The sequence below is a fragment of the Arvicola amphibius genome, chromosome 6 (genome assembly GCF_903992535.2).
Source record: "Arvicola amphibius chromosome 6, mArvAmp1.2, whole genome shotgun sequence".
NCBI lineage: Eukaryota > Metazoa > Chordata > Mammalia > Rodentia > Cricetidae > Arvicola > Arvicola amphibius.
Window position 1 is genome coordinate 120,034,512 of NC_052052.2, and position 1,153,433 is coordinate 121,187,944.

The following is a 1,153,433-nucleotide window of genomic DNA, read 5'->3' on the forward strand; positions in this document are numbered from 1 at the left end:
TAGAAAACATAATAATAGAAAAGTAATTATGGTCCGGGTCTAGGATAAGAAAAACCTTGAACTGTAAATGAGGCATGAAGCCATTGAGCAACTGCATGGACCATTGCTAGTTTATACCCCGTGGCAAAGAAGACAGCCATGAATTATTATTTTTTCTTTTGATTAAAACTCACCACAAACTCTTCTTTGTTAATTCTTTTTACATTCCAGTATTTTCCCCATCTGTCTTGCCCGTGAGGAATTTGTTAGGTCTCAAACCTAACAAACAGCTGTGGTGTCCATTAACATAACAAAGCAGATCCTAGCTGCCTAATTCTCTCAGCATACCACGTGTTGCAGGGTATGGCTGGCACACCCTGCCTCTCGAGACCAGGGGCTGGGCTACCCTTCCCCCAGCTGCCCTTTTCTATATAATCCAGCCATTTTGGTGACCTGGTCTCTTTTTGGTCTTCCCTTTACTCTCTTGGCCAGTCTCTTGGCCCTGGACAGCCCTCTTGACTAGTGGCTTCTCTCTCCTCCCTTCTCTCTTCACTTGGCCCAGCTCAGTCTGGTCATGCCCACTCTGGACTCTCCCAGATGGCTATGTCTCTGGCTATATTTCTCTTTTTATCTACAATAAACTTTTTCTTCCACCATACCTAGGAGTAGTCATGTCTTTTCTTTTAATTTCTTTTTTCATTTTATAATTCTCTGTAAATTTTTCCATACTTATCATGCTAGAATATGAAAGATGGAATAAACATTTGTAAGTCCCTGAGCTATGCTAACTGCTAAATTCCTGAGGTTATGGGAGCATCTCAGGGTAGAACAGTGAGGTTCTGGACTTCTGATTCTCTGCAAATATCCTTTCAACTCAGCCTGTGGTCAGATTCCTTCTCTGTCATTTCCTCCTTCTATCCTTGTTTCTGTTAAGTAGTTTCTGAAGTTACAAAATTCATTTCCACCGAGGTTTTACAGTAGAACAAAATAGCCAGAGCTTTGTTAAATCCTGAGGCATTTCTACCTCTTACCATCGCTGCCACTTCAGATAATACAGACACACTTCTGCAGCTCTCTTTGCCTAAACATCTAGATCAGTGGTGCTTGTGTGAATTATATCTATTAGTGATCAGCTCTGACTCACCAATAATGCGTAGGTGTCACATTAAGAAAAGGAGCTCTCCTCTGAAGTTATTTAACTGAGCATGGGTCCAGCTTTGAATTCTCTATGTTCTTTGTGTCTTCTGTCCTCTGTCAATTGCATGAGTCTCGACCTGTGCCTGCCTGAAGGCTGTCTTGTGAATGCTTATCTCTGTCTGCGTGTGTCTATCTCCATGTTTGTCTGTCTGTTGCATTAGCTGTGTGTGTGTGTGTGTGTGTGTATCTTTCCCTAACAACAGGCTTTGCTCTCTATTTATTGAACAGCACAGAAAGCATCTCATGGGGGAAGAAGGAATGGGATACTTCACAGACATCTTTAACAGAGTTTTTACAAGGGATTAAGTCGATGGCTCCTCTGATTCCAACTCACCCAGATAAAAAACATCATTTTTATCAGTAGATAATTATAAATGTTTGCTTTCCACCTTTATGAGAGATTTTAGGAAGTTGTTTTAAATGTCTGTATTTGCTGCTTTCTGCAAATGATACACACACATTTGCCTTGTGTTGGGTGCATGGAAGAGTACACAATTTAAGATTGCAGCTATGCATTAGGTTAGGTTGTAGAAGTTGTTGTTGGTTTTTTTTTTTTTTTTTTTTTTTTTTGGTTTTTCGAGACAGGGTTTCTCTGCAGCTTTTAGAGCCTGTCCTGGAGCTAGCTCTTGTAGACCAGGCTGGTCTCGAACTCACAGAGATCCGCCTGCCTCTGCCTCCGAGTGCTGGGATTAAAGGCGTGCGCCACCACCGCCTGGCTTAGGTTGTAGAAGTTGTTAATGGAAAATCCAAAGCAAGTAACAGTGATTGTTACATTGTTCTTTTCAAAGCAGGTTAAACTAACAGTCTGAGTACACAATAGGCTGGCAGTGTTAAGTGACCTCAAAGTGTATTGTTAACTCTGACTGTGAGTTCCAGCAAAAGTTCTACTCTCTTAGAATGTAAGAGATAGTTCAAGAATATTGCATTGGCACAGTTGCTATTTTTTAATACTGTGTCTGTTTTCCAAATGGGACGGCTGTGCTCTCTGCAGACACTTCTACACCTAACTAAGGTTTTCTACACAGTCATGCCAATTCCTTCGAAAAAAAAATCGATATTGGTTTTAAAGTTGTTTGGAATGTTGCATGGTCTGCCCAAGTCTGCTAGAATAGGAAAAGAGTGTGTATGTAAATGGCAGAATGTGGGGGGCAGTGACAAAGTGGGGGGTTAATCGTAATCATCTGTAGTGGGAGAGAGGGCTGAGCAGTGCAGTGGGGTTATTTATACTTCTGGGGAATATATGCCATCCTTTTATTCAGAGCCAAAGGCAGGCAACCTAGTTGGGATATTAGCCCAGTCTTCTTCTAATGATAGCTTTATTTTTAGAACTGTCTTTGAGACACAGAGATTATTTTCTGTAGCTTAGACATCAGCCAGAATGTGTAGTCTCTGGGTATTTCATCCCACTGTGGCATCCTGTGCTAGGTGCTTCATTTAGAAATGAAATTTTATTTCAGAGCCTCAGGTTTTGTGCTGGAATAGTAATTATTAAATACTTTATTTTTGTGAGTGACATTGGGAGTAGAAAAAGAAAGCATTTATTGTGTAACTCCCTTCTATTCTAGGTTTTGCTGTTTTCACCATTAGTAAAGTTTTAGAAACTTTTTTTAAAAAAGCATATCTTTTAAAAATAAGATACAATAAGGAACAATAACTTCTGTGCATATAATACACACATATTATGTACATTTATATAAAGGGCTGCATAATGTTTGTGTATCTTCTGCACATATACAGTATAATTATATTTTTAGGGAATGATGCCAGCAAACAAGTTTGTACATGTTCAGCACAGATACAATTGAAGGAGCTTTCTAAGCTGGGGTTAATTGAGTCTGCAGCTTCAAACATGTCTGCAGCTGGCTGATGTTTAACCTGGTTGGGTCTGAGCACGACTTTTCTGTATAGAACCTGTAGGGTGGTGGAATTGCCTGCGATACTATAGATTAGGAAATGGACATATAGAGAGGAATTGTTAGTTTTCAGGCTAGCGATGGGGCCACTGGTCTACATTTTCAGTCTTTAAACACATGTGCAGCTACATAGGCATGGATATTATCTAACTACTAGATTTCTGCACTTAATTGTGAGTTTCAGTATAAGTGTTCAAGATGAAAGGCTACTATTTATGGCTAAGGAATCTGAATTCGTAGGGTTGTGGTGAAGCCCTGCGGTATAATGCTTGTCTAGTGTGGAGGAGTCCCTGGGTTCAATCTCTAAGACTGTAACAACAAACAAACTATTTGAATTATATTTCCACTCTAGAGAAATTATTCACCCTTAAGAGTCATACATTTTGAAAGGCAAGTTTTTTTTTTGAAAATCTATATTCAAATAAAAACTCTGTCTTAACAAGTTTATAAGTTTAGTGATTTTGAAAACCAGCAGAGTAGGTGTATAACTGGTAGTTAGTAGATACTTAATTGTAACCAAAATTTTCTGTTAGATGAGCCCTACTCATCTAATGGATGGAGACGTGCTCTCTGCTAGACAGAGTCACTGGTGCCTCTGGTCAGCATGGCTCCAGGGGTGGCAGGATGTTGCACTGTACATACACAATCTTCTGCCTAAGAAGGCTGGCGGTTGTCTGAGGCGCGAGTCGACTTTGTAGCATATGCTATGACGTTTGGGGTCTAATTAACAATTTGTCTTGTAAATGTTACATTCATCCTGGGACATACCCTGTTTCTAACCTCTAGTTGGTATTTGGACTTTTGTCCCAAAGTGGCTTGAAGAGTCCTTTTACCTTCTGTCGAAGACCAACTTCGACAAAACCTGTATGTTCCAGGGCAGCAGTGTGAGGATTAGAACTATTAAGCAAAAGGAACAGAGCTACAAGAGAAATAAGAGACAGAAACACAGAACAGCATTGGGAGGGAGATTCAGTGAATACTGAATCTGCCTCATTTATTCTCCACACGCTTATACACTTCACTCCAAAAGGGGAGGGGAGAAGCAACAGACTTCACTAACACAATGGAAGGGATAGACTTGAATTCTCTGACCTTTGGTCCAGGTGGAGCGGATCCACCTCTATATTCAAAACACTAATTAACCACACCCTAGGTCAGAATCTCTCGTTTGCAACACAGTGGAGCTGGCCCTGATGGTGTAGGCTTGAGAACCACTGCCTTAAACAATAAGCCAGAATAAAAATCGTCCATCTTTCCCAGGAGGTGGTAGCACACACTTTTAATTCTAACACTCAGGAGGCAGAGGCAGGCAGGTCTCTGTGAGTTCGAGGCCAGCCTGGTCTACAGAGTGAGTTCCAGAACATCCAGGGCGACACAGAGAAACCCTGCCTTGAAAAAGCAACAACAAAAATTCCATCTTTTAATTGCTTCTTGTTATCTATTTTATTGAAGAAACAAACAACTAACACACCTATAGTCAGTCACTGAAAACACTAAATGAGATGATCCACATCTAGAGGAGAGTACCGTTTTATAAAGGGTAGTGAGTACTCCCTAACTCACAGGGCTTGTGAGGATTAACTATAGAGAGTGTAAAACATAGCGGTGTTGTCTCTAAAAAAAATACTGGGAGTTAATGACTTAGAAATATCTGCTTCTTGTTTTCTAGATAAACTTTTTATCGGGTATGTAAATTGAAATTATCAGGCACGTATACTTTATATTATTCTACTCTATGGGCCTGGGGGGCAAACTTAAGTTTTCAGGTTTGGCAGTAAGTGCCTTTGCTCACTTGGCAATCTTATTGCATATAACCATCTGATTTTTGATAAAGATGCACAAAACATAAACATCAATATATAGGCCTAGATAAAGACTTTTAAAATAGGACTCTGGTCATGTGGAAAATAAGGCCAAAGTCAAGAAATGGGACTTCCTGAAACTAAAAAGCTTCAGAACAGCCAAGGAGACCATCCCTTGAGTGAAGCATAGGCCATAGAAGGGAAAAAAATCTTTGCTGGCTGTATATCTGACAAAGAATTAGTGTATCAAACATAATAAAGAAATAAAAACTTAAACATCAAAAAATAACCCAATTAAAAATGGGCAGTGCAACTGAGCAGAACATTCTCAATGGAAATACAATTGACTAGTAAGATTTAAAAAAAAATGTTTGATATTGTTAGCCACCAGGAAAATGTAGATTAAAATCCCCTTAGATCCCAACTCATGCTAGTATTAACAGTCATCATAGAAAACAAATGACAGCAAATGCTGTCACAGATGTAAGGAAATAAGAAGTTTATACATTGTTGAAAAGAACATAAATTGGTACAGTCACTATGACAATCAGTCTGGCAGTTTGTCAAAAAATTGAAAACTAGAAATATCATATTATCCTGATATTTCTCTTCTGGATATATATCCAAAATACATCCTCTATATATCCTACTATGGAGATATTTACACATTTCTGTTCATTGCTGCTCTATTTATAGTAGCTAGGAAATGGAATCAGGTTGGATGTCCATCAACTGATTATGTTGAGTAATGAAATGTTATATGTATATACATAGTGGAGTTTCACTTGGCTATAAAGATAAAACTGATGATAATTTCAGAAAAATTTATGGAACTGAAAATTATTATGTAAAACAAAGTAACATAGACCCAGAATGTCAAACATGGCATGTTATCTTGCATGTGTAGATCATAGCTTCGAATTTTTAAATTTGTACACTTAACTTACAATGGCTGTGGACACCTGGACCAAATCAGCTACTATCCAGACCCATATTCAGGGCTTTGAATTGGCCTACCCCAACATCTACCCCGTCTATGACCTCCCAGGGAACAGAAAGCATGAAGGGACTGTCCTTGGGACCCATAGCTGCAGGATTGCCATGACTCAGGACAACAGCAGGAGATCTGAGAGAAGTTTTGGTGAGGGTCCAGTACTGAGGGTGTACCATAAACCAGGGACCATGAACCAGCCCAACAACTCATTGCAATGAACATTTGCAAATAAAGCTGAATGGACAAAGAGGTATGCTATGTGACACACTGCAGCCTAATGCCACTAAGACGAATGAAGAGCTGCTGGAGATGTGGGAAAGATGGAAGAGCAAAGTAATTTTTGTTTGTTTGTTTTGCTTTTAATTAATATTTTTAAAGTTTTGTTTTGGGGGAGGATGCTACAGGGGTGGGGGCATATATGGAGGGACTGAGAAATGAGCAGGATTAGTGTACATGATGAGAAATTATGTTAAAAAATATAATGGAATTCTTTGTTTGGTTTTGACTTTGGGAAGGAAGCACTTGGTCTTTCTCTATACATTTGGTGTTAGCTGTGTTATCTTTCAATTTTTAAAGTTAAATTTTTGTTTACTATTATTGTTTATTAAATATTTGCATGTGTATATATGTGTATGGGTGTGCAGGTGCCATTGCACCTATACAGAGGTCAGAAGACAACTTATAGGAATTGGTTTTCTCCTTTTACCATGTGGATCATGGGGATCAAACTTAGGTAGTCAGGTTTAATGACTGGTGCCTTAACCTGCTGAGGCATTGGTACCAGGCCCCAGCTGTAAGTTTTTCCTGTTCTTTATCAGAGTAAACAAATTTCTTTCTATTTTGATTAAATGTTTTAAATGAGTATTTGCATTTTTCAAATCCAATTTGGTATTTATTGGTCCTCATTAACTCAATAGCCAGAAAGATAAATAGTTTCCCTTTATGGCTTACATAAATGATGTTTAATTCTATATCTAAATACCTGTTATCAGCTGCAAAGGACATGTTTGGCATGAATTAGTAGCACATGATGATTTTTTTTACAATGATGATGTGAAAAACAAAGCTATAACATCTCAAATTCATGATCATTTTCTACACTATTTCAACTTATTTGCCTAATATTCTTATTTTTGTTCACAGCACTACTATAAATTCCATTGGGAAAGTCATGAAGTGTTGCAGGTTATCTGATCACACTGTGAATCCCAAGCTTTATTATTTTCTTGAAAACCTGTTTATAGCTGTGGTGTGGCTCAGTCCTAGCACACACCTTTAATCCAAGAGCTTTCTGCTTGAATATTGTAAACAAAACTAAGTAAAATCACCTATAGGTCAAGAGGCAGATCAAGCAACCAGTTGATAGGAAAAAGCCACAGAGTTCGAGGAAGACGGGAAGATGGAGAGAAAGACACACAGGATGTAGAAGGGAGGAACACCGGTTGGAGGAGTTTTTGTTTTAGACAGGATAGGAGAAAGGGATGATAACGTCAGAGTAGAAAACAACTGAGTGCTTTCTCTGCCTCTCTGAGCTAGTAGGTTTTCACCCCAGCATCTGGCTACCAGGTCTTTATTGATAATAGAATGATGGAGACTTAGTTAAAAGCAACAACGAAGCATTCCCAACTACAACAGGAATTCTATCAAGTAAGCTTCTAATTTAGTCTTGTTAGCAATTAGTTTTGTGACTTTAGACAAGTTGTGTTACATTTTGTTTTGTTCGTCTGAGACAGCTCCGGCTGACCTGGATTGTACTGTGTAGACCAGGCTGGCCAAGAACTCACAGAGTTCTACCTGTCTCTCTCTCCCAAGTGCTGGGGTAATAAGTATACTACCCCACTCCTGGAAAATTATGTACTCTTTTTGCATGATGGGTTAGTTGTGTCCTCCGAGAAGTAGGTGTTATGTTGGAGTTTGACATGAGATGCCTGGTTATAGGCAATAACTATGTAGGACAGAAGTGAAGGGCGGAATATGGAAGAGAAGGTCTTCATATGTGATACATGTTTGATGTCTGAAAAAAAGATGTGTGAGGAGAAAATGTATGGGAGGATTCTCAGATTGCCGTATAGTTGTACTCAGTCTGGCAGGCCCTTGAACCAATGTGAATAGCACCTGCTAATGAGTCCCATTTACAAGAATTATATCTTTATTAGTGTGTTCCCTGTGCTTGGCAGTTGGCTTGTAGCAGCCTATGGGATGTGCGGCCCCATTGTGCTCTCAAGATGGATCTAGAAAGAACTCAGTTAAAACCATTAGTTAATTATGCTTCTTGTAACAGAGGCCTAAGAATCTCACTGACATGGCTACCACTCATTATTTGATCATTTGTGAAAGTTACAACATTGAATTTCAAGGTTCAAACTGATGGCTTACAGGTGTGTTTTGCTTCAAAGTTGTATTAGTTATTGTCTTACTTACTTTTCCTATTTCTGCTATGAAATACTCAGGAAAATACAACCTAGTGGAGAAAGGGTTTAGTCAGGGTATAGTCCAGCATAGTGAGGAAATCAAGGTAGTAGCAGTTGGTCACATTAAATTCAAAGTCAAGAAACAGAGCAATGAATGCTTACTGATGCTCTGCTCCCTCTGTCTACTTATATATTCCCCAATGGCAGTCAGAGAATGGTGCCACCCACAATGGGTGGGTCTTCCCATGTCAATTAAGCCAAACTAGATCATCACCCACAGGCATGCTCAGAAGTTCATCTCCCAGGTAATCCTATAGCCTATTAAGCTGATAGTTAATGCTGAGTTTTAAGATGGGACCTCTCATTGGCCTGCAGCTTGACGGCTAGGCAAGACCAGCCGCTCACTGATTCCCAGGGATTCACCTTTTCCCAGGAATTCCAAGTGTCACGTCATTATGCCCAGCTTTTTACTGGGTGTGGAAGACTGAATTCCAGTCCCCAGGAGATCATGGAAAGCATTGTGCTGACGAAATCATCTTCCCTGCCTAAGTTACAGGCTTTTATAGCAGCGAAGGAAAGGACTGAGCCAGAGTGGCGGAGCGGAAGGGAGAAGGTACTGAAACCAAAGCCCTTGCAGATCAAAGATTCCACAGACTTCAGAGAAGTTTACAAAGCGCACTGTCCTGAGGGCGGCAAGTGTATGAAAGAGGAGAGAAAGCAGCGTTTTTAAAAAAGTGTAGAGCAAAGAGAAGGGGCTGATTGTTGACTGCTCCCGCAGACGACTGGAGTTCTTCCCTCAGCACCCATGTAGGGTGGCTCACCACCGCCTGTAACTCCATCTGCTGGCAATCCAGTATCCCTGGCTTCTGCTGGCATCTGCATTCATGTGAACATACTCCCCCCGACACATACGATTTAAAGTAATAAAAATAATAAATCAGGATTTGTTTTTCAGGATTCAGTTCTTCACTCTGCTGATAATGTGGTCAGAACAACACTCAGCATATGACAGACACTGAAGAAAGTTAACTCCCATGGAGGCCACAGCAGGTAGAAGATGTGGTCAGAAAGCCAGGATAACTCTGTCCTGTCCTCTCTCAATGCTTGGTAAGTGAGAAGCTCTAGAGAACAGGGAGCAGCTCTCATTTTAGTAAAGGGTTGTACTTAGATTCATCTTCTGGGATAGGACACTTAGAGGTGACCTCAGGAAAAAAAAAAAAAGGGCCCGGTGTTACTATCTTCCCGTTTTTGTAAGCTGTGAAGAGACAGGTTAATATGCTGGCATATGAACTGTAAGTCTTCCAGGGCATTTCAATGGTTAAGTGTCAAGCAAAATGCCCCAAAGGCCCATTAAATGGTCATTTAAAGAAGATGGGAGTAGAAAGACTGATCGCAGCCACAGAGCCAGATGGTGAATGGACATCTGGTTTGACAGGGGGCCAAAGCAAAGGGGTCAAGGTCTGAGGGCCCCCCTGGGGGATCATCTCATTACCTGAGATAAAAATTCCAAGGAGCTAAGATTATTGGCGTCCTATTTGGGATCCTGGTTGGGACAAATCTGAAGAAAAGAATTTTGCTTATGCCCTTTAAGCTTTATCCTGCTTTCCTATGTGATTTCGGTTTGGGTTGTTGATATACAGGCCTGCTGTAAACCACAGGCTGGTCTTGAACTCCCAATCCTCTTGTCTGGGGCCTCCTGCATGCTAGACTTATAGGCATAAGTTACTATGCTGGTTCCTCTAAGAGATCTTGCCCAAGGTCCTTGACAGGACGGACACACATCTTGAAGAAAGAATTCCAAGTATTTTGAGGGGGATTTGATATGGGATTCCAGACAGGACCAGACAAAATGGAAGTATGGACAAGTTGGTACATTGAATAGTGATAAAAGATTTTACTTTAAAATATTTTTGAATGACAGCTCCTTCTCAAGTCATCCCTAGAATTAAACATTTTTGTCAATTACTTAGTAAGTGCCTAATTTGCCCTTGCTAGGGAAGAAAATTACATAGTTGTTCTTAAATTATTAAACAATATTTCGATGGGATTGACAGAGCAAGCAGTGAAGTATTGACCAGTTACCCTGCTGTAGGAAAAGTCTGCTTCAGCTGGGTTTTGTCTTACAAGGTGGAATTGGAGAGAAAAAAAGTCATTAACTCCTGTGAACTACATCTTCAGACTCTGATGGGAAGTCACACATAAAGTCATTTTCTTTATAAGATAAAGTAGAAAAGTGCATAAACTAATTCTTTCAAGAAATGCTGAAATGAACTTTAAAAAAATCAGGTTACCATGCAAAGTTTCATTGCATTGACTTCTGCATGAACATTTAGTTCGAGGTAAAAACTCACTGAAGCTTTTCTTCACGGGACTGGACTAATCTCTTTGTTACCATAAGTTTATCTGTATGTTCCTTGGAATAGTTAGACTAGTTGCCTTCCACTCTGCATTCTGTAAGAAGAAACAACACGGATAAAACAGAAATACAGAAATTAATATTAAAGAGAAATCCCAATAATAACAGTTTTTGGCACAGTGAATCTCTTCAATTATTGGTTTGGATTGAAGCATGCCTTGCCAGCTTGTCCCTGTCTCGGTCAGGGACCTTCCATATTCAATGGGTTGAGAAGATATGATATTTTGGGAGAAAATTTTAATCAAATGGAAATGGCCAATTATTCTTGATAATGAGGGCAACTCAGGGAGTTCCTTGGATATAAAAGATTCCATTATGAGATGAGGAAGAAGGGTTTATGGAACACCCGCTAAATATCTACAACGTGCTTAGACACGCCCAGTGTTTGTTCTCACATTGACTCTGGGATGAGGATCTTAGTTACTCTCCTATTGCTGTGAAAAGGCACCATGACCAAGGCGGTTTCTAAAAGAAAGCACCTAACTTGTGGCGGCTCATTAACAGTTTCAGAGGGTTAGTCCATAGTCAAAATAGGAGGAGGCGTGGTGGCAGGCAGACAGTCGTCTCGTTGGCTCAGTAACTGAGAGCGTACATCCTGATCCACAGGCAGGGGAGAGAGATTTGCTTGTTTTGTTTTATAATAGTGTTTTAAAAGAATGTTTATAATAGTTTTTAAAGAATAAAGATTCATATCATGATATTCTAATAGTGATCTTAAATGATAAGAAAATATTCTAACTTAACTGCGTGGTCATTAATTCAGATACCAGAAGAACTCCAGCCATGGCACTGGCGTCTTGTTGGACCTGAGCTGGTGGCACATCCTTCTGGTCTTATCTGCTTTCTTCACTAAGGTCCCCGTTTCCCCCGAATGTGGATTATTGGTCACACATGAGCTGTAGTTTGGAGGACGGCATTAAATGGGGCTAACAAAGCAATCTCTGCATCTGCAGTACAGTGTCCACCCAACAGTTTTGAAGCTTTTCTCCTAAATGCTGATTTTAAGATAATTTCCTGCCATCTCAATTGACTTCTGAGTAAGGATTCTACTGAAGTCATGGCAGGCGATGAGGTTCAGCCCCAGGTCCTCTCCTTCCAGGCTAGTTTCTGCCATCTGCTTGTGAGCTGTGTGACTGTTGCATTTGTCTTTGGTAGCTGCAGGGGGAAGATGCACCAAGAAAGAGGTGAACTTTATCTTGGTCATTTCTGGCTCAGCAAAATGAATGCCAACATCAAATGTTGTGATCTCTCCAGTTATTTATGGGCAGAGGAGGCTTGTGTCTTGGTGGGGGTTGAGGGTAAGCAGGAGCTAGCAGTTTGGGTGGGGTTGTAGAACCAGCTAGTGAAAGATGTTTGTCCATATATGAGTTGACAATATGGTGAATGACATTTATCTGCTTTTAATTTCCCTTCCATTTCCAGAATGCCAAGGGCTCCCTTGGGAAAAAAAATGAAAAACTTGGTGTTTGAAGGCAAATCCTCTGGCCTAGATGGAATAGCTCAGAAGCTGAGAATGTGCCTAGCATCCTGGGGCTCTAGATTCCGACATCAGGACTGCTGTGTGTGTGTGTGTGTGTGTGTGTGTGTGTGTGTGTATGTGTGTGTGTGTGTGTGTAAGCAGTTCCTTTTCTTTACATTAGTTCTTTAATGATGAGCTCATTAAGAGAATCATGTAGATGCAAGAGAAGTATGTGTCTTTTATGAAGGAGATGGATGGGTGAAGAACAGAGAAAAGAAGGGAGACAAAGCTGTGGTCGCAGAGCTTCACTCATAAACAAGGTTTTCTGTGCTTGAGCAGAAACAGCGAGGCCACTTGCCTTCAAGGAACCCTGTGTATTTGGGCTCTAAGGTCATTGGTAGTGACCACTACGGAAAGAAGACCAAAGAGCGTCTCTGAATACTTGCTTTCTCAGAGTTCGTGCCATCTTTGTTATCACCATGGAGATGGAGAGAGATTCCTAATGACCTAGAGTCCCAGTTTTAATTGAATTGAAAGGCATAGATAGTAACTTTTACATATAGTAAAATCTGTAGCATGAAGAACATCCTTGAACTTAATCCTCCTGGATCAATCACATGAGTCAGGAGGGCGCTGGGACCAGCACAATGAAGAGGTGACACTTGCCCTTTGCCTAAGTTCTTAGTTGAAGAAAACTGAGAAAAGGAGTGTGAGGAGTGTTACTTTGTATATGACAACAAGATTACATTGTCATTAATATTGCAAGTCGGTGCTTTGAGGGGAACAGTCTTTGTTTTATTTTAAGATTTTTAGCAGGGTTTATTCTAAGGCTTAGAACACTCAGGAGAGTCGGACCTTCCAGACAAATGCATTTGCTTTGATGAAACACATTTGCGATCACTCTCCAACAATGGCCTAGAGACTACTCCCAATTCACATTGGAGTTCAAAAAAATTTTTTTTTATCCTGTTTTGAAAATGGACCACGTTTGGGGCACTAATTCACATAGCTACCACACCCACTCTTTCTGCCCAGAAAGTGAGGAGAATGAATGGGTCAACCAGCTGACATATTTCCATCCAATTTCAGGGGTAGAATGTGTTCATTTTCTGACTAATGGCATGTCATTTTGCAGAAGCCTTTGGTCGCGAATTAATCCTGGAATCAAAACAGATTTTCTGAGGAGCAATCTTCCATCAAGTATTGATTTTTTTACACTCACGGAGTCTGTACTCCCTAATTTAACCTGACAATGATTCTGCACAATGGCCTGGGAGCACCTTGGCAGCTCACTGAAGGAACTTTTACTGTCTTTTCTTTCTGCAAAGTGGAAGGGAAAAAAACCACCCTAGCTAGCCCACTGGGTCACTGGGGGGCACTTAGGACTTGATACTTTACTTCTGGTGATTTGGAATGGGCAGAGAGCTGCCTTCTAAGTTTTAAAGCCGTGCTCCGAGGAGAGGCTTTGCCTTGCTGAGAGTCTATTCCAAGGAACATATTTTTTTAAGCTGCCAATATTTCACACGATATTCTGTAATATATTGTTCAGTTATGACTGATGCTCTCAAATGGTGCCACCTGATTGTGTCCACCAAATTCAAGAAAACAGTAAATGTTTCTGAAGAGTTGGTCTCTGAATTTCAATAAACTGTTGTTTTTTTCTCCCTTTTTCCTTATCTCAAAGTCTCTTTGGAGTCCTACATTCCTCATTTCTTATCTGATTTATGTGAATTCAAGAAGTATTCTTGGGCAAGTCAAGGTTTTAGAGGAGTCTTGAGGTGCCAATTAAGATCTAATTCCCCACTTGAAGGAATTTAGGTTAAGAAAGTATATATGGAAAAAAGCTTATTCTAAGGAAAGACAACATGACTTATATACACAGCAAAGTGCTACTTAGTCATAAAAATAAACAAAATCTGTCATTTTTGACACAGAACTGGATGATGTTATGTTAAATGAAATAAGGTAGGCATAGAAGAACAAATCAATAACCAACCTTTCTCACATGTGGAAGCTACAATGCTGGGTTCACAGTGGGAGAGGAGAGGAGAGGAAAGGAGAGGAGACAAGAGGAGAGGAGAGGAGAGGAGAGGAGAGGAGAGGAGAGGAGAGGAGAGGAGAGGAGAGGAAAAGTATCAGCAGTGAGTTACTTTGTCAGAAGTTGACAGATAACCCTGGCTCTGGAAGAACCTGGGTGCTGGGAAAAGACAGAATGACAGAAGGAAATTGATGCTGGAGCAACAGGTTCGAGAAGGTTCTGGGATCTGAAAGCTTTGTTGCAAAGAAGTAAGGGTTCCAGTTTGGTGAAGAGGAGATGGAGAGATTGTTGAACAGAGCAAGTGAAGGACAGAATAGCCCAAGTTGCTGATGGGTAGAAGCCATAGAGAGTGAATGTGAAAGCAATCTGGGTGTCCCAGTAAAGGGAGAAGCAGTGGTTCTGGGTGCTGGAAGAGTGGTAAACCCTCCAAACATTTCCCCGGTATTGCAGACCTGATGGTTGGTTCCTCGAGTGCGACATCTGATTGGCCAAGGCTCTGATCCCCTTATCCTTTCTCTCCCTGCTACTGTCTGTCACAGTCATGAAATGATTGCATTTGGCCAAATACTCCTCTTAACCAAACCCCAAAGATGGTCTTAGCAACTCATGTTGTAATCTTCATAAGTATTAGTTACTTCAGGGCAAAGTCAGAATTAAATTAGATGGAAAAAATAGTGTAATGAAATTAGTGTTGTGTGGGCCTTGGATAGTCTTGATAACTGCTAATGTCATTACAAACCTATTGCTTCTGACACTATTCAGAATATATTTGTATCCATAGAGAAAGTTCTATTGGTTGGTGTTAGAAAATGAAAATTGACTTTGTTAAATTCTTTCAGGTCATGGGCGTTTGTCCTGTTAGAAAGTGAAAGTTCCAGAGCATTTAAGCAAGTCCACAGGGGATACTGGTGACAGTTAATGATTCATTTACTTCCCCTCTTCTGCCATCAAAACAGAGAACTTGTTTTGGTCTCAAGTTTGCATATGAATGCCTCATAGGTCCATGTTCTAAGAAATGCTATTTTGAGAGTTTTGGAAACTTTATGAAGCAGAGGCTACCTGGAGGAAGTAAGTCACAGGTGATAGGGGTTACTTTGCCCCTGGGTCCTTCCTGCCTCCCTCTCTCTGATTCCTGTCTACCATAAAGGAACTCCTTAGTCACATGCCCCTGCCACCAGCATGTCTTCTCCAAGCACATGGGGTCAAGCCATCATTTTATCATGGAGCATATTCTTTGAAACACTTCAAGATATTAATTCTAGGTGTTTTGTTCCCAATGATTAAAAGTAACTAGACTATGCCATTCAAGAAAGAAGCATTTTTTGAATTAACAAATAACGTACATCAATTAACAATTTGTATATTCTGAGAGATATCTGTTTTCACATCTTTGTGCTTTCAGGATGAGAGCCTGCCATCTTCCTCTCCTCTGAGGAAAGCTGCAATTACAATGCCTGCTTCCCTTGTCCTTTCAGTATAATAGCAAAATGTTCAGATAAAAAAAAGTAGATCAAACACCATCTGAGCGTGCGAACAGTGCAGGAAGGATCTCAAGGAGGGCACACATGAAATTGCTCATTGAAATAGCAGATTTCAACAACTGTACACTGAAGGCATTATAAGGGAAATTCTTTGTTTTTTCTTTCTCAAAACAAAACTCCTAGTCAATTAAAACAGCCTCAGTTTTGTCCTCTTGTCTACCAACGTGTTTTGCACATCCGCGAAGCTTGCTTACAGATAGTGCTTAGACCGTGTTTTGTCATGTGCAAGAGCAATGGAGACAAACCTCCCATTTCATAAATATACCAGTTATTCTGCCCAAAGAAACACACTTCGAATGGAGTGAAACCCAGTCTTGAGTTTTAAAGGTAAGGACAGTCTGTTGTGTTCCAGGTTGGCACTGCATTTTGGAACCAGCCTTCCAAACAGTAAGGGCAGCCAGATATTCCCTGAAATCCAGAGAGCAGGAGAGTTTGTGTGTGCTGTCCTGAAGGAAAGTATTACACAGCTGGACCTCATCTGCACAGACTCTGCATTTGCTGGTTCATGGAGCTGTGGATGAAAACTAAATAAGCAAACGAACAAAACAACGCTGCGCTAATACTCAGCATGGGGACACATTCTCCTCTTGTCATGATCTCTAAACAATAAAGTATAACAACTGCTTATAGAGCATTCACATTCTACCAGATGTTAAAAGAGACCTGGAAATGTTTTTTTTTGTTTTTTTTATTTTTTATGGTTTATTTTTTATATTTAAAAATTTCCATCTCCTCCCCTCCTCCTCCTTCTTCCCTTCCCTCCCCTCCACCCATATCCCCCTCCCTCCCTCTCCAGGCCAAGGAGCCATCGGGGTTCCCTATTCTATGTTAAGACCAAGGTCCTCCCAACTCCCCCCCAGGTCCAGGAAGGTGATCAACCAAGCTGAGAAGGCTCCCACAGAGCCCGTCCATGCAGAAGAATCAAAGCCCAGCGCCATTGTCCTTGGCTTCGCAGTCAGCCTCCACCGTCGGCCACATTCAGAGAGTCCGGTTTGTTCCATCAAGTCCCATTCCAACTGGAGTTGGTGATCTCCCGTTAGTTCTGTCCCACCGTCTCCATGGGTGAACGCACCCCTCATGGTCCTGACTTTCTTTCTCATGTTCTCCCTCCTTCTGCTCCTCATCAGGATCTTGGGAGCTCAGTCCGGTGCTCCAATGTGGGGCTCAGTCATTTTCTGGAAATGTTTTAAAGTACGCAGAAGGCCGTGAGAAAGGTACATGGGAAAATGTCACCCCAGTTTATATGAGGGACTAAACATCTGCTGATTTGGATATCGAAGAGGGTCCCAGAACCACATCCCTGCAGATGCTGAAGGAATGGCTGCTCTGAGACAGCAACAACAACAAACCCCAAAGCGTTGAGTCCTCAGTTAATGTGAAATGAAAAAAAAAGATGCTCCAGTTTCTCCTGGTCAGATCCCTTCTGTGACCGAGGAGAGAGAGTCTGGGCTGCTTTCTCTCTCCTCTCTGGGCATTTAGAACAGGTGCTTGAGTCTAGAACCCAGAACTAATTTTTCTCTCTCTAACCATTTCTATCAAGTATCACCCTTGGTAGACTTTACCTGTACTTGCTTCGCTAAACTAGCAGAAAGGGAGAAAACGGACACTGTGACTGATAATACAGTTTCAGGTGGGTGGCACATTTCTTTCTAGTCATGGTTTATATTTTTATCATGTTTTGAGTATAATTTTAATTTGACACATTAGAAGAATAAATTAATAATTTGTTAGAGAATTCATAAGAAAAAATTACTATTTTTTTACTTTAGTATTTATATTAGAAGCTTTGTAAGCAAAGGAATTTGGCTGATAAGTAGAAATTCTCCTTTACTGGGCTAATTCAGATTTCACATGTGTGTGTGTGTATTTTAATATATTTATTTTTACACATTTCTTTTTTGATTATTTAATGTGTTCTTTGACAACCAACTTTACACATGTATATAATACATTCTGTTCCCTCTCACTCTCCTTTTTCTTATCTTGCTCACACCTCCTCGTCACCCTCACCCCCACCTTCATACAAGACCTTTTCCTACACTCATGCCAAGACCGTCTGTGTGACCACAGGTTTGGAAATATATCTATTGGATGAGCCTGGTGGGCTCATTGTTGGGTGTACAGTTGAAGACAATGACCTCTCCCTCAGAATCTTTCAGTGTCCAAAACTTTAGCCAAGAAAGAAGAGTGGGGCTCCATAAACCTATCCTCCATCCATGATTGGATGTTGACAAACCCATTCTCATATAGGCAAATGCAGACAGCCTTAGCTGCCCTGAGGTCATGTTTGCACTGGCATGCCATGCAGTGAGTATAATATTTCACATCCCTTCTCTCTGGCTTATATATTCATTCTGCGTCCCTCATCTGCAATATTCCCTGAGCCTTAAAGGGGATGGTATAAATTTCCTGTTTTAGGGCCTTCACACTCAACAGTCATGTTTCTAGAACCTCAAAACATCACGAGTTTCTGCATTTCCTGAAGTTCACTCTCCAGCTAGGTGCTGATGGGGCAGGATGGTGTATTTAAAGTTTTGTTTTGTCAGAGGAATGAAGACTCAGTTTGAGTTAAGACATTGGGAAACACTAAAGCTTATTAACACAGATTTGATTTCCTTGGTGCAGAGAATGGGTGGAAGCATCAGAACTTGGTATTTTATTCTGGTCTGGGGACTTACTTATTCTTTCTAAGTGGTAGGAAATGATCATTTAAAATGAGAAGATTTAAAATAACTTATAAAATATGTAGCTACAGAATAGTAAATAATATTAAAATTATTTTTTTGCTAATGTTTATCAGAACCAGGGGAAATGGCACTCAGAAATAAGCTTGAAAGTAAGACAAAATTTAGGTAATGTTTAGTCTTCAGCCAATATGTACAGAGCCCCACAGTAATAAAAAATGCAGTATTGGCAATTGGCATGTGGCTAACATGTTTATATTATAGTTAGAGGATTTTTGATTCTGTCTTGTGAAATACATTTTCCTAACAAAATTTGGTTGACTGTAGCAAAATGTTTGGTGTGCAATGGAAAAATAAGAATCTCAGATGTTAGAAAGAAATCATCTTTGTGGATTTAATTGCCATTGACAGAAAAGATCATTGGGCTGGAAAGGTAATCACTGTTCAGTCAAAAGCATTATGTAGTTTGAAATTAAGGAAAAAATTCTATTAAGTTTATACAGCTGGAAAATGAAATCTAATAAAGAAAACATTTAATTTAAATGATTATTTTATTACCTTTTTGGCCAGCGAACTTTTACATTGTACATGTATGACTAAGTATTACATGTCTAGGCCAGGTAGAAATATAAATATAAATAGATACTTATTGATAAATGTCAATCTTGACAGAAAAAAATAATGGACACACTACTTTTAAATTTATTGTCTTTCCATACCTATTTCTATCGATCGATCTATCTATCTATCTATCTATCTATCTATCTACTTATTTACTGTGATCTGAGAGGAGTCCTGGTTCATCTGACTTTACAGGCATGGAAAGGCCATTTCCTGGGCTAATATTTGTTCGACCATTTCCTTGTAAGGAGATTCAGGCAAGCCCACCCAGGGCACAGCCCTCTCCTACCTTGACTTGCCTTAGGTAATCTGGTATTTTTTCCTGTGCTAAGATGCCAGTGAGGTTAGGTTAGGTTGGTTGAGGTTCCGTTTGGCCTCTTTTCCTTACTTGTTGGTACTTTACTGGCTTAGTTATATTCTCTGAAAGCCTAGCCTACAGATAATTGACAGAACAATCCACCTAGCTCTCAAACTTCGCAGTGGAGTACCATGACACGTAAAGGCTTTCCTAGGTGGAAAACATGATGAAAAAGTACTCTGTGTGAAACTACTACATTATGACTTAGTGTAAAAGCCTAATGACCTCAGTGCAATCCCTGGAATGCAAACAAAGATAGAAGGAGAAGACTTATGGCACAGAGTTATTCTTTGGCTACATGTGTTGTGAAGCAGCTTCCTCAGAGATAAAACATCACATGTTCCATATAATGAAGGAAGCTCATTAAGACTCAGGATGTTCTTAAGGGAGGGGAAACATTCCATCCTACAGCAAAGCACCTTAAAACTCAGGAAGAAAACAACTCAGTAGCTCCAGGAAATCCCTGAAACTGGCCAGACTCACTAGGCCCTTACCTTTCCAAGGTTATATAATTGGTAAGAACCTGCTATGCGATACTCACAGACAAGGTAAGTTACCTGGAAGAGGCTCAGACCAACTAGAAACTGCACTTTAAAATCTGTTAATCTTCCTGCAAGCTGTGCAGTGAGCTGTAGGCTTTCAAATCTCATGAGCCAATACCCATGGTATCTTTTAATGATACAGCTATCTTTGAGTCATTTATACTCCTGGAAGAATCTCTTTTTCATATTTCTATAAGTAACCTCAATAAACTCATTGGTTCATCAGGTTGGTACCTTTATTTTGGTCTGTTGTTTGTTCTCAATCTTGGGTGAGTAGATACTTGTTCATGTTTCTCTAGGAATACTCTCATACAATAGCTTGTACCATGGCACATGTATACACACTGATATTCTCACATTTCTATCTTTCTCTCTCACATGCAAATAATAGATAAAATGAATTGATAATTTTAAAATATGAACTGTTGATGCAGACTGTATTAGTCTAGAGTAACAGAACTTATAGAATGAATCTTTATATATAGAAAGGATATTTATTAGAATAACTTACAGGCTGTGGTCAGCTAATTCAATAATGGTTGGCCATGAATGGAAAGTTCAAGAATCCTTTAGTTTCTCAGTCCATGAGGCTGTATGTCTCAGCTAGTCTTTAGTATACACTTGGAATTGCAAAGAAATAGGTTCTATAGCCAGCAAAGGAATGGATTTGCTAACAAGGTGAGGACAAGCAGGCAAAGAACAAAAGCTTCCTTCTTCCATGTCCTTAAATAGGCTTCCAGCAGAAGGTGTGACCCAGATTAAAGGTGTGTTTTCCAATATCAAAAAATCTGGATTAAAAGTGTGTCTTCCTACCTTAAATATATGGATTCAAAGTAGATCATCCATTCCACTTCAAATTAAGCAAAAATATGTCATAGGTGTGCCCTCCATTTTTTAATTTTAGTTAATTCCAAATGTAGACAAGTTGATAACCAAGAATATCCATCCCACAGATGTAGTCTGATTTGATTGGGCTTCTGCTGAGACAACCTTTTTTTTTTAATTCATGCTCATGCATCTCAATGAAGTCTTTGATTCACTATTACTTTACCTATTACTAACTCATTTGGGCTTCTATAACCAAACATCCATGGCCAGAACACTTATAAAGGACAGAAATTTATTTTGCACTATTCTGAGATGAGTAAAATTCAAATTCAAGGTAACAGCAGACTCAGCGTCTAGTGAGGGCAGCTCTTCAATTGTGAGACGGGCCCTATTGTTCCGCATTCCTGTAGTGAAAGGCACAAAAGAATAAGGCAAATAGATCCTGGTACCCATTTACTCATGAGGGCTGTGCTGTCATTCCTGGGACAGTGACACAACTCAAGAAATTAACACAAAGTCCAGTTCTAGCTGTGGTGGTGTATATGTGTAACCCAATCACTCAGTAGGGAGACGCAGACTCTGTCTCAAAAAGGAACAAAAATCAACAGGGGCATTTACCCTGAGGTGCCTGAAGATGAGGAATGGCATCTGAAGGGCATACTTCATGGCCTTTATTTTCTCAGTGAAGTAGAAGACAAACTTAGTTGCCAGATGCAAGGTGAAGATGAAGAGAAGCATTACTTGGATCATGCCAGATCAGCATCTCCTTTTTTGCTTGGCCTATCAACCCTTTAAAAAAAATCCCTCTAGCATTTCAGGAGTCTCTGGTATCCTTTGTCTATCCAGAGGCACATCATATCCTGTGTAACCTCTTCTGTCAATTCCTCCATCACGGTACAGGGTGCCTGCAATAACCCTACTGTGTGATTGGATACAGACACCTCTCCTTTGACGCTTTGTAACTCACTATCCTTTCCTCTTTCCACTTCCTGCTGAGGGCCCCTCTGTCAGCAGTGTAACATGACTGCATTACATAGGTTTGGGTGAGCTTCAGTATGAAGAGATACAGCTCTACAGTGTTTACAACAGCCTCCTCTCTCTCTTGTATGCAGATATACACACAGGACTGCTTTATGTACACACATGGTCATCTCAAGATCCTCACTAGTGTTCCAGCCAGCTGTCAAGTCTCTTTGTTCAATATCAGCATGCTTTACAAGAGCTATGTTTTGGAAGAGATTTGTAGATTCCATTTTTTCTTTAGTGTGTAGTCCAAACCCCATGGAGCTCTTAAGAGTTCCCTTGACACATGCATACAAATTGGAACATGACAGCAGCTAGCTAAACAGTAAAACAAGTGGAACCCCATGGAGGAAATTTTTAAACAATTTTATAACTGCCTAGGGAGTGGAAGATATACATACTAGAAAAAGTACAAAATTTCTAAACTCTACTCATTTGTTCATAGAGCATGAAGACCTCTAATTCAAATGATAACCATACATCAACATCCATAGGAATTTATCCAGAAATTGCTGGGAAGCCCAGGAGGAAGTGAACTGAGTCAGGGTTGACCATGAGCAGGGCTGGGGAAGTATAGCTTATATAGAGCATAGGTTCACTTTTTCCTGTAAAGTTCATCTGAAGGGAAAATTCCTCTCAGCTTCTTTCTACAATCCTACTTTCTGTTACAGGTTGAACTCTAACGTCACACAGGTGCAGATAAGGGAAGTAATGGCTCTTCCTGACAAACAGAAACTCACTTCACACGTTTCTCAGGAATACTGATTTTAGGCTTTTGTTTATTTGCTAGCTGATGTGGGATTCCCCCCTGTATGTTGTGAATATGTTTTATTACCATTGGTTAACAAAGAAGCTGCTATGGCCTATGGCAGGGCCAAATATAGGTAGGTGGGAAAACTAAACTGAATGCAGATGGAGAAAGAAGGTGGAGTCAGACAGATGTGATGTAGCCACCCAAGAAGCAAGAGGTAACAACCTATGAGCCTCATGGTAAAATATGAAATAATAAAAATGGGTTAATTTAGGATGTAAGAGCTAGCTAGGAATACGCCTGAGCTGTTGGTCAAACCATTGTTGTAATTAATATAGTTCCTGTGAGATTATTCAGATCTGGGCAGCCAGGATGTAAGTGCAGTGTCTATTTACAGCTAGCAATCCATCTGTTTAGCTGGCCCAGATTCCAACCTGCCCTGAACCCAGGCTGTCATTTTGGGGGTTGAGGCTCTGCTTTGAACTTAACAGTGAGATGGTGCTTGTTGACAAAACTGATGACCCATGTTCAGTTCCTAGGACCCACATGGAAGCAGAGAACTGACTCCTGCCAGTCATGCTCTGACCTCCATGTATTTACCATGATATGAATACATAAATAGATGTAAAAAACAAAACAAAATTATAAGAGAAGAAAACCACGCCCAGTCAAAGCTACATATTCCATGTGAGTTAACTCTTGGCATACTACCTTGGTTTACCTGAACTGTAGTCTAGAACTTCCTTTCTAGTATGTTTCTCACTAAGGTGTGCTTCAAGGATTGCTCCTGGGTGGGAAGCAGAGGGAGTTGGGGAGTAGTATCTTGTGTCGCCTGCACACACCTCAGGAGTCACTTCATGAAAGACAAATCTAGACAGTATCATGAAGGGGCTTTGCAAAATAAGTCCACCTATCATTTTTCTAAAGAATGGTCCAAAATGAGGTGATCTGGTCTAAAGTGACTCCATCAGTCTCTACATTAAAGGAAAGTTTGGATTTCTCTGATTCAAAACAGCAAAGAAGTCTGAAGCTGCCCTTTCTGCATTCTCCTTGAAATTTTGTCTGTGGCAGTGTTCAGTTCAGAAAATGAGAAATTCCATTAAAGAAATCAAGGAAAAGACAAACAAAAAATTGGGAGAAATAAACGAATCCCTTAAAGAACCCAAGAAAGCCAAGAAAAATATCAAACAGATTAAGGAAACAGTTCAAGACTTGAAAATTGAAATAAAGGCAATAAAGAAAACAGAAATGGAGGAAATTCTGGAAATGGAAAATCTGGGTAAGTGAATAGGAACTGCAGATGTAAGCATAACTAGTAGAATACAAGAGATGGAAGAGAGAATCTCAGGCATTGAAGACATGATAGAGGAAATAGATTCATCAGTCAAAGGAAATGTTATATCCAACAAATTCATAACACAAAACATCTAGGAAATCTGGGACACCATAAAATACCAAACATAAGAATAATAGGGATAGAAGAAGAATCCAGCTCAAAGGCACAGAAAATATATTCAACAAAAATATAGAACAAAACTTTCCTAATCTAAAGAAGGACATACCTCATGGAACCTTGTCTGAAACCAACCATGTACTTGGTCACAAAGCAAATCTGAACAAATACAAAAAATTGGAATAAACCCCTGTATTTTATCAGGTCACCATGGGTTAAAGGTAAAATTTACACAACAATACAAACTACAGTAAGCCACAAACTCATGAAAATTGAACTGTTCTCATCTGAATTATCACTGAATCAAGGTAGAAATAAAAAAGAAATTAGAGACTGACTAGATTTCAATGAAAATGAATGCACAACACACCCAAACTTATGAGATACTGTAAAAGCAGCCCTAAGAGGAAAGTTTATAGCACTAAGCATCCATATAAAGAATTTAGAGAATTCTTACTCTAGCGGCTTTTAACGGCACACCTGAAAGCTCTAGAACAAAAAGAGCAAATTTACCCAGGAGGAGTAGACTGCAGGAAATAATCAAACTCAGGACTGGATTCAATAAAATAGAAACAAGGAGAGTAGTATAGAAAAACAATGAGACAAAGAGATGGTTCTTTGAGAAAATCAAGATTGACAAACCCTTATCCAAACTAACCAAAAGGCAGAGAGAGAATATCCAAATTAGTAAAATCAGAAATGAAAAGGGAGTCAAAAACAGACAGTGAGGGAAAAAAAAAACAGCGAGGAAATCCAAAGAATCATCAGGTTATTCTTTAAAAACCTATACTCCTCAAAATTGGAAAATCTAAAAGAAATGGACAATTTTATGGATAGCTGCTACATAACAAAATTAAATCAAGACCAGATAATCAATTTAATAGACCTATTACCCCTAAGGAAATAGAAGCAGTCATCAAAAGTCTGCCAACCAAAAAAAAAAGCCCAAGGCCAGATAGTTTCAGTGCAGAATTCTACCAGAATTTAAAAAAGAAGAGCTAATACCTGTACTCCTCAAATTGTTCCACACAATAGAAACAGAAGGAACATTATGAAACTCTTTTTAGGAGGCTTTGTTTACCCTCATACCCAAACCACACAGACTCAACTAAGGAAGAGAATTGGAGATCAATCTTCCTCATGAAAACAGATGCAAAAACACTCAATAAAATGCTGGCAAATCAAACCCAAGAACACATAAAAAATTATTCACTATGACCAAGTCGGTTTTATCTCAGAGATGCCTGGATTTATTCAATGTATGAAATTTCTCAATGTAATCCACCATAGACACAAACTGAAAGAAAAACCACATGATCATCACATTAGATGCTAAAAAAGCCTTTGATAAAATCCAACACCCTTTCATAATAAAGGTCTTGAAGAAAATCAGGGATACGAGGAACATAATAAAAGCAATATACAGCAAGCCGACAGCCAACATCAAATTAAATGGAGAGAAACTCAAAGCAATTCCACTAAAATCAGGAACAGGACAAGGCTGTCCACTCTCTCCATATCTATTCAACAGAATACTGGAAGTTCTAGCTAGAGCAATAAGAAAACGAAAGGAGATCAAGGGGATACAAATTGGAAGGGAAGAAGCCAAACTTTCACTATTTGCATATAATATAATAATATACATATACAAAATTCTACCAGGGAACTGATACAGATGATAAAAACCTTCAGTAATGTGGTGGGATGCAAGATTAATTAAAAAAATCAGTAGCCCTCCTATAAACAAATGATAAACAGACTGAGAAAGATATCAGAGAAACAACACCCTTTAAAATAGCTACAAACAATGTAAAATTCTTGGGATAACTCTAACCAAACAAATGAAAGAATTGTATGACAAGAATTCTAGGACTTTGAAGAACAAACCTGAAGAAGGTATCAGAAATGGAAAGAACTCCCATGTTCATGGATAGGTGGGATTAACATAGTAAAAATGGCAACCTTACCTAAAGCAATCTACAGATTCAATGCAATCCCCATCAAACTCCCAACACAATGCTTCACAGATCTCAAAAGAACAGCATTCAATTTTATATAAAAAACAAAAACAAAAACAATAGCCCAGAATAGCCAAAACAATCCTGTACAATAGGGAACTTCTAGAGTGCAAAGGCTAAGATATCAGCTTCTAGCCCCAGAGTTCCAAAAGAGAAATGCTTTTCAGGAGTGGGGAATTGAACAATTTCTATAAAAACCTACTCAGTATCTGAGGGTCACTTTTAAATTTCTTCTTCAGTTCTAATTCTCTTGTTCTAATTGTCAATAATTTTTTAGCTCTAATTTTCTGTCCCAATTCTATCATTCCTTATTCTATATTCTTATCCTTCCAATCTTATTTTTTCTGCCATTACAAATTCTGAAGTATGTATGTGTGTGTATAATAAATATATATCCAAGTTACTAATGAATAATATTAAATATAATGCTAATATTCATTAGTAACTTAAATATATAATATATATATATTTATATATATTTATTAGCAACTTGTTAGCAAAAAAACTGCAAGGAAAATTCTCAGGGACACAGGCATTCTTTGAAGATCTGTAGTAAAACTTATCAGCTAGTTTTTAGTCAACCACAACTGCATCTGTGAAGTTCCAGTTATCTCTTAAAGGGACCACTACAGGTTACAAAGGGAGAAAACTAAACCATTGAGAGATCTAAGGAAAAGGCAAAGAATATGTGCATTATTTTACAGTTTTAAACTGTGATTAATAATATCTGGGCATGTTTAGTCAATTAACAGCCTTTTTAATCACTTGAATCTCAGGACCTAACAAAAACAGTCCACTGAATCTAAAATCTTGCATCAAAAACCAGTACAGAGTGTTAATTGTTATTTTGAATCAGAGCAGGGATGTGCTTATGAAGGAAGCTTAGCGCAACATAAGTGCTATTGATCTCTTGAAGGTCTATGATATAAAAAGGATATACAGCCCTGGTTGTGTTGGCCAGATATCCTCTGAAGGGTTTAGATCCTATGAGGCCAGACCTTTAATTTCATAAGTAATATCTGTGAAGGTTCTGTTTGTGATCTGTCCAAGACACATGTCTGTCCAACTTGCTCTGTAAGCAAGGCTAATAATAGAGAACAGGCTTCTAAGTTTTTCACTGTAATGTGGAGAACACAGTGTAGAGAAAAATCATCTTCCTAACCATCCACAAATATGTGTGCCCACAAGCTTGAGATGTAATCAGAAGATTACATGTACATGTTACATGAAAATTTGTGGTAATGGGGGGATATCATAGTTGTTATTGCACAAGAGAAATTAAAGATGAAAGCAACAATTTTTAGAGCCAATGGCCCTGCTAGCCTTTCTGGGCAGAGTTCCTCTGTCTGAGAATAATTTCTCTCATGGATTGACATCTGAATTATCAATTGCTATAAGGTGTAATTGCATCTTGGTCCACAGTAACTAATGCTAAACACTCCTGACACTAGAGGTATTCCCATTCTTTTTTAAATATTTATTTATTTTATTATGTAAACAATATTCTATCTGTGTGTATGCATGCAGGCCAGAAGAGGGCACCAGACCCTTTTAGAGATGGTTGTGAGCCACCATGTGGTTGCTGGGAATTGAACTCAGGACCTTTGTAAGAGCAGGCAATGCTCTTAACCTCTGAGCCATCTCTCCAGCCCCGGTATCCCCATTCTTAACTTCAAGCTCCACTATAGAGCTATAGTACTAAGATTGGTATTGGCATCAGAACAGATATGTGGATCAATAGAATTGAATTGAAGACCCTGACATAAATCCACATACCTATGATCACCTAATTTTTGACAAATAAGGCATAATTATACAGTAGAAAAAAAGAAAGCATCTTCAACAAGTGGTACTGGCATAACTGGATGTTAACATGTAGAATAATGTTTACTTCCAGCTCTTCTGTGTCAGGGAGGATGGTTCACTAGACCGAGTCCTCTAAACACATGTAAATGCTCTAGAAACACAAACAATATGAATTTATCAGGCACCAGCGCTGGGCAACCTGGGAAGACGAGGGGCATCTGATGTGAGTCAGGGTTGAGCACGAGCAGGACTGGAAAACATAGCTAGAGTGTGAGTGGGTTGGAAAAGTTTCTTAAATTGTTTCTTATAAGTTTCTCTGTGTGAAATAAAGGAGAGAGATTCTGAGAAATTAAGAGAGATAATTGTTTTGTAAATATTTATTGTTGAGTGGCAATGTCAGACATGTACAGGGATAGGCTTTGGAGAAAACGCTCTTGAGGAACTTGATCGTAGAAGTAGGTAAATACATACTATAGAGTGGTAACTTCTGTGTCAATCCAGAGGCAGGGGTGGGGCACCTAACCTCTCTTAACGGACTGGCTGGAGTGAACTGTAGTTACATGAGGACCTGGGAAACAAGAAGGAGAAAGGGGAGGAAAGGATGCCTGAGCAAAAGGCCTACTTGATTACACAAAGGGAAGACCAAAAGAAGACAGGTTCTGTAGAGGGTGACTACAGCGGAGCAGACTGTGAAAAGTCAAGAAAGGATGTATATAGACCACATAGGTAAGAGCCTTGTCCACACAGGGGTTAGAGGCGACCTTCAAAACCACATACACTGAGCCTAGTCCCAGATCACTACTAAACTGATTCATCATTTAAGGTGACCCCATAGTACAAAACTGTGTCTTCACTGCACTGGTGATCACAATAAATCAGACATAAAGGTTAGGGTTCATCATATTCAGAGAGGGGCACAGGAAACAGACTTCTTTTAAGATTTAGTTTTATGTTTGTATTTGTGTAAATGTGTGTCTGTATGAGTGAATGTTCTCTTCTCTCTCTCTCTCTCTCTCTCTCTCTCTCTCTCTCTCTCTCTCTCTCTCTCTCTCTCTCTGTGTGTGTGTGTGTGTGAGCCCATAGAAGCCAGAAGTGATTAAAAAGATGAATACATTTAAGTCTTTGAAGAAAGAAATTGAAGAGGATACCAGAAAATGGAAGGATCTCCCCTGCTCGTGGATTGGGAGGATCAACATAGTAAAAATGGCAATTCTACCAAAAGCAATCTATAGATTCAATGCAATCCCAATCAAGGTCCCATTAAAATTCTTCACAGAGATTGAGAGGACAATAATCAACTTTATATGGAAAAACAAGAAACCCAGGATAGCCAAAAAAATCTTATACAATAAAGGTACTTCTGGAGGCATTACCATCCCTGACTTCAAACTCTATTACAAAGCTACAGTATTGAAAACGGCTTGGTATTGGCATAATAACAGAGAAGTTGACCAATGGAATCGTATAGAAGACCCGGATCTTAAACCACAAACCTATGAACACCTGATTTTTGATAAAGGAGCCAAAAGTACACAATGGAAGAAAGAGGGCATCTTCAACAAATGGTGCTGGCATAACTGGATGTCAACCTGTAGAAGAATGAAAGTAGATCCATATCTATCACCATGCACAAAACTCAAGTCCAAATGGATTAAAGACCTCAATATTAATTTGAACACATTGAGCTTGATAGAGGAGAAAGTGGGAAGTACTCTACAACAAATGGGCACAGGGAACCGTTTCCTATGCATAACCCCAGCTGCACAGACTTTAAGGGCAACATTGAATAAATGGGACCTCCTGAAGTTGAGCAGCTTCTGTAAAGCAAAGGACATTGTCACTAAGACACAAAGGCAGCCTACTGACTGGGAAAAGATCTTCACCAACCCTGCAACTGACAAAGGTCTGATCTCTAAAATATATAAGGAACTCAAGAGACTAGACGGTAAAATGCCAATTAACCCAATTAAAAAATGGGGCGCTGAACTGAACAGAGAATTCTCAACAGAAGAAGTTCGAATGGCCAAAAGACACTTAAGGTCATGCTCAACCTCCCTAGCTATCAGGGAAATGCAAATCAAAACAACTTTGAGATATCATCTTACACCTGTCAGATTGGCTAAAATCCAAAACACCAATAATAACCTTTGCTGGAGAGGTTGTGGGGTAAGGGGCACACTCATCCATTGCTGGTGGGAATGCAAACTTGTGCAACCACTTTGGAAAGCAGTGTGGCGGTTTCTCAGGAAATTCGGGATCAACCTACCCCAGGACCCAGCAATTCCACTATTGGGAATCTACCCAAGAGATGCCCAATCATACAACAAAAGCATATGCTCATCTATGTTCATAGCAGCATTATTTGTAATAGCCAGATCCTGGAGACAGCCTAGATGCCCTTCAGTGGAAGAATGGATGAAGAAACTGTGGAATATATACATGCTAGAATACTACTCAGCGGTAAAAAACAATGACATCTTGAATTTTGCAGGCAAATGGATGGAAATAGAAAACACTATTCTGAGTGAGGTAACCCAGACCCATAAAGATGAACATGGGATGTACTCACTCATATTCGGTTTCTAGCCATGATTAAAGGACATCGAGCCTATAAGTTTGGGATCCTTGAGAAGATAATAAGAAGGTGAACTCCCAAAAAAGATATAGTAATCCTCCTGGATATTGGAAGTAGACACGATCGCCAGGCAAAATTGGGAACTTGAGGGTTGGGCAAGACTGGGCCAAGGGAAGATGGGGAGAGAAAAGTGTGAAGGGGAGAGCGGGGGGAGCTCGGAGGAATGGGGTGCTTGGGATATAGGAAGGGTGGATATGAGAGCAGGGAAGCATATATCTTAATTTAAGGAGCTACCTGAGGGTTGTCAAGAGACTTGACCCTAGAGGGGTTCCCAGGTTTCCAGGGAGACGCCCCCAGTTAGTTCCTTGGGCAGCTGAGGAGAGGGAGCCTGAAAAGGCCAGTTCCTATAGCCATACTGATGAATTTCTTGCATATCACCATAGAATCTCCACCTGACGATAGATGAAGAAAATGACAGAGCCCTACCTTGGAGCACCGGACTGAGCTCCCAAGGTCCTGATGAGGAGCAGAAGGAGAGAGAACATGAGAAAGAAAGTCAGGACCGTGAGGGAACCTCCAGCTGGCGACAGATGGGGAAGATGACTGAGCCCCACATTGGAGCACTGGACTGAGCTCCCAAGGTCCCGATGAGGAGCAGAAGGAGCGAGAACATGAGGGAGAAAGTCAGGAACGAGAGGGGTGCGTTCACTCATGGAAACGGTGGGACAGAACTAATGGGAGATCACCAACCCCAGTTGGAATGGGACTGATGGATCATGCGACCAAACCCGTCTCTCTGAGTGTGGCCAACAGCGGGGGCTGACTGAGAAGCAAAGGACAATGGCTCTGGGCTCTGATTGTTCTTCATGGACGGGCCCTGTGGGAGCCTTCTCAGCTTGGTCGATCACCTTCCTGGACCTGGGGGGAGTTGGGAGGACCTTGGTCTTAGCATAGAGTGGGGAACCCTGATGGCTCCTTGGCCTTGAGAGGGAGGGAGGGGAGGTATGGGTGGAGGGGAGGGGAGGGAAGGGGGAGAAGGAGGGGAGAGAAGGGGGAGAAGGAGGGGAGGGAGGGGGGAGGAGGAGGGAAGGAGATGGAAATTTTTAAATATAAAAAAAAATATCATTAAATCAAGTTCAAAGGCAGTTTTGACTTGAAAATAAATAATTTTAATAACAATAAAAAAAAGATGAATACAATAAAACACAAATGAACAATAAAATAACATTCGAAAGAACCGTGTTTTCAGTCAGTACTTTTTCCTAGTTGGGGAGGGCCTTCCCTCTTTGTTTATCTTTTTTCTTTGGTGCATGTGTGTGCTGTTTATATGTGTGTGCTCTCTTTCTCTCTGTGTGTGTATTAAGTGGGGACTCACATATGCTATAGTGAGCCTGTGGAGGTCAGAGGACAACCTTAGATGTCCACTTCAACTTTCTACCTGGTTTGTCTCTCCTGCTCGCTGTTTGTTCCCCTGGGCAGTGATGTGGAATGGGGGATGGTGGCTATTGTGCATACAGATTGATGGAGTGCACACTTCTCTTCAGGACTGGTGAGATCAACATCAGATTTGTGTTTCCAGTAGCATGAACTGTCTCTTGCTCCACTGGGTGTTTGGAGTTCTTCATCACACTTCACTGGCTTTGTGGAGAAAAAATCTTAGTCTTTTTTCTGTAGTTTTTCTCGTTTTTTTCTCTTGTGATTTTTTTTATGTTGACTTTTTTCCATTCAAACTCCTAGTCTCTCGGATGCTGTTGTCTTGCTATAATCTTGCTGAGAGAATGTCTTTTGCCTTGATGACAGCAGCCTACATATACCACCAGTGTTAGAGTAGTAAGTTTATTAAGTACACCATTTGTCTTCTAAGTATTCAGAAGTTGGGAGCAGCGAACCCCAGATCCTGAATTTCTTGTAAACAACTTGTTTTCCCCTGATCTGAGTGCCTACAGCTGCTCTGAGCACAAGACCCTCAGGAGTTCCTGATAGCAGAGGAGTGGTTTCTGGTGTGTTTGGCTGGGGTGTGGCTATCCCTATATAACCTGCCCCTGAACACAATAAAGGGGGCATTCCTGTTTCAAGGATGATCCGTGTCTCTATCTGTGTGTCTTTGTGTATATCAATCTCTAGCCCCTTGCCCGGTTCACGAATTGTATGGTGGTGCATAGAGCACAGATAGGACGTGGTGCGCTGCAAGTGGAGGTCCCACCAAGATTGGGAACTAGGGAATGCTGAGAGGTCACCCTTGGCAATGGTGAGGGTGAATTCGGAAGTGGTAGGTGTGTTTTCATCCCCAGAGATGCTCTCTGGGATGCCCTCTGGAAAACAGGAGGCAGGAGGGTGAATTGAAGGCCTCCAAAAGGAAAAGAGTAAAAAGTGCAAAAAAAGTGTTTCAGAAGTGATGCTTACAGTATTTCACGATATGTGTTATCTCTGTGGTCTTTAATACCCTCAGTACTGTCTACTGAGCCCATGACACATATCTATGGCATTTGGTACAGTTGTGTATCACTGCTAGGTAACCACTGAAAATCATTAACAAAAGTCACCAGAAACACCCAACCATCAAATCAGTTAGATTTATTAACTTGTGCTCAGTCATTAACAATGCAGACCCTAGAGATCCATGGGGTATCTTGTTAGAGGAGGAATCGGGAGATGCAGGATTTAGGATGTAGGTCTGTGATGCTGATGTTTGAAAAGTCTTGTTCCAGATGGATTGCTCTCTGATATTGAGAGGGGGAAACTGAATGACTGAAAAAAACTCATCAATATTTAAGTAGGAGGTGGGAGGAAAACTTTGAGGGTGAGATTGTCCTTGATTAGGGGCAGTGGTCACTAGTGTGGGGTGTCTTGAGACTGTTTGTCAGCATGTTCAGACAGAAAACAAGACTCAATAGGTAGAACCAGCTTTTGTTGTCCTAGGTTGAGAAAAATATCCAGCGTACTTCCTACAGCAGAGATGTGTTATGCTGGTCAGTGGCAGAGAGGGGAGCACTTCCCACGCGAGGGTGGGCTGTGTTCACATTGGTCCCAGGCACTCTCAGTCCCTACATCATATGGTTTTGTGAGAACAATCTTGCCTCTCATTTGTCTTCTCCCAGATAGGCGGCAATATTGCTATAGACAACTAGGAGACCGTCTTTTTGAACTGCAGGTTCCTAGTTGGAGGAAGGTCTGAGCTAGGGAAGGAAAGAGATGATGTAAGGCTAAATTATTCTTTAATTGAGAATGCAAGGAAAAATGACCACTGAGTCGTTGATGAAGGGAAACAGTAATTCTTGGGACATGTGGTGCAGGAAGGAGACTGGAAAAGGTGATGAGGTTTTGTTAGGATTCAGTCATTATGCAAACCTGTCACCTGGCAGGATGCACTAAGGCAGTACCCTGGCCAGCCCAGGGTCCTATGGCTGATACATCACTATGCAGTCTGTAGCAGGCACAAAAGACCCCTTTAAGAGATAAACTCCGCCCACTCCTGCTCTCTTGTCCACTGCTTCTCTGAAAAGAGGAAGGTCTTTGCTTCGCCTCTCTCCTTGCCCCCCTTTCTTCTCTTCCACTGCTCCTGTCCCCAGGGGCTGGTCCCCTTACCTTCCCCCCATTTCTATTCCCACATTAAGTTCTGTTTGCATGGCGTGTCTGTCTTTTACCCGCCACGTGGTCCTGGACTTACCGAGGTCCAGGCACCAAGGTCCCTCTCCCGCCACGTCATGACAGGTTTGTCACAACTAGCCAGCTCTTTGCATCTGCATGGTGGCTCTTGTTTAGTGTCTTTAGGCTAGATGTGAGCCCAGTGAGGATGGAAGTTTGGACTTTCTTGTGCAACACTGTCTTTTCAGCAGTTGAAATGTGTGGAACGTAGTAAGCGATCAGTCAGTATTTCTATGAACAAAATGAAATGAGCATAGGAATCAAGTGTTTCCTCATTCTCTCCAATTCCCCCTTGTTATACCTTTGGCAGTGGCGGCCGACCTACACTCAGTTTTCACCAAGAACAGGATGTTGATTTAGTTATTGGACGAGCCCAGGTTTTCCATGCACTTAGGTATGGCTTTGGAGAAGAACACACAAGAGTGGCTTTCCTTCCCAACAAGACTGCCACTCTGAGGAAGATCTGAACTGGGGAGGGAAGAGTTAACACTAAGTTGGCTTCTGAACTTAGACTGTGCAATTTGAAGTCACCATTGGACTAGTAATAACTTTTAGCAGAAATGTTTTCTAGTTAGTGACCTGCAATAGTTACAATGAAGCCCCTTGACTGAGCTTTGTTCTAGAGCCTACCTGGGGGAGACTTGACCATGCTTGCTTCATGCTGCAAGTTGATTAGGCCCATTGTGCAGAGTTTAACTAAAGATGCTACGTTCAGTGTTGTGCATTGAAGTAGGCTCAACAAAGCCTGTTAGCCTAACAGTTCTCAGTCCTGGCTACGTGTCAACACCACTAAGAGAGCAGTTGTGGTCCCAGTGAACAACGAAGTCAGAATCTCTGGAGATAAAATCCAGGAGTAGGAGAAAGCGCATTATTCCTTAACCCTACACAAAGAGCTACAGGCAACTAAAAAATGCTGAGCGTGGAGGAAATAGTCTTTATTAGAGAAGAACACACCAATTGGTCACCCAATATCAAATGGTCAGCCCTGAAAATACTCATATAAGGGATATTATTCAGAATGAACAGGTCATATTTGTGTACTTAGGATTACACACACACACACACACACACACACACACACACACGTACTTACAGTTAATAAAGAGGTCATGAATTTAAAAAGAGGGCAAGAAGGAGGGTTATGGGAGGGTTTGGAGGGAGGAAGGGAAGTGGTAAATGATCTAATTATAAACTCAAAAAGATAACTTAAAAAAGCAGGACTATTTCTGTACATCTCTTTTAAAGAAAGTAGAGCATACCGGGAGCTGTCATACTTGTGTGGTGAGCCTCACGTGTTGTGAGAGGTACTCTAATCAGATATGGTGGGGCTACTGGCCGGGGAAGAGTTGCCAGACTAGACTCAGAGCCCAGTTAAATTTTTATTTTGGTTGGAAACAATGTTTCTTATTATACTGCTAATATTTACAACATATACATTATTTGTTGGTAATCTGAGATTCAAACATAACTGGGGTTTCTATTTTATAAAAAGGCAATTATATCGGAGGGACAGGGGAAGCAAAGCAGTTTGTTTTTCACGGTACTCAGGTGAAAACATCCAATATTGATCAGTGCTAGTTGGAGGCGGTTGAAATTAGGGCTGTTCGCTGTAAACAGCAGAAACTTATTTGGGTAAACTAAGCGGGAAAGAATGGAGAACCATGTGGGACGCATGCAGAACTAGGCTTGGGAAGGTACTCATCAAGAGTGCTGGGAAGACAGCAGCAGAGCCAGGGCCATGTTAGGGAAGGGCCTGGTTTGGGAGGTGTCTCAGTAGTCACGGTCTCTTTTTATTTCTGCTGTGGCTGTCAGTTCTGCTGCCAATAAACTATCGCCTTGCCTTTGCACCTCTGAGCTAATCCTTCAAGGTTAAGAGTTCAGGAGGGAGCATCTTAACTCACGAGCCCAAGCAGGGGACAGAGGAAGTGATGCCTAACTTTGTCTTTCTAGGAGCTAATTTCTTTATTCTATCAAGTCTTAAAAATGGAAAAAGATTGCCCAAATGGAAAAGAATATTACAGTAACATATACTATTGAGCACTGTGATGGTCTTGGCACCATGGGAGTTTAAAAACGGCAGCATGGGCTTGTGGGAGATATGAGTCTGCCTCTCCAGCCACACTGTGCCATTAACTGGCTTTGTGGGTCACTTGGTCTTCCCTAACTTCAGTTTTCTGAAAAGTCAGTGATTTTCAGATTTTTTAATTTCACTAGCCAGTAAAATTCAAAGGTAATTTTGGAGATATATAATTATCTTATCTTGTCATTTTCTACTTTGTTAATTGAAAATGTAATTTCAAATAACTACCAGCTACCATCATCATTTTATAAAATAAACCACATTTTAACCATAATCCCCAAATACGAAGGGTATAATCTCAGAATATCGACACCTTCCTTAGTTGAGCTTGACTTTTAGGGAAGTCTGCTCTGTTGGCTTTCTCCTATTTTCTGATTTCAGTCGGATCAATGAGAGGCTGCACAGCAACAGTGAGTACTTGGGAGCATCAGCAGTGGCTTTTAATGTCCTTTCCAGCATTAAAATTCCATCGATTTCTGACCACTAGAGAGGGGGAGGAGGTTTGTAGCAGGCTTGTAGCGTCACAAGCTATTCTGTTTTGGTCCCTGGGCAAACCTTTGTTAGATAATCTGCAGTGTACGGCACACAGGCTACTTTTCATGTGCATTTAAAACTCTTGAACGGCAAGAGGAAGCCTTTGGGACGGGGAAAACTCACCTCTCTACATTGCTTAATGTTACTGTCTTAGAAGTGCCCAGAGACTTTGGCAGTGAGTATGTTTCTATAAATCTTAAAAATCGATTAGCTAATCAATATGTTGGGAGGGCCAGTAGATGTGCCCACTTAGGGGACTAAAGGCCTCATCCGGTTTGGCCTTGCTTGTTACTGAGACATTGATAAACTAAGACTATACAGAGGATTATGGAGATAACTATAGCCTCATTTTTTTTTTCTTTCCACCCTTTAAAAAAACAATTTGTACATTGAGAGGGCAGCTGGGAATGAGGAGTTGAATGGACGGATTTGGAAGGAAGGAAACCATAGATAAACTTACAAACATGGAGAGACGCTAATGAAAGAACAGCTCACTGAGTGGGCAGAGTAGTGAACATACCAGAACGAGGGAAGCGTTGGCTCTAAGAATGTAAGTTTCTCACAGCAAGGACTGTGTGTGATGAGACCCTTTCTGTGTATTCAGAGCCAAACAGAAGAAAGACGGAAGGGTTTAGTTCATCGTGGTAAACTGCCTTCCTCAGGGACCCAGAGTCCTGTGCAGCTGTTTATGTGCCTACGATCTGTCATTGTGTTCTCCTTTGTAGGTTTGTGCTGAGCCATTTTGGTTGGCCCTTTTCTTCCCCCCATTCCCCTCCTCTGTGGTTATCTTTTTCAAATCTCACCTTGTAAGTCCAGTTTGCTTTCCTCTTGGTGCGGATGGGTTAGTTTCACTATGTGTCTATGTTGTTCATTCTAATGGTTCAGGGGCCATTCTCCCTTGCCTGCTTAGAGGATAGTTAATTTTATCACAACTATCCATTAAAAGAAATTTATATTTTACTCATATTTTCCCCTCTAAGTGACCTATGGCTGAAGAACATTTGGTAGTCAGACCACCATGACTTTCTCCTGCTTCATCCCATTCTGGACATGCATGTGTGTGTGTATGTACAGGGATTAGGGGTAGTTCCCAAGCGTGTGCTTTGAACAGTTAATATCTATGAACAAAGAGAAAGCAAACAGAATGATACCAAAAGGAGGGCAAACTATGTTCATGATCCTCTTGAAGACATTATAAGAGATTAATTTTCACAAAACGTTTTGCTTTTACTCAGTATAATAAATAACCCATAGATTTCCCCTTTTCCCTTTGACCATGGGTTTCCTGTGAGCACAGCAAATAAGCCACATGGACACTATTGTGTTGAACTTGTTTCGAAGCGGGGGGCAATGGAGTCAGAACCATCAAAACTTCTGTGTGAGTCCAGCTGTGGATTTTCACCAAATTCACTTTTGCTGCCCTTGCTCCTGGATGTCTTGTGTCTTTGTGACCGATTCTATGGGGGAATCATCACCAACACAGCTTTTGAAATCATTTAATGACACAGGTGTGTTGTAAAATATTATTTTAAGATACCTTACATTTGTTTATGCTTTGGAACATTTGTTTAATGATGCAAAGATGTATTACATTTTTTTATGCTGCATTTGATTAACTCTGTGAAGCTGTGATTCTTTGCCTGTCTAAAACACCTGACTGGTTTAATAAAGAGCTGAATGGCCATAGCCAGGCAGGAGAAAGATAGGCAGGTCTGGCAGGCAGAGGGAATAAATAGGAGGAGAAATCTTGGGAGAGGAAAGTTGAGGGGGAAAAAAAAAGGAGAGGAGGACACCAGGGGCCAGCTACCCAGCCAGCCAAGGAGTAAGAAGTAAAGAAAGGAAAGATAAAAGCCTAAAAGCAAAAGGTAGATGGGATGGTTTGTTAAGAGAAGCTGGCAAGAAATAAACCAAACTAAGGGTGGACATTCACAAGAAAGAATAAGCCTCCATATAATTTATTTGGGAGTGGGTTAGAGAGCCCCCCAAAGAAGAAAGAGCCAGAAGAATCAAAAAGTAAGCCTATGAACTATTGATTCTTTATCACATTTTCTTGACTTTCAGGTGAGCCTAGCACTATTTTTATTCTGGGATTTAATTTTATTTGTAGACTATAGTATTGAAAAACAGGCAAATTTCAATTTCAGGTTTTAGCGTATTGAGGTTTTTTTTTGAGACAATTCTATTTCTGAGTCTTTAATACATAGAATATTCTGGGACATAAAGTGCTTATAAGGTATTTGTGCAATATGGGATGCTGCAGTTTAAATAATGACTGGATTTTTAAAGAGCCCATATTGCATCCTAGCCCCATAAACTAGCTTTAGAATCTTCTGTATGGAAAGAAAACTTAAAGCAACCTGGCTGGGTTTTTTTTTGTTATTTTTCTCTTTTCTTCCCTTTCTCCCACCAGTGATGGTAGAGGCATCAATATTTCCTCCCTTTAAAGTTTACCTGGAGCTTGTTTCTTTGTCTGTTCATTATGCTACATGGGCACTCAGATTTTGGCGAGGCTGATACACAGATCTCCATACCACCTTATGAAATATTTGCTGAAGGTCACCAAATGCATGGAGATTTGAATTTTAAATATTATGGGTTTAACTTCATTAAAAAAAAAAGATGGCTGAGTGGTGGTGGCTCACGACTTTAATCCCAGTGCTCAGGAGGCAGAGGCAGGCAGATCTCTGTGAATTTGAGGCCAGCCTGGTCTAAAACGGGAATTCCAGATAACCAGGGTTACTACAGGATGAGTCTACCTTCCTTTTAAATAAGTAAATTGCATAACAAAAATTAATTTACTCCTCCTATCCGTATGTTTTAGACATATAAATTTGTAATTTATGTATGACGCTACACAGAGCAACCGAAAGAGGCCTCCTGGCAACAGAAAGAGCTCTCTGTAACAGCTGGCTCCTAGCTGGGCTAACTAGCAGATTGCAGTGGTTCTCAGCTGTGTCTGTATTGTCATGTCTCATCTTCCAGCTTCTGGTTCTTGGGGAGGCTCTTCTTTCATTTTGGCGGTCCTGTGGTGTCGTTGTTGTGGGGTTCCATGTCCCACCTAGACAAGAATAAGCCTGTGATTCCAAATGCTTGATTTAAGCACACCTTGACCCAGTACCATTGTTTGGGCTAGAGTAAGGAGACTTCCTCGATACTTTTGGGTGGATAGGTAGGAGATTAGGCTGAGAATAAAGCCAAGTGAGGTAGGCAGGGACAAGACTGAACCAACTGTGTTTGTTATGCACAGAATAACCTCCCATTAAGTCATGAAGTATGGCGTCTTGTCACATAGTCAAACTTGAGTTGAATTTCTGTAATATGCAATGAGAAGCATGCCAGTGAATCTGGTATTTCCTTCCCTCAACCTTTGGGGTTCTAATGACGCTGAAATAAATGCTTACACTTTGAGGGACAGGTGTACCTGAGTGCAAGACGTACTTCGCCCCGAAATTCATGTCAAACAAGTCTTTATTTTTCATGATACAAATTAAAAGTGACAGATCTGAAGCTGTTAAGAAATACACAAAGTGCAGCTTTACCGACCATACAGATATTGCTCTAGATTAAGTACAGTTTTTATTTTTTAAACATTAAGCAACCTGTGCAGATAAGTCAGCTTTGGTTTCAAGGTTAGAACAAGTCAGGAGCTTTTCAATATCCCGTTTGGCTTCTTGGTCACAAGTCTGTCATGTCAGTATCTCGTCATGATGATTTTTTTTCTTCCCAGAACAACCCAGTCTTTTCCTGTCCTCTCTCCTACTGCCTGCTCCAGGCATGGAGAAGTAGATTTCTTCGCAGTGTCTCATTAAGTGACCCTGGTGACCAGTCTAGATCACAGCACAGAGGACAAAATCATGAAAAAGAAAGCTTAAAAAAATCACTTTTCAACAACGAATAAGCCAATGTGCCTCACACAATGTCAAGTTGAAGACGAGCAAATCACATGACAAAAAGCTCATTACAAAATATCTTCCAAACAGATTTTACAGTCAGACATGGAAATAAAAATCAATTTCCTTTCTCGCCATTGTTTGTATGCTTGATCATTAACTGGGTACAAGCAGAGTGCTGAGGTAAACATGGATGAGCAGTTTGTGATTTTCTTTTTCTTAAAATAGGAACAGTTTAGTATTGCAAGATTGTCAGCAACATTTAGCCATATCTACACAATGTGCATATACCTACACATACTGAGCTTTGGTCCAGCGTAGAGAAGAGAGCAAAGGCAATTGGATTTCTTTTTGGTTACAGCTTGAGTTCTTTGATACGCCTCCACTTGTTTTGTTCTGCTTCCCACAGCTCCTTCTGCTTTTTGTTCTCCTTTGTGTTGTGTTGTGTGTGTAACTGTGTGATCACGACATAAAGAGTCCAACACTTGCAAAGGCAAGTGAAACTTTTAACTATTCAAAATATCTTTTTGGTTGAAAGAGAAAACAACCCCGCGAGCAAGTGTAAAATACAATATTGGCTGTCATTTCTCATCAATGATGAAGAAAATGAAGATGACAACGATTTAAAGAATGTGTGAGAAAGATTACAGAAGCTTGAAATAACAATGCGTATGCCCAAAGTGGCTTTTACTTTTTGTTGGTGGCAACCTTAACCTTCAGTTCATGGAAACATAAAAGACACTTAGATGTTATTGGCGTATGAAGTTGTTTACCAAAGGAAATAAGAAATGTCTAATAAAACTAAGCAGTAGGTGTGGTCCTGAAGGCTTGTGTGTTCCCAAGTACAGTTTATATTCCTAAGAATCTGTTCAGGCATCTTTTTTGCCTTGTAGCAAAAAATTCATCAGTAAAAAAATCAATATAAGAAGCATTACAACACTATATAAATAATTTATAAAACAATACAAAATTATAAAACTATAAAAAAATCACTGCACATGAATAGTTTTACAACCATGGGATGAATTCACTTCTTTTTTTGTTCTACTCCAGGTGATTAATTTTATATTTTTACTATCCTAGTTATGCTCTCCCAAGTATAGATCTCAGAACTGAGCAGACCTCATATGCCTGCTGCCCGTTCACATTTAAACATTTAACACCCATCATAGGTTATCTTGTTAACTTCTCTTCTTGGGGAGCTTTTCTTGATGGAATTTGGAGCAGGTCCTAGGAGAATACAAAATCTGTTTTACTCAGTAAAGTTTTCGGTTTCTGGGTTGCTGGTATCTGTGCGGTTTTTGCAGTGGTGACATGCTACCATGATGTTGGCACTGATCGGGCTGGTTGTGGTCCAATTAGCATCAGACTGGCGGCACAGAAACACTTTGATTAATGACACTCTCACTTCCAGGATTATTGTTACTTAGTTTCCTTGTTGGAACTTTATGGTTGCTGATTGAACCAGCTGAGGGAACTGTTACATTGCTCTATTTTCGTAACCAGCAAAGGAGCCAACACAACGAAAAACTAGAACCCTGGGTGGGAGGCGTGTGCTAGGGGAAGGGAATCATGGTCTTTGTGATCAACTGGGCAACAGGAGGTGGGGTTTCTCTTTACCTTTCATGATTTGCCTCTAGACAGTAAAGGAGCATGCTTTTTAATTACTCATGAATATTTACATTTTGACAATGAGCAAATCGATGATTCTCTTTTGCCTTCTTTGATAGAACCCTCTACCTTCATCTGGATGAAAACATTTGCGGAGCCTAGGACTTTCTTGCCCTTCCATCCTCCCCCTTAGTCCATTCTGTGGGCTTCTTGGGTCTCAATGGCCCATGCCTTGGGGAAGTTCTTTTAAAAAAATGAATTAATATACTGGTTCTAATAGTGAAGGCTTTTCTGCTATGTTTTATGAGCTGCTTCTGTATATTTTTCCTTTCTTGGAGGATCTTTTTGCTAATACTTCTTTTCTAGTCAAGAAGTCCGAGCCCAATTCCAATAGCTTAATTTTGCCTGTCACATTTCTGCCCCATTTATAAATTCAAGAACAGTTGTACCCCAGCTCCAAATGTCTGCCAACACTGTTTGATGAAGGAGGTCGCAGACAAGGTGAGGCTAACAGGATATTTGGCAGCCCCTAACAATCTAGGGCACCGTCATTTTCTTTGTGGCTTGTCTATTTGTGCAAGGTGGATGGGTATGAACATGCTTATGTGTGTGTGTGTGTGTGTGCTTGTGTGTGTGTTGGTTGAAACCTTGAGACATTTCTTTGGCTATCAGACTTCTGAGAGAAATTGCTTTGAGCAGAAGCAAAACACAGATGTAAGTATTGAACCATATGTGCAGCTTATGTTTATATTACAGAATTAGTTTTTATCAGCTCTCCACAAGTGTAGCTAGCAGACTGAGAAAAATCTCAATCTCCGGTGTGGACTGTGAGCACAATTACAGCCTCTGCTGGTGTTGACAGTCACTCAGCAAAGCCCTAGTTATTCTGGAGTCTTCCCTGCATCTCTGCAGGATTGGAGTGGAAAAATACACCTTTTCTTCTCACTTCTGCTACCTTCCTGAAGATCCCAGGAGCCCCGTGAGAGGGAGGTGGAGAAATAAGGAAGAAAGGGAGGTGTGAACTCCATTATCTTTCTCAAACCAACAGCTCACAATGAGAAGAACTGCCATGGATGCTTTGGCACACAATTCAGGTTGCCCCCAACCCCAATCAAAGCAAAGCAAAAGGAAATAACACAATTTAGGAAAACAAAAACCAACAAAACAAAAACTCACTTCTGCTAAGAAACACATTGCTAGCGAGTGAGCCATACAGAATGATTTCAAAAACATCCCTGGTGGCAGAGACAACCGGTAAGAAAGATGGGAGAAAGCAGGCTTCCTGCTTTTTTGTTGGTACAAATGTAAAAATTCAAACCCCAGCTTTACAGGCCGAGGCAAGTAGACCAACAGCGTTCGCAGTGTTTCTGACTTTGGTAACTAGGTTTTGCAATGATCAGCACTTCGTCCCTGAAGGGATGCGGCCCTCCTCCAGGTGGCAGGCTTGCATTCGCTTTGAACAGATAGAAGTTTGTGGTGGTGACTTGTGGTGGTTGTTTTGTTTTGTTTTGTTTTTTGGTTTCGTTTTTTTTCTTTTTCCTTAAAAGGTGTTTACATTTTCATCATATACAGAAAAAAGTAAGTGGATATTTGGTTTGCTTTAAAAAACTGGCATCACGGAGACAGGTGGGGGAGGGAATGATCCTACCATATACTCCTTCCGTGTGATGTATTTCCTGTTTAAAAATTTAAAATTTCCTTTTCTTCTTCTTTTTGGAAAGCCAACAGACATGTATAAACCATCCTGCCCATTTGTTAGTTTTTTTTTTTCTTTTTCCTTTTCCTTTTGAGTCTTTTACATACAAGGGAAATGATGACTGGGGGTGTCTTTAATCCTTCTTTCTTTTTTTGTGGAGATTCAGGGTAGTTTCTGCGGTGATTCCTTCTGACCATGGATGGGTGTGTCTAGCAGTTTTCTTCAGGCGAGTCGGCTAAGGGCTCCAGCGGGACCGCTGAAGTGGGCTCATGTTGCTTTAAGCGCTTAATTGTGTTCTTCAGGGCTTGTCTCTTATTGCAGAACCAAACTCTAACTACTTCCCGGTCATAGTTTAGCTTCTCAGCAATCTCGGTCATTTCCTGCCCTGAGGGGTGTGTGTTCTTCTCAAAGTGGGCATTGAGGATCTCAAGGGCCTGGGGTGTGAAGGAGGTGCGCCGCTTGCGCTTTTTGGATGGCTCACTCCCAATAAACTCCGTGAGGTTCTGCATACCTGCTCGATGGCGGGCCTCAGCCTCAGCCATCCACCGCTCAAGCACCGGCTTGATCTTCTGGGCACTTTTAGGGGTGATGTCCAGCTTTTCAAACCTGGCAGGATACAAAAGGCCAGGGTTCAGTTTGGCTGTCAGACTGCTAGCTATAGTGTTCTCTTGGGCTTCCTGTGGTAGGAAAAAGTGGCTTCTCAGGATGGTGTGTCTGGGGGGAGAATTGAGAAAGAACAGTCTTACACTGAGTCCTCTGCCAGGGTGGGCCTCCTGCCTGCCTGCCTGATTGCCTGGCAGGGTGAATTTACTCCAGATTAGCAGCCAGCTGCAAGGTAGCCAGCCCTGTCCCAGCCAGCACCCACCCTCCCAGCGAACTCCATGCCAGCCATGCAGATCCCCGAGCACACGGACAGGGGAGGGGGGAAAAAAGGCACCGGCACACACTATGGAAACACAAGCAACTCGCAGGCCTTTTATCTCTAAACTCTGAGATCTAAGCTGCCTTCTCGGCTGTTCCCGGCTTTATTTTCCCAGCCCTCAGAATTCTTAAGGCAGACATTAACCACAAAAGTGACATTCACGATAACAGTTGTCATATTCTTTTACTTAAAATGATGGTGCTTTGCATTTGGGTTTCCTCTCTATTGTGTTGGTTTTGAAAAATGTTACAGCTGTTGTCATAGTTTGGTATGGCTTACTGGGCCAAGCTCCTCTTCATGCCTTTCTTTTTATCTCCTCTTGTGTCTTATTTTAACTTCTTTCTCTCTGGTAACAATTTTCCCCATATGTAACTTAACAACATGCCTCCCTGTCCAGGTAAAATACAGACCAGCTGTTACTTTACAGTTCTGGCCTAAACAGCTGGATACATTGTAATTACTATGGAATGCCCCACCCCTGGGTGGGCTTAGGCCACCTCGTGGCTTCCAATCACCCTCCAGTGTAATGGTGCACTTTTGTACCAGGGCATCCTGCTGTGTTTAATGTGGGATATCTGCAAACTGTACTTGAATGATATCATTTTCTGTAAATGAGGTCTTCCATGTATCAATCGTCATCAGCAATTCTTTGCTACATTTACTTTAAAAAATATGAAGCATCCTGGACAAAATTATATAGAGTGTTTTAAAAAGTCCTTCTGGTACTAAAGCCATACTGTCCGTGAAAGGCAAAAGGGGACCAGTTCCTTTTGTTTATTTGTTTCTTTATTCTAAGTCCAAATCCATGTCCCTCTTATTGTCCGCAGTGGAAACAGATTTTTCTCCTTTTTATAAAAGTGTCCCATGTTGTTGAAAAGCAGTCATCTGGTATGGTTTAAGATGCTTGCACAAGGATGAACCAGGACGGCCTTCCTCTGTGCCAGGATCGAATGTTGCAGTGCATCCTTAGATCTCTTTGTTAAGGTGGGCAGCACAGGTTCCATCAAGGGTTTAACTCCGTGGTGCTCCCATCCACACAGAGTTCGAGAAGGCATTTGTTTATTCTGGCAGTTAATATTATTAATGCCTTTGTCACCTGTGGCAGGCTCCCCAAAGCCACCATTGCGACAACTTGCCACCTTCTGCATTTTGCCATCTCTCATCATAAAAGCCTGGGGCTTGAACTTTTGATAGTAACACAATTGGTCTCATAGGGCTGTGGCACCAAGGGGCAGAGCTTGTGAAAGGGACGTCTGGCATATTGGTGTCTCAGTGTGCAGACACTGGTGCAGTCTTTCCCAGTCTTTGAATTCATTGAGACTATCCTAATGCAAAGTCTTGAGACTTATTCATTAATTCATTTGGATAGACACATTCGAAAAAGCATCACTAAAACACTGGAAGCTGGAGAAAGGCCCTGAAGTCCATTGATCTGCTCTGTTGAAGGATACTAACATTTCCAGAAGTCTGCATTCTACAGTAGTTTTGGCTTCCCTCTGGGGAAGACTTAATAAATCAGCATATCTAATTGGAGATGCCCAGGAATCTGTGTGCATGTATGTATGAGTTGAAACATTAGAGAACATTTCAGTCAATAAAAGAAAATCACATTTTAGGGCTAAAATAAGCCAAAGAGGAATTTGACAATGGCAAATTGGCATCAAAATAAAAACCCGTGGCTGCCTTGATCACAAGGCGCCAAGACCAAACAAAATTAATGTCTCCCAACACAGAGAGACTCTATTCCCATCATTGATGCTACTAGTTAGCGTTGATGCTTCTGTACGTGGTGTTTGGAATAACATATACAAGCCTTGATATAAATTTCCCAGCAGTAGTATCCTTGTATAGACTGAATAAAGGTTATTTTCTACAGGGAGGTATCTTATAAGAAAAAACAGTAGGGGAGACCGTAGAACTGAAAGGATCCTATGGTGCTTTTTGTATTTAACAACAATCAATGGGTTTTATGGAAAATCATTGAGCAAAATGTGAGCTGCAAGCTACCACCCCATACTGATGTTATTTATAACCTTAGTCTTAAACTGCAGGAAAAGTACACTTCTGTCCTTTGGGGAATACATTAAAAGTATAAAGAGCAGATAAAAAGACAGCATTTCATGGATCACCAAGAACAAAATCCACTTAAATGAGTTTAGAGTTGGTTTCTTGGCTGTTCCTGATGGAGGAGGACTCCTAAGGCACTGCACAAGAGGAAAAAAGCTCCTACCGAGTGCCTCCGTTCCCTCATGCATAAACATGGGATTAGTGCAACACACATGCATGCGTGGGGGCTGCTCCTGAAGACTTAACCCGGATCAACTCAAACACAACCAAGGCTGGATTCAGTCACGCATTTAATGTGGAGGGAGGGTGTGGGTATAGTTAGATCAGATTCACTACCTGTTTGTAAATATTTAAAACAGGTCTTTTTTCCCTTTCTTCTCTTGTTTTTCTTTCTTTTACCTTCCTTCCCTTCTGCTTATAAAGATGAGTTCGGGCAGGCAAGTTATAAAATTTCCTCCCATGAGACAGTGAAATTTGTTAAAATATGCATTTCATGGGAAACCTTGGAGCCATCTCTGGGGAGTTAACAGTCGCTCAGGATGCCCATGTGTGGACAGGAGTTAGCATTCTCGTCTGGCAGGGGCACAGAGGAGAAAGGAGAGCCCTGCCAGGACAGCTCTTTTCAACCTGTCAGCCTTGGAAGTTCATGGAGTTGATAGGATTTAGGAGACAGAACCCCTCAACTCTTCACTGACACCCCATTTTGCACCGATGTCACCAGTCCCAACACACCACCACCCCATTCATTACCATGCTCTGTCCCTCCAGTTTGCCCACCCCAAGAAGAAGAGCTGAGCTGCAAGAATAAACAAGACCCGGGCTGGCCCGTGTCAGCGGCATGCAGAGCCCGTTACCTGCAGATGGCTGACTGGCTGTATGCGGGGCCCTCTGTGGCACTGAGGGCTTGTCCCACCTGAGTCTGTGTCAGGCCAAGGGACAGGCGTCGGATTTTAAAAGCTTTGGCAAACTCTCGAATCTCCTCCAGATTAACCCCGTCCACCTCACCCGCTGCCGTTTGAGGATCTGTGGAGATGTTTTTAAAATAGGATCAAGACGTCAACACAAAGCCTGTCAGGATGTTTATCACCGAGCCGCCATAGAGCAATGGAGAAATCACCACAGTACCGTCTCTGTCTCTCATCCTTTAGTACACGTTCCTCCTTCAAGGACCCCCTAGCCCAGATAAAGCCACTCCTGTTTACCCTGCCCCTTCCCAAAGCCAGAGCACACTTCTTTAGGGTTTAACAACAGAAGCCAGCAAGGGGAGGAAACTCTTGCTAGAGGGATTCAGCCCTACTTTGTTGGTAAGCCCATTCATACACTGGGCAAAAATATAAACACAAGGGGCTTTCTGTTTGAAATGTATTAATTGGAATTCTCCATGCTAACCATCGCCCGGGAAGGAAAAGCCACTTGGTGTTTTCTTTCACCTGATTGCCATGTAGCCAGGCTAATAGATGGTAATCTTGCCTCATTTCTTATGTTCGCATTCACCCTCAGAAGAGCATGGTTATGAAGCTGTGAGAATAATATTGTCTTTTTTCCCCATAGCGCTTTACCCTCGCAGCTGCCTTTGTCTCCTGAAAGGGCACATAATAAAAAACTGCCTACCACAGGAAGGCTCCTTTGGTGCCGGATAACGCGGTCAATTTAGGACTTATCAAGGGAAATGACACAACAGCTGGAGAATGAAACTTTCTCCCCCCTGGCTACTGATCCCTGGATAAATGAAAGCGTTCACCAAGCTGGAGCCAGCATGGGCTGGGCCTGGTGGGAGATTTCAGTGCAGCTCAATGCTGCCTGTAGCGAAGCTGGTCCTGCTGCAAGCCATCCCTATTGTTCTTCGCCTCGCTCTTCTGACTTAGCTGAAAGTTGTCCTTCCTCTTTCTGCACAGCAACCCATCAATTTCAGAGAATTTCTGTTCTTGTCCCAGGACTGTGGTCGACTGTGTTAGTCTTCTGGGTTCAGCGCTATATACTCCCTGGCTGTTACTGAAAGAAATATTTGCGTCCTCAGTGACAGTTTAAAAAATGCTTTTAAATAAGAAAGACGTGTCCGTGGGGGAAGGGCCTGGAGTACTGTGGGCAGCTCCTCTGGGTATGGGGGCCGTGTGGGGAGTGATCCTTCCAGGCTGTGGAAAATGTACTGCTAATTGAAGGAGGGACACAGATACACATTACACAATTGTCTTCACATTAAAAACAAACCTCTGGCCAGGCATCGTAGCCCATGCGTGTGGTGCTGAAGCAAGAGTTTTGACCTCCAGTCCAAGGCAAGGGCGGCTCAGGAAGACTGTTTAAGGAGTCCTTAAAATTTTTGTAGCACTAGGTCCTCACTTCCTTGCGGAGAGATTAGAGAGTGGTTTGGCCCGATGCCTTCAGCTTGTAAGTAGTTTTAGGCGACTCCTAGTTTCTGAGTGGAGTGGGAGGCATGTACTCACAGTTTTTTTTTTTTTTGGACTGAGGTCCAGTACTAATGCATGAAAATCTTACAGAAAAATGACAGAAAGTCATCAGGAACTGGTGGTAGGAGAGTCACTGGGGATCTAAACCACACTTGAGGGCAGGGACCATGCCCAGCAGTTGATGACCAATGTGAAACAAACTCAGTGGAATGTTTGGGGGCTTTTTGCTGTTTTTTTTTTCTATACAGGTCTTTTGCATATGTATTATGATTTCCGATTTTTGTGTTTCTATGGAATTTCTCTGTGAGTGAATGTGTGTCTCTGTGTCTATATTTCTTGCGATTTTTGTTTGGCTCTTTTGCTTCTGTTTGTTTGTTTTGTCCTATTCTGGTTTGTTTGTTCTAATTTTATCATTATTTTGCAGATGCCTGTTTGTTTTCTAATAAGAGAGCGAAACGGCATAGATGTGTGTGGGAGGGAAGGTGGGGAGAATCTTGGAGGGATTGGGGGAGGGAAAACCATAATCAGAATATGCTATATGGAAAGATTTATTTAAATAAAAATGGAAAAGAAAATACAAAAGAAAACAAAAATGGGCAGTGTGATTCAACTCCAGGTATGCAGAGAAGGGAAGAGGGACAGGAAAGGTCATCTTCTCAGAGAATGTAAGGCACACAGGCTGGAGAAGGAACTCATCTAAGTGATGAGCATCACCGAGACTGTGTGTATGGCAGGACTCCGTGGGTTGTTTATAAAGTTGCTTTGGATGAGATGACTTAAAATCCATCTTTTTCTACACTGCCCTCAATTTCTTTCTAGAAATCTGACATTTAGTTAATGAAAGGCGTTTGAGTGTTTTGTGGTGAAGACTGGCCTCTGAATTTTAAAGCCCACCAGCATAGTGGTATGGGATGGTTCTCAGGGTTTACAAAGAATTCTGGGAGACCACATGTGCACACATCTGCCTCTACCTCTTGTCTTAGTTACTCATTAAACTATCCCAGAATTAGGAGCTGCAAATGAATACTGCAGGAGACTCACACATATTTGGAATTAGCTGCCAACAATATAAAAAGGAAGTTTAAAGACGAAGCAAGATTTTGGTGTTCTTCCCAGGCGGAGGACCTACATCGTCAGCGGTTGTGTCTAGTCACCTGGAATGGATACCCACTGTGCCTCACCCCCCTTCTCAGCTCCCCTCACATTGGCTGTGAGCTGCCAGCCTGAGTTTAGACTAGGCATTCTTGCTGCTTGGTTCTGGGGCTTAAGCAGGACGTAATAGTTATTAAAGTGGCTGTCGTCACCATAGGCCACAGCACGCAAACAGGACAGATTCATAGCAAATCTATGTGGAAAAGCAAGCAAGAAAAAGTCAGGGTGGAAGGAAGAATCATTTTATAATCTTCTTTGGTTTGCTTGTTTTCATTTTTGTTTTTTGAGACAGAGTTTCTTTGTGTAGTGTTGAAGCCTGTCCTGGCACCCGATCTATTCAGGCTGGCCTTGAACTCACAGAGATCCACCTGCCTCTGCCTTCCAAGTGCTGATTAAAGGCTTGTGTCACCACTGCCTGACTGAAGGAAGAATTATTAGGCTTAAGAAAAGGTTCAAAAAGTCTACTTGCAAAAGGAGAGAGGTAAAAAATTAGCAGCGGAGGAATACTGATTTAGAATAGAGATGGACACTGGCTGGTACAGGGGGAAGAAAAGATTGACCTAGTCTCTTCCAGAGGTGGTGAAGTGTCTGGCAGCCTTGCATGTAACCATGGACATTTAAAACTCAAAACTTAAAAAACAAAAAACAAAAAAATAAATATAAAAGGAAGTCAGAGACTTTCCTTGTACAGACATGGCTTTTAAAATGACACTTTTCTTAATTTGACAGGCTTGAGTCATCTGTGGGGGAGGGACACATTTTACAGGTGGTCCAGGTATTCTGATAGGGGGATCTTCCTGCTCTTTCATGCATGTTGTCTGATCTTCTTCTTTTACCTTTGCTGAGTCTGGCTGTGGCATCCTCTTTACGCCACCGCTTTTCTGGGTCCGTTCATGCTCTCATCCTGCATGCTTCGTGGTACAGAAAATTTGCTTGCTCATCAGACTGACAAGGCAGACAGGCCTGGCGAGGAGGAGCTCCTGAGAAGGTCTCCCACCTCTTTCTTTCCTTCTGCACTGCATCTGAGAATAGCAAAGCAATTGAGTCTGTGGGATGGGAAGGCCAGTGGTCTGTGATGGGGGAGAAAGTTTTCTGTCAAAGTAGATACCTCAGTGGGAAATAACCCTTTGGCTTTTACTTGTGACATCTCTAGATTACCCAAAATCAGTTGAGTTAAGCAATGAGCAGTCTACATCACTACCGATGCTGCCAGCGCACACAGCACTGCAGTGTGGGTAAGCTTAGGATGTGGTCAGCACGTTTAGGTAAATGCGTCCTCTCACCTTTTTCCTTTCTTATCTCCTCTCTAGATCATATCTCCTTGCTAATTCCTGAGCCTTGGAACTAAACCTGTTCACTTGATTGTGAAGGGTTTGTTGGTTTTGTTCATTATTGTATCACTGAAAATAATAAGAGTTAAAAAGAACACTCTGGATGCTGAGATTTCATATACTGAGGAGTCTTGGTGTGGATGCTTAGATACCTATGGAGAGTTCAGAGAAGGAAGTCCCTGTTATACACCCAATGTCTTCCATGAGGCTCTAATGAGCAGGCTTATAGTTTTTATAGAAAGCTTTAGGGGGCTTTACATAAACAGATGGTAAAGAGAAGTGTGTGTGTGTGTGTGTGTGTGTGCGTGCGTGTGCGTGCGCGTGCGGGCGTGCGTGCGCGTGTGCATACATTTGCCTGCACTTGCAACTCACAACAATGTTCTCTGCCTTTCAAGTATTGTGTTTATCCATGTGACCCACTATACCCAGGAATAAGAAGAATTTTTTTGTTTTTTTGAAATTTACACAGGGTGAGGTCTGGACCAAGGTCTGGAAGGAGAACTCAGCATCTCTGTGCAATTTGCTGATTGACAAAAGATGTGAGTTACTTGGCTTTCTTTATATTAGTGTTCTTACAAAGTTTGGCTAGTAAAAGGCACTGCATGGTTTGCCCCACAGAAGTCTCCTCATCCAGAGAGGGAGCCATCTTTGGACACCGTTAGCTTTTTCTTGATTATCTGTCCCGCAGGAGAGGCCTCGGACATTGGAAGGACACTGTCGGTGTTTCTTCGGTGTTCATAACTGCTCAGATGGCCATGTTGCTGTGCTTGTGCCTCAAAGTTGTTCTCACACTGTCTGACTGTTGTACTTTGGCAACAGTTCTCCTTGGCTAAGGGATATCTTTTTCTGCTTGAGGAGGAGAAAAAGATATGCGTGTGGTGAACGGAAGCTTCCCCAGAGCATAGCTTTAACCCTCAGCCTAGCTCAGAGTGTCACATCCCACAGTGTTGAAGCAAGATTAACCCGGCTTCAATTCTCTTGTTCCTAGGGGAAGTTAGTCTTGAAGATGATCTGAGGTCAGTTTGACTGGGATCACAAGAAGCATCTTCAGGGTTTTCCCAGAGTGGGTCCAGCAGCTCTAGCCAGAAACCTAGAGGAGAGTTTCTCTGGATGGACGAGGAAGTGGTGGTCCTTTTATAGAAGCTGTCCAAGATTAAATAAGCCCTGCATACAGAATACAGGCCAAAAGGATTAGCAGTATTGGCCAGAGTCCACCCAAAAAATGGCCATGTAGCTACACAGGGGATCATGTAGCCCTGGTTCTGTGAAGGAATCACAAGGGATTTAAGGAACAATGGACATGGAGTTTTGCAGTGACTCAAAAGTGTAGTGATAGTTGCCACATCAAATCCAGAATGCAAAGACAGAGAAATCAAAGAGATTTTCATGGAGATGAAGTGCAGGCTGATTGAGAAGAAACGTGTTTTGTAGACTCTGGTGCATAGTGCCTGAGCCCATGTGGAACTGGGGGATTGGGATACACCAAGACTGTTGTTTAATTTTTTTTTTTTAGCTCTGCCTTGCCGTTAGCCTTGATATTTATGTACAGTCATGTTGCTAAGTAGTTGAACATTCCACACATCAACATCATTCTGCTATGATTCCCTGCTTATAGAATTGTTATAGGCATGAAATACATCTTTAACGAAGTCGCCAAAAGCATGAATGAAAATCTTAGCGAAACAGAACAAGTGTCAGCTTTCAGCATCTTCTCATAGCACACAGTGGGGGTGCTTACCCTGTAGCTCCAAGAAATGAGACTCCATCAGAGAATGAGGATGTGGCTTGGGAGAGGCCCTTGCATCATGACCACGTCACTGGCTGTATCAGAGATTTCTCTGTGCTGTAAACTGACTCCATCTTTATGATTCTGCTTTAGTTTTGAGACAGTAACCAGCACTCTTTTGCTAGCAGTGACGTTTACAAGCCAAGTTTCTAAACAGTATATGGAGACTAGTAAGTAATAAAAACCACACCCACCAGCAGTCAAAACCTCAAAATCTCCTTATTTAAAATTAATTCACTGAAAATATCAAGCCGGGCTGGAAGTTTTAAAAGTCATTTATTTGATTTTTCTTCTAGAGTTTCTATAAGTCCAGTTTAGAGTTGGGGAGATTGCTTAGTAGTTTAAGCTCTTGCTTAAGCATAGTGATCCCCAGAACCCATGTACCATGAACCAAGGTGGGCATGGGATATTGTCTGCAATTCTAGTCCCAGAGTGAATGCAAAGATAGGCAGAGCAAGCCAACCAGTGAAGCTAGCCATACCTTTGAGTTCTGGCTTTGATTGAGATATCTCGCCTTACTGAGTAAGGTGGAAGATCTACCAAGGAAGATTCTGGATATTAACCTCTCTCTCTCTCTCTCTCTCTCTCTCTCTGTCTCTCTGTCTCTCTCTCACACACATTCACATGTACTTGTACATACATATGCACCCATATACAAGTGAACAAGTACGCACACATCACATACATATGAAAAAATGAAAAAAAAAAGCCCAGCTAATAGAAACACTGTCTATCTGTGAGAGCCCTGGAAACTTAGCAAGGTTAAGGGAAGGGTGTCAGGGCTACAAGGTTTTAACTAGGATGCTTATTTGGTTACTCAGAGCTCAGATGTGGAATTCTTCACGTATGAAGGTCATTTGATCATTACAAGGGATTAGCTTGATATTATTTTACCTGTAGTGAGTAAGATATTTTAATACTAATTTTTAATCTAGGGAAGGTTGGACAATATCCTCTTTGACTAACTATAATTCTGATAAAAGTTTGTGTGATATTGTCATACAAATATGTTCTTGGTCTTAGTGCATTGTGCTAGAATATAGTTCTTAAAACTCTTATAGTATCCTAAATAATTATAGGGATGCCATGATCCTTACTTGAAGATTTGCCTTTTTGGTTCCCAACACAGACTTTCTAAACTCTTGGAATTTCTTGGATGATAGTAATATATTTTTGTCCTAACTAGGTGACTATTAGTTGGCTCCTGGATAGCTTTAGGAAGAAGTTGGTCATTAGAGAAACAAGCTACGATAAAAATCTAGGGTGATAAGGGCTGGAGATTGAGTTAATAATCAACCATGTTTATATGATCAAGACTTCCACAAAAATCCCTGGACTACAGGGTTGAAAGAGCCTCTGGGCTTGCGAGCATACCCATTGTGTGTGTGTGTGTGTGTGTGTGTGTGTGTGTGTGTATGTGTGTGTGTGTGTGTGTGAGAGAGAGAGAGAGAGAGAGAGAGAGAGAGAGAGAGAGAGAGAGAGAGAGAGAGAGAGAGAAAGAGGGCCTGATTTCACAGGATGAGAAGGTCCTGCACTCAGATCTTTCCAGACTTTATCCTGTGCACTTCTTGCTGAGTGCAAAAAGTGCTGATAAGGCTATATTCTTTATCATGTGTCTCATAACACATCAGTAAACATGTTTCTCTGAAATAAGCCATTGTAGCAAATTACTGAGCTGGAAGCGATATCGGCTATAAATATGTGAATCATGCATTTCTTTTGTCATTGGGTTTTGATACAGAAGAGAGCACACCTATAATGGTTGTAAGTTCACACCGGGTTTATGCATTCTGATGTCCACTGGTGTTATTCGACTCTCTCATGCAAAGAGGATCTACAGTTGAAAAACAACTATTAATCTTAAATATTTTACATTGATATGAATTTTAGTTTATTGATAAAAACTTAAAGTTAATTTTGTTCTACTCTATGTATATTTCTATTCTTGTTTAAGGTATTATGTTTATGCAGCTAGTTTAAAAATGTAATGTGTAATTAAGAAATACAGATTAATAGTCATCTGTAACAGTCATACTTATAGTCATGTCAGATATGTTTTCAAGGATATACAGAGGTATATTTTAAATAGATAGATGGTCCTCAAACACTTGATTGTCCTTGAACCCTTCAAAGACCTACAGAATATGTCATTTAATATGTTTAGTAACCTAAAGTTTTTCATGACATGTGAAACATGTCTGCTCTGACAGCACCAACCTACTTTAAAGAAGATGATAGACAGCAAAGAAATTCTATATGGAGTTTACTTTCTTTGTGGCAAAACTTAACCAGTGGGCAAAGAAACTGTCCTTGTCTCAATTTCTGACAGTTACTGTCCAAACTGGACCAGCAGGGCACAAGAAAGGTGACTGCTGAACTTTGCCAAGACAAGGTATGACAGTCCTTCAGAATTCCCTGCTTCTCAAAAAAAAGTCTGTCAGATATGCTAAGCCTGTAGGCCAGGGTTGAATGCCCCAATGTTACATGGAAATTTTGGATATCTATCTAGGCATCCTGATATCCCTGTCATTAGGTAACATTTAGCCCTTCTGGAGTCTTCAATGGAATTGAAGACTAAATAGAGTGTTTTCCTTAGTTATAATAGAAAGCAAATTAGCTTTAAAAAACTTTGGACTAGCCGGGCAGCGGTGGCGCACGCCTTTAATCCCAGCACTTGGGAGGCAGAGGCAGGCGGATCTCTGTGAGTTCGAGACCAGCCTGGTCTACAAGAGCTAGTTCCAGGACAGGCTCCAAAGCTACAGAGAAACCCTGTCTCGAAAAACCAAAAAAAATAAAAACTTTGAATTTACAAAAGATAGATAATAGAGTATTTTCTCTAATTTTGCCAAATACAAATGGACTAGATATTGTTACTGTACTTCTTAATAATTGTTTTTGTTGCATATAGTTACTAGGTTAAAGTTAAAACCTTCATTTTTTTTTTTATTTAAACAAGGGGTGAATGCTCTGGAATAATCTTCTTGTACACTGTAAAGATTTGTCACTCAAATAGGTTTAATAAAACACTTATTGGCCAGTAGCCAGGCAGGAAGTATAGGTGGGGTGACCAAACTAAGGATGATGGGAAAAAGAAGGGCAGGGCCAGAAGTCACTAGCCAGATGTAGAGGGAACAGGAGATGTGTGTGCCATGCTAATAAATGTGCTGCCTCGTAACAAAGCATAAATAAGGAATGTGGGTTAACTTAAAATGTAAGAGCTTATTAGTAATAAGCCTGAGCTATTTGCCTGAGAATTTATAAATAATATTAAGTGTCTATGGCAATTTGGAAGCTGCTACTAGGATGGGGAACAGGGAGTCAGGACAAGAAACTTCCACTTACAGGTATGGACTCCTTCCTGCTTAGGCTCTGTATTTGGATGTCATGTCTTCTGCTCCAATGCATGTGATAGAGCAGTTTCCCTCTCCCAAGTCTTTATTTTGATGATTGCTCACCATATACCTAGAGGTTAAATAAACTGTTGGCTGCCAGGTAATTGAAATTCCATCTGGCCTGCTAAGTATACTCCCTTGACTAATTTCTGAAAAAAAAGGTTAATCCTTCCTTGTTCATCTGTGCCAAATGGCACACCCATCTGTCCATCATGCAGGCTTCTCTTTGTCCACTTACCATGTTGAGTATAATACATGTGTAAGACTCTGCATTAGTGGAGAGGTTCACACTTTTACATCTCATGTATTTTTTTACCTCTGTATTTTATTTTGATTCCTTTTCTTTCAGGACAAAGCTTACCCTACACTCTAATATGTATATGGATTCTTTGCTGCCCAGGCCCTGCATATGGATGTCATGTCTTCTGCTTCAAATGCATGTGATAGAGGAATATATATATATATATATATATATATATATATATATATATATGTATATATATATATATGTACTATTTAAAATATATACTTTGTAAACACACAGGGAATTGAATTTGGGTAGATTTTGAGTCTTTTCTTACAATAACTATGTGAGATGTTGCTTTATGGAAAATAAGAAGATACAATAAAATTAATTTTGTCTGTAATTTTATTCAGCTAGGACAAAGGTTTCTAGCCAAATACTGTTGTGTGTTTAGACAGACAAAAAAGAAAACTTTGTGTGTGTCCCCCATTGCTTCATGCCACATTGAAGACTAAGAGTGTCCAGTGTCCAAGAGTGCCCTGAAGGACCTGGGCGTTGTAGCATCCTCCCCAAGTGCCTTGTTTTCTTTTTCACCCATAACATCTTTCTAGTCTAAGTTATCTATGTTGTTGAACAAGCATGTTTTATTTTCCTTGGGGAGTGTCACTTTGTATTATCAGATTTGTCCCATTCTGTGTGAGGATCCGCACGCTCTGTCTTTAACAGGCCCTTTTCCTTATCTCTGGTGACATAAACATTCTTATTGTGTGGCATAGATGCCTATGCAGTGACCTAGCCTTTTAAACCCAGGACTGTTGGAATCTTGATTCCTGCTGAATTGCAATCTCTATCTATATCTATCTGTCTGTCTGTCTGTCTGTCTGTCTATCATCTATCTATCTTTCTATCATCTATCTATCTATCTATCTATCTATCTATCTATCTATCTATCTATCTACCTACCTACCTATCTATCATCTGATTTTATGTGAAGTGTTAGTAAAAAGTATACAGAGGTAAAAAAATGATATTTAACAAGCTTATTGCTTCATGCATCTTCATATGCTTCTGTTTCTACGTGACAAATATGCTGGCTTCCCTAGGGACATATGCCAACTCCACAACACCATATATAGACTTTCATAACCATTTTCCTATGGAGGCAGCCATATGGAGGCTTGTTTTATTTCGTGAATGGTTGTTTGGAGACTTCCATCTGATTCCAGCCCGTGCAGTGGCCTCCATGTGGCACTGAAGGTGGCTCTTTGTTCTCTCACACACCCGCCCACAGGCATGTTCTCCTTTATTTCCTCTGACACCTACAGACGGAGTGGCAGGGGACTTCAAACACACAGGGAAGCAGCTTGACCCTCCAGCTGAGTGTCTGCTGTTGGTTGTTTCAGCTCTGAGCTGTTTGTTCATGTCCTGCAAGCTGATCAGTTTCTAGCTTTGGAAGTCACAGGTTTGACTCAGCACACCAAAACCCGCTGAAAATCGAACCTGTTCCCAGCTTGCTCTAATGCAGGGGTGTGGTATGGGACCAGCCACCCTAAGGAGTCATCTGGCCTTGGATACAGACTTTATGCCAATAATGGCCTAGCAGCCCTAGAAATGAGGAAGGGAAGAAAGAGAGAGGGTGAGAGGGAGAGGGGGGGAAAGGGAGAGGGAGAAGGAAAGGGAAAAGGAGAAGGAGAGAGAGAGAGAGAGAGAGAGAGAGAGAGAGGAGAGGGAGAGAGGAAATTGCATTAGGCAGCCAGAAGGTTACCATGATTAGATGGAGCCAGGAAGGATACTTACTGCTGACTAACTGGCCCACGCTCAAAGCTGAAGAAGAGGAGGATGAGGAGGAGGAGGAAGAAGCTTGTCGCACGGGACTTTGAGATGTGGATGCTTGGCCATGAGCCAGGTGCAGAAGGTTCCCTTGAGTGCCTGCTTGACCCACTGATGACTGGGAAGATTGGTGAAGCTACATAAAGGACGTAAAAAAATACACAAGTGAATGGAACGTTATGGGAAATGCTAGGGAACAGACGTTTCACCTGGGGTGGAATTGTTCTATTTTCTCGAATACAGTGTATATACTGCTTGGGAAGGGCACCATACCCAGGCAGGATTTATTTTTTGTGTATATAATATGTTGTTGTTTGTTTGACAGGCACTTTATTAGAAATTCTAAATATATTATTAATTCCCTATTTGGCTTGCCAGAACATCCAATTTTTGACATTTTTCAGTTGTAGTGTGTGGCTGGACTCTTTTCTGCCTGTTTTAGACAATTACCGCACACCCGGGAGGCTTCTCAGGTGTGTGTAGGATAAAACAACACAATCAATTCAAATGCAAAGCTCAAACTTAAAGTTGTGCCTTCATCCTTCACAGAACTGGTAGTTTCAGGGATGTTCCAGTTTAGGCTGGCAGCTCTGCTTTCCCAGATTCAGGTTTTTAATGTGGCTTATACAGAGCTGGTAACATGCTTTCTGATGTCCTCTAGAAATCCGAGAATTGGAGCAGTCAGGACAGAATATCCCATATATCTGCAGTTCTCTGTTGCTACTTTTTTGGGGGTGGGAGATCTAGAAAGGGGTCCTCTATGTTGCCACGGGTACCCTGGGACTTACTCGGCAGACCAGGCTGGCCTTGACTCAGGGCTCAGGGATCTGCCAGCCTCAGCATCCCAAGTGTTGGGATTAAAGATATGTACCACCATACCAGGCTTGACACTTTTCTTTTTTTAAAAAAATTATGTGTGTGTGTGTGTGTGTGTGTGTGAATGCACTCCAGAGTTTGAAGTAAACTACAACAATACAGACCTTGCCATGGTGAGGATATTGATCTTACATTCAGACTGGCTTCCACCTCTTGTGTGGTCTACCCCTTGGGACCATATGATGGAAAGACAGAAATGACTCCTGCGAGTTGCCCTCTGACCAGCAAAAGTGAATATTGGTTTACATGTCACTCCCCATGCCCAAGAAATCAATCTCTCATTGGAATAAGTAAATCTCTCATCGTGTGTGTGTGTGTGTTTCTGTGTGAGAGTCTTGCACGTGTGCCTGCAGATGCCCATGGAGGTGTCAGATCCTTTGGAGCAGAAGCTACAGGCGTTTGTTAGTGAACAGACTTAGGTGCTGAGTTACAAACTCCAGCCACCCTCATAGAGCAAGTGATCTTAACCTGAGCCATTTCTCTAGCCCCTCAGCGGCCTTCTCACTCTGTGCCAGCCACTGAGTTAAGGATGTCCATGCACTGTCTAACTGAATTCTCACACTATTGTTGCCTCTGTATAAACAAGGAAGTCAGTGCTGAAATGTTTTAGGTCCATCCTCCTGACGTGGACCAACAGGTCTCTGGGCATGTGAAGTCTGGTCCTGGGGCTTGAGCAGGTGAGCACACTGAGACAAGGAAGGACTCATTGACTTTTGGAAAGTTTTTTAACTTTGTGTTTGTTAAGGAAGGTTGTCTCTATGTCTGTTTACTTATTTTTCCTTTAAGGGCTCTCAAGGGGATGTGACTCTGAGATTGCAAGGAGCCTGGATGAAAAGACTCAGGACAGCAAGGGGAAAGGGGAGAGGGTCCAGTAGGGAGCAAGAGGAATCTTGCCCTCATCCTGTGTTGCCCTCTGTAAAGATGTCTCAGGGATTCAGGACCCTAAGGAAGTGGAAGGTTAGCCTCAGGAGCAGCTACCATGTTAATTGGAGGTGATATTTGGTTCATACTAAAAACGCATGACAAGGTTTTTCTTTTTCTCTTTTTCTCTTCCTTCCTTCCTTCCTTCCTTCGTTCCTTCCTTCCTTCGTTCCTTCCTTCGTTCCTTCCTTCGTTCCTTCCTTCCTTCCTTCCTTCCTTCCTTCCTTCCTTCCTTCCTTCCTTCCTTTCTTTCTTTCTATAGTGTGGCAGCCTGGGAGCCAGATAAGAGCAGGCTGTGCACTTAGTGGCAGCTCCCACAGAACAGACCAGTCTCTGACTGGTCTTCAACTCCAGTCTTTCCCTATTCCCCTCTGTTCATTTTCCAGTCAACATTTTTTTCATATATAATTTTCACATAATAAAACACATCAATTTCAAATGTAGTCTGAGGAGTCTGTCTAGTGGATACAGATGTGGAACCATCATTACAATCAAGAAAGGAAACGTTATCATTCCCCAAAGTTTTCTCTTGTGAGCAATCTCCACTCTCAACTCTCTGCCTTGACAACCACTCCTCTGTGTTCTCTATGATGGATTCATTTGGTGTCGTTCTAGGAATGGAATCATACATGGCATACCCTGTTTGAATCCACCTTACTTTGCTTGGCAGCCTGTTTATAGGTTCATCCATTTTATTTTGTGCTCACTCTTCTTGGTTGCTAAGGAGTAGTTCACTCCCATTACAAGTCTTCCCTCCCCCCAACACATACATTATATTGTTCATCCATTTTCTATTGGTAGATATTTCGGTGATTCCAGTTTGGGAACATGATCAATAAAACTTTTATAAACCCTGTGTTCAAGTCTGAGTTTACTTGTATCTGCATGTGTTTAATGAAAGTATGATGAGACCTATACTTTAAATACTGATCATACCATAAATTTGTGTTGAACTTTTTAAGAAATTCCAAAGCTGATCTTCTAAGTGGCTGTGCATTTGACATTGACACCAGCAATGCATAAGAGTTCCCATTAGTCTTTAATCATCACTAGCACCTTGGCTTATCAGTTTCTTAAACATCCCAATGTCGTTCCAGCAATTCCAGCTGTTCTAGTAGGGGCGACCTTAGAAATATACTTAAAGTTCTTTCCCATTGTTCCCTTTCCCTCTGTAGTGCTCAATAGCAATATTCACACTCACGGGCTATTCCTGCACAGCAATACCTGTTGTGGTTATGATAAACACACGGCTGGCATGCATGACTTCTGAACATTAGAATATAGATGCCCCAATGGACCTCCCTGCAGTTACAGCTTAAGCGAACACCCTTGTTACTTAGATATTCTGAAGGAAGGCTCAATTATGAGCCAAAGATGGTCATAACTGACACAAGAACCCAAAATGATAGGCATCTAGTAACTGCCTAAGATAATTAACCAATTTGCTGAGTATATAATCAGCAATTAAATCCAGCAAATTTAATGCTCTAGAGATGCCTCGTAAAGATTAAATCTATTTTAATTTGCTTCATAAATTGTGAATGATATTTCATGTCAATATTCTCCTCTAATCTATTGAGTTGTCCTTCCAAAGATTGGTACAGGGCAACAGTGTTTACAGGTTTGAGATACTGAGTCAGAGGGAGGCCCCCTGGCCTCCCATTCCATCAGTGGCTGATCAGCTCTGGCTGTGGTAAAGTGCCATCCAAGAACTGTACAGGACTGTATTCAGTTGAAACATTTCTTCTGGAGACATGATGTAGGAAAGAAAAGCATGACCAGGCTGCAAGGTCAACTTAGGAACCATGAAAGCAAACTGGGGTCTGAGGATAATTCCACGTAGAAGAAATCTAAAAGGAAAACAAGGTAATATTCTAAAAGAATTTGCTCTATGTTTATGCAGTTAAAGAGTAATCTAAGATTTGTTAGAATTTAAGATATTTTTCTTTCAAAGGGAACGTTTTTTTTAAAAGGACATTGGGGTCTCAGTTTCTTTCCTGAGTTCTGCTTGAGAGTTCAGCAAAAGCATAAGAATTCTTAAAGGTTTTGGGTCGTAAACAATTGAGTAGCTTGTAATACTGTCTTTCTTCCTGATTCCTGTTTCCAGGGTGGACACCTGGATGGTGGTTCTGGAAGACCTATGAGCTCAGAGAGAGCTGTGTGGTACATACACTAATGAGCTCCCTCCAAAGGTCTTCCTCAGAAGAAAAGGACATTGACGGTACCATGACATTTACTGCTGTGCAGCTGGTTTATGTCAATGTGATAAAAGTTGGGATCAGCTGGTAAGGAGGAACCTCAAACTGAGAAAATGACCCCACCAGATTGCTCTGTGGATAAGGCTTGGCACTTTTTCTTAACTTGTGATTGATGTGGGCCCAGTTCATGGTGGTGGTTCCACTCCTGGGCTGCTGTTGGTGTTGGGTACCATAAGAAAGCAGGGTGAATAAGCCATGGGGAGCAGGCCAGTAAGCAGCATTCCTCCATGGCCTCTGCTTTGGTTCCTGCCCTGAGTTCCCTGGATGAGAGATTATAACTGGAAGGTGAAATAAGCCTTTTCTTTCCCAAGTTGCTTTTTGTCATGGTGTTCCATCAGAGCAACATAAGCCTAAATAAGACACTTTCTACCCAGCAAACAGCAGTTCTAGATGAACACAGCACTGTGTCTTTGATACTCCAAGTTTACTAATTTTGGTATATTAATTTTAAAAATTATTTTAGTGTTTTATAAATTAATATTATACTTAGCACTATATTTACCAAAGAAGAAAAGAGACCTAAGCTATTTCATGCAAGAACTCTGTAGCTCCATATAAAAATTTAATACGCTTTAAAAAACAGTATTAGGAAAATATTACATATTTGATTTAATTATGTTGCTTTTTAAGATACTGACAATTTCAAAATCATATATATGCATTGTCGAAGTATTTGTAAAAGATACTAAAACAGAACTGGCCACTAAAATACAACTGGCCTGAGCAACTGGGATAATTTATGAAAGGAAAAGGAGGCTATAAATAACTGGAAGCACGCACCTAACAATAGCTTCTGCATTAGGTATTGGTGGTTTTTTGTAGAGGAGACAGCAGACTCCTGAAGTTAAAGTGACTCTCCTGGGATGATTCAGCTAGAGCAATACCAAACGTGAGCCCTGGTGAGCCCACTGCAAGCCGGTGTTTCTCCACTTGTGCAGAGCCAGCAAGCTGGGATCCGGAGCCTTGCTTGGGAGAACCAATGAGGTGTTCCGACAGTGAGAACCAATGAGATATTTCAACAGAGCTGCCAATCCCCAGAGCAGATCTATCTACTAGGATACACCCCACTTTCATTTCTGCCCTAATAAGTTTAAAATATTTTTCTAGTTTATATATTATTCTCTATGGGTTCCACAATCTTTAAAACTTTGTATTTTAAGAATAACATGATACTGTTGGGTAAGTGGTACCATCTGAGGATACATTTCAGACGGAACTGTGCAGACTGTCTCTGATGGACTCCATTCTGATACATCAGAACTCCAAAATAACTTTCTTGGTGTTGACCTTCCATATAACAAAATGCTCTGTTTGCTCGCTGCTTGCATGAAGCTTCTCAAAGGAGCGGTGTGAAGTTTTCCTGTATCTGAGCTCACACAATCCCTTTCTTGCCTTTTTGGTGCTGGGAGCCAGGTGCAGACAGGCTGGAAGCATGGGGAGTGAGCACATGGGGAAAGGCAGGGACTGTCCTCATTAGCCAGAGGAGGCTCCACATCTGTCTTACACACGAGATGGCAAACAGGGAGGATGGGACTCAGGCTGACTCCTCGCGCTGGCTCCCACAGGCTGGCTTCATGGGATTGTTTTTGTTGGCTGGCACGTCTGGGGTGGTGCATATATTCAACAAAGAGATAGTGAAATGGCAGCACCTGGGAGATGGTTTGTGATTTTCCCACTTGGCTGGTTCATTGTATCTTGCATGTGCTATCTGTGTAGTGTTACAGATTCTGAAATAAGGTACCTTACAAAATTCCATGATGATATAAAAAACAAGTATGGGCAGTAAGTGTCTTGAAAAATGAAAGGAAATGCAAAGTGTGTTCATTAAGTTGGGGAAAAGAATGTATAGCAACAGTAAAATTTATACAGAGAAATTCATGTGGGGAAAAAAAAAAAAACAATGTCTCCAGACCTGCGTAGGCCAATGGAGGATGTCTGGCTCATACACATGTACTATCCACATGGTTGGCCAAGTCGAAAAGGACTGTGAGGGGCGAGAGGGAGGGGAGGGCAGTGGGCGGGTACTGTACCAGGCACGTGTAGGAGGAGTTAGAATAAGATGGCATAGTGGCAAGTCCAAACGCAGGCAGGAGACTACTAACGCATCACAAACAACTGTGGGACCCAGCCCAGACTCAGCAGGGACACACAGGGGAATGGGAGTTGTGTTTTAAGTACAAAGCAGAGAAGGAGGGGTTGTGTGAGGCTGGGATAGTGAGGTGGGGGCATAGGGAAGGGGAAGGAGCTGATATTCAGAAGGCACCAGGAGAGAAAGTAACACTGGGCCGAAGTCTTCTCAGACTCTCTGACGGATACTAATCTGGGCCATCCCAGCAAACGACAGAAGACACAGGAAAGCCACAGAGTGCCTTAGTCAGTAAACTAGAATTCAACAGCAATGAAGTGAAACACACTGACTGAGCCTTCATCGGCAGGGTCTGTACCTGTGCGGATGAGGTGAGTTCCGCTGGCCCCTGTTTTTTAGGTGTAGGCTTGTGGTGGACAGTACAGCTTGATGAAAGTGAACAGAGCTTGGGGAAGGAAAGCTAAGGTGAGGGAGCTACAGAGGGAGGAGCTACAGAGGGAGGAGCTACAGAGGGAGGAGCTACAGAGGGAGGAGTCACAGAGGGAGGAGCTACAGAGGGAGGAGCTACAGACAAGGGCTGGGATGCTGCCAGTCAGGGGACTAGGGAAAAGTTGTTCCATAGTGCATGCAGTTCTGAGAACACTGTAAAACTGATAAGCGCTGTCCAATCTGCCATCTGCCTTGGCACAGTCACCGAGATGCTGATTTTCATAAGGAGCCTTACAGGAAGACCATCAGACCTGAGGCTTAGCCCTTAGACACTATAGAAAATGAATAGGCCAAGTGGGAACTCTTCCTCCGCAGCAACGGCTGTTCTTGGCTGACAAGTAGCTGGAAGATGAGCTGACTTTGACTGTGGTGTTCCAGAAGAGCCTGCCCTTCTTCACCTGGAGTTGAGACTGTGGTGGCACTGAGAAAGGAAATCTGGCACCACTTCCAAGAATAAGCAAGGTTAAGGTGACTGTCCTGAACTACTTCAAGGTGGATAAACATAGCAAAATACGTCTCTTTAGTCAAAAGTGTCTTTCTAATGTATGTGGTGCTGGAGATTTCATGGCCAGCCACACTGACAGACGGCACTGCCATGCATGTTGACACAGAAGGCAAGTAATAGGTGGGTTAATAAGACAACCAAATAGGAAAAAAGAAACTGATAAGCAAGAGTATTTTTGCTTTTAGATAGACTGGGGTGATCACTTGGTGTCTTAAGAGAGCCGAGCTAAGTTGCTTCTCATTGGCTTTCTGGTTGCACTGAATGTTCAGGAGAAAACTTCAGAACCTTGACTTTGAAGGTTACCTGTATGGGAATCTCTTGGTATTATAATAATATTAAAAATGTTGGTGTTTGACTTTCTAGGTTGAGACATTTGCTTTTCAAACTTCCCTTGTGGGACAAAAGTTCTTAACATTTGCTAGGATTTAGCGAAAGGAAGAAAACATACATCACAGACACGCACAGGGAGAGGGAATGGTAGTGTATGAAGGAATTATGAAATTAGTCAGTCACCTGTGACGGGGGGGGGGGGCATTCTCTGACCCAAACGAGTCCTCAAGAGCCAGGGCAGCCACAAAATCCAGGGCAGGGAAACAAAGGCTGCTTTTGGGCCCCCGCTAACTACTTTCGTTTTCATACACAAAGAGCTTTATCTGGCTCTCTTTTCTATCTTGTTCTTTTATGTCCTTGCCCTGCTCATCAAACTTTTCTGATCTGATAGATTCTATGGAGTTTCATCTAGGCCTGTTGGACTCTGCTAAACTCTAAAGTACTGTTTTGTATTTCAGACAATACAGTAGGCTCTTCTCAATCTTTCATCACCAGGATAAGACACGAAGAGTGTTGGAGACTCCATTCTGAGATTTCATTCAGGTCCTGCTAGTTAGTGTTAGGAAACTGACAGAAAGCCTCAGGTATGGTTAGTACTATTTTTAAAAAAAATCAAAGTGACCCACTCCTCGTCATGCAACCCGACTGAGAGCTTTGTACTTAATGCGGATTTCCTTTAATTTATGACATATTTTACTGTCAGAGCCATGCTCTTGTGAGACCCAGCATTTGTCATAAATCATTCAAGAGAATAAATTGAGAAGCCTCTTGCTGGGTGAGAGAGATCCTTTAGTTTTAGTGCTTGTCCTTATTACATTGCTTCAGCACCAAGGGTACAATTTAAAGACGAAGTGAAGACCGCTGTTCCATACCTCTGGTTTTCACTGTTGAGTGGGAGTGTTTGGATGTTTGGGATCATAGCTATTGTGTCGAGGACTTAAACTTGCATACCTATTGGTGGTTTACCCAGTTCCATACCTTAACTTCATGCTCCAAACTGTTTCAATTACAGCTAATGCCAAGACAAACTCCTCTGTCTGTGTCTACCCTGACGTCTGTGAATAGGGTCAGCCTGTTTCCCTTAGCTTTTCCAGGTTAGAATAGACTCTGGCTGTGCTGGGAATAAGAGGCTTGGTGGCTGCTGTGATGTGGGGGCAGGTGGCTATGCACACATCCTTTTCAGCTGTTCTCTTGAATTCTCAAGTATGCATACATGTACATAAGAGATGCACGCACATCTGCCTGCAAAGGAGACCTCTCTATTTGGGATGCTAGCTGTAACTGACATGAGTTTTCTGGGTCAGCATAGTGGCGTGCCAGATGTTCCCTCAGCAGTAGTGAGGGTTCAGGGGCGACAAATATGGCGGAAAAGCTCCAGAAGTGTTTCTGGGTGCGTGGGAGAGACTGGAAATATTGTTGGTAGCTATTGTGGGCAGAGTTGAAAAGTGGTTCTTTATTGATCAGATCTTTGCCTACTTCTATATCCACCTTTGAAATTCAAGATGAGTGTGACAGCAACTTTTATATCGACTACTCATGATTTCTAACTAATTAATCACCCTTTCTGACAATTTAGAACTTTGCTGATATAAATACTTTTTATTTTTTTTAAAAAAAGGTAAAATAAGATTGTGAGAAGAGAGGCAGGCCTCTCCCTAGAGAAAATAGAGATAATTATGAGCAGACTGAAACAGACAGAGCTAGGGTTTAAGAAGCCAAAGGACCTGGGTATGTGGTGTACCCCTTGATCCCAGCAGAGGAAGCTGCATCTCCATCAGTTCAAGGCAGTCTGGTTTACACAACAAGTCCCATGCTAGTCTGGACTACCTAGTGAGACCAGTGAAAGATAGAGAAGCTTGGCTCTTTTGAAGGTGGAGAATCAAACAATTAAATGAACCCTTATAAATAGCGAAAGGGGGCTATGGGTGGGAAGGTCTTTAACTTAAAGGTGGGTCTGCCAGGGACATCTTCCAGGCCTGGAGTCCAGCTAGAAACAGTGGTTGCCCTGGCCAAGAGTACACTTTCAGTGCAGGGAGAGACATAGACCCTGGTTTCCATGATGTGTGTTTACAGGTGACAGCTACTTCTTGCTCAATAGTGTCATATTCCTTTCGCATTTTTCTCATGACATCCACCATGGAGTGGTTATATAACTGAACAAGTCTTTTAGGACTCTGCATCTTCCTTGCTAGGTTGTAAACTCTGTGAAAAAAAAAAAGGCCAGGAAGCCTGTCTTGCTTATTCACACAGCTAACTTCTAGGTACACTGTCTGACCTATGGTTGATGGCCAAAAAATTATTTCCAGTATACAATATTTTTAATACTATTTGAGCAAACAAGTAGGTTTCTATGCATAGCCTCTGAGCACTGCTGAGGTGGGAAAGCACAGATGATGCTGAGGTCTCTGGAGGGATTTTCTGTATTGCTGTAGCAAATGGTGATACTGGTGTTCCATTGTTCTCATCCCTTTCCTTTTTAATCCCCCCAACTGATTCATATCCTACAGTTTCCCAACAATATATGAAGTCTTATACCAAGTCTTATTTTGGTTTGGGTTTCTATGAAGAGACACCATGACCATGCAACTCTTATAAGGAAAACATTTAATTGGGGTGGCTTGCTTACAGTTCAGAGGTGTAGTCCATTGTCAACATGGTGAGGAGCATGGCTGCGTGTAGGCAGATGTGGTGCTGGAGATGAGAGTGCTACAGTTTGTAGTCAACAGGAAGTTGACTGACTGTCACACTGAGGGAAGCTTGAGCAAAAGAGACCTCAAAGCCTGCCCCTACAGTGACACACTTTCTCCAATAAGGCCATACCTGTTAAGAGTACTACTTTCTTTGGGGACCCTTTTCTTTTAAACTACCATACCCAAACTACCACCATCTTTGTTTTATCAATGTACATCTCAACCTTAAAACTGGCTTTTGGCCCTGCTTAACTTTGACTCAAAGTGTTTAAAACAGAACTGACCCCCCACTTTAAAATGTGCTCAACCCAAGTCTTCTCTGCAGCATTTGATGCCTGCCTGGGTCCTAATGTTTCATCATTCGTGTGCTAGGGAGCCTGACTCCAAGTTCCTCCCCTTCTTGTCCATCGTCTCTTTGTCCCCTCCTCTACTATTCTTCTTAAGAGCCGGCATTTTCCAGACAGTTTCTTTTCCTGTTCTTCAGGATATCTCTAGGTGTCTCCTTTGTTTTTCAGCTACAGTAAATGACCTGGACTCCCGTGTCAGTTGGTGTCCAGGAGGGACTCTCAATAATCCACTATTGTCCTCTACGCCGTTTGTTTATGGTGGAAATCTCATCATTTCAGTTCAGCTTTCATGCCTCTATCAGACTTATTTTCTTAGGGGGAATAACTAAGTACATAATTCCTTCTTGTGCAACACCTGCCTCTTAGAGTTCCCAGTTTGGCATCTTTACTGCCAACAGCAGTGGAGGAGACACCCCCTCAGCAGTATTGTGACTAGATTGTAGTTTGCTGTACACCAGACACAATTCTGACCCTCTCACCCTTACACATATTCTTTGAAGTCAATACTGGTATCACCATCCCATTTTATTTTTGCAAATGAGAAAATCTGAGCAGGAAGTTGGCGTGTGACATCTTCAAGATCACACAGAGATAAAACGTATGCTTTCTGTTTGTTTATACACCCTACCCACAACTGTCCCCAGCCTTTTCTGTGTTCCCTGGCCCCTCAGCATACCTTCCTTTCCTTTGTGCTTATTGTTCTTACTTCCTGGAGTGTTGTTAATTCCTTTCCTTGTCAGTTCTTACTCTTCCTGTTCTGTTACAGGGCCTTCTCTGTTTTGTTTGGGGAAGGGCGCTGTTTATGTAAGCCCATGCCTCATATAAAACCATAAACTCTTTGCTTAGAAAGCATAGCTCTGCTTCTTAGCTAGCATTTAGTTGAGTCTTGCTTTAGATGATCAAAAATGCTTATTAAAAGAACTAGTCAACCAAAATATCCATGAAGATCAAGGATACATGCTCTGCAGTGCTACATGCTCAACTTCCAGCATAAACACATAGGGAAAAACTCAGTTGGTGTTTGAATGAAAAAGCAAACGACCATCAGAGAGTTCTGGTGAAATTACTGAGGAGAACTCCCTTCTTTCATTTCTTAATTTGTAGACAGCTGTTTCAGCAGAGTTTTAGCTTGGGAATTCTTTGCATTTAATAATTTTTCATTTACATTTAAGGCATAAGTAGTCTGTGCTCCTTTGTAGTGTTATTTTAAAATAAAAGTATATTGGATCTAGGTTAAGAAGGACTCATTGTAACTGACTTTTGGTCACAGTGTCTGTTATAATTTAATATGTTCCTGATAGTATATTAGGGAGCTATTCATGCTATTGTTTATATTTGCTAAGAGTGCGAAGTAAATCTGTGTGATTTTACAAGTATTGATACATTAGGTTTAATGAAACTATAACGTCGTTTATAATGCAAAATTTGCTTTATATTGAGAGCAAAGAAGAGAAAGGAGGAGAGGGGAAGTGAACTGAAACCTTGGTGTGGGACCCTTACCTGCTGGCCTGGCTTGATGGGGGACAGGGTGATACCCTGAGTGTTGATCACAGGCAAGATCTGGTTTCCGATGACCGTGGCAATGATCTGGCCCTGGGCATTGGTTAGGAGCTGGGGCGTGATAGGTTGTACTTGAAGGCCCTGAGTGCCACTTGTTGCTTGACTCGATGGCCCTGGGTTAGGCATCAGTGGAATGGTCCCAATAATCTGCAAGAGATAGGCCTGAAGGTGAGGAGCCAGGTGGATTCTGGGTCTGCTTGAACAGATGAAGACCATACTGTGACCTTGTCATGAGGAATATTGTCAGGGGCTCATGCAGGATCTACAAGCAGGCCAGGGCTTGACGGCATGGAGTAAATATTAGGGCAGGAGCATTTAAAGAAGGAAAAGCTACACATGCACTGGCTTCATCAAGGGATTTTATTTAAAAATAAAATCTAGTATTGATGAAAGTTTAAACATGCAGTTTCTGCCCAAAGAACAGGAGGAAGAGATTTCTTAGTACTTAAGGCCATTGTGGACCCAGGCACTGCATCCTTCCTCCACCAGAGCTCTACACACTGCATCCTTTTCTCACTGGAGCACCACACACTGCATCCTCCCCTCACTGGAGCTCTGCACACTGCATCCTCCCCTCACTGGAGCTCTGCACACTGCATCTTTCTCTCCACCAGAGCTCTACACACTGGATCCTCCCCTCACTGGAGCACCACACACTGCATTCTCCCCTCACTGGAGCTCTATGCACTGCATCCTCCCCTCACTGGAGCACCACACACTGCATCCTCCCCTCACTGGAGCTCTACACACTGCATCCTTTCCTCTCTGGAGCTCTGCACACTGCATCCTCCCCTCACTGGAGCTCTACATACTGCATCCTTCCCTCACTGGAGCTCTGCACACTGTATTCTCCCCTCACTGGAGCTCTACATACTGCATCCTCCCCTCACTGGATCTCTGCACACTGCATCCTCCTCTCACTGGATCTCTGCACACTGCATCCTCCCCTCACTGGAGCACCACACACTGCATTCTCCCCTCACTGGAGCTCTATTCACTGCATCCTCCCTTCACTGGAGCACCACACACTGCATCCTCCCCTCACTGGAGCTCTACATACTACATCCTTGCGTCACTGGAGCTCTACACACTGTATCCTTTCTTCTCTGGAGCTCTGTACACTGCATCTTCCCCCCACTGGAGCTCCACACATTGCATTCTCCCCTCACTGCAGTTCTACATGCCCTACTGAATGCTGGGGTTAGCCTTCCACACAGTCTGCCCCTTATGTCCTTTATCCTTTCCTCTGTCCCTGCCCTTTAATCTACTCACTGTTAAGGTCAAGATCAGCTTCTTTACTCTGTAGACTAACAACCTCAAGCTAGCATCCTGACATGCATGTGGTTGAGAGATCAGACTCTGGAGACAGGAAAACAGGATGTCATCCTAATCAGGCCACCAACCAGCCACATCTGTCATGGTACTTCAGCCTCTCAAAGGCTTCAGAGAGTTAAATCAGTCACTAAAGGGTTAAAACTCTTCAAACAGTGGTGGTGTGACTATGAGGACTGAAATCAGAATGATGAGATACCCAGCTTAAGTAGAAGGTGGTGTTAGGGGTTTCGGCCTCTGTGCTAGGGGCAGACCAGTGCCTTCGCCTCCAGTGGCTTCTGTCATGAGCAAAGGGATCATGTGGGATGAAAGTAGGAGGCAAGTGGTTTGATATGGTTATGGTGACAGAAGACACCATGTTCAGGAGCAACAAATACCCAGGGGATCAACAGAATCTGAAAATGGAGACTTTAATATACATTGCTAGGGACAGGTTTAATTTACAAAACCTCCATCTATGAGCTGTAGAACCTCAAGGGGTGCCATAGGATATGGGTGTGGGGCCATTTCTCCTACACATACTACATTGCACTACAAGTTGTCACCAATGTCTGTTCCCCAGTTGTAAGCCCTGGTGACCTGGTCCACAATTTCATGCTCATGTGACTTTCTAGTTCATCCTGTCTTCTTACAAGACCTCTGAACTGAACTGGGGATTGGCCAGGTCTCTACTTAATACATCAGACACAAGTGCAGAGAGGAACTCTGGGGAGTAATCTGGGGGAGTCGGTAGGTGACAGAGCTGGAACGGTGACCCTGAATGCTTGCTTTTCCATATGCCTCCTGAGTCCCACCACCTGGATGACACTGATCACTGAATGTTGAAGAACTCTAGCTCTTAGACAATGCTTCAGATCCTGTCTGTAGTTATCCACTGGCTGATAAACTCTCTGTGGACCCAGGTCACAAGTGATAGTGTTTTCTACTGTGCAGCACTCACACAGGGCTTTGAACGTGGTGTCTCAGCAAATGGTTTTTCATTGAATGACTTTAGGGCTCTGGAGTTCAGGATTCCAGATGCAAATGGGACAATGGGAGAAGCACTAGACTATTGCATTTGGGTGGATAGTTTAGGAGAGCCCCTTTCCCCAGCTGTCATTGCTTCTAGCACAGCAGTCTTGTGGGATGGCAAAAATGGAGAAGCTGTGCACTTATGAGGTATCAGCAGCATTTGTTGGTGGATGGTGATGAAGGTCAAGCCATTATTGTGGAAGTGGCCTGTCCAGCCATCCCTTATGGGCTTTCAGGCTTGCAGGTATCCTGAACAAGCATGCAATGTCTGTCTTGCAGTGACAGCAATGAACATGTCCCATCAGTGCAAGCAAGGTCAGGAGGAGTCCACATCAATAGATCATAATGCATAAGTACTTTATTGATGAGCGGTCTTACATTAGGCTAAAAGCCAGTTCCTGTGACCCCCACAGGTATTGTAAGAGAGACACGGGATTAGCCTCCTGTCCTAATCTATATTGGATATAGATGGCCAACACATGCACGGTGAAAACTCAGCAACAGACCTGCCCACTCCAGCTGCCTGGAGTGTCTTAGACCTTGGCTTCCTGAGCCCTCTGATTGGCTGCAGAAGCTAGATGCATTTAAATGCAGGACTATGGGTTCTATTTTAGTCAGGATGTCAGTGCGTTTAGGAGCTTGTGGGAGTAGGTAGCCAGAGAGAATGCCTCAGAGTACGGCACGGCACATGGCAGCTATAGAACATACTGTGATAAGAAGAGAGGCATCTGGCCCCGAGATGATTGACATGAGTGTGTGCTGATTCCGTGGTAAGGAGATGCGCTTTCTGGGTGAAAGAGGAAACACAGGGAGATGCAGCCAGCTCACCGGCCCCTCCTCTAGGAGCAGCCCCACTCTGAGCTGAGCTGCACTGACAGGCTTGTCACTCCGTCTCCGCCACCTCTCCTCTCTTCTTACCTGGCTACGAGCATCACTTATGGATTAGACGGCAGTAGTGCCAGAGGCAGAGGAATCTGAAGTTGCCCAGTGGAAGATGCTGTTTAATAGAGTCTGGCTGTGAGATCAGAGATGGTGCAGGGAGGGGTGTAAAGTCAGGAAGCTTCTGATGAAGTTACACATCCCTTTGTGGTTGTTGGCTTCCTTTCAGAGGCATGGGTATCACGTCAGCATGCCAAGCACTTGTTGGTGCATGGTGGGAACTTTGTAATAGCCTCCAAGGTATCAAAATACCCAGTTTTAATTTGCTTAAGTTTGTTCAATGATAGAGATGATCATACTCAAGATTATCTAAAAATTCTCTGTTGAATTATCGCCCTCAGTCTGACTTTGGTTCCTCTTAGCATTTCCACACCTGTAATCAGAACACCTCCAAATTATCTGGGGTTCACAGAGGCTTCCACAAGGGGATAATAGGAGCCGAGGCACAAACATCTGAGACTTTCCATGCTCCTACCACTGTCCAGTTACCGGTGGACATTGTGTCTCATTTTTAAATTTTAAAGGCCTTGTAAAATTCAAGGGAAATGTCTTTATCTATATTTATTTCACCTAAGTCAGGAAATTAAAACTGAATCTGGCAAGGCTATAGAGAGTTTCTGGTTTGGGGATGAAGGAAGAAAGCACACTTTTAAAATTAGCTTCTAAGAGAATTTGAATACCCAGCTCACAAAAGCTAAGAACTTACTGCTGAGAAGAGCTGATGAAAAGGTTACATTGCTACAGAAACAAGGCAAACAGGATCTGGCTTCAGCTCACCCCTTCCAACATTTGAAACTAGTTCACACTCCCTCAAATTATAAAGGACTCAGGTAGAGCAGCTGCATACCCGTGGACTCTTTTCTGTATGAGTACGAAGTTTTGGGTCATAGAGGATGCTAAATAGATGTGGCTGGGACGGGGCAGGGTTAAAGTGGTATCAAATGCAAAGATTGTATCAATCAAAGGAAGGTGGAGCACTAAAGAACAAGTAAGGGCTTTGTGAGAAAAATGTCTATGTCTAAGTGGTATGTGTTCAAGATCAATGGGGATGAAGAAATTATTTTGGAGGAAGGTGGGGATGGTTCAGGAGTACTCTACAGAAGATGCAGGGACTAAGTGAAGTTTAGCATTAAGTCAAACCTAGTAGAAGCAAGTATAAAGGTAAGAGGCATGAGGATGGTGGGCCGATCAGCTTAGAAGCAAGAGGAAATTAAAATATGTCAACCTGGAAAGGTTAAATTCCATCCAGTCAAAGACTTATGGTAACTTGGAGGGGGGATGGGATCATTCCGAGATGGGGTCTCAGTTTGTACAGGCTGGCCTTGTGCTTGATATTTAGCCCAGGCTTACCTTGAGCCTGATCCTCCTGCCTTAATGTCCTGAGTACTGGTACTAAAAGTGTGCCATCGTGCCTGATGATGCATGGGTTTTGTTAGGGGCTGAGGATGAGGGCTGATATGGACCCGTTTCAGGTATGAATACAGTAGTGTGGGCAGAACACTCTCAAGCGGTGAAAGACTACAGACCAGATCAACTGTTAAGATGCTAGTGGAGTCATCCAAGTATAAAGCAAAATGCCTCAATGAATCCTTAGCACAGAGGATGCTTGATTCATTGGCTTTCACTTCAAATCACAAAGCACAGCCTACTTCATGTCTAGCTTGCAACATTAGAAATTTTTGAGTGAAGTTATTGCCCCATCAATCCCACAGCAAATAGCTCAGGCATCGTTTGCAATGATCGTCTGTGTCGTTGCCCTGACTCTCCACCTGTAATGATTCATCTCTGATGAATGCTTTAACCAGGCTGAGGCCCATACTGGTATTATAATGATAATTTGTGACTTGAAAGAGTTCCTGTTTCTCTAACAGGGACCTTACATGGCTGTTGCTGTTCACGTCTGCCTGACTCTTTCCTCGGATGGGTTAAGAGCTTTAGTCACAACTGAGGAATAGAGTTTATAAATAAGAACAACTAAACAAAAACCATTCAAATGAATCGTGTTCATTGGCTTACATATCTAAAAGACTTCTGTTTCCATCATAATTTGAGTGGTTTACATGCAGTCGGGACTATCATTATCTCAGAGGCAAACAATGTCATCATGAAGGTTGTTTTGGGACTGTGGCAGAACTAGGAGTTAAAGGCCATGTAGCTTCTTGGGCTGTTATTTCAACACCGCCCTGCACCTCAGCCTAACAGGAATTCACAGGGATGCATGAAGTCTGAATTAGGAGGGGGATGAGTGAGTGCATTCACTGTCAACACGCAGATGACATCAGCTGCAGTCTTAGGCTGATGTCACAGAGGCCCAGGCACCCAGACAAGTCATTTGATGGGCCACGTGTTGTCACAGTCTCTGATATGCAGTTACGCTCTGCCAAAGGAGTGTGATGGCAGATGTCACCCTGACAAGTAATTTTGTTGCCATACTTTAAAAACGAAAGCCTGTCAATGCTGTTTTCGGTGACTTCCTCGGGTCTCTCTGTGCATTAGCAGAGACACCCTTTTCCATGTATTTGTGACACCCTAGCGGTGTTTGGTCAAGTGGCTTTTGTAAATAGTAGCATCGTTTGTCTACCCTTGAACAAGGAACTGTTGTGAGGAGCTGACGCTAATGGAAGCAGCCAATCACTTGGCCCATTCTTTTCCGTCTGACCACAGTGATCCTTTCCTAGCTCAAGCATTGTGTTCTCTTTTTCTAGATGATGGATTCATTCTAAGCTCGTTGTCATTTCAGGTTTAAAGCTAACTTTCTTGGAGTTGTTTTGGCATCTCTGATTAGGACATTTATTCTAAGGGAAAGGAAAATTGTACTGTTTTATACTAATATTTATTTTCCAAACTGTAATCTATTATTTCCTTGCATTTGGCTATGTCTAAGTGAACAAGAGCGCTGAAAGGGAAAAATCACAGCGAATCTGAGTCAGAGAATGGTAAGGCATGGAGGACGCAGATGGAGGGAAAGGCGTGAAAGGAACGGTCAGAGAAAGACACATGAACAGAGAATAGGGCCCTTTGTCAGGCTGTGGCTCTGGCCTCCTGGAACGCCAGAAGTTTCTGTATTCATAGGGTCCTGTGGACTGATTCGTATTGTCTGTTTTGACAGTGTGGTCAAAGGTGGCACTGCCAGGGCTCCGGATCTCAGGCCAATATTTTAGACCAACTTCAAAGATACATATTTTAATAAGAAGAAATTACGAGAAAGAATATTTGAATGTGTTTGTTCTACTGCTTCGCTTGTGGATGTTCTAGATACATTCCACTTGTAAACACCCTCCCTCACACTCGATGTCTTTTCCTGCCAGAGTTAAAACCCCATTGCATGTTAAAAGGTTTGGCGTCAATGTTAGGAACATAGACACACAGACAAAATCACGGGAGCCCGGGGATCTGTAAGCTGGCACTATCTGCAGCAGTGTGCTAAGAACAGTGGATGCTAGAGGTACAGCAGAACAGTAAAGACAATCTCCTCTCCTCAGAACAGCTTAGCTCCATTAAAGGGTAGTTCTCTTAGTAGGTGAAAGACCGATGTGGTGGAAGCAACTCCCTCCTGACTGGCAGAGCTCGTGAATGGCTTTGCCTCTGTGTCTTAGTCTGCTCCTCTGTAAAATGGGAAAAACTACTTCCTAATATCTTTACAAGTCCAAAATGAAACGAGGCATGCAAAGCATTCAGCATGGCTTTGTCTAGCAGCCGGGGGCTCACCAACTGCTCGCTCTGAACTTTTGTTTCTGTTCTCGTGTGGCAGCTCCTGTACATTTTTACTAGGTTGCAAACATCACTTTCAGCATCTTTATTTTGAGACTGGCCGTGAACTTGCAATCCTTCTGCCCCAGTTTCCCAAATGTGGTGATTACAGATGTGTGCCACCACATGCCTTTGAGTTATTTTAATATCATAATCTCACCATGAAAAAAGTTCACCATTAAAAACAGTAGCCTACCACAAAGCATAATGAAAGGTTTCCTGTCTTAGGGAGGGAGGCATTATAACGATGTGTTTCAAAAGGCTTGACTGCATGCTGAATCCATGGAAGAGGCCTATGCAAAGCTGTCAGGCAGTTCCAGAGCACAGAACTCCACGATGCAATTAGACACTGAGAACTCTGAAGTTCTGTTTGTTTTCCTCACTCCCAGGGTGACCTGGGAGTTTTCTCCTTACCTCAAGGTTAAAGTACTTGAGTGAGCTTTCTCTCTTCAAATTTATGTACTATAGCTTCTACAGATTTTGAAATAAGAGGAGACAGAGACAAAGAAAGAGAATGGCTGGAAGGGGAGAGAGAGTGTGCGTACTCCGTGTCATTGTCGGGAGGTGCCCATCCACAGCTGGAGGGGGCCAAGATGACCACTTCTCTAGATTCAATTGCATGGGTCTGAGTCCCTTCCCACTTTGTGCTAGAGCACCCCTTGTGGCATGAGCAGTGTGGTTTTTAGTTAAAAATTTTAAATGCATCATAAAATTTGCATTTACATATATATATATATATATATATATATATATATATCTGTAATTGTGAGATTTACTGTTTTTCCTTTATTTGAGGTCTACAATCAAAGGCTAGGAAATATTGATAGAAAAAAAATCAATCCATTATCTAATCAAATGATCAAATGAAACTTACACCAAGGATGTTACATTCAAGTCAGAAACAAGGAATCACAAGCTTCTACGCTCTATTCTTAGGACAGATGGTGGACAGCAGTCTCAGATGACTGCCATCAGTACAAGCCTTAGAACCGTATCAGATGTCTATCCGCCCTGCACTGAAGCAGACTGATGAAGTCTGGGTTTTTAGAGGGTTCATGGTTGTCCCCATGGTCCTGGGTTTACTAGCACAGTTTTTACTCGGCTCGAAAGTGGGACAATGAAGGCAAGAGACAAGGGAGATGATTTTGCAAGGTTGTCAGAGTTTGGCGGGGGGGGGGCATCTCTGTAGTGCTTCTGCACAGCTCCCAGACAGGTCACAATGTAACTTATTCAACGTGGTGGTATTTGGAGGTTATTTCTTCAGGAAGGATATAGGTCAAGATGGCAGGCTCCATACGAATAGATCCACTGCCCTTATAAAAGGGACTCCCATTTCTTATCTTATTTCTTACTGGGATTTTTAAAAAGTCCATTTTAGTCCACAGTTACTTATTACAAGGGAAAAAGTAAAACCTTCTGAAAGCAAATGAATTCCCTTAAGCTGAATAGCCTGGGATTTAACTTCTAACTCCATACATTATTTTTCTTTGATTATTTATTTGAATAAATAAATTTAGTTATATTGGGGAATAAGGAAATACGTATAAAACTGAGCTAACACTTCCGTGTCTGCTTCTCTTCAGTGATGCTAACATTTCCTTTACACTAGTCTACTAGATAGTAGAACTGTCTGTGAACCAGATATTGGTAAATTCTAAATGATAACCAGAGTGTTTTTCTTCATTGATTCTGCTTTTAGGTGGTTTACAAACTAAACTAAGAGTTGTTTTCTTTTTCTCCTATCCTGTAGAGTTGCAACATAGTTCCTGTTTGCCTTTCAAAAAACATCACAACTGGGGTGAAGCCCTCACTTTGCAGAAGGACCAACTTCCTCTGCCTTTACCTGGCTTTCCCCAAGACTTAAGTCCTAATACCAGCCAAAAAATAACCACCACGAACAAAAAATTAGAATTAGGGAAAGCATTTCTGTTTCTATTAGTTGCTGCCAGATTAAGTGACTAAATCTGATTGAAGCTATTTATTGCTTGGAGGAACACCTTGACTCATAGCCAGGAACCATCCTCTAACAAAGCCTTCCATCTAAGAACTTCCTATTTTATATTTCATCTAAAAAAGGAGAAAGAAATAACTATAGCAACAATTAAAACAAAAAATACCCTTCCCCCCAAAAAACCCCCCACAAAACACAATCAATCAACCAACCAAATAGAAACAAGTTGAGAACCAATGATAATAAGCTCCAATATTCCTAATTTACCCTTTATTGAAATAGGCCCTGTTTGGTGGGAACAGGTGAAGAGACTGCTTGGCAATTGCTCAAGAAAGTGCTATGCATATTTAGTACCTCCTGGTTCTGTGTTTAGACCCAGGAAGTGCACCGGGCTGTAAAGTTGAATTTAAATGAGGATAAACAACAAAACAAACCTCCAAGGAAAAGGAAGGGTGGGGAGCGAAGCCCCTGGAAGGGCTGTTAGTGATGCACCTGTCTGTCACTGCCCAGGCCCACAAGCCCAGGATGATGCATGGGATTTTTTTTCTGAAGAAAATGTCCATTGTTGTGGCAAAATTAAATGCATTTTGATACTTGCACGCTATGCTTATCTATCTGTTCAATCGGAAAAAAAGTTGTTCTCATCATTCTAACACTTATTACTTTTTCAATTTCCTGTTGGTAATGTTTTCTTAATGTTCTTTAGGGTGAGACCACAGAATCTCTCATTTCTCACAACAAAGACTGAGACTCATTAGAATTATGCTGATGAGTTTTTCTCATAAAATTGCGAACTCATTGTCATAGGTGGCCAATCTCCAGCCAGATCCCTCATTATCAGGCAGTTTTTGAGAAATATCAACTCCAATGGTGGCTTCTCAGAGCTTTCTTATTTCTATTTCAAATGTTTCTCAAACACACACACACACACACACACACACACACACACACACACAGAATTTGCTCTAGTCCTTCGTGACTCTTCTAGATTCTTTATCATGGGAACAGGTGTTAAATTTACAAACCATTTCCTTCTATGCAGTGGCCATGTGACATTGTGGTCTCAAAATCAAAATGAGTTTTCTGAGTCCTGGGTGACACAGTGCATCTCACTTTTGTGTTCATTTAGTAATTTTTGCATCATGTTGTAAATATGTGCATCCCTTCTCTCAAAGATGCCACCTATTATACTAAAAAGCCGAAATGGTTATTTTCTAGCCAAATGATACTGAAAAGATTCTTCTGGTTCAACATCTTCCATTTCTAAGTTGCAGTTTCTCAAGTTCCTTATAAATTGAAAGCAGACTTTATTTAGTACATATATCACTTCTCTTGGCTTCTGGTTGTTTAGTAAGGCTGCCTAAAAAATGACTTTAAGATACAACAAAGAAAGGGAAGAGAGTTGTTTTTTCTTTTTTTTCTTTTTCCTTATTCTAGGGCATTAGAGGAAAACAAGAGTACTTAAAGGAACTGATGGTTGATAACCCTCTATGGCCTTGCCTTTTGGTTAAACTGAGTACTCTTGTTAGGAAGAAAGGCCAGTGCTGCTGTGTCCAGAAGCTGTTTGGTGTTGGTTGGAAGTGGGGATGGGGGCAGACTAGACATAACCTAGCCGGGGCTGCTGCTAATCTTGAGAAAATAGGATTTCCCACTTGCTGATCATGTGGGTAGCAGACTCCATATTGCCATGCTGGTCTTCCCTGTGTGTTGGAGGGGGCATGACAGATGTGGTCAGAGGAAAAGTATGCGGCAGAGCGTGCTTGAGACTCACATGACTCACGAGACTCAGCGTGGGTGGCCCTAGTGTTTAACAACCTTTATTGTGTTCACACTTTATGCTAGTTGTAATTTTTTTAGAAGATGCTAAAGAAAGGTAAGTAACTGGAAGCAGTCATTTTCACATGACAGAGGGAGATGGGGTGGCCTTTAGAAACATTCTCACATAACACTTTGATATATTCAATGGGTATTACCTTGGATCAGCTGACCAAAGGGAATTAAGCAGATTAAGTATACAGACACTGGGTTTTGGGATGTCTCCTATACAGCAGGCACAGTGTTAGACATGTCAGAAAGCTTATGCTGAGAGCAGCTCTGCTCAAAGACAATCTGGGCTCTGAAGCAGCCAGATTTGGGTTTCTGTCGAGGCGCTTTCATTCACTGTGTGGCTCTGGGAGGCTGGAAAACATTCCTCAGCCTCCAGTCCACTCATCAGCTGGGAACTGGGATAACAGTGAAGAACACAGTGAGCATGGAATGAAATCCTGAATTTGTGTCAAATGCTTACTGAAGAGCATCTCAGCATACCCAGAATACCATCGGGGCCATGGACTTCATTACTATATCATATATGCTGTGTGCCAGGTACTGTTCTTGGCTCTTGGGGTGCATTAAGAAGAAAGCAAGAAGCTCGAATTGTTCTCAGAACATGCGCTGGAGAGCATTTTCTTAGACCAGACAAAACTGGGCTTGGTTCCTGTCATTTCTCACAGGGTGACCTGGGAAGCTCCCCTTCTCTACAGACTGCATCATACAGTGTTGGGAAAAGATGAAGTGGTTGTGACATGTTGAGGGCTAAGGACCAGCTGGCACTACTGCTCTATCAATGGCAGCCACTCACTAATTTCATTATTGCTGCAAACTGTGGTCTTCCTAACATCATTGCAGAGAAGAGAAACCTGGCCAAGGGAATGAGATACCTCGCCTGGCCTTCAGGGTATGTTGGGATGGAGTGAGAGCTTAGGTCCCTACCTGTCTTATTGGAGAAACTTGGTTTTTAACACTGGATGCCCTTCCATGTGAGGATACAGGCTTTCACAGCCCAGACATTTATTTCAGTGGAACTCAGTTACTGTCACTACCCACTGAAAGGTGTCTGACCTAGGAAGTACGCCATGTTTTCTTCTTGTGTATCTGTGCATTGTTTGATTAATGTTAGTTACTTATAAACTGTACCCACAAGCCCTAACTGTACAGCAGCACTCTGGCCACCCCAGCCTACGACATCTTATCAGGGGTTACATTTACTATTATTCATCCAAGGTGGCAAGAGCTAGATGATAGAAGTGGAAATTTGGAGCTAATGCATTGAATTTAATGGGGTTACATAGAGTCTTAGTTTTCCGTGGGTTTGAACTTGAAACTGGCCTCGTTTCTTGCTCTGAGTTATGACTTTTCCTTTCTCCTGTGCCTCTGTTCTATTCGTTTCTTTCTTACTGGCCTTGTAAGTTGATGACATCTGACATCTTTATGAGTACTAACCAACTCATGGGCCAACAAGAACACAGGATGCATTTCTGGCATATAGAATATTTATTTCAAAGGTGGCTATATCTCACATGTGAGTTTAATGTTCTACCCTGAATTGTGATGTCTTAATGATAATGATGGCTTGCAGATAGGGCTAGTGATATTCTAGGAAAACTGCCTCAAAGTTCTGTGTTCATTTTCTTTTTCTGCTCCCACTCCAATTCAAATCAAGCTTATTTTTTATTTATTTATTTATTATATGGAAAAACTAGGAATAAATAGCTTCTGTTCTTATTTCTTATTTCTTATTTTTCTAAAACCCAAATATTAAAGGCAGTTAATAGTCTAGTATATAGTTGTCCCAATACCAGGCTAGGTCAAGGCTGCTTACCATATAATAACAGTTCTTCAATTCCAATACTAAACTTCAGTTCTAACTTAAAAAAAATTACAAATGAGCCCATGATTATTCCTTAGAGACAGACAGCACTGACCTACTAGGGTGCATTAACTAAAATGGAAGTCTGCTGAACAGGGAACAACTCCTTTTTATTTATTTATGTTTAATGTTAAACAGGGTAGCCCTGATCGTCTCCTTGGAGCTGTAAATAGCATCCTCCAACTTATTAGCTTTTGAGAGTTACCTATTTGGGAAGCTCCAGGAACTAACTGGCCTCAGAAGACTGTACAAGTCTTCATTCAGAAGTCTACTGGAGAGACCATTTCCCTTATTCTGTGAAGACAGAGACTAAGGGCTGAAGAATTAAAACAACAACAACAACAACAACAACAACAACAACAACAGCTGCAATGGGCAGAACTAAAAGAGAAATAGAGGGTGCGACCTCGTGCTTTATGTAGCAGAGACAGGTCCTCTTGGACTAGTTCTTCAGGGTGAATTCTGTAAAGGTTTTTACTGCTCACCGCCCTTGTTACATGAGGTGAGTTCTGCTAGGGATGGAGGCTAAAAAGAAAGTCTCCAGAGGGGCCTTTTAAAGTTCTTTTTTCGTTGATGGGCCTCTGGGGCTGATGAGTCTTCCATATTAGATGTGGAGGGGGTGAGAGGGCCGAATGAAGTTGGCTGGTGCCCGAGTAGTGCCTTAGATGGGCAGAACTGGGACCAAACTTGTCCCAACTCTGAGTCTCAGAGTCTTGCAACAGAGCCACCTGTAGCCACACTTCCCTTAAAAACCCAGCACCCATGGGGTCACTGCCCACCAGGGTTAAAGCCAAGACTTTCAGCAGAGTTCTGGAAAGCGAGGATTCAGACACCACCAGGACTCCATTGGATGGCCCTATGGTATACCGCCGACCTGTCTTTGCAGGTTATAAAGTCCAAAGAAAGTTAGCCTGGGGACAGGCAAGCATTAATTTGCCAATCATTTGCGTGTTATGGGTGCCTGGAAATTCTTGAAACAGTTTGAGACCCCCTGTTTTTACAAATGGGCTAACAGGCCTCATGGGGTAGAACAGAAGTCAGAGCAAAGCTCTGGAGGCAGAGCAGCGTCTCCTCGCCTGAGGGATTTCTACTTTCAGAAAGCATTTTCAAAACATGCCTAGGATTAAGCGAGACTTGCTGGAAGCAGCGTTTTTCTAAATCATGTACATTTTATTAAGTGTTGGTTGGGGAATTAAGGGTTAAGAAAGTTCAGTTCTGCAGCCTGGCTGCCTGACTCCACTGGCATCTATGAACCTTACAGGTCATTGCAGCTCGGACCAGGAGAGAGGTGGTCAGCACCAGGCTGGGGCACCGCTACTCTGATGCTGGAATTCTCATTTGCCGAGCATTTTGAGGGGCTATAAGGCGAGCACTTAGGGAAACAGTGCTGAAATGAGCCAATAAAGCTCTTAACTGGGCTCCAAGGGCAGATTTGCTACGTTGGTAGAAGGATTGGGGTGGCTGATTGTTATTTTATCTTTATCACCGAAAAAAAAGCCAGGGTGGAACTCTTAGAATGCTACCCATCCTGGGAAAATACATTTTCTGGCCTCCAGAGGAATGAAAAAAGTTTCACTAAAAATGATAGCTGAAATACAGTTCATTTAATGGGATTTAATTATTATACCTTAAGACTTCCCCCATGACATGTGCAAATGGGAAAATACAGTTTTTATCAGAACTATACTACTTTTGAGGAAACACAGAAGCACCAACTCTGAATTTTTAACAAAACATCTTTGATCCTTCTTTATATGAAATGTCTAAATATATTCTACTATTTTTCTATTTTTTAAAAAATAGTATTTTAAGCATTTTGTTTTCTAAAATTAATATTTTGTAGTAAAAACATAAAATTTTAGAGAAAAGTCACAATTTTCTGCCAGTGGCCACCCTTGGGAACAAGGAGAGGGTATGCTTTTTGTCTGGACTGTCTTTTTTTTTTTATAAATAGGAAACTGAGGCTGGTATGGAAATGCAAATGTGTGGTGTTGTCTTGGGAAAGTTATTTTTATATACATTTTATGTGCTTCACTATAAGATATAGAATAAAGGACGCTATGTGGAGCTCCCCAGATTCTCTACGCAGGCTTGCCTGGGTCTCGTGGGCTCCTAGCTGTATTCACAACCAGAGCCACACACTGTTTCCTCCTTTTCTGCAGGGTTGGAAAACTGCTTAATAGATAGTGAGATTATGGCTTTGTAAGTGCATTAAACAGACCTAATGAGACCCCTGGAGAGACTCAATAGATAACTATCAAATTAATTATCTCTCAATCTTGTGGTTGATATTAGCATTTATTATAACTTCATCTCAGGTCATCCTACAGTGAGCTTATCTTAAGGAGTCTCATCTTTCTATTTAAATTGTGGACTGATAGTCATTTCAGTGACCTATATAGCGTCAGTTGCTGGGTTTTGATCTTAAAAGGAATAGCTGTAATTTATTAAATGCCTATTTTCTCATTTGCTGTGGGAGAAGAGACCCCCCAAAATTATATAACTTATATGAAGCTACTCTGTTAATATATAGGAATGTTTGTGTTTCAACGAGGACTTGGGTTTTTTATTCACGACTGCCCTGGAGATGTTCCTTGGTTCGTGATCATAATTCGGAGGACCTTTCACGGAGAGTGGTCCTTCAGTTCCCTCTTTGGAGAGCTCAACTGTGGGGAGACTTCCTGCTGGTGTCTAAAGTGCGCTTTCAGAGGTATCCTCGCCTCCCCCACCTGCCATGGGGCTTGAAATGAGGCTGAGGGTTACCCTTCATGCCTCAAACTATAGCCTTCCACTCATGGTCATTGTAGCCCACATCAGCACAGTGATTCCTGTTTTATCATGCCAGCTTTGTCTCTGTCCTTTAGTCGTATAAAAGCTTGTGTGTTTCTGAATAACCTGTGTGGGTCTGTGTCTTTACCTTTCCTGTTCTTTTTAAAAATCGATGGGGAAAAGGTCATAAAGTGTGGTGACAGACACCTGTCATCTAAGCACTTGGGAGACTGGGGCAGAGGTAACCCTGTTTTTTTTTTTTTTTTTTTTTTTTTTTTTTTTTTAATGTAACTTTGTTTAGGCACTTTTGTGTTTTATATGCTTGGCTCTTTAAAGTACAAAGGTGGGTAAAAGCTGCCTACGCGGTGGCAGAGGATTTGATTTCATCAGCAAACAGTCACGAGCTTCAACTAAAATGTAAAATGCTTTCCTTAACCCCAGGATGAAATAAAATCTCATTTGTTTTTACTTTTCTGTAATAATGCCAATAAGGAGATATTGCCAAGGACGCAAGGGGAGCAGTTGTGTAGCTGAACAAATGGATGGTAAATCTACTTGCCAATTCCTCAAACACTATTAGGGGCAAGCACGGGTACATGCACTCTCCACCCTCTGGCGCACTGTTTGGAGAAAGGTTGAGATGCCCTAAGATGACTTAGCATCCAACTGCTGAGACTCACACGTTCTCAAAACCTTCATCTACGTGCCAAAGGAAAATCTTCATTTTGATTCACGTTCATCTTGATTAGCATTTATAGACTGGTAGCTCTAAGATATAACATGTGACTGACCCCATTCTAAGCATTTAATCCAGTGAAATGATGTCAGTATTCCCCCGCTTTTCAGAAGAGAAATCATGGCACAAAGAGAATAAAGAGGCCAACCAAAGGTCTCTTGGCTGGTGAATGGCAGCCTGGCTGCAGATCCCTTTCTGTTTGTCTCTACACCATACTACTGTCTCTTGCTGCATATCCAAACAACACCATGAACCAGGATGTTGATGTTGATGATGATGATGATGATGATGTGGCATTGTTTATTGAATCTTAGTTGTGTTCGTAAACTCTTAGGTGATATTTTTAAGACACAATCTCATTCAATCTTCATAACCTATGGATTTAGATTGTGTGTATGTGGTGTGTGTGTGTGTGTGTGTGTGTGTGTGTGTGTGTGTGTGTGTGTGAGTAAAAAACCAATGGTCAACCTTGGGTGTCATTCTTCAGGAGCTGTCTACTTGCTTTTCAAGACAAGCTATCTCACTGGGACCTAGGGAGTCACCGATTAGGCTAGGCTGACTAGCAAGCAAGCCAGGGATCCTCAGGTCTCCACCTCTCCTATGCTGGGATTACAAAGCTGTGCTGTCGTGCCCGGATTGAGTGTGAATCCTGCAGAGCAGACTCAGGTCCTCATGCCTGCATGGTCAGCACTTTACTGATGAGCCATCTTTCTAGTCCAGGATTCACTCAGATTTTATTGTGGAGTTAGGAAAACTGACGCTTGAAGGGCTCAAGGAATTTGTTCAGAATGTATCTGGAATTAAATCCCTCATCCTATTATTTATTCTTTCTCCTTTTGCACAAGTCTCTGATCCAGGAAGAAAAGAGAGCGCTAATGTTCTCAACAGTAATGCAGCCAGTGTCAAGAACTGTTACCAGGGGACACTGACTACCTTTTTGCCTTTCCGTGTCTGTTAAATTGTTAAATCTAGTTACTACTGTCTGTCCTTTCAATTACCAGTTATGAGAGGGTAAAGTAAGAAAAGTAAATAAATGAAGGAAAAATTTCTCTATTTGTTATGACTAGAGTCTGGGGAGAGCAGAATGGCAGAAAAACTCATTCATTCTTCAACACATCCAGATATGCCTTCTATACCCTTACTGGGATTTAGTTTCTGGAAAACACAGATGCCATGGCAGGCAAATAAAATAACAAGACCCAGGTATTGAGATTTCTTCTTCTTGTGACCCAAAGGCCAAGAGTCTGAAGGAGATTCAGGCATAGAACAGAGACTGGTTCAGCAGCCATGACTGTGGCCTGCAGCAGATGTCTCCAAGGTTAAGAGGAGGCTTGAGTAAGCTAAGCCTTTGTCTGAAGCTCAGAAAACCAGATAGAACTGGTACTTAAACCATCCTGAGTTGGCCTGAAGGCTCATTTAGGTGTCTTAAAATCCTGTTTTTTTGTTTAAAGGATGCAGAAAGAATCTTAGGGAGTAAGGACAGGGATAGACATTTGGATAACAGTGCCTCTGCATCATGGTTTCTGTGTGGAACGAACCTTCCTTCAAACTATCAATCAGCCCTGCTTCTCAAACATAGGTTTACATATAAATGCCATTATTCTCATATAAATTTCCAAATATAATAGTCAATGTCAAGAACTCCAATAACAATGTTTCTAAATATTCAAGGAGGTTTTCCTTCACATCTGTCTGGGAAAGCTCTACGGAGACTGTAAGAAATTAAAACTAAACTTTATGTAGCAATCCTAGGTGGCAGGGTATGCTAAGCAAGGCAACTTGTACCAACATGGTTCCACATCTTCGTCTCTTTTGTGTCACGTTAACATAGGACAAAGAAACACAAGTCTCAAATGACGTTTGTCCCCTTTTATGGTAGTAGATGTTTCCCTTAGGAGATACGTTCACCGTAAATACAAACAAACCATCCTTATACAACTTGTAAAATAATAATAAAGAAGACTAAAATCAACTCTGGTTCAGTGTCTACACCACCCTGTGAGTATTCATGTTGGGATTCTGGGGGGCTGAGAGAGAGATTCTAGAGGCTAGAGTGACAGAGGTGGCTAACAAGCCACCAAAGCATTTGAAAAGTAAGACACAGTGGTCCCTTTCAACAAAGCATTTCTCCATGTGGGGCACAGTCTACTTCACCTGCATGTGAAACAAAAAAATTATAAGGAAATACCTATCTGCAGATAGAGTTGGTTTTGATTGTCAGCTCCTAAAATTTACATCTTGATGTTGCTTTATTTCTGGGCATAGCTCTAGGAAGCTGCTTCCAGCATGGGCCTGGAGTACATATTAAAACCAACTTTTCCTCCACCCCAATACCCACACCCCTCCAGAAATCTTAATATGCTTTTGAGAGTTTCAATTTAAAGCTGGCTGCATAAAATGATTCTTTGATGAAAAGGAATTGGAGCAAAGGTTAAAGCAGACACTGAAAGGTTACTGTAGAGGGCATAGTGTTCATACAACCCTCCTTTAATATGTGTGGTGTGCACGTGTGATAAGATGATTCATTACATGGGACCTCTCTTTGACAAGCTCCATCGTTCAGCCCTCTGGACTCTGATGGGACAATCCTACACCCGCCCAGGAAATATAACAAGGTCAGCTTTTTCTTCCCTTGGCCTGTAGATAGAGATGGTTTAGCTTATAATGCATCTTTGCTTATGCTTTAAATAAAATTAAAAAAAAGAGTTTAAGGTAGTGGGATTCCTGGTTTTTCAGAGCAACTGTAGCAGGGAGCTATGTAAACACACTGCCTAGTAAAGAAACATTGTTCTCTCTGTAATCATCTTGGCCACCCCGAAAACTGATGTCATTAAGGACAGAGGTTGGACTCTGGCTTTCCATTGGAGGGCACCGTGACATCATCAGCTTCGATTCTGCTCTGCTGTTTTCTGTAACCTTCAGGGTTACTGATCACTGAAGCTCTATCATTTGTCACCTCAGTGAACATGACATGGACTTACTGGAGAGTGGGTGCTCTCCTGTGATATGGGGGAGGGTTTGGACGTCCTGACAGGTTAGAGATAATCAACAGGCATGCAAGGGACATCCTGAGCCCCTGAAAATCAGTGAGAGTGCTAGGGACTGACTGGCAGCTGGCATCTAATGCCCCTTTCCTTTGGTGACTTGAATAGGACTTTGCACTGATTCTCCACACATGCATATCTTAGATTTACCGAGGTTAGTTTAGACAAATCAGAGTAACCAGCAACCCATTACATCAGAGTTGTTAAAAATGGAAAATAAAAGAAAGCAAAGCAAGGTTTTCTTTCCAAAATTCAATTTTTGATTGTTTATTTCCAAGAAAGTTCCAAAAACGAGAAAGGAATTCTTTAACTCAGGTCATAACACCAGTCATCTCACAAAACCAAACCAAAATAAAACCTTGACATTTTAGGGGGGAGAAAGAAAAGTCTTGCTTCTGAAATATAGAAACACTTCCCAACCCCTCTCCTGTTCTTGACATTGCTAGTAAACATTATTTATTTGCCTCAAATAGATGCAGCTACATATCACTGTCATGCAAAAGAAATCCATTTCCTTTCTGAGTTCAGTCTGCCATAAAAATTCACTCTTTGCTCCCATCTCCCACTCACCTGTCCTTGTGCATTAGTAACTAGTTGACCTGTGACCCCCTGAAGGCTGGAGAGGGCATTGCCAAAGGCCTGTGAGCTTGCTATGGAGCCCATGGCTGCTGCAGCAGCGGCGGCCTGACTTGCTAGAGGATTATTAACCAGCTGCAAAGAAAGAAAAGATCAGGGTGAAAACCACCACGAGGCAGGGTAACCACATAGCGACACAACACTCCCTCCAGCTTGCGCATGCAAAGAGCCCCGAACCCACTGCAGGGTCCCAGTAAGCGATTCCTTGACTGACTTCGGGGCCAGGGACAAAGTGGGGGCTGGACTTTGTCCACCAGTGCTGGCTACTTGGTGGAGCCTCAACTGAGGTGCACCCTAGGAGGGATTTAACCTGAATCTGGGGAGATCACTAATGAAAGTTCAAAGGAAATGTCAGCCTTCCTTGACATTATCACGACAGTGAAGCAGGATGGGCAGAGGAAACTCATGTCCACGGGATTTGGGTATGGATTTATCAGCTCCATGATGGAATCAGTTTCTTCAGGGTCTTTTGGGTAAGGCAGGTTTCTCACCTCAGCTCCCTTTTTGAGGTTAGAAGCAACGAAAATCAGTGAAAGCCCAGCTTCTGTGACCTCACAGAGCTGGGACGCTTGGTCTTGTGTTGAGGAGATATTCAAAGTCACTGGTGAATGGTCAGGCTGACATTTGCTTCTAGCTTTACCTAGTGTGTGGCCTCTTCCCTGGGACAAAGGTTTAGCAGGAAGGAATAAACAGAAGTGGGAGACAGACTAGCACAGGGAGGAGGTTATGGCTGCCAAATTCTGTTTTTCCATGGAGACCAATTCAATATTCTTTATCCTGCCAATTTTCCACACCACAGGTTTTCAGGCCTTCTGACCATGAGGCAGAAGGGTGGCATGAGCTAAAATCTGCATTTAGGTTAATGACTAGATATAAATTCAAGAAACATTTAAACTATTTTCACAGTATTGGTTTTGATACATGAATTTCATTTGTATTTATTCTAGGGTGTTATTTTTTTTTCCTCCGTATAGTTTCTCTCAAGTACAACAATTGTGTATAATAATGCATTTTCCATCACCGGCTTCCACATCCATGCAACTCCTGCATTTTAGCAGAGACCTGCCAAGGCTAGGGCCTGGTGGAAAAGGATTAAAGCCATACTTAGTTCAGATCTTGGCTCTTCTAGAGTTCCTATTTTATTATTGTTATTTTTAAACTTTCTACTTTTTAAATGATCTTTATTCTTCTTCCCCCTCTCTTTTCCCCTTTTCTTCTTTTCATCTCAAAAAAAAAATATTCTGTGCTTTAATTATTTTGGAAATTTGTCCAGAGTTTTACATTATTTTTTGAGGAAGAAAATAAAAATCAGAGAAAATGAAAAAAAATAATAACTTCTTGTTAATGTATATCCTTTTCAGGTTTTTTTATTTACTTAGAACTAAATCTCATTGACCTAGCACATTGTTTTAGAAAGAAAAATCCATTTTAAACTCATTGCTTTATGTCTTTTGCTTTTATCTTTCTCCTAAGGGGAAAAAAAAAACTATGATTTTTTTTTTAAGGAAAAAAAATTCCTTCTTTGGCCTATAGAGAAACCCTGTCCTATCCCAGATTAACACCATGGGATTTTACATTCAGGGTAGCCTTGATCTTGGAATGTTGAGTATGTCTATAGAGTGACGGTGACTATGGCTATGGAATGGGCAGTGTTAAGAGAAATGCTCTTTGTTGTAGTCAGAATGCCCACAACAGATGCTCCATATTGTCTTCCTGGAGACCTGTGCCTCTAGCACCCAGCACAGACAGCACACACTGGCGTTTCGTTCTGAGTTCCTTTGAGAAGGCTCTGCTTGCATTGTTTCTATGCATGAAGCTGAAATGGTAATGAAATTCCTGGAATCATAGAAAGAACTTCTTAACCCCCAAAGAATGATTAATTTATGTAAAGTTTGTTCTTAATTTTGAAAAGACAATTTTGTCTATGATTATGGGTTAAATTTTTCAGTTTGTACATAGAAAATGCCTTCTTTAGAAGATAAGCAGTTATTCCTATTTAACCAAGAGTACACAGTTTTTGCAGTTGTCAAGCACTTATTTGATATTTTCTAGGAAAGATATCATCTGGGAAACAATGGACTGACCATCCAGGTGGAGCGCAGTAATGGAGATTGAGAACTCCCTGCATCTCAGACACCGGTGAACTGTTCACCATCGTCCTTTGTGTTTGCTGCCAAATCTGAAACTTCACAGAGAACTCACTTTGAATAATAAAGCCAATAAATTACTTTAAAAGAACTGCCGAGTCTTTGTGCTTAAGGGTTAGAAATGGGGAACGGGTGTTTGAGAAGTTTGCTTAAGCACCATGAAGGTGTGTTTGGTTTACTGACATTTATTTCCTCTGTGCCCTGGTCTTATGATTTCCCTGTCTTAATGACATTTCTATGTGTCTCTGCATGTGAACACACACAGGTGTGGGTGCCTGCAAGCATTGTCTTTCCATCTGAAAGGGGAAAATGCCAACGTAGATGAATACACACACACACACACACACACACACACACAGACACACACATATATATATAGCTCCGTTTTGCAGAACCAACCCAGGGTTTTATATATTCTATACAAGAACTTTCCTATTGAGCTGTATGCCACTATCCCCAAATGACTTTCTTCATTTCTGTCCAGCTAGCTCCCTGCTTTGTGTCTGTGAATGGCATCTGGTTCTGGGGAGATGTCTGCCTGGCCATGCTCTAGAGCTAAACTACCGACACCCAACGTGGCCCTTGTGGTACAAGTCAGTGTGAGAGTGGCTTAGACGGTGTTGGTGGTCTATACAGTTTCACAAGTACTTCTTGGCTCTTCTGTCTGTGACTTCCTGGGCAGTGATGCACTGCCATTAAGATAAGTGGCAGGGGATGGAGAATGGCCATCACCTCCGGCCATGTCATCCTGTGTTGTTGACAGTCATGTCACATTAGCAGTGTTCCTATCACTATTTCTTCCTGGCTGGAGACTCAGGGTAGATTCGGACAGCTGTGAGCTCATGCACGATAAATGCACATAATGAGCGAAGTGATGTTCCAGGGCCACTTGGGCACTTTGAGGTGGCGGCCAAGTTTATGCCTTCATAGCTTTCACTGCCAATGAACCTACTAGGAAAAGGCAGCCTGGGAGAAGTCCGACTGTATTACATGGTGTATTTTCGACAGATCAGTTCAGGACATGCTGGTTTGGGTGTGCTGTTGTTATAAATACAGGAAGGCTCAGAGGAAGGATTTGCCGTGAATTCGCGTTTTCCCGTGACATCCTGAGCACATCAAGTCGTGGCTTTTGAGATCCACAGCTTGTCTAATAATCCACTCACTGAAACACCCATTCTCTAAGACCTTTCCCCTTTTAGGGTTTTACAAAATAAATTAACAAAATAATTCAGATGTGGTTGTGCACCACTGAAATCGGGAACCGAACCTCACCGTTCCCCTGTCCAGGCAGGAGAGAGTCAGGCTGCAAAACCAGGTGGTCTCAGTAGATGTAAGAAATCCAAACCTTGTTTTTTATTCTGGATAAAATAGGTGGGGAAATGAGAGCACTGATACGAGTGTGCTGAGAATCAGACGAGAGCGCGCAGGCGAGAGCTCTGGCTACGCACCCGTAGCTCACGCTGACAACTCTCCCACTTCAGTGCACGTTTTACTTTAGGGTTTTCTGGCTTCGTTTGTTTGTTTGTTTTTGTTTTCAGCAGGGTCTTCCTCAGTAACCCAGAATGGCCTCCAATGTTCTGTGTGTCTAAGGATCACCTTGGACTCCTGATTTCCCTTGTCTCCACCTACAGTTATTTATTTCTGTGTTCACAAATCATTATGGTGCTGATCTCAGGAGAACAAATGCGTATTTTCAGGTTTATAGGCATTGTGTACCTCTTTGTTGTTTATGGACATTAGATTATGTTGGAAAAATTAACGAAGTCTTCCAGAGAGCAGCCTTCAGAGTCACCGTGGATGCCATCTACAGGTGTCATCATCACGGATGTCATCACAGCACAGAGCAATGCTTTCTCTGTTTTCCTGCATCTTGGTAAAAGACTCGTGTTTCTTTTTTTTTTTTTTTTTTTGGTTTTTCGAGACAGGGTTTCTCTGCAGTTTTTTTAGAGCCTGTCCTGGAACTAGCTCTTGTAGACCAGGCTGGCCTCGAACTCACAGAGATCCGCCTGCCTCTGCCTCCCGAGTGCTGGGATTAAAGGCGTGCGCCACCACCGCCCGGCAAGACTCGTGTTTCTTAAAGTTGAATATAAGCAGTGACAACATTTTTAAAGAAATCGCTGGTTAAATTACAACAGTAAAACTCATTTGCATAACTAGGACAGCACAAAGATGCAGCTTGGCTGTGACATGGTGTCTGAATTTTTGCCTATGTCCCAAGAGGGCTCTCTGGAGTCGTAGGCTCAGAGCCATCCTGGTGCATACGTGCCCATGGTCCAGGGTTCTATCATTCCCCTTAGGAGCCATGTGGATTTCACAGAGTGTGGGTTTAGGAACAGTTCCTTTTGCTCCTAACTTTTAGTTTAGAGTCTGGGTGTGTGATCCCATTTCATTTTAAATGAGGATGCTGAGAAGTGCATTTATCACAGCTGACTCCTCATTTAACGTCCAAATGACTCTTGCTGAGTGTTTAGAAACAGCCAGGAAAATATTGCAGTTTTTAGTTCATCTACATAATTAAGACTTTGGTTTTCCTTTTACTTAGATGTGGGAAAGAAGCATATCTCTTGTGGTTTTGGGACTCTTTAATCAAATCAGTACTTCTGTTCCTCAACCCTTAAGGGGGTGAGGGGATTCCAGTAGACACGCATTGGATGTCTATTCCAATGAGCTACTTCCCCTGTGTTTTATGCAGCAAGGCTTTCACCTGATCTATGATTATTGCTGTGTGAGACCCCTAGAGCAGTTGGAAACCATTTTCGAGTGTTTTCATACTGAGCTGATCCTTCGCTCTCTCACTTCCTGCTGTATTGTGGAGAGGGTTCTGTGTTAAATGCTGTCTATTCAGTTCAACATCTGTCAAACAAACAAAGGTCTTCAGTGATCTTTTGGATGAGGTGTTCTGAAGCGCTTTACTAACCTAAAATACTTGGTTTGTTGTCATAAAATCACACCGGTTTCTTCATAATTCTGAAGCTAATCTTAACAGTCAATTGTCAAGCATTGCAGCTTACTATTTTCTAATACCTAGTCATATTGCCTAACTGGAATTTTAAGCAGATAATGTAATGTGTGTGTTGATTCCCTAGCCACAGGTCAGGGAGAAGAGAAGTCTGATCCTGCGGAGTTCTGGAGTGTGAATGGGGCCTCAGGCATGGGGCCTGGTACCCAATATGAGAAAGCTGGGGCTTCATCTTTCACACCTGCCAGGCATCACGTTAGAGCATCCTGTGAGCAGCTGAGGGCTGGAAACCCCCAGGTGTGGTTGACCCTTGGCTCAAGAGGTAAAATGAATTCTGTAGCCTAAGCGAGCCCTTGGAACGTGATAGTTGTCGAAGCAGAGGGCTGGGAACGGCTCCTGAAAACTTGGAATTCCAATCAATCTCAGAGATTTTGTGACTTGATAACAAACACACAGTTGGTCCTCACCCTCTTTAGTTATCACGGAGGTTTTGAATCCTTGGCACTTCTGAGTGTTATAAGGACAAAGAGCAGCCGTATATGCTTATAAGCCCCCTCTGTACCTCACCTGAGCTTATGCTTATGAGTTGGTTCTGGAGGTCGGAGGCTGGTTGTCAGGAGAGCCATCGGGATATGCTATCAGAGGCTTAGAAGTCTCCGCTCACTCCTGCCCTCCAGGGACTGAAGAGGGCCTGAGAGGGTACTTGCTGATTTCAAAGCTTTAGTTGTACATACACTAGATTTTGGAGGGTTCATAGGCTGAAAGGGAGGTGACTGTGCCTCAGACCACCTAGAAACAGAAGCTCTTGCACTCAGGACTCTCTGGCTCTCGCCTGTGCATCCTTTTATCTAGTTCAGCCGTTCTCAACCTTCCTAATGCTGTGAGCCTTTAAATATAATTCCTTGTACTGTGGTGATCCTGACTGTAAAATTGTTTTGCTGCTATTCCATAACTGCAATTTTGCTGCTGTTATGAATCATAAAGTAAATATCTAATATGCAGGATAGCTGATATGAGACCCCGAAGGTGACACAACCCACAAGTTGAGAACCACTGATGTAGTTAAACTGTTCATTTGCATCCTTTCTAATATTCATAAGCAGTAAACCTGTTTCCCTTGCTCTGTGAGTTATAATACCAAATTATTGTACAGGAAGTGGGACTGGTAGGAATCTGAGTTGTAGTCAAAGGAAACAGAAGCCGGGATACTCTGAGGATGCAATACTTAAAGCTGACATATGTAATATGCATGCATGTTAGGTGTGTGTGTGTGTGTGTGTATGTGTGTGTGTGTGTGTATGTGTGTGTGTGTGTGTGTGAGAGAGGTTATGCATTTTACTTGTGAGGCCTGCACTAACTTCAGATAATTAGCCTAAGAACTGAATTAAACAGTAGAAATTATTGTTGGTGTTCACAGGGGATTGGAGAATTGCTTGGTATAGGGAAAATAGCTAAATGCATTGCATGGCAGAAATATAAGCAAATCAACAGGTGTCCTTTTATATAGTAATGTGTATGCTACAGGTACAGATATCAATACAGCCTTTCACTTATTGATTTCTTCAGCCCATAAGCACTTAGTCAGTATTGAGCATGCTTAAGGCACTATATGGTAATGAATGACAGACTGACATGTTTCCTCTATCATGGGACTTATATTCAAACAGGTGAAGAAATTTGGTAGCAAAAGAAATGAAGAAAATAAAGCCATCCAGTAATTGATCTCCAATCTGGGAGGGTGGCAGTCTATACTTGAGAGCAGATGGAGTGGGTTCTAAGACATCTAAACAGTTGTGATCTGTGCACGTGGACCTGGGCAGAAATGTGACTGGCGATTAAAGGACTTTCCTAGCTTAAAAGGGAAGTGGTATAGTACCATGCCTGGGAGCCTGAATACTGGAACTAGATTCTCCTGCTCTAAGTTAGCTGTTCCTTCTGTTACTTAGTTTCTCCAACTTTAGTAAAAATGGGAATACATTATGGCTTTCTAAAATTGTAAGATACATGCCTCAAGGCTGAGGATGCAGTCCAGTGGTAGAGCATGTACTTGGCATGTATGAGGTCCTGGATTCAAATCTTAGCACCACGTACACGTAAAACCATGAAATAAAACAATAAAACTAGCCATTTATATGAACCAATTCTTGAAACATTCTGGAAGAGTTCCTGACATAGAGTAGTAAGCTCCCTGTAAGTCTTACTGTAATATTTGTGTCCATTTTGCCTCTTACAGGTTTACCAATGTTTTAGGATTGAGTACCTTCACACCATCGCAACATCCAAGGTAGCTGATTGGTCATTTTTCATATTCTAAACTATCCAACGGTTTTACACTTTGATACCTCTCCTTGCCATTCACACGTCGTTTCCCCTGAACACCCTCTTAGTACTTGATTATGGGTACTTGATTATAGTACCCATAGTGCACTTCTTTCTACTGGTAAAGAGTCTCACCAAACCATCATAAGGAAATGAAACAATCTCAGGATTTATTTCAAAATAATCCAGGATAGGAGGGTGATGGGGTATGGAAAGCAGGCCTTGGGCAGGAGCTGGTAGACACTGAGTAGCAAACTGACATGGATCACAGTTTACTCTCTTTTTTTCTAGCTTCTTATTGGCTAATTCTCTTATATGTAACTGTGTTTTCCCCACAATAACAATTCTTAAAGATCATCTTTGTGACATTTAATCTACAATGTTGAATTGACTGGATTTAGAATCACCATGGAAGTAGACTTCTGGGGGTTTCTGTGAGGATGTTTCCAGAAAGGTTTAATTGAGGAGGGAATTTTGAATGTCATTGGCATCATCCACCCATGGGCTAGAGTTCTCAACTGAATAAGAAGATCAAAGGAGACAGCTAGTTGAGTACCAGCTAGCATCTCCCTGTTACTTATTATTTATTTTTATGTTATGTGCATTAGTGTTTTGCCATGGCTGTAAGGTCCCCTGGAACTGGAATTACATATTGTTGTGGGCTGCCATGCGGGTGCTGGGACTTGAACCCAGGTCCTTTGGAAGACTTCTCAGTGTTCTTAACCACTGAGCTATATTTCTAGCCCCAACATCTCCCTGTTTCTTGACTGCAGACTCAACGTCTTATGCTCCTGCTGGCATTCCATCTCCACCGCAATGGACTGTACCCTCAAACCGTGAGCTAGACCCTAAATCCTGTCTTTCTTAAGTTTCTTGTGTTGAGCACATTTCCACGGCAATTAGAAAAATAATTATACACCTTTCTATTGTTTATCCCATCTACTCACTTCACAGCACTCATCAAAGGCCGTTTGTCTATTCTCTTTCACAGCTGTATCTTCAGTTTCTTTCACAATGAAAGGCACTCAGGAGGCCATTGGTAGATGTTTACTGAATTAGTATGCAAATGCATGAGAAAGCTATCTGCCTTAGATACAAGACCTTTGTGAGAAGTCAACCCTTCAATCTTTCAAAACAAAAATAGTAAATAGTTTTTGAAATAAATGTATCAGCATCTTTCCTTTTAAAAACACCTTCAACTCTCTCATTTCACATTTCATCGGTCAACCTAGGCTTTAGGTGTGGGGTGGAAGTTCAGAAACTTCTGAGTCTCTAGGTGTTAATTCATCAGGTGAATTAGGCTCAATAAATGCAGCTGTGTAGGCAGATAATCTGCAAGGCTACCATGGCCCTGAATGATCTTTTTGATCATAGTTGAGAATTAAATTTCCAGGATGGAAATCTAAGTAATGATGGCAGGTACAGATGAAGATGTAGCTTTTCTTTGGACTGCTAGGATGAAAATCCCCGTGGCATCTCTTAGACACTGGAAGCCTGGACATGGTGTGGAGGACTGGACAGGGCCTTAGTCACTTGGTTTGAGATTATAGTCATGTGCTTTATAATGATGTTTCAGATAATGATGAACTGTATATAGAATCACGGTCATATAAGACTACAATGGAACTGATGCATTTATATTGCTTAGTAATGTTGTAGTTGCCATATTGCCACAGTATAAGACATTACTAAATTTTGTGTTGATGTTAACAAACATACCAATCATAAGAAAGTATAGCATTTACATATAGCGTATAATACTGTATAATAAAAATAATTGACTGCGTTACTGATGAATGCATTTACCGTACTATGCTTTGTTTTGTGATCTAGAATGTACTCCTTTAATTATGCAGGAACTTAACTGTAAAACAGTATGCTGTATTATGTGTGCAGCAGTCTCTCCATTTCTGTTTATTGTTTCTCTTGATTACATCATACAGTACAGCAAGTAATTGAGCTACGCCGTCCAGTTGTACTCTGTAATATTTGCACCGTGGGTGGTGAAATGGCCCAGTAACACATTTCTGAACATGTATGTCTCCCAGTAAGCTACTCATGACTTTGACTGGGCACTGAAAGTTAAGGTGGTAGTAAATGTGGCCCTTTTTTTTTTTGTTTTGTTTTCTAAATCACTGGATTTGATAGACAGCATTGAGCTGTGATGGGGCTTTATGGAGTATCATGTCTCTTGGGTATACAAATAGTTTGTGGCTTTATAGTGGTCACTGAGTCAAAAGCGAGGCTCTGTACAGCTGACTTTACAAAAGCCTTGCATCGGTGAAGGTGGACAGAGGAGGCTCCACCAGAGTGACATGAGTATATTAGTGAGTGTTCTAGAATCACACTGGGGAGATAGTTAGGTGCTGCATGGGGTCTGAGTTCATGTTAGGAAGGACAATTGAGGAACTGCTCTGAAGACATTAGATGAAAAGAAGGAAATGAGTCTGACTGCCACGCTATAATCAGGTGGGAAGTTACTAGAAATGTCTCCAAAGGCATGTGCTTCTCCTTGACTTTTAAATTTACTGATAAAATAGTTAATCCCAGACTAGAGGCAAAAAACTAGCTTTTTCTTTAACATAACACACTGATTTGATTTTATAGTAGGAAGGCCATCATTATGAGAGCACACAAGTGCTATGTAGACAAATCGAGAGTCACTACAAACCTGCACATCTCATTTCCTTTCCTGTCCAGTCCTCTATCTAATAACCCCAAAATCCACCTCTTTATGGAGTTTCATGATATTTTCTTACATACAAAGGGCTGCTTTTAGCAATTGTCTGGTGTCATGGCACATTAGTTGTGTGAATTTGTTGATATTACAGAATCATTCTTCCTGTATTTCTTATTCTCTCATTCACTTTAAACAAATAATTGTGAATACTCCTATGATGAAAAAAGAATAAATTGATGCCATGGAACAGCAGTTAGTACTGTTCCAATCTCTAGCAATTGAAAAGCTTATTGCACTCTTTATTTGCCCACGCCTAATATATATCTTGATTCCCAACACTTGTTGATTCCCTACAAGGGAACACAGGTGCTACAGAGTGTGTAGGAAAGCAAGTAAGAAAGAAGGACCAAAAGTATAAGTCAAGGGACAGTTTCTATCTTTATGAAGCTTCCACTAATCTTTTCCAAAGACTTACTGATTCAAATAAGAAAACAAAGCAAGGAGATGCCAGCAGCCACCAAAGAAGCAAGATGTGAGCTAACAAGGCACAAGCCTTGTGGTAAAATATAAACTAATAGAAATGGGTTAATTTAAGTTGTAAGAGCTAGTTAATAATAAGCCTGAATAATAGGCCAAACAGTATTAATATTAAGCCTCTGAGTACTCATTTTAAAAGTGGCTGCAGTACCAGATGGGACAAGAAATATCCAGTTACAAGTGGCGTCTAGTATCTGGCATGGATCCACATAAGACTTAAAAAACTTTAAAAGGGTTCTAAATGCACAAAAACAAAGCCATACTGGGATCTTCAACCTTCCCTGCCACCCACAGTACAGCTGCCTACAAGATGGAGCTGGCTGCTAGCTGCCATGAGCTAAGATGCATGGTGGGTTTCCACAGTCTCACACAGACCTCGGTACAAAGAGACTAATCCGCTGTACGCTGTGTGGCAGATTTAGCTTTTGCTCACAGTGACAAAAAAGGTTTGTGTGCTGAATGTGTGCTACCTGATGTCAGCATTGGAGGGTGGGGAGTAAGCATGATTCTCGTTGCTACCTCCACCATCTTTAAAAGCCAACCAGGGCACAATGAACAGCCAAAGAAGCTGCTCTGGTCCAAGCCACACCCACTTACCAGTTAACAGTGACCAAAAAAAAAAAAAATGATTACAGTTATGCAATAAAGAATATTCAGAAAAAAATACAAAAACATACAAACAAAAAAACCTCTAACAGGGTCACAATGTTTTAAATAAATATACATAGGCTTAAAAAAGAAAAAAAATGGGTATAGGCAGCTATAGAAAGAAACAAATAGTTTGAAAAATAAAGTCTTTAAAGAGCAATAAAAGTAATTTTAAAAGCCATGTAAAAATGGAAAATACATAGGGAGTCTGGATTATGTATACTATTGTGCATTCTTTGAACTTTTTGACTGTTAATGAGCTAACTGCAGAGAGACATTTATTTGTGGGGGTTACTAAGATAAACCAATATAAAGGTATCTTGTTATCATAATTTGGGTCTAAGGATTTTTGCTTTGGAAAAGAGGATCTGCTTTTGTTTCCACAGAAGATGAGAAGCTATGGATTCCTTATAGGCTAATATATTTTGATCAAATAAAACTCTGAGAGATCTCTGATGGACGCAATGGCCCAGGTGATCCTGCATCCAGAACAGCTTCAAGAAAACTGGCTGAGACGATGCAACCTCACAGACTACTATAGCCAAAATTTAACTACAATCCTAAATTTTCTCAGGATCCCCATAAAATTACCAGTGGCCCCAATCAGCAGGAAGTAACATAAGAACTATGTCCCAATTCCCAAAATATTGTTTATAAACATTTGTTTTTATTTAAAGGGGATTGATTATAAATGGTTAATGGTAATAGTCAATCCCTTTCTAAAGAAAAAAAGGGAATGTGATGTAGAAATAATTAAAAGGTAGATTATTTAATCTACTTTAATTAAAAAAACAACTGTTAATATCTAAATACTTCTTCAATTGGTATGGATTTTGGTTTACTGATAGAAATTTAATGTCAATTTTGTTATACTATATGTGTATTTCTATACTATATGTGTATTATGTTTATGTGGCTCAATTAAAAATGTAGCTTCCAGGAAGTTGTGACACACACTTTTAATTCCAATACCAAGGAGGCAGAGGCAGGCAGATCTCTGTGAGTTCGAGGTCAGTCAGGTCTACAGAGCGAGTTCCAGGAGAGGCTCCAAAGATACAGAGAAACCCTGTCTTAAAAAAACAAAACAAAAAACAAAAACAAAAATGTGATGTATAGTTAAGAAATATAAATTAATAGTCATCTATAATAATCAAACTTACAGTCATGTTAGGTTTTCTAGATATGCAGAGATATATTTCAAATAGGTAATCCTCAAACACTTCAAAACCTACAGAATATGGCACTTAAAATGTTTTAAGAACTTAGACTTTTCTCTACAGTGAGACATGTCTGCTCCTAGAAGCACTAATTACTTCAAGAGGATGATGGGCACTGAAGAAGCTCCTTATAGAGAGTTTTCTTTCAATATGGTGAGACTAGCCATTTGGGCAAGAAACTGCTCTTGCCTGTACTGCTTGACAGTATGCTACATGAACTGGACATGCAGGACCCACAGGAAAATGACCACTGAACTTTGTCAAAACAAGGTGGGATGGCCCTTCAGGGTACCTCTTCACAGAAGAAACTGCCAGACATTCTGTAGGACAAAGAGGAAAATGACTGACCAATTACCAATATAGATAAGACAGTTTCAAATTTCCTGTTTCACTGAGAAGTCTGCCAGATACTCTAGGCCTATAGGCTGAAGATGGATGTCCCAATGTTACAGAAGAACTTTGGGTGACTGTCAGACAGTCAGATATCTCTGTCTTTTCTGGAATTTTCAAAGTTACTTACATATAATATTACCTAACTAAATAGGAACCATATTGTAAGCAACTTCCAAAATTTTCTGTTTACTTTCTGCAGTTCCTGTTTACTTAGGTAATATTATATTCTTCTGAAGTCTTTGATGGAGTTGAAAACTAGATAGTTATAATGATAGTTTTCCTTAGTTACAATAAATGATAAATTAGATATGAAACTTTAGACTCACAAAGATAGAATAGATGATAGAGTATTTTGAGTAATTTTGTCAAATACAAATAGACTAAATATTTTAACTGTAATTCTTGCTTAATAACTGTTTTGTTATATGCAATTTTACTGTTAAAGTTAAAACCTTCCTTTTTAATTAGACAGAAAAGGTGAGATGATGTGGGATTCTCTTTTGTATGCTGTGAATATGTTTTATTACCATTGGTTAATAAAAAAACTGTTTTGGCCTATGGCAAGAAAGAATACAGCTAGGTGGAAAAGCCAAACTGAATACAGGGAGAAAGAAGGTGGAATCGAGGGAGATGTTAACAGCTGCTATTTACCACAAGCTTGTGGTAAAATATAAACTACTAGAAATGGGTTAATTTAAGTTGTAAGAGCTAGTTAATAATAAACCTGAGCTAATAGGCCAAACAGCATGTAATTAAAAAAAGAAAAACAAACAAATCCTCTTTCCTTTCATCTCAATAATCTTATTATTAAAAAGTGCTTATAATAAGTATTCTGCAGAATTATCTTGGTTTTGAGAACCTGTGGACAGATGGAGGCCCTTGTTTAAGAAGTGTCTGAATTGTGGCACAGATTCCAGCAACACTGTTTAAAAACTGCATGTGCACATGTATGCTTGTATGTACATGTGCTTCTTCTTTTGAAAGGGTCGTCTTACCTGTAAACATTGACTGTTAAATGATTGAAAAAAGAAGCAGTCCTGACAAGAAGTACACCCCAAAGTCAGGACACCCCCTACCGGGTAGTTCTGGAGAGAACAAGGACAGTGGAAGACATGGAGTCCAATCAATTCTGTGAGCAGAGAGGGGAGGGAGGCAGGAGTCCTGAGTGCCTTGCTGACTGAGCCTTAGCACATGGTCAGCCCCCACCCAGCCCCCTCAGTCTTGGTTTCCAATGGGTAAGGAGAACGTTGGAGTCACATCATGCCATTTCAAATACCTTCAAACCACAGTGCAAATGTTAACTAACCATATTGGTATATAGCTGAAATTTTTTATTAAAAAGGGTGTCCTTGTCCAATGTACGCTGTGTAAAAAAAATGTACTTAAAGGGAAATCTCTTTGAATTGTGTTTCTATTTTTTGAATTGTATTTCTTGTATATTACAAATATATATATATATATATATATATATATATATATATATAGAGAGAGAGAGAGAGAGAGAGAGAGAGAGAGAGAGAGAAACTATTTTAGCCAGGCAAAGTATTTTTGCAGTGATTGGAATAAATCATTTATTACCATTAAGTTCCATTCAGGACACCAATTAAATAAAATCACGGCAATGCAGAAAAAAAAAGAAAAGAAAGAAAAGGAAAGAAAAGCAAGTGGCCAAGTTATTAGAGAAAACATGGCTGCATGGACTCAAATAAACAAACAAACTTGAGCAGAATGCTCAAAGGTAAATAAAATCCTCTGTACTCACAAAATGCATTGGTTATAGGTTGTTCTAAAAACATTAAGCTAACAATGAGAAACACTCTCCATAGGAGCCGTAAGCCAAGAAAATATAAAAACTTGTTGTATAGATTCTTTGGGAGGTTCTCATTAATAAAGCTAAACATAGGTTAAAAAGTATAAAACTGAATCTCCCCATGAGCAATTGCAAGGCTGTGGTGGACTCCCCCTCATTTAGAGCAGGCAGTCAGAGACCGAAGAGAGGGCAATCCTTCCAACCAGTAACAAAACGCTGCCAAAATCTTTCCAAGTACTGTCCAGCACCGAGAAAATGCTTGGCGTGAAGGACACAGAGCTGTCCTGGGATGACAGAGGGACCATGAGAAAGTCGTTGGAAGGCAGGGCTCTCAGGTTCGTTTTGCGAGTCAGCCGCTCACTCGCCTGACTTGGTCTTTGCAGTGAGAAGATGGAGCAACACAGTTGTTCTCCCGCTGACTCCAGAGTACTGCAGCCACAGCTGACGTAAGCACTCTGTTGAAAACTCGGGACCTGTGCTGAGACCCACCAGTAATCATCACTTATTCCACTCCAAGGACTGGAGAAAGCCAGATTTCTGCTTCCCCGGAACTCTGCAGGGCTTTGGGAGTAAGACAGCTCCAAGAAGCTTGACTTCCACGCGGAGGTCTGCAGGAAAAACCTGTCCAGCCGTGGCCCTGAGCTGGATCCAGCCTGCCACATCAGCAACACACAGAAACTCCGCAAGGCACATTTAAAGGCATCTCCTTCACTCCTGTCTCAAGAAAGTTACTTTAAACTACAGTAGGCAAAGCTTAAGTACCTGGTGGCTTGGCCTGGCCGATCTGGGACAGGTGACACAGTGCCGGTGCTGAGGAAAGCTGCTCAATTTACTCCAGCTGGGAATGGAGGCAAAGGGGAGGAGCCAGACTCCTAATGTCACCTTTGAAATCCACGACTCTGTGACCTTACTTAGTCTCACTAGGCCTCATCTACCACATCCCAATGGCACTGGAGTTGGGTGACCAAGCTTTTACCACAGGACTTTGGGGACACTTAAGATGATGTTAAAATGTAATAAAATTGGGAACAGCGCTGTAACTTTTTGAAGGTTTATTAAATAAACTTTTGAAGAAATATTAAATAAATCTATTAATTGAATGTCATTCTTTCTACATCCCCATTGTCTTTGTTTCTCCCTGTCCTCAGCTTCTCATGTGTGTGTGTGTGTGTGTGTGTGTGTGTGTGTGTGTTTGAGAAAGGATCTTGCTCTGTAGCCCAGGCTGGCCTCAAACTTGAAGAAATACTTTTGTTCCTTTTGCTTCAGATTTCCCAATGCTGGGATTATAGACGAGTCACTTAATATAATTTTCTTAATGGCTGTAAACAATGGAAACATGGCTGAAGCAAGCTTTTAGTGAGTCTGCTTATGGCAAGGTTCTAGCATGACGTGCAGTTTACGGTCTTCTGCGGCAGTTCCGGCAGCCTGGGGTGGGCAGGGTTCGTAGATAAACCCCTGTCAAGATGAGATGGGCTGAAACCACTTCCATATGATAAAACCCTCATGATGTTTTATCACAGGGAGCAATAGAATGTTAAATATACGATAGATTTTTAATAAAAAAACAAACCACCTAATGTGAAAAGGTAAACAACTGCAAGTCATCCGAGCAAAGGCCTTCACAGGCTCCAGAAGACTGAGTACTGGGTACCTGGGTGCTGTAGAGCTGCTGCAGGGGCCCTGGGGTGATCTGGGTGGAGGGACAGCTGCTGCGAACTTGGATAGCATTAATGTTAATTTCAGAATATTTTGGACTTCAGGAGGTCATATTCTCGTGTCTGAGTGGTAGAAAGCTTTCTTTGTATTTTATCTGAATTTTCAGATCAGGTTTTGCTTTGTGTGCCACTTTTTAAAAGCGTGAGCCCCCATGCTTCTCATTTACAACCACCGAGAAAAACAGTCCAACACTCACACTCTCAAACACACTTTCATATACATACATGTTCACAATCTCACTACACACACACACACACACACACACACACACACACAGTTCTCACACACGGCCGCATACATGTGCACTTGCACAGTCTCACATACACACAGTCATATATACACAGGTAAACATATGCCCACTCACATAAATTCACAGATGCTCACACGCTACTTATACTAACTCAGATATAAACACATATACTTACACACATACACATTTACATATCACACCCCTAACATACTCACATACACACACACACACTTACACATATATTCTCACCAATTATATACCAACTTACATACACACATGTGCACACAAACACACACACACACACCTCATCACTTACACATATACTCACTCTTGTGCACACACCCGGATACTCACACACAATCACATACATATAAATACCAGGCCACACACATTTATATACACACTCCCCACACTCAGTACACATACACACACATACATACACTCATAGACTTGCTTACACTGAACTAAAGGAAAATATGAAACTTCAAGAAATGAGTAAATGATTCCCTTATGGAAAACATTAAAATAAAATACAGAAATGGAGATGTGAAAGTGTTAAGCATGTTTTTTTTTTTTAAGATTTTAATTTTAAGAACCTAAGTAAATTGACCAAGCTAGTCAATTTAGTTCTTATCAGGGAACAGAGAGAAATAGGTTTTTAAAGAATATTGGAATAAAATGGGAGTTCCTAATGTCTTTAGGACAATGCATTTCTAACTTCTGGCTATGCAAACAATGGCACTGTGGCAGAGTGCTTAGGCAGTTCTCAAAGTCCGTGTTTCAGGTCTGTGGGCCCAGGGTTTGCTCTGGAGGATGAGGTTTGGAAATCAAATAGGTTTGACAGACACTGTGCTGTGCATGCCTTCTGTTGACTTGCAAGGATCTTAGTGTGTTAATGGCTCTGCACACAGTCTATGGATAAGAAAACTTTCTCAGTGTGTAGATCCATTGCGCCCAACATTATTGATCACAGCAGCTCCTTTACATATAGTGCCACATGAAAAACCCTTCAGAACTCTGTCCCATGTTGTGTTTCCTGAGAAATGCTAGGTGATACATCAATCTGTTATCTATAAATTTAGCAAATGTGCAAAAAGTATATGCTTGCATGGATATTCCCTAGTCCCGTCACCTACATCTCTATGAAGAACTGTATCTCCAAACCTGGGTACTCTACAAGCTACATACATCTGGAGAATGTTCCCCTGACACTTTAGTTATGATTCATACAAATTGGTTAAGCTAAGATTTATCAATTTCAATATCATGTATCATGGAGACTACAGTGTTGTGGGACAATGGTCTGTACCCTGTCACTCGTATTTTAAATAAACGCTGATTGGCCAGTAGCCAGGCAGGAAGTATAGGCAAGGTGACCAGGCAGGAAATAGAGGCAGGGTAACAAGAATTCTGAGAAGAGGGAAGTTTCAGTCTGCAGTCGTCACCCAGACAGAGAGGAAGCAAGATGTGCCTCGGCGAAAAAGGTACCAAGCCGCGTGGCTAACACAGATGAGAATTATGGGCTAATATAAGTTAAAAGAGTTAATAAAAAGCTTGAGATACTAGGCCAATCAGTTCATAATTAATGTAGATCACTGTGTGACTTCTTTGGGACTTAACGACTGCGGGAACTAAACAAGACAGAAACCTCAGTCAACACCACAGGCTTTGGGAATTCATAAACATACCTGCTTATCATTGCACAACAGTGGAGATCATATTTTGAGTTCCTAGGAATTGGAATAGAACCAGTCAGCAAGCCCAATAGCATATGGTAGTGTGTAACTCTTAATACCTGGAGCAGTAATTTTTACATCCTACAGAAAGAAGAGGTGTGGACAGAATGGAAAACAGGCTCATGTGTTAGAGGAAACTTCCATGACAAAGCTTGGAAGATGGTTCTCTGAGGACAGAGCTCAAGACAGCCATGTGTGCCCACAGGCTTCTACTTCTAAGCTGGGGTGGTGGTTGTGGTGTTAATTCTGTCTGTGACTGGTGATTAACCAAGGGTGAGACTATTTACTGTTTTCTGTGCACACGTGGCTTGGGAAATAAATAATAAACGACCACTAAAACTTTTATTTTGTTTACAAACCTACATGTATGTCATGTCTATTGCATCCTGTAGCTAAATTTATTCATATTAAGAGGCAAATTTGCACTCGATATGCTATTTTTCTCTAGTTTCTAAAGGTACAGTCATTTTACATCTTAAGAATATTGGTGAATAAAATTATTTTTGCTTCTACAAATTAATTTCTTTACCTCACAGTTGAAAGAAAGAAAAGTTACTTAAGAAGTTGACTTGATTATATGCAAAGTCTTGAAAAATATTTCTACCCCAGAAAAGTGAGTCATTACAAATTACAATTAAATCTTACAATGTAAAACCTGGTTTTTAAAAAAGCCAGTTTTACAGTTTGGAACTTGACACCGAAGTTCATTTTGAAGCATGTGACACCGGGACTAAAGAAGCATTGATGTTTCTGGGATAAATTTGTTCAGTACCAGGAGTGCAGGTGATAGCATGTTTTGATATAATCTTGCGGTGCCACCTTGCCCTTAATTTTCACTTAGGAGGGTAGAAGGTCATGTGATACAGGGGCTTCTGAGTTCCTGAAACTCAGGAACTGTGTTTCTGGCCATTGCTAAGCACATTAGGGCCACTGTAGATCTGCTTCTCAGTGACGAGTGTCTCTCAAAAATGGGGAGGAGGAGCCAATGCACTGATATATAGAGATGTATAAAGATAGCAAAACAGTAAAATTATGGTAAATAAACACAGGAAATGCATTGAAAATTACATTCCATTTTAGAAATATTTCAAAACAATCCTGTAATTTTCTAAACATTTTTAATGCATTTATCTTTCATGAACTTTGTCACCTAGTATTCAAGTAGTAATCACGCAATGCATTATAAAATATGTTGTTTCAAGTGGAAATGGTTTCAGATATAAAATGCGCGTCATGTACTAGCCATTAATTTAACAGAATAAGTGGAATATGAACTTGGCAGCAAAATTAGTACTTTTTGTCCCTTCTCATTTTTGTTTTCCTTAGAAGACAGAGTCTGGGGAATTCACCCAGCCATTAGATGTGTCACCCATAGCAACTTTTTCTTTCTTTCGAATCATTTTGATTGGCTTTGTTCACCTAGTAATGCTCATTTAATTTCTTCTTCTCCTTTCACAGCTTGCTAGTTCACTCTTTCTTAGTGGTGAGTACTCAATTTCAGTAGACATTAAATATTCCCAAGGTATTTATTTACCCACTTGCTGAAGGATATATTAATTGCTACCAACTTGGGGCAATTATGAATAGAATACAAACATTCAAGAGCAGGTCTTCGTGTGGATGCTGGTTTTCAGCTTTGTTGGGTAAATATGACAGAGCACACTGGGGGGACTGCACAGTAAGAGTATGTTTATGCTTTCAAGAAACTGCCTTCCAAAGTGGCTGTCTTTTTGTACTATCACAAGTGCCCATTGCATCAAGGTTTCTCTAGCTTCAGCATGTGTGTTCTGAATGTGGGTCATTCTAACAGGTAGTGGCTCACCGAAAGTGAATGATGCCGCTATGAAAACTCTATGTATGAGCTGTGTGACTCCACTGGGAAAGGCAGTGGTGCAGTGATGGGAGGAAGAGGAGATCCCCAGGACTTCTGGGGAAGGAATGAGGATAGATGCCATTATACACTTTTCTAAAGATAGGATGAGCAAGACCAAGAGTGAACCCTCATGTAGACCTGAGTTTTAGGTGAAAATGCTGTTTTCCTGGGGTCTTTAATGATAACAAATGCACCATCTGGATGCACATGGGTGCTGCAGTAGAAGAGGCTTTGCAGGAGTGGGAGCAGGGGTGTGGAAAAACTCTCCACCTTCCATCAAGTTTGCCAAGTTTGCCATGAACCCAAAGCTGCTTTGAGCAGTTGATTAAACTCCTGCGGCTAATTGTTCTGATGATCACACAAGTCTCCTGACAGGACATTCAAACAGCAGAAGCAAGGAGAGGACAACTATTGACCAAGGCCTTCACAAAGGCTGTGGAAGTGCCTTTGTTCCTGAGATGATTACGTTTTCTGAATGAAAATTACCAAAAGCAGTAAAATACTTGACTTCAAAAGACATTTTCCCTACACCTAGTACTAAGTCTAACTGTCCAAGATTGAGTCCCAGGACCCACATGTAGAGTGTGAGAACTCTTTCAAGTTATCCTCTTACTGCCACACACATGCTAAGCCATGCCCCTCCCAAACTCGATTCATTTAAATAAGGTCAATGTTAAGAGATAAGCTCTGAGCTCATATCAATTAGATGAACTCGGTAGGTCAACAACAAAGAAGAGAATGGATTTAAGAGGGAGTGGAGAGGCTGGAGGAGGAGTTGAAGAGGACAGAGAGGGGTGAATGGTGTCATTACAGCATTTATTGTGAAATTCTCAGAAGAATCAAAGTTTTAAATAAAAAAATACACTACACACACCCTCATTTGCTGTTATGTAAAGGCTGAAAGGCAGTTTTCTTCTTTCTTGAGTGCTCACACCCCGAGGATGCACGCAGAGGTAGTCACAGCTGCCCCAGACATGCAGCTCCAACTTCATGCCTGCGTCGGCATCACGTTGGGCAGTAGGACCAATTGCCGAGTTTGTGTGCAATTGTGCAGGTGGGTTTTAAATGGAGCTTGCCATTCTCCTACTCTCACAAGGTTCCAGACAGGTTTACTGGAAACAGGCTCTGTAGGACAATGGTTCTCAACCTTCCTAATCCTGCTACCCCTTAATACAGTTCCGCATGTTATGGTGACCCCGACTCTAAAATTATTTCGTTGTTATTTCATAACTGTAATTTTGCTACTGTTATGTAAATATCTGATATCTGACCCCAAAGGGTCGTGACCCACAGGTTGAGAACCACTGCTATAAGGCATAGGAGGATATTGTTGAAGAAATATCAGGACTGAGCCCTGTAAAAGGAGCAGGTGAAAGGAGTGAGCAGAGAACTTGGGTTTGATGCAGGTGTGTCTGGATGTCTTCCAAGCCCACAGGGAAGCTGTGGAGCTACAGCAGTTCTTAAATATGGACTGAGCTGGGCTTTATTGATTTAGTTACTTAATTTTAAAGGAGCAAGACGCAGGGTGGTAGTGGCGCATGCCTTTAATCCCAGCACTGAGGCAGAGGCAAGTGGATCTTTGTGAGTTCGAGGCCAGTCTAGTCTACAGAGTGAGTTTCAGGACAGCCAAGGCTATACAGAGAAACCCTGTCTTGAAAAACAAAGCAAAACAAAAAGGAGCACAAATACTTTCTTTAAAGCAACATTACAGAACAGATCAGATTACACAGTAAGAGAGAAGAGGAACACTTGAGGAGTGAAGATTAGCAAGAGTCAGAGCTTTAAAAGGTCACATGAGTAGGTCATGGGATGTGAGTCATCCTGGTCAGTGCATGACCTTAAAGAAGGAGGCCCTTTGCAACTGAGGCCACCTAGGAGGAGTTGCTGACAGAGCTGGACCAGCATGTCACCCACCAAAGAGGAGCTGAAGGCACACCTACACTTGTCCCCTCTAAGTCTCCATTTCTTACTGTGGGAATGCAGAATAGGGAAGGCACTGGCTTTAGGCATTTATACAAAGTCTCATGTTCAATGCTCACACAGGGCTTGCTATTGTAAGATGATCATAGCATTCTTAAGGCCTAAGCACTTGAAGAACATTGCTCTTTCTAGAATCTAGCATGTTCTTTCCAATGCAGTCATGGCCTAGACTTCTTTTTTTTTTTTTTTTTTTTTTTTTATCGGTGAGTTCCTTTCTGAGCCAACCCAAAATTCTCCCATCAAAACCAGTCTTTCCTGTTATCCCTAAGTAATCTGCATGTGATTCTAATTAGTATCTGCCATATTGAAATTGGTCATAACTGTGCCTAATTTCCCCACTCATCTTCTAGAACTAAAAGCAACCCCAGAGCAGAGACCATGTCTTATGCTCTTACTCCTTGCGCTGCTGTTGGCACCGATCGCTGTGCTTTCTTAGGGAAGCGATGGACGTTCGCTGACTGAATAAACACGCGAAAGGGAATGGTTGGTCATTTGTCACATACTGCTCCTTTCGCTATTGCAAGGTTGTGAGATTTACAGAACCTATTATTTCCTGACTTCACCCTTGGGAAGTCCAGAGTTAAGTTTAATGAGCAATTATAGACATGGTATTAGCCTACCCATTTGGTGTCTTATTTTCCTTTCACTCTGCATTGATTTTGGTGTTTGTTTTATTGACTTTGCTTATGACTGTTATATATTTTTTATCATAATACCTCTTGGATACCCTTTGAATGGGGGCAGGTTATAAATTCCATGTATGCAAATAACATCTTCCATGTTCTGGCTTTTAAAAAGCATTTAAGGATTACCATAGGAACATAATTCATTATAAGGTTTTATTTCTATAACAAAAATCTTCCACATATGTAGAATCAACCTGATCCATTATATTTTTGCTTCCATTGCAATTTTATAAGGAGTTATTGTGCAACATCATTATATCCCAAAATATGGTAGGGGTGATGCTTAAAATATGGTTCACAGGAGAAAAGTAAGGTACCAAGCAAAAAGAAACAAGTGATAAGTGGAATTATCAATCTGTCCATTCATATGTCTGTCTGTCTGTCTGTCTGTCTGTCTGTCTGTCTGTCCATCTACCCACCCACCTTTTATCTAGTGGGTGTCTGTCTCTGTTCTAGATACTGGAGAAACAGGGACAAGACCCACATGGGGCAGGGTGCTTGCTGTTACCTTCTTATAGAAGATAAGCAGTCAGGGGCAAACAACAGGCAATTTTAGGTAGTGGGAAATGCTGGGAAGAAAACAAAGAGGAGAATGTGGAAGGGGAACTGGTAGAGGAGAGAGAACAGAGGTATTAGGTCATGTGGAAAGTAGAGATATCTCAGAGAAGGTGAGAAAGAGAGACTGTTTAATAATGAGAGGAAGCCACTCGTGTAAAAATATGACATATGACCAGGTAGAGAGATGTCAAGAAGTGCAAGATCCTGAGGCAGGAGCAAGCTGGGCTGTTTAAGCCTGGACAATGATTTACAGCCAGATATTTATTAACTTAATTTGTACTCAATACATCCAGCAGACTGACCTTACTAAAGAATCACCAAACATCTGCAGCTCCCAGCTTATAGGTTCCCCTTTGTTGTTGTACATTCTACAGACTTCAGATGGGATCCCAAGTGGACAAGCTTTGCGTTGCAATGTATTTTGTTAAAACTTTAAGAAACTTTGCACAGATTTCAACACGGCTATCTATCATTGCTACTATAGAAAGGGAACTGCCTTGCCATGGTGTGTGGCCCAAGCCCTGGAGCATTTGATCTGAACCAAATGCAAGTGCTTCTAAGGATGGAGTGTCTATTATTTTATGAGACACAGCCAATAAAGTTCTTCCTCCTGACTTTGGTGGAAAAAATGAGAACCACTGGGGCTAGTTGGATTTATCTTTCTCTCTGAGACCTCTAAGTGGGCAGTGCTTTGGGTTATTGAATCAGCTTTTAGAGCAAAGGTCTTTGAGTGTCTTATGCTGAATGATTTGTAATTCACTATTTATTTTAAGACCCTTCTGAAGAGTCTCACTTCTCATATTTAAATTGAGCATTTGGAAAAAAAAAATTTAAAAAAAGAAAAAAAAATAAATTGAGCATTTGGGGAGAAAGGTGCGAGAACTGACTCACTGTGCCTTGGCAGGAGGGAGTGAGAGAGGATAGTTAAACCTGAAGCTTTCTGTGGAATACACTGTGGTGGGCATGCTGAGAGATGTGATATAAGCCAGGAGATGGACGTGCAGGGAAGTTGCCTGCATAGTCTGGAACATGTGCAGCTTTTGCTCGGGATATTTGGCAAAAAGAGCTGAAGAGCTTCATCAACAGTGATGCAACACCCTAAGCACTGGTTTGCTGTGTGACTGCGAATACCTTCACACATTCCTTCTGGCATTTGGCCCATGAACACAATATCTCTTGTGACTTCTGTCCTCACTGCTGACTTCCACATGCTATTGTCAATGGCAGAAGAGGTCAGAACACAGTTCTTTGTGCTGAAGAACTTGTACCATTGGGTACTATGAGATTTAATAAGGATATCAAAGAAAGTGATCATTTCTAAGAGTAAGCCAAACTATTTTAGGAAACAATGGTAGATAGTTGTTGCAGGGGGTGCTTAGCCTTGGGTTCCCATTTGGAAAAATCTCAGTCAAAACATGACTCATGCTCGTTCACCAGGATCTCTGGATACTGAGGGGTGTTTAAATTTTTACTCTAAAACAACAAAATATTAGAAAACCTATTGCTAACTTTGCTACCTTATCACTTTTATTTTTTTAAATATTTATTTATTTATTATGTATCCAATATTCTGTCTGTGTGTATGTCTGCAGGCCAGAAGAGGGCACCAGACCTCATTACAGATGGTTGTGAGCCACCATGTGGTTGCTGGGAATTGAACTCAGGACCTTTGGAAGAGCAGGTAATGCTCTTAACCACTGAGCCATCTCTCGAGCCCCCTTATCACTTTTATTATATACAAAATAGGTACTTGTAAAAATACTATGAAATGGAAACAAACAAAAAACTATACTAATTAAAATATATGATTCAAACCTATCTAAAGTGGGACTGGGCTAATGTCTCAGTGGTTAAGAGCACTTGCTACTCTTGCAGTAGACTTGAGTTTTGTTCCCACATAGTAATTCACAGACATGTGTAATTCCAGTCACAGGGATTTGACTCCCTCTAGTGACCTTTGAAGGCTCCCAGCATGCATGTGGTACATATACACACATGCAGGTAAAATATCTATACACAAAATAAAACCTTCAGTTAACATTTTCCTTTCTATTCTATTGGATTCTGTCTTGTTGCATACGTAATAAAAAAATAAATAACAAATTAATAGTAGTGGGAACGCAATTGGAGTACTTTGATGGGAAGAGAATCTTTTCCACTACTTTTAATATAATTCAAATCTCTTTATATCAATAAATACCTAATGATTTTCTAAGCTTAAAGGAATGCCTACTTCTCTTGATGACTTCGGAGTACAATGAGAACCAATGAGCACGTGTGAACTGCTTGACTTTCCACTCTCAGCCTTTTTGTCAGGCAGTGTCTCTGAATCTAGCTTGGAGAATCTTTATGCTCTCTAAACAACTGTGTACTTACACTCTCTCTGACTCTCTAACTTAGTGCCCTAAGTCAAGATTCTGGGCAGCATCCAAGCTCTTGTGACAAAGTCATAGATTTCCTCTTGCTCATGTTCTTACTCTCCAAATCTGCAGGGTGCAGTTCCTCCCAGTCTGCACCTCCTTTAGTATTCTCAGGATCCCCAGGGGGGCTCTTTCTTAAAGTTCCCCCTTTCTAGGACTACAAGTCTGTGCAAGAATCCCCACATCCAGAAGCATCCCAAGTTGCTGGGATCTGTGGATTCCTGTTGTCTGCCTCATCCCACCCATTCTTTTATTTTGGTCTGTCTACCCACATGCTCAGGGTGCCCTCCCAGACACTGGACAGTTTGCTTTCTTCCTCTTTGTGAAGCTGACCTGTCCCTGCTTCTTCCTATCCAGACAAGGAACATCACTCTTCTCAGTTCCGTAGGCTCTGATCACGAGGTCACTTTTCCCTTTTCTTACTTCTTGCTATTAATCTTCAGTGGCTTTTGCAACCAGAAAACCAGTCTGATTGGATCAGGGCATGAACATTTGACAAAGACATATATATCACAAATAATACATATATATACTACATAAAATACATACTTGTACACACACACACACACACACACACACACACATATTTCTCTCTTTGTTCTCAACTGGTCAAAGAGATGATTTGCTGAACCATGGTGTTTCCATTCTGAGAGCTGTGACCCTAGTCAGGAGTGAAAATGGCCGTTCTCTTATACTTCATTACATACTTAATAGCTCCAAATAATTCTGAAGATATATATATATTCTAGGAAGCTTGTATAATTTTATTAAAGGTATAAACTGGGTTACTAAATGAAAATCAGGAGTCTAATCAACTGATTATAGGAATCTATTTGATAATCAGGCCATTTTTTTCTCTGCTTCAGTTGGAGCAGGGGCATCATCTATTGCAATCATGCAAATATCTTGAGAATAATACATATCCATACCAATCAGCCTTCCCCAACCCACAGCAAAAGATTCCTTTAGGACACTTTTGAAATCAGGTTAGATGAGCCTGTGAGAGTTGAGTCAAGGTGACCTGACTAAAAGTGGGGACAGGTGGGGAGGCTGGACCCTTGTAGTTTTTCTATGTGATGCCAGCCCCTGACTACATGGGTGAGTCCTTCTCTGGCAAATGAGATCATGATGAAAAGATGATGCCCCCCCTTCCCACCATGTAGTCCCTCTTCTGGGGATGTCTATAGAGAATGGTGACCACACATCAAGAGCAAAGCCACCACTGGTTAGTATATTCCAAGCAGGATTTGGACTTCTTTTTTGTAACCTGCTCAACGAAGACACTACTAAATGCCACTGTGACACTTGCACCAAAGAGGACAACTTCTAGGACAAAAAAAAAAAAAAAAAAAAAAAACAAGACAGGAGGCAGTGTTTGATTGACTCTTAGTGGCTTTGCTTCTGTATGGATGATCATAACATAAGTGGGCACATGCTAATGTAACAGCAAAATAGGTAAAAGTTTCAATTATGGCAAGGCAGTTTTTGTTAGCACTCCCATTCTCACTTGCAATATTCTTATCTTATGAGATCTTAAAAAGGAATTCCTATCCTCGACAATATAAACAATGCTAGGTTGTGAAGAAAAGAGGCAAAGCAGTGTATGTTTGTGTTAGGCTAGCAGAATGGTGTGCAGCCATGATGTTAGAGACGGGAGTCCTCCAAAACAGCCCTGTACACATGAAACACTAATAATATATATATAATGAAAAAGTAGTTGCTTAATATATATCATATCATTTAATCCTATATTGAAAAATAGATCCTACTATCCCCATTTTTAGGTGAAGAAATTGAGGTTAAGTACCTTGTCTGAGTGAGGGACACAGGAGCAGCTGCAATTAGAATCTAGGTCTCCCCCCAGGGATTATTCTGCCTGCTTAGTGTATAACAAATAAAAGAAAAAATTGTAGGCCAGGTTTATACAGCTCAAATTAAATGGAGCTATGATAATATTTAGTCAGAGCATCTATACTTCTCATGTGAATAATACAGCAATTTTTTTCCTGAGTTATATGTATTTCTTCAATTGCATTGGGATGAATAGATCATTTCTAAATAAAACAGGAGAGCATAAAAAAATGAAACGAATGAGCTCAATCCCAGTTGAAGCAAGAAGAGTAAAATACATTTCCCTGCTTGAAAGAAAACGATTCATCTATGTGAGGTTCTATAAATGCCCTCTTTCAGAAAGTCGCACCGCTGTCAGAAGGGCTTTTTACCTCGAATGACAAGGGCTGTCATTTGGAGAAGGAGTGTCCGCTCACTCATGACCTAAGTGAAAAGCTCTCTCTCTGGAGATCAGGGGAGATGGTGTTGGTGAGACCTAGGGACCAGGTTGGGCAAACCAAGTGGAGAAATTGGCCCTGGATTTCTTTGTGTTTAAAACATGTAAAAAAGAAAACACAAAGCTAATAGAGATTGCATGGAAACAGCCGAGTGTCTGGCCCTTCTGTAGGATCACAGAAACTGGGTACTGTATCACTGGGAGATCATTTAGTACCTGGTCATGCAAGAAGATAAAAGAATTGTCCTGCTAACAACCACACTGAAAGAATGGAAACTTAAGGAATGAAGATGACTGGGCATGGTGGTGAACACATGTTACCTTAGCACTTAGGAGACAGAGACAGGAAGACTGACAATTTCAAACCCAGCCTGGTCTACATTGTAAGTTCTAGTCCAACCAGGGCTACATAGCAAGGTACTGTCTCAAACAAAATAAAAGAACAACAAAAAAAGATAAAAGTATACCAGAAGGAAGTGGTTGTAGGGTGAAGAGGAGGGGTAGGCATTTGGATGACAGAGGAGGGGCCGGCTAAGGACAAAATGTAATACTGACTGGAAAATCGAGAGTCTGGAAGCGGGGGGGTGGTTAATGGACAAAGAGTAACAAAACCGTTTTTCTGCCAGGAGAGATATATGGGTTCCACATTAAATTCATGGTACTATTGTAGTCCTTCTGTCTTTGCCTACCTGAAGAAAATTCCCGAGAGTCCTTGCAGCAGTGCCACAGAGATTATACACAGTAGTGAAAGCTGCTTCCCACCCCCCCACCCCCCAGTGCCCCTCTTTCTCAGGGCGTGTGTCTGCCTGCATGCTTCTCTCTCCCCTCATTTCAAAGAGCCAATCAGTGGCTCCTTCTAGTCATTTTGACTTTGAAGAACTCCCTACTACTTTTCCTTCTGTGTACTACTGTTGGCCCAAATAGGGTCTTGATTTCTTCACATCTGGGCCATTGCAAGATATTTCAAATTTCTCACTGGGAAATCTAAGATTTGAGGAGTTTAGTGACTCTTTGACAGACTCAGGTTGCAAAGTGCACAGAGGTTTGTCTGCTATCCCACTGTAGGAGGGAAATCTGAAGATCTAGTGAAGGGCTCATGTTTTGGAAGTAGCAAAGGGTTCTAATGAGTAGTGACAATTTTAGGACTGGGCAGAATTAAGACTTGCTGTAATTCTGATTTCTGGTTTTATGGGTTCATTCTTGACTGTGTCCCATCATGATACATCATACTGTCCCATGCCATTAACAAGTGTAAGCACAGTTCCAGGAAGTGACATGGTATATACTGGTAAGTGGTTCTAGTACACTCTAGGATGGTATGCGCCCTGAGACTAGTTAATCCGCAGATGTGCAAACCATGGATAGTAAAGGTCAATGTATAAATAAAATAATTTAATTTATTATATTCCATTTACTCTGCACTATATATTTAATATATAATTAAATGCTCATTTATGTATATTATGCATGTATATGTATATTTATATTATTAAACATTATATACTATACATGGTTTGTAAATTATATATACATATATATATATATATTTACCAAGCAAACATTAAACCATATTAACGAGATAGACCATTACAGAATCAAAATAGAATAATAACAAATAATAATAAAAGCTTTGTTCATCATAGCTAATGAATGATATATTATTATCATTTTGAACATTTTGAGTACTTTCTGGTATTTGTGTCTCTCCTTTTAACAGTCATAATTCCAAATAGGAAATGATATTCTAGTAGCTCACCAGGTGAGAGTTGGAAGAGACCTAAATCTACCCCCGGGGTGGGCATGTTGGCAAGTGCGTTGGTCTACCAGTCTGGACCAAGAGAGGCCTGAGGATGTCACTGGGGTAGGAGTCAAGCATTGATATTCCTTTGAGTCTTTTGAGTCTTCCCAGCCACTCTCCTTAGCCTCTGCTGACCCTGCCCATGTTCCTCTGAACTTCTGTTCATTTGTTTTCACACTTAGCTGTAACAGACTCTGAGGGAAAGGAAGGAGAAGAGAGAGGGGGAGGGGAGACAGACAGACAGACACACAGAGAGGGAAAGGAAGGGAAAGAGGAAGGGAGAAGAAAGACTGAGAGAAACAGACAGACACAGAGTCACAGAGGGAGAGGAAAAGAGAGAGAGGGAGAGGGAGAGATTTAGGTCCAAGTCATGCCATCCAAGGTTAAGCATGGAACAGCACCTTTCTATATCACATGCCAGTGAATGGATTAAATGTGGAATCTTGCTTGAGACCAAATGACTGATTAATTGCTAATTTACAATATTTTTTAAATGGTCAGAATTTAGTTAAACAGCAACTTACAGTTTATTGAGACCCTTTATTTAGGACAGATGGAAGAGAATACTCTATGTGTTTTTCCCCTCAAGTTAAAAGTCTGGGGGGATTAGGCAAGTGTCATAAGTCCCATTTTCCAGGTGAGAAAACGGAGGTCCAGAGAATTTCAGTAGCTTTCTCAAAGCCACGCACAGTTAATGAGTAAAAGAGCTGGATTTGGATTGTAGTCATACCTGATTGAACTGGAAAGATGATCATGAAGTCAGGGAGGAAACAGAAGAAAAGAAACAACCAAAACAAACAACAACAAATCCCACCAAGGGAGACTGCCTTGGAGCAGCAGCCCTGGGATGTTGCCAGGACAACAGAAGGCTGGCGTCATGACTTAAATCAAAGAGGAGTGTCCCAGGCCCAGCGCTCATCACCTGAGCCTGGGCTGGAGAGTAAATGAAAATAGCTTCCCTAGAGAAAAATATTTATTCATTTAATGGCTGAAACACAACGCCACCTCTGCCGTGAAAGCGGAAGACTTAAAGTGCGTTACTGTCGTCCTCAATACCCGTGCGGACTGGCTCGCAGGTCATATGGCGCAACAGCCCATGTAATCCCCTGAACGGAAAAAAAAAATTAGGCTCCAAGTGCCAAATGGACACCCACAACATAATATCAGGTAAAACAAGCATATTTCCCCCCCCTCCCCCACCCCTTCCCAACCTCCCCAAATGTTAGAGAAATAGAGAGAAATTCCAGTCATTTCTCATTACTGTGAAGGTCAGCCTGGCTGGGAAATTGTTTCTGCTTTACAATTCCCCAAACTGTAGAAAGCAGTTAGACTTCTGGACAAAAAACTAATGTTGCATTCAAAGGGAAAAGAGGCTGAGACGGCACTGCTGCAGTAATAAGAGAATTTTTTACTCTTTCCACTTCCCTGTGAACCTAATCAACTGTGACATGAGAAAATATACTGGGCTCACCCAGCCAGAATCCGCCAGCCACCTGCAAATGTCCTCAGCACTCCACTGTCTGGGGCTTTACAATGATCCTTCCGACATCAATTTTGTGCATGTACATCAAAATGCCATTAGAAATGCCTCCCCCTTCTCTGTCATGGGCCTTCCCTGGCTCCCCCCGCCCCCCCCAGCGCAGAGAGATTGCCCCGTGGTTGATGGATGGCCCCTTTCAGTTACTGGATGGAAAGCATTTGCCTATATGGAAAGGTGTCTTGGGGATCTAAAGCGATCTGCTGACAGACCCCAGACAAGGTTTGAATATTGGTAGAAGGGAATTCTGAGAATCCCCTTTAATGCTTGATTAGTGTTTACTCAAATAATGAGCTCCCGGCTTTTTTCTGGACCCAGAGAGGTGATCTGCATCTTGGAGCAGGCTCGAGTTTTAAGAAAAATAAAACCCCAATGTGCTCGCATGGGTTGTAGCGTGGTCCCAGGTTCTGTGAGGTGCTGTGCCACAGGGACCCAGCAGAGGTGCTCAGGCGCACAGGAGCTTTGACCCTGTCCTCTGATGTGTGTGCATGTTTTCTGGGCTCATGCACAAACACATATATGTGGGTAAATGATGCATAACGGGTTTTGACAAGCGCTGGGCATATACAATGAAATTCTTGCTGACAGTTTTATTATTTTTCAGTTACATAAAGTTGGGCAGATCTAATGTGATTCACAGTGGCATTATCACCTTCTCTCTCTGCCCCAATATTTACAGAAATATTACAAGTATTTGACATATAAATTCAGCATTTACTGACTTTAATAACCACGTGATCAATAAGAAGTGATATTTTTATAGTCCAAGTTCAATATTTAAAGGGTCATGGACGGCAAATCTTCATCAAAGCAATAAGGCCAGATCTTTTTATTTTTCAGAATTCATCATTTCTCTTTGAAAAAAAATCTCTTTGGAGAGACTACAATTAAGAGTTAAATCTATAAAAATGTTACCAAATTCACAAAGGATGTGGACACACTGTAGGAAGTGTAGATATGAACACATTTCCTTTGAATAGCTCAAGAGTTTGGATATCAAGAAGAAATCCAGAATGTTAAACAGAGATGGAAAAGAAAGAATTAGCGTTTGTAAATCTGGGAACTTGTTACTCAAGAAAGACTACAGTTCCCAGCCCCTTGGTAAAATCTTTGCTTTTCCAACAAACTGACCCAGTTAGCTATGCCTAAGTACACAGTTCTTGTTTCCCTGTGTGCTAGAGTCTGCATTATTTCTAAAGGTAGGTGTCAAATTCCCCAAGCCCACTCTCCTCCTAGGCTACCCCATTTTTAGAATATAATCAGTATTAGTAACTTTGACTGTTGGACACAACACAAGTTTATTGGTTCTTTGAATATAAGAGCAGGTCTTACATTTGATTTGCTAATAGTTCTCTCCAGAGGCTGATAAATCACCTTCCCAGCTGTGCTTGAAACATGTGGAGACTATGTAAGACCCTGGCGTCAAAAGCACTTATTTCCCATGCTCCTCCCATCTTTCCTAAGGTCACCACCACCTCAACCATATATCACCCTCTGATGGAGGAGTGTCTATGTGTTACTTTCATTATTAATAAAGAAAACTGCCTTGGCCCTTTAAGAGAACAGAAAATTAGGTAGGCGGAGTAGACAGAACAGAATGCTGGGAAGCAGGAGTTGGGGAGACACTTCAGGCAGTCTCCATAGGGAGTCTCCATGCTGCTCCTCTCCGAGATGGACGCAGGTTAAGATCTCTCCTGGTAAGCCACACCTCGTGGTGCTACCCAGATTACTAAATATGGGTTAAAGGAAGATGTGAGAATTAACCAATAAGAGGCTGAAACTATGGGCCAGGCAGTGTTTTAAAAGAATACAGTTTCCGTGTAATTATTTCGGGTGTAAAGCTAGCCGGTGGCCGGGTGGCGGGTCGCAGCCCCGCCGCTTCACACTACAACCCTCACAGTGCTCATGTTCACTGAGGGACAGCACTGTTCTAAGAGTGTCAAAAACACTCCCAGTTCATCCTCCCAGGAAATCTGTAAGGTCAATTCTATACCTGCTTTCAAAGGAAGGAAACTGAGTCATTGAAGGGATGAACAACTTTCTGAAGATTATTCAGTCACTAAAAAAGGAGGTCAGAATTCAAGCCTAAGTAGTCTTCTTAAGTACACCAGACTGACTGTCATTATCTTTATTTTCAGGCTAATGTTTTATCATTACTGTTTTTCTGTGATAAGAGTTGGCCAACTGCTGATCAAAGTCAGCTCTGGCCTGTAGAGTATGTTTGAACTGCACAGCTAACTAAGCATGGAGTTCACAGATGAGCACTGGCATTGATTTGATGATGGGAAGCACTAAGTGTGAACTGCCTTTAGTGCATTCCCAATGAATGCCGCACCTCCTCTGTATTGGTTAATTTCTTGTATCACTTGGTTGAACTATGAAGTGCTCAGATGTTTTTGTTTTTCTGGATATTTCCATGATGGCATCATTTGAGTCAATAGACCGAGTTAGCAGATTACTCTCTGCTGTATGGGCGGGGTAGGATTTACCTAGTCTATGGAAGCCATGAGAGGAGCAGTAGGCTTCCTGCTATAGTATGAAAGCGTCCTGTAAACTTGTGACTTGAACTGGTATATGCCTTACTCAGATTTCAGACTTGAGAGCCTCCAATATTAATCCCAAGAACCAAAGCTCTCCTTCTTCATCTCTCTCTCTCTCTTCTTTCTCTCTTTCCCTTCCTATCTTTCTCCCTCCTTCCTTCAGATAGATTCTATAGTCTATTAATTCATCTGGAGAACCCTGACTAATTCATCCTCCCCCAAAATTCTAGTCTTTTCATTAGTAGACCTGTATTACAATTTTGTTTTTGTTTTTAGAGCAGGGTTTCTCTGTGTAACAGCTCTGGCTGTCCTGGAAGTTGCTTTGTAGGTCAGGCTGGCCTCAGACTCACAGAGATCTGCCTGCCTCTGCCTCCCAAGTGCTGGGATTAAAGATGTGCACCACCACTGCATGGCTTTAAACTATTTATTTAATTATTGTTATGGCATTTAGAATTTATATAAATGAAATTGGTGGCAATTTGTTTTATCATATATATATGAGAAAACATAAATATGCGAAAATACATATATATATATTTAAGATTTAATACCTACTTTCATATATTATATATAAGTACATTATGAGAACCTTGATTTTGTCTTTTAACCAGTATAATGATTACTATGTGGCTTTTACAGAAAGTATTTGTGGACTCCTGAACTATAGCAATGAACTATATTTAGGAATCGAAGCCGGCTAGGTGGTTTGATCAATTGTTTGTGTTGAGTGGGTATATGGCAGAGTCATCAGTGGGCAAAATAGCAGGTTAGCCAAATGGGTCCAGAATAAGGATCTTTCTTGCCATTACCTAGTAAAGCCACAGAGCTGGCTCAATGGGAAAGCATGAACCATGAGATGGGACCTGTTAAACCAGACCTGAGCTGAGCTCTTCAGAGGAGAGAAGGGAGAGGGACAACCAGCACAGTGTTCTGGGCTTGGGGTCCTCATGAACTCAACTTTGAGAGAATCACTCCCCAGAGTTGACTTCCTCTGCCTTAATAACCACTCAGACACCCCTGAGTCTATCAACTGTTCAGACAAGCATTCTTCTTTTCACCCACTACATGGGGCCATATTTTGCAAATGAGAATTGTACCCTTTTATTTTTCTAGAAATTTGTATTGTTTTTGAGAAACATATTGTATTTCTCCGAGGTCTTCAGAGACAGACCCAAGGGGGTGTATGTATGTGCGTGTGTGTGTGTGTGTGTGTGTGGAGGTGTATACTTCTTTTCCCCCATTCCCACCGTACTTACCTATATCTATACTTAGAAAACATTTAATTCAAAAGATCTGCTCACTTTACTGTTTGAATACAATATCGAGTTGAAAGTGTCACTCGCAGCCTGCAAAGCACTTTGCGCTTGGACTCCAACTCCCAGCCTGCCAAGCACTGACCCCATAATGTCTTTAAGCTCGCAAGAGAAAATCGTGGTTTTGGGTTTGTGTGTGTGCTCCCTCTGTCTTTCCCTCATGCTCTCCTGCTCCCCGCCCCCCGGAGTTTGCTATTAAACTTGGGCATTTAATTTGGCTTAATCTGGTTTGATTGGAGTTCTTTGCATCGGTGGAGAGGTTTTTCTTAACATTTACTATAGAAGTTGGCAAGCCCCAAATTTCAGGGGAGGCTGAAAGGCTAAAATCCCAGAGAAAAGGCAATATTGAAATTCAAATTCAAAGATTATCTGAACTTCCTCTTGATTAGAAGAGGGCAAGTTTTGGTTCAGTTCAAGACTTCAACTAACAGGATGAGATTTTATTAATTATTCACCAATTTAAGTATCCAACTCATTAAAAAATGTCCTTATAGAAACACTTATAGTAATGCTTGACCAAAAATATGGCATTGTGACTCAGTCAAGCTTACATACAAAAATCATTACCACAAAGACTAATTAGGTAAAGTTGGGGAGGGGAAAAGGTGACCACAGGTTTGGAATCCACCTGTAGCAGGAAAGAATGGGACTAATGAGTATTTTTTTTTTTTTTTTACTGATTCAGACATCTGGGTGCCCAGGGTGTTCAGTTTCCAGCATTCCTGAAATCCTACACTTGACTAGAACTCAAGTCCTGGCTTCCCCTCCTCCCAGTTCCTTTTAGACACTCCCAGTCCTAAGCAATCCTCCTATCACAGTCTCCGAGGCCACCTGATGTCTGCCCATACTGTTTAATAGTTGACTATATTACCATGTAACACTCCTGGCCATCCTTCCCAAGAAACATCTTTATTTTCTCTACCAATAACAACGACCCAAAGTCACCAAGAAGCTGAAATTCTATTTCCTTTCATCTGTGTTGGGCCTTGCACACTGTGTACTGGCCCCTCTCACGACTTGTCAAATCTGCAAAGGACCTACTTTGCAGGATGTTGAAGGATAATATGAGATAATGTTTGTGAAAGTACTTTGTAAACCACATGGCATGATACAAATAGAAGATTTTTATTACTATGACACTCTATTTTAGAAGGCAAGGGGTGGGAGTAAAATGCTTTTAAAAGATTCACATTTTAGAAGTTTTACAGTGCTAGCACTAAAAGGTTTAACCCTTAAGTCTTCTGGGAATTATTGGCTATGGAGAGGAACTTGCTTAAGAGTGATAGACAGCTAAGATTTTTCTTGGTTATTCTGACATGCCTCCTTGCTATGTTTTTATCAAATACACCATGCCTCTCCTAATTTTAAAATTCTATTTATTTTCATGGCATGGAGGCTGATAGACAACTGGCTTTTTAGGCTCATTTTATATTTGAATTTAATTATAAATACACTTGAAATTTATAATAGGAGAAAAGCAAATAGTTTCCAAATTATTATTACTGATAACAATTACAATAACCGATATCAATTCATCAATATATTTTAATTAACATTTTTTACTTTTTGAAGAATTTCAAACATGAGTATTGTATTTACATCATTCCCATACTTCTGCCACTCAAACTCTTTCCATGTTCCTCCCTATCAAATAATTGACCTCTTCATACACACACACACACACACACACACACACGTGTGTGTGTGTGTGTATGTATGTATACCCTGCTGCACCCTTTTACTATTGTGCCTATGTATTTGTGTTTAGGATTGACTATCCAGGATTAGATAACCTACTGGGAGAAAGGGTTCTCCCTAAAGAGTACTGATTTAGCAGTCTCTAATTAATTGCCCCATCTCTTCATCTAAGCATAGAAAGTCAAATCATGCTGTCATTGTGCCGATCTTGTGACCACATTGTCGAGATTTCAGGGGTGCACCTTCCCTATCCTATATAGAAGATACTGTCTTCCATCAGACACCCTGGTCCTCTGACTTTTAGAGTCTTTCCCTCCTGCATGGTGTTCCCTGAGCCTTAGATGTGCTGGCTACATTGTAGATGTATTAATTGGGCTTGAGCACACACAGTCTGTTATCTAAATTATGACCAGTTTTGGATTTCTGTAATGGTCTTTATAAGTAATTTAGTATTCTCAGTAATCACTGTTGTATTGGTTATGAGTGAACCAGGTTCAAATGTCTCCTTATGTTTCTCAAAGTACTACCCCTTTCCTAGTTTCTACCTCCATTGTTGAGAGGGGAAATTATTCCCAAACTTTGTGTATCCCTCCAAAAAGCTCTTACTTGTAGAATATCCCTTTACACTCTGTTGCTGGAGGTTGCTTGTTTGTTTCCGAATGCTCAGCTCTGAAATAATCACTCAGAAACTATATTATTTGCAATAGTGTTTGGTGAATAGCTTAAGTGTATTTCTGGCTTACTCTTAAATATCTTAAATTAACCCATTTCTATTATCTTATATTTTACCATGAAGCTCGTGCCCTACTAGCAAAGTTCTAACTGGCAGCTTGTGTGTGTCTTCAGTGGCAGCTCCATGGTTTCTCCTGACTCTGCCTGCTTTCTCCCAGCATTCAGTTTTCCCTGCCTAGCTCTACTCTACCCTATCACAGGCCAAGGCAGATTTTTTATTCATTAACCAATAGAAACAACACATATACAGACGGACTTCCCACACCAACACTCTGTAAATATATGTCATTGTGATTGGTTTACTAAAGAAGCTGATTGGTCAATAGCTGGGCAGGATAAGGTTAGGCAGAAGAACCAGACTGAGAATGCTGGAAAGAAGAAGGGTGGAGTCAGGAGTTGAGTTGTGAGTAGACACAGAGAAAAGAAAGATGGGCATGCCATACTGTGAAAAGTAACCAAGCCACATGACAAAGTATAGATAAGAAATATGGGTTAATCTAAATGTAAGAGTTAACTAATAGCAAATCTGAGATATTTGACTGAGCATTTATTAAGCCTCTGTGTGGTTACTTGGGAGTGACTTACAGGATAGAAACTTCCACCTACACTTACTTGTTATGCTTTCTGTTTTTGAAGCTCCCACAATAGCTGACATTGGAGGTCATCCACATTAAACCGTAGTATCTTACACTGGTAACCTCAGGAAGTCTGCAAATCTCAAATTAATTGTCACACTTGGGTGTTATATCCTGCCTGGTCTCTTCATGCTGAACCTCTCCAGATTCCTCCATTCAGAGACTCTTCACTTTGGTCCCTGGATTTTATGGTTTCTCATTAGTCAAATGGCCTAGTCTCTTACCACCTTGTCGAATTATTGTCTAAACTCTTTTTCCACTGCATGGCTCTTGCCCTTCCTTGAGAACAGTGCTTCACTAAAGAGTTCATGCGAGTGGCCCTCTGTCTCTATCTCTCCTGAGATTGGGCCTGGAGATCCAAGGAGGTCATGCATGCCCATCACTGCTGCCCCTACGCCCATCTGCCACCCAGCTCCCTGGAAAGTCTCTTGAATCTCAACTGAACTATACAAGTTGCTACTCTTTGATACAGAAATCTGTAGGTCCTTAAGTTACCCTACCTTGCTGCTTAAAGATCTTTAACCAGGTACTCTGTCATTCTCTATGGATTTAAGATTATTATAGCAGTGTTTGTGCGTGTGTGTGTGTGTGTGTGTGTGTGTGTGTGTGTGTGTGTGATTTTTAATAGCCTTTGGATACCCTACTTCTGCACAGCTGACCCTGGCAGTTGTAATACACAATGACGCCTATAGCCTCACATTAAATAGTAACCTGAAGGAGGCAGACTTCTGATACTTCTCAGCAACTTATATGCCCCCACAGTCCTTAAAAGATGGTTTTACATGTTTTCATTTCACCTATACCTTCAGTATATCCTTTCTTGTTCTCCCTCTTACTCACTGACTGCTTTTCCTGTCATGGAGAAAACAGAGTCAAACAGGAGAACGTCCACTCTTGCTCATTGTCACCAGTGCACACCTACAGTATCTGCATTCACATTGTGTCCAGTGGGAGAGCACACTCAAATCTTCTCTGGCTAAACACTCCACTGCCTCAGGGGCTCTTGTGCCCCTTGCCTACCAAAGAGCACCCTGTGTGAGAGGACTGTGTCGGCAAATAAACACAATTGTTCCATTTCTCATTTTGAAAAAAGCAAAGTTTGGTTCCACTACTATCTGTCAGATTAATTTTAGAGCAAAGAGTTGTCCTTGTTCTAGACAACACACCAGGGCCCCAAACAAGAGCAATACCATAGCTCCAACTTTTCTATGCTTTGTGTCTTAATTTTTATTGAATTCTTTGTGAATCTCCTATGATCAGACCAGTTGTTTATTGGGACTCTACCATAGCTGCCTGGCATAGCTACTTTTCCCTCCATGGAGCATGTGCCCACATTGACTTGCAAGTACCCCCTCTTTTCTTTTTCTGTACCCCTGTTCAGTTTCTGTGGCCAATGTCCCTCCATCCTCAGGTATCCTTCAAGTTGGAGGCTTCCAGGGACAGCACTTGACCCTCACTGTCTAGATGTGTTTTCTTTACAACACAGTGCTACTCTGATGAACTCTCAAGTCCAGAACTTTGTAACGTGACTGACTCCTTCACATTTCTCAACCACTTAGTGCTCTCAAAAATATTACCTGTCCTAAACAGACATCCCCCAAACAAAGCCTGTTTGCAATTCTGTTCTCCCCACAGCCTTTCAACAGTGAAGACTCTCATCTCTCAATTGTATAGGTCAGTTACTAGATACTACGTACATTTTTTTTTTCAGTTTTTAAACTAGAATCCATTAGTCTGACCATGTTTGATTTTTTTGGGCCATGATGCACACCGTATGTACTCTAGAGTGCTGAAAGCTTGCAGACCTACCAAAACGCACTTGGGAATCCCAGGAGACTGATTATTGAGTGACTGTATGATAGTCACTTCGGACTTCCTGCTGGGAATTTCTATTTATCGTGCATCCGTTTTCTCACACCCAAAGCTGGTCCATCAGCAGGTCCTGATGGCTCTTCTTCAGAGCATGCAGAATCAGGTTACCTTTCACTGTGTCTGCCACAACAACCTGGTACAAACTTAGACCCCCTCACCCCAGGCTTCAGTTGCCCCTACATGGACTTCCTCCTTGTGACTCTGGCAGCCATCTTTTCACAACATCCCTGGGGATGTTCCTCTTAAATTACTAGTCACAGTCCTACTACTCTGGCCTCCCCCACTCTGTTCCAGTCTTGACAGCTGTTCCTAACTCTCTACTTCTGCCCCTTAGTGTGCTCCCTCCATTTGTTGGCGAGGTCTGTCTTGATGAAGATACAGTCCTCTGATTGGCCTGTATCAAATAGCAAACTTCTCATTCTAGTACTTTCTTTTGTTTTGACTTCATTTATTGTAGAAGTTAAAATGCTCAGTATACTGTGTGTTTAAGTGTTTATTTACCTCTTAAATTTTGTGTTCACCTTTAATTTTTACCTTAGCCCTAGACCAGTACTTCATAGGCATTCAATGCAATGGGCAGATGAGGAATTCAAAGGATTAAAAGATGATTGAAATACATTCAGATATGTAAATTACAAACCTGTCAAGAATCAGAAAAAAAAAGAGTTCCCCAGCTGAGGGGGCCTGGCCATTTTTGTTACAGATTTCTCCATGAGTCTATGTTACGCACCAGTCCTGCTGGCCTTGCCTGTCTTCTAAGCAAATCCCTAGACAGATGATTGCTCTGTCCTCTTTTGCCCTCTGAATGGTAATTAGAACTTGCAAACAAAAAGGCCACCAAATGGCCTGCTGTTTAGATTTTTGTCAGAACTAGAAAGGTCAGGTAGATTACAGTGGAAGATGTCTTTCAAGTGATTTGACTAATTTTGGTCAGATTCACTGTAACTGCCTTTCTGGGTCCCCACCTAAGGGGACAGCAGTGGTGACAATGTAGGCAGACGAAACAGAGTAATATAAGCTCAGAAAGCATCTCCAAGGGAGACAGCTTGGAATAATTGACACTGTCCATATGCATGGTGGCAGCTTGGGGAGAGCAATCTGTGCATTCTGGGCACTTTCTGTGGTCCCCCCTTGCTTGTCTCACCCACTCATTTCAGCAGTGACCTCAGAGTCTGTGTGGAATCAGACACCGGTGGGTACTCTCTCTCTCTCTGGACTCAGGAACTCGCAGTTTCCCTTCAGTCCCTTTGAGCAACAAGTGTGGGCAGAAGCAGTGAGATGCCCAATGGTTAGTGCTGTTTTCTAGCTCACAAAGTAAGTTACTTACACAGAGAAAAACTAAGCTTTAAAGCCGGGTTTGAATGGTCATTTGATGATGTGTTCTGCGATCTTCAGAAAATAGGTACATGGTACGGCCACATTAGGGAGAGAATTTGCTAAATAGAAATTCCCAGCAGCAAGTCTAAAGGCTATCATTCTGCCTCTCAATAATCAGTCTCTGAAAACCTCCAGGTGCATTTTAGTAGGTCTGCAAGCTTCCAGCCTTCTGGAGGACACATCATATCTCAAAGAACAAAGGTAAGTCAGATTGGTGGATTCTAACTTGGAGCATGAAAATAATGAATCATTTATTGTTTCTAAAGGGAAAAAAGTGGTAGTCTGGTCTCTTCTGAAAAAGCATCTATAGTTATGATTTCAAAAAGAGGAAAGTGGCATACTTGTTAAGAATTGAGTTTTAAATGATACTTTTGATTATTTCAAATCATGTCACCCATGGGACAAGAAGACGCAGGTTTAGAGCTCTCACCATTAATTATGTAGCTAGTCTTGATTTATGAAATAAATCTGGTTGAACAATGTTGAGTACAGAGAAATCACCACACAAAACCCAGAGCGCATTTCTGAGCAGATGGAGGGATAAAGTTTGTGGAGTTATGGTGAAGGCGTCATTTATCAAAAGCTGTTCTCTATTTCTGAGACGCTTTGGCTGGTTGAGCTTCTAAGTGTTCCTCTCCAAAAGGAGAACATGGTCGCTCTGTCTGCATCTCAGAGTCTTAGAGCTGCTGAGGTTTGATATGGTCAGGAATGTCGTGTAGGTCTCTAGTAAGGAATGAAGGTGTAAGGCTGTGTGTGGTCACATTGGACCCAGCTGGTAGAGAAGAGGGAGGAATGGAAGAAACATAAGCTTCGCTATCCTTGCGACAGAATAGCCCTGGTCCTGGGCTATTTATTTAACTGTTTAGTCTCCAGATGATAAGTGGGCCATGCAGCATTGACAGTGCTAGGAATTCTTAGAATACTCACACCAGACCTCAAACTTCCTACTCTTTGATATATTGAGCCATGTGTCTGAAGCTTACCGAAAGCCTTTACCTTAATTATTTCTGTTTTCCTTATGTTTCAATTTTTATTTTTATCTTTAGCTTTATCATTTCTAATTCTATATATTTATGGTGAAATGGTTGAATTAAATTAGTTAACATAACCATAATAGCAAATGTTTGATTTTTTTGTGAGAAGGACATTTGAAATTTACTTGTAGACATTTTCTACAGTAAAATACTATTATTAGCTGCTTTTACCATTCTGTAAGATAAGAATCAAAAGATTCTGTGTATCACTGAGATTTTGCCCTTCAGCGGTCATGTCCCCATGCTTCCTTCTACTCTTGTTTCAAAGTATTTGAATTGTTTTCTATTGCATGTAAAGTAAGAACATGCAGAGTTTGTCCCTTTGTGCCTGGCTTACGTCACTAAGCTGGGTGGTCTCCAATTTCATTGCATCAACGACAGCATTCCTTTTCTTAGGGCCAGCTAATGTTGCGTTGCACCTTTCTCCCACACTTTATTTACTCACTCTGCTGTTGATGGAGTCTTAGGTTGGGTCTGTTATTTGACCGATATAGAGATGTGCAGCAGCACTGGGAATCTGTCTAGCAAGCTGAATTTCAGGTCTTTTGGTAGACAGTTGCATGTAAGATGGCTGCATAATATGGTAATCTGTTTTTTTGCTTTTTATGCATTTCCACACACTCTTCCACAAGAGGCATACTAACTTACATTCTTGTCAGCAGGGATTCTTTTCCCCCCCACATCCTCCTCACACTTATCTTTAGTCTTCTTCAAAATACCATTCTGACACGTGTGAGATGATATCGCTTTTATGGTTATTAATATGAGCACTTTTTACAAATGTCTGCTAGCTGTTTTTATATATCACTGAGAAATTCCTATAGAGTCTCTGTTCATTTACTACTTTTGTTTTGTTTTGACAATTGGTTTCTTGCTACTGAGTTGCTTGAGTTTCTTATATATGTTAGTTATTCATCCTTGATTGGTTATAGTTCACAAATTTTCTCTTCTAATCTATATGTTGTCCCTACACATTTTTCCTGCTTTGCAGAAGGTTTTTGGTTTGATGTAATCTACTTTCACCTGTGCATTTGCTATTTTCTTCAATAATCAATTACCTAATAAAATAATATAACTTGTAGCTTACCTCTACGAATTTTAAAGTCCACTTTAATACTAAATAGCTAATACTAATGGCTAAAATCCTAGTTAATAGGTAACTGCATAATAGTGAACAGGAACTCTCTAAAGGGACGCTTTCTCTTGGTTAGTATTTTGCAAGCACGTAGGCGGAAGGAAGGTAACACCTGAAAGCGCAATTCTAAATGAGGTTGTTAACTATCATCATGAGAAGTGCCTGAATACCTCGCTGCAAACAAATCTTGCATGTAAAATATAAAAATTTCTGTGTTGCATTTGAAATCTGATAAATATTTATTATCAATGCTGTTTGCTTTTAATCTGTTCAGGATATCATTTTTCCAGCTTCTTAGTAGTTAAACAAAAATGGCATTTACATTACAATATTGCTTGCCAACAATCTCATTTTCTGGTTTAGTCAGCAGCCCTTCATGCTTGATTAGTCTTTAATTATACAAATACCTACATATTTTAGAAAGTTTTCTTTTTTCCATACTTGAGCATGTAATTATTTTCTCTTGCATGCAATAACCTTTAATTTGGGATTAAGCAACTGACTCTCTTTAGTATGGATGGGCCTTTTCAAGTGTTGAAGGAATTCAGTTATTGTATTTTGAGAAAAATTAACTCTGGAAGCCCTCTCATCAGTACATTTGACAGCTTCCCATTCCACTGTTCCAGGAAGCCCTAAATACTGAGTAGATAAAACCAGGCTTCGTTTCTCTGGCTTTCCCCCTACTTCTGCCCACATGTTTAGTCTGTGAATGTGATCATTTACTCAGTTAAAACCTATGTGTACCTATCTCCCTGTTTCTTGAAGTAGCCATAAGAACATATGTTTTACACAGTATTTTTAATATAAAGTTTATTTAGTAGAGAAACGCAAACAACACACTGTTATAATATTAAAAATGTTTCTGTAATAAACTCACAGAACATAACAAGTATGGGAGTAGCCCTTCTCTCTTCAAAACCAAACAGCCTGGATGCTGAAGTCTTTCCCATGCTCTCTGGTGCACTGGCTCCTAACACTCTGTTGGTATCCTTGTCTCCTCACACCAAATCCAGAAACCAGCACTTCCTTACGAGATATGGTGATTACGTATGTGCACAGTCTCAGTCTGTGCCACACTAAACGTGTGTGTGTGTGTGTGTGTGTGTGTGTGTGTTCTATGATCTGTGATACGCACAGAGGACACAGAGCTGAGCTAGACTGGCAGGCACCTTTACTACTCCTCTGCACACAGGGCTTTGCCTTTGTCAAGAAGGCATTTTTGCTTTCTTCCATTCCTTGCTCTAAAATTCAGCTCTTCTGCTGATAGAAGTATCTCCCTGTCTTCTTGTCAGAGCTTTGTGTTATTGTTGTTGTACAGAAATTTAATTCTACTTCCTTCTGTTTGACGGGGTTACCTACTCAACATCAGAGCCCACAGGACCAGAAAGCTCATCTGGCCCAACTCCATTCTTGCTTTTCTCTGTGAGGGCCATTGCTAGATCCTCTGATAGAACAGCCACCTACGTATAGACCTAGGAAACTCTGTGTTCTAAAGAGCTCACTGCTGGCCCAGGTCCCTGTTGTCCACATTTTTTTTAATCATGGTTGGCATATATCTTTGGAATATATGATGATGAAACAAAATTTAAACCTAGCTTGATATCTGAAAGTATTTAGGCAGAAGGAACGAACAGTAACAGCCAAGGCCCCAAGAATACAAATTCAAACAGTTGACTCATGTAATCTTTACATGCATACATGCAAATATCATCTTCTTACCTGAGCCACCCCTATTTCTCTCTAGGTTCTTTTAAATGTTTCTTTTAGTACTACCTCCACTATTCTAAATAATACTCAAAGTTTTCCCAATATGCTAATTTTGGATGCTACTAACTTCCCCTTTGCAAGGTGACTGCGCAATCTCCCAGAGTCTCCCACTGCCCTGCATCCTCCCTCCCAACAATTGTTGATTTAATCAGCATTTCTTTTGTGATCTAGAAAGTGCTGTTTACTGCTGAGTCTCTTAGTAAAACACAACCATATTTCCTTTCTTACAGGTTCTCATTCTTAAAACCTTAGTTTGTATTTTGGTTGATTTGCTTATTTAGTCTCCCCCCCCTTAGTTTTCCCAAATTCATCAAAGAGATAGTAAGATCTTTATGAGTGCTGCTTTTAATAAAGTTAATCATGCTAGGCATTCTGAGAACTTCTGCCTTCTATGTTTTTTTTCTCCTCTCCCAGTGTTCTAGGACCAGGGACTCTTTTGGCCAACTCTGGTGGTAAAATCTCAAACCTTCCACTTAAGCAGCTTACTCTGCTGCTTGTGTAGAACACTTCTGCTACATTTGATGAAGGATACCAAACAGGCATAGAGGAAATGGATTTCCAGAGAAAATCCATTGTATCCACATCTCTTCTAGTCTTCCCACACAGCACATTTTTCCATTTTGCTGCATAGCTGTGCAGGATATAAAACACCACAGGAAAACCACACCCTCAGAGTTAGTGTGACCTTGCAGCCTCAGGTGTTGCTTTTGAAAACAAACACTATTCGAATTTCTGAGTTTTAGTGTTTCTTATTTTTCTTCTTCCTTGAAAATGTTTGTATCTGAGATGGGCTTTTTAAATAATCTTTTCAGGTTATATATGTAGTAAACTTTCAGTGCAGCAGCATCCTTTTAATTTGGAGAGATTCTTTCTTTGGTAAAAGTATCATGTTTTTGCTTTTATATTTTGGTCTATTATTTAAAATTTGGACTTTCTGAAATTTTTGGGGGGTTTTTCCCCTCATTTTACTTTGCTTTTCCCTTTCTCTGTTTTTTGATGTTTTTCCTAGGTGATTTTTTTTCATCTTCTAAATATTCTATTGAACCACATCTGCTTGATTGTTTGAATGCTCACCATGTTCTCTGCCTCATTCTGCAAATGTTCCTTGCAAGAACTCCTGTGGTGAGTTTTATGGATGCCTAGCTTTCTTGCATGTCCGGAAGAAACATTTACTTTTTGCTTTCATGGCCCCTTTCCTTCCTTGTCTCTAATTCTTCTACCCCACATCTTATTTTCTAGTTTGAATTTCTGATTTTAGACAAAGGTGTTTCTCAAATTCTGAGTCATTCTTCATCGTCTTCACATGTTTGACCAGGAGACAAAAGCATGGTCTTCTTCTTTGGTGATCCTAGACATGAATAACTGAGTCCGTCCTCTTCAGTTAGAGGAAGTTTCCCTATCAGAACCATTTTCCTGAAGAATGTCAGGCAGTGGGAGCTCAGGAGGGTGGTGAGTGCCTGTATGTGAACTCCTACAGGAGAACTGATAGTTCTGTGAGGTCAGTCTCATCATCTAAGATGCTGACTTTCTCTGGATCCTCCTGGAGAGAGTGAAGGGTCTCCCGAAAGACAGCCTGACTTATGTCTTCAGATCTGGAGGCTCTTTCATTCCAATTCCCATGCATAAGCTGCTGGAGAGATTGTTGTTGCTCTGTTGGGGCTGGGAGGGAGCTGACATTCTAACTATTCACTCCGCCATCTTAAACATCCTTCTGCTTTCGGTACCCTGGCACCCATCTTCTTCCTACCATGTGTTGTCCCCAAACCCACTGCTCTATATTCTCCAGAGTTGTTCCACATCCCTCTGTCCTTCTCTCAAATCCTTGGTATTTTGCTTTACAGTTTATCCACTATTGCTTTTTCTCTACCTATATTTATTGTTGAGGATTCAAAAATCACTTAAATATTTTTTCTTTAAGATTATTTTAGTGGGACTTGGGAGGAGGCAGGAATAAATGTATACATTCAATTTATCCCCTTAGTAGGAAGTTCTTTATTTTTTGAAGAACTGGAAGTATTTTTATTATTTTTAGTTTTCTAGTGCCTTTTTATTCCACACAATTTCTCAGCTATTAATGGCCATCTTTGGTTATTTAATTTTTGATTAAAAAATCTTAGTTTCTTATCATATTCTTTCTCAATTCATTAATCAATTTGTATATTGTCCCAGGGCCTTAATCTAATCCATTTACAACTACATGAAAGAGTTGTTCCTTTAATTCTTAAGTTAATTTATTATTTTGTGTCTATAGGTGTTCTTCCTGTATGTATGTGCACCCCATTCATGCAGTCCCTTCAGAGGCCAGAAGGGGGTATCAGATCCATGGGATTGGAGTTAACAGATGGCTGTGAGTCACCATGAGTGTGCTGGAAATTGAATCCTGTTCTGGAAGAGCAGGTAGTGCTCTTAGCTATTGATCCATCTCTATAGCTCATAGAAAACTTGTTCATAATTCCTACTGAGCATCAGGGTCTTTGACTCTACACTAAAGATTCCAATTTTATGTTTTTAGAGTTGGAGGAAGGGAATTTGTATTACTAAAGAATCCCCAGGTGATTAAACTTTATTTTTTAGTTTTTTGCCATATAAATACTTAAATGCCAAGCAAAGAAGGCCCTTGGGCTTATTAATATTAGTATTAGTATTATGGGTGTCCAATGATTCAAACCCAGGGACAATATTCTTCTGTCCATTACTACAAATTAAACTCATTTGTTTATTCCTGTTTTTTTTCTCATATTCTATCAAAAAAAGTTCCAGGTAAACTACCATTTAGTTTGTGTTTCAGTGTGTATCTTCAAAAACTATTCAAACAAAGCCATAAAACGCAGCATGACTATTACATGAAGATCGCTGGTGTAGCTCTTTGGTATCTTCAGTCATTCAGCTGGTAGCCATGTTTCCAAGCATCTCTAAAGTGTCTACTCCTTCCTTTTTTACAGTGTGCTTTAATTGTAACCTCAGTGAGGCCCAACAAGAAAACCAGTAGTGGTGTCTTTTCATCTGCAGGTCTAATTCCCTCACTGTCCACTCATGCGCTCTCAAAATTTATTCAGTGGTGTGAGCCTCACTTGTGATTCAGATGTGTGGTCAACCCTTTGAAGCACCCTTGGGGCCTCCTGCCAGTCCAAAGTCTAGGGTCCCACCCTTATAAACATTTTGGGTCTCCCTTTGTTTCAACAGCAAACCTAACAGCACTGCAATTTTGCCTCTAGGAATAACATGCTTGTAGGAATTACCCTTTCCATGTTACTGCTAAGTTAAGAAGTCATCTACTCCTAGCTTTGCGGTGTTGAGTGGCTTGACGTCAGGAAGAGGCGATCTGGTAAAATGGTGGATATGGCATGGTGAGCATTCTCTATGCAGGATTCATCTGAGGATCAACTGGAGTGTCACTCAGTATGTGAATGACAGGCAGTACAGAGGCTGTCCTGGTGAGAAGAGTGTGTGAAGGCCTTCAAGCTGGAGCCAGAGAGCTGGGTCCAAGTCAAACTCTACCTCTTAAAGAGTCTAGAGGTTTGGTGAGTTACTAGCTTCTTTGGGTCTTGGTTTCCTTACTCCTTAGTAATTGCAAAGAATGCATGCATAAGACATCTACTAAGCTATCAGGCATGTAATAAATGCCAGCGTTTCCTTGTGCCTTTAGGTTTTTAAAGGGAATCATTGCTTTTGTATGCGAAAATCCTGAATACTTAGGTTCTGACAGTAGGACTGGGTAGCTAGAGTCTGTCACGTGAGAGTCCCGGGTATCCAGTGGCGGATACACAGAGAAAGAGATCCATTCTCATCTTCCTTCAGGGTCTCCCTTTGCTGCTTTTGGTGCTTGTAGATCATTTGGACATATAAAATAATAAGAAGTGCCATTTATCTACCTATAATAGTCTTGATACAGAACCACCGTGTTTTGGTGAGATGGTGGGGAGAAACGCAATAGAAAAATGAGAAAACGATGGTCCTTACTTTGCTAAATGTTTGATCCCAGATGAAGGTAGCTAATTTAAAACTATGTCTAAACCAAGCCTTCATCTCCAAAATCCCATTGAAGAGATAGAATAAAGATGATGGGGTGACTAAGAACAATAATCAATCCTAATGAGACCCAAGGCATTCCAGTGTTTGCCCTGCGCTAAGCTTTGTTTTAAGTATCACAATAAATAAACATCATCTCATCAAATTTTGTAAATTATTTCAAGATGTCTGACACAGGCACTTGCATATGTATGAAATGAATAGCTGTTAACTGAGATGTCATCATGCATACCAATTATTGATAACCCCAGATATCAGAGGTGTGAGGCACTGTGGCTATTTTCAAGACTAATTGAAGTAAAATAATAAGTATGTCTATAAAAATTAAGAAAAAAAGCAAAAAATAACCTAATATATTAGTTCAGAGTATAGGGCAACTTCTGAGAGCTGGGCCACTGAAGGTACTTTTATGGAAGAAGCAGGGATTCCAGGTAATGGGCAGGGCACCACCAAAGACAGTGGGTGGATCAAGTGGGAGATAGTGGGTGCAGAGGGTCAGGGAGACACACAGCAGGGCAGGGTCAGAGAGTCCTAGCTAAGATGACCAAAGGGAGATTTTGATCATAAGGTTGCTGTGGTTTGACTAGGCCCTGTTCGTGTTTGGGCAGTGGAGAGGTAGGACCCATAAGGGAGGAGAACTGTGTCCTCGTAACGTGATTCACATGATCACCGTGAAGGTGGCTTTGTGACAGCGTGAGCTTGACCATCTTTCAGGCTTTCCCTCCAGCTCACATGAGCCTTCTGCTGCCTTCTGACCCAGCAGGATACGGCACCTTGATCCCATTCTTTCAGCCTTCAAAGCTGTGTGGAAAAAAAAATACGTTTCTCTTTGTTACAAGTGACCTCTTCTGGTCTGCCATTTAAGCAGTACAGAGTGGTCCAAGACAGAAGATGTGAGCAGAGAATGCTTTCAGGAAGATTATTGGGCTGTGGTTGGCAGAGTGTGTGGCTCAAGGACGAAACCGGAAGCAGGAAGAGCAGTTCTGGGGTGTGGGATAGCACTTCCCAGGGCCAGGGCAGATGAGATCCAGCTCTTTCCAGGAGACTGTATTGGGCAGTACTGCAGACATCTGTGCTCCCTGCAGCCATTTTCACTTTCTCTAGACCTGTCCATCACTGTCAGGACCAATTTCCTTAGCGTTCTCTGGAGTGCTTAGCATGGGCATTTGGTAGGTGTATACACTACTAATGTGGTGTGTGAGCTTTAGACCATAGCGGCAGCAAAACATGGTTGAAGGTTCGATTCTCCTGAAAGGGGTTTGTGTGTGTGTGTGTGTAGGATGATGGAGGGAGAGGGTGGGTATTACATTTTTTAGTGTTAATTTTTTTTGACTGTTGGGTAGTGTTTGGTGTTTAGGATTTCATTGTTACATGAGATAGATCAGGAAATATTTCAGACTTATTAAGTGGCTAAGAAAGCCCACCCTTGTCTAGGTGAAAATCTGGATTTTTCAGCATAAATTTTATTAATGTTATTATTTCATTTTCTAAACAATTCTTTTGACATTGTTTCAATGAGAAACATTTTATATCTCAAATTAACCCATGTACATATAGAGCTGCATGCGATGGCATCTAACCTTCAGTGTGTAAGTGTACATCGATATATATATATATATATATATATATATATATATATATCATGTGTCTATCTGTATTTATACAAATTTCAAGAAAGAAGCAACGGCCCTGCTATGTGTCCTGTGTGTGAGCTATTCTCTTTCCCTATTCTCTGTAACTGTTGGTTTCAACCATGAAACTGATGTAATAGTCATTGAGTGTGTGGGCACAGCTTATTTTCCCATATCTAAGTACATGGTCTGATCTATTTCAACATAAGATCAGTAGAAAAGACCAGAAGATGTACGTTTTCTTGCTTCCTGTGATAGCCTGTATTCTTATTCATGGTTTAAAAATGTACCAGGTTCAAAAGAGCAGCCCTGATGCATAAATCCTGCCTCCTGTTTTTAACCTCAGGACAAGGACTGAATAGCCCTTCCTTGAACCTTTCCAGCAACCTGCTTCCTTTCCCTCCTTCCCCATCCACAGAGAAGCTAAAGAAAAGTCCTGCAAAATCTCAACTTCTGGGAGCTTCCCACAGAACCCCTTCTATCTTTATACATGGGGTATTTTTTAAACATAGGATGAACTCCAGTCAAGTTCAGGCTTTATACCGGAAAGATTTTCATTCTTAAACACACACACACACACACACACACACACACACACACACACACACACACACACACTCCACCCACCCCACCTCCAGCATGGGGTTAAGGAGTGTTTATTGTAAATTCAGAATCCCAGCACTATACCCCATTGGAGCAATAAGACTCAACGGCCTAGGGTTCTCATTTTTGTCGTGACATCTTTGTTACACAAGAAAAAGAAGATTTTTCTTAAAATACCAGCCCCCCCACCCCACCCCCCGCCTGCCTCGCTTCAACTCAGATCCAGGGGCTTTGGCCTCTGACCCTTTGATTCCCATTCTGCATCTAATCGGTGTCAGGGCAGTCCCAGTTAAACTAAAAGGAGGTTAAGTGGAAAACCGAAAAGCTCCTCCAGCTCAGCGGACGCGGGAGTGCTTACCATTTTGAGGTAGCGCCCTAGTACACTCAGTGGGTAGGGACTGTTTCTTGCTTACCCTGCCTGGCTTTCCCCACCCCGATTGTTTGGTGCCTGATTTGTTTCTAGTTGCAGCAGGGAGGTCAGCGCGAGCCAGGAAAATGAATGAAGCAGCCTCCTGCTGGCCGCCTGGAGCGCGCGGGTGTTACGGATCAGCGTAAAGCCAGCTTCCTTTCCAGGGCCCGGGCCGATGTAACTCACTGGAGTGGCAAATTACATCAGACCTACAGCTGTAACCCGACATTATGATTAATTTGATCAGTAATTTCTCCTGTTTTTCATTTTAATCGGTGTGACTATTCTGCTGTGGCGGGTCTTTCAGATCTAATTAAGATAAATTTCCCAGTAAAAGACTTGGCAGACTTTCCAAGTCAAATCCAGGCATCAAGTGTGAAGACCTGCAGGCCCAGTCAATCACCTTCAGGGAGGGTCCGCCTCACACTCTGCAATGAACCATTCACACTTAAGCAAATTCGTAATCTCCAGCCCTGCTTAGTCATTCTCTCAAGACATCCAGGCAGAAAGAGTGAGAAACATAAAGTAAAGTAGACAATGTCATTCTTGCCCCTTGCTTACCCTCCACTGATCTGCAGGTACTACGAGGATGGCACCTTAAGTGAGGCTGCAGAGTCCCTGAGCTGATGTTTCCAAGAGGGAGTCTAAATAAATATCTGCATGTGAATATATACACACAAATACTGGAATCTCAGACACGTAACTATGAAGATGGACACCACACACACACACACACACACACACACACACACACACACAATTTATACATATATAGTCTAACCTTTGAATGGAAGTACATAGCCATAGCCATATTCATGTTGGATTTGTGCTGGCTAGGTTTAAGAGCTTATTTCTCTTCTCTATCTCTCTCTCTATCTCTCTCTCGCTATCTATATCTCTCTCTATCTATCTCTCTCTCCCTTTCTATACCCTACCATCCCTCCCTCTTTCTTTATTTCTTTCTTTCTTTCCTTTCTTTCTTTCTTTCTCTCTCTCTCTCTCTCTCTCTCTCTCTCTCTCTCTCTCTCTCTCTCTCTTTCTTTCTTTCTTTCTTTCTTTCTTCCTCTTGTAGGTCATCAGAGGCATTCATCTATGCTCTCAAGGCTGGCATTCGTACAAGGTTTGTTAGGTTTTTGTTGCTGGAAAATGAAAGTGTTAATGAGACTTATTTCCCTGGCCATTTAATCTGGAGAACCTGCCTGTCCGATCTGGTGGAGGCTGATATTGAGTAGGTATCAAGAATTCGACTAGATTTTTGGGCTCATATGCTTTCTTGCAGGAAACAAAAAAGACAGACCCAGAACTTCAAAGGGGCAGGTATTTTTGAAAATGTTACTCCATTTTATCCAAAAAATATTGTTCTATCATGATGGCACTACTTCAAGTTTGTATGAGATGAATTCTTTTTCTGACAGAATAGCCATCTTGAAAATACATGTTGACTAGAAACCAGGCACTCAATTTGTACTTCATGCTGTCTCCAGTGCATCCCCCACCCAGTCTATTAAGAGTGCTAAGCATTTTTTCTAAGAACAGATATATGACCTGAAACTCAGTACAGAGAATGGCATTCTGACTGCACACAGCCTCTGGGGCTCTGAAGATGTTTTGCTACCATTGTAGAAGTATCTTGATTTTTGCTTCTTCCCAAGTCTTGACACAATGGTATAAGAGAAGACTTTAATTTCCAGTAAGACAGATAGTGCTCTCTCACTGGTACATGAAAGACATTATGAATGTAGATGGGTGTGGTCATCATATCCATAGAGGCGAATTGGGTCTAAAACTTAGTGTGTGACCTGATGCCCTCTCATAGGGATGCTGCTGTCTATCTTAGGTCTAATTTAATTAGTAGCCACAGACCTCTCTGTATTGACCAATACAGAACTCTCTGTATTGGTATTTCAATTTGGTAGAAATGACTTCATCAAGCCAGTATACTCACTAAAGAAAGGAAAGGATGTATGGCCTTGTCTTCATCTCCACCTTTAAAGGAACTGATATTTGAGCAGGAATAAGGTCAACATTTAAATCAGGAGAAAGATTCAAACTGACAAGAAGGCCAGGCAGGTAGGAAAGTGAGAATATTTTCTTCAGCTGGGCTATTTACCACAATCCTCATCTGTAAGGAAAGAAATGATGTGTTTCTAGTGAGACCCCTTTCTAACAATGATAATTCCAAAATTTAAAAAAACACAGAAGAAGCTTGTGTTGCAGTGAATGGCTGAGGTTTTGATATTATTTCCTGCTGTGCAACTTGTTTCTTCAAGGGCTTCACACAGAACTTCCCATCCGTGGAAAGGAGCATCAGGACCGGAGGGTTCTCTGAGCAGGGCTTTGCCAGTCCAAGTAAGGGCTGAGTATCCTCAACATTTACCACCAGCAGCTGGTGAGCAACAACGATCAACCTCACCCACTGACCTGGGACCTAGTGGAATCAGAACTGGGCATCTAAATCAGAACTCTATCAACTGTCAGCTTCCCTACTCCTGCCTAGAGTCCAGGATCACATGGATCCTGACACAGAACCCTAATTAGAGACTCTCATAGCCAGTCCCCAACCCGATGCCTGCCTATAAGCACGTCACCCACCTCACCAATATGGAACCATGAAGAGTCACACTCAGAACCCCAGAGATAAATCAAGACTGAAAATCAAGCATCACTACAACTTAGCAAGTTGGAGTAATAGCAAAACAAACAAAAATCAATACAACTGCTTCCCAAGATGGTTGTATAAGACTACCATACCAAGAAACACCAGAAACCACCTAAATCCATATGCCTAGGTCCCATCCCTAAACCACAAAACCATGAACATGCAGAACAATATGTGTACTCCAGAAACCAGCACCCTTAACTTAATGTGCCCTTAGAAAAGAAACTTAGCTAATATATAACTTCAAAATAGCAATTATAAACCTGTTCAAGTAACTCAAAGAGGATATGAATAAATGCATGAGTGAAGACCATGAAAACAGAGTTGAGTGAAATAATAACAATTCAAGGTAATAAAATAGAATTTAATAAGGGAATAAAATCTCTGTGTGGGGAGGGGGTTAGAATAAGCCAAACCAAAATAAAAATTGAAATGGAAAAAGTCAGGTATTCAAACAAAAAGTTCAGAATAAAGTCTCATCAAAGATTTAGATCAAGTGGAAGAGAGAATATCAGGTCTTGAAGACAAGGTATAAGAAATGGTTCATTCAGTAAGGGAAATGTTAACTCTCAAAAAAAAAGAAAACAAAAAATCGAAACATATAACAACAACAATGAAAAACCAGGAAGAAAACATTCAGGAAATCTGGATAATATCAAAAGACAAAACCTGTGTATAATAGGTGCAGAAGGAGGCGAATCCCAAGTCAAACGTGCAGAAATATTTTTGACAAAATTATAGAAGAGACTTTTCCAAATCTATCAAGGTATAAGAAGCATGAAAAAAATACGAAATAAAGAAGAAACTCCATATGGCATATAATAATCAAAACATTAAATTATAGAACAAATAAACGATATTGAAAGTGGTTTTCAAAAGAGACTAGATCATGTGAAAAGTGGGTAGGCCCGTCATAATAGCATCTGACTTTTGATTGGGGACCGTGAAAGCCAGAATGGCCTTGACTGAAGTTCTACAAGTTCTGAAAGACCACAGATACCAGCACAGACTACAGTATTGAGCAAAACCATCAGTTGTAATAAAAGGAGAAAGAAAACTGTCTCCTCTTAAAAAGAAATTCTCAGAATTTATGTCTACTAAGTCAGCTCTACAGAGTATACGAGAAGGAATATTTTCATCAGAAGAGAGGATTAAAGATACCCACAATAGTTTACCAGAACAGATACAAGTAAACAACACCACAACAATAAAAAACAAATTGGCAAATATTATTCAGCAATGACTATCAATGTTAATAATCCCCCAATAAAGAGATACAGACTAACAGATTGGATTAGAAAACCGGATTCATCTCTTTGCTGCCTCCAAGAAACACACCTCGGCCTGGAGGGCAGACAGAACCTTAAGGCAAAAAGATGAGAAAAAGCAGATGGAATGAAGAGACAAGTGGGTGTAGTTATTCTAATATCTGACAAAAGAAATTTCAAATCAAAACTACTGAGAAGTGGCAGGGAAAGTCATTTCAACTCCATTAAAGGAAAAAATTCTCCTAAAGAATATTATAATTTTACATTTTTATGCACCAAAGACCTAATTTCATAGAAGAAACACCGTTAGATATAAAATCACAAATTGACCCTAACAGATTGATAAACAGCAACTTCAATTCTCTGCTCTCACCAGCAGATGTGTGGCCCAGACAAAAATGAGATAGAGAAACTCTAGAGCTAAATGACATCATAAATCAAATGGACCCAAGGGACATTTACAGCACATAGCACCTTAACACTTAGGAATACACTTTCCTCTTAGGAGCCCATGGAACTGTTCTAAAGTTGACTGCATATCAGGACAAAAAAGGAGCCTAAACAAATATGGAAAATCTGACATAAACTCATATATCCTATCTGACTACAAAGGAAGGAAGCTGGATATCAACTACATTAGAAACAGAAGAATGTGCACAAACACAGCATGAAACAAAACACCATAGAATGAAAATTGGGTGAAGGGAGAAATCAAGAAAAAAATTTAAAATTTTCTAGAATTAAATGAAAATGAAAACACAACATACCAAAATCTATGGGACACAGTGGAGACAGTCCTAAGAGGGACATTTATGGCACTAAGTGGCTACATCAGAATTCTGGAGAGATCTCATATTGTAGTAACTTAATAGAAACTTAATCATTTGGGGCTGGAGAGATAGTTCAGTGGTTAAGAGTACTGTCTGCTCTTGTAGGGGACCTGGTTCAATTCCCAGCACCCACATAGTAGCTCACAACTGCCTTTAACCCTGGTTACAGGGGACTGGATGCCTTCTTCTGGCCTCTGAATGCACTGTACACATGTGGTACTGTGCACATATATACATGTAGGAAAAACACACATATGAGATGAAGCAAGTAAATCTAACAGAGTTTAAGGACTAATAACTTCATGACACACTAAAAAGTCCTAGCAAAAGGAGAACAAACAACACCCTAAAGAGTGGATGGGAAGAACTAAGCAAACTCAGGGATTCAATTAGGGAAGCAGAAACAAACAAACAAATGAAGAAAAGATAATTTTAAAAAACATAAGTGAAACAAAACATTGGTCCTTTGAAAAAATTAATATTGATATTCTTGATAAAGAATCACTTATTTTTTATGTGTATGAGTGCCCTATCTGCATATAAACCTTTATTCCAGAAGAAAGCATCATATCCCACCCAAGATGGTTACACACCTCTGGAACTCAGTAATTGAACTCAGGACCTCTTGAAGAGCAGTCAGTGCTCTTAACCACTGAACTATCTCACAAGTCTAAGACTGAAAAATCTTTATCCAAATTAATCAAAAAACAGAGATGAAGATACAACTTAATCAATTAGAGGTGAAAGGGGAGCATCATAACATACAATGAAGAAGGTCAGAGAATCATAATTCATGATTTAAAACCAAATCTACATTCAGACTGGGAGACCTAAATGAAATGGGCACATTTCTAGATATATGCTATCTACTACTAATAAGAAGAGATGAAGTGAATAATTTAAATACATTCACACTATACAATAAAATAGAAGCACTAATTAAAAACCTTGCAACTAGATCCACTAGGGATTTATGTCTTGAGGTAAATCTAGGATCCCCCTTATTCTGTCCCACCATCACTTTCAGTTTTTCCTTCTAGACTTGCTCTGTCTCTTTGAGACAAGCACTTACCCAGAAGAAACATTCTTTACCAGGGACCCTATAACCACAACACTTGACTGAACCCAGAGTAGGCAAAGGCAACCAAAGAATGGAAAAGCCAACCAACAATGGGGAAACCAGAAATTTACACCAAGAAACACCTTGAACATCATAACTTCATATGCCTAGATCCTGGCACAAAAATTACAAACATAAATTACCAAGACAATATGGTTCTGCCAGAAGCCACCAACCCTATTTTATATATATGTATATATATATATATATATATATAATATGTCCTGGGAAAAGCAGTTTAGCTGAAGCACAAGACAATATCTTCAAAATAGTAATTATGAATATGTTCAAGGACCTTGAAAAGATACCTTAATGAAGACATTGAAATCACAGTTGAATGAAATAATAAAACAGTTAAAAACATGAAAGAAGAATTTAAGAAAAACTAGACTTACCAAGGAAAACACAACTGAAATAAAATTGAAAATGAAAAACTTAGAGAGTCAAAAGTAAGCCTCACCAGTAGATTACAAGGCATGGCAGAAAGAATCCCTGGTATTGAAGAAATGGATAGCTAAGTCAAAGAAACTGTTAAATTGGAAAATTCTAGGCACAAAACATTCAGGAAATCTTGAGACACTAGAACAAGATATTTACAAATGGTAGTCATTGAGGAAGGAGAAGAAACCCCGGGCCTAAGACACAGAAAATATTTTAACAAAATCAAAGAAGAAAGTTTTCCTAATCTAAAGAAAGATGTTTATCAAGGTATAAGAATCATACCAAATAGACATGACAGAGAAGAAACTCCTAACAACACATAATAATCAAAACACTAAGTGTACAGACAAAGAAAAAATATCAAAAACTACAGAAGAAAAAGTCCAAATCACATATAAAGGTAGGGCAATTATAATAACACCTGACTTTGACTTGGAAAATAAGTAAAGGTTATCTTGTTTGTTTGTGTGTTTGTTTTCAAAACAACATTTCTCTGTGTAACAGTCCCAGCTGTCCCGGAACTAGCTCTTGTAGACCAGGCTAGCCACAAACTCAGAGATCCGCCTGCCTCTTTCTCCCAAGTGCTGCAATTAAAGGCCATGTGCCACCACCTCCTGACTACCGTTATCATTGAAAATAAATTATTTGTACTAAAATCAAAAAAAAAAAAAAAGAATTGAACAAAAGTGGAAATACAATATACCCAAACATATGGGACACAACCAAGTCCAAGTCAGTTCTATGAGAAAAGTTCATGGTACTAAGTGCTCCCATAAAAAACTGGAGATATCTTATGTCAATAACAAAACAATTTTAAAAGCTCTAGAAAAACAAGAAGAAACAACACCCATAAGGAGTAGACATGGAGAAATAAAGTTAGGACTAAAAGAAATAGAATAATTAGACAAAACAAAACAGTGAATCAGTGAAATGATTTTGTTCTTTAAGAAAATCAACAAGATTGACAAATATTCAACCAAACTGGCCAAAAATACCCACAGGGAAGATTAGAATGAATAAACTTAGAGATAAAAGGGAGATATTACAATAGACACTGAGAAAATTCAGAGAATCATAAGAACATACCATAAAAATTTGTATCCCAACACACTGAAAAATCTAAAGAAAATGAACAAATTTCATGACATATGCGACCCAACAAGATTAAATCAAGATGAAATAAAGAATTTAAACAGACCATAACCCCTAGTGAAATAGAAGCAGTAATTACAAATCTCTCCACAATAACAACAACAACAACAACAACAACAACAAGCAACATCAAACAACAACAGCAGCAGCAGCAAAGGAGTCCAGGATCAGGTGGATTCAGTGCGGTGTTCTCCTAGACCTTCAAAACTGAATGAATGCCAATACTCCTGAAATTTTCACAAACTAGAAATGGAAGGAACATTCCTAATTCTTTTTATGAAGTCATGATTGCTCTGGTACTAAAACAATATAAGCACCCAACAACCACAGCTAACATAGACAACTATAAACCAGCAATCCTTTATGGATATTGACGCAAAAGTTCTCACTAAAATATTTGCAAATTCAATCCAAAATCACACCAAAAATATTATCCATCATTATCAAGTAGGTTTTGTCCCAGAGATGCAGAGATGGTTCAACATACAGAAATGAATAAATGTATTCTACTACATAAATAGACTGAAAGATAAAAACCACATGATGATCTCATTATATGCTGAGAAGGCATCTGAGAAAAATCCAACATTCCTTCATGATAAAATTCCTGGAGAGACTAGTGATACAAGGGATATAACTCAATAAAATGAATCCAGTTTATGGCAAATCCAAAGCCAACATCATCCTTAATAGAAATACTAAGCATTTCCACTCAAATCAGGAGCAAGACAAGAATGTCTACTTTCTTCATACCCATTGATTATAGAACTTGAAGTCTAAGCTAGACTTCAAGACCAATAAGACAAATAAAGGACATCAAATGATTACAAATAGGAAAGGGAGAGACTAAGGCAGCCCTATTTGCAGATGTATGATTTTATAAATCAAAGACCATAAAGACTCCAATAGGAAACACAAGTAATAAACACTTTCACCAAAGTAGTAGAATACAAAAGCAACACACAAAAGCTTTCTATCTACAAATGACAAACATATTGAGAAAGAAACCAGGGAAACAATATCTTTCACAATAGCCTCAAAAGTTATGTTGGGATAACTCTAAACAAGCAAGACTTGTATAATAAGAACTTTAAGATGTTGAAGAAATTGAAAAAGCCATTAAAAGATATAAAAATCTCACATGGATATGGATCCATAGGAGTAATATTGTGAAAAAGGCCTACAAAAAACCCAAAATGCTTATCATTTAAACAAATCACTTTCTGAGTGAATAACCCCGACCCCAATGAGGAAATTTTCAACAAACCCACAGTTGTAGGAAGATGATACTTGTTCATTCCTGGCTTCTCAGACCTAAAATAATTACACAAAACTATATTAATTAAAACACTGCTTGGCCAATCACTTAAGCGTATTGATAGCTAGCTCTTATATCTTTAATTAATCCATTTCTATTCTTTTTTATTTTATCATGAGGCTTGCCATTCCTGTGGCAGCAACATGGTGTCCCATTAACTCTGCCTACTTTCTCCCAGCATTCAGTTTAGTTTTCCCACCTAGCTCTATTCTGCCCTATCACAGGCCAAAGCAGCTTCTTTATTCATTAACTTTATTTATAAAAGCAACATATATACAGAAGGACTTTTCATGCCACACAGTTGACACCATTCTATAATCCAAATTATTTCTACTAACATTCTACTTAATTGTCAGAATTAAGACAAAGGACATCCACTTCTACACTATTGTTCAGTATAGTCTATCATGTCCTAGCTAGAACAATAAGATACCATATGATTCCAAATATAAACCTTAGTATCACAAATGGTTTATCTCTTTTTGAGTTGTTGGCTAATGGATTTTCATATCCCTTAAACATTACAGGCTATTATCAATGCTATTATTTACCTTCTAGAACTTGACAGTAGGACAGTAAGTATGTGTGCTAAAGGCACAACATACTTGCATCATATAAAGTGGAGAAACCTAGCTGGTACTATGGAAAAAGAGAAAATATCAATCTCACCAGCTGTGAACCCTATGACTTACAACCAGGGCTTGCCTTACAAGATATGGTGCACTAATGGCCTGAATGTTACAGGAATAAATAATCACCTTTTGATTGGATTGAAGTCTCACTCCAGAAAATAGAACCCATTTTTGAGACTGTCAAAATAGTCAAGAACCTATGCCAGGATAGCTAATAGGCTCAATGGAAGACTACTATTATGATTATTGTTAGCAGTACAATATAGCAAAAACAGATAGCTTCTTGTTCACTGAAAAACTCTGTCTCAAGGGAATAGGGTAGAGATCAATAGAGGATAGAGAAGGATTGAGGAAGATCCTTCACATCTTCCTCTGGTCTCCAGATGTGTAAGTGTGGATCTATACATCCATGTCTTTACACCACTCATTCAGCACCTACAACACCCACAACACCCCATAACATACACACACACACACACACACACAGACAGACAGACAGAGACAGAGACAGAGATAGAGGTAGATTTAAAATTGTTTGAGTTTCATAAAAGTTATTATTGTCTTAGTTCTCTTTCTCTGTTGCTGGAATAAACTACACTGAGAAAGGAGAAAAGAATTTATTTCATCTTACACTTCCAGGCTATGATCCATCTTTGAGGGAAGTAAGGCAGGATACAAAGGAGTTTGAAGAAGAAATTATGGAAGAATGTAGTTTATTGGTTTGCTATCTCCTACTTTTGTTCAGACAGCTTTCTTATACAATACAGGACCATGCACCCAGGGGTGGCACTACTACTAGTGGGTTGGACACTCCTACATCAATTAGCCATCAGGAAAATGCCCCCACAGATATAACCATAGAACAATGTGTTGGGAGAAATTCTTCAGTTAAGTTTCCTTTATCAGAGGTGTATCATGGTGACACCTAAGATTAACTATCACAAGTCCACCCCTGTCAATTTGACGTAGTTGACATAGAGTAGAACGTTAAAGTTTTTCAGTCTTTGAAATTTCCATCATTTAAAGCTTCAATGACTCTTTAAAATATCTCAAGTCTCTTATTTGTGGGCTCTTGTAAAATCAAAAATGAGTTACATATTTCCTATTTCAAAAAGCAAGGACAAGGACATAAAAACAATAGAATCAAACTAAAACTAAATCCAGCAGTGTTAATGGTGTCTGATATCTGGATCTTATTCATGATGTAGGCTTCTAGGTCCCAAAGGACTTGGGCAGCCCCACTTCCCTAGTTCTACAGCTTGTTTTGGAGGTTTAGACCTGTTCCACTCCACACCTGCTACTATCCTTGATGGTTATTCCACAGTCTGGCGTCTCGAATAATCTCGAGTTTCCATTGCAATGGGAGTTTCACCTTCTTCTCTGAAGGAACCCCAACACTGCCATAGAGCCTTAGCTGTTCTCCATGAGACATTTATGCTTTCAAAATCAGTATCTTTCCAGAGATTTACAAATTGTTAAATTTACCTTCCACCTTGAGATATAGGCTTGACCTTTTCTGGACTTCAGCTTTTGTGTACTGACTGAGAAAACACTCCCTCACTCTCCCAATGAAGCATAGGTGTTTTCACCTCAATATATTGATCTTTTATCCAATAGTTCCAGCCTCAGTTGACCATTATCTATTGTCCCAGTAAAGTTCTGGGGGCTTTTGGTTCTAGTAGGTTAGAGTCTATGACCATCATAGTGAGGACCATGGCAGCAGGTAGGCTGGCAAGACACACTGGTGCAGCAGCTAAGACTTTACATCTGATCCACAAATCCAAGGCAGAGAGAAGCAAATAGAGTTAACTGGAAATAGCATGGGCTTTTGCAACCTTAAAGCCCACACCAGTCACATGCCGCCTCCAACAAGTCTATACTTCCTAATCCTTCCCAACCAGTTCCACCAATTGGAGATTAGGCCTTCAAATATATGCATCTATGGAGGCCCTTCTCATCCAGGGCACCACAAGCTTACATTCTTAATTCAAATATACCACAGGAACAGTTCTGATAGAGTGTTTCCCTCTGACACATCACAAGCCAGACTTCCACATTTGTTTCAACAATCTGTTTTCCCCCAAGCTCCCACAACAATATCTTATCAAGCTCTGAACAGCCAAAGGTTTTTCCGGACAAAATTCTTCAGTCCCCCTTAATTCCTATAATTCTCCCTCAAATCAACATGGTCAGGTCAATCACTCAAACAAGCAAACAAACAAACAAACCAAAAAACCCCTAACTCCAGCACAGTTTCTGTTCTAGTTTGCTTTTTGTTGTCCTGATAAATATCACAACCAAGAGCAGCTTGAGGACAGTAGGGTTATTCCACCTTCCAGGTTATGTCTGCCATTGAGCAAAGCCAAGGCAGGGACTCAAGGCAAAGCCTTTGATGTAGAAGACACAGAACTATTGCTTACTGGTATTGTCTACTGCCTACTGCTCCTGTCCAGCCCGCTTTCTATCAGTCCCAGATAAGCTGTTCAGGGGCGTTGCTGGCTACCACAGACTGGGCCCTTCTACATCAATTAGCATAAAGAAAATAATCCTATAGACAGGACAATCTGATGGAAGCAGTTCATAAGCTGATGTTCCCTCTTGCCAGGTATATCAAATTGACAACTGCAACTGTTCATCACAGTCATTAAATGAATTTTGGCTTGAAATTAGAACAGATTTTCCAACAATTTCTGAAATATCTCTAAATGCAGTTCTGCAATTCTGTATTTCACATTTGTGTAAATATTCTCAGCACTGATTATGATCATAAAATCGAAATATTGATTCACTCTGAAAACTGTTGAAGATGCCCTACATCCCGCAGTATCAAGTATTTTACTAACATCTCATTTTTCAGAGCTGGTGAGATGGTTCAGTAGGTAAGAATACATGCCTTCAAGGTTGACAAACTGAGTTTGATCCTCAGAACCCATATGGTAGAAGGAAACTTCTGCAAGGCGTCCTCTGACCTTCTCATGTGTGTGGTGGTATATGCACAACACATACACACACACTAAATATAAAAGAAACTTTCATTCTTTATTAAAAAGTGATCACGCAATTTGTCCTTAGTGTCTAAATTTTATTTTGTTCATCATAAGGGGTAAAATTATATGTATATCAAATTTGTTTCAAAAGAATTTTTTGTAATTTATTATCAGTAAATGCTTAATTTGTAAAGAATGTTCATATACCAATACACCTTCTCAGACAAAAAGAGGTTTGTGAGCTGAAAAGTTTAAGAAGTCCTTAGCTAGAGGGTCAGCAGTTAGCCACAGAAGGACAGCTAATGTACTCAGATCTTTAAAAGGGTACTAAATAATAAAAAGCGTTGTTTATTTCTCTTATGATATTCTAGGTGTCAGATATAAACATCACTAAGATTCTTTCCCCCTGCAGATAGAGGTCTATTAGCCTGCATGTAGAGTTTGGGTCACATAGATAATAAGCCGCAGATTCCCGGATGCAGTACGCTTCTGGAGAGGCAGAGAGAGTGAGTGACACTGGCTCATTCTTTATCGAAATGAAGATCTCTGTATCTTAAGAGTAGTAAGGGCTCATTCATGCAGTCAACACTTTCAGACAAAGCTTTTGCTCACCATTTTAGAAATGGGTCATTTGGACTCTAGTATTAAGAAAATAAGTGGTTTCTTACCTTATCTCCATTTTGGAGGCGTCTTGGGAGTTTGAGAGCTTCGCATGCTCAACTTCACTTAGGTCAGTGGTTCTCAACCTTCCCAATGCTGGGGCCCTTTAACGCAGTCCCTCATGCTGTACTGATCCCCAGTGAAGTAATTTTGTTGCTATTTTATAGATGCAATTTTGCTATTATAATGAATTTTTATGTGAATATCTGATAAGAGAACCAAAGGGCTTGCAGTTCACAGGTTAAAAACCACCGTTCTAGCTGGATCCTACGTATCTGTGTTCAAAAAGCTCATTGCTGCTAATGTTCTGCCAGTGCTGAGACCAACTAAAGCAACTGGCAATTTCCTTTTGAAAAAATAAAGAGGAAGAACTGGGGACAAAGGGCAGCTGTAAGATTATGGGTCTGTGTAGCTTGAGTTAAACAAGTTGAGAGAGAAGAGTAGTGGCCAAGTTGACAAGGTCCAAGAAGCCTAGACCGTATTTGATCAGAGGCCAGTCTTCCTTTCTGCTAAGAAGAGACTTATGGAAGAGACTAGATGCCACAATGGTGGGTGGACTGTGCACTGAAGACATTTCAAATGGGCTCCATGTAATTCTTATACTATAGGCAATTCAAAAGACAAACACATCATCTTTGGTTTGTGCCATCATTGACTTTCTGCCTGTTCAGTTGGTTCCACGGTGTACTTGGCTTTAACCCTAGGTCAGCAAGTCCATCTGGATGCAGAGTACTGCGTGTGCGGAGTTTGCAAGGAACATCATTTTTTAAGATCATAGGCAGCAATACAAAGGTATTTTCCCCAATCAACAAGATTTAACCTTTTAAGTCTTACAGAGAGCTTTCCTAGGATAGCAAGAGGGATTCTTTTCAACCTTCTCTTATCCGAGCTCTTAAAGTATCTTGTTTCTCTTTAGAAACTGTAAGTGCCCTGTATCGCCACAATAAAACACAAGGAGAGAGGCCCCACTCTGAATAGTCCAGCAGAGAAAACGAAGGGATTCCTAACTTTACTTCTTCCTCTTCTTTTATTTAATGACAGTGAAATATCTCCTATTAGAGAAAACAAAGGAGTACTGGACTCATCACTGCCAAACTGTAATTCAGACAACGTGAACTGGGCTAGGAATGTGCATTAATCGGAACCCAACTGGGTTTTCAGACATAGCCACTAGTTCTGAGACTCAAAAGAGACAGTAGCAGTCAAATGTTAAGCACTCCCTCCATTGCACATTCTTCCGACCTCACAGACAGACGCACTGAGTGGCCAAGGATAGAATTGTGCTTTCCACTAGACAGCCACTCCGAGAGGCAACTCTGTCTTTGTTGTGCTAGGTCTGTGGACACTCTGAGGATGGTGTTCCCAACAGGGTGCTCTTCTAACCTCTGCTTTTATACTTATAAGGTTCAATATTTAAGTCTTAGCAGTGGGAGATGGCGAGAAAGAAGGAAAACAGCAAACGTATAGGTCACTGACATCCAAAATACACATTGCAGATGTAGAAAAATATAAGTGAAGACAATTTGAAATCACACCTACACTGGAGTACAAATTCTGTCAGTTTTAATGATGCTTAGGAAGTTGACTCAATATTTGTAAATAATTTTAGCTTCTTTTGGGTTGTGTTTCTACAAATGTGAAATTGAAGTTAATTCTGTAAGATATACAGAAATTTTTATTTAATAAATGTTTAGAGCTTCAGATCTTGAGGCCATGAATAAAATAATGAATATGAAAACACATGCAAATTTCAAAACACTATAAATATTAGTCCAATATTAGGAGTATTTCTTGAACTTTGCATATATTTTACGGAATATAGTGTACATGTTTGATTTTTTCCCCTTTGCCATCAAACCATGCTATTTATTTCATGAATAGAATGTGGGTGTAGAAAGGTTTAAAATATCATCTAATATAAACTTTTCATATAATAAAAGCATAGCTAAGTCTCAAAAGCTAGCGGAAGAGCTAACATTACCAAGATTCTTTGGTCTGGTAAGGTGGCTCAGTTGGTGAAGGCACTTGCCATTGGACTACACAACCTGAGGTCAATCCTGAGGAGAGAACTAACTCCCTAAAATTGTCCTCTAGTTTGCTTATGTGAATAGCATGTGAGCGCATGTGTGAGCGCACACACAGGCACACACACTCACAATAAGTAAACAAGGCCCCCTTTATTTACATGTTAGAAACTACATTGGTAAGTTAGAAGTAAGTTTATTTTTGGTTCTTAATAATATTGATGGTAAAAATGAGATTTTGCAGGTTTAAGTCTTTAAAATGAGATGGTTAATGAACATCAGAATTAAATGCAAGCATCTACTTTCTTTCTGGCTTACACCCCTTGGAGATTCTCAACAGCCTTTGTTAAATGTCCCTTTCAGAAAGTCTCTTCACCTTTCTGACTCAGGGTCACAAGATAAGGCTCAGGGGTAAACACTGTGAATGCATGCATTTTTGTAGCCCAAGATTAATTGCTTGCATTTGTCCAAGTGCATCTGTTGGTCTCATTACCTCCCCAGGTTAGAAAAGCTACAGTCAATGAATGATAGTCACCACCAGGCTCCATCCTCTAGAACCATATCAGGAGCTCTCCCATACGCCATTACATTTTATCCCCAGCTCCACTCTCCAGTCACAGAGGAAACTGAGGCTCAGCTGGATGTGCTGACTTGACCTGGGTGTTGCTCAGAGGTAGCATTTGATCCTAGCAGTGTCTGCTTTGAAAAGACACTTTCTAAGGTGCCACCAAGTCTGATCTGCAGATCCTCTCAAGGCTGCAATGCATACCATTTGTGCTTACCAAATGTTTGCAGAGATTGGTAAAAGTGCTTTAGTTTTTACAACCTAGAGAATATTCACTTGCGAGTCTATGACTTGGGAGTCAATTTAAAAGCCCATGGAAAATTTACTTCAAACTTGTGGGAAATGAGGCTAAGACATAAAGAATAACACAGTGTTAAAGTTCTAGAATATTATACTGAGCTCACATAAATGCAAGTTTTGATTGTTCAGAGAAAAGCGTCAGCCAAATGATACATTTATGAACACGGAGGTAAAAGGGTTTCAGACCGTTCTGCACTTATTTGGGGATTGGTTCACCAGCTCCTGTCAATAGACAATGCTGGGACTAGAAGGTGCGTGGTGCCAGGCTCTGTGCTGAGCTCCTGATCTGCCCCATTGTCGTGATCACAGTGGGGCTGTTGTATTTGACAACTTAGGACTTACCACATTTAAATGCTGCAACAATTTCCACCACTGCTACCTTGTACACGCTTTCTGTCTCTCACTATTGGATGTGAGCTTTCACAGTGAGTGCTGAGGCCACACTGCCTGCTTTGTTAAATCCCTTCTCCACGATCTGACTAATCGACAGAGAGTACAGTGCAGTGGTAAATCCAAACAATGACAAAGAATCACTGCAGTGTATAAGTATATTCTTGGTAAACTAATTTTTTCCCCTGCCACTCTCAAAGCAATATAAACTTTGTTGTTCCTCCTGGATCTCAAATGCTTGTAATAAATTCTTTGAAATGTCAGTAATGTTGAACTGAGGGTTTTGTTAAAGGAGATTTTCTTTCTTTCATAAAAGGAAAAATGGTCCTTTGCAGAGTATATGGGTAAATATATTTTGCTTATTTTATTCAATGTTTAATACAGATGGGCAAAGGGAGTCCTGTTTCCTACCAGGCCTCTTGCTGAATGGCCGAATCATCATCTTCTGGATGGTGGTGTGAACCGAAATAGTATTACTCTTTCACAACTATAGGCTAATGAAGGCTTGCTCGGCAAATTGATAGCACAAAAAACATCTCTATTAGTGTGCTACATCTAATTTTCGCAGTAAATCTCTGAGTTTGGCTGGATTTTCTCATCCATGATAATCAAGTTTTCTTTGGATCTTTAGGCCAAGAGGAAATATTTCCCAGCCCATGCCAAAGTCCTCGTGGCTGGACTGCTGTGGGAGAATGTTGGCGACACGGTGACAGTGCTATCATGTTTAGCAACTTTACTTGACTTCAGAAAATCCTAAAACAGTTAAGGAAAATCAGTCAACCAGAAGAGCCATCTGATTGTCTTAATACTTCAGTCAAAATAAAAAAGATTGCTTTATTAGTCATGAGCAAAGAGGAAGATGGATTCACAAGCCCTTATCCTTTCCTAATCTATTAGCCAATATGTCTTTGTTTCCCTGCTCTGCAAAATTTGGTGCATTTCCCAGTACATCTAGAAAGTAAGGCGTACTGAAACCTCCTAAAGATGGGATGCCTCTGGCTGTGGAGAATGCTTGCTAACCACATCCTTAACACATCTGGTAGCAACAGCTGGAGGAGGCATGAGTGAGGAAGCCCTGGGTGCTGCATTAAGGGTCAAGATGCAAAGCAACCTAATGCAGCCTTTTAACCCTGAAAATGCAGGTCTCAGGTTCAGGCCAGTGCATCACTGTTCCCTGTATCTCCCCTTGTGCTTTAGAATGGACTACAACTCACCCTGGCTTTAGAGATTAAAACCTGAGATCTTATTGATGATGGATGTTTGCTATTTGAATTTTTAAAATACTACATGAGACTATTATCTTTTTTCAATCAGCATGTTTTTTGGGGTGCTCCTAAATTCTGCATCTGAGATGAGAACCATGTTGTCTTACCTTAGTCTCACTTCTGCAAGTGTCTCTGATTGTGTGAATGCAGAGATGTCTGTCATATCAGAACTGATCACGGTCGAAGGAGGTTTCATACTAGTGTATGAACACCACACAGTGTCACTGATTTCTAATGCAAAGCTCAAAAGAAACTGAAAGGGCCTCAGAAGGCTTTAATTTTACAAATGAGAAATCCTATAGCCAGAAGCCTTGTGCTCAACTGATCAATACTAATTGCTGAAGGGAGAGGGAGTTTGGCCTTTTTAATGGTGAGGAGGTGGGCTCATTGTTGAAGAAAACTTGCTTTAAAAATAATGAAAAGAACTACTTCTCAAGATTTGGACTTTCTGTTTCAAAAAGGGGTACGACACTCCCCTTCCCTATTACATACGGACAGTGAGTGTATGCAGAGTGGGCCAGGGGGAAACTATTGTCAAGAAGGTCAGAAGGTCATGCCCCTGTGTAACCAAGGTGGGATTCTGATCAAGGTTCTTTACTGGGCTGTTACTAGACCTGCATATCAGCAAATGCTCACATGTAAAAATGCTTCTTATACCATCTTCTGAGCCTGAGGAGGTGATCAGGCCCCTCATTTTTCATACAAGCATAGATTTTATTTTATTTTATTTTGCTCCTGTTTCATCCCCCTCTCTGTCCCTCTGTTGTTTATTAAAATGTGCAGTACAACAAGAAAAGGAAAAGATTATCCTGCCTCCTGCCATGCAAGATGGTTCGCAGAAGGCCGGGGTTAAATGCAGTGTTTCGTTCCTTAAGCTTCTCTAATGCACAGGTGTGGCAAAACAATCTGGGCTGAGAGTGCAGAGCCGCGGCTCTCTGAGGATACAAACTTGAGTTTAATTTGTGCTCTCTGGCTAAGCTAAAACCTTCTTCTGCTATCATTATCCCACTTACGCTTGTCTTCCACTCTCTTTCCACTTTGCCATCCAGCTGAGTGGGAAGAAATTCACCTGACCTTGAAGAATACTCAGAAAAATCTGAAAATAAGGTTTTTCAGCAGCCACTAAAGTCTCAGACTTCTACCAACGTTTGGATCATGCATGCAGAGGCCTGAAAAGATCCTTAGAAATGGCAGATGAGGAAAACGACATTCAGAGGTTACGATAACCAGACAAAAGCCACGAGTGACTTGGGATGAGAAAGAAGCCACCAACCTTCCAGAATGCCACAATGGGCTCCAGCCAGTGCCTGTCAGAACCTTGCTGCTCATTAGGACATCAGCAGAATGCCCGTGATGTCTCCCGTGCATGGAGAACTCTGAAGGGCATCCCAGAAAAGCAGTCTCCTAGGGCTGGAAAGGAAGGGCCTCACCATTCTCAGGCTCACAGGCTCTCTGCCACATTCGACTAATGTGAAGTCCTCCCTATCTAAAAGCTTTCTTCTATGTCATTGTTTCAGATCCTTGCCCATTCTGATGCAGATACGCTACAGCAAGATGAAGGGCTGAAAACATCCTGAATCCAAGGACTAACTTCAGTCCTCACTGCACTTTTCTGTCCCATGAACTCTACATAAGCTCATTTTGCATTTTGCCCATACCTGCCTATGCGCCCTGACTGCCTGGCTCCTGAGGACTTCTGTGATTCCCCTTCGCTCTTTAGAATGTCTCTCCTCAGCCTCCTGGGACTGAAGGAAGTCCCGACTGAGCAGGCTTTGAGTCTCAGTGGAGAACACAGTCCTGCAGGGTTCAGCTTCTGCTTGTCCACTCTAGACCCACCCTTCCCCGGGCCCCAAATGATCAAAATGAATGAACAAAGTTCTCTTACCCAGGCTTTTCTGGAGGGGTAATGCTTTAGAGTCTTGTCTGCCTCGAAACAACAATCTGGTTTTGTAAATGCAATCCATTTCATGGAATTGGGTGAAAAAGTGAAATTAAATTATACTGCAATTTTACAGAAAACTCTGACAGGAGCTATTTGGAGACTTTTTGTCTAGGTGTTGCTACCTGCCAGCATTGCTCACTTTGTTCCCTCCATCTTGAAAAATGATCTCATCCCAATCTGTCTTCACAACTTGTGTTCATGTAGGACTTTTTTCCCCCCTAAAAACATCACAGTATCTATACAGCTTAAGAAATAATTGTTATTCTTCAAAATGGCTTTGAAGCAAATAGAAAACAAAAAGGGCCTTCTGATGTTCTGGCTTTCCCTCATATTCTATGATACACAGTTTTAAAATGCTCTTTCTCAGGTGGAGTTTGCATAAAGTAGGAAGGTAAAGTTCACACCAAAACAGAGAATCATAAAAATGAAACTTAAGATGTCACATACAAATTTAGTTGATCTTTATTCCCTGAATAATTTTCAGATCATACACTTTATTCTATTTCATAAAGATCATTACCTCTGAGAATTAAATGTCTGCACGGTGCCTTTAGAGTAGTTTTCTTTTTTTAAGAGTTCAAACCTTCCATGTTCCACAAACTCAAAAGCCCTATAGTGAGTGTTGGGGAGAAAAGTTTAGACCAGGAAACTCTCCCTTTCTTTACGCATGCCTGACATCAGGCTTTTATTCTTTTTGACAGATACTTCTTCAAGTTTTGGTGTGGGACAATTCTATATTCTGTCAATTATATTTTAAATAAACGCTGATTGGCCAGTAACCAGGCAGGAAGTATAGGCGGGACAACCAGGCAGTAGAGGCAGGGCAATGAGAACAGGAGTATTCTGGGAAGAAGGAAGCTCTTCCTGCAGTCCTGCCCAGACACAGGAGAAGGAAGATGTGACCTGCCCTGCCAAAAAAGTACCGAGCCATGTGGCTAACATAGATAAGAATAATGGGTTAATGTAAGTTATAAGAGCTAATAAGAAGCCTGAGCTAATGGGGCAATCAGTCTTATAACTTATGTAGACCTCTGTGTGATTCTTTGGGACCTAATGACTATGGGAACTGGGCAGGACAGAAACCTCAACAAGCAGACCTCATGTTACAAAGTTTAATTCTGTATCTGCTTAGAAATGGTTTTAGACTTTCAACAAGGCATTTATTTGGTGGTCACTCATTCAGGTTCACTTAAATATCATAAATATATTGATTAATTGTAGAAGCAAAAATCCTGACCAGAAAATGAGAACATTTTATCAGGACTCTAAGGGGACAAAATGTGACTTTGAGTATTCCTTGGCTGAAAACTGAAACAAAACTGAACAGCCCAGAATTTCCAAGGCAGCTGGGAGCCGACTTAGAACTCCTCAGGTATTGTCAGAGTTCTGTGAAAAACTACACATCTACACAGCTCCAAGCTGGCTTTTACTAAATGGGAAATAACTGGATTATAATCAACAACTTGGGCAGGTGTAAGTCATGCCATCTCTCAAGGCAGGATGACTTTTTCTTTGGTGATGTAACCTAGTTTGGTATCTCTGTGGGAGCAGTGTAGAAATGTTTAATCGCATCTTGTCGTGGTTTGGATCTGAACATCTCCAGCAGGTTCCTGTTTGAAACTTACTCCCCAGCTGGTGGGACTGTTTGGGAGAGGCTGTAGAACCTGTAGGTAGGCATGGCTGGCAGAAATCCATCCCTGGGGATGAGCCACTTAAAGGCAGTCTCTGGTTTCTGCTTTGGTCTGTACTTCTTGGTTTACAGTTGTGAAGAGGCTCTGCCATCCACTGTGGCTACAGACTGAGTTGCTCCCCACGCCTTCTCTGCTATTATGGACTGCAACTCTCCAACATTGGGAGTCAAATTAAAACACATTGTTTCTATCAGGTAGTGTGCTATAGAGTGTGAAAGTCACTGATTCTAGGTCTGTCTACTTTAACTGTGTTTAACTGTTCTTTCTTTTTCTTTTTCTTTCTTTCTTTCTTTCTTTCTTTCTTTCTTTCTTTCTTTCTTTCTTTCCTTCTTTTTGGTTTTTCAAGACAGGGTTTCTCTGTAACTTTGGAGCCTATCCTGGAACTAGCTCTTGTAGACCAGGCTGGTTTTGAATTCACAGGGATATGCCTGCCTCTGCCTCCCGAGTGCTGGGATTAAGGGTGTGTGCCACCACTGCTGGGCTAACTGTTCTTAAAAAGCATTAAACTGTCTCTGGGATGACAGAGCTACATTTCAGCTGCTGACACCAGGGCTGCTTGAACAGGGCATGTGTGCATTTGGTTATGTCTCCCCTCCTATTAGATGTCACTTTTAGCTTGTGTTTATTCCAGTTTCATGTCAAAATTGTTAGGTTCTCTTGCCCTTGTAATATTTGTGAAAAAAATACACCTTAGCCCTGACTTAGGAATGTGCTCATGGCGAAAGTCACTTTTAATCACCTTCAACCAGGAAATCACAATCCTTCCTCAGTCAGTGTTTGGATTTCCAGGTAAACTTGGAACCACTCCAAGTGAGCAAGTTCAAAGAGACAAAGCAATGGGTCATCAAATAAAATCAGTTCTAAATTGCTAAATTCCTAATCTACCTGCCTTTAGGTAGATTATCTTATCTGTGTGATTTTGTTTGTTTTCCTGTTGAACAGCCATGAAAGCCATTGCTGGTGTCATCCTTGGATTGGGGAGACTGGATCAAGGCTCTAGAGAAGGTGGGAGGGCTAATTGGCCTTGAAGTGAATGCCTAAACTGTTCACTTGCTTGTCATCACACCTAGGAATACCCCGAGTCGTTTGGACTCTCATGGAGGAAAGTGTCTTGTGTAAGCTGAAAAACAGGTAGCCGATACCTCCTGCCTTGGCATCCCACTCATTCTGTTTGGAAGCTAATCTGTTTTAAAGAATGCCTTTCTGAAGTTAGAGCTATATATTCCACAATGTTCCTCTTCGTTCCTCTTCAATGATAGTGGGTTAAAGATAAGCATTCATGATTAACCTAAAGTATCGATTTTTTATTTCTTCAGTTTCACAGTAATAAAGTAAATACACAGCTGCCTTATCTTGTATCAAGATGCAGATTTGTTGAGGCCCTGGGCATACATTTAGAGTACTTGTTAGTCTGTGGAGTAATGGCTGGAATCTGGGACATAAGACTGGGGCTAAATTTCTTTGCCCTCCTAACCCCAGAGAGTATTTAGAAAAATAAAAACAAAAGAGCCGAAAGTACTGAAGGGAAGACAGTGTTGTATTCATAATATAGAGAAATAACCAGCAAGCCTTGTGGACAGGAGATGCAGTTCTCCACGGGGCTACAAAACTGTGCTAGTAATAATTTTAATTGGATGCTATCTTTGCAGCCTTCAAAAAGTATCATAAAATGGAGTTATTACAGGCTACAAGTGCACTTACACCGCTGTCCTCTCACCGAAAGAAAGACATAACATTTATCCTTCGGAGGGCAGCGTCAATGGACTTCTATTTGTTTCGTTTACATTTGTTTCGTTCCCCAGCTGCCTGCCATTTGCTTCCTCTTCCCTAAGTCTAGGAGATCAATTTGAATTGGACACTGTGGAACGGGATGCTATGTCTTGCTGGCCTCCTGGCTTTGGGGACTGTACCACACCATGGGGGAATCCCTCCTCCTGAGAAGGATGGAAAGCATACCTGTAGAGGGTTGGGCGGCGTGAGCGGTGACGGAAGGCTATGTCCTGGAGATGCGCTGGGTTTCTGAGGGGGACTTGAGCTCTGTTGGCTTGGAGATGACTGATTCTGGCTCTGGGGGTGGGAGTGGGATTGGTGCTGTTGAGACTGAGGAGCCGGTGGCTGCTGGGAGGCAGGTGGTGGCTGCTGGGGCGGGGCGGGCTGGGATTGTGGCTGTTGAGAGTGTGAGGGGGCCTGTGAGGCTGGCTGTGGGTGCTGGCTGGTTGGTGGTGGAGGAGGCAGTTGTTGTTGCTGTTGCTGCTGCTGCTGCTGCTGCTGCTGCTGCTGCTGCTGCTGCTGCTGCTGCTGCTGCTGGAGCTGGAGTTGCTGGAGCTGTTGCAGTTGGGAGTTCAGGGATGAGGTAGCTGCAGGGAAGACAGGAAGGATGGCGTGAAATGAACAGGACAGATACATGTGTCTTGATGGCTTGTCTTGTGCATAATGACCAAGGTCCCTTTTACAGAACGTTGGCCTCTCTCCTTGAAGCTCCTTGGCCTGGCAGAGGACTGTGGGACTCTGGATGAAACAAAGTCATTTCTTATGAAAATCTTACAATTTCAGAGCAGAATGGAGCACAGCAGATATTCTTAAAGCTCCGAGCATCGCTTTAAAAGCACTGCATTAAGGAGGCGCACCAGGGATGGAGACAGTTTTGAAGCACTTTCTCCCTCTTTCCCTTCTTTTCCACCTGCAAAATATACTCATGCTTTCAAGATTTGATTTAGATTTTCAAAGTTCAACCCGTTTAATTCTTTTGGTAAATGCTTGACTGGAGTTAAGAACAGAACACTAAATTGTTAGTAATCTCCTTTCCACCCATCATCAACGCCATTAGCGGCATCATTTTCACTTGCTACTTCAGACCTCCGCCAATTTTCTCAGACATCCTGGTTTCAGTGTGTGTTCTGCTTTAAAGAGAGCACAGACGTATCAGGTTTTCAGAGTAAAAGAACCCTGGATGATTTAATTATTTTTTGCTTGCTGATCAGACAAAGCTCTTAAACGGAAGGGATTGTGGCTGGTAGCTGTGAATTGGTTAGATACATTAGCATCTCAAAGAGCTAAGAGAATAAATTAATGCTTTAGGGTTTTCTTGAGTTGTGTGTGTGTGGAAAGCTGTCTCTGCACCAAGCCAGCAACATTGTCTCTCAGGCACCCATTAGGCACAGGGCAATCTCAGTCTTTAAATCTAGAAATATATATAATATGAAATACCATACAATGTACATACCTTCATACAACAGATATACCTGAAAATGCATGGCTATTGAGCCATATTTTGAGGGTACCCAACAAGGAAGTTAACTAATGGCTAATTTTGTAAAGAATCATTTTATAAGAGACATTAAATGCCATCTAGATACTGGCAGGGTGCCAGACAAGATGTAGGATTTAAGGAGATAGAGTCCAACCTTCTAGAAGCTTATAGTGTCTTCAAGGAAACAATATCAATTCATAAGAAGGTACTATTTGGTACAATTATTACAGAATCCTGGACAAAGTATAAGCTGGATTCATAACTGTTAATTGGTTGAATGATGGATGATGTAAACCTGACAGAGGCAGATCAGAAGAGTTTTGTGGCCTGAGAGGTGAAGACCACACCTTAGTGGATGTGGGCCTATACACACACACAAAAAAAAAAAGGTTTGGGAGAAGGACATAAAGAAAGAGAGGGAATCTCTAGCCGGAGAAACACCCGGAGTCCACATGACTCCAGCGACCTTTTGGCAGGAAAATTTGAGACAGACGGAATGAAACTAAGAGTCAAGGAAGTTCCAAGTCACCTAAACTTCAGAGACATGGTTGGGGGAAAGTCCTCACAATCAACTTTGGCATGACTTAGACTTCAGATAATAATCCAGGCTTACTCAAGGAGGGCAAATACAGACCCTCTGGTGAGTTAACAGTGTTCCCCGGGTCACCAAATGCCAGTTCCCTGATCTCAGGCACCACGAGGAGGGCCATAATGGCCAGTTTGACAAAAGTCCTGCCTGGGTCATTGAATCACTCCAGGTCTCTTCAAACAGTCTGAATCCTGCTTTTCAAGGGCACCCAGGCTACCCTGGGGCTTGTGTGTGGCTCTAAAGGTCTAGGTGACTCATAGATGACCCTGTCATTGTCCTCATTACCAAAACTTTAAGAGGAAGGCCTATTTTGTTATTTTCTCTAGCACTTCTTAACACACAAAATCATGTTTGATAGAAAACCAAGGATTCACAATCAGTTTTGACCCTTACATTCTGGATTCCTGGAAGATTGAGGTTTGACATTTTTATGGTGCAGTTATAAACACTGGAACCTAATTGCACCTCTCCTCCCACCTGATTCAAGCCAGGTCTCTCTAGGCTTCTTCCAGCTCGGGCACATACAGCAGCGCTTATTTTCATGACCGCATTCAATACCACACAGTTTCATTTGTATTAGAAAAGCATTTATCTAAATCAGCATTTAGGAACTGGAAAGACTTCAGAATATTGGCAGATAGGTATTGGCAGACAAGTGTAACAGAGCCTAACCTACTAATGAGACAGAGTCCCAGATGTGTCTTCAGCGCTCTGTGTCCATGAGCGCACGTTACTCAGATATTCCTCTAATAGCAGTTTGACTGGAAAGGCACAAACCTGAGCAAAACCCTATTGCACCCAGTAAACTGAGTTGCATCTGAAGCAAAACGGAGACAGAAAAGCAGATGTGGTCACAATGTGGAGGTGCAAAGGAAGTAGAAAGTGAGAGTATACAACCTTGGTCCAAAAAAATGTCTAAACCATCTACCCAGTGATTTCAAGTTCAAAACCACAGTAATTTATATTATAAAGCCTAATGAAATATGGGCATGGAAAATAAGTAAACTGAGAAAGTTCAAGGACATAGTTGAACTATAATATGGTGTTTGCAGGCAAAAAGTTGTGTTGGAGAATAAACCTCACTCCAAATGGCCAAGATTTTACTGTCTTCTTGTATTTATTTCCTATATCTGTTTACAGTACACTGGACAGGGCCAATGTTAAATACGGAATTTAGGCTACGAAAGATGTAAGCACCCGTGAAAGAGATGTGTACGAAATACACCTTGGAATATTTAATACTTAAGATTGTGAAATTTGAAAACAAAATTCTCTCACACTCATGACTTCCTAGAGCAAAGAGAAGGCTGTGGTAAAATGTCTTGAAACTTTCCAAATAAATAATTTAATATGACCAAGGAGTAGCCAAGAACCCTGCATGTTGCCATTTGTCCAGTTTCCATATTTCAACTATATATTAAAAGCAATTTCTCATTTTGAATGTTTAACGTTGCCATAAGTGAATCCTACAGTTAACTAGGATCACACAGCCTGGATGGTCAGGAGCATTGCATAGGATGAGATTCACGGTAAGCTCAGCTCCAAGGCCCAGAGTAAAAGGGAAAGAGAAGACAGCTGTTCTTCGTTTCCTTGGAGATTGGTTTTGGTTCCAGGACTTCTGTGGAGACCCAAATTCAACAGGTGCTTATATCTCCTACTTACAATGGTGATATATAACCGGTGTAAGTGGCTAATTGTCATGATGTTTTGCCTAGAGAACAAGAACCATGGAGAAGTCTATGCACATTTATTACTGATCCAGCTTATTGAATCTTCAGTCTCAGAACTCGAGCTGATTATACTTGCATATTAAAGAGTCCATGAGATCCTGGAGAAATGAAACATGCCCATCTGCTTAATCGCACTCTCCTTCAATGTGGTACTGTCTTGCCTTAAACGAAGCCCTCCTCAACTCTCCCCCTTTTAGTTTCTGGGGACTCCAAGGGCCTCTGAGCGATGTACAGACATTAAAGAGTCGGAGCTAGGATCTGCATATCAGAGAAAACACACTGCATTGCTCTGTCTGAGTGGGTTTACTTAGATCAATATATTTATAGTTGCAGTTCTATTCATTTCCTGCAAATTTCATTTTTCTTTATAGATGAATAAAACACACAACATTGTGTATTTGTACATTTTAAATATCTGCTTATCAGTTGATGGGAATCTGAGCTGATTCCATTTTCTAGCTATTGTGAATAGAGCTGCATTGAACATGGTAGCATAAGTGTCTTACAGAAGTGTCAGGTACAGATTCCTTAGGGTGTGTGCCCAGGAGCATATACCCCAAGACCTCTAGTACTTCTAGCTCACAGAGGAACCTCCAGACTGGTTCTCAAAGTTCACATTTCTACTACCCGTGTATAAGGGTTTCTCCTGCCACACATCCATGCCAGGTTTGTTGTCATTTGATGTTTTTGATGACAGCCATTCTGACTGGGGCAAGAGAATCTCAGAGTAGTTTTAATCTGCACTTCCAGAATACTGACTACTAGAATTCGGGGAAGTAATTTCTGCAAAGGTATGCTAGTTTTGTCACAAGGGAACCCTATGGGCCACCTGTGGGGGCGTCTTCCTGATTAATAATTACCATGGAAGGGTCCAGATCACTGCAGGAGGCACCTGCTCTCAGCAGGTGGTTTTGGGTGCTAAAAGAAAGCAAACTGAGTAAGCCATGGAGAGCGAACAAGTAAGTAGCTTCTTTCACGGTTCCTACCTTGACTTTCCTCGATGATGGACTGTGATCCATAAGTGTAAACTAAAATAAACCCTGTCCTTCCCGTGTTGCTTTTTGGTCTTGGTGTTTGTCACAGCTACAGAAATGAAAGGAATACAAAGAATAAACTTAAGCTCAAGAAATTATCGAATAAATGAAGGAAAGAGCTAGACCATAGTGAATGTCTTCTCTACCACTACAATAAATCCAGTTGAGGTGATTTAAAAAGTGGAAGGCAGGTTTATCTAGGGATTAGTTGCTCTTAGGTGAGGACCATGAAGTCATGGCTGGACTGGGCTAGGGTTTTTGTTTTGTTTTGAAGAGGGACGGGAGAGAGTGACATGTTTGATAAGGTATTAGAGTATTGCCTGGCATAGGGGTCCAGTAGCTGTGTCCTGAGCTCCTGAGTCCAGTGGTTACTTTGGAATCTGGAACTAAGTGTCCGCTTTGTCCAGGGTTTTGTGTTTTGCATGGGCTTTTGTAAGCTTGGACTTATATAAGCGTGGGCTTTTGGCAGGAATCTCTTTGTCCAGTTTGCAGACTTCTGCAAGCACTGACTCCTGGCTGGAAATGAGGGTGGGAGGATCTTTTGTCCAGAAACCTCTAACCTAACACATAAAGGTGTCATTTGGAGAGGCACAATAGTGTGAGCTGGATTGTCACAGAACCAGTGATTGCCTTTGATAAAGCATCAATCCCTTGATTGTTGAGATGCATTTGGAGAGCACAACCACAAGCCACCCTGGTAGTTTCACACATAGATTTGGTGTTCAGAGTGAGTGTTCTATGTCAGCTACACCTCTTCCAAGACTACTTTCTAAAGCCAGGTTCCTGGCTGAGGGTGGATACTTTCCATGTGCTGCCACATTGGTGGCAGCGTGACTTCTTCCTCATGGATATGTTGATATTAACAGACATGGAATTAACTAGTTAGTTTTGGTTCCTGGAATGCCCAAAAAGAGTTGTATTATAGAGGGGGAAAGCCATGACCTTGGGATTGTTGAAGAGAGATTCTCTGTGGTTGTGATTTGTAGGCTGGTTTTCTTTGTTTAATATTTGAAAACCACTTATAAGTGAGTATATATGATAATTGTCTTTCTTGATTTAGGTTACCTCACTCAATATGATGTTTTCTAGCTCCATCCACTTGCCTGCAATTTCAAGATGTTATTTTTTTTTCTGCTGTGTAGTACTCCATTGTGTAAATGTACCACATTTTCCTTATTCATTCATCGGTCAAGAGGCATTTAGGTTGTTTCCAGGTTCTGGCTATGACAAAAAATGCTGCTATGAATATAGTTGGGCACAGGTCCTTGTGGTATGATTGAGCATCCTTTGGATCTATACCCAAAAGTGGTATTGCTGGGTCTTGAGGAAGGCTGTTTCCTAATTTTCTGAGAAATTGTTGGTGTGTATTCTTAACTATCCTGAGCTGCAGGTTAGGCATGCCCTCTAGTGATGGGCCTGAGTTTCTTGTGAGATGAAGCCATCGGATAGCAACTTCCCTGTTCCTATACATCTTTTCAGCTGTTTTCAGGACAGGGACACAGAATTGTAGGACAGGACCCGACAGAAAGAGTCTTGTAGAACCAAGATACTTGAACAGAATCTGAATATGGAGAACAAAACATCCTGAATTAGAAGCAGAGGGTTCTGTCAACAGACGTAGGAAGCACCAGAGACATGAAAGGATGAACCAGAGACATGAAACCAACAACAAGATTTGGAAGGTTGATATTGTCACCTTGGCAGTATCTAGGAAAAGCCTCTCAGAACACCTGTGGAGAATCATCTCCATAGATTGGCTTCTGGGCACAGCTCCAAGGGATTGTCTTAGTTACACCACTGAACCTTCTCATATCAGCCCTGTCTGCAGCCCCTATAGGGAGCTCTCAGGGAGAAAGGTTTTGCCTGCTTGTCTTTGAGTCTTACTGGTGACCTTGTCTACCTGGTTGCCAAGTTTGTTAACACGTCTGTTGCTGCTGCTGCTGCTGCTGCCACCACCATCCTTTGCTGATAGCAGAACCAAGCTTCTAGCCTTCCATCGTAGACTGAAGACCAGAGACTCTCCAGTAATTCTCCAGGCTATCAGTACCTGATTGGGGCTCTGGAACATCCAGTCTCGTAGCTGAACAGCTACGGGCTCTCAGGGCAAAAAACGGTATTGTTGGATTACTCAAGACTACAATGTGTAAGCAATCTAAAGAAGTCATTTAAAGATATAAATTCATCCTATGAGTTCTGTGCTTCTAAAGAACCCTGACAAAGACACAAAGTTATGCACAGTTCTATCCGGTTCCAGGAACCTGTGTCTGACTATTCCACTGAGCTCTGGCTATAATCTACCAGCTCTCTCTTTTTCTTTATCTCTCAGCTTAAATTCCTGGGCTACTTGTGGATGGGAAGAACAGATCTGAGTTTTAATACCAAATCTCTGTCTCTCTGTCTTTCCTCTTCCCCATCTTAATCGAGCAGGCAAAAATCAAACAAAAGCCATCGTGCCATAGTTGCACATGCATGCTGGATAGCAACCTCATGCTTGTTATCAGTTACTCTCCTCTGTTAAGGACAGTGCTCAAATCGGAGGCTGTTCAGGGTCATTACTCAGCCCTCTGTGTATTGTTAGAGGACTGCAGGGCAGGAATCTTGCTATGGCTCACCTGGTAACTTATTATTTCTCTATTTTGCATCATTATATGCATTCACTTACTCAACACATAGTTACTGAGTCCTTACTATGTGCTGGTTATTCTGTAATGGAAGAGGCAGTGCCAAGCAAGGCCAACCACGTTCTGTTCTCAGGGGACAAGCAGTCTTACAGGTTTGTCCAGAAGTGACGGTGACAGTATTTATTGGCTGGATCAGCACATGTGCACTGATGGAACAAACGGCAGCCATTGTTCTGTGCTAATGTATGTGATAAATTATCAGCTTATGATCTGAGAAATTTATTTATTTGTTCTATTATAAATATTTTCTACTATAAAGAAAGAAATGTACATAGAGAGGGAGAGAGCACCCAGACAGAGGGAGAGAACCCAAGCTGGGGAGGAAAGACGCAGGCAAGCCTTCTTAAAAGTGGCCAAGTATCCCACCAAGAACAAGGTGAGTAATGATTCTCCAAGCCCACCCTTACCCCATCTTCATGAAGGGAGGGAAATAGAGTTAAAAAATAAAAATGAGCAACCTTGAAAATATGGTGACTGAAGGGAGCCATCACAGGAAGCAGAGTGTGGGTCCACTAGTAGAAGTGGGCAGGAGGGGTAAATGCGTACAGACAGAAGCAGAGGAGTGGACGCTGGGTCTGGGGTGGGAGGAAGGGAGAGCCACTGCTCATGGCTATGGAGTTTCTGTTGGGGATGATGGGACAGTTCTAGATCTAGATAATGATAAAGGTGTCTTCTTCTGCTAAGCTATATGCTTAAGGTGAATAAAATGGCTAGTTTTACACTTCACCATAATTAGAAAAGATCTAGTATGATTTAATAGGAAGAATCTGACTTAGTAAATTAAATGTCTATTCACATACACCTTAGGAAATAACATCCAATGAGGCTGAACCAATGACGCAAGGAAACCACCATTTCTGGTGCCCACATTGTGGACAAGTCCAACCTGCATTCGTAGAAAAAAATTTTCAAATTAGATGGAAAAGTATAGATAATTAGGTACAGGATTTTGAAAATTCACAGAAGGTAAAGACTTGCTTGTAAATCTGCTTTGTTCTTGGTGATAGTCAAAAACAAGAAACATCACTACTACCTTAGAGATGATGGATGCCCGCCTAACTCCATCTGGAGTTAATTCCAAAATATGGCTGCAGAGGCCCTTACACTTTTATTTTTCCTTTGCATTTATGGCAGAGATCTACATACTACTTGAGCTGTGTAGGGTAAGCAGAAAAATTCTTCCCTGAAAGATCTATGTAAACTTCCATCACTAGTTTGAACTAGCCAAGCCTGTCTCAGCTTGATGGCTTCCACCATCCCCAGCAACCCATTACAGGCTTTGGGCCAGAATTACCAGGGGAGCTTGTTAGGAGGGACATTCAGAGTGGTACAAAATCTGCATTCTAAAGCACATTCCCAGGGGAGCAGAAGATGTCGCTTCTGGAAATCCTAGTAGCTTTACTGATGTACAAGAAGTGTGTGCAGCCTGCTCCTCCCTTGACCTTCAACCGAAGCCTCTTCCTCATATAAGCCATCTCCTTAGGATCTTTAAGAATATTTCATGCACTCAACTTGCTCTAAAAGAAAGGAAACGTGATGGGCTAGGAAGAGAGGAAAACAGACTCCTGGAAATGGGGTGCTCTCTCGTGCTTTTCTAAAATTATTATTTTATTGCAAGTCAACTCACTAGTCTCTCCTGCCTTTATTGAGGTTTTTGGGGTGCATTCTTATTGAAGTGCAGTTAGCAAGTATGGATTTTGAGACATGTCATATTCACCACTAAGAGGGACAGGTAACAGGGAAAGCAGAACGAAGGGGCAGCATCTGTCTAATGGTGTCAGAGAAGCTGACCTGTGTAGGTGCCATAAGAACCCACTGAATTTAGGAGTTTGCTGAGGTCTCCTTATAGAACAGTTAAGCTTCTCACTACCTTGTTCCGCAGACTAGATCAAAGCTAGGCCTAAAATATCAGAAAAAGTAATGGAAAGACTCTCCTCTAAAGAAATTGTAAAAGCCATCTGGAAAAGAATCAAGATTTTTAATGTGTATGTGAGCACCCCAAAGTGAAATTCTTTCCCCTCACTTAACTAAACAAGCCTGTCAATCTACAACATCATTGCACTATGGAGTTCTCTCCCATGTTCCCACTCTTCCAAGTCCTTGGGATTTCCGCTTACATTCTTATAGAGTGCTAGCCAATATTAAAGAAACAAAGCCTACCCAGAATAATTTCCTCATGGGATTAATAACATGATTAAGGCAAAGAGATGAGGTTCTATTAATAAATGTAAGATCTCCTGATGAAAGGGAAGCTGTAAAAACTTCTCTTCTGCTGGTCCCCATCAAGTTTTGAAAGTCCTCTTCTGGTCTTAATGCAATGGCACATCGGAACTCTAAGGATTTTAACAGGCATTGGAAACTGAGTTCCCGTGGACAGATCTTATGTGTTCCTTCATTTGCTTGACCGATGTTTGCATAACCCTGCAGGGACTATATGTGAAAAGTTGATTCTTGACTTGAAATCCATTTGCTCTACAGATGAGGTTAAATTTACCTACCCGAGAATTTTAATCCACAGTTTCTGAGATCCTTCTCTTGCAGTTTGCAGAGACTTGGTGAAGAATCTTACAGGGAGTGTCCGTGAGGATTGCTCCCTCCCAATGTGTGCATAACCAAGTTGTTTGAAGGAGATTCACCGGGCATTGCTGTGACTATGTCCTGTCTGTCTTGATACTGTGTTAGTTTAGTACAGAGAGTGCATTGTGTGTGAAATGGGGAGTTCACGGAACACAAGGCCACCATTGTGAAGAATAGCTGTCTTGATCTCTGTCAGTTTCTTCTTAGGGAGCCAAGCTACCTTTGGTCAGCTGTTAATTTTTTTTTAAATTGAAGCTAATGCTTATTAAACATGAATTTTCTAGGGAAAATTTTACTTTTATTAAGGTGCAATAGAATCCATATTTGCTAAACGAGATTAAGGATCAATGAAAAGGAAGAAATGTTCTGCGTTTCTATGCTGATCAAACAGTAACATGTAAGATTCTTTAAGTGGACAAGGATGGGCAAGCTGAACCCTGACTTTCGAAGCACCAGCATTCACTTTTCATTCCAAATGGAGATTTGCAGGAGGAAATATTAGGAGCAATTCAATGGCTGCTGTGCCTGGATTTAACACAGAGCTCTCCGTTCACTCCCATTTCTTCTAGGCCATAGACGCACGGGCCAGTGCTTATTTTCATGGTTGATTTAATCCATCCCCTCTGCCAGTGTGGGGCTTATTCCCTACAGTTAATCTCCAGCGATCTGTCAGTTCAGATTTTTAATAAGTGACAAAGATGCGGTGACCGATTCCTGTAGAAGGCTCTGGAAGCCTGAGTGTACCGCCTGAGATTTCGTCCCAGGAATCTGACCGTGTTCTCTTTTATTTCCCTCGCTGTTTTCAGGAGCATTCCCGATCTAGTCCGGCCTGAACCTCCCTCAACGGGCAGTTCAGTTTTGCTCCTTTACAACAGTTTTAGGTTTGCCCAAAGCTTTACAGATCTGACTTCACGGGATTCCCTGCTCTGGTTATCGTTGCTGTTCAAAGACAAGGCAGGGCATACTTCCTCTCACAGGGGAAAAGTCGGACACCGGAGTCTAGAGCCATGGGCACCCTAACTCTGCATGACTTTCACAATAAACAATGATACTTCCCTGAAGTTATATCTATTTTTTTAATTTTGAGATCTAAGAATGCTCCTTTGTCAAACTTGTCTAGATTTTTAAAAAGAAACATTGCACAATGACTATGGATGGCGAATGCTGGTTAAATAAAATAGTAAAATTTACTCATATTATGTCATAAATGTTATTATTGTCTTATTCTTGTTATTATTTTCTCTTCCCATATCTTTTGCATTTGAATTCTTTAGTGGGCTAATGAATAGGATGCATTTATAATTTTCTTATTTTGTATTACTGTATTAACCATAAAGTTCAAATAATTCATTTTAAAAAGGTTATATATATATATATATATATATATATATATATATATATATATAAAGCAAGTTCAAGAGATGACAACTCACAGTTTTAATAAAATACACTAACAGTAAAATTACCTGGGAACACAGGTCATCAGGAAAAGAATCTTAGGAAAATCCCTAAAAGAACAATAGATGCTGTAAAGTGAGGACATGTCTCACAGACTTTGACAAGCTGTCTTATCTTGAGTGCAGGAAGTAAAGCAGTAGTATATTTACTTTGTCTTTGGGGCACTATTGGAAAAAAAAGAGGTTAAGACAATTGTACTGGACAGGACATGCTAGGTTACACTGTAGTAGTGATCCCTCCTGGGATGGATTAGAATACACTGTAGTAACAATCTTCCTTGGTTGTGTTAGAATTTACTGTAGAAACATTGCCTGTAAACTTGCAGGACTGGAGCCTAACAAGCTCATTTCTTTACATCAGAGGAGACAAGAGTGTAAGCTCATCACAGACACTTCGGAAAAGCAATCACTGTCCTGATATTGCCAGGATAATGCCAACAAGAAAGAGAATCTTTGGGGGTGGGAATTAAATATCCTGGCTTTGCAGTAAACCCTATCACTTTCTCTCATCATTCATTGTCATTGGCAAACACCAGGAAGTACAATCAAGTCCCAGAGAGGGAGGAGCCTGAGAAAATGTGGCCAAGATTAATGACCTCTATAACGGCTCCTTGGAGAGTTTACATATTTATTGCACTCCTTTTATTTCCTTTAGTTTGATCTCATTATACCTTGTGTGTGAATCACTGTAAGAGCCTATAACTAGACTGATACCTTACTTAACCAATTAACCATTCTTTTTCTCTGTTGAGAATTTCTAAAACACAAGTGCTCTCTCTCTCTCTCTCGCTCTCTCTCCTGCTCTCTCTCTCTCTCTCTCTCTCTCTCTCTCTCTCACACACACACACACACACACATACACGCAGAATTTGCATGTGTATAAATGTTATTATCCTGGCTTTGAGACAGAATCATGCTAATGATATTGATCTCATGATCCTTTTGTTTCACCCTGCTGAGTGCTAGAATTCCAAACTATACCACCATGCCTGGCTCATATCATTGTGTGTTTTTGAGAAGATACATGCTAGTTCCCATGGTGAAGAATTACTAGGGACCAGGTGCATTCTGGTTCCAAATCCCTCTTCGACACTAGCCATTATGAAACCCTTCACTTTTAGTTCAACTGTAGCACCTGATGGTGCTTGGCTGCGCTCATGCAGTAGGCAGGGGCACCCCACTCTCACACTTATAAAAACAGGACTTTGAAACAGTTTGAATTTGTTGATAGTTCTGAAAAATCAAACCGGGAAATCCCCCATAATATACATATTATCTATTTTTCTTTAAAACTACCCAGAAGGTATGGCAATCTAGCTTTGTGAAAGATACTGGAGCTGAGTGACAACTGTCATCTTGGGGAGATGCTCCTTTCTGACTTCCATGAGGGGACACCAAGTGAATTTTGCATATTATAATAATACGTGATTCTCTTATTGCTTGGTGCCTTCTCTGCTCCAACATCTTCTTACAGTACATATTCACTAAATAACGAGATATGATCATTGTTGAAAGCTACAATGTGACTGGTTACTTGTTAGCTTTAGTTTGTTCTTCATACCTAGTCACAAGATTTCCCTGGTTTTGTTCACAAAAGAGGGATTAAGGAGAGCACTGCCAAATCTTATAGAAGACCAAATGCCTACTATACAAGGAGTGACTACTGACTCTAGAGAATGTTGTAGGCTTGTTTTTACATATAAATTCAAGTTCTCCGTTCATTCTTTAATAACTGTGTGGACCCAGGCAGTGTCCAAAACACATCTGAAGCCATGTTCTACAAGTGCCGAAGGATAATTTGTTTCTAATTAGCAAGTCGTTCAAGGATGTTAATGAGGGTCTAAGGATTTAGGATTTGAAAAACTGGTAAGTTGATCACACTTCAGATCACACTCCAAATATTCTTGAATATTTGGACAGCACAAATTGGCCCTGATGGGGGTGTGGAAGACATGAAATGGGATGGGAAGGGAAGGAGGTAGGTCTAGGAGAAGTTGTTGGGAGAAGCTTGAGTCTGATTAAAGCATATTGTATAAACTTCTCAAAGAACTAATAAAAATAGTTTTAACATATGTTCAAAGAGGGAATGACAAACTTAGAAAGTCCTTAAAGGTTATCTGGTTATACAGAAAAGTGTTTCAGATGACTAGAACAAATCGTAACAGTAGAAAAATGAAAATATCATTCTAACCATGAGCACATGAATTCTACCCAATCAGAGGAGGCATATAACAGAGTGGATAGACTAACGATGTTTGTTTTGAAGGTGAAGTTTTTAGATTGTCCTGGCTTCCAGTATGTGGATGTTAGCCAGGCATAACAAATACGTTGCCCTGGTATAGGGACAGAGTTACTTGTGGGTGTGGGGCCCACATGTCAATTCCTTCTCCCAATCATAGCCATGTTCTACGTCCCAACATTACCCACGTGTGTTCTGTTCATAAGTGAAACTGGGTGGCAGCTTTAGGCTGATAGGCACGTATTCGCAGTCAGTGCTGGTAACACTGCAGAGCGTCTCTTTCTATATGATTTAAATCTTTAAATACCAATCCCAAGCTGGTGACTGTACATTGTTTAAAGGAAGTAAGGATCTGAGTTACTCCGTGAATGTCTCACCCTCGGTTGCCTGGCATGAAGTAATAGCTCCTTGTTCTCTTCCTCTCCCACTTTTTATCTCTTGCCTCTCTCTCCATGTCTTTTCTTCTTCCTCTGCCTCTCTTCCAATCGCATCGCTTCTTCCCATAAGCCCGTATTCACTTTTTACTATAAAAATAGTGCATCTCTCACCTCTCACCACAGAAGTTTCCTTTAGTAGTTGGTGGTAGTTAATACAGAGAATTACAACAAACAGGTCAAAGTGTGGTGAGGAACTGCACATGGAGTCCTCAGTCCCAAGAAGGAAACATATGTATCCTTCCTTGCAAGGCTCGGGGAAGACAGTGGAAGAGGAGTGGACACTCTGTAGGAGCCAGAGTTTGGGGAGGAATGCCGTGAAATGGTGTCTTCTGGACGTCACACCCAGGCATTCACTGCCACTGCAGCTACCACACATGGCAGAGGGACTAATGAGGGCCCAGCCCTCCCTGAGGGTACATGATCCAAAAGATTTCAAGGTAGGAGGAGGATGGTTGGGAAGGAAAAGGGTTTCCGTGGCATCAGTCGAAGGGGGCATGAAAAAAAATGCAGTAAGGTGTGAAAATGCTCCAAACTCAGTACATTGATGTATGAAAACATCAAGTAATAAAAGGCGTGTCCTTTTGCAGCAGAACATAAGAACTGCTGGTCAATGGGCACCATCCTTTTCTCTCTTCTTTTCCCCATTTTGCCCACTGAGCCCAAATTCTTTGCCAGAGAGAGGACTGAGTTTTCTCTTCTTTGCAAAAATTCATTCAGCATGAAACATATATTTAGTGACCATATATCTCAGTCTATCAAGCCTCAGGGCAGAACCATCACGTGGGGTGTTTATAAAGAGCCTAGTTAAAGGGCTCTACTCACACAGGCTTTATTACATAGACAGAAAGTGGAGTGATAAACAGATTCCTTTAAGCAATATTTTGGTGCAGGGACTGTCAATTCATGCTTGAAGTACTGTCTGAGCTTTCTAGGCACTGAGCTTGGCACCCAGGATACCACAAGAAACTGTGAATATTTCTTGCCATTAAAAATACAATAATTTATGCATGTAGTCAGTAAATCACTGGCATATGTGGGCATGCATTTCTGTATTTGGTGCTATTACAAACATAGGACAATAATAGAGTTAGAGTCAGAAAGTGAGGTTGGGAGAGAAGGAAGGAAAGGAAAGGAGAGAGGAGAGAGAGAGAGAGAGAGAGAGAGAGAGAGAGAGAGAGAGAGAGAGAGAGAGAGAGAGAATATTGTGTCTAGAAAGAAAAGTTTCCTGGAAAAGATGATCTTCAAAAGGACCACCCAAGCTGGGCAGTGGTGGCTCACACCTTTAATCCCAGCACTTGGGAGGTAGAGACAGGTAAATCTCTATGAGCTTGAGGTCACCCTGGCCTACAGAGATAGTTCTACAACAGCCAAAACTGTTATACAGAGAAGACAGGTCTCAACAAAATAAAAACCCACTCACCCAAAAGAAGGAGGGAGCCTTTGGCCTTTGCTCACATTCTGTGTATGTGTAAGACTCAGACTTGGCATAATCCTTGGAATGCATCAAACCCCAACCTCACCCTTGGTAAGTAAAGGAAATGAGAACCAGAGCCCTTAAATGCTTTGTTCGGAGGGAAAAGTAGGGGTGTTTACTGCTACAGTTTGGAAATCTTTAGCCAATAAACACTTATCCCAAGAGGAGGCTCTTATTGGCTTAGAATCCTAGAGACAGTTCTACATCTAATGTTAAAATCCTTGTAAATACAATACATGTTTAAATGAGTAAAATAATTTAAAAGGCTTGTGGAAATTTCTTTCTGAAGAACTATTTTATTGAACATAATGCACACAAGCAACCCCTACCATAATTTATTATGTCATAGCTTTTCACTATAAATTATTAAAGCTGAAAAATGTCATTGGTACAGGAATTAAGTTGTGTATATATCTTCATTTGTTCAGACAGCATGGATTAGCATGTTAGGTTTCAGGTGCTGTGACTGCATCCAGAGAATTGGGAGGATCAAAGAAAAGGTATTCCCATCTGGAAGGACTGTCTCTCTGGTGTGTCTAGCTCTTTACAGATCCCCAATGGGCACCAGTCACATGGACAGCTATTTCTAGTCCTGCCCACTGGGAGCCAGATTCCATGCTGCTGACTCAGTGGGGGCCACTGGAAAGCTTTTGTCCTTTCTCCAACGGATTTAAGGGCCTGGCAAAACAACTTTTAACATCTGTTTCCTTCTCGGATGAAGGATGGCTTGCTTCAGAGGAAGCGGAATATAAGAGAGATTTCTGCTCTGGATTGAAGCATGTAGCATATCTCAAGGGAAGGAAGGAGCATTCCTGAGCCTTTTCTGGGAAGGGGGTCCTCCCTCATAGGGGAAATATTGTGGAGCTTTGCAATCCTTAGCCACACCTGTGCATTGCCTTCTGCGTTCATTGCTCATTTTTCAAGTGCAAAGATTTAAAAAGAATGAACAATTTAGAAGTCACATGTCCACATCACTCTGTTTTTTTTCTCACGTGCTATTAGGCAGTTAATAAAATCAAGTTTCATGTAAAGGCATAATTTCAGCAATAGTTCACCTTCCTCCGGCTACAGCAGTGGCTTATATATAGTAATGTGTTGTGTAATGACTCTTGGGACAACAATGGACTGAGTGCATGATGGTAGTAGCCTCATAGAACTGTGCTGTAATGGTAGCTGTGTTAGTCCGGAGAAGAACACTTCATGTATTTGCACAATGAAGCCCCCAAAAGGATGCATCTTTTGGGAGGTCTTCGTAAGTGATGCACTCTGTACTTTGAAAGTCTACAGGTCTAAATTTAGGTAACTAGCAAATCTAGTTTTTCAGATGAAACAGTATACAGAGAACCATGTTCTAGACCAACTAGGGTGCTTCCAAATCTCAAGTCTTACATGAAAAAGACCACAAGGGATTTTCAAAATTCTGTGTCTCCAAGTGTGATTCATCCTGCACCTGTGGCTTCTCACTCACATCCAACAAGTGCTACATAGGAACCAAGGCTTGTTTCTCTTTCTCAGCCATATTGCCTGGATCCTAGCTTTATTTTCTGTCTCAGATCTAGAAAGGATATCGAGTGAGACCACAATTATGTTTTGTTAACATTTGCAATTTAAGAAAAGAAAAGATATCAGATGCTAAGTGTGTATCAGTGCTCGTAGGACCCCCAGCAGCTTGATACACTCAAACTCACAGGCCCAGTGATGTGAGTGGTACTGGGTAGGTATTTGGAACAGGAAGACTGAACATGGATTCTATAGAGGAACAAAGCAAGCTATCTCTAAAATTATTGCCTTGGCCATTGTGAATGCTGTTACTTCTGTTGTTATTAATATCAGGGCAGAATGCTCCATAGAACTTCGATTCTTGCCTCAGTCAGCTACTCTCACTTTGACTGGAAGGAATTTTCACAAGATATCAAAAGGTTGAACTAAGGCTGTCCAAGTTATTTTGTCAAATTGCCCATGCTTTTTTAATCTTTCTAAAACATTAGAGAAAGATTAATGACTGCATGTGAAGGTTACAGAGATCGTGCGAGCAAGAGCGTGTGCACCCCCAGGCCACTCAAACTTGAGTGAGGCGTAAGAGAAGACTTGATTTCTCTCCCTTCTCTGTTTCTGCTGCTGGAGACTGTGGACTAGGCTTGTGGGATGTGTGTTGCTTAGGTGGAGGGGTTTAAGAGGAAAGAAGGATCTCCCAGATGCAGAATCATGATGCATGGCCCTGAGCACAGGAAAGCTTCCTGCCAAGATAATGGAGGACAGGGAGTGTTTATGTACAAGTGACAGGTTTTTTCTAAAGTTTTAGAGTCATCCCATGAACATTACTACAGCAATAAAAAAAAGAATTGATCATTCATGAAGTACCTACTAGGTGTCACACTTAACCTCATCACAGCCCACACTGTGGGATCAATGAGAAGTCACAAACTGGACAAAGAAAGTGATGCTAAAGTCCCTAAGCCTCCTTGGAAGACTGACACTGTGAATGTTAAGGAAATGTTTGCAGATGGGAAGACTGTTGCAGAATGAAAGTGACAGAAGCTCCCTCGGAAGCGGAAAGCGATGCATACACAGCTCACCCACTCGCAAAGGACAGGTATCAGGTCCTCCTTTCTAAACCTGGGAAGCAGAAATCTATCATGGACAGGTTGAGGAACAGTGAAAGGTTGGATCCAATAGCACAGAGATTTGGGGTCTTGCTGGGTTTCATTGTGATCTCTTGAATCTTTGTCTAGACTCGTCTTTCAAACTTATGGGACTGTGGGATTGGATGTGGAGTTTGCAGAAAAATTGATATGGCAAAAGTTTCTGAATACACAGCAAGCAAACTTTATTCAAAAATCAAATGCAATGAGACCAAGTTTGTAGCTGTGTTCACCTGTACTGCGTCACATGCCTTTGCTGTCGCTTTGATTCTTAGCCCACTAGTACACAGTAAAGTGTGAGTGCCATCGTGCTACAAACCACCAATGAACACCCAACAAACACCAAACACCCGAGCTCAGATTCCAGACTCCTGTCCGTCATGAATTGCAGTGTTTCTACACTACACAAAATGGCTCCTGTTCTTACAGAAATATGAAGTTTTATTTATGGAAAACAGGGGGCTTTTAATATTTTCCACAGCACATAAATTTCAAATTAGTATGTCTCCAGATCATATTGTGTTAAAATGTTTGAATATAAAGATTGTTTGAACTGCTGAAATAGAAGTTTGAGAAAAATTGTTAAGTGATTTTTTTTCCCTTGGGACCAGTTTAGAATTTTATTTGTTTTTTAGTTTTTTTTTTTTGTTTGTTTTTTCGAGACAGGGTTTCCCTGTAGTTTCTAGAGTCTGTCCTGGAACTAGCTCTTGTAGACCAGGCTGGCCTCGAACTCAGAGATTTGCCTGTCTCTGCCTCCCGAGTGCTGGGATTAAAGGTGTGCGCCACCACCGCCCGGCTGTTTTTTAGTGTTTTTGAGACAGGGTTTCTCTGTGTGTAGTCCGGATTGTTCTGGAACTCACTTTGTAGACTAGGCTGGCCTCAGACTCACAGAGATCTGCCTGCCTCTGCCTCTGTGCTGGGATTAAAGGTGTAGGAGATGTTTTTTTAAAGCTGGATCCTTAAAGTTCAGGAGACTGCCTGCTGTCCCTTCAGATGACGATGAGAAAGAAAATTCTTTTCTTTTTGTAGACTCAGTTCTCTCTAATAGCTTTGCTAAAAGTTAGTTCATGAGTCTTAAAAACAAAAAAAACCCTTGATTAATTTAGGTTCCACGTTTTAAAGCCAAATAAGTACTTTTGAAATATAATGACCATGTATCTTAAATTTCGGCTCTTATATTGCATGTTAATGTAAATGTCATACCTTCTCAGCTAGAGCCAAGATCATAAATATCCAGACCTGTAGTGTAGGCCTGTAACCTCAACCACCTGGTAGAACAAGACTGGGGCATCATAAGTTCAAAGACTGCCTGAACTACAGAGTGGGTTAAAGGCCAGTGTGTAAAAAGATAGAAGATTCTAGGTATTCTATATTCTAAAGAATCTATGCTCAATCCCTGGGATCTTAAAACCAAACCAAGGCAAAACACACACACACACACACACACACACACACACACCACACACCACACACACACAAAAACCAAATAACCCCCCCCCATTTGCTAGTAGTCTTTCTTCTATAAACTCCCCAGGAAAACTGTTAACCTCCCACCAAAATGTACAGTGCAAAACAAATTTATAAACTTTATTCCTTCTCATAGGCTTTTAAACTTCCGTCTGGGGAAAGAAAACATTTTGCTTCAACCAAGGACTATGTATAAATGGGAGAAATTCCCTGGTGAACATATTAATAATGAATATAATTTTCAAAAGATAGAAGAGATGATATGCTTGGTCATTTATAGTCAGTGAATGATTCCTGTTGGGGCTGCATTAAAACCCTTCAAACCTTGTCAACCAGCTATGCAGGCCCCTGTCTACTAGGAGCTCTGTCATTCATCAGCAGCTAGGGACCTGCTGGCCAGAGCATAGTTCAGTCCTCCAATGGAAATGCCTACAGCACTCATGTCGTAGATATGCATAGCATTTAGAATACCTTATTTGACGAACATCTGGTATAGACTCTCATACATGGTGAGAATTTCTGCGAGAAAACATCCCCTATCTTTTCAGTTCCTATAGGCAGTGACCCTGGCCCTCTGTTCTTGAGGATGCTGATTTCATCATTGATTTTGATTGTGAGATGAAATTCTGGGAAAACTGGAAAACTGTTCTCTATAAATGCCCAGTTCTGTTCCGGCCACTCGACTAGAAAAGCCCTTTACTTTCTTTCTAATAAAAGTTAGGATCAATTCACATAAAGGCTTGGGATACATCAGCTTGTCATAATGAGATCTGGTGTTCAGACTCATGATGCACTGGCCCTTCATCTGGGCTTCGCTCCCAAACAACACTGTCAAAGAGCTGACTGGAAGAGACAGCGCTGAACTCTAACTTATTTATCTAGTCAGTAAATGTTCCGATGCTAGCTATGTTCCTGCCGCTGCTAGGAGAATAAGAAAGGAGACAACATAGATAGCAATTCGTATCCTTAAGAAACTTAGAGTCTAAATGATGGGGACAGAAGAGGAGAAACAAGACACATAAAGAAAATTGAATAGGTTAGATGGTGAAAATTGTCAAGAAGAGAAAATGGGCATGGCTAGGGGGTGCTCTTGGGAGACTATGGAATTGTGGGTAGGGCAGCAAATGACTGAATTGCCAATCAGGTGAGAGGCAGGGAATTCAGATGTAGCGTAAGAATCCCAGAAGCTGAACCATCATGCTAGGCCAATAATATGGTGGCGATGTAGGTGTCAAGCAGTAGGCAGACAGACTGGAGAACCCAGGACAGAAGGAAGGCAGTAGCGTGGAATAGGAGGAAAGACTGGGGGAAAGGAAGGGTGTAGGATCTCTGGCATCATGGAAAAAGGGCTGGGTTTCCTCTGAGTAAGGTGTATCCTTTGCCTATCACAGAGTCGATTTTTCTCTAGTGACAGGTCCTCTGGATTTTTCTGTAGTGGTGACTTTCGTGCCTGAGTGACAGCTTACCTAGTGGAAAACACAGTGTTCTGTCTTTCAGAACTTTGTTGAGTTTGCACCAAGTGTTTTAGAATTGCTTCTGTGGAGACGCTGGAGACAAACTCATTATCTATCCTTTCTGAATGACTTGTTTCTGATGCCCAACTGCCTGGATAGATAACATTCAAGTTCAGGGACCTGCCTTGTAGCAAACGTTCAGTAATTTCCCCCAAGAACATAAGTTTTAAAGCTGATTCAACCCTCTCTTCACTGCTAGGTATTTTTCTGTCTTCTGTTCTCTTTTGAAAAATCAATTATTTTTGTGTAGGATCTACAGTCTCTACATTCCAAGTTGTGTTCTAGTTGCTGGGATCTATGGGATTTTGATGTGGAAGTCCCCTCTGTGCACTGTGATTACCATTAATGAATAAAGAAACTGTTTTGGATCTATAGCAAGGCAGAACTTAGGTAGCCAGGGAAAGCTAGACAGAATGCTGGGAGAAAGGAAGTAGAGTCAGGGAGATGCTATGGAGTGCTGCTGGAGATAGACATGCTGAACCTTTAGTGGTAGGCCACGACCTAGTGGTGTTATACAGATTAATAGAAATGGATTAAATTAATATGTAAGAGTGAGCAAATAAGATGCTAGAGCTAATGGGCCAATCAGTGACTTAAATAATACGATTTCTGTGTGATTATTTCGCGGCTGAGCAGCTGGGAAAAAATGAGCGGCCTCCCCCAACAGGGTTTGCTCTATTTTCCTTATAGTGAGCTATGAGGTGGCATTAATTCTATTTCTGGCAGTGTGTATTCTGTTATTGATGCTTCTAACTTATTAATTACTTCTTCCTATTAATATCTTCTTTAATATTATCATTTTTACTTATGTATTTTTGTGGGTCCTGGAGTCTTCTAAAAATTCCATCTAGGCCTTTTATTCTAGATCTTTTTCAGTGATTTCATATCCTCTTTCAATTCTCTTTATAGAGAACATTTATTCCTTAGATTTTCTTTGTTTCAGAATATATTCCATCTTTAAAATCAGCGCATTGCTTTTATTACTCAGCTACAGTAATAAAGTATGAAGTATGCTTGAGGTCTTGAATTCTTGTTACTTGTCCATGATTCAAAAATATGGAATTTGTGTGTTATCCTTGTGCAGGGGCCTTGTTCATCTTCACGGTGTTGTTCTAAGTTTTAGTGGAGGTGCTGCTGAAGTGAGCACCAGACTAGATTCTTGATTATACTTTTTATCCTTTGTTCCTTCATTTGATGACCAGCCCTATGCAGCCTCACTTATCCATACATGTGACTATATCTGTAAGTATAACAATCTGTGTTTCTGCTCTCAGCCTTAGCCACACATGTGTAGCCAGCCCATTGTTATTTCCTCTAATGCTGTAGAAGTACTCATCCATGCATTAATCATCAAAACAGTCAACAGCTAGTTATCGGACACCTAGTAAGCACCAGATACTATTTTGTATACTCAGGGCAGAACAGGCTATGTCTCTGGAATTTCCACTATAATGGAAGGAGACAAAAAGTCAATGATAAGCATATATAGACTCACTATGTAATATGACAAAATGTGTTATAATGACTACTGATTAGGTTAGCATTGGGCATTTTGAGACGGTGTTGGGAAGGTTGGATGTATTTTTTTTTTTAACAGGAGAACCATGGTTATTTTTTCACATCTAATGTTAGGTTGCCACTCTTCTCTGCGAGTTCCCCAGGAACTTTTCTTTCCTTATCAGGATCATGTAACCCTCAGAGGTTCACATGAAGGCTGGGGTACCTTGTAGATCGAGTAGGGAGACAGAGAAAAGGATCAGTTTGGACTGTGGGCAGGCAAGTCTTCATCGCTCTGCATTTCTTCACTCTTCCCATTATCTTTAGGTATGGTTTGAGTAGCTCCTCCCAAACTTCATGTGTTATCAGCTTGGTTCTTAGTGTCACTGCATAGACATTTGCAGGGAGTAGATGGAGCTTAGTACAAGGTGCTTATGCCTTTGGGTGCTACCTTGGAAGGGATTGAGTTCTTGTGGGATCTTAGCAAGTTCCCTTGGGATAGGGTAAAGACAGACCCCTTCCTGTCTTACCTGTCCTACCATGTGCGTAGCTATCATTGTAGCATCATCTTCATTAAGCCTTCATCAGAGGCCAAACCGATCAGGCCACTGTATGTTGGTTTTTTAGCCTCCAATAATGGAGTTAAATGGTCTTTCCTCCACAGCTATTTTGCTGTGGCGGCAACAACAACTAAGAAAATGGATCAGGTGAGGGTGTGAAGAGCTCTCCACACTCTTCAGCAGGATGCTGCTGGGAGCCTGTTCTGAGGGGAAGGACTGTCTTATACTGCTGTCTCCTTCAGTGACTCCAGACTCATGTTTGAATTTGTTTGGTTTTTGTGAAATGGCAACAGCCCTGCCTTCCTTCTGAGTGGGAGGCCAGGACTCAGATTCTGTGCACAATGACATTTAGCATTGGCTTCATAAAGAACAAACAGATAGATAACAATTTTCTCATTTTAAAAACAGTCCAGAGTAGAGAGCAGATCTTCATATTGGTGTGTAAGGAAATAAAATATGAGTCTTATTATTAAGTTTGTGCTTATGAATGACCACCTCCTTTGTGTTAGAGCCACATGTCACAAAAATGTAGACATCTGTGCACAAACCTGTGTGCCTTTTATACAGGAGATACTTTCCCAAGTGTGTGCAATGGTTTAAAACTTAACTTTGACTATTCTTCAACCTTAGAACTTGGAGTATTCTTTCTTCTTATTTTGATCCAATGCCCAGATCTGAAAGGCTTCCCATCCCTTACAAATGTTTTCCCTTTTCTTTTTCTGCTCACCATAGAACACTGTGAAGTTTTGCATGGTGCAGCTGCAGACTCTGGATTGCCCTAGATTTTGGCAATTCAGAATGAAGGTCCAACTGTAACCTCAGCTTTGCCTTCTTGAAGGGTTACAGCAGCCTTTTGTCATGTGATCACCTTGCCCAAAAGAGCTAAATTCTGTACCGCTTAGCTGTCACTCCACTTGCAAAACCCTCTTTGAAATCGGTGTGTCTCAGGGTACCAAGAGGCCAGGCAGCAAGTAGGAGAAATAGATTCCATGCATTCCCAACTACAAAATGACACACATATGCATTTCTTACCTTCTAAGAAAGGCTTAAAAGGCCACAGCTTAGCTACCTGATGGTGTCTTCTGAAGGAGCTATACAGAAGAAAAGACTGTGGGTTCTCCCATTTATGTAAGTCACATCCTATGCCATGTCACTAAGTCATATATAGTTGTTGGATAAAAGCCTACATTGTACAGGAAAGGTAACCTTGTGAAAATGACAAGCGTAGGCTTTCTCCGTGTTTTATGCAATTAAAATGTTAACCTTGACATTATACTAGCCCTTCAGTTTTCTTTATGTGTCCTTTAGTTTGCAAACCTGAGGAACATTTTTTTTCCTGGTGTGCATGAAGTATCTACAGAGAGGCACTATTTTTTCCTGTCTGGGACAATTTTATGAGTAGTTATGGGGATTGGCTGTCCCGGGTGAGAGCACTGACTTTTGTCTGAGATTTCCTTCAGCATCTCTATTCCTCCACCTTTCCATAAAGTTTTCCCCAATCCTAGCCCACCTCCCATGCTACTGAGTAATTTGTTGGATGGAGAGGGGGAAGATAGTGAAGGCAAATAGGATCTTTCGTGGTATCTCTTCATTCCTCGAGGGGTCCCTCTTCCTCCTCAGAGAACCTGAGACTCTGGGTTTTCCTCAAATGAGGCAGAATCATCTTATTCCTCTCCATACTCTATGTTCTGCCATTTCTCCTTTGTTATCACCCTTAAGCAGGACTTCCTTGGTTTTGTCTAGCTAAGAGAAACACCCAAAAGGAGGGTAGGTAATGCAGAAAGTACCTTTTAATGAGTAGCTGTGACAATGACATCCTCTCAGAAAGCTTTCAACAGGTAGTGAGATGGTAGGCACAGAGTCCTACAGTGCCCCTGTAAGATGTGCACCCCTCAGTATCCATCTGATAGCAAGTTTACTGAGATTCTCCAAGTACAGTTGACTGTGTGTGTGTCTGCTCTGGTTCTTGTTTCTTTCCCTACCTCCAGCTCTTCTCTTTGTTAAGGCATTAGTGGCATTGGCTGTGGGCATTTGTAAGACACTGGTTGGGGTTGTATTCGGTACTGGTTTAGTGGTGTATCTTTAAGCTAGTGCTAGATAGCTTGGTAAAGGAAAGCACTGAGCAATATTTTTACCACACATCCTTGTAATGCGGACAGGCATCCCAAGGTGGCTCCTGTCTCTGTAGGATGGTGGGTAGTGGAGGCAGCATTTGAATGTGCAAACCCAGAAACTTGAGTGTACAAAAATTATTCCATCTATGACAGCTCTAAACTTCAGCCCATCATGATACTAGGGATTAAAAAGAAGATTAATCGCCATAGAAGGAGCCTTCAGAAATTTCTATAAACACTGATAGTACATAAACTTTGTTACCTGAAGAGGCATTTGAAAGGTAGTAACCAAAACTAGAGGCAATGTTGAAGAGTATGAGAGGTTGTGTTGGTGGATTTTATGATGTTTCTGGCTCTCGCAACCTTTTATTCTTTTACTTATTTGTTTTGTTTTGTTTTGTTTTGTTTTCCAAGACAGGGTTTCTCTGTGTAGCTTTGGCTGTCCTGGAACTCACTCTGTAGACTAGAATGGCCTCGAACTCACAGTGATTTGTCTGCCTCTGCCTTCCTGAGTGCTGGGATTAAAGGCATGTGCCACCACTGCCTGGATTCTTTCAACTTTTAAATTTCTGTTTTGCTATAATTTTCGATAACCCTGCAAATACCTAATACCTAATAATCTTGAAGGATCCCCAAATTATGTAAATTTTCACTTCTAAAACCTTAACCTGCCCGTACAGAAAGAATATGATTTATTTAAGTAAATAAATAATTTTATTTACTTAACAAAAAGATTTTTAAAGGTGATCAACTACTACTTATATTTTTTAATATAAATTAGCATCAGGCAAGGCTTAAACACTTATTTCTCCTTGAGTACACCCACCATACAGCCAGTATGGCCAGTGGTCTTGCTGTGTTAGCCTTAACAATCTTAGCAAGTCCAATCTGAACTCTAGTCTTCTTCAGTCACTTCAGGTCTTTGTGGGGCTTGTTCTTCAGATAATGTCCCAGAACCTGGCTCTATTTACCATCCTTTTTATCCTTCTGTTTTGTTTAGTTTTTCAGGATACTATCTGGGATTCTACATAATGCTGATTACATGTTCCACTTTGTTTTCATTGAGCTTTCCAGCCTTCTTGGTGAGGTCAGTGTACCCTTTTCCTGACACCACATGAGCACACCTCTTCCCACACCCCTAGGGGAACCAATGACAATGACTATCGTATGCTGCCTGTGAATGTCGCTGCTATTCTCAGGGATCACTATTGGCATGGTGACAGCATCATGGTGACACAGTCCTCTGTGGAAGAGCTCTCAGCTATCTTAAGTGCATCTTAGGAACTGCGGAAGTTAATTCTTCCGAGCCCCTTTCGGAACCCAGATCCATATCTGTGGAGCCATCATTTGATGGGTCTGTTGGACATCTGAATATCCTCACATCACTCATTAAAGAGTAATTCTTGCTAAATTACTTCTTATGGATCCCTTCAAAATGCCTTGAAACAATAACCCAAACTGTATAAGACAATTAAGTTGAACAAGAAAGTGAAGGAGCAAGCTTAATACGACTAGAATGGAAATAGCAAATCAAAAGGGCCTTGTGGCATGGTGATTGGAAGCCATCAACTCCAGTTGACAGAAGTTTCCAAACTCAAGGATCAACATGAAAAATTAAACTTCATGCATGATAATAGCTTGAACGAATAGCATCCCTTTCTGTTGTGATTTGATATGTGAGCTCTCAGCTTTTCCTATTGCCTGCTGCCACAATTTCTTGCTATGATAGACTCATATCCCTCTGTAAAAATAATGCCAAATGAACTCTTTATTTGATAAGTTGCCGTGATCACAATGTTTTATCACAGTAGTAAAAAAGTAACTAGTACAGAAGTGTGTACCAGGGAGTGACCTATTGCTATGACAGACCTGACCATGCTGTTGTTTGGAGAGATGTGGAAGACTGAAACCTTGGACTAGAAAAGCAACTGAATGCTGTACCTTAACAGGCACTTTTAGTAGGATCCAGAAAGGCAATACTGAGAGCAATTTGTACTGTGAAACCTCAGCTCAAGAGGTTTCAGAGGGTAGCAATATTAGCAGCTGTGCTAGGGACCTTTCTTGTGACATTTTGGCAAAGAATGTGGCTGCTTTTTACCTATATCTTAAGAATTTGCCTGAGGTAAAATTTAAAGCAAAGAAATGTAGGGATATTTTATTTGTATTTTAATAAATAAAGCTTGCCTGAAGATGAGAGAGTACAACAGCCACACTGGTCAGCCTTACTGACCAGGCAGTGGTGATACACACCTTTAATTCCAGTAGCCACACTAGTTTGCCATAGAAACCAGGCAGTAGTGGTGCATGCCTTTAATCCCAGCACCAGAGAGGAATATAATACTGGAGGAGACAGCTCTCAGACACAGTCTCATTCTGAAATTCCTGGAGGCAGGATCGCCATTTTGGACTGAGGTAGAGGTAAGAGCCAGTGGCTGGTTGTTTTGCTTTTCTGACCTTTAGGCTGGACCCTAATTTCTATCTCTGGGTTTTTATTAATCGTGCTACAATGGACTAATTTCTTTGGTGGAGGAGATTGCAAGACAACCTAACATTGACTCTGTTGTATGATTATTAGTAGTCACTCTTACAAGGTTCTACAATGAAAAAAAGAGAGCAAATGAAACAGAAAGAACACCAAATATACAATTTGAAGAGAAAAAGTGTGCCAGGACATTTAACGTTAGAGCCAAGACTTGTGCTTACAGAGGTGATATTAAGGAGAGAGTTAATATGCATTGAAACAAAGGAAAGGGTACTCTCAGAGAGAGGCCTTACTATCTACGCTTTCAAATTATGAAGAGAGCCTAAGGGTTTTTCTATTTCTGCAAAGCAGCAACAAACAGAAGCTACTGCTAGTGTTGCTCAAGGGAGCCAATGTCCACCCTAAGATGACATCTGAGCTTGACAATATTGTCCATGTGGTAAAGATTCCTAAGGAAGCAGTCATGGAATCTTCTTCCACTGTTTCGAAAGCCACTGGGGTTAGGCATCATACACAGGGGAATGACTGCGTAGAGGCTATGGGAGGCTATTGTGTGAAGCTATGGGTGGGAAGCCTGAGTTAAGATATTGGAGATGCGAGATCTGTGGGATATCTGCCAAGGAGAGCTGAATACAGGGAGTGGAGCCACTAGGAATTATTTTATGGACAGAAAAGTATGATATGGCCAGCAAAGATGGAAGGAATAAGCCATCTGAACCTATTGACATCAGACATGGCGCTACAGGACCTGGTGTTTGTCCTGCTGTGTTAAAGCCTTGTTTAGTCCAGTATTTCTTTACGATGCCACCCCATTCCTTCCCTTTGGAATGATACTGCATATTCTGTGTTATTGTATGTTGGAACTATGAAATTTTCTTCCTTCCTTCCTTCCTTCCTTCCTTCTCTCTCTCTCTCTCTCTCTCTCTCTCTCTCTCTCTCTCTCTCTCTCTCTCTCTCTCTCTCTCTCTCTCTCTCTGTCTCTTGCTGTTTTGGTTGTGAGCCTAGCCTTTAGTGGCTGGACTATCTCTCCAGCTTGTAATTTGATTTTTGATTTCACAATGGGCTGCCATTAGGAAACTGCCATGAGTCCCAGCAGAGCTTTTGGATTTTAAATAGTGCTGAGACTGAAAAACTATGGAGACTTGGAGTTAGGCTAAATTTTGCCTTATTATGTGGCCAAAATCCCACAGGGTTTGGGTTAGGAAATGGAATGTGGTAGTTTGAATACAGTGTCCCCTACAGGCTCAGATGTTTAAATACTTGGTCTCCAGTTGATGGCACTGTTTGTGTGATTTTAAAAAGTGTGGCCTTGTGGTGGGAATTATGCCGCTTGGAGAAGGCTTTGAGGTTTCAAAGCTTGGACTATTCCCATTTCACTCTCTCTGGACTTGGGGTTCAACATGTGGCCTCTTAACAGTTCTTGTCACCATGCCTGACAGCCAAAAACAAATGAATAGAGTTCAAAAGCCAAGGACATTGGTTGCAGCACTCACCAGAGTATAATGATAAATCCCAGAAGGCAGAATTAGAGACTGAATTGATACCTCAGTAGTGTGTTAATAGTGGTAGGATGACACGTGGGGAGGGAATGTGGATTTGCAGAACTGTGCTTAAGTCTTTTAATAGTTACTAAGTGTTTGCGTTTCCCCATTCATAACAAGCTTGATGGCATCTAGCAGTAAGGATAGCTAGAATAGGCAGGAAGAATAGGCAGGAAGAATAGGCAGAAGCACTCGGTAAGTTCTTAAACAGTGGTAGACTCCCAAGGAATGAAAGCTATTATCTTCTTCATGGGTTTATGCTATTCCACTGTTCTAAGGTTATTGCCTTATATTCAGCAGTAATAGATGCTTTTATAAGCAAGCATGACTTTATCTTCAGCAATGCTAACTGGTCACTTACAAGCTGGCAGTTCTGGTTGACTTAATGTGTTGGGTCCTCTTGATTTGTGAACCTGGCTTTTATTTTTTAGAAGTGTGAGAATTTCAAGTACCCTTCACATATATAAGATTTCATGGGCTGATTTTACAAGTATAACATTTGACTCTAATATTAAATGACTATCAAGAAAAAGAAAAAAAGAAATGAAAAATAGCAATGAGGGTTATTCTCTAAAAAACGAAATTGAGTCCTTCTAGGGTGGTTAAAGAATTTACTATTCTATCCTAACAAAGAAAAGTATCTTTTGAAGACATCTAAGTGAAAATTTAGCTCATTTCTCTTTTCTTTTATAAATATTCAGCAGAAATCATGCACATGAAAACTCAAGGCATCAGGCTTCAAGTGTTCTTAGCACACTGAAGAACATTAGCAAAGACCTGTTTACAACCCTGCATTTTCAGAGAAAATGCCAATTCAACACTGCCAATTTAAGCCACACATTTCCCTCCAGATTACGATTGTGTGCTCTCAGTGCCATTGCACAGCAAGGAGGCGGTGATTATGGGCATCTCCACATGTGAATACGACACCTGAAAATCTCAAAAATTCAATCCTGAGCACTATAGCTATCAATAGAAACACAAAGTATCAAGAAATATTCAGACTCTTGCTGCACAGCAGTCAAAGCAACGCAACTGTGGCATAAAAGACTTTTGATTTGTCCTAGCCTCATGTTAATAAAGCCCAATACAGAGAGCTGCTCTGAATTTCTTCTTGTACATTATGAGCTACACAAAACACCTTTTAATTATAAACATGTTTTGATTTAGACACAGTCTTTAAAAACAGTGAGATAAGAATTCTCATTGATTAAAGCATAGGAAGCAAAAAATTTAGAATGGTACCATTGCTAACTCTAAGCCCTTTAACAAGCTTGGCTTCTCCAAGAATAAAATGAGATTTTTTTTCTTAATAAAGTTACTATGAAGATTAAGTGAAATAACCTACCTAGTGGGAGTATCTCAGCACTGAGTGTGCAACAATAGTAATTGTTACATTCTGGTATTTAGACACAGTTGGTCTAAAAGCATATTAACTTGTGAATTTACATATCTACACAGTTAAGAAAAAGGTTCCTTTGTAAAATCGGAAATATAGATCATGAATTTGGCGGGGTAAGGACTAATGGAAATGATATTGTGTGATTCCACCTTGTAGAATTTGTTATTATATTCTGGAGTCCTATAATCATTTATAGGAATTTTTAGCCTCAGGCTCATTCTCACTTTTGGGGGTCACTATCAAACCATTAGTGTGACTAAATTCCCCGTGACTATCTAGTAAGTTGGAAATGCTTGCAGAATGTTAAAAGTAGGGCAGTCTTTTCTAAACAGTGGCATGTTAGCTGTGTGTTTCCAGTTTACATGGAGTCAGTTTCATGCTCCTCTCTGCATAAGGAATCTCTGTTCACACCAGGGATGATGATTCACACTTCCTATGCCCCAGGCTCTGTTTCCAATCCAAGTTGGTTGAAGATTATTTCTTGTTTTCTTTTGATCTGTTTATAATTAACTTTGTTTTGAAAACTAGTTCTGAACCTTGGAGAGATCCCGCCATGTGCACACTTAAGATGTAGGTTTTGCTTGTGTGCAGAGGCTCTGTGGGAACTGGTCCTGTCCAAGACACCCAACAAGTGTTGACTCAAAAGATGTTGATTTAAATAAACTCTCAGAAGCCTGTTCCTGTGGTTTTGTTTTTGTTGCTGTTATGTTTATTTATTGTGGCAGGGGATTATGTGGCCCAGGTTGGCCTTGAACTTGCTATGTAACTGAGGTTTGCCTTGAGCTGCTTTTTTTTCTGCCTTACCACCTAAGAGCTAGGATTACAGGCACATGACAGCATACCCAGCTCTCTTTCTGCAGCTGTAAATTCCTCTTTTTCCTGTTATGCACTGATTTTCTTATTACTGATTTGTAAGATTTCTCTGTATGTTAAAGCTACATCCTAGTCTGTCAGGTAATGTTACAACTATCTTCCTCGATTATTTGTCTTTTCATTTTTTTAATATGAAGATATTTTTATGTGCTGTATCTTTGAAGATTTTCAGCATGGGCTCATTCTCTTTGCTTATACTTTCTTTTTTATGTGCACGTTTGTCTGTGTGAGGGTGTCAGATATTGGAGTTACAGACAGTTGTAAGCTGCCATGTGGGTGCTGGGACTTGAATCCCGGTCCTCTGGAAGAGCAGCCAGTACTCTTAACCACTGAGCCATCTCTCCAGCTCCTGCTTTTACTTTTTTTTTTTTTTACTTTTTTATTCTTGAAATGCTTAGTCACATTTGAGATGAGATAAATATCACTGGAGGAATTTGTATCAGAATGTGGCATCCAGCAAGAGTTACATAAATTAGACTAATTCCTTATTTTGGATAGCGTGAATTGAAACAAAAGAATAGGGCCCAGATACAATAATTTTAGTGATTTTAAAAGGTTCAATAGCTTCATGCTGGTCAAATAAGGACAAATGTCCTCTTCAGCTTTAAAGGTTTGTTTTACAGAGGACAGATTTCCATACAGACACTTTGTGGTGTGTTGGGTCTGCCAGAGGTTTTCCGGACTTTAACAATACCTTGCAAGGTCAGGGAAATACTCAAGTAACCAGCTTGCCTTTCTACCTAGATACTCCAGTTGACTTAACACCATACATGCCCACCTTAATTCCCATTCATTTTCACCCTTAGTCCTGTGTCAGTCCTATTCACCCTCGACACTGCTGCTGCCTGCACCCCGCTGTGATAGATGCCCCCTTGTGGGCAGAAGGCTCCTCCCCGCCTGCAGATGAACCTACAGTTCCCTGATTAGCAGATCTGTTTTGTGCTGGAGAAAAACTGCTTTTCCTTTCATCTCAGCCCTGTTTATGATTTTTTTCGGTTCACAGAAGTAATAAAGACCTGAACCAGATGCTATGCGAGTTTTATTTCTTAACTTCTTTGTTCTGGGAAGTACTGGAGAGGCACTTCCTTAGGATTTACTTAGCTCCTCTCTTCCTTTTTTTCTGCAATGTGGAGATCACATGTCAATTCTAGATGTACACTTTGAAGAAACCAAGTCATGCTATGTGTGTTTCATGACATCATGCATGTCACAGTCAGTCTTGAGGATTTGCTCCCATTGGGACTGAGGAAGGAGAGCCAACCTAACTTCCGAGTTATCATTCCACCTTGCTCAGCCCCTAAGATCAACTCCCTTTGCACCTTCTGACAGCTGCAGGAATGGGGTATTGTGAAAAGATAGAGGACAAGAACCATAGTAATGGGTGTTCCTACCCACCCATTTACAATAGCCAGGTAGAGGAACAGCAATACAAAGCTGACTATTGGACCCTTTTCTCTGAAGTACCAACCACTACCCTTTAAAGCAGGGATGCAAGAGCAGTGGTTCTTTAATGTGACCAATCCAGCAACCACAGCTTCATTTGGGAACTTGTCAGACAGACTACACCTTAGACCAGCTGCTAGAAAACTCTAAATAGGCCTTAGATATCCACATACATATTAATGCATCGTCCTAGTGATTCCAGTTGAAGTTTGGCTAGACAGAGCACATTGCCAGGTAGAACTCACATCTAGTCCTCTAAATTTCAGTTATTCATTACGTGGTAGTTATTGCATGCCTCCTAGATATGCAGTCTTGCAGTTGCATAAGGCACTCTGGCTGTAAAAGGCTCTGACAAATGCTCAAGCTGCAAAAGGAGAAAGAAGACAGGGACTCATGTCCTCCATGAAAAATATGATTCTAATTTGAGTCTAGGTACTTGATTCTTTCATATTAAGATGGTTGATACTTATGGGAAGGATGTGTATCTTGTGCCATACCAATCACTGTTGCACTTCCAAAGAGTGATATTACATAGTCTTTATCATCAAGGAGATTAGAATTTCACTGAGAATCAGCAAACAATCCGGGAAGAAGCAGTGTCAACATATGCATACAGATGTAGATAGATAATAGAGACAGATAGGATAGATAAATAGATAGATGATAGATAGATAGATAGATAGATAGATAGATAGATAGATAGATAGATAGATAGATAGATGACAGACAGGTATGTAGGTAGGTAGATAGATTATGTAGGTAGGTAGGTAGGTAGGTAGGTAGGTAGGTAGATAGATAGATAGATAGATAGATGATAGATGGATAAACAGATAGATGACAGGTAGGTTGGTAGGTAGATAGATAGATGATAGATAGGCAGACTGACAGATAAATAGTGAGCTAAGTAAAGACACTAGTTATTAGAAGTTACACCTGGATAAACCCTCTGGTAATAGAAAAGGCTACAAACCTTACCTGCTGAACAGTACAACTCAGCCTAGCCTAGCCTACATATGCTCTGAAGATGTAAGTTAACTTGCCATTGACAAGATCATTGAACAAAGAGCCTATTTAGTCATCAAACATTTAATAGCTCAGATATTCTATTCAATACCTTCCATCCTCTATGATCTCTGGCTGGTTGGGCACTGTATCTTCCTGCTGCTACCCAGCCCTGAGAGAGGATATGATATGGTATATTGACATCTTGGGAAAAATATTAAGATTCAAAATCTGAAGCCTAACTTTGGGACATGTATGTACCATTATGATATCAAATATCCTAAGTCAAACCATTGTAAACCAGGATGGTATGTATTAAGTTTAATTAATAAATATGGATTACTCAGAGGGCCTTCTCTCCAGTCTTCTAATATTGCAATGACAATTTTGCCCAGGTACTTTGTCTTTGGGACAAAATTCACAAAGACACAAAGGTGAGGAAAATAAATGTCATTCTAAGAACTCACATTCTAATATTGAGTCCACCTGTATTGGTCTTTGATGTTGACCCTGGACATATGTTGTGGGCTTCTACCCACTTTTGTCTTTAAGTTACTATAATTTAGAATGTCATAACTTTTCCTTAGGGAAATGGGGTCTACAATTAAGAAAATGTGAATTTTTTTAGGACAGAGAATAAGATATTTTCTCAAAATTCTGGAGAAATTAACTTATTCTCATATAAAATTTATACTTTATGCATAAAACAAGTGGTTCTAACTGTTCAAAAATGAACAAAGTTTTGACCTTTTAAGTAGGAACAAATCGAGAGAGATAATTCCTTACCTTATTCCATGAGGACTTTAATTAGCTTTGTAAATTTGGGGACAGATAAAAACAAATTACGATTCTTCTTTGGATTTGAGGAGAATCATTAACAACAACTCTGGTGTTTCTCTTTAGGTGGGGTGGAAAATGTGGGCTCTGGAGACCTCACAAAATCCTGGAATACGGGGAGCAAATCCAGAGGATATCATAACAGAGCAGCTGCCTGGAGAGCAGAGTAAACTTTCCCAGGCACAGCCTCAAAGAGCTGCTCTTATCCCTTTCTTAGTTAACATTCTCATTAGTGACTGGAGGAAGGGCAGAGAGGGGGTGACTACCGAGACGATGACTGACAGAATGAGCGTGCACCACGCTCATGAGGAGCTCAGGGTGGTGAAGTAAACCTGACAAGATAGAATATAATGAAGAATAGTTAGCAATCGATTTTAAAGCGAGTGCACATGCGCGCGGCACACACACACACACACACACACTCAGAGACACAGGGACACACACATTTACATGTGCCTCTATAGATCTCTTAGAATAAGAATCCATGGTTAACAGAGGGACACACAGTACAGTGCCTCACAGATTCTGTGGACAGTGAGCAACAGTGGAGCCAACACCATTATGGGGTTAGCCTAACTTGATGCCATCAATAAAAGAACAGAAACTTAAGCAAAGGTAGTAGTAGGAGCCCCTATATGCAGGGCTGGCAGATCCTAGGAGGATATTGTGTTCAGTTCTGGATGGCATGATTTACTAGGGACGCTGCACAGAATTCCATCATTTCTTCATGATGCCAGATGACCCTGGAATGATTGAAACTAGAATCTCTACAACCGTGCCAATCCTAATTTCACAGGAGAGCTAGGGAATGAGTCCTCGAATTATCAAATGAACACTGAAAATCGCATCGAACTTTGGGCCGGGATGACTGACATCACAGAAGAGAAAATTGTGAAGCGCTGGGAATAAGAAAAGCAAAACTGCTCTCTACGGCATTTTATCAAAAATCAAACGGGGCACAATTTTCACTGTGAAATGAAAACAAGGACCCCAGATGGGTGTTATACTGCACACCTTCAATCCCAGCACTTGGGCGGCAGAGACAGGCAGATCTCTGGGAGCTCAAGGCTAGCATGGTCCAGATATTTAGTTCTAGGACCTCCAGAGCTACGTGGTGAGAGGTAGTCTCCCAAAACAAAACAACAAACCAATAAAACGGCAAACCCTCAGACAAAACCCCAACAAAACAAACAAACAAAAACCCCAAACCAAACAAAACCTACATATAAAACAACCAAGCAATCCAACCACACAAAAACAGAACACGGAAAAGGATCATTCGAATGTGGCAGATGCCTTCTAAGAAAGATTTTGTCGTCGCGACTTTCCCTCCATTCTTTTGCTGATGTCTTTGGAGGTGAGGTCCTTAAATGAGACAGTGAATAAATATGGAGCCATTAGGTAGCCCTAATCCAACAAGTCTGATGGTCTCATAAGAAGGTAAAGTTTGGGTAGAAATAGGCAGAAAATGGCCTCCCAGAACCTGGAGCGAGGCCACCCAGAACACATTCTTCTCTCTTGGTCCCCCAGAACCAACTCTGAGGGTGGACTGCCTCCCACCTGTAGCACGAATTCTGATTGGTCATAATAAATAAGACCTGTAGCCAGGTATTATGGGGTGAAAGCTGAGAGATCAGAGAAGCAGTATAGCTAGTAACTAGAGTAATAACTAGAGAGACCTTTTACCTCTACCAAATCCTCAGAACAAAAGGGCAATCCTGTTGTCAGATTGCATCCTCTGACTGCATCCTCAGACTGACTGCTTCTGACTGCACTGCCTCCACTAAACCTCAGACTGCAATGGGCTCCTGTCTCCTCCCGTCTTATATTCCTCTCTAGCCAGACCATATCACGTCCTGACTCCACCTTCCTGGTTCTGGGATTAAAGGTGTGGGACACCACCACCTGTCTGTTTCTCTTTGAGACTAGATCAATCTAGTGTAGCCCAGGGTGGCCTTGAACTCACAGAGATCTCTCTGCCTCTGCCTCCTGAGTCCTGGGATGAAAGTGTGTGCCCCCACTGTCTGGCCTCTAGAGGCTTAACTCTGCACTCTGATCTTCAGGCAAGCTTTATTTGTTAAAACACAAACAAAATATCACAACACCCGCTGGTGGTAGGATGATTTCTCTGGTGAAAGACACCCTGTCTGCAGTCCTTCAGTACAGCTGTTTTAGCAAACTAAAGCAGAAATGAAGTTAGGGCTGGGGATGACAGCTGTCCCCAGCCCTAGCATTCTGCCATGGATACAAAGCTTTGATTATTAGTCCTTCTCCCAACACGGTAATTTCTCTATGAGAGACTTAACATTTGGAAACACCTTCCAAAGGGGCTGGTTCTCCTCTTGGGCATTCCGTTACCTCCCTGATCCTTAGCCATCTGGGCGCATCCCTTATTAGTGTTTCCTTTGCACATTTAAAGGAATTCTGGTCTCTGTTTTATTTGTAGATTCACTATTCAGTTGAGTCAAGGAGACACTTTAAAGTTTTATAGTTTATGTTTCTGTGACATTTTGATGAAGGATAGCATTCTACACTGGCATTTAAGAATATTATTAGTGACTGAACCCCTCACTCTTGAGCAGTCACAGGTCTGGTTCTTGCCAGTGTGGCTGGCCTTTGGGAGAGGATGCTAGACTTGGCTACCTAGTCAGATTCAGGGCAGATTTGAAGCCCTGCTGCCAAGGCAGGCCATGGATGCTGGGGAGTCTTTGTCTCCTGGCTAGCAGGATAAAAGTTCCCACATGTTTGGCAGGGAAACGCATGCCCAAAGGATGCTGCCTCCAGCAAGTGCGATCCCACTAAGTTAACCGAGCTTTGCTGCTCTCTATCCCTTGCTGAGAGCTGTCTAAGCCACTCCTGCCACAGAGGCCTGGAGAAGCCAAGAGGAGCTGAGTGAGGAGCTGCGTATAGGTCCTGTGCACACCCAAGGTCAACGAACACTCTAGCACAGCTTGGCTTTCTGCAACTGCCAACTCATGTAGTCAATTCCCAGAACTTTCAGAGCAAACCATTCAATGATACATGAAGCCCATACCAAACTTAAAAAATTCCAGCCCCTCATCTTCTGTTTAGTGCTAGTTCTCTGCTGGGCCCCAGCTAGGAGACTGGTATATCCCTCCTACTTTTTGTTGTGTGTGTTTTAGAGTCTTCATGTGGTATCAAATGCTGTGGGTACAAATTAGGGATTGGTGTTTGTTAATATTTTTGGTCTCTCTCTCTCTCTTGATGGATCCACATGCATATTCATTAGGCGGATAAAGCATGAAGCAGTCAAAGGATTAGCTGATAAGGTGGCCTGGTTATATAAGAAGGTGGGGAAATGTGTGCAATAAATAATGAAAATAAAAGCACCACCCCCTGGTCAGCCCAGGAGAGCGGGTGAGGGGGCTGTGCTGGTCTCACCCACACAGCCAAGATTCACAGGTAGGCCTGTTTCAGATCTGAAATGCTTACTGGAAATCTCTGTGAGCATGTATACTTTTACTTAAAGTGGACTTAGCAAGGGAAACACGGGTGCCACCCTGACCTAGATTAGTTGTGATTGGGTGTGCTCAAACAATGGCTTCCTGCTTTCTGATTTGAGTACGGGTGAGATTAGACACACCATTTAAAGCAAAGTCATAAAGGTATTTCTTGACTAGGCAGGGCCAGTCACCCAAATCCATTGTGCATTGAAAACGTAATTAAATACTCCATTTTATACACCTGACTTGCTCACCATCACTATTTGGCTACGCAGTAGCTGCAGAGTGGGATGGTCATTGTTGTGAGCGTGTAGCAGCCAGAGAGCTGCAGCTACCTCCACCTGCCTACTATCATCTGGAGAGGATAAAATGCCCATTGTTAACTAGGGTCGTATTCAAACTTGGAAGCCAGAGTTTTAGTTCTAGTTAATGTGTTTCACCTAAAAAGCTTTGAAAACCACTGTGAGTCAAGAATGTAGTTAAAATAGAATTGTGTACTATAGACAAGTGGCTTGTAGCATCATTTACTTAGGTAATTTTCAAGTCATTTTTGTCTAATGACAGTGAAATGCAAAAGGAAGCTATTAATGGTGGTGTTTCACCAATGGTGACTGTGGTCTCTGGTGATGGCTGTGGTCTCTGGTGATGGCTGTGGTCTCTCTGGTGATGGCTGTGGTCTCTCTGGTGATGGCTCTGGTCTCTCTGGTGATGGCTGTGGTCTCTCTGGTGATGGCTGTGGTCTCTCTGGTGATGGCTGTGGTCTCTCTGGTGATGGCTGTGGTCTCTGGTGATGGCTGTGGTCTTACTTGACAAAGTACCTGCCTTCCTTCAAGTATGCTAGAATCTGACAGAAAAGTGTTTTCTGTGTCTTTGAGAAAGCATGTGTGTGTGTGTGTGTGTGTGAGAGAGAGAGAGAGAGAGAGAGAGAGAGAGAGAGAGAGAGAGAGAGAGAGAGAGGGAGGTGGGGGAGAAAGGATCCACTATGAAAGTAATGCACTAATACTGAAGAGTGTAGTTTTAATAGGATTTCTATTATAGATTTTATGCTAATTACCAAGCTTTCTTAATTTATACCCAATTTAACTCTTTCACAGGCAAAAACAGACCTAGATTTTCTTTCAAATATATTTTAGAATCAAAGTTTCTCAGAGTGTAATTCTTGTTCTGATACTCTTAGATTTCAGAGCTTGTTAAGGTTAAATTCCCTGTGGCCTTCGATAATATCAATCAAGTGAGTTTTTGTTAAGTTAATTAATTCTCTAGTTTGTTCATTCAGTCAGTTATTAATTAACCCTTTCTTTCTTCGGCAGAGATGAAGCAGACAATGAAGAAATAATAGCGAACAAAACAGGGCACAGAGCAGCGTATCCTATAGCTCTGAGGGGAGGGGGATGGAAAACATGAGCCTCATATTCCTTCATGTAGACTTGAGGCATCTGCAGCACTCTTCTGGAGTGGCCCAGGCACTGGAATGAGAGACTCAGGGAAGAGGAGGATGTAGGCTCCAGACGGGAGGAACAAGGTTTGCAAACATCCTGCAGAGGGGACTTCTGTGGAGCTGGGAAGGAGGTCCAGAGGCTGTTTATGGATTGGAGGTTTGATCCTAAGAGCTAGAGGGACAGAGCATTCATTTTGAGACCATAACCATCTTTGCATTTTAGAGACTAGTTTTGATTGGGGGAGGGAAAAAAGGGAGAGGAGGGTAGTTTATTAAAATGCCTTATGTGAAAATGTGTATTATGGAAACAGTTATGATCATGACAAGGTAACCTGCTCTTGAGAGAGAGAGACAAATGTTACACTCCAAAAACTGTTTTCTTAGGAGAAACAGAGGAGGCAGAGATTAGCTGTTGTAAGAGGCTGCTAATTTATTCCTGGCTGCTCAGCCCCAAAATAATCACACAGAAACCTCATTATTCACAATACTGTTTGGCCAATAGCTTAAGCAAATTTCTGGCTAACTTGTACCTCTTCATCTAACCCATCTCTATTAATCTGTGTATCACCACATGGCTGTGGTTTACCAGCAAAGTTTTGGTGTCTGTCTCCAGCAGGGCTACATAGCTTCTCTCTGACTCTGCCTTCTTCCTCCCAGCATTCAGTTTAGTTTTACCTGCCTAGCTCTACTCTACCCTATCAGGCCAAGCCAGTTTCTTTATTAACCAATGATAGTCACAGCATACAGAGGGGAATCCCACATTACCTCCTGTTTTCTGTTTAAATGAAAAGGAAGGTTTTAACTTTAACATAGTAAAATTACATAAAACAGTTATCAAGCAAGAATTACTGTTACAATATTTATATCTACTTTAACTTTTAACGTAACTAAGTAAAACTATAACTATAACTATCTGTTCTTCCACAAGGATATAATATTACCTAAGTAAACAGGAAGTGCATTGTAAGCAACCTCCAGAACTCTAGAATTGACAGAGACATTCTTCTGCCTGGATAGTCACCCGAAGTTTTTTGGTACTGTTGGGGCATCCATCTTCAGCCTACTGGCCCATAGTATCCGGCAGACTTTTCCACAAAACAGGAAATTTCAAAGACAGTTTCACCTATATTGACAGTTTGTTGGTCACTTTTTTTCTGTGTCCTGCAGAATGTCTAGCAGACTCTTTCATGAAGCAGGAACCCCGAAGGATCGTCTTACCTTTAGGCAAGTTCAGCAGTCATTTCTCTGTGGGGCTAAGCCTAATACAAAATTATATAGAATAAAAACAAATATCAAGTATAAAAATTAGAATTACGACCAGAATAAACAATATCATACGGCATGTCCAGTTCACACAGCATTGGATGTCCGGACAGGACAAGCAGGATACAAGAAAAAAAGATTGTCAAATCCTGCCAAGACAGGGTAAGACAGTTTTGAAAATTTTCCTGCCTCTGAAAATGGTCTGTCAGTTACTATAGGCCTTAGCCAAAGGTGCTTGCTCTAACATTGCAAATGAGACTTTGGGTGATTGCCCAGGTAGCCAGTTGTCTCTGTCATTTGTTGAACATTTTGGAAGTTGCTTGACTGCACTTCCTGCTTACTCAAGTAATATTATTTCCCTTCTTAGTTCTTTTATGGGATTAAAGACTTGATAGTCATAATTACTTTCCTCTCATAATTTGACCAAGTTATTTATAAAATAAAACTTAGACTCCTTAGGATAGGATAATTATTGAAACATTTATCACATGTTTCTTGCTTGATATTGTTTATGCTGGTTGTAATTCTAATTTTTATACTTGATATTTGTTTTGATTGTATATAATTTTGTATTAGGCTTAGAACTCTCTTATTTAAACAAAAGGGAGAGGTGCTGTAGGAACTCCTTCAGCCAGTAGCCTTTAAGCTACCTGCCCACTTGGGCATGGCCTTTTATACTATAAATGCCAATGTAAGTGCGCCCTCCCTCTCTTTTCTAGCTGTTGGATTTGGTTGCTGATTTTTCCGTTCAGGCAGAGGACTGTGATCTGTGAGTGTACCCCTAAATAAATAACCCTTCATTGTACTCAATCCTGAGCTAGTGTGGGATTTCTTTTAAGTGTCCATCTTTAATTAGCTTTAGAGTTCTCATAGTTAAGTAAGATCAAAGAACTCAAATGTTTTCTTGTGCTACCTGAATATTAAAGATGAAATGAACAGCCTCAACTTATGTGATAAAACTGGTCTCCAATCTGAAATTGCTAAACTGAACATTGTAAGCTGGATTTTCAACTTCATCAAACCTGGGTTGTCTTGTTTTATTTAAGTTGTATTAGTAAACATGTGTGTAAGAAATGAACTTACAATGAGATATAAAGGGCTATCAGTGTTAAAACTACTTAATTCCCAGTAAAATGTGAATGGCTAATGACTGTAAGATGCAATTCTATAGAGACAGGGACCAGGATTCCTTTTTATATCCATCAATCTATTCTAGTGCCTGAAAAATATTGTTGATATGGAATGACGTTTCATTTAGTAATAAATGAAAAGGAAATTATGTTACTTGCAGTAAAATGGATGGAACTAGAGATCATTCTGCTAAGTGAAACAAGCCAGACTCACAAAACTCCACTTTTCCACCCTTGTCAGACTCACAAAGACAAGAATGGCTGATTTTGTCCCATCTTCCGTACGTGGAATGGGTCTAGAAAAGGGGAGGGGAAAGCTCTCTAGTTTCACTCTCCTTTGCTTATCTGAATTAGCACTTTTCAATTTTATTTTTAATGTGATTTCTTTTTGATACATGTTTGTAAAATGCATTTACCCTTTATATCCATGGCCTTGACATTTGAAAATTCAACCAAGCAAACTCAAACAAATGCTTCTTTGTGTGTGTGTGTGTGTGTGTGTGTGTGTGTGTGTGCATGCGTGCGTGTGTGTGTAAGAATGTGCAAATACTACATCATTTTACAAGGGACATCAAGGACCCATGGGTTTCACTCATCGCTAAGGCACGACTGTACTATTAGTAGGAGAAATTATATTTGATGAGTCTTATTAACATTTTGGGTTAGAAAGTCTACTTTTAATCCATCAATTTGACCAGCACTATTGATTCAGTATAAAAACTGAGATAGTTAGGCCATAGTGACTGTGACTTTCTGGAGGGACAGTTGGTTCTTCCAATGACATGATCCCTGGTTCCTGTCTAAATACATGCACCATTTTAGTTCCTGTTATCTGTCTACTTATCCTGTGCTAGTTTTTTTTTATATCTAACAAATGATATTAGCAAAGTTTTAATGCCCATATTTAACTGATCATTTTCCTTTTACTTCTCCCATTTTTCTCAGATCCTCTATCCCATTCTTGAGCAGGCCAAGCTGTCCATTCCTATCACATCTTTCCTTATTACCCACCCGGGCCATGATGTCTTCCTGCTTCTCAGTTTTCCCAAGGGCAGTACGATTCCTCCTCCTTGCTAGAATTGTGGTGAAAGGGTCATGACCATCTTCACAGTGAAAAGGATAAGGGTTTAAAAGAAATTGTAACAAATTTCTGGTTTTCATTGGAAATTTTAGTTTGTTCTTGAAATGCTGTAGACATAACACCACATTCTGATTTTACAAATAATTAGCCTGAGAACTTGGTCCATTCAATTCTCTCTTATTACCATGGTCACATGCATAGCCTGAAAAGGAAGAGGGCCCATTTACTCCAGTTAAGGGTGCAGGTAGGGTCCTGAAATCTGGAAACAGAAGCAGAGGAAAGAAGGGAAGCTAAAGGGAGTGCTGGGCAACAAAAAGGAATGAAGAAAGGAAAACAAATTCAAGGGACGAAACCAATGGGCCCCAAGTGGCCTTATTATATGAATAGACGGCAGATAACCACATCTTTGTGCCACGGAGCTTCATAAATTTCATCACTTGTTTGGCTTGTCAGAAGCACGCTGACCTCACTTCCCCCATTAACAAGCTTGCCCTATTTGGAGGGGAGATTCTTTATGAACGCAGGGCCCAGGAACATAAATAGCTTGCCAGCCTGCTAACTCTAGAAGGAATGAACTTCGTTCCAGGCAGAGGGAGGGCAGCACCTTAGAAGCCAGCTGACCAACGAAGGCTAAGGTAGAAAGGCCCGGGTCCAGTAACAAGTGAGCAGAGGCAGTCACCACTCCTAGGCTTGTGAAATGGTTCAAAGCAGAGTTGAACCTGCTTACTGAGAAAGGGGTCAGAGGGAGATAGCTTTGGACATGATGGCAGGGTTCTGTTCATTTGCCTGGATGCTTCCTTCTGTAGGAAGACAGAGGCTACCAGCTCGTATGACAAAGTCTGTAAATATCCTATGAGACAGTTCATTTGTGTACAGCCCACTTGGAGGTTTTGCTTTTATTTTATATTTTATTTTTTTGAGAACGACTGCAAAACTCCATAATCCCCAGTCTCCGAAACTGCCTCTCTTAATTCAGACTAGATGAAGAAAATGGCTTTACATTCCCAGTGTTCTGGGATGGATTGAATGGTCAGAAATTGCATTCTATTTCTATGACACCGAGTTTTTGCTGTGGGCTCCTGTATAGCCATGAAAGTGAATCTCGACTTTATAAAGCCAAGAAAAACTCCCCACGGTCAACTTATGCACAAGACGAGGTCCATAAAGTTGCTCTTGCTGACTAGCTTGGGTTTTAGTGTCTCAAGACAAACTGCATCAAATTACACACAGAAACAAAGCATCCAGAATGCCAACAAGGCCTTATCTCTTATTCCTAAGGTGTTTCCTCTTGCTCCCCAGCTGGCTACTTTTCCCTCCTGCTGATTTACACTTTCTTGGTGGACACAAAGGTGGGCCGAGCGCAAGCTGTTTAGTGCATTCCTTGGCGCCTTGAACAGATAATGAAAACGGCTCATGCCCCGCACTCTCCTCCTCGTAATGACGGCTTGGAAACCTTTTCAGGCCGCACGCTGTAATCAGAGCTCGTGGACGGGCAATGGATTCATCAAAATTCATTGGATGCATGTTGGGGTATGTGAAGGTGGAGAGGCAGACAGGAAGGTGGGCTTAGCACTCACCTTCGCTCTTCCGGGTCTCCCTGAGCCCAGCGCCAGGGGAAAGTATGTGGAGGGTCATCCGTTATTTCCAGTCGCTACTTTGGTCGGCCACATAAAAAATCTCCCTGACAACCCTGAATTGCATGTATAAACCATTTTATGACTGTTGGTCCTCTTGTTGCTCTTTGCACTTGCAGCTTTCTTCCCTTCTGAGTACCCCATATTTCCTCCTCTCTGCTAGATCCAACATAAACATTTATCTTCTTGGACCATGTATTCAAAAAAAAAGGTATAGGGAATAGTAAAAATACAGAGTCAAATGTGAGTGGCAGCCCCATAATTCTTTATGAAGTAGCAGGTAAGATTGATTGCCAAGGGTCAAAAGGCTAGGTCAAACTCCGCTCATTCGTCAGCTGAATGTCATTTTTGTTTTCCCTGTCACCAGATAGCTTTAAAAAAAATTGCAACTCCTTCCTCATTATCTGGGACTTGGCTCTTTTTCTGCCATCCAGTATTAATGAAACCGTGCTTCAAGCTTGGCCCTCATCTTCTGAGGTTCTCCTTCATGTACCGCCTTTTTTTTTTTTCCTGAGCACCACAGAGAAAGCACCATTTCAAAGGCCATTTTCTCCCACAGCCACGCTGGAAAATTGCCACTAGAGTGAGAATGATTTGAAAACGCACGAGAGGTATAAACGTTTGGATGAACAAAAATGCAATTAAGTCACAGCAGGTGTAAAGCCCGCTTTCCAGAGTAATTGGACGGTGGCGATGTCTTTGCATCTCATAAAGGGAAAACAGGATGAGGTATATAATACTATCTGGGGGCCATCGAACATAGTGTGCCATAAAGAAAAGATTCTGTAATTACAGTGGACCGCAACAACATAAAGCAAAATTTAAAATAATACGTTGGTCTCGTTGGGTATTTAACATGACACTCATGGAAGGTCAAATGTAGGTCAACACTAGCAAATAATTTCACCTCCAAAAGCTTCATTTAATTAGCTCATGTTTCATTACTTTAACCTTGTTTTTTTTTAATTGTTTGCTTGTTTGTTTATTTGAGATGAAGGCCTGTCTGTCTATATAGCCCTGGATATCTTGACTTTCACTATGTAGACCAGTTTGGCCTCAAACTCAGAGAGATCTGTTAGCCTCTGCCTTCTGAATACTGGAATTAAAGGAATGCATCACTAAGCCTGACGTATGTTTAATTATTTCACAGTAAAAGATAATGATGATTAACTATGTGCTAATTAATTTGTGACTTTTTAGAGCACAGAGCTGCCAAGTGCTCTAAGTTATAAGTTAACAGGGCAAACACATAAAATATAGCTTTATACCTACAGGTAGAGAACACCAATGTTTTCAATAAGAATGGTAAGTAGCCCTGTGTTGTTTTCTTCTCTAGCCTACTTCTTTTGTAAAAACATTTATTTTAGTTTATTTTATTATAAAGTTTATTTTTAAAACATTTATTTTATGTGCATTGGTGTTTTGCCATGGGTGTCTGGTGCCTTGGAGCTGGAGTTCTAGACAGTTGTGCGCTGCAATGTGGGTGCTGGGAATGGAATCTGGGTCCTCTGGAAGAGCTGTCAGTGCTCTTCTGAGCCATATCTCCAGCCCCTCTATAATATTTCTCTAAATATTGTTAGTGCAGAGACATGGCCCATAAGTCTAGATTAGTGGTGATGTTATATGGACTAATCATGTAAACCTCCTTTGTATTTGGGATTTTCATTAGATCATCTGTTCTTATTAGTTGGCAACTATATGCTATGATGAAGTCTGTAGAGACCAGCGAGCTTCTCTGGAAGAACTGCAAACTACAGTCTTTAAGGGAGGGTTTATCTGAGGATTACAGAGAACCCTGGCTGCACTGATTTGTAAAATCAACTTATAATTTCTTTCCAAGGCAGGAATAACCTTGAGATAATAATCAAAATCCTTTCATGAAATTTTAGGCTAATTTCAATCTACCAAGCAGTCAGTAATTAACTTTGAAAGTAGCATAGTTTGGAAGCACAGTTTGTCTTTTTAAAAAAATACCATATATTCAAACATTCTCCAGGTTTACCTTAAGGCCCTTGAGTAAAGGAGACATGATGCAACCATACTGAGAATGCAGAATACAAGAGTCAAAAGCTTAGAGGGCAATTCCCCACAGAACATGGCTTGGTGTGCAGACTTATCCCAGAAGCAGGAAGCTTTTAACTCTTTCAGGGAGCTACTCCAGGTAAGAGCAGAAAGTGGGCTACATGAATTCTAGGGGAGAGTTGTATTCTGTGGGTGGAAGGGTCACTCGAGAAGAGCAATATTGTGAGGAGACAGACAACTGTGAAAGAAGTTGACCCAGCTAACAAGAAGGGGATTTAAGATGCTCAAAACCTGTATAAGGCAAGGGAAAGCGGTGTTAAATTTTTGGAAGTTTTCCATTAAAATACTTTCCTAACTGTGGCTCAGCTGTGAACGAATTATTTTCATCAACCTTTCTCTGTCTAAGACTCAGGGAACATCTTGGAAGAGGGGGTGGAAAGAGTGTAAGAGCTGACAGATGTCAGAACTGTGATGCTGATTCTAGACTTGGCATCAGCTCACAACAGCTGTGGTTCTGTGCACAAGGTTAAGCCAGTCAGCAACCCAGCATGGATGAGGAGGAGGCTCCATCCCTAGTGGAGGAGACATTGGTACTTGATAGCCATTGAGTGGGGAGAGTCACTCTCCTTTTGGGATGTGGATGCTGGTCATGGCCCATGACCACATACTCATGCACATAAGGGTGGTACTAACTGGACTCAAGATTATAAGCAAAAAATAAATTAAAGATATTTTAAAAGTTGTACTTTTCAAGTTGTATTTTTTTTCTGACTTGCAATTTTGTTTTAATCCATAATTTCTGGGGAGTGGTGGCTTTATATGCTGTTACTCTGAGTTTCACACTTAGTCTTTGTAAGCGTCACCTGGGTCACCTTAGGGCCGGGTTCTGAGCCCAAGTCCAAACTGTACAGCGACGACACCACCGCTCACACTGCTCTCAGCGAATGGAAAAGGAAGTATCCAGACAGAGGACTTATCCAGCCTCCTGGGGATTGCCTCAACCACAGATAACAGTGTAAAGGACCATTGATCACTCTAGAAGCTAGAGCTGGACTTCATTCTGTGAGGGTAAGGTCTTTGCTCCAATGGACCATGAAAACCAGGTTTGAAATGTAAATTCCTATTTCTAAGAAGAGCTGTTAGATACTGACTATATCCATTCTCTTGTAAAGGCTAGCTTCAGTTGCCGCCCCGGAGAGTGGACTAGAAGAGCTCTGTGCCCTCGGTGCAGATCTGTTCTAGCCGGAAGCCATCTGCTCTGTTACTCTCTTGTCACCAAGTCAACTTGTCAGGTTGTAATCAGCTGAGATTTTGTTTCTTGTGACATATGTAGTGGCATTAACCCAAGTTTTCCTTATTGGATACATGTATAATCCTGTCCTGTCATGTTTTGTTTTACCTGTAAGTATAGCCTATTTTCTGAAAATTATTAACTGTCACCTTTCACTGATCCAGCAATCCATGACTCATCTCCTGGCTGTTGTCAGTTTTGAACCCAAAGCCCACCTTCCTCCAGCCTCCAAAACTTCAGTTCTAGTGTGACTGTCAAGCATTTAGCAACATTTTGAGATGCTCTCTATGGCTCACAGACTCCTTCCTTCCACTGTGGCTGCTCCACGCAGCTAGCAAGCTGATGACAGATGATAGCACTGGACGTTCTGTTTTGCCACTATTCTTGCTACCCCTGTAATCCAAATACTGACCATGGAGGTACATGTGACTAATGGGGAAAAGCAATGTTGCTGGCTTTGACTATCTGAAGATTATCCCAGGACAGCTTTAACTTATGATAATACCTTGTCCAGGGCCGTGCAGGTAGAGACTGAGTTAGAACAGAAAGAGCCAAATCAGATAAGGGCCTTGTACAACATGGCCTCTTACACTGTGGTAACTTGGGCTTGTTGACTGACAAGGGGACAGAAGTGATTTGCACTGACCATGGGCACCACAAGACCACTACCATCATGGAACAGAGGTTCTGTGGTGACCTAGAGAATGACTGGCGACAGAATGAGAACAACTGTACAGTGGTGGCTTCAGCTATGGAAGAAAGCTGTTAATACTCCCAAGTATGAGGATGGCCATGGGTTTTGGACTCTCACCTGACATTCTAGCCACTGCTTCCTGCTGCTGCCCAGCTGTATGTGGTCTTGTTGGGAATGACTAGAGCATATACAAAGGGGATGGTTAATAGTTAACTGAAGGTGGGGCTTCAGTAACGCAGCTTTTGTGGATTTTCATGAATGCTGGGGTGGTACTTCTCCTTAATGAGTTGGTTTTTGGTCATGCATACCACTGTAAACAAGCCCAATAAACCCATTTATTCTTGTAATTGGACTTGGATAGAATAGTTTCTCTCATTAGAAGTTGGTACTTTTATGGCATGAGTAGGCATTTCTCCTCGTGCATCCTTAAGGGAAGAAACACATTAGCACTGATGGAGCATCTTCTTGTACCAAGTACTATAATCTGAAGCATCCGCTGCTGACAGCCGGATACACTGATTCCAGTGCCTTTTCATTGTCTTGGTAATTAGAGAATGGGCTGAAAACTTGTCCGTTTGCTAACTACAGTCATTGCAGGAGGCGTAGGGGGTATATGTTATGACCCCTGCTTCAATGATAGGCTTGCCCAGCACTGGACCATGTAGATCTATAGTTGCTACAGTTTGTACACAGTTTGAGCATGTCCTTTAAGAGTTCACATGCTGAAACCTTGGTCACTGCACTAGCCTCCCAAATGCTGGGAATATAGGTATGTATACCTGTGTGGATTTGCGTCAAAGTTTTCAAGCCAGCCAATAGTAAAGAAGGTAGAAACCAATATTTGCCTGCTACGTGTGAGTCACTAAGTTCTGCATCAATCAGTATTACTGTTGTTGTTGTTGTTGTTGTTATAGGTGAGGAATTCAAAGCTCAGAAGGGTGAAATGATTTGCCTGATATCATACAGTTCGTCAGAGGCAGAGCTGAACTTGTCTATCTAAATACAAAGGTGAAGGTCATGACATTACATCTTAATACCTCTGGAAATAAACAGTCTAGTGAACTGATAACATTCTCTCTCACAACTTAAAGCTTTGGTTGCAGCTGAAAGATTAAATAATTAAAGCAATTAAAGAGAAGGAATAATTTGAAACTAACCTGGATCTTTAATCACTGTTTAGCATGTGTCTGGTTTTCTCTTATTTAGGCAAATTGCAGTAGCTGCTCTGATTAAGGCCTGTTCTGAGTCTTTGCAGGACATTGACATTTCTAATTGGCAGTCTCCCTGCTAACAGGTTTATGCAGGTTCAATTAATACTCGATGGTGAGCTCTAATGGTCCCCTGCTCCATACAGAGCCCAGGACTCTCCACGTCTCAGCCCTTGTGCTCACAATTCACCTGGGGATCTTGAGAAAAGGAAGATTCCAAATGAATAGATCTAAGCTGCTGCAAAACATACTGCAGCAGCAGGGCTCCTGGGAGCCAAAGTATGAAAATGGGCAGGTAAGTTTCAGACACTCAAGTGATGGATCCGAGATCCTCCTCTCCCTCCATCGCCCCTCTTCTCCCCTGTCTGTCTGTGTCTCTCTGTCTCTGTTTCTCTCTTTTGTGTGTCTGTGCACGTGTGCGTGTATTTGCATGGGAGTTGAGTGTTCTGGAATCTGAGTGTGAATGGCAAGACCTGGGAAGAGAGCCCAAGAGGAAAAAATGAGAGAAAAACAGCACACAGCCAATAACACTTGCATAGTGCTTTAAATATATTACATTTGATTTTCGAAGTGACAGTGAGATTGGTAAACTGTGACTTTCCCTATCTTTAGCATGCAGATTACAAGCCACAGGAAGGGACATAGCCAGTGGAATCTACAAATCTGAGTCTCAACTGTGGAGGGAAAGCATAGAGACAGCCGCAGGGAAAGGAGCGAGGATTCTGCTGAAGCCTCAAGATGCCCCCTCACCACAAGCCCTCAGCAAACTTGACTATGTAGCCTGTATTTGGAACTTATCTTCCTTATCTATTTTTTTCTTTTTGAAGAGCTATTCTATAAAGAAAAGTAGATTTATTTTGTGTTTATTTTTATGACTTCTATAAGCATTGCCTGTTGGATGGACTATTAATCTTGAGAATTTTTTTTTTCAGAAAACAGCCCTGAGGAGGGCGGCAGAATGTATTGGCTCATCCCACTTGAAGACTCAAAGCATCCAATAGACTCCTCAAGGCTTGGAGAAGCATCTGGGCTAGCAGATGACTTGATGACTTGACAGTGTTTAGGAATTCCATTCTATTTGAACACAAATCCCCTGTCTCCCTTTAAAAGTTACCTCTTAACATCCACGGAACTAACTACCACTCTCTGGGCACGGTTGGAAAAATGCTGATGGCGGCAGATGAATTACAACCAATGAGTGGATGTTTCAGGGAAGCAGGCTTCGAAGTATTCTAGCTTTGTGACCTGTTCAAAATAATAACCTCACCACTATCAGGATTGTTCAAGGAGGGACTAAGATGAGCATTTCTAGGAAGACATGTCATTTTACAGGATAGGAAGCTGGTATATGATACTACTTGAATTTGGCACGGTTTTATTAATTTCTCCTTGGTTTGACAGTAGATTAAACTATGCCATTGAATTAAAACAGGGGCATAATAAATGGTGTTACTCAATAGATGCAGATATCTGTACAAGGCCTGCCCAGGATTAAGCCAGTAAACATTGTAGCAATGGAGGGGATAGCACTTCACAAGCTCCCCCTGTCCCCACCCCTGAGGTTCTTCTTCAATTGGTGGCTTCTTATTGACAGAGAGACATCTTTCTTTGTGAGTGTAGTCTCTGGTAGGTAGGTCATCCATGCTCCTGTGAATGACTCTACATCCAGGTGTATATGTGTAGCACAAATTATACTCACTGATTCATTTAAAGCAAAAGCAGAGTTGGGGAGGTTTGGCCAGATCTGAGAGGTACAGTATGGCAGGAATCCTGAAGACTGCTTTACTTTCTTGGCTAATTGGACCGAATTCCCACAATGGTACAGGAAAGGGTGGAAATGAATGTGATCAAAATACATTGCATGAACTTCTCAAAGAATTAATAAAAATGTTTTTAACGAAATGATACCTTTTAAGATGCTGTCATTGGTTACTGTAGTGTCACTGTTGAGCCAGGATGGGGTGTTTTCTGTTACAGCAATACTTTTGTGGTCTTTGGCCTGAGCACAATGTTTCTAGAGTATACATACAGCTACATATTCTACAAACTGTGATTTCAGTTCCCCCGGCCCTTATTTCCCCACATGCAGCTTTCTCAATAATTATCTGAGGCTAACAGTCCCTTACCGAGGAAAAAGATGGACACCCAGCAGGAGAAAAGACTTCAAGCACACATGCTGGAAGGGAGGGAAAACATTGGTGCCTGGTCTCTCTCTCATTCCCTAATTCACTGGTCAGCCAACACTAATGCCGAATCAGCAAGTGGCCTGGGCAGCAAACAGAGGCTCAAACTTCCTTCTTGCTGGGCTCAGCCCTAAAATCATCTGCATTCCTGAGTGTGGTTTCATGGCTTAAACAGGGAAAAAGGCACTGGGGGAGTGGGGGAGGTTGCTGAGAAAACAACATGGGGGGGGACCATGGAGACATGGTATTTCATATAATTTCATATTTCTTTCCCTTATAACTGTTCTTTTATCCTTCAATGTTTACCTTGCATGCATGCCGTTCGTGTGTGAGTATGTGTGTTTGTGTGTGTGTCTTGATTTGGATCCAAAAATCTAGGTGTGAACGATAGGCTTGGTCTCTTCTGGATGAACCAGATAGCTACCATAACAGCCTCTGTTTCCTTCTTTGTGAGACAGCTGTTAGCCTCCAATGAAGACTGAATACAACCTGCTTGGGAGTTATGTGCACATTTCTATGACAAAAGTTGGCAGAGATGTGGACCTTCTATACTTCTAGTGGACCCCAAAAGCCTAGCCTCTGAGACACAATGGCTGCCTCACTAGTCCCTGTCACTGCTGGCGTTGGGGTCACATTCATCTGGAGTAGGAGAAGACAGTTTCTGAAACTGCTAATATCATATCTTTACCATCTTGTTTTAATTTGACTTAGGAAAAATGAAAGCTATTTATTATTCCTTAAATGGCATGGAGAAACTCAAAACTATTTTGATATTAATGTCAAACATATTAAAATCCAAACCAGGAAGTATTTGAAAGCCAGAGTTCAGAAAAAAAAAATGTGATGCACATTTTCTGAAGGATATGGTATCACACTCCCATTCTTAAGGCAATATCCCTATTTTTAAAGAACAAAGATCAAATTAAATGTTCAGCGCTGCTACATGCTGTCACCAAGTATGAGAGTATTTTTATGAACAATTCATAATTTGAACCGTTTTCCAGACAGCTGGTCATACGTACGTTAAGGCAGTCGTAATAACCTGTCAGGAGAAATTTCCTACAGCACATTCATTGGAGAAAATACAGGCGAGCCTGGCAGCCCTTGCAAACCCCACCAGATTCCTTTATCTTCTGAGCAGCTGCCGCCATGCCTGTAAAGCCCATAGAAAAACCTAAAGATCACAGGAGTTTATTGTGTCCCTTCCTTGTAAATTTACTTCCCACTGTGAAGACTTTGGGCTACAAGTCTGTATTTACACCTACAGTTACACCAGCCCAGCCTAGAATGCGTTCAATGAAATCAACCCAATCTGGAGCACACGAACCAAGGCATCTCTTGTGCACGGTGGGAATATTTATCTCACTGTGAAGTTTCACGGGCAAAGGAGCCTTTTGCTTTTTGAAATTGTAGACTCTTGTTAATCTAGTGAAGGCATGAGTGGTGGTAAGGGGTACAGACTCAGACTGGAAGGCAGACAGATGGTGTTTTCAGCCCCCGTTTCTCATTTACTAGATGTGTGCTTAGGCAAGGTACTTCTAGTGTCCCAGCTGTAGTATCTTCTTTTGGAATAATGGTGCCCGTGTCACATTTTCAGACTGCTTAGGTCCTGAGTTTTTAAGAATTAGAAAGGGACATGAATTTTGTGTCCTTGGGCTGAGTTACACAGAGACAATATTATTGCTTTACCATGTTTGGTTGACAAAATCTGTGGTTCTTGGGAATGAGTGATAACCATGGTTTATTCAATAACTCAGATGGAAATAACTCAGTGTTTAATGCATGGATGGATAACAGAAGGAAGTGTGTAATTCAGTGTAATTATATTATATTATATATGTCATATATTGTTAATACATATTTATGTTATATATGTGTCATTTATTTATTAAATAGTGGTCATATATAAGGAGATTGTGTCTAATAATATAGCATGGATAAAACTTGAGGACATTAGGCTAATAAAGTAAACCAGTTATAGGACACACGCAGTATAATTCCACTTACTTCAGGTGCCTAGAGTAGTCGGAATCATAGATTGAGAATGCAGAATGGTGGTTGCCAGGAGTTGCACCTGGGAAGACTAGGGAGCCCTTGTTTAATTAATAGAGTTCAGTTTGGGATGATGGGAAAGTTCTGCTGTAAGTAGAGTGGTGGTCCCATACCAGTGAATGCACTTACTCCTGAAATGTATAATTGAGTATGCTTAAAATAGCAGCACTTGTGCATATGTTACCATGATAAAAAGCTCTATAAATAAAAACTCATGATTTTTAAGTAGATTTGCCTTCATGTGTTTGTCTTTTCTTCTTTTCTCCATATTTTCTGTTAGTAAATAAACAGATTCTTAAGAGATGCATTTAGCTTGCAAAGTGTCCTTTAGTGCCCCCTGAGGAAATTTTGTGCCAAGAGATCAGGATTCTAGCAAGGTCATGAATGTTTGGAAATTCACTACTGTCTGCCAAGTCGTGAGAATCTCTGCACTGTAGGATCTTGAAGAAACGGTGTTGGGCAATCACTCTGTAATTACACAGGGTCACTTAAATTTTCCATGTGAGTCTGGGGAAGTTTTAAAGCATTTATATGCTAACTTATTTTCTCTTGCTTGCATTGTTGTATGCGTTGTCTTAGTTGTTGCTTTCTTTCTCTATTATTCTATCTAATCATCTATTGTGAGTGTTCGGTAGAAGAACCAATTCACTACTTCCTTAAATTACCTATAATGAATATATCACATATACAGCTTCAGAAATAGTCACAACTGTTGCCACCACCACCACACAGCTGCAGATGCTTCATCAGCAATTTTCATACATAGTTGAAAGGAAAGTAAGTTCCGGAGACATGCTCTGTATGAATCCCTGTGCTTGGGTGTATATCCATCTAGCGACTCTGTCTGCCCATCACTTTCACTTGATTAGGCCACTAGCATACTGGTGCAGGAGAACTGTAGTATATAAATGTAGTTACTTTCCTCTCATGACTTGGCCAAGTTATTTATTATACAAGACTTAAGCTAGCTAAAATAGGATATTTGTTCTTATTGTATATAATTTCATAGTAGGTTTAGAACTTTCTTACTTAAACAAAAGGGGGAGGTGCTGCGGGAGCTCCTTCCACTCCTCCAGCCAATAGCCGCTGAGATAACCAGCCCACTGGGGCGTGGTCTCCCTCTCTTTAAAAAAGCAGCAGCAGCCCTCCTCATGCTCTCTTGCTTCCGGCTCTGCTTCTGGCTTACTAGACTCCTTTCCTGATCACACAGAGGGCTGTTGTCTGGGACGGTGATCTGTAAGTTTTTTCCCTTTAAATAAATAACCATTCTATTAATCATAATTCCAAACTGGTGTGGTGTGGGAGTGTTTGTAACTTACACCTTCAGCATACACTGAATAAGAGTTCTGTATTTTAACTTGATTTCCCAAGTAAAGAAACCTTCTAAAAGTAAGGTCTTGTTTTGATCCTTTCTGACTCTGTGGTTCCTCTGAGTTGAGCTGTGAACACTTAGGGAAGAGATTGGAAAATAGAATAGCCCCACTGGGTTACCACATTCTTTGATTGTCAGATCCTCAGTTGTATCTGAGGATTGGGTGGATAAACCCTCAGTGCATACTGTGGAGCAAGGGCTCAGCATATACCAAAACTTCACATTTCTTATTTGTTGTAGGTTTGCTGTGGGACAGTTGTCTTTTAGCCTGTCACTTGTATTATTTTTAATAGAATGCTGATTGGCCAGTAGCCAAGCAGGAAGTATAGGTGGGATGACCAGGCAGGAAGTAGAGGTGGGGCAATGAGAACAGGAGAATTCTGGGAAAAGGAAAGGTCAGTCCTGAGTCATCACCCAACCACAGAGGAAGCAAGATGAGAGTCCCTTGCTGACAAACGTACCAAGCCATGTGACTAACACAGACACGAATAATGAGCTAATGTAATATGTAAGAATTAATTAATAAGTAGCCTGAACAACCAGGACAACAAGTTTATGATTAATGTAGACCTCTGTGTGTTTATTTGAAACTAAACAGCTATGGGACCTGGTGGGACAGAAACCTCTGTCAACATATCAACATAGGTTGGATTACTTTCTCCCAGGAAGGTATATTGAAGTATTGACTGAAAAATATGGGGTCTCGGATCCAATGCACGCTGGTGCCTAGATAAAGGGAATATTTGGACCCACAGAATGAAGATGGCTACATGAAGATGGGAGTTTAGCCTCATGCATCTACACGCCAAGGAACGCAGAAGATCGCTGGCAAGTGATTAAAAAAGCAAGCAAGAGAGAAGGCCTTTCCGAGGGATTATGATCCTGCCTACACCTTCCTTATTTACTCTAAGCCTCCATAAGACAATGAATTCAGCTGTTTTTAGGTCACCCAGCTTGTGGTTCTTATTTTCTGGCCGCCCCTGGGGAACCAAAATGTTACGCAGTTCCATTTTTTTTTTTTAAATCAGTCATTTGAAGGGGGCATGGTTATCGTTCTCTTGTTTTATGGTATGGAAAGTAAGGCTTACAAAAGCAGTGAATGAAGCCAAAGTCACATAAATGTCATGTAGCCTCCAGGCTGGGGCCCCTTCACTTGTCTGGGAATGCTGATGGCTGGCATCTGCTTTCGTCTCAGCACACGACTAGATGCTTGGTGGCCAGGGTGACATGAGGGCAGAGACTCTGCAGGTGACACACTGGGTGCTGGAGAAGAGCACAGACAGCAAGAGGAACATGAGGCCATCAGGACAGTGGTTAGAGTTAACCCTGGATGCACAGACCATGACAGGCAGTTGAGAGAGACTCTTAACAACGGGAGTAACTGGGAGGCTGAGGACTCTTAATTCTAGCAGTGGCGTGCCTGTGAATCCCATTACTTAGGATGCAGAAGCAAAAAGAGCTTGAGTTTGGGGCCAGTCTGGACTACATAACAAGGCCTTGTCTCAACAAATAAACAAAACCCCAAAAGACCATGAGTTGGATTAAGGAGCAAAAGGTAACTCTGGTACTCCTTCAGTGGTGGAATGTCTAGAATGTGGTCATTCACAGGGTTGGAAGTGGCTGGCGACGAGGGGAAGGTGGATGAAGTCTCTGCTCTCTGGTCTAAGGGGCCTGTGGGTAGTGACAACTGGAATGTGGAAGATGAACACGCATAATGAAATGCACAGAGATTCTTCTGGATGGAGATGCATGTGTGCATGGCAACGGGTTCATTTCAGTGCTGGGTAGCTTCTGCATACGGACATGAAGAAAGAGCATAGACATAGAACCACTCTATAAATGAGTTTCTTAAATGGATTTCTTATAGTGATAAAAGAACAACCACTAATCATGAAAAATAAAGGCCCTGCTATGTATGGTTTGAGTGTTTTCCCCAAGTTCTTGTGTTGGAAACTTAAGCTCTGACTCACCAGACTTGGGAGCTATGGCCTCATGGTGGGTATTTGAGCCTTGCAGAGCTGTTCTTATGAATGGACTAAGCTAATTATAGAGACCCCGAGATTGGGAGCTCAATTTGTTGCCTTCTATCCCTCCCCCACACCTCTCACCTTCTATCATGGATGATGCAGCAAGCAGGCTCATCAGAGACTGGCTTTTTGACATTAGGCTTCCTGCTCTCAAAACCTACTAGGAAGATATTTGTCTGTAACAGCAAGCATACTAAGACAGGTATTAGGGCAATAATGCATACTTGCCTACATGCGTGTCCAGGTTGGCCTGGCTGTAATCTACAAGGAGGCCCTGGAAGTCAAATCAGAACCCACTGAATACCCTTCATTTCCTGCACCCTCACATGTGCAGCATTAGAGTATGAGTTCTTCATGACGTAAGAAGTAGACAGATTGCATGCTGTAACCTGGGCCATGCTGCTTCTCTGATCACTCTGGAGAGAAGCACAACCAGTTAGGTAAATTTGCCTCACCCCCAACCATGCACTAAGCTACCACAGTCAGGCCCGGGGCCATTGCTCTGTGCCTGGAGGACCCAGGTCTCTCAGGACAGCTTATTTATAGTTTCTGGTCACACTCTGATGGTGACATGTTCTTTGATTCTGTGCCAGGGACCTTCCTGAAATGCACTTCTCTGCTTTTCAGAGTTTCTCTTACAGGGTGAACCTTCAGGGGCTTTTGTTCATCCACAGTTCCCACTTTGTCTTGTAAGATAGCCTGGCTTCCACAGAATCCCAGCAGAATGCCTCACTGGCCATGGGGATAATGGAACTTGTGAAAGAGAAAGTTAACCAGGGCATCAATCTTTTCCCTTCCCCTGGTTCTGTCCCCACTCAATTGCTGATGGCAAACTTTTGAGCTCCTATAGGCTTCATCCTCCCCCAGGCTCTGCTGCTTGAAGTTTCCATGATATGTGATTTTCTGGTTATGCAGATGTATTAGTTGGGAGATTGAGAAGGTCTTCCTACCTACCCAGGTTTACTTAAAATTCAGCCGTTTCATAAATTTTATTGTTTATACAGTTCAAAGACAGTTTATCCAGAAGCACAATACTGCTCGGTATATCTTAAAAGAGAACTTTATATATGGATAGCTCAAATTAAATACTAGTGGACAGAAAGGCATGCCATGGAAAGAAGGTTGAAACTGAAATGAGGAGGTCATCAAATCCTTGAATATGCTTTCTAAGGAAGTCAGCTTTGTTAGTGGTAAACATACAAAGTTGTCATTCCTTTTATTCCTTGTAGTGTATGTTCCAATAATATTTTATGTGTGTAAACTTATACTTTCTTTCATTGCTTTAGCACTATAATGCTATTGTTACCGCAGACTTCTATAAAGTGGATTCTGAATCTGAATCATTTCATTGAGAAAGCTAACAAGTTTCTGGGAGCTGTAATTTGTCTTTCACCGACCCTCCAGCCAGCTTCCGAATAACATGGAGAATTCTTATTAATTAAGAAAGCTTGGCCTTAGCTTAGGCTTGTTTCTAACTAGCACTTACAACTTAAATTAACCTATTTCTATTAATCTATATTTCGCCTTATGTCTTTCTACTTCTGTTCCATCTTGCATCTTCTGTTTCCTCTCTGTGTCCTCTGGCATCTCTCGTGCACCTCAAATTATCTCCCCTTCCTCCCTGTCTGCCTAGAAGTCCCATTTAACCTCTTTCTGACTAGCTATTGTACATTCAGCTCTTTACTAAACCAATCAGAAGGTGCCTTGGCAAAGACACATCTTTACAGTGTGCATGAAGATTATTCCACAACAGGGAATTATTTTTTATTTGCTTCTTTGATGATGCTTTTTCTTTACTTTTTGAATTTTCATGAGTTCCCTCTTGTCTGAGGATCAGATGCAGATTTCCATTCTATAGTCAGATGTCTACTCTCCCACCTCTGGACCAGGTTCTTAACCCTCCTGTGTTATGTATAAACTTATCTTATCAGACTGGATACTGTAGAATGTCTCCCAACTTAAGTTTACCTCATCTTTTTGTCTTGATTCAATAAGGTTAAGGGAGGGGAAACTATAAAGAAATAGAACACTTTTATCGCATCACAGTAGGAACAATGAGCTCAAACATTGACCACAGTACTAACCTTCTTGACTCGATCATTGTTCACGAACTTTCTTTTCGTCACAAGCCACAAATCTCAGAGGTTGGAGTGATGGAGAAGAATTGGAGTCTACTTCCTAGGGTGGGGCTATTATTTTGAGTTCTATAAGGAAAACCTGGGACTTCTTTTTATCCTCTTGTCTCTGACTTGCTCAAGTTGATACTGTGACTTGTTGCTTAAGAGCCTATAAAATATCATATTCCCATACATTCTGCCATTTTTAACCTGTGTTTTCATTTACCAAGATGCTTACAGTCCGTTTAAGATCATAGCACATCATTAGGGTCAAGTAATCTCAGAAGATCATGCTCTGACTTCCTCATTTCTTGCTGGTTGACTATAGCCATGTTACGGCTTGCTCTACAATAGAAGCCTGGTGCCAAGAAGTGGGAGAAGCATGCAAAAGCAGAAGCACACTGCTGGTGAATAAATAACCTTCACTTTAGCATTGTCTTTTCTTCACAAAAGGGTTTTCTTCTAAAAAGTATGTCATCACAGATGCCAAAGTTCAGCACAGCAAATCTACTTACTTCGTTGATACAAATTTAATAAAAGTTTGAGAAACTTAATCTTGAGACTACAGTTACAAAGGCATTTATCTACAGCTATATGTTTCTTAGCATATTTATTTCCAGAGAGTTCTCTACTCAGTGGGAAGCACCTCCTTACTTCCAAAGTAGAGCTAACTAGGTATTTGCTTTTCTTTGGTAAACATTTAGTTACTGGATAGCTATCAGAGCTTTGGCTTTAGCGCCTGAATTTACTATGAATAAAATATGACCTTACTTTCCAAGGGCTTCCATTCTGATAAGGAAAGAAGATGAGAGGATCTCCTGGCACAAGAGGAAAACAGGATGAAGTTGACAGGCATGGTTCTTCCAGCTGCACTGAATGGTTGGGAAGGTGGGGTCAGCCTAGACTTTGCTTCTCTCTAACTGCACAGGTCATGAATAGACTATGTTTCAGCAAATTTCTATTGGTATTTATTGCCCTTCTCTCTGTATCACTCTAGGTATTACACTTTCCTTATAAACATCACGCAAACAGCAACAGAATTACAGAATAGCCTCTTCTTTGTCTCGTTAGGGTGTCTAGATTTACCCCTCACTTTTCTAGGTAGCCACCACATATTAAAATATACCTTCAAATCTATGTATTTTTCAGAAGCACATTTTCATAATACAATCTAACAACACATACACACGCGCATGCGCACGCACACACACACACACACACACATACATACACACACACACACACACACACACAGACACACGCCTGGTCCTCATCCTCTTCATGACCTTATGGATCTGGTGAATCCAACCCCTGACTTGGTCAGAACTAATCAAATCTTCTGTTTCTTCTCTTGCTCTGCAAATTGGTTTTGTTGAAAACACACATTTCCATTTCCAGGATTTTTTTTAGTTAAAAGGAGAAATAAAAATAAGTCAAGGGCCAGTTGAACTGCTCCTCGATGCCCCATCCTCACCTTACAAGAAATTATTTTCATGGCAGAGCTAATGTTTGAAAAGGAGCCTCTGGGCATGCCACTGATGGGAGCTGGTGGCACACACCCTGGATTCCTGAGTCATGAGAGGGGAGTTTTGAGAAGGCTGTGCTGCTGTGCTAATCAGCTGCTCCCCATGGCTCACACATAATCCCAGGCCTTGGGCCTCCTGTAATTTCTTGACTGTGGTGGCCACTGTCTGGTCATGAACGTAATTTGTTTCACTGATTGAACACAGGACAGTATCTGAATTTCGTTGTAAAACATACCAAAAACCTGGATTTCTTTATCTCTTGCTACGTAATAAATCCAGGGTCAGCAATCATCTATAAAACACCACAAAGTGTCTCTGTTGAGTTGGCTCACCTCAGCCAGGGCTGCAGAAGCAGCCATAGAAGATGTGCAAATAAGCGGCCAAGGCCCAGTTCCAGTGAAGCTACAGGCATGTACTGCAATCTAATTATTGCCATTTCATGTGTCATGAAAGACTCCTTTCCTTTTGATTTCTTTCATGATTCAAAAATGTAATAAAAGAGAAAAATCTCAGCTTGCGGGTATACATATCAGGTGGAAGACTGGCTCCAGTCTACTAGTCCTGGTTGGCCAACACTTGATTTAGGCAAATACAAAGGATGCTTTGCCAGATGCCCCTGGGCTTTCCTGGCTCACAGCTGTAGATGAGGTTGTTTTATGTTCTCGGGGGTGTGCCATAGGAAATTAACTAACCCATGATTTTGAAACAGAATCTCAGAATCATCAAAGAAGAAGGGATCTCAGAGAATATTAAAATATTCAAACCTTGTTGAGCCTATAGAAGAAATACCATTTAACCTGCTGGCTTGAATCTGTTAGCAGTTGGGACAAAAAAGAAAGCCAATGTTTTGAATATGAGATTAAATAGCTTCTATGGTTGCATACTTAAGAAATAAGTAAGATAGCCGGGCGGTGGTGGTGCAGGCCTTTAATCCCAGCACTCGGGAGGCAGAGGCAGGCGGATCTCTGAGTTCGAGGCCAGCCTGGTCTACAAGAGCTAGTTCCAGGACAGGCTCTAGAAACTACAGGGAAACCCTGTCTTGAAAAAACCAAAAAAAAAAAAAGAAAGAAAGAAGTAAGATAATCACTAACAAAAAAAAAAAAAATTGTGTAGCAGGGAATTCTGTCAGCCCCAAGCCTCATAGCGGCCATGAAGGATGAATGCTATTTCATAGCCTAATTCAGTGACAGCACAAGAATCAGGGAGAGCCTGTGTGTGGCACGAAAGCCCCACTTTAACTTTTCCATTACAGAGGCTGTGTCCTTTCCTCTTCCCTTCACTCAGTAGGAGAAAGAAAAAGAATAAACCACAGTGACAATAATAGCTACCATTTCCTAAATGGATTTCCACAAAATGATAATAGATTAAAAGGCTTCACTCTCCTATAGTCTGCCCACAGGGTTTTGACAGATTCTCTAAACTGTACATGCCTCTGTTTGCTCACCTATAACGCAGGACTGTTTTAAGGACAGTACATTTATATATGCAGGGAGCTTACAACGGTGCTTTGCGGGCCTTGGGTGGTGGCCCAGGTGTGCAATCCCAGCTCCTTTGAAGGACGAGGCCAGCCTAGGCTGTACAACAAGGTCCTGTCACAAGTCAGCAAACGAGGAAACAAGCAAACAAGCAAAGCCTGGTCGGTCTGGTGACTCAGGCCTGAAATTCAAAACACTTGGGAGGCTGAGCTCAGAAGATCTCAAGTCCATACCAAACTGAGTAATTTAGTGAGATCCTGTGTTAAAAGGAAAACACATCAAAAAGGGGAGTTGAGGCTAGATCAATGGTAGGGCGCTTTCCTAGCCCGTGGAAAGCCCCCCCCCCCCGCTCAATACCTTGTGCCCCCTCCACCAAAAGGTCCTTGGTGCATCGTGCTTCTCTCACTCTCTCATCAGCCTCACAGGAGTTTTACAGGTAGAGGTGGCTAACCATGTGTCACATGCGAGGACGTCAAGCCTTGGAGAGGGGACTTGTCATTGTGCCACCCCTGGTATGTGAGGCGAGCTATTAACATAGGAAGAAAGATGAGAGAAACAAAAAAGGTTGCGGGTGGGCTGTCGGGCATTCTCTCCCACACTTTGTGAACTCTTCTCTTAGAGTTTGGTGTTTTAGTTCCTATGCTGGTAAAACGTCCTCCCTGCTTCCCCTTGAAAGATACTAAGTGTTTATATCTATTTCATCTTAGCATTGAAATTCCAGTTTTGGTGAATTGAGAATAGGGTTACCTGGCTCTCCCCCCCACCCACACACACACACACACACACACACACACACACACACACACACACACCCACCCTGCCAGACAAGGTTAGGGTCACCTGACTTTACCTTGCCCAGCTTTATCTTGTCTATTTTGTCTCTGATAGACTTGGTAGTAGCAACAAAAATGAAGACATTGTGGCCAGGATGAGGATTCCCCCTACTCTGCTGCTGAGTTTATCTCCTACAAAGGATATGCAGTAACACATTGCAAGCTCCTACTTTGTGCCAGCCAATTAAAGCTGAAGGAGTACTGCTTCAGGCACTAGGGTGGCCTGGGCTATAGAAAGAGGGTGTGTTAAGCATCCAAGTCTTAATTCTAAGATGAGGCCCCTTAGAGGGTCTGAGCTAGAACAGTCTGTGAAGAAAGGAGGACCACTTCCAGGACAAGCAGAGTCCCTTACACATACCCATGTTACTTATGGATGCCAAGATGAGCCATTGAAATGGGATAGCTCTTGTGCTATAGGTGACTGGTACTGGGCCTGGCTCAATATGAATCTTACCTACTGACAGCTTGGGCTTTTGTTCTGTTTCCTTGAGAAATTCTCAACCACATCCCACCAAGGACAATTTCTTTGTAACATCTAATAAAACTCCCCTGTCAACCTGAATTCCAAGAGTCTATCCTACCTCCCTCTGTATTTCCTAAAAATTCAAAGTAATCAATATATTAATAGAGAAATGAGAAAAAGGTTTTTTTTTTTTAAAAAAAAAAAACAACAACAACCCTTTTCTGTCTGTGAAAAGCTAGTGGAAGTCTCAGTGGCAGTTCTAGCAGAAACAAGTGCAAAGGAGAAGGACCTAGGCGCGTGGAGATGACAGTTCAAACACCACAGCAACACAGAGCTGACAATCGGAAGCCATGGAAACCATGAACTAAACAAAGATCAGCCCTCCCCTGACGCCAGTCACAGTTGCATTGCTGGACAAGGCAGTGTGTGACTCTGTATAAAATGTTATTTGTATTTCTATGTAAAGTAGATTTAAGGTTTACAGCCGAGATCATCATCAAAAGAGTTTTCCGGAACGCAAGGTCTGGCAGAACATCTGAGAGTCACACTGGGTCAGGGCAGTGCTTCACTGTGCCCGGTTGGCCCCGCGTTAGCTTTTCTGCCCCCCACGTATTATTCTAAGGGAGCACAAAGTGACAAAGGAACCTTTTAAACACTGCCATTTGGAGTGCCCTGTGCACCCTTCTGCTTGAGCAACTTAACAACTGTTCTCTTTCTCTGCTTGGGAAAAAAAAAAAAAAAAAAAAAAAACTAGCTGAAAGTCATCAAGCTCCTTTCGCCTGGGTACTTCCCAGACTCCCGTCCTTTCCCTCGCGTCAGCCATCGCCCTGCCATGCTTTGTACGGTCGCTTCCGAAGGCTGAGTACACCGGGCAGATCTGAACCGGCTCCAATTAGTGTCCCTGCATCGCCATTCCAGCTCAGGTGAGTGTGGAATGGGCAATGTGATTTTATTTTATCTACTTTCCATTATCTTTGATGGACTTTACAGCAGCAACAAAATCAGCCACTCTAGCATGTGATGCCATGACTTTCACACTCTGCTGCTACATCTCCCTATGCAGAAGACGCATAAAAAGAAAAAAAACCATAGCATGTTATTGCAGAGCCTGAAACTGAGGAAGTCTCCAAGAGCTAGTTCATTCTGGAATTCATGCAAAGAAGTTCAGCTTTGCGACAGGATACACCTTGTGGATCACACATTCTGTGCATACAGATTCTACCTACAAGCAAGCTGTGCATGACTCATTCTATTTATTTAAAACTCACAGAGAGACAAGGGGCTAAGAATAGGAAAAACTTGCATAGAGAGTAATATGTTGGAAAAAAAAACCAGACATGGGAATTATAGTGCTACCATACTAACTAATTATGATTAACTATGCTCTCGGTTAAAGCAGAAGTTTAAATAAAAACAAGCTATTGCTTATCAGTTAGACATACTTTTTTTGAAAAGGAGTGCTTATTAAGACTATGCAAATTCAGAATGTGATGGGGACTGGGCACAAAACGAAGCTTTGCAGGATGTGCAATGACAAGCAACAGGTCTGGGGCACCTGCTGCCTTACTGGGTCCTATATGTGGGTTGTTTAGTGCATATGTATCAAACATACGTGCCCTGAACACAAAGGGTCTGTAGTGTACATTATATTTATAAATTTTCATGTGCTGTATGAGCTAACTGGGAAGCTGACTCTGAAGTAAAATGATACACCCCACACTTCAGACTCAAACATGTTGGTCTAGCCGGGCGGTGGTGGCGCACGCCTTTAATCCCAGCACTAGGGAGGCAGAGGCAGGCGGATCTCTGTGAGTTCGAGACCAGCCTTGTCTACAAGAGCTAGCTCCAGGACAGGCTCCAAAGCTGCAGAGAAACCCTGTCTCGGAAAAAAAAAAACAAAACAAAACATGTTGGTCTCAAAGCATCATCTAATCCTGCTTCCGTGGCGATGGACCGTCCCCTAACTCTGTGACAGGAAGGGAAGAGAACACCAAAACAGACCAACAGTGAAAACATCCTTGGAAACAGCAACAGTTAAATAATCCATTTCCCACAAAGGTTGCCATTGTTTACTCCCTGACATAAAAGAAGCTGGAAGTTCAGTCATGGGAAGCTTTTGTCTGGAGGTGAAACTCAACCAGGGTCTCTTAGCTGGCTGTGTCAACTTCCCCAGTCCGTTTCCGCTGGATGTTATGAGTACCCAATGCAGTGACATCATCTATCACTGCTGTTTGTTCTTTCACTTGAAATCCTCTTTCAAGTCTTTCAGACTTTCTCAACTAGAAGCTCCCACTAGCTCCCTCGAGGGGCTTCCCAGTCTGTCTGTCTGTCTGTCTGTCTGTCTGTCTACTTATCTAACTCTTGCTATTTATTCATTTACTTTGGCTTGCTATATTCTATTCATCAAGCTTACCGCCATTAGTAACCATTAATTTTTTTCAGCATAATGATAATAAAGTTAAAGGCAGATTATCATAAATTATAAACTCATACATTCAAAATCAAAAGCATGGCTATCAGAGATCGTTCTACAAATGGTGAAGAACAGATGCTCAGAGGTGGGAAGACTTTAGAAAATGACGCTGTTGTATTTTGAAGAGTGGAGGGTCCAGGAGGAAAATTCCCTTTATTTTTGTTACAATATGATCTTGTGTATGTCTGTGTGTGCAACTCTGTCTTATCCACACATTGTCATTTACCTCTTATTTCCAATTTGATTTTTTTTAGATTTTTGCATTTTGACCTTCTTACTTTTATTACGCTATTCATCAAGCTTACCGCCATTAGTAACCATTAATTTTTTTCAGCATAATGATAATAAAGTTAAAGGCAGATTATCATAAATTATAAAGTCTTCACTTCAAAAAAATTACTACTGGGAAGTGCAGAGAGCCAAAGCCAGGGCTGGGATAAGGGTAATTCTTGCAGAAGCTGGTGGGTGGAGCAGAAAGTGTGGCCTGAGTGTGGTCCTGCTGTGGCTGGCTGGACCAGTTGGCTTCTTCAGCAGCTTTGTGAAAATTCTCATCTTGTATTCTCCTACCCTATATATACAATGCAAAATAGTTTCACTTTTCATGTCCTTGTGTTATAATGAGATATTTGGGAGGGAATGGGACCCTAGTGTAAAAATAAAATTCATTACTTTCACATCCATCCTATACATTTAACCAGTAGGTAAATTTTTATGCTTTGTTTTCAGTGAGCTTATATTGTGATTGTGATCCATCACATGAAGTCAGCTATGGAATTTTCCAAGTTAAGAGTTATGTTAGTAATCAGATTTTGAAACATTTTGGATCTCAGATCCTTAGATTAGAGATGTTCAACCTTTATTGCACCCTCATAGGATGCAGTCATGTTGATCATCCCTTTGAACCCTGTATCCTGATCAGTACAGACTCATATCTGACCCTGTTCATATGGCTATCCTCCAAACCCAATTAAAGTTCTTTCTTGGATACATTTTAACTATAAAACCGTCATTAAAATCTCCTGTGGATCCTTGCCAAGGGAATTCAGATGGTGGGTCAAACACAAACTCAGCTGGGTTCCAGCCTCTGAAAAGGGCCTGGTGAATCCGTCTTCACAAGAATTCTCCCTCCCGGTGGGGAGGGATGCTTTGATACATCTAAAACCTACACTTCCAAGGAGAAGACAGACACCTTTTTCTTCCTGTTATTATTTGATATCTTAGCAATTAGAAAATGTATGGGCTTTTGAACATGAAGGGTTAAACGGACTTCCACTGATAAGGGAGAATTCCTCCAGAAAACTCCTTGGAGACACTTGTAATTAATTTGATCTTCTCCAGTCATTAACTCAGAGTCATAGCGACTCATCTGCACACCGCGCTATTAATTCACCGGAGATCACTTCCTGGGATTCATTTAGTTAAGCAGCACTGTTGGATTACATTTTAAACCCCTTCAAAAGAGTTGTAATTGATGTCTGTTTACAGAAGCTTAGTTTGATGGAGTCCAAGATGGATGGAAGGTGTGCTCACCAGCCTTGAAGGTTGGCTTACACACAGCCCAGCCGCAAAAGTACCAAGCTGAATTAAAACCACTGTTGATGAAATAACATTGGAAACACTCCCTGTTTGAATGTTAATCACTCTTGTGGCGGTGGGGTGACTGACTGGAAAGCACCTGCCACATATAGAAACATGCATGTAAACCTTGTGAATATGCATGTTTTACTTTCAACATGCCAAACACAGTAATAATCATGTGTGGGACAGATGATGAGAAGCTGAGGGTATAAGACGTAAAATTCCTGTTTATCCTCTAAAAGAATTAGGGATAGAAGGGCAATTATGCTACCTTAAGTTTCTCACATATGTCCTTGCTCTAAACCCACGACAGAGCCAGCTCAGGGAGTTACTAATGTGGTCATTAGATTAAACACACTGGCCTTAGGCCTGGGAGTGCCACGGGCTTGAACTTCTGGGAAATCCAGAAGTTCAATGATAATTAGAATGAGAGTTCCCTTAATTTACAGTAAGCTTGTCCTTGGAGTGGGAAAAGGTGTCTCCCCCCCCCCCCCCCCTTTCTCTCTCTCTCTGCAAACAGCAATCAAGAACTGCCTGAGGTATGCATTTGACCTTTTCTGTTTATTTCACCAGGTCTGCTTTCTCTGCCTGGCCAAACTTTACCTTTTCCTCCAAAGTTCAGCCTTTGGCCTAACAGCCTCCTCTAATAATCCTTCTCTGACAATAGAGCAAATACTTTTTTGTTGCAGAGACATTTAGAGTTTTTCCAATCAATTTAAGATGCTTTCTTTGGTTCATTCCTTGGAACAATTCTTTGTGATATTTAAGGGTATATACATGCTAGTTAGCAGTATATTCATAAACACACACACTGCTGACCCTTTGTGTCCAAATGTTCCACATGTGCAGATTCAAATTTACTTTAAAGATGTTTCAAAACATTTATACCTGTGCTGAAAATGGACAAATATTTTTCCTTACCACAGCTCCCTAAACAATGCAGCATAATAACTAATCATACATTTGTATTGTATTGGGGATTATAATGAATCTAGATATGATATTAGGAATACAGAAATATATGGAATGTCATGGGAAATGCTGTGATAGTTTATTTAAGGAATTGAGCATCTGCGGATTTTAATATTTTCAAAGGTATTCAGGACCCATTCCCTTATGGCGATCAAGAGATGACTGTCTTCACATAGGTACGCATGTATGTGGGCCCCTCTATTCTCTGTTACTGTATAAGACATAAAACACTGACTAAAACCAATTTAAGGTTTCTTTGCTTTACACTTTTAGGTCATAGTCCATCATTGAGGAGTGTTGGGGCAAGAACTCTGAGACAAATCTTGAAGTAGAAACCACGGAGAAACACTGCTTGCTGCCTTGTTTAAGCTGTTGAAGGCTGATGTTCAGCTGGCTTTCTTATATTTTCCAGAGCCACCTGCCTAGGGATGGTGTTAAAATCCCTTAAAACCATACTTACAATGTGATAGACAATTACTCAGTTTAGATTTTTCTTTTTTGATATGGTTTTAGGCTATGTTAATTTAACTGATAATGCTAACGTAAAGGATGGCCAAGATTCTCCTCACACAGCACCCTGCTGAAGAGTTGATATGTATCAGGCACAATTCTAGATTCTAGAGTGGATAAAAAGAGGGGACTCAAGTCCTTGCTCTCATGGGGTACCTCTCCTTTGGGATGAGGGGTGGTGATAAGACTGGGGGGATAGACAAATGATTTCCAGTATTCTGTCACATGCAATAAGGATAATAAGAAAATGCAAAGTAGATGGAAATGATAACGCACATTTGTACATATGATGTACATAAACGTTTGCGCATATACAAGTCCTTTCCCATTTACAACGGACATCAACCCCAATGAGCTGATCTAAAGAGGAAAATACCATCAATTCAATGTGCATTTTAATACCTCCACCTAGCATTCATCTAGCTTAGTGACACAGCTCACTGTAGGGGATCCACTTTTTGTTGTCGTTGTTGGAGATCGTGTGGCTAGGTATGAGTTCTTGGTTGGTGCTCAGCCCAGTACCCAGAGAGGGTTATGTTGTTAACTTTTAGTTCTGGTAAACATCCTAATTCAATATTTAGTGTAGTTTCTGTTCGATATTTATTGCTTTTACCCCACAGCAAATGTGAAAAGTCTGAAGTCTAACTACAGTAAGTTGGGTACCATCTGCCAGAGGTTACACAAGTCAGGGAAAATGTTAATTTTATCAGAATCTTCTTCTTATCTGTTCTATGTTTTTATTGAATAATTTGTATTCAAGCAATAGCCAAGTTATACAATGATGTGTACCTTTAATAAGCAAATACAGCCGGGCGGTGGTGGCGCACGCCTTTAATCCTAGCACTCGGGAGGCAGAGGCAGGAGGATCTCTGTGAGTTCGAGACCAGCCTGGTCTACAAGAGCTAGCTCCAGGACAGGCTCTAAAGCTGCAGAGAAACCCTGTCTCGAAAAACCAAAAATAAATAAATAAATAAATAAGCAAATACATAATCTTCAGATCTTTAAAAGTCTGCTTAAGCTTAAAGTTAAAGCGACAGTTTCAGCAATAAGTGAACAATAAGATGCTTATAAGACAATACTCTACTGTACAGTGTGTGGATGGAGCATTAAAAGAAGGCACGGTGTGTGATTAGGTACAACATTGAACATTATCAAGAGTTAGCCTTGAGTTTTAAGCTCATGAGTGATTTTAAACCATATATTCTTATTTCAGTAATACTGAGAAGAGGGAAAAAGAACCATTTTCCTTCATTTCTTGACAAATCAGATATGATTCTAGTTTTCTTTTTCTTGTTTTCTGTAGTTTTAAATTTTAAAATGGGCCACCTCTTTACAATAATAAAAGGCACACAAAAGACATCTCTACAAATGTGGCCTGAATTTCCGGAGAAAGCATGTGGTTCCACAGCACTAGGAAACAAATTGCCACAATCATCTTTAAGGTGATAGCACGCTGGATGAGCTGAACACCATACCTTAAGAAACCCAGCATCCTTGTCTGTCTTCAGTCAAATACAAGGGAAGGGAAATGATGATGTTTGTGGGCAGCAGGACACTCTCGTTGTCAGACAGAAGAGAAAGGGAGTTGGGTACCATTCACAGGAAACGCACTGGGTAATTTTGTTAAGTATATGTTATAGTTTCCAGTGCATTTTACATTAAAAAAAAATCTAATGCCATGATTCACGTCGTCTTGAAAAAAAAAAAAAAGAACTGCAACTGTACTATAAATAAAGTGCATTTATCAGGAGAGCACAGTCTGAAGTAGCTTACTGTTTAATGAGAATTCTGCATATGTCTAGGTGGATCACTTCAAAGTTTTCCTAGTGTCGTATTAGCTAGAGTATTAACATGCTTTCTTAAGTATTAAAACTGAAAAAAAAAACCCTGCAAAACTTGGTTTATAAAAATGAAGCTCAAGTCTGTCCCTCATAAGCACATAGCAGCTTGGGTAATTGGTCTGCTCGGAATGAGAGCTGAACAGCAGTCAGTGTGGATTCTACCAGTGAACTATTACTGTGTCGAGGCCAGAAGCACATAGAGGAAAGAAATGAATACAACCTCCAGCAGGACATGAGCTCATTGGGAGCATCATGGGTTGTCCACAGACACTGGACATGAACACCAGCAGTTCTGCTTTGCTTGTTCCTGTCCAGGAAAGCCACCCTCTCCTGAAACGTGGTTGTTGGCTGTTGGGACTCTTCCTGTACTATCCCTGAAGCCTCAGATAAAGCCTGTTCCCTGCCACCAAGAGGGTCATGAGCCACTCTACCAGCTTAGTTCTCCAAAACATGAAGCTCATGTTGGACTATAGCCTAGTTGTGGGGAAAAGGTTTTAAACTCTGAGGATCTGCTTCCCTCTACCCCCAGCTTCCCTCTACCCCCGGCATTGCTTCCTATAGCAGGCAACTCAAAGAATGCAGCTCAACATTATAGCCAGAGTTCCACAAGACTTAGAATCTTGACAAGAACAAATACTGAGTGTACTTTAGACTTGTAGGTTCATTTCATTCATAACCTTTCTTAAAAACATAAGTCCTGGTAAATTTTCTGTTTAATTCAATCTGCATAAACATGGTAAAAAAAAAACCTAATTTATATAAATAGCAAAAAAGAGACAAATCACAAAGATACAGAAATGAAAGGGGTCTTAGGGATTGGGAACTCCATCTTGCCACTTCTTATTGCAAAATGACAGTGTGGTGTAGTGTGGAAGGCTCAAGGTTAAATCCTGAGTCTGCTATGGTGTGGGGTGTGTGTGTGTGTGTGTGTGTGTGTGTGTGTGTGTGAGAGAGAGAGAGAGAGAGAGAGAGAGAGAGAGAGAGAGAGAGAGAAAGAGAGGTGTATAAGATATATCATGTCTGTGATGTGTGGTGTGTATGTGTATTATGTACTGTGTGTACCTTAATATTTGTGGTATATGTTAATGAGATATATGTTTGTTGTGTCCTGACATGTGTATGTAGTATGTGGTATGTGTGTAAGATATTTGCATGCAGTACATGCTGAGTGTGCTATTTGTGTAATATGTGGTGATGTGTGTGTGTATGTGTAGAATGCAATTTGTGTGATAGTGTACGGTGAATATGGTGCATGGGGCATGTGTCCACTCTTTCTGCTAGAGGATCTGCTCCCATGCTTGGCAGCCCTGGGCATCTGGGCACTGTGCATATAACAAGAGAGCCTGGAGCTGAGTGGGAGATTGGGCTCAAATGAGCTGTACTCGTGTTTCCTAAAGGAGCAGAGGAAGTTGTAAAGGGGAATAAAGACAACTAATAGCGAGAGGGGTATACAAATGGGACACAAGGGAAGGAACTCTATGAGCAGTGTTGAGGGGAAGTGGGATGGGGAGAGAGGGTGAGAGAAAGTCTCTATTTGTAGAATCCAGGGCAAGGGTAGCATGTTGCATGGACTTCTCCGTCTCCACAGGCTGCTCTCAAGGCCTAGGAAATTTAGCACCACACAGGTCAGGCACCCGCTTTTCCACACACATTCCTATCCGTGTACTTTCAGAAGACGAAGCTATTTTGGGGAAGGCTTTAAGGAGGAAGTAATTCCAAGTGCTCAGACTGGATGAGCCACTATCTACTGAACTTAGCAGCCTACTTCCTGTTTGGCCTCTGCTCTCCTGTTTTGCCCTCTAACCTCTTATTCCTACTTGTCCACTGCCCTGTCTCCTCGCTCCCCCAACAATGGTGTCCAAGAGGCCATTTTGTTTCTTTCTCTCAGGCAGCAGTTATGATTTATGCCTGTTTGAGAAGGATGGGTTCTTAAGGACAGACAGATTTCTCTACACAGGCTGAGAACCTTATCCAGAATTATTTCAAACATCTGCTAGCTTAACAGCTGCTGGGTTTTGCTGTTGTTGTTTTCCTCTGTTAATACTGAGTATAGAAAACAAAAATCCACCACTGCTGAAATTCAAGACCAAGTTATTACAGAACAGTGTTAGGTTTTTGTCAATCTAGCCTTCAAAGGCCTTTGCTTAGTGTGGCTCCTGGATAATCATCCAACTTTTGATAGTGTGATTACCAGGTTATTCTATCAAATAACAATCACGATTAAACAAGTTACATGAGCCCTCAGGCCCTGAAGCAATTTCCTTGAAGAATGAGTTTGTCCTTCAAATAACATAATAAGAAAAAAATTAAGTATAAGTCCCCCAGTATGTTATAGTGGGAGAAGCATAATATGTTTGTCCATTCCTTAGAATTACAAATGGCCCACAGCCAGAATACTCCTTCAGTGCCACTAGCCCCTGCTTTCTTTCCTTGTCCTACTTAACACACCAGGTAAATCATCGCTGTCCCTGTGTGATTTTTCCATTTACCTGACCCATTTTTCAGCATCTGAAATTCCACTGTTCCTTGAGTTACTTATTTATTCATCCACTTGTTTGGTATTTAGCAATGAGAGTAAAGACCTACAACACAACCACAAACAGTTTGCAATTGTTGATCAAAAACATGCTGAAAACGTAATTTATGAGAAAAAATGACAACAGTTCTATTACCATTTTGGAGATTGTTCTTTTTTTTTGGTCAGATTATACTGTAATTTATTCTTAAATAATAAAAGTATTAAAAATAAAATATTATGCATATACAAATTTGATTTTCCAAACAAACGCAAATATAGATAAAAATACAAAGGAAAACAAGAGAACACACAACCTTTATGTGGAAAGTAACATATAGATTTTGATATTCAGAGATTTTCAGATAATTTTAAAATGGACCAATAGCATGTATGACTCTAAATAATTCTAAATTTATAATGAATATTTTGCAAAAATAAAAAAGTTGCCTTTTAATTTCTGTAGAGTCTAATGCAATGAATGAACTCTACAATCTTCCAAAATGAGTACAACTATAAAATTCATATTTTCTGATTATATGTGACACTATACAACAGAGAAAACTATGTAATACTCTCATAAGAGCAGACAGACATGAACATGTACAGAGAAACCTCCTGGATATTGGAAGTAGACTAGATTGTCAGGCAAAAATTGGAATCTTGGGGGTGGGGGTGGGGTGGAGGTAAGGAGTGATGGGGAGTTGTGAATAGAAAAGTAAGGAGCGGAGGATGGGGAGACCCTGGGGGAATGGGATAGTTGGGATGGAGGAAGGGTGGATAGGGGTGCAGGGAAGAAGATATCTTAATTATGGAGATTGTTTTTAAAAGACTTCTGTAAAATTAAATAAACAGAACCAAGATGGACTGATTTACTAGTAGTATACAAAGTCTATGCATAAGATTCATAAAATGAAAAACTTGGGGCTGTTGCTAGCCAGGTACTAGCAGGGTTGAGTGACAGGAAGTATAATACCAAAGAATGCAAAATATTGGATAAACTCCAAGGCTCTGAGACAAAGGGAATGTTAAGATTCTGGTTTATGATTCACATTTATGTTCAAAAAGCAAAATACACTAAACTGCAGAGTAGTGTGATGTGGGATTCCCCTCTATAAGCCATGAATACCATTTTTTTAAATAAATAAACTGCCTTGGCCTGTTGATAGGACAGAACTTAGGTGGGGGGGGGGACTAAACTGAATGCTGAGAGAAAAGAGGCAGAGTAGGAGAGAGGCCATGTAGCCCCCACCAGAGAAAGACTCACTGAAACTTTCCTTGTAGGCCATGACCTCGTGGTGATACACAGATTACTAGAAATGGGTTAAATGAAAATGTAAGAGTTAGCTGATAAGAAACTAGAGCTAATGGGCCAAGCCGTGATTTAATGTGATTTAATTAATACAGTATCTGTATGATTATTTTGGGGCTAAGTAGCTGGAAACAAATAAGTGGCCCCTCCTCTAACAAATTGGCGCTAATGTGGTTGACTAAAATCCATTTAAAACCTGAGAGGGCTTGGAAAGGAATTTTAGATGCAAAAATAAAGAGTTTAACACAGCTTCTTGCTGTTTGCTGGCAAACAAGTATTATATCCTTCTGGAGTCTTTGATGGAGCTGAAGAATAGATTAGTTATAATTATAGTTTTCCTTAGTTATGATAAGAGATAAAGTAGATACAAATATTGTAACTTCAATTCTTGCTTGATAACTGTTTTATAATATCTAATTTTACTATGTTAAAGTTAAAACCTTTTTTTTTTATTTAAACAGTAAGATGAGGTGATATGGAATTCCCCTCTGTATGCCACGAATACCTTTGGTTAATAAAGAAACTGCCTTGGCCTGTTGATAGAGCAGAACTTAGGTAGGCGGGGAAAACTAAATGATGAATGCTGGGAGGAAGGAGGCAGAGTTGGAGAGAAGCCATGGAGCCTCCACCGGAGACAGACACCCTGAAACTTTGCTGGTAGGCCATGACCTTGTGGTGGTACACAGATTACTAGAAATGGGTTAAATTAAGATGTAAGAGTTAGCTGATAAAAAGCTAGAGCTAATGGGCCAAGCAGTGATTTAACTAATATAGTATTTGTGTGATTTGGGGGGACCTGAGTGGCCCCTCCTCCTACAGTAGTGTTGTTACTTCTGAGCATGTAGGGTGAGACAGGACGCACAAATGGAAAACTGAAGCAGTTAGCGTCTGTTTCTCCTGTGTTACAGTGTGTGGTGGTAACATCTCTGAGCTTATTCTACTACCCAAGGGCCTGGGAGGAAAGAAGTCTGCGATGTCCTCACCATCCTCCATTTACATTAAAGTCCTCCCTTTCGTCAACTCTGGCCTCGTGTGGAGTGGAAGGGACATAGCGGTGACATAATTACCTCATTTCACAATGGTAAGTGTTAGTAGTGATAAACACTGGTATTTTACTTTAAAGGGTTTTGTTGCCTCTGCACAAACGTTCCAATTTTCTGAAAGCTTTGATACACACGACAACATATCTCTGAGGGAGAATTAAAAAGAGTTAGTGTGGACTGTACGCACTTCCCTGTGTGCACACAGTCTGTAAGAGAGCAGGCCTTTCTCAGCCTGCTGTGATGCTTTACCTCGTGCAGAAACACTACCTTTTTAAAGGCTTCTGGTGGCAGGGAAGAGAGTTATCCCGAGGCCATGCCCTCCCTGACCTTCTGAATTTTGTCCTTATTTGTAAGTCGGTATCCCTCACTGGAATGGGATGTGGAACAGCTTCACGGGGGTGGTTAGGGAGGGCCAGGTAGTCAATGGAGACACTATGTAAGGAGTTTCAGGGAGGCTAAAGATGGTTTTTATTACTAGATAATACATAATGATTTTCAAGGAAAGTGAAATCAATAGGAATAGGAATTCAAAATTTCTCTGTGTTGGGAAGACATTTTTCTCCTTAAAGAACTGAAAATTCTAATCTAAGGCTTATTACATTGCTCGAATTGTAACCAGCTCTTAACAATGGCTAACTATCATTTTTCTCTTCAGAACTTATATTAATTCTGACTCCAGATGCATGTATTTCCTCCAAAGTATTAGGAAGCATATCAATGACAACTCTCCACTGCAGGGGGTCACACAGTCTTCTCTCCCCATGTTTCTACATTATCAGGGCTTTTGCCCAAAATACCAAAGTGTGAAAGTGTAAGCAGACAGTAAGTTTAGCTTGTGCTAAGGGAAATGAATAGATGTGAATAGTCTTTACCTGAGAGGGCTGTTGTGGTTCATTCTGTGTGAGCCAGCAAGCTCTGAGCTGCAGACATGCTAAGTGACCCTAGCCACACAAACAACACAAATGTATTATTCTACAGTGTTGGAGATTAATGCTCCAATGTAGGTTCTGTTAAACTAAAATCAAGGTTTCACCTGGGTTGTGTTCCCTCTAGGAAACTCTAAGGAAATACCCCCTCTTCAGCATCTAGAGAGGACCTTTGCTTCTGGACTGGCTCATGGCTCTGTTCCCACCCGCAAAGCCAGCCAATCCAAGACGTGCTTTGGATTCTATCATCATTCCTCTTTCTTTTGATTTCTTTCCTGCTGCCTCTTTGACCCTTAAGGACTCTGGACACACTGGATTCATCCAATACTCCTAAATACTCCCTTTTCAGGCCAGCAGATGCTGGTATAGCCCTTAATTCTGAATACAATCTTTATGCTGTATAACACATTCACAAAGTCTGTACACTAGGATATGGATTTTTTTAAGGGTAGGAGGAACTGTTGTACTGTTCTTCTTACCACAGAGGGGAAGGGTAGGATAGATAATTGGTAGACAGATAATACATAAATCTGTGGATATATAGATACATAGATAGATGATAGATAGATAGATGATACATAGATATATAGATAGAAGATCAATAGATAGCTGATAAATAGATAAGTAGATATAAATACATGATAGTACCAATGTGAAATACATTCTATTTTATCTTTCAGACTTCTCTGCTTTCCTCTAGTGATTAGTAACTTCCATTTTATTTCCTACCCTTAGCCCCATGCCACCTTCTCTTGAGAGTTTTGATGCTAAGGCCGTTTTGTTTTCTCATTGCCCTTTGAGCATGGTGGTTCTTTTGTTCCATGAGATTCCATTCTTTTTGTGATGAGTATATTTATATGCTATCTAATAATAGTTTCCTTCTGGGAAATATATCCTTAGGTAATTTAGTCACTGTGCAAACATCATAGAGTGTATTTGCACAAATTAATATGGTTACAACAAGATATCTATGATATCCCTAGGCAACACAATCTTGTGGGGTCACCATGGTACATACATCTAATTTTTACTGAAATGTCATTATACACAGTATGACCTCACTTATTGAGGCTTGACTGTGTGCAGTGCCATACCCTTTATCAACTGTATGTAGATTTATGCAAACAATAGAGTAAGACTGATAACAGGTAAGGAAGAGCAATATGGTAGTGTTCTGAAAAGAACAAAATGTCAATCGTCTCACAGTGGATGAAGAAACATCAAAGGGGAAGTCAAGGGACCTAGTAGCAATAATGAACAGAAGTCACGCTTGCACTTGCCTGCTTGAAGCCATCAACCATATTACATGTACACTAAGACTGTCTTCTATATTCCTATGCAGTTTTAAATGTAAACATTTTTATTGAAGAATGACATATCCATGTCCTTGTGCACAAAGCTTAAGTACATGTCCAGTATATTGTCACAAAGAGACACATAGATGCAACTACCTGGGTCAAATAATAGATCATCATCAGTAACTCAGAAAGCCCTCTGATTTGTTGTTTTGTTGCGTACTTTGTTTTGTTTTCCCATGCATGTGTGTACACTTAGAGGCCAAAGGTAACATACCAGATGTCTTCCTTGAGTTGACTTTATGACTTTATGTTTTGAGGTACGATCTCTCGCTGAACCCAGAACTTACTGGTTCTAATTTAGCTAAACTGGCTGTAATGCCCTAGGGCCTCACCTTCCACCACCTGCAAAACTGAGATCATAATAAGTATGTAACACGACAAAAGTCTTTTGACATGGGTGCTGGGGATCTAAAGCCAGGTCCTCATGATTGCACAATAGGCTTTGATCTGAGCCATCTCCCCACTCCCCAGCCCACAGAAGCCTCTTCGGTGTCCCTTCCAGATGATGCCTTTCTTTTTTCCTAGGTGATTTTAATTTTATATGTCTTTGAAACAACATATTTAAGGCATGTGGAGTCTGGAAAGACAGAAAGATAAAGTTGCCTCCTACTGCAGCTCTCAGATGAAGCCTGTGTGGGTGGTGATGGATGCTATAGTCAGTGGAAGGAAAGACAGAGCCTTCGCTGCTGAAGCTCTCTTGAGTCTCCTAGAATGTCCTTAGCTTTACACACAGGTGCAGATTCCTTTTCCTTACCTGGGATTATCACTTCTGAAGGAATTTACTGGCTAACAGTGAGCTTCTTTGGTGCTAGTTGATCTGAACCAGGTACTTAGTTGATTTAATTTTTAAGTAAGTAGAGTTAAAACTTTTATAGTCCACAGCATAGTTTACATTCTGCTCTATTTCTCTAAATATTAAGACCACAGTCATTTATTATTAATCCTTAAAGTATTTATTGACCACTAAATGTGTTAGATTCTTCACTCAATCTTCTTTCCCTGGAATATTCCCATCCACTCTCTGAAGTGGTCTTTTTATAATTTGGCTTTTTTGTGCTTGGGTCTTTTATTACCTTAATCATTATGTTTTTTTTTTATTTCCAATGTTTGAGACCCAGTTAATTTTATAAATGGAGAATACCATTTGTATTTCAATTTAAAGCAACCTAAATTTACTTTTAAAAGTTTTAATTATTTCTTTAAAATGGAAGGTTCATTTTTATAACTAATGTTTCTGTTTGTATACTCAGTTATATACAATGTAATTGATATGATCATATATAGTCACACTCTCAAAATTCTTCAGACATTTTATAAATGCATCATATTTAGCTTTTTTATAGATTAATCTATATAATGTGTGAAATGATAGATGCCTTAGATAGAATTATAAGAAGATATACACATATATTTATATATACATATATTTATACACACATACATATATATATTTATGAGAAGATAAAATTATTTTTGTTATGACATTATGCCTTAGCCTAGGCTCTGAAATGATTTTACTTTCTTCAGGAAGCCTTGCTGGTTATGGTTGTTAGGTGGCTCAAACAAATGAACAGGGCTAATGTTATTCTCCATAAAAGTAGGTACTGGGAGACTATAATCAGTAGGCATGGAGGTTAAAGAGACAATACGGGTCCAGAAAGCAGGCAGGATGTGGATAACTGGCCATTGAAGTTGACATTGTAGAAGATGTTGTGAGTACTTGGAACCTGATGGCTGGATAAGGGAGAGGAAGAGGGGGTGTTTAGAGAGAACAGGGATACCGGCTAAAGCGTACCAGGATTACCTGGTAAAGAGTACCAGGCCACTGGAGACACATCGGGTCCTGGTGTTTCTCAGGGCTGATTCCCTGAGGATTCCGCTGTTTTTCTCTGGCTTGTAAGAGGTGCTCATTAAGAGCTTTAATGGGCATTCTTTTGCCAGAGTGGGTCTCTTCTCACCCGGAAAGAGTAAGACTAGCATGTAAAAGGACTGGGACCATTTGAGGTGATTTGTATATTCACGTTCTCTTACATGGCAACCTTTGTGACTGTGAGAGCTGCCCACTTTGATGATGGAGTGGTGGCTTGATGGATGCTAGGCTCTTAGAAATGCTCAGCCAAACTAAGAAAGAGGCAAATCTCAGTGCCATTGACCTCCACATTATTCAGTCTCCCATATTCTCAGCAAATGTTTGTGCAGCCTTATTGCGTGCATACGTCCATGCTGGAATCCCCAGATAGAGTAAGCCAGTGGTTACCCAGGACATGCCTAGGACCCGAAGATAGGATAGAGAGACTGGATAAAGTGAGAAAATTATACCATGAAGGGGCAAGCCCAATGATGGAGGCCCAGAGCAGTGAGTACTGCTCTTGTTCTGAGTTCTGACCCATTCATGCCCCAGAATATTCTGACTTTCAAATGGGCTCAGGACCACTCCTCATGGTCTAATGTCAGGTATTTGCAAACCACATTCTAGAACAGGAAAAGGTTAATAACTAAACGGAGATGAACCCAGATATGAAGAGTTGGAATGGAGATAGTAAGTGATGCAAAAAAAAAAAAAATGGTGATGGTTTAGCTGTGGTAACAGAACAGCTGGGGAAGACACAGTTTAAAAACCTCATTGCGTGTTTAAGAAAGAAAAGTTTTTTGCAGTGCCTTTTTTTCAGTGGTTGTTGTCAGCATCCCCTTCCCCCATGCCTTGTTTATCCACCCTTCGCTTTGCATGACACCGGGGTCCCTGCCTCTCAATACAGTGACCTATATTACGTGTTTTCCATTTATGTGCAATAGCCATCTCGGCTGTTGTTCTGGGGTTGGTAGTGATTCTGTAATTTCATTCCCTCATTAGAAGCCGTGTGTTTATTTATTAAAGCTGCACACTGCCCAACGGCAACGTACAAAAAAGTATAGAAATACCAAAATTAAATAAAGGTTATTATTGCTGCTATTTTATAAAGCTTGTCCATCACAAGCCTCTGCCTACAAAGCAGAAGGTGGAGGCTCTGTTAGCCAGGTGCTATGCACAGCCTTAATTAGCAAACCTATGCTTGCCTTCTGCTACTGTCAGGGGGTCATAGGCCAAGGCTGCAACATGATGCAAGAAGGTAAAGATCCACCAGAATCTTCCAGAAAAATCTTCAGTCTCCAAACTACCCATTCAAGTATCTCCCTAGAGTCATTCTGCTGAATTTAAACACTCTAAGAACACCAGTCCAGGGACTTAATGGGCCTTTCTGTATCTGTTTGGGTTCATTTCTTTAAGGTCAATGAGGAAACAGACATGTGACATGACTTCATGCATGAAATAGTCACAGAATGCCTATTTTGGGAAGCCAGCAAGCACCACCCACAGTCATTTATGTCCCTAATGGAGCTTACTTACCACAAGCAAGGCAGCAAGTGGCTACGTTGTAAATGATGTTCTACTGCATGGAGCTCTGAGTGGAAATACGGCAGGGAGAAAGCATAGTGTGCCCACTGGAAAGGGAGTCTGGGTTCTGGTTCTGTATATTGCTTCAAGTTCTCACTGATAAGATGCTATGAGCAGACCCTGGCTGATAACCATGTGGAACTGAGGGATAAGCCTTCCAGTGGAAGGAATGAACAGAGCTCTGAGCACATGTGAACAGAAGTGGAGAAGGTGTGTTTCCTCAAACAACTGTCCAATGTCTGTAATAGGAAGTTTGTTAATGAACTGATGTAAGGACCATACCCATGGAAGATAAAGACGTGAGTTATGGCATCTTTGGGTGAATGCTTATTACATCATATTCTCAGCAACAAATCTATTTTAAGCTTTCAGTTAATTTTTTTTCAAAGTCTCCAGTATTTATGGAGGGTCATTATGCCAGGATCAGCTCTACCCTCCATGCCTCAGCCCAGACTGCATGAGTAGGCTTCTCTCCTCTTTTTTTGGCCTCAGCTAGTATCAACATTCCTATCAGGAGACAACTGGGACTGTTCCTTCTGTAGTGAATGGAGCATAAGTTTGAAACTGGAAAGATGAAAATGTAGAGATCTAGATACTAATATCACTTAATGGCTGCCATCTTGGCCAAGTCACTTCCTCCTTCTGAACCTCGGATTGTAAGAAAAGAAGTTGTCAGTAAAGAAGATCAATATACTTATACTGTATTTGTAAATACCAGCTCTATACCAGCTCCATACCAGCTCTATAGCTGCTCCCCCACCCTGGCAATTAAGAACCAATAGTGTCTTCTTCCCACTCCTGTCTCTTCTCTCCTCTTTCTCCCTCCCTCCCTCCCTCCCTCCCTCCCTCCCTCCCTCCCTCCCTCCCTCCCTCCCTTCCTCTCTCCCTCTCCCCCCCCCCCTCTCTCTCCTGGCTGGAATCTAACTTCAGGAGGGTGATTGGGACAAGGAAAGGAGGAAAAAGAAAAGCAAAACCTGAAAGACCTCTTCCCACATGTCCTTCACCCTGTGCTGGTGGTCGGTCCAGCAGATTCTGGTTTTCTGGAGTGTCCCATCTTAATGTGTGCCAGCGAGGAATGTGGTTTATTTGCACATGGTGTCTCAGAACCCTTCGGCTGAATCTGCCTACAAGGAAAGGCATCTGGAATGGAAGATCAGGAGGGCCGGGGAGTCATCATCCTCTTTAGTTTTAATTCACAGTATATGCTTTTGTAAGCTTCTTCCGATGGGGTGGCATTTGAGCCAGTTTCAGTGAGAGGAGGGCAAAATCACTACCAAGGAAGCTCATTCCATTTGTGCCACAAATCGTTAGCTACCCATGACGTGAAAGTGAGCCAGGTGTTCTTCCTGTACGCTTCAGTGAGGGGACCAAGCCTTCCAGAACTTAGACTCACAAGTGTGGTTTTGTCCGTTCTCTTTGCCTGAAACTCATTTCAGAGAACACTGCTCACCACGATAACTTGGGTTTTAAGGGGAAATGTCTCCGGTGATGCCAACAAATGGAAATAAAAATAATCTTCAAAACTCCTTGTAAACATAAAGCAGCATTGACGAAGCTTGTGACAAAGAAGCAGGCGCCTCCCCTGAAAAGAGGAGACAGGGAAGGAAAGGAAACTGCCAAGCCCAGAGCCCATCTCTGATGCTGAGCAATGGAGCTCCCGTTCCATCCCAGACAAAGCCAACCCGGTTCTCTTTAAAAATAAAACAGACCGTGGTTGGATAGACATAAACTAGTGACGCCTCAAGTGTGAAGTTCGTGCCCTTAATTAGAAGCTGCAGTCGTCTGAAGCGCTACATTCTGGATCTAACACCTTTTTCCCCAGGTTAGCAAGCTTCAAGGTGAATGTTATTATTGTTATTCCAAATGGTTACACAGAGCCAGAAACTGAGTGCATTTGCAGTTATTCAGTAGAACAAGGTCCTGCTGGGCTCCATGATTTTTATTTGAACGAAAATGGTGTTCTTCTGGTCGCTCTTATCTGTGCAACAGGGACACCACACACACACACACACACACACACACACACACACACACACACCATATAAGATAGAAAGGGGATGGGGGGGCGAGACAGAGAAAATAGTTCATGGAGCTAATCCTTCCCAGGTCATTTCAACTTCCTCTTGGGAATGCCTTGTGCCATTTATGATGTCATTACAGGAAGTGGCTGGAATTAATGTACTGGGGGCAGAGCGACAAAACCACCACCTGGACTGAAGGTGGATCGGACCTGTGGGTTGGGTATCTTCTTCATCCTCACTGCCAGAGTCTCCTAGCAGAATGACTGCCTATCAAACAGAGCATGCCCATCACCAAGCAATGAGCTAAAGAGTTGTTCATGCATAAGGAACTCTCAAGGGGCCACAGTGGGCCAGGCGGAATGTGGCTATAAAAGGCAGCTGGGTTTTCTCATACCTGTGTACCAGTGAGCCCCATTTTTCGATAAGGCTTTCTCAGCAGGACATCAGATCTTATCAAATGTTGTTACATACTATTTAGTCTCTCGGGTGACACAAAAGAAATGACACCAACCAGCAAGGGGAACAAAACAACATGAAGAAAATCAGAGGCTGTGCAGGAAAAGGGCTCAGTGGGCTGTGCAGCCATTATTGCTGGATGCTGTTCCAAAAAGCTGAGTTAAAACATGGAGAGAGAGAGGGACAGACAGAGAAAGGGGGGGGGGGGGTGTTCTGAAGAGGAGATGTGAACATACGGGAGAGAAGTAGAAAATAAAATTGCACCCTGGCTGCCGAGATGGGAATGATATTTGTTTTCTTGGGCGCTGGCGAGGCGCCACGCTCTGTATCCTGCTTTTGTCCTTCAGAGTCGCAAGAGCCCATGCTTTAATGCCTGCAGGTTGACCATGCATTGTTATTATACAGTCTTCATGTTCACATCATGTGTCATCTGACCAAAGGAGAGTCTACAAAGTGAAAGGGCTCATGCAAAATTTATGCTTATACGGCTGTTTCAGTCAGTGGAAAAATCAATACTGCAGGCTGGATGCGCAGAAATGACTGAGTACTCTCTGACTGACACTAAAAGCACCCGGAGATTGAGAGTTGCATTTGCTGTTCAAGGGATCGAGTGTATTAGGGCTCTTGTAATAGTCTGCTCACCTTATATTAGCCTTTCCTTGGGATTATTTTTTGATAACAATTATGATTGTGGGGTTTAAGGCAATTACACTATTACAAAGAAAAAGCTGCTCTTTATGTCCCGTAAAGCTGTCATATATTTCACACTGCAACCGCCTTCCAATTATTTTGCTACAATGCACTTTGGAAGCAAAATGTCCTAACTGATATATATTAGTCCTTTATGTTTTATAAATAAAAATCAAAGCCATAATGTAATCCTTCAAAAGGAGCTTCTCAGTTTCCCCAGATGTGATTTTAGAAAGAGCCGAGCTGAGCCGTAATGGGCTTCACATGCTTTGAAAGAGACACATTGAAACGTCTGTGCTTCTGGGGGAAGAACACCATTCAGGGTGCTGCTTAGGACCAGAGAGAGAGCAGGTGTCTGGGAGCTAATAGTTCTGTTAAGTGGAGGGGCAGGAGGGCTTTGATGAAGCAAAAAAACAATCCTTGAAATGAATTCATTCAGAAGAGAACTCGACACGTTGTGACAGTTCATTAAACAGCCAGCAACAACACAAGAAAGGATTTCTTCTTAGCCTGCAAGCACTGTTGTGAAGAAGATTTTACAGCTGCGCTGGGTGGGCCTCAGATGTCAACGGAAGGGGTGCGGGTGGATATAAAGACCGGTGCAGGGAAAATATGTATATATCAGTAGAAAAGGAAATTTATAGACTAAGATGAACCCTTGCAGTAGGGATCTGGAGGTTAGAGAGAGCTGGAAGGAACCTCATTGAGACTAGGTGGGAGGAGGGTGGGAGATGCTATTGTCTCCAACTCTCAAAACCATGAAGCAAGTCACTCAGTCAGTTCAGTGGGGCTGGAAGTGTGGCCAGCCTAGCTGAACTGCCCTAGTAAAATGGAGTTACTGTAAGCACCCAAGTGAGCGAGCCCAGTTTCCTCAGTTCATAGGAGGCTTCCTCTGGCTGTTCCAAAGTGAACAGCAGCATTGCCTCAAACGGCTAGAAGCACAGTAACAATCGTGACATGGACTAAGTGTATATGCCACATACTGTGTGTGCATTTCACAGAAATTACCTACTGAGGAGATCCATCTCTGTATGCATCAAGAAAATAGAGATATGAGCCTGTAATCCTGATTGCTTACAAGGTCCAGGAAGGAGAGCTGCCTGAAGCCAGGAGTTTAAGACCAAGCCTAGCAAGACCTGATCTCCTAAAGTAAGTAAATAATATAAATAAATATTTAAAGAAAACTAATTACAAGAAAGAAAGGTCTTGGGGTTTAAAAAGTGCCATGAAGAGATTTCCATGCTCACTGGGCTGTCCTGTTGTCACACAGAGGCACAGATAGGTGAACACTAGGAGTGTCCTCCTGCCGGGATGGGCCAACATGGAAAGCCCAGGATGCAGCAGGGACGGTCCTCTATCTATGAGATCCTTTGATTCTCTGGCTGTGACTCATCATTTGGAAATACCCTTCTCTTTTTATCTTCCTGGTGAGAATTCTTTCCTCAGCTTTTCTTGTTTGTCCTTTGGTTTTTAATTGGGAATGTCTTTCTTTAGAAACTTTTCCTGTATAGATGTTTAGTCTGGGACTTCTTTCCCTGGTCAGAAATATTACTTTATTCTCATTCTTCATAAGTCTCTTTCTGGCATTTGAGATGCCAACAATATTTAGTAAGTCAATGTGTCTACTCCTCCCAAAGTGCTTTTCTATAAATACAGTTCCAGTGAGTTTTACAGAAAGCAACCGACTAAGTCCCACCTGTGGTTCTGGAATTCCACCTGAGTTACATACTCAAGAATGAAATGTACCCGTGATTTCTTAGGTAAAGGATCCATTCAGGTCAGCAGGAATGAAAGACCCAGAAATAGCAGAGTAAGATTAAAAATATATTCTAGAGATCTTCAAAAAATGGGAGATACCTAAGCTCTGACTGTCTGTGGCCTAGCAGCTGTCCTAGAATATTTTTCCACAGGTGACCATTAACCTAAAAGCCTGGACCCACTGGGTCCTGGCTGAAGTGAAGTGCTAGCCTGGGGAAGAGGGTATACTATGGAATTCCTTCATGGTCTCGGGAGAGTGAGGTCCCTCACTAAACAATTGCTGCAGAATACCTGACATATTGCTAGCTAGACACATGCCTCAAAGTGAGTGGATCGTACCAGGAAAGGCATTGCATTCAAAGTCCAAAGTCCTCCATGCGGATCTCTCCATGGAAGCTTATTAGCAGTGTGACACTAAGGCCTCTCTCTAAGAATCTTTGAGTCTCGGCTTCTTTGTCTGTACAGTGGAAATGGTCAATCCTCACTAGCAGTGGTCATGAAGCAAATGGTGGCTTTCCACAGGAATGCACCTAACACAGGCCTTGGACTATAACATAGGCACGAGAGATACGCTTGCCCTTTCTTGTTCCTTAGTCAGAGCGTCGAGAGGCTAAAAATCCCACAGTGATTTGATCTGGAATAGGTCTCAGAACCGAACAGAGAAGAAAGTTTCCATCTCTTTCTTTGCGTGCTAGAAACGTCCATACAACAATGGACTGAGGAAACATAGTAGGGGGAAAAAAAAACCTCAAACCTGAGCCTGATTCACAAGATTCAGTGTCTGCCTTTGCACTTCTATTCCCACCCCCTCCTCGCCTGTAAGGAATAGTGATGGCAGCTGCTGTGGATTAAACATTCTCAGAAGGGAGTCCATTCTCAGAAGTCACTTCATCAATACCTTGTGATAAACAGGCTGTTTTGTCCATAAGAGAGCTAAGACTCAAGCAGTTGAAGTAACTTACCAAAAGTCAAATATGTAGGGTAGAACTGACATATGACCTCAATAACCCTGGTTTAAATGATCTTCCAATAATATTCCTTAACTGTCACTCTCAAGAGAGGGTTAACCTAAATTATCTCAGTCTAAATTGTATGCCTTCTCTTTTCTTTGCCTGACATTGGGTTTTCCTCCTTCATACTGCTTATCATGATTTGAAATGACATGCCATTCAAGTACATCTTTGGGTAAGTAAGTTGTCTTGCCCCTAGAAAAGTCTTTGGCTTCCTTGCTGAAGTTCCTAGTGACTATGATTGGACCTGGTCTAGAAGAGGGAGTTCGAACGTATTTGCTGAGGGAGGAATTCACGGATAGTATACCTAAATGTTGGCCAGTATAAATCCAGCAAGGATTTTGAAGGATGGGGGTAGGTGTAAAAAAGCCTTTGGTTTGACTTTTATTAAACTGAAATGTTGATTGTTTCTTAGAAGTTGCCCTAAGCTTCAGGGGTCTGCAGCTCTCTGCAGTTTATAGAGAAGATAGGAAATAAGAAGAGTCATGAATGATATTTCAGATTCGCCGTGTGTTTGGTCCCCAAATCTCTTCTTCTATACTCTGTCCCATTTACCATGTTTGCATAAGGATTGGAGACAGTGGCAAAGGCAGCAAGAATGTCACAGTGTGATCTGCATGGTTAATTGCTTGGTAGTTCTACTTTTAAAGGATTATTTCTTTCTCCACTGGAGCACTGAAAATCTAAATGCAATTCTGTTCAGTCTGGTGTAATAGTGAAAATCATTACTGTGATGATAATGAAATTTTTCGTAAATCTTAAGCTATTCCTCGACAGAGTAAGTGTTCAGTTCTAATCCAGTCTGCCAGACAAACAAGCACACAGAGAGACAATAGTGTCTTTGTTAATAAGTGTGAGGGAAAGGTGAGCACTCGATAAAAAAAAAATACAAGTCATAAGGGAAGACTTTGTATGAGAATAAGATATATTGCTATTGGGATAGCCTCTTGGGACAATGGCTTGGCGGATATTCTTCCACAGAACCTACCAAATAAACTCAAGAGAGGGAAAAAAAGCAATTTCTATGCCTTACAGAAACAAAGCGGACTTAGTTTTGTTTGATGGCAGCTCATTTAACTCTGCCACCTCAGTTTCTAAGCCTCACATTAGCTCTATGAATTACCAACAGTGCTAGAAGACACTACATCTCCAGAACCCCCCTTTTTTTTTTAAAAAAAAATGGCCATTCTTATATTCAGAAAATGAAATCTATGTGGCTGCTTTACTGACTGCCTCTGCCTCATTAGGATGGAGATCTATAATGAAAATCATTTGAAATGGAAGAATCATTTTGGGCAAAGTGTGGCTGTATATGGATGTTGAGGAAGACATGGGGGCAATTTAGATCCCCTCAGAAAAAGACGATGTCTCTTTCTATAGGAAATAGGAATGATAAAGCCAGGCTCATACCTGTGACCTCAGCACTTAGGGGCCCTAAGAAGGACTACTGGGAGGTCAAGCTACCCTAGACTACCTAGTGAGTACTAGTCTAATATATATATATATATATATATATATATATATATATATATATATATATATATATATATATATATATGGGGTTTAGGACATTTTAATTGGGTTTCTGTTTCTCTACTCTATGATTGTTTTTCATCTAGGGATAATTTATAACTTTCCACTCAATAAAGTCTACCTCTAATCTTACCATTGACATTTTTAGAGAAAATGTTAAAGGTAGAAACTTGCTGGTCATTAGTACCTTTTGATAGAAATGTCCTCAAGTCTCTCTTGTTTTGTATCTTGTTTTAAGAAGTTGAAGACTGGCATGGGTCAGTGGCTGCTGATTTCCTGACTCCAAACATCAACATGACACTTGAGTTTCACTTCTCCCCAACCTCTTTCCACATCCAAGTCTGCTAGAGCAGAGTACATAAAATTCCTGCTAGTTACAAAAGAAAAGCAAATTCTTGGTTCCCGGAATGACTTTAAGGCAAGTCAAATGGATTTGGGGGACTTCATTTCAGGGGATTAGCGTACTATCCTGACAAAACTGGGATTTTTCACACTGTTACTATATAAAATCTCTAGAAATATGTCCATCTTGATCTAGTGGCACAGATTTCCCTTGTTCCTAGACTAAATTATTGATGGTACAGTTATCACTTCTTATCTCTTCTTGGGGGACTCAGCAAAATGACTTTCCTGCAGCCGAGCCGATAATTGAGAAAGGAGAGAGGGCTTTTTGTTATTTTTGTTTGCTCCCTCTTATCCTTCTCACTCTGCAGAAGTGGCTTTAAAGGTGGGTGCTGCCTTGCTCTTGAGAAATATCAACTAGTTGTTCTAACAAAATACCTGACCATACCAACTCAAGGAAGGAAGGGCTTATTTCAGCATAGGCTTCAAGGAGGAGCCTACCATGGCAGAGAAAGCATGGTCACAGGAACATGCAGCTGCAAGTCACTTGTGACCACAGTCAAGAAGCAGGGGTGGGGGAGGAGAGGGAGAGAGGGAGAGGGAGAGGAGACACATGCTTAGCTAGCTTTTACCGTTGTATGCAGGTCAAGACAATAGCCTATGAAATGGTACTACTCACATTCCAGGAGGGTCTTCCTACCTCAATGAACCTAGCAGATGATCCCTTCCGTGCCCAGGGATTCATCTCTGTAGTAATTTTTTATGCTGTCATGTTCACAATTATGGTCAAGCATGACACTGGATCTGTCCATTGAGTGGATATTTCCAAGATGGCATACAACTCAGTGCAGAAATGACTCAGATTTGCAATGGCTTCAGGAGATGGAATGCAGGAGAGGAGTCTCTGCAAGGTGTCCATGGTGAGTCTCGTCCATCAACTGGAGGACAGACTTGTGAAGGAGCCACAGAACATTGATAAGGAACCTTACAGTCTGCCAAGTCTAGGAACCATTACTCTTTATTTAACTGAATAAATAAGGAAGCGCATTGCATTTGTTATTATCCTGATAATACGGCAGCTGTCCTACACATCACTGAGAAGGTGAGCTACGCCTGCTGCGTCTCTTAAGCCAGGTTTCGTCTAAGAACCAGAACTGTGAAATAGGTATAGTCAGGGATTACGTTTTTAAGAAATCCTTTTACTTTTTATTGGTGCATAATAATTGCACATATTTATGTAACATGAGTTCTTGTCATTTATTATTTCAGTTAATCTGATAAACACGAATGGACATGCTTCTAAGAGAACAGTATCACTTGGTGGTTTACGGGAATGTTACCAGAGTTCAGATTTTTCAGCCACCACAGTCTATTTCTATGATCTAAAGCAAGTGACTCAGTTCACTCACAGAACAAACAAAACTTGTTCTTAATGTTGGCCTTGTGAGGATTGCCTGGGTCCACGTGCAGCAGCCATGTCAAGAAAACTAATGCCCCTGCAGGCATCCCTGGCAGTATAAATAAGGTAATTATGCTTTTCAAATCCTGGCGGGGACCCTACAAGGTGCTTTGCACACTCAGTTTCTGTCACTGCTAATACGCTGCTCAGTAACTATTGGCCTTGTACCCACTCTGTTGACTCATGCTTGCTGTATGTAGTAATCTCTCATCTGGTCTTTTAATCTCACAGATTCCTATTCCAAGATGTGACTTTGATATGACAATCCAAGGAGAAAAAAGCTTATAACATTTCTTTATCCATATTCTTATAACAGATCTTTATCTTTAGACAAAAGATGATGGATATAGAGAGAGCAAATGAGAGGCCCATTCGTAGTCACCAGAGAAGTGAGGACTAAGTCTCAATGAGCTGTTACTCCACACTCACTAGAATGACTCAACTATAAATCATAAATAAGAAGAAAGGGAAAGCAATCCAAAACGGATACACAAAGTGCTGATAAGGATGTGAAGAAACACCGTTAATCAGATTACAAAGCCATACATCCACTCTGGAAAACTGTCTGCAGTTAATGGACATTTCACAGCAATCATAGTCTCAGTATTACCTAAGGGAAATGAGAACGTATGATGATGGAAAAGCAAGTGTTTATAATTCTGTTATTCATAGTTGCTAAAAACAGAAAATTATTCAGATATTCCTCAGCTGGTGAATGGATTAATGGACTGTAATAAAGTCATGCAGTGAAGTCCAAGACAAAGGAAGTTACCCAGCCCTACAAGTCGGGAACGCAGCAAGTGTACAGGCTAAATGAAGGGAGGCAGAGTCAATGGATGCACATGGTTATGACATTCAGGAAAAGGTAGAAGTGAGGCAGAAAGTCGACTCTTAGCTAGGAGCTGAGGGCCATGGATGGCTAATTAAAAAGGAACTTGATAGGATGTTTAGAGACAATTTTCAGTTCTATTGTGGTGGCAGTTACAATGGATTATTGTGCCTGCCAGATCTCATAGAACTATGTACTAAAAAGATAGATATAACACTATGTACTGTGTAGGTCAATAAATCAAAGAAAATCCTTCCCATTATCAGACATACAAGGTTTAGTCAATTAACTAGGCAATAAAACATATCCTCTCAAATGGGTCCTTAAATACTGCCCCCTAATGACCTTCTCTGTCTTCAGTCAATGTCCCTCTGTCAATAGGTGATGCCGTATGTCATTTTACTTCTTTCTATTTGTCCAAGATATCTTACACATGGAATGGCTTCACCAGTTGCTGGTGCGTGTCCAAGTCGCTCAAGTTTAAGTCAGTTGTCTACTCCTTCTACCAGCTGGATCACTCATTTGGAATTTAACATTTGCATTTTTATCTAGATGCTATTTGTTTTCAGACTGATTCACTCACTTATTCTTATTTTATTGGACTAACACATACCTAAATTAGTACCAGAACAAATAGGCTAGTACTGAAAAAAATCACAGTTACAGGGAAGCCCCTCGGTGGTGGATTTTCCAAACTCAGGCAGAATTCACACGGAATAAAATGACCATCCTAGAACATCAGGGAACTCTCAAGAAACCCTGTCCCAGAACACTTAGCAGTTTTCTGGTCTAAGGTCACTAGGAGATTCGATCTAAAAGCTGGAGAGACCCTACAGTGAGTTCTTCCAGGTGTTGATTTAGGCTTGCCCCCGCACCGCCAGAGGGCCCACAGTCTTCACAACCTTTCTACTCCTTTCTTTAAAAGTTTCCTTTAAGGAAAACAAATAGGCCATGATTCTTAGGTACTTGGCAAGGGGCAGGTTTTGTATTGATGGCAGCTGGCCCTAAGAAAAACTACAACCACAGGTTTTCTTGGAGTGAGAACAGAGAACACAATGATAATAAAGCGAATCTTGGTTAAGAGCTTGTGTGGGACAGGCACTGCTCTAGTTCCAGCAGGGACAGCATCAATTTCTGTAAACTCTGCAAGGAGGGTATAAATACACAGCCCTTATTTGAAGCCCTCAGCCTAGATTCTTCAATGTAAATGCAAGCACGTGCGCACGCGCGCGCGCGCGCGCGCGCACACACACACACACACACACACACACGGCAGTTAGGCATATCATTTATCAGATCACACCTTAGTGTGGTCTAGGTAGTATTCCACAGTCAAGCATACTAACATTCTGGCCATTACACCTCTTTCTTGTGGCTGGAGCAATGGCTCAGTGGTTAAGAGCACTTGCTGCTCTTCCAGATGACCAGAGTTTAATTCTCAATGCCCATTTCAGGTGGTTCATGACCATCTATAGGACCAGGTGCAGGGGAATTGAATCCAAACACTCTCTGGCTTCTGTGTGGACTTTACAAGCATATGCACAAACTTGCTTGCATGTATGCATGCCTTCTCTCTCTCACACACACAATTTCAAATCATCCACGCTCATTATATGTAAAAAGTATATTTAATTGATATCAACTAATTAATAGATTTTCCCACCATCTTGACCTAAGCGATGAAGATATAGGATGTCTGAGCATCCCAGGAGTGTCCCCTGCAGCCTTCCTCAGGCACCACCCTTCCCACATTAACTTACATCATCATGAATTAGTTTTCTATGTCCTAGTACTTGATTCAGGTGATCTCACAGGATGTACCCTTCTATATCAACCTTTCCTGCCTTCGCCCATGCTTCTGGAAGTAGATATAATTTGTTCTTTTTATTGTCGCAATGCAAGCATGTCATTCACACTCAACCATTTTCCTCTTGGTGGACATGTGAGGTGCTTCCCCTTCAGAGCTGGTTCTTACTGCCATCAGCTGTCAGTGTCTAGCCAGGCTGATCCTCCACAGGCTAACACAATAGGGCAAACCAGTTCCTCCAGTCAGAACGAAGGCAGCTGACCCACAAATGACCTTGGATGTGTTTATAGCTCTAATGCAGAGGTCCTACAAGACAAGCTTTTTCTGTAAAGGGCAATATAGTAAATAGTTTTGATTTTCTAAGCCATGTGATCTTCATGACAAATATGGACTCTGACACATACAAGCAATATGTAAAGAGGTACATGTATACTCCAACACATCTTCAGTTGGAGAAAACAGTAGGTGGTGAGATCTGATGAGTAAAGCTATGGTCTGGCCAAACTTCCTTTCTTGTAAATGTCTTTGAAGTCATTGAATCATTGGGGACCTGTTTCTTACTGTGGGACCCTGGCCCTCTCTTCCCTAACTTTTTTCTCAAGTTCACGATACAGAAGGTTTGATTTGCCACACACTTAGCCATGATGTGCTCCTCCCCACCATCCCAAAGTAATGGAACTAAGAGATTGTGGATTGGAACCTCTGAAACTGTGAACAACAATAGCAAAACCGTATAATTTTACAAGGACCTTATCTTGGGTGTTTGGTTGTGCTAATGAAAGGATGGCTCTATACCCCTTGAGCAAGCATAATTTTTGTTCTCACTTTATAGATGTCCAAAGTGAGTTTGGCGCTATTTAACACCCTGCACACTGGTGGCAAGTATGCGGTGTTCTTCTGGCACATCCGTGAGTGACCCTCAGAGTATTCGTACCTCCTGAAATGATACGTGGAAATTTTATGTCTGGGGCATATGTATTTTTATGTAGAGCAGATCTATAGCTTTAATGAGCATTTCAAATATGTCCCCAGATCATGAAAAACTAACATTTAAACAGAGAGATGAAAAACGAAAGCATGAGAAATGGAAAAAGCCAAATGGTTTATTGCCATATATGTAGCTGAGGCATTTTTTTCTAAACAGTAAAAGCAACACATCTAACTTCTGCATCCAAATATAAAATTTCAGAAAGGGATATTTTTCCTTCCTTAGAAAAATAGTGACTTTTCATCTGAAAAGCATCTCCCCTTTTGTATGAGCATTGCCTACAAGGTGTGGTCCAGCAGTGTCAAATTTACAAGCAAGTAAGTGAGTTTGATGCAGAAACACTTGTTACCACTGCTGTTTCTGAAGGTCAATAATCCCACATGAGTAAAAATATCTGTAGCTCTAAATTTGTATATTTATAAAAGTGCTGGTGGGCCCCACCACGTATGGGCTCTATATCTCCAAAGTACTTCCTGCATTAAAAGAACAGCAAGTCAGTGAACATATAATTGTTAGCTGTATTTTACGTTCTCAATTCCTTTGAGAAAGGTCCTAATTAGTCTAAGCAGTGTTTAATGTAAATCAAGTTTCACTTTCAAAATTTCAATGGCCCCGTTCTGACAGAATGTAGATTTTTTAATGCTATACATAAAACATGGGGGCTAAGTAAAACACTGTAATGACAGGCAGGGGAGAGCAGAGATCAATACACGGAAAGTTACTGAAATTAGGTAGGCATGACCTCCCGTAGCTGCCTTGGAAAATAACCCTGAACATCAGACTTTCTAGGTAGTCGCTGAGGGCAGGGACTTCTGTCTTTGAACTCACCATTGTGCACTCCGTCCAAGCTTCTGCAAGCGATTTCTCTGACCTGCCAGGAGGAAAATGCTGAAGGGCCCTCCCTGCATGAGAAGCGCGGTGCTAGACAAGCCTTGAGACACTGCTGAGATTCTCAGTGCCCTGATTTATTTTACAATTTAATTCAATTATGGAAAATAGAGTGTGCTTTTATATTTTTCCAATCCTCTTATACACCAAATCACAAAGGCAGATACCTTTTATTAGTGTTTGATAACATGTGGTTAGCAGGGTTATAAAGGAAAAAAAGGAGTACTTACAGACTTAGTGTAAGCTATGATTAATTTTTATTAAGAGGATACATTCATAAGTCATGAGCTGACAATTTTTTCAAAGATCTTTTTTTCTATGAGTTGGGTCGTTCTTTGCTATTCAGGATGCAGAATTGTATATGAGATACTTGAGTGTCTAAAACGATGTATGATAAATGAAGTAGCATGCTACTTATACGCTTATCATGCTCCCTGACTAGCAACAGGTTCAGCAAAGGGCACAGCAGTAAATGAAATTTTCCACCAGGACAATATATCATCACACGAAATGTATGCGCTGGAAACTTACAAGCTTGCTCAAGATGCGGACAAGGTGTGAAATGGTAAAAAATGAAAAGCAGCACATCGTACCACAAATTTCAAATTCAAGCGAATATTGGTTGGAACTGATGCCTTGGCTGTTTCAGACCACAAGAGTGAGGGAGAAGATGCAAACACTATCTGAAGGCAGGAATGCGTTTCTGTTATTACCAATGCCACAGAAGCAGAGTAAAGGGCATAGAAGTGTGTGTGGCTGCTGTGATATTAATTGAGAAAGAGGTTGCAGTGATATTTTCTGCAGAATCTTCATTATATTTAACCTTGAACAAGTGTCTTAATACTTCTACACTTTAATTTTTCTGCTTATTAAATGCAAGCCAGGACAAATAATCTCTGAAGTGTCCTTTTTATAGAAAAGAGAATTTTTGTGGCCCTGGTTTTTATTTTGAGACTACCAAAAGAAATGGTCAGAGTATAGGGTTTCCACTGCACATTATAAGCAATTTTTCAGGAGGATATTATGATTGCATTTTGATACTTAACCCAACAATAAAAGCATCTACTCAAGGGCTGTGCCCAAAAAATGCAAATGTGCTCAGTTAGTATTTTCTTTCAATAATTATCACACCTCGCAGTTTATTCTTGTCATCTTTGATTTCCTTCAAAGCCACTGAACAATGATCCTGCCAAAGAAGTGTCTGTACAATCCAGGAGGGGCAAGCTAAGTCCCCTCCACCCCCCCTCCACATATTCACATCTAGAGACACCAAGGTCCTCTGTTGATAGGCACTACGCATCCCATTTCCCTTTGCCTGCGACTTCTGGTGACAGTGTGAAGTGACAGCTGCAAGGGTGAATCTCCTGCAAGTAGTGTCAATAGGTATAAATTACAATAGGCCTCAGTGACAGCTACTCTAAAGAAGGGCTTCCTGTATGTTAAAAAGCTCAGTAGAGACAATGCCCAGGAAGGAGAGGAATAGATGCAATCTGATGTAGGCCATGTCTTGTCAACACCAAGGACCTTTGAGGAGAAACAGCCCGAGACTCAGTGACATGGAAGGAAAGGAGCAGTGTGGGCAGGCTCAGCACCATAGCTGAGCAGTTTGTGTCCCGAATGACTGAAATGGGGATGGTAACAACTGCCTCAACCAAGTCACCATGTGGATGAACGGAAACCAGCTGGAGTGTCTGAGTTTGCTGCTTGACATCTTGGAGTCATTCTCATTATGATGGGCACTGATGCTGCTGTGATACTGCTTTTGTTTCTTATTCCTTTTCTAGGAATAAGAGCCTGTGGATCTGCACCAGTAAAGATGGGCTTTTCAAAAGAATTGGCCAAGTGAAAGCATATTTATAGTAAGAAAGGAAAAGATGAGATGATACTAATTAGGATAGGAAAAGTCGCTGGTCCTAAACTGAAAGGGATGGCTTGCATTACCATCATTGTGGTACAGACTTTAGCTAAAAAGCCCAGCAGGTTGGGATGTGGGAAGGCAAAACAAACGGGCTTCTGAATACAGTGAGAAAGCTAAGCCTGAAAAGAATTGTAGAAGACAGCTTATATTCGGTTAGGTCTGGCAACAAAGTTATTTTGTTAGATGGTGCCCTGATCTGGATCGTTTTACTTCTAGAAAGATGCTACATGTCATAGAAACAGACAGAAACAATGGTATTAATGATGCATGGAAAATTCAATGTGCTGGCAAGAAGATTGACATTAGCAGAAAGCAAATTTTTTTTGAGAAGTCTCCATTAAATAGTAATTTTGCTCATGTGAAGAACAGATAAGCATGATTAGAACAAAAGATGCTTTGATACCTAGACGGGGGTGTGTTGCTAAGAAGCAGGATAGCCAGAGATACCAAGGAAGGCAGTTTCTAGGACCACACCTGGCAGACCCTCCTCTCCTCCCACCCCACCTCCTTCCTAGAGATGAACACATGGCTACATTTTTTTCTTTACCTGAAAAAGCAATCACCGAACCCAATAACTGATGGAAACTAATCTTCACAGCAAAATTCATAGCAGCTAAGGCTCAGGAGCACCTAAGGTCCCAGTCCTGTGTGGTTTCAGAGGGTGCCATCCACAATGCATTCTCTCTTAGCATCCCATGAAGACTTCCCAATAGGCAGGGGTGAAAGTACCCATGTGCTTATCAGAGACTAGGGACTATTCCCACTCAGGCTTACAATCTAATTATAATTACAATAATTTCCAAGCGTGCCATCTTATTTAATTTTTGAGTGAACCAATTCATCATTAAAATAGAAACATACATTTTTTCCTAATAGAAAATTTACAGTCACCTTGGCTTATTGTCCACAGCGTGGGGCTCATATCGTACTGTGTGCTAAGCTTACACTTACGGTGGAGTTTCCATACAATGTATGTTAAAACAAACGGGACAGAAGGTCCACATTGCTATGGGCAGCAGAACATTAAAGATTCAGCAATGCTTTTCTCTGTGCTGACTAGCAGTTAATGAAACATCTCAGAGGAAATAACCGCGTCCTCTGATTTCACAACTGGGAGCCTGGAAGACACGAGTGGGGGACAATTGAGCAGATGGACTGATATAATTAAAGTCATAAGGTTTTATGTTTTTTAAAGACTCTGCTGTGCAGGAAAATGAGTCACAAGGAGGTACAGCAGTGTAACCATGTGGTGGGGGTGACACTCATAAGCTTATATTCCTCATAGAACACTGACTGCCAATGGGAGTGGTCTAAACGTACAGAGACGTCCCAAGACCAAGGTCTCTCTTGGAGCATTCTAACCATAGGCCCTCTGGACAGAATGGCTCCTTTATGCAATAAGATGAAAATGCATGTTCCCCTGCAAACCTTTCCTTTCCATTGCAGACAACAAGAATATAGCAGTGCAAGAAGCTTCACACTGATTCATGTCTATAAGGTACAAATTACTGACAACTTAAGTGACTTGAAAGGCACCTAATTTGGTCAAATAACAAATTGCTGAATTCAGGCTAAATACCACATTATTGAAACATTAAAAAATAATAAAAGCTTATTTTCTAAATAACCTATTTTATGTTCTATCTTTCTCACTATACTATGAACTCTCTATTGCTTGTGTTGGAATATTGCAATATTGAGAATATGAATCAAAAAGCCTTATAGCTGGTATTCTGGTGCCAAGAATGAAGTCACTAGCTAAAAAGAATGATGAATTAGCTTATGATTTGTATACATTTTGTAAGAAAATACCTTAAACATTCAAGTTACAATGTTATCTACAAGAAACTAAAATATTATTAATGATAAGCTTAAAAACCAAGAAAAGTAGTTCCAGGAAGAATAGAAATATTACAGGCAGAATCAAGCAATTTTGTAGATGTCCTTAAGAGAGCACAAAACTTCATTTCATGGGCAAATCCCAAGTTTAATGCCATGGAAATTGATCCCATAGCAGCAGATTCTTTGCCTTTAGCATGTGCATTATTTCAGACCAATGACACGGGCCATAACTACTCCTGATCTTAGCATGTCATGGAAACATGAAACAATTGCTACAGTAATAATATCTGCTCCAAATGTTGAGGTCAGTGAAATCCCTGATACCAAGAAGCTAAAGGAGAATTCTAACTTCTGCTCCAGTTCATCCAATCCTGTTCTTGTCGCTCTGTCGTGGCATAATACCACTAACATCCATTCTCCAAATATTGGTCCCTCTAGCTGGAGGGACAGACATGGATTCTTATAAAGTTGAACACTTTTTTTAATTAAAGAATTCTCAATTAGGCCTCCACAAGCCACATTCTTCCTAGAGGGATTCTGCTTTGTTCTCCAGCTTACAAATGCGGTGGTTATCGTTCTAGTTCACCTTGACTCTTCATCAAGAGTGAGCAGTTTATTTTGAACTAGAAGAGGAACAGGCGAACAGCATTGATTTTGTCCTTTTCTTTTTATTACTGAAATCTTTGTAGCCTGTTTGTCTGGTGTTTGTGTTTGGAAAGAAGAACAGTGAACAAATATCTATGTAATATCTGTAGAGCAAGTCAACAATGGTATATATTCAGATGGCAATCATAACATAATAATTTATCTGCTTCTAACATTTTAAACTACTGAAGTGCTTCAGGAATATATTTATGGCAACATTTATCACCATAATGAGAAAAATCCAATGATTATTATATACTTGACTTTTCTACCATAAACACAGTGAAGAATCATAGACATTATTTTACATTCACTTCTTAAAAATGGTTTGCACTTGTTTCAACACGTTGATAATCATTTATAACATCATGCAGCAGAAGTGCCATTCCATACCGAGGGTTGTGACCCATAGGTTGAGAACCACTTTCCTAGGCCTTTCTCTAATTCCATTGAATCCTCTGCATCTGAGAGATGGGAGGGGGGAAGAGCTTCACATCATGGTTTTAATGGGTAATTCTGGAATAAGATACCTGAGTTCACCCACATTCTTATGATCTGAGATGTGACACAGAGTCCTACTTAGCTGCAAGACAGACGAGAAGATACTCTGTGTGTCCAGGTGAAAAAAAAAGAATAAGGAAATTGGTTGTTCACAGAAACACTTCTATATCACCCAATCATTTTAAGTCAAAAGTCCATCTTGTTTAAAATGGTCCAACTATATAAATTTTATAGAGTTTTGATGATTAAAATATGACGCTTATAAAACATTAAGTGCCTGGTATTTAATGCTGTAATCTTGGAAGTTGAATTTCTGAAGTCAAGTCCACAAAACTACAGAGGATGCAAAAATGTCTCAGACAAGCTAACCATATTATGATCCTCTGATTCTCTGCTTACCACAGTTTCTAGCTGGAAAATCTTTCATTCTGTGATTTATAAATCCAATCAGGCCTTCCTCCACCTTCTCCCCTTTCACCCCCTAACATCTCTGAGCTTAGCGCACTTGACGTTTTAGGCTGGATAGCTTTGGATGCAGAGCTGTCTTGTGCCTCACATTCAGAATTGTCCCTAGGTCCCTACAGTGTAGATGCCAGTAGCATTGTCTCCTCCATAAGGAAAAACAAAAATGTTTCCAGACATTGCCAGATATTCCCTGGGAGTTGAGAGATGAATCATCCCCAGCTAAGAATTGCTGTGCTATATGTAATTTTTCTGTCCTAGAGATTGAACTGAGGGCCTTGTGCATGCAAGGCAATCTCTTTACCACTTGACTACATCCTCCAATCCTCTTTCTCCCCCTAGCATTTCTGGACCCTATTAACACAGGCCAATCTTAGGTGGTGGCTGTGTCGTAACATTTTTGTCATCTTAGAATTCATCTGACACATACAAACCATATTAAATATTCCGACAAATAAGGCCCCACACTCTCCTTTTGCTTATTATTTATTTCAGGGATGGGAGAAGCTGTTTGAGTCAGTTCTGAAGCTTCCGTGGGAGCCTTTGTGCTAGTCATGGTCGGAGACTGGAGGCTGCTCTCGCCAGTCACTCAGCTCTGCAGGCCTTGCTGGGATCTGCTACTACCTCTGCATACCACACTTGCGCCGTCCAGCCATGCTGTCTTGAGTTCCCACAAAGCATGCGGGAATCATTTTGTTTTCCCTCAGTGTGAGAACTAAGTAGGATAGATTATGTAAGCGGTCTGCTTTAGTATATGTTCAGCAGGTATAAACTAGGTTTGAGGCAGTATGTATCTGCATTAAAAGTTTCAATATTTTCTTTTGGAAAAAAACCCACAATTTTACAGCGTCCAAGATCGCACACATTGTTCGGTAAGATAAGCAGAGAGGCACCTGTTACAAAATCCCTACTGGACATGAACATTTTCCTTGTAAAGAGCATTTATGTAAAGAAAACTTTAATCAGTAGTAGTTCTTAATACATGAACCTAAACACTGAGCAAGTCGACCAGGCCACATCCGAGCCCCTGACATGAATACTTAGGAGTGAAGATCTTAGGTAATCAGGCTGCACGGTGAGGAGAAGAGGTGAGGGAGGCATTTCTTCTTTCTAAAATAATCCCTGCATTAGTTAACAGAGACTTGGTTTGAGTCTTTGCTTTTTGACTTCTGCAAAGACTGTGAGAAATAACACTCCTTAGAGAGCAAGGTCATTGGAACCATTGCAGAGAAGTGGTTTGGGCTGAGAAGAGTCAACACGTTTTGCTTAGCAATTGATACCAAGGAAAGAAGAGAGAATCTTCGGAAAGCTAAGGAAATATTATGACTGAAACTTGTTCAGTTTTCCCTGTGGCTGACCTTTTGGATAAGGTTTTGCCAGCTCTTCAAGACTGCTTCCTGAAATATAGGTGGAAGGCGCACAAAGAAAAACTATCATATTTCTTTCTCTCTCTCTCTCTCTCCAGTCCTTTCCATATTCCCAAGGAAATGTCAAGAGGGCTGCTATCTTCTAACCGAAGCTATCAATCTACCAGAACAAGCGTATCTCAAGAGAGGCTCTCTTTACTTACCAGGAACCCGATGCTGAAAAGGATCCCTGCATCCCGTTCCACAACCACTGCTCACCACTCTGTGGTTCATGGCAGTCACTGATGGATTAGCAGGGATGTACTTGTGGTTGCAAAGAGATGGAGATCAGAAAGCTTTCAGTGTCTGAGTCTGGTCCCCAGGGTCTGTTTACTCCACTGATCTGTTCTGAGGCACTCCCAGTACAGCTATTGTGGACCCATCCATGAGCCGGGGAGCAAGGGTCCCAGGCTCAGCAGCTATTAATTAAGGCAATTGTTCCCAGGACTGCAATTACAACCCAAAAGATCCCACTTAGCATCTCTTCAGGAATCTCTTGTTTCTGTAATGCAGATGTCTCTAAAAGATTCATTTGCGGCCACTTACTGATTACATTTACTTCAGTATATTGTTTCAGATGGACAGGACGGGAAGCCAATACTGGACATTGACTTGGGCAGCATCCTGTGATTACACGGGCTGCCCCAGCTATCATTAACCACCCTGTTTTATTTTCTGAATGCCACAAACACTCCTGGTGACAGACCCATGACCTTTTCCCTAGAAATGTTATAAACTGCACACACGGCAGAAATGACTTGAGGGATGGATGTCAGTTGGCTCCTTCAATGCTCTGACAGCACCTGCAGCAACAGTCTCTGGCTCTGAAGTTGGGGGACATTTTGGTGGGAGAACTAATTGATTTCCATTTGTATAGAATAACTAATAACCTGAAAGACAGACACAAAGTTTCTCCTTTCTTTATAGCATATCCAACCAGTTATCAGAAGTAAAATGAATGTTTTATTTTAAATTTAGAGAAACACTCATAATTTAAATTCACCACCACTAGAAAAAAATGGGCGAGCTAGGCAAAATGTTTTCTGAACAAGCATAAAGTTCGAATCCATAGCAGCCATGTAAAAGCTGATAGAGCAACATTCATCTGTAATCACAGTGCTGGGGTAGGAGGAGGACAGGCAGATCAGGAACTTGTGTCCTGTTTAATTGAAGTGACAAGTTCCTGGTGAAATGAGAAATCTTGTCTCAAAACCTAAAGAGGAAGAAGGGAGGTTGGTACAGAATGGGAGAGAGGGAGGAGGCAAAAATAATAAGAAGAATGTTTTAAAAAGCCTTAAGTAATTGTTTTTCTTTACTCCAAATTACATACAATACATGAAAGTATATGTGCATATATATATATACATTTATATATTTTTAAAAAAATAACTTAAGCCCTTTGGGCTAACAGTGCTCCTTCCAAGAGTCATGGGTTAGCTAACAAAATACCTAATACCAGACTTAAGAAATATTCTTTCAATTTATTGGTCAAGGGAGTCCAAGAGACTCCCAAAATGACATAGATTATTGTCATTGGCCTTGGTTGTCCACCAAAGGTGGAAAGTGTGTGCCTACTGTTGAAGATGCTGTATACTTCAGACTCAGGACTCAGAGGACCTGAGCTGGGTCTGATCTGAAAAGCTCCTTTCTAAGGATTAACTTTCACGGTACTGGTAGTTGTCATGCAAGCTTCCAAGGGAGAGAAGCAACCAACAGTCCTACCCAGCTGTGGAGCCAGTGAGCCACAAAGAAGACCAGCATGACAAAATAATACTAAGGGTGCAATAGTGCCACTTATATCTTTGCAGTAACCAACAGATGTCTAGCTTGACATGCTCTCCAGAAGAGAGATTGTAGCTGGTCCTGGAAATCTAGCCAATTACACAGGGCTAATGAGGTCGTGGATCTCAGGAGAACCCACTACCACTACTTTTCTAAATCAATTCCATTCTTAACTGCCTTCTAAATATTTACTCTTAATACCAACAGATAAGAGAAGCTACAACTCTTCACCAAAACCAAAGATGCTTCTCTTTGCAACAGAGACCACTACAGAAAACCACAACTGGCCAGAGTTCAGAGAACAACTTATCTTGCATGGGGTGCCCTGCCCCAGTGGATATATCTCCAGCACAATTCATGTACCTAAGGTTCTGCAAATATTGAAGAACATAGGACAGAAAGATTATAAAAGCCAGAGGGCCAGGAAATTTTCTATGAGATTGTGTCTCCTAGAAATGGCAGGGAAGCTTCTCCCGTAATACCTCCAGAATATGGTTACCTAAAGACCTGAACCCAGACAATATCAATGGACTTGCTAATGTGGAAGGGGGAGATCACATGGAGTTCCACCCTTAGACAAAGACCTACAGGCAAATAAGGGATGAGAGCCCAGAAGTAGTCTTCCCAGAAGAAGGAACTCCCTAATTGGCTATCCAATGCTGAGTGGTCAGCTCGGACATCATGTACTTATAAGCAACACTGAATGGGCTCAGCATATTTGAATTTTACACACACACACACACACACACACACACACACACACACACACACAAATACACCAAAGAAGAGGAGGGCAAAGATTTGAGAGGGAGTAGGGAGAGGAGCCATTGAAAAGAAATTAAATTGATTAAAATATATTTTAAGAAAATAATTTTTCCTCAAATTATAAATAAAATATAAATATAATTGCTAGAAAGAGAGATGGAGGGAGATAGAGGAAGAAACTCAATGATGATCTCTGGCCTCCAGATACACACACACTGGTGCACACACACACACACACACACACACACACACACACAAATACATATGCTTAAAATAGCTAATATGTAGTATATTTTGAGTTTATGATTTGAAACTCTTATTAAGTATAGCATATAATTTTCTTATAACCTGTTTGTATGTATGTATATTTACATTTTTTAAGCCTAAAAATATAAATATAAATAACCTCAGATCATAGAAACAGAGGGAAGAAAAAGAAGCGTGGCCTGTATAAGGCAGGCGAAGTCACCTCCACCTTTCCAACCCTCTCTCCTCACCTCCCCCACTTACTATAGCCTAAGTTTGCCCCAGTACTCATGGAGCTGCAGTCTCAACACGAGCTGCATACTAGCAGAACGTTTTCATGATGCCAGAGCCAGGAGGTGTTCTGGAGCATCAAGTCAGAGCTGTGTAACAGGGTGGGGCAGTCAATGTCAAAGCTTCTGTGTGGCGACTTTGACTGAGCCCCCCACGCAGGAAACAAAGAGCACCAACTTCGACTTACTGAAAAGAACTTGTAGCTCTCTTATGAGGGGAAAAATAGAAAAGTCAGAAGTAGAAAACTGCACAGATGAAGTGTAGTTGATGAGAATAACGGCATTAAAAGAGGCAGTCAAACCAGTCAGTCTGAAAGGAGCTGATTCCAGTATTGAGCAGATTTATTGAAATACAACACAAGTGTCATTTTAGCTAAAGACCTTAGTTTTTTTTGTTTTTTTTTGTTTCTTTTTGTTTTTTTTTTTTTAAAGAAATTCTACCTATAGTTAGCTCTGCTTCATGGAGAAAGAGACAAAAAAAGGAGTCAGATAATAGATTTTGAAATTCTGAAATTCTAAGGCAAATAATTTCAAGGCTTAAGCTTTGCCATGAGGGTCAAAGTATTTAAATTATATCTGATATTTAAGGTATAGTAACTTAGAAATTCAAGACTTGAGAAAGTCATGAGGAGCTGTCAGTGTAATAAGTGGGAAGAGGGAAGGAATAGCTCACCCCTGGCTCCCTGTTACGAACTCCCCCCCCCAAAAAAAAACAGAAAGGGACAGGTTTATCATTTCCTTCCTGAAATGTACTTCTCTGGTCACAGAAACAATTGCAATTATTTCTTAAGATTGGAACACAAAGAGAGAAAAATGGACTTTTGAACGATCCATTTGTAGGAAGATACACATTTACCATTTTGCTAACGCGTTCTAGGTTTTGATGAGGTAACAATCATACGTTCAAGACAAAAAAATAAAGTGGTTTAAAAGAAAACATTTACGTTCAGTGTGCTTGCTTCTCCTGTGTGCATCTGAGGGTTTTCCTGGACATTACCTAAACAATGCAGAACTAAGGAGCAGCCGTGGTGTGCCTCTAAAATGTGCAGTTGGATGGTGTATGTGAGCCTTTGATGTTCTATTCTCTAATAACCTCAAGTAAAAGGCTGAATGCATTCAACAACAGTAGCTGAAAAAAGTGCAATGAGTCATATTATAGGAAAATGGAGAAAAGGATACAGGCCTCTCCACTGAGCACAATCCTATATTGTAGGCAATCTGTGATAACACCCTTTCCATTTCAGTTCAGTCCCATAAAATTACCACTAACATTACAGCTCATGCAGAACACAGATAAATGTAAAAATGTCACAGAATTCTTCCAGATGGGACTTTTAGTTCCACTAGATCACCATCTACTTTTTACTTGTCTAATATTTCATTACAACCTTCCATAAGTTAATTTTCTTCCCACTGACCATGTAAATCACAAATCAATTTTCATTTAAAATGCCTGACTACAGATTGCTCCTGAAAGCTTGGAGCCTATGCTTCAGTGAGCTCTCCAATGTCCTTAATGTACATTAGAAAAATGTTGTTTTTCTAAAAAAAAAATCCTTAAAAAAAGAATTAATTCTACCTTAAAATCTGGCATGAGACCTGAGGCTTCCTATGTTCCCCCGAAAAGTCAGGTGTACCTTTGGGCATGAAATCACTTATGGCTAAACATTTACCATGAAAATAGCAATGTTTTACACCAGCATAAAGTATAACCTACTTACCAAAGAAAATGTGTGGCATAAATACAGAAATGTTTCCTTGATCATTAGCCACTCGAAATCCGTGTTTCTCTTCAGTGACAGAGTTAGGAACTCAACTACAATTCTCAGAAATATTCAGGCACTAAAGGCACCTTCAGCGTTTGTCAGGAGAAAGTGAAGCATGCAAATCAGGAGTAAACTGGACAGCTATGAAGGAGTGAAGTTTCTACAATAGGCCTCGAATTTTTGTTCTTTAGTAAAAATACATAATTTGATAATATCCTGCACTGAGCAGGTATTTATGTCTGGTAATGTTTTGGGTTCTTTTCAAGCACTGGTGAAATTCAAAGAGTTTTAAGATTTTGTTCTTTAAATGTGTAAGCAGTACTGACCTGTGAACACAATATTGAAATATTCCAGATGAGAAGTGATTGCTTTATTTCTCACATACAGTTGCCAAATGATTGTAACCAGAAAATTGCCCCACCATGGAACCCTGTCCCAGGTTCCACAGAGAAATTTGGACTGGTACAGTCAGATTTCCTGAGCATGACAGAGGCATGGTAAGGCGAGATAAATCAGCCGGGTGGCTCTGAGGAGCTCCCATGGCTGCTGTATAGAAATCAAGCATGCTCACCAACACTCTATCTAGGTGGCTCACCTTCATTCCCAAAGAACTGTGAATCATTTACTAAAGTGTCAGGGCAGAAATGCTGGGTGTGCTGGTGATGTTGGTAGCTACATTTCCTCTTTTATTTATTTCTTTTTTTTTTCTGTTTTCTTCAAGTAAAGAAGTGTAATGATCTTCCTGTTTTGAACAGCAAATAGTTTCAGAGCAAGGCTTTGTGGGTTCGAAAAGCATTACCTAGGAAACACACAACTTTCTTCCTGGAAGTTGGCCAAAAATTAATGCAATTTTATGAGCCACCTATTAATCTCCTGAAAAAGATGCAATATTATTTTATGAGCACCAATGACTTTATGATCTTGAGGGCTTCTGCACACCAGCTCTCTACTTTTGAGGTGACCTGGCTACTTTACCTTCTACTCTTTTATGTGCCAGAGCATGGGCAGGTATCTGAAATTAAGGAAAAACAAGGTAAGTCTGTTTTTGTTGTTTTTATGTGAATGGTTTCAGGGCTGATTACTTTGTACTGGCTAATTAATGAGAGGGCTCATCCTTGGGAGGGGCCAGTTCTACATCTCTGAGCAGTCATTAGCTGCCTGCCTGCAGTTCTTTGTCTAGGAGTAGGACCCCTGAGAGTTCTCCCTTCTATATTAGTGTATTGATATTGCCATTGTTCTGATCTTTATTATGCAGCCACTTATAGGAGATACTCTTTCAATACCAGCAAACTTCCTGGTATTTAGATATCTGTGCATACTTAAACATACACATATGTGTAATAGTTGTATAACATATGTGTATATAATTAAAGAAAAAGAGGTATCAGTTTGAGAATGGGGGTGACATAAAAGGAGTTGGAGGGAGGGGATTTGGAAGGAGCTGAAGAGAGGGAAGGGGAAGAAGAAAGTGATGTAATTATGTTTTAATGAAAAGGTATAAGACTAATAAAACATTTAGCTTTATACACAAAAGAAAGGACAAAGTAACTTGCTGGTGAAGTGTAGTTCACTAATTGCACATTATATTTTTCTTGAATAATGCCAATTCATTGCATGTGAAAATTATTAAAAATACTATGGAAATGCCTAGATTATATAACAAAATACTGGATGAAATTCTAATATAGAGAATCAATGCAATTTTTGTTATTACTTGAAGCCCCTGTGATAGAAATTTAGGTCAAAGTAAAATAACAAGAATAAGTAGAAAGTCAATACTATATTCTGAGTTGACCATAAAGTACTCTTCTATAGACTGAAACATGGGCTATGGTAGAAACATTCTAGGTACTCAAATACAGAAATGAGGCCATAGATAAAGGGATATAAATATTTTTACTTACTGTGATAATTAGTTTAACCGTTAGCTTTACACAGTCTAGAATCACATGGGGAGGGACACCCAAAGAGGACTTGTAAGGATTGTATTGGCTGTGAGCTTATCTATGAAGTATTTCTTAATTGAGTTGATAAGATTCAACCTGAATGTGGGCAACACTATTTCATGGACTGGGGTCCTGGACTGAGTGGAAAGGAGAGGGGCAGCAAGCTCTTGTGAGCATACATCCATTCTCTCTTTGTTCTTGACTGTGATATGACTAGCTGCTTCAAGTTCCTACTGCCTTGACACCCTGCAATGATGGACTTGTGAATTGGAAGCTAAGATAAATACTGTTTACACAAGTTGTTTTCGTCAAGATTTTTTGTTATAGCAACTGGAAAGGAAAGTAAAACACAATTCTTAAAATTCAGAAAAGAAATGGAATGCTTCTCAAAGGCTACCGTGGTTTTGAAGTTGGAAACAAATGGCTCTGTGAAGAACAGAACAATTGTAACCCACTGAGTAAGACATGATGGAAAAATCTTGAAGCATGCTTCTCCTTTATTGGTGTGTACTTTTTGTCCAGTGAAATTTATATGGACATTGGAAGTCAATAAAGAAATAGCATTAGCATAGCAATAATTTCTTTCAAGGAAAAATTTGCTAATGTTGGCCTTCATGACTCATGTGCTTGTATAGACCTAAATAAGCCCAACAGCTATTAATAAATACTGTAATGACAATAGTTGACATTGGAAGGGCATGGAGTATAAAGTAACTTTCCAAGTGTGCATTTTCTTGTGATTATTTTAAAATTTGTAGTATAGGAGGGCAACTGATTTTTTTGGAGTTGATATTGTATCCTGCCACGTTACTGAAGGAGTTTATCAGCTGTAGGAGTTCTTTGGTGGAGTTTTTGGGGTCGCTTATGTACACTATCATATTATCTGCAAATAACAAAAGTTTAACTTCTTCCTTTCCAAATCGAATCCCCTTGATTCCCTTATGTTGTCTTATTGCTATTGCTAGAACTTCAAGCACTATATTGAAGAGATAAGGAGAGTGGACAGCCTTGTCATGTTCCTGAATTTAGTGGGATGGCCTTGAGTTTCTCTCCATTTAATTTGATGTTAGCTGTCGGCTTGCTGTAAATAGCCTTTATTATACTTAGGAATGACCCTTGTATCCCTAATCTCTCCAAGACCTTTATCATAAAGGGGTGCTGAATTTTGTCAAATGCTTTTTCAGCATCTAATGAGATGACCATATGGTTTTTTCCTTCAGTTTATTTATATGATGAATTACATTGATAGATTTTCATATGTTGAACCAGCCCTGCATCTCTGGGATGAAGCCTACTTGATCGTAGTGGATAATTTTTCTAATGTGTTCTTGGATTCGGTTTGCCAGTATTTTATTGAGAATTTTTGCGTCAATGTTCATGAGTGAGATTGGCCTGTAATTCTCTTTCTTGGTCGAGTCTTTGTGTGGTTTAGGTATCAGGGTAACTGTAGCTTCATAGAAGGAATTTGGCAGTGACTCTTGTGTTTCTATATTATGAAATACCTTAAGGAATATAGGTAATAGGTCTTCTTGAAATAAAATTTGTAGTCATATAGTATAATCAAGTTCTATCAGCATGGCTCTCTAAGAAATTGTTCTTTCCAAATGAACCTCAACCACACTAAGTGACAACTTTACATCCACTAGGATGAATATTACCAACAAATCAATCAGACAACCAACCAAACCCACAACCCACTAAACATACAATAGAGTCCAAGTCAAAAATCCAGAAAAAAATAATAATATGTTAAACCAACTATTAATTTTGCTATTAGTTAAATTGGATGACAGCATGAATAGAATAAAGGATACCTAGAGAGTTCATAAAGAATTATTTGGGGGTATGCATGTGTTTAGAGAAGAAGTTGTAAGTATTTTATAGAAGAAGTTGGTTTTTGGATTCAGATGCTAAGAAGGATCTGCTATCATCTAATGTAGCTCAGATAGAAGAAAGAGGCAAAGGAAAGGTGAATTGTTCTTCCTTATCTCCTAAGCTGGACACTTTTGATCACCTGCCCTTGGACAGCAGACCTCTAGGTGATGTGAGATTCCCCTCTGTATGCTGTGAATACCATTGATTAATAAAGAAACCGGCTTGGTCTGATAGGGTAGAGTGGCACTAGATGGGGAAAACTAAACTGGATGTTTGGAGAAAGAATGGCCAAGTAAGGGATAAGCCATGGAGTCGCTGCCAGAGACAGACATGCCGAAACTTTGTCCGTAAGCCATTGCCACATGATGCTACACAGATTAATGGAGATGGAGTAAATTATGATGTAAGAGTTAGCCAATAAAAAGCTAGAACTAATGGGTCAAGCAGTGATTTAAATAATATAGTTTCTGTGTGGTTATTTCAGGGCCGAGCAGCTGGGAACAAACAAGCAGGCTCTTACAACATCTAGTTGCCACAGACGGTGGAAAACCCTGCTCACTCCTCCAATTCTCAGTCCTTCAAGTGAGCTGTGACTTGTACCATGGCAGCTTCCTATGGTTTCCAGACTCAGGCTGAGCAACAATATTAGTCCTAAGTTACAGAGAAACCATTATGAACTTTTCTGGTCTCTGTCAACTCTTTTGTTTCTCTAGACAGTACTTATTAATACATTGATCTAACATGGACAACTAACCTGTTTCCAAAGCATCAAATTATGAATTAAAACATATCAAATTAATATATAGGCAAAAAGGGTAAAAGTCATACATTAGAATAAAGACTATCAAATCTGGTGCCTGAAACCCTGAATCCATGACAGTAGACATGGATACAGGCTTCGTTCTTTTAACCACCAATATTTGTGCAGCAACTCAGAGGTCTGGGTTCTTGTGCTCAAGCTAGTAAAGATATTTGAACTGAGGCTCAATTAAAAATCCAGAGAGCTCAAAATGCTATTCCAATAGTGAGAACCACACCACTATTCCTTATCCCAGGGAACTGACAAAGATGTCTGTCTTTTGACAAAGATGTCAAAAGTTCTGGTTAGAGAAAAGATACCCAAGAAAATTGGAGCCCAGATTGAAATACTGCATGGCAGAGATATGTCTAAGCAGACAGATTATTCATTGTAATCTGTTGGGCATTCCATAGAAGAAAACCTTACTATTAGCAATACTCGCACAGCCCCAAAGGTGGGACGTTTACATAGAAAAAACTAATCTCTGCTTAAGGTAACTCAAAATAGGAAATGATTTATCCCAAAGAAACTAACCCACTATAAAAACTAGAAGACTAGTACTCCAGTCAACTCTTAGATACTTAAGCTAATCAAAAATAATTGACAGCAGGTCAAAAATAATCAGCATATTTAAAACAATTGAAGAGAACTAAGAAAAAGTGAAAGAAAGGCCAAGTAAAACTTCTAAATGTGAAAAGTATTTTCTTTAAAATAAGAAATTTAAGGTTAAATAAACAGTAAACATGGCTGCAGAGAGAATAAGTAAACTGGATGTAGACCACATTTGTGTAAATCCCAAAATGGGCAGCATGCTATTAAGAATAGGGAATGTGTGACAGTAGTTTAAACATGCAAATACAGGACCCCCTGTGTGTATAAGAAGAGAATCACAAATGTCAAGCAAGAGATATAGAAATAAGTTCACCTAGAGGTCTTTCACAGTAAAAATGGATAATGTCTAAGATTAAGAGAACATTTTAAAATTAAAAACAATCAAAATCACATTTAATGTATGAAGCAATGACAAACTACCAGGATGCTTATTAGTGAGCTAAATATTGAGACTGGATGATAGTTTTCTAATTTCTAAGAGTAATAACTTGGAATTCAAAGCCAAGTTAAACCATTAAAAAGAAAAGGAAGCTGGCCAGTGGTGACTTATACACAGAGAAACCCTGTCTTGAAAAACCAAAAAAAAAAAAAAAAAAAAGGAAAAACAAAAGAGGTAGGTGGAGGAAAAAATTGTCCTTGAAGACTGAGAAGGAAGGAATTACTACACACAGAATAAAGACTTGCATGCGTGACTAAGGCTGAGGGAGCTTCTGTATATAATAATGAGCAAAATCACTCACAGAGAGGACACTGACATAGAACAGAAGGGAAGACAAAGTGTGTTTATCATGCGAGAGGAAACGACTGCTTTAGCTGCCTAGAAGCAGTCATAACTGAAAGACTACCAATAGATGAGAACAAAGGAAACATCATAATGGAATGAGAATGTACAAAAAGAGAAAAGAAATAAAAAATATAAAATAAGATGATTGAAATAAATAAAAAAGACACCTTTCCCTGTCTGTATCGACACGGATAAATCTCAAACACAAAACAGTGAGTGAAGCAGGCAAAATACAAAAGTACATTTATAGTACAGGGTCTTTATGCAAACCCTCAGCACATCAAGAAAATGAAAGTTCTGTTTTTCATGTATGTATGCCATAATATTATCAACACTGTAAGGGTAGGACTTACTTCTAAGAAGCAAAGATGTTGTGGGGTGATTCTAGGTTGGGGTGAAGGAGACTTTAGCAATATTCTCAAAAATCTCTTTAATTTCTTAAGATAAAATATTGCATGCAGAATGAGTACAAACAGCTGTAATGACATATGTCACATAGGACAACATAAAATCCATTGCCTTATACAATAACCTGAAGATTCCTAAGCAAATGAAGCCAACATTGGCATCTGTTAATTTGATATCACTTTTATGTATGTAATATATATGTAAAGGTATGCATACCTATATGGCCATTTTTCTCTATTTAGAAATGACAATTCTATAAATTTTGGAGGATTTCTTTTGAAGTCTAAAAAAGATAGATCACTTTAGATTACGATGGATGGAAGTCTCTTAGGGTACTGTACTTCTTTGCTCTACAAACCCAAAGCCCAGCATTCCCAAAACACAGTGGGAACCTGTGAGATCTGCTGTCTAAAGACTGTTATGCACATGGGTCCTTCATAAGTTTCTGCTTGAGTTTCCAAGATTTAAATGTATGTGTATTATTATTTTTAGTCAACACAGCTTGTAACCAGTGTTGTATGTACGTGAGATGCACATGGCAGATCCTTCAGGCCTCCACTCACCAAGACCAACAATTTGAGACACAAATATGATATAGAACTCTGGCATACTTGCATTAAAAAGTGAAAAACTAGCAGGGGAAATTAATTTGATAACGTATCATTGTCCAGGTCTCTGTCCTTTTTGCCTGAACTTGGGACTCTTTTCCTCCTATTGACTTGTCTTGTCCAGTCTCGGTATGAGGGCATCTGCCTTCTTTGACTGTATCTTGTTTTGTTTGTTTTACTGTTGTGTCTTGGAGGTCTGCTCTTTTCTGAAGAGGAAACAGAGCAGAAGTAGGTCTGGGAGGCTAGGGCAGCCTTGGGGTGAGTTGAGAGGAGTGGAGGGAGGGTAAATTGTTGTCAGGATGCATTGTTAGAGAGAAGAATCTATTTTCAATTTTAAAAGATATTGTATCTATACGGTTGTATTTCCTGTAGGGAGAATAATTAAGTTTAAATGAGACTGGGGTGATCAGATGATACAAGCACCCTTACAAAAGACACCAGGCAGTCACCTTTCTGCATCTCCTTCCTTTCTCCTCATACTTGGAAGCTTCTTTAGTCTAAATGAGGCCAAAGTGGACATTTACAAGCTAGGATGAGTCCACCAGAAAACCATACCCTCTGGGTCCTTAATCTTTGACTTTCCAGCCCCTGCTACTGTGAGAAAGCAAATTAGCACTGCTAACGCTTGGCAGAGTGTGGTATTTTGTTATGGCCACCTGTGCAGGGCAATACAGCTGGCCAACTCCAGCCAAGAAGAAGCTTCACCTCAAAAGAAAGTGTATGTTTCTAGGAAGGTATGAGAACTAGTCTCGTCTGTCAACTCGACATACCTGGAAAGAGGGAATCTCTATTGAAAAACTGCACCCGTCAGATTGGCCTCCGAGCGTATCTGTGGAGCATTTTCTTCTGAGTGGCTGAGAAGGTCCAGCCACTCAGGACAGCACCATGCCTAGGCAGGTGAGCTTGGGGCTATAGAAGAAAGCTAGCCAAGCAAGCCAATGAACACCATTTTTTTTCATGGGTTCTGTATCACTTCTTCCTTCCAGGTCCCAGCTTTGAGTTCCTGCCCTGGCTGCCCACAATGATAGCCTATAACTTGTAAGCTGAAATAAACGCTTTCCTCCTCCTCCTTCTCCTTCTCCTCCTATTCCTCCTCCTCCTCCTCCTCTTCCTCCTCCTCCTCCTCTTCCTCCTCCTCCTCGAAAAGAAAAGATATTGTATCTAAATAAATCAACAAATTTAGGATAGATTTCAACATCTTGGATTGACAAGCTTGCACTTTGTGCGTTTTCGTTCGTAACATATTTCGCCTTCCGATAGCCACCTTACAACTGCCGAAAGGTCGTATGTGGCTTATGGCTACCACATCTGACTTTACTTCTTTCTGTCATGAAAGCAGCTAACATCATTGCGCACTTATGCCTTGTGTGAATCACGTTCCACATAGCATCACATTTAATGTCTAAAACAACCTCTTAAAATAGCCACAGGAAACCAGACAGTGAGTGATTGGCTAGACCTAAAGCTGGTCAGTATGATTCACATATCACTCCAATAACTTTCCCCCAATGTTTGCCGAAGGGCAGAGGATCTGTCCTAATTAATTCTCTCCTGACCTTTTATATTAACCGAGCTCCTCAATTCTTATCCTCACCAGGTGCTTGGGGTTTCAGTGAAGCATCATGGCGCTGAGCCCTCGCCAGGCGCACCCCCTTCTCTGCTGTCTGTCTCCCGTCAAGGAACTGGGAAATGGGATCTAATATTTGCTCTGACTCCAAATGACTTTCAAATGAGACAAAATGCACCGTGGCAGCAACTTGCAAAAGAAAGGAAGAGACTGATGCCGTGCAGCTTGGTGCACCATGGCTGTCTCAGAACCTCTGTCAGTCCTCATTCTTCAACTGCCTGACAAACTTCCAAATACGCCTGTGCTCCCGGAAATCTCCGTAGCTGGGGAAGTTGTGTACCTTTCATGGCTTCCTAATAAACTGGAAGTCGAGAAGAACACAAAATCAAAAGAAATAAAACTGCCGTGGCTGTTGCGGCTGGAGCTGCCTTCTGGATGAGGCTTACAGAGTATTTCATCTGTGCTGACACCTTTCACTCTCAATTATTTGGTCGCTGTCAAAACAAATCAATCAAATTACAGCACTGGATCTTCACAGTTACCATTCCATTGTAAGTTAGCGACATTAGCTTTGAAATATATAGAGTATAAATTTTATCTTTATTATTTATTTAATATGACTTTCTCCCATGTGAGTTATTTTCTAAACACAGCCAACTCAAATTATCTTTTGTCAAATGCTGAGTGCATATATAAGTTGTGCTACGAATTTCAAACGAAGTGGTACTCAGGGGAAGGAGATGCATGAAGATGTGCTAATGGACCCCAGCACATATGCTAATCTTACCCCAGTGATAAACAGCAAATGGACCATGTGGGATTTTTCTCCTCCCAAATTTTGGCTGAAATCTCAGTGAGCACAGTTGATAAATATATTTTGGGAAAAGATGACACTAAAAATGAAATAAAAGGCTAACATTAGATCAATATTTTTCGAAAACTACTATTGCTTACATTACTTAGTTTTACTATGGAAATCACCTAAGAAAATATATTTCCTAAATTGTGATTTTACAGAACACAGAAATTGTCTGTATTTCTCTACAGACAGCATCATTTACACCAACTGACAAAACCGTTTTTGGTATGACCCAAAGGAGAAGAAAGAGAAAAAAAGATTCAAACATTTTCATTTTGAGATTTTAGAGCTACAACTACACTTTTAAATAATAGATCTAAATCAATAATAGATCTAATCTAAATTAATAATAGATCTAAATCAATAGAGTTATTTTTCAGCAAAAGAGAAAACACTGTCGAAGCTTTCATGTACAAGCTCTTAAAATAACTTTTGTATATTTAGAAACTTGGCATGTCCTTAGAAGATTAAAAAGCCAACTGACAGACGGAGAATTTTTTCTCGCTTCATTCTGGCTATATAAGGGATAACCAGCAAAAACTCCAATAGCAATATGTCCATTATGCCCTGGAAAGAGAATTCAATGCTGACAGAATTGCAGGCGCCCACAAGAGTTCAGAGGAGAGGGAATCTTCCTGGGCCTCTCCCAAGCCCTGGAATTGTGGCTTTCCTTTTCAAATCTCCTTGCCTTCAAAACCTCTTCTCTCCCTCCCTCCCTCCCTCCCTCCCTCCCTCCCTCCCTCCCTCCCTCCCTCCCTCCTTCCCTCCCTCTCTGTCTCTGTCTCTCTCTGTCTGTCTGTGTCTGTCTGTCTGTCTGTCTGTCTCCTCTCTCTCCTTTCTCTCTCTCTCTCCTCTCTCTCTCTCTCTCTCTCTCTCTCTCTCTCTCTCTCTCTCTCTCTCTCTCTCTCTCTCTCTCTCTCTCTCTCTCCCCCCCTATCAGGTTCCTGAATCAGGATCTTCAGCACAGATTCCATTCCTTATTCCAGATTCAAGGTTTCCAACTAACACAAGTGTCTCCATTTAAGTAGTTAGCTTCTTATTGCTGAACTAATCAAGGATTCTGTTCTTCCTTTCCTTTCTTTTTACCACTCTATAGCAAATGCTGGTCTTTGCAACCCTTATCCTCAAGACGTCTAAAGCAGCTTTGGCTATGTTTTGCTGCTACCAATGCTCTCTAATCTAGCCTCTTGATTAGACTGGTGCCTACCACAGTACCTGGCAAAGAACAGATGCCAAGCAATTGGTTGAGATATAGATCCATCAATGTTTGGGCACAGTTCATGAAAGGAAATGGGTTGTAGCTTTTCCCTAGAGGGAGCTGAGATATCACAGTGACCTCTCACTAGGAATACGACCTGTGGGAATCACATGCATAAGAGCTGAGTTTCTTGGGGAAACAGTAACTCCTCATCCTCTAAAACTCAGGGGAAAGGAACTGGAAAACATCTTCCATTTCTGTATGTTTCAATACCTCTCCATTCTCCATATCTCACTCTTCTCCCAGGTCCAGAAATCTTCATTTGGGAAAAGATGAACTGGTAATCCCAGCTGTCTTTCATCTTTCATGATGGTGCAAAACTAAGAAGAATTTTAAACACAGCCTGGTCTTTTTCCAGGCAGAGATTTGTGCCATTCTGGAAGCAGCCATCTTGGGAAGGAGTTTCTTGCCAGCTCTGATGGCTGGCTTGGAATCTAATCCAGTTTGCAGATCCTAGTGTAGACAGATTGTGAGATGCTGTGGAAATTCCTGATGGATTTACAGCCTTATTATGTGCAAACTGGGGATCACATTACTTTCCTGCCTTTTGCTTTGAAAGTAAATGCTTTGGCTCTGCTTTGACATTTATGTGGCAGCTGGAAACCATTATCCTTTGACAATGCTTTATTCCATTGACAGTATCTCTTAAATACACACTACACTAGTCAAACACCTCATTCACGTGCTTCCAGTTTAATCCATGCCCCAGTGCCTCGGCGATGCCTGTTCCAAGGATAATGTGCTGCAGAACAGGCTCTCCAGGTGTTTTAAATAAAATGCTTGAAGCCTTGGAGATACAGAGGTATGAAAACTGCCAAAGTAAGACACGCCGTAAATACCTTTCACAACTTCTTCATGGCGGATTTGGTGTTATTGTATGATGTGTCATGTGGGACACTTTTGAATCACTGCAAATATGAATTTATGCACTAGGCCTTTTTAATATTGTGCTTGGTAACAACAAGCCACATATCACAGAAAACTAAAAGCCAGAATCTGTCTCATCTCTGCTCTCATGTTCCTGGTGTCATGGGTGGAGGGCGGCTTTCAGAGTGTGCTTATCAGCAGGATAGCACAAAGGGAACTCCCAGGAACAAGCAGTTGCTATTAACTTCTTATCTTTACTATGATATGGACATGTTCAGTGCATGTTCCTACCATTCTCTGTCCACATTCCAACAATGCCAACTTCAACCAATATGACCATCCTCCTTTACAGACATTATGCCTGATCTGAAATCTTGCTCACCCACAATGAATGCACATGTTTCTATGTTTCTGTTGCTTTTACTTTGAGAATTAATGCACTTTGAGTTAAGAGATGGTTTTTGAAAAACAAGGTAGAAAGTTAACATACCTAACCTTGGTGGTGCTGACAATAACATTTTGGGCATGATCTCTCACCTTAATCGATACAAAGTATTCTTACTTTAAGATAATAATTATTAATACAGACACTTTTGAGTATTCAGATAACTAGCAGAAGAAATTCAATCATTTATAATCTCTGACTCTGTAGACTCTATTAGTAAGACTGTTGTATATAAGTGCCCCTTCATATATACAGATTGTATATCCTCAGGTTCAACCAACCATAGGGGAAATGTGTGTACATATATAGTATTTTTGATAATTGCTACCTAAACAGTACAACAACCCTTTATATACAGGTTATTATAAGTCACCTGGAGATGACTTTAAAATTCAGGAGGATGTGCCTAGAATTTTTTTGTTTTTTTTTTTTTAAATAGCATTTCTCTATGTAATAGCTTTGACTGTCTTGGAACTCGTTTTGTAGACCAGACTGGCCTCAAACTCACAGAGCTCCACCAGCCTCTACCTCCCGAGTACTAGGATTAAAGATGTGTGCCACCACTTCCCAGCATGCCTAGGAATTTGTAAATACTACATAAGTTTATGAGTGGTACTTGACTATAGGTAGCTGCTCCTTAGGAGAATGTATGTGTTGAGATTCTTTTACATTAATATTTTGCCTGCATGTGCATCTGCATGAGGGTGTCAGATCCTATGAAACTGGAATTACAGACAGTTGTGAGCTGTCCTGTGGGTGCTGGGAATTGAACCCAGGTCTTCTGAAAGAGCAGCCAGTGCTCTCAACCACTGAACCATCTCTCTAGCTTCCAACAACATTTTTAATGGAAACTTCCCTGAAGTCTTTTCAGGCTTTAACCCCATCAGCAATTTTGTACATAGGCATCTTTCTTTAGAGCTTCCAAATTATTTCACCACTAAAGCACACACTTACTTTTATTGCCTTTATTTAAACAATTAAAATATGTTTTTCATTCACTAAAAATCCCCTTTGTGTACAAAGCCAACATATTTGTGTGACCACCATTATGGGGAAAAGAGAGCAATGTGTGTCAGACTCTGCATTCCCTTTTCTCTTGTATTGTCATCTGCCACAACCACCAACCTGCTTCTGGTCCCTACAATGTCAAATAAATAAGGCAAAAATGAAAAAAATGCAAGGGAGCTTTAATTGGGGAGATGGGAGTGAGGACAATAAAGGAGAGGGAGGAAAGATGTAAAAATAATGTTAAGGATGTTTGAGAAAAGCCCAGAAAATTATATTTATCTAAAATTACATATGAAACATACAGTTATCTATCTGCATCTATATGCAGAGAGAATTTAAATGAAGTTATGCCATTTGGGGTGATAATACCCCACAAGAGTCATACAATATTTAACAAAAATTTCAGTATAGGAGAAAAAGAAATCCCCTTTTGAGTTGTGGCTTAGTAGGGTCCAGGAGGCTCCCAAACAATATAGGCCATCGCTATTGCCTTTGATTGCTTCCCAGAAGTTGAAGGTAAGTCTCAAAGGACTCACAGGGTCTATGTTGGATCTGACCATAAAGTCTCCTCCTTGAGGTCTTGGCTTCCATAGTACCAGAAGGTGCTATGTTGACAAGGGAGTAAAGGAAAACATAGTCCTATCTAGATGTGACTTAAAACCCACTCAACACAGGGGAAACCATGGTACTAGAAATCTTGCCAACTCCCAAGGGCCATTGAGGTCATGGATTTTAGAAGAGAGCATACTACTACCACTTTTCCTAAATGAGCATAATCCTTAACTACCTATGTATTGCTCTTTACACCCACAATAAATGTCACTCTCACCACTCACCAAGGAAGTTTCTGTGGCAGATAGAAACCATTACAGAAACTCAACACTGGTCAAGATACCAGGACAAAAGACCACGGGATGCCCATGTTACATCTATGACATAATCCCTACATTAGTCTAAGGGGACATCAAAGAAGAGGGGATAGAAAGATTGTAAGAACCAAAGGACCAGGTTTTCTGCTGTGAGAATGTGTGTTTTACACATGACAGTAGAGCTATACCCACAAAATCTCAACAACATGACTGCCTAAGCAAGCCCTGAACAATGATGACATCAGTTGGCATGTTAATGTGGATGAAGAGATCTCATAGGGAACTACCTTTCAATGAGGAGTGACTGGCAGTTAAGGAGAGTTGAGAGAGGGAGATTAGTTCTCCAGAAATGAATTTCTTAATTTTTAAACCAATACAAAGAGATCAGCCCTAAAAATATACATATAAGCAATACTAAACAGATGCAGCAGGTTGCGTTTATGCATTTATTCATATATATGTAGCAATAGTAATTGAAGAAAAAGGGCACAACTTTGAGATGGAGTTGGAATGGTGGGGACATGGGAGGGTTGGAGGCAGGAGGGGGACGGAAGAAACAATGTAGTCATATTTTAATTAAAAATAAATTAAATGCTTTAAAGGAAGAATAATAAGTTAACAAGTGTTAACTTGCTATTTTAAGCAGTTTCTAATTATCTAGAATGTTATCTAATTTTATATTTATTGTTTGAATTCCATAACTTTAAGTAGTTATTAATGCATATGTTCCATGGAGTCATGTGATACATGTAACCTCGCATGTTCACCTAATGGAATTTTGGGGTTCCGATGCTGCAAGAATTTTAAAGATCATGTGAGTCCAATGCTTTGCAGCTTGTCTTCAGCACTGTGCCTGTCAGAATGATGAAGCAATCTGTACTGCAACTTCTCAGCACAGGCTCCTCCTTCCTATTTTCTCGGCTTTTCTTTTCCATCCCCCATGCCACTGGTAGCATGTTTGACTAGAAGATTTCCATGATCAAGAGAAGATGAGTGGAAGTGATGCTCAGGATGTCACTGGCAAAGCTTGGAGAGCAGTGAGGTCCTGTCATTCTCTCTTCCTTCTCAATGAGAATGGCACTTCCGGGAGAAGACCTGCTTTTTCAGCCCGAGCCCCAGAATTGGAAAGCTGTAAAGGAGAGTTCCTGCTCATCTGCAGACAACACATTGGATGGTTCCTTACAAGGTGGTTCAAGTTAAAAAGCAGTATTAATTGATGTCATTGTGGCCTCTGTCTGAAGGGTATAGCTTCTTGGACTGAGAAGCTATTAGGGTCTCTTTCTTTCCAGAGGGTTGAATTGCCAAGGCCTATCATATAAACTAGTCAATGAATCCGCTCTTTGTATCTTTGTAGTGTGTGTGTGTGTGTGTGTGTGTGTGTGTACATACTCCATTGGTTCTATTCTTCTAAAGAATCCTACCTCATACAACTCCCAAAGACATTTTCTTTGAGGATGTCTGCATACTAGGATGCTGGAATGACTGTGTAAAAACAAATGTGGTGTATTATAATGATAGTAAACTGCTTTGAGATTAAACAAATGAATATATATATATATATATATAATTCTGAGTTTAAAAACACTATACAATATGAATTTATTTACATGTCATTCTAGAACAGACAACACTAATAACTACCAGAGCTGGAATTGCCAAATTAGAAAGAAAGGAGTAACTGAAAAGGGGTACAAGAGGTTTTTGGTGGAATAATGGATTTATTTATTGATTTATTCATTTATTCACTTTGGTTTTTCAAGACAGGGTTTCTCTGTGTACCCCTGTTTGTCTTGGAACTCACTCTGTAGACCTTGAATTAAGAGGTACACCTGCCTCTGCCTCCCTAGTGCTGGGACAAAAGGCCACCACCACCTGATGAAATGTTTTGTTTATTGACTGTGGTGAATGTATGCTGTGAGGTTATATGCTATCATCAGAGCTCACTGAACTGAGCACTTAGGGTCATGTATTTTATTGCATGCAGTATCTTAGTGAAGACAACGCCACCACAAACAAAAAGGAAATAGAATACAGCTCACACAAAGCATTCCTGAATACTTTACCATGTAAGACATTAATTTGGGGAATGTTATAGGTGGGCATGGCTTGTTCAGCCAAGGTTCTTAGACGGGAGTTTGATCTCTACGTGGTGGCACTGTCTTGGTGATCTGGTGATCTCTATGTTTTGGAATGATGTAAATGTTGATAGAGGAGAAGCAGTCAGATAATGGGGGCATCATCCCCAGAAGGAGTTCATACTTATCTTGCAGTGTAAATCTCACGAGAATGGGTTGTTAATGGGCTTACCCCATGTGCTTAGCTTTCTCTATATATAGCCGATTCTCTTTCTAGTTCTGCATATCATGGAGGACCAAAAGGCCTTCGCCTGAGATCAAACCTTTGGAAATACCCAATTTCATCCAATCTTTGAATCTCCCAAACTGCCCACTGAGGAAATCTGTTCATCTAGGATCTGACATCAGTGATTCTGTTACAGCAACATGAAGCAGACTAATCCAGGGAGTCAGAGAAAAGCAGGGCAGGATTCCTGCCAGAGCCAAGGACAGGAAAACCATCTTTGACCTGATTTCTTTTTAAACTTGCCTTGAACCTAATTGCTTTTCCATGTTCAGGATAAGCTGCAATCTCTAATGTATTTTTGGTCATTAATTTAAATGTTTTGCCCGACTTAACTGGAATGTTCACACTTCGACATAAATCTCTGTGGCACATTTATATTCTCCATTTGTGCTACCCATGGTGATTAGTGGGTCACTCTGCTCTGTGCCGTGAGAACAGGTTGCTAACCCAGCTCATCTGTCCCGAGGCAGTCTCCCCATGCTGCCGTTGTCCCTGACACCCACACTCTCTAAGCTTATGTTCTCATTTTCTGACTGAGTTCAAGAAAAATAAAAGACTCAACAGATTTGTCTGAGTTCTGGGAAGAAGATTTTATTTTGCCATTACAACTAATTGATACTTTCCTGAGGAACTCTGCACTATTTTTAGCACAGGATCTGCTTTTCAGAGGAGCTGATAAGATGATGACTTTTAAATGAATCTCAAAATAATGTGGCACAGAACACACTTAGCAATTTTCTTTCTTAGAGATTTACTGTCCTATAACCATGGCACAAAAGGTCTAGCATGTTCCTCAGCATGCTTGCTCAGGTTGCATACATTCTAACACATATTGACTAATAATAACCACCTCTACATGGGGCCTGATAATCTCCCATGTTTTGGAATATGTGTTTAACTATGCAAAGATGTGTTTCATTTGTTTATGTTGCATAATATTTAGTTAACTATGTAAAGATGTGTCCCATTTCTTTAACTGTGAAAAGATGTGCTGCTGTTTTATCTTGCCTGTCTAAGGAACCTGACTGGTTTAATAAAAAGTTGAACAGTCAGTAGTGATGGAAGGTGTATAGGTGGAACTGGGCAGGAAGTATAAGTAGGAAGAGGAATTTAGGCTCAAGAAAAGAAGAAAAAAAGAGTATAGGGAAATGCCAGGGGCCAGACGGACAGACAGATATGGAGGAAGAAGGAAATTAGAATATTCAGAATGAAAGAAAGTTTAAAAAGTACCAAGGCAAAACATAGAAACAGAAACAGGTTAAATTAATTTAGAAGAGCTAGTGGGAAAAGCCTAAGCAAAGTATGAGCAGTTATAATTAATAATAAATCTTCATGCCTTTATTTGGGAGCTGGTTGGTGGCACAAAGAAAACTCCAACTACACTCCCCCTTAGCTAGTGAACTTATAAGGTAATCCAGAATATAAATATCCCATCCTAGCAGGTAATTTCTTTCTTAGATATTCTAAAATTAGAAATCAAAGGCTATAAACACAATGGAACTTGATAGGGGTATAAAGTTCTTCATAGCTACAAGAGTTGGAAAGTGGACAACAAATGAACCTAAGTTGCAATAGAGAAGTGTCCTGAAGGGAACAGGAAAAGATGTAAAATGGGGTTTTTGTCATTTGCCTGCTGCATACATTAAAATTAGTTCAAAACTAGCTTCCTCATAGCTACTTGAATACTCTGGGACTCAGACCTCAGTTTGGGCTAGAAGGAGATTTGCCTACAGGCCATTCCTAGGACCCTATGTAATGTTCTGTTCCTTACTCTTGTAGCATGAAACCATCAACAAAATTCTTTACAATCAATACAATGTCAGAAATAAGATGGGAGGGAAGCTCTTTCTTGAGAGGAAATCTCTGCTGAAGGAAGAACTAATACCAGTAGGCCTTGCAGATGGATTGCCTGCGGATCGAAGTTTTTTTATGGGTAATGTAAAGGTTTTTCCTGGATAAATGGTTTAGTCCTACTCTCATTCAGGAAGAGCATTGGTTCCCTTGGTCTTTGGAACACAAATGCACTAGCAAAACAAATATGTCTCCAGTAAGTTCCATCTTAGGTTGGCATCCTCCACCGTGGGCTTGAGGACGAAACAGGAGTGTTCCCAAGGGCACTATTTAGCCGCATGGGATGCTCAGAGTTTGGCAGGGGAGCTTTCTGCCAGTGTTAGGGGATACAATGACCTGAGTGTTTGTATTCCTCCCACATTTGTAGCAAAACTGAATCCCCCAAGAACTGGTATGAATAAGGCCTCTGGAAAGTGGTCAGAGTAGAAAACTAGTGTCCTTAAAAAAGAAAACATAAAGTCTCTCCGGCCAGTGAGGACTCAGTGAAGGAGGGAGAGGGCATCTGTCAGAACTGACCCTTGACTTCCAGACCCTGGAACTGCAGGAAAAGAAGTCTGCTGTTTGTACACCACCAAGGCCATGGGATTTTTGTTATAGCAGTCAAAATGGACCAAGACTGCATGAGGAGAGGAGTTGCCAACTGGAGATAAAAAAAAAAAGCATCTTAGTCTCTTTCATTTCTTAAATATGAATGTGTATAGGAATTGCCTAGGGAAAATTGTAAAAATGCAGATTCTGATCCAGATTTCTGCTGCAGCCTGAGGTTTTGTGTTTCCAAGCTCCCTGATGCTGTCTAGGACCACATTTGGAAGGGGAAATGGTCCAGTGAACCACTGGGTCTAGTCGGACCATTCTCATCTCCTCACGAATACTCATCATGATGCATGTGTGCATGAAGGGAGATGGTCCAGTGAACTACTGGGTCTAGGAGGACCACTCTCATCACCTCACCAGCATTCATCAAGATGCATCTGTGCATTTTGGGCTCCTCTGAGAACTATCTTGTTATTTGACAGGGGACATAGATGGTGAGTTCTCAATCACATTAGTATAAAGGAAAATATTTGAAAATGTTTCACTGAGCTCCAAGCCATTCAGCACTGATGCTAGAAACATATTTCTAATCTTCCTAGTAAATCTTTAGCTTTTGAAGTTATAAGAATGGGCAGAGGAAGGATTGGACAAGAAATCTGGAAAATCATCAGACAAAATTCTTGCAGGCTAAGTTAAATCATGAATTAAAAACATAATACTCTACAAGAGGAAAAAGGGAACTAACCAGCTCTAAGTATAACATATACGATTAGGACTGGTGTGTTACAATTAAAAGCCTCCCTCCAACTTTCACTGCTCAAATCATTGGGAAAGTGGGATGTCTATTACAGACGAACAGACTTATCAATCATTTTAAAAGACTGAAAACCATGCAGGTGGTGGTGATGCACGCCTGTAATCTCAGTACTCAAGAGGCAGAGACAGGCAGATCTCTGCGAGTTCAAGGCCAATCTGGTCTAAAGGGCTAGTTCTGGGACAGCCAAGGCTACACAAAGAAACCCTATCTCAAAATAAACTAGCAAAATAAACACCCTACCCCCCCCCAAAAAAGGTGGAAACCTTGGGCTGAAGTTATCATGTTTATGGTATGAGGAGTGGGTTCTGCAAGGAGACCAGCCTTCTGCCCTTTTTGCTATAACTTTTGACTATATAAATGTGTGTACAGATTATTCTGTTGTGTTCATTGGCAGGACCACAACTTTTGAGAAAAGTTATGTATGAGTTGAGGACATCTAGAGCTGTCATTCCATCTCAAAGTAGACTGAACCCTCAGAGATGATTTTGTTCTACCAGCCATCTGTTCACTCTCCCACATGACGTGCCCTTCTCCAATTCAATATAGCTCAGGAAGCTTCACCACCCAAAGCATTGCCTGAGGATCATCACAGACTGTAGAACCAGGGTTCTCAACTTTCCTAATGCTGAAACCCTTTAATACAGTTCCTCATGTTGTGGTGACCTCCCCAATCATAAAATATTTTCACTGCTACTTTATAGCTGTAATGTTGCTACTGTTATAAATCATAATACAAAGATTTTTGGAGACAGAGGTTTGCCAAAGGAGTTACTACCCACAGGTTGAGAGCCCCTGCTATAGAAGGTCACCTAAAGGTGTCGAGATCAGCCTTGGGCTGAATGCTGATGGACTGGCTGCAAGGGGACGTCTGACTTTGCTATTCAAGTAATGCACATTGATCTTGGTCACCTTGAAGAAAAACTTTCTGCTTATCATCCTTATCATTCTCAGACTTATCATTGGGCAACTAAATCTTTCTGTTTTCCTGGAAATTTTCTGATTTTAACACTGAAGATACTATTTTTTTTGGAAATATCCCAGTTGCTAGTAAACCAGGAGGGTTATATATTTGGTTAGTGAGGTCTAGGTGTTGAGAGAATATGGAAAGATCAGAAATGCCTAAAGAAATCAAAAGTAGAACTTCCTTCTCTGGTGTTGATTTGGACCTCAAGGGAGAGGATGTTGAAGGAGGGGCTTGATGTTAAGACCAATCAGGGAAGCTTCCCCCAGTCAGCTGACTTCCTGATGGGGAGTTTCACATTAATGATCTCATCACCTCCTTTGATCACTGAAACTTTAAAGATGACTTCAAAACGAAAAATACTTGTTTACAATTCTGTGGCCGACACGAGCTTGGTTGAGAACACAAATATGCTTCTGAAGGCAATATTGTTTGGAACATTTGCCAAGGGAACCAAGGGACGAAAGGAGTTAACGCTTCTGCTGCCCTTACCCTGGGCACAGACACAGGTTTGACGTGAAAGCACCAGTGCCAAGAAGTCAAGGCCCAAAGCACAAGCCCATACTTCACATTGAACACAAAGCAGAGACGGCCTTGCTGCACACTAGGCCAGCGCTGATTTTGAAACCCTAGAATAAGAGGTACGAAAAATCCCAACAACACTGACCAACAGCAAAAGTACAAAAGACTTCTTTCTGCACTCTGACTTTGGTGTCCATCTTAACCAAGCAGAATTAATTCACAGCCTAGGAGCTCCGCAAGCTGATGTTTATTTATAATATTCAATATTCCCATAAGCACACATGTTCCAAATGGAAGGTTGCATTTTGATAATGCCCGTTTCTTCATTAAGATTTCATCATCCACCTACATTAAGAAGCCTGGCCCTACACTTTGTTGCTTCGGCTTTCACCTTGTGTATTCCTGCTTTATTTGCTTAATCTCAAGTTTCTGGCTTCCCAGGCACTCAAATTTGAAACAAGCAAAGTTCATGCATTAGTGTATCCTGAGCATGCATGATTTATGAATGGCCAAGTTCTTGGCACAATTTAACTGTATAAGGGAGACTTTGTTTTAAACATTAAACTAAAAGTTAAGAAGTAGCCACAATGGGTGGAATATCAGAACACAGACTGCAAAGAGGTCCAAAGGAACAAGATTCTTTAGTTCTTAGTTGTTCTTCAGTGTGTGAATGGATGTTCTAACCAATTTTTAAAAAACCATATAAGCATCTAACATCTGACCAATTTAAAAAGTACTTTAAATTGTTATTCTGAGGACTTACCCAGACAAACCTTCATTCTGTAAAACAAAAATATTCTTACATTTACATAAATGAAGATTGTTAACTGCTTTAAGTATCTCAAACTAAATAGTTGGTTTTCTTTTTTTCATTTCTTTTCTTTCTTTTTTTGTACTAGACATTATATTATTATTCAGAACATTTCTCACCATAATTATTCTTTCTCTAACAACAACCAGTGTTGTTCTTATCAAAATTTTTAAGACTAGATAAAAATTTCAAATTCTAAAGAAAAACTTCTCCTTTCTACCAGGTTTTCTTTCTACCAAAAGGCAGAAATAATACAGTCTGTGTTTAAGTAGTAATAAAATAATCATTAAATTAATAATTCCATATGACATTTTTGTATTTGTGGTGTCCCAACCACTTAGCTCAGATATAAGGAACACCCAACCTTTCCTTGCATGTGGCCAAATTGAATACCTTGCCAGATTATAACTGTGTCTTCAAATAACAACACATTTAAATGATGGTGTGCCCCATCATGATTGCTCATAAGTGCCGTAGGACCCGAAAAGTTGCTGTTCATGAGAGGAAATGAGGGTTAATAAAAACCACAGCTTGAATCAACTCAGCATTCATAAACGTCTGTAAATGTTGCCTTCCACAGAGGCTTTTATGCCCTTTCTGATAGAAACATCCCTATGCTGCAGTCTCCATTCAGGGGACTTTCTGTCCATTTCAGAGAAGAACGAGTGTAACACTGCACAGCACCTGGGCATGATGTTACCTTGTAGATTTTGCAATGGCAGAGTCATGATGCCTCCAGCTGCAGCTGCTGCTACCAGCCCTTGGATGTTTGTGAGATTCGCTGTGGGCAGCGTGAGGACCAGGCCTTGCTGACCACCTAGTTGTCCTGCCATGTTGAAGGGGATGAGGATGGGCTGGTTGAGGGCTGGGGGGCCTCCCGGCATCACCCCGGCCACAGCAGAGGCGAGCTGCTGTGCTGTCAGAAGAGGCTGCAAAACAGGAGAAACCTGGCTCACTTTCCAGCAGAGCAACACATGGTTTTTAAAGCACGGTGCCTCCATTATATCCAGTCAGGCGGTTTCTGAAGCAGCAAAGAAGCATACTCCATCCCAGAAAAGAAGACTGGGAGGAGGAACGAATGTTTGAGATTATGTTTCGTTTATACCTTTGAAAATTTTCAAACTTTTTTAGAATCTCCATGAAGCTTAAACATCTTTAAAATAAATACCATGTCTTTACATACTGCAAATTCAATTGAATTTTCATTTGATCCCAATTCTCATATATTTATAGCGCTCAGCTATTTTTTTTCTATGTTGTTACAGAAAGAATTCACTGATTCTTTGGTTCAAAAATAGGAATAACACACTGTTTTCAAGTATTACATTAACAAAAATAGTGTCAAATATTTTCTGGATGCTAGAAGGTCTTTAGTAATGCTGTCACACACATCTGTGGCTGGAGGGCCTGATTGCGTGCATAATCCGTTGGGAAAGCAATTTGGAAACACATACATCTCAAGAGTGGCAAATACATTCATCCTTGTTTGACTCAGAATATATTCTTAGGATACAGTTTCAAGATAGAATTCAAGGGGAAAAGAGATAAATGTATGAAATTATGCAATATACTTCAAGTTACATAAATGGTGAAGCTGTTCATATTATAATGCTAAGCCCCGTGAGGTGCTGTGTATTCATTAATATGGATCATTTTGGTATCTACTTAGGAAAGTTAAAAATATGTTCCTGATATGAAAAAAAACTGGATAGTTTCTAAATAGACAAGTGGTTACTATTGAGATGGTAATATGTGTGTATGCGTGTATTTATATACATATATGTGTGTGAGAGAGATGTCAAGACATAAAATGTAATAGAAAACCAAATACTTATACTCTAAGATACAATACTAAAATTTTTTCTGTTAATTTGTTCATATTCTTCACCCAATTAAGATGTTATTATTAAAACACATGTTTATGTCCACTCTTGACTGAATAATCATGGTTTGGTGTAAAAGGCAGCATTAGAGCACAAAACTTGTTTGAGTTCTGGGGTAGGGTCCTCACTGGAGTTATATCCTAAGATTGTAGTTCTAGCCAGGCTAAATGGCAGCACAAGTCACTTAACCTTCGGGTCTTTAATCCAGGATTATCTTTACACCCTTTTGGGAGTTGTCGAGTTAAACATAATCCCACATTTTTTTCTCTACATGATTAAATATTAAACTCTATCTAGGATTGACTTTCTTTTTGATGAAACATAAAAAAGGTATTTAAATATGTGCATGATATAAAGGCAGATTATAATCACCAGACCCTATGTTCCAATTATCCTACCAATGAGACTCAGAGAGTTTCATAACTTCCTGGAAGTTCCATGTCTCATGCATGGAGAGGTCAAGTTTAAGACCAGATAGACTGTCCAGAGTCTATACAAGGAACAGAGAAAGGGGGTAAGAGTGGGCACATTCTCTGGCTATCCCTCTAGAGTACCATCTAGATCTTTCAAAAGAAGCTCTTGAGAGGTACTGGGCGCCCAATGTATTTGCTTACTTTATTGAATTTATAGCAATAACTTTGCTCCCTCCTTTAAAAAACACGAAGTTACTTGGCAGAAAAAAAATCATGAGACTTAGGGAATAATAATGAAGTTGTAGCTTGTCCTAAGGTCCCTAGGGTAAGATACTGTGGTCGATCAGTGCAATGCTGCAAGGGAAGCATGTAGTGGCTCTCAGACCGTCCACAGGTTTGGAGACTTGACATGCAAAATTTGAAGACTGAATTTGGGGCTTAGGATAGGGTGTACCTGCTCCGGGTTGTCACAGAGCTATGCTTCTTCACTGTCTTGAGTTTGTCATTCTAATTACCCAACTTAGAGCATTAGACCAGTTTGGGGCTCATGGGCATTTAGGAACATCTGTGCACACACATGTACAGAAGCACTTACACGTATGAACTTATGAGGTAAGAAGAATGTCATTAGGAGGGTATGACACATAGAAGCCAATGACTCATGTCTATGAGCTCTAGCAAGGTTTTGGTCTCCCAAATAGACACTGCCCAGTCTTCATGTCTGGAGCTGGGTGGGCTCTGAGATGGGTGATAGGATCTGAGGCCACTAGAAGGTTTCATGGCAGCTAGAATAAGAGTGACGTAATTGAGTCAAGCTTTACACTCGGGCGAGCCCTCCTTATACTGAAAGTGATTAATTTCCTGGGACAACAATGGCAGCAATGGGGAGAGAAAGCAAGATGAACTCTGAAAGTTTCACAGTAGATGGCAGAGGTTAAAGAAAGCCCAGCCTTTTATAATTGTGTTCTACATCTCCATATAACCCACGCCAGGCTGCAAAAAACAAATATTGGACTTTAAAAAATAATGAATGTATTTCTTTATTAATGCAAGAGCTATGTGTGATGTACAGTATTGTCAAACCCAATAAGCTGAACTTGCATTAAAATTGCATTAACTTTTTTATATTAAATCACATCTTGTATTTCAAAAATGGCTATAGTAAGGTTGAAATAACTTAATTTTCTTCACACTCCAGCCATTAAAGTTTTACTTTAAAAAAAACTGCATGGTAACCAACAGCCAAGATGTAGTAGGTTTTAAAGAAAAAAAAAAAAAAACATTTCCACATGATTAAAACCAACCTTTCCTTTAAGAAGAGACTTTTGCAAACACATATTTTCTTGAGAGTATTTAATAAATAATGTAGTCATATAGCTTTTCATACAAAAATTTATCACCATCTTTGCTCTGTTGGAGTTAATTGGATTTAACTCATTATTATTTATTTGGTTATTTATATGGTAAAACTACCCTAAATGTGGCCTAATGGAAAGCAGTTGAGAGATACTGACCTGTGGCCCAACTGGAAATGGGGGATGGGTCTGACTGGCCTGGTGCTGGTCAGGAGTTCCTGGCTCTGATAGGACTGTGTTTCCTCTGGCCCCTAGAAGTCGAGAGAAAAGCTTCCTTAGTATCAACAGCAGCCTAGCAACAGTATATTTCTGTGATATCACAGGATACTGAGGAATAGATGCTTATAAAAGAGTGGTTTTTCAGTAGTTCCAGTTAGGGCAAAAATGATGCTATAGTAGATTCAGGATGGCCAAAGTCATCAGGAGATAGAAAGGACAGGCAATAGGAAAAGGTATTCTTTTATATATATGCCAAAAGACTTACATTGGATATCAGTTTGAAAAGCACACTCTAGTTCTCTGTGTGTATGTGCACATGTTTTAGGGCATGTGTGTGAATGTATCTGTTATGCTTAAATGAATAATAGATAAGCCAGTTGTCCAAAGCCAAAGTACAGTCTCAGACATGACCATCTCTCTCATATTGTTCTCTGGTAGAGATTATTCCCTCTGTTCTGTTCCCTTAGGCCATCTCTTCAAGCTGGCCTTGGATGGACTCCTATGAACCACAGCCCTTTCTAGTGCTCCCTTCCACAATGTCCTAAAAGGAATATGGGTCCCCTTAGGTGAGTTTTCTGGGTGCAGAGCAAAAAAGAATGTCTCCCATCAATTCACAGAGACCCACTACGGTAGGCACTGAACTAGCTGTATTCCCATGCTGAGATCCTGTTGCATTTCAGCACCCTGACAGCAAATCTCGAAAGCCTTTGGGCATTGTCTGCATGCGTTTGCGCTTCATTTTAGGACAAACCAAAGTGGTTCAGATAATGGTAGAAACAATAAATACTTGAGTAAAAACCAATATAAATACTTGAATAAAAATAAACGAAACTGCCATTTCTGAAAGTGTCCCTGTTGAGGGCTTTTGGTTTTTTGGAGTTTTCTATTGGGGTGGTTGAAATCCAGTTCTAAGCAAACCTTAACAAGATCCACTTTCCTGGTGTTTGTCCTATGAATAGCAAGTGAAAGACATTTCAGGCTCTGTTTACTTGCATGCTGAGGCCAACCAATGAAAAAAGATATGATTCTGTCATGCTTATAAATTTTAAAGAAGGTATTATTGGCTCATTTAAAACAAATTCTTCTATATCGTCTCCAAAGGGACAGACTTATAAATAATGGAAATGTGGAAAAAATACTTCAGCACATTAAGCTACAAATAAAATTGACTGCTACATATTATTCAATTGACTTCTATTTCCACAGCGATGTGTCAATCATAACAGAATTTTATAATAGGATTAAGCAATAAATGTGCAAAGCCATTATGCAGAAATCTGAAAATCTGATTAATTTGTAATATTTTTTTGTGCAGAAAGTCAGGAATGGACATTGCTTAGGGAATACTTACAAGCAGTCTATTGAAATTTCTAAATTGATTTGGAACAAACTAATAAAAACACAGACTTGCTGACATTTTATAAACCAAATTCTGTCGAGATATGTTTGGCATTTTAATGATCACTGTCATTTAATAACAAGAGTAAGATGACCCATCAGAAGATACCAGCAATCCCCATATATACAAAAGAGCTTTCCCCTGAATTTTTTATGTGTAGTTTCTTTATTATGCTTGAAAACCAGGGCATGTTAAGCTAGGCAGCAGCTTACATAGTATAATCTCATGGTCTCCATTCAGCCCCCAAATAATGCTTTTGATCAAATATTAAGATTACACTAATTTGCAAATGACTAAAAATTCACTGCTTAGAAAAATGTGGCTGCTTCCTCCAGCTTCTCATGCCTGGATTTTTATGCCAGAAAAGAAAGTTTTACAATGTACAGAAAAATCTAAAAGTCCCTTTTTAAACAATTAAATGTACACTTGATATCAGAATTTTCTACAGCAAGATAGGCCCCTTTGTATCATATTTCCTCCATGTGTTCAGAGTCTATTTTTGACTCTGTTCTTAACACATCCCACTGTAATGCTGAGGACTGGTCCCACCCAGGCCCTGTGCCAACAGTAGTGTGTGTTTATTCTCTACAATTCCATACAGATTACATTTGCTTATATTTATTCTTTGGTGCTCTGAGGCCCTAACTGGTGCTCAGCAACTTGTTCTGTGAGTGGCTATGCTCAAAAACCATGTTCAATGCAGTCTGGGGCAATTCCACACAATTTCATGTGTAAAATGAAGTCTTTCGCAGGCTCTAGAGGAGATTATGTATGCTTTCCCGCCTGGATCAAAAAGTAATGTTCCCTCTTAATGTGCATCTCCATTTTCCCCAAACACATGTATCACGCTTAACCTTGTAGGGCCATAAAGTAATCTGCTTGCTTGGAAGGCAGCTCCTGTACAGGGGCCTTGCTGGAGCCAGAGGGGAATCCAACAGTCAGAATGAATAAAAGGCTTTGGCTAAAGGTTTTAGAGATTTGAAGCAGCACTTACTGTATGATAGCAAAGAATTTGAGGTTAGGCATTTCCATGGCAAAGATAAGGAAACATAAATATTATAGTTGACCAGGACTCTGGAAAACATAGTAACCATGGAGCCCTCTGATGTCAGCTGTGTGGTGAATGACATGTGCTTTAAAACCTTTATGTTTTTATCAGCAACTAGTACATGTAGAAAAAATGTTGTGTGATGTTTTCCTAAAAGTGTACATGGTTTGATCATATTCACCGTGCGTCACTTCCTTTTCTTCTATCCCATCATCTTATGCCTTCATCCTCTTTGCTCATGGTCCCCTTTGACAGTGAGCTCTCAGGCCAGGACAATTCTTTCACACTTAGAGGTTCAGCTTAAGATACACATTGACACTCATGTGATTACTTCCTTCTGTTTAGCATAAATCTTGGAAATATCTTTAAATTATTAGTTTATTGACAAACTCTATCTCAATCCCAAAAGACAGATTTCTACAACATGGATGTAGAAGGCCCTACAGCCCATGTATTAAAAGCCTTACTGCCAGCCTGTGGCATGATGAGGAAGTGATAGAACCTTAGGTGGGATGGACTAGCAGAAGGAAGCTGAACCACTGTGGGCATGCTTTTGACAAGGACAGAGGGATGCTGGTCCCTTCCTCATGCTCTCTTTGCTTTCTGGCCACCATCACTCTGGTATCCAAGGGGTCCTGTCCATCATGTGCTGCCTTTCTGTGGCCTCCAAACACAGGAGCAAACAGACCATTGACCGAAGGGCTCTTCCCTGTCAGGCACTATGCAGCAGTCATAAAGCCGACTGGAGCAGATATAGGAAGCAGTTTGGTAAAAATATTAAAGGCAAGGTTTCTTACATCTTAAACTTGGCCAGGTTTACATTTATTTCTGTCACCTCACTAGGAACATAGACTTGGAATTGTCTTCCAATTGTTTATTCGTCAGCTTTCTCTTATGAAAGTCAGGAATGACGAGAGTACTTCCTTCACAAGCTGGCTGCTGTGAGTGCCGTATGAGATAATATACGTGTATGTTCATTGTGAACTCTGCATGCTTGCTACATAACTGCTTCATCTGTTGGTTATTGTACTTTAATAAAGTTTGTACTTAAACTTTGTACTTAAAGTAATATTTCATACCGTTCAATTTGCTTTTAATATTTATCCATCAAAGCCAACTAACACATATGCTAATCTCTATGTGTACATATTTCAGAAATATCTTATATATAAGCTAAGGGTACATGGCTATGTACTGTGTTCCATAAGATCGATGTCTGAAATGGAGCTCCATATTCGAGTCTCTCAGAGCTTACAAAATGTGATGTTCACAAATAGTCTTCCAACAGTAAGCAGAGAGCTATTTCTCAGACCCTGTGAATACAAAAATCTGAGGGCATTCAAGTCTTTTATCTAAATCTGCTTAACATTTGCATGTAACCTATATATCCTTTCTCATTCATTTAATTCACCTCTAAATTGCTCAGGATACTAAATGCAATAGGCGTGGCTACGTAATTGTTGTACTGTATTGTTTAAGCAGTTGTGACAAGAAAAAGTCTATACATACTGAAATGAAATTATTTCCCAAATAGTTTCAACTTACAATTGGCATTTTTTAAATCTATTGATGAGATGTTGATGGTATGGGAGTCTCATTATAGGCTTCTAGTCCGTGGTAACACACTCAGAAAACGTGGTGCCAAGAGTCTAGCTTCTAAATTCTCTCACAGACCATGGCTTACACTAGTGCTGCCCCACTTAAATATGTGAATAATTATTGGAGCCTCCTGAAGCATTTCACAGCCCACAGGAACCTAGTGACAGAGAGTGGAAGATGGTATTTGTAGGAACATTTCTTAAACTCCACAAGGATCGCAGACAGCGGGGATAAAGAATGGTGGCTTCACTGCTGTGTGGCAGAGTTTAAGTTTCCTTTGCTCTAGGACAACATACATGACTTGAACCACCAAATGCCACTTGTGTGATTGTACACCATTGGCATCATCACCACACACCTCTCAAGTCATTATATAACACTGACTTTATGTAGAGCTCTTGAGTCGTGAGCAGCATGATTCCTCTTGCCTTCCCAGCTTCCTCGCCCTGGATGTCCTCTGATCTTAATCAGATTGAGATTGCCAGCTCAGAAAGGGGAAGAACCAAAGACACACATTCTATGATTGCAGTCTGTTCACAGGTAATTCATGGAATGGAAGCCAAGTGGGAAAGGGTCTCAGTGTGGAATGTGAAATCAAGGATCTGTGTCAGAGATCCTCTTCCTTTCAAGCCCACCTTTCCCACCAGACCTCAAATCTGTGACTCCCAACGCTGCCTGCCTGTCCCTGTTTGGAAGAAAAAGGAGGAGAAAGACACACACACACACACACACACACACACACAGAGAAAGAGAGAGAGAGAGAGAGAGAGAGAGAGAGAGAGAGAGAGAGAGAGAGAGAATACGTGAATTTGTGGTATATGTGTGTGATAGTGGGGAAACAGGTCCAGCCTCCCACACACATGTGTGTACAGAACTCTACACACTACTGGTGGCCGTTGAGACTCTAAAGTAATAAGGCTAACTCTATAAAAGACATCTTAAATTCCACATTCATCAATTCACATGGATTTGTGTGCTTTTGCAAGAAGCCCGGAGAATAAGACTATCTGATGGTGTTAATGTAAAAAGTGTATTTCTTTTTACTGGTCGTGACTCACATGACCTGTGGAAAGGGATCTCAGCTTTTCTTGAGTTTAGGGTCTAGGTTCACAGTAGCGCTAAGTGATGGCCTTTATTTTAAGGCTGCATATATATATATATATATATATATATATATATATATATATGAAAGTCAAAGGGAGATGTGGGATATTTAGGTAAGAACAAATATTCCCCACAGATCCCTACGCGGACTTGATTACCTACTGATGACATTGTTCAGTGGTCACCCACTTTTACATGTGGATGTAGTTTGTACTCTACAGAGATTTTCAAAGATTTTTTTCCTCAGAATTTATCAAATTTTCCTTAAGTTGGAGACACTTTTTATCATTTGTTTTCATATCCATCTATTAAAAGCATAGACCAACTCCTTTGATATCCAGACCAATGACTGTAAATACTTGGTGAAGAGAAATGAAAAGAGAACCATCAAATGCTAACAAACTTCTATGGCACGCTATTAGCGGATAAAGAGCTTCAGGGTAGGCAAGGCCCTTCGGTACTGCTGTCTCCTGGAGAGCGTCAGACCTCCCCGGTGAAGATGGCCATCTCCTGAGATCCTGCAGGCCCGCTCTGGGCTGAGTTGTGGGTGCATGATGTACATATGTGAATGTCCACATACAGTTGGTATTAGAAACTCTGGAGCAAGCTGATATTCTTAAAAGGAGCAATTTAATCACAGATTTTGAGCCACTTGGAAGTGGTGTGATTTTAAAAAGGTCTTTGAAATCCAGAAAGCCTTGCTCATATAACGCGTATCTCCAAAGAAATGGCAAGGTCACTCATTGTTCAGGGTCACCCTCAACACACTGGCACTGCATGTGGTGCTTCTTCTTGATGGCAGCACTCCGGCGATGTGCAGATGAGGCAGGTCCTGTGCATCCAGTAGCTTTCTGCTCATCTGTAGCACGATTCATCTACGCCCAGCTCTATGAAAGGGTCAGCTACACAAGCTGTGGTGTTCAATGCAAAGAAAAATCTGCAGAAATGCAGGTCCCTAACCTGGGGCTAGTAGTCAATTCCCTTGTCCTTCGAGCCACAGCCTCAACCTTCTAGAGGGGGACATACTCAAAGCTTGCACTCTCCTCAGGGTATGCGCCACTCCTCTGATCAGTGGTGGTGGGAATACCCTGAGAAATGTTCAACTTTGCCACCTGAGCCCATGTCCCTTAAGAAGATCAGAAGGAAGGATGAAAAAGCCGCTATGGCAAGGATGGGGCAGAGGTCTCACGGCCACAGGGTTCTAAGTCTCTCTACATGGGCTCCACTGAGTTTAACAATAAAACACATATCAAAAGGCAAATTATTAGGGCTTGTAAGATACAACCGAACATGACTTCACCGAAACTGAAATATTTTATAAGTCAGCTGCCCTCAATGCCTCCACTCATTCAGTTTCTAAAACATTTGGAGTTACTTATTTTTAATCAAAAATCAGGGAAACCTTTTTTATCTATGTTTAAATCCAAAGAATGCTCATGTCTACAGAGCAATTTAAGCAAATTTTTATCTCCAAAAACAATCAAATCTATAGAAAATATCAACTTATCACTTACAGGCTGTTATCACCAGTTACATTTGGTGGAAAATTAAGCTCTAGATAAAATATTATTTTGCTTTCTATTGGCTAACATTAACAATGCTAATAATGAATTGACTGGGTATAACCTTTCCAAAGAAAATATTTATGTCCACTTTGTTGAGTCTTAACTTAGTCTCACATGGATACCTGGAAACCAAAGCCTTAAAGGGACATGAGGCCAAATGGGGCTAGTTGTGTTGTTTGTAATTTTTTATTTATTATTTGTTCCTATTGAATATAGTTGTACTTGGTTTGGTTCTGTCTTATTTAGACAAAAGGGGGAGATGATGGGGAAGCTCAGCCAATCACCGTGTTTGTGGGTTGTGTGTCCACCCCCCCTACCCCGGGCCACAAATAGTCTATAAAACATCCGTGTGCGTTTGTTTTTCCTCTTTGTTTTCCTGTGCTCCGCTGGAACCCTGGCTTTCTAAGCTCCCTTTCTTCCCCTTATTAAAGCTGAATATTTTACATTAAAGCTAGTCTGGTTAATTCTATCGACCGCTCGCCAACATAGTTGTATGATGATCATATGATGATGGCAAGACTAATCTTCCGGCCCAGTCTGATGTTATTATGGCGCTCCCATCATTTCTTGCTTCTCTAAGACCTCCAGACATTCCCTAAGGTCTGATATTTGCGTTCAGTGGCAAGAAAGCACTGATAGGACATACCGAATATGACTTGAGCACGAGCTATAACAGAATGCATCATTATTCCAATTGAAAATGTTGGCCTCTGGGTGCAGTCACTTCTGATAATGGACATGGTATAAGATCCCAGAGACCTCCAACCAAGAACTCGTGGTTCTCTGCTCAGTGTTTTCTTTTATGACTTCCATGGGCAGGTGGTCCAGCAGTCACAGACCAGTCCCTTGCCTAGATTTTGGAGTTTCACAGGATGGTCAAACTAAAGGAGAATATTAATAATTGAATAACACTCTTGAGTTCTACTTTTCCCTCTTATTTGGCTGCATACCTAAGTAATAAGCATCCAGCCATCTTTAGCTTAAAGGATAGCTACATTCTTGGGCTTCATGGCCAAGGACTGAGCCCATGACCAGCAGCATAGGAGTTAGCTGGGACTTGTGAGAAGGGTTCACTCTGTTTCCCAAATCCAAGGCTCAGACACTGCATTAGTCAAATCTACATTTGGAAAAATTCCTCAGACAATTTTTTCACATGGCACAAAAAAGAGAAATGCATCTGAGTTTATAATGCTGGGCTTTTCACACTTCACCCCTTTTGAGTCTCTCCCTCCTTCTTCTAACTTTTCTTTTTTAAAAAAATTGAGTGGTATTTAAAGCATGGATGTACTTGATATCCTAACACTGATCATACATTTTGATAGATTTTTAAGCCCCCCCCCCCCCAGGGCTCAGAAGGGTGAGAGGCAGAGAAGAGTGGTTAGGAGGAGGGTTCCAGAGGATGGGTCTAATTAGAGCCCCTCTGGTCCTGACCCCAGTGAGAACCACAGCAAGACACCAGTCAAGAGATTGCCAACAGGAAAAGCTGTCCAAGTTCTTAAAAAAGACGCATATTTACCCTTCACAAATCACAACAGAACCAAAGCTCTGTGATTTCTGACATTTTCTGACCATTTTCTCCTCTGTGTCCGTATCTTTGTCCTGCTATGTGTGAGGATTCATGAAGAGTCTGGCTCATACATTTCAGTTATTTTTCTCTTAGAATGCCACATTCCCTACAAAAGTAGCCATGGTGCCACTTTAAAAAAAGGGGGGGGGGGAGTATAAAAATGTAAAAACCCTTAAAGAGGAAATAAAACTGCATTCCTTCTCAGATGCTCCTAAAGGGTGGCATTTGCAGCCACTCTTGCGTGTGGCTCAGGACTGGTGAAAGTCGGGTCATTTAGGACTCACGGACAGGAAGAAACACCCCAGAGGAATCACATGGCATGAAATTGTAGCATCACACCTAGTTAGCAGCCCCTTACTGTAATAGAGCCTCTCTAACAGCACAACAGAACACAGCTGGAAGAGAAGGATGCTGCACACCACACCAGGAATGAATCTCTAATACCTCTAGAGATGGGGTAATGAAACACTGCCTTCCCAATAGCTCTCGGCATTTCTCGAGTCTGAAAATGTCAACCCATGCCCCATCAGTAAACTGTTTTTAGTTTCTTTTTTTTTTTTTTTTTCCCGAGTTGGTTGCTTAAAAAAAAAAACTAAAACCAGCCAAAGGACTAGTCTAATTCAGGTATCTTCTGATCGTTTTTCTCTCCCTTAGTCTATTTATTTCTTAGCATCACTGTAATTGAAAAAGTAGTGATTGCAAAAAGATGCTATTAACTGGAATGCACTCGTGGTGTGTTTCACTAATAGAGTGGGGTCGTATTCTTTATCCTTTTAGCAAAGCATCATTTTATTGTCCTCCTCTTCGGTAGCTTTTGTTCCACTTAAATGAAACAAAAGCTCTGTGGAGAGAATTTGTTCAGATTATTTTTATCACTATATTTTCTCCATCACAGAAAAACACCTGATGTGTAGCAATTTCCATTTGCTATGTTGCCATATTGGGGTGTATGTCACTGCTTATCTATATAAAGACACAAAAAAAACATCATTGATTCAACTCATAACTTACACACTCTAGGTTAAAATGTTTTAAAAATCCATTTACTGAGTTCACATTTCTGTTTAGAACTCTAGTGTTGGAATTAGAATAAAAAGTAGATCTAATTCCTAATACAAAGGGGGTGATAATAGAAGCACACCTAAATTGTATATGATACTTAATATGTTAGTAATGTCAAACTAATGAATATTGTGTGATGCAATAAGAAACCCTGGCATACACCTGACTCTAAGACACATACCAGCTCATCCTCAACTGTTCCCTGTAAGGTGTCACCTGAGAATGAGTGCGAGGAAGAAAATCTGCCAATATAAGTGTAAATAAAATATTTTCGTACTCATTACTCACTGACTTCCACATATCAATAAATTATGACACATAGAATAGGTGATAGAATAAGCTGGAAATTTACATGTAATCTGGGTGGAAGATGGCAGTTGGGTAGCACAGTTCATGGAGAAGAAATGAGTTGACATAAGGGGTCAGGGAAAGAAAAAATGGCTCAGAGCCAGTCTGGTATATGGCTGAAAATTCCGATTCTTCGGTCCAACACAGAGCATGAGAATTAAAGCCCAGAGAATGTAAATAACTCAGATCCCCAGCTTACAGTCAGTGTTACTGTTTCAGGTTTTTTGTGCGAAAAGAGGGAGAAAAGAGGAGGAGCTGGGATCCAAGTGAGAATCTCGTCAACTTTCTAGGCACTTTCAAGCCAACATGTCCAAAAACTATCATAAAGGTGGTGCAGGGTAGGGGGTGCCAAAGCTTCTCAAGAAGTGCGAGAAGTGGGGGAACTTCGGATTGAATACTTTAATAATTCCATAGAAGGTAAGAAAGACTGAGCAAATTTGGAGCCCTTATTGCTAAGATAATAGCACTCCTTCAAGCCATTTTGATTCAGATGCTGCCCATTTTCTTATGGTTACTGAGTGTTTGAGCTTTGACCTAATCCACCACAGTCAGCATGGCCCTGCCTACAGGAAATTCCATGAAGTCATTCTGGGTCATTAGGACGGTATCACTGCTTGCTGTGAGCTCTGTTCTCCAGCCTGATTGTCAAGGGCCAGCTTCCCTTTCTCGGTGGAAGAAAACACGTTGCATTTTGAGGGCCCAAAAATGAGATTAAAGAGATGGACAATCCTCTCTCTATAAATTTTGTCCGGCAAGAGACATTGGTGGCAAAGAGCATCTTCTGGAAGGCCACCTCTCATTCGGGTTCAGAGTGGACCTGTGTGACTCTAGATAACATTCTGGCCAAGAGGCCATGCTATTGTAACAGAATCTTCAGATGACAAAATCAGACTTTCCAAATTGTTTATCAATAAAGGCAGCATGGGACAGCCTGGTTAACTGAGACTTCAGAAAATCAGACTCTGCAAGATTCTAAAATCATCCACATGACCCAGAACTAAAACCACCTCAAGACAATAGATGTTTTTAAAACCCAATATAAACCTAGACATGATGGCACAAACTTTTTATGTTAGTACTTGGGATGCTAGGAAGGAAGACCATGAGATTTCGGGCAGCCTAGACTACCTACTAAGACACTGTTTAAAAGAAACGCACACATGTGTTAGGTCTCAGGAAGTTCAAAGATCCAGAAACTGACTATAGAAGAATTTCTATAGATAAAAGCCAGCATTCCTTAGGAACTTGTGAAACAGGTTCCTATCAGCATAAAGGAGCTATTTCTCTTTCCTGTGACCAAAGGGCCATCTGAATACCTGTGATGCCTATCAGCATATCCAAGCTAGCCTTCTGGCTCTTCCCTCCCCTCAGCTCCTCATCCTCCTTCTAGTCCACATGACTTGTCCAACCCCTGCTCTCTCTATTGCTCTCTTCTCTGTCTCTTATTGTCCCTGTTTCTCCTGCTATGCTTTCTTAATTGTCTCACAGAGAACCCTGATTATGTCCACTCTGCGTTTCTTTGTCTCTGCTCTGGATTCTTCCAGATGCCTCTGAATATTTTATCTTCCTTACTCACAACAAAAACCTTGCACCCTAATATCATGTCAGCAGTTTCTTTACTGCCCCCTCTTGCATGCGTGTGTGCACACGCACACACAGACACACACACACACACACACACACACAAATAATAATAATAATTTAAAAAATAGTCCTGTGTGGTGTCTCAACACGTAAAGCCAGTTAGCACACATCTTGACGTACAAAGTAGAAGGAGAGACCCAACTCCTTCAAGGTGTCTGTTGACCCCCACATGAACACCATAGCATGTGCCTGCCCCCCAAAATAAGTAAACTAATAATATAGGGAAGAGTTGAACTGGTTTATGTTTTTAATCTTTGTTTCACACCGTAACTGCCCTGACAAAAATGAAAGTATTCTAAAGAAACCCTTTAGTCTGTCGATCTAGCAGATGAATAAAACAATGGACCAAAGAAATGGGTATTTCCCCCAAGAATTTCATATTGGGGAAGGAATGGGCACCAGCCAGAGGGGAAACTTGTCTCCCAGAAAGAGATTTCACACCATTCAAACAATTGGACAGAGCATTTTAAGGATGGGGCTGAAGCCAGATAACTCTGGGACAATGATGAGCGGACTGCACTTCAACCAGCACTGCTCAGATGCACACTCCTGTCCGTCTACACTTCAGTCTGACCCAAACCCCAAAGATGAAGTTGGGGGATTCACTGGTCTCTGTCCCTCTTCCCAATGTGGCCACACTGAATAAATCTCTTTTTCTGTTCTCTACATGTTATGGACCTATTGAGAACAGATGGCCACATTAGGCTTGAGGCACCCACCGGACATGAGCCCCACATTCAATAACAAAGTGAGTTGCCTGTAGAACTTTAGGAAAGTTAATTAACCTTATATTTAATTAACCTTATATTGTTTCTTCAGTCGTAAAGTGGGGCACAATAGCATCCCCACTGTGACTGTGAGATTTAAATAGGATCTCAGCATCATGCCCTGCATCAACGTGGCCAAAAGCTCCCTAAGTGTTACTGGAATGTTGTTATAAAAACTTGACACACATGGTCCCATCACACAAGATTTTGGTAAAGGGACAGGCGTTGGAGAACACTATGACCACAGGAGAGTCTCTCTAGCGAGGGGCCCTTTAGAGGAACCGGTTAAAGTCAAACAAGTTCCCCACCAATACCCAAGAATGAAGGTGGATGTTTGGGAAGAAATTCGGGGAGCCTGAACAAGGGAGAAGTCTTTGATGTTCAACTCAGCATCTGCAGTCCTTGGAGCTACTGATCAGCGTTTTCACCAGTGGATTTCCCGCAGGGCTTCCCAAGAAGAGTCGACATTCTTCCTCGACTTGCTGAATCTGCACAAAAGGCTCATGCTCTGTTAGCCCTCATTTAAATCACCTCTGCCCTGCCTCCACTCCCTCGTAGTTGTTAGCCATTCTCCTGCTCCACCCCGTTACTCACGGCTTACCTCAGAGGCACTCATGGGTACCCACATATATCACAAGCATGTCTTTGCTCTGTCCTGTCTCCCGCCCATCCAGCATGCTGGTGACCAAGATGGCCTGTCAACAATGCCACAGAGTGAGGTGCGCCTGATGCCTCACCTTCAGGCCCTATTTCCAGAGATAAAATCCATAAGGGCTTGGGAGGAGCAGGCAGGCAGAGATGCAGCTTGTTTGCATCTGTTGTAGTGACAAAGGCCAGCCCAGGGAAGGGACCACAAGAGCATTAGCGCCTCAGGAGGGGGGGACCACTCTGAAGTGGAATTGCTCCTCTCCATGATTTGTCAGGTGTGTGATTGCAAGCACATTGCTTAATCTTTCTAGCTCAGTTTTGTCATTGGCGAAACTGAACTAAAAACAGTACCTGCCTTCTGGGGCAAGGATTAAACCCACTAATCCACATGAATAAATAGCATGATCACAGATTCTGGCACAGATGAAACCTTCAGCAAATGTGAGCTTTCTCTAAGTTGATCTGGGGAGGAAGATAATGACTTTGCCCAGCATATGGAAGGAGTTCCAGGATCCGAGGCTCCAGAACAAAGGAGGCCCAGTACACCAGGTAGCAGCTACCTGATCTGGTTGAGGCGCTTGAACCTCAAGCATTGTCAAGACCTAGGAGTGAAAAGGGCCAGAGCTTGCGGCAGAGTCCTGTAAAGACAGCAGTGGATGGAATCAAGCCAGAAGCCTGCCCAGCAACTCCGGAGGTCTCTGTAAATGCAAGGCAACTCTTCAAGACAGGGTTAGTGGAGCCCAGGATAGACAGACTTGCCCCTACATGAGCTAGGGTGAAAACAGAATGGGAGAACCTGGGTTTTGTAACGTGGAAGGGAGAATTTGCCTGGAAATGACTAGCAGTTATGTCTGTTGTGAAAATTGTTCAATTGGTACAGAGGAATCTGTACATGGCCTGGGGTGGAGCTGCTGTGCATCCACAGAACTCAGGTCTGTGTGCAACATGAGCCCAGGTGGAGGTGCAGCTGGATGCTAACACAAGAACCACATTCATAAACAAGGGTTGGGTAGGGGAGGACTAGGGTAGCTAAGCTGCAGGCGATTTTCAGAACCTGAGCAGAGCCTGGGTTCTGTTTCTAGTTTCTTGCCACCGTCAATTACTTGAACATACTTCTCTGATCCTGAAGAGGACTATTCTCAGAGCTTCTGAGTCCCAAACCTGCGACCAACTGTAAATCTCCTCATCTGAAAACTGATTACTCATTTGCTCACCCATTCTACATTTTTTTGCGGTGTTCATTAGGTGAAGGGTGTTGTACAAGATAAGAAGGACACACAGACACTTCACATATCACACTCCTCAACTGCTTGATGAATTCATCCATTCTCAGCAAATACTTTCTGAATGAATACCAAGTATGGTTGCTATTCATATTTGGTGTCCAAAATGGGTGTCCAGCCTAGCAAGGAAGCTACTTATTGAACTAGCACACGTCAAACAAAAAACAGAAACTATGGAAATGACCCCAAGTGATCTCTAGGGAACACACAAAACAAGGCAGGATCAAAACGTCCCTCTTCATTTCCACCAACCTTGTGTGTGTTCCTCTAAATAGGGATGAGCTTTAATAGAGGTTGATGCTATCTGTTTAAAAATCCTGCCCCTGCCCCCATCTCATAAGTTATCTTTTAAAGCAATTTACTTAATTGTTTCATCCTATGAAAAGACAATTTGGGAAGTACTTGATCCTCCTCTTAAGACTGTTTAAGCAAAGATGCTGGGAGCTGGATGGATTAGTCACTAGCATGCTTGCAGTGAAGCATGAGGACCTGAGTTTCATCCCTAGCACACATGGAAAAAACTGGGTGTCGTGGTCCATACTTATAACCTCAGCGCTGGAGAGGTGGATTCAGGTGGCTACCTGGGGCTACTGACCAGCCAGCCTAGGTGAATTACCTCGTTCCAAGGCCATGTGAGAAGCCCTATCTCCAAAAACAAGGTGGATGGCTACGAAGGAACACCAGAAGACTGTGATCAAGCTCACACACACACACACACACACACACACACACACAAAAGACTGGGGCCTTTGCCCCTTTGTGCTTCTGGCTGCTTGCTGGCTGTCCTGCTATGGCAGGGAGAGAACAGTTCAACAGCTTCCGCCTGGGTGTGATTAGGCTGGGATTCTTTGCAGGGCAACCCCCATCCCGGCTATTGTGGTGCTTCCTAATGACTCTGCACTGAGCTGCCCCAGAGCCATCACTTTCTTAGGTAACAATGGATAAACATCAGCTTGAGAAATTCCAGCTCTGTATTATTTATGAAGCCACAATTCTCCTGTAAATAACCCAGTTGTTAAAATGATATGTATCTATGTAATTGAGTCTTCTGTATACAAATAAATAAGACTTTATTGCAATGTCAGAAGTTAACAGACCAGTCAATAAAATCAATAACTCACTTTTTCTTGCTTATATATCTAACTTTTCTCCACCTTTCCTGTGTCCTCTGTTTGTTCTGGTTACATATTACAGCTCAGAAGAAAATACAGCCCTTGTACTAGTGTTTATTAAGTGCTAGGTGAGAGGAGGTGGAAACAAAGGGGAAAACGAAGCCACTAAGGTTTCCATTTGTCTGCTGTTTTCAATTTAAGAACAGAAAGAGGAGGGAGACATGCCTTCTTTAAAGTCCAGCACACAGTTTTCGCAATGTCTCATCAAAGACATGAGAACCGGATGACAGCCATGCCTTTGGTGAGTGGCTGGGGTCATATTGTACTGTCACCTCTGTGCTGTCACAGCAGGCCTCCCGGAGCAGAGTGGCACCATTTCTAGACCAGGACTGGGGTTTTGCCAGCACCTCCCTTGTCAGTCCTTAGTGCTGCGACATTGCTAGCTCATCTGAGAAGATGTGCTTTGCACAAGCACATACTATTCCTGAGGTGGGGAGGGCGTAGCTAGATTTGCTAGGCATTTTTAAAGCAATCTGCTTCATTGATGTGGGTCCTTGTTGAGCTTACTATAAAATCTTAAAGAGGGCTTTTAAAAAATGTTTTTCCACTTACTCAAAAATCCAGTTAAACAAATTGGCATCATTCCAAATGGTTTTGCACCTGAAGGGGGAGAAGATAACCAAAATATAGAAAATGAAAAATTAAGAAATTAGATCACTCTAATGTTCATGATGTTTCTGTTTCTGTGCAAATAATGTATTGGTCTAGACTACTTACACTTATTTGGTCCTCTTGAGGTCTACCAAAACAGAAAGAATATTCCCAAGAAAAGAGCTCTAGCGTTTGCAAACATGACTTGGAACACCTGTATTTTCCGGACAGATGTGGCTTTAGTCAGGTAGTTGTAATGTTGTATTCTATGTAGCTTTATGTTTTGTCAGAGTATGATAATATTTGTTCTGTGACTTGAAGCATGACACCATAATTCAGATTTGAATGGCACATTCTGTATTATAATACTAAATAGTTACAGGAGCGTTACAACGAGGCATGAATAGTAATGTCAACTAAAAATTCACTCTTTGGTAAGTGGAGGCTACAGCAGGAGGTGTTCAGTAAGAAGTCATGGTACCATAAAACCTGAGAAAAACGTGGTAAGTTTTGGCCTGGGGGATATATTGACTCATATCAACCTAACGATTTTCATTTACATGGCTGGAATAAAGATCCAGGCTTAGACACAGTCAGCACAAACTATCCGAGAGATTCTGAAGGAGATGTTGATCCCAACAGATCCTCAAGGAAGAAGGGATAAATGGGTATGCAGACTCAAGGACACTCAATAAACCAGTTGTATTAATCATAGACTGGATGAGGGTGGAGAGCAATGGCCTCTCTCCCAGAGAGCCTCAGTTCAGTTTTCAGTATCCACATGTTGCCTCACAACCATCAATGGTTCTAGTCCAGGGAATCTAAAGCCCTCTTCTAGATGTCAAAAGCACCAAGCACGTATGTGGTATGCATGCATACATGAAAGCAAACACTCATGTAGATAAAATAAAATCAACCAAATCTTTGAAAACATCATAGAGTGGGTAAATCCTGGGAACAGTTATCAGGACAATGACTGAAGAATGCAATTCTGGAAAGTGGCCGCCATTTACATTCAACTTAGGAGGGAGCAACTGGTGAGTTTAAGCTACAAATCAGAGTTTACATCTGGTCGCCTTGGAAGGGGAGGTTTTGTAGGACCATAGAGTTGGTTGTTTCAGTAACTTTACAAGGGTCAAGTAAGGGAAGGAGAGACATCTACCCATTAGTTGTGTTGATTTGCTAACATACATTGGGTAATTACTTTATTATTTGGTTGAATAAATCTTCGTAGGCACACATGTGGTCACTAAAGACTATCTCAAATATGTCCTCATCTTCCTAGGGATTAGTTTACATCTCTATCAGACTTGATCCCAGAATTGTACAGAAACTCAGGCATCATACTTTTGTTATTCTTTTGAGTTTATCTTCTTGGGTTAAGCCTAGTCAACAGAGGGTGATCAATGCAAGTGCATAGGGTTTCAAGCTTAGCGGAAGCTAGCAAGAACAGTTTCAGTGGAAAAGGGGGCACTGTACAATTGAGTAGTGGAATATATAGTGTATTTAAACAGGAAGAATAGTTTAGAGGAGTGACTTTCAAATGGCAGATGGGAGGCTATTATTTGGATATAAAATATATTTTGTTAATGCAACATATATACATACCTACATATGTATATACACATATGTATCTATATGTGATAAAACAGAATATAAGATTACAGTAGAAGGAAGTTGTAATATTTAGTTGGGAGTGTCACCCCAGCCCTCTAACACCCCTATATCCAAAGGGATGATTGGAAGCCCTTGGACTGGGAGTTGCCCCAGTCCAGACTCCAGCTCCCAGCCTGTCAAGTGCTGATCCCTCCCCCAGGGAGGGTCAGGACCACTTCTACAGGCTATTTAGGCTCATGCCAGAAAAAGGAACATGTGGTTTCGGGTTTGCATGGACTTTTCTCTCTGCCATGCTGTCTGTTCACTCAAGAGTGCTGCATTTATGAAACATGGGCATTTTAATTTGGCCTAATCTGGTTTGATTGGAGTTTCTTGTGTAGGTGGAGAGGTTTTTATTAAGATTTAGCCAAACAGATGGAGGCACCACTGAGATGGGTCTGTTTTTCCCCATAGACTCAGATCCTAGGGTCCAGGGCTGCCTGCTGGAAAATGCCCTTCCCGCGCACACTCTACCAGGCACCATCGGCTTCACTTGGTGAGTTCCCCTTTTAAACTGCATTGCCATTAGGGTCTTGGGGTGACCCATTCACTTTTTGGACTTTCATTGAAGCTACGGGCCAATGCTAGAAACCTAGCCCTTGGCTTTTGCTGAGATGGAAATTGGGTGTGAGGAGATGTCCCCCATTCATTTCTCATGCACCCCCGTTTTTGACTCAAGGGCACTGTTTGGTGAACGCATCTCAACAGGCTTGAGTCACACAGACATGGGCTTAAAATGGGTTTCTTGCGATTCTAAGCCGATTCCAAATGGCCCTTAAATGGCCTTTTACAAAAATCCTTTTAAATTGGGGCTGTCTAACCTAAATTAACAACGCTTCAAAGCCGGTGGTTTCTGCTACGTACTCTTCTCCTCCCCCTCTCCAGCTGTTTGCTGTGCTTCCCTGGCAGGCCTAACTGTGCTGGGATTTTTAAGTTGGTCAGCTAACACAGGTTTCTAAAAATGTTTTGTCTGTCTGTCAAAATGATGTGGCCACACTGTGTCTGTGTAAATTTATAAATGTGTTTCCATGATGTGCTCAACATATTACTTTTAATCTTCTTGCACCTACTAGCATTGGTAAACTGTAACTAACTGGATAAAATACAAGGCTAAATTTAGCTTATATGCCCAGTTTAAATAACGGGTAACAGTACTTAGTTCCCAAGTGCCTTTATAGGTCTGAAGGCATGGAATTTTAACAACAAGAGCTTCTAACACAGACATGCAACTCCTGCAGCACCCTTTAGCTCCTCCAAAAAGACAGAAGACCTTCTGCCTCCAGGCCTTACCTCTGGGTTTGGCAAAGCCACTCACACAGCCAAAAGCAGCCTTCCACCTCTTCAGCTTCCTGGATACCTTTCAGGGAATTGATCTCCTCATCCTGCCAAGCCAGGTAGATTAAATATTCCCCCACAGGAAAATCTTTGGGCCTCTTGTACTCAGCAGCTAATGGCAAGCACTGCTTCTAAGACTGGTGTTCTCCAAGAACTAAGGAGAGGATTTGGGATTGCCTGCATAGCTAAAAAGCTGTCTCATTTTTGCTCATTTATCCCTCCCAGATCTATCTAATGGTATTTGACAACTTAAGGTACTGTTAGCCTATTACTTCATCCATGACATTTACTGAAGTTTCCTGCTAAAATACAGACAAGTATGCCTCTTTAACAGGCTTCATAGTCCAAGATTAACAGGATTCAGGTGTATCTTCAGAGGTTTAGCATTTCCAATTTCCTTTGTCTTCTGAAATGTTTATACCTTTTAACCTAAAGCAGTAGTCTTTTGCTGAATCAGTTCCAGCTCTCTTAAAGTTCTGCTGCACTAACCTCAGCCAGTTTCATGAATATTTTCAGGTCACTCCTGCTGCCTGGGCCAAGACCGACTTCACAAAGCGCTCTCCAGATAACGCCAAACACCTACAACAGCTCCTGGGACTTCACCATTGGTACCAACTCTTCTGGATCAAGGACACCTGGCATCTAAAATCTGGTTTATCTGCTATTGTGTTCCCTCACATGGCTAGCCCCATTTCATAGGGCCAATAATAACAATATTTTTCTCCTAGCCACCTGCCTTCTCATACTCCAGGATGACAGCAAACTGGATGCCGCTCCAGGCACTCCTCTCGCTGAATGTGAGCGCACTAACTCACAGCTCTCAGCTCTCCCATGTCACCCCATACCCGCAGGAAGTAGCCAGACTTGAGCCAATGTCCCTTTCTCCAAAGAGAACCTAAATGTTGGTCATAAATATCACCTCAGCTCCTTGTCACACCCCTATATCTAAAAAGTCTGGAATGCAATATTAAGTAGGGTGCATCGCCCTATCCCTCTAATACCTCTATATCTAAGAAGTCTGTGATGATTGGAAGCCCCTGGCTTGGGAGTTAGCCTGGTCCGGACTCCAACTCCCAGCCTGCCAAGCACTGACTCCTTCCCTGGGGAGGGTCAGGACTGCTCCCACAGGCTATTTAGGCTCATACCAGATAAAGGAACATGTGGTTTCAGGTTTGCATGGGCATTTCTCCCCGCCATGCTGTCTTGGTCCACCCGAGACTTCTGCATTTATTAAACATGGGTATTTTAATTTAGTCTAATCTTGTTTGATTGGAGTTTTTTGCATAGGTGGAGAGGCCTTTATTAAGATTAAACCAAAGAGAAGTAAAATCACATAGGGAATAAGAAGGCACTTTGCATCATATTAAGGGTAAATATTATTTCAAGCCATTTTAGCTTTGTTTTGCTAGTGGGTGTGATGAGCTCTAATGTGGATCATGTTATAATGTAAATTGAGGGCAGAAAGTTTGAACTCTTCTGGATTAAAAAGCAGAAAATGGTCAGGGTGAAGTAAAGTTTGTTGTTTTTTAGGAGTTATAATCTGGGTAAATGGAGATCATCAACAAAGAAAAGTTATAAACCTCAGTAAGAAAGCTGCTACTCCTGCCAAAGTGAGATTCTCAAAGAAGGGATTTGGCTCAGAGAGCTAATGCTGAAAACGAAGGGGGTGATATACATGGTGACCAGAAGAAAAGAGGATGAAGGTACATGGAAGAAGTTGACAGCAAAGAAACCTAATGGCTTCAATTTTCTAAAGGAAGAAGATACCAACTGATCTGCTGTGACAGACATAAAAGTGACCTGAATTTGAGAGGAGGGTTGGGTGTTGTCTGAAACAGTTACTGGAACCAGAACTCTTTGTGAGCAAATAGTTTGCTGAGGAGCTAAGACCACAGAATTTCTGAGGCTCCATGCTGCAAAATTTAAAGATCATGTGTAGTGAGGTGAGTGTTGTCTCCTTAAACAGCATTTTTATGTCTCAGTCTACAAAACAAATGTATTCTGTGTAGGAGAATAAGTATGATGGGAATATCTGTGGGATGACTCAGGATAAGGCTTTCAAAGCAGAAGAGTTTGGGATGGTAACAGAGCTAGTTAGACATGTCCATAGAGAGAAGGCGAGGGTCATTGAATCGAGGTGGCTGGAAAACATCGCATTCTGCATACAAATTGGCAAGTAATGTGATCATGCACAGAGAGAGGATCAAGATTCTTGTGGGAACATATGGGAGAAGTGATGGTGTGGTGCCAACATGCAAGCAGTACATTGCTGAGTGCCTCCTGGTGTTCTAGTACCTAGGCTGGGCAAGAATAAACAATCTCTACTTAAAAGAACTGCAACAAATGCCAGGTCCCATCAGGTCTGTTGTCTCAGACATGTGATCTCAGCTAATTAGAGAATTGAAATAGGACCAAGAGTTCAAGCCCGCCTCAGCACCATAACAACTCAGCAAGATACATCCTTGTTTCCAAAAATAAAACAAACAAACAAACAAAAGGTTTGGGGCTGTGGTTCAATTGTACATAATTTTCCTGGTAGGCATGAGACCCTAGGTTACAATTCCTACTACTAAAGAAAAAATATCCAGGTCCACAGAGAAAATTCAAGTTTGTGTGAAAGCAAGGAGATCAAGGAGACCAAGCAAGATGCTTACAATGAACAAGGAAATTATTTTGAACCTTAAGATGAATGTGAACCAGATTCACACATGCGTCATTGCATATATATTTATACCTGGGACCTGCTTCTAATAATTTTGATTTCACTACTTGTACTGGGCTTTAGATAGTAATATTGTTTCAAGTGCCTCAGGTTGTAAATGTGCAGTCAGCTGAAAACAATGCATGGCACCCTTTCTCACAAAATGGTGTTCTAGAAGACAGTAAAGAAAGGTTTGGTAGGAGGGGCAGCAGTGGGTCATTGCTAAAGACTGAAGAAAATCACAACCTAGAATACTCAGCTGAGAGTAAAATAAAAATGAAGCATTATTTGTTTGATAATCATTAATCATTTCAAGACAGAGTGGACAGAACACTGGACTAAACATGGGACCTTTTAAGGCTTGAAGTCTTATGTATCCATGACAATCATATGCCAGAGTACCTGGACCTAAGAATGCAAACCCTCAATAGCAGCGAAGATGCAAGTCTGGAATTTTCCATGCCATTTTGGGATCAAATCCATGGCACAGTCATAAGCTAATTCCATGGCCTGGTGGAGACATTGATGAGTGACCAGTAGTGTGTGATGTCATCAGTACTATGTCCCTGACAATACTTGCTAGTGATGTTAAAAGTGTTTTGCATTGGTGTAAAAACAGACACTTAACCAATGGAATTAAATCAAAGACCCAGACATAAGTCCATACACTTACAGACACTGGATTTTTTATAAAGAAGCCGGAAGTACACACTGGAAAACAGACAGCATCCTCAACAAATGGTGCTGGTCTAACTGGATGTCTGCATGTAGAAAATGAAAATAGGTCCATATTTATCACCCTGCACAAAACTCAAGTCCAAGTGGATCAAGAACACCAAAATAAAACCAGATATACTGAACCTGATGGAAAAGAAAGTGGGGAGTAGTCTTGAATGAATTGGCAGAAGAGACAACTTTTGGAACAAACGCTGATAGTGCAGGCTCTAAGATCAGTAATAAATGGAACCTTATGAAACCAAAAAGCTTCAGGAAGATAGGGCCAAGGATACTATCAACTGGACAAAGCAGCAGCCTACCGAAAGGGAATAGTTCTTTTCCTTGTTTGCTTTTTTAAAACACCTCCACATATGATAGAGGAGTAACATCCAAAACATATAAAAATAAACTTAAGAAACTAGATATCAAAACCCCAAATAATCCAATTAAGAAATTGGGAACAGATCTAAACAGAATTCTCAACAGAGGGATCTCAAATGATTGAGAAACACTTTTTAAAAATACTCAACAACCCAGACATCAAGGAAATGTGAATCAAAACTACTTTGAGATTCCATCTTACACTTGTCAGAATGGTTAAGATTAAAAAAAACACAAATGACAGCTCATGCTGGTGAGGCTATGGAACAAGAGGAACACTTTTCCATTGCTGGCGGAAGTGTAATCTTGTATAGCTACTATAGAATTTAATATGGCAGTTTCTCAGACAATTGGGAATTGATCTATATCAAGACCCAACTATAGACAAAAAACACCCCACCCTACCACAAGGACACTAGCTTGACCAGGATCATGGCAACTTTATTCATAATAGCCAGAAACTGGAAACAACCTACATAACCCTCAACAGAAGAATGTAATCACTGTTTAAAAAAATGACATCATGAAATTTGAATGCAAATGGAGGGTACTAGAACAAATCATCCTGAGTGAGGTAAGCAAGATCCAGAAAGACAAAAATGGTATGTATTCACTTATATGTGGATATTAGCCATTGAATAAATGTTAACCAACTTAAAATTCATAGACTCAGAGAGGTTAGGTATAGAGAAAGGGACTATGGAGGAAGTATAGATCTCCCTGGGAGGGAGGATTATAATAGATTTTATGAATGCACTGGGAACTGGTGGGGATGGGAATGGGAGAATCAAGGGGGAGGCAGAGGGAAGATGGAGTTGAGGGAGGGGATGTGGGGAGACAGAGCGGGAATTGGGAACACTGGGGGAGTGATGATGTGGAAATCTAAAGTGTCTTCTTTCGGCAGCAGATAGAATTTGATGTAGAAACCCACAGAGACCCTGTGGAAGATGGAGAGCAAGGACTGTAGGAGTCAGTGGACACGGAGGACACAGGGAGTACGTGGCCCGATGAATCAACTAGGCAGGGCTCCTATGGACTCACAGGGAACAACCTGACAAACACAAGGCCTGCATGGGTCTATACCAGGCCCTCTGTGTATATGCTGTGGCTCTTAGCTTGCTTCTTGGAGAGTACTCCTAGCAGCGGAAGTGGGTGAGTCTCTGACTCTTTTGCCTGATCTTGGGACTCTTTTCCTCCTATTGGGTCTCTTTGTCTGCTTCACCACTTCAGTGTAAGGTCTTCTGCCTTGTCTTAGTGTATCTTGTTTGGTTATGTTTGACTGTTGTCACTTGGAGGCCTGTTTTTTTCTGATGGAAGACTTGGGGGAAATTCTAGGTAAAGGGAAGATGGGAGTAGAATTGGGAGAAGTAAAAGAAAATATGTTAAAAATTAATTTTAATATAAAAAGTAAAAAGAAAGTGTTTTAAAAAGCAATCTCTCAGAAGTCTCAGTAGAGATTTCAGAGAGGAAAGTTCCCCCTTTCTAAGACTTTCTTTCACACCCCTTTCTTTGACTATGCATTTCAGAGACTGAATATTGCATAAATTCTCTTGGGTAGATTCTCCATGGAGAAAGTTAGTGTTGGCTTTTGATATTTACACTTATGTACCTGGGCTGATTCCTTCCGGCTTTGTGCTGTGTCCCCTGGTGGTAGTGACTTCCGTATTGGAATAAAAGGCAATGTGCCTTTGCAGTCTCCTTCAGACCTCTGCTCAGAAGTTACCCTTCTGGCTAGCTCTCCATTACCAGCAAACAGCCCCGATCCACCCCTCCTTCTACTACTATTGATCCCTTTACAATTGGGCAGCACTTTTAATTTTTCAAAGAGCTTTCACATACATTTTCTCATTTGACCCTTCCAACAATCCTGTGAAGTAGGTAGAGCAAGTACTATTATCCCCATTTGGAAGATGGGAGAAATGAAATACAATGCACTTAAGTGGTGGGCCCTAAGTGATGTTTTACACAGCCAATTGGGGCCAGGGCTGAATCTGGGCAGCACTATGGCACTCCATGGAGAAAGCTTGTGTTGGATTCTTGTGTATAGATATACGTACATGTGCTGATTCTTTTTGTCTTTGTGCTGAGAACTTTCCAGTAGATAAAGAGTGACTATCACCAAGGGCACCTCCTTTTCCATTCTTAATAATAATTCCTACAAACAACATTCTCTGTTTGCTCTGGACCCCTTCAGCTCACCAAGTATTAGCTATACTTAGCAGTAAACACAGGATCTCAGATCATCCTGGACCAGTCAAAGAAGAATCTGCAAGTTAAGAGCAGACTCTAGAATTTAGGAAAACACTGCATTTCTTTAATATACTAGAAGCCAGCTTAAAAATATCCTATACTTGATCAGACTTGAGTACACAAAGAAATGTTCAAGCTAAAATACCCAGTCAAGGGAAGAATGGCAGAAGCAGTGGATAGTGTTCACTGTCCAGAAAGGCTTTTTTCTATAGAAGCCAGGTTACTGAAAACAAGGCAGGCTGTCCCTCTGCCAAGCAACCCTATCAGAGACCCTATTTTTGAGGAAGCCCAGACCTGCTTTCCAGATTTGCTGTCTCCAAACATAAATTACTATGATTCTGTTCATCCGTATGATGGAGCTTTTTACATGGGCAGGCTCAAGGCACATTTACCATAATCACAAAGTCTACACCCAACAAAATGACAAGTTATGAAATTGCTGGGTTACCTATGTTTCGCATTTAAGAGTAGTTATATGGGTAGTTTTAGAAGTATATTCAACTCATTATAATCTTATGATACTTGTAAAATCAAGTATTTATAAAATAAAGATGGGTTTTATAATCAAACTACACAGTGTGAACCTTGATACTTACGTATAGGGATATAGGAAAGTTGGACCGTGGGATGTTTCAAAGTGTGGTGGTGGTGAAGTTATTATATATAGTGGAGACAGGTAGAGCTACTTGGGATGCACTTGACAACCATAAGTCATGTATGTAAATGCGTAACAAAAGTTGTTACATATTTGGTCTTTTATATTCAGAGAAATGCTTAATTTTAAAATGGAGCTTCATAGATTAAAAAAAAACATGCTATATAAAAAGTATCAATTCTGAGGTACTTCCTAATTTGGAAATGTTAAAATTCTTCAAAAGATGAAAAACTGAAAAACTTATGTTATTAGAGCATGATCTTATGAATGAACTAATGGTCCCTTCAGATCAGACTTGGGCCGCACCTACCAGCCTATGTAGAGTTCCTGGAAGTACATTACCAACTTTTGATGAAGGGAAAAGACAGTCTGTTGAAGGTGATGCTGCCTCTGTCTGGTTCATCAAACAGATGGACTACAGCACAGTGTTCGGCAAAATTTAGACTGTCCAACAACAGAAAAAAAAAACACCAAGCAGTATACTAGTTTCTTAGGGAGATCTAGGGTGTTAATCATAAGTTAGTAGTTTTTGTTCTTGGGTTTTATTTTGACTTTTAAAAAGTCTCTTCTGCGTGGCTTAAGGTGATTTTCTTTGCAAGATATAGATCAGTGGCCAGTTTGTTCCTGGAGACTTCCTGTCATTGTCTGGTGGATTCTTTTTTGGTAATAACACGAAGGGATAAAGGACAGACACTGTCCATATGTTATTAACAGAAAGGAGAAACTGGATGCGTAACAGCTTATAGGTCTTGAAGGTGTGAGAACCTATGTGTCTAGTTTTTAGAAATGTGTCTACTATATTTTTTCTCCCCTCAGGGTTTTTTTTCTCCATCAGTACAAGGTGCTCTGTGTGGTGAAGGTCTACCTTCTAGGATGGCTTTATGGCTGATTTGGAGCTATTAGTCTCATCTACTAGAGAAACAGGAATCCTTAGAGACTTTATCTAACTGGACTCTCCTTTTGAAATGGATTGGTAACTGCAGTGAACACCAGCTTGAAATGGAATTAATGGAATCTAAGAGACACAAAACTGTGCAAGCATTTTGGAAAAGCATGGCCAGAAAACAGGAGTAGAAACAGTGATGACTCATAGCCCACAAAGTAGTAGAGGCCACTGAGATTGCTGGAGAGCCGTGGCTGAGCTTCCACTATTCTGTAACGTCCCGTGGCAGATACCACAAGTTAGATCCAGCCCTCTTCCTCTGAACTCAGCTTGGTCTTTTTTTGCATGTCAGATGAAACAAATATTTTATCCCTGTTCTGAGTTCTGAGTCAAAGCAAGACTTGAAAAGTTCTGGGGACATTTTGGTGACAGTGTATAAATCATTTGAATTTGGAGTGTAGAGAAGGAGAGAGGAGAATCCAGTGTTGGGGGATGAGCTCAATCTATCCTGACCATCCAGATAAGTATGTTTCACTTTCTATGCACATGTTTGCTCTATTGACATGCTATCTGAAGGACGGCAAAAGTAATGAGATTGGGTACATGCATGAGGCCTTGTATCATTACTTTTTCTGAACTGCTCTATTCCTTTTAATATGTATGGAATCAGTATGTTCTAACTATGCCTTTAGCTTTCGTTCTGCTAGGCCCCAGTGTCTTCAAGACTAAGAACTTTGATTTATTTCCTATGCTTTCATTATTATGGTGGTGTGGTATTTGAAAAGCTGTGACAGTCTAGAGTTTGAAAATGTGTGATTGCTTGCTAATGTGGGATATTGAGTGTATGTTTGTATTGGTGTCTTTCCTTTTAAACTTTTATATTTGATTCTGTGCTCATGTATGAATGAAAGAGAATATTGAAAGCAGGATATCAGAATTATTTTCAGTCAGATATCTACACAACAGAGATGATCAAAGGAGCATGCTTTAGGAAGGGATATGCTCTCCTGTATTCCTCCCAAGTGTGAACTTATTGGTCCAATCTATGGAGCATGTAACAATTTACCAGTTTTATGCGGCTGTAGAGTAGCTGCTTACATAGGCAGTGCCTATATGCTGTACAGCATTCCTGATGTCATTATTTATAACATTACTACAACTACCTACCTTTACATCTAAGGTTTTTCTTAAAATCAAATATTTGGCATGTAAAGACAAATATCCAGCTCTTTCGGCAGATAAGCCACTCTCAGTCTCTTTAACACCATTCTCCAATTCTGCACTTGGAAGGAAGGTCCTCCTTTGCCTGCCATAAACAAGCTCACTGGAAGTTAGGACCAAGCCTTGCCTGGGGAAGGGTCTATAGGCCAGGGTGGTTTTGTTTGTGACTGGCTAGTAAAAGGATACTGGAAATTCTGATGGAGGGGGAGGCAAACGGACTCAAGGAAGAGAACACTGAAAGATAAACAAGAAAGCACTTGGCTACAGACCAGACCTTGGATTTGATAGCTGACCAGAAAATAATTTCATGGGCCTCTAAAAATGTCACAGTCTATCAGCACTTCGCAGTCTGTGCCTAAAGAAGAAGCCATTCAACATCCTTGGAAAAAGCTTTTGCTTATGTCTGTAACAGTAGCTTAGCTATAAGCAATGAAAAACATTTGTTTCATATTAAAAATGACACAGTTTAGCTAGTAAAATGTATGATCAGCCTATACTGTTGCACTAAATTTGGAGTATGCTTAATTGGAGCATGTCTATGTTTGTGCATCAGAATGAAAAGTGTCTAGTGAGTAGGAAACAGCAAGTTTGGGTTGAAGTCAGAATACAGATCTGAAGTCACATCTGGAGTGTCATTTAAAAACTATTGGAAAGAAAACAGAGAAAAGCAGGCCTCAGACACACCACATGAGGACCTTCTGAACTGAAGAGGTAGGAGAGGGATTTAAATACACAAAAGTCAGTGTAGCATCTTAGGAGCGTTGATTTGATAAGGGAAAGAAAAATATAGATATGCATCAAACACTGAAGAGGAATCATGTAAACAGAGGTGGACAGTGTTCATGGCTATAGTTCCAGGAAACACATTTGGACCATGGTGACAGCACTGGATGGAACAGGGTGCATGGTCCAGATCTCTGATGCTAGAGAAGTAGGTAAAGCAAAAAAGGGATGTCACAGTTAACAGCAGTTCTTCCAAATACTGGAGCTAAGATAACAAACAGAGAGACTAGAAAGTAGGTGGAGGGTCTCACAGTCAAGGAAGAAGTGAATATCTTGAGAAGAGCTAGAAAAGCCAGTGAAGAGTGTTGGCTTTGAGGAGAGAATAGAGGGGCTAATCAGTAGAGAGCTGGAGCAAGACAGAGGACGTAGGGATTAGAGGAGATTTCACCAGAAGAGGATACATGCTTGAGTACCAGAAAAGGACAGATGTGACTACAGGTTAGCTTGTTGATGGTTTCTGAACTAAGCACAAGAAAGTAAAGAGATCACTGCAGTCCTGGGATGTAATAAAGGTCAGATGTTGCTGTCATAGCTTCTTAAATATAGCTGTTCCCCAACTTGCAACTCCTTGACTTAAGGAATTTTCAAATGTGTGGTCATAAAGGGATATACATACATACATACATACATACATACACACACACACACACACACACACACACACATATATATATATATATATATATATATATATTTGGTGGGGGGTTTCGAGACAGGGTTTCCCTGTAGTTTCTAGAGCCTGTCCTGGAACTAGCTCTTATAGACCAGGCTGGCCTCGAACTCAGAGATCCGCCTGCCTCTGCCTCCCGAGTGCTGGGATTAAAGATGTGCGCCACCACCACCTGGCAAGGGATATATATTTAATAGAAACCACACTGTATTTTTGTCTTTTCCTTTATTTGTGATCCTGGAAAGTGGCAATGAGCCATATCTTCCAGTCCATCATGTGGTCCTTAAGGTATCCAGCTTATACTGCACAGTAGACTGTGTTGCTAGGCTAGGCTATTTGGAAAGCTTCCATTTTTAATATTGACACAGAGGAATCAATATTAATATTAATATTAATCCATACAAGGCATCCTGCTAAGATTTTTACCTGTAGTGTGCCATAGCAGTATTGGATTTTGACATAACATTTCCTATCAATCTTGATCACTTCTCTAAGTGCAAAAGATTTGTGGCTGTAGTCAAAGTCTGATGTGGGATTCCCCTCTGTATGGTGTGAACATGTTTTCTTATCATTGGTTAATAAAGAATATGCTTTGGGCCTATGACAGGGCAGAATAAAGCCAACAGAGATATAGAAAGGGAGTAGGTGGAGTCAGGGAGACGTCATGTAGCTGCTGAAGGAGAAAGACGCCCACCCAGAACCTTACCAGTAAACCACGAGCCTTGTGGTAAAATATAAAATAATAGGAATGGGTTAATTTAAGATGTAAGAGTTAGTTAATAAGAAGACTGAGCTAATACACCAAGTAGTGTTTTAATTAATGCAGTTTCTATGTAATTATTTCAGATCTGGGCATAGGGAAATGAACAAGCAATATCCATCTACAAGGGTCCTTCTGCTGGAAGGAATCCAATTTTTGCCTAGGTTCAGCTGAAAGAGATTTCTCCATTTGCGTCTCCTACTTGAGTTGTGTCAGGGCACGTCTACCCTTGCACAGGGCAGAAGCGCTGAGACACACACACCTCGGAGAGTGAAAAGCTGGACAATCTGCAAGTGCTTTCTAGCTATCTCTACTTCCACTTCAGATGTAGAGTAAGATATTAGAAATTGGGAAGACGTAGAATAGACCAGATTCTCCACTAAGTCTACAGCCATCCAAAAGAGACTAAGGCAAGCCAAGAACCCATGGCTCCTTCCACATCCTTTCCTCTTGATTTCAGAATATACTATCCAGACTGTCATGGGGAAATAATGCTAATTACTGCGGGAAAGGTGTGTGTGTGTGTGTGTGTGTGTGTGTGTGTGTGTGTGTGTGTGCGCGCGCGCGCATGTGGAAGACAGATATCATAGTTGGGTTTCTTACTCATCTACTTTTTGCTTTAAGTTTTGAGGCAGGATCTTCCACTCTGCTGGACCTCACCAATTCAGGTAACTGTCTGGTAAGTGAGCTCCAGGGATCCACCTGTTTTGGCCTTCAGAGTGCTAGGATTACAAGTGTGCATTATCAATTCTGGCAATTTATGTGGGTCCCAGGCATTAGAACTCTGGTTCTGTTGGTTGCACAGTATGCTTAGTTCTGACTGATCAGTCACTCCAGGCCCAGAGATCAATATCACACACACACACACACACACACACACACACACACACGCACACACACACGAATCTAACAGTACAAAGCATATATAAAACATCTCAACTGGGTTTCTTTTTAACGATTTTAAACTTGAAAAAGTAATACTTTAAGTTCTTTAGATCAAGTATATTTATTAATATTGGTTTCCTTTATTTCGTATTTTTTTAATGTGGCTACTAGACAACTTGACCATTACACATGTGACTGCTTTTGTGGCTTGTGTTTCTACTGGGCAACACAGGCCTTGGGTAATTCCTAGCTCCCATTTTCTGAAACACAGACATGGGTAAATGAATAGTAACTGATCCTCAAATATAATTTTCCTATTCCTCCTGAGTTACAAATGCCTTGCCAATAATGATATCCTAGTTAAGAATCATCTTCAGTGTATTACATTTTATAGAGTAGTCAAGGAGACGTTACAAACTAAGCAACTAATGTAACCAAGGAACTAAATTACAGAGAAGTTCAGCTCTAAAACAGTGTTTAATGACAAGCTGGTCCAAGCTAAATGACCAATGATGGGGAATGGATATGTAAATTGGGGGATACACAGAAAATGCCATGAGGTCTATAATACTAATGGTACTCAGATACCATTACACTGGTGCTGGAGAATGTTTGTGGCCCGTGTCTACTTCACAGTAATAACTGTAAACACACATGCCGAGAACAATGGGGAGATGGTGCGCTAACCTCTTGACAGCAGTCTCTTGGGTAAACATGAAGTTGGGTGATTAAAACAAACAAACAAAACCCCAAACTTATCTCTTTACACTTTCCTTATGTTTCCAAAAAGGAGCAGAAGGGTTTTTTTTGTTTGTTTGTTTTATAAAAATGATGTTTTAGCAAAGACAGTCCCTCTTTCTTTCTAGAAGCTCTTTGTTCTCCTAAAAATCAAACAAAATCAAGCAAACAATAAGGCAATTGAAAAAATTGCCTGACGGCCTTGCTGTTCAGTATGTAAGCTAGGCATAAGGTAGTTGCTTTTGACTTTAAAGTTTTTACCAGTTAAATGTGTTAGGAAGTAAGTGACTTGCAGAGAGAAGATTGCTTCCAACACAGCAAAGGACAGGGTGACATCTCTTTCCATCTGAGATGGCATGGGAACAGTGACCAGGCGTCCTACAGCTAAGCATTCTGAAATGGGGATTCCTTGCTGGGGGTTAGTAAGATGGCCATTAGCCAATTGAAGGATTATCTTTGTTTTAAAGTTGAACATCTTTTCTTTTTATCCAAAAGCCTCTTTTTCTCCTTTTAAGACTCCTGATTTTTTTTTGCTAATCCAAAACACATTGAGGAACATGTGTTAAAGTGCCCAACAAAAAGTTATATCTAAATAATAGTCCCATTTTAATGTACAGTGTACTTACTAAGTTAAAATATGCCTTATGCTTTAATGGTCTGACACTTTGTCTGTTAATGAGAAGACTGTGCTAAGATCCTCAGACATTTTGTCTTTAAACACAAATTCTAAAAGATTTTAACAGGAAATTTCCTTAAATTTTACTTAAATTTACAATACCACTTAATAGTAATAGTTAATAGGAGAGCTTGGAATAAAAATATTATAAAATATACTTCAGATATATAGAAAATCCATTTAAATTCTGGTTTTTGGTTTAAATTTGCTGATGCTATTTAAAATATTAATGATTTATATAAAGATAAAGTTTCTTTAATCAATCTAATGAGGAATAGATAATTACTATTATCCTAGATTTATGATTAAATATACATAATAAATGACATTACAATATTGAAAGTGCATGCTTAAGCTTTTCAAATTTAGGAATCTAGAGACGTTTTTAAGGTTTGACACTCTGCTCTCATTCACAGCCCCTAGGCCTAGGAGGTTACCGTAACTCATATGCGGCATGGAATTGTAACGGAATCTGCTGTCTTCTTTGTTCCTACTTTACTTTCATTATGAAGAGTGGGGGATGAGAGTGGATGAACACATAGCTCTATCACTATAACTCAAAGATAGAGAGCAGGGCTGGTGAGGAGAGACTGTGGAAAAGGCTCTTGCCACTGAGCACAACAGCCTGGCGTCAACCCCTGGGACCCACACGGTGGAAGGAGAGAACTGATTCTCACAGCTGTCCTCTGATCCCCACATGTACACAGCAATACGCCTAACTTAATTTTTAAAGTAATAAGCAATAAAAAAAAATGCAGAGACTGAGCAGAAACAGAACAAAGAAACTTAACCTTGAGCTTTCCTTTAAGTCGACAAAAATGTGATAGGACATTTTATGACAGACAATTTTATTGGACAACATGGTTATTTTATTTCAGCAATGCGCCTTCACTTCAATCATTTAATCATCCAATACCTGTTTGACCATGAGCTGCTTTGTGTGACTAGGGGTCCAAATCCAAGTGACTGTGGCAGAAGGTCCAGGCATATTTGCTCATAAGTTGACCACGTGTTTGTGTGAGGCTTGAGAAAAAGAAGTTACGTTTTTATCACTGGAAAAATTTAAAATTATTTGATTTGGGGCAGTGTTACTCACTGTAATGGATGCGTGTGTGAGTGTCCCATCTGTGCTGGCCAGGACCTGCTTTCACCCCAGTGTTTGTTATTTTATTGCTGGTGGATTTGGGGCTGTGGAATTAACACTTGGTAAGCGTGTCTGATCTGATACGTAGACTTAAAAAGTGTTAACAATTCTCCCCAAGACTCATTTTCAAAGCATAATGGCTTTAAAATGTAGGAATGATAAATGAGAGAAACAAGAAAAGTTTTAAGTCAACTCTTCTAAGACTGGGCGTCTTCTCTTTGAATATCATCAAACATTTTTAAAAATGGTATAACAATAAGATGTTGTATCTAATCAGATCTAAAACACAGTCATTTGACCAAGATAAACCATGGCTTCAGATTCAAACCTCCTCTTCCTAATTTGCATTCTGTTCACGGTCCCCAGGAACCTTTCGGATACCACCAAAATGTGCAACTCAGTTAATTCCACGACACAGGGTTGTTAAACATGAAATAATTTACTGAGGTAGGGCAGCCTGCCATCCATCACGACAGACACCTCAGGAAACAGAAAAGCGCTGCATTTTTCCGAGTAAAACGCAATGTAATGACCATTGGTTGGAAATGGATCAATCTGGCCGCACTGGCGCTCCTGCCCCGCATTCAAAGCAGCAATCATGCAGCTCTGGTGTGATAGTTTTCTTCCCGATGTCATCTCATTTTATCCCCTCAGAAAATGGCAGTGGGGACAAAAAAGATGTGGGAGAGACACATCAGGTTTTCCTCCAGCGTCCTTTCTATTGTGCTAACAACTCTCAATTGGGCTAGCAATTTTCCACTGTCTTGTATTAGGAATTACACGGGCACAATTTGCACCTCTCCAGTTAAGCTTGCTCCCGACACCCACCCCAGACCCATTTCCAGCAGGTTTGCAACTCAGTCACGACCATGTGTGTTAGGCCAGCATGAGGAGAAAGTGTTTTTGACCAGTCTTTAACAAATCTAAATTCTTCACTATTTTTTACTTCTTCACTTATTTTATAGGCAAAGTATTCTGTCTTGGGATTTTTTTCCATATGCAAAATAATGCTTCCTAGGAAGCCTATGAGTAGAAAGAATACTTGGAAGCTGAAAAGCAAAGAGATCTTGTGTATTGAATCAATACAGCCATTAATTGTCTTAGAGACCTTAGACTGGTCATTTAAAACAGGTATCATTGCCTACTGTCAACATAAAGGGTTGCAATCATGTAGGAAAGGAAAATGTAGGTGCTAATAGATTTGGCAGTTTAAGGAGCTACATAAATATGATGTGTTTTGCTATGAGATGCCTCCTGAGAAAATAAAGAGGTCGAAATTAATGCATGGTAAACAATTCTACTTTTATAATTTTTGCAGACTTAAAAGGATAAAATATAATGAATTGTGTTTCCATTGCAGTCATGATTTTTGTGTTATCCTTCTCAACTTGAAAATTCCTACACCTTGCCATCCATAAAGGAATATGTTCTATATAGACTAAATATTTATTTATAAAAATTGGTAACATTTACAGAGTATCAAAATAAAATATATTAATCGTTTTATAGATCTGTTGGAAAAGATCTTTTTTGGTGTGAAACATGTGAAACACCATGAATACATAAACATATACAAATTTTCAGAGGCACAAATGAATTTTGAAGACAATGAAAGACTTGTTACAATCTACTATAATCTACATAAAATTCAGAACATTAAAATTCACAAACTACACTCCTGGATGCATATCCATAACAAAATGAACTTAACAGCAAAGCGGGCAAAGTATACGAATGAACAGAAGAGAAATATAAAGACTAACAAAAAAAGAGAAGGGTTCTTCAGACCATTAGCCATTGAAGACCAGTGTGAATGACCAGTTGTTGTACAGGGAAAGCTTGCAGAACCAGGTTAAGTAAACCATCCATGTCAGCTAAGAAGCGTTATTTCTAAGTGTTTTTCCTTTAACAGATGTCACACTCACCAAAAGAAGAGGGAAGAGGGTTTTCATGGAGAGCGGTCGATTCCTTATAAATGATCCAAAGGTGAATCTGTCAGTAGGCTACTATCAAATCCTAATTATCTAAAAACTGACACGTCAGGACACTATGGAGTTGATAAAAATGAGCAACACAATAAATAGATGGGCATGACACTCTGTGTGGAAAACTGGGGAAGATTCTAAATTATATGCATAGGATGAGCAGCACAGTTTGTTAACAAAACAAGATTGCATTTCTGTGCATTGCAAATATTATATCTATATATCTACATACATTATTGTTTTATACATGCTATATAATATCCCTCTTCATATACATCAAATGTAGAAAATTGTGAAATATAAACCAAACTATTTTTAAAAAAAAAATATTTACTGGAAATAGATACTAAGACAGCCCTGGAGGAATTTACCTGACATTATTGTTGCTTTTTTATTTTGTTGTATATTCTCTCATATATGTATAGTATACATACTTATTAGTGTAGGTTTGTGTATTTTGTATACAATCATGTGTGTACCCATGTGTGCTCATCCAGAGGTAAGATAGACTTTGGTTATCTTTCCTTGATCACACTTCACTTTTACTTTTTGAGACCCGATCTATCACTGAACCTGAAGATTATTTATTTGGCTAGGCTGACCAGCCAATGAGCTTCTGGGAACTGCCTACCTCCGCTCTCCCATTTACCCCTGAAAAGAGGCTCTAGGCACACACACGCATGTCCAAGGTTTGACATGGGTTCTGGAGATTCCAACTGAGGTCCTCACAGTTGCACACTTCCCTAGCCCCATCTATACTGTCTTATTATGGTGCAAATATATTTTGTAATATATTAATAGCAAAGTACATGAAAATTTCCAAAGACTTTATGCTGCTTTACCATTGTACATAAGACTTACTGGTTTAGGGTTGTGTATAGAAATCCTGTTCATGCCTGAGTCATTACTAAAAAAAGTATCTCCTTTAGTATCTAGAAAGAGACCTTCTTTGAACAAGGATTTTTGCCTTTCTAGGGGATGATGAACACTCAGAGCTACTTGCTATCAGTAAGAGTTCTACAGCCATAGGCAAAGATTTAACAGGGATCAAAAGGAGTCAGAAGAGAAGGCACCAGCTCCTGAGCATTCTGGGGACAGATGTAACAAGCTACCATTTCCCATCATGTCAGATTCCCTTAATAACCGTGATATGAACTAGCTTTCATAGGTAATGGGTCAGCCTGACACTTGGGCTCTGTCAAAAACGATGTGTATACTCACTTCTTGTTAAACACATTCCCCCTGACCAAAGAACCCATTCCCAGTCAGTGCCTTGCAGAATATTAGTTCCATGGAAACAATTCTTTACTGGAAGATCATTTTCCACAATCAAGTAAGTGTGGAAGATACTAGATGAAACTAAGCTAAACTTGGTGAGACAGTCTAACTGCTCTCACGTGAACATCTATAAAAGATGACAATAAGGGCATTTCCCAACTTTGTGTCTAGCAGCTAACCAAACTTTCCACAGTAGAACAGTAGTTTGAAAATAAGACTGGACATGATAAAATATCACCATAATTGGCAGCAAGACTCATTCATTGCTAATGGCCATACTCGATTTGTGTTGGACATTGTACTGGGCACTAAAACTGTCAGGAAGTATGGCACAACTCAGTGCATGAGATGAATGAGAACTGTAAGGTGTCCAGATGTGGTGACAGCAGCATGGCAGGAACATAGAAAAGTGACATAACTAAGTGGCCCTAGAGTGAGAGGAGAGAGTTCTTCTTCAGGTCAAGAGTGAGAGGAGAGAGTTCTTCTTCAGGTCAAGGCTGCTCCTCCCTGAGTGGGAGCTGTCACTAGAAGCCGCACTGGTGGCATGGATTTGGTGGAACTTGGATTGAGAAAGAGTTTTTCTCACTTATGATTGGCTAAATCTTGTTATATTTATTAACTAGCTACCACTGCCTCTGGATTCTCTAATCAGAGTACTATCTTTTCTCTTCACCTCTTCATCCTCAGAGATTTCCATGACTTTCTCCATCATGAACATACTGCTGTTCTCTCATGGATTGCCACATCATGGGAAACTTTTATCTCAAACTGCACTTATTTAAAATAAACATATTTTCATCTGATTTTCCTTTATTGAAACATGCATAATACTCATCGATTCTATTCACTCATGGATGCTTGTCAGGGATCCTCCAGCCTTCCTTTGGAGCTTGTCAGATCACAGACTTTTCCATACCACGATGCTTCATCCTGCCCATGTGGCATGGAAACACAAATAAACTACCTGTGTGGCTTTACAGGACCTCCTCACTCTGGTTTCTGGTTGGCTACTTTCCAAGTACAAAAACTTTCTTCTGATCCATCACCTTCCCTTTGGAACGCACTAGTTTTCAGCCTGCTCCTCGTAAGGGACTCTCCAAAAGATAGGGAGACCCAGGCTCCTATTCAAGACTAACCAGAGTCTGCTAGTTGCTTGGGTGGGAGCCTCCAGTTGCTCTATCCAGCTCTGAGACCCACAGTGGCAGAAGAAATTGTTCCAAGTTCCTTAATCAAGCCACTGAAAGCAACAAACTAACAAGCATAAGACTTGAGATAGAGGCTTTAGCCCCAAACACTAGACAAACAGAGGAAATCAACATCTCAACGCTTCTATGAATTATTCCCTTATTGAACATTTTAAAAACCCATGCTGAAAGAAAAAAGTTGATCCAAACAACCACAAAAGCCCTCAATCAACAAACTAGTTCCAGGTGCACAAATCCCCACGTAGAAATAAAAACCACAGAAAACCAAAATAACATGTCTCCCTTATTGAAAATAATCTGCAAAAATTCTCAAAAAATTCAAAAGAATGGATTATAATTACGATCAAACAACTAGAAGGAAACAAATACAAATAGATGAAAGAAATAAAGGAAGCTAATTCAAGACATGAAAAGAGAATTTGAAGTTTTTAAGAAAACAGAAACTGAAATGCTCTAGAAATGAAAAGTTAATAATCCAGTTAAAAATCCCAAATGGAAAACTTCACTAAATGAAAGCCAAAAACAGAGTCAGGAATGGAAGGATTTAGGTCATTCAAAACTCATAGAGAAGTTTAGAAATATATGAATAGAACATGGGAGGATTTGGGGGGCACCATTGAAACACCAAATCGCCAAATTATGGCCATAGAAGAAGAATACATAGCAAATACTTAAAGAATATCTTTAGTAAAATCAGGGAAGACTATTTTCCAAATCAGGAAAAATATTACCTGTCTAGCTACAAGAGGCATATAGAAAATCTCAGAGACATGACCATAAAATAAGCTCTCTACAATACATTATAGTTGAAACATTAAAAACATAAAATTAACAAAATGAATAGTTTCCAGAGAGAAAGCTCAAGTCAATTACAAAGCCAGGACTATTGGAAGAGTATTCTAGAGAAACGTTTACATCCATAAGGGCCTGGAATATATATTCCAAGTCCTGAAAGATCCCAAGAGGCAACCTGATTATTTTACCCAGCAAAATTATTTGTTAAATTGGGATGAGAAATAAAAACCTTTCCAAAATAAAAATAAGAGCAGATATAAGAAATTACTGACTACTAAGACATCTCTTCAGATAATACTGGGAGAACCATTTGAATTCAAAGAGAAGAATAAACATACCCAAGCAGTTACAGAAAATAAAGAAAAAATATTAGGGAAGGTACACAAAAGTGATCTAAGAAAACATGACAAGTTAATAGGAAAAATACACATTTTCCAAAAGCGGCGAATAGTAATGGTTTTAATTATCCAATAAAAGGAAACAGACAGATTGGGTTAGAAAACAATGTCCAGCTGGGTGGTGAAAGCACATCCCTTTAATCCCAGCACTTGGAAGGCAACGGCAGATGGATCTCTCTGAGATAAAGGACAGCCTGATATACAGAGCAAGTTTCAGACAGCCAAGGCTACATAGAGAAACCTTGTCTCAAAAAAAATAGAGGAAAAGAAAAAACAAAGCAGAAGCAGGATTCATTTTTGCACTAACTCCAAGAAATATACCTCACTATCAAGGATAGATACTATCTTCATGGAAAAGGATGAAAAAAGATATTGCAAAAAAAAAAGGAAGTAAGCAATAAGCAAACTTAACTATTCTAATATGTAACAGAATAGACCTTAGACCAAAACCAACAGTTAATATCAATTCCCCAATCTCTCAAACAGTCATGTCATTTGCAAGACAATCCAACAGAAGCTGGATGTGGCAGCCTACACCTTTAATCCCAGTACTCCAGAGACAGAGGCAGGTGAATCTTGGTGAGTTTGAGGCCAGCCTGGTTTACACAGTGAGTTCCAGGATAATCAGGACTACACAGAGAGACTGTGTCTTAAAATCAACAAAACAAAACAAAACAAAAGATAAAAGAAAATCAAACAGGAAAAACTGAAGTTAAATGATAATATAAATCAAATGAACCTAACAGGAAACTGTAGAAAATTTCATTCAAACACTAAAGAATACACATTCTTCTCAGTATTCCATGAAACTGTCTCCAAAATGGACCACTTGTTAGAACACAAAACAAGTCTCAATAAACATAAGGAAATTGCAATAATATCCTAGACTCTGTCTTGTCAACATGAGTTGAAGCTGGATAGCAATAGCAACAGAAAGCGCAAAAACTGGAGTAAAATAAGCAGCACACTGCTGGGCAATAATTGTGCCAAGCAAAAAATAAAGAAGTAAATTTTAAATTTTGCTAGAATTAAATAAAAATGAAAACAGAACATACCAAAATCTATGGGACACAATGTAGGAATCTCTAAGTGAAACATTTATAGCACTAAGTGTCTACATCAAAAAACTTGTAAGAACTCAAATTAATAACTTAATGATGTACCTGAAAGTAAATAAGAGCTAATCAAAATCAAGGTTGAAATTAATGAAATGGAAATGGAAAAAGAAACAATACAATGAATCAATAAAACGTCAACTTGATTCACTGAAAAGGCTAATAGTATTGTCAAACCTTTAGCCAACTGAACTAAAAGAATGAGAGAGGTTTCTAACTAATAAAATCTGAAATGAAAAGTGAGACATTACTGCACTGTAGAAATTCAGAATCATAAGGACATACTTTTAAAAATCTATATCCCACCAAACTGGAAGAGCTAAAGTAAATGAGTTTGTTTTTAAATCTATATGGCCCACCAAAGCTAAATCAAAATGCAGTAAGTAATTTACATAGACTTATAACATGCAAAGAGATAGAAGCAATAATTTAATATCTCCTAACTAAAAAGTTCAGAGCCAGTTGGATTCAACCCAGAATTCTATGGGGCCTTCAAAAAAAACTAACACCAATATTTCTTAAATTATTCCATAAAATACAAACTAAAGAAACATTTTCAAATTCTTATTTGAAGGTCAATATTATTCTGGTAACTAAAAGTCCATATGATTTTGACAAAGACCTAACAAAAAAAATTGTAGGTCAATGTCTTTATTGAATATGGATGCAATCATTATCAATAAAATGCTTGCAAACTGAATTCAAGAACACATAAAAATGATAACCTATCACAGTCCAGTTGCTCAATACCAAAGATGTAGGAATAATTTAAAATACATAAATCAATAAATGTAATCCACCAAGTAAATAGACTCAAAGACAGAAACCACATGATATTCCCATTAGATGCAGAAAAAGTCTTTGCCAAAATTTGGTATCCCTTAATGATAAAATCATAGAGATTATGAAAAATAGGGTAATGAAGTGCCATCATTGCCCTTTGCCTCCTACAGCCCGGGGCTGGAGTGCTGCACCACTGTCTAATATGGTTAACCTGTAACTGTCTTAACTCAGTCGAGAATACAGTGGAAACATTCTCTCATAAGACCTTCAGTCGAGACCAATGACAAAAAGTAAGCAACTTTGGAGAGCTAAACATGTTTATATTACAAGGTTTCCCTTTGGTAACTAGATGTCTAACTTTCTTCTGTATCCCACAGTGTTTGAGTGGGTACTGAAGTTTCCATACTGTGAAGAACAAATTTATGTGCCACAACCACTAACATCACTGAGAACTTGATTTTGTAATGAGGAAAGCTATTAGTATTTATTTGCCATGTACTTAGTTGTTAAATTACTACATTATTTGGTAGTAAACATTTTTCTCTGATTAAGGAAGAGATAAACTCATAGTTCAGTAAACACAAATGAATTAAACTCAGGCGTGGACAAGTTTGAAAAAGGAACACTTAAACCAAACATGGATGTTCAAGGATCATTTACATTTAATAATCTCCAAAATCCTGCCATCCTAGGTGAGGTAACCCCATGCTATGGGGGTTTTATGTTCGGCATACGTCTGGTTCTTTCTTCTTTTTAATGTGTGAAAAGTAAATCTTTTTAAGACTTTTTAATTCAATTTTGTCTGTGGTTGAATTGGGGCTAGAGTATGGACTTTATGTTATATTCTAGAGGTTACATTTAAAAACTTAGGAAGATATGTGATAGAGATCCCTCATTTAGTAAATGATTATTTTTCTTAAAACCTGAAATCCTTCTAGAGATCTAGTGTACTAAAATTTGCCAAAGTCATTGTTAAAAGTTTTAAGTTCCATGGCTTTCCATGATAAAATGGAAAGTAAGATATGATGACTTTTAATCACTATTATGTATACAAAGATGCTTGGTATGGTGCAGAGATTTATAGGCTGGGACATTTAATTTTCTCACATCTACCCAGGAAAATCGCCAATTTCTATTCTTTGATACAAAATGAGATTGGATGGGTAGGTTATGTGATGATGACTCAGATTTTCTCGGATACTAATATTCAGTAAGTTTTTGTCCTGCTAAACATATCAAGTACAGCCCCAGATTAACTGAAGAGGGGAACTAGGTAATGAGAGGTTAGCACCATCTGGTGCAACATTTTATAGGGGGCTCTGAGAATGCGGGCTACCATTTGATGACGTAGATTACAGCTAGGATGGAAAAGTCTTATGAGAACATGGAATATGACTGTCAGTCATGGCTGGTTACTATCCCTAGGGAGCCAGGACATAATCAGTGGTCCTGGTGAAGTTGTAATTTCAAATAATACATACTTGGCAGAGTTTAAGTAAACAGTCAAAGGCTGGATTTAAAATCATGAATGGCACAGTGGTTAATATTAATGAGAAGTAAAAGACCATTTTATTGTCCATAACTTGGAATCTGTAGTTGAGTTGATTATGGTAAAAAAAAAAAATCAGATATCAGCTTGTAAATTCTCCATTAAAAAAATAAAGAAAAAAATTTTTAAAAAATGTTTTTAACAAATGCCATGCGGATACCCAGTGTAGATTTCTGGCTTTTCTTCTCATTTTTACCAGTGGGGAGGAATATATACATCCTTAATATATATGTACATGACTAACATCCCCTTTCCCTTGGTTCTCAATATTAGATTACACTTATGTAATAACCCTGTCTGTGTAGCTTAGGCTCCCTTCACTGATGTACACCAGTGTTTGGGGCAGTGAATGTCTTCATAAGCTTCCTTCCTCCTGACACTGCCCAGAAGAAACTGGGACTTGGCAAGCATAGTTGATTGCTATAGGAACCTTGGGTAGCAGTGGTTTCAACCCTGTGGCTGAGTAGGTAGAACTCTGGGTCCCACATCTATTCTTGCAAGTATGCATTTATTTACTTATATAAAAGTGGTTAAGTTGCTGCTTTTTGGTATTATTATTAATTATTTTTAATTGGTCAAAAGTAATGTTTGAAAGTATAAATATACTGTAGTATGACTAAAGCTGGTTAACATTGATTAGCTCATATACTTTTTGTGAGGGGTTCTTAAATTTACTCTCGGCAGTTCTCAACTACGCAGTGCATTGCTTTCTTCATGCTCACCTGCGTAATAGGTCACCTAACTAAAGTTTTATACACTTTGACCAGAGTGCTCCTAATTTTATTCTCCAACCCACTCCACACCTGCTTTAGCATCTGGAAACGAGTGCCTGATTTATTCACTTAATGCACTTCTCTTTCATCCATGTTATCACCAATGATAAGAGTTCCTTTTAAAGGTCAAATTGTATTCCTTCATTGTTTATTCATCCATGGTTTAATGTATATCTTTGTGATTATGAGGAGTTAACTGTGATGAACATGTGAGTGGATCTGTCTCTTCAACATGTTGATCATATGTCCTTGCCTATATATAATCAGTAGTCAAATTGCTTTATTCTGTGCATTCTAAAGATGAAGCTGAAGCCAAGAATGAGTTTAAGGTATTTAGTTGCACATAGTTATCTAAACAGGAGTCAGATTCCAAGTCTGAGTCATCCTTAACACCTGAAGCTCTGCTCTGACTTCCACCCTCTCCTAGCAGGGTCTCCACAGCTCCAGGCTGTTGGTGTACAAACAAGTTCCACAATAGCCTGGAATGAAATATAACAAAGATTTGTTTATCTGGGATAAACTCACAGAAAGAGTAGCAATCCTCATTTCTCTATGTGTGCTGGGAACTGGAACTGAATTCAACAGCCCAGAGATCCACACATGTTTTCGTCTGCATTTATAGTACATGAGACCATGCCCAAAGTGGGCCGATATCTTAAAGGCTGAAGGAGTTCTCACAGCACTTCCCCGCTTTTGTCTAAGAGAGTTCTAAGCCTAATACAAAACTATATACAATAATAACAAATCAAGTATTTTCCAGGAAAAAGAAGAGGCAAAACATATATAAAAATTAGAATTACAACCAGCAAGAACAACATCAAACAAGACACATATGCTAAATGTTTCAATAGTTATCCTATACTGAGGAATCTAAGTCTTGTATTAAATATGGCTTGGCTAAGTCATGTGAAGAAAATAACTATGACAGAAAAGGCGAGATGATGTGGGATTCCCCTCTTTATGCTACGAATATGTCTTATTACTATTGGTTAATAATAAAACTGTTTCAACCAGTGACTTAGCAGAATATAGCCAGACTGGGAGAGATAGCTAGCTAGCTAGCTAGCTAGATAGATAGATAGATAGATAGATAGATAGATAGATAGATACATACATACATACATACATACATACATACATACATAAAATAGACAGAGTCAGGGACACACCATGTAGCTGCTGAAGGAGAAAGATGCCTGAATACCAGAAACTTCTGGTAGGCCACAGCCTTATGGCAATACACAGATTAATAGAAAGGGTTAATTTAACATGTAAGAGGTAGCTAAAAATATGCCTGAGATATTGGCTAAACAGTGTCCTAACTAATATAGTTTCTGTGTGATTATTTCGGTCTGGGTAGCCAGGAAATGAATGAGTGGTCTCCACTTACACCAGGCAGCTATAATGGGAACCTCTTGTCTCCTATTCTATACTACAATAGGAGAGGAGAATCACAGACACTCTGTAAAGTCTTGCTAATGGTTTAGACCCAGTACTTGGGGAAGGAGAGGGTAAAGTATTCAGAAACAATAAAGCTCATGTTCAGTTAATTTCCTGAAGTAGATCAGACCTTGATCACTACTTCATCTCACATTCTGCTCCATTGTCCACTCTGACACATTGCATTCATAACTGTCTTTGATTAATTAAGAAAAGGGGGTTAAACTCATAATGTTATAAGGTTAAAACTAAACATCTAAAATCTAAGCAGGGTCCGGATATTCCCTTCAGAGTGATGGGAGTTAACAGAGAAGTCTGATTATGAGGATCCCTGTTATCCCAGCCAAAATGATGCTGCAGATTCCTGGAAAGTCTAGTCATCTCTATTTACCTAATTTTACCAAGTTTTATAAAGCAATATTAAGGTATATTTTGAGAAAAATAATGTTTACAAGAAATATTAGAAATGCATTGCTATGATAATATATTAATTTTGCCATCAGAGCACTATTATTTTGCTAAGAAAGTCAGATTGCTTAACTTTGTTTATAGCAAGCTTCTTTGAAATCAGAATTTCAGGTCTGTATGTTATTTATAAGCATTTTGTTCAAGTGTTCATGCTTGGGCAACATGACTCCTAAGGAGTGATATCAAGTATGTGCTGACTTATAAGTACAGACTATTTGATTTTGTAAAGAAACATAATTCAAATCTGACAAAAATCTCATTTGTGAATAATGCTTAAGACTTATGTATCTTGAAACTATAGATTATTTGTTGTAAAAAACACTCTTTATTGTGTTTTAACAGGAAAAGTAGGGCTACCATCAATGAACCCTTCTCAAGCCGGGGTACAATGCTCTTCTATACAGCGCCTATTGCTACATAGCTATCCATTAAAATGCAAAAATCATAACAGGATCTACCTTAATGTAACTAATTGTCTTATGTTTATGCTTTCTGTCTCCCCTCCCCATAGAATTTTATCTTTCCATAATCTTTCCATAATATTACTTCATTTATTAAGGTACCTCCTTATTCTATGTACTGAGTTCGTCCATGTTCTGTAGCTACTATTTTACCAACACCCTTCACTTGTTCTACAGTTTTCAGCTTGTGTTTTATAAAAGATGACTGCTAGTCACCATGGAAACTCCATGAAAAGATGGATTTGGATTAGGAAAAATACATGTAAAAACCTATCCAATACATGTATCATGATGAACAATAGGTCAAATTCTAGCCTTATTACCATGCAGATTACATTAGTATTGAAAATGATCAGTACACTAACTTCACTAGATGATGAGCCATCAGAAGATGCCTGACTTGTAGTGTCAAATAAACCACATCAGAACAGACTTATGCATGTACAAAGTATTTCTTGCACCATTTATTTATTCTTTTGTTGTTTATTAGTTTTCTATTATTCCTTAATTTTCATGATACTATTGAAATATAATGAGATTGTGGCTCAAAGGACACCTCTCAGTGACCAATATCATACCATGAGCCAATAAATACCTATATAGCTTTGTTCTAAAAACTTGGAAAATACCTCATCAGTCTACTCAGGTAATTCTGAAGCTACGTTGAGCAGCTTGATCTATCTAAGCTACTCTTTTCTTACCTAGAAAACAAAGATGAGAATGTGGATCTGCCTAAAAAATGGTGATACCTTTATCAATATGTTTCATACACAGCTGTCTTTAGCGGACTAATGACTACGAAAACACTCAGTCTTAGCACAACCTTCACTGATCTTCATATAAATAAGAAAAAAATTAGAACAAATAAACATACTCAAAGCAAATGTAAATGATTTAAGGTACACACCAGATTTAATAAGATATATGTGCAAATTCTATTGAAATAATGAAATGTTATATAAAACCTAAGGAATTAAAGTAACTTTGTCAAAATAGACAATTACAGATATGTACAGATATAAGGCAAGAAAAGAAGAGAAACGGAAAAGGTCTAAGAGATTACAGAGAAGAGCAGATGGTAATGAGGTGAAGCAGTAGACTTTAACACATAGCTGTAGATCAGAGTGGATGGTAAGGAGGCTAGGGAGTACACAAGAATACATAGTTGTAGATCAGAATGGATGATAGCAAGGCTACGCAGTAGACTAGAATACAAAGCTGAAAATCAGAGTATATGGTAATGAGGCTAGCCAGAAGACTAGATTACACAGCTGTAGATAGGAGTGGATAGTAACGAGGCTAGGCAGTAGACCAGAATGCATAGCTGTAGGTCAGAGTGTATGGTAACGAGGCTAGGCAGAAGACCAGAATGCATAGCTGGCACGCTGCATCTGTTCCCTCTTCTCTTCCATTTTCTTCATCTCAAAGTCTGCTGCTGATACCCAGAATATTCACCCTATATATGAATATCATATAAGCAATTGTGAAGACAAGAAAAGAATGTCAGTAAACCAGAATGTGCTTAAGAAGTAACCATCACATGTACAACACTGTGTTAAGCACTCAAGGAGACAGGATTAAGAAGATTCTTAGCAACTGTATAATAAACTTAACCTGTGGTTTCTTTCAACATTCTAAACATCTTCTCCAGAGTCTTAAAATTTGATGGGAAGAATTTTTGAGAGTCACAAATGTCACACAAGCTGGAATAGTGTATGTGCTTTTAGAACAATCAGACAGGTTAGAAGAAATGAGTTGTGAGGAATTTGTCAGGAAATTTCTCTGGAAACATGCTAATTTTGAGTAGAATCCATGGGCTTTGACTAATGCAATGGGAAGGAAGGACAGAAACAGTGAACATAGCATACAAATAAAGATGTGGTGTGCCAAGAGGCAACACACGGACCATCCCTCTCCTGTGGAGAACTGAGAAATCTATCATGAATCTGTGGTAACAGGGAACTGCTGAAGGATTCTAGCTGTTGACCGAGGAGACAGCTTCCCACAGAGAGTCAGCTGGAGGTGGAGATATGGAAAAAACACAAGAGTGACAATGTTGCTGATAAACAAAGAGGAAATTGAAGGTCTTTCCCTCTCTGGACCACATAGGCCTCTGAAGCAAACCTTTAATCAATAGCCTCCTAATGGTAGAAAATCCACTTGCCTCTCTTAAGTCTCCTTCCTGACTATGCAGTAATATCCAGAATTTATGCATAACTCTAATGGGTAGCATTTGTTTAACATAAGCTACTCCATACCACTTACTCCACGCCAGCCATACTTTTTCTAAATGACTGTATCTCTCCATTCCACGCTGTCTTCTCCTGCATTTACTGATACTGTTTTGACATTTGTCTCCCGGTCTTCCTTACTGACTCCACATCAGTGGTAGTCAGCCTATTTAAGTTGTCTAAGCCAGCTGGTGTCTGGGAAGTGTGTCTAACAGCTGACAACTAGTGATTGTTCTCTCCTTTTGACAAATCGCTTCCTTCCTTTCTCTTACCCCTTCCCTACCTGCTACCTCCCTCCCTTTTCCTCTCCCTTCCTTCTCCTTCCCCTTCCTTCTTTCCCTTCCTCCTCTCCCCTTCTCCCTGTCATACTCCCAGGTTCAACTCTCTGTACATGGTTCACGTTCCTTGCTTGTTTCTTCCTTTCGTCTCTCCTGCTGTATCTTTCTTCTCTACATCACACCCTTCTTCCTTCTTTTATTTTGGTGGTCATCTATCATTTACTGATCATCAGCACTTATATTTTTTAAACTATCTTCCCACCACAGTGCCTAGCATAACACTGTAGATACCCTGTACTTTTTCATAGCAGGTGAGAAATACTTACCCATACTGAGCTAAATAGTCATTTTCTTTATTAAGTAGAAAGTAGTGTTTCTACACTTAACGAAACCCATGTAGACTTTAAACACTGTAGTCATGAATATAAAGTTTAAATCTAGGGAACTCTGGGACAGTTAATTATTTTCAGGTATCCATGGTTCTAATATATTTATGTGAGCTTTTAGACTAATACCTCAATTTGCTAAATCTTGAAAATGGGTTGGGCAACAGAAACAGTAGTTAGCGCTTGGGGCGGTGACTGTGAAGGATAGAAGATTATTAGAATGACTACAAGGATAACATGACACCCAGAAAGAACATCGTGAGGGTCAATTCCAAGTGTCAATCTGAATGGATTAAAGGATTCCTAGACAGCTAGGAAAGCATTGTTTCTGGTATGTCAATAGGGGTGCTTCTAGAACAGATTGATACTTCAATCTATAGACTAGAGGAGATTCACTCTCATTCATAGTGAGGTAGAATAGAACAAAACAAAAGAACCAAGGCCAATTTCTCCACCTCACTCTCAGGTCTGGAAGTAGCACACCCATCTTCTTTCATGACTATGTGGACCCCTGCTTCTCTAGTCTTTGGCCAGTAGTCTTGAAAAGGGAAACACTTAAAATTTTCAGATCATTTGATATTAAACTGAGTTATACCAACAAGATCTCAAGTTCTGAGGCCTTTAGGTTTGGACTGACCTATGCTATTGTCTTTGTTGGTTCTCAAGCTTGTGGGAAGCCTAAAACGGGATATCTTGGCTACTACAATTCATGAGAGAATTTCCCTAGTAAGTCTCCCTTCATCCATCTATTGTTTCTTTATGATGTTGGTTCTGACTGTGGGGAATAGTAGCTAAGTAGATACTATCTTACCTGAGTAGTACAGTATCTAAACCTTCATAGTTTCCATTCATTGCTAGGCTTGACCACATACCTGTAGTTCCAATATTGTGAAGAATGACTGAAGACAGTTCAGAGTTTGAAGCTAGCCTATACTATTGTAGCTTGATCTGGTCTTAAACAATTAACCTTCATAGTCCCTAATTATGCCTAGAAATAGACAAAATGTTTGAAACTTGAGAACTGCTGTTTGCCATTGTGTCCTCTGCCCTACCAAACATGACGTTTAATAATTCATTCTTGAACTATGAGTGGATAAAGAGTGCTGTTTGTAAATCGCTAAGTAGACTTTGAGCACTATGAACCTTGTTTGTGTTTAGTGTGTACTATGTATGTCTTTTATCTCTGTAACATCCTGGGAAGAATATATCACTCCTGTTTCACAGAGAGCAACACTCAGAGAAATGATGCAAGCTACTGATTTTTGAAAGAATGAAATCCAGATAATTTGCTCCTTAACCTGCACAGATCCTAAATTAGTGGCTGCCATCATGAAGTTTTGCAAATGTTTTACTGCATTATAGGCACCTGAACGAGTCATAGTTAACTATTTAGAGGTTCCTCGGAACATTGTCAGCTTGTTGCAATGACTCTAACAATCAGTTGCTGTTTGGAGGAGTGTATGTGTAACCCAGCAGAAGCTCCTGCAATTGTGGTTGATTTTTAGCAGTTAGAGATACACGTGCTGTTATCTAAATCATTTGCCAAAGGGACAGATGTAAAACATGCAATGTGTACCACAGAAGGTCAAAACCTTGAAAACATTTTATTTGCCAAGTAAATGTAGCTGCAGATTAATTTCTTGCAATCATTGTTTATAAATATTTAATATATTTATATGAAGGATTCCACTTCACAATTCCCTATACATCCTGCATTTAATAATCTAGAAACAGCCTATCTTCTTTAACTCACTGAGACAAGATTTGCAATAACTAGTAATGTTAAATGTATTTTTTTAAAAAAATCAATAATAAATAAATGCATAAGCACTTCCCTCTAGAATGCTTCTGATGTTATTTACAAAATTAAAAAAGATGGCAGACCCACCGGAGACTTTATAACCATTTCATTACCACCTCCCTAATTGCATATGGTGGAACTGGGTAATCTGTTTATTGAAATTGAAATCTTTGAAACAGATCTTCCCCACAGACATTAACAATAAGCATCTCATGCAATAACATAGTACTTAATGTAATATTAACATTATATGCACCAGGCCTTCACCGTCCTCTGGTTCCCCCACTGGAATTGGACATTTTTACACTCTTTGCTCTGCCTCAGCATTCAATTCTATATCTAATTTACAAGCTGTAAAACACAATATTCACAGATTACAGTAAATACAAAAAAGTTCTAAGGATGTACCTGCTGGTACTGCAATGAGAAAGTCAATTTTATCTGAGATAGACGCAAAAGAAAGCTTTGAAAATGTTAAAGTCTTGATGAAGAAAGCTGTTCCACTGATCCTGCCTAGCCAGGTGACATAAAAGCACCACTTGGAAATTGTGTAGAGCTGCCTCTACCTACATGTTTGGTGTCTACATAGCTTTGCAAAATTTCCCTTTCTCTAGGACATAATCAAACATGAGTGAACACTAGATGAGGATCATGAGAATGAGATTTGGTCCTGGATTTTCCAGTTTGATCTTTTACAGTCTTAAGGGTAGTTGTATAGCGTTTCTGCACAGACTGCTCATCTTTTAATAAACAGGATGCATTAGATATCTTCCAGCTCTACAAGTATGAAATTTCAAGGTTAATCTTCCAAGTATAAACAACTAGTTTGGAAAACCTGCTTGGAAGTTGCCCATTTTTTTAAGAAGCACCTCTTAAACTCCTTGCTCCATTCTGAGAAACTGAGCACCTATTAAAGCATTGGATTTTATAATATTCAGTGTGACAATATCCTATTTTATACTTTTTCAGTTCATCTAAAGCATAGTGCCAGACATTGACTATATAGATGTATAGAGATTACAGGTGGAGCTAAAGGCATAAAATCACATGACATTGCAACATACCTACTGGGAAATAGGACCTATCAGAAGTCAATGAACATTCAATATTCTATGAGCATTCAGCTTAATAAATGATCCAATAGAGATATATCATTAGGAGGGTGTTTTTAAAACTATATACTACTGGGTGGTGGTCATGCGTGCCTTTAATTCTAGTACTCGGGAGGCAGAGGCAGACAGATCTGTATGAGTTCAAGGCCAGCCTGGTCTACAAGAGCTAATTCCAGGATAGGCTCCAAAGCTATAGAAACCCTGTCTTGAAAAAACAAACAAAAAACCAAAACCACAACAACAACAAACCACCTATATACCAAATATACTAATTCACTAATTACATAATTTTACTATTTATTTCTTCATTAATTGCCTTACATGTCAGTGTTGGTCAAGAAACACACCATCTTGGTTTTACTTGATAATTTGAGGGAGCTATGGATATCTTCTTAGATCATTGTCTTCATTGATCACAATATCTATTGGATTTTTATTTTTTGAAAGATATCTAATAGCAGTTTGATATGACAAAGTGACCTATCAAATCAAGAAGGACATGGTATTTTGAACATAAGTATGAGGGTATATTCAAATAAGTCGAGGTCTTAGGGGACTTTATGTATATGTAGGATCATGGTGCTCACTATAGGAGGCTCATGTCAGTCACATTACTGTTTACATGTCTTCACATGAAAAATTAAATCATAGTTGCACTCTTAGAAAGACTTTTTCAATTAAATCTATCCTCTTTAATGAACAAACTACTAAAATCACTGAATTATAATATAAATGATAGTTGGGGACTTACCCTTAATTTATCTTCTGATAGAACACAAAGCTGTATCAAATACTCAGTCAGTAATCAGGAAAGCACTGATAACAAATACGAGAAATGTATTTGATGTATATTTACCAGTAAATACTGTCCTAAGTATTCACAACTTCCAAACTTATAGTTCGCAGATTAAACTTTTGTAAGTGGGAATTATACTCTTCCAGAATGACCTTGAGAAAATCATCTTCTCATTCTCCTCTGCCTTGTCCTCAAAATGAAATTTTTTTCATATTTTCATAGAACTTTAGAAGGCAGAGAATTATGGCTATGAGAAAAAAGATTATTAAAGTCCTTTCAATTTTACTTCTCAGCCCCTAACTAATGCAAAAGTTGTCCTGAAAAAACACTGGGAAAAAATTTTAGTATCAAACTAAAAATTAATCAATAATATCAACAAGAGTTTGGAATTATCATTCCTTTCCAAAAGTTTCTCAGTTTCCTACAGTGAAGCCTAAAGATTCTTTATGTCAGTCTGGCCTTGCTCTTCTTCTAGGGTAGGAGCTGTGGGATCCCACAGCACAGCACTGCTCCCTCGGGAGGGTCAGCATCTAGCTCTTATCTTCAGGTGTGGTTCTTCTTTGGGGAGAAAGGGAGAACCTTTGTACTCAGGTCATTTACCCCACAGGTAGCTCTGTCCTGCTCACATTCCAGTTGTCCTAAAGCATGGATGAGCACAGAGTCATCTTTGTGAGTCATCCTTTGTGCAGAGAACATGCAGTGATTTTCCCCACTTCTGAATTCTGTGCTCTTTTTAGAACATACCCAGCTCTCTACACTCGTTTTCTCCCTAGTTTTACAGCAAGTCAATCATACCATTGCAGCAGAAGCATTCTCTTTGCCAGCCGTCATCCTTTCCACTTGGCCAGGAGGTCCCACCCTCATTCACAGAGCCTTCACACAAAGAAAAACATCAGCTCATCAATCCCCATTTCACTCAGGGTCATCGACTCTTGAAGACAATGCTAACCATGGTTGTAACTTCAATAAAATGCATCAGCTCTTAATAATGTGAAAGTACTTTAGAGAAGACATGACACAGTCATAGCCTCTCCTTAGGGCCTCACAGAGCACAAGACAGTGACAAAGCTGTGAACTGAGGACTTCTTGTACCAACAGTGAATGAAGCAAAAAGCTTTGTGCATTTTGGCTTACTTGATTCTCTGAGAACTTTATGTAGACGTCATTCTAGATTTGGGAGAGCTTATGTTTCAATGTATTAAAACAAAGTAGAATCAGTAAGAAAAGCCAGGCTCACCTTCCTTCAAAGACCACATTGTAATTGCTGTCTCAGGCCAGCATAATTAAAAAAAAGCTGGGTATGCTGAGGCGACTTGGGACAGTAGGAAACACAGACTTCATTTTAACAGCCTCCCTAGATGATTGGTTCTATTTTGAAAATCACTGATTAGAAAGTTCACAAATAGTGCATTAAATTCATTGTGCGCTAAAATACTATCAAAACCCAAATAATCTAATTTATTTCTTAAAGTGATAATCAACATTAGAATACTCATGTAGGCAGAGATTACTCATTTCTTTCATGATAACTCATACCCAAATGATCACACAGAAACTGTATAAATTACAACAGTGCTTGACCTATTAGCTCATCTTCTTATTAACTAACTCTTACATCTTAAATTAACCCATTTCTATCTATCTGTGTATTGCCATGAGGCTGAGGCTTACTAGAAGGGTATCCAGGTCCTTCTCCTTTGGCAGCCACGTGGTGTCTCTTTGACTCTGTGTTCTCTCTCTCTCTCATATGTATGTATGTATGTATGTATGTATCTTCCAGCCTGGCTATATTCTGCCCTTACATAGGCCAAAGCAGCTTTATTCATTAACCAATTAAGAACAACATATATACAGAAAGACATCCCACATCATCTCTCCTTTTCTGACTAATTTGCCAAAAATAAATGGACTAAATATTGCAATTATAATTCTTGCTTGATAACTGTTTTATATATGTAAATTTTCCTGTTAAAGTCGAAACCTTCCTTTTTCATTTAGAAAGAAAGGGGAGATGATGTGGGATGTCTTTCTGTGTATGTGATGCTTTTATTGGTTAATGAATAAAGCTGTTTTGGCCAATGGCTAAGCAGAGTGAAACCAGGCAGGGAATCAGAACATAATACAGAGAGAGAGAGAGAGAGAGAGAGAGAGAGAGAGAGAGAGAGGGTAGAGTCAGAGAGTGCCATGTAGATTACAAAGGAGACAGATGTCACGTGGCCACCAAAGGAGAAAAACACCAGCCAGAACCTCACCTGGCAAGTCACAACCTCATGGTGATACACACATTAATAGAAATGGGTTAATTTAAGATGTAAGATCTAGCTAGAAATATGCCTGAGCCATTGACCAAAGAGTGTTGTAATTAATATAGTTTCTGTGTGATTATTCAGATCTGGACAACCGGGAAGAAAATAAGCAGTCTCCACTTCCATGCTCAGATTTATAACAGACAGTAGTCATGCTTCTATATGCTTTCCACATTCTTCTTAATATTATAGATCATGGAGTATATAGCATTTGTTTTTATTTATCAGTGCAAGGATGCCTGTCTTGTCTATTGGCTTCCCAAAAAACTGACTGAAGTAATAGGGTGAGAACCTCCATGGCTCTTCACGGTAATATAAGCACTTGTTTTTGTTTTTTTTTTTTTTTTTTTCCGAGACAGGGTTTCTCTGTGGCTTTGGCGCCTGTCCTGGAACTAGCTCTTGTAGACCAGGCTGGTCTCGAACTCACAGAGATCCGCCTGCCTCTGCCTCCCGAGTGCTGGGATTAAAGGCATGCGCCACCACCGCCCGGCTAATATAAGCACTTGTGACATTAAGGGACTCAACTGTAGATGCTTTCAGTACTACTCTTTAGGAAAACAAGTTTCATAAAGGCATGGAGGATAAATAACTAAATAAAAGGTATTGAAAATAACACGATTTGACCTGCTCATATGTAAACACTTACTGGCTTAATCACTGTACTCATCTTTTAAATTAGCCCTCTAATTCTATTGTCAAGTCCAGGCATAATTTGAGGCCACATTGATTTATTTTTACTGATTTACCCTAAAAGCAGAATTCATCAAACTCTGATGGCATCTAGAAACTTGGATATAAAATACTTTTGAAGGGGCGTGGTCGATCAGTAAGTATGATTAACCAGACTAGCTTTAATATATAATATTCAGCTTTAATAAAGGAGAGAAAAGGGGAACTGACAAAAGCCAAGGTTCCAGCGAAGAGGCCAAAACAACAAACAGGGGTCTTTTAAAGGTATTTTATGCCCCGGAGGGGTCACGCCCCTCAAACAAGGGATTGGTCGGCTTCCCTAACATATTTTAAAATGAATCCATATTTTCTTTACACTCTTGATCACTGTATTTTCTCCATACAATATGATTTGATCACATTGTAGAAAAATCAGTGAGGTTGCAGTGTCTGGGAGCTTTGATTGACACAAGGAAGATACTAGTTCTGTCACATCAACCTCAGCTTGGTGTCGTGGGGGAAAAAAAGCTACATCACTTCAAATACAGATCAATCTGTTTCTTAAGGCAATATAAACTGCCATCCTTGATGCTGAATGCTCAGAATTGCTCTTCAACCCTCTAACTTTCATCATAATATATAATATATATGAATTCTTTTCTCCATCAACCTTATATTGGTCTCTGGTTTTGACACTAAGTCTTCCCAAACCACCCTTGTCCAATGCACATCACTGAAGAAACTATTTCTTATTGGCTAAAGGCAGATAAACCTGCCAAAAGCCAACAGTTATTTCTTTCCCAAGAGACCACACTTCAGTAAGCACACAGCAGCATAACTGTGTGTTTTCATACCCAGAGTGACAGACAGCCACAGAAAGAAGTTCTCTGTTTCTTAGTTCGGCACCCTGGATTTGGATGATTTAGCTATATATAAAGGCAGCACAGGGTTGATTTGAAAGATACATTTTATCAAGTTGTCAGATTTCCAGGGACCAAATGTTTCAGAATCACTTATAAGTAAACTAGAAAATGATTTGGATTGTAGGAAATTTAAACCATACTTCCCCAGAATGTTGCAGCAAAAAGCTGAAAAATAGACCTAGAATCACACACTGAAATTAAAGTGCACTGAGCACGTCTTGTTGGCAGTGAGGAGCTAGAGGATCCTAGGGACAGACAGTGGGAGAGGGGCTTCAGAAGTAATTTGACCTTGGGATCTGAGTGAACCCAAGTCATGGAAAATTCTTTCCAGTCATGGAAAGAATTCCAGAATTCTTGGACTCAAACCCCTGTACTTTGCCTACATCTAATACATGTCCTGACAATGTCCCTGGGAAATGGTGACTAGGAGCATGTGTAAAGATGAGAGGATGTAAGAGGACCTCAAACCACACTCCTCACATCTCTCCACAGGAATGGGGGGAGAGACAACGTCTTCAGATCTATGTGTATCTGACAGCTTGGTGTTACAAGCTCCTTCTGTATTCAGTTGGGGGGGGCACTTATTCACCCAGATGCATAGATGGTTGTCCTTGATTGAATCAGGAAGTTGTCCAGAAGAATTAATCAGATATGGATGACTAGATTTTTAAATGATTCTAAGCACCCAATGAAAGGCACATTTTTGATGCTTTGGACTTCAATTTCTTCTCTAATCTTAGCCAAACTAAAATTCATGGTAGCAACAAATATAACAAATTAAGCAGCACTGGCCACAGGCCACCTCCTGATATGCATTCTGCCTACTTAAAGAAGTGTTTGATTTATTTTCCTTTCTCATGATCTTACCAGCAAAAAAGGCATAGGGAGAATAATGGTTTACATACATGTTTCTACTCTATTTTGAGACTGTTATCCATAGTCCTATACCATAGTCCTTCATTTATTTCTGTCATAATATGGAAGCAGACTCTCAGGAGTTTTTTTTTTTTTTTGAAAGCCCTTACAAGCAAGCTTGTATTTAAGTGTGTGGGACTTTTAGCAAAAGGCCATCACTGTCATGGTATGATGTTTCAAGTAATTAAATCCAGCTGTTTTAGAAGGTGTCTCTCCATCTTATTTGAGAGTAAGAAAAAGCAGAAGCTACAGGATAGTATCAGGCATTTTCTCCTTGTCCTTATTAAAGGAAATTGGTGTCATAGATGCCACTCTGCCACTGGATGACTGATGATATGTCATAGAAATCTCTGTACAAGAAACTCTGAAACTCCATCTATCTACCTCAGGAGGGAGAAGGGGTACAGTGGTTCAATAGTGGTTTGAAATAGAAGGCTCCGGGCTTCTGGTCTAAGGAAGCTGATGAGAGAAGACTAAGTCATCGTCACCAGCTAATGGGTCCCCAGAGAAGATGCATGTGATCAGAATGATTTATTGATCAGTGCTGACCTCCACAACTACTTAAGGACAGTCATTGGAAACATAAACCCACTTCTCTATGCAGAGGCTATGGCTAGTTAAAATGCCATTTTAACTGGGATCAATCACAAATGGATCTTACAGATAGAAAAATTCTCTACAGGACAGAACCTTCTAGAAGATGCAAGAGGCCCATATGTACAGCAGAGAATGCACTGCTACTTTAGCAGTGTATTTGGAATCATGATGAGAATTTGAAGGACAGTTTTCTGTGTCCCAGATGGTAGAATATTTCTATGGAATTATGAAGTAGAATTAATCAATTCCACATAGTCCCCTCAGACCAAGACACAGTATCTAAAAAATGAATTCTTTTTTTTTCTAAAGGATAAATTTTAGTTCAGGTCTACATATTACTTCCTGTAATTTTTTCAAAGGGTATTATGGTGATTATTCTCATGAAATTCTCTGTAACTATATGGCTGTATAAAGATTCAGACTTTAAGGGGTTCATAGAAGTTTCATGGCCAGTAATATATGACAAAGCCCATATGGTGTCCAGAGATGGGAGGGTTTTTCTTAAGCTCTGAGAGGAAGAGGAAGGGATGGAGCCAGGCAAATATGACATGTTGTGAGGAACACCAGTCAAGAATGCCTCAGCAAGGGGCTCAGTCCTCCAAAGTCCGTCTCTGCCTTCTTGGAGGTCTCTGTTATCAGCATCCCATCTGGCTCCTGGATTCTCCCCCACTTTCCTGCTTCTGCTTTCTCTTCAGCAAACAAATATATTCAAAAGTCCACAATCCAAAAACCGACCCTTCATTTGTCACAAAACTCCACCAACTTCTTCCTTTCTAACTGAAACAGTTTTTCAGATGGAAGCAGCTACAACGTGTTAGTTGTCTCATCATGTCTGAATTCCACAACCACTCAAAGTCATCTAAAACCATTTTGATGGAGCACGGTCTTTCGAGCCTGACCCAGCTGGGATGACAGATCTGCATCTCCCTGACTGTGTTAATTTAGTGAGTTTCCTCACCTTCTCTTTTACAAGTGTGTTAATAATAGTGTTTTCTAGTTTACCATGAAGATCCTATCAATAGCTATGTGTCCATAGAAGTTCTTAAAAAATGATTTTTATCACCAGCCACATCATTTTAGTCAGATCCATTCCTGGAGAGGATATCTAAGACCAGTACTGATCCAGTGAAGAAACACTTGGACCAGAAATGGCCATGTCAGAGAAAACTGAGAATCATCACATCAAAATGGACAAGGAAAAGATGGGACTCTCGAGCTAGAAGAAGAAAGGAAACAAGGGACATTCAGCTATCAAAAATATAGTCAAGAGGTGAGCTAGTTTCCTTGATGCCCAACTAGTCCCTGAACTTCTCCTGAAGTTCTCAAGAAGGTACACATTGAACTCACCAAAGTGTCTATCTATAAGTGTCCAGTGACAGAGAGGTCAGCTGAACATTAATGAAGATAAAAAAAATTCCTCCCTGTCCTATATCAACCTATCTGTTGATAGATCAGGACTCACCCCAGTTATGAAGTGACACTTTGTGTTTTCACAACAGTGCCTGCTGTTCACATTATGTTAAAAGTTATTTTAAAAATGTATTGTCACGAGTGGTCTAGAGGTGGGAAGGAAGGAGGGAGGGTTCCTTTTGAAAACATTTGAACACTTAAAAGTTCATTCTGAAATTATAAGGTGCAAGTGTGTGGATGTGTACATGTGTGTGAATATGTGTACTGTGAATTTGTGGGTATGTGTGCATGTGTGTGTGCATGTGCATGTGTGCATATATGTAAATGTATATATTGTGAATTTGTGTGTATGTGTGCGTGTGTGAGTGTAAATGTGTATATATGTGTTATGTTTCATATGTAGAGAGCAGAACACAACCCACAGGAGTCAGTTCTTTCCTTCCACCATGTGGGCTCCAGTGACTGAATTCAAGTCTTTCGGTGTGAGTGTACATGCCTGTATCCTCTCACTGGCACTTTTAAAAAATTATTCTTTAGTAAGTTGTAAGGAATATCAACTTCCAAAAATTGATGCTTATAGCTTTCCTGAATATTTATGTGTATTCTTACACACTAGTTCACACATTGTTTCCTACAATTAAATGTAAATGTACATGAGACTTGCAGAAAGATTTACTTTATTATACCATCATCACTTTCCCCCATAATTCACTTTCCAGGATTTCGTTAGTAATGGTTACCTGATCTTGATGTACAAAACTATTAAATGGAAAATTCTGGACTTAAATCATCTGCTAGATTGAAATCACTAGCTTTTCTAAGTGGCACGACGAAATTTCACATTGTCTTTCCCCATGATTCCCTTCTCTCTGCCAGTGTGAACCACAGTTCGTTTAGAATATTCACAGTATATAAGGTAGTCACACGTTAGCTGCTGAGAAACCAGTCTGAAAAACCCACTGTGAGTGACCAAATGTGTCAGTATGGAAGAGAATCATATTCTTTGTGGCATAAAGCCATTGATGACTTGCTAGTATATTGCCAATTACATTAGAGAAAGAAGGCAGTGACAGACCAAATACTCCAGAGGAGAAGTAAGGGGGTGACTCAAAATTTGCAGAGGTCTGTCCTTGCAATGCATGTAAGCCCCAAGACAATGTGAACAGGGAATTGTGAAGAATTTGTTATGATAATAATACCAAATGACAGTTTTGTCTAAGATCATTTCTGCGTAAACATAAGAGAACAATAGATTCCATCTCAACCATGAGACATTCATGATGGTGGACCTGGCCACAGACACATTACAGAGTAATTATTCGATGGACACTTAAAAATATACACATACATACAAATACACATACCTACATACACACACACAGAGAGAGAGAGAGAGAGAGAGAGAGAGAGAGAGAGAGAGATGTTTCTTTGAGTAGTAATGCTCCAAATACTCCATGTTTTTGCTTATATGGGATTGACAGAGCATACAAAATTGCAATACAATAAACTCAAAAGAAACAGAAATGTCAGGGTTGGTGCAAAAGCACAGAAAATTAGAGAGAATTCTGATGAATTTACAACGGCAATCAAAGGAAACATGTTTTTTTCGGAATCAGACACACCCAGTTTTCAGGATGAATCGTTCCAGAATCAGTTTTCATGAGAATCAGGATGAATATGAGAAATATTTTAATAGAGCAGACTCATCTAATCCAGCACGTGCAGCACAATTTTATTTCTAATTCATTGATAGTAAGAACTAGATAAAAGATCTAGATAAAAATGAGCTTTTCTATATATTTTTCATATAACGCAACTCAAAAGTTAAGGGAAATAGTGATGTTGTTTTAACAAGGGTCCTTTCAAGACACAGTCCAGCTTACATTCATTTGGGCTCCTGGTGTCTGCTGGTAAGGACTGGGTCAATACTTGAAGAAGGAATTGTAGTGAGGAGCTGCGGGCTGCATTCCCGCCCGGCTCCTGGCCGCCTGGCTAGCTTATGCCCCGAAATAACAACACACAAACCTCCAGTTCCAACTTATATTGCGTATCTTTGTAATTTTGAAGGTATGTCTGCATTCAGGGCTTTGTTCTAATTACTAATTCTGAAATGATTTTAAATACTAAGGGATACAACTAAAGAGACCAATACAGTAGATAGCTTTCTATGATGTTTTAGTTCAGGATGAAATTTAAATTGCTATATCTCAGAAGTTTTGCAAATTCTAGTCCCTGATGCCCGCAAGACTTCTGCTTCCTATCCAGATATATCACACACAAATCTTTATTCCAAAGTAACTATATAATGGCCTTATATCAGTTCATGTCTTTATTTTATAGTGTCACATGCTAAAAGTCTTTGAATTCTTTTGTAAATTGTAATTAACTAAAACAGTGTAAATATTACAATATACTGAAATGTTAATTTGAAACTATTTGCTTTAAAATATTAAATAAAACATTTATTTTCAAAAAAAGAATGAGGGAATTGTGACGAACATGTAGAGGTATTCATGCCGTTCTTAGTCCACCTTGTGTCCTGTGCAACTTTTTCAGATTCTTGCCTTCATCATCCTGAGGATACACCTGGAGACCACTGCAGTCAGTGGTTTCTGTGTGGAACATTTTCTTCTCATATATTTGCCAAACCAAAGTTATTTCCGATCTTGAGACTTTCATTTAAAAATACCCCTTGGTGTGGGAGAGGTGCAGTTTATGTTTGTTTTGCTTCTCAGCATCCAGACAATTATATTCTGATAAACTTGTTTGATTAAAAAATGATTATTTTCAATTAAATGCTTGTGTGTTCTTATAAGTTACATGTGTGTGTATATGCATGTGTATGTGTATGTGAGAGTAAAGACATAGGCATGTTTTAATATTACCAAAATACTATATGTGGGGCATTGTTTCAAACTGTTCCCATCTCTTAGCTGAGTGGGAGGATCAGCGGGAAAGAGGCACATGGCTACAATTCCTTTACCTAGTGTGAGGAAACACTGATCAAATAAAGAAGACTGTAACTAGACATGCAAAGGTTTTCTAGGCTCATGAGGAGTTGGCTTATTGTATTGCTTATAGCCAACTTTTATAGTTCAAAAACATCAATAAGGAAACCAAATCAGGGGTGCATGAGGTTTCATGGGCAGCCTAATTCCATTGTGTGCTGAACTTTATTAAGTAATATTTTTGTTTGTTTTAAAAGTAGTTATCTTTCTTCTCGGCAGAGTAAATTCATTCTCTTCTTCTAAAACAGATGTGCAGCTAAATGCACAAGGAGGACACCAACAAGCTTAAGCGAATACAACCAGTATGCACTCAGCCTCTCTCCTGCCCTACAGGAGCTATTAATACAAGAGAGCACCCAAGCAGTCCTCCCTGCTGCCCATCAGAAAATGTTCTGCAAGCAACAAACAGATGCAAAGCTCTCTGCAAAAGCAAGACCAAGATGCCAGGCAAAAGCCAGGCCCAGACACTTCAGCACACAATGTCTGCTTTATATGGAAGGGCTGAGGGCCACTCCATACCATCAGAGATGCACTGATGGGTGGAGACACAGGGATTTATTTGGTTTGATGTGAAGGGTTGTGACACTTTGCTTAGTCTTCTTCAATGATATTCCTAAGGTACCACATAGACTTTTTAAAAACATATATTTATTATGATGATCAATAATTTATTGTGGGACTGAGATAGGAAATTTAAGTCAAAGTATTCATATTACTTGAAGTGATATATCTATTCATTTATATATATGTCCATATTATATATATATATATGTATATATATCTCGATTGTGTCAAATGACTCAAACATGTAAGTTTAAAAAAACACAGAAAAATCTCTACCATTGTGTTCCAGATATAAAGAAATATAAGAACTCAGTGAAAAGAGGTTACTGGGATCTGGAAGAACATACAAATTACCAAGCTTCTGTTTCATCTTCTCTGTCAGTTCTAATCTGGCATACTAGACCTGGAGGAGATCCAGATGTCTGCACGTAAGCTGGATTTGAAAAGACTAAGGACTTGGGTTTCTCCATAATGGGAGGGAAAATTCCTCCAGAGTTCTACTGATTGCTCCCTAAAATCTAGGTTGCCAAATAAGTTGCTTTACTGAGATCGTGTTGCTGGTTAGATGAGCTATTCATGACCTTGGTGAGCTATTGCATCTGTGCCCTTCAGGCCTTTTGCTGTGAATGGAAGGACACAGGGAAACAGACACTGGGGCTCAAAAGCTCTGATGAGAGCCCAGCAGACCAGGAGCCCTCATAAAGACTTCTGACTTTCTGGTTATCCATAACCCATAGACCCCACTGTCCAACAAGGAGGAAGGTGTTGCATCCAATCTCAGTCAAGTGCCCTGGCCTGCAGTGGTGTATCCAGCTCTCTGTCCCTGCTCCTGACTGCAAGTCAATCAACACAGACTCTTAGGAGACCCTAAGAACTCCCTACTGCCCTAAGCAATCTTCCAAGACCATTGTAACTTCCTCTCTGAGAAAGGCAGGATAATAGTCCCTTCTGAAATTGTATACTTTCAAAATTGTGAAGCCAGTAGATGATGTGGGGGCAAAGGTCCTCGAAGATGTCATAAAGTTAAAGGTCTTGAGAAGGGATAAATCATCTTTTGTTGTCTCTATGGGTTGTATAAACAAGGAGCCTCAGCTGGACTTGACTACACACAGAGGAGGGGGAAACAGGTCACAGAGAAGAGAATAGAAGAACAGAGTCACAGCCCAGTAGAAGCTGAAACCAGTGCAAACTCACACCTAGGCCTCCAGAAGGCATGTAACACCTTTATTTCAGACTTTGGATTTTAAAGCAGGGATAAGTACATTTATATCATCAGCTACACAGTTTGTGACAGTATCTTAGAAGAAACTAGTACAGTACCTTCTTATTGTCTATACCTCAGTCATTCTGGAAGTATTTGTAGTTAGTAACTCAAACAAATGGAACCACTCAGCCACTACCACTTAGCATATAGTATTTCTTCTGGCCAATAGAGTCCTATTGACCTGATATTGAAAAACAGAGCGACACCTGGGTAAAAAAATAGAAATCTACATGAACCCTTTGCCTACTCTAATAATGTGGGAGTTATAGGGTAATGTTAGTCCATTTCTTATTGCTATAATCAAATGCCACAAACCAGGGAAGTTACAAATTTAAGAGGTTTGTTTAGTTCATGGTTTTGAAAATCTAAGATCGTGACATGGCATCTGCTTGTCTTCTGAGGAGGACCATCATGCTGGGTCATAACAACTCATGAACATCACATGGCAAGAAGAGCATGCTGCCAGCTCTTAGGTTTCCTCCTCACTTTATAAGACTACAAATTGCATCATGAGGGACTCATCTTCATGACTGTTTCTAATCTTAATTCTCTCTGCATTAGTTACTTTTTGTTGCTGTGGAAAAACACCATGATCAAAAGCAACTTATAAAAGAAGGGTTTTGCTTTGGATTATGGTTCCCAACAGAGAGAGTCCTGAAGAGCAGGGCAACATCAGGAGAAGAAAGCTGAGAAGGTACAACTCAAACACACACAGGATGTAGGAGAGAGAGAGAGAGAGAGAGAGAGAGAGAGAGAGAGAGAGAGAGAGAGAGAGAGAGAGAGAGAAGAATTGGGGGAAGGCTATGAACCCTCAAAGCTTACCCCTAATAACATACGTACTTTCAACCTTTGTACTTCCCAAGTGTTGCGTGATCTCTCCTAAGAGTGCCACTGCCCAGGACAAAGCATTCAAATATGTAAGCCCTGAGGGGTGGGTCACTTCTCATTCAAACCACAACCTATCATGATTTGAGGAACTAATCTCCAAATATAAAATTTTATAGGCACGTTTCACAGCAAACTTTAAAGTTTCTGGAGGGAAAACTGTAACCCTAATACACTGCATGAAAAACATCAATTTTCAACAAAAGAAAAACAGAATATAATAGAGTGATGAAGAAACCCAAAGATAAAGCACAAGATGTTCATGTCAAAGACTGAGATTGATGGTTGGTGCTTACAAACACTTTAGCTAGTAGATTACACAAAGGAAGCAGAGGAGACCTAGACCAGGTCTCATCAGAGCTGCGCAGTGCCGACCTGTAGGTGCTGGAATGATCTGCTTGCTAAGATGTTACACTCTTCGGGCAAAGGCAGCTTCTCCTGCAGGAGCAAATCTTCACAATGCAAGCTCTTAATACCTTAGTAATAGTGGAGCCCTATGTAGCCGTGGGATGACCATGAATTTGGAAAGACAAGTTGCCATCTACAGAGCTGACAATGTATCTCCAGTGCCAGTGCAAAATAATACCACATGGCCCTTGCTCAAGCACTGTTAAAGGTTCCAGATGGTGAGTGACAGAATATTAAAACACACACCAGGTCCTTCTGTGCATAGGTCTGTGTGACTGCCCAGGTCTTATGCTCATGAAGCTGGCCCTCCAGTGACAGCTTCCCTCTCTGGATAGGGAGGGAGACACTTGGACTATAGTCCCATTGATGGCAAGGTAAAGATGGGGTGTTCCAGTCAGACTATAGTAAGTAATAAAACTCTCCTGACACAATACTATAGGTCCATCACAGGTCAGGTATTTTGCCTGTAAACTTTAATTGTCCCATTTAATTCTCAGAGTGTAAACATAGCCTAATGTTTAGACATCTTGTATTACAATACAAACAATATTGTATTGTTTCTTCCTAAAGTCAATATTGTGCTATTCCTCTACAGTTTATAAGCATGCAGAAAAGTGGAATCATCTATGCTAACAGCAAAATATTATCATAAGGAGCATCAACTCCTTATAATAAGTTTGGTGACATCTGGTGTTTATACCATCATAACAAATTTTTATACATAGTCGAGAAGTCTATTCTGGGCCCATGCCTTCCAACTAACTTCTCAAACTTTTCACACTTGTTTAATGTTTTTCTTATTCAGACTTGGTTTTTGTGACTCTACCCAAGTAATCCAATATGAATTTTGATTGAAATTATATGAAAACTTAGTTTGAGTAAATGGAGCATCACTTTGTTGTATAGTTGTCCTATTTTCAAATGGTTCTGTGGGATTTAGATACCCACATTCAGAAGAATGATATTAGCCCTGTGTCGGTTCCCTGTAGAAATTAACTCCATATGGACCAAATTCTTCCATGTTAAACCTGAAATGCTGAAACTACTAGAAGAAACCATGGGCAGTGCCCTTTGAGACATAAGTGTAGGAAAGGACTTTCAGAATAGGAATCCATTTGCCCAAAATATAGGCCAGCACTTGACAAGTAGAACCTCTTCTTAGTAAAACTAAGAAGCTTCTGTACAGCTAAGGATGTAATCAATCAAGTGAAGAGAAAGCCACAGAGTGGGAGAGACTCTTTTCTAGCTGTGTATCTGGCAAAGGATTAATATCCAGAACACAGAAAGAACTAAGGAAAAGGCAGAGTGAAGAAAATAAACAACCCAATTATTCAAGTACTCTTTTGTGGTTCTCAATAAAACCTCATGGTTTTCTTTGTGAAGATGTTACATGTTGATAATTCATGGTTTGTGCCTTCTATTATCTTATTACTGTGTATTTATCCTGAAGCCATCCACTTGTGGTGAACTTGCTTATTAATTCAAAACATTATTTAGTTGTTCCTTTGGATTTCCAAGGTGCATCTAATCATAGTGTCATCACAGAACCATGATTTTTCTCTCCTCTCTCACTGGTCTTACTTTTATTGTTCATTGTATTTACGTGAACTTTCAAACAATGCTAGAGAATAATAGCAATGGGGAGAATTCACTTATTTATGGTTTAGAGGAATTGCCTCCCATGAGTCACAGTGAAGTATTTTTTCACTTCTCCTTTCACAATGATATCATCAGATTAAGTATACAATCTGTCCTTCTTAGTATTTCATGGCATTTTCCTTCTTCATCAAATACTGTCTCTTATACCAAGAGCAGCATTCTTAAAAGTAATAGACTTATTGATTTGAGACACTATATTAATGAAGTTACTAATATTCATAATTTTAACTTGTAATTAGTATAGTTGAGTAGTTCTTGTGATGTGGTGTTAAATATAGGCTCATAGTCTGTACTTGATTTTTCTATTTTTGTTGATTTATTGATTCTATTTTTATTGATTTAGCTTATTGTCGTCTTCATGTGGGATATCATTTTGATATTCTCATTTGCAGCAAATAAACTTATATGTGTTGCAAATGTTGACACATTGATTACTGCTAGACCCTGAACTAGGATGGCACTTGATATACAGTGGACACTTGAATTGGTGAGTAAAAGAATATACTCAGCATTTTCAAAGTTTCCATCAATGAGTATAACTTTTTCCTTATAAATGTAGTCAAATGTCTTGTCTTGTGCCTCATATACTTGTCATGGGATATCTTTTTCATTTCTTTTCTATTTAAAAATTTTTGTACAATATATTTTGATCGTGTTTTTCTTCTCCTCAAAACCTCCCAGCCCTTCTCTACACACCCAATTTTATATTCTTCCTCTTCCATAAGATATGTCTGATTATTTCTTCACGATTTGTGTATTGAATTTAGTTTTCCTTTCTGTATCTAACATTATGACTTGTGGATTCTGTTAGCAATGGTTTTGAGGGGGGATCTCAACCATGAGTGAGTGTTTGAAGGTTAAAGACTGACATTGGATGCATTCCTTAGTTTAGTCTCTATCTTGATTTTGAAAGTTTCTCACAGAACCTATAGTTCAGCACTTTGGCTAGATCCCTGGACCACAAATCCCTGGGATCCTCCTGTCTGTACAGTATTGTGGTTACAGACACATGCCACTGTGTCAACTTCTTATGGGTGATGCAGCTGCAAACCCAGGATTCATCCTTGTGCAGCAAGCACATTACCATTGAGAAAGCAGCTCCTTAGACTCACAATGGTTCCTGAAGTAGAAGGATAATATCTGGTAATTGATTGAAATGAAAATTATTGGGTCTTAAACAATCATATTGAATAGGAGTCTCTGGGTGTAGGTTCAACAATTTGTTGTAAAATCTAGCCAGATAATTATCTCATATGCTAGAGAACAATTGTTTTATGGTTTGCTTCAGTAATACAATGAGTGTTATTTCTGCCCATGGTCACATAAAAAAAACACATTCCTTTCAAAATAATTTCTGGAGCATCTAGCTCCTTTTCTATGTTCTATCCCCCTTGACCTGCAGGTACAGCTAACATGGGTTTCACACTCTGCACTCTGTGAATATGACCCGTTATACTTGTGCTGTACAATATCTACCACACCATATTTGTGGTTAATACAAGAAAAGCAACAGATAATGCTAAAATAATCATTTTATATAGGGGCAGTCATTAAACTAGCCAACAATGACATATGCAAGTCAAAATCAGAGTACTTTGAAGAAACTACTTTGAAGAAAGGTTGCAATATAGAGAAAATATTTTCTATTCAAATCCCATAAGTACATTCACCATAGTACCCATGGCCATTTTGAAACCCAATAAGTAAGGAGAGACAGTCTCTGGTCTCTCAACTTACCATTGCAGACATAAGACACTGAGATACCCTGCTGTTCCTTACTCAACACTCACTTCAGATAATAAAACCCTTCATGTGGGTGCCCCTGACTCAAACCACAGTTCACAGACTATGCACAGCGGCTGCCTTGCTCTGATGAGGACACTCTCCTCTTAGTCACATGTGGGTTGAGCAACTGCGACTACCTTGCTCAAAGGCATCCTGAGAAATGCTATGGGCAGGCTCTCTTGGTCTCAGTAGTTTGCAATACCATGTGACTGCATGCAAACGGTATAAGACATGTTCACAGTGTATATTTGACAAGTATCAGGTTCCTGCTTGTCAGTAGCTAAGAATAAAACAGAACATGATATTTCATGAGCTGGATTGGTTTGTTTCACTGTCACCAGGAATTCATAACACTCATGTCAAAGAGATAACCTCACACATCACTGAACAGGGACGATGTTCCTAGCGTAGAAGGATGTCAACATAGCATCATATCAAAACTCTAAAAGAAAAAGGTCAAGTCCTGAAACTATGTTCCAAATAAAATGATTTTATTTCCTTTCTACTTCCAGATTCTCATCCCACAGAACACTCCATACACAGAATTTCGGAACTTCAGGCTACTTTTACCCTGAACTGTTTCTGGTCAGATCAGTGACAAGTCACATTAACAACGACATTTAATTCCATCAGTAGGTGACCAGTTGTGTTAGGTGGTTTGGGTCTGTTGATTTCACTTAGTGGTCCAGTTGAATCTGATAGGCACCAACTTTTCTTGTGGCCCTGTGTAGCCATGCTGCCCAGAGCTGACTTCTGCTGAGCTATTGTAAAGATGCTGGGCTCATATTCTAAAGTCCAGTGAAGGGCCCAAACATGTCTAAAGTCACAGGCTTGTCACTTACCCCTGTCATTCTTCTTGGAAGAGAACACAGCCCTAAATTAAAAGTGAGAAGACTAGAAATCAGGAAGTATTCAAATTAAGAAACGGAAAGTGAGAAAGAAATACTCCTTAGACCAGCTGGTCACACAAAAAGTTACAGTTACCAACCATGCCAACCAATTTGAATTTAGATTGTTAGATGTGATTGCTCCTTGCTTCTTCGGGTCTACAGCATGGCTAGTTCAACTCTTTTTTGATTGGGAAGTTTAAGGACCTTATCCCCGCCCCTCTTTTTCCTCTGCTTCTAAAATGGCTGCTGTGGGGCAGGAAGAACATTGCTTCCCGCTGCTCGGGCTGACAGCTCAAAGACAAAGAGAAAATAGTCTGTATTTTGCTGAATACCAGCGTACAGCCTCTTGAATTAGCACATCTCCGAAAACGGACTTAGGGCATTTAAATGCCCATTCCACACTTAGGTTACCAACAAGTAAGGTAGCTCTTTAAGAAAGAGATACCAGCCGCTCAGTGTGACCTTCGGTTTAGGGTCTTTGCTCCTCTTTCCCAACTCTTCTTAAGAGTGGCAGCCTTGGTCAGTGTGGTGATCAGAAAGAGTACGGCCCAGAGCCAGCCCTTGTAGCAGCCATCCACTCCCAAAGTCCTCAGCCTCCGAGAGCCCTTACAGCACTCAGCTTATCAATTTACTTGCAAATGGCTCCCTGAAGTATTAACCCAGGTTAATTATTCGTCAAATATGATTATGCAATGGTAATGTAAAAAATCGGAAATGCAGGATGGAATTTTTCACTCCAGCGGTTTGGCAATTGTGGCAGCTGGTGGAGGAGCTGGAGTAATTACCAGGCCATTCCAGCTGGTGGATCAGCGCTCCGGTTCAGGAGGGGAAGGGGGAGAAAGGCAATAAAGGGCTGGAGGAGCGGGAGTAGGAGCCTTGCCAATCGACGTGGGGAAATTTTCACAGCTGCTGGTGGTGATAAATGAGAAACGGTGGCCCTACTTCTAATCAATACATGTAAATGCTACTCATTACAGCCTTTATACACACTTCTCAATTAGCCTTTCCTCCCACTGGTAACAAGGAATGTCATGCTTTCTGGACTGTGAAAGTGGTTCAGCGCCGGGTTCACCTGCAGCAGAGCGGCGCTGCTGGATCCGGGCAGCAGGTGGGAACTGGAGCGCGGATTCCTGCTCAACATCAGGCGAATCGCAAGTGGCCCCTCTGGTTGAACACGGCTGTTTCAGATGCCACTTGTTCACTAGGGGAGACGCGTTACACCCACATTCTGTATAGCATCTAAAAATTCAGAAGTGATTTAGAACAGTGGCCAGAAGAATTGGAGCCAAATAGTCTCTTCCTGCTTAAAAACAACGAACTTATGTCTAAGTCGATTTTCTAAAAAATCAACTCACGAACACACATGGATCTGATTATTTGTTAGTCTGTGAAGGATTTCCTGACATGGCATGTGTGGCTTCTTTTAGCTTTTGTGTAGGGAGGTAAGGAAAACTTTAAACCGAAAAACTCCGAGCGGTCCTGAGCTTAATTCAGCCTGTTGCTTGTTCCATAAGAGAGTCTTTGCTGCAATGGCTTGATGTGGGATGCCCCTCTGTAGGCTGTGAACACTACTGGTGAATAAAGAAACTGCCTTGGCCTGTTGCTAGGGCAGAACCTAAGTAGGTGGGGAAAACTAAATTGAATGCTGGGAGAAGAAAGGTGGAGTTGGAGAGAAGCCATGTAACCCCCTGCAGAGACAGACACAGGACAGAACTTTAGCCGGTAAGCCAATTGGTGACGCAAACATTAATAAAAATTGGTTAAATTAATATGTAAGAGAGATAGCCAATAAAAAGCTAGAGCTAATGGGCCAAACAGTGATTTAATTAATACAGTTTCTGTGTGATTATTTTGGGGCTAAGTGGCCAGGAACTAACTAGCGGCCCTCCTTCAACAATGGCTCAGCTTCTTCCTTCTCCACAAAGGGTATCTCCATCAGGCATAAAGTCACCTGATAGCTATATCAAAAAACTAACATTTTTTTCTTTTAAAAAAAGTGTTCAGCTCCGCTGGCACAGAGTTCTCTGCCTGCCAGATAGATGGAGGGAAGTGATTTGAATTGATAGTCTCCATTTGTTTTGATTCCTTTCATATAAAATATAACTTTACCCCAGTTAAAGATAATCCTATAGAAAAAAATCTATTAGGACACTCTAACACATACATACACACATACAATCTATTTATTAAATTTATATTTTACTTGACTCAGTGCTATAGAAATACTTCTGAATAGCTATAACAATACTTTTGAAAGTTTGATTGTTGCATAAGGAAAAATCCCCCCAATTTGAGTTAAAAGTAATATGCAAAGGTCCAGAAGTTTGAATATTTATTGTTCTGACTGTCTGTCTGTCTTTAGCTATCATCAATCTTAGGCACATGGATTTGTGTTGTTAGTTTGCAAATAAATAATATTTTGATTGCCAAACAACCGTTAGAGTTAAATACCACAGAATGACCATTACTTCAGAATCAAATTATATAAGTTCACTGTGTATTAAAGAGATGGTGCAAGTTTGTTATGGGGGCTAAGTGGGTAATCAGGTATACTTATAAAAGCCTCTTTAAAGGACAATTTATATTAAAATCAAATTTCAATTTTAGCCAAGGATAGTGTTGTTCACAGAGCATCACTGTGTTTTAAGGACACTTGAACACAAGACAGAATACAGAAAGATGGGTGAAATTTCTACTCTCATGGCTTCCTTGGGATTGTCCTAATAACTTTCTCAATGAGAAAAATGAGAGCAGCTCTCCCTGAGAAGAAACTGAGAAATTATCACTAAATACAAGTTATCCAGTTTTTCTAACCACACTAAGAAATGCTCCAGGAGCAAGATAAGATTCACCCTTGAATCTTTTGCTGCCTTTTGGTCGCTTTGAACACCAGAGAGGCAAGCATGTCTTTTCAGATATGTTTATTTTCACTTTGGTATTCCAAAAGCAATATCCACTCTTATCCTGATCCTGGATTTCTAACTGAATTTAGACAGTCTTTTACTAAATAGGGATGTGCGAGAAGGATTTGTTCTTGGAGTCCAATCTACTCATTCAGAATTTCAGCTGAATTTCCTTTCTAAGGTAAATGTACTTTGCTCACTCCAAAGAAACCTTAAATCAGAGAGCGGGAATAACTTGCGATTTTAATAGGAGATAAGAAATGGCTTATATCTAGCTGTTGGGCTGCCTGAGAGTGCATGGCGATCACAGATTTAGGCATCGGGATATCTTTGGTTTTCTTTGTTGTTGCCTGTGAGACACAGTTAGAATGAGAATAAAATACTGCCAATTTCATCTTGTGTACACTTGGCACTGATATTAATCAGGGTCTTTCATAAAGACGAAAAGTAGAATTGTGTATACACAGGAACCCTAAACATTCAGTCTGTATGTAAGAATATTTCCTAATGCTTACCATTAAACTAAAGATAGACATCTAATGTAGTCCATTTATACATAATAATCTAGGTGTCCCAATACACGAATGTTCAGATTCATTGCATAGGCTCCACGACAATACAAATGCAATTCATGTCTGGGATTCAGCTCCCCATAGTTAAGAGATAGAGCTGTTCATAAGTTTTCTGGTTCACACAGAATTGTTAGAACGGGATTCATAAATGTCACTTAGCCTCATGTTTTACTTCTAGGGAGATGATATGGTTAAAAAGGAAATGAATCCACAAAGGCATAAGAATACAAATTCATATAAATGACCTGAACTGTTTCTTCTGTGTAGGACACCCAGATACCCTCGCTACTTTAAATCTTTTGGTGTCATTCTAGCCTGAATGTGGTCAGTTCAAACAAGAGGAATTAAAGTCATGTTAGCGGTCTGTAGGATATAGAAATTTACTTTCCCGTCTTGGAGATTTGGAGGGGGGGGGGTGCTACCTGAAATAAATTCTCTCCCCAGGTGTTCATATGACCTAATCTCTCCCTTCATTCACATCTCAGCTCCATTGTCCTCATATAAAATAATTGTGCATAACATGAGTACACCCGTCGCTCCTCCAGTCTTTATTGTTCTCTAGCCCTGTGTCTGTCCTTCCCTTCCTGTCCTCCCATCATCTGTCTTTCAAATCTGCATATTGTTCCTATTCCTCACTGTAGCTTCTAGAGCATAACACACCCTGAACAGTGCTAGAATGAATGAATGAATGAATGAATGAATGAATGAATGCTGCTTATCTAAGACAAGGTACTAAAATTCCAGTAATTGGGAAGCAAAGGCCAGAGGATCAGGAGTTCGTGGTCATCTTTGCCTATGTAGCTAGCTTGAGGTCAACCTGGGATATATAAGGCTGTCACAATGAATAAAATAAAATACTAAAAATATATAAGGTAACCATTTTTTTAGTAAAGAATCCAAACTGTCTCCAACAGAAGTCACGGGCACTTGTGATCAATGGGCACTGCAAGTAAGTGGTCAGGTGCAATGGAGATGTGCTATCAGTATGAGCGACACACAGACTACAAACATCTTATAGAAGCAGAAAGGAAAATATATAAAATCCCTCATAGAATGTTTAAACGTTTGGGAGGCTGGAGAGATGGCTCAGTGGTAAGAGCATGTGTTGCTCCTTGCAGAGGACCTAGATTTGACTCCCAGCACCTTCATGGTTTCTCACAACTCTCTGTAATTCCAGTTCCAGAGGATTTGATGCCAGCTTCTGATTCCATAGGAACCAGCAATGCATGTTTTACATAGACTTAGATGCAGACCAAACACTTGTGTGCAAAGAATAAAATAAATAAAACTAAAATATCCTTAAAGAAGTTTAAATTTTTTAATCTCAGTAATTTAATTTGTGTGTTGAAATAGTATTTTATGCATGATTCTGAATAAAATTTGAATTTAATTTATCTGATTTCTTTTTGTTTATAATGTTGTTACTAGAAAACTTAAAGTTACTCGTGTAGCTTGGTTGGACCATGGAATGCTAATGACCTGCAGCACATCACACCAACTCTTCAGTCCACTAGGCTAATATGCCACCCTACTCACACTCAGTATCAATGTATGCCTTACAGAAAAGCATATGTTGGTATAGATTATAATATCTTTATATATTTTACCTTTGTATGTATTTAATAGAGATCATACATACATTTGGTTCTGGCTTTCTTGTGTGTAGTGTTAGAGAGTATTAGCCAAGAGCTCTGAATCACCAATAGGACGACAACCCAAGCTGTTGACTAGAATATGATTAGAAAAAAATCCTGAGCCGGATATGATCATCTTTACCTCAAAATCTACACTATGTGAAAAAATCCTAAGGCAGCTCACACAGTCTTTTCTAGAAATAGAAAAGATCACAGTACACAGTTAACTAGCATAGACTGACTAAATATCTTACTCAACGAGGGAGTGCTCATAGACAAATACAACCAAGAGCAGATTATTAGCAAAGCAATGCAATGTCCATCCATTTTCATATCCATAGCTCAGATTTGATGTCACCCTCTCACAGCTGGACTTTCCCAGAAGTCTGTCTGTCCTCTACCTGGTGACTGTTATACTAATCCAAGTTCTCCAGTTTGTGAATCCTAGGGAATAAAGGATGTGCCTCAGCTTTACGTTGCTTTGCTTTCCCTGGATTCCTTTGGATGTGGTATGTGCACAGATGCCCGTATTACTGAGAGAGCTTGTACCTTAGCCTGTGAATTGTTATCACAATTAAGGCTAGTCTCCACATTCAGATAAAGATGTGTGTCTTTGCTGTCTCGTGTAAGAGCTGATGATGAGCCAGCCAGGAATGGAAGCTGTCACTTTGCATTGAATCAGAGCAATCTGAACAATGTAAAGAAATTAAAAGCTCCTGGTGGTGGAGGATCCCATTTCAGTCATCAGCTGTGGCAGGGACCGGCACCATTCAGGAGGCTAGAACCAGGGGAAGCTTTGGTCCTCGGGGGATTTCTTGCTAATGCTGCTTTGTGCCCCACTTCTTTTTAATGTACACCAAGAACAAATGAATTGTTATTTTTTGTTTTTGTTATTATTTAAGCCTAGCTACTGTGGATGGAAAGAGATTGAAGTGGAAGTTGAAGGAGGAGAAATATCACAAAGAAAAAAGACCTAATGCACTAATCTATCCAATAAGAGGAAGCAATAACAAATGTATATGCAAAAGCATATTTGTGTTTTAATGTGAGAAAATGATAATGAATACAAAATGTAATTCTTTATCATCTCTCTATCTTCCTCCCTCTCTCCATCCATTTCCTCCCTTTCTCCCTTTCTCTTTCTCTCTCAGGCCTGCTGAAAATGAATGAGACTAGCAAACCCAAGACTGATTCTTATTTCAGGCTCAGAAATATGAAAAAATGTAATATATTTTTTAACAGAAAGTCTCAGAATATATGCTTCAATCTTGGAGGTTCAAAAAAAAGGCAGCGAATCAGGCAGAAGGACAGAAGGTTACAGATTAGTACTGGTCATTGCTCAAAGAGTATGGGTTATAAATAATAAAGGAGGAAAGGGTGAAGGACACTAAAATATAACTGGGAGCCACAACGGAATAATCAAAGCAGAGAATCTAATTTCAGCTTTAAAATACCAGCCAGCATTGACTTCCTTCTCGGGGATCTTCCTGCTAACACTGCCAAAGACGCAGCATGCCTTCTTCACATATACATGGTTTCAAGTTTCAAGATGGGTACAGGCTAGTGTGTGACTTCATGCCTAACATAGTGGTAGCTTTTTTTCATTTATAGATAGAATATAATTTTTCTACCACCAGTTAATAAGAAGGGTGGATAAGAATACAACAGATATTTTTGTATCAAAGCTCAGGATCTACAGTCTGGTATAGGACATGATACATGGACATGCTAGGAAATATCTAACATTAAGAGTCCCATATGTACTTGCATTGCTTTCACCCACCTTTTCAGATTATCTATATAGGACGTGAACTTTACATTCTTCCATACATAAACAGCACACATAAAGACAACATAAGGAAAGGAAATGTATAAGCTACTGGAAAGCCTAAAGATCATGCCTTGGCCAAGTATCCCAGGCAAACATGAGCAGATTCAGCCTCAGAAGGACACTCTAGGTTATAGAGACAGGAACATGTGCAAGATGCACCTCTTCAGAAATGTCTGAGTCACACAACGTGTGTCTGCTAAACACTTTTAGTTCTTCTGCCTATGCCAATAGGTTCTGAGTTTGTGACTGTGACTGTCAATTCTATCTAACCTGCTCCTATGATATAGCACTCAGTTTGAGACCTTGGTAATGTAAGAGCTCCAGAAAAAAAGGGAGTATCTGAGGAATTATACTCTGTAATATGTCTAGATGTCATGATTGTCATCATCTCGGTGACAATAGCCATAATGACAACAACAAATTCTTGCTCATCATCTTGAAAGCCATGCTTATTTATTTCAAAATACAACTGGCTGTTTCATAAGAGAGCAGCTGTTGACCTTTTTTGCATGGTTCAATTTAACTTTAGAAAATGCACAAAGACAAGTAGAAATTTCATAGAGGTTTGAATTTTGTAATAAAATTATTAGGAATCGAAGTAGTCATTTCTACTGCCCTTGTCCTCCAAAGTGGTCCTTCTGGACCTCTTTCCAGACACGTTTAGCCATTCATTTGGACCTGGCCTACTGTGAGTGAGCCAAGAGGAGTACCTAAGCTCTGGAGGATATTCAGGCAGAGCGCAGGCTGCAGTGCTGTGGGTGTGCACAGATGCATTTATATTCCCTATATAGAAATGTGTTTCAAAACTGGTAACTTGATTTTTCTCCTTGACATACGTGAGGCTGCTGAAATGTCAGTGTGTAGAACTGTAAATAAAAGAATAAAAAATACAACAAAGGTCATGACGATCAAGGAAAGCTAAAAACTCCTTCTCCAGGAACCTGAGGCACCATTGCTCAAAGGCTGTACATTGAGAGCAGACAGGTGCCGAGAATGAGCAAGAGCTAATAGAAAAGGCCTTATGGTTTTTGAAATCTTTACTGAGCCACAAAGGACAGTGGCTGGAGCACCACCCTCAATCTAAACACACCCAGAATTAACAGACAATGGAGTCTCTAAAATCTGGAAAAAGAACCGTGCATACTGGAAAAGATAATCCCAAGGACTAGTGAAAGCATTGCTCACACAAGAATCCAATCAAACAAATGCTCCATTTCTTAGTGCCCTTCTGCACCCATGATGCTGTGGCTAACTCAGGTTTACACTTTATACTCTCATGGCTCTCTGATGAAACAACTAACTCCCCTAAGAGATAAGGAATTCATTCCAAACACAGAAAAGTGATAAATAAAATAACTAAGACAGAGACAAACCTGTCAGATATTACAGCCTATTGAAGAACCAAGTTTGTTGGCCAACATAATTCTTTTGTATCATTTAAGCATTGATTGAGGAGCTACTATTTTTGTTAGCCATCATGACAGCTAATTTGTGATAAAGCTTTAATCTGTTAAATATATATGGGCCAATATTCATATGCAGGGAACTGAGGCTCAGAGAGGTTAAAGTGACTTGCTTAAATCACACAGTTCCACCTGATGAAATGAATACACACACACACACACACACACACACACACACACGGCATATTAGTTTGGCTTTCAGTTGACCCATAATCAGCAGGCAGGTTGGGATGAAAGCAGTCAGTCGACCACTATTGGAAGGAAATATTCCTGCTTAGTTCCTTCCCTTGAAACTGCACATATCCTCAAGCTCTCTTTAAAGGTAGTTCTGTATAACTTCTCAGAGATGAGAGTGGCTCTTGTGAGGTGGTCTGACTGTGCCAGAATTTGTGCTATGTTCTTTCAAACACGGTGCTCTCTGCACTGTGGACCAATCCTTTTGTGTGTATCATGCAAACTTCACAGATCGATCACACTGCAGTCCATGAACATCCATGCCTTGCAGGTTGGTTGCAGCACGGCTTTAAGAAGTGCTGAATATTTATAGGAAATGTGAAGACATACTTCATTAAACAACTATTTGTGAAAAATCTTCAACGAGAGGGTTAAGGTTACATTACAATTAGTTATGAAAATGAAAAGGGAATCAGATCCCTCTCCTGGGCACCTCACCAGCGATAACCACCTTAGCTGTTTATTACACATTCATGTCTGCTTTAACTGATCTTTCTTCCTGGATGGGTATGCACACTTCTGAGTGAAGATAGGCCAGTCAAACGCATACATTACAGGAGAAGACCGCACATGTATCGTGTGCTTACTTAGGGTAAAGAAGGGGGAAGAATAAGAAGTATGTGTTTTGTGAGGAAACTATTGATGGATCTTTTCTAGCCAGCTGGGAAAATCATTTGCAAACTGCTAGTCTTAAACATACCACTTAGCAATGCATTCTGGTGACAGGAAATCCCGGATGCCGGAAAGCTGAAAGTAAAAGCTAACACGGGGGTGGGTGTGGGGCTTTGTCTCTGCTCTGCACTGGGGGAAGAGTGTTACACAGGTGACGAGAAGACGTAACAGATGAGAAGCATGTGGTTCCTGAAGTATTGGCAGCTCGCTGGGATTGGACCTTGTCAGTGGTGAGACAGCACAAAGCTGGGGCTAGGACATGCCGAGGTCATTGTCTTAATAGGTAGGCTTTGACTGTTCAACCTTTCCACTAACAGCAGCCCCCCTCCCTCCTTCTCTCTAGCCACCCTTCCTCCCTTCCTCTCTTTCAACAATATAGAGCTAAAACAACAGTTTTACACAACAGTGGCTGCCCTTACATATTATACATGTTGACATTTCTTCACTGTGGGTCATAATAAGAAGCAATGTTGAAAGATCAGAGTTCTAGCGAGGTGGCAGAACAGACTCTTGTAAACTATCAAGAAAGTCTGTTGCAGCACCAAACCTGCTGGTTCAATCATTTCTCAGACCCTTGCCATTTCACCAGTCCTGGACCCCTGCGAGGCCTTTTGGAGACAAAAGTTTGAAAAGGTAGAGTTTCAAGTAAAAACACGTCAAAGCACAGTGCCATATTATTTTTCAAATCAAAGGATGCAGTACTCCGTTCCACAGGATTCTGAAATGTTCTACTTTTATTCCAATAAAAATAAATGTGACTAACCTACAATATTGATTTTTAACTCTAGGTGGAAATTAACACTTAAAAATGAAATAGAGAAGAAATGAATATAAATATTTTCAATATTTTCAATATGAAGATAGTCTTGCTGAGTTGTCAATGAGTTATGGACTTTAGGTTTTCTTTGAAGCTGTTTCTGTCATGCAATAGCTGTGAAGAAGCAATGAATTTCATCACTCAACAATTAATATTCCCAGAAATATAATCTGTATAATATTTTATTGATTCTGATTCAAAATATGAATTTTCACCAAAGGTTGTCTATTGCACTGGTATATGCTGTCTCACAGTGTGACCATTTTAACTATATGAGGTAGTGTACTAAGATGCATTAGATTTGGTACAGTACTGAATTTGTTTGATAAAATAATATCAGGCTTGTGGGATCGATGAGATCTGGTCAGTAGATGTCTCAGGCAAGAACTAGCAAACTGAATGACTTAAAATTAAATTTTTTTAACTTGTAAAAACTGTGGCATTAACAAGATCATCACTGGTTTATTTTGATTATCATATAAATAGTTTTTAGATTAAGTTTTTAAATCTATTTATATTGCTTACTAATAACCCAGTAGCACATTGTTTAAAGTTGGCTGGCACTAAGACTCATGGGAAATGGTGTATTTTTTTCCTTTTTCGTTTTTTTTAGTTTACTTTCAAGTCTATATTTTTATGATGCTTACATAGTTCTCATGCACATCTGCCTAAAATCTGAAACTGTTACATGTAATAATTATTTTGAATTATTTTTAAACTGTTGTCTTAATAATTTTCTTATCTACTGAGAAAATTTCCACAGTTTGGTGGGGGGGATTCCATCTTGGTGAGTTCTCCACTCTGCAGCAAGGACTCACTTTCCATACCTGGCAAAGGCAATTATTCTCCCCTCTTCCCAAAATCTGGTGACTGTGTTTGAGGTCATCCCTTCTGTTTGTTTGTCTTGTCGGTTTGTGTCTTTTACATTCCTGTATGGGTATGCTCTCTGGGTCCCAGGAGAACGTAGAAAGAAATGCTTCGTCACCTAGTTTATCTGTGCAGTGGTTTTAGTTTTCAATTATTAGTTCTTCCTCTGTCCCTCCCTCCCCCTCCCTTCCTCCGTCTCCCCCTCCCTCCACCCCTCCCTCCGTCCTTTTCTCTAACTGCAGATGGGATCAGCATGATTCTGGGTTTCAGGAGGTAGAAAATGCTGTAACTCAAGCTTCACACACTTCTAGATCTTTCTCTTCACCCTCCTCTGCTCCACACCCCAGGTCCAAGCTTTTCTGCAGCCCCAGGGAAGATTTATTATCATAAAGATTTATTGTATAACAAGCAAAACAATAATTCATTTGCTATTAAGAAATTTTCTGGGTATAACACTGCTGAATTCTCTTGAAATATACCCTATCTTTCAAAAGCACAAAATTGATATGCACCTGAAAGCACAGGCCTCCTGGCTATAATTCACTTACAAATAAGAGCTCTCTTGGGCTCACCATACAAAGAAGGTGCGCATTATACAAGGTCACTTCAGATAATTTGGGATGGGTTCTTAATTTCCTCCTGTACTTTCTCCATAGCTGTATGAGATACTGTTTGAGGTTCTGTTTCTAGTTTTATATTTTATTTCCTTACGAGTTTTTTCCTTGATGTGCAATCATGCTTGTGAGATGTTTACAGAGAAACATCTCAATGTGATTAAGAGGATTTAAAAGTTTCTGTCCATGGGAGGGAAACCATCAGGACAGGTGACACTGGGCAGAGAAGAGAACAATATCACAGAGAAGGGGATGGGGCTGGCCAAAGAGTGGAAGTCAACAAACACCCAAGAAGAAAGGCTATATGAGCAACAGATTAGCCCCCCAAGAGGAGGACTTTGGGGAGAGAGACATCTGGTTTCAAATATCCCACTCTCTTCCGGTGTTGCGGTACTGCCCTAACAGGCTCTTCACTCCCTCACCTAAACAGCAGAAGCTGGAAAATTTAAATGACATTAGACAGGGAACGTTCTTAGCTAGGGGCTTGACTGGTGGTGGGAAGACGTACTCAGCAAATGGCAGTTAATAATGAAAGGGCACAAGAGGAAGTAACTGACTTCGCAATTCTCCTCATAGCTGACTGGAGTGCGCAAGTCTAAAACGGCAATAGATGGGACAATGAAAGACTTGTCTCTGATCTGTCTCATCAACAGAGAACAGGCATGCAAAGTTGAAGCACTAGCTTCAACTAAAGGACTAGCTCCACAATCCAGGTATAAATAGCTATTCTTAGAGCTACATACATTTATGGGTAAGGAGAAAGTATTTTATTTTTAAATCTCATTTCTTTTCTTACCAGTGTTATAATTCCGCAAAAAAAAGTAGCATCCAACCAGGCATGGTGGAAGACACCTATGACCTATAACACACAATATGCCTATAACCGATAGCACATAAATATGCCTATAATCTATAATACACAAGTATGCCTATAACCTGTAAGACAAATATGTCTATAACCTATAACTCACAAATTGCCTAGAATCTATAACACACAAATATACTCATAACTGATAGCACGCAAATATGCCTATAACGCACAAATATGCCTACAACCTATAACACACAAATAGGCCTATAACCCACATATATAGGATACTCAATCAGGAAAATCACAAATATGAGATCAGCCTGGACTACACATTCAGATTGTGTATAAAAAAACAAATAATAAATAAATAAATCTAAATTAAATACAGAATACCCGGCCCTTATCATCAGTCTTGAGTTGATCACTTTCTTCCTCCCCACTAAATAGCACACCAGCCCAAGTCTGAGGTTCCTGTGTTTTCTTCTCAGAAGATGAAGAGAAGTTTCTTCTGTCATTTCAACATTTCCATGGAACCCAAGAATATTTGACAAGTGTTGTCTTTTAAAGCTGTGAGGAGGTTCTCTGTGGAAGGCAAAGAACAAGGAGCAGGAACAAGAGGGGACACTGGACTAAAGCCATCGTATTTGGAGTAACCAGAGCACAAGAGGCAGAGCAGTTAGGAGGAAGGTCAGTTGAAGGGGCTCATAAAGCAAACACTAAAGGTCTGGGGTGGTCTGAATTTACAATGAGGGAAAATATGTCAGTCTGTTGAGAAGATGCGGTGTCCACACACCCCTGTCACTCACAGGCAGAACCTGAGAGAGCAGAGGGGCCTTGAGGGGAAGCCCAGGAGGCTCCAGCCAGGCCTGGCTCTCTCTGCCGGGCCTTAGTTGTCTTCATAAGGACCAGTTGTACCTATGTCAAATAGAGAGCTGTAGTCATCTCCAAGACTTGTTCTCCATCCTACCTGGTGTTGGGGGTATCTTTTCTGTCTTTCACAACTGGGACTTCACTTGTGTATTGTATATGACTGCTAATCTCTATTTTGGCTACCTAAACCACTTCAGTTTTTATTTGTCTAAATCAAAGGACTACAGACAAATAAGGCAAACCCACATATATCGACCAGCCTGGCTCTCCATCTGCGTGTGTGCTCTCATTGTGTATGTGGACAGACTGACTTTATATTCAGCTTCTATGAAATGTACGATTCTTATTGGCAAAGGTATATTTAATAATTTATTTAATTAATTTAGCACAAAAATATAATTTAAAATATGCAGGTGAGTGTGTATATGTGTATGTATGTATGTATGTATGTATATAATATGAAAGTACAAAGGAAACCATGAGAGGGCCAAAAGGGAGCTTAAGCCATTGACAGAGAGGGTGATAAAGTCAATGTGACATCATAGTGGCATAAGGGACACTGGAAGGTGACAAACACGGCCAGGGAAGGGAATGAAGAGAGACCAACAAAACAAAGTATGTGTGAAAACATAAAAAAAAAAACACATTACTTTACACATTAATTCTTCAAATGCAAGTTATCAGATAAAATACCATTAAACATTAAAAGACAATCTTCCTTTGAAATACGATTTAACCACCTCACTTTATGGTATAAGTATTGTAATTCATCACCTTACCAGTAACAACAACTGAAATAAAATCCCTTCTCTTTAATCCCATCAAAAGTCGGTTCCATCTCTTTTGCCAAGAGAAAAAAAAAATCTCCATTGTTTTTTATTAACTTGAAGTGATGATTTCCATGTGAATGATATTGTTTATTTGTTCTTTCCCCACATTTGACCTTATTTCTTAAAGAAATGTGGAATATTGCTTGGGGCCTTTCAAATGCAGGAGACTAGAAGAAGAATAATCTCCACCTAAAGAGGTTTTAAGACTCACCTATCCATTGACCCATGAAGGGTAAATGCTAAATTCCTAGAGCAAAATATGCATTCTGACCCCGCAGAACAGACGAATGGGCTTACCTCCTGTTTACATTATCGTAAATGGGTACGATTTTTACCATTTTGAAAGGTGATAATCATGACCACTGTCACCATCACCAGACTATTAGCATTGACAGAAATAACAAAACAGCTTTATTTACCCATAACCTCCTCGGTAGAATTTATTTTATGTGTGTATTATAGCTACATTTTCCCTGTCTATAGTCAACATATGTGTACCAGTGCATTCATGGATTTCTCTTTTCTCTCCCTCTATTCTCTTTCCTTCTTTCTTTTTTCCTTCCTTCTTTTATTCTTTTCTTTTCTTCCTTCCTTCCTTTATTCTTTTCTTTCTTTCCTTTCTTCTTTCCTTCCTTCTTTCTTTCTTTCTTTCCTCCTTTCTTTTTCCTGCTTTGTAAACTTTATACCCTGACACCTGATAGATTCCTTTTTATTTTTTTCATTCTTTACTGAGAGTCATCTCACTAGATTGTACAGGCTGTGCAGTAACTGGTTACACAACTCAGACTGTCCTCAAACTCATAATCTTCCTGTCTGTGCCTCCCTAGTGCTGGGATTCCAATCATGCTCCATTATGCCTAGATAAGCTACTTTTTAAGAGACACTTCATGAATCTATATCTTAAAAGTATTCTTGGTGTGTTTGCTGTGGTGTGGCACTGACAGGTATAGCCATGGTGTTCATAAGTTTGAGGCTAGTGTGTCTACCAGGAATTCAAGATCTTGAACTAGGCAAAACAGTGAACTGTAGTTTCATTAAACAAAGCCATAGAAGCAGCAATATATATATATATATATATATATATATATATATATATATATATATTATATATATGTAAAGGAAGCTTGGATCTAGCCAAATGGATTTCCTGGATTTTTCTCCCAGTAATAGCAATGTATGTATGCTCTTTTCTCCATCAATGCTTTCCTTCAGCCAGCACTTGGGACCAACCAAGATACAGCATACAGGAAGCAAGTGTGTTCTAGTAAGTGTATGGTAAACAACTCCACGATTCACACGTTATTTGGGTCTGGATTAGACTTTGTGGAAATGAGGCGCCTTCCTAGTTTACAGACACCTGAGATGAGCTCTTTCTGAGGTACAGTCCCTGAAGAGCCAATTTGTAGTAAAAGAAATGAGTCTAGGAAGATGTAGTACCAATGCATCCAGTCCTTCAACTTTCTAGGTCTTCTGTTGAGTGCTCTGGGTCAGCAGCTGGATCTGTAGGAGCCTCCGTTTTCACCTCCACTTACTTCAGTTCATTCGCCCTGCATAACTTTACAAAAAATATTATCATTCTATCTCCTTAAGTATTTCCTCTCTCACTTTACACACTGAACTTTTTATTTTAATTTGATGAGAAAACACAAGCTTTATTTCCCCCATGGTGAGTGTCCTGAGTAATGTCCCAATCTCCTTCAGCTGTGGACCCGAGCCTGGCCTCGCCCTGGGTAAGACAGTTCCGTGCTGGTATTTTAAATTTCTTCCAAATTTAAGAAAAATGCGTTTTTCCATTCTTGCTTCTTCACATGCACACGTGCGCATACATACACACACACACACAGACACACGCATGTATAAGTATCAAAACAAAACTCAACAAGACTAGATTACTTTCTCCCTTGTCTTTTACAAACCCTAATGATATATTTCTCCAAAGTTGGTACTAATAGAACTCACTCTGAATTTAAATTCAAGCGAGAAAAGAGCTAAGAATTTTTCTCTAAGTTTCTTTTTATATCACGTTTCTTTGTCTTATATCTGAGGTGATTCAAGTTTGAAGCCAAGATACCTATGTGAGGTGTCTGATTCTTGGAATAACTTTTTTTCCCTGTAAGACTAAAATTATAATTCAAAAAATCTCAACTGTCTTATAAAATCATGAGTAGTTAATTAGAGGGTTAAAAATATAAACATCTAATCTATAATGGCTTCAGATAGCAGTGTCTTTTCTCAAGGGGTGGAACAGTAGCAATCTGATTAGCATTGCTAATGAGCACAAATCCTTTTAACACACAGCAATTCCATAGCCACACAGCCACATCTAATTCATATTCCAGCTTGCCAGTCAAGTTTCATTTTTGTTCATTTGATCTATGAACTTTTTCAAGTAAAATACTGATTTGGGGGATATAATTGGTCTCTGGAGGGGATGATGTATTTTTAAAAAGTAATACAAAAAAATCTACTCAATACTTAAGCTCCGATAATTTCATGAGGATATTGAGAAAGCTTGCCAGGGTAACTCAGTTTAAATATCGTTGAGATTTTTTTAATGCGTCCTGTCTATCCTGTGTTTTATTTTTGCCTATATATTAGTTATATTGTAAAGCAAATGGACAAAAAAGTCTTTACGATTAAGTATAGAACCAATTATTACTATAATGCAATCTGTTGTTAACAGAACCTTTGTGCTATGTGCTACCTCAAGAATACAGACTACCATTGTTATCAGAAATACTTTGGGGTAGTGAATGTATGCGTGTTATATGTTTGCGTGTGCATATACATATAAGGTCTGTGTGCAGGTGGGTACTTAGGCAGAGGCCAAAAGTTGACATCTGGTGTCGTCTTCTATTACTCTCCACATATTTTCTAAGACAGAATTCCTCACTAAATGTAGAACACATTTTTTTGCCAGACTAACTGATAAGGGATTCCTGGGTTCTTCAGTCTCCTCCTTTATAATCACTGTGAGTATAGGCCATCTGCCACACACAGGTTTTCTCTGGGCACTAAGGATTCTAACTTGGGTCTTCCTGTTACACGGGAGGTGCTTTAGCCCCTGAATCATCTCCCTGTCCCCCAAGAGTTACTTTTACTTTAAGGATATTTTTTTCTAGCAGAATTTTACCTGCATTTATCCAGCTATAAATAGCACACAACCTGTTGATTTTGAAATTATAGCTAACTACAGTTCTTAGAATTATGAACTAACACATTTACACAGTTTTTCAAGGGCAGGGAGTTCATAGAGTTGTAGACCTGGAGGGTTTCTGTGTGATCATCTATATCCCATCCAGCAGATCATTCAGCTCTTCCTGAGGACTTCTGATGATGGGTGCTTCCACCTCCTCAGCTACCTGTACACCTTCACAGTTCTACAAGATAACCTTCCTTCATTGCACCGAAGCCAGCTACCCATGACTTCCTGAGCTTTGTTTCCATCCCAGAAGTTATCCAGGCTAAACCTGGCATTTCCCTACACTTAGAAACCCTTCCTAGTGTTTGAAGACCTCTTCTGTGGTTTCTAAGTTCCAAGCTCTGGAGTTTGGCTGTGGTGTCTCATGACTGAACCCTTGTGTTGATGTGACTGTGCAACCCTTTATCTTTCAGGGAAGTTTCCACAATCTGCTTGGTTTCTTTGATTTCAAAACTAAATGCAGCTCATTCTCAGGAGCAGCCACGTCATTTGGTTCATTTGCATACGTATATCTATATACGCATCTAATCTATAGCTAAAATATTTATCTATGATTATAATGCAGCTATCGGATGCAATGGGCAACATCTGTGATTTTAATATTTGTCGCATTGTTTATGAAACTGAAATATAGAACAACTGAGCAGAGGACATAACATTATCTTAATATGAACAAAAACAAAACTTTTCACTTTAACTTCACTAGCCACATAAATTTAAATACTAAGAGTAATTCATAAATATCTTATTTCTTGAAAAAATATTGGTAGTAGAGTAGAAAATGCTAGCACAATAGTACAAATGTCTTCATCATCTTCCTTGAGTTAATAACTCTTAGCAAGATCTGTTAATCTTTTTGGGTTCTCATGAACTTAAAGTTAATATGTCAAGACAAACAGAACAAAGAGTCAGAGGATTAATACCCTCTAATCAACTGTATGGCAATAATTATTTAAGAATAAACTTCTTTGGAGAAAAGTATGAATATATATCTGCACACAAACATTAGTATCAATCAACACAGTAAATGTAATGCTTGCTAAATAAAATGAATATATACAATATATCTATCCACCTTCTAAATACTTGTAATTTTATAGCTTTTTATTTCATATGAAATCCAGTGCAAGTTTCTGTAATAACACTACTTATAGCAGTCTTACAAAAATGAGACTGCAAATGTACTTATTATTTGACTCATATAAAAGCCATTAATGCCATTGCCAAACGTTCTAACTGGAAGTCAGAGCCTATTTCCCTGCATTTGATCAAGTAAAGAGAAAAGGAAATAAGAAGGGTACATATTGAATCTTCATTTACCAGCAATGCACACAAACTTGCAGAATCATAGTGCTTTTGAGTAATAAAAAAGATTATTTTCTCATTTATTCATGCTACTAACTGCATGAAACTTTTAGAAAGTGTACTTTCAGTAGATTTATGTTATTAGCATGTTTGCTACCACTTACTCATTTTTACACAATCAACAAAATAGTAGACCAAGCACTGGCTAATTTCCAATATGTAAACAGTTTCTCAATGCCCAATTACAAGCTATCAGCATGATATCATTGAACACAGAGCTGAGAATGGACTCACAATAGCATCTCATATCTGTGAGGTTTGAATCTGAACTTTCTGCCAAAAGCCATTCGCTAAAGGTTTGGTAACCTGCTTATGGTGCAAGGGAACCCTGAGGAGATGGGTTTTTGAGGGAGGAAGAAGGTCACTGTGAGAGCGTGCCCTGAGGAACGCATTGGGTCATGCTTCACCACAACCCTCTTTCTCAACAATGAGACAATGAGGCCACAGTGAGGGGCGAGTCCTACTTTGCCACATTTGATTTTAGTGTAGTTTATATAATTGTAGGATTACATAGTTGAATTCATAATAGGTAACTGTTAAATGGCTGCAACACGAAATTCTTGAAAACATAGAGACTTCCTTTCCCACAGGCATGAGTCAGCTCCAGGCAGCCATATGGTGGAGCTAGATGAGTCGTCATATAGATGTGGTTCTTAAATTATACCTTGACTCTTAGACTTCTTCCTGAGTGTTCTGCTGCCATTAATTTAAACTAGAAATAGCACTCAGAATAACTTCATCAAAAATTATATTTGTATATTGTATGTTTTATACTCTATAATACACGTAACAACTTTATCTCTAATAAGTATTTCCAGTCATTAACATACAATATAAAGATATAAAACGATATCTTTGCCAATCTCATAAATACATCATAATTTCATACAGAAGCTATGTCACTGAATAAGCTAAACCCTCGTCCTGCTGGTGGAAGGAACACCTCGTAGAATAAGCTATATTGTCACCATCATGGGGGTGGAAGCAATGTCTTTGGAATACGAGGTCATGCTATGCTAATGTGCATCAGGAAGAAGTTATTCCTTTCCAAATGCAATCTCAAGCTAAATAGCAACAGCTTGGAGCAATACCAAGAAACACAACTGTGGCAATTTCATTTCTGCCAGTTACTGTTAAGATGGTGAGCATTTTATAATTAACAGCCAAGTCAGGCCTGAGGGAGAGACAAGGATGTCCAGTAAATGACACTGCTTACAATTATTTGAGGTTTTCTTCTTGTTTTGAATGAGAAAACTTTACATTCATATTCCAAGTGAAGATATATTTTTGTTGTAAATTACTATCTAAATATCTGAAGGCTGTAGATAAATCTGTTATTGTGGTCTAAGTACACAAATCTCTCTGATTTATTTTGTGGGATTTATCCCAGAAAGGACAAACTGAAACAAAAGACCATAAGTCGATGCTGAAAATCCATTCCATACAGTTATTACAGTAAAAACAAAAAGTGCCATTGACTATGTATCCATTTTATTACATAAGTTTTCTGACAAGCTTCCCTGGATGTAGGGACCACAGCTGGAAGTGACTCTGTAGGAGGAAGATGCTGAAGCTCCTGGGACAAAACACAAGGACCCCAGTTCTCCCCTGCACCATGGTCAGAGGTAGCCAACACACATGGAAAGTGCTTATGTCTGACTGGCGCTGAGTGGGAACCACTGCAGTGAACGTCCCAGATGAGGTCTGAGTAAAGGAACAGGCTTGGCCCCTGGCAACTTATACTGCAGATGCTGAGCTGAAACTCAACCAGCAACCATGGCAGATGCTGCAATTAAAGGAATGAAGAAAGGGGAAGAAAAACAAGCCATCTCAGTTTCCTTAGATCCTCTCCCACCTCCCGCAACAGCACACACCCTACGTACTGTGTGCCAAAATGATCACAGGTGCCTTAGTTCTCTTCAGTTTTAATCAGAGAAGTAGTATGAAGAGGGAACTACAGTTATCCTCATGATATAGATTAATACTCATAGACATTAAATAAAAGTTAAGTGGCAAAATGGGTACTGGAATTATATTTTGGTTCCATTGGCTAACACTATCTAACCTTGCAGAGTACATTCTGCCTGCACCTGCCAGCCTTGCTCTGTGTTCCTTCCAGCAGGTTTGTCTGTAGAAACTGCTTCAGAGCCAGTTCTTGCCCTCCACTTCCAAATTGGTTTTGTTTTTGGAGGTACATAAGAGAATTCAGTTTGGAAACTTATTTCTTTGTTCTTCCTTGTGGAATCTTAGGATATTTGCATCCCTCCACAGAAATGGTCCTTTTCCTATGACTCAGGTGAAGTAAAAGATCATCAGATAGGTTTCATCCAGCAACTGATGGGAGCCAATGCAGAGACCCACAGCCAAACATCAGGCTGAACTTGGGGAGTCCTGTGAAAGAGGGTGGACGAAGGATTGTAGGAGCAGGAGGGGTCAGGGACACCACAATAAAGAGGCCCACAGAATCAACTAACCACAGCTCATAGGGGCCCACAAAGACTGAAGCAGCAATCAGGGAGCCTGTATGGTTCTGACCTAGTCTTCTGCATATATGTTATGATTGTGTAGCTTGGTGTTCTGGTAAGACACCTAACAGTGGAAGCAGAGACTATCTCTGACTCTTTTACTTGCTCTTGAGACCCTTTTCCTCCTACTGTGTTGCCTCATCCAGCCTTAATATGATGGGATGTGTGTTGTCTCATTGAAACTTGATAAGCCATATTTGATTGATATCCCTAGGAGACCTGCCCTAGAGGTATAGTGGTTCTGAGGAAGAAGGGAGGTGGAAAGGAGGGACTGGGGGAAGAGGAGGGAGGGAAACCATGGTTAGGATGTAATGTAGTAGGAGCCAAAGGATAATAAGAATGTTATGCTTTTAAGTGCATGGTTCTTCTATACTGTGTTTTCCAACATCCCAGCCAAGCTTTGTAGGTAGTGTTATTGTTAAACTTTCCCCAGTTTGCCCGGTCTGATTATAGCATATCCTCTCTGTCTGGGTTGACGCAATTATCAGGCTAGGTGTGTCTCAGGGCCAGAACACATGCTCTGCATGTGCAGATTTCTGGAACCGGAGCCCAGCATCAATACAGTAAAACCCTGCCATTCATAAGCCAGTAGTTGGTTCTAGTTACTGATTTATCAAGATATTTATTTATCAAAAGAAACATTTCAGCATCATACTTTTGACAGTGTTTTTGTCGGTTCCTATTTAGTAGTACACTGGTGTTTATAAAGTATTGGAAAAATAGTAGTAAGTATCCATTTAGATTGAAAATGCATATAAAACAAAGACAAAGATTTCCCAATAAAAGAATTTTTAAATTGCCAAATGCCACATAAAAATTATTCAGTCTAATTAGTAACCAAAAACAAAATTAAAGAGTTGCTACTTCTAACCTGCCATATTTTCTAAACCCAAACATATAAGATAGAAATTGGGTTTGGCGTAATTCACCATATAAGCAAACTGAAAAATAAAAACCACATGATTATCTCATTAGATGCTAAGAAAGGATGCTCAATAGTGCCACAAGGACATGTGCTCAACTATGTTCACAGCAGCATTTTTTGTCATAGCCAGAACCTGGAAACAACCTAAATGTCCCTCGACCGAAGAATGGACAAGGAAAATCTGATACATTTACACAATGGAGTACTACACAGCAGAAAAAAAAATGACATCTTGAATTTTGCAGGAAAATGGATGGAGCTAGAAAACATCATTTTGTGTGAGGTAACCCAGACACAGAAGGACAAGTATCACATGTACTCACTCATAAGTGGTTTTTAAACATAAAGCAAAGAAAACCATCCCACAAATCACAATCCCAGAGAACTTAGACAACAATAGGACACTAAGAGAGACATATATAGATCTAAATATGGGAAGTAGAAAAAGACAAGATTACCTGAGTAAGTTAGGAGCATGTGGACCTTGGGGGAGGGTTGAAGGAGAGGGGAGAGGCAGGGAGGGGAGCAGAGAAAAATGTAAGTTCAATAAAAATCAATTAAAAATAGAGAAAAAAAGAGATAAAACACCCACCTGAACACGGAGAGGCATGTTACAAAATGATAGCATAACATATCATTGTAGTTTGGTTGTTTTTGCTGTAGACAGGGCAGGAACTTAAAACAGAAACCAAAAAAAGGATACAGCTTGCTCCTTGCCCAGGCTCATGCTCATTTTGCTTTCTTGTGAGCCCAAGACCATTTTCCCATTAAATGGTATCCATAATGATTTTGGTCCGCCTACTGCAATTATCATCTAAGACAGTCTCTCACAGACACACCCAACCTGATAATGAAAATTGCTCAATTGAGTCTCCTGTTTCAGACAATTCTAGGCTATGTCGTGTTGACAGTGAATGCTTACAAGGATACATAGGTCTAGGTTAATGGAATCTACATGTGTGGAGAGAACAGCTTGAAGTTCTATGGATCGTGAAAACAGCATTATGGAAGTTTGAAATTTACTCTGAGATCGCTCAGAAGCTACTGTGAAGTTTGAATTGGTGGAACAAAGAATGATCATAATTTTCAAACTGTATTTGCTGAAGTTTAACAGCCAAATCCTGGCAAATATCTGCGTCATGAAGTCGCTCAGAGTAACAATATGTTGAAATAGTTAGTTACCCAGTCAGAACTGCTACTTTTCCCACCGAAGGCTGCACACAGTGAAGCTTAGCTTGTGGACTCACTCGCAGAGCCTCTTTATCAGGAAGCTCTTCTCAGTGGACTTAAAGGAAATAGTTCTGCATGGTAGAATTTCATATTGCATATTTTTTTGCACTTGCCATTTCAGGGATCAGAAGTCCTTATGGGCCAGCTTATGTTTAGTATAACATAACCGTGCTGATATGGAGATCTGGCATGAGGCAAGATGGCCAATGTCAGGCATCTGAGGATGTTAAAAGTCAGAAAATGATGGTTGATGTCAAGTGTCTGCAGAACCCCAAAGAAAGCCTTGATTAGACTTTTGGGGGAAGGTAGAGTACTTGAATATACATACTTGAAGTCAGAGGACCTGTCTTCTTCACCTTTGCTAGCCTGCCTATATATGTGTCTGCCTGTAGGCCTGTATGGCTCAGTTTGTGTGTGTGTATGTGTGTGTGTATGTGTGTATGTGTATGTGTGTGTGTGTGTGGTGTTTATTCCCGCCTGTGTTTAAATGGTCTGTGCTGCTGTGTGCCTGTCTAAAGACCTGTGTTCCAGTGAATAAAATATGTCTTATCTGCCTAAGATTCCTCACACCTCCCCAGGCTCGCAGCCTGCTCTGTCTCCTCCTCTCTTGGCACTGAGATGTACTTCACAGCTGGGAACATGCAGAATAATTACAATACCAACCTCAGCGTCTTTTCCTGGTAAGCTACTGCCTTTCTGTCTTGGGGACCTTCCCTGTTAGTTCTGAGTATGAAGGGAACCTAGAGGGGCACTGCAGACCTTGGGGAACATGGAACAAGAAAGCATGCCTGTGAGTTAGACGTTTCACAGTAGCAAAGAATTCTGAGTTCAGGACCAGTTGTTTCCAGTTAGTAGAATGTGTTAGCAATTGATGCAATCATCATACATAGCAATTGAGCAAAGTTAACAATGTGCTGACTCTGTAACTAACCACTGCTCATTTTAAATTTCTCATGCAAGCCTTTGCTCCCCCACTTTCCCCCAACAAGCTGGGAAGCACTTTACATTGCTCAGGCTAACATCTAAGAACCTCCTTTTCTGTAATGGTTATTCTTTCTAGAAATTATGATACATTTAGAAACAGCCCAGCCACATAACCTTTGACCTACAATTTTCCCTGCCTACAAAGTGAGCTGGGGTAAAGGTGGTGCAGAAATTTTGGGAGTAGCCAACAGATGATTGGTCCAGCTTCTGACCCATAGCATGAGAGGGAGCCCACCTCTGACACTGCCTGAAGGGCCAGCTCCCAGAGACCTAGACTAGAACTAAACATGACTAGCAAAAAAAAAAAAGAAAAAAATGAAATGATTCCTAATGGTATTCTCATAGATTGTTGCCTAGTCGAATTGACATGAGGGAAGGCTTCACCCAGCCACTGATGCGGAGACCCATGACCAAACATTAGGCAGAGCTCAGGGAATCTTGAGCAGAAAAAAGGATTGTAGGAACCAAAGGGTCCAAGGACACCACAAGAAAACACACAGAATCAACTAATCTGGGCTCATAGTTTGTCACAGAAACTGAACCACCAACCAGAGATCAGAATCTTCCATGGGGCTTCCTTAGGCACTCTGCGCATACCTTACAGTTGTGTGGCTTGGTATTTTTGTGGGACTCCTAACAGTGGAAGCAGGGGTTGCCTCTGATTATGTTATCTCGGACCCTTGCCTCCTACTTGGCTGGCTTATCCAGCCTTTATAGGAGAGGAGGTGCCTATATTTACTGCAACTTGTTATGCCATGGTTGATTGATACATGGGAGACCTGCCCTGTTCTCAAGAGAAAGGAAGAGGAATGGATGGAGGGTTGGGGGAGAGGAGAGGTTGCGAGAAGGATCTGGGAAGAGAGGGGGGAGAGAAGGGAAGATCAGGCTGGAAACATAAATTAATTTTTTAATTAATAAAAAAAGAAGAGAAAGAAACAAAATAGACTTTTATAAAGATTCCAGATACTTGAAGCACGAGTCTCCTAGATACAACCAGTAGAAAAATCTGAAGCAAAACAATCTTGAAATGTAGAATCTAATTTTAAACACTTTAAGAAAATTATGGCACAGATAATTTTCTTATAAACAATGATGACACAAAATAGTATCAAGCACATCAACCTTCTTTTGCTGGCCCATTCTTCTTTAGACTGCCCAGTGGTGGATATAAAAGCTCAGAGATGGTATATTATAACTTAAATTTCTGTCAGTTATTACTGAAGAGAAATGTATTGAACTTAATATGTTAGGTTTGGGAAATCTATTTTCATTTGCTATAACCAATGGTCTGTCATAAGTATGGCCATAGTGGGCTCCTAGAATCTATCTTCCATCTGCCCCTGACTCTTAACACCACACTGCTTTTATTTTTTTCATGTTTATAGGGTAGAGGCCCAGTTTCCAAAATCTAAAGTACGCTCTTTAATCATTCCAAAGAAAATAAAAGTGGCAAAAAGAAAGTTAACTTTCAGAAGAACTAAACACAACTATTTAAAAAAAAATATTAAGCTGTCCTCAGTGAATGCTGTAGACATCATCCCATTAACCTTGTCTCACACAACATCCTCAGACCCATTACAGTATTTGTTAACTGATAGTGGGGCATTGCCTCCCAAGTGCGTTTACGTAGTTTAGTTTCTCAAAGAGAAAAGGAATAGATATACAGAAGTGAGAGGAACTTTGTAATGGTTTCAAAACTCATATATAAATGTGACACCATTCCTGATGAAATGTATAATTCTCTCTCTCTCTCTCTCTCTCTCTCTCTCTCTCTCTCTCTCTCTCTCTCTCTCTCTCTCTCTCTCTCTCTCTCTCTCCACTCTGGTCTGCCCTAATGACTTGATTCTAATGAAGAGAAAGTAATAATGCAAGCGATGCTGTTGACTTCCACGGCCAGGTTGAAAACTGGAGTTCAGGAAAGTCAGATTCCGCCTGCCATTTCCTCTTCTGTTCCAGCCTCACGCCTGCCCCCTCTGTGTTTTCCCTGGAAACCCAGCCACAACTCTGTAAAGAAACCCAGGTCACAGGAAGAAGCCCAATAGATGTCCTGGCTAATGATTCCAGCTAAAATTCCAGCCAGGCTCCAGCCCCAGGAATTGAAACAATCAGTCTTCCGATTGTTCAACCCCCACCTGGCCGTTGGATTCCATCAGATGACACCAAGTGAGACAGAAGCTCTTTGTCTATTCTATACCCACCCACGATGAAGGTGTATGTGCACAATCAATGTCCCTATATGAGCTGATAATTTGGAGAGTCAGCACAACAATAATGTTAATTTCTGATCTCTTGAGTGGCTACCATCTAGATCACTAACACTAACTGCTTTGTAGGTTTGGGACCACTCAACTAAAGAATTCCCTTCCAAGAAGAGAGCTAGCATCTTTGATTACTTTAAGGGACTTACTTCTCTTTGTTTATGGGAAAAAGGACATTGTGTGAGCATCCTATAAAGGATCTATCTAATGGGAGAGAAGTGATTTTTTTAAAATGGTATCCACATATTTTCTCATCAACGCTCTTGAAATGGTAGATTATTAAATTTCTAGGCAAGTATTACTTAGCACCTGCATTGTTTATTATCTGTAAAAATCCTTGAGAACAGGGAGAAATTCTGTCTTAGTTACCACTCTATTATGCACACCTAGTACAATGCTTATAACAAACATACTAAATAAATAATTGTTGGCATGTGGACACTCGTTGGCTTTGTTATTCTCTCTGACCTCCTTTCTTACATATGTCCCTAGGTAGTATAGTAGACTCCTGTGGGTAGAGTCTATTTTCCCTTAATATTCAGTAAGTATTTACCAAATGTGGATCATGTCCAGAAACATCCAATTCAGAAGTGGTTCAATTCAAAAAACATTTATCTGGTACTTAATATATGCAAGATCTATTATCTATCCTCTAGGGGCTTGCTACCCAGCAAGGGAGGCAGACAAATGCACAAGTCATTATAATACCAGGCAAACCCTGAGAGTGACTGCAAAAGAAGTGGGGAAAAATGAGAGAACAGCCACAACACAGGGGAAGGCAGGATGAGCTTTCGTGTGGGAAACCAAGAAGCTTGATCACAATATTTTTACCATCAGAAAGGAAAGAAAGCAGGCTGGGGAACATTCAATAAATATTACTTTGGGGGTAAAAATCCTTGCCATAAGTTTAAAATAGACAACAACAGAAGATAGTAAATGCGTATGCACACCTGGCCCCTTTTATTTCACTGAAGTGATGTGACATTGGCTAAGAATGTCCTGCTGTAGATTCTATTGATTTTTCTCTAAAATGATGACACCTGATAGGAAAAGATGCATCTCGGAAAGATCAGAAGAGTGGGGCCATGGTGTCCTCTGAAAAAGAGGTATAAAATTATTGTTTCATCCACAAGAAATATTAAAGCAAACTCTGCAGTGAACGAACAGGTTGTAATGCTTTAAGTGAAGATAAGCTACAGCTGGAGGCTTAATTTTCTAATATGTTTTTAGTTTTATGTGTTTGAGTGTTCTGCCTGCATGTATGTATGTTTACCATGTGCATGCCTGGTGCCCAAGGAGGGCAAGGAAGGATATCAGATTCCCTGACACTAGAGTTACAAATGGGAGCAAACCACCATGTCAGTGCTCAGACCCAAGCTCAGGTCCTCTGTTAGAGTAGCCAGTGTTCTAACCACTGAGGTAATTCTCCTGTCTCTTAATATGTGCTTTTTAATTGGTAAATAGTAGTCGTGTATATTTACAAGGTGCATGTGATGTTTGACATGAATGCAATTCTTCAAGGATTAATTGGGCTCATTAATATGCCTGCCACTTTATTTATGTTTCTATGTAAAGAACATTAAACGTCTATGGTTTTGACAACTTTCAAACATACAATACATTATTAACCAGAGCTACCACAGTGCACAAAAGATCACAAAAGCAGGTCCCTCCCAACTGAAACTCTCTACTCTTTAATCAACGTCTCTGGCACAACTCTCCCGGTCTGCTCTTCCTGAGGAATGATAAAGATCATCAGTTCAAAGGACCTTAAAGAAAAAAATGGTTTATATCCTTCTTAGACTATAAAGGCAGAGAAATTTGTTTATTATTTGTTTGGTTAAAGCCTTGCTTAAAAGAAACAATTCATCTTAGGGCTGACAATTAGATTGAAGTAGTTAAGAATGAAATTTGGACTGGCAAGACAGCTCAATGAACGAAAACACTTACTTCTTCTGACGCCTGATGCCCTGAGTTCTATCTAGCCCACGGTAGGAGGTACCCAACTCCCAGAAGTTGTTCTCTGCCCTCAATGCATATGTTGTGTGCAAAATTCCTACCCTTTCATACTAACACACACACACAATAATAATAATAATAGTAAAGAATTTTAAAGTGAAGTTTAATTTGATATTACCCTTGGCTATTTAGTAAGTTCAAGGCTGGTCTGGACTATGTGAAAATCTCTGTCTCAAAAGAGAGAATAAGAGACAGAAAGAGAAAAAGCTTGTCTGTCTACTTGGTATTAACATGATTTGTACATTTATTCAATTTGAAAGCATGTATTATCTATATGTTTCATATACAGACACATATACATATATGTGTGTGTATGTGTGTATATATAGAGTGTGGTTGACATATACATAAATATGTTATCTATCTGTTTCATACACACACATATGTATATGTATATGTATGTGTATGTGTATGTGTATATGATGTATATGTATATGTATGAGAGAGAGTGATTGACATATAAGGAAATAAATTGACCTAAAAGTGTCAATAATTTCTAAGAAATGTGTATGTGGCATGATTATTTAATTAAAACCAAGTTACTGTGGGGACAATAACAACAGAACCTTCTTACCCTGGCCGTTTGGTGTGCCTAAAGGGCACTGAGTTTTCATACTCTCAAACTAAATCTGCATTCTCAGGAAGGTAGTGATGCTTCTTTCCCCAAACTTGGTTTCCAACAAGAATGTTCAAGTCTTGCAACAAACGGTCTTACTAAGGCTCCATATTACTTTTGGTTTTTTGTTCTCAAAATAAAATTAAAGAGTTTGCTCTTAAAGATTAAATGATATTGTCAGATCATTAAAATCTGTTTCAAATACTTTAACGGGCTGTCAGCAGGATAACTGTCCGTTCTCAGACTCAGAAAGACACATTGTTTACCAGTGGAGAAAGGGACTCACATTAACTAAATATCCCTCTTGTAGGAACAGCCCTTCCTTGCATAGTCTCTATAGACAGTGTTTAATATTGTCCTAATCTTCCTAACTTACCTGCCTGTTAGTTTAACTATCATGTTAGAAAAAGAGAAGTGAGCACACTAAGAACTCAAACTCCTTAGTCTATGAAAGAGCTCAGAACATTTCACTATGTACAAATGTTATATACCAAATTTGGACAAACTATGTTCAAGACAGAAAAAAAACAGTGTTTGGCCTAAGGAAGGAATCCCCCAAAAGAATACAGCTACTGAGGAATGAGACCATACCACCAGCTAGAGAAGTGTTACCTCCTTCCATAGGTTTCCTGTTTCATACCGCTTCTCAACACCAACATTATTTTACAGATTTCATTATATGAAAGAATTACAGCCTTCCACATTTTTGATTTAGAACAGGATAGATATTTATGTATATATCAACTGTCCCTTTCCCTCCCTTTCCCCCACACCCATATGCACTACAGGATGCAGACAGTGAATTATAGTCTTCTGTAGACTCTTTTAGCATCCATTTTTAGATTTCTTCCTGGATGAGTCTTTGGAAAAAGCAGTTGCTAATATATCCAAAGAAAGGAAGCTATTGTCATCATGAGAAAAAGATCCCCAGAAGAGCCAACGGAGCTCTGAGAACTGATGCCTCTTCATGAGGAGGTAGATCATTCCAGCTCTCTCAGAACTGTGGCTGCTGCTTTTTTTTTAAATCAAATTTAGTGCTAAAAAATTGATCAATTGGTTTCTGGAAATGGTGGATTTGTTTTTAGTTTAACTAATTGTGGTAATCACATGCTAGAAACTCTACAGAGCTCTGTCCATGGCAATCATTTGAACTCCAGCACTGCCTTGTGCAGTGTGTTTCATCAAACCCTCCAATCAGGGGTGAGAAAGTAAAAGCTTAAGTGTGTCATGGATTTTGCTGAAATAGCTACTACATGACAGAGCCAGGGTCAAACCCAAATTCAAGTCTGGACTCAACAAACTTGAGCATTGTGTTAAGTGATAAGTGACAAGAGTTTAGGAAAGAGAACAGAGGTAGGAAAAACAACAAAATATAATTCTAATTTATTTTCCCTTTGGAGACAACTAAGAAACTCTTTGCAAAACAGAGTTTTTATACCTGTGCCCCAGACACAGTAGCAAAGGATTACTAATGTACTTTTCTGTGGGTCACATAAAAATCCTTTTTTTCTTTCATGATATTTTGGGGATAAAAACATTTCCTGAATGTTGAGGCTTCTGAACAACTAATAACTTCAGAAATGTTCAACTTTAAAGATCAATACTTCCCAAAGAAATACCAGAAATGTAGATTACTCAACCATGATCTATTCATTTTTGCATACTAGTCCACGTCCTAATGTGGAACTAGGTCACTCTTACTATCTGCTGTATTCTCCATTCCCTCTCCAGCACCCAACAGGACGCCTGCCACAGAGAAGGCACCTGGTATGTGTTTACTGAGGTAACTGATTCATTGCCGAATGTTGATCCATAAACTGTACAGTGCAGAGTAGACATAGAACCATATAATAAATAGAAGGAATATGGCAGAATCAGATACTCACTTCCATAACACACTGTAATGACACTGTGACATTATGTATACACAAATAAGCACACACACACACACAAGCACACACACACAGAGAGACACACAGGCGGAAACTCGGTTTGCATTGATGTGAGAACATAGTTCAGAAGAAGAAAGCCAGTCTCAAAACACTCCACAGCAAGGAAATATCAGAAGCAGAGACACAGGGAGTTGATGAAAATTCCTAAGAAAAGTAATTTCAACGATTCAATATAGAAACAATCCCAGGATATCACGGTTTCATTTTCATCAATTGTTTTGAGAAGAAAATGTGGCTCTTCTAACTTCTGTAGGTGTGTCCCCGCCAACACCCAAAACAAAACCAGACAAACAGAAGGCCTAGAATGTTTCTCTGTGTGGCTATGTGACTCTCAGAGAGCGAGTGTGATTTATTTTGGTAGCGGATAATCATAACAACTCTGCTATTATTTCTTTAGTAACATCTCTGGAAAGGATGGCACGAGATGATAAAGGCAGCAGCATTATCATCCCAGAGTGGAAAACGTTTACAAAACATTGCTAATCACTCAAGATAGCCTTATAATTACATTTATGCTGAAAACATTGCTAATCACTCAAGATAGCCTTATAATTACATATTTATGCTGAAAATGTCATCACCTGTTATCCACAAATTAAGGATAGGGAATCAATTTTTGAAAGTATTTAAAAATAATTTGACAAAAGTATTTCTTTCAGCTGGTAAACAGGAGCGTATTTTCTGTGTACATTGCATGAAGTATGCCATGAAGAACAAGCTAATTGAAAGTGTTGTGAAGTTAAAGCATTAAATTATTTTTATGTTCACTTGTTAAATGTTCAAGCACAGTACATTAAGACAACTTCAGCTTTCAGTTGTCTCCTTTTAAATTTTTAGTCATCTTTTTTTTCTCCAGACTGCACAAGTGTGTGACCAAATAACTGACATAACCTCCGAGAACCTGGTATGAGCGTGTGATTCTAATGCCTTCTAATCATACAAATCAATATGAGATTTTTGTACTTGTTATGACCTTCCTGGAATTATCCCTCCATTTTGGCTGAATCCAAGTGAGTGTGGGCTATTTGATAAAAAAAAATAAAAAGAAAGAAAACCCCTAAGTGTGTGAAATAAGAGCCCTTGCTTCTTCTGCCAGACTCCTCTTGACAGAAAGATGATAGAAATGCTCCATCCCTCGGAGGGTAAATGCAAACTGACAAGAGACGAGCCTTTAGATGTTGAATATAATCTTGAATTGCGCTTGAAGTGTCTTATTATCTTGTCTTTTGATGTCTGAAGGGGTGGCTCGTTGTTAGAAAAAGGAAAGCCCTCGCGCAGCTTTGCCATCTTTAAAAATTGTTTGGCCTTTAACAACTGCTTTTCCAACTAATGTCCATTTCTCCTGACAATAAATATGGCAGGCCGACGGCAAGTGACAAACAATTTACTTTACATGCCACACGTTTATGGGTTTTGAGAGCTCATGTGGAAGTGTATTTTTAAAAGCCCGTAGAAATTAGCAGGATTACAAATGTTAAGAGGCCCGAGGTCTATGCGCGTCCACGGATGTAAAGTTATTCATCTCGGCTCTTCCCTGCTGTTTCTGGTGCGATATCTCACTGGTGCCAGATTCACAATTCTGGTTCTTTATTTATCATTGACTAAAAATAGCCAGGGAAAATGAAAGAGCTGCAATCAATTCTGACAGATTCCATGAAGGAAATACACACACACGCAGATACCCGACATGCTTCCAATGTCCAGAACACGGTTCTCACTGCATGCTGTTTTAAACAGGACGCTGAGGTCGACGATGGCCTCACTGTGTTATGCCTCTCCTCTCAGAAGCTTCCCTTTCCAATTTCCGTGGTCACTTTGGGTACTCAGTACCCTTCTCGTCTACCAATTGCTCTGTGGTTTGTTTTACCTTAAAAATTTAATGACGCTCCCGGTCGATGGGATTCCTCAGCAGCTAAATCACCGTCATCGGAGTTCCCTGACACACGGCCAGATTTCATGAAAGCTTTCAAGATCTTTCCTCAGAGCTCCCTCACTCTAAGAATCCATAAGAATTCTCAAAAGAACCATAAACTGCTACAGGGTTCGGGTTATTATGTCATTATAAACCATATTGATACACCGCTGATCACAAGACGTGTGGCCCCATTTCTAAGCTGGTCCACCCATCTCAAGGCTCTCAGAGAGCTCTCAGCAAGCTCTCAGCTCACTACTTCCTTTCCTCATCATTTTTATTTCCAGCAATCAGTTGCAAATATTAAGCCCTTCAAGCCACGATACATAACTTTTTACGGAATTTTTTGGTTCCTTGTAGATTCCAGGTGGCTCAATGGGAAATTACAATGACTACAAATTATAAGGGGAGAGCTAAACATTTCAAACTTTTGAAATGAATTTTGAAATGAAAGGAATTTTGGGATAATCCCTTAAGTTAGTTTAAGATTCAAATTTGCTTTAGTTTCAATACAAAATCAGCCATCCAAAACCCAGGCACAGATGTGCACTTCCTCTCAAGTCTCTGGAAGTCCTGTCACAGGATCGCGAGGACTCTTGCCTTACCTATCTACCTGCTCGCTGATTACACTGTCGCCCATTGACAGCACTAGATGGACTCATTGAAATGTCAGTAACATACAATGTGTCCTTCAGTCAGCTTTCTTTGCGTATCGTTTCCTTTTTATACATTTCTATCTTTTGAAATTTTGGTAAATGAAACGGGTGTATTGGGGGGAAAGATGCCAGCTCTCACAAAGGGAAGTTCACCCCTCCACCACTGGTCCTTACATTCATAATTAAATACAGGGGTGCAGGTTCTCTTATTTGATTTTTTTTTTTATTCTCTTCTACCCTTGGTTGATTTTGGCAATAAGTGACTCTGCAGTAATACTTTCATGCTTTTTAAACAGCTTCGAATGTTTGCATTTTTAAATCAAATTAATCCTTTCGCCTTTCTTCTCCTCTGACAGGGGTGATTCTTGTCTTCAGTGCGTTACTGAAAACCATTAATTTGCAAAAGTAAATCTTGCTATACCAGTAGTAAGAGAAAAATCACCACATGTGGCCATCAAAAGCTGCAAACAGAGATGAGTTTTACCACACTAACTCAATAGAAAATGATTAAAATGACAATATTTCTTGTGCATCACAAACCCAACACATGCCTACTGTTTATTCAGGTACATGGAATTCTTGTAGGACAATTTACTTACTATTGAACAAATTTCTCTTTGCTGATTAAAATAGTGATAAACACTTACATTGTGATAGATGTATATCCGCAAGTGATACGTGTCTGTTTCCATCATTTAAACATGAGCATAACCTGAGCTTGGGTGGGTTGTGTTTTAAAAGCACAGATGTTCTTTATACAGCAAACTATTAGATTGCTTTACTGAAACTGCACAATTTCTGAGGCCCGTTGTCTCTCCCACTACCTGTAAGTCAGGATCAGAAGGACACTGGGCCTTGAATACAGCCCATGAGAGCCCAAAGCAGTATATTTAGTTGTCCTTTACCGGCAAACTTGTTTGATTCAATTTATGTAACATCTACTATTTTAACATGCAGAAGTACATTCAAGTGATGCATGAAAGATATGAACTGAAAGAATGTTTACGTTATAAATTGGCTTTTATCAACATGATGACAGAAAATACATAGTACTACATATTTGGTGGACAATGTGAAGTAGTATATGAATAAATATGAAAACCAAGAGCAAAACACACCTCATACTTTAGATGGACACAAACATTTTTCTGATTTCTTGCCTTTAACAAACTTTTGTCATAATTAGTTTGTTCTCCCTCCTCTTTAGTTGGACAAAATTAAAAGCAGTAAAATATCTTGGAAGTATTTCAATAGGGAAAACTCTTTATTGGCAAATATTTGATAGAAGAGTATAAGGAAATGTTACTATCTAAAGACTCATGAGGACAAACTGATTAAATTGATGAATTTTTCTGTGTATCATTAGTACACAGGTCTCCTGAAAAACACCTTTATGGTTTACCTCATTTTCAGGACAAACTAACAAATTTTATCAGAGTTATTTTCTCAAAAGGCTTTTGAGCATCTTAATATAGCAACTTAAATTACAGATTCTTATTTCTCACAGCACAAAAAAACTTTGAAAGTTTTCAAGTTATGTGTGATGCCATTTCCTCATCTCTGTTATTGCACTCAGATTGCTTCTCCCCCTTCAAACAGTTTTGATGGTAGCACAGCTCTCCAAAAAGTACTTACATGGTGTTAGTTCCCGATGGCTAGCATTTTAGTGCAAAATACATAGAATATCTTATCATATGTTCAAGTGTAAGCACGCTTAAACAAAGGGCAGAATTTGAGGGTATTGAAGGGGGGGTCTTTCTTTAAGATTCTGAAATAAAACATAGACAGACATAAAATATACTAGGAAGAAAATAAAATAAGTAAACTAGTAGCAGCTTTAGAGACCCTTCGAGCCATGCATCTTGAGTGGTCATATTAGACATTTGTCTTTGAATACTTATAAAACAAAGTTGATTTCCATTTCTCTGAGGCCATGCTTTCTTAAATAAAAAGGAATTTAGTGTTATATTTTTCTGACCTCTGAAATCACTAAAAAGGCTTCATATGTCTCATAAATCAGGACATTACATTGAGTAAATCTCTAGACAAAGCTACTCAGTTTCATAGCTTTATGAAACCTAGCTCTGGTAATCAGAAGGTTGGAGTTTACACTTCAAGATTAAGAACTGGTCCATGTGTTTTTAACCAGACATTGCCTCATGCCTGCTTCCTGCTGAGACCTAAATATTCTTTCATGAATAGATTTTTAATGCAATCACTACAGGAAGGTATTTCCCCAAAATAAGTTCTGTACTGGATGGCCTAGAGCTTCATCTGAGTTGGGTGGAGCACGAGGCCATGTGTGTCCGGTTGCAGAATGCCACATAAAAATTAAAATAAATTATATTCAGATTTCTAAGAGAAATGCAAAAGAAATCTCAAAGGCTACGCATTTTAAAAGTAAAAGGTAGCATAAACAGTTGAACAAAATTACCAGCAAAGTACAAAACCTAGGAAAACAACAAACAAGGAAACTCCAGAGCCATGGTGGATATTAAATGATTCCAGCGAGAAAGGCGATGGTTACTATGAGCTTGCCATAGCTACCTCTGCCTTTGGATATTTTTTAAAAAATTTATTAACCTGACAGCAGGAAATGTTATACAGATTGCCCCCTGACAGGGTGCCAGTTGGGTCTCAACACTTTGCTATCTTTCTCTTTAGCATAGGAAACTCAAGAAGTGAGTTAAGTGGGCCAGGTGCAGATTTGGGTAAACAAGCCTTCTCCTGAAGCTGCCTTGCCTCCCTAAGAAAGGTCTGAGTAATCAGGGGTAGCCCAAGAGCAGAGCTGAGCTCTCCCACTTCCTTTCCACCGCTACTTTCCTTTAAATGTGTGATGTCTGATGTATTATTAATCCCAAAACATAGACCAGCAAGGTCGCCAAAGAGATGCCAGCTCTCTCACAAATGATGTGTTTACTGTGTGATAACGCACAAGTTTTTTTGCTTGAGACAGCCTACTTAAAGCTCAGCTTTCAAGTGGAGAATATTTTATTTGGTCAATTTTTGAAAATAATAGCATCAATTCTGTAACTGAACTAGGTGATTAAGACAGCAGGCAATCTACTGAAGGCTGAGCCTTGAGAAGTACCTCTCCATTAATTATGATACAGACAAGGCTGGGCAAACTATGAGAACACCACAATGCCAGGTAACCTTTAAGACAGAAGCACGAAGGCATTCCAAAGGCTAAGATGGAATCATTTAAAAGAACGACAGAGTGCAGATAAATCACATCATACATGCCTTAACATATGTTCGGCTGTTTATGGAACCATTTAACAACAATAACAGAGAATGGAAGCTGAAAGGAGAGGCGCGTCCACACTTTGGCTGACTGATGTATCGCCTCGCAGAGTCCTTGAACCCTGCACTGCTGCACTCCTGTAGCACCACAGGCGTGGTGAGTGGCTGGAAAGGAAGGTACCTAAGAAGTCCCCACTGAATTGTCGGTCACACATTGTTCACCGTGCTCCAGTGCTGAGCCACTTAGCTGTGAGCAGAGTTCAGTGAGGCAATCTGGGGAGAAGTCTGAACACTGGCACCTTTCTTACTGGATTTATTCTTACTTCAAAGTCTATATATTAATACTACTTAAAGTGGATTTGTTTACAATGCAGTATCGTAATGATAGTCTGGTAGGAAAACTGCCACCAAGTAAAGTTGTCTACATACACACAGCCTCTCAATGACTTTTAAAAAATAGTTACTTCAGTGAATTAGATTTTCTGAAACGTAAGAAAAAATATTTAAGTTTGCATTTCCATCTCTGTTAGTCAGAGAGCAGCAGGGTAAGGGGCTGCTTGACTTTTAAGTCGGAAACTGTAGCGCACACTTTATCCTGCATCCCATTTCCTTACATAAATACAGACTTCTACTGATTTCTGTTTAGTTGTTTTTGCATAGAATATATTGTTCAAATTATTTAGTTGGTTTATAAGTGTGTGATGTTTTATTTTTTATCAAAGCACTCTTTAGTGAAAAAAACATGAATTTTCAATTGATATAGCATAACAACTTTTAAAAATGTAGAAGCATGTTCCATATTTCAAATGAATATATTTCTCTAGAGACTTTTCCTCTTCATTTTCCAGCTAACTCCCTCTGGGGCTTAAGCCCTATGTGCTGATTACTGGCTCCAGCATATTTTATCCGAGTATTATAAGCACCTAATGCATTGAAACCTTGACAGAGACGTTTAAATAAAGTAATGAAGCCACCGACCCCATAACGAAGGCCTCCACTTGCACACACAGGCAGGAGGCAGCCTTGCCGAAGAGCAGCCCCCCACTATGTCCTGCAGTGACCTCGCTGCTGACCTGCAGAGACCACTGTCTCAAGGGGTGACAGACAATTTAGTCCTTTATCCTTTTGTCATTGAAAATGACTCCATGGCCATAAATTCTAATCAAGTCAAACTGGATGGCAATTTAAAAACAGAAAATTTTCTAATGCGCGCTTTTGGACAAAGCTCAGTAGAAAGAAAGGAAAACAAACAGACAAGTACTGTTTCCTAACATGGAGAAATAACTGACCCAGCCTTCAACCCTCTCCTAAGACTTCACAGATAAATGATATTGAGACGGCTCACTCTTGAGAGTATCATTGTGATTTTTGTTTAGCCAGGAAAAAAAAAAAAGCCACTATGTTATAGGAGAAAAACAGACTTTTTTTTATTTCACACACAGCATTCATAAAGGGTGGGTTTCCCCTTCAGTTCAAGGTTCTGGGCTGTGCCTCCCACTCAAGTGTTATAATAGGAGAACAAGCTACTGGTCCTAGCACGGTCACCTAGGCTAGCTGGAACTTAAACACAAGCAATCATGGGGTTTAACTTGAAGCACTAAGAAATGTCCCAGGGGAAGCACTGTTCATAATCACCATCCATAGTTCAGATATGTACAGAGGAAATATTTCGGACCTGTTTAGGGAGGTATCACTTCTTTGGTGGAGAATACAGATATCTTTCCAGGAATACACCATAGTTTTGTCCTTTCTGCAGCCATTTTCCTGCCCAAGCGGTGGATACCACCTCTGGAATGTTAGCATCCTGCCTGCTGAATGTGGGACAATGAAGGCTTGATAGGCAGAACTCCAAGTGAGACACCCCGTTGACATGAGCAATATAACTGTCACCGGAGAAACACAACAACCTGTTTCCTTGGAGACTGCCTGCCAAAGGCTAGTTTGGGGTACCGTTTTCAGTGTGTACATCACTAGTCCCATATAGGGGGGCATCAGTCACCATCATGCCACTAGAGCAGTATGTGACACAGCTCCAGGTTCTCTGATAATTCCCCCACATGCCAGCCTGTGCCCCGTCCACCCATGCTGTTTCTGTGGCTCAGAATTTAAGAGAATATGCTCAGAAGCTAAAAACAGAGGGACTTTTCTGCAGGCTTTATAAGAATAAATAATGCACACTTAATGATGTTGCAGAGAACTACTTCACCACATGTTTCTCAATGAAATGTGGATTTATCTCTCTTAAGTGTACTTTAGTTTCCATGTCTGCTCAAGTTAAGCAAAACGTTACCTCTGATGTAATTACTTCATAAAACACAAGGGCCCTTTTCTAAACTTTCTACTTAAACTGGCATATGGCTTCTTGTTCCTCCTCCTAGCATTCTGAGCGGCTCAGAGCTCCGAAACGTTCTGCACAGTATGTTTCCCTTTGGATGCTGTTAAGTACAGAGGTGCAATTTAAGGAGAGGCATAAAAAGCCCAATGGTTCCTGGAATTTCCTTTGTTTATCCATAGAGGGCATCAGCATTAGCCTTTCCCCTGCAGTTTGGGGCTGAAGATGCCGTACTGTGAGGGAAACGGGCCTGTCCTCTGGACTACTAATTTGAGTGAGACCCAGACAGGTGAATTAGGTTGAAGAAATCCATTTATACTGAAATTTAAGGTGCAATAGGAAAGGCACGCTTTTCCGGTCCCCTGTTATTGGATAATGTCTCTCCATGACACTAAACATACTAAAATACACAGGATTATTCTAATTTGTCCCTTTCATAAAAAGAAGCACAGGCTTCAACCACATGGTAGAAAGTAGAGGCATGATGAGAGAAACGGCAGAATGACCCTGGTTTAAAGAAAAGCTCAACTACCCATGAACAACACAGTTCTCTGATGTAAAATAAAGAACACAGTTAGAACTATGTCTACAAACAAAACATGGAGACCCAAACATTCATGTGCTAAAGAAAACAGCATATGTCTGCATCACGAACTTTGTCATCAAAGTCCCCTAAAAGACTGGGAGATGATTAGTTCAGAAAGTTTTAGACAGTCGTACAAACTAAAATTTCCAATTCTGAGCTTAGTACTATTCAAAAGGGAGAGTGCAATCATCCCAATAACTAGGACACCGTTACAAGACCAGTGAGTGCTCTCCTCTCTGGCTACATCCCACAACTTCTGTCTCATTGTCTCCATTTTTTGTTTTAAGTTTTCAAGACTGTTAAATCAAGTGATTTCTTTTCTGCCTAATTGAAAAGTGGGAAAGATTTATATTATGTTTACAAAGAAATCTAGAGGAGAAAGACAATCTAGTGAACAAGAAACACCCCCAAGGCAGAGTGTGGGGACTTGCTGGGCTCACTGTCACACACTAAGAATCTCAAAATCCAGGGAAAGGGCCCTCCCAAGTCCACTGTAAGTTTCTGGTTAAACTCTGACTCCTTAGTCTCTGGCATCCCAGAAAGACTCCACTTAAAATGTTTTCAGGGAACTTTAAGTAAAATTTCTTTGGCCCCGTTGGTTCTTTCAAAGTTTTCTTCACTGTACATGAAGAACATTAAAAGTGGTTTGCAGAATGTGAAGCATTTCTCAACTGAAAAGTCTAAATAAATGCAATGGTAAAATCAATCAACCCTTCATCACGTCAGCTGACAGAAAAGAACTTGTGGCCACAAACCAAAGTCGACAAAATGTTCTTACTTTTTTTTAAAAAGAAACATACATAAAATGTTTGGGACAAATAACTTAATATCTGCTGCTTTGCTGAGGTAGAGCTCAGCAGCTTTTAGAAAGCTAAAGCCCTCCTCGGTACACTCAGTTTCAGAGAGCGCTGCACATGGGTTTTGCCTTCCTGCAATTGATAATTTTATCTGATTTTTCTCACTAGCCTCTTAAGAGAAAATGAGCATTTCAGGGCATAACTTTTCATACAGCTAAGAACTTAGACTACAGCTAAAAGCTTCCTCGGAGTGAAATGCTAAGACCTCCCAAGCCAGGCGTGAAGGCTTGATTTCAGAAGCCGGAGCCTTTTGAACTAAAAGTAACCACAGGATTTCTGAAAACTGAAATCAGTTGTGTTCTTAGGTGAAAATCAGCATTTTACCAAAAGAAAAATCCAAAACAAAGTTTCTCTGTGGTTCCTTTCCGAACACAAAACACAAAAGTGTTTGCTTGAACATTTATAAGTAGAAAGCTGTTTTCTATGGGAGAAGCTGAGAGCTGCTGACCTACTGGCCAAGGAAGCTCTGTCTGTTCTCTACCAAAAAAAAAAAAAAAAAAAAATTAAAACCTATTTTAAAATTAATCAGCATTCCTCACCAAGTATTTTATGTATTGATATCGTTTGACTCTAAACTTCAGGCTTAGGACTGTTTTTATTTTAATCTGAGAGCCAACGATTCTCTGCCTGTTATGCTAGGTTAGTTGTATACAGATGTGTAGACAGACACACTTGGAAATAATTAAGAGCAAGCGTGTCGGAGACTGCTGTTCTGAAAACCTAATGTCACTCAGAAGCATAAAGTACTTGTGCTGCAGAGAAGTCTCAGAGCATCCATCACGCCGGCACGTGCCTCAGCAGCCTGCTACCCTTGATTAGAGATCACAGTTGTTGGAGTTGGCTTGCAGACTGTCATCTATTTGAATGACAGATGTCTCTGCTGAAGTGGCTCTCTGTTTGTTCTCATTTTGTTTATGAAACAGATTCCTAAAAGGTCCTGGGCTGTCGCCACGGTTAGTAGGAGGCAAAAATATGTTAAAGAGAGAGGGGTAGGGAGAAGGGTAGGGGACGGTTCTTCTGCCCCAACCCTTTAAGAAGTACTCACTCAGCTGATGACGACAAAATGTGTTTCAAAGAGCCATGCCTGTAGCCACCTTTGTTTACCTGGCACAGAGCGATTTGTATTGACATTTTCAGTTCTCCTCACTCATCTTTTGACTACAGATAATAACTCTTTACTCTCCTTCCCTGTAACAAAAGGCTGCAAAGCAACCCGAAACCGAGTCGATATTTATTCAATAAATGTTAACCAATTCTCGCAATGGAACTGATTTCCTGATTATTATTACCGTTTCGTTCTTTCATTTCATCCTTTCCTTCTATGTTGTTCGAATAATTTGCAACCTGGGCACGGCAACACTACTTGACAAGTCAAAATGGACAGTAAGGAAGTTCCTTGTTGGTGAAAAAGTTTGGAGGGCATCCCTCCCCGCCAGCTGAAGAGGCTCGGGTACCTCAGCCCCTCTAGGATGCGAAGCCCCTCTTTAGCACTTACAAAAACATTGAATGGAAAGCAGGAGGAAAGGGGGGCTGGGGTGGTGGTGGCTGGATAGCTCTTCCGGACAACATGGTAGGACTGAAATGAAATACCTAGACAGACTTACCGAAGAGCTTGCTGGGAGTGTCCTCGCTGTCATTTGATTCCACGGGCGCAAGCAGGGGCTCATTCAGCTCGCTGTCTGAAGTAGCAGCCTTGTCCTCACCTCTCAACTCCGCATTCATTTCACTCCGCACTGACAGCAAGGGCTTACTGACTTGTCCAGCTATCATTGGATCCTAGGATGGGGGGCAAGAGCGAAGGGGAGGAAAAAAGTGGCAGCTTTAGAGAGCGTGTCCTCTCTCCCTCTCCCTCTCTCTCTTCCACACACACACTCTCCCTCTCTCCTCTCTCTTATCTCTGCCTGCTCCTGCTGTTATTGCTGGCTGCAGTCAAGTGAAGAGCTATTACAGATTCGATGAGTTCTCCATTACTCCCCACCCTATTAAAGCTCAACTAGCATGTGAGAGATTCAGGAGCTTCGGAGGGAAAAGCAAGGAGGGGGATAAAGAAAAAAAAAAAAAAACTTCTTTGCAAGCAGCCTAACCAACACGGCTTTAATTGTGGGATGTGCTTTTGTAAGGATGTTTTTACACCTTGTTCTGTCTTTAATGCAGTAAGGGGGGAAAAAAGAAAGTGCTGGTTTGTACTCCAGCAACGTACCTCTTTAGAAGGGGCACCCTATGGAGGGAACGGGACTATTTTAAGAAGCCCTCTCCCTGGGGGAGAAGCAATTAAACCCTATCCCAAGAGCAGAGAAAAGAGACAGGGGGAAAAAAAGACCGCTACAAGCTTTCAGTGGAATAAGAGATATTTCTTATGTAAAATCTGAGCACACTTAGAAGTTTTCTACCCTACATGGGTCCCAGACTGGGGATAGAGGCTGACCCCAATCAAATGCACATTTTAAAGCAAACAGTACACAACAAAATATACAGAAATTGCCTTACATTTTTAAGGAAGTGGGAAAATACTTACAAACTGTTTTCAATAATTCAGTTACCTAGAGCATCATGCACCCAGAGCATTAAAGAAAAAGAAAACAAGAATCACCTCCAGGAAAAAAAAAAAAAGGCAAAACTTTTCTCCCCAATAATTTAGCCCGGCTTTATCTTCAGCTCGTTCAGAAGGGCATGTTAGGATGAGGAGGAATACCCCCCAAATCTAGCCTTTAGTCCACTTGCAAACTAAGATGGCTTTGGCACAGATATCAGATGCAGAAGCAAAGCAAAGCAAAAACTGCCTTTTTCCTTCGTGATCTGGGAGCTATTTATTGTCAAGTTCATGCCTAAATGGTTCCTGAGCAGGAAACAGGTGACGTGCAGGAGCAGGTGGGGCGGCATGCTCCCCTGCCCATCATCACATTGGTTGTGGTATGCCTGTGGTTTTTTTTTAATGTATTCATGCCTGAAAAGTGAATTTGATATGACACATGATAATCTATGAAAATGTTAATCAATACAAATAGTTTAAGCTGTCATCAAATGCACTTCTTTAGTCAATGCTCATACCACTGAAAACAATGTCACTGTCACCAGGGCTTAATTTGCACAGCACTTAAATATTGGACTCTGTGCATCAATGCACTTCTTCTTCAAATACTGTAGGTAAACACATTTTCTCCCTATTTAAGGCTGAAGCACTCAGCACGCATTTAGCTGAGCCGAATCCTCCCTTTTGAATACCTTGATAGGTCCACTGGAGGGCAAAATTAATACTTAATTGAATCTCACAGTCATCAAAATAATCAATACTTTTTTATTATTTATTCTTTACAGTCTGTTGACTGTTTCAAACCTCTGAGGGAATGGTGGAAAGGATTCATGGCTTTGAAACACTGTCATTTAACAAGGTAATTTTCAGTGGGGCATTAGGGGTTGTGAAACATATAATAAAACAAAAATGGTGGCTTATAATAGGAAGAAAGAAAAGAATTATATTTCTGCCATCTAACAAAACAGGATAAATAAAAAAAAAAGCAAGTGCAGAGAGAGCGAGGAAGGAGGGGGATGAGGGAGAGAGAAAGGCTGGCTTTTGAAGGGTTTTATCATATCAAGAGCAGAGCTGAGCTTTCATAATGCTGACATTTCTCATCCTGACAACCCTAAACAAGTGGAAAGGATGCGATCGCAGATATCATCTTTCATCACATTCCCTAGCCTAAGAACCAACATGACAGCTCCTCGGCCCTTTACACTGTTAATTACTAAATAAAATACTACTCTCTGTCAACATCAGATTATTGTAGATAGCAACCACAAACATTTCTCCATTGTTACCTCCTCTGAAACTCTGATACCTACCTTGAACTCTTTAGAAAATAGATTAGGCTTGTCTCGGTATATTGTAAATATTTTAAATAGAATCAATGTAATCAATGTGGTCGTATTGTCAATCTAAATATAGATTCGCATCCCAGACACTGGGTTTGGAGGCTAGATTTTAGAGCACTTGGTATTGGGGGACAGAGAGAGATTGACAAAACAGAAAGGAGACAGACAATTCTCTAAATTTCCTCAGAATTTTCCTCTATACCTTTACAGAAGACTGTGTATGTGTATGTGTCTGTGTGAGAGTGTGTGTGTGTGTGTGCGTGTGCGTGTGTGTGTGTGTGTGTGTGTGTGTGTGTGCGATTGTTCCGATTTAGTGAATAGTCTGGGCAGAACAGGGAAGGGAACAAGACTCATGGTATTTATAGTGTGTTTATCACAGAATACAAGAACCCAGGTTTAAATTCTAGAACATTTTTTATACTTCCTAAAAGGCTGAATATTCTGTAACCTAAAGGAAGAGATGATTTGTCCTTTTGAAACATCCCATCTTTATCATTGCACTGCCTATTTGAATATCTTTTAAGGGGTATTGATGGTGAACTTCTGTTGGCAATACATTCCTGTAAGCTACACGGGACTCTTCATGTGTCAATGGATATCTGGGTAGACTTCAAAAGGAATATTGTCCTGCTTTAGTTATGAAGGGTCAGAATTGAATCCCGATTCCCACCGAAGAGCTGAGATGAAGCTGATAAGTTCACCGGCACTTAAATATCTGTGCAGAGCATGTCCCGTGCGGTGGTGGATATTCACTGGCCATTAGTTTCCTAAATGACTTTTCTGCACCTCATACATGGTTAGGTTGCCAAGTAGTGCTTCTCGTGACAGAAGTTTAGAAAATTCAACTTGTCATTAAAGTACTCATTTGAGTTTTCATTTAACAAAACACTTTACAATTTCCATGACATAGTTGGTTTTGTGTATGTGCATGTTTGTGCATGCGTACACACACACACACACACACACACACACATGCAGGCATATGCACACGCATGACATACTTAAATAACAAGCCCCTAGTGAGTCAGAGAGCAGACAGCTTTTAATCACAAATGCAGCCACTGGGAGGTCCATTTGAAAATGTGCCACAAGCAGTAACCACTGAGCACAGACTGATGGGCAACTGAGTGTCTCGTTCAAGTAACAGTGGAGCTTAGAAGACAGTCTCTGTACCAAGTGCTATGGTAGTCTGTAAAGCCATTTCTGCAGAGAGAAGACGGGACTTTCCAGTATATACCCACACAGTAGCTGGTAGAAATGTAAGAGAGCTACCACTTCAACATAGCCAAGGATCTCCACAGTCACAAACACGAAAAAAAAAAATGGCTAACGTGAAAAATGAATAAACTTTCATACTAACCACTTTAAGTTGTTACCACTGCAGTAGAAGAAATAAAGGCCTTTCTGTCATTTGGTTATAAACACTGGTAGGAGAAAGTGGTCTTTTGTTTAAGTGTCAATGGTTCAAGGACAGGGCATAGCCTATGTCACTATAGGGTTTTCACAAGGGTCACTAGAGACTCAAGAGGCCAGGACAGGGAAAAGACAAGAAAGAAATTAGAAAGTAAGACATAAGAAAATTGGGAAAAAAAAAAAAAAGAAAATTACTCCATTAGCAAAATTTCAAGGAAACTTTCACCATATCCTAATGTGAACAGTAAGACTGTACCCCAACATCAAAACAGCACAGTGCCTATTTAGGTCTCTTTCAGGTGTCCCTAAAGAATAAGAACCACTCACTCAGCACCTTTGTCAGACAAGTCCTTCAGAGGTATCTGTTGTAATACACACAAGACAAAGTATTACCCACATTTTATGGATCAAAAAGGCTGGATGAGCAGAACCTAAGACACATGGCTAAGTTTTGAAGCTATATCTCAAGCTCTTGTAGATGGACCCTTTTCTGTTTCCCAGTAACCACTGAGTGTGACTTGTGGTTACCCCAGGGCCTAAAGTAGGAATCAAAGAGTCAACATGGCCATGGCTTGCATTAAGCCTAGACAAGCAATTCCAAAGTGGGCTGTGTGTATTATCTTCTTCCCCACAGGATGGCTCTGCTTGGGCAAAACACATGGGACAGTGCCATATAGGAGACCGGACACTGTAAGGTGTTCAATACCCAGATGCATTCAGTGGCCTCTCTAGATAATCATAACACGCCATGTAAACACTATCAACCTTAATATTCTTATCTTAGAAATAAAAAGGTTGGAATGAGAGAGTGTTTCTCTAAATGTCTGTCACAAAACACTGATTCCAAGATATTCCATGATAAAAGGGTAGTCTTCAAAGTTCAGTTAGGTCCACCTGACGTACACCTTGTTCCATTTAGCTTTTATTGATTGGATACATTCTCATCGTACTCTAGTTTCGGTTATTCTTTAATATAATTCTCACTAGAGATGTTCCAATGCACTTCTGTCCAAGTTTTATTTGATGAGTGGCTACAGGACACCATATTATGATGGAGAATTCAGCATGGACTTTTGCCAGGTTGCTAAAAACAATGCCAGGTAAGCAGAGATAGAATAATTCGGCTCAAGACCTTCAGAAGTTGACAAAATTTTTGGAAGTATAATCACTCTCAATTTCTCCTCAGAGAAGTAAGGAGAGCAAAATTATGAATTCAGCAAAGCACCCGTGCCCAGCGGCAGCCAAGCAATGGGAACAGCCACACCCCTCTTCGCAGACCTTGAGCTAGGTCCAGCATATTTTTGTAAACAAATCAAGTGTGAAACTGACAGTCGAAGTCACTTTTGGAGACAATATAAATAACTTAGGCAGCCCTCAAAAATCCTTGAAAAATTCCTTTGGTTGCATGATAAAATTACCCACACCAGAATTCAATAGAAATACTATTTATGTTTAAAAGACAACAAAATACATGTTTCCACCGGGCAGTGGTGGCGCATGCCTTTAATCCCAGCACTCGGGAGGCAGAGGCAGGTGGATCTCTGTGAGTTCGAGGCCAGCCTGGTCTACAGAGCAAGGGCCAGGACAGCCAGGGCTACACAAAGAAACTCTGCCTCAAAGAATTAAAAAAAAAAAAAGTGTTTCCATTTAGGGTAGGGAAACAAATATAGGATCAAATTACCTACATCCAGTTTAATATGTAAACACAGCACCATATTTTGTGTACAATTTTCCCACAGAAAAGTGGTAAAAGTAGAAAATAATTAAGAGGAAGAGACCAGACTATAGCAAATTTGGGGAAGTAATTACATCGAGTAAATGGTGTTACTTAAGCCATGGAGAAAACAAATTTTCTTGTTTTTTCATCAATTACCATGTGAAGTAGTTTAATTCTCGGTATATTTAATATATTGAAGAATATTTTCTACCTAAGGTTTACCAGTCTCTAATTTTTAAGCAGTCAATATTACCTCCTCTTATGATTAACGTTTAAAAGACGTAGCTAACCTTGGAAGATAGATACTCCTTTATATTATTTTTATGTTTCCTAAGTACGTATTTTTGAAAATTGGAAAATCTTGAGTATTAGGAGAATAGATATGTACACTAAAACGCCACACATTTATCTGTCACTATTTTATTTCAAATATAATTTCTTATATTTATAAAAAAGATCGATTTTGAAAAAAGCAGGAAATGCCACAGTTTCAACCAATACGCAGAAGAAATGTGCATCATAACAAACTTCACGAACACTCCACACATGCTCTTGAAGGTCCCTCAGTAACTCACACAGAAATGTTGACCTGAATCTGGAATTCTTTTCTCTAATCAACAATCACAATTCTCATCTTTTACCTCGATTCCATTATAGTTAGAATGCTGAAATTTTCCCAATTCTATCCCCAAATATGTAAGTATTCTGTGGAAACCCAACAAGGCACTCAAAATTCAGAGGAATGTTGACACATATCGTGGTTTTCTAAAAATACGAAGGGGATTATTGTGGATGTCCCTAACATTTATACTCATGACCCACAGGACCATGAGAGAACCTTTGTCTCTTTAGTCTTAGTTTGCTTTTCAAAATGATGTTCTACATCTCCTTGGAAATATTGTGAGACTCAAACATACAATACATACAATACATTTGAAGAGTAGAGTACATTGTAGACTGTTATCTACAATATTGCTGTCCATATAAAGCCACTGACCTGGGTTAATATCTCTCTCTCTCTGCCTTTGGCTTGGCGTAGCAGTCACTGCCGCTGAAGGGGAAGGAGACTCTACTATTTTCTATAGTGGATCCTCTTCTTCCTTCCAAGGCTCTCATTGCCTAAGCACCAGCAATGTCAGCGATTACTCCTCTCACCAAGGGCCTTCAAAAAATTGATAAAATCTAGTGCCTCTGTTGGGAACATACCCTGGGTAGGACACTGCTTGCCACTTCCTCTTTATCTTCAACGCTTTATGTAGGCACTATTTGCTTAAGATCAATGTCCAGAATCATAGGCAATGAAAAGACAAGACAGCATATTATCTGGTTGCTTCTGTGTCTGACTAGGACATTTCCCTTACCAGGGGTGAGTTGAACACACAACCAGCTTAAGCATTGGTTTTCACTAGTTGTACCTCAGTTACATAAGTGACTGCCCCTTCCTCCTAGAGTCTCTGTCCTTCTCCAGGTACCATAGTGTCACATACTCCTAACTGTGCTTATACTCTGGGGGTAACTCAAACTCAGTTCAAGAGGGCATCACTAAGCACAGCTGTAACTAATCACAAGTGAGACAATAAGCAAAACCCCATCCACCTGAGTGTGTAGGCTGAGATAACACCATAATGCTCAGACAAATAAGACTCCATCCGTTCTGGAATTCTACAAAGCACTAAACAGTTTGTAGCTGGACACGCCTCATCTAGAACGTCACCTTGGACTTCTATAGTGTCTTGGCCCATTGGAAGCTAATACGACTGTATGGACAATGCTTCATGCCTACTTATCTGGGAAGAGAGGGAGACACTGATATTGACAACCTAATAGCACCATCAGTTCGATTTCTGCTGCCTCGTGTAAAAGCATCAATAAGAGTTCAATCTGGCTTGTCTGGATTGGAGCTTTAGGTAATGGGGTTATGTAGCAGTATCGACACTGCGCACTCCTACCCTGTATTCACATAATCTTCATAATCTCACGGCTTCAAATAGGCACGAGGCCTCAACCAAAATACAGCTCTGAGGGACATGAATTTACATTTAGTAATTAGAGTGGGCGGCTGTTAAAGAGTTACAAAAAGAAATCATTCAAGCTCTGCTCTAACTAAAATTTATTTATAACGTCTTAAAATCTCTAGCAGATGTGTGTATGTGTTTGTGGGTGTGCACCTATGTGTGTTCAACATGTGTAACTTTTGCAAAGGTGAATGACAGTCCTCTCTCAGAATTGGAAAATCTGATCTTGAGTCTGGGATTTCCAAGCCAAGGACTGAGAAGTTTTACGATTTTCAGAGATTTATCTTTAGGACCTCAAAGAGAGTCAGGACAACTGAACTGCAAATCTTGTTTTTAAAACTAAATTGATTCCTCTCATCTGTTTTATACGAAGTCTTCAGGATACTAAAGGAAATCTTTTACTAGACCTGCCCACATTACATCTCTAAGATATTTTATTCTTAGTTGATTGTGTGCATGTGTGTGTGTTTGTATGTATGCCTATGAGTGTGTGTTTGTGTGTATGTCTATGTGTGTGTTTGTGTGTGCATGTCCGTGAGCATGCATGCATAGGGTAATACACTAGACCAACTCTCAAGGATAGATTTGCCTTCTTTGGGGTGCTGGTACATTAGTGTGCACAGACAGTGTGTGGCACAGGAGTGCACACACACAGAGACATGCACATGTGCACACGGATACCCATGGAAGCTAAAAGAAGGTGTTGAATTCCCTAAAAGCTGGAATTAGAAGCTGCCAAACAAAAGTGCTCAGAACCCAAATCAGAACCTTTTTTAGGACAGTACACTCTCCTCGCTACTGAGCCATCTCTCCAGCTCCCATGTTGCAGCTCAGGTGTAGCAAAATCATAATAAATTTTCTATTGGTTAATCCTGAGCAGGCAGAATCCTCAGTACTGAGCAATGTGTCTGATACAAACTACGTTCCCAGTTACAACGGGTTTTGATTGATTCACTAATAGTGAAGGAAGCAAGAGGGAGGACTGGAAGGAGGGACGTGAGAGAAGAGCTGCCTTCAGACTGGGCTGCAGTGAAGTGAAGGCTGCAGGGCTCAGAATGGCCCAGAGAAACAAAGGGCTCCTTCCTGTGTCAGACTCTGGGCTCTGTCTACCTGATTTCTCTCTAGAAAAATCTACCTGGCACAGGAAGTTCATTGCACCAACTGTCCTCCCACCCTCCTCAGCCACTTAGGAGTTGTCCATAGAAACATACACAGGTATTCGAAGGCTGATTTTATTATAAAATTTCTAATTCTATCATTTTAATAGGTATTTTAAATACATGAGTGCTTCTAAGTTCATCCTTCCTTCTGAATGACAAAGATACTGAGTTAAAACTTTTTTTTTTTACAAAATATGTTTTCCTTTGTTTCTGATTTCTGTAAATAAATAGAAAAATCCATCCTGCCCCCTGCTGACCAATTAATATTCCTAAAAATCCAGTTCAAAACTTCCGTGTGTCCATTGTGAGTTGGGTCCAAATTTCTGTGTAATATGCTAGGTGCTGATCTACCTTCCCTGTTGGACGCCTTGCTGGGCGCTATAAACCATAGGATATGCTGCTCACATTCTGGTGTTGTGAAATTGTGGAGATGACTTTTCTGTCATGTGGCAATAAAGTATCTAGGGTGACCTGATCAAACTTGAGCACAAACACCCACTGGTCTACAGTAAGCTCTCTCTGTAGTCAGCTTTCCTTGGGGATCTTGTGGTGCCCCACTTCCCAGTCCCATGGTGCCAGGGATGAGTGTCTGGACACTGGGACCGGCAGCAGCCTGTCTTCAGGCATGAGGTCACCTGCTCTCTGCAGGGCTTGGAGCTAGGACTTACATCCCTGAGCCTCCAATTCCCTGGGAAGAAAATGGGGGTAATAATAGCATATGCCGCATGGGATGCGTTTACAGATTAAATAAATAATTCAAATAGCGCTTAGACCACGCTGACTGCCTAGTAATAAAAGAGATTTCTCTATTGCTTGCTCTGTGCTCTTTGTTTCCTGCCCTCTGACAAGGTGTGAGAGTTTGGGTACCTTAGTAAAGGGAGCTCCTTAGCCTTCGTTATATTTTCAGAGAGACTCTGATTTACTCCCTGCACATACACAAAAATAAATCAGTCAGTAACCACTGCTAAGGGGCCAGCCTGCCGTTGGGTCTTCCTACTCCAAACATCAGGAGGGTGTGGGGCACATCCCAAGCCCCTCCTAAATAGGAATTGATTTTATTTGAAAAACAAAAACAAGAATCGATATCTATAAAAAATGAAAGAAAGGTCAAAAACCTGTTAGTTTTTTTAAAAAAAAAACTTAATTACTCTAAAGTCCTTTGAGAAGGAATTTACTCCATAAATCCTAAAGGTTTATTATTTTAAGGAATAAGTAACTGTCAGAGGGCTGTAAATTCCATAGAATTTTATCTCCAAATTAAGACTGTATCTGGCTTTTAATTTTATTTTATAAGTTTGACGTCTCTATGTTCTTTAAAGAGTCATCCTATTTTGTTCAAAAGGCCATTCATTGCCTAATTGATTTCAATAATGTTCCCCCACCCCAGCCTGACACAGCCTGCTGAGACTATTCATGGGGCTGCTCCTAGCTGCATCCCCCCTTCTTTCAGCCCAGTTAGTGGGCTTCCTCTCTTTCCCTTCAGCCTGCACGTGGCAGAGTCCTGCCCCAGCATTTCTTTGCCCTCCCTCTCCGGGTAATCCACTCTCCTTTAATATTCCAAGGGTGACCCTTGACTGTTCTTTGAATGCTGCCCCAATTCAAAAGGCTTCTGAGCTTTTAAGAGAAGCAGCGATAACATAATTCCAAGGAGATGGGGGGTGGGGAAGGAGGGAGAATGATTGGAAAGATTATCTAAATCTCTTCTCTGGGCTCTCACAAGTCCATGAGCTGGGTGGTTTGTGTTTTACAGGTTATCCCTACCTCACTGGCTAGCTTTCTTAACCCCTGTCAAAAATTATTTTGCAGATTTCCCCCCAACTCAAATGATAAATAGGCTTATTTAAGTATGTCTTTTAACCTCTAACCTTTGAAATGGAGGACGGCTTAAAAACCAGGGTCTACTTAAGACAAAAACTGATGAAATCCAACAGATATCTATTGAGTTCATTACATCTAAGTGTTGTTCTGAAGACTGCAGGGGTGGGGAAAGGAAAGATCAAGAAAGATTTGCTACCACCACATATTTTGCTGACTGGTAAATACCAGGAAAGGAAAGAGGAGAGACACTCAGAGCTTCCAGTGTGCCTCAGCATACTTGCTGTTGGTGTCAATGCTTGGTGGCTATTCTGTTAAATGCCAGTGTGACACACTGTCTACAAGTGGCTGAGCATGTATGCACTGACACACCATCTTTCTTTGAGGCAATGTTTAGACATCATTGAGGTTGTTAATGAACATGTGGCTCCACCCAGAGAACCTTAGGGTTCTCTCGACCTAACTCTTGGTTTTAAGGAGACCGTCAGCAACTGGTGATATAGGATCTCCCACTTTGAGGAGTAGTCTGAAGACAAGTTAACATCCAGCAATCAAAGGCTGTTCTGAAGATGGAGAGGAAGGCGTATCGTAGGGACTATTCTGTGTCCAGTATTTAAGGCCAAATTTCAAGTACGGATTTGTTTTCTTTGGAGGCACTGGTACATTCATGTACACAGACACTAATGTGGGGCACAGGGATGTTATTGTCATAGATTCCTCTTGCACGCTCAGATTTGGGATAATTCAGCCCTCAATGTAATAAACTTGTCTTTATTCAACCTCTGTAGCTTTCATCCAGGCAATTTAGTAGCCAAGAGGCTTCTAAACCCAATGAATACACTAAGATTTTTATGAAGACCTTATAGAGACATCTGACTTTATGTGCTTTTATGGGGTATCTTCCCCATTAATTATAATGTGCCTGCATTCCATTTGTCAATACATTAGGTAGTCTGTGATATAGTAGATATAGTAGATATAGTAGATACAGTCTACTCAGGGTGCTCAGTCAACAGGTCTTGAATACTTGTACTGGACTCCCGCATACACATGCGCTTTGCCTAAAAAGTTTCCTGTTTCCTGTGCAGAACAAATGAGAAGTGGAATGTCATTTCTCTTACTGTTCCGCACACTTCAGCTCCAAGCGTTCATGCACCAGCTTCCTCTGTGCCCACTAAAGGACTCCCATGATGAGGGTTCTTCAGAGGCTAGCTTTTGGCCTTTGGACCTGTGGCCACTGTTTCCTCGTGTGCCAAGCAAAACTAATCATACTTGTGCATCCAACAAATCATCAAAAAAAATGTTGATTAAAATAAGCTATAAAGTAAATTCAAATTAGCATTCAGACAAACTAAGGGATAAATTTACAAGTTTTTTTTAATTTAAAAGCATCCAGCCAATTACAATGGGTTTTAAAACATCGGATATGTTTCTAAAAATCCAGAGAAAAACAGTTCGATTTGTTCTTGTAAAGAGATTATGGAATTTATTTTATTTATTTAACTTTGATGCTGGTAGTGTTTTAATGTTAGTTATTAAAAATAAATATCTGTAAATATTACATATCACTTCCTTCTGCATATGACAGGTGTGTATCACTAAGCAAGACATAGAGTTCAGAGCCCTTTGCTGCTAAATTTATAGTAAGGAGTACTAATAAAAGTCAAGTAAATAATTAAAGAAACATCACAGTGAAGGGTAGTAATGAAAGCTAAGAGCAAAGCTAAAGCTGTGCTGGGCAAGGTCCAAGAAAACCTTCTAGAATGCAAAGTCTTTGAGCTCGGCAGTGGTGGCGCGGGCTTTAGTGCCAGAAGTCAGGAGGCAGAAGCAGACGGATCCCTGAGTTTAAGACTAGCCTGGTCTACGGAGCGAGTTCCAGGATAGTCAGGGCTCTATGGAAAAATCCTATCTATAGAAAAAATATTGTCAGTCTTTAGCGTAAACATATTCTGCTGTTCTTAAGTCGGTTCCAGCTTTCTTAGAAGATTATCTGGTACAGTGTAAATGCTATGCAAATGGTTAAGCTGCATTTTTTAAGAAATGAGGACAAGGACAAAAATGTATAATTTGTTACAAACACATCTAAATTTTTTAACATTTGCTTACTAATTGTGTGGGGTGTGTGTGTGTGTGTGTGTGTGTGTGTGTGTGTGTGTGTGTGTGTGTAAGCATGGTCACACAAAGATATCAGAAAACAAGGTGTGAAAGCTGGTTCTCTCCTTCCACCAAGTGAGAACCAGAGATGATGGGATCTCTGAGTGACCTCACGTCATCAGGTTTAGCAGCAAGCACCTTTACACACTGAACCATTTTGCTGACTCTATAAACACATTCAAAAATTGTTTTGACCTATATTTTTTGCACCTACTAGTACAAACCACAGATATGGAGGTCCAAATGTACTTAGCGATTATCATGTCTCACAGGAAGGGACCCTTGGGCAGAAACCACAGAGACTGGAAGAATTGCCATGTGAATATCACAGAAAAAAAGACTGTGTCCTGGGAAATTCTGGGGACCTTCTGGGGACCAAAAGTTGGCAGTGGCCAACAGCAAGCTCACATGGGGCCTCTGGGCTAAGGTGAGGACTTGGGATGTAACCAAACCTGACAAGGAGTCCCTTGTCCTTGACAGTTACTGACATATGAGGTATGCCAGGACCAAACTCTTCCTTCACAAGGCTGTTTTGGAGGAAGATAAAAGTAGAATGGAAAAATACCTGGAAGTTTGGGCACTAGATAAAACTTTAATTGAAAACACAAAACGGCAATAAAGACTATTGGACATCAAGAAGTTGTTAATCTTATGGAACCAGAAAAACATTCAGTGACTCGAATCTTATGAAAACTCAAGCCACATATATAAATGTTTTACCCCAATAGCCATGAAAACAATTTAATTTTTCTAAGAAATCAATCAAATGAATCACTCTGTTTATATGTCTTTCCAGAACCCATATTGGCCATGTTTTTTTTTTTTTTTTTTTTGCCCATTTGAGCTATACTGGATTATTGGTGACCAGGAGAGGAAGGGATCCGGGCTGCAATATTTCTGAAAGCCAGTCTTGTAAACATGGAACGAACTCCCCAGGAAGTCATTGAAAAGTCACTTTAACATCTATGTATACTTCCTACAACTAAAATAATGTCTATTTTAAAAACTTGGATGGAGAGTTCTCAAAAGGAGAAGTAAAAATAGCCAAGAAATATTTTTAAAAGCGCTCAACACCCATAGCAATTCCAGAAATGCAATCAGAACAGCCAACATCATGGAAACAACTGACAAATGCTGACAAGATTGTGGGGAAAGGAGGACCCTCAACTACATTGGTATAGTCACTCTGGAAATCAATGATGAGAATTCTTAAAATCTACAAGTACATCTACCATATGACCCAGCTGTATCACTCCTTGGCATATACCTAATCGCTTGAGAGCCTGCTGGAGAAACACGATTAAGATTCTGTCAAAAGCATGTTTTGTTCTTGTAGAGGATCCAGCTTCAATTACCAGCACCTATATGGTGACCCCTAGCTGTATGTAACTCCAGTTCCTCTTCTGGCCTCCATGGGTACTGAATGCATTGGGTGTGCGAATATACATGCAGACAAAACATCCATGGATATAAAGTACAAATGTACAAACAAATATTTAGTTAATTGTATGTGTGGAGGTAACAAAACTGGACAGAGGATCAAAAGGGGGGAGGAAAGAGATCTTAAGGATGGGCATAAGGAGGGGAGAACAGAATACATGTGACCTGAACGCAGAGTGGAAGACCATGGTATTGGCAGGGAGAAGAATCAGTTAGCAGTTAAACAGGGGCACAAGAGAGGGCAGCTGTGAAAGGAGCCCAACTAGAATAAAGTATAATGATGCACATGTATGAAAATACCATGATGAAACCAACAACATTATATACTAACTTTAAAAAAAAAACAAGAAGTGTGTGTGTGTGTGTGTGTGTGTGTGTGTGTGTGTGTGTATGACCATTCAGAAAGCTCAGTGGATAAAGGTACTTGAGTTCAATCCCAATGACCCACATAATACAATGACAGAATTGATTCCTTCAATTTATCCTCTGACCTCTACATATGTACATCTGTGCGCCCAACCTGACATCCATAATAGATAGGTAGGTGGGCAGGCAGGCAGGCAGGCAGGCAGGCAGACAGGCAGACAGACAGACAGACAGACAGACAGACAGACAGACAGTCAGATAGATAAATGTGTCTGTCACTTCCTTGGAGCTTAACAGCTACATAGCCAAGCTTGACAGAGAAAGAACACTACTACATGCAAGACTGTGCAGGACCCTCCAGGTCTGACACCCCTTCCCCAGTTAAGCCACCAAGCCAGCCTCCTTTGAACTCTCAGTGTTTTGTACATGAAACCTAGTCATGCATGGTAAAAAGCCCGTTACAACTGTTTTCAGGGACCTTAGGAATTTTTGTTATATTTTGCTTATTTGTTTGTTTAGTTTTGAGACCGTGCCTCAGTATGTAACCTTGGCTAACCTGGAAATGTCTTTGTAGACAAGCCTGGACTTGAACTCACAGAGATCTGTCTGTCTTTGAAAGCGTGCACCACACTGCCTGGTGGAAGTTCTGCTCTTAAGAATTGCTTCAATGCGGCTTTTGGCTTGCAGTCACAGCAGATGATGCAAGTGCTATTTAAGTCATAACTTCAATGCCTACCGAGCTGTTGTTACTCATTTTGAGATCCCCAGGCTTCCAGATGGCAATGCCAAGAAGGTTCTACACTCTTCATGATTCTTTCATCTGTGTTCTTCAAATCACATGGGCTATAACCCTGTGTAGGGTGTAGGTTATAGATTCTCAGGCCCTCTCTGTAACTTGTGAAGTGAGCTCAGAGCGAGAGGCTCAGAGATCTATGCTGATAACAAGATGGCTGGAAAAATTTTATGAACACTGAACGTGTGCCTCCAGAACAGAATAAGAAGGAGGGGCAGCCAAGTGTCCCAGCATCCAGAAGTATCCATGGCAATTCACAGGTCTGACTTTAATTTTAAACAAGAGAAAAGCTTTCTAAGTTCCTCTTTGTCTGGCCTCTTGAGTTGCAAAATTTGGGTCCTTGAACTACTAATTTCTTATAATCTAAATTTCAGATTTTTATCCTTTCAAAACTGCCATATTTCATCTTCAAATTTAGCTCTATCAGCCTTAAGTTTTAATTAAAGATTATAGAACGTGTAGAAATTTCTGAAAATAATATACATATATACAAAAGTTCACATATGTCTAGATAGAGACATATTAACACATATTATGAATATATATATAATATTTTCATGTTTTTTGAATAAAATAGTATATATAAGTCAGTATCTGGTATGGGAAGTCCTTCTGTCTATGTGTTGCTTTTATTGGTTGATGAAAAAAGCTGTTTTGGCTAGTGGCTTAGCAGAATAGAGCTAGGCAGAGAAACTAAACTGAATGCTGGGAGAAAGAAAGCTGAGTCATGGAGAAGCCATAGAGCTGCCATTGGAGACAGATGCAAGTTGCCAGTCAGAACCTTGCTGGTAGGCCAAGATCCTCGTGATAAAATATAAAATAATAGAAATGGGTTGATATAAGATATAAGAGTAAACCAGAAGTACACTTTAGCTATTGGCCAAAGAGTACTGCAAATAATATAATTTCTGTGCCATCATTTTGTGGTCTGGGCAGCCAGGAACGAACAAGTGGCCTCCTACAACAAGTATCCTATTTTTATGCTTTAATTAATTAATTACTGTATATACATGTATCTATATGTGCTAGAGGCAGAGTCTCCTTATGCCACCCAGGCTGGCAAAACTTGGCAATATTCCTGCCTCAAACCCTTGAGTGCTTGATTTATAATTGTGTACCATCATTCTTAGCTAGGACCCGCTTTTACAATTCAGTTACTTATTCAGTGACTATTTAGATATTTAGTAACTATTGTGCTTTTTGCTAGGTCCTGGAGTTATAAAGGTGAGCTAGCCAGAAGGGATGTAGCCACCCTTCCTTAACACCATCTATGTTCTCGGAATTAAATATCATCTAAAATCGCGATTCCAAGCAACTGCATAACATTTACTCTGAATGATGCGGCGTGATTCCTTCCCCTCCTTTTAGCTACAGAGTGAGGATGAAGTCAGGACAAAGGTTAGGAATGAAGTTAGGAACAAGCTCTTCACACATTAGCTGATCTTCAGTTATGGTGCAGGGAGAAAATGTTAGAACTTATACTCACTTCAGCATTTCAATTTTGTGTTATATGTTTTAGTGACAAAATGCATAGCAAAAAATAACCACAAATGCATAAGTCTACACATATTAGTAATATGCTGTAAGAGTTATTTTCACTGAAAAAATTATGTTATCAGAGGCCATAAAGTCTCTTGATTTAAAATATGTCTAATTATTCACACAAAAATAAAATTTTGACAGCTTAAAATATATTCCTGGGAGTAGCAGTGCGGGTTGGAAGAGGGTGGACCATTACCAAAGTGCCTTCAAGATCAAGCTGTGGAAAATTTATGCACCAGTTCATGAGAAAGCTTCCCTTTTGTATTATAAGTTCAATAGTTTTCTAATTTATTAGTTGGAATGTGAAGTTTTATTAATGTTTTAATTTGCATATCATTAGCAAGGTTAAAAATTTCAAGTTTATTGGCTAGTTGAACTTCCTCTTTTATAAATTACTCGTGTCCTTTGCATATCTTTCTGTCGGGGGAATCTCGGTGATTTCTCATGAATTATGGTACAGCTATATGCAACCAATAATTGTGTAAGGCACTAGTTGACAGTGTTTAGAACACAGAAGTTTGACATCTCTCTTACACACACATATACATATGTATATGTGGGTATGAGAAAGGGAATATATAATTTCAGAAATCAAGAGTGTCGTTCTCTTTTCATTTATGCTGAAATTGAGAATATTGGGGGGGATATAGAATACTCTTGGCAAAACTTTTGATTTTATGTTTAAAATCCCCAGTGAATTTCTTTTCTATACTTTTCATCCTATGATTTGGTTTTTACTAACATTGATTCTTTAAAATGTTTAAAACTGTTTATCCAGTCATATTTGTCCTTTATGTCTTACTGTATCTTTTATAATTAGAAATTTCCCTATCCACAAAAGATATATGTACTATTTTTATTTTATGTGATTTTTGTTGATTTTTTTCTGGAATTTTTTTGCAACAAATTAGTCTATTTATACTTTTATTATCTATTTCTTTCTTCAAATCCTTAAACATCTTGATTTCCACACTTAATTAACTTAGACTCCTTTAAAAGGGTAATAGGAGACTGGAAGGTTGTAAATTTGTTATACGAAGGAAATTCGCATAGTTGTCATTGAATTCACTGCTAAGGCATGCCATATCCTGTGGTGTTTTTCTTTCTGTTATTTGACCTAACAATAATTTTAGAGATATTTTAAATTTAGCAAAGTTTAAAATTTTATTATTTAAAATTGTATTGTTTCAGAGAATACAACAGATTTAGTTCATTTTTAAGTTCTGTTTGCTTTTTTATTTTGAAGAATAATTTTAGGTTAGTTTTTGGACTATCCTATAAATACATGATATTATAGTATAGTCTAAATTTATACAAAATAAGCATTTAAAATTATGGCTAATGTTTTTTAATGTCATTATTTACTTTAAGATTCCTTAATCTATCTTCAGTTGACTGATTTATGCAAATTATTTTTCAAATGCTGATTTAAATTTATCTAATTGAGTTTCTTATATTTTCTGTTTTAGAATTTTTCGATTTTATTTGTGTTATAGTTTTAAATCAATATAATAAATGTTGTCCTTGTTAGCAGTTCTTAACTATACTTCTACTTTGCCATGAGTTTTACTGACAATAATTTGTTATGTTTTGATGATATTATTTTTATATTTTAAGTATATCCCTTTCTTTTAAAGTACCTAATTCCTTTTAATTCAGTACAAGAGTGCAGTTAACATTATTTCATGAAAATTTAAACATAATATATAATATATAAATAGATTATATAATAAAATTAAATATATAAAACATAATATGTAAATAAACCTAAACTTAAGTATGTTTAATGTCATCCGTATATTTGATCTTAGTTTGCTGTCTAGGGTTTATACTGTTTTTTTTGTTTGTTGTTTGTTTGTTTTTTACTTTATTATTAGTTTTACACTTTTTTAATTTTTAATTTCAAGTATTCTTTCTTTTCATTGATCTTTTTGCCTCTTGTGTGGTTTTCTATTGATCTTTATAGAAGTTGAGAAGTTTTACATCTTTCTTTAGGTTCTTCAATTGGTAAACATTAAAATATGCATGTATATGCATATGGCTTTTAGTTTTTAGTCACTGTAGTCAAGAATATAATGAAATAATTTAAATATTTATCTCTATAATATTTGGTGGATCTGACACGGTGGCGCACACCCATAATCCTAGTACTCAAGAGGCAGGATGACCAAGCTCTTGAGGTTAACCTGAGCGTATGATGAGATTATGTCCCCCAAAAATGAAGTTAGCTAATCGTGCTTTATATAACATGCAACCACCAACACATACTTCATTCTAAACTTGTAATTTAGAGCTGCATACAAATTTTACTGCTATTGAAAATATTTCACATTCTGAAACCTTTTTGTTTAGTGTTTTTATTGGCATACAATTCTTTAACTACATTTAGAATCACTGCTCAGTCCTCTCTCTTTCATTGCTTCAAACCCAAAACTAGTACACCAAGTCAATGACGCCTTCTTTCTTTCTTTTTAAATTTTCATTCATCTTAACCTTTTAGTAATTTTTAAACTCACATGACAAATGTATGCTGTTTAAGCCCTTGTTAATCTAATATATTTCTGTTGCCTTCATGCGTTAAAGATGTCTTAGCTGACTACATTATTTTTCTATTATAACTTGTGACTCGATTTCTTCAGAGGCCACTTAAATGTCTGACTAAATTAGTTCCTCAATGAGGATAATTTGAAACTAACTAGATTGCTGTTCTTTCTAGATAACATATTTTTGTTTCCAGGAGCATGCTTATATAATTATTCTCTTTATTAAAACAGAAGTCTAAGGTGTCTCTAGGGTGAGCCCCATCATTGATTTCCTTAGAATGAAGACCCCCAGTCTTCCTTTCTCAGTGATGCTCCTGAACTTAAACCTTGCTCATTTACATTCTTTTCGTATCCTCTTCAAAAAGTCTAAGTTGCTGACCAGTGTTTCTTCTTCGAATTAATGTGTCTTTGTTTAGCTCATCTGTCCCCCTCACTACTTTCTTAAACATTGATAACAACCTATATTTTGATCCTCTAATGTTACTTTTGCTCATTTTGATTTGCCACTAAAATGTTTTCTTATTTCAGGGTCCTCTGCTTTACATGTCATCCCGCTGTCTCGCCCCTCGGCCTTTTTTCCTACTATACTGATTTCGGATCTCACAGTAGGAAGTCTGTGAGTTAAGTCTGCAAATGAATTTCTAATGCCTCCCTGTGTGTTTAGCACACATTCCATTTATAGGTTTTCTGTTGTATAGAATTCACAACAATGCTTATTTTCATTTTTTGTGGCATCTTTATACAGGTCTAATACTGTTTTATTATTAATTTATCTACAAAAAAGTCACCCAGATTATTTACTAAACCCAAAGTATTTTTCAGAAGCCCATTTGAATGGATCACCAAATCTTTCTCAGATCCACTGTTTAAATGCAGTGTGCTATGTTGTGGCCCCATTTGCAGAAGCTTCCAGTGTTTTTTCTCTGACTTTCCTGTCATTGTTTTAAGAACCGTGTCACACTAAGATTTTTTTCCTATGTAACTTTTCCTTTCTCTCTCTCTCTCTCTCTCTCTCTCTCTCTCTCTCTCTCTCTCTCTCTCTCTCTCTCTCTCTCTCTCTTCTTTCTTTCTTTGTTTTCCATTTACATGGATGGGAATGTTAGACAAGATCTCACTACACAGTCCAGACTGACCTGGAACTCATTAAGTAGCCTTGGTTGTCTTGATCTCAATAACATCCTTTTACCTCAGTTTCTCCCACCCTGGGATCACTAAGGGCGTGTCCCACCAGCCTCACTTACGCAGTGTTGCCTCACTGATGTAGCATTATTCTTCATTTCCCCATCCTCTTGCTGGCACTCTGAAACTATGCCTGCCAAAGGTTGGTAACCAATTAGGGGATGCTAATACAGTTGCCCCACTCATGGTTTTCCATGGTAATGTCCATGTGTCAGCATAGAGTGCATAGTGGCTACCTTCTACCTACATTGTTATTCTTCATGATACCATAATAACGTGACTGGATATAAAGGTAACAAGTGGTGGGTTTGTGTTCATGCTGACTTAAAAATCTGTTACTCCATGAGGAAAAGCACGTAGTTTATCATTCAGGCTCACTCACTTATTAAAACATGCTTTTACCAATCCCTAAGGTCCCCGAGATCCATAAAGGAATCTGCAGGGTTGTAGTAGGAGGTGCAGGCGTCCCGCCACCCGGCTAGCTTAACCCCCGAAATAACCACGCAGAAATTGTATTAATCAAAACACTGCCTGGCCCTTTAGCTCTAGCCTCTTATTGGCTAACTCTCACATGTTGATTCAACCCATTTCTAATAATCAGTATGTTACCACGAGGTCATGGCTTACCGGGAGAAATTCTAACCTATGTCCATCTCGGGTAGAGATTCATGGCATCTGCCACACAGGGTCAAAGTTATTTTTAGTGTAATACTACGGTGTTGTCATCCTAAATTCTTAATAATTTCACTCTCTGTATTAACATTTACACTCACGATACAGGCGCAACTGTGGATGAAATTGCTGATGTCTTGGTACAAGTCATTACAATGGCACCGGATGGCACCCATATATAGTACCCTCGGAGTCACTTTGAAATTTAACAAAAATAAGCAGCCAGTGCTCATTTAAAAGTTCTTATTGGAGTGATACAAATATTAATTGTACCAAACTGAATCCTTGAGTACATATTTTGAAATGTTCTGTGCTGCGAACCGGGACGTAAAAAAAAAAAATAATAATAATAATAAAGTACCTTGGCTGCATGCCAAAATAGATTGTCTTAGAAAAAGCACTGCTGTGATTGTTGAAGCTGCGAACATGAAAAAGAAAAAGCAATGACAAGCCATAGTTCTTCAGTTTCTCGTCCTTGTCAAGCACATACTTTGTAGGAAATGAATGAAGTGAGCCTGTCACTGCCGAAGAAACAGCTGGAAGAATTTGTGGTTCCTAACAAAATTCTTGAATGTTCAGAAAATAAAACAGGACATTAGACAACCTTACCATCACCAAAAATTCGAAAATGTCCATCCTTAGAGCCCTTTTCTCATTAAGTCAGTGCTGAAATACCTGACATGATTTTCATATTATGTAATGGGCCACATTGGAAAGATGTGTCCAGATGACCAGTGCCTCCTGTTGCGTACTTATGTGTCAACAGGAGAACCATCCAAAGTGTGAAGCCTGTGAATGGGTTACAAGGGAGTGAGCTCGTGTGTTTACTAGCGTGCATTTTGATTCTACAATTCACATTTTGTCAGTTTTTGATGTGGACCAAAAAGTAATCACCATTGTCCTAAGATACTGTGAAAACAGTACACAACTTCACATCAACATGGCTCTTAATTTCTGCATAAAGCTCAAATAAATATATCACAGCAGAATAAAGTGGTAGATTTAGGACTCCAACTATCTTCAGTGAATATTAAAGAAATTTGTCAAAATACAAATTAATATAACTCTTCAAAATTATTCTATTTGAAAAATATAGTTTAGATTTGGAAAATGATTAGCATACAATGAATTTATCACTACTTTAAAATTCATTAAAAGATGTCAAAATTAATTCCCTCAGTTTGTAAGTCTTGCATAATGAATATAAATAGATATTATCAAAGTAAATGAAAATTCTTTCCAGTTTTCAGTAATTTTTAAGAGCCAGAGAGACAGTTCAATCACTTACAGCACAAACACAAGGCCTGAGTCCCAGACCTAGGACCCCTGTTACAAACCAAGGCTGAGCACGGAAGTGTGCACTTGCCATTCTACTGCAGAAACAGGTAGATCTCTTAGACTTGCTGGCAAGTCAATACAGCCTCTCTGGTGAGTTCCAGCCTAGCGAGATACCCTGTCTCAAAGCAATGGTGGGCTGTACCTCAAGAGCAATTCCTGATATTGTCATTTGGCCTCCGTGTGCATGCACACACATGCATCTATATACACAATCATACACTGAAGAAAGAAAGGAAAGGAGGGAAGGAGGATGGGAGGAAGGAAGAGAGAGAGAAGCAGACAGTGTGGTCCTGTGAATAAAATCTTTGAGAACTACTGCTTAATTGTGGGCCGTTTTTATTTATTTATTCATTTCTAGAAAAAACAGCAGGGAAAATGACACATTCTACTTCCCAAATCCAATTGCAGCACATTGGTGAATAACGAATCAGATGTTTTACTCAGCCTTCATCTATCTTGAAGCTAGTAAAAATTCATCTCAGGTTTGGACTATAAATAGTAATTATATGAACTATTCATTCTACCTAGAGATTTCACAAATTTTTATGTTTTAGGCTCTTTCATTATCATAATGAAAATGTGGAAAATATTTTAGACATAATTTAAATGTAATAAAATTCAGCATCTTAGTATGCACTCTAAAATGTAAACAGTTTTTAGTTTGTTTACAAAGCATGCACTTGTACACTTTGACAGTTCAAAGAGAAACTTTTCTGCTAAGAGTTTCTTATCATCCCTGTGAGCTAAAAAGCACTAATATTTCCATATGTGTAGACTCGTCTAACCGGACATACTATACAAATGGACTCACACAATGTGTGGCTTCTACTTATGACTTCCTTAGCTATACATCAAGGTGCGTCCACATTATGGATATATAGCATTTTCTCTAGCCATTAAAAAATCAATAGTGAGTTGGATTATTTCCCTTTTGGGCTATTATAAATATTGTTGATGATCATTCATACACAAATTTTATGTTTTCAATTTTCTAAGATTGATTTCAACTGGACAATTTCTGCGCCACTGGAAATTATTCATTAAGTACTTTTCTGAGTTAGAGATTTGGTGGAGGAGCTTGCAGGCTAATATTCAATCATGAACCTATATCCCCAGTCCTCTGTTTGTTCATTTGGAAACAGAGTGTTATGAAGTTGATCACACTAACATTGAGCTTGTGAACTTTCTGAGCACTTGCCCAGAAGAGCTGGTATTCCGAGCCTGTACCACCAGCCCTCTTTAACTAAGCATATAAGAATATGCTTAACTTTCTAAGCACCATCAGACTGATTTACGCAATAGCTACTGTGCTTCCCATGGGGCTTGCTCCGTTTTATATTGTGCATTCCCACTAGCAAGGTGTGAGGGTTCCAATTTTCTCACATCCTTGGTGACACTTACTAGCCTCCCTCCTTTTTTGTTGTGCTTGAGTGTGAATGTGACCTGGCACCTTGTCCTTACTGGAGTTTTTTATATCTGTGAGCTCTGCTCATTCACTTTAAATATTAGATTGACTTCTCTAAAGGTGCTCTCGATTCCCTTAAAAGTACATACATACTTCCTAGGATGATCTAACAGTTCTCAACATGAATACCATGTCCAAATTAGAAGTCCTATCTATTTCTAAATGTAGCACTTAAAATTTTTAATTAATTGCAGCTTCCAGGAATACCCACGACAAGGTGGCCATTCTATGGCAGAAATTATGAAAATAGTCATGCTCTTTCATTGGATCCTTACTAGGAAAATGGTACACAAATCAGCCTAAGATATTATGTACTAGAACATCTTCTTTCCAAATGGTGGGCATTTTTTACGTTTTTATTTTTCCAAATCTTTTTTTTTTTTTTTTTTTTTTTACTATTTCTTACTTTCCAGGAAATCGAACAGCTGTATTTCATAAAATTCAGATCATATTTATAAAATCAATTTGAAACAGTAAAATGAAGACTGCAAGTCCTGAAGTCACTAGTTGAGCATATTTAAATTAATAGAACTTGTCAGGTGGAAGTTACCAATAATTCATAAATTGTAGCTGTCCGTTATTTGAATTCCATAGAATTGCAATAAACTATTACATCATGAAACTGTTCTATAGCACCATATTAACACACCTAACCACACAAAGAATAATTTCTTCTCCTAATACTTTGTAAATAATGGAGTCCCATCATCGGGTACCTGCATTTCCACATTTCTGTAACAATAGTTTCACTGATCTTGAGTCACTGGTCTAAGCATCTTATGAACGCAAAATAACTAAAATCTATAAAAATTCAGACTGGTAAAGACAATGGTTTTATGAGAAGGTTTAGAGGAAACATACAGTAATTGAAATAACAGAGATTAATAATGATTTGAGATTGTCGCAGAAATACATTACTGAAGCACAGACCTCTGTGCTACAAGAACACGGCAGACCCCATGTCTGTTAAAGCTCTTTCCTCTCCTGTTCCCTAGTCCCACATTCTTCCCCATCAAGAACAACCTTTATGTTACGGGAGAGAGTGTTTTGGGTTTGTTTGTTTAAGTTTTATTTGTTGTTGCTGTTAGATATGACATCATGATGTAGCCCAAGCTGTCTTTGAAATCATCATACTCCTGCATCCATCTAGAGGACTGAAAACATAGATATGCTCCCACTGTGCCCATCAGGAACTCTTCCTGCTCTCCAAATTCTCCATTAACTTTGTGAGGCTCTTAGTACAGAATTTACCAGAATATGGGTGTATTGCCTTGTGAGACAAAATAACATGAAATAATAGTACAAAGCTGGGGGGGGGGGGGAGTACATTCTCAAACTGGAATGCAGTGTTCCTCAACATAAATGAGAGGTGGGTGGGAAATACACATTGTTGGGGGCTGGATGGAATGGGGGAAGTCTAACAGTTTGAGCAGAAGGGACATCAGCTTGAATCTATCTCAGTTTCTAAGCTGAGCGCCTACACTCGAGTTGAGGTCTTCAAGCTCTGCAGTTCTAGTTTCCCAGACCCCAGCAGGTAGGTATAATAGTTAATTTTGGCTGTCAACTTGATATAAATTAGAGTCATTTGAAAGAAGGGAACCCAAAATAAGGAACTGCCTAGAGCAAATCAGCTTATGCCCTGATCTGTGAGACATGTTTATAGTTGTTAATTGAAATAACAATCATGACAACAATAATAATTTATAAAATAATATAGTAGGGTTCAGCCCACTGTGAGCTTTTCTAGATAGGTGTCATTGCTAGGTAGGTGGGTCTGGACTATAGAACAAAGGTAATTGAGCAAACCAGAGTAAGAAAGTAAAGAGCATCCCTTGGTATTTTTGCTTGGGATTTTGCTAAGGTTTTTCTCTTCTGGCTGCTCCCACTCACGTTGCACAGCTTTGTGTTCATGGTGTTTCTAACCAGTCAGGCAGGTACTGACAGAGAAGAACTTAATTCAGAGCAGCGGTTATAGACGACAACCTCAAAGGCAACTGATTTGGGAAAACCAGTTCTCATTGGCTGAGGCTGCAGTGCCGGCAGATGTCTTAGGAGCTAATCTAGAATTAACAGAGAGAAATGGTAAAAGAAGAGCCCTAGAGATACTTCATAGTCTTAGCTGTACCTAAAAGACCCGGGGATACCTAAGCTATTTAGGCATCCCTGTCTCAGCAAGAGCCTTTATGGTTTACCAAAGAATATTGTTAAAGACCGGTGTGAAGTAAAATAAGAATTAAAATGGTCTGACTGGGAATGAGTCTTTGAGACATACCCACACACACTGACCAATGCTGGTAAAGCCACTGGCTTCAGAAGCTTGGGTCTTATCTCTGGCCGACTTTTGGCTAACCACTGCGTTAAGAAGTGGACTTTTAAGAATTTACCTTGAAGTATTGAATAGGGGTGAGAAAGAAAATAGAAGAGAGTATGGCCATATTTTTGAAAAGAATGACTTGCAGACCATTAAGAAGCAAGTTAATTAACAAATATATATATAAACAATTTTTAAAATCAGCTACAAAACAACCCTCTAGAAGAGAATATAATAAGAAGTCCAAATTGCTGTAATTTAACACTCAATCTGAGAAGAGTGTGAGAAAAGTAGACATTTTGCTGAGTGTCCTCAGATTTCACAGTTAGCTGACAGCTTCACCTCAATTATACAAGTGTTTCAAGGACTTAAAGGAATTACAATTAACACCTAGGCTGGGTACACTCATCCATTACTGGTGGGAATGCACACTTGAGCAACCACTTTGGAAAGCAGTGTGGTGGTTTCTCAAAAAATTCGGGATCAACCTACCCCAGGACCCAGCAATTCCACTCTTGGGAATTTACCCAAGAGATGCCCAATCATATTACAAAAGCATCTGTTCAACTATGTTTATAGCAGCATTATTTGTAATAGCCAGATCCTGGAAACAACCTAGATGCCCTTCAGTGGAAGAATGGATGAGGAAACTGTGGAATATATACATGCTAGAATACTACTCAGCGGTAAAAAACAATGACATCTTGAATTTTGCATGCAAATGGAGGGAAATAGAAAACACCATCCTGAGTGAGGTAACCCAGGCCCAAAAAGATGAACATGGGATGTACTCACTCATAATTGGGTTCTAGCCATAAATAAAGGACATCGAGCCTATAATTCGTAAAAATCCTAGAGAAGCTATATAAGAAGGTGAACCCAAAGAAAAACATATAGTTATCCTCCTGGATACTGGAAGTAGACAAGATTGCCGGACAAAAAATGGGAACATAGGGGTGGAGTGGGATGGGGGTAGGGGGGATGGGGCGAGAAAAGTGTGAAGTGGAGGATGGGAAGAGCTTGGGGGAATAGGATAGTTGGGATATAGGAAGGGTGGATATGGGAACAAGGAATTATATATCTTACTTAAGGGAGCCATTCTAGGGTTGGCAGAGGCTTGACTCTAGAGGGGTTCCCAGGTGTCCAGGAAGACGCCCCCAGCTAGGTCCTTGGGCAGCTGAGGAGAGGGTGCCAGAAATGTCCAGATCCTATTGCCATACTCATGAATATCTTGCATATCACCATAGAACCTTCACCTGGCATTGGATGGAGAAAATGACAGAGCCCCACATAGGAGCACCGGACTGAGCTCCCAAGGTCCCGATGAGGAGCAAAAGGAGGGAGATCATGAGCAAGGAAGTCAGGACCGTGAGGAGTGCGTTTACCCATTGAGACGGTGGGACAGATCTAACGGGAGACCACCAAGTCCAGTTGGAATGGAACTGATGGAACAGGGGACCAAACCGGGCTCTCTGAATGTGGCTGACGGTGGAGGAGGACTGAGAAACCAAGGACAACGGCAATGAATGTGAACTCTACAGCATGGACGGGCTCACTGTGAGCCTTAACCTTCACCTGGCGATGGATGGAGATAGAGACAGAGCCCCACATTGGAGCACCGGTCTGAGCTCCCAAAGTTCTGATGAGGAGCAGAAGGAGAGAGATCATGAGAAAGAAAGTCAGAACCATGTGGGATGCGTTCACCCACTGAGACGGCAGGACAGAACTAATGGGAGACCACCAAGTCCACTTGGAATGGGACTGATGGAACATGCGACCAAATCGGACTCTCTGAAAGTGGCTGATGGTGGAGGCTGACCGAGGAGCCAAGGACAATGGCGATGGGCTTGGTCTCTACGACATGGACGGGCTCTGTGTGAGCCTTGTCAGTTTGGTTGCTCACCTTCCTGGACCTGGAGGGAGTTGGGAGGACCTTGGACTCAACATAGTGTAGAGAACCCTGATGGATCTTTGGCCTGGAGAGGGAGGGAGTGGGGGTATGGGTGGAGGGGAGGGGAGGGAAGGGGGAGGAGGAGGGGAGGAGATGGCAATTTTTAATAAAAAATAAATAAACTGGAAACAAAAAAATAAAAAAGAAATGTAATAAAAAAATTAAAATTTGCATTATTTAGAAAATTTAAAAAAAAACAAATGCAAAAATAAGCTAATAAACAGACAATAAATAACTACAAGATGACAAAATGTGCCTCAGCCTAGGAACGCAAAGTTGATTTGACATCTAAATATCAATCTATATGGCAGTTTTACAGATGGAGAAAAATCAAAATATGTTTGGCAAAAATGTACATGAATTCATGACTTTAAAAATTCCTAATATTGGAATAAAACTTAATGCTTCAATTTTTATTTTAAAATGCACTCAAATTAGAATTCTTTTGCTTACTGTTTTATTATAACAATGTAAATATTTTTATTGATTTTATTAAGCTATACATTTTTCTCTGCTCCCCACCCTGCTTCTCCCCTCCCCTTCAACCCTCTTCCAAGGTCCCCATGCTCCCAATTTACTCAAGAAATCTTGTCTTTTTCTATTTCCCATGTATTTTAGATCCATGTACATGTCTCACTTAGTGTCCTCATTGTTGTCCAGGTTCTCTGGAATTGTGATTTGTAGGCTGGTTTTCTTTGCTTTATGTTTAAAGACCACTTATGAGTGAGTACATGTGATAACTGTCTTTCTGAATCTGGGTTACCTCACTCAAAATGTTTTCTAGCTCCATCCATTTACCTGCAAATTACAAGATGTCATTTATTTTTTTCTGCTGTATAGTACTCGATTGTGTAAATGTGCCACATTTTCCTTATCCATTCTTTGGTCGAGGAGCATTTAGGTTGTTTCTAATTTCTGGCTATGACAAACAATGCTGCTATGAACATAGTTGAGCACATGTCTTTGTGGTACAATTGAGCATCCTTTGGGTATATACCCAAAAGGGGTATTGCTGTTTTTTGAGGAAGATTGTTTACTAATTTTCTGATAAATCAACACACTGATATCCAAAGGGACTGTACCAGTAATGCAGGAGTGTTCCCTTTACCCCACATCCTCTCCAGCATAAGCTGTCATCAGTGTTTTTGATCTTGGCCATTCTTACTGGTGTAAGATGGGATCTTGTTTTGATTTTCATTTCTCTGATAGCTAAAGATGTTGAACATTTCCTTAAGTGTCTTTTAGCCATTTTAGATTCCTCTGTAGAGATTTCTCTGTTTAGGTCTGTACTCCATTTTTTAATTGGATTTTTTGTTCTTTTGATGCCGAATTACTTGAGTTCTTTATATATTTTGGAGATCAGACTTCTGTCTGATGTGGGGTTGGTGAAGATCTTTTCCCATTCACTAGGCTGTTGTTTTGTCTTGTTGACCTTGTCCTTTGCTTTGCAGAAGCTTTTCACTTTCAAGGGGTCCCATTTATTAATTGTTTCTCTCAGTGTCTGTGCTACTGGGGTTATATTTAGGAAGTGTCTCCTGTGCCAATGTGTTCAAGTGTGCTTCTCACTTTCTCTTCTATGAGGTTCAATGTGGCTGTCTTTATGTTGAGGTCTTTGATCCATCTGGACTTGAGTTTTGTGCATGGTGATAGATATGGATCTATTTTCATTCTTCTATATTTCTACATGTATTATGTCAGTACCATTTGTTGAATATGCTTTCCTTTTTCCATTTTATATTTTTTGTTTCTTTGAATCAGGTGTTCGTAGGTGTGTGGATTAATATCCGGGTGTTCAATTTGGTTCCATTCGTCCTCCTGTCTGTTTTTATGCCAATACCAGGCTGTTTTCAGGACTGTAGCTCTGCAGTAGAGTTTAAAGTCAGGGACTGTGATGCCTCCCAGAAGTTCTTTTATGTTACAGGATTGTTTTGGCTATCTCAGGATTTCTGCTTTTCCATATGAAGTTGAGTACCATTCTTTCAAGGTCTGTGAAGAATTTTGCTGGGATTTTGATGCATTGCATTGAATCTGGAGATTGTTTTTGGTAAGATTGCCATTTTTACTAGGTTAATTCTACCTACCCAAGATCATGGGAGATCTTTCCACTTTCTGGTGTCTTCTTCAATTTCTTTCTTCAAAGATTTAAAGTTCTTATCTTATAAGTCTTCCACTTTTTTGGTTAGAGTTACTAGGAGATATTTTATGCTATTTGTGGCTATTGTGAAGAGTGACGATTCTCTGATTTCTTTCCCAGCCCTTTTATCATCTGTGTACAGGAGGGCTACTGATTTTTTTGAGTTAATCTTGAATCCTGCTACATTACTGAAAGTGTTTATGAATTGTAGAAGTTCGTTGGTAGAATTTTTTGGGTCGCTTATGTAAACTATCACATCATCAGCAAATAGTGAGAGTTTGACTTCTTTTCTAATTTGTATCTCATTGATCTCCTTTTGGTGTCTTATTGCTCTAGCTAGGACCTCAAGAACTATATTGAATAGATATGGAGAGAGTGGACAACCTTGTCTTTTTCCTGATTTCAGTGGGATTGCTGTGAGTTTCTCTCCATTTAGTTTGATGCTGGATGTTGGCTTGCTGTATATTACCTTAATTATGTTTAGGTATGTTCCTTGTATCCCTGCTCTCTCTAAGACCTTTATCATGAAGGGATGTTGTATTTTCAAAAGCTTTTTCAGAATCTAATGAGATGATCATGTGGTTTTTGTTTTTTAGTTTGTTTATAGGGGGATTACATTGACAGATTTTTGTATGTTGAACCATCCCTGCATCTCTGAGATGAAGCCAACTTGATCATGGTGGATGAAGGTTCTGATGTGTTCTTGGATTCGATTTGCAGTATTTTACTGAGTATTTTTGAATAATGCAAATTTTACCTATGACACATCTCCATTACCAGTGTTCAAGGGTTGTGTTTTCACCAGTAGTTATTATCTTTGATAATAGCAGTTTTCAAATAGCCAGTGACTGGGTTTAGATTTCTCTGATAACCAGAAATGTTACCTATTTTTCCACATACATACTCCTCAATCATATGTCCTCTTTTGAGGAATGTCTAACTAGTCCGTGCCTGTTATTTAAATTTGTCTATACAGTTTGTGTAATTGAAGCATGTGTGTGTGTGCGCACATGTTCACACACACCTCTGTATGCACTTATGTGCGCTGGTGCACATGTGTGCATGTATGTGGAAACTAGAGGACAACCTTCGGTGTAATTTCTCAGGAATCCTATATGATGTTTTGAGACTGGGTCTTTCATTGGCCTAAAATCTGTCAATTAGTCGAAGCTGGCTGGTCAAGCAGCTCCAAGGATCCATCTGGCTCTGCTTCCCCAGTACTGGAACAAACGTGCACTCCCATCCCCATATCAATTCTTTTGGGTTTTTGTTTTGTTTTGTTTGGTGTTATTGTTGTTACAGTTTCTGGGGACTGAACTTGAGCCCTCATGTTTACAAGGCAACTAATTTACCAGCTGAGCTCTCACCCCGTCCTGTTATTTCCTTGCATTGTGTAGTCATAAATCCCCGTCAAATGTACCTCCGAAATACCAAATGTATTCCTAGATTCTGTGGTTTGTTTCTTGATTTCTAATACTCATTTCCTTTTCTGTGCATATATGTGTTGTAAGTCCATTTGTCTGTCTCTGGTTTTCTTTACTGTACTGCTGAGTCTTATGCCAGCATTGCGAAGTCACTCTCTTTTCTTCTAGCAGTTCCATGGGTTCAAGTCTTACGTTTTTGTCTTTAATCTAGCTCAAGCTGCTTTTTCTGAAATAGGGATTTAGTTTCATTGTTCAGAATGTGTATGGATCCAATAACTCAGAACCATTTATTAAATGTGGAAACTAGAGGACAACCTTGGGTGTAATTTCTCAGGAATCCTATATGATGTTTTGAGACTAATACAGCTGGGTAGGCAGAAGAAATTCTACTGTGTTATCCTGCAGGGTGACCTTAGAGAATTATTGCATAGTGCATACTTCAAAGTGTTATCAAAATAAGTTTTAACATTTCCACCAGAAACAAATGGGTAATGGCTAAGTATGCTGGCCCACACATTAATTCTAGCACTCTAGTGTGGTCTAGGGAAGGTAAATGTTTCTCTGTGACTTCAAAGCCAACCTGATGTACATAGCTTGTTTCACAACAGTTAGAGAAACCTTGTCTCAAAAAACAAAAACAAAAAATAATAATGTTTGCATAGCTATTTCTAACTGGGTGTAAGCATGATACAATACATATATGTGTCAAAGTATCATCCATAACTCTACTCATATATATATTTGTAGTGGTATTTTGTTTGTAATTTAATAAATAAAGCTTGCCTGAAGATCAGAGAGTAAAACAGCCACCCTGGTCAGCCTTACAGACCAGGCAGTGGTGACACACACCTTTAATCCCAGTAGCAATTCTAGTTTGCCATAGAAACTGGGCAGTAGTGGTGTGCGCCTTTAATCCCAGCCCTAGAGAGGAATATAAGACGGGTGGAGACAGCTCTTTTACACAGTCTCATTCTGAGATTCCTGGAGGCTGGATTGCCATTTTGGACTAAGGTAAATGTAAGCCAGTGACTGGCTGTTTTGCTTTTCTGAACTTAAGGCTGAAACTCAATTTCTGTCTCTGGGTTTTAATTAATCATGCTACATACAATTTTCATGTTTTTAATTCAACAATTAAAATTAGCCTAATTAAGTTTTAAAAAACTAAAATCCATTTTAGAAAGATAAAACAATAAACTGATAATAATGGATACTACACTTGATCTTGTCCAAAAAGCCAAGAAACAAAACACAGGTATTTTAAGTGGAAAATGGGGAAACTGAGGAGGAGTAATTTAATTGGAAAGGAGGAAGAGAGGTCAATCAATACAAAAGGAGATGGAGAGAGAAGTGACAAATAACACTAGAGATATTTGATAAAACCTTAAGAAATTATTGTTTTATATTTACCTAAATTGGAAATAATATACATACTTTGTTTATCATAACTTTGTGTGTGTGTGTATGTGTGTGTGTGTATTTGTGTGTGTGTATGTATGTGTGTTAAACAAAGTTATGCAGCTTGGGCTGACACTGTTTCCCACAAGAGTCCTAGGCTCTCTAATAAAACCCCCAGTACCTAGCTTGAGAAACTTCCTTCTGAGTTGTTGGTCAGGCAATATCAAGGGACTCCCAAAGCAATATAGGCTGTTGCTGTTACCCTTGGCTGCCTCTCAGAGGTTGAAGGTCAGTTCCCATTGCTAAATATATACTGTATGATTCAGATGCAGGGCTTAGAAAATTCCAGCTGAATCTAAACTGAAAGTCTGTGTACTATTGTCCAACTTTCATAGTCCCAGAAAGTGCTTGGCAGGCTGCCAAGATGAGGGAGAAATCAATAGTCCTACCCAGCTGTGACACCTATGAAACACAACAATAGCCATCATGGCAGGGTATCCCTAAAGGAGCCGTAGTGACACTCATATTTTCATGGTAACCAACAGCTGTTTAATTGGACCAACATCCTGCTCACCAGGAAGAAAATCATGTCTGATACTAGAAACAGAGCCAACTATCATGACTAGCGAGATCATAGATCTTCGAAGACAGCTCACTGCTGACACTTTACTCGACCAATAAAACCCCTAACTGCATTCTAAAACTTATCCTTGTACCCACAGATAAGTGTAGCTCTTACCTCTCATTAAAGAAGCTTCTCTTTGCAGTGAATGGAGACCATTACAGAAGACCACAACTGGTCATAATGCAGAAATGGTGGGGAGCCCAGCCTCAGGGGATACATCTGCTACACAACTCCTTCACCTAGGGCTCAGAGGGCCAGGAAGTCGGCTATGAGATCGCATCTCTTAGAAACAACAGGGAAATTATACCGGCAATATCTCAACAATATGGCTGCCTAAATAAACATGAACCTTGACAGTGCAAATAGATAGGGTCACATGGAAGCAGGAAATTTCATGGGCTCCCTCCCATAGACAAAGAACTATAGACAGCCAATGGCTGCAGAGAGGGGGAGAATTAGTCTCTTCCGGGAATGAGCACTCTAACTGATTATACAGCACAAAGTAATCAGCCCTGAAATCACATGCATAAAAGGAACTCTAAATGGGCTCATCAGCATGTTGTATCTATATGGATGTATGTACACACATACACACATGCACACACACACGTGCACATGCATTCATGTGTGTAAAAATAGTCAAGAAAGAGAAGCCAACAATTTGAGAGTGAAGGGAGTACATGGGAGAGTTTGGATGGACTGGCATGAAAGTGGATGGAGGGAGGGAAGATAAGGGGGATTGTTATGGATAGATTTAAATGAAATAAAATATTTAAATAAAATAAACTTTTTTAAAAAATTATTTTTGAGATTATAACATCTTTTCCTCTTTCTTTTTTTTCCTCTTTCCAAACCCTCCTACATATCCCTCCTTGCTCTTTTTCAAATTTGTGGCCTCTTTCATTGTTTTTATGTACATATATGTATCATATATATGCATTACATATTCAAATATATGTAATACACATATGTATGTGTGTGCATACATTCTTAAATACAGCCTTCTCCATCTGTACAATGTTACTTTTTTTGTACAATGTTACTTTTATGTATGTCTTCAGGAGTGGTCATTTGGCATTGGATAAACAATCAGTATGTTCTTCCCTTGGGAAGACTAGTTCTTCTGCTCTCAACATTCCTTGGTTTCTAGCAGTTCTTTGGGTAGTGTTGAAGCTTCCTGGGCTCCATCATATCACCCTCCATGTTAACATGTCTGTTATTTCCTTGCTCTTCTGGTTAGGCACTCATGGTGGTGAGACTTTATGGGTGTAGCTTTTTATTTTCCTAGGAGACACATATCACAGCAAACTTCCTGTTCCTCTGGCTCTAACAGTATTTCCACTCCCTCTTCTGCAATGATTCCTGAGCCTTAGGTGTGGGAATTGTATTACAGATGTATTCAGCAGGAATGGGCTCCACAACTCTACATTATTGTTGATTGTGTGCAATTTCTGAAGTGGTTTCAATTTACTGCAAAAAGAAGTTTTCTTGATTCAGGGTATCTCTGGGTATAAAGGCAAATGTTTAGAATGTACTTAGGGATTATGCTGGTTTCATAAAGCAGTGGTTTTAGGTTCTTCTCCTTCAAGATCCATGACTTCTCTAGCTCTAGCAGTTGACTAGGTTTCCAGTACTAGGCATGATTTCCCTCTTGTTGAGAGGGTCATAAGTCCAATTAGAGCTGTTGGTTACCACTAAGGTATGCATGGCATTATTGCACCCTTGGGGTTATTATGTTATGTTGGTAATTGTTGTGGCTCATAATTATTATTGATGAGGTTCACCATGACTCATAATTATTATAATTACAACTTTTGTATTTCTAATTATGCCATAAAGAAAACAAAAAGATTTACCACAACTGGAAAAGACAATCAAAAATTGTATTTCTGCCATAGCATTTTATATCTAAAATATATACTGAACTCTTCAAGCTAATAGGATAATTCAATTGCAAAATGTGCGAATGTCTTACATGTATTTTCACTGAAGATAATATGCTGATATATAAAACATACAAAAAAGCTTTACCATCACCATTAATTGAATGCAAATTAAACCATACTTGACATAAAAAAGGTAGCACTATGCATCAACCCTAATGATTACAAATTTTAAAGGGCAACACTGGGGCCCAGAGTGATGGCTCATCAGTTAATAGCTCTTCAAGAGGACCCCGTTTGATTTCTAGCACCCACCCTGTGGCTCAAAACTATTTGTAACTTCAGTTCCAGAGGATGCAGCAGCCTCTTCTACCTTTCTTTGGGCATGACGCACAAATGCACACATATACACATAACCAAAAATAATAAAAATAAATATTTTAAAAGAACAATACCAGTGTTTGGTGTAAATTTGAGAAACCTGGACTCTTTGTCCAACATTGGTATTTAAAATGGTACAGCTACTTTAGAAAACTGTTTATCAGCTTCTAAAACTGAAATGTAAACATATAAACATAGCCTAAATTCCAACCTTACATATCTTTATTAAGAGTGAAAAGATGTGTCCACATCATCGTGTATGCAAATATCACGTCATGCAAATATCGTGCTACTATAATAGTAAAAGATTGGAAACAATTGAGGAGTCTATCATCCATGAGTAGATAGATAAATTGTGTTTAAAGTAAAATGGACAAATAAAATGTCTGAAAAAGGTAGGTTTACAAAAATATTGACAAAATATTGCAGACTGACTGGGCTATAGCCAGAAGAGGCAACTGGCTGCAGAAAAGCATTGGAATGTAGGGGGGTGTTCAAAAACAGTGTAGTGGGGATGTTTGTGGGTCTATGAATTCACTAAAATTACTAAGTTCTACTTTTTAAAATGACTGAATGTGAAAATCAAGTTATGTCATGATAATCAATTTCATTAAATATTTTAACGAGAGCAAAATATCTTAGTACTAAGCTGAAAATGCGGGCAATAATGGAAAGACAGTCATAAAGAGTGAGAACCACAGCAAGTAACAGGAAACAGCAAATTCCAAAACGCCTACTAATGGTGGTATCCCTAGAAATCATGACAGGAAAAGAACACAGAAACTATCCAACTGTGCCTACAAACTTCTCCTTCCACATATGTCGCATGGGCAAGCGCTGCATTTGAATGTAGGATGGGCATCTCTCTTCTGAAGACTGCACAGAGGGCCCAGGAGCTGACCGAGGTGCTGATAATTGCCCAACTAAAGATGCAGACACAGGGCATGAACTTAGGTTATTGCTGTGAAGAACAAATTTACAGAGAAGTATACTAGATCTGACCAGAGAGTTGACAGCCTTCAAGAGTCAAGTAATTGCAGTTGCAATTAGTCATTACCCACAAAGGCATGTGCTTCTGTGCCAATTTGTTTTACATGAAGAAAGGGCATACCTGATGAGGACTCAGAAAGGGGCCAAACAAACCATTCCTGTAGTGACCGCAGGTCACTACTTCAATACTGATGGCAGTTTGCTAGTATGCTAATGTTTTCCAATTAAACCAATTGTAATGCCTTCATAAAACATTGTATGAAACACAATGTTCTCTTCTTTTTAAATGCTAACCTGGGTAAATTTCTCTGCAGAAACCTATTCATATTTATCAACTTATTCATGAACTCACTTAGCAATTTGTAGCTTGTAAGAAATCATACCCTGTGTTGACCACAACAATTTGTCAGAATAGAAACATATTTCTATTCTAATAGATTACAGGAAAATTGGAGATTTATTTTATTATTTAATGACTCTGGAGACAATATTTTGAAGGAAGCTTTGCAAATTTGTATTAGATTCAGTAAAACTAATAACCTCATTAAGAGTAAATCAAAATGCTAGAATTTGCTTCTTCATTAAAGAAAAACTCAAAGTATTTCAAGACATTTTATTGTCATCAATGGATGTAGTCAGCTCCAGAGAAAGTTTTAACACAAAATATATTTAATTTTTATGTAAATACATTTGGGTGTAGTCTTATGCACAACAAACCTCAAATGTGATGTGTTTCAAAACAACATAAAACATGTTTAGAAAGCTAGTATGAATATGGATTTTTGCATTTTGTAAATTAGGGTAATTCATAAATGCATGTTAAAATACCAATGAAAATAAGCCTTAAATGTTCTCTGAATTTTTTTAATGGATCATATATTCTTTTATTTCTATAGTCCCAGATTCCACTGAGTACAAGATTCCACTGGAGTTCTTTTTCAGAATGTACTTTTGGACATTCCACTCCCTGAAGACTGTGTTGAAGCTCTGAACTGGAGCCTCCAGCGCTTGTGGTTTCCAGGGAATGGTTGTCACTGATGAAGAGTCTGGTGAGTTGCTTTAGGAGAGATGTTCCCTTTTGCTTTTGTACTTGAGTCAAGGCATGTAAAAATGTGTGCATCCTGGTCATTATGATGGGAAAGGAAGAATGCAGAGAATAGAATGGCTATGGACTAATCCAAGCAAGCAACTCTAAGACAATTTCCTTTGGGTGATTAAAAATATTATATTTCTTGCTCTCCAATAAACCTATTGTTAAGTTCAAAATACAGTAAGTCAGAAATGTATGTAATACAGATAACTTGCATCATGGCTTAGCTTAACTGTCTTAGATGTGCACATGATGCTTAAATGTGCCTACAGCTAGGCAATGTCATCTAACTCATAGCTGGTTTATGATAATGAGTTGAACATCTCATGTAATTTGTTGGATAACTATATCTAAATGATGGTTCATACAGTATACTGTAGAGTATCAAATGGTTTTCTTCATGATCATTTTACTTAATATGAATTGTATCTCACTGCTACTGCCCAGAATTCAGACTAGCTTACTTCTATATTGCTACCCCAGAAAAAGATGAAAATTAAAAATAAAAGTATGAATCCCAACTGAACAGCACTTACTTCCACATCATTATGAAAATAATACATTGAGCCAGGATTTAATATGAAAGTATATGTGACACCTGTGCCTTCTATGAGTATTCAAGCAGGACACCGGCTAATAATAACTCCCTGAGTGTAGAACAACCCTAAGTGCTGTGCAGCCAGAAGGATCCGCGTGGGCATTACCAGGTGCTTTTCTGGTCATAAAATCTAGTTGGTGTGCAATTACTCCAGTGTGACACCTTCTATAAGCTAGAAATCATGTCTTCAGTTTCAACATTGTAAATCAATGAAATTACATTGTAGTCATTGACAACACATACAATTTTGCCTGTTTGATGCCCCATTACTGCAGCAGCACTTGCCCTCATTTGGAAATCAGTCCTTCACTTCTCTACATGGATATTACAGGGCAGTTTCCCCTCCTCAGTCTCTCTGCACTGAGGACATATTTATAGACAGCCGAATAATGTCACACCAATTGCTCCCACAAACAGTCCTTGCTACTTTGTAGTACAGAGGTTCATTTTTACATCAGATGGTGAAATTTCTAAAAGTTCAATTTTCCATCCACTTCGCCCCCCACTTTTACACTAAAGGTGGTAAAGTTTGAAACCATATTCCTGAATTGAATTTGTCATATTAAACACAATAGTGTGAAGAATGTTCTTTGCTCCAACTTTGACCCCATGAAGCAATTGTAGAATTTCAACAAGAATGGGTATGGAGGAAGATGTCTTTTGTGAACTACCAAGCGTTGCCCATCATTGCCTCTGCATTACATTTTACAGAGCATAAACACATACCAGAAAACATTTTCCACAAGAAGCTACAAAAGAGAATGAAATTATGTCACTTGCAGGAAAAATTAACAGAGATAGAGAACATGTTAAGTGAAATAAAACAGACCCATGAACACAATAGTGTATGATTTTAGACTGATGGGGGGCTGGGTTTGAAGCAATGATAGAGCATCAAGCAGACTATAGGCTGATGAAAAGGAAGGAAGATGCAGAAGAGTAACAACGTGACTAATACGACAGTCAAGGTACATCATATGCAGGTATGGAACTGTCACACAATGTGCACTCTTCAAATTTTTTTAAAACTGAAATGAACCATTTTTTAAGTGAAAATCAGGTTTCAGTTTTACTTGTCCTAGATAGTCTCTCCATATCCTCCAAAGGTATGATCTCTGATTGGAGGATAAAACATAACACACAACTTGAGAAAAAGAAAGAAAGAAAGGAAGGAAGGAAGGAAGGAAGGAAGGAAGGAAGGAAGGAAGGAAGGAAGGAAGGAAGGAAGAGAAAAAAGCTTTGCTCTATTTGCTTTCATTAAAAAATGGATCAATAGCACAGCAAGCATACCTTAGCCATCTGTATAAAACTGAAGAAGCTAAAATATAGAAAAATATGGGCATCTCACTTGGTCTCCAGTAGCTTCTAATAAGATTCATTTATCATAGCATTGATGAATTTGATGGTCATCATCAGCAAGGTTAAGCTGCAGTAACAAACAACTTCAAAGTTTTAGCAGCATAACACAGTATCGTTTTCTGTTCATCTGACATTAGCAGTATGGATTGGTTGCCGTCTCTGTTCATCATAGTCACTTAGGGATGCTGATGACAGAGACTCCTCCCAATGCAAGCTTCCATGGTTACTATGTCTTAAGGAAAATGTCTCAAAGTCCAGGAAACAGTAAACATGAGGAAGGCAGGTCTCAACAGCAAGTAACATTATAGATACCACCATTTATTTAGCTTTCTATGTATTTTACAGCTTGACAACTTGTATTTTAACTCCCCATTTAGTGTGTTTCCCCTAATGTCTGATTTTATTAATCTTAAAATTTTGTTGATAAGGCACTTTTATATAAATATATAACAATGCAATATATCTCTGCTTGCAGTGTAATAATTTGCAGTGTACTTCATTTTTGGCCCACTCTTCATCCTTTAGAGTATGTATCCCAGAAGCCAAGTGGAAACCGAGTGCCAGAGAAAACCAAATTAAGAACAGTCAGAACACATATTTGTAAATCAGGCCTATTAATTTCTCAGCATCCTTGTCAAATTATTAATTCCTCTGGCCCTAGGGCAGTGATTCTCAAAATGAGGGTCACAACTCCTTGTGTCAAGTGGTCACCTAAGACCATTAGAAAGCACAGATATTTACATTATGACTCATATCAGTAGCAAAATTACAGTTATGAAAGAACAATGAAAATAATTTTATGGTTGGGCATCACCACAATAAAAGGAACTATATTAAAGGGTCACAGCATTAAGAAGGCTGAGAACCATTGGTCTCGTGGAAGTAAGAATAGATCATTGCACTCATTCTGCAACGATGGGGGAGAGAGATCTGCTTTTGTGGAGAGATCTCCTTTTGCACAGCATTTGTAGAAGCCTGATGCCATCACCTTAAAGAATCCGTGTAACATAGATCAAAAGCAGCTTCAGTGAGTCTAAAAGGAAACCTAGGCATCAAAAGGAAAGTTTTGAGTTTTATAAGGCAAACGAGGCCTTCAGTAAGATGAAAAAAATCATACATTGAGGAAATTTACAATATATCAAGCTGAAGGGTCAATAATAACAAAAATTCCTATAAACATGATTCCCTTCACTGGTAATTAAATAATACCCCAACCAGTTTGTTTCATCTAGTGCTGAACATAAAATGGAGAACTGGTTGATGTGCAAACTAAAATGATTGTTCTTGAATCCATTAACTATTACTCTACAAAGACTGTTGAGAGTAATTTGCCTGTGTTCCACAAATTAATTTGCATGCTTTATATAAAAAGAAAAAGTCTCCACTGGAAATGCTTCAGAGTTACAACATGAATGAAGGGATATAAATGAGCATGATAGTTCTCACAGTTTTTCTTGTGACATCAAGAATTGGGGGAAATACATATAAATTCATCTACACAAAGAGATGGTTATGTCTCTGTAACAGAAGTTCATGTGACTATGATAAGAACCAGAGAAAAGTTATAAAGGTGTGGAACAGGACTTAAAGTGTGCTGCTGAGTTAAAGGCAAGTTGAAGAATGAAAAACACAGCAAGGACCATACCACAAAGATGACTTGATTAGTGTTTGTGGGATGCTACAATGCAAAAGCTCTTATCATAGCTACTTTCAAGCTACCAATCTTTAGTAAATGGACTGAGAAAATCCTAAGAATTGCACAGGACAATTGGGGGGGGGGAGGAACAGTGATTTTTGTTGTTGTTGTTGCTGTTGTCTGTTTGGTTGGTTTTTGCTTTTTTAATTTTTTTTGAGACAAATTTTCTCTGTGTAGTCCTGGCTGTCCTGGAACTCACTTTATACACTGCTGGCCTTGAACTCGGAGATCCACCTGACTCTCCATTCTGGGCGCTTAGATTATAAGTGTGAGCCACCACTGCCTGGCTCCAGAATACGTGTGTGTGTGTGTGTGTGTGTGTGTGTGTGTGTGTGTGTGTGTGTGTGTGTGCCTCTTTGCAAGAAGGTGCGGAAAAGCAGAACAAATGTCAGGGAGGGTACAGGGAAACTGGACTACATAGACTGCCCAACAATATAGTATCAATATAGTATCATAATCCTCATACCTGATGATTGGGGGTGAAAATTTTTTGACTGAGCATCACTGCTTGTGTAATATCCTTGTATTGAGATTTAAGCATTTATTGCTAAAAAAAGCAAGGCATGATTACTATAAGAAGAGAAAATCTAAGAGTATTAAAGAAAAATAAAAGAAGTTGCTCAAAATTCCTCCACTTTAGAGTAACTACAGCACTGTAATTTTGGTGAATTTCCTCTGTGAAAGTTTTCTGGGAGAAAACATAACTCTGTAATCTTTAAAATTAAAGTTTATATCTTATGAGTAATTTTCTAACTCTGCTGAAATTTTAATCTATTTCTGATATTGCCTTAGGAAACAATATTTTATTTTCTTAGAAATGGCATTCATTACTAATTAAGAATGAGATTTTAAAGTAGGTCTTAAAGAGGGGGTAAGTAATTTTAATAAATGCCATTGATGATAACACTATGATGCTAAAATTTATGTCCTAGATTTACTACATTCTAAGGTATTCATTGCATACTTTACTAAGTACATATTACTTCAACCACAAGAATACTATTGGCCTTTTGAAGTTCATAACAAAAGACAAAGTTGATTGAATTAATTCCAGATGAAGGTTTGAGGTGAGTAAAAGGGGTTCACAGGTACAGGAAGTCCAGAAGGAAAGCAATTTTAGAGAGAGAGCAAGGTTATTAACAAAACAATAAAATTGGTGGTGAATATGATAGAATTATCAATACATTATGTATACATGCATGATTTATGAGTGTTTATATATCTGATATATATCAAACTATATATGTGTACATGTATATATACATATATATGTGTGCATGTGTGTTCATATATATATACATATATGTGTGAATTTTATCAAGAAAAATAGAGCAACCCAGTGCGGTCATTTCATTTAGGTAGTCATAAAAATCTTGTCACTACAGCTTTTGATAAAAGGCAGCAGATGGGAGAATTCACTACCAGGCACTTAAACCTGGGATTCCAGAAACCTATGTTCAACTGGAATTTGAAATCATTGTCTTGGATTTTCTTTATGATCCAACATCTCAGCATATCAAGACCCAGTCAAAATTCTAACCTAATATCCAATTGTATTGCTTACGTAATGCTCATCTATTGATCAAAAGGCGGGAATACAGGTTTTTAGGCATGCTTTGCCTGGGGTTCTATTTTCAGAGATATTTCAAAACCCATGCCCAAGGTAGTCTCTGTGTCTAAAGACATTTGCTTTACAGAGACTATTAACTCACAAACTGATGGTTGTTTGACTAACACATGCCCACTGCTAAGTTATGTAAGTGATTGATAGATGCCTGGTATCCATTGACCTAATTAGGATTACGTGGGATCACTGTTATATCTTTCTTTTCCTTTTGCAATTATGAAGATTGTTTATATAGACAAAGTAAAGAAAAAATATAGTCTCTTCTCTTTTCTTCCTTAAGTAAATGTAATCAGTTGATGTAGTCACAAAAGGGTTCATCTGTACTTTATAAAATTAAAGTTGTAGACATCAGAGGAATGACTCTCCCCTAAATAACATCAGATTTCAATGGAAATTAATAAGGCTTCTAGACTATTGATTCTTTTTCTTTTAATAAAATGTAGAACATGATGTGAACATCTGAGAATCAAGGAAAAGGAGTATGATGCCAGTATCCTGGAGCCTCCTGTATCTGCCACCCCAAGCAGAACTTTTGACTATGGCCAAATAGAAAGAGAAATGTTGAGAAAATCAGATTGAAAGTAATAGAATTGTGGAACCAGTAAACTGCAAATCAGCAGTACAAGAGACACCCCAGAGGCCCTAATGTCAATACTGTGATATAATTGTATGGCAAAACTTAGGTGAATTCAAACTGGTCTGAATTCATGCCGTGTGTGTGTGTGTGTGTGTGTGTGTGTGTGTGTGTGTGTGTGTGTGTGTGTTCTTTTCAATGAATCAAAAATGAATTTTAATAGTAGTTCCATCTTCAGTACTTACAACATATGCACAGTGCCTACTCTTTGTATTACATGTAATATAATCTCCCTTGGTAGAGGGAAGCATAAAAGGAAGCTATCTATCTCATTGACCCCATACAAACCACAAAAATGTGACTAAGATCAACAAAGCAGTGAGTGTCCACTAAGGTGAACTCTACACCTGTCAAGCTTTTAATAGAGACATGAAAGGGAAAGAGTCAATTGACATAGCCCAGAAAAGTAAGGACTGAATGCTAGTCATAGCTTTAAAAAGCCAACTGCATCAGTAAGCACAATTTTAAAGACCTAGGAAAAAACAAAACAAAACAAAAAAACTTCACTTATTTCAAGGTTATAATGAAGGTAAACCATATTGAAAGAATGGAAAGACATTCCCTAATATTCGAATTACCCTGGGGCCATATTTCTTTAGAGAAGCAAGTGTGGTGATATGATCATGAGTTGCTGTGAAGAACCTTTTCTCTTGGTTGTCTCTTTAAATTTATGCATACCTGTAGGGATTCACATACACTTATTCCAGAAAACAAAATGCTACAGTCTTCTAAAACATATAGAGACCTTGAATATTCCAAAGCATCCAAATTTTATAGAAGTAAGTGACTTTTCTTCCGAAACAAACATAGGTTTTGTATCCAGAGGGAGTTAGGTGATCTTAACTGTGAACAAGCACAGTACACTCAGCCCTCTGTGTCAATATGTGCAGATGCGGCCAACCTGGAGTCAAAAAGAACTTGTGAAAATCTCATCCATATGAACATGTACAGCGACTATATTCCTATCACTATTTTCTCTATAATACCACATGACAGCTATTTACATAATGTTCATATTGGTTTAGGTATTATAAATAACCTAGAGATTGAAGTACAGGAGAGAATACAAACAGGTGATAAGCTAAGACAATGACAATCCATAGAAAGTTGTGTAATCTTAGGTTTAGAAATCTGAGGGATAACCTGGAACCAACCCTTTACAGACACTGATGGATGCCTTTGGATAGAAGAGAACACATCAATTAATGTGAACTCCACCAACATCTATGTGGCCCAGAGGAAATCTGTCAACCAGTTTTTGCACTGGAAGAATCAATCTTCTGCTGCAATGGAGGGACTCCAGAGTTTATAAGCCATGTGCTTCCTCAACTTACCCCTTTAGTAAATGACTTAGGGAAAGTAAAATTTTCCAGAAAGGGCTCCAATCTTTAAGACTACCAATGTAAACCTACTGTCAATTGCATTTACCAATGTGTGGAAAATAGTTTGTTGTGCTGATTTTGTTTGTCAAAATTAAAGGTTGAAGTGGGGACTTGTTGAGTTCTGGCTTTCACAAGACCTGAATGACAGACAGAAGAACCTCAAAAGTGACTTGCAAACCCATAAACCCATGAGAGGAAGGCCTATCCAGACAACACAGTCAACTGATCTTCTCAAAAAAAAAAAAAAAAAAAAAAAAAAAAAAAAAAACTAAACTTGTCTTTGAAAAGATTGAGAAATATGTTCTGTTGTCTTTAGAAACATGAAAGGTGCCTCCAAATAACACTCCAAATCAAGCATATGCCCGATGAAAATGACACCTCTTTGTTTGCCTGGCACGCTGCTGGCCACGCTAAGGAGAAAGTGAACATAGCTTGGAAGTGGGAGGATTTTCTGCAGAAATAACCACTGTAAATAATTTTTCAAAAAAAATAAAGGAAATTAGAAAGAAAAGAAGGCAAGCTTCATTAATGAGAAAGCACTTTGGATCGCGGATGTTGAAAAGAAAAGAAAAAGGTTGACGAGCAGTTCATCTGGGTGAAAATAAGAACCCAGTGGTACTGCTGAGGACTGGAGCCCACGGGTGCTGGCGAGTACAGGCGGGTGCATAACTTAGGGCAGGGGACACTTTAATTTATGTGCTCAATTTTTCTGAGATCTCAAAAAAGAAAAAAATGAAGGTGGGGGAAAGCGATGAATGAGGTTAATTTTCTGGGTGGCACATTCAGGGTGCTTCTGAGATTAAGAGTTTTTCTATTACCTCAGTATCCTCATCTGAGAGAAAAGTGATTTCAGAGCCAGAAGCATTTCGCCGGCAGCCTCAATTCAACCTCCCCAAAAGGCCTTTAACAGTGACTGGGGCTCAAAGTTCATTTTTCAAATGAGGGTTATATAAGGGGGACTTCAAAATGGTAATCAACAAAGCATGTCTCTTTCATTTTAGCAAAACCTCCAAGTTAGAATATTACAGCATTGTGAGTTAAATGGGTAAGGTATAATAAATCACAATACAAAAATAGTGAAAAAAAGGCTCAATTTTCAAGCAAAATAATAAAATATGTACTGAAATTAATATTTGATTTTTTCCTTCTTGGAGCACAAAATATGATCTTTACAAAATTTTCTCTAAGACTGGGAAGACAGCTCAGCTGATAAAATACTTGACGTGCCAGCATGAGGGCCTGAGCTCATACTCTCAGTAAGGATAGAAAAAGCTGGGCACACAGCACACTTCCGCCCTCACAGTGCTGGGAGGGTGGAAACATCGCGTGCAGAAGCTCAGTGAGGGCCCCTGTCTCAGAAAACAAGACCAAAAGCAAGAGAGATGCCTCCACATGCATGGGCACATGTGAGCACACACATGAACATGTACACACATACCGTACAATCTAGGTCAGAAAAACTTCAGTGTTCTATTATTTTCATGAATAAATTCATCCTGAAAGGTAAAAATCACAACTATAATTTTGAAAGTTCTACCTTCCTCATATTGTTTGAAGTTGTATCTGTGAGAGCCATTGACAAAGCAGAGAAAAATATCCCATTTCCCCGATCAAATTTCCTACTTAGAAAAATGTAAACTAGGTGCATTCTTTTTGTATCTTTCAAGAAGAGCCCTGAGACTTGAGATTCTGTTCAACTTAAATATTCTTTAAAATGCCATTTTTAGTAGCTCTTTTCTGCATTGTTTAGAAATTATTATAATTAAACAAACTCAAAAAAGTCTTAACTAAAAAGACCTCTGGTCATTCTCACCACACAAAAATCTAACTGGAGCCAAAATTACGGTTGGACCCTAAATACACACCCATACTTTAAGAACTGTGACGCCCTGCCACATAGTAAGTGGGTTCCAGAAACATCCTGTAAGTCAATGGCTGAACTGCTCTCAGGACATCTCATCTTCTCCCACACACTTCTAATTTCCTGGGGTGGGGGCTATTTTCCTGTTCAGCAAAAAAAGTTTCACTTCCTAAACTCCACTACTTATACTATGGCAAAAACATTTAACTAGCTTTGGGGGTCGGGGAGACATATTTTAGTGTAGTCTGTTAGAGCCTCTGTGAGGGAATGTGGCGTTGGCTTTAGGGAATAGATCAATGCTGGTCAATGATGCTGCCAACTCATTTCCCTCAGCTTTCCATTAATGAATTTGAATCCTGGATATTCGAGTCAAATTAGACTTGAATGAAAAAGTAACTAACACTGTGATTTTTAGAAGGGGGACGAATGAAAATCTGCGCACCACCCTCATCAAGCGGTATGTCAGGGTTCAGTGTGCTTCAGTATATGGAGTATTAAATAGTTCCTGTCTCCTTCAGTTTCCTGGTTTTTAGGATTTGGGCATTTCCTTCACCTAGTTTCCTTGGTAGATTAGAAATAAATTTCACCCTAAGTATAGAATCTGTCCATTGTCTCTCTGTAGTGCCAGCCTGCTGCCGTAAAGTAGCCCAGGGATAGTTTTCAATAGACTTGGACTATTCTATTATAGACTTCAGCTTTCTCTCGTTCTCCATCTCCCTGAACAAAGTCGCAAAGGCTTCCATGGTAACCCCACTCCTAAATAATAACAGAGAAGCATCTTAGTGATGATGGCAAAATGAAGAGGCCCCTGGGAGGTCCTCCAGCTGCCTCAGAACTTCCAATTTATTAGGAAAATTGCATTTATGACTGAGTCCTATTAACAAGAATCTCCTCGCTCCTGCAGATTAAGGACCTGTAGCATCAACAAAATCTCAACACTTCTGTCTCCACAGATAATAAGGCATCTTCTGCTCAGTGAAAACTTTTAAAACTTTTAAATTGTATGAAAAAAATACATATGCAGGAGAATCCTTCTTTCCACCTGCCAGTCAACAAAGCCCAACAATAGATTTGTGGGGGTGGGGTTAAGCAGTAACACCACAGCAACATATTAGGAATATTTTATTTTCAATCATTTGTTTCCATTTTAAAGGCTTCTCTTGGTTTTAATTCATTAAAAATAACAAAAGCCAGGTCCCCTTCACAGACGCATGATTCTAAATCTAGTTGCCCTTATAGCAGGGGCTCAAACTTACAGACAATGCTTCTCCTTTCTTGCCCAGTTTACTCTCATCTTCTCAGTTATGATAATAAACAACCCATGTATGCCAAAATGTATGCTTGATCTGACAAACTCAGACAAAGCACACTTGAAGCTTGAGACTTATACCCAGTATTGTCCACTTTTAATAGAAAAATAGCATTGATTGCATGAAACTCAAGGCTCATTTTAGTCCATCGATTCTCCTAGTGACCTTCTGCAGCATCAAAGCCCAGTGCGAACCCAATCTGACCCTGACTTTATGTGTGTTATTATATCAAGAGACAGGAGCTACTTACAGTCCATGCCATTGTCTCCATAGATACGTAATAAAGTATTCTAGAACTGCTCCTGCCCGGAACACTTCAGACTCACGTCATTTTCTTAGCTGTCTTTCTTTTCTTGCCCTCTCCCCGTTCTTTCATACAAGCACATATACTCTTAGCCTCCTGCCAATGTGAAAATCCTTCTTTTGCTGAGTGTTTCTTCCCTCTTGAGTCAGAACTCAAAAAGCGGCTTGAGATTCTTACTAATCATGTAACTCATGGTAAACAACATTCTCCACCCAAATCCATAACTAATAATAATGTTCTTTATTAAGCTCTTCTGTGAGACAGTATGTCTGATGCAAAGCTCCTCTCCGTGCTGCTTTAATTACAATAAATCACCTTCATTATGATGCATACTTCAATATAGCACGTCAGCTGCTTAGCTACCTTGGTTACTCCCATAATGAAGCAAGAGCGGCATACATGTCTCAAAGAAAGTTATTTACACCCACACTGAAAAATTCTACAGCATCCCATGGCTTTGCAGCATGAATTTCAACAACTTTTATCTTACCTTACTGTTCAGACATCAGAGCTGAGAAGACAGGATAAAGAAAAGGAAGAGAAAAGGCATTACATCTACGAACGCTGTTTACACAAATGACAGTGCCCGAATACATCCACTAGCATGGAAAAATAAGTCCTTGCAGAACAATCATTTCTCTATAAATGTATGAAAGTATTTACTGCCTGGTGCAACAAATCAGCAGTGAGACACTAGGCTGTGGTGTGCACGTTCCAAGGGACTGAGTGTCAAAGTCAACTTCCCAGGCAGTCCCCTGAGTACAGTGCCGGGCACATTCTCCTGAAAGGTGTGAAAATCTGATTTTCTAAAATGGATCAGTAATTCTCTATGAAGGGGGGAAGGATCGATAAATCTTTGCTAAGTAGATTGTAAAGGAAAAATTATTCTTTCGGTGACAGTACATTAGGATCCTCCAAACAATCTCAATAAACTAAAGATAGAGCATTTCTCCACACAAGCTACTTTTGACTTCTGATATATTTTTGTAATCTCAGATCATTCTGCAATGCACGTACATTTATTTCTGCTAAGCAATGTTCTGTGTTGATGCTGATTTATGATGTGTGTCATTATAATGTTTGACTGTAACTAGAAAAGAAAATTATTAGCCGTTTGTAACCTGATAGATGTGATACAAGGAAATGTCATTATAGCTGTACAAGCGTATATGTTTGTAACTATATCAGTTTATAGGGTAGCTGCATGATAGGATTTTGGTATTCCTCAGCCAAATATATCTGTGTGGTTTCAAGTGACCATTCATCAGTACATAGCATATATTCTCTCGGTACCTAAAAACACATGGGATGTGATATGTGTGGAGTCACCGGGTGCTGGGAGCCATTTCTGGAATATTTCTGTTTCCCCTCTGTGTAATGATCAAGGAAACCTTGAGTACTAGTTTTACGAATCATTTGATCACACTGAACTGGTATAACTCCCAGCCCATAATGAAAACCATATCTGTCACTTGTATCACAACTGGGGAACTGATGCTCTTCACCACGCTGAGCCTCAAGAATCCTTGCTAAAGGATTTAGACAGAGGATGTGTGTCACAAGAAAACAAGCCTAAGGATGCACTCCCTTCTCCTGGGAAGATGTCCTGCATTAGCATCCTGATCTGTGCGTGACTGAAGTTTCCCCTGCTCTGTGTTAAAGGAGCTATTAAAAATATGCCCTGTGTGGCAGAGGTAGTTCAGAGGCCTCAGAGTATCCTGAACACTTGGTATCCTGCAGTATCCAATAAGACAAAGCAGGTACTTGGTATGGCAACTTTAGGTCGGGATTTCTCTGTGCATATGCAAATAAGAACTCATGTTACAGCTCCTTTCCAAGGAAAGGTGTGTGGACTGATTGGATGTACTGTTGTAGAATGCTTGTATAATGAAGAGAGAAAAGGCACAGTTTTAAACTGCAGGAAACGCACGTAAATTTTGCTCACCTGAATATTCACATGTGTTACAGGAATTGTATTCACTGGTATCTTTCCCGGGATGTCGTATCAAAAATATTCTAAAATGCTTTCCTTTCTATCTTTTAATCAATTAGTGCTCTTTTGGCACTCATTCAATACGAAGCTAACTATAATTTCTTCCAGCATGAAGGACTTCACTAGTATTATAGTCTCTCTCACCATCTGCTTCTGTGACATTTCTGACTGAAGTATGTGACTTTTTATAAGGCAAGGTCAAGTTTCTACATAATGTCCAACATCCAGTGCCCAATGGAAAAGAATATGCAACAGGAAAATCCTTGGGATTGAAACAAGAGTTCCCATTATCTGAGAACATACAGATACCTGCCTTCTTTTAAAAACAAAGCACTGGGGTAGACACAATGAATAACATCCTTTCTAGTTCACATGTCAGATGCAGTAAGACATAACTATTGCAATAAAAAAAAAACCCTCAGGCACATTCAGACCAGGCCTTGTAAGTGCAGAGTTCTGAGTCCTGCCTATCAAAATGCAGATCCAGTTCTAAGAAAGTCAAACAAGGGAAGGAAAGCAACTTCTTTTCAATGGTGTAAAATTAAAAGTTACTTTTATGAATAAAATGTTGATGGATAGTCCGGTGTAGGAATTTTGTTATGTTTTCATATTCACATGGAAGCTTGAGATAAAATGTATTCTTTAATGTTTCAATTTGCTCTATAAATTTGCATTGTATCCAAAAATCTATTTTACTTATGCCAATAATAATAATAATATTTTCCTAATTTTTAATAAAGTAGTGTACATACAATTTTTCTAAAATCAAAGTTATAAAGAGGTTTGGAAAAAGGCATCTCTTCTTTATGCTAAATATGACTGAGTAGCAGATATTTCACTCGACAAAGAAAGAACCACCCATCTAAAAAGAAAATATTTCAATTAAATTCTTATTATAATTTTTGCATTGAGGATTTGTTAAACAGTATTTCTTGTGCATTTTCCTTTATACTGTAAAACTTGTTATTTTTACAAGATTTATTCATTCATTCTCATATGTTTGTGTCTGTGTGTCTGTATGCATGTGAGTGTGTGTATATGTATACACCTATGTCTCTGTGTATGAGTGTGTGTCTGTATCTCTGTGAATGTATGAATATGAGTTTGTAAATATATGTGTTATTAAGTGTGTGTGCTTCTGTTTTGTATATGTGTATGTGTGAGAGTGTGTGCCTGTGGAGGCCAGCAGAGGGGGTCAGATCCTTTGGAGCTGGAGTTACAGGTGACTGTGAGCTACTTAATAGAGGTTCTAGGAAGAACTAAACTCTGGTCCTCTAAGAAAACAGTATTTTCTCTTAACCACTGAGCCATCTCTCCAGTACAAAAACTTGTTCTTGATACAATGAAATAGTCTGGATGCCAAACAAATCCCTAATACAAAATGAAAATCATTCTCTGGGCAAAGCTTGGTAAGAACCAGCACTTTCTGCTCTCTGGGAACAGTTGGAAAGAGGAATAAAATCACACCAGCTTTGGAACCCTTCCCTTTGCCTTTAAAGGACATTGCATGACCAAAAAGAGAATATTATTTCATGGCTGTCTTTCTCCTTTTACTCTCCTGACTTTGGCATTCAAATAATGCCATAAGGAATCACATGCTCATTAAAACCTGTATAAAATTAACCCATAAAATAGCAGGTACATAGCATCTACTGTCACTGTGTAACACATTATCTACATATTGCACGCATGCACAAATTTTGTTTCTGATTGTACATTCACTCATTAAGACTGTATCATTCCCGTTTTCTAAAGCCGCTCAAAAGTCCTCAATAAGAAATAAGTCACTACTGCATAATATTTAAGGCATCCACTGCTGGATGATTAACCTATTCATAATATGTTAAGTAACTCTCAGCGTCATGAATTTTTTCATATACGTTGTCTCTATCTCCCTTATCAAGTAATAGTTCTTCATGTCAAGAATTATTTCACCTGCCCTCTTTCCTTTCTGCCACCGCCATGCCATCCAGATTGAGGAAGACCCGGAAACTCCGGGGCCACATGAGCCACGGCCATGGCCGCATCGGTAAACACCGCAAGGACGCGGGAACGCTGGAGGCATGCATCATCACAGGATCAACTTCAATAAATATCATCCAGGTTACTTCGGGAAAGTTGGTATGAGGCATTACCACTTAAAGAGGAACCAGAGCTTCTGCCCGACTGTCAACCTGGATAAACTGTGGACACTGGTCAGTGAGCAGACCCGGGACAAAGCTGCTAAGAACAAGACTGGAGTTGCTCCCATCATTGACGTCGTGCGATCGGGCTACTACAAAGTTCTGGGGAAGGGAAAGCTTCCTAAGCAGCCTGTCATCGTGAAAGCCAAATTTTTCAGCAGAAGAGCTGAAGAGAAGATAAAGGGTGTTGGAGGTGCCTGTGTTCTGGTGGCTTGAAGCCATTCAGGGAGGCCAATTAAATGCTAACATTTTCAAAAAAAAAAAGAATTATTTCACCTGAAATGACAGATAAACTTAAGAATTTACTCAAATTGTTTTTCCTCAAAGGTCTGAGGACCTCATATTTCAATATTTATTCCTTCTACATGTCTGATACTGTCCATTCTTAATTTTTTAAAATTTCTCAAACAAAATCTTATCACTATTTTCTACTTCTCATGAGGAAATATGAAAGACATTTCCTCAAAATTTATTGTTTGGTGTTGTTATTATTCCTTTGAATATTTAATGCTCTAGTATGTGCTTCTCTTACCAAATTTTTGAATGTTTAATCAAAATATAATTATATCACTTCCCTCTTCCTTTTTTCCTCCCTCTAAACTCTGCCATTATGCCTCTCAATTGATGGCCTCCTTTTCTTTGATTGTTACATAGAGAAGTACATAAATATGTAAACATCACCTGCTGAGTCTACTTGGTGATGGTTATGTGTATATTTTCAAGTTTTCAATTTCACCGTATATTTTTGGTCATGTAATATTTTAATACACCTATACATTACATAATGTTTAAATCAGATGAGATACACCTGTCTTCTCAAACATTTGTTTCTTCTTTATGGTGAAAACACCTTGGTCTCATACTCTTAACCTGCAGAATTAAAAGAAAGAAACCCCTATCACTGAAATCTCCACCCTGTGGGTACTCAATGTATCTCCACCATAGCTGTAACTTACTTATTCTAGCTACTTAGTTTCTTTGCTGTTGTATTTTCTTCAGGCTTTGTAACCCCTCGCAAGCTTTGCATCAACAGCTACCAGCAGATAAATGTTCCCTTAGTTTTCAGCCTATAATTTAAATTACAACTTTCTCCTATATACAATGTGAGAATCAGCGTTAACATTTTTCTCCGAGGTGATAGATAATGGTTCTTTCGAGCCCTTTCGTCAGCAGACTTGTGCATTTCTTTAGTCAGAAGAAAGCTTTCCTTTGGGACACAGACCAAGCACGGCTCTCCCTGATTCTGAGCATGCTACCTTTGTGAGACTCTCCTGGTGCACAGTCCACTCCCCTGAATCTCTTGTTATTTCTAAACATCCCAGGATTTTATTTAGTAATATTGGTAACACCTAGATCTTTTCCTCGTCCTTAAAGAACTCAGTGCATCCTTGCCTTCCATTTATGGAAATGAAAGATGCCAGTTTTAACTTTAGTGGACTGAACATTTTAAATCTACAGTGATAGAAAAGTGTCCCAGTGCACACACACTTGTACACGCACACGCACATACTCCAGAGATTTTCTATCTCCTTATATCTTGAAGACACATTGTCTTGACACCCCTAACTGAGTGTTCAGGATCTGTCTGTCAGCCTCCTGCATAGCACTGCTCTCCTGAAGCAGAGAACAGAAAACAGTGGTCTTGGTTCTAGTCAACAACAGCTGCAGGGCACTGCATGCCCTGGGAAGCAAAGGGGGCAGAGCATCTATCCTTTTTTAGGGCTCCATGTCTCCCCAATAGCAGCATATAGGACATAGGAAATGAAGATACTGGCTATCATTCAAGGGAGCTCTTTTCTACAAGGTGAAACATGAGCTAATTGTGTGGTTGGGTTGATGAGAACAGGTATTGCTATTTGGACATTTTCATGACACCTGGATTTTGATTTTCTTCTCTCAATCACCCAATGGAGAAGCACTGGTTATTACGTACTAAAGCTCACCAGGTTTACTATACTGTCAGATCCAAACACTGTTTCTAAGTTGTCAAATGTCTATCCGTTTGAGCAGCCTTTGCACTTTCAATGACTTTCTTCTTGAGATCCCTTTTACTTGACTTCCAGGAAACAATATTTGCCAGATGCTATTTCAATATCCCTGTCTTTGAAATTTTCTGTAGATTCTCCTTCATTTACACCTTTCTGACCACATGATCTTATGCCCAGTCCTACAGCCTTCTCTTCTTTATTTCCTTTTCAACATATTGTCCATCGAAATGTCACTATGAAGAACCAAGCCTTCTTACCAACTGACAACGCTAATTTTATCTTGAAAGTGCACACTGAATCCTCAGGCAGCCCTTCAAAAAATGATAGCCTTGGTTAAGCCCTGAGGAGATTGGATTCTCACAGTCATCTGCTAGAACTTCCAATAAAGCTTCTCCAGAAATTCTGATCTACCAAAACTCTGAGAGATGACAGATGATTAGTGTTGACATAACCATTTATTTTGGAGCCATATCTTCCAGCCCCTTCCTGATAGTTCTTAAAGAAATTAAAGTGTTTAGCTTTAGACAATCTAAAGATTAGCTATGTAGCATAGAAAGGTAAAAATGTAATCACTTGAGGATAGAAGCAGGATATTAAAATACTAATTCAGTAAAGGAGCAATAAGAAAGAGATTAAAATATGGATAAAAATAAAAATAGCTATCAAAAACTATAAACATCTTCTGTCAAAGATTTATTTAAATCATGAGAGTTAAAGAAACACAGAAAAGCTAGAATGTATAGTAAATACAAAGAAAGTTAAAACAAATAAGCCCAACTGTATATATAATTTAATAAATGAAAATAACTTTAACTAAGCATTGCTAAAGAGATTACTGAAAATATTTTAAATCTACTAAATGTTTATAAAAAATACATACAAATCATAAGGACTTAAGACCTAGGAGGTCTGACATAAAATCTTGGAAAAATACACACACACACACACACACACACACACACACATACACACACTATAAATATATATATATACATATATATATACATACACTAATAAAGTTTTAAGAAAGCCATATTACTTTAGACAATCTAAATTATTATCAGATATAGAGTTGGTCACTAACTAATAATAACTATTTAGTCACCTAAAGAAAAAGCAATACAAATTTATATGAACGTAGTTAAAATAGCATTATATACATGAAGAAATGATGGACTATACAGAGATCTTTTTCAGACTTCTACCAGATTTGGGGATTTTAATATAACTTTATATTTTTTTGCTGGAGCAATCATGCAAAAATGAATAAAAATATAAAATATGGAATCAAAATAATCACTTGAACTAAAAGTCTGTATAGAACTATGAATGCAGTAAAAAAAATTGATATTTGTCTCAAAAGTAAGGAACTATTACATAAACTAGAGTATAAAGTAAATCTCAGATCATTCCAAAGATCAGCTTCAAACATAGAAAAATCAGTATGAAAGTGTGACATAGTAAACATGTCTGTAAGTCTACACTTGGGAGGTTGAGAAAAAGGATTGTGTATCCCAGCCGCATGGAAACATAGTAAGACAAAAAAGTCAATCTCTGCATATTTCCCAAACTTTTGGAGAATTTTATGCAATGTAGTTTGATCATATCTGCCTCCCCTTACTACTCTTCCCGGATCCACCCTTTCCTTATACCTAACTTTGTGTTATTTTAAAAACAAAATCCCTTCAAAACCAATTTGTGCTGTATAAATATTCATGGATATGTGGTCTCCCACTAGAGTGTGGTCAACTTATCAGGGACAGTGCTCTTAGAAAAGACTCTCGTCCTGTCCCAGACACTAACACTTGCCATTCATTCTGTGAGTGAATCCTTTTCCATGATGGGATTTGAGCTAACAAAAGTTTTGTTCATGACGTTAGAATCACTGTGAGTTCATATATGTAGCTATCCTGCTGTTCAGATTATATTTCCTTGTAGTTATCCACCCTGTGGCTCTTTCATTCTTCCTACATTCTCTTCCACAATTATCCCTGAGCTTTAGGTAGGCAGATACCGTACATATGTTCCCTTTAGGGCTTAGCATTCTGTAATCTCTTATTCTCTATATTTTGGCCAGCTGCAGGTCTCTGTGTTAATCAGCATCTATTATAAACAGAATATTCTCAGATAAGGGTTGAGATTTGTGGTATAGGAGGTTCTTCTTTCTATGTGTTGCTTTCATTGGTTGAATAAAGAGACTGCCTTGGTCTTTTGATAGGGCAGCCCTTAGGTGGGTAGAGTAGACAGAACAGAATTCTGGGAGGAAGAAGGCAGGCAGAGAGAGCCGCCATGGAGTCGCCAGAGTCAGACATGCTGAATCTTTCCTGGTAAGCCACAACCTCGTGGTAATACACAGATTAACAGAAATGGATTAAAGCAAGATGTAAGAATTAGCTAATAAGAGGCTATAACTAATGGGCCAGGCAGTATTTAATTAATACAATTTCCATGTGGTTATTTCAAATGTAAGCTAGCCAGGCGGGACAGAACAAGGGACCTATGTTCTTAATACCACAGATTTGCATTGGTCTAAGGGTATAACAATAAATCATTGAGAGTCAGATTAATACTATGTCCATTTAGTAGGAGAAGACTAGTACCCCTACCACAGGGCCTTTGTCCTGTCTAGCCAAAGCTTCCTGGCCTAATATTGGTGTCAGATACAGGTTTCATCTTGTGGAGTGGGACTTAAATCCAATCAAAATGTAATTGGTTACTCCCATGATGTTTATACCCCCACTGCACTGGTAGGTATGTCCTGCCAGTCTAGTCATCTTTATAGTTTCCTTGTTTCACAGCTGGGGAAGATTAATGATTAGATTACTCCTCCTGTACTTGCATAGCACCCTTCAGCAATATGAAAGCTAACCAGGAGAGATGGAGTGTTCAGGTCTGTGCCAGCTTGATTTATTCATTTTCTGTGATTCCAGAATGTGGCAACTTCAGTAGCATAGTCTTACCATTAAGTTCAGGAGGCTAGCTAAGAGCAATGGTAGCCTGCAACGTTTAAAAGGCCCATAGGAACTCACTGGCCAACAACTTCAAAACAACTAACGCATTCTTGATACTTGACTTCTTATTTGTTCACTGATGGTGTCTAGTAGGACATTGTCACCCTTTACAGGGTAGCTTCACTTTCTCTCTCCCTCTCCCTCTCCCTCTCCCTCTCCCTCTCCCTCTCCCTCTCCCTCTCCCTCCCTCCCTCCCTCCCTCCCTCCCTCTCTCTCTCTCTCTCTCTCTCTCTCTCTCTCTCTCTCTCTCTGTGTATGTGTTTGTGTTAGAAAGCTAGCTTTTACAGTAATAGATTTCCATGTGTCCTTTTCTAAAACTCTATAGCATTATTTGTCCTAGCTATTTAACACCTCTCCATAGGGGGCTGGAGAGATGGCTCAGTGGTTAAGATCATTGCCTGTTCTTCCAGAGGTCCTGAGTTCAATTCTCAGCAACCACATGGTGGCTCACCACCATCTGTAAAGAGGTCTGGCACCCTCTTCTGTCCTTCAGGCATACACACAGACAGAATATTGTATACATAATAAATAAATAAAATATTTTTAAAAAATAAAATAAAATAAAAATAAAACCTCTCTATATACTTGGCAATGTTGACAAAAATCTCATGGATCAAAGAAGTCAAAACAGAAATTATGATTAATAGACTATATATTAAAATCTGAGACATATAGAGAAACCTGTTTTTCTAGAGAAAATTATGGGCATAAACCTATGTAATAAAAAAGAAAATATGGGACATGAAATTAGAAAAGGGACTAAAGGCTATGAAAGCAGAAGAAGCCATTAAAGGGGGGAGAATAAAAAGGGGAAAGCACTTTTGGGGGGGGAAGAGCCCAGAGTGAGAAGGGAAAGTGTGATGGGGGCCGAATAGAAGCAAAGTGTCAGAGCTGGTTTGTAGGCAGGTAGAGAGGTTGTCACATAAGCCTGGCAACTGTTCCATCACTGAAATCAATGTAAAAGTGGAAGGGGAGACTCCACAAAGTTGTTTCTGACCTTCCCAGGAGCCCCACGGTGTATGTGCCCTTGCATACACACCATGCACACGCAAGCACACATACAATGGTAATAAAATATAGATACAAAGCAGAGTCTAATGATATGCTGATTCACAAATGTGACAAAAAGACTTAGTACTTATAAGTACCCTTATCTTGAAGAGGAGTTGTCAAAACAAAAAGACAATGCACAAATAAGCACATCAGGGGAAATGAAATTGTAACTATAAATAAAACATACTGAAAGTATTATAAAATATTCAATGAAAGCTATAGAGCAAAGAAAATAAAAATAAATCTTAATCAAAATGGACAATTTCTAGAAAATAAATGCTTTTCAAGAAACTTTTTAAAAAGAAATTCAGAGATCAAAGCTTCTCCATTTATTCTTCTCCATTTATTGTTAAGTAAGTTGAGTAGACAATTTTAAGAGCACATACACATGTGTACACAAATATATATACACTTATTATATGGGTGAACATTTAAATATTTACACCAGCTTAAAAAACTCTTTGAAATAATAAAGTAAGATTTTTGTCTAAATTTGTGAAGTCAATAAAAACTTAAAAGCAATTAAGTTTATTTGCTAGTCTTAGAATTTCATTCATGAGCAAAGATAAAAACTCTATAAAACATTAGCAAAAAGAGTCTAGCACAATAAAAAATAGTAACATACTATGATAGAGTCATTATTATCCCAGAAACACAAAGATGATTTAGGATTTTAAAATCTATCAGCATCATTGGCTTTATTGATTCAGTGACTAACTGAATGATCATTTTCATATATTCAGAAAAATAATTTGATAAAAATTCTAATACTGATATCAGCAACAAGATGCATGCTTTTGCAAACCAAGAAAAGAAAAAAACTGTGTTTATTGTTTCAAAAGAAATTTGTAATAAACTTACAGAAGGCATCCTTGATGGTTAGAAAGAGACGACATGCTATGCAAGGTCAAGCCAACCAAAGCTCCATTATGTGTGGGGAAGGACTCAGTGCAGCAGCTACTGTCAGCTGGTGACTGTTGGGAGAGGTATATTTTTCTTTGAATGCTTGGCAACAAGTAGGTTAAAGGAAACATCAGAAGGTGACCTCTTACCCTAGCCAGTAAAGCAGCAGACAAATTAAAAGAAACAAAGGAATGAAAACAACATACAAAGAGAATTCTTTTATGCTATGTGTTTGTGTAAAAAGTTCAAAAGGCATAAAATACTCTAAAGAACGTCACAAAATGACTGGCATGTAATCATTATACAGATGCAAATATCAATTACTATATGCCAGTAATGATTACCAAAAATATGTTCAAGAGGGCACAAACAGTTGGAAATTTCCTATAGGAAAAACAGTAAGAGTTACAAGATGATTGATTCAGTGTACAAAGTGCTTGCTGCACAGCCATGAGGACCTGAATTTGGATCCCCTGCACACTCTTACAAAGCCTAGTCAGATAACATGTGTCTGTAGCCCCAGCACCAGGAGGCAGAGGCAAAAAGAGGACAGGGGCTTGCCTGGATCTCCAGTCTCACTAACCCAGTGAGTTCCAGAATCAGTGACAGACCTTGTCTCAAAAACTAAGACAAAGTTTTATAAACCCTCTCCTTCATCCATGATGAAGTGCTGAAACTCACTCATGTACAGATTTATGTAACTATTCACAGTTAGAATGATGTATTAGGGCCATGGCCTTGTCATGTCCGGGAGACATTTTTTTTGCAACTCTCCTCTCCATCCTACAGTTCCTATAGTCTTCCCACCATTTTTCATACTCACACAAGCATGTCTAATTAAACTCAATGAGTCATGCACCCAGAAAGACACAAAAGTAGGAGGGGTTTCTGGGAAGAGTAGGGTAGGAAATGTGACAGTACAATGGAGATAAAAATGACTAAAATTCATTATATACTTTTCTAAACTGTCAAAAATAAAAAGAGAGAATATAAAAATAAAGCCGAGAACAAAAGAAGACAGTCAGCATTGGCCTCTGACCTCAGTATAAGCACACTGTAAACATACATTCATAATAAAATAAATATAAACATTGTCTTTGGGTTTCTAATCCTGTGAAGAGACACCATGACCAGGTCAATGCTTATAAAGGAAAAACGTTCGATTGAGGCTGACTTACATCTTCAGAAGTTAGGTCTATTATCATCATGGTAGGACATGGCAGCGAGCCAACAGACAGATATGGTGCTGGAAAGGAAGCTGGGAGTTTTATATCTTGATGACAGGAAGTAACTAAGGTACTGGGTGTGGCTTGAGCATATATGAGACCTCAAAGCCCACCTCCACAGTAACATACTTCCTCCATAAGTCACACCCACTCCAACAAAGCCACAAATTCTAATTGTGCTAGGCCCTTTGGGAACCATTTCTTTCAAATCACTGTAGACATTTAAAGGAAAATTAATAAGACTAAAGCATACAAGAATAAATATGAAAAATACTCAATACCTGTTCAAAAAACCACACAGAAATTGTATTAATTAAATCACTGCTTGGCCCATTAGCTCTAGTTTCTTATTGGCTAATTCTTACATCTTAATTCAACCCATTTATATTAATCTGGATATCACCATGAGGTCGTAGCTTACCAGCAAAGTTCCAGCATGTCTGACTCTGGAGGTGGCTCCATAGCATCTCTCTGACTCTGCCTTCTTCCTCCCAGAATTCAGTTCCATCTTCCTCACCTACCTAAGCTCTGCCTTATCAACAGGCTATGGCCTTTATTCATTAATGGTAATTACATAGAGGGAACTCCCACATCACCTCTGTATGCTATAAATATGTTTTAATTACCATTGGTTAATAAAAAAGCTACTTTGACCTATAGCAGGACAGAATAGAGTTAGGTGGGAAAAACTAAATTGAATGCAGGGAAAAAGAAAGAAGGCAGAGTCATGGAGATTCCATGTAGCTGCTGATGGAGAAAGATGCCAAAACCTTACCAGTAGGCCATAGTCTCGTACTGATACACAGATTAATAGAAATGTGTTAGGAATACGCCTAAGCTATTGGCCAAACAGTGTTGTAATTAATATAGTTTCTGTGTGGTTATTTGAATCTGGGCACCCTGGAACCAATGTGAAGTCTCTGGTTACAAATGGAGCCTACCATCTGGGGTACAGATCCACATAAGACCTAAAAAAAAGCTTAAGGGGAAAAAGGGGGGGCTTCTAAATCCACAAAAATGAGAGCCAAGTGTAGTTTCTTGGTAGCTGCAATTTTTTTAGATAGGCTCTGCTTGCTGGCTGCAAGTGAGGCTTGGCTTCTTTAAGAGATGGCTTCCTGGTTTGTGCTGGAAACACAAATGTCTCTGGCTCTTTCGGGAGATCCAGCTACTGAGCACTTCAATGGGGTTTGTAAAGAGAATGTGGCAAGTTGCTTAATAACAACGACATAGACCCACTGCATTCCTGGGGCTGGGGTGATGAGTACGGCTCACACAGCCGGCAGGAAAAGTGCCTCTGCCATACTGAAAGGCTAAGAGAGGTGGAGCCAGCAGTCAGCACTATAGAAACCATACCACTTATCATCCTAAAAAATACTCCTGGTCAGAAGAGGATTACAGATACACAATAAAGACAGATTCAGACAAAAATGAACCTCTGAATGGGTCACAATGTGTTTAAAAATGTATATAGGCTTGGGAGAGAAAGGAAAAAGAGTATAGACAGCTATAAAAAGAAGTAAACAGTTTTAATAAATAAAATAAAGTCTTTAAAAAGACAGTAAACAGATATAGATTAAAGGAATAAAGAAAATGAATATTAAAAAGTAATATAAAAACCACATAAAGATGAAAAATATACAAAGAATCTGGATTACGTTATTGCATTTTTTAAAAATTTTTGACTGTGAATGAGCTAACTACAGAGAGGCATTTCATTGTACAAGATGCTAAGCTAAACCAACAAATATATTTTGAAGATACCTTGACTTCAAAATTTGAATCTAAGGATATGTTGCTTTGGAAAAGAGGGCCTGCTTTTGTGTCCACAGAAGATGAGAACTTGTGGATTCCATCCAAGCTAATGTTGTTTGATGGAACAAGATCCCCTGAAAGATCTCTGTGGACCCTAAAAATACTCTGCCCAACAAACAGCAGGAAGCAGTTTGGAGAAAACAATGTCAAAATTTCCAAAATGATTGCTTATGCATGTTTGTTTTCATTTAAAGGATATGATATAGAGATGAATAGCTTGCATTGGTATGGATCTTGGTCTATTGATCTAGATCTTAGGTCAACTTTGTTATACTGTATATATGTATTTATGATCTTGTTTAAGGTATTGTTTCTGCAGCTCATTAAATGTAATATATAAGTAAAATTATAATTTAATAGATAGTCATTTTAATAGTCAAACTGTAGTCATGTTAGTTAGGTTTTCTAGATGTACAGAGATATATTTCATTGGATGGGTATCCTTTAAACCTTTCAAAGACCTACAGAATATGACATTTAAAAGTCTTAAAAACTTAGACTTTGGGGCTGGAGAGATGGCTCAGAGGTTAAGAGCATTGCCTGCTCTTCCAAAGGTCCTGAGTTCAATTCCCAGCAACCACATGGTGGCTGACAACCATCTGTAATGGGGTATGGTGCCCTCTTCTGGCCTGCAGGCATACACACAGACAGAATATTGTATACATAATAAATAAATAGATATTTTTTAAAAAACTTAGACTTTTCTCAACAGTGAGACATGTCTGCTTCTGGCAGCACCAATTACTTTAGAGAGGTTAATGGGCATCAAAGAAACTTGTTATGGAATTTGCCTTCATTGTGACAAGGCTAGCCATTTGGGCAAGAAACTGTTCTTGCCTGGACTGCTTGATGTTATACTGTATGAAATGGACATGCAGGACCCACAGAAAAGTGACTGCTGAATTTTCCAAAAGATTGGATGGTTCTTTAGCATTCCTGCTTCACAGAAGAAACTGCCAGACATTCTTCAGGACACAGAAAAAAGTGACAGACAAACTTCCAATATAGGTGAAACAGCCTTTCAACTTTCTTGCTTCATGGAAAAGTCTGTCAGATACTATGGGCCTGTAGATGATGCCCTAACAATACTTTGGGTGACTGTCCAGGCAGCGAGATGTCTCTGGCAATTTTAGTTTTGGAAGTTGTTTACAATGCACTCTCTCTTTATTTAGGTAATATTATATCCTTTTGGGGTCTTTGATGGAGTTGAAGACAGGTAGTTAGAGCTTTCTTTAGTTAAGATAAAAGATCAATTAGATATAAAAATTTAGACTCACAAAGGTAAAATAGAATATTTTCTTTAATTTTACCTAATACAAATAGACTAAATATTGTAACTATAATTCTTGCTTGATACCTGTCTTGTTATATGTAATTTTACTATGTTAAAGTTAAAACTTTCCTTTTATTTAGACAGAAAAGAGAAGATGATGTGGGATTCCCTTATGTATGCTATGAATATGTTTTATTGCCATTGGTTAATAAAGAAACTGCTTTAGTCTATGACAGGGCAGAATAGAGCTAGGTGGGGAAAACTAAACTTAATGCGGGGAGAAAGAAGGCAGAGTATGGAGATATCATATAGCTGCTGAAGGAAAAGACTCCAGAAACTTACTGGTAGACCACAGCCTCATGGTAACACACAGATGACTAGAAATGGGTTAATTTAAGATGTAAGAACTGGCTAGAAATATGCCTGAGCCATTGGCCAAACAGTGTTATAAATGTAATTATTTGGGTCTGGATGGGCAGGAAACCAGCATGCAGTCTCCAGTTACAGGCATAACTTAATCATTGGCTAGAAATCTTGATAGCAAAAATATGTTAATTATCTCCAAACGTATTTACAAATGTCTTTACAGACATTGCAAGAAAAAAATTGTCAATGTCTGAGGATCATCATTCCACCATTATCAGAACTTTATGAAGCAGTGATAATTAAGATAACTAAGCAATTATACATGTTTAAAATACTATAGAGTATTCTTAAAATACTAATATGCTTTAAATTTTCTTAAACAAGGCATAAAAGAAAAAATATGAAGTAGTTTTAAAATTCATTTCATCTGTATCAAAACTAAAACTATGAGGGGTTGGAGAGATGACTGAGCAGCTAAAGCTCTCCCATGCAGAGGACATAAACTTGGTTTTTAATGTCCACATCTGGAGGTTCATAATAGCTGTAACTTGAACTCCATCAGACTTGACACTACCATCTACCTGTACTGACATGCATATACCAACATGTAGACACATCATTAAAAATAAAAATTTAAAAACTAAAATGTCCATCAAAAGCCAACATAATGAAAGTGAAATTACAAGCGACAGAGACTGTTTCTACTAAAAAGAAAAATTTAGAATGTATATAATTAACAAAGCATTGGCAATGCAGAAAGTACAACAAAGTTTATAAAACGCAAAATATGGGCAAAAGACATGCATAGCTTTTCACAGTAGATAAAAGGCATGTCAGACAAACATGAAAAAGTGCTTGTCCTTATTAGTAATCAGGGGAAATCCCTTAGAGGACCATAAGATGTAATTTTATACTGCTTAGCCTTCAAAAGTAATAATTTGATTCGACCTAGTATTAGAGATGATGTGGATCAATGGAGATTCTTAAATACTTGGTTGTAAGAATACAAATTGGCATATCCATGTGGAATATAAATTGGCTTTCTCTTTTAAATTTAAACTTGCTAGTACCAAAGGTAGAAAAGATTTTTTTTTTTTGTTTTTAAGTATATAAACAAGGATTGGAGAGATTGCTCAGCAGTTAAGAGCCCTAGTTGTTCAATTCCCAGCACCCTCAAGTTCCAGTCATTTAGAACTCCTGGTTTTTGGGATTCTATGCCCTCTTCTGGCCTCCGCTGATACTAGGCACACACGTTGTACACAGACATAAATGTAGGCAAAACACTTATTTCACATAGTATGAAAATAAATAAATCCAAAATGAATTAAAAACAAAACTATCTAAACAAAACAAGGCTGCTGTACATTCAAAAAACAAAACAAAACAAAACAAAACAGTTCCCAATATTCCAGAGAACCACGCGAGTGCCACAGCTGAACCCCACAGTGAGCGTCTATGGCAGAGGAAAGCAGCAGTGATTGGCAGGACCTGCAGTTCACTAAACCACTGAGGGCTGTTTCTGTGATGCTAAAGATTCTCGGCTTTGCACAGCACAGCAAAATGCTTTAAGCATTGTTAGTCATGAACTAGAAGTCAACAGTGAAAAACATGTGGACACAAAAGCAGAGTTGCTCAGGTTGGAACTGGAAGACTTCCGGATGGTATAGCCTCGCTGTCTTTGCATAGCACCCTGAAGATATCCCACAGTGCCCATGAAGCTCGAGCCTAGACTTCGAACAAAAGCCCTGTGAGGAAAGTTGCAGATCGGCAGTGCCACAATAGACTCGGTGTGGTAGAAGCATCCTAGAACACCTGCACAACTGGATAATGGGGAAATGCCTCATTAATATTGTTAGAATTCCAGAAGATGCCCAGCTGTAATACGAAGGGAATGGAGAAGATTTGAAAGAAGCCTTAGAAAATGTAACTATTCGGCCACCGTCCTGCTCCTCACCGAGTCTGCTCTGGCACTCTAGAGGCAAACTACACCTTTTCTTGTTTTCTCTAGTTCTGAAAGATTGCCTAAGCCTTTCACTAATCCTGTGCAAAGCCCACTTAACACCACTCTTGGTCCTCAACCACAGTCAAACGGAAAGCACAAACAAAAATAAAAGTAGGAGCAGCTAATGCCTTAAACTAGCCCTGGGAGTAAAAGGGGACACTGTCTTCTGTTTCACAGTCTGGCAATCTGTAGAATAGAGGAGAAACTTTCCATCTGTCCCCTTACCTCCCTAAATTTCAATCTAACCATTGTATGAAATTAACACTGTACAATTATCATTGTACAAAATTAATTATTATTAAGTCCTGGTGGAAGACTAGATTATCTTAATATTAATAGCAAAGTAAAATGGTAAAGACCAGAGTCGGACATTTTCCCTTCCTGGCTTCAGTGTCTCCGTCTGTAAAGAAGGAAGAAAATCATATTTCTAGGATTAAATGAAGCATATGTAAAACAGATAGAATGAAGCTTCTATCACAATAAATACTTGATATATATAATAGCTGCAATATGATGTAGAACATAAAACCTAATAAATTTGTAAATCGGATAGAAACAGCTTCCTAATAAGAACTCCCTGAGGAGAAAATGAAAAAGTTGTTTGGATGTAAAGTAAATCACTTTAAATAAAGACTCCTCGGCCGTAGCCTTGTTGACACTTTGGATTGGGTTGTTTTAGATAATGGACGGAATTGTTGCCAGAGTCCCCAGCCTTGCCTTGCGCTCATTAGCTATCAGGAAGCCATTCTCTCTGAGTCCTGACAAACCATTACGGTTCCAAACACCCTGCACGCTACTAGTAGTGAGAAAGAGTAGCAACTGCAAGAGAGAAAACAGGAAGAAAAAATGGACGTTGTCAAAATATGGTTTCTCTTCTAATGAAAATGAGAAGATGGGCGGAGAGGCAGCTCTACCTTTAAAGTGCTTCTTGGGAGAGCATGAAAACCTGAACTCAAATCCCCCCCCCCCAAAAAAAGCCAAACATGGTGGCATGGGTGACGTGGTTTGCTCCTCATGGCTTTCTTGGTCTGCTTTCTTATAGAATCCAGGACAGTCAGCTCCCCTATCAAATATTAATTAAGCAATACTCTACAGGCCTGCTTAAAACCCAGTTTTTTGGAGGCAAATTGAGATTTCCTCCTTTCAGATGACTTTAGTTTGTGTCAAGTTGACATAGAACTATCAAGTGCAGTGTGTGTGTGTGTAAGCAGCACTCTTCCATGGCCTCTGCATCAGCTCCTGCCTCCAGGTTCCTGCCCAGGTTGAGTTCCTGTCCTGACTTCCTTTGATTATGAACAATGCTGTGGAAATAGACTCTTTTCTCTGCAACTTGCTTTTGGTCATGGTATTTCATTGCAGCAATAGAAACCCTAACTAGGACACATGCACACACATACACACACGCACTCACACACAAACACACACAAACACACACACACACCTTTTAAAATGGTATAAATCAAGTATATTGATTAACACATTTATGGAGTTTGAGTTATTGAGTAATAACTAAGACAAAACACATTGTATCCTTTGTATGCAGTGATCCTAGAGCATAAAGAAGAATGCATCATAGAGGAGAGTAACCATCACAATTAAACTTCCCAAAGAAGAAATCCCCTTTGACTACATTTCTTTTTGGTATCAAGTGAAGTTTAAGAAGGTAATGGAATAGTATATATTTAGGATTTCATATGAAAGTACTGTATCTAGGAGCTGTAGAGATAGCTCAGAGGTTAAGAGCACTAGCTACTCCTCCAAAGGTCCTAAATTTAATTCCCAGCAACCATATGTTGACTCACAACCATCTATAATGAGATCTGGTGCCCTCTTCTGACCTGCAGGCATATATTACATGTAGGTAGAACACTACATAATAAATAAATACATCTCTCTTTTTTTAAAATACTGTAGCTACATCATTCTCCTCTTTTCTCTCCTCCTCTCTGATTCCCAGATCCCGTGACCTTTCCACTCCTTAAACTCATTGCCTCTTATTCTTTTTTAAAAAAATTTATTTATTTATTTATTTATTTATTTATTATGTATACAATATTCTGTCTGTGTGTATGCCTGCAGGCCAGAAGAGGGCACAAGACCACATTACAGATGGTTGTGAGCCACCATGTGGTTGCTGGGAATTGAACTCAGGACCTTTGGAAGAGCAGGCAATGCTCTTAACCTCTGAGCCATCTCTCCAGCTCTGTAGCCCAGGCTGGCCTCGAACTCGTGATCCTCCTGCCTCTGCCTCCTTCAGCAAATCCTACTGGCGTGCGCCACCTCAAACGGCAAAAAAACTGCATTTTCTTTCTTTTTTAAAAAATATTTATTTATTTACTTATTATGTATATGTATACAATATTTTGCCTGAAGACCAGAAGAGGGCACCAGATCTCATTACAGATGGTTATAAGCCACCATGTGGTTGCCGGGAATTGAATCAGGACCTTTGGAAGAGCAGGCAATGCTCTTAACCGCTGAGCCATCTCTCCAGCCTCTTATTCTTTAATTATAATTGTTAAACGTATATATGTACTTATGTTTATAAACATAACATGTTGAGATTATTTAGTGTTGATCATGTGTTTAGGGCTGGCTTCTTGGAATTGGCTACACTATTGGGTGTCTCATGCCTGAGGAAGGCTGATTCTCTCTCTCTCTCTCTCTCTCTCTATCTCTCTCTCTCTCTCTCTCTCTCTCTCTCTCTCTCTCTCTCTCTCTCTCTCTCTCTCTCTCTGTAATCATTAGCTACCTGTAGCTCTTATTCTAGTGATGGGACCTTGTGTAAATTCCCCCATTCATGTTGACTTGTGAATTGGTATTGTCATTGTTTAGATCTTGTATAAGCAACCATATTGCTGGGATTTTCTGGGTATGGTTTTCATATCATATGTAGAAGATACTATCTTACATCAGATGGCCCATCCTAATCCCGACTTTTACAATCTTTCTGTCCCCTGTTCCATGATAGTCTCTGAACCTTAGCTGAAGAAGTTATATTGAAGATGGACCAATTGGGACTTGGCAACCCGTATTCAGGTGTTCTCTACATCTTGACCAGATGCAGTTTTATGGATTTGTCTGTCAGCTACAAAATGAAGCTTCTTTGGTGAGATGTTAGAGCTACATTTATCTGTTAGTAAATGGATAAATATTTAGAATGAACTGGTTTAGTGATGTGGCAATAGCAGATTCTTTGCAGAGGTCCACAGCTTCACTAGCCACAGTTAGTGTGCCGGCATTCCTACCTATTAAGCAGGCCACTGGTCTAATTAGATGGCTGCTGATGACTCATGGGATATAAGCGCCACTATTGCAACTCCTAGGATATCTTGTCATTCTGGTCACTGTTGTTGTTCATCTTCACTATTGCTAGGTAGGACTGCTGATTGCTTTCCTCTCATGACTGCTCACATAGCTCCTTCTGGAGCTAGCTCTCGGGGACGAGGAGTTCAGGTCAGTACCAGTTCAGTTCCACCAGTTCCAATGCCTGAATGTTGTGGTGTCTTCAGCAGTAGAGTCTTACCTTTAATTTCTGGAAGTCATCCAAACGTAACAAATATAGTCTGTTATTTTAGGGGCACTTGGGCTCCCCTGACCAATTACTCAGAAAAAAAGGAAAGGAAGAAAGAAAGAGGGGGTAGGGAGGGAGGGAGGGAGGGAGGAAGAGAAAGAAAGAAAGAAAGAAAGAAAGAAAGAAAGAAAGAAAGAAAGAAAGAAAGGAAGGAAGGAAGGAAGGAAGGAAGGAAGAAGAAAAAGGTTTCCTATACATAGCACTGAAGAAAAAGGTTTTAGCACTGGGTTCTGAGTTTTCTTTTAGATAGTTGATGGTTCATAAGGGAACACTGTCACCCCAAGTGGAATAACTTCATTATATACTTATGGATACATATAGACTTATATGTGTGTGTGTATGTATTGAAAACATATATGTAAGGAAATATATAATAATATGATTCCCTATGGTTTTTTTCAGACATATACATCCCACCTCCCTTGCTTCCCCTCCTCGTTTCCTCTCTTCCCCCTCCCCAGGTAAGACTTCACCTGCTGGCTTCTCATTCTCCCTTCCTTAGCACATATGTCTAACTATTCCTTTCTCTAGAGAGAGCTCTTTCTGTAACCCCACCCTCACCCCGGGCCCCTTTTTCCTTTCATAGTATTTCTTGTTACTCCAGATGATATGCTCATATCTACAGAGTTGAAGCTAGAGTCCAAAAATAAGAGAGAACACGTGTTTTGTCTTTCTTAGTCTGGGTCACCTCACCAGACCAATATTTTCTATTTCCATACATTTACCTGCCATTTTCCAATATCTTAAAGTAGATTTTTGATTATCTAATAAATAGAAGTCATGTATCCATTTTTTTCCTCAGAAGTGTAAATATTTTTACCTATTTTTCTTGTTAAAAGGCTTCATTATTTAAACAGACACAGGTTGAAGGAGTCTACTCTGATCCGTGCTAATGCTTTCAATCCAGAGGTTCTGGCCCACAGTATGAAGAACGAGTCCATAGTGGCAACCAGGAGGGCACAGATGAATTTCTCACCTATTTCTATATATCACAAATGGTGTCCAACACAGGGAGCTTGTGAGGAAACTCAGGACAGAAGCATTTAATAATTATCCTACTCTTTCACTCATAAATATGAATGTATAGCCACAATTACCAGATATGTGAAAAATGTAGAAGAAATAAAAATAATAAAAAAAGAATAGGTGCTCACAGAAGGAAACAATATTTCAAAGAGAATGGGATCTTAAAATAATGTGATTGTTTTTAGGAGGAAGATTTGACGGTCTTATCTATAGGATAAGAGCAAGCTGCAATGATAAAAGAAATAAGAGTTTTTAAACTTTAAGGTATTTCTAGACTTTGTAAACTTGATAGAATACTAGATTAAGGAGTGAAGAACCTTTCAGAATCTGACGAAAATGACAAGCAGGAATTGTGAAAACTTTCAAAGCAATCAATACAGGAGACCAATATCCATCTCCTAGTAATTCTAGGAGGAAGTCAGTAAGGAACTGATGTGAACAATTATCGGGGGATGACGGAGCGAGGTTACCCAAAGCTTAAACAAACCAGCATTCCTTCATACTGATGATTCCATTTGTTGCTAAGCTTAAAAAAAATCAAAACACGTCCCCATAAATTTCAGAACACTAAGTTTCTGAAGAAGATCCTAAGAGCTTCCGAAGAGATTACATTTATCTCCAAAGGAAGAAAGGCTAAATTGGTTTCAGACATTTCATGAGCAGGGCTAGAGGCCAGAAAACATCAGAGCAATGCCGTCAAAATTCTGAGTGGAAATTATTTTGAACCTCAAATTCTAGCTATCATTCGGGAAGAAAGATAAATTAAAGCCATGTTTAGACGTTAAGGGCTTTAAAAAAACATCTGCTCTGTTCATAAAAGATTATTTTAAAGGCATACCCAAGTGGCAATGGCAAAAGCTGCACTCAAGACTCAGGGGTTACTTCTCTAATACCTGACAAAAGCCAATAAAGAGGGTTTTCCTTGGCTCGCCATGTAGGGGATGGTGTATCACGGTGGGGAAGTTGCGGCCGTGGGTGCTCGAGGCGGCTGATCGCGTTGCTTCTGCACTCAGGAGGGTTAGAGTGATGAAAGCGGCCACTCAGCTTGCGTTTTCCTTTTTATTCATCCCAGGACTGCAGCCCGGGAAAAGGAGCAGCACTGCCCACATTTGGGGGATCAGAAATCTTCCCGTGTCAATTACCCCCATTCTAGATAAACCCAGACGTGCATACGTGCATGGCCCGAGAACTGTTTCCATGTTGATTCTAAATCCTATAAAGCTGACAATCAAAATTCGTTACCACAATTAAATTTAAGAAAGTGTGAATCAATTTACCCATGAGTTATTGGTCAGGGAGAGCCCCAGAGGCTCTCAAAACATCGCAGGCTATTGCTGTTTTCTCTTGGTTGTTCACTCCAACTATATAGAAGGACCTTGATGCAGGAGATAACATACTTTAGATGTAAGGCACAGAGAAAGGTCCTGGGAACCCAGTTTGAAGCCCCCCCCCCCCCCCCCCCATGTCAAACGTTCCTAGTACCAGCAAGTGCTATGCATGCTGCTGCAGGAGAAAAGTCATCCAGGTCTTACCCAGTTACATACCTTGTGTTATGAAACCAACCTACCAGCAAGATATGGCCACCAATAATAATGCACTATTTTTAGATTTAAGAGCCCTCCATGGGAGGAATACAGGATTGGTACTATAAACCTAATTAACTGAAAGCTTATGACTGATGGGGGGCCACAGGCCCGAGGGGGATCAACTCCCTCATTAAAGTTTAAACCTGCTTTGAGGAATGGTCAGAAAAGGTTCTTTTTGTAGTTAGTGAGAGTTAATGCAGAGAATCAAATCTGGTCAAGGTGCTGAGAACACGTGACAGTTGAGGACTGAGCCCTAACTGGGATACAAATATTGTATCCTCTTGCAGGAGCCAGGGAGCATTGTGAAGAAGGGGAGGAAAGAAAGGTTCTAAGAGCTGGAGGAGGAAAGGGGAGTTATGAAATATTGTCTCTCTGGATGAGATGCCATTGTTCTAGTCATGAAGAAACACTAACCAATTTCACAAGACATACACACACACACACACACACACACACACACACACACGCAGAAGGAGATTAGTTGAGAAGGAAGGAAGGGAGCAGTAACTGCCAGAGAGGATAGAAAGGGTAATGGGGCTGATTACAATCATAAAACCTTGTATAAATGAATGATTTGTTGGCTTTTTTTATTGGGGGGGTCATGTTTTGTTTGTTTTGTTTCGTTGTTTGTTTTTAATCAAGTAAGACAGCCAAATAGAAAGGGATTCCAGAAAGACGAGTATGCCATGATCCTGGAGAGCAGGGCTGTCATAAAACATGGATTCACAGAGCCAAACAGGGGAGTTTCCAAGACTCTAGCAAATTTTAAGACCTGGTACAGAGGTTGAATAATAAGTGGCCTATCATTTAAGCAGGATTAATCAGAGTGATGCAATATGTACTATTTCATAAAGAGAGTGGTTTGGAGAATAGTCAGATATAAAATGCAATAACGGTGACAGATGGAGCCGGACAATACTTAGTGGACTCTCTGAACGCTGCCTGCAGGCATTCTTACCTGAGGACTTGACAATCTCCTTCTCTTGATTAACAAAAAGTCATTTAAGTACAGCCATTTGCGACTAAAACAGTTCAGACAATGTATACATTTAAGGGACTCGAGAGAGGTTCCTCTGTCAAGAAACTGCTGCTCTTCCAGAGGATGTGAGTTTGGTTCTCAGCACCCCCATCTGGTCACAAGCAGCCCTTGTAACTCCAGCTCAAGGGTATCCCTGCCCTCTTCTGGCCTCTGAATGCACCCACACATGTGGTACATACTTATACAAACACAGGACACATAAATAAAAAGAAACAATTCTTTTTTTAAAATCATACATTTAAACAAACCACAAGGACTTCTAAACTAGGTGGGAAGAAAACGCAGATGCCTGATACTCTTTGAATTTTCCTTATTGAGTTGAGAATATTAGCCAATTCAGCCAGTCCAAAAAAATAAGTGAAAAACATTTGTAAGAAAGAAAGAAAAAAGACAATTACACATTACCACTATCAGATAATGGAGTAAAAAGTCAAAAGAATCACTCAATAAATTTAAAAGAACGAATCTGGGGAAAATCCATTAGAAACACACACCTTATATCAAAGAATAGGCTTAATTTTAAAAATTAAGTGCTATAAGGGAGAAACTGAACAAATATTTGGAGGGGGGATACCTGGGCAGAGAGAGCTGAAACTTGAGAGTCTGAGAGGTAAGAACTTGGCTGGTCTGCAGAGCTGCAAGGGTCCCAGAGTACAGAGTGCACAAGGAAATATGATGCTGACATTCTCAGAAAAGGAACCCGCAGCGGAAACGATCCTGGGAGGTCTCCGTGTTGCTGTAAAGACTTAGATTCCCACTCTGGATGATTGGGAGCCACGCAGAGGGTTTCAAACCAGGACTAAAGTAATTTACTTTAGGTTAGCCTGCTACAGGAGCCTGAGGCTATTGAAGCTTTGGACCCCACCTCCTGTTTCCCTGGTAACACTAGAAATGTAAACATCAGCTTTGTCATTGCTTGGAATTAAGATTACCACATGAAAAGGGTGAAGGTATCTGGACTTTACTCTAAATGCCATCTCTAGCCTTAGAGTGGAGACCTGGCATTCCAAGCTACCCTAAAAGAGATGGAAAGGATTATTGACCACTTAAGAAGATAATGTACTTTTCTTCCCAGAAGCCTCTTCTCAATGTAGACCCTTGGAGCTGCTTCTAGTAAGCAGCACTGTGGAGCCTCTGCCGTGAAGCCTGCCAGCTTTTCTGAGACCTTACTTAGTTACTGCTTAGAAAAGCGTAAGTTTACTTTTTAGGGTACTGGCTTTGGAATAGATGTTTTCCTTAGCATTCTGGGCTTGCTTTTTCACTCTCTGAAGCCTTCAGCCTCCTTTTGCCATATGGCAGCTTGTTAACCTTCACTGCAAACAGCATGGTGTGGTGCTCTCTCTTTCTCTCCCTTCTCCCAGCAGCCACTGTTATTTACAGCTTGCCTTCCCTTCCGTTTTTCCCCTAAATTCCACCGCATTTGTCCTTGAGCTCATTCCTAAATCCCGTCCCCAACAGGACTAAGAACACAAAGGGAACCTCCCATCCTAGAACCGCCCTGGCGGCTGTGCTGCCAATAGACAATGGAAAGAACAGTAACAAAGTGTGTGATTATCCACATAAACACAACACCAGCAACCAAAGCTGATTTTGACCAAGGCAGGTTGTAATACCGCTATAAAGACATCGACTCCAAACCCCAGGGAGATCATGAATGGCTATTGAATACACACTATTTCACTTGCATATGCAAACCAAGTGAACAACTTTTGCTGTTTTATAAAAATTCTAAAGAAAATTCAAGGGGAACATGGCATAAGTCCATTGATTTAATGAGCATTTGTTGAGTGAACATGGTGTGGGGGCCAGCAATGATAAGCTAAGTATGGGCTGGTCACACAAAGGAAGTTCTTTACTCCCAACCATTATCACCTGCTAGAGTAGGTGATATTTTATATAAATATTTAATAGAGGCCTGAGTGTCAATAGTTTACCCTGAGGCAATATCTGGTTGCAGAAAGAAACACAAACTGAGATTGCCTAGCACCACCCAAAACCAGACCATCCAAAGGAAATGCCTAGCATTCCAACTATAGATAAGACCACCTGCCGGAACACATTGTTCAGGATACCCCTAGATAAATATCAACCAATCAGGGACCCTAAATCTCAGAAACCCCTCACCCCACCTTTATGACTATAAAAACCCAATTCTAACTGAGCTCAGGGTTTTCCGATTGGACATGCAGAGAGACCAAGTTTGCAAACTTGATTAAAATAAAGGCTCTTTGCTTTTACATACGGGACTCAGTCTCCTTGTTGGCTTTTGCGGGAACTTCGTGGATTTGGGAATAACAATGGCATCTGTGAATTAGCCACTAAGCAAGTTGTAGAACAAGAATGGATGAATCCTTGCTCCAAGGAGCTCATGTTCATGTTGGTAAGGGGAAAAAGAAACCTAGCAAGATGAAACTAGATTAGTTGCATAACTTGGGAGAGGGTATGGCCAATGACTCTAAGCTCCATGCCCATCTGGAGTTCATGGGCTCGCTGACATTTCTTAGGGTGAACCCAGACTCTTCTAAAAGATCTCATGATCTGGTTCAATCCATCCTTAAGGTCTGTTGAGATAAGGTGACGCTCCACTCTATGTTTCTCAATATTGTATTTAGAAAAAAGGGGGAAGAGGGTTTCAAGTTGAGTCTTGCCCTAGGAGACTCCATTTTCCAAGCATCCAGTTCTATGTTGAGAAGGAAGAATGGCTGTCGTCCCTGGGTAGACCTAGTAACTACAGCACATGTCAGTCACTGCCCATCTAGCACACATAGATAAATGACTTACTTTTGTTTGGTGGGGTTTTTGTTTGTTTGTTTGTTTGTTTGTTTTTTAGATAGGGTTTCTTCTGTAGCTTTTGGAGACTGTCCCGGAACTAGCTCTTGTAGCCCAGGTTGGCCTCGAACTCACAGAGATCCGCCTGCCTCTGCCTCCTGAGTGCTGGGATTAAAGGCGTGTGCCACCATGGCCCGGCTAATGACTTACTTCTGGGAACAGAAAGTGAACCTACCTCTAAGTTTGGTCGGAGGTTTGAAACTGTTGGGGCCTGTGGGTATATTAAAATCCTATCATGACGAGACCCAAGAACTTATCAAACACACTAGATCAAAGAAAAGTACAACTCCCTCATCTGAACCCACAAAGTGATGAATTTATAATTCAGGGATAGTCCCATAGCAACCTGTCCTCTGTCATCTGGTGTGTGTTCAAGCACCAAGGATTCCCCAACGTTCTGCTCGATCTGCCTCCCCTCCCACCCGTCTTCTGCTTTTGACCTAATTCAGACCTTTCAAGATCAGCATTCCTCTCAATCCAGAAGCATCCCTCTCAAACCAGCTGTTTCCATGAGCAGAACCCTCTCAGCTCTGGTCTGGTTCATCATCTTCTCTATGCAGACTCTGAGGTTTTGTGAACTGTCCTGCAGTATCTTGAACTTTACTCAGTCTATAACCCATACATACGTACAGAGTACACAGGTACATTTACTATGTGCCCTGTGGTGTGGGATGTAGTGTTACCGATTTCCTTTGAAATCAAGAACTTAGATTTGCCCATGCCAAGTCACCGAAGTAGGCAGATTTTATGGCAATTGCTGTCATTGAAACTACTGGATCTTGTAAATTTATTGTTATTAAGTAAATTCTGATGTTATAGAAAGGCCCAAGCCTGCCCACCTGTCTCTGGCACAGTGTGCTTGCAAGGGGAGACTCAGCTCTCTGTGTGTCTGCCACAGTGGCTGTTGGTCTTCCTTATAGCTTAGATCTAAATGGACCATGTTCCTTTTAGCCTCAGGAACTGCACACCGTTCAGTGGCTGAGAATTACCACATCTTGATCTATGATGGGTATTTGTTAATTAGGTGAATTAAAAAATAGTAATTAAATTGCAATTACTTTTTACTTTACAACACTAAAGAATGAGGGGAAACCATGAATGCTTTTACTTTCATTTTCATCACTTAACACAATGCCTACCTCACACTAAAGGCAGAACAATTATCTGTTGATTAGTAAATGATGAACTAATAAATGTAATTAAGTGAATGACAGAACAAATGAATTAACGAATTTGCTTTCTCCTATACCATCATCTATCTACAAATTAAATCTTTTTCTACTTATATCCTAAAAAAAATCATGAATGTGTAGTTGTATTTTTTCATAGGAGGAAACAAATTCTAAAATAAGAAATAATTGAGCATTCATTTAAAAAAATTCTTCCCATAAGAGTGGGAGGAATGAGAATATGAGCAAAGAAGTCAAGACCAGGATGGGAACACCCACTGAAACAGTCTACCTGAGCTAATGGGAGTTCACCAACACCAGACAGACCGGAAGGAACAAGCACAGGATCAAACTAGTCCCTCTGAATGTGGTTGACAGTTGCATGGCTGGGGCAGACTGAGGGGCCACTAGCAGTGGCACCAGGATTTATCCCTACTACAGTACTGGCTTTTTGGGAACCTATTCTCTTTGGATGGATACCTTGCACCGCCTAGATGTAGTAGGAAGGGCCTTGGACACCCCCTCCCCCCCCAGAGCAATGTGCCTTACCCTCCCCGAGGAGTGGATGGGGGTGGGATGGGGGATATGTGGAGGGAATGAGAGAAGGGGAGGGAGTGGGAACTTGGATTGGTATGTATAATGAAAAGAGATAGTTTGTTTTCTTTTTTAATAAATAAATAAATAAATAAATAAATAAATAAATAAATAAATATATTCTTCTCATTAACAGAACAGAATGTTTTAACATGATTTTTGATAATTTAATGCTTTCTTTAATCCACCAAATAAAATGCTGAGTATTCTCAGTGGCCATGTGAACAGAGGCCACAAAGAAGAAACGGAGAATTTCTCTCGCGTGCCATTCTTTTCCTTTCTTCTTCTTCGTTTTTAATCACAAGGCCTTTGGAGACAACCAAGTATAAAAGGAGGGTCACCAGCATATGGGAGAAGGCAGCAACCACTCCACGGAACCAGTTGGGCCTTCTCAGATGCTCACTGAACCAGCAGTATATTTCCACTGCCCAGAAGCGGACAAGGCCTAGAAAGACTCCAGGTCTGACCAGCAGAAGAGAATGACCAAAGCTTAAAGACTGACCAAATAAGAGTTTGGTACAGCTTTATCTGACTCCTAGAGATATATTCCACTGGAACAAGGCTTTCTAATGTCCAAACCCGTGGAAAAACTTAACATTAGAAGCTGCTAAAGATTCAGTATGTCATAGTTAACTGTGGTCACCCTGCTCTTCTACAGGGTGCCAGAACCTATTTCTCCCGCAAACATGGAAAACTAGGAAAGGACAGGTGTTCATCATCACATCTGAAATTGCAAGCTTATTGCAAAATTAATTGCATCTTATTTTTCTGTGTGTTCACCTTTTTTATACACCCGTGACACCTCTTCACTTGGCAACACACCGTCTCAGCTAGTGGGAAGAGAGATCCACCAGCCACTGCCACAGGCCCTTCTGAAGCAGCCACCAAGGGGAAATGTTCATGGGAAGCAAGGCTGACCACCAGCCACACTGGGTTGTGCGGCTGGCTTTTAAGTAACTGCTTCAAGTCACTCCCAGGAGATGCATAGCTAACATTCCCATAGTAAGAAGTCTCTTCTCCCGGCTGGAAAAAAACATTGCCACCACATTTATATCTGATTTCCTGGAAAAAAAAAAAAAAAAGATCTGTATTTTCCTCATGCTTCAGCCCTTATTATTAAGCATATGACTTTACTTTTGCAACTCATTCAGACTGCTCTTGGGGGAGGGGGTGGATTCAGAAATAAAGTAACCCAAGAAGCTGACTCCATGACTCAGTGGTGAAATTCTCTACCAAGAGAACTCTTGATAGTGTGCGTGCAGCACAAACACTGGCCTGCAGCACTCAAGTTCCTTTTCACGAGGAATGAAGCGGTGTTGGGAGGATGACTGTTTAGGATTGCTTCCTGTATTTGTCAATTTACAGCAGTCCTAAACACTTAGGAGTTTAGACAAATGTTGTTATTGGAATGAAAGAAATCCTAAATATTTGCATAAATAAATTGTAAAAAAGTGCTGCCTTGCCTTATTGACACTGAAAAGCCCCATTATTTTTGCAAAATGGTTGATTATATTGGCGCTAGGTTCTAGATTTATTCAAAAGAATAAATCTAATATAAAGAGGATCAGAGAGGTAACGTGTGTTCCTAGACCCATCCACAATGACTTTTGTCCCCTTCACAGGCTCTGTGTCTCCAACATGGGACACCATCACTAAATTCAAACTTCCCTCACCCTTTTTCCTCTGTCCTAAAGAGGTCACAAATATTCAAAATGCAACCTTCCTGGAAAATCTTGGAATTTCTAAATACAAACATGTAAATGCAAGCGCGAAGAGACCCTCAAGGATCAAGTCTCCTTTCCCACAAAGGGACACTGTCTCTTATGTTTAGATGAGCTATAAGTACAGCAAACATCCCATCAAATACCATGTATATGCAATTTGTGTTTAGAGGTAAGATCTAATTGTCAAATAGGTATACAGCAATGAAAAAGATGTATGAAGATTAGGTGACATCACACACAGACAGAGCTACACAGAAGTAAGAAAGCCCTTGAGTGCAGAAACTGCTAGACTCAAATGACCCTAAAGAGGATCAGAGCACACGCCCACACGCCGCTCCTTCCCCCTTCTTCCCACCACCTCCCACCAAGAGAAGCCTGATCCCGCTGCAAGCCCACAGATCCAGTGTTTGTGGAAATGTCCTCTTTGTAGGCATTCTGAAATTCCAACAAAAACACCTGAGAAAGGTCATTTCCCACTTCCTTCTCTGAGCATCATGTCATCAAATGGGGTAACAAAACCTGAGGGTTAAAGTAGAACAGGAAAGTCTAATGTTTTGTTCGGGTCGTTTGTCTGAGGTTTGGCTGGCAACTCAAAGCCATCCTCATGACTCAAGCCTTCAAGTGCTGAGATTACAGGTAGAAGCTACCGTGCCTGATTCAACAGTTTATTTGAACAATGGTGTTGTAAAGAAAGCTTAGCTGAACAGAAACTCGTGCTCTGCCTCTGAGCAGCAACCAAATTCCATGGGATCAGATGGCAAATGGCTTATTTATTTATTTTTGAAAGTATAAAGAACCTTAAGGAGAGTCCTCTAAATTCATCTCCAAATAGTGGTGCGTCACCGCTGTATAATGTATAATGCCCTTAACGCCCACGTCCTTAAACGGGAATTTACCTTACCACTCACTACAAGATGCCAAGTCAATCCTGGCCAGGATCTCCCTTCCTTAGCCACGCAGGTGGAAAACTCAATGTCTGAGATTCTTCAGTGAAATACTATCATGAGTCTCTGCTAGAAATTAAATGCCCATGACTTGGGTGGCCACAGTAATGCCTGTTTCTGAGTGTTGCAGTCTAGTGAGTAGATCTGCCTGTTTCTGAACAATAAGCTCGTAGAGATCATGATAGGCCCTATAAAAGGTAAAGCGTCATTATGAATGTTTTTTCCTTAAGAAAGTCACCGCCTGATCCAAAAAATATCTTAAAACTCAAAACCAAACCAAAGAGGATTCCATGTTCTTGTGTTTCTCCCCATGACAACATCAGATCCTATTCACTTAAAAACTAAAATAATTTAAAAAATGAAAGAAAGAACGAAAGAAAGAAAGAAAAAGAAAGGAAAGAAGAGGAGAAGAGAAGAGAAGAGAAGAGAAGAAAAGAAAAGAAAAGAAAAGAAAAGAAAAGAAAAGAAAAGAAAAGAAAAGAAGAAAAGAAAAGAAAGCCTTCACCAGGGCGGGTCAAGATAGCACGGGCCATTCAGCAATCCGCGCCGACTCGTCACTACTCCCTTTACCCAAAAGCCTTTCACGCAAATGTCCAGCCAGACAAAAGCCTGTTTGCCTACTGCTTTTGTGTGCTATAGCAGGAAGCAATTGTCAGCCACAGACAGCTGCGTCAGTGAAAAATAACAACCACAGACGCCGAGACACGCGCCACGATGTTCCTGCGGAAATCAAACTCTGAGAAATTTTTTAAATGTTTTCAACACATCAGCGTGAAGCATCGACCTAGTTGGAATCACTTAGATCTGAAGCAAATGCGCTGATTGTTTTCACAGCAGGCTTTTCTTCTCGGAGGCAGAGCAAGAGCAGGCGCTGGCGCGAGGGCTGCAGGGAAAGGTTTTCAACCCCCTGCCTCTGGAGGCTGTCGCCTGTGACAGGATCAATACCAGGGTGAGCAGCACAGGAAGCTGACGGAAGATTATGAAGATGAGGTGAGCTGTGGAATTACCCTACAGGCTCTGCTCTTTCTCTGACCTCGAATCTCATCAGCCTCAGACGTAGATGGAAAACCATCAGGACAGAGACTGAAAAAGAGAGGAGGACGGGTCGAGTGGTGCGAGGCAGAGCCAGTGCAGAGCCTGGCTGTCGGGTGGCTGCATGTTGTGGTCTCAGAGGGCAAGCTCTGTGGCAAGGTGAGGTGGCATCGTGACCAGCAGGAAGGCTGCCATGACTCGCCAGCAAAGCAGGTGTGCAGTGATTGGAAACACCTTCTTTAGTAGGTTTTCCTTACAGTGAGGACGATTCCTCTTCTACTTTTGGACCCAGACAAGTAGCATTTCTGTAAGTAATCTGCACAAAGTACCATGGAGAGGTATATATACAAGGAAACAAAATCATAAAAGAAAAAAGAAATAGGAAGGTGGAAGGAGTCAGCCTTGCAATTGTATTATAACCAACTCTCAAGAGAACCAACGATGTTCTCACAATTACTACATTGCTACATTAATCCCTCCCAATGACCTAACATTTTACTCTAAGCTACAGCTTAAATACTCTCCTACTTCTGAACATCACAGTACTGAGCACCAAGCTTTCAACTCATGAATCCTGGGTGAGCAGATTTAAACCCTATCCAAACAACATAGCAAGTTTATTGCAGCTCACTGTTACAGCTCTAGTTGGCAGCAAGAACCTGGGAGAGTGAAACCTAAAAATGAGGTGGACTAAAGTCTCAAGCAATAGCCAACTTTATTCAGAGCATCAGACAATTTATACTCTGAATGTTAGGCAAGGTGGTAAGCATTTAGGCCATATATAGTCACAAAGCCAATCTATACTTGGAAACTCTTTGCATAGCAAAAGTGAGTAGCGATGTATAACCTGAAGCAAACCCACTGTTGTGTACCATACCTCAGAGGGGCACGAAAGCACATTACGAGAATGAACCCATGTTTTGGTGGAACAGAGGTTACAAGACTTTGTCTTGTTTCCTTGGAATGATCTCACAAGCTCTCAGATTTCTCCTTGCAAAGCTTCATTCTTGGATCATGTGCTGAGAATTCACTATCTTAGTAAAAGTTTTTATTTATATCTTGATATTTATCACAATTTGGAATTTTTCTTTGTTTGTAACTTGCATACAAACAGGTTTCCTTGCTTATACTGTAAAACAGGTGAGGAATTAAAAACTCTTTTGGCTATCATTCCATCCCTGGTGTGCTGTGTACTGGCTAGGCAACAGTAGGTCACCATTTAATAAAAGCTACAACAATATTTAATATATCCCTGTTATCAACGCTAACTCCAAACAGAGAAAACATCTAAATTACCTGTGGTGATAACTATTCTTTTATATAATTTGTCACAGTTTGGGAATCTTTTGCTTTGATATCCATATAAAGACTGCTTAAGCCTATGTACATGTACAGATCCTAAGGAGAACTGGTAAAGAGAAGGACCTGGGTAATGTGAGTCAGATGTGGAAAAAAAAAAACCTGTCTATTCAAAAATATTTTCTTCATATGTCAAAGATGAAATTAATCTACTTGAATTAGCTTTTTAAAGCTAACGTAGCATAATATCACAAAAATCCACTTTAAAATATAAATGCAAGACAACCATTCACATATGAATTCATTCACATATGAATTCACATATGAATTCATTCACGTATGAATTCATCTACAGACTGAACAAAGAGAGCTGGGCAGGGCATTCTGGTTTGCCAAAGACTGATCTGTCAGAAGACAGGAGGAAAAGGAAAGTCGGATTGTCCATGAGGAGAAATCAGTCGCTGCACAGGGAACAGGAAACAGGAAAGGGAAGATCTATATCCTTCTGGAGACTCTGCAATCAAAACTTCAGACAATTCTTATATTTTTATTCTGTTTCAGTAAGCATGTTTGAATGCACCAATTTATAAATTATAGGGAGAAAGAGAAACAGGTCAAAAATGTTCATTCTCCAGTCCAGGACTGAAAATGTAAAAAAAAAAAAAAAAAGCTAAGAAGAAGCTGGGAATTGGGGGGAGGGGGCAGTTAGGGTGGGGTATGTGGAAGAGATAAAGACGGTGTCTGGAGAAAGACCGCAATGGGGGACGTGAACAGTTTAATGCTAGTTACTGATGGAGAGTCAACACGGGCAAAGTATTGTTCTTGCTTCACCAGACAGTGCAGATGATCACTAGATAACGTAAAAGCCTTGTAAGTAAGTCAGCATTTAACAACAAGGGGCTCTCCATCTAGAAAGGGATAGACACTTAAAGGATTTCCCCAAGAGACTGTATCAGAAAGCGTCAAGTAGCAGAGAAATACCTGCTGGCTTAAGGCCAATCTTTTTAACCAGTGTGCTTAACCGGCATCCTCAAAGTGTGCTGGCTGGAACTGGAGAAAGAGAGGCGCTTGGCTCCACTTCATTGCCCCCAACCCTCACTCAGGCACCAGGAGCTTTCCTTGACTTTCATTCACCAATTAAATTATAAGAACTAAACATCTTTATACCTTCCTCGCTTTTCAGAACTCTGGTTAAAGAATCTTTCCATTAAGAAGAGTAAAGCGCAAGTTCTCGTTTACTAAGAGTTACAGTGAAGTTAGAGAAACGAAGAGACGACACGTCTTCCTGGCTGCACTGGAAGAGACGAGAAAATGTGGTCAACGGTGTTGTTCCTACATCGCACATGACCAGACTGACTCAAATGGACTTCCCTTCTCAGAACTGGCATAGCAGAGTCGCTCCAACAAAGCAAAGCTGATACCAAACTATTGTTTAGAAATACTGCTATCACAGAATTACTAAGAAAAAAAACCATTAAGTCCAGAACTGTCATATAATATAATAAGCACATACACTGGTAATTGGTTATATTAACCAAACCTGAGGAGAAAGTTAAGCGTGTAAAGGCAGTGGGTACAGTGTCACCTCCGAATAGACCAGAAGGGCTAGAGCTTATTTGGGGTATAAAAAAAAGCCATGATTCCCACAGCAACAATAACTTAACTGGTTGAACATATAGTATATTATGACATGAAAGTTGACACCACATACAAAAATACTAAATACTACACATGCCTGAAGGGTTCTCATTATTACCACTGTGGGAGTTATAAGTTCTGAGTGGCGATAGAAAGGGAGTCAGAACCAGCTGAATAACCTTGGATCAGGCCTTTATGGAAGCCCTGTGTGCTCATGTACTTCACAAATCTTTATTGAGTGTCTAGTCTGTGTAAAGCATTGTACTAGAGGCTGTGCAAAAATATGGGGCCTGTCTCAAGTAGCTTATAAAAAACTATGTTCACTGGTACCTAACCACAGCTTTATAACAAGTGAGAGAATTCCTCATGCTGTGGCCAGGCAGTTGGTTCCACCTTTCCCAAACGTCATGCTTAAGATGTAGAAATGCGGCCGGGCGGTGGTGGCACACGCCTTTAATCCCAGCACTCGGGAGGCAGAGGCAGGCGGATCTCTGTGAGTTCGAGGCCAGCCTGGTCTACAAGAGCTAGTTCCAGGACAGGCTCCAAAGCCACAGAGAAAAACCCTGTCTCGAAAAACAAAAAAAAACAAAACAAAAAAAAAAAACAAAAAACAAAACAACAACAAAAAAAAAAAAGATGTAGAAATGCTGCCAGACTCTCCACCCAACTACTAAGGCTAACTCTCTATTGCCCACTACTGGGCTCCCCATAGTTAATTAAGCTTCATGTGCTAGTCTGTCATTTCTTTCTTTGCTTCCTCCCAACCTTTAAAATTAATCTTTATTATCTAAAATTCTCTAAAAATTTCCACTCTACTATCTATCCTAATCTCTACATATTCAGATCTCCAAAAAGCATACACATACCATATGGCATTTCAACAAGTATCTACCATCTCCTTACTTATCCTGCCTACCTATGACTAAATACACGTGTGCTTGTTAAAAATGGGGTCATATTGAGCGTATCACAAGCTCACTGGCACTGGTGCTGAGTGCTACATCCTGAACATGCTGAGCTGTGCAATTCACTTCAGTACACCTTAGTCACTGCACAAGAGAGCTCAGGCAACAACGAACTTGATGAAAACACAGGCGAAGATTCTGTTTTTCACCTCTAACCTTAGGAAGTTTCAAAATCAGGATGTCACTGGTAATTTATTAACCAGAGAAAAGAGTAAATCAATCCATAACTCTATGCAGAGTTCATGTGACTCTCTGGAGTTTGAAGATGGAGAGAAAGAAGACGCAATGACTGAATCATTGTAACGATGGTCATGAGAAACACAGATGGACTCACGCAGATCATTTCACAAATAATAATTTGGACTTCATACTTTTTTTAAAGCTTACAAAGCTCTTGTTTTAGGGGTCACCAGAAGTAGAAGAAGAACTGTGAAACAAATGCCCAGAGAATGGAAGTTTATTGACCTTGACCAAATCAGTTAAAACATTTGAGTTTAAAACAAATGTCTTCAGCTGGATGTCCTTTATAAGTTCTTCTCTATCTACATATGCTTCCAAGAAACATGACCCTATCTTGTCTCCCTACACATATCCATCACTCTATTAGTTCCAAAGCAGCTGGAATTTAATTATTCTCAAGGTCTCAAAATATGCCCAACAAATAATAAACAACCTTTTCTTAATTAATAATATTTTCCCACTATTTGAAAAATATTTACTTTCAGTGTGTCTAGTACTTCTAAGACCACTTATAAACTTTTGTCTAAGAACACAGGATAGATAAAAACAGAGTACACATAGATTAAGGGCAAGAGAAAATTAAATAGAAAATTGCAATAACTCTAATTCAAAACTGAAGATATATGCCAAGATGTATGGCTCACTCTGAGCACTGAAAGGAAGGCAGATACCTTTGGAAGGGCAGGCAGAACTCTGAAGGAGCTGTTTTCCCACAGCGAGGGACAGGACTTAAGAGGTAGAAACTGTGGTGGAAGCCTAAAGGTGTGGAGGGAAGGAATTCCAGGTGCTTTCCAGATGTGATATCTAGTTTAAGGATGGATGTTTAGAGTCCAGAGGAGAGACTGGAAAGAACATTAGCTTGTGGGAGATGCCCAGGTCCTCTCATGATGTCACCGCTGACTGGGAATCAGGAATTGTGTCTAAGTAAATTCTCCAGCAGTATCCCGGCTCAACTGGGAACAAAGTCAACAGAGAGCAGGGGGATTTGTTTCCTTAAAATACCCAGCCAGAGTCCAGGGTGTTTGTCCGCTTGGCATCTGGGTCTTTTGTGCAAAAGTGTTTAAAGACAGAAACATATGAAAAGCGCCATGACAGGAGGCACAGGACCTGAAGGCAGGAGGAGGTTACTTCAACAGTCCAGGAGAGAAGAACAAATTCAGAAATGAATTAGGCCAGCAGAAATGAGTAGAGTATTGCAACCCAGGTGCATCCCATGAACACTCTAGGGGCTGGAGAAATGATGACTCAATAGTTAATAATACATAAAAATCTTGAGGAAGACCTAAGTTCAGTTCTCAGAACCCATTCACAACTCTAGCTCCAGCGTATCTGATGACCTCCTTTAGCCTCCACAGACAGCCACATTCATGATTATGTGCACACACACAAAATTAAAACCAAATAAATATTTCAAAAATAATTTTAAAAGACATACGCTTGTTAGGATGAATAAACAGAGACTGACTGCCCTAGTTTGAATCCTAGCTCCACCCCTTGCTCATACATATAGAAATATGCTTATTGCAATGTTCTTAGAATGCTTAGTGTAAGGCAAGTGCACACCATTGTTTAAGAAGAACGTGTTTTAGGAAAGACAGCTTTTGCACACAATAAGATGTTATAAAGGGAAAACCAAATATGTAAGTAAATGTGGTAAATTTAAACATAGTAAGGTAACCAGGAGAATAAATATATCGAGAAATAACAGCTGATGATACTGTCATTGGTTGGGGTACAGAGGACAGGAGAAAACCTGGGTAAAACTTGGACTGTCTCATTTCTGGAAAGGAGAAAGAAGAAACAGGATTAAAAATGGATTGGAGGTTTTAAAAAATTACTTTATAAAGTTGGGGTTAAGAAAACTAAAACCCACCGGGCAGTGGTGGCGCATGCCTTTAATCCCAGCACTCAGGAGGCAGAGGCAGGAAGATCTATGAGAGTTGGAGGCCAGCCTGGTCTACAAGAGCTAGTTCCAGGACAGGATCCAAAGCCACAGAAACCGTGTCTCGAAACCCACCCCCCCACACACACAAAATAAAGAAAACTAAAACCCTTCAGAATGATATATGCCAGTAATCCCAAAATGCAGGATACTGAGGAGAGAGAATTGTTAACTTGGGGTCATCTTGAGTTACACAATGGGACTCTGTTTCCTAACAAAAACAAAAATGTAAGCAAGCCACTAGGGGGGCTCAGGAAGCATGGTCAGTACCAGACCAGTGGAGAAGAAATGTCTTATACTGAGAAGTGGGCCAACAATTGTTAACAATAATACATATTTCAAAATAGCTAAAGGAAAGACCTTGAATGAGTCCATAGTAAAGAAATGAAAAATAGTTTAGTGTATGGGCTTGTTAATTATCTTGATTAGGTAGGCATACAGTATGTTCACATGTAGCAAAATATCACACTGTATCCATAAACATGTACAATTATTGTTTTAATTAAAAATATAAAATTTCCTTTAAGAGAAGCATACTCAACAATATCCTGCAAAAGACAGAAGTGGATAGCCACTTCCTTCACATTTTCACAAAAGCTGGAAGTCAGAAGTGAGCAGAAGTGGTTGGGAAGGTCTTAGAAATGAACAGTACCTAAAAATAAAATCTTCTCATGTTCATGGCAGATTTTCTGAACACCAACCACTGGGCTCTTTTTCTCCATGAATTGTTTTACTGAGTTCTCACAGAACCTATTGTGGGGGTCATTTTCTAGTTTATTTTTGACAATTTCATACATGTATACAACACATTCTTGTCATATCCATCCCTCCATCCTTGCTTCCTCTCACTTCTGTCATTACCGCCTTGTTCCCCCCCTCAAGTATCCAGTCCATTTTTATTTATGCCTTTGGGACTTTTTGGTTTTTTGTTTTGTTTAGTTTCGTTTTATGTTTTGTAATACTTGGAGTTTAAGCAGGGCCACTGGCATGGGTGTTAAGTGTGAAGCTATCCTCCAGTGGCTACACAATTGAAGAAAATTATTTACTCTCATTTAGCAGCCTTGACTGCCATAAAATCCTGTGGGAAGGCCCAATGATTTCTCTCCTATCTCTGTCTAAGTGTTTACTGGCTCAGTCATGGGCAGGCCCTGTGCCGGCAACAATAGCTGAAGTGGGGTCTCGAGTGCCACAGTTCTATCAAGTCCATAAGAGAGCATTTCACAATTCCCCTCTATGTTATTGGCTCTTATTGTTTTCCAACACCCTTTCTATTACGTTTCCTGTGCTTTTAAAGGGGTGGGACAAGTGATTCATTTGATGAATGCTTAGAACTCAACAGTTGCTTGTTCTCAACACCTTGACCAGCTATGAGTGTCTGCATTAACTGCATGGAGGAATTTCTTTGATGAAGGCTGAAAATAGCACTAGTTTATGGGTAAAAGCATAAATATTTATTAGGCAGGGGCCAGTAAGATGGTTCAGCAAGTAATGCCATTTGCCACCATGCCAATTTGATCCCTGAACCCACATGGTGGAAGAAGAGAACTTCCTACCAATTGCACAACCTCATGTGTACCTCAGCAATGGGAGCCCTAAACTGTAGGAGCACATCATTCTGAAGCTATGTGAAAGGCAATCTGGAAGCAGGAACTACCTGCCAGACCCAGATGGGGTGAGACATGGAGCCACCAGTCAGTTGGTAGGAAAAGCCAGGCATGAGGGGTGGAGGTTTTGGAGATTAAGTGCAGTGACCTGGGGACATAATGACTGGGACGTGGAAGGTGCAGGAGGAAGCGAGAGGCAAGGTGGGGAGGCACCACAATGCTTCTTAAGGTTCCAGAGTAAAAGGAAGGAAAGCAAGGAAATTTGAACAGGCAGGATAAGGATTCAAGGTGAAGGTTTAGGCTTTTGAACATCTGGGTGTGAAATAGAGGTGAGGGCTCCACAGAGTCCTGTGCTGTCCGAGGACCTGCGATGCAGGGCTCTGTGGGTGGAGAATGCAGAAGCCTTGGTCTTGGTTTTCTCATTTCTCAGATTTTCCACCTCTTTTGTTCCCCTCTCTGTTTCGGCCACTCCCCAGTTTTGTGTCTGTGTTGCTCCCTATTCTTTCAACTACTTCTCCATATGTATAGAGGATTTGTTTGCAACTCCAGAGCATTCTGTAATGAAATTGAAACAGGAAATCTCTCTACAGCACGTCCTAGCAAACAGCAAAAAGCTGTGTTAAACTCTCTCTCTCTCCTTTATTGAAAGCCCTCTCAGGGTTTTAAGTGGATTTAGTCCATCACGTTGGAGCGCCAATCTGTAGAAGGAATGGCGGGCTCTGTCCCGCCACCCGGCTAGCTTTACCCAAAATAATTATACGAAAACTGTATTCTTTTAAATACTGTCTTGTCCATTAGTTTTATTGGCTAATTAACCCATATTTAGTAATCCATGTAGCACCACAAGGGGTCGCTTACCAGGAGAGATCTTAACCTGCTTCCATCTCGGAGAGGAGAGGCATGGCAACTAACTATGGCGACTGCCTGAAGCGTCTCCCCAGCTCTGCTACCTTTCTCCCACAATTCTACCTTTCTCCCACAATTCTGTTCTGTCTACTCCGCCTACCTAATTTTCTGCCTCTTAAAGGGCCAAGGCAGTTTCTTTATTAATAATGAAAGTAACACATAGACACTCCTCCATCATAAAATCATGAGCAGAGTACCCCCAAGCCCCCAGACATGGTTTCTTGAGAGGGGAATGAGTGGAACTAAGGCAGCTCAAAACTTCAGAGCCGCTTGAGAGGGGCACCTACAAAGTTAGAAGTTAGAAGAGGGCCCGCTGCTATAAATTCTCATACTGAACAATCAACAAGCCTCTCAGTGCCAACAGCACCTCCAGAGGGACTCAAGCATTGTTAGGTAATAGCCAGGGGTTAAAGGAATATGGTATATATAATGAGAGAAAAACCCAAGTAGTCTTTGGCAACTCTTTCAATTTTCACTCATTCTAATATAGTTATGATCCATTTTCACAGAAAGGAAGGAAATAAAGAAGAAAACAAAGAGGAGGAAGGGGAGGGAGATAAAAGCTTCTGAAGTCATCTAAGCCTAACATACAGGAAGTCAAGATCCCCTGTCATTCAAACACCCCTTGCTCAGCCTCTCAGTCTGACACTACTCCATCAAGATGCCAAGAGTACCACTTTCCAGCAAAACGGGTAGAAAGCATCTTCACAGAAAAGGGATGGAGAGAGGAGCTTCAGTCCTCTGTTCCTGGCTTCATGCCAACTCTCTCCTCAGTCCTGAGAGAACAGATTCATCACCACCTTGATATCTGATATGGTCTGGCATCCCTGGCCCCAAATTTACAAGAGGAGTCATCTTTTCCATTGTGTTTTTTTTTTCTCGAAAGAGACAGAAGTCCTGGCTTCTCATGCTGTCTAAACTTTTCTCTAGTAGAAAGAACCAAGATAAAATACAGGTACACAAGAAATCACGAAGTTATAATTGTATATTGAAGGTCACAGTCTTCATTAAGCCTTATAAATTATAAGCCAAAAATAATTTTAGGAATTAAAGAATGTTCTTATTGACCCGCCAACTTTAGTATAATTAAACAAATGCATAAGATGCTAACTTTTTAAAAACAGTTAATACTAGTAATTTGTTATAAACTTAAATGACAGCTGGTGAGTCAGGGATGAGAGATTTTATCTTTTATTTAAATGGTCGCCAACGTAAGTTAAGCCTCTCTGTGCTGTGTAGGCCAATAATAAGACAGATGCATAGGGGCAGCATGATCTTTTGTATTCAACATTTCCTTTACAAGTATTTCCTGATGAAGATTTGGTTCATCTGGGAAAGGAAGAATGCCACCAAAACTACTAGAGGAAGAAATATGCAAGCAGATGAGAAAAATTCCAGGATCTATGTGCTCAAAATCTCTGCTGCTCCTTCTGCCATTAAGGCTCTAACATAGTCCCACTTCTTTCTCAGAAGAGATGGCATCAGTCTGCAGCTCAGAGCTTAACCATAACCAGATCCCTTCCCTTTGATTCACAGCAGGCACCAAAAGGAGAGATGTGGGTGTGGAGATGTGGTAGACATGACACAAGATATATTATACATCACCGAATTACAGGTCAAAGGGAAGAAGGATAAGCAAACCATGTACTATGTTCCTTTCTGTTCCTTGTGAACTTTCAAAGCAATAAATACCTTGTTGAGGATCATTTCAGGAAACCGATGCATTGTTTTCTGACTGTGTATTCATGGAGTCTGAAAATATTGTTATGAGTTAAAGTTAAAGGAGATATTTTGGAAGAGAATTCTCTTAGATCCTACAATTTTAATGCAAATGCAAAACAGACTGAAGTTTTGTGACAATTTCAAACTACTAGATAAAGAAGAGAAATTATGTTCTCAGCCACACCTACTATCAGGATCACAAATATTTAAGGTGCTATTGACAGGGAAAAAATGAACTTAGGAGGAGGTAAGCAGAATAGAAGAAACCCACCATCTAATTCAGTGCCAAAAAAAGTTGAATTGAAGTAGGAACTGAGGTGGCACAATATAAATCCACTTTCCAAAATTTGATTTAAGTCTTCAGTGATGTCACATTGCCATAATTCTTAATGGTAACAGCAAGGACCATAATTAGTGCCTAATGTAAGCATATATTAAGCATTACTCTTTCCATTGACAGCGTTTTAGGCCATGTTCCATTTTGTGCTTTTGTGTACAATTAAGGTTTAGCAACCCTGATACCAGCATTTTTATACTAAATACCAACTTTACCACTTATTGCCCACTTGATACTGTCTTCTAGGCTCAGCTCCCTGGTCAAGAAAACTAGGTGGCACCCATATTTCTCACAGACCTCCTGTGAGGATTAAACCTTTGTTGCAAAGTGTCTAACTCCTACTAAGTACTCACTAGCTCACTAGTTCACGGATTATCATTAGTGCTCTTGATTTGAGACAGCTGAATATTTAAGCCTTTTCTGTTGTTTTCTAAAGGTGTGTGTGTGTGTGTGTGTGTGTGTGTGTGTGTGTGTGTGTCCATGTGAGTAAGCCATATGCGTGCAGGTGCTCACAGATGAGAAGTGAATTCTAGAGTTGTGGCTGACAACTGTGTGTCAAGGCCAACACTGTGATTTGCTGTTGAGAGCCTGTTCTGAGCTGGAAGAGACAACAAACTGTTCTGATGTTTACAGGTGAGGATGGTTTGTGAAACCCAGAGTACTTATCCTGGCATCTGGGGGAGAAGAGAGGAGGGGAACTTGTATTTCTCCAGTGGGCAGTTCAGAAGATCAGTTTCCAGGAATCTCTGCAGAAAAAGCTGTCATGAGTAGTCCCTACGAGTCCTTCTCCCCTATATAATGATATCTTATTTATGTTTTAATAAGTAAAACTTGCGGGAAGATCAGAAAAACAAAACAGCCAACTCACTAGAAAAGTCTTACCTCTACCAAGGCTGGGCGACTGCAGACTGAGCTGAGCCTGTCTCCTTCCGTCATATATTCCCCTTTAGTGCTGGGATTACAGGCGTGACTCCCTCATACTGAAATTAAAGGTGTGAGCCACCACCACCTGAATCTGTTTCTGCATTGATATAGTGTGGCCCAGGATGGCCTTGAACTCACAGAGATCGTCTACCTCCATCTCTCAAATCCTGGGATTAACCACTGCCTAGCCTCTAGTGGCTTAGTTTTACCTTCTGATCTTCAGGCAAGCTTAATTTATTAAAACAAATAAAATATTACAATACCACTAAATAGAATATTTCATTATTTCCAAATTCTCTTTGTTTTTCATGTACTTGAAATAACATGATTAAGATCCACAATCACAGATATCCTAAAAGAAATGTAAACCGTAACTTCTAACACGTTCTCCTAAGTATTCAAGTAGCAGACATTTTGCCTACTTACCAAAACACCAAGTTAGTAGAATTCAAATGGTAATTCTGATTATGTTTGGTTCAGTCTTCTCTCAACTGCATTATGTAATACATAAGAGAGGTGAAAGATTGGTCTGATACAAAATGAAATATAGGAAATAGGAATCTAACTGGCAGCCATTACTATGAATTGCTTGTTGTCTTCTACTCACTAATCTAGGTACACTCAGTGTGTCAAAGGCTGGAAGCACCATTGTGTATCCTACTCAGGAGCAGTGAGGCCCATGTTGGAGTGTATGGCATGCACTGTGGTCAAAGGAGTAGCTAGCCTGGTTTTAGAGTCATGACATACCCAGCTGAAAACCAATGCCATTAATCTATCTTTCATTTTTTAAAGATTTATTTACTTATTATGTATACAACATTCTGCCTCCATGTATGCCCACATGCCAGAAGAGGGCGCCAGATCTCACAGATGGTTGTAAGCCACAATGTGGTTGCTGGGAATTGAACTCACAACCTCTGGAAGAATAGCCAGTGCTCTTAACCACTGAGCCATCTCTCCAGCCCCCTATCTTTCATTTTTAATATTACACTTGATCATCTATCTTTTTTAGGGTTACTATTGCTGTGATGAAACATCAGGACCAAAAGCAAGTTGGGGAGGAACGGGTTTATAAGGTTTACACTTCCACATCGTTGTTCATCAAAGGAAATCAGGACAGGAACACAAACAGGGCAGGAACCTGGAGGCATGAGCTGATGCAGAGGCAATGCAGGGGTGCTGCTTACTGGTTTGCTCAGCCTGCTTTCTTATAGAACCCAGAGCCCCCAGCCCAGGAATGGAACCACCCACATGAACTAACCCCTACACCATCAATCATTACTTAAGAAAATATCTTACAGCCACATTTCTGGAGCCATTTCCTTAAGTAAGTCTTTCTCCCCTCAAGTCTTTCTCCTTTTTAGAACAGCTGCAGCAGGAGAGTGGAGCCAGCCAGAGCCTAGAAGACAAGGTGTGTGTGCTACAGAGGCCAGAACTGAAGAAGTGACTTAGGCTCCCTGAAGGAGCCAGAAGATAGTGAGTGAACACCAAATAATTAGACATTCAGTTATTTCTACTGTTAGAGTTTGGTTTTGCTTGGTTCAGATTGTGAAGTGTCCTAGTTCTTCCCTCTTGTCGGTTTTTAATTTAATTTTGATTCTTTATATGCGTCCACAATGGAAAGACTTTCAACTTTTAAAAAAGATTTTGAATTTTTAGAGAGATTGGATGTTTTCAGGAGACTGAACTTTTCATGTGTTTGAATTTGTAAAGACTGTGGGACTTGGGCTAGAGAGATGGCTGAGAATTTAAGATCACTGACTGCCCTTCCAAAGGTCCTGAGTTCAATTCCCAGCAACCACATGGTGGCTCATAACCATCTGTAATGAGATCTGATGCCTTCTTCTGGCCTGCAGGTGTACATGCAGGCAGAACATTGTACATGTAATAAATAATAAAGAAAACATTTTTTAAAAAGACTGTGGGACTTTTAAAGTTACTTATGTTTTTAATGTAAGATCTTGAGGATGAGTAAGAAAGGAAAGGTGGCTCACGCCTTCAATCCCAGCACTCTGTAAACTCAAGGCCAGCCTGGTCTACAGAGTGAGATCCAGGGCAGCCAGGGTTATACTACACAGTGAAATCCTGCTTCAAAAACAAAACAAAAAGGAAAGAAAAGAAAGGTGTGGCTTGTCAGTGACATGTTTGTGTTTTGAGTTGACAAGGGGTCAGTTGTGCTGTCTGGACTAATGTCAACTTGGCACTCAAGCTAGAGTTATCTGAAAGGAAAGAACCTTAACTGAAAAAAACGCCTTCACAAGAGCCAGCTTTATGGTGTTTTCTTAATTAGGGATTGATAGGGAGAGGGCAGCCAATTGTAGGTGGTGCCATCCCTGGGCTGATGGTCCTGGATTCTATAAGAAAGCAGGTTGAGTAAGCCAAGCATAAGCTCCTGCCTCCAGATTTCTTCCCTGTTTAAGTTCCTGTCCTGACTTCTTTCAATGGTGAACAGAAATGTAGATGTATAAGCGAAATAGCCCCTTTCCTCCTCAACTTGCTTTTGGTCATAGTATTTTATCATAGCAATAGTAACCCCAACTGATACACTATCTCTTAGCAAGGGACATGTATGAGTATTTTTGCGAACGCAGACCCCACTTAGAAGATTCTGGAACACGTTCGTTTACACTAATTGGTAAGAGTGCTTATTTTTAAATATTGGGTGCTCAGCAAGAGAGTACTGAACATCCAGAAAATGGAAAAATGGAATATTACAGAAAAGAATGTAGATTTAGAGCCAGACATGGTAACATATGCCTGTGGACCCAGGTTTTTTTGCGAGGCTGAGGCAAGAGTAACTATCATTTGAACACAGAGTTCCAGGAGATTTTTTTTTTAAAAAAAAAAAAATGGAGATCTATTTTTAAGTAATATGTAGTATTCAATATATGCTTATAAATATATGCAATAAGTTGTAGAACTCTGTAAAATATGAATGTACTCAGGTAGCACAAATATTCTCTATGCTGATACATCCATGGAAGCTTTCCAGAAAGAGAGATAAAAATTGTTAGTGAATAATAGTTTGAAGAGAGGGAAATAAAAGGTACTTTGCTTTCCAATTTGTATAGTTCCATCTTATTGAAACTGTTTCCCAGAAGTATGCTTTATTTTATAATTCCTTTTTATTGCTTTTATTAAGCTATAGATTTTTCTCTGTTTCCTTCCTTACTTTATAATTTCTTAAATACTTTCTTAGGTAGCTCATCTCAATCTTGAGTGTATCTAAACTGTGTATCACTGTGATGCTGCACTCTCTCTCCCTGTTTAGGAGAAATACAGAAGAGAGAAAACAATCCCAGCTTGTATGTCCTTGTAGGAAGTAGCTACAAGATAGACAAACCTGATTTTGTGAGAGAGTAGAACAGTCATTATCTTTTGCTTCTAGATATCAGTGTGTTCAAATTTCAACTTGGAAAGCTTGCATGCTGTTTCTACATTCTCCTCAACAACCTAGTTGAGAAGAGTGTTTCAAAGAACTACCTAATATGGTTTTTTATATATTAAATTTAAGAGACTTAAAACACCCTCAGAAAATTAGAAGTTAAATAGATAATCAAGCCTTTCAAAAAATCCTTAGTGTGTGTGGTGCACATGTACGTGTTCACGTGTGCATGTGTACATGCACATATGTGTGTGCATGTGCTTGAGTGTGTGTGCTAACTGGATTGCCAAATGAACCTGTTTCATTTTTATATTTAGGAATTGGAAATCTAAATATGTTCAATCACACACATACAAAATGTTTTCCATATAGAAATCACAATTTTAACTCTTGAATATAATATTAATTTTCTACAACAGAACGAATATGATTGTTTTGAATTTAAGCACATTTTTCTTTGTTCCCATAAGCCTTTGATTATAACTCTAGGCATCTTTTGCAATAGCAGCATCAGAAATGTGCTAAGAAATAAATCCAAGAATACTTAAAGTCCACTCTATTGAAGAACATTTTGAACCTGAGAAAAGAAATGCAGCAGAAATCTACTTTTAAGACTCTGGACACCTCTGTTACATAAAAAAAAAAAATAGAAATGTTCAAACTTGGAGTTTTTATATTGCAGCCAAATTTCTACAAAACCTCCTATTTTTCCCAAATTCTGACCTAGGGCACTTCACCCCCAATCATCACTTGTGCCTTCCATTCAACCAGCATCTTGTCAAATCTGGCTGCAAGATTAAGTTTCCCAATTCAGAATTCAATATTGTAACCCTAAGGATATAAGATCCAAGCTGGAACATTCTGTTTTTTTTTTTTAAAAAAAAAATGGATAAAATTGTTTCAGCCCAGAGACCGCAGTTGGCCCAGACCGCAATGATGAATTGTCAGGACTGACACTAAGTGAAATGAGTTTGATGTTCTTGGCTTTACCCGTGCACATTAAGCAGCGTTTTACATTTGTCCCAACTCTCAACCTTTTGGGGGAGAAGTTGAAGGAGTCCTATGATCTTGTGTTATGGTAAGGTTTATAAAATCAACAAGCTCTGGCAGGGCTGTTTATCTAGCTTTTTCTGTTTTTCTCCATTCCTGTCCATGCTGGCCTTCAATTTTAGAGAAATAGCACTGAAGATTTTTTTCCCATACATCTTCAATATTGTTGAGGCTCTTGATATCCAAACTTCTGTTTCTATATAATGCTTGCTTCTCTAGAAACTAATGCATTTTAATGAAAAACCATGGATGTGAATTCTGCACCGAAACCTCTAAAGTTTAAAGAGAAACTTAGCTTCTCTAAATATGATGCACTTTGTTTTCTTCAGAGGGGTTTGCCTGAGTTCTGATGAGTGTTAAAAATCTTTTATTTTAAGGGACACCTAAGCTTTTCAAAATATACCTGTTTACGTCTCTGAGCGTTGGAGAAATAAATTTTCTTCTTAAAATAGTTTCTAATTATTCATGTAAAAAGCAATGTTGACACAAAATTAAGCCCCAGAAACACCCACTGTGGTAGCTTGCTCCTTCAGAGCTTCAGAACACTGGTCAAACTATGTCAAAAATGTCCCAAGGATGTCTGACAGTGTTCTTTAATTCTGACATTCATGTAAGACAGCAACAGAAAGGGAGAGCTTTTTTTTTTCAATTTCCCTTTAGAGATTTTATTTTTCTTAAATTGTTTTCACCAAATATGATCTCAGTTACAAAGTCAGCTGAAGTAAAATTATGAGATAACAAAAACCACTAAGGTAGCAAATGTGTTGGGGTTTTTTGCTATTCTTGAGCACTTGTCTCTCCTTCTGGTGCCTTCCTGCCTGGGCAGCCCCCCAAGATTCACTGTTCGTTTCTTACTCATTACTCTGACTCTGGAGCACAGTGAGAAAGAACAGAATGGCTGACAGGCATAAGGCAATGAAAGGAGAGAGCAGATGCCAGAGCAATGCTCTGGAGTGAATTGTCCTTCTCACTAAAGGTGGTCACACATTTGTTTGCGTCTTTGATCCCAGGAATGGAGCGCTGGTGATTACGTGGGGACATCTTTACTCAGGAGTAACCTACCTCTCAAAATAGGTGAGATTTATTCTGTTGACTTTTTTACCCCTTACCCCAGATCCTTTAGTTAGGAAGGGGCTGCCAAAGACAGTGGTGTTGCAATTCACTGGAATCTGAACCCAGTATCAACAGCTAATCTGTCTGGTGAGGAAAGAGTCCTTCCTATCAGGGGAGATTTAAAGCTAGTGGGAAAAAAAGCTATTTTCCAAAGACCAGCTGGGTGTAAGAATAAAGTATCTAACTATTGAAAGACAATCTAGAAATTTTTCTTTAATATAAATAATTAAAGATGCTTTCGGTCATCTTACTGCTGTTATTTATTTCTGGGGGTTTTTTGTCTACAAAATGTTAGCTCTGAAATAACAATGTGCTCGTTTATGCAGATAAATAAAATTAATGCAAGCTTAGGTTATGAAGGAAATGAAGTTGTCAGGTAAAAACTAAGCGTTCACCATCATTGGCTCACACTGTGGGACTGGAAGAATAGAAGACGATGGGAAGAGAAACGGAGCCTTTCTGAAATGAGACGCTGGTGCCTTCCTCTGAGTACCATCCTCAAAGACAGACTCAGAAGAGAAGCACAAGAATTAAAACTGATACAGGTCTCCAGCGTAATCTCAGAACTACTCAAGGCAGTGTGGCTCAACAGAACTTTTTCCACGTACTTGAAAAACAAGCCCTGAGCTGTTGTTTATTTCACTGGAACGCGTTAGATCTATTAAGAGGAGGAAGGAAAGTAAAAAGGAAGGAAGGGGAGTGGGAAGAATAGGAAAGGAAAGAAATGGGGAATAAAACAGTGACGCTGGCTTCCGTTTCTATTTAGAACAGCTATACGGGTTTTTTAATAAATGCAATTTAATTTAAAAGTGATATAATTTATATTTTCTATTGATGTTCAGTTTATGGTCAATATTTACCTTTCCCCCACATTGTTTCTGTGCGTCTGATCCTTTTATCTTTGCATTTTATTTCCCACTTTTAATTCTGCTCTTTCAAATGTTAGCAAAAGCAAGAGCTCAAACAGCACAATGCAGCTGAAGAGCAGCGTTTTTCCACATTTGCAGATGTGTTCAAAGCTAATTTTGATGCCAAAAAAAAGAGAAAGATGTTTGAAACTGCTCAGGAATGTGCAGTTTGCACAGCAAGGCAAGTCAGTGGGAAAACATCTTCCTACCCTGACCTCCAGCCACTGCTCCTCGTGATTTAACAGGCAGCTCACCACAAACTTTCCTTCACATGCTTATTTCACATTATTATCACTGCACCGATGAGATGACTTCATAATTTACAAACCCACATCAATTTAAAAATATTCAAAAGACAGTAAAATTGAGGGCACCAGACAAGAATCACCTAAGTAGCATTAAACTGGCGCCTAAATTTGTATATTATGAAGAGTTTGACATCAATAAAGACATAACACACATTAGTGAATCTAGCACCATTCTGTGTCCTAAGGAAATCTTAAAACTGAGTTGTATTTTACTAAAACACTAAACCACCTATAGCACCATGGGAAGTGTATTCTCAACTAAATTTGAGCAATGATCATTTCACATCCTGAAATGTGTACATTTATTGAAGCAACATATCCGTTTCAAAAAAGGTCATTCAGATCCACGTGTATAAGACAGGGTTAGGTAAGTACCAATGCAAAAACTGTCTATATCTGGCAGGAAAGTCAGCCTAAGAAGACCGTTGACAGCATGCAGGACATTGACTTGCTACTAGGATCTTCTCCCTAGGCAACCTCGACCTCATGGCAGCTTGAATGTGGCTCAGGTAAGCAGATTATTTTTAGTATTACATTGACTATTTTCAGGAACAAGAAAAGATGTAGATAAAACTGTATTTTAATTGTTCTGATACTAAAACACAACTTCTTACTTGTTTAATCACCAGAAGGTAAAGTGAGAGAATATGCACAACCACAAGTCAAATACGGGACACACAGAGACAACAGCCTTTCTGAGCTATTAACACGGGCTTCTAATGTACAACTGTGAAACACCGCAAACTGTATAACTCTATGTGGAAAATAATAATAATAATAATAATAATAATAATAATAATAATAATAATAATGTGCAACTGCGGAACACTGCAAACTGTATGACTCTATGTGGAAAAAAATATCTATTTTATAGGGAAGGAAAACTGCAAATGCTCTTCAATACCTTTCCAGTATTATGAGAATACACAGCAGTTGATGTCTTCATTCTTGCAATGTTCTCTGGAACTGCACCCATGACCTGGTTATTTCTCTCCCATTACTGGCAAATTCCTAAATATGCTTAAAAAACACTTTTAAAGAAATCTTATTCAACTTATCTGTTGTTTTTAATACCTAATATAACACAGCATCTACTGGTAATATTTGCACCATAGTCTATAGACCTGTGCTGCAGCCCAGGCCCTCAGGGCTGCACATCAAGATGGTAGACCTGCCAGTTTCTCTGGGGAATAAAGTGCCAAGAGTATTAGACAGAGTGACCAGTCTCCATGAGATGTGTAGAAAGCAAAACTGTAAAAACAGGCTGCAATTCTGATGGACTCGTTTGTCACTCACAATCACAGCTCTGCAAAAGAGAAAAGATGAAGTAAACATTTAATGACCATGAGAGGTGGATATTTAAGCCTTTGTTTTTAAATGATAATTGGAACCCATGAGTCAAAGCCTCCTTAACTGCTGAGCTCGAATTTATTTTGAAACTATCGGAAGGATAACAATCCAGTCTTCAAAACAAGGGTTTAGGGAACTTGCTACAGACAGTTACTATCAAAAATCTGATTTGGTTTCTGAAAATTGTATGAATGAATTGAGTTTCTTGGTGTTGATAAACCGGGCAGAGAGCTTGTTCTTCCAAGTCTAGACTGCTTAATTGCTTGCTTGAGGGAGGAAAAATCCTCGGGGAGAGGCATATATGAGCAATATCTGCTGTGTGAAGCCAGAACTCTCCCAAGCTAGATCTTGCTCAGAAATGCAGAAAGGTCTGATCTTCCCTTCCGTTGAGGTGACTGTACACCTTTGATCCTAGAACTGAATGAAAAAGAAAAGCAAAAAAATGACCATATTTCATGGGAGCCTTTTATAGTACTTTGAGTGAAAAACATAGCTTGAAACTGTTTATTTGCTTCTCCAAGCCAAAGCCATTTAGAAACAAGAATCAGAACAGAGGAGAAGTAAAAATAAAAACACCAATATGCATTCTAGAAGGAGCAAACATTTGCATTATCAGACAGGACTGCCCACACCTGCTGAGTAGGTGGTAGAGGATATTTAGTCAAGGACTTGGAAACAAAGCCTTCCTTGCTGGCTATGAGGGACCGCAAAGTAATTTTTTTTTCCTTTTTCTTTTCCTTGTGTTACAAACAATCGGTTGCAAAAACATTGTTATCAGTGCTGTAATAGTTAAAATGAATCAGTTTCAAGTGTTGATTACTTCTATTTTTGTCTTTGTAAGCATGGATCAATTTAGACTTTTATGGTATTACATGAAAGACTGTATGGTATTTTCCCTTCCCTTTCAATAGTGCTTCAATTTCAAATTTAAAAAACGAATATTCCAGGGTGTGCCTTTGAGCACTGAAATTCATATTATTTTCAAAATAACCACTTCTATAATTTCTATCTTAAGAATAAGCATGAATTTTTAAAAGAAACAAATAATTTATGAAAAATAATGCCAGAAAATGTAGCTATTTGAATGCAATGATTTACAAAGTATCCATAACAAGTCACTAGCATTAGTGTGGCTTCTGGATACAGACCTTAGGAGATTCCTGGGATATACACAAGACACAGCTAAGGAATAAGCACAGGTACTTAACCTTGACAAATCAGAAGGCTTGCATCTGTAAAATACACACCGGTTCATCTTTAACGGGACATAATTCAGCATTTAAAAAGTATATACTCTTACAATTGATTTCCAATAAAAAAAATCTTAAATACCAAACTAAAAGTATTCCTTCTGATTTTTTTCACTAGAAACAAGTACAGAAAGGAAATCAGAGTAATTTTTCCAGTACTAAGCACCATAACTAGCTCATGGAGAAATAGTATATGCAACTGAAGAAAAGTTTTATTAAACAGGATGAGACAGCTGCCGTGGGTTCAAATTTTAATCGTATACACAAACCTCATCTACTTTAGCAGATATTTACCTAACTCCCCATAACAAAATTATCTGGGCTCCAACTGATATACTTTTCTGTCAGCAAACACAATAAACAGAGCAGGTATCCGCGGTATAGAGAATTAGTTGCATGTTTTCTCCTGACAAGCATATGAACACAGTCTTCACTTTATAACACGCCAACAGAATAAAAAAATAACTTCAAAGTTGAAAATGATTCTTTTTTTCTGTTCAAACAACCATATGCTTCTTTTAAAATACTGTGAGCATGTGGAAATATAATATTATATAGCTGACATTTTCCATCTACAAATGCATTATGAGATGTGCTGCTATTAATAAGCTATGTACCTTCAGCCTCCTGGAGTGCTTTGCTATAATTTGTTTGAAAACAGAATAAGAAGGTCTATCACTACTGTGTAATTAACATGCAGCAAGTACATCTTATGTCTTCACCTTACCACCTTGCCTTGCCTGGAAAGTGTGCCAAAAATAAAAAAAAACCTAAAACTTTTTAGAGTTCATAAATATTCGTAACCACATTCTGATTTATGAGTTAACAATTCTTAAGCAAGCATAAAGAACTTAGAGAAAAATTTAGCAAAAAAACACATTTAAAAGAAAAACTGTATAGATTCCTTTTTTTTTTTTTTTTTTTTGCGCACCCCACCCCCATCACCCTCCCTCCAGCAGGGCACTGCTATTCCTTTCAGCACTTCGGTTATCAGAAGGCAAATGAAAAGAAAATGATCCTCTCCTCCTCTCATCTAGCTTACGACGCAAACATTTAAGCAGAGACATAAAGTACCTATTTAACAGACAGCATCAGACAGAGAGAGCAGGACTCACTGACCCATTTGGAAGACAAAGACGACAGAGCAGCAAAGCTCTAAAAATCAGCTTGTGAGGCCTCTGAGAGACATCCTTCTGGTATTTCATCACAGCAGCCCAGACCAGTTCACCTCCCTGGATACAGAGAGGAGGAACTAAATAGAGCTGTTTATTAAAGCCGGTGTGCTGGATTGCATTAGGAAGCACGGGCAGGCCACCTGGACCTTTCAGATTGTGGCAGTGTTTAATTTGCAGCCTGCCCCTCTGCAGCAGAGCAGGCAACGGCTACTACTCCATTTCCCAGGCTCAGTCACACACCACCGGGGCTAGAAGTAAAGGCACTTGTGTCTGTGTACTTATATTTTCCAGAGAGAGAGAGAGAGAGAGAGAGAGAGAGAGAGAGAGAGAGAGAGGGAGAGCGAAGAATACAATCCAAATAAAAATATTGACTAGCACAATAAAGAATTGTCACTACTGCCTAGGAAGCGTGGCACTTTATTTTCTTCTCATACTTCATTTCTTTCAGAGATCACAATCTACGCAGAATAAAAATGAATAAACTCTTAAAATGAAAGTTTTTTCATATTCTGCCCAAGTCGTAAATTTGCTATGCTCTTTGAATTTCTTGGTGGTGGTTTTGTTTTGGTTTCTGTTTAAGAGCATCGCACTGAAGTTTCCAGCCGAGCTTTCCTAGCCAGATTTAATGGGTGCCTTTCGCCTTTCGCACTTGCAGCACTACGCTGGCAGGTAGCTGAAGACGCAGATAGAAAGATGGTACAGTAAATATGAATTATGTGAATCATATGGTGAGACCCTTGTGGAAAAGGGGGAGTTGAGAAATGGCTGACTCCATACCTGACCAATTACAGCTTGCATGGTCCCCGTGTCCTGCTGCGCTGGGAGATCGCAATCCATCATATGTTGTCTTTGAAAAGGAGAATGGGGGTTTCTGGCATGCATCTGTCAATCAACTTCTGCACTCACAACCATCACCAAAAGCAAGGGGGAAAAAAGTCAAGCTGCTCCACCAAATAGGATGAGACTGTCATGTGACCTCCGGCAGAGACGCACACACATTCACTACCTCCATAGAGCGTAAGAATTTTCTGTAGATATGAAAAATGACATTGACAAATATCCAATACCAAGTAAATAAAGTGAGACAAACAGCTACTCACCAAAGACGAAATGTTAGCTGTAGTCTTCTGCTAAAGGTGTATAAAAAATAAAAACGTGAGGATTCTTTTTAATGTGCTAGAAATATATTTTATAATAAAAATAACTTTTGTGTAATAATCGAGTCTTTTTACAATATAAATTTTTAAAATAATAATTCTTTCTTGGACTTCCCTTAAGCTGTCCCTTGTGATTTTATTTTACAAACTTTAAATGACCTTTTGACGATATGCGGTAATCTTCGTAGTTTTATAAAAAGTCACCTTATATAGAAGCTTAAAATATTAACCATTATGTATCACAGATGCCCTGATATTTGTTGATTGGAGATGGATATACAATCATTTGTGTAAACTCAAATATAAAATATTCAAAGTGTGTAAATAGTGGTCACTAAACTTTTCATCTTCCAAAAGGTTAGGGAAGGATTTACTTCTAGCTCACCCAAACTGATGTACCGTCATGACAAATACTTCCACTTTTTCCCCCATTTAAATAAAGCTATTTGATTACACTGTAGAACAGATTGCCAGTGCATTGTGACCCATCTATTACAACACCTGAAAATAACCAAGCAGCTTTTTAACCCTTTCAGGATTTCCAACCTGCCTTTGAAGACAATCCTACAGATACAGCAGACTTGCTCGTTGAAAAAGCCCACATCACAACTGGCACTATTTATTTATTGACTTTGTAACTTATTGGTTCTGTTTGTCCACTTTTAAAACTGGAGCTCGTTAATTACTGTATTTTCCTTAACTAAAAAAAAAATCAGAAAGATTTTGTGTTACAGAATGAGAACTTTAAGACTGAAAACGAATGTTAATGTTAAACTTGGTAAGTGGTAAAATTAAAAGAAATGGCTAATACCCATTAAGTACACACACACACACACACACACACACACACACACACACATACACAGCAGCAGCAGCAGCAGCAGCAGCAGCAGCAGCAGTAGCAGCAGCAGTAGCAGCAGGAACATCCCCAAGCCGAAGGAAACATGCATGCATACTGCAGGTCATGAAAACTAAGGACTGGAAAGTCCCCACTAAATACCATTCGAATTCACAGTCCACGCTGAAGCCTCTGTTCTGAGACCCTAGACAGAGACGCCAACACAGCGGAATGCTTCTGCAGTCAACCCAAAACAGGACCTTACATGTCCATCATCTGCCCTCTGCCCAAGATGGGGTCAGGAGACTGAAGCCATCGGGACCATCTGCTAAACCACAGTGGGAACCTGCAAGGGCTGAGCCAACCCTTTCTGTAACCTGACGGCTGCAGGGGCTGGAGGGCTGGGAGGCTGTAGTGAGCTCTGGGGACGGCTCAGCAAACTCTAGGCAAAGAAGCAGAATGATGGCCAGACCGAATCGCAGGGGCGGGCAGCATGAGCATTTGTTCAGTGCCTGGGGATTCTGGCTACCCATGGCAGAGCCTGGAGTGGTCCCGGGACTTTTGGCTTTGGCAGCACGAGGTGCCCAGCTCTGCTCACAGCCAACCCTGAGCCAGCTTGATGGGGAAGCCTGTGGGCTCCCTAGCAGCCGATCCTCTCTGACTGCTACTTGACTCTAGATGTTCAGCGTCCTCCAGGGACCTTAGCTTCCTAAGTGTCTTCCCACAGGATCAAGGGTGGGGGATGGGGGCCAGCTATAGTATGAAGAGGAGACCTTTTAAGCGCCTTTTTTCCATATTCTGGTGTTTGTGACTGGTTACAGGATACCACTGCTTGCTCATAACCTGTCTGTCTGATATCAGCTGCAATTACTGTGGGTGAGCCTGGAAGAGAGCCTGAGCCAGGCAAGGCTAGACTTTGCCTTAATTCATTATCTCCTGGTGAAAATCCAGGGAAGCTTGAAAGTTATTTCCACTTCACAGATGCGGATCAGAAAAATAAATAAAAGAGCTATGATTTAAAGTTGTTTTAAATCCAAAGATGGAACTTTATGAAACTGGAGTCAGGGGGCAGTTGGGCGCTGCTGGGATCTGGGCCTGGCCTTGTATACCCTCCATTTCTTGGCGGGGACCAGGCGTGCGGTCCTGCTCCCCGTTATGTACGGAGGCAGAAGGAAAGGGCTCCGGCCCTCTCGGCGTTATGTCTTCGGTGCCTGCGGCCTCCCGTTCGCCGGTTCTATCCTCAGACGCCGGGACATCTCTCGCAATGCAGAAATGTAGCCAGATCCGGCAGTCCCCTCTATGCGGTACTCAACGCTCTTTTATTTTGGTTTCAGGTCTGTGGATGATGCCCCGGAGTGACAGCTAACGTCTTTTCTTTTGCGGTTTATTGTTGGATCAGTAAAGTCAGTGAACCTAAAAAAAAAAAAAAAAAAAAAAAAAAAAAGAAACTGGAGTCAGCTAACATTTAAAATCTTAATTTTAATTTAATTATAACAATTCAAATTGAAACAACGGCTGTCTTATATGAGACAGTGACTTCAACAAATATTTATGCCAAGTACTGCACTCAGTGCTGGAGACATAGCAAACAGTGCAGGTTACTTTTGAAACAATAAAAACAACAGCTTAAAATTCATTTGTGGGGATTGTCTGATTTTTGAATGCTGGAGGAAGTTTATAAATTCTAGAATGTCTTATATTCTGGGCAGGTGGCAGAGTTTTCAGAGAAATTTCCCATTTTATACCAGAGATAATAACCCTTCAAGGATTCAGGGAGATGTCTCATGGAAGCTTACTGGGATATATTTTTCTGGTATCCAAGAAATCTTAGTTATTTCCCTTCTGGGAGGGCAGGCAGTAGAAAGGCAAGAAAGGTGAATTCTACTGGGGATTAAGGAAGACCACATGCAGGTAGTAGACAGGTTTGGGTTGTGATATAAAGAGAAGGCACCCCTTGCTCCCTACAAGGAACAGCGTGGTCTGTTTCCCACCCCACCCCCAGCTCCCAGTGTGAGTAGCAAGCCCAGTATGAGCAGCAGGCTTTCCTGCTGGAAGACAATTGAGAGAGAGTAGCAGTGGAGAAGTTTACTTCCACCCCTACAATAGAATCTAGGAAAGGAAATCCATTACATGAAAAATTTACTATAACTACTATCCCTTCTGCCTTCTCGACTCATCCAGAGTTTCCATAAACTTATGCATTCTTGTCCCACCTCGGCTGCATCCTTCATAGTAGTCAAGGAGACACTGGGCTCCCAGCATTGTCCGTCTTATAAAACAGATGATATGAGCCAGACCAAAAGAGGTCTCCCCATCGTCCCTGACTATAACTCTCAGCTTCTTGAACTAGGGATTATTACCTGGCTTTCTCAACACTAAACCACAAAGGATGCAAAGACAAAGGCAGTACTGAGAGCAAGGTAGAAAGATATTTAGATAGACTTTGTCTTTGCATTTAATTGAGGCTTTAGACTCTTCAGAGATAAGAAATGGCATACCTAGATACTTCTCCAGCCCAAACACCAAGCGCGGCAAACGGTGGGTTGGTGTTTGAACAAAATCCATGAGCAAACATCTCTTCCTGCTAGATGGAGCACATTTCCCCTTATGCTAGTAGGTAAGTTTACATCAGCACAGCCTAGCTTGCCTTTCTGCCCGTTAGATCTGCTTTATCTCTGCTGTTATTTTCTTCTCTCTTTGGTTGCAATGACATCATGCTTGTTCCTTCATCTCCTATCCCTTCTTTGTTCATACTTAATCTTCACCCTTTTGTGTCTGATCCCTGAAAGAATGGCCTTACCATTTCCTTGACTTCATTATCGCTTGCCTTCAGCTAACGCTCCCTCGGTATTTTCTTCAGATTACACAGCACTCATTATAATGTGGCTGATTATGTAGTGACTGGGCATTCACGGTCTTCACAGCTCCCGTGGACATGATTCAGTGTGTAGTGGGAAGAGATCCGTGTGGTCAAGACTCCCTTTCCACGGTCTTTGGTTTCCTCTGCTTCACTCTCTCTCCCTTCTCATGGTCCTGTGTTTGTCAAATGTTCTGCACCATCAACCTCCGGATGATCTATTGCTTTGTCTATTTCAACCACTTTCCCCCAACAGCACATTTTAATCTAGACTTTCATATTTTGTAGAGGACTTCTCTGGAATGGTCTTTTCAATCACAGAACTGTTCCTTAACCATTATTACATATCTTTGGCTTCCACAGGACACCGACCAGCATAAATAATCTGCACCCTGGGATCCTTGGTTGCTCTTCTTTTCATATATCTAGAAAATTGAGCACAGGAAAAGTATCACAAGCAGAATGATGAAAGTAGAAAGAGGTGAGGAGGGAAATGACATCGCCCCAAGACCCAGGGAATGTAGAATTGAGAGCGGTTTGATCATGCGTGGCTTAAGCACCAAGAGTTGTGGGTACTTGTGATTTAAAGTTTTCTTCTACAGTATAATTTGGGAGCACTGAGTTTTTGCTGTTGTTGTTCATTTGTTTTTGGGTTTTTTTTCGTTTCTTTTTTCTTCCTTGAGAAACAGTGACGAGACGTTGCTTTTAGAATGAATAACTGAGAAGTAGTTCCAGAACCCAGTGACTTTCAACTAGGAAGATCCATGAACATACTATACATTGTCTGATTATCTGACCTCTGACTTTGCTATTTTTTCTAACTGGGGGCTATATTCAGAATGAAAAAAGAAGGCATCACTGGGAACTAATATCTGTTTTATGCTTCCATGATTGCTTTTGTTAAAGTGTGGTTTTCTTGGGTGCATGCCTTCTTCCAGGATATACTCAGAAGGCGGCACTGAAGTAAATGCTCCTGGACTTCACAGTACTCTGGGCAGTTTTGGTGTTTGAACCTAAACACTAACACAATTTTTTTTTAAAAGTCCTTCTCCGTAGGACAGGTGAACAACTTGTTTCCTTAACACTGTGGTCCACTGGGGGACTACCTGACCTTCATTTCATTGCTAAAGAACCACCTGCCTGAAGAAGCTAATCAAGGTGCCATTTGACTCTTTGTTTTTTCACACTGGTAGACTTGAAGCATTGAGATCTGACCACTGTTTTTAAAGACCACCAGCCTTAAATGGGTGTCTGAATGGAAACAGATTCATTAAAAGAACATCACCAGTCCTAGGTCTTTCTTTCAAAAATCCCCTCTATTCCAGCCTTCTCTGCAATCACAGCCAATATAACACCACCAGAAGCCAAGGACCGGAGCCGAGAAGAAGGTGAGTACTGAAGACCTAGGAGGCCAGAGGGCTTTTCAGGAGGAGCAGAAAATCAAACAGTTCTCACAATGACATCAACTGCGACCCCCTCCTCCACCATTCTCTTCTGAGGATTGCACAGTGGAGGTTTCCAGGTCTTTGTGACTTAGGATTTGCTACCAGCCTGAACGAGGAAGCAGGTCTGAGACTCCAGGTGACTTCTGGTGACTGATTCTTTATGGAGACTTGCTAGAAATGTAACACAGACTCACACTTTTCACTACTTTGTTTGGGGGAAGTATGATTGCTTTCCTTAAAATACTATCTATGTAATATAATTAAATATGTTAGCAAATACACTTTTCCTAACCTAATAAATATAAAATCAATATGAGCAATGTTTATCAAACCAAACACTGTGGGGGTCCTAACTAATCTTATAATAGAGTGAAGACATCTGAGGAACAAAAGGGAAGTTTAGTCATGAGAGCAAGTTTCCACTGCCACACAGGATCCAAGTGTTTCACCTACCGCCTCTCAGCAACTCTCAGGCCCACTACAGCACTTACCTACTTTTATCTTGACTTCATGCGTGCTGGTGAAAGCAATACATTGAATATTATAAATTCAGGAGTCTTAAAGATGAATACGCCTAAAACAATATTCTTGCATGTGTATGAAATAAGCTAAGCACTGATTCCTAGAAAGGAATATTGCAAAAACAATTAAAAATTAAAGTTTTGAATATGCATTCATGAGTTGCATTAAATCTATAAACCAGTAATTCTATAGTGTCTCTAGAGAAAGCAGCAAGCCTTGAGTGGGATCCAAAATGTCCAGGTATGTCTGTTCCCACTTTTATTTGTCTCCTGCTAACTTGTTTATGAGACTGGGCCTAAACAAAGTTGTTGGGATTTTAATATTTTTCTCTGTTATGGTTTATAGCTATAAAACTCCTATGCCAGTTGGAAAACACATATATAGAGAACATTAAAGATTAAAATATGTCATTCTGTGACATTTATTTAATCGTAAAGCTATAGTTAAAGCACCAAATAAACAAAGGGGAAAATGGAGCATAGCAGAACTAAACGTCTTATTAATTACCTGGCCCTGCTGTTGAGGTATATGCAAGGGGCAAAATAACTGACAGCACAGATGCTCTTTATGATATGGCTAAGGTCTTTTATTGTAGATATGAGAGAGAGGAGAGAGAGATAGAGAGAGAGACAGAGACAGAGAGAGAGAGAGAAAGAGAGACAGAGAGAGAGACAGAGAGAGAGACAGAGAGAAAGAGAGACAGAGACAGAGAAAGAGACAGAGAGAGAGAGACAGAGAGACAGAGAGAGAGACACAGAGAGAGAGACAGAGAGAGAGAGAGAGAGAGAGAGAGAGAGAGAAGAGAGATGCTGTGGAACAATCTTTGTACACCTTAAGTATGTATTACTCTCATTGGTTAATAGAGCTGCTGACTGGCCAATGGTTAGACAGGATTTTGGGAGCAGAGAGAACACCGGGAAGAAAAAGGATGGAGTCTCAGGAGTCAGGAGTGAGATGCAGGGGAAGGAGGAAATGGGCATGCTGTGCTAAAAGAAGGTGCCAGCATGCCACATGGCAGAGGGTAGATAAGAAATAGGGGTTAATTTAAGTTGTAAGAGCTAGTTAATAACAAGCACAAGCTATCAGTTGAGCATTTATAATTAATAAGAAGTCTCTGTGTAGTTATTTGGGAGCAGCTGGTGGAACGGAGCTGATTAGGTGGCAGTCAAGATGTAAAACTCCACCGGCAGAGAGAACAGTTAAAGGAATCTGGAAGAGTGCAGAAAAGCGGTCAACTGAACATGGCTAGGATTAGAGACATGGGAGAGCAGGGGAGAGGAGAGAATAATGAAGATAGCGAGAGATAGAGAATAGAGCATAGAGAGAAAGCAAACAGTGAGAAATGTTGGGTCATCAAAAGGATAAGTAGCTGCAGGAAAGGAAGCCGATGATCTAGAGGGAGTTTAGGGTAGAGGAGGCCAGAAGGGTTAGGACATTAGCATAGACTTTAAAATGTATTAACAAGTACTTGTAAATAGGGATCAAGGAAGCCTGGAAGCCAACATGGGCTTCATGCAGCCACAGATATATGTCAATGGAGAAGCATATGTCCCTTCAGCTAGCAGTAAGACAGCAACAACAAAAATAAATAAACAAATAGGCCAGGGAAAACATTGACAAGAAGAAAAGAATAAACAAAATAGAAGCATGAAGCTGAGAACTTTATAGCAAGTGGGAAATTCCCCACTGTTTCCCATCAGGTTAATAGTATAAGAGTCTTTTTGGCAGCACAACCTTCCTCCCCAATTTGCCATATAGTGGCATGGGTGAGGGAAGTCGGCTCTCCCACTCCACCCCTTGCTACCTGCAACAGGTGAGAGAGCTGGCCCTGGGATCAAGAGAATGAGGGGGCTGTCCCTGCCTCTCACAGGCTGCAGCACACAGGAGAGCAGGCCCTGCATCCCATCTGGACAGCACAATAGAGCTGACCCTATTGTGGCAAGGGGCACACAGGTGAGCCAGGCTTGAGGGCAGGAGAGCTAACCCATGCCCCTTGAATACTCCCTGCAGTGATCAGGAGAGAAGGCCCTGGACCTCACAATAGTAGAATTGGCTCTGGTATGACTCTGATGGCATGAGTGTGAGAGTCTGCATCTGAAGACTTAAGAACAAGAGAACTGGCCTGGCCCCTTACTACAGGCTGTATTGGGTAAGCTAGCCTAGTCAGTGTTGGGGAGCTTGCCTCAGTGGTGATGAGGGAAAGGTGCCCGGCTGAGCAACCCAGCTACCACCCAGGCCCAGAACCAGAGCTATGAGTGAGGCCATCCCAGCATCCACCGCATCTATGAACTGTTGGGAAATGTGAAGGGGATGAACCTACAGATCCAAAACTGCAGGACCTCCTTGATGCAGCTAACAACAGAATAGCCAAGAGGAGCCCCTGAGAGAGCCCATTATTGATAGTGTAGCAGAAGCCAGAGTCCTCAAACCAGACCAATGATTCATAGCAATGAACACTTACAAGTCAAGATGAAAGGGCTAAGGTGTGGTGATTTTGTTTGTGCCTTAACAAATAAAGCTTGCCTGAAGATCAGAGTGTAGAGCTAGCCACTAGTTAGCCATGGGGGCCAGGCAGTGGTGATATACACCTTTAATACCAGCACTTGGGAAACAGGCAGGTGGATCTCTTTGAGTTCAAGGCCACCCTAGGCTACACAGAGAGATGGGGACAGGTAGTGTTGGTTCACATCTTTAATCCCAGTAATTGGAAGTCACATGCCTTTAATCTCAGCACTAGGGAGGTAGAGACAGGAAAGGATATGGCTGGGCAGAGAGAGGAATATAAGGCAGAAGGAGACAGGAGCTCAATTGCATTCAGTCTGAGGATTCTTAGAGGCAGAACCGCCCTTCCGGTCTGAGGATTCAGCAGAAGTAGGAACTAGTGGCTGGCTGCTTTGCTTCTCTGATCTTTCAGCATTTACTCCTATATCTGATTCCGGATATTTTATTATTAAGACCAATTAGAATTCATGCAATACTAAAGGATAAACTGTGTGGCTCAATGGGCAATAATACAGCTTCCACAATGAGATTCTTCTCCTTTTTTGTTTTGTTTTGTTTTGTTTTGGTGTTACTTTTTCTTTTAAATTTTGTTTTGTTTTAGGTGGAGGTTGCATGGCAAAGGATAGAAGTGAGGGTCCAGGGAGATAAGCAGGATCAGGATACATGATGTGAAATCCACAGAAAATCAATAAACCTTGAGAAAAAAGAAAAAAGCCTTTTTGGGTGGTTTTTAGAGCCAACACCCAAATTTTGGTAGCCCTGAAATTAAATAACTTATTCTTTGTCAACCTATACTGTGTAATAACCAGCAGATGAGCTTTACAGTGTCAGCCCTCACTCTGATCACTCTTGGGGTTTTGTGTCCGCTGTATCTCAGTCACTCACTACCAATGACATAGCTAGATACAACAATATTGCCTCCATAATCTAAATCCTAAGTATGTCAATCTCCTTCTTTGTTTACACACTTAAAGAATTAGCCCAAACCCATCATTTCTTTGACCTAATTATTATTGAAGTTCATTGACCCTTACATACAGCCTTGATATTTCTTACATTCAAAGATTGGAATATTGCACATGTTAATTTTAATAACCTTATTATAGTAGGCTAGTTCTAGCCCTGCCCCTAACAGCCATTTCTTATTCACTTGTGTGTCAAGACTAATATCCCATGACTAATAGGTTAAAAACCTTTTGAAATCTATTAACTTAGCAGACTACTAGCTTCCATAAGCACAAAGCTAAGACTGTCACCAAACAGTATCTGCTGACCTATTGAAACCTTCATACTGTAACGATCTCTCTGCTGTATCCTCCAATATAGGTAAGCCTGCCTTAATTTGTTGCTTTCTTTACTTTGCAAGCTATAAAGCTTAATGAAATTTCTTCCATATTGAAACATTGTATTTGGGGAGATCTAAAATATGTTACCAGGCCGTAGTCACTCATACATGCTCTAGAAATAAACAAGTTTTTATTCTTTTGAGGTGTTTATTTCAATGATAACATTATTTCTTTATCAAAAGCAGAGAATTAACAACTGGCTTTGTGAACTTTCTTCTAGCCAAGGGGCACCTGAGGATTGGACTAGTTATTGGTTGAGTATCTTTGCAACTTTAACTTGGATAATGGTCAGGAATCTACATATACTAGATTGATGAAGGAGAACCTAGAAGAAAATACAAAACCAAGCATGTGTTTGGAGTGAGAACGCCTTCCTGAACTCTCATGTGTAAAGCTTTAAAGACCTGAGTTTATGGCTATTCCAAGAAGGCACTGTATACTGTATCATTACACACATCTCCAGGGCAGAATGACCGTGAAATCATAAATTGTCGTAGAAGTCACAGCCTTTATAGCTTCACTTTGCATACTATTACATGCTGTTTATTCCTTGTTAACTCTAAGTAAACTTAAGATCGTGTGAAGTCTGTAGTGTCTCATACATTGTCTCAGAAATTGTACATCTGCTCTTGTGTATAATCTTTGTATGTTAAATCTGATGCTTTACCTTGCACCTTAACACAAGAGAGAATGTAGGGAAAGGAAAATACAAATCATGACTACTGTCTTAAGCTCATTAACCTCAAATAAGCCCACCATGTTCCTCTGCCATCCAAATTCATTTCCTTGCTCAACAGAGTCCACTACCAAATACTGGACGCTTTCTCTTCCTTCCTCAGATCTTATAGTAAACCCTCAACATTCCTCTCACTCAATAGACAAAGAAACAGGAATGAGGAGAGACACTTACCTTTGTTTATCAAACTATGAAAAGAGTGGCTAACAAAGAGTTGTAATTTCCCTAGAAACTTCATTTGCTGGGGCCTGGTATAACCAAAGGAAGAATTTGTCTCTAAGGATAAGATTGCACAGAGTTCTGACAACTTGTCAGATCACCTTCCCGCAAAGACTAGAGCTGAAATAACAATGGGTCAGTGCGGGTTAAACCATACTTTGACCAGGACAGTTCATTAGGCATGCTTTTTGCCATCTATTTAAACCTAATTTCATGTCATGACCCAGAAGATGAACTTGGTGAGATGTGATCACTAGACATCTTACTTTTTCTTTCTACCAATGTGGCCACATGGAATAAATGTCTTTTTTCTGCTTTTCACCATTACTTATGTCTCTCACTGGCCTATTGAAGACAAATGGCTGAGAATAACTTGTTAAGGCTTTCAGGACTCAGGTCTTTACCCTAATAATTCCAGCAATATTCCTGCCACCAAATCCGTCAGTCTTTTTATTTGTACCTGGTGTTCTGTCCTCCTCCTGCTAAAATGGATAAAATGCACTTGCTTCTGTATAGGAACCCTGTGCACAACATCTTGCTCCCTCTCAATTACTTTATAATTTTGTTCTTGCAATCCTTCCTTTCCTTCTACATCAGCAAAATTTCCTCCTCTTCCAATCAGCACACAAACGTACTAGATTATCTTTAGCGCCACCTGTCCCCAGGAAGTCAGCTATTATCTCCATTTTCCTCAGGCTTCACAAGAAAGGGTCTCAAAATAATTGACTTTATTTGCCACCTCCCCTATCATCATGAAAGACAAGGGAAAATTGCATTATTATGTCGCTTTCTTACAAATTTTTTTTCCATTTAAACTTTATAGAGAGTCTATTAAGATCTATAAAATATGTGAGGCTCAAAGGATTGCCAGATTCAGAAGCAATCTCAATAATCAACTTTATTTTGAAACACATTGTTAAGGTGTCAGTCTTCTCAGATTAATCCGTAGAATCAATGTGATAGCATCGAATACCATGCAGAGGTTTTTTTTTGGTGGAAATTGGCAAGTTAATTTTATAATTTATATGAAATGCAAAAGACAAAACAATTTTGAAAAATAAGAAAAAATTAGATGGCATTAAAACATAGGATAAAGCAGCAGTAATCATAATAACTAATGGTGTATTTATATAAGATAGATAAATAGAGAAATAAAACAGAATAGAGGCTAGAAATATGCCAGCATATATGCAAGCACTGTTACTTGACCAAAGTTCAAAACAGTTCATTGAACAATTTTAGTTGATTGTGCTTGAATAATTGTACATCCAATGTAAAGAAAAGTAAAAAGAATTTTAATCCATATCATAAATACTAAACTAAAATTAACTCAAAGTGAACTAATGACCTAACATAAAATTTGAAAATATAACATGTTGAGAAGAAAACTTATCGTTTTGGCAAATATTTAGTTCCTAATATAACACCTAACTCAATAAAGATCAAAGTATAGTATGAACTCTATAAAAATGAGAAACTTCCTCTTCAAAATATATGAGGAGATGGATGGTAAAATGGAGAGCTAGATATGATCATATATTATTGTATAGATCTGTGAAGTTCTTAGTAATAAAGAAGATTAAGAGAATTTAAAAATAAACTTTTAAAAACAAATTTCGAAAGACAAACTACAGAACAGAAGTATTTATGTTACATATCTGATGAAGGACTGGTGTCTACAAGATAGGACCACTCTCAAAGGTAAAAGATAAAATCAATAATAAAAAGGGTAAAAGATTTGAAGAGAATCTCTACTAAGAAAAATCTTCAGTCAGTAAATAGACACATGGAAAGCTGTCCATTATTCATTCGGGAAGCACTAATTGGTACAAGAAAGGCAAGCAAAGATGTTTCTTGACTTAGTAATTATTCTGCTTGCAATTTTTAAATTGATGGTACTGATAAATGATATACATTTAGGAGAACTACACCTCAAATTGAACGGCAGTCTTTTCTTGGGATAGTAATATGCAGTGCTACCCTCTTTCGTAACACTGGACAGCACCACAGACCCACAGTACCCAGTCAGCATAATCTACAGCATGCCATGCTGCTGAACTCTGGTGTTTAGTGGTTCAGTGGATTAAATGTACTTGGAATGTATAAAATTTTCAGTGTATAATAGATTTGGGGAATGTACATCCACAAGTATCTGTATACTCTATGTCCATGGCTAAAATTAAAATGACTGACCATATCAACTGCTAGCAATAGTGTAGGTAAATTAAACTCTCCTCCATCACAGAGAAAAATACAGGAAGCTACGCCCACTTTGTAAAAAGCAGATGGGAAGTTTTTAAAGCATTGGCTATAAACTTAGAGTGTGATGAAGGCTTTCCACTCCTAAGTATTTACACACTAATAAAGACACAGTAACGGTGATCATAAGGGCACAGCAGCTTGACTGCCTACACAGATCTGCACACACACAAATGCATTAATGTAGTTGTAGGAGGAGTTGGCAGGAGGAAGGATATCAGCAAAAGCGATGGGTATACGAGAAGGTAACAGAACAACACATCATAATACATTGTATAAATCATAAACTGCCAAAACTTTAAAAAATATTTTAAAGATAGTACAGTTTTCTAATCCTAATTATTATGTCATCTTTGAGAGACTTAAACAAATAATTTCAAATATTATTTTATTATTAAAATGTTTTCATGCCTATAACAGACTAAGTACTTGGTTAAATTTTGAATGTGTACTGTGGTGAAAATTAAGCACAGAAGCACACATGGGCGCTAACCACCTTACAGGCTCACAGGGAATCACATCTTAGCCAAATAAACCTTCAAAGAAATGTGCAGATTAACATTTATGATAATTTTACGAATGCAAATAGGAATATATGGGGAAATATTGCAGTGCTCTGTCATTCACTTTAACAATTTCATCATGTTTTATAAAAAGCATATTAACACAAGAGTTCACAATAACTCTATGGTTAGCTACAGCCATGCTGTTCATGAGTTCTTAAGTAACACAGGTTCTGCATTTGTACATTGTTGAATTTGATTAATCTTTAATTAAGATAGACTTTTCCTTACACATTAAAGTTTCAAGCTATTACAATTTGGCAGTTAATGCACACTTAAAAGTATGCATTTCCATTGCCTCAACAGTAAAACAACATCTCCTGATTGGGTAAAGCGTTGGGGGATTAGCTAGGTTTTCTTCAAATTTATTTCTATTTCTCCACAATTTCCTGCCACTTAATATCTCAGAGGAAACGCTCTCTGAAATATTAAATAAGTGATTTCTTTCAAATGCTTTAGCACTTAGGCTTTAGTCCTTATTCTTGATATTTGTCGACTTTACAAAGAGATACGTTGCTCTCTTTTGTTACTACCAGAAAAAAATTCTTTAGAAATATAGAGTAAAAGATATATGAAAGAGAAATGGGAAAGGTGGGATGTAGATATGATGATTTGAATGGGAAGTCACCTTTAGTCTGAGAATTTGAATACTTGGTCTCAAGGGTGGTGGGTGGATAGGAAGTGCATCCTTGCTGGACGAAGTATGTCACTGAGGGTGGGCTTTGAAGTTTCAAAAGACTATTCTTGCTTCAAGTTGGCTCTCTCTCCTTTCTGTTCTCTGTTTCAGGTGTGGTCTCCCAGATGCTGTTCCAGTCACCAAGCCTGCCTGTTGCCTTGCTCTACTCACATGATGACAAAGAACTCTTATTCCTCTGGAATGGTAAAGTCAATATACCCTTCTTTTCATAAGTTGCCTTGGTCATGGTGTTTTATCACAGCAATTAAAAAAGTAACCAATACTGGCTGTTAATTAGGAGGGGGACGGGAGATCAACCCAGAGAGGGTGGGACGAGGGTAAAAGAAGAATAAGGGTAGCTGAAAAAGTCATAAAGATTCATATTATTAACTATCTACCTCAAAATACTTGTTTATATATGTGTACGTACGTATTATACATACGTACGTACACATATGTAGTTTAAAAGAAATTTTCTTATCTGAGTTGACAATGATCCCCAAAATCCACAGACTAACAAAAAACCACAGCACCAGGCATGAGAATAAGAATTCTCTATTTGAGTTGTTGGTTGGTGTTGTCCAAGAGACTTCTGAAATATAAGAGGCTACTGCTGTTGCCTTTGGTTGGTTGCCACCCAGAGGTTGAAGGTAAGCCTAGAGACACCATGTACTAAAGACACAAGCTCTGGAAGATCCAAGCTCAATCTAGCTTAAAAGCCTTCTCCTGAAGACTAGTTTCCATGGGACCATAAGGCTCCATGAAGACTTCCAAAGCAGAGAAGCAACCAGGAGTCCCACCCAGCTATGATTCCAATGAACCACAACAACCAGCATGACATGATAAACTTCAGTGTGCAACAGTGACCCACACACTTTGATGGTAACCAACATCTCTCTAATTGGACTACCTAGAGATTGTTGGGTCATGGATCTTGGAGGAGAACCCTCAACCACCAATTTGCTAAGGCAGCATAATTCCTAACTACATTCTAAATATTTATCCTTATACCCAATGGATAAGTGTATTTCTCACCCCTAAACAAAGAACCTTCTCTTTGCAATAGGTAGAGATTGTTACAGAAAACCACAATTGATCAGAATGCAGAGACCAAATGATCATCTGGTGCTTAGCCAAAACTGATACGTATATGCTATGGGACAATGGTCTTCTACACTGTAAAGATTTGTTGCTTTAATAAAATGCTGATTGGCCAGTAGCCAAGCAGGAAATATAGGTGGGGCAACCAGGCAGGAAGTACAGGTGGTGCAACCAGAACAAAAGAATTCTGGGAAGAAGGAAGGGTCAGTCTGCAGTTGTAACCCAGACTCAGAGGAAGCAAGATGAGAATGCCTTGCTGATAAAAGGTACCAAGCCATGTGACTGACACAGACAAGAATTATGGGTTAATGTAGGATGTAAGAGTTAATAAGAAGCCTGAGCCAATAGGCCAAATAGTTTATGATTAATGAAGACCTCTGTGTTTCTTTGGAACAGAACAGCTGTGGGACTGGGTGGGACAGAAAGATCTGTCAACACATATACAGCACAACTCCTGTACCCAAGGCTCAGGCAAGACTGCTGAAGAGTGGGCAGAAAAATTAAGAGCCAGAGGAACAGGGTCTCTGCTGTGAGATTGCATCACAGAAATGTCAGGGAAGCCATATCCATTATGTTTGAACCATATGGCCTCTTAAACAAGGATAACACCAATACACTTATTAACATTGAAAGGGAAAAACTCATGGGGCCTCAACCCTAAACAAAGAATTATGAACAAATAAGTAATACAGAGAGCTGGAGAAAATGGTCTTTCCAGGGAAGAGATCACCAGCTGGTTACATACAAGAAACACTGCACAGACTGAACAGGTTGTACTTATGTATTTAGGAAAACACACACACTTATCAACAACAGCTGAATGAAACCAAGAGACTGAGAATCCAGTAGTTGCTAGTCCACAAGCCTGGTTGGTGCCTCAGCAGCTGCAATCAATACAGAAGTCTCGGAATGTTCATGGAAAACCTCTAGTCCTTAGTCTGATCCTGATATCTGCAAAAGGATCCTCAGTATCAGCTGCAGGGCAAGTCTACTGAGTGCAAAACAGAAAAGTCAAGGAAGTAAAGAGAATGATATTCCTTGTGCCATACATTTTTTTGTTCCGGATGCTATTCACCATTGGGGTGTGGCTTCCTGCATCAATTAAGGCAATCACATCATATTTCAAAGTTCATCTAAGTTCTTCAGGTGAGGTTCCATACTCAAGTGATTCTAATTTGTGATGTAATGGCCTTACACCCAATCATAATTATGCCCTGTGAGTTCTTTTTTTTTAATTTTTTTTATTTAAAAAATTTCCATCTCCTCCCCTATTCCTCCCCCTTCCCTCCCCTCCCCTCCTCCATACCTTCCCTCCCTCCCTTTTCAGGCCAAGGAGCCATCGGGGTTCCCTACTCTATGTTAAGACCAAGGTCCTCCCAACTCCCCCCAGGCCCAGGAAGGTGATCGACCAAGCTGAGAAGGTTTCCACAGAGCCCGTCCGTGCAGAAGAGTCAAAGATCAGCGATTTGTCCTAGGCTTCTCTGTCAGCCTCCACCGTCGGCCACATTCAGAGAGCCTGGTTTGGTCTCATGTTCCATCAGTCCCAATCCAACTGGAGTTGGTGATCTCCCGTTAGTTCTGTCCCACCGTCTCCATGGGTGAACACACCCCTATTTGACAAGAACTTTAAGTCTTTGAAGAAAGAAATTGAAGAGGATACCAGGAAATGGAAGGATCTCCCCTGCTCGTGGATTGGGAGGATCAACATAGTAAAAATGGCAATTCTACCAAAAGCAATCTATAGATTCAATGCAATCCCCATCAAGGTCCCATCAAAATTCTTCACAGAGATTGAGAGGACAATAATCAACTTTATATGGAAAAACAAGAAACCCAGGATAGCCAAAAAAATCTTAGACAATAAAGGTACTTCTGGAGGCATTACCATCCCTGACTTCAAACTCTATTACAGAGCTACAGTATTGAAAACAGCTTGGTATTGGCATAAAAACAGAGAAGTTGACCAATGGAATCGTATAGAAGATCCGGATCTTAAACCACAAATCTATGAACACCTGATTTTTGATAAAGGAGCCAAAAGTACACAATGGAAGAAAGAGGGCATCTTCAACAAATGGTGCTGGCATAACTGGATGTCAACCTGTAGAAGAATGAAAGTAGATCCATATCTATCACCATGCACAAAACTCAAGTCCAAATGGATTAAAGACCTTAATATTAATCTGAACACACTGAGCTTGATAGAGGAGAAAGTGGGAAGTACTCTACAACAAATGGGCACAGGAGACCGCTTCCTACGTATAACCCCAGCTGCACAGACATTAAGGGCAACATTGAATAAATGGGACCTCCTGAAGCTGAGCAGCTTCTGTAAAGCAAAGGACACTGTCACTAAGACACAAAGGCAGCCTACTGACTGGGAAAAGATCTTCACCAGCCCTGTGAGTTCTTAGCCAGATTCTAAAGCACTCCCTGCGTTTGTGTTCTTTCACCCCTAAATATCTCAAGGTAAATTTCAATAAATAAACAACATTTTCTTTCATAACCACTGTTACAAAAATTAATCGTGTTCCTCAATATCATAAATTATTTGATAATCTTAATATTTAATGTATTTGGTTTATATTCAAACTTGCAAAATTGATATACTTCCAAAAGTGCTATTCTACTATTGGTTTGATTAACTAAAATTCAAATAAGGCTCTTGTATTTTCACATATGTCGTTTCTTATAAAAGTCTCAATATGAAAGATTCTTCATTAGATTTTTCTGCTAAAATGTTGAAGAGACTGGGTCCATTCCATGTTTTTAATTTCCCTGTTTCTCTTGATGTTGTCCCCTCGTCACTTGTAATTTCTGTGGAGCCAGAACTAACACTACAGCTTGCTGAAGGTCATGATGAAGTTTCATCCAAGGCACTGCAGCTTCACCCTCCCTTACTTTAGAGGACCCTGTAGCTGTGAAGATGAAGGACTCACATGCTAAAAGCTCATTTCTACATTGTATGCATTTCCATCCAAAGGTTTTGATGACCACCGCCTGAAGTAATTAGTTCCTAGGAGTTGTGGATGGTGATGCTTTTACAGTCCTTCTGTGTAGACCATCGGGTTTATACAGAAAAACTCATTCACTGAGAATACTGGTTCTTTCTAAGTAGTTAGTGCTGCCAAGGTGATGTATGCTTGGTCCTTTGTCTTTCATCGTCAGTTTTCAGAGAAGTTAGGTCACACTCTAGCAATCTCTAGTACCATGATTTGTTGTTATTCTCTTCTTATCATATCACTAATCAGTCATAATTTCCTATGTTCAGTGTCTGAGCAATTGTCCAGGTCGTCTCACCTCTGCTCATGCCACATGCTTTGCTGAGGAAGTCCATGGCTTGGCTGTGTGCCTCGACATAACCCCACTCATCTTCCAGAATTTCTTTGAGTTTTGCAATAATACTATATTCCAGAACCTCCCTGCTCATTTCCTATTATACTCCTACGCTCTTTTTGGAGGAGAATGGTATTTAGAGCCACTTGGAATATGTCATTTGAAAGGTCAAAGCTAGAAAATACATCTGTTTTTTGAAGGGAGGAAAAAATAAAAAAATGTTTACTCTGATATTCCCAATTCACATTTTAATATCAGAGATTTGTTCTGATTTCTTTATTTTACACTTAGATCTTTTACATTTCTATTTCTTTTGAATACTATTTTGCCTTATGATGACATTAAAGTAATTGTGCTCTATTTCGTTTCTGAATAAGTGTTAAGTAGTTCACAAAATGAAATGTAAATTCCTATTAATTCTACATTCATTTATTTAACAATCAGAAACAATGCCATCATCTTGAAATGACCTCCATTTATGAGAAGCTTACATTTTTTTTCTCTGTGAGTGGTTTTGTTTCATATTATAAGTGTACTTTGTTTGAAGTCTCTTTCTCTGTGATCACATTCAGCACCGAGTGACCTCTTAAGTCTACTGGTCCTTTTACTCCAGGCGATTGTCTCTACACTTCGACTCGGCTCGGCTATGGGTCTGTGTTCAGGAGAGAGTTCTCTATCACCACCATAGTTATTGTTTATGGAAGCACAGTGGTCCCGTAGGATTTGAGGATAATGAAGCCATGTTAGTGCCAGCATTCAGAATTTAGGTATGAGAATCCAGAAAATGTGGGAGTCCTCATGCAAACAAACGTTTAAGTATTTCTTCTCCTACAAGAGAAGCACTGATCAGAAAGCTGCAGCTCTCTCATTATGTTGATGAGTGTGATAGTTGGTTCTCTACTGAACAGAAAAGCCACATAAACTGTAGGAACGCTTAACAAAATCTTTGAAACATAAACTTAGTCTGCTTGGTAAGAAAAGGGATATATGGGAAACGGAAAAAAAAAAAAGAAGAAAATGGAAAGTTCGCCCCCAGGTTCACGCAAAAACACTGGGAATGTTTTTGAATCTGAGGATGGAGATGGCTTAAGATTTGGATGTCCAAGAACCCAGGAACTGAACTCTCTAGGCAATAACTGTGAATCAGGACCAGTTCTTGGGACAACTCATGCCCCTTTTGACGAAACTCTGAAATCTCTTTGTTTACATTATGATGAAGCTACAGTTTGATGAAAATTGGTGCAAGATTCATGACTTGCAATGGGCACCTGACATGATTAAATGCAAAATAATCACAGTTCAGCTATTAAAATTTTCATAGACTAAGTTATTTAAAATGACTTTTAATTTGCATTTAGTTAAAAATGAGTGACCAAAAAGTTCAGCAACAGAAAATTTATGAAAAATACAGAAAATTAAATCCTCTTATTCTTTAAATTCAAATCATATAACGAAGCAAGTGAAACAAATTGCTAAATCTTTTTCTTTAAAGATTTATTTATTTATTATGTATACAACATTCTGCCTTGATGTATGCCCACATGCCAGAGGAGGGCGCCAGATCTCAGTACAGATGGTTGTGAGCCACCATATGGTTGCTGGGAATTGAACTCCGGACCTCTGGAAGAGCAGCCATTGCTCTTAACCTCTGAGCCATCTCTCCAGCCCCCCAAATTGCTAAATCTTACAGAAGACTGTTGAAATAGAAAACTGTTTCAAAGAAATAAATTAAAACCAGTGTAATGGTACATGCCTTTAACCTCAGCACTCAGGAAACAAAGGTAGGTAAATCTCTGTGAGTTCAAGGTCAGCCTGGTCAACACAGAGAGTTCCAGGCTAGTAGGGGCAAGGTAATGAGACATTGCTCCAATTCACTAATCAATTAATATGTTAAAATTAATTAATTAATCTTCTAAGAATGAAAATTGGAACTAAAACTAAAATGGCTAAGCTGTGTCAGATCTTAGTGGATAAAGTGGAAAGAGAATGGGTGAGTGGAGGGCAGCCTTTACTTAGAAGAAAGCTCAAAGAGATGGAGGGGTAGAAATATTCAAAGACTTAAGAAACATGGAACACAGCAAAATAGCACACCTGGCCAACATCTGTGAACTATTGTCACCAAAAGGTGTTCTTTGGGAAGAAAAATGACCATAGCTGAAGGATTCAAGAACAAATAGCAAACAAAACAACAAAACAATAATGCCTTTAAAGTGTCTAAAATGAAATTAATTTGATATTAGAGCTATATAAATAAGCAGAGAATCAGAAGTAAAATATTACTGACAGAAGACTAAAGATGAAAAGAAGATGAAAGTAAACTCCAAAATACAGTAATTTATAAACTAAGACAGAGATACTGGTGAAAACTTAAAGCCTTTTATTACCTGGCACAAGGACAGAAGTATTGATAATATCTTGAAATCAAGAATGCATGTTAAGGGGGCTGGAGAGATGGCTCAGAGGTTAAGAGCATTGCCTGCTCTTCCAAAGGTCCTGAGTTCAATTCCCAGCAACCACATGGTGGCTCACAACCATCTATAATGGGGTCTGGTGCCCTCTTCTGGCCTGCAGGCATACACACAGACAAAATATTGTATACATAATAAATAAATGAAAAAAAAAGAATGCATGTTAAATTTCTATGGGTAACTGCTAATAAATAGCCTATGAGGTCTGAACCAGGAGACAGAAAAGGAGAATAGATAAGGGACAGCATAATCATAGACAGCAAGAAAGGGAAAAAATATAAGGAGTATTGAAAGTACACACCAAAAATGACAGTAGAAATAAATATATTAGGATTTTTAAAATGCTTATTGAATTATTCATTAATAGCATTCTATTAGAATTTATAAAATATTTGGAGTTAGCAATGAGATTATCAACTGGGATCAAGGTGTAAATATAGTTGATGTATTTCTTAAAGGTTTAACTTTATAGCCATGAATATTGTCCCACAATTTCCACCGCTTGGTATTAGAGTCCTTGAATGATCCTAAAGAATGTAAACAGTGCTGAAATGTTGTGTTTTAACACTGTCTTGGACAATGCTTTCTTGGGCTTTCAATTGAAGTTACCCAACAAAAGCTGTCTAGTGGTAAGAATAGGAAGGTAGACTTCAACCAAGAGTCAGAAACGAACTGCTGAGGCTTCAACTCAGCAATACCCAAACTGAATAAAGTCTATGCACAATCACAGGAATGAACATGGAGGCAGCTCCTTCTGGTCGAACCTTGGCATGTCTGCAGTCCAGGCTGGTACTTTGACAGCAACTTCTCTATGCTTCAATAAAGCCTGAGGAGCCAACCAAGCCAAGCCCAGACTCCTGACCACAGGAACAGGTGTGTTGTTGCTTTAATCCACTAAGCTATGTTTTAAAATAATTATAAGAAATTTATTTTTATTTGAAAAGTATAAGCTAGGTATTAAACTGAAGAACTTAAAAGCTAGAAAAGAAAAGAAGAGGGTAAACTAAATGAAAGTCAAAGAAAGAAACTAGTCAAGGAAGTAAAGGTTAGGGGACAGGAACAAAATCAAACAATGAATAGAAAAACGAATAGCAGCAGACACCACAGAAATTCAGAAAATTATAGAATATTTGAGAAACCTGTACTCCACTACATTAGAAAACTTAAAAAAAATGGACAAACTTCTAGGTTCAGCTGAACCTCCACTGTTAGCCCAGAAGAGATCAATAACTTAAAAAGAACTTTAACAAGTAAGGAGGTATAATAAGTAAAAAAAAACCCTTCCAGCCAAAACAGCCAGGGCCAGACTGATTCCCAGGAGAATTCTACCATATTTTTAAAGAACTGCAACCAATACTTCTCAAATGATTTTAAAGAGAGAGAGAGAAGCAGAAGTCTTTCTACAGAGCCAATATTACTCTAATACTGAAACCAGTCAAAGCCACAACCCCAAGAGAAAACTTTGACCAATATTCCCTGTGAACATGAATTTAAAAAATCCTCAAAAAAGTACTGGTAAACTGAATACTGACATATATCAAAAAGATGATTCACCATGAATAAGTTGATTTTATCTGAGATTCAGGAATGGTTCAACATATGTATGTCTATAGATGTAATAAGTCATCTAAGTGGAACTAAAAGCAAAAGTTACACAATCATCTTAATAGATGCAGAAAAGATCTTTGACAAAATTCAAAATGTCTTAATTAAAATAAACTGTAGATAAAGTAGGTCAGGAAGATAAATACCTCAGCAGTATATATACACATATATGTATATATATATATATACATATATATATATGACAAACCTATAGACAGCATCATCATAAATGGAGAGAAACTCAAAACAAAACTATTAAAATCCAAAATGAGACAGGACTGTCAACCATACTCCTTTTTTATTTATTTTGTTTTATTTTATTTTAGGCACATTGGTGATTTGCCTGTGTATATGCCTGTGTGAGGATGTCAGATCCCTGGAACTGGAGTTACAGACAGTTGAGAGCTGTCATATGGGTTCTGGGAATTAAATCTGAGTCCCCTGGAAGATCTGTCAGCATTCTTAAGCACAGAGCCATCTCTCCAGCCCCACTGGTCTCCTTTTCAATACAGTGTTTTGTGTACTAGCTAAAGCAACAAGACAAGAGAAGGAAACAAAGAGTTACAAATGGGAAAGTTAGATGTCAAATGATTCTTATTTGCAGATTCTATTATTACATTATTTAACTGTAGTCCCCTAACTCCATTCACTTCTAGAAATGATCGGCATTTTCAGCAAAGAGGAAGAATAAAAAGTTAACTTACAAAAAAAGTAGCCTTTCTATATGCTAAGAGCAGACAGGTTGAGATTGAAATCATGGAAACACTTCCATTCATAATAACCTCAAAAAAATTTTAAAAATTCTAGTAATAAACATAACCAAGAAGGTGAGAGACTTCACTGAATACTGAATATCTGAAGAGAGATTTTAAAAGGCATTAAATGATGGAAATACCTCCCATGCTCATGGTTTGATAGAATTAGTATTGTCCAAATGACCATCCTACCAAAAGCAATTTAAAAAGTTAAGAAAATACCAATAAAAGTCACCATGATATCCTCTACAGAAACAGAAAAAAAAAATCCTAAAATTCATATAGAAGCACAAAAAACCCTGAATACTCAAAGCAAGCTTAAGAAAGAAAATGCATTGCTGGAGGGGTTACTGTGACAGATTATAAGATATCTTAGGGAACTTTGTTACTCTAAATAACATGGCACTGGCACAAAACAGACATGTGGACCAAGGGGATGCAAGAGAAGACCAAGAAGACCCAAACACGAGTGCACAAAACTACAGACATCTGATACTTGACAAAAATGCCAAGACGGCATATTTAGGAAACGGTGCTGGGAAAACTGGACGTTCACATGTAGAAGAATTAAAACTCTATCTTTATCTATAAGCCTGTTAAAAAATCAACTCAAAATGGATCAAAGACTTCATTGTGAAGCCAAAAATGTTCAAACTGCCAGAAGAGATAATCTACAGTGCCCTGCAAGACATAGATGCAAGAAAGGACTTCCTAAATAGTATTCCATTTGTTCAGGAATTAAGACCAACAATTGATAAATGAGGCCTAATAAAACTAAAAACTCCTATGCAGCGAGGAAGTGATCCAGGGAAGAGCAAGTCTTTATAGTGGGAGAGAACCGTTATCAGCTATACATTCATCTGAGGATTAATATCCAGGATATACAAAGAACTCAAAAAACCAAAGGGTTAAGGAAAACAATGACTTCATTTAAAAACAGAGCCATTAATAGACAAAAATTACTAAGAAATATCTCAAAACGTGTTCAGTATCCTTAAGAGTCATGGAAATTCAAGGTAATATTACTTTGAGGTTTTGCACTAACCTGGGCAGAATGACTAAGCTCAAGCAAACAACTGACAATAAATGCTGTTGGGCATGTGGGGGAGGGAACCCTCAGTCCATGTTTGTGGAATTGCAGACTGTGCAAGCCACTCTGGACATCAGTGTGGAAAATTCTCAATAACTAAAATTAGATATACCATATTACCCAGCCATACCACTTTTTGGAAAATACCCAAAGGACTTTATATCCTTCTACAGTGACATTACTCAGCTATGTTCATTGCTGTTTCATAGAGACTCACTCCACAGTAGCTAGGAAATGGAAAAAAACTTAAGTGTCCTCCAAATGATTAATGAACAATAAAAATGTGATAAATTGTATTATGTCACACCAGATGATAACATCCCCTATGATCCATAGGTTATCTCACAAAAATGTCAATATGAGGCATGGGAAACCTTCCTTCAAGTTGTTGATCTAGGGTATTGAAGATACCACTAAAACAATGTAGATTATTGCTAATGCCCTTGGTTTCCTCCAAGAATTTGAAGGAGACTTTTGCTGAAGACACTGTATTTTTCAAACACAGCACGTGAAGGACTTTAGCTGTAACGGACGTGAAAACCTCCTCTCTGAAAACACGCTCCAATAGTAATTAAAGATACTTTGCAAGCTGCAAAGGGTAAAAAGCAATCAATAGCCAGCTTGGCAAAATATCCCCAGTGATGCAATATTGACATTATTATCTTGGGAGTAACCAACAGCTATCTAATTGGACTTAAGTCTCATTCAGTAAGAACTAATTCATACCTGGTGAACCCAACTAACTACCCATAGCTAGAGAGGTCATAGACCCTAAAGGAGAATACATGACTGCATCTTTCTTAAACATTCTTAATATTTACCATTATACCCACAGATAAGTGTAACCCTTTTCAGGGAAGTTTATTTTGTAATAGAGACTATTATTGACACCAATAACTGGTCAAAACACAGAGAATAAGTGACCATGGTACATCTACAGTGAAACTCCTAGAACCCAGGTTAAGGAAATTTCAAGAGAAAAGGATCAGAAATATGGTTCAAACTAGAGGACTAAATGCCTGCAAATTCTAGATGGCATATTCTAGATGTGAAAGTGACGCTGCACCCATGAATTCTCAACGTTGTGTTTTTCATAAATAAGACCTGGATGAAGATTGCATCATTTGAAATGCCAGTGGATGGGGGTATTTCACAACTCCCACCCTTCAGTGAAGAACTACAGGAAATTAACTGCTGGTGAAAGAGAAAGAATCAGCTTTTGTAGGGACAAGCCTACCAATAGGCTTTCAAGTTCCATATGGTCAACCCTAAATGCATGTACACATGAGCAACAGTACATAGATTAAATAAGTTTTATATGCCTATACATAAATATAGGTATGCATGCATGCATATGTGTATCTATATAACAATTATAATTAAAGTAAATGTAAATAAGGTTGTGTATTTGAGAAGGAATGGTGGAACATGGAAGAGTTGGACTGGAAAGTAGAGAGAGAAAAATATGTAAACAGCACTCATAAAATTCTCAAAACAAAAATGAAATTAAAAATTATGTTTTGGCAAGTTTTATTAGTAAATTAACAATGATAAAAGCATAATTATTTAAAATGCAATATGAGTTGAAAATATAAATATGCAGTAAAGAAATGAAAATCTCTCTTCATCTCCCCACTCTGCACATGTTTCATCAGCCATTTTTCTGTTTGTTTGTTTGTTTGTTTGTTTGTTTTGGAGACAGGGTCTCACTATGTAACTCTCGCTATCCTGGAATTCACTCTGTAGATCAGGATGGACTTGAACTCAAGCATCAGTCTGCCCCTTCTTCCCAAGTGCTGGAATTAAAAGTGTACATCACCATGTCTGGCTCATCAACCATTTCTCTCTTCAACAGAATTATTAAGAAAGCTGTGTTCAATGACTGAAAAATCTGGTCCTATCAAAGGAAATGTAGGCGACCTTACTGAACTCTGGCTACTCACTGTGAATGCAGTCAAACTGTTATTTCAAGGAGATTTGAACTCAACAATATTTATAACTTGTAAGATAAATACTTTTGTCTTTTATTTCATGTTTGTTATGTTTTAGATGTTCTGACATGCTTTGTACTTTACACATTTTAATATGTTTCAGAATACATATTTCTAAAGTTTTGCATAGAATCATGTAACTGGATATCTGTATACAAAAATTACAAGTTCTTTTAGTTCCTGGAAAGGGAAACCTGTTGTTTTGACCACATGATCTGTTTTTAAAGCTGTCATCATTGTTACTACCGGCTGGTTCAGTGTTGGGCAGCAAAGCCTGGCTTTCCAGTACACCAACATGCCAATCCCCTTCACATGAGGAGTGCTGGCTCAGATTCTTGTCAACATGTACTCATTCCTCTTTTTTTTTTTTTTTTTTTTGCAGGGTGAAGCCTTAAGATATTAACAGAACTCTAAAAGAATCTGGTTTTCATCTCCACTCATACAAATCAGAGATGTAGCTTTCCAAGTAAGGTATTCATTACTTGTTTAAAATAAGTAATTTTTTAAAGGAAACTTTCCTTGGAATTAGAAGAAAAATAAAAAAAATCTCTTAGCATGTAAGAACTCTGTACAACAGCTTGTTTGCCATACAACTCCAGAGCACTGTTTACTGAACCCCCCCAAACAAGTGTAATTAAATGAACTTGCCATCTAAAGCAGAGAGTGGATCCCCAAGTTCATGAGTGCATGCTGCCATTCAACACACAAAACAACTTTTGTTTTCTAATATAAACTATAATTTTATGTCTATTTTTTGTTTATATTACTTTAACTGAGTAGTACAATTTGAGGTTGTGGATGACAGTTATTTTATTACTTAGAATTATTTCAGCTATCCTATATTATTTTCTATTTCCATACCAAGCTTAAATTTGTTCTCTGGAGATCTGTGAAAAACTGTGTTGTAACTTTGATAGGGACTTCATTGAATCTGTAGATTGATTTTAGTAGGATGGACATTTTTCTTATAGTAGCACTACCATTTCTTTAGTATTGGAAATCTTTTTATCTTCTGATATCTTCTTTATCTTTAGAGTCTTAAAGTTTTTTATCATACAAATCTTCTACTTGCTTTAATATATATGTATACACACACACACACATATATATGTGTGTGTGTGTGTATATGTGTGTGTATATATATATATGTATATATATGTATATATATATAGAGAGAGAGAGAGAGAGAGAAAGAGAGAGAGAGAGAGGGAGGGAGAGAGAAAGGTGAGAGAGGTAGACTGCTCATTCATTCCCTGGCCATCCAGACCCAAAATAAACACACAGAAACTATATTAATTACAATATTGTTTGTTCAATGGCTTAAGCATTTTCTAACTCGTTCCTACATCTAAAATTAACCCATTTTTATTATTTTATATTTTACCACGAGACTCATGGTTTACCATTAAGGTTCCGGTCAGCAGCTCGCATCTTTCTCCACTAGGGGTTACATGGCGTCTCCCTCAACTCTGCCTACTCTCTCCTTGTGTATATCTTTTCCAGTCTGGCTATATTCTGTTAAGCCATTAGCTGAAAGCAACTTTTTTATTAACCAATGGCAATAAAATATATTCATAGCATACAGAGGGGAATGCCACATAAGAGAGAGAGATGGGGGGGGGTCTATTGTGAAGGTAGTCCTTCTGAATGTGGTTGACAGATACATGGCTAGGGCAGACTGAGGGGCCACAGGAATTGGCACCAGGATTTATCCCTACTGCTTCTACTGGCTTTTTTCAGAACCTCTCTTTGGATGGATACTTTGCTCAGCCTAGATATAGTAGGGAGGTCCATGGGCAGTTCCCTAAGCAATGTGCCTTACCCTCTCTGAGGAGTGTATAGGGGTGGGATGGGGGGGATGTGGAGGGAATGGGAGGAGAGGAGGCAGTGGAAACTTGAATTGGTATGTATAATGAAAAAGACAGTTTGTTTTCTTTTTAAATAAATAAATAAATTCTTCCCACAAACAAGATAGAATGTTTTGACATGATTTTTTGATAATTTAATGCTTTCTTTAATCCACCAAATAAAATGCTGAGGGGATGGGAGGAGGAGAGGGAATGGGAACTTGGACTGAGTATGTATAATGAAAATAAGATAGTTTGTTTTCTTTTTTAAAAAATTTAAGAAATTAAATTAAAATAAAATAAATACAAAGGTGTTGTTTCTATGATTTCTTTCTCAGATTATCTGTCACTTTTATAAAGAAAGACTATTGATTTTTGTGAGTTACTTTTGTATTCAGCTACTTTGTTGAAAGTATTTATCAGCTATAGGAGTCCCCCAGTGGAATTTTTAGGGTCATTTATGTATGCTATCAAAGCATCTACAAATAAAGGTACTATGGCTGCTTCCTTTCCAATTTGTACCCTTTGATCTTCTTCAGTTGTCTTATTGCTCTAACTAGAACTTCAAGTACTATGTTGAATAGATATGGACAGAGTGGAAAATATTGTCTTGTTCCTGATTTTGGTGGAAGTGCTTTTGATTTCTTTCCATTTTAGCTGATGTTGGTTAAGGATATGCTGTAAAATGTCTTTACTATGTTGAGGTGTATCCCTTGTATCTTAGATTCTCCAGCACTTTATTATTAAGGGGTGTTGGATTTTTGTCAAAGGCCTTTTCTACATCTAATAAGATATCATTTGGTTTTTACCTTTCAGTTTGTTTATACAGTAGACTACATATATCTGTTTGCATATGTTAAACTATTCCTGTATGTCGAGGTTGAATCCTACTTAATTATGGTAGTTGATTTTTTTTAGTGTGTATTCACTTTACAAGTATTTTTTTATTATTAACAGAAATTTGTATTGATTCTCTGGGAATTTCACATCATGCACACACCCCAGTCCCACTCATTTCCTAGTCCCTCTATATCTGCTCTTTATCGTTGTAGTGTCCTCCCAGAGAAAAACTTAAAAAGAAATAATAAAGATAAGATAAAAATTAGAAATTAAAATGCAAATAAGAATATTAATTTAAAAACAAAAACAAACAAGACAAAAACCACTTTGCTGCTCCCTCCATCTTTATTCCCATCTCCATCACCTTCTCATTCACTTTGGTGGCACTGGGAGCTGCCGTGTATCATGCAGTGTATATGTGCTTTTATCCACACAACTTTACTTGCAAATGTTCATTATTTAATTTAATTTTGGTCAGGTTCAAAGCCTCTGACTTCTGGTACACTATCAGTACTGACCCCTCACCAAAACTCCTCTCAGATATCGTGCAGTTGCCCCGAGTCATGGAGATCCCACAGTTATGGTTCCATTGGACCAGTCCTTTATGAGCTTCAGCAGGTCATAGTTGGGGTAGATGTTGGAAAGGGATAACAACATCATGGTCTGTTATCCCATGGTTCAGTTTGGCTCTCTTACACATGGTTCATTTAGCACATGGTTTGCGTGGGTCTCTGTAGTAACACAGGCAACTGACATCAACACAGAGAATTTTCACGTCTATGTTGATAAAGAAAAATGGTCTGCAATTGTCTTTATTTGTTATATATTTATGTGGCTTTGGTTATCAGGGTGACTGTGGCCTCACGAAATGAATGGGGAGGTGTTGTGTCTGTTTATTTTGTGGATAACTTGAGAAGTATTGGCTTTAACTCTCCTTTGAAAGTCTGGTATAATTCTGTATCAAGATCATTTGGCTTTGGCTCTACTGCTTTTATTTCACTATGGGTTGTGTTTCTGTTTAAATTGCTTATTTAGTCTTGATTTTACTTTGGTAAGTGGTACCTATTGAGAAAATTATCCATTTCTTTTAGATTTTCCAATTTGATGGAGTACAAGTTTTAAAAGTATGTCCTATGACTCACTGTGTCATTAATTTGGATACGCTCTCTCTAGGCCTATTTGTTGATTTGGATAGGGTTTGTCAATCTGATTGATTTTCTAAAGAAATCAACTCTTTGTTTCATTGATTGTCTTGTTCTGTTGTTATTATTTCTATTTTATTGATTTCACCCGAGTTTGATTGTTTCTTGCTGCCTATCCACTTTGGGTGTGATTTATTCTTTTTGTTATGGAGTTTTCATATGTTCTGTTAAGTTACTAATATACAATCTCAGTTTTTATGTACACACTTAGTGCTATGAACTTCCCTCTTAGAACTACTTTCATTGTGTCCCATAAGTTTAAGTATGTTGTGTGTTCATTTCTTTTAATTCTAGAAAGTCTTTAATTTCTTTCTTAATTTCTGTCTTGACTAACTTTTCATTTAGTAGTGAGTTGTTCATTTCATGTAATATCTTTTTTTCCTCCATCTAAATTGTGACTGAATATAAATTTCTAATCTTTCTGTTGTTTCGTTATTGTTGATATCCAGCTTTAATCTGTGGTGGTCAGAAAGGATTAAGGTGTTATTTTCATTTACTTGTATCTATTAAGACTTGCTTTGTGACCAAGTTCGTAAATAATTTTGAAGAAAGTTCCTTGAGGCACAAGAAGAAGATCTATTCTTCTGGATTTGTGTGAAATGCTCTCTAAATACCTGTTAGGTACATTTGATTTATGACGCCAGTTAGCTCCAGCATCTCTCTGTTTATATTTTGTCTGGATGGCCTGTCTTTTGGCAAGAGTTGGGTATTGATGTCTCCCACTACCAGTGTGTGTCAATAGTAATTTAAGATGTAGTAGTGTTTCTTCTATGAACTTGGGTGCCCTTGTGTTTGGTGAACAGATATTGAAAATTGAAATGTCTTCCTGATGTATTTTTCCTTTGTTGAGTGTGTGTGTATGTATGTATGTGTGTATGTATGTATATGTATATATGTATACTCATTTCATTTGGTGAGTGTATAGTGTCCTTTCCTATTCTTTTGATTAGCTTTGGGTTGAAATATATTTTGTGAGATACTAAAATGAATACACCAGCTTGCTTCTTAGGTCCATTTGCTTGGAATACCTTTTTCCATCCTTTTATTCTAAGGTGATATCTATCCTTGATGTTAAGATATATTTTTTTGATGCAGCAGAGGGATAGATCCTGCATTCACATCCATTATATTAGTCTGTGTCTTTTTATTGATGACCTGCAATCACTGAGGTGGAGAGTTACAAATGAACAATTGAATCCTGTTATTTTGGTGTTGTGTTGTTGGTGTTGGTAGTGGTGGTGGTGTGGTGTGGTGTGTATGTGTTTGTTTACTCTCTATTGATTTGCTGGTCTGAGTGTAGGAGGGAAGCTGCTTGTTTGCGCCAGCCACCCAGAACTGAAATAATCACACAGAAACCATATTAATTAAGTCACTGCTTGGCCCATCAGCTCTAGCTTCTTATTGGCAAACTCTTACATATTAATTTAACCCATTTCTATTAATCTGTGTATCGCCACGTGGCTGTGGCTTACTGGCTGAAGTTCCATCTGGCTCCGGTGGGGCTACATGGCTTTTCTCTGACATCGCCCTTTTTTCTTCCATCATTCAGTTAAAGTTTCCCCGCTTACCTCTATTTTACCCTACCAGGCTAAGCAAGTTTTCTTTATTCATTAATGGTAATCACAGGATATAGAGTAGAATCCCACATCATCTGAGATTATTTAGTCCTTGTGCTTCTTAGGTGTGGTTTACTTTTCAGGTTGAAGACGTCCTTCTATTGCCTTCTGTAGAGTTGGATTTGTGGATAGACATTGATTAAATTTGATTTTTTTTCTTGGAATTTTGTGATTGGCTTATGTAAACTTTAGAGTTTGTAAAACATCTATCCAGGCTCATCTGGTTTTTACTGACTATTTTTCAGAATATAGTAGTCTTGCCTGGCTTCTGTAAACTTTAGAGTTTGTAGAATATCTATCCAGGCCCATCTGGTTTTTAGGGTGTCTACTGAGAAGTCAAGTGCTGTGTTTATAGCACTGTCTTTGAATTTTATTTGGTCTTTTTCCCTTGCAGCTTTTAATACTCTTTCTCTGTTTTGTATATTTAGTGTTTTTATTATTATGTGCCAAGAGGAATTTATTTTCTAGTCTAGTCTATTTGGTGTTCTGTATGCCTCTTGTACCTTGATAGAAATCTTCTTCTTTAGGTTAAAGAAATTTTGTTCTATGGTTTTGTTGAAAATATTTTCTGTGGGGGGCTGGAGAGATGGCTCAGCGGTTAAGAGCATTGCCTGCTCTTCCAAAGGTCCTGAGTTCAATTCCCAGCAACCACATGGTGGCTCACAACCATCTGTAATGAGATCTGGTGCCCTCTTCTGGCCTGCAGACATACATACTGACAGAATATTGTATACATAAATAAATATTTAAAAAAAAAGAAAATATTTTCTGTGCCTTTGATCTCGGTTTCTGCTTTCTCTATATCTGTTCTTAGATTTTAAAACTTTTTAAAATGAAACCATTATTGTTCTGATACAAAACTGTATAAAAACTGAGCAAAAAGAAAAGTATGGACCAATATCCTCTGGCTCTTAAATATGTCTGCCTATTTGTGGGTCTCTGTGTTAATTACCATCTCCTCCAAGGAGAAGCTCTCTGATGACTGTTGAATGAGGCACTGAGATGTGAGTACAGCAATATATTATTTGGAGTCATTTTAGCCGTTAGTTTAGCAGAATAAGATTAATAGGTTTTTCTTAGGGGTCATGACATATCTTGTCACAGTATTAAGTATGGGCTCCATCCCATCAAGTTGACCATAAATCTGATTTTTTTAAAATAGGTGGTTGGCTACTACTATAACTCTTTATAACAGTATTGCATCAGTATATCTTGCAGGCAGATATTCTTGTGGGTTACAGGTTCAAATTTGGGTGATATTGATAATATTGATATTTTCTCCTTGAATAGCATGCATAATACCCTCCAATGACATGAACACTAGTCAGTAAGACATTGGTTTAATTTCTCCATGTTACATGACATTAGTGTTTTCAGCAAAGGTGTCTGCCATGTTGTAGAGGAAAACTAACATCATTGGCAATAGTATTTGGGGGATTCTGTGGGCCCCCTTTGTCAACAATTCAACAAGATATCATCCATTACTTGTACTGAGGGGCTTTTCTGGTAGCATGAAATATCTAGTTGGGGCATTGTATCACTTATATAACTCCAGTTAAATTCTGTTCATATATGTATATAGTTTAGGAAGCTTCTACAATAGTATATTTCCATATAACTTTTCAAAAAAATTTTAGTTGCTCCTTCAATATCTCCCTTTATTTACCTCACCCTCTTATGCTCTAACCATTTAACCTTCCTACTCTAGTTTCTCCTTTATATATGTTAACACTATATTCTATGTACGCTTTCTTGGAAGATCCCCTCCTCCTTCCCTGGTCCCTTACTAACTACCTAACCTCTGTAGTGATTCTAAATGAAATCCACATATCTGAAGCTAGAAAGCTAATACTTGCATATGAGAGAAAATGGAGCACTGTCTTTTTGGTCACAGTTATCTCATAAAGAATGGCTGCATTTTTACTTTCATCCACTTGCATGCAAATTTCATAACTTAATTTTTCTTGTCAACTGGATATTATTCCATTCTATAAATGCATCACATTTTTACTAAGGACTGATCAGTTGATGGACATGTAGGTTCTTATGAATAAGTCAGCTATGAACATGAATAGGCAAGTATGTCCATAGTAAGATGTACAATCTTTTGGGTATATGATCAAAAGTGTATCTTGTGGTCCAACTATTTTCAACTTTTAAAGGAACCTCCACAATGACTTCGATAGTGGTTGTACCAATTTTTACTCTCAAAATCAATAAATATTCCCCATTCCCTACAACTTTGCCATCATCTGCTATCATTTGTTTTTATTGATCTTGGGGCATCTGATCGAGTAAGAGGAAATCTAAAGGTGGTTTTAACTTACATTTCCCTGAGTGCTAGAGGCACTTAATATAGTTTTAAGTTTTTCCCAGGCACAGAAGTTTCATCTTCTGAGAACTTTCTGTTTTGTTTTAGACCCTATTTTAAAATAGAGCTCTTGGTTGTCTTTGTTTTAAGTTATTTTTGTATTTTAGATATTAACCACCTATCAGATGTATAATTGGTGAAGATTTTATTCCTCTATTTTTAGGCTACTGCTTTGCTCAAAAGATGGCATCCTTTGTCATACAGAAGCTTCTCAGTTTCGTGAGGTCCCGTTTAGTAACTATTGGTCTTAATGCCTGTGCTATCAGGGTCCTGTTCAGAAGGTCCGTTTCTGTGTCAATAAGTTCACATGGATTGCCTAATTTTTCTTCTGTCAGATTCAGGGTATCTGGTCTTATGTTGAGGTCTTTGATTCCTCTGGAGTTTATTTTTGTACAGGGTTACATAAACAGATCTACTTTCATTCTTCTACATGCAGCTAGTTAGCCTGACCAGAAACATTTGTTGAAGATTCTTTCTCCAGTGCTTCTCTGTTTTAAAAAAAAAAAAATTAAAGATCATGATTCATGGTTTTTTTGGAGTTATATCAGATTCTTCAGTTATATTGCATTAAACAACATATTTGTTTTAATGTCAATATCATGTACTTTTTTATTATTATAGCTATGTAATACAACTTGAAATCTGGAATCGTGATAACACCAGTTGTCCTTTTATGAATCAGGATTGTTAGCTCTCTTAAGATGATTGTATTTTCATATGAAGTGTAAGATTATTTTTTCAATTTCTGATTAAGAATTATGTTGGAATTTTTATGAGAATTGCACTGAATCTGAATTGCTGTTGATAGAACAATCATTATCATAATATTAACTCTTTTGATCCATGAGTAGGATAGATCATTCCATCTCTGATGTTTCTTGAATTTCTTTCTTCAGTATCTTTTTTTTTTTTTGTTTGTTTGTTTGTTTTTTTGTTTTTTCGAGACAGGGTTTCCCTGTAGTTTCTAGCGCCTGTCCTGGATCTAGCTCTTGTAGATCAGGCTGGCCTCGAACTCAGAGATCCTCCTGCCTCTGCCTCCCGAGTGCTGGGATTAAAGGCGTGCGCCACCGCCGCCCGGCTTTCTTCAGTATCTTAAAGGTCATATAGTCTTTCACTTATTAGGTTGCAGTTATTGTAAGATAGTTTCAAAGAGCTATTGTATAAAGTTATGGTTTCCTTGATTTCTTTCTTGGCATGTTTGCTATTTCTGTATTGGAAGGCTATTCATTTTGTGTGGTTGGATTTGTATCATGTTATTTTTCTGAAAGTGTCTGTTTATCACCTGTAGAAATTTCCTGATGTCATCTTTTTGCTCTTTTGTGTATAAAAATTGTATTATCTGCAAATAAGGATACTTGGACTTCTTCCTTTGGTCGTCTTACTGTTCTAGCCAAGAGTTCAAGTACTATGAGCAGTTATGGAGAGAGTCCGTAATTTTACTGGAAATTCTTTTAATTTCTTTCCATTAAGGATGATGTTGACTGTGGGCTTGTTGTAAATCTTCTTCTTAAATTGAGATATGACTCTTGTATCTCTAATTTCTTTTAAAACTTTTATTGTAAAGGGATGTTGAAGTTTTGACAGAGGACATGTCTGTATTTAATAAGATGATAATGCTATTTTACCTTTCAATCTGTTTATATTGTAAATTATATATATTAATTCACATACTGGCTATTAATCTATAATTTTGTTTTCGGTTGAGTCTTTGTATGGTTTTGGTGGTTTCATTAAAATGAATTTTGAAATTTCCCTTCAGCTTCTATTTTGTGGAATAATTTGAGGAGTATTGTTGGTAGTTCTCCTTTGAAGGTCTGACAGAATTCTTCAATGAATCCATCTGGCCCTGAACATCTTTGGTTGAGAGATTTTTAATTTTTGCTTCTATTTTATTAGAGATTTTGGGTCTGCTTAAATTGTTTATTTCATCTTGACTTAATTTCAGTAGATTGTATATAAGAAATACATCCATTTCTTCTAGGTTTTCCTGCTGGACGGAATACAGATTTTTTTAAAGTATATCCTTATGATTCTCTAAATAACCTTGATATTTGTCATAATGTTTCCCTTTTAATCTCCTATCTTATTTAATTTGGATCTTTTTATCATTCATTAGGTTAATTTGGCTAAAACTGTATCTATCTCTGTTGCAGTGGTGCTTTATATGGTTTTTGTTGTTTCTATTTTATAAATTTCAGTTCTGAGTTTATTTAGTCCTGTCACCTTTTTTGGATGATGTTATTCTAGTCTTTCTAGAGTTTTCAAGTATATTGTTGTTAGTAATGAGATTTGGAGGCAGAGACTGCTCTTTAGTTTCCTGGCTGCCCAGACCTGAATAATCTCGCAGAAACCATATTAATTACACTGTTCAGCCAATGACTCAGGCATATTTCTAGCTAGCTCTTACATCTTGAATTAACCCATTTCTGTTAATCTGTGTATTGCCACAATGCTGTGGCTTACTCCAAAAGTTTCCCGTCTTTCTCCTTTGGCAGCTACACATATCTCCTTGATTCCACCTACTCCTTCTCATTATCTCTGCTCTGATTTCCCTCCTGGTTTTAGTCTGCTAAACCATTGGCTGAAACAGCTTCTTTATTAACCAAGGGTAATAAAACATATTCACAGCATTCAGATGAGAATCCCACATCAGAGATATCTAAGGATTTTTATATTATTATGTAGCTACTTAGTGCCTTGCCTCCATAGTATCCCATAGTTTTGGGTATGTTGCATTTTCCTTTTCAGTCACTTATAAAAGAAAATGTCAATTTTCTTTTTAATTTCAGTCTACTCAATTTTGGTTCAGTAGTGAGTTGTTCAGCTTCCATGAATTTGTATACTTTTTGTTCTCTCTGTTGTTGATATCCAGCTTTAGTCCTGGGTGTTCATATGGGAGGCAGTGAGCTTTGTGGCCTAATATGTGGTCAATTTGGAGAAATTCCATGGTCTGTTAAGAAGAGTACATATTCTTTGGTGTTTTGTGTAATATTCTGTGGATGTATGTTAGGTCCATTTGACTTATTTGTAATATTCTGTGGATATATGTTAGATCCATTTGACTTATGTGTAATATTCTGTGGATGTATGTCAGGTCCATTTGACTTATGTGGAATATTCTGTGGATGTATGTCAGGTCCATTTGACTTATGTGGAATATTCTGTGGATGTATGTCAGGTCCATTTGACTTATGTGGAATATTCTGTGGATGTATGTCAGGTCCATTTGGCTTCTGACATTATTTCACTGCATCATTTCTTTGTTAAGTTTTAACCTGACTGTCCTGTCTATTGGTGAGAGTGTGTTACTGAAGTTTGCACACTTTAACTGCATTATGGTCAATATATGTGATTTTAGCTGTACTAGTGTTTCTTTTATGATATTGAGTATCCTTCTTTTTCGTGCATAAATATTTAGAATTATAACTTCCTGGTAGACTTTCCCTTTAGGGAGTGTGTAGTGTCCTTCCACCTCTCTCTGATTAGTTTTGATAAGAAGTCTATTTTGTCAGGTATTAAAATAGCTATACATGCTTCCTATTTAATCAAATTTGCTCAGAATATCTTTCTCCATTCTGTTACATCTGTTGTTGGTAGTGAGGTGTGTTTCTTGGATGCAGAAGAAAGACGTACCCTGTTTTTATAATCCAATCTGTTAATCTGTGTCTTTTTATTGGGAAATTGGGAAATTAAGACCATTAATATTGAAAGTTATTACTGGGTAGTCTTATTAATTCCTGTCATTTTATTGTAATTGTGGTTTTGTTTTCCTCTTATTATAACTGAAATCTGAAGTCAGTGATGATAATATGGCAGGGCTGATTTCTTCTCAGAGTCCCTCTATTGGGCTGCAGGTGGCCATTTTCTGTGTCTTGCCATTCCTTTCCTCTGTGCCTTCTTGTGTCCTCATGCTCTCTTCTATAAGGATACCGGTCACATTGGATTAAGACCCTGCCCTATCATCCTGTTGCCCTTATTATCTCATGAAGTTTTGTGCCTTAACACAAGTACAATCTATACTAAACACACATTTGAAGGGAAGATCCAATTCAACCAAAGCAGTTCCCTGTTCTAAAGCTTATCTTCCCAGATTTAAAGTCCTCCCCACTGTTCTCCCTCACACTCATCCATCTCCATCCCACCAGCTCTTTTGTTTGCCAGAGACACAGGGATCTCTTCTGCTTTGGCTTTGCACATATTGCCTTTCCTCCAGGGATGCTCTGCCTTCTGCGTTGCTTGACTGCTTATCAGTATTTAGTCTAAGTATGTTTCTTCTGCAAAGACTGGAATCTCAAATTAGCCTCTCTTCTTCCATTGTATTTCAGATTTTCAATTCATTCAGCCCTGTTTCTTTCTGCCTGAAGGACTACATATCACATTTTTATTATTCCAAAAAGAATGAATTCTCTTGGACTTTTGGTATCCAAAGAGGTATCAGTCATGCTAGATTAAAGCAAGGGATTTCTGGATGCATAATTTTATATTTCTGCTTTGGCTAATTTTAACATCTATAGGATCTATAATTACTTTTTTCTTTTATTCCTAATGCTGGTAATTTGTACTTCTTCTTTCTTTATCTTTACAAGTTTAAGGATGACAGATATAGGTCCTTTCAGGGAACAAGTTTTGCTTACACTGATTTTTGTATGTTCATTTTCCATTTATTTGAATGGGAGTGTAATTTTCTCCTTTCTTGGAACCTTTTAAAACTGAACATTGGTACTTATTTAATCATCATTCTTTTAATATAGATTTTCTTCCTTAACACCATTTTGTGCATATTTTACAAAATTTGATGTGTCTTCAATTTCCTGAAAATGTTATTTTTCTGACTTCCTCAGTTTTCTTCATTGACTCATGAAGTAAGAGTATGTTGCTTACTCTAAACAGTTAAATATTTTCCAGAAACACTTTTAGCTTTAATTTAATTTTGTTTTGTTAATAGATCATGTTTTATATACTTCAGTATGGCCCAGTAGACAATCTCTGAGAAGAGATGAGCATTTGTGTGCCTTGAAAACAACCCAAGAAGCTGGGCAATGGTGGCGCACGCCTTTAATCCCAGCACTGGGGAGGCAGAGGCAGGCGGATCTCTGTGAGTTCGAGACCAGCCTGGTCTACAAGAGCTAGTTCCAGGACAGGCTCCAAAGCCACAGAGAAACCCTGTCTCGAAAAACCAAAAAAAAAAAAAAAAAAAAAGAAAAAAGAAAAGAAAACAACCCAAGAATATGGAGCACAGTCTTGAAATGCCTACTAGATTAAGTTGGTTAATAGCATTGCCCAAACATGATGTATCTTTTATTTTCCAAATTTTGGCTGCTTACACTTTCAACAGAGGGTGAGTAAAATCACCATCTGTAACCATGGATGCATCTGTTCCATCAGTTCCTATTTTGTGTATTTTAAATCTAAGGTTGTTGTACCAATAGAATTCTTTTCTGATGCTGTTCCACGCTTACTCATCAGGGAAAGACCATTTAAAAAATTATAATAGTTCCCCAATATAAATAATGGTAAAATGTGAAGCAAAATGGCATAGCCTTCCTCTCTCTGAGCTTCCCTCAGTATGACAGTCAGTCGGTTTCCTGCTGCCTTCTGGTCAAGGTGTAGCTAGCACCATATCTGTGTGCATGCCGCCATTTTCTCCATCATGATGACAGTGGACTGAACCTCTGAAACTGTGAGTCACCACCTCAATTAAACGTTTTCTTTATAAAAGTTGCCATAGTCATGGTGTCTCTTCACAGCAACAAAATAAAAAAGTAAAAAGAATATCTAAGACAGGGATACATTTCATAGAAATGTATATATTGTGGAAGGCTGGTAACATTGAACAATGTGTGATATTACTTTACTATATTCATCAGTATTTACTTTTCTGAGAGCAGGCATCTAAATATAGCCACCGCTCTCCTTTTCTTTCTGTACCCTCACCGCTTAGTATAGTGGCAGACCCATGGCACTTAGCAAGCATAGACACAGAGCAAATATGATTTGATATTGATTTATTTTTATGTAGAGTTGTCCAGAAATCAAAAACTGTTTGTAGGATGCTTGAAAGAGAGTGTTGCGGTCATCACTGGATACAAAACTGTAGTTAGAGTGGAAAAGAGTAAATTCTGGCATTCTATTACATCACAAGGTGATTACTGTCAATAATCACATATGCTTTAAAATAGCTAAAATATTTTAATTGTTAGCATAAAACTGATAAGTATTTGAGATTATGGATTGCTAAATACATGAATTGATCACTCTCCAATGTATCCATGCACTGAAATATCATATTGCACCCATGGATATCTCTAATTATTGTTGATTAACTAAAAAGAAAAAGCTTTTTTAATATAAATAACCTTTAATCATAGAAGGTTTGTTTTTAGATAAAGCAAATCCCCAATGTAATCAGCAAGTCAGTCTTTTAGTTAAATAAAAATTTCTTGGCTAAAGTCCGTGTATTTTAAGACAGTCAATATTGGAGGGAGCTTTTCTTAGCATCTACTAAGTTCAGTTTGGTTGTCTAAAACAAAATGGAAATGGTTCAAATAAATGTCAAGAGATCCATGCCAGGTTCCAACCACTTTTATTTAATCCTAACTTCTAGGTCTAGAAGTCCCTATTCTTCCTTCTTCCTGGAACCACTCTTCAAATTCAAAACAGGGTAATTGCAATATTCTGACATGTATCAAATTGTAAGTAGTTAGCCTTTCTTGAGGTTTTAGAAATTTCAGAGGGTCTTCACAAGTTCTTGGCATATCCTACTCTAGACTATGCTCCTTCTGAACTTAAATTCTTAATACTCAACGGTCAATGCCTGGATTGCTGTCTTCTCTCTTAGAGTACTCATCTGATCCTCTACACTGCCTCCCTTCCTTTGTTTCCTCAAAGGACCATTGGCCAGAACGCTGCATAGACATAATCATGTTTTGAAGGCTTAGGCTATCAGAAGAAGATGATGTACAGGAAGGTTAAAACTGACAGCCTTATAAAACGGAATACTAGGCACAGATGTGCTGGGATTCAAAGGACATCTGTACTGAGGATCATTTTGTAAGATTCTTTCTTCCTGCAGCCTCTGGAGACTTCCTTCTTTCTGAGGATTCCTCCTCACAGCCCTGAGTCTTCTCCATCTTTCCTTTTCTGCCTTAAATTTCTGACTCTAAGCTTGGGGTATTTAGCCTTTTGTTCAAGAGAAGAAATGTCGCTTACTGTGTAATATAAAAATATTGTTTCCTTATTGGTCTGGACCTTTACCTCTTTACACTGTATCCTACAGATTTTAGTGTTTTATAGGTTATTGTGTTCTGCAAAAAGAAAGTTGTACCCTAAGAGGAATCCTTCCTTCCTTCTAGTCCTGCCAGCTTAAACTGAAAAGAAAATTAAAAAAAAGAAACTATGGAAATAGAAGGAAAGGAAGAATGGCAGATAGGAAAAAGGGGGAAAGGGGGAGAGAAGAGGGAGAGGAACAGAAGGACTAAAAGGAGAAATTGATCACATCTTCTCGCTGGAATTGTCAGTAAAGAACCTATCAGATCATCATGAAGAAGGAGCACAGACTCTGAAATTCTTTCTAGAATTGAACAGCACTCAGGAGTAAAAAAAAAAATTGCCAAAAATATATAATTTTCTATCCCTGTAGTGTGATCTTTAAAGTTTGCTTTCAAATGTATCAGCACAGACAGCAGGATGAAAATGAATGCATGTGATAATTTTAATCTACACCATAGGGGGTGTCACTTACCCCTGTCAGGAATTTACTGTCAACATAAGATCAACTAGTATTATATTGGAAAGTACACCACATGAGGCTATGAATATTTTTTATCTTCATGTAATTATGCTACTAGTTTAGATATTGAGTGTTGGAATGGATTTATGTTGGTGAGATTATTGGCTTGGTCGTTAGTATAGGGAACACTGGAAATGGTAAAAGTAAGGTAATTGAATCACAAGAGTGGCAAACTGAGTGCAGACCTTCCTATGTTTCTAACTCTCATGATCATTTGCAAGTCCTCAAACAAGCACATTTAGTTTTGTGATAAAGAAACCACAATGGCAGTGTGCCTGTAAGGCATGCACAACCAAGTCTTTACCTTAAATCCCTGCTCCACAAGAAGAAAATCGGGACTAACAGTTGACAGCTGCCAGTTCCCAGGTTAACAATCACTTCACCTTTGGACCGTCGTCGTTACAGTTGGCTGTATGGGAACCTCTATTCAAGGGCTTCGCAGATTCTTTTAAAGAAGCAGGAGCATTACCTTCTTGCATCTCACAAGAGAGAGTTGTGTGATGGTTTGTGAGTCTGCTCGTTTGACCTCAGATTTTGTTCTCAGACACCTTTCTCTAAAATAGCTGATAGAGAACTGTGAGCTTTGATTCTAGTAACTATAAATATCTACCTCAAAGAAACTAATAATTGTGCATGAGTCAACAGATTCAGATCCTGGCCATGCCACAACTGTGACAGTGGGAGCATCTGCTCCCACCGGAAGTTGCACAGGACTGTACACAGGATACAAACTTAATAACTATTTAATAAACGAGTAACTAGGGCCCACCATAAATCTAACTCGGTTGTTGGGGAGATAAGATTGAAGAGAAAAATGGATGTACTTGCTCATTTTGTTACTGTGGTGTGCATATGGACATGATAGAATTAAAATTAGACAGGTTAACAGGATGCAAGACAGGCCTTGCCAAGGAACACCTGAATTAGCCTCTCTTCAGCAGGTAGGGATCATCACACACAAGAAACGGTTTTGTAAAATTAAATGTCTAAGAACCAAGGTAGGTTAAGAGCTGCCTGTTTTTTTTCCATTTATACTATGAAATAAAAATCATATGAACCAAAATTGTGACTTCTACATGACCAAGAAAAGCACTAGAAAAAAAAATAACAGAAAGACATGTTAAAATAAAACATAACTTGAAAACAATAGATGTTAGGCAAATGAGCACATAAATGTTCAACAAACAGCCTCTAAATAGGCTAACACCATTTCATCTTATCCGTCCCTGTAGTAGGGGCCCTCCTGATAAAGAAGCACCAAGTCGATGGCTAATGTCTGAGTGCACCTACGGATCTGGAGAAGCAGCTCAGTGGTTAAGAATACTAGCTGCTCTTCCAGAGGTCCCAGGTTCAATTCTCAGCACCCACATATTGGCACACACACATCTGTAATTCCAGTTGCAGGAAATCGGAAGTCTTCTTCCCTCTGCAGGTATGTAAACAGTTCACAGACATACATATACGTAGGCAGACACTTAGACATGCAATAAAGTGTCCTGTCTCAAACTTAAGTAACTAACTAGTTATTAACTAATTAGTAATCAATTAGCTAACTAATTAAGTAACCAAAGGCTCAGTTTTGAAAGTTCGATCCTAACTATAAAGAACCTTCAGAGATAAACTTTAGGAAGGTCAGAGGCTCGTGAAGGCTTAATAATAAGCTGATACATTTCCACTGTAAATTATGTAGAGCTGTGAAGGGTAGGGCCTGGATTAAGGAAGTAGGTTATTAAGAAAAAGTCTTTGAGAGATGGCTCAGAGGTTAAGAGTACTGGCTGCTCTTCCAGAGGTTCTGGGTTCAAGTACCAGCAAATACATGATGGATCTCTGTGCTTCTCCAAAGAGCTCTGTCATTAGAAATTCTCTTTCACTGTTCAAAATTCTCTCTCTGCACAAACCAGCCCTAGGATAAAATAATGGCATTAAAATCTCCTAGGCCAACATGGTCCCCTTTCTGCAAAGCTCACCTGAAATACCCACAATACTAAGTGTGATAGTTTACACCAAGATATGCCGGGGGAATCAAGAATTCAAAGCCATCTTAGCTACACATTTAAAGCTAGAGATTTGGATCACTGGTTAAGAACACTCACTGCTCTTACTGAAAACCCAGGTTTTAATTCACAGAAAACACATGGTGCCTCATAACTATCTATAACTCCACTTCCAGGGATCCAACACCCTGTTCTAACCTCTGCCGATATCAAGCTGTTATGTAGTACATATACATATGCACAGGCAAAACATTCATACACGTAAAACAAAAATAAACCAGTCTTTAAAAAAAATTTTTTGTTTTTATTTTTTATTTATTTACTTATTTTTTATTTATTTATTTTTCCATTCAAAAATTTACACTTCCTCTCCTCCTCCCATTGCCCTCCTCCCTCCTCCTCCCTCCTTAAGAGAGGGCAGGGAACCCTGCCCTGCCCTGTGGGAAGTCCAAGGCCCTCCCCCCTATATCCAGGCCTAGGAAGCTTTGCATCAAAATAGACTAGGGCCCCAAAAAGCCAGTACAAGCAGTAGAAACAAGTCTCAGTGCCTTTATCAATGGCTTCTCAGTCAAACCCCATTTTCAGCCGCATTCAGAGAGTCTGGTTTGATCGCATGCTCATTCAGTCCCGGTCCAGCTGGATTTGGTGAGCTCCCATTAGAACAGACACACTGTCTCAGTGGGTGGACCAACCCCTCGCGGTCCAGACTTCCTTGCTCATCTTCTCCCTCCTTCTGCTCTTCAACTAGACCTTGAGGGCTCAGTCCGTTCCTCTGATGAGGGTCTCTGTCTGAAAAGATTACTCAGTGGTTAGTAACATCTGCTCCCTAATCATGAGGACCAGAGATAAAATCCCAGTACGCACATAACAATCCAGACATCATGCATGCTTGTGCCCAGCTTCAAGAAAGGTAGGGAATGGAGAATCTCTGAGGCTTGCTGGCTTTCAGCCTAGCTAAGAAAACACAAGCCCCAAGTTTAGGGAAAGAGTCTTTCAAAAAGAATGGAGGAAGAGTGCTAGAGAGGAACACCCAATGTATCTCTGGCACCCTGCACATGAAGAGAGATGTAAACCCACAGGCATAGTGCCACATACATTCATACAGAGAAACACATAAATATATATGCCAAAATTATATAAATAGGTAAATCTTTTTTTTTTTTTTTTTTTTGGTTTTTTTCGAGACAGGGTTTCTCTGTAGCTTTAAAGCCTGTCCTGGAACTAGCTTTGTAGACCAGGCTGGTCTCAAACTCACAGAGATCCGCCTGCCTCTGCCTCCCGAGTGCTGGGATTAAAGGCGTGCGCCACCGCTGCCCGGCATAAATAGATAAATCTTTTAAAATTAGTAGTCACACAATTGCACTCAAGAGCGTGTGACACCTGGGGTAGCCTGAACAAGACCTGCACAAGATTAAATCAATTAACATTCTATTATGGATAAGAAAGAGGTTGAAGAGCCTCCACCCATACCTGAGGAGCTATGGATAGTTGATTGCTTTGGGGAGGGGGCAGGTGGAGTCAGTTTTCTTTAAGGGTAGCCACTGGTAGACCATTCTCCAGTGTATGGTCCCAAAACAAGGACTATATAGGCAGCACAAATTAGCCTTAGGCAGATTATCATTTCAAGAAGGAAGATGAGTAGGAGGAGAAAGAGGTGATGATGGTATTGGTATGAGAAAGCACAGTGGCACACTCCTTCCATCCCAGCACATGGGAGCAGTTGTAGATCTCTGTGAGTTTGAGGCCAACCTGGTTTACATAGGGAGTTCCAGGACAGCCAGAGGCATGTAGGGAGACTTTGTATCAAAAAATCCAAATTTTGAAAAAGACACAAACCTGGTGTTGGATAGAGAGGTGGGTTGGATGTGGGAAAAATAGCGAGCGAATATGATCAAAATACATTATATGAAATTATCAAATAATTAACTATAGAATTACATATTTTTAAAATCACTTGTTCTATAAGTGGAGGTGGACCTGTTTGTCTTCTGTAAAGATAAGCATTAATAGACAAACAGGAGCTATAGGAATTCTTAAACAGTTAAGAATGTCATCCTCACAGATATGCCTATGCAGGTAGGCAGGAAGATGCTGGTGTCAAGTCTTACACGCAAAACAACTGGACAGGAATCACAGCTGTGTCAATGGAAACAGGAAAATAAGTGCCACAGGCCTGACATGCATTTGATCCTCCTCTTGTTTTAATGCCATTTTCAGCCTCTAAACAGAATAGATGCTGATTTCTATTGTGAGATGATATAAAATTGTTCCACAGAGCTTTAAAGTGACTTCAAAAGGCATGAGATATTGCATTTTATTCCTACAGCAGCTGGTATAAAATGCAGAAATTGTCATATAGAACAATTTTCTAAAAGCTTTGAGCACATGTTCTAGTCAAAAAGACGTTTTTGAAAGTCGAATCATTAATTTCCTCTTCCTCACTAAAAAGCGTGTTTAGCATCTAATTAAATCTGATGCTGTGCAGTGCATTTGGCAGAGAGAAGTGCTGGTGCTCGGGAAGGTAACGGTAGGAACCCACCTGTATTCTCACACCACAAGAAGAAAACCATCACTTTTAGTGCGCTGTCATCAATTTCGGTTCACACGATTCTAATGCAAGTTTATCAAGTAAGTTATGTGTTGAAGGTAAAAGAAATTAGTCAATGAATGTGTTTTATGTAAATGTCATTCCCTGCTTTGAAGCCCTGGCCACTGACACGTCCAGCTGGTCAAGATGGCCTGATCTTACTCTCAGCCCTGTCCTTGCTGTTAACAGGGCACTCCACAATTGCAAGCTGCCCTCTGCTCCCTCACTCAAAATGTTTTCCTTGCACCAGTCATAACTACTGTGACTGTAGCAAACAGCCTATACTTATATACTGCCCAGTCATTCCAAAGAGAACTCCTAAGTTCTCGCCAGTCTTGGGTGGTAATATTTCAAAAGCCAGCTTTTAACTATGAAAATTGAAATGCTTCATCACCATTTTAATTTTATAATTTTTAACAGAAAAATATATTTATTTAACTCATGTTTTGGAGGGATTTAGCTTGACAGAATTGCATCCCTCTTCAGTTATCTGCCATGATTGCACCCGAGTAATTCAAGTACAAGCTTGTCTTGATTGTTGTCTGGAAACTACACTGTAAACGTATTTAAAGGGCCATGTGTAGAAATGCCATAAGAATAATTTGCAGAGCTTAACATCAGGATGGTGACTCTGGCAATATGCCAAGTCTTCAATATTGTCTGAAAATTATTCTCCTGTATTTATGGGTGTTGTCATTTTTCTCCTAACTTATGTAGGCTCCTCTTTTTGACCCAAATTGTGGGGATCTACCTGTATTTGCTCCCAGGCAGTAACCATGGTTCTATTGCAGCAAGACATCCTCCCAATAAACTATACTCCATGCAATCTGGGTCTGTCTGCTTCTGTCTTTGTGAAACCCTGGGGACCGGTTCTCAGACACTAACACCAGGGGTTTCTGGGTAATCGTCATCGATGTGTTAAGATTGTCTTATATAAATTATCTTTTCTCGCTTTCTATTAGAATGGTTTCTTATTAACTTATATTTCTTCTTCAAAAATTGACAAGCTCAAATAAATTTGATTTTCTATGTACACATTTTCTCTTTTACTTTTTTACTGTCTATTATTTTCTTTTGTTTTTATAGTTAGAAAATTTCAACACTAAGATTTAATGCACTTACCTGTCTAATTTCTTTTATTTTTAAGTTAAAAATGTATTTAATTTGATTTATAAATAGTCTCTATTTGTTAGATATATGTTACCAATTCTGGTGATTTTTTTTATTATTAAATAACATTTCAAGCACTGTTACCTGGATAATTTCTCTTTCTCCATGTTGATGAGCGCTAGCTGTGTAGTGGTAGCACACACCTTTAATCCTACCACTCAGGAGGCAGAGGCCAGTGGATCTTTGTGAGTTCAAGGCCAGCCTGGAGCTTGGTCTACAGAACTAGTGCCAGGACTGGCTCCAAAGCTAAAAAAAACAAAACAAAAAAAAAAAAGAAAGAAAGAAAGAAAGAAAGAAACTGTCTTAACCCTCCCCCAAAAAAGAAACTCCAACCCTGTTGATGTGGTGCTTTTCATCAGTTAGGAAGCCTTAGACTAACATTTCTCCACTTTTAATTCTTAGATAGTTTCGTAAAATACAATGAATTTTAGTCTGTATACACCACCCTATTCTTTCTCATCCCTCTCCCTCTTAAGCCTTCTGCTCCCCAACAAGTCACCCACCTATCGTCATGTGTTTTTGTAGTCTGCATTGTGCTGAAAGTGTTTGTGAACGCTAAGAGTTTCTAGGTGGTGTCTTTAGCAGCTCCAATGTATATAATCAGATCATCTGTAAACAGGGATACTTTGATGTCATCCTTTCTTATTTGTATCCCTGCTTTTCCTTCTCTTACTGTTCTTTGCTAAGATTTCAAGCAGGGTTGGATAGGTGTGGGGTGAGTGTACACCCTCATCTTATTTTTGACGTTGGAAGAAATATTTCAAGTTGATGGTAGCTATAATGTGTCATATAGAACCTTTATGATGTTGACATATATTCCCTCATCCCTATTTTCTCTAGAACTTTTATCATGAAGTGATTTTGGATTTTGTTAAAGACCTTCTCTGTATCTACTGAGATGGCCATGTGATTTCTATCTTTGAGTGTATTTATATGGTGGATTGCTTCTATTGACTTGTGTATGTTGAACTATCCCTGCATCTGTAGAATGAGAGTGACTTGATCATGGTAAATAGTTTTTTTTAATGTTTTTGAATTTACTTTGCAGCATTTTATTGAGAATTTTTGCATCTTTGCTAATCAGGGAGTTTGGTCCATAATTTTCTTTTTCTGTTGCTGTGTCTTTTCTGGTTTGCCAAGATAATACTGGCATACTCCATAGCATTCTTTCCTTTTCTTATTTCATGCAATAATTAAAGAAATATTCGCATCAGTTCTTCTTTGAGAGTCTTGTAAAAAAAAAAATGATGAACTTAACTTGGATTTTTTTAAGTTAAGAAATATAAATTACTGTTGTAGTGCTATTTCTTGGTTATATTTCTCTAAATTATTTATTTGGGGGCTGCTCTTACAAGGACTACAGCTCAGTTTCCAGCACCCATGGTAAAAAGCCCATAACCTCCTGTAACTACATTTCTGGGCATCTGATGTCCCGTTCTGGCCTCCTTGAGCACACACACACACATGTGCATATATGCACATGGACACAAACATACAGATGACTCAAAAATAAATCTGTTTTAAGTCATTTTGGTTTAACTGTTGACAGGTCATATAGATCTAGAAGTTCATCCATTTATTTTAGATTTTTAATTTCTAAATGTAGATTTTAAAAATATACCCTCGTGGTTTTCTGAATTTCACTGGGATCTGGGACAATGTCCCCTTATCCATTTTGGTAACTTGGTTCTCCGTGTTTCTTTGGCTAATCTGACTAAAATTTGTTTATAGTGTTGATTATCTGAAGAATGACTTTTTCTTATTGTTCCTTTATATTTTAACTTGTTTCGTTTCATTAATTTATGCCCTGATTATAGCTACTTTCACTGAATTACTGATTTGGGGTTTGTTTTGTTTTTCAAATGCCTTAAGATAGGTCTCTGATTTTTTAATGTAGTCCCTAAGACTGATAATTTTCCTTCTTAGGATAGCCTACATTTCATTACATGGGTTTTGATATGTTCTGTTACCCTTTTCATTCAATTTTAGGAATATTTTGTTTCTTTAAATGACTCATTCATCATTCAATAGTGTGTTGTTTAATTTTCATGAGTTTGTATATATTCTATAATTTTTTTACTGTTGATTCATAATCTTATTCATTTGTGATCAGTTAGATTACAAGGAATTGTTTTGATTTTTCTATATTGGTTGAGATTTGATTTGTGTCCTAATATGTTATCTCTTTTAGAAAAAGTTCCCTGGGCTTCTGAAAAGGAATACATATTCTGTAGCACTTGAGTAGAATAATCTGTAGATGTTTATAAAGTCCATTTGATCTACATGTCATTTAATTAAAATACTTCTCTATTCTATCTAAATGATCTCCTTAAAGGTAAGCCTAGGAGCTGGAAGTCACTAATCACTATTGTGTTAGTGTGAATCTGTGTTTATATCCTGCAGTATTTATTGGACATTAGAGTAATGATATCTGTTTACCCCGTTTCATTTGCTTGGAATATCTTCTTGCATCCTTTTACCCTAAGGTAGCATCTATCTTTTTTAAAAAAGATTTATTACATATATGGGTGTTTTTGTCTGCATGTACATCTACACACAAGAAGGAGGCACTAAAATTCATGGAACTGCAGTTAGAGACAGTTGTAAGCCACTATGTGGGTGCATTGAACTCAGAACCTCTGAAAGAGCTGCCAGTGCTCTTAACCACTGAGTCATCTCGCCATGTCCAGATAATATCTATCTTTGATGGTAGGATGTTTCTTTGAAGCAACAAAATGAAAAATTCTTTGCTGGAAAATTTTATGTCAACTTGATACAAGCTAGAGTCCCTGGAGAGGAGGAAACCTCAACAGGGAAAATGACTCCAGAAGATTGGACTTTAGAAAAACCTGTACGTTATTTTCTAAATTAGTGGTTGATGTGGGAAAGCTTCCCCATTGTGAGTGGGGATGCCCATGGGCTGTTGGTCCTGTATAAGAAACCAGGCTGAGCAAGCTAGTAAGCAGCTCTCCTGCGTGGTCCCTTTGTCAGCTCTGCCCTGTTTAAGTACCTTTCCTGACTTTCTTTAATTATGAACAGTGATATGGAATCATAAGACAAAAAACCCTTTCCTCTCCAAGCTGCTTTGGTCATGGTGTTTTATTACAGTAATAGTAACCCCAACTAGGACAGATCTTGTTTTCTAATTCAGTCGCTAGTCTGAACCTTTTCATAGAGAAATTGAGACCATTAATATTTAGTTATTATTCAAAGGTATGTATTGATTTATGGTGCTTTGTTTGTCTTGTGGATTTTGCTGTTTTCTTGGTGCTCTTTTGCTAACAGCTGTCTTAGTCTTGTTTAGTTTTCCTCTGTAGCCTCTTGTGGATGTTTATGTTTTTCTTCAGTCTGAATTGTTCCCTCCAGTAGTGTCCTATGGAGTGCTGGCTTGATGGTCGTAAATTCTTTTAACCTGCATTTGTCATGGAAAATTTAGAAACTTTTTCTTTCTCCTTCATTTTTTATAGGTAGTTTTGACTGGTGTATTAGCATTGTCAGTTGTGATCTGTCAAAGTCTGAAATAAATCTTTTCAAGCCTTCTTGCTTTTTAAAGTTTCCATAGAAAAGTCAAAAGTTATTCGGTTGAATCTTCCTTTATATGTGACTTGGCCCTTCTCTCTTGTAGCTTTCAATACTCCCTCTTTGTTCTGTATATTTCATGTGTTAACTGTAATGTAAGGAGTTTCTTTTCTGGTTCTGTCTATTTAGTAGGCTGTGTCTCTCTTGAATCTGGATGACCTTCTCTTTTCCCAAAAATGCCAAATTGGAGCTAGGGCCACATGTGTGGACATTTTCCCTATCTCCAAATGGTGAATTAGGGGTTGCTGCATCTACATAGTACCTTGGCAATTTTGACAAACATGTCCTATTTGTTATGGGAGAAAATCCAGCTGATTTTTCCATTCAGTATTTGCTTTGTTCTCATTGCTGTCTTATTTCCCCAAAATATCTAGAAATATGTTTTTACATTCTCAGGTTCCTCTCCATTGTATTCTGACTTTATAAATCTAGAAATTTGTGTTATGAGTTCATTTGAACTAAACAATGAGAACATGCATATGTCCTTCAGTGAAATATTTACCTAGGAGAATATATTGTAAAGACAAACATAGCTATCATATATTGAATGCTTAATATATGTTAGAACTCAGTGAAAATGCCATATATAAACTGGGAATGGTATCATACAGGAAGCTGGGGCCAAACTAATGTCAGTTTCAGAGCCAGTTCTGTCATTTGAGACAGAAATGCCTAGTATCAGAAATAAAATAAAACAAAAGTGGTACACATATGCACGATCTCTGTGGTCCTGACAGCTCTGGTGGAGGACTTAGCATCATTGAACATTCATTCACTATCACCATCTTCACGAATCCTTTGTTAGGGCACACTGTCATGGGTATACTATGTGATCACACACACAGTCCTTTGCTAAAGGCTCTTCTGAGGCTCCTAGGCTATTTCTCTTCTGGGTGTATGAGGGCATAGGGAATGAATGTCTTTCTTCTAAATCTCTTCGGTCCTTGGTTAGCCTTGAGAAGCATGGCTTTTGTGGGCACATGCGCTGGCAAATTCTCCGAATATCGCACAATGATGTTTGACTTCTTGATTTCACCCTCAGAAATTCTTTTCCTTTGGTTGTGCAAGAGATCCTATGACTTGTTTGTATAAAACAGAATTTGTAGGAAGAGATTGAGTGCTACTTACAGGATTAGGCTACAATACCTTACTTACATATTGAATGTTCAATTGCCAAATCACTAAGGAAATGCCTCATAGTACAGCATCCTCCAGATAGGGTTTGTGGAAAGAGGCTGACAGAACCTCTAGCCAATCAACAGCATGAAACTGAAGCCCTTACTTAATCCGACCTCAAAAGAAACTGAATCCTGGGTTGTAAATGGACGTTTCTTGTCATGACTGCGAGTTCCCAAATACCTGGCAACCACTTCCCAAATTACCACACAGAGGCTTATACTAATTATAAATGCTCAGCCAATAGCTCAGTATTATTACTAACTAACTCTTACCTTTTAAGTTAACCCATATTCCTTATTTATGCTCTGCCACTTGGCCATACCTTTATTAATATGGCACATTTATCTCCTGCTCCCTCTATGTCTGTGTGGTGACTCCTCACTCCACCCTTCTCCTCCTTAGATCTTTCCTAGTCTGCCTCTAGTGCTCAATCTCCCTCTGCTCAGCTACCAGCTAAATCAGTTTTTTATTAGCAAAATAAAAGTAATAAATATTACTGGGTCACTCTCCAGAGTGAGTTTATTGTTCCTTCTCTATCAACTATTCCCTAAAACCGTACACCAAGTAAGCCTGCACAGGAAATCTTAAGAGAAACTTCAGACTGGAGGAACTTGAGGAATTGATGACCAAAAGATAAATGTTAGTGGTACTAAAGCTATGAAGTTATTTGATACGTATCAGTAGACAACTTTTAAAAAGCCTGTTGACAGTAGTTGAGTCTTAAACAAATATAATTGTTTCATTTTCAATAACCATTTTCTTAAAGGCCAAAACAAATACCCTCTTGCTAGTGAGAACCACACCTTCACTACTCTCAACTGACTACAACCTCAGCCACAAAGATGGGGCAACACTCTTCTCAAACAAAACATAAAAGCACACATTTTTAAAAATGGAAATATATGTTAACCAATGGTTCTTGGAAAAACTGAATTATCTAATTGCAAAAATGAAGTTAAAGCTTTAAGCCATACCATTTACAGAAATTAATGCCATGTGGACCAAAGAGCTACTGAAACAAAAGAGCAATTAGGTGAAAATGTGGACCAGGACTTTTCGTTGATTATAAAAAGGCAGCATAAATCTCTTCTATAACTACTTGCAGCTGAAACTGGGGAATTGTTGTGGGGTTATCTTCGGGGTAATAAGGAAGGCTGGAATGATGGGCTGGTGGACACTGTTTCACTGCCTGCCCACTGTGCTGCCCAGGTTCTTTATGACCACCAGGTTCTGTGGGCTAGAGAAGTACAGGCGTCTTTAGAGCAGTCTGTGTCACAGAAACTCAGGCTGGTCAGAAATTTCATTAGAAGCATCCAGGACTGAGACATTTGGAGCAGTTTGCAGCACAGGTAGTTGGAAATCAGCTAGGAGAGATATAGAGTAGGGACAAAAGGTAAAGTTAAACAGTTTAAGGAAAATTTTTATCTTGGATGTCAACTGGGAACTCTCTGGCACATAGTCCTGATAGGGGAGGAGAGTACGAAGACAGCGAGAGAGAGAGAGAGAGAGAGAGAGAGAGAGAGAGAGAGAGAGAGAGAGAGAGAGAGAGAGAGAGAGAGAGAGAGAGGGAGAGGGAGACGGAGAGGGAGGGAGGGGGAGAGGAGGAGGGGGAGGGGGAGAGGGGGAAGGGGAGGGGGAGGGGAGGGGGAGAAGGAGAGGGAGAGGGGGAGGGAGAGGGAGATGGAGAGGGAGAGAGAGAGGGAGAAACCCTACCTAGGAATAGGCAGATTAGGCTGTTAATGAATAGGAGCATTTATCTGGAGTCTCTTTGACCTGTGAGAAGTAGATTCAAATCTCATGACTCCCTGCTTACATGAATTTTTTAATTTTACAGAAAGAAGTTTTAGATATATTAGCATTGCCACTGTTTGTACTGAAATCCACATTGAAGAAAAAGCAATAGACAGGCCTTTGAGTCAAAGTAAAAGCTTGGGGACTGTCTTAGTTAGGGTTTCTATTGCTGTGAACAGACACCATGAGCATGGCAACTCTTAGAAAGAAAACATTTACTTGTGGTGGTTCACTTACATTTGCAGAGGTTTAGTTCATGATCATCAACTTCTGTGTTCATTAGAGTTTCTATTGCTCTGAAGAGAAACCATGACCACGGCAACTCTTATAAAGGAAAACATTTAATTGTGGTGACTTGGTTATATTTTCAGAGGTTCAGTTCATTATTATCAAGGCAGGGAGCATAACAATGTGCAGGCGGGCATGGTGCTGGCTGCATTTTAATGAGAAGGCAACAGGAAGTGGACTGTCTCACTGGGAGTTGTTTGAGCATAGTAGGCACAAAGCTCACCTCCATGGTGACACACTTCCTCCAATAAGGCCATTCCTACTCCAACAAAGCCACATAGTCATTTTCTTTCAGACCACCACAGTGACCCAAAAATGATTCTGGGTTTAAAGTGTGAACACACTTTCCTCTGTACAGAGGGCTAGATATATAGATTGGACAGAGATTTTTTTTTTTTTTAGCATGGTTGAGAAGCATTTTTTGTCTATACTGAGAAGGCAACCAAAGAAAATTTTAAATTTTGAGTTTGTGAGTATGATAATAGTAGCAGTGCTTAACAAGGTCTAAATTGATAGCTTATCAGAATTCCACTGATTAATATTAAAATTGTGAATTTCAGAAGTTTTAAAATCTAACAATAGCATAGAAAGGGAAAGAAGTATAAAATATTCTTAAATTTTTTATATACCTTAAATCACTTACTTAGACCTTTACTATATGTGTGCACACACCCTAAATTACCTTCTTTGACCCTCTTAACTTACTTAAACTTTAAACCTTTTTCCCCCATGCAACCAATTACCAGGGAACATAAGTGGTTGTTTTTGAGAGAAGTCATTGTAAAGCAAGTTTTGTTTGGGGGGGGGGGGTTGTTGTGGCTGTTGTTGTTTTTGGTGGTGGTGGTGTTTTTTATAAAGAAATGGTAAAAAAAAAAAAAAGGTTACTTTGAAACCTATTTTGTGAGTTTCTCTCTTTAAGAGTGAAAGTCTGTCAGACTGTTAAATTCTGTTTGCCTTTCTCAGCAGGAGGCCTAGCTGCTCTAGAAAAGCAATGCCTGAGGCCTGATTTTTACATTTGAAATGAACTGCCAAAGCCTTGTGGATAGAGCTGGCTCGCTTGCTGCCCAGTAGGGCAAGGGGCTTCCTAGCACACCAGGTGTGACTTCCTAGTAATAGTAGACAAAACAGGCAGCTCCAGCCTGTCACTTATCCAGTGGAGAAAAGGAGAGGGAGAGAGGGGGGGAGGGAGAGGGAGAGGGAGAGAGAGGGAGGGAGAGAAAGGGAGAGAGAGGGAGGGAGCGAGGGAGGGAGCGAGCCACAAGGACAAAGATGCCCAGATGAGAGTAGCCGGCCAGAGATACCGAAAGAGTAGACTAGGAGAGGCGGACAGTAAGAGTACTTGGATGGAAGAAGCAATTGAAGAGTCAGACTCTAGAATTTGGAGTCAAATTTGAGTGCCAGAATCCAGCAGAAACAAATGACCCATAGATATGTTAGGGTCCGAGAAAAGCTCCCAAGGAAGACCAACAGCCCATGTGTGTAATAACAAGAATGCTTTATTAATTCCAATGTTGGGGTGGCACTTGGTGACCCCCAAAGAAGGTCACAAGCTCCTTTTAAGTGGAGTCAGGGGAATTTCAGAGAGGAGGGATTAATCGGTTGCTGATTGGTGGAGAAAAGATTAGTATGGGGGGCTGATTGGTAGAAGGTCCTAGTGGTCAGGGACCTGTAGAAGGAAGCACAGGGGCTGCGTCCCGCCACCCGGCCGCCTGCTAGCTTTACACCCGAAATAATTACACGGAAACTGTATTCTTTTAAAACACTGCCTGGCCCATTATCTGTAGCCTCTTATTGGCTAATTCTCACATCTTCCTTTAACCCATATTTAGCACCACGAGGTGTGGCTTACCAGGAGAGATCTTAACCTGCATCCATCTCGGAGAGGAGAAGCATGGAGACTGCCTGAAGCGTCTCCCCTCTCTTTCCCAGAATTCTGTTCTGTCTACTCCACCTACCTAATTTTCTGTCTCTTAAAGGGCCAAGGCAGTTTTCTTTATTAATTAACCAATGAAAGTAACATAGACAGATAACTCTCCTCCATCAGGGACCTTCTAGCTTCTGAGTTGGAAAAGCTACCTTTAGTTACTAGGAGATGGGGAGGTGGTGCCTGTTGAGCCAGCAAAGAGACTTTGGAGGCCTGCTGAGCCAGCAGAAGGGGCTTTGGGTGCCTGCTGAGGTAGCAAAAGGCTCTGGTTTTTCTGAGGACTGTCTGTTTAGTTGTGTGCCATTCTAGTAAACAGAAACTAAGGCTTAGACTTCTGTCAGGCTACTAGGATAGCCTGGTCTGCCCACCCCCCCCCCAGCTCTCTCATATACCTTAGGAGAGTCAAATCGACAGCTTGGTTCAGAGAGGCTAAATTCCTTGAAAAGGAGGTCATATATGCCAATCCTGTTCTTTTGGCACCAGATGAACAAAAATTGAGGACATGACTGTTCCAAGATATGGTTGAGAAGAGTTTTTGTAAGTATAGAAGAGGAAAAAGCCAGAGGAATACGAAAGAGTTCACACTGAACCTGCCGGATCATGAGAGGAGGCAGACAGTAAGAGATGAGGAGAAGAGAGAGAACGACATGATTATCTGGGAACCCAGAGATCAAGAGACCAAAAGACCAAAGGACAGTTAGCCAAAATGTCTGAGGTAATATAGGGATCAGAGACTGAGGGAAGGGAAGGGAACCCCAACCCAGACCCTGTGCTGAAGAGTTCATGGTAGGGGACTAGGTACCAGCCAGGAAGACTCTTTAACAAGTAGAGATGGAGGGAGACTGGCAGCCAGAATCTGCTTGGACAAGTTAAATGGGCATCTCAGTTAGACATTTGTCTGCAGAACAGACAGGTGTAGCATCTTTGAGACCTAACAATGCCAACTGGGGCTGCCCAGGCCTTGCAGTTAGGAAGACTAAACCATCGAAGGGTGTAGGCAGCAAGCTTTTGGCAGGAAAGAGTGAGGGTTTTCTTCTTTCCCATGAGAAGACCCGATTGGCTTTTTTGAATAGTTCTTGGGCTATTGAAATTGAAGCCTCAGCCTTGGAAACAGTGGGTGTCTCATCCTTCGATAAGGGAGGATTATTTCTGAAGATCCTTATTTGTGAGAGCAGGATGGGGGGGGGGTGTTTTGGGTTAGACAGCCATTTATGGCTCTCCCAATTTCAATGCATATCATGGCAGCACATAACTTAGAATTCCAATTTTAGGCCTCGCACCACTATGTGAATATGGAGAGAGATGCACAGTAGTGGAGTGTTTAGGGAAGTAGATGTCTCTGGCATGGAGGAAGAGTCAGCTAGGTCAATGTAGAGAAGCACCCCATTTCCCTAGTCATGCTTAGAACACAGCTGCTCCAAGTGTGATTCTTTCTCTAGCACTGGTACCCAAATTGTTTATCATGTCTGCTATGAAACAAGTTCAGAAATCCAGAGTAGGTATTCAGACACTTTTGCAGTTATTGAACACATATATAACAGTACTAGGCACATGTGTAAAGCAAGCACATCACACTCAATATGGCTTCCCACCAAGGAATATTCACCTATAAGCAACCTAGGCAGAGATGTGAATATTGGTCAACAGGAGGCTTATTTCATTAATGGTTAATTCTGCTCCTGTGCTCCTATCCCCACTCCAATTAAGTATAAAACACACATTGCAAAATTTGATGCCAAACCATAAAGGCTAGAGACAAGCCCTGCCACCCAGCAGTAAATATTAAGGGAAAGATTTAATGTAAACAGCCGTGTGTGGCAGTGCTGATGGTTTCCTATAAGCTACACGGACTAATTTAGAAAGGGGGAAAAGGCAGAGAAGCCTTCAAGGAAGTAATAACCCAGAGGTAAAAAATATTGATTAGGGAAAAATATTATCTTAATCAAAATATGTCTTTTAGCTGGAAGTTGTTTAGATTCCAGAAAGAGAAAACAAAAATATGTTTCTAAGATGCACGTTTTTTTCCCTTGTGTTATTTGTTGAATAATGACCGTGGTTATCATTTGGCTCTTTGCTATATAAATCAAAACACTGGCTTTAAAAATTCTGTGAGAAACCTTATTTATTAGTGTGATAAACACTAAGCAAAAGTAACTATTTTCTAAATATCTCCACATACACCTGTGCCTTGTGGTGTTTTAAATTATATGACCTGATAAATTTTTCTCGTTTGGCAACATGCTGTATTTTCTTCTAATGAGAACTTGTTACCTCAACTCTGTCATCTGTCTTTAGAAACAAATGGTTCAAAACAACTTTACTTCTACAGTATTTGTGTCGTGTGTGAGCAACTCTTTTTGAATTTGCTTCCGGGTGCCAGCTTGACCTCTCAAACATTGTGATTAAATGTTATTTCAATGTGCCACACATTCTTAAATTTTTATGTGTCAAAATGCTGATGTTTATTATTTGTCATTTGTACATCATTTAGCCATAGGAAAGACTGTAATGGGGATGCATGGTCCCTTTCTTGCACGCTATAGGTGGAAAAACCAAATCAGGATGTACTAAGAGATACAAGAGCAAAATGATATTGGTGTGTACTTTCTGTCTAATTCACAACATGAAAAACTGATAACTTGTCCAATGAATTTAGCTTTTACAGCCCAGAAAATTTATGTGCAATTGATAAATAGGGACTCAAATTGTTCAGGAGACCAAATTCCTTTGGAGCCATTAATTCCCATTATGTAAATACTGACTCTCCCTCCAACTTCCTTTGACTGGCCTGTGGATTTCCTGGCTTTTCTCTGAACGCGTTTGCGAAAACCTTTCTGTATTTTTGAAGAGGCACAGTCTTTACTTGTGCCTTAAAATGAGCGCGCGACAGACAGACGGAAACAGAGAGAGAGAGTTAAAATTCATTTTGACTTCATTTCCCCTCATCAAAATATGCATAGAGCACCCCCTGTTGGCTGCCTAGCAGTTGGCGACACACAAAGAAGTCAGCCTAGAGAGAGCGAGCCCCGGTGATTTGGGTCCTGTCTCAAAAGGTGGGGGGAGGGGAAATCAATGTTTGCTTTAATGGAAAAACAACATTGGGAAGGGAAGTTTTATTCTCTAACTTTTAATAGGGTCTTACAAGCACTGGGGGAAACACTCAAATTCTTTGTTTTTTTTTTTTTTTTTTTAAGCTTAAAATTAGGTTCCTTTCCACTATTAGATAATGTTCTGAGCAGAACACTGGCGTGGGGCTCCTAAAATATACATTTGTTTTGTCTGCTTTTCATGGTGTGTCTTTAGTCTGCTCTAGTCAAAGGCTAAGGAACACTGCAAGTCTTGCCCTCACCTCCCTATTTTTGCTTGGGTAATGAAGAGAATGGGAGGAATGTGCTGTTTTACACATTGAGTTAATAGAAACAGATTTTCCTCGTGTTTACCGTACACGCACTGTGATCCCAGCCCTTTAGTACTCCTGCTAAAATCGGATCTTACTCGTCTATAATAAAGCAGAGATTTTCTCTTACAATACCATTTTCAAAGTGCAACGTTATGTCTTTCTTTAAAGAAAATATACTTCACCAATCCTGCCAATAGAAAAATAAGATTTAATGTTTTTCTCTAAGAAATCTCTTCTGTTTGAGAAATTTAAATATCCGTTCTTTTCTTCTCAATTACGTCTCCATATATGAAATTTAAATATACAGTCAGTGAATGACACGGCAAGAACATTAGGTGCCTACCAAAGGGCCTGATTTTTAAAATTATTTTAAAATCAATTAATTTATTTTATATCCTGACCTCAGTTTCCCTTCCCTCCTCTCCGCCCAGCCCCTCCTCCCACTTCCCATCTGCCCCCCTCCTCAACCTCCAACCTCTCCTCCACTTCTGTTCAGAAAAGGGCAGGCCTCCCATGGATAGCAACAAAACGTGTATCCAGTAAGACTAAGCACCTCCCCTTGTATTAAGGCTGAACAAAGTGGCCCAGTATAAGAAGTAGGGTCCCAAAAGTCAAGAAAAAACTCAGATAGTCCCTGTTCCCACTGTCAGGAGTCCCACAAGAAGACCAAGCTACACAACGGTAACATGTATTCTGTGTGCCTAGGTCAGACCCATATAGGCTTCCTGATTGTCGATTCACTCTCTGTGAGCCCCTTTGAACCTTGGTTAATTGATTTTGTGACGTGTGTGTGTGTGTGTGTGTGTGTGTGTGTGTGTGTGGTGTCCTTGACCCCTCTGACTCCCGATCTCCAGCAGGATTTTCCAAGCTCTGCCTATGTTTGGATGTGGGCTTCTGCATCTGTTTCCATGGATGAGTGCCACATAGCAATATCAGCAGCGTGTCTTGCACCAGTGTGTATGACGACTCATGAGACCTGCATCACTCCAGTTCCCCAAGCAGCTGCAAACAGCTACACCAGTTTCTTCTTACCCGGTAGCTGTTTACTGCTTGTGTGATTTAGGTGTGATGTCTTCCTCCCTCAAGGAGAGAACATTGCATGTAGAGGAAACCATTACACAGCAATCTTACATAGGAAAGTTACTGGAATATTTTAATAGAGATAAAACATAGCCATGACTAAATTACCAGGGTATTAGGAAACCTTAAGGGATTGGAGACATGACTCAGTGGATAAAGAGTACTTGCTGCTCTAGAAAAGGACTAGGGTTCTTCCCCAAGCACTCACATAGCTACTCACAATCATCCATCTCTCCAGTTCCAGGGGCTCTGACACCCTCTTCTGCCATACTCAGACACCAGGTACACACATGGCACATAGTTGCACATGCAGGCAAGTACTCACAAATGTAAAATAAGGCTAAATATTTTTTAAAACATAAGAAGTTACCATGTATGAAAATTCATACATTTTTATAAATTACTATGATTGTATTTATGGTATGAGATGTTGTAGAGAAAAGACCTACACAGCATCTCTGTCTCTGATGTTGGAAGCTGTGTTCTACTGTGATGTCCTTAGGGTATAAAGCAAGGCTATTTTAAGAAAAGTAATAAATGAGAAATCGAAAACAGAAGCTTAATTCATGGCCACAGGTAAACCTTTCATGTTCCCAGTCATGTCCTCTTTTATCTCTTCTTCCTTAGAATTGGTAGAAAGGTCTGAAAACTATATACAGTGATGTAAAAAAGCCACGTGGCAACATGGCCTGAGATGGGTACTATGACCTCTCCCAAAAGAGGAGCCAAGCTTTGTAAGAATAGATAGAGTATGGCCATGAATGAATTATAAATCAATAATGACATCTTAAACTTATTATGTGAAAATTCAGTGGGACTATTTCCACTAAAATGATGTTTAATTAATTTATTGTCAAAATGTGGTAGGGTTATGCTAAATTTTGATTATAATTTCTAGTGCATTTAGCTATTGGTATATAAATTTATCCTTGAAATTTTCTTTTAGGGCTAGGGGCAAAATGGGAAAAAGTCAGTTGCCATCACCACATTGCTCCTCATTCTTGATCATGGGCTCATGAAAAGCTACAAAATCTCTAACTCTGTAGAATGAACTATTGTTCAGGGGGAGGTTGTTGCTGGTTTTAAGGTGTTTCATTCCAGTTAGAGACTTACTTTGTAATGCAGATATTAAGCATACTCTCTACTTAAAAGTGTGAATTGTAGGGACTGGAGAAACCAACCTGTGGTTTGTGCTTGCTATTCTTGCAGAACCTAGAACTCAATTCCCAGCACCCATGCCAAGCAAATCACATCTATCTGTAACTCCAGTACTGGGGAATCTAACACCCTCCACTGGCTTTGAAAGCAACTGCACTTATGTGGACTCAATGGGCACAAGCTCAAGCACATGCATATACACCTAATTAAAATAATTCTAAAAATCTTTTTTAAATGTGCAGATGGCTATGTGATCTTTAAAAGCATGTGCTCCAATTCTGAAGCATTCATTCCCATATTTAATTAGGAAGCTAATCAAGGCAGACCCCTACTCCTGGAGAGTAGTACCTAATTTCAACTATTCTGGCAGCTGGTGTCCTGGTTTTTAATGTCATGAAACCTACAAATATACTCTCCACTTTGAAAGAGGCTCTTGGCTCAAAATGTATTTCTTTAGAAAGACCCACCGAGAAGTCTAAAGAAAAAATCCTACCATAAGCCATGTACTTAGGCAGTCTCTTTCAAGTACCACTTAATGGTGTTGAGCTGAACCACGGATCAGGGTTTGAAATCTGACGTGGCCACTCTCAGCTCTCCAATCAGAGCTTCCCTGGAATAGGGAACACTTATGGCTCTGGGTTAGCCTCTATTATTAGGGAGGTTTGGGAGGAAGAGAGGAAATGGGAAGGACAGGCTATTTCTGTGAAGACAAAGGAATTGAAACTGGAGCTAGAATGAAACTCTAATGAAGGATGCTGCCCTCTGGTTGGTCAGGGAGTGTCAGAGAATGAAGACCCTACACAAGACAGTCTGTCACAAGGGGAAAAATAGATGGCATGCACCTGCTTGGAATTTTTCAGTGGGGCAGAGGGGTACAGGAAAAGAGTAAAACTTAAAACACAAAATACTAATCTTCCTTAGTCTCCGTGAATTTAATCCAGTATTTTACACTATACATTTAGCTATGTAGCTACTCTCACATGAGTTCAGCAGAGCTTTCCATTAATCTTTGGTTCATGTTTTACATTCACTACAAGGAAATGGTTAAATTAACAACTACTATAGATACACATACAAATATATGTTGTAGAAAACATGCCTTGGGACTATTGTCTAAACTGGTTATATAATAATGCTGTATTATTAATAATTTTGGATGGAAAGTCAGGATCTTATACATATTTCATTCATAAAAGAATCTAATATAGGGTTTCAGAACTAACCTATGGAAACTCTTGGACAAGTGATATCATGCTGTGGGACAATGGTCTGTACCCTGTCACTTGTATCCTAATAAAACACTGATTGACCAGTAGCCAGGCAGGAAGTATAGGCAGGGCAACCAGGCAGGAAGTGGAGGCGGAGCAACAAGAACAGGAGAATTCTGGGAAGAGGAAAGATGCAGTCTGAAGTCGTTACCCAGAAAGAGAGAAAGCAAGATGGGAATGCCTCACTGATGAAAGGTACCAAGCCATGTGGCTAACACAGAAAAGAATAATGGGTTAATGTAAGATGTAAGAATTAGTTAATAAGAAGCCTGAGCGAATAGGCCAACCAGTTTATAATTAATGTAGACCTCTGTGTGTTTATTTGGGACTGCATGGCTGCAGGACCGGGCAGGACAGAAACTACTGTCAACAATATCATATAATCCTTGACATAAGCCAGATGAAAGTCTACACAGAAATCTCCCTGCAGTAAATGGTGAGAATAAGCATTTAAACACACTCAACTAGACACTACTGTGTGTCACTGGCATTGGTGTATCTCATTAGAGCTCAGAGTTGATGTAAACTAGCCAGGTGCTATCTTAGTTTAAGTAACATGAAGCAAGGAGCCAAACAAATTTATTTGCTTTGCAGGAATATACATCCCATTTAGCTGTTTAACCTCGGAAATATCGTTGGTTGAAATGTATGGTATCCTTCAGATAGCTGAGACCTTGCAGTGTCTGCTTTCTTGCAATTTTGTTGAGGTTTCTCCAGAGAACAAAACATTATGCAAATATAGAGAGGCAGTATTACAGGACAGAATGATTCTTCATAAACACATGATAAAGGCATTAACCAGTCAGCAATTTGAAGCATGGTGGGATCAACACACAGCTTAAGGTTGGAACCCAAGTTTCCTCCAAGGAATGACATTATATTGAAATGACTCCAGATCTGTGAAGACCATCACTACCAGAGTCTGAATATTTTCTTCCATCCTGAGACTAGCATCTACGAGTCTTTGATGACATTTTCAAATTTTCATTCAGAGTGTAAACCTGGGAAGACTTTCAGATTGCTAGAAATAGAAATGAACTGTAATTTATTTCGGTTGGGTTAGAAGAAAGATTTCTTGTTGTATGACATTTTGATTGCATTCTGATGTTCCCAAGACTGACAATAATGTTTGTTTTGAATCAGAGGGCAGAGCCAGCTACTAGCTGACCAAAATTAACCATATAGGTTTTGGAGGACTGAGGACAGATAGAGAGACAGGAAATAAAAGGACAGAGCTTAGAGAGGGTCTTGGCCTTTTCAGATCAAGGAACAAAAGAGGAGGTTACTGGTTGCTTATCCACCACTTTTCTAATCATTCAGGTTCTTATTCTGTTATCTGAGTCCATGTTTTTACTGATAAATAATAATTAGATAAAGGCATCATCTGGTGTCCAACTCAGGGCACAAAATCACCAGGTAGCTACTAGAGCTGCCTTTGCAGTTTGCCCTAAGCCCTCTGAGTGAGCTTGGAATTTTCTTGTTGCAGCCTCTCTACAACATTTCCAGGCCCAGAATACACAGGCCCCAAACTCTATAGGCACCTGGGCTCCATATGCCACAGGAGTTAGCCATCTACCCCAGCCAGCTTTGTCTTCAGGTAGTACTGTGCCCTCACTTCCTGCCACACGTGTTTCTTCTGCACATTCCCATGTCCTCTTTTCAGGCAGCTTGCTCCCTCTCCTCATGGGTCCTGGCTTCCCTTGGATATGCTCTTTGGCCGCTGCCACACCAGGTCAGTAGGCTTGGCACCAGCTCAGGGTCCTATTGTTGTTGTGACTGCCACATACTCTTAGCTATCGGCTATGTACTAGCAGCTGCAGCTGCCCTCAGCCATGTGATGCACTGCTTGTGTTCTCTGCCCAGCCATGCTATGCAGCAACAGCCAGCCTCACACTGCAATGTCAGCATCATCAGATCTGGTGAGATACCTGAAAATTCTTAAGGGGGGGGCAGAATTTAATTTAAAAACAGTTTTTTGCTCACATTAAAAGTGGGAAACAATATTACAAGAAAGGGATTTAGGTTTCTATATAGTTTCACAATGGGTGGTATGAAAATGGGGCAGTTAAATGAAGGGATAATCAACTTAACAGGGATTGACATAATGTCAATTATAATCATTGTGATTTTGGTAATTCATGTTTTATCCCTAAAAATATTGTTTGATATTGGTGCTAAATACCAAAAATTGACTGATAATATACAGTCTTTAGAAAGACATACTAATGAGACTAAAAAAATATTCACACACAGGCAGAAGAGGTTAGAGCAGAAGCTACCACACCTTTGCATTATGAAACTGAAGAGGAGCAGCCCAAAGTTATTAGAAAACTAACTTCAGTTTATCTAATTACCATTCAAGAACAACCACCAGATTATGGGTACCCCTAAGGCTATTCAGAAGTTAACTGAGATCCTATAGAAATGTCAAATTTGAAGAGATTTAAGGTCATTTCATATGGTATTGATTCAACTTTTGTAAAATAGATGTTAAATTCATGGGTCACTTGGAACAGAATTATTCCACAAGACTGGAAAGATTTAGTTACAGCAGTATTGAAAGCTGGTCCTCGGTTACAATGAAAAACGAGGTAGAGAAATGAAGCTAGGGTCATAGTACAATGAGGTAGGACTAGATGTTATGAAATTTCCCCAGGTAAAATTCTTGGTGAGTGACATGGGATTCTCCTCTCTCTGTTGTGAATTTGTTTTATTACCATTGGTTAATAAAGAAGCTACTTTGGCCTATGGCAGGGCAGAATAGAGCAAGTGGGTAAACTAACTGAATGCAGAGAGAAAGAAGGTAGAGTCATGCAGAAGCCATGTAGCTGCTAAGGAGAGAGATGCCAAAACCTTACCAGTAAGCCACAGCCTCATGGTGAGACACAGATTAATATAAAAAGGTTAATTTAAGAAATATGAGCTATCTGGAAATATGCCTAAGCCATTGGCCAAACAGTGTTGTAATTAATATAGTTTCTGTGTGATAATTGGGGTCTGAGAGGCCAGGAAATGAAAGATCAGTCTCCATTTATAGAATGACGCCCAATGTGGAGCAAGAATTTCCCCATAAAGCCTGAGAAATCTTTAAAAAAGGATTATAGACAGACAAGAATAAAGTTAAGTATGGCTTCTTGGTAGTAGCATTTTCTGGGGTGGGCTCTGTTTGCTTGAGGCAAGCAGAGGTGTGGCTTCTTTAAGAGAGCCTTTCTGACTCAGCATTAATGGCAAAAACCTTGGGGCTCTATGAAAAGTCTCTGCTGCCAAACATTTAAATAGTGTTTATGAGCAGCTGGCATCAGGATTCTTAGTGGTGCATGAACCTAGAAATTCCACAGAGTTATGAAAATAAATATGGCCCCCACCAGTACCTCTAGGATGAAACTAGACTCTCAGGAGGCCAAAGAATGGGTCAGAGCCAAGAGTCAAAGCCAGATCTTTAATCCTAGCCATGCTGCTTAGCCAATTAAAGACTCATTTGCTCAGAAAAAGATAAAGATATACAGTACAAACAGATTCAGATGGGGAAAGAAGCCTCTAAATGGTTTACAGTTTGTTTAAAAATATATATTGACTTGGGAGATAAAAGGAAAAAGACAGAGAAAATACTTTAAAAAAAAAAAAAAAGAAAGAGTAGCCAGGTATGATGATACATACCTTTAATCCCAGTACTTGGAAGACAGAGGCAGGTAGATCTCTGTGAGTTCAAGGCTAGCCTGGTTTACAGAGTGAGATACAGGACAGTCAAAGATACACAGAGAAACCCTGTCTTAAAAAAATCAAAAATTAAAAAATAAAAGTAAAAGAAATAGAGTAAAAAAATAAACATGCAAAGATGGAAAATACATAAAGAATCTGGAGGCTCTACATTTTCTACTGAAACAAATGAATCAGGAAAGGCAGCTTATAAGTCAAAAAATTTAAACAAAATGGCTCAAAGTCCTTATGATTCTGTTCAAAAGTCAAAATTACATGCTATTCTCATGATATTATTAGATTATTCAGAACCTCTCAATATATTCTTAATCCTGACTCTCAACATGGAGAGTTGTTTTACATAATGAAACTGCTAAACATATCCTAGATGATTCAGAATTAACTTTGTTATTTATTCAATTACAAGAAATAATGAGAAATCAAAATCATCCCTTGTATATAACTCATATTAGATCACATATGGGTCTACCAAGCTCTCTAGCACAAGGCAATGATGATATTGATGAGCTATTGGTAGAAAATGTGTTGGAAGTCTCAGAATTAACTCCATGTTAATAGTAAGGGTTTGAAAAAAGATTTATCTATCACTTGGCAACAAGCCAAGGAAATGATAAGGAAATGAACTACTTCTTCTTTGTATTACCAAACTCTACTACCTGCAGAAAGTAACCCAAGGTTACTCAAAGAAATGAAATTTGGCAAATGGATGTGTTTCACTTTTTGGAGTTTGGAAGATTAAAACATGTTCATCATATTATAGAAACATTCAGGATTTTAATGGACAACTGCTTTGATTTCTGAAAAGGCTGATTCTATAATTACACTATTCTAATAAATTCTAATTAATTTATTAGAAGTTATCGCCATCGTTGGGATACTTGTAAAAATTAAGACAGACAATGCTTTAGGACATGTCTCTAGTAAAATGTAAAAGTTTTTTGCATATTACAACATAAAGCATATTAGAAGTATGCTACACAATCCTACTATGCAAGCATTTCTGGGAATATCTAATCACACTTCAAAAGGTAAGCTTAATAAACAGAAAGGGGTAATAATGATCTCCTAAAGATAGATTGTACAATGCTTTACTAACTTTAAAATTTTTAAATGATAATGAAAAAGGAATGACAACTGTGCAGAGACACTGGATAATAAAAAAAAAACTGCTGAATTAAATCAGCCTGTATATTTTAAAGATGTGTTGACCTGCCGGGTGGTGGCGCACGCCTTTAATCCCAGCACTCGGGAGGCAGAGGCAGGCGGATCTCTGTGAGTTCGAGACCAGCCTGGTCTACAAGAGCTAGTTCCAGGACAGGCTCCAAAGCTACAGAGAAACCCTGTCTCGAAAAACAAAAAAAAAAAAAAAAACAAAAAAAAAAAACAAAAAAACAAAACAAAAAAAAAAAAAAGATGTGTTGACCTCAAAATGGAAACCAGGATATGTTGGGGAAGAGGTTTTGCTTTTGTTTCCACAGGAGAAGAAAGGCTATAGATTCCAGCCAACTTGATAAAGATTATATTTGAACAGCAGAGACCTCTTGATTAAAAGAGGCAATAGATCATCAAACAGCTTGGCCCTCCAGTCTAAACTAACGTATAAGACTAACAAATGACTTTCATTTGATCAGATATAACCTGCCAAAAAGGAAATTCCCCAAAGTTAGGCTTGGGACAGGGTTTTGTTTTGTCTTTCCAAAAGAATGAAAGTGGTCAACTAAAGAATTTTAAGACCACTGGACAAATGAGACATCTGAAGAAAAAGGACAAATCATCCAGGAAAAAAAAAGTGTCCCAAGAAAAAGAATCAATTGGCCTAATGACATAGCACATTTTCAGCAGAATAAAATTTTACAAATTTTACAAATGTTTTTTTTTTTGCTGTTCTCTACATATATATAGGGCAAATGATCTTTTTATAGTTCTGGTTCAATTAAAAATTAAAGCTGGCTTTGGAATTGGAGCATGGTTCTCTCCTCCAACCTCGAGCATGCTTTGCTAAAGGAAAATCCAAAATTCTGTCTCTTGTCAAAAGAGCCACCTGTTGTGAGACAGAAGAAAAACCAAAATTAAGGGACGATTCTATTGCCACTAATCTCATAATCCTTTGGTTTTATTTTGACTCTTTAAAAAATTTTAAGGTATAAATATTACCTCAAAAATTATAAGATTAATATATGTGTGTATATGCCTATTAACTTTGCGTTGTGATATTAGTGGTCATATAGAGTATTAATTCTAGAAAAAGGCTTAATCTAGCTTCCTGTATGTGATTTGCAGCATGAGTTCTATCAGGGAACTAGGAATTAACTTTGTGTGCCCTGGATGTACTTAACAAATTATGGCTCTTTAACCTCTCTGAGATCTGCTGCATACGGCATTTAAAACGTTCAATTTTTCTGCAGTGAACCATGACCATTCCTCATAGTGACCTTTGACATTTCCAAAAGGAAGATGGGGCCCCACAACAATGATTCTACATGGATTGTGATAATGCCACTAAGCTGACAAATAGTACCCAAAGATCAGCTTTGGATTACAAACTGCTCAGGACAATGTCAAAGCACTAGCTAAGATGGTCCAGCCTCATGCACTACTCCAGCCAGGCCTTCGGATAAGCCCTACAGTTGCCCATTACACAGAGATTGGCAACAAATGACACAACTGGATCTCCCAGAACTTGACCATTATTTCAATTTTCTCAGGGTATCCCAGAGATGCCATTGCCCTCCAGACAACAGTAAGCAATCTAGAGAACACAATGCCCACATTTCCAAGAAGTGGGATGGGTGGTTTTTTGGCCATTCAATAGTTCATGGATATTTATCATCATTTAGGGGGGTTGGTTACAAATTGTAGTTGGTAATGGTCAGGGAAAAAAACCTGAACAAAGGAGATTAGATTCAGGGACCTCATTCTGAAAAGAAAAGGGGGGGGGCATATAAAAATGATAGGATAAGAGGATAGATTATTGAATCTATTTTTAAACTAAAAAAGCAGTTAATCTTATTTTACATCAGTATGGATTTTTATATATTGATATAAATGTAAGGTTATTATTTGTTAGAACATACTGTACATACACTTCTACTCTTGTTTAATGTATTGAACCTATGCAGATCATTTAACAATATAATGTGAATTTCCATTTCTTGAAAATTATTTTTACAAACTGTTTGAGATTATTAAGAAATGTAGATTAGTAGTTAGTTATCTATAACAATCAAATTTGTGTTTGTGTTAGGTATGTTTTCAAGGTCAAACAAATAAATTTTAGATAGACAGGGGTTTTCAAACACTTCAAAGATCTACAGAATATGGCATTTAAGATGTTTTTAATAGCATAAGACTTTTTATGGCAGTGAGACACAATTGCTCCTGGCAGCACTAATCTACTTCAGAGAGAATGAAGGGCACTGAAGAACCTCCATATCATGTTTGCTTTCTTTGTGGCAAAAGTTAGTCACTGGGCAACAAATTACCCTTGCCTCAACTCCTAACAGTAGGCTATCCAAACTGGACAAGCAGAACACAAAGGAAGAGATTACCAAACATTGCCATGACAAGGTGAAACAGTTCTTTCCTGCTTCACAGAAAATTCTGCCAGATAATTTAGGAATATAGGCTGAAGATGGATGCTCCAATGTTACAGAGGAACCTTGTGTGAATGTTCAGGAAGCCAACTGTTTCTCTCATTTCTATAGTTCAGAAGCTGTTTGCTCTGCACTTCCTGTTTACCCAAGTAATATTTTATCCTTCTTGAGTCTCAAATGGAGATTGAAGACTATATATTTATAGTTATAATTTTCACTGTTACCAAATTCAGAAAAGAAACTCAAAAGAGGTGTAAAGTGTATAAAGCTTAAATTGTTTATATAGACACATGTTTGAGGTTAAAAAAAATATTAGTTTTGGGTTGGTAATCTAAGTTAAGATAGAAAGTGAATTAGGTCCAAAATTTTGGACTCCCCAAGATAGATAATGGAATATTTTTCTGAATTTGCTAAATGCAAATGGACTGGACATTGTGAATGTAATTCTTACCTGATGCTTGCTCTTTTTGCATATAATTTTTCTGTGATTTATAATTCTTACCTGATGCTTTTTCATATTGTATATAATTTTTCTGTGTCAGAATTAAAACATTCCCTTTCTATTGAGACAAAAATGGGGAAGTGTTATGTGGTATTTTGATTGCATTCTGATATTCCCAAGACTGACAATAAAATTTCTTTTGAATCAGAGGGCAGAGCTAGCTACTAGCTGGCCAAAACTAATCATAGAGGTTTTGGAGTACTGTGGAGAGATAGAGAGACAGTAAGTATCAGGGTGGGGCTCAGAGAGGGTCTTAGTTTTTTGCTTGAGGAACAAAAGAAAGAGGTGACTGGTTGCTTCTCTGCCAGTTCTCTGATCATTCAGGTTCTTACTTCAATATCTGACTCCTGAGGTTTTATTGATAAATAATAATTATATAATCAATTTTTATTATTATAGGAGAAGTAAACAAAGGACCCAGTGCTTTGAGAGTAAACTGTACCTCATAGAGGGGGCATTATTTTACAGAACTACATGTAAGTCTTGGTTGTCTAGTGCTTACTGCCCTTTGATAGAACAGCAGAAGACTGCTTAGTTAGCCACATGCCATTATGGAAATAGGAAAAAATGCATTACTTTTATCCAAAGAAGTACTCATTACAGTGTTCTTCATGGCAAGATGGCTAGCTTTGGGTATTAGCATTTGTCTGAAGGTGTTGTCCTAGGAATCATAACCCAACTTTAGTCTTCTTTTGACCTAAGCCCTAAATTGCATTGTATCACCAATATATTTGAATTACATTTTTTCATGAACTTGAAAGTGCTTCTAAAATATCTTTGACTATTGGTCTGGCTGACTGAAACCCAGAAAGGAAAGTTTGGTAAATTCAGTTATTGTCTGAAATTCTGCTAGCATAAGAAAGGTGGAGTGTTCAGCCTTTATTAGTGCTAGACACAAGTATAGGGATAAACTAGAAGAAGGTAAAAGCGAGCAGTTATAAGTGGCATCTAAGCAGCAGGGAACACAGCCTGTCTGTATCTGAAGATACCTTTCCTTGATCCTTTGCTGCTGGAACCAAGGTAGTTTCCCTGTCTTTAAAAGCCTGCTGGTGAGACAACAGAAGAGGAGAAAGCAAACTTTGTATGTGTATGTACACATGAGGTGGGGCTCCTTATCTGCACTGAAGAATGGATTTGAACTTGTTTCATCAACAACAAAAAATCTCCTATGTATCTAGCAAAAGATAAACATCAGAAAATAGTGTGGTCTCTTTAATTTTTAATTTCAGCAACCTTGGGAAAAGAATAATGATCAATAATGTGCATTCAGTGAGTGGAGGAGTTTGGTTGGATATAGCCAGGGTATACTTAGCACAGAATGTCTCTGTTATGACATTTGTGAGAACAGAAAGACTGGACCATTCTGGTTTGAAACAGAGTCAATAGAAACAGTGAAAGAAAGGTACTAAAGGAAATCCTTAGTAAATTCCTTGGGAGTGAGTGGGGAGGAGAGACCATAAAAGGAAATACTTGTGTGTCATAGAAGATCAAGATACACTTGTTGAGGAGGTTTTGTCCCTGGTTTTGGTTACGCCACAGAACTCTCTTTTGGTCCAAATAAAAATGCAAGTACTACTCAGATCATTCACAGGGAATTAGCTCTGGGAACCTCAGAAATGCCCAGATCTACAGATACTCAAGTCCCTTATATAAAACAGCATTGGTTTATGTGCAACCTACATATGCTCCTATAGAATAAGAATTTTTAATTTACTTATAATTCCTAGTTTTGCTATGAAAATCAATGTAAAATAACTTTAAGTGTTTTTGTACAGATTTAAATCTTCTTTGTTTCCTTTCTCTTTTGGAATACTCTCTATTTGAGTTTGTTTGAATCTACAGGTAGAGACCCCAAGCTGTACCACATGGAAGTCTGATAATGTTTACCTAAAGGCACACGCATGGCTTCACTTTCTGTGTAACTTCCCATGTCGTCATCTTCTGAACTTTCTTATTTTTCTTCTTGAGATGTGCACTATTTGAAGGGCTACAGCCTGAGTAATAGTGGTCAAATCAGGATTTTTCAATTAAAGCTTCATTATCCTGTGATAACAATCTCATAAATGACAGCTGAGATTCCTGTTGGCCACATTCCAGCTTTGCTAAAGCAATAAATGACAGGCCACAGCAGAAACACAATAAAAAAAGAAAGAAACCTTGTGGTGATTAAATTTTATTTTCATTGTAAACTGCTGTGCAATCAAAGTTCATAATTATTAAACTAGATATTGGTGTTTATTTCTTTAATTCCTTTTATAACATCAGTAATATACTGTGCTACATTCATATCATCTATGAAGTCAGCTATATTATGTACAAATAGCTAGCTGACTAGGAATCTTTCTTTCTACTGTCTCTTAAAATAAGAGATGAATTTTAATTTTCAGTAATTAACAAGCTAGTTATGCTAAATTTTAGCACGTGATTGGAGACAAGCATTGTTTTTAGTTTATACAACAAATCCTTCTACTTCCTCCCTTACTCCTCTTCTTTTACAATTTTATTAGTTGTTTCTATATTGAAAGGACACAATATATACGAAGGAGAAGCTGGGCTCATCTACAGAAATATCTTGATCTTAAATTTTCCTGAAAAGCAGAGCCTGGTTTGCAAATAATGTTTGGATCCAGTGGCAGGATGTGTTGAGTATTTTGTTTCAAAATTTTGATTGAAAATGAAGGACTTTATTAAATAATACATTTTCCTGGCACAGTCAAACACCTGGATTCAGATAGATTGAATTCAAGCCTTTAAAAATTGTTTTGTGCTCTCTGTCAAAAATATTAAAGCAGTTCAGTAAGTGGGTTACAGACACACAGTCTGTGTTGTGTTCTTTCAAACAAATGGCCCCTGAATATATGTGACAGAAAAATACACAGTAGGAATCCCACACTTACTTTGTATTTTAGTTCCCCAAAAATTGTATTTCCTAAAACTTGTTCTATCTAGTATTCAAAACGTCTTCTTAACATGTAGCTTGAGATGATTTTCTCAAGTACTCCATATCAGTTCCTATCAGTGCTTAGTAGATCTTTTAAGGGCATTTTGTATTATTTACAAAGCATCTTTTTGTTTGTTGTTGTTGCTTTGGTTTTTCGAGTCAAGATTTCTCTGTGTATCTTTGGCTATCCTACAACTCAATCTGTAGACCAGGTTGGCTTTGAGTATATAGAAATCTGCCTGCTTTTGCCTTGGGAGTGCTGGGATTAAAGGTGTGTATCACCATGCCTATTTTACAGAAAGCTTTTGTGATGACTTTAAAGATGTCAATAACCAGGCTATCCCCTTTCAATATATGTTTTTAAGGAAATATTGATCAATTGGAAAAGAGAAATGTTAATTAGCTACACAACAAAAAGAATGTTCATCAAGATTAGAATTTTTTTTCATAGACTGAAGCTGTAACAAACACCACTAAATGATTATTTTAGGACAATACATACTATTAATTCAATATATACTAATAGAACTAAGTGAAATAGAACTAAATGAAGAAAGCAGATGACAAAATTTGATTCCATATTTTTTTGTTAGAAAACAAATCTTTATACAAAAAGAAGAAAAGAAAGGAAAAAAGGTATAGTTGAAGGTGAGGATAAGGAAAATGTAAAAATGTATTTAGCAATGGTGAGCTGAATGGATAGCTCACATAGGAGTTTTATCTTTCTAATTACATGTATAAGCATATATTATGTTTATAATTAGAAAAGGATTGTTTTAAAATTCTAATGGGTTTACTGACTTTTATGGCATGGTTATTAAATGTTTCCTGAAAACCCAGGTGGTAAAGGCTTAATTGGTTCCCAGCCTGGTACCGTGGGATGTCCTGGAATCATTAAGAATTGGAATCTAATGAGAGGTATTAGGGGATTGGGTATGGCTTTAGAGAGAACAGTGGAATCTTTTTCCTTCTTCCAGCCTTTTGCCGTTTGGCCATGAAGTGGTTTTGTTTCATCCCCACTGTGATCTACTGCCTCTTCATAGGCTCTCAAGCTGGGATGGTAGTAGTGGTGGTGGTTTGTTAAGGATTAGGATGCCCCAAATTATGAACCACAGTAAATCTTTTCTCTTTCTAACTTGAGTATCTCAGGATTATCTTTAAAACTAGAGGTAGGGAGTTGACACTTGACATTTCCAGCAAGCTGTATATTGTAGGAGGAGTTTCTCTGTGTCCTGGCAGATGCTCCCAAATAACCACACAGAGACTTATTAATAATTATAATTGATTGATCAATAGTTCAGGCTTGTTACTAACTAGCTCTTACATTTGAAATTAACCCATATTTCTTTTTTTAATATTTATCCATCTATCTATCTATCTATCTATCTATCTACCTATCTATCTATTATGTATACAATATTCTGTCTGTGTGTATGTCTGCAGGCCAGAAGACGGCACCAGACCTCATTACAGATGGTTGTGAGCCACCATGTGGTTGCTGGGAATTGAACTCAGAACCTTTGGAAGAGCAGGCAATGCTCTTAACCACTGAGCCATCTCTCTAGCCCTAACCTATATTTTTTAATCTAAGTTCTGTCATGTGGCTTGGTGCCCTTTCTCAGTACAGCAAGTTGTTCTCTGATTCCTCCCCTTTTCCCACATACTTTCTTTTTGTCTACAAATCTGGCCTAACCTCTACTTGTCCAGCAATTTGCCAGTCAGTTTCTTTATTAACCCAACCAGAGTGGCATATATTCACACAGTATAAAGGAATATTCCACAGTATTTTAAAATAACATTTATAGTAGTAGACCATGAAGGTTTTCGTGGGTTCTGTATTTGAAAATGAAAATGTGACATAAACTGAGGTTTATTATCACTCAAGATAACATCTATGTTATTTTAACTATTTCAGGGAAAAGTAAATTAAAGAAAGGATAGAAGGGTACTGGTTGAAGCAGGTAACTTAGTGTGCTGTGAGTTTGCCTGTCATTTCTTCCTAAAGATTTTAGGATGAAAAAGGTAACAATATAACGCCTGATATCATCTCTCCAAAATAAATGGAGCAGAAAAACAAAAGCATCTTGAGGGAAGGCCATGGTAACAAACCACAGAGGCTCAGGACTGGGGTAGTTTCTTGAAACTGCTAACTTTGTCAGAAAGGTTACAAAACTGATGTTTTTGTAAGGTCATCTTCTCACTTTGCTAAACAATGGAAGCACTATTTCATAAGGGTCAATGTTGAAACTATTCATATTGATTAAAATGAGATAAAGTTATTATGAATAGAATGGCTATCATAATTTACAAAGATACTTAACTGTGTTAAACCTATAGTGATAATTTTTAAGACAGATCTTTAAACTCAGTAAACTACTATAAACTACTACTATATATATACTATACTATAGTATAAACTACTATACTGAGGTCTGGTTGCTAACACCAAGTAACAAGTTTCAAGTCTTATACAGGGGGGTTGAGGAGTTGAACCTAGTCTTTCCCCCCCATAGCTGAAGGGAGAGATGAATGAACAATGTGAATTTTCTAAGTGAGTGATCTGACGTAGAATTTATAACTGCTAGGTTAAATACTTTTTAAGTTTTACCTATTTATGTATAATCTGGTGTCATTTTCTAGTAAGTCACTCAAAAGGTCCCCAGTCACTCAGTCCTAGCAAGGGCCCAGGTGGTCTGTGGAGAGTTTTTGTATAGCAAGAAGAAACACTAGGACCTTTCAGAAAAGGGAATCTCAAAAGTCCCACAAGAGAAAACGTGTGGTTCAGAGGTCACATGCCAATTTCATTCTGCCTCGTAGCCTAGAATTAACCTAGCCCATAGTAGGTTTTGACTTTGCATGCATTCCTCCCAATCTTCCCTGTGCCCAATGAATCCCAAGCTCATTGCCTTTTATTATATATATAGTATATAGGTGTTTGTTTTTGTTTTTGTTTTTTTTTCAAGACAGGTATTCTCACTGTAGTCTTGACTATCCCAGAACTCTATCTGTAGAAAAAGTTGGCCTTGAACTCATAGAGATCTGCCTGCCTCTGCCTCCAAAATGCTGGGATTATAGGCGCTAGACTGCCATTTATTATAGTAAAGGCAAATGTGGAGAGCGCTATCTTAGGGCTCTCTGGGGTTTGGTGAACAGAGAAGAATTTACAGCAAACTTCAGCTGCTTTTGCATGCCATCCAACAACATCCCATTTGAGAAAGAAAAGAGATCAAACATTCTTCGTTCCAAAGAATTGAAAGTCCATCATAGGCCAGAGCTGATGACTGCTTTGCTTGCCTAGACAATCATAGTGCCTTCTCCATTAGAATGTTTTTAAGAGCAGACAGAACCTGTGTAGTGGATGAAAGGGATGTGTCCTATAAATAGTCTTTGGAGATTCATCCAAACACACAAACCAAAGCTCCACCTGCTAGGGAGAAAAGAAAATCCCAGAAGACAGACAAACAGAAATAGACAGACAGACAGGAAAATCAGCAATGAAATTAGAGCTGCAGCCCTTGCTGATTTGGGTTTTGAAAGACCTTTTATTTCTTATTGTAAAATTATCACGCATTTACTTATTAATTTAGTGTGTATGTATCTGTGTTTCTATGGGAGCACAGAGCATATACATAATGTGTCTGTGCAGTCTGAGTCCTGAAGACAGTGATGGCATGTACTCCTAACCATTGATGAATATCTTCAGGATTCTGAGGGACCTTTTCAACAAAGACTTTCAACTGACCCCAGCTCCAATTCTACTATCAACACAAAGCCAGGGTGAGTGAGATTGTAACACCCGATTTTGTGTTTCCCTCTTGGTACAGTTTGCACGCCACTGTACCCTACACAAGCCGGGCAAGGGCCTGGAGATTGAAAGAACACACAAGAGACCTGGGTCATTCTATAGGAGATCAGCCGTGTGCCGCTTATTCAACCTTGGGGAAATCCTTATAAACCTAGCTGCTGCACAAGGAATTCCCCTCAGGCAGGTGGGAAATTGCCACACCCAAAATGGAGTAAACAGTACCCTACAGCTAATCACCAGGCGGGGCAGAGGGAGCACAAAAACAAACAGAAAGTTTTAGCTGGCTGACCAGAAACTGTCCTCAAGTAACCCCAGGAGCAGGGGCAGACCCGGGCCCCTACATGAGATCTCTCTCTCTCTCTCTCTCTCTCTCTCTCTCTCTCTCTCTCTCTCTCTCTCTCTCTCTCTCTCTCTCTCTCTCTCTCACACACACACACACACACACACACACACACACACACACACACACACCTCTGTCTCTCTCTCCTTCTCTCTCTGTGTGTGTATGTGTGTGTGTCAGAAGTCATATGGGATTAAGAAGAATGTCAGCCTAGAAGGAAAGGATTATGAAATCATCAGAATTTGAGGGTTTGATATGGTGATGCAATGTCTTTAATCTCAGCACTTGGGAGGCTGTGAGTTGTGAGTTCAAGAGCATCCTAATCTACATAAGCAAGATCTAAGCCAACCAGGGTTGTATCGTGAGATTTGGTCTCAAAACCAACCAACCAACCAACCAACCAACCAACCAACCAACCAACCAACCAACCAACCAACCAAAACCCAAAACTTAAACAAATACAAAAACCCTCAAAATTTGAAGTAGATCACACAGCTGTTGGTTTTCCAGAACAATAACAAAACCTTGTTTGGGAATTCAGTGTTGATTTCCAGCAGTTAATCCCTCCTTTTCAGCATAACTGATTCTAACCAAAACCAAAATGAACAGAACAAGGAGAGAACCATGCTAACAGTCGGCATTCTCCTCCCTCTTTCCTGTATGTGTTTGATAGAAACAGGATTCTGCCGGTCAGAAAAGGATGCACTCTCACCAGTTTCTCTGGATGCAGCTCACAACAGGAAAAGGGAAAATAATGGCTTGTGAAGAAAATTGGAGGAGCCAAGGATCTAGGCTTCTTTCTATTTTCCATAGGAATGGGCTTCCTATGTGTCTACTGTGTGGAAGGCTTGTTGCAAAGCACTGACCTCTAATTCCAACAATACCCATCTTCGTAAGACCATCTGTGTCTGCTTGCAAAGGATCCTTAAATTGGGTTTGTTGACTGCTGACATTCTGTCATAGGAAGGAGCAGGGAGGTCACTGGACCCTCACCTGAGTCTGCAGCTACTCCTTCCAGTCAGTATTGTGAAGGTCTATCCTAATTGCACATGACCTCATAGTTTCTTGGAGAGACTGAAGTACTTCAGCTGGGGGAAAAAAACAAGGAGAAGGGGGCTTCATCTGTTGTTATGGTTACGCCTTCATCTTTGCAGGGTAGATACTTTTTCAGTGAAGCTGCTTTGGGGTCAAGTGTGCACCTGACAGTAGCCCCTTACTCATGCTCTGTAAGGAAGCTCAATAAAGTCATTGGTTTCTGAGGGGGACTATGGTGTGTCATAAGTTTGTGTTGTCATTGGTACCTTAAAGACATAGGTTACCTCGGGTTCCTGCTGCCAGGGAGAAAATTCTTACAAGGTTTTTCTGTGGCTTGAAATCCATCATGAGTGCTGTTTGGGCCTGAGCTGCTTAACAAGAAGTGTAAGAAACTCTTAGATTAGACATTACCTTGGGTGTTTGCCTGTGGGTATTTAAAAGAGCCTAGTAAAGAGCAGGCTGGAAGTGGGACCCATAGCAAGGATTGGAGGCTGTTTAGGACCTTGAGGGAGAACCAAGGGTGTGAGAGATGATGTCATCATGGCTTCTGGTTATTGAGGAAAATGGGTTGAGAAAGCTACACCTAGGGACTAGGGGAAAGACATAGTACTGAGTATGTGACTTTCTGCTAGGTCCGAGTCAGTGTGTTCCATAAGTAACGAAAAGGACACTGGGGTATGCACCATCTGCTGCCAATTGTGCTACCTCTGTGAGCTGCCAGCTGTTTAAGACGCTGTAAACAGACAATGGCTGTCTTTGGACAGATGATTGGATTCCTGAGGAATAGTAAAGATAGTTGATTTTGCTCAGAAACATTAGGTAGCGTCAAGTTTTCTAAATGATGTTTTTCGGGTTTTACAAATGACAAGCTGATATTTTATCTTGAAGACAGTCAATGCAAGTTTAGCAAATAATTAAACAATAGGGATTTTAAAAATCCAATATTTATATGTCAATTGCTATTGCATCTCTTCCAGGGGTTCAGAGTTTGATTCCCGATACCTTATAGCAGCTCTCAAAATATCTATATCTCTAATTCCAGGGACTCTGATAAACTCTTCTGGCCTATGAGGACACGAAGCTCACAAGTGTGAACAGACATATGAGCAGGCAAGATATTTGTACAAAAAATTAAGCTAAAAGACATTAATTTAATGTACCAAGAACCTAATCTTTGTTAAACTATACATTATTTTCTGATTCAAAGCTGCAGACATTCTTTTATAATTACTATCCGTTTGAAAAGGGTGTGGGCGGGCACAGCGGCAGTATTAGCCTGAAGAACATTTGATATGGTAGTCTTGGGCATCGGGCAGGGACGAATTCTAAACCGAGGCTTCTTATGTAAGATTAGTGAGATCTCTGAGGTGCTGTGCTCTTCCCTGTTAATGAGGATAAATGTAGGGATTGCTGAGAGGACTAAATGAGATAATTCATAATTTTACAGTAAACCGGGCCTGGAATAGAAAACGCTTACTAGATACTGCAATAAAAATAGAACGTATACTAAGAACAAAATAAAATCTAACATTAATTATATATACATGGATTCTCTTAAACAGAACTCTGTTGAGAAATGAGAGTTGGACAAGGAACCGGATTGATATGGGGGGGAAAAAACTACATTTCCCAGTAGGCTGTGGACAGGGGCTGTTTTCTCTTATTTCCGGGTATGTCATGTGACTTTCAGACTGCGCTATGGCGGAAGCAGAGGAGCAGGTAACGCTGGCCGAGCTAGTTCGGGACAGCAGGGACTTGGAGACACGAGTGAGGGGGTTCTGGGGCGCAGAGGGCCGGAGACGAGGCGGTCGTGGCCGAGTTAGTTGGGGCGGCCCCTCCTCTCGGGTGTAGAGCCATGCACACCCCCGCCATCCGAGCCGGCCTAGCCTCGGTTCAGCCCTTCTGCTTTAAATTGCGTGGAATTAATTCTTTTGAAGAAGGCAAGTCCTGTGGGCTATGCGATGCTCAAGGGATTATCCCTGTTGCTGGCGATACTTAGATGGCAACGTACATCCTGCAGCTCAGAAGGTAGCACTGAGGTGTTGAGTAGAAATTACTGCCCTATTTTCATACAGCCGCTCTGATAGCCGTACATTAGGGCAAAGAAAAAAAAAAACTGAATGAAACTGACAAAATAGAAGACTTTAAGGCCAGACCTTGGAAGAGACCCTTTAAGTTTCCGTTTCTAGTGTCACTTCAGAAATATTTTCCCCATTTAAATTAAATAGCCCGTCTACCATTTTCTGTGCTGCTCCTTAAGAAGTGATGGCGATGAACTGCTTACTGTCGTAAGAGACACTGACTTGTAGTAGACTTTTTACCATTCACATCGTACTTATTTTATGTATGCCAAAGGTTAAGAACTTTGAGTAAGAAGAATCTGGGTTTGGGATTGTGTTAGCCAGAGCCTCTTACCCATCATTTGTGCAAACTGTCTCTTGCACTTCAGGTCAAAGGGAAACAGAACTTGCCTTCACAGCAGGCCTTACTCAGTTTGACTACTGCAAGAGGGCTTTTCACATAGGGCATTTCTGTTTCTCTTGAAACATATTTGTGGTTTTGTAGAAAAGCAAAAGTTCAAGTTCGTTAAGTTCTTAGATTCTCTCCAGTGCGCTCGAATGGGGTACTCCTCCTTTCCCCACTCATGCAGAAGAGGAGTTTGACAAATCCGTCTCATGTTAGAAATTAGAAAATCAGGTAGATAATAAGATGCTTCCCATTTCTACAATGCTTCCAAGCTTGAAAAGCCCCTTTCACAGGACAGTTGGTCCTTCCAAAAGAATTCTGTGAGGTAAATGTTTATTCTGGTGTAGAAGTCATAATGCTTCCATGTCTCAAACCTTCTTATCCCAAACTGCGGTAAAACAGTGTGGGATTACTCAACAGGGCTATGTGAGCCACCCCCTTCCCACTGCTCCCTGACTTCATTTCCCACCACGACCCTCCCCTTCTGCCCGGGTCTCACAGTGCCTGTCTTGTAGTTCTGCACACAAGCCAGGCGTGTTGCCACCCGAGCCTTGGCTCCCTGGCCCTTGGCAGGACTTCTGCTGTCTACAGCACCTTTCCCTTTACTTTCCTCGTGCCTCAATGGAATGTTGCTTTCCCGTCGAGAGTTCCTGCTCATTCTTGGAGACTACCTTCTGATATTATTCTGTGTAATACTCATGTCTTAAAATTTTTATTTTTCTTGTGTATTTTCACTTTTGCATGCCACATGGTAAGAATATATTCACTACTGATGACCAATATTGGGATATTGCCTTGATACTTAGTATATTAAATTACTGGATTTTACAGATAAATGGATTGAAATTTATTTTGAATTTTCTTATGCTTACATCTATAATATTTTAGTTTTATGTCTCCAAAGGTCACACATTTTCACTAGGTCACTTTGCTTTTTAAAGTATGCCAAAGAACTTAAATCTAAATATAATATATTCACACACACGCACATGATCTTTGTGAAGTAAAATTAGCCCTTATCATCTTGATGCTTGATGGTTTTCCTTGTAGCCCTTATTCCTCTTGTGGTGTTAAACAGCCAATGTACTATTGGAAAGAGCATTTCTTCCCAACTGTATCAGTGTAGCCTTAAGAAAGACCTGTAGTCTATTGTCTGTTACAGAAAGAAACATTCATAGATTGTTTAATGATTTCATAAAAAATTACGATTCCTTAAAAGAAAATAAATAAATAATTGTACTCATATTATTAGTCCTTTGAAGATTAAACAAGAGCAGATTTTTCTTATTTTCTGGATTGGTACATTTTGCACTTACAGTAAGAAGCCACTATAATCTGATAGTAGGCCTTCGTAAACAGGTTTTGGTGACAAAGCACACAAACATAAAGTAAGTAAATGTGCTTATATTTGGCCACCTTGAATATTTTTGGAAATCATGGAATCCCTTTTTCTTCCTCCTGAGTACTTTAGGAGTTGACATGTGTGTTAAGTGAACTAAAATACAAATCACAGAGAGAGGCAAAGCATATTCTTGGTTCCTGTCCTGTAAATGCAAGCATCCTTTCTAGATGAATAGCACAAGAGTAAACCCACTGACTTAGCTTACCTGTGTGTGGTGTTATTTGATGATTGTCTTACCTTTAATTTTATGTCGAGCCAAAAGGGTGACGTCTGTACTGAGTTTACATACTATATAAAAAGCCACAGTTTAAAGCTAAAATCACTGCTTAAGTATGGGTAAACAGATGTCTTTAAGTCATGATGGAAGCCTTGATTTTGCTGAATATAGAAAAAAAGTATTTTGTAAAAAGTAACATTTGTGTTTTATAGTTCATAGAAAGCTAATAGCTACAGTTCTGCCTGGAATTCTTGTAACCAGCAGTTTTACTTAGTTCTGGAACAATTTATAGGTGGCTTTCATAGTCACAGCTGCCCAACAGTGTTTGTCTCGACCTCTCATGAATAACACTCTGCTTGAAGTCTGGTGGGTGTATTTGTCTCCTGCAGATTGCTGAGTCCTCAGAACGAGGGCTATAGCTTCCTCATGTCTGTATCTCCCCAAGAGCTAGTGGTTTCCAAACCCTAAGTGAGGAAATGAATCTAGTAGGAGGAGAACACTTATAATTGTCATGTTGTAAATTCTGTTCAGTAGAGTGTGTGCGAAACCGTTGTGTCATATTTAACATGTTGGGAGGTTACTCATTCAGGTGTAATATGAACCACATTCTCCACATTTCTTCCTCTTAACCTTCCCTCACTTTCATCCTCCCCACTCAGCCACAAAATTAGCCATCTGGTTTTTGGCTGTTGGAGAGAGTTTTATTTTGATTTTTACTACTGCGTCTTAGAAATTAGGGGAGTTCCATCCTCATTTCAGGTTATTAGATGGTGAAGTCTCTGCTTATGAATATCTATGTGCATAAAAAAATATGTCAGGTTTGTATATACTTCAGTGCCTCCATTTCCTTGCCTGTTAATTTATTCTCTAAGACTTGTTAGGAAATAAATTTATTAAAATGGTGAGGGTTAAATAGTTAACTTATAAATAACACAACGATTACTTGTCCAGATCAGGCTTGGCCAGGGCAACCAAGTTTGGGCTATTCAGGATAGTGTATATTTGGAAATAGCTAATGCTTTTCACATTTACATCTTAGGTTGGTACCGGGAACTTAGGGTTCACGATAGTGAAGGTCATGTTGAAGCAGTAGGACACCTTCTCCACTGAGTTCCAGAGACAATACTTGAAGCTGAAAAGCTATTGAAAAACTATAAGGATCTTTGTGGAGCTGAGCCAGGGCTAGGAGGAGGGAATACCCCAAGGAAAATCTCACTGGGGAGCACAACCTCAAGGCAGGTGTCCATGACCTAAGTGAGGCTGGAAGTGATGTTGAGGGGAACAACATCCTCCGTCCTGGCGTTGCTGCACAGCTCCAACTGAAGTAAGGCAGAAATACTGAGACTGTGGCGGTGTAATATGATTTTATGAAGTTGGAAATTCAGATTTTTCTGAAAAACCTCATCTAGGTATAACAACACATCTGTAGGTCACACCTAAATCCTGCCTGTCATTTTGCTGCTTCTAGCCTGGAGACACGAGCATGTGGTTCTCAGTTGTAGCTTACTTAGTGTGGATAGAGGGGCCGGAGAGAAAATAGAAGTCTCCTGGTGTCAGAAATCACTCTTTATCTGCCTTGCTGGGGAGTCCGGTCTGGTCTAGTCGGCCTGGGAGACCAGTGCTGGTTCTTTGAGGATGGCAGTTATCAGACTGATCTGTGCTTTGGGCAGCTGAATAGTATCTCGGCCAACACACATCCTAGGGGAAGTTCTTCAGATAGATGATTGGTGTTCGAGTGATTGCTTTGGGAAAGAAAGGTAAATTACTGAACTAATTATTAAGCTTGTTGCCTAGAATTTGAGTGACTGTACATTTATTTATATCAGTGCATATCTTCTAGCCCAACACCTTTACCCCAGCCAAAACAGCATTGAGTTTTTAGTTGGACACGAAGTTCATCAATTCAGTAATTTTTAAGTATATGATTCAGTTAGATGAAGTATATTTAAGTATGGGAGTCAGATTAAGTATATTTAAGTATGGGAGTCAGTTAGATATTTAAGTTGTGTGCAGCCATTACCACCATACCTTGTGCTGGAGTTTTTTACACACTGAGACCTTACCTACTAATAACTCCCTATCTTCTTCACATTGCTCTGATAGTCTCTATTTTACTTCATTATATACATAAAATCATGCATTAGCTGTGGATTGTTTTGGTGAGTTTGACTTATATTACATAGGAACAACACTGTTTAGCTTATGTTTTCTTGATGCAAATATGAGATTTCTTGAGGCTAAAAATGTTGAAAACCATGCAGTCTTCAATGGCAACCTTGCTCATGGTTTAGTCTTGTTTCTTGGGTTTGCATTCTTATGCCTTTCTGTTTACTTCTTTGTAGAACTATTAAGTAGTAGGACTGATCAAAGAAACTGCTAAGCACCATACTGGGCTCATACTTGAGGTCTGTCATGCATTGCTGTCATAACATGGATGGGAGTGTAGATGTGTCCAGGCCAGACCTCCGGTCAGGTAGCCTGTGCTCATGCTGACGGTGGGTCTTACAGGGCCCTGAAACACGTTCTCAGCTGGTGTGAAACACTCTTGCATTATTTCTGGTGTAGAGCAAGTATGACATTGGATTGTGAGGTCTGGACTACTTCTGTTGATGATTTATGTTGTTTTCATGAGGCACGTGAGCCTCCCCCACTTACCAAATATGTATATTTGACTGGATCCCACATTAAAAAATATTCTTAGGTTTAATGTAATTTTCTGGAAGAGTAGCCATGTATGTTTTCAGCACTCTGAATGTGGAAAATCGGAATCTAGACACAGCAATGACAACGTTGCTTTGCTAGTGCTATTTACTATTCAGGGAACTCAGATCAGAGATATTTTGGAAACCATTAAATTCAAACTCTGTACTTCATTATTCTGTCCTAAGGGGTTAGAAATGTTCAAATGCTGTATTATAGACATACAGATGATAAGACATTTCGTATTATGAGTGGACTATGATAGATGGTCAGTAACAAAGTCAGACTAGTAAGTGTAAAAGTGTATACAAACCAATTTCTGCTGTGTGTCTAAGGTGAACAGCGTGATGTTATGAGATGTGTATGAGGATCCTCATTCCTTCTCAGAATTGTCCATTTTCCCACAACTAATCTGCTCTTTGGAAAAAATCCTTACAATTCATTGAATATATCCCTAGCAGCTGTGGCCCTTATTTTGTACCCGAGCTCTTTAGAATACTTATTCCCGCCTATCTGCTGCTTTGTGTGCGGTGACCTGTATTAAGCCATTTCCTCACGCCCCTGTGGTTAATAGCTACTGCTTTATTATGTCTGCCCATTTGACATTTCCCCCTTTCTATTGCATAGATAAGGAGATAATGCAACAACAGCCCCTTCACAACTCTCCTCATCCCTTGTTCTTCTGGGAAAAGCTATTCTACACTTATCTGAAGTGATAGAGTGGATTTGATTAGCATTTCCGCAATTAGAGAGTCTGAACACCGTTGAATGTACCAGTTGTCCATTTTAAATGTCTTCTTTGGAGAAATGTTTATTTAGGACCTGTTTTTAATTAGGGTCTTTGTTTTCTTGCTGTTGTGTGGATTCTTTGCAGATGTGAGAGGTTAGCCCTTTGTGAAATATGTGGCTGACAAAATATTTTTTTCCCCAACCCATAGGCTGCTTTTATATATTATTTGCTTTACTATGCAGAAGGTTTTTTTTTTTAGTTTGATGCAGTGACATTTATTTATTTCTGCATCTGTAGCCTTAGATTTTTGTGAGATAGCAAAGAAACCAATGCCAAGGCTAATGTCAAGTAAGGCTTCTGTATGGAGCTTCAGGATATTATAGCTTAACGTCGGGCATTTCGTCCATTTTTGAGTTGCTTTCATTCTTATACATGTAGAGACCCCGTTCTTTCAGCATCATTTTAAACGATGAGCCCTTCCCCATTGTGTTTGCTTAGGACGCTTGTGGGAAATTAGCTAGTGCTGCTTACTTGGACTGTTTCTGGCCTCTGTGTTCTGTTGGAATAGTGACTTAATTTTAAAAGTGGAATGTGTAGAAGAGATAGACTAAGATGCGAGAGGACTAAAACCCAGAACTGGATGGCGAGTGCAGAGGAGAAATGGTTTAGAAGGGTCAGTGGGATACTTCCCGTTAAATGGTAGGAAAGCTGGATTTTCCTTTTTCTTTTCTTTTCTTTTCTTTTCTTTTCTTTTTGGTGTCTGTCTCTCTCTGTGTGTGTGTGGCTTGCAAATGTAAGACCATCCAGTTGTTTTGGAGGATTGCAGCTTCACACTATTGAGAGTTCTGAGATTCTGAGACCCATTAAGTCAAACAAACTGCACGTTAAGACTGAAACTTCCTCTAGAAGTTACCTGTCTCTTCCCAAGCTTTTATTGTTTTTTGACATATAAAATAAAGCTGCTTTTGAGCACCAGATTTAAATTTATCTTGCTATCCGTGTTGAATTGAATAAAATGTGCACCTGACTTTCTTTAAAATGTTTTTTTTCCTTAAAAATACGTTATATCTGGGATGTTCTTATCACAATTCTGTGGTTCTCTTTGTTTGCCTCATGGATTCTAAAATGCTTACATTTGGTGTCAGCATATTAGCTGTAACTTTTTATTGCTATTGATATCTATAAGTACGTTAAGTAAATCTTCATTTTGCTGACCTCTTTGAGGATGCGTGGCATCAGCAGATTCTCTTTCGGTGGACAGGTGAGAGATTAGCAGGATCAAGTCCATTTTTTCCCTTTTTGCTTTGTTTCCTCCCGAGCAGCAAGATTCATTGTGCAGCAAGAAGGGAGCTGTGCTAAGTGGAGGAATTTGTCTTAGAGGTACTGGTTTCTTAAAGGGCTTATACTACGTGTGATGAGTACCACTGTGGGTAGATTCTTTTTACAAGGCTTGAGGATGTAGCTAAGCTGTAGAGTGCTTGCCTAGTTTACCCAGAGACTTGAGTTCAGTTCCCAGCACTACAGAAAAACAAGCAAGTTGTGTTGTTACGTGCTTGTAATCCCAGGGAGGAGAAAGAGAAAGGAGAATGAGAAGTTCAAGGTCATCATCAGCTTCAAGGCCAGCCTGAACGCACAAATGAGTCTCAGTAAACAACCCTGCCCCCCCCCCATGAATTTCCTCCCTAAAACTTTTAGCAAGACAATAATTTTGACTCATCAACAAAAGAGATTTCAGTCTTAACTGTCTCATTTGATGTGGTTTCTTGTTCCCCTGTGTTATCAGCGAGGTTTTGCCAGGTGGATTTCTAGTATCTGAGTGTTTAGCTTTCGTGTATCAAATTCCTAGGGCAATTTGTTCAGTGTTTCAAGGAGGAAAACAGAAGCTTGGAGCCCCATAATCCTACCCCCACCTCCTCTGCCTGTCCCAGGCCAGCCGTGGTGTGAAGTTATGAAAGGGGTGAGAGCTGAGCATGTGGCATCCTCTAAAATGTTGTTGCAGATGACTTTTCCAGCAAAGCAGGTTTGTGTGGTGATTCTTGTCCACTGCAAGTGGTTTTCATTCTTCTGACCCCTCTCTCCTCTGTGCTTGCAGGAAACTGGGTCTCTTGAGGAGTCTACAGACGAATCAGAGGTAAGATGGAGCTTGCAACATTTGTCATTTACCTCGGCGTTATCCTGTGCTTGTGGGCAACGAAGTCTGGCATTCCCAGGGGCTGAAAGATGAGCGCTGTAAAGCAGATACTTAAGGAATAGCATGCTGGTTGTTGTTGGGAGCAGAGAGACCCCAGATCCTGAATTTCTTGTAATCCCCTAATCTGAGTGCCTACAGCTGCTCTGAGCATGAGACCTTCAGGAGTTCCTGATGGCAGGAGAGCGGTTTCTGGTGGGTTTGGCTGGGGTGTGGCTATCTCTATATAATCTGCCCCTGAAAACAATAAAGGGGACATTCTTGGGGAATTCAAGGATGACCCGTGTCTCTGTCTTTCTGTCTGTGTGTGTTTGTGTATTTTAACCTCCTGCCACTTGCCCGAATCTGGTAAACTGGGTGCCAGCGCACAGAACGCAGACACGGGGTCGCGGTGTGCGGCAGTTGTCTTTAAAGCATTAAATGAATTAGCTTAAACATATATAGGGACCAAACAGCAGTGTTTCTCTTCGTCTCCTGAGGCAAAGGTGATAACCACTCCACCATGGTTCTCGGTCTTTTCACCTGCAGCTGTGCATGCTGGAGAACTGACATAGTCTTAGAAACTGGTGTCCATTTGCTAAAGCCTGCTTGTCTTCACAGTTTTTGCTGTGGTTTTACAATGTGCATTTTTTTTTCTCCTGTGGTTTTGAAGATTCTGCCCAGCTCCCCACGTTTGCTAGACCAGTGCTGCACTGCTGAGCTAAATCCCCGTTCCTGATATTTATTCATTTTCCTTTTTCATGAACATGAATGACCATATTACACCTATCTCTGTTTTCTGAATCAATGAAATTATAGCTCATTCCTTTAAAAGGGAAACTACCTGGGAGTTTTGTTAAAGATATTTACTCAAGGGAGATAAAATTGTTCTTTTAATACTGTCACTGCTTTGAGAAACACCTTTTCAAAGCTCTGTCGAGTTTTGAAAGAAATAGGCCGAGCATAATGCAAATTAATTAGAATCTAAATTGTGTGGATAGACTAATGGGTAATATTCTTTCTTTTAATATTTCATTTCGGGAAGGCAAATGAAAATGTATCTTGCTAACCTGCAAGAAATTTCTACCAGTGTGACTGGATTTGATAATCTCTTCATCTTTTGTTGATATATATTGCCTACTTGACATGGATTTTGCTTTTCCTGTGAAATGGTGGGTTTATACATACTTCTCCAGACACACCATATAGATGATGACAGTTTCTGGTCATAGCTCTTAACATTTCACTGTAGCATTCTTAGTACCATGAGACCCCAGGTGCCTCTGTTAACGTCTGATAGTGTATGAGAGAACAGTTCCCATTACCACTGTTATGCTTGGAAATCTTAGGCGAGAACCCCGCCTTCCCGAATCGCTGGTGCATAAGGCAGTGCCTGAGCCTTGTCCTAGAACTTCTCTCAGACATGAAGAGGACGTCACCAGCCACTCAGGCCAAATCCTTCCAGATCTCCTCTAGGTACAATGGAGTGCCAGCGAGAGTGAGCAAAGCATAGAGCCAGCCTCCAGAGAGGCCGCACGGGGGAGTAACACTTGAACGTGCCTAGGGAGAGAGATACCTAGGAAGCCAGATCCGCCAGGGCTGAGAGGTACAAGGAGACTGGGCAGCTGAGCAAACCACACCTGACAGTTCCCCTTAGTGGGTTTCAGCCTTTGTGTACAGTGGGAAAATGTTGGCAAGGGATCTAGTAGAAACCAAGGAATCTCAAGGCTGGCACTTTTTAAAGATGGGAACCAGAGGTGGCAGTGCTGGACAGTGCTGCTTCTGAGTAAGATGGGGGAGACATTCTTTATAAATGTGGAGCTGAAGGGAACCTTCAAAGTAGAAAATCAAAGTACTGATTACTCATGATCTGATCGGGGACTTCCTCCTTCTGTGACAAAGGTGTCGCGTGGTGAAAGAAAGTACTCTGTAGTCCATCCACATAACTCAGCATCCTAGAACACCCTCCCTTGCCCCCAGGTCCTCCAGCTCCTCCTCAGGAGCTTCTGCTGTTGCTGTCCCAGGAAAGTCGGGTGTTTAAACATAAACTGGAGGCAGCATGCATCCAGAGCTCCTATAGATTGAAAGCAGAAAGTGAGACTCCAGATTACTTGGTGGCAGAACTCTGTAACATGACTCTATCATTAGTTGGACAGGTCAGTGGCCATTGTGATCAGCTGTCTTAAACTGGAAATGCAAAATTCAGAAATAGAGATGGAGGGCCTGGGTGTGTGGTGTTGGTGGTGGAGGGGGGCAAGTAGGGAATGAGAGCTGGCTTAAGTAATCAAAACCCAAGGGATTGCACAGAACCTGTGTGTGAGAGAAATGGCTTCCAACTCCAGACTCTTGTCAGCATCTTGCCTTCCAGCTCTGTGCTTTCTGGGATGTTGCTTAGAAGATGATTCAGCTGTTAGGTTTGTAGCTTGGCTGTCTCTCATACTTTCTGTGGCCTGGGAGTTGTCCCAGGCAGAGATGGCTGCCAGTCCCCGAGCAGTGACTGGTCCCAGGCAGGGAGACACATGGTGGGCGGGCAGGAGACAGAGACATGGATAGACAGGACATGCAGAGTGAGGTTGCATATTTATTCAGGGGGTTATGAAGGGGTAAGAGAGAAGGGAGAGAGAGAGAGAGAGAGAGAGAGAGAGAGAGAGAGAGAGGAAACAGAGAGAGAGGAGAGAGAGAAAAGAGAGAGGGGGGAGGAGGGGGGAAGCGGAGAAGTGGGGAGAGAGGCAGAAGTGAAGCTGCCTCTGAGAGGAAGATGGAAAAAAGAGCAAGCTCAGGCTGGAAGCTGAAGATCAGCCTGCCTCAGCGGATGGGGGAGGGAGTGGGTGTGGCTCGTCTCTTAAAGGGACCAGGGCCCAAGACCATAACAGGAGTCATGTTCAGTAATGTTCTTTTTCTCAGTTCCTCATGTGACAAATGGGACTGTAGTGTATTTGCTTCATATGGTTACTGTTAGGGTTAGAAAACATTGATGTTTATCACCCAGCTTCTGTCGTGTGAACTTCCCCTTGTCATTAGTGACTCTCAGCTTGTGTTACATTTTCACTTAAGTCATTCCTTTGCCAACTTGTGCTTCAGCCCGAGAGGCTGGAGGCCTCCCCACTAGTTCATTAGTAAGAGGGGTTTATCTCCCAGTTACTGGATGAGGTAAGTTTGTGGACCAGCAAAGTACTCATCTGTTGGTGGGCAAGCTCAGGTTTCAGGCCACAGGCCAGCTTGGCAGAAATTTTCATGGGTTTTTTTCTTTTCTTTTCTTTTTTTAGGGAGGGAGGAGATTTCAGTGAGTACTGAAAATTCTCACCCGTGTTTAATTTCCAACTGGTTAATATACCCCTGACCCTAAAACTTGGGTGTAAAACAAATTTAAAGTCACAGGCTACATTCATCCACTCTCATGCCCTAGTTGAAACACTGTAGGCAAACCACTCCCTGGGTGGAATCCTAAGTTATTTCCATAAAGGGAACTGGAACTTAGTTGGATCCTTAGACTTTTGTTTTAGGTAGGAACCAACTACTCCCTATTTCCAGGAGCGCAAGGTATGGCAACTAGCCCCACCTGTTGTTAGTCTCAGGCGAGCAGAACTCTGATTTACTTATAGGTGGGACCTTTGAGTTAAAAGCACAATGACCTTAAATGAGCTGAAAGCAGTCTCAAACTCTGACCTTTGGACTCTTTGGACCTCCACAATTCCTCCCTTTTTATTTTAATAATGCCTGTGCTTCTGCAACAGGACAGATTATCACGTCTGTCTTTGGATGAACACTTTTCCATTTCCCAGTTTTACCTGTCTTTGGAACATGCATTCTCATGGACTCTTAACCATCATGGGTTTCTTTACTCAGCTTGAATCACTGTCTGTCCCAGGAATAGTATTTTAAGACATCACCAAGGAGGCTGAAGAACCTTTCTTCGTCCTCTTCTCCTTTCCCTCTAAACCTTATTCCTGTCAGTTTTTTTTTTTTAACCCTTGAGCTTTGGAAGTCAGGCATTTGCTTTACATATTTTCATTTCTGTGTTCAAGGGTTCAAACTTTCATTTTTAAGTAGAGTTTTCAAAATGTGTTGTAACAAGTTGCCTGATACTTCTATCATTCCCTGAAATTCCACATTAAACATGGGTTCTTAAGTTACACGGAGAAGACTTGTTAGCAAGTTTATCTCAAGGTTTTATTTTCTTGACCTTTTTTGAGAATTTCATCTATGAGTACTATCTATATCTCTATCTCTATCTCTATTTCTATCCCTATCTCTATCTCTATCTCTATATCTATCTATCTATCATCTATCTATCATCTATCTATCTATCTATCTATCTATCTATCTATCTATCATCTATCTATCATCTATCTATCTATCATCTATCTATCTATCTATCTATCTATCTATCTATCTATCTATCTATCTATCTATGTAGTACTGGCAACTAGTCACACTTGTTGATAGTCTTGAGAGCAGAACTCTGATTTACATATAGATATATTTACATATCTATATCACTTCCCCAAAGTCTTACTCCTCCAACTCTTCCTGTGTCCCCTTTAACTCCTCAAATTTGTGACCTCTTCTTTAATTATTATTGTTATATATATGATTGCTATGTGTATGTAGAAATACATCCTACTGAGTCCATTCTTTTTAGCACTGCTCTATGTATATGTGTGTAAGGCTGATCACTTAGAATTAGATAGTATACCAGAGAGCAAGATAGTCCCAAGCATGGGATAGTGGCACTTACAACTCTGGTACTAACCAACAGCCGTCAGTTCTACTTAAGTCCTGTTTAGTAGGGTAGAATTCATGCCTGGTACAGTAAACCAAGCTAACTACTCATGTCTGGTGAAGTAAGTCATAGACTCTGTATGAGAACATACGATGTCCACTTTCAACTAGTATAATCACTGACTGCATTGTATAGGCCTGTCCTTATATTCTTATACGCAGAAAAGTGAAACCAAATGAAAAGAGTTTGACAAGGCAGGGTTGATATAATTGGGAGTTACACTAGGTGACTAAGGACCAGAAATGAAATTTTATGAATTAAAATATTTGTTAAAAACCAACACATTTCTTGAAAAACCAAAAACCAAACCAAACCAAAAACCCTCAACGTATTAGTTTTTTTAAAAAAAATTTAATTTATTTATATTTTTTATGTATGAATGCTCTGCATGTATGCCTGCAGGCCAGAAGAGGGCACCGGATCCCATTATAGATGGTTGTGAGCCACCATGTGTTTGTTGGGAGTTGAACTCAGGACCTCTGGAAGAGCAGCCGCTGCTCTTAATCATTGAGGCATCTCTGCATCCCCCAACACATCAGTTTTAAGAGGAGATACAAGGACAGAGAAGAGCATCATATGTGGGCTGAAACACTGAGGCCTGCTGTATATGAGTGAAGGGTCCATTAGCCTTGTACAGTTTATACAAGCAGCGGAATTGCTAAGTTTTGGCAGATTTTGTCTGTAGTGCATTCCATTGAGGCAAGCATTCAGGTACATATTTTGCATCTCTCAGTCCCTGGCTAAGGTATCTAATCACAGAATGGCTAATTATGGTCACCTTTATTTTTATAGTTTTTGCTCCTATTATTAAAAAACATATTTTCTAAACATGATTGACTTTGATGCAGTTTAGTGAGTCCTGTAAGCTATAAACATATTACCAGTTTAATAAGTTAAATATATTAAAATTTTAGTATTAAACATGAAAATTAAAATGAATTGACAGCTGAAGCTATTCAAAATAATATGGTGAGTGAGAGATTAATCTTAAAATGAAATCAGCTTCTAGGAATTCCAGCCATATGGAGAGCTCCCTTTTAGTTTTGTTGAAGTGAAAACCAGTCATTGTAAGAAATTAGGAGAAGTTATTTTTAAATCAGAAAATTCACTCCACGAAATCATTTATCTTTCGTTGTAGACAGAGATTCTGAATCATTTATTGAAAATTAAATTGATTTTTTTAACTCATTAATTTTAATACACAGGTTTCTAGCAGCTAGTACCTGCAGTAGTAATTACCCTGCTCTGGGTTGATTGCTGTGGAAAACAGAGCTTAGACTTACAGTTTTCCATTTTTCTAGGTAACCCGTGGTTTAAAAATCTGTTCTTTTATTTAAGGGACTGTTAATATTAATAGGCTCTGCTGATTATTACATTATTAAGGCATGTATAAACATCCCTTTGAAGCAAATATTATAAATATCCCTTTAGAGACTTGTATAATTTTCTGGATGTAAGGTTTTCACTTTGTTATTTCTGACATTTGTTATAGATTAAAAAGATAAACATGGTATAATAGACCTTTGAATGGAATTTATAATTTCACTGCTTGGAAGAAAAATTATTTCAGACAGTTCAAGATTGACTTATTGATATTTATTGAATACTAGGATTCTGTAGTGTACTAGTGTTTGATCAAGAAGGTGGACAACAAACAAGAATACTTATTAGGATATGTCAGATTCAGAAGCATTGTTGGTGGGGAAGATAAAGGCGGAGTTGGGGGTTAGTTGTGATCAGAGTGTATTGTGTAGAAATGATTTTCATTTAAAAAAGAAACAACATTAACTGAGGAGAATGTGGAACAGCCTGAGGTTTACCTCTCATTGTTAGAGTTGGTTTTTCTGATAGGATGACTTTGTGTGGGCAGTGTAAAGCTGGGGCCTTAAGAGTAACCTTTAGGGCTGGAGAGGTGGCTCAGCCGTTAAGAGCACTGACTGCTCTTCCAGAGGACCCGGGTTCAATTCCCAGCACCCACATGGCAGCTCACAACTGTCTGAAAATGCAGTTCCACGAGATCTGACACCTTCACACCAATGTACATAAAGTTAAATAAATCATTACAAAATTTAAAAAAAAAAAAAAGAGTAACCTTTATCAAGCAGAAACAGTGGTTGCCCCGCCACTGACTCAGAATAAGAATTGTTTGATTCTTGGATGGTATTTACTAAGTAGAAAGGATTAAGAAGCAAATGAGAACTGTTTAGCTTAGTTTTGGCTTTGGGCATACAGCTCCATAGCCTACTAATTTTAGTCTTCTGCTTTTAATGTTAGTCTAGTAGCAGAAAGAATATTCCTCGAGAGATATTTCTTTCCTTATCCCCAGAACCTGTGAAGATGACATATTGCAGAACAAGGAGTTAAAGTTGCCAGTCAGTTCACTTTGGGATATGGAGATTCCTTGGAGCACATTGGCAGGACCAGTGAGATCCTAACAGACTTTACAGATGGAACAGAAAGCCAGGAGAGACCATGGTGTGGTGTGGTGTGGTGTGGTATGGTATGGTATGTAGTGTGTGTGGTATGTGCTGTGTGATGTAGCATTCTGTGGTGTGATGTAGTATGTGTCATGGTCTGGTATGGGGTATGGTGTGGTGTGTGGTATGTTATGGTGTGGTATGTTATGGTATGGTATGGTGTAGTATGGTCTGTGGTGTGATGTGGCCAGGAGAGAGCATGGTGTGGTGTGGTGTGGTATGTGTTGTGTGTGGTATGTGCTGTGTTGTGTGATATGGCATGGTGTGGTTTGTGATGTGATGTGGTATGTGTCATGGTCTGGTATGGGATATGGTGTGGTGTGTGGTATGTTGTGGTGTGGCATGGCATGGCATGGTATAGTATGTATATGAAGTGAGTCTGCCTGCCTTTGAAGTCAGGGAACTTGAGTAACTTCCAGAACCTGGGAAAAGCAGAGGAAAGGGTTTTCCCCTCTTGACTCTAGAAGAATCTTTCCCAGGGCTGTTTGCTGTGGACTTTCTGCTACAGAATTGTAAGACAGATGAGCATCGTTTAAAGGACCAATGTTTGTGGTCATGTTTTAGAGTAGCGATAGGAAACGAGCACATTGAGCAATCTGATCAAATGACCTTGACTCTGCAGCTCACGTGGCTTATTTTATAGTTTAGGGAGTGGGATACATCCAGGCCAGGGGAGACGTAGTGGAAGCATTGCATTTAAACTAGGCATCCTAGATGTCATGGGGAGATGTTTGAAAAGATATGTGTATCTTTCTGATGACTCTTCTTGAATATTGTTTAATAATTTCACTTGACAGTTGGGGTCCAAATTTGCTTTATAAAGGCTTGAAAAATCTTCTCTCTGTAAACCAAGCTCACTATGAGAAATCTGTATAGTTCTATGGCTCTTTTCATCCCAGGGTAATATTTTGTTTACAAATATAGAGATTCCCATGTACCTGTTCTGTCATGTTTCTTAATATTGGAATGTGACTGGTTCCTTCAACAGTCTCAGAGGACTGGTTGATTTCCTTGTACAGTGTCAGAGAGAGATTTGAGAGGGGCCGCCACTGAGAGAACTTGAGATTTTGGGCCCTTGCCATCATTCTCGGCACCAAGGAACTGGGAAGTTTTGGAGTTTTGGCTTTGCAATAGGCATCTGGGAGAGGCTCCTGGATAATCTGAGGGAGACAGCAGTACCTCCTCTTCCCATTGGCCAGACTCACACTTAACTATGTTTGAGAACTTTTGTTTCTCCTCATTGATGTGCAGGGTCAAATCCCAGAACCTGAGCACGCTAGAGAAGTGCTCTGCACAGAACTGCATCCTCAGCTGAAGTCAAAGAGAGTGTGTCCTTGTTAGAAGTAGTCAAGAAGAAATTTGATCTCAGTATGTTCTGGCAGGGTACTAGGGTGTAAGCTCCCAAAAGAGGGTATGAGTTCTGCAATTTAAACTTGTGGCATTACACATGTTATTTATAATACTTTAAAAAACTGACATTCACTAGATATTACCAGATAGTATACTTTATAGACCATTTTTTACATTTGCATTTTACAAAAACCCTGAAGTATGTATTATCATCTCTTTTAAACGTGGGGTAACTCAGGTTTTAAGACACTTGCCCAGTATATATGGGTTCTGTGTAGTACAGCTGTCAGAGAAAACATTTCTTTGGGATTGGCTGCTTGGTTTGGATTTAAATAGGATTTTTGATAACTCTCACTACTTTCTCCCCAACGTCTGCTTTTTGACCCAGCTCCCATTTGAAATGACAGTAGTGAAGATTTTTTTTTAAGTTCTCATCATTAACTGCAGTTCCTGGATTTTCCCTATTATTTGATACTTCCTTGAAAAATGTGTTTCATCTATAGAATTTGGGCCCATGACTTTTCTGAAGCCGTGGGAAATGCTCTTTGGGTAAGCCAGAGGTGGGGGAAGATGGGCATCCCTGGGAGGAGGCCCTTTCTCCTGACTGGAGGAGAAGAGCCCTCACCCTTGGGTACCTGGACTGTACTGTGCATTTCTCTACCTTATTGGGCTATAATATATTCCCAGGCATCTGTGGAAGAGGCAGTCTCTAGCATCCAGCCAGCCGTCCTGAGCCTGGCCTCCGTATCCACAACTGCCTTGCAGGCAGGGTCACTGCTTTCCCTCCTGGAGCTTCAGTTGTCTCCAGAATGTCTCACCTGGGTTGCCAATAACTGGATTCCTTTCCTGTTACTATCGCTATTCAGGGCTGATCTGGGAGGGAGTGGGTCAAGCCGTCTGTCTTGACAGACCCTTACGTGTCTTGTTCCTTCCTCACTCATTCCACGTCTGCATAGGACCACACCAGGAACAAATTTCTTATCAGCCTTTCTGTTTTCTTTTCTTTAATCTTAGTTAGAAACTATGATTTCTGTTCTGTCACTGAAAACTTACCCCACTGAGTATCATCTTGGCTTTTTATCATTTATAATTATTTCACTTATATGTATGCTTTACAAGCAACTGATTAAATTGATAAAGTGAAGTAAAGGTTTGGGCTGTAGTCTTGCTTTATGTGCCCCAGCATATTTGCATTAGCATGGGCAGAGGTACGGGAGTTTTCCTTTCCTAATTTGTACCAGTGTGTTACCTTCCAAAGGCAGACAGACATAATCTCTCTGTGTATATATTATGTATTATGTGTATTTAAACACACAATAGAAGTGGGTGACTTAAAGAACGTAAAGACAATACTCTCCAATAATTAACTGAGATTTCAGATTCAGAAAGTGACACTAGACTTAAAGAAAGTATGACTTAATGAATACAGAGTCCTTTCCTTTCGGTCTTTCTCTCCAGTAAGTTCTGAACCCTTCTTTTTCTTTGGTACTGGACTAACAATTTCTCCTAGGGTTCTTTCTCTGTAAATGGGATGTTTGGACTTATATCAAATGATGTATCTCGGTGATATGCAGGTGACTTTGGCTTCTTAAAGGATTGATATGTTCAGACTCTTCCTTCAGCAGTCCTTTCCTTCAGACTGGCACAGAAAGACAGACTTATTGCTCTCCTGGGTGCAGGGGTGAGGCCTGCTAGCCTTGAAGCTCCTGGTGCTCTGGACTCCTGCAGTTCGTCTCCGTAGTCACTGGGCTCTCTGGGAAGGAAGCCATTATTATTTACTGAAAGCTTTTCTATTTTACTCCGTTTCTCTCTTAGGGGACAGTGGGAAGCTTGAGGGTTCCTATGCTTTCAAAGTTTTTCAAAGTTTTTCAAAGTACAAAGCAAAGTTCCTATGCTTTGTAGCTTATACAGCCTGGACCAGGTACCTTGCTGCAGGAGAGAGGCAGTACTTTTTGGCTTTGATTTACTCAGTTTATTTCATTTGTCTTTCAAAAATACTGTTGGCATTCCATTACTCTGAGAAAATACCTGAGATAATCCACTTGAAAAAGGGAGCATTTGTTTAGATCATAGTTTCAGAGGTTTTCCATCCTATTGGTTGGCTGGCTCTGTAGCTTTGTGCCTGTGCTATCTGTCACAGAATATAATGGTGAGAGCATGCGGCAGGGGACTCCGCTCCCTTGATGTCAGGTGGGACGAGAGGAGTTGGGAGAGGGAGCTAGAGAGAGAATGAATATGAGAGACAGTGAAAATGAAGCTGTGAGGGTCAAGGCCCCGCTCTCTGCAGACCCGAGTTCCTTCCCTTACACTGCTACCAAAGGTCTCTCACCTCAGTCTCCACACACTGCGGAGTGGCCCCAGTGCTTAGGCTGATTTATTTTGCTTTGTCTTTGTTTTCTAGTAGAGTTTCTGTGCCAGCAGGGTTCCCTTGGTCCTTCAGCACTCAAGGCCGCGACTCTATACCAGGGGTCTAGCATGGCAGCCCACTGAAGAGTGATGCAGAAGGACGGTGGCCAGGGCGGAGAGAGGTCAAGGGCGCTGTGATTATAGGCAGAGCTGAGTTGTGGGCCTAGAGCATTGGGACGAGGCTGGAAAGCAATTGCTTACCTTTCCTTCAGGCATCTTATGATTTCTTAAAATAAAAAAAATAGGCTGTAGGCTTAAAAAACATCAAGGTATCATTACCTTGATTTTGGTCATTGCTTTCATTTTAATGTTGCTCTTAGTTGTGGATGGGTATAGAAATGATTGTGTTGGCCGGGTGGTGGTGGCGCACGCCTTTAATCCCAGCATTCGGAAGGCAGAGGCAGGCGGATCTCTGTGAGTTCGAGGCCAGCCTGGTCTACAAGAGCTAGTTCCAGGACAGGCTCTAAAAAAGCTGCAGAGAAACCCTGTCTCGAAAAACCAAAAAAAGAAAAAAAGGAAAAAAAAGAAATGATTGTGTTGTAAGAAGCTGGGTGGGACTAATCATCCAGCGGCATCGGTATGCAATTAGCCATGCCTGCGAAGCATTAAGTCTCTGCTAAAACAGCCTTTACAAGGATTTAACATATGTCCTTTTTCATATAACAAGGTACATATTTTAACATAACGTTTTTGAAAATTGAATTTATATGGCCTTTGCTTTCTATCTCTGTTAGAAGAGGAGGAACAACATTTATAGAAATTTATCTAAAATGCCAGTTTACACTGCCTTCCCTCTGTTTCAAGCCTCCTCTTTCCCTCTAAGGGTAACACACCTTCTAGGGTTTCTATGACACCTGCAGTTGCTTTGGTTCCTAATCTGTGCTTTGGAGTGTGGGGATCTAATTGGGGAAACCTTAAGGAAGCTGCTTGCTAAACTTGGGTCTTCTGCTGCTACAGACGTTTGTTTTGACTGGTCTTTATTGGGTACCCACAGTTTTGTTAGGTGAATTCAGAACAATGAAAAGGCATAAACTCTGCTTCTAAGGATCTTGTGATCACCAGAGGATATTGGGAAGAAAGGAAAAGAGGGTTATGTTGGCTTTAGTGGCGGAAATTGTCCACCCGAATGGCATAGCTTGAAGATTGGTGAGGTTATTCCATATGGCTGGGAGGAAATGAAAAGCTTATTTGCTTTTCTCATTTTCCTCCTCTTCTATATATTCTTATCGCTTTCCCAATATAAAATAAATGATGAGAGTTGATCCTGTTTATGGTATGTGGCGTAGGGCATGGGAACCTTCACCTTGTTTTTTTTTCTCCTTGAATTGAACATGAAATTCTGGTACTACAGGGCAAAGGAGAGAGCAGGTTTATGAAGCCTGCCTGACTAGTGCATCTTAAGCAGTGCTCTTCAATTATTCCAGGCTCAACTTCTCTTCCCTTTCCTAGTTAGAGTATTTGACTGAGCAGTGAGGCTCCAAAACGGGGATTTCAGTTCAGATGATGGAGTTTGAACAACACTGAACAGTGGAATTTATTTTTATTTTTATGAAAATAGCATTTATTTCTATAAGAAATGAAGTGCACATTTGTTTTAGAGTATATTGGCCAGATAGCAGAGTAGTGATTTCCCCTCATATGTGACATAGGTCAGGTTGTCACCCCTGCCCATAGATGAAGAGTAGGAAGCTTGAGAAAGGTACTATTTGATGTGTATTCTTCTGTTTTTTTCCCCCTACCAAATACAATAAGTTTCTGGAGAGAAATTTGCATTGTGCAGGGTGTTTATGATGTCTTTCACCTGACAAGCATTCGGAAGATGCTTCCTGGGGGAGATGTTAATGTCTTTAACTAAGCGGCGTTTGACTTGGGCACCATGGGCTTTCTGAGTGATTTTGTTTTCTGGGGCAGGCTTGTACATTGCACATTATCTCAAACCCACTCTGACCTCTGTGGAAGCTGGGAGCTGCCGGTAGTAACTTCTTGCCACATGTCCAAGTTATGGCTAAAGTGGCGTCAGGCACTTACTGGGGAACAGAAGCCCCCGACTGTGAGTAACTTGCCAATGTGTGTTTTATGCTTTAACAGTAATGGTGTGGCAGGAGGGATGAGGTGTTTGTGTGGAGGGGAGTGATGGAGGGGGTGAGAAGACTGGAATTGGGGGCTGTTTTAGGGGTGAGGTAGAAATCTAGTGTAGTGGAAACTCTGGGGTCTATGAGGTTGACCTTTGTGAAGACTATTAGGATGGGAGATGTGGAGCCAGACAAAGCCTTCATTGGAGGGCCTGGGACACCAACCCAGCCACAAAACCTACCTGCAGTTTGTTCTGCCTGCAAGATGTGCTGGAATAAAGGTGACACAGAATTTGTGGGAATGGCCCACTAGTGACTGGTCCAACTTGAGACCCATGCCATGAGAGGAAGCTCATACCTGACACTCTCTGGAGGGCCAGGAACCAGAGGCTGGACAGCTCAGAGACCCAGGACAAAACCAAGCATGCCTGTCCAAAAAGAAAAAAGAAAAAGAAAAAAAAAGTCAATGTAGTGAGGCCTAACTCTATTCTGCTATACTCATAGACTGGTGCCTAGCCCAGTTGTCATCAGAGAGGCTTTATTCAGTTTATGGAAACAGATCTTGACCTACAGCCAAACATTAGATCAAGCTCTGGGATTTCCATGAAAGAGGGGGAGAAAGGATTGTAGGAGACAGGGGTTAAGAATACCACAAAAACACGGCCCACAGAATCAATTAACTAGGGCTCAGAGGGGATCACGGAGACTGAATGAACCGACAATCAGGAAGCCTATATGGGTCTGACCTAGTTTCTCTGCATATATGTTATTGTTGTGTAACTTAATGTTCTTGCGGGACTACTCTAACAGTGAGAGCAGGGACTGTCTCTGACTCTTTTGCTTGCTTTTGGAACCTTTTCCCTCCTACTAGGTTGCCTCGTTTAGCCTTAATATTGAGGGTATGTGCCTTGCCTTATTGTATCTTGTTATGCTGTGTCCAGTTGACATCCTGGGAGGTCTGCTCTTCTCTGAAGGGAAAAAGGAGAAGTGGATCTAGGGGAGAGGAGAGGCAGGGGAGGGGGACTGGGAATAGAGGTGGGAGGAGAGTCGGGTCGGGATATAATAGATGAGAGAAGAATAAATGGCTAAATAAATAAATAAACAAGTAAATAAATAAATGACTGACAGTGGACCAGGATCTAACCCTAATGCACGAACTGACTTTGTGGAGCACATTCTTTATGGAGAGATACCTTGCTTAGCCTAGGGAGCAGGAAGGGGGTGTGGGGGTGGGCTTGGTCCTGCATCAACGAAGTGCTGGGTCAAACTTAGTTGACTTCCCAGGGGAGGCCTCACCATCGTCTCTGTGGAGAAGAGGAGGGTTGGGGTGCAGGGAGGAGGAGAGGAGGGGAGTTGAGATTAGTATGCAATGAATGAATGAATGAATGAATGCATGAATGAATGAATAAGGTGAAAAGCAAAGGCAAGAAGGGAGAAATATGACAAAACCTAAAACAAAATGACCCGTGTAGGTATGAAGAATCCTGGTGACTTTTCTGTATGTTTGAAAGAGCAGGCCTGTGACATCTGTAGTAATTTATCAGTTCCAATTTTTAGTGTTTTTTATGATTTTTTTCACATTAGCAATATTGCTTAAAGGATGAAAATGTAACATTATTAGCATCCATACAACGGTCAGCATCCATACAATGGTCAGCATCCATACAACGGTTAGCTGCTTATCTGTCAGCAGCCTGATGGAAAGGCATTCTGTGACCACAGTTGTTTTGTTACAGGTCGTTGTCTTCATGCCACTTTCGTAAGAAGTGTGGTCACTGAGGCAGCTGTAATACCTTATATTATTGATGGAAATCAGAAATTATTCTTTCAGCTTCATTATGTAGTTTCCTTGACATATTTTGATCCTTTAGAAGGAGCTTTGGATTCATCTTTCTTATCAGATGTTCATCTTTTTATATAAATAAACTGCTGCTTCTATAATAGAAGTATAGCAGACAGTAATTAACAGAACAGCTTACCTTTTTAAAGAGATCTCATTCATTTCGTGCATTTGAGGGAGGGGCATTAGAGAGCGAGCCTAAGGCCTTAGCCCTTGCCTAACTCTGTGTCTCACCTGCCCTGTCTTTTCATAAGTTCCTTTTCTCACTCTAGATCTCCGCTACCCTTTCTGAAAGTGGTTCTTTTTGTTTGTTTTTGCGGTTTTCAAGACAGGGTTTCTCTATATAGAATCGTTGCCATCCTGGAACTTGCTTTGTACACCAGATTGGCCTTGAACTTTTAGAGATTTGCCTGCCACCTCTGTTTCTTGAGTATTGGGATTAAAGGCATACTCTGAGTCCTGTGTGCATGCACATTTATAGATATCATAGTAAACGTATATGTTCATAATACGTGATTTTAATTTGTTTCTGAAGCTTTGGATATAATAATCTATGGAAGTAGTTAGATCTGTTCCTTTAAATTATTTTTATGTGTTTGAGTTTCAAATTGTGTTTTGTTTGACATTGATTTCAATAATGCCTTTAAGAAATTCCTAATTGGTATGTTCTTTGTTTTCCTTAACAAATTATAATTGATTAGAAATATTAGCATATATCATGAGTCCTCTATGAAGTAAAGTATTGGTAATGAGAGACAATTTAAAATACAAATATTCTGAAATTCAAATGTCCTGATATTAGATTTTGATAGTTATTTTTTATATATTGAACTTGTAAGAATGAGTACAATTTTGAGTATTTCAGTTTTCCTCAAGGTAATTAGAGTTCTAGACAGAATGTCCTAGAGGAAGCAAACCTTTATTTTAGACTTTCATACCTATGGTTGATTATTGATTTGCTTTTTATTAACACTTGGTTTTTACTGTGGAAAGTTGAGCTGTATGAGAGCAGTTTTTTTTTTTTAAACACTGAGAAATTCTTTGAGGATGTTAGTGTCTCCCTATTGTATCCAGCTTTAAAACATTGGATATTTATTAAAAGGATTTGCCCCTAGTCAGATGTAGCTGATGACAGGAAACTAGGTAAAGCATTCATCTGATTAAATTTCCTAATGGTTCAGCTGCGGTGTCCTGGAAGGGGAATGGCATCTGTACAGAGCCACGGGTTGCCGAGGAGTGATTGCCCAGAGATGTTTTTACAGCTGAATCTGGGCTTTGTGTGATATCTCACCTTTTTTCTTAAGTCTGTTTAATGTCAGTTTTGGTTTAGAAAGTTAAAATTGAATTTAATAAAAAATAGTATTCAGAAATAAAAATTTAATTTCTGTATGAATAGGAGGACTAGAAAATGTCATGGTTGACACTTACTTGGTGCATGTGAAACTGGGGACTGAAATGACGACCTGTGTATTCTAATCATGTGCTGAGCTATGTCCTAGTCCTTATTCCGTGTTTTTGTTTTGAGAGGGTCTTGCTAAGTTGGCACTATTGGCCTTGAACTCAAGTGTAGTCCAGTTAGCCTCAAACTTGCGATTTCCCTGCCTCAGTTCCCAAGCAGTTGGGATACAGGTCTGTACCACCAACCCTAGTTAACATTTTTCCTCTGTACGTGAAATTCAAGTCTTTATTTGGACCATAACAGTGGTGCCTTGTATAAAATGTATTAATGTGTGAAACAAAGGTATTAATAAAAAATAAAGTAGGATGAAAATGTAGAATACTTTAGCTAAACTAATTTTTTTGTATACTAGAATTTTAAATGTTGAGAATGATACTAGTGTTGGTGCACAAGAGCAGGTGAAGTGCCCTGGACTTCACTGGGGTAGTCATCCTCCCGGGACACACTGCAAAAGGAAGGGCCATGGAACAGCTTCTAACAGAGGAAACCCTTCAGAACTTATTGTTATTTCCTGAAGTGATTTTCTCCTCTTAAGTTCAAAACTCAGCAAAAGTGACCCTGAAATGACATTTATTCTCAGATAGTGTTCTAGAATTTCATAGAATGGTTCAAGGATTTGTCTTTAATTAAAAGTGCTATACACTTAGTACGAGTCCGTGTTTGTTGAGAAATTGATTCTTTTTCAAGGGAAGCTGCAAACTTTTCTTGTATGGGTAAATGTCACTCTATTCATATCTTCACTTAGCTGCAAGTCAGTATGTGTTCTGTTCCACCAGGTTGTCATAGTAACACAGTTAACTGTCATCTCAACTCAGACTGTTGATGGTTTTATTTGTAGGTTTGTAGGATTATTAAAATTTAACAAAATTATTGATTTGCTTTTTATTAACACAGAGTTATTTACCATGAAAGTTCAAGCTGCACGTTTTTTTCTGTTTAATTTTTTTTCCAAAATTAAAGTGAAACTAGATATTAAATCCTTGTGATTAAATTTTTTTTTATTTAAAATGTAATATAGAGTCTGCAATAGCAGAATAACCTCTGTGAATTGTAGTTTTGACTCATTTCCTATTTCTTTCTTTTGACAAGGAGGCAAAGAAAAAAAGGCTTAGAATTCACCTTTAGCTTGCTCTTAAGTGAACATAAAGGATACCTGTCAGGAAAGCATGAAATGGTACATAAAGTGCCTAATACTGAGTTTTCCTTTTATTTATGGTTTTTGAAACCTTGTGGGAATGCTTCACTGAACTGTGTTGTAAAAGTATTTATTTTGGTATATTTATGTGAGCGAGATTACTTAGTTTTCACTTATAAATAAGGCAGGCAAGCCTTATTTACAGTAAGCTTCTCTAATGGTCCGTGGATGAGTGCTTTTATGCAAAATAGTTGGGAGGCTAGAATTAACTTTCTCATTGAGTGCACATTTGATGTCCACTTGAGCAACATGTGGCATCTTATTCTAAGGGCTGCTGTTGAGGATTCAATTTGTATTTAACACATTTCCCTTAGAACACAGCTCACCTGCATGACATCTAATGTTTCCTTTTGAGTGTCTCGTTCTTCCTGGTTTATTGTTTTTATCATCTTTCCTGTTTATTTTTTAAAGACTTGGTTAATCAGCTGTGTCATATTATATATCAAAACAGATCATTCTAGGGATATTACAGCTTCAGTGTGGGTTGATTATTTTTCAGTATCTTTTCCTCTTTCTATGGAATACTGTGTATTATACTGTGTGTTTTGTTGCTCTTGCTTCTCAGTCATGGAAAGTTAACATAACAATATGTGCACAGACCCTGGTAGAATACTTTGTTACTCAAAAGCAGGTAGCTTGTATGCTCTTGAGCTTAGGAATGTTCATTAGTGTTCATGAAATGTTTCTTTTAAATGTTTTATTAATATTCTTGTAACTGCGTGATGCTCCTCCCCACAGTCGTCACAGCCTGTTATTTCTGTCCTTGTGTCCTCTCCTCCCACAGTGACTCATGACTGACCCATACATCAGTAGAATCTTGTAGATGTGCAGTGTGCAACCTTGGAGGCTAGGCCTAACAAAGCACAAGGCTTTATTTTGTTCGCTCTTGGATGCATTCCCAGTGGGAGAAGCTGCGTGCTTTTGAGGTGTTCAGGCAGCCCAGGGAAAGCCTCCTGAGTAAGGAAGTGAGTCTTCCCACCAAAGTCAACACTAACCTGCCAGCTGCTGTGTGAGCTGCTGTGGGGCCGATGCCTTCTTTTTTAGAGTTTCATTCATGAGCATAATGCATTTACATCATATCCCTCCTCGCTCCCCACTCCAACTCCTTTCCCCATCCCCCTCTCAAATTCATGTCCTCTTCATATATGAACCAATTGAGTCCATTTAGCGTTGTCCACAGTGCATGGGTGTAGGGCTGACTTCCTGAGCCATCACAGCTCTTGGTTTGTGAACTTTGTCTTAAACTTACAAATGTAAAATTATACCTCTTTCAAATCACTATAGTGTTATAGCTATCCCGAATTTTTTGATTTGTAGTTATCATCATGAGGATAGAGAATATCTTAGATACTATACCACATAGTAAGGTTGAACATACAGTTATTTACAATGCAGTAGTAGTTGAATTTATTCCTCCAGTGAAACCGTATATGTAGTTGGCAAAGAGAAACAGGAATCTTAATTTATATCTATAGTTGTAGTCTTTAACACTGAATGAGGAAATTGTCTCTTGTTATCCGTAAGTACATTTTGAGTCATTCAGAACAAAGCCACATTGACTACAAAGTTCCTCTGCTTTTCATGCAGGAAGAGAGTGAAGAGGAACCCAAACTGAAGTATGAAAGGCTTTCCAATGGGGTGACGGAGATTCTTCAGAAGGATGCAGCAAGCTGTATGACGGTTCATGACAAGGTAATGAGCACATGAAGAGGATTGCACATGCCCAACATCTGTGTCCCTGTTATGGCAAAGGTCTCTCTGACATTCTGAGACTATTCTAGGTATTGAGTCAGACCCTCAGTCTATTCTTAAACAAAATAATTGTTTATATTATAATAGTGGAGGTCATGATTTCCCCCTTGCTCTCTTTTTCCCTGTGAGCCTGGGAGTAAGCCTTGGACCAACCTTACCTCTGATGTGTCCTTTGCTTTACTTTTTGTTGTTTCCTTCTCCAGCTGGAGTTTGTGCTTCAGATTTTATTCACTCAGTGCTTTGACGATAATGTCTGGTCTTTTGCTTTTACCATAAACTCTCTCCTGTGAGTCTCCTGCCTTCTCTGACTGTCACGCCATGGCTGCTGAACTCTAGCTAACTCCTTGTTCTTCATGGATGAAGACTGATCTTGCAGTTCTTCAAACTCACTTGCTTCCATTGAACTTCACTTTCTTTTTTTTTGTATTTTTTATTAAAAAAATTTACTTTTCATTTTACATACCAACCCCAATTCCTCCTCCCTCCCTTTCTCCCAGCCCCTCACTTCCCCTAACCATCCCCCATCCACTCCTCAGAGGAACTTCTTTATGGTTGTCTTAGTCACCATAATCTATTGCTGGTGAAGAGACACCATGACCAAGACAACTCTTTTCTTTCTTTCTTTTTTTAGTATTTGTTAAGATTTAATTTCTTAATTTATTTTTTAAAAAAGAAAACAAACTATCTTTTTTTTCATTATACATACCAATCCAAGTTCCCACTCTTTCCCTTTCTCCCATTCCCTCCCACCCCACCCCCATCCACTCCTCAGAGAGGGTAAGGCACATTGCTTTGGGAAAGTACAAGGCCCTCCCTACTATATCTAGGCTGAGCAAGGTATCCATCCAAAGAAAATAGGTTTTCAAAAAGCCAGTACATACAGCATGGATAAATCCTTGTGCCACTGCCAGTGGCCCCTCAGTCTGTCCCAACCATGCAACTGTCAACCACATTTAGAGGGACTAGTTTGGTCCTATGCTTGTTCCTTCCCAGTCCAGCTGGAGTTAGTGAGCTCCCATTAGCTCAGGTAGACTGTTTTAGTGCGTGTTCCCATCCTGGTCTTGACTTCTTTGCTCATATTCTCATTCCTCCCACTCTTCAACTGGACATTGGGAGCTCATTCCAGTGCTCCAATATGGGTCTCTGCCTCTGTTTCCATCAGTTGCTGGCTGTTTCCATCATTGTTCTATGGTGATATTTAAGACATTCATTAGTCTGACTACAGGGCAAGTCGAGATCGGGCCCTCTCTCCTCTATTGCTTAGGGTCTTAGCTGGGATCATCCTTGTGGATTCCTGGGAATTTCTCTAGAGCTAGGTTTCTTGCTCACCCTATAATGGTTCCCTCAATCAAGATATCTCTTTTCTTGTTCTCATCTCTGTCCTTCCTCCATCTTGACTATCCAATTCTCTGAAGTTCTCCTCACCCCTCCCCTTCTCTCCTCCTCTTCCCTTTCTACTCTTCCTTCTCCCTCTACCCCCATGCTCCCAATTTTGTCAGGCGATGTTATATGTTTCCTCTTTCCAGGTGGATTTATATATGTTTTTCTTAGGGTTCAAACCAAGACAACTCTTACAACAGAAAGCATTTAATTGGAGACATGCTTACAGTTTCAGAGGCTTAGTCCATTATCATCATGACAAAGCACATAGCAACAGGCATGTGCGATACTGGAGAAGTAGCTGAGAGCTACATCCTGATCTTCTAGCAGAGAGGTAGAGCCTGACCTGGCATAGGCTTTTGAAACCTAAAAGCCCAACCCCTAGTGACATTCTTTTTCCAATAAGGCTACACCTCCTAATCCTTGTAATGCTACTCCCTGGTGACTACACATTCAAATATAGGAGCCTCTGGGGGGTGGGCGGGGGCTTCTTATTCAGACTACCACACTGGAGCATCTCCCACTGCCAGGGCTACATTAGAGATGATTTCAGTAGCTGGAACTTGGTGATATTTGGCCTGCATCATTCTGTCTTCAAATCTTCATGTTCATTTCCACACTCACATAATTCTTGAGTGTGGTGTCCCAGTCTCTCTTTTATTTTCTTGTTATTTGTCCTGTGGAATCATCCCGAATGTGCCGTCTCCATCTCCATCTTTTTATCTCTTTAGTCGCAGTCTCAGGTTTGAACCCATTGTGCAGTGCGCAGTAGTCGCGGGCTGCGGCTCCTCATGCACTCCGGCACAGGCCTGCTTTTATAAAACTCTGCAACCCGTCGTCCCTCACTCCTGCTCTCCCAGGTCACCTGCTCTTTACTCTCCGAAGATGTCATTCTCTTTCCCCTGCCTTCCTCTCCCCATCTCCTTTTGCTTTCTCTTAGATTTTTACAGCTACCTTAAACTCATGATTTTGCTGCCTGGACCTCCTGAATGTCTGCATTACTGATGTGCACCGGGACCCCCATGCAGTCTCATTTCTTTAAGGAAGTTAAACAATGATGCAAGGTTGGTCTCATTTCAGAGTCCATACCCATACTTACCCGCAGGAGATTTTCTTCTTCCAGGTCAAGGGTCTTTTGTCTACTTTGGTTCTTTATCTCACTTTGTCCCTTTCTTATGTATTTACTAAACCATAGAACATACTTAATATGAGCATTAGGTAGTTGCAATCTTCTTTAAGTATTTATAATTTTTTTTATAGATAGCCTATTTAGGCTGTTTCAGATAAATGCAGTCATAGCTTATCTGATTTGTTTTGCCAGACTTATCTTACTTACATACTGTTTAGAAGTTCCTATATGTCATAACAGGGATCAATACTTTACTTTTTTACTGCTGAAGAATAGTCTGTTGTATGGTCAGCCATAATTTCTGTATCCATTAGCAGGACTGGTGGACATTTCGCTGTTTGCTGATTTTAAGTTGTGTGTTTCTCTTTTCAAAACTTCATCACAGCTGTCCTTTTAGTACCATCTTGGTCATTTCTGGTGTTCCCCGACATTCTTACTAAAACTGGCCCCTCTATGTTTCATATTGTTTTTGCCAACATGCTGAGCTCTCAGAATAGCATGTGGGCTTTCTAGGTGCCTCTTCCCTTTGTTCTTTTTATTGGAACCTTAGCACATACGTGTTGGGATTATCTTCTTTTTCTTCTTTTTTTCTAAGCGTGTACCTGTTTTGGGCTATGTGATCCCATTTTGATAGCATCACTGTCTTCTGTGACCTAAGCCAAAAGTGACCCCTTTGCCCTTCCCCACAGCCATTCCTCATGTCTTGGTGACTTTGTTTTTTCTGAGCTTGAGCATTGGCTCTCGGCTTCTCCTTCCTGCATGAGGTAAATGGGGACTCATCTGGTTTTCCTGTCTAGACCCTTCTGCCTCCTAGTTGTAGGATATTTTGTTGAAAGTACGGAACTTTTTAGATCCTTTTGTAATTTTCGTCATTTACATAGAAGCTGAGCTCTTCGGTGTGGTATGGAAGGCGCTCTAGGATCTTGCCTGCAGTGTGCAGTTGAACTCCTGTGTCACCACTGTTTGCTGTGGGTTTGGGACTGTGGCAGTAATGCTTTGGCCTTATTCGGCACATTATACTCTTGCATGGATTCTGCATCCAGCTTATGAGCTAGACTTCTCGCGAGCTTCTGCTAGTTCACATTCACCATCTCTCCCAAGGCTGTTGCACCTCCTGTGGACTAGTCTGCTCTCTTTCATATTTGTCTTCTCGCTTCTCTTCCAGCCCTTTGCCCACGTAGACCTCCAGAGAGTCTGAGCTGGTCAGTCAGTCTTCTCCCGCGAAACGTCCTGATTCCTGATGTCTTAATGATTTGGTCCTGTCCACCCTGCTTTCCTCCACTTCCACCTTTCATCCCTCTGTAATTATTCAGTGCGCCTTGTTAGTCAGCCTTTCCAGCTGTACCGCCTGCGTTTCCTCTTGGGGATGCATTAGATGGATCTTTCATCTGTAAAGCTGCTTATAATTTCCTGTCCTTTGTTATGCAGCTTCATGTTGTTGAGCAAGTTGTTTCCACTCTGGTCTTTCTTCCCTGTCTGTGTCTGTTTTCTCATTCTTCCTTCCAGGTTTACCACACAACTCTTCCTATTTCTGTGGATCTTAGAGGTACTGCCACTTTAAACAGTCTTTACATTTAATTGCAATTGCTTATTTTTTACCTGTGTCTTCCTCAGTGCAGCAAAACCTTTATTGCATTTGCTCATTGTCTAAGTACATTATAGTTCTTTTTGTGTGCTTGTTGAATGAACATTTGAATGCATGAAATGAAGAGCCATGTTTGTCCCTTTGTTAACACCATACATAACCAGTTGGCCAGAGAACCTGGTAGTTGGGAAGGATTGTCAGTGCTGACATTTAGGACATAGACTCTCAGATGAGCCCCATATATATATTAAGAGGATTCTGATTGAGTTGATAGCACATCAGTGTTATTTGTGCTTTGTTTCTGCAGTTCTAGGAACTGAATTCAGGGCATAGCAGGCATATGCTTTGAATCCCAACTACCTCCTGGACCCTCCATTTCAGTATTTGTTTCTGTCCCTGATTGCACTCGGTACCTGTTTCTAATAAAGTCTCGTCAGTTTCTGGGACCTAACTCCTCATGTGTAACTGGAGGTTGTCCTGGTGTCAGTACTTTGAATATTATAAAGCACTCTGAGGAAGGGCTAAACAGACATGCATTGTTCATTTTTTTGGTGATTCTGTAGACCTGCTCACAAACCCATCTGTTTCACCCACATAGAGTTCAGTTGTGCACAGTGGAAGCACTGCACTTAGTGGGATAAGATGCCCACCTTTTATAAAGCAAAACAGTTTTCTTTAAATAAATGTTAGAGAGGACATTGAAGCTATATTTATGATTATACAGCCTAGATTTTGCATATTTTCAGGCTAAAGAAAAAAGCAAAATCTAATACCTAAGAAAACCAAGGAGTTAAAAAAAAGTGTTAGGTTTTGGAGAATTTAATAAAATTTGTTTTGATTATATTCACCCTGCTTCTCTTATTCTCCCCATCCCCAGATTCTCCCTTTCCCCATCCACCCAACTTTGTAGGTTTTTTTTTTTTTATGTCAACAACCAAATTGTACTGCCCAAATATTCTTGGGGGCGAGGCCGTCCACTGGAGCATGGTCAACTTACCAGGGGCTGCACTTTAGAGAAAACTGAGTTTCTCCCAGCAGCTAGCAGTTGCAATAGAGACCCCATGACTAGAGGTGGGATTGTGTGCCTAGCTCCTTTCTCCATAGTGGGTTTGGTCTGGCTTGGGCTTGCCTTGTAAGTGCTCTGAGTGCAGATGTGCAGGTGCCTCATTGTGTCCAGATGACAGTTTCCTTGTAGTCATTCACTACCTCTGGCTCTTAAACTCTTCCTCGACCACTTCTGCAGTGATTCATGAACCTTGGAAGGAGGGTGATATACATGTTTCTTGTAAGGTCAAGCGTTCTGTGCCATGACCAGGTTTTATTGCATTTATTTGTTTGCTTATTATCTGTGTAGGTGTGTGAGAGATGTTTATGTGTATATATAGGCATGATTGAGTCATGGTATATGTATAGAGGTCAGAGGACAGCTTGGAGGAGTTGGTTCTCTTCATACGCCATGCAGATCCTAGGGACTGAACTCATCTGTGTTAGCAGCAAGCACTTTGACCCTCTGAGCCCAGACACTCACGGTTTTTAATGGCTAGAAGGAAAATAAAATTTGAAGGATTTGTTCTTACATTCTGTCATATTGTGGACAATTTTGTATTTTGCATTTTTGCTGCATTTTTAGTCAAAAGCAGAGGATTATATGAATTAGCCATAATTTTGGTAATTAAATAAATATGATCAGCAAGTTAAATGTTATTTAGAAGGGCATTTAGTTGTTTTCCTCTAAGACACATTAGCATTCGTTTACTGTTCTAAATGGTTAAATATTTTTCTGAACAAAAGATAGCTCATCATACAAATATATATAAATTTTTTCATAAATGATCCAAATTTATCATACCTTTATATCAAAAATATAAAACCATAATTATATTTTACTATCTATCCTAAGTTGATAAAACAGATTTTATCAGAAAAATTTTCAGAAAAATAGCTAAGGAATTATATCTAACCTCTAAATATTTCCTAAAACAGAATGCAGTTATTTTTTAAAATGGTCTTTACAATAATGCACAGAGTGACACAATATTGCAGCAATTTGAAGATTCAAACTCCCTTAGTTTTCTAACAAACTATATGCAGAATTTATGAGGAGAATCAATACTGTGAAATACTTGGGGTGCAGTGAGCTTTTAAGACCCATTCTTTTACCGCAGAGAGCCGTCAAATGGCATATCGCTTGCCTTTGGTTAGCATTTTATGTGGCATCTCCTGTTCAGATACAGTCAGTGTCACTCCGAAGATTAAATGACAACTACTTGGGTCCTCTAGTTCTGATTAGAATGTTCTTGTGCTTTGGAGAAAGCATTCCTGCTTGGTTTAAATATTAGACTAATTTCGCACCAGGATCACCTCTTCTCCCTTTCTCCTGCAGCACCCGAGCCTCCTGCTTGCACCAGGCTTGCTGTCTGCCCCGGATGACTAATCGTCATGGCACCTGGTGCATTCAGGCAGTCCTGTGCAGCGGCATCGTCATCCCTAGTTATGTCTGCACACCTGATGTTTTATTAACCAGTATTGATTTTTTACCCAGGGGACTTTTTTCTTCCTGAAAAAAGGCAACCTTGCAGGAGTGAAAGGCATTGCAGGGGATGAATTTCTAATGAACCCTTTTCCCCCTTTTGTGGCTCCTCTTTAATGTAGCTTCGTATTTTAAGTGCCAGAATTGAAATTTCATTTTTAGCAATTCTATTTTGATAAATCCTTTCAAATCTTGACTTTCTGTAAGGTTATTTTTTAAAGATTGTGCTGCTTGACTGAGATGCTTACTAGTGCCTATGAATTTGAGCATTTCATTATAGGCTGCAATGAAGCATGCTCGCATGCAGTGAAATACAGGGGACTCTGGACTATTTGAGTAATGCTTAGAGAAATGAAAAGGAAGAAAAATCTCATGTCATATTTCAGGTAGTCCTTAAGTTTCTTCTGGCTTGTTTAGGATCAGTTCAGAGGAATAAAGAAACAGTGGGGTGTGTGAACCAGTCCGATATCATAAAATGAATATGTAGCTCAGCAGTTACTTAGTGACAGGAAAGGATTATTTTTGCATTGGAATATAAACATTTATGCTCAGTGTTATGTGGTACCATTTATAGAGATATCCTGAAGCTGTTGATACAAGAACATCTGAGGTTTTTCACACTTCAATATGGCATGGAATTTTCCATTCAGAAACAATACTTTATTGTTCTTAAGCATTTTCCCCTCATTGGGCTGAAACAACGGGCCTATATTTCCACATTTAACTTAAATTAGGGAATTTCTTAATCATTTCCCCTGACTTTGGGTTCAGCTGCAGCCTTTACTGTTTGAGCCTTTACTGCTGCATTTTTAATTTACTGCCCCAGTCCATGAGGCACTGTGTACGGAGTGCATACACGCCATTAGTTGTCAGTAGATGAGGGTCCTCATGCGTCATCCTGACAGCTGGCTTGCACGGTCTTGGTAAATAGGCCTGGTTCTGTCATTTCCCTCAAGCTGGAGGCATGCTTTTCTTAAGGAATGCATATCTTCCAAGATATTGCAGATGATTGTGTATTAAATGTTTCACTTTGAAAAGGTTTTTATTAAATGTTTAGTAATACACTGCTTATTTATTAATTGTCCTCTCTGCTTTTCTTACAGTTTTTGGCACTGGGCACACATTATGGCAAGGTTTATTTACTTGATGTCCAGGGAAACATCACTCAGAAGTTTGATGTAGTAAGTATGTAGTATAAAATAGTGTACATGTTAAGTGTCATGCTAAAAATTTGTGATTGTAACAGCTCAATAGCATAAGAAGGTGTTAATTAAATTAGAGTTCTAAGAGTCAGGCTAAAATTTTTAGTATATTCCTTAAGTTTTAAAGATGAACTAGAGAAAGGAATAGCTGTAGATACAAGTGTGTGTGTGTATATATATATTTATATATATATACATATTAGTTTGACTGATGTGTTTATACTTACATATTATTTGTATAAATTCATTATTATAGATATTCACTTGACTTTGAATGTAATATTAAGATAGTACGTATGTGCACATATATTTAATTAGCAGTGTGGAATGTCTAGCTTAGTGGTTCAAATCCTATGACCTTTTAATACAGTACCTCATGTTGTGGTGACCCCCAACCATAACATTATTTTGTTGCTACTTCATAACTGTAATTTTGCTACCATTATGAATTGTAATATAAATATCTGTTATTCGGTATATCCTATATTAGACTCCCAAAAGGGTTGCGACCCACAGGTTGAGAACTACTGTTTTAGATGAACTGTCATTAAAACATTATTAGTGAATAATGCTAACTTACATGCCTGGGAGTTAGTGAGAACTTTATGTGTGAATCTCTCTTTGATGTCTGAACTGTCTTGCCCTCTCATTGAGTTGCCAAATGTGATTGAAGCTTGACTGACTGCTGGTGGATTAGTTTATCTCTTTTGGTATATACAGTTCAGATATTTTATATGAATGCTTTTAGGCTTACTTGATTGTGACTTTGGTATTCAGGATGAAGTAAATGTTACATTTGAAGTTTGAGTTTTCTGTTTAATGCCCACCTTAAAGGTATTGGTAACTTCTGTTTTTTTGTGACTATAAAAATGTGGAATGAAAAGATGATTATTTTGCTTGGGGCAGATGTTAAGTTTTTTTAAGATTTATTTTTGTGTATGAGTATTTTATTTGCATGCATTTATGTCTATCACCTGTGTCCCTGGTACCTGAGGAAGTCAGAAGAGGGACTTGGATCCCTGGAACTAGAGTAATAGAATATTGTGAGCCACCATGTGCTTGCTTAAAACTGAACCCAGGTGCTCTGCAAAAGCTCCAAGTGCTCTTAACTGCTGCGCCATCTGTTTCTCTAGTGGGGTAGGGGAGGCATGACAGATTTTAAATACCAATAACAAAGCATTCAGTGCTTGTTGTGACCTATTCTAGGACACTGCATGAGGCACACGGGAGGAAAGGAATGTAGCATCCAGGAAGGTAAATGTGCCCTCATGCTGCACCGCACCATCAGGGCAACTGTAGGTTTTGTTTTTTTTTAATTTTTTTTTTACTTTTTTTATTTTTTCCTCTCTTAATCGTCCTATTTTGGCAAGAGGAATATATTCTTTACTCCCTTTATTCCCTCATCTGTTACTTCAGACTCTTCCTGTACATCTTGGTGATCTAAGCCTTTGGGCTTTCCACTGTGATCTGTTAACACACAAGAGGGGAGAAGTGGGGGTGGTGGAGCATTACACATGACTTCCCAACTTTAAAACAAAGTTTACAGTCTCATAAGTCTTTGTTTGTTTGTTTGTTGTTTTGTTTTTCGAGACAGGGTTTCTCTGTAGATTTTGGGACCTGTCCTGGAACTTGGCTTTGTAGACCAGGCTGGCCTCAAACTCATACAGATCTGCCTGCCTCTGTCTCCTGTGTGCTGGGATTAAAGGTGTGCGCCACCACCACCTGGCTCTTAAGTCTTTAATATGCATTGTTTAGAACGTGTGTGTTTGCCCATGAGGTTTATAGTCATATAATTTCGTTGCCAAGAAGCAGTCTTTGTGTGTGCTGAGCCTGTGCCTCGGTTCCATCTTCTGTGAGTCAGCGCCATGTAAGCTATGTCCTCCAGCGATTGAGGTTTAGCTTGTAGTGATCGTGCCCATGAGATCGATGCCATGCGATTGGTGTTCAGCTTGTAGTGATCTCACCCATAAGATTGTTTCAGCTTTTGCTTTTGGGCCCTGTCTGACGCCTTTGAAAACTAAACTTATGTCGTGCTTGTTGTTTTGTTTCTTTTTTGTTTTTTTTTCCCCTTTCATTGGTAGATGAAGATGATGATTTGATGAGATTTTTCTTTATTTGTTTATTCTTTCCAAGAAATTTGATAATCTGCCCTGGAAGAGTTACTTATGTAAGCACATGGCTTCTTGATAGTTCTCATCAGATTAGAATTTTAAGTCTCAAATATCAGGTGGTCATTATCTTTTGAAAGAATTGCTATCTCAGTTTCAAATCTGTCATGAGATTTTTATTTCCTTCTTCCTCTGTTTCTAATGTGGTTGATTTGTAAGGCTCAGTGTGCCTCTTTTTTTAAACGCTATCCGTCGATTTTGAAACCATTGTTAGCACCTGAATTTCTTCAAACATAGTAGTTGCCAAATTTTACGTTGTTCTGTATTGTTTTCTTTCTATTTATTTATTTGACAGAATTTCACTCTGTGACCGTCAACCCCAATTCTGTGAACTTTCATGAATCAGAGGAAGACTTGGGGAAGGGCTCTAGCTCCTTCCAGAGTGCTGGGGTTGTAGATAGCAGTCCAGCCTCTGGCCATGGTTGCCATAGTTATTCTACAACTTTTCTCTACATTAGGAAGATAAAAAGAGAAAATCAAAGATTTTTAAGATATTAATAAGTATCTTTGTCTTGATTTTTATCTGCATGTAAAAAATAATGTAGACAATTTAAGATCAGACGAAATAATAATTCATTATATTACTTGTATAATCTTTTTTACTTTCCTCAAGAAATGCATTTTCAACCCATTCATTGCATTGGTACTTTAGATTCCAATAGCAGAATAACGAAGCAGTGGTGTTGACCTTGTTGGCAGAGGACGGAAGACACACTTTACAAATGTGTTTAAGGTGATTCAGATATTTGAGCTAGATAGTGCCATTATGCCAGACGCTAACTTCCTCTTACCTATGTAATATAAGAGAAGAAAACTGAACAACTCATTGAAAAAGTAATATTGCTTTTGCTATTAATATCTCAAGAGGAATAATGTTGTTGATAGAATCTACTACAGCTGAACAAGGATGACTGATAACCCGCTTTGAAGAAGTTCATTTCAAAGAAAAAACTTGTAGTACATATGTCCATAAAACTATGTCAGCAATGGCTTAATCCATAATAGCCTCCAAATGGAAGCAACCCAAATGCCCACTTGTAGTAGAAATGGAAATGTACATTGTGCTGTGTTCTGAGCAACAAAATGAACAGATGCTAGTACATGCATACAGTGGCCAATGAAGCCAGATAACCACTGTTTCTTCTGAATTCCTATTTGGAATATTTGATTATAAAATGAGTTATACTTTCCTCATTTTCCTGTAACACATTCATTTTAAATTTGCCATCAAAGTACTTATTTTAAACAGTGATCACATTGTGTCATTTCTGTGTTGAACATTTTAGAGTATTATGTCACATCAGATAAGTTTTTTTTTAAATGTTAGTAAAAATGCAAAGACTCCATTAGTCAAACCAAACTTCTGTTATTTACTAAATTTTCGTGTTTATTTTTTTACTAGGAGTAGAAAGTGACAAGGTTCTAGTGTGATGTGTCATTGGAGATGTTAGCTTAATACTGTAGAAAAATGTGATTACTCAAGAAAAGGGTAAAAAAGTAAACAAGAGCTTTAGGCATTTTGTTTGTTAAGATTGACAACATTTTTAATAAGGTAAGGATTTTCCTTGAATTCCGGGTAATCTGTTGTATTTCTAATTTCTTTTCATTTGGGGGTAAATTAATAGCTTCTGGTTCACAGTTGCCAATCATTGGAATCACTCATGTTCATACACTAATAAAAAAAATCTTCAAAACTTAACAAGTTTGAAAAGTTTTAAAAGTTTGCTTAACAAGTTTTGTTCATTTGTTAAGCAGAGTTTCCCTGTGTATCCCTGTCTGTCCTGGAACTCGCTCTGTAGACCAGGCTGGCCTTGAACTCAGAGACCCATCCGCCTCTGGCCTCTGCCTGCCGTGTGCTGGGGTTAATGGTGTACCACCATCTGGCTGAAAATATTTTTATTTTCAAGAAAATGGAATGGAAATAATCATATTAAGTGAAATAACTCAAACTCAGAAAATCAAATATTGCATATTTTATCATATTGAAGTAGATTTAAAGAAAAAACACAGAATTGGGAGACATAAGGGTTATATTTGGGAACAGGAAAGTGACCAATAGGAAAGGGTAGAGGAACAAGAGAAGGAACAGTGGGGTGATTATGTGCAAAGTACATGATAGACATGTCACAATGAAACCCTACATTTTACATTCTAGAAAATACATGCTAAGTCTCTTTTTATTAAAAAAAGTACTTTTGAGATTATAATTTAATTATTACACCATTTTTTCCTTTCATTTCCTCCCCCAAACTACCTTTCATGTACCCCATCCCCTTCTCTCATTTAAATTCATGGCTTCTTTTTTTCCAAAATTGTTGTATCATGTGTGTGTGTGTGTGTGTGTGTGTGTGTGTGTAATATGTATATTCCTAAATACCTAAATACAATCTTTTCAGTCCACATAATGCTATTTTTTCCTATAATGTTATTTGTGTGTACATGTTTTCCATTTCCTGTTGGATAACCAATTGTGTGCTCTTCTGCTCTCAGCTTTCCTGATGACCTGTAGTTCTTTATCTAGGGTTGAGCCCTGTGTGGTTCCCTCCCCCCATAGTATCATGTCTGATGGTGTCATCCTTGTTCATCTTGTGTTTGGGCAGCCATGTTGGTGAGATTTTATGAGTGTACTTTCTCTCAAGATCCATAGAACATCTAGCAACCACAGTACCAGGCGGGAGAAGCCTTCATATAAACTGGTCAGGGTTGTTCAAGAGACTCTCAAACCATTATTGGCTATTGTTATTGCCCTTGGTTGTTTTGCAGGATGGGAAGGTAAGCCCTAGTTGCTGAAGACACCATGATCTTCAGGCACGAGTCTCAGAGGTTGCCAAGCTGGAATGGTCCTGAAAGCCTCCTCCATGAGGATTAGATTTTATGGTACCAGAAGGTATTATGCAAGCTTCAAAGGAAGGAAGCAACCAACAGTCCTATCTAGCTATCGCACTTTAACGACAGCAGCAACCAACATGGAATGATAAGCCTATCAGTGGCACCTATATTCTGGCAGTAACCAACAGCTCTCTCTCTCTCTCTCTAATTGAAATTATGAGCCACTGAACAAGAGGAAAGTCATACTTGGTACTGGAAACCTGGCCAACTACTTAGGGCTAATGAAGTTGTGGATCTTGGAGGAGAACCTACAACTACCATTTTATTAAAGCAATCTAATTTGTAACTACATTCTGTCCTTATACCCACAAATAAGTGTAGTCCTCAACCTCGTTCAGAAAACTTCTCTTTGCAATAGATAGAGACATTTACAGAAAGTCACCATTCATGAAATGTAGAATTGTGGATCCCAGTCCCATTTGTTATATCCACAACACAACTCCTGCACCTGAGGCTCAAGATTCATTGTGGAAGATGGAACACAAGCATTCTAAGAACTAGAAGAACAGGAAATTCCCTTTGAGATGTATTGCCAGGAAATGTCAAAAAACCAAAACAACAACAACAACAATAACAACAACAAAAAACCCTGCCATTTCTTTCCCATTCTTGCTCCTGATGTGAAGAGATGGTATAGCAAATTCATCTGAATTGAAACATTCTCTCTAGAAGTGAGGGAGAGGTTCATAGACTCAGAAAGCTAAAGAAACAAGGCCCATGAAACTTATGAATGGCAAGATTTATACGCCCCTCCCTACAATTTTTTTTTTTTAAAAAGTACTAACATTTGCTGGGGAAGATTGAGTCTCCCCTCTCAGGAATCTTTTGCTAATTGCCTCCATATAGTTCTTTACACTCCCTAGGCATATCTGGGATGAGGGTATCTCAATTGAAGAATTACTTCCTTCAGAATGGCCTGTAGGCAAGTCTTTGGGGGATGCTTTCTTGATTACTGATTATGTGGGAGGGCTCACCTCTCTGTGGATGGGGCCACTCCTGGGCAGGTGGTCCTGGGTTGTTAAGAAACCAGGTCGAGCAAGCCATGGGAAGCAAGCTCATGAGCAGTGTCTTTCTATGACTTCTGCTGTCCTCCCTTGAGTTTCTGAACTGACTTCTCTCAATAATGATGATAGTATGGACGTGTAAGATAATATAAATCCTTTCTTTCCCACATTGGTTTTGGTCACAGCAATAGAAAACAATCTAGGACACTAGTTAAAATAATTGTTTTTGAGAAGTTCACATATGAATATTATATTTATATCATTTCTCTTCCCTCCTCCCTTCAATTCCTCCTGTCTCCACACCACACTCCCTTTCAAATTCAAGGCTTCCTTTTCCTTAGTTGTTTTTGCTACACATGTGCACATGCACAAAAATACCACCCGAAGAATACTATTAGTGCTGCTTTTATGTATATGTTTTCAGGGCTAAAATTTTAATACATACACAGACTTCTTTTGGTTGCTATGGGAATTCATAAACCTTTTGAGTTTGGGTGTGGAGGAGACTTTCAAAGATCATTCAAAGCATAGAAGATGCAGGTAAGGAAGCCAGGAGCAAATGGACTCACGCTGTTCTAGTATGAGCTCTTTGCCCTTTGCTCTTCAGGTGTCCTTACATGTCTAGTATAGGTCTCATCCTTTAACTAAATTTCAAAGGGTATTTTTGTTATTAGTTCCTTCTGTGAAAGATTTCCTGTCTGTCCCTGCACTTGGTATTTGGCCTTCATTGGACTGGAATGCACTTTTGACCTTGGATTGTCTTCTTTGGGGTAGAATTATCTCTAATCCAAAGGAGCTCTTCTTTCCTTCTATTGATACGTAAATGATGTGAGGAAGATGTGTATATTCCAGCAAATATAACTCTGTCTTCTCTCTCCTCTGCCAACACAACCCTAAAAGTTTCCTCTTTCTTTCAGGTTTCCTAAATTGCATTTTTTATATTCATTCAAAATTCTTTGTTTACATGACTTAATTGCCTTCTCTGTGTTACATTTGGTACATACGTTTACATTTTTTACACAAATTGTTTTTGTATCCTTTCAAGAGCTTAGCATATAGGTTTCATGACGGTGAGGAAGACAGTGAAAGTTCTCTGAGTTAATATGCTATATGACAGTGTTTCAGTGGTGGCTGGTGTATATACTCCAGCCATCCTGTAAGGTTAGATGCTGGAAGTTTTAGTAGCTAGGGTGCTTCATAAGCACACTCTAAAAATGGTACAATCATGACCTTGCCTAGCAGCACTTCTCATAATGTTTCATAATACTTTAGTTCAAATTTGAAAAATTCCATAGATCAGGACAGTTTTCCAGATAATTAGGACTTTATAGCTTTCTTCTCACATTGGAATAACTATGCATGCTTACATTTGTGATTCCCCAGCTGTGTTTTTGCTTACTTGTCATGTGACATGTGTGATATCCTTAGTCAAAGAAACCATGCTTTACACTGTAGGACCACTTGTGCCTGGTACCTATCCTGAAGCAGATGTTGACTGTAGTATGCTATTTTTGCTGTGGCATCATTAATTAGGAAGCAGGGTTTGTATTTGTTGATGTGATCAGAATGATGCATTGTTGGCCCAAATGTGCCAGCACCTATAATTCTTATGTAAGACTGATTGACAGGTCTCAGACTCTCATGCGCTTAGAGAACCTGTTTTCTATATTTGAGCACAGTGTTTTCAGTGATAAGAGATGTGTCAAATGTTGCGATTTACTTAAATGGAAAACATTCGAACTTTTGATAAATGATGCTGAGGAAACTCACATTTCCAATTTTCTGCATTAAATATAATCTTAAGTTTGTGGATTAGGCGCGGGTACCTTGATAACTTTGTGGCGCCCGTGCATCTAACTGAGTAAGAAAATTCATTTGGCATCTAGGCTGCTTGCCTAATTTAGAGTCAAGTGTAGAGTGAGGGATGCTGGAATATCTGACCCTTTTGTGGTCAGTGTGTTTGGGTAGATATCACTTCAGCAGCTAGATTTTAATAGTTCTTCACAGAAGGAAATACGCTGGAACGTTGCCTGTTTCTAAGTCGAGGTTGAAGTAATTTTAACTTCCCAAAACGTGACGGTGCTGTGGGATGGGCAGTAGCCTGGAGCTTAGCTGCTGAAACCTGGGGATTGTTTACTTCTGCAGACAGAGCACTGTCAGCCTGGTTCTTTCTTTGGGGCTCAGTCATTTATTTCAAAGAAAGAGTGAGAGAAAGATCATGAGCAAGGTGAGACTCAGGAGCAGCAATCACATTTGCAAGAGGGAGACTGAGAACCCATGGAAGCTGGAATGGGGAGATTTGAGCTTTGGGTGCCTGGGTTTCGGGTTGTCACAGTTGAGCTAGACAGGGTGATAGATTCTTCTGCGAAACAGGGAATCACCAGGCTAAGGACTGGTTATCAGGTGTTCATATAAGCATTTGTGTATCCTTTGGCATCTTGAGAACAGAAGAGTGGGCTGCGGAGGATAGGTATGTGATAGTGACAGAGACTTTTGGCAGGGCTAGCCAGTAGACATCAAGAAGAGAGTGCTAGGATTCAAGAGGTTGTCTCTGCAAGGCCTTGAAGTTGAGACAGTTGGGGAATGAAGTAAAACCAGGAGAGTAATGGTAGATTAGATGTCATAAACAGAAGGCAGGGCCTTTGTGTATGGATCAGGTCTGCTTAGATAGTTAAACAGAGTTTTTACCTTGATTTTGTTTTATTTAGAATAGACTTTTTAATATCTTGGAACCCTGACAGTGTCTCAAAATAGTTGTATATAGTTCCTTCTTAATCTGTTTTTCTGATTGAATAGATTTCTTTTTGTAGCACCCTCCTCCTTTTTGGAAATTATTTATTTGGCAATAATTCCCAATTATCTTTTATCTAATTGACTTGTATATTAACTAGAACAGTAAACACTTGAAGAATGTTTTCCTCCATCTGTCCATATGAAAGCACTCTCTTCTTGATGTCTACTGGCTAGCCCTGCCAAAAGTCTCTGTCACTATCACATACCTATCCTCCACAGCCCACTCTTCTGTTCTCAGGATAACATTCTCATCATTTGATGTTTTATTTCATACTAATAAGATGGTATCATAACTTCTAGGAACACTATTAATCTTAACTCTTTAGCTTTTTGTTTCATTGAAAGGAACAAAAACAACACATTAAAGCTTAGTAAAATCAGATAACCCATGTAATTAAAATAACTACTGAAATGGCTACAGTTACAAAGAGTAGCCATGTCAAGTGTAGAGGATGTGGAAGAGCTGACCCTTCTGCCTTCCCCTCTGCTCCTCTCCTCTTCTCTTCCCTTGTAGTGTTGGGGATCAAACACAGGGCCTTATGTTTTCTGGGAAGGCACTCTGATTGTAAGCTATATCTCCAGATAGATATGGAACTCGATGGCACTGATGCAAACATAACAGGCAGTGGGAAAGTTTTTAGGAAATTAGATCCAAAGCCCTGTATGCCCAGGCTTTCTAGACATGGAGCTGAAAACAAGTGTGCAGAGAGACGTGTCAATAATCATGAGGATAATTTTATAATACATTCCAGCTTTAGACATCCTTTGTTGTCTGTCTACAGGTGAATGGGTAAACGAAGTTCATTCATATAATTGATTGCATTTTAAAGAAATGCACCCAGAAAAAAAGTGGATCCATTTGTTGTTATTTGAAGTTGTCAGTGTTCTGCACACATTTCGAATGATGCTGAACCTAGGGTACAACTTTAATAAATATCCTTGTGTGGGTAGTGGTCTTTTGAATATGTTCTGTATGGTGAGAGGATCAGGCCAGATGTAACAGGTTTCTGTTACAAGTATCTGTGTTTTCTTACAATTAGGTATGCCATGTTATACCCGCCAGTGTAGTTTAGCAATGTGTTTGTGTTGTTACTTCTGGTCACCAGCATAGGCCATTTTAACGCAAAACCTCATTGCCATTTAGATTTCTAGAAAATGGCAAATATGTAGATTTAGTCTCTATTTTTCTGTTTACTAATGAGGCTGTTTACTCTTGGGAGTGGTGCATGTATTTTGTTAGTATATATGTAAAGTTCTAAGTTGATTTACACTTAAAAAGTTGATTGTTTTCAGGTATAAAACAAAGAAAGCATCAAGAAAGCAGCTCTTGATTAGGTTGGGTCACACAATGACTCAGAATCAGATCTGTTACTGGAAAGTCAAATTTAATGGTTTTCAACAGTAAATTGGGGATATGTCTACTTTTATATTATCTTGGTATTTTAAATATGAGCTTTATTGGTTTGATTGACATATGCTTTGATTCTTACATTTTAAAAAAGATATACTATGTTTGTGCCATGTTTAACATACATATTATTCTGTAAAATTGTTACCCGTATTATGACTTGAGAAATGGTTTAGTGGTTAAAAGCACTTGCTGCTCATTAGAGGAAATACATTAGGTTCCCAGCAATCACATGGGAAGTTCAGAACCACCTACCTGTAACTCCAGCTCCCTCTTTTGGCCTTTGCAGGCATCTCCCTGTACATACTGGCACACAGACACACAAATAAAAAATAGTAAATCTTTAACAGAGTGGCATGTATCTTCTAGTATGTGGTTCATGTTTAAATTTCTCAATTATTGCTGTTTCAGTTCATATTTTTTTAATGGAGTAAATATGTATTAGTTTTTCCATAGTTTTTGTGTGTGATTTTCTTCATCTTCAAACTGTTCCACAATCGTATCTCAGCTTTATATAACAGTTTGGGGATCATTTGAGCTAATGCTTGTGAAATACTGGTTAAATGATAGATGTGAGGAGGTGACTTAACTGTAGGCATTTTATACTTCCTGAAGAATATATGTTAGTTTATTCATGTAGTTGGACTTAATCATGTTATTGTACATGAGACTGAGAAAAAGGGAAGGAAAAAGGACAAGGAAAAGGAAAAGAGGCCTCTGTAGTGCCCATACTGACATCAACTCTATTAGCTGCTCCATTAGGTCCTTTATTTGGGAGGGGCCGATTTTTCTTATGTGGTGCAAATAGAGATTCATAGTTAGAGCTGTGAGCTCTGTCCAGGGAGGTCTGGTGAGGTGACTGAGGATGTTTCTTTCTAATGCAGAGAGGCTGCAGCTTCGTTTCTAGTGTACCTTTTCCTGTTGAGATCGTCATCCACTTGGGAAATGACCTGCTGGGAGTCTGCCTTTGTACTGAGTGGTATAGAAATAGGTTTTGTGGGGAAAGTCCAGCTGAGCTTGTGAATCGTGAGGTGCTATTTCTTTATCAGATATTGGAAAAGTAAATTAGGCAATGTTCACTTAGGTTAATGATTGGTTATCATTTTGTTTATCATTTTTAGTTAAGTGGTTTGTTTTTTTACCGACTCTTAAATAGAAGGGTTTAACCTCTTGAATGTTTGGCATTTAGCATTGCCACTGCAGAGTTGAAAATGAATATGAGAGCCAGGAGAACACCTTTATTGATAGTGGATTTTCCCTTTGTCGGTGATAGTATCATTGGTTTGTTAGTGGGGGAAGAAAACAGGAATGTCCGTGGGCCCTTAAGATGCTCATGCCATTGTAAAGTGGGTCATGGACAGGCATCTGGGCATCGTTTGGCACTTGTGTGTATTTGGGGCTGGCAGGGTCTCATGCACATTATGCCAGCTTTGAACTTTGTTTGTAGTCAAAGATGTCTTTGAACTTGTTTGCTCTTCTTGAGCCAATGTATAGCAGGGACTTAGAATAGCAGTGCAAGGGTGGCGAAAAGGACCTGTTTTAAAGGACAGTAGCATGTTCTTTATCCCTCCATATTCATACAGGTCAAGGGTGGCAACTCGTTTCTATTGCCATACTCTTATTAAAACACATGACTCCACTGAATTGTTCTTAGAAAAGAGGAAAGCTGTGGATGGGGCTGTAGTGTTACCCATTGTATAGATTAGCTGTCAGGGGAACATGGTCAGCTCCACAACACTATGTCCACCTCTCTCTATACGCATCTGGACATTAAAACTAACTTCTGTTTCTTTTCTTTTTTCTTTTTGGTTTTTTGAGACAGAATTTCTCTTTGTTGGCCCTGACTGTCCTGGAACCTGCCCTATACCCAGGCTGGCTTTGAACTCATAGAGATCCGCCTGCTTCTGCCTTCCAGGTGTTGGGATTAAAGGCACGCACCACCACCACCCAGCCAATTTCTGTTTATTTCTATGCAAACTTATTGTTTAAAGTAACACAGATCATCTGGATTGTGTGGTGTATGCAGATGTTACCACTGCAGGTTCCTGTTGGAGTTGAAGGAATGGCACCATGCTTTCTGCTCTGAATTCTGGTGTCATAGGCCAGCAGCACTGTTGTCAAAAAAGGGCCCGCTAAAGGCCTTTTAATAAGACAGCAAATGTTCTTTTCCCCTGGGATCTAGTGGGCCTATAAGGTAAAGTCTCTTTTTCTCTCTTTTTATATAATTGCTGAAGAAGATGAAAAAAAAAATCTCCTTTTGCCTAATTGCAAAGAGTATTCTTTTTTCTGCTGCTGGTTAGCATCATCAGAAGGCTTCGTTCTTTTCTACGCCTCAGTGTTTACTTCTGTCTCTGACATTTATCCCTGTCCTTTGCCCCATTGTTCTCTGTCCATTCTCTGAGGCTTCCTTTATCTTGTTCTCTCCTTCACTAGTTCTTCAGATTGCCACCAGCCTTGTTCAGACCTTTATTGAATCTCACATGGTTATTGCAGTAAAGCCCAACTGATCTCCTTGTCTCATGTCTCTGCAAATCCATCCTTCACACAGCTGCCCAAGTAATCTTCCCAGAGTGACGCTGGACTTTCATTACAGCAAGCAAGTGGCTCCCAGATTCAGTGGAATCCAGCTGCCCTTCTGGATAGCACGCAGGACTTGCAGTTGGCCTCACAGTGTTCTCCTGAATTGTAGTCCATACAATAGCTGTGCTTGCCTATTGTTGCTCATGGATATGGTGACCCATTGTCTCTGTGACATTGCCTTTAATGTTTACAGGCAGAAGAATATGTATTTGATAGTCATTTAATAATTACTTCTTGTTTCTTGTGTAAACATTCTCAAAATTTGCCAGCAAAGTGATGACAGGTATTCATAGTGCAGTCCCCACTCCGGACCAGCTGGTCTGAAGTTACGATGATCTGGAAAGTAATGCATTAGATTATTGCAGAGAGGCTGGGATCACAGCCTCCTCAGGGGCAGACCTGGTTTGTCCACCCTCCTCCCCCCACCATCCCCTTTAAATTCTGCTTGTGTATTATAGGGAGTTTAGTAATAGTTACGCTTGTTTTATTAAACCAAGCCATTAACAATTTGATTTTCTTACAACTTGTTTACAACAGTGTGGCGACAGCCTTCCCTTTTCTGTTATTCTTACATGTTTTTGGTGGCTTTGTATATGAACAAGGAAAGTATTTGCTCAATTAAAATTTTTTCATCATACTTTACATATTATATGTTGCCATTAAAAACTGAGTAGTATTTCTTTTCAATTTATCTGTGGTTTGGAATAAATGCTTAACTGTTTATCCTTTTAACACAATGGCTTTCTAGTAATAAGGATCACTTCATAATGCCCTCAGGACCAATGCATATTTGGCATGTTCTCAGCAATTCTTTATTGGCAGAGTGACTGCCAGAAAGAAGAGCTTTTATTTGTTCCTTACATAGCTGCCTGACTCACTTGCCTTCTATAGCAAGGCCTTTTGATCTCTTTCTTATCTCATGTATAGTGTTACCGACAACCATTTGAGGTACCATGGTGAAACTAGAATCAGCTTATCCAAGATGTTCATCTGAGTCGTTAGGAAATTTAATATTGTCTCAGAGCAGTATGGTGTAGATGTGGACCCTGTAGACTCTGGGAAGATAGGCTCCAGATCTGGACTTGCTATTCATTCGCCTGTGGCAGAGGCGACTGCAGGGTAGGTCTCAAGCTGAGCGGCCTGCCAAGCTTCCTAGTTTAATAAGGGCAAGGCCCTTTTCTTTGTTCGTCACTGTGGACTTTTCTGTTCTTTCCTGAAGCAATCTGTATCCAGATGGTGAATGTCAGTCTAGCTTACGGGGCATAGAAGGAAAAGAATGCAGTTCTGTACGAACGTATAGCTAGAAAATCCAGATTGGATTGGAAAGAACCAAAGACTTCCTTAAAAAAGTAGTATCATAGCCCAGATGGGAAGCTGAAGCAGGAAAAGTGTGCAGAGGCTGTGGGTGTAAGGTTACTTTCTGTCTGGTGTTGTGTGAAAGGCAGCCTTCTACTGCTGTTCGTGGATGCAGCGGACATAAGCAGAAGATGAAGTTTCACACAAAAGGTCTAGGAATCAGCGGTACACGACTTTCTTAGAGGGCAGTCCCTTCCAAATCCTCACTGTTCTTTTAAAGGTTGTTAGGATTTAGACAAGGATCATCCACCTAATAAGTCTTCTGCAGGTGAAAAGCTGCTCTGTGCCCCAGCTCTGCAGAGCTTGCGGTGTCCTGGCAGTGCGGAGCAGCAAGGTCTGAGCCTTCTCCCAGTCAGACATGCTCACAAGGCTTTGTCTTGAACACTGGGTAGAGGCGCAACCTAAGGCATTAGGGGCCAGGGGAAGCTATTAAAGGTGGTAGCCTGTGACCTTACAGCACCCGCATCTAGTCCTATGTTCTTATAGGGGATGTAATTAAAACTCTTGAGTAGAAGATATTCTTAAAGTTAAGAAGAGCAGTACTTATTGCTATTTTACTGCCCAATAAAAGGTTTTAAAGCATTTTCATATATGATAACAATTCAAGGTCAGTAATTAGCTTAAGACAGCAATGAGGGCTGGGAATGTGGTCAGTTTTGATCTCAGCACTAGAAAGAAAGAAGAAAAAAAAGCAATGATATAATGACATGAGAGGGTAGAGTCACATTCTTTATTTTTCAGACAAAACGACTTCTCCTTAAAGCCTTTTTCCATTCATCTAATTTCCACATGGATTTTGCTTTTCATGTATATGTAGGATATTAGTTCAAGTCATGGACACTTTTTTTTAAAATAAGGTGATTTGATTTTTAAGTCATTAGGACAGGCTTGTCATATTCAAGTGGCTAATTAAAATTAATATACAAATCACTCAAAGATGCTACAGAAGGTGTACATGGGCTTTTTTTCCCACCTTCCAGTTCCCAAATAGCCAACACAGAGGCTAAATATTAATTATAAGTGCTCGGTCAATAGCTCAGACTTGTTACTAGTTAACGCTTACATTTTAAATTAACCTATATTTCTTATCTATGCTTTGCCACATGGCTTGGTACCGTTTCACTTTATGGCATGCCCATCTAGCTTCTCTCTGCATCTGCTGGCAACTCCAGACTCTGCCCTTCCAGCATTCTCAGTTTGGCTCTCCTCCCTAACCTTATCCTGTTCAGCTATTGGCCAGTCAGCTCTTTAGTAAACCAATCACAGTGCCATATTCTCACACAGTGTAAAGGAGTATTCCATAGAAGGTGCTGCACAAGCATGAGTTGGGTTCCAGCACCTATGGAATAGCTGGGTGTAGCCATGTGTGCCGATAACCTCTGCTCTGGCAAGAACAGGGGCAGGTGGATCCTTTCTGGTTGTTGGTCAGGTGCAGTACCCTATCTCAAAACCTAAGGTGGGAAGTGATAGAGGCAGAGACACCCAATGCTAATGTCTGCCCTTCACATGTAAGAACAAGGGCACCCCTCCATCTGCACACGTGCACATGTCACATACAGAAGCATGTAAAGAAGAAATAAAACCACATCAGATGTCTTCCTTATTAGACAGCATTCTTACCATGGAAAGGAGAAAATATTTAGGGTTGCCTGGACACATGTATGTGAACAGTGAACTCTATGCATTTTATCTCCTCTGTATTATTTGCATTAATTGTGTAGTGTTGAGGTTGGTTATGATGAGCTATAAAGCCCAGGAGCCACTGGTGGCAACATTGCTTACAGTTCAGTGGGTTGTGCCGCCTAGGAGCTAGCTCTTGGAGGAGCCCAGCTGGAGCCCAGCTGATGTAACCTTCAGTGAGAGGAGAGGCATGCTGTCATTCATACTGTTAGGGAGGAGGTATTTGTGTTCTTGGCTTGTCACTGCTGTATAGTTTCCACTTCAGATTAGCTCTGCTTAAATAAGTAAGGGCACACTCTTGAAAGTATAAATTGGTAGCAGGCAGTGAATATTTACTTGGTTGTGAAGTAAAAGGAATATTTTAGGTATTATATGAAAATTTAAAATGTAATATACAATGAACCATATCACATTTTATCACTTACCTCTTTTGTTTGTTCAAAATGAAAAATAAATTCTAATAAAGTGGGTTTTTTCTTTTATTTGTTTTTTAAGGCCATTGGGATGATCTTGCTACTTTGTAATTTGCTCTCAGTTTGGAAGGAATCCTTACTGATGAGCATCTCTTCCCTCTGCAGAACAGCAGCTTCTCCTCCAGCCCGACTGTCCTCAGCTGCCCGCCAGTGGTCGGGAGGCGGACTGCAGAAGCGCATTTCTGGTATACATATCCATCTAACGGAGAAGTTTAGTCAGTATTATGGGATGTGATGGCCACAGTGACTGTCAGCTTTGTCAACTACTCACACCCAGTTTGAAACTTTGACACTTGGTCCTGGGAGGACCACGAGGCTAGCTCTTTCCCTTAAAGTTATTTTGAAGTTTTACCAGTCTCTAAAACTTTTTTGGTTTTTCGAGACAGGGTTTCCCTGTAGTTTCTAGAGCCTGTCCTGGAACTAGCTCTTGTAGACCAGGCTGGCCTCGAACTCAGAGATCTGCCCGCCTCTGCCTCCCGAGTGCTGGGATTAAAGGCGTGCACCACCACCACCCGGCTAAAACTTTTTTTTTTTTTTTAATTAGGAAAAGAACATCACAACAAAATTCCTTCTTTCCCTCTCTTCCTTAGACTTTTTTTCCCTAAGTGGTCTAGCTCTACCACTACTGGGCAAACCCCAAAGGACTGTGTGCCTTACACAAAAGCCTACACATCTATCTGTGTTTATTGCTACTTACTATAGTAGCGAGGAAACGGAATCAGCATAGATGTCCCCCAGCAGATGAACACGTAATGAAAATGTGATGATAATGATGATATCATTGTGATATGTGTATTATGGAATTTTATTTAGCCATAGAGAAAAGGAAGGTTTGAAGTTTGTAGGAAAATGGACATAACTGGAAAATAGCAAGTAAACTAACTCAGGTTGAGAAAAAATAAATACTGCATGTATTTCAAATATTTGAATCTTAGCTTCTGATTTTTATATATGTGTCATTATATAGGAGTTAGTGTAGTTGTATATCTTGAAACTGGAAGGACATCCATAAGAGGGAGAAAAGAAGTTTTAAGGAAGGGGTATAAAGATAACTGAATACATGTCACATGGAAACGTAAAGGAGAGGACTGGCATAGATTTATACAAGCAGGGAAGTGCCCGTGGGATGGGAGAGAAGGCTCAACCAAAAGAAAACGTGAGAAGATGACGAAAGGAAATTTACTTCTTTGTTTCATTTGTATTTTTTTTAAAAAAAGGCTTGTCCTGATGGTGGATTCTGCTTTGACACAGTGCAGAGATTTTCTAGGTGGGAGAACAGGAGGAGGAGGCTGTGTTTGTATTCAAGCCAAAGATGCAGAGCTAAGGAGGACATTTCAAAATCAAGGTTGCTAAAGCTGTCTCTAAGGCAAAGAATGATGGGATTTAGTGTCTTGTTCTGTGCAGGGCACTTTGTAGGACTGTATAAATGGGCAGAGGTCATTTAGTGACACTGAGCATCTAGAAGGGTCTACTTGGGTAGAGCAGGAGTGAGTATTGAGCTCTGTGATGAAGCCTGAGCTGGAATGAAGTGGATACTGATAGTTAGGTGTGAGACCCCAGCCCAGAACGGGACCTGAGACGCTGTGACTCTAGTGACACTAAAGAAATGAGGAAGCACAGGAGCCAGTGGAGGAGTCTGTCAGGTGTTGTAAGGGCTGAGGGTCACCAGGGTTTAATGCAAAGCCAGTGCCAGCAGTATTTCCATGAGCAGTTTTGCTGACCTCTTGTGCATGTTACTGAATTTAAGTAATGGAAGAGATTCTCACCCATATTCCTTAGAAGACTGGTGCCTTGAGTTGTTGAAAACTTAAAATCTCCGTTAATGTAACATTATAACTCTTTATTCAGTATCATATAATATTACTAAAGCAGAGTAGGAACAGGATATTTTCAACTGCTAATATTTGTTATACATGCTAATTGGAATCTTTGCCCCTTTTCCATTTTTCGTAATGAGAAGTATATATAGTAAATGTATTTAAGTAATTTTTTTCTGAACAGAATTTAGCGGGTTCATGATTTCATAGTGTGTTGGATGAGGGGGACCTGGTGTCCTGGTAAACATGCTTGTCAGTAGGACCATAAATAGCCAGAGGCTGTGCTGCTTGTTTATTCTCCCATTCAGCACTATTTATATTGCTTATTGTCGTAAGTTCCAAAGCATAGAGTGTGGTTGTCATTACTGACGGAAGGGAAGCAGTTGGTAAGCAAGGATGCACAAAGCAGTCCGCCTACTACAGTGGTCGGCAAGGTTATGTGTTACAAAGCAGTCAGCCTGCTGTAGTTTCTGACTGTTTCATCCTCTGCACTTCTTGGGGAGAGCACCTGGCATTAGAAGTAGGCATGGCTGCCAGTTGCCCAGGCACCCATGAGTGATTTCAGGGACAAGAGGTTGAACAGTAGTGAATGTGTGGCTTTCTTTCCTCAAGTGCCAGCTGGAGCCTTTACATCTTCTCTTTGGCCTTTACTGATCCTGTATTTCTTTGGAGCTTTTCTGGAGATGTTCACAAAATACCTCACTTCAAGATTGTTTGCGGTTAAATGTATTCCCCACCTTGGAACAAAGAAGGCTTTACTGCTTGAGATGCAGTCTGGTGGCAACTGGATTTGCAGTTTTATCATTAAAGGTTGTGTCCTTCTGGCTTTAAGTAAGTCAGTGAGAAAATAAATGCAGTTTTTGTTCTGTGATTTGTAGACTTATGGCCAGGTCTGCTTTCCTTGGCTCGTGAAGTCCAGATAAATGCCTTCTCTTCCCCCAGGACTTACCACCAGTAAAACACACAGTGAGACCAGCTTTTCCCAACTATGGAAGTGTTGGGAGCTGTGAACTCCCCAGATCCTGAATTTCTTGTAAACAACTTGTTTTCCTCTGCTCTGAGACAGCTTGCAGCTGCTCTGAGCAGGAGACTCACAGGAGTTCCTGATGGCAGGGGAGTGATTTCTGGTGTGTTTGGCTGGGGCATGGCTATCCCTATATAAGCTGCCCCTGGACACAATAAAGGAGGCATTCTTGGAGCATTCCTGTTTCAAGGATGACCTGTGTCTCTTTTTGTGTGTCTTTGTGTGTTTCAATCTCCAGCTCCTTGTCCAGTTCACGAACTGCGTGGTAGCGTGGTGCGCTGCATGGAAGTAGGGGCATTTGCTTTTCTCACGTGAAATGCGAGCGCGACCTTCTCAGTAGATGTGACTAAGGGGCAGTAAACTGCCCTGTAAACCATGCTGGTGTTGGGCCCTAGCCAGTGCATCTCTGAGAGCAGGAGGAGGGCCTGTCTTCTTTTCCTATTCATTCCACTCAGTGACTGTGGGGATGCAGCATTTGTGAAGGGATCAATTATCCATCTGTTAGTCAGAGGAGCCTTACAAATTATACATTAGCAGATTGATTTCTTGGGTTCACTGTTGGTGGACGGGTAGCATAAGGTGGGGTGATGAGGAGTGTCTAGGGAAACAGTTGCCACTAAGAACACCATTAAAAGCAGCTTTTTAAAATGACCACGGATTTATTCCTAATTGAAGAACTGGCATAATCCATACTAAGTGTATTCATTTCAAGTATTTTACGTTAGGTAATTGATTGTCCCATGAGGTGTACTTGTTAGTAATTTTGCCTTTTCTTTAAGAACTTGGCACCACATGTAGTGAACTTAGATTTAGAAGGTGTGTGCTGGTCCTGGCCCCCTCCTGTTTACTTGAACTTCTTCTTTTTTCATTCCATTAAGGAAACATTTTTGTATGTTCTATAGTGTCAGCTTGACTTTATTGATTTTTGAACAAACTCACTCATATTGTCCAGAATTCCAAACGTGTCTCCATTAGGAATAAGATTGTAGTTAATGGAGAGCACAGCTGAGTCCATTTCTCTCCAGACTGTTTTTCTTTGCTCTCTCTTCTTTTTCTGTGATTATTCCAGCATCCCATCTTTGTAAACATGTCCTCAGATATGTTTTTCGATATGACTCTTCCTTTCCTCAGTTCTTAAAAGCGAAAAAAATTCCCCAATTCTGGATAAATACAGGGTCTTGTGCCTGCAGGTCTTGGCCTGAGAGTGTGGGCATTGATGACCTTTTTGTTTTGCTGTTTGCAGTGTGAGGAACTGGCACAAGAATGCCTGACCTTTGTCCCTGTGTGAGAGGGATGATGATGGATGGCATGCCAGGTACAGGCCATTTACAGACATTTGCAGCTCACTTATTGTTTCCAGAATGTTACAGGATTGTTGTGCAAATGCTAATGGTACTAATGATCACCAACATAAACCATGTGTGGTAGTTTCTTCCCTGTGTGATACTGGTGAAAGCTAATGATGCTTACTTTCTGTTGTTTTAAATTAATCAGTTTCCTAGGTAGCCAGGTTTTAAAGATATTTATCTCTGCTTATGAACATACTAACTACTTTTAGAAAACTTGCAAAGTATAGAAAGATGAGACTTAGTAATATCTCTTGTGTATGTATGTGTGGTATAAATGGATGTGTATGTTTGCATGTGTATGGGTGCATGTATGTCCCTGCTGCACATGCATGTGTGTGCACATATACTTGAGGCCTCAAGATGACGTCCTAAGTCCTCTTTGATTTCTCCCCGCCTTATTTATTCAGGAGGAGTCTCTCAGTTGAACCTATTGCTGACTGATAATCTTAGTTTGGCTAGCCAGCCTGCTCGAGTCATATCTCTGCTTTCCTAAGCACTGGGAATTTCAGGTGGGCTGCTATGCCCACACAGTATTTATGTATGCTCTGGGGATCTAAACTTTGGTTATCAGACAACCTTTTTTATCCATCTTTTCAGGTCCTTACATTTAATGATATTGTTAAAAAAAAAAAAAAAACCAAAAACAGATATATCCAGTCCTACTCTTTGGGAATTTCTGCCTCTGATTATATAAAGAATAAACACATGAAAATGGTAACCAGACATTGAGATTTAAGAGTACATTTTCCAGGCTACCATGTCTGCTCATCACTTATTTGGTGAGTAGATAAGGGCATACCAACTGTGATCATTTATTACAGGGTAAAATGGTTAGTGTTAATTACCAACTTGACAAAATTGAGAACCACCTAGGAGATGGCTTCTGGACATGTCTGTGGGACATTATGTTGGTTGTGTTAATTAAAGTGAGTAGGCCTTTCCACCATGGGTGGTACCATTCCCTAGCAGGAATCTTGGACAATAAAAGTTGCAGAGCAGCAGAACTCACTTGTGTTCTCTGCTTCTGTTTGTGAACATGATGTGACCAGCTACTTGCGTCTGTTGTTTTGACTTCCCCACCATGAGGGACTGTACATGGAGCTGTAAGCTAAAACAAGCCCTTTATTCCTTAAGCTGCTTTTGTCAGTGTGTTTTATCCTAGCAATGGGGGAATATTAAAAATAAAAATCCCTGCCGGGCGGTGGTGGCGCACACCTTTAATCCCTGCACTCGGGAGGCAGAGGCAGGTGGATCTCGTGAGTTCGAGGCCAGCCTGGTCTACAAGAGCTAGCTCCAGGACAGGCTCTAAAAAAGCTGCAGAGAAACCCTGTCTTGAAAAAACAACAACAAAAAAAAAAAAAAAGAAGAAAAAGAAAAATCCCTAAGACAAACAGAATGGATCCATGTCAAAAATCAGCTAAAGGTCAAAAGCTACAGCCTGGGACAGCTGCAGACGTGGAACTTCCATTGTCTTGAGATTGTATGTGACATTCTCTTGCCATAGGTGTCAGCTGACCAAGAAAGTTTACTGTATCTACTTGTTGGATGTGGCAGCATCCCCAGCAGCAAGTGAGGCTGTTCCCCTGCTCTATTATTCCTTATCAGCTGCTACGCTCATAGCCTCCCAGAAGCCAGGACAAATGTCAGACAGCTTTTGAATGAAGCCAAATACTTTCTACATGATACTTAAAAATATTTATTCTAGCATTTATCATTTCTTAGACTACTTGCTTCTTATAGCACAAGTTCGAATAGGTCTTAATAAAAAAAGCCCGGAGTCAGATATTGGGGAAAATGCTGAGAGATCAGAGAGGCAAGGAGCAAGCCACAGCCACACCTTACCTTGCAAACTTCCCAGCCGAAAAGAGATTGTTTCCTCCCGCCTTATCACTTCCTCTCTCTGCCCAGCCATATCATTTCCTATCCTTCTCTACAGACCTTCAGACCTCTATAGTTAGCTAGTGGGTAGCTCCGCCCTCTAATCTTTAGGCAAGCTTTATTTGTACAAACAAGAGATTACCAAACTTCTAGAAATTTAAATAGTCTCCATTTCTCGGTCTTATGCATGAGATAACAGCCATGGAAAAACACCTTTTCTTGGTTCAAGTAGAAATATATATTTTAAATAATTCCAGTACATATTCTCAAATACCTTTTGAGAATCAAATTTGGATTGTGATTTTTGTGAGTGTGTGACCAATGAGCTCTCGGGTGCACATTTATCATGAGGAAGGTTAATAGTCCTTAACCTTTCATTTGTAGTATTTCCTTTGTGAGTTGACTGTTTGCTTTTGATTTTGGTGAATCAAAATTTCACATTTTTTTCAAAGAACATTCTAAAGAAAACTTCAGATGCAATAAGCTACAAACCTATTTCAGTGTGTATGATAGTAAACATCCCTAACCTGCAATAAAGTCTTTTAAATTATTTTGAAAGTTTTGATCTCATAGTAAGAAAACAGTTCTAGATTCTTGCATGTAGAGTTTAAGATTGTAGTTTTTCCTGGTAGATTTACCAGCTTTTCTCTTCCAGTTTCATTTTAAGTAACCCAAGAACTATCAAACAAGCCAATACTTTTCCAGTTTTTTTTTGTAGAAGCATAGTTCAAGTATCGTTTAAAGGCACTCACTAAGAAATTAAGTGTTGTGGAATAATTTTTTTGTACACTGTGAAGGTGTGTCTTTGCCAAGGTGCCTTCTGATTGGTTTAGTAAAGAGTTGAATGACCAGTAGCTAGGCTGGAAGAGGTTAGGTGCTACTTCCAGGCAGATAGAGAAGAGAGGAAGGGGAGGTGAATCTAGGATCAAGGGATACCAAAGGACACAGGGGAAACAGGTGCAAGATGGAAGGGAGGTAAAAAGTCATGAGGCAAAGCATAGATTAATATAAATGGGTTAGTTTAAGTTGTAAGAGCTAATGGGACAAGTCTAAGCTATAGGCTGAGCTTTCATAATTAATAAGTCTACTTTTTTTTGTGTGTGTGAGCTGGTGGCCCAAAGAAAAATCTATCTTTAGTTAAGAGTAAACATCACCTAACTCTGGAAATAAAAGAGAAAGGACTATGAGTAATATAATAAAAGATAAAAATAAAGTGGCAAAACATCATTTTTTAGCATAGTGAGAAGTGAAATAGTTTTTAACTTGGGAGGGTAAGGCAGGAAGATTACAAGTTCAAGGTCAGAGTGTTCTACAGACCAAGACCTTGTCTTGAAGTAACAAGGGGTAGAGATGCAGTTCTTGCCTAGTGTATGCAAGAGCCTGTGTTCAGTGCCAGCACCCCTCCCCACAAAGGGGAAGAAAGTCTCAGCATTAAGAACCTTGCAGCAAGATAATGTAGACAGAAATAGACCTTAAAAGTCAGGGTCAAACCCAGGATGGTGACAGCAGAAGCACAACAACTATAGCTTAAGGTGGAGGAGCAGATCAACGGAAGCATAGCGTTTCGATTGCATGTAAAAGTTAACTGTTAAACCCTTGGAACACCAAACTATAAGGAATTTAAAATAAGTATAAATTTATTTTAACTTAAAGGAGAAATAGACAAAAGCTGTGCTTGTATTGTGAAATTTTGAAAGCATTTTACATTGCTAATGGTTTGATAAATAATAAATTTTTATGGATAGTAGTTAAATAATATAAATGTCATTATTAAAAGAATATGCTGGGGCTGGAGAGATGGCTCAGAGGATAAGAGCAGTAGCTGCTCTTCCAAAGGTCCTGAGTTCGATTCCCAGCAACCACATGGTGGCTCACAACCCATCTGTAACGAAATCTGATGCCCTCTTCTAGTTCACAGAGATACATTCAGGCAGAATATTGTGTATATATAATAAATAAATAAGTAAATTAAAAAATAAAACAATATTACCATCTCAACATGCTAGTCATATGTGATATCCTTTTTGAGGTTGAGGAGGTTTCTTCTCCACTAAAGCGGTTTTTTTTCATGAATGGATGTTGAGTTTTGTTAGACAATTTCTACATCTGTTGAGATGGTTCTATAATTGTTTTCTTTTACTAATATATAAAATTGTGTTGCATCATTTCTATGTTAAACCAGAGTTGCATTTTTTTTTTTTGGAATACATTTGTTTTTAGTGGATATGCTGGCTTTGCTAATAGTTTTTTCAGGGTTTTCCATTTAGATCCATGATTGTACTTTCCCCATGATGTTCTTGCTAATTTTGTTACTGTGGATATCTATCTGTCTGTCTGTCTGTCTGTCTGTCTGTCTGTCTATCTATCTATCTATCTACACACATACAGGCCAAGTACAGCAAGTTGAGAAGCATTTTCTTATTCTGATCTTTGGAGGTAGTTTTACAATCATAGTTTTTCATCCTTCAAAGAATCATCAAATTAATATTTGAGTTAGCAAATAGGCAGCTGATGACTGGGTAGAACGAGAAGTGTCAGGTGCCAAGGAGAGGAGAAGCTGCAGAAACAGTAGGACAAGTGTTTGAGAGAAGCCAAGGGCAACATGAAAAGTTCTGACTGGCCTGTCTGCCAAGATGCCAGGACATGCCATATGCAAATTCACTAATGAAATCAATGTGGATGGAACTGACAGGAACATGGCTGGAGAGAACGCACTTGAAATCTCAAGAAAGTTGACTGTTTATAAATAGCTACAGTATGGTAAGCACGTTTCCCTTTGGGAATAGAAGGACAGATTATTTCATACCTGGAACTAGCTCAACTGGTACCTTTCTTGGAGGAAAATAAAATGATTGCTGAAATGACTTAAGGTCATGATACAAGGAATAAAGCAGTAACCATCTTGAGGAGAAAACAAATTACATGTGGGTGCTTGGAAGCAAACCCGAGTCATCTGAAGCATCACGACCCTCTTAATCAGTCAAGCTCCAAGAAATACCTTAATAGAGAAAAATGTGAAAAGGGTTTAAATAAGTACTTTATAGATATCAGATTAATTGCCCAGTAGACTAAAGGAAAAGACTTAAGTTTATTTGTAGTCAGGGGAATGAATCAATGACTATTGGAATGTTTTAAGGTATCTGTTGCTAATAGGCTGTCGGTTACCTTGTAGGTGTTATTATTTTCCTCGTAGTGTTGTTAATGGGGTGGTGCAGTTTCTTTAGGTGCGTCATGGTAAATTTGGTTGATCTGCTCTTGAGATACCATTGGGTGCTTTAGCTAGGTAGAAGACCTTGGATCTCACAGAAAAAAATGAAGCTTCATTTTTCCTTATGTGAGATGGAGACACCTCTCCTTAGCTCACCACTCTTCAAAAATTGGGTATCTAATAAAGCATAGACCCCATTTTGGGGATTGGTAAGTGTGATTCAGGGACTACTTAGACAGGCCATGGCCCTTTTAGTAACAAAAATCTGGGAGTAGAGTATACCAAACTTGGCACTGTATGGAATGAAGATCTAGTTCTGATTTATAACTCACAATAAAGGTCTTATAATAGAGTCTTGGCATTGGTTGCATTCAGCACTTAGATTTAGTTTTGGAGGTGTCAGATACACTGTCCCCTGGAATTTTATGCAATGGGAAGATATTGTGACCTCTGCATTTCAGTACAGTCATGTATGGTTTTCAAACCTTTGATATGCATTACTATGATTTAGGAACTGAACTTTTAATATTTATTTTTCAGTAATATAGTCTTGGTGTTTTTATTATAACCCTTGCCTTTTTAATGGCTGAGCTATCTCTCTGGCCCCAAATATTATTTCTTTAGTCACTTGTAGACAGTGCTCTATTCATAAGAGGAAGAAAAAGTAGGCCACACCCACCCGTGGTTGGCTGTCATAACAGATGCCTAAAGTTAAAGTATTATATAGTTTATACTTGTCAAGTTTAAAATGGATATAAAATGTTTAATGAAAGATCAGAATGGAAGATGACCAACTTGAGGAATTGCTTATCCCCCAAAAGACCGTGGGGCTGACATTCTGGCTGGTGCTCAGCCCAGTAGCCATGCTCTGTCTGCTCAGTGCTTTTCCAGGGCAGCCTTTCTTTGTCTTCGTATTTTCCTTACTGACTGCAGTCCTCTCGTCGTCAGTCCTTTCTCACAGTTGTGCACGCTGAGACTGCTCTTATTTCTGCTGTGGGTCTTTAGCATGGGTGTCAGTTCGTTCTCCTCTGCAGTGGACCACCTGTCTTCAGTGACCTTTTCCTTGGCTAACATGCTGGAAACTTTTAGAGCTAGTTGAGTTTTCTCGGACTGCTTGTCAGAGTGTTGTGTGGTGATTTAGGGGTCCAGATGTGAAAGGATTCTGTAGCCAGAATGCTTGGGAACTTGTCTCAGCTATCAGTCAGTATGTAGCCTTTGTAAAGTGTGGGGGTCTTGTTGTGCCCTGACCTTTCCTTAATGACTACAAGATACTTTCCAGTTGAAGAGTCAGCATTCATTTTGTGTATTTCCCTTTATCTCATCAACAAGGCAAATGGGGTAATTTTAAACTCTACATGTGTTCTTTTGTTGTTAACTGCTATGGACTCACTTTATTTCCTGGTTTGCTGCTATGAGCTTTGTGGAAGGTACTTGGAACTTGTCATTATTTAGGAATGAAAGGAAAAGCTATTGTGTGATGCTGCCAATGGTCACTGAGTTTTGACTTTATTAGAAAAACCTCTGTGTAAATATTTTAGTAAGTAAACAATTAGCTACATAGAGATTTAAAATGCAATTGCTATTTAAATTTGGAAAATAAATTAAATTTGAAATTATGTAAAAGGAGAAGGGATGCAAAATTAATTAATGTGATGTAGGCTATGGTTTTCCTGAATAAAGTAAAAATGAAATGTTAATCTGGTTATTCATTAGGGAAGAAACAGATTGATTAAGCCAACTAAAACAAGCAAAAAATGATTTTATGTGCTGACATGCATTCTTAATTTTTTTGTTTGTTTTGTTCTTTTAATAGATTTTGGTTGTGAAAGATAAATTTAAGGGTATAAAGTAAGTAAAACAGATGAAAAGATTCTGAGAAGTAATGTTTTCACTATACTCCAGGTGTATGAAAGAAAAGTTGTGGAGCTTATGGGTTTCTGGGTTTACACTGGGTGTAGGAACAAAGCTGTTTGTTTTATGCATTTTAAATGTTAATATGTTCATCTCGGAACAAAGTACACCTTAATTCATGAACCTGATAAACAATTCGTGTTATATCAGCTTTACAAAGACTAAAGGTATCAGAATGTTGAAATGTCTTCCTAAAGTTTTCCATTCCATTTTTTGTTTGTCTTTGATAGAGTCCTGTGAAGATAAACCAGATTAGCTTGGATGAAAGCGGAGAGCACATGGGAGTGTGTTCAGAGGACGGCAAGGTAAGCGAGCAGTGCTCACAGGCAAAGTTGCTTGGGCAGTGACTGCTGGGTTTTACCCATGCAAGTGATTGGACGCTCTCTGCCTACTTTACACCTGTGTGCAGAGAGCCTTGATTATTCTTTTTCAGTATTGGTCTTGCTTTTGATTGCTCATAATTAAAATAAAATATATTTTGCCCAAATGTGCCTTAGGAAAAGTAATTACAAGAATGTCAATAACCTAACTAGTATTAAGCTGATTAACAGCTGTGGCAGGGTGATGTGCCCCTTTAATCATTACTGCTGTGCCACTTTGACTCCAGTGACTAGTCTGCAGTTCCTGCAAGACAGTAGTTTAATGCTTTTCTGCCATAAATCCACAAAATTGGATTTTGTGGGCATGATTTCTGTGGGCTGGTGGTTTTCATTTTAAAACACAAGTTATGAATGTTACTCTTGAATTATAGAATCTTTTGATAAGCAATCATAGTTTATCAGAAGAATAAAGTGTCTTACAATGGCCACATTAAATAAATGTAAAATCAATATATGTACAGTTTTCTAAAAACCTGGCACCTACTTCCTGGACCAAGGACATACATCATTTGTGCAGCATAGAGCTAACAACTATCAGTGCTTCTTGCTGATGGTGTGCTGTGACATTTAGTGGTTGTGATGATTGATTTTCCACTTGCAAGAATATCTTCTTTGTTTTTAAGTCGATGGAAGCCTTTTCTAATGTTCGCTTGCAGTGATAAAATCTTAATGCAGAATATTTAAGCCACTTCTCTAAAATACCAGTTTAAGAAGAGATTGCATTAAAAATCATTATGTAAGTTTATGTATTCCTTAGTGAATAGAGATTTCCTAATCTAATTTTATACATTTTTAGTGCTCTGAATTCAATGGGCCATTAAGATGAGTAAATTAAAAACAATATACTCAGCACAAAAGAGGATATACCCATCTCTGTCAACAGTGCTACCCCATCTCTACCTATCAACACTACTATCCCATCTCTATCAACAGTGCTACCCCATCTCTACCTATCAACACTGCTACCCCATCTCTACCTATCAACACTGCTACCCCATCTCTACCTATCAACAGTGCTACCCCATCTCTACCTATCAACACTGCTACCCCATCTCTACCTATCAACACTGCTACCCCATCTCTACCTATCAACAGTGCTACCCCATCTCTACCTATCAACACTGCTACCCCATCTCTACCTATCAACACTGCTACCCCATCTCTACCTATCAACACTGCTACCCCATCTCTACCTATCAACACTGCTACCCCATCTCTACCTATCAACACTGCTACCCCCCCATCGATCTTTTCACAAGAGCAACACAAATCCTCTCGGCATACACAGATGCATTTTATTTATCTCAGCTTCATCTTGCCACAAAGCCTCTTGAAACATAGAATACTACCACTTTTCAGAAAGTGCTGTCCAAGTTTATAGTACTTGGTGAAATTCTGAGATGAACACATGTCCAAGAAATAGTTAAGGGAAGTGTTGGTTTGTGTGGAAATTGAAAAGAATTATCTACACAGTTGAAACATTTCTCTGCATATATTTGTAAAGAAAGTTTCATCTTAATTTTCTTTATTTAAATGCCTAATTATTTCTGAACTTACAGCAGGTAGTAGTTTCTTTTAAACTAACTGGGCAAGTAAGAGTGTTCAGTTTTCTAATTAGAGACATTCATTGGGGATTCCAGCACTTCACTGTTGAATTATTAGAAATGTGTTATAGTGGAATCTTTCAGTTACTCCATCTGCTCTGCAATGTGATGGCCTGAGAGTTCCCATTGCATCCTTTAAGCAAACACTATGCTTTCCTGGTTTAGAAAAAAATGGATATCTGTCTTGTTTTTGTGTAGTTTCATGATATATTTTTGTAGAAGGAGCTGCGGGAAGGCCTGGTTTTCATCCCGCCTGACTTCTGCACGGCTAGCTTTACACCCAAAATAACAACACACAAACTGTATTCATTTAAACACTGCCTGGCCCATTAGTTTCAGCCACTTATTAGCTAATTCTCACATCTTGCTTTAACCCATATTTAGTAATGTGTGTAGCACCACAAGGTGGTGGCTTACCAGGAAAGATTCAGCATGTATTACCTGGTGGCTGGCTCCATGGCGTCTGTCTTAGAGAGGAGAGGCATGGCATCTGCCTAACTTCCCTTCTTCCCAGCATTCTGTTCTATCTACTCCACCCACCTATGTTGTGACCTATCAGGCCAAGCAGTTTCTTTATTAATTAACCAATGAAACAACAGATAGATAGAAACACTCCTACATCATAATTTGAAGTGTTTTTTCCCCACATATCTTTTCTTAGCATGAATAGAACCATAAAGAAATCTCCCAGTACATATATTTATGTAAGTCAACCCTGCCTGGTAGTCAGTGTTGTGAAAATTGGGCTGTATAAAATGACGTATGAAGTGGTTAGCTTCTGTAAGAACAGAAAGACTTCCCTGAGGTCAGTTGTGTCTTTCAGTGACTCTCCACAGTTTTTGCTTTCATTGGTTTATTAGGATTTATATTCAGTAGTTGTATTTATTTCACTGCTTATCTTTGATACTTGAATTGGTTTTTAAAATCATCATTCTAATAGTTGGTTGAAGTTTACTTATATTCGGTCTGTGCTCAATTCTTTCTCATGGCTTCTCTGTGTTTGATCTCTAGTTTTGAGATTTGCAGCTATATAAAGCATTTGTGTTTGTAGTTTTATTTTGGTGGTATGGATTCACACACAACTTTCAGGATAAGGTTTCAGGATAGGGTTTATTTTCACATCTGTGAAAGATGACTTCATATAGAGTATACTATACAAATTCTAGGTTGAAAGATTTTCTTCCAGATTTTAGAGAGAATGCCTGCTTGCAGCATCCCTGTTGGTCAGCCTACTTTTGCTCTTTAAGAAATCTTTAAAAACAACTTTTGTCCTCCATAGCTTGGCTAATAATAATAGTAATAACAAAAACAAAAATAATCAACATGGCCTTTGTAATCCAGTTGCTATCCTACATCTCATTCTTATCTGTTGTCATTAATTTCATCTGCAACACAGTAACTCTTTTGAGTTATTAAAGTTGCTTTCATTTCAGGAAAGTTTATACCTTTGCTTCAGTTATAATTTTGATTATTACTTTAGCTCTATTTGTTTTCATTTCTTCAAAGAAATTCAATAATATGGGGCTGGAGGCAGTATTGCTTAGAGGCAGAGTGTAGCTGTGTTTCAGCTGCCTGGTCTGGACCTCACTCTGCTGTCTTAAGGTGGTGCACCCCCTGCTTTTCCAGGTATCTTCCTTGCCTCAGACAGATTATGTGCAAAAGGGAAGCCCACACAAGAAACTTGGAAATCCCATCTCTGATGGATAGTAACTGTGAATTTCCAGGCTTTCAATACTAGCCCATTGCAGTGTGGACTCTTCCCTACTTCCATTTTTCTACTTGAAATTTTGCGTGTAGCAGGATGAATGGACATACATTATCATAAAAATGCATAGCTTGTAAGAGAAATCGGACGTATTGATTCAGTCACCGCGTACTTGTTTTGCCCTTATGTTGGTCTTGTCCTTCCATTTCTCGTCTCGGAGGCGGGCAACTGTTTTGCTTGTTTACTTGCTTTGCCTTTTGGATTTCCCTCAAACATTAGTCCCTCCCACTTTGGCTGTAGATTTGTATGCAATTGTTCAGCTTTACTTTTTCTTTAGGTATTAAGCAGTGTGGTCTTGGGATTCAGATTTGAATTACACTGCTGTGTTTTATGTGTTGTTAAGTAAGTCTGTTTTTCTCTGTGCCTCCTTTGTCTCCTACTATGAAAATTACCTTTAGTGACTTGCAATGGTACCTGGTAGAGGAGACCCCTATGGTAGCTGTTAACCCCTTTAATGCCAGTCGCCATTCTCTTTCCATCGCTCGGCTGTAGTTTCAGAGATGTGTGTTCTCTTGATGAGGATTTCCAATAGCCTTTGGGTTTTCCTTTGACGTCTGAGTACTGTGAAGACATGTTTAAATGCATTTTTTTTTTCTCCCTTTGAGTCTTTGGGATGGTGTTCTGCAATTTTTAGGACATCAAGAATGTTGCTGTTTGCTTTTTAAAAAATCTGTCTTAGCAAGAACCATGTTAGCAAATAGATTAGGGCCTTTCTGACTCTTGATGAACCTGACTTGATATTTTGAAGTTGTATTAGTTACTGACTTTTGCTGTGATAAAAACAGTACCAAAACTAACTTGGAGAGGAAAGGGTTCTTTGGCTGTGTTGTAGTCTATTGTTGAGAGAACTTAGAGCTTTATGTCACAAATTGTGTCAAGCTAAAATCTGTAATTTTATCCTTTTTGTTATGCGCGTCAGATCTAATTTTGTTTTTGTTGTGTTCTTGCTATGATCAATTTAAAAACTGGGGAAGTAGAATGAAGTGGCTCAAGACAGCTTGAACATGAGCACTGATGAGGGGCAACTTAAATCCTTCCTCTACTCGTGGAGGAGATTCAGCTAAGATTGTCCTGGTTTCACTTAGTTCATTTTCTTGCCACATCATGCATGTTTGTGCATTTGTGTGCATGTGTGTATGTCTATGAACCATGTATATATGTATGACTCAAAAAAGGAAGTGCCTTTCTCCTTATGAGAGGAAAACAGTTCTTTAGCCCATGGGAAATTCATAAATATATTGGTAGCCTGCCATATCTATTTCATTTCTCAAAGTTGGTATCTGTTTATTAAATTGAGTGAGTAAAGGAAACTCTATCCATGTGTTACTTGTGAAAGCTTTTTTATTTTCATTTTTTCAATTAAAAAATTACATTATTCCCCTTTCCTTGCTCTGTCTCCTCCATGTACCCCTCTCACATGCCAATCATGGCCTCTGGCCTCTCTTTAAGATGCTTTTAAAAGCTTCATCACCACAGAGCGCTCAACATTGGTGGGATACTTACAATGGGTACTTTGTAGGGGTCATGATGACTTACATCACTTGAATCAAGTCTTACTGTTTTTTTTGTTTTGTTTTGTTTTTTCTCTGCTGATTTGGCTCTTTCTGTCATATTGAACTGATGTGATTTGTTCACTTCTCAGGTACAAGTATTTGGACTATATTCTGGAGAAGAATTTCATGAGACTTTCGACTGTCCCATTAAAGTAAGTACTTAGCAAGTTTCTCCTCATGAAGGAGCTTTCTCCCCTAGATGAGGATGGCTGAAGTGACAGAGACACAGTCCGTCCTGCTACACCAGTGTCTGTTCAGTCCATGGTGTGCTGGTACACCCTGAATGCTGCGCCTGAGGCCAGATGTAGAATACGTGACTGTGGTCTCAGTCTGTGCTCTTGGAGCTTTTCTTAGAATAGATGAATTACACATATCATTCGGACTAGAGAGTGGCAAGGTAAAAACAATCTTAAGTTCTGAGCTAAAAGAAATTATAGTTAGCTTCTTTTGGGTAGTAGTGTTGTGTTTTGTTTTTGAGAGATGACTTCATAGGTTGAGTGATGTCTGACTGAGCTTTGATACAGAGGCAGATACAGGTGGGAACCAGTCTTCCAGGAGGAAGAGCATATTAGAAGTGAAGAGGCCAGGCAGATCAATCTGTGTCCAGTAAGTAGCAGAAAGTCTTGCCTAGGTGTGCATAAACAACTAAAGAGGCAGTAAAAGGCAGACTAGAGCAAGATGGAGCTTCAGATTAAGGAATTTGGTTTCCACCCAATAGCTTATTAAGTGACTAAGACCAAGAGTGGCATAGCAGAAGGCTGGTTCTAGAAGGGCTAATCTGGTGATTTATGCAGTAGAGATGGCAGATCCATGGGTAAGAGGCTGTGAGATCAGCTGGAGATAGCAAACATGGTAAAGTATTCTATGTACTCTTAAAGGAGGTGATTTCTTTCATGTATTTTTTCAGACATTGACTGGTAGTAAAGGATAGATAAGATCTGACATGTGTTTTAGAAAGCTCGTTTGCCGGGAAGGAAGGGGATTTAAACAGGAGAGTCCCTGGGAAAGAGACAGTTTAGAAGGCTGATGTAGTATACTAAGCAACGTACCACGAAGCTTGGTAAAGGGAGCAACCTTGAATGCTCACGATGGAGAAGTGGATTGGCACAGTTTTTAAGAGGTAGGCATTGGAGCCTTAGTGTCAGCGTGGCTGAGTGAAGTCAGAGAAGGAGGTGTTGAGGGTAAATCCAGTGTCCTGCGCTAGTAATGACTTGAAGAAGCCTCACCAATTGTATTAGATGACAATTTGAGTGAAAGCATTATAAATTTGGCCAGGAATTTACAGAGCTGGGGTTCATCAGATGGTTTTACAGAGGGCTTAGGAACAGGTGTTGGCCTTCTCAGTGGAGATTGTCCCTTAAACAACTAGAAGTGAGTGAGAGGATGCCATTTTTAAGGCTATTAGCCAGTTTACAGTTACAGTGTAAAAAGAGAAGACTGATGTTGATATTCCGAAGTTCTCAAAGATTGCAGTGGAAATAAAAATAGCCACTAAACCAGATGGTGGTGATGCACGCCTTTGATCCCAGCACTCAGGAGGTAGAGGCAGATAGATCTCTGAGTTTGAGGCCAACCTAGTCAACAGAGCAAGTCTCAGGACAGGCAAGCACAGAAAAACTCTGTCATGAATAACCAGGAAAAAAGAAAAAAGTCACTAGTCTGAGAAGTAAGAAGCAGTCCTTAAAAAGACTGAGGAAAATTCCAGGTTGGTGATGGAAAGGCAAGAATAGAGAGTTTCCAGAAGGGAGAGGGCAGTGGTACAAAAGGCAGCCTGGAAACGGAACAGACTTTGTCCAGTGTTTCCTCTGTGAGGACAGTTGCCAGAGCGAGTCCCAGGAGAGGGAGTTAGAACCACCGGTCAAGACTCTTGAAGACATTCGTTCATAAAAACCATGTTGTCTGGCTGATGGAAAAAATGGGAAGAAAAGAGGGGAAATGTGCAGAGAAAATTTCCTTGGACCATATTTAGGCTAATAGGAAGAGTCAATAAAGAGAGCTAAGACCAGAAGGAAACAATACTTGGCAGAGAAGACTGAGCATTGAGATTGGCAGCTTAGTGAGGGAGGATCTGAGTCCTGCCCAAGAGTGAGACAGGCACTGGGAGGGAGGCTTGGCCCAGCTGATGCCGCACAGAGGAGCAGTTAGTCCTTGGCCCTCCTGGTTTATTTTACTGTACCTATATTACACGTGTGTGCATGCATATGCATAGTATTTTTGAGGAGAGGTGTTTGTTGTGTGTTTTGAGAAAGCTTGCAAGACTCTTTAGAGATTTTAAGAACTTGGAGAAATGCAATGTGCATGTCTGTGTTGGAAGTTAGCATGGGTTAGGGGAGAACTGCAGCGAGTACTGATCTACCAAATAGCAATGTTCACAAGAATGAGAGGATGTATGCTAAACCCTGGCGATAAGAGTGTAGAGAAATCCAGTAACCTGTCCCATTGGAGGAGGAAAATGTACTGGCTAATTATAGAAATGTAATATGTCTTCTACTGAAAGTTACCAAAGTTTCTGATTTCACGGGTAGTTGGGGATGAAAAGGTCAGAAGGGAGAAACTTAAGCCGAAAGAGATGGGTCTCAAAGAGAGCCAGGCTGACTGAGCCCTGGAAGCTCACTGTTGCTTTGCTGCCTTGGGAGTGTCCTCCACATGGCCGGTTCTCTGAGTTCTTCTAGGCAGTGTACTTCGTTACCAGTGGTTGAGAAATCCCGCTTTGTGGTCCATCTGCTTTCGTGCCTTTAGCAGATGAGTGTGCTCAGAGCGCCTCACTCAGCCAGAAGCTAGACCCCCTCATTCTTGTGTAACCTTGATTTTCTTCAGAGAAGACATTTTATCACACAGGAGCAAGACTAAGATGTTCTCCCCAGTTGCACAGCCTTTCCTGAATGCCCTGCTCCCTGCCCAGGTCCAGGTTTAGATCATGCTGCTCATAGTGAACGAAGGCTTCTCAAGTGCACCTGTGACTTTTAAACCAGGTACCTTTTCTTTTGTAGATCATCGCTGTGCACCCACAGTTCGTGAGATCCAGTTGTAAGCAGTTTGTGACAGGAGGGAAGAAGGTAATACTGGGTGTCTCTGAAGGATGTGTGCCCTGTGACAAATGATGGTGGAATGAAGCGGTGAGACTTCGGTCTCTAAGAGACGTGCGGCCTCAGTCAACTCACTGCCGTCCTGAAGTGTGCAAATAATGGCCCTTCCACATACCAAAAAAAAAAAAAAAAAAAAAAAAAGGCAGCATTTAAAAGTACAAAAAGTGATTGAGTTAGGGATTGTTCTTCCTGTTTGTGATGCACTTCCTATAGGCTGAGGTGGTGTGAGGAGAGTGACTGCCACTCTTAACTGGTATGTTCATGGCACATTGTGTGGTTTCAGTGCTGCTCAGAGCAGTGAGGAAGCAAAACCATCCTGAACATCTTTCTGTTTTTAGAAATAATGAATCCTGAAATGAGAGAGTCATGGTGATTGTGTGTCATTTGTTTTCTATTTTTATTAGCAAAGCGTTTTTAAAATTGAATTTTCTTATAACAAACATACTAGGAATGAAGATATTACTTTGTATAGAGCCCTTGAAAAAACAGATGTTCTGGATGATTTCAGTAGTGATGTAGCTGTACAGGGCGGCTTTGAGACCCACATTCCAAAGCATCTAGAATGTTCCATGATGTGAATGACTTTCTTCTCCCTGTGCTCTTGTATAGAGTGTGGTGCTAAGAAAACGTATTGCTCATTCCCTCTTATTCTCAAGGCTATGTGGCAGACCTAGGGACTCATTCTGTGGTAGAGAATCAAGATGACACCAGCTCTGATTTCTTCTTAGGAGTTAGACTTTCCCTTCCCACCATCTAGCTCATTCTTGTTGTTTGGTTCTAGTCTCATTCACATCACACAAAGTGTTTGCGCTGTTAGTAGTGGGAATCACAGGCTTAATCTGACATTCCCTGCCTTAGGCAGAATTAAATACCTTTTTTGTTTGTGACAACTTTGAGGAAGAATAATTTTAAAACTCCTTATTTCATTATTAAACAGATTTTCGTTAGGAGAATTTTTTTTGCATAAATTCATTTCACTTTGACTGCAATCCATGCACTGGTTAGAATTCAGTGAAGATAAAGAGTTAATGATGATATGCTGCCATTTTAAAACATTGCTTTAAAAGGATGCTTTTATTAATAGTTTGGAATCTAAGAGTGTAGATGGAAGTTTCTGTCCTACCCAGTCCCACAGCCATTCAGTCCCAAATAAACACACAGAGGCGTGTATTAATTATAAACTGTTTGGCCTGTTGTTTGGCTTATTATTAACTACCTCTTACAACTTAAATAACCCATAATTCTTATCTATGTTTAGCCAGGTGATGTGGAATCTTTTCTCAGTAAGGCATTCTCATCTTGTTTCCTCTACATCTGGGTGACAGCTCCATCTCTGCCTTTCCTTTTCCCGGAATTCTCATAGTATATGATTGCCCCGCCTATACTTCCTGCCTGCCTACTGGCCAATCAGCGTTTTATTAAACGAATATGAGTAACAAATCTTTGCAGTGTACAAGAGCATTATCCCACAGCATAAGAGCTCAGACATTAGGTGCTGGTTGAGGGTCTAAGTCAACATCAAGTTACATCCCAGCACAGGTACTGTTCCTGAAACATTATTGAGCTCTCTTTAATAGGCCATTATAAAGTCTACAAAGTGTTAGGAGCTTTATGAAACATGTTTGTCTTCTTTATCTATGAGTGTGACATGCTTACTATTCATTTGTTTCCTGGTATTCACTAAGTTTATTATGTAAGTCTACACTTTTCAAATAGTAAAATGTTGCATTTGTTTTTATAAACTCCGATGACATCGTTAGTTAAAATGGTACTTTCAGAATTTATTGGCTTGGTGTGGTTGTAGAAATCTCCAGAACATTTCTTTCTTCTGTGCATACAGTATATACATTTTAAAGGTTGCCTATGCTACATTGTTTTCACATTATTTTGTCTTGTTGAAATGGGTTTATGAAGATACAGTTTTATTATTTATTTATTTACTTACTTACTTTAATACAGGCTCTCTTGAAATTAGTTATGTAGACCAGATTGGCCTTGAGCTGTCTGTCTCTGTCACCCAAGTTCTGGGACTATAGGTGTACGCCACCATGTCTACGCTATGAAATAGATCTTTTTTGTTTTGTTATAAAGCTATTTTATGTGTATTGGTGTTTTGCCTGCATGTGTATGTGTGTACCACCATCATATCTAGGCGAAGAAATCTTGCTTTAAAAACATTATTTTATATATATGGGTATTTTGCCTGCTTGTATATCTATGCACCACATGCATTCCTGGTGCCCTCCGAGCCCAGAAGAGGGCATCTGATCCCTGGGAACTAGAGTTACAGGTGGTATGAACTACCGTGTGGATCCAGGGATTCAACTTGGATCAAATAGCCAGTGCTCTTAACCACCGAGCTATCTCTTCAGCACTTTGATTTTTTTTCTAAAGTAGGAAAAGGCTTTTATAGATGATATTAAATAGTGACTATTGTTAGTGATTATTTTCATTTAGAAAATGTTGGCAAACTTTCAGGAGATCCTGAGTTATAGATGTTTATAAACCTTGAAAAATGAGAAAAGCAAAGACTGCATTGGTCTAAAAACAGACCTAACGGGAAACCACCAAGTCCAGTTGGAATGGGACTGATGGAACAGGGGACCAAACCAGACTCTCTGAATGTGGCTGACGGTGGAGGAGGACTGAGAAACCAAGGACAACGGCAATGAACATGACCTCTACAGCATGGACGGGCTCACTGTGAGCCTTGTCAGTTTGGTTGCTCACCTTCCTGGACTTAGGGGGAGCTGGGAGGACCTTGGACTTAACATAGTGAAGGGAACCCTGATGGCTCTTTGTCTTGGAGAGGGGTGGAGTGGGGGTATGGGTGGAAGGGAGGGGAGAAAAGGGGGAGGAGATAGAAATCTTTAATAAAAAAAAAACCAGAATCATCTTATTCTAACTGGAGTTTTAAATGAGAACCAGAAGTAACAGAACCAGCTGAAGAGTCCAACGTTTAACAACTGTTGGTAACCTTACAAGGGTCATATGTCATAGCACCCCAAGTCTGCTGTAAAGGGTGGGAAGCAGATCCATCATATAGAAGAAAAATAAGGGCAATACTATGTAATTGAGAGACTTGAGTCAGAAATACCTTGACATTCAAAAACCTAGAGAAGAACTGCCCAGATGGAGGTATGACGTGGAATAGGTGTTTTTTTTTGTCAGAATACCAATTTAATAGGTGTTTGGTAAGAACACTAATTACACACTTGTCTATTCTGTAGTCCTTTACATTATATGCCAGCTTTGATAGACAGGGTTGAAGTGACCCATAGTCTAGGGATGGAGAAGGCAGGCAGGAAAGTGACGGTCTGATATTAAGATATGTGGGCTATTCATAAGAATAATGAAACATTTATTTAATATTTTGGTTTTTGCAATATTTTTAAAAGATTGATTATTTTATATACATATGGATGCTTTGTCCGCACAGAAGAGAGCATCAGATCACATGAGACTACAGTTACAGATGGTTTTGAGCCATCATGTGGGTGCTGGGAATTGAACTCAGGACCTTTGGAAGAGCAGCTAATGCTTTCTTTAGGCTCTCAAGGTAGTTCTCAGCTTCTTAGAAGCTGAGTGCTGTAGCTGAATTTATAGACTTCACTGTTTGACACTTGCACATACAGAGCTTATTCAAAATTCTGTTTCATTTTCTTTTTGAAAAAAGAAAAAAAGAAAAAGAAGTCTCTTTTAAAGGTGTCATCGCAGGGAGCGCTAATGCAAGGAACCAGTGGATTTTTATACAAGTAGGAAGAAGACTAATAGATAAGCATAACCAGCGAGTTTCTGCTTTAGACATAAAGCTGCCAGGTGCATCCCGTCTGGCTGCTTTTTTCTTTTAATTGTGCGGCTTTCTCTGTCAGCAAGATAAACAGCTTTATACAGCCTTTACCTTTGAACTCCGAAATACACTTCAGTGATAACCGATTCTACTTCTTTGACAAATTATTAGCTCATGGTGCCACTGTTTGCAGTGAGTTCATTTGTAGAAGTGAGATAGTCAGCTGCTTGGCATTGCTGTGGGATAAAGTAAAGGAGCCTGGGTGTGGACACAGGTTGCTTTATATGATGACAAATGTCAGTCAGCAAACCAGGGATGGACCAACCTTTGTGAATGAAATGAGAACAGTTGCTTCCCTGTCCTGGGCTGGAGGCTTTGTGCTATGGTTTCTTTGTTTGTTTGGGGGTGGTGGTTTGACTGCATTATATCTTGCTTGTAGGCTTCCAATGATGATCTGCAAATAAAAATGTGCATTTGAATATTCTAAATGATGATTCAGTAAAATAGCTTTCTTAATAGTTATAACATTTTCAAGATTATTTTTCCAGTTTTATTGAGGTGTATTTAACACATACAGTACAATATGAGGATTCGTTCAAACATACCTAGTCCTCTCATGTAGTTATATTTTCTTATATGTGATGAAAAGACTTAAGATCTAGTTTCTCAGTACATTTCAGTCTTCTATTAAATACAGTCACTGCCTTGTACATTGGATCCTAAGAACTTACACAGCTTGAGACAGAAAATCTCTGCCCTATGCCTGACACCTCCATTTCAACTATCCCAGCTGTAAATGTTTTTAGCAGTGAGATCGCCGAGGAGCCTTTTCGTCCTGCTGTGATCACTAAACTCAGCATGTAGAGGTATTTCCTTACCTGCTTACTTATCTTTTGGTCAGATTGGACCTGAATTTTTTTTTTAGGGTTACAAGGATTTAGACACTAGCTGTGTACAGTCTATACACTGTCCAAGGATGTGGCTGTCCAGGATAGTTGTGAACATTGTCATGGGATAGACATAGGCAGCCTGTACCATCTCACATAAATCTTCATTACACTCTTCTGTGTAATGAAGCATCTGTGAAGAGTTAAGAATACTTGCTTGAAGACTTCCTAGCCAAGTTAGTATTAAGCCACAGGATATTACCAAGTTTATGAGCTAATGATTTATGTTGAACTGCTTAAAAAAAAAATCACCATTTTTTCTACATGCTGTGTTTCAAGTTGCATTTCTGTTCCTAGTATTTTATGATGTCAGAAGATCAACACTGCAGAAACACCAACAAGCAGAAAGTAGCACACAAATATAACCTTTATAAACTGTTTTTTCTCAGTCATATAAACCAATTTGTAAATTAACTCTATGGCAATTTACATTGGTAGAGTTTTCTGTATGTTTTATACTGGTTAATGTATAAGTATAGAAATCCATTTCTTAAACTAGCAATCATTTAAGTCATAACATTTACATTTTATTTTTCATCTATGCCAAATGTTAGTTGATTTCCTGGTGTCTCTGTGTAGAATTCCCAGTCTTCGGCTCTATAGTAGATGTGGAATGTGGAAAGGGTCCATATCAGCTTCATTTTCTTTCATGATCCCCTTGACACAAAGCTATCAAATGCCCCTTAAGACCTTTCTGCAAGTTCAACTAAAATTTCCATATATAATAGTTCTTTTTTGTTGTATAGGCATGTGTATATGTGAATGTTTACATGTATGTGTGTATGATGTAATTGTGTCTGACCATGCAAGTGGAGACCAGTGAACAAACTCAGCTGTAGTTTACTCTTTCTTTCTTTCTTTCTTTCTTTCTTTCTTTCTTTCTTTCTTTCTTTCTTTCTTTCTTTCTTTCGTTCTAAAAAAAGAGGGTCTTTCAATATGTGAACTTCACTGTGTAGACTAAGATGACTAGTCATTGAGTCTCGAACATTCTGCCTTCCTTTGATTCCCCAATACTGGAATTAAAAGCATATGCTTGTCTTCTTTTGCATGGGTTCTGGGAATCGAACTCATACCTTTGTACTTACAAGACAAGCACTTTGCGGACTGTGCTCCAGTTCTCTCTATGTATGGCTTATGTGTATTGATCATAGCACTTCCCTGAGTGCTTCTCTTCCTGGAGCAGTCAAGCCACTGTCACTTCTCGTTTGCTGCATTTCTCATTGCTGTTTGAGTAGTAGATTTGTCAGTTAGTGGGAAATGCTCATCATCTTTTCTTGTGGGGCTTAATACAGATCAACTGTTACTAATATTCCCTCCTTCCTTTCCTTTCTGTGTAGGGCTGAGTAAAACAAGGGGTTACAGGTTCAACTGTTGTTAGTATCACTCATACAAACTGAAGTGCTCATTTCAAGGAGCTCCAATCTGCTTGTTGAGCACATCTTTTTGGAGGGGTCCAGATAGTGTTAACTGTGTGCACATTGTATTGTGACAGTGGGTGGTGGTTTTCAAAAGAAGGCGAGTGGGTAAGTAGTGGTGGAATGACATTAGTAAGATCACTCATTAATCGGAATGATGGTCTGGTGAGAAGTTAATGTTGTGAATCATTGGAGGAAAGAATGCGTACAGGTACTTTTCTTTATATGTATGTATTTAAGAATGTTAAGTTTTACTGTGGAGAAATCTCATAGTGGTATTTTCTTATTTTTTAAACTTTCAACCAATATTCCTCTTTGTTATTTTTATCAGTGAAGATTGAAACACACTAAATAACCTAGATGGGCTGTGTGCCCTGTATCAGCAGTAGATCATCAGAACTGCCATGGCGTATTAAGAGGATGTCAGAAAGATGATCTTTTAAGATGGAGGCAATTTCAGGATGTGATTTGGAGGAGGCTTAAGAAGGCAAGTGTTTGTTCTAGAGTGGATGCTGTAAAGAGGCCAGAGTAATTGTCTTCTTGAGTATTTAAATAAGCCGTATTTAGGAAGACAGAGGCTAAGTCAAGGCAGAAGCATAAAGAACTTCAGAGTCTCTCACTTTAGACAGTATTCATCCTGTGTATTTTTGTGCAATTATGATGGAGGAGTGTCTATGTGTTACTTTCATTGGTTAATTAATAAACTGCTTGGCCCAATAGGTCAGAACATAGGTGAGTGGAGTAGACAGAACAGGATACTGGGAGAGAGAAGGCAGACGCTTCAGGCAGTCGCCATAGGCAGTCGCCATGCCTCTCCTCTCTGAATCGAATGCAGGTTAAGATCTCTCCTGGTAAGCGACCACCTCGTGGTGCTACACAGATTACTAAATATGTGTTAGTCAAGATGTGAGAGCCAATAAGAGGCTGAAACTAATGAGCCAAGCAGTGTTTAAAAGAATACAGTTTCCGTGTAATTATTTTGGGTAAAGCTAGCCGGGTGGCGGGACACAGCCCCGCCACTCCATCTACAGATTGGCGCCCAACATGATGTGAGACAGGGTTTTACATAGCCCAGAGTTCTGGCTTCAAACTGCTAATGTAGCTAAGGATAACCATGAACTTCTGATCCATCTCCCTCCATATCCTGATTGGTAGGGATACAGGAGTGTACATAATCACATCTGATTTATATTGTCCTGGAATAAGAGCCCAGGACCTCATGCTTGTTAGCAGCTGAGCTCCAGATCTCGCCCACCAATGTGTATTAGTTGTACAAATTAATAGACTTCACTGTGAAACTATTATTCACTATTATTATTATTCACTATTATTTCCATAATACATATGTTGTGTTTTGATTTTATCTACACTTTTTATAACCCACTCTTTTCTTTCTTCCTATTTGTCATTGTCTCTCTCTTCCCTTGTTTCCTTTCCCTAATGGTTTCTCTTCTATTTATAGGTTGTCTTTTAAAAATCTTTCTGGCTTTTCTCACGCAGCATAATCTCCATTTTCATTCATTTCTTACAAGTGATATATCATTCTTTGTGATTGTCTAGTATTCTATTATGCATATGCCTTATTTTTTATGCTTCCCTCTGCTGGTGGACCTAGGTTTATTTCATGATTTAATTATTAAGAATAATATTATAAAACATGGATGGACAAATATCTCTGTGGTATGACTAGAGTTCTTGGGATTATATGTTTAGGAGTGACATAACAGAATCATAAGAGAGTTCTGCTTTTAGTTTTTTGAGCAGCTTCCCCACCAACTTCCACAGTGACTGATTTCCATTCTCATGACACGAGGTGATAGGGCCCTTCACCCACATTTTCATCAGCATTTGTAGTGTTTCTCGTAAAAGCCATTCTGACTATGGTGAATCTCAAGCACATGAAATCTGAGTTCCCTGCTGCCATAAAGATCATGTTTTTCATATATTTATTGGTCATTTGTTCTTCTCTCAAGAAGTATTTGTTCAGACCAGTTACTCATTTATTGAATAGCTTGTTCTTTTGGTGATTAAATTTTGTTAATTTGTTATATATTCTAGATACTAATACTCTGGATATAAAAATTAGCCATCAAACATATTTTCCTATCTCTATGCCAGTTTTGTACTTGGCCATTTTCTTTTTTTGCTGAATTTATGAATCTTTGGGCATGATCTTTTGTCTGTGGTTGAACTATTTTCCTGCTTTTGATTAGAATTATTAAATCAATGATTATGACTACTTTTTATGTATTTGAACACATTGCCAAATAAATGTACATTTCAAACAATGTATACTTATTTATACCAGCTATGTATAAATAGCTTACTTCATTGTGTTCTCTGCCAAATGTTATTTTGCAATGTCTTTTAACTATTAGAAATTTTGAACATTCATATTATTCACATCCATATTTACCTTTGTAATATGTCTGGTGACACTCTTTGCTTAGGGCAGCTTTTAATATTATAATGGAAACCAGGCCATTGAAGACTGTCCACTTGATATTTATTGTCAGTTTGAACACAAATTATTGCTGCCTACTGAGTAGCCTTAAGCCTTTTTACCAATATTGTTTAGATCTGGGATAATTATTTCTCTTCCCAGGGAGATACTATATAGAAGTCCAAATAAAAATAAAACTTACAAGTAGAAATTGAAGTATATAAGAAGCAGTTTCAAATGTTGATTGCAAATTACAAATGATTGCATGTGTATATCACATCCTATAGATGTGAGTCTGTTCAAAACCCATTGGTTCTGCCCCTTTTATAGACCTATCCATGACTGACTGTGTGCCCATTAGTATCAGCTTTTCATAGAGATGATAGGGAAGGTGATGGATAATAGCAAATTGAGTTGAACTCATTTAACTTGGCTTCTTCTGTAGATGGCAGTCATGATCTTAAGGTTTTTCTCACCTTTGTTTTACATGGAACTATGAAGGATTTATTCAGATATGCAAATCCATTAATTCAGATAAATATATTATGCAAATTTATCAGTTTTATATTTCTTTTTCATACCATTCTTGCCAGGATTCCCCTCCAGTGGTCCATTTACAGTTGAGATACTATGCACATAAAATTAGAGATTTTTGTTCCTGACACTGTACATGATTTCAGATGTCGGCACTTTGAGATTTTCTCTTTCCTGCTGCTGAAGGTCTGACCTCAAGTCCAGGCCTTGAGATACATCCTTAGGTGGCCACAACCTGAAATATGATCCCATATCTGTTAAGTCTGCTGTTATGGATCTGTGTGGAAGATTTTCTTATAGTAGCAGAATTATTATTATTAATAAATGTTTCAATCATTTCTCAGACATTTATAGTCATGAACTTGCATCTGTAGGTGTTACAGTGACAGGGTTAAATGGTCTATCTTTCAGAATGGGTAAGTTCATATTTTAGCTTGTAGTGGTAGATAGGTTGATCCACAGATTTATATCTGTCATCTGTTTTACAATACAAAAGAAGCTGCTCCTCTTCAGACCCCTGGTATTTAGTATCTTCTTTTCATGTTAATTTCCTACTTTGAAGCTATTGATTGCTAAGTGAACTTTACCTTACAGTGATTCAGTTTTGTTTTGTTTTCAACTATCAATATGTCCATACAGTTTTCACAAAATTAGCTAGCTTCCAGTGCTTAGCATCATGTTTCCTATACTTCCTATAAAGCAGATAGATGATCAAGCATGCTGTTGGGGCTACTTGTATGCACGGTGCTTTCTGTAGCACATGAAATCACCTTTAGAAAAAGAAGTCTGAAGGATTATAACATTCAGAAATGAACAGTGAGTTTAAAGCAAGAATATTCTTGAGAATGTCCCTTTATCTTGCTATGTTGTATGATATTTCTTGGTGGAGATTAAAAGAAACCAAACCAAACACCAAACAAACAAAAAACTATGTTTTAAACCTTGGTCCTGTGATGTGGGAGAGTCTTCTGTTTGTGTTGATTTCATTCGTTAATAAAGAAACTACCTTGGCCCATTTAATAGGCCATCCCTTAGGTGGGTGGAGTAGATAGAACAGGAAGAAGGAAGTGAGGTAGATGGCTCAGACAATCGTCATGCCTCTCCTCTCTGGGCAATCGCCATGCTTCTCCTTTCTGGGACAGTCGCCATGAAGCCAGCCAACCAGGTCAGACATGCTGAATCTTTCCCGGTAAGACACCACTTTGTGGTGCTACACAGATTATTAGATATGGGTTAAAGCAAGAGATGTGAGAGTTTGCCAGTAAGAGACTAGAACTAATGGGCTAGGCAGTGTTTAAATGAATACAGTTGTGTGTTGTTATTTCGGGGCATAAGCTAGCCAGGCAGCCGAGAGATGGGCGGCGGGAAGCGGCCTGCAGCTCCCACTACAGTCCTGAGCCAAAGCAAGAAGCAAGATGAAGGTTCCCACTTACACTGCTGGCTACTTGGCTACTCATGGCTGTGTCAGAATTATAGCTCCTCCCTGCTGTACACAACCAGTACCTTCTCCACAGTGGCTAATCTTTCGAGTTGTCTTTTCCACTAGAAAGACTTATTTCAGTTTTAGTTATGGGAGGGTATGTGTGGTCTGTGTGTGCCTTGTATGTGTGGGTGCCATGGAGGCCAGTTAGCCCTGATGTAGATGCTGAGAACCAAGCTCTGATCCTCTGAGAAAGCAGCAAGCACTCTTAGCCACTGAGCCCTCTCTCCAGTCCTGTGTTTTCTGCTTTTAGAACTTTATTCTTGATCTTTCTCAAGTCTTTAAGTCCCATAATAAGACTTCCTAGCATTATACCTTTGTCTTGTTTTACTGAGATTTCCTTGTTAGGTTCTGATTTGCTGAGATTCATGTTTTTAAAAGATTCCCACATTATTATTATTTACTGTTTTTTCAAGACAGGGTTTCTCTGTATAGCCTTGGCCAACCTGAAACTCTCTATAGATCAGGCTGGCCTCAAACTCAGAGATTCACCTGCTTCTGCCTCCCAAGTGCGGAGGTTAAAGGTGTATACCCTGCTGTTCCCACGATGTTATTACCTTTTGTTGTCTAGTGTCTCATCTGGCTTAGTATAGGTTATCTTTTATGGAATCTGTTTTTCTTGAAACCCTTGGTCCTTCCTATAGGACCATACCTGGTGTCTTCATATCTGCTTCCCATGGCATGGTCCTTACTGCCGAAGACTTGCCTATTTTTTTGTCTGGTTCAAAGCAAGCATCACTGCAGTTGTTGAGGAAGGCTAACAAGTTATGCTGTCCACAAACTTGGAAGATTCTCAGCTGACCATGGTTGAAACATAGCCTACCAATGTCAGGGGAGAGTGGGTGATTGGCAATAATAGCACTGGGACCAGAACCAGAGGCTTTTATTGCAGCCTGTTAGGGATCTGACACAGGCGTGGGAGATTCTGGGGTGTGCATGCTACACCACTCTGTAATGTAGAAAAGTGTTAGATACATTTATCAGCACAAAACACAGAAGAATAAAGTATATTGCTGGTATGTGAAGGCTCCTATTGAAATATAAGTACTGAGAGTGCTGACTGCCAGAATGTGGATTTATGGGAAATAAAGCCCTAAAATACTTTCTCCAACAGCAACAAAAATATAGACCTCTTGGAAACAGCTTTTCCTCTCTGTGTACTTAGCTCCCATTGAGCTTAAATTGCTCTCAGTATTGGGATAATGACAATTCGATAATACAGGATGTGGAAGACAAACCAAATAAATTAACCAGCTGCTTTTAAGGCTAGTTCGCTCAATGACTTAGCCCGAAAATGCTTTGTAGAGCATTCATGCTCAGTGGGTCTCTAGGCAGTTTTACGACTAGAAGAAAGAAATGGATTTTATTAAATGTCAGTGAAATAGGGGCAGATAGCTTTGTGGTACTTAAATTAGTGCGGAATGTGTGTAAGAAAAGTAGTTTATCTTTCTCTAAATCATCAGTGCAGAACTTTCCTTGGCATTCCTGCTAGAAAATGTTTTCCTACTCAGAATTCCCCTAGATTAGGATAAGACAGTAAATGGAAGTGCACCATTTGGTGCTGATCTCCTGAGTGAAGCCCTGTGTCCCTTGGAGTAAATCCCACTGAAGGACAGTGATAAAAATTTCATCCATACTGGCAGACACATGAAGTTGAGGCTTAGAAGCGAGAACTTGTAAGTGAGGAATACAGCCAGGTGAAGAGGGATGAGAGGCACTGCCAAAGATCCAGGGACTTAATGCTAGGAGAGGAGCTGCTTAGGTGCTTAGAGCTTAAAAGGCGAATGCCATCCAAGTCTAGAGAGCCTTCTGCGGGGCCCAGAGCATCACTGTTGAGGCCAAACATAGGACCCATCTGTGCCCCTCAATGTAAAGATCAGCAGCTACTTAAATGGAGCATGGAAAAACTGACCTTAAAAGTAGTTTTGAAATTTTTGATAAACTTTGTATAAGTTAGCTCCTCTGTTCTTGAGGAATGGGTGGTAGCCTGTCATGGCAGGAGCTGGGCATGAGCTCAGTAGAAGTCCCTTCCCTTCTGATGGGGAAGAGTATTAATTGTGTGAATTAGCTTGGAGGTCTTTCCACTTTAGAGATGACAGTTTCCATGCATTCAGTGCAGTTTGTGAAGTACTCTAGGCGCTCCAGATGGGTTATATAGCTGAAGAGAGGCTCTGGGCTGTTCCGTAGCTCCACCAGTCACAAGCCCATTGTGAATTGACAGTGAGGGGACGATTAAAGGAAAAAAGAATAGCACTCAGGAAGCCTGCTTGCTGTCCACTGTCCATCATGCCCACGTGTCCAGCAAAGTGAAAAGCATGGCCTTTCCCCAGCAGGGAGAGGCAGGGGAGCTGATACCCAGACAGAGGGAAGAGGGTGCCTTCACTGGATAGCGGTGCTGTGATTGGACCAGCATGGCTACAAAGCACATAACAGGTCCAAGCAATTAGAGAGACATGACTTACAGAAGATGCTTGCTTATGATCCCATGAGCCCTGGATGGTAGTTATCTAGGTTTCTAGTACCAGGCCTGGTTCCCATTCTGTTCATCCGGCCTTAACTCCAATTAGATAGCAGTTGGTTACTGCCAAGATATGAATGCCACTGTTACCCTTAGGGATATTTTGCCATTGTTTGTTGTGGTTCAGAGGCATTCCCACTGGATTTCTTCAGATGTAAGTATATGGCATGGAATTACTGCAGAAACCAGGAAACCATAACGAGATTGGGGGTCATGGGGCTGTGAGTTGGGGTGAAAAGAGCAGAATGATTCCTTTTCTTTTATCTAGTCAGTTTTAGGGCATTTCTGTACTTTTAAAATGTTTTAATATACAGCAAGAAAAATCTACCCTTTCATCTAATTGCTCAATTTTTAAAATTTTAGCAGCTATTGTCTCACTTTTTTTCTTTCAATGAATTTCTAGTACTTTGGGAATACCTAGAATTAATTAATTAATTAATTAATCCTCCACGAGAGTCACATGGTAAACTGATGCAACTGGACTAAAGCTCTTTTTCCGGACTTCAGTGCAGTGTCTTTGTTTGACTTCTGTGTGGCCTAACGTCCGTATCTGTGCTCTTACCCTTTTCCCATTTGATTGGTTCATTGACGGTTAGTTGGCTTTGTGACATGGCTGTCCTCTTGCTTAGAACTCTAGGTGCAATATGATTTTTCCTCTTACAAAGTTGGGAAATATTTTTAATCTTTCATTGTCCTTTATTAACTTATTTTTTCATCCCGGAAGAATGGTGCTATGAAGGATTAAATCTAGCTTTCAAAGTTCTTGTCTTCTCTGTGGGATATCTTTAGCCTGTGGCATCACCAGTGAGAGATTTATCCCATTCCCCGGCTAATATCAATTCTTTTCGGATACTGAGCCTTCTGTAGGTGCCCAGCAATTCCAGTGTCCCACGTTCCTTCCCAATTGTGCTTTTCATGGTGACAGCCTGGCCTGTGCACCTGAGCCATTGTGTGTTTTCCCGGGAGGAGCCTCACAGCCGCCCTGTGACACTGAGCACGCAAGGCTGGTACTCTGGTACCCAACTGAGCGGCTTTTGGCAGGCTGTTTGAGGGAGAATATTAAATCACAGCCTTTACTGGGTTTTCTAACTTTTTATAGAGTTTGTAGAAATTTTCATTTAAACTTTGGGGTGGGTTTACTTTTTAAACACAGTGCATATTGTTTGTCTTTCCTCTCAGTACCCAGTTGGTCCTGAAGTGGGAATGATGGCGGGAATAATATGCTGCCACTCTACCAGCTTCTTTCCTTTCCACTCAGGCAGCCATTCATCTCAGCAGCCAGTGATCAGCACTCATTGTGCCCCGCCCATTTCTCACAGTCCCCTCCAGACCAAGGCCAGGGCCAGAGGAGAGAGTCTGTGATCTTACCAGTTTCTCCTGGTAAGAATAATTATTAACTGCTTATTGGTAGTTGACTAGTTAGTAATCCTTTCCTGTTGCTAAAAATACACTCTTAAATTTTTTTCCTTCTTTTTTCAATTTCAAACCTTGTAGCAAATGCATCATTCTATTCACTTGACTGGGCAGCATTCTGGCTAGGTCCTGTTCCTGTGTGACACAAAGGGGAAGATTCTGAATTCAGTACAGGGACACCCTGTGGATTTCTAGCGAGGTAGCTAAGATGGGTGACTTAGAGGATCAGTGAAACTGGAGGAAGACAGATGGTGAGGTCAGCTTACTTTTGTACAGTTAAGTTCAAGCATTTATAGCACATTAACATGAGTATATTCGGCTTACTTGTGAGAATGCACATTTTTCTATATCAAGTCTAATTGTGGAAATGTAAAGAATGAAATAGATATGTAGGAAATATAAGTAAAATGTAAATTTAGTCTTCGTGCATATTCTTTCCTCCCCGATGCTTCGGACATGGTTGGAGATACACAGAACACAGAAGTGCACTGACATAGGAGCTTTGAATATTTTCTTGCCTGCCAAGGTGGCACCTGCCAGTAATCCTAGATTTGGAGGGCAGAGAGATTGTAGGCCCACAGTTCTACAAAATGCTAGGCCAACAGTAGCTCTGTCATGGCATGTGTTCTCAGCACCAGCACACAGGGTAGGACACATACTCCTGGGTGATGTGTTTAGAGTGACACATTGTATAAATGTCACAGCTTAAAGAATTGAAGTTGGGTATATCAAGAAAAATATTTTATAATGCATGAATTATCAGAACTATATCTTCTCCAGGATTAAGGAGTTTTTACCAGTTATATTTTATATTAATATTTCCAGTAGGATTTCACAATAGATTCTTCTTTTTACACAGTGTCTAGCTACTGTGGAATTCTTAAAAACCCTAAATCCTAAAGCAAATGGTCCATACTTTATAATTTAATTTACTGTTCAAAAGATATCGTCAAATTATTTGCCTTGGATTAAATGAAAGAAAAGCGGACCGTTTCAAACTAAAACAGCTTAATCTGTGATGACTGTCTTGTCAGTGAGGAACTCAGATTTTGATTTCCTGGTTTACAAAATGAATTAGTTCCTGGTTCCTTATTTGGAAAGCTTCCCTGAAGCTGCTAGTCAGGAAGGCATTGTTTGCCCAGAGTCCTGGTGTTGTGGTGCCATCTTGTGGCTGAGATTTGTTATACCCTCAGTGCTCGAATCTGATTTAAATAGTGATACAGGCAGTTCAAGATATGTAGGGAATTCTTTCCAAAAGTAGGTTACCTAATAAAAAATGAACACAAGCAAGCACGCACGCACACACACACACACACACACACACACACACACACACACACATTATTTAGAATGGCTTATTTGTCGTTTGGTAACACTGACAGGAAGAAACGGTGAGTAAAAGACCTGTGTGACACTGGGTGTCTGAAAACCCGTGTTTTGCTGTGTCCTCAGTTGCTGCTGTTTGAACGGACGTGGATGAACAGATGGAAGTCCTCTGTCCTGCACGAAGGGGAAGGGAATATAAGGAGCGTGAAGTGGAGAGGCCATCTGATTGCTTGGGCCAATAACATGGTAAAGGCACATGTCTGTCTCCAACACTTGTGCAGTGGCAGAAGGCTGGCGAGATCGAAAGGTCTGCGACAGAGAAGATGATTCTCATAGACACAAGAGACACTGATACCACCCCTCAGAGCCAGGGGAAGGCAGATCACGCTGGGGTTTCTTAGTATATTAATTCCCAGTGCACTATAGACTATGTTTTAGAGTAAGAATCCTGAAGTATGGAGTAACCAAGAGAATTAAAAACCATTTTAATAATTGAAGCGCTGCTTCAGGAATGAGCTCTGGAACTGCCATTTACCCGTTTTCCATGGGCCACTGATAGAAGCAAATATAGACTGTTTTTATTTGTTCTTTGCTTCCAGTATAATCATAGGCCAAAACATAGGCCTGCCTTATAAAAAGCATATTGTACTTTCAGTATTGCACTGATTTAAAGTTTATTTAATATAAAGTGGGGGCTGGAGAAAGTTTAAAGAGTAGTCTTTTTTCCTATCTGTCATATTTTCTGAATTTCATTACATAGTTGAAAAAAAATCAGCCCATTCAGTTAGGAATGGTAGAAACCTTCTTAGTCAACCATACTATTGGGCTTTTTCTTACTTCTCTGGGCTCCCAACGAAAGTAAACGACCATGGTCTCAAGGCTCATTTTCAACAGGCAGTAAGTATTCTTGATGTTTCCATTTGAGCAGTTTAAAATGTCCGATGTATTTTTCTTTGAATGGATGGGTTTTCAGAACCAACACCTTTCTGAAGAACCAAACTCATTCCTGTGCAGTGCATGTTTGTGTTGGGTTTACAGCACCCATGCTATCCACTAATAATGCAGCCTCTGTCCAGGAAGAAGTGTGGAGATCGCCTTCAGTTTTGGTTCTCATGCGGTTTCTATGAAACATGACCGTGCCCCTGTGTGGCTCCTTGGCATGCCCAGTAAACACCATCATTGTTTTGATATAGCACACCTAATGTTAATGTTCCTTCCCCAGAATGCAGGAATCTTAACATGGTTTTGTTTTTTAGGGTGTGAAGATTTTTGACATTACCTCCAAGCAAAGAATCACCAATGTTCCCCGAGATGATATAAGTCTTCGCCCAGATATGTATCCCTGCAGCCTCTGTTGGAAGGACACCGTGACACTCATTATTGGCTGGGGAACTTCCATCAAGGTGGTTTACCTGGCCTTTATATTAAACCCAAATCATTACAGCTTTGTTGAAAGTTGTCTGAAAAGATTTGTATTCACAGATATGTTTCTGGGAGACCTAATATTTTTTCCTGAATGCTGTGGTAATAGAACAGTCTATTCACGAGTACAGATGTTAAGATGTGCTCTTTCTTTTCTGTGATGTGCAAAGTAATTGCTCTTTTCTGTTCTCAGGATGACGCTGTTTTGTTGACTTTTGTTTTAATTTCCCACAATCCCACTTCAGTCCCTTAGCTGTTTATGGAACACGTGGTTGGCTTTGGTGGTTTTGTTAGGCACTCATCTCCATGTTATCTTTCCTTTGTCTTTAGCTGTGATCATTGGTTTCATTTCGGTTATTGATGGTAATGGCATAAGATTAAATCACCCTGCATGTTTCCTAATTTAATGACATAGAGACCCTGGCTCATTATCTATAATTTGATTTAAGAGCATTTTTCTTACATTTGATTATCTCACTCGTATGTGCCCTGATAAAGTAAAGCTGCCTCCAGACCCCAACTGCCTTTATTTCATGCTTACCAGTGCTTCTGCTAGAGTAAGTACTTGAATCTCAAAAGCTATTCCTTTCCCTTAAAGATGCAATACATAATTTAAAAAAGAAACTAAGATTTAGTTGAGGAGAAAACATGAAAAAAGTATCTCAGAAATAATTTAATATTTAGAGTCAGACAGACTTGAGATTGATTCCATTTTTTCCACTTTCCTCTTAGATGTATGCAGGAGGGTTTAGAAGTTGGCACATTGTAGTAGCGTATACATGTTACCTGTTAAAGCGTAAATCCTGTAAGGGCAATGAGAGACTTGAGTAGAGAGGAAGAGTGTGACAGCGGCTGGTGTGGTGCCCTGCTGCCCAATCCAGCACCGTTGACTCCATGCCAAGCCCTTCCTGTCCTCACAGTGCTGGAATGCAGGTTCCCTTCTCTGTAGATTGGACTTGAAGGGCATATAAATGAAAAATACGTGACTCAGTTTACGATGGAGTGATTGCCCTGAGCTGTCCATCTAGGATAGAACAAGCTGACCAGGCTTAGGTTCTCTCTCAGGGCCTTCAAAGAAGTGCTGCCCTGCCCCACACTTCATGTCTCCTGTTTAGTGAAAGTGGTTAGTCTTGAAGCTGTAGACCTGTAAGTGATTGCATTTCTGTGCAAAACTTACATATTTGTGGTTATGTGTTAGATCAGTAATAGATAATGAGTACACATTTCTCTATGCTTAAATAACGTCCTACAAATTTTATGTCAAGTATGTTACTTTATTAGGGATTTTCTTCTTCAGACTAGATCATACTTTGAGTATTTCTCAATTCAAAATCTTGGTGAGCAATCTTGATTGAGAGGAACAACTAGAAGCAGCGCAATAAAGCATATAGTTAGAGATATGCTCTGTTCATTTTGTGTGACCACCAAACACTTGCCAAGCACCTGCAGGCAGCTGCTGCTGCAGATACAACAAAAGGCAAGTTAGTTCTTTCTTTTACAGACAATTTCTGTTCTGGTAAAGGAAGACAGACAGAAACCAAAGAGCAAGTAAGCACCTTTTGATGGTAAATAGCAAGGAGGACGTTTAAACAGGATAAAGGTGAAGGGGGCTCCCTGATAGCTACTCTGTTATTAGTGAGAGCTCTGAGAGGGGGAAGTTGTGCAGGTCTGAGGAGGTGCTGAGATGGAGCAGCTGGAAACCATTGTCAAGAGTGGAGCAGGTGGAGAAGAGGGTGGATGAAGACCGTGGGAGAACGGGTTGTGTGGGGGTGGGGTGATAGAGTGGGTGGTATCCTGCTTATGGGTCCTGGGAAATCTCTGACCTCTCATTGAGTCAGGTGGGAGGCCAGCAGAGGATGCTACAGTAGAGTTAGTTAAATGACCTAACTTGCATTGTATGAGGATCATTATGGTTGTGCAGAGCTATATAGCAAAGACAAAGTGGAGAGGAGAGAGCAGACAGGAGCCACTGCTGTTAGATAGTAGTGTAATGTTTTCTTGTACCTGTGTTGTGGAGCAGGTGAGAGAGACTGGACTGTGGCATATTCTGAAAGTGAACACTTCAGTATTTAGTGATGATTGAACAAGGGATGTAAGAAGAGAAGTCAGTGTTACCTAAGGAACTAGAAGGTGAAACTTTCCTGCTCATGGAGTTTGCATCCAGAAAAAACGATTCCTATGTGGAGATGTGGAAGGGATAGTTAAAAGAAGCATCTTGGCATCCATGGGTAAAAGGTTGCCTAAAAGGAAATGGCCTTTAAATCTTTGATGTGCTGCAGTGCCAGCTACAAGCTTACTGGAGAATCTCTGCCTGTGTACTCTCCAGTCCTGCTGCTTCAGACCACAGAGCTGAGGAGCAGTGGAGTAGAGTGGTCCAGCAGCCAGGGCATGGTGCCCGAGTCGTGCACTGATCATGGATATGATATGCATTAGCCCTTTAACTCAAATCCTGTGGTTTTGAGTAACTTTCAGTCTCAGGTTTTTCATCTTAGGTTAAACATGGTGGCATTGCCTTTCATGGGTATCTGTGTGTCAGAAAGTTCGGTCAGCCCACAGGTTTGGTGAACATCCCTCAAGGTTCTGTCTTCACTTCTTTTAATTTCCATCAAGCCTCCCTGGCTCTCGTCTCTGCCCTCCACAGTGCAGCTAGAAGAGTGTGTAGGGAATGCAGTTGGAGGTCCGTTTCTTCCGTAAAGCTGTTGAGATGTGCTCGTTATCATGCGGGGACTGATCTTCACCATGCCTCCCAAGGCTGTGCGTGGTCCAACCACTTTGTTCTTTTTTGGACTCATTTCTGCCCCTCATCCTGTTTTCAGTTTCTGTCTGACCTTCTAGTTGAAGGCCTTGACTGGTCACTTTGTCCCATGTACCTGTTCTGCCTTCCTGGTTGCTCTTCCATGTCCCTTCTTCCAGAAAGCCTGCCTACCTGCAGTGCGTGCCCTACTTCCCGACTACACTTGAGTCAAGTGCCTTATCGCACGTCTGCCCACTGCACACTCATTTAAAAAAAATAACTCGGGATTGGTGTGCAGTCATTGCTCTGAAAGTGCTGGCTAATATCGACATTATATTTTCTTTATTGCTGTACTCCAACCATCTCCTTGGCCACTTTTATCAGCACATCAAAATGACCGTCCATTTGGCATTGTGAAGTGTTCCCCTTAGATGATTTAATAGTTACCTTTGTAAGTATGGGGAAAAGAATAGGTCCCTTATAAGCTCAGACGTCTATCAGAAAGAGAAGGAAACTGGGGGAAATGGACAGGAGAAGAATGTCCAAAAGAAATTAAAGAGAAAAGCTACTGATCACATACGTGTGGATCCTCACATGCCTGCAGCCATGGGATTTTGTCCTACATTAAGGAAGCATTCTCTGAGGCCTTCACCAAGTTGCTGCAGTGCTGAAAACCAGTTTAGATGTGTATTAAAAAAAGGAACAGACCCTTGGGCCTCTTTATAACTAGTAATTTATCCTAAATAAAGTCCCTAACAGTTTATATTTATGCATATTGTGCATGCTATTATGTTTATGATATTCATGGATAGAAATAGAAGACAGTGGGAAAGTTAATCAAATATGTTGTAATAGTTTATTATGCTACATTATAATGACACTAAAGATTTATATGGTAGAAGAATATTTAAATGATACTATTATTTATAGCAAGCCTTCACATGAACAGCTGTAGCTCTACAGTAGACAGCTATTACAGGTGTTGTCCTGGGGCTGACATTCATGCTTCTTTTGCCATTTGTTTGTCTACTGTAGACACTGGAGTTACAGTGTTCCATAGTGTCATGATACTTAGGCTAGTGGCTATAAAATATCATTCTCTATAAGTGAAGGAAGAAGCCTAATCACTGAATTGTGGGATCAGTATCTAACTTCTAGTTCAATCTTATATACAGGGCCAAATCTTTAAAAATGCTCACTTCTTATTACAAAGTTGTATTTATTCACTTTGAAAAGTACATTTAGTTCAAGACCAGCCTGGTCTACAAGAGTGAGTTCCAGGACAAGGCTTCAAAGCCACAGAGAAACCCTGTCTCGAAAAACCAAAAAAAAAAAAAAAGTACATTTATTTAGAAAGAGGTAAGAAAATATTTATTGTTTTGTTAATCTTAAAAAAAAATCAACACACAACATGTGTTATCTAGTGTTTGTGTGAGAGTCGGGGAGGAGTCAGATTAAGGGATAGATTGATACATATTTAGTTACTGATTTAAAAAAATACATAATTTTTATCTCAACTTCACATGTATAATTTAAAACAAACTTTTTTTGAGAAACTGCTGATAGTAAAAACAGTAGACTTTTTGGCCACATACTTGCTACTCTTTTTCTGTCTTCCCTCACATAGTGGGAAACTCCTCTTAGCTTCCCAGCCACATGCATGTGTGATTGGAATAGGGTGCATGTAGACAGCAGACTTTGTAGGTCAGTCATAGATGTCTATTCTACCCAAAATACCTTCAGTGTGTGTCTGCAGTCCTGAAGTAGAGCTTCACAATAGGCCATTAGAAACACACATTTATATTAACGTGCCCTTTCTTTGCCATAGAGTGTAACTTTATTGGGCTAATGTTGGCTAATCTAAATAATGGTTGCCATAGGTTATTCAAACTAATTGCTTAATTTGTTATTTACTTCATGTGTATGGGTGTTCTGCCTGCATGCATGTCTGGGAAACTCATGCATGCAGTGCCCACAGAAGCAGAAGAAGGCATTGGATACTCTGGAACTGGAGTTACAAAAGCTTGTAAGCCACCATGTTGGTACTGGGAGCTGAAGCCATGTTCTCTAAAAGAGCAGCCAGTGTTCATATCTGCTGAGCCATCTTTCCAGCCTCTCAAACTAATTTCTGTCCTTTACATCTTAGAGTAGTTTATATGTGCTCCATCTTTGGATGACATGATTACCTTAAAAAAATACCATACTGAGTGAAATTTTGTAGAGAATTTCCTGTCAAAGCTAGAAAATAACCTATGAATTTCCTTCCCAGGTATGTTCAGTGAAGGAACGTCACGCCAGTGAGATGAGGGATCTGCCAAGTCGATACGTTGAAATAGGTATGGGTCCCTTCCATGTATTCTATGATGGTAAAACTTGCAAAGAACACCTGATTGTTAAGTGGGAGTCGAAGGCCATATCCTCCTCCAAAGCTTATCTCTTGGTACTTTGATAAAATGGATCCAGAAAGCCTTCAAGTTTTGGAACCCCACTATGGAAAACTCCCACCCTCATTTTTTCAAACAAACAAAGATTTATATTTCTCATAATAATTTTATTGTTGGCTCTGAAGTCAGATAGTCATGCATTTGGATTCTGGTTTTGATATTTACCATTAGGATCTCAGATAGATTTCTGCTGTTTCAGTAATCTTGTGTGTAAAATGTGAGGAGAGTATTTAAGGTTATAGGGAGTGTGGGGTAATGCATGGACACAGCTAGTGCAGTCCCGACTGTTGTTTTTGTTGACTTGAAGCTTCTCAGTGCACATTTTTGTCACATTGCTCTGACCCCAGTTGCCACCATCTTTAATTGGAGCTCTACAGCTAGCTGTCGTCTCGATTTTATCCTCTCCACTAGTGACTAATCCAGTCTCTTCATCGCAGTAAATATGCAGGCCAGATCATGTAATTAATTATCCGTCAGTCTTTTCACATTGTTCTGAGGAGAAAGAATAGATGGCATGGTTGGTGTTGTCCATTCCTGTCTGTCCAGCTGTAGCTCCCACCATGCTTCTTTGTGATCTGTGTGCTACAGCCACAGGGACTTTCCTGTACAGCACCGGGCTCTTCCTTCCCCCTTTATCTCTTCACCAACTTTTAATCATACTGTGGGTCAAGCCTTGCATTTCTGGGAAAACCCACTGTTATGCATGACCAGGTCACGCCTACTCGTTCAGGCGTGAATTCTCTCTGCCCCGCTATCCTTATGGCTGCAGCAGTCCTGCAGTCTTGATTATTGGTATATTTCTGGATAGCACAGGACTGTCACTTCAGAGCAAGCAGACACTGGTCCATTTTTGTTTATTTTATATCTCGAAGGCCTAGAACATTATACTGTGCATTGCATAGTACTGTGTTGAATGATTCGGTGCCTGCAGGAAACAGCTATCAGAAAAAGTGTGCTGAGTACGATAGGTCATTTTATGTTCCTGAGGGAAAAAGTCTTGCTGTATAAAATCCGCTGTAAAATTCTCTTGCACCTTTGGATAGTGGCTGCGGTAGAAGTGTGGTGCTTCTCTGTTTCTCTGATGCTGCAAGCTTTGTTTGCTCTACATCATCCACTTGGCTAGTGAGGTGAGAGCTTTTCAGTCTGGGTTGTTCTGCACTTGAAGTCAGAAGCTGTGATATAGTATGTAGAGTTTTAATCTTATTTTAACCTCAGAGAAGTCAATAGTTCCAATTGCTCTGGGTATGAGCAGAATGCATAGGTAGAGTGTAGTCGTACCCAAAAAAGCCAAGGAGCAAGAGGATACAGTAGACTTCTACTCAGAAGAAGGTGTTTGTTTGACTGTCTCTCACTTTCTTCCCACTTCTTTGCCTGTCGGGAAGATCCTCTGAAAATCTTGATGGATAGCATCTTAAGAGTCATTATTGAATAGTTAAGTGGCAAAACAAAAAGCTCTGATAATTTTTAAGGATATGAAAGTTTCCAGAGAAATATAAAAATGTAACTTTGACATTTGTGTGAGTACATTATTGGTAATTTACCACTATAGTTTGTGGTTAAGTACCAAGGTCTTTATGGAACGGTAGTTGGAGAGATGCTTTGTTGATAAGTCGGGTGTTTTAATCTTCATATGTCTACTGCCAGCAACAGATGACTTGCATGAAATTAATCACTGACTTCCTTGTCTTAATGCATATGGAAGCATAACAAGACCGTTGAGATAAGGAACTACATGAAGATCTACACAGACTATTAGAGAACCCAGGAATAAAGAGGAAGAGAAGAGAACACACATTGTTCTCCCTTTAGTAAAACATCATTATCTCCAGCTGGTCATGCACTGTGACCTTAAAACTTAGCATGTCATCCTGTTTTCAGCCTCTGCATTGATTTGGAACACAATGACCTGGAAATTGAAAGTCTATTTACATGGTTCAGAAGAGCTTTGGGATAATTCTTTCTTAGATCTAAGTGTTTCTTTTCATACGCTTGCTATCATTTTGATATACAGGTTACAGCAGTGAGGTAGTGCTCTTTGTACACAGGTGACTGACTCAGTTTCTCCTAATGGAAGTCTCAGTAGATACCATGTCCAGGGGAAGTATCTTACCAGGTGTTTGTATTTGAGGATCTGGCGTTTCTATAGTTTTCTGTTCAGCTTACTGTTTATGTTCAATTTACTGTTTTACATTGGATTTTCCCTGGTGCTTCATTATGAAAAGAATTTAAATATGAAAAAGCATTTTCCAGTGAACATCATAACATTCCCTGGATGCTGTTACATGTGACTTCATTTGCTCTGCTAGGAATTGTTCTTTATTCATTCCTTGTCTTGGTATGATAGACTTACATATGGTACCATGAACTTGGATATTTCTTATTAATAGTGGGATCATAGGAAATCTGAAGCACGGGGCTGGGAAAATAGCCAAGTTGGCAAACTACTTGCTGTACAAGCAGAATTATCTGAGTTGACATCACCAGAACTTATGTAGAAATGTGGACTTGGCCATGTCATGCCAGAACCCCGTTACTATCAGGGGTGAAATGGGAAAATGTCAGGGTTTTTTCTTCTTTTCTGTTCTGTTCTTTTCTTTTCTTTTGGCTGCTGGCCTAACTCTAGGTTTATTGAGAGACTCTGTCTCAGGAGCATAAGGCAGAAAGTGATGGAGCAGAAATAGGACATCTTCCTCTGGTGTACACACACACACACCACCTACAGAAATATATATTGTTTTTTAATAACAGTAGCCACTAGGCAGAATGTTAAGTATATCACAAATAACATGTTCAGTTATTCAGTCTGAACAGTATTCCATGGGTAGGCGGTTTTATTTCCATTTTATAGGTAGAGAAGTTGATCAGAGGGACTAAGGTAACCTACTCAAGTTTGTCCTGTTCCTAAGCAAAAACACCTTAACTCTGGCATTCCTGTTAGCAGGTGTTCTGTAGCCAGATGTGGCTCTTACCTGCTGTACCAACGCTTGAAGCCTGAGGCAGGAGGATTGACATAAGTTTGAGGCCACTCTGGGTTATCCTAGTGAGCTCAAGGTCAGTGTGGCTACAGAGTAAGGCACTGTCTCAGAAACATCAAGCAGACAATGAACATCAGAAAGAACCAGCATCTCATATGGGCAGGCAGTGCTCCAGCATTGCCTTCTTATTCTTCTGTAGCCCTACTTACTTCACAGCCAAAGGGACTGGGGAAGGACCCCCTTGTTTGACATGTAGGGATTTCCGCAGACCCCTGCGCAGGTGTGGTAACGTTGTGTGCCCAGTCCCCAAACAACTGGATGCGATGGAAATGCAGGAAGTTTTTGAAATTTTGGTTCAGAGATGAACCCCATCTAGAGAAATAGAAATTGTATGCGTCCTTGTTTTATTCTTAAACCTGCCGTTGTGCCTTCTCCCATGTTGATGAGTCTCTGCAGCACACTTGCCTCACTTGGGTAGTTTGCAGAGTTATTTCTAAGGACTGGCTGGGAGCCAGGCCAGACTGTGACTCTGTCCTCCTCTCTGAAGGTGGAGAACCCGTGTCATTTAGTGCTTGACTTGGGTTTAGCTGATGCACTAAGGTAATTTTATGCTTATAACATGAACAATAACCATTTATTTGGTTTAGATATTTTTACCTAGCATGCTTTGACTGTTTCTTTTTCTTTTCTCTAAGCTTGAATTCTATCCTCATCACTGGCTTCTGGGGACTGAAGTTTGACACATGAAAGACTAATGTAACAGATACCAATTAGAGAATATAGGATTAAATTGAAACCAAAGTTGCCTTGAATGGTTTCTGACCTGTATGTGCTATTGGCTCAGTTTCTGTGAATGTTTTTCTTCCTTTGTCTATTAACTAATCTGTTCAATTTTCATTCCATTTACCAGGTCTATAATGTGCTGGCATGAAGCATCACATCACTTTTACTTCAGTGTGTCTGCTTTAGAGCAATTCCTGAGGCTATGGAAATGATTCCAAAAGTGTTTTTATTGCTCGCTGGCATGCCAGTCCAGGGTCCAGCCTTACTGAAAGCTCTCTGGGCATGACTGCTCCTGGTTTACCTGCTGGCTAAGGGTGGGACTCTTTAAACGACTAGAAAGGAATGTGAGAGAGTTGCAGATAGCTGCTCTTCCATGTAGATTGGTATTTGGGGAGGGATAAAGAGGGACCAGAAAAGACAGTGCAGGTTCTGTGTCCTGCAGTGTGTTTGCCCCTATAGCAGCACAGAAAATTCTAGAGAAGGGCAGGGTGCTCTGATCACAAAAATTTCAAGTCTTAAACTGTTGCTCTTGGTGGTGTTGTGTACGTGCACCCTATACTGCTCTGTGTTCTCACCCGTGTTGTCTAGTTCATCTACTTTGCAAAAGTAATGCAGTAAGTTCTGACATATGTTTTCTTCCAAAGATACTTTAGTCCACTTGCTGACCTTCTGTGAGTTTCAGTACAGTGATTCTTTTTTTTTTTTCCAAAGAAAATAAACTATCTTGCCACTGTCTCTGTAAATGATCCCAGTATCTGCTCACTGCCTTCTCTCATCCCCCAACACCCTGCACTCCAAGCATTTCTAGAAACCCTACCCTTTCTACACTGGGCCTTTCCTACTCCACACTGTGATGGAGGTGGAACTGGTTCTCAAATAACCTTATTTGTGACCCTTCTCCATGTTACCTCTTTATCAAAACTGTTTTCATGGTACTCATCTCAGGCTTACAAAAGGGAGAGCAAATGTCAGTGGCAGAGATAAGCTCTAAGCACCCACCTTTGGACTTGTATCAGGACACCATGTCCACTTCTGTCATCCAGTCAGTGTCAAGGCATAAGAACACCTGAAACCCAGCATTTACGAGGTGGAGGCAGGAAGATCAGAGTCCAAAGTCCTCATCAGCTATGTAGCAAATTCAAAACTTACCTATTGTAAAACTTATGTTAGTAATTTTTGATCTGCTGTTTTAGACTTTAAATTATGAAGATGGTTATAAAGATAAGCAAGGACTAGAAAATCAAGGAACTCTAATGAACAAGGAAAGATAAAGGAGGAAGAAAAATTCTCTCGTTCCTTATTCTATCCGTATTTTAAGTTTTATCTCGTTTCTTCTTCTCAGGTGAGAAGAGTTTACACATTGACTCTAAAGGAACTTGTTGAAGTCTAGTTCAGTGGAGTTATGGCCCAGATTTCCAGAGTACACAAACACTCAATATTGCTTTCAGCATGACACACTTTTTTGAGTTCTCCCAACTCACGGAAAGAGGGTGTGTTCATTGTAGATGTTAACTGGGTGTGCAGAAAATAGCCAGGACATTGGAGACTGTCTGGATAATGGGATGAGTCCAAATGACAGTTTGCTCACAAGTGAGCCCCACCGCAAAATCATGGCGTTCTCAGGAACAGGCCCTAGGAATGTTTGTAGTTGCCCTGTGTAATGGGTGTACATACCCTTCCCCCAGTGTTGGGGATTAGACACAGTCCCTCGTGCATGTTAAACAAGCAGTCTACCACTGAGCTGTGTCCTTAACCCTCTTTTTATGTCTTACCTTGAAACAAACTCCCTGCAATACCTAGATGACCTTGAATTCATGCTGTAACCATGACAGTCTGAACTTGTGATCTTCTTTCCTCAGCCTACGGAGAGCTGGCAGTGCAGAACCGCACCACCAGGCCTGGCTCTGCCTTGTGCGTATATGGTTACTTTTGACAGTGTGAGCGTACTCACCTGTGTTGGAACCCGGGAGCCCGAATAGGGTGTCTTCCTCTTTCACTGCCATGTTGCCCTGAGACAGGGTCTCTACTGAGCCAGAAGCTGCCATTTTAGTTAAGCTGACTGGCCAGTGAGCTTTGGAGGTCAACTGCCCTGCCCTGCAGTCCATCAAATGCTGGGACTGTAGACGCATGTGTCATGCCTGGTTTTTATGTGGGTTCTGGGAGTTCAGGCTCCATTCCTCATGCGTGCAGAGTCCAGTCTTACACACTAACTGTCTCCTTAGAGTGCATACTTCTTCTTAACTTGCAATAATAATATTTTAAGAACATTAATACTTCTTAATAATATTTATACTAACAGTATTCCTTTTTAATCTTTAAGTATGCTGATTTTCTTATTATTTTTCTCGGTATATAACATATATAAGTAAGTATGCAAAGATGTTTAAATGAAATGTCTACAGCCAAAACCAAAAAAAAAAGAATGTTTCCTATTAACAAGCATAACTTGTACTGTTTATATCACTGCACTTCACCTTCAAGGAAAAAAAAAAACCTTAAACTCAGCCACTTATTAAAAGTAATTTCATTAAGGATAGTTTTATTATTGTTTTATTATTAAAGATAGTTGGTGTTAGGTTTTATTGTTTCAGAGAGTCCTCACGTGATGTAAGCACATCATTAAGTTACCTGGCACAGTGGAGCATCCCACTTGCTATTTTGATGTTCATTTTTTCTGTGATGTCAACTTTCAAGTCTGCATTTCTGCATGACTTTCCTTGGATGGATCGTTGTAAAGCTCTTTTAGTGCTGCCCAGTGAAAGTCCTTTAACTTGAGACACACTATGGCACATAGTATAGCGTAATTCAGCACATACACAATGTGTAATAATCACATCGGGGGATTGAGCGTGTATTTCCATTTCAAACATTTTTAAATGCATTGTAGCGTTCACAGTTGGTGTGTCTTTGTCATCATGTGCATCTTTTTGCTCCATTTAATGGTGAATCCTTTCTGCCTTTTGTTTGCAGTGTCTCAGTTTGAAACTGAATTCTACATTAGTGGACTCGCGCCTCTCTGTGATCAGCTTGTTGTACTTTCCTACGTAAAGGAGGGTTCAGAAAAAACGGTAATTATCTTCTCCCCAGGTATAGAGGGATATAGAGGAGTTGGCTTTTAGCATCACACCCAAGTCAGGCTGCCTGTCAGAGGAGATTGCTATAATCCGACCAGAACTTTTTGACCTATGAAATAAGCCTAGCTGAAATTACCCTGCAGACTAACATATTTACCTGCAGAAGTCACACTCATTGCCTGCATTTGTTCCCTTTGCTACACAAAGAAGTGAGCCCTTTTTCTATTTTTGCTTTTTTTGCTCTTTCTTTCTCATCAGTTACTTGATATTTTAGTTGAAAGAAGGAAGGATTTCTCATTCTGAAAGGCGAAGAAGCTAAGCTGACATTGCATTAGCAGAGATGACAGCAATGAAGATGGTCACTGCAACACCAGGGATCCCAGTGGTCAGAGGGAATTATTGAAAGAGTAGCTCCTTCTTTTCTGGAGTCCAAACATATTTGTTTACCTTCCAGTGGCGTTATGTTTCTAAGTAGCTTGATTCCTGCTTTGAAAGGATTGTTGCTCATTCACTTGATGGTGCAGATTATAGACATTGAAATGTATTGCAAACAGAAAGCAGCAGATAAACCTAAATTTTGTTTCCATGATGTTGGGATGAAGCTCTCAGCTGGGATTTAATGACACCCAGGCTCCCTCTAAAACCCAGAGCAGTGCCATTACTAGTTTGCCTATTGTTAGAGTTCAGGGCCCTGCCTGGAACAGGAGAAGGTAACTTCAAGGCCTGAGTAAGGAGAGCTTGTTGAAAAGGATTTCCTTTTGGGTGCTGTATATAAAAGAAATTGCAATTGATTCTCTAGCCCTTCACAGTAAGCAGGCAGGTGAAGTGTACTCTCCCTGCTTGTATCCCCCTCCTTCTTTCTCTCTCTCTCTCTTTCTCAAATGATAAGGAATAAAATGGGTGAGAAAAGCCCAGGGAGCCCTTGTTGTGAAGTGGTGGCTGCACTTGAGCCTTTATCTGAGAGAACACTTGCATTAGGAAGCCATCACTATAGTAACTGAAGCTCTGGGTGCCCATGTTGCTAGGCAATGAAATGCTGTAGACTTAAGTGAACCCTCAAACCTCCTAAAATCAATAGGGTTGGCTTCTAGCCCTATTGCAGGACATCAGTTTATTATTATTTTATTTATTTTTTGAAAATACAGAAAAGCAGAGGCTCCTGGGGGAGTAAGAACAGTGCTTTTTGATGAGGAGTGTGGGGCAGATTGAGGATGTGATTGAACAAAACAAGGGAAGAAGCAATAAAATTGGAAAAGGGAAAGGCTAATAAACTGATCAGAAAAAGTAAAAGGGGAAAAGGAAAAGGGAAGCCTGTGTTACTAAAGAGTATAGGAAAGGAGAAAACCAAAGGAAGGCCATCCCCACAGGGCTGATCAGAGAAGAGATGGTTTTTCAGAGGAAGAAGCAAGAGCTTAGGAGACTACAGTGTGCTGGTGGATAGAGACTCACTTTATTTAACGTCAGTGTGTGCTTTTAATTCTTAAATGCAGAGTTAACTGAATAAAATTAGGGCAGAAGAATGACAGTCAGCTTTGGGTACACCATTACCCAGTTTCTGTTTTCATATTGAAAATCTTTTCTATAAGGTTTTTATTGAAAAGCCAATGGCTTTTCATCAATACTCTCGAGTGTTTCCCATGTGGCGCCTTTCCTAGGTGCACGCCTCTGCTTGAAGCAGTTACTGCGCCTCTGTGTGCCTCTCTTCTCCTACACATTATTTCACTCTCCTCGTGTGTGTGGTTTTCTTTGTGAGCATGTTCAGTAGCTGTGCGCTGTTCTGTCCAGCTAATGTATCCTATACTTCATTAAGCTGTTTCCCAATTCTTTGGGTTTTTTTCCTTCATGGATAAAGCACATGCTTTGAGAATTGAATTTTTCCAAAGTGCTAGGGTGATAAAGCTAAATTGCTGCTATTTAGAAGCTCCTATAAGAACGTGGACCATGCGACCCCGGAGCAAGGACTGTAAAGTGTCACGGATCACTTTGGTTACATATCTCTTACACATATAAAAGAAGTTTTCTTCTTTCCTAATCCCAATGCTAAGGATCAAACTATAGGGTCCCCATATACTTAGCAGGCCAATGAACTACATTCCCTGCCCTCAAATCTTCATATATGATCCAGTAAGGTTTAAATGTTTTTTCATCTTGTCATGATTTTGATTTTTTAAAATTGTTTTCATAGCAGCCATTTAAAAATATTTCTGTCGGGGACTGGAGAGATGGCTCAGTGGTTAAGAATCCTGACTGCTCTTCCAAAGGACCTGAGTTCAATTCCCAGCAACCACTTGGTGCCTCACAACCATCTGTAATGGGGTCTAATGGCCTCTTCTGTCATGCAAGCATACATGCAAATAAAACACTCATATGCATAAAATACATAAATAAATCTTAAAAATATTCTTGTCTCAGTTTTCCCTCATTTTTTTGGTTTAAAGTTGAAATTTTTTCTTCCATTTTTAAAAAAAATCTGATAAATTGTGTTGTGTATTCCCCGTGTTTTCTTCTTAGAATTGATTGTCAGTAGCTATAGCCCCATCGTGAGATACAAAGCTGGTATAATCGCTTCTTGTTTAGCAAGAGGGCTGAAAGAAACCCAGGGTCCACTGTTTATGTAGAAGTCCGAGCTCTGGCTTTAGTTGTTCTCTGCGTTGCTCCGCTCACCTGCCCACTTCATCCCAGGATCCAAGTGTGCTCTCTGTTGCTCCTTTGCCGTTTGATGGCATGTGGGCCACACCTGCAATGCCCGTATCCCCAAAGCACAAAAACTAAAGCAGAGCCCATTTTATCCAGAAGTCCAATGTTGACCCTAAGTCTCAGTTCTTCCAGACATCCCAGATTTACCATTGACTCACTTAATTTTAATATTAATGTTTTAACCATCAGTCTGTGTAGTTGAGAATAATAATAATGTGATCTCCCTTCTATTTTTCATTTGCGAGCCCAGTGAGTGATCTGTGTATCATCACCCCGGGTTCAGAAATGTCAGCTCATCTTTCTCTCGATCATAAACTAGAGCTTCTCTTTCAGAAACTGCAGTCTCTGGCTATTTATGCTGTTTAAATGCAGGCTAATTACAGTCAAATAAAATTAAGAATTTAGTTCCCTGGTCACATTAGCCCATTGCCTGTGTTCAGCAGCCATCTGCGGCGAAGGTCTTCTACACATGGCGATGTAAGCGTAGGCGACTCCACTGGCTCACAGTATGGTTCAGAGATAGATTCTAGTCTATGGCCTCTTGGCATTACTATTAGTTTCCTTATATTAGCAGTTATTTGGAACATGAAGTCGTTTGTAATACTCTTCATTCATATTCGTGTAGACAAGCTGTCATGGAGCTGTGTTTGTTGGCGTCAGGCCATAGATTCATTACTTTTCTCACTGCTGTGATGAAATACCAGGTAAAAGCAACGTGAGGAAGGAGGGGTTTGTTTTGTCTCATGATTGGACAGTATGGCTTGCTTGCTGGGGGACTCCTGGCGGCAGCTGTTAACATCACATCACATCCAAAGTCCAGAAGCAGAGAGAGATAATGCTGATGCTTGGCTTGTGTTCTTTTAGCCCAGGACCCAGAACATGAGATGGTGCAGCTCACACTGGTATAGCGACCGCCGCTACATACTGGGAGAGGGGAATTCTTCCTTACTCAATATAACTCTTTTGGACACATCATCTCACACATACACACACACACACACACACACACACACACACACACACACACACACACACACCGAAATACGCTTCTGTAGTGATTCTAAACGCTGTCAAGCGATGGGAATGCTCATTGACCACACTGCTTTAGGATTAGATTCTGCGATCGTGTAGTTCATAAATGTCATAATTCTGTATGTTTCACAAAAAATTTACAAAGTAAGACAGGATTAGGTGATTGTTCATGACAAGCATTTAGAAGGATTTGTTTGTACTTAAATGCTAAACTCAAATTAAGTCTGGATAGTTTGTTCGTTTGTGTAAACTACAGTAACCAGGAAAATGAGCCTTCTCTATCATTTTCCCCCTAGGAAAGAGAATACTGTGCCCGGCCTAGACTGGACATCATCCAGCCACTTCCTGAGACTTGCGAAGAGATCTCATCCGATGCTCTGACGGTCAGGGGCTTTCAGGAGAATGAATGTAGGGATTATCACTTAGGTGAGACAGCAGAAATCTGCCTTGTGCTTTCTTATACTTCTTTTGTTGTCCTTCTATTCAGCTCACCAAAGGGGAATTTAAATATAGGTACTAACAGGACTTCAGGGAATAGCTGAGCTGGCCTCTGCCAGTAAAAGCTGGAGTTCTAGACTCAGAAATACTGCAACCTTGCCTTAATGCACATAGGAAAAAGGAATGTTAGACATGGGATTGGAACCAAGGTGAGAAGAGGGTTCTTTTTCTGTTGTTCCCTCAAACCAGCTCGTCTACCTATGTTTTCTGTGGTGCAAATCAAACCCTTCACTTTAAAGATGCTAGGGAAGCCCTTTGTCACCCAACCAATCCCAGCCCAGTCCTGTTTAAGTGGCATTTAGCTTTGATATCAAGCAGCATAACTCTGTAGTTGTCCTCCCAGTCCAAATGTGATGTTCCTGGAAGGTCTGCTACAGGTGGCAACGAAGTGAAGTCTTTGTGTTTGAGTCTGAGTCCTGAGCAATGGAAAGATTCCCACGCTGTCACTGGGCCTGCGGAGTTAATTGCAGGGTGGGTGGGTGGGTGTGGGTGAGTACACTAATCCCTCACTTCTCAGGAGCAGAAGGACAACTGTGGCTCTTTCATCCTGCCTGGGGTGTGTTGTCATCACAGCCTGGTAGAGTGCGGGAAGAAGAGGTGCTCAGCTCTTCGGAAGCTCTTTCCTGCTCTCTCAATCGACGCCTCAAGAAAACAGTTTACTCCTCATTCGTATGAAGAAGTGGAACACAAGTGTGCATTCGTCTGACTCTTTTATGAACCCTCTTAGTAGTTAGGAACTGGAAGACTATATTTTGGACTTTGCAAAAAATTATTATGATTCAGAAATGAAAGCATACAGTCTGGGTATTTTGCTCAGAACAAACTCAGCCGTATGCTTAGAGCAGGTTTTATAATGGAATTCTTCTGGAAACACTCGGGATCGGCATCGTAGGCAACATGCTAAAATGATAGACTATGTCCCCAGGGCTTGGGCACCTGCCGTTTACTCATTAGATGGCCTTGACTCTAGTGAAGAGGAAACATTTGTCATGGACTTAGAGAACTATTGTTCTGTAAGAATAGAGCTGTATGTGTCCATAAATACAGTTTATACATGGTCAGCTGGGGTTCTGTTTGTTCACATGAAGTCAGAATGTTAATGTTTAAACTTGGAATTCTAAACTTACCTTCTTTGTGTTTGCTGGTTTTCTTATAGTCTTTTCTTCTTGCTTTTTCTCATTCCTTCCTTCTGAACAGTTTTACACTGTGGTGCAGTTAAGAGCAGTACATGCTGTTCTTACCCTCCTTGACATTCTAGAGGGTCAAGCACACTTGACTGTACAGGGAGAAAATTGACTTTTGATTCTGAAATCATAGGCTAATTGCATCCTGTGAAACTATTGCCACTTTGTAATATTGAGTCACCCATGCTGTCCTTTCTCTCCTCCCTTCTAGAATACTCTGAAGGGGAATCACTCTTCTACATCGTGAGTCCAAGAGATGTCGTTGTAGCTAAGGAGCGAGACCAGGATGATCATATTGACTGGCTTCTGGAGAAGAAGAAATATGAAGTAGTTTTGATTTTACTTTCTTGAAAGTATTGACTTGTCTGAACATAGAAAAGAGAAAAGATTTTTATAGTAAATCTTTCATATTGAGTTAGTGTGCCTCAAACCCAAAATATGTTACAATCTCTCTCTGAGAAATCACAGAACAAAAGCACACAGTTCTCTTGGCCTGCTTTTCTGTTAAGGGGTCGGTTGGTGAAGCACGACTGATTCAGAGAAAGGGGAGGCAGAGTAATGTACTGACGCTGTTGTCGTTATTTCCCTAAAGTAACTAAAGTAGAATAAGTTTTTCAGAGCTTTTTTCGCTTTGGATATTTTCATAAAATTGCTCATTTTATCCTTATTTTGGATATAAGGGAAGGATACCAGATTTATTCTAAGAATAGTTTGAACTAATTTGGGTAGAATGATGCTGTCCACTTCACTAGGCCATGGTTTTGACAAGTTTAAGTAGATGATGTACCAACATGACTGACTTCAGCATTAAAACAACATTCTTTACAACTGTAATAGCTGCCAAGATAGTTTGTTCCTTAGAATGATGCTGGGCTTTTGTGTGCCCATCAGCAGAAAACAACAGTGTCTATTTTATGTGGAAGAGCTGTTTTTTTACCCAGTTGTTATATAGTAATACCTAGTATATACTCTAGCTATTACCCTAGTACGTTAGCTTAAGTAATATTTTAGTGTTTCTTAAATTTGTTTATTTAGTTTTTTATTTGTATAGGTGTGTTTTTCTGTATCAGTGTATGTACATGTATGCATAGGTGCTTATACTTGTTTATCTGCACAGAAGCCAAAGATGGCATGATATTCCCTCTACCTTTCTCCACCTATTCCTTTCGAGACACTGTCTTTCACTGAGTCCAGTGTTCTCTGCTAAGCTGGAAGCCAGCGAGGCTAGCTCTCCTCCTGTATCACCAGCCTCAGAACTGGGGTTATAGGCATTTGGAGAGACACTGACTTGTTACTGGGTGTTGGGATCTGAACTCTGCTCCATATGGTTTTAAAGCAAGCACTCTTAACTCCTGAATCATCTCTACAGGCCCTAGATTAAGTAACATTTCTATGAACTTAGTTTATGCGTTAAATATTTATGTTAAGCTAATACTGGTAAGTGTTCTGAAAGAAAAACATAATTGTGATTTCCATAAGCTTAACTGTAGACATGAAGGCTTACATAAGTTGTTTGCTTTTATTGAAATATAAATGAAAAGTGCCCTTTGTCAGTCTGGCTCATACAATTTTAGAATGACAGCTATCCTTTTTTTTGCTTGAAGTCTAAGAAATTTTTTTACTTTGATTTGTGTATGAGATGTGATTCCAGCATCTTAATATGGGAATGAATTCAAGTAAAAATGAAAAGAGTCTTCATTTTGGTTGAATATCTTTATTTTGAATTCAGTGAAGTTCATTCAGCCATAACATTAAAAATTCCAGTGCCTTAAGCAAAAGCCACAGGAAAATGTGGTTTTATTTGAGTAGTTCAAAAGTTAAAACATAATACACAGTTTATAACTGCACTTGCTTTTCTCCCACTCACTCCATTTTCTCCCCCTTTTCTTTTTTAAATGGCCCTTATCATGATGCTTGTGTAAACACAGGAAGCTTTGATGGCAGCTGAAATTAGCCAAAGGAACATTAAAAGGCATAAGATTCTGGTAAGTGCAGCATCATTACTTAGAATCTAACTGTTCTTACTATTAAGGAACCTGAGTAATTTGAAAAGAACAAGAACAGGTTCTTTGTATCTGTTCATAATTTGTTTTGAACTAATTCTTTTACCTGGAAGGGCATTTGATTGAGTCAGTTTTTGCTTGTAAACAAGAGACTTTGACACCTGCTAGGATGTAGCTTTAGGAAATTTTGAAACTGCATTTGAGCAATGCGCTTTGAATACAAAGCTCTGCAATTGAATGTGTGGAAGACTCTTTAAATCAGGTGTAAAATCACATTATCACAAAATGTACCAAGACTGGTCTCTTCAAACTAGATTGCTTTGGTGTGGCCTTGATAACAAATTCAATTGCTTTTGTTATGGAGACTATTCTAGGAAATCAAATACATTTTTATTACATTTTGAACTTTGGAAAAGTACAATGGCTAGAAACCTATTTCTCTGCTAAGTGTGACGGTGAATTTTGTGGGCAAAGACCTGACAAAATCATATCCTCTACATATGAAGAGTCCTGTCCTTACACAACATTGAGTCTGTTACCCTTGTTTACAAATGAATAGTAGAAATTTAGCCTTTTATGGCTAGTTGGGTTTTAGCACAAATTTCTTATATTATTTTGTTCATCCCAAAATTTTCTGTAAAACTAGAAAATTTTACAGAAAAAAAAAATATATATATATACACACACAAGCCATTAATTCCTAAAGAATGTATAAGCAAAACAATAAATAAATAAAGGGAAGAAAAAAGAAAGCTAGAGGTCTTTTATTTTAGGCATGGTTGAGGAGAAGAGTAATTCTTAGAACTGAAGAAAGCCTTGCAGTGTTTAGTGCCGTGTATTGAAGGTACAGAGACCAAAGGAGTGGGACAGTTGAATAAAGTAACTACATAGGTAGTTTTTTAAATTACTTTATAGGTAAAACTAGATTTGATTTTGAAGTGACATATGTACTGAAAACTTGGTTCTGTTTTTGAAACATGCAGAACACAATTTAAGCTCATGTTCCAAACCATGAGGCTAGTCTAACCATGGCAGGCTAATGGAGAGAGGATCTGAGGGAAGCAGCTGGGATGAGGATCACGTGGTTTGTGTAGGAAGATGCAGCCTGCCCAGAGCTGTGTAAACAGAGTCATACTGGTGGAGTCAAAATTAGTAGAGTACTGTTAGGAGCAAACACACCAGCCTTCCTAAGTTTGGAGAAAGCCACCCATGGCAGTGTTGGAGAACAGAGGATCTGCAGTGCAGCCATCTAAGGAATAATGCATACAAGACAAACTGAGGAGCAGCAGCAGAGGCCGAGAGGGAAGTGTGTTCAGAAGAAAGGAAAGAAATGTTCCCATCGCTGACTGAGCAGCTCGTGATAATACCTTGGGTTTGGTAACATGAAATAGTTTTGTTTATTTTACTTATTCTCATTGTGGCATAGGGAGTGAAAGTGAGCAGGTAGTGTTACTCCTTTCAAGACGTGCAGCGATAATGCTGGTGTCCAGGAGGAAGTGTTGTATACTCAGTGGTAGAAGCTAGCACCCAAGTTTTGTTCTGTATATTAAATGTAAGCTCTTGGTGAAGTGAGAGCCATGTGGAGGGTGAAAGCTGCCCTCCCATCCCGTGGACACACGCCCCAGGTGGAATGTGTGAATCAACTTGGATGCGCTGCACCCGCACAGCTTCCTTCTCTCCATCCCCTCTAGCCACGGGTTGGCTTCCTTGCCCTTCTGAGCTCATTTTCACTCTTCGTGTTAAGCTGACATCTCCTGTTTCCCTTTAGTATGATATTTTTCCAGTTAAGCCAATTTTATTGCTTTATTTCATTTTTTTATTGAGAAAATATTTTTACTCATATACTGCATTGTGGTTACGGTTCCTTTCCCTACACTCCTCCCAGCTCCTCCTCCTTTCTCCTCCCATCCAGATCCACTCCCTTTCTGTCTCTTGTTAGAAAACAAACAGGCATTTAAGAGATAATAATAAAATATAATATAATATAAAAAGATAAAATAATAACAAACAAATAGGACAAAAACAGAAGGAAAAGAACACAAGAAAGACATGAGAAATGGATATTGATACAGAGACCCAGTTATACACACACTCAGGAATCCCATTAAACCACAAAGCTGGAAGCCATGATATATGCACAAAGGGCCTAAAACGAAAAAATGAAAGGGAATTAAGAAAAAGCCTTGACAGAGTTCTGTGAGGAAAGGAACCTCCAACGATGCCACCAAGTTTGTTTCCCATTGGCCATCTGCTGTTTGCATGCTGTCTACCCATGAAAGGAGTTAACAAACTCCTCTTTTTTGTTCTCTCTGGAGGGAACAAAATTTTTGTTTGCAAGTGGTCATCAATTGGAGATCTCTTCTGGATTAGATATGGGGGCTTGTGTCTGCTGCTCCTTTCAGCTCTAGGACCCCACCTGGTACAGACCCTGGCAGTTCCTGTGCATTCTGCATCAGTCTCTGAGTTCATAAGCGCATCAGTCCTGCTGTGTTTAGAAGGCCTTGTTCCCAAGGTGCCTTCTATTCCTGCTGACTCATTTTCCCTTCTCTTCTGCAGGGTTCCTCCAGCCCTGAGGAGAGGGGTTTGATGGAGGCATTCCATGTAGGGCTGAGTGCTCCAAGCTTCCACTCTCTGCATATTGTCTGACTGTGGGTCTCTGTATTTGTTCCCATCTGCGGCAGGAGGAAGCTTCTCTGGTGATGGTTGAACATGCAAGGCACTGGTTTATGAGTGTAACAGTATGTCATAGGGATCATTCTATATCTACATTCTTGTAATTTATGTTGCTTTTTTTTTTTTTTTTTTTTTTTGGTTTTTCGAGACAGAGTTTCTCTGTGGCTTTGGAGCCTGTCCTGGAACTAGCTCTTGTAGACCAGGCTGGCCTCGAACTCACAGAGATCCGTCTGCCTCTGCCCCCCCCCCCCCCCCGAGTGTTGGGATTAAAGGCGTGCGCCACCACCGCCCGGCTTTATGTTGCTTTTATGTATATCCCTGGACTATCTAGTCTTAGGCTCTTGGTCACTTGAGTAACATCAGGTATGGTTCCATCGCATAGAATGGACCTAAATTCAAATTATATGTGGCTTGTTTACTCTCATTAGCTTTGTGCCATTGCTATACTACCACATCTTGCAGGCCGGACACCATTGTAGATCGAAGGGTTTGCAGCTGGGTCGATGTAACATTTCTCCTTTGGTAGTGTGCAGAGTACCTTCTGGTACCAAGAACACTAGCCAGTAGGGATAAAGGCTCTAGGTAGGTACCAGTTTCCATGTCTCCATGTTCAATGAGTTGTGAAGGTATTGTCGTCAGCCAGTTTGTGGAGAGCCGCGTATGGACTTGGCAACAGTCTAGGTTATTTGGGGTTCCCATGACACCCTTTTGGCCAACAACTCTATTAGGTGTAACCCGTTCCTATTACTGGAAACTTCATTTGGTAATGAGAGATGTTCATTTGGGGCTCTGTCTCCCTATTATTGGAAATTTCTTTATATCACCTTCATATATGTATGTGCTAGGAAGCTTCTACTATAGTAGGTTTCCATACTACCCCTCAGATGCCCTTGATTTTTTAGCTGTCTGTATCCATATCCCCTGCCACTCCAATTCTCCTGCATGTCTTTAGACTTCCTCTGGAAGAGATCACATTTAACAGAAGACATTGGAAAAACAAACCTTTATATCCAGTGACAATTTAGGCTATTTCTAGTATCAGAGACTTTCTCTGCAGAGCATATCTGAGTGGGATAGGTTAGAAGATTTCACATGGAAACAAGGTTCAATTTTTAAAACTTTGATTATTAAAATTTATATAAAAATGAATGCATTAAATCTTAATGAACTAAAGTGTAATATTACCCAAGTTATGACACAGATACAGACAGGCTTGGGCCGTGGTTCTCATAGGAACCCCAAGTCCTGTCTGCTCAGAAACTGACACGCAGCTCTTCAGTTGTTCCGGTTGCATTATTAATTTCCTTCATTCGCCTTTCTGTAGGACATTGGGTTGGCATATGTAAACCACCTGGTGGAGAGAGGGGACTACGACATGGCTGCACGGTAATAACAACGGCATCCTCACAGCTATTCATGACCGATGCTAGCAGCACATAGAAATGGTTCTTTACAACTGACTTTTTCATATCTTTCTAGAAAGGTATGAAGAGGTCTGGTGTAAGACACAAGCCATCAGCACAGAATTAAAGGACTGTCCAGATTAGCAGGGGTGTAGTGTCAGCCCGTACTGCATGACCCCAGTCCCCCTTCCTATAGCACAGCACACGGTGGGCAGGCAGACTCCCTGTTGGCCTGTCTTCCGTTTCTCTGTACAGAGTGGGCAGACTTGCCCACAGCCCTCACTTTGTGTGCCCTCCAGTTTCTAGGGCCAGTTGTGATACACATGGCTTTGGAAGAAATCTAGAACAAAGTCCATCTGCGTATAGTTCAGGGACAGTGGCTTCTCACAGAAGTGTGGTCGCTAAGTGGAAACAATAAAAGCCTGTGAGGCCACCGTTAGACCTGCCTTAAGTCCCCTGAGACTGGGACTCAGCCTGTAAATTATGTGGGAGGCTGGGAATCTGATTTTCTACAGTCTGCTTTTTCACCTCATTTTTTAAAGCTGACCTGGAAGTTGTTGGCATTTGTGTTATAATGAGTTTTCCTATAGAAAGTCCAAACTAGCAGTGCTTTCTATACACATCAAGTCGGGGGAACCCCTAGTCTTCTGAAGGAGTCCTATCTTTTTCTGTAGTATTTATATAGTTTTTATGATTGTCTTGAACTCCATGTACAGTCAGAGGAGTGCTGGTGACACCTTCATGTTTGTTGACAATAGAGATAGAACCCCGTCAAAGCTCTGGGGAGGTTTACCTAAACCACTGGGGAAATGTCTACTTAATCTCTTTATTTTTATTTATATTGTATTTCTCCCTGAAATGTTTTTCCTTCCAGAAAATGCCAGAAAATTCTTGGGAAAAATGCAGCCCTCTGGGAATATGAAGTGTACAAATTTAAAGAAATTGGACAGCTTAAAGTAAGCTATTTTATCTTAACCCTTAATTTTTGCATTGTAGTAAAATGGGAATAAGATTGAGACAGAGCAGTTGTTGGTTGAAAGAAGTAAAGCTCATGTTCAGTTTCTGTCAAGTGCGCACATCTCTGCCTTGTTACCTGTGCAGGTCAGGGGCTCTGTTTAGGCGTCTTCATCTTCCTTTTAGTGACTTGGGAGCAATCATAATTTTAATGGATTTTACAGCATAGCATTTAAAAAATATACTCAAGGGTTAATGTATTCTTCATTTTTATCTTTTCTTTTGTTGTGTTCCTCTGGAACCAAGGGCTTCAAAAATGTTAGGCAGGTGCTGTACCCCGGAGCTCATCCTCAGTGCTTGGATAATCCGTCACCTGCAGGAAGACAGATGACACACTTGTCTGTAGCTCTGATGATGAGAAATTTTGCCATTTTGTTATAATCTTTTCATCTGGGCACAACAGATATACCAGTCAGTCATTTTTATATTCCTTTCAAGTGTTTTTAAGTTTTCATCATCTGTTAGTTTTTTGAATACTCTGTTGAAATTAAGAATACACTGTTAAAATTTATATAATTTTTTAAAGTTACCTTATAAAGAAATGGGCTTCATGTGGCATTGTCATACATTTGTGACAAGCTTGCTTCATAAGATGATTGAATTTTTAAAGTATTAATTGATGTATTACATCCAGTATAAGGAAAGTTAAAAGAAATATAAAATAGCAGCTATTCTTCTGATTATTTAGGTTTTCATTAATTAAACAAGAATAAAAGAATAAAGGTTAATGAAATCACTTTTGTACTTCTGTTACACACATACAAATACACACACACACACACACACACACACGCACACACACACTTTTGTAGCTTCCTGTTAGGTAACAGTTTATTTGAATCTTTTCTGAATGTCCCAGCGTGTCCTGATACCTTACATTTTTAAGATTGTAACTATACTTTTATGTGGTCTGCATGTTTGGGATACGGTTGTTGTACCATTCCTAAAGGGATTCTCTCCTTCTTCCCTAGGCAATTAGTCCATATTTACCAAGAGGGGACCCAGTCCTGAAACCACTCATCTATGAAATGATCTTGCATGAATTTTTGGAAAGTGATTATGAGGTAAGGAATGCATACATGATCATTGATAGTTCTCTCTGTGTGTTACAAATCTAGAAATTTGACTTTTTTGTCCTTTTACGTTAGTGTCATAAGGGTTTGATATAAACGTGGTTTAAATTATGTCATCAAAATTATTCTACCAGTTCGTGTCCTGTCTAGAAAACGTCTCGCTATGGCTGAAGGAAATGAACCCGCTTTGACTCGTGGACTTGGAGACTTTTTCCAGTGTTAGTGTCATGTCTGCCTCACCAATACTTTGAGAAAATTAGAATAATTTTATTGTCATTAAATTATAGAAATCATTTATATAGTTTAATTTTTCTCATTTTTCTCATCTTTAGGTTTAATTTTAAGTGCTCATGTAATGAATCAAGCAGCAGTATTCCATAGGAACCGTTTGCCAAAATTATTCCTTGAAAAATTCTGTGCTGCTAATAGAGTAGGTTGCTAAAAACAAAAACAAATGAAAAAAAACCCTAAGCTTAGTACTGTACATGTGTAGTCAATTACTTGGAAAGCTGAGGCAGGAGATTGTGAGTCTGGGGAACATAATGAGACCCATCCGCATCTGTCCTCAGGGCCGGGGAGCCACTTGTCTGGAGTGTCAGCTTTGCAGCTTTCTTTTCTTCCTTTTTGCCAGTCAGGAAACTTTCTGAACCTTGGCATATTTATTGGGCATTTATGGAAACTTCATTGCATGGGTATGATGCCTAATAGATAGGTGGGAAAAGCCAGAGGTGGCTTAGCATTCCTTCCTCATAGAGAGGGGACTGGACCCCTCTGAAGGAGCTCTTGTGACTCACTAAGTTTCTGTGCACTGGGGAAAGAGCAAGAGACTGTGGATTCAAACCCAGATGCGACCATCACAGTATCACGCTATGCGATGTCTTTCTGCTGTTCTCTTTTGGTTAGGGCTTTGCCACATTGATCAGAGAGTGGCCTGGAGATCTGTATAACAATTCCGTGATAGTTCAAGCAGTTCGAGACCACCTGAAGAAGGACAGTCAGAACAAGACTTTACTAAAAACATTGGCAGAATTGTGAGTATGTTTTGGTTCTTGCAGTCTCAGAATGGGGAGGGCGCCTTTTCATTTTCCTATATCACTCTTTATTGGACACCTCTAAATCTCAATTGAGTAACTAAAACATGACTGTGTGAAGCTGTGTTATAATGTGGTTTCCAGAGTAGTGGAGTGGGCGGGCCCTGGTGAGGAGATGGAAGGCGCCAGAGTCCCTCAGGCTCTCCAGTGAGCCAGGCTCTGGACTCTGTTATTTTTCAGTCTGCAAGCCTGTGCTCTTTCTGAATGACAGTCTGTCTGTGTAATCACAGGCCACACTTTGTAGTAGGGATACTTTTAAACTTGAAAGATGGGCCCGGCAAGAAATGTATGATGAATATTTCTCTTGTTGGGCACTTCCATCTGACTCTCTGCCATGTCTGAGACAAAGAGATAAAGACCCTCAAGAAGCTTCAGTGTAGGGTACCGAATGGTATACCATAGGCAATCCAAGAAGGAAGGCCTGTTGCACCCCTTCCTCAGCACCCACAAACCCTAGATTTCCCTCGCTCACCTTTGTCAAAGTCTGACAAAAGGACCCATGATGGCCTGGACATCAGGACCACATAGACTTGTCACAGATGAAGTCATGATTGTAACATTCTAAGTTAGAGCACTCATTGTATTCTATCAGAAGCACTTTCCTAGATTTCCCTTGGAATTTGTAGCACTGTTACTAGTGAACAGCAGGATGCTTTCTGTCCAACTGGCTCTCCTCAGCTGGATGAAAGACGTAGTGTGAAACATTGTTTCATGGAAAGATGAGTCTCAGCTTTATCCAACCCCCCTACAGATGAACTGGGATATATCTCATTTGTAGGCGGAACACGGTTTATAAGAATTCAGACTGATTCTTCTTTTATTTAAGAGGACTATCTCCTTCATTCTGGACCATAAGTTCACTGTTTGGAATATAGATTTCTAGAAAACCTTTAAGGCCGAGCCCAGAAAAGGGGGCAGTTATTACTTGGATAGTATGCATTTTTGCAGATTCGGTGAGAGAAAAGGCAGGGTTCTAAGAAAGAATACATAAGAACCAGGTGTTTTTAAATCTCAGCGAATGCTTCCTATAGTAAAGTTAACTCTTTTCTTTGAACAACCATTTCAATCTTTAATATTATGAAACATAATCTCTGCATTTTAATTATAACTGTTAATGGATATTATTTTTTTATTGCCAGGTACACATATGACAAAAATTATGGAAATGCTCTGGAAATATACTTAACGTTAAGACATAAAGATGTTTTCCAGCTGATACACAAGCATAATCTTTTCAGCTCCATCAAGGATAAAATAGTTTTGTTAATGGATTTTGATGCAGAGGTAATGTGTTTCTTATTTCTACATATTAACTACTAACTATTCAAAGGTTTCATCAGTGGCTACTTGTCCAAGTGAATCATGTACTTGACCATATACTGGCCATGCTAAGAACCCTCTGACTCATAATGCATGTTATTTTAGTAGTTGCCATTCTGAAAGCTACTTCCCACCAAACCTTCCCACCCAGCCCGACTCTGAGTTCTGGGGACCACATGATAGAAGTAAAGGAGCAAGTCCTGAAAGTTATCTTCTGACCTATACACATCCCTATGCTTGACCACATACCCTTGGAAACAAAACTAAGTAATAAAAATTTTTTTTGAAGAGAAAAGCTAGAATGTCGTATTAAAACAGTACCTATCTAGTTCTTGTCTGTAAAAAAGTATACCTTAGGTGCAAAGACAAATAGGAAAAGGTATTCCACGCAAATAGAATGTAGAAAACAGGTAGGTGGCGCTATTCTAATGTCTAACAAAGTAAACTTTGAACAAAAATTAGAAGAAATAAAACTGCTTCATATTCGGGAAAGTCCATTGGGGGATCTAACAGTTTTGAGCATCTGTGCACTGAGCATTGCTGTATGAAACAGTACTGGATGCAGAGGCACAGTTTGACAGGCATGGTAGTAGTGGGTGACTTCCATGTCTCACATTTATGAATAAACAGTTCATCTTGACAAAATGTTTAAAACTGAGGCAAGGGATAAGTGACATAGAGAAAGGGACTTCTTGGAAATCTATAGAATTTCCACTCCTGTACTATAGAATATTCTCGGCACTTGTGGAACTTTCTAGATCAAACCACATTTTATTGCATAAGCAAGTCTTAACAGATTCAAGGAAATTGAAGCAATTTATTCTTTCTGATCACAGTGGAATAAAACTAGACATCAATAAAAAATACAGAAACTATGCAAGCTTGTGAAGATTAAAGAACACATTATTGAATAATGAGTAGAGTACCACTGATATCAGGAAGGAAAATGAATGCCCTAGAATCAAATGAAAATAAAAACACAGGTATCAGTTCAGGGGAAATACAATGAAAGTAGTTCGAAGAGGGAAATTTGTATGAATAGGAGCTTATATTAAAGACACCAGAGATCTCAAGTAAATAACTTAATGATTCATTCCAGGGTCCTAGAAAAATAAGTACAAGCCAAACCCCAAATCAGTAGATGGAAAAAATAGTAAAGACTGCAGGAGAATGCAACTGGAGACAGGTTAGTGGTTAGGAGTATTCACTGCCCTTGAGAGGGCCCACATTTATTTCCCAAAACCCACATGGAAGTTCACAACTATCTCTAACTCCACTTTAGGGGATCAGTGTCCTGTTTTTACCTCCTGTATGTCTTGCTCCCTCTACATCTGGCTGGTGATTCCTTTCTTCTTCCCAGCATTCTCTCTGCCTTGAAAATCCTGCCTAGCTATTGGCTATTCAGCTTTTATTAAACCCATCAGTGTGACACATATTCATAGTTTAACAAAAGACTTTTTACAACATGAAGCTCAGTGCTTCTAAATGTAAGAAATAAACACTTGACCTGTAACTGTGGTACTGCATTTTGTTTAGTGTTCTTGTGTAGCAGACAAGTGACTATGTCTGTGTTTGTATTTCAGAAAGCTGTTGACATGCTTTTGGACAACGAAGATAAAATTTCAGTGAGTCTTTTTATATGTAATAGACCCATTCTCTGTTGCTAACAATGCACCACAGACTAAGCATGCTTTAGAGGAAAGAGGTTACTTTGTCTTATTGTCTGGTCCAAGATCAAGAGGCTGCATTTGGTGATGGCTTTTTGCTGGCAGAGTGGCAAGTCAGTGTGGGATGTTGCACAGCAGAAGACAGGATAAGCCATGTGGGAGGTCGGGTGCACCCTGGAAGAAAGAAGGCGGATGCAAGGTGTCTGGAAGTGGCCAGGCTCCTCGCTCTTTTCTAGCTATCTTATCTCATACAACCTGACCCTCTCATAGCCCAGTTTAGTCCCTTTATATGGTAATCAGCCACCTCCCACTAAACCCTTCTGTTTAAAGAGTTTTGCCACTTTTTAGTGATAGGATCACCTTAGGCATCAAGCATCGACTCAAGTTTTGGTGGGGAGCAAGGCACATTCAAACCATAGCACATGGTGCTAGACGAGTGTCTGCAACACTGTGCCTACAACACAGTGTATCAGGGAATTGTCAATGTGTTGTCTCCTCATAACTGCATTTTATTTCATATTTTTCCTCAGATTAAAAAAGTGGTAGAAGAATTAGAAGACAGACCAGAATTTCAGCATGTGGTGAGCATCAGTCTTCTTTGCCCTTTTAATTCAGCAGCAGACAGCGCCTGTGCATTGGTAGGGGAGTGCGCATGCAGAGAACTTTGCTTAGCGAACCCTGTTCACACTGCAGCTTTGACCACAGACGGTGTGCAGGAAGTACTAGAATGTAACACTTGTTGTGACTTTGTGGCTAGGAATTAATCATAGGACAGGCAGTTGAAGCTTGACTTCAACTGAATTGGGACTGTAAATATATTGTTTTTCTGTTCTCTACCATCCTATGCCTGGGAGTGAATGCTTTCCTCTATAGCTGCTATTACATATAATCATGTCATAAGTCATAGCACAAACCAGTAGTACACTATAGATACCAAGTCCCGTTATTCTGTGTTCAAGACCATAGAGTGACCAAAGAACAGATTTATCATTTTCCCCTCACCCACACTGTAGCTAAACCTGCCTGTTCTGTATAGGTTTGGGGGGGGTGTTATGAAGGGTGGTGTCTAGATTTCCTTAGGGGCTCCTTTGGTTCCATGTATCATGTCATTCAGGGAGTAAAACAGGAGTAGTGTCTTAACTTGCTTTCTATTGCTGTGACCACACGTCATTACCCAAACCAGCTTGGTGAGGAAATGGTTGATTTCATCTTACAACATTCAAGTCACATTGGATCACTGAAGGAGGTCAAGGCAGGCATGCAAGCAGGAACTTCAGAGCAGGAACAGAAGCAGAAGCCAAGAAGGAGGACTGTTTACAGCTTGCCCCTCATAATTTGCTCAGTCTGCTTTCTTATATACTCCAAGACTACCCCAGGAGTGGCACAGTGGGTGAAGCCCTTTAACATCAATCATTAATCAAGAAAATGCCCTACAGACCTGCCCACAGGCCAATCTTATGGTGGCATTTTTGTTTTTCAATTATTAAAGTTCCTTACTCCCACATATGTCTAGGTTGTTTTAAGTTGACAAAAAACAACCAGCACAAGATAGTATTTTCTATATGCTTTTAAAATGTAGAGAAGAAAAGGCTTGAGAGGCCGAGGGGATCATCCCAGTAGGGATGGTCTTTTCTCTGGAAGTGGAGTATTCTATTCTAAAGCCATCTTCTGTGCTGAAGCTGGTGAGGATTCATGGATAGAAATAAAATCTGGATATATTGTGGTTTTGTTTATTGCTCAGCATTTAATGCAGATACCATTACCATAGTTTTCATTACCACAAAATCTTAAGATTATCTGCTTACCCAAGCAAGCCTCCCTTCTGCTAGCCATCTTAAAATTTTGTTTATAGAGCAACAATTTCTGATGTGCTAAGCTATAATAAAACAGGACAGCGTTGCTGTGTGGCAGTGAGCCAGTGAAAGGGTGTCAGGTACCCCACTAAAGCAGTCCTCCTACCACCCGGCAGTGTAGTGCCTGCATCCGGTGTGACAGGAAAACACCTCTTCAGGCAAAGTACCATGTCCTGGCCATATCCAGACTCCCCTGCAGGCTACCTGTCAGCACTCGTAATCAGATTTAGCCCAGCAGATGAGCTCAGTTTTGCTGTTCCATGTCTCCTTGCCGCAAAGAACTGTGAACAGCCCAAGGGATGCCTCTTGAAGTTCATGTGTTGGTCTTGGTTGATATGCAGCAGTTACCTCACAGCTTCAGGAACACTGAGGTTCTTTGTCTATTATGAACCTGTTTACCAGGTTATAAACACTCATGTTCTGAATTACTTTCTGTGGTTAGTGTAATTGTGGCGTCCTCCCTCTGGGGGTTATAGGTTTGTGTTTGTATTTAACATTAGCACTGTGTGAGTATCCATTTTTGGGTGTTACATAATGAACTCAATCTTTTCAGTAAGTAGAAAGTGGAAACCATTATTTTTAGAATCCAGCTGTATGAAGCAACTGTTCTCTTTTTTATTATTTTTGTTTTCTGATGCCATCAGTACAGGTACTACTTAATTCCAAAAGGATTATGTTAGTTCTCTAAAAATTAATATATGGAGTGTGTAAGGATTAATTTAGCTCCTTCCTGCTACAGGGTGTTTTTTAGAAAAGTCATGTTGTGGCCCTGTGCCTTTTCATGTAAGAAGACAATTTTTAAAAAGACTTATTTTAATTTTATGTGTAAGAGTGTTGTTGGGCTTGCATGTATGTAAGTGCACTGCAGGCTTGTTGGTGTGCATGGGAGGCCCAAAGAGGGTGGCACATCCCCTGTAACTGGAGTTGTGGACAGGTGTAAGCTGCCATGTGGGTGTTAGAAATCCAACCTGGGTCTTCTACAAGAGTAGCAATGCTCCTAAGCACTGAGCCATCTGCCTAACCCCGAGAATAGAATTGTTATCATCTCAAACTGCTACCCGGGCATGTGATTTCTGCAGCAAGCAGATGATGACTTTAAGATTTACCATCACTAATGCTTGTGCTTAGCGCACACCGGGCTTGGTTCTGGGTGATACACAAATGGTAATTGCTTTGAACCAGTGAAGACCCCAAGTCACAGAATGAGGAGGAACTTGTCTCAATTCACATAGCTGTCAGTGGCAGCCAGTCCAACCATGAACCTTCTAGGAGGGTTTCAGAATCTACTCCCGAAATGGTGTTCTACTCCCCATTCCTCAAGTTATTCTTGCTGTGTCTCCTAACCTTCATGGAAGGTGTTAACAACTGAAAGTAGTAAAGTTAACCAGCCATTTTATTCTTATTCTGATATCATGAATATCTTGTTTCTTTTAGTATTTGCATAAGCTCTTCAAGAGAGACCATCATAAGGGACAACGCTACCATGAAAAACAGATCAGTCTGTATGCCGAGTATGACCGGCCAAACCTCCTTCCCTTTCTCCGAGACAGTACCCATTGTCCACTTGAAAAGGTAAGTCACTGTCTCTCTGGGCATATCAGACGTAGTTGTCATTTTTGTAAGCCTTTTGTTGGTCTTCTCTCCCTGTCTGTGTTCATTCCTGTTCAAGAGAAGGCTGCTGTTGAACCAGTGGGTTCTGCCAGCTCATTGTGGTGAGCCATGGTCCTTTGGGTTAGACTTTGGGGCAGAGCACAGACATTCTGTAACAGGCTTAATTGGAATAAATATTTAATCCATGGCAACAAATACCATGAAGTGATATCAAAAGTCTGCATCTCTTTCTCAGAATTAGGGTGATTGGGGTAAGAGCCCGAGAGTGGGCACTGCCCAAAACCAGTGTAGCTGCTGCAGTCAGGAACCCAGGTTGATAAAGAGGGATCGCGTCCATCTTTTCTCAGCATTTACCGCTTCTGTGTTTCTCCAACTCGCTGTGTCACATTGCAACTGCCTCAGCCGTCTGACTTCCTAGTCACCTGTAAAGTCTTTGGAGGACTTTGTCAAAGGAACTTTGGACTTCCTTTGTCCAAAGTCAAAGGAAGGACTTTGTCTACTCATTTGGGTAAAGGAATCAATGCACTGGTTGACTTTTTTTTAACACTTTAAATGGCCTTTTGCTTGTGGGTACTGAAGCTTCTAAATCAGATGTGATTTCTTTGTCAAGATCCATGGTAGGAAAACTACTTACATAAAAGTGTTACCCAGCCTTATTTTGAAACAAAGCTAACTTTGACACATACTCATGACTTATGGATTCACGAATGATCTCATTCTGTTTTCCTTAGAAATAAGAATTCTGTATACACTGAATTACCTCTAAAACTATCATTTATGTTTACCATAAACAGAGAAAGCTATCATGAATGACAGGGTAGAATCCCTATTACGCAACATCTCAGACTCTGACAGGGATGTCTGTGACATCTGTGACACCCAATAGATGACAGGGGGCGAATGGTGGAATACATCCTCAATGTTTCAGCTCAAAGACACACAGGACATGGGGCCTCTTTACCCAGATATAAATTACAATCTTTAATATCTGAATGCTCCCTCCCCAGAAACCTCTTAACTTCAAAGGACTAATTCTGCCACGTCAGGTTATTTGCCTTTTCAGGGCTTGGGTAATTGCTGAAATGAATAATAGTTGCAAATGGGCAACTAGAAATTTTGAAGTATTCATGCCTACCTTATTTTGTGGGATTTGAAATTCATGCTTTGCAGCAACTCTGACAGTAGTACATCAGAAGCCCAGTAAGGATCTCAGCTATTCACTCCTAAATTTCAGGACTTAAAATCAGCACAGTTCATCAACTCAAAACTCAGTGCTAAGTTTTTTTTATGGAATTATTGATTGCAAGGGAGCTCCAGACTTTGTAAGAATTTCTAGCCACTACTGCTCTTTGAGGAACAGCGCGTTCCTTCACAGTCTGATGCCTTCAGCCCTGCTGTGCTTTCGCTCTCCCGATACTGCTCCATCTCCACAGAAGTGCCTGTAGGTGGGTAGAGGCGTCTGGTACCTGGCCAGCTGAGACTGGGCTCTGAACAGAGTGCTTAGGAGCTGAGGACAGACATGGAGTCTAGGCTTCTGACCCTCAGGTCCCACGTTCTTCACCATGCCGAAGAATTGTATTTTCAGGTTTAAAATGCTCACTAAAATAGCAGCAGAGGTATTCTTCAGCATTGTAAACATCAAGAAAAATACAGCTGCAAACCTGTCTTTGGACTATAATTTACACATGTGATCTTATGATTTGATCATGCCTTAGAGATGTTGCAATCATTATAATCTTGGCAGGTTTATAACTGAATTGTGATCTCATATTAAACAATGTTCACAAGGTGGCAGTGTGTGTCCTTTGGGTGAACACACCAGTGACACAAAGTGGATAGAATTTACACTAAAGGACTTAAAGCAAGGTTAACTAGGAGACATCAAAGTCAAGGCTGGGTAGAAGTCCTTGTTCCTTGTTAAGTTATTGCTGACAATGTTCCTCTTGCTACCCTGCAATTCCCCTATCACCTTTATGCTGAAGCAAGTAAAAGATGTTAGAATACTGCTTGTACATCTTCTTTTTTAATCATTTTGTCAGTTATCTTACTTTTCACCTTTGCGCTAAAACTCCCCCTCCGTGTGTGTGTGTGTGTGTGTGTGTGTCTGTCTGTGTCTGTCTGTGTGTCTGTGTCTGTCTGTCTGTCTGTCTGTCTGTCTCTCTGTCTCTCCCTCTCTGTCCATATAAAGTCTTTCTTATAGAAGGATCATAGTGTCCAACATTTGATAATCTAAAATAAAGATGCTGCCACATTTGTATTTGTGTCAGTAATAGAAGAATTCTATGTCTTGTAAATACTTCACTTTTATATTTCACTCAGAAACTCCTACATATTTCTAGAGTTTCATTCTTTTTAAGGAGAATAATCAGGTGCAGTTAGAATCCATTTATAAATATTTTAATAATCTAGGAAACTCAAATTTCAAAGGCTTGCTGTTGTAGAAAGCTGTCCTCCAGTACAGCATGATCTATTGAACCCTGGGCAGTTGTGATTCCTGGCAGGAGACCTGCATGAGGATGGGGAGATATAACCAGTAACAGTGTCCAGGTAGCATGCTCAGCAGGCCTAGACCATCCTTGTGGGTATATAATCAGTTCAGATGCTGACCGTTGAGTATCTAAAACATGGCAAATCAATGTAAACTAACTAGCCATGTAGAGTGAGTGGTCTCTGTAATGTACCATTCCAGTGAGGCTCATTTCTGGCTTTAATGGTGTGTGTGACCTGAAACACTGTCCTGGTCTCATCCCTATTCTGTACTGAGATGATGTTCTTTTCCCTATTTATTTCTTATTTAGATACATTGAGCTTTGTGATCAGACCCACCCCATTCCTTACCTGTTTAAATATGTAGTCTGCAGGAAAATTTAAATCAAAAAATCAAGATTAGCTCCTGCTGTTGTTTCTTAAGATAGATCACAGAATAGAAAGAAATGATTAACTCAAGCTGTTCTTTCTATGGCTTTGATTCTTATTTTCAAAACCACCTGCCTGGCTGGTAGTTTCTAAATAACTACTTTAAATATGCAACCCAGTTAACTTGTTCTGAAACCTTTATTGTCTCCTCATTTGAAAAAACACTCATTACAGACCTACTGTGAACCCAGCATCGTGCTAAGCAATAGGCTTAACAAGCACATGGTCCCTGCAGAGTCACATTGAATGGCAAAAATTGTGAGTAGTTAGTTATCCTAGTGATAAAAAATTATGAAGCCACGTGCAGGATGAAAATGGAGGAATAATTAGAATCTGGTCCAGTGTGAAGCTGTGGCAATATTTGTCTCCAGTCCTCTATAGAGTGGGGAGTTAGGAGTGAGGAGAAAGTTGCAGAGGTGGTCAGGGAGGATAACGCCATACTAGGATGGCTGGAGGAGCTGGGGGTCACCATGTGGCTACAGCAGGAGGACGGTCTGAGGTGTGGTTTTAGTGAATAGTGCCTGATGCAGGTGCTGCCTCTCTGTGGAGCTTGTCACCAGAGTATGGCATGGATTAGTGTCTTACTCCCTCTGGAAAGACACGATCATTTCTTGTTGTTGTTTTTGTGCCCAAGACTCTGAGGTAGACTTCTGCTTCTTTGTTTCTTGGCTCCTTTGTCTCCTTAAGTGTTGTCCTTTCATGTTACTGTTATCCTCACCTTTGCTCCCTTGGTTCAACCTGATCCTTCAGCATCTAGCAGGTAGAACAAAGTAAATATATGCTATTTGTTTTAGAGTGACTGTGGTTTATCAGTACACAGTGCATCTTTACACTGTGAGAGGAGAAATACACCAGTGACTATAGATGAGATTGGAAGCATCTAGAAGAGAGAAAGCTTAATAGGAAAACACATCTCAACTTTGCTCACTGCTTCTGCTGAGGAAACACTGTGTGGCTTCAGGGGTTCTCAGTTCAGCTGTGTAGATCCAGTAACTCTGAAAGGTGAATGGAAACAAAGAGCCACAGAGATGTGTTTTCTTTTGTTCTATTTTTTTAAAAGGAAAACAATGAATAGTTTTGCCAAGTTTGTAAGTATCTTTAAGTGGCTCTCTTAATGTTATTCTCCAGTTTGGTAAGCCATAGTAACATTTCTCCCTGCTTTAATTGAAGGCTCTTGAGATCTGCCAACAAAGAAACTTTGTAGAAGAGACAGTTTATCTCCTGAGTAAGTAGATTTGTTTATTTTAGTCCCATAAGCATAGAAGTGGGGGAAGGGGAAGATTTGTCATAATATGTGTAAAAATGGACACAGATTTGAGGACAAAGTGACAGACATTCAAGCCTAGTGTGTATAAAATTGTAACACATGGAAAAGGAGAGTCCTAAGCTCAGTAGCATAGGAAGACTTACTAGAGCCATGCTTCTAAAGAACATATAGCAAACGTGTGATTAAAAAAGCAACAAAGCAAGCAAAAATGTGTCATATTGCACAATACATTAAAATTGTAGATGAGCTGACAGATTTGGTTTTTTGGCTTTTGGAGATTTTTTCCTCCTTTAGTTTATAATTGACTTATATCACCACACTGATATGAAACGATTTCTGTTTTCAAAATTTTCATTCTTAATAATTAGAATATGGTGCTTTAGAGCAAGAGGAAAGCTTCATAATATACTGTAGCTCTTAGTGCTCCTTTTTCCTCTGCTGCCCACCTCCAGACATGGCAGAGCAGGGGTGCCATGTATACCATATGCCAGGAAACTAGACATGTTTGTCTTCCAGAGTGCATGAGAGCTGTGCAGGTGCTGGAGACACACAGCGTAGACTAAATGTGAGCATCTCTCTGGCATCAGTTCCCGGCCCACCTGCCGTGTTTCTCACACCACAGCCTTCTTCCACACACCACTCACTGTCATCGGCTCCCTCGGCCTTTGTTAACCTGAGTCTCCCAATCTTCTGTGTGGAGTAGCAAACTCATGGATGTTCAGCATCAGCCGTAGAACTGCCCAGTCGTGGGATCTGCTTTCCCTAGGAAAAACATTTGAGGCTGTATTTTCTGCATGAGCACAGTTTGAGGCTTCTCCTCACACCTTCAAATAGCTTATCTGTTCATTTACTTCTTTCGATGTGATCCAACAGGAAGTATCTGTTTGAATTCATCTTTATGTTTTAGAACTTAATTCATGACCCTTTGGGTCCCTGCGTGGAATAGGGGACAGGGGTAAATGGAATAAACCTCAGCCCGACAGTTGGCCTCTACTGCATAAGGCCTTCCACATGAGCTCTAATAGCAGATTGTGAAAGTTAGGAAGCGCCCACAGGTTCGTGAGCAGAAGAGGCACAATGATTTCCAAGTTTTTTAAAGTCTTAGCTGTATCAGAATTTCCAAAAGAAATTACAGGCCTGCGAGAAGGAAGGCAGAATGCAACCAGCCCAGCTCGGACTCCAGCTGTATAATTCAGTGGCTACATGATCCTCCCAAGTTACAAATACCGTATTTCCTCTTCTATTAAAAAAAAAAAAAGTAATAAGTAATATTAAGCCAGGCCTGATGGCACATCCCTTTAACACTAGCACTCAAGAGGCAGAGGCAAGTAGATCTCTGTGGGTTCAAGGTCAGCCTGATCTACATAATGAATTTCAGGTTAGCTAGATCTACATAGTGAGGCTGTCTCAAAATAAAGGAAAAAATGTTTCAAAATATTCAGTGTTTTAAGCTGGAGAGATGACTCAGCAGTTAAGAGCATTTACTGTTCTTCCAGAGGGTCCAGGTTCAATCCCTAGCTATTACATGACACATAGTTTTGCCACTCTGGATCTAGGGGATACAGTGCCCTCTTCTGGTCTCCATGAACAGTAGACATGTACATGGTACGTGTACATACATGCAACCAAGAGACTCCTACACAAAAAGTTAAATGATAAAATTAAATAAAAATTTTAAAATTAGAGACTTAGGTAAAGCATCCTGCCTAGAATTATAGTGAGAGTAAATGATGTCATTCACATAACAACATCCAGTGAACACTCCACACAACAGCAGGAGCATTCAATAAATAGGAAGTATTTATTTGACTGTCAAAATAAGAAATTCTTGTGTTATGTAAGAAAGTCAGCTTTAGTCTTCTTTGAAGCTTTGTAAACCAATTAAGAAATGTTCTGTTTCTTTTTTAAATGAATAAAGTATCCCACACTTTCTCACCCCATCTAGGCCGAATGGGAAATAGTCGAAGTGCCCTCAAGATGATTATGGAGGAATTACATGATGTTGATAAAGCAATCGAGTTTGCCAAGGAGCAAGATGATGGAGAACTCTGGGAAGACCTGATTCTGTATTCCATTGACAAGCCACGTAAGCAGAGAGGCCATTTGATTGTAAAGCTTCTTGTCAGTATGCATTATAACCCGTTATGTGAGGAAGAATTATCTCAGGGTACACTGTGCTAAAATTATGACAAGGTAGGTTGGTGGAGAAGTTTGATCCCTAGGTCCCACGTGGCGGAAGGAAAGTGCTGCCTTAGGTTGTCCTCACTTCCACACACGTGCACACAGTGGAATGCACTCTCTCTCTCTCTCTCTCTCTCTCTCTCTCTCTCTCTCTCTCTCTCTCTCTCTCTCTCTCTCTCTCTCTCACACACACACACACACACACACACACACACACACACACAGAGAGAGAGAGAGAGAGAAAGAGAGAGAGAGAGAGAGAGAGAGAGTATAAATCAATGTACGTGAATAGATAGACGACTGTAATAATGTTTTCATGGGAAAGCATCCACAATGAATTCAGCAGTGCAAGTTCTGGGGACTTTTACCCCTCCCATGTAGAAATGTCAGACCTCTTGACTCTGCAAGCCTGAGAGTGAAATTAGTCCTTCAGAGTGTAATTTCAGTGTAAAGAGGATGAGTTCTTGAGAGTTTAGAAATTCACATTTTAAACACTTTTCTTGAAGGAAATAGGTTGTTACTTTTGATCTAAAGTTGAATGGTGAACAAATACAGTGCATCCTAATATTGCTCATGTGGTTTTTGTTTGTTTGGGTGGGTGGCTTTTTGTTTTTGTTTGTTTGTTTTTCTAGATAGGGTTTCTCTGAGTAACACTCCTGGACGTCCAAAATTTTGCTTTCTCAACCAGGCTAACCTTAAACTCAGAGATCTGCCTGCCTCTGCCTCCCAAGTGGCTCATGTGTTATTTTTGCATGGTGTTTTGTAGCATTTATTACTGGCTTACTAAACAACATTGGCACACATGTGGATCCGATTCTACTAATCCACCGTATAAAGGAAGGAATGGAGATTCCCAATTTGAGAGATTCCTTGGTTAAAATTCTGCAAGATTATAACTTGCAGGTAAGTATCCTTAGACAAAGGAGCATGGGAGTGAGCTTATTAATCCTTTTCTAAATAAGTATTTCTAAGCCACTTAGATGTCTGTCAGACTGCAATTTACTGGAAATCTGTTCAAATAGAGACACTGAAAACATCTCAGCTTAGGAAAGCCATTTGATTCCTCAATCACTTCCAGATTTTCTCTTGAGGAAGCATATTTTCACTTAGGTGGTAATACAGCGTAGCATTGAAGAGGGCATGAGAATACTTACAAAGAATATTTGAACAGGTCACAAAATGTTTGTAGAGAAAATAAATATTATGTGCAGTTGGAGAATAAGATATATTTTTAAACACTCAAGTAATTTTCCTTGCAGCCGTTGAAGGACTCCAGTGCCTGGAACACGCTTAAACATGGATCTAATGAGCTTTGTTCTGACCGGTACACTGATGCTGCTTTATCTGTCCTTCAGTTCAAAATTTGTGTTAAAAAGAATGGAACCTGTTATTTCACATAAATAATTAACACACAAGTTAATAAGCATCTTAACTTTTCTCTTTACAAAACTGAACAATGAGTATGTTTCAGAATCCAAGTAGCATCCTTAGGACTCAAAACTGTTTAAAATACATTTACTTTTAAAATGCAGACCATTCTCCCTACAATCACTTGGAAGTGTTTTTGTCTTAGTAGATGAACTCGCATTCTTGGAAACAGTATTCGTTGTCCAGGTTGTAGGAAGAACATTGTGATGCAGATGGGTCACGTCACGGGTCACTGTGAAGGGTGTAAGGTAGAGGACTGCCAAACTCGGGGATGGCACCAGCAATCAGTGAGAAAATGTGCATGTGCAGAAGTGGCCGACCAGGAGGGACAATGATTGTCTCTCTGGAGTGTAGTACTATACTGTAACATTTCTGTAGCTGTAGTGAAGGTGTTCAAAGAGGGTGGGGTTAAAGTGGTCGGAGAAGAATTAGGTGGGAAATTGAGATGCCAGGAACTTACGGAATCAACCAAATGGACTCTGAGAAATGGCTGGTACAGGCAAGGGGGAACTACAAAGGAAATTCCAGCATCCTGTGGTCCTCAGAGAACTGTGAGATGACTGGAAGGAACAACTTGAAAGAGGTGGGTTTTTTTCTTCTGTAGAGGAGGTGGACAGCCCAGAACCTTCTCTTGGGAGCATTGCATAGGAGATAGATTATTTGAGGCAGAAAGACTGAGGGCCTGTTCTGCAGAGCCTGACCTTATGCTGGTGTTCATGGACAATGGCCTTGGAGGTTTGCAGATGACCCTGGAGAGATTATTTGAGGGAGAAAGAAAAAGAAGAGAGTAAGAATCAAGGAACCAGCTAATATGGAGAAGCAGGAGAAGAGAAGCACCTGCTTTTTTGCAGTTCCCCGGGAATGTACAACAGTAATCCAGACTAGGAAACCCCATCACAGGTTTGTGAGTGGGCTCTGGGGGTAATGAAGCCAATAGTCAACCTTAGAATACCCTGGGTGTGAGACTGATAGTATCCTGCCCTTTGGTGGGCCTGACTTCCTGAGGTAGAGTAGAATATGCTTGAGGCTTCAAATCTGATGCATAAAAAGTGTTTTTGGACCATTGTGACACCTCTACCTGACAGTGGATTCTTAGACTGGTGCTTGGAGCTGGGTCTCTGAGGTGAAGCCATGCTTCCGTTACCAGCCCTGTGATGCCAGCAGAAGCCCCTGGCACACCCTCCTTGTGTTCTTCTCGTGAAGCCTGCAGTCTCACTATTCATCCACTTTCCATGAACAAATTTGCATGGTTCTGAGCCAGCTGAAAATACAAAGCATGAGATGTAAAATGAACATTTAACATAAAAAGGATCCCCTGAATCAGTGCCTTCCCCTCTTAATTATAAATGCATAGAGAGCTTTCCTTATACCATGTAAATGTGCAGTTGGGTAGCGATTTAAGGAGACCCAGAAGTCTTTTGCCAGTGCCTCCAGAGAGTCATTGTTATCCATCAGTACCTGGATAGAACAGCTACTCGGAGGAAGAGGAAGGAATGGGGAGTTGAGGGCAGACCCACAGAAACTATCACACTAGGGCTAGCCCAGTGGAGAGCACGGGCCCCATTGGAGATGCCGAGAAAAGCTGCAGTTCCCGAGAGTGCTTCCGACTCATTGAAGAAGACTTTAGATATCTCTCTCTCTCTCTCCTTCCCTCTTCCTTCCCTTCTCCCTCTCCCTCTCTTCCTCCCTCTCCATAGGAAGAGCTGCTCATTTTTATCAGTGGCCATTTGTTTATCTTCTTTGCCTAAGCATCCTATTGTAATCATCATAAAAATATTTCAAGTCTCTTTGGAGCCATTGGCAGTTCCTGGAAGATTTTCACAGACATGCTTTTATTTCATTATATCGGTCTTTATTTTTTGTTTCATAGAACTATATTTCATGTTCTCATTTATAATAAAAAAGTACAATCCCCCATAAGTCTTCCAAATTTAAGGGAAGTATTACAGGCCAATGAATTTCCAGGAATCCTATGTATGAGGTAAGGCAGTGACCCTAGTGTAATGAAACCCTTCAGACATAAAGGTCTAGAAGGATTTGTTACTGGTGCTGCCATACACCTTCCCAGTGTCCTTTTAAAGTAGTCAGTGCATTGAGGTCAGAGAGGAGACTTACAGGGTAGTGATGTGGGCCCTGAAATGTGGAGTCAGCTGTTATTTGAAACCAGAGGGAGGAAGGGAACTGTGAGGAAACTTAACAACTCTTCTGATGTTACCATTTCATAGTTCGTGACAACAGCTCTCCTTAGCTGGAAGGTAGCGGAGTTGAGCGTGTTCACAAGATACCCGTGCAATTAGGGAAGTGGAAATCAGAGCCTTTGGTAACTAGTCACTTTGTTTTTGCCAGTCTTATTGACAGACATTTTAGGTTCATAGAGGGACTCTAATTAGCATTAGCGCTCGCTATTGCTCAGAGTATTCTAAGACTCCCAACGGTCGTGACTTGCTGGCTTGTGAAGATACTGAACTTTTCCTCTAGGACGGCATCAGCCCTAACAGGTAATCCGTAAAACGTGTGCCAGTCAGGACCACTTCCTGACTTCCCTCTGGAGAAAAGACAGTAAACCTGTTGTTCCTCAGGAAGCAGGAAGTGTGGGGACCGAGTCCTTGTTGAGAACAGAGGCCTGAGCTGTCCAGGTCATCATGTGGTGTGCAGTGAGTAATTTTCCACCTGAGGCCTCTTTTCCCAGATGCTCCCTAGTCATTCCAGGTCTGCAAACAGATTTCCTGCATTTGCATTTGCTACTTAAAATCGAAGACACAGTCAATTTAAGACACAGTCAACTTCTTTCGTGCCTGCCCTTTGAGGAGGGGGCATGAATCTCTTTTTCACTCATGTATTATCTAACCTCTCTGTGTTTTTCCTGACATGGTTTTTAAACTTGCAAATTTTGAAATAAGCTTTTGAGACCAAATGGACTTTTTTCTTTGCAGATGAGTTCAGTTTGATCTTACCGTTTAAGTGACACAGGTGTCCTGCGTCAGCCAGTCATCACTTCCTTGATCCATTTAGTTCACATATACTCTGTGTTACATTGAGTTAAATAGTCATGATTTTAAAGTCTTTTTAAACTGAAAACTAAACCTTCACATTTATCTTATGCATTTTATTTCTCTCTGCACTTAGTCGTCTTTGGCAATAATCCAACAGGAGCAAAGCGTTCCAAGCAGAAGTCCCATGACACCAATGACCTCAAGACGAGGCTGGAAGTGAGGAAACTCACGGGGCTTGGAAGCCAGCTAGCTGGCAGCCATTTGCTTTCTAAGGACAAGCACATGCAAAGTGAATAAGGCAAAGCCAGCAAAATCCCAGTGCTCAGAGCCTTTTCAAATAAAAACTGCAGAAACTTGGCAGTTTTTCTGGCACGTTCCCCACAGCAGCTGTTTCTAAGGAGCCGTAGCTATTTCTCTGATGTGTGGTTCTTTATTGCTTTGTGAAGTATCTGTGAGACTACAGTTTTGCTCTTACTTGGAATTATTATCCATGGTGATGTGCTTTGGAGGAATCAGAAAAAAATATGGAGCAAATCTAAGGTCTCACGTAGGTTGTCAACACCAAAAGTATGTTCTCATCTAACTTTACCATAGAATAGGGATGGACCATTGATTATACAGCTGCAGCTTGTTTCTTTAAGACAAATGATGAAGGGGAAGTGGAGAGAACAAGGGTGGTTGAAGGAATATGGGAAGAAGTTGGTCCTTAGATGTGGATAATCTGGGAAAAATAGAAGGACCTTCCATATGAAAAAAGAGCTTCTGAAAAGATAATATTTCTCCGTCTGAGAATTGTCAATAAATATTTTTTTTGAGAAAGAAACTAGTTTTATGAAGCAGAGAGAAGGCAGTGGTTTATGTTGGATGGAGTTCTTAAAACCAGAAAGGTTAGTAAGCAGAATTGGTAATCGTGTGTCTCCTGTTCTCTAGGTGCTGGAGTCTAACCAGGTAAAGCTGTTTTGGTTAGATCGTAGCCTATCTCTTTAATACCATGATCACTCAGAGAGACCAGATCCCACTGCCTGGAAGCTCTCCCTACTGTGCTGAGACTTTACAGCTCCTTACCTGTCCTGCCCTGGTACCTGACTCCTTAATGTTCCTTCAAGTAGGCCAGTCTGGACTAAATCGTGTGGTGGAGAACTTCCACCACCTCCCGAAAGGAAAAAGACTCAGATATTTTCCTTTGTTTGGGGATTTTTCATGGCTCTCCTCTGCCGCCAACCCTTATGCATTAAAGGGAAGGCTCTTCTTCCCCTTGAGACTTCATTCATGTTGTTGTCCGTGATATAATGAATTGCCCCTTTCTTATATTCTTCCCATCGTAGCTCATGTAGTCGCAATGCCCTTTTCTTTCCTTAATGAAGTCCATTCCTGTGTCAGCTCCATGCAGTGAACCAATCTGTCTTACCTCTCTCTTTCTTCTATTCAACAGTTCAAACTGATTTTCATTTCTGAAAATGACGTCAGAGGGAACCAGCACAGAAAAGAGACTGCTTATACAGCGGTGTACTGTCTGTTTTCCTTCTCTGGCCTTGGTTGCCCTACACTATTGTAGATATTGAGTCCAAACGACCATTTTCTGAGCGTGGACACTCATTTTCTGTTAACTACCTTACTAGCATCATGCCGGTGACAATCTGAATGTTTCCGTCTTTCTCTGGCTTAGAGCTGTGGCTTTGATCACATTGGGCAGAGAGTATTACTGTCGATCTTCTTCTCATGGACTCTTGAGACTGAAAATGTTCCTAGCGGATGTGAGCAGGCAGGTTGTACCTGCGGTGAAAACGCAGTCCTGGGGGAAGAGTTCTCAGCCCCTAGGCTTTGCTGTTTCCTTTGCAGCCTGTGGCCTGTGTTGGTTCCGTGGCTGTGCCTGCCATCCTTTCTTGTCTAGGCCGTGTGCCCTGGAGAGTGTCACTCTGCTTCCTGAGACCTTTGCCAGAGGAGCTCATACTGAGTTTATTGTTTTGATATTGGAAGGCAACAGCCTCATGTAATTGCTTGTCAATTTTCAGAAAGGTTGCTAGCATCAATATTTTGTAAATGTCTTTCTTGATGTGTTGATTTTCTTCTTTTTCCTGTATGTTATATGATTTCTGTTTATTTGAAGCTTTAAAAGGTTACATTTCTAGTATGATCTGACAGGGAAGTTAAGTCTAAGCACTGAGGTACACACCTGTAAACCTAATATTTGGGAGATTGAGTCAGGAGGATTCCTATATAGTAAGATACATTTTCATAGAAACGTTGAAAAAGGAGGAGGGAGGCCCTCCAAAGTCCTATCAAAGTGAATACAGAATATTAAAATCATGTAGTTTTGCTTGTCACACCCAAACATGGAAGCCACAGGGGCAGTTCTGATCCTGAATATGTCCCATCATGTAAGCTGGGCAGCCTCTAACTGGATTCCCCCAGAGCTGATGTTCTTGTGGTTTACCATTGCATGTGGTTGCCATGGAGGACTGTGGCTGCTTTCCCCACTCCCATTCCCAGTGGTGCCAATTTACACCTGGGGAAGAAAATCGCATGTCTAGGTTTAGAGCTGACAATGACCTCACTGTGAAGAAAGCCAAGGGCACCAGAGCACTTACGGTGACCCACAAGCACAGGCTTCTCTGCGCGCTTCTCATCTGCACCTAATGCCTTGCTCACGATGGACCCAGTCCATTTCTCAAAGAGCAGATGGGTTTATTAAGTGAGTAGATGGCTTTGGAATGACAGGTTTTCCATCCTGTGCAAAGATGGGAAGGTTGATCTCCATGAGTCATGCAAGAACCAAAGTGTCAGCAAGCAACCACACACAAAATTCAAAAGCCTGTGAGATAACAGTAGGATTTTAGTGCAGGGTCTTTTTAAGACGTTCGGATTTGTACTTGATTTTACTAATGCCACCATGTGCTCATAAAAACAAATAATGCCTAGCTCACTTGACAAAGTTTGGCAGGCAAGAGAACCAATAAGTGCCTCTGACTGATTTCTCAGTTAGACACTCTTGATACTAGAATTGCTAAATGGTCTTTTCTTTTTAAACATGTACACTAGATTCTGCTTCGGGAAGGCTGCAAGAAAATCCTCGTTGCTGACTCTTTGTCGTTACTGAAGAAAATGCACCGAACCCAAATGAAAGGAGTTCTGGTCGATGGTGGGTAAAGCTGAAGGAACATTCAGAACCATGTGCCATGCTTTCCAGAGAGGCCAGGCAAACAGAAATGTGCTTAACCTGCAGTGTGTGTGTTTTCTTACAGAAGAGAATATCTGTGAATCGTGCCTCTCTCCCATCCTCCCAACAGGTAAGATGCCTGCAGGGGAAATCATTTCCCAAACATGTGTTCATGATGGGTGGAATTGAGATTTTGAAATTGGCTAATGAGTGCCTGAAAAATTGTATGACTTTACAGTTGAGGAAGGGTCTCTGCTCCCGTGAACGCTGATGCTGCTGGCTACAAAGCAGGGTATATCAGCACCTGGGAGCTTTGCAAGAACCCACAGTGCTGGCCCCACAGGGCTCAGAGGTTCAGGGTGTGGGCCTAGAAGCTGGTACTTCTAACAGGCGATGCTCCTAGACCTGGTTCAGGGCCCTTCTTTGAGATTCTTCAAAAGAAATGGAAAATGAAAACTTAAACATCTACATATTTTAATTCTTAGGGGAAGGCCCACGTGTATATCTGGGGATCAGTCGATGAGTGGCTTCATCTTGACTGTAGTTTTAGGCACCTAGACCATAGCCCACCTTGGTGAAAACAGTACTCAGCATCAAATTTGGAGGGCTCACTGAAAAGTAGAGGCTTCTGTCTCTGTTTCTTGGTAGAGCTCCATACATAAGAAAAGGTTCTTTATCGAAAGAACATTCTGACATGAGAAAAGACGCTCGCTCCTAGTTTGAAAGTAGAAATCAAAGCATAGTGGTGAGGATAACTAATATACAGATCAGCATGGAAAAGCACAAAGGTGTCGCTGCTCAGTACCTGGTGTTAGGAAGTTGTAGTGATGAGCTCCAGGGCAGGCCTGCTTTTCATCCCACCCGGCTCCCGGCCACCAGCTAGCTTATGCCCTGAAATAACAACACACAAACTGTATTCATTTAAACACTGCCTGGCCCATTAGTTTCAGCCTCTTACTCACATCTTGATTAACCCATATCTAATAATCTGTGTAGCACCATGAAGTGGTGCCTTACCGGGAAGATTCTAGCATACATCCATCTTGGGCCAGAGATTCATTGCATCCGACCTGGTGGCTGGCTTCATGGCGACTATCCCAGAGAGGAGAGGCGGGGCAGTTGTCTAAGCTATCTACCTCACTTCCTTCTTCCTGTTCAGTCTACTCCACCCACCTAAATCCTGCCCTATCAAAAAGCCAAGGCAGTTTCTTTATTAGCCAATGAGAGTCCTCCATCAGGAAGTATTCAATAGGAAGTACTCCTTAGCATGGAAACATGGGAAGTCATTTCACAGAAGCTCTGTTCCTGAGGGAGCAGGTTTAGGTTTTAAGTGCTTCTGTAAACCATGTTACTTTATTGGCATTTCAGTGGAACAGGGTCATGGATGTCTCTGTAAAGTTATATCCTCAGCTTCTCCTGTGGAGGGCACTATGTCTTATCAGAACTAATCTAAGCTGGCCACACAGCAGAAGCAGATGAGAAGACCTGACCAAACAGAAGTGTAGTAAATGCAGCAAGCCTGGGGTCCTGACCCAGTTCAGCCTCAGGCCTCAGTGAGAGGTCTTGGCAGAGGTAAGGTGAACTGAAACATTTTATCAAGTTACACACTTGATTTCAGCATGGGGTCATTGGAGTGTGGTCAGGACACACAGAGACACATACATTATAGTTTTTCAAGTAAACATCACGATTTTTGCTGTGAAATTGTCCTGCACTTATCATTTGGTAGCTGATGCTGAGGCCAAGTAAGTAACCTGTAAACTAGTTTATACGAAGGGCGCCTCACCGCTCAAGATGCTTGTGTAAGGAAGCCTCCTCAACTGCAGCCTCTTGCTGGGAAATCCATTCAAGGCTGGGTGAACCAGTTCCGAGTCTGTCTGATGCACTGAATTCTCTTTCTGTCCTGAACCCCTTGCAGATGCAGCTAAGCCCTTCAGTGTGGTGGTCTTCCATTGCCGACACATGTTCCACAAGGAGTGCCTGCCCATGCCAAGCATAGTAAGTTGTCAGCCCAACACTTGCCAGCTAAAAAGAAACAGATGGCATCAGAGTTCATAGCTAGAATCCATCATGCTTACCGGTCTGGCTTTCTTAATTCTAGTAGTTAAGACAGTTGGTCCTGTACTTCTTGCTAAATTCATGAGTTCTGAGTCCATCCCTTCACCCAACCTTTCTTCAGCAGTATTGGAGAAAGGCTACATTGTAATAAATGTAGAGGTTTTTCCTTTATTGTCTTTATTCCCTAAACAAAACAGTATAACTATTTATACAGCATTACATTGTATTCAGTATGGTAAGTAATTGGAGATGTTTTAAATATATGGGGGATATGCATAGGTTATGTGCCTTTGTATGTAAAGCTGTTCTAATTTTCTGTTACTTTCATAAAACACTAACAAAACCCTCCTTGGTTAGGAGAGGGTTTATTTGCTTACAAGTTGCAGTCCATCATGGAGAGATGCCAAGGCAGGAATGCAGAGGCAAGAGCTAAAGCAGAGGCCATGGAAGAACATGGATACTTGCTTGTCAGCCTGGTTTATTATGTAATCTGGGACCACCTGCCTAGGAAGAAGTGGTACTGCCTGTAGGACTTGACCTTCCCGCATCAATTATTAATCAAGGAAATGCCCTACAGGCCCCTGTAATAGAGGCAGTTCTCAACTGAGGTTCCTTCTTCTCTGCTGACTCCAACTTGTATCAAGTTGAGGGGAAAAAAAATTAAAAGCCTAACTAGAACAAAAGGAATTGAGTTATCTGTGGATTATGGTATCTGAAAGGGGTCCTGGAATCTTCTCTGGGGTTAACCTTCCTGTGTGTGTGTGTGTGTGTGTGTGTGTGTGTGTGTGTGTGTGTGTGTGTGTGTGTCTGTCTGTGTCACATAGGCTGTATTGACTTTCCGAATGTGAAGTATACAGTATACTCTAGTTACCATAAAAGCATACCCACTTGAGTGAATTCATGCTAATGACTTGATGGCTACTGGGCTGAGGCCTGTGTGGTAAAAAACACTTTTAATCTATTGGACTTTTCTCAGCCTGCCTTGTATGGCATGGTGCTATTACTCCCGAGCTGCACCATGCTGGTCCTGCTGTGGTGCCCTTTTCTTGTGCATGTGTTTGCATGCACATGTGGAGGCCAGGTGACCACCTCAGACGTCGTTTATCAAGAGCTACCCTCTCACAGCAGGGTCTTCTCACCAAGTCGTCCAGGCTGGCCAGCCATTGAGCCCAGGCACCCACTGGCCACATGTCCTACACTGGATTACAAGAACATGCCACCACAGCTGGTTTTGGTTTTAACATAGGTTCTGGGGCTTGAGCTCAGACTCTAATTCTTTTCACTTTACCAACCAAGCCATCTCCCCAGCTCTCTGGTGTCCTTTGGGTTGAAGGGTAACAAGAGAGTGCAACCTGTCTGAGATAAAATCTTCTTTCGAGCAAAAAATGATAATCGCTTCAAAGCCCTCGACCCCCTGACTGTTGAAATAATCATATTTCTGGATGTGAAAGGAGACAGCTTTTTAACCCGTGCATTTGATTTCTTTTCAGAACGCTCCTGCACAATACTGTAACATCTGCAGTGCTAAGAGCCGTGGACCCGGAAGTGCCATCCTGGATATGAAGAAGTAGTCCTGCATGCCCGCCATACAGCCTGCCATTTGCTGCTCTGCTCCAGGTGGCTGGTGGGCCGCAGCAGCCGTGTTGACACCAGTGCTGTCCAGGGCTAACATGCGCTCTGCATCAGTTGCCTCTCTAGACCTACTGTCCAGAAACTTCTTCCTGTCACTGATGGAAAAGGCAAGGCTATTCTGTGCTGTGAAACATTTGGATTCATAATCATCGTTTCATGGTTTGTTTATTTGGTTCATTTAGTTAGTAATTGAAAACCTAAGTCTCAGAGTCGAAAATGGCATTGTGACTTATCACAGCACCAGGCCTGAAGAACTACTGAGAACTGCCCCAGCTGTCCTAGAACATTGTGGCTGCAGTCAGCCAGAAGCTCTGCTAAAAACAACTCTGGCATTCCTGGCTTCATTGTTTATATATCATCAACTGTGGTTAGCTTCCTGATACACATTTAATGAAACATTGAAAACTGTGACTCATTCAGTGACCTATAGGATACCATTACCTGATGTCCTGCAACTTTATGTTTGCTACCTACATGCTGTATGTTCTTACAGTAGAGTAATCCTATCAGGTATTCAGTGTTTGTTGAATGAATAAATGTCCTTCTCATCGTGAAACCTCTATTGCATTGCTATCAAACCAGTATCCTGTAAGGAATAGAAGTGAGTTTTGGCACCTTAGTGCCTGAGAAGTTGTGTTGGTAAGTCAGCAGGAACCCAGTGACTCTGTCAGAGCTAGAAAGACCCTCGAGAGCAGTGGGAGCTTGAAATGCCAAGGATGGGCTCAGAATGTACCTCGCTGCCTCTGAGGATGGGCCAGGGATGGGCCTTACTGCCTCTGAGGATGGGCGAGGGATGTGCCTGCTGCCTCCCAGGAAAGGCTTACAATGTACTTCGCTGCCTCTGAGGATGGGCCAGGAGTGGGCCTCACTGTTTCTGAGGATGGGCTGGGTGTGCTCACTGCCTCTGAAGATGGGCTAGGGGTGTGCCTGCTGCCTCAACTTGTCATTGTTTGTAGCACAAATTCTAATTACTCTTAATAAAAGTCACGGGATGAAAGCTGAAGGATCAGAGAAGCAGAGCAGCCAGCCACTAGAGTTCTTCCCTGTGCCAATGCTCAGACCAAAGGGTGGATCCTGTCCTTAGACTGACTCCTCAGACTGACTGCTGCTCAGACTGCAATGCTCCTAATGGCATGTGATCCCTAGTGCTAGGATCTCCTTTGTGTGAGCTCTTTTTCTCTTTTAGATTGGATCAGTTTTGTGTAGCCCAGAGTGGCCATGAACTAACAGAGATCTGCCTGCCTGTCTTCTGAGTCCTGGGATTAAAGGTATGTGCCAACACTGCCTAGCCTGTAGTGACGCTGTTTGGAGCAGGTGCATGTTCAGAAAAATTCTCACAGAACTTATTTACGGGGGGAGCTAATTTCAACACATTTTTCTTCTGAGGTAAATTACACTAATTACTAGATCACATTTAGACAATAATCCCTAAATACTAAAACAAAATTAGTAAGATGTTTTTATTTTAAGAAACTGAGCGGAGATGCAAAAAATCAAGTGTGTGCTTTACCTTCTTCAAAAATAACCTTTAAAATCTCCAAAACAAGATTGTGTTGTAAACAGAAAACACAGGCCTGCCTCCCTGGATGACTTTTCCTTTTGAACAAACTGTGGTGGATGGTTAGAGTCAAGGATAATCAATCTTTTCCATTGTTTTTTACTTTATAAAGATTTAAATATAACAAAATAATCAAAATGGTAGTATGTAACCATTCTATTAAAAACAGATCTGAGCTGGGCGGTGGTGTCGCACGCCTTTAATCCCAGCACTCAGGAGGCAGAGGCAGGCGGATCTCTGAGTTCGAGGCCAGCCTGGTCTACAAGAGCTAGATCCAGAACAGACTCTAAAGGTGCAGAGAAACCCTGTCTCGAAAAACCAAAAAAAAAAAAAAAAAAAAAAAAAGAAAAAAAAAGAAAAGAAAAAAGAAAAAAAAAAAACCAGATCTGAAGGACTGAAGAAATATTTCAGATGTTAAGAGCATTGGCTGCTCTTCCAGAGGACCCGGGTTCAATTCTCAACACCCACATGGCAGCTCACAACTATCTGTATCTTTAGTTGCAGGGGATCTGACACTCTCTTCTAGCCTTTGTAGGTAACACACGTGTGGTACGCAGACATATATCCTTCCAAAACAAATACAGATAATTTAAAATATATCTAATAAATAAAACATGTCTGAAGCAAGCTTGGCCTACTTGTACTGAAGAAAACTGCCCTCTGCATGTGAATCAGCCAAGCTCAAAGTTATTTGGTGACAACAGTTTTGTTTTGTTTTAACCAGAATTTTCTGCTAGTTGGTTTTCATCCTTGAAAAGCTTTTCAGACTCTGTCAGTCAGTTGTTTGGTTGTTACAGTGCTTTAGTGCTGTAAAACCAATCTTTGTGGAGTCGTTGCTTTGTGTGGTCTTATGGACCCTTCCATATGTCTCTTAGCCAGCCTACAGCCATGTGGGAAGGCTTCTTATTAGACTGCCTGGTGGCCCGTGAGGAAAGTGAAGAAATATACAGGCTCAGCGGCTCCTCACAGGTCAAGGGGGAGTCATTTTCACACTGGTTCAGACTAGTCATTCTGCCTCCAGAATGCTCTTAACCTCTCCAGATCTTCTGTACAGAAGTATCCGTGTGGCCAGACCACTCTCGGAAGAAAAAGGTACTAGTAAGGAGGTGTCAGTGGATGACAGAATCACTGGTGGATCTGAAGAGCAAGCCATAGGAAGATTTAGAAGCATCAGAGAACCACAGCTTGGCTGCCGTGGCTGCCCTGAAACCACTGCCCATTTCTACCAGAGGGCGGCTGCACCCAGCAGAAAGAGTCATCATGTTGCGGAAATAAAATGTTTCCCAGTTCCAAATAGAATTCTTAATAACCTTAAGGAATACTGGATAGGCACATACATACAGGGAAGATGTTTTTATATGTTGAATACTGAGCCAGTTTGCTGTGGTCTGCTATTAAGGTCTGGGCTGTTAACATTATATTTTGTATGGTACTGAGTTTTGCCTCCCATGCTTAGATTCAGCTAAAGGCTGGTTTCTACAGTATGAGAAAGGGCATTTTCCTTGTGTGGCACAGGGTTGAGTGTGATTAGGAACAAAAATGTGATACTAGGAAAGACAAGAGAATGGGCATCAGTCAGTATCATTTCTATGCACCCTGTCCTGGGGTTCTGAAAGCAAATATCATGCCATTGTCTATCCATCCCCTTAGGAATTCTTGTGTCCTGTGCAAGGAATTCTTGTGCAAATAATTGTAGGCTGTGGCTTGATTTTCATACCCATTGCAGGTAACTGTCTGCAACTTATGTCTGGTGGCTCCATGAGTTTCCTTCTGTGCCTTTGCCCTTGCCCAGTTGCTGTCCTCTACCACACAGTCTGCTCAGACAGTCCTCATTCACCCTGATGCTAGAGCACTGGCTAGAGTCATCTCCCATGCCCTGCATAGCGCCAGGTCTGTCTGTCTTTTGTCAGCTTCATCATGGTTTATGGAGCAAATGTAGTCTTGGCTCACAAATTTGGTACACAGAAGAATAAAGTATTTTCTTGTGGATAAATTCTGTTTAGAGTCCTGTTCAGTGTTTTGTGATGATAAATTTGAATAAATGAGGATTTTGATAGAGTCAGAACTCACCTAGGTTGCCTCTGTTTCAAGGTTTGTGATAGAGATGATCTCGTTGTTCCGGTTATCCACGAGAGGAAGTTCTTGGGTAGCTCCTGTTTGTTGGCATTAGCAAAACACCATCCTTCCCACCAGCCTTTCCGCACAGGCATTTGCCGCCAACATCTCTCAGAAGTCTCCAGCCCCAACTGACTGGGGCCATCATTTTTTGTGCTAACTCTGGTACCATAGGAAATACAGACTTGGTAACCTGGTTGACTTTATCCATCACTAAGAACATGTGGAGATGGCCATTTGGATTAAAGGCTGCTGCTTCTCAGAGGAAGCAGAAAGTGTGATGGCTTCTATTAGCTCCTCATCTGCCTGGTGTATCTATAACCTTCCCCAGTGCCTAGCAGGATCCAAGAACAAGAGGGTCAGGGCATCATCCGCCCTTAATCCTGCAGCCGAGATTCTCCCACACTGCCTCAGTCCGTTTGAGTTCTTGGATTGTTTGGGAAAGTGAAACTCGCTCTTATATTATTAGTTTTGTTTTGTTTCCTTTCTTATTTTTGTTTTTCTTCTCTGGGTTTTCTGCATCCATTCTTTTCTATAATTTTCAGGGCTGTTGGTGCAACACAGTACTTACAGAATGAGAAAGCAAAGCAATGTGGGTAAATTTGAAACTTTCTTCTACCTTCTCAGAAATTATGGCGTACTTGAAAAAGCAACCCTGCTTCCACATTGCTGGTGTAGGTCATAGGGATAGAAGCTGAAGGAGGAAGGAAACTCAGGGAATCCTGAGGTTGAGAGTGGTATTGTGGACATGTGGCTCCAGTACCCAGGAGGCTGAAACAGAAAGACTGTGACTTCCAGACAACAGTGGCAAGAGGCTGCCTCTACAGCAAGGTGCTGTCTCAAAAACTAACACCCTTTCAGATTCCTTCGCTACTAAGCTGAGGAAATCGCGCCTTTGGGTAAGTGAGCATTGCCCAGAGCTCTGTATAGGATGAAGAGTCCAGTGCTCTCTGAAATGTAAGAATGGAGAGATGAAGGTTTTCAGGGAAAGAACCAACCAATGCGGGTAATAAAAACGTGTTTTTGAGAAAATATAAATATTCAGTTTTTTCTTACACTGATGCTATGTGCTTCCATCTCTCCCAAATATTAATTCAAGTTTATATGAAACAATAGTGATCTCTAAGTAATTCTCCACATCCTGGGCCCTGAAAAACAAAAGGAAGGGACTAGCAGCAGGAGTCAGGATCTGGAATTGAGTGTGAGCAGGTGCCCAGGCCCACAGTTACAACAAAAGATGCAAAAGGTGTTACATGAGGAGCAGGGAAGAGGGTTGTTTGTCCCGGCCGCCCGTCTAGCTTAGACCCGAAATAACCACACAGAAACTATTAATTAAAACACTGCTTGGCCATTAGCTCTAACTTTTTATTGGCTAACTCTTACATATTAGTTTAGTCCATCTCCATTAATCTGTGTATTACCATGTGGCTGTGGATTACCAGAGATTCTAACTGGCGTCCATCTCTGACAGAGGATTCATGGCTTCTCTCTGACCCTGTTTTTCCTCCCAGCATTCAGTTCTCTTTTCTCCGCCTACCTAAATTCTGCCCTATCAACTAGGCCAAGGCAGTTTCTTTATTCATTAATCAATGAAAGCAACACACAAACAGAAGGACCTCCTACACCAGAAAGGTGCAGAGGTTTCAGCAGTTCTGAGGCAGTGTCTGCAAAGAGCAACAGACTGAAATACTTGAATCAGTTCTTTATAAACACGGGAGATCTGCATGGGCATAGCTATGTCCGGTTGCATTTTCATATCTGCATGGGCAGAGAACAAACTGAGTTTTCAGTTTTTAAACCAATCTTAGTTTAAAAAACTACATAAATTTTGTCACAAAAATTTTTAGTCTAATCTTAGTGTGTATCTTATTTTAGACACATCTGTAAGTTCTGGGTTCTTAATGACTGGTGTAGACTGTGTCTTGTCAACAAGTGGATTTGCTGATGACATTAGCAGGCATGAAAGGAGGTCACACACAATGAAGCAGAGTGACAGACACCTTATCATACTAACAATGTAACAGAAGTAAAGTGAAAGTTCTGTAATTATGATCAAGAAGTGGTTTGCATCTCTAGGATTTTTTACGAATTATAGGCTCGATGTCCTTTATTTATGGCTAGAAACCAATTATGAGTGAGTACATCCCATGTTCATCTTTTTGGGCCTGGGTTACCTCACTCAGGATGGTGTTTTCTGTTTCCATCCATTTGCATGCAAAATTCAAGATGTCATTGTTTTTTACCGCCGAGTAGTACTCTAATATGTATATATTCCATACTTTCTTCATCCATTCTTCCACTGAAGGGCATCTAGGTTGTTTCCAGGTTCTGGCTATTACAAATAATGCTGCTATAAACATGGTTGAACAAATGCTTTTGTAATATGATTGGGCATCTCTTGGGTAAATTCCCAAGAGTGGGATTGCTGGGTCCTGGGGTAGGTTGATCCCAAATTTCCTGAGAAACCTCCACACTGCTTTCCAAAGCGGTTGCACAAGTTTGCATTCCCACCGGCAATGGATGAGTGTACCCCTTACTCCACATCCTCTCCAGCAAAGGCTATCATTGGTGTTTTTTATTTTAGCCATTCTGACAGGTGTAAGATGGTATCTCAACGTTGTTTTGATTTGCATTTCCCTGATTGCTAAGGAGGTTGAGCATGCCCTTAAGTGTCTTTTGGCCATTCGAACTTCTTCTGTTGAGAATTCTCTGTTCAGATCAGTGCCCCATTTTTTAATTGGGTTAATTAGCATTTTAAAGTCTAGTCTCTTGAGTTCCTTATATATTTTGGAGATCAGACCTTTGTCTGTTGCGGGGTTGGTGAAGATCTTTTCCCAGTCAGTAGGCTGCCTTTTTAGGTGAACCCAAAGAAAAACATATAGTTATCCTCCTGGATATTGGAAGTAGACAAGTTTGCCGGACGAAAAATGGGAACATGGGGGTGGGGTGGGATGGGGGGTTGGGGGGATGGGGAGAGAAAAGTGTGAAGTGGAGGATGGGAAGAGCTTGGGGGAATAGGATGGTTGGGATATAGGAAGGGTGGATATGGGAACAAGGAATTATATATCTTAGTTAAGGGAGCCATTCTAGGGTTGGCAGAGACTTGACTCTAGAGGGGTTCCCAGGTGTCCAGGAAGACGCCCCCAGCTAGTTCCTTGGGCAGCTGAGGAGAGGGTGCCAGAAATGTCCAGATCCTATTGCCATACTCATGAATATCTTGCATATCACCATAGAACCTTCACCTGGCATTGGATGGAGAAAATGACAGAGCCCCACATAGGAGAACCAGACTGAGCTCCCAAGGTCCTGATGGGGAGCAAAAGGAGGGAGATCATGAGCAAGGAAGTCAGGACCGTGAGGAGTGCGTTTACCCATTGAGACAGTGGGACAGATCTAACGGGTGACCTCCAAGTCCAGTTGGAATGGGACTGATGGAACAGAGGACCAAACCAGACTCTCTGAATGTGGCTGACGGTGGAGGAGGACTGAAAAACCAAGGACAACGGCAATGAACATGAACTCTACAGCTTGGACAGGCTCACTGTGAGCCTTGTCAGTTTGGTTGCTCACCTTCCTGGACTTAGGGGGAGCTGGGAGGACCTTGGACTTAACATAGTGAAGGGAACCCTGATGGCTCTTTGTCTTTGGAGAGGGAGGGAGTGGCGGTATGGGTGGAAGGGAGGGAGGGAAGAGGGAGGAGGAGGGGAGGAGATGGAAATCTTTAATAAAAAAATTTAAAAAAAGAAAAAAGAAAGAATTAATAAGAAGTCTGAGATAATGGGTCATTCAGCTTATAACTTAAAAAAAAAAAAAAAAGAAGTGGTTTGCAGAAGTAGATTGGGAAGGGTGATTTGTCCAGATGTGGAAAGGGTAATAAAGCAGAAACATTTTCTTCTAGAGTCAAATTTTTCTCTGCTGGACACAGATCTGTGATTTCATCAAGTTACATAATATTTCTAAGCATCACTTGTCTTAAACATAGGATGAGGTTACAGTATCGACATGGGGAGACTTCAGCATCATTAAGTAAGATGATGCATAGTACTGTCTAGTGGCTGGCTAGTACTGTCAGCACAGACAGTGCTCAGTTACTCTCTGCATCTGAGGGCTGTGGATATGGCTCAATGGCAGTGTTTTCTTTGCATGTGTGGCACTCAGGGTTTGATTCCCAATACTAAAATAAATAAAACTAAATGAATACCTCTGCATCTGAAATGATGAACTGACCCCTGCCTCTACTAGCGCTGCTCTGTGTGAAGTGGAATATATGGCAAGTGTGTGTCTATATAACTCACAAAATTGGGTAATGCAGGAAACAAGATCTTACACAGAGGTTCAATTAATGCCTCCTGCCTTCAGCTTTGTGTGTGAGCTTAGAAGCCATGGTCTAGTTCCCATCAAATCTTTAGGCTCTAGAATCCCAACTGGCAGGCTAACTTACACATGACAATGAGAAGCCAACCCAAATTACTCCTGCATCAGAAACCATGATAAGTGTTTTAAGTTAGTAAGTTTTGGAATCATTTGTTATACAATAGTAGGTTGCTGTCACCTGACCACAAATAATGGACCATCTCTCCGCTAAAAAAAAGAAAAGAAAAAAACTGTGGTAATATTAATAGATTATTTGTCCTATTTACAGAGAGAAGCATTCCTGATTTAGCAGGTGAGAATTCTTACTAGGTGTTTTTCAAACAGACCTAACAGAATAGAAGTATCCAGGAGGGGGCTAGAATGTGGAAAATCATGCCATTTAAGAAACAAAGAAACTGGGAAATAAAATACTTTAAATCATAAAATCTGAAAAGAATGCTAAATTTCAAAATTTAGAAATTTGTTATATAAAAGGGTAAAAAAAGATGCTTTCAGGTGACTTCAGATCAACTACTGAGATAAATCAGTCAGAGTTACAGCAAAAGAGATTCTGGCTGACCTTAAGATGGCTTTTGCTGGCATTGCCTATCTAAATATGAGGGTGCTTTGCGGCCTGGTGCCCCTGAAGAAGAAGGGGCGGCTCAAGCTAAGTTTGGTAACCATCTGTCAGGCTGTTGAAACTGACACTGAGCTGCTCCCCAAAGTAGCTGGTCTCCCATTCCCTGTTTCATTCTAAGCAGTTCTAAATCCCTGGAGAAACAGCAAATTCAATCAGAAATGGCAAAATTAATCAGCTACTCTTGTTCTTGCCCTCAGATCCTTGCCCACCTGGTGTGTGTCTGGATACCCATGCCTTTGGCCAGCCTATCTATCCACTATCTCTCAGGCCCCTTCCTTTAATCCTTCTGATAGGGAGTTTCCATGTGCCCTTCCCATCTGACTTCCTTTTTTGTTGTTTTTTCATTGGTTTTGGTTGTATTGATGTACTTTTTTTTTAAAACCCAGAATAAAGCTAGTTCTTACAGAGTGGTTGATAATTTGTATATATCTTCAATTTCTGTAAAGAAAAATGAATGTGACTGTTTGCATGTGATACGGGTAGCAGTGTGGCCCTCATTGCTGCCAGGAGCTCCAAGTGTTTGCATGTGACACGGATAGCAGTGTGGCCCTCATTGCTGCCAGGAGCTCTATTGCAGGGGGGAACAGTTTGTTAGTATTTGTGCTCTGAAAGGACTCGCAAAGTGCTCCTTAACTATACATGGTCTGAGCTGAGGAGCAGGGCTCCACCTCTCTTCCTGGTATTAGGGGAGGAGGGTGGTGACAAGTGAAATAGGAGTGCCCTTTTGCCCTCCTGCACACGCTCCAGCATCTTTCTGCATGTGCCCAGCTGCCCTGCTAAGGGTTTTCATTGCAACCTGGACTTGGATGATTTTAGAGCATTGGAATCATTTACTTAGTTTTAATTCCTACTGTATTACTATTGTAGGGGTTATTTTTAACCATGTCTATTCCCAGTGCCTATATATATATATATATATATATATATATATATATATATATATATATTACTCAGATGTTGGATTCCACCCAGGTTGTGGTTTGCCTACAAAATATTTTGGTTGATGGCTCAGAGGGTAAGAGCATTGCCTGCTCTTCCAAAGGTCCAGAGTTCAATTCCCAGCAACCACATGGTGAAAAAAAAATGTTTTGATCTAGGATGTGAGCAGGACTTCTTGTTTTCTAGCAACAGAATGTTGAACTACAGTGTGAAGCCTCTGACCTTCAGTCGGTATGTTCATTTCCTTGTGTGGTGTTATTGCAGTCTTTTGTCTTACTCCTACCTTTTGGGGTCAGGAGTATTTTAAGCAGTTGGAAATTAAATGGGGGCAAATTTTCAGTGCTCACTGGAATTGCCTCCTGATACTATCCTATATGTTTCTCCATTTTATTATTTTCATTCATGTTTTCATGTTCTTTACTATATTTCTCAATCCCCATGCCTTTACCCTGGTGAGAGGCATTTTTGGTGAGGCTGGTCCCTGACAAGTGGCAGCCCAACGTGGTGTGGTCAGCTGACATCACATCAGTGTGGCTTTTACTCCTTCGTGTCCTATATGTGCAGACTGCATTTTATTTCTGCTGCATTGAAATTCTGTCCCATCACAGGATGAAAATGATGAATAAAAGCTGAGGGAGGTTGGGGCAGCAGCCTCTGACCAAGTTCTTTGCACACAGTGGGGGCTCCTGATATTTATTTATTTAAGGCACTGACCTAATTTTGCCCATGACTGGCCCTTTTCTAGCTCTCCAACTTTGCTAACCAAAATGAAAATGGAGCCAGAAAGTAGAAGACTCAGTGCCATATCCGTCCATAAAGTGCTCACAACAGTGGCCATCTTTCAAAGGTTGTCATTTTGTTTGATGTACAGAATAGAATATCCACAAAGGTACTGAAGAATTGCTTGATTTTTGGCTTCATTTCTTTCTTACCCCTCAGTAGTGCTTCGGTCCTATCTGAAATATCTTTGATTCTCTGCTATATAGTCTTTAGATGACCTATATTCAAGGTTGCAGCCTCAGTACATAGTTAGGGTACTCCTTCAAGACCACTGAGGGCATATTAGATTTGTAGTTTTCATCCTGAAGTACCTACAATTTCTTATATTCATTTAATATAAAAAAATGACTTTAATAACCCCAGCAGCCTACTCGCTGGCAGTATCCATGGCCAAGATTTTATGAATATAATTTGTCTTTGTGGTCACAAAAATAATGGAAACCTTTTCAGTAACAAATATTGGAGCTCTTGAATGAAAAGAAATATTGGTCCCAAGACTCTTAAGCAAACACTTTTCCTAGAAACTCATTTACAGCCCATCTGAGGCAGAGTTCAGAGGGACAAGAGTCCCTTTCTTATGATGTCAGAAAATTTCTCACATTAACCATTGAGTGGCCCAGGTTTCTTCACTTGTATATATGTGGAGCCTGTGGTTGAGAACTAGTCCCTTCCAAACCACAGCGACAGAGAGCGAGGAGGCTGGACTAGGGGAGGGAGTTAAGGTGAGTGTATTTTTAATGCTTTTAAATCCACTTAGACCTATTTGCTAAAACAAAACACCAAAAGCTTCCCAGGAAATTTGTTCCATAACTCCACATCCTCACATCTCCATGACTGCTGTGTTTCATGTACTACACTGTGCAGTTATATTAAAAGATGAAAAAGGCTGTTCAGATCTTAAGGAAATGAAATATTTTCTCTCAGATGGGAACTGCCCTATGCCATACTTCAAACAGGGGAAGCACTATACAGAAGTCAGAAGTCACGTTAAAAGTCCTCTTGGGGCCAAAGGGGCAAAGGAAAAGTGAAGGAGATATCTCTGGTCCTTGTGTCTTCCTTGTGTTATCAAAGCAGAGATGCAAGGAGTGTGAGACCCAAGTGTGAGAAACAGCCAGCGCAGCTGTGGCAGGGTCCTTGAGCTAGATAAACTACTGTAAGGTGCCAGAAGTCCTGATAGGCCGGTGCCCCGGGTTCTGCTACTTCAGCCTGACCTCCTGTAACCTCACAGGAAGCCTCCCACCCCTTGCAAAGAACAGCAGCTGTCCACAATTTCCACAATGTTTAGAGAGGCACATTAAAAGACTTTTCTCCTCTGGATGTCTTCTGATCTCCCAATAATATTTTCATTGGCAAGATGTAATAAGAACCTGACTGCCAAGGGATTCTGGGAAAAAAATGTAGTTTGCAGACCCCTGAGCCCAATAGAATAAAGCCCAGGACAGCAGATGGGGAGTTGAGTTATGATGTGTAAATAATGAGCACCACAGTGCAAAAATATCATTGTAGAACAGCATAATGCTAGAGGATCATAGAAGCAACTCATCTAACCCAGATGTGAGCTGAGGAAAGAGCTCCCTAAGTCATTTCCGAAGAAATAGATGCCAATCAGTTATTCATTCCTTACATTTGTTTAGCAAGTATTCCACTGGACAAAGGGAGAAGCCTAGGTAAAAAGGACAAGAGGCAACTTGAGTGAGAGATGGTGTTAATTACATCATGTAAGTGCAAGATAAGATGTGGGTCAGGTGAGAAAGGTTAAGTCATGTGTGTCCAGACACGGTGGCTCACAACTATAATCTTCAAGCTCAAAAGGCTGAAGCAAGTGGAAAGAGCAACTTGTGTTGCCATGGAGAATGTATTTTAGAGTGACCAACCCAAGCCGACTCCCTATCTTTGAAGAGACTGTTCACCACATAGGTATGATATAGACCTTTAAGACTTTGATTTTTCTGTACAAATAAGTCAAAATCTTCATATTGATATAACATTTAATTCTATTTTAATTTATTAATTCTTCTTGCCTCACCCCTTAAATTTATTTGATGGTGGTTTTAATGCAATTCTCCTAATCATAAAATCAATTTCATGTTTCTGTTGAATAAAAATAAAAAACTACTGAAATGCACAGTAACATTTCTTTTTCCAAAATCACCCAGTACCTAGCAAGATAGTGAACATGTTGGTACCATTTCTTCACTAACAAAGTGCAAGACAAATATCAGGCACACGCACACACACACACACACGTACACACACACAAGAAAACATCTGTATTAGTTAAATTTCTATTGCACTGTGACTAAGACACCCTATTGAAAGAGGAGTTTATTTGGCCTTGTAGTTACTTTGGGGGGGGGTCCATAATGGTGGGGACAGCATGATAGAAGGAAGTAGACCTGGTGACTGGAGTTGGAATCTAAGAGTTGAGAGCTCACATCTTGAAGTACACGCATGAAATAAAAAGAGCAAGCTGGGAATGGTGTGTGGCTTTGAAACCTTGAAACCTGTTTCCAGTGACATGCATATGCTGGCAAAGCCACACCTCCTATACCTTTCCAAACAGTGCTAGCAACTGTGAACACCAAGTATTCAAATACCTGAACCTATGGGGGGTATTTTCACCATATCTACCAGAAGTACCTTGTAGAGGGATCTCCATCATCCCACACCACCCACTTTTCCTATATTAGCTTTTGAAGGTAGAGCTTTATAGCGTTACATCCTTACTACACCTTCTCAGCTAAAATGATATGCCCATTTTAAGAGTCTTAAAATATGTTGCCAAATCTAACCCTGGAGAACCTCCCAACCTTTAACCTAAATGAACTTCTTCACAAAGTACACAGCACTAAAGACTTCGCTAGAGAGAAGGGAATCTTTCAGAACTGTTTTTGGATGTACACCTCCAGAAACGAAGGGAGGTATTAGTAAAGATAATGGACAGAGAATTTCCAGCTGGAGTCTGGAGAGCAGTGGATTGTTCTTTGGAGTAGAATCTGGTCCTTGCTTTGATTCAGACACCAATGATCTATTGAGTAAAGAGGCATTAACAGTAAAACAGGAACCATTGCAAGCACCAGTATAGGACTATTGGACACATCTGCTGCTGTAGCCTGTTGGAACACAACTATTTGGCCACTGATAATGAGAGCATTTATCGAAGAGCTTTCTTAATGGCATGTTCATCCTTGAACATGGTTTGAACATCAGGGATGTTCTCCCTATTCTGATGAAAATTTCTAACTTAAAAAAATAGATGTACCAGTTTCCTAATACCACAATTTACAACTCTCCTTCCTTAGCTCTGTATTATCACTTATTGTGCCTTCTTGGCAGAACATCAATTTTTCACCTCATCATGTTATGTCTACTCTATGTGTTTGTGTGTCAGCTTGCAATCTCACTTGTAGCTGAGACTTAACCAAATGTGGCCTTTAATTTTTGGAAATGTCACAGAAATGTTAACAGTGTATAGTCCAAAGGAACATGAACAAAGGTTAGAACATGGTACCTGTTTCCCGTAAGTCCAGACATTTCTCTAAATAAATAGAGCATATAGACAACTAAGGTCGGTCTTAGAAAAGAGGGAGGGGAAGTTTGACTTCCCAGATGATAAATGATGGAAAATAGAAAAAGATAATGCATGTGGAAACAGAAACAAACAACAGGGGAAAAAAGCCATATCTCAATAATACTTAGGGAAAAGTGATGAGATTTACAAAGGCTGTTGGCAGGAGACGGTGAAGTAGATATATGTCTTTACTGCAGGTTGGAGGTAGAAGTTAGCCCAATTTTTGGAAGATAACTTATCAATATTCATTAAAATTTAAAAGTATACATTACCTCATCCCAGTAGTCCTCCTTGTAGATGTCTAGAGATTGTCTTACACTATCTTGTGCATAAAGGTCTAAATAGAGGTGTTCATGATAGACACTAACAAAATCCTTAAAAGTCAGAGTTCATGCTACATAATTCTTTTTTTTTCCTCATGGTTTATTTTTTTTATATTTAAAAATTTCCATCTCCTTCCCTCCTCCTCCCCCCTCCCTCCCCTCCTTCTCCCCCTTCCCTCCCCTCCTTCTCCCCCTTCCCTTCCCTCCCCTCCACCCATACCTCCCCTCCCTCCCTCTCAAGGCCAAGGAGCCATCAGGGTTCCCCACTCTATGCTAAGACCAAGGTCCTCCCAACTCCCCCCAGGTCCAGGAAGGTGATCGACCAAGCTGAGAAGGCTCCCACAGAGCCCGTCCATGAAGAACAATCAGAGCCCAGAGCCATTGTCCTTTGCTTCTCAGTCAGCCCCCGCTGTTGGCCACACTCAGAGAGACGGGTTTGGTCGCATGATCCATCAGTCCCATTCCAACTGGAGTTGGTGATCTCCCATTAGTTCCGTCCCACCGTTTCCATGAGTGAACGCACCCCTCTCGTTCCTGACTTTCTCCCTCATGTTCTCGCTCCTTCTGCTCCTCATCGGGACCTTGGGAGCTCAGTCCAGTGCTCCAATGTGGGGCTCAGTCACCTTCCCCATCTGTCGCCAGCTGGAGGTTCCCTCACGGTCCTGACTTTCTTTCTCATGTTCTCTCTCCTTCTGCTCCTCATCAGGACCTTGGGAGCTCAGTCCGGTGCTCCAAGGTGGGGCTCTGTCATTTTCTTCATCTATCGCCAGGTGGAGGTTCTATGGTGATATGCAAGAAATTCATCAGTATGGCTATAGGAACTGGCCTTTTCAGGCTCCCTCTCCTCAGCTGCCCAAGGAACTAACTGGGGGCGTCTCCCTGGAAACCTGGGAACCCCTCTAGGGTCAAGTCTCTTGACAACCCTCAGGTAGCTCCTTAAATTAAGATATATGCTTCCCTGCTCTCATATCCACCCTTCCTATATCCCAAGCACCCCATTCCTCCGAGCTCCCCCCGCTCTCCCCTTCACACTTTTCTCTCCCCATCTTCCCTTGGCCCAGTCTTGCCCAACCCTCAAGTTCCCAATTTTGCCTGGAGATCGTGTCTACTTCCAATATCCAGGAGGATTACTATATCTTTTATGGGAGTTCACCTTCTTATTATCTTCTCAAGGATCCCAAACTTATAGGCTCGATGTCCTTTAATTATGGCTAGAAACCGAATATGAGTGAGTACATCCCATGTTCATCTTTATGGGTCTGGGTTACCTCACTCAGAATAGTGTTTTCTATTTCCATCCATTTGCCTGCAAAATTCAAGATGTCATTGTTTTTTGCCGCTGAGTAGTATTCTAGCATGTATATATTCCACAGTTTCTTCATCCATTCTTCCACTGAAGGGCATCTAGGTTGTTTCCAGGATCTGGCTATTACAAATAATGCTGCTATGAACATAGATGAGCATATGCTTTTGTTGTATGATTGGGCATCTCTTGGGTAGATTCCCAATAGTGGAATTGCTGGGTCCTGGGGTAGGTTGATCCCGAATTTCCTGAGAAACCGCCACACTGCTTTCCAAAGTGGTTGCACAAGTTTGCATTCCCACCAGCAATGGATGAGTGTGCCCCTTACCCCACAACCTCTCCAGCAAAGGTTATCATTGGTGTTTTGGATTTTTAGCTCCTGTTCTAAGGCCATCCACCCAGAGGAGTCAGATCCTGGCCTCCAGGCAGGTCTGAGGATTCCTGCAAGGGAGTGTGGGCTTCTTCAGATTGTGACGCAAAGAATAGGTCCTCCTCTGGCACTGGGGAGATCCAACCAGTTTCAGTCACAGCAATTATTGGTCTAGGACACCAAACACCTCCGCGCTCCTTTTGAAGGAAGAGATGGGCAGGCGCCAATGCAGGAGCTCCTCCAACAACATGAAAGGCAACATGACATCACCACAAGCCAGACATCCCGAAACAACAAGAATTGAACACCCTACCCCAGAAGATATAGAAGAAACCGACATTAAACAGTACTTTATGAAAATAATAGAGGACCTTAAACAGGAGGTAAAAAACTGCCATGCTACATAATTCTAAACAACTCAAGTACTAAAATTACACATTATACATTGTAAATAAAACAAGTTATAAACCAGTGCACAGAATTAACATACAATAAAGCAAACAATGCATTCCTGAAACATACAAAAAGAGGAAAATTCACAGGTGTCTATGCAATTCTTGCAAACAAGATACTTCATGGGAAGCGTCAATGGAAGGAGAACTGTCTACCCTGTCTAGATAATATTACTTTATAAGATCATATCCCTAGGAGGATGATTTTAGAAAATACTATGACATTTTGAAAAACAGTGTCAGCTGTAGAAACATTTCTTAGAATTATCAGTATCCTTCTTGAGGTTTTGTATCTTCTTAACAAACACTTAACTAATTCTTTTCTTAACTAAAAAATAAAACTGTCCTACAGTCTTTGCAGCCACTCAGTTCCAGTCCTGTTCTGGACTGATGTGGGAGGGTCTTCTGTTTGAGTTGATTTCATTGGTTAATAAAGAAACTGCCTTGGCCCATTTGATAGGCCAGCCCTTAGGTGGGTGGATTAGTCAGAACAGGATGCTGGGAGTGAGGCAGATGCCTTGGGCAATCGCCATGCCTCTCCTTCTGGGTCAGACGTGATGGAGCCAGCTGCCAGGTCAGACATGCTGAATCTTTCCCGGTAAGACACCACTTATTATTAGATATGGGTTAGTCAAGATGTGAGTAAGAGGCTGAAACTAATGGACCAGGCAGTGTTTAAATGAATACAGTTTGTGTGTTGTTATTTCGGGTGTAAAGCTAGCCATGTGGGATCTGGGCGGGATGAAAAGCAGGCCTGCCCACTCACCTCATCACTACACTGGACACTATGTTCAGTGTCATTGGTTGGTATCTTTCATAAAGACATCAAAGGCTCATATTCACACCAGCTGATGTATTAATAGGCAACTTTGACATTGTAGTCTTAAGACAGTAAAGAACACCTTCAGAATGACTCCTCTAGACATTCTCTCAAACCCTGGGCTTGTGTTTGATGCACTGCTTTGTTGTTTGTTTGTTTGTCATTGTTTTGGTTTTGTTTCTTAAGAAAGCAGCCAAGTCTGGATAGCTTTCTTTTGAAATGAGTGGTTGGATTTTCTTGTGCAGAGAGGATTAGCATGGCCCCAACACAAGGATGGCACACAAATTTTCGTCTCAGCATGTGGGAGGACTAGGAGAACTTGTGATTGCTCTCTATCTTCCAACACTTCATGGGAAGAACTTAGAGATGATAGAGGAGGAATTCTCAGTCAGTTGCCATCATAACATGTCACATGCTTTTCTTACAGTAAAACTGCTTCAAAGCTGAAAGCACAAAGGTGACAAGCTCTGGGATGACCATGTCCCCCAGTCTTGTTCTAGCTCATTTTTAGAACCCACACACCATGCTCTACTGAACGCCAGGCATGCTTCTGCAGAAGCTGACTTGTCCGGACAACAGCTCATCTTAAGTTCTAACAGCCGGCAGACATCAGCTATCAGATATGTGCGTGACATGGGGATGGGCATGTCTGGGGCTCAAATTCAGGCGTTGAGGTTGACGTTCTCCCCTTGGAAGGATAAAAATGAGCTCTGGGTGGAGCTGAGATGCCTGTAAAGGAACAGTGAAGCTGGGGTGGAAATGCTGACCACCTGGCCCAAACAAGGCAGACCTGGACACGATCATGGTTATCCCAGCACCTGGATTTCTCCCTACTGCTCCAAGGGAGTGCTATGAGGGGGGATAGAAGCAACATCCCTAAAACTCTGTATATGACAGAGGCAAACACATGTCTTGATACAGGACTACTTTAATCCTTTTTAGGTCTGACTGTCTCATCTTCAGTGTATTTACACTTCTGTGCAACTATTACCATCATCTAATTCCAGAACCTGTGCTCACACCAAACTCTGTCAATCGGCACTCCATGCTCCTCCTCAGCCACTGCTCCACCTCTGCTTTCTGTCTCTGTGAGTTTGACTCCTTTAGATATGTGTGGAAATGGAAACATACATGCTTTGCCCTTCAGTCTTCTGTGCCCTCCTTATTTTACTTAGCATGTATATAATGGAAGGTTCAACCATGTCGTGTCATGTTTCACAATTTCCTTCTTTTTAAAGCAAACTAATACACATGCATGTATGTGTGCACATACGCAATATATTTTGCTTACCCATTTATCCCTTGATGGATATGAGTTTGCTTTTGTGTTTGGGCTACTATGAACAATATTTCTGAGAACATCAGTGCACAAATATTTACTCAAGACTCTGCTTTAATCTATTTGGAGTGCATACCCAGAAGTGGAATAGATAGATCAGGAATAATCCTATTTTTTTTTATCAAATGCCATATTAATAGCATTATTTTATAGTTCCATGCCAATAAGTAAGCATTCCATTTTTCACATTTTTATCAATACTTACTATTTTTGAGAGGTTTTACCTGTTTATTTTGTTTTACAATAGATTTCTATTGGTTGTAATGTATTATCTCTCTATGGCTTTGATTTTGATTTTAAAAAAGAAAGGATTCTAGTTTGGGATGATTAGTGGCACAGCACTAGATAACCTGAATACCAATTAATCATACTTCTTATGATTGCAGTCTGGAATAGACAGCTATATCTGAATAGACATGATTGTTTCTCTGTGTCTATTCTGAAAGTCCATCTCTTTTAACTTTTCACATCACTAGAAAGTTTCTAGGTGCTCTTGACTCTGCTTCCAGAGGAATGCTCAAATACATTTTCTGTCTAAACTGTCTTATTTCCATTTCATTGTGGATTTTAAATTCTTATTTATGTATTATTCCCATGTAGTAATACTTTTAAGATTTGATTGCAAAATTATGCTTATGAATCATCCCCATAAAAATATCAAAAATGGGGGGAAAGTACCACTTTATTGTGATGCTGGGTGGAGGTTTAACAGAAATATAGAGACATTACTTTATTGACGAAATCCCTTGGCATAAAGAGCAGGAGACCCTGTCATGGAATTGAAGGCAGAGATTCACATTATCAGGAATGGAGCGTTGAATGTGAAGAAAATCACCATCTGGTCACAGATTTCTTGTGTCTAGTTACTTTTTGTTTATATGGTCTTGTCTGCTGCCAAGAATGCCAAATAAAGCTGTAGCCAATAAGATAAATATGAAGTAACTTACATACCTCGACTATGGTAAGTGTTCCCAAATGACTCATGAGTTAAATGATGGCAAATCTTCTGTGCTATTGAAAGATGGCAGAACCTTCAGTAGGAGGGGATCACTGAAAGGAAGTGAGGTTCTTGTTGGTGAACTTTTAAAGGGGGTTTTGAGAACCTGGCACCTCTTCTCTTTCTCTTTGCTTTCCTGTTGTACCATAACCTGAGGTCCTTGTGCCAGGAACTCCTGAGAAAACAGGAATGTTAACTGTACAGGATTGTCTTTCCAATGGGAAAGATGAAAAAAACCTTCTGTAGAGAAAACTGAGAATTGGAAGTGATTGATAGCCTGGTGATCTGAGCCATCTGTTGGGCCAGGCCATATGAACCTCCTACAATGAGGACCGGAGGTGGTTAATAATCTAAATGAACATTATGGCCATAGGCTCTCCCAAGATCTTACAATCAGGACCACAGGTGGCTAATAGCCCAAATGACCTCTACACAATTTGTATGATGGAGTCCAGGTCAGACCCTTAGGCCCTTAAGCTAGTACAGGCAGGACATTCTAGAATCCATCTTCTTAGAAGAAATCACATTTATCCTGAATTGAATTTCAATATAATTATACTTCCTTGTGCTCTGGGGATTATATTATACAAGGAAACTTTTTTTTCTAAATTGTAATGGGCTTAAATACATTGGGAATAAACAACCTGTTACTAGACTCACCAAAGTCTGATCCAGGTTGACAGTCAATCAGGTTTTCCCCAGGTTTTCATTCTTTTCTTTTACAACAATCTATTTTATTTTACATACCAATTACAGTTCCTTCTTCTTTCCTCTCCTCCTGGTCCCCCCACCTTCCAACCACCCCACTCCTTGTGCATTCCAAAGAGATGATAAGGCCTCACATGGGAAGTGAACAGTTTCTGTCACATCATTTAAAGCAGTACCAAGGTCCTCCACCTTGTATCTAGGCTGAGCAAGGTATTCCTCCATAGCGTATGGGCTCCAAAAAGCCAATTTATGAACTAGGGTTAAATACTGGTTCCACAGTCAGTGGTCCCACAGACTGCCCAAGCCACACAGCTGTCACTCACTATGCAGGTTCCCCATCTGTCAGTCCAGAGTCAGTGAGCTTCCACTAGCTCAGGTCAGCTGTTTCTGTGGGTTTCCCCATCATGATCTTGACCCCTTTGCTCATATAATAGCTCCTCACTATCTACAACTGGAATCCAGGAGCTCGGCCTAGTGTTTAGCTGTGGATCTCTGCATCTGCTTCCATCACTTATGGGATGAAGGTTCTATGATGACAATTAAGGGAGTCATCAATCTCCATACAGGGGAAGGGCAGTTAAGGCACCCTCTCCACTATTGCTTAGATTCTTAGCTGGAGTCATCCTTGTGCATTCCTGGGAATTTCCCTAGTGCCAGGTTTTGCACTAACCCCATAATGACTCCCTCTATCAGATGTCTCTTTCCTTGCCCTCCCTCTCCTTGACCTTCACAATCCCTCCTGTTCTCTTCCCCCCTTCCCTACTCTCCTTCCACCCTCCTCCCTGGCCTCCACACTGTCACTTTACTCGGGAGAACTTGTTTATTTCCCCTTCCCAGGGGGATCCATGTATGTCTCTCTTAGGGTCCTCCTTGTTTCCAGGCTTCTCTGGAGTTGTGGACTCTAAGCTGCTTGTCCTTTATGTCTAATATCCAATTATCAGTGAATACATACTGTGTTTGTCTTTCTGGTTCTGGGTTACCTCACTCAGGATTCTTTTGTTTGTTTCATTCATTTGCCTACAAATTTTAAGATGTCATTGTTTTTTACCACTCAATAGTACTCCATTATGTAAATGTATCACTTTTTCTTTGTCCATTCTTCCATTGAGGGGCATATAGGCTGTTGCCACGTTCTGTTTGTTGTGAATAATGCTGCTATGAACATAGTGAAGCAAATGTCCTTGAGGTATGATTGTGCATCCTTTAGGTATATGCTCAAGAATTGTATTGCTAGGTCTTGAGGTAGATTGATTCTCAATTTTCTGAGAAACTGCCATACTGATTCCCAAAGTGTCTGTACAAGTTTGCACTCTCACCAGCGATGGAAGAGTATCCCCCTTACTCCACATCCTCTCCAGCAAAAGCTGTCATTAGTGATTTTGTTCTTAGCCATTCTGACAGGTGTAAGAAGGTATTTCAGAGTTGTTTTGATTTGCATTTCCCTGATGGCTAAGAATGTTGAGCAATTCCTTAGGTACCTTTCAGCCATTTGTTGGGAATTCTCTGTTTAGATCTGTACCCCATTTTTAATTGGATTATTTGGTATTTTCATGTCTAGTTTCTTGAGTTCTTTGTATATTTTGAAGATAAGCCCTCTGTCAGATGTGGGGTTGATGAAGATATTTTTTTCATTCTGTAGGCTGCGGTTCTATCTTGTTGAATGTGTCCTTTGCCTTAAAGGAGCTTCTCATTTTCAGGAGGTCCCACTTATTAATTGTTGCTTTCATTGTCTATCCTACTGCTGTTATATTCAGGAAGTAATTTTCTATGTTAATGTGTTCGGGCTACTTCCCACTTTCTCTTCTATAAGGTTCAGTGTGAGTGTATTTATGTTGAGGTCTTTAATCCATCTGGACTTGAGTTTTGTGCATGGTGATAGATATGGATGTATTCTTGTACGTGTCGACATCCAGCTAGCACCATTTGTTGAAGATGCTTTCTTTTTCCCATTGTATAATTTCAGCTTCTTTGTAAAAGAAGTTGCCAGGAATGTGGATTATTATCAGGGTCTTCAATTTGATTCCATTGGTCAATCTGTCTGTTTTTGTGCCAATACCATGTTGCTTACCTTACTATAGCTCTATAATAGAGCTTGAAGTCAAGGATGGTGATGCCTCCTGAAGTTCCTTTACTGTACAGAATTGTTTTGGCTATCCTGAGGTTTTTTTTTTCATATCAAGTTGAGTATTTTTTTGGTATTTTGAGACAGGGTGTCTCTATAGCTTTGGTTCCTGTCCTGGAACTAGCTCTTGTAGACCAGGCTGGCCTCGAACTCACAAAGATCTACCTGCCTCTGTCTCCTGAGTGTTGGGATTAAAGGCGTGTGCGACCATTGCCCAGCTTGCTTTGGGTTTTTATTTTGGTTGGTGCCTCCTTCTTACTTTATCTCCTTCCTATTTTCTTTCCTTAAGAAAGGATACATGTAGGGCAAGAGGGCTTGCCTAGCATGTGTGAAACCCTGCCTTCTATACCAGGCACCTCATAAAACTGGGCCTTGTGGTAGTAACCTCAGCAGGAGGCATAAGAATCAGAAATTCAAGTTCATCCTTGGCTACATAGTAAGTCTGAGACCAACTGGAGTACATGAAACATTTTTTTCAAAGAAAAAGTGAATCCCTCAATGTTTTTCTTGTTATGCTGTTAGCCCCTTGTGTAAAGTTCAGCAAATATTTGGGCTTTTTCCTTCTACTTAAAATGTGTGTTACTTCACAAGATTTGGTTTATTTTGAGACAGGGTTTCTTTGTAGCTTTGGAGCCTATCCTAGATCTAGCTCTTGTAGACCAGGCTCGTCTTGAACTCACAGAGATCCACCTGCCTCTGCCTCCTGAGTGCTGGGATTAAAGGTGTGCACCACCACAAATTGAGTATTGTTATTTCTAGCTCTGTGAAGATTTGTGCTGGGATTTGATGGAGATTGAATTGAATCTATAGATTGCTTTTGGTAAGATTGTCATTTTTATTATGTTGATCCTGTCTATCCAAGACCATGTGAGATCTTTCCATTTTCTGATATCTTCTTCAATTTCTTTCTTCAGGAATGGTGATGCTTCTGGAAGTTTCCTTATTTTACTTTGGCTATCCTGAGTTTTTTAGTTTTTCCATATGATGTTGATTATTGTCCTTTCAAGGTCTTTGAAGAATTGTATTGGGATTTGGATGGGGATTGCATTGAATCTATATATTGATTTTGGTAGGACTGCCATTTTTATTATGTTGATTCTACCTATCCAAGAGCATGAGAGATCTTTTTATTTTCTGATTTCGTCTTCAATTTCTTGGGTGTGATTACTTCTTTTTGGGCTGGAGCTTTCAGGTGTGCCAGTAAGTTGCTAGTATGAAATCTCTTCAGTTTGTTGCTGTTGTTGTTTATTTGTTTTTATGTAGGCTCTTGTGATATGAACTTTCTTTTTTGACTGGATTATTTGGAATTTTGATGTCTAATTTCTTGAGTTTTTATATATTTTGGAGATCAGTTCATTTCTTCTTAGCATTGCTTTCATTGTGTTATATAAGTTTGGGTAAGCTGTGTATTTTTATTGAATTCTAGAAAACCTTTAATTTTTTTTCTCTTTATTTCTGTCTTGACCCATTTTTTCATTCACTAAAGAATGTTCAGTTTTCATAAGTTGTTAAATTTTCTGTTGATTCTGTTGTTTTTGGTTTCCAGCTTTAATCTGTGGTGGTATGATAGGATGCCAGAAGTTAATTAAATTTTCTTATATCTATTAAGATCTGCTTTGTGTCCATGTACATGGTCAATTTTGGAAGAAGTTCCATGTGGTGCAGAGAAGAAGGTATATTCTTTTGTGTTTGGGTGTAAATTTCTATAAATGTATATTAGTTCTATTTGATTTATAATGTCTTTTAGCTCTTATATTTTTTGTTTAGTCTTTATCTGGATGAACTAGACCCTCTATTCTTTTTTAAATATAAAACTATATATTTATTGTATATATAAGAAATACATACAAGTATGTCAAATACTTTTTATGTAGAGCTATTTCTATTGCTTTATCGCAGAAGATCATAAACATGCATTATTAAATAACATGCATTATTTATTTTTTTTATTCAAGTTAATTTTTAATTTTTTTTCTCATTTTTTTATTAAAGATTTCCATCTCCTCCCCTGCTCCTCCCCCTTCCCTCTCCTCCCTTCCACCCATACCCCCACTCCACCCCTCTCCAAGCCAAAGAGCCATCAGGGTTCCCTTCACTATGTTAAGTCCAAGGTCCTCCCAGCTCCCCCTAAGTCCAGGAAGGTGAGCAACCAAACTGACAAGGCTCACAGTGAGCCCGCCCATGCTGTAGAGATCATGCTCATCGCCGTTGTCCTTGGTTTCTCACCAAACCGGACTCTCTGAATGTAGACCCTCTATTCTCATTCTTAGGTTTGGTGTTTTCATAGTGTCCCGGGTTTCCTGGATGTTTTGTGTCAGTGGTTTTGTAAAGTTAACATTTTCTTTGGCCGATGTATCCATTTCTTCTAGTCTATCTTCAGTGCCTAAGATTCTTTCTTCCATCTCTTAAATTCTGTTGGTGAAGCTTTTCTCTTTAGTTCCTATTTAAATTCCTAAATTTTTCATTTCTAGAATTACCTCAGTTTATGTTTTCCTTATTTTTTCTATTTCCATTTTCAATTCTTGAACAGTTTTATTCATTTCCTTCCACTTCTTGTCTGTACTTTCCTGCATTTCTTTAAAGGATTTATTCACTTCTTCTTTAAGGACCTCTATCATATTCATACAGGCAGTTCTAAGAGTTTTCTTGTACTTCAGCTATGTTGGAGTATTAAGGGCCCACTGTAGTAGGATAGTTGGGTTCTAGTGGAGATACTTGCTCTGGATGAGCATTGTGCTTTTGTACAGGCATCTAGGCATCTGAGATTGGGATGATTACAGGTCTCACCAGCACTGCTGTGTTCTTTATAAATACTTACATAAAAGACATACAAGAAACAGACACTATATATATTGGGAAATGTATAAAATTAAAAATGTATCAAAATTCTCACCAAAGTAATGCAAATTATTTCAATATCAAAACTAAAATAAGCACAATGATTAAAATTTTTCTATTGGTATAAAGAAATAAACTTATGAGAACAGCAGTCATCCAATGCCCAGGTTTAAGATACTTTGGGATATGTTCAATTAATGTGCTATGAAACAAATTGCTACACTTGGATTATTTGTCATGTAACAAAAATCAAAGCTCTTAAGACAATTGATGCTAGACCAATTTAACAATTAATTACATTTACATATTAAATAGAATGTTTTGTTTTTAAATAATTTTAGCTGACATTTGTTTAACATTGGTATCATGCGTTTTTTTAGGACCAGATTTTTATATATCACAGAGATAAATAATCTTGTAGCAATGTAGTGATTGATAATTTTTAAAACTGTGCATTTATTATACAGTTTAGCAGAAATTAAAAATTTAAGTACATAATCACTACAGAAAAAATATTTAAAATTTATTGTTTGTTTATTACTTAAAAGCACATAGTGAGAATGTTTTTATAAATAACATAGATTTTGTTGGTTATAAGCAGGAGGATTCAAAGTATAAGGATAGCTTGAGTTACATAGTTAATTCCATGCAAGACTGTGCTTTGTAGCAAGTCTCTGTTTTAACATAACAAACCAAAATGTGATGTATGAAGGATGTTAGTTCATTCCCAGCTGCTTGGCCCCAAAATAATCACACAGAAACTGTCTTAATTAAATTACTGCTTGGCCTCCTACCTCTAGCTTCTTACTGGCTAACTCTTATATCTTAATTTAACCCATTTCTATTAATCTGTATATCATCACGTTGCTGTGGCTTACGAGCAAGGTTCTGTCTGGTGTCTGTCTCTGGCAAGGCTACATGGCTTCTCTTGACTCTGCCTTCTTTCTCCCAGCATTTAGTTCAGTTTTCCCTGCCTAGCTCTACTCTGCCCCATCACCAGCCAAGGCAGATTCTTTATTCATTGATAATAAAAGCAACACATATACAGAAGGACTTTTCATATCAAAAATGAATAAATAAAAAGAATAGTCTATCATTTGAGAATTTCTTAAAACATCCAAGGAATTGTACTATAGAAAATTCCCCATGATATTCTATTGAAAACTTGAGAAACCCCTTGCCTTACAGAACCCTTCCTGAATGGCAAAGCCTCCCCTCCATTGCATAGTCACTGCTGCATGGTAGGGCTCAGCCTTCATTGCAGAGTTCCCCTCCATTACAGGGCTCCTCCTGCATTACAGGGCCCCTCCTGCATTGCAGAATGTCCTGAAGACCTGACTTCATTTTTTTCTTTTTTGCCACATTTTTTATTGTTCCACTTTATGTTCAGAAAGATCAACCTGCAAAATAAATTTGGCCATTTTATTTTCTATGTTAAAACACATCAGTGGCTTTCTACAACATTTTGATTGCTACTTACATACAAATTTTATAATCTACCCATATATGTGTTTTTATTTTATCTTGAATAAATGTACTATGAGAAAGAAACAATGCCTTAATCTTAAGGCTAAAAATGTAAACATATTAAAGAATACATTTTTAATAATATAGAAGTTCTCCTTTCTTCAGTAAACCAGGCAATCACTTTAAGGTGGAAACCCATGGAAGTCCTTAGGTATTTAGGTCATGCCCTCAAAGGAGATTATTGTGGTGGGGGTATCCCCAAGGCTACAAACATTGTGACAATGCGAAGAGGGAGGGATGAGGCACCTCAGTTCCAGGCAATACTTTCATGGTGATCGTCTTTTGTTTCTCAGTTTTTCTACAGTCCATTTCTTAGCTCCCTGCCTTTATCCCAGAAAGCTCTCCAGAATCACATTCAAATGCCAACTAAATGCACCCGCTTTGACCTTCCCTGGTCTCTTCAAACTCACAGCACTGACAACATTTAAAAAATAGGACAAGGACAGACCTTGGTAATAACTGCAAGAAGTGTGGACTCAGAGGTCTGCTTTAGATGGGAGAAGCTAGAGCAGCTCTTTGATGCCTGCTGAGAAGGGCCTAGGTAGGGGTAGCCACACACACCAGCAGAGAAGGAGAGGAACTGGGTGAGAGTGAGGGCAGAACAGAGACGGGCAGAGTGCAGAGTGGTTACTGAGGAGCCCTTAACACTCTGGTCGCCATGGGGGAGAGAGATCAATGAAGATGCAGGAAGGTGGATGTGTTCTGCCTGGTGGCTGCTATGAAGAATGAGCTGTTTGCTACAATAACAAAAGGAGGGGAAACGAGATAATGATGCTTTTCAAGTTGGGAGGATTTCAAACAACTGCCTCTTTCATTCATATGTGAGGCAGGCGTGTGTCAGTCTCTACAGGCTCATTGGCTGAAGCCTGGGAACCTTTCGGTGGAGAGGTGAGCTATTATTAGAGCCAGTGTTAAGTAAAGGCTGTGCCTGCAGCCCTGCTGACCAGCGAGAAGACCAAACATGTAGACGTAATGGAGCTAAAGAAAAGGGGCAAGGTGAAGGGGAGCACTCGAATGATGGGCACTTTTCTAAGGTGGAAATTTCAGATAATCGTCGTGTTTACAATGTAATTTTGACGATGAACAGCTGAATGGAGGGGTTTTAACAGGGCCAAGTGAGAAACCAGGAATGTGTATCACTTTGGCCATTTGTCCGTACTTCAGAAGGGCATGGAGGAAGCCTGTGGTAGGACCAGGGTTTCACCACTATGGCTTGAAACATGATGTTAAAAACTAGGCATAGTAAAGTAGATTTGCACAGACTAGACAGTGGATGGATTACCAGAAATTCATATGATAACATTCATTACATGTATTGTTGATGTATAAAGTAAAAGCAGGCAAGGAAGGAATGTTCCAGAGCACAGTCCATCATCGTGGTGACCTCCCAGGGAGGAACTGCAGGCAGCTAGCTGTTCATCCTGCTTCCACATCGGAGGCTGAGGAATATGATGGCTGGTGCTCAGTTTGAGTTCTCCTTTTTAATCAGAGCACATAGGACGGCACCGTCCACATTTAGGGTTGTCTTCTCATCCCAGCGAAACTCATCTAGATACTTCCTCACAGACAAGCCCAGAAGCAGGTCTTTTCTAGACCTCATCAGATTGACTAAAGCAAAACAAAACAACAAAAACAAAACCTATCTCAGTGATAAAGCACCATTTGTAACCAGCATGAGAATTTGATGCATAGCAAACCATTTGGAAAAATTAGTGTATTTCCTATCTCAGTCCTTAAACTCACCCAAAACTCAAAATAAAATAAAAAGTTGAATTTTAGAAAATGAAATACATGAATTGTTCATAAACATTAGAGTACACATTACATATGTGTATGATAACATGTACATTATTTTATCTTACCATGATTTTTTTAATTCTGTGCTGTCTTGTAGGTTTTTTAAAAATTTATTCATTTATATATTTTATGAATGAGTGTTCTATCTACATGAGCACCTGCAGGCCAGAAGGTGATATCAGATCTCATTACAGGTGGTTGTGAGCCACCATGTGGTTGCTGGGAATTGAACCCCAAACCTCTAAAAGAGCAGTCAGTGCTCTTAACCACTGCACCATCTCTCTCTAGCACTCTTGTTTTTGTTTTTGTTTTTGTTTTTAACATTTAGATTTTTATATAGGACTTAGTTTACTCCAGCTTTATAATCATTTATTACTATTATTATAGTTTTATAATGCTGGGGGAAAGTTTATACACATTTTTAAACACTATCTTAATCTTACAGTTTATTCATTATTTTCTCTCACAAGTTTATTCTTACATATTAATTTTTCTTGCAAACTTGTTCTTTTATTGAAAACATTCTTAATTAATTTTTAGATTCACTTTAATTCATTTTCATCAGTAGTTCTTTGTGATTTCAAATGGAATTACATATGTAGATTCATGTACAAAGGATGTGTACCATTAATCCACCGGAAACCAGCAATGCTTCTCTGTTTCATCAATTATTCATGTATTTTTGTAAGATTGGTTGTTTCATTCACATTTACATTTTTTTTTTACTTTTATAATTGTTTCTAGTCTTATAATTTAGATGTCTGAGTACTTCCTGTCTTCCTTGGAGCTTGGTTGTGGAGGTTGGTGTTAACCATGTCCCTCAGCTGTGTGGAGGTCTTCCTTCTTTCCTTTCTCTTCTCCAGGATCTTTTAAACAAAATCTCCATCTTCTTCTATAGCCTGTAATAGTCCAGTGAAACTGGTCCCTCTCCAGTCCCGACAGACTCTATCGTCTACACCAGCCCTAACTCATTGTGCTACTCTCTGCTACCCCCAAACAGTTTTGCTGGTTGGTAGTGAGGTGTAGGGTGTTGTTATTTTCCAGCATTAGTGATGAGTTCATCAGGTGTCAGTGCATTTGTCGCAGTAAGCATCATATTTTGGATGTGTTTTGTTATTTCATTCAACTATTTGTGTTTTCTTGGATATAAATAGATGATACAATAAAGACTAGGAAAACACAAAAGTTGAATTAAATAATGACAATCATTCAAAATATGTAAATACAACTTAATAAAGAGAGAATCTCTGAAGAAGAGAAAAAATGAAATAAAACTTTTAAAAAGTTCCAGAATTCAAACAAAAAATTTCAGAGGAAAGCCTTGCCAATAGATTAAATGAAGGAGAAGAGAGACTATCAGGTCTTGAAGATGAGGTGGAGGAATTGGATCACTCGGTCAAAGAAAATATAAAATCAAAAAGCCCCCTGAATGGAATGTGAAGAAACTCTGGGACTCTATAAAGGCCCAAACCAATGAATATAGGTATAAAAGAAGAGACCCAGATCAAAGGCACATAAAATATTTTCAACAACATTATAGAAAAAAACTTCCCTACTCTTAGGAAAAGAGAGTCCTATCAAGGTCCAAGAAGAATATAGAACACCAAATAGACATGGCTAGAAAATTAATTCCCATTTTATATAATAGTCAAAACAGTAAATATACAGCACAAAGAAAGGATAGCAAATGAAAAAAATGGTCAAGTCAGAGACAAAGAGACAGTCATCAGAATGACAGCTGATTATTCAATGGAGACCATGAACACAAGAACAGATTCGACCAGTGTTCTATAGCTGTGAAAAATGTCAACCCAGACTACTATAACCGGTAAAACTGCCAATCATAGCAAAAGGGAAAAGGAAACCTTTCCATGATTAAAACAAACTAATGGGTACCAAGTCCATTTTATAGAAGATACTGGAAGGAATGCTTAGATCTGAAGAGATAACTCAACATGCCCCTAAAATTATAGAGACAAATGAGCAATTCCAGAGCACTGAGTCAGAGGAGGCACTAATAGGATGTCACAATGTAACAAATGACAGGACCTGGCAATAATAACTCTTAATAGTTTTTGTCTCAACTCCCTAATAAAGAAACAAAAATTAACAGATTAGATTGGAAAATAGGATCCTTCTTGCTGCCTCCAAGAAATGAACCTATGACTGATGATAAACACCACATTGGTGTTAAAGGATGAACAAAGGATAGATAGAACAAATGAAACTAAGAAACAGGAGCTAGGTCCTGTTTCAAACCACACAGATCACACACATTAAAGGAAAATACAACAGCAGGATATTACAATCCAGAACACATGTGAACCAAGCACAATTCTGGAAAAGAAGGGGAAAGAATACTATTTACAACCACCTCAAAAGAAATCTTGGATAAATCTAACCAAGAGAGTGAAGCTCATACAATGAAACCTTTAAGATAATGAAAAAAGAAATGAAAGAAGTAGCTAGAAGATAGAAAGACCTTCGAATTCCTGGATTGGTAAGATTAATATTGTAAAAATGTCTAGTACACTTAAAGTAATCTATAGAGTTAATCAATTACCATCAAAATTATAATGCTATGCTAAGCAGATTTTTTTAAAAAAATTAATTTAATATGGAATTACAGGAGACTTTTGATACAATAAATAATCCTAAAGAACAAGAATCCTTCCTGCTGATGTGTCACATGCCCAGATCTCATCTTATACTGCAACATAAAAGTATACTACAGTGTTGGGAACTCAAGCCAGGGCCCCATTCCAAACCCTGCCCAGATGTTCATCTGGGAACTTGGCCCCATTCCTCCCACTCCAAACCCATCCCTCAGAAAAGCTGTTAGAGGTGACTCCTTACCCACAATTGCTCAAGAGTACTTAAGCTCTGGTCCTTAGAGCTGCCATGTGATTTCTCGCCCTCCGGTTTCCTGAGATCATCCGGGAATACTTTACTCATTAAACCTGGACTTTTAATTTGGCCTGATCTGACTTATTGCATTGGCAGAGAAATTCACTACTGGGGATTCCAAAATACTTATCATATAGTATTTATACTATAGTAATAAAACCAGCATAGTACTGGCATAAAAAGGGACTCACTGGTCAATGGAATAGAATTGAGGACCCAAACGTAAGCTGACACTCCAGCAGCCACCTGATTGACAAAGAAGCCAGTTATGCACATGAAAGGAAATACAGCATCTTCCACAAATTGTGCTAGTCAAATTGGATAGCTACCTGCTTTATTTACTAAAAGGCTAAAGACAAAACTCTTGCTTTCTCTAATTCAGTTTCTGTGTTACTAAGAGCAGATCAATATTTATAAACCTTCATACTGACAGAAAATCAGGCATTGATTTTATTTTAGGGTATCGGATTTTGACCTTAGTAATATTAATAATAACTAATTATAGTTAAACTTAGTTTAGATATCATGTGTTATCTTTTTCACACTTTATTTGCCCAGAATCTTATTACTTTAACCTTCTAGTTTTGTTTGACTTTTTCCATTTTGCAAGAGTCATTTACCCTGGACCAACTCTTCATACAACACAATTCCTATTTCAAAGTATTTCTTTCTTAGCCAATTTTATTCAAAAAGCATTTTATATCTCTAACCATCATTTCTCTGTTTTCCACTTTAATACTCTCTCTTTGTTTTCTTATAAAAATGTGAACACTCTCTTTTTCAAGCAGCTATATTTTAAATGAAAACACATGAAACTATAGCAGAAACAGACACACACACTACATATCTCAAAGAGATGACAACCATTAACTTCTGAAAATATGCTCAATGATTTGATCTAAGCATGCCCCCAAATGTATCATCTTTCCTTCTTGAACTTTATGCTATGTAGTATACATTTTAAACTGAGCATGCTCACAAATATGCCCATCCTGAATGTGCAAATGAATTTGCATGGATCCTCTGAATCAAATAATATCCATATATCCTTTATTTGAGGACACTGTGTATGGAATAATCTAGTGGGTATTTGATATTTGACTGTTGCAAGTAAATAAATCTTTTTCCATTACTACACACGCTTGCTGTTCTTACTGGCTTTGTATTGACCATGAAAAGAGAACACATTGGTTTTTTTTTTGTTTTTTTTGTTTTTTTGTTTTTCGAGACAGGGTTTCTCTTGGCTTTGGAGTCTGTCCTGGAACTAGCTCTTGTAGACCAGGCTGGCCTCGAACTCACAGAGATCCGTCTGCCTCTGCCTCCCGAGTGCTGGGATTAAAGGCGTGTACCACCACCCGGCTGTATTTTGTTATAACTGTTTTTCACTCTATTGTATGTTTCCCTTAAAGATTCATTGTAGGGAGCAGGTAAAGTATGGAGCAAGGGAAGTTCAGAGTGAATGTGTATTGTTTGACATGAGCCATCCATGTTGAAGACTTAAACACATGTTGGCAAAGTTTCCTCCTGAGTCAGACTCAGACAGATGGAAAACTCTTCCCCGGGACACAGTGTGAATGTTGGCAGTGTATGCAAAAACTAGCAACTGCAGCTCCTTTCTCCCAGATTTTACAGTATTAGACAGCTCGACTCAGAAACCTGCCAAGACTGACTAATGCTATTCATGCTAACATGCAGCAGTTCCTGACTCTTGCATCAATGATGCTGCTCTAGCAGAGTGCATACAACCCATTGGATCTCTGCTTTTCTTCATGTGTGTCTGTCCTTTTTTCTTCCTGCCCCAGTAAACTTTCTAGGACCGAGCCACATGAGACATGGTAGCTCTTGGACCTTTATCTGCTTCTATTAGGAGAGGAGCAAACAAAAGATGAACTTCAGAACTGAACCTCCTATTCTTATAGAAATTAATCCTGAGCTGGGAGTTGTTGCTCTTTCTCAGGCCCTGACTCATTGCCTTACATGGTCTTGTGTTAACAGGAAGGAATTTGCGGTGTTCATTTCAAGCCTTTGTTTTTAGCATTTCTTCAGACTGGTTGGTGATGCTGGTCCCTAGTGCTGGCTGAGAAAGTTCTGGTAACAGAGTGGAGAAGGACTAGATGAGTTAGGAAAGCATACAATGATGGAGGACTCTCATTGGTTAATAAAGAAACTACCTTGGCTTTTTGATAGGGCAGAATTTAGATAGGTGGAGTAGATAGAACAGAATGCTGGGAAGAAGGGAAGTTAGGCAGATGCAATGAAGCTCTGGCCCAAGATGGATGTGGGTTAGTAATGTAGTGCTACACACATTACTAAATATGGGTTCAAGCAAGATATGAGAATTAGCTAATAAGAGGGTGAAACTAATGGGCCAGGCAGTGTTTAAATGAATACAGTTTGTGTGTTGTTATTTCGGGTTTTAAGCTAGCCATGTACGAGCCAGGCAAGATGAAAAGCAGGCCTGCTTGCCTCGTCGCTACAACACAAGACTCAGCCACAGGCTGGGCACTGGATCTTCATCCCCAAGGTCTGGGGATTTAAGAGATACCGTCTGTCCAGGATGATGTCAGAGTTCTAGGAGATGAAAGAGTCTACCTGGACATAAAAAGCAATTCTAAAGTATTGAAAGAAATTGCTATCAAGTCACCATGTGGAATGGTTCCTTCAGATACTTCATCCTAATGTTGGGCACTTCTGAGGTTGAGAACTAGACTTTAATTTATACATAGGCCATAGAACCTCTGCCAAAGCTACTGCATGATAGCAAATGATGTGGGAGTCCCCTCCATGTGCTGTGATTGCCATTAATGAATAAAGAAACTTTCTTGGCCTGTTGTAGGGCAGAACTTAGGTAGGAGGGGAGGACTGGACTGAATGCTGGGAGAAAGAAGGATGGAGTCGAAGAGATGCCATGAAGCCACCAGAGATAGACACTGGGAACTTTAGCTGGTAAGCCACTGCCATGTGGTGATACACAGATTTGTGGAGATGGATTATATTAAGATGTAAGAGTTAGAAAATGAGAAGCTAGAGCTAATGGGCCAAGCAGTGATTTAATTAACATAATTTCTGTGTAATTATTTCGGGATGAACAAGTGGTTCCTTGCAACAAGCAAACATCTTCAAATGAAGATCTGACAGAACATGCCATTCTCGTCACTTGCTGATTTTCTTCTTCCAAGTTTTTTTTTTTTTTTTTTTTTTTTTTTTTTTTTTTTTTTTTTTTTTTTTTTTTGCCCTGTGTGGGAAAATTAGTTCACATACAGGTTTTCAACTGCAACAGTCTAGGAAATACAGGGTGATTTTGTTGTTGCTTTATTTGTTTGTTTGTCTTTTAGGTTACAAGTTTCCATAGAACAAAAAGAAAATAGAAGCTGCTAGAATCTGTGTTGTGTGGGCCAATCTGCAGCACTTGCTATAATCTACCAGCCTAAATAACACCTGTCGACAGGATTGTAAACAATAATTAAACACATGTACAAAAAAACTTAAAAATCAATATGGTATAGAAGATGTAAAAAATTAAAGCCTGATAGACAACTCTCTTTCATTATCTCTTCTTGTATTAGTTACCTTTTGCTGTGTAACAAATACCCCCACCTCCAAACAGGGATTTAACATGATAAGCATTTATGCTGTCACAGTTTCTGTGGAGCAGAAGTCCAGGCACTGCTTGAGCTGATTGTCTCCGACTCTCTGTCTCCTTCAGACAAGCTGTTCTCTAACTTCAATCTCCCCTAAACACCCATCTGTGGGAGGATGTTCTCTCTTGTTAACACGATTTAGCTTCTCACAGACTCCCTGGATTCCTTGCCACATGGGCCTCTACAAAAGGCAACATACAATAAAGCAAATAACTTGCTTCTGTGAGAACAGATGGAAGAGAAGGCAAGAGAAAACATCCAAGTAGGAAGCAACAGCCCTCCAGAACTGAGTCTTGGAAGGGGTACCCTTCACTTGTAGTGAGGCAGTCAGTGAGTCCAGCTGATGTAGCATGGGATTACATAAGGTGAGGATACCAGGATGTATTGATCACATCTTAGAGGCTGCAGGTCCCACCTCCTTGCCCTCCATTACCCTATCAATCTAAGTTACCACTGTTGTTACTTATTATTCTTTTCAAAGAGTAAAAAGGAAAGAATTATATTTAAATCAAGTTCTTAAGATGTGGAGGCATTCCAACAGTTACTGTCAAAATTGAAATGTCAACCATTCCTAAGTGGCATAAATGTCATCTTCTTAGCCAACTAGACCAGATGAGCATTGAAACTCACAGCTTGTATTCAAGTTAAAAAAAAAAAAAAAGGTAAACAGTAGGGCAATGGTAACACAGCGGCGGGCCCAAATGTGTGTTTACATTTCCACAAGTGAAAAAAAAATTATACCATAGAACACATGGGCAATTTCTCAGAAGGAGTTTCTGAACAAAATTGCTCAGAAAATCAAGAGCTGAGAGAGAATCGTGGTTGCTGTTCCATGAGAGCAGTGTGATGTCAGCCTGATGTGTAGTTGCCAATGATTGGTTTCTGCTTGCCAGGATACAGACAATACAGGATAATGCTTGCCATATTAGTAATCCTAACCAGACCCAACAAGACGACACCATTGATTTCATTTCCTGGATGAAGATACCACAGCTCCCAGGGGAGAGTGACCCATCCATATTTTGAGACACAGGTTTTGGTTTCAGTACCACCCCTCTTTTGCATTCATTTTCCAATGTCAGATGCCCTTCAAAGTCCCTCTCAGCCCTGCCTGATTCTAACCTATGGTGCAGCTTGAGGAGGAAGAGTGGAGGCAGAGGAGCTAGCTAGTCCCCTCCACTGGCTCATTCAGAGGGATGGTTTCCAGAAGTTGTCTGATGACATTCTCCCTTGTGAAGGACTCTGAAAACAAGGATTTGTGCTCCTGACCTGTTTGCTCTCTGTCTTGCCATGTATCCCACCATAGGATCATTTTATTTTATAAAAGTCAGAAAATGTTTAGCAACCATTCTTCATCTGCATAAACAGCAGTTGGACATAAGATACTAGCTTTTGCTCTATACACATTTGAGTTAAGGAAACAACTAGATTTAGAAGACTCAGCTTCTTGTGAAAGAAAATGCTACAATAAATATTTGTTGACAAAATTAAAATATAACCAGTAAACCATGCAATTTAGTTACAGAAACTGCTAGGAATTAGAAGCTACTGGTGGCTACCTTCATTTAGAAATGTGAGCTATCCCCAAGGTCCTGATGAGGAGCAAAAGGAGGGAGATCATGAGCAAGGAAATCAGGACCGTGAGGGGTGCGTTCACCCATTGAGACGGTGGGACAGAACTAACGGGAGATCACCAAGTCCAGTTGGAATGGGACTGATGGAACATGCGACCAAACTGGACTCTCTGAATGTGGCTGACGGTGGAGGCTGACTGAGAAACCAAGGACAATTGCGATGGGCTTGGACTCTACGGCATGGACGGGCTCTGTGTGAGCCTTGTCAGTTTGGTTGCTCACCTTCCTGGACCTGGGAGGAGTTGGGAGGACCTTGGACTTAACATAGTGAAGGAAACCCTGATGGCTCTTCGGCCTGGAGAGGGAGGGAGTTGGGGTATGGGTGGAAGGGAGGGGAGGGAAGGGGGAAGAGGAGGGGAGGATATAGAAATTTTTAATAAAAAAATGAGGGAAAAAAAGAAATGTGAGCTATCATTATTGAAAAAAGCTTTTAAGTATTTTAACCCACTCCCTCCCTCAACTGCAACCTGCTTGTATTAGTTACATTTTCTTTGCTGTGTTAAAGCACCACACCCAAGGCAACACTAGAGTAAAGAATTCATTTTGCCTTCTGGTTCCAGAGGGTTGGAGTCCCTAAAGTCTGAGAAAGTGTGGCAGTGTGTGGAAGGCATGGCAACTGAAGTGAGATGCTGAGAGCTCATCCTTTCAAGTAAGTAGGAAGCAGAGAGAGCAAACAGAAAGATCTTCATCTCAAAGTCTGTCTACACCGATGCACTTTCTGCAGCAGGACTTCATGACCTAAACCTTCCCCAAAGAATACCACCAACTTGGGACTACGTTTTCAAACACCCAAGACTATGGGTACATTTTTATCCAAACCACCACATTCTACTCCTTGGCCCCTATAGCCTTGTGGTCATAATATAATACAGAATGCATTTAGTCCAACTTCAAAAGACCCTAGTCTTTCAAAATCCAAAGTCTCTTACACCACTCAATGAACTCTCTTAATTTTAAGCCCTTGTAAGATCCAACAGCAAATTACATGGTTCCATCATAAAACATCATATAACAGCACAAGATATACATTAGTATTCCACAGGGCAGGAGTGGGAATATAATGAAATACTGGACCAAAGCAAGATAGACACTCAGCAGGAAAAACATCAAGTCCTCTACCTCCTTCTCTGGGGTCAAAACCTTAGATGACTGTACTCCTCCAGTTTTGCTGTATACAACATGAATCTCCCTCTTGGGATTTTTCTGCTCAGAATCAACTCACCTTGACAAATATTTCTCAAGGATCTGGTATTCTCTAGCATTGTGAGGTACCCAGCTCAACCTCGGATGCATTTTCACGGCTTCACACAGAGCCTTTTGGGCTCTCACAGTCTTCACAGTGGTCGTCCTTTGCCCATACTACCTGGTCTCAGCTGGTAGTTTCAAAGAGAAACCGTGGAGGAAGACTCCATGGCCCTTTAGTTATTACATCCTCCATTCCTCTCAATTAACATCACCTGGAGGACATTGTCAAGTTCTGATGTCGTTTTGGGGTGGATCCTTCTCTGCTTGAGCCATGTGAGCCTCAGCTTTTGCTTGCTATCGCTTCCTAAAAGTAGAAAAATCCTTAGAACTTTTGCTTTCACAGGTTGGAAGTTTGACTGGGTGTGGCCTTTCCCTTTCTTTCAGTGCAGAGCAGGAGGCCTCGTGGTGATTGTACCAATGTCCTTAGCTCCTTCAGCACAGGCCTCGGTTATAACATAGAGCTGAGCACAGCTCCTTTTCTCTTCATTCTGCACATTTTAAAAACCTTCCTGGCCTTCTTGCCCTTTTTCATTGTTACCTGCATAGCAGTCATTATTGATAACCATGGTACAGAATCAATACTGTGATTGCTTAACATTACCTCCAGTAAGGAATTAGTCTATTATGTTTAAATTTAGCCTGAGGAAAGTTCTCAAGACAAGAGAAGAAGTCAGTCAGATTTTTTTTCTTTCCAAAATACTATGGGCATGGCTTTCCAGTTGGTACTAATTGCTCTCCCCTGAAACCTCTTGATATGGATCTTCAAATTCCACCTTTCTCTCACATCTAGCATTTTCTATGCTCCTGACCCATTAAGCTCTGCCTGAAGCATTCAACCACTCTTCTAGACCAAAGAGCCAAATTTCTGTGTATTCATTTAAAAATACAACAAGGTCAGGGTTTTATTTTTTAAAGCAATACCCACATGAGATATCTATGATATAGAAGTGGCACCAACTTTTATATTAGTTACATTTCTGTTATTATGATAAAACATCATGTCCAAGGCAACTCGCAAAATAAAACATTTATTTTGGCTTACAATTCCAGAGAGTCAGAGTCAATAATGACAGGGACAGCATGACAAGTGACAGGCATGACAACAGGCACAGGCAGCCAAGAGCTGACATCGTCAACAGCAATGAGAAGCAGAGAACAAAGTGGAAGGAGGCAAGACTTTCCATACCAAGGCCTGCCCATAGTGATGCACTTCCTTCCGTATGGCTTCACACAGGAGCAGCGCTGACGTTCCCCATTCAGACCTCCACACTGTCCCACTTCCAGCATGCCCCATTCAGGTAGGGACCCCAGACTTCCATCACTAACCTCATTTGTCCTCACTGAGCATCCTCATCACCCCGTCTTTAGCCAGGGAACCTAGATTCCTACCAGCGGCTCTAAGCTTCATCAAGTCCCCAGGGCCACCACCCTTCAGACAGGTACTGAACCCCAGGACCTGAAGTTATAAGGCTCATTAGTTGTCTGACGTGGGTTCTGAGAATCAAACTCTAGTCCTCTAAGAGAGCAGCAAGCACTTTGAACTTCTGGGACATCTATCTAGCCCCAATAGTTTCTTTTCTAATTTGTGTGGTTTTTTTTTTTATGTTTTTCTTTTGCTTAATTGATCTTGCTAAGACTATCATTATTATATTAAATAAAAGTGATGAAAAATGTATTTTTGTCATATTCTTGATCTTTGAAACACTTTCAAGTTCTCCCTGTTGCATGTGATATTGGCTGTAGGTTATTCATGTTCAGCCCTTGATATTTTGAAGTATTACATCTGCATTGAATTTGTTGGGAATTTTTATCACAAAGATAAGTTGTATCTTATAGAATTCCTGGTCTGTACAGAGATTCCCTTCTCATTGAGGTAAAATACTCAGTCATGTTTACTGACTTGCATATACTTGCCCATCTATCCCATTTATATGTATATATATAATTTATATGTACATATATATTTATATATTTATATATTCATTTAAATGTATATATATATTCATGTCATGATAATGGGGATTCATAAAAAGATTGACAGAGCTCATTCCATTTGTGTTTTTTGAGTATTAAGATTTAGAGAAAATGAATTATAATTACACTCTTAATATTTTTAGAATTCAACAATAAACTATCAAGCATGGTCATTTTGGGATAGGAGTTTTTGTTACTGCTTCAATGTAGTTACTCATAACTGATCTATTTTCCAGTCCTTTTTTAAATTAAATTTTGGCACATTGTATATTTTGGGGAATTTATATCATCTAGGTCAGGGTCACCAGTCTATTTTTCACACCTCATTGTTTATATCCTTTATGTTTCTAGGGTGTTAATCTGAATGCCTCTACTTTCCTCTGGGATTTTATTCCTTCATATATTATTTCATTTTTTCTTTGTTAGGCTAACTAAAAGCTTATCATTTTTGTTTAGCCTTTCAAAAACCCAGTGTTTGATTTAAGTAGTTATTTGTGTTATCTTTAGTGTGATACTATTTAAGCTTTGGATTTTTCCATTTTTGTAATTTTCAGTTTAGTTTTTTTAAGTTCTTAGGTATATATTTAGGGTGTTTATTTTAAATATCTACTTTTATGTGTATTTAATGCTATAAATATCCCTCTCTCTGATCTTTTTAGTTGTTGTATGCCACTGATTTTGACACATTGTGCTATAATTCTCAAATGTTTCTAGGACATTTTAAAATTCCTTTTTAATTAGATTCAGTTATTCTGGAGTAGGGCCATTGTATCTTCTGTCTGCTTCACACTGTTTTGGTTGATTTCTGGCTTTTTCCTAGTGAGGCTTTATTATACTACTTATTTTTTAGATTTATTTCTTTTATTTTTGAGATTATATGACTTAATTTATTAAAAAAATTATTGATACTTGTGAGAGAATGCTGGAAAGTGTTTATGTTGATTAAAAGTATGTATGTTGATTCTTTTGAATAAAATATTTGAAGATTTGTCAGATCCATTTGTTCTATTATATGGTACAAATCAAATATTTGCATGGATATTCTGTTCCTTGAGAAAGTGGAATGTCAAAGTCACCAGCCTTCATTATGTTATCCATATTTCCCTTAAAATCTAATAATATTTGCTTTATGAATTTGTGTGGTTTCAAATTCTTATATGTTCTTGCTGAATTGATCCTTTTATCAGTAATGCAATGGCCTTGTTTCTGAATTTTTTATTAGTGTTGGTTTTATGTGATCTACATATTAATGCTACTGCTCATTTTGGGCCTCATTTCATGGCAAATATTTTCCAAAAATTCATATTCAGTCTGTATCTTTTGTGTCTATACATGTACGTTTGTCTGTGAGGTGTCTGTACTCAAGTGAGTGCACATGTATGTATAGGATATGTACACATGCATATCTATGCAAAGGCTGTAGGTGTTCTTCATAAGCCATCTTACCTTGGTTTTTGAAGCAGGCTCTCATTGTCCTGGGATGCATTGATTAGGCAAGTCTGGTTTGACGGAATGCTCTGAATATGTTTATCTCCACTGCCTATTTCTTTCGAGGTCCAGAATTAGATGTTTACAGCACCATTTCCATCTTTTTACACAGGTTCTGGAGATAAAATTTTTGTCTTCATGATTCTCTGATAAGCATTTTACTGACTAAATAATCACCCAAGTCCCCATGTCTTTATTGGTGAAATGAGTTTCCTATAAGTAAAATATATGTGAACTTCATATTTTGTCTACCCAGTTAATTGTGTCATTTTTTCCTTAATTCATTTGTTTGCTTTTTGACTAATAAATAAAAAGGCCAAGAAATAATTCAGAGTCTTACTTTTTAAAATGATTAACATTTTTAGAGAAAACTCAAACCATCAGAAGCACAAACTAAGACAATGAATTCAAGGCATCAACATGACAGTCTCCTCAATGAACAAAACAGTAAAGTGGAAATGAACGAGTGGAATTAATAGACATTCCTCAAAATAAGGAGTACAAATAGCCAATACATTATTTTTTACAATTTGAAAGTGTATTCATCATTTGCCCCAGTAATTTCACTTTGGAAAACCCACTTCAAATAAAAGCTGCAAAATAAGCAATGATCTCCATTTACCTTGCAACATTCTTTAAAAAAGAATATTCAAAAATAACAGATTAAAAGGGAAGGCTTCTAAAACTGTATCATCATACCAATCCCACTCCCCAAAGTATTGTTTAAGATGTTTCTAAACTTTTGGAGTTTTCCCAGATTTACAGATGAATAACAGTTGGAGCATATAACTTAAAGTGGAAAAGGCCTACTGAATTTGCTGCTCTGTGAGCAATCTACTTTCATCCCGCATCCATTTTCATTCTGGAGTTGATTTTCTTTCTTTCTTTTTTTTTTTAACAAGTTTTCAACGTCCCTGTTTGTTGGGGAAATGTAAATTAAAAATACTTTGGGATACCACCTCATCCCAGTCAAAATGGCTATCACTGAGAAATCTAAAAATAAATGTGGGTGCTAGTGCCAACTATTATGACTATTGTGGAAATCATTATGGAGGTCTCTAAAATAATTAAAAATAAGTGTTACCACATAACCCAGCTCTACAACTCCTGGGCGTTTGCCCAAAGGACTCTATTTCCTTTCATAAAGATACCTGTGCATCCATCCTCACTGCTGCTGTGTTATGATTTCAAGGATTTGGAAACAGTTTATATATCCATCAATAGATAAATGGATAATGAAAATGTACATAGCCATAATTAAATTTTATTAAGTCATAAAGAAAAAAATGAAATTAGCAAGAAAATGGATAGACATAGATAGGAAAATATCAAGCAAGGTGTCCCAAACTCAGAAAACAAAAGCCATGTTTTCTTATGTTTTCCCTCATAAGTGTGTCTTAGTTTGTAGTGTATGCACATATCTGTATAATACAATATAATGGAGCCAATGACTAAGCACCTATAAGAGAGGCCAAGAGAGAATAAAAAGGGAGGAGTTGAGGCAGCGGAGACACCTTTGATAAGAAAACAAAAAGAAGTGGAAACAATGACTGGGGAAGATCAACTAAAACAAACTTTGCTCAAAATGCATGGTAATTATTATCTAGTAAAATGACAGAAACAAAAATAAAAGGGCAAAGCAACAAGAAAAAAGATGTCCGAGAAAAAGAAAGCAACTTCATTCCCAAAAGTTACAAAAATAAAGCATCTAGGAATAAATTTAAGGAAGCAATTGGGTGGGTTTTACAATTGGTGCTATAAGATATTACTAAAGAAAGAGAGAGAGTCTGGAATGATAGATACCCTGTGCTTATGAACTGAAAGAATTGCCATTGATAATATGATCATGCTACTCAAAGAGACATATAGGCTCAATATCAGTTCCCATCACAGTCACTGGTAAATGGCCGTTTTCAAAGAAACAGAAAAATTCCCCAAATCCTTATGGATCAATATTTTCCAATCTGTCTTCACCTATTTCTGGCTGGCTGACTGGCTTGGCTTGGCACTCAGTAGTCACTCCTCTGAGCCACACTGGATCATGTGCACAATCATCTCCCTGTTCTCACATATGCTTGACGCTGTTCACAGTTTACCACTCAATTCACCAGTGATATTGAACTCATTGTGTACTTCCACCTTCCTTCCCCTACTATGGTTGCTGAATATTCCTTAGACCTATTGTATTCAGTAGTGTTCGCTTGAACAAAGCAATATCAAAACAAATTAACAAGTAAAGCTATTCCCCAAACTCCAGGCAGCACTATATTCAAACAGCATTCATACATAGGTAGAAGTGAGACATAGACAACAATTTAATTGACTACTACTTAGTCAACTGCTGCTTAGTTAACTGACTACATCTTAGTCACTTGTAACCTGTTAATTGGCTATATGTCCAGTCATTGGAATAGAACTGTATATAGGTTTCATCCACTGGGCTCAGTGCAGGAGTCTAATCCAAATAAGTGGTCTCTCACAACCGTCTAAATGTTCGCACCTTCTGATCAGAGTGTCACCTGCGTGTGTCTAGTAAACACTTGAGGGATCAGCGCCACCTGTAGTTGCTATAATCCTCAGTTTTTGGTCCTAGCCTGCTAGCCATGGGTTAGGGTTAGGGTTCTCATGTTCTTGAACTTTGAGAAGAACCGTTTAACCTTCAGCAGATGGCTGCACACTACGGACACTGCCTTCTGACTACTGGAAGGATGACACCAAGTGTTTGGAGCAAGCTTTTCAGCCAGGCTCCCCATAATCAAGCCAATTAGAAGTGAAGAATGAGTGTGGGCCACATGAGAGTCTGTCAACTTTGGTCAAATAGCTTGTTTATTAAGTCTTTGCAGCTGAGTCTACAATAGCCTGTGTACTTGTCCTTATACAAAAGAGAAGTGTGAGTAATCCTGCAGCCATCTTTTCCATCCCCTCATAAGCAATCTAGCATTCCGAAGGAAGCACATGAAACCAAGAGTAAGGACAAGTGTCTAAAAGATTTTAGGAATTCACTTTCACCAAGGAATTGAACAGTTTGAACACACTATTGTGCTAAGACTGCTACTTAGCACACTGTGGACCAGCGATGCTTCCAGTTATATAGTTAAGCTCAGCAGAAAGGACCTAATACCTTCAAATGTCACTTTTTTTAAACTTACAACTTAATTTAAAATTTCTTTTTGCTTTTTGAGATTATACTATAATTACGTAGTTACTCTTCCTAGCTCTTTTAAAATTCATGGCCTCTTTTCAATTAATTGTTGTTATGTGTGTGTGTGTGTGTGTGTTTAAACACGTAAACTCAACCTGCTGTGCCTGTATAATCTTATTTATACGCAGATGTTCCAAGGGCAGACCGATAAGCATTGGATAACCAATAGATGTGCTTTTCTCTGGGGAAGAAGGCAGTTGAACCTGTGTTTTTGAGACTATCACTGCTTGCTTTCTTGCTGCTCCAGGGCACATGAAGCTTTGCTTAAGGTCCTGGTGACTATTCCACAACAGTTAAAAGAAAAATTCCTTATGCTAAATCCAATCAGCATATTTATTAGAACAAAGAAAGCTGATTTGAGAATAGGGCATTTCCAGTATCAAAGCAGGCTCTACAGACTGTTCAGAAAAATTCATTCAAAAGAAAGGCATGGAAAAGCCACTCAATTGGCTACAGCCTAATCAACCAACACTCAATGGGTTACAGCCTGGTTTACTAACTGGCTTCAGGTCCTTCCTCCTGTTGAAACCAAAGCTCAGATATTGTGACTGAACTCCACATTGGATTGATTGCTCACTGGTCCCAGTGCAGGAACCGAGTTGAAATTGTGGACTCTTCCAGTTCTTAGCACACACCATGCATTTGGCAATCCTTCTATCTCTCCGCTGCCCTTTCATAATTACTTTGTGGATTTGGCTCTCACTAAGCTGTTACACTCAGCTTGTCAAAACCTGAATCTTTTTAGGCAACTGCATCCAAGAAGGCTATTTTTAACTGCTAGCTAGAAGCTATATATGGCTACAGTTATAGCGTTGACTCAGACATTTCCTTTGACCCCCCAGATGCACATATCCCACACACCTCTGTGTCCCAGAGGTATGCCAGATAACTCATGCCCCAGACCAAGGCAAACCACCTTCTACAAATCTTCTGCCTTCTGTGCCTAGATGCTTCATCCATCTTGCTGACCTTTTCCTCCTCCACCATGGGGTTTTTCGTGTTCTGACTTAGCTTCAGGGGGAGTTCTTTCATTACTTTCCTCAGATAAACTCCAGACATCTTTACACATTAAGTGCTGTTCTCAGAGAGATCACCCACGGCTTACAAACCTAGGTCAGTGCTCTATGTTACATTACGTTACGTTGATGTAGCCACCTAAGTATGAATGTTGCATTTATTAACTAGTGTAATTATTTAACAAACCTTGGGGGCTTCTATTGTCCAGTCTGTCTCAGATGATATTTCCCCACAAAAACCTCATCTGTTGTTGATCTTCTGGTTCTCCTGTGCTCAGATAGAACAGGCTATCACACTTGTTAACTCATGAAACAGTCATAAACTAATTTAAGATTAGCATGTAGTGAAATACTGCTTATTCTCTCTGCAAAATTTAAGTATTTCTAGGCCTCCTAGAAATACTTTGGATTTTGGATGCCAAAATCCATTGGTGCTGACGTCCCTTATATAAATTGATGCAGTATTTTGCAGACCACCTGTGCGTCCCACCCCCTCTCTCATCTGTGATTTACTTACTTATTTAGCTATTTCTGTGTTTATTTATGTCAACTTGCCATAGGTTGCAGTCATTTGAAAAGAAATAACCTCAAATTAGAGAATTCTTCTATCAGATAGGTTTGTAAGCAAGTCTGTGGGAGCATTTTCTTAATTATTTAATAACATGGGAGAACCCAATGCCACCCCTGGGTATGTATGTGGTCCTGAGTTATTTAAGGAAGGTTGGATGAGCAAGTCATGGGGATCAAGTCAGGAAGCAATGTTCTTCTGTAGACGTTGCATCTAGGTCCCTGCCTTGAATTCCTGGACTGAATTCTTCTGATGATGGACTGTAACCTGTAATTTAAATAAATCCTTTCTTCTCCAAATCGCTTTTGACCATGGTGTTTTATGACAGCGTCAGAAAGTGAGGTAGAACCTTCCTTTATATATATATATATATATAAATTTATATATATTTATATATATTTATATATAATCTCTATATTATTTATAACACAGCAATCAATGTTAAGAGTTGTTAGAGAGTATTATTTAGGGCATAAAATAAAATATGCATATGTTTAGTACAGTTTCATTTTGTATTTTCAATATTTGCTTGTTTGAATCTGTATATTCTTTGGATAGAGAGGGTGGACTGTATTTTGGACATCTTTCTAATTGGGAGTTCAAATTGGTTTATCTCAATGTGTGGTTAATACCAGGTGAGTCAATTTCAGTGCCTTAGAGTATACACAGCCACACCTGGGATTATCATAGCAGTTGAAAACAGGCACTGAAGGGCAAATACTAGTAGATCACATTAAGAAGATGAAAAAAATCCTTAACAGGAGCTCTAGAGACCACCATTGCCTTCCATCCTTGTCTATGTCCAGGGAACCAAAATCTGAGCCTGAATAATTTCAGAATATGAAGGCAGGGAGGTTATTTGTGAAGATGCCAGTCTGTGTGAACTTGAGACTGCAGTGTTCCTGCCAGATAACCTTCCCACGCTGAAGTGCTGGCTCTTCTAATGAGGAAGGCCTCCTGGGGTCCAGTAGAATCTTCTGAGTTTCAAAAATTAAGCTGATCTTTTTTTTTTCAAAAAATTCCTAGAGAATTCAGAAAGACTACAAAACAAGGACCCTTGCAATGGAAATCAGGGTTAAGAGGCTGACAAAATGAAAATTCCACCCTGAAAAGAAAGAATAGCCAACCTGAATGACAAACAGGCCTGCAGTAAGTATTTCTGCAGCGCAGCACTAAGACACAGGTTCTAACCTAAGGGCTGAACATCTACAAAGTCTTCTTGTTTTTAAAGATGAGGAAAGGAACAAATAGGAGCTAAATAACAGCTCTGAGATCATCAGACATGTTGTGTACCTTGGACAGTTCCAACAGAGCCTTCAAATATGGAAAAATCCTGCATTCCACAGGACAAATACGTGATAGCTTGTCACAGGGAACCTGACAATGATGACAAAATTAAGGACGGGTCGTTGACTTTAAACTGGTGAACCCCCAGCTCAATGCTTACAAAGCTGCCTTCTCTTAAGGTTTGCTTGCATCTTGTATGCTTGTTTTCTTCATCCATCCATCCATCCATCCATCCATCCATCCATCATGTCTTACCATTTTGCAGAATCTTTTTAATAGATATCTGCCTGTTAAATGCATAAAGAAAATTTTCATTATTCAAAAATTAGATGGGCTAGAAGGATTGTTGTGGAACTGACAAATTTTAATAACAGCACATTAGCATAGATAGAATGTGGAAACATGGGGAATTGTGACCACAGGTTCTGAGATCCTACAAACATGAATTCTTACTATTTCCTGGGAAAGCAAGGACCATTTGGGTCCTCATCTATGCATGTGTCAGTGCACATGGTATTAAAGAAGACTCATCTTCTCTTTGCAGAGAAAGTGAACAAAGGCTTTAATTTGCCTATGCAGGTTATTTATTCTTTAAAAAAAAAGAGTACAAGATTTTATGTGTAGAGATGTTTTGCCTCCATGAATATCTGTACCACCCACATGCCTAGTGCCCAAGGCATCCAGAAGAGAGCATTGAATTCTATGGAACTGGGGTTTCTGATTATTGTGTGCCAACATGTGAGAGCTGGGAAATTGAATCTAGTAGGTTTCCGTATGCCTTTTGCTTACATTCTTGGTTCTGGTTATCCTGCGTCCCACATCAATCTCTCCATCATATAACCAGCCCCATCTCTAATCAAACTTTTCCACCCCGACGACTTTCTTCCTCTACTTTCACCTTACATATTCTCTTCTTTCCACAGCCCCTTTCTAGGTGCCCAGTCTTTATACACAGTCACTCACCTTAAACACGCAAATATGAAAATTTAAAGCTGGATCCACATATGGCAAAGAATGGTGTTTTTCTTTCTGAGTTTGGGTCACCTCATTCAGTATAAAGTTTTTTGGTTTCACCCATATTCCTATGGATTTCACTTTTCTCTATAACTGAATAAAATTCCATGGGTTTATGAAAAGTTTCACTATCCACTCATCAGCTGATGGTGATCTAGGCTGATTCTACTTTTCTAGCTTTTGTAAATAGAGCAGCGTGAACATATATGTGCAAGTTTCAGTGTGGTAGGACATAGCACCTTTTTGTTATAGACTCAGAAGTAGTATAGCTGGTATGCACTAGTTTTAGTTTTAGGGTTTTGAGATTTATCCCCAGTAATTTTTGTATTGTCTACCCTAGCTTACATTGTTGGAAGAGGCTGCTAGTTAGTTCCTGGCCACTTAACCCCAAAATAATCACACAGAAACTACATTATTTAAATCACTGCTTGGCCCATTAGCTCTAGCTTCTTAAGTGCTAACTCTTACACATTAATTTGACCCATCTCCTTTAATCTGTGCATCACCACGAGGTCATGGCCTACCAGCAAAGTTTCAGCATCTCTGTCTTTGGTGGGGGGCTCCATGCTTCTCTCTGACTCCACCTTCTTTCTCCTGGCAGTCAGTTTAGTTTTCCCTACCTACCAAACTTCTGCCCTGTTATAGGTTTCTTTATTCATTAGTAGTAGTCACAACATACAGAGGAAAATCCCACATCTTTCTGTTTAAATAAAACAGAAGGGTTTAACTTTACCATAGAAAAATTACATACAACAAAACAAGTACCAAATAATAATTAAAATTACAATATTTATACAAATATTGTAGATGAAAATATGAACATATTCAATATAATTTAAGCTTGTATCAATATACAAGAATCTATAACAATGTAAATTGTCTGTAATTAATAGCTCACAAGTATTCAATTCACTCTTATTACTCACTATTATTATTAGTGTGAGTAAGCTTACACTAATCTATTATTCCATCCAATGTCCCCTATTTTCCTCTGTATGAGTTAATTTGTTGTTGAGCTGTAAGAATTTTCTTTGTATTATTATTATTTTTATCAGATATACAATAAGCAAATACATCTCAGATTCACTACCTTTTAACTACACTGATGGAATTCTTTGCTGCACCAAGAATTTCAAATTTAATAAAACTAATTACTTTTCATTGTTAAACCCAGCACCATGAAGTTCTCCACTTATATTTTCTTCCAAGTGCTTAACAGTTTTAGGTCTTATGTCTTAATAATCTCTAATTCATTTTCATTTAACTTTTGTATATCTTACAGAGTAAGAGTCCAAGCTATTTTACTTCTATGGGAGTAGCTAGTTTTCCCAGAACTATTTTTTCCTTTTCATGTTGAATGGCCTTGACTTTTTTGTTAAAGATCAGTTGATCACATTGTCGAGTGTTTATTTTGGGGCTCTTATTCTGTTCCACTGCTTTATACATATGTCTTTATTCCAGAACTCCAAGTAAGGTTTGAAAGTATTCCTTTGATTTCAAAATAAAATAAAAGTGCAGCCAAATCAAGAGCTCTTCTTGGTAGGCTTTTGGCTTGTAGTGATATAAATATTCTGAAACTATTTTGTGGTTATTGTGGAACTGAGAAAATGAGCAAAGTTAGTGAGATTATTTCACTCATGGATAACAGCTGACAGGATATTTAAATATTGAATAGGAAGGTCAGCAAGAAAACTGTGTGGATTAAACCTAGAAATCTCAATACGAATTTATTATTGAACACACTGACAAGTATATTTCATCGACTTGACAACCTCTAGGCAACAGCATTCAAAAAAATAAACAGACTTAGAGCCCAGTTCTCAGCTAAAAACATTATTCTACATCAGAAGAAATTGGGGACCTGTGAAGAATTCCAGGGTATGGGTAGGGGAAATGTAAAATGGGGCTGGAGTACCTTGTTTTTCTAGAAAAAAAAGGAAAAACTAAAAAAAAGTGAGGATATGCATTTTTAAATTTTAAAAGTCATTTTCACTGTCAGATCTGGAATAATTTGAGCATCAAAGTAAACAAAAATAATAGATTAAAAAATAAAAAAATCCAAAACTACATGTGGATAATAAAGAGATACTATATTAAATAAATGAGAAGGGGGAGCATTTTGTAGAGTAGGGTGCTGCCTATCAACCTCACAGCATTAAAGAGCTTAGAAAATCACCCTAATGGTGAAAAGCGGGTATTGTTAGTACATTTTTCTTGTTTGATTTGAGTAGGGAACTATAAGACAAGAAACAGGGTATTTTTATACTCTCAAAGAATATTTCTGTTTTTTGTTTTTTTTTCATGGTTTATTTTTTTTATATTTAAAATTTCCATCACCTCCCCTCCTCCTCCCCCTTCCCTCCCCTCCTTCTCCCCCTTCCCTCCCCTCCCCTCCACCCATACCCGCCCTCCCTCCCTCTCCAGGCCAAGTAGCCATCAGGGTTCCCTACTCTATGTTAAGACCAAGGTCCTCCCAACTCCCCCCAGGTCCAGGAAGGTGATCGACCAAGCTGAGAAGGCTCCCAGAGAGCCAGTCCATGCAGAAGAATCAAAGCCCAGCGCCTTTGTCCTTGGCTTCTCAGTCAGCCTCCACCATCGGCCACATTCAGAGAGTCTGGTTTGGTCTCATGTTCCATCAGTCCCATTCCGACTGGAGTTGGTGATCTCCCATTAGTTCTGTCCCACCGTCTCCATGGGTGAACGCACCCCTCACGTTCCTAACTTTCTTTCTCATGTTCTCTCTTCTTCTGCTCCTCATCAGGACCTTGGGAGCTCAGTTCAGTGCTCCAATGTGGGGCTCAATCATTTTTTTCATCTATCGCCAGGTGGAGGTTCCCTCACTGTCCTGACTTTCTTTCTCATGTTCTCTCTCTTTCTGCTCCTCATCAGGACCTTGGGAGCTCAGTCCGGTGCTCCAATGTGGGGCTCTGCCATTTTCTTCATCTCTTGCCAGGTGGAGGTTCTATGGTGATATGCAAGAAATTCATCAGTATGGCTATAGGAACTGGCCTTTTCAGGCTCCCTCTCCTCAGCTGCCCAAGGAACTAAGTGGGGGCGTCTCCCTAGAAACCTGGGAACCCCTCTAGGGTCAAGTCTCTTGACAACCCTCAGGTGGCTCCCTAAATTAAGATATATGCTTCCCTGCTCCCATATCCACCCTTCCTGTATCCCAAGCATCCCATTCCTCCGAGCTCCCCCCATTCTCCCCTTCACACTTTTCTCTCCGCATCTTACCTTGGCCTCGTCTCGCCCCACCCTCAAGTTCCCAATTCTTGCCTGGCGATCGTGTCTACTTCCAATATCCAGGAGGATTACTATATCTTTTTTTGGGGGATTCACCTTCTTATTATCTTCTCAAGGATCCCAAATTATAGGCTCGATGTCCTTTAATTATGGCTAGAAACCGATTATGAGTGAGTACATCCCATATTCATCTTTTTGGGTCTGGGTTACCTCACTCAGAATAGTGTTTTCTATTTCCATCCATTTGCATGCAAAATTCAAGAAGTCATTGTTTTTTTACCGCCGAGTAGTATTCTAGCATGTATATATTCCACAGTTTCTTCATCCATTCTTCCACTGAAGGGCATCTAGGTTGTTTCCAGGATCTGGCTATTACAAATAATGCTGCTATGAACATAGTTGAGCAAATGCTTTTGTAGTATGATTGGGCATCTCTTGGGTAGATTCCCAATAGTGGAATTGCTGGGTCCTGGGGTAGGTTGATCCCAAATTTCCTGAGAAACTGCCACACTGCTTTCCAAAGTGGTTGCACAAGTGTGCATTCCCACCAGCAATGGATGAGTGTACCCCTTACCCCACAACCTCTCCAGCAAAGGTTATCGTTGGTGTTTGGATTTCCTATAAGTGGGTAATCATACATAGTAGAAAAGCTTTGGGGGTTTATTCTCTAATAACTCACACAGGGCAGGGACAAATAAATGGTCCACGTTCAAATGTGAAACGCCTGGACTTTCAGAGTCCACCCAAGTCAGGTACCTTCATACACACCTCCATGTGGGTAGAAAGCATCAGAACGTGGCGTGGGAAAGAGACTGCAGATAGTATTTAGGAGAGAACTGTAAAGAACAGGCTTCCTACTTGCTCTGAGCACTACACCTTAGCTACAGAGAAGGGGGAGACCCCATGAGACAACTGCACTAGCCAACAGCAGCTGCCACTAGTCAGCACCTTCAGCAGGGTCTGCAGCACATAGTTACCTGACATGGATCTCAGAGCAACCATTGCTACGTGACAAAGCTCCAGCATTTCGACTTTGTGGATCACAATTCTCCGGAACCTTTTCCCTTGCATTTTAAAAACAATTCTCACTATTCTGCCTTTCCCTTTGGGAAATTTTGTGAGGGCTTTGAAGGATGAAAATGTATAAAATGACAGCCTCGTAACACAAAATAATTCTTTGGAAAAAAATCCCCACCACCATGGAACCAAATAGCATAACTCTGTCTACTCCCACACAAATTAACATTGAGCTGCTAGAGAATTTAGATAAGTAACACATGCTTGATAAATAAGGCATAATTGATAATATAAAGTCTACTCAGGTTCACAGTAGTATTATCTAGCTTCATCTTTGCTCATTTTAAAGATTTAGTTATTTGGATAAACTAAGCCATACGAGAAACTGCAATATTCTATAATGGAATGTCTGCTCCCCCACAAAATGTCCTTTTCCCAAAGCCAGGCGTTTAGACAAAAGTCTCCATTCTCTCAGGAGCGCGAAGAAGGTTCCTGCTTGCTAAAAAGGGAGTCATTATCTCTGGGAAGAGGAATTTGTGGCCCTTCCATTAACACAGAACTGGTGTCTATTAACTTGTCAAGGTCAATGCAAGCTTCTTCTGCCCCTGATCTCAAGCCACGTCCAGGCTCACATGATCCCTTTCTCCCATTTAATCCCATGTGCAATTATAGAATATAAGGGTCTAAAAGACGTATTCTTTTCCCAGTAATGCACAGGCAGCCATCCTGATTCACCTCAGTTTGTGTCAGTCCTATGTCTGTTTCCTTCCCCTAACTCGTATCCCCCAGACTCCACAATTCTCTTTTTGACCTGAACCTGGATAGAGCTGGTCCCTAGCAGTTATCTGAGCTATGTGTGAAATTACCTGTCACAAGTGAGAACGAAGCACGCAACAAACCTGCTTAAGAGTTTGTTAGAGGAGACATGTGAACAGGCCTGGGGAGGTTGGTGTGCAGAAAGAGAGCTTGAAGATGGCACGTCCAGCTTTTAAAGGCTGCATCAACAGGATGGATTCCTCTCTTCCCCACCCAATTCCACTGACTGCCATGGTGCTGACACTAAGCCACAATAGGTCCTGGGTCTTCAAGAGAAGGGAAGGAAATAAGTGAACAATTGGGAGAAGCTGGTATATAATATGGCATCTGAAGCAGGAAGGGGCATTCCAGAAGAAAAGAAAGCTTGTCTACCTGATAGTAATGATTCGATCTGGACCAGTAGTGACAAGGCCTCTTCATCTTTGCCTGAAGTGAGAGCTCAGAATGAGGGACACTGTGTTGAAGGATCCCACGATGGAAGGCAAGGCCTCTGCTATGCTACTGGCCACAGCTCCAAGAGCATCATGGTTGTCTTTGGAAGGGTCCTAGTGTTTGAAAAGGGCATTGTTGGCATAAGTTAGCAGGTTAGGGGGCAGCCATGAAGTTAAAGGTGGGTACAATACATAATATTGGTTATATTCTTCCAAAACTACAGATATGGGTAAATTTAATCAAAAATAGTTTTTCAAATCAAAGTCTTTGGCAACATAGATAGAGCTTGATTTATAAAGTTTTGACTTAATGAGTGAGTTTTGACTTAAAGATGGTGTGAAATATGCATTCAGTTCGGATTTAGAATTTGGATCTTTTCCCAGATTAATGATAGATGGTATGTGTCTTTCTGGAGATATGGGTATTGGCAGTGAGCTGGTTCCACTTCAGCCTCTCTGAGGGGGAAAAGAACCAACCGTCTATCGTTACTGTGGCACTAAGCTGTGGTGTTTGGTAGGTTAACTGTAGGAAATGCATTCTGACTAATGATGTACTTAAGATGAGTTTAGTAGGGTGTAACTCCAGCCTAAGTGGAGGAGCATCTGTGTATGGAAAAGTAAGTATTTTAAAGATGTTTAAATGGATCACTGTTAAAAAACCGAGACTTGCTAAAGTTGGAAAATGATTCCCTATAAAATAGTCAGCCATCAAAACAAGTAAGAAGGGGCTCTCTCACAAAAAGGCTGATTCTACATTGTACATGGGATTTTGATAGCTATTTTTTGTGGATAGAAAGTAGCAGAAAATACTCATAAGAGCTCATCTTCCCTCAGAAAGAGTTATGGGTAATTAGCATTTTGACTTCATCTTACTCCCTGACCTCTCATTCGGCTTATAAGATATTAAGTGATGTTCAAGCAATTTGTCTGAGGTAGAGGAGGTTTTTTTGCACCTTCTTTGCATAAATACATCAAACACAGTTTTGAAGTAAATTAAAGTTATTAGGCAGTTTGATAAAGTGTTTCCTTTTGTAGCTAATGGCTATCTGTAAAATGCAAAGCTTGGCTCTTGTTGAGAACTTGTGCATAAGTGGTGAATTATCAATGTAGTTAAGAAGTGATTTTTGAGAGTCAGTAAAATTAGAAAAGGAAAAGTGTAGTGATGCAGGCAAAATTTAGTTTGAATATTACGTGAGACTAAATTATAGGTAGTTGGCCTAATTTGAAGACTAATATGACTCTGTGCTTGGTCATTTATACCTGTAATGTGCAGAATAATCAACAAAAATATTTTTTGAGGACAACTTAAATTTATGTCATTATCATTTAATATTTGTAACAGAGATTAGATTTTTTAAATCTTTCAAACAATGAGATAGTATAAGAGATCAGCATAACTTAAATGATATATATGTGTGTGTGTGTGTGTGTGTATATATATATATATATATATATATATATATATATATATATATAGAGAGAGAGAGAGAGAGAGAGAGAGAGAGAGCAAAAGAGAATGAGAGTTGGCTTTGGAGTTGGACAATGGCTCTGTCCTTCTCAAAATCCAAGTGTGTTGTTAAAAGGAACATTCAGAGTTTCTCTCATGTCAGGCCATATGTTATGGGACAGAAGAAAGACTTTAGAAAAACTTTTACTTTCTCCATGCCTATTTTGTCTATATCGTAGTCTTCATTGAATGTATGTCTATATGAATAATGTTTAAGTTTTCCACAGTAAACAATAGAGTTCCCTACAGATCCTTTTCCTGCAGTAATCTTTGAAGTTTCCAGGAAGAAGATGGGGCCCCACAGCAACAACTCCACATGGTTGAGATGACGTCATGATGCTGATAGCACTACAGCAAGACCAGATTTTGGGTACCAGCTGCTGAAATGCTACACATTCTCATGCCATTTTGGCCAGAACTCCAAATAAGAACTTTGGAAAAAGCTCTATTAACTGCTCGGAAATAATTTGCAACTATACTAGACAGTAATCTTGAAACTTAACCATCACCTTACTTTTATAGGGTCCCATAAAGAGAACATTGCCCCCATGACAGCTGAAAGCAATTCTAGAAGATGTTGTCCCCTCTCTCAACAAAGTTTGTCTTCAGGGTTGGGAACACCTTTAAGGGTTGTTGATTATTACTTGTATAAGTTAGAGGGTTGGGGTGGAAACTATGTGGGTTCAAAAAAAAGAGAGAAAAATCTAATGGGATAATACATAATTTAGTGTGAATTTATTTACATTGGTATAGTTTTTGTATATTGATACAAGTTCAAATTATATTCGTTATTTCTGTTTACAATATTTGTACACCTATGAAAAGTTACCCTGTCAGATTGTATACATACATGTTTCTACCTCTGTTTAGGACATTTTATATATGATACAACTTTTAGGATATATTTTCATGTTGCATTATATATTATTCTTACCTTTGATCAAGGTACTTATACATTATTTGCATTTTGAGGTCATTGTCCTCATTTTCTGCACATTTGTTTACAAATTATTTAATATTCTGACATGAAGTCTTTTTTTTTGGATTTTCGAGTCAGGGTTTCTCTGTAGTTTTTAGTTCCTATCTTGGAACTAACTCTTGTAGACCAGGCTGGCCTTGAACTCACAGAGATCCACCTGCCTCTGCCTCCCAAGTGCTGGGATTAAAGGCATGTGCCACCACCACCCAGCCTGACATGAAGTCTTAGTTATACAGGTATTAAATATTATACATCAATAGTTGCTCATGTTTGTTATACATAATTTTGCATTGGGTTTGGATTGCTCTTATTTAGACAAAACGGGGAGGTAGTGGGGAATCTTTGCTAACCAATTATCTTTAAGAGGTGGGACCAAGTTAGGTGTGGATTTCTGGAACCCAGAGAAAAATCATATGTGGCCCAGGAGCCCTCTCTGTGTGTGGTTCCCTCACAACACAGCTGAGCTTGGACTACTTGTTTCTGTTTTGTGAGTTTTCCCCTTATAATAAATAAAAGTATAATTGTTTTATCTTTTAGCTAGCCTGGTTATTTCTTGAATTGAGCTAACTTCTACAGTTCATGTCACCACCAAAGGCCACATGGGTATCTGGGATCTGGGCTGCTACCTGTGGCCATATTGGTGGTCACCAAATGTGCTGTGCCAGGGCCATGCTGAGCTGAGTGGACTGCACTGCCACCCATAACCAGAGTGTTACGTGGGCCCAAGCTGTTGCTGGGGATCATGTCTGTGGCTGTGGCTATACCATAGCCAGAGTCTGTGTCAGTGTCAGTAGCTTCTGTTATGAAGGCTTTGAGATGCCCAGGATATGGGGTGACACCAGAGTCAATGATGTTGTTAAAGGTCCATTTTGTAACTTGGGTGATGCCAATCTTAGATGCCTGTTCAGTTACTCCTGGTGACATCTGGGCCTGAGAAGCTGCTGAGGACCATGTCTGGGTCTGTGATCTTACCACAGCTGGGGTCTATGTTGAAGTCCATGGCTCACATTCTCACAAAAGGCCACAAGGATGCCTGGCTTCCAGGTCCCTACCTGTGACCATGTTGGAGCTCAAGGGGGCATGCAGCTGCTGGGGGTCTTGCTAGCACCTGTGGCCATGGAATCTTCAAGGCCAAGCTGCTCCCAAGGGCCATATCTGGGTCTGTGATCCCACAGCAGCCAGGGTCTGGATTGATGTATATGGCTCAGATTACCAGCAAAGGCAGTATATACAGATGCCTGTGGTCTGGGCTGACACATGAGGCCATATTGGTGTCTGGGGATCATGTTGCCATCCAACAGGGCTATGTAGATTGGGGTGGCTTGTGTTGCCACCAGGGGCCATGTTGATGGTCACAAGGTGAGGCTGGGAGTCATGTCTGGATCTGTGGCCCTACCACAGCCAGGGTGGGTGGTTCCTGTTGCCATTGGGGTCTGTGCAACTACTTGGGGTCGCTGTTCTACCTGGGATCATGTTGGAGTCTTGGGACCATGTTACTGCTGGACCCATGCCAATATGAGAGGCATATGCTGCCCCCATCCCCCGGGTCCATGGTGTAAGCTGTGCCCAATCTGCTACTCTGGCCATGTCTGGGTCAATGATTCTGCTGTAGCTTGAGTCTATATTGATGTCCACTGACTGTGTTACCACAGGGTCCCATTATGTGTTGAAGTACTAGATCCTCACTGAGCTGGCTCTGCCCTTTATAGGCTTGGAGAGAGCCTATTGGAGGGACTCTGTCCCTTGTAGACCCTAGGGTAATAGACATCAATGACCCTGGCACAGGAAATCTGGCCCCACCTACGCTTGGGAAAGATGGCCCATCCCTTACCATGGGTCTAGGAGATCTGGTACCACCTCTCATTTGAGAGGAGTGGTCCCAGTGCCTTGTGTGACCAACTCAGTAGTCACCCAGGTACTCATCTGGAGCTTTAAGCTGGCATACCCCAACATCTGCCCCTCTGTGACCTGTTGGAGTATGTGAAGTGACTGGACCTGCAGAGCCATGGCTGTATGGTCTACATGACTTGGGGCAACAACGGGATGTCTAGGGAGTTTCTGTGGGGGTCCAGTGTTGATGGTCTGCTGGAGGCTATAGATATGGAATCTGATCAGCAACATATTACACAATGAACATTTGCAAGGAAAGCTGTTTGGACAAAAGGGTACACTGTGTGGTTCACTGTGCCATTAGGACCACGAAAGAGGCAATGGAGAGGCAAAGACGGAGGAGTGAAATGGTTTTTTTTTTTGTTTTTTCCTTTGTTTTGCTTGTTTGTTTTTAATTGAAATTGATATTATTATTTGTATTTTTAAATTTATTTATTATCATTTTTTCTCCTTTTTTATCTTTATCTTATTTATTTCTTTGTTAGTTTGCCTTTGGGGAGACACTGAGATGAATGTGGAGGGACTGAGAGACAGGTGGGATTGAGGTGCATGCTGTGCAATTTTCCAGGAACCGATAAAAAACTGATTAAAAGATCTAAAAACAAAAAAGAAACTATATCTCCTTTTTATAAAATGTCAACAATTGCTAAACTGCAATTTGCTATCTAAAAATAGAAGGAGTAAAATAAAATTAAAAGTTAAAAGTGAAACATTAGGAACACTATTAAAATATAGAACTTATCCCAATGACACATGGAATCCTGTATAATATCTATTAACGGGACACATAGCTAAAAAGGGGGACTACATTACCTCTTCAGTCATATAAATGTGATGTCAGAAGTGCAGAGGAGAAAAAGAAGAGAAAGACAGAAAGATGGGGGAGAGCTAGAGGCAGAATAAAAAGAAAGGAGAGGGAAAATAGATACTTAGGTGAAACAGCAGCAACAATGCCAGAAATCCAGCCAAACAAGGCTCACAATGTTAGTACTGTACTCAAGAGAAAAGAATTATCAGACTTGCTTCTTATATTTCCAATAGAGGAGTCTAACTATACTTTTCCTATACTATCTCATTTCAAAGTCTATGGCACAATTAGTTTCATATCAAAAGAGCTGGTGCACCCTCCCACTGTACAGTGTAAGGGCCACACTGCATGCAATATTGCACTGACAAAAGCTGTTAGGAGTCTCAGAACCTAGGGGGAGCCAATGATATACCTACATGCCTAACTTTACACCTGCCTCTGAGGACCCAATCATCTTGCAGAGGAACCACAAAGCCCCCAATGGACCACACGTGATGCTTAAATATAAACGCAACCATAGAAGAAAAAGGCCAGGGAGGCAGAAGAAACTCCCAGAGGAGAATTGACAAAAGCATCAGAGCTGTGTGTCTTTCCAACTTGGAGACAGTTCTGCCACTGCAAATTGTCCTGGTCAAGGCACTGATCCTGTGCCACTAGTGGTCTGAGCATCTGCAGTTGTGATGTCCTTCAGGAGAGGGACCACTGAGGAGCAAGAAATCTCTCAAAGCTCTGGTCCCACTGACAGGTACCTCCTGAAACAAGGGATGTCCAGAACATTCCCGAATTGTCCAGCCACAGACAGGAACATTAAATCATCAGGGAGTGACAGAGGGGCAGGATCAGAGGCAAAGGTTTTTAATGAGAAACTGGGAACAATTCAGAAATCTCAGGCTCAGGCTTTTTAAAGAGTGCCTCTGATCCCTGTTACCATGCCTGACATGATAGATACTTGTGATCCAGTCTAGTAGGATTTCCAACACACCCGTGAAGTGCTATCTAACATGCTTGATGAACATTCCAGAGTGCCTAGCATGAGCCCTGTGGCAACTTGCAAATAGGAACCCATTTACCTCTCCTCTGGTAAACTGTGATAACTTTGCCCCTAACAACCATTTAACACGCCCTGTTGGAATTTCAGATGGAATTACCGAGAAAAGGCACGGCTCCTGTTACAGAACTAAAATTGGGCACCTGAGTAATAAGAAATGATAATCATTTGCAATTGCATTTCAGGAGATGTATGCTGGGTTCCAATAATATGGTAGGGCATAACTGCAGGAGAGACAAAGGGCGGTTCTGTTGCAGGCTGATAGCTTGGGGAAGAGTAAGTCTCCCAGTTAGAATGCCTCTTCCGTGTTTACATGGAGAGAACATTGGTCATCTACACGAGGGAGTTGACGTTTACTCATTACCAGAGCGGAGGGGGCCAGCCAGGCACCGTAAGAGCGACCTGGAAGTGATAAACTTCAGTACATTCTGCTCTACTCTGGCCTTCTCAAGCTTGCATTCCCACAGTCGGCTCAGGGCAGAGCCGAGGTTCTGAATCCCTCTCCCTCCACCAGAGAGAACTGACTGAAATTTCTAACTTCTGAGTTGTCTTTTTCACTGAATGTTGACCAGGGCCAAGAATCAGCTTTCTTCTCGTTTCTCTGTAAGGTAAACTTCGGTGCATATGGGAAGCTTGGAACAGGTTGACCAACTCATCTTGCTTTCCCAACTCCTCTCAGTCTTAGCAATGAGAGTCTTGTGTCCTGGGAATTGATTTACTATCAGGCAAACTGGACAGACAATCCGAGGAAAGATCAGTGAGAACAGATTAGCGATCCAAGGTGCCTACTGTTTATGAAACAATAGTGTTTATTTACCATTCTGTATCCTGGACTAGGACCCACTGGGCATATCTTCTGTAGGGCTTGATAATGTGTCTGTGTGACCAAATTCAGCCAAGGAGTTGGTTGGATAATTGGGATATTTGTGGTTTCCCTCTCCAGTGCACTCAACCTCCTGGCCCTTCCCATGTGGCCCTCCATAGTCATTGCTTGTTTTCATTTCATTTTAATAACAGGTTAGTTGAGTTCCCTCTTTGGCTGTAGTGAGTTCTGCAGAGTGTAGACCCTTGTCTAGCTTTTCAAAGCCGAGTCCTTCAACTGGCACAATGTCCTTACGCCACATCTTATGCATTAAAGTGACAATAGCATTGTTTCAAAATCAAGGCACTGGAACTTAGCTCCCAGAAGAGTAACATTAGGGATTGGTTTGAGGGAGGGGACACCCATAGCTCCAGAGGAGGAGCAGGATACTCATGTACTTTGTGCCTGCTCAATCACTGACTTGCAATTGTTTAATGCCACCTGTCTTTCTCTACTCAAACTCTAAACGAAACCTGAAAATAGTTTGTCCTTTGCCAGAGCCTGCTGGAGTTCCCTTTCTGCCTAGCTGTTGCTAGCTCAATGAGGACCATACCTTCCTGTTAAGACTGTCAAAAACTACCATCTTTAATCCCACCACTCAGGAGACAGAAGCAGGCAGATAGATCTCTGAGTTCGAATCCAGCCTGGTCTATATAGCAAGATCCAGGACAGTCAGTGTAATAAGCATAGTAAAAAATGTCTTTTAGACATGTAAAAACAACTTAGACAGAAACCCCACTACACCCAAGGCACCTGCTAACCAGAACCCAGTGACATCACTCACTCAGACACAGGCTTAGAAACCCACAATCTCCACAACCCCATGATGCCCACTGAACAATGTGGACAAAGACCAAGAGCGTTGCTCTGCTTCACATGTCTGGAGAGTCGCTGCCATAATTTGCACTGGAGATTCTCCCCCAGGATCCTGACCCTCATATCAGAGACTTCTGTTAGAGATTGGACCTGACCTCCAGCAAAGATACCGTCTATAGGTGAGCAGCCTTGGGGAGATAGGCTTAGGACCGCAGTTAGAAATTTGTAGAGTGTGAACCTTGTGTGATGGCCATCAGCATAATAAAATATAACTTTTGTTATACTAACTATGCATATCTACATTCTTGATCGTGCACACAGTTGGCATAGTAGGTAGGATCACTGAGAGACCTTGTCTCAATAACAACAAAACTGTCAGAAGGTTTTTAAGGAGGCCTCCATTGACCAGGAGATCCGGGAGATCCAATAGTCCTGTCTGCTCTCCTCATGGCACTATTTCTCGCGGAAACTGTTGTGCCAGTGTGTCTGCAGTGCAGGAATTTGAGAACTGGCAAGGCACAGCACCTGTGTGTAGGAGCTAATGCTTCTCCGCTGGGCCTCCCCACTCCCATATTCAAATTTAAGGAAATGTCACAGTGATCCCTCTTTCCCTTCTGTCTTGCAAACTGTTCTGTAGCGACTTTCCAGTTGGTACCCTTGCAGATCACCCTTCCCATCTCCTACTGTTCTTTAATTAGGAGACAGAATGAAGGTCTTTTGACTATCCTTGACGTACACCTCTTATTAGTCACCCCCGCCCCCCAACCCCCAGCTGTCCCCAGGCCCTAGGCCTGCGGGAAGTCTTTAATTTTTCATCGCCTCTAGACCTCCTCCTCCATCACGGTGGACGCTTGGCATTTTGGCTTCTTCCCTCTCTTTCAGTGCACCTCACTCCTGGCTGTACCACCCCTAGTGGCCGCACCTTCTCTCTCCTTAAGCCGGTCCGGCCGCCGCGCCCCTCCCTCACCCGTTGCCTCCGCTCCACACGCCTCTGCTGCTCCTCCTCCTGCTCCTCCTCCTTTTCCTGGGCTCCTCCGCGCTGCTGCCGGCCCGTTGCGCGCTCTGCTCTTCCAGCTTTGCGGACCGCAGCAGCCATGGCCGACATCAAGACCGGCATCTTCGCCAAGAACGTGCAGAAGCGGCTCAACCGAGCTCAGGAAAAGGTCAGCAGAGGGTGGCGGGCGGTGGGGCAGGTGGCGCGAGGCGGTGCTGGCGCCGACGGCGGTGCTGGCTTCTGGCAGGCTGCGCGCTGCAGGGCCGCTGGTCCAGGTGCGGCGAGCTGCGGAGCCTGGGAGGGAGTAGATGGAGGAGTCCCCTGTCTCTGCGCCCAGTGTTTGCAGCCAGGCAGAATCCATTCAGACAGCGTGGGCACGGCACGGCAGAGGGTACGCCAGGGACCCGCAGACTCCCGGTCTCCCGGGCACAGAGTGCACCAGATCACCAGAGCTCACTTAGGGTGGCCACTCTCTTAGTCACGCCTCCGGGGACCAGGGATGGCAGGTGCAGCTGCTCTCTGGCTGCACCCTGAGCTGCGTTCCCTGGCTCCTCCATCTCTCGGTGCCTGACGCCCGCACCTCCTGAGCTCGGGCTCTCCAGCACGCAGCTCAGGCGTCCGTGGCCGCAGATCCGGGAGGGAGATTGTCGCATCCAGTTTTCCTGGGTGGGGGTGTTGTGCCTGTTTGAGTGAGGTCGAAACGAAAGACTTAAGCAGAGAAGACACCCAGATGTGCATGGACTAATGGGACGGATAATAAACAATCAACACATTCGTACAGTGCTTAACTGGAGTTCCAGAGAATGCACACTTTCCCCTCTGAATCCGTGTCCTTTTTGAATCCAGTGCCCTCTGGAAGGTCAAAAATAACCCCAATCTCAGAGTTCTTCTTTGCACGTCTCTGCTTAAAATGTTGGTTTCTCTGCTTAAGAAGAAGCAAAACAAAACCCAGTCCTATCAGAGGGGCTGGGGTCGCGGTTGTTTCGCAAGCTCCGGAGTGAATTAGCAATTGTAAATTATGTCTCTTCCTGAGGGATGTGCACAAACTCAACCCAGATCCATAGCAAGCCCAGCTCTGGGCGTGCGAGGGGGTGTTTTACAAGGCATTGGGCTCCCCAGCTTCCCTGATTGCTATATCTGACCCCTCTAATTAGAGGTCTTCATTTGTCCTGAGCGAAGGGCGTTTTATATGGGAGCTTGAACAATGTATTTGAGCATGAACCTGGGCTAGTGATCCTGGGGTAAACCGAACTGCACTTATTTCATATGACATTAATTTCTGTCCCTGGAATGAGGGTCTCTGGTGTTTTCCTGTCTTTCTGGAAATCAGATTTTCTTTGTTTCTCACTTGGTCAGCACTTACCGAAGTTCAAGCTGCCCCCACTTCGGGCTGCTCCTAGAGCTGAGCCTGGGAGCATTGACTGATCTCTGTCCTTCCCCGGGCCAAGGCTCAGTGGCTGCTTGTAGCCCCTCCCTCCCTGCACACATCCTGCACTCATGCGTCCTCCCAGTGCTGTAAGAGGATTGTATTGCTTTTAATATCTACCCAAGCTCATCCTGAACTCCAGGATCCTCCTGCCACTCCCTCAGAAGCTGAATTAGGCAGACTACTTGCCCCCTTCCATCCCCTGGGTGTTTGGCCAGGAAATAGCCAGATACGAGATGTTTGCCCACCTTGAGACTCGGACAGGACTTTGTCGTCATTTTTCCACATTTTATTTCGCCCACTTGTAGCTACCCCTCCCACTAAAATATTCGCATGAATCTTTCCTCTGAGGCTTTCACTGAGTCGGCTTTCCATCTGTGAAGTAATTTTGTGATATGGTCTGCTTTTTACATATTAATCTAGGTCACCAGCTGTTAATATGTTCCAAATAAATGAAGGAGCCTGCAATCTTTTACGACAGAGCATCCTAACCTGTATGAACGGTTGACAGCTCTTTTCTTCATTTGCTTAAGGTTCAATGTCTGTTATTTTGGCAGTTGGTGGTGGTGCCCACTCTTTTATAACAGGGAGTTCAATGGTCCTCCTACTTCACAGGGTTTCAAATCTCTTGTTTTCTTCCCTGGGACTGTTGCTTATGGATTGTACCTGTTGTGCTAGTGTGGGGAATTCGGACACCAGGAGGCTGAGAGAAGGGGTTCTGTCCCGACTTTGAAACTGGGCAGCATTGGAGTATGGTTGGTACAAGGGGCTACGGCTGCTCAGCAAAGCCCAACTGGCAGCTGTACTTGCTGGAATTTCCCCATTGGTCCCCTCTTTCTGCTTCTTTGGTCTCTTCCTCCCCAGTGTAGACTCTCGATGAATGCCACACACGTCAGTCAGACCCTTTGCTCCTTGGCTGGTTAAAGCAGATTTTATTAATGAAGGTTGAATTTCTTTTTAGCTCTGCTTCTAATGGCTTGAACACAGTTTGTCTGCAAATGTCTTACTGAAATTACCCTTAGAGGTGACTTACAACTTTCTAAAATAAAAAAAAAAATGTTTTTTTCCTGAATGTCAGTTAAAAGTCATTGAAGGAAAAATTAAATATACGTGTAAGTAGGAACTAAATCCAACAGATTAGGGATCTCATAGTTCTGTCTTCTAGAGATTTTACTGTCTTCAGTTCTCAGCCTTTTGGCTAAGACGGTGTGCAGAGATTGTACTATCATCTGATGTGTGGTCTACTAGACTTTCCACATACATGTACGTACATTTATAAACTCAACAGGCCTTCACTGAACAACTGAGGAACCTATTTATCTCATTTAGTAATGGTGAAATGCCTCCTATTCATGTACGTATTTTATATCAGCACATAAAATGACTGAATATAATATTGGGGCATACAGACTAATGAATTCTGCTTTTGGTTATTCATTTCTCAGTGCTTCTTTATATAAACACAAGCCAGTGATACTAGGAAGAATATTTACCCACAATCTTAATTATGACCTTAGGCCAATTTCTAAAAATAATTTTGCATATTTTTATTATGGCTGAATTGCTTCCTGAGTATTTATATATACTTTTTTTTTTCTTTCCAGCAGTCCATCAGACACTAGCCAACTCTAAGTAATAACATTTAGCTGTATCATGGGGAAAAGTAGTTTATTATTAATGTCATTTGTTCATTCTTTGAAAACAGAACTGTTACATTCTCATTTATTTTCAATTTGTGAAACTTTCTGTTTTAGCTACAGAGTCTCCATCTTGTTGTATGCAAGGGCAATAATGCTACTAATTTTAAGGCTTTTTTATTTACTTTAAAAATACTGTTTTTATGGTAATGACAGTGTTTATGCTTATGAGAAGATGCATAAATCTATCAGTTGGGTGGGTGGGTAAGCCAGGATTCTGTTAACTATCAGAAAACTCAAACCAACTTAAAGAAAAGAGGAATTTAATAATGCATAACAAAACTAGAAAATAACTTACCTTGCACATAGTTAAATGATTTTTACTATATTACATATATGTATTAAGTTACACACCTATGCATACTTGAATTGATATAGATGAATGCATATATATGTATTTTATACATACTAAATCACTTAATCAACTCAGGGACCTTTACTACTCCAATTTTGTAGATGAGGAACAAGTTGATGACACAATTAACTCATAGCAAATCAGATTTGCACCTGAGCAGGCCAGTGCTTGCCCATTGTGCTCCATGGTATTGCCTGTTTAAATCAGGACAAGACACACTTGAGGCCTGCATGGAATCAGAGCTCAGGTGTCTTTCTACTTACTTGGGGGCTCCAGGAAAGCAAATGCTTTTTCTTTATAATTCTCATAGAATATATATATATATATATGTACACACACACACACACACACACACACACACACACACACACACACACATATATATATATATATATATATATATGGGGCTGTAGTACTCACTGGCTTCAGTGGATCTTGTATCCATTTCTAAAAATGAAAACTTCCTATTAACTTAAGGACCAAAATCATAGTTGGACTGGGCCTGAATCATAAACCATTGCTAAAATAACTGGGGGTTGAGAGGGCCCTTGACCAAGGTGGATTCACAGTGAAAGAAGAAGTTCCGAGCAGAAGAAAGTAGATACTGGTCTAGAAGAAGAAAAGTTGGCACCAAGCGATCCTTAAGAGGCATTTTCCTTCCCAGGGTTATGTAAATCACCACAAATTTAATTATTCACCATTTAATATTTAAACATTCTTTTCTAGTTAATGATTCTTTTGCTTTAAAAAACAAATATTACTGGGTGGTTGTGGCGCACGCCTTTAATCCCAGTACTGGGGAGGCATAGGCAGGCGGATTTCGGTGAGTTCGCGGCCTGCTTGGTCTACAGAGAGAGTCCAGGAGAGACTCCGAAGCTACAGAGAAATCCTGTCTTGAAAAACATAAGAAAACAAAATGAAACAAACCAACAAAAAAAACCCTCAGAAATATTAGTAAGAAGTACTTACCAGTGTCTGTCCTGTCTTCCTCAACCTCTAGCTTTGCTTCTTAGAGGCAATTCATACTAACCACAAGATTTCTTAAAATTATGTTTCCACCGCTCGGAAGGGGTTTAAGCATCCATGCTTAGTGACAGATATGTCATGATAGTGACAGATAAGGACTCAGGTCATTCGCATTTCCCCTTCCCCATCAATGCTATAACAAAAATGGCTACAGATTCAGCTAGTGAGTGTCTGTGTACGGATATCTGCACGGTGCCTCTAGATCAAGTTACTGGGTCATTTATGTCATTCTAGACACTGATCTGTCCTCTTCTTTTTCTAGTTCTTTGTCTTTTTAAGTTCAAGCTTTTTAATTCCCTCGGTGTTGATTCTGTTAAGAGAGTCTATTCCTCAGTTGCCAATTACTTATTGGGTAATTTTGTTTATTTCCTTTAGGGACTTGTTTCTTGAAGTCTATTGCATGTCTTTCCTTTGCATGGTTTGTATTTTTCTTGTTTTATGGAAAATATCTATATGCTGTCATATTTTGTGATTATTTCTCCCCAATATGTGCCACCGTGCTAAGCAGTAAATACATCACTCTAAAGGAGACTCAAATATCAAGATTGTTTTGATTTTTGTGAAATTATATTAATGATTTTGCTGGTTGTTTTCTTTTCTCTCTGTGAAGCTATCATATAATCTATGATTCTTTTTTGTCCCTTCCATGATGGAAATTTTATAATTACTAGGTTGAACTGTGTGGATTTTCCATTTTTATAAGTCGATCAGATATTGACAGACTTGTGTGGCTCTTCCCAATGCCAGTTGAATGAAATGAGAAGAAAGGGAATGTTGTCTCCTAGCACATGCCTAGAAATGGGGCATGGGAGTTTCCTGGGAATTCTTCCTTTGTTGGTGGCGACATTAAGGCTTATTATTAGATGTAAGGATGGTTTTTACATGCATGTGTGCACATGTATATGTGTATATGTTTGCCTAGAATATTCTTCCTGTGAGTCTTGCTTACAGAAGAATAGCTGGTATAGCTGGGACATACCATGGTTTCCCTTTAAAAATTTCCCCGAGGCTTTGTTGTTGATTATTCCATGTGTTATAAGTTTTTTTTCCTCCTTCTGAGAATTGACTGCCCACCAAAAAGCATATATTGGAACTTAATCCTCAGATAACAGAATTGTAAAGAGGAGCCTGGGGAGGGGCTTAGGTCATGAGAGACATGAGCCTTCGGGATGGATGAATGCTGACTCATTAGGGCTTGGGGCTGCTGTGTGATCGCTTGTTCTTTCTTGTACATCAGTCTCCTGCCATGGGATTATAGGGGATGAAGGCTCTGGTCATATGCTGGTTCCTCTGCCTTAGATATCCTAATATCTGGAACTGTGACAGATAAATCTTTGTTCATTATACATTATATACTTTCAGGTATTCTGTTGTAGAATCACCAGACCAGAACAACTTCTCTTCAGACATCTTTCCCCACTCTGTTAGAATTAGGAATTGTGAAAATGAGAAATAATTGTTCACAGGACATTCTTGTTCAAGTGAGGTTTTCTTTGATTTTTTTTCTCCCACAAAGCCATATGCCCAGGCATCTTCCTTTCTCCAGTATAAGAAGAGCTGAGAATTAGGATGACAGGAAGTTAGGTTTAAACAATAAGGAATGTGACTATTATGCTTGTAACACGACCTATTTGGGGAGCTGTGTATGTTTATATGCATATAGGCATATATATAATTTTATATATCAATATATACATGTCATTAAGTTTTACATAAAATAATATTTTAAGGGACCTTAAAAAGGAGGAATTAGGTATGGGAACATATATTTTTAAATTTTATGTATTTTTCTCACTTCTTAAAGTGGAAATTTCTATGCAATTATTCAAATGCAATTTAAAAATTTCTAAGCACTTATAACAGGAATCATTTGAGTAGAACTCTGAAGAAAGTAAGTGGGCTGAAAGGTTTCTGTGCAGGGAATGAAGATATAAAACTTCCTATGTCATAAGTACAGTTTTCTCAACATTCTTAATAATGTTTAACATCACAGGATGAAAATGCAGACATCACAGGGCTCAAGAAATCTACTTGTAAAAGATTATAATGGCTGTACATATAAAATATACCTGTATGTGGTACCATGCAGAATTAAAGTGCTAATAATCACAACTTCTGGGGATACATTGGTGGGCTGCCTTTCAACAAGAAAATGCTTAACCTGCACTCTTATTGATTCACAGTCTAAATTTAAGTCTTCTCCTTAGCTGGAATTGTACTTCTTGAACATATTTGAAAAAAAGCTCTGATTTGGAAAGCTGTATGAAGCCATAGATAAGGTCTTAGTTTTGAGATAATTAAAATGTTACTCCATAAGCATCTACCAGTCTTGGTTATCTCCACATTATTTAGAATAGATGTACAAAAATCAGAAACCCACAAGTTCAGTCATTTTCATCTTATTTGATACAGTTATTTAGTTGAAAGCCTTTTTAATGAGTGAAGAAGCTTGACTATAAGAAAATGAGACATATTAATAAACATATATGTGTTTTTCCTATCTTAAAGTGTCTTTAATTTAATGAAATGCTCATAGCCCTTGTCTAAATGCACGTTGTGATGGCATCTAACCCCCATCCTTACAGGATGCTAACTTTATACAATCAATAGTTATTCTATTGTTAAGTCATCAGGCAAAATTCTTTACTCAAGTAGAAGACATTTCTTTCTTTCTTTTTTTTTTTTTTTTTTGGTTTTTCGAGACAGAGTTTCTCTGTGGCTTTGGAGCCTGTCCTGGAACTAGCTCTTGTAGACCAGGCTGGCCTCGAACTCACAGAGATCCACCTGCCTCTGCCTCCCGAGTGCTGGTATTAAAGGCGTGCGCCACCACCGCCCGGCTTTGAAGACATTTCTTAAGAATCTAATATGTGAAAGGCCCTTGCTGGAAGCACACATATCATATAATAATAGCAATAAAAATATTTATTAGTATTACACTAAATATTTGTGGTAACTAACAACTTCAAATGATTTTGTTGCCTTTTAATAAAAAATATTTTGTTATGTATGTATAGTAATTTTTATACATAATAATATACTGTGTGAGCATAATTTTTGTATGCAGTAAGAAATGAAAATTTCATATCACTTGCCTTATTGTGACAATTTTGTTGTATAGTCTGCATCTGGACCTGAACTTTCTCTAAGTTATGTCTGTACTTGAAACAAAGCAGTCAACAAAATTGTCTTCCTCATCCATACAGAAGAGCAGGAGTTGGAAGAAAGCTAAATCTTTGCACATACAAGAAACTCCATAATTATTTTTAAAAATCTTACTAAAAATTTCTGCATGGAAAAATATGCTTGTTTGCAGGGAAATAACTCCAGGAAGAGTGTTGGAAATCCTTGTATAAAGAAGGTTGATATTAAACTAAGATCTTTTGGATGGACTGAAGGCTTTGGGCATGTAGAGTGTGGGTAGGAATGAGCTAAACATAGGATTCAGGAAATACTCCATGCCTGTCTTAGGGTTTCTATTGCTATGAAGAGACACCATGACCATGGCAACTTCTATAAAGGAAAAAATGTTTAGTTGAGCGGATGGCTTCCAGTTGAGGGTTAGTCCATTACCATCATGCTGGAGAACATGACTGCATGCAGGCAGAAATGGTGCTGGAGAAAGAGCTGAGGGTCCTACATCTTATCTTGCAAGCAGCAGGGAGTGGTCTGGGACACTGGATGTAGCTTGAGGATATATGAGACCTCAAAGTCTACCTCCACAGCAACACACTTCTTCCAACAAGGCCACACCTGTGACAACAGAGACACATCTGTTAATAGTGCCATTTCTTTTGGGGATCATTTTTCAAACCACCACAATGCTTCTTGCTCTTTGAATATATTCATTGAGCATAAATAAAAATCATAATATAGAATATGGAATCAGCTGTAAATATTGGCCTTGTAATGACATCTCCCACCATTTAGATGTTTAACTATGCAAAAGAGTTCCCAATTAACATGTTCCAATCTTAGTGACAGTTCCTCTTTAGTGAAATCAGATTTCAGCTCATATATTGAAGGGCTCTTTAGAGGTATACTTGGCCTTTTGGCACAAGTCAAGATACTGGATCTGAGATGACTCACCCTCTGAATTAGTAGCCATACAAAACTCCTTTGTACCAAGCAGTACATTCCAACTCAGCTAGCTTTCATGGATGTTTTTAGACTATGGGTTCTTATCTTAAACTATCAGAAGTTCAAAATAAAAGTAAATCATAAATTTTCAAATGTCACACATATAAAGGATTATTTTGTCTCTAAAAGGTTTGATCACATTTGAAATCCTCACATTTAATTAGTTGCTTAGGTATGTGTACATATGCAATTTTTGGCACATTAGTGTAGAGAAAAAGGAGGAGACAGAAGAGAGAAACATATCAAGACTGATGCCAGCTTGTTTCTTGTGGGTATTTCCTTGCTTGTTTTGTAGGCAATGGTCCTGGATCTATGAATAATCAGTATGGGATGATTTACTGGAGTAAGTTTTCTTGGACTGCCAGCTCCAAATAATGACATGGAGACTTATTATTAGTTTTAATGCTTGGCCTTTGTTTAGGTTTGTTCCATTAGCTCTTATAATTTAATTTAACCTGTTTCTCTTCATCTACATTTTGCTGTGGGGCTTTTTTTTTTTTAACCTTTCTTTCATTCTGTTAGCCTGCTTTCCTGCCTCCTCTTTGTCTGTCTGTCTGGTGACTGCCTGGCTGGCTGTTCCCAGAAGTCTCCCTTTCTTTCTCCCTTACTTTCTCCTCAGCTTAGATTCCTTCTCCTACTTATTCTTTCTGCCCACTCGGCATGCCTGTCCCTCTACTGCCTAGTTGTTTGGCCATTCAGTTTTTTATTAGGCAGGCGAGGTGAAACAGAAACACATCTTTACAAAGTTAAACAATTGCAGTATAAACAAACACCACACATCTTTACACAGTTAAACTATTATTCTGCAAGACAAACAAACGCAACACAGCTTTACATAGTTGAACAAAAATTCTATTTCACAACAATTTACAGCTTGAGAGGACAATCTCTAATTTTAGGTAATCTTCTCATCTTTACTGAGTCATGGTTGCAAACTCTTAAGTAGCACAGATAGACCAAGCCTTAAATGCTCTCATGGTATCATGGCCTAGAAGGCTGCAGAATAAGGTTATGCCTTCACACTAAAGCGACTCAATATTTTACTCATTGCTATGGACTGTGTTGGTTCTCTAACCCTAAGATTGTATAGTACACGTTCTAGTTCTATTTCCTTCCTATTGTCTCTGTTCAACGAGCTCGTTTTTAAGAATCTCTAGGGAAAAGTTTCTAGATTTATCCTTCATCCTAACAAAATGTTTGTGTCCTTTGAAACAGTGTTCTTGAACTGAGAGATAAAACCTATGACCTACATCTCAGGGCCTCTTGGGGGTCCACATGGCCCATCATTACTCCTTAAAAATAAAAAAGAACCTGGAAATCAACTACTTCCAGGTGGTGTGGCCAGGTGTACTCACTGGGGAGTGTTAAAATGCAGCTTCCTAGATCCAGATACCAGTTTCCCAAATCAGAATCTCTTAAATAAGACTTGAGCATCTATATTTAAATAAGTTCCTTTGGTAGTTTTAGGGCATGATGAATATTGTAAAGCATAGTGCTTTTGGGTTGAGCTTTTTTTGTTTTGTTTTGTTTTGTTTTTGAGATAGGGTTTCTCTATAGCTTTGGATCCTGTCCTGGAACTAGCTCTTGTAGACCAGGCTGGCTTTGAACTCACAGAGGTCTGCTTGCCTTTGCCTCCAAAGTGCTGGGATTAAAGGCATGCACCACCACTACCTGGATGGGTTTTGTTTTTGAATTCTCTATTTGTGAGCATGTAGTGTTCTAATATGGATAATAAAAAAGCTTGCATCCAATGTAGGACAGAGAAGTGGGGGTAAATAGTGCCCTATAGGATGCTTTAGAATAGCCTTATTTTTCAAAAAGCCTACCTAAATGTCAAAGACATCATTCAGTTTTTTAGAAGCCAAATTGGAAGTATGTCAAAGACCAAATGACTTTCTTGTTGAGAATGGAGTACATGGCATGACTGCTTGCATAGCATTATGTATTCTGTGTAATCTGAGTCTACAAAGAACAGTCTTTATTTATAGCAGTGCTGGCTGATGCAGCAATCTCAGAAGACACAGGAAGATGAAATATCAGCTAACAAACTGTTGCTTGTTTTTTTGTAGGTAACAGCTGATGAGTGAATTTTAGGAATATTTATACTTACTCTGCTCATGTCTGTTTAATTATGGTCTGAGAAGTAATTAAATTGCTTAAAGTGATGGTAGGAAATGATCAAAACTCAGAGGAAGATTTGAGTCTACTAAGAAAGAGCTCCATTTTCCAGGAAACCTTTTTATTATTTTCTCAAAGGCACGTGCACCACTATTCATAACAGATACTGCTTTGTAGTTTCTTATGATGTTTGACTTTGGATCTAGGTTGTAAAGGCTGGAGCGAGTAGGGATGCATTCTCTCATCCTTCACATTTTTACAAGTGTTCAAAGGATTCATGTTGATTTTATTTTACATATATTGGAAGAATTCACTAGTGATGCAATGTAGACCTGATATTTTTATTTGTAGGAAACTTTTATTACTATTAAAATTTCTTTACATGGATAAAATCTATTCAGAATGTGTGTGACCTCTACTTTACTTTGTCTTTGTGAATTTCGTCTATTCTAGTTAATTTTAATATACGGAATCATGATTGGTGTGGGAGGACCCAGTCTGCTGTAGGTGGTACTGCTTCTGAGCAGGGGTTTGAAGTTGTATAAAAGAGCAAGCAGAGAAAGCCACAGAGAGCAGTCTCAGAAACAACCTTCCTCCATGGCCTCTGCTTCAGTTCCTGCTTCAGCTTCCCCTCATGATGGACTGGGAGCTGTATAATGAAATAAAGCCATTCCTCTCCAAGTTTCTTTTGGTTATGGTGTTTTGTCACAATAGAGAGCACCCAAGGACACCCAGTGATTTATTTTGATCACCTTTAAGAGGTGCTACCTTTTAAAGGTACCACTACCTCCTCTTCATTGCACTCTGAGCCCACTTCCCATCCAAAGAGTTTTGGGAGGACAATCAATCGCAGCAGTATGTTTTGAATACGTCCTTAGGGTGGACACTGTTCATCTTTTGGAGGTATGGCCTAAAATAGTGTATCAAATTTGCAATCTCAATAAATTGTGAGAGTTTAGAAAGTCTACACATTTTAGCTATAAGTTGGATATTTTGAACCAAGTTGTATTTATTCACTATTCTATGCCCAAAGGACTCATTAATCTGTTAATATGCCATTTTTATTTGTATATTATGTATATTCATAGGGATATGTCTCCCCATAGAACTGTGAACATTTTGATTTTAAATAGGTGGTAGGAGAATGGCCACTTTTTAACTCATGCTGCATCTGCCCTGTGTAGAACGTGGTGTAGATACTGTCTGTGTGGATGAGGATCAGGAGGATTGTGGTACAAATAGTGCATGAGGGAAGAGATCATGTATTCTGCCATGGCGTGGGAAGTCCTTCTGTATATTTGTTGCTTTTATTGGTTAATGAATAAATCAGTTTTGGCCAATGGCTTAGCAGAATAGAGCAAGGTGGGAATTCCAAGCAGATAGAGGAGGAAAGAAGGCGAAGTCAGAGAGAAGCCATGTAGCTGCCATAGCAGACAGACGCCTCTGCAGGAGCCTGCTGAAACTTTGCCGGCAGGTCATGACCTCGTGGTAATGCACAGATTAATGGAGATGGGTTAGCTTAGGATATAAGAGCTAACTAGAAAGTACATTTAAGCTATCGAGCAAACAGTACTGCAAATAATACAGTTTCTGTGTGATTATTTTGGGTCTGAGCAGCCGGGAATGAATAAGCAGTCTCTGCCAACACTGCCATCTTTTTGTCTCCTGTTCACAGGGCGCTCACATGAATGGTGGTTTTTCTTTCATTTGTATATGAGTTCCTAATGTATAATCTGCAACAAGACCCAATGGCATGGCATTATCTTATAACCTCACTCTGGGTTCTCCTGAGAGTCATCTGGCTAAACCAATGGGCTCTGATTTAAACTTCCACAAAGTCACATGGCCACTGCCATGACATCTGGAGCCATCTTCATATGTGTCAAGTTTCCCAGCCTGACTTCCAAGTGTTTCTGTCTTCCCCACACGTGTCTCATGAACAGCGTAGAGAAAATAAACTTTAGGTCTTCTTCATCTGGTTACCTTAGGCAGCCACTGTTACATAGTTGTATCCTAGGTTGTTATTGGGACAATCAAAAAAGAGATCTTTCTATAGTATTCAGTGGGACATAAGGGTATAACTCCCCTCTAATCCTGGTGTTATCCTCACTTCAAAGGGAGGAGAGGGAATAATTAGGATTTTCCCTCATCTCTGTTTTCTTTTGTGCTTGAAGAGAAAGGCTCTCTTCTTCTCTAGCAGAGCTTGTCAGACTGTCATGGCTGGGAGGAAAACTGCAGAACACTCCAAGTGAAATAACTTTCTAGAAGGTGGGAGTTTAAGGTTTTATTTTTCTTTATGGTCTTTGGAATACTCAAAAGGAAGTGAAGAATTACAGAAATCGGCCTGTGAAGTATCTAAAATTGTGTTTCCTGGTTTGTTTACAAAAAAATTGAATGTTACTATCTTTTAGGCAGCACAGTGAGTGATTTACATAATTCTTATAGACACCCTCTTATAGATGAAGTGATGGGCACACAGATAGGAAAAAGTCAGGCAATTAGCTTGAGATTGTTTCACTAGTTAACTATGCAGTTGGAATTTGATCTTGAGGTCTTATTTCAGGGAAGTCAGGTTTTCTGAAATACTATAGATTGAAATACAGAGTTGGCCTCATCATTTCTCATGATATTTTACTGAAGCAATTAAAGGCATTATACCTTGGATTCTTATGGTCTCAAATGATAATTTAGAGACAACAAAGGAATGTCTGAGGTAATTCCTTTGAGTGTCTTAGTTAGGGTTTCTAGTGTGATAAAACACCACAAACAAAAGCAGCTTGTAAAGGAACCAGTTTACTTTACCTTTCAGCTCTCCATTAGCAAGCACCCTCTCACTGAGGGTCAGGCCAGGAACTCAGCACAGTAACCCCGAAGCAGGAACTGAAGCAGAACCCATGGAAGAAGAAAGGGCGCTTAGTGAATTGCTTTCCATGTCTTGCTCAGCCTGCTTTCTTATATAACTCAGGACCACCAAAACAAAGACGATATCAATGCCTGTGTGTTGATCTGCCCCCCAATAATCATTAATCAAGAGAATACACTTTAGACTTTCCTACAGACCAATATAGTAGAAGCATTTTCTCAATAGGGGTTCCTCTTCCCAGATAAATCTAACTTGTGTCAAGTTGAATAACAAAATAGTGAAAAAAACCAAACCAAACCAAATCAAACCAAACACTGAAAAATTCCAAGTGCTGAAAATGTTTCAGTTATTTCAGAATATCCCTTGTGGTGATATATTTTTTCCTCGAATGCTAGGGATTGCAGTCAGGACCTTCTCCATACTAGACTGGTGATAAACTACACCTCTAACCTTCTGGGATGGGAATTTTGTCACAAGATTGTTGTTATTTAGTTCTGGGGGTGGGGCATGGCTAAAATCCTCTTGCATCTACTCTGCATTTTGACAAAGTCACTCTCAGCTCAGTTCCTTTATATGGCAATCACGGGTCAGTTTGTACTCACATATATAAAGTCACTCTCAGCTCAGTTCCTTTATATGGCAATCACGGGTCAGTGTGTATTCACATATATAAAGTCACTCTCAGCTCAGTTCCTTTATATGGCAATCACGGGTCAGTGTGTACTCACATATATAAAGTCACTCTCAGCTCAGTTCCTTTATATGGCAATCACGGGTCAGTGTGTATTCACATATATAAAGTCACTCTCAGCTCAGTTCCTTTATATGGCAATCATGGGTCAGTGTGTACTCACATATATAAAGTCACTCTCAGCTCAGTTCCTTTATATGGCAATCACGGGTCAGTGTGTATTCACATATATAAAGTCACTCTCAGCTCAGTTCCTTTATATGGCAATCATGGGTCAGTGTGTACTCACATATATAAAGTCACTCTCAGCTCAGTTCCTTTATATGGCAATCGTAGGTCTATGTGTACTCACATATATAAAGTCACCCTCAGCTCAGTTCCTTTATATGGCCATCGCTGATCTAGGTGTACTCACATATATAAATGCTTGGGGCCTCACAGACACATTTCTTTCACTTCAAAGAAGTCTTTTTTTTTTCAATCCACTGGATTTTCCTAAAGCGAGGCAAACTGTTAGGACAATTTTGGTTGACCTGGTTGGATGACAGGAGGTAGAGATGCTGTTCTATGCTGCATGATGGACTCATGCCATTTCATGCATTAATTATAACAAGACAGTGACATCACAGGAATCTAGGTCTCCTGGCAACCTGGGCTGCTCAGCTGGCACAGTGATGTGAGAGAGAAAGAGACTTCTTTCTGCAGAAGCTACTGGGTTCTTTTTAGTTTTTCTTTCTGAAGTTAAACATTTGTCCCAAAGATTTAGTTTGAAGTATTCAAAATTGATAGATTTTTGGTGTCCACAACATTTAAAACATCATCAATTTCATATAGTTCAAAATAAATATTCATATTTATAGTATTTATGTTTATAAAAATTCTTATTTATTTATTTTTCATTGACTTTTACAACCTCCTATCCAGTACTGTACTGTGGAAGTGGAGTGAGTGTTTCAAAAACGGAGCAAAAATGAGTCAGGCACAGTGGAGAAATCCTTATTTCTGAATAGGAGACCGGGGAGACAGTTACGCACTTAGAAGCTGTCAGTTCCTCTGGGGCAGTTTGATAAGAACATCCCTCCTAGACTCAGATGTGTGAATGCTTAGTCCCTAGTTGGTGAGCTTTTTGGGTGGGTTAGGATGTGTGGCTTTGCTGGAGGAAGAATGCCACTGGAAGCCGGCTTTGAGGTTTCAAAAGCTACCACACTTCCCAGTGTGCTCTTTACTAGCTTGAGGGTTAAGGCAGGAACTCTCAGCTTTCCACACTAGTCACCGTGTCTGCCTGCTGCCATGCTTCCTTATCATATGGCGATGGACTCCCATCCATCTGGAACCAGAGCCCAATAAGTCCTGCCTTCTATAAGTTGCCTTGATGGCAGTACTTCATAACAGCAACAGGATAGTGATGAATACAGACTTTTTAGTTAATACAGCCTTGCTTTTAGAAGGAAGGTAGTTTTATTTAGCAGCAGCAGTTTGTCTGACCTCTGGGCCATATTTCTATTTGAATTGGGTCGTGAATGACTCACCTGAATTGGGTCTGATACCAGTGGGAGGAGCTTAAACTGTTGTGGGCGGGTTATTTAGCGTGGCTGCGTGCTACAGAAAGAGTAGCCTTGGGAAAAAATAAGCTAGAGTTGTGATGGGCTGAGAGAAAACTGTCTGTAAGCAGTTTAGAGCCTTAGGAGAAGCTTCAGAACGTGAATCCCAACTTTCTCACTTTTCCCAGGGTGGTGATGGTCAAGGTTTTCTAAACCTGCATGTCTCCTATAAAATAGAAAACATGATGCTAACGCTAATGGTTTGATCCTGCAGTTGGAACTAGAGCTAATCTTCCAAAAATTGAAACCATTAGTAGTACTTCTACAGAATTAAATGCTAGCTATTTTAATTTGTTTGGATGTCAGTGTATTTATCAAGGTGAGAAATTTATGCTCTATTTATATACTTTCATCCTTTCTTTAGAAGAGATGGCAAGAGGAAGCTCTAAGTATATTCTGCACACATCTATTTGGGCCAAATGGGGAGGCACCTTGTTTGAACTGAGAACGCCTGGCACAGAACACATATTTTACTTCAGTCACACTCCGGTGTGCTAAGAGCTGCCCAGCCCTCCTGTGAAGGCAGCCACTTGACAGCATTTACAGCACTGCTCTGCGCCTTTGCAGACAGGCACGTGGGCCTCTGCCTCTGCCATGGGGAAGAGATCCTCTAAAGACTATGTATTTTTTTTGCCCTGGAAAGATCCAGCCATAGGGAAGGCTAAAGTAGAAAGCCACCACCCTGTCCCTTTTCCCTGGAAGTTCTGTATCTACGAGCACTTCTGAGAAAAAAACCGTTGAGACTTCAGGGAAGAACTTGGGCCGGTGGATACAGCTTATAACATGTCAGCCTTCCCCTGTATTCAAGCTCCGAAGGCCTCCCAGCAACTCCAGTGTCCTGTCTCACAGTGACGGTGTTAAATAAAACAAGAAGCAATCTTACTAGAGGATCATTGAGTTGCAGATATTTGAATTCTGCAACTCTATTGATTGGAAAGTCACTTAGATTCCTGGAATGAGTGCTCACTTGTAGATTTTAGAAAACATAACTTCAGAGAATGCTGGAAATGTTAGCATACAATGTAAGTCAAATGTCTAGTACATGCCTGTAAGTTATAATAAGTACTCAGTATATTGAATCACATAATTCTAGCATATTATAATTCTCTTAGAATAGTATTTCAACTGAATTGCCCCGGTGTCTGTGTCTTTCCATGCCCTTGTCTTTCTGTGAGTCTCTGGATTTCTTTTCTATGATATTCATTATTCCTTTCACTACAGTTGAATAGAGTAAGTTTTAGGAAATGCTTGTGGAATGGATGAATTGATGATTGTTGAGCTATTTTTGATGTAAACTAAAACCAAACTGTTATTTTTAGAAATGGATTTTTAAGAATATGAATGTAACCCACAATCATGATAAAAAGCATCTGTGATCTAACCCTGAAATGTGTGTGTATCCTAATTTTCTTAAAATAGATTTTTATATATTTTCTTTAAGTTGAAATTAGCTTTAGACTCACAGTTTTTTGTCTGGTGTCCTTTTTTGGGTCAATGTGCCAAGAGAACATAGGTTTGAGGGGTGTTTGAGAGTGAATCATCATTGGAAGTGGATCCTTCATGCACGGTTCTCATCAAATTCTAGGGTTGCCTCAGGTACCTCAGAGTGCTGCATGGACAACTGTTCGGTTTCCTAAGCTAATGGCCACTGTGGCTGTTAGACAGGAGGCTTTCTAGGTCAAGTAAAGGAGGCCCAACACATGCCCCTACCCCAAGGCGCCTCAAGGGGCTTTTCTGGAAGTCTAGTAAAACAGAAATAAAGAATACCACCATGGATGACAAAGGCCTTTTCCATGCCAAATCAGCTGTGTGTGAGCCCTTCTGTGTGCTTGTGTGCTGTATACATGTGTCTGCCTTTGATACTATTGACTAGTATTCAGAACCTTGAAATCAGAGTTGAGATGATTTTAGCAACCTGCTCCTCTCTCAGCTTCGCAATGTAATGATGTACGTCTTCTCACCAATATCTTTCCTAGCCAACAGGAGAGGGTCCAAGAGCTCATTTGTTTTTAAGCCTTAAGTCCTTCCTTTGTCTTTCAGTAACATACTTTGCTGCTATTGCCCAAGTAAAGCAGTTAATATAGTAACGAAACAAAATAAAAAAGCCCATCGTTCATCGAAATTGCTGGTTTGATGTCCTTTGTCACCTCTGTAGGAACATCATTTTAAGTGTCGATTTCACAGGGGGAAATGGACAAGTTGAAAGTTCCTCTTGTGGTGGTGGCCTGTATCCAAATGCTGATGCAGTCTGGTCATGTGGTTTAAAGGGATGAGTTGCCCAGTCACTTGTACTGTGTGTGGGATGTTCTGTGTTACATGCAAGCAGTGACCAGACCCTTTTCCCCCCTCACTCTTTTTTATTGGAGCCCTCACTTCTGTTTTTTCTGTGGGCTGTCAGGGTTGCTAAGTGGTCTCAGTAGTGAGAGTGATATCAGTCTACTGGAGGATGGGAAGCACAGATGATGTCGTGGTTTGAATGAGAATGGTCCCTAAGGGCTCGTATGGTTGAATCCTGATCCACAGCTGGTAGAATTGTTTTGGAATGATTGGGAGGCGTGGCCTTGTTGGAGGAGATGTGTCACTGGGGACAGGCTTTGAGATTTCAAAACCCTTGTGTCATTTCCAATGTGCTCTAATCTCCCTGCTTATGGATCAATATGTAATTTCTCAGCTCCTGCTCTGGTTTCCTGTTTCTGTGCCCTCACTCTCTGCCATCAAAGATGCTAACCCAACCCTGGGACTGTAATGCCAATTAAACTCTTTCTTTTCTAAGCTTCCTTGGTTATGGTGCTCAACAATCAAATCAAAAGGAAACTAATACATGCAGACAACCAAAATAATCATCCTGTCTTCTTTCAAAGTCTGGGATATGAAGAAGGCAAGGCAGGAGGCTTTGCCAGGCAGATGGTTATTTTATCTTATAACAGACAGGTGACATTGTTCTTGCTGCTGCTTCTTCTAGAGGGCACCAGGCACAGGCAAATAGTATGGTAGGCAGTCAGAACAGCTGGAGTGATGGTGAGGCAGTTGCTGGGACAGCTGTCCGTGTAGTAGAACACCTAGACGCATGCCATATGTGTGGGCATCCTCAGTAGCTTTCACAAAGCACTTTAGGAGTGCCATAAAACAGTCACTTACAAACTTAGGTCACATAAGTGGTCCCTTATGTCCACCAGGGGAGAAGGAGAGAAAAATCTTCTATCTTATAACTACTTTTTAAAAAGCTTGATACATGGGAATTTGCAATAGGTTTATAATACCAAAATTCACCTGGCAAAGCCTGGGTGTTTCAAATCTTAGAATCTATTTTTATTGCCTTCAGTGATCTATGCAATTCTAAGAAAATCAATCACTAGGGAAGTTGTACAAAGTTTCTGGTGTTCATCTCAGTACTGTCTAGACTCTCTATTTCATTTTACCATGTGCTTAGACAACAGAGTAGCTAGCGGATAGTAGGCTCCTCTCCAATAATAGAAACACTCTCTCTGGTTTCTCTCCAGCACCCACATTCTTCACCTTTCTGTGGCTCCACCATGTTTCTGGAGGACCTCTCATTCTCCTCTAGCCACGGTAGCCTCTTTCATGAAAGCTGGACACCTCACATTTAAAAACTTCGCACTTAAAATTTAGAATGTATCATTAGGATTTGCATATTCTGTTTGGAAATTTAGTTAAGAAGTATTTTACAATGAAGAAATTTGAGGTACCCTTACCTGCTGGTGAAATGACTTAATATTGGGTGCAATATAAGTTTAGGGGATTGTATTAGCTACATTTCTGTTGTGATAAAAATACCTGACAAAAAGCTATGTAAAGAAGATAGGGCTTATTTGGCTTATGGTTTCAGAGGGGATAAAAGTCTTCATGATGTGGAAAGCTTGGCGACAGGCAGGGAAGGTGTGACAGCAGGAACAGGAAGCTGGCTGGTCACATTTTCATCTACACCCAGGAAACAAGGAGAGAGAACAAGGAATGGGGCCAAGCTTCAAAGCACAAGTTCAAATCCCTCCCTACCCAAACCCAGTGACAAAGCAAAGCTCCACATCCTAAAGGTTCCATAATCTTCCCTAACAGTGCCACCAATAGAGACCAAGTGATTAAATACATGAGCCTGTGGGGGACATTTCTCATTTAAACAACCATAGGGACTGTCAGAAATTGATAATGAAGTTGAAAAAGTGTCATTTCTATAATTTCGACTACGTCTCAATTACTATCTCCATAAACATATACTTTCTGGGCCTTTTTGGAATCCTGGAAAATTGATGGTTGTCACAGAAATCAGTTCTTTTGAAGAACTGGGGAGTGCGTTGATTACTAGTGTGAGTAATTTGGAAGAAATTGAAAATAGGTATGTAACAAAAACTGTGCCCTCTTCCCTTTCTACAGGTTCCACATCTGTAGGTTCAGCTAAGACTTCCACAGGCATGTCATTGCTCCCTAGACAGAAGTTTGCATATCAGTTACATTGCACAATTATAACTAATATGACATGGGTTAAAGCACACAGGAGGGACATGTATGTATGCAGATACTGTGTTATTTTACAGAAGAGACTGTATTTATACAGATTTTGATACTGATATTTTGGGATCCTGTTAATATATTCCATGTGTGTCAAGTTATAACTTTATTATAGTGTTCACAAAAGTGTTGTTTATAATCCTCAAAAGTGGAAGTAGCCCAATGTCTAGACATTGAGAAATGGGTAATTAATGTGCTTATCATACAATGAAATATGATTTGACCTTAAAAATAAATGATACTGTGACAGTAGCATGGATAAACTAAGAAAATTTATGCTTAATGAAACCAGGAAGATCACGGTAAGGAATGGCTCCAGACATCAAGGCCGTGCATTGTATCATTCTACTTCTGGGAAATACTATAAATGGAAACATCATGGAGAGAGATGGCAGATTAAGGGTATTAAGGACTTGTGGGAGGGAAGGATGGAGATTTGCTTCCTGATGAATAACAGGGCTCCTCTTGGGTAAAAAAATGCCCTACGTAGAAAGTGATGACGGTCACACAAGGGGAATGCACTGAGTGTCATTAGGTTGTGCCTTAGAAGGGTACATTTTAAATTGAATTTCATTACCATTCTAAGAAAAAGCAAAGTGAGACAATAAAACTAGAACCAAAACTTCTTCAAAGGCTGAGGCTGTAGCTTAGCTGATAAAGTGCTTGCCTTGCCTTAGATTTCATAGAACTGCATACACTAGAGCTGGTGGTGTGCCCCTGTAGTGCCAGTAGCTGGAAATCAGAAACAGAAGGATCAGAAGGTCACGGTTATCCTTGGCCTTATAGAGAGTTCAAGGTCAGCCTAGACTACATAAAACCCTGCCTCAAAAACAAAAACAAAAAGAAAAAGGAAAAACTCACCCATAAGGAAAACAAAACAATTTCTTTCAGACTCAAAATACAGGATATACAAAAAGAGTTGCCATCACTTAAGGACTGCTGAGAAGGAAGAATAATCTTCCCCAGGGAAGAGAGAGAGCATGGAAGGGTATGGGAGGATCTAGTGGGAGGAAAGGGAATGGGAAAATGGTGCAATTCTATTATAATCTCAAAAATAAAGGAAGTAATTTAAAACTTGACGTGTTTAGGCAGCAAGAAGAAACTATTCCAAATAAGGTTAGAAAAATAGAAAAGAATTTCAAAATTGCTTACAAGTACCTTTTTTCTTTGCTTCAGAATTCTGTCTTTTAGTGTGATTTTTATGATGTATTTTTTGCCTTATGTTGTATTGACTTTTTTTGTACTAATTTGGGGATTGTAGAAAGGCATAGTCTTTAAAAAGTCAAGAACTTTACACGATGTTATTATTTGTCTGTAGAGCCAGTTTAGGAACCACTATATCCTGTTAGCTTCTTTTTTTATCAGGCAACTTCAGCCTTTTGGCTTAGGGTAGCAACATTCTTGAAAGCCAGTGATTTTACTTAGCATCCCTGAGTTTGGCACGCCTGTTTCCTCATGGTTCCATGGTTCAGAAGATGACTTGGGCAGGACCATGCCCTCAATGCATCCTGTCAAGGACTTGGAGACTGTGGGAAGCAGAATAAGCATTGCCCAAGATATCTGCGTCCTGACTTTTAGGGCCTGTCATCTACCTTACCTGGTTAGAGTGACTTGGCATGTGATTAAGGATCTTGAGGTAAGGTGCTCTGGGGGCCTTATTGCAATCATAGGAATTTTTATGATGGCAGGTGGGAGGCAGGAGCCTATAAAAAGTTGTAAAATCAGAAGTCCAATTTGGGCTGTGGTGTGGTCATGACTGTAGAATGTGGACAGTGCCTGTAAAGTAGAAAAGCAATGAACAAGTGTTCCAGAGCTTCTGGAAAGGTGCAGCCCTGCCCATAACTTCATGCTAGTCTGTTAAGATCCACTCAAGGCATCTGAGCCTCTGAACAAATAGTTCATATATATATATATGTACTATAAACAGTACACACACACACACACACACACACACACACACACACACACACACATATATATATGCCATTGCATGTACTTTGTTATGGTAGTAATGGGAAACAAGCAGAGTTACAAAGTTTGGCTACTGAGAGGCTGTGGAGAAGAGCTGAGAGAAAGGGAGAGAGAGAGCGTGCTAGATCTGCCCATTTCCTTGTTGACCTCTACTGCACACCTTCATATATTGTGTTCTTATCCACATACAAGACATACACAGGGAGATATCATACACAGAAAAAAGAAAAAATAAACATGAATGACCCAGAATTACTGTAGTTTTGTTAAATGTGTGTGATATGTTTGTGTGTGTGTGTATACGCATGCTTGTGGAGGCCAGAGGTCAAGGTTAGGTGTCTTTCTCAATCACTTCCCCACATTTGTTTTTGGGACAGAGTCTCTCCCTGAACCTGGAGCTTACTGATTTAGTTAGACTGGCTGAGCAGCAGGTCCCAGAGACCCCCCCCAGTACTATCTCCCCAGCACTGACATTATAGGTGCACACCATTGAGTTTAGCTTTACATGGGAACTGTGGGTTGAACTAGGGATCTCAGCTTCTGAGGCAGGCATTTTACTGGATGAGTTGTCTTCCCAGCAATCACAAAGTTACAGATTCTTATATAGCTAATATTAAGAAGATGATGAAAAATATGCCACCAATAATAACAATAATGAACTATAAAGTTTAGTCAATTCTGGTTATCATAAAATAATACGTATGAGGGAACCATCACTTTAAGCAAGCAATACAATAAGAATATTGAGAGATGTAGAGAGATGTACTGTCCTTTCAGAGAAAACTGCCTGAATATTTTAAAGCATTTCCCAGCTCAATCTCAATTTTCAAACCCTCGCAGAAGACTGATAGTAGTAAAAGGATATGCATTTCGGATACTTTGTGCTATCAGATAGCTTTTGTCCTTTTGTTGAATGAAGTAGAGGCACATAATTAAAACAATGGTGGGGTACTCTAGGAATCCACTGTCAGTTTATATTTGAATATTAAATCCGAGAAAAGAAAAGATTCATTGCAAATTTATTTCTATGACAAAGGGAAACATATAAAAATTTCTATCAACTGTCAGTCACAAGAAAAGCCTTTAATTGGGAGAAATAAGGAATTGTTTTAAGTCTGCTTCATAAACAAGAATACCTTCCACATGGATTGAACATTCAAGGGATATCAGGGGGACTTGAGGTCACAGTATTGAATCCTCATATAACCCATAGATAGCCCTGGATTCAATCCCCAGCACTACATAGATGCACAGAGTTATTAGGTAAGACTCCAAAATGAAAAAGAAATCTATTGTTATGTTTATAACAGTGACCTCAATTAGCATAAAGACAACAAAATAATGATCTACTCTATGTCACCTAAAGCATTATATCAAGTTTGTAGAGAGCTATTTAAAAATTAACACTGTACATGTTTTGCCAGTATAGATGGCCAATTTCCCCATTACATTAAACGGTCCTTAACTGACTAAAAAGTCAATGAAGTCTTGGTGTTTTGGAAGGGAAGTGGATCAATGATAGTTCCTAGATGGCTTATATGTCTCTTAATAGAATACAAATTATTTATAAGGCATGAAAATATTTGGATTGATTTGTATTGGAAGAAGTTAATCTAAATTGGGAGGACTTTTTTTCTTCATGAAAATATTGAAAAAAGAAGCATAAAGTAGCTTGTTACCTCTTGGGGAAGATATTGCCCTTCAAAATACTTGTAACTTTTAGCTCAATAATTTCATCCTTAATGAGATAATACAAGGAAATAAGGACATTTTTATATCAGAAGGCTTTGGTTTCTCCATAGCAAGATGAAATTTGCATCAAGGATCTTAGAATGCCAGACAAGCGCTCCATGACTACACTCGGGGTTCAGCCTCCTGTTGCTTTTACTTTGAGACAGGATCTCACCAAGTCTGCAAGTCTGACCTTGAATCTGTAGGACAGGCATGCCTTGCAGTGGTGGTCCTCCCCTGCCTCAGCCTCCAGAGTAGCTGGGACTACATGCATATACCAAAAGGTTCAGCTTCATAATGCTTTTTCTCATGAACAAAATTTATATTAATAGAATGTTGGAATAAATGCTGTTAAAAATAGATATTCTTAATTTATTTATGTCAAATCTATTAATGATGCTACTATTAAGTAATAGTTACAAGTTTAAAAGTTAAACAAATATTTAAAATATTTCAAATTCTTTTGATGCTAATACTAAATATTATACAAGTATGTACTCTATAATTTTACGCACATGAACATATCAATCATCAGATATAATACATAGATATATTCATATATTAACAAGAGGATATGACTGGTTTATTTTTATATAAGTTATAAGCTATGAGTGATTTATTTTATCCTATAAACTCAGAATATGTGCCTTTCCCAGTGCTTCAAGGATATATACATGAATAATACTACATTAAGCTACAGTATTATAACACTACATCTGTAAAAGCAGAAATCATACAGGTTGTATTTCCTCCACAGTTCACAGAATTAGAAACAGTTCTTAAGGTATACCATAACTCAACTCCTCAAAAACTTACAAGGAATTCTATCAAGGGCTTTATTTAAAAAAATAAATAAATCCCAAGTGCATGTAGCTATGGTATGGGAACGAACTCCAGCCACATCAAACAATGAACACTATGGAATCTGAATATGCTATGTACAGAGGGCAGCTGTCACTTTAAATGATTTTGTGCTTCTGGTGGATGGGCTAGGAAGCTAGGAAAGTATAACAGAATGACAAAAGAGAAAGGAATAATCAAGTTAAAAAGCACAAATCAAGGGGTAAGACCAAGTAGTACAATGAAGTTGAAAGTGTTCTTTGGGAAGACTCATTGAATAGATGTCATTGTGGGATGACAAGCAGAGAGCCATCCCTGGACCACACAACAAGGAAATAAGCAATGAGATGAGGATGATCAAAATATAAATTAAAACACAGACTTAATTTGACTGGATAATTTTGGTTAAAGAAAGTAAATGCTGCTTTACCGTATGTCAAAACACTCCCAGCACCAAATCACAGCAAACGAAATCTCAGGGAAAGGATGGTGCTCTCATCTTGCCAGGTGTCAAAACATTACATACTTAAAGACTCAGATCAGTGGAAAATTGTGGAAGAGGGAAGCGTAAAGTCAAAGGTGTGTTTGTTTAACAACCTCATGCAGGAAGAATGGCAGCTTTATGTTATGTACCATCAGCATCTAGAAGGAAGATTAACATGTGGACACCTGTGGGAACTGAGGGTCTGGGGATCTTTTGGAGCCACCTGCTTATAATGTTTGAGCTCAAAAGATGGACAGTCGTCACTCCATAAATCCTAAAGGAGAATACATTTGCTGTAGACAAGGCTAAGGACAAGGATGCTTCCACACTGTGAGATGACTCGGTCTGTGGCAGCCCTGGGTTCTACAGGGACTTGCTGGAGCAGCAGCCTGCCTCTGCCACCGAGGCAGTGAAGTCACCACCTGTCTGTCACCAGGTGCCATTCCCCCATCAGCTGAGGGACATATATACCCCTTGAAAGTGCCTGCCAGGCACAGCTTGCTCTCTTGCTTCTCTTGTCTCTGTCTCTCTTGTTTCTTGCTTTTCTTGTCTCTGTTCTTTTCTGTCTCTCTGTTCTCTCTGTCTGTCTGCCTCTTTAGCACATCCCTACTCTGACACAGCCTTTCACTCCCCCCTCCCCTTCCTCAATAAACCTCTTGCACTAACTGTTGTGCACTCTTGTTTGCTTAGTAGCATACCTTGGCAGGGCCTGCCGAATGTACCCACTTTGCCTTTTCTTTTTGTTTTTAACCCCTTTTAGGGTGGGCATTTAGTTTTGTTTTAGTTGAGACAGGGTTTTGTTGTAGCTATCAAGTCTGTCCTGGACCTAGCTCTTGTAGATCAGGCTGGCCTTGAACTCAAAGCGTGTGCCACCACTAGCCGGCTAGAGTGGGCTTTTTAAGGCTGCTTCAGCTCATTGGAAATAATGTTGCTTTCTGTGCATATTCTTAGTATTTGGTAGGAGTATTCTGTGCATATTCTATCTCTTCTCGTGGTATGATAAAAATTGACTTTCATTGTGGAAAACAATTAAGAGAATTCACCTAAACATGACAAATATATCTAGTTCTGTTTAAGAAATCACAGCTAATGAGTTACAACAGAACATCTTTTGAATCAAAATATTCATAGCTGCTTACATAAAAGCACTTGCGCTTTACCTTGCATGTCTCGCGTTGAGCTGAGTCAGAGCCTCCCGGAGTGCACAACCTCCTAAAGCTAGGGACTCGGAAGAGCTTCGTTCCTTTTGTCTTCTGGGAGAAAGGGAGAAATATTTGATAGATGTTAATTATTTATGCTGAAACACTATTAAATGGAAATGTGATGACATAGCTACATGGATTTCTGTGATGTGTGCGTGTGTGTGTGTGTGTGTGTGTGTGTGTGCGCCATGATTATTTGTAGTTCCACAAGGAAGCACTAAGACGACAGAAATGAAGGTTCTTTATTTTGGTGGTGGTGGTAGTGTGATGTGTGTTTGTATGTGTGTGTATGTGTGTGTGTGTTCACCTGTCTGTAGGGGTCAAAGGTCACCCTTGGGGTGTTTTCTTAGGAGCTCTCCACTTTATTTTTTGAGACACTATGACCTGGGGCTCACTGCTTAGTCTATATACTGGCTGGCAAGGGCAGCCCCACTGTCTGTCTCCCAGCACTGGGATTAAAAGTCCATACCACCTCCTAAGTTTTTAAAAAATAAGCGCTAAGGATCAAACTCAAGTCTTCATGTTAATGTGTAGACATTTTACTGACTGAGCTATTTGCCTGCTCCCAGAGTCTGCAGCTCATAGGGCATATTGTACTCAACTGGAGAGTAACGTCTTTCCCTTTGGAGCACCACTCACTAATGGTTCTCTTATTCCTATTGGCTACTGTGCCACCTGGTGTTGCTGATATTATAAGGACAAGCCAAAGTCTCAGCATCTTCAAGATGTCCCTGATACCAAGCTCCACATCTTTGACTGGGAAGAGAAGGCAAGTTGATGGCCTGTCAAACAAGCACGAGGAATGCCCCTCTGAAGCCCCAGCTTCTACCTGTATTCATGCTAGCAGCTATATGGTAAAGACTTGTGGTAGAAATGGCTTTCATAGTCAAGTGAAGGCCACCCTTTCCAGGTCATGCTAATCCACAAGCTGTTGTCCTGTACTCACGATGATAGGCTTCAGACCCATATGCCAGGTACTTTCGGGAATCCTCAGGGCACAGTAACTAGAGTTCACATGACCAAGTCATCATGCCCATCCACACCAAGCTGCATAATAAGGAACATGAGACTGAGGACCTATAAAGAGCCAAGTTTATGTTCCCTGACTGTTAGCAGATCCACATCTCAAAGGAATGAAGCATCAAGTTTAATGTCCATGAGTCTGCAGACATGGTTTCTGAGAAGGAGTGGTAGGCGTCCCTGATGTCTGTGAAGTCAAATATACCCTTAATCATGGCCCCATGGACAAGTGCTTGCCATGCTGAGCTCTACACCCCTCCAAACCATGCTGAGAAATCATCCTTATATCCAGCCCGCTTAAAATAACAGCAAATGGCAAGGTGAACTGAATGCAGCTTTGCCCTCTTTTTCCATGGTTGGCAAGCATTCTGCTTGGGCTCAGCTCAGAATTGATATGTTAAAAATCAAAGTAGAGTAAAATGAATAGAAATGAGCTAAATTATCTATTGCAATTTTTGTTGTTGTTGTTGTTGTTGCTGTTGTGGGCTGGGAAGCACAGGGCTTTGGCCTGCAGTCAATGGAAACTGCTGAAGCCACACGTTTGTGAGAAGCCCTGGGTGTCTGGGAACTGCTTTGCCTCTGGCGTAGGGAGTAAACTGGAGGCAGGAGTGGGACTCAGTCAGAGACAAACGTGTGCGTGGGTTGATTTGAGGGAGGTCTGCAGAATCCAGCAGTCTTTGGGAGGTAGAATTGTCAGGAGGTGGTATAGGGAGGGGGTGAGAATGCCGGCTGAGGGCAATGTTGAGTATCAGGTTTGAAAACTGAATAAAAGAGGAGGCTGGGATCCAGGCTACTTTCACCTCAGCAAACAGTTTCAGGTGTATTTGTTCATGCTCGATTGCATCACACGAATATGGCATTCAAAGGCTGCAGCAGGAATACACAATTCTGAGCAAGTGTATGATGTTGGGTTCAAATGTAAGATGTGACGCTTGTTATGGTTTGGATATAAAGGTCTCGTAATAGCCTCAGGTACTGAAGGATTGGTCCTTGCTTGGAGTCGCTGTTGAGAGATGACTGGATAATGAAGGTGCTACTTTCAACAGTGGATAAAGCCCACTGATGAGCTTGTAGTTGAATAGGCTGTTAGGAGGTGGGAAGTAATATCTAAAAATGACACCGGGGAGGTCAACTTGCTAGTTTGTGACCAGCCTGGGCTACATAGTAGGATTTCATCTCAAAACCAGACCTATAGAGAAAAGGTGTTAAGAAGCTGGACCTACGGGGAAGCAGTGCTTCACTTAAGGTGTGTCTCTGAAGGATGTACTCAGCGCCAGATGCTTCTGGGTCCGTCCTTCCCTGCTTCTGGGTCACCAAGTGCTTAAGATTTGCCAACACCATGATGTTTCTGTGTTGTCCATAATCTAAAAGGAATAAAGCCCCCAGCATATAAATCTGTTAACAAGTTTCCTTCTCCTCTTTAAATGATTTCTCAGTTATTTCGTAACATCAGTAAAAGGCACTGCACTCACATGGGCAATACCCTTTTCCCTCCCGTCATGCCCTACCATCTCCAGGTAAGAGGGAGAATTCTTATCTCCTACTGCCATGCATCTCATCTGTGGCCCATTTTCCTAAATGGTTTCAAGGCTTCTCTGAGTTCTTCAGTCCTAATTAAAGGCTAGGTATCATGTGACCCACCTGGACTTGGAACCTACCTATTGGGAAGGCTGAAGGGTCCCCGTGGATGCCTCCTGGAACCTGATTGTGACCAAGTTCTGTCCATCTGTGGCCTCATCTGTTCTCTCCAAAAAGGCAGTAAATCCCTCCTCCTCCCTAGCTGTTTTCAAGTCTTACACTGATGTAGCTGCACTCACTCATGTACAAGCTAAAGTCGGTTTTCCTGGACACCCTGGTTATATCTGACCTAAATTCCTATATGGGAATCCTTGTTCTTATTTATTTCCTTAAGGCTTCCATTTTGTGTTTGAACTTTACTGGTCCTCCTAAATTCCCTTCTGACTACAGGGAACTTTGTGTCTACAAGGACCAGGCATGCCAGGGACTGTTGTATTGGCTGGAGTATCCTCCAGTGCAGACTTCAGCCACTTATTTTTTCTTTTCTTTTTCTTTTTTTTTAAAACATAGCTTTTGTTTTCCATAGTACCCCCTATCCATACACTTACTCTAAACTATATGCCTGGACCTACCACTCTGCCAAAGGTGATGGCTGAAGATAGAGAAGCAGGTATAGGAGAGGAGGCAGACTGGTTTCAAACAGCTTATATGTCAGTATGTCTAACGTGTAATTGGGAGGTCAGCTGCTTGGGTCACTCTGTAGTCACAGGACTCTGAGCATTGGCTGCCAGCAGTTATCTTGCATAGGTGTTCATAGTAGGTTTTCCTACTATAAAGCAGAGGCCATTGGGTAATTTTTCTCTCTCTGGTACCTTTAGCCTGCAACAGATAGAACCTGAGAGGAGCTTTCACATTCTTTATCCATTTTCTCTCTTCTCTTTCTTGGAAGAGTTTTACCTCTTCATCACCTGATGTGGGATTCTCCTCTCTATGCTGTGAATACCATTGGTTAAAAAAGAAACTGGCTTGGCCAGATAGGGTAGAACAGAGCTAGGTGGGGAAAACTAAACTGAATGCTGGGTGAGAGAAGGCAGAGTCAAGGAGAAGCCATGGAGCTGCCGTCAGAGACAGACATGCTGAAACCTTGCTAGTAGAACCTTGCTGGTAGGCCACAACCCTCATGGTAAAATATAAAATAATGGAGATGAGTTAATTTTAGATGTAAGAGCTAGCTAGCAATATGCTTAAGCAATTGGCCAAGCAATGATTTAAATAATATAGTTTCTGTGTTATTGTTTTAGGTCTGAGCTGCCGGGCTACTGGGAGCCAAACAAGTGGTCTCTCTACTACAATCACCTAAGATGATCATTTGAAAAAAAATTGCTCATAATTAAAAACATTTAGAAAGAATCAAGAGAATATCTGCAGCTGTGAATGCAGTTGTGTTTGTTTGGCTCATACTCTATTTGCTTTTTTTTCTAATTATATGTTTAAATACTAGGAAGTTCATGTAATAGTCAGGATTTCTGATTTTTCTAGATCAATGTGTTGTGTGACTATAGTGGCCTGGCTTTCTCTCGGTGCATTATCAACCTCTAGTGAGTTCCAAGCTGATTCTCTATAAAAAAGGATAATATTCAGTATTCCAAATGCTTCTAATATGGGTGATGAGCCTTCAAAGTATCAAATACACTGATATGAGATAGAGAGACAGTAATGGCGGGATGCTATGCCCAAATGGCTAGTGTATAGAAAGAGAAGAGCTAGTGTGCTTGGGGAAAGTGATTTGGGCTCTCAGAATGGTGTTTGTCAGAACCTTGGGATCCACTGGGATCATGTACATGTTATTTCATCCTGGCAGAAACCTAGATATCTTAGATCCCTCTCTTTCTTGCCCTGTATCTAGTCATCAATAAATCGTGGAAGTTCTGCTTTCCACAGGGTGTCTGGAATTTGACCGATCCTTACATGGCTACGTCAACACCACTACTACCCTTCTCTCTTGCTTATAGAAATAGGCCCCCAGTGTGCCTTCCTGCTTCTGCCTTTGACTTCTTCCACACAACTATCAGCATGAAAGATCCCAGTATGCCAGGCCTCTTCTCAGATCACTCCAGTGGCTCTTCATATTTCTGGTGTAAGGCCACTGTTCTCACTATGTCCCATGCCCTTATCATCTTGACCCTCCTGCCCTCTCTGGCCTCATTTCTCACTACTATCTCATGTTCTCGATGCTCTACTTGTGCTATCTCAGGTTCTCCTGCTCTACTTCTATCCTGTCTGGCTTCCCTGTGATATCTCCAGGTTTACTACCAAACATTACACATTTACTTACTTGACTTATTATTATATTCCTCCATAGTTGAATAATGCTCTTGGAAAGGATTCTTTTTATAACATAGTACTTTTAATTCTTTGAAAATTTAACACATAAATGTAATGTATTTTGATCATGTTCACCTTCACTTAGCTACTCCCAGTTCTAAGCCCTCCCACCCTCTTCCAACATCATGTCTTTTTTTTTTTTCATAACCCACTGAGTCAATTTATACTGCTTAAATAAACATGAAAATGAGACTAGCCACTGGCAGCATGATTGACCTTGTATGGAGCACATCTCTAAAGGAAGCCTAATAGCTGGTCTAGCTATCTGTCAGTAGCACCCGAGGTTGGGGATGGGATTTGGTTCTCTCCTTTATCGATGTTAAAAGGTTACTTGGTTTAGACTCATGCGAGTTGTATGGAAGCTGCTTTGAGTTCCGCAGAGACTTTGTCCTGTCATCTGCAGAAGACACTACTTTGTCCCAGTCCTCCTTGACATCTGGCTTTCACTGTCTTTCTGTCTCCTCTGTGATGTTCCCCGAGCCTTTAGGGGAGAGATGTAGTGTAGATGACTCACATGTGGGTGAACATTCCACAGACACTTCTTCTCTGCATTTGAGCAGTTCTGAGTATTCGCAGTAGCCACCACCCACAACGCAGAGAAATTTCTTTGAGAAGGACTAAGAACTGCACTCATGTAGTAGCATAGAGACATCAGAGGTCAGTTTGAGACTGTGTCCATTGAGTAAAATATAGTAGTATGTTCACCCCTAGGACCTAGGAGCTTCCCAGTCATGAGTTCTTAGTCAGATTTACAGTACAAGGCATGCATTTCCTCTGTGGAGCAGGACTTAAATCTAACTGAAAAAATTGGTTAGCCTATAACATTCATACTATAATTGCACCCATGGGCGTATCTTGCCAGATTGGTCATTATTGTTAGAGGGTTTACAGCTAGATGAGACTATTGGTGACTTTTCTTCCCCAGCAGCCTGCACAGTACCTTTCAGTACTATAAAACAGTCAGTACTAGCTTGGTTTCTCCATATCCTGCGACAAAATGTGTCTGTCTGTCAGTCTGTCTGTCTCTGTGTGTGTCTGCGTGTTAGCATTATCCTCAAAGGACTGCTCCTCCCAGAAGCCATAAGCTGCCAAATAAATTCAGTGCCAGGTGTCGAACACCTCTCTTAGAATGTGGTTCAAGTGTGTCATGAAGACCCTGAAGATAATACAGGAATCGCCATTGTTCTGAATCTGAGAATGAGATCCTGTTGCTTCAGTCACTGGACAAGGACTTTTGACTCTGTGTTCCATACTGCATCCTCGAGCTCAGGGCAGCTTGCAGTTCTTCTGTGGGTGGCCAGCCAGTGTTTGTTGATGCAGGAGTGAAAGCTAATTAAAGCATGCCATCAAGCAGGACTTCAGGTAGCCTCCTTCTTTTCACCATGTCAGAGCTGTGGAGTAAGGCAGCAAATTAACAGTTGCTATTTTTATAAGAGGCAGTTAGCCCCCGTGCTAGAACTGAGAGCAGTCACGGGGAGTTACAGGCTCTTTCATATTTTTATTTGATTAACTGTAAGAGCCATTCAGGGCATGGCCTGTTATCTCTTGTTTCTCTGGGTGAAACTGTTTATTTAAATAGTGTTTATTTCCTTAAAACACGTATTTGTTAGGGTCCACTGGGAGATCCTCCATATTTTGCTTCCCCTTTCTACCTCCTCTTTCCTTTGCTCCTTCTTTCTTTCTTTGGAAGAATGTAAAAACAAGAAGTGGAAATGTTCTTTTATTGAAATAATAATTTCCATTTTCGAGAATGAAGCAGATTTGCTCGTATGTTTGCTTGTTTTGCTTTTGGAGAGTAGATCCTCAATGCAATCTTGCTGGCCTCAGCTTTCGTCCAGTTCCCTCAAGCCCCCTCACTGCTGGGATTATAGGGTGCCACCACACCTGGCTAGACTTTTTTTTGAATAGGCACACGATTATTAATGTTTTTCTTTTTGCAAAGATAATTGACAATTTCATTGCTTGAGATGCTCTTCATTCATGTCATTTACCCAATGTACTTGTTTTGTATGCACTATCTGACAAATAATTTTAAAGACCCACATTGAAGCACTAAAATGAATTCCATGATTGGTCAAGCTCACAAGAACTACAAGAGAAGATTTTTCAGCACACTTATAAACAAATTAACAACAACAACAACTAAACAAAGCACAAGCCTCAACTGCCGCTAGTGTCTTAGGGTGTGCCAGACGCTGTCCCCAGCTTGTCAGAGCCCTTGCCCTCACTTAATGAGCTGTGAGGGAGGGAACACTGTCGCTTCTTTATTGACCAGGGAATTGAAGTGTGGACACTCGGGTCAAGATCACGTAGGTGGGATGTTACAGCAAACATTAGATTTTTAATTGCAGTTATTAGGCTCCCAAGGTCATTATGCCCCGGATCATTTGATTCTACAGCCGTTTCAAAGTCATTTCTCTTGCTACTCCAATTTGGGCAAAGCAGTGCCGTGGTAGCCAAGATTCTACCTGTAGTGAGAGACTTCAGAGAAGGTCAATGGAGGTACAGGCTTGTCACTAGTTTGTGAATTTGGTTTTGCTATTAGTGAGGGCATGGTGAGATGTTGGGGAACATTCCAGGATCTCCCCACTTTCCACTTAGGTGAGCCAGCTTTACAGAGCGGTGGTGGCATGGGTTGGTGAGTGTGTTTATAGAAAGGACACACTGGCTCCTGAGCAGGTTTGTGGAAGAAGGCACTAGATTTGTCAACTTTGGGAATTACTCTCCCTTAGTTGAGATTTTTACTTGAAAATTGCCTTGACTTTAGGAACTGACAAGCTTGGGGTGGGAATCAGAGGAAGTCTAATGATATAGCCCAAGGCTAAGAAGTCCTGGGCTTAGACCTCTATGAAAATGAATTACTTTTGAAAGTGTCTTGACATTTTTTAAGTTGTTGAAATATCTGGATGTCAACTGGCAATGTTAATGTATTAATTTCTTAACGTATATTTTAAATTTTCTCTATATATCATATATTACTTATCCTTCCACTTTATGAAACTAATAAAAAGCCTTTTCACATTAATCTTTGCTCTCGATGTCATTCATTTTAGTAGAGTTCCCTTTGAAGTTATCCAGTCTGTTTCCCAGGACATGTTAACATTCTCACCATTGTCCCAAAGTCCCTTCAGGCCTTGGATTCAGATCCCAAGCAACAAGAAGCTTCTAATACAATTTGCAACTTTCTTCTTTTGTTGATTGTCCGGGTTTATGATTTCCCCATCAGAACGGTTTGATGTGTTCTCCATAAATCTCTGCTGAGGAAATGTCCCACCTTTGTGATCATGTGTTCTCGTGCCTCTCTCAACACCAACGCTGACTTTAGCTAAGATTATGTGTGGTTTTGTGTCTACCAGAAAGTGACTTCTCCATTTTTAATTAATAATTGTCATGTACTCTATAGTACAAAGTATTATGTAAACAATCAAGTGCAGACATGTGGTCTCCCACCCCACTTTTTTTCCCCTGATAAAGGGTTTCTATGTTAGTCCCAGTTGTCCTGAAACTCACTCTGTAGACCAAGCTAGCCTCGAACTCAGAGATCCACCTGCCTCTGCCTCCTGAGTGCTGGCATTAAAGGTGTGTGTCATCGCTGCCCAGCCAGATCTGTAGTCTAAAGGGATGTTTTTATTTAAGCAAAATTCATCTTCAAGTTGAGCAGAAATAAGATGACTCCAAGTAAGATCTTCAGTGATGAGGAGAATACATCACATTTGACAGGGCCACTCTGATTTGGAGAGAGCAGTGATTATGGTGTAAGATGTTGACTTAGTCATAATCTGAAGACAAGCCACTGACATTCTGTTATTTAAAAATTTAGTAGGTACTGTGCATAGCTGTACAGCAGTCATTTCCAGTCACGTTATTTTAGGAACTTGCATGGACCCCAGTGCCTAGATAGGTAGCAGGTGTGAGGCCCTGTGTTTATGGCTCACATGCAAAATAAGTACAGGCTCTGGGCGGTGGTTGAGCACACCTTTAATCCCAGCACTTGGGAGGCAGAGGCAGGTGGATCTCTATGAGTTCAAGGCCAGCCTGGTCTACAGAGCAAGTTTTAGACAGGCCCCAAAGCTACAGAGAAACCCTATCTCAGAAAAAAAAAACAGGCAAAGAAAAATAAGTACATGCATACATACATCACTTTAAGGCAAGGATTAGGAGGAAAGTTGCCATGACAGATGAGTAAGGAATTTGGAGGGACTTAGAGATTTGGAGGGGATTAGGTTAGCTAAATCACATCTAACCAAGAGATGTGTTGATCCTATTCATTCCAGAAAGAGACAGCAGTGATTACACATAAATCTTGTATGACTTGAATCTCATTTACCTTTAATGTTTTGTGGTAAGACTATGCTACTAATTAATATATTTATTCATTGAAATTAGAATTTTAATAATAGCAAAAATTATAGTGCTTTCTATTCTAAAGAATGAGTATACTTATGGTCATTTTTATAATTGGTTATTAGGTTATATCTTATTAATCTTACTTAATTGACTATTAAGCAGTAGGAGAGGTTGCAGAAAGGGATGTTTGAGCTCCCAGTGCTCAAAACGAACAATTAGATTTTAACTATTTACTGCCACAATCCTTTTAAAGAATCTGTTAGTGTTAGTGTGATAAAACATTTAATGAAAATACCACTTGCCTTCAAAGACAGTGAACTTTTCCAGGCACTGCTAACAAACTGACAATATGCCTTGAGATTATGTAAGACTGTGTATTCTACCTGCTGCCCTACTGTGCACTTAATTTAAGGTTAGTTTGCCTTTAAGAGAACAATGTAACCAACCTTACTCGCCCTGGATTTTTCCATGTACTCAGCATTTACAATCTAAACTAATGTGTGACTGTAATCCAAAGTTAGGTACTCTTCTATGTCCCCTGAGACAGAGTTATGTTCATGTATATGTATGTATGTTGTAGGAATCATATGTTGAACCCTCCAACAGACTGAAAGTAACCTGAAGTAAAACAGATATCTATCATCAGCGTTGGGAGCAACATGTGGATATAGACTGGTAACATCTGTTTGATGTTCTGAGTGCTATTTTGGGTCAATAAAGTAACTTCATCCCTGTAAAATTCCACTAAAGATCTCGACAAAGGATTCTCCATTTCTTTACCATCCTGTCTTCTGTATTTTCAATAAACACAGGAGCAAAGCCCTTTTTAGGGACACGCACAGACACAGGATGGACACAGACAAGAAGGACAGATAGATCAGAAGCACACAACAGACAGACAAGCAATACGCCAGTAGTCATAGACTACTGGTGGATGGAAGACACAGGGAGAGAAGTGGAAAATCCAAGGCTGACCTTGTTCTTGGTTAAACTAATCCAAGAGGAAGTTTCTGTCCTCATTGCTTAGTGCAGTACTGACACATTTTGTTGCACCATCGAGGTTTATCCCTAACGTGTTAACTGGTGTATGTTAGTGTCACTGGAATCTAACAGTTATGGTGGGAAGCAGGTTTTCTGAAGACCTCTTTTTTCCCCATAATTGTTTGGGGGCTCTCCTTGAAGTTATGTCTAAAAAAAATTACTCAGTCACTCTTCCTGTACACGAGATCTGGGACACAGAACACAATCAAGGATCTGAGTGGGACACACTGTAAGGACAAAGTTTGCATCTTGGCAAGTTGGCTTTGATGCGTTGCTGCTAACATGTCTCTCAGAGTTGGCACTAAGAAAAATCACGGTCCCTTTTATTGACTTAGATCAGTTCATTCGGAGAGAAAACACCGAGGAATGAAAATGTGTACATGCATCTGGACCTCTTCAACTTTTTATATATTAAATACATGTTTAAAAGATTCAAAATGATGAGCAAGCTCATAATTAAAGTTAGGGGTAGGGGAGGACTGTTTATTTTGTGGTTCATAGATTTAAATATGAGACTCTTAGATCTTAGACCTACAGAGACCTAATTATTACTCAGTGAGAGTTGTCGGACTGGGAGGAGGAGCCCAGGTGGCTGTCACAGTGACTGCAAAGGTTTTCCTTGAAAAGCTGTTCACACACATGGCAGATGCTTGGTTCACCAAAGCTGGGTCATCCATAGAGGACTGTTTTGTACTATTTGAAGGTCTGTTTCATCATTTCAGGCATCTGCTAATTAAATATTTTCTTCTAAGAATCAAGTTCAGAGGACCTCGTTTTGCACTTCTCAGCCTCCAGCAGATATTTAAGGTTATAATGTAGGGCTTTCTCAGCTGCAAGCTTTCATTAGTTAACTGTCAAAATCTCTCCAAATCCCCTGTCAGCTGATTTTAGCACAGTGTTATTTAAATATTAGAAGGTCTTTTCTTACCCAGACTTAAACACCACTGAAAATTCAGGAAATTTAGGCTGACAGTCTCCGAAGTACTTCTAGTTAGATGTCAAGAATTGTCGCTGTTGGTAGTAGACAGTGACTGAACCTTCTGTCTCACCTGCCTTGGGAAACAGTGGCGTTCAAGGCTGGCTGGACCTGCAGTACAGGGTGTGGAGCTGGACATACAGAATGACATGACTTTAGCTATTTGCTCTGCCTGGAAAACCAGGGTTTCACCAGATATCACACATTCATTTCATTACTTAAGAGAGTCAGTAGATTTTGTGTGTGTGTGTGTGTGTGTACGTGTATGTGTGTATGTGTGTGTGTGTGTGTTCTTTAGTCTGCATTACTTGGGACCAAAGCTTGCCAAGGCAAGAATTTGGATTTTTCAGGCGGAGGACTTGGCTTCTCCTGTAGGTTCTTAGAAAGCCACTTAATCTTTCCAAGTCCCCCTTTCTTAAGTTGACATGAGAAGAACAAAAGGATTTGTCTTGTTGAAGATTAAAGAGAAGATGCACGAAATGCTTAGTACAGAATCTGACAGTGGGTCAGTGGAAAATAGGATAAAATCCCAAACCAGGGCCCGTGACATCTATTTCTGTTCCTGGCTGGAACCTCCTGCTTCCCTTTTGTTCACTGCTTTATCTTCAGATACCTCCTCTCAGCTCCACTTTCTGTTATCACAAAAACGTGGTTTCTGTAAGAGTGATGATTAGCGCATGGTGCTTAGAGCCGATTCCCTAGCAATTAGCATGTCCACATCCCAGTTTGTGGCAAGCACAAGCACTATCTAGAGTAGCTTTGAAATGAAGCAGATGCTCGTGACTTGAGATTCGCTATGATGTAAGCATCGGAGAAATCATTGCCATTTTATATTCTGCTCTTAAAATACGAAGTTTCAGACACCACTGAAATTCTAATGTGACTCAGCTCCCAAAACGTCATTCAAAGAGGCCAAGTCTGTGCTATATTCCTGGCCTCCTGGAAGACGAGATATGTAATTTACACGTTCAGGGTCAGCCTAGCCTACTCTGTCTAAAAAAATGAATATGAATAGAAAAGTAATAATGTCGAAGAGAATACAATGAACGTGTGGCAGGAGTGGTGAAAGGTTGGGAATCTGGGAGTCAGTAGTGAGTGTGTGTGGATGTCCTACTGCTGTTTCTATTTATGTGAGCGCTGGAAAATTCCACATTTAAACAATTTGGGCATGCTAACAACCTTTTAAAATATTTAGAAATGCCAAGAATGTTTTAGCTACCGCATAATTTCATGAAGCTATTGTTTGTGTGTCGCTTAATCTATCATGTCATTAGAGGCGATGTTATATTCTATGTAATCTATAATTCATATTATATGTTATATGAGATAGTAAAAGAGATGAAACATGCATTCATGAGTCATGCAAGGAAACCATCTTGTTGCAAGGACATGATATGTGGGGAAAAATTCTCAGTAGCGCTGCACCTCACTGTCCTCTGGTTTAAGGATTATGTAAGTTGAATCATCTTCGTCACCAAAGCTAGGTGTACATTTATATTTAATGTTCCCACCAGGAGAAGTAATCAGGGCTGAAACATTACTGAGGGTTAGAAACCTCACAATATACCACACTTGAATGATGAAAAGATGTTTCAAAAATAGACCTTGCTGCATTTAAATAGCCTATTAGGCAAGAAGATTCCACTGGCACAGCAGACTGTGGGGCTATCTAATAAACCCGTGCATTAAAAGCTTAGGCTAACTTTGGATCTGTGATGCGTAAAATAATTGCAGAACCCAGCATTAAAGAACTTTTGCTGCATTGTGTATGATATAATGAAGCTAGGAGCATGTCATCAGTGCCCTCTATACAGGTGACCTTGACATCACTGCACCTGAATCTCCCACTTTGCAAGAGTCCATTCATTGGAGGGTCTGGCTAGATTTAACAAAACTGATGCATAAGCCCTCCTACTGGCACTGAGAGCTAGTGGCCAGGTTAGATGCTCTTCCCTGTCTTATTCCACCTGGACAAAGGATTTGTGCTTGCTGTTTCCTTGAAGTGAATCTTGTATAACTGGGAGTCAGGTGGGCATACACACAAATTGTCTATTAATGCCATATGGAGCACAGCTTCACAAACTCCAAGAATCCTCGTCATAAGAATAAGATTGTTGTCTTCCCATAGAGTAGTTGTATGGGGAGATGAAGCATGATTATCCATTGAACTGACACAGATAGACTAATAGTTACTGTGGATTTTTAATCTTGTGATTATGTACCATTGACCTCGAAGCCTGGGAATTTGGATGCTATCCCTTCAAGTTGGAAACTGCTGATTTTCTTGGTTGTTGTGGAGAATTCAGAAAAGGGCATTTTGTAATTCTCACTTGCAAGGGACTAGAAAACTCAGTCTAAAACCTGAAGGGCTTTGAGAAAACAGATCAGGGGGCTATGTGGCCACAACGTACCGATGCCCTTATACATTGGAGTCACGCCCGCATCTTTACATAATGGCCATTTTATTTAGGTAGAAGTCGTGAGAAAGCAGCTCCATCTGCTCAGGCTTCTACTGAAGCAGTGATGGAATTGGGACGTATGCCCAAGAGAGGAGCACACAGGGAGAGTGTCCAGAAAGGCTGAGTATTGATTTCTCAGTTCTCCCTGAGTAACTGATTCTGGAGATATTCTCCAAGGGATGGTGTTGTTAAATGGAATATGCTAAGTAGAAATGAATTACTAAAGGGGAGACACAGAAACTCCATGACTGTGGCCACATATAGAATGACTCCGTCCATTAGAGAATCCAGAGGCAGTGATAACTGTACAACAGTTCATTCCCTTCGAAAAGGAACCATTTCCTGCTAAAAATGTTTTAATATCTGGACTCCTCAGAGAAATAGCTTACCTCATGTGTAGAAGGAAATATATAAGATTGACTCTTTTTTTCAGATTTATGTAAACAGGGAAGCTATCAAGACTACCTGGGGTCATCTAAAAAAAGACACAGTTGTCAACTTGAAGGGACTACAGTGCTCTGAGATGCCACAATCTTAGTATCAGGAAAACAGTGACTACAATGGATTCAAACCTACCAAATATGTAAAAAACTAATGCTCTCTCAGTGACCTTATATTTTTTAAATGTAATATACATATGAATAAACTTGTTGCAGTCAAGTGTTTTTCACGGGGATGAAATTCTACATACCCAAACATATCATCCATCTCCCCTCTTCTTGTTGTTGTTACAGAGCAGGACTCAGCCTGAGAACACAAGAGCAAGGATGGTGGGCTGGAGGTCTTTAAGGGCAACTTCCTTAGGTTGTTTCTCAGAAGACAACCAGATTTAATGTATGTTCCCATGTGTTCTACCTCCCTGGTGCCCAGTAAGGACCATTTAATTCCTCTGCACTGCAGTTTAATTTAGGGCAGAAGGGGATTCTCTTTTGTTCTTTCAGTATTCCTGTTGTCTGCTAATGCACCCAGCACATTGTAGCACTCAATAAAGGAGAACTGGATACGTGCCCAACAATGTAGGAAAGGTTCCTGCGCAGTGAAAGCATGAAGTCACTATGTGCATAGGGCCCTGTAATTTCTTCAATGTGTCTCCTGCTTAATATGGTGACTTTGTTGTTGTCTTTAGGCAGAGTTTGTTTTATAATTCGGGCAATCCTAGTCCAAACTGACATTGAATTTGTAGCAATCCTCCAGCTCTAGTCTCCCAGGTGTCAGAACCACAGATTTTTTTTTGGAGGGGGGTAACTCTGTACAACTATGAATATCTTAATATTAGAGTTTATAACCCTAACTTTTTAAATTTTTAAAATACTGAGAAAGTTAAAGTCCACCCTTTATGTAGTATCTGCCATTTTTCCTAAGCTTTATTTTGTTTTTTTGGAGGGTATAACTTACTTTATTTTACTTATATATCTTTGAAATCCTCATTTAAGAAACTAGAAAATTAATTCTCTGAAGTTTATTCAGCTAGAAAATGGTCAGGTCTAGGTCTTGCAAATTCCAAGGCTGTTGTTCTCTTCACTTTATTGGAATATAGAAATGCAATCTTGGGTTTACTAAATGTTTTGGGTAGAAGAACATTTGATGGATTATCATTCTTGAGAATGAATAAATAAGACAATGTGATTCTTTTAGTTGGGACATTTTTTATTATAAGAATTCTCTATTCCCACCAGCAATAAAGCATGTAATTTTCAATACATTGTTTGCCTCTGTGTTTAGAGAATCATTCTAGGCTAAATTTCCCCTTAGACAAAATTCTAGTGAAAATAATAAGAATTCGAATCTGTATATCTAATTGTGCTCGAGCATAGGGTATGAAGGCTCATCTTAAAACTCAGCCCTATGTCCATGGGAGCACAGCCTTTCAAACTCACAAGGTCACTGCAGGGAGCCTGCTTTTGCCTCAGCCCTTGCACAGTATCTATATATCCCTGGGAGAACATGATAACTCTTCGGTCTACTGTGTCGTCTAAAGTTCATAGTTGACATTGCTGTGATAAAACACCATGGCCAAAAGCAACTTGGAGAGGAAAGAGTTTATTTGACTTACAAGATATGGTCCATCATCAGGGAAGTAAGGGCAAAAATACATTGCAGGAACATGATGCAGAGACGCTGAAGGAATGCTGCTCATTGGCTTTCTTGTATGGCTTGCTTTGCATGCTTTCTTACATGACCCAGGACCACCTGCTCAGAGCTGACACCGCCCATTGTGAGCCGCACACTCCTAATATAAACAACTAACTGAGAGAGAGAAAAATATGAATTATGAAGGTGGGCTGATCTGGGAGGAATTGGAGTAGGGACAAAGATGCTAAAGTTTAAACAAAAGAAATTATGAAACAAATCAAGGAAAGAGGAAGAAAATACTCCCATAGACTTGCTGACAGGCAATCTGACATAGATGTCTTCTCACCAGAAGGTCCTTTTCGCAGATGACCCTAACATATGTCAGTTAGACAAAAAACTAAATAGTACAAGGTTTTCAAATGTTTATCTTTTGGGATACCATTATCTTTTTTAAAACAATGAATGTCTTAAAGGATTTTGGCCAATATTCATTATTATCTCCCAAGTTAGATATCAAAACAGAAACATTTCACGTATAAGAATCTGCAGACACATGTGCCTGAAGATGTAAATACAGGTATCATCACATACCGTGGAATCCTTGGCAAAGTGTACTGTACACCCCCCCCCCAAGAAGAGGGTAGATTGCTTTGAAGCTGTGGAATTAAGCAAAGGTGTTGTCTGTTCACCAAGAGAACCTAAGCCACACTTTCATAATTACACATGCTTTTATGTTCACACACACATGCATGTTCATGCAAATACATGCACCTTTAGTTTCCCTTATTGTCTATTGACTTTGCCTACTTAGTTTTCTACCTGGCCATGTAGAATAACGTGCCTGGCAGAATTTCACAGTATTAGTAAATGTCAGGGAAACATAAATGAAGTTGAAGAGAAAAATTACTCAGAGAGTTACCTTTCTTGTGTTTTTGTTGTTGTTGTATGTTGGAATCCTCTAAGAAGGAGAGACAGAACATAGGATTTCATAGACTTACAGAAATACAGGATATTTTAGTCTTGTAGCATCTCACTATGGTCATTTGAGAATAGAAACCTTTACTATTCATATGTGCCAAATGTTGTAATCTTTTTTCTGGCCTCCTACTCTAGAAAGGAGAGAGAGAGAGAGAGAGAGAGAGAGAGAGAGAGAGAGAGAGAGAGAGAGAGAGAGAGAGAGAGAGAGAGAGAGAGGTAGTAAAGTAGAATGGCTTATATTACTAATCACTTTTTCCAGACCTGGAAGAATGGGTCTTTCTGTGCTTGGAGTTGGAGCAATGCTGTAATCAGGCTCTAAAGGAACCCAAGCAACAGGAGTCAAGCTGGCATTGTGGAGATTTTTACATAATTGTTTCTTCATAAGTGAGGGACTGATCTCACATTGCATCTGTTCTCTCCAAAAAAAGATTTGATGAGAGAGGAGCTCAGCTAGCAGGTATACAGCATGAGTCATTGCTCTGTTGGCCTCAGGTGAAATGACTTCTTGTCCATTTTGATTATCCCCTTTTCACCTGGAGAACTGTGATGACTTACAATTAGTATTGTTTCTGTAAGCAGCGTTCGTAACCACGCACTTCTCTTGAAGACATTTTTTCTTTTCTTTTTTTTCATTTTTTATTTAATATTTTAAAAATTTCCATCTCCTCCCCTCCTCTTCCCCCTTCCCGCCCCTCCCTCCCACCCATACCCCCACTCCCTCCCTCTCCAGGCCAAAGAGCCAACAGGGTTCCCTACCCTATGTTAAGTGCAAGTTCCTCCCAACTCCCCCTAGGTCCAGGAAGGTGCTCAACCAAACTGACAAGGCTCACACAGAGCCCATCCATGCCGTAGAGTCCAAGCCCATTGCCATTGTCCTTGGTTTCTCAGTCAGCCTCCACCGTCAGCCACACCATCAGCCACATTCAGAGAGTCCGGTTTGGTTGCATGTTCCATCAGTCCCATTCCAAGTGGTCTTGGTGATCTCCCGTTAGTTCTGTCCCACCGTCTCAGTGGGTGAACGCACCCCTCACGGTACTGACTTTCTTTCTCATGTTCTCCATCTTTCTGCTCCTCATCAGGACCTTGGGAGCTCAGTCCGGTTCTCCAATGTGGGGCTCTGTCTCTATCTCCATCCCTCGCCAGGTGAAGGTTCTATAGTGATATGCAAGATATTCATGAGTATGGTTATAGGATCTGGCCTTTTCTGGTTCCCTTTCCTCAGCTGCCCAAGGACCTAGCTGGGGGCATCTCCATGGATACCTGGGAACCCCTCTAGAGTCAAGTCTCTTGACACCAATGATAGCCTTTGCTGGAGAGGTTGTGGGGTAAGGGGTACACTCATCCATTACTGGTGGGAATGCACACTTGAGCAACCACTTTGGAAAGCAGTGTGGCGGTTTCTCAAAAAATTCGGGATCAACCTACCCCAGGACCCAGCAATTCCACTCTTGGGAATTTACCCAAGAGATGCCCAATCATACTACAAAAGCATTTGTTCAACTATGTTCATAGCAGCATTATTTGTAATAGCCAGAACCTGGAAACAACCTAGATGCCCTTCAGTGGAAGAATGGATGAAGAAATTGTGGAATATATACATATTAGAATACTACTCAGCGATAAAAAACAATGACATCTTGAATTTTGCATGCAAATGGATGGAAATAGAAAACACTATTCTAAGTGAGGTAACCCAGACCCAAAAAGATGAATATGGGATGTACTCACTCATAATCGGTTTCTAGCCATAACTAAAGGACATCGAGCCTATAATTCGTGATCCTTGAGAAGATAATAAGAAGGTGAACCCAAAGAAAAACATATAGTAATCCTCCTGGATATTGGAAGCAGACAAGATTGCCGGGCAAAAATTGGGAACTTGGGGAGGGTGGGATGGGGGCAAGGGGAGATGGGGAGAGAAAAGCGTGAAGGGGAGGATGGGGAGAGCTTGGGGGAATGGGATGCTTGGGATATAGGAAGAGTGGATATGGGAGCAAGGAAGCATATATCTTAATTAAGGGACAACCATATTAGGGTTGTCTTGAAGACATTTGTCCTTTAGTTTATTACATCTCAAGACAATTATCCTTTAAAAATTCACTAATACCAATAAATTATTACCCAGCAGCCAACATCGTACAGCCTGGTAATTATAGACATCTCTCAGTAGGAGACAATCTGTACCTCATGGATCTCATATTAGGATGCAACATAGAAACTGTGGAATTAGTTGTATTTAAATTGAGAGACAAGCCATATTTGTTAGGTCAGCCTCCGCCTCCTTTTTTTAAAGGTTTTTCAAGACATAGTTTTTCTGTGTAGCTTTGGGCTTAAATCTCACTCTGTAGGCCAGGCTAGCCATGAACTCAGAGATTTGCCTGCCACTGCCTCCCTAGCACTGGAATTAAATCTGTGTGTCACCCAGCATCCACCTTCTAAGAGAAAGATATCTTGATGCAGCCCTGAGCTGTGTCTAAGTGTGGGGGCTTCTGTATTCCCACTGCTGTGTGTACCGCACCCTGTGATGCATCACCACAATGGGTGATACTTGACTGAAGTGGTGGAAACTGATAATAAGAATGTATCTTTCCCATTGGTTAGGAGTCTTCTTGTCATTTTCCTTATCTGTAGATGTAGACTCACTGTTCTCCAGTAGGCTCCAGGAACTCACATTCGCCTTCACAGGCTTTGAGAGGGCAGTGTATTGACAGTAGGATGTGAGTGAGCCCCAGACCCTTTCATAGGCTTTGAGAGGGCAACATACTGACGGCAGGATGCTAATCACGTTATCACACCCATCCTCCTTCTACAGGTGTACAGTGTGACTCTCCGTGGTCTGCACAACATACTGACGGCAGGATGCTAATCACGTTATCACACCCATCCTCCTTCTACAGGTGTACAGTGTGACTCTCCGTGGTCTGCACAACATACTGATGATGGCAGGATGCTAATCACGTTATCACACCCATCCTCCTTCTACAGGTGTACAGTGTGACTCTCCGTGGTCTGCACAAGATGTCTCGGCAGACTGAACACAGAAAGTAGACAAACATCTGTCTTCTAAGAAGCCAGGCAGCAAGGAGACTTTAAATGTAAAAGCTCAAAGCCACAAACTGTCATAAACTTGTATTACTTGTGTTGACATGTAGATGTTTTAATTTTAAAGTTCTTTAATAAATATTTAAATGCATTCTCACCTAGAATCTATTAAGTCTAGTAAATATTGAACTTACATAAGCTAAAATTCTTTGGGAAGTTTTTTTCACATAAATGCCCCACATATTGCATGAATTATTACTTGGTAAGCCTGACGGTCATATCTGCTTATCCTCACATTTACTTGAGGGCCTCTCTTAAGGAAGTGGGTGGAGACATAAGCTCTCCTTGCTTTATTGGCATCCAGCTCAGCATGCTTTAATGACGAAGGGCAGCTTGGAATAAACCTGCTCTTCTTCTGTCTTTGTGCCTGTTCTGTATGTTTCTCTCCTTGAAGAACTTAAGAACTACTTGAAATGCGTCACCCGAGAGGGTGCAGGGCCTCTATACTTCAATACAGCAGTGTCTGCAACTGGTCTTCATCCATCTATGCCATTAATTACCAAACACAGTGTAGCTGTGTCTGCTCTCACTCATAGCATAGTTGTGTTTCTCTTAAAAGTTATGAACTTGGCATTTGTCAAGCAAAGATTAAAGGGCTGGTTCTCAAGAGGATGTACTGACATCCATCTATCCATCCCATCCATCCATCTATCCAGCCATCCATCCTCCCTTCCCTCAGTTTCCCTTCCTTTCTTCTCTTGCTTTCCTTTCGTTACCCCACCTTTTCCCTCCTCTTGTCCCCTTTCCCTTGTTTGTCCCACAATATTCATTGTGCTGCATAATATGTGAGCAATTGGGGTAAGCACAGACTCTCGAATTTAGAAAGTGATGTTCTTGCCACAAGGGAGCTTAATATCCCAGAATTCTTTGTGGTTGAGTTATTCTAATTAAGTTTACAATAGAATGAAGCATGAAATTGGGAGGTAAATGTGTTACTTTGCCCACAGGGGATTATTATTTCCTGTGTATTTAATTTCTCAGCATCTCACGTGGAGAAGAGTAGAGTGGCATGAAATCCTCGACCTGGCAAAGCAAAACCTGGGCATGAGAGGGAAGCCTCAGAGAGAGATGGTGTACTTACCGTGTACATAGTTTGCAAGCCTATAGGCCAGAAGTTATGACATGCATGGCTTATTCTCCTTAGTTCTTTTGAGTTTGCAAAATTAGTTTTGGATGTTAATTCATTACCAACATTTTATAAGACTTAATGTTGCAAGTAGAAACTTCCACCTATTTAGTATACTACCTATGATATAAGTTTTCTTCCATTCTGTAGAACTGATCTGTAGTATACAGGAGAAGAGCTGTTCTGAGTTATATGAAATAAGGATGATGTAAATGAACATGCTAAAGTAGTCCCACACTTGCTCAGAATTGAGTATAATACAGGGTTCTTTATTTAGAGGTAGATTCACAGATCAACAGTCCTCTGCATGAACAGGGAACAGAAACCAGATCCAGCAGCCTAAAGAGAGAGAGAGAGAGAGAGAGAGAGAGAGAGAGAGAGAGAGAGAGCAAGTGATTGTACAGCTTTATGTCTACACTTATAGTACAAGAGACCACGCCCAAATGGGCTGGTATCTTAAAGGCTATTGGCTAAAGTAGGTCTCACAGCAGGATGAGATGTAAGACTGGATTCCACATAAGTGCTCTTTTTTATTTTTAATATTGACTATTTTAGATTAGTTTATTGCAAAAACAAAGAATAAGAAAGCCTACTTCAGAAGAACCTATTGATTTTTGTTGTTGTTTTTATATTGTTTTTATTGAGCTATATGTTTTCTCTGCTCCCCTCCCTTCTGCCCCCTCCCCTTTTGCCCTCCCCCATGCTACCAATTTACTCAGGAAATCTTGTCTTTTTCTACTTCCTGTGTAAATTAGAACCATGTATGTCTCTCTCTAGGATCCTCTTTATTGTCTAGGTTCTCTGAGATTATGAATGGTAGGCTGATTTTTCTTTGCTTTATGTCTAAAAGCCACCTGTGAGTGGGTACACATGATATTTGTCTTTCTGGGTCTAGGTTACCTCACTCAATGTGATGTTTCTAGATCCAAACATTTGCTCACAAATTTCAAGGTGTCTTTACTTTTTTCCCCTGTGTAGTACTCCATTGTGTAAATGTACCACGTCTTTATCCATTCTTTGGTCGAGGGGCATTTAGGTTGTTTTCAGGTTCTGCCTATGACAGATAATGCTGCTATGAACATAATTGAGCACATGTCCTTGTTGTATGATTGAGCATCCTTTGATATATACCCAAAAGTGGAATTGCTGGATCTTAAAGCATGTCGTTTCCTAATTTTCTGAGAAATCACTATACTGATTCTCAAAGCAACTGTACTAGTTTGCACTCCTATCAGCAATGCAGGAATGTTCCCTTTACCCCACATCCTCTCCAGCATAAGTTGTCATCAGTGTTTTTGATCTTGGCCATTCTGACAGGTGTAAGATGGAATCTCAGAGTTGTTTTGATTTGCATTTCTCTGATAGCTAAGGATATTGAGCATTTCCTTAAGTGTCTCTCAGCCACTTAAATTCATCTGTTGAAAGTTCTCTGTATGGGTCTGTACCCCACCTTTTATTGGATTATTTGTTCTTTTGATAACCAATTTCTTAAGTTCTTAGTATATTTTAGAGATCAGCCCTCTGCCTGATGTAGGGTTGGTGAAGATCTTTTTCCATTCTGTAGGATGCCATTCTGTCTTGTTGACTGTGTCCTCTGCTTTACAGAAGCTTTTCAGTTCCAGGAGGACCCATTTATTAATTGTTGCACTCAGTGTCTGTGCTGTTATGGTTATATTTAGGAAGTGGTCTCCTGTGCCAATGTATTTAAGTATACTTGCCATGTTCTCTTCTATGAGGTTCAGTATGGTTGGTTTTATGTTGAGGTCTTTGATACATTTGGACTTGAATTTTGTGCATGGTGATAAATATGAGTCTATTTTCATTCTTCTACATGTTGCTATCCAGTTATACCAGCACCACTGGTTGAATATACTTTCCTTTTTCCATTTTATATTTTTTGCCTCCTTGTCAAAAATCAGGTGTTCATAGGTATGTTGATTGATATTCAGATCCTTGATTTGGTTCCTCTGACCATTTAAGCAAGTTAAATAGACCTATAACTGCTAAAGAAATAGAAATAATCATCAAAGTCCCTTCCCCCATAAAAAAGTCCAGGACCAAATGGTTTCAACACAGAATTCTACAAATTTTCAAATAAGAACTAATACCAATACTCCTCAAATTGTTCCACACAATAGAAATAGAAGGAACATTGCCAGACTCTTTTTATGAGGCTACACTTAACCTGATACCTAAACCACACAAAGATATTATTAAGAAAGAGAATTACAGTCCAATCTTACTTGTGAATATTGATACAAAAATACTCAATAAAATACTGGCAAAACTAATCCATATCATTAAAATCATCCACTATGTTCAAGTAGGCTTCATTCCAGAGGCTCAGGGGTGGTTAAATATATGAAAAATCTGTCAATATAATCCACCATATAAACAAACAGAAGAAAAACTCACAAGATAATCTCATTAGATTATGAAAAGCCTTTGACAAAATACAATATCCCTTCATGATAAAGGTCTTGGAGAGAGCAGGGATACAAGGAATATACCTAAACATAATAAAGGCAATATAAAGCAAACCAACAGCCAAAATCAAACAAAATGAAGAGAAACTCAAGCAACCCTACTGAATTCAGGAACAAGACAAGGTTGTCTTCTCTCTCTCTATCTATTCAAGATAGTACTTAAGGGTCTAACTGGAGCAATAAGACAACAAAAGTAGATAAAGGGGATACAAATTGGAAAAGAAGTCAAACTCTCACTATTTGCTGATGATATGGTAGTTCACATAAGTGACCCCCAAAATTCTACCAAGGAATTCCTACAGCTCATAAACCTTCAGTAATGTATCAGGATACAAGATCATCTCAAAAAGATCAGTATTCTTCCTTTATACAGATAATAAATGGGCTAAGAAAGAAATCAGAAAAACATTACCTTTCACAATAGCCACAAATAACATAAAATATCTTGGAGTAACTCTAATCAAACAAGTGGAAGACCCATATGACAAGAACTTTAAATCTTTGAAGAAAGAAATTGAAGAAGACACTAGAAAGTGGAAAGATCTCCCATGGTCTTGGGTAGACAGAATTAACATAGTAAAAATGGCAATCTTACCAAAAGCAATTTACAGATTTAATGCAATGTCCATCAAAATCCCAGCAAAATTCTTCACAGACCTCGAAAGAACGGTACTCAACTTCATATGGAAAACCAAAAAACCCAGCATAGCTAAAACAGTCCTGTACAATAAAGGAACTTTTGGAGGCATCACAGTCCCTGACTTCAAAATCTACTATGGAGCTACAGTCCTGAAAAAGCCTGGTATTGGCATAAAAACAGACAGGAGGACCAATGGAGCCAAATCGAAGACCCAGATATCAATCCACAGAAGTGTTCTTTAAGGAATAAGATTAACCACTGCTATTTCCTAGACTATACCAAGGCCTTAGATGTGTTGATGCATCACATTTGTTAAAACAAACCTGACAAGTAGATATAATTATATCAATTAAAATTCTATCTTTCAGACATAAAGAATTGCTAAGAAATGTCAAGCCCAATGGTGCCAGAGTCCAGCTCTGGGTGAGGACAGGGTCTGAAAATGAGTGAATGCAAGAGCAGCGATGGGAGGAACTAAACATGGGACCTTCTTAGGTTCATTTTTGGAAGGATGGACAGAGAGGAAGCACATCCTCAGCAGTGAAGCAGGTCCCAGCAGGGGACACAAGGAGTAGGCAAGGGAGGAGGGAGCCAGGCCATGATGGTCAGGAGAATCTTGCAGCCGGACTGACTAGCAGCCAGAGTGCTTCTTTATTTATACAGAATTTAGTAAGTAGGGATACATTCATGTTGTCCCAAGACATAGATCATACCATTTTTTTTTTTTTGCTTTTGGATATGTGTCTCACATCCTTCTGCTCATCTTTTAGCCATCACTAATAAACTATCACAGAACAGAGTTATCATTTCCAATCATTTTCCCTCAAGTTTTGTCATCATTGATAAACAGAGTTATCATTGTTATTCATTAACCTTATAACCCAATTTTTAAAAATCTAGAGGCATATGACAGGCTGTTCTCTGGTTCGAAGCTCTGGTTGCTTCAAGGACACTAGACCAAAACAGAATCTTCAAGCCAGCTGGGCATATTGTCATATTTTAAGCAGTGTATTATTAGCTCTTAATGGCCAGAGTGCCCAAGAAATATCCTCAGAACAAAGCTGTTGCAGTTATTATCCAAATTCTGGCATAATACAATGTTCACATTTATATCTTTATAAAATTTGTTTATAAGTCTAATCCTGACATTCTGTTGTTCTTTGGTCATAGGACACCATAGTGGTTCTGCATGAGCAAACTTTTCTAAGGAAGGGAGGTCCTGACATCTCACTTTTTTTTTTAAAATCATCTTCCTTTGCCCATCAATATGAGTCTGGATAGGGCAGAGGTAACTTCAGTTAATCTGTGTTGCTGTAGATGCTGCATGTATAGTGGGAAGGAAGCTTGTAATCTGAACTGTGGCCAACTTCTCTAGCCCACTGAATCTTGTTGGACTTTTTAAGTTTACTTTGTTTTGATTACCTTTTTCTGAGTAAGTACAAAAACAGATGTTTCAAGAATATCTCATAGCCTCATAAAGAGACCTTTGGCTTCTTTATGTGTATCACAGTGTCCAAGGTGTAAGGAAGACCTTCAAGTAAATAAGGATATCTCCCTAAAAGTGGGAGGGGTAGTATGTTCAGGAATTTCCTGGGAAAGTTTAGAAGCAACATTCCTGGGAGAAGGCATAAATTATTCATACGAAATTTCCCATCAAATCAATATCCCTAAATTGTACAAATATTAAAGGTCACCCAAATATGCAACAGGCTGTGATGAAAACTAATGGTGGCATGGTGACTATCACGTGACTCAGCTTTGCTGGATCTTTGTCGAGAAGCTGTACTGGCTTTATGATCTTTGCTGTTCTCATCAGATATGGATGTGCCACAAAGGCTTACAATAATTTCAGGGCAGAATCTAGATTTGTAACCCTATGTTCAGCACATATTCTTGTGTTAGATAAGGGAAAGAATAATGGACCTGAGGGTTCTATTTTCTTAGGCTTTGTTTTAAAGAATTAAAATGGAAAAGAACAATTCACAACCCTCCACATTCTCTTCTTTTGTCTTTATTACCTTGACTTCATCAACTTGATAAATTTGACGGATACAGTGGCTGTCTGTCTGGGCATCTGATTTGCACTTCAGATGATTTCCTGGAAGGTCTCAGATCGTTTGTTCTAGCTATCCTCATGTGGATAAGTATGAACACAGGAAAAAGTTACAAAGTCAGAGGAACAAAACATTATAAGGAAAATTGCCATAATTCAATATCTGAGGATATTAAATCGAACATTTGAAGGGCTGTCATGTGAAGAAGGAATTAGTTCTTTTCTGGGGAGATGAATTAAAGGATCCAATAAAGAGAAATTACAGATATGAGTTACAGAGCTCAATATTAGGGAATTTTATTGTTTGATGGTTATTTGTTAATGATTTTAGTTAGGTTTTTTTCTTTCAGAATATTGGGCTTCTCTGGCACTGGATGGCCAACTGAAAGACTTGTTGTGAACGCAGATTTTTAACTCTTAATTTGGTTCCTTAATGTTACCATTCTTATACACCACCACCACTTACAGTCCAGAAACCTGGGTAGCAGTCTAGCCCAGACACTACACTACGTGTTAAAAGGGAATGTTCCTTTGAAGAGGGTTAATTAGGAGGGGTAACCAAAGCCACCGCATTGGGTTGGAAGGGACCAAGGGATATTGTTAACGTGGTATTCCCATGTAATTTGTGGGAACTGGCAGATCAACAACTTCCTCCGGTTATATTTCATGCAATGTGAGTGCCTTTTAAGAACAGAGAACTGGTCCAGATATAGAGCAGGCAAGATGAGCAGTGTTTGGTTCTCCTTAGAGGACTGTTCTTCAAATCTTAACATTGGCATTGTATGTCCAGTCTCCAGTTTGAACAGTTCTACTCATATTAAAACTCAATGTTTGGCTACACAATTACCCAAGGCTATTTCTTTTCCATTTAAATAAAAAGTCAGACTTTACAGCTGAGACTAAACACCTCTCACTCCTTCAGTCTCAGTGGCCAATGGAGATTCTACCAGGAATGGAACTGAATGTGTTCACAGATAATGGATGTGAGCAGGAAACTGGAATTTAAGATTTTAATCATGATTCTTACCTGTGTAATAACAAGTATCACACTTAGAAAGCACAGAAAAAGTAGAATAAAGCAGTTCACCCTGAGCCTTACAACATGAAAGTAGTCTTGACACCCACTTCTATTAATTTCTTTTATCCTATGTGTGCTTCTGAGTGGGGTTATGTCATTGCCGTCAGTCTAGTTGATTTTGAATCCTAAGTGACAAAGAATAAGTGAGCATCAGCTGCCATTGTGAATCACAGCTCAGCTTCCTCAAGCTTGTAATGTGAGAAATCTTAATGAGAGCAGTTATATAGTGCTCTTGTGAGTGTTCATTTGTGTTTGAAGGTCCTATGCTTTAGCGGGGCCCAGGAAAGCCTAATTCTTGGGCTTCCATTCAGATGGCTCAGGCCCAAAGCCTCCTGATTTTGATTCACCCTCTTTGTGGTTGCTGTATCTGCAGTGTGTGATGGAGATATCACAGCTTTGCTACGTCACTGAAAGATGATGAAGCCAGCGAAAATAAGATGTGTAAGCAATAAAGGCCAAATCATTGACTCTATGAAATAAAGGTGGTTCAGTAAGGTTGCTAAATAGTTTTGTCATGTTTCATGAAAGAACACTTTGGCCTTTTGCATTAATTTACCATCAAAATCCAATCAGGGTAAGGTCTGGGGCTGTTTGAGCACAAAGAATCTAAACACCAGATTCAAATGTCTGTTCTTGCACTTGCTGGTCCTGGGGTTTTGGTTGAGTTTATCAATCTCTGTCAGCTTTATTTTCTTTTGTACAAAATGGAAATGACTTTAGTGGCTGCTACCATAGGATCCTTGTTATGGGTGAATGAGTTATTGTATTAGTCAATAGTAATTTACGAGAGTGACTGGTACCAAGCTAGTTCCTTATGGCTATTTACTGTTAGTATTGTTCTTTCCTGAAGTATTTATTTTTTTAATTTATTGAAGCTATAAAATATTATGAAGAATATAAATTATTATTTATTTGATCTTCAGAGTGGCAAACTTACCCTGTGTATGTAATCAGTGCAAGAATTCACAGAGGACTTACCAATCTGATTACATAAACATTAAAAGTCTATTTCGTGTAAGTTCAAAAAGCAAAGTATAAATATTTATAATATAACAAACTAAATTAAAAACAATAAGTGGCTGCACCCTTTCTGACACGTGTAGAGTTATTAGACATTGAAGTAACTTTATATGATAGTAAAGCTTATTCTTTGGATTTATGTTATTTTAGAGATGTTATTAGCCTCTGCTCCAAGCGACATGTGTACACTACTTGTAGTGTATAGGTGTGTGTATAGATGTCTGTATTTCTTTCCTGCATATTCCGTGAACTAGTTAAGTCAGTTTGTGGTGATGCCAAGTACATACCAGCAAATCTGAATAGCAAAACAAAAGGAGGACATAGCTGAGATGTAGTCCAGCTGCGTCTGAGCATGGAATGTGGCAAGCCAGAGTGATTGCAGAATCCACGGACCAAAGCACCAATATTCCTCTATATAAGGGATGACAAGTAGTTTTGGTGCTTGGACTGGAAGAAAAATTTCTCTTCCAAGTCTCCAAAGAAACATATAATCTGGTAAAGCTAATAGTATCTCCTGTAAGTCTAGCTGATTGGGTTATCAAAACAGGATTGTAAAATCAAGACTAGCCGGAGCTACAGAGCAAGTTCATGGCCAGCTAAGGCGATGCAGTGAGACCTTGTCTGAAAATAAAGAGTAAAAAGGAAGAGATCTGAAAATCCACAGCTTCATGGTAGAGCAGGTTCCCAGTACATGCAAGACCCTGGGTTCAGTGCCCAGCACCATTCCCCACCCATGAGAGAGGAGTCCTTCTAATGGGGGACATTTTGATGCCACTTTGTATATAAAGCTAAGCATGATGCATTTCATTCTCTTGGTCTGGGTTGTTAGCATCCCACCAAAGCTGCCAGGAAGTGAGTCCTAGAGTAACGACAGGTTTTTCGTATTCACCCTGTGCCTACTTATCCCTACCCCCTGTCTTTTTCCTTTTCTGTGCTCTATGTTGGATGGGGACCTAGGCTTTGCAGCTTCATATCCCAGACTATTTCATTTGTCTTCAGCTGAGATTGGCTAACAAGAGTGGACCAATGGGAGCCTGAGGGGTGGGTGGAAGGGAGAAGAAACCAAAGTGCTTCTCCTTGGGTGGTTATTTGCAGAGCTGTTTCCCATGTACTATTTTTTTTGGGGAGGGGCACCAACTTCTGCCAAGTGACCAGGAATCCCGACTTCCACTCCATTTAGTCATAGAGCAGCTTCCCTCTGCCCCATTTGTGAATTTTTGACATACCTCACTATTTCTTGTAGCTTCTAGATCCCTCCAATACCTATGCCATGCACATTCAAAATGGTTCTGTTCCCCTCTCCTGATCCATCTGGATTTTGGTTGGCAATGTGTCATTTTATGGCTTAACAAAATGAAGTGAAGCTTCCACTTGAAGGCTGGCATTGCCTGCAGATAGTAGTGCAGGAGCCAGTACTTCAAAGTTGCAGTTTCTTTTGTATTCTTCACCAGAATATTGCTTTGCAACTGAAAATGCGCCTGGCTATGGGCTTGGAGTCTCTGGCCCCTTATTTCCAGCATTCACGATGAAAATTTCCAGGCTGTTTGCTTGAATGTCCCCTTGGGTTGAGCAGCAGATGTAAATCTGTGCTGTCGTGGAGAATTACCATTTAGATTGAAGAAACCTAATTCATTTGTTTCAGTAATTTATTTCCAAGAAACTTATGACCTGACAAATTTGACATAATTGGAACATTTTGGTTCTCTTGTTCATGAAAATTGCTTCCCTCTCTGAATTAATAAACAGACAACATATAAATAATACTTTAAGAGGTCTAGCCATGCCACTTCCCTCTTCCCACCCATGCCTGATCAGCCTCCCTCAGAGTACCGCCCAGAATCTCTAACCATGATTACTCTGTCCTTTCCCATCTGACTGAGTCTTGAACTCACATTTTTTGTTTGTTTTGTTTGTTGTTTGTATGTTTTTTGTCTTTTCTTCTGATTTTAAGCCTTTCACAAATACAGATTCTCAAGTTTTCCATATTTTATAAGCTGTACCGCTTTGTTGACAAATGAAAGCAGTTCCGCTTCAGCCACATTTGTCTGTATGCTACAGATTATTTTTTCCCGGACTGATGGCAAGATCTATTATTAAGTGGTTTCATGCTTTATATAATGTGAGATGGCATTTACTTTTCTTTAGTTAGAAATGTATGAATGCATGGATATAGGGTGTATGGTACAGATAGATACAAGTACATAGCACTTTCATGGAACTATTAGCTGCTACTGCTAGTTCCTGAAGAGTATGTAACCTAAATAGCTACATTTTCTGTGTATAAATGAGGAGATATTCTTTATGCTTTAATTACCAGTTCACCAAGTTTATAAACCCACCTTTGAAAACATGATAGTAAGAACATTCATCCACTGTTACTTTGTTTTTTAGATTATTATCTTAGGTAGTATAATTATTTTCTAATGTTAATATTATGCAGGTTAAATTGAAGGCGCAATAGATAAACCTTCAGTTTTTAAATGATGTTGAATGTTAAAAGTTGTATCTCTAAGTAGACTGGAGAGATGGCTCAGTGGTGAGGAGCACTTACTGCTCTTACAGAGTAAGTTCCGTTCCCAGCATCCACATGATGGTCCACAAATATCTGTTACAGGGACTCAGATGCCATCTTCTGGCCTCTTTCGCATAAGTGGTTCACACAAATTTGTGCAAGCTCATATATACACATACAGTTAACTAATTTATCAAAAAGGATGCTTAAACTTTGCATATCTGAATTTGAGGTTCATTATGTCTCTGCAATGTAACCTTGGGACCTCCTAAGTAGGCATTTTGCATAGCTCCATGACAGCATCTTCAGCACCTACTGTCTAGAGCTGTGTTTTCAGAATGGCAGCCACTAGTGCAATGTGCCTGTTGAACACATGTAGCGTGGTTAGTTGAATCAAGTTGTGTTATAAATATTAATAAACACTGGGCTTGGAAAACCGAGTATCTAAAAGTACGTTAATGTTTGATCAGTCGTAATTGTTCCTATATTGAATATACATTAAATGATAATATTTTAGAAATACAGCATTACTAATTTTAACTCAATGTAATATACCTACCAGAACACTTAAAATTACATATTTTAATCACATTCTTATTTAACAGTTATAGTTTAGACAGTAGGATGAGATAACACTGTGAAGCACAGAGTGCACTGGCAGGCAAGCACAAAAGCTTCATTTCCCCTACCATTTGCAGCATGAATATTGACAGAAGGTAAGAAGGGTATCGGTGGCAGTAACCTCAGAAGTCTGATAGAGACTCCAAGCACAGAAGGGAAGTGGGAGAGAAAGAACGGACTCCAGAGAGAAGAAGAGTGAATTAAAGACTTGCTTACAGAAGAAAGTAGATTCCAGCCTTAGTGCCCTGAAATGTGGGCTGAAGGGACAGTATGAGCACAAGACTGCATTTCTTTCTTTATAAAGCACTCCAATTATTGCTAATTTGAGATATCAGTATAGTACAATACACACAGTCTGTACAGATTTCCAGCAGCTGGCATCTCTGTTAAGGTCACTTGTCTGAGAACCACTGTTTCTGTAGGAGAAAGTGCCCTTGGTGAGCATGAAGGCTTATGAATAACAATGCATTGCTATGATAATTCTGTTTTTATATATTTTTAACATGTAATGAGCTTCAAGAAGGTTTGAGCCCCTTTCTAGCTGGAAAGCGTTTTTGTTTGTCTGTGCTTTTCACAACAGCATCAGAGTTTTTGTTTTGTTTGGATTAAATTTTTAAATGTAGCAAATGTAAAATTTTATTTTATAACAAGAACATTCTACAAAAACCAACAAGATCCAGAAACAAATAAATAAGCAAATAAGCAAGGAGTCTTCAGAGCTTAGGCAAGTAGTAACGACCCTAACTCCGGCTTCCCAGGTTAAAGAGCATAGCCCACGAGCAAAAGGCTAACATGGATTGAGGCCTTAAGTAAAATCACGGCAAATCCACTAAACGGTGCTTTCAGACAATCATTTACCAGAACAAACTCATCATATACCCACCATGTACTTTCGTAGGTAAAACTTATGGTTTTAGGTTGTTAGGGTTTGCCATCCCAACTCTCAAATAATAATTCTCACTCTGAAGGGGGTGACTTGGCATGCAGGCAACATGTAGTATTGGAAAGGAGACTATTTCCATGGAGCTCAGTGTCAGCTTCTATTAGGAAACCCAGTGAGTGAAGTATCCAAGTTCCCATTCTCATAGCTTCTATAAGGGGCTTCCAGCTTTGTGCTGTTCTCACTTCTTAGTGCTGGCACTAAAGTATGGCCAGCCCCTCATCATTTTCAGCTCTGAAGCCCTACAGTCAGTCTACCTACCCTTCTCACCTGGGGTCTCTTCCCATCAGCCCTCTGAGTCCATGTGACTTTACTTTTAGACACTCCAGGGCTTTATAGTTGCTTTTCCATTGTAGCTTTGCGGTTCCTATTTTACAGATTGGAGCTCCCTTACTCCAAAACGCTTAAATATTAAATGTTACATTCAAACATTTTTAACTAATATGATACCAGAAGTGGAAAATTCTACAATTTGTTTTGTTTTTATGCACAAAATTATTAAAAATATTATAAAATCACCTTTGTAGTGTGTACATCTATTATATATAAAACATAAGGAAGTTTTATTGTCAGATTTGGGTATTGGCCTCAAGACACCAGATTATGTGTATGCAAATACTTCACAATGGAAAAAGCAATTGAAATCAATTGCTGCCGAGGGTATTGGATGGTAGATGGAGCAGCTATTCTCCTGAGTGTTAGCCCACAGTCTGCATGGTCCCTCAGGGATTATAGTGGTTCTATATCTTAATCCCCAGTGACCTTCCACTGTACAATGTAGATTGTAGAATAGGCCAAAGTCATGGTCTAGAAACCCTGTGAGCTCTGCTCAATGTTCCTGATTTCATACTTAATATTTGGGAAAACATTTTGCCTTCATTGTATACTGACTTTTAAATGCTAGGACTTTATTACAATACACAAAAGCTCCCACAAATTGCTATAAGGAATATTCCTGGAGCATTCTTTTATCATTGTTAAAGTATTGGCAGCCACACCTAAGAGTTTGTCAGCAGGGGAGTATTAACATCACCTAGTGCTGGTGGGCAAGCAAGAACAATGGTAATAGTCTGTGTTGTTTTGGGATGTCTGGGGACATCTGAGACAATATATAGAGGTATTAAATATTTTTCAAATAGTGAGCCAATTTAAAATATATATGCCATTCACATACTACATGAGAAAAAAATCAATTGAAATAAATGAATGAAAGTATTGATTTAGAAAGATAATATCCCTAAGCAGAGATTGGTTGGTTTATTTAGAATATTGATGTGTGTTCCTGGTGAACCATGTACTCTAGTCATTCTTTCATCATTCATTCATTCATTCTTTCATCATTCATTCATTCATTCATACTTTCAGCATTTTATTTTCAATGAGCACTTATATATTGCTAGGTCTGCAAAACACCCTTTTAAAATTTCCTTCCTCAGAAAACATATTTAAATTTAGATGGGTAAATACAATGCATTTAACAGTTGTGTTCCCCAGGGGTGTAAATGTAGTTTACTGTACACCTACTGAAATCAGGCTCATAGTTGTGCTTAGTTAAGGAAGTTCTGTTAAGGTGGAACTTAGACTAATGCGCCTAAACTCTGTTTCAGTCTAAGCTGTCTCCTCTAGAAGTTACGCAGACATGCTCCACTGCGCTGATGGCTTCTTAGTTTATCTTTTAGCTGCAGCATTCTTGTAATTGAACTTCATCCCCACTGTCTGGGGGACCAGCCTCCTGCAGCACATGGCTTTGACAGGAATCAATTTCAAAATTTGGGCTCACGATGGGGCACAGAAATGGGGACTGAGATAGTATAGTACTTTATCAGAGCAAAGGAGGATTCTCCAGACAGTTGTGAAAGGGTTGAAGATGGCTGGGTCATTCAGTTCCTTCCTGGCTCCACTGGCTTACCAGAGCCAAAGCCAGGTCTCAGAAGGAAACACTGCATTGAATTGGACTTCAGGACACCTTGACAGGACAGAGGGGATTGGAGCCTGATAGAAGGGTAGGTCTTTTCCTTCCAAGCTCTCAGTATACCCATTCTACTCAGTTGGTCTTATTGAATTGTTTGGTTGTCACCTTCATGGTAAAAAGAACAATGGAAGAGGTGAGGCACAACTGGGCTCTGAAGCTTCTCTGAAGCTCTCACCGCCCCCCTTATCTGAATCTGGTTTAGCTTAATTATTCACATACAGAAGTTAGAGATGTGGATGTATGCATCCTAGTTGTTTGACCTTCACCTGGAAGGGATTATAATTTAGGGAATGTAGCATAGGGCTTGGGAGCAGGTGAATATCAAGACCCTGTGTGAGATATGGATTGGTAAACAGATAAGGATATCTGACTCATTGGACCTTCATGACTTACCCTGAGAGAGAAAAATAGTACTTGAGCAAAGCAAGACATTCAGTTATTAGCTCACCTTTCTGGATGTTGTTCAAACTTTCCATTTTAATTGAGATAGTGACTACTCGGGAACATATTCATGCCCATGTCTGACAAATGGGAGCAATCTTTGGCCTCATTGATATGATCTGTTAAGTATCTACTTACATGAAGGCTGCCTGCTGATCTTGGTAGCAGCCTGTCTGGAAGTTAGGCTTCAGAATTAAAAGATTCTCTGGGCCTAGGTCTGAGTCTTTAAAAACATGAACCCAGAAAGGACGTGTCCTCTGCGACTTTAGTTCTTCATTAGATAACTTTTCTTCAATTCAGAATTCTTCTATCTCTCTTCCTTCTCAGGATAGAGGAAGGGAAAACAGGGAAGCAAGTGAGTGCAGGGCTGAGTACAGAAACAGAGAGCACTTGCTTGCTTTCTTCATTGCAGCTGGCCCTTGGCTGGTGTGGACTAGGTCTGAGTCTGTGGTACAGCAAGTCCCACAAATGCGTTTACTAGTCATCAGTCTTCCAAGATGCTCTACAATAAGCCAAAACAACACATTCTGCATCTCATTGTTGAAGCCTCAAACTGTGTTTCCATATTAGGACTGTGTGAAGTCACCCATTTAGATTCATGCTGAACTTCGTATTTTGTCTTTCCAACTAGTGATGTAGTTCTGCAGTTTGGTTCGCAACACTAGGAAGAGGTTTATCCAGTCCATATTCACACACTTGCAGGCATGCACTCACACAGTTACATATATGTTATGAAGCCATTTTACTTTTTCTCATCTTTCTTTCTCTGGTGGCTAATCTTGATTTCCAAACTGACACGATTTAGGATCACCATGGGAACAAACCTCTGGGCATTCCTGTGATGGATCTCTAGATGATGTTTACTGAGGTAGGAGGACCCAGTCTGGATGGGGATAGCATTGTTGCATGACATGGGGATTCACTGCTAAAGAAAAAGGAGAAAAGTAGCTGAGCAGCAGCATGCATCTCTCTTTGCTTCCTTACTGCAAATGCAATACAATCAACTACTTTCCTACCATGATGCACTGTGCCCTTGAACCATGAGCCAAAGTCAACCATTTCTTTTCTATGTTGACTTCATCAGGTATTTTCTCTTCATAATGAGAAAACTAATAGCTACTTAACATTCCATAAGGTGCTTATTTCTCATATGTAGTCCTTTCTCTCTTTCATTTCATACCCACCAACTTCCCTAACCCCTATTCCCTCAGGACCACTTGGAGTTTTATTTCCATGGGCAGAATGTGGAGATATTCCAGATTCTAGGCATTTCTAGAAGATGTTTCTGCCCTTTGTTTCTCCAAAGAGAGATTTCTACAAAGTGAAACTGTCCTCTGCTCATTCTGGATATCTCTTAAAGCACAATGCAACATCATTATTGTCTATTTTAATGAAACTACATCTCATATAAAATACCTATTAAAAAGTAAAGGAGGGAAAAAGAAGTCAGATGTGGTTAAAATGCTACCTTTTTTAAAACTGTAGGTCAGAAGGAGCAGTGATCACTCAATGTTTCAGACTCTCTGAACAGAGCAAACACAGCCCCTTCTTCACAGCTAAGATTTGTGTAGGTATTTGGTTGTTGACTCTTCCTTGGGTTTCCAGTGTGGAAGAAAGGATTGGTGCCATGCTATTGGAAGAAAGCCCTAAGTTTTATTTCCGCATAAAAATGCCTTCATTTAACATGCAGAGTCTCCCTAATTTACAGCCATGCTCACCCAATGCTGCAGTCCTCTGTTTGCATTCTGAGCTGCTTGAAACATTTGTTCTGACATCTAAAGCCAGGTGCGGCTCATCTGGTTTCAGTTGTTATTTCCACATGAAGGAGCCGAGTCAGTCATCAAGGGATTTGAGCAAGCCAGAGATTATTTATCACTTTGGCTCATGGCTAGGAACACCTTCATGGCTGTTGCTGTTTCATTTATATGAATGCCACTAAACCTGATATTTGAGGTTAGTTCATATATTCTGGATCAAAATGTAACTTAACAGAATGATTCTCTTCCTCTTGAGAGGTTTGCAGAAACATCTTTCTCTAAAAATCTAAATTTAATGGTTTCATTAAAATGCAAATTAAACTACAAAAAACAAAAGTAGAGCTGAGTCAACCATCCAGAACACTTAGCCATTTGGGAGTTATCAGCCTTCTGCTTTAAGGGAATGAGGGAACACTGATGGGAGATCATGTGCTAATTTACGTATCCAATGCTCAGGGTACATTCTATGCAATTACAGCTTCGAGACCATCAGCTCATGATCCAGTTTTGCTTCTGCACTAAATATCCAGAATAATGAATGACTTCAATTCTTTGATTTATTTAACGCTCCCTATCACATTGAGTTTGTAATCAAGAGCAGATATCCCTAACTTCTGTGCCCATGCAGTTTGCCTATGTATTTTCAGTTAAACTAAAATCCACTTGGGATGTAGGGTACTAGATTATTCATTTACAGTGAGCTGTCAAGAGAGGTAGATGCTATGGGTTTGTGTGAGTGACTTTAGAGGAGTAGAGATAAAAAAGGATGAAGGGATTTATCAAATAAAGAGTGCAGTAACACAATGACCAAGAAGAATAATCATTCATGGAGAAAATGTGTGTTGACAGAGGTTTCTGTCCCACCAGGTCCCACAGCCGTTTAGTCCCAAATAAACACACAGAGGCCTACATTAATTATAAAATGGTTGGGCTTTTAGCTCAGGCTTCCTATTAACTCATTCTTATATCTTTCATTAACCCATTATTCTTATCTATGTTTGCCAAATGGCTAGGTACTTTTCATCAGCGAGACATTCTCATCTTGCTTCCTCTCTGTCTGGGTGACGACTGCAAACTGACCTTTCCTCTTCCCACAATTCTCCTGTTCTCATCACCCCTGCCCACATCTTGCCTGGTTGTCCTGCCTCTTCTTCCTGCCTGGCTACTGGCCAATCAGCATTTTATTAAAAATAATACAAGTGACAGGATAAAAGACTATTGTCCCACAGCACTCCTCTCCCCTTTTTAAAACAAGAACTTTGACTCTAACATTCTTTGTTTAGCTTTTTGTCCAGACCATTATGCATAACATTTTGTAACCATCACTCTAAACAAAGATAAATATCCATAATCCATTTTTCAGGAATGGGGCATAATTTTCCAGGCAATTTCCTGCTGTTTGGGAGCACTGATAATCTCATGCGGATCTAAAGAAAATTTAGAATTATGGTCACGTTCTGACCGGAAAATTCTGTGATGCTTGATCATCTCAGCTAGCAGTCTTGAAACTGTTCTGGATGTAGAACTCAGAAGAAACTGCAACAGAGGTCCTCTGAAACGCTGAATCATGTGGGCCATCTGCTCCTATTAGAGATTTCTCAGGAGGTCTTCCTTGATCAAACCTGATTTTTCTTAGCCCAGAATGAAGCCATAGAAACAAAACATTTCCTGTGGAAACAAAAACAAAACCTCTTCTCCAAAGTAACATATCTTTTGACTTAAATTTTGAAGACAAAACATTTCATAATATATGTGTTGGATTAATCCAGCAGCATTCATAATCAAATATCTTTTAGCAGCTGTTGCTCCTTCCTCAGCAGTCATACAGTTCAAAGACAAGACAATAATATCCAGTATCCAGATTCTCTGTGTATTTTCCATCTTTATGTGACTTTATTTTAAATTCTATTTTCTTTTATTTTTACTTTTAATATTTTTGTATTTTGAGACAGGGTTTCTCTGTGTATCTTTGGCTATCCTGGATACACTCTGTAGACAAGGCTGTCTTTGAACTCACAGAGATCTGCCTGCCTCTGCCTCCTAAGTGTTGGGATTAAAGGTGTGTGCCACCACACCCAACTACTCTCTTTATTTTTTATATTTATATTTATATTTTTTATATTATTTTATATTTTTAAACACACTCTAAACCTTTTAGAGTTTTTTATCTGAATCTATCTTTACTGTATAACTCTCTTTTTTTGACCATTTGAGTCTTTAATTTGCTAAGCAGTATTGCTAGGATTAAAGCTTTGGCTTTGATGGCTGGATCCACCCATTTCTTAGCTTTCTGAGAGACTAGCCCATGGTGGAGGTTTTGGCCAGAGCCATGTTTATTGCCACAACTCTATGGCATTTCAAGGTCCCTGCCACCACGAAGAAGCATGCTGTTGGCTATTCATAAACACCATTTTAGTGCTTTACAGCAGAGCCTCTTAAAAGGGCTGCAAGGTTTTTGCAGCTAATGCTGAGTCTGGAAGCCTCTCTTAAATGAGATGCGCTTGCCTCTAGCAAACAGACATGCACAATCAGAAGCAGAATGAATGCATGCCACACTGCTGTTCACTCCCTTTCCCCACTCAGTCTGGGATCCAGGCCAGACAAGGGTTCCACTCCAGTTAAGATGGATCTTCCCACGTCAATGAACTTAATTGAGATCTTCCCCCACAGGCACATCCAGAGCTATTTCCAAAGTGATTATGGATTTTGTCAGATTGACAGTTAAGCATCCCATTAGGTGATAAATAAGATTTGAAAAGTTTGCTTCCTTGACTTCTCCTGGATGTTACATGAATTTCTGAAACTTCAATGTTTTCAGTTTTCTGACTAATCAGATGTAAGTTATTGTAGGTTATGTTTTTAACAGAAATACATGAATTAGAAGTTAAAGAACCAATACTTTATTTAAATAACAAGTTTATCTAAACCTCTACACAGAAGACAAAGAAGTATTACTTTGTTATTTCATACTGTGAGGTGTGAAGACAGTGTATTTGGTGACTCTGAGTCACCATCTCTAGAGAATACAGTCCGGAGAAGGGCTTTGTTCCAGAAATATGATCAAGCCCTTCAGTTTTCTCTTTTGATTTCTACCATCTATCCTCTGTTCTTAGCAATGATTCATATGTGCACTTTGGTTTCCCCATGGGCATAGAATAAGAGCGACAGAAATTTGTTCTTTGTTGTGATTTGCTGGGCTTGGAACTTACAATGTGTTAAAAGTCAAAGGTTCTGAATAATGTAACTTTTCTGATAGGAGTAAGTCATCAATCACATTTTATGATTTTTATTCTGTAAGCTTGACTTCATGTGGCTTGAGAATAGGACATAACATCTTTATTCCACTTCTTAAAAAAATAGCTTTGGCTAGTCTGTATTTCTTTTAACCTTTCAACAATATATTTTTGAGTATACTAACTTATTAGTTTCTTTACAAGAATGAGGTAGGATTATTGTTTTCATTGCCCCAAATTCTCAAGGAAGGGAAATCAACATCTGAACAATGTTGATGAGACTCTTGTGTAAACTGTGATGTAAGTTTTGAAAGCATCATAAGGGAGAAGCCTCATCTGCCCTGAATTGGAGACCGAGAACATCACATCAAATTCTCTTTAATGATAAGCATCTATTATCAACTTCAGAGTTTATAGTCCTGAAAAGTGTCTCAGCTGGCAAGGCTCACCGTGGGATTAGACTGCTCAGACTTGCTTACTGTGCACAATGTGTTCTCGCTTGATGGATTGTGCTGCCCTCTTTTTAGATCATTTCTATGCTGTGACATAACAATGGTGCTTTTATTCTTAACTGAAGTATAATATTTCTATATATTAGTGCAGTAAGTCCATATGTGCTTACATTGTATAATGATTAAATTTAGGGTAATTAACATTTCCATCTCCTTAAGCCTTTGTCATGTATATGTGTTGGGAATGTTTGGACATTTCTAATTATTTAGAAATATGTAATTACTTGTTCATATCTTGACAGTGCTGCAGAACACTAGAACTAGTTCTTCCTAGGTAATGTATTTGGGGCACCTTATCCAGCCTTTCCTTGACCCCTCTGCTTCTTTCTAGTCAGTGTGATTACTGAACTACTCTCTAACAGTTAGAAGTGTACTGAGCTCGTCTGACTCCTTTTCCTCAGAGCTGTCAGGTATAGTGTATACTCCTAGCTAGGACCATGAGGCTCAATTTCTGTTCCAGAGTTTGCCGTGGATTCCGTGATTAAGGGAAATTAGTAAAGAATGCTGAAACTATCAACAATGGAGTATTCTGGGTCACTTATGTGGGGCAGAAATGTTCACAAAATAGGGAGGAAAAGAGACCACATTTCCTGTGCACCTCCCCCAGGTTGGGATTCCCACTCTTCCACCATAGCTCCAGCCCCAGGGAGAGACTCCAACCCCTTCTGAAGGTCACATGTGAGATTTTTAAACACCAGCAAAAAAAAAAAAAAAAAAAAAAAAGCATTTTTTAAAAGGTCACTTAACTCTGAAGAGTTAGTTTCTCCCCTTTTAGTTCCCTGCATGTTGATCAGACGTCTAAACATAGCTCCAGAAAGCCTGAAACTTGAGGTTTGAGCCATTGCCTTCCTTCATTCCTCTATTTGTGCAGTCACTGATTGCCTCTTCCTTTTGTTTGAGGACTTTGAGGGTTGAATGCCTGGTTCTAGGTGCCCATGACTCCGATACAAATGGTGCTCAGCCAGCTCAGGAGCAGCATCTCTCAGATACCAATGCTGTGTCACCACTCCAGCCAAGCACCCTAGAAAGGCTGTGCTCCTTCTTGGTTGAATATGATTCTTTAAACGATCATATGAACAACATGAACTGAAAAGATTTTGAGCCCTGCATTAGGCTTCGTTATCAGAGTAAGTCCCATCTGTGTTCCAGTCTACTAGCTAGCTCTTTCCACATTAAAAAGGAACTCCATTCAAACCTCAATTTGTATAACTTTGTGGTTATTTTCTTTCTGAGTTATTGTTACTTTGGGTCAGTAAATATTAAAAATGGCATTGACCTTAAATTACCTGTTGGATCATAACTTGCTGGAGCTCTCTTACATCTTTAGTAATTTATGAGCCTTGGCATTTGGGGTGTTCATCACAGCTTCTGTGTGACATTAAAAACTTGTGGAATTTTTGGAGATCTCCACTGGAGATTATGTTGAACAAAGAAATCTTTTTCAATAGATCTCTGAGTATGCTGTAAACATTTTTCTTATTTGTGATAAGTTTGTGCGTAGAAAATAACATTACTGAAAATATCAGTTGGTTCAAAAGTGATGTAAAGGAGGCAAGTTTGTTGTGAGGTAGTAGACCTATTGACATCACAGGTGACCAGACAGACCTGTGTCTGTCACACTGTCTTTTCCACTATGAGTAATGAATGAATTAATAAACATATTAATTGATAAGAAAACAAGCCACTCCTTTGAACTATTTTGGTCTTTAAAGTAAAACCTACAAGGAAAAGAGTTTTTCTTAGGCCAAAACCATATTCCATGCTGTTTCCAGCACAGATTGTCTAGATTTGGAAAGAGACACCTACACAGGCCCTGTGTAGTCATTGGATCTTCTGGGATAAAGAGGACTACGTCATGTTTTGTTTCTTTAGCTAACAACTTCCCTCTAATGCTTCTTGAGCTATGAAGCAGTGACCAGCTAATATGATATCAGGAGCTTGAGCTGCCCACGGGTTCCTGGTTGTATGTGTGGTGCTTTGAGTTAGAAAAGGTTCCAAGATGTTTATTTGAGTGGCATGGAGAGAATTGCTGGCCCATCATCCTCGAAACCCAAGCAGTCCCAGTTTCCACAGTATCCCATTTAGTGTCTACGTAAGAGAAGGGTGAAGATAGAACCTGCTTAATTCTTTTGAGAGTATTGACTGGCTGTAACTGCTTCATATATTAAAAGTATTAAGTCAAGAGGAGCCTCTACCCCATCAAATATCTTCAGATTCTAGCTAGTAATTTTGCTTGTGTTCTTTAACCTTTGTGAAATTTCAGAAGAACAGAAGTCACAGGTTCTCATTCATATGTGGATCCTCCATCCATAAGCCTACAGTGTGTATGTTTGCTTGTGTATATAGGTATACGTGTGTGTGTGTGTGTGTGTGTGTGTGTGTGTGTGTGTAGTCTTAAAATCTAGAAAGGAGTTGCCGAGAGAGGAATGGTGATGAGGAAGGATGAGGGTGGGGAAAGGGATCTGGGGAGGAGGATACAAGAGGACAGGTATGTAGCAGGGAACATGGTAGAAAATGTCTATTTAAAAAATTATTCACAATCAGAGTTCGCATGCTCTGCTCACATAGCTTAGACCTGAGTTGCTCAACCCCAGGCGGCTTTAATTCTTTTACTTTAAAAATGTGAATATTTTCCTTGAAGAAAGCTAATGTGAATGGGGAGCATAACTTTTTAAGCCGTGTGGAGGTCCTGGCTTCAGTAAAATTCTGCCTTTAATCTTTTAGAGAGATAAGAGGTTATGAGATCTACAGACAGAAGAAATTGTGCTCTGCAGGTCAGGAGCCTTTAAGATGTGCATCACCCTAGACAAGCTGGTTTACAACAGGATATCATGCAGCCAGCCTCCATGCCTGTGCTGAAGGGGCATTCTGAAAGCAACTACATTCCTGTGTATTCCTCACCTCTGTATAAATTTACTTCATCATTCCCTACCTCCTTACAGATGTGAAATTAATATTCTCCTAGAAATTAATTGCAAATTCTTTATTCCCCCATTAATCAGAGAATAAAAAAATTACCGACACATGTTCATCTAAATTTTTTTTAATATGGTTTTTTTTATATTTAAAAATTTCCATCTCCTCCCCTCCTCCTCCCTCTTCCCTCCCCTCCCCTCCACCCATACCCCCCCTCCCTCCCTCTCCAGGCCAAGGAGCCATCGGGGTTCCCTACTCTATGTTAAGACCAAGGTCCTCCCAACTCCCCCCAGGTCCAGGAAGGTGATCAACCAAGCTGAGAAGGCTCCCACAGAGCCCATCCATGCAGAAGAATCAAAGCCCAGCACCTTTGTCCTTGGCTTCTCAGTCAGCCTCCACCATCGGCCACATTCAGAGAGTCTGGTTTGGTCTCATGTTCCATCAGTCCCATTCCAACTGGAGTTGGTGATCTCCCGTTAGTTCTGTCCCACCGTCTCCATGGGTGAACGCACCCCTCACGGTCCTGACTTTCTTTCTCATGTTCTCCCTCCTTCTGCTCCTCATCAGGACCTTGGGAGCTCAGTCCAGTGCTCCAATGTGGGGCTCAGTCATTTTCTTCATCTATCGCCAGATGGAGGTTCCCTCACGGTCCTGACTTTCTTTCTCATGTTCTCTCTCCTTCTGCTCCTCATCAGGACCTTGGGAGCTCAGTCCGGTGCTCCAATGTGGGGCTCAGTCATTTTCTTCATCTATAGCCAGGTGAAGGTTCTATGGTGATATGCAAGAAATTCATCAGTATGGCTATAGGAACTGGCCTTTTCAGGCTCCCTCTCCTCAGCTGCCCAAGGAACTAACTGGGGGCGTCTCCCTGGAAACCCGGGAACCCCTATACTCAACTTGAGTCTCCCTTCTGAAAACTTTTTGCAGTGTCTGTACATTTTCACAAGAGAACATTAATATTTCCTGCTTCGTTTTTATGGTTTATTTTTTTATATTTAAAAATTTCCATCTCCTCCCCTCCTCCTCTCTCTTCCCTCCCCTCCCCTCCCCTCCCTTCCCCTCTACCCATAACCCCCTCCCTACCCCTCCAGGCCAAGGAGCCATTGGGGTTCCCTACTCTATGTTAAGACCAAGGTCCTCCCAACTCCCCCCAGGTCCAGGAAGGTGATCAACCAAGCTGAGAAGGCTCCCACAGAGTCCATCCATGCAGAAGAATCATAGCCCAGCGCCATTGTCCTTGGCTTCTCAGTCAGCCTCCACCGTCGGCCACATTCGGAGAGTCCAGTTTGGTCTCATGTTCCTTGATACCGTATCCTGGCAAGTGTTTTCATGCTATTCCTTTATGTTCCATGAAACACTTTGGGAAACACAGTAAGTCAGAAGCAATGCTGCAAACCACATCCCAACCTTACATAAATTACAACATACACATCTACAACACCTTTGAGATGCAGAGAGGGCAGGTAGTTCTCACGCATATTCCCAGCAACTGTGGACACAGAGTAGATAAGAAATCATCCTAGATTCAAAGAGATCATATTCAGTGTTGCCTGTTAGTAAAATTTAGTCCAAAACATCAATATATGACTTGAAAATAGTCGACTGGTATCTATCTGTCTTCCCTGCCTTTGTTCACCATAGCCTTTCAATTCCCCTCTTGAAAAGCAAAGTAAGAGTCTTATCAAATGCAAAGACAGACATGATAGCTCCTAACATAATCCCAGAACTCAGGGCACTGAGGCAGGGAGATTGCCATGAGTTCCAAGGCCAGCATGTGCTATTTAGTGAGTTACAGGCTGGCCTTAGTTGCACAATGAGACACAAAGACCACAAACACACGATAAACAAAAACAAAATCAAAACTCAACCACACAAACAAAACCAAATAACCTCCCCACAAAGATATAAAGCTTCCAGAAATCTTCCCTATGATTTCTTATTACTGCAAACTTTCGACTGCATGGACCTTCTAGCAGGATGAGAGGAAAGGGGAAGCCTTCGCTGAAAGCATGATCCATGAGGCAAAGATTTTAAGGTGTAAGGAGCTCACAAATGTGCTACAGCAAGCAGGGCTCTTTGGTTCTTTCTGTCAGAACATGTGGGACAGGTATAATAAGAATCTGCCTGTCCATCCAGGTGTCCTAAGAATAAGAGGCCTGGTGAGTCCATGCCTTGCATCACGCCCCTGGGAGATTCCAGCTTGCCCTGGTTGGGTGGGTTTTGTCTTGACTTGATAGCACACATGACATAAAGTTGCCTTTAGTGTTTCCCAGAACCACTCTGCTTTACTCATGAGTTACCCTTTGTGTCCTCGTCTGTAACATTGGCACACGGCAGTGATGTCTACCTGGGCCTGTGTCTTCCTTAGTGTTTCTCTTGTTGGGATAAAACGCCAAGAGAAAAAGTAACTTGGGGAGGGGAGGGTTTATCTTCAGCTCACAGTTTCACGTCACAGGCCATCACTGAGGCAGAGTCGGAACAGGAACTCAAACAGGGCAGGAGCCTGGTGGCAGGAGCTGATCCTGAGGCCATGGAGAGGTACTACTTACTGACTTGCTCCCGATGGCTTGTTCAGCCTGCTTTCTTATAGCACCCAGGACCACCTCCCCAGGGGTGGCACCACCCACAGTGAGCTGGGATCTTCCACATCAGTCTTCAATCAAGAAAATGCTTGCCCACAGTCCAACCCAGGGGAGGTATTTTCTCAACTGTGGATCTCTATTCCACTATGACTTAGTCTGTCAGGCTGACATAAAGCCAGTGGCGCATCCTGTTACTATCAGAGGCTAATTGGAAGTTATTTCCTAGTAAGACTGAAGAGAACATATATTTATTTAACTTGCTTTTTTTTCCATAGTATATCTGAGTTGAAATAATAGTCTCTTTGGATGGAGTTGATGACAAATGATGTCCATATAAAAGACTATGAATCCAAACACTGTTGTATGAGCATTCTGGATGTGGGTGGTATATAAATCTAGGGGAAGTATGACTAGCACCTTGTGTTTCCTTCTCGGCTGCAGTCTTCAGGGTGTTAATGCATAGTGGTCAGGAGTTGATTCTGTCATTAAACTGTTTACTTTGAATCTAGGCTATTATATATTAGTTGCATGGCTGTCTATTTCTCAGTGTTTCCAATATCCACATAGCTATAATACACTCACATGGCCTTATAAATAAAAGAGGACAATCATAGTGACCCACCTCACTAGATTATGAGGAGGATTAAGTGACTTTTAAAATTAAGATGTTCCAAATTCTGCTTGATACAGTTAAGGTTTCCATATATGATAACAATACATTAGAATAATGAAGTCAACATAGAGCATTTTCACAAGAGGAAGAGCAACAATAACATGTTCTACCTTTTTTCAATGGCTATATGTTTCCTACTCACAGGATGAGTAGCTCTCTCTCACCACAGACAACCTGCTGCTCCCAGTCGAAGCCTTACAAAGGCTTTTCTGGACTTTTCGTTCTACCTTCTTTAAAACTTCTGAAGCAGGTCTGGGTTTTCAAATAGGTGATTTGGCTGAGTAAGGAAGGTGACTGACACCATAGAACTGACCCAATGAATCTGTAAGATGCAAACAGGGTCAGAGCTTTTCTGTGTTGCTTTGCTATGTGTGGAACCATCCTGGGTTTCAGGGTTGGATATGTTTTTACTACCAGCAGCTTTGGCACAGCGAACATTGCTGCAAGTTCAGGGGACACGAACCATCTCTGGGAATCAGCTAATGGTCCGTGGAAGAACTTCTTCCCTTAACTCCACAGTATGAAGACTAATTTAGGACCATATGCTGTATAGACTTGGCACATGACAGTGCTGTGACTTCAAGAGGCCTGCTAATCAAGGAAGAGGTGGTCCATCTCTCAGCCTCAGGAGATGATTAGCAAACTTTCTCTGTAGACTGGTATACATTCTGCACTGGCATTGATACTTGGACGTATCAAGTTGTTCGGAGGAAGAAAATAAAAGATTCAACCAAGGTGTGGTAGTTGGAATGGGATATGCCCCCCCATGGGCTTAGGTATCTGAATTCCGGGTCCTGTCCATGGTTATTTTGGGAGGTTTAGGGGGTGAAAGGCTCTGGCGTCACTCTCAAAACACAGAGACTTGTTCCACTTCTAGTTCGTTTTCTGTGCTTCAAACTTGTGGTTGAAGGTGTGATCTCTCAGCTTCCTGCTCCAGTCACTGTTCCTGCCTGTGCCATGCCTCCCCACCAGGATGAACTCTTATCTGCCTGGCCCTGGAAGCTAAAACAAGTTCTTCCTTCTGAGTCGTTTTTATCATGGTGTTTTATTACAGCGACAGAAAAGGAGCTGAGACACAGGGAGAGGATAGGCTTAAAATTCAGGCATCTTTTCAAGATCGATATCAAGCTCTCCTTTTCCACTAAGGTATTTTTCTTTCCTCTGTTATGTCAGGGGACTAAGTGTTCCAACTGTGAAGGACTCAAGATAGGAGAGAGCAGAATTCTGAAATTGATACCTGTTTAGAAAGCCATGGTTAAGCCACACTGGCCGGTGCTTCCTCTGGCTAAATCTGATGTCTATGACTCCCAGTCATTTACCTCTGTTTCCCTCTTAGGCCTCTGAGTTTCTCTCTTCTATATCTCCAATTTTCTTTTCCTTTGCCTGTGAGTATTAGCCTACTCATGTTAGACTTGTAAGTTCTATTACATATTATTTTTTCCTCAGACATCCAAATCTGAGAGCTACTAAAGTGAGACAGGAGGCTGAGAACATTCGTTGTCTTAACTGTTCCCAAAAGTGTCTCCTAGAATTATCAGGAAGGGCCATACCAAGTGGAGGAGTGACTGTGATGGCTAACATGCCATTGAACTGCACCAGAGAAAAGAAGGGATGCTGTAACTGTACAAAACTATTTTAGGACATATGGGGACATTCAAGGGCACATGAACCTACTAAAGATGTGTTTTCAGTGATTTTTGTTTATTTTTTATCTTCTCTGGGTAAAGATCACAAGCATTGATTAAAATAATTGAAAGAAGTTGGGGGAATCATTGTTCTAAGGCTACTGTCTAGATCCTGAAACACATCTAGACAGTAGTAAAAGGAACAGCACCCTCAACTTGGAAAAACATCACAGTATGTGCCTAGTAGAAAGAGGTGGGAGAAGCAGTGAGGGTGCACTTACCTTATTGACACTGTGGTATTTGAGTGAACACTTCCATGTTTTATAAGAGAGAGCAAAGTAATTGGTGAATCATCTTCCTGTAGGGCAATGCAGGAAGACCATTACTTCACGGCCTGTACTGAACAGTCTTTGGCCTTCTCACCAGTAGATAATGTTCACATAATACTGTGCTTTTTTTTTTTTGCGAAGATATAAAGTGCCAAGAGAAGGTACCTCATTACTCAAAGAAGACTAATTTAATTGTGCAGGTCTCCCATTGCCATGCAGAGTCTGATGAAAAGGAAGCATGAGTCACCATGTCTAGTCTTCACCCTCATCCACTGTGCCCATTTCTCTAAGATGCTCCAGGGGTCAATTCTTCCAGGTTCTTTGTAAGAATACATAGTTCTGGTCATCACATCAAGCCAGGCACAAACACATGTACTTGACATCTCCACGTGGCCTGCCTTTTGAACTTCTTTGCAATTTGCATCATTTGCCCTTATCAGCATCTCTACTTGTGACTCACAAGACTGGTGTTGCTGCTTGGGGGTCAGACATCAGCATAGCTCAACCTTGCTTTGATCTTTTCCCTTAATTAACAGAAGCCATTTCCATGGTATAAGGAAGACTGCGATTTTTTTCTCTCTGGCTTCAAATGTCAAGTTTTTTTTCCTCTGAAAGCTGCCAACTTACCGCCCCATTTCTAATTTAAAATATGAAACAGAACTGCTATTCCCCAACCACAGCTGCAGTCAGAAGTGAATTCGCATTCCACTTTGGGAACATAAAACTTGATTAGAATTTTGCTTTTACACCATGGAGAAAGTATTCAAACCAGAGCTCTAAATCCTTGGGTAATGTGCTTGGCCACTTCAGGCAGAAATAATTTTTCTAGGAAAGAATACAGGAACCCTGCCATTGGGCTAGTGCTTGCAACTCAGTCCCTGGAGATCACTGCCAGAGAGGACGTGGAAAGAGAGCTCACCACAAAACACTCTAACTTGTCCTGTTCTTGCACTCTCTCTCCATTTGACTTTTTATTTAGTCTTTTAAAATTGGAACTTCTGGGTTCAGAGAACCTGGGAGAATGAGTGCAGCCCTGGGGAATGATGCAGAATCTCACTGAAAGAAAGTACATGCTGAACTTTGCATCTACAACTTGCCAATGGGGGGAAAAGCAAATTTAATAATTAAAACTCCATGTTCTCAAATAGTAAAGTGTCAATCTGGATGAAATTAAAGTCTAAATTCAAATGTTCTTATATAACAGACACCAGCAGCTCAAGGTAGTATCAACCACAATGTGCTGGGTCCTTCTACATAAATCACTCATTAAGAAAATCCCTATAACAGACCAATGTTATGGGCACGTTTTCTCAATTAAAATTCTCTCTTCCCAAATATGTCTGGGTTTGTGTGAAGTTGACAAAAAACAATCAGAACAGACATAGAACTAACTGTAACTCAAACAGTATAATGAAAATTTTTATTAATCCCTGTATATTTCTTGATTGTCTTAGTGACACACTACCACTGAGAAGGTTGTTGAGAAGGTGGGCTATTAAGAAGATCTGATCATTGGAAGATAAGCCAAGGGCACAAAGAAAGTGAAATCCAATGGACAGACACGTTCAGAGTCAATAGGATGAGAGTTCTCTCTTAAATAAGAACCTACTCCTGCAATGACTGACTTAGTGTTTTCTCATTGATTAGTTCTCCCCCCCTTAAATGTGGCAATACATACTATAAAGTCATTATGACTAAATGAATTAACCTATTTAAATCTTTGGAAAGGAACCTGAAACACAGTAAAACTCAAGCAAATGACTAGTTATTATGGAAATAACCAAAAGTCCATAAGTGTACTTTCGTTCCTATGGTAAATGGGAAGAAGTTAATGGTGATAATACCACTTGAACTGGGCAAGCTTTATGGAAGATTTAGGAAGCTTCATGATTATAAGATAGGAGAGAGAATTTTATAGGTTTAAGGAGGCAGAAAGTGTCAATGTGGGAATGAAGTGTTGATTAAAGAAATTTTGGAGATATAAAATTACAGCTAGATCTTAAATTATAGATGGCACACGTTCTATCCCTAACCCAGACATTATCTTCAATTGATAACTACCTGCAGATGAAACTTTCGTTTTCTCCAATGGAGTCTCATGGAGGATAAAAACACCTACTTGTAAGGGTGGACAGTGTACCCAGCAGTAGATGCCTACAGAAGATGAACTAACCAACATCTTTAAAGGCTCCTTGTCTCACAATGTTGTACCAGGGCATATATATATGCAATTTGTTTAGATATTAGGGCTTCCAGCTTTGTGTTTTCGTGATATTCCTGAGTGTGCAAATGAGTGGGGTCTCTGCATCTATATCTGTTTCTTGTGCCCTTTCTTGGACTCTTACAGTTCTGTATGTTTGTACTGTCCTATTCTGATGTCTTAGTTATTTTACTATATTAATTAGAAAACTGTTTATTTTTTAATGACAGACAGAAAGGAGTTAGATCTGGATGGGAGGAGTAGACTCAAAAGAAATATTCCTCTAGATATTTGAGAAAAAAATCATTTCAGTAAACAGAAAAAAATATAGATGGCCAGTGTGTTTCGTTCATGCCTAAATAATAAATTTACTAACTGTTCTAAGGTTACATGTAGATTGATCAGGTCTCAATGTTGTTAAAAGTCAGGATTTCTGAGGCATTTCAACATGGCTTGTAGAACAAACATTTCTTCTTCTGTACATAATGTCAGGGGCATTGCAACTTTGCCACCAATCACAAGAAACTCAGATTTGGTTCATGATGAATTAGGGAACCCATAGTGGGGTTCTACTGAGGGACTTTGAAAGAAAGACCTGTCTTGGAGACCACTTCTTTGGAGCACATTAAGTCTGAAATCTAAACAAGTTTGGCACTGATATTCCAGGACTGGTATTCTAAGTCTCCATTTACAGTGTCAATGCCTTGGAGTGATATCTTTATGGTAACGGCATCATAGGGAATGGGATATGTTACAAAGGAAGTGATTTTGCACAGGTGTTCTTTTCTGTAAGTCTCAGCTTATTCATCAGCTCAAGGATGCGTAGGCCGTTTTCAGGGTCAGTTGAAATAGAGCGCACCGGGTCCCAGTGTGGCCACTGAGTGAAAATGTTCCTGGAAAAGGTTAGCTTCCCTGTCCCTCCTCCCTCCCTCGCTCTCTTCTGTGGATAATGCTACCTCATGTGGCCAGAACCAAGATCCAGGACCACCGCAACTGAGAGTTCTATGTATGCTGTCATTTGCAGTGACACTGTCAAGCTGAAAACGCTTTTTATATGGAGGAGCTGTTTCATGGTTGTTTTCTAGCCTCGTCTCATTTATATCACATTATTCTTAAAACACGAGATATGAGGGAGCATGATTTGAAATATCAGTGAAGAGCTTCAAGCAGGAGTCTGTCCATGATCTTCCCCTTATTACAGTCATGTAGCTGGTAAGACATGTGCTTCTCCCCCCTCCCCCTGGAGAACAAAAATGCAAAAATTATCAACAAAATACTTTATTTTTTATTTTATTACTTTAAAAATATCAATCCAAATTACCACTTCCTCCCTTTCTCCCACTCCCTCCACATCCCCTCCCCCTCCACCCCGTCCAATCTTACGAGAGGGCAATGCACCCTGCCCTGTGGAAAGTCCAAGGCCCTCCCCACTACATCCAGGTTGAGCAAGGTTTACATCCAAAGAGAATAGAATCCCCCAAAGCCAGTACATGCAGTAGAGACAAATCCCAGTGCCATTGTCATTGGTCCCTCAGTCTGCCCCAACTGTCAAACACATTCAGAGGGACTGGTTTGATCCCCTGCTCGTTTATTCCCAGTCCAGTAGGAGTTGTTGAGCTCCCATTAGCTCAGGCACATTGTCTCAGTGGGTGAACCCCTCATGGTCTTGACTTCTAAGACCCTAAGCAATAGAGAGGGTGACTGAACTGGCCTTGCCATGTAGTCAGACTGATGACTATCTTAAATATCACTATAGAACCTTCGTCCAACAACAGATGGAAACAGAGACAGAGACCCACATTGGAGCTCCCAAGGTCCAGTAGAAGAGAGGAAGGAGGGAGAGTATGAGCAAGACACGTGCTTCTTAGAGCCCAGTGGCCTTAATATATTTTATCCACAAAAATAGGAGTATTAGATTTGATGTGTAGGTCTTAGCTGCTTTCCGGTGATGTCAGAGACATTGCCCTGTAGAAAGGTGAGTTTCCTGAAAGTTTCCAAGAGGTAACTTACTTATCTATGTGGTCCTAATCTTTCAGATGTCAAATGGGTAAAATAGGTGCCACAGAAAATTGTCTTGAGGATGAGAGTAATGGTCAATTACCTCCGCAATTTCAGGTTCATAGAGGGTGTGCAATACATCTTTAAGTGTTCTTTTCTTACGCCCAGGACAGAAGTGCCTGTTCACTGCCCTAGCAGGTTGTAGATCTGATCATTTGACAAATCCTCTTGCTCAGAAGAGACTGGTAGCATCCCTTGCCTGCATGCTGTTGTCAACAGATGAGGGGTTGACTCAACCAAGCCAGTCCTGTGATACAGAGTGTCTAAAGAGTGTTGGGTTTGTGGACTTTGAGAGCTAGGGGAACACTGGGTGGTATATGCCAGCTACCTTCCCTCAACACCTTTAGGCTTGTGCATGCCTGTACACGTGCCTCTGTGTGTGTCTATATTTGAGTAGCCATAGGTAATTTGATAGATTTCTCTCTAAAACATTTTTTAAATGATGAGACAAAAGTTAAAACAGCTGTAAAGTCAAAAAATCATCTTAAAACCTTGAGGTTTAGAAAACACAAGAGAAGATGAGAACCTGAGACTCCCTTGGTTGTTCAAGTTTGCTTCTGTTGCAAGTGTGACTTTCATTGCTTTTCTTTATCTCTGAGTCAATAATAATAAAAATAAGACTCTGAATTCAAGCTGAGCTCCCTCCAGCCATCAATCTCAAGTGTTTTGATGAATGTGGATCTTTGTATAGAGGTTTTAGTGAAGTTTGATGACGCCACAGGATATCACGAGGTGAATTTCTAGAAGACAGTGCTCATAGAGTTTCCATATTCTTGAAGAAGTCAGTGTTTAAACACTGAGATATAAGGACAATGATGCCAAATATAAGGACAGTGAGCGCTACTGTAGCACTCACGCTCTCTGCTTCATCCTCATGCGACTTCCTGTGTCCTTAAGAAATCTTACCCTTGGCATGTTGTCCTTATGTTCCAGATACAATCATTCTTTCTGTTAATTTGCTTAGCCCCCCTTCATTGCCTGGAATGAACTCTGCCACATTTCTGTCAGCTGGAATTCCTCACAACAGATTAAAAGCAATTTTCACTGAGTATTTTCTGAAGCCTTTGGCTCTACAGATATTGCTACAACCCTCTATAACATCCTTGTATTGCTTGTAGTACATTAACTCTGCTTTGTTTTTGTTAACATACCTTATATTCTACTAGACTGTCAGATGTTTCTAGGATAAATGCTGCAACCTGATTTATTTGTTTTATATTTCTTTTGTATCCAATGGTTAGCATAGGGTTATAAAATAATTGTATACCCATGGCCATTTTGAATGTTCACTGAATTAAGAATATATCAGAACAGGGGCAGGAAGATTAAATGCTATCACTAGAAGGCACACTTCAGTCATATAGCTTTGCTTCACTAACACATAGCTGGGCACCCATTATACATCATGCATTTTGCTAGCTTCTGGGGATGAAATGACACCTAGAGCTTAGTCTTAAAGTTATGCATAGACTCCTAGAGGAATTCATACCTAAGCAAACAAATGCAATGCCACCTTGGTGCTTTCTCAAAATCACACAGTTCAAGTCTATTCAGCTCCAAAGCCACCAAGAGCATTGAAGGTGGCTTCTGCTCGGACCCCTTAGAGAACAGCAGTAGTCTCTACTAAATAAGCTTGTGCTCCTGCTCTGGAAACACTGTTAAATCAAATTATTTTGTTTTGGTTCCAAACTAGGTCCTCCAGAAGTTGGGAAAAGCCGATGAAACGAAAGATGAACAGTTTGAAGAATATGTCCAGAACTTCAAACGGCAAGAGGTGAGTCCAGCTCCTAAGTTTCTGCAGCAGGAAGAACCATTTGTGTTTTCATGTTTGGTGTGGTTTGGATCACTCCCAAAGCTCCTGTGTTGAAAGTTAATCCCCAATATGAAGTCTTAAGGTCTCAATTTAATCTACTATGGTGTTTAGAGGCAAGGCCTTTCAGAAGTGGTTAGGATTAGGAAAAGTCATTCCGGTGGATTTACAAGAAGATGGATAGAGACCGGAGATACATGCTTTCTGACTCTTGTCATGTGACTCTGAGCTGCCTCGGGTCTCCGCCAGTAAGCCTGTCATTACCCCATGTACCCAAGAAGTACAAGCTAAAGTAAATCTCAGGTTTTTATACTGTACTTAGTCTGTGATCCTGTGTTGCTGGTAATAGAAAGTGGACTAACACCGTGAAGGTGGTACTCGAGAGTTCTGTATTTTGTGGAAGACAAGAGGGGAGGCAGCAGTTATTGACAGCAAGTTTGGAGTATAGTTTCAGGATATGATATTTTGCTATTCTCAGCCTTTTCAATAAAATAGCTAAGCTAATGGAAAGATGGTGTTTTGGGCACTCCATTTTTCTTAGAATCTTAGAAAGGCATTGCACGGTCTATCAAATGATTTCAGTTAGTGTGTGCTTAAGACTATGCATTTTGGGGTTAGGGAGGTCACTCCATCAGCAAAGTACTTACCTAAGAAGCAAGAGGAGGTGATTCTAACTTTTATCACACATATGAAAATGCAGGACATGATGGTGCACACATATAATCCCAGGGTAAGAGCGACAGAAACAAGGGAATCCCTGCAGTTTGTTGTCAGCCTAGTCTACCCTAATAGGTGAGCTTCAGGCCAAAGAGAGACCTGTCTCAGAGAGAGGACTTGATGGTATTTCTGAGGATGGTACCTTAGGTTGTCCTTCTGCCTCCATACACACACACACACACACACACACACACACACATATGCAACCTCCCATGTGTATGTAGATATGGTAGATATGGGCCCATTGCATAAATTGTACCTATTGTCCCTCAGGGCAGTAGATTCTATGTCAACATCTGTTTTTCCTTTGCACCGTTCTCCCACATTTCCTGAACTTGAATAGCACTCCACCAGGAAACTTGTCCTTTGTCCTCTTCCTTTTCTAGATAACTCTCAATGTCTGCTTTTGGAAAGTAGATTTAGATTGCGGAAGTGACTGTTTTCCCACCTTGAGGATTTCTGATCTAGTCTTCAAAACTCAGTCTTCTTGTCTAGTGAATCACTGTGGTTCCTATTAGCTTTTTGCATTGGATTTTCAGCCTATCACTTTTCTCGTACTTTAAAGTTTCCCAGAATTTTAGCTGGAAAACTGTCCCGGTCTATAATGTATTTATTTGTAGGTGGCACTGTGCATTTTCTAACTATAATTGTTCATTCCATGGACTTTTAAAAAAAATCTAAACCAAGTCAGATTTTTTTTCTTGTCTAAGATACTAGAAAACAGTATAGTTTGCTATATCATCAATTACATTAGATAATGGTTTCTGCCTCTTGGAGAAAAATCTGGGGTAGCTTCACTTTGGTGTTCCATCTCCATTTTTCCTCAAGGCAGGGTCTCTCCGTGTAGCCCTGGCCGTCCTGGAACTCACTCTGTAAGCCAGGCTGGCCTTGAACTCAGAGATCTGCCTGCCCCTTCCTCCTGAGTGCTGGGATTAAAGTCGTGTACCACCACTACCCTGCTTCCCCTCAGTTCTTGTCACTGCATACACTTCTCAAATGTGATGGGCAATGGGCTGATAATCACCCTTGAAAGCTTCTACATTGGCTCACTTGAGACTAATAACTGATTAAAAATCTGGGTAAAACTCAGAAAGTTGGTAAAATGTAAAGAACAATTCTACTTTATAATAATGATGTAGACTGGACAGGGGGCACACAGTTTCCTGAGTCTTTGAGAATCCCATTGGTTTCATTTTGAAAATATTTTTATATGAAAGCATCACATTTCTACATGTTTTTCTTGTTGTTTCCTATTGGATTCAGAAAGCGTTGGTTTACAGTCTTTATCATGGAGTGGAGACAGATGATGCCTTGTTCTTCTCTGAGTATTAGAGGCAGAGAAGGAAGGAGAAGGAGAAGAGAGGGGAGTAAGGGGAGGGGTTAGTTTTTTTTAAATTTATTTTTATTTTATGTGCATTGGTGTTTTGCCTGCATGTTTGTCTGTCTGAGGGTGTCAGATCTTGGAGTTACTTACAGTTGTGAGCTGACATGTGGGTGCTGGAATTGAACCCAGGTCCTTTGGAAGAGCAGCTCTCAACTGCTGAGCCATTTCTTCAGCCCGATAGTTATTTTCAATGGAAAAAAAAAAAAAAAACCTCCACTTTGAGAACCATAGTTAGGCCCAAAGAATTTTTACTTTAACGAGAACAAGATTTTACAGAGAACATGATCTTTTTTACCTTTAAAATATGTTGGTAATTGCAATGGTCATTCTTACTTGTCTACTTGATTGGATTGGTAATCACCTTGGTTAGGAGAACAAACCTCTGTTTATGAGGCTGTTTCTTAAGAGGAAGGAAGCCTTCTGAATGGAATAATATAAACAAATAGGAGGCCTAGGGGGAATAAAGGGAGAAGTAAGCCTTTATTTAATATTCAGACATTCTTCTTCATTTTCTGATATCCATGAAGTGAGCAACTTTGTTTCTCCGCCTGCTCTGCTTTGCCATTCTGCCTCACCATAGCCTAGAAACATTAGAACTAGCTACCATGTTCTGAGACAGTTGGAACAACGAGTCAAAATCCTTACTTAATTTCTTTTCCCTCTCAAGTATTTGATCACAGTGATTAAAAAAAGAAAATCTGGCCAGGCCGAGGTGGGGCATGCCTTTAATTCCGGCACACGGGAGGCAGAGGCAGGCAGATCTCTGTGAGTTCAAGGCCAGCCTGATCTACAAGAGATAATGTCAGGGCAGGCACCAAAGCTGCACAGGGAAACCTTGTCTCAAACATACAATCAGAAGAAAAACCTGACTAACAGAGTTTCTAATTCACATCTGTTGTGTGTGCTGGAAAAGGGGTGTTTGGTGTTCAGGAGCGAATGACCTACCAAGACTGCAGTCATCTCTACAAAGTCTAGTATTCTTAATGTTGTATCCTGGTGACTTATTACCCAAAGACAGACTCCCAGAGGCATTGTCTAATCTAGACAGCCTAGAGTTCATGTTATTCCAACAAATATGTATCTTTCAATCACCAATGGTGGATTGACAGTAGATTATGAATTGAATTTTTATTTATACTCTGTGGTCATGTGACAATAAATGTTTTAAAATTCTCTTTTGTAACATAGACATCCTCATAATTGCTGGTATGTCTCTACTAGTCTGTGTTGGAATAACCATAGTTTCTGATGTGTCTCTATTAGTCTGTGTTGAAATAAAGGTTGCATGAGTTCTGTCCTGGGTCTCTGGTTTGGAGCTTAGATTTAATTTATTTCAGCCCCACTTTTTTTTAAAAAATCTTGTCTCTTTTTCTAAAATATGGTTTGTTTGAGATGGACTGTATTGTATGAAAGGTGTGGTCCTACTGATCTGTTGGACTCCACTTGTAGTTTTTGTGGCCCAGATTTCAAACTGCTTAATTAGGATAAAGAGGAAGGAGAAAGGAGGGTAGAACAGCAGACAGAATCAGTGAACTTTTCTACCAAGTTTGGAATTTTCCATGATGCCAGCTAATCCAGCAGGAAGCAACACAATCTGATGTTAATCCTCCCTCTCCAGAGGTCGTTTTCCTTTTCCTGACTTTTCGCTTTTTTTAGAGTTTCTAACAAGAAAAATTAATTGGTGTGGGAACCAATTATTTTCAGTGCACCTGGCTGCCTGCTGATGGACCCTTTACTAAGTGGAGAAAAGCCCTCGGTGGGAAGAGGGACCTTGACATTTCTTTTTTCCTGCCTAATAAACTCACCCTTCCTGCTAATAAGCTCACCTCTGGCAAATCTGCTAGGATAACAAAAGAGCCAGTGGGTTGGTGGGACCCACGTTGGCAGCTGTCAGATCACATCATCTAGGTGATAGCGGGTGTGAGCACAGTCATCAAGGTCAGATTCCACAGCAGGGTTCCAAATGCTGGAAGAGAGAACCAGGTTTCATGTGTCTCCATTTCCTCTGTGAAGGGCCACGGTGGCGCAGGTGGTTCCTGCTTCCTTTCAGCCACGCTCTAGGGTGTCTGCTTTTGGTGCAATGCTTAGGACCAGATGTGTTTCAGATCTTGCGGACTCAAAATTTGAAAATATTTTACTTATTGAACATCATTTATCTGAAAATCCAAAATCTAAAGTACTTCTGAATTCAGAACTTTAAAAAAGTTTCCATTTCATAGTCTTTCAGATTTCATATGTTCTGAGTAGAGATACTCAACCTGTACATCAAGAATAAAAAACCCTGAGACCTTGACATCATTTCAGCTGCAATTGCAGACTCTAGCTACTAGGCTCCCCTGGAAACTGCTGGCTTCCCTGAGCCACAGATCCTGTTTTCCCTTTTTACCTCCACAGGGCCTGAAGTCTTACTCTGAAGTTGAACACGTTGGCTGATTCTTGACTATATTCCTTAGAATTTATTTCCAGTTCTGAGATGAAAAAGATTTTTATTATGTGTATCTATGAAGATACATTTATGACATATTCAAAGAAAAAATTGTCGTCATATATAGTCAGGCAGTGGGGGCACACACCTTTAATTTCATCACTTGGGTGGCAGAGGCAGCCAGATCTCTGTGAGTTTGAGGCCAGCCTTATGTACAGTTTTGGAACAGCCAGAGCTGTTTTCACAGAGAAACCCTGTGTCAAACCTTCTTCCCTCCCCCAAAATTAGAAAATACATTTTAAAGGCACATAAATAGAAAGTATACTGCCCTGTGTGCTGACATACGCATTAAAACTTACTATTTTATTATGGTAAGTAACACTTCTGTTCTAAAAGTCTGGCAGTTTGGTTAAATAGCTAGGCCTAGCGTATGTCTTTGGATCATTTTTCTAACAATAAGCCTTAATGTATACATGCTTGTGCATTCATTCACCTTTCATTAAATATGAACAATGACTTTTTTATGAGCTAGTCTCTCATGATTAAACATGAGCCCATCTAGTCTGTATTGTATAATGATCTGGTTCTAAATCACAGCCCAGTGAATCTCAGTCAGACGACAAATCTTCCTTTCTGGTCATGAAACCTTCTAGAGTTGGATTAAGAACCTCATTTGTTGAGTTGTATGCTTACCAGAGCAATGTCGGTCAGAACTTGGCTCTTTCAGAACCCCCTGAAAGTCCTTAGCACAGCATAGATCCCTGGGTTAAATCCCAGAGTCTGGATTTTCATAGGTCTGGAGACAGCCTTAAGTTGTATTTCTGACATGCCCCTAAGTAACGTCAATGATCCTGGTCCAGGACAGTACATGGAGGCCCTGTACATTGGCACAATCGATACATCGCTCATGCAGTTTTCTGCTGTTTTCTCTGGTTAGTTCTCCAGCCTTCTAACACTATGGGCAGTCACTAGGTTTAGCACCTTGACATATGGAAGGGCTTTGTTGGTAATACTGTGGCTGATCTGTCACATACATGGGATCTAGCCAGTGGAAAGGACTTGTCTGTCATGCACATGGTACCAAGTGCTGAAATAGAGTATCCAAGGCCTTCAGGTTGCCATGACAACAGAAGCTGCACATCCTGCTAAAGTAGGTTGCACATGTGCTTGCATTTTAGGAAGAATGAATTGAATGAAGGTCTTTCTAGGTCCTATGGTTTACACAGGAAATTTTTAGTCAGCATTAGCACTCTAGAGTGAGGCTGTTGGAGTAGAATGAAGACTGTTTGTTTGGGGAATCTCATCCACTATAAGTCCTAAAGATGAAAGCATTTTTTCTGGAAGTAGACTTAGAAGATTAAATGCCTACTCTAGGAGCAAGAAACAATCTCAAATCATTAATCTCATTCTTACCTCCAGAAATTAGAAGAAGCGCAAAATAAACCTGAACAAACAAGACTAAGAACATAAATGACCCTGAAAATAAGAAAGCAGTGCACGATATATGAAACAAAAAGCTGGATCTTTGGAACAATCAATAGAATGGATAAATCTTTAGGTAGGAGGAACAACAACAATGAAAACAAATCACTAATCTGAGAAACGAAAGATTCTCATTTTAGACTCTGTAGTCAGTTAAAATATAATAAGAGGATACTGCAGCCAACTCTGTATTTAAACATTTAACAATCAAAATGGGCCTATTTCTCCGTAGCCACAAACTACTAAGATGGGATAAGCAATCAAATATAAGCATTAGAAAAAGTAAATTTGCGATTTAAAAAAAGTTCTAAGCCCATGTTGTTCTGCTGGAGATCCAATGTCCTTAAAGTAGAATTAATATCAATTTCATAAACTCCCATAGAAAACATGAGGAAGCGCTTGCAACTCAATCTGCAACTGTTAAACAAACCAGTACCTCTTGATAAATTTGAACCTTCTTCCCTCCCGTATTTGTACCTCCTTTGAGAGCCAGACACTTGTTACTCAGTAATCTCTATTCAAATATTTATTTATACAACTTTCTTTTTATATCAAATCTTCTAACACAAGTTGTATCTCTCCTTCCCCTGTGTGGCACTGGTGGAGAGTGGTACGCCATGACCTAACTGTAGCTGAATTATACCACTGTCCCTTCTCTTTCACTCTGGAGGACTGCTGGCTATGAACCCCTACCTACTCAGCTCACCAGCTGACAGTCTCCCTTGTCCCATACAGTGTCTTCAGAAAGTTGGTTCCCTTCACTTCTGCTAATGTTGTCTTTTTAACAGGAAAATACCTTGGTTATTATTATCAACTAATTAAATTTTATAACAAAGATTGTTTAAAAGTGCCTATGGTACAGAGTTGACACATGGTTGCACTATATTAAACTTAAAATTATAATTATTAATGTCTTAGAAAGTTAGTTAATCTAGTATGAACTGAGCATGAAGGCCATTAGTCACTTCTTCACACATGTGTGGTATACTCTTAGGTGAACATCATGGATTTGGTGACATGACCTTTAACCACTGTTATTGGAGTAGTCTGCTTTTGTACTTTAAGAGTTAGACAATTAGCATAAATGCATGGTTTGTTTGTATTTATCCTGCAGTAGTTCTCAGTCTTCCTAATCCTGTGACCCTTTAATACAGTTCCTCATGTTGTGGCAAGCCCCAACCATAACATTATTTTCATTGCTACTTCATATCTGTAGTTTTGCTACTATTACGGATTGTATTATAATCATTTTCTGGAGATAGAGGTTTTGCTAGAGAGGATCATGACCCACATGTTGAGAAGCAATGTAGATGGAACAGCGGGCTGCGTCCCACCACCTGGCTAGCTTTACCCAAAATAATTACACGGAAACTGTATTCTTTTAAACACTGCCTGGCCCATTAGTTTCAGCCTCTTATTGGTTAATTCTCATATCTTGCTTTAACCCATATTTAGTAATCTGTGTAGCACCACGAGGTGGTCGCTTACCAGGAGAGATCTTAACCTGTGTCCATCTTGGAGAGGAGAAGCATGGCGACTTCATATGGCGACTGCCTGACGCGTCTGCCTTCTCTTTCCCAGAATTCTGTTTTGTTTACTCCGTCTACCTAATTTTCTGTTCTATTAAAGGGCCAAGGCAGTTTCTTTATTAATTAACCAATGAAAGTCCTCCATCAAAGCAATGTCTAGCATGATGAAATTTCTTGTTTTTTTAGGAGTGAGATCACTGCTTAAGATATTTTTTGTGCTACCTCATACTCTGACTCTAAAGATCCCAGACAGTTTATTTGTAACGAGTCATATTCTTTTGTTTTGTTTTAGAAAATTCTCAAGAGAAGTGAAGCAGTAAATTCCACCACATGCTGGAGTTGACTCTAATTACCCCTGTTCCATCATGGCCAGTAGGAGAAGTCAGAATAGCATCCTCAGTGCTGGGATGAGGGCCCACTCAAGTCAGACAAGCTCTGGCACAAATTACAGGTTTTTTTTTATTTATAGAACATGCTTTTTTTCTGTTGTCTACTTGGAGTACATTACCTCAGTAAGCATTACTCCAGGTCATGTTGAGAAAAAGAAAGCATTTGCTTACAGCCATGAAATGTAGAAAATAAATTAACTTGTATGATTACTGTATAGTAGAACTTTGTCCGGTCACAGCAGTCAACATATTTGAAGGCTCATGCCACCAAATCCATGGTGTTTACTTAGTGGGAGGCTACAGGCATATGACAAAAGGACTGATGTCCAGGTTTCAACCCGTTGGTTGACAACCTTTAGCAACTCACAGGTTTACACTGGATTGGGCTTATCTTTGTGCCCATGATGCACCCTGGAAGGCTGTTTTAAGCAGAGGGAAAGGATGGCTGATTGCAAGATGAAGACCCACCAGGGTTCCCAATGGCACCACTCACTGTGGTGACATTTCAGCAAAAAGCTTCTTCAGAAACGTATGGCCATGGGGCACCTCCCACAGAGAACAAGTGGTCTATGGCTCCAGAAAACAATGTGAAACTGTGTGGGGTGGGTGGCATTTCCTTTCACCTCAGGGCTAGTAGTAAAGGGTGACCTGGAGTGTGGAGGGATGCGTTCTACTCTGCACTTTTCCAGAAACCTCTCCACCAGAAATTTCTCTGTGTTTGGAAGTGTACCTCACTACATGTATGTATTTTAAAATAGAAAATATCCAACTTCTTGCATGTACTGCTCCCCTGAGTTTTCCCCTGGCTGTCTATCCATGTGACTTGGAAAAAACTCCTACTTGTTTGGTCTTCTCTTCATTTAGACTCCTGCTCTGTTAGGCATAAATTATCTGTGGTTGGAATTAAGTTTGGGCTTCCTCTTACATTCATAACACTAAACCATTCTTTGGCGAAACTCAGAGATTTAATCCCACTTCACCTTGTAATATGTGTCAGAACTCAGCTGCCTGCCAGCCAAGCACATGCCTTTTCTCTTTAGGGATCATCATAGGAGACAAATTTCAGGTCACCCTGTTCTAGTAATGTGGGAGGAGCTGAGGCAGTGAATAGGTTGTGGTCAGTGTGTCTAGTCCCTTGGGGACTAGACCATTTGTCTCCAAGTTCTTTATCCATCTTCAAGTGCACCTGATCCCTTACAGCTGCCTGACCCTCCATGTCCACACTGAAATCCCGCTTTTTCAAAAAAGATCTGTTCTTACACTACGGTTGGCCTGATGTTTCCCAGTCCTTTCAGAGTGTGTTCCTCGTTTACACCACGAATGCATTATTTTTCCACTTTTTTGAGTGACAGCTATTTATCTGTGTATTGATGCCTGTTTGATTGGCATATCCCTAGAGAAAGACTTTCTGACTTAGACACTTAAAGAAATACTCTGTGACGGCCATAATATCCCACAGGTTTAATAAGAGCTTCCCAGGTTTTACCTGCCTCATTGGAGCACGTGTTTCTTGCTTTGCTCTTGTGTACCACCTCTCTCATTCTCCATCAGTTCCTCCCTTGGCTGTCACTAACTGTTTCTTCCTTCATCCTCATTTTTGGAAACAAAATACCTACTGGGGGATGTCTGTATGGTTCGGGCCAGTGTAACCTGAACAACCTCACAACCAGGGGTGCTATAAAGATCTGCCGGCACACAGTTTTTCTCTCTTCTGGGAGTCTTATATGCATTTATATATGAAATGTAAGCCATTTTACTTATGAAACAGGTGCTTCTTTTAACTTTGGGTTCCAGTTCTGTTCTTTACTTTCTAGAATTTAAAAAAATGGATTGGGTAGGCAATGATCAGTGCAGAGATACATAACTTGTCCAAATGCTGAAAATGAGAGACTATCTGCACTAATCACCCTTAACACCATCACCCAGGAGAATGTGGTAGCGGTAGACAAGAGCCAGAAGAAGGGGAGGACTATTTTGAGGTGCCCTCTTTGGGTCATGCTATTTCTACTGAACTTGTGAGTTCACACCAGCAGTGGTTGCCCACACAAGATAAAGCCAGCCCCAATTCTGGCATAAATAGGTCCATTCCTTACTGAGTCGCTGTTGGCAGTTGGTAATTGACTGAGGCATTGTGAATTATTCCTTTTTGAGGATGTGGCAACTGATAGATTTCCTGTTCTCTGGCTGATGCCCTCCCATAAACACATCAATGGCACCTGAACATATTGGCACTTTTTTTTTTTTTGCTTAGTGGATTATCAACAAAATAAAAGAAGAAGATAATGAAGTTTTGAGGGAAAAGTGTTGGAGGTCATCAGCGAAAGCTCATTTGTTTCTGAAAGAAAAACACATTATTACAAATTACATTATGCTGTTAATATCAGCAAATTACTTCTGAGAGAATTGTGAGAATCCTGTTGCCGGAATTTATACTTGATATCTATTAACATAAAAACTCAATTGTCATGAGTTATTCCATAAGCAGATCAGCATCTCTGGAAGGTTCCTGCAGGATCCTTCACTCTAGATTCAGCAGGAGCACTATAATATTGAGCATCACCTTAGTCCACAAAAGGTTACAACATTCAAACCAATTCACTCTAGTGCCAACTGCCAAGGTCATTTGTGGGGTTTTGATGAGTGGTATTATGCGGAAGCATATTTAGAACAGAAGTGACAAGTACTGAAGCATTTATTGCTATTTCTTGGCTGCCTTTATATGCCAGGAGCTGAACTAGGCCATTAGGAAACTTCAAGAAGAGAACAGATAAAGTCACTGTTATTAAAGATCCGTACATCCCACACCAAATCAGAATGCAATATACAGGTAAATTATATTGTCTTCTCGAAAAATTGAAGAGGTATGGAAATGCAAGTAAGTGAGGAGCAAATCCATCAGTGTGTATGTGCACGAGGACACTTAAAGAGCTCAGTTCTCAAGTTCTGCTCCTTAGCAGAGATATAATCTGTAAGATAAGACTACAGTAGAGAAAGCAAGTAGAGCAAAAGAAACATTGTTTAAGACAACAAACATAGATGATATGGGAATCCTTTTATTTCCAAAGGAAAATGTGTTGATTCATCATAAGGCTGATCAACAGGTCTACATCCAGGTGGCAGGAGAAGGCGGGCTGGCATACACAAGTTGGATGATTGACTTGATGAGGAGCTGGACAGCTTGTCTCAGGTAGTAGGTAGAGATTAAGTTCCCTAGAGGTAAATGCCCATCAAAGGAATTCATATCTGAGTGCACATAGGCATTGAATCTTTAGGGCATTGGAGAAAAGGGGATGGGTCATCTGCCATTACTCTTGCTTTGGGTAAGCTTTACTTTAGTTTACAGAAGTATTTTCTTTTGACACAGTTCAATCAATAATCAGAAGAAGCAGAGTCTTTAAACAATGCTACTGATTTCCATCCTCGTGATTCAATTTTCTCTTATAGTTTCCTCAGTTTGGTGTATGAGTATACACTAACCACAATTAATATCCTTAGAAAAAAGTAAGTGATTTCTGTGCCTCCTCTTGACAGCAGTAATTCCCAACTGGTCTCTCCAGGCTCAGTGAGAATATAAGAGATATTACTGAAAAGGACAAATAATATACCAAGTGCCATGAAATGCACTGTAACTTTCTCTGAGTCTTTGTTTAATTGCTTGAGGTGTACTCAGCTCACAATAGTCATAGCAAAATAAGTTGCTAAGGTCTGAGTGAAGACTGTCTCTGCAGGAGTGGATGGGTTTATCGGCTTGAGTTGTGCTCCCTGTTTAGAGGATATGGTTGGAAAGGGCCTGGAGAGGAAGGTGGGGTGTGAGATCCCTACGTAGGTCACAGTGGTTTGTTTTATAATGTGTATTATATGTATGTGTGTGTTATGTAATCTTGACAAAGTTCTTAAAAATGATAACCCATTAAGGTTGTCAACAACACTGGCTCCTCTGAGAGGGAGCATAGAATGAATGTGTATAAGTATGGGTGGTGTCCATGCTGTCTATGGTGCCAGATCAAAAGAAGATTGTCATATTTGTTAGATAACCTGACCCTTTTACCTCCTTACTCATACGTGTCTACTCTATGACCAACAGGATGCCCTGTCCCCACCATTCTATCCTTTATAAATCAAAAGCTTGAAAATGAACTGAAATTTCAGTCAGTGAGACTAAAGACATTTCTAGCACCATTGCTGGTGCTGTTTCCTGTGGTGCCTGTTCCCAGCTGAAGAGACTGTTCCTGGAGGAGGCTCTTCATGTTATTCTCTAAAGACTTCTTGTGATATATCATTGTCTGTTACTTGTCTTTGAATATCTCTTACCCACCCATATCAGCCACGACAACTGAAGAGGGTTTTGTTGCTCGTTCTTCAAAATCTGCTGAGAGACTGACTATTCATATCTCCACTACCACCTGTTGTGGAAAATTAATTTAAGATTTTTAAGCCTAAACTTTTGTTTATGCTGCATTTGTTTAACTTTGTGAATCTGTGATTTGCCTGTCTAAAACACCTGATGGTCTAATAAAGAGCTGATTGGCCAATAGTGAGGTAGGGGAAAGGACAGATGGGGCTGGAAGGCAGAGAGAATAAATAGGTGAAATCTGGAAAGAAGAAGGAGCAAGCAAAGGAGAGGAGGACAATAGGGGCCCAGTCACCCAACCACCCAGCCAGGCAGAAGTAAGCATGAAAGTAAGATATACAGAGAAAGTAAGAAGAGGAAAGGGTCCAGAGGCAAAAGGTAGGTGGGATAATTTAAGATAAGAAAAACTGGCTAGAAACAAGCCAAGTTAAAGTCTGGCATAAAGAAGGAAGACTAAGCCTCCATGTGTAACTTCTTTGGGAGCTGGATGGCGGGTTCCTACAGAGCAAAAGAGTGGAGAGTAAAATAAAACAAACAACAACATCCACCTGTGAGAAAAGTTGGGCAGCTTCTCTCTAAATGCCCCCCGAGCATAGGACTGTGTCATGTTGGTACCACAGGCAGAGAGTTAGGCATCTGCGGGATGACCATCAGAGATGGTTGTAAATCTGAGTAAATAAGCTGTGGTTGGTTTCAGGTTTGCAGCTATTTTATTGCTTCATCTGGATGGGAGTCACCCCGCAATCCCATTGTTGACCCTGCCATTGGAGTGACAATCTAAACGATAGATGCCTTACCAGAAATCTCTATGGCAGTTGTCTGAAACCAGGAGCCGGGCATGTGTTTAAGTGCAGGACTGCGTACTAGATGCCAGTCATTGGATGTTCCCATAGCATAATGGATGCAATGGAGAGTGAATAAAGTTTCCGACAAGCATCGGGTGGGGATCTTTTAAAACTGCTGATCCCCTGCATTCTACTTTGGCTTCTGAACTGAGTCACACATTTGACTTGTGCCCCTGAAGAGTCATCCTGTGGTGGAATCCTAGTCTGATTTTCCACAGAGACAGGAGAATGCTAACTCCTTAATTGACTATGAATTTGACCATGAACGCATAGTTGATTATGAGTCTTTTTTTTTTTTTTTTTTTTTTTTTGGTTTTTCGAGACAGGGTTTCTCTGTGGCTTTAGAGCCTGTCCTGGAACTAGCTCTTGTAGACCAGGCTGGCCTCGAACTCACAGAGATCCGCCTGCCTCTGCCTCCTGAGTGCTGGGATTAAAGGCATGCGCCACCATCGCCCGGCCTTGATTATGAGTCTTTTAAGGAAGCTTGTGATTTTTAAGTTTCCAAGCCCCACTGGACTACCACAAACAAAAGATGAAGGCGTTTGTTTTTGAAATGTTCTTCAAGAAAAGCTTTGCCAATTATAGACTGTAAGTACAGTATCAACTTGATTTACAGAGTGACCTATAATTATCATTTTGCTGTATATATGAGAAAATGAAAGATATGCTATGAAACTTTCATTTTGGGAATTAGGTTAATTACCTTTCTGCTGTTAATATTCATACTTTCTAGTTCCCTCAGCCAGTAAATTTTCAGATCAGTTTAATGTCTCCCTTATCTATTGTTATATGTTTCCTGTCTAAATTGCCTAAATTGCCCCTATGTGCCTCTGGACTCTTTATTACTGCAATATTTAAAACCATAAAAAACTTTCTAAATAGCTTGTCTGTGCATTTAAAACTTAGAAGTACAAATGAAAAACAAGGATGCATTATAAATGCCAACGGAGGTTATTTGGGAACTTTGGTATGTTCCTTGTGAATGGATTCTGCATTATGGCATGGACCAGAATTTAGTTCATTTGCTTATTAATTACGGAAGAGAGGTCCATGGCTACAACACAGGTAAGGCAGTCAGAGGACAACTTTTTTTTCCTCATTTTTTTATTCAAGATTTCCATCTCCTCCCCCTTCCCTCCCCTCCCTTCCACCCATACCCCCACTCCACCCCTCTCCAAAGACAAAGATATTCCTATTAAGGTTCAAGAAGCTTACAGAACACCAAATAGACTGGATCAAAAAAAAACATCCCCTCGCCATATTATAATCAAAACCCAAAACATACAGAATAAAGAAAGAATATTAAGAGCTGCAAAGGAAAAAGGTCAAGTAACATATAAAGGTAAATCTATCAGACTAACACCTGACTTCTCTATGGAAACCATGAAAGCCAGAAGGTCCTGGATAGATGTTTTGCAGAAACTAAGAGAACATGGATGCAAGCCCAGATTACTATACCCAGCCAAGCTTTCATTCACTATAAATGGAGAAAACAAAATATTCCAGGATAAAAACAAATTTAAACAATACATAGCCACAAATCCAGCCTTACAGAAAGTAATAGAAGGAAATTCACAAACAAAGGAGTCCAGCATTGCCCAAAATAACTCAGACATCTAGCGACCCTTCACCAGCACATTACAAAGAAAGGAAACACACAATCTCTACTACCAAATAAAAAATGACAACCGGAATTAACACCCACTGGTCATTAATATCGCTTAATATCAATGGACTCAATTCACCTATAAAAAGGCACAGGCTAAGAGATTGGATACGAAAACAGGATCCAACATTCTGCTGTTTACAAGAAACACACCTCAACCACAAAGACAGACATCTACTCAGAGTAAAGGGTTGGGAAAAGGTTTATCAAGCAAATGGACCTAAGAAACTAGCTGGTGTGGCCATACTAATTTCTAACAAAGTTGACTTCAAACTAAAATCAATCAGAAGAGATGGAAAGGGACACTTTATACTCATTACAGGAAAAATCTATCAGAATGAAGTCTCAATCCTGAATATCTATGCCCCTAATACAAAAGCACCCACTTATATAAAAGAAACATTACTAGAACTCAAGACAGCCATCAAACCAAACACACTGATAGTGGGAGACTTCAACACTCCTCTTTCACCAATGGACAGGTCAATTCAACAGAAACCTAACAGAGAATTAAGAGACTTAATAGAGGTAATGAACCAAATGGACTTAACAGACATCTATAGAACATTCCACCCAAACAGGAAAGAATATACCTTCTTCTCTGCGGCTCATGGAACCTTTTCGAAAATTGACCACACACTTGGTAACAAAGCAAACTTCCACAGTTACAAAAACGTATTAGTAACCACCTGCATCTTATCGGATCACCATGGATTAAAATTAGAATTCAACAACAATGCTACCCCCAGAAAGCCTACAAACTCATGGAAACTGAACAGTCAACTACTGAACCACACCTGGGTCAAGGAAGAAATAAAGAAAGAAATTAAAGTCTTTCTTGAATTTAACAAAAATAAAGACACAACATACTCAAACTTATGGGACACTATGAAAGCAGTGCTAAGAGGAAAATTCATAGCACTAAGTGCCCACTTAAAAAAAACGGAGAAAGCACACATTGGAGACTTAACAGCACACCTGAAAACTTTAGAAAAGAAAGAAGCAGACTCACCTAGGAGGAGTAGAAGACTGGGAATTATCAAACTGAGGGCAGAAATCAACAAAATAGAAACACAGAAAACAATCCAAAGAATCAATGAAACAAAAAGCTGGTTCTTGGAGAAAATCAACAAGATTGACAAACCCCTCGCCAAACTAATCAAACGGCAGAGAGAGAACACACAAATTAATAAGATCAGAAATGAAAAAGGGGACATAACCACAAACACAGAGGAAATTCAGAGAATCATTAGATCTTACTACAAAAGCCTGTATGCCACAAAATTGGAAAATGTAAAAGAAATGGACACTTTTTTAGACAAGTACCATATACCAAAGTTAAACCAGGACCAGGTAAATGCTCTAAATAGTCCTGTTAGTCGCGAAGAATTAGAAACTGTTATCAGAAACCTCCCTACCAAAAAGAGCCCAGGACCTGATGGGTTCAATGCAAAATTCTACCAGAACTTCCAAGAAGACCTAATACCTATACTCCTTAAGGTATTTCATAATATAGAAACAGAACAGTCATTGCCAAATTCCCTTTATGAAGCTACAATTATCCTGATACCTAAACCACACAAAGATCCAACCAAGAAAGAGAACTACAGGCCAATCTCACTTATGAACATCGATGCAAAAATTCTCAATAAAATACTGGCAAACAGAATTCAAGAACACATTAGAAAAATTATCTACTATGATCAAGTAGGCTTCATCCCAGAGATGCAGAGGACAACTTTTAAAATTTGGTTCTTGCCTTCCCCTTGTTGAGGCTGGGTCTGTTGCTAAGCTTTGAATGCAAGTTGCTAAGTTTTGGCCAGCAAGCTTCCAGGTGATTCTCTCGTGCCTCCTTCCATCTCAGCATAAGAGTGCTGGGATTATAGACGTATACCACTCTGTTTATTTAGATTCCAGGGGTCAAACTTAGCTTGCAAAGCTTTCTGGATTGGTACTTTTACCCACTGAGCCGTCTTAATTCCATTAAGCATTAAGGAGACATTCACTCTTGGCGTAGTTGAACCTGTGAGAGGTACTGAGTAGGGTGGTGGTAGTGACATGGAGCATAGACTGAACTCATGAAACATGCCAGGCACATTCTGCTAGGACTTTCATGGACCTCACCGCTTAGCCTCTGTTATTGCTCAAGGAAGTCCTGCGATCACCTTCATTTTGCAGAACAGAATTAAACAGGTTAAGTGAAATGCTCAAGGTTGTATGGCTAGAAGAAATTATATTTTATTTATTCATTTTACTTTAAAAATGTTTGAGATTATAATATAATTACAGTATTTCTCCCTTCCCTTTCCTCCCTCGAAATGCTCTAATATACCTCTTTAATCTTTTTCAAGTTTGTGATCTTTTCTTCAATTGTTATTGCATACATATATGTATATACACATGTATACCTAGATATAGCTTGCTCAGTCAATGTAATGTTACTTGTATGTTTGTTTTCAGGCCTGACCATTTGGTATTGGATAACCTATGGGGGTTCTCTTCCCTGGAGAAGATTATTTCTCCCACTCTCAGTGTTCCTTGGTTGCTATAATTCTTTATGTAAAGTTGAGGCTTCATGAGCTTTTTCCCATCTACTTTGGCATTTCCATTGTTATTGTGCTTGTTCAGCTCGCATTTGGGCAGTCATGTTGGTGAGACTATATGTGAAGCTTCTGACGTTACTAGAAAGCACAATCTCGCAGCAAATTCCCTAGTCTTTTGGCTCTTATAATCTCACCTATCCCTCCTCCCCCACACACTAACAATGTTACCTTAGGTGTGAGATTGTTTTGTAGATATATCTCTCGAGACAGAGCTCCACCATTTTGTGTTTTGATTGATTGTACCTTACTGTAGTAGTCTCCATGTGTTGAAAAGAGAAGTCTTGTTATTGAGGGGTGAAGGGTACATTTATCTGTGGGCATAGGAGCAAATGTATAGATTGTTGTTGGGGAGGATACTGAGTTACCACTGAACTGAAACTGACCTGAATGCCTCCTCTATGAGGACTAGCATTCCCAAAGACCCTATACAAACCTCCGAAGTAGGAGGCAGCCAACAGTCCCACCCAGCTAAGAAGCCTATGAACCAGAGCTCACATGTTAAAGCCATGCAATGTGATCAAAGCACCTTGCTATGATGCTATACAAACTACACCATTTAAACTCCGTGAAATCATGAGCTTCTGAGAAAAGCAAGTAATCAAGTGAGAAACAAGGAATTTTGGCATCTTCAGTTATAATTGAGGGCTGTATGAGAACACAAGGACCACTGCCCTCCATTCTGTTTTCCCCATTGGTCAACAACTGACTCTGCTAGACATCCTTCATTGCCGTCTCCCATTTCTTCACAGCCTGTGGCACAGAACCGATGGAGAGCTACAGCTCGCACTTGGGCACACATAGGGCTTACATAGCCCGGACCCCCTAAAGTCAAACAATAAATTTCTGTCTACTAGATAGATGTTATTTGGGGCAAGTTTTCTGCTTCTGTGCCTAGTTTCTCATTTCTAAAAGGGAAAAACTCCATTTCTAAGACTCTAAAATGCCACAGAGTTGTTGAGAAATAGCAGAGCCATGCCATTTGGTGAAGATCCTGTAATAAAGGAATGACCCAGTAGTGTCAGACTTTATAATTATATCCCCATGTTAACGGCCTCTATTGAGGACACTGTTCAATCATGAACTTTGTTTTTTGCCAAATCTGTATGTTGGGTGCTAATCTTCAGAACCTAGGAATGTGCCTGTGTTTTGGGATAATATCGTTATAGCTGTAGATTAGATTAAATGATGTCATGTGGGTGAGTCCTAACCCAATATGGCCAATGCAATTATGAGAGGAGGCCAGAAATGTAGGAATACATGTACACTGTGAGGATGCACTGAGCGTGGCTCCTTCCTTCTAAGCCTAAGAGAAAGAAAACTTGTAAGAGCTTGGGCTCCCTGCTTCCAGATCTGGAGACCTGTGTGGTTGTCACTCCACGCTATTTATTTTTAAATGGGAACCCTGGGAAGATAGCTTACAGTTCGACCGTAACTGGCAGCTTTAGGAGCATTTTAGATGCTATGTTGTGACTGGAGGAATGACAGACAAGGCACGTTCCTTTTCCTCGCTAATGCATTTTCTTACCTTGACACAGCAGTTCTTTTTATAGAGCTTTCAAGACTATTCAGTTTAGGCATGAAAGATTGTGGTAGGTAGCACTATCATCCACATGAGCAGTAAAGGACACGGAGCAAGATCTGAGGAGAGCTCTTGCTGGGGGGAGGCTCCTGTTGAGTTTCCTTGGATTTCACCTGCCCTCCCCTAATCTACTCAATGTGCTCTAGGTATTAAATAAGTGTTGAAAAGATATCTAAATAATGTCCTTACATCTTACAACTCAAGTCTCTCTTTTCTCCCTCAACAAATGTGTGTGCCTACTAAATAAAGGGTCAGAAACCCATGAGATCATATTTTCCAGCTGTTTCTCACTAGCAACTGTGATGACTGCATTGGTTAGCTTTTATTCAAGCTTTTAATACACATGTTTATGAACTCAAGGTAATTTATCTAAGGGAAATTAGTAGAGAAATCATACAAATGACTCTAAATTAGTTTGTTATGTTTTGCAATAGGTAAAAAATATGTTTAATTTCATTTCTGATTTTATGTATTCTTTAAGTTAATGATGAAAATTGGGCCACAGATACTAGAGACAGTTGCAAAAACAAGTTATTTTCTTTGTTCCATGATCATCCTGTCATCTCCGTAGATCCAGAACTATGATTTAAAATATAACTCACTCCTGATTCTTGTCTGTCTTAGATCTTCTGCATTAGTATTAGTGTTTGCCAAAGAATAGTCAAACAGTTAGAGAAACTGAGTTATGAAAATTGGGTTCATATTTTCAGCATTTTATGTGAACTTTACACATGAGCATGACATGTACATCACTCCTGCCCTTCTCCTCACTCCTTATGTGTTCCGGACCTCCCTCCCAAATTCATATTCTTCCCTAACTATTTTTGTTACCTTATAGCATATGAGACTATATACCCAACACTGAGTCATTTTGACATTGCTCATGTATATATTGTGTATAGGTATAACCACTGGAATTCAACAACATATCTGGGAGCATTTCTCTGAAGGACATTTATTCTCCCTCTGCAGCAGTCATGACCACATGTAGGGTATAATTGTTACTATTTTTAATTTAGTTTTGCTTTATGTGCATGAATGTTTTGCTTGTTTGAATGTCTGTGTATCACTTGTGTGCCTGGTGTCTGCAGTGTCCTGAAGAGGGTGCCAGAAAGTCGTGAACTGCAATTTAGGTGCTGGGAATTGAACCTGGCTCCTCTGAAAGAGCAGCTAGTACTCTTAACCACTGCATCATCTCTACACCCCCTAGACTATGGTTCTTAATGATGGCTTCTGTTGCCATATAGTGCTCAACATGAGGTAAGAGCAATGTGTCAGAGATGCAGCACCTCGTTAGCCTCTGAAATACTGTTTTACAATTTAGCAGCACCCAAACTTGTCTTAGGGAGCACTCAATTTCTAGCTTCCTGTGGGTGCTTGTAGTGTGCACTACTCTAGAGTACTTGATCACATGGGAATCCAGATATCATTACTTGTTAACTTCCTAATAGCCACAGTACTGATTAAGGCCTCATTAAGTCTCAATTCTTTGATGATATAATTTCATTTGAATCTAAAAAGGGATAAGCATGTCTTATTAACATTGCTTTTATGATTGAGTTAACTTCCATGAGCTCTTATAAATCATAGCCAATTCTAATTCTGATGTATGACTTTAACCATTTTCAAGTGAGAAATGTCAGTAAAGGGCAAAAATAATAAGGTTAATGATGGGAGTTCATGTAGGCCTTTCCTCATGGATGAGATGTATAATCTGAAATCACAATGAGAAGTTGTCTTCTGAGGGTCAGGTTTCATATACCCGTTATTAGTGTGAGCTTCACACAAAAGCCCTTTTCTAGATGCCAGGTCACAACTTCTTAATTAGAGAGGTGGCTTAATGTAAATTATTTTCTATAGGTGCAATGTATACATACATACATACATACATACATACATATATACATATATATGTATGTATACAGTGCTATGAATGACACTTTATTTAGTTGTTTCTTTACAACTGGGGATTTGAAATTAACACACCCACAATGAGCTTCTTGAACACGTCACAGGCCATTTTGACTTTGTGCTCCACAGTGTTCTGGGCCCTCTGTCTAAATGAAATTTTAGAGCTGGCTGCCCTCCAATTTCACACGGATATTCTTATCCATAATTTTGCTTGCAAAGACCAAGTTCTCAAGGATGGCATCGGGCATTGCAGTCAAGGTACTGCTTCAGGATGCTTTCGTTTTGATGTTTTCGTGGCTTTCTTGACTTGGTTTAGGCAGAAACCTCCTCTGAGTGATGAAGATTACATGCTTCCCAATTCACACACTAGCTGAACTTGAACTTTCTGAAGTGATTGCTTCTCAAGGACTGGTACAAAAATTATGATAACTTTCCAACCACCGACAACTTCAGCTTCCTCAGTGAAGATGAGATTGAGTTCCCACAGCTGCACCTTGAGATCTGAGTCCATCTCTACCCTGAGCAGAGCCTGAGAGAGCCCCAACTCATGCTAATGCAGCTTCCTGAACTTCACAATCCTCATGCTTCAGCTGAACATTCCTTTGTTCTTATGGAGTATCTGCATAGAAAGAGGGGTTTTTTTTGAAGCAAAAGTTACCTGAAAAGATAAATCAGTTATTATATTGGTCATATTTACTAAGATAATTTAATAGTTACTGTTTTTAAATAGATATTAAGCCCCTGTCACCTTAAGGCAATTTTCAGACCTGCATAACCTTATTAATAACATCTTTTGGATCCTATTTTCTTAGGTCAGTGAGGGATAAGTGATTCATATCCCCAGACTTGGGTGTCATGCATAAGGTGGTCTATAAAAACAGTTCCCAAATGATCTAGGACTATCTGGTGCCCTATAAGGAGTCATTAAATCTGTACATTTTTGTTCACAACCATGTCAACTTAAGATCTAAACTATGGCTTCTTTTTATTTCTGAAAAGAAATAATTGAGATAAAACCAAGCTAATAAAGTTGTTCTTTATTGACTCCTGCAGCCTGGGGTATAAGTATATACTATGGTTAATTCCACGTATATTTTTAATTTTTCAATGTTACTTTCCAAATGTTTTTTATTATACTTTAGTGGATACTTGCTTCTGAAGTCAAAGACCTAGAAGTCTGCCAAAGGGCATGGTGGCTCCTACTGTCCTCTCACTTCATAGAAAACCCTCCTGTCACTACCAGAATATATAATGATATTTAATTAGTGGCATTTTTTTTCTTGCCTGTTAGGTATTTCCTGGACAGTGGTAGCTGTCCAAGGTCCTGAAGACTCTTGCCTGGAACTGTTTTGAAGCCTTGTTTGTCTGGGTACCAGTCACTCCACACAATGCTGCACTCCCTGACAGATACGCAAATGATTAATTAGCTTTTGTTACTCTGGGCCAACACGGTGAAAATCCCAACTTGAAACACATTGGTTTAAGCATGAAACGTGACTTCCTTATACTAACGAAGATATTTGAAATATACATTGCTGACCTGCTTACTGCGGTGTTTCTCTGTTAGTTTGATTTTTAACTTCAGTCTGACCCTTAGGGGTGTATTGATGAGATCTGCACACAGGAGAAAGAATCAGGATGCCACAGGACCCATCAAGACTTATTGAATGAGGCATAGATTCTCAGACCTGTGCAGAGGTCTTTTAATCCATATGTACCTTGCGTGTGCCTGCTAATTTTTAAAACCCCTCTGATGAAAACTTTGCATGTTGTCCAGGAGATTTTCTGTCTTGTGAGAAGCAGGTTATTTGAGAGGGTGCCTTCTTCTTCCCCATGAGGAGAAGGAATGAGAGAACTTAGTTTGGAAGACAAAGTGGGATAACTCCTTTAGGTTGTGTGTGGGAAAGTGCAACCTGGTAGGCCAGCTGGGCTTGAGAAATATTAGGCAGCTCTTGCCAAACTGAAAATGATTCAATTGAAAAACAAAACTTCTGATTCATATTGGAGCTGTGTGCAATACTACCATGTTTGGCACGACAGGGGACTTTGTAGGTGGCAGGTCCTTCCTGGGTCTTGTCCAAAGAAGAACATTGCTAAGAAATTCAGATGCCTTCATTGTAATAGGTTCCTTTTCTCCACTGTTTGTATGAGGTCTGAAAGACTGTGATCAAGAGGTGAAAAAATAATCTTAATACCATTTATTAGAGAATTACATAAAAATAGTCAAGAAAAGTAAAGTCATATAGTACCACAAATGTGGGGATTTAAATGTAGTTTCTATACACAGAATAAATTCAAAATTCATGGTTGAGTTATTAAAGTGACAGCTCTTAGAGGAATTTTGAATAGCTTCAGAAGTCTTCATCTTAACAATGAAATCTGAGCAGTGGGGTAAGAGTTTTTTCAATTTAAATCAAAGAGAGCATGTGTTGAGGTTTGGGATCTGTGAGGATGCAGAGGGAGCATGGGGGAAAGTGAAGGGATCATTAAAAATGAATGGAGAAAACAAAGACAGGAAAAACACAGTACACTGGAAGCAAACCAAAAGAAAACATTTTCCAAAAGAGCAGCATGTCACTGCTGCAAGGGTGTCCTTGTGTTACAGTGAAACCAGTGTGCGGGAAAGGAGAATGGTGAAGGACAGCCACTAGCTGGACTATTATAGAACGGGACTGAATCACAGGAGAGGGCTATGACTCTATGCTTTCCCACTTAAAAGCTGCCAAAAGCCAAGTCTTAGAAACATTAAACAATTCTGCTAGACCACACACCTACAGAGATCCTGGCATATATTATAGATGAATACAAAATGAGGGTGGATATATCTAGATGAAGAATCTAACAATTATAGTTATCTACTGTTCACCCACAGTAATGATGTACAAGAACCTACCCTATGAGATGCTATAGGTGAAGAATCTTTCTACAAAGCCTTTTGCATTTTGGGATCTGGCAGAATTTTAGATGGAGCTTCATGTGGTTGTTACTGAAAGATTTACATGACCTTATAGGGAAAATTAAAGCTGCTAATAACTGAGAAAGAAGAAAGTCATTTAAATTAGCTCTGGGATTCTGCTTAAATTGAACTCATCTATTTAAGCTAGTATTGTACAGCCTGAACTTTTCCTCACTGTTACATTAAAAAATAATCTCTCCTGAGAATCTCACTTCATTAAAAAAGACATTATTGTTTCCTGTTGGCAAGATTAATCCAGTGTATGGAGAGGACCATGAATAATTTAAATTTATTTCTTGTTTGGAAAGAAAAGGCAGTGGCTTATTTGTGGTCTTCATCTGGCATACGCCGTTCCATGAGTGTTTGGGAGATGAATGCTCTTTCCTGCTACTCGTTTGCTATTTCCAGATGCTCTGAACAATCCTGGTGACTCATGGCCTCCATTTTCACAGTGGGTTCTGCATGCTGTTTGCATGAGGGTCTGAGAATAAAGCCTCTTTCATGGTTAGTAAGGCTTCCTTCATCTCAGAGACCCTGGAGAATCACAAACAGTAGAGACAGCATCTAAGATGCAGAGACGTCTGTGGAGTTCTGGCCTAATGACTGCGTGTCATTCTTCTCTATGAGTCCTGGAGAAGCCACTGATGCAGTCCAGATTTTCCACTCGCCTGGGTTGAGAAGCGTGACAGTGAGGAACTGAAATCCTCCTAACTGTACCTTTTAGAACTTTCAGCTTCACATTGCTTCGGATTCAAATCAGTTCAGGAAAATCAAATGTCTCAGTTCAGACTTGATCCCCTCTAACCTCCTAGCCTCTGATGTGAAACCTGGCTTCTCTCAACCCTGTACCACCTCTTTCCATTGTTCAAGCTTCCATTATCTCTTAACTATTTGCTTTGTCCTTAACATTTCCTTTTTGTTTTCTTTTCTGAATGTTTCTGCAAATTCCAGGGATGCTTCTCCACTCAGTAGCTCCATTGGATCTTTTGTTGCTGTATTTCTGCCTTTGCTGCAGGTCAGCATTCTCAGTGCTCACTGACTCGTTTAATTGGGCAGTTTGGTCTACATTCCGCTGAGGTCACGCTATCTCCGTGGGTCTCTGCGGAAATGGTTCTCACTTTTGGAAATGTAAAAATGAGCTGTATTGTGAGTTTCTGTCACCCTGGGACCCAAGTCAAACAAACAGCCCCATCTGGAACACTATGGGACACAAGGCAAAAGAAAGACGTGTCAAGGCTGTATGATGACTTCCAGCTTAGCAATGCATGGCACTTCTACTCACATCCCGTGGCCCAAGAGAAGTTCCATCACCAATTCTGATGTTATTAAAACTGGAATTACTACTTTTATTAAAAGAATTATGAAAGATCAAAAATAATAAAATCCCTCAAGTCTATATTTTGAATCTCTCAATACTTTCTCCTCTTTTGAGATGAATATAGACTAAATTTTCTGAAGCCATAAATTATATCAAACCTGTATATATCATCTTTTCTCATTTATACACATTTGTAGTCTATATGTCTATAAATGAGGCTCAGAAGAAGATTAACACTGACTTATTATATCTCCTAAGATCATGCAACCTCAGCAAGCTATTTTTCTTCCTTCTTGTCTTCAGAACTTTCATTTCCTTCGGCATATCTATTCACCACAGTGAGTGCTCCCACACTCTAGAATTATTATAAGATAAAGTAAAGTTTATTGGAATGCAAGGGTGGCAATAAAATGGTGTGAAGCATACACAGCATGGATACCTTCATTTATATTTTTGTGAGGGAGAGATCCGGGCACAAATTAAAACATGGGATTGTTTACGGAATTTTCCATTATGAGCTTTTGGAGCAGGGTTGGCTATGAGTTATGGATTCTTTAAAAGTGGAGTTGTAATGGTCTCCTGTATTTAGATTTAGATTTTAGTAGGGCAAGTCCCTTTCTCAAGGTTTTGTGTTGGCATCCTTCTGCTTCTCTGTCCTGTGGCTTCTTTGGGAGCTCTTCACGCTCCACCTCAGCTCCCATGTTTATCCTCTTAGCTTCTCTGTGGAATGCTTTGCTACTGTGCTCTCTTGTTTTAGAATTTCACTCATTTTCCTCCTAGGTTTCTGCAGTTTGCCTTCACACTCTGGTTCTAGATGACTCGTCCAGTCAAGGAACCCCGAGGATGTTTATTTGAACCATGTCAATTCACTGAAACGGAGGTCCCTTATGTAAAACCTGATTCCTTTTTCCATTCGGAATGGAACCACTCTGATTGAAATTCATTCACTCCAAGAAATGCAGTAACTTTTTTCTCTGATATTAACAGTATGCAGAGTTGCAAAAACTAGCCCGAGATTAACTCAAATACACACTTTCCCTGTACGTTGCATAGATCAGCAAGAAACAACATCACTCTTTATGCATTCCGTTGGTAGGCAGTAGGGTGCACCTTGAATCAAACATGGTCTTCAGGGAAATCTTTTTTTTTCCGAGTGTGTTTGAATTAATTGCTGTCTATATTTAAAGATGATGGACGTTTCATATCTCCAAGTACTTTGGATGGGTATTTAGTGCTAAATGCCATTTATATGTGATATACATATTTTGCTTAGATATTTTAGGTTTGCATTAGACAATAATTTATAATCATATGCCTAATCATTTGATTGATTTGTTGAGAGAATACGACTGCCATAATTATTCCCATGAAACTTAAGGTGGAAAGGTTCTTTTTGCACTTTTGTGACATGATCCTGACAAACATGTGCATAGTGTGTGTGCTCTCAGAAATTTTTGGTATACCACTCTGATGAATATCTTGCATACCACCATAGAACCTTCATCTGGCGATGGATGGAGATAGAGGCAGAGACCCACATTGGAGCACTGGACTGAGCTCCCAAGGTCCAAACAAGGAGCAGAAGGAGAGAGAACATGAGCAAGGAAGTCAGGGCTGCCAGGGGTGCGTTCACCCACTGAGACAGTGGGGCCCATCTAATGGGAACTCACCAAGACCAGCTGGACTGGGTCTGATGGAGCATGTGATCAAACCGGACTCTCTGAACATGGCAGACAAAGAGGGCTGACTGAGAAGCCAAGGACAATGGCACTGGGTTTTGATTCTACTCCATGTACTGGCTTTGTGGGAACCTAGTCTGTTTGGATGCTCACCTTCTTAGACCTGGATGGAGGGGGGAGGACCTTGGACTTCCCACAGGGCAGGAACCCTGACTGCTCTTTGGACTGGAAAGAGAGGGGAAGGGAATGGGGGAGGGGGAGGGAAATGGGAGGAGGGGAGGAGGTGAAAATTTGTAATAATAATAGTAATAATAATAAAAAGAAAAAAATTTTTAAAAAGAAATTTTTGGTTGCTCAGTCACGCCTCAGCATTCACCTTTTCACAGGATACTGGACTGACTTAACAACAGCCAGCTACCATTCTGAACAGAGGTGCTAAAAATGGTTTTGCTATTTCCAAAATTAAAATTATAAAAATTTTATAAAGCAGATGTATATAGGAGTCTTTCTACTGGTGGTTCTTAAGAATGGAGGGTCTGTCTGCTGTACCCTGCTTTCTACTTAGCAAAACCTTCTTTGTCTTTTTTTCCCTCTGAATAACGCCTGTATAAATACTGAAACTAATGGGCTTATCATCTTACACACATACATTTTCTTTTCAGTAACGAGGTTCTAGCAATGATAACCAAATCTTATCACTTCTTCATATTTGCATGAAAAATATAGACAAGATGTTTAGCATCTCTGCACTTGTGTGTTTTTCAGGCAGAGGGTACCAGACTTCAGCGAGAACTCCGAGGATATTTAGCAGCAATCAAAGGTAATGTGTACGTGCGTTGTTTACCGCCTGTTTCCAAGCACAAGTTGTTCTTGGAATTTGTAAGAGACAGGAGTGAGTGTTATGAGTGAGCACTCCACTTGGCTTCCTGGCAGGTAGCATATTCGAACACAGGTGTTTCATTCCACCCCCTTCCAGTTTCCGTTGAAATGATAATCAGAATAGTCAAGGACAAATCTACTTCTGCCCTTCTGCCACAAACTAAAAAATAAATGCCACCCACATGCCAGGGGTTTCTAGGAAGGCTTGTTAGACAGAATGAACAGGAGGCTTTACTGAAGCAAATCTGCAGCTGGCTTTCCTTCTGAGGGAGCTAGGCCCCAAGGTAAAATACTCACAGACTCAAGTAAGGGCTCTCTCACTATGAGGAACAAAAAGTTGCAGGAGAAGCAGGTGGCGGCTGGGTACCAGGGAACACAAACCTGTGACTTGCAGGAAAAAAAAAGGAAAACAAAGCCCAACTGTTTATAAAGTTGTGCCAGTGTGCAGTCTAGGGAAGAGAGCAGTTTCTGACCTTTGTGCAGTCCAGGAGGCTAATAGAAGGGGGAAGAGGAGTGAATGCAGACTGCCAGGCCACTCTCCACTCATCACCAGGTGTCGCTCTCTGGGTCCGAGCCAAGAGCACCAACACACTTGATGCTCCATAGAGCAGACCTCACGATAAGTGGAGAGAGGATGAAGGATCTTACACGGAGTTATGGGAAAGCTCTCCAAACACTGAGAAGAACATGGAATGCCCAATTCACACTTCATTACTTCCCAATTCAGATAAAGATTTAACATGCACATGCAAAGTTTCAGTTTGAGACTAAAACACAAAGTATTTAGTCCCCATTTTTTGGTGAATGGGGTCTTTTCAAGATACCCCAAAAGACAAACTAAGAACCAGAGATTTCCCCATGTAAACCTGTGTTTAAAATTACCAGAAACAATGACAGTTTATTCATTGTAATTGAACTAAGATATAAAGAACTAAGTAAGAAAACTAAATGGCGAATGGTTTATTTTTAGAAATGAACAAAATGTTTGGAGGGAAAATTAGCTAGAGAAGAATTAAACAGGGGGAGCTGAGGCAGGAAGATCATAAGATCGTAAGGAAGAAAAAAGCTACCTTAATGAACAGTGAGTAACTTAGTGAAACTGTCTCAATATAAAAATGTAAAAGGGGTTAAGGACAGATGACATAGTTTGGTGGTGGAATACTTATTTCTTGGCTAAGGTGAAAACTTAGGTTCAGGCTCCAGCACTGCAAAACCAAAACAAATGAACAAACAAACAAAAGACCTCAACTAACCAACCAAACAAAAAAATCCAAAAAACCAAAACAAAAGAGAAAAAAAGGACTTGTAATGGATATGTCATGAAAAATCTTTATCTTCAGGACTCACCAAGGAATGATTAAGAAAATGACATGGGAGATGCCATCCTTGCAATTCTGGTTATTCAAGGACACAAGAAATTTATTTTCTGCTAAGATTGTTTTCCTGGAAAGCATTTAGCAAAGGCTTTTAAATGAGTCTTCCTTCAGTTTTTACACGTACCTTTTGACATAGTCCTTCACTTCTAAGAAGGTATTCTTATAGTTCATAGTGTATGTAAAACTGATTATAATGATTTAATAAATGATGAAGTACTGAGAATGTTATTAATAAAAAACTAGCCATAATAATAATGATAAGTAAAATTTATTTCTAAATAAAAGATATATAAGATTTTTACTTGCCAGGCACATACTTTCAATCTTCTTGATATCAATACTGTGTGGTAGATACTTCTATTGTCTGGATTTTAAAAATATTTTTTTCATCTTTTAATTATGTGTTTGCCTACATATCTATATGGGTTGTATGCATAAGTGTGGGTGCTCCAGAAGGCCAGAGCATCATAGGCTTTTGGAGCTGGAATAACGTATAGATGGTTGTGAACTGTCCAAAATGGGTCCTGGGTGCTGGGGACCAAACTGGGGGTCTCTGCATAGTAGTATGTGCTCTTAGACACTGGAACATATGCCCAGCCCTGTATGTATTTTGTTGATTACATAAATGAAACACCCAAGTTTAACTGGTCCTAGGAGCATGCTCAGTAAACCTCATACATGCTACCCTGTCTGGCATTTTGTTCTCAAAACCTTTGGTTTTATCTGCTTTCTAACTGGGCTGTTAAACTTCATGACTAATACTGAGCATCAGTCTCACTGATTTTAGCTCATCTATGCAAAAGCTTTCACTTGCCATTGTGTGTGTGTGTGTGTGTGTGTAAATCAGAAAAAAACTTGCTGGAATTGGTTATCTCCTTCCACCAAGTGGCTTCCAGGGAACAACCTAAGGTCATTAGGTTGGTGGCAAGAGTCTTTCCCCGGTGACCCATCTCTTTGGCCTTCGTACTCTTGCTTCTACAAAAGCACTACCTGTGTACTAAACTCTGCTCTGTGCTCTTTTGACATCTTCCTTGTTTATAGTCTTCCAAGCAGTTACATGGTAAGTGCCATTAGCTCTGTTTTACATTTTCTAGCAAGTAATGCCAAGCGTTTACTCCTTCGGATTCATAAAACTCATCAATAACTGCTTCAAAATTAACTTCCGGTGCTATTTGTAACAATTCTATCAGAAAATATAAATTTCTCTAGATATTTTATCATTATCTACTTAAGATATGAACACAGGAAGTTATATTATTTTAAGATTAGAGCTTTTCTCTATGTTAACTAATATTTTTGTGTATATATATTTGTTAAATGAATAAGCTCTCCTTCTATATCAGTGGTTCTCAACCTTCCTAATGCTGTGACATTTTAATACAGTTCCTCATGTTGTGGTGGAATCCCAACCATAAAATTGTTTTTTGTCTCTACCTCATTACTGTAATTTTGCTACAGTTATACATCTTAATATAAATATCTGTGTTTTCTGATAGTCTTAGGCAACCCCTATAAAAGAATCTTTCAACCCTAAGGGGGCCAACCATAGATTGAAAACCACTGTTTTATATAGTTATGTGTAAGTTGGTTTCTTTTACTTCGTTAGATAAGTCTACAGGAAAAGATTAGCATAATTCTTTTCTTTAATATTGTCTAGAAGGGAACCCCTTAAGTGAGGCCTTAGTTCCAGTGAGAAACTGGGTGGTACAGGAAAGGAACACCTGCCTGCTGCTTCTGGTAACTACATCTCTCTAAGAAGAAGGGATAATATGAGCTTGCTCCTCCTTGGTTTCTATTGTTTTTGTGGGTTTTGCTAGTTATAATCCACAGTGTTCTGTGGTTGAAATTACTTTGGCCAAAAATGGTTAGGATAGATGTTTATGCAGATGCCTAGTGAGATTCTCAGAGTGGGTTTTGGAGTTGCCAATGATACTATGTTCTGCAGAGTTGCTGTGGGGTAAGCAGTATATCCCAGATGCCTTCTCTTCTCCTCGTCATGAAGAACACATTTTAGGTTGATAAACACACCTAAACACAAGGGGCATGCATGCATGAAGAAGATCAGAATTAGAATTGTGAAGACATTTCACTTGAGGTCAATTTCTGTTTTTACAGAGTACATTGGCTATTGGTAGTACTGCAATGCACACAAGATCATTGTAACAGCACAAAGGAACCAGATTCAGCCCCAGGGGAATCTGGAAGCTGAGGCAATATTGGGAGAAGCATTTAGCCTCTGGCTGCATTCACAGACACTATTTCAAAACTAGTGTCCTGGCTCTGACTTGTCTAATCTTTTTGCCCTCTCTTCGGTGATATTCACCTTAGGTATAGAAGATGTGTTGTAGATGTTCCAATTGGAGTTTGTTTCACTGTGGCTATTTATCCTCTGTATTATGACAATTTGCAGATATCTGTAGCCTCTGACCACTGCATAAAATAAGCTTCTTTGATAAGGAACAAAAGCTGTACTTCATTGTGGTTATAAGGATAAGACCTTAGAATATAGTTAGAAACCATATTGATAAGAGAAAACGGTAGTAGTAGGTTATCCATCCTCTACAGCCTATTACTTCTCCCGCCACCAATATTTGCTGGGTTTATAGTACCAAGCATGAATTCCCTCCTGTTGAACTGCCTTAAATCCCATTAGAAGATAGCAGCTGGTAACGCCTGAGATAAAGTACTACTGTTGTACCCTTGGAACAATCTTCTCATGCTTGTCATTGCTGTGGTTTGTAGGCCTTACATATAAGGGCAGGGCTATTGATTTCTTTTCTCCCCTGACAGCTTGCATGGCATTTCTAATATTACGAGAGTAATCCCCAGGGAGGGAGGCTTCCAGGTCAGTTCTAGCTCTAGTCCTCCAACTCCCGTGTCTGAAGCGTGCGGTGTGTCTTTAGAAATAGGATTTTGCCTTCAAGTTCTGGGAGGCAACCAAGGCTAACAGTAGCAGCCTACACTGTTTTAGGAGTCTTGAATACCCCTGACCAACAATAGCGGGATTTGTTTGCCTGGAATTGGCATTTCTGTTAGGTAGTTTGTGGTTTTTTGCAGGGAGTACTGTTACTCCATATAGTGTAGCTCCATGGACAACATTTTACAAATTTATTGGAGTGGTTGGCTACTGTTATATATAAGCTATGTATGTATGTATGTATGTATGTAGTATGTATGTATGTATTTATTTATTTATTTATTTATTTATAACTAAACCACAGAACCTAAGGCGATGCAAGCAAAGAGTGCTAATTGGAGTGCAATCTCTACCATTAGTCTTGGAGGGTAAAAACAAAGTCATGATGTTGGCCTCAAATGGAAATCTATTTTATTAAATGCTTTGAAGAAAGTCCAACATTTTGAAGAGAGGCTTCTATCCAATACACACTGAATATTCTTCCTATATATAGTGGCCTGAGTTGCCATAAATCTTGTAAATTACTAATCTTGTAAAATATCACCTATTAGATATTAACTGCCAATAGTAGCCTTCAGTATGAACTCTGTTCTGTGGTTAACTAATTACTTTGTTTTTTTTTTTCATTCTCATGGTTTATTTTTTTATATTTAAAAATTTCCATCTCCTTCCCTCCTCCTCCCCCTCCCTCTGCTCCTCCTCCCCCTTCGCGCCCCTCCTTCTCCCCCTTCCCTCCCCTTCCCTCCACCCATACCTCCCCTCCCTCCCTCTCAAGGGCAAGGATTTGAACAGGATTTTAGCTGTTTGCTCTTTTCTTATATTCTGCCATCAGAGTGAGTTTTTGGTTTTAGTTTGATTTTGTGCTTTTGGGTCATTTATAATGAATAGAAACTGAATGGCTCATCTGGAGTCTGAGAAGTTCAAGATCAAAACTTCGCATCTGGAAAATTTCTCTGCCACACCACTCCACTGCAGAAGCATTTCCTGGGCAAGGGAGAGAGAAGTGACAAGCTCACTCTTTAGAAGGTCCCACCCTCTTGATAATGAGCCTACTTGTTCAATAGCAGCATCAATCCATTCTTGAGTGTAGAGACTCCTGATAATCCCTGATAAAGCCCCCATCTCCCAATACTGCTGTATTGGGGATCAAGTTTCTAAAACATAAACTTTGGGAGACACATTCATATGGAAATAATTCTCAGCTGAAATCCTGAAAACCTTCGTGCCCCCTCAAAAAGAAGGCTCACCCTTGTTCACTTGGGTCTCAGTCCACTGTGCCAGAATATTTGTTTCACTCTGCAAAGATGTGTTGCATTTGTTTAATTATATAAATATGTGTTGCTGCTTTACCTTGCTTGCCTAAGGTACATGACTGGTCTAATAAAAAGCTGAATGGTCAATAGCAAGGGAGGAGGTATAGGCAGAACTTCTGGAGAGGAAAGGAGGAATTTAGGCTCAAGGGAGAATAAAGAGAAACAGATGGCAGGGAGATGCCAGGGGCCAGCCAATTGGACACAGAGAAAGCAGGAAAGTAGGACATACAGAACGAAAGAAAGGTAAAAAGCCCCGAGGTAAGATGTGGATGAATAGAAACAGGCTAAATTAAGTTAAAAGAGCTAGTGGGACAAGTCTAAGATAAGGCTGAGCATTCATAATTAATCAGTCTCCATGTCTTTATCTGGGAAGCTGGTTAGCATCCCAAGGAAAATTCCAGCTACGTTCTACCCCCTTCATGTGGAGTCAAATTCTTGGAACCCATTTCTATGTTAAAAATTACCTCATTCAAATTCCCTGTGTATGTGCATAGTAATGGTCAGTCGCTTTGGTCTAATAGAAACATTACTGAACATTGTGCCTTTGCCATTGGTGAATAGTCTTACAAAATTTTATTTTGTTTGATGTAGTGAGGTGCTGCGGGCAGGCCTGCTTTTCATCCTGCCCAGCTCCCACATGCTTAGCTTTACAAGTGAAATAACAACACACAAATTGTATTCTTTTAAATACTGCCTGGCTCATTAGTTCCAGCCTCTTACTCACATCTTGACTAACCCATATCGAATAATCTGTGTAACACCACAAAGTGGTGTCTTACCAGGAAAGATTCAGCACGCCTGACCTGGTGGCTGGCTTCATGGCATCTGGCATCTCTCTCTGAGGAGAGGCACGGCAGTCTGCCTAACTTAGGAGAGGCGTGGCATCTTACTGATCCTTCTACCTCACTTCCTCTTCCTGTTCTGTCTACTCCACCCACCTAAGGGGCGGTCTATCAAATGGGCCAGGCAGCTTCTTTATTAGCCAATGAAATCAACTCAAACAGAAGACTCTCCCACATCAGTTTGAGGTCAATTTTGATTTTCACTATAAAGGTCATTTGATTGATATTGTCATTCTCCACTAACTTATTCAGAACTTGTTTTCATAACTCTTTACAATTTTCATCAGGCTCAGAAAAAAACATAAAGAAAATACCAGAAGCCTTTGTCCTATGGATTATAGAAGCAGAACAACCAGTAACCTTTGCTTGCTGTGAAATGAGGAGGTTGTTGTTTTAGTTCAAGTTTGCACGTATCTGGGTTTGGTTAAATATGACATATGGTGTAATTATTACCTCAGTGGTGACCTTAATGTGGGAGAATACAGCTTTACTTGCTTAAATGTAGGAATGGACACAGGTTCTATGTCACCTACTCCTGTCTCTGCGTGTATGACTGTGCTTCACCCGATTCCGCAGAGGTTTCAATCCTCACTGACTTCCTGTGCATTCCCTCCAGCGTGTTCACGCAAGTCTCTTCAGCCATACACAGTAGTATGGGTTTCACACCTCATTGTGAAGGGCGTCTTCATCTCCACACAGTAGTGCACTCTTCATTGCTGGCTTTGTCACCTCATACGGCTTGAGGTCCACCCAACCTCAATGGTGTGAGGGCCATTATTTATGTTCAATTGTCAGGGAGATAGGGAACACATAGGCTTATATGTCAAATTGTATCTGTGTGGATTTCACGCATTCTTCTGCAATACAGACTATCAAATCAGAGCTCTTTAATTTTGTCCTTTTGTACTCCTTGGTGAACCCCGGACTGATTACCATCTGTCCAGATATCCTGTGGCGGTTATCAATTTACACATGGTTCCAATCCTTGCTTCTCTGCTTCCCTTTGTTAACTCCTGACTGATAATAGCTTAGACACCAACTTGGCCAGGCGGGGTCTTCCAGAAATTGCTTGCCTAATGTTCTGGTGTCGTTCATGGATCGCCTTCATGTGAACCCAGCCTTTGCACTTTATCCTCTATGCTTTGCTGGGTCTGGGCATGTCAGGAGGAAGTAAAGGGGTGGTGTCTGCAAAGCCCTGGAGCTGCTTTATACCCCTGCTGTCGTACTCACTTCCTATTGTTACTATTGTTAATAAGTGAGTGTTTGCAGCCTCCTGATGTGTAAAGAAAACTTAGACCTCATGAAGCCAAAGCTTTTTGAGAGGTTTTATTCAAAACTATATTCATAGTTTTGAGAGATATTGAGAAAATACATTTTTACTTGTCTTTTGAAAACCTAAGTTCCACCTGAATCATAGCCACTTTCAATAGTCTTACTGTTTATAGCAAGTACCCACTTTCAGCTTATATATACTGAAGTTCTATTTATACTGTTTCTACTTGCTTTGAATGCACTTTGTTTTTTTTTTTTTAACACAGTGATTCAGGATTAATTTTGCTCTTAGAATTTTGCAGCGTTGTTTATTGTCTCAGTGTTCTACATATTTGTTGTTAGATTCCCTTTATTAAGTGACTAGGGCACATTGTTGTAGTTCTTAGACTATGGCAGTGTTGACTTCTAAGATCCAGTGTTTTTCTACCATTGTGTTAAGTAACTGAAAATGTGTACTGAGAGAAAGGAAGAAGACTCGGAGCCTCTCAAGCAAGGATGTAGGTGTGCTCTTACAGTTGGTTCTGTGTCAGTTATCAAAGCAAGAGAGAAGAGAGCCATTCCATGTAACAAGAACTGTTTTTCTCTGATGCTAGGCATGCAGGAGGCCTCAATGAAGCTCACCGAGTCACTTCACGAAGTCTACGAGCCAGACTGGTACGGACGGGAAGATGTGAAGATGGTTGGTGAGGTGAGAGCCGGATTGTGACTCATAGAGTGGCTTCCAGAAGACTTCCACTGATCAGCCCACTTACTCCCTTCCCACTTCAGAGCAAAGTAAGACTAGATACTCAGAAAGCAGCCTGAGGTCTACTGCCTAAGTCATCCCGCACTTGCAGTGTGAGGGGAACTCGATTCCAGAACAATTCCAAAACATTTGAGAAGGGTTGGGTTAAAGATTGTATTTCTTCAAAATAATAACTTTTTTCTGGTAGCTGACATAGGTTGTGACAGATATTTTTGGCATAGCTTTTTTTTTGGTGTGGTTTGTATGCAGGAGTTCTCCCTTTTATTCCCACCTCCCTTTTAATCAATGCTCTTGGAATACAGAAGCAAAGGCTCAGAAGACCTCCCATCCTCTGTAGCACAGTTAGTCCATTCGCTTAAATCAACTGAACTCCATGGCATGTTGGGACTTAGAAATACCTCACACTTGAGCTGATAACTGGAGCTGAGGGTCAGCTGGCCTGCAGGAAGTGAGACAATGGCTGTCACTGCTTTGTGGGAAGTAGAGTGGAACAGACAGCAAGAATGACTGTGTGAAATCAGGCAGTTCCTTTATTTTCTGGGGACTCATTCCCATGTACAAGATAGGAATAACTATTGTTCTAACTGGAAACATGTTTGAAGCCTTTGTGTTCAGGTCCCCTAGTCAGGGTTCAGCGTATGTTGTGGTCACCGATGGAAGCTTCTAGGAGAGCAACTGTTTGTCATGCCATCCCTTCAGGTGAGTCAGTACAGCGCATCTAGGAGGAGAAGGTGTGAGTTAGGTGACACAGCCGAAGCCCCGGGGGAGGTTAATTCTATAAGCTGCACTTGCCTACAGCCTTGGGAAAGGGGTTGACAGTGAGTCTCCGACTGCTGCCTGACAGTGCCAACACCCTGATGCTGATCTTTGTGATTCCATTAGAACTGAAGCAAGAATGAATTTATGTATGGGAAATGCTCTTGTTGGATATAGTCCGTCTTCTAAAATCTTTTAGGATGTGGATTTGGCTAAAATGTTCCACACACCATTTTCTAACACACTAATTGCGTGTTTCTATCATCTTACCTTTTTCAGTATAAAATCACCATATTTCAATCGCATGTTGCTAAATGCTTATCTCATGTACATTCTCGACTAATAATGCATTCTCAAAACCCATGACAAACAACGAAAATTTAAAGAATAATGGAAAGGTGTATTATTATCCTCAGAACATTTCATGATTCCATTTTTTTCCCACGGCAATGCCACTATTGACACTGATTCTTTAATGAAGTGGCTGCCATACTACAGTGGTCTCTGTAGATTCCCGGACATTTGGACCCTGAGTTTCAGGTGCAAACATCATCCTTCGGATAACAGAACCACTGACCATTACATGTTCAGAGTCTACTCACCATGAATGATGAACCATTTTCATTAAGTAGATTTAAATTACTTTATTTGCATAATATTCTTAAGTTGGGCATTATAATAACTAGGATTAGTTTTTGAAGTGCTAAAAAGGAAAAAATGCAAGTCAAACTTGTTCGATTTGTTTTGGAAATGATCTCATGTTGCCTAAACTGGACTCAAACTTGTTGTGTAGCTAAGGCTGGCCTTGGTCCTCTCACCTTTATTTTCCTCATTTGGGGGATTTTAGGTGTGGGACATTATATCCAGTTTTAAACTTGTTTTTTGTTTGTTTGTTTGTTTTTTTTTAAAATAAGATTAAGAATTACCACTCACTGAGAGCAAGGGAAAAATGCCCTCCTCCTTTCCCCTTGCCGCTGAGACCTGTGGTGGGTGAGGGAGCTGATCCTTCTCCTTACCAGCTGCAGCATTCAGGAAAGTGGGCACTGCACCTCACCTGGGCAGCACAGCAGAGCTCCCCCTGTTGACAGGGATATAGGTGAACTGCTCTGAAAACATGAGCATGGGAGAGCTGGCCCTGGCCCTCCTCTGCCATGATGTCATGAAGTTGGAGAGCTCTTCCTACTCCTTCCGAGCTCTAGCAATTGGCCTCTGCACCTCACCTGGGCAGTACAGTTGAGATAGCTCTGATGGTCCAGGTGTGTGCAAGCTTACCCTGAAGGTGAGAAAACAGGAGAACTCTTCCTGTCCCTTGCTCGTTGCTACAATGTGCAAACTAGCCATGGCAATGCTAGAGAGCTCAGCCTGGTGGTGAGGGCAGGGGAGAGCTGATGGGCTGACCAACCCTGCAACTACCTAGTCCCAGAACCAGGGTTATGAGTTGACCCACCCCAACATCCATCCTATCTATGACCTACAGGAGCATATGAAGGGGCCGGTCTGGTCCTGTAGAAGTTTCAGCATCTCCATGACACAGAGTAACAGTAGGATACCTAAGAGGAGTCCCAGTGAGGGCCCGGCATTGTTAGTGTAGCAGACATAGAAGTCTTGAACCAGTGACTCTTTGCAATGAACGCTTTCAAGTAAAGATATATGGACTAAAGGGTTTACTGTGTGACTCATTGTGTCACACTGCAGCTTCCATGATGAGATTTCTTTTTAAATTTTATTTTATTTGGGGAGGTTGCAAGGGCAGAGTGCAGATATGAAGGAACAAAGAAATGAATGGGATTAAGGTGGATGATGTAAAAGACACAAAGAATAAATAAGATTTTTAAAAGAAAGATTTACTACTCACATAAATTTGGAAGTGAAGTGACAGCCCAGACATGGCATGGTAGACGGACAATACCAGGTACCATTTTTCCCCAATTCTCTGGATACCTCATAACTGGTAATATGACAGACTTTCATTCTATAAATGAGGTTTCAGCCACATTTTGTTTCCGTTTCTGGCTGGGTTGGCTCAGTTTCTTCAATTGCTGCAGAGAAATTAGCTGTCTCACGGGAGTTTTTTTTCAATCTTTTAGCTCCAGTGTCTGTCTACTGGAACTTGGAAACCTGTTAAGACATCCACATTCTTTAGTAATTCAGAATCGGAGATGAACTTTAAGCAAGCCACACTCTTAGCTTGGTTGTTAGCTACAACAGACTGCCTTACTGTTTGCTTTCTAATTAGTCCATATTGTATCTTCTCATATCTCGGGGCGTATTGCTTGCCACGTTGCATGGTTTTAGATATGTTAGAAATTTAGTGAGATGTGTCTGAGACTATGCAGTCATTGTCTCTTATTTTCCCCTAGAAATGTGATGCTCTGTGGGAAGATTTCCATCAAAAACTAGTGGACGGGTCCTTGCTGACGCTGGACACCTACCTGGGCCAGTTTCCTGACATAAAGGTATCTTACTCTCTGTGTGTGAGGGAAATAATTGAATGGTCCCATGTGGTTACTGTAACCAGGACAACAGAGGAGAATTAAAGGCTCTTAAGCTTAAATGAAAGACGTTTGTAACTTTTCATTTAGTTAAGCATGGGTTTCATTCTATTCCTTTTATCGTGAAATAAAATCCAGCCTCAGAAATCAAAGCGGCTCTCTTAGTGAACACTTCAATGTTTCTTTCTTTGCCAAAGTCTTTTCAAGCCTATAGATACACAATCAGAAATCAAACGTATCCAAATCTTCATTGTATTCAAACCTCATGGGGTGATTTTCATTAGGTCACAGAGAATGGAGAAAGCTAACTGTAAACGAGAAGAGAAATCTGGTATTTCGCCATTTTCTGTTATTTTTACATGTGATCACAGCATAGCTGGGCATCTTTTCTGTCCTTGAAATTTTCAGATTAAAACTGAAATATAAGCCCTTAAGGTGCATTTGTATTAGGATATAACTGCATTTTGTTCAAAACGGTTGGCTTAGTTATTAACTCCTCTGTAAGGGTAAATAAAGAAGTGAATGGTTGAATGCTGTAGATTTAGAACTGACTTTAGAGGTAAAGATGGGTTGAAACAAACATCTGTATGCAACAGATAGGTAGCATTAGACCTTGTGCTCCTGTGTTCAAGATGGACTCAGGGCACGCTGACCCTCTAGTAGGGGAAGGAGGCTATGAACCAGCACCTGTGGGCATCTGGAGCATTTCTTTGTAAAAATCCACTGTGACCTGGATTTCTCGGAAGCTGTGACAAATACCAGAAATTTTCCTGCAGGAAATGTTCTGGCCTCGGCTGCACGGTGACATGAAGCATCTTCATTAAAATAGCACGCAGGGTGAGGACTAGCTTTTCTGCTCCTACAGGGTATGAATAAGGAGCACTGGCCAATATGGAAGGAACAGTTGTGGCTTCCTGGAGTACTGGGCAGCATATTCCTCTTGGTGGGTACATGTCAAGGAAATAGATCTGAATGATGGATTCCCAATATTAACACATCCAGCAGCTATTTCTTCCCTGAGCTTTCATTTGCTTTGAGTGTCCGCTGGAGTCCGCGCATTAGACAAAATAGTCACCTGTCAGCAGATACTGGAATCTAGAAGGCAGCTACTAGAATTTACTAGGTTCTTAGGCTTTAGAACAAGGAATGGATAGTGATAGAAACAGAATGCTTACTGTTCTCCAGGTACAGAAGTGGCCTTAGATCTGGAAAAGATTAGAAGCCCAATGGTGTTGCTCTCAGGCATATTGAGAACTGTACTGTGCACACTAGTGTGGTTCTGGAGGGCTTCTTATCCCCACTCCATCTTTGGTTTCTGCTGTGCTCATCTGGATGGTCTCCTCTTGGCCAGACCCGCAGAGGCATCCTGGTCAGATATTGAGAAACCTGTCTTTCTATAGTACAGCCCACTTCCTGTTCTTTTTAAAATAAACATTACAAAACCCAAGGCAAATAAATAAAAATACTAGATACCAAAACTAGCCAGAGCCAGAGTCTATACAACTTAGTAAACTTACATGCATTTAAAGTTGGCATTTGAAATAGAAGCTGTGAAGCCTCACTTTCGATTTCACAGTTTCAACATTGAATCTATTTTATGGACTTATCCACACCAAATCCATCTGCTCTTCAAAATCTCCAATTATCTAGAGAGAGCTAGGCCCCATCAGTGCTGAGATCAAAGCCAGTTCCATAGGTCGTCTCTCTAAAAGTAGGACCATTACACACTTGTCAAGCTTTTTCTTTCTGAAAGAGAAGGAGTCTGAACCTTTAAAAAGCTTTGTTTGCTCTGAACTCAGAGAAACAGCGATGCTGACTAATTCTGTAGTAGATTCAAGTGTCATCCAAGATTGAACTGACTCGGACCAGTCTAGGGATACCATGCAAAGGCTCATTGTCACATAGAGGGTCTGAGAGTCTCTACTCAGGTAAGAGATGAGAGTCAGGCATCTTAGCAGCCACATACCCTGGGCTGTGCCAGGCAATGGAATTCCGGCAAGTGGCCACACGCTTGTTGAGTGTCTTTCAACAAAAGCTTTTCTTTGCACTTGCTGCACAGCTAGGAGCCTTTCAACTAATTTCTGTTTTTCATGAGAGAATTGATGTGTTGTTTGGATCAGTGTCTCCAGGGGAGAAACAGAAACCAGGTTTCATTCCTCTATCTTCTGATATTACCTCTGTGGCCTCATAGCTTAATCTCCATAAAATCAAGATCTGAAAGTTAGAAGAGCATAAAGAAAACTGTATTTGCCTTCCTGAAAACTTAAGTCAACTTGCAGCGTGTCTGATTCTGTTGTGTTTTCATAGTGTGACTTAACTCAGTAAGGTTAGGGTTTACTAGATAAATAGACAACTTAAAGGCACCTGAATTTCAGAAGGAAGAAAATACCGCCTCAGTATTACCCAGAGGCAGTTGTTTTATTGCCCGTGCTCCCTAAAAGTATACAATCACAAAGCAAACATGCACAGAATCACAGGGATGAAACAGAATCATAATCGATCATATTGGTTGCTCATTTCAGTTTATTTGAAATCCACATGATAGAACACTCGTTGGAACTTTTACCTAAGCAGCTTCTTTCTTGAGGCACATCAGCGAATTCACATACCCAAGTGCGATCCGTCAGTGGCAGCATGTCTAGAGATGAGGGAAATGACACAATCAAGGGCTTCGTCGTGCTACTCTGAAGGCAAACGCATGGTTTTATGCATGTCATGTAAAGAGGCCAGATCAGTCTCTTCTCCTCCTTAACCTCAGTCTTCATGCTCCATTGACAAAATCATCAGCCAAGACAAAGGATTGGAAAACTGTGTAGCGTGGCAAACAATTAAGGGATTTTGTGGATATCTCAGGAAAGAGACAATTTGGAGAGTGGACAATAGCTGTATTTAATTATTTGTGTGTGTGTGTGTGTGTGTGTGTGTGTGTGTGTGTGTGTGAACATGTGCTCAATGCGTGCAGTTTAGAAGTAGGAGTAGTCTTCCTAAGGTCGTAAAACTATGGTTGGAGAATGTGTACTGAAGGGGTTGTTGATGGAAAGGAGCTCTGTGAGTAAGATAACTAAGTGGAAAGTTTCCAAAACATAGAACAAAAGTGACTTCCCCGACTCCCATTAACATCACAGGCCACATGCATTTCAAGCCTCATGCAAATTCTCAAGCATTCACTATAGCCTATCACAGAGGGCTGTGAAGTACTATTCATGAGGACGATGTTTGACTGGCAGGGCACCCTGTGTTAAGGTTCTCATTGTGTATTTGTGACATCTAAAACTCAATATTATAATAAAAACTCACATGCCACCAACCCAGGCAGCCTTGCAGCTGTGAGCAGTTATTATAAAATGTAGTTTACATTCTAAGTTGGCAGCCATGCATGAGCAACTAAGCATATATTTATTTCAGTGTGCCAAAACGAATTCCAAATTGGGGTTGTTAGAGAATTTTTAAAAGTGTAACAATTGTTTTCTAAATTACAGAAATCTAGGGCAGCGAGGGAGTTCAAGAAATTTTAATTAAATTTATTATTGCTTAACATTTATTACTATTGCTTAAATTGACTTATTTAATTAAGTTTACTATAGGGTACTTAATTAAATTGTGTTATATGAAAAAGTTAATCTGAGTTAACCCTGTTCTTATGAAGCTTCGATTTATTTCTCTCTCTCCCTCTCTCTCTCTCTCTCTCTCTCTCTCTCTCTCTCTCTCTCTCTCATCTATTCAAACTCCCAAAAGTGTCACACAGAAAAGGAAGTAAAATTGATTTTTTTTGTTCCAGCACACAACTATATGTGCCTAGTGAATGACAGATTTTAAAATATTCACCTCTGCCCTAGAAAGCAACCCCTTGTGAGAACCTTGTCAGTTACACAGGGAAATGTCTCACTAATTCACTTCACTTATCTTTTGAACAAAACCAAATTACCAGTGCACTCTACCACCTCATTCCGAAGCATGGGAGTAACTGAATTTCAGCTCTCTTCAAAGACCAATTCAGTCTTCAATAGCTCAAGATTTGCTATTTGGAAAATATTAAAGATGTCCCTAGGCAGAGGCACATCTGTATAGAAGAGCCCTGGGATACTGAATGATGCTCAAGCTTCTGCCCCATAGAAGTAAACAGTCAGGTGCTTCTTAAAAACAATGAGCTTTATCACCTTTCTGGCACCAGTGGTCCAGCAGCCTTGAAGGGATTCACTCTCCCCGACCCAGGCTAACTCAGTGACTACCATAAAGCCACTCTGGGTGTGTCCTGAAGCATTTCATTGCTATTTGGAAGTAATAGAAACAGAAAAATATCCTTGGAATGAAAATTAAGATCTGAAGCTGCTCAGTTTGAATAACCTTCTGAACCTGTCACCAGTGTTAGTGGGCTGTGGAGAAGTTGTGCTGAGTGGCAGGAATAATTAGCCGCGGAGTCTGTCGAGGCATTGCGGGTGGCATTAGCAGAGTCTGGGGAGCTGGTAGGGCAGACAGGAGGCCAGGCAGGAGAGAGCTCAGAAAATTGGAAGAAGGCTTGGTCTCTGGCCCTGCTCACCTTTCATTCACAATCCCGAGAGTCAGCTGCCCTCTTGAGTGCTGTTTCTCTTGCCTCTTCTACTCCTGGTGTTGATCAGTGGAGGGGATTTCTGATTTAATTCCTGCTAAGATCAGACATGGTGGAAAGTTCTAGGCAAATTACAGCTTAATCTCATGCAACTCAATTCCCCGTGAGTTAAGTAGAAGTAATCCTTACCGTATCCATATGGTACCCTGCTGTACAGACACTTCGGTGTTTACTGTGTTATGGAAAACCATAAATATATTACTAATATTGTTTTTCCTCGTGGTAGCATATCCAATTGAAAAGGTTTTCAAATGTCATCTCATAAAATGGTGTCTATGTTTAGACCAGCTGGGCACAACTAGACGGCTGTCAAATCTTCTCTCGGGCTATTTAAGTAAGAATCTAAGTCTGGATCTCGGAATTTAGTGTGTCTTACCCTATTTGTTTGTTGGTTCTACTTCTCTAAACATTTTAGTGATCACTATGCATTTATAAATATACATTTTCAACTGTCATATTTAACTCCACACAGTTTATAGCATTTGATACATCATCTGCGAAGCCATTATATACTCTAGTCCTTCCGTTTGTGATGTTATTTATTCATATTTCCCTCCACATGTGTTATAAGCTCTATGATACATTACTTCTGTTTTGCTGTTGTTGTTTCAACTGGCAATAATGTTTTCATGGAATTAAAAATACACACAGTTGTATGTGTTTGCCTTGGTTTTTGCGATTTATATTACCGTGTCATGGAATTCCATTTATGATATTAAAAGCAATATGCTCAGAATGAATTCCCTATTTTTGTTTGTCTGAAATTAATTTTCTTCCACCTTCATTTCTGGAACTTATTTTTACTGGCTATAGTCTGTCTTGAGAGGTTTTTTAAAATCTTATTTTTTAAATATTTTACAGCAAGCCCATTGCTTTATGACTTGTATGGTATCTAAAGCTTAGCTTGCTGTAGTTTTTATGGTCGTACTATACTTTCAGTTTTTAAATTACTTTTTATCTTAGCTCACAGAATGAGTTCTGTTCTCTCATTGTCATACATACATACGTATTCTTGTGTCCTGTTCAGTCACTTTCCCCCTCCTGTGTTTTTCATTGTCATTGATTTTAAAGAGTCTAAGACAGGCCTAGGTGTCCACAGGACAGCAGTTTTCCCTTCTAGGTTTCTCAGATCTGTACTTCTCTTACTGAGCACTTAGGTTCACAAACCAGATGTCCAGTTTCCCTGGGTTTTAAAATAAACAAGGGAGCCAGAACTGATAAAATAAAATGGATTCACGTACAGTTTGCCCATCACTGTAAATCGAAGACAACTTCGGTCTTTTCTGAAACAATGAAAAAAAAAAAAAAAAACCTGTGACATGAAAAACCAGAAAGTATTGCATAAGTTAATTTAACTGTGGGGTAAGATGCTGGAACTGTGAAATCTCCTCCCATAAAGCCAGTTCCTCTTTTGGCTGGTGCTACAGCTATAGGTGTCCCCCCGCCCCAATGCATGGCGTTTGGGAGGAATTTTAATTCTTTGGAGTACATTATCTCAATAGTTTGACTACTGAAAGGGGGGCACAGATTCTGTTATAGGATATCACTTTCCCTGCCATAGCTTCAGCATAGAATCTTAGTTACAGTTATCTCTCTCTCTCTCTCTCTCTCTCTCTCTCTCTCCCTCTCTTTCTCTCTCTCTAGTCTCTCTCTCTCTTTCTCTCATCTTTCTGCCTTTGTCTTTGTCATCCTTTCTATATGTCTCTCTGTCTCTCTTCTGTCTCTGTCTCTCTGATTGTCTGTCTCTCTCCCCTTCTCTCTCCGTCACTCTCTCATTCTGCCCCACATTCAGTCTGGAAAGAAGTGCACAGGTGGAATGAATACAAATTAAGAGTTAAAGTTAGGGACAGGTGCAGGTGGCATACACCTTTAATCTCAGCTTTCGAGAGACAAAGGCAGCAGATCTCTGATGTCAACCTAATCTACAAAGAGAGTTGTTGGACAGCCGAAGCTACACAGAGAAACCATGTCTTGAAAACCCCAAACAAAGAAACAAACAAGAAACAAAAAAGGAGACAAAGGTAGAGGACATTGAGTTAATGTAGGATTAATGTAAAGTTAATTTATAGTAACCACTAATATGCCATAATCAGATTCAGTAACTTTTAGAAGGGCTGGAAAGACTCCATTCTATTACTGGGTTTCAGACAGGACATCCGTAGCAGGCCAGACCTCCCTCACACTCGTGAGCCTTCTGCTCCCCCTTTTAACAGCTTTAATGCAGTCATGCACAATCGTGCACAGTGTGACCATGTAAACTATGACAGTTTCCTCCTGTGTCTCTGAATGACATTTTCTGCAGGTGTCCCTGACAAGCTATCTTGAAGTTCAGTTTTTAATTGTCCCTATTGCTGGAATGTAGCTTTTTCTTGATGATCTGATCTCATGATGGAGAAGTAGCAGGCAGGACATAGCACCAAATTTAAGTAATAAGAGGTCTGGGAAGAACATTCTCAGGCTAGATCTACTATTGCATCTCAGGAGGACAGAGTGCCTATTGGTTTTGCTCTTGATGGGAGCTTGTTTTTCCAGGTCATGTATGCTTTTGCTCTCGGGTTTTGGGTGGAATGCTTTTCCATATCGTTCTTTCTTAGAAGTCCACCTTTATGAAAGACCCCCTGTGGTTCCTGTTAAGTGTGCAGACTTCCTAAATGAAAGAAGTGAGATTGTTTGCTTCCCTTCTGCAGGGGAATATCAACAGAGGGTTTCTGAAGAGAAGAATCTGAAGCCTGTGTAGCAGAAGTAGGAGTCTCTTCATATACATCTCTGAGGATGGATGTGGCTTCCCAAATTAAGCTATGGGTGCTAGGAATGCCTAGCTCTCTTTCAATTTTCCTCTTTTTTTCCCACATGGATAACTTATTATAGTGGCCTAGTTATTATAGTAGCAATGACTAAGTTCATTCATTAGTCTAGAATAGGGAGAATAGTTCATAGAGCACACAGTGAGAGGGGGATGGACTAGGTACTCAGCAGAGCATCACTTGAAGTCCAGGGGGGACTCCATCCTGGAGAAGCTCTTTTCTGCTTGGGTTGAATTTCCTTAGGGGCATGCAAAGTAACTTGTTCCATATGAGAGAGAATAGGCCATCTTGGCTACTAGAGAGCTCTGGGAGTTTAATGTGGGTAACTGTGTGTATTTCTAACTATATGATTCCTAAGCACGGGGGAGTTATATAGATGACAAATGAAGATGGTTCTGGTTGAACAATGTTTGTGGTCATGGGACTGGAGTTGTGTTGTCTAGGTACAGCACTCCATAGCTAGTGGTTCAGGATTTCTGGGTTAAGGTTGTGAAAATTTCTTAATGGGGTGGGCCTAGGAATGAGCTAGCACATGAGTAGTGCCCCTGTGTACAGGACACCAGCATTTTGAAAGCGATATATTAGTTCTAGAGATTCTAATGCTTCAAGGACAATGACAGACTGGAAAAAGATTTCTTAGAGAGTAAAGCTGTCTTAGGGAGTTGCAGTTAGTATATTATTATAATCATAAAACAAAACCTTATGTAGCTTGCTCCTGTCTTCAGACTGCAAGCATATTAAGAGTGAACATAGACGCTAATAGAGAGTCCAGGTTTGCGTGATACTCCAAACACTCTGGGATTTCCTGTTCCTTGATGGAAACGTGTAACTTTAACTGCACATGATCGGCCTCATTATTATCAGAGGAGACACTGTTTACAGCGTAAAGGTCTAGAAGCTTCATTCTGATTTCTAGCTGTCTTGTTTCCTACTCACATTGCTGCTCACCTCTGTCTTCTGTTGAAATCCTCATGTTCCATGCCAGTGAGATGGTTCAGCAGGTGTGGGTGCTTGCCACCACGCCTGACGACCCACCTGAGTTCAATCCCAGGAAGAGACCAGACTCCTGTAGATTGTTCTTTAACACAGGCAGAAACATATGTAAACGCAATGACTCTTGTAAAGTCTTCAGCTGCTTTTGACCCAGAAAGCATTTGACCTTTGACTTTTGGCAGTCAGAGACTCTGTGACCACCTCCCCTTCAGGTCATGTGTTGTCTATGTTTGCAGAATCGCATCGCTAAACGCAGCAGGAAGCTCGTGGACTATGACAGCGCTCGCCATCACTTGGAGGCTCTGCAGAGTTCCAAAAGGAAGGATGAGAGTCGGATCTCCAAGGTAGGGGTGCATCCAGTGAGTGACTTCACTCTCCAAATCTTGAGGCTTGTAGCAGCCTTGTTTTTAAAAATTGGACATTTCCCTTTTTAAAGGAAGACTGCAATCAGGATAGAATTCAAACTAAATCACAGTTTTCTAAGCCACTTTAATTATGATAAGTTTTTTCATGTTATTATGTGAGATCTATGACTGACACATTTTGATCAGAATAGATTTGAGCCCTTTGCAGTGTTTAAAGCTCAAAGAAATCCAGGAGACTTTCTGCACCTCTTTATGGTCCATGAACATTGCCATAATATAGATTCAGGTGGGAGGCCAACCTTGGCATTCTTAGACAAAACTCCCAACTGAAAATAAGGCAGAAGCTATATTTGCATAACATCAGTTTCTTGGAGAAGATTCATTTCTGCAGCTCTTATCGTTGTAATAGTTACTTTCTTAATGCTGTGATAAAACATCATGCCTAGACAACTTGTAGAAGGAAGGCTTATTTGGGTCTTTGGGTTTTAGAGGTGTACGCATCCATCACCACCACAGGGGGGAAGTATGGCAACAGGCAGGCATAGCAATTGGAGCGGAATCATGGAGGTCACACTTTACATCACAAGCAGGAAGCAGAGTCAAACTCTGCGAGTCTTTAAATTTCCAAAACCAGCCCCCCCCACCAGTGGCATATTTCCTGAATCAAGGTTATACCTCCCAAGCCTCTTGAACCCCATTATTGATTGAGGACCAATTATTCAGATGCTGGAGGCTATGAGGATCATCTCATTCAAGCCATTACGATCTTGTCGACATTGCAGATGCCGGCTAAATGATACCAGCTCTCCACTCTTCCCTCGGATTCCAGTCTTGATTTGTCTTCTCTACCACACACCATTGCCAAATCATCTTCCAACATGGCATCTCTAGATCAGGTTCCCTACTGCCTACCTCTCTTAGTGGTCCCTATTAGGAAAAAAATCTCAATCCCTTAGTATGACAAGCAAGATCTTCAGTTTGGATACAAATTACATGTCCACCTTCAACGTCCAAGTTTTTCCTTCTCTCCTTTCCTTCTTCTGTACACCACCCTGAGTAGATGCTGCATGAATTACCCATCACTTCCCAAGCACATACAATAGCAGCTACCCTTCATGCAAAGCCTCACAGAGGCCAGGCTCTGTAGAGCACTTCATCTAAGTTGCCTTTCTTTCCCATGTATCCAAGTCAAGGTGGTACAAAAGGTAAATCTGTCGAGGTTGTACCATGGAATTCCAGCCTGTGGGTCATTGCTTTCTTATATGGTGAAGGGATGTTTTTCTCTGTAGTGTGTTCTACAGTGAATTATAAATCTGTCTTGAAAATACATCTGGTAATGATTTAGACTTTCCATGGTGCTTTGACTTTTCTGCAAGAGCATTTATGAGTAGTATCAACAGCAGAGATTGGTAGAAGCAGTATAGCATTTTGTAGAGTTAACAAATCAGAACAAGACTGAAAGAATAGCCACTGGCTTTCCTTGAATCATACCATTTCATATATAATAGCAAAATGGAAAGGTTTTCAACAAATATTTCTTCACAAAGCCTTCTCAGAATACCACAAGACGGTTCCTGTTTAATCTTTTCTGCATAGGAATGACCCCTCTGTGTGCCAACACGCTGTGTGTCTTTTCTAGGCAGAAGAGGAGTTCCAGAAAGCTCAGAAAGTGTTTGAAGAGTTCAATGTTGACTTACAAGAAGAATTACCATCGTTGTGGTCAAGGTAAATATGCTTCTGCTCCAATTTGTACATCCCACCTTTAGCAGTCCAAGAGAAGTGACTTCCTCCATGTCACCTTCCTTGTCTATAATGCTTCTGTGCTGGCTGGAGGAAGTTCCATACTTATGATTTCCAATATGGAAACCACTAGTCACATATATCTAATGAATACTCAGGATGTGGTTGGGGAGACTGAGGAGTAGAATTTTATATTCATTTTCTTGTATCTCAGTTTAATGAAATAGCCATTTGTGCTGGGTGGATATTTAGACCCTGATAGATTTACCAGTGAAGACTCAAATTCTAACTAGGAAAATTTCCCCTAATCTTAAGACTTATAGTAAGACCACTCCAGCTCTTGGTTGGATTTCCCAAACTTTAGACCTCATCTAGTCTCTGACCTTCTTCTTTGGACCATTAACCTGGGCTCTAATCCTCTTTCAGCTACCAAGTGCTGTTCTTATTCACAGGCATTCCACAGTTCTCATGGTATCAAGTGAGATTTATGTGGCTTGACCCATTTTCATCACTCAGTGGTAGTACCAGGAAGTTGCTGGAAGTAATGATGCCTTATGTTCCTTAGTTCTCACCAACAGTTTCATGCCACCAGCCCTTCAAACAACTCTGCCCGCCATTCTGTATTACTGTTAATCTCTTCCCCTACCTTCTAAATTGCTGGTGGCCCCGAAGAAAGTAACCACATATGTGACCTTAATTTCCCGCTGCTTTTTTTCTGAGGCGCTCTTTAACTGAAATTGCACACAGTCCTGATTTTTCACAAGCACATAGTTCTTTTCCTATTGACATTGCTCAAGCCTGAAAATGAAGTCAGCAGTTTTAATCTTCAGTGTCTCCTATGAGGAAATGCACAGGATGGGCCATACAACAGTGAACATGTACTTAGTGATAAATGCTTGGATTCTTGCATCAAACTCATCATAGACATTCAGAAATTCTTCACTGTGTCCTGTTGTGCTGTGGTATTCATTGGGTCCTCTCTTCTCTGTTTTCTGCCCAATTAGTCTATTTATTATTGAAGCTGAGTTATTGGCATTAACTATTTTCAGGCCCAGTTTTCCTCTTTTGTTCTGTCAGCTTTTAAAAAATACACTTTACTCCTTTTTCAGATGTGCATATTTTTGAGGATATTATCCTTATAAAATGTCTTATGTTTTTGTTTGCTTGCTTTGAGACCAGGTCTCATGTAGCTCAGGCTGGCTTTTTACTTGATTTATAGCAAAGGTTACCTTGAATTCATGATCCTCTTGTATAAATGGAGACTGTGTTTACATTTACTAGCCGTTCTGACCCAAATAATCACACAGAAGCTATATTAATTACAACATTGTTTGACCAATGGTTCAGGCATATTCTTAGCTAGCTCTTACATCTTAAGTTAACCCATGTCTATTAATCTGTGTATCACTTCAAGACTGTGATTTACCAGTAAGGTACTGGCATCTTTCTCCTTTCACAGCTAAATAACGTCACCCTGACTCCACCTTCTTTCCTCGCCTATCTCTGCTTGGATTTCCTGCCTTTCTATATTCTGCTCTGCCATAGGCTAATGTAGCTTCTTTATTAATTAATGGTGATAAAACATTTTCACAAGATACAGTGGGGAATCCCACATCACTCTTGACTTTACCTTTAAAGTGCTGGGATTACAGGTGTACACTACCGCATGGAGCTATATAGTATCATCTTTTATCTTTCTTAATAAATGTTTGTCTGATACCTACTCCAAGTCTCTATTGCTCACTCCCTACATGGTACCTTTCTCATCACCCTTTACCATTCTTTTCCTATCACTCTGTTTGCATCTTTGAATCTAAAAGGTGGATGGTATTAAGCTTGATGCTTTTCTTTAGTTTCCTCTTTGTTTCTTTTGTTCTTTTAATTTCCATTGCTTCACTGCAAAGAAAATTGTTTCAAAAGTTTGGATGTATAAAGAAAAGAAGTAAGGTCCAGGGAGATGGCTCAGTCTGTGAAGTGTTTTCCATGCAAGCATGAGAACCTGATTTCAGATTCCTATTGCCAAATGGAGCTAGGTGTAGTGGCATGCATTTGTACTAGCCTGAGGGCCAGAGAGATGGCTTGCTGGAGTTTACCAGCCATCAGTTGGTCAATCGGTGACCTGAAGTTTCAGTGAAAGAACTTAATATTGTTTTAAAATATGAGGTGAGAGTTCTACCTTCAGACACCATATGCACATGTACAAATGTACACACACACATATACATTGAAAGGAATAATCTACTACATAGAGGAAGATATAGATTGCAAAGGATTGTATTATTTATTGTAAATGGAAGTTTCTGTTCCACCCAGTCCTGAAACTGTTCTGTCCCAAATATATACACAGAGGTTTATATTAATTACAAACTATTTGGCTTGTTAGCTCAGCCTTATTATTAGCTAGCTCTTATAACTTAAATTAATCCATAATTCTTATCTATGTTTAGCCACATGGCTTGATACCTTTTCTCATTCAAGGCATTCTCATCTTGCTTCCTCTGCATCTGACTGGTGACTGTCTCTGCCTTTCCTCTTCCCAGAATTCTCTTAGTCTGGTCATTCTACCTATACTTCCTGCCTAGCTACTGACCATTCAGTGTTCTATTAAACTAATACAAGTGACAAATCTTTACAGTGTACAAGAGCATTATCCCACAGCAATTTATCATTTAATTGGAGGAATTATTGGAAGTTGAACTTAGAGTCTCACTGATACTATACAAGTATTCTACCTCCTGCCTATATTTATATTTTCACCAAAATTGTAGTTCATAGGACATTACTATAAAGAAGGAGGATGCTGTAGGGGATGCTTAAGCTGAAGTTTTTGAAGTCAGTATTTGGTGAACAAATATTCCAAGCTGAAGAGTACACATGTAAAGGCATGGGTATTGTAGATTTTAGATTCTTGGAACTTCTTTTAATTTTGAGGGTTTTTAAAATTTGTATGGACATTTTGTCTACATGTATTTCTAAGTACCATATGTGTCTGGTAGCCATGAAGGTCAGATGAAAGTGCCAGGTCCCCTAGAACTGGGAAGTTAAGGATGGTTTTGAGCTACCATGCGAGTGCTGGGACCTAAACTCAGGTCCTCTGGGAGAGCAGTCAGTGCTCTTAACTGCTAAGGCATCTCTCCAGCTCCAGTTCTTTGAAGTTTAACGTATAGTGTCATGAGGGTGATTGGAAAGCAAATGCTAAGGAGGGAATTATAGAGAGAGGGCAAAGCTAAGACTAAGGTGAGATTCACTTATTTATCAAATATTTATTAGTCGCCCACTGTGCATCTCTCTTCTTTGAGGTATTATGGATCTTACACTGAATGTTTTATTTTCTTACAACCTACTCTGAAGGATAAATAGAAACAAAAAGTAAAATGTCAGACAAAACTATCATAATGGAGACTGACGTTGCTGATTTGCCAGTGTAACTTCAGAGATGAGGAAAGGCTTCCCTCAAAGATGGAAGTGCTGAAAATGAAGGTTTGGGGATGCACTGAGACCTATCTTCTGGGTGTTGTGTTTGAAGTATCATTAGGAAGTCTATTAAGGTAACAGCCACTGGGGCTCAGAAAGGAGGGTAGGAAACACTAAGTATGGGTGGAGTAGATGCCCAGATGCCTGAGTAGCAGGGTGAAATTGTGTGCAATATCAGGAAGTCCTGAGAGGAAATAATCAGAGCTTTATCAGGGCCCTCAAGGAAAGTAGAACCTCAAGAAGCCGTGAACAGAGAACACGCCAGTGATGATTGTGTTCCGTGAGTGCCAGTTACAATAGGAAGATCAAGCTCAGGGGAAATAATGACATTTCACCTTTGCTAAACTTCCGAAGAAGGTTCAGTGACTGGAGGGATCAGAGGCTCTACGGCAGGCACTGATGTGTTAGTCAGATGTGAGGAAACAGCACAGTGGATATATGGTTTGAAAGTCTTGATTTTAGGATGGGCATGAGGAATCATGCAGCAAATATAGAGAGTTGGTAGAAAAAGTGAATCTTTGAAAAATCAACTCTTGTCATTTTGAGAAGATGGCAGTGCCAGTGGCAATGGGGAGAGATTGGCTTGAGAATGTGTGGGATGAGTGGTGGATTGGAACTGTATGAGGGTGTTGATAGACTAGTCAGACAGGGCTGGGGGCTATGTTACATGATTCTGGCTTGAAAAGGACTGGATCCCAGTGGAATCTGTTGCCTGGAATAAGGAAATAGTGGCCTCATGCTCAGGGTGAGAGACTCTGGTGCACCCAGTCATAAATAACATGTCTTCATGAAAGTCTTCTTCCCCTTAAGGCTCAGGGATCTATGTAGAAGAAGTGGCATACAGATTGTAAACGTCAGAGGTGATGGATGATTCCAAGGAAACAGCATCTTCTGGATACAACAGGGTTGATGCACTCACAGAGACTGTGGCAGCATGCACAGGGCCTGCACAGGCTCAAGTCAGACCAAGTCCCAGTACTGAGAAGAGGAAGTGAGCACAGGATCCCACCCCTAACCAAGAAGCTAACTGCAACTGATACCTGCTGGCAAAAAATAAAATGCTAGTTTTCTCCAATGGAGTCTCACTGGCTACACATTACACTTGAAGGTTGGCCTTGGGCCCAGAAGCAGTTGGGAAACAAAACAAACTCGGTGGTATTTTTGTAGACTTTTATTTGTCTTGTTTGGACATTTTCTTTTGGCTAATTGGTTGTTTGCTTGTTTTATTTTGTTTTCTGTTTTTATGGTTTTGTGGAGGTTTTAAATGTGTGTGTTTTGCTTTTATTTGTTTTAGGGCGAGTGAGAAATAACATAAGGGAGAAAACATGATCAAAATATGTTGTTTTAAAAATTTTTGAATAAAAAAGTTTACAAAAAACAGAAAGGTAGTAATCATACACAAGTTTTAAAAATAGAGTCACAGGTATGTGCAAATGCAATAAAGGATTTTTGCCTGGGATAGATTGGATATGAGACCCGGGGTTGCCCCAGTTCACAGATGGAGCAATGAGAATGATGGTTAGATTCTGGATCTGACATAGATGTGGAAGAACAGGCATAAATAAGATGTCTGGGCCATGCTATGTGTACCTGCTTTTATGGTATATAGTGCATGGGAGTAGAGTTCTGTTGAGTTAGTGTTATGACTGAGTGAAAGAGAGTGAACCCAGGAGACTTGTCCTATGCAGAGTGGTTGGGTTGGGGTTGCAGCTCAGATGTGAAGAGGCTAAGTGTTTAGCAGCCGAAGTGTGATTGGGTTCAGCATCTGGAGAAAAGTTGGGAGAAGACTCCGCTTTCTGCACCCATCTCCATGTTAGGGAAGGTGGTAGAAACACAGGGGAAGCCGTGTCCTCCTCCACCTGATGCGCAGAATTCTCTTGGTGCATCCTGGAGGGAACGGTGTATAGGTTTGCATATGCCATCTGCTCTGTTTCCAAATATTTCCTTCATTTATGAGAACAAAACGTTTCTGTGATACCAAAATGGTGATGGTGATATCATCAAGATGGCTGATTTAAAAAAAAGAATTTGACAACTAATCAGAAACATCATGGTGATGCCATAAACCAGACCTTTTGGGAGAACTGGTACAGTCTCAAGAGCCATTATTAATGAAGAACTTGTGAAATGAGTCTTCCAAGAAAATATAGGCACTCAGAGCATGACACCCTGTAAATATGTACTTCACTGCTGTTCTCATTAGCATTTCATAAGTCAAGGCAGTCAGAATGCACCCATCCAATGACTTTTTCATTTGTCTATTCATTCATTCATTGCTAACACACTCACATAATATTTACTGTGTGCGTTCTGTGTCCTAGGTGCCATGTCAGGGGCCAACACTGCAGTGCGTCCAAGGCCCATTTTGAAAACTGTCTTTGTTTTCATATATTAGAGAAAGTTTATATACGTTAAGTTGTACCACCACCACAACCACTATAACCATATTTTCTAAATTAGCACATACTACTTAACTTCTAAATTCTAAAATCAAATGCAATATTATAAAAGTATGCATGCTTGTTCAATTATTTAAAATACAGTATTTCTTTCTGGTGCTATACCAATTGTTTCTCTCAGAGAAATAAAAATTCAACATGAAAATGTAGTGTCTTAGTTCCTGTTACTAAATACTGTGACAGCAGCAACTTAAAGGTAAAGGGTTTATTTGTCTCCAGACCCAAGTTATGGTCCATTTGTGGCAGTGAATTCACAGTGGCAGAAGCTGGAGGAAGGAGGTCACACTACATCCAAAGCCCAGAGAAGATGACAATAACTGCATGCATGCCCGTAGTCAGCTTATTCTGGCCACTCTTAAACAGTTCCTGATTCCCTGCTTAGGGAATGGCACCACTCACAATGGGCAGATCTTCTCACCTCATTTAACAGAATCAAGATAATACCCACATATCCAGAGGCTTGTCTCCCAACTGCTTCTAAAGTCTGTCAAGCTGAAAATTTCAGACCAAGTATCACAAGTATTTATTAGTTTTTTATGATAACTTTATTGGTGATTTTAATGCAGTAAATCAGCCTTTACCCATGGATAGTAAAATTACACTAAGAAATATGTCCAAAATATGCATAGGTGATAGCAACGGGGAGAAAAGTACATGAACAAAAATGTCTTTAACTAATCAAAAATTTAAACTTGAAATAGGCAATGTTTTCAGTAGTAAACTTTTGGAAGTTACATAAGACAATATTCAAAGTTAAGCAGGAAAATGGCTCAGCCGATAGAAATTGACAAGGGCATCAAAGCTTCCTTATCCAAACTCCTCACTAGAATTTGCATATATGAAACATATTATAAGGAAATATTAAACCAGGCATAAAATTTTATTTATTGTTCTTCTCTGGAATTTTATTGTAAAAGAAACTCAAAACAATATTTACCAACATGGTTTGAATGAAAATTATTCCCCGAAGTGTTCAACGTTTGACCACTTGGCCCCTGCTGGTGTTGCTGTTTGTGGCGGTTTAAGTGATGAGGACTTACTAGAGGAAGTGTGTCACCGGGGATGGTCTTTGCGAGGTTAAGGCCTCACCTTAGGGTCAGTGTGTCTGCTTCATGATTGCTGTTAAAGATGGGGTCTCAGATCCCTTTCACTGCTGCTATGCTGTCCCCAACCCTATGGATTCTCGCTGCTCTGGAACTGTAAGCCCAAATGAACTGACCATTGTCCTGGTCATGGTGTTTTATCAAAGCAGAAAACAAACAAACTCCCATCTTTCTGGCCAGCCTATGTGTGTCCTCTCAAACAGATGTTTGCAGCTGATCTTTAGCTGTTTGTGCTTACATCCATTCATTATTTCATGTTTACTCACATATAAACTACTGTGGCATATTGTCATTTCCATGTGGTTTTATATTTTGTATTTATAATTTAAGTATAATTGGTATAAATGCTTACTAATTAAGCTGCTTGGTACCGCTTGAGCCCACCATGATGGGTGTGCCCAGAGGTAGGTTGGTTTTGTTGAGTAATTAGACAAAGAAAAGATTGATCAGACTCTAAGAAAGGGATTATACATTCCAGTTTTCTCCTCCAGAAACATTTCTCTGAAAACACCACAGCAAGTGGTTTCTTCTGTATGGCATTATCAGAGAGTCCACACTGTCTCTCCTTTCCCATATAGCTATGTCTGACCTTGCCTCTTCGAATTCAAGCTCAAAATATGTCCTCTCTCCTATCTCAAAGCATAGCTACATACTTCCTCTGATCTGTAAATAAATGTGACTTACAGCCCACCCTTGAGAACCATCTCCTTCCCAGCTCTTGGTCTCTGATCTGAGTCCTAACTGTTTCCCAAACACACTATTCCAGAGTTTTCGTTACTATAGTCTATATGCCTAAGTACGTGTATGTGTGCAAATACATATATTTACCTCCTGTATCTGTGGAGAATTGGTTCCCAGAACCCCCAGGGGAAGCAAAACTCCATGGCTGCTAAAGCCCGTTATGTAAAATAATGTAGTATTTGTATACGACCTTCTCTCACATCCTCCTGTGCACTTGCAATCAGCTCTAGATTGCTTAGAAGACTTAATACCATGACAACACGGTGCAAATAGCTGTTGTGAATGGTTCAGAAAATAAGATGGAGAAAACAGTCTGTGTTCAGTGCAGATGCCGTCTGTTTTCTGATGGTTTTGAACCATGCATGGTTGAACCATAATAGATAATACAAATATGAATATATATATATATATCAGTGTGTGTGTGTGTTTGTGTGTGTGTGTAATTTAGAGATCTATAGACATATTTGTATATGTGAAATATGGGATTTAAAGTCAGTTACAATAAAAATATGTGAAATCAGGGTCACAAGGTGACTGTGGGTATAGGAATGAAGGTAATGTGGCAGAGATTTAAGTTACAAGATAAAGCACAGAAAAATAATGCCTTATTGATAGGGCAGATTTACCACTTAATTATCACTTCATTTCAGAGCTTTAAATTTTTAAATTTGGCTCCAAGATTTTGTTTTAGTTAAAATTCAAAAGCACCTAATTTAAGCAGAATTTGCTGATATTGAAATAACCAAAGTCATTGTTTTAAAAATTTCTTGTAAAGTATTTTATGATTTTCCATTACCTTTTCCTTTTGGGGGGGCTTAATACTGGTTTTCTCTTCCCATGAACTGCCTGACACTGCACAGTTAATCCCCATTTACTTTTTCCAGTAAATGATGATAACAGTCCCAGGGGATTGACATGAGAATCAAGTGAAGGAACAAATAAAAGCACCTTGATCAACCCACATGGTTTCTCTATTTCGTCTCCCTCGAATCCTATGTACTGAAGGGCTTAGCTTAAGCAAGAGAAGATCACTAAGTGTTTTTTTGTCTGAGTCTTTACTTTTTTTTTTTTAATTGAGAGTTCAGATCTAATTAAACAATCAGGACACTAGTTATTTTTGAGAATGTCATTGAAACAATAAAGTGAATTAAATTAAAGTTGTTACTCTGATGAGTCAAAAAAAAGAATTAAGTAAAAGAGAGTCCAGATACTCTTTATCTGGAATTTATCCTGGGGTGACAGGCTGTCTCCATTTGCCTTAGGAACCTCAGATGAAGACAGACGGGATTTTCCTCATGTCCCAGCACCATTCCCTTAACTTCCCTTTCTTTACAAATGTGTCTGAGATGTTGCCAATGAGAAGCTTGCGTTCTCAACAGCTAAGAAAAGTTAGGCTTGCTCTAAGATGTTATTAAATCCAATGTTGTTCAAAATTACGTATAGAAAACAGTCTTAATATTTTTCATTGCCATTAAAATCCATTTTTTGCTAACTGGTCTCTTTTATTTTTGTTTCCCCATGGTAGACGCATTGGCTTTTATGTCAATACTTTCAAAAATGTCTCCAGCCTTGAGGCCAAGTTTCACAAGGAAATTGCGGTGGTGAGTGATGGTGGCTGTTTGCCTTATGGAGGGCAATGTAATGGAAGCAGAGGGCGTGGCCTAGGATCCCTGACTACAGACAGCACCCTCTTACAGGGCTCCTGGAGCCGCAGTTTGTTACTGCTCTCTGCACATGCGCTCTGCTTTCTGTTAGCTGTCAACACACAGCTCCCTACACCCTCCGAGGGTCTTGTCAAAGCCTCACTATCTTGTTTTTCTCTTCTGTTGGTTAAAGTCGGAATGTCAAGTGATGTAATGAAAAACTGATCTCGAGATATTCAGAAAAGCATTGGCCATGTTGCTAACTATTGTTTTCGTCATTCCTCAGGGCAGCCTGAGGACTACTTCTAATAAAATTAAGATGAACAATCTGTTTTTCTCTTCTGCTTTATCTTAGAGAGAATACATAATTGATTGACTTAGTGTTTGGTTTATTTCAGCTTGGCTGTAGACTTTAAATTTGATATATGGGATTTCAAGTGCCCTGAGACCAATCTACTTCTTAGAATAATTATAGTTTCTCATTAAACAGTTTCTTTCTAAGGGAGAATGGCATGGGTGGCAGTAGGATGTCCTGTGATTAATAAGCCTCTGTCCCCTTAGCTTTGCCACAAGCTCTATGAAGTAATGACAAAACTCGGCGACCAACATGCTGACAAGGCCTTCAGTATTCAAGGAGCTCCCAGGTAGGCCACTGCTCCTCAGAGCTCGCTCTGTTCCCTGTGCTAGTGATGTGCTGTGTGCTGAGTTATCTGGAGTCTGGAGACCACATCTCTCTGTTTTATTCACCTTGCAAAGGTCCAAAAGGAGCCTTCCCACCTGGGGAGATCCTAACTGTAGATTTGGGGCTTTTACATTTCCTTTCGGCCTTCAGTTGCCTCAATATGTTACTGGCCACAGTGGACCTAAGTAACTGCCTCTCTGATTTACATGGGACCTGAGAGCAATAGTATGGGATAGGTATCATTTCTACCTCTTTATCTGGAATAGGAAAAAAAAAGTTTTATGCTGATTATTATCTGCTGAAGGAAGGAAAGAAGTGGAAGAGACCTCTCCACCTTCTGCCTCTGCTTTGGCATTTACTGCACAACACGGCTCTGTTATGACTCTACTGTAGGATGCTGTTAATGTGCCAACCACAGGCGAAGGGCCCAGTGGCACAGCTTAGCTGTTTTCCTTGGTTTGATTGCCCACTTTCTGATATGATTTTGAAGTCTCTTTTATCCCACCCATGCTTGGCAAACCTTGAACTAGCAGTCAGAAGCCCTTTAGGTTCTAGTCATGCGCCTCTGTGGTTAATTTGTTTTGTTTTTCTTGTTGAAGTTCAGCAATCTCTGTAGTTAAAGAGCACATTTAAAAAGTATCTAGAGAAAAAGTGGGCTGCTGTGGAATGAAATGGTTTCTAAGGTGATGTTCAGTTCTAAGATTCTACCCTTGTGGTTTTTTTTAATTGATTTTATTGAGCTCTGCATTTTTCACTTGTATTTTTTATGCCAGTCATTGTAAACACTCAGGAATATATTTATAGAATTGTTCATAGCCAGATGCAGTCTCGACCTCTCCATATGTCAGTGTGCGAGGGCTGCTGTTTTGATCACTTAGTATTTCTTAGAGTGGCCATAAATGTAGCCCCTGCCATGGCTGCCAGAGGAGCGAGTGTGTCTTCTCTCTCCATAGGAAGGACATGATCTAAAAGAAGCCAGGAAAGGGACAGAATTATGGCTCTAACATTATTTTTTTCATTATTAGGCCAGAAACAAGAGAAGAGTAAGAATATCAAAATGACTTTTGGATCTTGTAAGAGTAAAGTATATGTTAAGAAACTGAGTGGCGGCCGGGCGGTGGTGGCACACGCCTTTAATCCCAGCACTCGGGAGGTAGAGGCAGGCGGATCTCTGAGTTCGAGGCTAGCCTGGTTTACAAGAGCTAGTTCCAGGACAGGCTCTAGAAACTACAGGGAAACCCTGTCTCAAAAAACCAAAAAAAAAAAAAAAAAAAAAAAGAAAAAAGAAAAAAAAGAAACTGAGTGGCTTCCTCACATGGAAATGAAAGCCACAGATGCTTTTAAAAATACCAGTTTCAAAATCACCTAAAGCAAGTAGTAGGGTCATGGCCACTTGACAAGTGTCACTTCCTCTTTTTGTCCTTCTTTCTTCTTATTTTTATCCTTACTCTTTCTTTTTCTTTTGTATTCCTCTGCAGAGCAAGGTAGTGAGTGAGCTCTGTGGGCAATTTCTAGACTAGAGCATAGACTGGGGCTCTTTCTAGTCAGAGGTCGTGATTGCTGTCCCAGAGCCCCAATCATATAGAGCAGCGGTTCTCAACCTGTGAGTTGCGATCTCTTTGGAGGGGTCACATAACAGATATCTTGCATATGAGCTATTTACATTATGATTCATGACAGCAGCAAAATGATAGTTAAAAAGTAGCAATGAAACAAAATTATATGGGGTCACCACAACATGAAAAACTGTATTTATGGGTGGCAGCCTTAGGAAGGTTGAGAACCACTGATATAGTGTCTCCTCTCTGAAGAACCCGGCTCCCTTAGCTCTGGAATGTGTAGACCATGCTGCTCTGTTTGTACTCTTATGTAGGTCACAGACTCTGTTCCTTCTGGCTGCCGTCTTTAGAAGTTCTTAGAGAGTAGGCTGTGTCCCGGTTGCCATCTGAGTCATCATGTAAAGCTGTTCCCAAGCACCTGGCTAGGTGCCGAGAACATGGTGGCTTCTTGGGAAGTTGTGGAATCTCACTTGTCATGTGGTCTGCTGGCACATTGCAAGGTGTCTGAGTTAGTCATTGTTTCATAAAGCATAGAAACAAGTAATTGGTGCCTCCTCAAATGGAATCAGAAAGCACTCCCACCAAAGATTTATTAACACTCTCCTGAGATGCCTTGGAAAATGAAAGTGACAGTTTGCTGCGTAATTGTCTATAGATTGCAGCATGATATGATCCTCCTGTGTATCAAAGGCGAAGCTTGTTTTATTACTACTGCCTATGTCAGGAAATCTTTGAAGCTTGTTTGGCATGTGGAGAGAACAAGACATTTGTACTATGCTCTAAATGCAAATATAGTAAAACTCTAAGTTTCTTTTTTTTAACACTCTGCCTTTTACATGTCTAAAGTGGGATCAATATTGCATGGCTGCTCTGAAGAAAAGAAATCATGCCTGGCTGGGTTCTGGTTCATAGGGAACAACAAGTGGGGCCAGTTATCAGTATCCATTACTATCTAGTTACTATTGCTAATAACTAGAATTAGTCTGGAAGTGGGGAATATGATAACTGATATTAAGCTTCAGGGTTTCTCTGGGATAAAGCATCTTGGGTCACAGAAGTCCTGCTTCTCAGAAGGCTTTTTGCTCAATTCTCTGTGTTCATCCAGTGATTCAGGTCCTCTTCGCATTGCAAAGACACCATCACCCCCAGAGGAGCCTTCACCTCTGCCCAGCCCAACAGCCAGTCCCAACCACACACTAGCGCCTGCCTCTCCCGCCCCCGTGCGACCCAGGTCACCTTCACAGGTAGGACATGTGTCCGGGGTCATGGTAGAACTCATGGGGAATTGATATTCTCTGGGATCATCCTTTGGTGACCAGGCATTAGAAAATGCTTCTGTGGGAAAACTAAGGTGTGAAACAGTAGACATTATTACTATCACTCTGGAATGAGTCTGGTTTTCTATTTGATTTTTACCTTTTCTTCTGTACTCAGTGTTTGAGTCATTTGGACCTTTTTGCCCATCCCCAGCTTATTGGACCAGAATGTACTCATCCCTACATTCTCTTAGAATCCTGCCTTTTAGAGACTGGGGAACTGTTCAGTGATGGAGCACTCGCCTGGCTTACCCCATGCTCTGAGTTCAATTACCAGGCTTGAAAAACAAAAATCGTCCTGGGGTCAAGGCCCTCCCAGGACTGCAGTAAGGTTTAGTATTCCATCACCCATATTGTGTTACATGTGTGTTGTGGTCCTTCAGCAAAAGCCTGGCACAAGTTAAAAGAAACTGTGAGGACCAGGCAAAGGGAACTGGAGAAAAAGAAAAAATACTTTTGATTTCCCTACATTGAGCAAAAATAATATTTCTGTAGGGACGGGCATTTAACATTCACAGTCCAGTATAAGCTTTCATAAACATCATTGGAGCTAGAAAGTTGTAAGAAGATATGTGTAATAGAGTCTAAAGTTCTCATTTCAAAATGCTGGAGGACAAAATGAAGTGGAAGCTGCTTCTGGTTTGTCTCATTGATTCAATTGGAGAAAACAAACAAACAAACAAACAAAAACAACTGGCCTAATTTTTGTTTTAAAATTCCATTTTCTGCAAGAGAAATCATTTGTAGTTGAGCTGAGAATGAGCTGACCCATGTGGGGTCATAGTTCCTGCAGCCCTGGGAAATGCTCAAATTGAAGTGTATGGACTCTTATCTCATGACCTGACTTTTTCCGATTAGACCATTGCTTGTCAGTGTTCAGAAGCCACCCAAGTGGACGGCATTCTTGACTTGAATCAAGTAGGGTTACACCTATGTACAGCTCAGTTTCATTCAGAAGTCGGTCTGCTCACTTTGCTGTGCTCATGTGACCTTTTCTCAAAGATGTTACAGACAACACCTTTGGCTACCATGTTTATGTTTGATGCTTCCTAGACAAGGAAAGGGCCTCCTGTCCCACCTCTGCCTAAAGTGACCCCAACCAAAGAACTGAAGCAGGAGAACATCATCAATTTCTTTGAGGACAACTTTGTTCCAGAAATCAATGTGACGACACCTTCGCAGGCGAGTGCCCAGGGAAGCTGGGATGTCTATGAAAGGACTGCGGTGGGAGGGATTTTTAAGTCAGCTTTCGTGAAAGTAGCAGCTATTTGTGCTGCTAGTAAAAATTTGGTCCCTTGGGCTTGCTTTGTTACTTTGTGCAAACAAAAGATTATTTTATGAACAATATATAGAATTTGAATATCCTAACATTTACTGGGTAGAATATTCTTTATTGCAGTATATATTGAAAAGTATAAAATGAAGAAGAGTTGCTGTCTTCTTAGCTCTGTGACATAACCACGCTTACACTCTGGCATGTTTTCTTTCAATCTGACTTCCCTCCCTTGAGGATTTATCAGTTTCACATTTGAAAAATTAGTTTGTGTTGTTAGGAAGTCCTGACATTGCAACGTCCGTTCACTGGGCATTTTCTGTCATACAGTATTGTCTTTACAAAAGCACTGAACCTTACTATCCTATCAGCTGGAAGTACCAACCTCTGACTCTTAGTTACATGCTAATTTCCAGGTTACATCAGCCCACACATTTGCTACTGGCTAGAGACACGTTCTTTTTTTCTACATTAACAATTGCACTGAGCATATTTTAGGGTGGCTTGTCCTTGCTCAATTGCATTTACCACCCATAGCATTCTCTCAATTCCATCACAAGTAGGGACTTTAGTCTGCTAGAAGCCTATGTACTTAGCTGAGGACATCCTGTCTAGGATATGAGGCTACTTAAATGGCAAGAAGGTGACACACAGAGTAGGTCAGAAGTAAAGATGAGGCTCAGAAGTGTTCTTTCCTTTTAAGTGTTTTTATTTGAAGTTTTTTCTGGCTCCCTTACAAGGACTCTCATGGTGGGGAGAGGAGGAATCAAGATACTTTCGAAAATTACAGATGCCAGGAGAGTCCTTAAGTACTTCTGGAAGCATCAACTCTTGCTAGCATTGTTGAGTGAAAGAGATGGGAAACAGGGTTGGTTAGGGGAAGGGAAAAGGAGTCCCTCAGGATGGAAGTCTTAGAGGATTTTGAAATTATTACCCACCAGAGACATATGGAAGTTTGTTCGGGTTGAGGGACATCATTTAACCTGTTTTCTTTTAATTTAAGAAGGAGGGAGAAGAGGGATTCTGGGTTTTGATTTTGTTTTGTTTGATCTGAGAAGCACCCTAGCTCCGGTTGCTGGATCAGAGTATGATATCCAATATTTCCATCCACCAAATGACCCCTGCTTCCACATTAAGATGTGCAGAGACGTGAAACGGGATTTATATTTTGGTTTGTATTCTTGGGTTATTAAGTGGAAAAAAATCTAGTTTTATTTCAAATGGAAACTGCCTTTTCTGTAGTGTTTTAACAGTTTTCTCGGTTGCTTGTCCTTCTGTGGCTGAAAGCAGCACTGTGTCATTTTAACACATGCAGCAGCCACTAGTCTTGAGACCTCACTTTGCGTGATGCTGTTTTGATCAGTTGGAAGTCTACGTGGTCTAAATCAGTGATGCTGAGCTGATGGTCCAAACTGGTGTTGCTGAGCTATTACATTCAATGATCAGATTCTGTTCATGGAACTGTCCAGCCAAGCCAAGGCGTGATAACTGCCCCACGTAAAGCCATCTGACTGTTTTAATGTTTCATGCAGGATTTTTGAACACATACATGTTAAGTGCTTGTAATATTAGATGCATTGAAAGGTCTGTATATCAGGGAATATATTATAAGCTGATATATTGCATAATCTGGGTAATAATGTTTGGGGCAGTGCACAGACAAATGAACAATAGAGGAAAGATATCAATTCCTGATGAAAAATGAAGTACTGAAAACTAGAAAGTTGAAAATTATCTGAGAATATTTCCCCCTGTATTAATAAAGAATGACTCTTTTCAGTGTTGTCTGTTTTTTTCCCTAAATGAGTCATCCTACATTTAGAAGATCGTTTCTGGCTGCAGATGGCTATTTTTATCATGCACTTAATGGGAAAGAAAAACACTTGTGTTCATCCTGGCCAGATGCTGCGAATGTAAGAAGCGAAATCTGTCCTGTCTGATGGAGAAAAATCGGCTCAGCAGCAACACTTTCCCAACAGTGTCCTTGGGACTGAGAACAGCAATCCCCAAGCCTACAGAGCCCTCTAATGGCCCAAACCTTAAGGAGAGCTCAGAATTTCCTGTGAGAAATGCTTTCTTCCTACTCAGAGGATACTAATGAATATTAGACCAAAATGCTTTTCTGATTTTCTAATTTTTGTCCACAAAAATAAACTGTTGTAGGACAGCTTATACTTTCGTCATCTCCCCCCAAGAACTGAAGAGTAAAAAGCAATCCTGTACATGAATCCTTTATTATGTTTAACCTTTTATTAATTATTCAAGGATTTAATGTTGTATATTTTGATAATAATTCACCCCTTCTCTAATTACTCCCAGATCCACACCACACCTTCCCCACTCGCCCAATTCTGTGACTTCTTATTCCTCCTCCTCTTCCTTTTCCTCTTCTTCTTCTGCTCTTCTGCCTTCTCTTCTTCCTCCTTTTTCTTCTCCTTCAGGTCCAATTTGTGCTGCCCATATATACTTGGGTGTGTGGCCTTCCACTAAAGTGTGGTCAATCTACCAAATATCACATCCTTAGAGAAAACTGACTCTCCCTTCTCCCAAAGCCGAAGCTCCCAATATTGGTGGCTCCTCAACTAGGGGTGAGACTTGATGCACACACCTCCTTTCCCTGCTGAAATGTTCTCTGACTTGAGCTCATACAGGTCATACATGCTTTCACAACTATTGTGAGTTCATATGTGAAACTCCCCTGTTGTGTCCATAAAAGAGTTTCTGTGTAGTCACTCACCACCTCTGGCTATTACAATCTGTCTGCCCACCTCTTCCACAATGATCCCCATTGGGAAAAGGGGGTAGGGTGGGGTGGTCATATAGATGCACCACTTAGAGTTCAGTATTCTGCAGTTAGTTTTTAACTCTCTGTTTTTTAACCATTTGTGGGTCTCTGTGTTAAGTGCCATCTAGCACAAAAAGAAGTGTCTCTGATGAGGACCAAAAGCTGCCTTAATCTGTGGATATAACCATAGTTCATTAGGATTTGGTTTTATCTGTATGTGTTTAGTAGAATAATAGCAATAGGTTTTCCCATAGTCTCTCTGACCTATCTATCCTCAGGCTCTTGGCCCAATAGTACTGGGACCAGGAAGGGCTTTTAACTGGCAGAGAAGGCCTTAAATCCAATCAGAAAGTGATTGGTTACTCCCACGATATTCATGTCACTATTATACCAGGGGACATGTCTTGACAGGCAGTTTATTATCGATGTCAGGGTTCACAGCTAGGTAGATGGATGATTACTTTTTTCCTCTGATCGCATGTAACACATTTCAACAAAAATCAAAACAAGCAAACAAAAGCAATAAGATAAAAATAACACAATGCAACACAAAACTGCTGCTCACCCCTACACACAAATACAAACATGGAGTCTATTTTCTATTGCTCAACTACTCATGAGCATGGGTCCTGCAATAGAGAGTTGTTGATATATCCAGTAACACTCCATTAGAAAAACTATTTTCCCCTTTTCAGAAGGCACCAAATGTAAATAGCATCTTCATTAGAGGTTATTTTGAGTCTCCCTCCTCTTCTCAGTGCTGGGACTTTATCTATTTTAAACCATCCTGGGCATGCAATCACAAGTCTTTGTGAGTTCACATGAGTATAAGTCCCATTGTGTCTAGTAGATACTGTTTTCTTGGAGTCGCCTCTGACCACCTCTGGCTTTTACAATCTTTCTACATCCCCTTCCTCATAGATAGATGCCTGAGAATTGCAGAGGACTTCAATAAAAAAAATCTTATTTAGGTTTGAGTGCTCCAAAGTCATTTACTCTCTGCACATTACCCAGCTGTGGGTCTGTGTTAATTACCATGAGCAGAATACATGAAAAAGCTTCTCTGGTGAAGGCTGAGTGAGACACTAGTCAGTGGGTTTACTAATATGTCATTAGAACTCATTTTAATTGTGTTTCGTTAGTAGAATAATTGCAGTAGATTTCCCCACTAGACCCATGAACTAGTCTCGGGTTCTTAGCTGCTTTAGCAGTGTCAGCACAGGTTCCACCTCATGGAGTGGACCTTAAGTCCAATACAGAAGGTGGCTGGGTGCTTCCATAATGTGTGCCATGTCACTATTGTATCAGTGTTTGTGCCTATGAATAGAATGGCAGTGTGCATTCTTGGGAAGCACTAACCTTATCGCATGCTATGAAAAGAGGGACTAAGGAGGGGTCATATGAAGACTAAGGGGAGCTCCATCCAGTTTCTCTTTGTTGTAGCGCATGCTAGCATGTGCAGGGTTCTCAGAAGTACTACAAGAAAAGCCCCACTTTGCCTTTCTTTAAGCTCCCTTCGCTAATGGTCTATCATAATGCTGGATAGAAACGACAAAACAGCCATGCTTGAAGTAGTCCTAGCGCACAAACTTCTAATAATTTCACTGTCACAGTTGCTGTTCAATGCACATTTTACAGAGGGGTATTTCTATGTTATATAAGGTACTCTGTACCATATAAATGATGTATATTATTCATATAATATTTACTATTGTGAATACTTGAAATGTACATATGTACAACATTCTGGTGGTAATCTGGTTATGTTGTTTTTTAGTTCCATCAAAATCTTATATGCTGTGAGTGCCTTCCAGAATGCCCCTTGGGATTAAAAAAGTAAAACTGATACAATTTGAGCCTGAAGAAGAAACACAACATATGTGCAGGCCATCAAATGTCTGTTATGAGTATATAATTACAGTGATTTTATGGAATCACAGAATTTATGTCATTAATAGTAATAACATCAGCTTTCATTGTTCATATCTTTAGTATATTATATACATCACATTTATTGTCTTTGCTACTCACAAGAATTCTGCTAAGTCATATTACATCTATTTTATTCATAAGAATGAAGTTCAAAGAAGCTGAAGTAATTAATCTTTGACCTCTCTGTTTTCATCCAAGCTTCTTTAACATGACTCTTTAGCTCAAGGGGCAAATAAAGTCCATGTTCTTGTGGCACAGTCTTGTATGGAAAACATGGGAATTCCTCGGGGGACTTTGTGGTCCCTGCTTGAAAGACATGAATGATAACAGAGTCCCAGAAGATGTCTGAAAAGACTCTGGCATCAAGGGGACTTCACTACAGTCCTGCCTCTTCGTGGCAGTGCACCTGGAGAACCCAGAACAATGGATGACCTTATTCAATCAATTCTTTCACCTCCAAATGAGCACATGTCAACATTCTTCTTTAGCTTTTTAATAGGGATTGTATTAAATTGTGCAGGTAAAATGCAGTTTAGAGAATAGTCACTGTTTAAAAGACGTAATAGTGTCATCATTACAGACTACATTTTAAGTGCGTTAGCATGAAGTAATATTGTCACATGCCAACTTCTTAGACTATCACCTGCCTAATACACCTCTTGAGAACTTCATATATTGATCATATGAACCCCACAATTCCTCCCGTATTCCTCCATTCACCACTCAAATCCATGTTTTCTTCTTTTGTGTTATATATAACTTGTGCTGCTTGTATGCACATAGATGTAAATCTAAGCCCTATAGCAGGGGCAACCTACCAGGGAGCTCCTATCTGAGGCAAACTTCCTGTAGCTCTTCATCTAAGGATGAAACCCTGTGAGCCTTTTCTTGTCCTCTGTGGAATGTTGGCTGTTAATGTCTTGTGCAGTATTGAGAGCTATTGAAAGCTAATCATCCCTGCCCCGTCCAGAAAACACTATTTTGTAGTAGTCTTCTCAGTTCTCTGTCTCTTGTGGTCTTTCTTCTTCTCTTGTTCTACAATGTTCCCTGAGCTTTTGCTGGAGTTGTGTTATAAATGCCGTATTTGAAGTTGGGCACTTGATGGTTACTTATTCTCTGCATATCAACCAGTTGGGGTTCTCTGTAAAAACTCCTACAGACTGTTAAAATAAGATCCTTTGATAAGAGCTGCACTAATATATGGGTATAAGGATTAGTAGTTAGAAGGCAATTGGATACTGTATCCATTTAACAAACTCCTGTAAAGTTTACGATCTCTCAAGCTGTGAATTCTTGGCAGGTTTACTATGTGTACCTAGGCACAGCTTCCCTACTATTCAGTGGGGCTTAGTACAACCAAACAGCTGTTGGTTAACCCTGAGATATCAATGCTGCTATTACACCACTATGCATTTCTTGCCAGACCGTTATTGTCACGTTTGTAGCTCACACGATTTACAGTTTTACAGCTTATGAGTGCTGATAAATTTTCCTCCCCAGCAGTCTCTATTTTATAATCCATAAAGTATGACTGGAATTCATGATGAGAAAAAGGAGGGAATAATGAGAGTGGAGGAGAAGGTGAAGGATGGTGAATGGGAGGAGGACAAAGATGATGATGGCTAGGAGAGAGAAGAGGGAACGGAGGAGGAAAAGATCAAAGAGTTGAGTAGGAACAAAGAAATCAAAGAGTGGAATAAGGCTCTTTCATGCGCTGCTTTAGCACATCCGCGCAGAGTTCTGGGTTTAATAGACAGTGGCAGGCATTCCCTGCTTTACTTATTCATCATAACAATTCAGAGCTGCTTTCCGCATGTTCTCCAGCTCTCCCATTATCTTGGTTTCAAGATTTGATAAACAAATTGTGTTTAATGGAGGCACAGAGCTTGGTTTGTGTTACCTCTTCTAATAATCTGTTTGCTATGTTGGAAACAGGATACTTTTGTAGGCAAATACTTTGCAAAATTCTGTTTGGGTCATTATTAGAATTATAAATATATATTATTTATTGCTCTTCACACATTTATATAGTCTATTTTGATGATAGCTGTCTCCAACCATCCCTCTTCCACTCCTTCCAGACCCCTCCTACCATTTCTCCCTTCCAACTACATGTTCCATCTTTCCAAAGAATATGGGAATCATTTTTAATATTTAAATTATTGACAAATAAAGTGTTTGGGGAAGAACAATTTCTATGAAATTTTAAAAGTATATGAAGAATAATCATGCTGAAAAAATGGAAAGCTAAAGACTAATATTGGAGTATATATATGATATATATATATATATATATATGTAAGAGAGATTAGGGCATAAATATTTATATAATATGAAAAGAAGCAATAGGATCATATATAATATATTATGTAAATATATATTATATGACATAAAAGAAGGAACAAAATTCTCTAGGAAAAAAGAGACATGTAGCACAAATAATAAAAACCCAGAGACAGATATTGGGGTTCAACCTGAAGATCAGAAAAACAAAGCATCCAGCCACTGACTCTTACCTCTATTTCAGACTGAAATGGTGATCTTGCCTCCACAAATCCTTAGTATGAGACTGAGCATGAGAGCTGTCTCCTCCCATTTTATATTCCTCTCTAGTGCTGGGATTAAAGGAGTGCACCACCACCGTCCAGTCTATGGCTAACTAGTATGGCTGCTGGGGTTAAAGGTGTGTGCAACCACTGCGGGGCCTGTCTGGCTGACTAGTGAGCCTGTTTTTTAACTGACATTCAGGCAAGCTTTATTTATTAAAGCACTAATAATATACTATTCTAGAAACTAGGAGGGGTGGGAGAAAGAGTAAGGCATATGGGGTGAAAATGATCAAAATACACTTAATTCAAAAGATGTTTATGAAAGCCTTCACTCCATAGAATGAATAGACATCACTAAAAAATAACAAAAGGGACACATAACTGAGATAAAAAAATGTTTTGAGTTTGATTAAGCTGAAAATGCTTACATTTTAAAATCATATACAAGAATATGATAAAAATCTATCCCTAAGTACTAAAAATAACTTAGTAAATGTAGTTTTAACCTAGATAATAAGAATGCATTATTCATTTAAAAGGGGCCCACACAGTAACACACAAGCAGCTTTCCTACACAACGAATGTAGGATGTTAAAGTATTACCGTTACACCCTCCCAGCTGTTCGTGCATTTCTGTATTCTGAAATTTGTTTCTTTGACCAATAATGAAAACAATTCCCATCTTCAAAACCCTTCTGCAGCCACTTCAACTTTATGTTGCACGTTCCTCCATTGATGTGACCTTTCAATTTCTATACAACAAAATGTTTAAAAATGAAACATACCAAATATCAAAAGCATGTTATTTGACTGTGTAAAACTGCCCCTAATTCCTCCCACTGTGGTATAGTTTATGGAGACCTTGTCTCAGCTTTGCCCTTTACTGTGTAGCTTGAGCCCAGGTTTACCTAACTTCAAGTCCATGCATGCTGTTTTCCTGTGTCCCATTGCCACAGGTGAACAGATACTAATGCTTAATATAGTCTTACAATTCTTACCACACACACACACAGAGAGAGGGGGGAGGGAAAGAGAGAGAAAGAGAGAAAGAGAGAAAGAGAGAGAATGATAGGATATATCATATAATAACTAAATCAGGAAATGGAGTATTAATTCCTGATGAAAAGCAACTGAAGTCAAGGGTACATTTTAGCTCACGGTTTGAGAGACAATGTGTCATGATATAGAGGGGATGGCAGCAGGAATACAAGATGGATGGTCACATTGCGTCCACAGTTATGAAGGAGAGGGAGGACAGGAAGGGGGCAGGCTATAAAACCTCAGAACCTCCTTCTAACACTTCCACATAAAGTTTCCATATTAGTCTCAAAAATATGCCATCAGGTGAAGACCAAGTGTTCATACACTGAACATCTAGGGCACATTTCATATTTAGCACACAAATGAGAACCACCGGGAGGATGGGAAAGGTGAATTCAGCAGAATTCATTGGTTCTTTCCTATGGTTTAGCATCATAGAGGTATACCACAGCAATGGGTTGTGCTAATGGGCTCCATACTTAGTACATCTTTTTATTTTTATATTCATCTGTGTTTTTTATCTGTGCATTTTTCTGATATCCATTGTTTGAGATAACCAAAAAAGGTATTTCTTTTACCTGTGTGGCATTCCAATTCCTCCCCTTGATGGGAAATCTGGCCTGGAACGTGATCCGGGGTTATGTGTGGTTAGACTTTATCACTGCATTGGATGAAGCCCTGACATGACTAGAGGCGTATCGGTGAGACATCCTGCCTAGCTCATCCCATTAATTCCTATCCATCTGTCTTAACAGAATGAAGTCCTAGAGGTGAAGAAGGAGGAGACTTTGCTGGATCTGGACTTTGACCCCTTCAAGCCTGATGTGACTCCTGCAGGTTCTGCTACAGCAGCCCACTCCCCCATGTCTCAGGTATAAAGTGAGTGTGGGAAGTTTAGGGATGAGAAACCTTCATTTCACCTAGTTAACTGGCGCTCACTGTGCCTTCCAATTAAGGGTTATCTATTTTTCCTTTTGGTTGAAAATTATTTCCTACTCATAAGGTATAGAAATAAGACTTTATTAGTACCAAATATTTTCTATTTCTCCATGCCATTAGCCTTCTCCTGTCACCCCAGATGTTCGCCTCAGAATTTTGTCTCTCAGGGTGGTTCTCAATGTCTCACTTCTCTCAAAGGACTGCAGGCTCTAATAATATGCCTCGGGCCTTCCCTAAAATGAAGCTTTTTTGGTGTCCTGTTTGCACTACTTCCTTTTTGGTACTTTGCAAGGCACAGTTTATGTGAATAACCATCAGACCCTCCTCCATCGAAATGTGTTTGCAGCCTAGATAGTTGTTGACCTTGAAGCTGCGCTTGTGTTCATTGTGAAGAACCCTGCCCTGGTTCCTGACCGTGTGTGGATGTGGCGTACCTTGGCTCTTGTGCTTGCTCTTGCTCATCACTTCCTCATTCTGTAGTTCCAACGACTTCCTGTAGCCTTTGTAATAAGATTCTCTGTCAGAGGGATCCTTGCATTGGGTGCTTTATAATGAAAACATCAGTTGTGAGTGCACATCAGGCATGCATTAATATCTTGTAATGGGTACCTACTACAATAAGCATAACTGCCAGTTAATTGTATGTTCTGTATCCCAGTATACTGGAGAATATTTAAGGATCTGTTTGCCATCAAACTGGTCCTAAGATATACTCTTGAGATAGTAGGAAGAGGCAAGCACATTGGTTAAGGATTAAAGTCTGAAAATCTGCATTTCCTGATAACCCCTAGTGTTGGAAAGCATTTTTGTTTTAATGATGTGTGTATAGTAAGTACCATACTTACTGTAAATCACCGTCAGTACCAAGCAAGCTAGTCTAAAGAGCAAAGGCAAATGGCATAGATCCCTGCTGTTCTCCTGGTGTCTACATGTGGATAAATTCAAACTTAGTAAATTTAAATTATATAAAATTTAAAGTTTGGTTCATTTAGACTAGCACATTTCAAGTTCTCAATACACACATGTGAAGTGTGTCCACCAAAATAGGTAACGGAATTGGAGTGTTTCTATTATCAAAATGGGCCTAGGAAAGAGTGCTGCTCTAAATGCTTACACATGTGTGTGATGTTGCGAATCTCCCAGCCTCTTTATATTTCTTACTAATTATATGGACTTTTACCCATAGTGTTTTTCTTTGTTTCCTTTTAGACATTGCCCTGGGACTTATGGACGGTAAGGCATTGAGAAGTAATTTCATATATCCTGATCAAAAAATTTAGAAACTTCAATATACTTTTCTATTTATGAGAAGAAGAAAGCCCATACATTTAATGATAATGTATTACCATTGAAAAATACCTGAAAGTTGTGAGCATTTCTCAAATCCAAAAAAAAAAAAACCTAGTAGAGAAATGTGTGTCAGTGGTCTACATTGCTGAACTGGTGGGGATCAAGACAGTGGCGTTGTGCTCAGCACTGTGCTCTTTGTGTCTTCCTGTGGGGGATAATGAGCAAAAGTGCTGTCGTAATCGGAGGCTCTTAGATATGTGGTCCTCTTAGATAAAATCATAACACAGTGTGGATGAGAAAACCAGAGGTGAGAACAATTTTTCATCATTATATTCAATTAAATTTGGTTGAAACATGTGGAAAATTTGAGCTAGACAGCTGCGGATTTGAGTTCAGACCCTAATTCTTATAATCTTATAAGTGTGATCAATTTCTAAAATTCTATAAGTATCACCTTTTCTCATCTATAAAATAAAGGTAATGATCCCTACCTCAGAGTGCTGTGGGAGGTTTAATAAGACATGTGTATGGTATTTAGCCCAGTAAGTGATATGAATCAACAAAAGGTAGCCATAGTTATGGTGTTATTTTATAAAGCTAACCTGATGTGCAAGGTCGAATATTTTTAGAATTTAGACTAGGGAGAGAGAGATTACCAGAACTTTGTGGTGTTCACTGCAAAGTTAGGAGACTGGTGACCCCATGTGAAGCCTGACATTCCTTAGGGCATGGTCTTAGTCTTTAAAAAACTCTGGTTGTGAATTCTTCAGAATTATACTCATGTTTAGTAAACTACAGCAGACACATTCAATAGATGTAGCTATTATTTGTGGACACAGTCTTCAGAAGTGGTATTTCTTCTTGCTTCCTAAAAATAAAAAGGATGCTCAGCCTCTTCCCTAGAGTTTATATTCTATTTTTTAGAATCGTTGGAAGAGATCAATATCACAGCTAACAGTGTTGGTTGAAGGCATGCATGACCAAGTCAATACCTTTGACATGGATTTAGTGTTACTTGTGTACTTACTAAAGGGAAGATGGGGTGGTATTCAGGGCACTAGATTTCGAACTTCAACTGTGTGTTACTTTTATTGTTGATTATGGGAATAGTAATAATCTTGGTAATCCCAAAATTTCATAATTTTAATTAGAACTGTGACACATTTCCTTCCCTCACTAAAAGGAATGCGGAGAGAGCAAAGGTAACTTCTGTAAGAAGCTTTTCACTGCTTCAGAGGACAGACCTGCTAGGAATAGTAGTCATAAAAACGGATGAAATCGTGGCTTTCTGACATACTGCTGTCATTCCTAGTCCTGTCTACTCTAAAGGGTATTTTTTATGTGGGCAGAAAATGGCTTCTAGGTTGAGGGAAGACTGTCAAGAGAATCCTCAAGGTAGTCATGTGGTTAATACTAATTTATTCTCCATTCAACACAAGCCTCAAAGGTAGACCCTAGTGAAGAATGAGTTTGACATTTTGTTCCTATAGAGCCTATGATGTGGAATAATTTCTTGATATCTGTGCATTCTGGTGGTCTCAGACTTGCATGTTCATTTTGATAATTATTTTCATTTCATGGTCTCCTAAGGTTGAAATTGTGAACTAGCCACAAAACATCCTCATTGATGCTAGAAAATGGCATGGGCTATTTGTGTTTCATTTGTGCCTCTTCAACAATTGTCTTGAAGAAATTTTAGGACAAAATCATTTTTATAACAAGTGGTAAAATTTAATTCCTGGACAGTAAAACTACAGCATTCATAAGAATGTTGTGCCTGGACAGAATGAGGCTTCGACCAGTGAAATGTTTCTCATTTTTTACTTTTTTCTCCCCCCTCTTTCAGACAACCACTGATTTGGTACAACCGGTAAGTTGATTTTTATAAGATTTTAGATTTTAAAGATATCTAACATTTATACATATGGCATTTTTTTGGTAGACTGTCTTCTCTCCATGGCATTGCTAGTTCTAGATTGACCTTAAGTCAATTAACTCTAGTATTTTTTAATTTTCTATTTTTATTTATTTGTTTGTTTAAATTTGTTTTTGAGACTGGGTTTCTCTGCCAAGAAAATTTTAATTTTATTTTTATTTTATTATATTTTTATTTTATTTAACTGGTGCTACACTACTGAAGAGCTGTAGGTTTTTCATCAAATATTTCATGGTCTGTTTCATCTTTTTCTCCCCTCTTTGCTTTTCTACATACTTTAAAGACTGACTCTTCCAAAAGTCTTTCTATGTGTAACCTCATCATAGACGAAACTCCTGGCAGTGGTTTGGCTGAAGAGCTTCAAAGACCTGACACTATAGGTGCATTTACTTGGGGCCCTCATGCTAGAACAGACAGTGTCAGCCAGGAGATGACCCCAAGTGGGTCTCAAGAAGACATAGTCTGTCTCTCTGGAGTAAAGCAGGCCATGAGATTAGCCACCGAAATGCTTTCTTCTACCGACCATTCTAATGTAGCTGAACAGGGTGACGATGCCCTGGGGCCAGCCCCTCCAACTAGAAATGAACAGCTGTCCTCAGAGCCTGTGCCCGGGGCTGGAGTTTCTATTACTGCGTACATGGAGATGGAGCAGCCATATGCAGTATGTGACTCAGAGAAGCCGGTTGTGGAAACAATTGACCTGCTCAAAAAAGGCCATGAAGAAGCTAAAATATCAGATGGAGAAATAAAGCAGAAACAGAAGGTAGAAGATCCTATGTGGAAATATGTGGACACAAATCAAAAGGTAGACACTGGAGCTATTGATATCAAGGCACTAGAAGATACTGAGGGATATGAGGAGAAAATATGTGATGGTCTAGGAAATAGAACACTACATCCTTTTGAAACACCAGCAGAACAAGGCCAGGAGACCTTCAAAAGGCATGAAGTGGGAAGTAGGAAAGATCTAAGGGTGGGAAGTGAGGAAAGACTAAAAACCTATGAAAATAATTTTGAGGAAGCTGATGTATTAGAAAGAGACAAGGAAAGAGTATATGTGGCAGATAAATTTAGTGACAGAATCCAGGGATTGTCTGATGAGATTCAAGTAAAAAACAGTCATCACAAAAATGTAGAAGGCTCTGAAGCTACATCTGCCCATCATACAGAGACCTGTAATCTGCCTCTCCAGACAGACCCTGTGTCTATTATTAAAGATTTGAGCATTGAAGAATGGAATTTAACTAGAAAAGAGATAGAGAAACATTCCACAGGCCCACACACCCATGCCACAAAGCATTATCCAGCACAGGGAGGTGCAGGTGTAGAAGAAATTCAGCGTGGCGTTGTAGTCAGTGCTCAAGGAGCTGAGGGGCATGAGAATCAGGATGTTTTATCAACCAAATGTGCAATGGTAGATGAGTCTGAAACTGACCCTTGCTCTTCTCTGGGAACTATTGCAAGCAGAAAAGGGCAGTGCACATATAAGGGGAAAGATCCATCAGCAGGGGGCTTTGCAAGTACAGGGCCCGGAAACCCTCATCATGCCATTCAGTTGCCAAAAACTACAAAGACAGATTCTTGGGGAACAGATGTAGGTCAAATTTGGCAGCCAGACTTGAATTCAGGAGCAAATAATGTGGATCTAGTGGGAGTCTCTGGTATTCCAGATGGCCAAGCAAGTAGGTTTGCCAATTGGCAGGAATCTAATAGCCACTGGTCCATCAGAGATATAGAAGGTCTACATAATTGCAGGGGACATTTAGCAGAAAGTAAGAAAGGCCTGGAGGTGGACTTACCAGCAGATGTATGCAGGAAACATGCCAGGGCTAGTGACTTGGATCAAAGCCAGGAGACTACTAGACCAATGGTTCAGGGAACCTCCTGGAACACTAGCATGGAGAGCCCTGGTAGTCCCCAAGACAATGACATCAACAACTCAGATTTATCTGAAGATGAAATTGCTAACCAGAGATATGGATTGTTGTACCAAGAAATAGAGGCTGATAAAGATGAGGTACTTACTCTAAAATGTAGCGTAGAGTAACCAGACTTCCTTAGGTTCTGTTTTCCTTATGTCTCTCACCAACTTCATTCTCCATCATTGATCTCCTTGACACATGTACCTCTTGAAACCTATGTAAACCAAACACAAACAGGTTGACAAAAAAAAAAAACAAGCAAAAACAGACAAACAACAAAAATACTACATAATGATTGTGCTGGTAATTAATGGAGTCTTTCTTACTATTCTGAGTTATTTTTGCTACTTTTTTCCCTTTATTCCCTCCTCTCTTCTTTCTTTCTTTTTCTTTCCTTCCTTCCTTCCTTGCTTCCTTCTTTCTTTCTTTCTTTCTTTCTTCCTTTCTTTCTTTTTTATGAGCAACACAGATTTATTTACTGGCACTAATGTGACTCCACTAATAAAACATGAACTGTTTCTACCCAAGCTCATTAAAACTGTAGAATCTTAGTTGATGTTCATTAAAGTAATGGATACGAATGACTTAAAAAAGATACTAACACCCATGGTTCTGGCCTAGAGTCATTTGCCCATTATTGAGAAAGTCAGTGTTGGCAAACATTGACCCATATGCGAGCAACAATTGTAAAGCTGATCTTCCACTTTTTTTGTCAGCCTATTTATAATAATACAGCATGGCTTTTTGTAGTTCATAAGTGCTTTCAAGCAAAGCAAGCTGTTGTATTATTTTTAAATTCGTGTGTTGTAGTCGTTACTCTCCAACTTGTCTAGTAGATATTCATTCATCCTATGGAAATGTTGGGAAAAAAAATCACACCCGTTTTCCATTTCCTTTAGGCTTCTGGAGGTTCATTTAATGGCTTTACCCAGGTAAGGTGAATCTGGTTCCTTACAAGCGCCACCTGCTAAGAATGCTTAATTCTTTCCTGCAGGAGTTTTGCGTCATCACTGCAGCAAAATGATTAAGAATGTCCGTACAAAATTTGATCTCACTACTTACAACTAACTTGAAGAATGGAAACAACATCGTGGCATTGTTGTGGTGAAATGAGCTGAACCCAGGGACCCAGCACTTGCTAAGTGCTCCATAACACTATGCCAATTTCCCTGCTAGTCATTAGAAGTGATTCCAGTATGAAAGATCCTCTAGACTTGGCTACTGGAAGAGGAGATAAGATTATTTTTACTAAGATGATGGATATTAGAGATGATGAATTTTAGAGCTACTTCTAAAATGTCATAGTGAGCCACACCATGTACAGCCAAATCTTTAGTGATTCTCCAGATAAGATCAGGAAGATCAGAAACCACACTCCAGCTCTTTCCAAGAAATCAATGGTTCCTGGAAATGTTCTGCTGGCACAGATTTATGTCTAGAATAACTCATGTTAACACTTTTTTGGTGTTTTTTAAATGATTTAATGGGGGACTTTCAAAAACAACAAAAATGTATTCATTGATACAACTGATGGTTACTAGCTTAAATAGTATAAGCAGAGCACTTTTATATTTCCAGGCTGCCCAGACCCAAATAATCACACAGAAACTATATTAATTACAACACTATTTGGCCTATTAGATCTGGCTTCTTATTAACTAACTCTTGCATCTTAAATTAACCCATTCTGTTATTTTGTATTTTACTGTGAGGGTTGAGGTTTGTTACCTCTTGCTTCTTGGGCAGCTACATGGTGTCTGCCTGAATCTGCCTTCTTTCTCCCTGCCTTCAGTTTAGTTTTCCCACCTATCTCTCTTCTGCCCTACCATAGGCCAAAGCAACTTCTTTATTAACCAATGATAATAAAACATATTCATAACATACAGAAGAGAATCCCACATCATCACCCATTTTCTGTCTAAATGAAAAGGAAAGTTTTGACTTTAGCATAGTAAAATTACATATAATAAAACAGATATCAAATGAGAATTAGTTACAATATTTCTTTGTGTGTCTAAAGTTTTATATCTAATTTATCTTTTATCATAACTAAGGAAAACTATAGCTATCTGTCTTCAACTCCATAAAATACCCTAGAAGGATATATTACCTAAGTAAACAGGAAATTCATTGTAAGCAACTTCCAAAACTCTGGAATTGACAGAGACATCTCACTTTCTGGATAGTCATCCAAAGTTCTTCTTGCCCATAGTATCTGGTAGCCTTTTCTATGAAGCAGGAAATTTGAAAGACTGTTTTGCCTATAATGACAGTTTGTCAGTTACTTTCTTCTATGTCCTGCAGAATGTCTGGCAGTTTCTTCTGTGAAGCAGGAACCCTGAAAGACCATCCCATCTTTTAGAAAGTTCATCAGCCATTTTTCTGTGGGTCCTGCATGACCAGTTCATACAGTACACCATCAAGCAGTCTAAGCAATGGCAATTTCCTGACCAAATGACTAGCCTTGTTGCACTGAAGGCAAATTTCAAAACAAGTTCCTTCAATGCCCATCAACCTCTCTGAAGTAATTGGTGCTGCCAGAAGCAGACATGCCTCACTGTCAAGAAAAGTCTTAAGTTTGTAAAATCTTTTAAATGCCATATTCTGTAGGTCTTTGAAGTGTTGAGATTACCTAGCTAACTGAAATATATCTCTGTATATCTAGAAAATCTAAAATAATTAAAGTTTGATTATTATAGATGACTATTAATCTATGTTTCTTAACTATATATTACATTTTAAATGAGCTGCACAAATACAATACTTTAAATAAGAGCAGAAATACATATATACAGTATAACAAAACTGACTTTAAATTTTTATCACTAGACCAATATCTATACCAATGCAAAGTATTCATCTCTATATAATATCCTCTTAATTTTTTTAGAAATTGAACTGTGACCAGAAACCATTTATAACCAACCCCTTTAAAATGAAAATAAACATTTATAAACAATAATTTTGGGAATTTGGATGTAGTTTTCTCCAAACTGCTTCCTGGTGTTTGTTGGGCAAAGTATTTTTAGGATTCACTGAGAACTTTTTTTTCGTGGGGGGGAGATTCTATCACATTAGCCTGGAAAGAATCCACAGGTTCTCATCTTCTGTGGAAACTAAAGCAGAACCTCTTTTGCAAAGTAATATATCTTTAGACTAAAATTTTGAAGTCAAGATACCTATAAAATATATATGTTGGTTTAGCTTACCAGTTCCAAGAATCAAATGTTTTTCAACAGTTAACTCATTAAAAGTCAAAAAATTCAAAGAAAACACAATAATATACATAATCCATATTCTCTCTGTATATTCCCTCTCTACATGGCTTATTTGTTTTTTCTATTACTTTTTAATATTTATTTTATTAACTTTATTCTTTTAATCTATGGCTGTCTATACTCTTTCTTCTTTCTCTCCTAAGATGTACATTTATCCAATACTGTGACCCATTTAGAGGTCCTTTTGTCTGAATTTGTCTTTACTGTGTATCTGTAATGCTTTTTTGACCAAGAGTGCTTTTTAAAATGTGAGGCAAAATGGCTAGGACTAACGCTTTGGCTATTCTTTTTGGCTTTGCCACATCCAACATGGCAGAGGTATGTTTACCTCCATCTTTATGAGCCATGCTCATTGTACCAGCTCCAGGGATGCAGCAGGTCTATGTCACCACTAAGCAACTGATCACTCTGCTTACAAATCCCACTTAATGCTCTGTAGCAGGACCTCCCAAAAGAGCCAGAGCTGTTCATGCCACCAGTATGAACCAGGAAGCCATATCTTAAAGAAGCCACGCCTCTGCTTGAGCCAGCAGTCTATCTGAAAAAAAAGTGTTACCAAGAATCTCCAATTGACTCCTGTTTTTGTGAGTCTAGAAACCTTTCTTAAGCTTTCTTAGGCTTTTTGTGCAGGTATGCTGCCAAACACTGGGTGCCATTAGTGAGCATAGACTGTGCTTTCATTTCCCAGCTGCCCAGACCCAAACAATCACACAGAAACTATATTAATTACAACACTGTTTGGCCTATTAGGTCGGGCTTCTTATTAACTAAGTCTTATATCTTAAATTAACCCATTCTATTATTTTGTATTTTACTGTGGGGCTAGTGATTTGTTACCTCTTACTTCTTGGGCAGTTACATGGTGTCTGCCTAACTCTGCCTTCTTTCTCCCTGCGTTCAGTTTAGTTTTCCTGCCTATCTCTCTTCTGCCTTGCCATAGGTCAAAGCAACTTCTTTATTAACCAATGGTAATAAAACATATTCATAGCATACAGAGGGGAAATCCCACACTGAGATAGCTTTTTAAAGCTTTCTCCCTCTTTTCAGCCCCAGGAAACTTCATTATTCACCATGCAGGCAGATCAGAATATGGTAGGTGGCTTGGTAAGTTGATGTGAATATATTTGGGGACAGTTGATAGTTATCATGGGATATCTGAAAGTTAGTTGGTCACACTAGCTTCTCTGGAGTGTTAATTTTACAGAATATGATTTCTACGGCTCCCTCTTTGCAGAAAATAAAAAGAAAACCATCTGTAAAATCAGATTTTAAGCTTGTTTACCACTGACACAGTGTCACAAGTAGAAACCAACTTGCTGTGATACTTACAGTTCTCAGTGGAACACAGCGAATCCATCAAAGTCACAGGTTACTACGTGACTATAACTTAAGGATTGAAAATGAGTTTGTCTTAAGAATTTATGAATCAACTAATAGATCATTGCCTTTTCCTTGTGCTTAGAGATGCTAATTTCTCATATACTTTCTTGATTGGGTAAGTTCTAGAGAGAAGCCTTTACAAGCCAGCTATTGATGAGAGTAACCTAAGGTGATGAGTAGGAAGGATAAAGAGTTACCCAGGGGAACAGAGGAGGTTTTTAGCAGGTGGAAGTTGCAGTTAAGAGAAGCCTTTCAGCAGTTTCCTAATCAAGCTGATTGAAGCATCCTTGAAAGATGTCACTGTGTGTTTACCCTGCTGCAGGACTGAAGACGCCATTAGCATTGCTATGGTTTTTCTAAAGGAGCCCTCTGTAGTTATCTTAGCTACCAGGTTTCCCATTGGAAATTTGGAATTGAATTCACATAGAATAATTTTTTTGTATAATACTTCACTTTTAAGTAAGGAATTCTGTGAAACTTGTCTAAAAGCTAATTTGGGTAATATTCTGCTATCTTATCAATGGACTATTATACTTTTGTGCTTTTTGAACAACCAAGTGGAAGAAAGAGTCTCAGCATTTTTTTCCCTCAAGTATGTGGTATTAACAACAAAACCAGAGAAACTCAGTCTTTATGCTCATTGGTCCTTCTCAGCCTTGATAATAGAATTTGGCTGGTGAAGTTTTTAATTGTCTATTGTGAACAGTTAGGGGAAACTCAGAAATGCAGAAATAAAAGGGAGACTATTTGTCATGATAAGTTCATAGCCACTGTGTCAGTACACAAAGTCCAAGGTCAGAATCATGACCTTTAAGTACCCTGAGTGTGTCCGCATACCCCGTTGTTAGTTGTGTTACGACTTCTTGGCTTTCCTTCCAAGTCTTCTCCACATAGATTCTCCTGAGCAGACATCACACTTCTCTGCTGAGGAACAAATTTGTCATGTCCAACATTGCAAATGGTACTAAAATTCTTGCTATGGGGCAGGAGGCAACCACCGTACACAGTAACTGTGTAGCTCTCAGTAAGTTGTTACTGTGCAGCATCTCAGGAGCAGCGGAAGCCCCAACACTGGATTCTTCGGCTGTGCCAAACAAAGGGGAGCAAAACTGCTATTCAGCTGTCCATCTCCTGGTTCCTGTCTCATGGCCCACAGAGCATCACCATGCACCAGTTGAAAACGATTTTGTGCCTTCAAACCTTGTTCTTAGTTGCCCTCGAGTCCTTTTCAGTCTATATTAAATAGCTTTCCTAAGCAAGAAAAACCAGTGCTAGAAAGCAAGTACATAGACTTGTGAATGGACTCTCAATTCTCCTAGCCCATATCTGCCACTGTTCTGACCTGGCTTAATCTCATCAGAGAGGAGTTTCAGAATTTGTGTTCCAAGATTACACAGCCAGCTTCATTCTGAAGAATTTTCATTCTGAAGGAAGAATCCTTTCTAGTGCTCAGAACAAAAACAGTTGCAGTAGAGCCCAATTCACATAACAGGGCTTCAGATTTTTCCATATTGTGCTCACAAATGAACTTCTTTGGTATGTTATTAGAAAACATTTATAATTTCATAGCTCAGAGGAATAGAAGAGTGGCCTACCTATAAGTCTAATTTGAATAGGGGAGTTTAGGCAGAGTGTGTTTCGTACTTGCTCATTACTAGTGGTCTGTATTTGTCCAATAGAACTGGTCATAACCAGTTATTAAAACTCAGTGAACATGTGTAACTTGTAAGAAAATGCTAATCTATGTCTGTTCAATTCCATACAATAGATTCACTCTTTGATATTAATGTGGAGATACAGTAGGTGCATATATAAAGCTACCCTCACTGTTGTTATTTAAATAAAGCTTCAGAATTTCTCCAGACATCCAGAAATCCAAGCCAATCATCCAAACATTGTTCTGTATTTTCGGTGATCTTTGCATTTTTAAAATGCACAATATATTTAATATTTTTATATGAGTGGTACAGCAAACCTTCTCCTGGCTCCTCTTCAGCGTCAGACTTCCCCCTAAGCAGACTCAGTTGCCTAGGGCATAGCATCATAAAGGTTGTAAGATCCTCAAAATTTAAAATCCTTGCACACTTGTCTGCAAAACTATTTTTTAATTTTATTGCACCCTTTGGTGTATGGTCACAGTGAGTGACTTGGTGGAGGCCATACAAAAATCAGTTTTTCTGTTTCTCTGGCATTAAGTGAGTCATTATTTTAGAAGAGTTTCTCCAGTACTTTTCTGTGAAATTCATTGTGTGTGCTGAATTAATTAAGTATACAGGAAGAGCAGAAGGTTTTGAGTTAAGAAATGCCAGAGACCTGATTTGGTATGTAACAGGTATTGGAGGCTAATTATATACAGCAGTCGCATGGGACAATAACATCTCACCTTGCCCCCACAACTTAAGGTTTTCAACACATGGGTCATGACCCCCTGGGGGACATATCATATCCTGCATATTAGATATTCATAACAATAGCAAAATTATAGTTATAAAGTTGCAACAAAAATATGGTTGGAGGTCACCTGCAACATGTGGAACTGAATCTAAAGGTTGCAACATTAGGAAGATTGGGAACCAGTGTCTTAAAGGGTCTAATTGAGACCGTGGAGAAGACTATCCTGTTATTCTTTAAGAAATTTGTTTATTATATGAAATAAATTTATTGCTACAGATTTGTTTTTGGAGGTATAGAAGAAGATACTGAGCCAGAACCTCAAACAAAATAACAAAGGTCCTGCAGTTTATGGAGCAGTCAGGTAGTTGAACCTGCTTTCCCAGCTTTGGGAATAGTTCATTATGTTAAATAAATATCTTTTAATTTGCATACTGGAATGATCCCTCCATTTTTAGTGCAATATATACTTCTACACTGAAAGATCACAGAACTGTGTGTCCTATAGGTTATTCTTGACTCCTACCTGGCAAAGTTGGACCTTCAAGAAATATTCTCTGTGTCACTGTGTCTCTGTCTCTGTGTCTTTTTTCGTGTCTCTCTTTCTGTCTGTCTGTCTCTATCTCCGTCTTTGTCTCTTTCTCTCTCTTCCTCTCCCTCTCCACACAACAGAAGAATCCTTTCGGGTTCTCTTACATTTTCCATGGAGACACGAAGGTAAACTTTTACAGATGAATACAGTGGTAGGTGTTTGCCTGACTTTAAAGGAAGCCATTCTGGAGACTGTTCCAAAGAAGCTGAACATATACAGCAGTCGCATGGGACAATAACATCTCACCTTGCCCCCACAACTTAAGGTTTTCAACACATGGGTCATGACCCCCTGGGGGACATATCATATCCTGCATATTAGATATTCATAACAATAGCAAAATTATAGTTATAAAGTCGCAACAAAAATATGGTTGGAGGTCACCTGCAACATGTGGAACTGAATCTAAAGGTTGCAACATTAGGAAGATTGGGAACCTTAGTTCTGCAGGGGCCTATGACACCAGATAAGAGAATTTATTTTTCTAGAATGGATTTAATAAAGCTGGCTGACTGCTATGAATGATGATGAGATTCTGGATTTTCCAGTATGCTGCAGTATCGCCTATTCACATGTCAAATCTGGTTTTTTCCTTCTTACCCACAAATAACTTCAGGCTGAAACTGAACAGGCGCTATCCATGGAGCCCCAAGCTGAGGAGCCTCCTGCCACCGCTGCTGTACCTGCTGCCGGGCTGGACCTTGGACTGGAGATGGAGGAGCCAAAGGAGGAGGCAGTGGTGAGCCCATGCCCAGCCCCCTCCATCCAATATGCTGCTCTTTCCACCTTCTCCCATGATCCTTTGTACCACTTCCTGTCCTGGCTTCAGCTAAGATAAAGGACCCCCTTGTCTGCCATGGTTCCCAGGATAAAAGAGCCTTCTCTACTTTCATAGTAAAAACTCAATTCCCTGACATCATCATCATCATCATCAATATATAATATGATGACTATTATTATTATTGTTATTATTATTAAGATTATACCAAAGAACTGATCTTATGGATGAGGGAAACTGCCATGTAGCCATAGATGTCTCTCCAAAACCTGTCTCTATGTTTATGCGTGTGAGTGTATGTGTGGTTGCATGTGTCCATGTATGTGTGGAGAATTCAGACATCATGTATTTTCTATAGCTCTCCATTTTGGTTTTTGAAACTTTATCACTTACTGACCATTGTGCTCACTGACTAGCTAGACTCTCCATCCATCCATCCCTGGAACCTGTCTGGGAAAAATACAACTGAATACTTGACCACTACATGTATCCACACATACACTCATACACACAAACATAGAGGGAAAAATTCAACTCAATTATTGACCACTGCATGCATCCACACGTACACCCAGATACATCAACATAAGACAAGATAAAATACAACTCAATTCTTGACCACTGTTAAAGAGATCGTTGATTCTGAGATGAATGTGACCAACACCAGGAAGGTAGAACAATGATGATTTAGATTTTGAAGAAATCATTTGATTGTGTAAAGCTCTCATCAAATTCCCACTTTGTATGTCAGATGTTCTCCATCTGTGCCTGTGTACTGCATTGGTCCCAGGTTCCAGAACAAAGCTCAGTTCCACAAAGCCCACGACATTGGGCAATGGGGTGGAGACGTGAAGGAGAGAAGCCAGGCACTGATGCAGGTTCTCTGTAGTGAAGGAGAGAAGCCAGGCACTGATGCAGGTTCTCTGTAGTGAAGGAGAGAAGCCAGGCACCGATGCAGGTTCTCTGTAGTGAAGGAGAGAAGCCAGGCACTGATGCAGGTTCTCTGTAGTGAAGGAGAGAAGCCAGGCACTGATGCAGGTTCTCTGTAGTGAAGGAGAGAAGCCAGGCACTGATGCAGGTTCTCTGTAATCCCCTCGCAGGCACTGATGCAGGTTCTCTGTAATCCCCTCGCAGGCACTGATGCAGGTTCTCTGTAATCCCCTCGCAGGCACTGATGCAGGTTCTCTGTAATCCCCTCGCAGGCACTGATGCAGGTTCTCTGTAATCCCCTCGCAGGCACTGATGCAGGTTCTCTGTAATCCCCTCGCAGGCACTGATGCAGGTTCTCTGTAATCCCCTCGCAGGCACTGATGCAGGTTCTCTGTAATCCCCTCGCAGGCACTGATGCAGGTTCTCTGTAATCCCCTCGCAGGCACTGATGCAGGTTCTCTGTAATCCCCTCGCAGGCACTGATGCAGGTTCTCTGTAATCCCCTCGCAGGCACTGATGCAGGTTCTCTGTAATCCCCTCGCAGGCACTGATGCAGGTTCTCTGTAATCCCCTCGCAGGTTGTCGAGATCACTCACGCTCTCACTCATCCAAATTTTATACTTTTGCAAGCAGGTTTCTTAATACATTTCAATTAAAATATGATTACATCACTCATCCTTTTCTCTTTCCTTCCTTCAGTCTTTCCCATTCCCCTTCCTCCAAACTTTCCCTTGTCGCCCCTCAAATGGATAGCCTCTTTTCTTTCATTATTATTTATATAAACATATATGCAAGTACATAAATACAGCAGGCTGAGTCCATTTTTGTTTGTGTGTATATAATGTCAAGTCTGACCACTTTATATCAGGTAACTAAAGGAATCATCCCAGCCACAGGTATTTTCTCTTTCTCTCAGCTGTCTCTAGTTACCTATACTTCTTTGTCTGTGAATGAGACTCTTTGGTATTTTTTTCCTTCCACTTGTGTTTTTCTGTGATGGCTTCCATCCTTTTTTTAAAGAATAGCCTCAGTGAAGGACATTGGGGTTCCAGGTAGCCTGAAATCTCTGCTAACATCAGGACTTTCCACACTTAATTCTTAGACTTAAGAGATGTCCCTGGGGTATAGCTGAAAATCAGAACAAAACAGCAGCTCTTGTTCAGCCTCAGTCTTGAGCTTCCCAAAGGCAGTATGTGTCTTCAACCATTCCTCTGGCTGTGAGGCAGTTGTCCAAGGGGATGTGGCAGCAATGCCCTAAAATGGGAATGCACAGAATGAGCTCTTTAGCTATAGAAAGATGGTGTTGGGGAAATCACTTTGTCCTCTGTGTCTGTTTCTCATTTCTCCCTGATAAACTTAAAAAGTTCTTCTGCTCTTAAAAAATCGACAACCAAATGCTTTAAAATGTAGAGACTTTCAAATCCCTGCAGTGTGGTGAATCACTCTTGTTTACGGTTGTTTTCAGCCTGTGTTTAGTAGGCAAGTGAGGTGAGGTATGGACATGGAAGAGTTCACTCTGTGATGCCATGTTCCAAAGCCATGAGGTCAGTGGGCTCCCAGTGGGTCTTCTCAGTGTGACGCTCAGCTGCTTTCTCCTCCAGTTTCAGGTCACACACTGCCATCTGTCAAGCCTTGAGCTACTCTAAGACATGTACATGGTCAGGGCTGGGATATTTGCCCACAGAACATGAAAATATTCAAGTGATTTCCAGCCCAGTCTTCATCTAGTCTCCGGCAGTGCCTGGCACCTTTCCTTCAATTCTGTCATATTGATCCAAGGCCCACACAAGAGGCATTCTGCCTCTCTTCTTTTGTTGACAATGTTTAGAGTCAGAATCTTAGTGTGTAGGTTGGCTTGTCACTTACTTATGTAGCCCAAGCTGTCCTCCTGCCTCAGCCCTCTAAATGTTGGGATTGCAGGCACATGTCTGACTTGTGAACACATATTTTTAAAAACCTTCTCAGGGCTGGAGATATGATTCACTGTCGTGGTGCTTTTTCCCTCTCCCATGACTGAAGTTCAGGGTTCAAAACCAAACACTGGTAAATAAAATTAGGCCAAAGTCTCTTACAAACTTCGCAAGCCCCATGGAAGAAGCCTGTTATGATTGCTTTCCAACCACTGCTTGCTCATGCTCACATTTCTGGGCAAGCACAGTGTACAATATTTACCTATGCTTTAAAAGCTGCACCTTTTTTCTAGTCATTTTGCAAATAGATCACTAATTGAAACTTTTAATGCTAAAGGGTATCATTATGAGATACTGTGCCCTGTGCTGAAAGCCAAATTAACAGCAACAAAAATTCATTAACTTCGGCATCTCTGCCGAAGATGATTTTCAAAGAAGATGTGAAGCTAATTTTAATAACTGTTTCCCATGGCAACAGTGCTGCATTTGGTTGGGTTGGACTATAAGCCAGCTGCCTAGGGCTTCCGATGGGACTGCAGGAAAATTAGGGTAGCACCTGAGAGCTGAGTGAGATGGAGATGGGGGAGAAAAAAATTTTATAACTTTTTTTTAGAAGAAAATAAATGAGGTATATGTGAGCCAGATTTGCAGTACCAGGCACCACTTGGAAAGAAATAGCCATAGGGTGTGGTTTTCCAACCACAGCACTCTCCTGTGGTCTTGTTAGAGGGGAGCTGCAGCGGGCAGTGTTTTAAACACCTTTTGTGTGAAGAAGCGTACCAACTGCCACCCTATTTCAAAGTACCAGAACCTTCTCTGTGGGGCTATAATGATCTCTTGTAGATCTGCCTCTTGACTTTCTCTTTAAAACAGAACCTGAAGAAAATATTTAGTACTTGATTTTAACCCTTTTAAATTTAGATAAGTTTAGAAATTTATAAAAATGAAAGCATTTCCAGCATTATCAAGAGCTCTGGTTGGAGCCTTGTGTAGGGACAGTTAAGAAAAGGCAGTGATGGTCTGTGGTTGGGACTTCCACTGCTTCTGCCCTTTTACTACTTCCCTCTGTGATGTTACACAGCCAGCTCCAAGAGGGAAGTAATGGTTCCTATCACTCCGTCTCATTTCTTCATTCAGACAATAAGAACACAGCTTCAGGGACCTTCCACCTTTGGGATGACATTAATCCTAAACTGGTGAACATACCTGTGACTGGTGCCCTATTCCTATCAATGCCGTCTTTACTGCAATGGAGAAATCCAGGGAAAGATCAATAGGCCTTTTGCACTTTCTCATTCTGTACTCAATTTTCTAAACAGTGAAATCTGGAAGATAATTGTCAAAAACAATGTAGAAAAGTTCTACACAGCTGTTCTAGCTTTATTCTATTGCTGTGATAAATACCAGAACAGAAACAACTTAAGGAAGAAAAGGATTTATTTGACTCAGATTTCCATGGCGCCGTTTATCACTGAAGGAAGTGAGGATAGGAACTAAAGGCAGAAACCATGAAGGAACACTACTTGCTGGCCTGCTTGTTCAGCCTTACGCTTAGCTGCCTTTGTTTTACAGTCTGTGAGCCCCTGTTTAGAGAATGGCGCTGCCCACAGTAGGCTCATGCCTGCGACAATCAAGACAGTGTCTCTACAGACATGTCAACAGGCAAATCTGCTCTAGGCGATTCCTCGATTATTTTCATCTAAGTTGTGTCGTTGACAAATTAAAACTAACTCTGACACCAACTAGCCTCCTCTTGATTTCTGTTTGTTACAAAATTTGCTATTGATTAGGAGACACTTTGTGCCCTGTCTTTGCTTGTTCCCAAATAGCACAGGCAGCAGGAAAAGGTCATTTAAGGAATGGCATTCCAAGAGCATAAGGTTACATACACATCAGCTGCTTGGAAGGGGGCATACTTAGAGTCCTCTTCCAGCATGGCTGCTTTGAGAGCTAGCACGAGTTTCTGTAGCTGGTGCTTGAGTTCTCAGGATTGCTACAAAACTCCCTAATTTAGATGTTTACAGTCTCAGATTAGTATCACACAAACACAGATTAGTATGACACAAACACAGAATTTGGTCAGATCATTCCAAACTTTGTTTACTGGTTGAGCAGGTTACTTTTGCTCTTTAGATCTTAACTTCCAGGAATAATGGGGAAAAGCTATAATAGAGATGTTAAGAGAATCTATGCAATAAGCATAAACTTCTGTGATGGTACCCGGAGACTTTTGGAGTCACAGTAATGCAAGTTTCTTACCCAGGATGGACATATAAAAATAAATTCATAGGAAAAACCCATCTATGCATCAGAATTATTATTCTATAGAATCAGGATAAACTGGAAAGCCTAGATAGAGCTCAGTGATCTTCCAGCCAATTGTCTTTATAAAGCAATATGCAGACATATTGCCATATTCTGACTCCACTATAAAATGCCCTGCAATTATCAAAATGCGTCATTTATCCAAAATATGTAATATATACTTCTTATAGTATTCACTTATCATTTATGCCAGAAATAATATAAATAAAATAACTGCATAAGTTAAGAACGAATGAGAAAACTGAAAATACTAAAAAGTTACAAAAAATAAAATTAACTTTTTATCAGTTCTTCTCTTGTAGTCCTCCACATTAATGATAAAAGAGAATTTTAACAAAAAGTATCAAAGTTTCTAAAGTTCTATATTCTAGGAATTTCAACTCTGACTAGGAGGCTGTTCTTTAAGCGAAAGTATAGAGGTAATAGAAGTCATAGCCAAGCCTACAAGCAGTTGATGATTGTGTATGGTAGTGCCTTTCAACCATGGCAGTGCGCCATGGGATCATGCTTACACACCTTTGGGCGATTTGAAGTAGTTGAATGTATGCTACAGCTTGATAAATCACTACTTTGATAATTCACTACTGCTGTGATATACACCACGACAAAAAGCAACCTGGGGAGGAAAGGGTTCATTTGGCTTAAGCATCCCAATCACAGTTGATCATCGAGGGAAGCCAAGGCAGAAACTCAATGAGGACAGGAACTTGGAGGCAGAAACTAAAACAGAGGGCACAGAGAAATGCTGTTACTGACTTGCTTCTTCCCATTCCTTGCTCAGCCTGATTTCTTATATAACCTAGAACCACCACGTAGAGTGGGCTAGGCACTGTTACATCTGTCATTAATCAAGAAAATGCCTCACAGGCTTGCCTGTGGACCAATCTGATGGAAACATTTTCACAACTGAAGTGTCTTCTTTCTAGATAAGCCTGGATTGTGTCAAGTTGACAAAATAAAAATCTGAACAAGATAATCTCTCCTGGCTGTTCACCTGAAAGGAGCATCTGAATGTCCCTAGATGGGATGGAAAATGGAACAAAGGAAATGTTTCTAACATACAGGAACTGCTGAGACATTGCCTAATTCTAAGTTACTAAACACGATAGAAATAGTTTGAAAGCAGCAGAGGGCACATAAACAATGCAAAAGAATGATCGGATTGCTTACTAAATAAAATCTCATTCTATCTAGCCACAAAAGTAGTATTCAAAGTATGGGGATAAAAGTTTTAACTGTCTTCTCTAAGTGAAATCCAAGACGACATTGGTGAGAGAAAAAGAGTCAATGCAAGCCAAAGGAAAAGGGAGTAAGAATGGACTTTAGGAAAAGAAAATGCCACATTAGAGCTAAGATTTAAGCAATAAGTGGGAAAGACCAGGGACAACTGTGTAGGCAAATGGGTAATGGGAGGGGCAGGGACCGAGGATCTCCCAGCACAGAGGAAAAGCACAGCAAAGGTAAGAAGATTGGAGTGGAAGATCAAAAGGAAAAATCCAGCTCCTGGACCATTGCTGATCCTCAGTGCTGGACAGAATTTACAGACTGAGGGAGAAGCTCATTATGTTGGATTGAAATTTTCTAATTGAAAGAATCCTTTGGGGTAGATCACAAGAAATCACAACCAGGAAGAGAGAGAGACTACATTTTCTCATGTGTGTGTGCGTATGTGTGTGTGTGTGTGTGTGTGTGTATGTGTAATGATTTGTGCTATAGATATAGTATTTGTATATGTGTTCATTTGTGCAACAAATACAGTCATTTATAGATATACAATAAAAAATGAGGCTACTTGGGAAAAGAAAGTGGAATAAAGGAGATGGGGGAGACTAGGAAACAAATATGCAAATATGCAAATATTGTCCAAGTAATAATATACCTGAATGGAAATGTCTATGAAACCCATCACTATGCACAACATATTTATACTAAAAACATCACACATGGACAAGCTAATGACAAGACCATCTAAATTTGTTAAATCTTTAATGCAAAACTTAAAAAGCTCTGCAAGTAAATACCAGCGAGTCCTGCTTTAGACTTACCCTTCTCAAAACAAGGTCAGAAGTTACTAGAACAGCACAGAGCTTCCACAGACATTGTAGCATCTGCTCCAAGCCAGAAACTGACCATTATGAAGAGGGCAAAAGACATTGTCAAAAACATAGCAATATCAAATCTCCACAAGTACCATAAAAAAAGTATGAAGATACATTACAATTGACTCTCAACATGGATCATACAAGTGTGAATAAACGGGCCATTCTGAATTTCTTTATCTTCAGGAGTGAAAATGCTCGTTCCCTTAGCATCCTTTACCAGCATTGTTCATCCCTGGCTTTGAGTGACGTTGATTTGCCACCTTCTTATCAGCTCTCTCCTACATGTTAGGTTCCCTTCATGTGGCAGAGATGGAATGAATCTCTGAGTTCCTGAAGCTGGGGTGCTTGCCTCTGAGGATCAGGCAACACACAACAGTCCCTGGTCTCCCCCTGCTGGTGGCTATTGTCACAGCAGTGTTTGTAGTCAGAGCAAGCCGATTCGGTCAACAATGCCTGCTCAAATTACTTAGCCAAAGAACGCTATGATATGTTTATCTTGTGGCAGTAAAATGGGATACAGCCACAGACAGACACACAGAAAACAATCATCACTTTTATAAGCTTATGATTCTGTTGCATCAAGTGAGTCTGAAGATTACCCCTGGTGTTGCTGGAGAGATGGCTAGTGGTGAAGAGTGCTTGCTGTTTCTCCAGGGGACCCATTTCAGTCTCCATCACCCTCTTGGGTTCCTCATGCTCACCTGTAATTCCAGCTCCGGGAGACCTGATGCCCTTTTCTGGCCTCCACAGAAGCCTGCATGTATGTGCACATAAAGGCACAGTCACACATACACGTAAGTAAATAAAATAAAATAAATCTTTAAAAACAACACACACACACACACAAAGTTTACCCTTGCTAATATCATCAGTGTGCCATAGAAAAGTAACATATTTTCTTCTAAGGAAGCAACATTAATTAATTCACTTAAGACAGTACCAATTACAAATGATATGTGCTGCTCAGAACATACATACATAGGAAAATTTACAAAAGAGGAGGTACATGCTATAAAATAGCAAAGTATGCTTTCGTCACCTATAGTGTGTGTGTGTGTGTGTGTGCATGTGTTTGTGTAGGCTGGTTTGCCATTCTGCCTGAATGTAGATAGAGTCCATCTTGTTCAAAGCTATTGAAATCGTTGTGTTGTTCATAGGTGTGACTTTTGTCCAGGTACATGGAAAGCAAAAATAATGGAAAAACAACTAAATAGTTTGCCTGCTGCACTTGAGCCTGTGCACCACCGTATTCATGTTCTTTGTATCAATAGTTCTCAGGATGGAAGAAAACCTGTTGGGCTTTTGGTACCCCCAGTGGAAATCTATCCCTTCCCTCCCTTTCTCCCTTTCTCTCTTTCTCCCTTCCTCCACCCCATCCTTCTTTTTCTTTTCTTTTTCTTACAATACCTGGCATTGAAATGAAAGCCTCAGCTGGAAGCACTGTACCACCGAGCTCTATCCCAAACTAAAACTGTTTATTTCATGAACAAAAAAATCATTGAATAGTTGCTTGTTAGTCTCCTTGGAATTAAGACACCTTCATAAGTTATTGCTAATTATACTTCTTTTGACAACAGTGACAATAACATTTATAAAAAGATCATTGTTTGCTTAAAATGAGAGATGCGATTCTCTCACATTTTAATTTATTTTTTGTTGTAATTTTCAGTCCTTCACCAAAACACAAATCTTCATATAACTTTGAACTCATTTCAATATTTACCAGCATTTAAAATTCATTTCAATTAAGTATCAGCTACGGTTCACACAATAGGGTCACTTTCCTGAATCCATGTACTTTAATGACAGAGTAAAAAGAAAAGAATTCAAGACAGGTGACTGTGTTTGCACCATTATCCGTTTTCTGTGAAGAACCAGCTTCTCGTAATAGAAGATTCTCATATGAGACATAAATTTCTATGAATATGTATCAAATGATACAGCTGTCTTTTATGACCAAAGTAAAATTATGATATTTAGAAAAAGTCCTTCATAGAAGATCATTTTAGGTAATATGGTAGGTATGACTTTGGGGTTGAAGAGAGTTCTTGGAGAACGCCATGTTGAGTGTCTGTGTGAGGTCACATTCCCATGAACGCCATGTTGAGTGTCTGTGTGAGGTCACATTCCCATACCCCATTTGTGACACCCGCTAAGAGCTGTTCTCCATCACCCACTTCAGAAGTCGGGTTGGAGAGCTAATGCTTGCAAGAGTATGGCTTCTCTAACAATACTTAGAACAACGCAGAACTAATCCAGTAAGGGAGAGCACCAGCTGACGCTAACCCATCAGAGAGCAACATCAGTGTTTGGAAAATGTGTCGTGGGTATACTGTATAGAATCAGTCTGAAAGCTCTTTCTTGATAGTCTTTTTATTCTACCTTGTCAAATCGGTCTGCCATACTGATTACTAGAACCCTCTTAAAGGGTTAGATACTAAACCTATTTGTCCAAATCTAAAACCTGTGGTGGTACGTCTTTTATTTCATCTCATGTTTTACCTACCTCTGAAAACTTTTTTGGATTTAGTAAAGACCCCAAATCTGAGTGTTACATTTTTTTAGTCAGCAGATGGCTCCGTGGATATTTGTACATTGCTGATGCATATTCGATTTCAAAACTTTCCCATTATCCTCTTAACATTCTTTTGGAGAAAACCCACCATCGTTTCTTTACCCTGAACATGGAGAAGTCCTTGAAGCCTTCTCCACACAGATGTGAAGGGTAGCCATTCTGATTCTCACTGTGTAATGAGATGCCATCCTGCATGGTCCTCCTCCATTTGCCAGGTCTCACAGAAACCCAGGTCCATTCAGTGTTATAACACAGGAGTTCTCTAAAGCTTAATCCACTGATGTCTGCTTTCGTCAAACAAAAAAGAATAACCTGTAGAGTGAGATCCACCCACTGTTTGCTATCAGTCTCTAAAGAATGGCATATGTCACCTCTTCCACTGCCATCCATTATACCTGACTGAAGATGAAGCCAAGGGATGCAGAATCCATATCATTGGAAGCTCTGCGAAAAGTGAGCTCTGATCACAGAAGCTTCTGCTGCCCCTGACTCCTGGGATCCTGTCCATGCAAGCAGCTCAGTGCTGATGGCCTTAACAGGGGAAGAGTGCTGGAATGGTACTGAGGCCTTGCGGAGACTCTGGAGACACAGGCATAGTAACTGCTCTCTACCTTACAGATTCCTCCGGGAACTGATGCCGATGAGACTGTGGGAACTACAGTGCCTGCTGATGGGGTCCCAGTGGAGGAAGCAGAGGCAGAGAAGTCAGCACTCCCTGCTGCAGAAGGAGAAAGTCTTGACGGAACCCAAGTCGGCGCTGAGTGCGCTGAGGTCCCAAGCAGCGAGAGCCCTCCACCAGCAGAGACTCAAGTGGCTGCTCCCCAGGTAAAGGTTTCCTGAGGGACTTCTGCGGAGAGGGGTGTTTTGTGGGCTCTTGTCTGCTGGCCTGGGTGGTAGCTCTCTCTGTGTGGAATGGACTTTTGCTCCTGATGACTGAAGCCCAGAAGCTGGGAAGGGAAGCTGCAGTCACGGTAGAGGGGAGAAATGAGGTGCAGCTGATGAGGAAACTCCTCGGAGAGAGGAAGGAAGAGGGTGATTAAATGGCGAGGCTGTGGGAGTAAGGAAGACCCCCAAGGGCTTAGCTCAGTGCCAGCCTTGGTAGGGACTCAGTATGACTTACAATTATCAGTGCCTCGTGTTTACTATTAGTGGAGTATCTCAGAATCCCCACCAGTCTTCCTCCACCAAAGCCAACCCACTTTTTAAGGAAATAATCAGATGAGCGCACACATCAGATTAAAGTTGGCCCTAGCTCTTCCTGTCCCCCTGCAGTGATTAATGACAACATATCCCCAGCACCATGACTTGGACAATTACGGACAGTCATGGCAAACTGTGAGAGTAGCACGGAGTCCTCCCTTGTATTTTCCTCAGGACAGACCCTCTCCCCTTTCGGCCTCCTGCCACTCTGGATTGCTCATAGAAGCTCCCCTCCCCCCATTTTCCAGGCAGTGTGACTGCTCAAGGATCTGTATAGGCTTCCCGTTTAAAGCTTTAGTACTCAGGAGAGACCGTGAGAAAGTCGAGAAAATTGTAGGCCAGAGGCCCAATGTCTGCAAATTTAATGGAACTGTGGGTTAGTAGGGTAGAGAAAGAGCAGGTGGTTGGGGAAAGATACTAAGCAAACACACCTGCTGTTTCCCAGGCTGTGACAATATCCATATTCTCTGTCCACCAGGAGAAGGTCATCCCTTCTGTTGTCATCGAGCCAGCCTCCAACCATGAAGGGGAAGGAGAACACCATGAAACCACCATGGGTGCCACCGAGAATGTGGCTCCTCAGGCTGGTGAGACGCAGGAACTGGTTGCAGAGGCCACGCCTCTGGATTCTCAGGCAGCTATGGCTGCACCAGGAGGTGCTGGGGATTCCTCCGTGTCTGCAGAAAATGCTGCTCAGGACATGCCTCCTGGCTTTCTCTACAAGGTCTTTATATTGTCACGTCAGGGTCATTGTCATTTTGTTTCATTGAGTTCCCTTTGCACCACTTTCTAGTTTTCCAGTATGCTATTTGCATTATGTATTCTTTCTCAAATCTGTTTTCCTTTCACCCTGACGTCCCCTGGAAAAATGGCAGCATGTCCATGCTTTGGGCAAGCATGCGCTATGACCTTCCCTGGGAAAAGAAAATGGCAGCATGCCCCTGTTTGGGGCAAGCATGCAATACATTAATACCCTTCGTATTTCAAAATAGGATAGTTAAAAGGTGCATGACCTACCCCAAGGTTGTGGGTACACTATTGCCTTCGAGGCTTCCTTTGGAGCTGAGTCTGTCCAGCTGGCTCAGACCAGGCCTTTGAAGTCAGCTGTGCTCCAGTATGTTCCTAAGGAGTTGCAGGCAGGAAATAGTTATCCAATCCAAGTGCAGATCAAGGGGCGGTAATCAGAGGCTGCTTTTTTGTTTCCTGACCACCCAGACCTGAATAATCAAAACCAAACCAAACAAAAAACAGCCAAAAACAAAGGCTACATTTTGAAATACAGTATCAAATTATACAACGCTTACAATTTCTAATCAATTTTTTCTAAAACTTTTTTAATTACAACATTGTTTGGTCAATGGCTCAGGCATATTTCTAGCTAAATCTTACATCTTAAATTAACCCATTTCTATTCATCTGTGTATCGCCACAAGGCTGTGGCTTACCACTAAGGTTCTGGCATCTTTCTCCTTTGGCACCTACATGGCATCTGCCTGACTCTGCCTTCTTTCTCCCTGCATTCAATTTAGTTTTCTTACCTACCTATATTCTTCCCTGCCATAGGCCAAAGTGGCTTCTTTATTAACCAATGGTAATAAAACATATTTATAGCATACAGAAGGGAATCCCACATCAAGGGGGCAACCAATAGTCCAAAAACAAGTACCTAAAGGCGCTAAGGGCTTTATGTGAAAAGGACAAAACAAACAAGCCTGTCTTCCTGGGAAGAAAGCTTTTATAGCCAGAGACCATCATAAACTACCTCCTTACTAGTCAAGCAAAACAATACAACCCTGATTGCCTAGAAACCCCACTTACAACTTACAGTATTGGTGGTAGATAATTACCCAAGAAAAAATTGATTAGAAATTGTAAGCGTTGTATAATTTGATACTGTATTTCAAAATGTAGCCTTTGTTTTTGGCTGTTTTTTGTTTGGTTTGGTTTTGATTTTGGTACTGAGAGGAAACTCAGAACTTAGCTCATGCTAAGCCAGCACTCAGCTACTTGCTATATACCTTTGTACTTTTTCATTTCGATACAAGCTCTTGCTAAGTTGTATAGGTAGGCCTTAACTTTGTGATCATCTGCTTTAGCTTCCCAGATATATGGGTGATAGGTACAGACCACCATGCTAGACATATATATATATATATATATATATATATATATATATATGCATACACATATATAATTGTGCTCATAAGAATGGATTGAATATCTCTATCCATTCTCTCTGTCCTTCCTTTAGAAGGAAACTACCACCTTGCCAATGTAAGAGGGTACAGGTATAATAGATTTATGAATAGATTAATTTGGAACAAAATATTTGAGCGTATGTGTTAAAGTTAGGGCTAGAAGTATGTTTATTTGTTTAAGCCATACATGTGAAGGAAATTTGTTCCAGGTGAGGCTGGACCCATCTTTAGCGTGACCCATCACTACAGCGTGACCCAAGGTGCACAAGGAGCAGTCCTGCTCTGGACAGCAGTGCTCACTGCAGATATTAACTTCGGGTGACTCAGTACTAGCTCTAATAATTTGTATTCTACACATGAAATACATATTTTAAAAGCAAGCTGTTTCATCTTGAGTGTGCAGGTGATTGCAAGGAACCAGTATGGAAGACATAAAACTGTTCAGGACTATATAATCCTTCAAGTGAGAAATATGTATTCAATGTGTTAGTCTTTTTGCTCTTTTCCATAATGTAAATTTTAAAAAGGTCTTCAAAAGTGCAAAAAAAAAAAAAAACTGCTGTGGCATAAAGTGGTAAGACCGAAAAAAGTAAAAATGTATTTTTAAAAAGCCATTTGTTTAATTAAAGAGTAATTCTTAGATAACATTCAAGTGGTAGTTTGCCTGTCTTTTTGTTATTTTACAAGACAATTCTTTAGCTTGACATATTTAGCTCAATTTAAACAACCATCAGTAATAATATATCTAACTGATGATTAACTATCTTACAAAATATAACAAATCTAGCATAATTAAATATATAAATATGTAACAAAAATTAACTAGTTAAAATTTAATATAGTACTTTCAGTTGTTACATAGTGCGTTGAATTAATAAGTAGACATGAATGGCCTCATGTGAGTCATTAAGAAGCAAGGGTATTGAGGAAGTAGACACAGGAAACTGAAGCGTGAAAAATCTCACACTCTCATAATCTTGCAGAGTAACCAGGGTCTTTTGAGAGATCCACTATTTCCCTTGAGAACATCTGGTGATGTTCTACTATATTCCTTATCTTATTGTTTCCCGTGCCTCTCACCACCCCTCTGGGAACCAAGCCTCATCCCTCCCCCACACACACACACAAATAAAGCTCTGCTGCAGACCATATCCCATCCACCGCAGAATTGCAATACATATCTTCATCCTTTTTTTACTTAGAGAACTCTTCTAGCCGCGTCTGTGTAATTTTATTAGGAAGTATGACATTACGCTTCCCTTCCTTCCTTTTCTTTTGCTCTTTCTCTTTATTTTGAGGCATTGTCTCACTGTGTACCTCTTGCTTTTCCTGGTCCAGAGCTTACTAGTTAGCCCCAGATGGCTTTGAATTCATGGCTATAGTCCTGCCTCAGACTCCTGGGTGCTGGGGTTGCAGGTAGAGCAACCGCACTCAGCTTCTTTCCGGAATTAACCAATGCTTTCAATGTTTTGCAGGTGGAAACACTGCATGATTTTGAGGCAGCTAATTCTGATGAACTTAACCTGCAGAGGGGTGATGTGGTGCTCGTGGTCCCCTCAGACTCAGAAGCTGACCAGGTAATGTGTAAGACTGGAAGGTGTGTCAGGCCACATTGGTCTTTTGAGGGCCAGTTGGACAAGTGACTTCTTGCAGCATCCCTTTTTCTAAGATGCTGCAAACCCACTCTGAAAAGCCCCTAAGAACTTGCTCACTCAGCACTCCATCAACTGGTTTTCAGGATCTCTTTTTTATGATGCCATTGACTGTTCCTTTCTGTACAATTAGATAAGATGGGCTTTTCTTGTCTCAAGATTTCTTGCCGGGCGGTGGTGGCGCACGCCTTTAATCCCAGCACTCGGGAGGCAGAGGCAGGCGGATCTCTGTGAGTTCGAGACCAGCCTGCTCTACAAGAGCTAGTTCCAGGACAGGCTCCAAAGCCACAGAGAAACCCTGTCTCGAAAAACAAAAAAAAAAAAAAAAAAAAAAAAAAGATTTCTTGCTAGGGATGCTGTACTTGTAGCATCAGGTTTCAGGAAATGCTGACACTGTGCATGAACTGAACATCCCTCTCAGAAATGGTTGCCTTGTATGGTGTGGTTACCCATGGAAAGAGCCTGGGGAAACATTATAGAGAAGCTGAACTGTTTCAGATCTCGATGAGGTGATGCCTATATAGGCTTTTTATACCTTATTGAACTTTACAACTCTGCCACTGTACAGCACGACATTTAAATTATACCACAATTGGTAAACGTATCTCTGACCCAGATGACAGGGTCATAAGATACAGGAACTCCAAGGTTGTTCATAGTCACAATTTAGGGACTCCTGAAATGGTACACAAAGCATGTAGAAACAAGCCTGGGAGCATGCATTTTTACAGAGCAGACCTATGACTCCCATCCTAATTTTAAAACTTCTTTAAAGAAATGTATGTATGAGTCCTCTCTCTAAAATAAAGTTCAAAAATCAAAGCTTTTTAAGTTAACATTTATATGGCAACCTTTTGATCTTTCTTTTGATAATAGATTTAGTAATATAAATCAGCAGGTATCTAAACACCTAGATTCTCTGCCTCTGTAAGAGTTAGAAATTTAAAAAAAAAAACAAACCTCCAAATACTAGAAAAGTTGAAAACTGATTTTTTTTTTTTTTTTTTGGTTTTTCAAGACAGGGTTTCTCTGTAGTTTTGGAGCCTGTCTTGGAACTAGCTCTTGTAGAGCAGGCTGGCCTCAAACTCACAGCAATCCACCTGTCTCTGCCTCCTGAGTGCTAGGATTAAAGGCATGCGCTTGAAAACTGATTTCTAAAAATTAAATTTATCAAATAAAATTTAAAGTGAGAAATATTTCATTCTGGGGCTGGAGAGATGGCTGAATAGTTAAGAGCACTGGTGCTTCTTCCAGAGAACTCAAACTTGATTCCTAGAACACATGGTGGCTCACAACTATCTGTATCTCCATTCTCTGGGAAGCTAGCACCCTCTTCCGGGCTGTGCAGGCATTGCACACATATGGCACATAGACATGCAGGCAGGCAAAACATCCATAAACTAACAATAAATAATATAAATATATGTATATATATGTATAAAATGAAAATAAGAAAACTATAAAAAAATAAACTCACAAATGAATGTAGCCAATAGCACTCAATAACCAGACGTAGTGGCCCATGCCTGTATCTCAGTACTCAGGAGGCAGAAGCAGATAGGGAGGTTCACCAGTTAGAGACTATTCTAAGCTACATAGTAAAATCCATTCTCAACACCACACACACACACACACACACACACACACACACACACACACTTAGAAACAATAACCCAGAAAACAGAAAAGTACAAAACAAGGAAAACCTTACAATTAACCATAACTAATCCTAAATTATATCCTTGAAAGGATTAATAAAATTATTATCTAATTATTAGGCTATTCATCAGAAAAACTGATAAACAGTAGAGGCAGAAGCAGCAACTTGAGGAGAAGAAACTCAAACAAAGAGGGCCTTACATGGGCTCATTGCTTGAGGGAATATAGTCCCTCACTGGGAGCTGAAGTTCATCCTTGAGGGCCGGAAAGCGCTGACAGCAGGTGGCTCCATGGTTAGGAAGGCGCATGTGGACCTCACATAGGGGCAGATGAGGAGCAAAGGGAGGGGCACGGCAATACTTAGCTGCATTTCTCAGTTTTCGTTTTTACTGGTTTCTATCACAACCCATGGGGCGGTGCTTTGCGCGTTTGGGAGAGGTTTTCTCCCTTCGGTTAGCCCTCCCTGGGAGAGCACTCACAGAAAAGCCCTGAGAAGTGCGCTAGGCATCTGTTCATTTAATCAAGCTGACAATGGAAAGTAACCATAGCAAGTGTATCTGCTGTCAACTTGACAAACAAATACTTTCTTGCAAAAGATAACATTGCACACTTGACACCTTTACCTCATTATGCAAAAATGCCTTTATTTCGTCTCCAACATTCCCAAAGTCTTAACATTCTAACATTGCTCAGAAGTCTAAGCTCAGTGTTTTAACTGAGACTTTGACAGTTTCTTGACAGTGAGGCCTGTAAGATCAAAAACAAAGGAAGGAAGGAAGACCACCATATTCCATACTTCCAGTATATAACAGCAAAGTGTAAACATCCCCAGAAGGAAGGATTAGAAGATCAAAGAAATACTGGGCCACAGTCAGGCAGAATCCCAGCCGACTCAACACCAAATGCCCGTATGTGGCACCTGGGACTGTGATATTCTTTTCTGGGCTCCACTAGCCTTGGTTGTCCCCATAAACACTTTCTTCAGTGCTGCGTCCTCTCTCTTGACTATGTTTTACTAAGTGAATGAAACTTTTGTTGGCAGACAACGCTGGCCTTTCCAATCTCTCAGGGGGTATTGCAACTTGGTCTTTACCTTCCAAGCTTTGTGCATTGCCCTCTTAGAGATCCATGCAGAAAATCTGACTCTGCCACACACTGTTAGACTCAGCGGCTTTTTGGAATGTTGGCATGATCCCGTAGCGTCTGTCCAGTGTATGTCTGAAGATAATGAATACCCTGCAGGAAAAGCAAGACTCTGCTGCCAGTGCAAGGTGTAGCCTGACTTCCTTAGACCCCAGTCACAGTAGCTTCTCTTTCCCTTGAAGGCTGAACCTGGGGAATGACTGCAGTGTGCGGTACTACTCAACCAGGCTGCCCTGGATGCGGTCTTCACCCAATTATTCTATTTCAAATGAAAAAAAATCAAATAAGTTTGCATTTTTGCAATTTGGAGTCTTTGGTGGCTGGAGTTGCATGGCTTTCCTGCTTTCCCAGTACAAAGTTCGGATTTTTACATTAATCATGCAAATATTTTTAACAACCATAGTTCTTTGGCCCTTATCAGTTATTTTTACAACCATAACTGATTAATCACTTTGTCTTAAACTACACATTTTCTATATCTTTCTGTTCTGTTAAACTGTAAATCTAAGTCAGTGCATTAGCCTTGAGTGTTACCATACCGCAGCCTGGATGCTATGCTTTCCTGAAACGCCCTCTGCCGAACAGCTCAGCCCATTACTTTTGAATGTTTAGTTCAATGTCACTCTTACTTCAGGACACAGGCAAAAACGGCCTTGTTCTTCGGCAGAATAAAACATGAGTCTCTGGTAGAGTCCTTCTTCCTCACTGCAACCCCATGGGCACGGTCTCTTTTCACCTTCTGCATTCTGTCAGCATCCAAATTTCCCACAGTCCCATCAGAATAGCCCATTAGGCTGTTCATAACAGCATTCGAGCGCTCTTCTTGCCCATGGGTCCCAAGTTCTTCCACAAAACAGTTCCAAATGTCCACAAACCACATGACCAGGTATCCACAGCCACAAGCCCACCCCACAGCACTAATCTTCTATATCAGTTTCCTCATCTCTGTGACCAAGTATCAGACAACAAGGAACTTAAGGGAGGAATTGACTTATTTGGGGTCATGGTTTGAGGAGGTAATGTTCGCTGTGGTAGAGAAGGCACAGCAGCAGGAGTCCCCATTTTGGTGGGACTATGGAGCTGGACTTTCTCAACCTCCTTGTATCCCATCAGAACAAGAAGCACAATTAAGAGTATCCCATTGGTGATCCAGTTTTCTCTTGTTTTTCTTTTTACTCTGAGAGTCCAGTCCATGGGATTGCGCCCCTCGCAATGTGGTTACTCTCCATTAAGTTATTTCTCTTTAGGAAAAACAGTTCTCATGAGCACAACAAACAATGTGTCATATTAATAACTTGAGCACTGATCCCATCAGGTTGATAATTGAAATTATCCATCACACAATAATGTATATACATATATAATTATATAAATTTAGGTATTTTTGTGCTAACTGTAATTTATCTTCTTAAAGACGTATGAGTCTCAGTATATTTACTATTTCTATAAGTGTCAGTGTCCTCATTTCTTCCTGGCTAATTTCTTTTTCCATAGCAGTTCTTGTAATGCTGACCTGACGACAGTAAATCCTTTGCACGTGTCTTCGTTTCTATTCAGTTTAAAAGCTTTCCCACCAGGGAGAGAACTTTGAGCTGACTTTTTTTTGTCTCAGCTCTCCAACATGTTGCTTTGTGGTCTTCATTGTTAATAATTAGAACTCAGCTGTTGTTTGGTTAGTATGACTTATCTATAAACAGTGTAACAGAAAACTTTTTGGTATTCGTGGTCAAACTGATGAGTCTGACTATAATATGCTGGAGTGGTGTGTGTGTGTGTGTGTGTGTGTGTGTGTGTGTGCATGTGTGTTTTCATACTTGGAACTCGGTTTGCTTCTTTGACTCATGCCATTTTATTTTCTATTATATGGAAAACTATCAGGTACTATTTCTTTAATTTTCCCTACCCCCTCCTTTTTCTTCTCTGTTTATGAATTCCTAATTATAATATTTCAAGGCTGACACCTAAGAGTCTGTTCTCTTTTAACCAATCTACATTCCACTATGGAAATCAGATTGGGGGCTTTCTAAGAATCTCTTTTGCTGCTCTGCGTTTGTGAAGTTTATGCAGTGGCTATCCCAATTCCAGCATCACATTACACAGTTCTATGATTTCCTCCTAGTCCTTTAATTTAATTTCCATTTCTTTGTTAAGATTTCCCACATATTGTCTCAAAATCACTGTCTTCCAACTTAGATACTTAACAAATTTATAATTTGTTTGCATTTTTAACTGATAATTCAAAAATCGTATCCCACCAGAACATATATCTACCCATTGCCTTTATATGTGGGGCATGTTTTCCTGACTTTGACCTTGTGTCTGGTAACATTTTTATTGACATTAGACACATTAAGAGTATAGTACATTGTAGAGAGCTGGATTTTGTTTTCTATACCTGCAGGCTATTTTTTTGTTTCAGTAGTCACTTTAATTACTAACTTATTCACCTAAATTGTTGAAGATGGTTTCGTATTTTCTTAGAGTGTGTAACAATAGGCTTTTTATAAATTCTTAGCCCTAAGACAATATTCCTACCTCTCAACCATAAGGTATTTTTAGGGTAGTTATCTATAGGAAGCCCTAGTGTAGTATTTTATCCAGTCTCATGACTTGGTAAGCATTATTTCTTGACTTATTTTTGTGTAAACTTTATGTGTGCACATGTGACTGTGTGCAGATCTGTGCACATGAGGGACGTGCCTAGGTAGGCTGGGTGTTAGATGCCCTACACTGGAGTTATAGGTGATTCTCAGCTATCTGATGTGGGTGCCGAGAACCATTTCAGGTGCTTGGAACTGAACTCTGGTGTATACAAGTGTTCACACTTTTAACCACTGAGCCAACTCTCCAGCCTTACTCAGGATATTAACATCAAATTCCCCCTTTCTTGATAGTGCTAAAACTCTCTTTGCAGTTCTCAACCATTTTGCTATTGTTTGTCCCCGAGTTCTTGACATCTCATTTACAGATGTAGCCCAGGATTTAAGGAAAATGTCTCTGAGTACTTGGGGACTTCCTCCAAGAGTTTCCCTGCCCATTAGTATAAAGCTGCAATTGTGACCTTAAATTCTACCACCCTGCAGTATGCAGAAAGAGGCCAGTTTTGGGGAGAGCTGTATTAGCCTGTCCTCACCCACAATGATTCCCTATGTCCAAGGGTTAAATAATCTCGGTTCTCTGCTTGCTTTTTGTCACTATTGGTGCCATCAGCTAGCTCTGCACATGGTTTATACCCAGTTCTCTCTATATAAGCCTCTTATATTTCATAATTATATTTTACAACAAGCATTTGGCTATGTATGGATTCATATAGGCACACGCCATATGCATATGCACCTGAATGCTTACTCTATGCAAAAGCATTTATCCAATACAAGCTGTTCCACCATAGCCAAAACTGGAAATTCTTCTTTACCATATATTTTCTGTAGTTAAAGTTTAATTTTCCTCAGCTAGAGATTTATACTGCCTAATACCCTTTATGTTACAGTTATAGTTGTATTTCTGAGTAATGTGTTAGAATATATCTACATTACAGGTTTGTGGGTGTCGCTTCTTATCTTTTTGTTCTCTAGTGAAACAATTTAAAAATGCCCAGCTCTATTTGGCCTCATTAGGTTCCGACTCCCTGTAAATAAAATTCAATATAGACGTGTGGGAGGGGACCTGACCTTTCGTATGCATACTGAGGCTTGGGAAATGCTTAGTTATCATCGCTTATGTTAAATATAACTTTGTCCTTCACATAAGTGACATCATAATTTTGAGGAGGGCACCGTTCCTCATCAGAGAGAGTATTATCAGTCAGTTTATTGGGACATTTTTTTCCTCTGTTATTTTTGTGGGTTTATTTTCTCTCTTCAAAAATTGGTCTGTCTAAGTGCTTATATTTCTCGTCTATCTGGAAGCATCACTTTATCGTCTCAGATGATATCAAAGGGAATATAGCCAGTGGTCTATTTAATTTTTGAGACCTCTTTTTATCAGATGTTCTTGCACTTCATGGAGGATGGCTTTGGATTAAATCTGGCCATCCCTCATTGTAAACGGGCTCTCTTTCCTGCCTTGGTTAACATAATAAAGATAGCTGCTTCCCACTCCTGTCCACATAGTACATATCCTTCCCTGTCCCTGTCCCTTTTTCTCTGGAGGCCAAGGGCAGAGAGCAGCTTGCAATTCCCAGTTAGTGCAATTGTCTCCCATTCTGTCGTTGGCCGTCTAAGCATGAATTCTCCAACTTTCCTGTGGCCAGTTGTCTTTATTCACACGATGGCACCGATCAGAGAAACAGAGTTCATTTAGAAAGAACGCATATCTCCAGCAAGAATACCACAGCATCAAATTTCCCTGTAACTCATGTGGATGTGAAACATCAGGCATCAACGACAGCAGCAGCAGCAACAGTATCAGACAGCACTGGTACAGCGTCCAGTAGCTATGAGTCCTGTATATGGGGCTTTGTTGGGGCTACGTGGTATGAGCCATGGGACAATTCTTTCCTGTAAGAAAGTGGCTCAGGATGCAACACCAGACATTTGGTGGCCACGTCAGCATTATATTCTAACCTAACAACTTTTAAATGTTTGACCCTGCTTGGCACCAAGGGTTGCTTCCTCAATCCTCGTCCACTGTGAAACACAAGACAATTGGTTGTGTTCCTTGAATACCATGTTTTCATGTGAAATCCCTTTTTCTTAACAACATATAACTCAGTGAATGTTAGCTAAGTATCCCCTATAAGAAATTAGAATGTTAAAATTAACCTTAATTTAACTATGTACAATAATATATAACAAATTATGTTTTCATTATTTTTGTCGACTTCTAGATTTTACAGTGTTTTATGGAAGTGTTGTGTACTGAGGTGGCAGTACTAGCTGAATGGGTTATTATGAAAGTTCTTGGCACTGTGACTGTGCCCCGGAATTTTCTGTGCTCTGAAACCCTGTTCTTGTCTTGCAGGATGCAGGCTGGTTGGTGGGGGTGAAGGAGTCAGACTGGCTTCAATACAGAGACCTGGCCACTTACAAAGGCCTCTTTCCAGAGAACTTCACCCGGCGTCTGGAGTAGGGCTGCAGATGTTTCAAGAGTCACATGACTAGGTTGTTAAACCTTCATGAAATGCGGAGGAGTTCACTCTTGCTACTACCCTCATAGTGATTGACAGACTGGTGCCAGATGAGGCTTGGGGAGACAGATCAATAGAGCATGTATGCAAAAACCTTAAGAAGAGGGGAAAATAGCAAACTAAGGAGCAAGTCCTTACTTTGTTCCCTGTGTTCAATAGAGGTCTGTGTGTGCTCCGTCTAACTGTGGACACTGGTAACTTGATTCCCTTCCTCCAAGTCTTAAGTAGCTTTTTCCAGACCAGACTCCGACTTCTTTGCATCAAGTGTGTGATGTCGAGTGGCTGCCCTGCAGATGTAATGAGTTATCCTGTAGTGAGACATCATCGTACTCCCTTGCCCAGTGTGAGCACAGGCTCTCTTTCCCTTTCAAGTTTACTGCGTTGAAAACTCAACAGCTGCAGGCGTTCTTAACAGTCTTTTCTGATCACTCTATATACATATGTAATGGCCGTACAGTCCCACAAGCTAATTCCCATGCCTGCCGGACCTATGTGTATGCAGATGGCTACATATGCATAGCTGATTCCTTCCCCTCCCACCGTAGCTCTTCGCCTGTAAGTGTCATTGATACGCGCATTGCTCTTATTCCGTCTGGCATTACAGCTGCAGTTTTGCCTCCGGGCAAAACCACTCATCCCATTGCCAAAACAGTTGACAGTGTCTGTGTGTGTTGTGTGCCGTTTTCAGGGTGATATGCCAGATAGCACGCCCATGCTGCTGCCCCTTTGGAGAGAGCAGGGCCTGGCAGTGTAGCTGCTCAGCTGCTGGGGCCCTATACAAATCAGATCTGGGCCAGCAACGATGCAGTCTTCACTTCTGCCTTTATGCAATTGGATGGATGAGGGGGCGAAAAGAACCTATTTACAAAAGCTCCTATATAACTTCCACGTTATCTTTATGCAACTCATCTCCACAGAGCATTCTCAAGTGAAAGAGGTGACCTATGCTGTATCACAAACCATCTGTAACCGTTTTGTTCTCAGTGCTGTGTCGTTTCCAAATAAACCTTTGGCAATCTCCAAGTTACACTGATTCTTTTTCATGAGTGGTTTTGTTTTTTTTTTTCCCCCTTTTTGAAATCTTGTTCCAGTTGGGCATGCTACTTGAAACAGTTAGACTGGAGTTGTTATTTGTGCAGACGTGCGCTTGTTCCACCTCTGGGTTGTGCTCCATGGCCCTGCCTTACTTCACCATCTCTCCATCACAGTCATTGCTGGTCACCCGGGACCTGCTGGGAACCGGCAATTACTAGAGCGCAAATAACAGCTGTGGGGAGGCCTCCCTTGTGTTGCTGGCTGTGGACACTCAGTCTGTGACTCGCTGACAACCGTATGGCTCATAATCAGCCTCACAACAGCTACATTTTTGCTCACTTTTCTTTCTGGCATTTTTATGTGTGTGAGTACATTAAAAAAAAAGTAGATCAAATGGAATAGAAAAGTCAATTCATGGAGCCATTGTAGCTAGAAGAGAATTCCTCATACAAGCATGTTTCATTTTGAGAAATTTCTACTAATAGAGCTCTGTAAAAAGTGCACACTGGTCAAGACTATGCATGAATGTATTTCTTTTTTATGCTTCCAATTCTCCTGAGAGATTACTGGGTCTTATGTTTTTTTTTTTTTTTTAAATGTTAACAGGGAAATTTCTATTGACCCATTGTTTTCCCAAGCGTTGACTTACAGGGAGACTTAGTCATTTTGAATGCTAGACTAGTACAAGAAAATAAAAAATAAAATGCCATTGTCCACCAGCTTGCCAGGGAATTAATCAAGCAAAGTGCAGCAAAGTGAGCCCTATAAAGGAAATCACCCCGACATGAGAGCATCTGGGGTGCTGAAAAGTGACTGAGCAAACAGGGGCTTGATTTCTTTGCTTTAGTTTTGTTATTGTTTGTTGTGCTTGGTATTAAACTCTGATACTCGCAAATGCTAGGCAATTTATCTGCATCTTGAGTCCTCCAAATGGTTTTAATAATAACATGTATCTAAACTAAGCAAAGCTAGTTGTCACATCCCTAGAAGCAGTTACTCTGAAATTCCACTGTGGTCCTCCCTTAGTGGCTGACATGGAACATAACATGCCAGGACGTGGCTGAGATAAATTTTGCCCTAAACTTCCTAAATGAATGTACCTAGGTGACCCTACTAAGTTTATCCAAAACAATGTGCTTTAAAGTGTTTAATCCTTACTTAAATAATATTTTGTTTTTGAAATATTAAATGCAAGTAATCAGATTGTTCTAGAAACTGCAAGATCCAAGATTTCCTAACATCCTGAGAAGGGATGAGTGGGAAACAGTGCACTAGTCCCATGCTATAGAACCCACTCTTACATACAGTGGACATTGTTTCTAGTGGGCTTGCTAATGGGGTGGGAGTGGTTTCAGAAGCTTCCATGCCTACCACTGTGATGAACCTATCCCATGTACATCATTTGGTTATATATCGGTGAGTTTGTATGTATATGTATGTATATCTTATCCCACATGACCTGGATCCAAGAAGCTGTGTCTGAGCCACTTAATCTTTTACCCCCTCATTCAAAACCAATGGCATACAGATTTTCAAATCTTTAAGAATCGAAAAAAGCCTGTGGTTATCAAGAAGTGGACACTGACCTGGCCCCATGCTAGAACTTCACTCCATTTACCTGCGTGGTATGGATAGCTACAACATCTTTTTTGCTGTTTTAAACATTCAATGACATCTCAGGGTGGACTCTTTCCCGGAACAGGAAAAGCTCCTTGCTCTATGCTGCTGTAACACCACCAAGACTCTTTTTGTCAATGCTAGGGAAGCTTTCGAGTCACCAAGAAAACCATGATGATGACCTCTTTTGGGTAGACTGTGAAGACTCATTGCTCTGAATGCTCTTTAAAAACACATAGAAGCCGTGGACTGGGTCATTAGTAAAATCTCATAATTCCACATCTGATTCTGATGACTCCTTAAAGAAAACACCTTGGGTAAACTCCAAACCTATAAGGAATGAATTTGATGACGACTAAGACTCAGCCCTCTACTCTATGCAGACTACATGACTGAGCACCTTGAAGCTTTAGAGAAACACCAGTCATCAGAGTCACCATCCCTAGGACTTTACTAGTGTTTTTTGAGAAGATCAACTAAATTCTGCCTTCTAATTTACTTAGAGCTGAGAGAAAATCCTTATCAACACTGTGGGCCAGACCTTGATGGAAGGCACATCAGGTTGGGTCTCCTGTGGTAGTAGTCTGTCGTAGTGTATCTTCCCAAAATGTTACCTCTTATTGGTCCTCAAATAAATAGACAATTCATAGCTTCATGAAAAAAACAATGACAGTCTCTTGACAAAGACAGCTGAGAGCCATGAAGTTCCATTCAGCATGGAGATGCTCTTTTTTCAGACTCAGCCTTGATTTGAGATTTTTCTTAATCTACAACATTATGCTGAGATCGATCAGGCTGAGAGCAACTCTCTGTATCCTAATACACAGCACGGGACTGAGCAAGCTCAAAAGCCCCAAACATTCAAATGCACGAGAAAATGAGTAGTCTACCCAAATATTTTTAGCCATTGGTTATACTTTTACAAGATCACTTAATGACTTTTACGGTTTAAAAGATAATTGTGACATAACTCTTAAATCTATGCAAACAGAGAGAAAGGCCCTAAAGCTTTTTTCAAAGGAAATGTAAACTTTGTATTAGTTTCCTAAAATCTGAATCGCCCCCAGGCCCATACAATCTCAGGTCAAACATTCAGGTGTCGATGCTTGACGATCAAGTGGAGCTGTAAGCTTGTTTTTGCCTTCCTGCAGCACCTATGGATGTGTCTGTATTTAGCTCTTGAGAAATCCATCCTTGTCCGTCATGAAGTTATATAAGTTCAGTTGAGTGTGCGAGCACCTTGTCCGTAAGTACTTTGTCATAAGGATGACACCCATGTACCCTCTCCCCACCAATAAACACTATAGACTCTCACATTGCCGTATCTTCCCCATTTCTAACTACCATGTGGTTTCTGTGGCATCTGATACCATCAAACGTTTCTACACTCTCCCTAAGGTTCCGGGGTACAAATTCCACTTGTCCTACCTCTCTGATTTCTCCTTCTGGTTTTCTGTGCTTGTTTCTCTTCTTTCTGAGGGAGTTGGGAGCGGGGCCCTAAGTAGGGAGATAGCAATAACCTTCAGTTTCCATTCCTGCTGTCTCAGGACTGACCCTCGAGAGGGCCTTCTTCTTGCTTTTAACTCCACATATTTTCATGATCATTAAACAGTTGTCAAGCTCCTTCTAAGCCTGAGTTGTTAGCTATAACCCTCCATGCCATCCTGTACTTTACTGTCTAATACCTGATCCTGGAGGCATGTTCCCATAGCCAGAGGTGATTTTGCACCCCCTGCCTTCCCAGTTTTCCCCTCTCCTCAATTCATTTTATAAGCACAACTCTAATCCCAGCATATTAACAGTTCCCTCCTTAACGTTGTTTTTCCTACCCATGTGACAGTGAGGAGTATCTTCTGGATACTGTGTGTCATTGGTATCCAGATGGGCCTTCAAAGACGCCCCATCTTGCCGGGCGGTGGTGGTACATGCCTTTAATCCCAGCACTCGGGAGGCAGAGGCAAACGGATCTCTGAGTTCGAGGCCAGCCTGGTCTACAAGAGCTAGTTCCAGGACAGGCTCTAGAAACTACAGGGAAGCCCTGTCTCGAAAACCGCCCCCCCAAAAAAGACGCCCCATCTTCACCAGTATTTCCCCTCTGCTTCCCTCCTATGAGTCTTCTCACTTCCCCTCCCTGTACCCCTAAACCAGCACATGCTATTCCTCTGCAACCTCTTCTGGAATGTCCCCTTCTCTACTTGCCCAAACTTCTCCCTGCTGCCCCAGAACACAGCTTCTGTCTCACTCTCCTCCTGCTCAGTCCTGTGCTTTCTCCCACTCAGATTTCTCCGTGCGTGCCGAGTGTGTGTGAGCGTCATCAGCCCTTGGTTTCCTATGCCGATACACTGTTTACCCCAGCTTCAAATTCTCCATCCACCCTGGCGTTCATATGTAAGTGTGCTGAGTGGGTAAACAAGAGGCTTAGCACCAATCAATTTGTTCAGAAAACTACAGAAACCTCCCAAGAGCAGCATTACAGGATGTCTGAAATTAAATATAAAAGAAATAGAAAGTGATCCTGTCACACTGGAGGGCAATATTAAATAAAACTCCAAAGCCTACCAAGTGCGTGGCCAAAAATAAATGAAAAGGGTTGACTAGAAAGCTTCGTTTATTGAATAGATACAGACAGCAAGCAGTTTGATATACTTGTTACATCTGAAACTCACAAAGGCTTGACAGGTAACACACAAAACTCCTCATCCGAGAAGGGGTTTCAAAAATTACCCTTACAATAATTTACATCTAATTTATATCTATATCCACTGGCGTCTTGCTTCTATTTGTGTGTATATTTTTGATCAACTGACGTGAGTAGTGACGTATGTGTAGTTTTGCCAGGCTCTTTAAATGTTCTGTTTGAAATCACTTGGTCTTCACAAAACTATGATGTAATCACTAATATCATATTACAAACAGAGAAAAAGAGCAAGATCACATAGTGATTTGCAGTATCAGGATATATGTAACCTCAGAACCCTGCCTCCGTCTCTAGCCCTGTGCTATGGCACTTCCTCTTTGCTAAGTGTAAAGGATGTGAATAGCCAGGATTTTGAAGGAGGCTGGACAGCACACATGCCGGTTTCCTAATGATCAGATCAGCATCTGGTAACTGATGAGATCTTGCTTATTATGTACTGGAAAAAAATTAAAAATTTCTACCACCACCCACTGGCAGTACTTTTTCAAAGTGTGTGTGTGTGTGTGTGTGTGTGTGTGTGTGTGTGTGTGTGGTGCGTGTGTGTGCATGTGCACATATGTGTGTGTGCCCCCTGACGAACAACCCTGGGACTGATTTCGCAGAAAGGAGGCCCACGAAGGTTACAGCACAGCATGGGCAGTGACGGCAAAGCCCCTAACCCTGGGAAGCTGCGTGAATAATACTCAGTGAAGCCAGCTGTGGAGCAAGGGAATCAGACGGGAGCTCCAAACCATGAGTGTGAGCCCCTCTTGACTCAGGAGGGAAGAGCATTCGGCTCAAGCAGGTAAAATACCTTATTCACAAAGCTCTCCTGGGCCATTCACACAGATAACCGAGGCTCCAAGGACATGCAGCAAATGTATTAGATTGAGAGCACAGGGAAAGATAGGAGTGGAGAGAAAACAAGTGGACCAGTTGCCACGATGCTGGCACGGATTAGGAATGAGAGCATGACACCATATGTAAGAATATAAGAAAAACAGGACATCTAAGTTCTAAAACAGCACCAGCAACTCCACAAGATATGTCACTAATTCCTGGATAACACATCCAAAGACTCATATTTGAACATTTTCATTAGTTTTCAGTAATGGGAAATGAACTCAGGACTGCTAGGCAAGCACTCTACCACTTAGATAAATCCCAGTCACATTTTAAATTACCTTTATTTTGAGAGAAGCTTACGTTGCCCATGATAGGCTTAAACTCAGTGTAGAGGCCAGGTAGGCCTAGGACTTACCACCCTCGTGCCTCAGCCTCCCAAATAGCTAGACCTACAAGTTTGCCCCTCCATGCCTGGTCATCAGCCTTGAGACTTAGATAACCCATGATCCTCAGCCACAGAGAGTGGTATCAGCGCATAGATTAAGACCAGGGTAAAGTGTATTGTTCATTGTCTTCTGTGGTTGTAGAAAATGTGACGTTTTTCCCTTTCTCTGGGAAAATCTGTATCTGTTAGCGGCCAGGGTCATTTAGGTGCCTCTGACCGCTGTCCCTCATCTCGGAGGTCTGTCACGCCTCCCTTTTTCTGAGATGATTGAAGCAAGCTAGGGTGAGGACAGTGGAGGACTGGATTTGGGCACTGATTGGTCCTTAGTAGCTCATTCGGATGAACATGAACGAGAAGATCAGAGCTTGTTTTCAGCATCCAAATCCTAGACGGCCATCACGCCCTCCAGTTACGGGTTGCAGCGAGTCACAGTTGACAGGCTTTCTGGTTCTTAGAATTCAATCATTAAAATATTTAAAAATATTTTTAAAAGGTTGAATCCTACTGAGACGATGCCGACAGATGGCCCCTTCTGAATGTTCCACGCCAGTCCCACCGATTCGCTGAGGGCTCTTCCTTTTCAGTTTCTCCACAGGCTAGAACCAAACGCTAGTAAGATTCAGCACAACTCAGCTTCTCCTGTGCGCTCTCAGTTGTCTACGTGTGTAGTGTGTGGGTCCGAGTGTGTGCGCACAAGCCTGTGAATTACCTCTTCCTGTGTGCTTCAGTTGTCTATGTGTGTGGTATGTGGGTCCAAGTGTGTGTACACAAGTCTGTGACTTGCTTCTTGTGTGCATCAGTTGTCTACGTGTGTGTTGTGTGGGTCCAAGTGTGTGTACACAAGTCTGTGAGTTACCTCTCCCTGTGTGCTTCAGTTGTCAAAGTGTGTGATGTGTGGGTCCGTGTGTGTACACAGGTCTGTGAGTTACCTCTTCCTGTGTGCTTCAGTTGTCTACGTGTGTGGTGTGTGGGTCCAAGTGTGTGTACACAAGCCTGTGAGTTACCTCTGCAAAGCTCTGGTTTCCCATGTTTCCCCAGGGGGTATTTGAGCATTGACAACCTGTCAGCCTAAAACAAGTCTGCTGGGATTGTGACCTGGTTAGGTGGCTAAACCACCAGATACTCAGACATTATGTACCCTATGTGGTTTTCTTGTTTTAATTTTGTAATTGTATTACATACAATTATATGTCCTGCCCAAAGCTAAAGTTCTTAGACTTTTCTCAAGCAAAGGACTCGTCATCTTTTTGTCCTCATGTTTCTTCATGACGGCGGGGCCAGGGCCTCCTTTGTCACCTTGGCCTTCTTCCCTTTGGTCATTATGCTCAGCTGGAGGAAATAGAAAGCCCAAGAGGTTTTCTCCGACTCAGTGTCTAGTCAAGAGGATAAAAGCAACGTACATGATTGTTGAATCAAAATTAAAATGATAAGCTCTTCCCTGTTGCGTCTTAATCACATCTGCTATTTCAGTGTATGGACAATCTGTTCAAGCCAGAGTCACGATACATTACGCTGGAAGAAAAACCCATAAGTCACTTCTCCCAGTTTTGAAGTTCAGAAAGCAGAGACCGCGCAAAGGAGGTTGTCTTAACTAAGCCCCAGGTGTGCCCCAGCGGAGATGAGAATGCTGTTCCAGCTTGCCCTTTACTGAAACCTCATTAGGGAAACACAGTGTGATGCTATTCCTACAATGGCCAGGAGAGGGCGCCAGAAACCAGTGTAAATAAATCCATCAAAACACTTTTAAGCAGCAGGAAGCACACACATTTGACAACTTAAAAGTAGATCACCATCTTGCTTTCTCATTTTGAAATGCAGCAAAGATAATTCTGAGTCATAAACATCCAACTAGTTTACTGAGAAAACAGGCACAGTCGATAGAGTGGCTCCTTCAAATTCTTTTTACTCATTTTTAACTTTTTGTTTTGTTTTGGTGTGTGTGTGTGTGTGTATTTGTGTGTATTTGTGTGTGATGTGTTATGTGTGTATATGTGTGCATATTTATGTGTGGGGGTATGTATGTGAAATACTTATATGTGTGCATGTTTGTGTGTATGCATGTAGACACATATTTGCCACAGTGTGTAACAAGTCAGTGGGCAATCTTGGGTGTTGATCTTTCCACTTTGCTAGAAACAAAATTCCTTTGCTGTTCCCCTCCAAATGTGCCAAGCTGGCTCACCTCTGAGTGCCTCCATCTTGCTGTGCTAGCACTGGGGTTACAGATGGAATATGTGCTCCACCTGGCGCCACGGAGGGGGAGCTGGGATTCAAACTCAGGTCCTCACACGTTTAAGGCAAGCGCTTTAGCAGTGATTGTTCCAGCCCCCCTTTCAGTTTCTTCACGCGCTCCTGGAGAGCTGCCTGACATCGGGGAGCTAGCTCCTGGAACTCTCTATGCCTGAGCTTCATCAAGAAAACAGCAACAGGCACCGCCAGCTTTACTCTTGCTAGGAAAGGGGAAATACGTCCTGAAGAATGTTTGCTATCACTTAATGGATCAAGAGTTCGTTCTTCAAAAAGTGCCATTAATTATTGAAATGTTGGGGGAAATGTCTACCACTTTTTTTGGCTTCCATAATTGACTACATGATTTGAGGAGACCCTGTGTTCTTTTTTTTTTAATATTTATTTATTTATTTATTTATTTATTTATTTATTTATTTATTTATTATGTATACAATATTCTGTCTGTGTGTATGCCTGAAGGCCAGAAGAGGGCACCAGACCCCACTACAGATGGTTGTGAGCCTCCATGTGGTTGCTGGGAATTGAACTCAGGACCTTTGGAAGAGCAGGCAATGCTCTTAACCTCTGAACCATCTCTCCAGCCCGACCCTGTGTTCTTTACTGACATTTTTTTTGTTTGTTTGTTTTTGAAAAGGTCTTTCCATCACTTCCTCACACTGTCTAGTTTAGGACAGAAGTTCTGTCTGTACCAAATTTTTTATATGTTAAATGGCAGTGGTTTCTGCTTGGGAACTTGCTAGGCTTGTATTTAGTCCCAGCCTCCTTGTGTCTTAAGTGACCTTGGGCAGGTAAAGCTTCTTAAATTCCAATTTTCCTACCTGTCAAATGCAGTTTTTATCTCTCTTGAATTATTATTATGAGGTTATAAAATTTTAAATGGTCCCTAAAACTAACCGAATTACTTCAGCACCAGTATGTTGACGCGGTTGCCAGTACATCATGCGCGGAGGGGAGGAGCTACTGCTGCCCACAGTGGGGACTTTCCCAAGGACACACTCTTCTCGGTGGCAGCACTTGGACTTGACTGGTCACTTCGCCTTTTCAAACCAATCCTGTCCAATGAGATTTAGATTCTCAGTCAAGCTCTCTAAAACGTCCTTCCAGAAGTCCCATTCTGAGAAGTCCCTGGCCCCAGGGCACTATGTGCGGATCACACTCTTTGCTGCCCTTTTCCAGCGAGCCCCACAGCCCGACTGTGTAGCAACCATGTAGCTGGAGGCAGTGTTTGATCAGAGCTAATGACTCCCTGGCATCCTTGTGCACGTATAGATACACTGACCAGGAAGTGGAGCTCAGGCTAATGTTTCCAGGACGCACTCAGCTTCCCTGGGCGTGGTGTCTGGCCCAGACTGCCCACACTTGCAGGAGATGCTTCTGCAGCCTGAGAACCAGCAGGCGCTGAGAGCTGCATGGGCAAGTGAACATGAGCTAGGATCCCTCTGTCTGCCTCCTCTCCTGTCTCCTCCACTCTCAACTCCGGACTCAGTCTCCTAAGCCAGTAATGGTTTGTTAGTCACTGCTCCTGCCCAGGACTCAGCCCAGGCCGGCAACATGACTGTTAGTGACAGATTTTCAAATCTTCTGTGGAGATGACACACAATTTAACTTCACTGATCCCCTTATAATATCTCAAAAGCTATATTATATGATGACTCCCCCTGTACATACATACTTAATGTCTGTGATATTTCAGACTTTGTAATGAGTGCTCTTAGTCACTACAAACATTAATGATCTACCTCACTGTGCCCAAAATATAATGCAGGGAGATCACACACCTATTTACAGGCCATGAAACCATGGGAAATGCTATAATTATAATAATTCATGGTAAATAAACTAATTTCTATTTTATTGCTAGGAAGAGTCTCATAAGGGCTGAAATAGAAATAGAAAATTAATGTGTTTACTATAATCTGCTCCTCAAGGCAGGGTTTATCTTTACAATTCTATCAAGGTAGTGATTCAGCTCTGCTGAAATGTGACCTGTACAATTACCAGGAAAAGCAGAAGTGTATCTAGTTAGCAAATTTGGACCTATCGGGAGGAACTGGCCAGACTCATCGTCTCCAGTTTACAGGCAAGAGGGGAAAGAAAGGGGAGAACAGTTAACAAAGGGAAAAAGGACGGTTCGGGGCCACAACTGAAAACAGAAACCAGCAGTACAAAGAGGAGTAGAGGGTACAGGGGGCTGAAAGGACAATGGAGAACAATGGACACCGTGACAGATGTGGATAAACTATAATGTAGAGAGACACCATGATAGTAAGACCGAGAGGTAAAAGGAGAGCTAAACAAAAAGACGCAGACAAGGCATGATAGTGCAGGAACAGGAAATAGACTCAGAGAGAGAGGAAAGGAAATGGACTCGGAGAGGGAGCCAACAAACAAACAGTAGAGAGAGACTGTCAGAGACAGCAAAGGAAACTCACAGGAGGTGATTCCCAAACCTACCCCCATTCAGCTGTGCACACAACTTGCAAGCAACTTTGGTGGTTCTGCAGCAGCTGTTACTGTGGGCAGGAGCCTTGGGAAGCTAGTGAGTTTCTGGGCTTCCTGAGCCTGGAAAGCTGCATGAGATTCCTTCCTCTTTGTCGAGGTGGGGTGGGGATCAGTTATGAGGATACAGATACACACCAGAAGGACTCAGAAGCCACATCTTATGAAACCACCGACTCTTCGTTTGGGCCTGCAGATCCTGGCAGATGCCTGAAAAGTAACTCAAAGTAGGATAAGAAATGTGGCCTCTCTGCTTCTAACTCACGCCTCTCAGCTTTGCTGAGTCACTCACGCCTGGGATCGCAGTGGATTTCACAGATAATGTATCTGATGACGTGAGAGGAAACCATGCCTAGGCAACAGCAACTTGTCATTGTGAAAAAGGCCCCGCAGAACCTGGTCAACCTAAGATAATGACAAGGGTGGCCATGTCACTAAGCTCTGACACATACCCCTTGCTTTTTATTTCTCCTCTTCACTTAGTTCTTGCTATATTTTACATTAATTTTATGGTATAGAAATGGCACTAAACAAAAAGAAAAAGTGAAGAATTTCTCATTGGGGTCAAAATGTATCATAAAGCAGTGAAGAGGATTCAGAGCATCGCTAACTCTTTTGGCCCAAGAACTGCACACCTCAAAACGTTTTTCAGAGGACACAGAGCCCTAAAAAAGATGAGGACCAATGGCCGTCTGAGAACAACTGTGGAAGCTGGTCTTCTTGCTACTGCGCAAAGGGTGGGAGCCAGTCCATGGTTGTCTGGTAGGTGACATGTGCTAGAAAGTTGAAGAAACTTGACAAATAGACATCTCATGAACTGACTGAAAGAAAAGAGAGAACAACTGTCATCTCCTCTTAGTCTACATGACAACAACAAACCCTTTTTGGTTGGATGGTGAAGTGAGAAGGAAAGCAGACGATCCTTGACTACAGACACCTTCAGTGACTGGATCCTTGAACCAGAACAACAACTCTTTGCAATGAACATTTATGAGTAAAACTGTTTGGGCAAAAGGGTGTACTGAGCGATGCATAGCAGCTCCCAAAGCCACCATGACAAATGAAAATGTGAAGGAAAGACAGGGGAACAAAGTCCTTTCTCTTTCTTTCTTTTTACTATGTTTAAAATTTTCTGTTGGGGAGAAGTACACCGGTGGAGGGCAGACATGGAAAGACTGCAAAAGCAGTGGGACTGGGGCACATGATGTGAAATTCCCAAAGAATCAATAAAAATTATGATAATAGAAAAATAAAAATAAAGAATGTCATATACTAGGCAAAATATTTATTGATTTTGTGTTTGTGTGTGTGTGTGTGTGTGAGTGTATGCATGCGCAGCCCATGTGTACAAGAGCCTGCGCTAAAGTCCCTCTAACTGGAGTTAGATAGTTGTGAGCTACCACGTAGGCACTGAAAATTGAACCCAGTTCTTCTGCAAGAATAGGAAGGGCTCTTAACTGCTGAGCCATTTCTCCAGCTGCACAGGCTCTGTCACTGAGCTATATCCCTAACGGTCCTTTCATGGTTTATTTTGAGACAGTATCTTGGTAGTTTTCCTAGGCTGACCTTGAATTTACTGTGTAGCTGAAGCTGGTTCCTAGCTTGCAAACTACCTCTACCAGCCTTCTTGAAAGTAGGATTACACCCATACCCGTCATGCCCAGCATGAAGGTTTTATGCACACATGCTCACATGCTTACACACACACACACATACACACACACACACACACCACACACCTATTCCTTTGGGTTTGGGAAGGTGTGAGAACCAAAGTTACATTTTAAGTTTTAGTTACTATGCTGAAGAGATCTGTGAAACAAAAATGCCTCTGATCTGCCAGCCCCTTGCCCTAGGACAGATGGTTCCTGAAATGCTGGAGGTTGTTGTTCATGGGAGATAACAAGCTGCCTGTTTTTCACTCCTCCTAACAAGCTCGTTTGATTCATCTGCACAGAATATGCTTGATCCCATGTGGGTGGGAGGTATGAAGGCAGGAAACTGGATACATGCTTGTCCCTAATTGGACCTGATGGGAAATAAAATGAACTAGGGATTTTATGTCTTAAGCCCTTGCCATACTTGATTCTGGGCTATTTCCTGGAAACCTGGAATGGACCTGGCCAGGGCCCATCTACCTGGCCAGTATTTAATTAAAGCTTGCTTCAAATTTGGCTTTAAACTGTGGTAGTGGTCTCATTCTCAATCCGTAGGATTAACAAAGGGTCAAATGTAGCCATCATTGAGGAGATTCTGGCAGGCCTTGTCCTTTCCCCATTCCCTCTGCCTTACTTCAAACCACTAGATTATATTCTTAAAATAGCTACAGTAGTCTATTACCTTATTTGGCCACTTCCTCCTCCTGAGGCAGACTACCAAGGTCCAGCTCTCAAAGTATTAAAGTTCAACAATGAAAAGCCCCCTTTTGGCTGCCTGAATTAACATGTCCAATCAAAATTAAACACCTCATCCTAATATGGGGTTTCTCTTTTTCCCTTTATAAACTGCTGTTTGTCTGTGAGCCATTTCTGTCTCCTCCCTATCCAGAGGCAGACCTCCAGGACAAATATCCCTTCCCCCTCTCCCTGTTCTTTTCCCCTTCTCCCTCTTCCTCTATCTCCTGTCTTTGTCTCCTATTCCCTGCTTTTTGTCTGTCTGAGGCAAACACATTATGTTGAGAGTTGGTCTTGGCGTTTCTTGCTCCGATGCTGGCTCTTTCAATGATAATTGAGTCTAGTTACTTTTAATATACTAGATTCAAGCCTTATCAGATTTGCTGATGGTGTTTGCTTCAAAGTCCACTCATATGTATTACAAAGGTGACTTTTCTCAAGACAAGATCACAGCAACATTCATCCATGGTATGGACGGTCTGAGTTGCAGATATTTTCCAGAGTGGGGCAGGCAATTTCATCCGGAAATCTGTCTCCAAATGTGTCTGTACTGAACCTACTCCAGTTCTTTCCTCTCCATGTTACTTCTTTGAACAGTCCCTGCTCTCAGCCACCTCAAGAGGGTGCTAAATGACCACACAGAAGCAGAGAGACACCCATCCCTTCTAGTTGGACAGCTGGTTGATTCTAAGGGAGCTCTTCAACTGAGTCTCGCTGCCTGTGACACCTGTGACTCATTTAGCAAGACCAGCTTTGAATCACAGTTCTAGAGAATCGTGTCTAGGAAGGGTGTTTGCTGCACCTAGGCTTTTCCAACCCACAGAGCAGAAGGCATGTTGGGGGTCCTGGCTCTACTTTTAGCTTTCTTACCTGCTGGTAAGTATATGGCATAGATGCTCATGAGATTTCATTTTTTAAAAAATGGGAAGTCATGCTGATGAATTCCTATTCTGCTATTCTTGCTCTGTTGCTGTTACCGCTGTAGGCAGACAAACATCCCCCAACTTGGAAGAAAGAATAATGTCGATCACCAGGCCAGTGGGATCCTCCGTGAAAATCACTTGTGATGTTCGCATAACATACGGTTATATCCATTGGTACCGATTCCAGGAGGGGAGAACCCCACAGTACCTTCTCTCCTATAACATTATTGGTTCCACAACTGTGGTGGATTCTGGACTCGGTTCAGAGAAGTACCATGTTTATGAAGGCACAGACAAGACTTACAAATTTGTGCTTCGGAATGTGGAGGAATCCGATGCTGGCCTATATTACTGTGCAATCTGGTCTGGCACAATGATTCAGCCTTGCCCTTATCTGTACTGAAACATTAGCCTGCAGCTGTTACTAGGGCACAAACAGACCAGCTCCCCTCTCCCCTTTACCACTCATCTCCTCTGCTCAGAAAAGGACATTCTGTACGCCATGCCTTATCTTCACCTTGTAGTCATCCATCTGGCCAGCTCAACACTGGTCCCTAACAGTACCACTAGGCATTCCTCCAGACCAAATTTCCATCTCTAATCCTTGTTCAAGAACTCTTGGCTGAAAATATAATGCTTTCAACTGCTCTCTTAGGGACTGTTGGAGGCCCATCCAGCTAGCCAATAAGAAGCTAGAGCTAATGGGCCAAGCAGTGTTTTAATTAATACAGTTTCTCTGTGGTTATTTTGGTTCTGGGCAGCCGGGATGAACAGGTGGCTCTTTGCAACAATAACTTGAGACTTTCATGCCACTTGGTTACTGATACTTGAGCCCAGTTTAAATTGAAAACTTGATTTCTTTGATTGCAGAGTCATGAGCAAATGTGAATGAATAAACTAACCCCCAAATCCTTTAATACTGCAGACACTTTGAGGTGAAATAGGGTATTGTTTTACCCATTATATAGTTAGGCTCTACTTTCCTGAGTCACATGACATCATGCAAATGAACTTGAATTCAGTGTCTGCTTAAAAATGATATGTAGAAACATTTATTATGCATTCAGTTTTTCCTGAACTTCAGTTTTTAAGATCTCTCTGAAGGAATGAAGAACACAGTAAGAGCCGGGCAGTGGTGGCGCATGCCTTTAATCCCAGCACTCGGGAGGCAGAGGCAGGTGGATCTCTGTGAGTTCCAGACCAGCCTGGTCTACAAGAGCTAGCTCCAGGACAGGCTCTAAAGCTGCAGAGAAACCCTGTCTCGAAAAAAAAAGAAAAAAAAAGAAAAAAAGAACACAGTAAGAGCGTTGGTTTTTACCATAGAAGAACAGAGAGATGAATCACTAGATATGTCCTAGAGCCCCATCTTTGCTGGGGCTCCTTCACTATCACTCTTCTGGGTATATAGAAACATTATTGAAGGCACATGCAAATCAGGCTCAGAGTTTAATAAAACTACAGCCTTGCCTGCAATGGCCACCCCATGCAAATTTTACACATGGCCGTGTGTTAAGGCCAAGTGGGCATCAGACGTTGAAACTTACATGTCTCTTCTTACATATATAAAATCATATTCTTGTGTGTGTATGCATTTGCATGTTTATATGTGTGTAGGAGCTTGCAAACACATGTGTGCTCATTCATGTCAGATAGCCTTGATGAAGCTGTAAAGAAGATTACTTAAGTAGATTTTCTGTCAAATTCTCAAATACCCAAATGATATGTATTAGAAAGATGATAGTCAAAGTTTTCAAATCTTATTTGTGTATCTTTTATTTTTAAATAGAATTTTGTGTTAATTTTTCCAAGCATCTTCCAGGATTGAGGACTCCATAGTTCTCTTCCCATTCAAGATGCTATCAATAACACTTGAGCCAAAAAATTACAGTCACACAAGAGCATACCACAATTTACCTCAGGCTTTCCCTGAGCTGTAGCTCATCAAGAAGAGGCATAGGAGAGAAGAAGGAAGTGAATGATGTGGAGGTCACAGAGTTCTGAGTCACTGTGTGCCCTGCTTTTCTCCTTCCTTAAACAGAGGTGGCAGGAAGTTTTATTTAGTTTTCATAGTTGAGGGTCAGGCAGGACCTGAGAAGCAAGACAGCAGTGCTTCATGTTTCCTTCTGTACACCATGGACTTGGATTAAAGAAGCAGGACTGAGCTTCAGCATCACCCATCGCTAGTTCATTTCCTCTGGGATTATCTCTCTGCTTGAAAGTATCATCACTCGGATGAAATAAACCAATGTACAGTAAATGTTAGGGAAACTGTAAACAATCAAATAAGGAATTTGGGTTTCTTTTTAACATTTTTATTCCTTATTCCAATGTGCTCCATAAAAAGAATCATCCATGATTTATATATAAATGTGGAGAACTTGAAAGAAAGAATTAAAATTTGGTTTGATTCCACAGAAGGACTTCAGCATCTCTAAATAGCCCAGTACAGCTGAAGGTAGGGAAAGGATTTGGTAGTAATAGGGAAACAGCTGGTCCACACGCATCAGTGTTAAATGCTGAGCGGCAGTTATTGTGTAAGCTCCTCTAAAAGAAAGAGGTGGTCGAAAGATTAAAGGATGCTCAGGGTGAGAGGGAAATTTTGCATGTTGGTTGTTCATCAGGGGTCTCATTTTGTCCCTATCTCAGCTAAGACCTCATGACAATTATGTTAGCATATGCCTCTACCTACACATGTGGCTAAAACAATGACTCTCAGCTGAAGGCCATCTCTTCTAGGAGACACTGGCAATGTTTGTAGACATTTTAAGTTGTCACAAAAGGGTGGAGTCATACTGTTTTCTACTGGGTGGAGGCTACGACTCAGCTTAACATTCTATAGTTCATAGCACAGCTCTCTCCTCATACCTCAGGACCAATGACCACAACCAAGAAGTTAACAGCACCCAGGCCAAGAACTCTGAACTATTCACATGTCCCTAAGGCTTGGGAATCATTGACATCAATAAAATAATAATGTTGATGAGAATCAACAAGGTACCAAACTTTGTAACATTTGTCTTAATAAGTGGGATAATCATTTTGGTGTCATGCCGACTGAGCAAAACTGACCAGTTAGCGCTCTCAGGTCTGGCTTACCTGGGTGTGTGTATTTTCTACCTAAACACTAGAGGATTCAACTCCTGCTCCTTCATCCTGGTTTGATACCTTCTGCTCCAGGAACCTTGACTTCCCATGTTTCTTTTTAGGGAGTTTAAGTCTAAGGCTTAGACACAGAGCCCAGGCAGGCTGGATGTTATAGCTACAAGTATTCACTTGCTTTTCAATCTATAAGTGTATTCCTCTGTTCCTGAGATTGGTTGAGGGAGACTTTTAAGTGATGTTGGGTGGCTTTGTAATTTTATATTTCTCATAATGTTTCTCTTTGGTTTGAAGTAGCAATTGAATCCACGTGAACCAATCAAACGTATTCTACTACAGAAAGGAAGCATACATTTTCTCTGGAGTTACCCGCATGCAGCATTTCATGTTTATTCAGGTATGGAACAACACCAAATGAGGTTTTTGAGGATCCGATATTTATTTCAGAAGTAGAAACATGGTCCAAGGGCTGCTAAATGTAAAACGCAACACATGTAAGGCATGTAAAACCCTCTCTCCTTTCCTTGGTCATTCATACACATTTCATGGAGAAACAAGACATGATGGCATGCTGAGCCCTGGATGAGAATCATAGTAATGAGCACATACACCCTCAGCATGTCTGCAACCACTTCCTTCCTAACATAGCACAACCCAGTGCAGCCCTGAGCCCTGCTCATCCTCATCCCTCACCTGCAGCACGTCTATCAGGGGAAACCAGAAAGCGAGTCTGATGGCTATCAACTGTGTCAGGAACTGTGCCCGTATTTCTGGGTCAGCATCATTTCCTGTTGACTTAGTTTAGACATGAAGTGTATTAAGATTGTCTTACTCTCTCAGTGAGAAAGCAAGGTCCAGCATTTCAGTTGCCATGGGCTTCCAATAATGTTGGCTCCTGGGAGAGGTGCTGAGAAGGAACACGGAGCAATGCATATATTTTCAGCTCCCTCTGCTCTCACAGTATACAAGACATAAACTGTGTGCTTAGGATCTAAAGCAGTCAGCAAATCGATATAGTCAGACTGTCTACAGAGGCATAACTGCTTTTGATCAGTTGTTCCACTAAAGAAATTAAAGTTTAGATAATTGAAGCCTAATAAATAAGTAAAGATAAGAAACCCTGTTTCCCGAACTAAACCACAAGGCTACTTTCTAAGTGTAAGGATTGCAGTTCTGAAAGTGAGCGCTAGGATATCTCCAGTACATTCAGATGGAAGAAGGGTCGTTTACTGGGAGATGGGGCAGGGAAAATTTTCAGGATGCTGTCATCAAAAACCAACTGGGGCCACTTTGGCCATTAGCTGAGCCCACAGCGTTGTGCGCTTGTGAAGGGCAGGCGAGAGCTGGTGAGACACTAGATAATCCCATGTGTGAGTTCTCTATGGGTGCTCTCAGTCCTTTGCATGTGTTAGTTCCTGTAAGCTACACCACCTAAACTACCTATTCTTTTTTAACCAACTGTATCGAATCAGAAAATACATGAACATTCCGTGATCCAGGCATTTACCCAGGCAAGGGTCCATGATAGATCAGGGTAGAGACTCAGGTAATATGGATCCTTTTGGCTGTTACTAAGATACTTCACCTCGGGGGGGGGGCATAAAAGAATCGATTAATTATTGCCACTCTATAGAGGAGACAAATAATAATGCAATGTTAACTGATGCAAATTATTGCTGTATGTTGAAATAATCTTCAGGACTTGAGTAATTACATGGTTTTGTAGAATGAGTAATATGCCAATAAATTCCCAGTTAGTTTTTTTCATATAAAACCTTGTATTTTTCCGTTTTTAACAATAGCACTTATAGTGATCTTCTAGAAAAAAAGTCTTCTAAAAAGAGGGCACAGAAAACATCTGTATCTACCTTTCAACCTAACTAATCTTCAAAACTACATCAACATGTTCATTCCTACTGTTCTCTGTGTCAAGGATCCATGATCTGTTGGTGAATTTGAGGGGTAGAGAGTGGTTTGCAAGGTATGCAAACACAGAAGGTAGAATAGATAAATGATTCATCCATTTTCCTCCATATCTCTAGTTAGGATCATGTTTCTTTGTTTCCAATCTAGATCTACATGCAAGGAATATTATTTAGCCATTGGAATGAATGCCTTGTGCATTTATTAGTAAAATTTTAAATACAATGGAATATAATGAAATTTTCATATAGCAATAATCTCTGAATAATACAAAAATTTTCTTGACATATTAGAAAAGGAAATACATTTTCCCCACTTATTAAGGGTAGTTATTTCCAAAGAAATAGGTGTTATAAATCATACATTTCTTAATTTTACTTGTTCTTAAATGAGATATTGTGGTTTTGTAAAAATGTTTAGAAACGTTATTTTCTACTGTTTGATAATAGTTAATGACATCAGCGAAGACTTGTCCCATGCAGGACATGCATATCTGAGCATTTAGTTCGGTGCCTTTGTGTAGCACAACATTGTCAATTTCCTAACATTTCAAAAAGCATATGTGTAGGCAATGCACACATGTAGAAATCAAAGCCCAGAATGCTTAATCACTTCAGCTAATTTTCTACAAGGCTGCATACTGTAGAGGTCATTTAATGATCATTGGTTCTTAAAAATGAAGTTCACATAAATATAAAGACCAGAACTATTACAGTATGGGAAAATCAGGAGGGAATTTAAAGTCAGCTGGGCACATCCACTTAAAGTTATGTGCATACATATGTAAATATAAACGATACTCAGCAGCCTTATTTCCACTAATGAGTACAAAATAAGTACAAAACGTTCAAACTATTTCAATGATTTTATTTGTCAAACAGGGATGCTCATAACATTGCAAAGCTATTGAAGAAGTTGAATTAAATAAGAATACAGGTTGAACAGAGTCTGACAAAAACCAACTCTTCCCTGAGTGTTAGATACTAAATTAATGCCAAAGCTCTCATTACATATTGAACTTTAACTATTTAAAAATACTACCGCACTTGACATCTGCTCATGGAAAGCTCCATTATCCACAAAGTACAAATACTAATTTCCACAGCTGGTCTGTGGTCCCCAGTATCTGTCACTTAATTAATTCTTAAATGGACCAAGAGTATAAATATGAAGTGATTTCCCTTGCTCCCAATTTGTTTAGGGAAATCCAATTGAATAAAAAGAACTCAATTGAATAAAAAGTACTCAGAGTTTAGGTATTTGGCATGTTAATTAAAGTCAACAAAACATTTCAAAGGCTTGTTTGTTGTTGTTGGACAATTAAGGTCAGATTTTTTTTGTTTGTTTTTTTGTTTTGTTTTGTTTTCCCTCCAGGCCTGAACATATAGCAAATCACAGATAGGTAAACATGGGTATAGCAAGTATGTCCTCATAGCTTCTGCATAACATCTCAGCAGTAAGCAATGGAAATGGGAACAGATGAGAAGGTTGCACCCACACTGCCCCACCCCTAGAAGAACAGTTACAACTTACGTGCTAATCTGACCAGCTTGTGTGTGCCAGGAAACCCAGAGCCACTCTTAACTACAGCAGATCATGAAGAAATTTGGCTCACATGTCCTCTTTCCTTTACATCTTTGCTGGGAAGCCCGCCTGAGAGATCCACTCCCAAACATAGTCGTTCTCTCATGCCTCTTGACTTGTGAGTCACCACTGTCCTTCCCCTGTGAAGCAGAGACTAAAGTACGCCTGTATTGTTGTTTCTTTGCCTGCCAGTTAATCACGGGAAATTTTTCTCCTTTGCTTGCAGTTGGACTTGGGAAGCCGGAGCAACCTGAAATATCAGTTACCAGAGCAACGGATGAGAGTGCCCAAATATCCTGTAAGGTCTCCATCAACAGCTTCAAAAGTGTAGCCATACACTGGTACCGGCAGAAACCAAATCAAGGTTTACAGTTTCTATTACATGTCATGGCAACTCCCACCCATATTTTCTCAGGTGAGACCAAGAAAATGGAAGCAAGTAAAAATTCTAGTGCGTCCACGTCAACATTGATAATATATTCCTTGAAGGAAGAAGACGAAGCTATCTATTACTGTTCCTACGGCTAAAGCACAGCATTTGAGCTTCCGGAATAGCCTACACAAGAACCATCCCCCAGGCATGGGTTCCAACCCACATCCTTCCCAGCATGAGCAGCCACCTGCTGTTCAGCTGGGCGTACCACCCAATCTTTCCCTCCTTAAAGCACTTCCGCAGCTTCCACTGCAACAATGTGGGTCTCCTATCCAAACACAGCCCCAGGCACCACGTTGCAATTGAAGCCTGGCTTGACACTATTCCTACTAAGTGAGAATATCTGGGAATAGTTCAATATGGGATGGCATGGCAAGCCTGCTGACTGCATGATTTGGTTCTTTTTTTTTTTTTTTTTTTTTTTTTTTTTTTTGGTTTTTCGAGACAGGGTTTCCCTGTAGTTTCTAGAGCCTGTCCTGGAACTAGCTCTTGTAGACCAGGCTGGCCTCGAACTCAGAGATCCGCCTGCCTCTGCCTCCCGAGTGCTGGATTAAAGGCGTGCGCCACCATTGCCCGGCATGGTTCTTTTATAACCATACAAAAGAAGTGGACAAAGGGATGGAATCAAGCTTCTGGTAATCTAAGAGTTAAGCCCTTGTTACAGATGACTCACTTGATTCTCAAAAGAACAGCGGAAAGTCTCACAGCCTCAACTTTTGAATAGACTCCTGTGATGGAAACTTGACGGATGCTCAAGCCATGTAGAGGAGAGAAAGTGGTACCTTATCTGTGGGTCTAAAGTGACAAACAACATGGAACCATTAAATACATTCTTTGAAGAACTGTTAATAAAGTGGAAAACATTCACTACATTTAGTGGGGAAGGAAGGGACCTGGATCTGAGATGGTTAAAAGAAAGGAAAACAGGGAGCAACCATTTGGGTTAGTCAGTGTAGTGTGTGTGTGTGTGTGTGTGTGTGTGTGTGTGTGTGTGTGTGTGTACATGTAGGCTAGCCTCATGTGAAAGGGCGGGCTGATCACATCTCTCTTTCAGCCCCTTATTTCTGCCTCTATCCTCATTCTAGCCACCAGTTCCTAGTAGTTTAAAACACACAGGCAGAATGTATATTATCATATATAGGAGACAAAGATGCTAAAAATTCATAAAAGTCTTAACCTTGTGACATCAGCGGCCTCTAGCTTTGGTCTGGAGGTCTACAAGTGCTTGCTAGGAAAAGTAGCATTGTCGTCTTGTGTTTTTAATTAAAAACCCTGCGACATATTCACTAGGAGGATCTTAGTTGCAGAGATAATTTATATTAAAAGCTTTGAGATAAAGGATCATATTTATTGATAAAAATGATTAAACAGAAAGGAAATTTCCCAAATTTAAAAAAAAGATTGTAAAAAAAATAGTGATTTAAAAACATTTCTAGTGCTAGCATACTTTCCACATGCCAACAGAAAGCTTCTGTTACATAAACTGTTATGTATCTATAATAGATTTAATTGACATATTTGTTTGATGATAAACTATTTATATAATATAATCATATGCATGATACACTTGGAGCTTTTTTCTTTTTATGTTTTCACACTCATTCCTGTTACTACTCTTTAGTTCTAAGGACAAGACCAAAACAGAATAACATGACATGAACATTACAATGATGACAGTCAGTCATTGAACTGCAGAAAAGCCATAGATTGTGTCGTGCCCACAAAGGTTGATCAAGATATAGCTTCCAATTACTAATAAGGTAAAGATGAAGTTTCAGTGAGCAGCCAATGCTAGTAGTTGTAACCAATGCTCACACAGGCTAAGGTAGTTATTACTTGGCTATTTCAAATATATATTTGTTCCAGCTGAGTCTATAGCTCAGTTAGTGGAGTGTTTGCCTGGTGCAAGACCCTGAATTCCCTCCCCAGCACTACATAAACCAGGTATGATGGCATCCATTCTTATAATCCCAGTATTTTGAATGCATCAAGCCTGTCTAGAAATAAACAAGTAAATAAATACAATAGATTTGTCCATTGCTACAGTGAGTGATAACAGATGAATAACACATATTAAAATGGTATATTATTTGTCTTTTGATAAATAAATCTTGCCTGAAGACCGGAGGCAAAACTAAAGCCACTAGAGGTCAAGTAACAGTGATACACACCTTTAATTCCAGGATTTGGGAGACAGAGGCAGATGGATCTCTATGAGTTCAAGGCTACCCTGGGCTACACAAGGTCAATGCAGAAAAAATCTAAGTGGTAGTGGCCTAACCTTTTAATCCCAGTACTAAGGAGTCATGCTTTTAACCCCAGCCATAGTGGGAATATAAAATGGGAAAAGAAAGAGGCTTAATCTGCTTAGTCTATGGTGACTCAGCCTTGATAGAGGTAAGACTTCTCTAGTGGCTTGGCTGCCTTTTTTCTGGTTTTTGGGTTGAATCCCAATTTCTGTCTCTGGGTTTTTATTATTCATGCTACAATTTATGATGTTATTTTAACTTATGTTTCTCTGTTTGTCATCATTCACTTAATGATTTGTTTGTTATACTTCCAACCTTCCAATATTAGTTGTTCAACTTTGGTTAAATTACTTCACCTATCTTTGACCCATTCTCTTCAAATGAATAACATCGTAAAATTAACTTGAACGAACTTTTGCAAGTATCATCTTAAATAATACACAAAATTTTTACAAAGGCCTGAGTGTACCTAATAGTCACTAACGGAAGCTGATCACATTGGTGATATTGCATATCAAAATAATGCAATTGTGATCATTTTGATTCATATCCTGAGCCCTGGGCATCTGCAGCATGTGATTCCAAGAACTACGTTAGGTATGAAAAAGAAAATGAAGCCTTTATTTGGGTTACTGAGTCTGAATCTCATTTCCCAAGAATCTGTGTCCCTCTAGGATAGTAACAATCTGAATCACAGAGGTCTAGATGCCAAGCTGTTCAAGGGGTGAACCCACAGCCCAGGACAACTAGAATCTCAGCCACCATCCAGCAGCTGGTCTGGTATCTTCTTTGATTCCTTGATAGGAATAGTGCATTGTTACTTGGCTTCTCTATAGAAACTTTCCAACCAATGCACGTACAATATAGCTTGCAACTCACAGATCTGTAGAAAATCAGTGCAAAGTTTCAGTAGCTACTTTATTACTGAGAAACAAGATTGATTTTTGCTTTCAGCACAAAATGCTAGTCCTCTTATCATTAGCTTCATAGTACTAATGAAAAATCAGCAGGGATCGGGGAAAGGAGGGTAGAAGTGACATTTTCATTGTCACCACCTCCCTACACCCCGAGTTTCCTAGGGGGAGACTCTGGACACACAACTGCATTCCCTGACAAGACAGGTTCCTAACATTTCCAGAGAGAGATTGTGTTGCAGCCAGTTCAGGTCCCTTGCTCAGGTTTCATATTTTTTCCAAGGGTTGTTGGGATTAGGTGATTTTACATGGAGGCCTCTGGGGTTGTGTATATGAACCTGACCATGGTGCTGTGCTCCCCAGCACCACCACTCATGCCATGAAGCTGAGTGCTGTGTCTTCTCCTTTTGTGCTTTTTAATGATCCCTATCAACATGCATGCCTTTGTAATGGGGAAAAATGGGCCTTCTTAAAGGTTGTATTTAGTCTAGGGAGCCAGCAGCTTTCACATGCCTATTTAATTGAAACATTCAAAAGTAGAACTAGAAAGGCATTTCCTGTGACTTGATCACCTAGGAGACCTGTACTCAAAACTGCCAGGTGCAGGGTGAGAATAAACAATGAACAGCTCCCCATGATCCACACTAGAAGATTTCACTTCTCTCTTCCCGCCTCTCCTCTTCTTCCTTCTCCACCTCCTTTTTCTTTTCTCTGTTTCTACCTCTCTTTCTCCCCTTCTTCCTTTCTTCTCTTTCCTCTTTGTCTGTCTTCCTCTCACTCGTCACTAAATCTGTCTATATTTTAGGAGTAACCTAACAAAGAATGTTAATCTTTCAACAAGACAATCAGTTTTGACTGGAAAAGAACTAAAAGCTCTCTCTCATACATGCAAGTTAAAAGCGCCAACCTGAAACTGAAATCATGATTCACAGGGCTTGAGAAGGGTGGGGAACGAACACTCCACAGATGTACTCTTTCTACACTCCATTGATATGCACAATTGAGGCACGCTAGGGGGACAAGAAATTGTCTCTCTAAATTGACAGTTTGATAAACATCTTCCATAAGAACAATAGAGAAGTCTGCTAATAAGTGAGTTAGGGAAACCAATTGCCACAAGAAATCTTGATAAAACACCATGCCCACCCCCTTTTCAGTCCCCAGAATGCCACTTCCTCTTCCTGCACTAGTCTCTTTTATTCTGGGCCTGCGGAGCCTTAGTGTTCAGTTCCCTCAGGATAAAGGAGGCAGAATGTGGCTTCTGCTCTCAATCTTCACGCTGGCCTCTCTCGGGATTTGTGAGTAAGGTGTCCTTCACTCTCGGGATACAGAAAACAGGGACAGTCAGGTCACACCACATTCCCAAGCAGTACACTCACACAGCTGTTCAAACTGAACTGATAAATTCCACTATGATTGTGAATCCCTCAAGGCACATGTGGGGTGGGGGGACCCACAAAACCCAGACACTGACTGGAATCGGACTTGAACACCAAACGTGCATTATCTTAACAGAGTTCAAAATTCACAATTTTGGACTTTTTAAAGTTTTAGCTTTTGTTATTTTTCAGATACAGGAGGAAGCCTTCCCACTTCACATCTAATGTCATATATCAGCAAGAGAAAAGGAGATACAGTGTTTCTCGAATGTCAATTTAAAAGCATTTTGAAGCACGATATATATACACACTGGTACCGACAGAAGCCAGGCCAGCCTCCAAAAAGAATGCTGTATATTAATTCAAGAGGAAATGTTGTCTATGAGGAAGGTTTTAGTGAAGAAAGATATGAGGCAAAGCAATGGCAGAATGATTTGTCTTCAAATCTCAGAATATACCAAGTGACAGAAGAGGACACAGGGACATATTACTGTGCTTATTGGGTTACACTCTATTAAAATGCTGCACTGTTAACAAACAAAAACCTTCCACAGGAGTCTCACCTACACAGACACACACGAAACCCTTCACAGGAAGCTCACTTGCACAGACACACACACTTACCCTCCACGGGAAGCTCATCTGCACAGACACATACTAAACCCTCCACAGGAAGCTCACTTGCATGTGCACATGCGCGCACACACACACACACACACACACACACACCTCCACTACACTGCACAGGATGCTCACATGCACAGACACACACAAGAAACCCTCCACAAGAGGCTCAAGTGCACAGGCACACACGCCTTCCCCTACACTCCACAGGGACTAGACCACTGTCACTCAACAGAAGCCTTCCATGCTGATCTCACCAGGGTACTGAATTACCTCCTCCTCACCACTCCCCAGAAAGTTAGGACCAAGATTGTTGAGCATTCTGATGCTGTATTTGTCCCCCACTTTGACCCACCAGATGCCTGAGTGCAGTATCTCCTTCATCAGAACCCCATCGTCTCTTCCTATCCCATCCCCGGACACCTTTCACCAGTGTCCAGGGTGGTTTCTGCTTCCCTTCCTATGGAAAGCTTCCTGGGAAGGAGGCCGAAGTACAAAGCTCAAGAAGGCTTGAGGACTTTGTGATGAGCGAGTGGGTAATGATGGACAGTCCACAGCCTTTTGAAAGAGATAGACCCGGATGCCCTTTCCAACTGAGTCACTCACTGAAGAGAGTAAGCAGAGCTTCTCAGCTCAAAGCCACTGTGGTAATAAGAGCACAGGACACTCGGGACTTCCTGGCATCTCATTTGAAAGTTTCCAGTGCTGTGATCATCCAGCCTCCGCCTTTCCATATCATAACACAAGCACGTCACGGAGCCCTCTCGGAACAAGTGAGAATACTCCCAACCTCAGCAAAGCACGTCTTCCTTGTTTTCCCATCAAAATTAAGCAGAGCTGTGATTCTGAAAGTCTAATTATGAATGGGTAAAAGAAATGATGCTTTTCCTTAACAGGAATAAAAGGTTATTGCTTGGTGTCTTTAATTACACTGTTTGTTAAACAAAGTTGTCAAGTCAAAACAGACTACTGGTGTATGAATTGTGCATACACCTAAGACTGGAGGATCTCACTCACTACGATTCTTCCATGTCCACAAGATGATTCATGGTTACGCTCAGTAGTTACCTTCCCCCCCCCCCCAAAAAAAAAAGAAAAAAGAAAATGGAGAACAATTTAAAACTTAGGGAGTTAAAAAGATGTCAAGGAGAGGCGTACTGGAATAATTACTTAAGGATGACAGGGGTAGGGTTTTGGGGGAATGGCTCCCAATGAGAAAGCTAATAATGCTGTTGTAGTAGGTGTTTTGATGATGTCATCTGTACCTGGTAGATTCTTTGCACCAGGAACATGATAAAGTGGCACAGCTCACTGGGCAGGACCTTTATAAGCTCTGAAACTACTCTTGCCCTCCTCCCCCGTCCCTTTTCCATAAAGCTAGGACTGTGTCTCAATCTGCTGTTGCTCAGGTCCCGGTCACTGTCTCTGGGTCCATTCCAGCTGCCACTGGAAATGCCAATCCTGTGGATTTTCCTTCTGTCTTTCGCTTGGGTTTGTAAGTTGACGTTGTTCCTTTTCCCCTTTCATTATTTTTTGTATACTGAGCCAAATGAGAATAATGATGATTTGGAAATCTCTGATTTCTCTCCTTCATTTTTCAGATGGAGACTCCTGGATATCTCAGGATCAGCTGTCTTTTACCCGAAGACCAAACAAGACAGTGCACATAAGCTGCAAGCTTTCTGGGGTCCCCCTGCAGAATACCATTGTGCACTGGTACCAACTGAGAGAAGGGGAGCCCATAAAACGAATCTTCTATGGCTCAGCCAAAACTCAAAAGCAAGACAAGCTCAACTCCCGTTTGGAAACAGATGAGAAGAGCGACGGTACCTTTTACCTGATAATCAACAATGTTATCAGAGCAGACGAAGCCACATACTACTGTGCCTGCTGGGATCTCACGGTGTCTCATTATCTGAGGGAACCTGTAAGAAAACCTTCTTATCCCTGCTCCTCAGCTGCACTCACGGTCGCTAAACCACCGAGGATCCTGAGTGTTCTCCTTCATAGATTCACAGGTGTTGGGACTGGCTGGGTCCTTGGGACTCAATTTGGTCAGAGATGTCACTCCAATTGAGGAAGCTAGAGCTCAGAAAAGGTGAGTGGCTCATCCCAAGCCACTGATGCTGTAAGGCAGCAACAGCCCTGTTTCTAGTCCCTTTGCCTGTTTCTCTTATGAGCACTACTAAGATAAACTTCTTTTAGCAAGATGGCATTTCATTCAAAGGGTCATGGTTACAAGTATGCCTGGCAGACCTATGCCATTAGACCCCCAATGTAGGCTGGGTGCTATAAGCTAGTTATGACAAGATCACACAACTGAAAGGGAGAGGGATGCCTTGGGCAGGTGTGCTCCATGCTCCTCATCCCCGTGCTATTTCTCCATATCTACCTGGCCATTTTCGTTCCTGCAGCTTTCTCTTGTTTCTGGTCTCAATACCTGGAAGGGCTTCTGGGGCATAAATAGGGTTATTTATGGAGCACAGCAAAAACCTTCTTCAAGAATATATTGGTAAAGCCTTTACCAGTTCTGGCAGGACTATTTGGCACAGGGGTATATTTCTTACTCTACACAGTGAAACCATGGACCTCTCGTTGCTAAGTCCATAAGTTTGACTCAGATTTCGTAGCCCTGGCCTGATACCTGTCTTGTTACAGAGATGTAGTCTGTGTCCCAACATCTCATAGCTCTTACCTAGAGAATAAGAACAGCAGCAACGAAACCTAGGCAAACGCTTCTCTGCAGAAGTCTCAGTAGCAGCCAAATAAAGGCATTCTTACTGCAGCCTGACTCCAGTGTCCAAAGTATTGGTTATTTCTTCTCAAACATGTTTCCATGTCCTTGATGGCAAAGATATGGACGTGTTATGAAGAAGACAACATGGTTTTGTTTAGAGATTTGTTTTATTTTATTTTTTAGCTTACACATACTATGCCTCTTCTGGTGAAAGAAAAAAAAAACAAGGAGATTCAATTCTGCTTTTAAATATTTATTTAATTTTTATGCATGCGTGTTTGTGTGTGTGCATTTGCTTGTGTGTGTGTCTATGTTTTGAGTATTTGTGTATGGATATATGCATATGAGGCCTGTGGAGGCCAGAGAGGTTGTCTAATTCCCGAGAGCTAGAATTACATGTAGTCATAAACAGCCCAACTGGGTACTGGGAACTAAATTCAGAGTCTTTGTGAGACCAGTTAGGGCTTTTAACCACTGAGGCATCTCTCCAGTCCTGAGCAAGCCCCTCTGAACTTTCCTATAATGAGGACATGAAAAGGGACAGGACCCTGGGAACTGTGGTTTCATGGATTAGAAATTCAAGCACAGCTGGACTGAAGTCTGACACTCCTGAGACAGTGGCGGCACTCAGAATAGAGTCATGACCGAAACTGTGGGGCCAGTGAGACAACTGCAAGTCTTTTATAATTGTGGCCTCTTTCTGTCTACACTGCGTGGTAATAGGCAGCCATGACAGTGACAACTACACAATCAGTAACCAGATTGTAAAGAACAAACGTCTTCATGGATGCTGCAGTCTCCTTGTACAGCTGAAAACCAAAGGAATTCAAGTAACATGCTATGTGCGAGGGAGTCCAGTCAATCTAGACTCAGTTTTTGTAGATAATATGAGCGCCAGACCCCAGGAAAAATTCACATGGCACATTTCCCGCTATTTTAAGTCTCAGTAATTATAAATTTCCTATTCTACAGAGAGCTATCAGAACTATAAGTAGAAATTAAATTATAGAATAATTTTTAGAAGACACACATGGAATATCATTCACATTAAGTACTGACTTCATATATTTTAAAGAGCTTACAGAAAATTTTTCTCAAACAAAAAACCCAGGATAGCCAACACTAACCTGTACAATTAAGGAACTTCTGGAGGAATTACTATCCCTGACATAAAGCTCCATTATAGAGCTACAGTACTGAAAACAGCTTGGTATTGGCTTAAAAAAACAGAGAGGTTGATCAGTGGAATTGAATCGAAGACCTGGATACTAATCCACACACTTATGAAAACCTGATTTTTGACAAAGAAGCTAAAATTATACAGTGGACAAAAGAAAGCATCTTCAACAAATGGTGCTGGCATAACTGGATGTCAACAGGTAGAAGAATGAAAATAGATCCATATCTATCCCCATGCACAAACTCAAGTCTAAATGGATTAAAGACCTCAGTATAAATCTGACCACACTGAATCTGATAGAGGAGAAAGTGGGAAGTAGCCTTCAATGAGTGGACACAGGAGACCACTTCCTAATTAAAACTCCAGTAGCACAGACAGTGAGAGTAACAATAATAGATGGGACCTTCGGAAACTGAGATGCTTCTGTAAAACAATGGACACAGTCAATAAGACAAAAACGCCAACTGAATAAGAAAACATCTTCACCAACCTTGCATCAGAAGACTGATCTCCAAAATATAGAAAGAACTCAAGACATTAGACATCAAAATTCCAAATAACCCAATTAAAAATGGGGTACAGAACTAAACTGAGGATTCTCAACAGAAGAATCTCAAATGGCCAAAAGACACTTAATGAAATGTTCAACTTCCTTAGCAATCAGGGAAATGCAGATCAAAATGACTCTGAGATACCATCTTATACCAGTCAGAATGGCTGAGATAAAAAACTCCAATAAAAGCTTATGCTGGAGAGGATGTGGAGTAAGGGGAGCACTCCTCCACTGCTGGTGGGAATGCAAACTTGTACAACCACTAAGGAAATAAGTGTGGTGGTTTCACAGAAAACTGGAAATCAACCTACCTCAGGCCCCAGCAATGCCACTCTTGGGCACATACCCAAAACATAGTCAATCATACTACTAGGACATTTGTTCAACTATGTTCATAGCAGCATTATTTGTAATAGCCAGAACCTGGAAACAACAAGATGCCCCTCAACTGAAGAATAAACAAAGAAAAAGTGGCATATTTACACATTAGAGTACTACTCAGCAGTAAAAAACAATGCCATCTTGAAATTTGCATGTGAATAGATGGAACCAGAAAACATGATTCTGAGTGAGGTAACCCACATCCAGAAAGATGAATATGGTATGTACTCACACATAAGTGGATACTAGCTATAAACAAAAGATACTGAGCCTATAGTTCATGATCCTAGAGAAGCTAAGTAACAAGGTGTTCCTTAAGAAAAACATATATAGATCCACCTAGAAAATTGAAATAGACAAGATAGCCAGACAAAATTGGGAGCATGGAGGTGGAGGGAGAAAGGAGAGTGGACAGGGAAAAGGAGGGAAGAAGGGGAGGGGTGAGAAGAACTTGAGGGAATGGGAGTCAAGATAGAGGAAGAACAGAGATGAGAGCAAAGAAAGAGATATTTTGATTGAGGGAGCCATTATGAAGCTAGTAAGAAACCTGGCACTAGAGAAATTCCCAAGAATACACAAGGATGACCCCAGCTAAGACCCTAAAGAATAGAGGAGAGGGTGCCTGAACTGGCCTTGCCCTGTAGTAAGACTGATGAATATCTTAAATATCACCATATAACCTTCATCCAGCAACTGGTGGAAACAGAGGCAGAGACCTGCATTGGAGCAGTGGACTGAACTCCCAAAGTCCAGTTGAAGGGTGGGAGGAATGAGAATATGAGCAAAGAGATCAAGACCATAATGGGTAAACCCATTGAAACAGTACACCTGAGCTAATGGGAGCCCACCAACTCCAGCAGGACAGGGAAGAAACCAGCATAGTACCAAACTAGTCTCTCTGAATGTGGGTGACAGTTGGATTGCTGGGGAAGACTGAGGGGCCACTGGCAGTGGCACCAGGATTTATCCCTACTGCTTTTACATCCTTTTGTGGAACCTATTCTTTTTGGATGGATACCTTGCTCAGCTTAGATATGATAGGGAGGGCCTTGAACCTTCCTCAGAGAAATGTTCTTTACCCTCTCTGAGGAACGGATGGGGAGGTAAGTAAAGGAAATGGGAGGATAGAAGGAAGTGGAAACTGGGGTTGGTATGTAAAATGAAAAGAAGATAGTTTGTTTTATAACCCCAGCTGCACAGACATTAAGGGCTACATTGAATAAATGGGACCTCCTGAAGCTGAGCAGCTTCTGTAAAGCAAAGGACACCGTCACTAAGACAAAAAGGCAGCCTACTGACTGGGAAAAGATCTTCACCAACCCTGCAACTGACAAAGGTCTGATCTCTAAAATATGTAAGGAACTCAAGAGACTAGACTGTAAAATGCTAATTAACCCAATTAAAAAATGGGGCGCTGAACTGAACAGAGAATTCTCAACAGAAGAAGTTCAAATGGCCAAAAGACACTTAAGGTCATGCTCAACCTCCTTAGCTATCAGGAAAATGCAAATCAAAACAACTTTGAGATACCATCTTACACCTGTCAGATTGGCTAAAATCAAAAGCACCAATGATAACCTTTGCTGGAGAGGTTGTGGGGTAAGGGGTACACTCATCCATTGCTGGTGGGAATGCACACTTGTGCAACCACTTTGGAAAGCAGTGTGGTGGTTTCTCTGGAAATTCCGGATCAACCTACCCCAGGACCCAACAATTCCACTCTTGGGAATATACCCAAGAGATGCCCAATCATACTACAAAAGTATTTGCTCAACTATGTTCAAAGCAGCATTATTTGTAATAGCCAGATCCTGGAAACAACTTAGATGCCCTTCAGTGGAAGAATGGATGAAGAAACTGTGGAATATATACATGTTAGAATACTACTCAGTGGTAAAAAACAATGCCATCTTGAATTTTGCATGCAAATGGATGGAAATAGAAAACACTATTCTGAGTGAGGTAACCGAGACCCAAAAAGATGAACATGGGATGTACTCACTCATAATCGGTTTCTAGCCATAATTAAAGGACATTGAGCCTATAATTTGGGATCCTTGAGAAGATAATAAGAAGGTGAACCCAAAGAAAAACATATAGTAATCCTCCTGGATATTGGAAGTGGACATGATGGCCGGGCAAAAATTGGGAACTTGAGGGTGGGGTGAGACGGGGCCAAGGGAAGATGGGGAGAGAAAAGTGTGAAGGGGAGAATGGGGAGAGCTCGGAGGAATGGGATGCTTGGGATACAGGAAGGGTGGATATGGGAGCAGGGAAGCATATATCTTAATTTAGGGAGCCATCTGAGGGTTGTCAAGAGACTTGACTCTAGAGGGGTTCCCGGGTTTCCAGGGAGATGCCCCCAGCTAGTTCCTTGGGCAGCTGAGGAGAGGGAGCCCAAAAAGGCCAGTTCCTATAGCCATACTGATGAATTTCTTGCATATCACCATAGAACCTCCACCTGGCGATAGATGAAGAAAATGACTGAGCCCCACATTGGAGCACCGGACTGAGCTTCCAAGGTCCTGATGAGGAGCAGAAGGAGGGAGAACATGAGAAAGAAAGTCAGGACCGTGAGGGGTGCGTTCACCCATGGAGACGGTGGGACAGAACTAACGGAGATCATCAACTCCAGTTGGAATGGGACTGATGGAACATGAGACCAAACTGGACTCTCTGAATGTAACCGACGGTGGAGGCTGACTGAGAAGCCAAGGACAAAGGCGCTGGGCTTTGATTCTTCTTCATGGACGGGCTCTGTGGGAGCCTTCTCAGCTTGGTTGATCACCTTCCTGGACCTGGGGGGAGTTGGGAGGACCTTGGTCTTAGCATAGAGTGGGGAACCCTGATGGCTCCTTGGCCTGGAGAGGGAGGAGGGGTATGGGTAAAGGGGAGGGGAGGGAAGGGGGAGGAGGAGGGGAGGAGATGGAAATTTTTAAATATATAAAAAATAAACCATATTAAAAAAATAAAGTTTCTAAGGAGGTGGAAACTTTTAATTAATAAAAAATTAAAAAAGAAAGTTCTCTTCCCACCCTCAGTCCTTATCTAACCCACTTCCTCACTTCAATGAAGTCTGTGATAGCATATCACCAGTTCAACAAAGGCGTCTTTGATCTCTGTGCCCCACCTTCTGGGTACACTTTCTTTTAGTCATGGAACCAGCTATGGTTAGTTTGTTTGGATGAGTGTCTTCCAAAGCCCAAGTTTTGAAGACTCTCTCTTCTGGGTGCTTTAGAGAGGTGTCAGACCATTAGGAGGTCATGAGGAAGCATGTCCTTAGGAGGTGTGTCTTTGTCCTTTCTCTTTCAGTTTTTACCAGAATGGGGAGAACAGCCCCATACTCTTTGTATGCCTTTGCTGTAGGCCCAACAATGGGCCCAGACAACTGCTATGGAATAATGTTCTTGTGCACTGTAAAGATTTATCACTTGTATTAGTTTAATAAAACTCTGATTGGCCAGTAGCCAGGCAGAAAGTATAGGTGGGATGAACAGACTAGGAGAATTCTAGGAAGAGGAAAGGCAGAAAGTTAGTTACCAGCCAGAAACAGAGGAAGCAACATGAGAACAAGAAAAGATACCAAGCCATATAGCTAAACATAGACAAGAATTATGGGTTGATTTAAGTTGTAAGATCTAGTTAATAAAGAATCTTGAGTTAATAGGCCAAACAGTTTATAATTAAAAATAGTTAAAAAAATAAAGTTTTCATTTTCTAACTTGAAAAAGCAATACAAAACTTTGTATGACTATGTTCAAACTTGAGTTTTATGATGATCATAATTTACATATTTATTTATTCAATCTTTGCTTTGAATTAGGATTTAAGTTGTCTTCACTAGCCATCTCAAGACTTGGGAGAATGTGTATAGACATGTATATGTGTAATAAAGCAGATAATAAAGCAGGGTGAGAAGGGAAACTATACTAAAAATATACTAAACTATACTAAACTATAAATATACTAAACTATACTAAAATCTACTGAAGTCTAAAATGCTTTTATGTATTATTAAAACATAAATCAGACTTGCAAGATGGCTCAGGAAATAAATGAACTGGTGCACTGCCTATTGATCTGAGTTCTGAGTTCAATCCTTAGGACCCGCATGCTGGAAGGAGAGAACTTAATCCCAAGAGTTGTCCTCTGAATTCCACATAAACACACACACACACACACACACACACATGTGCACACACACTAATTAAATGTAAAAATATACAAATTGGCCAGACAGTGGTGGCACACACCTTTAATCCCAGCACTCAGGAGACAGAGGCAAGTAAGTTCTGTAAGTTCAAGGCCAGCCTGGTCTACAGAGTAAGTGCCAGGACATATTCCAAAGCTACACAGAGAAACCTTGTCTCAAAACACACACACACACACACACACACATACACACACACACTGTCTGTGTCTGAAGTTTCGCATTATTGTAAAGAGAAACAAAACATTTTTTAGCACCTATGACATTGGAGTGTCTATTCTAGAAACATCGTTTTCATTTAAACCTTACAGAGCCCTGAAATATGGATCCCCTCATCCCAGGTGACGACATATGAACCTTGAGAATTGTGTCCCAGGTTCTGTCACCAAGAGTAGAAGCGCTACATCTGATCCGCATCTTTATATCTAACTGCTTTTTGCCCATCAATGTCAATGTTCTAAGGCAGTCTTCTGATTTCTTACACGAGGACATTCTTCAAACGTTGGCTAGCCTCTCAGCACTCACCATACCAGCCACTTGCTAATCCTCACTGCCAGCAACTATGTCTTCCGCAGAACTGTTTCTATCACATTTCAGGTATATCCTCCCTACTCATACATTTATGCTCTGGCACGGTCATGCCATTTTCTCCATAAAGCCTTCAGTTAGTCCTGCTTGACTTTCCTCCTAGAAACATTCATTTAAAAATACTGTAAATTACAATTTCCCACATTGCATTTCTTGAACAACACTTACATGATTGTTCTCCTATTCTTCTATTAATGAATGCAATATGCTTCGTTACATTTGTTCTAATATACTCAAATCCCTGTTAATTTCAATTTACAATGAACATACCTTACATGAAAGTTAGATTGTTTAATGCTTCTAAAAGATAATCATTGTCTAATGGTAGACATATAGTCAACAAATTCAGTTTAAATTTGCAATGTTATATTACACTTTCATTGTATATTAATCTTACAAACAGATTTCATTATGACACTTCTGTACATGCATATAATGTACTCTGATTATGTTCAGCTTCTCTTTACTAAGACAGGATCTCCTATAGCTCAGGCTGTCTTTGAATTCACTATGTAGCTCATGTTGACTTGGAACCCCTGATGTTCCTGCCTCTACTTCCTGAGTGAGAGGATCATAAACTTGAGCCACTGCCCCTGATTTCTATTATTCTTTCTTCATACCAATTCCCTAACTTCAATTTCTTTTCCTTTCTCCATTTTCACTACTTTAACCTTTAGTTTCAGGCTATTTTTCCCCGTTCTCACTTCCACCAATGAAAGAAAACATGCTATGTTTGTCTTTGTGAGATTGATTTATTTCATGAAAAGTGATTATCTCCAATTCCATAGTTTTTCTATAAATCATATAACTTATGAGACTTTTATGCCTGACGCATAGACACATCAAACTTTTCTTTATCCATTCATCTCTGGGTGCACACCCAGGCTGATCTCATAAATTGACTATTGTTACTAGTCTTTCAACAAACACAAATGTGTGGATATCTCTATAATAACCTGAATTGTATTCTTTGGAGGTATTTAGACAGAAATGAAATAGTTGGGTCACATTGAAGTTCTACTTTTATTTTTTAGTGAACTTTCATGCTTTCCTTCAAAGTGGCTGAACTGTTCCATAATGGCTCCTTACTACCACCCCGCAATAATTTTTAGAGTTGTTGATTCTGTTCTTGATGGAAGTCCTTCTCATTAGGAGGGGATGCAATTTTTATTTCTGCTTCGCCGGTGGCTAAGGATTTTGAGCACATATCAACTAGTTACTGGTTATTTGGACTTCATTATTTAAGAAATATCTACATTTCATTGACCGTTACTGATTGGACCTGGGAGTGTGTGTTTCTGTTATTCAACTTTTGAACTTTTTGTGTATCTTAGATATCTTAGATACCAATCCTTTGTCAGATTAATTTTTGGCCGAGGCTTTCTCCCATTTGGTAGGCCATCTCTTTACTCTAAGTAAGCCTTTTATTTTGATCCAATTCCATTAATCAAAACTTGATTTTGTTCCCTGAGCTATTTAGAGTCTTCTAGAGGAAGTTATTTTCTATGTACAGAGGGAGAGTGTTTGTGAGAACCCATGGTCCTCACTTTCAGTAAGAAGACTGGAGGCTGGAAAGTTGAAGATGAAGCACTTTCATTTACTATGCGGCAAAGCTAGGCATCGGGCTGGGATGGGAGGCTTCTCATTCAGTGCAGGGAAGAATAGATAAAAGCCAGACCTGTAACTCTTTCCCTCTCTTTGAGATAATCAGGAAGATATACTTTTATATATCATCTAGATCTTAAGTTTTCGCAACAAAAAAAACATGTGTGGGGTCATCTCTATATTTTTACATAATTTATTTTAAACTTATCATAGACATGACCTTGCACTGGTACTTTTCTGCTCTGATCTTCTACTTTGGATATGGGAAAGGATTTTAGTGGACAACTACTAAAACTTGATACTGCTTTTTTCATATAGTCTTTATATTTTATGCTTTTTTATTTACTTTTGAAATTTTAATATAATCACATTTCCCTTCCCTTTCCAACCTCCAAACCATTTCATATATTCTTTTCTACTCTCCTTCATGTTCGTGGTCTCTTTTTCATTAACTGCTATTGCATGCAGTTAATATTTCTAAATATAATCTTCCAGTCCATATAATGTTATTTTATGTATCTTTTCACTGTTGATTGTTTGGCACTGAACAACCAACTGATGTGCTCCTCCCTGGGGAGGACCACTCCTTCCACTCCCAGCCTTACTCAGTTTCCTGTAGTTCTCGGTATAGGGTTGAGACCTTGTGGACTTTTCCACTTCAGTTTAGTTTGTTGGTTGGTTGTCATCTTTGCTCTGCTTACACTTGGCCAGGTATATTGGTGAGACTTTATGAACAAAACTTCTGATGTTACTAGGAGATACAATCTTACAGCAAATACACTGATCCTCTTGCTCCTACAATATTTCTGGCTGCTCTTCCATAATATACCTTGAGCCATAGGTGTGGGAGATGTATCTTTGTAGATGTATCCAGTGGGATTTTGTCCCATAACTCTGTATATTGACTGGCTGTGATTTTCTTCATCTGTTACAAAGAGAAATTTCCTTAATGAGGGGTGATGACTAGATTTATCTGGGGTTGTAAGGACTAATGTTTATAGATTGTTGTTAGTGATTATTCTGGCTTAGCAAATTAGTAGTTGGAGATTCTCTCCCAATAACCATTAAATAGCTAGCTAGGTTTCTAGTACCAGGCATGGTACACTTCTTGTTGAGAGGTCTTAAATCCCATTAGAAGCATGTGTACCGATATTTTTTACAAATGCAATGAAACATTTTACAACTCATTAATTTTTACAGTTATTTTATAGTAAAGCTTGAAAGATTACATTTTTCTTTGATAAAGCTACAATAACAGTTCTTGATTAATGGCAACTAATAATGGCAGCTTTTTAAAATAAAGAAGTTGGGTAGCATTTTTCATATGTGTTGGCACATTTTATTTTAAATTTTAAATTTTAAAGAGCTTCCTCTTTTCAGAAATATTTCCCCTCTTTCTAAGAAGAAGCATTGGTGTTTGTGAGAACCAAAACGTGTTCTTTTGATGTAAACACTGAGTAGTTTCAACACAACTGAACTCCTGGAATTAAAAACAGAACAATTCTTAGAATAATTACCCTAGTTACTTGAAAAAAAAGTGCAGTTGATGGACAAGTTATCCCAACTCTTTTCTTCTCCAATTGTACCTCTTCTATTTTCTTTATCACCACCTCACAGTTGGTTGACCAGTTAAGCCAACTCTCTTCTTTTCCCACTGTCTCCCCTCTATTTTCCGTCATCACTTCCTCCAGGGAAAACAATGTATGAAGTTAGTTTCTGAAAAAACTTTCAAGTTACCAGATGTCACACAATTTATAATCAATGGATTGCTAAGGAGACCACATTAGTTTATCATGACAAGACTTCAGCCTGCCTGTCATGTCAAGAAAGTTTGGAGAAGGTTCAGATTTTTGTAGAAGCTGTAAGCACTGTGATAGCTCGGGCTGGACCAAGGTATTTGCAGAAGGAACGAAGCTCATAGTAATCCCTCCTGGTAAGTAACTTTTTCCTGCTTCATTCCAGTGATGAAAAGTGTGTGTGTGTGTGTGTGTGTGTGTGTGTGTGTGTGTGTGTGTGTGTATGTATGATTGTAGAGAAAGACCAGAAACCATGATGAGCTACTGTACCTGACTACAATGTTCTTAGCCTGAGTCATTTTCAGGATAGATTATTGAATATGATAGCAAAAACTACTTTATAAATGGCTTCTTCTTTCCACCCGTAAGACATTGAAACTATATTTAGAATAGTAGCATATACAAAGAGTAAGTGGAAGTCATTCCGAGGATCATGTGCATTGACGATTGGTGTAAATTATTGCTTTAGGATAGTATTATAGAAGGTCTTTTTGGTGGATCCTCAGAATGAAGGTTTGCTGATGGCTTGTCTCTGTAGTCTCGAACACAACTAGTGCTCCATCCTCCAGACAAACTGGAGATCACTGTTACTGATTTTGATCATAATTCACAGCAAATTACTATATAACATGAATGGATCCCCGTTTTATTTGTCTGACTTCATGTTGGGTCACAATTTATGTCACTCTGATTCTTGAAATATTACCTAGAGTGTTCTGTAAGAATTTGTAGTTTATGCAAACTGTTTCTGCCCAGTGTCCATGTAAATGGCCTTTCACAATTTTACATCTTTATGTGATCATTATGTCCCTCAAGGAAGCTTAGGATAGTTTTATACTCCAATTTTTTTCCTGTGTCTTTACTTTTTTATAAGAACACGTTTATTTACAAGTAGTTGTGCCCAAGCATGTGATTATTGCTTTGATTTTTCTTTGAAAATTTCTCTCTGGAAAAGAAGTCTCAATTAACTCAAAATTGCATTCTAGACTGAGAACTGATTTATAAATGACAAACCTTTAAGGGAGGAAATACAGAAACAGCTGGAAAAATCTTTTTAAAAAATAAAATAAAACTTCTCAACCTACGGGAACAAGACACAAGCTTCAAGGCAGATTTAGATTTCTGGTTAGATATGGGTTGAATCACTTTGGAGTTCCTTCATGTTTGGTAGAAGAATGAAATGTGTTGTCACAGGTAGATTTGGAATGAATATGTTTTCAAAGTAATTAAAAAATGGCAAGGCATGGCCATAATGAAGTGGAGTTGATGATGTTTAGAAAGAAGAGGGCTGGGAGCAGGATTTCCTGATGGACTTTCCAGGAGATTGCAATTATAAATGTTGATACTGAAGAACACTTGTGCAAACATCCTGTATTTTATACTATATAATGCTTGCAGATATTCAGACTTCTGTAAAACATTCATATATCATGACAGAAGTCATTATTAAAGCATTTGACACTGGTGTGGGGTTTATTATTACAGACAAGTCTATGGTAGACTCAATAGACAGTAGCCTTCATTTTTCTCCAGGTCTAGTGCACTGTGAACAAGCCTAGGCTTTGAACACAGTTATGGAGCTATAACTTCTCCACTTATTCCTAAAGAACATGGGAGACTTTGTGCTCATTTCCTAAAAAGGAAAACAGAGGAGGAGTATGAGAACAGCAAGATTATGTGAGAACCAAAGATGATAACGTTATTAAGCATGTGGAACATTGTCCAATTTATAACAGACACGAAAATTATGGATAGGACTGTCTTCACAAAGAAGAAGCACTTGTTGCTTTAGCCAATAACATTTATTATACAGCAAAGCTTCCTGGGAGGTGCAACTCCCAGGGAGATGGACTCCTAACTGCTAAGATAGAAGATCATCTTCATGTCTACTTACATAGACACAAAGTTTCCATATGGAGGCATCTGTTTTTCTTTAGAAGCTGTTTTCTGATTTGAGAAAAAACATGACTCTAAATATTTTTAAAGGATTTTTATTGCTAACTGTGTGGTGGTGGTGCACACCTTTAATCTCAGCCCTTGTGAGGCAGAAGCAGGAGGATATTCATGAGTTTGAGGCCAGCCTGGTCTACAGAGTGAGTTCCAGGACAGGCTCCATAGCTACACAGAGAAACCCTGTCTTGAGAAACCAAAAAAGGCAATGGGAGGGTTACTGCCAATCATTAAAAATTTTAGCAGGAATTGTAAAATGTTGTTATGTTTCTAATTCTACAAAGTATTTTTTTACATTTTTGGGAATTTTATCATGAGTACTGTATTTACATCATTTCCACCTCGCCCTCTTCCTCTTTGAACTCCCCAACTCCTTGTAAAATTCATGACTCTTCTGTAACTGTGTTATATAAATATATATGCTCACAATATGTATATATCAATACAACCTGCTAAGTCCATCTAGTGTTACTCTATGTGCGTGTGTTCATGTCTAGCCACTTGGGATTACATGACCTATCAGGTACCCATCCCTACAGAGCACTGGTTCTCCCTCTCTTAGCATCTATTCATTGTGTGGAGCTCCTCATCTTGAAGTTTGGATATGGGAGATTTTCCTCACCAATGCTTGAATGCCAATTGGTGTTGTAATTGTGCACATTTTGTTTAGGTGACCATACTGTTAGGATTTCATAGATTCCTGCCATATGTAGAAAGCACTATCTAAACAGATGTCCCAGGCCAATGGCTCTTCAGTTTTTCTACTTCTTTTCCACATAGATCCCTCAGCCCTGAGGGAAAAGGATGCATGACCACATCCCCACTTAGGACTGAGTGCTCCAAAGTCTCTCATTTTTTGAACATTGTCCAGTTGTGAGTCTCTATGTTAATAGATATATACTGTAAGAAGCTTCTCTGATAAGGTTTGAGCAATGCACAGGAGTTGTTTTATTGCTATGTTCCATTAGCAGAATTATAGGATTATAGTTTTTCCTAGGCTTGCGACCTATCTAGTCTCAGGTGTTTGGCATCCTTAGCAGTATCAGATATGGGTTGCATTTCATGGAGTGGGCCTTAAATCCAATTTTAAAAAATGCTTGATTAATCAGTAAAATGTTCTACAACTTCACCATTATATCTTACAAGCAGGTTACTATTGTAGGTAGCAGAATTTCTCTTCTAGTATCATACAGAGTAACTTCTAGCACCATAAATACTAGTCAGAAGGGGTAAAGTTTCTAGTTGGGCTCAGTTTCTCCATGTTTAATGATACAACTAAATAGCATTTAATGACACAAGTAAGTGGTGTCTTCAGCTATAGGGCCTTAGCATCAGGTTATGTAGAGTAAGCAATAGCTTTGGGAATATCCTGTGATGTTTGAGCTTTGGTCAAAGACTCAATAAGGTATAACTCATTCCTGGCACTAGATGTTTTGCTTGGCGGCATAAAACTTCTTGTTGGGGCATTCTCTCTCCCATTTTATGGTAATTCTATTTAAATTCCTTTCATATAAGTATATATTTTAGGAAGCTTCTACAGTTGTAGATTTCCATGTGATTTTTCAGATAGTGTTAGTTGTCCATATTCATATTCTGATTTTCCATCCTCCTCCCCACTTAATCCTATTCTAGTTTCTTCTTTATCCCTTGACAGCATTATATTCTATTTCTCCTTCCTTGGAAGATCCCCTCTTTTCCTGGCCCCTTACTAGGTAGTTATCCTCTGAGTTCATTCAGATTGAAGCACCTAAACTCAACACACTAGGAATAATTTGGAGGTTACAGCTACAGCTACATGCTCAACTCCAAAACTAGGAGTGGTTCTCATGTGAGGCTGGGATGCTTCCTAAAAGTACACAGCAATTAGGAGATCCCTGAGAACTTCAAAGGGAGAAAGGGATCCACAACTTCAGCTAGCAGATCTACTTGGTCGATTGCAATTACACATGAAGGATATTTCCGTTGCATAAGGGATTACGTACAGCTACAATGAAAAGTAGAAAGCTACCTCCTGACATCTATTCCACTGAGCTCTAAGGAAAGCAGAGCATATTATAGTCAGCTAAATGAACAGTGGGTTGCACTAAATTGCCAGAGAACAAAGTCACAAAGGATGGGGAAGGGAAGCATGTTAGGAATGACAAGAAACCTTCATCTGTAAAATGACCATAGAAGCAATTTGTTTCCTCACCCTAACATCCATCCACCCAGATGCATGGATATTTCACCACACCACGAGAAAACAGGTAGTGTAAAGACAGAAGTTGTTCCTAACCATTCAATATTGTGTTTATAATGATATGTAATAATTATTTTGAGTGACTGGTTTTAGTGGTGCAATAGCACTTGGGAGGCAGAGGCAGGAGGACCAGGAACAGGAGGAGGCCATCCATGGGTACATAGCAAGTTTGATGCTACAATGGGCTACCTGAAACTCTGTCTCAGAAATAATAACTACTATCCTCATAATTATTATCTTTATTGATTTTCCATTTTATCTTACAGACAAAAGCTTTGATGCAGACATTTCCCCCAAGCCTACCATTTTCCTTCCTTCTGTTGCTGAAACGAATCTCCACAAGGCTGGGACATACCTTTGTCTCCTTGAGAAATTCTTCCCTGATGTTATAAGGGTATACTGGAAAGAAAAGGATGGCGATAAGATCCTGGAATCCCAGGAAGGGAATACACTGAAAACCAATGATACATACATGAAGTTTAGCTGGCTTACCGTGACTGAAGAGTCAATGCGTAAAGAGCACATATGCATTGTCAAACATGAGAACAATAAAAGAGGAGTTGATCAAGAGATTTCCTTTCCTCCAATAGAGAAAGGTATATGCATGTATCCTTTGAAATATAGCTTTCTAGAAAATGTGTTTGAAAATATTCATATTTTTATCATGTATTAATAAAAATTAACATAAGGCTTTTAACAGGGCCACTGCATGCGTTTTATCTTGTACTTTACCAAAATACTAAGATGGCAGAGGCTTTGGCTTAAGTTTTTCTAAATATATCATCATTATCCAAAATATGCAGATTTGATTTGTTCTTTCTTCTTTCTTGTTTTTCTTTTCTGTTTTCTTCTTTCCTTCTTTCCTTTCTTTTTTCCTTCCTTCCCTCCTTTCTTTTCTTTCTTCTTTCTTTCTTTCTTTCTTTCTTTCTAGAAATTGTTAATTTTATTTTTTTAATAAGTAACTAAGTATATGATAAATGCTAAAATGGAGGTTCCGGTATTGATGACTTAATCAGAAATATTCTGCCAAGCAAGCAAAATCATTTACTTTAATCTTATTGTGTACAAAGTTCAAGTCTCAGACACTGATGCCTTAGAAACTGGTGCCTTAGTTAACGACATATTCAAATGAAATAGCCAAGGCTTATTACTAAAAAAGGAGTAAACTTAGCAGCCTTGAAATTTTTAGATTTTGGTTGTTGTGGTATGTATCACTGTCATATAGGATATCATAATTAAAAATCGAGTAAGGTTAGTGGTTGTAAGCATGCTTCATAACTAATGCATCTCCTGACATTTCAATGCATTTCACACGGAACAGGGATGTGGGTGGGTAGACCAGGATTAGCACGTCAGTGTCGCAACACTGTACAGGGGGCTGTATAGTGATGAATGCACACTCTTTTCCTTACTCAGAATAAGTCAGAAACAAGGTCCCAAAGGATCCCTTAATTCAGTGGGCGTCCAGTCAGAGGGTTCAATGTGCAGGTGGCCTAGTGGTGGTCTTGCAATTCATTGTCACAACTGCTGGCATGGAACAATAGTCTCAAGCCCCAGGGACCTTCTGAACTTATGAGGAATGAGAACATTTAGAACCTGTGAGCCTCTTCCTGGTCACTGTCAGTGTTTCTCCTCGGGGATTCCTTAGTCACTCAAATGATCAATGAACTTTGAGCAGTTGTTTTGGGAAGGTACTTGATTTGGAAGGTCATAGCTGTTTTTCTTTGAAGACCATTTTAGACAGCTTGATATGTTTTTTAGGGTAAAAAAGGAAAAAATATTCCTTTTGAATTTCTGCTTCTCTGTATACAGAAACAAACCAAGTGAAAGACGTGTACTGAGTAATATATAATGAGACTCATTTCTATAATGTATTTATATAATTATGTGATTATGGAGCTCATATTTTAATACACTTTTGTCTATGTGAGGACATCTATGTATTCATTGGCATGTAGATATATACATATTCACAAACACAGAGAGAACTGTCAAATAAGGTGCGTATTAATTAACAAATTCTTACTGTTATTTCTTGTAGTTGCCATGAGTGCTGAGCCTACACCTTGCTGGCACGAAAATGGTAGGTTTTCAGTATGCTTGACTAACATTATAGCACTCTTCCTTTTGAATATAACAATGCTCGAACTGCCTTGGATTAATTTAGAAATATCTAAATGTCTGGGTGTTACAGAATGGACAGTGATATTTACAGCCACTGTGTCACTATGGACATCACAGCCACACAGTGAACAACTAATTAAAGTAAAATAAAGTGTACTTTAATGATGGGTACAGTGATGTACCCTAACCTATTTTAACAAAGGAATTCACTTACTCATATGTCTATTGTTCTCAACCACCAAATATAGCAAGATAAAAGTTAAGTCTAAGTCGTTAAAGTCATCTAGTTACTCACTAGTTAGTGCCATTGATGGGTTTAGATTAATTGACTTCCAAGTTCAAGGGCCCTCTTAGTGGTTCTTTTGAGAATGGTGAGTGTTGTTTCAGGTTTGGGTGAGAAGAGATGTTACTCCATGTAGGTCCTCAGCAATCAATGCCCACTACTCCCTCCTCAGTAACCTGTGCTACGCTGTCTAACAAGCAGGTGGGGCTAATGAAAGATCTCTTTTAGCCGTGCTGCAGCTTCAGCTCACGAGCACCTCTGCCTACTACACCTACCTTCTCCTCCTCCTCAAGAGTGCGATCCACCTGGCCGTGGTCAGCTTCTCTCTGGCTAGAAGAACAGCAACCTGTGGCAATGAGAAGAGGGCCTAAGGAAGTGAACAGTGGCTCAACAAGTCAGCTCCTGTACATCCTTTATGTGAAATCGTGCTTTATGGGCCCAGCTGGATTTTCTTGCTAACTTTGACCTGTGTAAAAATCACATGCATATCATTCTGTCATCACTTAAAAGTTTTCAGACTTTCATAAGCGATTCGAGCAACTTCTCTCACTAACCCTTCTGATTCTATCCTCTTCAGCAGTTCCCTCCCCCAGGAGCCTGGAGCACCCCAGCTCCAGTACACATAGCTTGCAGCTTCTACCGCAGTCCTTGTTGCCCTTGAGCCAGCTAACTCCCTGAAAGCCTCCACACTAGACACCCTGAAGAGCCTTCTTTACTGCCTGAATTCTTGTACTTCATATTAGAGACAATAAATTCTTTGAAAATCAGAAGTCTGCTTTTGTCAGTTTTTACTTTCATTTAATAACCGTGAAGGACACAGTATGATAACAGAGCCATGGCGTTCAGTGACGGTTGGTAACAAGAGTCCAAAATCACATTCCTAATCTTGGTCTACAGTCTGTAGTTATGACATTTCTTGTGACAGTGGGTGTAGGCGGAACTACAGGCCATTGGAAGAGCCATGTTACTGCTCTCAAAGGCCATCACATTTTGGGCATTTGGTTTTAGGCTTTCTCCTGACCATGAGCAGATATCTAACATGACTCAAACTGGGCGTGCACAGCCCTATGCCTGTTTCCATAGCAGCATGTTTGCTGACCCTCGGGCTGCTCCCTGGAAGCTACCAGAATTCCAGAGAGGAAAAGGGATGGAGGAGAGTGACCGCACACACTGAACTCCAGTACCACAGCTTTCTCTGTGAAATGGAGTCAGAATATTCTATCCACTAGGGCTTTACATGTTAAATGAATTAGTAATAGCAACTACAAGCAAGCTCTTGAGAGCCCTAATATAGGCCCTTGACCTTACCTTAGAGAGTGGATACCACACTCACACAAAAAGGCACCAAATTATTTTTAATTTTCTCCATGGGGAGGGTGACAGAGTGCAATAGGATCACGTCTTGTACTACACAAGCAACCCCGGATCTTCGAACAGTCATTGAAATAGATACAATCATAGACCACAGTTTACAGATTGCAGAGCTAAGCTCACTACTAAAGGTCACTGTTTTGAATCAGTACTTGTAACTTAAAGCCAGATTTCTCTAATCTTGTGTGTGTGTGTGTGTGTGTGTGTGTGTGTGTGTAAGAGAGAGAGAGAGAGAGAGAGAGAGAGAGAGAGAGACAGAGAGACAGAGAGTCGAGAGAGAACATCAGTGTACTACATATCCTATATTTTTCAGTAATATTAAATCAAGACAACCTACAAATTATGAAAACACCCATTGCTTCCGTAATAAAGTTAGTGATAATTTCCTTAAGGACTTGTGACTTCATCTCTTTATTCCTCATGATCACTCCAGGTTACTGGCTTGTCGTTCTTTCTCACGCATCCTTCCTCTAGCTAGAAGCACAATCTGCTCTATCGTCATAATTGTGCTACTTTCTGTAAGCTGGAACAACTATTCTGCTTTCCAGTGAGCATTTGTCTTCGGTTTGAAACTGCTCTTCTAGGGAGAGCACTAATATAGTGCACAGTGAGCCTCAGGCACGGTAGATCCCGTAATGCTGTTATGTGGATATGAGCAGCATCCCGAGACTCAGATTCATCCACAGACAGAACCACTTGTAGAAGATTCTGGAATCTAGGTAGTTTCTGATGCAGGAATGAGGTTATGCAACTTCCTTGGTCCATGACTTTTATCACAGCACAACAGCCTCAAGTAGGTACGTGATTGATTTTGTGGGAGAATCCTGAACCATGAGCCACATTTCAGATAGAATCCTGGCTACTTTGCCTGGCTGTTCTTAGCTATATCAACTTCTTTTCTGAGTGATAAAATTTGTGTATATTTATGGAATCCTATGTAATGTTTGAGTCCATACACATAGTGAGTATTCTTTAAATCAAGGTAAGCACAATTTTTTTTCTAACCCATCCATTTATCATTTTTATGCCATGGGAATATTCAAACATCTTTTCCTTTGCCTTTTGAGATGCACATTATATTATTATTTTCTAATGGTTTAATCCCACACTAAAATTTTTGCATCCTTAGAATAATGCTTAAAATTAAGTAATTTCAGATATGCATGCAAAGTTACAAACCAAGCAGTTGACAGCTGAATGAATTAAGTGTGGGAATCACAGGTGTTGTGGTATTTTCCAGGCAAGGGACCAAGTATGTACCACCTCAGGCAAGCAAACACACAGTAAGATGACAGAATGTCAGTGTTTTGTACAGGGAAGCGATGGCAGGGAGCACTGTGGGGTCTCCTAAAGCTCCACAGAGAATGGCAGGACTCGGACCTCAGATGGCTGGAGTGAACAGTTCTGCTCTTATCCAGCACAGCGTTTCTTTGTAGGTTAGAAACAGACTAGTCTTCAAGAAAAACTTTCTTTCGCTTTTAGGCTCAGAGTGGATGAAGGGAATCACCTCCTTATCTACACACATGTCCTCAAGTTAGAGCTCATATTTTTAACTTAAAATGAAAAGGCTTCAGGTTTTGTCCAATCAACTTCAGTATCTGTGAAACCAAGCAGAGGTTCCCACGGAGGGGGGGGGGGGAGGTTCACAAGAAGAGTCAGGCCTTTTAAGAAGATGAAATTTAATTTAGGCTTCCTTCCCAATGTTCCTGAACTGACTAGACTTCTTTAGACCCAGCGTTTAGCCTCTAAACAGAGACACTATGTCTGCACAAGGAAACAGATGCCATGACTGGAAACTGGAAATTAGCAACAGCCTTGTGGAACTGACATCACTGGCCAATAGCACCAGGCCTGTCTCATGTGGTGTTGACCCCCCTTAGCCCCTCCTGCTGGAGTCCACCTGGGCAGCCCTGAGCCTCAGCAGTGTGCAGAGAGGATTCTGGGGCAGGGAAGTAGTGAGAGAATACCCTGTGGCTAACAGCAGTTTTACTTTCTCAAGCTTCTTTTGTTTACCTACTCTGTCAATGTGGTTGCTTCCTGGAAAATGGTTAAACACAAACCACCAATGTTTGGGGCAGCACAAGGTGTGGCTTAGGTGTTAAAAGACAAAATAGCAGCAGTTAAACCACAGCCAGCTCTGCTTGCTTTCAAAAGACCACAGCTATTGGAGAGACAACTTCCAACTCCACATACCGGAAGTGGACCCGAAACTTAGTCTCCGTGCTGATGGACGCTGGGCTTGTGCTTGGTGTTCACAGAGCTCAGTTGCAGTGGGGATTGGAATCTGTTCCCAGAACTGTGTAGACACTGTATCCAACAGAAACAGAGGAGAGATGTAGCTCCAAGATAATTTTAATGTTCCATCAAGGGTCTGTTCTTTTCTCCAGTGCTTAATTTAAGATCCTATGGATGCCCGGAGTTGGTGGCCCACGCCTTTAATCCCAGCAGTCCAGAGGCAGAAGCAGGTGGATCTTTGTGAATTCAAGTCCAGCTTGGTGTACAAGAGCTAGTTCCAGGACAGGTTACAAAGCTACAGAGAAACCCTGCCTCAAAAAAAAAAAAAAAAAAAAAAAACTACAAAACAAACAAGCAAACTAAAAAGATCCCAAAGAGATTTTTGCTTCATTTTCTTAGTTTAAAAAAAAAAAAAGGATTAAGGCTCTGTCCTGAGCCAAGTAGCATAGGAAAATGAAGACGTGGCAAGAACAATGTACTCTAGGAAGTCACAGAAGGCCCTGAGCTCGGTTGTGTTAAAGTAATCCACTGCATAGTAGTTCCACCTCGGGAGAGAAACGTTATCAGAGTTACCTGAGAAAGGCTTACTTGAAGATATTAACATGAGTATCAGGTAAATGAGAGAGCAGAGTCAGGAAGGAGATGCTCGGAAATATGAACACAGAAAGAAAATATCTCCAACTCTGGCCACACATGCTGGACACAGAGTGGTCAGCAGATACTTGTCCAGTCCCAGGAAAGCATAAGTATAGAAGGAACATTCGAGGCTAGCTTTCACAGTCTGATGTCATGGAACATTTGAATCAGATACTGCCATAATCTTGTGTGTAATCAGAGCCACTTTTTAAACCAGGCTGGGTGCCCACTAGGGGGATTAGCTTCATCTGTTGGCTCTGCACAGCTGTCTAGGGAGCAAGCACTCATCTCAGCTTAAGCTGATAAAAGGGATGATGTCTTGCTTAACCATAGCTGTGGGCTTTGAGTGTGTGCAGCTCTATTACTGAGACAGGAAATTGGCACGGTGTCAGCCCCCTTCCCCCCTCCCCGCCCAGTTCCTAAGGTTCTGTACCAAGACAAACACCCGGGAGTTCCCTCCATTCTTTTCACCATGAGTAGCCCTTGCCTGCACCCCAGCCTCCCAGCGGGACTGCTGATGTGGGCTCGCACTCAGAACAGCACAGAGGCAGGACTGAATCCCCACCCACACCTGCATCATCTCTGCTCTTCAGGTCTCCTTTCTAGAAAGACAAGGCTAATGGTGCAGACTCACAGGCTGCTTCTGTGGGAGGCAAGGGGTGAATTCCACATTTGGAAAAATAGTTCATGATGTATATCAGTTCGCTTTTATTCAAACTAGTTAGACATTCAGAAAATTGATAGTAGTGCTTTCCTGGGACTCTTGTTTTCCAAGTAACAGGACTTAGAAAACCACAGGACACATCACATAGTTTTACATTAAAAATAATATGATGTTAACATTTTACATTATTCTCAATCTCTGTTCATCCCCATTTCATATTTCTTTTTTGTTTTCACATTTAGTATTTTTATTGTTTTTCTTGTGCTATACATTTTTATCTGCTCCCCTTCCTTCCTCCCCTCTTCCTTTCTATCCTCTTCTGTGACCCCCATGCTCCCAATTTACTTAGAAATTCTTGTCTTTTTCTCCTTCCTATTTAGATCCATGTATGTCTTTTTTAGGACCTTTTTTGTTGTCTAGGTTCACTGGGGTTGTGAATTATAGGTTGATTTTTCTTTGCTTTATGTCACTTATGAGTGAGTACATATATGTCTTTCTGGGTCTGAATTACTTCACTCAATATGTTTTCTAGATCCATCCATTTGCCTCCAAATTTCAAGATGTCATTTTTTTTAACCTCCAAGTAGTACTGCATTGTTTAAAATGTACCACATTTTCTTTATCCATTCTTTTGTTGAGGGGCATCTAGGTTGTTTCTATGTTCTGGCTATTGCAAATAATGCTGCTATGAACATAGATGAGCACATGTCCTTGTGGTATGAATGAGCTTCCTTTGGGTATACACCCAAAAGTAGTGTTGCTGGGTCTTGAGGTAGAATGTTTCCTAATTTTCTGAGAAATTGCCATAATGATTTCCAAAGCCATTGTACAAGTTTGCACTCCCCCCAGCAATAGAGGAGTGGTCCCCCTTTCCTACATCCTCTCCAGCACAAGCTATCATCTGTATTTTTGATCTTGGCCATTCTTACAGGTATAAGATGGAATTTCAAAGCTTGTTTGATTTGCAATTTTCTGATGACTAAGGATGTTGAGCATTTCCTTAGTTGTCTTTCAGCTATTTGAGATTTGTCTGTTGAGAGTTCCCTGTTTAGGTCTGTACCTCATTTTTTTTATTGGATTATTCGTTCTTTTGATATCTAGTTTCTTGAGTTATTTATATATTTTGGAGATCAGTCCTCTGTCCATTGTGGGGTTGGTGAAGATATTTCCCCATTCTGTAAGCTGCTATTTTGTCTTGTTGGTCATGTCCTTTGCTTTACAGAAGCTTCTCAATTTCAGAAGGTCCCATGTATTAATTGTTGCTCTCATAGTCTGTGCTACTGAGACTAAATATAGGAAGTATCCCCCTGTGCCAATGTGTTCAAGTGTACTTCCAAATATCTCTTCTATGAGGTTCAGTGTGGTTGGGTTTATGTTGAGGTCTTTGATTCATGTGGACTTGAGTTTTGTGCATGGTGATAGATATGGATCTATTTGCATTCTTCTACATGTTGATACCCAGTTATGCCAGCACTGGGTGTTGAAGATACGATAGAGGAAATAGACTCATTGGTCAAAGAAAATGTTAAATCTAAAAAAAGCTTAATACAAAATATCCAGGAAATCTGGGACACCATGAAAAGACCAAACCTAAGAATAATAGGGATAAAAGAAGTTCAATTCAAAGGCACAGAAAATATACTCAACAAAACTATTGAAGAAAACTTTCCCAACCTAAAGAAGGACATGCCTATAAAAATATAAGAGGCTTACAGAACACCAAATAGATTGGACCAAAAAAAAAAGTCCCCTTGCCACATTATAATCAAAACACTAAACATACAGAATAAAGAAAGAATATTAAGAGTTGCAAAGGAAAAGGCCAAGTAACATATAAAGGCAGACCTATCAGAATTACAACCTGACTTCTCAATGGAAACAATGAAAGCCAGAAGGTCACGGTCAAACATTATGAAGACATTAAGAGACAATGGATGCTTACCCATTTCATATTTCTAAAACTTTGTGCCAAATAAATTATACCAAGAGAAATACATCTGATCATTTAATATGTTGAACTTATTACATTATAATTATGCAAAGTGCATGAGCATGAGTTTTAAGAAAAGGGTTATAGAGGGTTTTAAAAGAAATACTAAAGAAATTGAGGCTCAAAACCAAATAATTGATTCTTTAAAGGGGCATTTCACTTACATAAAAGTGGAATTTCAATACATTAAGAAATCTTCCAATTCCAAGGAAATATAAGATTATCAGGTACTCATTACCAGGTCAGTCTGAGTTTCAGATAAAAACAAACAAACAAACAAACAAAAACAAGGCATGATCTGAGGACCACAGTAGGAACTGTTAGTGGAGGTGAGGCAGATATCCATGAGGTATTACCATGAAGAAATTCATTAACTCACCAATAAAATCATTAATGAACAAACGTCACCATTTTTTGGTCATTGGAAGACCCTATTCCTATCAGCAGTCTTGTTCCCTTTATCTATTTTAACCTATAAAACCTAAAAAGTACCCAAAAAACTATTATATAACCATATTCAGATACTGACAGACTCAAAACACACATTCCAAGGGGCTGCAGATTTTTCTGACTCAGCACACTTCCTGTTCTTAACAAAACAAGCAAAAGCATCAACATCTTTTCTTATGTGTACAGTCAAATACACAGAATATTCTGTCAAGGGTGAAGATCATTGTAAATGCCTTAATGAATTTAATAATGATGCCCTTGTTTCTTAAGTAAGGCTTCTGTGGCAGATCAATGTTACTCTATCATTTAATCTAATAACCAAGCTGAAAGGTAAGCATAATTAGCATTTCAATTTTATAATGAAAAGTTTTAGACTTTGACAAATGGAGTGACTTTATAGGTAGGATTTGAGCTAACCTCTGTTTGATTTTGGCCCACATTCACTTGTTCCCTAAGTGATTGTCAAGAGAAAATGGTTTCTAAATGGAGATGTTGAAGGGGCAATAGGGAATTTAGCCAATCCATTTTATGATTGACTTTTTAAATTCTGCACTAATAGGTTCTACTACTCAGGACTACATGGAAGTATTTAAATTGATATAAAATAGATTGTTTATTTAAATCATTCTGCTAAATATTTTTTCTCTTCATATTTAGGTTATAAAGACTTCCTTGAAAAATAGAAATCTTGACAACAAAAACTGTATTAACCAACAAAAAGATATTCAAATGAGACAGTAAAACAGGACTCTGACTGTGACTTTTGGCCCTGTCTGTCCCAAGTCTTTACCCTTGGACTGTGGAAATATTATCCAAAGTTTATGGAGAAGATAGATAAGCTGAAGTAGATGGCCATGCTCTTTCCTGTGTTCTGTGCTTCCACAGAGGGAGCATCTAATTTGGGTTAAGGCCAACCTTAAGTTGACTGATGTAGATATTATCATCCCTTCAAAACATTTGGAACTGAGGACTCAAGAACTTTGAAGCACAAAGATTGTATGGATATTCCTAGTATCCGTGGAGTGTATTAAACCCAAGTGTGATCATCAGTAAAATATAGTTTGCCCATATCACACTGACCTAGACAGAAATAAAGGACAAAGAAGTGAAGACAAGACTAGTCTTCTCTGTATCTTCATGAAGATTCAGAGCATGTTTCTCCAAACATGCTCGAGTAGGAAATATGGCCATTGAATGAAAAGAGTGTAGCAGGGACAGCTGTAACTGATCAGATGAAGCAATGAAGCAAATGAAGGATGAGGCAATCAGGCAGCCTGAATACATGAGTGTCTGTAGAACCAGCGTCCGGCCACTGGCTATGTACTCGAGGGAATAAAAAGCAAACTCAGTGTTCCTAGATCTCATGATGTCTACAAGTGTCCTAAATGAAGAGGAGGAAGAAGAGGAAGAAGGAATAATAACATAAAAGCAAAGGCAGCTTCTCTCCAACAGTTTCTCCTTTTGACTAAACACCTGGTAGAGTCTAAGATAGACCCTCATCCACTTTGCCCTGCCTCTGGCTCTGTCTGGAAGATCAGCTCTGCCTTAACTTGGCAGGGATTATACTCTTTTGAGTTGAGAGGATTTTCTGCTTAATTGCTGCTCCCTTTCCTTCTGCAGTCCAGGAATAGAAGGCATGCTGTGGGCTCTGACCCAATTTCCATCTATTCTGTGTAGTGATATTTTATCTTAACAAATAAAACTTGCATGAAGATCAGAATGTAGAGCTAAGCCACTGAGACCAGGAGACAGAGGCAGAGGGAGCTCTGTTAGTTCAAGGCCATCCTGAGCTATACAAGATTGAATCTGTCTAAAAGAGAAGCAGAACTCCCAACACCTGGGATCACATGCCTTTAATCTCAGCACTAGGGAGGTGGAGACGGGAGTGATATGGCTGGGTGGAGAGAGGAATTTAAGGATGAAGGAGACAGGAGCTCAAGGCAGTCTGAGGTTTGGTGGTGACAGATGGAGTCTGGAGATGCAGTCTTAGGACAGAATCTCCCATTGAATCTGAGCATTGGTAGAGGCAAAAGAACTCTAGTGACTGGCTTCTCTGCTTCTCTGATCTTCAGCATTAACCCCTATATCTGACTCTGGGTTTTTATTATTAATACTAATTAGAATCTGTGCTACAGTTCTGCCTCCTGGTAGGTGACATAGCTACCACACTAAAGAATTTCAATAGAAATTTGTTGTTTTGTTGTCATGGTTGCTGTAATCATTGCAGGAAACCTATTTTTTCCAGTTTAGAAGATATATTGGAGTCAGTCACCAGGCCAACTTGATCATCTGTTGTAACTACTTGTGACATTCATGCAGAGAAGCAGTATATCTACCAGTACATACTGAGCAGTTATTCTGGAGCAGGTGGCTAGGGAAGAAAGCAAAGATCTACATTATGGCTTTGAGCCATGCCCCTCCCTCTTGGGCTGTTCTTAGGACACAGGTGACATATCCCTGCATCATTTTCCCAAATACCTGTGTCCTATACCAGGCTCTGCATCAGTTGGTACCTGGGCAGCCTGCCTCTACCCTGTTGGAAGCCATGCTTTACCTACCTATCACTCCCTCTAAACTCTGTGCATGGGCTTGTCCTGACCACAGTTACAGTCTTATTACTGAGTCCTGGTAGTTCATCTTTGTTCACATTTTAGGTCTGAGTCTTTTCTCAAATTTCCGAACTATTTCTAAGAAATTCAAAACTAGGCATAATTTCAAAACTAGGCATAATTTCTAGATCACTAGTTTTTTTTTTCTTTTTTTTTTTTTTGTGTGTGTGTGTGTGTGTGTGTGTGTGTGTGTGTGTGTGTGTGTGTTTCTTTCTAACCCAGATCTCTGTTAGGGCACTTTGAAAAACTGCTCTTCAAAATCTCCCCCTAAAGAGTTGTCTTTGGTTATCACCTCACTGACTTTGAACAGTCCCTTACCATCCTTGGCTTTAATTATCTTTGAGAGGAGGGAGGAGAGATCCCGAAACAGTTCAAGACGGTTCTCTCTGGAGCTCCCTATGAACACATGAGGCCGCCCACAGACTGCTGTAAGTCAAACACAGGGCCTCAGGTAACACAATGTGGGGTTTGTCTTCCTCTGAATCCACGGCCTGTCCCTGATGTCTGCCTTCCCCACTTCAGAGACACGTGCGTCCGCTCAATCGCCCCTCCACTATCTCACACTTTGGTTCCTGGAAATCCTGTCTATGGCATTTTCACTGCCTCCTGCTTCCCACTCTGAAAGCCAGACCCTCCAACCTTGGTCCTCTACCAGCTCCCTCCACTTGTGACAGATTTCACCTGCCCACATCTGCTTTCGAATTCTTCTGTTCTACCCTGTTTGTGAGCCTGGAGTCAAGTTTCCAGAACCCTGGTGCTCCGTAGTGTGTCACCCTCCTCCTAGCCTTTTCATCTTCAGCAGCTCCCTACCCAGAATTCCATGTTTTGATCGTGGGGTTTGGCTGGCGGGTTTTCTTAGGTGCGTGCTACCTAGTCTTACCGAGTCTTTCTGGTTAACTCCACTTCCTCTCCATGCTCAGCTCAATCAAGGTCTCCTTCAGCAGCCTCGCTCTCCTAGGAAATCAGAGAGGGGAAGCCTCCAATTGCTGGATAGTGGCGCCCCCTTGTGTCCTCTTCTGTCACAGCCTTTCCTGATCACTGTTTTCTATTAGGAACTGTTTCAGGAGATGGAGACGGTGGTTGTATTTCTTTTGTTTGCGGAGCAGATAGAAAAGAAAAGGAATTAGTGAACTAGTGGAAGTGGAGGTATTTTTATTTATTCTGAAGCCAGAGAAATATAATCACTTAGGTGTAATTTTAGAAAAAAATTAACTAAATAAAAAACAAGAACAAAGTACTTCATTCACTAGATTATGGTACTCCATAAATATAAATTCCATGGAAGAGGCTTAAATGTAGATTAGTGTTTGACTGTCCTTTAGCACTGAGAGAGGGGTGCAAGAAGCCCCACTCCTCACCGAGGAGCTATTAGAAATCAGTGCACACCTTTAGTCTCAGCACTCGGGAGGCAGAGGCAGGTAGATCTCGATGAGTTCAAGGCCAGCTTGATCTACAGAGTGAGTTCCAGGACAGGCTCCAAAGCTACATAGAGAAACCCTGTCTCGAAAAACCAAAAAAAAAAAGTTTTCAGAATATGTATTTTAAGCCGGGCGGTGGTGGCGCACGCCTTTAATCCCAGCACTCGGGAGGCAGAGGCAGGCGGATCTCTGTGAGTTCGAGGCCAGCCTGGTCTACAAGAGCTAGGTCCAGGACAGGCTCTAAAAAAGCTGCAGAGTGGCGCACGCCTTTAATCCCAGCACTCGGGAGGCAGAGGCAGGCGGATCTCTGTGAGTTCGAGGCCAGCCTGGTCTACAAGAGCTAGTTCCAGGTCAGGCTCTAAAAAAGCTGCAGAGAAACCCTGTCTCGAAAAACAAAAAAAAAAAACAAAACAAAACAATAAAAAAGCTGCAGAGAAACCCTGTCTTGAAAAACCAAAAAAAAAGAATATGTATTTTATAATCAACAATACATAGTAGTTTTATATAGTAATATTTATGGGACATTTATTTTGATTATTTTATTTTGAGACAGTCTTATATAGCCCCAGATGGCTGTGAAATTGATATTTATCCAAGGATGACCTTAAATTACTGATCCTTTTACCTGCTCACTTCTCAAGTTCTGGGAATATATGCTTTCTACACACCTAATTTATGTGGTGCTGTGACTCACACCCAGAGCTAAGCAAGCTAAGCAAGCACACTACCAACTGACCTGTAGCTGATCCAGAAGTATGATCCTTTAAATAATTCAGGGAATAGGAGTAGCTGTCCATAGTCGTTCTGGCCTGCTGTAGAGCATTAGAGGTCATTCCCATGGCTTCACTGTACCCTGTCCCTTCAACCAAACTCTTCCTAAGTTCTATCGATCTTGATTTTATTCTCTACATCTCTGACACCAATATTTCGGCATCCACACATACATGGGGTATGAATGCCCTCTTATAACAGGGATAAAGAAGAGTCACACACATGTCTTTCTGGGTCTCACTTATTTCATGCAACACAACATCTTTCAATGCTATCCTTATTGCTACAAGTAACAGAATGTATTCCTTTTGATAGGTGAATAATGTCTAATTGCACACATGTGAGCACACAAACTCATGTGCATACACACAGAACACAAAACATGCAGAAACAGATATCTCTTTGACAAGTAGTTTTCTGTTCCTTGGGGGCAAATGTACAGTCTGTGTGAGGAAAGGGGGTGCAATCTTATTTCTATCCATGGATAAACAGAGGAAAAATTGAAGAAAGTATAGATGGAAGGTATCTTTGTGACTCTTCAGCTTACTTAGATGTTCATTAATATATCTTTGCTTATCTGAATCATCATACTTGAGTTCTGTATTAGTGAATGTGTGATTTAACTTCTTTTTACCACCCTCTCCATTTGTCAAAGGGAGAAAGACACAGCACCCACTGCATAGGGCTGTGAATAGGGATAAATGAAGTCATGTAATAAAGCTTGTCAAATGCCTGAGAAATCTCCAGTGGCTATGAAGCACTAATGTTAACTAACATTAAAGCTATCACTGAATGTTAATCATGGCTGTTTCTACCTAATATATTTGACTCCATGCTCCACTAAGAGGAAATGACACTTTGCATAGATGGGCTTGCTTATACCTGTCAACAATTTTAATCAAGTTTTTCTTCAAAGTTCCCATATTAGAAATGAAATGTAATTATCCAAGTCACAATCTACTGCGTGACTTTGGAGTTGATAGAAGAAAACACAACGTATTTATGTCCTTATACACAGAGTGTCTGCCAAATGTAGCATCTGAGGATTTTTTTTCCTTCCTGGGACAGAACATCATAGTCAACCTTTGTATCTGGGTCTTGGATCAATAGCAAATCACAAAAACATAGACAGAACATAACAAATGTCTCTTTTTGCTATCCAGGCAACATAACTGCAGTAGCGTGAGGGACTGACTGGTGATTCTCCCTACTCTACCAGATGAAGACATACAGACAAAGAATATTTCTTAGACCTTTAACCCACATATGCATCTGACCTGCTGCTGTGGGGCAGGAAACCTCAGAACTGCTCAGAACTGAAATAGATCATGACCCACCCTGGGGAATCCACTGACCCTGAATTTCTCTGAGGCACTGGGACAGCCCCACCCTCCTGCTTGTGACCTAAGACTCCAGCTCACACACTACTTGCTGCCTCCTCCTGAAGCAGCCTGACAGTTGGGATGTTGCTCCTGAGTGGATTTACCTTCTGCTACCTCTGGGTGTGTAAGTAGACATTTCGACATGCAAGGGGCAATGAAGTCATCCTCATTTCTGTTTCTTCAAATGCTGCTTCCTTTGTTTATGAGAATTTTCTCTTTGCTTGCAGTTGGACTTGGGCAGTTGGAACAACCTGAAATGTCAGTCACCAAAGCAATAGGCGAGAGTGCCCAAATAGCCTGCAAAGTCCCTCCAGACCATATTGACACAGATATACATTGGTACCGACAGAAAGAAAATCAACAGTTTGACTATCTAATAAATGTCAGGCAAAACTATAATCAACGTCCCTTAGATGGGATAAACAAGAAAATTGAAGTAAGTAAAGATCGTCAAACTTCTACTTCAACCTTGAAAGTAAATTTCCTGAAGAAAGAAGATGAAGCCTTTTACTACTGTGCGGTCTGGACGTAGCACAACATTAGAGCTTCCAGAACAGCCTGCATAAGAACCATCTCCCACCTGCGCCAACCCACATCCTTCTCAGCAAGCACAGCCACTTGCCATGTGATGCTCAGCTAAGAGGCCACCTGAGCCTCTTAGGTTCTATTTCTCCAGTGAGGCTTTGGAGACTGGAGTATGAAGGCAGGATGGCCCCACACTGTTTCCTACTCAGTTAGGGTATCTGAGAGCTAGTCAAATACAGGAAGGAGAGCTTGCAGCATGCTCTGGTCTTTTGTTAATTCATTGCACAGAGGTTTGCTGCAAATGGATGATTTAGAATTAAGTCAGGAGAGGGCAAAATATAAAGAGAGACATGCATCCCACAGGACTATTTCCTTTTATAGTTTCCTAGATCCTTTGCAAGCACTGGAGATTTTCAGAAACTGAGAGGTCTGTCTTTAATTACAATCTATAGTTTATAGTGCAGAAAGCTAGTGGCCATTTCACCTGAAAGTAAATGATCCGTTTACCGGGGTATATTAGAGACTCAAGTACAATGCTTGGGAAGTGGTTCAATGTGACAAAGCTTGGTCTACAGCCTTGGAATCACAGCTGAATCAAAGCTCTATGCCTATACTTCATTTATCTGCTAAGAAAATAATGAGAAGAAGCAATAGCATCAAGAAATGCAGTAGGTCACAGGGCAAAATGAAAAACAAAACAAAACAAAACAGCATGCTATAGTTGGTGGGTTGGTTAGAGAGAGGGATTAGGATGAAGCAGATAACTGAGTGGGTTGGTTAGTGTATATATATATATATATATATACATATATATATATATATATATATATATATATATAATCTGAAAGTCTCAAACAATAAATCAACTCCAGTTGGAATGGGACTGATGGAACATGAGACCAAACTGGACTCTCTGAATGTGGCCGATGGTGGAGGCTGACTTTGAAGCCAAGGACAATGGCGCTGGGCTTTGATTCTTCTGCATGGACGGGCTCTGTGGGAGCCTTCTCAGCTTGGTTGATCACCTTCCTGGACCTGGGGGGAATTGGGAGGACCTTGGTCTTAACATAGAGTAGGGAACCCTGATGGCTCCTTGGCCTGGAGAGGGAGGGAGGGGGGGGTATGGGTGGAGGGGAGGGGAGGGAAGGGGAAGAAGGAGGGGAGGAGATGGAAATTTTTAAATATAAAAAATAAACCATTAAAAAAATTAACAAAAACCAGTAATACATCTCCTTGCATCTCAGAAAGCAACAATATAGAAAACAATAGTTGATAATTAATGTTTATTCTGAGTTTAGTAGTAGGATCATTGAGTACATCCAAGGAACAAACACTAAAAGTATAAAACTAAAAATTCCTTTCCCACTCCCTTGAAATCTACTTTCTATAGACTGAAGTTCCAAGGTGGAATCTGCCTAGAATCTCCATGGTGGTGAGAATGGAAATGTTGTGGGTTTGAGGTCAAATTATTCTGGACTACCATTTACCACTTAATAACTCTTAATTATCCTTGATAGTGTCTGAACAAGTATTTTTGTAACTAACAGATAAATCCTTTTAGAGATATATCCCTTTGGTAGAGATATCTGCAGTGATATTTTATTTGCATTTTAATAAATAAAGCTTACCTGAAGTTCAGAGAGTAAAAAGCTGCACCAATCAGCCTTATAGATTAGCAGGGGTGACACATACTTTTAATCCCAGTAGCCATGCTAGTTTGACTTAGAAACCAAGTGGTAGTGGTGCATGCCTTTAATCCCAGCACTAGAGAAGAATATAAAATGGGAGAAGACAGCTCTTAGACACAGTCTTATTCTGAGATTCCTGGAGGCAGGATCACCATTTTGGACTGAGGTAGAGGTAAGAGCCAGTGGGTGGCTGGTTGTTTTGCTTTTCTGACCTTCAGGTTGAACCCCAATTTCTGTCTCTGGGTTTTTATTAATCATACTACAGATTTCCTCACTTTGCTATAAACCACCTGCTTAATATTTTCACCAAAGTATTTGAAAAGTGCCTTGATTGATGACTTTCTTTTGTTCCATTACCACAGAAACTTCATTAAACTGTCACATGTTGAAACACAGCATTTGTGACCATCTCAACCCATGTTCCTGCGCAATGATCGCTTATAGTTCCCTCTAAAATACTTCGTCTCTTATTCCCATTGAAGTGAGAGCTACGTTTCACAAAGATAATTCAAAGAATTAATGGGGTATCAGAAAGTGTCCTCAGGTAGGGGCTGTACTAATCACAACATTTGGGAGGTCAAGAAAAGAATGGCATGGTACTGAGGTCAGCAACATAGTAAGATATTTAGTTCAGAGGGGAGGAGGGCAGGGAAGCAGAGTACAAGGCAGAAGACAGTTTTTTGATATTATTAATGTAATTAGTATTAATAATAGATGTACTTACAATGTGGGCCTCTCCATTGGTAAAGTTTCTTCTATGGTTTTATTCAAGACATATCTGCATCTTTGGCTTGTAATTCTCCTCCATCTTCTACACATATTTAGGCTTGTTCTTTTCTGCATGTCCCAAAGGCCTCTCATATTGCATTCTTGTGGCTAAAATTCATTGTTTTCTTTGACCGAATGATCCAATTCTTTCACCTTGCCTCCAAGTTCTGATTTTCTGTTCTCCACATGATCATGCATTGATGACACTTTCCATTCTACTTTTCATAATGTGACCGACTGAAGTTTACACTTCCAGCATCATTTCTGATTGAATTTTCTTCCCTATCTCTCTCACTTTGGTCAGTTCTATTTTCACATTCTGAATTGTCTTCATTATTTTGTTTTGTTTTGTTTTGTTTTTTGAGACAGGGTTTACCTGTAGCTTGGAAGCCTATCCAGGAACTAGCTCTTGTAGACCGTACTGGCCTCGAACTCACAGAGATCTGCCTGCCTCTGCCTCCCGAGTGCTGGGATTAAAAGAGTGCACCACCACCGCCTGCCTTTCTCTTCATTATTTCATTCGGCTATTTGTTTGAATCTCTTAGAATTCATCCATGACTTTTTTTTAAAAAAATTCTCTATGTAGCTCTGGTTGTCCTAAAACTTGCTTTGCAGATCAGTCTGGCCTTGAACTCTAAAGATCCACCTGCCTCTGCCTTACAAGTATTGGGATTAAAGGCATGTGCCACCATGTGTAGCTCAGGAGTTTATTCTTTTTTTAAATTTAAATGATTTTTTATTTTATTTTATGTTCCATCCCCTGCCCTCCTCCCTCCCCCTTCCCACCTCCCCCCAAGTCCACCACTATACATTCCTAACAACGGGTAAGGGCTCCCATGGGAAGTCAACAAGCACAGTTAGTTGGGGCAGGACCAAGCCCCTCCCCCTTGCATTAAAGTTGAGCATAGCATCCAGCCGTAGGGAATGGGCTCCAATAAGCTAGTTCATGCACCAGGGATAGAGCCTGGTCCTATTGCCAGGTGCTTCACAGATAGTCCAAGTTTCACCACTGTCTCCCACATATGGAGGGTCTGGTTAGGTCCCATGGAGGCTCCACAGCTGTCGGTCTAGAGTTCATGAGTTTTCACGAGATTGGTTCAGCTGTCATTTTCATAATGACATCCAACATTCAGCAATGTATAACCATATAAAGCCTAAAAAACTTTTTAAAAAGCACTCCTAGACCCACAAAAAATGGGAGTCAATTTAGAGTTTTTTGGTAGGCATATGTTTTTAGATAGGCTCTGTTTGCTGGCAGTGGGCAGAGACACTGCTCCTTTAACAAAAGGCTTCCTGGTTTGTGCTGGGGCACAGGATACTCTGGCTCTTTCAGGAGGTCCTATTGTGAGGAACTTGAATGGGGTTTGTGAGCAGCACACTACAGGAAGCAATTTGGAGACAACAATGCCCAAATTCCCAAAATTACTGCTTGTAAATGTTTTTTTTTTCATTTAAAGGGATATGATATAGAAATGAATGCTTTGTATTGGTATAGACTTTGATCTAATGAGGGTATCAGGTAATTGTAGCTTCATAAAAGAAGTTTGACAATAATCATTCTGTTTCTATTGTGTGGAACAATTTGAGGAGTATTAGAATTAGCTCTTTGAAATTCTGGTAGAATTTTGCACTCAAGTCATCTGGTTCTGGGACTTTTTTGGTTGGGAGACTTTTAATGATTACTTCTATTTCCTTAGGGGTTATAGGTCTGTTTAAATTGTTTATCTGGTCTTAATTTAATTTTAGTATATGGAACCTATTAAGAAAGTTGTCCATTTCTTTTAAATTTTCCAATTTTATGGAGTGAAAGTTTTTGATCTGATGATTCTCTAAATTTCTTCAGTGTCTGTTGTTATGTTCCCCTTTTCGTTTCTGATTTTTGAAATTTGAATATTCTCTCTCTGCCTTTTAGTTAGTCTTGATAAGGGTTTGTCTGTCCTGTTGATTTTCTAGAAGAACCAATTCTTTGTTTTATTGATTCTTCGTATTGTTCTCTTTGTTTTTATTATATTGATTTCATCCCTCCAATTGATTATTTCCTGGTGTCTAGTCCTCCTGGCTGAGTTTGCTTATTTTTGTTCTAGAGCTTTCAGGTGTTCTGTTAATTGGCTAGTGTGGGATTTCTCCAACTACTTTATATAGACATTTAGTGCTATGAACTTTCCTCTTAGTACTGCTTTCAAAGTGCCCCATAAGTTTGGGCATGTTGTACCTTCATATTCATTGAATTCTAGGAAATCTTTAATTTCTTTCTTTATTTCTTCCTTGACCCAGAGGTGATTCAGTTGAGCATTACTCAGTTTCCTTGAGTTTCCAAGTTTTCTGGAGTTTGCATTGTTGTTCAGTTCTAACTTTAAGCCATGGTGATCCATTAAGATACAGGGGTTATTCCAATGTTTTTGTGTCTGTTGAGATTTTTGTGACCAAATACGTGGTCAGTTTTAGAGAAAGTTCCATGAGGTGCTGAGAAGAATGAATATTCTTTTGTGTTTGGGTAGAAAGTTCTATAGATGTCTATTAAGCACATTTGAGTCATAACATCTGATAGTTCCCTTGTTTCTCTGTTAATTTCCTGTCTGACAGACCTGTCCAGTGGTGAGAGTGGGCTGTTTTAATTTCCCACTATTAGTGTGCGGGGTTTGATGTGTGATTTAAGCTTTAGTGATACTTCTTTTACAAATGTGGTCACCCTTGTATCTGGGGCATAAATGTTCAGGTTTCAGACTTCATCTTGATGGATTTTTCCTGTGATGAATATAAAATATCCTTCTTCATATATTTTGTTTACCTTTAGTTTGAATTCTGTTTTGTTTGCTATTAGAATGGCTACACCAGATTGCTTCTTAGGTCGATTTGATTGGAAACTCTTTTCTCAACCCATTTTTCTGAGGAAATATCTGTCTTTGAAGTTAAAGTATGTTTCTTGTACGCAGCAGAAGGATGGACCCTGTTTTTGTATCCATTCTGTTAGTCTGTGTCTTTTTATAGGTGAGTAGAGTTCATTAATATTAAAGAATATTAATGACCAATGATTGTTAATTCCTGGGGGGGGGGGGTTGGTGGTAGTATGTGTTTGTATTTCCCTTCTTTATGATTTGCTGATGTGGGACTATGTATTTCTGCTGTTTTCGTGGGTACAGCTAACTTTCTTGGGTTGGAGTTTTCCTTGTAGTGCTTTCTGTATGGCTGGATTTGTGAATAGATGTTGTTTAAATCTGGTTTTGTCATGGAATGCCTTGTTGTCAACATATATGATGCTTGAAAAATTTACTGGGTATAGTAGTCTGGGTCTGCACAATGTCTGTCTAGGACCTTCCAGCTTTCAGAGTCTCCATTGAGAAGTTGGGTGTTATTCTGATGGGTATCTCTTTATATGTTACTTAGCATTTTTCAATTTGCAACTCTTAATATTCTTTCTGATTTTGTGTATTTGGTGTTTTGATTATTATGTGGTGAAGGGATATTTTTGGTTCAGTCTATTTTGTGTTCTGTAAGCCTTTTGTATTTTCATAGGCATGTCCTTCTTTAGATGGGAAAGTTTTCTTCTATGATTTTGTTGAATATATTTTCTGTGCCTTTGAGTTGGTGTTCTTTTCCTTATCATTATTGGGTTTGACCTTTTTCTGGGTGTTTTGTGTTATGACTTTGTTGACTTTAATGTTTTCTTTAACTATGAATCTATTTCCTCTATCACATCTTCAATGCCTGAGATTCTCTCTTCCATCTCTTACATTCTGTTGGTTATGCTCGCATCCTTAGTTCTTGTTTGTTTATACATATTTTCCATTTTATAAGATTCCCTCAGTTTGTGTTTTCTTTATTACCTCTATTTCAAGTCTTGAACTGTTTCATTTACCTGTTTGATTGTTTTTCATTGGCTTGAAGAGATTTATTGGTTTCTTCCAATTTTTCTTTTATTAATATTTATTTATTTGTTTGTTTATTTATTATGTATGCAATATTCTGTCTGTGTGTATGCCTGCACAAAAGAAGAGGGCACCAGACCCCATTACAGATGGTTGTGAGCCACCATGTGGTTGCTGGGAATTGAACTCAGGACCTTTGGAAGAGCAGGCAGTGCTCTTAACCTCTGAGCCATCTCTCCAGCCCCTCTTCCAATTTTTCATTTGTCTTTTTCTCCAAATATTTAAGAAAATTATTCATTTCCTCTTTAAGGATATCTACCGTCTCCACAAAGCTTTTATTAAGGTCATTTTATTCTGCTTCTTCTGGGTTGTGTTGTTCAGGTCTTCCTGTTGAACTATGAGGTTCTGGAGGTGCCATATTGCTATTTAGGTTATTGAATGTATTCTTGCATTGGTATCTACCCATCTCACTCCAATTGATGCAGGTAGTGTCTTTGCCTCTTCATCCGATTCTTGCTGTTGGTATCTGTTTCCCAGGGATCCTCTCTTGGACTGATTGGTGCAATGTTATCACAGCAGACAAAGTCACATACTACTCTGCCTGCTGGGATCTCATGGTGTCTCATCATCTGAGGGAACCTGTAAGAAAACCTTCTTATCCCTGCTCCTCAGCTGCACTCACAGTCTCTAAACCACCGAGGACCCTCAGTGTTCTCCTTCATGGATTCTCAGATGTTGGGACTGGGTGGGTCCTTGGGACTCATTTAACTCAAAATTGTCACTGCAAATGAGGAAGCTGGAGCCAGAGAGAATCTGGAGCTAGTGACCCACAAATGTGGCTGCCCTTGTATTTCAGCCTCAGTGCCTCTTCCTACCTCTCTTATGATCATTTCTGAGTTAAAGTTCTTTCAGCAAAATTTTGATTAGCTTTAATTCTCAACTTGGCACAAGTCCAAATCATCTGGAGAGTCTGAATGAAGAATTGTTCTTGGATTGTGATGGCATTTATGAAATAAAAATGATACCAGTCTATGAAAGTATATGAGTTTTCTCTCTTACACATGCATATATATCTGTAAGATAGATATATATGTATATGTGAATATATGTACATACATACACACAGATAGATAGACAGATAGGTTGATAGAGAAGCAGCCTGCTTGTTTTTCTTATAGAAGTCTCCAACTAGTTAGGAACCAGAAGTCACTAAAATATACCAACATTTCTGGAAGATGAACTTTTGTGAACTCAATGCACAAACTATTATTTGGTTTCAAATGTTACCTGGGGCCTAGAGAGGTGGCTTACCACCAACAGTGCTTTCACTTCTAGCAAAGGTCCTGGGTTTGACTCCCAGCACTCACACAAAGGCCCACAACTGCCTGTAACTCCAGTTCCAGGGCATTCATGCCCTCTTCTGGCGGCACTGAGCATGCACGTGCTATACAAAACATATATGCAGGCAAAATACTGACATATGTAAAACTAAAATTTTAAACATTTACATTTAATACCATAATCAGGACATAATTTCTTCTACAGTTTTGTCCTCCCATCTGCATTGGTGACTGTGAGCCAACTGTTCACAGATGGTTGTTCTGATCACCAACCTCCATCTTTAGGGACAGAGTTCATGTCTGCTCATGTAACTTAAACCTGGGCTGCCGGATCTGGGGATGACATGGTAGCCAGGTAGGCCTTTTAGGAGCTTCTCCTGAGCTCCAGGGGTTTCTGGCCATTCCTCTCCCCCAGAGGTGAGTTTCAGGATATCACAGAACTGCCTTCAGGGTCTTCCCACAAGAATTTCAGAGCACCTAGTATTAATTTCCACTTTCTAGTGTAAATAAGGGATTTATAATTTTATGGAAGATAGAATTGTATAATTTTATTTTCTTATATGAGGGAGAACAAGAAATCATCAAAGAAACCATTTCCTCGTTGCCACCACCCTGATAATAAGTCATGTTGGCAAGAGATCGTGTGGCTTCTTAGAGCATGGAAGGCTTGGTTCAGCATCCTCGGTTGCTACATTTCCATTGTCATGGCTGGAGAGCTTTCTCCCTTAAGAAGTCCCCAAATTATTGAAGTCATAGCCTTGGTATTTCTGAGAATAGAGGCATATTTGATGAATTACCTTAGCAGTTTCAGCAATATTAAGCATCTGGGAGTTAATTCTCAGAATGTTTCCTGCTGACATAGGAAAGCTGTTGGTTTGTGGCATGACCCAGCCTCCTTCTGCTTTGAGCCTTCCCATTGTTTGTTGGTACTTTCCAGTGACTGTTGCCTCAGAAGAGAGAACAGTTTGTGAGGTCAGTTCACATGGAAACTTACAAACTCCCGGATAACACAAAACTTTCCAAAGGAATCCAGGTCAACTTTGTAAGAAAGAGTTTCCAAATGGCTCATCATACCGCAGCTCAAGAGAGGGCTCATGTTTTTGTAGAAGGTCTGAGCAGTGTGACAGCTCAACATGGACCAAGAAATTTTCAAAAGGGACAAAGCTCATAGTAATTCCCTCAGGTAAGGAAGCTGCTTTATTGCTAACTTAGTAGTGAGGAACCAATGAGACTTCTCATTTTTAGAAATTGATCAACCATATCCGTCCACAACTTCGCAGTTATGAGTTATTGAAAATAGAAATAAAGCTATTTTGTAAGCAATTTCTTCTTCCTTTGTTGGTCAAAATGCATACACATAAGTAGAAGTTAGAATTTTGTGAAGACTATTCACTAATATTGCTACTATATAAAGCTACTTTTCTGTAGAAGGTCTTTTAAGTAGTACTCCTCAAAGTGGAATTTTATTAATTTCTTCTCTATGTATGTTTCTTCCTTCAGAAAATTGAAAGATTTTTATTCGTGATTATAATTACATACCTAAGGAGGTCAATGCATCCCTCTCTTTTACCTGACACCTTAGGGTATTGCAAGAACAGACAGTTTATGGCATTGAGACACTTGGATGCTGCCTACAAAAGGCTCAATTTAAAGGAATGTGTATGTTCCACAAGGCATTTGAGTCCCAGGTCCAGGCAAAGACTCTTCATGGCTTTGCATCTGTCTTGGGTCATCTATGCTCTCAGCTGATGAACAGTTTTTGTTCGGAATGATAGAGATAAAAAGGCTAAATGTGACATAAACTCTCCCTTAAAGAGTTTCCTGCCCCAAGGGTTAGGTGTTGTGATTAGGTCTCACAAGACCTTGGACTGTGGCTTCCAGAAAGTCAGGCGGCCCTGGGTTCCCAGAATCCTTTCCACTCTTAATTTGTGTAGTAGTTATTGCTTTTAAAATCCAAATTTAGGATGAGCCTTTCAAATACAAAGCATATAAAATCTGAAACACTTTTTTGGTCTAAGCATATTTGGATGAGTGATACTTGAAGTGCAGGCCAAGAAAAATTAGAGGATGCTGCCACAAATCATTCCATTAAAGAGAGAAATGCGTTAGGAAAAAAATTGAAAGCTAGACATTGTGTTAAGGAGTGTGTGCGCCTTCAGTCATTATTCTGCATTATTACAGATTTATTTATCTCCTTTCACAGAGGAAACACTAGGGCTGAGATGTGTGGTTTCTCCCTAGTTACATGAAATGCTTCTGTTGTGAAGCCAAATTTAGCCTCTTTCTCCCACAAAAGATAATGCAGATCATTCTGAATATGCGTTCATTAAATGATTAAGGTGTGTTTCTTGGGTTATTTCTATAATGTGACTAGACAGTATGACACGACTCATTTTTACTTCTGTATTGGCATCAAATTTTATGGAAATATTGAAGATGTTAAAAGAAGGAAACTACATGAAATGCACTCCTTAGTTGTACAACTTAGAGTTGTGTGACTCTAATGATGAGACGGCTATGAACATAAACACAAGTTAGCATATTCTGATGTATAGTGCAGAATTAAAATTCAGGGCTCTGGAAACATCAAGGAATCTTTCACTCAAAAGGAGCTTTTCCAAGCAAGGACTAACTTATGAGGTCATCATTAATAATTCATATCCCGGGGTTAGAGATAGCAGCACAGTTGTAGAATTCTTACCTAGCATGTCAGGAGTTTGCAGGTAAATGTGAATTTGCCTGTGAAATAATACAAGCCTTTATCAGTTGGAATTGGATCCTAATAAGAAATCATGTTATAATTCATCTAGATGCCAATTGTTCAATTCATCTGAATCATCAACCTAAAGGTATTATTCATTGTCTATGTACTAACTGTTCAAATACATGAATACTATTACTGGTTTATCAAAAGTAAATACATATTTAAAAAGTATAAGTACATGCTAGGCTAAGAACTTATTTATACACAAAAAATCTTTAAAGGGAACAGATTTCTTCTTATAGTTATGAAATTTCCTATTGATCATAGGAGAATTGTTAAGATACATAAATAACAAAAAACACCTGTTACTATCATTCATAGCCATTATCCAGGATATTTTATTTATATTTACAAAAATCTGGGCAGAGTAGATTCATGATACTGGATCTAACTGTGTTTACTTGGTGCTATGTTATGAAGCTTCTACCTAACCATTCTTCTTAAAATTATTCATATTCTCATTCATGTTGCCCTGTGTCGTGAAGACAATGGCATCCCTCTTTAGTGGGTATTGTAAGAATTATTTGAAATTAAATATGGAAATTATCTAGCTCATTACCTGAGTCTGGTAGATAATTAAATATTAACTTCTCCACAATTCAGGTTACTATCCCTTATAGATTCATATGAACTCAGTAATGCAAATATAGGGACCATACCTAACACAGATCTCACATTAGAACAGTCAGGATATGCACCATACTGATACTTTCTAACACCAATACCCCGTTTCCAAACGTTATTACAATTTAAAATTCATCTTGAAGAAGGTGAAGGTGTGGTGACCTTTATTTTCCCAGTAGCTAACTATAGAAAAAGAGGTTTTCCACTCTAATTTGAATAAACTCTAATTTTTAATAAAGATATAACAGATAATTTAGTAAAACTAGTACTTATAATATCAGATTTCTAAAATTTAAAGAAAGCAAAGTTTAAATTTCTATTGACACCAGCATCAGTTGAGAAATGCCGCCATGTCCTTACATCTGAGCAGAGTTTCCAGACATCACCTGACTTACACATCTACCACTTCGCAAAACATCTCAGTCCTGAGTATTCAGGAGGAATCACCCACCATTTTGTGGTATCGTGATTGTCTTATGTTCCAAAGCAGTTATCACACAACAAAAGAAAAGCATTTTTTCAGTTAATCTTTTATCAATATATTTATGAAATAAGCATCAACTGTAGAGGCTCTACAGTCTCAAGTAATAATTACTAAACACATATTAACTATTTTTGGATTGTTTTCTTTTATAATTTTAATTTTCTGAGTATTTCACGAGTACTGTATTTACGTCCTTCCCACTCCTCCCTTTCCTTCCGCTAGCACCACTTCCACAAATGTCCCCTCCCAACTCCTTCTCATGTTCATGGCCTCCTAATCCTTAATTCTTACACAGACAGATAGAAGGAATTTAGAAATACAACATTCTGAGTCCCTTTGGTGTTGCTAGCGTGTGTATATGATTAGGGCTGACTACCGGGGATTGAATAACCTACGAAATATCCTGATTCTCCCTCTCTCAGCAGCCATTAGTTGTCTGTAGTTTTTCATCTATGAAGAGGGACCTTGTGAGAATTCTCCCATTCAAACTGACATACCAATTGGTGCTATTGTTTCTTCAGTTTCTGTTCAGGCAACCATATTTTTGAGACTTCCTGGGTGCAGTTCCCCTTTCATATATAGAAGACACTGCCAGCAGATACCCTGGACCTCTGGCTCTTACAATCATTCCTCTCCTTCTGTGAAGTACCCCGAGTCTTAGGTGTAGAGGTTATGCACGAATTGGGGCTAGGCACCCGCTAGTCAATTGTACGCTGCATTTTGACCAGCTGTGGCCTTCTGTAATGATTTCCATCTGCTGCAAAGGGAAAATTCCTTACCATGCACAGCTGTGTGCATAGGGCAGGCATTTGGAATGCAGTTAGAAGATACACTGGTTCAGAGAAGTAGCAGTAAGAGGCTCTCCTAGGGTCGACTTCCTCCCCAGCCAAGAGTGGTGGGCTAGGTTTACAGTATCAGGCACAAATTCTCTCCATATGAGAAGGCTTGAAATCCAATTAAATGATTGCTGACTACCTCCAATATACTTGCCACTACTGCACCTTTAAAGATATTTTGCCATCTGGTCATTATGGTTTTATATTTTCCTACAGGCAAACGCTTTGATTCAGACATTTTCCCCAAGCCTACCACTTTTCTCCCTTCTGTTGCGGAAATGAATCTCCATAAGGCTGGGACATACCTTTGTCTCCTCGAGAAATTCTTCCCTGATGTTATAAGTGTATATTGGAGAGAAAAGGGTAGCGATAAGGTTCTGGAATCTCAAGAGGGAAATACCATGAAGACTAAAGATACATACATGAAGTTAAGTTGGCTGACTGTCGCTGAAGATTCAATGAATAAGGAGTATGGATGCATAGTCAAACATGAAAACAATCAGAGAGGAGTTGATCAAGAGATTCTGTTTCCTCCCGTAGATAAAGGTATGTCTATATTAACGTAAATGTGTTTCCGGAAAAAATATGTAAAAGGGAATGATCCTATTGTTATAATATGTATTGATAAAAAATGAATCTCTCTTAAATCTTACTACATATATTAAAAACACAAAACCAGGCATGTCTCACAGAATGTTATAGGAAAAATAGCAAAATGTTTGTTTTAAATTTACTCAGCCTCAGTTGAACTATGTAAAATATGCAAATACTAAACAAAATATTTTTTAGAATTGGTGCATGCATTAAATGAAACAACATATCTAAAGGCATCTAGCCACTCAGTGCATGAAATGTTGAAATGCTGTTTCCACTTTTGCTGTCTGTACTTGATTCAGACACAAGAACAATACACACCTTTTCAGAAATGTTCCACCATTTAAAATAAGCAAAACTTCCCAATTCAATATAAATGCACTAAATTTTGTCTTTAAGTTCATTTAGTTTTTAACTGACAAGATAGTGCTCATATAAAAAAAATTCATATTCAATAAAAAAAGTAGAACTATTTGGCCATTGAAGATTTATGGCAGCCTTGAGGATTCTGGTTTTTGCTTTACGTGTCGCTGTTCATAGCATTCCTAATTTAAGAGTGGATGAGGCTCACATATACAACACGTTTCTGTTTTCCATGGTGAGTTGTTCTCTTGCCATTTGTAACTTCAGCCACTTGGGTAAACATTTGCAGTGTCACCTGCATGCCAGCTCTGAGTGAGATGTGGGTGAATAGGATGAGTTAGTGACCCCATGGCTTCAGCAAAGAGCTTGCACTCTGTTTCGCATCATTTAGAACCATGCATTATTCAGGAGCCATGTCCTAGACACAGCTAGCCAGAAGGCTGAGTGGACAAAGACAGGTGTGTTCTTATCCTGAGTCTTGAAAACATACCTAAGGACCCAGAGCGACAGAGAAACAGAATCCTTTATTTTTTCCCATGTGGTTGACAAACCCTTTTGATCTCGTAGAGAAATACACAAAGGACAAAACATGGGGACATCTTTGCCATTCACCCATTACATGTTCTCATTAAGTCTTTGTCCTCTGGAAGACTTTGTTTCAGTAGCGGCCAGTGAAGTCTCTAAAGATGCCCACCTTTACCTAGGGTTTTTATGAAGAGAAAACAAATTAATAGCAATGAAGGAAGTTGTTGTTTGCCACAGCATAGCAAATCATTATGAGAGAGTTCCCATGTTCAGTTTCCAGCTTAAAGAGATAAAGGCAAGGCAAATATACAAAACTGGAGGTTAACATAGACATTCTATTAGTTTACTTGATGAATGCATGCAGAAGAGAGGTTCCAGTTATTAAAATTTACTTACAATGGATTTTGAAAAAAGTGTTTGCCATGCGTGCCTTATGCAGAAAAGAAATCAAGGCATTTCTGGTAACAGCTTTCAGCAAAGAACTTCTATTGCTGTCTCTGAGAACACGTTTTGTTTTGTGGAGTTTGTCTTGATAAAAAAATACTTAATGACATGTTTATCAAAGGACATGAAGCTGATTGCTAACACTGCAATTACCTTAGTCTGAGAGAGTTTAGAAACTCATAGATTATATTCTTAGTAACCCTATTTATTCTTTCATACCTCAATAAGTTCATGCTGGTAGAGATTTTGTTTATCTTTTAGATAATAAAATTACTAAAAGGATAAAAATAGATTTTTAGAGCCAGTAAAGCAAACATGACTGTATTTACATTTTTGCCAAACACACCCAAATCCATTTTAATGCACACAGAACTTGTTCTTCAGTAACATTCCACAGTAAAAAGAAATCCACACCTATGAGAACACATTTAGCAAAAGAATAAGCTCAAAGAACAGGTGTGTGCTTCTCTAATACTATTTAAAATAAGAAAGCACATTATTTTTGTTTTTTAAAAAACTCATAGGTACCCCTGTCTCAAGTTTCACAAAGGAAACTAGAAATATAACTTGGATTATCTGTTCATCCCAAGAAATAACTGCACTGGAACCTTCAGATATTATAGTAAAAAGAATTGAAATCTTAGCAGGTTTTTCTTTATCTCTTTTTCTTTTCTTTTCTTTTTTTCTTTTTTTTTTTTTTGACAGGGTCCTACTCTAGACATGGCTGGCCTGGAATTTACTGGATAGACCAGGCTTGATTTTTTTTCACAGTGTGACACATCAAGTCAAGTATATGCAAGCCCACATGTCAACTAATATTTTGCATATTTTTCTATTGAGCATGAATTTGTACATCCTCTCTTTTGAAGCAGAAGCTTTTCTAGTACCTATGAGTACATAAGAAAAGTGGGTCTGGGAGGGAAGTTTTATGAAGTTTTACATTGAGATTATGATAATGGTGCAATCTTTGTGAATTCAACATGTTCACATGTAGAAACATCTTATATGAATGTTACCCACAGAATTACATGTGGTGCAACTAATGTTTCTGGGATTGCAAGGCTCATATTTTAATGGCTGTCTTTCTGTTGACATTATATTTAATATGCAAATGTGTACAAATAGGTATATGGATATATTCACACACACACATATATACATATATATATATACAAATATATATATATATTGTAAAGTAATAGCCATAGATAGCTGACTGATGTTTGCTTTTTTCCCTTTAGTTTCCAACACCATTACTCCCACAGAAGCTTATTTGAAAACTGAAAATGGTGAGTATTTATTTTCTTCCTCTTACTCATCTGAACATTTGAATCTACCTTGCTTTCAGCAGAAAAGACAGAACAACTGAATTTTGTAGAACAGACTGTGTGACATTTAAGAAATCAGTCATTCCCTTGTCATCATATTAACATAGCAAATTAACAAATGAGAGTTCAGTGAGATGCTCTGAATGACTACAAAGAAGACCCTAGTCCATCCACCCATCCATCTATACAACCACCCCACCATCCATCCATCCATCCATCCATCCATCCATCCATCCATCCATCCACCTACTCACCCCACCATCCATCATTCCATCCAACCACCCCACGATCCATTTATTCATCCATCCATTTATCTATCCATCCAACCATCCCACTACACATCCATTCACCTATCATTTAATGACTGAGAAAACTGATATCAAGTTATTCTAGCATTGTTTATAAACATTGATAAATAAAACCAACAACCAAGTTCAATTCAGAGAACCAGATACTTAAAAAAAACCTACACAGGCTTCTCTTGTCTCTCCCCAGAATGTGGCTACAGAAACATGCACAGAAATAAAGAGAAAACAGTGTATTCTTTATAGGATAGTTCAATTTTGAGGATAATAAATTTAGGGCTTGAGGACCAAGAGTTACTCATCTAGAAAAAGATAAAGTGCCTCATATCAAAAGACATTGTAGCTGTAGTCCATGACCTGCAATTACACACAATTCAGAACCCCCCTGTTTTGTTAGTGTACAAAACAATGGGTTTTATAACACCATTTTCATGCATGTGTACTTTCACTTTGCTCCTCTTTGCCTCTGGTTACCACCACTAGCCCTTCTTCTCCACTCTTGTTGGAATCCACAATTCCTCTTTCATATTTATGTATTCGCTGGGCGGTGGTGGCGCACGCCTTTAATCCCAGCACTCGGGAGGCAGAGGCAGGCGGATCTCTGTGAGTTCGAGGCCAGCCTGGTCTACAAGAGCTAGTTCCAGGACAGGCTCTAGAAACTACAGGGAAACCCTGTCTCGAAAAAAACCAAAAAAATCATATTTATGTATTCATAACCTCAGTGATTCTGTGGACTTCCTTGGTATCTGTTAAAAGGTTGGCTTTTACATCTCATTTTATTGATTCTCTCTCACTCCGTCTCTCTCCCTCTTTCTGACTAGCTTGGCTAGGAGTTTGTCAAACCTATCTGTTCAGAGAACCAGCTGTGTTGCATTATTTCTTTGCATTGCTCTTTTAGTCTGTTTCATTCCTTTCCGCTCTGATTGGTTTATTATTTCTGCCACCCACTGCTTTCCGCTCTGATTGGTTTATTATTTCTGCCACCCACTGCTTTCCGCTCTGATTGGTTTATTATTTCTGCCACCCACTGCTTTCCGCTCTGATTGGTTTATTATTTCTGCCACCCACTGCTTTGAGTTTTCACCATTTCCGTTTTAAATGCATTAAAGTGAATTCTTCAATTATTTATCTGAGATTTCTTATTCTTTTTGTTTCAGAAAAACACAGGTAGCTATAAACTCTCCTCTCAGTAGTATAGTTGCAATATCCTAAAGTTTCTAATAAATTTCTTTCATTTTTATTTAAATCTAAGAATATTTTACATGTCTTTCCAGATTTATTTAATGGCCCATTAGTCATTCCATATCATTCTGTTAATCTTCTTAACAGTTGTATACTTTTTTAGTTTCGCTTGTTACTTTTACCTAGTTTTGTCCCACTGTGTTTTTGATAAGATAAAATGTATTGTTTCTTTTATTATTTGTTAACACTAGTTTTATGGCCTAAAAGGTTATCTGGGACAAAGTTCCATGAGCTTTTTAGAAGAATGTGTATTCTCAATGAGTTAAATATAATATTCTCTGGATGACTGTTAAGTCCTTTTGAAGTAAAGTTAAATTTCGAAGTTTGCTGATTTTGCAGTGTCTGGATGGTCTGTCCATTGTAAATAACTCACTATTAATTTACTTGGTCTTATCTAGTTTTTATTTACATTACTGACTCTGTCAATCACATACATTTGGGATTCTAGGTGTCTCTTGTCTGTATCTTTCCTTGGATTGATAATATTATATAATTTCAATGAATACATTTTTGAGACATTTTGAATACATTTTAACTTAGCAGTTTCTCCTACCCCATGGTTTCTTGGGTTTAATCTCTTGATCATTTACCAGAATTCATGAATTTGTATTCATGCTTATTTTTCTTTATTGATACATAAATGTAATATTTTCTCAAACAAGTATTCTATATAGTTCTTATTTTGATTGAAAACTATAAGTGCTTCATAAGTTTTATGATGTTTATAAAATATTTCCCACATATCCTATCTGTTAAATCCACACTATCTTTTAAATATTGACCCTCTCATTCACTTTTACAAGTTATATAAGCTCTTTAAAACTTTTTAATTTATAGTTCAGATATCTAGAATTCAACTCACTTTAGTGTTACCAAAGAATAAAACGTGGATGCTTAGGATGCACTCAGCCAGTTCCTGGTAGAGCAGTGATCACAGGACAGACAGCAGCTTTTACTAATACAGATGTGCTTGTCCACAAGCATCTCCCCTCCAGCAAACAAGCACAAAAGTGGGAAATTTGGGAAAATGAGTGATTAGAAAGCTGTGACTGCTTTCCTCTGCTCAGATAGAAACTGGTCTACGTCAGACTACCCCAAGGGCGTGGGATTCTGTCAGTGATTCTCAGGTTAGACACATTCATGGTGGGTAGAACACGACATAGCAGCTTAATGAGCGAAAGTCTGAAAATCAGGCAAATTTGGACTTTCTTCCAGTGGCCATATCTTTGGCGCAGCTCTGTGGCACATTTTGTGGTTGGATGTAGAAATACAGAAGAAAAGCAGGCAATCTGGACTATAATGTCACAGATGTGGTGAAAAATAAATAATGTATACTTCACAAACTTTGAAATCTTTGTGTGCAAAAACAGGTGACAACTGTTTTTTTATGGAATTTCAGAGTAACATCAATTATTCTGGGAATTGCAAGGTTTATATTTTTTTAATATGGCTTCTCCAGTCTCTGCATCAATTAATACAAACTGCATTTGTATTAATACACACACATACACACACTTTCAAATAATAAACATGAATAACTAACTAGTACTTTAATTTCTTTCAGCTTTCACAACTATTAATCCCAGAGAAAGTGTTCTGAGACATGAAAATTGTAAGTTTTAATTTATTCTTGCCTTCGCCTCATGAGAAACTGTGCATATGTGTACATATACACTTTATTTAAGATGGGTCTTGCATTGGCCTGGAACTCACCAATTAAGCTAGATTGCCTGGCCAGTTAGCCTAAGGCAGCTCTTCTTTCTTTGCCTATACAGTATAGTGACTACCAGAATGTACCCAAGTCTAACATTTTTACATGTGTTATGAGGATCAAACTCAGATTGTTACATTTTCAAGACAAGCACTTTTAACAATGAATTTATTTCCCAAAGAACCTGTCTTAAAGAAATCATGTAAGATTTTTTGACTATATCTTTAAAGCCTAATTCTTTCTTATACATGGAGTCATTCAGAATTTAACTCATTTAAGTCCTACTGTGGAATTAAATACAATTAATGTGAATCATTTCATACATTGCTTGGTATAGCAATCATCAGTCTACAAGTATGAGCCTTCATTATCACTTATGTCTGATGAGATCAATCTCCCCCCCACACACACACACATACACACACACACATTTTGTAAACTGAGACAGCTTTTCTGTTTCTCAGCCACCCAGACCCAAATAATCACTCAGACGCTATATTAATTACAACACTGTTAGGCCAGTGACTCAAGAGTATTCCTAGTTTGCTCTTATATCTTAAATCAACCCATTTCTATTAATCTATGTATCACCATGAGTCTGTGGCCTACTGGTTAAGGGTCTGGTGTCTTTCTCTTTTGGCAGCTACTTGGCATCTGCCTAATTCCATCTTATTTCTCTGTTTCTGCTTGGATTTTCCACCTTGCTATATTCTGCCCTGCCATAGATTAAAGCAGCTTCTTCATTAACCAATGGCAATAAAATATATTCACAAAATACAAAGGGGAAGTGCATTATAAGAAACTTCCAAAACTCTAGAATCAACAGAGACATCTCACTGCCTGGGCACTCACCCAAAGTTCTTCTGTAATGTTGGGACAGACATCTTCAGGCTACAGGCCTAGAGTAACTGGCAGACATTTCCATGAAGCAGGAAACTTGAAAGACTATTTTACCTATATTGGCAGTTTGTCAGTCATTTTCCTCTGTGTCCTGCATAATGTCTGGACATTATATATAGTGTCCTTCTTTTGGTAAGTTTAGCAGTCATTTATCTGTGGATCCTGCATGTCCACCTCATATAGCATACCATCAAGCAGTCAAGGCAAGAGCAATTTCTTGCCCAAATGGCTAGCTAGTCTTCCTTGTCATATTGAAGGCAAATTCCATAACGAGTTTCTTTAATGCCCATCAACCTCTCTGAAGTAATTGGTGCTGCCAGAAGCAGACATGTCTTACTGTCGAGAAAAGTCTAAGTTCTTAAAATATTTTAAATGACATATTCTGTAGGTCTTTGAAGTGTTAAAAATTACCAGCCAAAATACACCCCTGTACACTTAGAAAATCTAACTAACATGACTAGTTTGGCTATTATAGATGACTATCTATTAATTCATAATTTTTAATTACACTCTACATTTTTAAATAAACTGTATAAACACAATATCTTAAACAAAAGTAGAAATATACACATAATATAATTGACCATAAATTGTATCAATTGATCAAAATTCATACCAATGCAAAGTATTTATTTCTATATCATATCCCCTTTAAATGGAAAAAAAATCATTTATAAAGAATCATTTTAGGAATTTGGGCATTGTTTTCTCCAAACTGTTTCCTACCGCTTTCTGGGTGAAGTACTTTTAGGGTTCATAAAACCTTTCAGGGGTCTTGTTCCATCAAACCACATTATTCTGGAAGGAATCCACAGGTTCCCATCTCTGTGGAAACAAATGCAGAACCTCTTTTCCAAAGTAACATAGTCTTAGACTTAAAATTTTGAAGTCAAAATATCTTTAAAATATATATGTTGGTTTAGCTTAGCAGCCCATACAATAAAATGTCTCTTTGAAATTCAAAGAAAACATAATAATATACATAATTGAGACTCTTTGTGTATTTTTCATCTTTATGTGGCTTTTTTAACTTTACTACTTTTTAAGATTTATTACCTTTACTGCTTTAATCTATGACTGTCTGTACTCTTGTCTATACTCTTTTTCCTCTCTCTCCAAAACCTACGTACATTTTTAAAAATACTCTGTGACCATTTAGAGGTTAATTTTGTCTGAATTTGTCTTTATTGTATATCTGTAATCATTTCTGACTAGAAGCGCCTTTTTTGTTTTTGTTTTTGTTTTTGTAATGCTAAGCAGGCGTGGCTAGGACCAAGTCCATGACCCTGCCTGTTGGCTCTACTCAGTCCAACATGGCAGAGGTATATACACCACCTCTGTTATCCATGCTCATCACCACAACTCCAGGGATGTGGGTCTATGTTACCATTAAGCAACTAGTAACATGCTGCTCACAAACTCCATGTAAGTGTGGGACCTTGCAAAAAGGCAGACCAGTTCTCACTGCCAGCATGTCTCTTAAAGAAGCCATGCAGTTTTTGTTGCTGCTAATGCTGTGTCAGGAAGCCTTCTCTTAAAGGAACTGTGCCTCTGATCTCTGCCTGCAAACACAGCCTATCTTTAAAAATGTGGCTACCAACAAACTTCACTTAGCTCCCATTTTTTTTTGTGTGTGTGGGCCTAGAAGCCCTTTTTTAAAAAAAAAAAAAAGTTGTTTTTTTTTTTTTTTTTTTTTTTTTTTTTTTTTTTTTTTTTTTTTTTTTTTTTAGATCTTATGTGCATCCATGCCCCTGATGGTGGGCGCCATTTTGTAAACTGAGACTGTTTCTCAATTTTCCAGTCACCCAGACCCAAATAATCACACTGAATCTATATTAATTACAACAGTTTGGCCAATAGCATAGGTGTAGCCCTTATATCTTAACCCATTTTTATTAATCTATGTATCACCATGACGTTGTGACCTACCAGTAAGGTTCTGGCATCTTTCTCCTTTGGCAGCTATATGGCATTTCCCTGATTCCACTTCCTTTTCTCCTTTATCTCTGCTTGGAATTCCTGCCTCACTATATTCTGCCCTGCCATAGGTCAAAGCAGGTTCTTTATTAACCAATGGTAATAAAGACATATTCACAGCATACAGAGGGGAATCCCACCTCTCTCTCTCTCTCTCTCTCTCTCTCTCTCTCTCTCTCTCTCCCTCCCCCCCCCCCCCCCCCCTCTCTCTCCTTCTCTCTCTCTCTCTCATACACACACAGAGCATGTCAGATAATAGCCATGATAACTCATTAGAACTTGTTCTCATTTCTTCTAGTTAATAATTCTACTGATTTGGAAGCTTGCTTGGAAAGAAGAAAGGGTATGTCTTATTGTCTGTTTACCTTTATTTTATTATAGAGAACACGACCTTAATCTTTGTAACTTTGAACTTCTCTGATTTAAATCAAAGTCATAATGACTGGAATTGCATGATAAACTGAGTGATAGTATAATTTGACCCATTACTTCCTAGTCAACAATTGGTCTTCATACAGTATGACTTTAATTAGAGGCTACAGAATCTTTTAGTAGGTTTTTTTTTTAATCCTGGTACTTATCATATTTCCTGCACGTACAGATTTCATTTTAGACAAAGGCCCTTGATTTGGATTTTGTGTGTCTAACTTGCATACTTCTTTATTTACTCTTCTCATACACTGTAATAGTTTCCTCCAGTTTTCAGATGTGTAAGCAAATATTACGTCCTCTGGACATGTCACAATCCATATCTGGGAGGTGGGTTCCAACTCAGATCATCAAATGGCAATCGGATCATTTATTCAGTTGTGTATTTTCCCTCTAACTCGGTGTAAGAAGTTGCCTATGGTGCAATATCACATGAATTGGAAAGAACATAGACTTCAGACGGACACCTATCAGACTACTGGTCCAGTCATTTTAATGTTCAATGTACACATATATGCATGAATGAATTCTGCTGTGTAAGCAAAATTTTCTTCATTTGACAATGGAGAATAGTACCTTAAATTCACAGCTATTGCAATGAGTGTCTAGATGTCACGTGTCCAGCATAGTTATATTTAGTAAGCATAGTGAGTACTAGTTTCCTTACATATGCACCAAAAGGAGACTCATATTTTTGTTATAGGGCTGACTGTTTGTCCATATTCTCAAAGCCATGAGCTAAGAATCTGAGGTACCACATGAGGAATGGGCCTGAACAAGGACAGAGTTTGTAATATTCATTATTTGAGATCTCTTATGCAGAAAAAAACGTGGCCTTGACTCACTGAGTGGTTATTTTGGTTTTTCAATTCCATCATTGTTTTCATTGATGACAGCACATATTTCTTATAAAACTGGAAAGTATTTTGGTTCCGGTTACCTATTATAAACTAATGAGAGCTTTGAGAGAGACCGGTGAGAGTCTTGGGAAGTCTGGATTGACAAGTTCCTTCAGGCTTTTCTGAAGTGCCCTCGTCTAGAATCTCCATGTACCCTGCTGTGCTGCCATTGCTTTCCCATGAACAGCTACTCCTGATAGCACTGCAGGCAGCATCTACAATGCTGCAGATGCTCTGCTCAGTGTTCATGCTTATATTTTGTCTGGGGTGATAGTTACACTTGGAGTTGCAAAAACAGTTCTTTAAAGTCACTTCTGTGGACTAAGACTTCAGCTGTGCTTACTCAGTACCTATTAGGCAGACTACCTTTCTGTGCCCTCTGCAAATGGAAATGAAAATAATTCCTTCACCAATAACCATCAACTTATTGAAAAGATTAAAGTTTCATGGGCAAAGATGTCAGAATATTGTTTATAATTTGCTTTGTACATGATGGATATTATTTGCTTTATTTAGAAACACTGAAAGTGAAGAATTCTAAGCTTATTCCCCCATTTAACCTTCAAAAGGATCCATCTACCCCAAGGGCAATTTCTCTTTTCAGTAGTAGTAAGATTATAAATGAATTTATCAGGGGTTGTTATCAATCTGACTTTCAAGATGAGTCCTCTTGTTGGTTCTGGTAAGATTGCTAGGTGTTGTCACTCAATTAGGTCACCAGAAAAAAAGTCACTTGTCTGTGCTATTCTGTCAAAAGAGCAGATGGAACTAACTACAAGATTCTCTTAGATCAGCTGCAGCTTCAAGTTACCAACACCCTGGCATTCTACACCTACCTCAGCCTGTTCTCCAAGAGTGTGGTCCACTTGGCCTTCATTATCTTCTGTCTGTGTGGAAGAGCAGCAGTCCATCGTGATGGCCAAACTTCATGATGGATGATTCAACAGGAGGGTCGTGTTGTGTGTATCCTTTTTCTGCCCTTCAATGTCTTATGAGGGTCTAGCTGGATGTGCTTGCTGCTTTGAGCTCCTCAAGGTCACATGTGAGGAATTTAGTATCCTACTATACAGATGTTTTCAAAACAGGGAGGGAACTGATCAGCTTTACAACAAATGGGAGCACCCAGCCATCCTGACCCATCTTCTCTCAGTGCCCAGTGCCCCCAACACCTACCCAACATCCTAAAGCATCACAGGCCCAATGTAGACAAACTGTAACTTTTAGTTAGACTACTTCATGACCTTCAACCAGATAATGCCCTAAAAGCTTCTACATCATATGCTCCGAAGAACCTAATTGGAATTTGAACTCTGTGCTTTGCTTGCTAAATACAATAAAAATCATGTCTACCTTTGATATGATGTGTGCTTTTATTTGTGACAGTGACTGAAAGTTCAAGGTGCAAAGCAACACGGCAATCTAGTTATGACATGCAATGCTTGTTCATAACAAGGTCCAAAACTCTACTCCTAAGTTTGTCCCTAAGATGGTGGCTGGGACAATATTCTGGAGCAGTGGGTCCTAGAAGCTGCAGCCAAGTGCAGAAGCCCAAATGATTGTTCTCCCAGGGAAAACTAGGCCTGGCTCATTTGGCTTAAGCCATTCCCATGGAAACAGGAAAAGGTCTAGCAGGATGTGAGCAATGTGGTCAACTTTTACATTGTACATACAACAGTATCATGCTTCCCAAGCCTCACTGTTGCCAGGAGAGTGGCCCAAACTCCAGAGAGGAGTTGGGAAAGTGAGGCAGAGATGGGTAGAAATTTTCCTACAGCTATGCAGCTTATAAAAACTGCAGCTAGGTTTGAGCCCAGACTGCCTGGCTTCAGTAGCCCAACTATTTCCTTCTAAAGCATTTGTTTATGGAGCAGAAACAAGGTATTCCTCAGGAAAACCTTCCTCACCAGACTAGGAACTGCTCAAGGGAACTTTCTCTTGTAAGGAGGGAGACAGCTTGTTGGTTCCCAGCTGCTTAGCTTCAAAATAATCACGCAGAAACCAAATGATTTAAATCACTGCTTGGCCCATTAGCTCTAACTTCTTATTGGCGAACTCTTACATCTTAATTTAACCCATTTACAATAATCTGTGTATCGCCATGTGGGCAGCGGCTTACTGGAAAGTTCCCAGAGTCTGTTTCTGGCATTGGCTCCATGGCTTCTCTCTGACTCTGTCCTTCTTTCTCCTAGCATTCAGTTTAGTTTTCTCTGCCTAGCTCTGTTCCCTTATGCTCTGCTATAGGTCCAAAACAGTTCAAAGTTAGAGCTTCTACATTTGAATTAAAATGATATCTAAGTTTCTTATTGGAAAGATTGCTTACAATCAGCACGAGTCTACAAAGCTGGCTTTGTTAGAAAGCACACAGAGCTACTGCACACTGGAACAATACATGAACAAGATTCAGAGACTAGATTTAAATTATGTTAACTCCTTGATGGAGGAAGAGGCCTGCTCAGTCGTCCTCATCAACTTAGACCATGAAACCCATTATGGACAAGTTCAACACAACTGTCATATACAGGCTGCTCATGCATGTGTCAGCACTGCCAGGGCATAAATTGCATTTTGTTCAACTCCTTGATAGTTGTGAGTTGATCAGACATGGAACTGCATCTGCAGTGGAAGAGCAGATGCAGAGACTGGAAGCTGACAACAGGCAGCAGCTTTGTGGGAGGGTGAGTAGCCAGGACACAGGCAGTGCCTCCTGTGGTCTCAGACCTCCCAGCACCCTTCTTCCGGAGTCCACCTGGCTCTCACGTCTCAGCCGTACAGAAAGAGTGCCAGGTGCAGGGGAAGGGGGACACTGGAGGTTGATGGTGTGCAGGCTGCTGCTCTGTGGCTGATGGCTTCATTTTCTCAGGCATCTTTGTCTACCTGCTTGGTCAATGTGGTTGCTTCCTGGAAAAAGCTCAAAGTCAAACCCACCCTCACTGACTGGGGCAACACAAAGTGTAGCTAAAGTGTTAGAAGAGAAAATACGGGCAGTTAAACCACAGCCAGTTCTGCTTGGTTTCAAAAGGCCATGGCTAATGGAAAAAACAAAACAAAACAAAACTAGTCTCGCTGCTGTGTGGGAGATGGCTGGCTGTCAAACTGAAGAGTTACACTAAGGGCAGCAAGACTCCTGGGGTGTATACTCAGTGCTCATTCGCTTTGGTTGGAATCTGATGCCCAGGACCATACAATAGGTCTCTGATCATCCCTGGAATGTGCTGAGGAACACAGACAGTTCTCTGCGGCTCTGACACCAGCTTAGCTTCCTGCTGGGGGTCTGAGGCACCTCATTTGCAGATACTGATGCTTTAGTCTATTTTAGTCAGAATGTAGAAGGTGCAAGATGTGCATTCTGATTCTGGTGATGAAGATGTGGGCCACAGTAATGTGCTTTATGAACGAAGAAATGGAAGTCAACTCAGTGCTACTGAAACAGTTATCTTCTCCAAGTGTGTGTGTGCAGACCCATGAACCTACCTGTGTGTGATATCAGAAGATAATATCAAGAGCAACTGTAGGATATCAGTATGCAGTAATGAGAGGTTAGAGAACAAACGGGATGAATGCAGAGTGGACACGCAAGCTGCAGAGGAATCATGACTGCAGCTGAGATGCCCTCTCCAGGACCTCAGTGTCTGATCTCTTAGTCTCTGATTTACAGTCTCACACATATACTGCCCACTGGTGTCTCATCAGTCAGCTTCTTCACATGGCTGCATTGTTCCCAGGAGAGGATGGCCCACATTTACTGGCTCCTGTCAGTACTCTAGGGATGTTCTCCACACTGGCTTATGGCTAGAAGCATATACTACTTCACTCCTGACACAAGAAATTGTCATCGAGTTTGTTCCATCAAGTTCCTGAGGTCCTGTCCTAAGAACAGACCCAGAGAGTTCCTTCTACTATCCCTACTCCTGAGTGCCATTCTTGCTTGCACCCCAGACTCTCTGCCAGACTCCTCGTGGCACTGCTGAGGTGGGCATGCTCTCCAAACAGTGCGGATCCAATCTGTTTCCACCCAAGCTTCAGCATCACTGGGGCATGTAGTTAACTTTCCTAGGTAGATACAGCCAGTGATGGAGACTCGTGGTCTGCTCCTCTGGGAAGTTGAAAGTAAAATTGGAAAAACAGCTGATAATGTAAATTAATTCACATTAATCCAAGCTAAGTAAACATCCAGGAAAAGTGACAGCAAAGGCATCCAGGCCCTTTGCAGGTAGCTGTGCATGTCGACTATCAGACCCCTAGCTCAGAACAAGATATTCCAGTAGGATCATACAGAACACGGGACAATGGCCTCACCTTCTTCCTCTCGTAACCCTACCACTCCTGGCCAAATATATACTATAGACAAAACAAAACAGTCAATTTTGTATGTTGGATTTATTATTTTAAAACTGTATAAAGAGCACATGTGCATGAGTTTAAAAACACAAGTGAAATGTAAGGAATTAAAAAAGAAATACAAAAGAAATCTGAGACATGAAACAAGAAAATACATCCTGTGAATTGAAATAAAAAGTATCTCACTTACTTCAAAATCGTTATTTCGATATATTAAGCAGTCTTTTGATTCGGATGCAGCACAAGACTGAGTTATTCATATCGGGTCAGACCGAGACTCACAGAAGAGAGCAGGCGCACAGTACGACCCAGCGGTCACAGGCAGGGATGATGTGAGTGGAGGTGGAGCACCTGTCCGTGAGGTATCGCCATAAATAAATCCATTAGCTCAGCACAACAGCAGTGAGCAGATCCGCATTGCACTGTCAAGGGAACCCCATCTCCACCTGCTGCCCTCGGACTGCTTGCAGTGAGGGTTCTTCACACTTGGGAGAGAAAGGAGACAAATATTGAGCAGTAATGGGACCCAAGTGCTATGCTGCCCACCAGTTTCCTACGTCTGCACTGAGGGTGACAGACACATAAAGGACAACGACATGGCGACACAGGGCTTTAATGTAAAGGTTTCACAAAGGCTGATTACTGCCTGTGTGTCCAGCTGCTGTGCTGTGCTGTGCTGTGCTGTGCTGTGCTGTGCTGTGCTGTGCTGAGTGCTGACACCGACAGGGACACAGGGCTCGTCTGCTGCTGTACGGCCTGAGCCAGCAACCTATCTGCTGCCCTTGCTTCGCGAACCACAGTCTGCTTCTTCTCTGGTGGCTACGGCCAGAAGTGCTGCTTACTGTCCTTGCGGGCAGGATGTTGAAGACACTCACCAATGTCCAGGCAGGAGCTCACAGCTTTCCTATCAGAAGCACTAACACCCTTGAGATGCAGCCCTGTAGGAGACTGCACAAGTCTCCAGGGTACAAGTAGGTGGACTCGAGTTCAGGTCCCCACTTCATGCTGTGCCACCGCAAACGAGCTCCTCACTCATGCTCTCCATCCTAGTGTGACATGGCGGTACCAGCAATCCCATACCTCACAGGCCAGCGGACCTGAAGACACTATTAAGTGGTTGTCTGCATCAAGCCAGCACCCGGCGCTGACATGCTGGCTAAGTCAATGCTCATTTTCTTAGAAACGTGGGTCTCTGGGGATCTCTCAAACTATGCGGGCACAGCACAGAGTGTGAAGGCCTCCGCCTGAGGAAAGTGCAGCTGTTACACACGCACAAGCAGAACAAGCCTGGCCCTGCGTGGCTGCACACTCAGACACTTCCTTCAAGTCCATCCAAAGGAAATAACCACACTTAAACACTTTGCGGGAACAATTTCACTTATGAACGCTTACTTCACAGAGCAGAACTCATAGTTCTAAAAGCGGTTTCTCGCTGTCTTGTTTTTCCTCAGCTTCCTCTTCAGATCCTAGGAGGTGGGAAAGAAAAGGGTCTCATATTAACATTACGAATTTCTTCACTATAATGTAGACATAAAGCCATAAAATTCCATGTAAAAGATACAGACTTAATCCTCAAGAGACTGAGATTAATAAATTGCCATTTTAAAGTTTGACCTTAGGTTCTGTAAGGAAACTTCAAACACCACCTATACCGGTAGCTTGGTGAAATAGATTCACTTACGTACTAGTCAAAGAAACTAACACACCAAGAATTATTATCGGTGGTTAGTCTTCAACTCCCTCTTGGTTAAGACTAGCATGTATCCTTTAAACTTTATTTTATATGTACAGGGGTTTTGTCTGCATATGTGTCTGTGCAGCATACACATGCCTGAACAAGGTATTTGATCTCTGAGAACTGGAGTTACAGACGGTTTTGAGCTTCTGTGGGTGCTGGGAATTGAATCCAGGTCCTCTAGAATGGCAGCCAGTGAGGCGTCTCTCTAGCCCCACTGTGTATGCATTCTTACGTGTAAATATTTAATCTAGATGTTTTTTAAAAAAACACTGCACAGGTTAAACTGGGCACAATGATGGCTCCTAACGTTTAAAAAGTACGGCCAGGCAGTCACGTGTCCATGGACTACTGAGCAGCTCTTCTGACAGATGGTTTTTAGCCTTAGGTTTTTCAACAATTAAGCAAGCAGTCTAGTTCTGAAATCCCTTCCTTTGGAGCTATACTAAATAAAAATACTATTTATCCTCAAGACTTTTTCTCTAAAGATTAGAAATCAGAGCTACCTGTCTGAGTTATATTTCAGTGAAATAACTTGCACTCATTTAAAACTAATTTATATGTAATTTTTAACAAGAAAATTATTGCAAAAGCAAATTCATAAGCATATTTGCACATTCTAAGCTTGGATACAACTAAAAGCCAAATGTATATATACAGATGAGACAAAATAGCAAATAATCATATAACACTTACAGTTTTTTAATATTTCAGAATGTTCACAGTAAAGTGATAGTAACTAGTTTTTAACTCATAGCTCCACAAACAGAATCTTGCTTTTACTGTAGGATAGAGAGGCAGAGTGGTGTGAAATTACACACACTGCTAGAAGAGAACACCATGAGCTGTGAATGCTGACATTGCTTGTAGTTTGATGGACAGGGCCTTTGCGATTTTATGGAAGTATGAGGTGTTCTGATAATCACGGAGGGATTCTAAGAAGGAATGAAAAAAGTAAGGTTTAGGTAGGGAGGCGGAGCCTCGTGGGCTGCAGTAAGTGTGAGAGAGGCCCACCAGGAGCTTGAGCCTGACTTCTGTCTAGTGTCTGACACCACTAAGCATGCAGAGTGCAGAGACTTCAAAAGGAAACCAAGAATGTAAGAGCCAGAGGATGGGGAGCGGTGGTGTGAAATTCTGCCCACTAGCATGACATTTCACACACATGAACTCCCAGCACTGCTGTGACCTGCACGAGATCACACAAGTGAAAAGTGCTAGTGTGGAGGGCGGAGGGACACCTATGGGCCTGCCCTAGAGGAGCAGTGCTGGCAGCTGATGGCTGCTGGCGCAGGAGAGTCACTCTTTAGAGGGCTGACCACTGGTAGGCTGTCCATGCCCTGATGGAATACCCTCGCATCCCAACGCCCTGCACATATGGACAGCACTGACTGGACTCATGGGTTAAAGACAAAAGAGAACGCCAAGTTACAAAGCAGATGCACTGGAGGTGCTTCCAGGGACCTAGAACGAGGGAGTGCAGATACATCTTAGACATACAGGAAGTCTTCAAAGAATAAGTAAATATTTTCTTAAAATTTCGTAAAGTTTAAAAGTCAAGTTTTTCAAAAAAGAAAAACAAACATATAAAAGAGAAGTAGCATAAGTCCATATAGAGTGCAATTTCATGGTGAACTTACTAAGTGAGCATCAGCGTCCTTTTGACAGAGAAAAAAAAATCCAAATTCAGAACTGCTACACTATATAGGCAACAAGACACAACAGAAATTATAGGAAGTGTTATTTTTAAAAAGAAAACACAACAGCACAATGTGATCCTTCTGAAAAAAATAGACAAGTCAAACTAAGCCCTCTGTGTGTCTCCAAATACTGTATATAACCAGGGAAACATCAAACCAGCAGTAATAAATACATTCACAGAATACACAGTATCAACTTAAGAAAGAAAAGAAAAGCATGAGAAAAAGCAGCCAGAGACTGTCAAGAAAAGTAAATATTAACAATGAAGAGACTGCAAAAGCAAGTCCTGGAATGGGGAAGCTGCAGAGCCGGGAGCATCTATGGGAAGAGATTCAGGAAACAGGCGCAGGGAGCAGGGGCATTTGGCCACAGTAGGGACTGACAGACAGTAGCTGATCTGTACTGCAGAGAAAGAACACAGGATGCTGAGTAGAGATAGACACTGGCCAGGTAACACCAATATGTGCACTGGGGATGGTGGGATCAGGAATATATTGGCCAAATTTTCCTTTTTTTTTTTTTTGAGAGCCATCAATTCATAATCTAATAGGCTGAAGAAGTGTGAATAAGGATCTACATGGAGGCCTCATCACCAACCTGCTGGTAAACAAGGACCACAGGACATACAGCAGGGCAGAATGATGGGACACCAGCAAGCAAGGCCCAGAAGAAGATACAGTCTTGAATGCCCATATCAGACCACAAGAAAGGTCTGGAGTCAGCCAAGCAAAAATAAGTGACTCTTTTGAAAAAGTAGAAAGAGAACGTGTTAAGCCCAATCCAAAAGGAGTCAAAGAAATAAATGACTTAGCACATGGCAGCAAATGACTTTTAACAAATGGCAAGTGGGTTTAGTGGGAGTGACTGTTTTATTAAATGATTAAAAGATAAATGATTAAAAGATAAAATCATTAAAAGATTAAAAGATAAATCGCCAATATTAAAAGAATGTGCATGCAGTCTTTTATTTCATCTGCAAATGAAAAATAATTAAAATATACTATAACTCTAAAAAATGCAAAACCAACCAAACAAAAAAACCTACATCTTAACTGAAACTTCTAGGCAGAAACCACAGTAAACTCTTTTATGACCCAGAGTGAGGATAAAGAAACCTTCGATGTGTCTACAAATACACCATCCTAAGAGAGCAAACCCGTAAACCAGGCTGAACTGACGTTAAAGCATAATATACTCAAAAACAGCACAGGCCAGGCACTACGTGGCAGTAGGCCTGAAGCCTGCTGGCCCAGAGAAAGGCTTCAGCCTTGGTCAGAAAAGCTTCCGCCATCAACAGAGGTAAATGGAGAATCTCATGGCTGCTCAGGATGCTGAGAAGTGAGCGCTGAGTGATGGGTCTTAACAAGGACATCCATGTCACCTCCACGGACATCCACGTCACCTCCACAGACAACATCCACATCACTTCCACAGACATCCACATCACCTCCATGGACATCCACATCACCTCCATGGACATCCACGTCACCTCCACAGACGACATCCACGTCGCCTCCACGGACATCCACATCACCTCCATGGACATCCCACATCACCTCCATGGACATCCTACATCACCTCCACGGACATCCACATCACCTCCATGGACATCCACGTTACCTCTACAGACGACATCCACATCACTTCCAAGGACATCCCACATCACTCCACGGACATCCCACATCACCTCCATGGACATCCAACTCACCTCCACAGACGACATCCCACATCACCTCCACGGACATCCACATCACCTCCATGGCTCAGGGAGCATCACGGAGAAAGGGCAGAATGACTACAAGACCCAGGACAGCGCAGAGGCTGTGAACCACTGTTTGATGGATATGATGTAGATACTGGATAATGAACTCACAGCAGCTACAGCTGCCTGCACAAGACTGGGAGATCAACAGCCAATCATAAAGGGGAGGGCGAAGCAGGCCCTACTCCTCCCTGGGGAGCTACTGAGTGTTGGTGACTCCTGGGGAAGGGTGGCCATTGTCTTGAGTAGTGTGGCCACTGGTGAGTTCCCCATGCTCCTGCGGACAGCTTCACACCTGTGCTCACAAGGACTCTGGTTAAAACCAGTAGATCACAGAACCAAGGAAAAAGGCAGGAGACTGGGGGGTGGGGTGAGCAAGTTGAATGTGATCAGATTATCTTATATAAATGTACAGGATTATCAAATAATTTAATTGAAAATATGAAAAAACATATAAAGTGAAAAGACATATACATAATGTGGAACTGGGGAAAACATGTCAGGATCATGAGGGACATGTAAGATAAAGACATGGGCTGTCTTCTATCTCGTTAGACTACCAAAACCAAAAATGGGCAAACAGTATCACAAAGATTCAGAGAGAATTAAGCCAATATCCACTGCTTGAAGAGCATAAGAAATGAAGGAATTCAAAGAGCAGCACATAAACATTCTAGCGATATTTACCATATAGCTCACTATATCTTTTAAAAATCCATTCAAGAAAAATAATAAATTTCAAATTTCCGAACATATATGGGGCTGCTCACAATTTGATTACTTACACGGCTCAAACTGAAAAACTTGAGGTGTCACTGGCTAATAAATGGTGTAGCGTCACATGGCAAAAGGAACAAGAAAGATGCTTGCTGGAATACTACCATTTCCTAAGACTTTACATTGAAAAGGCAGCTGAATGCAGTAACCAACCAGCATGACCATTGCTAGCCAATGTCCAGGAGACAAAGTATCAAGGCAGGAAGAACAACAGCCACCTTAGGGCAAGACGTACAGTCGGGGGGCAAGGGAGGCTGAGGGCAACCAGGCCTAGAAAGTTTATTGGTGTAAAAAAATGGCCTAAAATTACCACGAGCCATAACCTTGTGGTAATCCCCCAAGGGACCACTAGGTGGTGGCAGACACCACAAACAGAGGTCCTGTGTCTATCTGGAAAGCTTGGTGAGAAAGAATTTCATTTAATTACACATTAACAAAAGATTAATCTATTTATAGTATGAAAAGTTACACACACACACCCATTGAACTTAAAACATCTATTAATTAATTACCCTGTGACTGAGTTTTAACTGCATTGAATAATTCCCTATAATAGGGGTGACCGCCTAATTTAGAGTCCCTCTGAGGGATAAAGGATTCTAATAGTCATATCTGGGTGACAAGAATAAGGCAAGGCTCATTCTCAAGCACGTACATGAATACTCATGGTATTTTAATGCTTTTATCTCGACTTGCACAGAATATTACACAATTTGAGGTATTTATCCACCCACCCGACTGTCCACCGCACTAGGATCAAATCTATAGTTTTCCCACGCAGTACAAACAAGTACAAGTACACTTCTGGCTACATACCTTCAGCTCCAAACTCGTCTGCACTTCAAACCAGACTTTCCATGGGGTAAAGACCTGCCCTGACCTAAGCATCCGACTTTGTTCACTGCTGCTCTCTGACCACGCCCAGCACCACAGCCACCTGGGGACTGTGCCTTCGGCCCTTGAGCACGGAACATACAAGCAAGCAGTCTGCTGTTAGCCCAACAAGTGAGCTTGTGAGCAAACCACAGTGACAGTTCTAGCAACGCATCTGCTAAGACATGCTGATTTCTTAATGCCCAATCTAAATTTCAAGCTGTTCCTTCATAACAAAAGGAGAAAACATTTTTATTATGCTCCCTTCAATTTCCTCTACTTTAATCCACTCCTCCACTAATAGAAACCTATCAAGTGTCAGGTAGTAGTCTGGGTGCTGGGAAACAAGCAAGCAAGGCCGCCCCGTCTCTGACACCCCGTCTCTGTGGGCGAGCCTGCTGTTCACTCTCAGCACCGCCAGAGCCTGCGCTAGACAACAGCTCCGGCACATCACTTTCTGAAATAATACTGCTATCCACATTGAACATTTATGTAATATAAATGTAACACAAGAAAGCGAGCCCTCTGAGCGTCCACCTCCGCTCACCACTACGAATGTACATCTTGTGTACATAAACAGCCACCTGAAGGAACACCACAGAATTATTTCTAGGCTCACTGTCATCATAATCCAGTGGTAATTCCCCAAAGGACCACTAGGTGGTGGCAGACATCACAGACAGAAGCCCTGCATCTATCTGGAAAACTTGCTAAAGACAGATTCATAGTATTATTGGCCTGCTGATCTGAGCACCTCTTTAAGAAAACAAAATATTGAAAAACCATATTAGCCTGAGGAAACTAAGCTAAAATAGTTACATTTGAAATGGATCATAAATTTTATTTTTCAAACAAGTCCTATGATATAAAATAACTAAATCCAATACTCATTATTAAGTAGTAGAAAGCTTCACTTTGAATTCTATACTTTCTTTGGCTCTAACCTGATACTAACATACACCTGTACTTCATGGAGCCTACACTTTTTCCATTTCCATTTCTACATCAATCATACACAATCTAAGTAACCCTAAGATCCTGGGCTGCACCTTTCGTTCTTTACACAGCTCTTTCTACCTGTTAGTAGAGTTTAAAGTGTTCCCTCTGTCTAACGCTAGGACTACGATGTAGCCTCTAATTCAAGCTCCATCCTGGGGCAGAGACAGACAGTTGGCTGCTAGAGACGGTCCAGGAGGCGCAGGGTGGAGTACTGTAGAACGGGAGCTAAAGGTACCCTCTCCAGGAGAGCAGGAGGGTGGGCAGGGAGGGAGGGCTGAATGGAGATTCTCAGAGCTTCAGCTAGAGCTAGCATGTTCAGAACAGAAGCAGCAAGATGCATGATAGCTTTCTGGAACGTTAGGAAGAGGAGAAGGCCGGCGAGAGGTGGGCAGGGAGTGAGAGAGGCCAACAGAGGTGACTTTGGTCAGGGAGCTGACCCAGCCACTCTGGCACTTCCACAGACATACGAAGCCGTAAGCACGCAGACAAGAGCATGGGCTCTCATGCCGGAACCAGCACTGTGCCCAGCACCACTCACTGTGAGGCTGGCATGCGTCCATTCGTGCCTGACTCAGTTCTTCTCTACGCTGGCACAATGGTTCACCTCACAGAATGGTTCTAAGATGTGAATGAGCAAATGTGAGGAGAGGCCCGGTACTGGGTACTTTCCTGTAAAGTCCTGGCAACTTAAAACACTTTTTATATTGTATCAAAATAAATGTCAAAAATCAAATACTGTAGGCATTTTTACCTCACCCACTATAACAATTTTAACCATTTTGAAGTGTCCCATGCAGTGGCATAAGGGTCACATTACTGTGTAATCATCAGCACAATTCATCAGCACAACTTCCTCCATCCTGGGCAACCATTGTTTTACTGACTCTTGGGCTCTGACCTCAGATAACCACAATCATGCTAGTGTTAGCTTTCTGCATCTGGCTTATCTTATTCCACATAGTCTGCTCAAGGCTCACAGATGCTGGGGCCTGGGTCAGAATTTAACTCCTTTTTAAGGCTATAGTATGTCTCAGCGTGGATGTGACATGTTCCATGCTCGCCTGCGGATAGCTACTGAGCAAAATGCTGCTAAGATCACTGTGTCTCAAGAGTTCGCTTTCCTGTCTCTTGCTCAGACAGCCAGAGAAGCAACTGCTGAGTGATATCATAATAAACTCTAAGGTGAATTTTTTGGGAAACACTATGCTGTTTTCTACAGGTACCATTTTGTCCTCTCAACTGTTGGGCATACAGGTTTGACCTGTTCCATGTCCTCAGCAAATGTAGGGCATTAAAAAAAAAAAAAAAAAAAAAAAAAAAAAAAAAAAAAAAAAACCACTTACATTAACAGGGCATGCTGGTACCTTAGCATGGCTTTGTTTGCATTTTTCCCAAAGATTATGGGTGTGGGCATGCTTCTACACAGAACTGGCTTTCTGCACACCTTCTTTGGAAAATATTTATTCTAGACCTTTGTGCATTTTTGGTCAGGGCCTGTTGCTGCTACTATAGTAATATTGCTATTTTCAAGAGCACTCGGGCAGCTGGTTATTGAGAAGCATACCCAGTAGCTACACAAGAGAGGAAGAGACAGACCGTAAACCCAGAAATGCTATCTGTTTGGAGCCGGAAGAAATGGCGTGACTTGAAGCAGATGATGCAGATAACATAGGCCAACCAAAGCCTATGAATGCTGGGTAACAGACATGAGAGAGGGAGGCAGTCCTGAGACACTTCCTGATCGGAGCACTTAGATGGAGCTGCCTCTCTCAGCCATGAGCAACCCTAGAGGAAGGCTGGTTTAGGGATGGAGAAATGAGGACAGAAGCAAGTCTGCTCCCTTATTCCTTCTTTTCTGCGACAGACATCAGAAGTTCCAGAGTCCATGCCATCCCAGCACTCCTCTCTTTAGATCTGTCTCACCAGCGGTCTCCTGGGAGACTCTCCCTACTTAGTTTTATACCAGTACATGCTCAGTATCTGCTGAACTGACTGGGAAATAGAGCAGGAGGCAGAAGAGGGAAAAATAGAGAGGCTTCAAGACAAACCAAACACACATGGCAAGGGACTGCTTTCTTTACCTGCTTCAGACTCAGGAGGGGAGTAAAACTGACCATCAGAAAGTCCTGCAGGGATGAGAACAGCCCTCTCCGACGCATCCTGAACGAGCAGGAGTCCTGGTAGAGAAGAAATGCAGGTGTTAAGAGCCACATCGCCTTCTTGGTATCTTCCTGGCAAGATTAACTGTTATAAAAGTGGTATTTCAATACATCAAATAAGCTATTAGCAAAACAAGGTACTTTGAAAATCTTTCAACCATCAAATAAAGATTTCACATCTACTCTGTGAAGATTAAAGAAAAAGAGAAAAAAGCTTTAATAATCATTTCCAATTACTCCTGGGTTCAGTATTCAGAGCTTCAATCCCTCGAATATTCTTATTTCACTACAAACACCAACACCAATTTTAACACTAATTTCACAAAGTAAAATCAAACCTAGTCGGCATGGACGAATGGCCTACCATCTAGACTTGGTTAGAGAAACGGCAGATGTCAACTGTGATACCTACATGGCCTTTTACCACCAACATGCAGAGAGTGCTGCAGACAATAAATTGCTATTTATTTATTTTAGTTTTTCAATATTTTTTAATTATATTGAGTGTATGCATGCATGTGCTCCAGGATGCTTGTGTGTCTGCATCCACGTTGGAGTATGGTCATGTGGGTGAACATATTCATAGGCCCAGAAGAGGGCATCTGGTCCCTAGGAGCAGGAGTTTCAGTCAGTTGTGAATCACCCTACTTGGGTGCTGGGAACCAGACTCAGGTCCTCTATAAGGAAGGACGCACTCTTACCAGCGGAGCTATCGCTCTGGCCCTGCTGTCTACTTTATTTATTTTTTCTCATGTGAAGAGTGGAGTGGCAGAGCCTCAGATGAGGAGGGAGACCATCCATCCTTGAAGCTTTCTTGCTCAAATCAGTGTCAGTGTTAGCAACTGTGGTAGCAAGCACCACAGCAGGTGCCAGGTATGTGTCCTCTGTGCCACTACAGTGACGGAAAATGCTGCTTTGAACTTCATGGAATGTGTTTTCATTTTTTAATGTAAAAATCACTTTACTGTAGTAAACTCACAAATAAAAACATCACGCAGTTAGATGAGTGTAGCCACTCAACCAACACTCGCCCAGTACTGAGCTCTATATCTCTCTATGAACTGGTGTACAGTTAGGACAGCCACTTTCCATATCGTAATATTTTAATGCATTTACTGACCACCCAAAAAGAAGAAAAAAAGTTAAAAACAAGAGAGACAATATCTTTATATCCTCTTTCATGAGTCATGTGTCCCTTACGACCTGCATTGTCCTTTCTCAGCACCAAATATTCCTGCTCATCTTTCTATGTGGTATACTGTACCTACAGATATACGTGCGTGCGTGCGTGTGTGCGTGCGTGTGTGTGTGTGTGGGGGGGTGAGCCTGAGTCTACATTATAGACTAGAATCTATATGTGAGGATAATATGGTTATTTCTGATACTGGGTGACTTTGCTTCACTTCTTTTAATTTTGTTCATGTTTTCTTATTTGTGTATGTGTGTCTGTGTGGGGTGAGCCTGTGCCACAATGTCCAATCAGAAGACCATTTCTGAGATTCGTTTCCTGCCATCTGCCATGTGGGTCAGCTGGCCCTTCATTCACTGAGCCATCTCTCCAGCTTTTGTGTCCAGCTTTCCTAGATACTGTGAAACAACTTTAATCACAAAACCATTCAACTTCAGTCATGTGAGCACTTGACACACTTTCAACAATGTTCAGTTTGGTGTTTATAGATAATAAAAGTGGCCTCCCTATGCTAACTTGATATTCCCCATCCCTGCTAGGACAATGACCACAGAACGGCAGAAGAATCTTGTTACACTTCTTAGTATACTCTGTGAATTCACTCTTGAATTAGAATTCAGTTAGCCTCTCTCTGTGAAGAGAGTTTTTCAAATCAAACTTCATGTAAAGTGATTCTTGATCCTGTTGCTTTTGGAGCTATAATTATGTTTAATTTTCTATAAAACACAAATTTTTTTTCCTGTTAGGGAAAACTGAGCCAGATTCTGGGAAAGGGCCCAACAGGGATATATCTGAAACAGCATGCCTAGCTAAACTCTCTCCCAGAGGGGCAGACAGCACTGTGTCTCCCTCCACTAACGGTTTCAACAGAGAAGAACCCAGGCCAGGAACCAGCCACACAGCTCTCAATGGACCATTTGCCCTTCCTCCTAACATGATAGTACACTAGATACCATGTGGTTATGTAATAACTTGGTTAGATTTTAGGAGAATATGGTGCCAGATGTCACTCAGTCACTCAAAGGAGGATGGCAGGAGGCTGCCAGAGCAGGGCACTGCTATCGCTGGAGTCTGCTCTGAACTCTAAATGAACCACCATGGTCCCAGTGCAGGCACCTAACTGTCTCTTCTATCTGCAGCCCATCCTAAGCCTGCTGTATACACTGGGATATGGCACTGTGCACCTAACTGTCTCTTCTATCCGCAGCCCATCCTAAGCCTGCTGCACACACTGGGATATGGCACTGTGCACCTAACTGTCTGTTCTATCCGCAGCCCATCCTAAGCCTGCTGTATACACTGGGATATGGCACTGTGCACTTAACTGTCTGCTCTATCCGCAGCCCATCCTAAGCCTGCTGTATACACTGGGATATGGCACTGTGCACCTAACTGTCTGTTCTATCCGCAGCCCATCCTAAGCCTGCTGTATACACTGGGATATGGCACCGTGCACCTAACTGTCTCTTCTATCCGCAGCCCATCCTAAGCCTACTGTATACACTGCAATAAAGCACTTTACAGAGCCACTGGCTTCGTTAAAACTGCTGCTCCCACTCACTTAAAATTGGTTCACCATTTTTTGCCCCTGAAAGAGACAGTTCTGTTCTGTATAAAAGCTTAGCGACCTACAGGGGCCCTTATAGTGAGTGAAGATAAAGTCACCCAGGGAGTATGAAGGAAGCAGGGACTATTTTTGTTATTTTAAGATTGTCTGTTGGACCAGGGCCATACCTTCTAGGGGAAGCCTGGTCAGCAGCCAGAAAGAGGAGTCACTCCGACACTATGTGCTCACCTATCCACCCAGTTCCCCTCAGTTCTGACACAGCCTCTAAGAACATGTGCCTAACTGCCTCAGTCTGGTCCCCGAAGCATCCCTCATGGTAAGAAGTCATAACAGTTCCCTACTGTGTGGTGTGTGCAAGCCTGGGAGGCTGAAAGGTAAAAAACTTACTGTTTTCTTCTTCGGCCTCTTGAGGCAGCACTTTGAAATCCAGGAACCAGGTCTCAATCCAGGCGAGGATGAATGAAATGATGGGCAGCACATAGCCAAACGCCCCTTGAGAGAAAAGCTGGAGAACAGGAGTGTTGAGGGAAAGTGGTCACCATCAGCTCACACAGCAAGGAGGGCTTCATCATGGCAGAGGGTAACAGTACAGGGAAGGAGAGCCACACATACCTTTGAGAGGATCACTTTTGCTAATAAAAAGGCACTGGTCACTGCTGTCGTCAACTGCAAGACACACAACATAACACTGCTCAAACAGGGCACTTCACACCGTGAGGGTTCCTCCCTCAATAAGAAAGCTGAGCCAGGGGCAGGCAGTGTCTCAGTGAGACTAACTGTAACTGTGCTAAGCCCAGCTACTTCCCGAATTATCTGTGCTCTCCCAAACACCCCTTCTGGAGAAAGTGGATTTCCTGTGGCACACAATCGGGGTAGATGTTTACTTCCCAACTAATGTGCTAGGAAACTTCTTGTCAGTACGAGGTACAACTCTGGTACATGTCAGAAAGGATAGGTGACATGCATAGAGAGTTGTGACTCCCAGAGCAACCCGCCATGAGCACTGTTCCAACTGAGACCTCAGCAGGGAGAAGCCTAAGGAGAGCGACCCGACAGGATGGAGGCCAGGACACAGTGAGTCTTTGTCTATAAGAACTAAGCAGATACACACACGCCAAAATAATTCACTGCGAGAAACACTTCAATTGCAGACAATAATTGACTTTAAAGACTGATAACTGATTGCTTAGGTGTCTTAGCTGATTTCCCCTTCCTACAAATAAATCAAATAATCAGAAGCAAAAATAGGATTTGACCATTCCTTATTTAGACTATCTGAGATGAAACACAGTACCATTTGAATCTAAGCGGAAATCTATCTGAAAATGAAAGCAGGTGCTTTATTGTGATGCCCTGCACAAGTCCATGTGAATCTCTTTCATAAGAAATGCCAAGATGGGCAGTCTGGCAAACCTGACTCTACATGGAGACTCTGTAACTGAAAGTCCCAAATGCAGAATGCTCTGGCAAAATGGAAAGGTATAAAGATCAAAACCACCACGATGTTAGCAGAAGAGACAGGGCTCAGACCTGCTGAAACAAAGGTCAGCTACATCCTGGAAATGAGATTCCATGTGACAGCGAGTCTGCCCTGCTCCCTGTGGTGTGGAAGGCGGCAGAGGCAGAGCCGTCCTGGCCGACTATCTCCTGGGCAGTATTGCTTCCAGGCACACCAGCCCAGTGAAGATGCTGCTGGCGGATTGCACCTTGCTCCTGAGTGCCCTCTAGTTTAAGGAGCTCACAGCTCTGTACCTGTCCTCCACCTGCCTCACTAGGTTTGTGGAAAGGGATGAGCATCACTCAGGCCACCATAGACACGGCAAAAATGATGCAGACAGGCAACTGATTCTAACATGCAGCTTCTTTGTATTAACTGAGAATGAAATGTGCCCTGTCTCTGTGCTAGATGCAAGGGAAGAGACTGCGGAAGGGGTCTGCTGGTCTGGAGAAGCCGGAGGAACAAAAGGAAGTGAATGACAATGGCTTTCTCCTCTTTGACAGCGGTTGACATGTCTGAGAACATCTTGGGGTTTACAATCACTTAGCAGACAAACCTCTGAGCATGTCTGTGATGGTGTTTCCAGAGGGGTTTAAAGGAAGGGGGAAGACCCACCCTGAATGGTGGCAACAGTGTTCCATGGCCTGGGGTCAGCTGAGTACCGGCATCCATCTCTCTGCTTCCTGACCATGGATGCCATGTGATCAGCAGGTTCACACTCCATGTATGCCTTCCCACCTCAAACTGTGAGCAAAAGGAACTCTTCCCTTCTCAAGTTGCTTACACCGGTATAGCAATTACTTACACTGAATTAATTAATTCAGTGATAAAAGTAACTAATACAGACCATAGGTTGGGGATTGAGGGCGGGGGGGGGGGGTATCATCAAAAGCAAGGCATTCTCTTCACATCTCAGTTGGAAGCGCTGCCCTCCACTCTTATCTGAAAGCCGAGAGGGAGGAGGAGAAGCCTGGCCAGTGTGTCTTCCTTGGCCCTTAGACTCTTCTCTACAGACCATGCCAGTAACAGAACCAAATGTCTTCACTGCAGCAAGGCCTGGCAAATTAAAACTACTAACATGAGGGAAGAAGGGGATTTAGAAAAAAAAAAACGGTAAAAATTAGAGCTCCCTAAAATCCTGTCTCCTCTCAATAGTCTGCAGCCAGGCCACCAGGCCTGGAGATGACCCACCATGCCACACACTCACCGCTATTGCCCACCAATGGCGCAGTCTGCACACGGCATATCCAAGTATCAGCACTTTAAATCGAAACACTGCCAGAAGCTGAGGGGGAAATGGTAAGAAGAGTTACAATTTACTGCCGTTTTCTGACTCAGCTGTGGACAGCCCAGAGAGACATCAAGTGGAAGTGTGGAACTGCGGCCATAGATCCTTCTAGCCAAGGTTTCAAATCAAGTCCTTATTATCAATATCGATGTGGGAGAGTCTTCTGTTTGTGTTGATTTCATTCATTAATAAAGAAACTGCCTTGGCCCATTTAATAGGCCTGCCCTTAGGTGGGTGGAATAGACAGAACAGGAAGAAGGAAGTGAGGTAAATGGCTCAGTCAGATGCCACTCCTCTCCTAAGTTAGTCAGACCGCTATGCCTTGCCTCTCTGGGGCAGATGTCATGCCTCTCCTCAGGGAGACAGACGCGATGAAGCTCCGGCCCAAGATGGACGTACGCTAGAATCTTCCGGGTAAGGCACCACTTTATGGTGCTACACAGACTATTAGATATGGGTTAATCAAGATGTGAGTAAGAGGCTGGAGCTAATGGGCCAGGCAGTGTTTAAATGAATGCAGTTTGTGTGTTGTTATTTCTGGGGCTAAGCTAGTCAGGCGGCCAGGAGCCGGGCAGGAACGCAGCCTGCAGCTCCTCACTACACAATATAAATAGGAAGACAGAAAAAAAGAGAGAGGGACTAGTTGTTCCTCCCAGGGACCAAGGCCGGTCAGGGTATTCTACTTCTGCTAGGGGGAGGATAAGTGTGGGGAGGCTCCTGCTGCTGGCTTTTCTTGTCTCTCATTTACCTTGTCTCTTCTTGCACCATCAACTTCTTAGAGAGACAGAGAACACTGAGGGGGCAGGTGATCCAGGGAAGAGAAACTGGGTCAGTGCTCAAAGGAGAAATAGCACAGCATTTACAGCATATTTCAAGGGACCTCGCCTCTTGGTGTCCATTTTATTATATCTGAATTAAGATATAAAAGCACTCACAAATATATCAAAGTAAGAAGAGTAGTAGTCATAATGAATCACTTCCCTCTTCAGTGTGTTCTCGATGCCTCCATTCACCTAGGAGAAGCCAAATGATGAGAGAAGTGAATGAGAATAAATATAAAGTTTCTATATACTTCCTTGCAAACCTTCTTGGAACCCAGAAATATTCAAAGACGAAACAAAAAAATCTATCAATTGATTTGTCTTCAAAGATTTCTTGGAAGAGCCAGGGACCCTAATCTCACAGTAACCATCCCCAAGGCCAGATGCCAGGACACAGGTCATATGTGCAAACATTTTCTGTGGCTGGTTTTAATTTCTCTTGACATTTAAAAATTTGACACTCATAGATTTTCTTGTATTAAAAAAAGAAACGGATTTGATCTACAATCATGTATAACACAGTTATATTGAATGAGGACAATAAAATCCAACAGGATAAACTTTTATTTGTTATTCATACTACCAAATTGAATTTTAAATGGTCAAATAAAGAATTATACAGATCAAACTATACAGAGCAATATTTAAGGTAATAATCATGTAGGAGACATATTCCAGGCCATTTATGCAGCCCAAGCTGGCTTTCTATAGCCTTGAGCTGTGGCTCAGCTGGTCAATAAATTTCTGATTACAAATGCAGTCTTAAGGACAGAGAGTATGAAAAAGGGGTAGAACAATTAAACAGGCAGCTGGGTAAGAGGGGGAATTAATGAAGAACTGTTTCACAAGGTTCCAAAATTGTTCAACTTGGAATAGAAATAAATGGTCACAAAAAAAGGGCAGGAGCTTAATTATTCCACTGACTTGCATTTGCTACAAAAACAGAGGCAAAACATGACCACTATTCTGTGCCTTACAACTCAAGAGGCGTTTAGAACTCTGAGTGACAAGTACGGATCAGCTATAGACCTAACGGGTTACTGATCTGCACACATGAAGCGTAGAAGAAAAGAGAAGTCATATGCAAGTAGTCACCTAACCTCACGCTGTGCTCTGCAAACTACAGAAAGTTGCCGCCCAGAATATTGAAAGAATAGTTACTTCCAGCGGCCCAAGCAAAGAAGGTTCTCAAGCACAGACATCTCCCTCCTGCTTCTGTTTCCTGGGTGCACACTGGTCAGGGGGAAAAGCTTCTCTTTGCTATCCTGGTGCACTTTATCTTGACTCTCTGTTGCCTACAAGCAGAATTCTTACCATTTATGTCTGTGATCCAAACATGTACTTTAAATTCTTATTTAACAATCTTTGGCTCAGGGTTCTCAGGAAGGCCAGCTACAGTTCAAATATCTTTCCAATCATCTTTCTAGAATAAACTGAGCATCCCTTACCCACACATCTGAAAACTGAACTACTTCAAAACCTGAGGTTGCCTAAGTACACACATCCTGCAAGTGGGAATTTACACACCTGACCTCATATGAAGAGTTTCAGTTCAACTTCATGTCCACTGAAGGGTGTAGCCTGGTCATCAGACTATGTGAATAAAGTATAAATAAGTAAATTTGTTGTCACATTGGGTCTCATTCCCAAGATATCCTGCTATATCTATGTAAATATTCTAATACCCTCAAAATCTGGAGTCTGAAGCACTTCTGAGCCCAAACACCTTGGGTAAGGGACAGTGTGTCTATACTGTTTTGGGTTCCATTAACAAGTGGTCTGAAACACCGGGGTGGATACAAATGGACTTTCAACAACTTGCCACCGCTTCTGACTGTGTGCTTGCTGCCAACTTGCCTTTAGCTTAATCCAGCTGCTCACCACTGCTACAATGATCTTCACTCATTCACAAAGTATCTGCCAGGAACCTACTGCATGCCCAGCATTGTTTCAGATACAGGAAATACTTCAGAAAGTAAAACAATGTCTGTCTTCAGGAGCTTGCCAGTGTGTAAAAGATATCAACAACAAAGAATCACAACACACAGATTCAAGACAGAGGCAGGACAGACAGAATAATGGTGACAGTTACACTGACACCAGCACGACAGATTCTCACAATCTCCAAGAGGATTCAGGAAATTAATCAGTTTATGCAGAAGGAATACTTCTATAGCGGTCTTAGGGTGAGACATAGTCTGTTCCGGTGTGAACAGGAGGCCAGAATGGGAGGAATGAAATGAACCACTGACAAATAAGGGAGACGGTGTGTGCACAAGGCGTATCTTCCGGAAGGGCTCAGGTGAGGAGTGGACGACACAAGCAGCCAGACCCAAGGCTGTAAGAATAACAGCACCTGGCTTAGACAAGTGTGGTAGTACAATAACTCTCACCTGTTTGCTTTAATTTTATTAATGTAGGACTAGAGAATTTTAAAACAATATATGTTAAAATTTGAATTATATTTATATTTGATAATTAATGGCTGACATAATTGCATAGTTCTCCAAATTATTCTAGAACTTGTTCAATAAAATATGAAGAAGTAATCTCTTTTGCAAAATCTTAAACAAGTGAATTAAAGAGCAGACATAATAAAGAATGCATGTTTCAGAAGCATTTTATGCTTATATTTTAATATTAAAAATTATCTTATGTGTATGGGTGTTTTGTTGCCAGAATATATGTTTTGCACCATGTGTTTGCCTAGTGCCCTTAGAGGCCAGAAGAGGGCACTGGATCCCCTGGGACTGGTGCTAACAGATGTGTGGGCCATCATGTTGGTGCTCAGAATAGAACCCGGGTCCTCTGGAGGAGCAGTCAGTGCTCCTAACCCCTGAGCCATCTCTCCACGCCCAACATTTTGAATTGATTTTAAGATGAAGACCTGGTAAATTTTCACGTAAAAAGGCCCAGGAAATAGTCGTTTTGCCTTGAGTCAGGTTTTCCTCCACTACTCAAGCCAGAGCACAGACGTGGATAACAAGCCTGTGCACAACAAGCAGAGCTGTGTCCCGGCGAAGCTTCCTACAGACAGCTGAATCTGTCCTACAGGCTGTGCGACCTCTAGCTCTCTATTACTAAGATAAGCACCAAGAACTCAAATTTCATAATCCCAGAGGAAGTGAATTTGAAGTTCGCCAGGTGTGTTTACACTAACACTAAAAGGAAAAGATTAAGTCAGCTGGAGCTAGGTTATACTGCATCATTTGAAAAATGATGGAATTCACTAAATAAGACAAAAAGGATGAGTAAAAAAAATGTAAATATTTGTACCTCTGGAAACAAGTAGTTATGAAGAAAATCAACTTACATTTAGCTCTATTATCCACAGTAATGTTACAAATAAGAGGTCAAAGGTGACAAACAGGCAGAAAGTCCTCCTGACGTCAGATATCCCCTTCTTCTCCCTTCCTTCATAGGACTCAATCCTAGCCATGAGCTGCGCGGGGTTGATGGAATGGACGTCACGCAGAGAAGCGTGTGAGCTCTGGCTCCCAGTCAGAGCATTTTCCATGTCTTCTGGCAGGTGGTTCATCCTGGAGGAGGATTGAAGGAGTCTCCATTCAACTCCACCATCCCTAGTGAGAAGCAACCTGCAGAGAACAAAAGAGAAAATCCATATTAAAGCCATACTGGTGTCATACTAGCAGGCTACCCTCACCCCTGGGAGATTTCAGTCTAACTGAGCCACAGTGCTTTGTCATAAGACACTTATGTTTGGAGAGAGAAGAAAAGAGGAAGCAAAATAAGAAGCAACACTTGTACTCAACATTACTAAGTGGCTGCTTTAGAAAAGAATGGCCATAAAGGAGAAAACAAGGTTACAGTAGGACATGATGAAGACGGGGTATTAAGCACAAATGCCAAAGCATTTTCCGGAACCTGGAGCTAGCTCTCTTGTCACACCAGTAGATAAAACGCCATGGTCTTGTTATCACCCATGGGCCAGATGGTGGAAGCAGAACACAGAAACTAACTATAACATAGCTCCCAGTGAGGAATTGTTTTCTACCATATAGACATCATTAAATTTGGCATTGGGGCTGGAGAGATGGCTCAGCGGTTAAGAGCATTGCCTGCTCTTCCAAAGGTCCTGAGTTCAATTCCCAGCAACCACATGGTGGCTCACAACCATCTGTAATGGGGTCTGGTGCCCTCTTATGGCCTGCAGGCATACACACAGATAGAATACTGTATACATAATAAATAAAAAATATTTAAAAATATTTAAAAAAAATAAAAAAAAAATTTGGCATTTCCCCATCACCTCTTCATAAACAAGTATGTTTTTCTGGGCATCTTCTTAGGAAGGTAGGATTTATATCCCCCAAAGTCAAGCACTATACAGACACCAGATTGATAATTACATAAGTTATGATTCCACATCGGGGTTCCCCAACACCTGGAGTGACTCATTCTAGAATCAGACTGCAGAGGAGTCATCTAAATGAGCAGAGTCCACAGAGATGGGGTGAGGTCACGGAATGGAAACAGTGGGTGGCTGCACTGCCGGGCACCCCAGCTTCCCATCCAGGGGTACCTCCCTGTGGGAGGGCTATGCTTGTGCTTTAGGCCCCGCTGATACTCATGTTTTGCTTTGATCATGAATGTGGACAGAAAGCGGGGAGGTACTGTGTCCATTCATATGTTCACTTTTCTAATTGTCACACGACTGACAGGCAGCATTCAGGCCAAGATCATTTTTAGGAAGAAAGAGAACTTAAACAGATTGCTAAGATCCCCCCACGCAGTGTGGTCTCATTCTGTCTTACTTGCTCCCCGCATTCTCTCCCCTTCCACCTGTCGCTGCTCTCCACTTCCCCACACTCAGGCACAGACGTCCTCTCCATACATTTGTATCACGTGCTGGCACGATATAGCACTGTTTTTTAAAGCAATTTAATAATATGAACTGGTATCTTACAATATACTTCTTGCTATAGTAACTCTACTTTCAGAGGTTTAAAGGAGATTAAGCAAACCACAGACATTTAATGGAAAGCTAATCTATTGCACTAGAGGTCAGTTAGTAGTTGCCTTGAAGGAAGAGCTGGTGACCGGAGGCTCAAAGCAGCGTTGTGTCTAGGGAACTTGGTAAAGTTCTACCTTTTGACCCTGTGTTCATTTGGTAGTTTTACATTCATGTACATGTATGTGTAGCCTTTCAATAAAATTTCCATTAAAATTTTTTAATCATAAAATAAATATTTGTAATAGTTTCAGTCAGAAATTTAACCTGCTATCTAATAAAAGGAACAAGCAGATAAGGATATTCCTGGAATAGCCATGGAAGACTGATTCAAAGGGATCCTTTATCAAGCCTTTATAATAAGTTATGACAGTGCTTAGATTATAATAACTATAATAAAACTCTAATGCTAAATGAAGCACATACATGTATATATATATACTATAAAATTAATTTTCTTAAAAAGATGTATTCATGACATATAAGATTCTAGAAAATCTGATATATAAGTGAGGAGATTTTATTTTTCTCCTTTTACTTTTGCCTCAGTTTTCAAATGTACTTTTTACACAGTTTGTTTAAAACAGGAGGAACTGTGATCACATATCATGCTGTTAGGATTTAGAACAGAATCAGCCAAGAATCTCCACAGCCCTCTTTCATGTTCCTCCAAATTGGGTGATATTAGTTCACGGTGTTTGGGTTACTTTTCTCCTCAGAATCAGCAAATCAGCAAAAACATTCTGGGAATCTCTGTAGGAATCAACTTCAGCGTGTTGTAAAAAGAAAGCAATGCTTTAAAATTTGAAAATATTTGTGTATTTTCCATGTCATTTGGGTCAACAACATCCTACTATTGGCTGAGCAATCTTAATTATATAAAACTTAAAACAACCTTTATTCATTCTGAAGTTCACAGGTCAAATTCACAGCTAAGCAACTCTGCCTCACACACCTTGATTTCACACTATGTTAGAGCTAGGTTTGCCCTGTCTGCCATCTCCTTAGACCACATAAACCATAGGCATTTTCTTGTCATGAAAGATGAAGAAGCATAAGAGACCAGGCAGACCATATCCACACATTTAAAGTCTCTATACTCGCTATTTTTGCTCTCATTAAGTCAGACAAATCACATTTCTGAAAGTTTTACTAGAATTCTGCTATTCTATATGTACTGTCTTGGATACTGTAACACCAGGAATGAACAACGAACATCTGCAGAAGAAAATCTATGGTTTACAAAGCTGAAATATTTGCTTTGCTTTATTGCACTTTTTTTCCCCAGAAAGGGTTAATGGTTTCTTCTCAAGGGAGATCTGGCTGAGACATGAAGTGACAGTGTCAATGTCTGTAAACTGTGAACAGGTTAAATGACGAATGTCAATTTCAAATGGCTATTCTGATTCAGGGGACAGCAAAACCATGTGAGCATCTACATTTCCTTCCAGGTTATTCTGTTGATACATGCGTTAAACATGGTGATCCTATCTAATAAAGACACAACTCCAGCAGACACGTGCTCCCCTCACCAAGGAAACATCTCTTTGTGGTGAGGGAGAATTGTCTGTATTCTGCCAATCATATTTTAAATAAACGCTGATTGGCCAGGCAGGAAGTATAGGTGGGTAAACCAGATAGGAAGTAGAACAGGAGAATGCTGGGAAGGAGGAAGCCCATTCCTCACAGTCCAGCCCAGACCACCGAAGAAGCAACATGTGAGCTGCCCAGCTAGAAAAGGTACTGAGCCATTTGGCTAGCATAGATAAGAACAATGGGTTAATATAAGTGATAAGAGGTAATAAGAAGCATGAGCTAATGGGCCAATCAGTTTATAATCTTATGGAGACCTCTGTGTGATTTTCTTTGTGGCTTGCCGGCTGTCAGGTACTGGGCGGTACGGAAATCCCCACAGCTGGCCCTCATGTTACATCTTTGCAACAGATAGAGACCACTGCTGAAAACCACAACCAATTACAATGCAGAGTTGTGGCCCCAGTCCCAGTGGATACAAAACACTCTCAGGGACCAATGCTAAAGAGGGGCAAGAAAGATTGTAGGAGGCTGAGGATCAAGGGATTGCTGTGAGATGGTGGCCCCCATGAACGTCAGAAGCTACAGCCACAAAGTCTCATGACTCTGACTACCTTGAGGCGAATAAGGACAATAACAATGGACATGCCAACATGGATAGCATGGATGGGGAAAGCCCATGAGGACTCAACCCTACACAAAGAAATATAGGAAACTAAAGACTGTTGAGAGCAGAAGACTAACCTTCTCCAGGGAATAGTACACCAACTGGGTATCAAAACAAAATGGTGACCCCTGAAAATATACATACAAATAATGTTATACAGACTGAGCATGTTCTGTTTATATATTTAGAAATACACAAACACACATATGTTTATGTATCTAGAAATATGTATATATATATACATATGTAACAAAAACTAATGAAAAATCATAAATTTGAAAAAGAGGAAAGGTTTACAGGTAGGAAAGGGAAGGGATACAATCTCAAAAACTAAAAGAAAAAATTTTAAAGATTTTTTTATAAAAAAATGCAAAGATGATAATGCCTAAGGAAATCTTGAAATAGAACCAAACTAGAAGGCTGTGTTTCTTAAAGGTTTTCCATAAAGCTTCATCAATCAGAACAGTATGTCACTATGTTAAAGATAAATAAATAATAGATCATGAGATATAGTTGGGCCCCATATAGATGTATATATATATTGGCATTTGACTGTTGATTAAGATATCAAAGCAATGGAATGAAGAAATAAAGCTTGTTTTCAGAAAAGTATGCTAGGACAACCATATAAAACTGGAAAAAATATAAATTTCAACCTCTAACTTATATCATGTAAAAAAAAAAAACAAACCCAATTCAAAATGGAGAATGGGCCCATGAAGAATACAAACCATGAGTGTGGCATCAGGCGCTTGCAAGAAGGGCTGGGAGAGGAAGATCAACAATGTATGGAGGTGTAATAATATAATCCAGTATTTTGTATGCCAACTGAAATAACAAAGAATTTCTATGCATCTATTAGAGTCTGTGAACACTTTTACAATCTTTTTTATAATCCAGATTTCTTAGAAAATACAAAAAACAAAATCTCATGACTATTTAAAAAATTTTTGTGCAGCTATCTTGAAAGACCACCTACTGTCCAATTGGAGACAGTGTGAACATTGATGTAAGTATGACTAATAACAACATGGTTGGAAAACAAAACCTAAATCTTAATAGATTGTGGCTCTACTGTAAAAACAGCTAAGAGTAGACAGGAGATCAGATAAATATATAGGAGGAAGAAAATTAGAAAAGCCAGTTTATAATTTCAGTGCAGGTGTTCTTTAGGCAAGAAACATTAGTATATGCTAATAAGTATTAAACTTACGAGAGAGAGCTTCAAAGTATTACCTCTTGATTAAGTTCAGCTCTGTTGGGGGACAATACGCTTCTATAGAGGGGAGACTTGGCAGTCAGCACTTGGACTGGTACTGGAACAAGCTCACATGATATCATTTATTGCGTTGCAATAAACATTACAGCATACTCCCCACTATAAATATTTAACCTGAATGTAGTTATAAGGTAGCAATCAATTATAAGGAAGTAATTAATCACAGGCCAAAAAAAAAAAACAGTCAACAATACAAACAAAACAGTAAAGGCAGCAGTGTAAATACTCTTCAAAAGGGAAAGGACATAAAGAGCAGACATAAAAAGTGACCTGCCTTAAATAACAATTTTCAAAACAACCAGGGTCTGTGAGATGGCTCAGTGGATAAAACCACGTGCAGTCCAAGCACGACAGCCTGAGCTCAGTCACTAGGGTCCTCAGAAAGGTAGAGAAAGAAAAAAGGCTCCACAAAGGTGTCTTCTGATTCCACATGTACACTAGAGCATGGTGATCATACACACACACACACACACACACACACACACACACACACACACACACACACATTTTTATGAGTTTTAAAGAAAATATCATTTTTTAAGAACAATAAAAAAAGAAAAGGCTACAAAAGCAAGTTGCAGAATTGATCAGTATTTTGAACTTGTTACATGGAATGTCCTCATTCTTAGAGGATACAAATATTGAAGCCCAGAGGCTAAGCATCATCATACATGCAAACTACCTCAGAGTAGTTCCACAACATATAGGCTGAAAACACCTTCGAGGATGGAGTTACTGTATCTACACTATTCTACAGACTGTACATATAAATATAATTGACCACAAAATATTCCTTTAGCAATATTAAAAAGATTACTGAACTTTTAGTTAACAAATATGCTGAGGCAAATATTAAGATACAAAGACTGGATAAGAATGTGATAGTATTTTCATCATTTATGAGATAGGCCTAAACTGAGAACCAAAATACAAATCTGTGCTATAAATTTCAGATAGATAATGCATGAAAAATCCAGATGTTTCCAAGAACACTTCACCCATTCCTCAAATACACTTGCATACCAGAGCTCCAGCAGGCCATCCTCTGAACCCTGGATTTCAGTGACTAACAAGCCCAGACCATAGTCTACACTGGAAGGACTCACCTCCTAGAGATCATAGATGCAAGGAACAGATAAGGGTTTGGGAACATCGTGATCTAAAACTGGCCATGATGACATCACCGAGTAAGTTCACCTAGCAATACTAGAAAAAGATAAGGGAGAAGTACCTGGCAGGTATCAGGATGAAGATAGGTAGAGGAAAGGCCCTGGGTGTGGTTGGCCACCCAGGAAGAAGTGTGGCCAACACGTCAGAGCAGCTGAAGCATGTGAGATAGCACAAGAGGACGAGAACTGGGAAGGGAAACAAGGCATGGGCATGTGGGACCACAGGTGCCGCTCTGAAGACTTCCACTCCAAATAAGATAGGAGGGGTTCTCCAGAAGCCAGTTATGACCAGTGTGTATAGTAAGTATGTACACTGTGAAGAGAAGCAGAATCCAGGGTCCTCTCGGCAGACACAATATGACAGTAACTCAGAAAAAAAAATATGGAGTTAGGAGAGTAGGCCATGGCAGCAGAGGTGCTAAGAATTATCTGGCGGTTGGATATGAAGGATGGACTGAAATGAGAACCAGAAGGGAACAGAAAAGAACTGCTGTGTACTGAGATGGAGAAGACAGGGAGGACAACTGGGGACAGAACATCCATTCTGTTTGGATGCATAGAGGATATTTATTCAGAACAAATAAAAGTAAGCCATGAGGAGGAAGTTCAGGGAAGAGATACTGACTAGATACATATATTACTAGATAGAGGGAACTAGAAGCTAAAAGATTCCATACATTCTCTCTTTGAATATAAAGATGAGAAAAAATAAAAACTAATGAAGTAAACTTATTTGCAAAACAGAAAACAATTTTGGGATAGGTCCTATGTAAATTTACTAAGAGTTTCCATGTTAGTGAGCAAGCCATGGTCATCATGAAAATGCAGAAAATGCATGAAAAGCAGAGACATTTAAAAAGTTCAAAATGTTGAACCATAGATCCCTGCTGCCAGTAGAACCTATATGTGGTCAAACATATAGGTGGTCAAACATATAGGTTTCATGGTCATCATGAAAATGCAGAAAATGCATGAAAAGCAGAGACATGGTCATCATGAAAATGCAGAAATGCATGAAAAGCAGAGACATTTAAAAAGTTCAAAATGTTGAACCATAGATCCCTGCTGCCAGTAGAACCTATATGTGGTCAAAAGAGAAACCAAAAAAGGGGATGACTCAAGAAAGGAGGAGCTTCCAGTGCAAACTCAGGACAATACTGGTGTCACTGGGGATGCTGGTGGGCTACGGCTGAAAGACATCATCCTACGTGCCTTTCTTTCTCCACAGACAAACTGGCAGGATGTCACAAAGTGGCCAAGGACCTGTTGGGTGGCATCTAAGACTTGTCAGCTCACCTACCCTGCAGGGGTCAACACTCGGTAGTCACTCTAGCACTGCTAAGCCATGTGGGTAGAATGTTACAGCCATACTCACAGCTGCTTCAGCCAAAGCCTCTCTGAAGAAAGGCTCTGGGAACAAGACTGTTATTTGATCTCTTCCTCACCTTTTTCAGAAGCTGCTTTCAGTTACTCCAGGATAACCAGAACAGGGTCTTCATAGTACATCCTCCATTTCTACTGTCTTCTTCTAGAAAGGCCCTTCTAATACTCAAATGGACTTACTCTAATATTCTTAGACTCTAATATTATACTCAAAATATTTCATCTCCACACAGCACCTAAAACTCTTTTTCCTCAATCTCTCAGATGAATGGGTCACCTCTTTTGGGGTTATTGGCCAGTAGTCTCATTGAATCACAGACATTCTAGGCTATTGCCAGTGCTGTTTGTTCCTCTCCAGAAGTTGACCATAAGACTATACTGTTGATCATACAACATACTTGAGTCATACAACATGTAAAAATTTAGTTAGTACTCAACAAGAAGCTTCATCCCTATTGGCTAGCTTCATAATTCTTGAAGATGATATGCATGCTACTGGAGGAGAAATGTAATCAGCAATCTTACTCCGCTGTGAATCCTGCAAGCTACACTGGTGTCCTGCCTGATAACATATGCTCACTGGGCAATAGCGGCATGCATGTTATGGGAGTAACCAACCATTTTTTCTAATTGGATATAACTGTCAATGAGGCTAAGAACCTGTGACTAGGTAGACACTGACAACATGTTCAAGAACCTGTGGCTAGATAGGAACCTAGTAAAGACCTGCTATTATTTTGCTAAATGGAAATAGTACAAAAATGCCCCCTGATGATTCACTGCTATGGCCACAGATCAATGCACTGCTCAACCTTCAACAGAAGCTTCGTCATGCATCAGATGGCAATTAATGCAGAGAGACTCAGAATTGATTGATGTGCAGAGAATAAGAGACTACTGAATGTTCAGCCCAATCTTAGTTTGTTTTCTTAGATTTGGTTTTTAAAGCAGGTGTGTGGATCTGTGTATGGGCATGTGAATGTAAGTGCAGGTGCACACTGACTGGATACATCTGATCACCTCCAGGAGCTGGAGTCACAGGTGGGGTTGAAAATAACCATGAGACTATACTGGGAATTGAACTCAGGTCCTTTGGAAGAACAACATGAATTCTTAATCATTGCGCCATCTCTCTGGCCCATTAATTTGTTGTGATAAACACCATGACCAAAAGCAACTTGTGGGAAAAGGGTTTATTTCATCTTACGATTCCCCATTTGCAATCTATTACTAAGGAAGGACAGGCCAAGAGCTCAAGCATGAACCTAAAGAAAATCTGAAGCAGAAGGCATGGAGGAACACTACTTAGGACTGACTTGTTCTCCAAATTCACACTCAGCTACCATTATACCTCCCTGGACCACCTGCCCAGGGTTGGCATCACCAACAGTGGGCTAGGCCTTCCCACATCAGTCATCAACTAAGAAAACGTTCCACAGACATGCCTACAGGGCAATCTGATGGAGGCATTTTCTCAGATAAGGTTCCCTCTTTCCAGATGACTCCATTACGTGTCAAGGTACAGAAGCAATCCAACACAAGCCCTAAATGTGACATCTCTATCTCACTCTTCCCCTCAAGGCCAAGGGGATCATTATGGACAAAAGAGCAGAAAGACTTTGAGAACAAAGGTGGTAACTTCAAGGAAAGTCTTTCCAGACAGAAGAGGGAAGATACAAATATAAACTCACAGTGATTGTGAAAATATGCACTAATTCTACACAAGCTTAATCAAGATAAAATCCCAGTTTAGAGGGGGGGACGTGGGTATGCGGTCCCATCCTTATTTGATGATCTTTTAGCATCTGATTGCTTTTTAGAGAAAGAAATTTCATTTTTTTCATGGTGTGACATTTGCTATATCAACCACACTCCAGGGCACGCCTCACACTCAGGAGTAGTCGGCCATCACAAAGGGATCATGTTGAGGGTGAGGGGCAAGAAGCCGAGGAGGGAAGTGGGAGGATCTGAGAGGAGTTGGGGAAGGGGATGAAGATGATCAAGATACATTCTATGAAATTCTCAAACAATAAAAGCATTACTTTAAAAACTGAACCTCTTGTAGTAATTATCTTGCATCTCAAGGACCAGAATCGGGACTGGGTTTCCCACATAGTCTTCATGTTTCCCAGACCTATCTTTTCTAATATGTATAAACAACAGCTTAATTCTAAGAAGCAGCCTAAGTAGCCATCCACTCTTCAAGTCTCTTCAGAGACAGCTGAGTTCCTATTCACTTAATATCACAGGACTCTCTCTGGAAGGTGCAGTAAGAACTGCTGAGCATGTCACTCTGACTTACAGCAAATCAATCCACTGCATCTTTGGTGTCTCTAACATAAGAAGTACTCAAGGAAAAATACTTGGGAATACACAATATCAAATTCCACTGAAGTCACTTGAGATCACCTTCACCAACTAGAGCATGTCAATAAAGGATAAGCCATTTCCATCTCTGACAAAGGATTTACAGGCAGAAGTGGCATGTGTTATTTCCTACAATGCAATTTGCACACACAATGGCCACAGTTTCAAAAATAATCTTCTAATCTCTACCACAGATAAATATGTGCAGTTGCAACAGTAGTGAATGTGAGCTAGAGATATCAATCTTGAAATACCTAGATAACTAGATTTAAACTGATACCTAGAATTTTTTTAAGAAAAAGTATTACTTTCTCTTTTTTTTTTTTCATTAGATTTTTTTTTTTCATACTTACACAGAAACTGGGTCTTCCAATGACAAGAATCAGGTACAATTTCCAGGATCATCTTTATCAGGCTAATTTGTACTTCAGAAAATGGACTCACATAAAAGAACAAACAATGCCAGAGATGCAGTGCAACTTCAGGCTGAGATTCCAAGAAAGCAGTGAGCTGAAAACACCTCCCTGCTTCCCTCTCTCTTTCTTTTCCTCCCTCCATCCCGTCCCCTCTCTCATTCATTCTGATACAGGGATAACCTTGAACCTTCTAATTTACCCCAAGAATCCTAATGCAGGAATGACAAGCATGCTCTACCACACTGGGCTGTAGCATGACCTCTAAAACTTTACTAGGTGTCTGTAAAGACTTTAAAGTAGCAACATTCTCAGAAAATTTAATCTTGTAATTTTAGAAATAAACAATTACAAAATCGAAATTTTGTGACTAAACAAAGATCCTGACATATACACATCATCTACAAACACTCTCAAATATCTAAGAATAGTCGCTAACCATCAGTAAGGTCTTACCAACATATACACATCACCTATAAACACTCCCAAATATCTAAGAATAGGCACTAACCATCAGTAAGGTCTTACCAACATATACACACCATCTATAAACACTCCCAAATATCTAAAAATAGGCACTAACCATCAGTAAGGTCTTACCGACATACACACATCACCTATAAACACTCCCAAATATCTAAGAATAGGCACTAACCATCAGTAAGGTTTTACTGCCATATACACACCATCTATAAACACTCCCAAATATCTAAGAATAGACACTAACCATCAGTAAGGTCTTACCGACATACACACATCACCTATAAACACTCCCAAATATCTAAGAATAGGCACTAACCATCAGTAAGGTTTTACTGCCATATACACACCATCTATAAACACTCTCAAATATCTAAGAATAGTCGCTAACCATCAGTAAGGTCTTATTTACAGCTATAATAGGAAAACATACTAAGATTGACTCTGCTGCTGGCATCCTCACTAGTGAAAAACAGCCACTATCAGTTCTCCCCAACTTCTTCTCAATCAGCACTCAATCAACAACCTGGCCTTTCCAATTTCCCAGCAACTCCTCCCTCCCTCTGCTCAGAAACAAAGCTTCCCTTTCCCAACACTCCAGCTGAGCTTACAACTCTGAGTTCCTTGTACAGGTTTGGCACTGCACCTTCGCCATACCTCAGCCCCACCTAGAAGACCCATTCTGTCGAACACTTAACTATCAACAGCCTATCCACTGCTCAAGGAAGCTCATGTGCCACCTCCTCAAAACAGTCTCCTGATCCCAAGGGCTTCTGAGGGCCTCCGGGTTTTCAAGGCGGAGGGAGAGCCATGCAACAGGCGGTGAAAGCAGTGCAGTAAGACGCAGGGCCTGGTGGGGATGGGCTCACTGGAGAAATGCATTACTGCAGTCCCTGGGCACTGGCTGGTTCTGGAAAAAGCAAGAGGTTGCAAAAGAGAAGTTGTGGGCTGTGGGTCTACTGTCTGGCCATGTGATTGCTGCACAGAGCTTTATCCTATCTATTCCTCTGCTATGCTGAGACACTCAGGGACCCTTGCCAGAGGCGGAGCTCTGGATTGCCTGACCATGGGTTTCCATCCTCCAAAACAATGAGCTAAATAGCCTCTCTTTTAACATTGGGGTGGACTTTACATAATATAAAATTATAAAAATTGAGTGTGCAAGTCAGAGGTATTAAACATATTCTCAGTGTTGTATAATTTTCACCTCTAGTTCCAAAATATTTTCAGCACCGCCAATGGAAATTTCATAGCAATTACACAGCAGCTCCCGATTCCTCCCCTTTGCCCTGCCCTGACAACACCATCTGTTTTGAGTATTCTGTATGACTGAAGTGCTGTATATTGTGTGGAGTGTCTTTTACTTATCACAATGTGCTCAAGATGCACCCATTCTACAGCATGTATTAGCAAAAGGTGGCAGGCTGCTCTCTTGTTTTCTGTTGCACCTGCTGCATGTATGTCTGGGACATACCAGATACACAGACGGGCAGACTCACTGCACTGGCTGCATGCACAACATTATGCTGGGTGCTGTAAGGTAAAGTCAGATGGAAAACACTCTGTCTCTAGTCTCGTGAAAAATTATACAAGTAGTTTGAAAACAAAGAATAAGACAGATATAATAGGAAGAAGGCTGAGAATCTACAATTTTTGACCAGAAATGCCATCAAGAAAAGGCTAACCTTAGAGGAAACACGGCTCTGAATGACCTGAAAAGCTGTTCAAAGTATCAATGAAGTGGAAATTTAAAATGGATGAAGCACAAGCATGTCTAGCAGCAAGGAGTCACCCTCTGTCAGGGGAGCCCAGGTGAGGGAGCCGAGGAAAACAACCTTGGCGGGAGCAGAAGTGTGTGCACCAGTCAGAAAGCTGTGAAAGACAGCGTGGAGCTGAAAGCTCCTTGCCCATAAGGCTGGGCTGAGGAGAGCAGGATCAGCAGGGCAAACACCAAAGGCCACCAAGAGGACAGTGTTTCTAAAACACTGGCAGAGAACTTCCTTGTTCAAAGAAAGGTAAACAAGAATTCCAGGTAAGAGACTCTCCACAATGTGAAGTACAGCTGTGGTTCACTTCTCCAGGATGGAAGCACTCAATTCCAGAGTCCGCGTGTTCTCAAAGCCCACGAGATGTTTATTTAAACACTGGGGCGAGTGTAAGTCATGAAAGAGGAAGTTATGAACAATACCTGTCCCAGCTAAAAGCGGGCAGTTTAGTCTACACCAGAGCAGACTCGGGGCAGAGCATGTTGGGTGACCAGCTTTACTATCCACATTCCCTTGCCTTAAAAGAACACAAAACAATACCTTACTCACCCATCCGCACTGCCACCTGTGCCCCCCACCCAGCGTGTACCCAACTTCCATCACTTAGTGGATGCACAGTCCCTTAGGTCAGCAAAGCACTACCATGGACCTCCAAAAGGTCCTCAGACTAACTGTGGAGGCTGTGTTTACTTGCTGGTTCACACACTTCCTAAACAGGGAAACAACTGTCGATATGCAGAGATGAACATTTTCACTAATGAAACAACCCAGTTTCTAGTTTCTCTTGAAAAATAGGCAGCTGGCAATATTCTCCATCTCACCAGTTTGCCACCCACTCAGGGTGTTTACTTCTGGCATTAGCTCGCTCTTGCTGGCACTTAATTTTCATTCTGACTTATGGGATCTTTAGATTAATGACAGTAGTAAGGCAGAGGGGCTGTGCTGCATAACAGTAGAGTAAGAGCACTGCCTCATTTTACATCCCAGCATTGCCACCTTGGCCAAGTTACTTGCCCTTTTTATGCTTTTCTATGTTTTTCAAGGTAGGTACAATAATACTGCAACCTAACTTAGAGGGAGGTTTGGAGAATGAATTAAAGACAACAGAAGTTCCCTATGGAATAGGGCATTAGGGAGTAGAATGTGCTCCCAGTCCAGGGGCATTTGCCATGGGGTTGTCTATCTCTGGGTAGAGACTAGAGATGGCTGTGGGCCTCCTACAGTGCAAAGGCTAGCCCCATAACCCCATGACACAGAAAATCTTCTGTGCTAATTACTAGCAACAATGCCAAAGCAAGTCCTGGCTTGGTGATTTCACCTGTGCTGGAGAAAGTTCTAACACTTCAAGAGCTGCTGTTACCTTTGATGAATTTACAACAGTGCAGGAACAGAAGGCTCTCACTGGGAGCTGAAGTGGGGCACAGCAATTAAGAGCACAGAATGCCCTTGCAGGAGACCTGAATTGGGTGCTGCTGGGCGTGGCTAACAAGAACTTCAACTCCAGCTCCAGGGGAACTGATGCTCTCTTTTGGACTCTGCAGGTGCCTGAACTCACAGGTGCATATGCCCACACCCTAACACACACACACACACACACACACACACACACACAAAATTAAAAATAAAAATTTAAAATAAATTTAAAAAATAATGTTACTGGAATTACCTGATTCTGCATCATCAAATTGACAAACAGGAAATGTTTAATTCAAAGAATTATGGAATATATTTTTCTAAAACAAAAATAAGGGTATACTATAATAAACAATAAACAATATTCAAAGTCTATTGTTCTGGGAGACACAAGATACAGAAATCTGTAACTGCTTCTACTTAAAAGGGTCTAAGCCAAATCATGCATTTAATGAAGTGAAGATGAACTAGTCACAAAGCATTCGGGGGAGGGGGAGACTAACAGAAAGAAAACAGAAGAGAGTTTTCAAACTCAAAGGACAAAAGCAGCCCTACCAAGTTGCTGACCAAGAAGACCACTCTCCCCAGACTTCAACAACCAGAGTCAAAGATCTGGGTGAGAACGGAGGCTTTGCTCTCCATTCATAGGAAAAGAACTATCTTCCATATCTAAGTCTGTTCACAAAGATAGGAAACTATCAAGTCCTGAGCAAAGAGCTTGCCCAGGAGTTCTAAAGTGCAACAAAAGCCATTAAGTGTTCACCAGGCCCAGGGAAATAGCCAAGAGTCCCTAGGCCACTCTCTCTGGACCTCAGCTCTCCACCTATATTAACAATATTAATGACTGTTAACTATTTTACCATGACTTTTACAGGAGCAATGTGCTCTCAACACCTAAACATTTACATCTAAAGATTTAAGTTTCTCAAAAGGGACTGGCTGGAGACTACAGAAATCAGACTCAAGCTGGAACAGGAAGACAGCTCTGTGGAATCAAAGCCAAGAAACTCTCACCAACACTTCTCTCAAAGATGGCAAAATAAAGCCAGAGGACTCTACACTGCAAAAGCCATTGCACGGACAGTGGTACTGAAGCCATCAGGATTCGTGTTTGGGGCACAGGCTGGATGCCTACAATGCGGGCTCTGATTTTGACAGCCTAGATCTCTTAAGAATATGGGCACCGGATGCAGAAGTATCCTTACAAACACTGAGACTTGTCTAAAGTCCAGTTTTAATTATTTTGGGTTAGAGTACAAAAAAGTTCTTTTGCATAAATGTAAATATCTTCTGACATTTAAGAAAGACTCCAATTCTATTAATATTATTCTAAAGCCATTAAACTCTATTTCCATTATGATAACAGGTCAAAAGGGTAGCCTGAAAGCAAATTAAACTACTGATTTTAATTTTTATAATATTGTTATTAATCTAATGTAGTTCATCAAGTAAGAGGACCTCACCACTCTTTTTAAAATGCAGGACCACACTACACTATTTCTCAGTCACGGAACAAACTGGTTTCTCAACCACATAAAGTTTATAAACTGGTTTCTACTTTTTAAAAGTAGCGTGAGAAGAATTACATCACTGAGCTAACCCAAATACTTCCTCAGTCATGGGAAGACCTCTACTTGGTACCAGAAATAATGAACCAGCAATATGCCACATTATCTCATATCTAAGAATAAGATCAGGCTGGGAAACTACTAGCAACTTTTTGTTTGTTGGTTGGTTGATTGATTGGCTTGTTTCAGAGACAGGGTTTCTTTGTAGTTTTGGAGCCAGTCCTGGAACTAGCTCTAGCTCACGTAGACCAGGCTGGCCTTTAACTCACAGAGATCTGCCTCCCAAGGGCTAGGATTAAAGGCGTGTGCCACCACCGCCCGGCTATTAGCAACTTTTATCTCTTTCAATTATCTCTGAAATTAAAACTTGAATTTAAAAAATTCTGATATACTGTGGTTTAAATCCAGGGCTGTTCAAGTATTCTTTCCCTGAGCTACAACCCTGCCTTATTATTTTAATCAGGAGACAGAGTCTTGCTAAATTGTCCAGGCTGGCCTACAGCTTGGGATTTCTCCTTCCAGAGCTTTGCATATAGTTGGTGTTACAATTATATACCACTGTCACTCACAATCCATCAGTACCACTGTCTGGAGTCAATCACAAGCCATAAGTACCCCTGTCTGGAGTCACTCACAAGCCCTAGGTACTACTGTCTGTACTGGGAGTCACTCACAAGCCATAAGTACCCCTGTCTGGAGTCACTCACAAGCCATAAGTACCTCTGTCTGGAGTCACTCACAAGCCATAAGCACCACTGTCTGGAGTCACTTATAAGCGATATGTACCACTGTCTGTACTGGGAGTAACTCACAAGCCATAAGTACCACTGTCAGGAGTCACTCACAAGCGATATGTACCACTGTACTGGGAGTCACTCATGAGAGATAATCTAACAAAAAGGAAAGGCTCATGTAAAGTGCTAGCATATACTTCCTCAGAAAAGGGAAGAAAATTAAAAAGATTATTTTAGTGCAAGGAAAAACACTGTCCTAGCCTTTAAACTGCCTTCTATGAGTTTAAGAACAATGCTTTCTAGATATTGACTTTGATATAGGCAGACACTCTTTGCTAAGGGATCTTCAAGAAGGAAAAAGTACAGCATAAAATACTGGCATGAAAATCTGGAGGTGAGCATTTGGTATGCTTGGTCACTGTACACGTCGAGTGTAGGAAAGACTGCGTACCTCGGTTACAGAGCCCCTTCTCCATGGAAAGGGTCCATTACATGAGCTCTACAGTGACATGTCAGCAACCCGCAGACCCTGTTACAGGCTTGGTGGAGAGGGGAGAGCATGTGGAGCGGACTGGAGTAAAGCTAATGACCTCATCACTCTAGCTGAAGTGACTTAGTGAATGTTTCCATCACTGATGAAAAGTTTTGTATTTGCAATAAATCTGAAGGAACAGAATGCATGCAACGTGCCCAGGAAACTTCAGGAACTAAATAAGGACAGAGCAAACCTTAGTCGTTAATACGAGTTCTAATGGGAAAGGCTAACCTACTTGCTGTTACACTTTCGGAGCATATGTTTGGACAGAGCAGGACTGCCTGCCAGCGCTTTCTAAATGGAAAGCAGATAAAGACTATATGGGAAGCCAGGCAGTGGTGGCACAAGTCTTTAATCCCAGCACTCGGGAGGCAGAGGCAGGCGGATCTCTGTGAGTTCGAGGCCAGCCTGGTCTACAAGAGCTAGTTTCAGGACAGGCTCCAAAGCTACAAAGAAACCCTGTCTCAAAAAACTACACACATACACACACATACACACACACACACACACACACACACACGACTGTATTGGAAATGATTGACAACTAGGAGACTAGGAAGGAGATAAAAGCTAGAGCTGAAGATATGCAGGGTATTTGAGTCTTGCACACAGCAACAACGGAAAGGAAACGTAACTGTGGGATACAGGACTAGGGAGAAGAGGGCCATTCTTGATTGAGAGGACCTCCAAAGAGAAAAATACAAAATGAATTCTCCATAATCAAAATAAACAGAAAGCTGCTAAGAGTCTGAGCACCTCGAAAGTCTGCCCTTCCAACTCAGGCCTCAGATTCCTGTTCCTTTGACAGCACCACCTCCAACCAAGGTTCACTCGCCCACCGTTTCCTCTTAGAGCCATACGACTCCCCTGCCACTAAGCCACCTCTTCCTTCCCAGCCTCTGCCTTGTAACTGGCAACTTCCTGATCTAACCATGACTCACTCCAAACATCCAGACCATCACCTCTTCAGGGACATTTTCCTGGATCCTACACACCGCAGCCACACCAACGTGTCCTACCGCTCGACAGTCTAGCACTCGCTCCTATCTAAAACCACGTTTCCAACAGCATGTGGCACAGACAGACATTCATCATATTAAGTATCTAGTGATTAAATCCAAATGATAATCGCTAGCCTAAGACGATAAGTCCTTGGGGCAGTTTTCATTTCCTTTCTTTGGTGCATTTGATGATGTAACTTTTAAAGGTCCATGTTTGAAACGGGAAGATTTCAAAGAAAAATGTATTCTTCCTAACAATACAAATTATTACAAATGTATGGATTTCAGGTAGTGGAAATAAAGGAAGGCACAGTATACACTGTCCCTTCACGGGCATGTTTATCCAGCATTTTACTGATCCATAAACACAGCCATAATACAAAAAAAAATGTTCTTTTTCATCAAATCCTGCTCTAGAAGAGGATGACGGTCAGATGAAGCAAAGGTGAGAATTCCGTTTAGGACCCTTAAACAAAGACGGGACATGCTGGAGAAACTCTAGTGCACTGAGAAGTCAGACCTGTCACTGTGTCGGGTCTTACTAATCTTACCCAATCTAGTATTGGGTAAAGGGATGGATCCGGTGATTCCATCTATGAAAAGAGCCAAATTCCTTTACAACTGCCGTATTAAGAGAACACTAAGAAAAGTTCCAAGATGTCCACTCATGTTCCAACCAAAAGAGAAAGAGAAAGAACTATACCGAGATTTTAAAAAAGAAAGAAAGAAAAAACATTATGAGGATGAGTGAGCAAAGCGGAGAGCTAAAACATTCGTGACTCATGCTTTAATTTGCGTTTCGTTTTGTTATCTCAGGGCTTTTGGGGGGGGATGCAGGAGCAAGGCTGGTGACAGTAACCTGCCAGCCTGTTGTAGCCGGTCTTAACAGGGGTGCATGGCTCGGGGCCGAGGCTGGTCCGCCCGCCTCCTGGTTTGTGTGGGAGTGGGCCCGGGGCCCACGATCCTCCCGCACTCCGCCGCACTTGCACCCACAGGTCGCACGGCCCTGGTTCTGCGAGCCCCGAACCTCTACGACCTGCCCAGCAAGGCTCGGGAAAACAGCCTACCTCGTCTGCGGCGCGAGCCACCCGCTGGCCTGCAGACCCGGCTCCGCGGTCCAGGCCCGCCGGGCTGGGGCGGGGCTGCAGGGCGGGACCCGCCGGTGACGTCAACACGCCGACCACGCAAAGACGCTGCCGCTCGCCGGACTAGAGAGGAGGTGCTGCAAACGGCGGACTGGTTTGAAGAATTGTCAGTCTCGTGACGACCAGTAGACGGTTCAGAAAGGAGGTAGGGGCGGGTGTGGACCTACGCCGAGCCTCCAGAGCCCTTTAGGCTATCCATATCACAGGTGAGAGGTTGTAGCAGATTTTATCTTCCCTTTGGTTTCCGGAGACGGCTTCATTTAGTCGCTTTATAAGGATTAGACTGCAGCCGGTGAAAAGTAACCCTGAGGGTGGATTTCATGCCAACGTGGTTTGATCTGTCCACCAAGAACCTGACTTAGGACAGCACAATAAGTTTCAACTCGCCCAGACTTACATAGAAAGCCCTTTTTCTGCTCTCCCACTCCGTAATGCCTTTTCTTACTGATCATTGTTATACACGAAATTGGGCACTAAGTGATAATTATATTTTGTACAATAAATGTCACGGCTACATCCTTCAAAAATGTAAAGGTGTAAAGGAAGATAAAATGCCCCATCAATTCTGAAGATGCTCAGTTTACTAAAAAATAATACTGATAATCAAAATACTCCTATAAAGTTATTTTAATTGGTTCTATAATATTTAAGTACAGAAGTGAATTTATATACATGCCAAACTTTTGAACATTACAAGTTGGGTAAAACCTGTGTTTATGAACCAACTAAAAGCTCAATTTTTATGTGATGGGTGACTTGTGAAAATATTTGTTAACACGTCCTGATCTTCATTTATCCTTAAGTGTGCCTCATTGCATTTTAAATGCTCTACAATAATCCTTAGAACCAATAGGTATAATTTGCCACTTCTGTGCCCTCAGATATAAAGTATATTTCTTTTATTGCTAGTAGGAGAAATGCTACTTTAAACATGTGTGGATGCATTTTCCTAGTTCTTTCCAAGTGCTGGTTATGGTAGAGACACCAACAAGAGAACACACTGGCTCTCAGGATGCATGCTTCTTCAGTCCTAGCAGTAGGCACCTCTGATGAGGTCCCCTGTGCTGCTACAGCATCCATTTCCTCCCATGGAATTTAAATATCCTTTCTAGCGTTCCTTTGGGGAGACTTAACAGCCAAATTTTGATTTTTTTTTTAAATCTAAGTTGAGAGGCATGAATAAGAGGACAAGATGTGTGTATATACGCATACTAAGTACAGGGATTTTGTACGAAATCATTTGGGTGACAAGGTGAAGCAGCTTGTGTAATTGCTATAATGCAGAAGTCTTCTTCCTAGTAATTTAACAGTACACACTGTTCAGAGAGTGCTGGCACTGTGATTTGTTTTCCCCAATCATAGACTTTCCAGACATAGGCCATTTCTCCAAGTGTCTTTTTTACTTTGATGCCCATATTGATTATTAATTTCCCAGGATCTAAAATCACCTAGGAAGCCGGGCGGCGGTGGCGCACGCCTTTAATCCCAGCACTCGGGAGGCAGAGGCAGGCGAATCTCTGTGAGTTCGAGACCAGCGTGGTCTACAAGAGCTAGTTCCAGGACAGGCTCTAAAACTACAGAGAAACCCTGTCTCGAAAAACCAAAAAAAAAAAAAAAAAAGATAGTAAAATCACCTAGGAGACAGACTTCTGGGCATGTCTGAGAAAGTTTCTAGGTTTCATTAATTGAGGTGGGAAACCCAACCTGAATGTGGGCTGCAACATTCATGTTCTGGGGTCCCTGAACAAATAAAATGGAGCCAAGCAGTGGCATTCCCTTGGTGTGTTTCCAGATTGTGGGTGCCCCTGACCACAGGCCTCACAGCCCTGCTACCAGGTCTTCTTTGTCATGTTGGATTGTGCCCTAAATGTGATCTTTCCACATTACATCTTTTCACAATAGATCTTTCCTTCCTTGTTTGGTTTGTCTTACACTTTAAGCAATAAGGAAAATAAGTAATACTTGTAATATTGTAGCACATCATATTTGTAATACTAATATATATTAAAAAATATTGTAGTACTTTAACATTCTTGGTTTTGTTTATAATTTCAAATTTTGTTCATTTTACTGTTTCTCAATATTGGATTATTTAAAGTTTGAAGTGATTACTAATGATGCTGATATGGATATTCTTGCCTATAGCTCTACATTTGATCTTGGTATGTTGTGAAGTGTCATACCACTGTGCCACAGAATACACATATGTGCTTAACAGTAATGGATATCTCCCAGTAACTTTTTGTTTTCATCAATTTCCATGCTCATAAACAAGGAAAAAATCTGATTACTCAACATTTGCCAAAGATAGTGTTTTCAGTTGTATTTGTTTGTACTTCTTTTCATTTTTTACACATATATTTATGGACATCACAATGTGTATTTAACTTGCATTTCTTTTTTTTTTTCTGGAACTAACTCTTGTGAACCAGGCTGGCCTCGAACTCACAGAGATCCGCCTGCCTCTGCCTCCGGGAATGCTGGGGATTAAAGGCGTGCACCACCACCACCCAGTTTAACTTGTATTTCCTGGATAAAAATGAGCTTATACACTTCAACTATTTGAATAGCCTCTTTTGTCAATGTCTGTCAGAGTTTTTACTTATTCTTATTTATACTATCTGCCTTTCTTTCTCTTAAGGATTTTTTATGCTCTTAATGAGTCCTTAATCTCAAACATATTATATTGGAACACAGTCCATGAATTGTGAGGGTTCAAGTTATGTTTTAATTACTATATTTAAGAGATCTATAAAACAAAAATGCCTCTAACCTGTAAGCTCCTTTTGCCCAAGGACAGATAACTTTTTGGAATGCTGGGGGCTATTGTTTATGTAAGATAACAAGCCACGTGTTTTCAGTTCTGTAAACAAGGTTGGTTGCCCCAACTACACAGAGTGTGCTTGATCACGTGGAGGCAGGAGCTACAAAGGCAGGAAGTACATTACGATGTATGTTTGCCCCTGATTGGAGGAAGATGAGGAGTGTGTAGCTTCGTGGGTTTTGCCTTAATAAGCACCAGAGTAATGTAATTCACTGCCATTCTCTGGGAATCGTAGGTATGGATCTGGCCAGTATCCATCATCCCGACCAGCTTGCTTCAAAAATTGTGGTGGTGGTCTTATTCTTGCCCAGTGGGATTAACAGAATAAAACGGTGTGAGATTTCTGAGAACTTGTGAGAAAACTTCAAGTAGACGAGACAAAACCTTTGTTCCTCCACAACACGGATTTGTTCTTGGAATGTGCTTTTGTGCCCCTCCCAGGTGTAGTAAATAGGGATGGGCTTACTTTAGATTAACCATTATCTCAACCATTATTATTCAGAATGATGTTTCCAACCACAGGTTGTCATGAATATATACAGCCTAAACTTCTGTGACCTTGCCCTTGTGATTGTGTGCAACTTGAACTCAAGTGAACTTTGCTTACACAACCTTACTTAACCCTCAAAATACCCAAAGAATATAAATTGTCTGATGCCTTGAATAAAGTAGGCTAATGTATGAGAGTTTAGTCCCCCTCATTTTTAGGCTCCTGTCTCCCAGGTTCATTCTGCCAACTATAGTGGTACCAATGTTGTGGATATATTTTCTTACCCCATGGTTCACCTCTTTATTATAAAAATACTTCTTAGAATCTACTATAAATATTCTTCCTTCTTCTTGGACAATGCAAGCCTTCATATGTTTTAATTTCCTTAGTATTATGTAAATGTGCCATGTAATTAAATTGTCTTTTAAATGAAGCAAAGTGCAATTTTAATTTACATAAACAGTATTTTTATTTACCCATATGTTTATCATTATTTTGCTTTTTATTGCATCGTACAACTCTAGGATCATAACAGCAACAGTTTCATTCTCTATTAAATGTGAGTCTGCTGGCATCTCTATTGTTTACCTAAGATGAGACATTATTGTTACGGTCTATTACTCCAAGCTGATTTGGATACTCTCAGACATAACTATTTCCTTTTCACATTTATTCCAGAAATATGGTTACCCATGGGTGTAATCACAGGGACATTTGGAGTGATACCAGAGTCAATAATAGCCAAAATTGGACTCAGCATGTTGATGGATGCCAGCGATACTATTTTAGTGTTATCTATTCTAGAATGCTGCCGTGTACCATAAGAAAATAATCCAGAGTGTTGTAAACGTGATCCTGTACACATCTCCAGTACCCTTTATAAAAGCACTGAAACCTTAAATAGAATTGTCAGAATTAACACCTGACCAAAGTCTGACAATGCTTGAAATTTTATAGCAAAACAACCATTGATTCAAGAAGGAATCAACTAAAAAGTGATAGGAGAATTTCAGATCAATTTTACTTATTGCTGACCAACTCCTTTTCCAGACTGTGTAGCAACCTCGAAGACAGCAGTCAAGGGACCCAGGTAGCCAAGTTTAAAAAGAAGCAGAAGAGAGATTACAGTTTACAAAGAACTGTATTTGCCTATTCCAAATGGCAGCCTTGTGAAATCATCTGAAAGTCTTTTGAAGGTATAGTTCTTCTAAGAAGGGCCTACCAGATCTGCTAGTCTAGCTTGGTAGTTATGCATTCTTTCATATAAGTGTTTCAGACTGAATGCACCAAGGCTCATAGGGAGTAAGCACTATTAGGAAGTTTGACCTTGTTGGAATAGGTGTGACCTTGTTGGAGCAAGTGTGTCTGTGGTGGTGAGCTTTCAGGTCCCTGTCTCTTCCGGCTGCCTGTCAATCCAGATGTAGAATTCTTGGCTTCTTCTGCAGCACCATGTCTGCCTATGAGCCACCATGCTTCCCAACATGTTGATAAAGGACTAAACCTCTGAACTTGTAAGCCAGCCCCAATTAAATGTTTTCCTTTATAAACTTTCCCTAACTAAGACTGCAAACCAATGACCTTCATTGGCGTTAGCAATAGAAATATGGTGAGGGGTTACAGGGATAGAAATGACTCAAGGATACCTGTGTTGTGGGAGATGGCTTGTATTGTTGCTCAGAGACCACCAATGGAGCTAATCCTTGATTCAGAGGGCAGAGTCCACGTTCAGATGGCCAGAATAACCCATAGAGTTTTCTGGCCAACCCAGATGAAGATAGATACAGGGAAGAATAAGAAGGGGCTTGGAGACATTTAAGGGCCTTCTCTTTCTGGGAAGGTAAACAGGAGGATCAAATGGTCGTTTCTCTGTGGCTCTGTGGGTCTATCAGATTTATACCCTAATTATCTGACTCTGAGCTTTATTTATTAAAAAAAACATTAAAAGAAATTGCTGTATATGGTGAAAGACCTCCAGAGTGGGGAGATTCTCACTCAACTCTTGGGATATCACGACCCCCCAGGAACTCGCGAGAGACCGTCCTTGCTGCAATCACACGAGGTTTATTGACAGGACAGGAACCAGTGCACTGGGGCAAAACTCATTTCCAACACAGGGGTAGAGAGTTCGACCCCGAGTAAATGGGAGAAGGGTTATTTAAGGGAAAAGAAAAACACAACCCAGTAATCCAAAGGGGATAGGGAGAGCGTCATTGGAAAATTCCAAAAATACCAGTGATCATTGAAAAATTCCGAAAATACCAGTAATAATCACAAGGGGGTGACTCCCTGTTTCTCAAGATTATTCTCAAGATTATAATCTAACTTTATCTTCAGCTAAAACAGAGTCACTGGACTGGCTAACCTAGATTTTTGGGTCTTCTCTTCCTGCTTAGATTTTTAGCTCTATTTTTTTCTGTTAGAGGGGTCTGGATTTATCCAGGTCTTTCAATGGGACCAAGCGTGGGGCACGTTAATCTACTTAGGGCCTCAGAAAGCTGAAAAAGGAAAGAAAAGAAAAATTTCACAGAGTCAGAAGCGACTTACTGGCAGTAGCATACAGAGGTGCAGCTTTTTAAAAATGCCCTGCTATGAAGCTGAGTTCTTGAGCAGCAGTCACTGGGTACAAATGCCTGCTGCAGGTGGGTACAGCAAATTTCTAGAGTTGGGGCAAGCAAATGCAGCTCCAGGGCTGGTATCCACCACCATGAGGGTAGGCAGTCATGGAACTGAAAGGGACAGAGACAAAGGCCAGAATGCCTAATGGATTAAGATCTGATTCGTGCAGACCATAAAAAAAAATTGCAGGCGTGCAAAAAGTTAGGTCCAGACCAAGAAAACCTCTAAACATATACAGTATACTTAAAAATGTGCTTAGATGCTGAAGAAAATAAAAAAATGGGTATAGACAGATATAGAAAAACAGTTCAAAAATAGTAAAGTTTTTAAGAAAAATAATGTAAAAAAAGGCCACATAAAGATGGGAAATACAGAGGGTGTCTGAATCCTGTATGGTGCTTTGTTGACTTTAAATTTTTTGAAAGCTGATGAGCAAAAGACAGATGCAGCTGAGAGACATTGAACTGTAAAAATAAACTGCTAAATTAAACCAATTCATATATCTTAAGAATGCCGTAACTTCAGAATGGAAGTCAGAAAATATGTAGCATTAAGAGGTAGATTATTCCCTTGTTTCCACAGGAAACCAAAAGATATTGATTTCTTCAAAATTAATGAAGATCAGATTTGATTAGGGGAGACCTCCTGAAAAATCTTGGTTACAGACATGAAGCAAAAAACAACAAGAAAACCTACGAGACAGGTGGGGTACAAGCTGATTCCTTGACATGGGGCAGCTCTGAGACTGGATGAATTTTTCTGGCCACAGAGTCCTCGAGACCTATTATTACATGCCATCAGATAGAGATTTATATTATAGTTTTGTTGTGCAGTCCAAACTTTCTTATAAAGTTGGCAGATGTCTTTTTCCTGCTCAAACAGAACAAAAAGATCATCTTTAGCTTATTTGTGCACACCACACATTCCATACATGTGTTAACGCAGATGTATATGTTACCTTTAAAAGTCTGTGTGTTTTCAGGAAAGAACTCCAGACACCAATGAAGACATGTAGCCCAGGTGATCCAGCTTCTCAGAATACTTCTGTTGCAGTTTCCTCAAAATTCTGTATCCAGAACAGCTTCAAAACTGCTAGCTGAAATGGTCCAGTCTCAGAGACTATTCCAGTCAAGACTCCAGATAAGCTCTACACTTTCCCATTACACAGAGACTAAACAAAAAATTAATACAGCTAGCTCTCCCAGGACTTGACCATTATCCTAATTTTCTCAGGCCTCCTAAAGATGCTGTGGACCTCTGACAACTAGAAATTTTCTATAGAGCACAATGTTCACATGCCCAAGAGGTGCGGGGTGAGTGGTTCTTGGTCATTCGGTGGATTATGGATGTTTGTCATTGTTTAGGAAGGTTAATTACAAATTGTTACTGGTCCTGGTAAGTGAGGAAACTAAGCAAGGGAGGTTGGATTCAAGGACCCCTTTCTGAAAAGAAAAAAAAAAGGATATAGGTATGAAAGGATAAAAGAGTATATGATTGAATCTACTTTTAGGCTTAAAAGTAATTACTAGTCTCAAATATTTTATATTGGTATGGATTTTTGTATATTGATATAAATTTAAGGTTATTTTGTTATATATGTTTAGGTATATATGTTTCTACTCATTTAAGATATTGATACAAATTTGAAGTTTCTTTATTATACTGTATATGTTTTTTTATTCTTATTTAAAGTATTGTACCTATGCACTTCATTTAAAAATGTAATATGAAGTTCTAGTTATTGAAAACTGTTTAGGATAATAAAGACAGGTTCGTAGTTAGTCATCTATAATAATCTAACTTAGGTATATTTTCAAGGTCAAACAGAAATATATTTTAAATAGATCTTCAAACACTTCAGAGACTCCTACCAAATATGACAGTTAAAGTGTTCAGGAAATCTTGAAACTGGTAGCACACTGAACAACTTGCAGGCAGCTTGGATGGTCTCTGACTTTTCCAGGCATCTTGTCTGGTCTCTGTGTCTTAAGTGGTTCAGCTTGCCTGATTTCTGGGCAGCTTTGCTGATCTAAGAATGTCTCTCAGCTGTCCTTACTGTTTATATGCATTTGTAGAAGGAGGGAACTAGTGAATGTTTAAAGGACTTCCTGAAGCCTTTGATTTGCTTACTTCCTAAGTTTTTCTGTATAATTTTCTGTATACTTTTCTGTATAATTGAATGTTTCATCTCTCTGTAGAATATTTAGAATGTTATGTGTCTTAGGTCTTGAAGGAAGGAACCATTCTTGAAGCTTTTACATGCTGTAGAAGACAGAGCTGTAACTTGTCTTTATTTGTTTGTGTAAGCGGGTAGTACTGTGGGTTCAACACTAACTGTGAGAGACATTTTAGAAGATTAAAAAACCTGCTTTCACTTTCTTTTTCCTCTTGAGTTTTTATGTCCTGAAATGAAGTAAAAATCCAGCATTCCTTCTTTCTTGGTGTCCTCATTAGACCATAAAGTCCGAATTGTACATAAGGAATCTCATCATACTTACTAACTCTTACAAAAAGCACAGTAATTCCCATCATATATTAGTTCGAGAACTTAAAGAACGGCCAGGGAACCATCTGCCAGCAGTCTTCTATGTATGAACTGTGCAGTGTTACAATAATGTATCAACTTCTTCTTAGTGCTAGAACTAATCTGACTAATTTCCTCACATGTTCCAGAGGACTCCTAGCTGGGCTGGAAATTGAGACCCCCATCCTAGAGATGTAAGAAAAGAAAGGCAAAAAGTCAAACCCAACCAAAAGAATGTTTCAACAAACCCCCTGAAAATTGTGACCCTCTGAATCTTACTCAATATGGACCAAGACTCACAACTGGCTCATCTGTCTGAGCTCCAAACCATTTGAGACGGCTTACCTTGTACCAGTTTATACTGCAAAGCAATTTAAGCAAGGTTCAAGAGGTTATTTGCTCAAATTCTGAAAATAGAAGGTCCTGTTACCTACTGCAATTTTTATTGAAGTCCATCAGATTCTCAAAATCCAAAACAAATACATACTCATGTGTGCACACGCAAATACACACACACACACACACACACACACACACATACACACACCAAAACAACAATAAGAACAGACAGAAATACAGAAGAAATAAACATTCTCCAAACAAAAGATGGTGTTCAGGCTGGAGCTACGAGCTTTAAAAGCAAAAACCATTTCCTTCTACCAACAAAGTTGTCAATGTGAAAACACAGCTCTCCCATAAAAAGGGATAAGATAAGAGATAGCCTGGATCTAAATTTGCCAAGAGTGTGGGAATGCAAACTTAAATTACCCCAAATTCCATCTTCAGATGTAATAACAGTTTCATGGGGTTTATTTTATAGTAACAGAACAAAAAAAAGTCAAAAGACAACACACTTTTAAGAACCCTTGGTGGGTATAACATTTGGTAAGCAGTTTATAGCAAAGGAGGAAACTGTACTGCAAGCTTCAGATGCTGTTTGATGACATCATTAGCTCTGGGGTTGGAGGAAGCTAAGAGTCTGTTCATGTGTTATAAAGGATGTATCTAATAATCACAGACTTTAGGTCACACACAGAAGTGGTCAATAAACTTGGTGGGCTTAATGCAATTTGTAATTTAGCTCCAAACCTGCAGTATTACAACCTCTCCACAACAACTGAAGCTCTGAACAGTCAGCAGCCTTTAGGATATTAACACAGGGGCCTCTCCTTTCAGGGAAATGTAGTTCAGAAAGTGTTTACAGTCAGCCAGTGAGAGGAGCAGGAACAGAGAGGCAACTCCAATAGACAGTGGCTTCAGGCAGCAGCTGGAGTATCCCCAAACTCCAAATTTAGGGTTAGCTAGCCATGTGCAGTTGAATCTCCCCTTCCTTAGCAGTCGCTGGTCCATCCACAGAAAATGAGAGGGTCTCACTAGCTACAAAGGTCTGGACTCATTTTCTGTATCTGGCAATGCCCAAATCCAGCACCATTGTCTAAGGTTCACGCTGCTCAACACTTCACTGAGAATCTAAGAACCTGGTCAGTGTGACAACTCAGAAGGTAACAGCACTTCTCTTGCGAGCCTCAGGACCTCACCTCAGTCACAGAACCTACAGTGGAAGGAGAGGACAAATCCCCAAAGTGCTCCCAAATAAATCACACATGGGGTCTTTTACTTAATTATAAATAACTACTCCTAGCTTGTCTTACTTCTAGCCAGCTTTTCTTAACTTATCCCATCGGCCTTTTGCTTCTTGGCTCTTACCTTTTTCTATTTCTGTTTATCTTTTCTTTCCTTCTTTTTCTGTGTCTGTGTAGCTAGGTGATTTGCTCCTTCTTTTCTTGCTCCTCCTCTTGTTCCTTGATCCTCCTTTCCCAGATTTCTTCTATTTATTCTCTCTGCCTGCCAGTCCCACCCATCCTTTCTCCTGCCTTGCTATTAGTTGTTCAGTTTTTTATTAGAGCAAGCAGGTATTTTAGATAGGCAAAGAAACACAGCTTCACATAGTTAAACAAAGGCAACATAAAAGAAAGTACCACATCTTTGCATCATTAAACAAATGTTCCAGAGCATAAACAAGTGTAACACACCTTAAATAATGTTCCATTACAGTTTCAAAAGTAGCCATACTGGCATTCACACACATACGGGCACCCATCATACACATTCAAATGCACACAATACTAATAAGCAAACACATTTATTCTTTAAACCTAGTAGGCCTTAGTGGAAGGAAATGAATTTGTTAAAGAATGGCCCTAAGGAGAATAGAAGGGACATTTCTGTCTCAACTGTCCATCTTGAGAAGGAGAGTAGGTTAGGAATGTGGGCTTATTTATTTATTTATTTATTTATTTATTTATTTTAAACCACTAAGGCCCACCTGATTTAGTCTTGGATGAATGCTTGCCAGTCATTGAGTGACAGTTAAAGGGGCCATGTGATATCCAGAGTTCAGGATCATTGTTGGGCGCCCTTCCTTCCTTCCTTCCTTCCTTCCTTCCTTCCTTCCTTCCTTCCTTTCTTTCTTTCTTTCTTTCTTTCTTTCCTCTGTCTGTGTGTATAACCAGAAGGGTTATGAGCCACCAGTTGGTTGCTGGAAATTGAACTCAGGACCTTTGGAAGAGCAGGCAATGCTCTTAACCTCTGAGCCATCTCTCCAGCCCATGTGGGCTCTTTTATTGGCCATAACTGCAGTAAGACAACCCGTGGGAAAACCTGCTCCTGACTGGAAGTTTTCTCTCCAGAATGCAGTCTCTCCCCCTTTCTCCAGAAGTCAAACAGACCTGGGACCTTGATACTCTAGTGTCAGTACCTGCATTTTTTATTTCAAACAGACATTGAATTCTGCAAATCAATTCATGTGAGGCCTCTCTAGAATTTTGAATTGCATATGAAAGGGGCATTCACGAAAGGACTACAGACCGGATTACTGCGTTTGGGCAAAGTTAACAGATTCTTTATGTTATGTTACAAAGCAAGCAGTTTGCTCTGACAGGTACTCTTACCAAAAAGTACACCACATGCTCAAAGTAACAGGTCCAGTGACCCTGGACTGACTCTGAGATAGTAACCTAATCTCACATCTTTGTAAGTTCATTATCTCAAAGATTTATTACACTTCTTTAAAGCCAAAATAATGCAAGTGGCAACTGAACAAAAATGCCTTCCACAAAACAGTGCTGGGAAAACTGGACAAGCATATGTACAATGAAATTGGACCTCTGTTTCATTTCACGTATAAAAATTAACTCAAAATGGGAAATGACCTAAGTGTAAGAGCTAAAGCCATAAAACTCATAGAAGCAAATAGAGAAACAAGCAGTTATGTATGTACCATTATCTTTATTATAAATTACTATTTAAATAATTGCTTATTTATTCTTGTACATGTTACCTTATTTTTCTTAACAAGGATGACACATTGAAAGTGAACTTATTAAGTTGCTGACTTGAGTTCTTGTTGGTGACCATGTTGTGGTGTCAGTGACTGTGACCGCCAAGCACCAAAGCTCCCCAAGGTAAGCTCAGCTAGATCCAAGAAAGACTATGTCACATTCAAACAGCATACATTATTTTCACCCACGGAGAGTGTATAAATTGGGGAGGGAGAACCCAGGCAGAATCCAAGGAGGTACCATCATTTGAAGAATAAACTAAAGTGGAAGGCATCTCATTCACATGTAGCAAATTATCTATAAGAAGTTGAAAAGACAAAGAAAATATGATTTATGAGCCCATGGCTAATGTTAGAACTTGGTAGAACTTTGCCAACCCAAACAGTCAGTGAATTTAGTCATTTCCATCCTGTTCTCTCCAAACATGAGGGATCCAGTTGCATTTTGGTGAAACTATTTAGTTCAATGTGGTCTCTCATGTATCTCAGGACCACAACTCCAATGAGAATTTTCTCCTGCTCCACTGAGTGAGTCAAAACGGCCAGGAAGGAGGCACCCTTCTGCCCCTATGACTCACCATCCATGATACTGAGCTGGAGATCTGGGTAGTGAGCCATTGCATCTCCCTTACATGTGGACCCTCTGCTAGCCAAGGTTGGTTAGACCACCAATTCCACATGTCAAATTAGGCCTTGGCCTTGCAAAGTACCGAGGAGTCACGCAGAGGTCATGGGTCTATTCTTCCCAGCTATACTTACAAAGTTTTCACACAATGTTTACATTGGCAGGAAGAGTCTTTGGAAGGCTCTGGTGGTGGTGTGTGAGGAAGGGCCAAAATAATGGCGGAATATCCAGGAAAGTGATGCTTACCATTGTCGTGAATTGTTGTCAAAAAAAGTTATCTTCATTGCTTTTTTTCTCTTATTGGAAAGTTTTAGTTTTACTGTAAGCATCTGTTGTCTGTTGTTCTTGCTGTGATGACAGAATTCAACTAAATTGTTAGCGATCCTTAGTTTTTGACAGCCCTACGTTGGTGCAAAGTTTTCTCCACAAATTATATTCTCTGTAATGTTCGTTGGAAAGCAGATAAATCATACATATCACACACACACTCACACACACACACACACACACACACACACACACACACACACTCAGAGCAGTAAATGCTTGGCACTTGTTCCTAGTAAACCCGTTTTCACAAGCTGGAGCTGACAGTTACTGGCTTGCTTGCTTGCTTTCTTTCTTTCTTTCTTTCTTTCTTTCTTTCTTTCTTTCTTTCTTTCTTCTCTTTTCTTTTGTTTGAGGGTTTTGTTGTTGCTTTTTTGTCTGTTTAGGGGAGAGTCAGATCCAGCAGCAGCTGCAGCCGCTCATTTTCTTCTGCAGCTCTCCCTGTCTCCTCCCTCTTGCTTCCTGAAACAGGCCCCTGCTGAGGCTGTATCTGACCGTGTCACCCAGGTGTTCAACGACATGAAAATGTGCAAGTGCTCAATTCCAGAAGTGAAGAAATACAAGGTGGGGATCTTCTTCTTTTTTTTTTTTTTTTTTTTTGGTTTTTCGAGACAGGGTTTCCCTGTAGTTTCTAGAACCTGTCCTGGAACTAGCTCTTGTAGACCAGGCTGGCCTCGAACTCGCAGAGATCCGCCTGCCTCTGCCTCCTGAGTGCTGGGACTACAGGCATGCGCCACCACCGCCCAGCTGGGGATCTTCTTCTTGAGTGAAGACAAGAACATCATCCTGGAGGATGACAAAGAGATCCTGGTAGGAGTTGTGAGGTGTACTGTGGATGACCCCTACACCATTTTTGTCAAGATACTGCCAGACAAGGACTGTTGCTGTGTTCTCTTCGATGCTATCTATGAGACCAAGGAGAGCAAGGACGACCGGAAGTTCATCTTCTAGACCCCTGAGAGTGCACACCTTAAGAATGAAATGGTCTATGCCAGCTCCAAGGATGCCACCAAGAAGAAACTGACAGGAATCAAGCATGAGTTAAAAACAAACTGATAGGAGGGTTCAAAGACCGCTGCTCCCTGGCAGAAAAGCTAGGAGGCCGTGCACGTAGCTGCCTCCAGCCTCCTGCCTGGAGTGTATGACAGTCCCAGACCTGCTCTCAGGTGTGCAGGCTGCCCCTTTCCTGTAAGAACAGAGGTGCTGGGGGATAGCACCAGGGGAGGTCAAACCCTTCACCCCAATTCCAGACATCCCTCTCCCTCCATTCCCTGAGCTACCCTCCTCTCTCTATTAAATTAAACTATTCTATTAAACTAGTTCTGTTTCCTGAGTTGAAGAAGACAAAGTTTGTGCAGGAGCCTGTATTATTTTTGAAGCCACCCTACTCCTCATCCCTGTCCAGAGCTGTGACTGATTACTAAGAGATAGCTAGGAGTTGGCAAAAGGCATAGAGATGACCTCTTTCACCCATGGGTGCAGGGAGCCGATTTGCTGGCCACCATCACAAGATGGTGCCGAGCCCCTGCAGCGCCGAGTAAACACCTCCATATTAGGCAAGGCTCTAGACAGAACCTCCCGCAGGCACGACCCGTGTCCATTCCCCCTATATAAACAGCTACCGCTTAGTCCTCGGGGGCCCCTCGCTTCCTGCTCTTGCTTCAACCAAGAGGCTCCAATAAAGCGTGATTTGAGAATCCTTGACTGGTGGTTGTTCTTCCCTGCTGGCCAGGGGGATTCGCTGCACATGGGCTAAGCAAGAGATTTCCTACACAGTGTCTTCACCGAAGAGGAGACATAAGAGCTGAGATGTCTTCAAATGTGTTTTGCTTGTTCAGGGCTGGATGTAAAGTCCAGAGAGGCAACCTGGGAAGATTGTATGCTTAACTGTTAGCAGTAGTCACCTATGTGTGATTTTCTTTGGGGCTAAACAGCTGGGGGTACCAGGCAGGACGGAAACTCCAACTAGCAGGCCCCCTCATGTTACACAAGTCCTTTGCCATATCAATCACGTTGAGTTGTTTTTACTCGTTGCTGAGTTGCAGGAGTTCTTTGTGCATTTGGGTACTAGACCCTAAAAAGGTATATGATTTGCAAATATTTTCTCCTTCACAGAATATTTATTCGCCATGTTTATATTTTCCTTTGATGAGCATCTTTAAGTAGTCCCATTTTTTTTTTTTGCTTTTATTTCCTATGGTTTTGGTATAGAACAAAAAAAAATTTGCAAAATCTGGTGTCAAAAAATTTTTTCCTATGCCAGTTTTATCTCTACTGTTTCCACTTTTAATCTGCTGCTTTAATATGCACTGTAAACATGCACATCTCTTGCATGTTGGTATCTGATTTATCGCTATGCCTTAAGCACTGTAATCTTTACCTAGTATAGTTTGTGGCTTTTGTCCATAATCATTGAAATACAAGTCTCATAGTTTTTGTTTCTCAGATCTTCACTTTTTTTTTTTTTTTTTTTTGGTCCAAATGCCTCTCTTTCTGCAGTATCAGCTTTAATTACTCTAGCTTTGTAATGTTTCAGTCAGGAAACACAAGGTCTTTAATTCTGTGGTGCTTGTGTGTTAGTTTGAACAGAGTGTTGGTTATTTATGATTTCTTGACACTCCATGTGAATTTTAAGATTCCTTTAGCTATTTCTGAAAAAAAAGTGTTATTAACACTTTTTAGGATTACATTGACTATAAGAACTTCATACAGTAGTGTGGACCCTGTATGAACATTGTCCTTCAGTGCACGCTGTGAAATGGTCTTTCATTTACCCTTCTCTTTCAAATTTTTGGCAGTATATTGTAGCTTAAGGATTACAAGTCTTTCTTTTTTTCCTTTAATTTTTATTTCTAGTTATTTAATTTTTATTAAATGTATTTGTTTGGTTGTGTGCACACACATGAATGTGGAGGTTGCAGGGTAACTTGTGGGAGTTAATTTTCTTATTCCATCATGTGGATCTTGGGAACTAAATTCATGCATGAACCATCAAAGCCGGGACCTTTACCCTTTGAGCCATCTTGTCAGCTCCTATTTATTTTATTGTATATTTTTTGATGTTAGGAATAGAACATATGGCCTTACACATCCTAGCAAACACTATCAGGGGGGCTGTATTTTATTATTTTTGATGCAGTATATGATTACTTCAATGCTGTTTTTTTAAATTCTCTTGTGACTGTATAGAAATGCAACTAATATTGGGTGCTGACCTAATATTTGGCTTTAATATCAGGGTAATTTCTGGTCTCTTGGTCTGGTTCAGAAATGTTGCCTCTTTGTCTCCTTTGGTACGTATGTTGGAAGTCTTTAGAAGCGTTAGTGTTAGTTCTCTTTTAAAAGTACTGTAGGATTCTGTGGGAAAGCCATCTGTCATAGGCTCTGTGGCAGAGATTTTCAATTTCTGGTTACAGAAATTTTAAGAGCTTTCATTATTCCATGTTTTAGTCTTTGTAGGTTGAATGATTTTAGAAATTTATCTAAATTCTCATTATCCAGTCTGTCATATAATTACCTACGCCCTTAGAATTTTTTTTTTTAATTTAATGTGTATTGGGGTTTTGCCTCCATGTATGTCTGTACATCGTGCATGTTCAGTGCCTGGAGAAAGAAGGTAAGAACAGGGCATGGGATCACGTGCAACTGGACTTCCAGTTGCTTGTGAACCACCATGTGACTGCAGGGGACAGAACCCAGAGCCTCTGCAAGAGCACAAATCCACACTTAACTGCTGAGTCTATCTAGACTCTTTGAATCCTTTTCATTTATGTAATATCACTTGCAATATCTCCTTTTTCACCTGATTTTATTTTAGTGTTTTTCTGTTTTTTTTTCATAGTTTAGCCAACAGTTTGTCCATTTTGTTAATCTTTTTAAAAAAAATCTTAATTGTCTTAGCTTCTATATAGTTTTCTATTACAAAATTTAATTTATCTATTCTCTTATGTTTATTGCTTTCTTCCTCTGTAAATTTGACATTTCCTTTTCTTATTATCTTTTCTGGTTTCCTGAGGCTTAAAGTTAGACTGTTGGCTCGAGGTGTTAAGACTTTTCTAATTTCTGTTTTCATGAAGCATCCAGGGCTCCTGCCATTGTTTTCCTGTTGCTGTACTAGAACACAATGACCAAGAGCAACTTGGGGAGGAAGGGGTTCTTAAGTTCACAGGTTATAATCCATCATCAACAGAAGCCAGGGCCAGAACTCAAGGCAGGAACCTGGAAATAGTCACTGAGGCAGAGGCCACAGACTCCATGGCAGATGCTGTTTACTGGCTTGATCCTCAAAGTTTGCTCAGCTTATTTTCTAACACACATAATGCCACCTCCTCAGGGGTGGCACTACCCACAATGGGCTGCCCCTCCCACACCAACCACTAATTAAGAAAAAACTATCCATTCAGCACACGATTGTAGCTATTACTCAAATATTTTAATTTGCTCAGACCTCTTTTATGATGTAGCATAGGGTCTACGCTGGGGATTATTCAATATCCTCATTGCTCTCTTTCCTGCTAGAGGCAGATTATTGAAGGCTCCCACTCTAACTGTGCTGTCATTTACTTGTGAGAAAAAAATATTCTCACTGTCACATAAAGAAACACTTGAGCCAGGTGGTGGTGGCGCACGCCTTTAATCCCAGCACTTGAGAGGCAGAGGCAGGCGGATCTCTGTGAGTTCGAGGTCAGCCTGGTCTACAAGAGCTAGTTCCAGGACAGGCTTCAAAGCTACAGAGAAACCCTGTCTTGAAGAAACAAACAAACAAACAAACAAAACAACAACAACAAAGAAACACTTGAACAAAATAGGGGAAACCAGAAAAGACAAAGACATTTCTTTTTTGAAAACAGGATGTGCTATGACCCAGAATGGGCTGGCAAGCAGCACACAGGGCTAGGGTGTCCCTGTCTTTTACCACTAACTCAAGGGAGAATCTTGGCAGTTCCTCATCAGTTAAGGCTGGCAAATTTGGAAAGTGGTGAAAAGGAAGGAAAGGGGCAGAGGCAGTCACTGGGGTCATCAAGTGCCTGAAATTGAACAGGGTCTTTGAGTAGAAAAGGTTTTACCAGATCAGAGAGAGACAAGCTTTGCATAAAAGTTTTACCATGTAGGGCAGATTTACAGATTTGGCAGGCTAGCAACCTTGACAGGGAAAAAAAAAAAAAAAAGCCAAGAAAATGTTTATCACATGCTTCTGCAAAATGCTGCTTCTTTATGATTGTGGCTTCTTCCTGGTACGCTGACTGTTGCTGCTTCAACCTTTTGTGACACCGGTTGTATTCACCTTGGTGTTCCTCCATCACTGTGCACTCTGTCATTGCCTTTGAATATATCAGCTGTTCCTGCTGTGCCTTGTGGGAACTCCTCGGTGCTATTTTCCATTTTGTTAACTTATACTGTCCACATTACTTTCATTGACATTATTTTGAATTTACGAAATTTTTAGATTCATTTTAAAATCTTTTCCATTTTCAAAAGATTATTTATGATTTATGATTTTTATTTGTTTCTATAGATGCTCAAAGTTTTCTATGTGCTTTTTAAACCTACTAAAATTCAAGAGCTTATATCAAAATCTTCCGAGTATTCATTTTGTTGGCTGCTGTTAGTTATTCATATGTTTTGGAACTTAACTTTTAGCAGGTTCATTTGTCTGTCTGTCTGGTTTTTGTTTGTTTGTTTGTTTGTTTGTTTGTTGTTTGTTTTTTGAGACAAGGTTTCTCTGTAGCTTTGGTGCCTGTCCTGGAGCTAGCTCTTATAAACCAGGTTGGCCTCGGACCTCACAGAGATCCGCCTGCCTCTGTCTCCCGAGTGTTGAGATTAAAGGCGTGTGCCACCACCACCCAGCTCTGTGCCTCTGCCTGCCTGCCTGCCTGCCTGACTGCCTTTCCATCAGTTCCTCACTCTCTCATCTCCCACTCTCAGATTTCAGCTTGACTCCATTGGACCTCATGGCATTTCAAAGAAGACTAGATTTACATAACACCCAGAGCGGATACAGCCAGCAGCTGCTTTCTATTCCTGCTAGTGGGGCTGTTTCTACATCATTTTCTTCTGCCCGGAGCTTCCTCAAAGCTTTAGCTCGTTCCTGCTTTGGTCAGTCATAGTTTGTTGGGCATTCCCCTCCACACCACACCCGCACACACTTGTGAGCCTCTTTGTGACCAACACCACTTCCTGGTATGAAGCCCTGAGTCTGAGTGTGTAACGCTTTCTGTTTTCTGGTGGATGAGTGTGTTCTTGTGTTCTCTGGTGGATAAGTGTGTTCTTGTGTTCTCTGGTGGATGAGTGTGTTCTTGTGTTCTCTGCTGGTCTCTTGCTCTTCCCTGAGCCTCCTTACAGCCCCAGAGCTCAACAGCCTGTGGAGTCAGGGCTGTGAACCTCTTTGTATTTTCTTCCGGTTTCTGTGTCAGAAAATGGTTGTCTTGTTGCCAAGCTACATCATAGCTTCCCCTGCATGGGACTGACAAAATTTCTATACTTTCTTTCCTGTATTAATTTTAAATCTAAACACTTTCTTTCTCTAGAGTTAGTTGCTGTCTCTAATTCTTTAGATATGGAGAAACAGAGCATGTTTACAGTGGAGGTTATATGAACATAGTCTGTTTGCTTAAAGTACAGTTATAAGGTGTCCACATTCTTTACCAACAGCAAGACCAAGGAGAACAGCATTAGTGCATCCCTGAATTCATTGCCAGCCCCTCCGTCCCATTATTCCCTTTCCCCTTTGTACGGACAATCAATGTACGACACTTAAACTGCACTCTTTCTTTTTCTGCTGTTTTATTTTTTCTCTCATTGGTATCTATAAGCAAAATTTAAATATTATATGGTTTTGAATGCAGTGTAATATAAAGTACTGCTTATACTTTGCTTCTGTTACTCAGCATTTTTACTGACAAAAGTAAGCCCTGTTCCACTAATTTTTTTTTTTTTTTTGGTTTTTTGAGACAGGGTTTCTCTGTGGCTTTGGAGCCTGTCCTGGAACTAGCTCTTGTAGACCAGGCTGGTCTCGAACTCACAGAGATCTGCCCGCCTCTGCCTCCCGAGTGCTGGGATTAAAGGCGTGTGCCACCACCGCCCGGCTTCCACTAATTTTTTTAAATTATAATTTATTTAATTTTATTTTATGGACACTGGTGATGAGGGTCTAAATACCCTGAAACTGGAGTTACAGACAGTTGTGAGCTGCTATGTGGGTTCTGGGAACTGAACCCTGGTCTTCTGGAAGAATAGCCAGTGTTCTAAACCACTGAGCCATCTCTCCAACCCCTTGTTCCACTAATTTGAAGTCTTGCATAGTTTAGTTTTCCATTGTATGACTGCACCACAACTTTACACTTTCAGTAGCTCTTAGGATTTATTATTATGGCAGAGCTGCTAGAGAGACAGAAGAATGTGCCTTTTATATACTTATGCATGGTGCAAAAATGCAGAAGCTTCAGAAAAACGTACAATGGTAGATTAAAGGGTGATATGTAGGCAAACTTCTTTTCCCTAGTAATTATTGCAATGTGCACCGATATATTGCAATAACCTTCTACGAATGAAGACTCAGTTTTCCTCACATTCTATTGGAGAAGTTTTACAGTTTTTGTCTTTCTGTGGAAAACGGCAGTTTTATTTCCTGTTCTTTCCTTTTTTTTTTTTTTTTAATGTTTGTGTATATCTGAGTCTGGGTGAGTGTTTGCATGTGTATGTGGTGTCTGAGAAGGCCGAAGAGGGCGTCAGAAGCCTTGTAGCAGCTACAGTGTAGCTGGGCTTATCGGAGGTTATGAGCCTCGCTGTGTAAAGTGCTTGGAACTCAGCTCCTCTGGAAGAACAGCAAACACTAGTACTCTCAGAGCCTCGCCTCCAGGCTCAGCAGCAGTTTATTAATTTTCAGTTTGCATTTCACTGATAGCTAATGAGCACCTGTTTTCCTTCCTCTTTCACGAAATTTGTATTTCTTGACCTCTTTGCCTATTGACCAGAGTTTTCTGCACCACATTTATCCTTGTTCATTTGTGATTGGTATACTTTTAGACAAACTTCTGTGGCTACAATACTTGTAACAGTCTTAAAACTTGTTGGCCATCTTTGTCTCATTGCTATCATTTTCTCACTGTGACTTCTTTTAATGCAGTAAATATATTAGTTCTTTCTTTGTTAATCTATGCTTTTGTTTGTTGTTGAATGGAGTTCTTCCTTACTCCATTTATAAAATAATCTTTTTTCTTCTGTTTCTAAGGTTTTATAGGTACATATTCTACATTTTGCTTTGGTTTAACTCAGACTTTTATCAGCTTGGAATTAAAGCATAAAAAAAGAGCTCTATTTTCCTGCAGATGGCCTGTCAGCCTAAACGATGGCATCTTCACCATTCACAGAGTTTCCGCATACATGTGTGTCTGTTTTATATTTTCTACGCTATCCTATTGGTCTTTTACCAAGTTTATTGCTTTGAAATGAGAATTTTTCTTACTAACTGAAGAAGCAGAAGGATCTTTGGCTTCCTTCTCTCATGAGCAATTTGTTTGCTGTCCATCTGCATTTCCATAATAGCCTATTCAGCTCCCCAAACTGCATTCATAGAACAAGCCTTTTGTGTTTTCTACAGAATTACAGTGGGCTTGTAGGTCATTTTGGCAGAGTGGGCATAGTTATGACATTAAGCTGCTCCCTCCACAATAGGAAACATGTTCTCACTACCGAGTTACAAACATTCTGTATAGAGTCTCAACAGAAATTCTTCGCTAAGTTCTGGCTTTGCAAATAATCTTTTCTGGGATTTCCATTTCATTTCTTATGAATGATTTTTACTAAACAATGCTTTGACTATGTCCCTATCATCTTTTATTTTATTTTGTTTTGTATATATAATCTATTTTTGTTACTGTTTCTAGATTTTGAATGGCTATTTAAGAAATCTTTGCCGAAACTTAGGTCAAGAAGATTTATTCTTATTTTCCCAAGAGACTTTCTAGATTGAGGTATTTTTACTTATATACAGAAATTTAAATATCCATCATTAATTATTGAAAATCTCTTTTTACAGTATTGAATGTGCAGCCATCTTCATTGGAAATCAATTGACTATTTCTCATTGTAGGTCTAGTTTGGGAATGCCTCCTCTACTCCTTTGATCATTGTGTCTACACTGGGTGTGTGTATACATATAAATGCATATATATAAAATATATATGTATTACACATACACATATATATATCAGTGTCTCTGTGGCTCTTCAACATAACTTTGAAATCAGAAATTATAGCTGGAATAGTTTATTCTAAATGTGTCTTCTTTTTTCAAAATTATTTTTTCTGTTCCTTTAGCATTTACTTATTTCCATATAAATGCATAATCAGTTACTCAAATGGAAAGCCCACTATTCCTATGTTTATAATCACACTTGAATATATATATATATTTAGGAGGGCTATGGTCATAGCATTGAGTCTCCTGTCTGGGGGATTCATCTAAGTTTCTGCACATGACAACAATTTGTTTCTGTACACTCCCAATCAGTTTTCCATTATATAAATATCCTCTGGCTTATTTGTCATAGTTAGACATCTGGTTTGGTCCCACGTGATGTTACAAATAAAACTACTTTGTGTGCACATAAACCTTTATTTCTTTGACTGTAAATGATATGGAATTCGGTTGCTTGGTTAAAGGGTAGCTGCATGGCTGATTTTTAAAACAAATTGTTGTCTCAACGGGCTACACGTTTTCTTTCCCATCAACAGAGTATGAGCAATCCAGTTTCTCCATATCTTAACCAGCATTTGAGTGACCAGGCTCCACTGTGCATTTGATGTCATTATTTTTGTTTTATACATTCTGGCAAGTATGCAGTGATTCTCTGGCTTAAATTCCTACTTTCACTGGCTAATGGCATGACCATCTTTTATTTTTCACACAGTCATTTGTCATTTGCATGTCCTTCTCTGCAAAATGTCATCTTCCTGTTTTGTGATTGAACTGTTCATTTTTCTGTGGAGGCCCAAAAATGTGAGCCTATTTCCATGTTAATCAAAGGTCAGAGAATTGGAACTTACCTCTATTCCTTCAAGGTTATTGTGTTTCTACCTCAAACAAAGGTCCCACCTGGGTGTACTTCGGAGAGCTCTGCTCTCTCAAGGTTATTGTCAACAGGTGTGGCTAATAGCTAGCCCTTGTACTCCAGGAATAGAGCAGTAGATGTATTCCTAGTCAAACAAGGATCCAACTAAGTTCCAGTTCCCTTAAGGAGATAACTTTGGATTCCATCCAGGGAGTGATTTGCCTACAGAAAGTTTTGGTCTAGGGTGTGAGCGTGGCTTGTTTTGTTCTAGCAACAGAATGTTTAACTGTGGGGTAGCCTGTGACCTTCAGTTGGTATGTTAATTTCCTTGTATCCTGTTAATGTAGTTTTTTGTCGTACTCCTACCTTTTGGGGTCAGGGGTATTTTAAGCAGTTGGAAATTAACGGGGGCAAATTTCAGTACTCAGTGAAATTCCCTCCCACTACTCTTATATGATTCTCCATTTTATTATTTTCATTTGTGTCTTCATATTCTGTACTAATATTTTCTAAATCCCCGTGCTTCTACCTTGGCAAGAAGTACTTTTGTCAAGGCTGATCCCCGACAATTTTATTCTATTGTAAGAATTTTGTGTTATTCTAAATACTAGTCATTTGGAATATCTGTAGTTTAAAAATTCTGATTTGTAACTGTGGTCTTACCTTCTTAACATGACTGGAATCCATCTTTTAAAGATAATGAAGTTCAGTTTAATAGCCTTTCCTGTCCTAGTTTGGTTATTCTGATAAATACCATGACCAAGAACAACTTGGAGAGGAATGGTTCCTATCAACTTAAAGGTTACAGTCTATCATCCAGGGTAGCCAAGGTAGGTAGCCAAGGCAAGAACTCAAGGCAGTTTGCCAACCAGGTACATGGAGGCAGAAAGTAAAGCAGAATCCAGGTAAGAATACTACTTACTGACTTACTCAGATACAAATATATATTGTCTTCCTATGTAGCCATTTCTGGCTTGGAACTTGCTGTATATACCATGTTGGTTTCCAACTCACAGAGATCTGTCTCTGCCTTCAAGCTCTTGGATTAGAGACTTGTACGACCACATCCAGCTTCAGCTCCCACTTTTATGTAACCCAGGCCTATGTGACCATGAATGGTATTACCCACAGTAGACTGGACCCTCCTCTATCTACTAGAAATCAGGAATGCTCACAGGGACCAGAGAAAATGGCACACTGGGTAAGAGCACTTGCTGCTCCTTCAGAGGAACTGGGTTTGTTTCTGGTTTCCACACTGTAGGCTCACAGCCATCTGTAACTCCAGCTTCAAGATAGATATGCTTTGCCTTCTACTAACCTCTGAGGGTACCAAGCCTGCATATGATGCACATACATACATGTAGGCAAAACATTCATACACACAAAGCAAAGGAAATCTTGAAACAAAAAGGTTTTTGAAAAATGCCCATGGAGCAGTCTCACAGAGGCAATCCTCAACTGAAGTTCCCTCTTCTCGGTGTGTCAGTTCGAAAAGAGAGATTAGCTTTTGTATTTCCTCTGTGGACTATGTGTTTTGGCCAAATCCAAAAGCATCCTAAGGATCTTCTCCTATGACTCTTTCCTTCTAAAAGCACTTCAGTTTTCTTTTTATGTTTAAGTCCGTCGTGCATTTGGAATTACTTTTGAACAAGGTATGAAAGGGAAGTGGTTTTTGGTTGTCTTTTATTTGTTTGCTGTAGGAGTTCTTGTTGCCTATGGGTATCCAATTATACTAACACCATTTATGCTAGTTTAGCAACAGGGTACATAAATGTTCTAGAACACAACACACACACATACACACACACACACACACACACACAAATGCACACACGTGGTGGGAGCAGATCTAGCTAAAGTTGACTTACTTAATGCCAAAGTACACTATTAGCTATGGCAGTAAGAAACTGCTGCAGATGGGTGGATTTCTCCAGCTATGTTACTGGGGGGAAATGGAGAGAGAAAACTTCAGCAACAGGGATCTAGGTAGACACAGCCAGCCAGGACATCATGACTTCACATTTAGTGGTGGGGATCACTTTTTGCAGCCCTCTCAAGCCTACAAAAGTATGAAACCATTGTATTGTCCAGACTGCTGTTGAGCAGCTACAGTGTCTGCCAGGACTGTCTAGTCTTTTGACAAGACACATACGATGCTTATGCACATGTCACTGTCACGGAACAATGAGACAAAATCATTGCATAGAGCATGTCACTGAGTCGAAGGGAGGCAATTTGATTTTGACAGAAAATATGAGAATCCTCACAGAAAGTGAAATAAGACATGAAGGAAGGATCGGGCTTACGCCACAGACTGCTGTCAGGGAAGCTTCCTCTTGTTTTCAAATTTACTTTAATCTGCTCATCTTACAAAAATGCCTAGTTTTAGGGTCTTGGTCCAGAAGTGACAAGGTTTTGTCTCTCTCATAGTGTTTTCTACATTAAAAGGGACAAACTATTTCAAGTTTTAAAACATACACCTGTGGTCACCGTGAGTTCATTCAACTTGACCTGCTTGAGGTCACTTTAAAAATGCTATACACATTGCATTACTACTTCCGGAGGGCACCCACACTCAGAAAACAGGGGGTATTGTCCCAGTCATTGGTTGGTTAGTAAACTGTACTTTCCAGCATCATGCCTAAACTTGTAGAAATATTCCTTTCATTCCAGAGAATGTTGTTCCTTGGAGCTGCTTACCACCTCTGGCTTGCATAGTTGTTCCACCTTCTCTTCATAGTTCCCTGAGCCTTGAGGGAAGGTTGTGATACAAACCTTCCCACTTAAGAGCTGAGAGCTTCAAATCTCTCATTCTCTGTGTGTTGTTCCATTGTGGGTTTCTGTGTTAATTACTGTTTACTTCAAAAAGAAACCTTTCTGTTGAGGGTTCAGTGATGCCCTCATCTACAGGCACAGAAGGCCGTTGGGGATTGGTTTTTGCATCTAGAAAGAATGCAGCTGATGCACACATGAAGAATACCAGCATACATCAGACTTCTACAAGTTCAAGCCTAATGAAATCCCAGAATGGAGAAGAGGAATGGGCACAGATTTTCTTTTTTTCTTCCTTGTAAGACAAATTTATCTTCTGCCCGAAGATCCTCTTGTCTTGATCTCTGTTTTAATGTTACTCTGAAGTTGGGGGAGGTGGATTGGGGTGTGAGGAAAGTCCTGAGGTACCAGGGAGAAATAGTTAGGGAAGAAATTGCTACAGAGATTAACCCAGAAATAAAACCCTGCCACAGAGGACTGTGTGGCCAAATAACCTTCAGTGTAATTAACTTTTCAGCCCTGCAGGCTTCAACCCACTGCTAACTCTGAGAAAACAGTGATTGAATTTGGTCATGTTATGACTTAGAAAAAATGTAATTTTGTGGTTAGTTTGCCTATATACACTTTCCCCAAGTCAGCGAAACAGACAGTCCATCTGATGTTCCCTTTCCTATACTTTCCTGTTCATAAACCACCCAAGGCAACAAATGTAGCCCAGACTCCTGCCCTGGACCCCTATCACCCATCTCTACAGGAGAGGGCTTCCGAACACGTACTAATTTTTTTAAAAATTTCTCAAAGGAGCTTCATAATCAAGGTATCTTGCAAACACTGGGGTAATTCAGCTTATAAACACTGTAACATTCATTTCCAACCCTTACCTAGAATAAACGCATTGGTAATGGAATGGACGCTCAATGGATAGCCTGGGTTTCTGGTTCAAAATACCGAGTTTCCCCTAGCCCCAGCTTCTACGATATACACCAGCCCACTGAACCAACATCGTTAATTAAACTAAAACAGTGGTTGCTTATAAGTTGCATTTCTATAAAAATAATACAAGAGGTTTACAGAGGAGAAACCTGTTTTTTTTTTTTTTTTTTTTTTTTTTTTTTTTTTTTTTTTTTTTTTTTTTTTTTTTTCTTTTTGGTTTTTCGAGACAGGGTTTCTCTGTGGCTTTAGAGCCTGTCCTGGAACTAGCTCTTGTAGACCAGGCTGGTCTCGAACTCACAGAGATCCGCCTGCCTCTGCCTCCCGAGTGCTGGGATTAAAGGCGTGTGCCACCATCGCCCGGCTGAGAAACCTGTTTCTTACGTAAAGGGAGGAAATGCTCTTTTTTGAGGTGTTGTCATGAATCGCAAAGATGTTGTATAACCGTTGCAGAGCAGAGCAGGAGAACCCATTTTACAGATGTGTGCACAGCCTTGGGAAAGCTAAGCAACTTTCATCACATACATCTGATACATGTTGTCCAGGACCCAAATCTAGATAGTTTCTTAGGACAGCAAACTCACAAACCATGTGAGAATAAAAATGCTGCAAGCTTGTGCTGTATCACAATTGTACCAAAATCCCCCCAAAAGAAAAAAAGATTACAAATGCTAATTTTGATGTCTTGAAACTAGACCCGAAGGCATTAGATCGAGATTCTATACAGAAAAGGCAGAGCATAAAGTCTTCTCTATTGCAAGCAATAAGTGAAACTTAGCAGTGGTGCCTGCCTTTATTTCCAACCTTGGTGAGGCTAAGGTAGGAGAAGTCTGGCTAAGACAGCTGGAGTCAAACATGGACTGCATACGGAGATCCTGTTTGAACAAACAAAAGAAACATACAAAATCATTCCTAATACTGCAACAGGCTCTCTTGAGATGAACCAGTGACATCCTTCTACAGAAACAATATTCATCGGAATGTACAAATCTGTACATCAAAGTCCTGAGAACAGCACAACAATGTCACCACCTCCCACAGTCAGCTCAACTCATGGCTAGTTTCTCCTTTAATGGGTCTACTTAGCTGCTGCTTCTCTCCACATACATTGATTGTTTCAAGCATTTCCCACATAACATATCACTAAATGATGAACCTGATCCTATGAAATGAGAAAGTTTCAACAACATACAAATCTGTTTTAGGGATATTAATCTTATAAAATGATTTAAACAACAGAAACATTTATAAGTCTCATACTGTCAATTTTAATTTCCTATAAGTAAATGTATGCTGAAAAGATGACTCAGTGCTAGCACCTACCTGTGAGGTGGCTCACAACTGATTACAACTCCAGCCCCAGGGCATCTGATGCTCTCCTCTGAACTCGTGTATTTACATTCTCACAGACACGCGCACACACACACACACACACACACACACACACACACAGAGTTTAAAACTAATAAAACTAGATCTTTAAAAAAGAAAAGGCTAGTGAGGACATGGTGATATATGTATTTAACCCCAGCACTTGGAAGGCAGAAGGAGGTGGATGGCTGTGAGTCTGAGGTCATCTTAGTCAACAATGCAAGTACCTAGGCCAGCCAGGGGTACATGTAAAACCCTGTATCAAATAAAAAAATTTAATTTAAATAAATAAATGGAGCTAAAGACAAAGCCCAGTGGTTGGACATTTGCTTTCTGAATGCTTGAGACTCTGAATTCATATTTAAGTACAAAACTAAACAAAGGAACTCACTAAAAAGACTCAACAAGACAACAAAAAATATACATGAAGACAACCAAATAATGCTACCTTTAAAGTAAAGCTGAAACAACGTTAAGAATTCTTCTCAAATGGAGAAACAATAAAAAGGACTGAAAGTTTTAGTATTTATCAGAGCTGGGAGTCAAACCTTGAGCATGCCTTGAGCATGCTGGGCAAGATTTAAATTAAGCTTTTTGGTGGCACATATAGTTTGTGCTTTGTTTTATTTTGTTTAAAAGCAAATAAACAGAGGCATTTTGGCTATGAGTTTGATTTTGGTGATTTTTGTGACTGATTATTTTTCTTGCCATTGTTGATGCTGAAAAGCAAAGGTGTCATGCCACAGTTTTTAAATTTTACATACACATATTAGTTACGGAGAGTTGTGTTTTGCTAGTTCTTCCTAGGAAGATATGAACAAATGTCTCTTTTCCCCAGACAGAGATCCAATGGGGACCCAGAGAAACAGTGCCACCCATGTCTAGCTTGTTGATCCAGTGAGTTTAATTGCTCTTGCTCAAAGGAGCGTGGGGAACTTATAACCCACTGCACTGCCAAAGAAGAGTCCCTCCACCCCGGTCACTGCTGCCCTTAGGAGCAGGACCTGTGAGCCACCTTGTGAACCAGAGGTGATGCCTCATGGACCCTCCCTCCTGTCTTCAAGAGAATATTGATGAACCCAACTCTGTGATGATCTTTTGAAGATAACCACAATTGCTCAGACTTTGGGATAGCACAGTCATGCCACTCACAGGTGACAGAGTTCCACACCATGTGATTTAGCATGGTGGATGAAGAAGGGGTTACAAGTACCAGAACACACAGCCACGGGTTAATTCTACCCATTCCTGAAGATGAAGATAGACAGTAGAAGGTTCAGAAGTACAGGAAAGAAAGAGACTTTGTTTAGAGAAAATAGAATAGAGATTAGAGTGTGTCTTGGTAAATTTTAAAACAATCAAAATTTAAAAAGTATTTAAACAGTATGGCCAGGTCATGTTGGTGCATGCCTTTAATCCCAACAGCTGGAAGGCAGAGGCAGGCAGATCTCTGTGAATTCGAGGTCAGCCTCGTCTACAGAGCAAGTGCTAGGACAGGCTCCAAAGCTACATAGAAAAACCTTGTCTCCAAAAAACCAAATGAAACAAAAAAATAGGATGAATAATATTCCATAGAGAGTCAGAGAGACAGAAACTAAACATCATTGTTAAAATTGGGGGAAATGTACAGTAGAGAAATTTTGATGGTTAAACTTGAACTTCAGAAGTAAAAATGCCAGAACGGGTGGTCAGTCCGCTAGCATTTTCTCCCTCATTAATCTGAATTTCAGGCATTTAAAGATAGCGATCAGAGAAAGCATTTCAAGTGAAGGTTTCTGATCTTACTGGTCTTGAAGGGAAAAGGAAGGATGAAGAACAGGTGTGGAGATGCTTCATGGCTGGAAGGAGGGTGGGTAATCACCAATTCTAGATAAGAGGAAAGAAAGTTAAACATGCTTTTGTGGGAACTTTTTGGATGGTGAAAAGTTCTGAATGGGAGATATATCCAACAACAAACAAACTACTAAATGCATTAAACATAATCCAAGTAGAACGTGAGATTGAAAGGCCAGTTGTGAGAATGTGAAAGGCGCAGAATGTGCTTGGGCTGTGTATCTAGAGGAAGGGAGGCTTTGAGAGTTCAGATATAGAAAGTCCCTTCATGACCAGAAGGAAGAGTTATGGCTCACACATAAAAATGGCCATGGCTTTGCGAAGTGGGTACACTGAGATTTGGTTTCCTCTTTTACAAGGTTGTATTATGTCTTCTAGTATGACTCTGTCTCTGAGGATGTGTATCACTTCTATGCGAAAATCGGGCAATATTCAGAACGAGTGTGGGAGGAAGGTAGGCCAGAAGCAAACAGAGGCTCTGCTGGGAACAGAGACAGGTCAGTCTCAGGGGTCAGGGTGAGCAGAGAGGCTTCTGCAGTAGGGGCACAGTCCCATTCTGGGAGGGGAGCAGTCAAGGCAGGCCCAGAGGGAAGACGATCCTCTGAGAACTGGAAGGCTGGGAGGTCATGGTGAGGGTGTAGGACTTTGCAATCTGTGATTTTAGAGCCTACACACATTCCTGAGGCCTAAATTTAACCAAGCTGGCTTTACAGCGTAACGGGGGAGGGCAAAGACCCTAAGAATGGTTTCCATCACTTCCAACTGTGTCTTCACTAATATCCCAGACCAATACTGGGCAGAATGGAGATCAGGTCTCCTGACTCAACAATTGGTCTAATTCCCATCTCACTTTCCTTAACATTTAAGGGGAATCTGGTTAAAAGCAGCTATTAATTAGGTCCTGGAAAGTGCTGACTGCAGGGAAGGGTGGGGAAAGCCCGCATGTAGGCTTCCCTTAAACATCACCCAAGCAGGTTGGGAGCGTGAGTTCCAACCAGCAGGGCTCTGTTCAAGGTGTTTGTACCACAGGGGATTTCAATTGCACACTTAGTTCAATACTTTTTACTGAAAGGCCATGTGATGGAATAACCTGATACGAGGTGTAATGTTTAAAGATGCGTCAACCAGACGATGACTTGGCCCGGAGGTTTTGAAACACTACGGAAAAATGGAACTCTTGGGCAGTTCTCATTAACTGCTGTGGATAACCACGGTTTTGCCCAATCTGCAAAGTATGCAAATGGAAGAGTCACAGAAACGCTTTTTGGAAAATGGAAAAAGTAGATTTATGAATTTTTTCTTCCAGCACAGTTTATTAGCATTTAATTTGATTTTCCCCTGTACCCTTAAATACTATCACCCACAACTCACACAAGAACTAAAGCACACTGTAGACTTATTATTGCTTTGTGGTTAAATATCTGTTGCCTTTGAAGGCTTTTATAAGTTCTTTCATACACACACACACACATACACACACACACACACAACCTCAGTCTTTCCAGAGTGGAAGCTGTTTCTACACTGTGCCCTTGATTGCTTCACAACACCACTAGTGATTTTGTAGCTCTTCCCAGGGAACCAATCCCCTGACCTTAGGGAGGAGAATGGCAGGCTCTAAAAGGCCCCTTGCCCATCTAAGCAAGTTTTTGTTTTGGCCTAAGCTGAGAAACTCAGCAGATTCCACCATTAACCCACCACCCACATGTCCTTCGCTTCGCTGGTTTAGAATGCTTTTGACTTCAAGGATGATGTTTTTAAAAGTCCACCCTGCTTCTTAATTTTTCTAGTCCCTCAGCAAAGATTTGCTAAGTTGAGCCTTCTGGTAGAGTGAGATATTCTCCAAATTACTGTTTCCAAATGTTGTTGCTCAATGGAGGGTGAAGACACTTAAAAAAAAGATGCTCTCTCACCAGTCAAATGTAAATGTTTAATGATTTAGAAAGGAGACCAGCTTGTTTTGATTTATCCCACAATCTTCTAGCTGCATGACTTCCTCAAGCGATGAAAGAAGAGAAGTTCTAGCCAAATGAACTTTTTAAACAAAGGAAAAGAAAAAATGGAAGGTAAAGTTGTATGTTCTTTTCTATACCTTAAATTATAGGATAGAAGTGTGAAATTGGTTTTGATGAATCCAAACCAACAAAGGGGCTAGTGACAGTCTGACCAGCAAGCTAGTAACAGAATTTTCTAATCTTTTCTACATACATTAGTTAGACACATAATATAGGTAGATTAGTGTGAGTGAGCTCACATATTCAGAAACACATAATGAATTCTTTCAGTATTTTTTCTAAACTCTAAAAATATAGACTTGCTTGGGTATTTTAACCTGTGTTCCTAAAGCATTCTTGCTTATATCTTCTTCTCTGAACCTCAGACTCACTGCAATATGCCCGTTCAAATCGAGCCCAAGCAATAGTCTGTAGAGCATGCATTTATCTGGCTCTCATCCTGGTCAGATTATTTTGTAGTGTCCATGGGAAGTTCACTCTATGAGACAGAGCTATTGGGTACAGTGAGCACTAAAGCAACATTTTTCCCTTCCATGAAGGAAAATGGTCTCCTCAAACTAATTCAAAATGATGGGGGAGGCTTCATGTTTGCTTGTGGTTCTGTTCTACTTTGCTGCATCTTGTAATAAACACTCTGGTTGAAAGACTGAATTCTGATGAAGTGACATGATGCTGCATGTCACTCCATAGCCACAGAAGGAGGTGTCTGTTTTCATTTGAAGCACCCTGAAGCATGGGATCCCATTATACTCTGAGAATTGAAATATAACAGCAATCCTGACACACGGACTGCCTACAAACCACGAAGAACAGCCACAATGTCAACAACTCCCCTCCTTACCTCTGACCAAACATCCCGAAGCTATACCCTGGAGCTGTTACATAGAGTATCCTGGTTTTGGGGGTGGGTGGCTTGGGAAGATGACGTCTGTTTAGCTCCAATACAGCATGGGAAAACAGGGAGTGCTGAAACTCTTGCTCCCTTCACTTCCCCCAACAGATGAGAAGATCAATGTGTAAGACTTTGCCTATGCAGTAAAAGGACAAAAACCTGAATTAGAAGATCTCTGAGACTGGCCTGTAATTGTAATCTTTGTCATTTGGCTTCAAAATGTGTTCTCCCACCTTTGTGAAAGAACTACTCAACAGCATCCATTTTAGTGATGAATGGACCTTACAAGCCAGTTTTCTTAATTTATAGAAAAACTAATACTATAGTGACAAAATACTCCCTCAAGGACTAATTGCTCTAAACTAGATTGGCAGAATGTGTCTGCAATTCCCCTTCTGGATGTTGCTGGATGGACAGCACATGTTAATGCCTAGGAGAGAACGGATATACTCCTAGTTAGTGATGTCCATGGTTTGGTTGTGTTCAGAAGTTAGGTGGTGGTTATTTATAATTGGATAACACTGATGTTGGCAAGCCTGGTATTCGAGCTCCAACAAATGGCCTAGGTAAGGTTGGGGTGCTAGGGAAATAATAAAAAGATTTGGAGATGGGAGGTGGAGATTGAGCTGGTACATAAAGTTCACTTCAACTATGACTTTGAGAATTTCTCTCTCTTCTGACTGGCTGAGCTTTGTTTATGTTTCTGGGTTACTGTACATCCAGAGTAAGTTTAGCCAATAGCCAAGGCCATTTCCATTCTGTTCATTTCATGGTACTCAACTCGATGCTTGGCATTTCCTTTATACATGTGCATCATTTCAAATCACTGCCTAAGGCTACAGAATGTACTTAAGTAAGAGCAAACTTTGAAGAGAATTTATTTATTTATTTTTCTCAACTGAAAGTTTTCATTAGCTGTCATTGGCTGTTGGGTTGTATGGATCCCTAGCTCTTATATGGCAAAGAATAATGATTTCTTTTTCTTTTAAATGGATTTAGAGATCAACTTCTAGGCATTGAACTGCTGAATCAAGACTGTAAAGGTATGTGCTTCAACTGTACAAAATAGCTTCATTCATAAAGAGAAATTCTCTAGGTATAGGAAGGGTTTGCAAGTGTTAAGGATACAGGTTGTTTTGCAACAAGGTCTTTGTTGGCATGAGAGAATGTTATTCGGTCTTGGATAAAAATGGGTCATGATCATTAGGGCAAAATCAGGAGAAATTGATGAAAGTGGGTGGGAGATAGGAGAAGCAATACTGAACTAATACAGAGAAGAAACTGAACATCCCCCAATCTTAGCAACTCTGGAGATTATATGCAAATCCTGTAAAAATGGATTTTAGGTAAATTCAGTATCTTAATTATAAAACTAAATCGGTATGGAGGGACCAAGCCTGTATGTAATGATCAAGTGTCATTGCAGAAAGTGACACAAAGAACACGTTTCTTGTCCCCGTGGTGTTGGTCTTTGTAGGTCCATCACTAAAGCACTCTCCTGCAGTGGCCATATGATGAAGAAAGCTTGTGTACTAGGAAGTGGCTGTTTCCTGTAAGACTCTCAATAGTGACATTCAATGACAGAAATTATAAAAAGAAGAGCTCCCACCAGAATTAGCAGGTTTCCAAATCTTTCTTTTTTTGGGGGGGGGGGGCAGGTTTAGCACCTGGGGGATTTTGAAGTTCTCACAGGAAGGAGTGTCCAGATAAAGAAGAAAAGGATGTATGCAGTCCAAACTGACTTCCAGAGTCTGGAGGGAACTTCATAATGGAGGCAACAAAGGAATGCTTTCCTTCTGTCTTTCTTCAGGGTTCACTCACCACTCAGCAGGGAAAACCAAGGTCAATCCTTTTTCTGCGGGGGACTTAGAAAGGTTCAGTATGAGTGATAAGCTACAACCCAACCTACCATTCAGTAACCTCTTAGTAGAAAGGGCTTAAAGTACAAGCTAAAAATGTGCTTTTTCTCAGATCCACTGATTTTTGTGCTCACTTTAATGATATTACTCAACTCTAGACCTTGCTTTCTTACCCACAGAATGAATTAAAAAAAAGCAACACAAGCCATAGAGCAATTTTGAAAATCTAATGTGCTAACCTGCACAGTGTCAATCCCAGTGCTTGGTATAGTCAACTGGAATTTGTTGAATTCTACAGTTTTACCGAACAAGATAAAAACTTGTTGCTTGTTATCTTTCTCTTGAACCCTCTTTTATCTGTCTTTAATTCAAGATTCATTTATATGATCATAACTTCTTTATTCTGTTTTATCATCATAGTGCATATTTCTGAAGAGTATTTCAGTATTAATATATTTTCTATCTTGGAAGAAAGATACATACCTAAGAAAAAACATAAATTTTGAGCAGATCCGTAGTGTAAAGATTATAACGAAAACAACATCCAGTCACCAGACTGGAACATGTGTAAAACGAGATGAAAATAAATGGTAGCTAATGGGACGTGCATGCACTCCCCACAGAAGTGCCAGACAGCCTCAGTTGGTTTGATTCCTGTTAGGAGAAACTATGTCATAAGGTAAATTATTAGTATTGTATGTGCGTATGTATGATATATGCATGGTGTGTGTATGTATGCATGGTTTGTGTGTGGGTGGAACAAAGAAGGCCACTTTGTGGAATCTATTCTCTCCTTCTGCCTTCTATGGGTCCTGGGAATGGAACTTCTATGGCCAGTGTTTTTACTTGCTGAGCCACCCCACAAAGAGACACAAATTTTAAGGGTCTTTGGATATACTTCACTTGAAGAGTGCTTGCCAGTACAAAATACACACACACGCACACACACACACACACACACACACACACACACACAAAGAGAGAGAGAGAGAGAGAGAGAGAGAGAGAGAGAGAGAGAGAGAGAGAGAGAGAGACAGAGAGACAGAGAGAGAGAGAGAGAGAGACAGAGAGAGAGAGAGAGAATTTTATAATATAGAAGTTTCTAATTTTAAATGGAAAATTTGAAACCGCGACGAGTTGATCAAAATACCTTCATGGTCCAGATCTAGGAATTCAATGTCTTAGTAGGGCAAATGCCCACTTTCAATGTTAAGTAAAACACCACCTCTCTAAGGCTTGGGAACATCAAGGAAGAGGGTGAGAAGTATGGAGGATCCAGAAGACAGGATGAAAAGCTACAAAAAGCCA

The 1,153,433-nt window shown here is 40.1% G+C and overlaps 4 protein-coding genes, 1 non-coding gene, 3 pseudogenes and 2 gene segments (V, D, J or C); 7 read left to right on the forward strand and 3 right to left on the reverse strand.

Moving 5' to 3' along the window:
* Positions 1 to 44,074: 44,074 nt before the first annotated feature.
* Pou6f2 (POU class 6 homeobox 2) lies at positions 44,075 to 516,528 on the reverse strand. The gene is made up of 10 exons (XM_038334628.1): positions 516,424 to 516,528; positions 411,371 to 411,542; positions 299,535 to 299,626; positions 296,425 to 296,653; positions 166,439 to 166,839; positions 90,847 to 90,987; positions 70,997 to 71,203; positions 58,962 to 59,130; positions 47,709 to 47,877; positions 44,075 to 44,579 (listed from the first exon to the last, which is right to left on the reverse strand). Exons 1-10 carry the CDS (start codon positions 516,526 to 516,528, stop codon positions 44,075 to 44,077), a joined length of 2,190 nt encoding a protein of 729 aa, XP_038190556.1.
* On the reverse strand, positions 188,624 to 188,720 carry LOC119818090 (annotated as a pseudogene).
* Positions 464,159 to 464,637, forward strand: LOC119817410 (annotated as a pseudogene).
* A 2,222-nt stretch (positions 516,529 to 518,750) lies between the features above and the next one.
* Positions 518,751 to 518,899, forward strand: LOC119818123. The gene has a single exon (XR_005286032.1). It is a non-coding gene; the product is annotated as a small nucleolar RNA SNORA57 (small nucleolar RNA).
* A 78,903-nt stretch (positions 518,900 to 597,802) lies between these two features.
* Positions 597,803 to 737,501, forward strand: Vps41 (VPS41 subunit of HOPS complex). The gene is made up of 29 exons (XM_038333530.1): positions 597,803 to 597,847; positions 605,736 to 605,774; positions 624,980 to 625,084; positions 632,872 to 632,949; positions 660,739 to 660,813; positions 665,900 to 665,962; positions 668,801 to 668,866; positions 684,889 to 685,008; positions 686,019 to 686,165; positions 691,188 to 691,254; positions 698,091 to 698,188; positions 702,220 to 702,349; positions 703,817 to 703,932; positions 705,534 to 705,590; positions 709,606 to 709,667; positions 710,559 to 710,640; positions 711,670 to 711,762; positions 712,675 to 712,802; positions 714,002 to 714,146; positions 715,766 to 715,807; positions 716,380 to 716,430; positions 719,137 to 719,274; positions 723,400 to 723,454; positions 725,442 to 725,582; positions 726,444 to 726,580; positions 733,138 to 733,237; positions 733,341 to 733,385; positions 735,174 to 735,253; positions 736,804 to 737,501. The coding sequence occupies exons 1-29, from the start codon at positions 597,827 to 597,829 to the stop codon at positions 736,882 to 736,884; spliced, it is 2,562 nt and encodes an 853-aa protein (XP_038189458.1). The 5' UTR covers positions 597,803 to 597,826; the 3' UTR covers positions 736,885 to 737,501.
* A 62,483-nt stretch (positions 737,502 to 799,984) lies between these two features.
* Positions 799,985 to 990,794, forward strand: Amph (amphiphysin). Of its 4 annotated transcripts, none has more exons than XM_038334080.1 (21): positions 799,985 to 800,053; positions 880,917 to 880,997; positions 908,633 to 908,687; positions 917,060 to 917,154; positions 920,328 to 920,423; positions 929,099 to 929,206; positions 930,867 to 930,952; positions 940,270 to 940,345; positions 940,949 to 941,031; positions 943,734 to 943,872; positions 944,998 to 945,126; positions 954,280 to 954,396; positions 955,673 to 955,696; positions 957,600 to 957,623; positions 960,511 to 960,543; positions 963,937 to 963,993; positions 967,869 to 967,991; positions 978,491 to 978,697; positions 979,551 to 979,796; positions 982,746 to 982,847; positions 990,687 to 990,794. In XM_038334080.1, the coding sequence occupies exons 1-21, from the start codon at positions 799,985 to 799,987 to the stop codon at positions 990,792 to 990,794; spliced, it is 2,058 nt and encodes a 685-aa protein (XP_038190008.1). The 4 variants fall into 4 exon arrangements, with proteins under 4 accessions (XP_038190008.1, XP_038190009.1, XP_038190010.1 ...); XM_038334081.1 differs by having other exon boundaries at positions 979,557 to 979,796; XM_038334082.1 differs by having other exon boundaries at positions 963,937 to 963,981; positions 979,557 to 979,796.
* A 42,922-nt stretch (positions 990,795 to 1,033,716) lies between these two features.
* LOC119816737 lies at positions 1,033,717 to 1,038,155 on the forward strand. The segment is given in 4 exon segments: positions 1,033,717 to 1,034,988; positions 1,035,248 to 1,035,577; positions 1,037,023 to 1,037,064; positions 1,037,617 to 1,038,155. Coding segments are annotated over 4 exon segments (546 nt in total).
* Positions 1,038,156 to 1,050,908: 12,753 nt separating this feature from the next.
* LOC119817441 lies at positions 1,050,909 to 1,075,805 on the forward strand. The segment is given in 8 exon segments: positions 1,050,909 to 1,051,038; positions 1,051,142 to 1,051,445; positions 1,060,229 to 1,060,284; positions 1,064,026 to 1,064,355; positions 1,066,977 to 1,067,024; positions 1,070,175 to 1,070,222; positions 1,073,497 to 1,073,541; positions 1,075,316 to 1,075,805. Coding segments are annotated over 8 exon segments (1,017 nt in total).
* Positions 1,075,806 to 1,078,884: 3,079 nt separating this feature from the next.
* On the reverse strand, positions 1,078,885 to 1,117,652 carry Stard3nl (STARD3 N-terminal like). 2 transcript variants are annotated; one of them, XM_038334056.1, is made up of 10 exons: positions 1,117,578 to 1,117,633; positions 1,102,480 to 1,102,530; positions 1,098,544 to 1,098,826; positions 1,095,345 to 1,095,422; positions 1,094,329 to 1,094,406; positions 1,092,236 to 1,092,289; positions 1,092,011 to 1,092,128; positions 1,088,790 to 1,088,885; positions 1,080,257 to 1,080,330; positions 1,078,885 to 1,079,349 (listed from the first exon to the last, which is right to left on the reverse strand). In XM_038334056.1, exons 3-9 carry the CDS (start codon positions 1,098,766 to 1,098,768, stop codon positions 1,080,272 to 1,080,274), a joined length of 708 nt encoding a protein of 235 aa, XP_038189984.1. In that variant the 5' UTR covers positions 1,098,769 to 1,098,826; positions 1,102,480 to 1,102,530; positions 1,117,578 to 1,117,633; the 3' UTR covers positions 1,078,885 to 1,079,349; positions 1,080,257 to 1,080,271. The 2 variants fall into 2 exon arrangements, with proteins under 2 accessions (XP_038189984.1, XP_038189983.1); XM_038334055.1 differs by lacking the exon at positions 1,102,480 to 1,102,530 and having other exon boundaries at positions 1,117,578 to 1,117,652.
* Positions 1,117,653 to 1,123,547: 5,895 nt separating this feature from the next.
* Positions 1,123,548 to 1,131,546, forward strand: LOC121677233 (annotated as a pseudogene).
* The last annotated feature ends 21,887 nt before the right edge of the window (positions 1,131,547 to 1,153,433 follow it).

Coding starts and splice junctions, on each gene's coding strand:
- Pou6f2 (XM_038334628.1), bottom strand. CDS start 516,528: ATGCATGCCAGAAACCCCCATTCTCCTTTTCAAAGACAACATATGATG. Junction 299,627..411,370: donor CACTCCCAGCAAGCTCTTCG/GTAAGTCTGTCT, acceptor CTCGACTTCTAG/GGGCCAGAGGAAACACAGTC. Junction 71,204..90,846: donor TTACTAATGCACAAGGACAG/GTGAGTGGGAGA, acceptor TATCTCTTGCAG/ATTATTGGGACCATTCCACT.
- Stard3nl (XM_038334055.1), bottom strand. CDS start 1,098,768: ATGAACCACCTGCCAGAAGACATGGAAAATGCTCTGACTGGGAGCCAG. Junction 1,095,423..1,098,543: donor TGTGGATAATAGAGCTAAAT/GTAAGTTGATTT, acceptor GGCTTCTCCTAG/GTGAATGGAGGCATCGAGAA. Junction 1,080,331..1,088,789: donor CCCTCCTGAGTCTGAAGCAG/GTAAAGAAAGCA, acceptor CCCACCTCCTAG/GATCTGAAGAGGAAGCTGAG.
- Vps41 (XM_038333530.1), top strand. CDS start 597,827: ATGGCGGAAGCAGAGGAGCAG. Junction 709,668..710,558: donor GACTACGACATGGCTGCACG/GTAATAACAACG, acceptor TTTTCCTTCCAG/AAAATGCCAGAAAATTCTTG. Junction 735,254..736,803: donor GCCTGCCCATGCCAAGCATA/GTAAGTTGTCAG, acceptor ATTTCTTTTCAG/AACGCTCCTGCACAATACTG.
- Amph (XM_038334080.1), top strand. CDS start 799,985: ATGGCCGACATCAAGACCGGCATCTTCGCCAAGAACGTGCAGAAGCGG. Junction 954,397..955,672: donor CCCACTCCCCCATGTCTCAG/GTATAAAGTGAG, acceptor GTTTCCTTTTAG/ACATTGCCCTGGGACTTATG. Junction 955,697..957,599: donor TGCCCTGGGACTTATGGACG/GTAAGGCATTGA, acceptor CCCCTCTTTCAG/ACAACCACTGATTTGGTACA.